Source organism: Macaca nemestrina, chromosome 1 (assembly GCF_043159975.1).
Source record: "Macaca nemestrina isolate mMacNem1 chromosome 1, mMacNem.hap1, whole genome shotgun sequence".
NCBI lineage: Eukaryota > Metazoa > Chordata > Mammalia > Primates > Cercopithecidae > Macaca > Macaca nemestrina.
The window spans coordinates 155,532,468-156,503,448 of record NC_092125.1 but is presented as its reverse complement, the minus strand read 5'-3'; the positions used below and the strand labels follow the sequence as shown (position 1 = coordinate 156,503,448).

The window sequence follows — 970,981 nt, the reverse complement described above, 5'->3', positions numbered from 1 at the left end:
AAAAACCATCATGGTAGCTCCATCTTGTTTGTAACTTCTCCCTCTCAAATACTCAAAAGAATGAAAAGAGACCAAATTCGGAAAATCCTGGCTTCACTGGGAATGTTTTAAATCTACATGTAGCTAGGATATGTGATTTCATATTGTTAAAAAATGTGGTGTATACAAGTGTAAAAATTACCACTTGCAAAGTGGTTTTATTATAGCATTAAAGAAAATGACTAGAATTCTGATAGATTGTGCTGATGAACCTGGTTGTGGGCAATTGAATTCTTGTCTTGCCACGACCATTTCATGACTGTCAGTCTTAACACTATTCAACACCATTAAATATAAACTCTGATATAAAAGATGACTACAGAACCATGTTTATAGACCTCAGTGATTTCAGTGTCTGATTGTGTTTGAAGCCTAAGTCATACTCGTTATGTTACATACCTTTTTCCTCTCTCCCAGCTGTGTCATCAGCTCCCTCCTAGCTTTTAAGACCACAGTAATACAATGCCACAGCTGGCCGATCCATGGCTTCTGTTATTTCAACACAAGAACATTTGGCAGAGGCCATTACAATAGATAGCCATTATGGGCAAAGATACAGGAATTTGCAAACAAAATCAATCACTTCAAATGGCCCATAAAAAGAGGAATCTCAGATTTAATATTCTACAGTAAATATTCACCCAAGAAAGCATACATTAAAAGAACATTAGGAGGTAAATATTCAGCATGCTGCGTGGGGACTTAGCTGTGTGATTTCCATTACCATTAATGGGCGTTTTCAACTAAGTCCCTGTGCTTCGCTAACCCTGGTGTGTACTCCTAAGGGCTACACATAAAACCTGAACAATTCAGGGACTTCTGAGGTCGTCAGATTTCAGAGTAAGATCTTTTCTTTTTAAAAAAAAATAGATGAAAGCAAAACACAATGTACTGTACCTAAAAGAGAAATTCGTGTAGTCTCTCACAATCCTTAGGTTACTACCAGATTTGTGTATCATTTGTTTTCTGAGGTTCTCTCCATTACTGATCTGTTTGAATGACATGAGCATGGAGGGAAATAATCTCATTTTGAAATAAAAACTCTCCTCAAAAATTAAAATTACCAACTTAGAAGATAATGAATGCTGAGTAAAAGTAGAAGGAGAAAGTTGAACTTCTGTTAGGATTAAGACAGTGTTATTTAAAGGCATATGCACCCATTTGGTACCTGACTAAATATTTGTCCTTGTGTAAGAGCAAACTCATTTCAGAAATATATCCTGAATTCCACCAGGGTGATGCTTCAAATTGTTAAATAAACCTACTCTGAGAGAAGGGTCCATGTTCCTATTCTCTCTCTGCAGTGTTAGGAGGTGATGTTAACACTCTGTATGTTTTGTGTCTGACCCAATCATTTCTTCCATTCTCATTGCTTCTCTCTTAAACCTCATTGTATCTCTTTATTGTCATTTTCTCCCGATTGTCTTCTTTTGTCTACAGTGTGCTTTTTAAAACCAGCAGACTTTGGGACTGTTAAGGTCTTCCTTGTAAGTTTTTAAACTAAAAATCTATCTGGGGAACAGATTTGGGGTAGGTCCTACCAGAGTAATAACCATGGTAGGTGGGAGGACTATATCTGGCTACCATACCTGGTACTTCAGAAGTACCATTATGGTTTGCCCAGAGCCAAGTGGGGAGTGAAGAAGAGGGGTCCCCAAGACACAGACTTCAATGCTAAAACTAGGGAAGCCCTGGGCTCCATGACAGTGGCTCACACTATCAGAAGACCATCTCAAAGAAAACTATAATAATAAGCCCTGGAGGGCAGGATGTGTGAACGAATTGCCTAGGTGTTAGCACATGCCAGAGGTACTTTGGAATGGAAAGAGGTGAGAGTGTCTCAAGGTTTAAAAATGAGCAAGTGTAGCCCCTCTTTGGTAGCTCACTCATCCCACCTTCTCAGGGTATTGAAATGCAAATGCAAAAAGGCTGAAACCCTGTTTGTTTCTACTCAGTGCCCTAATATTATATACTACCTTGAATTGTCCTTTGTCTTTTTATGTATGTGTACTGTTAGTCTATTTAGATTGTAAGCTCCTTGAGGGCAGAGACTCTTTCTCCTTTGTCTCTGTAGCCTATACCTAGTATAGTGCCTTGCACACAATAGGCGCTCAATAAATGTCTGTTGTTCATGATGACCTCTTAATGTTGACCCATTGGATTGGTAATTGTGTATAAACACATCCTTCTATTTTAAAAGTATAAGAAATGCAAAATGTTGTGACATAGTAAAATTTTAAGTGGGTTTTTATAGGGTTAGTTCTTAAACCTGTAATGTTTTTAATCAACAGAGCTGACCTAGATTTCAGTAGGATAATGTTGCTGAATTCATTATGTTTGCTAATGCTGGCTGTACTGAGCACACAGGTGAAGTAAAGTTCAGCAAGCTTTGTGTTTTCGCTGTTAGTGAACTGCTCTTAGCACAAATTAAATTTAATATTGACAAATGCTATACCATCTGCAGAAAGGCAGAAGAACAGCTTGGGCTCTGACTTCTGTGGTTCAACAACAAAAGGAAGGCTAAAATGAGACAGGTTATAACCTGCTTTAAACTTGACAGCTTTCTAAAGCTGCTAGGAATCCAACTGGTGGTTATTGAAGGTCTATAAAAATTAAGTATACATTTATCTTAAAAACTAAATGAAACAAACAAACCAAAAAACATTTTGTTTCCATGAAGCAGATCCAAAATGGTTTCATCTCACCAGAATATGAAGGGAAAGGAGAACCCTTGGGAAAACCTGTCCTCAGGCGGAGCATCGCAGGCTCCTGAATCACCACCTGGCCAGAACTTGATGTTTGGTTACCTCCCAGCTACAGGAGAGGGCAACAGGCAGGCAGTAAAGGTGAGTCAGCTGCCACCTTTACTTCTACAAAGGACCATATTATTCCCTTCTTGAGCATGCGGACACTCTAGTATTCCTCTTTCATCATCTACTCTTCCACATACTTATTTAAATGTGCGATCTCAATTTCATTTTTTAAAGCATAGGAAAAGGGCTAGAAGATACTAAACCTAGAAAAGTACTTATTTCTAAATGGAGAGGATCACAGATTTTCTAGCTTTTTCAAAATTTAAATTATATTCACAAAATGTTATTTCATAAAATTTTAAGAATGTCTTTGCTCACAGCGTAGGTTATCTCAAGGGTTAGTGTCTTTAGTTCTTTACCCTGTGACTAGCTCTTTAATTTCAAAACCAAATATAGGAAATCCATAAGGTTGAGTCAAAATTTTTATAATTATACTCTACCTACTGAATATCTTCTGTGTTTTGCACAACGTCTTTTGTGACATATATGTTATTTCACCATAATCCTATTATCCCATTTTGCAGACAAGCAAATTGAAACTACCAGAAGTTGTGTATCTGGCCCCCTGGGTGATGAAGATGAGAACAGGCATAGCATGTCTTGTACCGAACATTCTTCTATGTGCTTCACATATATAAATGCATGTAGTTCTCACAATAACCCCATGACATAGGTTCTTTTATCATTCCCCTTTACAGGTGCAAAAATTGAGGAACAAGGCACTTCAGTAACTTACCCAAGGTCATGCCTCCATTAAGTGGGAAAGGCAGGTTAGAAGCCAAAGGGTCTGTCTCTGGGGTGTCTGTTCTTTGTCACCATGTACTTCATGGCAGAAATTTAATTCTATGGGCAACAATTGCTATTAGAATATTCATTATATAATATTTGATACACACCAAATAATGTGATGAATATGTATATTTTGAAGGAAACATAAAAAGAACATTATCACTACTTTTGAAGCTACCTGAGTATTTTCCAATTGCCTTGAATTTTTTTATTTACCATTTTCTTGCTTTCTAAATGGTTTTATTACATACAGATTTACATAAAATTACTATATCATTTAGTTTTGTATATTTATAAATGTTATAAGCCTGTTAAAATGTTGTATATAGTCTTCTGAAACTTGCTTTTTCCCAAGATTTATCCATACCCTTTGCATATATACAAATCCAGTTTATTTGCACTACTGTATAACACCATCATGTGAATATACCATAATTTATCCATTCTTTCAGTAAGTATTTGGGTTTTTTGCTTGTTACTAATGTGTACAATGCTTGTATGAATATTCTTAGAAAATTCTAGTACATGTGTGCAAGAATTTGTAGAGTGCATACCTAGGGATCAAATTGCTGAGCTATAGAGCAAAACAGTTCACATGTGCATGATGTTGCCAAATTGTTTTCCAAAGTGGTTGGACATTTTATACTCCTAACAGTAGTTGTCCACATCCTTGTCAACACTTGGTATTTCCAGACTAAATTTTTGGCCAACTGGTGGATGTAAATTATATCTCATTATGATCTTTACGTGTATTTCCCTTATTTTTTATGTAGTTCAGCATTTTTTCCTATTGTTAATTCTGCATGAGTGTTACTTCATCTGTGAAATGGCTATTCATCTTTGTTTACTCTGGGTTACTTTACTTTTTGATTTAAAGAATTCTTAGTATATTCTTGATACTATTTTTGTTGATTCTATGTGTTATAAATATCTCCTTCCAATCTGTGGCTTGTCTTTTCTTTTGCTCTGTGGTGCCTTTCAAGGAACAAAAGTTTTACATTGTACTGCTTATGTCAATTTCATGTTTTCTATCTTACATCGTTAGAGCTTCTTATTCCTTATTTAATAACTCTTCTGCTGTTCTTAATCATTAACTATTTTCCTATATCTTATTTTAGAAATTTCAAAGATTTTGTCTTTCACGTGGCAGTTAGGGATTTATTTTCTTGAATGATGTGAGGTAGAACTCACTTTTGTTTTTATATAGATACCAACTGTCCCAGCCAGCACAATTTACTTAAGAATTTGCTTTTTCCCTAGTGATTTGCAATCAAATTTTCATATATGTGGGAATTTCTTTCTGCTCTCTGTAATCTGTTCAATTCTAATCAAATTGACTATCTCTTTACTAATAAATTAATAATTAAGTACTATAACTTTATAATAAATCTTGATATCTTGTAGTAAAATTTCTTCCTCACCTTATTCTGCCTCCGGGGAATGTCTTGCTTATTCATTTTTTTAGTTATAAATTTTTACCAAGGTAAAATTTTCATTCAGTAAGTACACAAATCTTATGTTTATAGATTAATGAAATTCTATATGTCTATGCCCCTGAGTAACCACTACCAAGGTCAAAATGTGGTATGCTTCCGTTATCCTGGAGGCTCACTCATGTCTCTTCCAGTCAACCTTTCCATCCAGAGTAATCATCATTCTGACTTCTATCCATGTAGATTTGCTCTGCCTGTTTTAAAATTTCATACAAATGGAGTCATGTGCCATATACATATATATATATATATATATTTTTTTTTTTTTTTTTTTTGAGATGGAGTTTTGCTCTTGTTGCCCAAACTGGAGTGCAATGGCGCACTCTCACCTCACTGCAACGTCCGCCGCCCAGGTTCAAGTGATTCTCCTGCCTCAGCCTTCCGAGTAGCTGGGATTACAGGTGTGCGCCACCACACCTGGCTAATTTTTTTGTATTTTTAGTAGAAATGGGGTTTCACCATGTTGGACAGGCTGCTCTCGAACTCCTGACCTCAGGTGATCCACCCACCTTGGCCTCCCAAACTGCTGGGATTACAGGCATGAGCCACCATGCCCAGCCCATGTGGTCTATTTTTATATCCAGCTTCTTTCAGTCAAAATTGTGTTTGTAAGGTTTTTTTCCTGTCAATAGTTATTCTTTCATTGCTGTGTAGTGTCACATTGCAGTAGAATTACTAATTCTAATATTCATGGTCTTTTGGGTTGCTTTCATTTTAGGGCTACTATGAATATAGTTGTTATGAACATCCCTAAACATGTGTTTTGGTGGACTGTCTTGGTCCATTTGGATTGCTAACAAAGTGCCATAGACTGAGTGGCTTCCAAACAGCAGAAATTTATTTCTCACAGTTCTGAAGGTGAGGAAGTCTGAGATTGGGTGTCAGCATGTTCAGATTCTGCTAAGAGCTCTTTTCCACATTGCAGAGCCATCTTCACATTTTATACTCACCTGGCAAAACCATGGCAAGAGAGCTATTTGAGGTCTGCTCAGGGATTCTTCAAGCCCAGTTCCCACTTTAATTTACTCCAACACACTGATTTTCAAATGTTAATACAAACTTGCATTAATAGGAAAAAACCCCACTTAGTCATGATGTAGTATCCTTTCAACTTTTTATATTTGAGCGCTGCTTTGTAAAGGATTTTTTACACAAGTTTTCACAAGATAGCATGGTCTGTAATTTTTCTTGCTTGCATTAACTTTTTCAGGTTTTGATATCAAGGTTATGCTAGTGTCATTAATGGATTAGAAAGTGTTTCCTCTTTTTCTATTTTCTACAAGAGTTTGTGTAATGTTGGTATTATTTCTTCCTTGAGTGTTTGAAAGAATTGAAGCCATTTGAAACTGTAATTTTCTGTGTGAAGAGATTTTTAATTATAGATTCAATATATTTAATAAATACAGAAGTAGATTTTCTATTTCTACTTCTGTCAATTTCGGTGAATTGTGTTTTTAAATAAATTTGTCCATTTCATCTAAATGAAATAAAATTTTTTGTGATATTCTTAGTCTCCTTTTAATTTCTGCGGGATAGCTTGTATATCTTTTTCTCTTTCCTGGTAGTGGTTCTCCCTCTCTCTCTCCGTTTAACTTGACAGGGGTTTCTTGTAGTAATTGTTTGTTTGTTTAACATATCCTTGAAATTTTTATATTTATTAGTGTTTTTCTCCTCCTGTCATTGGGTTTAATTTGTTGTACTTGTTCTAGCTTCTTGAGGTAGTTTAGATCTGTGATTTTTTTCATTCTTCTTGTCTAATATATGAATCTAGAGCTATAAATTTTTCTCTAAATTCTGATTTAGCTACATCTCACAAGTTTTGATATGTCGAATCTTCATTAACATTAACTTCAAAATATTTTAAAATTTCCCTTGTGATTTCTTCTTCAATGCATGAGTTATTCAGATATATGTTGCTTAACTTCCAAATATTTTGGCATTTTCTAGAAATGTTTTAGTAAATTTTTAACTTTGTTCTATTGTGGCCAAACATCACAATAATACTCTGGCAAATAATACTCTGTATTATTGCCATTCTTTTTTTGAAATTTATTTAGACTTTTCTTAATGGTCCATAATGTTGTCTATTTTGGTGAATATTCCATGTGTACTTAAAAAGTGTGTACTTTATTATGGTTGTGGATAGTAATCTTTATGTGTCAGTTAAGTTGATTACTAATGTTGTTTAAATCTTTTTTATACTTAACTGATTTTGTTGTCTGTTCATTCTATCATTTACTAAGGGGAATATATGGAATCCTACAACTATTTCTCCGTGAATTTCTGTATTTCTTCTTTTAGTCTGACTTTTACCTTCAAAACGTGTCATTAGGTGCATACATATTTAGGATTGTTATACCTTCCTTTAGAAGTGATCTTTTTGCCTTTATAAAAAGCATCTCATTATCTTTAGTAATGCTGCACTCCTTAAATCCTATTTTGCCTGGCACTGGTATAGCTACACTTGCTTTTATTAATGTTTTTATGTTTATATCCTTTTCTACCCTCTAATGTCCTTTTAATTTCAATTGTCTTGTGTTCTTTCATTTAAATTGTTTCTCTTATAAACAGCAGTAATTTACTTTTCTTTTTTATCTTGTCTGATGCAAGATATGTTTACTGAACATTGCCATTGTCTTCTTGTTTCCATAGTTTCCATTTTCATTGTATAAGCATTTATATACACACATATACATATATACATATGTCTGTATTTATACATATAAGTACATATGCATTTTATATATTTATATGTACAAAGAGAGAGGGACGTTCTATCAGTTTTGTTTCTCTCTGAAAAATCTTGACTAATACAGGTACTGTCTTAGGTTTCTTCACTCGAAAGTTACTCTTTTCCCCTTTGTAATTGTTAAGAATCTTGCAGGTTGACACTTCGAAAATATGCAAATATCCTGTTTTTCATGATACTTTCACTCACTAATGTTAGCATCCATTGAAGTTCCTTGCTGCAACAATTATTACTCTGGTGTGTACCAAATAGTGATTTTCTTTTTATTTTCGTAATGTATTCTATATTTTGTCTGGAATTTGGAATTGTACTGTAAGGAAGAATCACCTCTTTTCCTAAGTTATTCAGATATTTTAAATTTCCAAATATATAGGACTTCATTATTCTTTTTATGTTGATAGCTAAGTTAATTGCTTGTGGTTAGAGAATATGGTCAGCATTGTGTTAATTATTTTACATATTTGAGACTTGTTTTATACAGTACATTGTCAACTTGGGCAAGTGTTTCACGTGCATTTCTCTTTAAGACTGGGGCCCAGTTTTCCATAATATACCCATTACATCAAGCTTGCTAATTGTGTTGTTCAAATATTTTATATTTTTACTAATTTTAGTTAGGTTAAACAATAATAAAGAAGCAGTTTTTACTTACCTGATATAATATTGAATTTGTCATTTTTCCTCTATACATCTACAAATTTTTTTGCTTTACTTATTCTGAGGTATATACAAGTTTTTCATTGTTTTAAAGTTAGTTTTTATCATTTGGTATTAACCACTTGTATTCCTAATAACACTTTTACCTTACAGTTTGTATTTTTCTGTCATTAATACAGCTGAATGCTCTTTTTTGTTACTATTTTTTATGAATATCTTTAAATAACACTTTTTTGCTTTCAATCTTTTGTGCCCTTATAGTTTAGGTATTTATTGTCAACAACATAAACAACATAATGTTTCTGCTTTCTGAAATCTGACAATCTCTGTCTTTTATTAGAAAGCTGACTTAATTTCCAATTTGGGGGAATTAATAATTTATTTAGACTTGTTACTATAATCTTATTTTGCAATTTCCATTCATTCATTCTTCTTCTAAGCCTTTATCTCCTTTATTGCCCATTTCTTCTAATTGGTTATGTTTATTGCTACTCCACTTTTCTCTTTCTGTTAGTTTGGAAGTTAGATACTTTTTCTGCTAATGGTTACTCTTGAAGTGAAATTTTATCATATATACTTAACAACTTAAGAAATTATATGATTAATCAATATCTTCAAATTCCTCCTCCCTACTTGAATAATCAAGGACCTTAGAAACCTTTAATTCTCAATGATATCCTTTCTATGTACAGTCAATTAATTCTATACACTTCTTTTTCAATTCTGCACATTAGAAATTAGTTTAATTTTATATACATTTTACTTTACTTTTCTTTTTTTTTGTTCTCCATCCCTTTTTTCATATCAGAAATTTTCACTGTTTTTTCCTATTGTTCTTAAATTTTTTAGAAGCTTCATTGACAAAGATTTATTGTGGGGAAACTACCACATTTGTATGCATGAAAATGTCTTCCATCCTTACCTTGCTTTTCTGTATACACAATTCTAGGTTGATAGTGATTTTTTTCTCACCTGTTTAAAGATATTGTTCAACTATCTCCTGATTTATGTCACGTTGAAAAGTCTTCTGTCATTGCTTTATTACTCCTGTGTACAGTCTCTGGCTGCTTGTATGATCTTGTCTATCTTCAGAGTTCTAAAGTTTCACTACAATATGTCTAGATATGGATTTTCTTTATTCTGCTAGTTATGTGGATTAATTCCTACATCTACAGAGGGACATCTTTTATCATCTCTGGAAAACCTTTAACCATGATCTCTTCACCTATTGCCTCTATTCTCCCTTTTAGGACTCGAGTTAGATGCATATTAGATCTTCTGTTTTATCCTCCATGTTCTCAATCATTTTTCCATGTTTTTCATCTCCCTGTCTTTTGTGTCACATTCTAGGTCATTTCTTCAATTCTATTTCCTCGTTTGTTATTTTTCTTTTACCTGGTCTAAGCTATTATCTAATTCAGTCCGACCGTCTGACCAATTCAAAGCAATATCCTTTGGCCCAAACCTGTATTTCTGTTAATACATTTTTTTAGGATGCAGCATTCCTTTGTAGGCTTCTCGTTAGACATGTATCTGTATAATCTATGTAAAATCACAAAATACCAAAGGAAATATACCAGCATACAGGAGATTCAACAGAAATAACAAACAACAATTTAGAAAGTTGAATTATTTATCAGATATAGAATATAAAATAATTACATATGGAATATTTAAAAATACTTAAAATGGATTTTTAAAAGAGCAAGTTATCACAAGATCAACTACAATTCCCAATAGCGTCTTAGTCAGTTTGGGCTGCTATAACAATTTACCATAGACTGGGTGGCTGAAACAACAAGCGTTTATTTCTCACAGTTCTGGAGAGTGGGAAGTCCAAGATCACTGGTGCTGGCAGATCCAGCGCCTTGTGAGGGCCTGCTTCCTGGCTTAGGGATGTCATCTTCTTAGTTGAATCCCACATTTCCTCCTCTTTTGAAAAGGGTATGGATCCCATTCATTTGGGCTCCACCCTCATGAGTTAATTATCTCTCAAAGGCCCCACCTCCAAATATCATCACATGGGAGAATAGGCTTCAACATGGAAATGTTGGGAGTGGGAGTGCACAAACATTCAGCCCATAGCAGCATCTTCTTATAATCCTGTATACTAAGCCATAGAAACCTCAACAGAAGAAACAATCATCCTAAATAAAGAACTTAACATTTATCTATGTTAACTGTAATTGTACTGGTGTCAGCTTGTCAAAATAATTTTAATTCTGTCATCTCTTGGACATCTAATCCCTTATTGTTTGTGCCACGTGTAAAGTTGATAAACATATTATTAGGAGATGGTAGGCCAGCCACGGATTCCCTGCAGGATAATAGAAAGCTGCTTATTTGGATGTGACTGATCCACCTGGTATCTGTTACTTGATCCAAAGCATATTTCACTTTATTTTACAAGGATGCAGTGGAAGGCTTTAGCAGATGTGTTGCTGAAATACAAACATTTTCTGACTGTATCATCCCCCTGGCCTGTCACCAGTCTAAAAAGAAAATCAAGTTGGTAGCTGGTGAGAGCTGCATTCCTTCTTGTAAGTTCTTGCTTCAAATGTAGAATTTTCAAAGCCCTTTTTTGGTGAGTCTTCATTTTACAGCATGATCCTTTCCTGCAGTATTCTACTATGATTTCAGCTTCCTCTTTTCTTCAACTGTGTTACAAACCATATTCTTTTGCCTCTGGTGCCCATATGTTAGCCTCCTTCCTTTTCTGATTTCAGACATATGAGTCTCATTTGAACTGGCCTGGTATTTTTAATAAGGGATTAAAACCAGACAACATGTTGGGAGGGTTACCTTGATTTTTCTCATGCCCTGCTGTATTATTCCACTCTCACGTTGCTAATAAAGACATACCCGGCCGGGCGCGGTGGCTCACGCCTGTAATCCCAAAACTTTGGGAGGCTGAGGCGGGCAGATCACGAGGTCAGGAGATCGAGACCATCCTGGCTAACACGGTGAAACCCCGTCTCTACTAAAAATACAGAAAATTAGCCGGGCGTGGTGGCGGGTGCCTGTAGTCCCAGCTACTCGGGAGGCTGAGGCAGGAGAATGGCGTAAACCCGGGAGGCGGAGTTTGCAGTGACTCGAGATGGCGCCCCTGCACTCCAGCCTGGGCAACAGAGTGAGACTCCGTCTCAAAAAAAAATAATAATAATAATAAATATAAAATAAATAAAAATCTGTGTAAACTCCAAATTTATATATTGATTTTTACCAGATGATTCACCCCCAGCGTGGACAGAGGTTGAGTCTATTGCCTGGATTCAGGCAACTTAGAGTCCTCTTAGAGTTTCTCTAAGAAATTGCTACATATTTCTGAAGACATCATGAGTTCAAAGTTGCTCTGGCATTCTCCATGTTCAAACATCCATCTGCCAGATAAGCACTTTCCAAAGACCCTCCTTTCTGCTGCCTTCTTTGACTACCTGTCTTTTAAGACTTGTTATTAAGTATTGCCTCTGATGAAGTGTTTCCAGTTCTTACCGCACACAGCGGACCTCTCCTCCCACTGCACTCTGTGCCCATGTCTCTCCCAGCACTTGTTAAATGCCTTACTTCCCACACTAAACCAGAGCCTCCCTAGGTTCAGGTCTAGCTGGGATTCATATACATATCCCGGCTCCAGCCATGGTGCTTGGATCCAAGTAGAGGTGCTTGTGAAAGAGGAAAAGAAATTATTTTACTCAACCTGAAGAGGTTTCTGTCACCCCAAATCCTCATCATAATCTAGTGGGTAATAAAAAATGCACATATGTAATACTGGATGGTTGGAATGAAGGTTCTGTAAGATAGGGATGAGAAGAATTCTAACCATAGGGCTCTAGGGAGAGAGACCTCTGGATCCTGTTTGGTGACTTAGAAATGTCTTTGTTTCATTTCATTTGTTGCAAAGTAATTGAACCATGTGATGAAATAGACTTCTGTGATGAGTTACATAACTATTCGTTTATTTTTTTCGAACAGGTGATTTCTTCCTTTTTGAAAAGTAAAGCTCTCAGGAATTATTTAATCTTTGTTTGAAGCCAATTAAATATTAAAGGATCTCTCCCGCCTTTGCATAAGTCAACAGAATGGAAAATTTCATGGGGTGATGGGATAGAGGGGCACAGAGCTTTGGAATCAGTTCCTCTCCTTTCTCTACACTCACTGCTACCCTGTTTGGCACTCCATTAACTCTTGCCTGGAATACTGTAATCTTCCAGGATTGTCTTTTTCCAATGCATTTCTGTCCCATTTCATTAATGCAAAGTTAATCTCCTACGGTGCTAATTTTACTTAAAATCTTTCTCTGAATTCTGACTAGCTGTTAAATTTAGTCTTCAGTCTGTAGCCTGGAAATCAGAACCCACAGGCTGCTTTATCAGCTCTTCACTTTATCTTCTCATCTTTCACTGCTCCTCAGTGTGTGTCCTGAAGCTCCAGCTACACCAGATGACATAAGGTGGCCCCAGGCCTCACTCATGCTGCTCCTTCCACCTACAGTGCTGCCCTTGTCCCAGGCTTGCCTCCCACTGACAAGGCTTCCCCACCACAACTTTTTTTCCTATCTCCATGTTGCATTTGAGGCTCAGGGGAGTAAGCACCTGCCCTTGGCAGCCCCACTTCCATTTTCCCATCTTCCAAGTCACAGTTCTCTTTATTTTCTTTGAAAAATCAGTCCTCCCGCTCTTAATCATGTGGGAGCTCCAGGAGTAGGCCCTGACTGGCTTACACCTGTTGGCATATCCTGTCTCCCAAGACACAAAAATTGGTTCAGGAATGAGAACATGACCCTAGGCAGACACATAAACTTTTCCTCCAATTCATGGTGCTCTAGGGTTTGGAACTATTATAGTTATATTTGCAAACACAAGGGAGCCACCTTGAGAATGGGGACGTTTCAAGGAAGCAGAGCTGAGAGATACATCTTAGAATATCTTTGAGTCCTGGATCAAGCTGAGCCTGAAGACAAATATCTGCTAAACATTCAGTTATGTAAATAAATTCTACTTTTTTTTTTTTTTTTTTTTTTTAGACGGAGTCTCGCTCTGTAGCCCGGGCTGGAGTGCAGTGGCCGGATCTCAGCTCACTGCAAGCTCCGCCTCCCAGGTTTACGCCATTCTCCTGCTTCAGCCTCCCAAGTAGCTGGGACTACAGGCGCCCGCCACCTCGCCCGGCTAGTTTTTCGTATTTTTTAGTAGAGACGGGGTTTCACGGTGTTCGCCAGGATGGTCTCGATCTCCTGACCTCGTGATCCGCCCGTCTCGGCCTCCCAAAGTGCTGGGATTACAGGCTTGAGCCACCGCGCCCGGCCTCTACTTTTTATTTAAGCATGCTAAAACAGGATTTTCTGTAGCTTCCAAAAAAATTATGTCCAACAGATACTCTCCATTTAATGACATGCAGAAACCCTTCTAGAGCCTCTTCACCAGTATCCTGGCTCCCCATCCCCTATCGTAAGCACCTTACAGATAAAAAATATTAATATTTCACAAATATTGGGGGAACAAAGACACAATGTATAGACCAGATCGACAATAGGAAGTAGTAAAGTGCGTTTTCAGTACAAAGATGTTGTAGTGATTCTACCACCCTTTTGGGCACTTTCCTTGCCTGTGGTTCTCTATGCTGTCATTGAGTTGGCTTGATAGGAATCCTGGAGTTGCTAATGTAGGTAGATATAGCTGGGAAGCTGTAAACAGAACTATAATACAATACAGTAAAAGATGAAAAGATATGCTATTAAAAGAAAGAATATTGCATTGTGAAACTTTTAATTATATAGATACATACACATATGTATATTGGGACACAATGTTAAATGTATTTCTTAGTGTGGATGGAAGTATTTTTTTTTTCTTTTTTTGAGACAAAGTCTCAGTCTGTCGCCAGGCTGGAGTGTAGTGGCGAGATCTCGGCTCACTGCAACCTCTACCTGCCGTGTTCGAGTGATTCTCCTGCCTCAGCCTCCTGAGTAGCTGGGACTACAGGCGTGTGCCACCACGCCCAGCTAATTTTTGTATTTTTAGTAGAGACGGGATTTCACCATGTTGGCCAGGATGGTCTCAATCTCTTGACCTCGTGATCTGCCCGCCTCAGCCTCCCAAAGTGTTGGCTACCGCGCCCAGCCAGCAAAATGTTTTTAAAAACCATTGCTCTAGCTCCCACATGAGACAATTCTGTAATACACAATACAAAAGAAAGCAACAGAGGGCATGATATTAGAGAGGGTATTTATTTTACAAATTTTATTTTTCAGTTATATAGATACATACGTATATATATGTATTGAGTCACTAAATGAAATGTACTTCTTATTGTGGGTAGTAGGGGAAAAGTTTGAAAACCACTGACTTGCTCTCTACCTGTGGCCTGAAATATTACAAAACAGTATGATTGTCTAAACTGCAGTCAGCAACGTGAGAAGAAGAAGGAGAGTCCATAATAACCTCAGCAACTGGAGCTATGGAGGCAGGCAATATATCTGTAGAGTGATTCCTGGGCTTCCTGGCAAGCAGTGAAGAGCATGTCTGCAGGACTGCTTGCAGAGCCAAGGCAGACAACAGAGCTGGCCAAACCAGGGCATGTATCTTTCCAGCCTGTTTCCATGGCCAGCTCCTCAAGTTATCTAATTAAAGGCCATGCAGACACGGGAGACAAGAGCCTTTGGAGAAAGAGGAGCCAGAAGAGGTTAAACATTTTGAACTGCTTGCTACCTTTGGCTTTGGCCTAAAGGAACCCTGAGGGATGCTTTGCAAAGAACCTGGCCTCCCGAATCAAAAGTACAGAGACAATCTACTGGAATGTGTGGCTGCTTTAGTATTTGGAGAATAATAATAACAAAAGCCAGATGTCTTTAAAAAGAAGGTAATTTGCTTTTCGAAAAAATATTTGCTCTTCTCATGTTTTAAATTGTTCAGCTCTTGTCTTCTACATTTAAGTTGTTTTGTTCTCTAAATGTTTAGCACTTAGAGAATGATATATTCCTTTGACTAGATTTTTGCTTAGTTTTTATCTTTCTTTAAAAGGTTTCAGCTACCTGGCTTACTCTTTCTATTCCATTTAATTTTTTCCTTCATTGTTTTCACTTGAAAACATTGTTGTTACCTTTTCTCCTTAAGCTTTATTCGCAACTATATCCTCGAAATTCTACGTTTCTGATTTTAACATCTAAAATTTTGATTATTTTATTCTCATTTTTCCCTAGTTATACTTTTAATTTCTGAGCCCCGGTTTTCTTTTTTTTAACCAGTTCAATGTGTTATCTGTATTCCTTTTATTTGATTTCTCTTATTTCAATCTCAATTTTTTTCCTCCACATTTGGTTTTCTTGGTTTATATATGTATTTTCTTATTTGTAATTTTAATCATTATGTTCCTTGTATAGTGTACATTTATTAGGCTGACAAGCGACAGAAATGCAAAGCTTAGGCTTTTAACCTCTATACCATTCAGGCTTAATCTGCAAACAACTTTGTAGCTAACTAATCTAGAACATTTCCTACACCGATTGGCCGCTAACATGTTTTTTTTCTCTTTTGATCTATCTCCCTTCTTAGCAGGGTTACAGGAAGCTCCTCCTGCTCCTGAATCTTTCCATTTCCTCTACTTGTCAGAAGAAGCAAGGACAGGCTGCCTAAGCCAGAAGAATTCAGGGTTATTAAAATAGTCACTTAGACTCTTGCGGGATGGCTTTCACATATATGATACGTCTCTGAGTCACATAGAACAGATCCAACTCCCAGAACAGTGTCAGAAAGTGGTGCCTTTTCATGTCTTTTTTTTAAACTTTTATTTTAGGTTTGCAACTACATGTGCAGGTTTGTTACCTAGGTGAACTTGTGTCACGGGGATTTGTTGTACATTATTTCATCACTCAGGTATTAAGCCCAGCACCCAGTAGTTACCTTTACTGAGCCTCTCCCTCCTCCCACCCTCCACCCCCAAGTAGTTCCCAGTGTCTTTGTTGTTCCCTTCTGTGTATTCATGTGTTCTCATTCTTTAGCTCACACTTATAAGTGAGAACATGTGGTGTTTAGTTTTCTGTTCCTGCATTAGCTTGCTAAGAATAATACTTCCAGCTTCATCTATGTTCCTGCAAAAGACATAATCTCATTTTTTTATGGCTGCATAGCATTCCGTGGTGTATATATACCATATCTTCTTTATCCAGTCTATCATTGATGGGCATTTAGGTTGATTCCATGTCTTTGCTATTGTGAATAGTGTTGCAATGAACATTTGCATCCCAGGGAAGCCCTCAGAATTAGGGAAGGTGGTCAAGAATGTGCTCTGACCCTTTTTTCATCTCTTTTGGAGAGAATAAGACTTTTCCTTAAACCCAGAGGAATAATCTGAACAATTTAAATGACCATGGCCAAGAATTTCATCATGTAATACTGAGAGATGGGACTACCTGGATTTCCTAGGTCAACTAAGAATCCCTAAGTCTAGCTGGGAAGGTGACTGCTTCCAGCTTTAAACATGGGGCTTGCAACTTAGCCCACACCCGACCAGAGAGCTCACTAAAATGCTAATTAGGCAAAACAGGAGGTAAAGAAATAGCCAATCATCTATTGCCCGAGAGCACAGCGGGAGGGACAAGGATTGGGATATAAACCCAGGCATTTGAGCCGGTTACAGCAACCCCCTTTGGGTCCCCTCCTCTTATATGGGAGCTCTGTTTTCACTCTATTTCACTCTATTAAATCTTGCAACTGTACTCTTATGGTCCATGTTTTGTTACCGCTCGAACTGAGCATGCGTTTGCCGTCCACCACTGCTGTTTGCCGCCATCGCAGACCTGCCCTTGACCTGCATCCCTCCAGATCCGGCAGGGTATCCGCTGTGCTCCTGATCCAGCAAGGCACGCATTGCCACTCTCGAATGGGCTAAAGGCTTGCCATTTTTCCTGCATGGCTAAGTGCCTGGGTTTGTCCTAATTGAGCTGATGGTTCTCTTCCATGACCCACAGCTTCGAATAGAGCAACAACACTCACCACATGGCCCAAAATTCCATCCTTTGGAATCTGTGAGGCCAAGAACCCCGGGTCAGAGAACACGAGGCTTGCCACCATCTTGGAAGTGGCCCACCACCATTTTGGAAGCAGCCCGCCACCATCTTGGGAGCTCTGGGAGCAAGGACCCCCCGGTAACATTTTGGCGACCACGAAGGGACCTCCAAAAGCAGTAATATTGGGCCACTTTCGCTTGCTATTCTGTCCTATCCTTCCTTAGAATTGGAGGAAAATACCAGGCACCTGTCGGCCAGTTAAAAACGATTAGCGTGGCCGCTGGACTTAAGACTCAGGTGTGAGGCTATCTGGGGAAGGACTTTCTAACAGCCCCCAGCCCTTCTGGAGTGGGGACATTGGTCTGCCTGGAGCCAGCTTCCACTTTCAATTTTCTTGGGAAGCCGAGGGCCGACTAGAGGCAGAAAGCTGTCGTCCCAAACTCCTGGCAGTAGCCGGTTGAGATCATGGCGCAGCCAGAAGTCTCTACTCCACAGTTGCCCATGCGTACACCCCTACCTTTCCTTCTGACCCATACCTCCTGGGTCCTGACCACCACAATCTTGAAAGTGTAGCCCCAAAATTATCCTTACCTCTGAATCTACTTCCTCTGATCCCTGCCTCCTAGATACTAATGGTTCAGACTTTCATTTCCTCTAGCAAGTTGTATCTCCAAAGGGATCTAAGGAAGCTGTAGGCTGCATCCTTAGGCATTTAGGCTATAAACCCAGAGAGTCTTATTCCTGGTGTCCCTCCCGATTTAGGTCTACAGCTCTCAACATGGGCAGTTATGTTGGACCTGTTCCCCACCACCCTTGCCAGGGCCCCAAGTTTGTAATGGCTGAGAGAGAGAGACTCGGAGAGAGAGAGAGAGAGAGAGAGAGAGAGAGAGAGAGAGAGACAAAGAGGGAGTCCAAGAGAAAAAGAAAAAGAAAAAGTAAAAAAGTGTGCCCTATTTCTTTAAAAGCCAGGGTAAATTTAAAACCTGTAATTAATCATTGAAGGTCTTCTCTGTGACCCTGTAACACTCCAATACCACTCGGTTGTCAGTGTAAATAAGGGCATAGCCCGAAAGCACTGATGCCACTGACAACCCAGAGCTGTCCTGTAAAAAATCCTTAACCCAGCAGATTTCCTAACAGGGGATTAAATCTTAATTACCATGCAAGGTCCAACCAGACCTAGAAGGAACTCCCTTCAGGATAGGACGATAGATGGTTCCTCCCAGGTGACTGAGAAAAAAACCCAATGGGTATTCAGTAATTGATATGAAGACTCTTGTGGAAGCAGAGTTAGAAAATTTGCCTAATAATTGGTCTCCTCAAACGTGCGAGCTGTTTGCACTTAGCCAAGCCTTAAAGTACTTACAGAATCAAAAGACTATCTCAATCCTGACTCAAAAGGTTAGCTACACCCTTTCTCAAATGAATTTGCATAAGAACTGTTGTTTATAGGAATGTATCTTGACGGGGCAGCTGGGTTGTTATGAAATACCCAGTCCAGCTCTAGGACTCACCCCTGAGCGCAAAGGCAATGTTGGGCACACTGGTAAAGGACCACTAGAATCCAGCAGCCCAGACCCCTTTCTTTGTAGTCAAGAGAGGCGGGAAAACAGGTGCAGGACTGCTACATTGGTGAGCGTAACTAATCCGATAAGCAGAGGACCATGAGTGGTTACGCACCCTGGAAAGGAACTCACCACCGAGCGCAAAGGCAATGTTGGGCACGCTGGTAAAGGACCACTAGAATCCAGCAGCCTGGATCCCTTTCTTTGTGGTCAAAAGAGGTAGGAAAACAGGTGCAGGACTGCTACGTCAGTGAGCGTAACTAATCCAATAAGCAGAGGTCCACAGGTGGTTACGCACCCTGGAAAGGAATAAGCATTAGGACCATAGAGGGCGCTCTATGACTAATGCTCATTGGAAAATGACTAGGGGTGCTGGCATCCCTATGTTCTTTTTTCAGATGGGAAACGTTCCCCCCGAGGCAAAAACAACCCTAAGATGTATTCTGGAGAATTAGGACCAATTTGACCCTCAGACGCTAAGAAAGAAATGACTTATATTCTTCTGCAGTACCACCTGGCAATGATATCCTCTTCAAGGGGGAGAAACCTGGCGTCCTGAGGGAAGTATAAATTTTAACACTGTCTTAAAACTAGACCTCTTTTGTAGAAAAGAAGGCAAATGGAGTGAAGTGCCGTATGTACAAACTTTCTTTTCATTAAGAGACAACTCGCAATTATGTAAAAAGTGTGATTTATGCCCTACAGGAAGCCCTCAGAGTCTACCTCCCTACCCCAGCGTCCCCCAACTCCTTCCCCAACTAATAAGGACCCCCCCCTTCAACCCATTCGGTCCAAAAGGAGATAGATAAAGGGGTAAACCATGAACCAAAGAGGGTGAATATTCCCTGATTATGCCCCCTCCAAGCAGTGGGAGGAGGAGAATTCGACCCAGCCAGAGTGCATGTACCGTTTTCTCTCTAAGACTTAAAGCAAATTAAAATAGACCTAGGTAAACTCTCAGATAACCCTGATGGCTATATGGATGTTTTACAAGGGTTAGGACACTCCTTTGATCTGACATGGAGAGATATAATGTTACTGCTAAATCAAACACTAACCCCAAATGAGAGAAATGCTGCCATAACTGCAGCCTGAAAGTTTGGCGAATCTCTGGTATCTCAGTCAGGTCAATGATAGGATGACAACAGAGGAAAGAACGATTCCCCACAGGCCAGCAGGCAGTTCCCAGTGTAGACCCTCATTGGGACACAGAATCAGAACATGAAGATTGGTGCCACAGACATTTGCTAACTTGCGTGCTAAAAGGACTAAGGAAAACTAGGAAGAAGCCTATGAATTATTCAGTGATGTCCACCGTAACACAGGTGAAGGAAGAAAATCCTACTGCCTTTCGGGAGAGACTAAAGGAGACATTGAGGAAGCATACCTCCCTGTCACCTGACTCTGTTGAAGGCTAACTAATCTTAAAGGATAAGTTTATCACTCAGTCAGCTGCAGACATTAGGAAAAAACTTCAAAAATCTGCCTTAGGCCCAGAGCAAAACTTAGAAACCCTACTGAACTTGGCAACATTTTTTTATAATAAAGATCAGGAGGAGCAGGCGGAATGCGACAAATGGGATAAAAAAAGGCCACTGGTTTAGTCATGTCATGGCCCTCAGGCAAGCAGACTTTGGAGGCTCTGGAAAAGGCGTAAGCTGGACAAATCAAATGCCTAATAGGGCTTGCTTCCAGTGCGTCTACAAGGACACTTTAAAAAAGATTGTCCAAGTAGAGGTAAGCTGCCCCCTCGTCCACACCCCTTATGTCAAGGGAATCACTGGAAGGCGCACTACACCAGGGGATGAAGGTCCTCTGAGTCAGAAGCCAGCAGTAGGACTGAGGGTGCCCCGGGCAAGCGCCAGCCCATGCCATCACCCTCACAGAGCCCCGGGTATGCTTGACCATTGAGGGCCATGAGGTTAACTGTCTCCTGGACACTGGCGCAGCCTTTTCAGCCTTACTCTTCTGTCCTGGACAACTGTCCTCCAGATCTGTAACTATCCGAGGGGTCCTAGGACAGCCAGTCACTAGATACTTCTCCCAGCCACTATGTTGTGACTGAGGAACTTTACTGCTTTCACATGCTTTTCTAATTATGCCTGAAAGCCCCACTCCCTTGTTAGGGAGAGACATTCTAGCAAAAGCAGGGGCCATTATACACCTGAACATAGGAGAAGGAACACCCGTTTGTTGTCCCCTGCTTGAGGAAGGAATTAATCCTGAAGTCTGGGCAACAGAAGGACAATATGGATGAGTAAAAAATGCCCATCCTGTTCAAGTTAAACTAAAGGATTCCACCTCCTTTCCCTACCAAAGGCAGTACCCCCTCAGACCCGAGGCCCAACAAGGCCTCCAAAGGATTGTTAAGGACCTAAAAGCCCAAGGCCTAGTAAAACCATGCAATAGCCCCTGCAATACTCCAATTTTAGGAGTACAGAAACCCAGTGGACAGTGGAGGTTAGTGCAAGATCTTAGGATTATCAATGAGGTTGTTTCCCAGCTGTACCTAGCCCTTATACTCTGCTTTTGCAAATACCAGAGGAAGCAGAGTGGTTTACAGTCCTGGACCTTAAGGATGCCTTTTCCTGCATCCCTGTACATCCTGACTCTCCCTTTGAAGATCCTTCAAACCCAGCGTCTCAACTCACCTGGACTGTTTTATCCCAAGGGTTCGGGGATAGCCCCCATCTATTTGGCCAGGCTTTAGCCCAAGACTTGAGCCAATTCTCATACCTGGACACTCTTGTCCTTCAGTACATGGATGATTTACTTTTAGCCACCCGTTCAGAAACCTTGTGCCATCAAGCCACCCAAGCGCTCTTAAATTTCCTTGCTACCTGTGGCTACAAGGTTTCCAAACCAACGGCTCCGGTCTGCTCAGAGCAGGTTAAATACTTAGGGCTAAAATTATACAAAGGCACCAGGGCCCCCAGTGAGGAACGTGTCCAGCTTATACTGCCTTATCCTCATCCCAAAACCCTAAAGCAACTAAGAGGGTTCCTTGGCATAACAGGTTTCTGAACAATGGAACAACTTCAGCACAGAAATAAACACCACTTCCGTTTTAGTAGGACCTCTTGTTTCCAATCTGGAAATAACCCATACTTCAAACCTCACCTGTGTAAAATTTATCAATACTATAGACACAACCAACTACCAATGCATCAGGTGGGTAACTCCTCCCACTCGAACAGTCTACCTACCCTCAGGAATATTTTTTGTCTGTGGCACCTCAGCCTATCATTGTTTGAATGGCTCTTTAGAATCTCTGTGCTTCCTCTCATTCTTAGTGCCCCCTATGACCATCTACACTGAACAAGATTTACACAATTATGTCATACCTAAGCCCCACAAAAAAGAGTACCCATTCTTCCTTTTGTTATCAGAGCAGGAGTGCTAGGTGGACTAGGTACTGGCGTTGGTGGTATCACAACCTCTACTCAGTTCGACTACAAACTATCTCAAGAACTAAATGGTGACATGAAATGGGCCACCAACTCCCTGGTCACCTTGCAAGATCAACTTAACTCCCTAGCAGCAGTAGTCCTTCAAAATCGAAGAGCTTTAGACTTGCTAACTGCCAAAAGAGGGGGAACCTGTTTATTTTTCGGGGAAAATGCTGTTATTATGTTAATCAATCAGGAATCATCGCTGAGAAAGCTAAAGAAATTTGAGATCGAATATAACGTAGAGCAGAGGAGCTTCAAAACACTGGACCCTGCAGCCTCCTCAGCCAATGGATGCCCTGGATTCTCCCCTTCTTAGGACCTCTGGCAAGTATAATATTGCTACTCTTTGCACCCTGTATCTTTAACCTCCTTGTTAAGTTTGTCTCTTCCAGAATCAAAGCTACAAAACTACAAACAGTTCTTCAAATGGAGTCCCAGATGCAGTCCATGACTAAGATCTACTGTGACCCCTGGACCAGCCTGCTAGCCCATGCTCCGATGTTAATGACATTGAAGGCACCCTTCCCAAGGAAATCTCAACTACACCACCCCTACTACGCCCCAATTCAGTAGGAAGCAGTTAGAGCGGTTGTTGGCCAACCTCTCCAACAGCACTTGGATTTTCCTGTTGAGAGGGGGGACTGAGAGACAGGACTAGCTGGATTTCCTAGGCCGATTAAGAATCCTTAAGCCTAGCTGGGAAGGTGACCACACCTACCTTTAAACACGGGGCTTGCAACTTAGCCCACACCTGACCAATCAGAGAGCTCACTAAAATGCTAATTAGGCAAAACAGGAAGTAAAGAAATAGCCAATCATCTATTGCCTGAGAGCACAGTGGGAAGGACAAGGATCAGGATATAAACCCAGGCATGCAGGCCAACTACAGCAACCCCCTTTGGGTCCCCTCCCCTTATGGGGGAGCTCTGTTTTCACTCTATTTCACTCTATTAAATCCTGCAACTGTACTCTTCTGGTCCATGTTTTGTTATGGCTTGAGCTGAGCATTTGTTCACTGTCCACCACTGTTTGCCACCATCACAGACCCGCTGCTGACTTCCATCCCTCCGGATCTGGCAGAGTGTCCGCTGTGCTCCTGATCCAGCTAGGCGCCCATTGCCACTCCATATGGGGCTAAAGACTTGCCATTGTTCCTGCACAGCTAAGTGCCTGGGTTTGTCCTAATCAAGCTGAACACTAGTCACTGGGTTCCATGGTTCTCTTCCGTAACCCACGGCTTCTAATAGAGCTGTAACACTCACCGCATGGCCCAAGATTCCATTCCTTGGAATCTGTGAGGCCAAGAACCCCGGGTCAGAGAACACAAGGCTTGCCACCATCTTGGAAGTGGCCCACGACCATTTTGGAAGCAGACTGCCACCATCTTGGGAGCTCTGGGAGCAAGGACCCCCCCAGTAACAATACCATCTAGTTTCTTTAAGGACTTGTATCAGTGAAAGTCCAATCAGGACACAGAAATTACATGGCAATTTGAAAAAAGAAATAAGAGTAAAGGTATCATGCGCGTCCATGTGAAGAGAACACCATACATGCTTTATGTGAGCAATAAAGCTTTTTAATTACCTGGGTGCAGGCGGGCTGAGTCCGAAAAGAGTGTCAGCGAAGGGAGATAGGAGTGGGCCATTTTATAGGATTTGGGTAGGTAAAGGAAAATTACAGTCAAAGGGGGTTTTTCTCTGGTGGGCAGGGGCGGGGGTCACAAGGTGCTCAGTCGGGGAGCTTTTGAGCCAGGAAAAGGAATTTCACAAGGTAATGTCATCAGTTAAGGCAGGAACAGGCCATTTTCACTTCTTTTGTGGTGGAACGTCATCAGTTAAGGCATGAACCGGGCCATCTGGATGTATACGTGCAGGTGACAGGGGATATGATGGCTTAGCTTTGGCTCAGAGGCCTGACAAAAGGGGTAGTTGCTAGTGAGCGATAACAAGTACTCTAAAGAATACGGGAGTGGCAGGCACATTCTCTTGAGCTTTGCTACTTTGGAGGTCTTCGTCCCCAAAAGGGGGAATTCTTTCATCAGGAGACACAACAGTAATTTCACTGAATTTGAAGAGACGATTGCCAACTGGTCATTTGAGGCTGTTTATGTCACTAAATCAATGGGCCAAAAATAAGGAGCTGCTTCACTGGCGGAGTGATTGATCCCAATTACCAAGGAGAAATTTAATGGGCAGCCTCCTCCCCTGGGACTGAGCCAGAAGTCCAAGGAAGAAGCCAACACCTCCCAGGGCTGAGATCAGACATCATTGGAGAGGGCATGGCAAGGCACACTGGCAGAGAAGTTCACTGAGGTGTCATGTCAGTGGAGCTTGCTGGAAAACTGCCCCTTGGAGTGCTAAGGTAATATCCTCAGGGAGGAGCCATGTCTCAGAACTCACTGGAAAGCCACCTGAAGGAATGTGGGGAAAGTTGTTCAGAGGAAGCTGCCCTGTTAGCAGCTCTCTGCAAGGAGGTATGCTGGGGGGAAAATGTTCATAAGGATGTGCCCACCATCTGCACTTTGCTTAAAATGGCTGGAACCAGTTGCCTGAGGCAGCCATTCAAGTGAAGGTGTTTTGCGGGTAGCCCTCCCACTATAAAGTTGTTTACAGGAAGTGCTCTGTGCTGCCGGCCGCTGGGCACGGCAGAAAACACAGAACGTGTGCACAAGCACATGTACTCTCTCTCTATATATATTTATCTCTCTCTCTCTCTCTCTCTCTCTCTCTTTCTCTGCAGGAGATGATCACCAGAAACAAGAAGAAAAGCTCCTTCCTTCTGTGATCCTCCAGCACTGTCTATTGACAAAGCTTAGCAACATGTTCACTGTAAAGAAGAAATTCTTAAGGGGTTCAGCTCCATTATCCTAAAATGGTAATAAATGGATTGGGGGTTGAGACAATGAGTTGATAACTGCGAACAGTACATTCCTTTAGCTACTCATTTTCCATATTTACCCTTCACTCATGTGAGTTCTGTACAATGAAGCAACTCTGTGTTTCCACCTAACAAGATATTGCTATTCTCACAAATGAAGAAATTCTCACCCTTCACAAAATAAAGAGATGCACAGTCCTAACCATCACTGTATCCATTGCCAGCTATAGTCATTACTCCTCAAATTCTATGATAGTTTCACTGATTATTTTCTTGCCTAAAGACTATTATGTATGGTTAAGCACCACTAGTTTGTGTAAAAATAAAAATGGAAAAAAGAGAAAGAAATAGCCTACATAAACATATAATAGCCAAAGAGACTACAAAGACTACAAATAACACAAAGCCACTACAGCCCTCATTTCAGTAGTGGGGCACAAGGCCATAGTTGATACCTCTGGCTTATATTTCTTTTGACCTTGGCCAGAAGCTCGGCGGGTCAATTCTTTATCCAGTAGAGTGACCTAAAACTTCCTTCAGAAGAGTGAAGTCCTTAATCGTCTGCCTTTTTTTTTTTTTTTGGTATAAGAACTGCTAATGGGCACCCCAGATAATCCCCTGGATTCCACATAATCCTCCTTCTCCTCAGTGTGTAGCAGCAACTCAATTTCCCCTTGAAAATTGAGATCAATCACTCCAACCAGTGAAGCAACTTCTTATTTTTGGTCTGTTGTTTTAGTGACACAAACAGCCTCAAATGACCAGGTGGCAATCTTCTCTTCAAATTCAGTGAAACTGTTGTGTCTCCTGATGAAAGCATTCTCCCTCTTGGCTGCAAAGACCTCCAAATTAGCAAAGCTCAAAGTTTCCATTGGATTTGGCAGTTCCATCACTGATAACAGTAAAGAGAATCATTTCAGGGGAGTAGTGGGAACAGAAACCAGATTACAAGAGGGTTTACGATGAAGAGAAGGCAAGGCAGGGAAGCCAGTAAGTGAATGCAGCCCACTCTTTCAAAAGAAAAGCTATGAAATTAAGCAGAGGAGAGCTCTGTAAAGCACTTAGAAGAGGACACAGTATTTTGAGAGGAATTTAAGATGAGGAAAACTTACACATCGTATAAAATTCAAGTGGAAATTCTTCTATGTAAAAAGAAATTGAAGGAAGAGATGAGTAAACAAGATCCCAAAAGGTATGGGATCAATATACTCAAAGCATTGGGATCTCTGCCTCAGTCTCTGAGCCCAAAGAAGTGGGTAGGGCTGTGATGGGAGAAAATAAAGGCAAATCTGTAGGAGGTGGAACAGGAAGTTGAGCTGGTTACCTTCCCCCAGTTTAATTTTCAGATTACAAAGCAAAGCCTTTTGATGAAAGAACTGAGTTGGTAGAGCAGGAAGATTGAAGAAAATGCACAATTTTGAAAAGAACAATAGTGGAAAATAGAGAGGGACAAGGGATAGAGAAATCTAATCTTGTTGTCTATAAATCATGACTCAAATTTTACTTCCTCCTTGATGTGTGCTCTGCCTCTTCAACTGATAGTAAATAAAAGATTAGTAATATCTCTATATAGCAATTAAAAACAGAGGTTTCTCTTTAAGTTCCTATCCTATAACTCTTACAGAGCACTCGTCATTTTCTGCTATGTAGTTTTTTTCCTTTCTAGAATCCACTGTAACTCTTTAATGTATTAGATTTTTGTATCCCTCATAAGCATCTACTAGAGTGTGTAGCTCATTAACACAGTGTTTCAATAACTAATTGTTGTATAACAAACCACGCTCTACTAATGGAGTAAAATAACAACCTTTTGTAATTATTCTCTCTCATGGTTCTGGGGATAACTAAGTGGTTCTCACTTGGGGGTCTCTCCTGAGGTTGCAGTCAGGAAACATCTGGAGGCTCCTGACTGCACGTCTCTGGAGTGTGATGTTGGCTCCTAGTGGGACCTCAGCCAGGGGGCTGCCCTCCGCAATACACATATGTGACTTCTCCATGCGGCTTGGGCTTCCTCAGGGGACAGTGGCTGGGTTCCGAGAGCAAGTGTCCTAGAAAAGAGCTGGGCAGGTGCTATAATCCTTTTTATGATCTCTGAAGTCATGCAGTAGTATTCTGTAACATTATATTTATTAGAATTAAGTCACTAGGGCCAGCCCATATTCAAGAGGTGGGGAGTTTAGACTCCATGTCTTGATGAGAGGAGTGTCAAGGGATTTGAAGATACTACACACATAAATGCTAATTAGTTGCTTGTTTTAAGCATTTATTGTATTTTGAAAAAGCCCCAGAAACAAAGAGAATGAGAGTGGTGCACAGTCTTACAAGGTCTGAATAGAAGTCAGGAATAATGCTAAAGAGTCAATTAACCCATAAAAGTGCTAACCATGGCTGCTTATTTCACTAGTGTTTGTAATCTTTTACAATCTCTTTTTAGGAGATAAAATTGAGCTGTTTGGTCTAGAAAGGTGTAGTAGGTCAGTGCTTCTGCTACTTTACGGGCACACAAACTCCTGGGGATCTTGTTAAAATGCAAGATTTTAACAATATGATGCCAGGGGCATCACATTCTGCATTTCTAGGAAGCTACAAGGGGGATACTGCAGCTACATGGGCCACCCATTGAACAGCAAGTTAGCAGAAAGTAATACGGGTAACTGCCTGGCTCCTGTGATCCCACCCTTCTCTGGGAGGAGCGCTAATGGGGTATGCCACCAGAGGTCCTTACGGGCTTACAAGACCTTAGCCCTCTGGCCTGTGAACCCGTGATGCCAATAAGGTTAATCTGTTCTTCCATAAGACTTGTAGAACTGGAATTAAAGGAAGAGAGTAATTTACTTCTCTCTTGTGGTAGAAGCACGGAATATGAGGCTCTATCCATCATGTCAGAAAGCCAGTTTCCAGGAGGAATAAAGGGAACACATAGAGAGAAGAGAATCCAGGTGACACTCCAGTGCCTGATGAGGCTCAGAACTGACCCCACTCTGAAAGATTATACAAAATATCCTAATATCGTTCTGGCAAATTACCCTCTTGGCCTAAATTTGTTCTACTTGGGTTTTTATCATTTGAAACTAAAAAAGCTCTAACAAAGGGTAGGGAAAGTAGGGGATATGTTCTCTTGGAAATGTAATGCTCACTGTTTTGCAGTACTAGATGATTATCCAGACGTCTGCAATCTGAGGGTGAGGAAAGACTGTCCCTTAAGTCATGTTAAAGGTGTGTTCCCAACAGAGTGGACTGAATATGAAAGACGACGACAATGGAACACTAAGGCCGAGGGAAGATGAGAAAAGTCTCAACCTACCTAAAATAGGAAAAACATCTAGAAAAGGGAGGCAAAGAGAGTCTATGGATTAAAATCATTGGATAGTATCGAAAGAAACTGTTACCCAAAAGTGATGCCTGCTGAAAACAGATGGGAAAAGGACAGTCTAGGAATAGCAAAGCTAATATTCTCTAAAGAGTGACCAGACCCTGGGCCTGAGTGGAAGTTAAAAGCCCAGCAAAGAACAAAACATTGACTTTTCATATATGTTGGACATTGTGTGATTTGCTTTACATTTATGACCTTATTAAATGACCCCCTAAGAAAGTTTCGCTCAGGCCCTCCCTGAAACTCTAGCACAGTCACAGCTGGCACTCCCACAGTCGAAAGAGAGGAAACCAAACGTGGATCATATCATGTGGTTCCCACCTGGCAGACCCTATGACTGGGTATGCCTCAGCAGGCAAATCTCATAGTCCTCCGAAGTCTCAGAGACTGCAAGCTGTGCAGGTGACACAAGAATGACATGGCCACCTTTCCATGTTTGGAGTAAATTTTTAATAACCAGTTTCTTGGTTACAACTTCATCTATATAAATCCCCTTATTCTAGGATCTACACAGTTAAACCTAATATTTCACAGCACATTTCTAAAACAGTACATTTTTTACACTAAAAAAATAAAATAAAATAAAAGCCTGGTTACCACCAAGGTGTATTGTCCATGAATTGAAAGGCTTTCTATTTAAGTGGCAGGTACATGTGTAAATAGGGCAGGCAGCAATAGAACAGCAATATTGGAGAACACTTTCTTTGTAGTAAATGCCCTTGAGTATGAGATGTGACAATGAAGCAATAAGGCCAATTCTATAAAGCAAAAATGGATACTGATCTCCTTATTTTGTAGCCATACCTTATGGTATGTTTATAACGTATTTCTTTCACATGTTAAAACAGTATCTACTAAAGATGGGCTTAATTTTGGTAAAGTGAACTGAAAAAAGTTATATGTTAATGCAACATTTGTTGTAAAGATTCCAGAAACGCAGGAGTCAAAAATTCAAATTATGATTCCCACAGTAACTGTAACTCTGGTATACAACATACATAATGGAAGAAATGTTATCAACATATACCATAGTAGAAAATACTCAGTAAGCAGAAACAAGCTGAGTTATGCTTGCTGTGGGAATCATTATTTTCAACTAGCTGGGAATATATACAAATCGAAACCATAAATGCATGCATTATTTTTTGCAGTTAATTCTAATTTTTCTTGATCCAATTTAATCAGCTTTGTATCCAAACTACATTTTCCCTTCACAAACTGCAAATGAATGTCTTTCGTAATTTTAAAATCCACATCATTTGATTTCTTTTTCTCACACAGGCTGCCTTTTGCAGGATGGCATCATTACACCCTGTCCCTCCCTGAAATGTCAGGACACATCTGCTGGGATTCATTTATCTACATTCCTTTTCTCTCTGAAGGACACCATGGGGAAGGAGAAAAAGAACAGCAAAGAGAACAAGAATCACATTGAGTAGCTTAGAAAGGTACATAAGTGCAACAGAAACAGGGACACTGTCACCATTAACTTCCCCTATGGTATCCTCCTGAGCTGACACAAGAACAATGCCACCATATATTTACAATTTCCAAAGTGTTTAGTCAAAATATTATCTCATCTGATTCTCACCACAACACTGTGAGAAAGGCAAAACCAAAACACCTTTCTGTTGTTCAGCTTTCGTGACTCAAGTAGAATATATTTAAAGATTCGTTTTTATGTTATCGTCTAAAGTGTAGGCCATTTAATTGCAATGACAATATTTCCTAAATATACTCATCTACCACATGCAGAGGATTTAGTTATTATGAAGGCAGAGTATGGTCTATGTAAAAAGATTATGGTTATAAGTGAAACATTTAACATATTTTAAGCTTTTGGCTTTAACTATATTCTGAAGATTCAACAATGAAACAGAGGAATAACTGCCCTTTGAAATTCTGCCGAGGCAAAATTTATCCTGAATATTTTATCCAGTATTACTTTTCCCAGTTTGGTTTTAACTAAGAAGGGCACCTTCTGTAACCTCTGAAGACGAATCCTTTTACTTTCTAGCAGTCTTTATCCATCAGAGTATGTTTCATTATATTCAAACTAAATTACTTTGGCTCAAGAACAATCATAGTTCCTTTACCACCCTAAATAGCTCCGCCTCCCCATGGTGTCCATGACCTTGGATGAGTGTCTGGAGGGTAACATGGTCAATCTGTGTGTGTCTCAGTGCTACTGTGATCAGTCTATTCAATTGCAAGTTTATTTTCCCTTCTTTTCACCTACAGAAAGATCCTTCACATAATCAGACAAAATTTTCCTTCCTCATTTATATAAGATACCAATAAAAAGATCAATTAAAATAAAGATTCAGAACTGGCAAAAAGCCTCAATATCATTTGTTCTAACTAGGGAGATAACACAGTCAATCCTTTGCCTGTGAAAAGTATGACAATCTTGCATGCAATTAAAAGGTAATATTTTAAGTGCAAAAGAAAAACAAATCTTCAGGAATATTTTAGGAGGTTTTCTTGTGGAGGAAGAGTTGTCTTCTTAATGTTACCTACAATCATAAACAAAATTATAAAACAGATCTTTGCACTGAATAAAGATGGACACATAAGTTCTTGCATAAAACAGGTAAGACACTTGAAGGTATCCCCCCAGACATAAATGCTGAACTTTTAGGCTTTTCCTCTACTCATATGCAAAAGTTTGAAAAGAAAAAACAGTATCAGGGCTTGGTCATAGCACAGCCTCAATATTATTTCCAAGCTAAAATGTCAGTGATGGGGATATGAGCTCTTGCATCTTATCAGAGACCAGAAAAAGGCCTTACTGCCTTATAGGATACATCAGCCAGACATGAAGGCTAGGCCATAAGCATACATTTTCTTCGCAGGTCCATCCACTTTATGGGATTTTTCTCAGGGAAAGTATAGATACAGACAGTGGGCAAGGTTTACCTTAAACAGAATGAAATAAAGTCCTTGTTGGCTCTCTCTTTCAAGGTGGAAAATGAAGAGGAGGTGACCAATTCTAGAAGATCACAGAACGCTTACAAATGAAAAATAATGGGGTATGTTTCTCTTGAGCAGTCAATAAGTGAAATTATCAAAGATCTAAAATTTCCCAAATAAACTGACAACATATAAGGTCCTGGAGACTGTCAGTGCCATAGATCAAAAAACCAATTTTTCATCTTTGCTTTTAATTAAAGTTGCAGGATTCCATGAGTGAACAGCAGTAAAATATTAATACATTAAAGAATAAACCAAAGGAAAATGTTTGGTGCAATGTAAGTGGTCAAACAATAGAAGACTGTGAAATGAATTAAATATTCATACAGTGGATACTATGCAGTTATTCACAATGTATTTTTGAGAGGGAAAAGGTTGATAATATATTGTAAGATGAAAAAGGATATTACAAAATAGTATATTCCATATGATATCCATATTGGGAAAAAAATATGTGCGTAAGTCGAAAGATTGGGAGGATATACAGAAAATAATTAACCGAAGTTACCTCTGTTAGTGAGAATTTAACGTCTTCACAATTTTTTCTTTTCCAAATGAAAAGGGGATAAGGGGAAATTACTATTTTCAAAAACAATCAATGTACTCTGATCTCTTTGTTCCATTTGCTTTTATAAATACAAAATACAAAACCGGAATATATTTTGTGCCATCACACAATTGCGTTAACAATTATTTTTCTTTAAGTTATAAAATTAATAGTTGATTCAAATTTAGTTTCCTTATATTTATTTCCAATTCACACAAGAGAAACACATTTTTAAAAATATATAATGACATAAATTATTATCCAAGGTTGCAGTCTTCCATGCTTTCTTCACTCATCATCAAATCTAAAAAATGAACTTCATATGCTTAATTCCATAAGTTTTGAAGAAAACCATGATAATAAGTGCCCATAATCCCAGAATAAAGCCCCCAGGAGGATGCCAGTCTTTCAGCTTTGGTTTCTGCAAAACAAGAATAACATGATAAATTTTATAACAGGTAAATAATTCAGCAATCAATAAAGCAAATATTGATGAAAAAGAGAAATTTCACTGGCTGTGTTTGAAGGGGGACTAGTTTAGTCAAATTAAGTATATTGGGATATCAACAATGGTAAAGACTTCAGACAGGGTAAATATCCCACAGGGTAAACTGGCTCCTAAGAAAGATCAGTTTCAGCTTATATTTTGTTTCATCAAAGAGTCCTTCCCTGATTACCTAATCACACCATCTATCCTCACTCAAGTTATTCAGTAGCCTAACAGTCTTTCTCACTTTGGATTTATGTATTCATTAATTTGTTGGTTTTATCCATCTCTGCTAGACTGTAGTTCCATGAGGGTCATCTTATTATATTCCCAGCACCAACCTGCCAAGGTGCTTGCCATTCAAGAGGCATTCACATATCATACTGAGTAAATCAGTGGAAGAACAAACACTACCCAACTCCATCAGATATTCAACACACACTTGTTTGAGGGCCAGTGCCTTGGGTCATGTTTTTCCCTTGAGGTAGAATGCTCCTTAACCTATTCATTGTGCCTATTCAAAACTCACTAAGTCAAATGCCTCCTCCAGACTCTACCATTATTCCCACCTGATATGTTATTTTCTTTGAGTTCCTATAGTACCTGAACTTTAACTCCTTCTACTGTTACTCCTATTCACTATTATATTTACCTTTATCATTTATCTCCCTGTATACTCCCTAATATCAAAGTCCATCGAAGTCAATTTTTTATCCCCCTTCTCTATTCCCCACCCCCCAAGTGTCACATATGCTTTTCTGTCCAGCAAGAAAAGTCTTCCTCATTTAGTTGTCATTTCAACAGCTACATTACAGCCTTGTAATTGGAAGTTTGTGACAATGACTCTTTTCTACTTACTGAATTACCGGCCAAGACTGTAACAACAGTTATGATATTAGAAGCATATTTTAGACCATCGGGGAGAGAAATGGTAAGCTAAAATTGGCTTTAGTCATCATATAATGTCCATCAACTCAAAATTAACTTTTCAAACTAAAAGGAGAGAAAGCTACCTCAATATTTTAACTTGGATCATAATGCTAGAGTTTTCAGAGCTTTTAATCAGATGCTTAATATAAACTGACCTACCAGTGTTTAAAGTGGTTACCTTCCATCTTCATTCCTATGCTTACCCTCAACCTCTACCAGTCCATCCAGAAAACTCCCCCAAAATTTATCCCAAAATATTAAATCCAATTTTCCTCATGTTATTTTCCACTTAAGAGTCTGCAGTGGCTTCCACTCAACATGTGTGATGATAAACGCAAAAGGTCCTTGCCCTCTAGTATCTTACAAGATGGTAAGTTCGGGGGTTCTCAAACCATTTCTAATGGCAAAGCTCTTTGAAGTTATGGTGCTTTCTGTGCAATACCGTGACAAATCTTAATTCCAGTAGAAAATCTAGAATATTTAATAAAAAGCAAAGCTATATTAAACATAAGCTATATAAATATCACAAGCATGTGTCAATGAAAAAATAAGTGAGTGAACTAAACAAGATCACTGCTCAGTTTTTGTCCTGTTTATTTTCTACTAGTCAAACAATTTGTAATTCACACAAAAGGGTTGAAAACATTTAAGATCTAAAACTACTTTTCCACAAACCGGGAAAAGATTATTCATTATTAGTGGAAGCACACTTTTATACAATCTATAGATATTCCCTGAAAGCCCAGTTTAAAAGCACTGACCTAGTTTGAGAGATAAGATACTGATTTTCCCTAACAACTAGGAGTCCCTGATTTATATGGCATTTAAAAACACTCACACTTAGGTTACTACTGTAGAAAAGTTAAATACATATTGTCAAAATCTGGCACCAATGTAAACTCTTAACTAAGGAGAACAGGCTATAGACAATTGTTCCATAAATCCAATTAATGAACTTCAGTGCTAAAAGAGTTAAGAAGGAATTTAAACCGACTCATGTTTTTCAAAAAATGGTGAACATCATTTAAGCTCTACATTCATTAGAGATTATAGAAATAATAATCAAGTAGTTAATAGCAAATCTTTTTTTTTTTTAATTATACTTTAAGTTCTAGGGTGCACAACGTGCAGGTTTGTTATATATGTATACTTGTGCCATGTTGGTGTGCTGCACCCATCAACTCGTCAGCACCCATCAACTCGTCATTTACATCAGGTATAACTCCCAATGCAATCCCTCCCACCTCCCCCCTCCCCATAATAGGCCCTGGTGTGTCATGTTCCCCTTCCCGAGTCCAAGTGATCTCATTGTTCAGTTCCCACCTATGACTGAGAACATGCAGTGTTTGGTTTTCTGTTCTTGTGATAGTTTGCTGAGAATGATGGTTTCCAGCTGCATCCATGTCCCTACAAAGGACACAAACTCATCCCTTTTTATGGCTGCATAGTATTCCATGGTGTATATGTGCCACATTTTCTTAATCCAGTCTGTCACTGATGGACATTTGGGTTGATTCCAAGTCTTTGCTATTGTGAGTAGTGCCGCAATGAACATACGTGTGCATGTGTCTTTATAGTAGCATGATTTATAATCCTTTGGGTATATACCCAGTAATGGGATGGCTGGGTCATATGGTACTTCTAGATCCTTGAGGAATCGCCATACTGTTTTCCATAATGGTTGAAATAGTTTACAGTCCCACCAACAGTGTAAAAGTGTTCCTATTTCTCCACATCCTCTCCAGCACCTGTTGTTTCCTGACTTTTTAATGATTGCCATTCTAACTGGTGTGAGATGGTATCTCATTGTGGTTCTGATTTGCATTTCTCTGATGGCCAGAGATGACAAGCATTTTTTCATGTGTCTGTTGGCTGTATGCATGTCTTCTTTTGAGAAATGTCTGTTCATATCCCTTGCCCACTTTTTGATGGGGTTGTTTGTTTTTTTCTTGTAAATTTGTTTGAGTTCTTTGTAGGTTCTGGATATTAGCCCTTTGTCAGATGAGTAGACTGCAAAAATTTTCTCCCATTCTGTAGGTTGCCTGTTCACTCTGATGGTAGTTTCTTTTGCTGTGCAGAAGCTCTTTAGTTTAATTAGATCCCATTTGTCAATTTTGGTTTTAATTCTGCAGCTGTAATAACTCCAGTGACTTTCCAGTGAGATGGATTTCTTGAGGTTGTAATTTTACTATTAGATCTGAAACTTAGCAGCCAGAAACAGTTGCCAGAGATAAGACAACTACGGGAAAAATAGCATCTTTGAAAGTATCATTTTTCCAAAGATTCAACAACTAGCCCTGGCAGCTGTTTTGACCCATTATTCCACAGGCTGGCTTGGAGAATTCTGGAGGCACTTCATTCTGGTCTTTCAACCTCCTTGACAGGTATGTGTTTCACATCTAGACCACTGATGGCCAGGGTAGGAACAAAGAGAAAATCAAAGTGCTATTTCTCCAACAGCAAACTTTAAAAGTAATAATGGAGGACTAAGAATTATATGTAATTTCTCCAAAATTATAATGGAACGGTAAACTTATTCACATAACACTGCACCAGCTACCAAAAGCAGCAAATCTTGGCCTTTCAAAACTGCTCCTTACAGTTGCTATGTTTTTTTAATGTTTATTCAATACCTTTTTTTGATTAATAAAAATGGAAAATGCATTATGAACTAAATGCACTTTAGACTCAGCTTAAGATGGTATCTGAATAGAATCCCCTAGTGCAGTCTCTCCCACCTTCTCACAACAATCCATACAAAGGCACAGAAAAAGACAACAGCACATCCTACCAAAATTCAGTTAACCTCTGATGAGAAATCTCTAACAGTTTCACTATCTGAAAGTCCCAGAAACCGGCACTAGAAACAAATTAATGGTAGTCTCAGTTTTCTGTTTGGTAGATACCATGCAAAGGCTTGCTTTGCTCTGTGAAACACAATACTTCTGCCAGCTGAGTAAAGGACTTTAGCTCACTCCCTTTTTCCTCCTGCTGTTTAACAGACACAGTGTTTATGCAGTAGAAAGGTGGCTTTATGAGGCAGCCAGAGTTGTGTAACTCATTCCCAGTTCCCAGTGGCACACCTCTTTATATGTCCATTTAAATATAATTCCCAGCAAACAATATGACAAAAGGATAGAGGGGCAGTAACAATGGTTCACTGCTTCTTGGAAGGCTTAGTATCACAGGAAAAGCTCTGCAGAGACCAGAAAATGCAGGGAAAACCCTGTTAGTAGTACACGTTTTAAAAATATGTTTTTTTCCATATACTTTAACGTTTTTTAAGTGCCCCCAAAAACAAGCTTAAGCAGATGATCCTAGTTTAATTCAGCAAAGCCACATTTAGACTGGTCTAAGTAACGGTCACTTGGAACCATATAACAACCTATTCCTCAGATACAGATTTGAGAAGGCATCTAAACCTAAGTGGATAGTGAAAACCATCCACACACTCTGTTGGCAAATACCAACAGTGTCCAAATAAAAAGGAAAAACCGAGGTAGGCTCTATGAGGAAAAATACTCCCAAACATGAGAAATAAATTATAACCTGAAGATGCATGCAGAGAAGATCTCTCTGAGGAAAATTTAATAATGAACCACAAATTAATTTTAGACAATTTTTGTCTGGCATAGATTTGAATAAAGATTCACAACCAACCAAAAATGAAAGAACAATATAAAGAGAAAAAGAATACACGACAGAAAGACAACAAGCTGAAATAAAGGGAGCTGGATGACATAATTTTGTAACAGCAAAATTAAAATCCACATTTACAAGGAACATGGTATTCTAAGCACATCTTCAAGTCCTTCATTCATCCAATTGTATGTTAGATTGATGGCAAACATGGCCCTAATTATTCATACTTGGATGTGTTCATACCCTCTGCAATGTGACTTTATAGAAGCTGTCATCGAGAGGTAGAATCTATATCCCTACCCTTTGAATCAGCAGGTCTTACGACTTCTTTTGGCCAACAAAATGCAAAACAAGTAACAGTGTCCCAACTCCGAGTTAGCCTCAAGAGTCTTGGCTTGCTTCTGCTCTCTCTCAGACCTCTTCCACCACCAGGAAAAAAGCCTAAGCTTCTAGAGGATGAAACATCAGCTACAGAAGAGCTGAGCTTCCCTCCAGCTAATAACCGGCCAACTATAAGGGCAAAACCATCTAACTAATCCAGAGTTGACCACACCACAGACTCACCATGGAGCCTGAGAACAGAACTGCCCAACTAAACTCATACTAAATTGCCAGCCTGCAGCATTGTGAGCTAAATAAATGACTGATGTTTTAAATTACTAAGTTTGGAGTGGTTCATAATACATAAAAAGTTATGAAATACATACACAGTGGTGACAATTAATGTGAAGAAAAGAAAAACCCTGATCCTTTATCACCATAACAAAATAGAAAAAGTTCCCATCTCCATACTTGTAGCTTTAGGTTTTTCTAACAATGGCAGAAGAACAGCATGACAGGCAGCAAATCAAGCCCTCAGTTTAGTGGAGATGCAGTGCTACTCTCCTCTAGCTCTCCTTTATAGTTTTCCTGGAAAGAAAGAAACTCCAACTGCCACCATGCCAGGAATTGCTTTCAAGGAAAGACGGTGACACAGGGGAATCTAGAAACTAACTCATCTAGCTTCCTTTTAGCCTTCTTCCAACTGAAGTCTAGATCTGAAGTTTGGTTCCTCTTCTTTTTAAAGTTACCAATTAGAGGTAATCACATATTACCCCCGTGCTGGGAAATGCACACTACCCAAGATCTTTATGTACCTTTTTCCATGATAAATGTGCAAGGCAGTTAATGTAATCTAGAAAATTAAGGATGATTTGTTTTCAACTATGATTTGGGTTTTAACTGAAAGATGACCACAGTTTTTCCTTAATCGTGATTTTAACTTTCCTGTGATAAGAACACCCACTGTTAACATTATTAGTTAACATTACTCTGGAATTTCTAGCCAATCCAGGCATAACATGCAGGAAGGGAAAGTAAATGTTCATTACTCATAGATATTATCATTAGATATCAAAAAGCTCCATAAAATCAATTCTTACAATTATTGAGAATAAAGGGCTCAGATTTCATATAAATATTTTTAAAAAATATCTTTCAAGTATGTCAGCAAATATGAGTCAGAACATAGAAAAAAATTTCACTCACAATAACAATAAAAAACAAAATAACCATGAATACCCATAACATGAGATGTAAGGTAAACACTCTACACTACTCTACAGAGAGGGGTAAACAGTCAGAAACATTAAAAAAAACAAAAAAAAAAACAAAAACAAAAAAACGCTAAACAATAATGTGATTCTGATGCAAAAGTAGAAAGATGAATAAAGCAGAATAGAAACTAGCAATCAGTCCAGTATCCCAGGATTTAGTATATTATAAAAGGGCTATCACAAATCAGTGGGAAAGGGAATAGTAGTCCTACTGGCGCTGTAACAATGGATTAGCATTTGGAAACAAAATCAGTTTTGTTCCTAACCCAACACTGTAAACAAAAACACACTTTACATGGTTCAGAATTAAATATACAAATAGAGAAAAAAAAAAAAGATAAAATGTAGCAGCATCTGTATGATAAAGGTATTAGTAAGCCTAAAAGCAATGAGTGAAAATAGAGAGAAGGTGGAGGAATTTTTTTTTTTTTTTTTTTTTGAGACAGGGTTTTTGTCACACAGGCTGGTGTGCAGTGGCATGATCTCAGCTCACTGCAGACTCCTCAACCTCCCAGGTTCAAGTGATCCGCCAGCCTCAGCGCCCCCAAGTAGCTGGGACTACAGGTGTGTGCCACCATGCCTGGCTAATTTTTGTATTTTTGGCAGAGACAGGGTTTCGCCATGTTGACCTGGCTGGTCTCAAACTCCTGAGCTCAAGCAATCCTCCATCCACCTTGGCCTCCAAAAGTATTAGGATTACCGGGGAGAACTACCACGCCTGGTTGTAAAGGGATTTTTAGAAGAGTTTTTTGAAAGATCTGTATTTCAAAATATATAGAAACCAAATTAATAGGCACATAAATGGAAACTATGACAGAAAAGGGGATAAATCCAATACATGAGGGTCTCCCCCAAATCAGTAAGACACAAGGGTATATCAATAAATGGAACAGGGAAATATTTTCACAAAATTACAAATGGCTAACACTTGAAAAAAATCATTTTTCTTCATCATAAACACAATATATAAAGTATTTCCTCCTCTTCTTACAATTAAACTAGTAAATGTTAATAAGGACAGTCAACTTTTCTGGAAAATAACATGTTTAGAGGTCTTTAAAATTCATTTATTCCAATTCCTAGGATTTGTAACACTTCTAGGATCTATATTAAGGAATTCAGAAATGCTCACAAAGGTTTTGCACAAAGGCTTTCTTCTCAGTGGCTACATAATAAAAAACAGGAAGGAATCTATAGTCATATAATACAGGAAACATTGTACATCCACATATTAATCAATAAAAATATTTTCAAATAATTTTAATGATTTGGAGATGCTTATACTAAATTAATAAAATGGAAATGATGCAAATTGAATCTGAAATACGATGTTTTTCTATAACAATATGCAAAGAAGGGAAATATACTAAAGTCTTAGTGTTTTTCTGGGGGAAGCAGGGGTACAGTTGGTTTTAAATCTCTTCTCTATACTTACCTAAGCTTTTGAAAATGTTTTCTATAATGAGTATGTCTTACTTTAGTTATTTTGGGGAGAAATCGGATTATGCAGCAAAAATTTGTATTGAAGGAATCCACCTAGAAGAATCTTCATATACTCTTTTCCAAATTAGGAGAAGCACTGCAGCAACACTGTTTATTACTGATATCCAACTTTATGAAAAAGTAACCTGAATAGCGTAACAGCAACATAATGTAATAAAGTGCCTTTTCAGTATGTGTTTAATGATACTGTTGCCATATGACAACACTGCTATTTTTAAAACAACTATATGTAACCTTTTAGACATTTTATAATAATTTTACTTAAAATCAAGTGACAAAATTGGTATAATTATTGCATTTGGCAGTATAGTTGCATGTGAGGTAAGTTCATATTAAAGTATATCGTGTAATTTCATTTGTGTCCATTAGAGCTTCTTAAAAAAATGACTGATTTTATGTAGTTACTCTAGTGACTGCCATTAAATGCACTCCTCTTTTTTTAAACTTTCACAATAAGTTACAATACAAAGGTAAAAAGCGTACATAAAACACGGCAATATGTTATAAGCAAACACTTAAAAGCTTAAGGGCTACCCTCTTATTGAAACGCCTAATATTTCAAATTTAAAAGAGAGGTAGCTAAGCAACACTGTACTTCCAATTGCAAATAGTATTTTGTTTCCCCCTCCATGTTGCTAGGAGAACATTACCACATAACTTTCAAAATAGTTAAGAGAGCACAGATCTAAGTATTAAAATTATGTAAAAAGAAAAAAAACTTAGGATTTTGAAAACTGTACACACTTATTGGGAAGCAAATGGAAAATTTCCAAGGTTTCAATGAGATTCTTAAAGTATAATAAGCATATCAGTTCAGTTAAATTGTATTTTAAGGAAAGAAAGTATAAAACAATCTACTAAGGTTATAGTTATAATTATTTCAGAAAATAGCTGTGTTCAACTATTAGTGGTAGTTTATTAATATTTCCAGTCTATATCCTTTATATAAAATATAATTTGTATTTTTCAAATTATATTAATAGTATAAGTCAAACTGGTAGGCAGAATGTAAGACAGCTTCTAAGATACCCTCAACCTGGGATACATGCCCTATATAATACCCGTCCTTTGAGTCTGGACAACACCTGTGAATATGATGGACTATCACTCCTATGATTAGGCTGAATTATATGGCATATGAGGAATTCTGAGGATATAATTAAGGTCCCTAATCAGTTGATTCTCAGTTAATAAAAAAGGAGATTATCCAGAGCATAAGGAGAGAGGTGGGAAATAAGGCACTGAAATAATCAGATGAGCCCTTTAAAAGGAGGTCTAGGTATCAGAGACTGAAGTTGGAAAGACAGATATATTCAAAGTAGCCAAGATGCTCTCCTGTTGGCCTCCCTGAATCAAGCGGCCAGGTTGTACAGTGCCGTACAGACACGGAATGGCAGACAGCCTTTACAACTGACTGACACCCTCAGTCCTACAAACACAAAGAACTGAATTATTTTAATTAGTAGGCTTGGAAGAGAACCCTCAGCCTCAAATAAGATGACAGTCCTGGTTGACACCTTGATTAAAACTTTGTGAGACCCTGAGCAGAGGAACTAGCTAAGCTATGCCTGGACTCCACTCATGGAAAGTGCGAGATAATAATGGTTTTAAATCACTAAGTTTGTTATACACCAATAAAACTAATTCACAAACAAATCTGCCAAACCTGGATGAATAAACAATACATGAACAAGACATGAAACTATTTATTACATCTGATACTAAAAAAGTATTCAAGGAATCTACTTGCATTGTTGGCAGAGTTCCTTGGGTGGAATAACACAGTTATGACATTATGTTTTAAAAAAATAGAAGTAAAGAAAAATAGCTGAATTCTTCCTAGTCTTCCATACCTATTTATTATTCTCTAAGACCTACCTCAAATTTCACCTCCAGATTAAGTCTATTCTCATACCCCAGTAAGAATTAATTTCTTCTTTTCACGGCACTGGTGATATTTGGTTTATTATCTCACACGACGGATTAATGACGGATTAAATTAAATGTTAATATATGGATGTCAGTCTACTACATTTTGATCTGTTAGTGATACCTATTTTTGAACCTGATCAGGCCCTCACAAGCTCTGGATACAACAGGCCAATCTGTCTTAGTTATGTATTATTTTCCTCTTGAAGAGAAGAAATATAAAATATTCAAATATAAACATCATCTATTTAATGCCAATTCATTAATGTTCTTGGTTTTAGGATTTAAGGAAAAATTAAGAATTGTAGTGATCACTTGTATAATCTACTTTAGGATTCCATAGTGAGAAGTCGTAAGTTAAAAAATATTCTTTTGGCCAGGTGCGGTGGCTCACACCTGCAATCCCAGCACTTTGGGACGCCAAGGCGGGTGAATCACGAGGTCAAGAGATCGAGACCATCCCGGTCAACATGGTAAACCCCATCTCTACTAAAAATACAAAAATTAGCTGGGCATGGTGGCGCACACCTGTAGTCCCAGCTACTCGGGAGGGTGAGTCAGGAGAATCACTTGAACCCAGGAGGCGGAGGCTGCAGTGAGCTGAGATGGTGCCACTGCACTCCAGCCTGGCGACAGAGTGAGAATCCATCTCAAGCACACACAAAAAAATTCTTTTAAAATCATGTAAAAAATAGAATTCCAATGGAGGAGGTTAAAAGACTTTTCAATTGGGCAAAGTAACTACAGTTGGTGAAAACATTCAAAGTTGGCAGCAAGACCTGTTGTGGTATTCCATTCAGTGGATCTCATTTCAATGTATTACTTCATTGTGCAATTAATGAAATCCAAGGATCTCCACAGGAGAGGCATCCACTGAAGAGGCATCCAGGCTTAGTTTCCTAGTAACCACTCCTAATTTTTTGGATTCTATTATATTTCTAGAGGCAACATCCTCCAATATTGTGAGTGGCATGCTTTAAAACTGAAGATTATGGATGAAATTAAATTTGCAAGTCCACTGACCTTAAAATAGTGATATTATACTGGATTATTTAGGTGAGCCCAATAGTATCACAAATGTTCTTCAGTGTGGTAGAGGGAGGCAGAATAGGGAGAACAAGAGCAATGACAATATAGCTTTTACATTCAAATGTCCAAGAGCTCTTTCTTATACAAAGAAACTTTTTTGTTTGTTTGTTTTATACAATCCTAGTCTTCTTTAGTATATAAAATAAGGGTCAGATGGCAATGACATTCTACCTTTAATTTACTTTGGAGAAAGTAACTCTCATCCTAGGATTCAACATTGAGGGTGAAAGAGGGAAGGAAGCAAGAAACCAAAGTAAAGTCCAGGTGTTTGTGTAAATGCCCTTCAATTTGGATCTTTCTGATGTTTTCTCATAATTAGATTCAGGTTATGCATTTTGTTTGTTTATCAGAAATACTTTGTAAGTAATACTGAGTCCTAATTGTATCACATTATGATCAGTTTGTTCCATTATTGGTGATGTTGGCTATGGTGGCATCCTTCAAGTTATAATACAATAAAATTACTATTTTTACTCTTTATAATTGGTAAGTAATTTATGGGACAATAAAGATTTTCTTTTCTACTCAAAAAATGTAAAATAATTTGAAGTTCAAAGTAAATGAATATATATTTTAGTTCTTAACCAAGAAAAATAACCCACAGTCCCCTCAAATAAATAATAAAGCTTCATTTATCAACAGTGTCTATCAGTGTCTGTTTAGGGGTAATCAGAGTTATGCTTCCACCTATGACGGATTAAATGCTAAGGAATTATCTGCCCATCTTGAACAATTAGAACGTCAGACAAAAGGTAATAAACAATGGTTTTCAGACATTGGACAATTTGTACCAGTTTTCTGATCCCTGAGAAAAAGGAAACAAATGAGTCCTTTAATTGCCCCATGCTCATTGCCTGTAGGCAGTTTCCAAACTACAGCACAAGGAAAGAGACCCAAACACAGCCTGGCAGTCTTGCTGAGTGGAAGAGACACAAATTAGAATTCAGGGAGGTTTAGGTGGTTAGAATTTGCAGGATAGAAGAGGAGGGAGCTGCACAGAAAGAAATACATGCAGGAGCTCCAGAGATCTGCAGAGGAATATACTTGCATTTTTGGCAGAGTTCTAATCTATGCATGCATGACAAGAAACTACCTATAGCTGGTAGAAGGGAAAAAATATCAAAAGGCCAAACAATTCCCAAAGCTCCTTCAGAGTTGGGAATTGTTCATGTACACACTTAAAGAAATGGACAAACCTTGTAAGATACAAAAGCATCAGGTCACAGCTTATAGTGAGGCTAAATCAGGATAGTGGGGCTATCTAAAAAAAAAAAAAAAAAAAAAAAAAGACTGCTCTGGATCTGTTGGTAACAACTTAAAAGCAATTCTTAAAGTGATCAAACTTACCCTCAAACAAAATTCATCATTCACTATATAAATAAAGCAAAAATCTAAAGTCCAGCAGCTAATAGCAACAAAAAAACTAAAAATATCTAGCATCCAACTTAAAAATCCAGGCATGCAAAGAAGAGATATATGACATACAGCCAGGAGGAAAAACAATTACTAGAAAAAGACTCATAAATAAAAAATGAAAAAGATGATGATTTCAATGGACAGGGATCTGAAAGCAGATATTTTAAATCAAATGTAAAAAAAAAAACATGAACATATGAGGAATATTTAAATAAGACCCATATAAGATCTTGAGATAAAAAAAATATGAAATTTCATTTCATATGAAATGAAAAATACATTGGATGGAATTAACAGCAGATAATACACTGGAAAAGAAACATCAGAGAACAAATAAAATAGCAATAGAAATTATTCAAAATGAAGCACAGAAGAGAAAGGGCAGGGAAAAAAATAAACAGAGCCTAAATAAGCTATGGCAAATATCAAGCCGGGTAACATTTGCCTAATTGGAGTCCCAAGTAGGAAGGGAGAAAAATATCTAAAACAAATAATGACACAGGATTTTCTCGCCCCTTCACCAGACTCGCAACAGAGGCACCCTGTTTACTCGGCCACCATGCTCAACCCCTTGTGGGAGGGAGCATGTGAGCGAGCAAGTGTGGGATCTGACTGGCCATTCCGGGCACTGGCAGGAGAAAGCTCCATGCAAGGCCCACAGTAGCACCCAGGTGAGGGTGCCCATGACCCTGAAGCCCCAGAGTGGGTGTTATAGTGTTCTCTTAGTTCTCCCTCTGTAGACAGTGGTGTGTTAGCAGCTCAGCTGGCCCCTTGCCTCAGTGCATGGAGCAACGGGGCGACTGCCCTCTACCAGCAAGGGTAAAAGGCTGGTGTCAGAGCCTTTCTAGGTACCCACGCTTGGTGGGTCCTGAGCTCTTGTCTGGTGTCCAAGAAGAATGAGGTCGTGTAGACAACTGAAGGATCGTGAGGTGGAGAATTTTACTGAGCAATGAAAACGGCTCTCAGCGGAGAAGGGAGCTGGAGAGGGGACAGAAAGCGCACGTCACCTTCCCTAAAGTCAGGTTATCTCTTCCTGAAGTTCAGTCGTATCCCTCGAAGTCCAGCCATCTCCCTCCTTATCAACTGAGTCTGGGATCTTTATAAGCAGAGGATGGGGGTGGGGCAGGCCGTAGGTAGTTTTGGAAAAGGCAACATTTGATTGGTAAAAGGGCATTATTCAGAAAGAACCAACTGGGAGAGAGTAGGCAAACCTTGGGCCATGGGTTTCAGGCTGTTTGCTTTTTTTGGCCTGAAGGTGGGGTTTCACTGGGCACCCATCCCTGTCTGCCTAGAATTTCTCTATCTCCCGCCTCTATCAATAATAGCTGAAATTTTTCCAAATTTCATGAAAACTAGAAACTATCAGATCCCTAAAGCTCAACACCAAGCAGAAGAAACACAGAGAAAACCACACAAAGGGATAGCATAATCAAAATACTGGCAATGACAGAGAATATCTTTAAAACAGTCAGAGAAAAAGGGATTTGTTCTTACAGAGCAGGGTTCAGTAAACTACAATACACACGCTGGACATCTGTTTTCATTACTAAAGTTTCAATGGAACACAGTCATACCCTTTCATTTACACATTATCTATTGGGACTTTCACACTATACCAAAAATTGAGTAGCTGTAACAAACACCATTGTGACCGACAAGCCTAAAATATTTACTATTTGACACTTTAAGAAAAAGTTTGTAGTTCCTTGCTACGGAGAAACAAAAATAAGAATGACTGAAGGTCGGCTGTCAGAAACCATGGAGGGCAGAAAACAATAGAAAGACACCTTTAAAGTGCTGAAAGAAAAAACTAAAAATCTGAATCTTGAAGTACAGGGAAAATGTACCACGTTAAAAATCCAAAAAGTACATTAAAACTATATTTTACGTGATATCAAAAGAAAACCACCAACACACCAAAAATGAATAATGCTTGTTTCCAGTTATACAGATATTCCTAAATGGGCAAACAGTTAATGGGAAAAGTTTTAAAATTATTGTAACAGGATTTTGTTACTTTGCTACTTAAAAGGTAAATTCCAACTCCTTGTTTTTAGGCAGAATTTCTTTAACTTCTTTAATATGGATCTCTCAAGAGAATCATCACATTCTTTCAAGTGTAAAAGGAGGACTGGCATCCTCCTTCTGAGATACATAGGCTGAAGAACAAATCATTAAGCCTCCCACTGTGCTTAAATGAAATCACTCTTGGGATAAAATAGTTAATTTCAGTCAAATTAATTTTTTGGAACACTATTTGCTTGTATTAAAAAAGATCATAACATTCCTTATAAAATAAATTATCTAAAGTTTGAAAAAGTATTTTTAACAAAAGTAATCACTTTTAGTCATGGCAGTCATACAAATGTTTAACATATTTGTACAACAAAAGTGAATCTCATAATTACTTTTCCCGTACTCTACTTATAATGATCTTTCCCATGGATAAAGGCCCTCTATGTGGTTTAATCAATGACAATACCCTGAAACAGTCCTTTTCTGCTTCTATATACTAGTTGAAGACAGCATGCTAATGTTTATAGTTTACTATAATAATTACTTGATAATTTTAGTTATTCTAGATACAGCTATTTAGCATGAGGAAAATGTTTAACTAGCATCTACATATCAATATATAATTTATACATCTCTCTCAGGCAATGTAACAGATTGAATAACACTACTTTTTAAAAGTAGACATTATTTCACAAGACTAAGATATCTATTGGCATATTTTAAACTAGAAACACCTTAATTAATCAAAACTAGGTAACATGGATACTATTCTGTCTTCACTAAGTATTAATAGCCTTGGATATAGAACTGGTAAATAAAAAAGATACACAAAATCAAATAATTAAATACACTGATTAGGCACTGATAAATATATATGAATGTAGATTAAAGTAAAACAGTCTTTTAAAGGAAAATATGTGTTTAAGAATGATCAGAAATTATAATCTGAGATAACTGACATAATAATACACAAGTTACCCACCAAACATGACTGGTATGACAAAACGAAAGTTAACCCTGAATGTTAAAAATCTACAACTAAAGATATTGATTCCTCTAATATAAAATGTGACTTTTCTGACATGCATATACCAGTTTTAAAGTGAATGATAATCTTAACTCTTATCAGGAAGCACATTAAGGTGATTTCAGGTCAACTTAGATGGCAGATTAGGTAACTCCTAGTTACATTATTTCGATCAGTTGCAAGTCAGTATCTAAACTACTGCCAAGAATATAGCATGAGGCTGAAGGGAACTGTGTTTTAATTTGTCTCTATTCAGTCAGTTTCTGTATCTATATGAGAAGAGATCCCCCAGGGCTTTAATTTCTTTTTTTCCAGTGAGACTTCTGGTAATGTTTTTGGTGGATCCCTGGATTTCAGTGATGTTAAGATAGGCATATAATAACAAATTGATAAAAGTAACAATGTATTTTCCTGTTTTCTTTTATCAATTTGTTATTATATGTCTATCTTTTTCTTTCCTTTAACTAAGATGTTAACTTACCTTATTACATTGTAAGTCAAAACCATCCCACTAGAAAAACAGAATGCGTTGGGCATGAGTAATTTCATTTATTTTCTTCACTGTATAATGCACCATTTTTTCCTTGTATAGTTTCTCTACCTTAAAAGCAGGTACAAATATATAGCTAGCGAACCCACTTTTCCATTTCCTGGAGCTGAAAATGGCCCATTTTCTCACTTACAGTACTGCTTACCTCAACTTCTAGAAAGTCAGTATTTATTAAAAACCAACAATCCTCCAGCAAACCATTCATATGCCCCTAATACTATGGTTTACACTTCATCCTTAAAACAAATACAGTTAGAAAACCTAATAATATATCAGATGCTATGTGATACATTTTGGCATAACGGACAACAGGAAAAGAAGACATTCTTCATATTTGGCACATTTATAAAATTACAATGAATTTTAAAGGATCAAAACTCAATTTAGAATAGTCATTATGCTTCTATCATGTCTTATTAAAGTCAAAATCTATTATAAAGCATATTTAATGTCTTTAATATTTATAAACAAATTTTTAAAGAAAAAGAAAAATTTATTATATATTATTTGTGAAGAAGCACCAAAAACTTTTTTGAAAGCCTCTTTGTTAGTAACTAAGTTGATGAAGATGTAATAGAAAGGGAGTAAAGTTAATTACTACCAAGTATCTTAATATTCAAAGCAATACAAAGGGTCAAATGTCTAATATTCATTAGGGACGTTTGCGTTCTAAATGTGATGAACTCTGAATTACTTTGACTTGTGAAGATGTGTATCTGTCTAGTTGTTTTTAATTACTAATTGTTTTAGCTGTATGTAGCTAATTCTCAAGCATTCAAGGTCCACTCATAAGTTAATGCTTATCAAGGCTCTTTGACACTCACTTTTCTCACCACTTTGGACATTCCACTATGAGCTGCCCACAGTAGTGGGGAAGAGATTAAAAAAACAGTACAGGCAATCTTCAACCAGTGAATGAGTTATATTCTAAACATTCTCCTTATCATCAGTTTTTTGGAAATTAAAAATGATTTTATTGAAAATCATGTTATGAATGGTGGCTAGATTATCCAGATAGTTCACAAATGCCTATTAAATTCTGAAGGCCACTGTACCATTTAAACTACATGGAACCTCAGAATAGGTGACCACATAGCAGAAACTTTCTCTTTTCAAGTGAGCCATCCATAGGTAAAATTTTAAATAAGCAAAGCTAATCTTTAGCACTCTCCCCTATCATTTTTTGAACCCACATCTCTTCATATCTCTACATGTCTTAAACCCTCTTTGGGAAGTCAAGTGCAGCTGGGGTGAAGAAAGCAACTGCAAACAGAATTGAGAAGGTAACTCTCTTTAGGCCAGTATCTAAATAAATGATACTCATTTGCTGAAGAATTCTGAACTAAATCTGTTGATACTTATTCTTCCAAAATACATTTTCAATTAATCAGAACATGAATTACACCTGTTGATATCTCCTTCATCAAAATTTTCTGGAGACAAAGCCTTCGTGAAAAAATGCTCATAAGGAGGAAGTATACCACAGTAGTTAAGAAGATAAATTTTGGAGTCAAACAGACCTAGAATCAAATTCTGGCTATCCCACTTATGAGATGGAAGACCTTAGGCAAATTATTTAAACTATTCTGAACCTCAGTTAATTCATGTATAAAATGGGAACAATTTCATCAACGGTACTAGTTATTTTCGGATGATCATTATCATTATCAATTGTAAAATATGTTTTGCACCTATTTACAGTTGTACAACAAAAACGAAAAGAAACAGATGCTTCCTCAACTATTCTCAGTTTAAAAATCTTTATAAATTTGGTGAAAACAGGTATCTGTTTCTGCTTGGGAATACTTACCACTAGTGACACAATTTCCATTTCCATCATAGAAATTTCACATATCAGAAAAGGGATGTAATGACAAATTTGTAGGTGGACCAAACATTTTCAAACTTAAAGTTGATGATAATTATTAAAATGTTGATTGTCATTCTCAAACGGCTTTACCCTTGCATTTATCCCTTGAGAAGTGACATTTTTGGAAGTGGCTGTAGTAAGTTATAATATGAAAGTTGATGTTAATTTATATTAATTTAAAAACATATCTGATATTAAGAGATTAGTCCATGACCTTCAAAAAGTTTAGTTTTCATTACTTGCCTCATCACTTGAATAAAAATAAATGAAAAATGTATTATTTTTCACTAGACATCAATTTTAAAGTTGCTATGGTTAGGGAAAGCTCTACATGATTTTAAAGCAATATAAGTCAGTCCTGAGGCAGACAGAGTGCTAGGGATTCAGCATCCTTTTGATGAGTTTCCAGATATTGATAATTCAATAGGCACATTTTTTAAAAGAAGGTGGCAGAGATTTCTACTTGATAGACATTTCAGTCAACCTTTAGTAAAGTTTAGCTGTAATGGGGTAGGTATTACTGTAACGGAAAAACACTAAAATGCCAAAATTGCAACAGTGGAACAACATGAAGAGTAATGACAAACAAAAACAGAAGAATTGAAAAATTACTGCAATCCATGTCACATAATGTAAGGAGCTAGAATTACACAGCCTGGGACAACATTTCAAAATGCAGAAAAGTGAAAAGAGATTCTCAACTATACATATTTTGAAATATCTCAATTACAAGAGTAAGAGGCTAATTATACAAATAAAATGTTTGTCTGTGGGCAGAGACTGCAAATAATTCAAATTACCTGTATTGGTCCTCAACCTGAGGTGGTACTATGTTCCAAAGGTGGGGAAGAGTTCAGAAAAGGTGTGGTCTTTTTTTTTTTTTTTTTTTTTTTTTAGCATCACAATGACTAAGCAGTGCTACTGGCAACCAGTAGTTAGAAGGACAAGGGATGCCAAACATCCCGCGATGCACAGATCAGTCCTGCACAGTGAAAGAACTGTCCCATCCAAATACCTAGAATACTCCCACAGAGCAACAATGGACACACCAGGATACTGTACGAACTGGTTACATTGGAAAAAATGATCTCTAGGACTAAAAAGGAGTAACAAAGAACAGATGAAACAAGACTCTGCAAGATAATCTATGTTTTAAGCAAGAGCCTGGCAGGAGACCCCAGTACTTCTCTCTAAGAAACTAAATCTGTAATGGATACATAGCTCTAATCTTTTGTGCAGCTTATCTTAAAAAAAGAGAATAGTAAGGTGATACTGTACCACCATCATGTGCAGTGTGCAGAGGGCCATTAAAAATAGAAATCTTGCAATCTACTAATCTTGACAAAATATTAAAGGATTTGTAGGAGGCCTTATAACTGAAATAGGGGGAACCAGAGAAAGCCTAGAAGATAGTTAAGAACACAGTGGGGAAAACAACAGATATTTCTCCACAAAGATAAGGTATTCACTGATATATAACATTTGATTAAGTTAAAGTTTTTTAAAGCGTACACGGGTTTATGGCTTTGTTTACATGGAGCCTCTGCCTTAGTGGAGGGACCTAAATTTATGAAGATAAAATTGACTCATAATGGTGACCCCCAGAATTGAATCTCTCACACATCTTAAACCCCAGGCAAGCATCTACCAAAAGGTTTCTAATCAAGCTGTTTAAATGTGTGTGTGTGCGTGCGTGCGCGCTTGCTTAATATAAGAAGCTGAGATAGTAAAGATAAATTTAGTGTCACAAATAGAAATAATAATCATCAGGACCAAGAACAGAGAGACTCCTGGGAGGTTTAAATTCAGTACTTAGTTTACTGAGTTCACACCATGCCTCTGATGCTTTCATGTAAATATGATTACAGTCGAGTAATCATATTTACAGTCGAGTCATCATACTTACCATCACACATTTTCATTAAATAATTGTTTCATAGTTATAACTATGTAACTTTTGAGACATAAAATATTGATAATATATCTTTTCTTGTATTAACATAACTTTTACCACTGAAACTAATAGTTGCTTCATTACCCTGTTCACTTAATTTTCTATGTCACTCTAACTAAATCTACTCAACTTTAAAACTTCTTTTAACATGGTCAGACACATTAGATAATTTGTCACCATTCCACCGACTGCAGACACCCATCTTGGAGTCCTTCATTGTCTTGCTCCAATTTGTACTCTTTACTCTTCAAACTTCTACACAATTGTCACCTCAGAACGCACTTCACCATAAACGGGAATTTCACTAGCATCTCACCATGATGGCACAATCTCTTGTGCCTTGGATGATTTTCCCTCAGGATTTTTGGTTTGCTCTTTCATTTAATGGATCATATCTCAAGTAGCTTCTTCACAAAGGATGAATAAGAAAAATTATCTATTGAGACTTGGAATGTCTTTCCTATTTTATGATACTTACACCATAATTTGGAAATGAACAGAACCTTAAGTTGGAAATTATTTTCTCACATAATTTTGAAGACACCACTCCACTGCTTTCTGGTTTGACTGGTATCTTCCGGGAGGAATTCCTCAATCTTCTGCTAATAAAATATAAGCCTAAATTCCAGTGTTCTGAAAGCTAAACAGGAAGAAGACACTTGGGAGGAAGACAAGAGGGTGTTTCTTTTTGGACCCAACCTCTGAGGTGCCTGGTACCTATCTTCCCAGGGTTCTGCAGTATAAACCGCCTAGTTCTTACAGGACTCCAGCGTGATGGAAGTTACGGCTGAGCTTTTCCACTCTGCTAAATGTCAGAGGGTAAAGCATAGAAATGTCTTCAACCTGTCATGCTTACCTAGTTTATAAACATACTCGCAAATGTTGGTACCAATTACCACAGTGTCCTCAATTTATGCCTATTTATACACCCCTCCAGTAGTATTACTGCCTCAGGCATCACTGAGTATTACTACTTTTCATATATTTGCTTGAAGTTAAAAAAAAATATGAAACTTTCTGATAAAAATAAACAATTCTAACATCATTAATGAACATCAACATGTTTTATCAGTTTATTATCCTCTACTATTTCAACTTTTGAGGCATATCTGTGTGAGTTCTTTACGTAAGTTCATTAGACTGTTCAGTTTTTTTCTTGCCATTCTGTAAGAGTTCTTTATAATACAAAGATGTTAATTCCACGAGGAAAATATTTTTCCACTTTGATATCTGCCTTTTCTTTCTTTTTGAGATAGGATCTCACTCTGTTGCCCAGGCTGGAGTACAGTGGCGTGATCACAGCTCACTGTAACCTTGAACTCCTGGGCTCAGGGTAACCTCCTGCCTCATCCTCCTGAGTAGCTACGATTACAGGTGCCCATCACCATGCCTGGTTAGTTTATGTTTTTTTGTAGAGATGGGGTCTCACTCTGTTGCCCAGGCTGGTCTGCCTTTTCATTTCAATGTATAGACATTTTACATTTTTACATCACTTGAACCCAGGAGTTCAAGACCAGCCTCAGCAACATGGCAAAACTCCATCTCTACCAAAAATAAAAAAAAAATTAGATGGGTGTGGTAGGATGCACCTGTAGTCCTAGCTACTTAGGAGGCTGAGGTGGGAGGATCACTTGAGCCCGGGAGGATCACTTGATCCCGGGAGGTCGAGGCTTCAGTGAGCCATGATTATGCCACCACACTCCAGCCTGGGCGACAGAGACCCTGCCTCAAAAAAATTTTTAAAACGTAGATATTTTTTTCTACTGAAAAATCATACACACTATATCAACTACGCTGAGGGGCATTCACATTGTTTCCAGTTTGTTGTGGCCACATTAACGCTACTATAAATATTACTGTACTCAGATTCTTATACAGCAGTACTTTTCCTTATATATTAGAAGTACAAGCTAGATTCTCATGAGTGGAACGACTGTGTTGAAGAGTATGTATACAGATACTCCTGTAAGTCCTGATAAACCCATCATAAATTAAAAATATCATAAAGTTGAGAATGCATTTAATACACCTAATCTACCAAACATCATAGCTTAACCTAGCCTACCTTAAACATGTTCAGAACACACACATTAGCCTACAGTTGGGCAAAATAATCTAACACAAACCCTATTTTATAATAATGTCTCATGCAATTTACTGAATACTATATATGACATTAAACTTGTGACAGTTTTGCACCATAGTAAAGTTGAAAAATCCTAACTCAAACCATTCTAAGTCAGGGACCGTCTGTGTATTATATGTGAAGAGATGTTGTCAGTTGGTCATCTCAAGAGGTAGGAATAATCCATATTTCTAACAACAATGTACACAAGTACCTTTTTCCTAGCATCTCTGACAGAAATGGGTGATTTTGATTTTTAAAATATCTTTATTGAGATCCAATCAGATACCATAAAATTTACCCTCTTAAAATGTATAATTCAGTGGTCTTAGAATATTCGCAGAGTCATGCAATGATCACCACCAAGTTAGGACATTTTCATCACTCCAAAAAAGAAACCCCGTATCATTAGTCAGTCCCCATCACCTCACCATGTCTCAGACCTAGGCACACATTTATCTGTTTTCTAGATTTGGCTATTCTTGACATTTTATATAAATGGAACCATATAATATGTTTTCTTGTGTGTGACTGGCTTCTTTCATTTAACATATGTTTTCAAGTTTCACTCACGTTTTAGCATGCATCTGTACTTTCTTTCCTTTTATTGCTGAATAATACTCTACTGTATAGATATGCTATATATGATTTATCTATTTATCAGTTGAACATTTGTGTTATTTCTACTTTTTGGCTATTAAAAATAATGCTGCAATGAATATCTATGTAAGTTTTTGTGTAGCTGCATGATTTTATTTCTCTTGGGTATATAACTAGGTTGGAATATTGGGTCATATGGTAACTCTGTGTTTAACCTTTTGAGGAAATGTCAAACTGTTTATCAAAGTATTGTTTTAATTTTGCCAGTTTGATGAGCACTAAATAATTTCACTGAATTTGTAATGTGTACTTCCTCACTGAGTTTGAAGTTCCCTATTCTCATTCATTGGCCATGTCATTTATTTCTAAATAGATTTTCATCAATTTTTTAAATCTTTTTTCTACTGAGTTTTGCTTGCCTTTTATAAACATCCAAGAGTCCTTTGAATATTACAGATATTAAGGAATTTTCTGTTGTCTTCTTTGTAAACATATTTGTCTTGATTGTAACATTTGTCTTTTAACTTTGTGGAACCTGTGTCATATAAAATATTCCATTTTTGTGGAGCTAAATATATCTTCAGAGTTTCAGGGTTCATTAAGAAGTTCTTCTCTACTTCCAGATTATACAAGCAGTTGCCTATATGTTCTTATAAGATTTTTAATTTTTATTTTACATTGTCTTTATGAAAAAAATTTACATTGCATATAGTATGAAATAGAGGCTTACCTGCTTTTCTACTGAAATAAAAATATATTTATCATATATTAAATTATCAAATATAATAAAAAAATTTTCTGGATTCTCTAGGATTCTGGTGTGTTTCAAGCCTCAGGTCAGGACTACCTGTTGCTTACAACATCAGTTTAGTAGGATTTAGCATTTAAAAAAATATAAAATAGAATACGAAAATAGAGTATATCATACGTAATAAGGATACGTGTGTGATAAAACCTTTTATTTCTTTTAACATACACAAACATACACATCAAAAGTCATTATGTATATGAAATATTTCTTATCATGAATTAGAATCCATAAAGTTTGAAATTCACTCCTCCATGTGTTCCACTGATCCTCTTGTCTATTCCTTTGTCCATATAATATTTATCTGATTACAGATGCTTTAGGCTAATATTCTGATATCCAGTAAAACAAGTGCCTCTCTTACATACTGTCTTTGGTTATTCTTGGACATTTGTTCTTCCACATAAATCATGTGGTCATTTTTTCCTAACATTAAAAAAGAAACACTTGTTTCTATTCTAATTAGAATTGCTAAATTGGCAGAATTTACACTTACACTTTCATCATATTGTTTATTTGGTATGTCTTTCTGTTTCTGAAACAGTACATTTCTATGATTCTTATTATACAGGTCTATGGTTTACTTGTTAAATCTAATTGTAATTATTTTATAGTTCTCTTCACTGTTGTGACAGAAAAATTTTCCCATTTTCATTTCTGTATGTTTACTGCAAATACAGAGAAGCTATCAATTTTATTTAAGAAGCCAATTTTATTTGGCTATCTCATCACATTCTCTTATTAATTTTATTGTTCATAACTTGAGTCTCCTGGGTTTCCTAGGTATACAATCATATTTTCGAGGATGGCTAGAAAAATGGTAAATAATTTGACAGTGTAAAATGGTAGTAGTGAGAATCCTATCTCCTGATTGTAAAAAGCAGTTTAAATATCACACACAAGAAATGAATTACTCAAATGACTGATACTCATTCCTCTCTCTTCTATTTCTTGTTTCTCCTTGTTTCAGCCTCTGTCCCTGCTTTGAAAGCTTCCATTTCTCCTGCAGCTTCTAAGTTGTGCTACTAGTGAGAGTCCTTGGCTTCTGGTGCCTGGGTAGTAGGGAAAAGAGGTGGTCCTGGCTTTCAGGGTACCATTAAAAATATGTTATCTATCCATTTAGAGATATGTATATGTAGTACAAGGCAAGATGCTAAAAGAAATATCAAGAAACTGAGACTGTCCAGAAAGATGATAAAATAGGATATATAAGACATAAAAATAAGTAATTCTATTTTAAATAGAAATGACATGTGCTCCAAAACAGGTATAGGTAAAGTATATGATTATTTCTCATGAAAATAGTTATGGGGGAGATTATGCACTACAATAATGCTTTAACTCAGATATAGATCAAAAAGCTTTTGTGAAACTAGCTGAACCTAATTATCACATGTATTACTATTCTCTTAGGAAAAAAGTTGCAAGCATTCATTCATTTATCGAGACGGTCCCACTCTGTCACCCAGACTGGAGTGCAGTGCCACAATCTCAGCCCACTGCAGCCTCAATCTGGATCCCAGGCCCAGGAGATTTTCCCACCTAAGCCTCCCAAGTAGGTGAGACTACAGGCACGCACCACCAAGCCCGGCTAATTTTCTGTATTTCTTGTAGACATAGGGTTTTGTTATGTCACCCAGGCTGGTCTTGAACTCCTGGGCTCAAGTGATCCACCCACCCTGGCCTTCCAAGGGGCTGGGATTATAGGCATGAGCTACCATGTGCCCAGCGAAAATCTGCTTTTAAATATTGGACTTATCAGTTAATTTCTGACAACATAACTCATACGTTTCTAAAAGACCAGTTGGACCGGCTAATGGTAACAGTACTTAAGTTGTAGTACTGTCAAAAAAGGGAAATAACAAAAAGAATAAATGAAGAGTCTGCTATTAACAATGACCTGTCCTGACTACTCTTTTATTGAGAACAGGATTCATTTTATTCAATAAAAATAAAATACATAAATTCCTATCATGTAAAATTTCTTAAAGATAGGTATTAAGTAGAATCAAGTGCTACTGAACTTTAATATAATGTTTGTAATTCAGTGTTAAAATTAACACAGTCTCTTGTACTGCCAAAAAAATCACAATCTAAAATTTTCACCAGGGTCAAAAATTCTTTATCTTGGAATTCACACAGTGTATAATAGCAAAATGCAGCTGTTACATAAACCAGGTAGTTTATTGGTTCATTCATGCTATAAAAATATTACTGACATTTCATCTGGTCAACCATCTTAAAGGTTAATTCTTGTTTCCTCTTTCAGATTTTATTCTAGGTGAACTGTTCTGGGCAGATTCTATTTACCTATTCTGAGCAAACCACAAACTGTTTCATTGCTCACTCTTACTGTTAAGAACATATTGACTTGCTGCCTGCTCTGCTGTTTAATTCATTTATGCTGAGAGTCAGGCATGAAGACAGAATTTTAAATGTGACATTTGCAGACTGTTAGGTCATTTAAGCTCTGACAACACTGGGGAATTCCTGACATATAAACTGGATCTGATTACCAAGCACAGACGAGCTTCCCAAAGGAGCAAATTTCTGATCATTTTTTGTAATTTCTCACAGAATTGCAATACTAAATTTTAATGTCAATGAAAAATATATATAGCCAACATTTTAAAGTAAAAGCCTCTGTTTGTTTCAATAAAGTCCAAACTGGTACTTCTAATCAATACATATCAGCTAAATAAAAATTATTTTGACAGAAAAAGGCATATGGAAAAACTCACAATAACAATCAACATTCATAACAATTCTGAGAAAGTCTGCCATTTAAGGGCTTTTAATATTTACTGATATATGTAAAGTTCTGAAAATTCTGCTAGGTCTAAAGGCTATAACTCTAGTCAACAGACCATTTAAAATTATTAGATTCTGGCCCAGCAGGGCAGAGGTTATATACTGTCAAATTATAGTACAAAGTCTAAGCTTACATACTTAAAACACTGCCTTCTCAACAATTATAGTTATGTAGAAAGGATGATGAAATCATTATAATTGGAAATGAACAAATTGCCCACATGATATGCAGAATTACACTTCACAAGGGTTGACAATGGGGCGGGGTAAAGGATGTAGGGCAAGACTGTTTTCTCTTTTTAGTGACTCCAAAAAATTACACTCAATGATATTTTTGCAGCTCTTTTTCCTTGTCACTAAGTACTAGACACAATGGGTCAAAATGAAAGTTTTCTGAAATTAAATTTCGTAGTCAAATAATGCACAAAAGATAATCCTTATTTTATCCTATATTTTATGTAAGTAAGAATTCTGGTGTTAAACAGCAAGTAGCCTTTTAATATTGTGCTTCGAATGGGACTTTCAACTGTAATAGGGGTAGTCTAAATAGGGATAGACAGCCCAGAATGCCTTTCAGCTACAACACATTGATTCTGAAAACCCTAACAAAAGCAATTACTTTTCAGAGATTAAAAATCTTGTTTCTTTCAAAAGAATAAAATGAAACGCAAACCTGGTGTATTATCTGAGCTACAGGAAGTTGTTCAGCATATTTCAGAGGTTCCATTAGTTCCTCATCCATCTGGTCTTCCTTATAGCTGGAAAAAGAGAATTTAAAAACACAAAGCTAAGGCAAATACTATTTTGAAATATGGCAAATATTTAAATATGTCAAATATGAAATATAGTAAAATGCATATATTTAAGTTTTTGAAATAATCGGTATTTATCAACAATCTTTGAAACGCTACCACTGAAAAATTTTAAATGACTATAAAGGTATTCAGACTACGTTAAGTAACTATGCAATAAAATTAGCTAACATCACTTAATGTTCTCAGATCCTGTCATTTTCTGAGACAAAAATATTTCAGTACACTCTGTTCAAAAGAGGGTGTTTCTTTCATAGCCCTTAAAGGTATTCAAAACCTGGCTCCAACCAAACTCAAGCCTCATCTCCAGCAACCCTTTCTCTACTTAACAGTCTACTGTTTTAGTTATATTTTACTGGCCAAATCCCACTGGGCCTTGCACCTCCAGGAGAGAGACCTTAGGAGAAATCAATCCTGCTGACATCATCTAGCCTCCAGACTGTGAGGAAATACATTTATGTTGTTTAAGCCATCCAGTCTCTGGTACTTTGGTATGGCAACCCTAGCAAACTAACACCTATTAGCATTAGGTATTTTTACCTCAATTAAAAAATAAACTAAAGTATATACTCATTGACCAAAACACACACACACACACACACACACACACACAACCAACTTGCTTTAAAGCATTTCACAGTGTATCTTTTAAAAGTTTATTCACTTTATGTATAAAAACACATACAGGCTGGGTGCGGTGGCTAACAGCTGTAATCCCAACACTTTGGGAGGCCGAGGGGGGTGGATCACTTGAGGTCAAGAGTTTAAGACCAGCCTGGCCAACATGGTGAAACCTCGTCTCTACTAAAAATACAAAAATTAGCCAGGCGTGGTGGTACACGCCTGTAGTCCCAGCTGCTTGGGAGGCTGAGGCAGAAGAACTGCTTGAACCCGGGAGATGGAGGTTGCAGTGAGCCGAGATCACGCCACTGCACTCCAGCCTGGGAGACAGAGCAAGAGTCTGTCTCAAAAAACAAACCAACAAAAAAACCCCACAAAACACACAAACACACACATACACGCACATAGCAACAAAAGAAAAAACAGACAAACTCTATAGACATCATCAAATTTTAAGACTTTTTTGTTTCAAAGGACACAATTAAGAATGTAAAAACAGTCTACAGAATGGGAGAAACTCTTTGCAAATCATATAACCAAAAAGGGACTTATTAGAATGCATAAACACAACTCAAGAATAAAAAAGCGAACAACTCAGTATTTTTCCTTCCTTATCGAGGACATTCTTAAGTGCAAATGATGTATTTTTGTTTGTTTCTTTTCTACTGTGGTCAGCAGTGGGAAAAATACCGTGACCACTTATGCACTTTGGTTCCATGCCTTGATTCCTGTTAAGGCACCAGCAGTTTTAATAAATATCTTCTGAAAAAATAAAAATTAAATCACCGACATTAATTTTAAGAGTATAAAAGAAATATGACAAAGTCACTCTTCATTGGTTATTCCAAAAATCTAAAATAACAATGTATAAGATGAAATACATTTTTTTTTCTCACAAAATGTCTCTTAGTCAATATAAAAGATATTCTTTGGGTATACAAAAATATTTGAAATCTGGCAATTTGTTTTGAATAACTTTTTATAATGCCATGTAGCTGTTATGAAAAATTCCAAACACATTTCTATACTTTTTATATTATTTTTGCAGGATCATTTAAAAGTGAGCTGCAGATACCATGACAGTTCACATCTAAATCTTTCAGCAAAATATTTATCAACCAAGGATATGTCTGAAATGTTTCTTAATAACTGCAGCACTTTTTCCAAATGCAATTCACAAGTAATCTTGAGTATCACTATGGATATATGAGTATTTTACTTATCCAATGTTTCACAATCAATTAAAATGATTACTCATTTCTATAATTTCTTGAAAACCTATTTCCACTGCTTTCTTGCTTTATTTTGATATCAAGAAGTGTGATGCTAAGTTGGTTCGATGTTAATTATTTTCATTTTTAATTATTTTTAATTTTTAAATTACTAATTTTTTGGCTTAGAAGCTCAGACGGCCTCTATTTTCCCTTTTGTTTTAAGGTCTAATACTATAATATATCTTAAAAGTTGATTGTTATAGATCAAGTTTCCCAGGTACACGGGAAACAGGAGTCCTTTCAATATGGAAATTCAGATCTCATTTTATTTCAAAAAATGTTTTATTATAACTTTAAATACCATATCCGTTAATTTTCCACTTATTTCCTAGTTCAAGGTGTTGAACTAAATATATGGAAAATTCTCTCTTTCTGATCATTTTCATTTCTCTTATTTCAGTTTCATTTTCTTGGCTCTTTCTATTCTTTATGTCTTTTATTGAACTTCTGGAATATCTATCTTCCCTTGTCTACCTTGTAATTTACTTTTCATTTCTGAGATGATTTTTTTCTTTTTTCACCATTTACTTTCCTGAGTTCAGTCAACTGCTGTTTCACATATCTTTCTGTTTGTCCATTTCAATTGTGAATTTTTGAATGCCTGATTCATGGTATCCTTTCATAATGCAATTGCTTGTTTAATACAGGTTATTCATGTTCAGATGTTTCATTTCAGTTTTCCTGTTTTGTAATTTTTCTTTGATTTCTTTCCTTCCTTTTTATTTGTGCTTTCATTCTGTGTGTGTGTGTCATTTACTAAGAAGGTCTGATTTTAATTTTGTTTTATACTTATTGTAACTTTGTAAAGGTGCTGGCTTCTTTTTCTGTTGAGGATTATTTGTATTGGCTTTTTCAGAATCAGCAGTAACAAGTTATCCTGCCATGGAGGGTGAAGGGAGGTAAGCTGACTTACTAGGTTTCTCAGTTCAAGAGCACCCTCTTCTGTGGCTTCACTGAAGTGTAGTTGCTTTAATAAGTGGTGCTTTTTGTGGTGGGAGGGGCAGGATTTGTCTTAAAAAAAATTGTCTTGTTCCCGTAGTGCCCTTATCTTCAGCTGCTTTCTTTCCTTTCACCACCATGACTCCAAGGGACACCGCTGTCCCACTCTGTCCTTTGCAAGTAGTCTTCCATTATCCCAGAATTCATGCTTTCCCAAGATTGTCACCTAAGGTCATTCATACATTCTAAGCCCCATCTTGTAAATCATTATTAGTCAGGTCTCTGATAAACCATATATAATTCAGATAGAGAAAACTACAAATATTAATTTCAATTTACATGTGGCAGCCATCCTAAAGGAACCTGGAACTTTTCTCCTGTGAAATGGTAAAGTTCTCTTTTCTTAAAGTCATCCAAGTGTTCCTTTTACTTAACATTTTAAGTCATTTCAGAAGCCCCCCTAAAAGAATGTTTTTTCCATGATCTCTTTCCAAGATCCTTTACTAAGAAAATCTATTTAAATAACTTAATAAGGGAGTAATTTCTACATGGAAAAAGCTGTATATTCCTTATTTTGCTTTACTATTTTTTAAAATAGAGTTTTTGTAGAAGATAACACAAGGTATTTACTTACTTTATAAAAGGATTTTGACTTCAATAGAGTCATACTACCATCTCAAATGAAAAGGCAATTAAAATACTGTCCAAATCCTCTGCATAAATAAAATTCTCCTGGCAAATTATGAAGCCTATGAAGTTAGTCTTTACAATCCCCTGTGCTTTCTAGTGTTTTCTATATCCTTTTTCTCTTTCATATCCAGTGCCCAAAAAATTTTTCTCTTCTGTGCTATTCAAGCACCCTAAAATAACACTGTAAAATTATTTACTGTGTCCATACAGAAGGTTATCTCTAACTCAGAAAGAGTAAAGTTTATATTCTAGAGTGTCACACTGAGATCAGACAATTAAGGTATAAAATAACATACAGCCAGGTATGATGGCATGTTCCTATAGTCCCAGGTACGTGGGAGATTGAGGAGGAAGGATCACTTGAGCCTAGGAATTAGAGACCAGCCCGGGTTATATAGTGAGACCCTATCACAAATAAATAAATAAACATAAAATTACATAGTTTATTTCAGGTTGAAGGCGAAAGCATCTTTCCAAACACTGGAAATAAAGCCAACAAACTGAACAAGAAAGCAGAGACACTGTGCTATGCTAGATACAAACTAAAAATTAAGAGTATCAATAATAATTAAAGACACATCATCTAGAGTAATCCAAAATCATTAGGAAGAAATTCTCTACACATACCAAAAAAAGGAAGGTAGACAAATAGTTAGTATAACCTGTTTTGAAAATATGGCTCAAAGAAGCACTTGAAATTAAAAGGAAATAATAGAGAAATCAAATTAATTTCTTCCTAGAATCTTTGGAAAAAAGGATTGAAAAATTCACACTCCTAAACTGCATTTTTAAATGTTCAAATAGTCATATAATAGATAACGCATATTGTACAAGATATAATTGACAAACCTGAAAATTTAAAGACACTCCAAGCGAAGAAAACTGAAGTTTATTGGTCAATGCAGACAAACACAAAATGCTACTACAAATTCAGACAGGTCCCAAGAGTCACTAAAGCTTATTTTTGTGAAAACAGGCTATACAGCAATGATAAAACAATCTGATACATTACTTCCCTCGAAATGAGATCCCCTCCAAACTCCCTGCATCACTATTTTTCTAATTATCAAACTAAAAACTTGTGAGAGAAGATATGAAAATAGAACTTCAGTTAAAAGCTACTTTAAAGAAGCACAAGAAAGACGGTAAGCCAGGGAAAAAAGACTTAATATGAGGCAGAGAACAGCAAGTTAAGTCCAAAGAGAACTAAGGTTACACTAATTTATGGCCCAACTGTTGAAATGCATCTTATTTACTGTCAGTTTCCAATGTAGTATAAAAATGCACACACTAGTTAAATAAGAAGACCTGTCAAGCAACTCAGTAAAGCTAATATAATAAAATCCCAGAAAAGCAAACTCTTGTTCTCATTTGAGAGACTTTAAAAGTAACTTCCTGTTTGGTAAAAATTATAGGCAGGCTTTCCAGAAGTTCACACAACCAGCTAACTTGAATGCACAAGGAACTATCTGTGTAGAGTCAAAGGCAATTCTAAAATACTAGTGTAGAGTTCTGGGGGATATCAGAGAAAAAACTTGTCAAAATTATTGAGTACTTACTCTGAACTCTACTAAATCTATCAGGAGTTAATGTACATTGTTCTAGTCATTTTATTTTGCTTTTACCATACATATTTAAGTACGCATGAAAAATACATAGAATATCTACAAATCATTTCATTAATAAATTGTACAGTAAAATTCAGCAACTAGCTTTTTTCATTCAAATGTGAGGTCAAATGTGACCTGTCACCTGTTTCTGTATGTCCTGTGAGCTAAGAATGGCTTTTATGTTTTTGAATGGTTAGGAAAAATAAGTCTAAAGAAGAATAACATTTCGTGACTAGTGAAAATTACACAAAATTTGAATTTCAGTGTTGTACTATAACAGCAGAGTTGCATATTTACAACTGAGACCATATGACCTATAACCTACAAATGCTTTAAATATTTACTATCTGGCCCTTTACAGAAAAAGTTGCGCAACCCATACATTAGAATAATTATTAAGAAGTGGACTTGCTGGGTCATAAGTTATGTACATTTTAAATTTTGCTAGAAACAAGTAAATCGCTATCCAAAATGGCCGCATCAACGTATACTGCCACCAGAAATGCGTAAGTTCCCATTTCCTTTCAACATCACCACCTAAATTTCTGTAAGACATAGTATCTCATTGTTTTAATGTCCACTTCCCTTCTAAAATCACCTTTAGGTGATCACTAACATGAGTCTTTTTCTCTTCTTAAACTGTATTTCTTTTTTCTTCTATTTGGTTTGTCTTTTAAAAAATTAATATTTAGAGTTATTTTGATAATCTAGACAGAAATTCTTTGAAATAGATGTTACAAATAATGTCACCACACTTTTTCTTCTCTTTTAACTTTGTTTGCATTGTCTCTTTTTTTTTTTTGCTATATATTTCTATTCCATTAGTCTTTGACAATCTTTTTTTATTAGCCGTAATTTGAGTAGTGTGACACCTTTCCCTACTCCTAAGCAAAAAAAAAAAAAAAAAAAAAAAAAAGTTATTCTGCAATAATTCTGATGTTTCCTTTTTGCATTTTTATCTTTAATCCATTTGTATTTTGTACAGTGTAAAGGGGAAATCTAATTTTGTTTGTTTCTCCATGGCAAACCAATTGCTTCAACATAGAATTTTCTGACTTACCTATCCTCTCCTCCAAGTAAAACCATATCTATCATACATATATTGTTATGCATGGGTCTCTTTGGGGGCTTTATAATATGTTGTATATTTATTTACCTAATCTGAACCAATATCACATTATCTGAATCACCACAACTTTAAAACAGAAAATCCTGGTGTCAGATAGACTAAATGCCTCTCCCACCACTACTGTTCATACTCCGTAGTCATCCAAATGACTTTGGCTTTTTGTTCCTTTACTAGTCCACATGAATTTGATAGCCAGCTTATTAAGTTCCATGAAGAATCCTACAAAGGCAGAATGTAGTAATAGTTAAGAGAGCATACCTGGAGTCAGACAGCTAGCACTTCCACTTATGAGTTGTGTAACCAGATACAAACCTCTCCACATCTGTAGTCATATATAAAATGACTACATACTACACAGCTGTTTTGAGGATTAAACAAGTTAATAAATTCAAAGTGCTTAGAATAGTGCTGGTATTTATTAAATACTGGAAGTTTAAGAGAAATTGAATTGCATTTATTTACAGATAATTTAGATAAAATTATATGATAATTTATTCTCATCCCTAAACATGTTTCACCTCTCCATTTATAGGTGTTCCTTTATGATCTATAATTAATTTTATTTTGTCTCCATAAAGAAGATGTACATCTTTTAAGATGTATAATTGGGTGGCTTATAGCTTTTGTTGCTTATTTTGTATTAATATATCTATAGATACATGCATATATCTATTATATATAAATAATATAGGCATATATACTATTGATTTCCATGTAATGATCTTTTATCTGGCAATCTTACTAAACTCTCTCATTAAATTTAATATTGGTAGATTCACTTAGATTTTTCTATTATACAGCATCTGTGAAAAAAAGGAAGGAAGAGTTCCTGATCCTCACACCTCCTATTTCTTTTCCTTACTCCATTAGTTGAGACTTTTTGTGCAGTAACAAACAGATGGGATTATAGCATGTATTCTTATCTCATCCCTGATTTTCATCAAAATGCTTCTATAATTTCACACTATATAAAGTCTGCTGCTAGTTTAGACACATTCCCTTTATTATCTCCCGTTCATCTGGAGTGTCTAAGTTACATTGCCTTTTTAAAAAACATTATCATTTATGATTAATGATTTTATTCAAATGATTTTTCTGTATCTACTGAAATAATTACAAACTATTTCTCATTTAATGTATTGATACGATGAAATACACTAATATATTTTCTAATTCTGAATCATTCCTCTCATTTTAAGATAATTTCTATTTGGTCATGAAATGTTTTTATTTATACACTACTGAATTTGAATTTTATTTAAGATTTGTACATCTGTGATCACAAGTGAGGCTGGCTCTCTATTTTTTTCATTCTCTCTTTGTCTAGTTTTGGTTTCAGAATAATATTCGTTCCACTGAACGAGGTAGGAAGCTTTTTTATTCTGTTCATATTATGTCAGCACCTCAAGTGGTTAATAAATGTCAAATGTAAAAACCATCTAAGCCTGCTGTCTTGTTTGCAGTTTGTTGGGAAAGGGAACATGTTTTTTACAGTTAAAAAAGGAGCAGTATCTTTCAGTTGAAGGCTTAATTTATTTCTTTTACTTACTTTTTTTCTAAATCTAAATATTACGTTAGCCACATCCAAAGTGATTTTTATATCCTTATATTGAAAATGTCTCATGTAAATAGTACATTTTTAGGTTATGTTTTTAATTCAGTATGACTACTTTTTTCTTTGAAATAGGGTACTTGGTCCAATTATAATTAATGTAATAATTGATATAGCTGGCTTTACAACTACTATTTTCTATTTCCCATCTGTTTGAATTTCCTTTTTCTTCTTTTGAAACAGCCAAATATTTTATTACATCTTTTTTTCTGCTATGAACTTGATAGGCGTATTTCTACCATTATCGTAGCAATTACATTAGGACATCCAACTTGGACTTGGTAGTCTAATCAAACTGTTCAACATTATCATTTCTTCAATAATAGTAGTACCTTACAACACTTTGATTCCATTTATCTTCCTGCCTTTGGTCTTATTATTGTCATATATTTTAATTCTATGAATACTTTAAACTCAACAAGATTGTGGGGGTTTTTGTCTAATTAAGTCAATTATTTTAATTGATATATTCACTGATTCTGGCTCTCTTCATTCTTTACTGATTTTGCTGTTTCTCTTTGTAATCATTTCTGGCTGAAGAATTTCATTTAGTTTTATTTTATTTCAAGTGCACTGGCAACAAATTCTCTATCTGAAAAACATCTTGATTTCATCTTCATTTATGTAAGATATTTTTGCTGAGTAGAGAATGTTGGGTTAAAAGTTTTCTTCCTTTCACCACTTTAAACGTGTCTTTCTATTGTTTTATGGCTCTCATTATAATAATATGTCAGTATTAAAGATAATGTCAGCCTTTCCTTCTCTGTCAGGCTTTTAAATTTGTTCTCTATGTTTTTTCAGCATTTTGACTACGATGTGCCAAACTGTGGTTTTCTTTGCATTCATTTTGCTTACAATGAATTAACTGAATATGTGGTCCGATGTATTCATTAGTTTAGGAAAATGTTTATTATCACTTTAAATATTGTCTCTTCTTCCTTATTTTCAATCTGTCATCTAGTTTGGGACATTATTTACATATATGTTGGACCATTTTTCTGTATCTAACATGTCTCGTACTCTTTTCTGTTTGTTTCTTTCTGTACTTCAGTTTCAATATTTTCTATTGTACTGTCTTCAAGTTCACTAATTCTATCATCTTCTGTATCCAATTTGCAGTTAAGTCATCGATTGAGTTCTTAATTCCAGATGCTATATTTTTCAATACTAGAATGTTCATTATTTTAGTTATACTCATATTCTCTGGTGAAACTCCCCACCTCTTCATCTATTTGCCAAGAATATTTTTCCTATTTTCTTGAACATCTTAAACATAGTTATTTCAAAGTTTTTGTCTACTACCTCAAAGTTCTGGATCACTTCTGAGTTTGCTTCTATATTCTGTTTTTTTGTTTTTCTCTTGGTATATGATTACGGTGTACTAGAAATTTTTAATTGATGGGTGTAGGAAACTGCATACTTAAGAAAGGTTATATACAGTGTTATTTTCCACTTGAGAAGGTCCGTGTGTTCTTCTGCTGGGCAGTTAAGAGTGATACTCTGATCACTTTTACTCATTCAGGGACGGAGCTGAATTTAGACCACCTGGAAATTTTGATAAGACTAATTCATTACACCTTAATGTGGCCCTATTCTAATGGTGAGGCCCTTCAAGGTTTTCAGTTGAGAGCCTGGCAGGTTTTGTTTCAACACAGAGAGAGTAAGACTATAGAGATTTCTACTATACTGTTCAAAGGTTTCTGACTTAGATTTTTGGACTATTGTCCTGCACAGCTTAAGGATTTGGTATGCCAGCCTCACTGAACTGCCAAAAACTATACTCATCACTCTGTCCCCATTAGTAACCCTTTAACAGAGGCCAAGCCCAAATTCTCACCTGTAGCGCAGAGGTATGTGACTTTTCTATGCAACTAATCACCTCAATCATAGTATGAAAGCAACCATGATGATATGTAAATCAATGAATAAGGCTGTTTTCCAATAAAACTTTATTTTAAAAAATAGTCAATGACAAGATTTGGCCCATGGGCCATAGTCTGCTGACTTCTGCTTTTGCTACACTGGGAAAAAGCAAGTGTACCCAAGAGAAAAAAGTGGCTAGAAACTGTCAGCATTAGTTCACCACAATCTCCACAGCTGTCAACTCTTACCTGGTATGTTCTTAAGGGGCTCTCATCCTGAAGATGTTTATCTCTTCAGTAATACAAGACTAGTAAATTCATAGCTCTAGTTATCAGATGTTTTTTGCTTAGTAATTTAGCTTCCCTTTAGTTTTAGAATTTGGCAAGTATTTTGAAAGGAAAATTGGTAACATAATTGAGACAAATATCTTGAAAAGGAAAGTTATTTTTTGAGTGAATGACAATTTTGTCACTCTAGCTTAACACAGTCACCAAAAATGTTGCTGGTGAAATTTCTCTATACTCTAGCAGTGGCCCACTGCCAAGCCCAGATTCTCAACCTTTGGTCTACTCCCAGAATTGGCAAATGATCACAGAGAAAAATTGGCTACAGATTCTCAGCTCATCTCTGAGAATTTTCCCCAAATCTGGATTTTTAGATTCTCAGTCCTCATTGCTTCTGCAACTGATATTTTTTAAAATGCAATTTAATCTGTCTTTCCTAATTGTTCTTGGTGAGTCCATAAGCCTACTGCAAAGTATTTCATCCTATTCAGAAGTAGAAATTGTACACTACTACTTTTGATATTTTCATTATCACTTAGTACCAAGTATTTTTTTAAATTTTCATAGGTTTTTAAATATTATTCTAAGAATTATTCAGAGTGTTTTTAAATTCCCAAATATACGTGTTTTAAACAATTCTTTTTTACTACTGACTGTAACTATTATACTGTGATCAAAAAAAAAAAAATGCTCCTTAAGATTCCAACACTTTACGTTATTAAGACTTACTCTTTTGGCCTAGTATTGGTTAATATTTGTAAATGTTACAGTTGGTCTTAAAGAGAATATTTATTCCCTAATTGTTCAATTTCTTGGCTCAAGTTTATTGATTATGTTGCTTACATTTTCAATTTTAAAACTTTTGGATGGATCTTTTATTGGTTTTGGTATTGTACTACTAAAATATTCCATTACAATGATAAATTTATCAACCTGTTTTTTAAATATGTAAATTTTTGCTTTAAACATTTTGTGGTTATATTACTAAGTAATTAAGAGTTTAACATGCTTTTCTCTTCCTGATGAGATAAACTTTTACTTAGTTACCTTGCTTATGATTAATAATGTTATATGCTGTATACTCTATGTACTATGTGCATACACATATATGTATATGTACTATGTATATATTACACACTATAAGTATTTAAGCTTTCTTTTGGTGAGCTGTTGCCTAGTAATCCTTTCAGTTTCAACTATTTAATATCATTATATTTTCCGTCTGTAGTTATGCCTCTTTTTATCCTAATACAGTATTCTGTTATAAACTATTACTATTCACTTACTTAAATGTATTGTGATTAAAAAATTATCACTATTTCTCTTCACTCCTTTACTGCCTTCTCATTGATTTTTTAATTTCATTTTTTTCTCCTGCAATGTTTCTGATCTTATCTCCTCTATTTCTATTCATTTATTAGTCACTCTAAAAATGTAAACTGCCTACTTTCCTCACTGTCTAAAGCTATTAAAATTTACAACCCTTTTCCCAAAAATTAAACCTTTTTCCCAAAGGAAAAAAAAAATCTGAAACTCCAGAATACTTCAACCAATCACTTCCTCTTCTCCTACATAATGTTGTTATTAAATACATTAATACTTTGTTTTATCTTACTCCCCCAAATAATTATCATTGTCATTATCATCATAATTATACAATATATTCAGTTTTTGCTTATATTTACTCACACTTCACCAATTTATTACAGCATGCCTATTTACACTCAGACCTCTCTTCTGTTTCATTTTCCTTTTTCAAAAAGCGCATCCCTTTAGGTATTAAGGTGTATTGATGTCAAATACTCTCAGCTTTTGCATGTTCGAAAATGTCCTTATTTTTCGTTCAGTCTTTAATGGTAGTTAAGCTAGCTTAAATTCTAAGCCAACAGTAATTTTCTCTCAGTAGTTTATTGGTCTTACTCTCTAGTACCTTTCGGTTTCCACTGTTGCTATTAAGATGTTTGCTGTCAACTTAGTTGTTACCCATTGTAGATACCATTTTTCTCTTTGACTGATTTTTAAATCTCTTACATACTTAGGGGATTCTAAAATGTTCACATAAAGTATGAACTCTGTGTATTGTTCTTTGGATTTGTTGAACTACCTTCAAAATGCAAAAGTATAAGCCATTATCTCTTATACTGCCTTTTGCTCATTCTGTATTTTCTTCTCCCTGGAACTCTAATTAGACATAGCCAACAGTTTCCAATATTATCTTCATGTCTCATAGCCTGTCTTAACACTTTTCATATCTGTCTATATTTCATACTGAGTTATTTCTTTAGATCTCTTATTTTACTATTTCTCCTTTCAAGTATGAGTTATCTTACAAAAATCATTAAAATCTTTTACTCCTTCCTGTATCTATTCATACCTTTTTGAGATACGACTTTGTAGCTCCTTCCAAGAAAAGATATAGTCTGTTTTACCAGCCCTTGAATTTTACTTGGATTTGTGATTCCTTCTGCACAATAGGATGCAGTAAGAATAACAGGGCTCCAGTTTAAAATCTTGGCCACAAAAGGTCTTGCACACTTTTGGGACCCATGGATAACCTCCTGGAGGATAAGGGACCACATGGGAGCTGAATCAACATCAAAAGCCCCAGATATGTGAGACAGTATAGCCAAAAATTAGAAGTCACTCACTCAACCCAAAGATGACAAATTCTGAGAAAGCACAATATAAACTAGAAGAACCATGCAGGTTGAGCCCATCCTAAATTGTCAACCCTCAGAATCAAAAGCTAAATATGTGGTTGTTATTTAAAGACATTAAGTTTTGGAATGATTTTTGATGCGTCAATACCTCAATAATATGTCTACTATTTAATCTGTTTACTACATTTTTAATTTGAATAACTGTGGTTTACAAACAGGAAAGTCTATCTGGCCTTTTTCAAATATGCCTCATCATTCTTTATCATGTTGTAACCCTTGTGTAATCCTTCATTTCCTTCTTTTATTTTTATTTTCCTTTTTATTTGTATTTTATTTTATTTTTTTTGAGACGGAGTCTCACTCTTGTCACCCAGGCTGGAGTGCAATGGCACGATCTTGGCTCACTGCCACCTCTGCCTCCTGGATTCCAGCAATCCTCCTGCCTCAGCCTCCCGAGTAGCTGGGATTACAGGCGCACACCACCACACCCGGCTACTTTTTGTATTTTTGGTAGAGACGGGGTTTCACCATGTTGGCCAGGCTGGTTGGGAACTACTGACCTCAAGTGATTTGTCCACCTTGGCCTCCCAAAGCACTGGGATTACAGGAGTGAGCCACCACGCCCAACCTCTTTTATTTAAAAAAAAAATTTAAATGGTTATTTTGTATTTTGTAATTGATAATTCATATATCTAATGTTCTTGCAGGTCTAATTCTCCTGATTATTCTGTATTGTGTTAAGCAAAATTCTAAGATGACCCTCAAGATTCTGATCCCTTGGTGCTCATATGCCCTGTATTGTCCACTTTCCTGGAGCACAAGCAGGACTATGAATATGATAAACTTCACTCCTATGATAAGGTTATGTTATATGACAAAAGTGAGGGAATTTTGCAAATATAATTAAGGTCTGAAATCAGTTCACATTTAGTTAATCAGAAGAAGTCTGTCCTGAGTGGGCTTGACCTAACCAGGCAAACCATTAACAGAGACCATGCCCTTCCTAAAGTTAGACAGATTCAAAATAGGAGAGACTACTGCAGGCTTTGAAGACACAAACGGCCATACTGTGAACTGCCTTTGGAGGGGCCATGAGGCAAGGACCTAAGACAACTTATAGGAGCTACAGATACTGTTTGGTTAATACTCATAAGAAAATTAGGATTTCAGCCCTGCATATGCAAGGAACTGAATTTTGTCAACAATGAGTGAGCTTGGAAGAGGACGCCAAGCCTAAGATGAGACCATGATATCAGGTGGTCTTTTTCAGCCTGTGAGACTTCAGGCAAAGGACCCAGCTAACCTGTACCCACACTTGCAGCCTACAGATACTGTGAGATAATACATGGGTGTTGTCTTGCACTGCTGAGTTTGTGGTAGCTTCTTATACAGCAATAGAAAACTAATACTCTTATGGGATTAGTTTGCTTTCTCAAATTGTCTGCCATTTAAGTACATGAACACCTTAATCTGTGAGGATCCTGAGGAACCTCAATTGAGAATGATTCCCAAATCGAATTTGAGTTTGCTTCTGTCTTGCTTTGGGTTGCTATCAATCTGGTATCACTTCAACTGAATTGCTCCACTTTAAATTTCTTGGGCCAAGAAGGTTAACCATGTTAAATCACATTAGAGTACGACTGATTACATATTCCCAGGTAAACCTCTTTTACCCCCACATCTCTAGCCAAGGCAAGAGAAATGTCCTCATTTTCTTCCTCTCAGGCTGTTAGATTTTATTCCAGCCCACTCTCTGAGGGTAATGAGAAGTTAACGGTTTTATGCAGAGGTCTTAAGCTCAACTGTCAACAAATGGATCCACAGTGTTTTGTCCTAACCATCACACAAAGCTATTCTAATCAAAACTCTAGGTTTCTATATTAGTACACATCACTTAGGCAGTCCTGCCTTCCACATTCATTCAGCACTTGGGTTTTAGTGTCTATGTGTTTTTTCCCAAGAGATTTCCCTACTGTTGAGCAAAGTGGACCTTCGTCTGTTGCAAGCCACTGTTCAGCAATAGGCTCCTGCAAATACTTTCTGCTCCTAGATAAAAAGGCCAACAGAATAAGGCACACGGTCCCCTGTAAAGGCGTCTTTAGATGAAGGTGCAGCTGGAAACACATGGGTTGGACCAAGAAGGAAATTACAACCCTAAATCACATGAGAGCCCTAAAGCAAGAAAGAGCTCCCATTGATACTCCCTCTTTTTAAAGTAAATCTATACCGTCCTTGCAAAAGGAGACAGAGTCTGAGCTTGCTGCCAACTGTTCAGGGAAGCTGCATGTTTAGAATACCAGCTGTTACTATCTAGAAACACTGTAGGAAGTGGAACCCATGTAGTCCTTACCACTGAATGAGGAGGTGCCACCAGCTCTGCTTCAGTCTGGAAGAAGCCAGCAATACTATTCATCAAATGTTGTTTGTCTCTACACACTTACTTTCTTGGCAGCTCAGCTAAGTATTTAAAAAGATATTTTTTAAAATATAATTTATAGAGCATCTAGGTATTTTGTAACAGAATTTTCAGAAAAATCCAGTCAGCAACATTACAAAAGTGAATTCAATTGATTATTCTTTATTATTAACTTCAAATCATCTCTCTAAACTCATTTACATTAATTTCTTGTTCTGAGAAAGTGAAATGCTGTATCTCATTCTAATATTACAGGGTGTTCTTTTATTGAGAAATGTTTCCTTCAAATGAAATGTGAAACTATGAATGCCAAGGCTATGGAAGTCAAGCTGTATTTTTATATCTGATATAGTTTAGAAATTTGTCCTTGCTCAAATATCAGGTTGAGCTGTAATCCCCAATGCTGGAGGTAGGGCCTGATGGAAGGTGTTTGGGTCATGGGGGCAGATCCCTCATGGCGTGGTGCTGTCTTCACCACAGTGAGTGAGTTCTCGCAAGATCTGGTCATTTCAAAGTGTGTGGCACCTCCCCTAGTGTGTGCTCACACTCACTCTCTCGCTTTCTCTCTTGCACTCTCTCCCAAACCCTCCCCTTCCTTCCTCCCTCTATCTCTCTTAACTCTCACTCTCCTCCAACCCCCCTGCCCCTGCTCACTTAAATTTGCTCCTGTCCTCGCTCCTGTTCTCACCATATGATGTGCCTGTTCCCCATTTGCCTTCTACCATAATTGGAAGCTTCCTGATGCCTCCCCAAAAGCAGATACCCCTATGCTTCCTGTACAGACTGTAGAACAATAAGCCAATTACCCAGTCTCAGGTATTTCTTTATAGCAGTGCAAGAACGACCTAATACAATACCTAAGGTAAAAGTGGGTTTTTTCAGAGTCAGTGTTAACTCATGGGAACATCATGTATTCTTTTATTAGCAGAAGTTACCTAATTTTTGGACATTCAAGGTTTTACTATATCTAATTTTCAAAGAAACAACAAAAAAACAAAAAACAAACAAACAAAAAACCTATATTTGACACTAAAACCATACAAGATATATTTTAATCATATTCTATGATTTAGAAGATACATATCACAGTATTTTTACATGCAAAAGAGAAACCACTGTGAACATCACTTTTTTTTAAAGCGTAAGTTAGATATGTTTTAAATATCTTGCTTATGCACAGCAATTACAGTAGTTACAACTTTATGTCGCACCATATAGTTCATTATCACCTGTTTCAGTACCTTAAAGGAAAAGTACCAAAGATTGCTATAAAACATGCAATCTTAAAATCACCTAAAAGAAATATAAAACACTATTTTCTTGCTCCATCTCTCAATGTACATGCTCTAAATATACATATCTTTGATATAAATAAACATTATAAAAATTAGATATATGAATTTTAATAAAACCCAGTTTAAACTGCTTACCAAGTATCTCTGAATCTCTGGCTGGCAATATAGTTCAGGCCAAACAAAGTCCATTACTACCTGCGGTGTAGTACAATATAATTCTCAGCCAGTATAGTCAGGTATTTTGAGATCATATCCTAAGAACTCTTGTATTTCATTATTTTGTCTGCTCTTTACTTCTTGGGAAATCATACTAGAATATATTAACATTAGAAGCTGATGCCATCAGATAAGGAACAGAGAATGGCTTTTAATATTGAAGTTAAAATGAAGGAACTGAAAAGGGCATTCCATACAATATAAGCTGCATGCTTCCCTTAGTGAAAGTACTTTCAGAATAATAAGTCACAATTTCATCAAATTAAAGAAAGCAACAAGTCTGGAATATCTCTGAGTATAACAAGAACTATGTATATAATGAATGCATTTAAAGCAGAGAAAGATGGAGCATAATACAGCTTGTCAATGTTGGTAAGTCCCCTGATTTTCCTTTATTTTTTGAGAAAAATAATTTCAAAATGAAAATGTTCAATTACTTGAGAGTAATTTATCTATAACATCTGTAGAAAAACATGCTTTAAACAATATTTACTATATCAATTTAATAAAAACTCACATAAATAACCTTACTTTGACTTTTTAGGTCCACTTTGGCATTATTCAAAAAAAATTTTTTTTTTTTTAAATTTTTTTTTTTTTTTTTTTTGTGAGACAGAGTCTGGCTCTGTCGCCCAGGCTGGAGTGCAGTGGCCGGATCTCAGCTTACTGCAAGCTCCGCCTCCCGGGTTTGCGCCATTCTCCTGCCTCAGCCTCCCGCGTAGCTGGGACTACAGGCGCCCGCCACCTCGCCCGGCTATTTTTTTGTATTTTTTAGTAGAGACGGGGTTTCACTGTGTTAGCCAGGATGGTCTCGATCTCCTGACCTCGTGATCCGCCCGTCTCGGCCTCCCAAAGTGCTGGGATTACAGGCTTGAGCCACCGCGCCTGGCCTATTCAAAAAATTTTTATCATGAAATTTTGATTTTTCGATTAAGCCCTGAGAAATCAGTTTTCTAATAAAGTTAACAGCTGTGCCCCAAAATGGTATCCAACATAAAGGATATCATGAGCAAAGACCTGAGGTCCGTATCATTTACCAGGTCCATTTTTCCCCCACAATAAAACCCATAAATAGTTCAACACTAATATTGCAATGTCAGAATGAGTATTAAAAAAGACTAATAGGCTATAATACTGAATTAACACTAGTAAGATAAAAACATAAAGAAATAAGCATAAATCCTGAAATTCAGTTGTTTTCTGTTTTGTTTTTTTAAGTCAGCTACACAGGTAAGTATGGGAAAGCCAGGCTAATAATAATTCCTGTCAGAATGGGGTATAGATGGCATGGCTGATAAAAGCACAAATCAAGCTATAGAAACAGAACTATAATACACCAAATAAAGATGGTATTGTATTGCTCATTGTATCTCTTGCACTGGAGGAAGACATAAATATGACTGTGATGAGTTTTAGATGGCACACTTTTAAAAAGGCATTGACAAAGTATGTTCATTTTATATACACTACCCTCAATCTTCAAAATAACTCATAAGGTAGAGAGTAGATCACCCTATGACAGATAACATATCTGAGTGTTAGAGAGATTAAGGTATTGTATTAGTCCATTTTCACACTGCTGTAAAGAAATACCCAAGCTGGGTAATTTATAAAGAAAAGAGTTTTAATTGACTCACACTTCCACATGGCTGGGGAGGCCTTAGGAAACTTACGATCATGGCAGAAGGCAAAGGGGAAGCTAGGACCTTCTTCATATGGTGGCAGGAGAGAGAAGTGCAAGCAGAGGAAAGGCCAGACACTTATAAAACCATCAGATCTTATAAGAACCCACTCACTATCACAAGAATAGCATGGGGGAAATCACACTCATGACCCAATCACCTCCCTCCTTCTCTCAACACATGGGGATTACAATTCCAGATGAGATTTGAGTGGGGACACAGAGTTCAAACCATATCTGGTACCCAGAAAAAGCAAAATTTGAATGCAAGTGCATTCAGCTCCGTGCTCTTTCTACTAGATCATGTTGCCTTAAAAGTTTCTTCTAGCACGAGGAGGGGGCAATTTGGCCATACTTCACTTGTAGAATATTTGAAACCCAGGTAGCAAGGCACACCATTATTTCAATAAAAATTGACATTTCTGAAATGAGATTACAGATTTATATATTAATATAAATGTCTTTTCCCTCTTGTTTTACCTAACAGCTACATTCCTAAAGTGTTATTATATAAATCAGTTTTTAAAATGGAATCCACTTTCCCCAATGATAAGCTAGAAATAAAGATTGCCTTATTACTAATTAGTAATAAATAATCCTCACACACAAACACCCCTTAACTCTTTTTGACCCTTCAATTTCTTGGTCAAGTATTTAATAACATGGAAATTAATATCTAAAAATATGTCATAAGTATCTGATAGATTTACCTATTTCATAGATAAAATTCCATATTGTTAGGTTTTTTAAAAGCAAAACAACTTACATATAGAGAGAAATTTTTACCATCCTTTACAAACTGACAATTCAATATCAAAATTATTTTTCTCTACCAGTTGCCTGAAGAAATAACTATCATAATTTATTTGAAGGCACAAGCTACCTTGATCTCCAGCATTTAAAAAAATTAAGACAGTTCCCTATGTACAAATACATGATACTACTGCCATCTTCTGGTACAACACAATTTCCCAATTCTGTATAGTATTTCTATAAATGAGAATCCTCCAAATATGAAATAACTAGTTTATATCACTGAAACCAGAATTGATAATCAGCTAAATGGCTAAAACGCAGTTTAAATAGAATTCTAGCAATCATTAATTTTTATCAGTGTGTGAGGTAAGTGCTCTCAATAATACTTAACACTTAGTGCTTCACTATATTTGAGGCATAGAATTAAGTGCTTTCTAAGCAAAATAAAAATTACTTTATTAACTATATGAGGTAGAGTTATTATTCTCATTTTACAGATGCAGAAACTGAGAACAGAAGAAGTCCTATAGTTTGCCCAAGGTTGCACAGCTAATAAATGGCAGAGGATCTGAATTTAGGAGCTTATTGATTCCAATGACTTTGCTTTTATTATTATATTGTAATATCCCCTATAATGTCAGATAGCAGACAATAAGTAAGTCTGTTAACTCATTTAGAATGGTAAGATTTAATTTATGGAGTGGAACAATAATATTACAATTAGTGCAAAGATCGGAAAAGTCACATAAATCAAAAAGACATAAATCAAAGAACTAAAAGAAACCTTAAAGGTCACGTAATTTATTTTTCTATACAATACAGAACTTTATCCTCTAAAAATCCAAATGGATTTGCCTCTAATTGTTTTGTAAATATCATACGATTTGTAGATTTTAGACAATTAAAAATTTTAGGTGCTATCATGCATTTAGTGTTTAAATTAAAATTAACTTTGCTTTGACATACTTAAAAATATTAATAAACATTAGTTGGAAACTACTACTCCTAGTAAACATATTTGCCAATTTATATTTAGAGATGTTGTATTAACACAAAGGGATACAGTACTATGTTGTGCTATACTATTTATATATACCGATTTGTTAAAAGTCATAAAGCAACTCAATTGATGTTTTTGTTAATTACAGACAGGACAGTGAAATAAACTGCTAAAAAACAAAAACAAAAAACTACCCATGATATGACCAATCTATTTTGAAACTATAACAATAAGAACTTCATATGTATGCAAAATGACAAAATGAGTAATTTAATTATGTTTTGGTCCCTTTATAAATCAAACGAATCACATCTAATTTCTGAAATTTCATTTTAATGAGCTTTTGAATAACTGAAGTGACAAACAGCTGTAAATAACAATATAAAATAAATGACAAAATAAAATGCTAAGATAATGCAGAATTATACTGATAAGCAAATTACTCACTTTGAAAAATATAGTAACATAGAAAGGGAGAAATCCTGCCAACTGTTACTTGAGCCATTTTGGTGAATTTTTGGTTCATAAAGTTTTATAATCGTAACAATTTACTATGAGAAATTTTAAGCAAATCATGTGATCACAGTTTCATATTCTTCACAATCAATTTTACTCGAATCTCAAAGAGATGTTACTATTGAATATGGAAATTTAACTTTTGATTTAATTTCCTAGTAAATATTATAAATAGACTAGAATCCATATGTTCAATAATATAATATATACTATAGTAGGTCCTTTACATTTCCATATAAATTTTGGAATCAGCTTGTCAATCTCTACAGAAAAATAAAAAAATAAAAAGTCTGCTGGGGTTTTGATTGGAATTGGGTTGACCCCAAATCAATAAGATCTCAGAAAAACAGTCAATATAAAATCAGCTGTAATATTTCTGCATTTGAGCAACAAACAAATGTAATTTTTTAAAAATAGCATACAAAATATTTAGGAATAAATTTAATAAAATGTGTAGGAAATATCTACAATAAAACAATATGGAGAAATTACATGAGATCTAAATAACTGTAGAGATATGCTCATGGGTGGTGGGGACTCAATATTGTTAAGCTGTGATACAGCCCAATATAAAGTTAATTCAATCCCAATCAAAATCCCAGTAGGCTTTTATTCTTTTTATTTTTTTACTTTAAGAAACCTACAAGCTGATTCATAAACTTATATGAAAATGCAAAGAACCTAGAACACTGAAAACAACCTTGAAAATGAAAAAATAAATCTGGAGGACTTACATAATTTCAGGAGTTTCTATAAAACTACAATCATCAAGAATGTAATACTGGTATAAAGATAGAAATATTTCAATGCAACAAAATAAAGTCCAGAAATAGACCCCAAAAACATGATTTTTTTGACAAAGGGATCAACACAATTCAATGAGGAATAAATACAGATGCTGCTCAACTTATGGAGGAGTTATGTCCCAATAAACTCATTGTAAATATAAAATACTGTAAATTGAAAATGAATTTAATACCATGATAAATCCATTATGAAGTAAAAAATGATAAGTCAAACCATTGTAAGTAAGTTGGGGACCATCTGCAATTTTTTCAACAAATGTTACTGGAATATTTGGAAGTCCATATGGAAAAAACCTGAACCTTAACCCCTACCTCACACAATACTCAAAAATTAATTCAAAATGGATCACAGACCTACACATAAAAGCTAAAACTATAAAACTTCTAGAAGAAAACAAGAAAATCCTAATGACCCTGGTTAAGCAAAGACTACTTGCATAATAGGTACTAAGCGTAAAGAAAAAATAAGTGAATTTCACCAACATTAAAATTTCTACCCTTCAAAAGACATCACTAAGAAAATGAGGCTTGGCACCATAGCTCATGCCTGTAATTCCAGTGCTTTGGGAGACCCAAGCAGGAGGACTGCCTGAGGCCAGGAGTTTTAGATCAGCCTGGGTAACAAAGCAAGACCCTGTCTCTACAAAAAAATGTAAAAGAGGCCTGGCGAGGTGGCTCACACCTGTAATCCCAGCACTTTGGGAGGTAGAGGCAGGTGGATTGCCTGAGCTCAGGAGTTTGAGGCCAGTCTGGGCAACAAGGTGAAACTCCGACTCTACTAAAATACAAAAAATTAGCCAGGCATGGTAGCATGCACCTGTAGTCCCAGCTACTCAGGAAGCTAAGGCAGGAGAATTGCTAGAACCCGGGAGGCAGAGGTTGCAGTGAGCCAAGATTGTGCCACTGCACTCCAGCCTGGGCGACACAGCAAGACTCTGTCTTAAAAAAAAAAAAAAAAAAGGAAAAGAAATATTAGCCAGGCATGGCAGCATGAGCTTTTAGTCCCAGCTACTTGTGAGGCTGAGGTAGGATGATCACCTAAGCCTGAAAGTTCAAGGGTACAGTGAGCTATGACTCTGCATAGGCAAGAGAGAAAGATCCTGTAAGAGAAGGTGAGGGAAAGAAGGGAAAGACAGGGAGGAAGGGAGGGGAGGTGTATTAGTCTGTTTTCACACTGCAAATAAAGACATACTCGAGACTGGGAAGAAAAATAGGTTTAATGGACTCACAGTTCCACATAGCTGGGGAGGCCTCACAATCATGGCAGAAGGCAAAAGGTACTTCTTACATGGTGGCAGTAAGACAGAATGAGAGGGGAGTGAAAGCAGAGGCCCCTTATAAAACCATCAGATCTCGTGAGACTTATTCACTACCATGGGAACAGTATGGGGGAAACCACCCTCATGATTCAATTATCTCCCACCGGGTGCCTCCCACAACACATGGGAATTATGGAAGTAAAATTCGAGATTTGGGTGGGGACACAGAACCAAACCATATCAGGAGGGGAAGGGAGGGAAGGGAAGGGGAGGGGAGGGGAGAAAAATTCAGACTAACTAAGTTTCTTCTAACCCATTAAGATAAAAGGTGAGTGTTTAGAGTTCATAATGTCCTAGGTTCTGTTTTTCCTTAGGTAATTCTATAGAATTAAGACTTTTACAAATTTGGTAACACTAAAATGTGCAATATTTTTACAGTCACAACCTGGAGGATATCTTCCTAATACAGAAAAGATACAAAACTGGTAACCTGAGTAAAAGGTTTGCTAACACAGAATTACCACCAGATTCTAAAAAACCCAACTCTTTGAATAGGAATACCATTTATCTGTCTGCATAATTATCCAAAGTCAGCCTATGTATACTACAATGAAGCTGTTTAAAATCAAGTTACCTAAGCAAAGCTTATTACAATCAGTCCTTATTTTACCTCATCTGCTCTTGCAAATAAATTACAACACAATTAGTAAGACATAGGCAGAAACAAGGTGTTGTTACTATATAACTTTATCTTAACATGTCTAAGTTTCAGAAGACATATAAAAACAATTCTTATTGCATATAGGTACTCCCAATCAGTTTTATGTACTAAAGTTCTCCATCATATCTGATTTTAGTCTAGTGTACTATGCAAAATATAAAATATGAATAACTGAACCAATAGACTCCATTGTTTCCCTAATATGTGTAGAAAGTATTTCTGATTGTCAATTTTATTTTATTTTATTTTATTTTATTTTTTTTTTTTTTTGAGACGGAGTTTCACTCTGTTGCCCAAGCTGGAGTGCAGTGGCGTGATCTCGGCTCACTGCAAGCTCTGCCTTCCGGGTTGACGCCATTCTCCTGCCTCAGCCTCCCGAGTAGCTAGGACTACAGGTGCCCGCCACCACGCCCAGCTAATTTTTTGTATTTTTAGTAGATACGGGGTTTCACCGTGTTAGCCAGGATGGTCTCGATCTCCTGACCTCGTGATTCGCCCGTCTCGGCCTCCCACAGTGCTGGGATTACAGGTGTGAGCCACCGCGCCCAGCTCTAATTGTCAATTTTAATAACACGTATTGATAATTTAACCTAAGATTTTTAAAAATACATCTATACTCCAGACTATAATTTCCTTAATAAAACAGTTTTTTATGATATCTGATCTCTCATTATATACTTAACTCTAAATAAACTTCGGATTGCCATTCATATTTGTATGCAAATAGCACCTACATACAATGAGATAATATCTGTAGCATCTATGTAAAAATTCCTGAACCACTGGGAGCCTGATTCTCATAAATTAACTGAATAAAGTACACCAGTAATTATGAAGCCATCTGGTAAATACCAACATTGTAAATAAAATTTATTTATAAACACTAGAGGGTGCTCTAATTCAACAGTGCTTGGTATCTGGCTGTGATATTTAAAGTAATTTTCTCCTTGATTAAAAACAACAATCTTCAGCAATGACAATTTTTGCTACTGAGCTAATACATACAAATAATTTAAGAGCCAAAATTCCATTCTTCCAGAACATATAACAAAACAATTTGTCAAGATAGGCAGTATAAAAAAATGCACATTGTGACATGAAAAATTCAAAATGTGGGGGGAAAGGGAGTTAATATCTACAGGTTTCAGTTTGTTTGTTCCTTATCTCTGTTTTGGTGATTGAAGTCATGTTAGTATCAGTTTTTGGTTTTTTGGTTTTTTTTTTTTTGAGATGGAGTCTCACTCTGTCACCAGCCTGGAGTGCAGTGGCGCAATCTTGGCTTACTGCAGCCCCTGCCTCCCGGGTTCAAGCAATTATCCTGCCTCACCCTCTTGAGTAGCTGGGACTCCAGGGGCGCACTGCCATGCCCGGCTAGTTTTTTGTATTTTTAGTAAGGACGGGTTTTACCATGTTGGCCATAATGGTCTTGATCTCCTGACCTAGTGATCCGCCCACCTTGGCCTCCCAAAGTGCTGGGATTACAGGCATGTGCCACCACGCCCGGCCATATCAGTTTTAAATAACTTATTAGAACTACAGGATTTTTAATGAACCTAATGGTAACCACAAAGCAAAAACCTATAATAGACACACTAAAAGCAAAAAGCAATGAATTAAAACATACTATCAGGGAAAATCATTTAACCACAAAGGAAAATGGAAAAAAAGGAAGAGAGGAGTTACAAAATAACTAGAAAACAAATAACAAAATGGCTACAGTAAGCCCTTACCTATCAATAATAATATCGAATACAAATTGACTAAATTCTATTAAAAGACATCATAATTAAAAGACATGACTAACTGGATTAAAAAACAAAGACCCACCTATATATTGCCTATAAGAAACTCACTTTGCCTATACAGATACAGACAAAAAAATGAACAAATGGAAAAAGATATTTATGTAAATGAAAACCAAAAACGAGCATGAGTAGCAATGCTTATATCAGATAAAACAGACTTTAAGTCAAAAACCATAAAAAGAAACAAAGAAGGTTATCATATAATGACAAAGGAGTCAATTTAGCAAGAGAACATAGTAATAGTAAATATGTATATACCCACTGCAGTATTACCCAAATATAAAGCAAATATGATTAGATCTAAAGGAAGAGGCAAACTGTAATACAATAATAGTATAGCACTTCAACACCCCACTTTCAACAACAGACAGATCATCCAAGCAGAAAATCTACAAAGAGGTATTGGAGTCTATACTCTAAACCAAATGGACCTAATAGACATTTACAGAACATTTCAGTCAACTGCTGCATATTATACATTTTCCTCATCAGCACATAAAACATTATCCTGGATAGACCATATGTTAGGTCACAAAACAAGTCTCAACAAATTCAAAAAAGCTGAAATAATTTCAAGTATCTTTTTCTGACTATAAAAAAAACCCTAAAAGTCAGTAACAAGAGGACCTTTGGAAAAGTATACAAATACATGGAAATAACATTCTCCTGAATAACAAATGGGTCAATGGAGAAATTAAGAAGAAACTTAAAAAATTTCTGGAAACAAATGAAAATACAAACACAACATATCAGAATATGGGATACAGCAAAAGTAGTATTAAAAGGAAAGTTTATAGTAATAAACGCCTACAGAAGAGAGAAAGATTTCAAATAAACAACCTACCTATGCAACTTAAAGAACTCAAAAATCAAGAGCAAAACAAATCCAAAATTAGTAGAAGAAAGAAATAAGGATCAGACTGGGTGCAGTGGCTTACACTTGTAACCCCAGCACTTTGGGAGGCCAAGGTGGGAGGACCGTTTGAGCCCAGGAGTTCGAGACCAGCCTAGGCAACATACGGAGACCCCCATCTCTACAAAAACTAAAAACAAATTAGCCTGGTGTGGTGGTGCATGTCTTCAGTCCCAGTTATGTGGGAGGCTGAGGCAAAATGATCGCTTGAGCCCAGGAGTTCCAGACTAGGCTGAGCAACAGAGCAAGATCCAATCTCAAAAAAAAAAAAAAAAAAGAAAGAAAAGAAAAGAAAAGAGAAAAGAAAAGAAAGAAAAAGAAATTGAGACTAAAAAATATATAAAAGATCAACAATGCAAACTGTTGGTTTTTTGAAAAGATAAAATTGACAAACCAGTAGTTAGACTAAGAAAAAAGATTAAGAGCCCAAATAAATAAAATCAGAGATAAAAAAGAAAACATTTCAACTGATACCACAGAAATACAAAATCTCATTTGACAATATTGTGAACAAGCACATGACAAAAAAATTGGAAAATCTAGAAGAAACATATGAAATCCTGGACACATACAACCTACCATCATTGAACCAGAAAGAAATAGAAAATCTAATCAGACCAATAATGAGTAACAAGATCAAAGCAGTAGTAAAGAATCTCCCATCAAAGAAAAGCTCAGGACCTGATGGATTTACTACTGAATTCTGCCAAACATTTAAAGAACTAATACCAAGTCTACTCAAACTATTTCAAAAAATTGAAGGAGGGAATACTTCCAAACTCATCTATGAGGCTAGCATTACCCTGATAACAAAACCAGACAAGAACACAACACACACACATAAAAAATCTAAAGGCCAGTATCTCTGATGAACATACATGCAGAAATCCTCCACAAAATACTAGCAAACTGAATTCCACAGCACATTAAAAAAAAAAGACCATTCCATCATGATCAAGTGGGATTCATCCCAGATATGCAATAAGGGTTCAATACATGCAAATCAATAAACAAGATACATGATCAACAGAATCAAGGACAAAATCCATATGATAATTTCAATAGATGCTGAAAAAGCATTCAACAAAATTCAGCATCCCTTCATGATAAAAACTCTCAACAAACTGGATTAGAAGGAACATAAATCAACATGATAAAGGCCATACATAACAAACCCACAGTTAATATCATACTTAATGGGGAACAACTGAAAGACTTTCCACTAAGATCTAGAACAAGGTAAGAATGTGCACTCTCATCACTTCTATCCAACATAGTACTGGAAGTCCGAGCCAGAGCAATTAGGCAAGAGAGACAAATGAAGGGTGTCCAAATTGGAAAGGAAGAAGTCAAATTATCTTTGTGTGTAGACAACATGATCTTACACTTTAAAAAACCTAGAGTCCGCCGGGCGCGGTGGCTCAAGCCTGTAATCCCAGCACTTTGGGAGGCCGAGGCGGGTGGATCACGAGGTCAGGAGATCGAGACTATCCTGGCTAACATGGTGAAACCCCGTCTCTACTAAAAATACAAAAAACTAGCCGGGCGTGGTGGCGGGCGCCTGTAGTCTCAGCTACTTGGGAGGCTGAGGCGGGAAAATGGCGTGAACCCGGGAGGCGGAGCTTGCAGTGAGCCGAGATCACGCCACTGCACTCCAGCCTGGGAGACACAGCGAGACTCCGTCTCAAAAAAAAAAAAAAAACAAAAAAAAAAACCTAAAGAGTCCACCAAAAAATTCTTAGAACTGATAAACAAATTCAGTAAAGTTTCAGGATATAAAACCAACATACAGAAATCAGTCACATTTTTATCTAACAGTTATCAATCTGAAAAAGCCATCAAGAAAGCAATCTCACTTACAATACCTACCAAAGAAAAAAATAATCTAGGAATAAATTTTACCAAAGTGAAACATCTCTACAGGAAAAACTACACAAAGCTGATGAAATAAATTGAAGAAGACACAAAAAATGGAAAGACATCCCATGCTCATGGACTGTATAAAATAACGTTGTTGAAATGGCCATACTACCCAAAGAAGTATATTTGTTTATCTATACATATGCAATCTCTATCAAAATTCCAATGGCACTTTTCATATAAATAGAAAAATCAACCCTAAAATTTCTATGGAACCACAAGAGACCCAGAATAGCAAAAGCAACCCTGAGCAAGAAGAACAAAGCTGGAAGCATCACACTATTTGATTTCAAATTATACTACATAGCTACAGTAATCAAAACAGCAAGGTACAGGGATTAAAAACAGACACACAGACCAATGGGACAAATAGAAAACTCAGAAATAAATCCAAGCACTTACAGCCAACTCATTTCCAACAAAGGTGCCAAGAATATACACTGGGAAAGGACACTCTTTAATAATCGTGCTGGGAAGAAGAATGAAACTAGATACCCATCTTTCACCATATCCCAAAATCAAATCAAAATGGATTAAAGACTTAAATCTAAGACCTGAAACTGTGAAACTACTAAAAGGAAACACTGGGGAAACATTCCAGGACATTATTCTGGGCAGAAATGTTTTAGGTAAAACCTCAAAAGTCATAGGCAACAAAAGCAAAAATAGATAAATGAAATTACATCATGCTAAAAAGCTTCTGCATAGCAAAGGAAACAATCTTCAAAGTGAAGAGACAACGTACAGAATGAGAGAAAATATTTGCAATTCATCTGACAAGCAATTAATAACCAGAATACATAAGGAATTTGAAGCAACTCAATAGCAAAAAATAATAATAATCATCTAATTATAAAATTGGCAAATGATCTGAATAGACATTTCACAAAAGAAGACAACAGGTATATGAAAAAATGCTCAAAATCACTAATCATCAAAGAAATGCAAATCAAAACTACGAGATATCATCTCACCTCACTTAGCTTATAAACAAGACCAAAAAATAACAAATGCTGGCAAGGATGTGGAGAAAGGGAACACTCATACACTGTTGGTGGGAATGCAAAATAGTACAGTCATTATAGAAAACAGTAGAGGTTGCTCAAAAAATTAAAAATAAAACTACCGTATGATCCAGCAATCCCACATCTAGCTACATATTCAGAAGAAAGGATCAGTATACTGAAGAGTTATCTGCACTCCCATGTCTATTGCAGCAGTATTCACAATAGTCAAGATATGGAATCAAGATGTGTCCATCAACAGATGAATGGAAAAGGAAAATGTATAAAATAACACAATAAAATGTTATTCAGCTATAAAAAAGAGTGAAATCTTGTTACTTGTAACAACATGGATGGAGCTGAAAGTTATTGTTAAGTGAAATATGCCAGGCACAGAAAGACAAACATCACATATTCTCATTCACATGTGGGAGCAAAACGAGTGGATGTCAAGGAGGTAGAGGGTAGACCAGAGGCTGGGTAGGGAAAGTGTTTGGGAGGAGAATGAAGAGAAGGTGGTTAAGGAGCATAAAAACACAGTTAGATAGAAGATACAAGTTATAGTATTTGATAGTATAGTAGGGAAATTATTGTTAACTATTTATTGCATATTTCAAAATATCTAGAAAAAAATACTAATGTACCCAACACAAAGAAAAGACAAATGTCTGAGGTGATGGATATCCCAGTTACCCTGATTTAATCATTAAACACTGTACACATGTATCAAAATATCACATGTACCCCCAAAATATGTACAAATATTATATATCAATAAAAAAGAAACTATTGTAACTAGAATCAAAGAAAAGCATCTTGTCCCAGTGTTTGAATTTATTCCTACAACATTCATAAGCTCAATTACAAATCTTCAAAATTTTCAAAATTGTTATAATTGTATATATTGCCCTTTTTCAATCCAAAAAGTTCCCTGTAGTGTGACTTTCTAATAGATAGCAACAGATAATCACAAATAACAAAGTTTCATGGTTAACAACACATGCCATTATATATTTCAAGAAACTAGCTATTGGCTGACTCATTATTTATTTCTAATAAAGTATTTTACCTTTAAAAATGATTAAAGAGAAAATAAAACAAATTATAAGTATTTCTAAAATTCACATATCCAAAGTGAACCAACGTCTCTCAACTTCCTCTCTCTTACAAATGTCCATACTCACTCACATACAATTCACTCCCCAAGGCAGTACCTGGTTTACACTTCTCATTCCTTTCCCTAATGTTACCAGGAGGCCTAACAGAAAATTATGGCTCTCGGATAGCCAGTTATGGGAAAAGTTTTAGGCCTTTGTGGCAAGTCTCAAATTGAACTACTAGCAAGATTGTATTTTGGAGTTCCAACATAATCCTAATGATGATCTTAGTTTCCACTAATATTGACAGTTTTTGCCTATAAATCTGAAAAGCATACAGCCTACATAAAGTGAAGACTGGGTGAGCATAAATATGTAATTTTACTTACAAACACCAACTTTTGCCTCTTAATACAACGTTTCAAAAAAATGTACAAATTGTGAGACTAGTCTTCTATTCAAATAATGGTTTAAGATGAATGAATACCTGCTTTCCATGATTTCCGAACCCTGTTGCAAATTAATAGTCTCTGTTGTAATTTCCACTTTCCGTACACTTCCAAAGAAATCAGTTATCAGTACATTTTTAGGATCCCTCTGAAAAAGATCAGTGCGATGTCCGGGAGTAGACACACACAGACTTTTGGGACACACCTGAAACTGAAAAAATATATAATAATAAATTCATGCATCACACATATACAATGTTTATTAAATCCAATGACATAATACACTAAACTATAGTGTATTTTTAAAACTCTCCCAACCTAAAGAAGCTATGCATTCCAAAGAGCTTAAAGATTAAAGTTTCATTCCTATCATAATGCTTGGAATTTTAAGAAAACTATGCAGACATTAGGACAGTAATAAAAAAGTAGCTGGCCACTGTGGGAAAAGGCATACTCACTTTCTTGAATTATATGCTTCAAAGTGTATTGTGAACCCTTAACTCTAAGATCTCACACTCAACATGATGAAAACAGAATTGCTCTTTTTCTTTTTCTGTATCCGTCACAGTGGGATGCTCTACTGGAGTGGTTTTCAAACGTTTTGTAATCACGCCCTTTGATTCAAACTTTAAATTCAAATAAAGTAGTACATGGAGGCCCAATATGTAAAAAACATTTAAGTTTTTTAAACATTTTTCTGGATTTCAGAAAACTGAAGCACAGCCTCTCTACTGCATACCCTCTTGCTCTCTATTGTACTCCTATGTAGCATTTTATATATCAAAGCACTTTCTTAGTTTATCTATGAAAATAAGCCCAAGCCACCTCCACAAATACTCCAGTGCTCAGTCTGAAAAACCACAACTTCACTGCAAAACAGACATCACAGTAATTTTTCTGTTAATCTTATCACTGATACTCCATGTCAGTGAATTACCAAGGACAGACATATATTCATTCACTCAGCAAAGCATAAAAAGTGTGTATTACATAGAATTCAGACTTACTTTCCACAGAGGATATGAAGATTGCTAAGACATGATCCTGTCCTCAAGGATTTCAGACTAATTAGAGATGAATAAACATAACAAGGTAGAAAAAAATGGAAAGTCTCACTTCAGAAAAGGATAAACTTCTTACAGTTTGAGGATGGGAAAAAAACAGACAGTGAAATTCAAGTCTTTTTTTTTTTTTTTTGAAGGAAAACGAGGACTTGCTGGTGGGAAATAAGAGCATTCCTAATAAAAGAGCAGTTGCAGAGATGTGCAAAGCAAATGATTTAGTTTGGCTGAAACACAAGATATATGAGGAAAAATATTATAGGCCTGACAGGAAAGGTCCAGGCACACAGCACCTATCCACCTGTGAAGATAAGACTGTCTGCACTGGCAATCACCAATATAAAGGCAGCAAGGTAGAGAAGGGTAAAGCAGCTACAATTTATAAAACACAGTGTTCCAAGCACTGTGCTAAGCAGTTTGCGGATATTCTCATTTAAGCCTACCAATAACTCTGAGGTATACAAAAGTTGTATCTCCACTTCAAACTAAGGCTCAAAGAGATTAAATAATTTACCTAATACCACACTGCCAGCAATCCTTGTCATCCCTATTCAGGAAAGCAGTACAAGGAAACACAAAGAAGAACTCAGGATACAAATTAAAAAGGAAAAAAAAGTAAAATGCCAAACAGGAATAACAGATAGAAGACTGGAGGAAAAAAATGACAGATAAAATAAGCAGAGATAAAACTGAAGTCCCAAGAATTCTGAAGATCTCTTGGGTATTCCTGTATGAGCAACTTGATGGGCTTTCTTAGGTACCAGCAAAAGAAAACATTTAAGAGTATAGTCAAATGGGCAGGGAAACACTGAATAATATTATCTTATTCTTTGCTGCCAAAATAAACATACTTCCCCTTATTATGAAGTCACTTCTTTCTTTAAGAATTTTTATCACATCAATCTGATTTCCTTAGCTCAAGTAACACAATGACCCACAGGTCTCATATTACTCAGTTTAATTTTCAATAATCTTCTTCAATTACGGAATGTCCACTCTAGCCAGGCCATTATCAAAGGTAAGAATCATCTATTATTCCAACTTCTGTGTATCTGCACATATTCTATTTCCTTAGAGTACGCTATACTTTTCTTCCTTCAAACCATACTTCCTTCAAGCCATTATCAAAGACAAGGATCATCTATTATTCCAACTTCCTCGTGTCTGCGGGTATTTTATTTCCCTAGAGTAGGCTATACTTCCCTTCCTTCAAACCTATACTTACCTTTTCCAAGAAAAAGTTATTACTAATCTCACTATATTTAAAGGAACCATACAAATGTGCATTGTTGTCATGTCCTTTCATTCATTTAGTAGATATTCAAATGAGCATCTACAAATAAACCAGGTACTGTAATTAAGTTCTGTGGAGTGTAAGATGAATATAATATGGTCCTTACACCTCGTTATTCAAGAAGCTCAAAGCCTTGAGGAAACATCACAAATATAAACAATTATAGTGCAATACTAAAAGTATAATAAAGGTACACGGCAAGACTTGTATGTTCACAAAGGAAAAAAAATTACCTGGAGGATCCAGACATTTCACATAACAAGTAATACTCTATAAATGTGCTCTTCAACTGTTACCAATGACACTATAAATTTTAAAGGGGCTAACACCAGGTCTTCAAATTTTGCTACTGCTAAAGCAACTAACATGGTACTTTGAATACAACTGATACTCAACAAACATTACTATATACATATACTCTAATAGAAAATAGGTATTATTACACAGTTGAGCTAGAGATAGGTTAAGTCACTGCCCTAGTAAACTGCCAGAAAATGAATCATTCTTATTGAATAAGATTACAATAGTCATCATCAAATTTTCAAAATAAAGGTGGTAGGGTAAGATGAGATATTAGTGAGGAATGTTTATTAAAAACTAAATAGCAATTACGAGCAATAAAAAAATTAGTTTCCTTAATCTTTCCTGCATAATCAACAGAAGTATTTTTTAAACAATCATTAGATATTCAATGTGCAAGGCACATATAAACTTTTGAGACAGCATGTCATGCCTTACACAAAATATACAATGTACAATCCAAAAATGAGAACAAACTTTTAAATTGAATTGGAACTTAAGTGACTGTAATTTTTTTACAGTTAAAGTAGCATTATCACAAGTTTTAATATTCAAATTCATATCAATATTTAATAAGCATCAAAATATATAATCTTCAAAATGAAGTTAGAAAGTAGTTGATATGGTTTGGCTGTGTCCCCACCCAAATCTCATCTTGAATTGCAGCTCCCATAATTCCTACATGTTATGGGACGGACTTGGTGGGAGGTAAGTGAATCATGGGGACAAATCTTTCCCATGCTGTTCTCGTGACTGAGTAAGTCTCACGAGATCTGATGGTTTTATAATGGACAGTTCCCCTGCACAAGCTCTCTTGTCTGCCACCATGTAAGACATGCCCTTACACGTCTTTTGCCTTCCACAAGGATTGTGAAGCCTGCCCAGCCATGTGGAACTATAAGTCCATTAAACCTCTTTTTTTGTTGTTGTTGTTTTGTTTGTTCATATTGAGACAGAGTCTCACTCTGTCACCCAAGCTGGAATGCAGTGGCGCAATTTCAGCTCACTGCAACCTCTGCCTCCCAGGTTGAAGTGATGCTTCTGCCTCAGCCTCCTGAGCAGCTGGGATTACAGGCATGTGCCACTATGCCCAGCTAAGTTTTGTATTTTTAGTAGAGACAGGCTTTCACCATGTTGGCCAGGCTGGTCTTGAACTCCTGACCTCAAGTAATCCGCCCACCTCGGCCTCCCAAAGTGCTGGGATTATAGGCGTGAGCCACTGAGCCCAGCCTAAATCTCTCTCTCTTTTTTTTTTATAATAATTACCCAGTCTCAGGTATTTCTTCATAGCAGTATGAAAATGGACAAATACAGTAAATTGGTACCAGCAGAGTGGGTTACTGCTATGAAGATACCTGAAAATGTGGAAGCAACTTTGGTACTGGGTAACAGGCAGATGTTGGAACAGTATGGAGGGCTCAGAAGAAAACAGGAAGATGTGAAAAAGTTTGGAGCTTCTTAAGAGACTTGTTGAATGGTTTTAACCAAAAAGCCCAGGCTGAGGTGGTCTCAGATGGAGATGAGGAACTACTGGGAATTGGAGCAAAGGTGATTCTTGCTATGCTTTAGCAAAGAGACTGGCAGCATTTTGCCCCTGCCCTAGAGATCTGTGGAACTTTGAAATTGAGGGAGATGATTTAGGGTATCTGGTGGAAGAAATTTCTAAGCAGCAAAGTGTTCAAGAGGAGACTTGGGTGCTATTAAAATCATTCAGGTTTATGTATTCACGAAGATATGGTTTGGAATTGGATCTTATATTTAAAAGGGAAGCAGACCATAAAAGTTCAGAAAATGTGTATCTTGACAATGCAACAAAAAATAAAAACCCATTTTCTGAGGAGAAATTCAAGCCCCCTGCAGAAATTTGCGTCAGTAACGAGGAGCCAAATGTTAATTGCCAAGACAATGGGGAAAATGTCTCCAGGGCATGTCAGAGACCTTCACAGCAGCCCCTCCCATCACAAGCCCTGAGGCCTAGAAGGATAAAATGATTGTGTGGACTGGGCCCAGGACCCCCTGCACTGTGCAGTATGGGGACTTGATGTCCCATGTCCCAGCCACTCCAGCTGTGGCTAAAATGGGCCAAAGTACATCTTGGCCCATAGCTTCAGAGGTTGTAAGCTCCAAGCCTTGGCAGCTTACACATGGTGTTAAGCCTGAAGGTGCACAGAAGTCAAGAACTGAGGTTTAAGAACCTCCACCTAGATTTCAAAGGATGTATGGAAATGCCTGGATGTCCAGGCAGAAGTTTGCTGCAGGGTCAGGGCCCCCATGGGGGGCAGTGCAGAAGGAAAACGTGGGGTTAGAGTCCCCACACAGAGTCCCCAGTGGGGTGCTGCCTAGTGGAGTTGTGAGAAGAGGGCCACCGTCCTCCAGATCCCAGAATGGTAGATCCATCGACAGCTTCCATTGTGTACCTGGAAAAGCCACAGACTCTCAACACCAGCCCGTAAAAGCAAACAGGAGGAACGCCATACCCTGCAAAGCCACAAGGGCAAAGCTGCCCAAGGCCATGGGAGCCCACCTCTTGCATATGTGACCTGGATATGAGACATGGAGTCAAAGGAGATCATTTTGGAACTTTAAGGTTTAATGACTGCCCTATTGGATTTCTGACTTGCACGGGGCCTATAGTGCCTTCATTTTGGCCAATTTCTCCCAAGTAGAACAGGTGTATTTAACCAATGCCTGTACCCCCATTGTATATAGGAAGTAGCTAACTTGCTTTTGATTTTGCAGGCTCATAGGCAGAAGGGACTTGTCTTGTCTCAGATGAGACTTTGGACTGTGTACTTGGAGATAATGATGAAATGAGTTAAGACTTTAGGGGACTATCGGGAAGGCATGATTGGTTTTGAAACATGAGAATATGAGCTTTGGGAGGGGCCAGAGGCAGAATAAGATAATTTGGCTCTGTCCTCACTCAAATCTCATCTTGAATTGTAGCTCCCATAATTCCCATGTGGTATGGGAGGGACCCGGTGGGAGGTAATTTAATCATGCAGGGCAGTTACCGTCATGCTATTCTCATGATAGTGAGTGAGTTCTCATGAGATCTGATGGTTTTATAAAGTGCATTTCCCCTGCACATGCTTTCTTGCCTGCCATCATGTAAGATGTGCCTTTGCTCCTCCTTCACCTTCTGCCATGATTATGAAGCCTCCCAGCCATGTGGAACTGTGAGTCCATTAACCCTCTTTTTCTTTAGAAATTACCCAGGCCCGGGTATTTCTTCATAGCAGTATGAAAATGGACTAATATAGTAGTTCTATCAAATTTCACAGCCTATAGCAGTGGGCTTCAGAATCTTTCAGTAAAACCCCCTTAATAAATGAGAACTTACTTAAAAGATTTGTATGTGATTAAAGAGATCAATGCAAAGTTGCTTGGCTGAAGTGCTAGAGGACAGAGCCCTGTCTACTCAGTTTCCCCTTCATTCTAAGTCCCATGAAAGCAGGAACTAAGGAAAGAGGCATCTGCCTCTTTCATTAGCAACAGCCTGTGCTTGGCACTTAGCAAACAAGAAATGTTTGTGAAAGAATAAACAAACTATAAATTAATGGAGAAAAGAATGAAAGTCATTGACACATAGTAAATTATCCAGTCTAGAATTGTTGTTTCAAGCTTTTCGTATGCCTACTTTCAACAGCAACTTCAAAGTAGATTTAATTAAAAGAATCAGCACAAAAAAACTCAAGAAAAAAAACCTAAATTAAGTTCAACAAGCCTTGTCAAATGACTATACTATAAATTGTAGGGCCCACAAAAATATGTAAGAAAAGGTCTCTCTTTTCCAGGAGCTTCCCATTCAGTGAGAAAGACTTACATTCAATTAGTAAGGTCAATAAAAGACTGTGGTAAATGTTACTAAGGAGAATTAAAGGTCTATGGAGGCTCTGAAGAAAAAACAAGAAATTCCCACAGGGAAGAATTCGGGGAGATTTCCTGAAGGAGATACAATCTGAGGTGGCCCCTGAAGAATACGTAGAATTTCAAAAGGTGAATCTAAAAAAAGTACGTTTCTGGTAAGGAAAAGAAAATGAGTAAAGGAAAACATCAGGCTTCTTGTAGTAGACAGACAGAGAAATGCTAATATACAGGTAAAAGGTAGCTATCAAACAGTTTTAAAAGCTATAATTCAACACAAAAAACAGTATCCTCTAGGAGTACAGGGAATAATACACTTCTTTTCACATTAAGGTTAGCATACCTATATGCTATAATCAAATCAAGTGAATACTTACAAGGTCATTCATATTAGTTTGGCTAGCTGGGTTAATTTCTTCCAAAAATTCCAAGACATAAAATGTGTATCTATCCATAAGATGGACTCCAATTGCAGGATCAGGTTGATGCTATGAAAAGGTGAAAAAAAGTATTTTTAACAGTGTCATTATAACAAAATGTTTTAAATGTAACCAAAATTTCCTTCTAATGTATTAGTCTAAGAAAGAACAGATACATTCATAAAGCATTTAAAGCATTTAATTGGTTTCAGAAATAGGTGCACATTCCAAAGACACAGTTTACAAATGAGGAAAATGCACATACCGAGAGTGAATCTTCTCCCACTTGGCTACTAGCTAGAGCCATTATGTTAGGAGAATAAAATCGCTCATACATGGATGCTCCTTGGCAAGTATCAATAATAAACAGTAGCTCATTGTAGCTGAAAGAAAAGTGATAACATCTTTGACAAGGATCATGCTGTAAATCATAGACTAATATTTCTACAATACTTTCATAAGACGTTTAAATCATATGTTAGTTATTTCATTAGCTAAAAGTGTTCAGCAAAAATCCCAACAGAAATTTGACCTTAGAAAACTTAAAGGTATAAATTTGTCCAAGGAAACCACAGCGAGTATTGCTTGTGCCCAAGGTGGCTCTCCCAGCTCTTTTCCCTCTCCCTTGTCTATGCCATATAATTCAGAATCTAAATGAATATTCCATTCAACAAGCACTTATTTGGCATCCATGCTGTCCTAGAAATTGAGCTAGGTTCAGAAAAAGAAGTATGAATTAGTAACTATACTAAAAGAGCATAAACTCTAAGTGAAAGACAAACACATAACTAAATTGGAATGTGATGAGTACTACAAATATATATTGAGTGCCTACAATGTGCCTGATATTATGCTGGAGATACAACAGTCCCTGCCCTCTTACAGCCTACAGTCTAACAAAATCAAACTGTTGAATGAACACTGAGGAAGGACTAAGGAGAACTGCAAAGAAAAGCAGATCAGAGAAAGGTGATGCCCAATATGGGCAATAAAGGGTGTTATTTTGTATTTCAGAGAAAAGAAGATAACATTCCAGCAGAGGGAAAAGCACATCATGTAAAAAAGTATAAGTGCTTGCGAATAGATCTATGTACCTAGGATTTAAAGTAAATTTGGGAGAATGGAGCGAAATTGGTTTCAAAAAGCTAGAGTAGGAACAATTTGTAAAGGATACCATATGAAGTCTGAATCTTATCCTGAAGAGTGGAGAAACCATGAAAGGTTTTTGTTTTTGTTGTTGTTTTAATGAAAGAATAATATAATAAGGTATCTATTGCACAATAAGTTGCCTAGCTGGCAAAAGTTAAAGTAGAGAGGAGACATGTTTTCTGGGAAGTTTTTTCTCAGACACTGGGTCTAGATAAACAGCTAACAAGGAACCTAGAAAACAAAGCATTGAATCTTGAACTACAATATCATCCAAGAAAGTGATAGGAGGCACAATTAACATGACACATTTGTTCTGTGGCAAAATATGTGGAGGCTCCTATGCATTAGAAACATCCAAAGTTAGGAGAGGTTGTGGAGTAAATAAGAGAGCAAGCTCTAGGACTGAACCATTTGGGCATGAATCCTAGCTGTGTCAAGTTTGGCAAGTTACTATTAGCTGTGTAAAGTTCGGCAAGTTATTGAATCTTTCTGTGCCTAAGTTCACTCACTTGTAAAAAGGGAATGGTAATAGTATCTAGCCCATAGAGTTGTAAAATTAAATGAGACAATAGATGTAAAATACAGTATGCAGCACCCAGTATGCATTCTCTAACTGTAAGCTACGAATAGGACATAATCAGTGCCCAGTAAAAGCTTCCTCTTCAACACTTCCACACATTGCTTATGCTTTTATTTTAACACTACAGTATTTATTTTGTAGCATCATTGTGTACATATTTCTCTTTTCCATTAGATTGTAAACACTTTGAAGGCATCATATTCCACTTTCTGCCACAGGAATAGAAGATAGCCTGTAAGTATTTATTGAAAGTAATCAAGTTAAAAGTTCTTTCACTTACAGTCATATGTATGACAGCTTCCAACCAAAGAGATGCTTAGCAAGGGTTACTAACAATCATCCTTAATGTGAGTTAAGTTACAAATTTTATGCTAACCATAATTTCAGTAATTTTTTTCCATAGAAGAAATATGGCTATCACATTAGGGGCCAAAGAATGAGCTAGAAAGAACAGGTACAAGTTGAAACATACACAATGTTCATAATCTCCATAATAATAGGTAACTTGGTTGGAGGGGCACTTACTTCCTCTAAAAAAGATGCTAAATAAGAAGAGATGGAATCTTAAAAGGTTAACTATTTCATGTTACAGAATAACTCTGTTTTTCTTTTAAAAACAACCCAGTTCAATGGAAATAACAAATGTAAATTTAAAAGAGTCAAAGAAATTATCAAATTAAGTTAAAAATCTTATAAAATAAAAACAACAAACCTACTAACCATGTGAAAATTAGGTATGAATATAGCTTATGAACTTGTTAATTACCGTCTTTTCTGCCACATTTGTTCAAAAGCATCTGCAAGTTCTATGTTGGTAATTTCTTCAGAATCTTGAAATTTTAAGAAACCATTTCCACCATGTCCTTGTATAAAGAGTAAAAAAGATCAATAGATACATTTTTTAATGCAAACTGCATATATCTAGACATATACACTTACTTCATTACTTTTTGACATCACTTATTTTATACTCTAAAATATATACTATGAAAACAAAAAAATTGAATTTTCTACTACGCCAATTAAAAAGAGAATGATAGACTATATAAAATAGCAGATATAATATCTTTAAGAGGGTTTCTAATATTCAATTCCAGAAACCTGTATTTATGCTCTTCCATTGGCTCCATTATTATATCGAAATGAGTTTCCATTCATAAAAATGTTTCAAATACCAGGCAAACATTTTTGGTGAGAAAGAAGCTGGAGACACTAGCTAGTCCCACATTTTTACTACAAGAGGTGGACCAGAACATAGTGCTATTTGTATGCAATCTAGAGGCAGGCTGTCTGGATTCAAATGGTAGCTATGCCATGTTAGTTTAGGAAAATAATTTAATCTTTCTATGCCTCAGCTTCCTCAGCCATAAAGTGAGAAATGTATCTGCAACACTATCATTAGCTTACTTATACAGTTCCTTTGTACAGGTTTTTAAAAGGTACCTTCCACTGGGCATGACAGTAGGAAAAAAAAAAAAACCGTCTGCCCACCTTCCTCCTGGATATATGCAGCCCTGCAAGCTTACAAGTGGTTAGTTGACTATGCCTTTGTGGGAGAAACAAGTATTCCTCCTTCCCATTAGAATACAACCCTGTGGTAGAGCAGATTGCTTAGTGTAAGCACATACTAGATTTCAGTTCCCACTTAACCTCCTGGCCAGATTCTTGGGTGCACTATACAACCCACACAACCACATACAGCAACCTTGAATATCGGCACCTAAGTCGATGCACTGCTGTGAGAATGAAATGAGTTAATAGACACAATGATTTAGAATACCGCCTGATGTATACTATGCCTCCATAAATATTATCATATTATCATAATTATCAACCCTTTTTTTCTCTTACAGACCCTGGTAACCTTCTACAAAAGAGCAGGTAGTAAATATTTTTGGTTTGTGAGTCATATTGTCTCCAGCACAACTACTGAACTCTGCTGTCGTAGTATGGAAGCAGTCATAGAAACTGTGAAAATCAAATGGATGCAACCATGTTTCTATAAAACTTCCAAAACAGGCAGCCAGTTCACAGGCCATAGTTTATCAAATCCTATCTTAAACTACTAGAATTTGTTCTAAGCCTGCAGTTATTCTGAAATTCCTGAAAGAGTACCAACAGAATCAGGAAACAAACAAAAAATTGTAATAATAAATCCTTTAGTTTAATACATCAAATAAAACTAACCTACAAAAAAACTGCACTTCATCTTGTTTGCCACAAAAGCTTGAAAATTCCTTGTAATTTTCAGAAAAAGTAAAATAAAATTTTTCCTGGCTTCATTAACTCTATTGAGTTAATTTATAAAGTTTATAAATTAAGTCTTGAATGTTATAAATAAATGCAACATGATAGAGAAAAGCCACTAAGTAGGGGTCATTAACTATCTTGTCATATGATATCTAAGAATTATTCTATACCTGTTTTATCATCAGTTGAATGGAATGCCCTCCAAAAAATTTATAGAACACCTTTTGATTAACATTCATATTTACCGAATACTACTATAAGACAGGCAACTGGTGATTTAAAAGAAAAAAAAAAAAAAAAGCAAATATATAATCAATGACATCTTGGAATTCAAAATACAGTGAACGCAACAGATACCCAAACTATAAAGTAATAATAAGTTAAATGCTATGAAAGAAACTAAAAATTAACATGGAAGTGCATAGAGGAAAGTCCAGACCAGCCAGGGAGAAGAGAAATATCTTTGGATAGGAAAAATATAAGCTGTGTTATTTCATACCTCTTCTGAAGGAAAAACCAGAAACTATTAATAATAACACTGGGACAACAGGTATAAACTACAACTGTCCCAGGTAATTGGAAACATCAGTCACCCTAGACTTAGAAAGGAATTCATGGAAGGAAGTGACTCCTAAGCTAAAACTAAAACGATATGGAATAATCAAGCAAGCAAAGTGGACTGAAAAGGCGTCATAAGCAAATGCAAGAGCTTAAACAAATATCTGAAGGACAGAACAGTCAAGCTTGGAAGAGAATTAGAAAAAAGTATTAAGAACTAAGACAAGTTAAAAAATATAGCTAAATCATTATATATATTATTATGTGTAATACACCCGATAACTATATTATATTATGGTACACTTTATCTCCAATATTCCTCAAAGTATAATCAAAAGACTACTGTATCTCATATCTGAGGAGTATATCCACAATACAGTTTCATGAATCCCAGCTCAGATGAAAACTAAATAAGAATTCTAAAATAAGGCCTAAGTATCTAAAGTTGGTAATCTTAATGTACAGCAAAATTTGAGATGGAAAATCATTATAAAGTTTTAAGTAGAAGAGGGATAGATTTGCAATTTCTGTTAGACACTTTCACAGGATGATTAACAGGAGAACAAAACTGAAGGATGCTATAGCAGGATACCAAGCAAAAGGTGCTAAAGTTTACCAAGTCAATAGTAAAAAAAAAATAGAGATAATAAGCAACGGCACAAAACGTTATACTGTTTTCAGATATCATCTCAAATACTTCTGCATCATGGAAAATATAACTACATGAGAAACCATTTTAACCAAAAATCATTTAATGTGTTTAAATTTCTTTCCACGTGCCTTTCTTTTCAAAGAGTTTCAATATATTCTACTATAAAAACTCTAAATTATGAAATTACCTGTCATATAAATTAGAATATTGCTTCTATCATCAGAAAGAAGACGTTTTGACCGAGGAGTACTAGGTGGGATCCTCCCAGTTAATACCCGTAAAAAATTCTCAACAGTTACCTAAGAGGGGAAAAACAAGAAAAATCAGATGAAATAAAACCTGGGAAATCCTGACAAATTATTTTTTACTTTCAAAAATGTTCCTTCTTCTTTCTCCATATATTACTCAGCATCAACTGAAAATAAAACACCCAAAAATTACATAACTTAATTAAAATACATTCATTTAAACATATACCTCCAAGTAACTTTGTTACTATTTTTAAAAGTACTAAAAACTAACAAAGAAGGCAGGCCATGGTGGCTCATGTCTATAAACTCAGCACTTTGTGAGGCCATGGCAAGAGGACTGCTTGTGGGCAGGAGTTCAAGATCAGCCTAAGCAACATAGTGAGACCCCATTTCTATGCACACACAAAAAATGTTTAGAATAGCCAGGTATGGTAACATGTTGCTGTTGTTCTAGCTACTCAGAAGGCTGAGGCAGAAGGCTCATTTGAGCCCAGGAGTTCACCACTGCACTCCAGCCTGGGCAAGAGAGAAAGATTATGTCTCTTAGGAAAAAACAAAAACAAAAACAAGCAAAGTAAGACTACCTTGGAGAAAAATAAGTTCTGAATTTAAAACTTTAAATGCTATGTGAAGTGCTGCCTTTAAATACTACCAAAAAGCTGCGCAATTATTAATATGGCTAGGCTGATGGCTCACACCTGTAATTCCAACTACTCAGGAGGCTGAAGTAGGAGGATCACTTGAGGCCAAGTCCTCAAAAACAGCCTGGACAACATAGTAAGACCCCATCTCTGGAAAAATAAAATAAATTAGCCAGGCATGGTGGTGCACACCTGTAGTCCCTGCTACTCAGGAGGCTGAAGTAGGAGGATCACTTGAGCCCAGGAGTTCAAGGCTGCAGTGAGCTATGATACGGCCACTATACTCCTGTCTGGGTGACAGAGCAAGACTCCAGCTCTAAAAAAATAAAAAATAAAAATTATTAATCCCTCTGCATAGGCAATTCTGTGGGAAGATATGAAATATAAAAATTTTTAAATAAATTCAACTACACTATGGCAGCTAATTAGTACAACTACTTAGTCAATTATAGATTAACTATCAAATAAAACAGTTCCATGTTCACTACCTGGGTGACAGGCTCAATCATATCCCAAACCTCAGCATCACACAATATACCTTTGTAACAAATCTGCACATGTATCCCCTGAATTTAAAATAAAGTTTGAAAAAGAAAAAAAAGTTCCATATATATTTCCCCAAAATTACATATCTGTAATTTTTGAATGCACTTTGTTTCTTAGATTTTGTTAGTGGTATCTTTAACATGTAAAAAATTCATAACACTTTAAACTAGATTTCCCAATCTAGAATTTCTATCCCTCTGGGATTCTTTGAAGGCATATTTAAAGTTGTAAAGAGTAAAACACTGATTTAAAGCCAACAGCTGAGTCATATATTATGCATATCTACATTTAAAAAGTAGAAAACCTATCCAGTTTTCTTGTTCATCTATTCCCTAGAACATGAGTGTATAAATTGTATGTATACACATTTGTGTGTGTGTAAACTGTTTGATTTACATTTTTCCTTCAAGACAGCAAAATGCTAATTGTTTTAACAGGAATTCTTGTTGGCCAACAAGGAAGGAGGATGTTTGGCCTATATTTTAAGATGACTACATAAACAAGTAAAAAGTCAAACATACATACTTAATTCAATGAGCCAACATTTTTGAGTGCCTAACACCAGGCTACAGGTACTTGCCAACTATATGATATATAAGATATAGGCCCTCTTAGCTTACAGTCTAGGAGGAGATAGATACGCTTTTAAAATTGCTTCGAAAGTGGTCTGGGAACACACAGGAAATTGTGTCTTACTTTTGGTAGGCTTGGTAAAAGGGGAAGTATTATCTTTTTTTTTTTTTTGAGACGGAGTCTCGCTCTGTCGCCCAGGCTGGAGTGCAGTGGCGTGATCTTGGGTCACTGCAAGCTCCGCCTCCCGGGTTCGCATCATTCTCCTGCCTTAGCCTCCCAAGTAGCTGGGACTACAGGCGCCCGCCGCCACGCCCGGCTAATTTTTTGCATTTTTAGTAGAGACAGAGTTTCACCGTGTTAGCCAGGATGGTCTCGATCTCCTGACCTCGTGATCCGCCCGCCCGATTCGCCCGCCTCGGCCTCCCAAAGTGCTGGGATTACAGGCGTGAGCCACTGCGCCCAGCCAAGGGGAAGTATTATCTAAGAGGACTTCATAAAAGAAGACTTCAAATATTAAGCATATTCACCATCTTTTATATTTAAAATGAAGTTTCAAAGGGAGAAAACACAATGTAATACAATTTTTTTACATTTACATTTTTATTTCTAATCACATAGTCATAAAAAACACTAGAAGCATATTGAAAGTGGTTATTTCTAAGTAGTGGAAATACAGGTGAGTTGTTAGTCACTATAGTTTTTCCACAATTAATACAATTACTGAAACTACTAAGCTTGATAATTTAGGTCAAATAAGAAAAATATATGTTTACTATAAAATATATTTACTGTAAAAGACAGGTGACACATTAAACCTCTCTATAATACTCTAACATTGAAGCCAATATAAAGTTTTTCTGTCCTAGATAAAAACATAAAATGTTCATGCTTTAATATTTTACTTATATGTCATTGCCTTAATATGACCTCCAGAGACAGTTACATCAAGGCTTCAGTGACAATTAAGTTTAAAGAAAAATAATAAGACAATTTTATTCTGCCATTGTTTTAGAGCTTAAAAGTAACAATGCCATTTCAAAAGTGTGGCTAGATTAAAGAATTTACCTCATAACTTCTATAATCCACTTCCACATCATCTCCATACACATTTAGTTCCATATTCTTGTGACTAAACACTGTAGCTGGTTTGGGATTTCTAGGATTACAGGCCATATCATCTGCAAGCATTAGGACAATGTGACTAGGGAAAAAAACAAAAACAAAAACAAAAATCTCCAGTAAATATATACTTCAGATAAAAGGAAAAAGCTAAACACAAATTTATTTATGTCATGTAGCTATTGTGTTCATTTTTCTCCTCCTTCAAAAAAACTATTTTCAACTACATATGTGAAGGCACCTTAATTATTTTTCATATCTTTATGTACTATATATTTTAAAGTAGAGAAATTAGAACAATCTGGCATAAACTTATGAACAGAATTTCAAGTTACTAATGTTTTTCCAAACGATGCATACTTTATGCCATACAGCAAAGGGAAGCTAAAGAAACTGTTTTTCCTCAAGCATCGAAAATATTTTTTAGTAAAATTTTACATTCTCAAAACTTACAGAGTCCACATTAAACTATGATGCCCAAAGAATTAACTTTCGGAATCCCAAATGCTTGAGTATAAAAACATGCAACTGATCAGCAAGTACAATCAGTTTAGCACAAGAGCACACCTCCAAGCCAATCACTTCTGACAAGATCCACAAATCTACTCCATTTCCCTAACACCAGCAACCACCACCTTCTGGCTAGATGTTGGAATAGCTCCCTATCTGGCATCCTGCTTCTTCTCTCACCCTCTTTCAGTTCATTCTTCTAACAGCCCCCAGAGTGATCTTCCTTAAATAAGTCAAATCATTAAATGTTCCCACTTAAAAGTTTCCAAGGACTCCCCATTTTTGTTCCCCTGCAGTTCCATGCATCCCTATTACATTTAGAGAGAAACTGCAACTCCTTGCATCATCTAAAAGGCTTATTTAATCTGGTCTCTGTCTCTCCAACTTCAGCCTCTAACACCCACATTCTCTATGCTACCTCCACAGTGGCCTTTCTGTTCTTAGAATATGCCAAGCCTTTCCCACTTAAGTGGCTATTGACCAAATTTAGACTTCACTCCTCCCAGATCTTCATATAATTTCAGCCTCAGCTATGGTACTCTATCTTATTATGTTTTATTTTCTTCAGGACATCTATGAATCTGAAATCCCCATCATCTCCTATCACCACCCCCCACCACCACCATTAGAATATAAGCTGAGGGCAAGGGCTATATCTGTCCTGTTCACCACTGTATCACACTACATACTAGGGCTTAGCATATAGCATGTACTCGGTAAATAATTTTAAGTGAATGAAATATTTTAATTTTTGCTTATAATTTCTTTACAAGGATATAACATCTCTCTTTGATACTTCTCATCTTCACTCTACCATTAAAACTGGTGAATAACAATCAGGAAATTCTCCATTCTACCATATCTTGAGTTTCCCAAGCATAAGGGAAAAATTAATGTGGCATACATAACTAGTTTGGCAGGAGACAGCAAGAAGAAAATGTTCTGCTACATATGTTCCAAATACATTAAAGTTCAAAACTGAAACATTATGATTTTTCTTGAAAATTGGCTAGATTTCTACTCTGAAAGTGTTCCAACCCTGCCACGTTCAAAGATCAGATCTTCAGCTGTTACTGATTCATTTTCACAGCATAGTGAAAGTCATTCCTCTGAAAACAGAAAATGTATCTTCTCTTTTTTAAAACTTAAGGAGATCATTAATATATATTAAATAAATACCAATCATATATTCCTTTGTTAAACAAGACTGAATTGACCTCCAAATGTCAATATAAAAATGAGTATTTCTTTAGGCTATGTTTTCTGTTTAGGGTTAATTTCACTCTAGGAAATGAAATAATTATTCAATAGCTATACAGTGTCAATATCAATCAGAAAGAAGTACTAACTTCAACTTAAAATCATAAATTTAATCAACATTTCTCTTAGAGATAATTTTGAGCCTCAATATAAGTACTATGACCTGTTAACATAATGAATATATTATAAAACACTGTACTTGAAATAATATAGAAAAAGAGAAGTTGGGAAACAGAATGGATTTCAAAAGTTTTGAAGTCCAACCACATATTCTAATTCGCTGTTTCTAAAACTCAAGAAGTGTACAGAACTCTTTTCTAGAAAAAAAAAAAATAATTTTCACTTGGTCGAAGTGTTATTTATACAACAGTATTTAAGTATACACATGCAAACAAACTACTTAGGCTTATAGTTCTTACAAAACTGTAAAATCAAGAGAAAAGTATAAAATTCTAACAAAACGAGCAAACTAATAATACTATAAAAACATTAATCCCATTGAAAGATGACATTATTTTCCAAAAACTAAACACCTGCTGCTTTAACAGAAGAGCTTCAAGTCTGGTTCTACATTTAACTTTTTTTGTGTGCGTGTGTGTGTTTTGACATCCATAATTGTTAAAGCGAACTAAAATGGCCTGAGAAGGACTCCATACTTCTATATTTGAGTCCTTGTGGACAAGCTGCAACCTAACTTAAGAGGTAGACAAGATGGAAAACCCAATTTAGGAGTATGCACCTGTAACAATGACTGAGTCTTGGCCAATGCCAGCAGCCATACTTCAGCCACTCATACATTGCCAAGTGCTCAAACTGTGTTCAAATAAGTAAAATGCCAACCTGTAACCAATCCAGTTGTTTGCGTACCTCACTTTCCAATTTCTGTACCTCACTTCCCTTTGTCTCTAATCTTCTTCTGCCATGTGCTGCACTGGAGTTTCTCTGAATCTGCTGTGATTCTGGGGGCTGGCCAATTAGTGAATCGACAGAAACTGGACCGGGTCCAGGATCAGATCTGTTCCAGTAATTAACTGGCTTGAATCCAGTTAGAGGCTTCTTACATCTGAGTGGGTGAGAAAGAAACTGGTAGTAAGTGGTAATATTGCAGGGGCTATAAAATTTGGCTTTTAAAAATTCGCAGGGGATGGGCATGGCGGCTCACACCTGTAACCCCAGCACTTTGGGAGGCCGAGACGGGCAGATCATGAGGTCAGGAGATCGAGACCATCCTGGCTAACATGGTGAAACCCCATCTCTACTAAAAATACAAAAAATTTGCCGGGCGTGTTGACAGGCGCCTGTAGTCCCAGCTACTCAGGAGGCTGAGGCAGGAGAATGGCATGAACCCATGTGGTGGAGCTTGCAGTAAGCCAAGATCGCACCAAAGCACTCCAGCCTGGGGGACAGAGCGAGGCTCCATCTCAAAAATATGTGTATATATTCGCAGAGATTTTTGTGTTCTACCTCTGTTTCATTTTTCTTGTGCGCTTAGGTAGGAAAAAAAAAATTACTGGCTAAGTTAAGGGAACCCGAGAGCAAAGTCAGTATTTTGGGTAAAAATGGTATCCTTAATTTCTGAAGAACTGAGTTCCTTCCGGCTTATACATGCATCAATGTTAGGCCCCAGAAGCAGTGAAGTCTCACAGAAATGGTGAGATCTCACTAAGGATAACTTACAATAGAACACTCCAAATGAACAACGCACTGAAGTGCATTTAAAACAATGAGGCTCCCAAATTAATCTCATCTACAGATGCCTACTGATCTGCAGAAGCTTCTAAAAAGATTTCAGTATTTTTATTTAAAGCACACATATTTTACTCTGGCCAGAATGGAAAATATTAGAATTTGGGTCCCCCATACAACTGGTTGGGCAGCAACTTGCAAAATTGAGATAATTTTGCCTGTGGTTCCATTATTTTCCTTTGTGATGCAGTCTGGCCCCCAGAACTATGGTGTGGTAAGCAGGGTCACTGGGGCTACTCAGGGAAGGAGAACCCAGAAATCTGACTAGCCAGCAAAAGGGCAAGAATTTCTTACCAGGCTTCTGGCCTCAATCTGTGCAAACTGGTTAAATGAATGGTAAAAATCACGATTATCTCCTCTGTAAAGTTTTAATTAATGCAAAAAATGATTCTGAGTCTATTCTTAAGCTGTACCAAATCTGGTGTCCTTGTCTTTCTGTATGGTTCTGTCATAAAGAGTACCTTTGGATAGCACACAGGCTTAGGACCCCATAAGCTCACTATTCAAGACAGCGCAGCAAGCTGGTCAATAACAAACTTTGCTGTGGTTCCCTGAAACAAACAAAAAAACTGCCTGAGGTCTTGATCTTGTTTTGCCTTGGAAGCTTAACCCTGTAACCATGTGGTGGTACTTTCTCTTCATCTCCGCCTTCCAGGGAAAAAGATTTTTGGGATTCATGTCATAGCTAGCTCCAAAAATGGGATTCATGTCATAGCTAGCTCCAAAAATTATCTTCAGCAGTTAAATGCCTTTGCAAACTCAAAACTGACTGTTCTAGACTTCTGGGAAGAGCAATGGAAGTTATACAATGTAGCTCAGTAGCTAAGGTGCCTTTTTACAATGGTGGCCCGAGTTCAATTCCTGGCTTAGGGAATGAGTCCCTTCTGGTTTGATATCTATATGATATTTACTATTTGTTGATTCTCTTCCTCATTTTCTTTCTCTGAGCCAGAAATATTGGCTGTTTGGCCTGGCTAAAGTCATGTAACAAGAAATTTAAAAGGACTTTTATAAAGAGGGCTGTGGCTAAAAGTCAGTTTAATTAAAAGTGGATATTCAGCTCTAACAGCCTGGAACTCCTTGGGAAAAGCAGAGGAGGCACCACAGACCGTGTTTTGGGAAAAACCTGTTTTCCTCAAGAAACCTTAGAAATTAAAAATTAAATCCCTCTCAAAATCTAAGGCTCTGTTCTGTTTTGTATTGCCTTATCTGATTTTTTTGCCTTTGGGGAGTATCAGAAATTACTTTGCATTATGAGAGAGCTTTGGTGTGTAATAACTAGGTAGGAAATACACTTTTAGGGATAGCTAATGGCAGTTACAGGGAGATACTCAGCCCTGCACACTTGGATCAGAGAAGCATGCTCTTGGCCACCTAGAAGTTATGGAAATGTTCCCACCCACCACTAAGAGATAAGACACCCATGGGAGCTAGGTTGATTCATTCTTTATGGGATCCAGGATCTGATATAAAAATGAGAATAGGATCCTTAATTTCTAGAGATCTGTTTTGCCTTCCAGCTATGCCTGCTTATTATATTAGGCTGTAGAAAATGCATGTTCCTGGCCTTGTTCCTCCAAAGACTCCACCCTAAAGCCAGTAATCCGATTAAAAACCTTAAAAACTGACAAATAAAAAATCTTGCAACTACTGGATCTTCTTCTATCTGTATACTTATATATGTGTTCCGTGTGTGATTTTTTTTAAAAGGGCTCTAATTAATTGGCTTACAGAAAAATAGGCGCTTAAATCAAATATTTGAAAGAGGAAACTGTAATGCTTTTTAGTTCACGTAACTTCAGTAATCTTTGGGAAATAAAAAGTTTTAAAGATTATTGGTAAAATAAAGACATTTATTCTAAATCAGGCAGGTCAGAGACTAGGTTTGCTAAATGCTTTAAGGTCATAAACTGCTTTGACTTTTGAAAATTGTTCAATTTACCTACCTTGGAAACAACAGATTCTAGATAAGGCCTGGGGACATGTGGAATTAGCTACGCCCTCTAGCTACACAAAGAAGGTTATAAAGAAAAGAGATTTTATACAAGAAAGGATCCTGTATGGTAAATTCTTGTCCTAAAGTAAAAGAACTGTTTGGTTAAAAACAGGGATGCTTAGAACAAGTCAGAAAGTCCAAGCATGACGTAGGTGGTCTGTGTAAGTCATGAAAGCATTCGTGAAAGGAAATTTATGCACCAAAGGTAAATGCTGCTAAGAGTTACTGTTACAAGATATAATTGAGACTACTGAAATAACAGTTTACATGCAAGGTGTGTATGGAAAGTAAAATTTGTTTTTGGTAAAAAAAAAAAATTATAAGAAAGCATGAGAATGTAAATTTTTGCCTAGTGTAGAGGGCTAACGGATTGTTTTAAATTAGGTAAGACAAAGCTAAAGGTTGAGCTAGTTGTAGAAGGTTTGTAAAAATTACTTGTAAAAGAGATTCTGTGTGTAAATATATTAGCTACAGTTAAAGGGGTATTATTCAGTTTTTACGTAAAATGAACATTAAAAAAAAAGCACAACAGGTTTTTCTTAGAGCACTTATCTGCTCTTTAACAAAAATTCTACAGGGTTATAAAAGGTTTATAAGAATCTCACCTTATGGACAAACTGATTAAGATCAATAAATTTGTCTATACGGTTTTATTAAAAATTGGGGTTGACATTAATAGTAGACTTATGAAAGGGTGAAATTTGGCTCTCCCATGAACAAGATTTTCATGTAATATTAAAGGATAATAAAAGATTTTTGTTTGCCTTTTGAATAAACTAGGAAAAAAAGAAGGGAAAGACAAAAGACAGACTGTTTGGAAAGCTAAGTCTTCCCTCTATCAATGAGTGAAAAGTTTTTGCCTTTTTAAAACTTCTTTATCATTTTGGCTAAATGAATGACTATGGTGACCTGTAATTCTATTTCATAATATCAAGTGTTTAAACCTCTAATGTATTTGATAGGCTTCCCAAAATCAAATTTCAGCTTCCAAATTATCTTTTCTGACCTCTAACTTTGAGATGCTACAGAGGGCCCCTGAAGAATCCAAAAGACAGGTAAACAGGATTATTTGACATGTTATTTGGAAAGCACTGTAAAAATAAAAAATAATGCTTAACTTTCTTTAAGTTATATTTTAGTGTATGTCATCAATATGTTCCAATATCACATAGGATTTCTAAAATTCTAATATGTCTAAGTAATGCTATCAATCATAATTATGGTTATTATGTTAAGCTATTATAGACCACAGAAATTATCCTTGTCAGCTGTGTTTTTAACTATGACTAATGTCATTTCTAGTTAATTGCTTAATGCTGGTGCGGTTTCTGAAAACTTCGCAAGCACACAAAATCCTAGAATATGGTGTCTTTTAGGAGGTTCATGAAAGGATGGAAAGAACCCTGAAAAGTACTCTAGAATACAGGTTTCTGATAACATATGTCAAATTACCTATGATAACCCATCAGTTAGCTATCAGTGCTATGCACCTAAATTGGAAAAAACAACTGGTATTCAAGATGACAAAAGTCCAGTGTTAAGCATTGACTCTTGGAGAACCAGAATAGCCACCCTGTCCTTCCTGAGTCCTTAAAGCTTTTGTTATTAAAAGTTATGCATTCCAAAACATCACAGAAAAGAGAAAATAATTCAAATTAAATATTGGTGCAGTAACTTATAAATTGCCAAAATAGTTTATAACCAATGTTTGGTTTGTCAAACCCATATTCATGGGAAAACAATCAAAGCTTCAGCTACATTTGGTTACTAGATGGTAACCAGATGCCTGGGCCACACACACATTTTACAAAGGGATTTCATTCAACTGTCATTTTCAATGCATGTTTTCTGGTTGTATAAAAGCTCTCCCATGCAAGTGGGCTGATATTATAATGTAGATTATTATGCTACAGTGTATTTTCACCAGGTAAAGAAAGCTTTTTACGGTTCACTGAGGACAGTCAACCCCTTCTGTTGGGAATAGGCCCCCAAATCTGGCCATAAACTGGCCCCAAAACTGGCCATAAACAAAATCTCTGCAGCACTCACTGTGACATGTCTGAGATGGCCATGACGCCCACGTTGGAAGGTTGTGGGTTTACCGGAATGAAGGCATGGAACATCAGGCCTATCCAGGGCGGAAAACCAATTAAAGTGTTCCTAAACCACGAACAACAGCATAAGCGATCTGTGCCTTAAGGACATGCTCCTGCTGCAGATAACTAGCCAGAGCCCATCCCTTCACTTCGGCCCATCCCTTTGTTTCCTGTAAGGAATACTTTTAGTTCATCTATAATCTATAGAAACAATGCTTATCACTGGCTTGCTGTCAATAAATATGTGGGTAAATCTCTGTTTGAGGCTCTCAGCTCTGATGGCTGTAAGACCCCTGATTTCCCACTCCACACCTCTATATTTCTGTGTGTGTGTCTTTAATTCCTCTAGCACCACTAGGTTAGGGTCTCCCTGACTGAGCTGGTCATGGCACCCTTCAGCCTAAAACCCAAAGACTGGATCTTCTGAAAACATCAGAGAAAGACTGACCACATCATCCACACTGCAACAAAACTTTGGGTTCATAATCTCACAACTGGGAAAGATTCCTCCACACTCTTGGAACTGTACACCCACTTGCATCCTTAAGGTAAAGCTAACCAGGAAAGTTTCTTCCCAGAAGAAGATGGCATCTTTTCCCAAGATGACAGCTTTTCCCAAGTTCACGAATCAAGACTTCTCTACTATAATAACACTCTTATCTTTGAATGTTTTTTCTTTGTTTATGCCTCTATGAACAATAGAAATAAAAAAGGTGTCTCCTGTGTGCACTCTTGGGTATACTTTTATTTATGAAGGATTTTGCAGCCAGTCTTATATATAGATAACTTTGTGCCTTGACAGATAAAAAAATGAAGGCCCAATGTACATGAGAAACTTTGATGGTATATATGTTGCCTCATAATCAGCCAGAAACAGAACATTGGTTCACTCCTCTTAACCCACATCACAGGTTAAAGAGAACATTGCCAGGAGGCCTTCACACTTCTAGAAGGGCATCATTTGTTAGGTCCTTTTTCCATGGTTTGGGGTAAAAACGGCAATGATTAGAAGTGTATCCTTAATGATAGGCTCTATAGCAGATTATACTGTAATGTATATAGTTACACAACAGACTTTAAATTCTCCTATGAAAGTTATGCTAAATAACACAATTGGCTACACAGAAAAACATCTCTGTAGCTGCTGGCATTTGTGGCCTATGGAGAAATACATCAAATGTAGATTACAGAGATTCAGTTTTAGGGGATTAACAAAGAGACTGCTTCGTTAAGTGAGTAGACTCTTTATCTAACTCATTCTTTAATCTATTTGATTTTAGGTGATTTGGTTTATGGGGACCCTGGGTAAAGAGCATACTCCAAACTCCTCATATTATCCTCCTGACAGTTACAATAATAGTCTCCCTGGTGCGCTATATTCTCTCAAAGGTTTTAAATGTTTACAAGTCAGCCATCTCTAAAATGTCAAATGGTCTCTCTTCAACTGGAATGATAAGAGCTGAAAGAAATGTGTGACCATGAGGACACCGTAACCTATGAATGACATGCTGAGACCAGAAACCCAAAATGATGGTAACTGAGAGTGGAACTAACACCCTAAGTTTTGGGTCACACTCTCACCTAAGTAAGAATCTGACTAAAAAGGGGAAATTTTTTAAAACAAAGTTATAGGTGGTTTGTTTTGGACTAAGCTCATGTGCTAGGCCCCAACAGACTACAAAAAATGGAGTTGCTTGTGCTAAATGGGACAATAAAACTAAGACTTTAAGGAAACACACAAATCCTAGAACAGACCAGGTTTTGTTTTTCTCCTATCAACAAGATGTTCCAACATCAGAGGTACCCTCTACTCAGTCCTTGTTCCTGCCTTTGCAAAACTCACTGTTCTACTGTTTCCCAGTAGGTTTCAAGACCAAATAAGTACATTTACAATAGTGACGGTGACATTAATGACTGAAGTTTTTGTCAATCTCTCAAAATTGAGAAAATAACCAAAAGCGGGGAATTGGTAAAGTGAACTAAATGTGGTCTGAGAAGGACTCTGCTATATTTGAGTCCTTGTGGACAAACTGCAACCTAACTTAATAGGTAGACAACATTGAAAACCTAATTTAGGAGTATGCACTTGAACAACAGCTGAGTCTTGACCAATCCCAGTGGCCATACTTCACTCCTACACTGCTGAGTGCTCAAACTGTGTTCAAATAAGGCAAATGCTGAGCTGTAACCAATCCAGTTGTTCCTGTTCCCATTTCCAATTTCTGTACTTCCCTTCCCTTTTTTTGTCTATAAATATTCTTCTACCACGTGGCTGCACTGGAGTCTCTCTGAATCTACTGTGATTCTGGGGGCTGCCTGATTCATGAATAGTTCATTGCTCAATTAAATCCTTTAAATTTAATTTGGCTTAAGTTTTTCTTTTACTACACTACAAATATAATTTGATGATATAGATAATGTCTGTTCATAAAAGTATGCTGTACACTATGTAATTCATAATTTCCAGGTTCTGTTTACTGTTCAGGACAATCAGATCTTATATTTACGTAAGCGTTTGCCAATAAACATTCTTTGAATGCCATTTATCATAAGGTCTCATTTGATAACTCAAAGTGTCTTTTTCACTTACCAGGTCAGCATCACAGTAGTTACTTAAATCTGCACTGAATAAGTATCAAGTCAATCACTGCAGAAATCAAGACTCAAAAAAAAAGCTACATTGAAGACATACTACTACATTCCTATAAATAACAATAACAAGTTGTTTTGTATGTTATTAAAATGAAGACAAAATTCCCAAAATATCCCCAATAGATACAAGAATATGTTGTTTTTACAGTTTGGCAAGCCTATTCTACCACGTGTGATGATTCAACTCACACTTTATTCTTTTCAAGCCCCTGCAAAACCTACTTCACAAAACACAGCATATGTAATATTACGTTCTCTCAACACAAAACCAAAGGAAAAAGTGGGCACTGGAATTTTATAGCAAGTGTAGTTACACAGTAGTTATTTACGTAAATAGGTTCCACATTTTCAAAATCAGGCATTCCTAGTAATTAGTTAAAAAACATGGGAGGGCATATACATATATATTTACTTATTTATAAGTCATACATATTTACTACTTTAAGTATATATAATAAATATTAGTGAAATGTGAACCCCAAAATACGAGACAGGTCTCAGTCAGTTTAGGAAGTTTATTTTGCCAAAGTTAAGGATGCGCACCCAGGACATAGCCTCATGCGCTGCCAACACGTGCCCAACGTGGTCAGAGCACAACTTGATTTTTATGTATTTTAGGGAAACATAAGACATCAATCAACATATGTAAGATGAACACTGGTTCGGTCTGGAAAGGCAGGACAACTGCGGGGGGAGGATTCCAGGTCATAGGTAGGTAAGAGACAAATGGTTGCATTCTTTTGAATTTCTGATTAGCCTTTCCAAAGAAGGCAATCAGATATACATTTATCTCAGTGAGGGGGGGAGGGGGCGACTTTGAATTGAATGGGAGGCAGGTTTGCCCTAAGCAGTACCCAGCTTGACTTTTCTCCTTTAGCTTAAGTGATTTTGGGGCCCCGAAGATTTATTTTCCTTTCACAGAAGCATAATTTCTTTCTTATTTCCTAGATAAAAACAAAGAAAACTGCTAATATTTTCTTCCCTTACCACTTTTTGGTTATTTCATCTAAAGAGAATATCTGGATCATGCCTATATAGATTTTTTTAAGATCATCAATATAAAAGTGAAATTTTAAAACTTCTTAAAAAAGTAGTCATGAAGACCAATTTGATAAACATATATGAAGGAAAAAATGGGCTAAAATAATAATTTCCCATTACTATGTTTCCCAAAAACTGAAAAACCAGGTAAGCCCTGCATCAGGGATGCTAGGCCATTCTTTACCTGCCTCCCTGAAATTCTTCTGCAGCCCAATCAGGAACTAGTGACCAGTAGATTAAAAATATATATATTTCAAATAGATGAACAATCTTTCACACTCCTGGACCATTAGAGTGTGAAATTTCAAAAAACACAACTTTTCATTTGTAATAGACTGGTATTACCTTAATAAAAACATTTCCACTGAATGAAATTTAAATAAATCGTATTGGTCAAAATGTTTTTAAACTGTTCTCTTAAAAATGTCATATATAATAATATAATAATATATCATGTATTCCACAGCCATGCCTAATCACATACTACCTTAGAGCATTATTTAGATACTAGAGCTAAAACCTCCAGGCTTATCTTCCAGAGAAGCATCATCCCAAGCTAGAATAGTAACTGAAATTAACACAGCAGGAGATATGAGGATCACAGGAATCTTTGATGCCCTCTTACATTTCTGGGTTTCTGCCCTGTAGGTGTTGCTTTTCCCCCGACATAAATTATTAAGGATACTCTGTAGATTATTGGTTCTACAGCAATGTAATTAGGCCAAGCAAATTCAACAAATCAAGCTTATCAGTAGCTTAATGCCACAGTAATTTACCTTTTGGTTTTTCTTCCTCCTCCCCTCCCACTTCTTAAGGAATCTTCAAGTTAATAACTCTAGCCACCAATGCACTGTGAAATTCATCGTAATAAATCTACTAACCACAGATGCTTGACCATCAAGATTTTCTGAATTACTTTCAATTTGCCAAATGTTGACCAATTAGCATTCTTTGATATATGATTCTAGGTATTTTATACTCGTATTATCAGAAATAAAAACTGAGAAAATTGCACTGCAGACAGTAAGACTCATCAGTAAGCAGACATGTTATCATAGAGACAAATTACATGAGGGTAGAGCTAGCTAGCTATAGGCTCACATATTTAAAGTTACATGTGGTTGAGTGTAACAAAGATAATAGCTAACATTTATTGAGCACTCCTGTGATGGTTACAACTGAGTGTCAACTTGACTGGATTGTGGGAGGGCAGGAAGCATCCAGCAGGTGAGACAGATGTAGTATTGGAGGCTAGGACAGTCTAGTCTTTTCACATTTTTCTGCCTTCTTTATATTCTAGCCATACTGGCAGCTGCTTAGATGGTGCCCACCCAGATTAAGGGTAGGTCTGCCTTTCGCAATCTCAAATGTTAACTCAAATGTTAAACGAAAGGGTTAATCTCCTTTGGAAACAACCTCACAGACACACCCAGGATCTATCTATCTATCCATCTATCTATCTATCTATCTATCTATCTATCTATCTATCTATCTATCTACCTATACACACACACATACACATATATATGTGAGTTTATTAAGTGTTATATATATTTGCAGACAATTAGTTCTATCCCTCTAGAGAACCTTGACTAGTACAGATTTTAGTACCAGGAGTGATCCTAGAGGAACAGAATATTAAGGATGGAGTTCTTTCATTGGTTTTGGGGTTTCTGGAGTTGGCTGCTTAATATGATTAGTAACCAAAATGCTAAGGACTCTACTTCTAATAGTATGGAGAACACTGATAGTCCTTGACATAAACTGTTGTGATGGTTATGCAAAATAAATGCATTTGACACACCTGATTCCCTGCTCATGCGAGGCAAGGAGTTTAGTAACTATCTATACATAATACCTTTCACCTTATATGGAGAACCAAGGAACATAACGAAGCTGGATGGTTGCTCCTAAGCTTGGTGGATAAGTGATGAAAAAAGGTGAACTCAGGGATTCTGTCTCCCAGCTTCAGAAGCAGATACTGAGCCTCCAATCTGCTAAGATTGCCCTGACTGAGAGTCTTACCTCCTGTAGAGAAAGAGCTGAAATTGTGGAAAAACAGACACAGCTCTTATCAGCAAGTGGCTGACCTGTAATGAAAAATGCATGCACAGCCTCGCCAGGTGTCTATTGTTAAAGTGAGGGCATTGATTGGAAAAGAATGAGACCCAGCAACTTGGAATGGGGATGTTTGGAGGACCCTGATGAAGCTGGGGGCATGGAGTCTGTAAACTCTGATGAACCTTTTTAGCCAGAAGAAACAGCTTCCCCATCCTCAGGAGTGGCAACATCCCCTCCCTGACCCATGCTGCCATCAGCCTTTCCACCTTTGTCTGAGGAGATAAATCCTGCACTGCCTGAGGCAACAGTAATGGCCTCCCCCGAGGCAGTTGTCAGACAAAATAATGTTGATTCTCCTCAAGAGCCACCCCCTACACCCCTGTTTGCTTTTAGACCTATAACAAAAGTCCTGGCAGGCCCCTACAGGTGAGGTTGAGAGTGTGACCCATGAGGAGGTGTGCTACACTAGAAGTGCTTGAGTTTTCTCATTTTTATAAACAGAAATCTGGAGAACAGGCATGGGAACGGACATTAAGGGTATGGGATAATAGCTGAAGCAACAAAGAGTTAGATCCAGCTGAATTTATTGATTTGGGCCCACTAAGCAGGGTCTCTGCATTTAATGTTGCAGCTCAGGGAGAGTTCTAATTATTTATTTGCTTGATTAGCTGAAATATGGATTAAAAGACGGCCCACTGTGAGAGTTGGAAATGCCTGATCTCCCTTGGTTTAATGTAGAGGAAGGGACCCAAAGGTTTAGGGAGATTGGGATAGTGGAGTGGATTAGTCACTTTAGACCTATTCATCCCAGTGGGCAGGATCCAGAAAACATCCTTGACCAATGCCTTGTGAAACAGATTTGTGAGGGCAGCAACTGCATTGTTGAAGAGCCCTGTAATTGTTCTTCTCTGTATGTCAGATCTAACAGTGGGAACCGCAGTCACTCAACCACAAGATTTAAATACAGTGGAAATAATTGGATCCCAAGGTGGCAGGGGCCAAGTAGCATCACTCAACTGTCAAAGGCAAGGTAGGCATAGCTACTCTAATGACAGCAAAGGTAAAGTGGCAATCAGAATATTCTAACTTGTGTAGAGCTCTGGCACTGGCTAATTAATCACAGTGTTCCTAGAAGTGAAACTGACAGGAAGCCTACTGCATTCTTACTTAATTCAGACAAGCAGAAAACTTCAAGGTCAAATGGACAGAAAACTAATTTGAACTATAAAAACAGAGAATCACTGCCCCTCAATCAATTTGCAGACTTGAGCCAGTTTACAGATCCAGAATCCCTGGGATTAAGGGGAGGCTGGGTCCCCTTGAGGAAGGATGCCACTACATAACCAACAGTTTACGCGGTGAATCTTTCTCCCATCCTTCCCCCAAGGAAACCTCCAGTCCTTTACCAGGGTAACTGTGCATTGCAGAAAGGGAAATGATCAGACATTTCAGGAACTACCGGACACTGGCTCTGAGCTGACATTGATTCCAAAGGACCCAAAATGTCACTGTGGTCCTCCAGTTAAAGTAGGGGCTCATGGAGGACAGGTAATTAATAAGGTTTCAGCTCAGGTCCAACTTACAATGTGTCCAGTGGATCCCCAGACTCATCTTGTCATTTCCCCAGTGCCAGAATGCATAATTGGCATAGACATACTTAGGAGCTGGCAGAACTCCCACATTGGCTCCTTGACTGGGAGGGTGAGGGCTATTATGGTGGGAAAGACCAAATGGAAGCCATTAGAGCTGACTCTACCTATAAAAATAGTAAATCAAAAACAGTATCACATCCCTGGAGGGATTGTGGAGATTAGTGCCACCATCAAGGACTTGAAAGATGCAGGGGTGGTGAGTCCTACCACATCTCTGTTCAACCCTCCCACCTGGCCTGGGCAGAAGACAGACAGATCTTGGAGAATGACAGTGGATTATCATAAACTTAACCAAGTGGTGACTCCAACTGCAGCTGCTGTACCAGATGTGGCTTCACTGCCTGAGCAAATGAACACATCTCCTGGTACCGGGTATGTAGCCATTGATTTAGCAAATTCCTTTTACTCCATTCCTGTCCATAAGGCCCACCAGAAGCAATTCACTTTGACTTCGGGGTATATCAACTCTCTAGCTTTGTGTCATAATCTTATTCAGAGAGACCTTGATCACATTTCATTTCTACAAGATATCACACTGGTCCATTACATTGATGACATCATGCTGATTGGATCCAGTGAGCAAGAATTAGCAAACACACTAGACTTATCGGTGAGAAATTTGCATGCCAGAGGTTGGGAAATAAATTCAACTAAAATTCAAGGACCTTCTACCTCAGTAAAATTTCTAGGGATCCATTGGTGTGGGGACTGTTGAAATATTCCATCTAAGGTGAAGGGTAAGTTGCTGCATTTGGCCCCTCCTACAACCAAGAAAGAGGCACAATACCTAGTGGGCCTACTCGGATTTTGGAGGCAACACATTCCTCACTGGGGTGTGTTACTCTGGCCCATTTATCGAGTGACCCGAAAGGCTGCCAGTTTTGCGTGGGGTCTAGAATAGGAGAAGGCTCCGCAACAGGTCCAGGCTGCTGTGCAAGCTGCTCTGCCACTTGGGCCATCTGATCTAGCAGATCCAATGGTGCCTGAGGTCTCAATGGCAAACAGGGATGCTGTCTGGAGACTTTGGCAGGCCCTCATAGGTGAACCACAGCGGAGGCCTCTAGGATTTTGGAGCAAGGCCGTGCCATCTTCTGCAGATAACTACTCTCCTTTTGAGAGACAGCTCTTGGCCTGTTACCGGGCTTTGGTGAAAACAGAACATTTGACTATGCGTTATCAAGTCACCATGCGACCTGAACTGCCTATCATGAACTGGGTGCTTTCTGACCCCTCCAGCCATAAAATGGGTCGTGCACAGCAGCATTCTATTATCAAATGGAAATGGTATATACGTGATCGGGCTCGAGCAGGTACTGAAGGCACAAGTTAGTTATGTGAGGAAGTGGCTCAAATGCCCACGGTCTCCACTCTTGCCACCCTGCCTTCTCTCCCCCAGCCTCCATGGATGGCCTCACAGGGAGGTCCCTATGATCAGCTGATGGGAGGAAGAGAAGACGAGGGGCTAATTCACAGATGGTTCTGCACAATACGTGGGCACCACCTGAAAGTGGACAGCTGCAGCACTAACGCCTGTCTAGGACATCCTTGAAGGACAGCAGTAAAGGGAATATAAAACTCTGTGAAATATCTTTCCTCCAAAGAAAGCAAATTCTTTTCACAGATGTTAATTTCACTTATCCTTTTAATTTCTTTTAAAGAGTTAGATATAACATGACAGAGTAAGAACAGTTTCCATCAGACTGTTAGCTGACAGTGTGGTATGAGTGTGTGTGTGTGTGTGTGTGTGTGTGTGTGTGTGTTTCTCCTAAGCTTTGTTCTTTCCAGTGACAACTCAGGTAGGAGGAAATGAGAATTACAATGGCTGAGCAGAACATCCACCTTTGCATAGAAGCCTCACGCCACACTGGACTTTGTGCCTTATGTAGCAACTCCATAAATATAGCTTTCAGGGTGTCTAAAAGGAACAGGCTCAATTATAAGAATCACTGCACTCAGGAAAGCCCAAAGATACATCTTTCTCCTCAGGCATTCATCATTTATTCATCCCAGTCCAGTTGTAGTCATCTAATGAATAAAGGAACATTTTTACTATAAGCAACATTGCCTGCCTTTATCGTATTTACAAGGGAACAAAGTTAGAAAGTGAACACAAGTCAAATTCTTACACAGAAGGAACGGACTTTGTTAACCCTTTACTATATTTTAATATTTATTCTAGTTATTATTTTAAATTGCAAGGAATCACTAAAGCTGTATCAATAAAGAAGGAAATACTATTCTGGACACAGGCCCTGGCAAACATTTCATGATGCAGATACCAAAAGCAAGTGCAACAAAAACAAAAATTGATAAATGGGACCTAATTAAAATAAAGAGCTTCTGCACAGGAAAAGAAACCATCAGCACAGTAAACAATCTACAGACTGGGGGAAAATGTCTGCAAACTATGCATCTGACAAAGGTCTAACATACAGAATCTACAAGGAGCTTAAAAAAGTTAACGAGTAAAAAATAAACAACCTTATTAAAAACTGGGCAAAGGACATGAACAGACACTTCTCAAAAGAAGACAAATAACCAACAAACATAGGAAAAAATGCTCAACATCACTAATCATTAGAGAAATGCAAATCAAAACCACAGTCAGATACCATCTCATGCCAGTCAGAATGACTGTTACGAAAGTCAAAAAATAATATATGCTGGCAAGGTTGTGGAGAAAAGGGAATGTTTACACACTGCTGGTGGGAATGTAAATTAATTCAGCCACTGTGGAAAGCAGTTTGGGGATTTTTCAAAGAACTTAAACTACCATTCAACCTAGCAATCCCACTGGGTACATATCCAAAGGAATATAAGTCATTCTACTTTGCTGTTATATAAGGGATATATAATAGCAACCTAGGTGGCCATAAACAGTGGACTGGATAAAGAAAATATACACCATGAAATACTACACAGCCATTAAAAAAAAGCACACAACTACGCCCTTTGCAGCAACATGGATGAAGCTAGAGGCCATTATCCTAAGTGAATTAATGCAGGAACAGAAAATCAAATGCCACATGTTCTCACTTATAAGTAGGAGCTAAACATTGGGTAAACATGGACACAAAGAAGCAAACAACAGACACCAGAACCTATTTGTGGGTGGAGGGTGAGGGGAGAGTGGTGATCAAATAACTACCTATTGGGTACTATATTTATCATCTGGGTGACAAAACAATTTGTACACCAAACCCTGTGACACCCAACTTACCCATATAACAAATCTGCATATGTACCTCCAGAACCTGAAATAAAAGTTGAAAAGAAAAAAAAAAAAAGACTCGGTGACTTTCAGGTCATCAAGAAAGGGAAAAAGAAAGGGAAAAAGGCACTGAGAAAGGGAAAAAGAACAAAACCAACCCTATATTTCTGGCTGGGAACCAGGTGCTGAAGTGGATGGAGAGAAGTCATGGAACTGAAAAAGCACTGGCTACTGTGCTTAAGTGTGGAGTGGAGGATCACGTGGAAGCAGTAAAAAAGCTCCAGAACTCCACCAAGCTCCTGCAGAAGAATAACCTGAATCTGCTCAGAGACCTGGCTGTGCACATTGCCCACAGCCTCAGGAACAATCCAGACTGGCGAGGTGTGGTCATATTACACAGGAAGGAGGGTGATTCAGAGTTCATGAATATGATTACCAATGAGATTGGGTCAGAGGAGATGCTCCTGTTCTTAACCGTGGGTGATGAGAAAGATTCTGGACTTGCCTTACTGGCAGGGCAACCTGCAGCTGTGGAGACCCTGGGGCCCAGGGTGGCTGAGGTCCTGAAAGGCAAAGGAGCAAGGAAGAAAGGCTGTTTTCAGGGCAAGGCCACCAAGATGAGCCAGAGGGCAGAGGCACAGGCACTTCTCCAGGACTACATCAGCAAGCAGAATGCTAAGGAGTGAGAGCTTAGGGCGCTTACTTCCTGTTTTCACAGGAACCTTTTTGTCAATAAAATAGTTTGACTCAAAAAAAAAAAAAAAGAATGACTATTAAAATGGCACACAGTTTTATGGAAATTCAAGAATAAGGACTTACAGAGATTAGAGCTCAAAAGTAGTTATAGATATATCAACATTAACAATTGGTGGAAATACATGGGCTCCAGTATTTTGCCACTAATGTGCTAATATGACTAGTTATTCTGCAAACATCTGCTTCTTTCTCCTTTCCCTGCTAATAGGCTTATTATTCCTGTGACGTTTGTACACAAGTCATCACTAAAAATGTCTCAACTTACAAACATCTACGTTTTTATGACCTTTCATAGATATATATATACACGGAATAGAAAGAATCTAGATATTTACATATCTATATATTTAAATTATATATATATATATGTATTTGACTTTTATTTTGCATTCGGGGGTACATATGCAGGTTTGCTACATGGGTATGTTGTATAATGCTGAGGTTTGGGGTACTAATGATCCTGCTACCCAGGTACTAAGCACAGTATTCAATAGGTAGTTTTTCATTTTTTCAGCCTCTGCCATTCCCCACAACTCCAGAGGTCCCCAGTGTTTATTATTCCCATCTTTATGTGCATGTATACTCAATGTTTAGCTCTCACACTTATAAGTAAGAATATGTAGCATTTGGTTTTCTGTTCCTGCATTAATTCACTTAGTAAAATGGCCTCCAGCTGTGTGCATGTTACTGCAAAGGACACGATCTTTGTTCTTTTTATGGCTGCGTAGTATTCTACGGTGCATATGCACCACATTTTCTTTATCCAATCCACCATTGATGGGCATGTAGGTTTATTCCATGTCTTTGCTATTGTAAATAGTGCTGCAATGAAAATATGAGTGCATGTGTCTTTATGGCAGAACAATTTATATTCCTTTGGGTAGGTACCCAATAATGGGATTGCTGGGTCAAACAGTAGTTTATTTGAAGCTATTTGACAAATCTCCAGACTGCTTTCCACAGTAACTGAACTAATTTATATTCCTACCAACAGTGTAAAGGTGTTGCCTTTTCTTTGCAGCCTTGCAACATCTGTTATTTTTTGACTTTTTAAGTCATTCTGACTGGTGTGAGATGGTATCTCACTGTGGTTTTGATTTGCATTTCTCTAATGATTAGTGATGTTCAGCATTTTTTCATGTTTTTTGGCTGTTTGTATGTCTTCTTTTGAGAAGTGTCTGTTTATATCCTTTGCCCAGTTTTTAATGGGGTTATTTGGTTTTTGCCTGTTGTTTATGTTCCTTATAGATTCCAGATATTAGACCTTTATCAGATGCACAGTTTGCAAATATTGTCTCTCACTCTGCAGGTTGTCTGTTTATTCTGTTGATAGTTTCTTTTCCTGTGCAAAAGCTCTTTATTTTAATTAGGTACCACCTGTCAACTTCTATTTTTTGTTGCAAATGCTTTTGAGGACTTAGCCATGAATTATTTGCTAAGGCCAGCATCCAGAATGGTATTTCCTAAGTTTTCTTCTAGAATTTTTAGTTGGAGATCTTACATTAAAATCTGTAATCCATCTTGAGTTAAGTTTTGTATATGCCTTTTTATGATCTTTCTTAACGATAATTAACACTCTCATAGTAATGATAAAACTAGTATTTGGCATCATTAAATTAATGCCAAGTCAGTTAATGCTAAACCAATGCAATCAATGTAATTAGAAAACATGATAGGCTGATTCGGGAGATTATAAAACAAAGCAAAGGAGAACAAAGCTGGGAATTACAGCTGGGCCAGCCAACCAAAAATATTCACCCCTTTTAAGTATTGTTTCCCCTCTAAGCATTGTTACAGATGAAAAAACTCAGGCCAAGATAGATTAATTTTTCCAAGATCAAAAAATGAATAGTGACATTCTTAGGCTATTTCCAGGTTTATTGAAGGCCTGGTGATACAGGAAGAAGCAAGACATGTAAACATGAACCTCAGGCACAGTGAAGAATTGTCTTATGTAACAATAGGTAGAATTTTAAGTGACAAAGCAGTTGTTCTACAGACTATTCTGAATTCCTCTGGCCTGTCTGATTTCTTACTCTCTGCAGGCTGTGCCAACTGCTAAACTTCACAATCACCACAGTGAGAAACAAGGGAAGTAGAAAGGCACTGCAGCCACTCATATTCTCATCATGTATATGCTCTGTATTACTTCTGTATTCCTTTGAAAGGAAGAAAACTCATTGAAGATTTTATAGCTATCAAAAATAAAAATTTCTAGTCAATTATTAGAATTAATAGGAGTTTAGCAAGTTGCTAGAACAATATATAAAAATCAACTGCATACACAGCAACAGAAGTTAGAAAATGTATTTTTGGAAAGGTACCATTTACAATAATAACAAAAAATAAGGTAACTTTTAAAATGCTACCAAAGATGTTTATGCAGAAAAATAAAAAAAATATAACTTGAATGCTATTAAACCCATAATTAAATAGATAAACTTTATTCATAAATTGAAAGACCTAATATCAAAAAGAAGCCCCTTCTCTCTAAATTAATCTATAAACTCACTGCAGTGCCAATGAGAATCGTAACAGGGATTAAGAACTTGACAAAACAATTCCAAAATTAATATGGAAGAACAAGACCTAAGAACAGGCAAGACCATTCTAAAAAAGAATGAAGTCAAGGAAATCAACTTAACAGATACAAAGACAGTGACAGTAGTAAAGACATTGTGCTATTGTTGAAGGAATAAGCATCTTTCTCTTCAGTATCAAAATCTTCCTCTCTATTTACAAATCGATAAAGAAATTTCCCCTGTGCTTCATAAACCCCATTCATGGTCTTGTTAGACTTGCAAATTGGTCCTACGTATGATCTAAACATAAGAGTATCAAGGTAGTGGCCAAACTTCTCCTTTTACCTTGTCACTGTTCTCAGAACACATTTCAGCTTCCTAACTATTCTAAATGTTTCTCTATTCAAGATATTATACACTTCTCCACAAGGAACACCATGTAGAGCAGCAGATCAGCTGCCAATATGCGAATAAAATGACAGATTGTTCAGAATACATAAGCATCCTTATTCAAACACTATTATTTATATTTTCAAGAAGTATTTTAGAAAAAACTGTTGAGGCTGGGCGCGGTGGCTCAAGCCTGTAATCCCAGCACTTTGGGAGGCCGAGACGGGCAGATCACGAAGTCGGGAGATCGAGACCATCCTGGCTAACCTGGTGAAACCCCGTCTCTACTAAAAAACAAAAACAAAAAAAACTAGCCGGGCGTGGTGGCGGGCGCCTGTAGTCCCAGCTACTCGGGAGGCTGAGGCAAGAAAATGGCATAAACCCGGGAGGCGGAGCTTGCAGTGAGCTGAGATCCGGCCACTGCACTCCAGCCATGGCACAGAGCGAGACTCTGTTTCAAAAAAAGAAAAAGAAAAAGAAAAAACTGTTGAGAAGTGACAGGAGACAAGAGGAGAACATTCAAAGGCATGAGTTAAAATTATCTTCACAATAACTATGAATGTACATTGCAAATTATTTATAAAACTTATTATAGGACTGAAAAATCCTTTTGTTCATAAAAAACAAGACAAAATCATCACATATGTTTATCAATATATTAAAATAACATAAAATAGTAATATAATAAATGTAAAATATATATATTTAGAAATTTTAATAAATTGTAATGGCTTAAAAATAAAATCAGTGACCTCCCTAGACAGAGAAATCTATGAAGTTCTACACACAAGGAAACAAAGGAACAAAAGATATTTAGATAAAAAAGACCACAAGGTATTCTAGATGTTCTAGGTTCTACAGCATTTACTTATATCACAGCTATCTTCTCCCCAAGAATTACAACAGTTAATATTCATGTAACATTTACAATTAGAAAATTATTTTAATATACATTATCTCATTTTATTCTTATGGCACTATACAGATTGGTATAATTATGTGCACTCATTCATCACTGAAATACCTTATTAAATGCTAAGTGTGCTAAATCACCAAAACTACATATGAAAGTAACCATGTAGTAGTTGTCACAATGAATCAGCAAACGAAAATACTGAGCTGGAATTAATAAAGTAGTAGTTAAGGCCTGAAGGTTGGATGAAAATTTTGGATTTGTTAGAAAGGCAACACAGTTACCACAGGTTCTTAATTGTGGGAGTGAAAAGATGAAAGCAGTGTCTGAGAAATAATTCTAACAGTTATGTGTAGGATGAGTTGGAGGGGGAAAGGGACCAGAAGCAGGGAATAAACAGCTAAAAAGGGGTGAAAGTATAGAAGCATGTACCATAGCTACAATGTATATTGAAGTACATGAATACTGAAGAAGCATGAAGTACAAGAAGCATGAAATAATAAAGTCTTAGACAAAAGTAAAAATAAAAATATGAAAAAAGTAAGAAAATGATAAAATCAGAGAGGCATTTCTTATATTTATTTAATATTAACTATTTTCACACACCCCCTAGTCCCACATTCAACATATATACATTTTAGAATTTAATAAGGTATTTAATAAGTATGCATAATAATACTAATATCTATAGATTGTCATAAGAATAAAATGAAACAATGTATATTGTATACATTTTGAAATTTAATAAGGTATTTAATGAGTGTGCATAATTGTACTAATATCTATAGATTGTCATAAAAATAAAATCAGACAATGTATATTAAAAGAATTCATTAGTTATAAATGTTACATAAATATTAATTGTTGTAATTTCTTGGGGAGAAGACAGCTGTGCTAAAATAGTAATGCTCTGGCCATTAAGTCAGAAGACCTGAATTCAAATTGTGGTCCTATTTTTATTAATATTTAATTGACCTTAGACAAGTCATTTAACCACTGTGAGCAACCACTTTTAGTATGTAAAATGGGAAAAAGCAATCTCTCATAAAGGTCTCTAGGAATAAAATAATTCATTATAAAATTCCTAACACAGTCTCTGAATTATGATGGATAGTGAATGTGTGTTACAGGAGAGGAAGAAGAATCCATATTGGCTGCTGTTACTGAATAGAAAGCCACAAGCATTTTTAAAGAAACATTTTAAGGAATTACCATACAGTAAGATTGCTAAACAGCTTATTAACGCTCCACTTCAGACAATGCCTCTTACTTATAAGGCCAAATCCACAGCAGCATAAAGAGCAATAGTCAAAAGCTATACGATCAACATGATTTAAAAAACAACAATAACAACAATTAGTGACTTTTTCTACTTACAGAAACATTACCAGAATTTACATAACTGACCAAATAGCTCCTACTTCTAATTCTAATACCTATTAACTGGGAAAGAAGTTAAAAGGGACAAAAGACAAAAAGGAAACAAATGCATCCTGAAGGAACTTAAATGGTAATATGTAAGGTTGAGGGTGACTTGTTTTGGGCAAGTAGTGCCCTGGTAAGATTGCCCCAGCCATAGATCCCTCAAGAATAAGTTAGAAGATAGTTCATAAAAATCAACTATAGCCAGGCACAATGGCTCACGCCTGTAATCCCAATAGTTTGAGAGGCCAAGGTGGGTGGATCACTCGAGGCCAGGAGTGTGAGACCAGCCTGGCCAACATGGCGAAACCCCGTCTCTATTAAAAATACAAAAACACACCTGTAATCCCAGCTACTCAGGAGGCTGAGGCACAAGAATCCTTTGAACCTGGGAGGCGGAAGCTTCAATGAGCCAAGATTGCTCCATTACACTCCAGCCTGGGCTACAGAGCAAGGCTCTGTCTCAAAGATAAAACACAAGAAAAAAAAATCCACTATAGCTGGGCACAGTGGCTCATGCTTGTAATCCCAGCACTTTGGGAGGCCAAGGTGGGAGGATCACTTGAGTTCAGGAGTTCAAGAACAGCCTGGGCAACATTGTGAGATACCAACTCTACAAAAAAAATTAAAAATTAACTAGGCATGGTGGTGCGCACCTGTAGTTCCAGCTACTTGGGAGGCTGAGACGGGAAGATCACTTGAGCCCTGGAGGTTGAGGCTGCAGTGAGCAGTGTTTACATCACTGTACCCCACCTGGGCAATGGAGTGAGACACACACACACACACAAAAATACCTGACTAAAAAAACCTGACTATACAGCACTGTTAGCTCTGTGGGGGTTGAGATACAAGATTAAGAGAATATAAGTAAATGGTATTCATAAAAGTTTCCTTTCTCATCTAGACTAATGAAGTTCTACTTAGCTACAGGTCTTTATCACACTATTCATTCACTCATTTACTGCAACAATATACCAAAGAACGCACTGTGAGAAATACATAGTATAACACCCAGCCTTGAAGACATAAGATCAACACATGTAACAAAGTGCCAAAAGAGAGGTACGAATACAGCATTTATGCAAGAAAGACCAAGAAAGCTTCAGGGAATTCATGGATTGAATCTGGACGTCAGAAAACTAGAGGGGAAGGAGAAAGGAAAGAACTGTAGGTGAGCGACCAGTGCAAGGTAATGAAGGACAATACAGTGACTAGGAAGAAAATGGCTGGAGCATAAGAGATAGAAACTAAAAAGATCAGAATGTCAGATTTGGAATCAGACTGCAAAAAGTCTTGAGTACCAGAATAAGGGAATTGAACTTTTTTCTAAATACTCTAAAAAGCTTTGAGTAAGGGGAAATAAAGAATAAAAGCTTTAAATTAGGAAGATTAATCTCACATATGATTGAAATACAGAATAAGAAAAAAATAGTGTTAGATGGACTCAGAAAAGCTATTGGATTTTATAGAAACAATGCATCAGACAGAGATCACTACATGAACTCACATCCATCCAACCTGTAGTAGAGCTAAATGGTATTTAAAAAAAAAATTATATAGACATTTTACTCTGTGACCTAAATCTCATGCACTGAGCCAAAAGAGAGTGACAGAGACAGATCATGTCTATCAACCTAATACTAAATGCATTTATTCCCTAGAATAAACATAAGATGGGAGCTATGATTCTACATTCCCTAAGTTGGCCTCAATTCCCATGCGCTTTGCACAGCATGCGGAACACAATTCCAGGTTAAAGATATGTGTATTTTTTCATAAACATGGCCCTAATCATAAGTAAACCACTTTAGCCAGTGTGCAAACGAAGAAAATAGTAATAGCACTGGAGGAAAAACTAGCTGTGGTAGACCTGATGAAAGAAAATACTAAACTGTAATTTATGTGCTATTTGAGAATCTTTCAGGAGTAATTGTGGCTCAATGTTTGCTTCACATACTAACCTTAGAACCTAAACCCTACTTAATGCCTTTTCTTCATCTTAATCATACTAAACATACTGAAGTTAGCTAAACAGGGATTTAGTACAAAACAATTATTTGAGGGCAGAAATTTATCTAAAAATAATGAAACATTTTAAGAAGTTAAAACCAGGCAAATAAAAACAGAATCTCCATAAGGTTGGAGAAAAAGTGTGGGCACAAAGTACAAAAACCTCACCTGCATGGAACTTAGATAAGAAACTGGTCATACTCGAGCTAGAGAGCACTTACAAGGGTCTTATGAGTGTATCTTTGTATTTTCTCCCAGAACCATTAATAACCCTTTTCCCTGAGTCAATATTTTGAAATATTATAAAATTCTGGCAACGTATTTATTAAAATGTCTTTAATATCACACTAACATTTTCTAACACTAGACTAACACAATTTAGGGGATATAAGTATTTTTACTTTTAAAATACAAACTGTGCTTGCTTTGTACAACTGATAAAATATTTCCAAATCATATATTTATTTACCCAACAGAAGCTGAGCAGAATCTTTTCTATTGATTTCTATTTATTAAATAACAAATGGCTTAAATCACCAACTGTTTAAATCCTTAATTACCCCACAACAAAGACTTCATAAACACAACTATAGATAAGCAATCATTTGAAAGAGAAATAAGCTTTTAAATAACATTCTTCAGAAACCTAAGGACAAACCCATTAAACATAATGTACAAAATACATCCTGTTGCTATTGTCTATTCCTAAAAACTCCCTCCAAATCTAACTTAAATCATTTAAAAGTATCTTAATGATTGACTCATAGAATAAAGATTAATTTACCAAAAAAAAAAACCTATTGCCAAGCCATGCGTAGTGATTCTCTAGAAGAGTATATCCAGCATAGACGCAAGAGCAGTTAAAGACCAAAAGGTAACTACATAGGCCTATTTGAGAAAAACCAATTGACAAATGACAAGAATTATATCTATACACTTGATATAACAAATCAATCTCCTTCTCAGACTTAATGTAATTTTAAAATAGTAATATTATCTAGTTGCCATGATTTCCAGATGAAATATGGAAATTATAGTTTTGTCAGTTACTCAGACTGAAATGATCTATTGACAAAGACTGTAATATAACTTTGTTTCCTGAGTCATTCACTGCTTCCTTTCTGTTTCTGCAGCACTTTATGCATATCTCTATTTGTTTTTACTGCAAGTGCTGAATCCTGAAAGAAGGAACTATTATTACCATGTAACAAACGAGAAACAAGCTTAGTATGGTAAAGTGACTTTAAGAAAATTCATCACTAAAGCCAGATTTCAAAGTCATATCTAACTATATAGCTCTTTCCACACTGACTCACTGGTACTAAATAAATCAAACCTAAATAACTGAATTGACTGCAGTTTCTTGCTATAGCTGCTCTGGTAGTAGGAAAAATAAACCTATCATGGACAAAACAATGTAGAAGACGTGCTCTGAGTGAAGGTGTGGGTATATTGCCTATTACCTGAACTCCATGCCCTACAAGTAGGAAAATTCCCACTTTATGAGTCTTCATATAAGGCAAAGCCCACCTTCCTATATAGAGGCTAACAATGCCATATACTAGCTCTTCCAGTCACCCTGCAGCACCGACATGGGTGCTGAACCTGGACTTTACCAATACAACATTTCCACCAAGACCACTATAAGACAGACAGTAAGAAGTTGGAACAGCAAAATTCGAATTTTGGCAGCAGGAGGCAATAGCAACATTAAGTGTAGCAGCTATGCAGTGGCTGAGTCTAGGCTTCAGCAATTTGCAGCTCCATTATTGTCACCAGACTGTTTTAAGTTATGATTTTTAGCTATGCCTCTTCTGATATCTAGGCTTCCTTGTTCCTGGCTATTAAAGGATACAACCTTCTCACTAATTTGGCAAGGTAAACAATATGCTTTCAATGAATCCCTTTTCTGCTTAAATCAATCAGAATTGCCCTCCGTTATCTGCAATTAGAAACCCTGACTGAGTCATTTACTAATTAAATACATTACACTAAATAATTATATTTTATCCAATCTTTTTACCTTAGCATTTGTTCTTTTATACAATTTGTCATTATGGTCGTAAGTAACATCTAATTTATACTTGGTAGTATGTTCTAACGACAACAACAAAAAAACTTCAAATCAGATTTTTTTTTACCTTTTTCAAAAGTAACACAAAATACAAATATAATAACAATTACCTAAGGGTTATTTTCACTGAAGTTCAAAGTTAAGCTTTATTGAGGATTCTTACCTGTCAGGAATACCTAGCCTCTTGACACTTCTATAAACGGAAAGAGTATTTGCAACATGTCGATAATTAAACCAGAATCGGGACGTACACACCTAAAGTATTAAAACAAAAATACAATTTTTATGCATCAAAGCTAACCATGGAGCTGCAGAGTATTTTTCTTTAAGTAGGATACAGAGATCTCTAAAGAAAGAGGATGCCATAATTCAGGCTTTAAAACAGCAAACATAAAGAATTGTCGGTAAAGGCCAGGCACAGTGGCTCACACCTGTAATACCAACACTTTGGGAAGCCAAGGTGGGCGGATCACTTGGGCCCACAGGAGTTTGAAACCAGCCTGGCCAACATGGCAAAACTCCACCTCCACTAAAAATACAAAAATTACCCAGGTGTGGTGGCGTGCACCTTTGTTCTAGCTACTTGCGAGGCTGAGGCATGAGAATCGCTTGAACCTGGGAGGTGGAGGTTGCAGTGAGCAGAGATGGCACCACTACACTCCAGCCTTGGTGACAGAGCAAGACTCTGTCTCAAAAAAAGAAAAAAAAAAAGAAAAAAAAGAATTTTCAGTAAAACTAATCTCTCCAGAGAGAAGTCTTTCATAACTGGTATTAGATTTTGAAAGACCACTCAGCTTAAGAGAAAGCATATCTTTGGGAAATTTAATCAAATACTGAACCAACTTAGTTATCACAATTTCTGTGACTCAATAGCATTTCTATTTCTAAAAAGTTAAATTATTTAGAATCAAAGACAATACCCATAATTTCTTTACAGAATAGAAAATTAGCTACATAGGGTTATACAATATTTGTTTCATTCCAGATTGCTTCCTTCGTTGTGAGAAATGTAGGACACAGGATAAAACATAACATATAAAACAGTTATAAATGCATATAAGAGAGTGCATTATAAAGAAGCTATTGAACTAAAGAGAAAATTAGAAACAATCCAACCAAGTTTTATAGTTTAAAAAAATTCCTAAGAATTATATTAAAGGTGCTGGGAAAATGTAATTCCATGCCTCAAAAGTTAGTGTTGCTGAGAACCCATTCTAAGGTAGGTAAATATAGATCAGGGTCACTTGGTAATACATCTACCAAGCACAATCCTGGTTTCTATCACATGCCTGTGCCTTTAGTAGGTATAATGACAATTTTGAGAATAGCGTAAGTGTTCTTGCCCCTGCCAAATAGAAAGGAATTACATGGTTTTTTAAATTAAATTTTCAATTTAGAATCCAATCAGGAAAAGACTAAATTTTTGACTACATGAAAAAGAAAATTCCATATGTCAAAAATATAAAATTCTGGCTGGACACAGTAGCTTACACCTATAATCCTAGCAGTCTGGGAGGCCAGGGTGGAAGGATCACTTGAGGTTAGAAGTTAAAGAACGGCCTGGGCAACACAACGAGTCCCCCATCTCTACAAAAAAATGTAAAATTTAGCAAGGAGTGGTGGTTTGTGGTTGTAGTTCTAACTACTTGGGAGGCTGACGTGGGAGGATCACTCGAGCCCAGGAGTTCAGGGCTACAGTGAGCTATGATCACACCACCGCACTCCAGCCTGGGAGGCAGCGCAAGACCTCATCTCCAAAAACTCCCTTTTTAATTTTAAAAAATAAAGAATAATTTATTCAAGTTTCACTATACTAATATGTAAAATACTGGACAAAAAAAGAAAACTGCAGTTGTAATACAAAGGTCAGTAATGTTTTTTTTTCATCTTTTATTTTTTACTTGAATCCCAGGTTACTGAAATTGAAGAGAGGTTTGGTTAGAGGATTCCCAGAGCAAGGAAGGCTTTCATGTGTGTGTCAGTATAAGCTAACAGTCTTTTAGTTCCAAAAGATAAGCCCTTTGGCAATTGCTGGTCTGCACATAGGCAGTTATCCCCTTTTGAACACTGAGGGGATCCTAGTCTCCTGTAGAGAAAGTTTATCCTGTCAAATTGGTAGATGATGGTCTGGCTCCTGATGGTTCTCCTTACTTTTAAGTAGGCATTGAAATCCTCTCTCCTTATCTTTAGCAGGCTTTCCTCAGTAACTTCAGAAAAATTTCTTGTGAAAGGTAGCATATATAAGAGATTTTTTCTTGAAGAACAAGAAAATGAGCCATGAACCCATGTTACACTGTCCTATTTAATCACAATGCTATTATATTTAAAACAAACAAGTATAGAATCTGTAATCACTCTATTTACTTCTAGGAACCTATGGATAATTCATTTATGTTTTTATCAAATGATTCTCAATAAATTTACAAAGCCTCAAACATTCATTTGGCGTCAATAGTTAATTATAGTCTTGCATGTTTATTCTGCACTTTAAGTTGAATTCCTCTACCCATCTCCTTTATATTCCCACTATATTCTTACCATTTATAATCCCCAGTTTTCTTCCTTTTCCAACATGCATTACTAGCTTTGAGATGCTGTACATTCTCTGCTCCCTTTTTCACAAAATCAGCTTCCTTTCCTGCCTCTTCGAACCTAATCTTCCAGTCCAACCCTTGTACATGTTTTTTCATTAAGTCAAACATTATATTTCCTAATCCTATAAATGCCATTAAATGAAACTCCAGTAGTGAAACTATTATCCAAATATTTTCCAACCATAGGAAAAACAAATTTGATTATGTGAATTCTATTTGGGGAATTAAAACTACAAATTTATGAATCCAGAAAAATTAAAGATGGTAATTCACACTAAGGTTGGGCAAAAGGCAGAAGAAAAAAAAAAAGGCCAATAAGCAGGCCTTACTAAAAATCGAAACAATGCAAATTAAAACAAAATTTAATTTGTTGACCAGCAGTCAAAAAGTTAAGATAAAAATTAAGAATATATAGCTAACTTGGATTTAGAAAAGGAGCCACAGCCTTTCTGGAGGCAATCATGCTCCATGACTTCACATTCTTATACTTAGGAATTTATTCTAAAGAGAAAATCAGTCAAGTCACAGAGTTATGTGTATAAGACCGTTCAACACAGTCCTATTTACAATAATGAAAAATTTAGACTCTAAATGCCCATAAACTGGAGGTTACAGTACATTCATAAAATGGAAGAAAATACAGCTTTTGGAAAAGATTATCTCCATACCTACTGGCAGGAAAAGATCCCTAAGATATGCTAAAGGGTTGCAAAATAGCAGGTATAATATGATCCTAATTATATAAAATCATATATCTATACATCTTTATGCTTATATATGAAGAGGGAAAGGGCTTGAACAATGCTCACCAAAATATTAACTCTGGGATGTGGGACTTGAAGCCATTTTCCCTGTCTTCTTTAATTGAGGTGAAATTCACACAACAAAATTAGTCTGCCTTCTTTAAACTTTTCTGTGTAATTTGAACTTCTACAGTGGTCATTTACTATTTTTAGAAGCAGAAAAAACAACTGAAAAAATTTTAAAAAACATAAGTAGAGAGTATCTATAAACTAATACTATAGATAAGAGATGCAATTAGTAGTTTCCAGCATTAAAATATTTCTACCTTTTATAAAATGCTTCCTTTAACAATAGCATTCCTAATTTATTCTTAAATTTATTTTCAGATCACCACTTGACAGAGGACAAAGAATATTACTAGAATATTATAGTTGATGTGGTCAATTTAAAATACAGCCAAATCAAAATAAAGAATTTCTGATATAAAATGTACAAAAATAAATTGTATTTTCAAAAATACGATTCGCACAAATTTCTCAGATACATATCTAATGTGAACAGAGAGGTATACTTTTACAGTATACTTACCAGAACAGCCCAGTTGTTTGTATGGCCACTTCTAAAGAATTGTTCTGCTTGATCCTAAATAAAGCAAAACAAATAGAAGAAAAAGCCACAATTTCTCAGAATAAAGACTGATAATGGACAGTTAAGACTCCTGTAGTTTTTATTGTTGTAATAACAATCATCTTACGTAAGTTTATGAAGATTCCAGTATTTGACATTATGGACTACATAAAGAATCAAAAGAGCTTACAGCTTAAGATACTGTAAGGGCAAATGTCCTGAACTGGAAATCTGGAGAAATGGGTTTCAGTCTTGGCTTAGACACCAATTAAACAGAGTAACCTTGATTAAGATACTTAACCTTCCTGAAGACTCAGTTTCCTCATGTGCAAAATGAAAGCAATGCCAATCCTACATCACAGCACTCTTTTAGAGAACTGTAAGATTTATGTGCAAGAGTTTCTGCTTTAAAATATTATTTAGCATTACTCAAATGAAAGTATACTATATAACTCATATCTTTCTATTTCCCATACCCTGAGAATTATTAAGAAAGTGAAATATATGCTCAATTAAGCATATACAATTTGCTTGTTCAACATTTAACAAGGCTATTATTTAAAACTGCAACTTCACCCCACCATTTTTCTTACTATGATTTATTTTTTCCACTGTGTTTATCATCTTCTTACATTATATATATAATTAACTTATTTATTATGTATATTATTAATCATCTGTCTTTCCCCAAAACAATGTAAGCCTCAGTAGGGCAGGGGTTTTCATCAGTTATATTCAATGATGTATTCCAAGTAAGCTTGGCATATAGTAGGTTTTTAATAAATATTTTGTGAATGAATGAATCCATGGTCCAAATGCCTTTACTGTCGTTGAACAAATCCAGAGTCTCCTATGGAAAACTGAAATCACATGGTTCATAGGTTCAGAATATGGTAAGAAGGTATTACATAAAGGTTGTACTATAAAGTTATAACTTTCAAAATCTTCTTTTAGGCTGTACTCTGATAATTCCTCTATTAAAGTGATCACTCTCTACAGTGAGAAGGCAAGGTAAAAATGCATATGCCAGGAATTTAACCAAAAATTAATATTTCACTTTTAGTAATGCCATACAATTTTTATCCTCATGAATTGCTTGTGCAATATAATCTCCTTACATCCTCAACAAAAACAAAATTTTCACTCTTTGAACTTCTCACAGACATCTTTTTAATCCTTTAATCATTTAATAGTCATCTCAGTTGATTCTCTAAAATCTCTGCAATTATGTCAACTAATTCTTTAATATTGGTCACAATATTAAAAATTAAAGATCAGACAAATGTGCTACAACACCCATAAAGATTGCTGAGGTTTCTTTTTTCTTTTTTTTTTTTTCTGGGAGATATAATTGAAAGAGGGGCCTGATTGCTTTTAAACATTTTATCTCAAACACAGACAAGTCTTCTTCATATGCTTCTAATTTCCCATTCAGTCTTATAATTGTGAATGACTTATTTCATGTCTTCATTCTACACATAAGTTAATATGCTTCCTGTTAAAATTTCATTCAGTATCCATTCTTACTATGTTCTAGGGACTTTATCTGAACTCATCAATACAGCTGATTGAGTACATCCTCTAGCATTCTGCCAGGGACCATTTCACCAATCTATTAAAGTAAGAATTATATCTGCCATCTCAAGACCCTAAAATTTTCTAACACCACATCCTGACACCTAATGAATATATTTTGATTATATATTAAAATAATAGTGGATATAAGCCATACTGACCTCAGATCAGCTCCCAAACATTAATTACTAGACCTGTCAGAATGCCTAGGTTCAAATCTGGGCTCTATTACTTACTAGGTATATAAACAGGAAAGTTCCTTAACTTTTCTGTGCCTCCAAATCTCCATCTATTAAACAGTAATAATATTATCTGATGCAGAGAATGTAGGAATAGTGACTGGAACATACCAATAGCCTGAAAAACATTAACAGCTTTAATTTTGAGCTAACAAGAAAATTTCAGGGAGAATAAATTTAAACTTCCACTTGTACACACATCTGTACCTGTGTGCACAAGTGCACACACCAAGTGTAAAGACCCAAGTATTATATATGCTGCCTACAAGAAACTCACTTCACCTATAAACATGCATAGACAAAGTGAATGAATGAAAAAGGACATTCCACACAAATGGAAAACAAAAGGGAGCAGGAGTAGCTGTACTTAGATCAGATAAAACAGACTTTAGGTCAAAAACTATAAAAAAGAGACAAAGGTCAATACAATGATAAAGGAATCGATTCAGCAAGAGAGCATACAATTATAAATATGTATGCACCCAACACTGTAGCACCCAGATGTATAAAGCAAATATTATTAGATCTAAAGTGAGAGAAGAGATCACAATACAATACTAGGTGGGGACTTCAGCACTCCATTCTCCATTGGACAGATCATCTGGACAGAAAATCAACAAAGAAACACTGAATTTATTTTATTTTTGAGATGGAGTCTCACTCTGTCACCCAGGCTGGAGTGCAGTAGCGCAATCTTGCCTCACAGCAACTTCCACCTCCTAAATTCAAATGATTCTCCTGCCTCAGCCTCCCAAGGAGCTGGGACTACAGGTGTGCATCACCACACCCGGCTAATTTTTGTATTTTTGGTAGAGACAGGGTTTCACCATGTTGGCCAGGCTGGTCTCAAACTCCTGACCTCAAGTGATCTGCCCACCTCAGCCTCCCAAAGTGCTGGGATTACAGGCAAACAGAACTAACAGACATTTATAGAACATTTCTTCCAACAATGGCAGATTACACATTCTTCTCATTAGCACGTGGAACATTCTCCAGGATAGACTGACCACATGGTAGGCCGCAAAACAAGCCTCAGTGAATTTTAGAAATCAAAATTATATCAAAAATATCTTCTGACTACAATAGAAAAGCACTAGAAATCAAAATACACAACAAATTTTAGAAGATGTTCAAATATATGGAAATTAAACAACATGCTCCTGAACAACCAATGGGTCAAGGAAGAAATTTAATAAGGAAATTAAAAATTTCCTTTAATATATGAAAATAGAAACACAACACACCAAAACCTAAGAGATATGGCAAAACAGTACTAAAAGGTAGGTTTATTGCAATAATCACCCACATCAAAAAGTACAAAGATTTAACCTAATAACACATCTCAAGTTACTAGAGAAGAACAGACCAAACACAAAATAAGAAAAGAAATAATACAGATCAGAGCAGAAATAAACAAAAGAGATCTGAAAAATACAAAAGAAGTCAATGAAGCAAAAAGCTGGCTTTTTAAAAAAACAATATCAACAAACCTTTAGCCAAACTAAGAAAAAAAGAGAGAAGACCCAAATAAATATATTCAGAAACAAAAAAGGAGATATTACAAATGGGTAGTACAAAGAATCACTAGAGACTGAAGTACAAAGAATCACTAGAGACTATTATAAACAACTATACACAATACATTGGAAAACCCAGAAGAAATGGATAAATTCCTGAACACATACAAGCTACCAAGACTGAACCAGGAAGAAAGAGAAACCTGAACGGACTGAGACTAAGTAACGAGCTTGAAGCAGTAATAGAAGTCCCTCAACGAAGAAAAGCCCAGAACGGGATGGTTTCACTGCCGAATTCTACCAAACTTTTAAAGAACTAACACCAATTCTTCTCAAACTATCCCAAAAAAATTAAAGAAGTAATTCTTCCCAATTCGTTTTATGAGGCCAGCATTACCCTGATAACAAAACCAGAAAACAAGCATACAATAAAAAAAGGAAACTACAGGCCAATACCTGTGATGAACATAGATGCGAAAATCTTCAACAAAATACAGTCAAACTGAATCCAACAGCACAACAAAAACATAATATACCACGATCGAGTAGTATTAATTGCAGATCAATAAACATGATGTATCACATCAACAAAACGAAGGACAAAAAACATATGACTGTCTCAGTAGACACAGAAAGAGCATTTGATGAAATTCAACATCCCCTCACAATAAAAACTCTCAACAAAGTGGATATAGAAGGAACACACCTAAACACAAAAAGGCCATCTATCAGCCAATACCACACTGAACAGGGAAAAGTTGAAATCTTTCCCTGTAAGAACTAGAACAAGACAAGGATACCCACTCTCATCACTCTTATTCAACATATCGCTGGAAGTTCTAGCCAGAGCAACTAAACAAGAGACAGAAATAAAAGGCATCCCAATTGAAAAGGAGGAAGTCAAACTGTCCTTGTTTGCAAACAACATGATCTTATATATAGAAAAACCTAAACACTCCACAAAAGAATCTCTTAGAACTGATAGACTAATTCAGTAAATTTGCAGGATACAAAATCAACAGACAAAAATCAGTGGTGTTTCTATATACCAATAATGAACTAGTTGAAGAAAAATCAGGAAGGCAATCCCATTTACAATAACTACAGAAAAATTAAACACCTAGGAATAAATTTAACCAAGAAGTGAAAAATCTCTACAATGAAATCTACAACATATTGATGAGAGAAAATGAAGAGAACACAAAAAGATGAAAATGCTTCCATGCTCATGAATTGGAAGAATAAATATTGTATTGTTAAAATGATCATATCACCTAAAGTGATCTACAGTTCAATGCAATCTCTATCAAAATACCAATGATATTCTTCACAGAAATAGAAAAGCAATCCTGAAATATTTGCAAACTATTCATCCAATAAGGGATTAACATCCAAAATATGCAAGGAACTCAAACCTATGTTAACAGCAAAAAATAATAACAATAATAATAATCCAATTAAAAATAAGCAAAGGATCTGAATAGGTATTTCTCAAAAGACATACAAATGGCCCACAAGTATATGAAAAAATGCTCAATATCACTAATCACCAAGGAAATGCAAACCAAAACCACGATGAGATATCATCTTAGGGGCTATCATCAAAAAGACACAAAATAACAAATGCTAGTTATGATGTAGACAAAAAGGAATTCTTATACACTGCTGGTGGGAATGTAAATTAGTACAGCCACTATGGTGAACAGTATGGAGGCTCCTCAAAACAATAAAAATAGAACTACCATATGATCCAGCAATTCCACTACTGGGCATATATTCAAAGGAAAGGAAACCAGTAGGCCAGAGATATCTACACTCCATATTTATTGCAACACTATTCACAATAGCCAAGATATAGCATCAACCTGAGTATCTATCAATAGACGAATGGATAAAGCAAATGTATGTGTGTGTGTGCGCGCACACGCGTGCACTCATGTATATATAAAATGGAATATTATCCATCCATAAAAAGAATAAAATCCTATCATAAATAGGTACATGGATGAGCCTGGAGGAAATTACATTAAGTGAAATAAGTCAGGCACAGAAATTTAAATTTTTAAATTTCCGTATCACCCAGATATGGAAATTTTTAAAAACCTGATCTCATGGAAATAGAGAATAGTGGTTAAATCATGTCAGTTAAATTACTGACATGATAAATATAGAATAATAACCTGAACAAAAAGAGTGTGTACGGCATGTCTGTGTGTGTGTGTGTGTGTGTGTGTGTGTGTGTGTATTTTTCCACCTCTAAACTCAACAGCTGCCTGGATGTTAAAGAAAGCAATGCGCTACAGTGGTTAAGCATTGATTTGGGAATTCAAAGACCTAAGCTAAAATGCAGGTCCTGTCTCGCAACTGGCTGTGAAATTGGGGTAAGTCATTTAGCTCTTTAGACTTGACTATCCTCATGTCTCTAATGTGCCTTCCACCCCCAAAGTTCTTACTTCTTTCAGACCTTAGTGAAAAAATTTAGATGGCAAAACTTTTTTGTGGTTGTCTAGACAATACAGTCATTATAAAGTTATTCATTCTACATACAGTAAATGGAGCACCTATTATGTGTCACATAAGTCAGGCACAGAAATTTAAATTTTTAAATTTCCATATCACCCAGCTATCAAGAGTACCATTAATATATAGTGATACAAAAATCACTAAAAAACATGCTGCTTTCTCTCAAGAATCCAGAGTTCAATAAAGAGGAGCATGCAAACACTTACACTACAATGTAACATTCATTAATTCATCACACTCATTGGGTAACATGCCAGTCACTGCCCTGAGTGCTCCAAATACAATGCTGGGCAAAAATAGCCATAGTACTGCCTTCAAATAGGTTACTATCTATCTGGATATTGGATATTGGATAGATATACATTTAACAGATAAGGAAAGACATACAATATAAGAAGAGTACAACGGAGGGACCTGACCTGGTCAGCAAAGTTTTCCTAAAGAAGTGACTGTTGGGTTAAAATCCAAAAGATGAAGAAAAGAGGAAACACAATTCCAGACAGAGGGGAGACAGCTCTAATGTGAGAAGAAGCTTAAAGGTTTTGAGAAACTAAAAGAAAACCTAACTAGAAGTTTGAAAGAGAAAGAGAAAAAATTGGAAGTGTAGTCAGGGCCCAAAAAATATGCAGGGTTTTGTTTGTGGGTCATGGTGAAGAATTTAGAGCAACATTAAGGTGATCTTTTGAGCAACATTAAGGTGCCTGGGTGACATGATCGGAATTGCATTTTTAAAAGTTACTCTGCTTCAATTTAGAGAACAGATTGAAAGGAAAAAACAATGACTCAAACAAAAACATTTAGGGAACTGTTGCTCCTATATCTAAGTGAGAGATGATGGAATAATAGTACAAAGTATACAAGGGTTATAGTAAATGAGTGCTGTATCAAGTGTACGAATTACAAAAGTAAAGGCAAAGGTAAGAGATACGGAAAGTTTCTACAGAGGTTATGACTTCACTGTATCCTAGCAAATGAACAGAGGAAACAGGATGTATAAAATATCATAATGTGAAAAAGCACAGCAATTATGTAACTACAAAAAACAGTAATAGTATCCAAGATGAAGCAGTCAAAATCAGAATAAAGGAAGGAAATAGAACTTCTATTTACTCATATTTATGTTCTCTAAAAAATATGCTATATAAATATCGAATATATAAATTAACAGTAATTCATAAATATATACAAAGTTCATGCTCAATATCTTTTTTTTAACTGATAGGGTGTGTATTCAAAAAGTTTGGAGTCCACTGGTCTAAACTCAAGGTGCCCAGGTGGTGGGGAGAAGAGGTTCCAAAACGGAACACTGGAAAACTAGGCAAGAACCAGGTCATAACGTTTAGACTTTATTCTGTATGCAATGGAGAAATATTTAAAAGACTTCATCAGAAGAATAACCTTATCAGACTTACATTTCGTGGAGACGAATCTAGCACTAAAGTGAGGGAGTATGGAGGCCTATGGAAAACAAGATAAAGTAATCGCAAGAGTTTAGACAAGAAGTGATCACAGCCTGAATTGAGTCAGTGGAACTGGAGAGGTGAGGGCAATTTTAAGAATTCAGATCATAGAATTTAGTGATAATTAAAATATGGGATAAAGAGATTAAGACTCTCAGGTTTCTAGCTTAGGAGCAGCATATCTGGGTGGAGAAACGAAGGAGAAAAGAGGTGCTTAGTTTTTCAGTGTCTTCTTAAGAGTAGGTAGGCTAAGCAGAAGACAAAACTTTGGACACAGATTTTCAAATGTCTCCTGACTATCCCGGCTTCTTAGTCAGCTGGATATGCAGGCCTGAAAAAGATACCAGACATCTAGATTGTAGACCTGGACTGAGGAATCATAAGACTACGGTGGATAGTAAAAGCATTATAGAGCACCAGAATGTCTTGTGTCCACGTTTAAAAATGGGACGCTGGGAGAGCCCATGATAAAACTGAGCACCCGTTTTCTCCTCCATTTCTTAACCCAGACATGTTGCTCCTAAGCCAGAAACTTGAGAGTCTTAATAAACACTTCTCTTTATCCCATGTTCTAATTATCACTAAATTCTACGATCTGAATTCTTAAAATTGCTCTCACCTCTCCAGTTCCGTCTGATTCCTATCAAAACAGAGGGCTGCAGTTGCGTAGCAGGAAAGTAGTTGCTGCACACTGACATTTCACCAGCCTATTGCTCATATTTCACCTGCTAAGAACTGCACACATGTAGGAGCAAAGGATCAGGTCCTCCTCTGTCTCCAAGCGTTTGATTCTTTTAATTCATCCTTTTAAAACGCTGAAACAGACCAACACTGTCCTAACCCGTGCCCAGTGACACCCTCCTCAAACCCAGCCAGGGTCAGGGGCTGATTGACTCCAGGAGGCTTCCCTCAGCTGCTGTGTATCGGACATCTGCTGGAGAGCGCACAGTCACGACACAGCCGGCCTCCCGGGGCTCTGTGGTCAAATAAGCCTGACTCCTACCTCGATATGCCTAGCGGCCACGCTGCCGAAAGACAAGAGCAACACCGCTACCAAGGCAGCCGCAGGCCGGCTGAGAGAGTAGGTGACGGCCATGTTTGCCGGCTTCAGACTTCCCGCACCTGAAGGGGCGGAGGCAGTGCCGTAAAGAAGCCCAGCGGGTTTTTGCGACGCCATCCGCGCCTCTTCGAGGCGGCCTCTGGACCGGCTTTAGGACTCCGCGCTTTTGCGGAGCTCGAGAGTACGGAGCGGCTGGGACAAGGTAGACTCAGGATATCGACCTTAACTGCGTTTTCAGTTTGGAGGTTGTAAAATAGGTATAACATTTAAGAAAAAAATTTGAAAGGTGAGCGGAGGAAAAACCCATGACTCCTTAAGCTTTAAAAGTTATATCTCTATTCCCTTATTTCTTTTTTTTTTTTTTTTTTTTTTTTGGCAGAGTGCTGCCAATTCTTTGAAAATATGAAGCTGGATGTGGTAGGAAGAACAAGGATTCTGGCACAAAAAGATGATAAATGGGATAAACTATAAATGGAAAATGTGGGTGGGCGCTGCAATTCAGAGGCTTGGGGTCTCTTACATGGTGAAAGGATGAACATGGGAAACTAGTTAAGTTTTTGTTTCTTGAGTATCTTCCGTAATTATAGAACTAAAGCCTATCTGGAAGAGACAGCTTGTGTATATGTATGGTCCACCATTCTCTTTGTTATGTGCATTCAGTTTTAAGTTCTGCATTTCATCGAGTATGACAAACGTTTCCATGCTGCTTCATAATCCTCACAATTTTAACATTTAATGGTGAGATAAAATTCCATCCATTATTGATGCCTCAGCCAAAGTAATTGTCCCTCTACTGCACAATGCGAAGTTTTTAAGTTTTACTATGAAAATAATATTGTAAAGAGTATCTTTTGTGCTTTGGCTTTTTAAATCTGCTGAATTACTTTGTTCGTATAATTTTCCTGAAATAGGAATCTGGGGTCAAAATATTCAAAAACATTTTAATAACTATAAATGATGTTGCTTTCCAAAATGAACAAACTTACAGCGCTATCAGAATATGCAACCTAACACCAAATCATACCATTTTTTTCCTTTAAATTCTTTGGTATGAAATGTTACCCCTAGGTTACTATATTGGTAATTCTTTGGTTACTATCAAGATCTGATGTTTTTCTTGTGTTTCTAAACTATCTCTGTGTCCTCTGATGTAAATTCTTTGTTTACACATTTATGTTTTGCATATGAATTTGAATAATATATTTATAAATAAGTAACATTAGCCGTTGCCATATTTGATGCTATTGCTTTTCCCATTCTCTTGTCTCTCTTTTCCTTTTGTTTCTTTTGCTATTGCACTTTATGAGAGGTTTCATGCTATGTAGTCAAATTTAGGTTTTCCATTATGTGAATCCTAGAAAGTGAATATACTGCCAGAATATCTTCCATTTATTCATTAATTCAACAGATATCTGTTGGATGCTGATGATTATTAAACAAAGTAGCAAATATGAGAAGCCATTTGCTCATTCTGCTCTTTTGCCAGCAATGTTTCACAAAGCCCCTGACTCATTGACCGTTAGCAGACTTGTGGAAGAATGCCTTGAAGACCATGAGCAGGATAGGGAACAGGTTCTCACATCTCTTGCCTGAATCACTGAATTTTTACAAAAGGTAAGTTCAGTGATCCTAGCCTTTGCCTGTTCCTGTACATAAGATAATGTCTGACAGGATTAATGATTATGCCTCAAATTCATGACCAGATGTAACTTCATACCCATACTTTGATGAGACTTTACTTGTATTAACCCATTTTCACACTGCTATGAAGAAATACCCAAGACTGCGTAATTTATAAAGAAAAAGGCTTAATGGACTCACAGTTCCACATGTCTCACAATCATGGCAGAAGACACAATCTACCTCACAATCATGGTAGAAGATGAAGGAGGAGCAAAGGCACATCTTACATGGCAGCAGGCAAGAGAGCATGTGCAGAGGAACTACCCTATATAAAACCATCGGAGGCCAGGCACAGTGGCTCACACCTGTAATCCTAGCACTTTGGGAGGCCAAGGCAGGCGGATCATCTGAGGTCAGGCATTCAAGACCAGCCTGGCAAACATGGTGAAACCCCATATTTTAAAATTAGCTGGGTGTGGGGGCACATGCCTTGTAATACCAGCTACTAGGGAGGCTGAGGCAGGAGAATCACTTGAACCTGGGAGGTGGAGGTTGCAGTGAGCCAAGAGCATGCTACTGCACTCCAGCCTGGGCAACAGAGCCAGACTTTGTCTCCAAAAAAAAAAAAAAAAAAAAAAAAACAAATGAAATAAAAAATAAATAAATAAATAAATAAATCCATCAGAGCTCGTGAGGACTCACTACCATGACAACAGCTGAGGGTAAACAGCCCCTTAATTAAATTACTTACCACCAGGTCCCTCCCTTGATACTCGGGGATTGTGGGAGCTACAATTCAAGATGAGATTTGGGGAGGGATGTAGCCAAACCATATCATTCCACCCCGGCCCCTCTAAAATCTCATGTCCTCACATTTCAAAACCAATCATGCCTTACCAACAGTCCCCCAAAGTCTTAACTCATGTCAGCATTAACTCTAAAGTCTACAGTCCAAAGTCTCCTCTGAGACAAGGCAAGTCCCTTCTGCCTATGAGCTTGTAAAATCATAAGCAAGTTAGTTACTTCCTAATTACCATGGGGGTACAAGCATTGGGTAAATACACCCATTCCAATTGGGAGAAATAGGCCAAAACGCAGGGACTATAGGGCCCATGCAAGTCCAAAATCCAGCAGGGCAGTCAAATCTTAAAGCTCCAAAATGAACTCTTTTAACTCCATGTCTCACATCCAGTTCACATTGATACAAGAGGTAGGTTGCCATGGTCTTGGGCAGCTCTGCCCCTGTGGCTTTGCAAGATACAGCCTCCTTCCCAGCTGCTTTAATAGGCTGACATTGAGTGTCTCTGGCTTTCCCAGGCACACGCTGCAAGCTGTTGGTGGATCTACCATCCTGAGGTCTGGAGGATGGTGGCCCTCTTCTCACAGCTCCACTAGGCACTGCCCCCGTGGGGACTCTGTGTGGGAGATCCCACCCGACATTTCCCTTCTGCATTATCTTAGCAGAGGTCCTGCATGAGGGCCCTGCCTCTGCAGCTCACTTCTGCCTGAACATCCCGGTGTTTCCATACATCCTCTGAAGTCTAGGCAGGGTTCCCAAACCTCAATTCTTGACTTCTGTGCACCCACAGGCCCAATACCACATGTGAGCAGCCTGAGACTGCACAAAGCAGCAAGGCCCTGGGCCCAGCCCACAAAACCCATTTTTCCTCCTTGGCCTCCTGGCTTGTGATGGGAGGGACTTCCAGGAAGACCTCTTACATGCCCTGGAGACATTTTTCCCATTGTCGTGGTGATTAACATTTGGCTTCTTGTGACTTTCGCAAATTTCTGCAGCAGGCTTGAATTTCTCCCCACCAAATGGGTTTTTCTTTTCTAACATGTCATCAGGCTGCAAGTTTTCCTTTTATGCTCTGCTTCCTCTTGAACACTTTGCCACTTAGAAATTTCTTCCTTCAGGTACCCTAAACCATCTCTCTAAAATTCAAAGTTCCACAGATATCTAGGGCAGGGGCAAAATGCCACCAGTCTCTTTGCTAAAGCATAACAAGAATGACCTTTACTCCATTTCCCAACAAGTTCCTCATCTCCATCTGAGACCACCTCAGCCTGGACTTCTTTGTCCATATCACTATTAGCATTTTGGTCAAAGCCACTCAACAAGTCTCCATGAAGTTCCAAACTTTCCTGCATCTTTCTGTCTTCTGAGCCCTCCAAGTCTCTAGGAAGTTCCAGAGTTTCCCACATTTTCCTGTTTTCTTCTGAGCCCTCCAAACTGTTCCAACCTCTGCCTGTTACCCAGTTCCAAAGTTACTTCAACATTTTCTGTTAACCTTATAGCAGGACCCCACTACCTCAGTACCAATTTACTGTATTAGTCCATTTTCGTACCGCTATGAAGAAATACCCAAGACTGGGTAATTTATAAAGAAAAAGAGGTTTAATGGACTCACAGTTCCACTTGGCTGGGGAGTCCTCACAATCGTGGCAGAAGCAAAGGAGGAGCAAAGGCACATCTTACATGGCAGGAGGCAAGAGAGCATGTGTGGAAGAACTGCACTTCATGAAACCATCAGATTTCATGAGATTTATTCACTATCTTGAGACTAACGGGAAAAACCTGCCCCCATGATTAAATTACCTCCCACCAGGTCCTACCATTGACACACTGGGATTATGGGAGCTACAATTCAAGATGAGATTTGAGTGGGGACACAGCCAAACCATATCATTAATATAATTTCTGAGCACATTTAATGTAATTTCTTAACACATGCAGAGCAGCCACCACCTATGTTTAAGCTATGGGGTGAAATAATGCTTTGGAGCAATATAACAAACTCTCTGAAAGATTCTCCCAGGTTGCAATACTCAGTCAGACTTCTGAATAAAATTAACTTTAATTATTTAAAAGCCTGTTTTTTTCTTTAGTTGACATAACATACCAGGATATTGTAGCTGGAAATATGTAGGAGGTTCTTGCTCTCACAAACCTTACATTCCAGTAAGGAAAGCAGACAATAAGAAAAAAGAAAAATGAACACAATAAATTCTCATGATGATACAAATAAGGTAAGATGACAGAAACTGCAGGGAGAGGGAGACACTACTTCAGTGGGGTGGTCAGTGAACACCTCTCTGCAAAGGTGGTGTGAAATCTGAGACCTGAATGATGAGAAAGAACTAGCAATGCAAACATCTGAGGGCTGCACATTTCAAATATTTATTTTTTACTAGTTTTATTTTGTATTAATTTTATGTTTAACTCTAATTATCTGGAATGTATTTTGGTACAGGAGTCCCCCTTATCCGAGGGGGTATGTACCAAGCCCCCCCAGTGGATACCTGAAATCACAGATAGCACTGAACCCTATATGTACTATGTTTTTTCCTACATATATGTATCTATGATAAAGTTTAATTTATAAATTAGGCATAGTAATAGATTTACAAAAAAATAATAAAATTGAACAGTTATAACAATATACTGTATAAATCTTACGTGAATGTGATCTCTCTCTCTCTCAAAATACGCTGTACTTACCTATTGCCAGACCACAGTTGACCATGGCTAACTGAAATCATGGAAAGCAAAACCACAAATAGGGAGGACTACTGCATATTCTATAAGATAATGTGTGAATTGTCTATTGCTCCATAACAAACCACTCAAAACTTCGTGATGTGTCCAAGCCCAAGGATGCAAGGGTTCCAAGGTTCCAGGTCCCAAGGATACCAGGAAACAGGATTCCCGGGAGGCCATTGCTATAATGATCTACCACTATTTTTACCAAAACTGGTATTTGTATTAGGCTGTTCTCCCATTGCTGTAAAGAAATACCTGAGAATGGCTAACTTATAAAGAAAAGAGGTTTAATTGGCTCATGGTTCCATAGACTGTACAGGAAGCATGATGCTAGCATCTTCTCAGCTTCTGGGGAAGCCTCAGAAAAGTTACAATCATGGTGGAGGGCAAAGTGGGAGCCAGCACGTCACATGGCCAGAGCAGTGAGAGACAGGGGAGGTGATGCACACTTTTTAAATGGCCAGATGTCAGGAGAACTCAGTGTCCTGAGGACAGTACCAAGGGAGATTGTGCTAAACCATTCATGAGTAATCCACACATCCACCCCCATGATCCGATCACCTCCCACAAGGCCCCACCTCCAACACTGGGGATCACAACCCCACACGAGATTTGGGTGGGGACACAGATTCCGTATGAGTATTGTTATTCAAAAAATTTTGTACATAGTCCTTACCTTTCCCATTTCCTTGTGATACTCCCTTATTAAATTGTTAGAAGAAATAGAATATTTCAGCTGGGTGCAGCCTGTAATCCCAGCACTTGGGAAGGCTGAAGCAGATGGATCCCATGAGACCAGGAGTTCTGAGACCAGCCTGGCCAACATGGCGAAACCCCATCTCTACTAAAACTACAAAAATTAGCTGGGTGTGGTAGTGCATGCCTGAAATCCCAGCTACTTGGGAGGCTGAGGCATGAGAAGTGTTTGAACCTGGGAGGCAGAGGTTGCAGGGAGCCAAGATCACACCACTGCACTCCAGCCTGCACAACAGAGCTAAACTGTCTCAAAAGAAAAAAAGCAGTATTAGTATTTCTAGGTATTCTGTTCCTTCTACACATCTATTTTGAGGCCAGTGCCATGTTATTTTAATTATTGTTGCTTTTAATCTGTCCTAATATTTAGCCATTAGGGCTAACCATTTCACTGTATTTCATTGTTCACAAAATTATTTGATTTCACCTGAAAATTTTCTAACCAAATTTTACACAAATTTGTTCAAGTTAAAAGAAATGCTACTTGGATTTTTAGTGGGATTACACAAAATCTATTAATAAGTTTAATAGAAACTGACATCTTTATATTTACTCTTCTCATCTGAGAACATGGAGACCTATTTATTTGAGATATTTTAAAAAATTATTTTTGGCCAGGTGCAGTGGCTCATGCCTGTAATCCCAGCACTTTGGGAGGTCGAGGTGGGCAGATTGCCTGAGGTCAGGAGTTCGAGACCAGGCTGGCCAACGTGGTGAAACCCCATCTCTACTAAAAATACAAAAACTTAGCTGGGCATGGTGGTGTGCACCCATAGTCCCAGCTACTCAGGAGGCTGAGGCAGGAGAATTGCTTGAATCCGGGAGACAGAGGTTGCAGTGAGCCAAGATCGCGCCACTGCACTCCAGTCTGGCAAGAGAATGAGACTCCATCTCAAAAATATATATATATTTTCAATAAAACTTTAAGCCACAGAAATCTATGATTAAACTATTACCTAAGTATTTTTAATATTTGTTAAAACACTTTATGTATTTTTTATTTGGTAGGAAATATATAAAAATTATATATGTGCATAATATCTATAATATTCATTATATATTCAAATTAGTTATTGCCAATACACAGATATTTTATGTCCAACTGTTCTTTGTTTTAATAAGAATTATTTTAATAATGAAAATTATTTAAAAACTTTTGTTTGACAGACTGGACTTTTCTAGTTCTGCAATATCTGTCAATTCTCTTTTTGTCTCTTTATAGTATTATTTCTTTTTCACAGCTTGTTATGGCTCAATATTTATAAAGTTGATAGCAAGTAGCTTTTCTTATTTTGTTTTTGTTTTAAAATTAAAGTTTTAGCACCTTTTCATTAAGTTTATCATTAGTTATTGGATTAGAATATTCATTATCATGTTAAAGAAGTAGATTTGTATTCCTCTTTGTTCGTTTGTTTTTTTCATTTAACTGCTGATTTTCAAGTATAAGATAGAGGCAGCTTCCTACCTAAATGAAGGACATGAGCAGTTGTAAACACCATTCAATATTGGAAATAATTCCTTTTATCTGTGAATATATGAGATAGTATTGTTTATAATTTGTATGGTTAGAATTGTTAACCATAGTCTGTGTTTGAACTAGAATTCAATTTAGTTATTCATTAATTTGTTATTGAGATGTTCATTAAGTGAGTTAAGACAATTTGGCAACTAATACCAAATATGAGTATTCGGTTGATCAAAATTACATACACACACACACACACACACACACACACACACACACACATACAGGCACACATATATATATTTCTGGCTTCTCTAATAAAAGTTTTATAACTGACCCTCACAGTAAGTCATGCCACAAAGCCTATCCATGCTTTTTTTACTGTTGTTCTTCAATTGAATGACAACTTAAGATTGACCCTACTGAATCTAAGATCACAATTATATCACTCTTTATTCTTGCCCCCTCCTCTTACCTATATCCCTTCCATATCTTCTTTTTACTTCTCTTTTTCCCTCTGCTTCCTTGTGCACCAAGAACACAATTGTGTTACTCATTCACTCAATGAATATTTATTAAGCACTATGTACCAGGTATTGTGCTAGGCACCAGCAATACAAGAGAGAGCAAAAATTGAACAAATTCCTGACCTTACAGAGCTCACACACAGTCCAGGGGAGCCAGACATGAATAATAGAAGCATGTATACAAATGTAAAAGTCTAATAGAAGAGTTCCTAGTGGGGGATCCAACCATTTAAGAAAAATCAGAGTAAGTTTCTCTGAGGAAATGGACTGAGCTGAAATTAATGAGTTAATGAGGCAGATATGGATAAGAGGTAAGAGCTTTCAAGGCAGAGGAAACAGCCCTTCCAAAGATGTGTGGCAGAACAGAGCTTGGCGTATTAGAGGAACTTCTAGAATTGCACTGGTCTTGCAGTTCAGAGAACAAAGGGGAGAGTGCTAAATTGCTAAGGGGAGAGGTTGAATTGCTAAGCAGGTGCCACCTCTCTCCATGGACTTGTGGGTCAGGTTAGATTTTGTTCTGTATCCTAAGGGCAAAAGAAAGCATCACAGTGGGAAAGATTATGCTGCTTCCAATGAGGAAAACTGGGAAATGCTGTAGGTACAGCATTTGAAAGACCATTGCCACAGTCCAGGCAATGGTAGCTTAGACCAGAGTGTTAAGAGTGGAGATGAAAAGTGAAGGGAACTAATAGGGATTTTAGAATTACAACTCAAAGAACATGATGATAGATTGTATTTGGGAAGTAAGAGAGAGGACAATTTCAAGGACGACTTTTAAATATCTGGCTTGTACAACTGAATGCATGGCAGTGCCATTTTTTAAAACATAGGAACCACAGGAAGTGGAGGAGGTTTAGGATTTACATACAAGTGAAGTGTGCTTTAAATATTTATCCAGAGCAATTTGAAAGGAAAACTTACATAAACCTATTATAAATACTTGTGTGACTACTAAATAAATGTTGTTACAAAATAAAATGAGTGGAAAAGATACATTTAATCAGGATAAGAATATAGACCCTGAGAGGGATTTTATAATGTATTTTATACTATATAGTTCAATTGCTACAGGCAAGTCTGTTTGCTACAAAAGTCTGTGCCAAAACTATTTTATGGAAGCGTTTCATATCTAACAGTCAAAATGTTTTTTGCGGCTGGGCATGGTGGCACACACCTATATAATCCCAGCAGGGTGAAAGGTCAAAGTGGGTGGATCACTTGAGGTCAGGAGTTCGAGACCAGCCTAGCCAACATGATGAAACCCCATCTCTACTAAAAACACAAAAATTAGCCAGGCGTGGTAGCCGGTGCCTGTAATCCCAGCTACTCAGTAGGCTGAGGCATGAGAATTACTTGAACCTGGGAGGCAGAAGCTGCAGTGAGCCGAAATCGTGCCACTGCAATCCAGCCTGGGTAACAGAGTAAAATGCCATCTCAAAAAAAAAAAAAAAAAGGTTTTCAGAGCAAGGTAAAGTTCAATAAAAGGAAATTAAATATGTAATAAAATACAAATAGAAAAAGTAATTAAAGCCAAAGGGCTTTCATTCTAGTGTATTTATACCATTTCCTTGTATCTATATGTATTTCCTATTATGATCTTGATATTGCACCACCTTAAATTCCTTCTCAGTTTTGCCTGAAATACTTTTCTTCCCTCCTTCCAGTGAGCCATTTAACAATAGTTTGTTATTCTGCTATAATCCATTTCCATCTCATGACCTTCTCATTAACTTCAGCCTAAGCCATAATAACATTGCTTCAATACAAGAATAGAGCAACTGCCCTTCAGTGTCTCATTTTTTGAAATCTTGTGCTATTATAAAATGCCATAATGACCCGGATATAAAGTCATGTCAAATACTTTAGCAATGTAAAACTTGCTGTCTCATTAAGAGTATAGTTCTCCATTGTTAAACAAGAAACCACTGGCTCTATTGGCATAAAGCCAATCAATAGAGAGTTTAGTTCTACATGAGGCTGAGAATTTTCTACAAGTGCAATTAATTTTATTCAGTTGATTTTTATTCAATTATACATTGATTTTGTTCATTAAGCATCTTGTGACACTCTGAAATCCCAGGAACATTTAGTAGATATTTTAATCATACCACATATTGTAAAGTATGGGACATCCTGAAAGATCTCTCTTAGGAAGATATTAGAATAATGGAAAGGGTAGGGAGGAATGTGTGTGTTTTATAGAAAATTGTAGAAATGTACCATGGTAGGCAAAACAATGGCTTCCTAAAGATGTCTATGTCCTAATCCCTAGAACTTGTGAATATGTTACCTTATATAACAAAAGGGACTTTGCAAATGTATTAAAGTAAGGATACTGGGATAAGGAGATAATAATGAATTATCTGGATAGGCCCAGTGTAATCACAGGGGTTCTGATAAGAGGAGGGCAAGGGGGTCAGAGAAGAGAAAGAGTTGTGAAGACCAAACCAGTGGTCACAGTGATGAAGGACCAGCAGTGAAGGCATGTCTGTTGCTTCTAGAGGCTGGAGAAGACAAAAAACTAATTTTCCCCTAGAGCCTGCAGAAGGAACATGGCTCCACCAACCCATTTTGGACTTCAGACCTACAGAGGTGCCAGATAATACATTTGCTTTATTTTAAGCCGCTAAATATGTGGTTACTTATTATGGCAGCACTAGGAAACTAATACAGGCACCTCAGCTGTTAGCCATGGTTACCCCACTGGAGGTTTGGAAATGAAGATAAGAGTTGAAGAGGACTTTTATTCTCCATTCTTCATGTTATTTGAACTTTTATCATGGATTTATGTTGGTTTTATTATGGATCTATATTGCTTCTTAAATAAAAATAAGAGTAAAACTAGCTAATATTTAGTGAAAAGATAGTGTAGAAAATTATATAGAAAATTTTCCAACCATGAAAAAATAGAAAAATATAAGAAGGAAACTTACTAAAATGTTATTCACTTGTTTTTCCTGAGTATTAAGAGTGTGCATGTTCTATTTTCATTTATCCTCTGAGTCACTCAAGTTATTCATTAAGTATCTACTCTGTGTTAAAGAATGTGCTAGGAACTGAGAATGCAGTGGGGAATAAGAGAGACACAATCTCTGCCCTCATGGAACAAGGCAGATTAAACAGATGATCAGACAAATTATTAATTAATTATATTGTAATAAGTTCAACCTAGGCAAAATACCAGCTGAAATCATCATGCACTAGGGCAATATAACATAGTCAGGGAATGCTTTCCTAAGGAATTTCAGCTTGGAATTTAATGAGAACTGTCCAGTCAGAGACAGGAAATAAAATTCTTTACAAAGAGGACGTACCCCCTTTTTATCAGGAGAAAAATGAACATTTTAAATGTTTTTTTAAAAGAAATAACTAACATTTCTCCATCCTTTTATATCTGGTAACAGCAGCTGCTCAGTGCTGGAAATGGTCTGCTCTTTCTGCTTGATTTAGCCAAATTCAGTTTAATTATCAGATTTTTTTTTCCTCTTGTTCAAACACTTCAGGCAAATGAAATATTTAAGTGAATAAATTGAGGCCACTAGACAAAAAAGTAAAATAATAATGGTTAAATATCTTCCTTATCCAGAGCTCACATTATTAAACTATTAGATCTAATACCTTTTGATCATCAATCTATCAAAAAAAAAGCTTGTGATAGGCCCTTAATATTGACTGACTTTGACAGAAATAAGACCCAGTGTATTTGCCAGTTGAAGTTCTGTTTTTGTCCAGCCAAAGCTAAGAAACACAAATGAAGAAGCAAAGTACAAGAATTATTTTGAAATCAACACAAAATGTATCACTAATTGAATTTTTCTCAAAAGAATTTCATAGATGAAATCTGTATCACTGGGTACTAAAAAGCAAGAATTTCAAATTTCTCAATTTTAGGATCTTCTCTTATAATTTCCAGATGAGTAGTAATTTTCCATACCATGGTTTGGGATTACTTTCAGCACAAGAGCAGGGAGAATAATATCCCTGTAATGAATAGGCACTAATGATTTCATAGTTAATGATTAACATCTCTAGAGAAAAAAAATAAAAATAAAAATAGAGAGGCTATTAATAAATGTCTTGCCACCAAAAATCACTATGTGAATAATATGTTAACAATGTTATTTAATTGAGCCTTTTTGTTTGTTGTTTGCTTGCTTTCCAAAGAGAGCAGCCTCTTCAATAAATAATTGTTTAACAAGGTTTTAGAGCCATAATAAAGCTATATATGAAGTCCTACTGGAATTTGGATAAATTGTTCATTCTAGTTAACATAGCTAACTTTTTTCTTTATTTCTATAATGGAAACTAACATTAGCCCTATCACATAGGATTGTTAAAAAGATTAAATGAAATAATAAATGTGAAAGTGTTCAGTACAGTGTCTGGCCTATGGTAAATTCTCAAGGAAAGCTATGCCACTTTTTTTTTAGTATTGCTGTAATTATTATTAGGAGTCAGGAAGACTTCGCTGGGGAGGCAACATTAGAACTGGATCTTCAGGAAAGGAAAGAATAAGAAGGAGTAAGGGGCCTGTTTGGAAGAGGCAAGGGGCATTTCAGACAGATGTACAGAATCAGAGAAAGGCATGTTGTGAGCTTTTGAGGAAGGATGAGCAACCCAAGTAACTGAAACAGAGAGCATGGGCTTGAATAATAGCAAATGGTACTAGTCTGTGAAGAAACATGTACTCTCTGCCAGAGTGCTAAACTTCTTCTTGTGAATAGTGCACAGCTATTAATTAAAGCAGCCTGAAATGGTGGCATGAGCCTGTAATTCCAGATACTCAACAGACTGAACAGGGAGAATCTCTTGAGCCCAGAGTTTGAGACCAGCCTGGGCAACATAGCGAGACCCTGTCTCAAAAAGAAAAAAAATTAGGCAGCAAAGTAACATGATCAAATGTATATTTTAGGAAGACAGCAATAAAGAAACTAGAAACAGTTAGACCATGATAATAGTTCATGTGAGAAAAGTAATAACTAACACATAATGTTTGTTATGTGCCTATGTTAATTGTTTATCATGTATTTATGTGCATTAATTCTTGTAACAGCTTTATAAAGCAGATGTTATTATTTTTGTCATTTTACATATGTACAACTGGGGTATACAGTTTTTATGTAATTTGCCTCAGGTTCCATGCCCAGTAGATATTGAAGCTAGGATTCAAACTCAAGTAGTCTTACTCTTGAATTTGCACACTTAATGAATATCCTTCACTGCTTCTCAAGTAATAAGAGTCAGGCTAGAGGGCTGGCAGGGTGGCCTGCACCTGCATACCAGCTGGTCAGGAGGATTAGTCAGGAGGATTGCTTGAGCCTAAGGGTTTGAGGCTGCAGGGAGCTATGATGGAGCCACTGCATCCAGCCTGAGCAACAGAGCAAGACCCTGTCGCTAAAGCAAAATTTTTTAAGCTACTTAAAAAAATAGGCTAAAGAAAAAAAAGTAAGAACAGAAAGGGAAGTTGTGTTCAACAGAATTGACTAGCTTGTTTTTTAATGCCATGAAGACTTATTGGGTTCCTATCACCTGGCAAGCACCTGCAGCCACAACAATGAAAAAACAATTTTTAAAAAGCAGCTACAACAATACAACAATGAAAAAACAATTAAAAAGCAATGAAAAGGCCTGTTCTTATAAAGTCTGTTTGCCAACGAAGGAGCAGACAATATGTGGGGCGGAGGCACATTGAAGGGAGGAAAGGTAAAATTTTACCTCTCTCCTCTTAGGACTTTTTGGCTAGGGCTGAGAATTAAATTGACATAAAAGAAATGAGTATAAAAAGACATAAAAGAGAAAAGCATATAAATTTATTTAATACAAGTTTTTTGTGGCACAGTAGACTTCATAAGAAAATAAAGACCTAAAGACCCAGTTAGAATCGAACACTTATGTACGGAATTGGACAAAGAGTAGTAAATTATGAGACTGATGAGGCAAAGGGGCTTGGACTAGGGTAGTTAACTGGGTAGAGAAGTGACTAGGAAGATAAGGGTTAGTTTAACCAGGTTTGTTTGTACAGAATTCTCCCCCTCTCAACTTCCTATTACTGAAAATAAGAATAGAACTTTCTTTCCGGTGCAGGAGGATTTTTCCATATGGGGGTTTTATCTTCAACTTTCAGAAAGAAAAAGGGGAGGATTAGAGCACCTTTCTTGCAGCCACTGTTGTTCTTTTTCTAAAGTGCCTTTATATCAAAAATAATCCTTATGCCAAAGTGGTGTATTTGCATATGGCATATTCTGCCATCCTTCATTTCCCTCCTTTGAACCTTCCCCAAGAAGTTTCATAATTCAGAAGCTGAGCTGATAGATTGCAACCTTATCTTACCGAAAATCTCTTACTCCTGGAGAACAAGTTAGTTCCATTAAACAAACAGTTGTGTTTCACTTTAGGAGACAATGTTGCAGATGGGTTCCTACCAAAGTTAGGCCTCTATATGGTCCGAGCAATCAGGCATTTCTCTAGAAACAAACAAACAAACAAAAGATCTGTTTATGAGTCCAGCGGGTAGCCAGTCAAGAAGATTTCTAGATACTGGGCTCGAAGCATCTTGTTTTGCTGTCTGAATGTCTCTGGTGATGTCATCAGGTGTTATGGGTGAACTTTATGAGTAGCCCACACAGAAACAGGCATGAAGCTTGTTTATAGATGAGCTTTTGTGGTGATTTCTATGAAGTTTATATCAAGTCATCCAGCTTCAGCTTGCAAGGTTTTGGGAAAGGGGCAGATTTATTTTTTGTGATTTCAAGTCAGAAAGGTGGGAGAAAATTGGAAATGTTAGTTTGGAGAGTCATAGCCAGATATTGGAGGAAACTAGAAGAATTCAGGATACAGTCCAGTTTGCAGAAAGATAACAAAACCTCAAAGACAATGAACAAGTCTAGAATTGAATTGCTATAGTTTTCTATAGTGCACATAATTTTTCTCTCTATAGTCACCTTCATGTTTACCAAACCTAATCACATTAAGACTAATTTGTTTGTAAAATAAGTCTAGTCTCATTAAATTTGGCCTGATTATTTAAATAAGCAAAGCAAGAATAGTGACTGGTCATATAGACACTTTTTAAATCTGCTTTGCTGGAACTTTTAATAAGGAATCTCTGATTAGACTTTTAAAAGCCTCTCCATTCCGGACTCAGTGGTGCACGCCTGTAGTCCCAGTTCCTCAGGAGGCTGATGCAGGAGGATTGTTTGAGCCCAAGAGTTCAAGACTAGCCTGGGAAACATAGCAAGACCTCATCTCTAAAAAAATTACAATAAATATATATACATAAATAGTTAAACATAGAATTAAAAAATAAAATAAAGGCTGGGCACAGTGGCGCATACCTGTAATCCCAGCACTTTGGGAGGCCGAGCCGGGTGGATCACCTGAGGTCGGGAGTTCAAGACCAGCCTGACCAACATGGAGACACCCCGTCTCTACTAAAAATACAAAATTAGCTGGGCGTGGTGCACATACCTATAATCCCAGCTACTCAGGAGGCTGGGGCAGGAGAATCGCTTGAACCTGGGAGGCAGAGGTTGCAGTGAGCTGAGATTGTGCCATTGCACTCCAGCCTGGGCAACGAGAGTGAAATTCCATCTAAAAATAAATAAATAAAATAAAATAAAATAAAAATAAAAGCCTCTTCAAGCTAGAAAGCTAAGCTAGGGACTTTGCATTAGACTTCACCTAACTATAGACTTAGGTGAATTCCTCATTTCTCAAGCCTCTCAAAATACTGTGAGCCTCCTGGGCCTTCCAGGAAGTGACATTCCTTACTCACCTGTAAGGCTGGGATCCTTTGAAGCCAAATACTAGTCTTTTTTTTCCCTAAGTGGCTTTATTGGGTTCATAAAATCAACCTTAGTTCATTAAAACTGTCTGGTTATATCTGATCCTATGCACATAATTCTCCAATATGACATTCTAGTCAAAGCCTTGGTAATATAACCAATGTTTCTAATTATATCACGTTACAAAGAAAACATATTCTTATTGAACTTATATAAATAACTATATTGTCATGAAAATAATACTCAATAAGAGTTTCTGAATTTTGGAGGGATCAGGTAGGGAATAGATAAATGCTTCAAATCTGTTTCCAAAGTATACTTTACTAGATTGCTGCAAGCTGTAACTAGCTTAAACAAAAAACAGAAAAAGTGTTCTTTAAATCTAGAAAACAAAATATTAAAGCATTAATATAATGGTTTAATAAAGTCATAAAATAATAATTATCCTCATCAGTTTATTTACTCCCATTAATTACTTTTTGTTCTGCTTAATCCTGGGTTAGAAGTTTTATGAATCAATCAGTTTATCCATTAGATTTTTAGAAATTCTTACCAAGCTCAGTGGTATGATCTTAACGTTATCAGAAGCTTGCACTTGTCAGAGTCTTTTCCATGAACCTCTTTAAAGATAAAGCAATTTTGTCTGTAGTTGATTTCAGGAAAACATCAGAGTAAAGCAACTATCTGTGAATGACAAATGCTTTTAAATGGCCATGGTCAAAAATCTCATGAGAGATCATTACAATACAGTTGATAAGAAAATTTGGTTATTTCTGTGGCATGCTACATTTTCAGATAATAACTACAATTATGACTGATGACATTATACCAGGACATATCAGATTTCTAGAAATTTTATACAATTTCTTTAATACTTATATTAATAATATATATTCATACAAATAACACATAACCCTAATTATTTTAGTATTCTCTTTCAGAAAGATAAAAAACAAATCTTTTGAGATTTTCCAGGGGCCCACTGGAAAATCCCAAAGTTACTTTGAGGTCAAAAGCACTTTATTTAGAATTTGATCCTGGGAGTTCAAATGTTGTCAAAAACGTCAAAAGGTTTAAAACTCTTGATAAAACAGGATCACAGATCACTTTGAAACAATATTCAGTTATCTATTGTATTAGTCTGTCTGTGTTGCTACAGAGGAATACCTGAGACTGGGTAATTTATAAAGAAAAGAGGTTTATTTTAGCTCATGGTTCTTCAGCCTGTACAGGAAGCAGAGTGTTGGCATCTCCTTCTGGTGAGCGCCTCAGGAAGCTTGCAGAAAGTGAAAGGGGAGCCAACATATTACATCATAAGAGAGGGAGCAAGAGAGTTGGTGAGGAGGGGGCCGGGCTTTTTAAAGAACCAGCTCTTGCATGAACTCATTACCACTCATTACCACAGGGAGGGGACCAAGCCATTTATGAGGGATCTGCCCTGGTGACCGGACACCTCCCGCTAGACCCCACCTCCAACATCAGGGGTCACCTTTCTTTCTTTCTTTCTTTCTTTCTTTCTTTCTTTCTTTCTTTCTTTCTCTTTCTTTCTTTCTTTCTTTCTTTCTTCCTCTCTTTCTCTCCTTCTCTCCTCTCTTTCTTCTCTTCCTTTCTTCTTTCTTTCTTTCTTTCCTTCTTTCTTTCTTTCTTTCTTGCTTTTCTCTGAGACAGGTTCTCACTCTGTTGCCTAAGCTGAAGTGCAGTGACACCATCTCGACTCACTGCAACCTTTGTCTCCCAGGTTCAAGCAATTCTCCCACCTCAGTCTCCCAAGTAGCTGGAACCACAGGCACATGCCACCATGTCCAGCTATTTTTTTTATGTTCTGGTAGAGATGGGGTTTCACCATGTTGGCCAGGCTCGAGGGGGTCACATTTCAACATGAGATTTGGATGGGACAGATTTCCAAACCATATCATCTATTTCACCATAGTGACAAGATTTCAAAGACAAATACACAAAGTTGCATACTTGTAAAAATAAAAACTTTGCTTTTGTAATGTCTTTTTTGTTGTTGTTGAGACAAGGTCTCACTGTTGCCCAGGCTGGAGTGAAATGGTGCAATCATAGCTCACTGTAACTTTGAACTCCTGGGCTCAAGCAATCTTCCCACCTTAGCCTCCTGAGTAGCTGAGATTACAGGTGTGCACTATCATGCCCAGCTAATTTTTCATTTTTTGGTAGAGACCAGGTCTTTCTATGTTGTCCAAGCTAGCCTCAAACGCCTGACATCAGGCATTCCTCCCACCTCAGCCTCCTAAATTAGCACCGAGATTATAGGTATGATTCACCATGCATGGCCTTCTTTCAAAATCTGTTAATATTTTGTTTTCTTAAGTAATCAAGGACCTGTTAAAGACAACAAGGAGCATGAAAAATTATTTTGATAATTTGATGATTTGACAGGTAATGAAAACTCTTGTACAAACATCAAGAAAACTTTGTTATTTTAACAGAGAAAAGACCTAATTCTAGTTTGCTCACTTGCTTGCTTGCTTTTGGCTCTCTCTCTGCCTCTCTCTTTTCCCAACTTTCTATATTCACTTAATTTTTGTCTTTTATTCTTCTCTTTTTAAAATTACAAAACAATCTTAAATAACCTCTAAACTAGGACAAAATTTTTCTCCTTTTCTCTCAACAAAATTCATCTTTTTATGCCTCATAACTTTTCTTGCCAAAAACACATCCTACTTTCATTACATTCTTTGCATACAGTTTTGTTTCTTATTATTTCTAGTAGTTTTATGACATATTTTTGTTTGAATTTTAACCTTAATAACCCTAATTCCCAGTAACAACTAGAAATAAGCCATTGTGAACTTTGTCTTGTGTACTAACATTCTGTCATGGATTAGGCAAGTTGTGAACAAACCATTTTATAATTTCTGGAGGCATAGGCCTCCTTCATAGCATACTTTTTTTAATGTAACAAGAAGAACACATTACTAACAGGTCCAAATATCTTTTGTCTTTGTATCAATTAAGAAGCTCAAGTAGATGAACTTATATTCAGTAATTAATGTTTTGGTATTTCATCTTATTTGTAAATGATCTATATATTCAATTAATATTTATCATTTAACTTAACTGAGTATAACTTTAAGATTTCAAATTTCCGGAAAGATTTTGGAAACTGTATTTAAGCAGATACATTTTTATAAAACATAATCATTCTTGTAAAGTTTATTTGTAAACTTTCATCCTATTTACATGTATTTAATTGACTTATTCTTTAAAATTATGTTTCGATTACTCATGAAAATTCCATGAGACATTAGACAAAGCTAGTCCTTATTTTAAGCTGTTTTTCTTATTGGCAGTTTTTATAACCTGTTAGGCAACCATCAAACATCATTGAAGCAAAGCACCAGAAAATTTAAACATATAGCTTTTTTCCCCTTTACCATCATGCTAGACATACATTAAGAAATTTACTTTTACTATATGTTTTATTTTTAAGTTGAATTTATAATCTTAAAAACTTAAATGTCAAACAGAGATAATGTGGCTTGTTTGACTAGTAACCCCAGGTAGAAAAAAAATGTATATTTGAATTATATTTAACATTGATAACCTGAAGACATGCCTGTTTTTATTAAACCAACAAACTTGAGCTAGCTTTATTTACCAAAAATGATCCCAGCTCGTATGAGCTTGGAAAACATGTGAGTTAGTGTCTGTATTTCTCTCTATATAAGCATTTATGTTTTTTTCTTTAAGACAAATAAATAGAGCTCTTTTACAAGTTACTTTTGGCAATACCATCCAGAGGTAGATAAAATATTATATATATCAGCAATCACAGTCATACATAAAAACATGACCCAGATGCAAACAGAGATATTATAGCTTTCATTCTAAAATTTTAGCCGTGAATCAGGTATAATAACACAGAACTCACTAGTTTATCACAGTTTATAGAAGAAAAGTTGGTTCCAAACTGTGTTTCAGGCAGATGGAAAAAGTTAAGTTTACCTGCTCAGATAGAGATGACTTTTTAAAAATATTTATGGAGAAGACTTTTAAGATTTTTTATTTGCTCTTCATAGGTGATCTCATGGAGGCTATGAACTAGATTGGGGGAAAGGAAGTGTTCCTCATGGTTTGGAGTTGTTTGGTTTTTTAAGCCACTTTTTTTTTTTTTTTTTTTAGTTCCAGCTGGGCTAGGCATAGAAATTGTTTTAGTTAACTCGTCAGATGTTTACATTGTGAAGACATAGTAAGGTTTACATCTCCAAGGGACTGAGAAAAGATGTGGGTTTTCTCCAAGAAAGAGTTTTGGAATATATTTGCCTATTATTAGGCATATAGGGTAATTTTTTCTTTTTGTTAAATATTTATATTACTTTGAGTGTAATGAGGTGCTTCTTAGTGTTTCAAGACAGAGAGTGAATTGGTGTTGAGAAAAGGGGAATTGTTGAGGAGCAGTTGAGTATTATTTCAGAATGAGTGACCAAGAAGATGATGCTGTTTTTATCACAGATGGTGAATACAAATTGGGTTGTGGGGGCTAATAGTGAATTCAGCCTCGAACATTTAGAGTTTGAATTACTTACTTAACCTCCAAGCTAAAACCATTGGTCTAGACTGAGCTTACTAGTAAAAGAGTCAAGGGCAAGTATCAATATTTGTAAGTCATAAGCATAAGTGATGATTCCATAAAGGGAGCGCCTGCAGATCAGGGCTTAGGCAGAGAAACATCAAAAGCCAATGTGAGGCCAGGCAAGGTGGCTCACGCCTGTAATCCCAGCACTTTGGGAGGCCGAGATGGGCAGATTGCCTGAGGTCAGGAGTTTGAAACCAGACTGGTCAACATGGTGAAACCCATTTCTACTAAAAATACAAAAATTAGCCAGGTGTGGTGGTGGGCGCCTATAATCCCAGCTACTCGGGAGGCTGAGCCAGGAGAATTGCTTGAACTCGGGAGGTGGAGGTTGTGTTAGCTGAAATCGTGCCACTGCACTCATACTCCAGCCTGGGTGATAGAATGAAACTCAGTCTCAAAAAAAAAAAAAAAAAAAGCCAACCTGAAAGGAAGCAATCAGTGAGGCAGAAGAACCAAAAGGGAGGTAGGTGCTGAAGAAAACCGAGTAAGAAAAAAATTGCAAGGAGAGAAAGGGTAAAGAGAGTACATGCAACAAATATCAGGAAAGCAGAGGCCAAGGGAATCAGGGCTAGATTTGAGGATTCCAATGTCATTATTATCTTTGCAATTAAAAATCATTCCTCATTTTCCACAGAAACTGATGCAGAGCCTCATCAGTTTAATTTCTGCAACAACCAGTACAATTACTTACATGCAACTGGTATAGATAGATAGCTTTATATTTTATGTTTCTCTTTTATGATTATAATGAATCCTTTTTTTACTTCCTGTTATTATTTTGTGTTTCCAATAGAGAGGTTCAATTAAGAGGTTGAAAAGCTTCAGGAAGAAATTTAAGCTGAATTGAAATGAGGGAGTAACATCAGCAAGATGATGAAAATGGAAGATCCCCTACTATCACTCCCTGCAAAAAAATACAACTAGAAACTACTTAAAGATGAGAACGCAACCCTGAGTTCACCACAATTCAAGGGAGAATTGAAGAAACCTCCGGGGCCCTCAGAAATGAGAGAAGCTGTGACAGGTAAGAAAAATGGCCATTTCAGACATCACAGCCCCCTCCATCAAGCTGGCATAATGCCACTCATAGAGAATTTTCCTAGACTGGTGGTTTCTGAGGTAAGAAGAGGGAGTTGGAAGTGGACATAGAAGTGGACATACGATCTCCCCACCAGTCTCGGAATCTACTCAGGAAGCCCACTTTTGCCCCATCCTATGGGAACAATGGGAGTGCCAGAGGGCTGAATTACATGGGATGAACTGAGACAAAGAGTGGGACACTGATCATAGCAACTGGCATGTGGATCTTGGCAGTTACTCTTCACTCCAGTATGGACACCACATTGAAGAGACTGGCTGGCACTATAGTGCTTTTGTGGACACAGTCTGTGAGAAGGCCTGAATCCCTGGCCAGATTTCAACAAAGACTAGGTGTTCCCATGGAGCCTCCACTGGATCAGAAACAACTAGAAACATTGGGACTGAGTTCCAGTGACTGCTTAAGTCTTCCACAAACTGGGAGACAGTGGCAGGGCAGCAATATAGCTCCAGGGCATTGTTAACTTAGTGCTCACTATAAGTCTTCCCCAGACTGGGAAACAGTGGCAGGATGAAAGTTAGTTCCAGTGCAGTGATTTAGTTCTGGTACTCACTATAAATTCTCCCTACCCCAGAAAATAATAATAATAATAATAATAATAATAATAATAATATCAGCAGTTAAGTTCTGATACTAAGTAATAAAGGTCTAACACCAAAGAACACACCTGCAAAAACTGGAAGAGGTAGCTATCTCCTGAAATGTGCAGGTATTAAGGCAAAGCCACAAGAACTGTAAAAACTCAGAGAAATATGACCTTACCAAAAGAAATCAACAAAGCTCCCACAATGGAGCCAGAAGAAGTGAAGATCTAGGAAATGTTAAATAGACAATTCAAAATAACCTTCTTAAATTTAGAGAATCACAAGAAAATATGGATAGAAAAAAAAATAAAATTTGGAAAGTGACCCAGTAACAAAATGAGATATTTGACAAAGAAATAAAATAAATAAGAAATGAAACAAACAAATCCTTTATTTCTAGGATGTCTCTGTTTCTAGAAACCCTAGAAATAAAGGACACAATAACTAAACTGAAAAACCCATTCGAAAGTTTTAACAGCAGACTTGATTAGGGAAAAGAATTAGTAAGTTTGAAGACAGCACATATGAAATTACCTAATCAGAGGAGAAAAAAAGACAAAAGAATTTGAAAGTGTAAAGAGGAACTTTTTAAGAATTATGGCACATGATCAAGCAAACTAACCTCTGCATAGTAGGAATTCCCAAAGGAGGCAAGAGAGAAAAAGTCCTGGAAGACATATTTAAGAAAACAATGGTGAAAATTTCCCAAAGATGGAGAAAGAGAACACCATTCAGATACAGAAATCTCAGAGGTCATCAATCAAATTAAACCCAAAGAGGTAATCCCTAAGGCATATCATAATCAAATTAGCAAAAAATCAGAGACAAAAAAATACTCACTGCAGCAAAAGAAAAGAAAAATATTACATTAAACAAAGCACCAATACAGCTTTCACTGGATTTCACAGCAGAACTCCTACAGGCCAGGTAAGAATGGGATGCTTGAAAGTGCTGAAAGAAAAAAAAAAAAACTGCCAACCAAGAATAATGTGTCCAGCAAAGCTATTAAAACAAGAAGACAGATAAAGACTTTCCCAGACAAACAAAAACTGAGGGAATTTGTCAACACCAGACCTGTGTTACAAGACATGCTAAAGAGAGTTCTTCAATCTGAAAGAAATGTATGCTAACATGTAACAAGAAACAATCTGCAGGTATGAAACTCGTTGGTAAAAGAAAGAAAACAGACCAATTCAGAATACACCAATAGTGAAATTAGGATAAGTAAATGACCTATATCTTAAATATGAAGATTAAAAGACAAAACCACTAAAAAGAATAATGACAACAATTTATTAAGAGATGCGCAATGCAAAAAAAGTAAACTGAAACACAAAAAAAAGCCAAAACGTGGTGAGAGGATGGTATTGAAGTGTAGAGTTTGTTGTTTCTTATATTTTCTTTGCAATAAAATATAAGTCACTATCAGTTTAAAATAACCTATTATAAATATAAGAGGGTTTTTGTAAGCCTCATGTTAACCATAAAGCAAAAACCTACAATATATATACTCAAAATAAATAGCATGAAATAAAAATGTACTACTAGTGGAAATCACTTAACCACAAAGGAAGAGAGTGAGAGACGAAAAAGGGAAGAATTCACAAAACAGCAAGAAGTCAAGTAACAAAATGGCAGTAGTAAACCCTTACTATGAATAATGACTTTGAATGTAAATGGATCAAATTGTCCAACCAAAAGACATAGAGTGGCAAGATTCAACTGTATGCTATCTACAAGTACTTCGCTTAATCTATAAAGACATTCACAGACTAAAAGTGAAGGAATGAAAAAAGATATTTCATGCAAATAGAAACCAAAAAGGAGCAGGTATAGGTTTACTAATATCAGATAAACTAGACTTGAAGCCAAGAGTCATTTTTAAAATGACAAAAAAGAAGGCCATTATTTAATGATAAAGGGGACAGTACAGCAACAATACATAACAATTGTAAATGTATATGTACCCAATACTGGAGCACACAAATATGTAAAAAAGTTAATAGACCTAAAGGGAGAGATTGACTACAATAAACAGTAGTAGGAGATTTCAACGCCCCCATTTTCAGTGATGACTAGATCACTCAGACAGAAAAGTAACAAAGAAACATTGGAGTTAAACTGAACTCTAGACCAAGGGAACATAACAGATATTTTATGTTATGCTATATTTTATTTTATTTTATTTTATGTTACAGATATTACAGAACATTCCATCCAACAGCTGCAGAATACACATTTTTCTCAACAGCACATAGAAGATTATCCAGGACAGATCATATGTTAGGTCCCAAAACAAGTCTTGACACATTTTTTAAAAATCCAAATCATATCAAGTGCATTTCTTACCACAATTATTCCAATTATTCCACCATTCTGGAATAAAACTAGAAACCAGTTTTTTAAAAAGGAACACTGGAAATTGTACAAACTCATGGAAATTAAACAACATACTCCTGAACACTGAATGGGTCAATGAAGAAATTAAAAGGAAATTTAAAATTACCTTCAGACAAATGAAAATGGAAACATGACATACCAAAACCTATGTAATATATCAAAGCAGTTCTAATAGCAGTTCTGCAGCAATAAATGCCTACATCGAAAAAGCAGAAAGACTTCAAATAAACAACCTAAAGATCACCTCAAGGAACTAGACAAGCAAAAACAAACCATACTCATAATTAGTAGAAGGAAAGAAATAATAAAGATGACAGCAGAGTGAAACTGAGACTAAAACAATACAAAAGATTGATGAAGCAAAAATTGCATTCTTGAAATAATAAATGAAATTAACAAAACTTTAGCTAGACCAAAGAAAAGGGAGAGGACTCAAATAAATAAAATCAGAAACAAAAAAGGAGATATTACAATGGATACCACAGAAATAGAGAATCATGGCAGATTATTAGGAATAATTGTATGCCAATAAATTGGGAAAACTAGAAAAAAAAAGATTAATTCCTGGGCCCTTACAACCTACCAAGATGAAACCAGGAAGAAATAGAAAACCTGAACAGACCAATAACAAGTAATGAGATTGAAACAGTAACAAAAAGTCTCCCATCAAAGAAAAGCCCAAGATCTGATGGGTTCACTGTTGAATTCTACCAAACATTTAAAGAAGAATTAATACCAATTCTACACAAACTATTCAAAAATCTTGAAGAGGAAGGAATACTTCCAAACTCATTCTATAAGGCCAGCATTACCGAGACCCCAAAACTAGACAAATACACAATTAAAAAAGAAAACCACAAACCAATTTTACTGATAAACATAGATGCAAAAATTCTTAACAAATTATCAGCAAACTGAATTCAACAACATATTAAAAAAAATCATTCCATCATAGTCAAGTGAGATTTATCCAAGAGATGCAATAATGGTTCAACGTATGCAAATCAGTAAACTTGATACACCACACTGACAGAATCAAAAATAAAAATTGTATGATCATTTCAATAAATGCTGAAAAAGTATTTGATAGATTTCAACATTTTTTCCGTGATTAAAACTCTCAACTAATTGGGTATAGAGGGAACATACTTCAAAAAAATGAAGGTGATATGTGAAAAACCCACAGCTAACATACTGAATAAAGAAAAATTGACAACCTTTCCTCTAAGATCTGGAACACAACAAGGATCCCCATTTTCACCACTTTTTCAATAGATTACTGGAAGTTCTAGCCAGAAAAATTAGGCAAGAGAAAGAAAATAAAGGACATCTAAATTGGAAAGGAAGAAATCAAGTTATCTTTGTTCACAGACGACATGATTCTATGTTTTGAAAACTTTATGATTCCATGAAGAATCATAAACAAATCTGGTAAAGTTGCAGGATACAAAATCAACATATAAGAATTAGTAGCACTTCTACATGCCAGTGGAAACAATCTGAAAACAATCAATAAAGTAATCCCATTTATAATAGCTACAAAAAAATTGAAATAGCTAAAAATAAATTTAACTGAAGAAATGAAAGATCTCTACAAGGAAAACTATAAAACACTGATGAAAGAAGTTAAAGACGACTCACAAAAAAATGGAGTGATATCCCATGTTCATGGATTGGAATAATTAATGTTGCTAATATGTCCATACTACCCAAAACAATCTACAGAGTCAATGCAATTGCTATCAAAATACCAATGATATTATTCACAGAAGAATAAAAAAACAATTTTAAAATTTGTGTGGAACCACTAAAGACCCCAAATAACCAAAGCAAACCTGAGAAAAAAAACAAAGCTGGAGGTATTACACGACCTGATTTCAGAATATACTGCAAGGCTATGGTAATAAAAACAGCAGTACTGTCATAAAAACAGACACTTAGGCCCAAAGGAACAGAATAGAGAACCCAGAAATCAATCCACATCGTATTTTTATAACCAACTCATTTTTGACAAAGGTACCAAGAACATACTTTGGGGAAAGAACAAACTCTTCAATACATGGGAAAACTAGACATCCATATCTAGTTATCCAGAAAAATAGAACTAGATTCCTATCCTTCACGTATTCCAATACCACATATAAAGGGATGAAAGATTTAAAAATAAGACCTGAAACTATGAAATTACTAAAAGAAAACAGCGAGGAATCACTTCAGGACATTGGTCTGGGCAAAGATGTTTGGGGTAAGACCTCAAAAGCACACACAGTAAAACCCAAAAATAGACAAGTGGGATTACATCAAGCTAAAAATGTTTTACATAGCAAAGAAAACAATCTACAAAGTTAAGAGACAACTTACAGAATGGAAGAAAATATTTGCAAACTATCCATCTGAAAAGTGATTACTAAACAGAATATACAAGGAACTCATTTCAATAAGATAAAAACAAATAATTCAATTTTTAAAATGGGCTAAAGATCTAAACAGACATTTCACCAAAGCAGACATACAAATGGCAAAGAGGAATATGAGAAAAGTGTTCACTACCACTAATACAAATCAAAACTACAGTGTGATATCATCTCACCCCAGTTAGAATGGCTACTATCAAAAAGACAAAAAATAACAAATGCTGGCAAAGATGTGGAGAAAGGGGAAGTAAATTAGTGCTGCCTCTATGGAAAACAGTATGGAAATCTTCAAAAATTTAAAATAAATCCACCATACGATCTGCTGGGTATATATCCAAAAAAGAAAGAAAATCAGTACACCAAAGAGATATTGGAGGAAGAAGCAAAGCAAGATGGCCAAATGGAACCCTCCAGTGATTGTCCCCACTGCAGGAACACCAAATTGAACAAATATCTTTGCAAGAAAACACCTTCATAAGAAACAATAATCTGTTGAGCCTTCACAGTGCCTTGCTTTAACATGATATCAAGGAAAAAGGAACTGAAGAGGATAGGAAAGACAGTCTTGCACTGGCTACAGTACCCATCCCCCCATCCCAGGAAATGCATGGAAAGAAAATCTATGTGCTTGGGGGAGGGAGAGTGAAGTGATTGTGGGATTTTGCATTGGAACTCCATGCTGCCCTATCGCAGAGGAACCCAACACAGGGAAGAATTCTGCCATTGCCCATGGAGGGATCATATAGAATAGCCTCAGCCAGAGTAGGATCCTCCACTCCAAAGAAGTTCTGGCTAGCTCCACCATTGACTCACTAAAGTGACCTGGAGTCCTGAATATATTTGAAAGGCAGTCAGGCCACAAGGACTGCAGTCTCTAATCAAGTCCTGGTACTGCATTGGGCTCGAAGTCAGTGAACTTGGAGTGCAGCAACCCAGTGAAACATCAGTTGCTACAGCTAAGGGAATGCTTACATCACCCCTCCAACAACTCCAAGCAGTACAGCTCAAGTAGACTCTTCCACTTGCAGAAAAGAGAGGGAAGATTACAGAGGACTTTGCCTTGCAACTTGGGGACCAGCTCAGTCACAATGAACTAAAGCATCAGGCAGATTCCTGAAGCCCCTGATTCCAGGCCCTAGTTTCTGGACAGTACTTCTAGACCAACCCTGTGCCAGAAGGCAACCCAATGCCCAGAAGGAAAAGACCCAGTCCTGGCAGAATTCACCACCTGATGACTAAAGAGCTGTTGTCTTTGAATAAACATCAGTGATAGCCAGGCAATAGTCACCATGGGCCTTGAGCAAGATACAGCACTATGCTGACTTCAGATGTGATCCAGCACAGTCCCAGCTATGGTGGCCAGGGAAGTGCTTGCATCACAACTCCCCCAATTCCAGGCAGCCTAGCATGGAAAGAGAGGCTCCTGTTTGGGGTAAATGAGGGAAGAAAATGAGAGATCCTGCTTGGTAATTCAGGGGATTCTTTTAGATCTTACCCAAGCCCTCTTCGAGCCTGCAAGTGTCACAGTGTTACTGGGCTTGGAGTGCTCTCTAGTCCAGATACAGCTGCAATGACCAGAGACTTAAATGACAACGTTCAATTCTCTTTGAATATCTCAAAAGCCTTCTCAAGAAAGATTGGTACAAATAAGCCCAGACTGTGAAGATAAGAATAAATACCTAACTCTTCAATGCCCAGGCATCAACAAACATCCGTAGGCATCAGGACTATCCAGGAAAACATGACCTCACCAAATAAACTAAATAAGGCACCAGTGACCAAACCTGCAGTGATAGAGATGTGTGAACTTTCACACAGGGAATTCAAAATAGTTACTTTAAGGAAGCTCAACAAACTTCAAGATAACAAAAAAGGAATCCAGAATTCTATCAAAAATTTTTAACGAAGAGATTGAAATTTTTTTAAAAAATTAAGAAGAAATTCCGGAGTGGAAAAATTCAACTGACAAACTGAAAAATGCATCAGAGACTCTAAACAGCAGAATTGATTAAGCAGAAGAAAAAATTAGTGAGCTTCAAGACAGAGTATATGAAAATATATAGTCAGAGGAGAAAAAATAGAAATGAATAAAAAAGAATGAAGCATGCCTACAAGATATAGAAAACAGCATCAAAAGGGCAAACCCTAAGAGTTATTGGCTTTAAAGAAGAGGTAGAGAGATTGAGCTAGAAAGCTTATTCAAATAAATAACAGACCTTTCCAAACCTAGAAGAAGATACCAACATTCAAGTATAAGAAGGTCATAGAACACCAGGAAGATTTAACCCAAATAAGAATATCTCAAGATATTTAATAAACCCTCAAAGGTCAAGGATAAAGAAAGGATTCTAAAGGCAACAAAAGAAAAGAAGCAGATAACATATAAAGAGCTCCAATGTGTCTGGCAGACTTCCCAGTGGAAACCTTATAGTCCCGGAGATAGTGGCATGACATATTTAAAGTGCTGAAAGAAATAAAACGTTTATTCTAGAATAGTACATCCAGTGAAAATTCCTTAAAACATGAAGAAGAAATAAAGACTTCCCAGACAAATAAAAGCTGAGTGATTTTGTCAACACCAGACCTATTCTACAAGAAATGCTAAAGGGACTCCTTCAATCTGAAAGAAAGGGTTGTTAATGAGCAATAAAAAATTATCCAAAGTTACAAAACACTGGTAAGAGTAAGTACACAGATAAATACAGAATACTCTAACACTGTAATTGTGATGTGTAAACCACTAATTTACTGAGTAGGAATACTAAAAGACAAACCTCTCAAATACAATAACTACAACAAAGTTTTAAGAGGCAGAGTGTATAAAAAGATAAGAAACAACAAAAAGTTTTAAAAGTCGGGGGAATGGAGTTAAAGTGTAGAACTTTTATTAGTTTTCTCTTTGCTTTTTTGTTTTTGTTGTTTTTCTGTAATCAGAGTTAAGCTGTCATGAGTTTAAAATAATTAGTTATAAGATATCATTTACAAGTCTCATGGTAATCTCAAATTTTAAAAACCTACAACATATACACAAAAAAATAAACAGCAAGAAATTAAAGCATACTACCAGAGAAAAATCAGTTTTAAACAAAGAAACCAGGAAGGAAGGAAAACCAAAATCAACCAGAAAATAAATAAAATGGCAGTAGTACCATATGATCCAGCAATCTCAATACTGGGTTTAAAAAGATAGGAAATTGGTACATCCAAGAGATATCTGCACCCCCACGTGTATTGCAGCACTATTCACAATAGCCAAAATTTGGAATTAACCTAAGTATCCATCAACAGGTGAATGGATAGAGAAAATGTGGTACATATACACCAAGTTTGTCCAACTCATGGCCCATGAGCCATATGTGGCCCAGGATGGTTTTGAATGTAGTTCAACACAAATTCATAAACTTTCTTAAAACATTATGAGGTTTTTTTTTGCGATTTTTTTTTAACTCATCAGCTATCGTTAGTGTTAGTGTATTTTAAGTGTGGCCCAAGACAATTCTTCTCCCAGCGTGGCCCATGGAAGCTAAACTGTTGGACACCCCCAAATGGAATATTATTCAGCCTGTCATTTGCAACAACATGAACAGAACTGGAAGACATTGCATCAGGCACAGAAAGACAAATTTTGCATTTTCTCACTCATATTTGGGAGCTAAAAATTAAAACAATGGAACTTATGGAACTAGAAAGTAGAATGATGCTTACCAGAGGCTGGGAAATGTAGCAGGGAGTAGAAGAAAGAGTGAGGATAGTTAATGGGTATAAAAATATAGTTAGAATGAATAAGATCTAGTATTTAATAGCACAACTGGGTGACTTTTTTTTTTTAAGTTCAGGGGTACATGTGCAGGATGTGCAGGTTTATTACATAGGTAAATGTGTGTCAAGGGGGTTTGTAGTACAGATTATTTCATCAGCCAGGTATTAAGCCTAATATCCATTAGTTGGTTTTCCTGATCCTCTCCCTCCTCCCACCCTCTGAGAGACCCCAGTGTGCATTGCTCCCCTCTATGTGTCCATCTGTTCTAATCGCTTAGCTCCTACTTCTAAGTGAGGACACGTGGTATTTGGTTTTCTGTTCCCACATTAGTTTGCTAAGGATGATGGCCTACAGCTCCATCCATGTTCCTGCAAAGGACATGATCTCATTCCCTTTTATGGCTGCATAATATTCCATGGTGTATATGTACCACATCTTTTTTATCCAGTCTATTGTTGATGGGCATTTAGGTTGATTCCATGTCTTTGCTATTGTGAATAGTGCTGCAGTGAACACACACGTGCATGCGTCTTTATAATAGAATGATTTCTGTTCCATTGGGTATATACCCAGTAATGGGAGTGCTGGATCAAATGGTATTTCTGTCTCTATGTCTTTGAGGGATCGTCACACTATCTTCCACAATGGTTGAACTAATTTACACTCCCACCAACAGTGAAAAGCATTCCTTTTTCTCCACAACCTTGCCAGTATCTATTATTTTTTGACTTTTTAATAATAGCCATTCTGACTGATGTGAGATGATATCTCATTGTGGTTTTGATTTGCCTTTCTCTAATGATGAATGATACACAACTGGGTGACTTTAGTCAACAATAGTTTATTGTATATTTAAAAATAACTAAAATAGTGGAATTGGAATGGCACTAATATAAAGAAATGATGGATGTTTGAGGTGATGGATACTCCAATTACCCTGATGTGACTATTATGCATTGTATGCCTATATCAAAACATCACATGGACTCCCTAAATATATGTACCAATTATATACCCATAATAATTAAAAATCCATTTAAAAAAAAGTCCCGGTGCAGTGACTCATTCCTATAATCCTAGCACTTTGGGAGGCCAGGGTGAGAAGATCACTTGAGACCAGGAGTTCAAGACCAGCCTGAGCAACATAGCAAGACTTTGCCTCTAAAAATAAAAATAAAACAGGAACAGTGGCAAGCACCCATAGCACTAGCTACTTGGGAGGCTGAGGGAGGAGGATCACATGAGTCCAGAAGTTAGAGGCTGCAGTGATCTATGACTGCACCACTGCAATCCAGCCTCAGCAACAGAGTGAGACCCTGTCTCTATGAAAATTTTTTTTAAAAATTTACAGAGGTATCTGCACTTCCATATTTATTGCAGCATTATTCACAATAGCCAAGATATAGCAGCAACCTAAGTGTCCCTCAATGGATAAATGGATACAGAAAAAGTGGTATATATACACAATGAAATATTATTCAGCCATAAAAAATAATGAAATCTTGTTATGTGCAGCAACATGAATGGAAATGGAGGACATTTTGCTAAGTGAAATAAGCCAGATGCAATAAAATAAATATTGCATGTTCTCATTCATATGTGGAAGCTAAAATGTTGATATCATGAAGAAATAAGCCAGATTCAATAAGACAGATATTGCATGTGGAAGCTAAAATGTTGATATCATGAAGATAGACAGTAGAATGATGGTTACCAGAGTCTGAGAAGGGTAGGGGCAAAGAGGATATGAAGAGAGGTTGGTTAATGGGTACAAACATACAGTTATATAGAAGGAATAAGTTCCAGTATTTGATAGCACAGTAGAGTGGCAAAAGTTAATAATTTATTGCATATTTCTAACTAGCTAGAACAGAAGATTTGAAATGTTCCTAACACAAAGAAATGATAAATGTTGGGGGTGATGATTATCCTAATTATCCTGATTTAATCATCATACATTGTATGCTTGTATCAAAATATCATATATACTCCATAGCTATGTACAATTATTATGTATCAATAAATAAATAATAAAATCAAATTGGAAGCAAGTGTATGTTTTGCAAGGGGAAATGGGGAAGGGAGTATGGTGGAGGGACTTCAGATATCTGAAAAGACAGATGGCCAAAAGCAAAAAGTAGTGGAGAGATGGTAATTAGACCAATTTAGTGGACTGGCTGAAGGTTCTTTTATGAATGTTGTTGGCAGTAAAGCTAGAAAGCTCATTAGTGACAGAACACAGAGGAGCTCACATGTAAGACTCAACATGTTTGTTTATTCTCCTGCAATATGCAAACATGTTGCATATTGTATATATACATGTTGTATATACAAACATGAGGGATCCCCACAGACTAGGAAGTAAGGAAGACAAAGTACCAGACTACCATTAGTGTGAGGATGGTGTGCAGTAGATTGTGGGCAGCAAGGCAAGTTCGTCTGAAGCCTTTTCCCAGTTAGACAGAGGTCAGGAGAGAACTAGTCTCTATTAAGTGGAAGTTTCATCAATCAAGTCACATCTAGAGTTGGGACAAGAGACTGAAAAATAAATACTCTGTGAAACACTTAGACCCAGAGCCAGGCTAGAACATCCAAAATCTATTTACTTATCTAAAAAGCAAGTTGAAATGTGTGAGCCAAGGTATAGAGCCAAAACAGGGTAAAAGTAACTGAGAGATCCAGCCAAGATGGACAGGGCAGAAGGAGGCAACAGTAGGAAATTCGTAAGTTAGAGTGCAACTACTGGGTTAATAGGCTGCCACAGGCCCTTGGGGAGAGTCAGAATGCAGATGGGGTTGCAAATATAAGAGATATTTCAAAATAATAATGCGTGAGATTTGATGACTGTTAGAAACCAAAAGCAAGAATAATTGTCAACACAGTGATCAGAAAAATGGTAATGCCATTAACAGAAAGGGGGAGAAAAGTGAGGGTTAGTTCTGAAAGGTGGGGAGAAGATGAAGAATATGCTTTTGGACATGTTACTTTGAGGTGATGCTAGATCCTAGTAGAAATCTCTTCATGGTCATTGAAACGTGAGATTGGAGGTCAGGATGGTAACCAGGCATTAGTTAGTGTAGATATACCACAGGGTGGTATAGAAACACCTGAAGTTTCAAAGAGGCAGAGGGTAAAAAGGGAGAACAATCGAGAGCCAAAACCAGAATCTCACTATTTGGGACAAAAGTAGCAACAGAAAAGAAAAGAAGTGACTGAAGAGGTAAGAAAAAACTTAAAGTAGACTGATGAAAAAGGTAGGAAAAAAATTAAAACAGATGAATGTCACAGAACCTGGAGAGGAATATACAAATGGCAGTGTTCACTAGGTCAGAGTAGAGGCCGTGGGATAATAGCTTCAGGTACTCACCAATGTGTCTTCCAGTCCCCTCTACATCCTCATCCTCTGCCCATTCCCCAGCACTTCCTCACATAAGTAGCTCCCCCTACTTGGTCAAGACATCATTGCCTCCAGGGGTAAGGAGAAAGAAATGATCAACACTCATATTTTGAATTTTTAAGTAGGCTCTTGAAGTTAATAGGTTTTTGAGTATTAAGAGACTGAGCTGTAGAACTGAGGTCTGGGATTTCTTCTTATAAAGAGCCAAGTAATACACACTTGCCATCCTCTCAGAAGTTTCAAGAGCAGAAGGAGAAAGCTTAGTCCTTGACAGGTCTGTATGGAAGGTCCTTTTCCTGCCCACTCCAATAACTGGTCTTTGGGAAGGGTGGTGGATACCAGGCCCACCATAAAACTTTGGGGGATTTCCATAAAGGAATTTGTGTGTGCTTCATATCTTCAACTCTGAAAATGAAGCACAGATGACCTCAAAGAAGTGCTTTGGACACAATGAGATGAAGTAGTGGGGCAGATAGCCTGATGGCAGCTCTGGGTTGTTCATAGCCCCAAAGAGGGATGAGGCTGACCAAACCTTCCCTTCACTCCAGAGAATAAATTATACAAAGGAAACAGCCAGAGGCCCAGATATCTTATAGTCCACGAAGACCACACCAATGTGGACTGTGCAAATAGGAGACCAGATGCAGATCCAGTGTACGTGAGCATGCACAATTACCAGCCACCTCAGTAAATTCCAGAGCAGAATTCTCCGCTTATCCAATGCCACAACGCTATATGTGATGCCCCCAGTCTATGCCCCCTCGCCAAAGGAGATGCCATCCTGGGAGAAGGGAAGAAAGGAAAGTGCTCTGAACTGGACTTCATTTAAACCTAAATAATTGGGAAATTACTGTATTTTCCTGAGTTTACCTCGAGTAACAAGATAAAGCTTTCTGCCATCAGGAGGAAACAGGAGCTAGAAGTAGAAATTAAATTTAGTTATGGGAAAATAAAGTGTTTTCCCATTTTTGCACACATGAATTTGTGTCTGTGAAACTTGTCTCTGCTACACATACAAGCCTAACAACTATTTTGATCCATGAAAAATCACAATATTCTATTTTTGATACAGACAAAAAAGGCACAAAAATGCTAAAAAAAAAAATTAAGGACAAAATTGTGCTTAAGCAATAAGTAACAGTGCTGCAGCATTATATATAAGGTTATGGGTGTTGGTGAAAAATAAATTTTGCATTCTGTTGTATATAATTGGTACATTCTCTCAGTTTTTATTACTGCTCTTCCAGCGATGGCTATAAAGGGTAGCAAATATCATCTGTACAGCTTAAGTATATCAAATGCCATTCAATTTCTATTCTATGAATATATAAACGGAATCTCCCAGAAACAAGTCAATAGAATGTTTTTGAAATTACTTGAACAAAAGATCAATTTTTACCTCAAAATATCATATCGTGGAAGAAGGTGCTTTTAAAAATTTATTCATTATTTTGTCTGAGGGATGTAAGTAAAATGTAGTGTCATTTAGTCTAATGAAAAAAGCTTTATAAAGAAAATCTAACTCCATTTACTACTCTGAATTAATGTCATAGAATACTTATTAAGATCAAAAGAGCAGTGTGCTATCTCAGTGCCAAGCATTGTTGGATTTAATCAATTTCAGATGTCTACAACCCTGGCTTTCCCAGGCACCCCAACCAGATAGCAGAGAGGCAAGGGGGTGAGTATAGCAAAACTAAGTAATGAATGTAGTCTTTGATGCTGAACTTTTACCCAGAAGAATTACAAAATTCATCAGTTTTGCACTGCAAAATTTCTCAGGAATCTCAACTCTCTTCTATTTTAGTGTTAATTCCTTTATCAGACAGGGGACTTACTGGGAGGTTCAGGAAGTCTTTGTTCCGTATGGTTTGCTCAAGAGTTCTAGTCTTAGCATGCCATTATCAGTCTAGATAGATCCCGTCTCAATTTCTGATTAGTCTTTTCAGGTATCCATCACAGAAAACCCATAATGGGTATGTGGATTAGTTCTACTTCTAGGTGCTTCCTATAGTAGACAAAATGTATTAACCCTAAAATACAAAAGGCATTTCCACTGCAGAAACCCAAAATCCATTCTCTGGCGCATACCATGATTCATGATTTATCAAAGCCTAGAAAGCTCATGCCTGCCAGGGGCCTCTCAGAATAAGACCACCATGCTCTCAGCTTCTACTTATCCAATGGCAAGAGTAAGGAGTGGAGGCAGGGAGACTTATGTCCTCTTGAACTCACAGTCCATCATCAGCAAACTCTTATTTTCTCAATCTCTTCTGTCAACATTTCTCTCACCTTCTTGCTTTATTGTAAACTTGGCTCTCCCCAGAGCCCTCTCATGTGGCAGCTGTTTTTCTTTCATATTTCTGAAAATATTGGGCCTGCAGATAACACAGAAGTAGGCACCCTCCTTTTTTCATTCCAAATAATTCTCTTTTCATCCTCTCTAAAACTCTCTAGCTTTGAATTTCATATCACCTGACTAGATGATACCATTGCCTCTTCTTGTTGCAGTCATCCACCAGATTTCAATTACAGCTCACGGTCACCCTCTTCAACATTATCGCTGTCTTAATTCTTCGTTATTTCAAAATCCACATAGATGATCTTTCCAATACTCTAGCCTGTAACTTCCTTTACCTCCCCTTCTCCAGGATCCTGTTTATCACCACCATTGCTCATTCTTATGGTATATCTTAGACCTTCAAATTACCAAAAATTGCAACTCTTCCTTAACCTAAATTTGCACCATCCATCTTCCCACCACCGTCTATTTCCCTTCCCTCCCCTCTGCTCCCCTCCCCTCCCTTCCCCTCCTCCTCCTCTCCCCTCCCCTCCCCTCCCCTTTCCTGACAATCTCACTCTGCATCCAGGCTGGAGTGCAGTGGCACAATCTCGGCTCACTGAAACCTCCACCTTTTAGGCACAAGTGACCCTCCCATCCAGCCTCCCAAGTAGCTCGGACTACAGATGTATGCCACCACACAAGTCAGATCATGTCATTCCTCTGCTCAAAACACTCCAATCACTTCCATCTCATCCAGAGTAAAAGCTGAAATCTTCAGAAAGACCTACAAGGGCATATCAAACAAATATTTGCAGTAAATAAATATTTGTTGAATGAATGAACATGTATGCATAAAGGACCATTCAAAAATTCATCCATAACATCTGGGGATGCCTTCTCTGTGCTATCCTCCCTTCAAGGCTAAGAACTGCAGACTCAAAATGCATCTGACAGGCTCGAAATTGACATCTGATATACCCTCCAGACCATTAGTGGAATATTTTTTTTAATTCGATTTGAACTCTGTGAGGTCAAGATTCAAGTGTTTATTTTTATAGCCCTATCACTTAACATGGTGCCTGGCTCAGAGTAGACATGCATATATTTGCTGTGTACACTGCAAAATGAATTTCATCTCTGTCACATAGTCTATATTTTAAAGCAAACTATCTTAAATGAATTCCTCTCAAATGTGATGGAATATCACCCAGGTATTTTTGTATGATATAGTAACAGAGACAAACAGATAGAAACTTCGTTTTATTTACATAAAATAAAAACATATATGCTTTTATATTTATAGATACTTTCTGTAAAGAAAAATAAGACACTACTAATAGTAGGTACCTTTTGGCAATGGGATAAAATGTTGGCATAGAAGGTGAAAAAGTAGAACTTTCTTTTTCACTTCTATATCTTCTGAAATTTTAAATCCTTGAGTTTATGTTCTTGAGTTGTTAATTTTTTATTCAACAAATATTTATCAAGCATATAATGTGGGCAAGGTGCCTATTGGGTAGACCAAAAGATAACTATCATTCAGCAGAAAATATAATTTCAACAATAAAAATCACTTCGTGTGCATGGATACTGGAATATATGAGAGGAGAGGAAGAAATCCCAGGAGACAAAGAAAAAGATTCTAAATTCAGTTTAGCAGACATTCCAGAAACCAATAGATGTTAGTGAATCTTTATCTGGTGCCACTGATGTGGGATACTAGCTTGAATTTCTTCATTCACCCTTCACAGTGACATGGGATGTCAGGCTAGCATCTAGCCTGTGCTAGACCACATGCTGGATTCTTCTTTTGACCTAATAGAGTAAGGGGCCACCTGCTGCTCCAAGACGGCAGGGGGACTCATGGTTCTCCTGCAACCAAACCTCGCTATTGCATCCCCTTCAGCTCTACTGGGAGTTTTCACCTTCTGCAGATTCTCAGCACACAGGGCATACTATATCAGCTGGATATACACTTTTCTTTGCCCCTAGAATAACACACAGGGAGGAAGGTCAAACTCTCATTCAATGGTGACTTTTCCCATTAAATCCTCACAGCAGGTGTGCAGAGGAGCTCAATATCATCCCTCCCAGCCGCACTTAGTGGTCACTTCTGCTTCTCAGCATGCATGTCCCTGCAATCTGAGCTCCTCTTCTTCTGCTAAAGCCCCTGCCTAGAGTTCTCCTCAATTTGGGAAGAAAGTTGTATTATTTGTATATTTTGAAAATAGCTTAAATTAAGAAAAATTCCTAATTAATCTTTATAGAAATTCTGCAGATGTACTTTCTTTTTGTGTTGGCATGTCCACTGGTCTCACTGAAGCCACTTCACAATAATAATAACAGCTAACATTTAATGAACACTGATTCGAGCTTTGCATGTATTAACTCATTAAATACTCACAACAACTCTCTACAGTAGTACTAATTTTATCTCCATTGTTCAGATGAGGAAATTAAGGCATTGAGAGCTTCAGTCACTTCCCAAAGAGCATAAGTGACTTGCTATAAGGGGCAGAGCCGGGATTTAGATCCCGTCCATCAGACTCTAGACCCTGCCTTCTTAACTACTGTACACTGCTTCTTCTTATCCAAAAATTGAAAAGGGATTTCTCTAAGAATTAAAAAAAAAATGAAGTGGACTTCAGTTCATTGTAGGTTTTCAAAGTAAAATTTTGGCCAGCTAGTTTCTATTGCACATTGGTTAAAACACAATGACGTATATATTACAAAGAAATTTGTGATTAAAAAACAAGTTCCTAAAATCCTGCACAGGGGTGCAGGACCGTTGTCTCGGTGAACTTGCTTTGCAAAATTGACACAGAAAGCAGGGTCTGGTCTGACAGAATCATGGCTCTAGGGCAAAGAAAGAAGGGCAATAGCCCCCGTACCCAGCCCAGAGCAGAGACACCAATCTGGGGCAACAGGGGCTGTACATGAAGCTGAATGATCTATGGAGAAGAAAGGGTGATGAGTGGGATGTAGTTCACCCCCCCCCCCCATGGGGCTTGCTACATCGATTGAGGCAGAGACAAAAAATGTGGAGACAGGGGAGCAAGTCTCATGACCCTCTAGTTGTTGGGTACCTATGCGATTACCCATTCCTGGAGCCCAAGAGCTCAGGAAGTGGGTACTCAGATGGTTCTTGAGGCACCTGAGTGAGAATCAGTGCTTACAATGCAGGTCTTCACAAAAGGGGGACTCACAATCTAAAGAACAGATATGGAGAAAAGCTACGGACATCTCAGGCAGCATGGTTGGTGTGTTGGTCCGATAAAGGAACACTGCAGATCTGATGTCTCAAGCTGAATAGTGCAATTAGAGATGAGGCCAAGGCCTCTAGGTCCAGTGTCCCCATACCCTTGTCAGATAAAACGAGAAAAGAGAAGAATTCAGACCTTTGAGGGGTTCTTGGGTACTGGAACCTACATGACAATATTTCCAGGTCACCTTAGTGGAAGAAATAAACTGATGACATCACAGTGACCCATGGTGCTTATCTGCTTGTGTATGGAGCTCTTTGGACCATTCTGGGTCCGTCACTGTGATTTCTACCTCTGAATGCATTATAGGTATTGACATTTTGGCTGCTTCTGACACAGAATACCATAGCGGGGATATGCCTCTCACAGCTAAGAATTTGATCCATAGCAGCAGGGTATATCCATTCCTGTTGGCAACCTAAGCTACCTAAGCCCCAATGGGTAATTCCACTAAAGCAGTATTGCATAATAAATGGAAAAAAAGGACATTACTTTGTTAATTCAGAACTTGCTACAGACAGAATGTTGCAACCCATTTTGTCATAATCTAACAGTCCAATTTGGCTGGTCAAAAACACCTATGGGGCATGGAAACTGACAAATGGACTCTTGAAGGATGAATACCCAAGACATTTGGGCAAGAAGCCAAAGAAATATCTCAGATACAGTCAAGCAAAACTTATCAGCTCTGGTGGCACCCACTGATAAAAAAGAGGCCCAACAGGTTGTAGACCTTTTGGGTACTAAAGACAGCATGTACCCCACCTAGGTGTTCTTCTGGCCCCTTAGACAAAGTAACCTGCAAAACCACCAACTTTGAATGGGGCCTTTGCAGCACCAAGCCTTGGAAGCTGTCAACAAGATGTGACATAAGCATTACCCTTGGAACACTTAGAGCCTGCTAACCTGATGAAATTAACAGGTATCCTCAACCTTCACACATATTGACTGGAGTCTGTGGCAACAGAAAACTGCCACCAGCTTATGCCAACTTCCTGGAGTTTGGATTCATACATTGCCTGAGGCAGATATATCCCCTTCTGAATGGTAACTCCTTGCTTGCTATTGGCACTGATGGTGACTGAATATCTTATAGGTGGCATGCCACATGGGAAGTTGTGACCTGAACTGGCCATCTCTCTTGGGCCTCACAAACCCAACCAATAAAGTTGGACAGGTTTAGCAGAGGTCAATGATGAAATAAGAATGAGACATTTAAGGTCAGGCCCAGATAGGATGCAAAGGGACTGCTCGGCTCTGTGAACAAATGGCTAGCTTGTTATAAGAGACCAAGTGACCCATAGGGAATGCTTTGGCTCCTTCTACAGATATCTGGAACCCTAGATTCAAGACGTGTATACCTATACAATATGACATAGTTTATTGGTGGCTGTGAGAAAAACAAGCAGATGGGGTCCACTGGGCTGCAGTCACCACCTGGCCAGCGTATGGCCATCTTTTTTTTTTTTTTTTTTTTTTGGAGACGGAGTCTCACTCTGTCACCTAGGCTGGAGTGCAGTGGCATGATCTTGGCTCACTGCAATCTCCGCCTCCCGGGTTCAAGCAATTCTCCTGCCTCAGCCTCCCAAGTAGCTGTGACTACAGGCACACAGTGCCACATCTAGCTAATTTTTTGTATTTTAGTAGAGACAGGGTTTCACCATGTTTCCAGGCTGGTCTCGAACTCCTGAGCTCAGGCAATCTGCCTGCCTAGGCCTCGCAAAGTGCTACGATTACAAATGTGAGCCATCGCACCCAGTCAATTGCCATCTTTTGGCTGAGACTGGATATGAATGTTCCACCCAATGTGCCAAACTTTATGCAGAGGTGATTCCCATCCCTACAGGGTATAAAACCCAAAGCAGGCTGATTTTCAGGATCTCAGCTGCCATGCGAGTGAGGCACACAGAGATAAGACTGCATCTGCCCTGGGCAGTTTACCTGAATCTTGAAGACCGGTTCACTATGAATCCTAGGCTTCTGTTGTCCCTTGCTGCCTATGTGTAAGGAATAAACATCCTTCACATAACTCTTTGTGGGCAAGTGTTCTGTTTCACTGGACTCTGGCAAGTGATAGAAATGGGCACAGCTCAAGGCACAGTGGATGAGATTTTTAGGATTCTCTCCTGGGATTGATACCAGTGCACAGTGAACCTGCTTCACAAGGGGTATCATAGCTGTAGCATTCTACCAAAAAACTAGGAAGCAGTAGCTAGGGTGTGACCTAGAAGTAAACTGAGTCATAGGGATGCAAGGAGAAGAACTAATAGCATCAGTATCTTTGCTGTTTTTTATCAGGAACATTTAATTCCAGGAATTCTCTACAAAGCACTGGCAAAACCCTGAAGACCCACAGTGGAAGGATGCCATTTCTGCACTGGAAGGGTTTGCAGTTTAATAGAGGAGACAGAGATAAACAGGTAACTTTGATAAAATGTGGTAAGTATCCCAGGTTTACACAGGGCTTTCTTTATGAGAAGGAGTTCTTGGAAGGCCTCCTGATACAGAAAATGAAAATGCCTGAGCTGAATCTTGGATGGATGATTCCAAGATTCCGTGTACATAAGCAAAAGCAATAAGCCATGAAACAGCAGTGGTGTGTGTGTGTGTGTGTGTGTGTGTGTGTGTGTGAAAGAGAGAGAGAGGTTTAGCTAAGAGTAGTGGTATAAGGACTGAGGGGATAGTGTCTACATGTGGCTAATTCAAGCAGAATAAAGAATGGAGTGGAAGGAAGAGAGATAGGGAAGAGATGAGCAAGGATAATATCTATTTGCTTAAGAGTTTGAACTTCATGCCCTAAGTAATGGAAGCCATGACAGTACAGTCATATTACACTGAAATTGTACTTGTTATATTCATGGTGCTTTTACATGTAGGAAAACTGATTTTCTCATTAATTTTCTAGAATAGTTTTATCAATAGTTGTTTCATATTGAGATGCAACTGTTTTCTTATAAACTGCTTTCCTTTTTATTTGTGCTGTATGTTATACCTTAAGAATTATTTTTACTTTTGGGAGATGTATACACAGGTAACAGCATCAATGGGTCTAATAGCATTGAGGACTGCTGGCAAGGACAATAGATCTCAGTCTTTTGGATTTCAAAAGCCCTCTTAAGTAGATATCCTTAGTGTTCTTCCAAGATTAGGATTGGGTAAGATTTTTGTAACCCAATGTCGTTTGAGGCTTTCTTTCAATGTCCTTTGGGATTTATGGAAATGGCTTGATGCCTTAATTTCAAGGTTGATGGGATTACAGGGTCCTCTCTATATCCTTCCTATGTCTCCACTCAGGTATCTTCTATTGGGCACAATGTTCAAGCCAGTAGTTTCCATGAAAAACAAAACAAAGCAAAATATGATTTGGAGACATCACAGGGGAATCATCTCAAAACACACAGTGCAATCCAGGAAGCCAGGGTGGTGGAGTGGCAGGTGGGGCCACAGCAGGGAGGCAAGGGTGGGAACAAGACGACAAAAGAATGCAGTGAGAAAAATGAGATATTAAGGTAAGAAATACTTGATCTTTTTCCTAATGTGACCTAAGATACCTTATGTGATAACAAACAAAATAATTTATAGTTAATAATTTAAATGGCTCAAATATTGTTTTTTATATCCTGGAAATGCTAACATCATTTCCTAAATGAAACAAAATATGTTACCATTAATTACATCAGAAAGCATTCAGTTAGTGGCAAAATGTGGAGGAAAAATATGTATTTTAAGGAAATTTCTAAATCAAACTATAAAAATATTGATGGCATTATTAATTTAAAAATAATCTATTGTGCTTATTATATTATGCTAGAAATCCAACCAAGATTTGAAATTAAATAACTTGCCATTAATTTTTGTCAAGACTTTAAATATTTTCCAGCAATGAAGCTCTATCAAATTAAACCAAATTTCATTTTTTCTTCAGGATTATAATCTGCCTCGTAAGTTACCCTTCCAGACAATGAAGTTAGAGCATCTAACCTTTAATGTGTAACATTAATAAACAAAGAAGTAAAATAAATATTATGGAAAAACAAACTACTTCTTGGCAAAAAGGATACAACCTACATTTTGTGTCTGTTTTCATTTCATTTCTAATCTTTTCGGCAGTTGTGAAAACAACTTGACACATGTATCATACACTGATAATAGTAACTCACATTTGTATCACAGTATAAAACAATGCTGTGGGCAAGGTGTGTGTAATCAACTTTATTTTGCAGATGAGGAAACCAAATATTTTCCTGTGGTGTCAGGACGCCTACAGGGTTTAGAGTTGACACTCAGACCCAACCAAGTTTCATACTGTTCCCATCAGGCCTACAGGACAATATTTCTCAAACTGAAAATCAGAGTGCAAGGTCTGGTAGATGAAGATTCCTGTCCTTTGACCTGAGAAGTCTGATCTAGTCCTTTAATATTGCAAATGGGCCATGAACACCTTGGGATGTCCTGTGCCAAAAGACATAAATCTTAAATCTTAATTTTATATACTAAAAAGGGAGAAACGATTACTCTTCACTTTTCCCATTTGAGACTTTGAGTTGTAACCAACACCAAGGTTTTGGGAGTATCCTATTTCACTAACATCTGCTAATTTAATAAACCAGAAAGGAAAAAAAAAAAAAGTAAGACAATTGTACAAGTGGCATATTTAAAGTTATCGAGCCTTGAGGTGAAATTTTCTGGTTAAGATCTCAAACCCTGGATCTAGACTGCCTAGGCTGGAAATTCCTCTCCACTGTACCCTACATCACTGTATCACCTTGAGCCAGATACTTATTCACTTTGTGATTCAGTTTCCTTGTCTATGTAATGAAGATGATGGTATCACCTGTCTCCTAGGGTTGTTGAGAGATTTCAATTAACACATGTAAAGTTCAGGGTATGTCCACTATTGTTCATTTCACAAATATTTATTGAGTGCTTACTAGGTACAAGGCACTGGAGATACAGGAAAAAAGACACAACATTCATGAAACTGTCTCTTTTTATTTTCCTTTTTTATTTTATTTATTTATTTATTTTTGAGACAGGGTCTCACTCTGTTGCCCAGGCTGGAGTGCAGTGGCATGATCGTGGCTCACTGCAGCCTCAAACTCCTGGGCTCAAGTGATCCTCCTGCTTCAGCCTCCCATGTAGCTGGGACTACAGGTGCATGCCCCGATGTCTGGCTAAATTTTTAAATTTTTCTTTTGTAGAAACAGGATCTTGCTATGTTAATCAGGCTGGTTTCTAACTCCTAGCCTCAAACAATTCTCCTGTCTTAGCCTCCTGGAATGCTGGGATTACAGGCATGAGCCACCATGCCTGGCCTGGAACTTACTTTCTTAATGGGAGAAGGCCATCCAATAGAAACTATAAACAACAAACTGTCAAACTATAGTTTGTTAGGTAGTGATCAGTAGTACATAGAAAAATAAGACAGGAGAGAGGAATAGGAAGTTCTGGGGCAGTCAGGGAAAGGAGGTTTACAGTTTAAAATAAGGTTGTCAAGTAAGGGAAGGAACCACTGAGAAGAGGACATTAGAGCAAAGGCATGAGGAGGTTAGGGAATAGACTACATGGTAATTTGAGGGAAGAGCAGTACAGGCAGAAGAAACAGTGAAAGGCCCTGAGAAAATAACATACTTGGAGGGAGCTGGGAATCACAGGGAAGCAGAATGAAGAAGAAAGAGAAAGATGGGAATAGTAGGAGATAGGTCATGAGGTCAGAATAAAGGAGTGGAGAAGTATTGTGTGTGTCTGTGTGTGTGTGTGTGTGTAAGGGTAGGTTACATAGGGCACTTTTGGCCACTGTAAAATAATTTTGGGTTTTTCTCTGATGTGTGATGGGTTTTGAGCAAAGAATGACATGATTGGACTTAATTTTTGACAGCACCACTCTAGTTGCTGAGTTGAGAATAGAGGCGGGCAGCAGAAAGTGAAAGCAGGGAGACCAGCAAGAGGCTACTGCAAAAATGCAGGTGAGAAATGATGGCATTTGGACCAAGGCGGTGGTAGCGATGATGGTGAAGGGAAGTTAGATTCTGGATATGTTTTGAAGCTACAGTCAACAGGGTGTGAGTGATGAAAGAAAGATTCAAGAATAATCCCAAAGCCTCTGGCCTGGCCAACTGGCAGAATTCACTTGCCATTAACAGAGGTAGAAAAAGCTTTACAGGAACAAGGAGAAGAGGGGATGATCAGGAAGTTGATTTTGGAATATTAAATTGGAGGTGCCAATTAGACTTTAGAGTGGAATTATCAAGTAGGCATTGTATACAAAAGTTTCTGTAGTTTGAGTAAAGGGCTAGACTGAGGACATAACCTTGGAAAGACTAAGGGCATATAGATGGCATATAAAGCCATGAGGCTGGATGAGATCACAAAGGGAGTGGGTCCATACAGAGAAAAACAAGGTGTCCAAGGGCTAAGTGCTGGTGCCCTTCACAATTAGCAGTCAGGGAGGTGAAGAGGAACCAGTGAAATAACAAAAATGGAACCGTCAGTGAGGTAGACAAAATGTGGAATGTATCATTCTGCTGACTCTGAGTTTATTGCTAATTTAAATATTAGACTTCTATATGATTCATACATTGATAATGTAAGTCAACAACTGATTCTGAACTCCATCTGATTTTTTTTCATCTGCTTTTAAAGAAGCAAATATGACACGACGACAAGGTGAGGCAGAGCCTATAGCTAGAAAGCACTTAGTGCTCATAGATGAGTGGGGATGAAGGACTGACAACAGAATATCTGAATTTGCAGGTGTCTCAGAACATCCAGGAGTATGACTGCTATAGTCGTAACATGGAAGAGAGAGAGTCATTGTAATCACAAGCAGCAGAAACATCGGGGCAGTGTTGAAATTGTGAGTACACATGATTAGGAGATGAGATCTGAACTAAGAAAATTCAGAAAGAAACATTTTTATTTAAATAATAAAAGATATCTAGGTATAGGAAATATCTGGATGCTTTACAGCTTCTCTATTTTTATATCAATGGTGTGAGTTATGTTTGCATACATTATGTCATCCTGAATTAGGAAGCTTGAATGATGTTTTTGCTGTTTTTTATTTAATGGATGTTAGTAAACATCTTTTTTAGTGTGGAGAAATGCGATGGATAAATAGGAAAAATAAATTACCAGAAACAAAATCTCAGCATCCTTTGTTATTTATATGATTATAGAATTGGTAAATTATACTATTTTAGGAGTACATTCTTGTTACTTGTTATTCTTTTCACAAATAGTCTGTTTTCTCCATACTTTTTCCATCTGGACATGTACCTATTTAGCTCTCTAAAAGGAATTAAAGTAATTTTTTGATGTTTCAGTACAAAATACTCCTACTAGTTTGGAGAAAGAGAACTGGGTGCTAAAAATAACCTAATTGGCAACCTTTTGAGTATTAAATAAAAAATTCTCATCTCTCCATTTCCACTGTTTAAAAAACAAGTCTCAAGGATTTCATTAATGTCTAAAGTTTATTTTCACATTTTATTTCTATTTATTTTCCTATGATTCATTAAAGAATTATATTTTAGCTTAAAGATTCTACAAAGTAATACCAATAACAAACAGACTTTAACAAACAGATACCAATAACAAACAGACTTTAACCTTTAACACTTTAACCAGTGTGGTTCTTGGCAAGTGCAGGCTGTCTACAATATATAGTGGGAAAATTAGCTAAGGCTAAGAGAGTCATCAAACCTTACTCATACAAAGCAAAGAGTAAGCAGGGACCAGGGATTCTGACTTCCCTGTTATAGAAACAGTAAGACTTGTGGGAAAGGTGGGGGAAAAAAGAAAAAGAAAAAGTAACACAGCCACAGCATATAGTAATCGTACTAATAGTAATTGCCAATGTTCACCATTGTTTGTGTGTCAGGAACTGTATTTGAACTCTATGCATTTTATTTCTAATCCTTATACAATCCAACAGGGTAGCTATTATTTTATCTTTTGTAAAGATAAAGAAATTGAGGCAGATAGATTAAGCAATGTGCCCAAGACCACACACCTAATAGGTGGCAGAACTGAGAAATGAAGCTGCTCTACTTCATGTCAAAACAGGCTCTATCATAGATCGTTTTTCTGCATCACACTACTTCTACAATACATTGCTTCTTGAAAGAATGTAATTATTTAGCCTTTTTGTGATCCAATTTATTGTTTATTCATTAATAGTGAGTAGGGAGTCAGAAATCCAGACTTGACAACCCAGGTATACAAAGTCAATATACATACTTTATTTTGTTTATGACTGCTCTAGACTTCCCCTGAACCCCTCATTTGTTGTCTTAAAGCTTAGTGTCATATAATCATTTAAATACCCATTTGGGTAGTTCTCAGTTTTAGATAAACATATATCAGCTCTTAGGCGGTCTTCCCTTGCCTCCCTTTCTGAAATCGTCGTGATGTGATGAGGGCAGGATGTGGCCTGGTGAGGACATGACAGAAAAGACTTCTCAGGCACCAGATCCTCTCCTTCCACTGGTCTGCTGAATGATGTCCTTTGTTTAGCTGTTGCTTGACCTAGAGCTACTAGAACCCAAGATCTGAAGCTTATACAATTCATGATCTGGAATCTGCTGGCTTAGTCAGGGGTCAGTCTCCCCAGCTAACTCTGGCTCATCTCAGGGGAAGGGAAAGGGACGAATGTATTCTTCCTAGACTACCCAGGGTTACTTGATTGATGCAGTCATTCCTGGATGTAACCACTGTTCTCTTTTATGAATACTTCCACCGGGGTAGTGGCAGAGTTGTCCCATTTCTGTGATTTTCACCATTGATCCAGTTTCTGACCTACTGCCTCAGTATGGGATGAATGGGGACCCAACAGACTCAGATCCCTAAAACTGTCCATAGTCACTGGAGGTACTTTGTGAGACTGGGCCTGCTCAGTTGAAGAATACCTATTTAGCATAAGGCTACATCCTTTTTATGTAGGGCCCCTTCCTCTTGTGCTGCAGCAATCCCCAGCAAGCCTGTGCTCCCTCCCATCTTATGGACACTCTGCTGTATCTCTCAGGAGTAGTGAGCTTGTAGGGAAATTTCTTCTCCCAGATCACCCGGCTTACTACAGTGATATCATCTCTTGCCAGTGATCTCTCCCTCACTCCAACAGCCCCAGGGCAGAACAGCAAGCCCTGGGTCAGCAGACAACCACCAGGATTTGAGATGTCAGACTTTTCTTCTGCCAGCCTCTCCACAAACTTTAGGAGGGCACCTCTTGGGCTCCCTTCCTTCAGCTTCAAGAAAGGGAAGCATTTGAGTGTTTCCTTCCTTCCTCCATGAAAGAGGAGGAGATAATCCCTAAAACACTCTACTCTCCCAGTCCCCCGGGGCTTCTTATCTTTCTCACTAGTAAAGATCATCAGTTCAGTTTGGCCTCTTTCGCCTGGGAATAAACCAGAAGTCTCGTACCAAGAACAGGGTCTTTGTAAAACTCTGCACCAGAAAGTTTAGTAATTTTATTCTCAATATGGTGTTATTTCTTATAACCCCACACTATGTGTCACCTGGAGCTGGAAAGTTCTCCTGTAATACTTCACACTGTCCTGTTAGTCATCCAAAATGATGCCAAGTCATTTAAGATTCAAGACATTTTATTCATTTTTCTTCAGTTCTTAATATAACTGTGCTTTTTTGTTTGTTGTTTAACAGATTTCCTTCATTTCCCTTCATGTGGTGGTTTCCATTATGGTCACTGAAAGTTTGAAAATTTATAAAATCACTGCCTTCTGATCATTGTTACTGGTATTTTTTTAAGGAATAATTTCAATCAGATGCCCTTTGTACAAAACACTGTTTTTCACATAGCAAGCACAGAATCATAAAACTCAGATGTAAAAGAGCTGTTATGCATCAGCTGAAACAAATTTCTTCTTTTACAAATGAGAAAACTAAGACTCAGAGGGTTAAGTAATTTGGCCAGTGCCATATTGCTAGCTAATTAGCAGAGTTTGGTCAGGACTCCCTAGTCCTTCAGAACATATATAAATCTTGTAGCTGGAATTATTTGTGTAATTATGAATGTATAGTCTGACTTACTCCGCCCCCAAACACACATACACATACAGACACACACTTAAGCTCTTTCCAGAGGAGAATTATCTGTTTTGTTCTCTGCTGAATCCCCAGTGCCTATCACAGACTCCTGAATATAAAAGGTGCTTAATAAATACCTATAAAATAAAGGAATGAATGAATGAGTGGATATATTCAACAGTTATGTGTGCAGATACTACTATTATTTAGACAGCAGAGCTTGGTTTGGGAGATGTAAAGATGAATAAGACAGGGTCCAGAAGAGAGGCAGACACAGAAACCAAGGGCACAGGAGCCCAGGGGAATGATTCATTCTGGGAAATTGTGTTTATTCTGGTCCTGCATTGGGAAGGCAGCTCTAGGAAATATGTACAGAGCGGGGCAGCCCTGAAGACCTTCATCACCTCCTGCAAGATCCAGTACATAGATCTCCACTCAAGACCTTGTACACTATTTCCTCTTAGACAATTGCATATTGCATTTCTGTTCTGTTTTATTCTAGAAGAGTGGCTCATAGTAAGTTAAAAATACACCAATGTGTCCACAATTTCAGTGGAACAGATGACTCACAGTTCAAATCACATGAAGGGAAATGATTATAAGTCAGCTGTGAACTTATTGGTTCCAGAATAATTTAAGGCACCAGCCTGCCTAGTTCAGTGAAGACACTGGTGGAATTTTTTCCATATATCGTCCACAATCACGTGTAGAATTGATTTCCCAGTCTCCTCAGGAGCCTCTTGATGTTGCTATGTGGTGCTATAATATTAGAGAAGTTATGTAATAGTCAGGTTCAATTATTTTTTCCATCAATGAGGGCACCAAAGGAGAGAGATGAGGTTCCTTCTTTTCTGTGTTCATGTTCAAACTTCCAGTCATGGGACTGTGAAAAAGGAAGTGCTCTCAGCTCACATTAGCCACTCAACAAATTATTACTCGATCCTATTTTCCTAACAACTAATGAGAAAGTGGTATGTGCCACTAAAAAAGAATGGTGAACACTTCTCCAGGGGCATAAGTTCTGCCCATCTATTAGATTTACCTTCTCTTTCCAGGACGATGCCCAGGTTGGGCACTCCACCCTATGACTGAGGTACAGGTGAAGGTGCAGCTGGTAGATGTGGAAACGGTTAAAATAGGAAACAAGTTTATATCACCAGTTCCCTCGTGCTAACATGGGTCAAGTATTTCAATGTGAAATGTCTCATATAGAAATTTAGCAGTGGGCAATGGCCATCAGCAGACTGTTTTCCAAGGGTCATTTGGGTAATATAAGCCTTCTGTATAGAGTAAAATAACTAAGAAGGCTGGTTAAATGAAGGTAACAGATAAAGAAAAAAATACATATCAAATCTGAGAAAATGTGGGAAATATGCAGCAGAGATATTCAATAAAAAATCTTTTGTTAATCACAGAAATAGAATTCTAGAGAACCTGGAAAGTAAAGAATAAGTTATTTGGCAGTTAACAACAACAAAAAGGGGATATTTATGCTATATAGTGTGTTTTGGCTGGTAGAGAGAGATAAAATGACCAAGATCTTGAAACTGAATGTCTAGAGGTGCTAAATCAACAGTGTTTTAAAACTCCTGCTAAATGACCAATGCAGAAACAATACAAGAAAGCAAACAAAGAGCTCATTTGCTTCACTGCATAGAGTATGAAAGTATATCTGTGAACTAGGATTAATAAGGTAGAGTTCTTCAAAGAGTTCATTGGAATCATTTGTACATATTCATATGTGCACTCATATTATACATAATTCAGAGTGGAGATGATAGTTTCTCCTGTAAAAGGAGGTACAATTAGCAGTATCAGTGGACATGTAAAGCTATCTGGAACTGTCTCTGGTCTGGTTCCAGTACCTCTGCTCCTTGCCTAGTTGCTGATGACTGCCATGAAAGTGGTGATAGTCCACCATAAAATCATATTTACTCTTCAGAGAGCCTACGCATTTAATAGAGGTCAATGACATTTACTAATATTTACACAAACACAGAAAGTGAAATTACTTTGGTAATGAATAATTTAAATCTTATGTATTCTCAAAATCCTTGAAATCAAACTTTATAACAACAATGAGTACCAAATTGCTTCTATAAATATATTTCTTATTTATGGAGATTCAACATATTTATTGATTGAGTGATCTAATGGCATAAGAAGCAAATTAGATTACAGCAAAATCCACTCTTTATTCAATAATTAAAACATTTCTAAACTCTAGACGCTAACATCTTTTCAAGCATTCAAGACTTTAGAGAGATGGTTCAAAGAAAAATAAGCCAACAAACCCACGTTTACTAAGAACCAGGGTAACAAATAAGCTTAAAAACATCCACTTTGAAGTTGCTCATAAAGACTTATATCAGCTGGTTTTTATATCTGATTCATTACCACCATTTCTAATTTGCTTTAGAATCAGCTTCCTGAAGAGAATGAGAAGGTAAATGTGGGGAAGTAGAAGTAGCAAGGGCAGACTGAGGGCTGGCTATGGAGAAAACTGATCATCCCTTTTCCACACACCCTTAGGTTCTTTTCATTTCAAAGTCAAGATGGCACCACCACATCTTTCTCAAGCTTAAATGACAAACTATTGCTCCAGTTATAATGTTTTTGATGCATTGATATTAATTACCATTCTTATTCTAGTACTCCATGTACCTTGCCTCATAAAAGCATATTTAAAAAAACACTACAGGATTTTATGGGAAGCAGTTATTTCATGATGCAGAGGCCAAAAAAGCTTTATGAAGAAGATGATATTTCAACAAGATCCTTGAAGCAGGAAGAATTTAGCCACGCAGAACTGGGGAGGTATTCCAGGCAGACAGAGTACTCGGATCATCAGACAGATGCACCCAATCAATTCAATGTGCATTTACAATGTGAGAGAGAGAGTAATGGTTAATGAGGATCAGGGTCTTCAATGATAGATTAAGAAATTCGGTAGGCAATGAATTGGAATTTGGAGGCTGAGAATTAGGTTTGGTTTCAACTCTGCACTTACCGGCTCAATTAACCCTTGCAATAGTTCAGTGAGCTAGGGATTAATATGCTTATTTTCATAAAAGAGAGGCTTGGACTGGTTAATAAATTGTGGACATCAAATAGCTGAGTAAGAATGAGACCAGGCTAGAAATTATGACTCCACAGCCTATACTCTTTCTACTCTGTTTTTATAGTCTCTTTGGTTTAGTAGCCTTTTCCTTTGGGGAGACCATGAGCATTTTGCCACACTGGCTATGACTTTGTTTCCTAAAAATCTAGCACAGTGCTTGGCATATAGTACGTGATCAATAAATATTAGCTAAATGAAAGTGTGGATATCTAGCAACCCATTGTCATGGCAGAACTGGAGCACAGAAAAGCCAAGGCTGAAGATAAACAGGTAAAAAAAGTTGCCTGCTGAGAGGCCATTGGTGTAACCATAAGATAGATGAGTTGAAAGGTGTTTATAGTAAATTTAAAAAGTATTTAATGAATACTTCAGGCTGAGCATAAGAATACTTTTTCCTTTCACTTTTATCAAATTGTAGATATGAAACGCCAGGGTGACCGTCCCCATGAAGCCACCAGGGCCATGTTAGGAAACTTCTTTTGAAAGTGGGTGCTCAGGATAACAGAGATATACAAAAACTTCTTCTCTTCTGCTTTCATAAAAGTGACAGAGATGGGAAACAGCCAAGGATCCCTGGCGAAATCCCCCTTCAAACCTAAAACAGCCTGAAGGCTGACAGACCAGACTGCTGGTGCCAGATGAAACTGGGACCCAGAGGGAGAACTGCCCCTGTTTGCCCACATTTTCTCAACTAATTCTTTCTGAATAATGTCCACATGAGCACTGGGGGGATGGGGTGGAGCCACAGGAATCCATTCTTCGTGCAGTGGGGAGGAGCCTGGCCTCTTCAGCTCTTGGGTGGTGGCCTGATGTAGTGTTCAATCTGTGAGGTGGGAACCTGTTAGCAAGACCTCTCCTTTTTTTGCTGAGAGCTTTCTTTTAATAAATTTTGCTCTCCTCATCTTTCAATGTGTCTGCATGCCTAATCTTTCCTGGTCGTGTGATAAGAACCTGGTTTTAGCTGAACTAAGGAGCAAAAACGTCTGCATCAAAAGTAGTTCCAACACTGAGACTTCCAACATTTCATTAGCATGAAATAATCTTCGTAAATAGCACCTTCCAATTTCTGAAAATTACAAACAAGAATATTGTGAAAGACAAGAGGAACACAATACAACATTTCCTTAAAAGGAATATGCCATGGGTTTGTGTTATATTTTCTGGAGGTGAGATGATTAATGACCTCTGAGAATCTATTTGGAGCTTGTAATTTGAAAAAAGATTAACTGATGAGAAGCTTTGTTTTGATCCAAATAATGGAAGTGTAACAACAGGCTAGTTTTTAGAAACGGCACGAACAAGGTCATAACAATCTTTTTCTGTCCTAATGATTGCGATTCTGTAAAACTGGTGACCAGGGACAGCTGGATGGGAAGGACACCTAGCAGCAATTATCAGGGATTAGTAGACACTCTATTTGTTTGATTTAAATTGCATCCTGTTTGTTAGCTACAGGCATGAGAGAGAATTGTGAAGGCAATTCAAATGCTCGAGCACAACTCATAGTCATGAATAGAGAAACTTGGGTCTGTAACTTGTTGCAATTAGTCTTCTTTTCCCCCACATCTCAAGATTAGTTAATGCTGATAGAATCTGAAAATGATAACCCTAGAAAATAATGGAGCAAATACATTTACAAATTCAAAGCACATCTAGCAATGGGGCTGCATATGCTCACAAAACAGAAGTAATACTTAAATGTATTATAAATTACTCAAATCATAATTTTAGAGTATTTATTATGTACATGACACTATGATAAACTGCATAAGGGTACAACCATGAAGACACATTTTGGGGTCAAAGCAGATGAGAAAAACAAAGGTACATAAATAAGGAAGAAGGCAGGATAGAGGTACAAGTAACATTCTAAAGAGGATAAAGCAAGAAATCACTTAAATCCATTATGGCTAAATAAAGATGGCTTTTATAGAGAAGGTTGTCTTTAAATAGAGCCTTGAAGGGATGGAAATATTTGACTAAGTATAAAACAGGAAACTAATTGTATTTATCAGGTTGGTGCAAAAGTAACTGCTTCTTGCCATTAAAAGCAATCACAAATGGCAAAAACTGCAATTACTTTTGCACTAATCTAATATTTAAGGGTAAATAGCCATGTGAGGCTAGTGAGTACCATAATGGACAGTGAAGACAGTGATAATCACTCACATTTTTCCACAAGAGAGGGACGTTCCTAAAGAAATGTTTTAGTATTAGTTTTCCTCTGCACAATCTAAAATGTTGATTTATTTGGGGAAGGGAGCTCTTTAACTTAACCACTACTCATATATCTCCAGTAGATCTTTAATTTTATGATTTCATCTTATTAGAAAAACAGTGCAAATGTTAATTGTATAGCAGAAGGACAATTAATAGAAGAAACGTGGTTAAACAGACTAGATAAAAACAGGAACAGATGGTAAATTCTGGTAAGTTTTAAAATTTTCTAGCACACCAACATGAATGCCTTGTGACTACTGAGAAAAAACACATTTTATTCCTTGGATGGAAAGATTTTTTGTTACTCATCCTAGACTAATTAGTGTATGCATCACTAATACATTGTTCATGAGACATATAGTAAAGACAAAAATAGGCAATGTAAACAACTCAGAAGGTCATACTGGTCCTGATACATAGGTATAACTTAGAAATTTTAGGCCTCTAGGCTCACAGAATTGCTGCTTGTCAATAATGATAAAAAGGGTAGTATAATAAAAACTCAAATGTGTTATTTGCATTCTGTGAAAACAATTTTTTAAAAATAAACTGATCTGTTTTTCTCTAGGACTTCCAAAAGCTTTTACTTCTAAGCATATGTTAGTATATTTCTTTAAATCAAAACAATAATACTTCTCTCCGTATTTTACCTGCAACTTTCAAACTTAGAGGGTCTTTGGAGTTCAAGTTGCTCCCTTATTTATATCTATCATAGCCAAGTTAGGTTGACTGGTTGGTGGATGAAGACTAGATTTGATGGAATTAGAGATTTCGCACGGGTAGGTAAAATATTTGTGCAGAATGGACACTGAAGTTCCAAAACATTTAAGTTGCAAGCATATCCTGAAGCAAATGTAAATTCCTCTCTTCTACTCGCACAGGAGGTTACACAACGTGTGAGTCAACCTAACATGTAGGTTACCTTTGGAGCTCAAATGGCTGCTATAAGCCAAGGGTTGCAGATGAAAATGAAGAAATATGGTCAGTAAGCAGTAGGGAGAACCTACCATCTGCCAGACGCCCTTCAGAGCCAGTTGTCCTGTTGCTTCTCTGGGTTGCATAGAGTTCCTTACCATCTATCTATTAAATAATTTTGTAAGTTAGTAAGCTTCTTGAGGCCAATTAATTGTCTCCATGCTATCCACAGGCCAAAAACCATGAAGTCATAATTGAGGTTTTCTTTTTCTCTCATATACTACATCCAAGCTGTCAAGAAACCCTATTTGTTCTATCTTCAAAATATATCTAGAATCTAACCAGTTCTCATTGTCTCTGCTGCCAACATTTGAGCCCATGCTTTCGTCACCTCATACCTGAGTAACAATAGCCTTCCAAGTGTTCTCCCCACTCCTACCTTTTCTCTCTTACCCATACCTAAACCAGAAGACAGACAAGCCTTTTAAAATGTAAGTCAGATCATCTTAGTCTTGGCTTGAAACGTTTCTCTAACTTTCCATTAGAGAAGAACTGACAATGGTTTACAAGGCCCCAAGTGCTTTGGCCGCATTCCTCTCTGTTCTTCTCCTCCCTCACCCTGTTCCTGCTACACTAGCCTCCTTGCTGTTGCCAGAAAGTGCCAGGAATCTGCCCTTGCTAGGACATTTGAAGTGGTTGCTCTCTCGCTTTCTCAAACCTTTGCTGGAATTTCACCTTCTCAATGAGGCCTTCCCTGACCACTCTATATAAAACTGAAGCCAGCCTTCTAGTTCTCCTTACCCTCCTCTACTTTTTCTTTTCCCATGGTATTTATCACCATCTAACAACAATTTCATATACTTGTTTATTACATATGTTGCAAATTATCTCCTGCTCCTAGATAAATGCTCCATGCACGTGTTTTATTCACCTACACGCCTGACAGCACAGCAGTGCCAGCAATGCCTGGCACACAGGAGATGCACAAGAAATATCTGTTGACTGAATGAATTACCATAAAACACTATTTTCATTGTGACTTGTAAATGATGTATTTATACACCATCATATTTCTAGACATTACGAAGACATTGCTCGAGCTAGATTTTCTCAGCACCTAAACATACTCCTGCATAGTAAATCAGGAATCCCTATATATGGCATTTACTCTTTCAAGTCATCATGGTGTAATTTTTAAAGACTTCAACATATTTGTTTTTTAAAATAGAAAGTTTACTTTTTCCTGCTAGGGTACCTTTCTAAATTTCTTTGGCTGAGTCCTAAGCATTCTATAGATACAGCTATAGATATTTTATTCCTCCATTCATCTGTACCTATAATGACTCAGGGAAACATTCCCACCAAGAGCCTGAAGCATGCTCAGCCCTTTGGAAGTCCTAGTCATCATTCCAATGGTTATTCCTTTGTTGTTGTTGTTGTTGTTTTGAGACAGAGTCTTGCTCTGTCACCCAGGCTGGAGTGCAGTGGTGCGATCTCAGCTCACTGCACATTCTGCCTCCTGGGTTCACGCCATTCTTCTGCCTCAGCCTCCCGAGTGCCCAACACCACACCCGGCTAATTTTTTGTATTTTTAGTAGAGACGAGTTTTCACCGTGTTAGCCAGGATGGTCTCGATCTCCTGACCTCGTGATCCTCCCTCCTTGGCCTCCCACAGTGCTGGGATTACAGGCATGAGCCACCGTGCCTGGTCCCTAATGATTATTCTTACTCCCATTTCCTCAGCTGCTTCCACAGAACAGACCTGGAGCCTCTGCCCCCTTGCTTCAAATCAACAACTGTGATTTTCATCATCAGTTATCACTAACTGATATGTTCTTGTTTATGTCCTTTTTTGTATTTTTATCACTATGTGATGTTGTCTATGCATTTTTATTTGCTTATTGTTCATCTGCACTTCTTACACAAACTCTTCACAGAATTTAAGTTCCTTGACAGCAAGGATCTTGTCTGTTATCCACTGCTATATCTCAGAACCTAGCACCCTCTCTCAAGGCGTGATGAGAAGAGAGTCTATCCGAAGACATCCGACAAGCAGTAATCATTTTGATTCATTAGAGCTTGCAGGAAAGCATTCCCAAATAAACAAAGGGCCAAGGGCCATGAGCCTTCTATATACCCACACATAGAATTTCATCACAGGGAATGAGAGGCCAGCTTTCCCACAGCAAGGATATATTTAGTGGTCCTTGTCCTTTCTCTTTCCTCTCTTTTGAACCATTAGCTTGACTTTTAAGCATTATACCTCTCTCATGTAGCCCCTCCCTACAAAGCCACAACTTCCTTTGCAAAAGTAATTATGAACATCTTCCTCTTTCACACATCTCTCTCCACCCTGGCACACACCAAAATACACTGATTGTCCCTGCATAAGGCTACTTGAAAACTTGCTGTATCACCATTTACTACATTTTTCAGGCTGTCTACAATTTTTAGTGCAGTGTAGTCTTTCTTATCCATTCTCTTTTTACAAGCAAGTTGCCATCACTTGTCCAGTAACACTAAAGTACACTTAGAATTATGCATTTCTTCAAGGGAAGACAGGTGAGCCGTACTCTGCCAGATTCTCGTCTGTAAAGGATGACCTTGAAAAGTCCTGGAGAAAGTGGCTTCTTCATTCCTACGTGTTTCACCTCCACTGTGCATGCTCACAAAGTAAGCCTTAATGCCACGGACCATCGTACTTTTCAAGCATCATTGCATAGGGAAGAGACACTGCTTTCGCTACTGCCCTAGCCAATCTTAAATAAGGTAAAGAAATACTACAAGTTGGGACTGTAAGTGAAGAGGTATATTCTAAGGGCAAAAACCAATTTCCATGGAACTGAGATACCTGCCTCATTTAAGGCAACCATATGACACACGGGTTCACAAGTGTTCTCAAAACTTCATTTACTCCCGCAGGTAAAACAAAGCTGTAGCTATAGTTAAGGCTTGAGCTGCAGTTGCTTCTGGAACAAGAAATAGAACCAATATCTGCAAAGACGCACTTGAAATGGACATTCAGACTCTATAGTTTTTTAAAGCAGAGGCAGCGTTGCTTCTTTCTCCAGCCAGACCCCAGATACCAGTGCCTACCAAAGGGTCCTATACTGTTAGGCTTTGTGGGAAGTTAGAGATCATATTATCCGGGGGCACGGACTACGGACCATCTCCCAAACAGACAAAGAGAAGACATCTTAGTAGGGAATTGAGTCATCTTGGGAGCTGGGAGGAAGATGGGTTACACCTTGACAATGGTCTGCAGCAGGAAGATCCATCACCCATTATGCCCTAGCGCACTCACCCATACTCACTCATATTCCCCCAGGGGTGCTCTGATGCGACACTGTCCACGGGCTGCACACTCCTCAGGTCTAATTAATGATGCCCACCCTCCCCACCTACTAAACACATTTGCAATTTAAGCATCTCTAGCTCTCCACTACCACCCACCTTTCTCCTCCACTGTCCCTTCCTCTCCATGGAGATAATTAACTAGTTAACTACTTATTAGTCCTTCAGTTGATTAGGATTTCAGGCTCACACTAAGGCCTTATCCTAAAGTCGATAAGGATTTGTGACACCGACAGGGAAAAAATTCGAAACCAGCTAGCAAAACTTTCCTGAAGGATAGAGATACTCAAAATCTAAAAATTATCTTAAGGGTTGGATTCCATACCATGAATCCCCTTTTCCTCCTTCCCCACAGCTCCCTATAGTGAAAGATAGGTAACCTTAAGAATAAATGATAAATCCTGTGACTATTAGGTTTTTCATGAGAGTTTCTCGGGGACCCGGAGGTAACCGTGTATATGCGTGCGTGTGTGTCTGTGTGTGTACAAGGTCCGGAGAAGCGAAACGGTGGCAGGTTCCTACAGACCCCGACCCTGTTCCCTTGGCCACCTGGTCCCGGGTAGCTGCATCCCTGGGCGGCGCACGCAGGGAAGCGTCGCGCTCTGGCGCCGGTGCGGCACCGAGGGGTATGACTGCGACCCCCTGCGCGCGCCCGCCCCCACCCCCGCACCTCGCGCCCGCCCGCGCAGCGTGACCGGCAGCCGCCGCAGACCCGGTTCGGAGAGGCGCGGAGCGCGGCGCGCTGAACCGGAGAGGCAGGCGGGCGGGCTGCTGCCTTGCGTCCGCCACGCTGTCCTCCCTCCTCCGCTCCCTGCGCCCCACCCCTGGCGGCCGCGCTGCCTGGCAGCCCGGGAAGCCGCGGCACAGCTGCTCGGCGCCTGCAGCTCCGGCTCAGGGACTGCAACTGAAGCGGGGGCGGCGGGAACGCGGAGACCACAGCCCCCGGGGAGAGGCGGAGGGGGTCCCTGGCCTGGGCGGAGAGGCTGAGCTGAGTGCGCGTGAGAAAGAGGGCTGCACCGCTGCTCGGCGCGGACTCTGCCAGCCCCAGCGCCAGCCCCGGCTCAGGTCGCCGCAGCCCGGGATCCTCCCCGCTTGCGCCCCAAGGCACGCGCGGCACAGCCATGAACACCAACGATGCCAAGGAGTATCTGGCCCGGAGGGAAATCCCTCAGCTTTTTGAGGTAGGGGCTACGGCTGGCCGACGGGCGGGAGCATCCGGGGACTGCATCTCGGGGGTTCGGGGTGAGGCAGCCGCGCCCCGTCCCACCTTCCCCACGCGGGGCATGTAATTGAAGGGGCTTGCAGAAGCGCACTCGCCCGCTCGCCCGAGGGTAGTCGCCTTTCCCGCGGGTTGCCAGGGTCCTTGTCAGATGGCTGGGCTTAGAAGCCTGCATCATAGAGATCAAGTTTCAGTCTTCCAGCAGGGTTCTGAAAACAGCCTGCCCCCATCGCGCCCCTCGGATGTGGACACCCAGGGTGGGCTCCAGACCGCGGCCGGGCTGCGCTCTCTGGAGGCGAGGGCCAGGCCAGGTGGCTGCACTATCTCCCAGCAGCGAGTAAAGATTCGAAACTGAGGGATCCAGAGCCCTAGTCACTCTACTTGTCCAGGGTTGGAACCCCTGGGGGAAGAGGAAATGTGGACGAAGGCAGCCCTCCCCGGAGACAGCTTGGAAGAGAGAGATGAAGATGCAAAAAGCAAAACCCAACCTATCGAGTGCCACCTCCCCGGTGACAGGCCCCCAGCGTTGCTCTGCGCTTTCGCTGAATGAACTCCTGAGCACGTTTTTCCGTTGCCTAGGAAGGGTTGGGCCGCAGGTTTCGCCAGTGCTCGACAACCCACCTGGAGATAGCAACTCCTGTTGCTCAGTCTTCAAACCGAAGCACAGCATCATCTGCACCGGGACCCAGAGTGGGGGGAACACTTGGGGACTGAGAGAGAGGAGGCTTGAGGAATGAACCTTAGTCGGTTCTAAGCCACAGCCCCTGTCTCAGGTCGTTTTGGCTTCCTTTCCTTCTCTTCGTATTTGAATTTAAAAACATTCCTGAATCTCAAGTGCTTTTGCTTGAAGTGGGGGGAGGAGGAGAAAAGAATAGAAGCAAGCCAAGCTTCCTAAGCGAGCTCTGAAAGGGGAAATCCATTCTCTGCAAACCTCGTTCCCATTTCTGAAAACTGATAGACTGATATCGTAAACTAATGGTCATGAGGGTTTTTTCCCCCCGATTTGAGGGATTTGTTCTGTTAAAAGGAATTTTAAAGCACCACTGGAGAAAATAATTTTGCCTCAGTTTCCCTAAACTGTCTTTAAAATGGGTTGCCATAATTACAGATCTTCTTTTCTCTCACCTCTATAAGCCACCGTTTTCAGGTCATCTGAAGTCAAGATTTCCAGGTGAAGCATTCACTGAGCTCAAGCGTGGTATGTGAAGCCCAAATCTAGCAAATGTGTTACTCCTGCGTGAAAATAATTAGGTGGTGTTGCATAAGGACAGGTCTTGAGAATGTGTGGGAATCTTAAGAGTTGTTCTTTTTTTGTTTTAATTTTCAAAAAGTAAATATGGAAATTAAGAGGCGAAGTTTTTCTCACAAAGATTACTACTGAGATATATTTCATTTCTACGCTTCTGAAAGAATCATTGAAAACATCTGTAGGAGGACCACGTGATTGCAAAAATTCCTACATAATACATCTTTTTGGTTTATAAATGTGGGTACTGTTTTTCCTCCTTGGTGGAAGGTAACCACAGAGAATTTTGATAGTTTATTAAAATCTACACCGTGTATGCAAATAAGTTATGGCAGGCCTTTTTGTTAAGGTTTTAGGTTTTTTATTTACTTTTCTGCATATGAATGGGATAAATAATGCACACCCAGAAAAGGAAGTCAACTTGCTTGGGTGAAATACAGTAATGGACTTAGATTCACTTCTGGACAGTAAGATGTAAGTAGACTGCTGGTGACCTCCAAAGGCTACATCCTTCAGTAAGACGAATCTGTGCTATGCGCAGCTCAAGAGGGAAGGAAAATCTGGCAGTTCTCCATGTGATGAGTGTAGACTGTAAAACTAAATACTTTAGGTTTTTAAAATGGATTTTGCCCACCACAATATTCTAAGTGTACAAAGTTTAACAATTAGCTATCTACTAAACACCAAGACATTGGCCCCAGCTGTGGATATTAGAGGCCATTATAGACAAATTGATTATTGTATTGACGTATTTTCAGACAAGTAAATATATCTAACTGACCTTTTCAGATTTTTTCCTAATTTGAGACATCATGTAAGCCAAATGGAATATGGGATATCTCTGGTAGGTTCATTTTTGAAATGTGTTTCCGGTTTTAGACTTTTTTAAAACCACTTTCTTATTATTTTGTCATGAGTTCTTAATTCTGGCTAACTTTATGGTGTGTATATTGATCTTGTACCTTACAGCAGAGATTTGGCAATCAATTTGAATACTGTGGAAAGTCAAATTAGATTATTCAAGGTCTCAAAGGGTTCACTCAGAGACTGAGCAATAATATGTGCTGGTTGTCTTCAATCCCTGAGAGTGGCTGGCTGTTAGAAAAAACGATCTGAATTATCCATGAAGGAATGGAACTCATTGCCCTATTTTAAAATCAGTGCCCTTTGGAGAACCAGTTTTGTTTAAGGACGCTGGAAATGTATATTTTCAGAAAAGAGTCATTGAGTGTGTTCACCCATTTCAGGCAATAGTAGGGATTAAAAGAGGGCATTTTGCAGATGGCACAGAGAATCTCATGTTTTCTTTTATCTTACACCACATTTCTGCAACAGGTACAGAGAAGAACATATGGGTTTTGGAATCAGAAACATTGAATTGAAATCCTGGGCCTAGGTGTTTCTAGTTGAGTAAACTGGAGTAGTCACTAACATCTCTGAGTTGTGATTTCCTAATCTATAAAATGGGGGTAATAAAGTCACACAGGGCTGAGAATGCACTGGGTATGCAAATAAATATATGACATAGAGGCTTTTATTTATTAATAAGATTAATACTGGCTTGGCATATGGGAGAAATGTGAGAAGCTCAACTGCAATGTGTGTGTATATAGGACAGATTTTGACAAACAAACTGGATTGGATGCCCTGGTAGTTTTTTCTGCTCCCTCTGCAATTGAACTTGGCTGATAGAGGTGCACACTCTAGCTTACTCTATTTAGGATTTCAGAAAACAAACGTACCTGGTGAGAATTGCCTACCATTCTGAGCAAATTACACAGGAAATAATTGAAAATAAAATACTGTATTTAAACAGATGTCAGCCCTTCAAAGGGTGTTTTGTATGCTAACAATGTATATTGGTAAGAATAATCCTTTATGCTTTTTCCATGAAATACTCCAAAGGAAAATATTTTGTACATCAGTCCAGCTTCCAGGAATCAGCATTTCCAAACTGGTGGCGTTTTTAGAAACTAGTACCAGTGACACATCAGACACCATGAACCATGAAAGCAATAGCAGGATCATGCCTTTTTTCCTTCCCCATCTGGAATCTTAGTGGATATTGTAGTGACCTACTCTATGTCAAAGAGTAATTTTTTTTTTTAGTCTCACTTAGATTTGAGCTTTGAGGGATTTTTTTTCCAATTGGAAAACAGTTAAATATGTACCTACCAAATGTCAGGGAAAGCATCAGTATCTGGGGATTGAAAAATGAATGAGACTCACTCTGTGTTGTCGAAGAGCTTATAATTTAGAAGAGAGACCAATGCATAACCCAATGGTTTCAGTATAAATGACAAACAAGTATGATGTTTTATGCTGGATACCTGAGAACACGGAAGAAGGGGTTCACAGACCAACCTAGGGATTCAGAGAAGACTTCCTGATAGTAATAATAACTAAAACCACCAACAAAGTTTGTTTGGCATTTACTATGTGCCACGCACTTAATGTGCACTGTATAAATATGAAATTATTTAATTCTTTAAAAACTCTATGAGGTATTTATTATTACCCCCATTTTATAAAAGAAGAAACTGAGGTTTAGAGACATAAAGGGTGGGTAGGAGTGAGACAAATAATGACTGGGGCATTTTCACATGCTGCATTTTATCTCACTGTGATAAAGTGAACGGCTCTTCCATTTTAAACTATCTAGTTGCCTGAATTGCTTAAGAGGCAGAGAATGCTGAACTGAAAACTAATTAGGCAAGAATTTAAGGGATTATCTTAATGACTCCATCAGATTGTAATTTCAACTCTAACTGTTTATTAAAAGACAAATGCGAAGAACAAAAACAACCAGAATCCAAAGATGAGCCATAACACTATTTTAACAAAGGTGGGTGGGGCCACGTGCGGTGGCTCATGCCTGTAGTCCCAACACTTTGGGAGGCCAAGGTGGGTGGAGGCCGAGGTGGGTGGATTGCTTGAGGTCAGAAGTTCGAAACCAACCTGGCCAATATGGTGAAACCCTGTCTCTACTAAAAATACAAAAAGTAGCTGGGCATAATGGTGTGCACCTGTAATCCCAGCTACTCGGAAGGCTGAGGCAGGAGAATCACTTGAACCAAGGAAGTGGAGGTTGCAGTGAGCCAAGATTGTGCCACTGTACTCCAGCCTGGGCAGCAGAGTGAGACTCTATCTCAGAAAAATAAATTAAATTAAATTTTTAAAAAAACAAAGGTGGGTTGAAAAGTATTTGTACATATTTTGTTATATTTCAGAGCCTTTTGAATGGACTGATGTGTTCTAAGCCTGAAGACCCAGTAGAATACTTGGAAAGTTGTTTACAGAAAGTCAAGGAACTGGGTGGCTGTGACAAGGTGAAATGGGATACATTTGTAAGCCAGGAAAAGAAGACCTTACCTCCGCTAAATGGAGGACAGTCACGGAGATCCTTTCTAAGAAATGGTAATGTATATGGAGAATAATAGACAGTTTTATAGTTATAGCAATTCTCTTTAAAACATGCCATATAGACTATACACAGTGATTTCATTTTTTGAGTTTATAAATGCCTGAAGTCCTTGGATCATGATTAATTTCTCTCTGCTACTAATTCTAATCACTTCCATAAAAAGACAAACAAAATTACACACCGTTGTCCAACAATTCACTAGAGGCTTAATGAAATTTTATATTACTGACTTCATTATTTTGCAAAATAAATTACATTAGCAAACCATACATACATTTTTCTTAAAATTGCAAATAAGATTTCTCACAATAAATGAATAGAATAGAGGTATAATTGGTAGTTATTGCATAGCAGTTCAGCATTTTTTTATTAACTAGAAAGAGATTTGGCTTACTAATGTTTCCAAGTTCAGAGTTCATAATAATGCATCTGCATAAATGCATGTGAAGTTTATACTAGTGATAAAAGAAAAACTTCAGCCAAATTAAATCTAAAGGAGTTTAATTGAGCAACAAACAATTCATGAACTGGGCAACCCCCAGAAACACAGCAGATGCACAGAGAAACCAGTGCAGCCACGTGGTGGAAGATTTATAGACCAAAAAAGGGAAATGACATACAGAAATCAGAAGTGAGGTACAGAATGGCTGGATTGGTTACAACTTAGCATTTGCCATATTGAACACAGTTTGAATGCTCAATCGTGTATAAATGGTTGAAGTACAGCCGCTGGGATCGGCCAAGACTCAGCTATTGTTACAGGTGCATACTCCTAAGTTAGGTTTTCAATCTTGTCTGCCTATTAAGCTAGGTTGCAGTTTGTCCGCAAGGACTCAAATATAGAAGTATGGAGTCCTTCTCAGGTCACATTTAGTTCACTTTAACACTAGTTAATTCAATAAAAAAAATTTTAAGCATCTACTGAATGCAATGTATTAATTAATACATTAATCTAGGAATTTGGGTGCTATAAAAGAAGTTGGAAAAGTAAACTCGGTTAAATTTTAGGAGTTGTTTAGAACTAAAAACTGTAGTTCATTAGAGAAGATTCATGGTGTTTTGATCTCTTTCTGAAACATGTGCTTATCAAAATTAGGGGTTCAACATGAGCCAACCAGCCTTTCAACTTCTAGATGAAGTTGAGACGTATAATAGTATGTGCAAATTGGAATCAGCTCAAATCAGGGGAAACTAAATTCTGTTCTAGTGGCCAAGATCATTACATTTTCAAAACTGAAACCATTCTCAAAAATTATACAACAAAAGATTTGTGCTATACAGACAGCATCTGAAATGGAGACAATTCTATCTGCAATGAATATAGGCAGGAAGCAAATCTTAGTTTGCTTAACCTTATTAGTCATGACTCACATAGATTTTATTTGAATGCAGTGTGGGAAAAAGTCATAGTGTGCTAATTTTCAAGGAACACAAGCAAAAGAAGGCAAACAGAAATAGATTTTCCTAAGAAACATCTCTAAAGAAAAGAGTCCTTCACCATTCATGCAGAAGTCAGTGATATGACCCTGACCAAATTTCCCAGTGCTGCTGAGAAGTAATGAGATGTCTGAAGTTGCTATTTAAAACTAATTTTACAAACTTTCAAATGTTATAATGGACCAAAAAACAGAAAAATAGCTAGAAAATTTTTGGTGTGACTATAAGGTAATGAGATTAGCACTCTGAGTCTTAGCAATTAATCTCATTACCGTGCAAGGTCTCTCACCGCTGTCCGTCTTACATAGACAGGAGGTAAAATAACACTCAGTACAAAATAAGCCATGTGGTTACATTCTATGGGAAGTCCTAAGGTAAGGTTGTGTCTTTATATACTTACTAAATCAAATTTGCACCAAATATTTTGATTTGACCTTTAGGACCTTACAATACCAAAGAGATTTTTCTCTTGCCATACAGTCTATTCATAGACCCACGTTCTGGTTTGATAACCAAGCAGAGTCCCAGGTATAAAGTTCACTCTTTGTAAATCAGCAGGATTTCTGGTTCACTGAGAACAGCCTGATACACAGAGTAGCAAATGAACAGAATTGGAGTTTAGAACTCCAAACTGTGCAGACACAGCTTAGATATGCCCTCTCTGTGGGCAGCAGGTACTCATGGTTGTATCTTTAGCCAGTTGCTGCTGCAGCATACCACTTAGTACATTACTACTTTGGTGAATAAATGATATTTTTGTGGGCTTGAACAGTTCATACACATCCCCAACATACGGGAAGCTTACTTCCCAGGGTGTCATCATACTTAATGTCTGGCTCCCTGTTAAATACATACCCCGTACTCTTGTTAGATCAAGCGAGGTAAATATGGGAATCTGCTTTCTAAACCTTAAAGTACTAATAAACTTCAGGTATACATTTTAAAAATTAAATCTGAGAAGCTATGACATCTACTTAGTCGGATGCTGCTCTGAGTGGTTGTAAAAGTGACTGCAACAAAATGAAATCTTGATACTTCTATTTGATACTTTTTTATATTGTTACTTGGCCTGATTGTACATAGAAGCTAGGCAGGTCATGTGTCAATAGAGAATGGTAAGGACTGTGGCCAAACTAGAGAGCAGAGCTAGAGAGAACAATCATTGTTTAAAGACAGTTAAGTACTAATTTTGCAAAAATGTCCAGCTGAACAAAACACATCTGTGGGGCTATGTTGGGTACACAAATTGTGAGTTTGGAATTCCCAATCTAGCAGGATAAGCTAAAACAAGAAAGGAAAATGTAGGCTTAATTTTCATTAAAATAAGATTGCATGTTAATTTTAGGTTCTCCATACCCACTGATACTTTACCAAAATTCCCACACGGGGATCTTTTAGTTAATCATCAAATACAAAATTTTCATATACCTATGGTGGTAAGAATGTGACATCACATGGTCTTGTATCTGAAAGTATGCTAAAAAGTGGAAAATAATTTCTAAACTGGTCCTGTATTCTATTTTATGAAATACTTTATTCATTTGTGCTTTGAAGGTTTTAGTTGTAATGTGTGGAATCGTTTATTACATTCAACAAAATTCCTAACTGCCCAGTATCTTAAAGCATAGTGATTATTTCTAGAAATGAGTGATTCATGCATTTTTTGTAAAAATATTGCCTTAGCTATGTTAATGTGTTATTACTATGAAAAATTATTCTGTGAAATGAAACATTTTCATCATCTAATCAAGTTACTTTCCTAAGTTAAAATATGATAAAGCAAGGATTAAATTATTGGCTGACTGTCTTTAAAGCATTAAATATGAGGTAAGCATCCCTTTCTTTCTGCCACATGCATACAATTGAATAATTATCTGTAAATAAGAGTTCTAATCCCATAACCCCAAACATTCATAGAGCCTGTCTTCCAGAATATCTCATTATCTTATATTCAACATGTCCAAAACCAAACACACTATATTTATTTCAAAACCAGCACTTACTTCTTTTCCTGTTTCCATGAAGTCAGCCGGTAAGTCAGTTGGGCAATAAATTAACCATTTATTGAGTACTACTATGTGTCAGACATTCTTTTAGGACTGAAAATCCAACCACCGGGAAAGAACAGACATGGCACCTTCCTTTGGGGACCTTACAGCCTAGCAGTGAAGTCAAGCAGCAGGAATATAAGCAGGAGCACAATGGCACCATAGGAAAATCATATGCTAAGGAATTAACCATGTTAACAAAGGACTGAATCTAACCTAGCTGGGGTTCAGGATCGGCTTCCTGGAAGAGGTGATGTGCTTATATTTGGAGCCGAAAGCTAAGTGTGTGTTAGCTAGAGAAGGATGAAAGAGATTGTACCAGGGAACAGCGAAGAGAAGTTCCTGAGGCAGACAAAGAGGCTGTAATTTGGTTAGGAATGAGAGAAGTCCAATATTGCTGGAGCAGAAAAGAGAGGGCAGAAAGATACTATATGAAATGCAGTATGGTCCTTATCCTTTTAGACTTGAAACCTGGAAATTGTTTTTGAACTGTCACCGCCTTTCATTTCTCGTATTCCAACCCTAATCGCATCCTTCAGATCTGGCCATCCATTTCTGTTTCCCCTGCTACCACTCTAGCCTAAGCCTTCATTTCTCATCTGTTGATTACTTTAACAGCCACCTAGCTGCTACTGTTTCTGTTCTTAGTCTTTCCCTGCTCCAATTCATTTTAACTAGCAGATTAACCTTCCTAAAACATGTATTTCATTTCATTGTTTCCTTTCTCTTACCAACCCTCCCCTGCAAATCCTCCACTGGCTTTCTACTAAAGCTAAACCCTTTACCATGGTAAAGGGTTCAGGGACCTCCACATTGAACCACGCTCTGCCCACCCATTTTATCTTCTGAGTTTTCTCTATGGGAAACTATTTCAGTAAGATATTCTTTTTATTATTAATTCAACAAATATTTATTGGACACTGACCATATGCCAAGCACACAGTTCTAGATCCCAGGGATACAGAGCTCCAGACCATAGGTAAGGCCCCTGCTCTCATGAAACTTATAATCCAATTGGAGAAGACAAACAATGAATGAATGGATAAATGAAGAAACTCTCAGATGGTGAAGTAGGTGCTGTGCAGAGCATTAGAGTGATGTCCCTGAGACTCACTAGGAGGCTGCACTAGATTAGAAAGTCAGTAAAGTCCTCTTGCAGGAGGTGACCTTTAAGGTAAAGTGTCAATGACAAGAAGCAGTCAGCCATGGGAGAAACAGGGGAAGAACATTTCAGGCAGTTGATTGTGGTGGCAAGCATGGAAGCAGGTAGATCAGTAAATAGTCTATTATGATATTCCAGGTAAAATATGATGATGGCTTTGGAAGAGTTGTGATAGTAGAGATGGAGAGAAGCATATGCATTTGGTATATGTTTTGCAAATAAAGTATTGGGAGTAGATGTGCAGAGAGAGGGAAGAAAGTAACCAAGGATAATGTTTCGAATTTTGTCTAATGTTGGATGAACTGATTAAATTTCAAGGCAGAGCAGGATACTGTTGTTGGTGCTTTTCCTGATGTAGCCCTTCCCAGATCTTTCTAAAAGAGATCTTCTGTCATCTGCAGACTACCCAGTGCTTTTCATGAAGCTAAAATGAATCTAGTGGGTCCGTGGTCAATGGCCTAATTTATTGTATCAACAGAGAATGGAAAGTTCTAACAGATCAACATCCCTGGGAGGAGATGTGAGCCTTATGCCATGCTAAGATACGGTAGTCAGCAGAATTCCTCATGGAAGGCCAGGTGGCCTCCTGTTTGCTTTGTGCGAGTGCCTTTTGGGTAGTTAGTGCTTCTCTGTGCCTCCTGGAATACTGACACCTGAGGTAAAGAAGAGGGAGCCATAAACTGTATATCAACAACTGGTTGAGACCATCTCCCTAGTTTGGACTTGCCAGCCCTGTCCTCTGGTCCTTTTGAGTATGTCATTTGAATTTCTGACTCGGAGTCTTCGTACTGTTCCCACCAACTAGATTATATTTCCTGCATTTCATCACCTGTGCTTGTCTTTCAAAGTTCAGGTCCTGCCTCCTTTGCAAGTCCTTTCTTACCACTGCAGCCCAAATGTAATTCATTAAATTACTGTGGTGTTTATCAGAGAGATACTCATTTTACCACTTATCATGACTGGTGTTCATACAGCTATAAGATATAAACATATAAGCTCTAGTTTATAAGCACTGAAGGGACAGGACTACATCTTATTCTTATACTAAATTACTCTTAACACACTAACATATCTGGCGTGTTATAAACAGCAATAAATAGCAAGTATTTGTTGCCATTATAGATACAAACTTAAACTTTTACATCTTTAACTCAAGTAGATTAAAAATAATAAGTAAATTGATAAAGTAAAACTACATGATGTTATAAGATATTCCAGTTGTAGGAATTATTGCACCCTCCTACTGACCGTGACAGTACCTTAATTTTTTATTCATTATGCCACCAAGCTATTCCATTAGATCACAATAGCATTTCTGGGTCATAGTAAGCAGCTTATCTATATTTGTTGAATGAATGAAATACACAATATATAAGCATTAGCTTTATGGACAGGCAGCTGCATATGCTTGTGAAGGTTATGTACTACATAACTCCAGAGAGCACCATTTGCAGAGGCCACGATGTATGCAACCTACCAAACAAAACTAGGTAGTATCTGAGAAGGTTCCTTTTAGGGCAGAGGGTGGTAAAGTTTCATGAGCCAAGTTCATCTCACTGCCTGTTTTTACAAATGAAGTTTTATTGGAACACTGGCACACTCATTTGTTTATTATATTGTTTATGACTGCTTTCATACTACCATGGCTAAGTTGAACAGAAACTGCACGGCTCACAAAGCCCAAAATATTAACTATCTGCCCCTTTGTGATAAAGCCTGCTGACCCCTAAGGGAGACTTCTTCCAGTTGAGAACAAAACAAACCCATTTCATTTTAAAATTGCTTTTACTAATTGTTTAAGTGTGAAGAGTGTTTTATTATGGTGTTTTTTCCTTTTCAAAGTTATCTTACTCTTTTGCAGTAATGCCTGAAAATTCAAACTTTCCATATCGGCGGTATGACCGGCTCCCTCCAATCCATCAATTCTCCATAGAAAGTGACACGGATCTCTCTGAGACTGCAGAGTTGATTGAGGAGTATGAGGTTTTTGATCCTACCAGACCTCGACCAAAAATCATTCTTGTTATAGGTATGAGGACAGAAAGCAAAAATTCTCATACTGTTGCTACCTTTGTTTATATATTTACATTTCAAAAAAGTAAATTGTGTATTATATGTGCAAACACTTAGTTGGATAATGACAATCAATAGAAACAAAAGCTCAAGGGACAATAAATGGAGATATTCTTAGTATAAGTTGCAATAAAATGAAAATTGTTATAATTATATAATCTAATGCCTATTGCATTTTCATAGATTCCCATTAAAATGTCATAGAAAATCTCTATAATGAATTGAAAGTAATACCTTCAAGATTTATTGTCCTGTGGTTTTATGTATTTAATCTTGATCACAGATAACTGAGCCAGTTGAAGTTTTCTAAGAGCTGGATGTGGTGGTAGTCCCAGCTAGTAGGGAGGCTGAGCCAGGAAGATCCCTTCAGCCCAGGAGTCCACTTCAGCCCAGGAGTCCAGTCTGGGCAACATAGTGAGACTCTGTTTCTAGAAGAAAAAAAGAAAGTCTTCTAAACATGATGTGATTTTTACCCCTTTGAACCAACAAATTAAATTTTTACTCACTATTAACTTTAGAGGGAAAAATAAATAATAATATATTGGTAAAGGTTCATATAAATGAATCTTCTTTATGGCAGATTGGCACCTGTAATAAATCCAAAGTTTCATTGTTAAAAGACAAACAAATCTAATAGAATAGTGTTTTACATAGCACATAACATCTGAGTATTAGCCAAAATAACAATGATAATAGTTCATTTTAAAAGTTGCCACTATGAATCTTATGTTGAATATGGAAATATCAGCTCCATGACATTTCACAGGAATAGAAAATGAAAATGTTTTAAATATTTTTGAAAAATTCCTTTTTGGTCAAGGAGGGAGGATCACTTGAGCCCAGGAGTTTCAGACCAGCCTGGTCAACATAGCAAGACCCTGTCTCTACAAAAAATTTTAAAACTTAGCTGGGTGTGGTGGCACACACCTGTAGTCCCAACTATTTGGGAGGCTGAAGTGGGAAGATAGCTTGAGCCCAGGAGTTCGAGGTTGCCGTGAACTCCACTGCACTCCAGTCTGGGTGACAGAGAGACCTCATCTCGAAAAAAGAAAAAAAAAAATTTGACTATTTTTGCAAATTCTTTCTCAAAATCTATAAAAATCATGAAGAGACCTGTGAACATGCAACATGTAGTCATTGTTTCATATTCCAGTTAGAATCACCTTTCACAGAGATGACCAAAAGCAAAACTCTGGCATGAAATGTTCAAAGCTGTTCTAGCTGGTTGCATTAACAGAGTGCCAGATTTATAGAGACCCCATGCAAGGAAGTAGTAGTGCTCCAGAGGACATAGCAATGTTGACAACTAGGAAAAAAGCATGCAAATAAACACACCAAGCTATAACAAGAATTTAAGCTCACTAGACTAGAAGGAATGACATTTGTATATTTTAAAGTGAAATGAAAATGAAATTGCAAATATATCTAGCCCTGAATTGTTAAAGACAAAATTACAGGAAGAGAGTTTAAAGTCAGTTTTTGAAGAGTTAAAATATATTTTTGGAGAGTTAAAATATTTTTATGGCTTTATGGTAGCCACTGTTATGCCATAAATCTCTATTCTTGCAAGTGGAATGCATTCTTTTTGTGCTTAAAATTTTCAAGTCCTTACCTAGAAGACAGGGAAACACTTTAATAAATGATAGAACTACAGGTGAAAAATAATCGGGAATTATGTCATCATTTTATGATTTGTATGTGGACAGAACACATTCTTTCTATTTTGCTGTTCTTGCTGCTAGTAATAAAGTATTGGTCATTATTAACAGGATGAACAAATGGAAGTTTGATTGTTCATGAAAATGGTTTGATAGCAAATTGATCTTGTATAAAAGAGCACAAATATTTTTTGTGTGTACTATGAATTTTATATGAAAATGATTAAAATATTTCAATAAACTAAGATCTTTGGAGAATATGTAAATGCTCAAATCTCTCCCACTTCACATTTCTTTCTATTCAGTGAAATCAACTTGTTTCCCGAGGTTGTGATTCTCATTATAGGCTTACATGCCGTATTGTAACATTTTATATATTATAAGAATGATGAACCAATAAGTGTAAATAATTTTAAGAGGATTGAAACAAAGGAAGAAAGGAGAGGGTGGATCTTAGGTTGTCTGAGAGAATTGGGGCAATTTTGTGACTTTTTTTGGAATTATAAAATAATTGTACCTGAACCTTACAAATTTGTATTAGTTCGAACCTAAAAATGTGAGAGTGGGATATAGATGCCCACATGGTTTCTCTTCTAGCACTGCAGAATTTTTTTTAGGCTGACTCTCTTGGAACAGATACGAATCTCTCTTGTGTTAACATAATCATAAAATATCAGTGAGATGGACCCTAATATTTATAAGTATTAGAGATGTGAACAGACCAAAATTAAGCCCATTCTGGCTCTAGAAAATTAAATTGATTGGAACTTTCAGTTTTCAAAGTAAGATTAATTTGATAGAAACTTTCAGTAATTAAGCTCATCCAACAAATTAATGACAGAGAATATCTCTGTCAATTGTGCCAACTGCATTTTTTGTTGTCTACTGTTGCCTCCATTAGTTGACAAAATTTTTTTTCTTGAAAGTACCATAACATTCTCAGTGTGTCTGAATTTTTAAAATTAATGGAGTGTATGATCTCTTAGTTTGGTGGTTGTGATTAAGTGTGGAAATATAGCTTCTGAAAGATACCTGATTCTTCAAGGAATAAATCAGTTTGAATTTGTCAATGGAATTGGTCAGATAATTTTTTTATTTCAAGTCAATTCATGATTTGCCCATATATTAGTAGGTTAAAAGCAGCTATTTAAAACCAAAACTTACTTTTGATTTGAAAAATAATCTAGTAGAAGTCTTTAATCCATTTTGATTTTATTTTGCATATGACAAGAGATAGGGATCTGGTTTCTTTCCTCTGTATATGGATGTCTAGTTTTTCCAGCATCATTTATTGAAGAGACTGCTTTTTACACGGTGTGTGTTCTTGGCATCTTTGTGGAAAATGAGTTCACTGTAGGTGTGTGGATTTGTTTCTGGGTTCTCTATTCTGTTCCATTGGTCTATATGTCTGTTTTTACATTGCATAAAACTCTTGCATTCAAACAATATAAGGCAAGGACATGCACGAGCAAGCATTTCAAAAAAGATTTAAATAAGCTGTGTAAATACTGGTGGGCCTTTGTCTAAAAATAATGGTTACATTTCACCGAATTACACATTAACTCTCTGTTGGTGTGGAATCCATTATTGTTATTTTGATCATTGTTTTTTATATCCCACAGATTTTTCTTTGATTACAGGAGGAAAAATGTTAGATTTTACATAGAAAAATGTCAAGATTTCTTTCAACTACATTGTTCAAAAAAATTTTTAATTAGCTATTTGCTCAAATAGGTAGAGGAAAAACCTGTATCTCTCATTTAATACAGTTGGTCAAGACAATTCTTTCCTTGATGAAGTCTCTACTTGCTTTACATTCAAAGGCAGCACTGAGAAAGCCGCAAATGGCTTTCCTATTTAACCACCTGCCTTGGTGACACAGAATCTGCATCCCAGATGAAGTAGTAGTTGTATAAAAGGGAGGTCCTTATTGTATCAGAAGATCACAGTTTTGCCTGTTTTAAATACTAGGTGGTCCAGGAAGCGGAAAGGGTACTCAGAGTTTGAAAATTGCAGAACGATATGGATTCCAATACATTTCTGTGGGAGAATTATTAAGAAAGAAGATCCACAGTACCAGCAGCAATAGGAAATGGAGTCTTATTGCCAAGATAATTACAACTGGAGAACTGGCCCCGCAGGTACTGCTGTATAATTTTCTTTTATTCTGCAAAATGTCTTCCTACCACTTGAGTATACTAAGTTTAACTGTGGGGTTTTTTTTTTTCCATTCTTTCTGTTTATAAAAGGAAACAACAATTACAGAGATAAAACAAAAATTGATGCAAATACCTGATGAAGAGGGCATTGTTATTGATGGATTTCCAAGAGATGTTGCCCAGGCTCTATCTTTTGAGGACCAAGTAAGAATGTCTCCTTCTATTTTAAATGGACTATTTTTTTGCTTAAAATTTTGGGAATAAAAACAAAAAGACTTCTTGGAAGACTTGTGGTGCTTTTGAATGAATTCTGGTCTGAAAACAGGCAAATACATCAGTGTGGGTTGGCAGAAGGTCATTTCTTTGGCAAACACTTAAAAATTGAAGACAGTCTCTGCCAAAAGGAAAGATAGCTAATAATAGAATTCTTTTTATTGAAAAATGCAAATCTCTCTAAAATTTATTTCAAAATACTTTTCATACAATTGTTTTTTATCTTGAATTACTAAGAATAAGCCTTATTCAGTACTGTCCAGGGATGCAAAACATTACCCTGTACTTATATTCATGCCAACTAAGGAAACTTTCTTCGGGTTGTGAAATACTGAACCACCTACGTAGATTAAGATAGGGTTCGGTTGCCAGAATTTGAGTAGGCTATGCCTGCTCAACCCCCACCACATCTGTTTTAAAGGAAAATAAATCAATTAAAGTATTTTATATATATATTTAAGCTTTAAAATCTCATGTTAATTGGTTTTTCATTTTAAAAAATTAAGGCTGGACTCAGTGGCTCACGCCTGTAATCCCAACAATTTGGAAGGCTGAGGTGGGTAGATGGCTTGAGCCCAGGAGTTTCAGACCAGCCTGGGCAATATGACAAAACCCCATCTCAAAAAAAAAAAAAAAAAAAAAAAAAAAAAAAAAAAAAAAACCTGAAAATTAACCAGGTATAGTGGCGCACACCTGTAGCCCCAGCTACTCAGGAGGCTAAGAGAGACTGAGAGGCAGGAGAATCACCTGAGCTCAGGACATCAAGACTACAGTGAGCCAAGATGTTACCACTGCACTCCAGCATGGGTGACACAGCAAGACCCTGCTTCAAAAAAAATTTCTTTTAATTACAGAAGTAATATATGCTCATACAAATTTTAAGTCTATCTGTAAAACGTGAAAGTCCATCAACACCCTCCCATCCCACTGCTCCTCCTTTCCTGAGAAATAGGAGTACTGTTAGGTTTGTTATATATTCTTCCAGACCTTTTTCTATACTTACATGCATACATACATGTATGGATGCACATGCTCATATTCAAATGCATTCTAAATTTTCATAACGACTTTTCCAAGTTATATCAATGTTGACTGAGAGTATCTTTTTCTAGAGACCCTTTCCAACCAGATATGATTCATGTGTAAAATTTTTGCCAACCTGATAAGTAAATGGCATTTTGTGTTTTAAACTCGCATTTCTTGGGTTACTATTAAGGTTAAGTATATTTTCATACACTCATTGGACATTTGTATTTCTTCCTTATGTGAATTGCCTGTTCTCCTTTGCCCATTTTTCTACAGACTTTTAAATATTTTTCTTATTTATTTCAAGGAGCGTTTAACATATTACAGATACCGTATTATACAGTATTAGGTAAAATACGATGTCAGTTTGTGTATCACATGAAAGAAGCCTGGAGTTGGGCAGTTCACGGCCAGGGTAGCTTTACAAAACATTTTTTTGAATGTTCCCATTAACTGTTTTGGATCACCTATTGTGCTAGAATGTTTGCCTCCCCTTCTTAGGTTTCCTCTCCCACCGTCAGTCCAGAGCCTCTGGTGCTCAGTCAGCTTAAGGGCTTGGTTCTAATTGTTCTGGCTTTGAAGAGAGAAAAACTGGAAAATATCTGATGAAGTTTTGTTATTGCTGTTGCTACCACATTATATTCTATTGAAAGCGGGTGCTATGGCAGTCATTCCATGTGATTCTTTGTTATTGGTAGAAGTGTGATAGGCAGGGAGGCAGGCATTGCCACCCAAACCTGGTTCTCCCACCCACATATTGAATGTGCTAAACTTGGTAGGGACAAGCAGATGAAGCTACTTGATTTTTTTTTTCTGTCTATTGCTTTTTAAACATGCTATGTTGAGTATCTTTCTTTTTTGTTGAACAATAACTCAGGACGAGTCCCTGACTTTTCTGGTCACTTAAAAAACATTAACAAAAGATCTCATTTTCAGCTCTTGAAAAGTACAGTCCAATCTAAATCAAAACTTTAATTTCTTATTCACTTTAACATATCTCTGCTGTCCCCAGCTTGGACGAGATTCAGACTCAGAAACCTAAGGTGGTATAACAGAACTTGAAATTCCTACTCATGTGACTTGCAGTAGATGGGAGAGGGAGTAGATGGAAGAAAGGATTCCCTCCTACATAGGGAAGAGGTAGGAAAAGCATAACCCTCTGGTAACTCTCTCTGGATACCTGATCAATCTACATCTTCTTTTATATAGCCTAGTCATAGGTAACAGTACTGATTTGGGGTCTGTTAGCAAATTCTATAGGATGGTCTGTTATCTCTATGTAGAATGTGCAGCAACTTACATTTATTGTTTTCAACCACATTTCTGAGACTGAAAAGGTCCAATTTAACATCTTCTTAGGATGGCATTCTAGCAGCCTGGAGGTTCTTTGCCACTGTGGGCAGTACAGAGGTGTCTGAGGTCGATGTCACCTTTGCTTATCCTGCAGGAGTTAAGCGGGTATGGAGGCAAAGCTGAAATGTTATTGTAAAGCAGTGTCAGGGTCAGCCCTGATGATTCTACACCCTATGTAGGCTTAAGCTTCTGGGGTGTCTTTTTTTCTGCTACCATTTCTGACACCAAATGTGTGGTCTTCCACACCAGTTCTCCAGTTCTCCAACACAAACTGGGTGCCTAAGAATTCAGTTCAACTTGGACCCTATCCAGAGTTAGTTCAGACCCCACAGGTTAAGAGCTCAGTTCCACAAGTCTGCTCCTGCTTCAGACATCAGTTGCAAGTCCCAGCAACCACCTGTACTTCTGATTGACGGTGTGGGTTTCCATAACACTCTCCACAGGTTGTATAATTCACTGCAGTGCCTCAGAACTCAGAAAAACACATTTAGTGGTTTATTATAAAGGATACAACTAAATATATATTTTTATTACACTGCATCTTCTCAAGGTTTTGCTTTAACTTCGTTTTTGTTTGTTTTTGTTTGTGTAAATATAGGCACATACACACATACCAACGTTTTCCCCAAGATTTCCCCACAGATCTGGGGTGTGAGAAGAGGTGAATTTCTGATGTCAGCCATATATGGGTGATGGTCAGACCACTGTAACAAAAGGGCCTGACACTTAAATGGCTTTTAGGATGAAGAAGTGCATTTTTCGTCTTTTGGAATAGTCTCCATGTGAACAGTCCAGCTTGACTGGGCAGCTTTTTTCCTTGAGATGACTGAGGGACCATGGTTCCTCCCAGGTTTTTCTGCCATCTCCTAGGACACTGTCACTGGCAGGATGGTTGAAACAGGGTTGTCATCACATATGGGTTCCAGCTAGCATGGAAGGGGAAGAGAATGCGAAGGTCTGAAGTCTCAAATCTGGAAGTGACATCCATTGCTTCTGCTCACATGGCATTGCTGAGAATTTAGTCCTGTTGGAATTGGGAGGAAGACCCATGTGACTATTGTCTGTATTATTTAGAGTAAATCCGAGGTGCTACAATAAAAAGATACAATGAACAGTAGCATAATACAGAAACTTGTTTCTCTTTTATGTAATGGATGGCCTCACTGTGAATGAGGGGAGGGCAGTTTCAGTCCTCACATTCATGCAGAGATGCAGGGTTTTTTTCCAGCTCATTGTCCTTCCAACTGTAGAGCAACAGCTCCAAAATTTTTGGTCACAGGACCTCTTTACACTTTTTAAAAATTATTAAGGACCTCAAAAATCTTTCATTTATATGTGCTATATCTGTTGATATTCACCATATGAGAAATTAAAACAAATTTTAAAATAAGTATTTGTTAAGTCCTTCAAAATAATAAATCCATAGAAGTTAACCTGAATGACATATTTTTAGAAAAGTAATCATATTTTCCAAAACTTAAAAAGTGATGCGAGAGACATTGCTTTATATATTTGCAAATCTCTTTAACTTCTAGCTAATAGAAGAGAGTTATATTCTCATATCTGCTTTTGTATTCAAACTGCTGTGACATCACACTTCCTGTAGCCACTGCAAAACTCCACTGTAGCTTTGTGAGAAAGTGAGAGTAAAAAAGGCACATAATGTCACAGTATTAGCAGGAAAATAGTTTGGACCTATGTCCTTCTGAAGGGGTCTTATGATCCCCAGAGGTCTAAGAGCACAATTTCAGAACCACTGCCCTGGGGCATTGTAGATGTCTGCATGGTGAAAGCTAGGTCACTGCCATGGCCAGGTTCCCGCTGATTGGAAGGGGAGGAGAGTGCAAAGGATATATGCTCAAATTCTTTCTTAAACTTTTTTATTTTAACTTTTGTGAGTACATAGTAGGTATATATGTTTAAGGGGCACATGAGATATTTGGATACAGGCATGCAACGTGAAATAAGCACATCATGAAGAATGGGATATCCATCCCCTGAAGCGTTTATCCATTGAGTTGCAAACAATCCAATTACTCTATTTAAGTTGTTTTAAAATGTACAATTATTATTGACCATAGTCTCCCTGTTGTGCCATCAAATAGTAGGTCTTATTCATTCTTTCTAACATTTTTTGTACCCATTAGCCATCTCTGTCTCCACCCACCGACACACCTGCAACCCCTTATTACCTACCCTTCCCAGCCTCTGATAACCATCCTTCTACTCTCTATCTCCATGACTTCAATTGTTTTGATTTTTAGATCCCACAAATAAGTGAGAACATGTGATGTTTGTCTTTCTATGCCTGTCTTATTTTATTTAACATAATCATGTCCATCCATATCATTGCATATGTCAGCATCTCATTCATTTTTATGGCCAAATGGTAATCCGTTGTATATATGTACCACATTTTCTTTTTTCTTTTTTCTTTTTCTTTTCCTTTTCTTTTTTGTTTTGAGATGGAGTTTTGTTCTTGTTGCCCAGGCTGGAGTGCAATGGCACAATCTCGGCTCACTGCAGCCTCGGCCTCCTGGATTCAAGCGATTCTCCTGCCTCAGCCTCCTGAGTAGCTGAGTTTACAGGCATGTGCCACCATGCCCAGCTAATTTTGTATTTTTAGTAGAGATGGGGTTTCTCCATGTTGGTCAGGCTGGTCTCGAACTCCAGTCCTCTGGTGATCCGCCAGCCTCGGCCTCCCAAAGTGCTGGGGTTACAGGCATAAGCTACCATGCCTGGCCTTAGGTACCACATTTTCTTTATCCATTCATCTGTGGATAAACACTTAGTTTGCTTGCAAATCTTAGCTATTGTAAACAGTGCTGCAACAAACATAGGAGTGCAGATATCTCTTCGATACACTGATTTCCTTTCTTTTGGCTATATACCCAGCAGTGGGATTGCAGGATCATATTGGAGCTCCATTTTTAGTTTTTTGAGGAACCTCGAAACAGTTCTTCATAGTGGTTAGACTAATTTACATTCCCATTAACAATGTACAAGGATTCCCTTTTCTGCACATCCTCGTCAGTATTTGTTGTTGCCTGTCTTTTGTATATAAGACATTTAAGTGGGGTGAGGTGATATCTTATTGTAGTTTTGATTTGCATTTCTTTGATAATCAGTGATGTTGAACACTTTTTCACATGCCCGTTTGCTATTTGTATATTATCTTTTGAGAATGTCTATTCAAATCTTTGCCTATCTTTTGATTAGATTTTTTTTCTGTAGAGTTGTTTCATCTCCTTGTATATTCTGGTTATTAATCCTTTGTCAGAAGGGTAGTTTGCAGATTTTTTTTTGCAGCCCACCATTCTGTGGATTGTCTTTTTACTTTGTTGATTTTATCATTTGCTGTGCAAAAGTTTTTAAATTTGGTGTGATCCCGTTTGTCCATCTTTTCTTTGGTTGTCTGTGCTTATGGGGTATTGCTCAAGACATTTTTGCCCAGACCAATGTCCTGGAGATTTCCCCCAGTGTTTTCTTGTAGTAGTTTCATAGTTTGAGGTCTTGATTTTAAGTATTTGATCCATTTTGATTTTATTTTTGTATATGGTGAAAGATAAGGGTCTAGTTTTATTTTTCTGCATATGGACATCCAGTTTTCTCAGAACCATTTATAAGGCAGAAAGAGACTGTCTTTTCCCTGTTTTCATGCAGTACCACGCTGTTTTGGTTACTACAGCTCTGTAGTATAATTTGAAGTCAGGTAATGTGATTCTTGCAGTGTTGTTCTTTTTGCTCAGGATAGCTTTGGCTATTCAGGGTCTTTTGTGGTTCTATATACATTTTAGAATTGTTTTTTTCTATTTCTGTGAAGAATGTCATTGGTATTTTGACGGGATTAGATTGAATCTGTAGATTGCTTTGGGTAGTATGGATATTTTAACAATATTATTTCTTCCAGTCCATGAAAATGGATTTTTTTTCATTTTTTGGTGTTTTCAGTTTCATCAGTGTTTTATAATTTTCATTACAGAGATTATTTGGTTAATTCCTAGGTATTTAATTTTATGTGTAGCTGTTGTAAATGGGATTACTTTTTTATTTCTTTATCACATTGTTCACCATTGGCATATAGAAATGCTACTGATTTTTCTATGTTGGTTTTGTATCCTGCAACTTAATTGAATTTGTTTATCAGTTCTAATAGTTTTCTTCTGGAGTCTTTAGGTTTTTTCAAATATAAGATTGTATCATCTGCAAACAAGGATAATTTGGCTTCTTCCTGTTCAATTTGGATGCCATTTATATATTTTTCATGTTTGATTGCTCTAGCTAGAACTTCTAGTACTATGCTGAATAATGGTGGTGACAGTAGGCATCCTTGTCATGTTCCCAATCTTAGAGGAAAGGCTTCAGCTTTTCCCCATTCAGTATGATACTAGCTGTGGGTCTGTCATATATGGCTTTTGTTATGTTGAGGAATCTTCCTTCTGTCTCCAGTTTTTTTAGCATTTTTATCATGAAGGGATGTTGAATTTTATCAAATACTTTTTCAGCATCAATTGAAATGATCGTGTGATTTTTACCCATCATTCTATTGATATAATGTACATATTGATTGATTTATGTATGTTGAACCATCTTTGCATCCCAGAAATAAATCTTACTTGGTTATGATGAATGATCTTTCTACTGTATCGTTGAATTCAATTTGCTAGTTTTTTTTTTTTTTTTGAGGATTTTTGCATCAATATTCATCAGAGACATTGGCTCTTGGTTTTTTCTTTTTTGATATGTCTTTCTCTGGTTTTGGTATCAGGGTAATACTAGCTTCATAAAATGACTTTGGAATTATTTCCTCCTCCTCTATTTTTTGGGATGGTTTGAATATGATTGGTAGTAGTTCTTCTTTAAATGTTTGGTAGAATTCAACAGTGAAGCCATCTGGTCCCAGGCTTTTTCTTAACTGGGAGATTTTTTATCTTTGATCTTTTTACTTGTTATTGGTCTGTTCAGGTTTTGGATTTCTTCTTGATAAGTGGCATGCATCTTGGAATTTGTTCATTTCTTCTAGATTTCCCAATTTATTGGCATACAGCTGCTCATATTAGGCACTAATGATCTTTGAATTTCTGCAGTATTAGTTGTAATGTCTTCATTTTCATTTCCAATTTTATTTATTTGGATCTTCTCTATTTTTTTTCCTAGTCTGGCTAAAAGCTGCAAATATTTTCTTTGTCAATTTCATTTTACTTTTCAAAAAAACAAATTTTTGTTTCCTTAACCTTTTATTGTTTTTTCATTTCAGTTTCTGCTCTGATCTTTATTTCTTTTCTTCTACTAATTTTTTTTGTTTGATTTGCTTTTGCCTTTTTAAATTCAGGATGCATGTTTAGATTATTTACTTGAAATCTTTCCTGTTTTATAATGTAGGCACTTATAGCTATAAATTTCCTTCTTAATACTGCTTTTGCTGTATTCCATAGATTTTGGTATTTTTGTTTCCATTATCATGTGTTTCAAAATTTTTTTCAGTTTCCTTCTTAATTTCTTGATTGACCAATTGGTCAATCCAATTGGTCAATTGGATTATTCCAATTGGTCAATCAAGAAATTATATTTGTATAATTATATAATATGTCACATGTATTTGTATTTTTTCCAGAATTCCTCTTATTATTAATTTCTGTTTTTATTCCATTTTGGTCAGAGAAGATACTTGATATTATTTTAATTTTTTTAATGCTTTAAGACTTATTTTGTGACCTAAAATATTCTCTGTCCTTGAGAATGATCCATGTGCTGAGGAAAAGAATGTGTTCTGCGCCTGTTGGATGAAATGCTCTGTAAATATCTATTAGATACATTTGGTCCATAGGTGCAGATTAAGTATGAAGTTTCTTTGTTGATTTTCTGTCTGGAAGATCTGTCCAATGCTGAAAGTGAGGTGTTGAAGTCTCCAAATATTATTGTATTGTGGCCTATCTCTCTCTTTAGTTCTAATATTTCCTTTATCTATCTGGGTGCTCCCATGTTGGGTGCGTATGTATTTAAAATTGTATGTTCTCTTGCTGAATTGACCCCTTTATCATTATATAGTGACTTTTTTTGTCTCTTATTATAGCTTTTGTCTTAAAATCTATTTTGTTTGATACAAGTGTAGCAACTTCTCTTTTTTGGTTTCCATTCACATGGAATATCTTTTTCCATCTTTTTATTTTCAGTATATGTGTGTCATTATAAGTGAAGTGGGTTTCCTGTGGGCGACATATCAATGGGTCTTGTTTTTTCCATCTGTTCAGCCAGTCTATGTCTTTCAATTGGAGAGTTTAGTCCATTTACATTCAACATTATTATTGATAAGTAAGGACTTACTCCTGCCATTTTGTTATTTGTTTTCTGGTTTTCTTGTGGTCTTCTCTTCCTTCTTTCTTGCATTCCTGTCTTCCTTTAGTGAAGATTATTTTCTCTGGTGATATCATTTAGGTTCCTCCTTTTTTTGTGTGTGTGTATCCATTGTATGTTTTTTGATTTGGGGTTACCACGAGACTTGCAAATACTATCTTATAATCATTATTTTAACCTAATACTATTTGCATAATCAAACAAGCAAAAAGAAAGCAAATACAAACTCACCTTAACTTCATTTTAAACTTTTAAACTTTTTGTTGTTTCTGCTTATATCTTATTGTACTATGTCATGAAAAGGTGTTGTCATTATTTTTGATGATTTGTGATTTAGTCTTTCTAGTTAGGATAAGAGTAGTTTACATACCACACGTGCAGTGTTATAATATTCTGTGTTTTTCTGTGTACTTACTATTACCAGTTAGTTTTGCACCTTCAGGTGATTATTTATTGCTCAATAATGTCCTTTTCTTTCTGACTGAAGTATTCCTGTTAGCATTTCTTATAGGACAAGCTTGGTATTGATGAAATTCCTCAGCTTTTGTTTGTCTGGGAAAGTGTTTATTTATCCTTTATGTTTGAAGGATATTTTCATGAGATATACTATTCTAGGGTAAAAGTTCTTCTCCTTCAACATTTTAAATATATCATACCACTCTCTCCTGGCTGGTAAAGTTTCCACTGAAATGTCTGCTGCCAGACATGTTGGAGCTCCATGGTGTTATTTGTTTCTTTTTTCTTGCTGCTTTTAGGATCCTTTCTTTATCCTTGACCTTTGGGAGTTTGATTATTAAATGCCTTGAGGTAGTCTTCTTTGGGTTAAATCTGCTTGGTGTTCTAGAACTTCTTGTATTTGGATATTGATATCTTAGGAGTTCTCTGTTATTATCCCTTTGAATAAACTTTCTACCCCATCTCTTTCTTTACCTCCTCTCTAAGGCCAATAACTTACATTTGCCCTTTTGAGGCTATTTTCTAGATCCTGTAGGTATGTTTCATTGTTTTTATTCTTTCTTTCTTTTGTCTCCTCTGACTGTGTATTTTCAAATAGCCTCTCTGCATGCTCACTAATTTTTTCTTTTGCTTGCTTAACCAATTCTGTTATTAAAGGACTGTGATGCATTTTTCAGCCCCAAAGTTTCTGCTTGATTCTTCAATCTCTTTGTTAAATTTATCTGGTAGAATTCTGAATTCCTTCTCTGTGTTATCTTGAATTTCTTGAAGTTTCCTCAACACAGCTGTTTTGAATTCTCTATCTGAAAGGGCACATATCTCTGTTTCTCCAGGATTAGTCCCTGGTGCCTTATTTAGTTCATTTGGTGAGGTCACGTTTTCCTGGATGGTGTCTATGCCAGTAGATGTTCTTTGGTGTCTGGGCATTGAAGAGTCAGTTATTGTAGTCTTCACTGCCTGGGTTTATTTGTGACTGTCTTTCTTGGGGAGGCTTTCCAGATATTTGAAAGGTCTTGAATGTTATGATCTAAGCTATTTCTGCTTTAGGGGGCACCCCAAGCCCAGTAATGCTGTGGTTCTTGCAGACTCATGGAGGCCCTGCCTTGATGGTCTTGGATAAGATCTGGCAGAATTCTCTTGATCATCAGACAGAGATTCTTGTTCTCTTCCCTTACTTTCTCTGACACATAGAGAGCCACCTAACACTGGGGGTGGAGTGCCACAAGCACCCCTCTGGCCACCACCACTATAACTACTTTGAGTCAGACCTGAAGCCAACAGAGTGCTGAGTCTCACCAACTGTAACCACTCCCTGGCTATTGCCTGTGTTCACTCAAAGTCCTTAGGCTTTACAATCAGCAAGTGGCAAAGCCAGCCTGGTCTGTGTCCTTCTTTTCAGGGTGGTGAGTGGGTCCAAAAGTGCCATCCACGAGTCTGGGACCACACTCAAAAACCTTAGAAGTCTACCTGGTATTCTGTTGTATTTCAGCTGAGCTGGCAGTCAAACGCAAGACACAGTCCTTCTCACTCTCCCCTCCTCTTCCCAAAGGCAGAGAAGACTCACCGCATACCCATCATTACCCCTGGCCATGAGGAGTACTGCCAGACTATCACCAGTGGGTTTCCTTAAGGCCCAATATCTCTTAAGTCAGCTTGTGTGAATGCTGCCTGGCCTGGGACTCACCCTTCAGAGCAGTGGGCTTTCCTTTGGCCCAGAGCAGGTCCAAAAATGCCATCCAAGAGTAAAGTCCTGTAATTGGGGACCCCAAGAGCCCACCTGGTTCTCTATCCCCTGTAGCAGTGTTGGTGCCTGAAGCCAGCAAGTCTCAGAGGCTCACCAAGGCCCTTGATCTAGAACCTAGGTATTCTGCTGGTTATTCAGGGCCTAGGGACTCTTCAGCTAGCAGGTGATGAATGCTGTCAGGAATGGGTTCTTTCTGTCAAGGCAGTGGATTTCTTTCTGGCCTGCGGTGTGTCTAGAAAGGTCATCTGGGAGGTAGGGCATGGAATGGGGGCCTCATGACTCTGACCAGCACCCTATCCTGCTGTGGCTGAGCTGGTATCCAAGATGCAAGACAAAGTCCTCCTCACTCTTCCCTCTCCTCTCCTTAAGCAGAAGGAAGAGGTCAACTTTTGGAGCTGTGAGGTGTGCAGTCTGGGTTCAGAGGAAGAGTGATGCCAGCACTCCCTTGGCTGCCCCAGCTGATGTCTCACTATGTCACATCCCCCCTCCCCCGCCCCACCCGACCACTGTCTCTGGGCCTAGTTCAACCCTATGACTTCCCTATAAGTTGCAGTCCTTATGGCCTAGATTGCCTTTCAAGTTCACTTAGAGATTAAGAGCACTTTGGCCCTCAGTGGGTAGTGAGGTTTGTGGGAATTCAAGTTCCGACTGCTGGGATTGGTGATTCCCTCTGATTAGGGCTGGTTTAAATGCCCCTCTGTGGGCAGACATTAGCTGAGTTTGGTCTGGTTTTCCTCTCTGCTCTAAGAGAAGATCTATGACTTCAGTGCCTCACAATTGCTGTGTTCTCCCTCCCCCAGTGCCCAGAGAGGCTCTCAGAACTACACCACCACTTCTAGGGAAGAGGGAGGGGTGGCATCTACAATTCAGGACTGTTTTTTCTATCTTGTCAGTACTTCTTTCAGCAATATGAAGTTAAAACCAGGTACTGTTAGTGCTCATCTGGTTTTTGGTTCTCATGAAGGTGTTTTTTCTGTGTACGTAGTCATCAACTTGGTGTCTTTACAAGAGGGACGATGGTGGAGCTGTCTGTTCTGACATCTTGCTCCACCTCAGGTGCATGCTCAATTTCTTAAGTCCCAGACACATCATTTCTCACACTCCATTGATGAGAACTTAAGTGACATGGCTTTATCTCGACTATAAAGGAGGTGGGAAATGTGATCAAGTGGTCAGTCATGGGTCTGTACAGAGCTGTTATCATGGAAGAAAGGAAAACAGGTTTCCATAGACAACTAGGAGTCTACCACAAGCTACTTGCTGTGCATAGCGCCGTTTTTCCTTACTTCTCAGCCCAAAAGCTGGACTCTCCCAGTCCCCAGGCCTGTCATTTTAAAAGAAAAAGAGGACATAAGACTGTACTTATCTACCATAGTAGCCACCTGGCTGTACTTCTTGGCTTTGTATAGTAGCTTCTTCGTGAACCTGGGAGGCGGAACTTGCAGTGAGCCAAGACAGCGCCACTGCACTGCAGCCTGGGCGAGAGCGAGACTCCATCTCAAAAATAAATAAATAAATAAATAAATAAATAAATAAATAAAATCTTCTCACCTTTTGGCTTGATTGTTTAAAGGTTAGTGAGGGGAAAGGAATCAAGATAGGCAAACATGGGAAAGTCTAAGATCTTTTCACTGCCAACTAAACATACTGCTAGCCAAGATTTCACTAGATAGCCCAGAGTCCACAGTGAAAACCTAAGCAATGTGTTTTTAAAAGGTTATAGAATTTCATATTCATAGAATGGGAGTGGGGAGAAAAGATGGGTTTCCATGGGGAGGATTTATTAACCAAATAGTAAAACTGAAACCAATAAGAGCTCCATGACGTTATTATTGAAAATGGAGTTCAAGACCAGCCTGGGCAACATGGCAAAACTCCATCTCTACAAAAAATACAAAAAGTAGCTGGGTGTGATGACATGTGCCATAGTCCCAGCTACTTGGAAGGCTGAGGTGGGAAAATGACTTGAGCCTGGGAGACTGAGGCTGTAGTGAGCCGAGATGGTGCCACTGCACTCCAGCCTTGGTGACAGAGTGAGACACTGTCTTAAAAAAAAAAAAAAAAAAAAAGTAAGACAGCCAAACGCCACATGTTCTCACTTATAAATGGGAGCAGAACAATGAGAACACATAGACACAGAAAGAAGACCAACACACACTGGGGCCTGCAGGGTGGTGGGGTCAGGCGTGGGAGAGCATTAGGAAAATTAGCTAATGCATGCAGGGTTTAATACCTAAGTGATGGGTTGATATGTGTGCAAACTACTATGTAACAAACCTGCACATCCTGCACATGTGTCCTGGAACTTAAAATAAAAATAAAAATTGAAAAAAAGAAAGAAAATGAAGGAGGGAAGTCTATACCAAATCTATAAACACACACAAATGCTCAAATTGATCGTGATTAATAATATATTCAACCCTCTGGTCCCAACTAATTTTCCAGTTTTATGTACCTATCTACACATTAGATATGCTGTACCACTTCCTATTTTTCACAGTGATCTGCTCCTGCTCTTTCCTCAGTGCTATTTATATAATTCTATAACTTGCCTTTTTCCCTGTGCATTCTGTTTTTGAGCTTATCTGTGTTAATACATATAGACCTAGCTCATCCTTATAACAATTTCATGTTACATTCTATAAATACATTGTATTTTATTAGTGAACATTCATGTTGCTTTAAAATTTGTTTTATCACCAGTACTTACTTACCTTTTTATTTTAGGTTACTGATGGATTAGAAATGTTTCTGTGTTGCTATTTTAATTTGCATTCATCAAATCACTAGTGAACTGAAACATTTACAAATGTGTTTTTTGGCCACCTGTATTTCATTTCATGAGAATTGCTCAAACATAACCCTGCCCCCACTCTTTTCTTGTTAGATTGAGTTTTTAAAATCGATTTGGATGTTCTAGATACTAATTCTTTGCTACATATCTTATAATATTTTCTTCCATTTGTTTTCTCAGTCATATTCAAGATATGTTTTGTCATACAGAAATTTTAAATTGGAATTGGTGTATTTTTCATTATTTTCCCTTTGGCTTTTGCATTTGGATCTTAAGAAAGTGTTCCCCATAGTCTCATAAAAATCTTCTGTAGTTTTCTAGTTATTTTTAGTTTTGTTTTAAAGGTCCAGGTATTTATTCTGTGTACACTAATTCTTTTGTACAGTGTGAGGTAGCAATATAACTTTATTGTATGTTTTGAATTGAAATGAAAAATGTATTCAGTGGTCCAAAGAACATTTGTTGACTTGTGCATCTTTTCCTTCATTGAAATGACTTATTCCTGTATAGATACTGGTCTGTTTATGGTTTCTCTATTCAGTTCTTTTGTCTGTTTATATATTTCTGCACCAATATCATGGTTTTAGTTGAAGAAATCTAAATTATATCCTGATATCCAAAGAACAATCCCACCCCTTCTGTTCTTTTTTAAGCTAGGTATGCCTATACATTTATTCTTCTTTATAAATTTTAGTATTAGTTTGTCAGATCCATAAAAAACTGCTGAGATTTTGATTTGAATTTCAATATAGATTATATTATGTATATAGATTAATTTTAAGAGGACTCACATATTCCCATCCAGGAACATTGTCATGTCACTCTGGTTATTCAAGTCTAGTTTTATGTTCTTCATTAAATAAGGTTTTATAGTTTTTCATATAAATATCTTATACGGTTTTGTTAGTTTTGTTCCTAAGTATAATTGTTTATAGGTTTGCTACTATTATGAATGAGCTATTCTTTTCTAACCAATTCTTAACGCTCCATCTTTATAAAATTATTGTTTGTGTTTGTGGGTATTTCTGTTTGTCTCCCCAGACAGACTTCTCTTCTGTTCTCTTTACAGCAGAACTGACTCATTCATGTTGTAAACTTCCTTCTTTTCTTCTTCTCTTCTTACCACTGCCACCTCCAGGACCCTCACACCTGCCTACTAACTCAGCACATTCCTTTACTACACTGAGTTCTATTAAATGTATTTGAAGTGGCAAATAAATATTTGTGTCATGGGTATTCAGACAAAGGAAAGATTCAAGTGGCTGCATAAAAAGTGATCTTGAGTTCAATTTCTGAGATTCTTATTTCTCAGATCCTCATATAAATCAATAGATTTGATTACAGCATCAGCGAAGTATAGTAAGTTTGACTCTCATTCAGTGCATACTACTGGCCAATATATGGACCCTCTTGAAGCCTCGGTGTTTTCCTTTGAAGAATGAGAATAATAATGTCTCACAGGATTATTGTGAAGATTAAATGATATAAAATATCTATAGTTCTAGCACAGTTTGGGGCTTATAGTAAACACTCAACAAAAGGAAGTCGTTATTGTCATTAGACCATATTAAAGATAAACACTCCATAGATTTATAAGGAGAAGAGCCAACTCTTCCCTTTGTGTCAGAGCTTTTCCCCCCTGATATTGAATCCATTACTCATTGTCAGAGGCTTTGAAGGCAGAAGGACCAGGTTCCTTCTAGGGACTGTTTTTCAAATTGGTTGATGAAACCCTTAGAGGCCACCTTGAGGTGTTAAAGACTGCCCAGAACAGTTCTGATTTTGTTCTGTTCTGAGGTTCCATGTAAGACTTTGAAGAAGGTTTTCTACCACTAAGAATGGCTGGAAACCACTCTAGTGATCTGTCAGCTGGAGTCCTGGAACATTCACACCACTGGGCAAGAAGCATTTAGAAGCCCACTAATGAGCACATCCCATCTCCCTCATCCCTTCCTCCCCTACTGCTCCTGAAGCAGAAAAGAAATAATAATTCATTATTTGCAGCCAGAAGGATGATAATCCAGAGTTCCCAAATAAGTCCATGGTAGGAGAAGTAATATTTAGGAAATATGTGCCAAGTGCCAGGCACATAGCTGTGGTTTAAATACGTGCTGTGGTTTAAATGCGTGATTATAATTCACGTTAATCCTATGAGGAAGTTGTTGACAATCCCCTCTCTAACCCAGCATTGGGTGGTCTCACCCCTTCTAGGTACATGGATATGGGTTGAGTTGTATAGTCTCTGTGCCCTTCACCGTAGTCTTCTATCAACTCTGCCTTCTAAGAATTGGTTCCTAAAGCAATCTAGGGCTGGGCATGATGGTGCCTGCCTGTTACCCCAACACTTTGGTAGGCCAAGGCAAGCGATGACTTGAGGTCAGGAGTTCAAGACCAGCCTGGCCAATATGGCAAAACCCTGTCTCTACTAAAAATACAAAAATTAGCCAGGCATGGTGGCACATGCCTGTAATCCCAGCTACTTGAGAGGCTGAGGCGGGAGAATCACTCGAACCCGGGAGGCAGAGGTTGCAGTGAGGCAAGATTGCATCACCGCACTCTAGCCCGGGTGACAGAGTAAGACTCTATCAAAAAAAAAAAATCCCTTGAGCAATCTGATTCATTCACATCACCACGGATGCAATCAGCACAGACAACCACGGAGCTGAGGTGTTCTCAGATACACATCTTGGTTTTACATATTTAATATAGCCCAAAGTCCCTCGACTACACGTACTGTCTTTTCTTTCCATCCAGTTTCTCTTCCAACTTCTCCCTCTGAGGGATTGATCCCACAGTGCTGCCTTCTTCCCTGTCCTAATTAGGCTTGTATATTCACTTCTATGTGATTTACTTTTCAGGAGTGGTTTGGTGTCCCCAGCTGCCTTTTAAGAACCTATGCAGACCTTCCTTCATAATGATGCTGGCTAGTTCTCTTCCAAGTGTGTACCAAAAAAATTATTTCTGTGACCCCAAATGTTGCAAAGATCCAGACTTCTTTCTATTGTATTTATAGACACTGATTGATGTTAAACTGACCTGGTTTTTCCACCATTTCTATATTTTTTATTCTGTTTTTGGTAAAGGCAAAGTATATTGTTTCTACAACAGTATTTATATTTGAATGTATACATTTTATTCCTGATTTTTACCATGTTATCACTTTCCTCCCCATCATTAGCTGTCATTATTCCACTTTGCAGGTAAGGAAACCAAGGCTCAGGTGATAACTTGCTTAAAGCCACCAGCAGGCAAGAACAGAGCTAGGTTTCCAATCTTGCAGGGCATACAGACTCTAGACCACTAGCTTTCTCTAACCTGGAGGTCACAAACAGGTCGCCCTGAGGCTGAATGTGGGCTGCAGACAATTGTTTAGGTGTGCACCAAATTTTAAAATTGGGAGCTTACCAATTCAAAAGCAGACTTTTGCTTTTCTTGAAAATTTTGGAGATTTGGCAGCTTTGAGTCTACATTCCTACCTGTGAGTAGTGTCTGTTGTTAGGCGAGGTAGGTGCTCCCCAGTTCACAGCAGCTCCTCTTCCTCCCCAGCCCGGCCCTCTCTCTCTTTTCCATCACCAACCCAGTCCCCCAGCCCGGCCCTCTCTCTCCTTTCCATCACCAACCTGGTCCTTATAAGGCAATGGAGTCCATAATCTACAGCACACCCTGTCCTCCCCTGTCTCAGCTATGGCCCTCTGCTGGCAGAACTGAGTCTGTGGGTTTGCTCTCCGTACCCTGTGGGCAGCTGCTGCCCTGATTCTTAGGATCCTGTTACTTATTTTACTTCTTTTTCAGTACAGCCTGTGCCCTCAGACAAAGATGCCTATGCAGTCAGATCCTCTCCCTTACGCTGCTCCCTACAGGGCATGTCCAGTCCATCAAGATTCTCCCTAAAGACACAGCCTGTAAGAAAGCAGAAGTGTTTGCCTTTGCCTGCCACATATCTTCCGTGAGGCAATGAAGTACAGAGCTAACTATCTGTTTGATGGACAAAGGGGAAGGGGGGAGAAATAACAAAATAATTATGGTCATAGTAATGACAATATTGAACATACATTGAGAATTTACTATGTGCCATTGTTCTGAACCCATATATGTTAATAATTGATGTTGATCCTCAAAACAATCTTATGATATAAATAGAAGAGTTGCTCAAATTTTACATGTAAGGAGATGGAGGCTACATTTTCAAGGAGGCTGGGGAATCTGCTCCAAGTCGCACGTATCAAGAGGCAGAGGTGGTATTTGAACCAGGCTGTCTAAGCAGGTCCTGAGGCTTCAGTCTTAACTACCACCTACTTTTTTAGAAACATAGATTAATATGCCGGAATATTCTCTAGCTATAATTGTTGGGCTTTTATAACCTAAAATCAACTCATACTAAATGAATCAAACAAATGACAACCAAAAAAATAAAAATAAAGAAAAGACTAGGAGAATGGACCAAGAAATACAGATGATATAAACACAATACATTTAAAGATATTGTTTTTTGTACTTTTTAATGTAACAATTTAATTTTTGAAATTGATACACAATAATCATATATATTTATGGAGTACAGAATGATGTTTCAATAGATATAGTGTATAGTGATCAGATCAGGGTGATTGACATATCCATCATCTCAAACATTGATCATTTCTGTATGTTGGGAATATTCAATATCCTCCATCCTCCTAGCTATTTGAAACTATATATTTATTGTTAAGTGTTGTCATCCTACAGTGGTATAGAACACTAGAACTTATTTCTTCAATCTAGCTATAAATTTGTAAAGGTACTATTTAATTCCAGCAGGAGAATAAAGTGAATGGGAGAGAGGAGAACACCTATAAGGTCCATAGTATTCCAGATTATGAAATGACACCGGTATCTCAGGAGAAGATGAGAGTTTTTCACATAATCCTTCCAAGTAGTTTCATTTAACAACAGATATTTATTGAGATGCTATCATGTTCTGGGCTATTGTACTTTGTTCTGGAAACACAAAGATGAATGAATAATGTATCCTTATGGTAAAATACATGTACATATAATCATACATAATAGAGTATAAATACATACAATGTTTAACATATGGTCTCTCATTTTTTTTAAACTTTAATTTCAAATAGACAACACGTTTAGGTAGCTGAATATTTATTTAAGGATATAAAATTACATACACTGGAAACTCTCTTATTCTTGTCCTCAGGTACCTTCCCAGAAAGCAGACACCTTATCCTTCCAGAGATATTTTATACAAGGAAGCATGTGTATAGATTCTTGCTCTCATATTTTTGTTTTTTTTACTTAATACATTGGATATTATTCTCCATACTTTTTTGATCATGCATACTACCAGTAAGTTATTTGAGCCCTTAGTATACATTAGAATGTGAATTATAAAATATACACAAAGAATATTTAAGAAGGAGAGATGAAGGTGAAATAACCAATAACTTCAGCAATTTATATTTTATTTTAGTATAAAAACTATTTTATCTCACTAACATTTTAAGCACAATGTGATTTAAAATGAAACTACTTTGAAGAAACTTGATTAAAACTTTATGAGACAGGACTCAAAGATTTGATTAAAAACTTTATGAGACAGGATTCAAAGGTTTGATTAAAACTAAACTGACTGGATAGTGATTTTGTGTTGTCACAAAAAAATGTTTTGTCACAAAAAAATTCCTCACAAAGTATATAGATCCTATGTCACCGACAGGTGACTCTTTGGTACAGTGGGTGCCACAATGTCAGTCTATATGCCAAAGATTGGTGAAGCTTAATTTATTCTGCTAGTTAAATTTAAAAAGTCAATTTGAACAGAAGATCTAATATTTCTTTTTGCACCGCAATTTATCATCTCGAGCCATCCTCCTGGATGTGTGCACCCTACTTAAGGAATCCCGGGCTAGGGAATTGAATATGTCTGATACCAAACTCTCAGAGATGTGGGGAATGACTGAAGGAATAATTTCTTTAATACAAATTCAAACTCCTGTTGAAAGCGGCAGTTCATGGTGGTGCTTTTGTTTTCTGAGATGTGAAGTATGCTGTTTATAAAAGTACTAATGGTTGGTGCTAGCAGACACGAAGCATTTTTACTTGGAGCATAGCGGAGTGGTCATGATGGGAAGGGACTTTAAAGCCCCCACGACCTCCTAAATGCCACTCTTACTCAGTTGCATTCCTTCTGGCTTCTTGAGTAAGACAGAAAGGACTCCAGGAATTGTGCTTAGGAAGGTTGTGGCCTTGGAGCAAACACAGTCCTTGTGAACTCATTTGTCATGCACTGTGGGATGAAAGAGAGTGAGGCCTGCTGAAGCATGTAGAATGACGATCTGTTCATTTTTTTTTCTTTTTCTATTTGTGATTTCCTCTAGGATCTGTAATTTAGCCTCAGCATTGCCATTTAAGGAGTCTAAAATAGAGTAAGTTCTGAGTTTGAGTGAGTGAGAGTGGATATATGAAAAATTCTCAACTAAATATGGTTTTTTAAAAAACGTTAGAGATAAAAGAAAATTAACCCTCAGAGGGCTATGATCCTACTTGCATAGTGAATTCATTTGACAAACTCATAATTTGATTTGTGGTTCCTAAGGGAGATAAGAGTGATTTAATTTTAATTATGCAATATTTTTTCTAAGCGTTAGCACTTTCATGAAAATATTAAAGAAAATGTTGATGCTTTCCCTTGGAACTAATGACTTAGAAGCTTGTTTATAATTATTTAATAATTAGGTTTTGAAATTGATAATATATTAGTAGAAGATGATTATTCATTTATTTTTATTGCAATGTGCTGTGATGCTACAAAAGACCATTAAAGTTAAAAGGCTGATGAGATTTTTATAATTGTCCTATGCCAAGTGGAGAATCAATATCCAAACTTTGTATAAAGATAAAATTAGAGTCATCTTCGACTTTGCCATGTATATCAAGGCATGGTTGCCGCGTAACAAATCAAGCCAAAAACTTACTGGCTTAAAACAACAATATTTGAAATTTCACATGCTTTCTATGGGTCAGGAAGTCAAGAACTGCTCAGCTGATTGGTTTCAACTCAACATCGCTTCTGAGGTTGCATTTAAATGGTAGTTGGGGTTGCAGTAATCTCAAAGTCTTCTCAATCTGTATACCTCATGCTTGGTTTGGGAAGACTGAAACTGTTGGGGGTGGAACAGCTGAGGCTCCTCAGGCATCTCTTCTCATCTCTCCACATGGAAGTCTCAGGGCAGCTGGACTCCATAGCAGCTCAGGGTTCTAAAGGCATTAACTTGAGAGAGCCAGAAGGAAGCCCTATCACCTTTTGTAACCTAGCTTTAGAAGTCATAAACTGTCACTTTTATCACTTTCTATTTGTTAAGAATGAGCCACTAAGACTGGCCTATATTCAAGGGGAGGGGAATTAGAATCCACTTTTTAAAAAATAGTGTAAAACACACACACACACACACACTTGTTGACATGTTTTAAACCCCCATACCATAAAGGTCAATTAATAATAAATACCTGCCCATTTTTCACTTTGCTCATATGTGTCCCTTCCCTTAATTTCATTTCTTGCTCATCTTTTCATGCCAGGTGTTCAGTCCCATCTATCTGAACTTTTAGAATCTTCTCTCGACTACCTTCCCTGTCCTCATTCTTTCCACATCCAGTCTATCTTGTGTCCTATGGCCAGACTAATCTTTCTAAAAGACCACTGCCATTAGTTCACCCCTTTGATTGAAAACCTTTCATGACAATTACTGTCCACAAACATGTTTCTCCCTCTATGGTTTGATTCAGAATCAAGTACATGTCTTGTTAAAAAATGCATATTGTCCAATCTCCGTGAGAGAATTGCTGAATTAGAAATTCTGGTGAAAAGAAGTTTAAGTGGCTCACGGCTCCACAGGCTGTAGATGTGTAGCATCTCCTTGGCGTCAATCATGGTGGAATCTTAAAGGGGAAGATGGCACTTCACATGGCTGGAGCAGGAGAAAGAAAGAGAGGCGGGGAGATGCTACACACCTGTAAACAACTAGATCTCGTGAGAACTCACTCATTATGCAGGAGCACGGGGGGATGCTGCTAAACCACTCATGAGAACTTTGCCCCCATGATCTAGTCATCTCTCACCAGGCCCCTTCTCCAACACCGGAAATTAAAATTTGACATGAGATTTGGGTGGGGACATGATTCAAATCATATCATCAGTAATGTCACCTTCACTGGTCTTCACACTTTCTGACTGGAAGAGAAATTCCTTAGACTGTGAGGAATTTCAAGTAAGATGTGTTCCCAGTATTAATGTCATTCAGTCCATGAGTCTCCATGGACTCACTATCCTAAACAGTCTGATCTGAACAATCTGATCTGAGCAGGACCTGGCTTGTTTTACCGCTGTGCCTTCAATACACTTTGTTCTTGCTCCCTCACTGCTTGTCTCTCTTCAGTGGGTCTTCTTTTTTCTGCTTGTCCAGTCTCCCCTTCTCTTGGACACCTTCCTTTAGGACCCTAAGCATTGGAGATTTCTGTCTACTCTCCACTTGTTCAGCAAATTATGTTACAATTTACAATATTTATATGGCCCTTATCGCATAATGCTTTATATTGCTAATTATTAGTTCATCATATTCCTGCGTCAGGTTCCAGCAGGAAAGCAATGGCATACTCAAATAGACTAAACAGAAGAGTGTTTAATAAAGGTGTGCATAGGACATGAGGAAACAATGGAAAGATATGCATGGGACAAACAACAAAAGATAGTTCAATGCTACAGGGCTGCTGGAAGTGGGTTCTGTTTCCATCCCTAGGCCTGCAAGTTCAAGGAGAACCCAGAAAAAGACAAATGTATGAAGAAAGGTTCCTTATAGGGGCCTTGACCTTCAGTAGAGAGAGGTAGCCAGCTCATGATGATTTCACAGGATGAGAGCCAAGGGAATAAATATCAAGACTTTCCTTTCCTCCCTTCCTCTGATCTCCTACTGATGCTTACCGTTGGTCAAAAACAGCTGCAAGCCAGAGATCAAGAGAACTGATTTATACATTTCAGAAGAGTCACCAGGGCACAGAATTGGGGAGAGAATGGTGTAGAGTAGAGCTAGAGGGGCAAAGGGAAAATGGATAGCACAATCAGATTCATTAAGGGCTGAAACTCTTTCATCTATGTTTTGTATTTCTCACGGCTCTGCAAGGCACTGCCCACAGCAGTTGTTCAGTGACTGTGTCTTCATTCTTTTATGCCAGCACACACTGGTTTCATTCCCCTAGAATGCCTCATAAGGATGAGTGACAAAAGGCTTCCCAGTGGTAACATTTTGTATTTTCTGCACCGAGATTCACTCAAACATAAACTATTTTATTTCGTTAATTTCCAGGCGCAATTTCCATAATTTCTTTAATAGAAAAGACCAGTTTCTTGAGAAAATGCAGAGACAGTTATAATTTGGATATCTTAAGTAATTGCCAAAAATATAAATTCAAATTAAACTGGCTGTCATATATGTTGGAAGTCCAAGATACTATTCTCAGATCCTCCTGATTTAGTCTCACTGACTGTAAGCACATTGCATTCTTTGAAGAATGATTATGTGTACAAGTGTGCCCCACATTATGAGAAAAATGTTAGAGATGCTGAATTTCTAAAATGAATAAACAGGGTAATTATTTATTCTACAGAAGGTGTATTAGTCCATTCTCATGCTGCTATGCAGAAATACCCAAAACTGGTAGTTTACAAAGAAAAGAGGTTTAATTGACTCACAGTTTTGCATGGCTGGGGAAGCCTCAGGAAACTTACAATCATGGCAGAAGACAAAGGGAAAAAAAGGCACCTTCTTCACAGGGCGGCAGGAAGAAGTGCTGAGCAAAGTGGGGAAAGCCCCTTAGAAAACCATCAGGTCTCATGAGAACTCAGTATCATGAGAACAGCATGGGGGTAAATGCCCCCATGATTCAATTACCACCCATCTGGTCCCTACCATGACACGTGGAGATTATGGGAACTACAATTCAAGATGAGATTTGGATGCAGACTCAGCCACACAGTATCGGAAGGATTTCTACCATAACAGAAAGATTAAAATAAGATTTTCATTATATGGGTAGAAATAAGCATACTTCGTTTTTACAAGAGATACTTTTGAAAAAATTAAAATGCAGGTTGAAAGTAAAGGATTAAAAAGGTATACCAGCCAGGTGCAGTGGCTCATGCCTGTAATCTCAGCACTTTGGGAGGCCAAAGCAGGCAGATCACCTGAGGTCAGGAGTTTGGGACCAGCCTGGTCAATATAATGAAACCCCATCTCTACTAAAAATACAAAAATTAGCCAGGTATGGTGGTGCATCCCTGTAATACCAGCTACTCAGGAGAATGAGGCAGGAGAATTGCTTGAATCTGGGAAGCAGAGGTTGCAGTGAGCCGAGATGACGCCATTGCACTCCAGCCTGGGCGTCGACAAGCAAGACTCTGTCTAAAAAAAAAAAAGGTATGCCGTGAAAACACCACACATAAGAAAGCTGGAGTGATGTTACTGACATTAAAGTAGACTTCAGACAGTCTCACCAGAGACAGGAATATTTCATAGTGGTGAATGCATCAGTTCATCAGAAAGACATACAATTTATAAATGTTTATATACCTAATAAAAAGTTTCAATATACATGACTCAAAAATTGATAGAAATAAAGGAAGTAATATACAAGTGCACATTCATAATTGGAAATTTTAACAATTTTTTCTCAGTATTTAATATAACAACTAGGCAAAATACCAGTACAGACATAGAAAATCTAAAGAACAATAGACATGTCTAAAACACTGTATCAAACAACTGAATAATGCACAGTGTTTTTGACTGCATACGGTACACTGACCAAGATAAGCCATTTACTAAGCCATTAAACAAGTCTCGGCCGGGTGCGGTTGCTCATGCCTGTAATCCCAGCACTTTGGGAGGCCAGGGCGGGCGGATCACCTGAGGTCAGGAGTTTGAGAGCAGCCTGACCAACATGGCGAAACCCCATCTACTAAAAATACAAAACAATTAGCTGGGCACAGTGGCACGTGCCTGAGTCCCAGCTACTCCGGAAGCTGAGGCAGGAGAATCGATTGAACCTGAGAGGCAGAGGTTGCAGTGAGCTGAGGTCTTGCCACTGTACTCCAGCATGGGCGATAGAGCGAGATTCCCTTTCCAAAAAAAAAAAAAAGTCTCAATACATTTTAAAAGCTTGATGTTCTTTTTGATCATAGTAGCAGAAAAAGCATTTGACAACATTGAACATAAGTTCATAAAAAACCCAGCAAATTAGGATTGGAAGGGAATTCTTTTCTGATGGGGAGCATCTACAAAAACCTATAGCTAACGTCATACTTAACGGTCAAATGTTGGGTGCTGCCCCCTAATATTGGGAATTGTGAGGGTGTCAGCTTTTACAACAGCTTTAACAACATTAAATAGAAATAGTAAAAGTTCTAAATAGTGGTCTGAGAAGTTCTAAATACTGCTCTGAGACAAGAAAAAGAAACAAAAGGCATAAATATAGGAAAGGAAGAACTAATATTGTCTATACTGTTGAAATACATGATTGTTTACAAAGAAAATCCTAAGGAATCTACAAAACGTTTACTAAAACTGTTAGTTAAATTTAGCAAGGTCATGGAATACAAGGCCAATGTACTAATCAATTGTATTTCTATATATTAGCAGCACATTTTTATGTACTATAAAAACAGGGTGAGCCATGTCTAGCTTATTGTTTAACTTTCCATGATGATTATTTCCTAAAATATTGACTGAGAAGAATAACATCTTTATTTTTAAAATAGCGTTGTTTGAATACATAGTCATGGGTATTTGTCCAAATATGTGGATGGGTTAGAGGGTGATATGCTTATATTTGCTTTAGAAGAATGAGTAGTGACTAATTTACTAATGTGGTGAGTAGCCCTTGATTATTGCATTTAATCTGTTTGTAGTCCTTGATTCTTTTTTTTTCTTTTTCCTTTTCTTTTTTTTCTGTGAGTCATAGCCTAAAGAAATTCTTTCCTTTCATGTTTAACTAATGGTTTCCATGAGTACATTGATTCATAGAAGAGTAACTCAAGCACAGATTTTATAGGCTACTTTATCCCGCATCAGGTGACGGGTGGTCCCTCCCTCTGGGGGCTGCTGAGTCATTGCAGAGGGAAACAAAGCTAGGCAAACAGGAGCCTTTTCTCGATCAACTGATACCAAAAGGATAGCTTTACCATGTGGAGATTCTTGGGATTTAAAAAACAAAAACAAAAACTTTAAAAACGGTCTTTGAACTAAAAAAGATTGGTAGCTACTGATCTCAATTTGTAAATGAGAAAACTGAGTCCCAGAGAGATTAAATGGCTGGCTGTAATTCACAAATCTAGTTAATGTGAGAGCTAGATTACGCACCTTACTGTCTTTTCCCCAGTGCTCTCTCTACCTAACTATACTATCTCCCTGAGCAGTAAAAAAGGTCAGTCTAGTCCCAAAGGACTGGGGTTTAGCATTCAAAAGATGCTCTCTGGAGTTAGATCCCAAAATGCTCTGAGCAGTGGACAATATATTAAAGTGAATTTTTAATTTTCCAAATGCCCTATTTTGTAAGAGAGAGTGCATTTAGTTTTACAAGTTCTGCTCTGTTTATTTCAAAAAAAATTTTTTTTTCGAGATAGAGTTTCGCCCAGGCTGGATTGCAGTGGCGTGATCTCGGCTCATTGCCACCTCCGCCTCCCAGGTTCAAGCAATTCTCCTGCTTCAGCCTCCCCAAGTAGCTGCGACTACAGGCGTGCGCCACCACGCCTGGCTAATTTTTTTTGTATTTTTAGTAGAGACAGTTTCGCCATGTTGGCCAGGCTGGTCTCGAATGCCTGACCTCAGGGGATCTGCCCACCTTGGACTCCCGAAGTTACAGGCGTGAACCACTGTGCCCGGCCTGTTTTTCTTTATAGTCATCTCTTTATAACTGTTTCCCATGCATGTATAACAGTTTTTAAATAGCATATTGTCTGTTTCTTTTCTGCTGAGTAAATAAATTTGCATTTAAGAAAACAATTTTGAATTTATATAGGAGAAAAATCTCCTTAAAAGTACCATAAACATTAGAGCAAATTATTAGAGCCGATCATTGATTCTTCTTGTCTGAAAACTTTTAGGAATTCTTTAATATTATCTTTGTACACATAAACACTCAATATTTACTGAATGAATGATCGAAATGAGTGAGCAAATGAATAATTAGAATGAATAATGGTTTAAAATCTCCAGCAGGCCTTTCTATATCTGAGCTTCTTTGCTTTCTATTATAATTTAATAATAAGCCTTTTGGAAGTTAACTCAAATATATTCCACTTGAACTACCAAATATTCTAATAAATATCATTGTTTAGTCAGTGTGTGTTTATGTATGTATATGTGTGTGCATACATACACATGTGTGTGTAGATAGATATAATGCACAGAGAGAGAAATAAGAGGAGAGAAATATTTGGAAAGGGTTTCCAGCTCAGATTAGTTTCTGTCGAAATCACTCCTACATTTCCAAAAATAAGGAAACAATAAAGCACCAAATCAATAATCTAAAAATATCCTGTGAGAATGATTGTGTTTCAGTGCTCTGGCTCCCTGCTAGAGCAGAAGACCAGGGTGAAAGCAGCTGCTGCTGCTGCCGCCAACAGAGACTCAAAAGTCTGGGTTCAACTCAAGGCACCAGCACAATTTGAAAAGACCCGTTCTTATAATAGCTATTGCCTTGTAGAGCATTGGCAATCTACCCATTTACTAATGAGAAAGTAGGGTGAAGATTAGCCTCCTGAAAATGCCGAAAATTAAAAAATGGCATGAACAATGTTAGGAAATAACTTCTCTGATTTTAGTTAAAAATGCCTCTTGTGTCCACCACTGCTTTAAAAATTCAATTAATTAAATGTGGGACATATTAAAAAAATGTTCACCACCATTTGCGTGTGTGTGTGTGTCTTACTCATGGCTATAGAATAAGACTAAAACTAATTTTCATGTATGCCTATAGAGCCACCTCTTTTATGTGTATAAACCAATGGTGGCAAAAAGATTTCATCTTGTGTACCACATTCAAATTGCAATGACTCCTTAACCCAGTATGCTGAGAAGGATTCTGAAGCCGTATCTAAAGTGCAGTGATAATTAGTAATGATGATTCTCTGCTCATCCCAGATATAAACCCACCTGAATGGGGCCATACCTCCCAGGATGTAGACTGCAGAGTTGAAAAGTTTGAATTCTCGTCTCAGATGTTCTAGAAACCCTGAATCTGCCAAGCCATTTATTAGATCTTTATAGGAAAAAAACAAAACCTCTACCCTCCTCCTGGAAGTTGGGTTGTAGTTAAAGGGGCATTGGGGTGAGATGGGGGAAGTTGTTGAACAGAGACTGTTCCTGATTGTCTGAAGGAGACTTGCTTCCGTGTATTCTGCACATCATTTCATTGGGTAGTCTCTTGGCTTAGCTTCCTCTTCTGGATGTGATGGTGGCTACCAGGCCATCATCCTCTAACAAGAAACTTGAATTTATAATTCTCTATTACATCAGAGCAATTCAGAGCTGGATGCCAGATTATGTGCTACCTTTTTTTTCCTTTTTTCTTTTTTTTTTTTTTTTTGAGACGGAGGCTTGTTCTGTCATCCAGGCTGGTGTACAGTGGTGCAATCTCAGCTCACTACACTGCAACCTCCGCTTCCCGGGTTCAAGCAATTCTCCTGCCTCAACCTCCTGAGTAGCTAGGATTACAGGCACACACCACCATGCCCGGCTAATATTTGTAGGTTTTTTGTTGTTGTTGTTGTTGTTTTGTATTTTGTATTTTTTGACAGGGTTTCACCATGTTGGTCAGGCGAACTCCTGACCTCGTGATCCGCCCGCCTTGGCCTCCCAAAGTGTTGGGATGACAGGCGTAAGCCACCACGCCCGGCCGCTACTTTTAAAATACAAAATTCAACTATTATATATCTGGTAGTACTAAAATAAAATCTCCCTAGTGAGTGATAGAAAGGTAATTTGATTATATCATAAGGGTTTTTCACAGAACCATTTTTGCCTGCCAGGACATAGACTTGGATGTAACTCCTTCTTTTCTTTCTCTCCCTACACACTTTTATGGGAAAAGCAGAGTCCTAAAAAGTTGCTGGGGAAAGACGACATGCCATATGGTCATGTGCTGCTCACATGGACCACAAGTTTCCAGACCTCAAGGCCCTCTTCTCTACCTCTGTTACACCCTGTGCTGGCCTCCATTTTGGAACTATATTCCAATATAGTGAAACTTCCATAGAATTTCGCTGTATTGAAATAACATTTTATGTGTCTGCTTCTACAATGGATTGGGAGAACCTTGTTGAGAGGGACTATGTCTTGCCCATTTTGCATCTCTTTCGTCTAGTGTCATAGTTGACTCATAGTAAATGCTTAGTAAATGTTTGTTGAACTGAAGTGGACACCTATCAATGCATTTCCAGGTGGTTTTAGAACCATACTTGTCAGAAAATGTTTAAAAAGAAAAAGAAATGAATGAAGAATAGTGAGCTAGTTTAACCAGTTAAAGGTACATATTAAACAATAAATGTTTATGGATTGAAGGAGTGGAAAAATGAATGATTCTTCCTTAATGTTTCTTATATGTAGGATGTGCAAGAAAAATTTGAGAACAAGATGCACTAAAGATGTATTATCAAATTATGGCTTGACTTTAGGTGTTACTTAATGCCTCAAATATTGGCTGATGATATGTTTAAAGTGTTTTTTTATTACCAATATGAAAGAGAAGAGTTATTCTGAGACAACTCTCTGAGATAAGCAGAGAGGTCTGGTAAGACCTAATGAATAGAGTGCAATACCATCACTCCTCCATCCATTAATAACTTAATAGCCTTATGAATTTCTTTGGAGACAGTCATTGTGTTTGAGTGCTAAGAAATAAATGTGGATAAGTGTGAAATAGAACTATATTAAGCGTGAATCTTCTTTTGAAGTGTTAGCTTCTTTCAGCTACATGAATCAAAGTGACTTATTCCTAAAAAAAGATACCAGTTTGCCTTTGGAATAACACCAAAGTTTTTTTTTTAAGTACTTTGATATAAGTTTCAAATGGAAATCTTTAATAATGACATTTTGTGGCAAATTTTTAGTCTGTTTTCCATTCAGTAAGTTTGTGCATGAAGTATTAATGGTGCTATCTGATAATTTCTCACTCTTTTGTATTCTCCCAATATCAGTTCACATTTAATATACTCTGGAGTTTTATTTTCCTACAAGAAATGCTTTTAAAAGATTTGAAAATGTGCTTCTTCCTTTAAGAATGTCTAAACCACTTTTCTAATACTGCCTTTGAATGGATGCAATATGTCTCAAAGTATAAAATCCAGTTGTCCAAAGTAGGTAGATCATGGAGAAATAACACTTACTTCTTTTTTAAATGAATGCAATGAAATTAAAGATATATGTTTTTAGTTAGCTCCAAATTTTTTTGAAAATTAATTGCTATGCAGATTAAATAGGAATTTGGACCACATGACCTTTAAGGATCCTTCTCAATCTTTGCTTCCATGAATTCATGAACATAGTAGTCAGTATAAGTCAGGATTGTGTCCACATACCAGTAACAGAATCTCATGGGCAATCATTCCTATAGTCAGTATTATGAATTTAAATGTTAAATGTTTGTAAGGAGGCAGGTAGAGAGAGCTGGCTTAGAAGTTTGCTAAATGGGGCAGGGTGCAGTGCCTCATGTCTGTAATCCCAGCACTTTGAGAGGCCAAGGTGGCAGGATCGCTTGAGGCCAGGAGTTCAAGACCAGCCTAGGCAAAACAGCAAGACCCTATCTCTACAAATAAATAAGTAAATAAATAAGCTGGGCATGGTGGCGTGCACCGGTAGTCCCAGCTACTCAAGAGGCTGAAATGGGAGAACCGCTTGAGCCAAAGAGTTTGACTGTAGTGAACTATGACTGAGCCACTGCACTCCAGCCTGGGCAACAGAGCAAGATCCTATCTCAAAAAAAAAAAAAAAAAAGAAGTTTGCTAAATGATGACATTAACAACATGCTGAAGAAAATCCCTATAGTGATTTTTCTTGGCTGAGTCTGGCAACATCAGCCAACATTATCATCCAATCATTTGACTACTTCTTAATAGATGCTGTTTGCAGTTTATTCAATCATGCATTACATGCACTAGTAATGAGGAGTCCATATACTGATCACCATGAACCAGGCAGGCATAGCTCACCCTACAGGTGTAGAAACAACTGATGTATTTTTTAACTTTACTCATTTGCCTTCATTTCTCCCTCCCCTCCAATTTCAGAAAGTTATTTTGTCTTATTGCAGTGCTGTTTGCCTAGTGTTAGCACTTATGGTCATAAAGATCATGTTTTACATTATATGTTATTTGCCCTCTATTCATAAAGGGCACATAATTGTAGACAGTTCAGGCTCATTAGCTCTTGCAGATGATCTGTTTGCCTCTAGTCTCTCCCCATCTAGTCTGCTGCCTGCACTGCCATTGGCACTGTAAAGCACAAAATAAAATATATTACTCCCATGTGTATATAACAAAACCCCAGCTGCTTAGCATAGAAGACAATGCCAGCCCATCTAGTCTCAGTCTACCTTTCCAGAACTTCACTTCTAGCTCATAATAGGATCCTAGTAAATACTACCTGAATAAATTTGTAAATGAATGAAATAGATGCCTGAATAATCAAATTAACAGTGAGGAAAAGACATCTTAGAGAAAAAAAATAGCTTTATAACTTTACATTCATTTCCTTATTGTCAACCTGGTATATACTATTCATTAAAACTTCAGGCCAGGTGCAGTGGCTCACGCCTGTAATTGCAGCACTTTGGGAGGCTGAGGCGGGCAGATCATGAGGTCAGGAGTTCAAGACCAGCCTGACCAACATAGTGAAACCCTATCTCTACTAAAAATACAAAAAATTAGCTGGGTGTGGTGGCGGGTGCCTATAATCCCAGCTACTCCGGCTGAGGTGGGAGAATCGCGTGAACCCAGGATGTGGAGGTTGCAGTGAGCCGAGATTGCACCATTGCGCACCAGCCTAGGTGACAGCGTGAGACTCCATCTCAAAACAAACAAACAAACAAACAAAAAACCTTCAATGTTTCCTCTTTATTAAATTCGTATATCTTGAGAGCCTAATATACCCCAATCACTTTTATTGAAATGAAGATTTGAGCCACAAAAATCAAGCCACAGAAATATGTTTCATAAACTAATTTTAACGATATATTTTTGAAACCATTAATGATATTCTCTGTTCAGCAGATATGATTAATTAGGCTTCTGAAAGGACAGAGTAACTTAGTAACTAATTTATTTACTAAAGTAGTAGAAACCATATGCATTTGGGGCTTAAGAGATTACCACAGGATCATGGAAATGGATAGTGTCTTAGTTTCTTTTATGCTGTTATAGCAATACCACAGACTGGGTAATTTATAAGAACAGAAGTGTATTTGGCTTATGGTTCTGGAGGCTGGGAAGCCTAAGAGGCTGTCACCAGCATCTGGCAAGGGTCATCCAATGGCAGAAGGGTGGATGAGAGAACACAGACAGCAAAGGGGGCTGAACTCCCACTGTAATGGTATTAACCCAATTGCCTCCCAAAGGCCCCACTTCTTAACACCAATACAATGGCAACTAAATTGCCAACACGTGAACTTTTGGTGGACATACTCAAACAATAACAGATGGAATGCAGCTTTTCAACAGGAAATGGCTAAACTACCAAAATAAAGTTTCATATACTAGTTCTCTCCCTCAGTGAAAAAAAAAAAAAAAAGCTTTATTTTTTCCATTTTCATGGTTAATCATATTGATACACTTTGGATTTTTATTGTTGTTATTATTTTACTTTTAAATACCCTACAACTTCACTAAGGTCCTGTCTTGACCAGTCATTTCTGTGTAGAAAGTTTCATATAAAGAAGAGATTAAAACACACTTTCATGGGTCCCGTTTCCAGAGATTCTGGTTCAGTAGAGCAGAATGGAGCTCATAAATTTGCATTTTTTTTAATGGGGTATTGCTATGTTGCCCAGGATGGTCCCAAACTCCTGAGCTGAACTGATCATTCCACCTCATCCTCCTGAGTAGCTGGAATTACGGGTGTGCCTCTGTGCCGGGCCATATGAATTTGTGTTTCTAGCAGGCTTCTGGAGGATGCCTGAACAAGGGCAACTAGTGCAAGGACTACCTTTTCAGAAACAAAACCATTCCTTTGCTGTGAAACTTTGTTATCAAACCCAAGGGGAGTCCCAAAATGCTATCTGAACCACATGGAGAATTCCTTTTATCTGGGCTGGGGATAGCCTGGAGCCTGGGACCAAAGCTGACCAAAGCCTCCTCCAATCCTAATTTCACCTCCAGTCTCAGGGTTGTCCTGCTATTGTTATAAAAATGTTGATTCAGACAATGCTAGTGCAGAAGAAGCCAGGAACTGGAGCCAGAGAATCATAAGCTCTGTCAGTGCTTAGCTGCCCAACAGAGGTCTTCTGAGAATTAAGTCAGGCAGATCTCAATAGCTGCACAGAAAAAGGAAGTTCAAAAAAGAAGGATGAGCAGCAGACAGAAAGAAAGAAAGATGGATATTCTTCAGCCTCTTGGTGATAAAAGAGAGGCAAACCATACCTCTGCTCAGTATTATAGCACAGTGAAAGGTCGTTCTGACCGACTGCAGACACCTATTTTCTCCTCAAAAGTGAAGAGAGGGAATGAGGTTGGTTATACATGTGGCAAACATCTTCTCCTGTGTAGCTGACATTTTCTTACTCTTAATGGAGTAGTTAATAATAAGAGTGTTTTTTCTATTTTAAAGCAATCAATTTTATCAAACTTTGCTTTTATGGTTAGAGTTTTCTAGGTTCTGTTTGACAAATCCCTACCAACCCTAAGATACAGAAACTATTTTCTTATATATTATCTTCCAGACTATCATTTTGTCTTTCAAATTTAGATCTGAAAATCCATCTAGAATGAATTGTTTGCATATCATATAATGTAGGGATTCCATTTTTTTCCATATGGACATCCACTTTACCCAGTACGATTTGTTGAAAAAACTGTCCTTTCCCCACTGCATTGCAGAGCCACCCTTGCCATAAATCAAATGCCCATATATTTGGGCAGTGAATCTGTCTCTAGGTTCTGTCTTCTGTTCCAGTGTTCTACTCATTTTCCTTACAGCAATACCACACTATCTTTAATAAGTTTTATTGCTTTATTCTTTTTCCTCAAGATTGACTTGAAGATCACCTTGGTTATTCTTGATCTTTCTGCATTTCCAAATAAATTTGAATCAGCTTTTCAATTTCTGTATCCCTCCCCAGAAAACCTGTTGGAATTTAGGGATTACATTGAATCTATAGATCGATTTGGGGGAAAATGACATATTTTATGATATTACGTGTTCCATCCATGAATATGGCACATGCCTCATTTTAAGTCTTCTTTAACGTCTACCAAGATTAGTATAGTGTTTTTGTACCATCCTTCATTAGATTTTCCCCCTAGGTAATTAAATGACTTTTTAAAATTTAATATTTTTATTTCAATTTTAAGTTATTTGTTGCTAGTACATAGAAATAAAGTTGATTTTTGTATATTAGCCTTATATGCAGACCATGCTAAATTTGCATATTCTAATAGTTTTAAATTTTTTAATTTTTATATGTACAATCATATTGTATGCAAATAATGACAATCGTATTTCTTTCTTTCCAACCGTGTGTTTTATTTCTTTTTTGTGTCTTATTGAACTGTCTAAAATCTCCTTTACAATGTTAACTAGAAGTGCTGATAATGAGCATCTTTGTTTCAGTCCCAATCTCGAAGGGAAGGTTTCAACATTTCCCTATTAAGTATGATGCTTGCTATTCATTTTGTGAATTTATTCTTTATCACATGAAAGAAGACCACTTGAATTCCTAGTTAGATAATAGTATCATGAATGAATGTTAAATATTACCAAAGCTTTTTCCATACTTATTAATTTATTAAGATTATCAAATGATTTTCCCCTTTATTCACTTCATAAACTATAATGCTTGGTTTTTGAAAGGTAAATCAATTTTTCACCCATGGGTTAAATCTAAATTGGTCATGATATGTATAATCCTTTTTACATATTGATGGATTCATTTGCTATATTATTAGAATTTTTATGTCTATGTTCATGAGTGAAATCAGCCTAAATTTTTTTTTTCCTCTAATGTTGTTCTCAGGCTTTGGATTATGGTGGCTGCATAAAATGAATTGGAAAGTATTCCCTTTTTAGGTATTTTACAGAAGGCTTTTGTTAGATTGGTTTCTAGTACATTTCACCAGTGAAGCCACTTAGGTCTGGGGTTTTGTTTTTGTGAGAGTTTTGAATTATGGATTTAATATCTTTTATAAATATAGGACTATTTAGGCTTTCTGTTTATTCTTTTGTCAGTATGGAGAAGTTGAGTTTTTCTAGAAATCTGTTCTTTGTTTTTGAGACAGGGTCTCATTCTGTCACCCAGGCTGGAGTGCAGTGGCACCATCATGGCTCACTGCAGCCTTGACTTCCCCAGGCTCAGGTGATCCTCCCACCTTAGCCTCCTGAGTAGGTAGGACTCAGACATGCACTACCATGTCCCACTGAAATCTGTTCATTTTATATAAAATTTCCAGATTGTTTTCATCAAGTTATTCTTAATATCCTCTTTTAGCATGTTGAACTTTATAGAATATTCAGAGATTCATTTATTTTTATTTTCAATATTATTTGTGCCTTTTCTGTTTTTCTTCATTAAGTTTTACCAGGGATTATCAATTTTATTAGTCTTTTCAAAGAACCAACACCTTATCTATAATATGTTTATTTTATATTTTATTAATTTTTATTCTTTATCTTTTCTTCTTTCTACTTTTTAGTAGACCATATAAGGTCTAAATTTTTCTCTTTTTTTTTTTACCATTTTTACATGGATAGATCACTGATTTCAACCTTGCAAATGTTTTAGAATGTCATAATTTTGTTATAATTTAATATAAAATATTATTTTCTGCCATTGTGATTTTTTGACCCAGGAAATATATTAATATTAGTGTTATCATTTAATTTCAATACATGGGGATTTTCTAGCTATATTTTTATTATTTATTTATTTTATTTATTTATATATTTTTATAATTTATGCAGAGCTTATTTCTACTATAGCCATTGATGATTATATGATTTCAATCATTTCAAACTTGTTGAGGCTTCCTTTATGGCTCAGAATATGCTCAACTTTTATAACAACTTCTCTGTGTGTTTTTAAAGACTTTATCCTCAAGTGGGTTGTTGCAGTGTTATAGGTAATATTGGTTTGTCAATTGTGTTGAAATCTTCTATATGCTTACTGATTTTTTTGCTACTTATTCTATCAGTTGCTCAGAAAGATATATTAAAATTTGCTACTATGATTGTGGATTTGTGACTTTCTCCTTTTAATCCTGTTCAAGTTCAGCTTTAAATACTTTGAGCTAGTTTACTAGGTCATGCAAATTAGAAGTTATTATTTCTTCCTGGATAATTAAACCTTTTATCATAATGACATGGCACTCTTTAGCTCTAGGTAATACTTTTCTCCCTACAGTATACTGCTATGTTTGATATTTGTATAGTTTTACCAGCTTTCTGTTGTTTAGTGTCTTCGTGGTATGTTTTTTCATCCTTTTACCTTTAGCTTTTTTGCGTCTTAAAAGTGTACTGCTATATTGAACACCTCTGAGGCCCCACCTCATAACCTCTGAGTCCACCTTTTACTTGGCCATTTTTGCTGTGACTAGCTTTGTGTCAGTGTAGTGTGCAGTAACTCGTGGTGTATGTTTGGCTTTCTGCCCTGAGGCACTCCTGCACAGGAGAACCCAGCCTAACACACTCTTATGAACAGCAGGTAGTTCAGTTTTGTTTTTGTTTTTATCCAGTCCATATTTTTTAATTAAAATATTTATTCTGTTCAAATTTAGTGTAATTACTTATATACTTGGGTTTAATTCTAGTATTTTACAATTTACCTCCTATTTGTTCCACTTGTTTTGTGTTTCTTCTCTCCTTTCTTACGTTTTTGAGTTAAACAATTTTTATTTTTTAATTTCCGCCCCCCGTGCTAGTTAATTATATCTTATGTGACTGACAGCTTTTTTAGTGGTTATTCTAGAGCAGGGGTCAGCAAACTATGGCCCATGTACCAAGTCCTACTGGTTGCCTGTCCTTGTAAATAAGTTTTATTGGAATACAGCCATGCCCATTACTTTGCCTATTGTCTGTGCTACTTGCACGCTACAAGACCATATGGTCTGCAAAGCCTGAAATATTTGCCATCTGGTCCTTTACAGAAAGAGTTTACCCACTCCTGTTCTAGAAATTATGGCATATCATCATTAACTTATTAATGTCTCATAGAAATCAGTACTTTTACAGTGGCAAAAGTACCGTTCCTGAACAAGTAAAAGACTTTAGAACAGTTGAACTTCATTTACCTGCCTCATGACTTATGTGCTGCCTTTATTTGTAAATATCACAAGATACTTTTACTATTCTTTTATAAGGTTAATATTTATTTAAGTTTACCTACATATTTACCATTTTCATTGCCCTTCATTCATTCTTCTGGGCCAAGTTTCTATCCTGGATCATTTTTCTTCTAGCTAAAGAATACTCTTTGATGTTTTAATTACTCTAGAATTTCTGATGACAAATTCTCTCAGTTTTTATTTGTTTGGAAATGCTGTATTTAGTCTTCAGTTTTGAAAGATTTTTTTTTTTTGCCGGATATAGAGATGTAGGTTGGCAGTTATTAAATATCAATACTTTAAAGAAATCATGTCATTGTTTTCTGACTTTCATTGTTTCTTTTGAAAATTTAGCTGTCAGTCTGATTGTTGCTTCTCTGAAAATAATCTCTCATTTCTTTTTTGGCTGCTTTAAAGATTTTTTTTTGGTCTCTCTAGGTTTTCAGTTTTACTATAGTGTGCTTAGGTTTGAGTTTTCTGTTTATTATTGTTGGTTTTTATATTGCTTCTTGGATCTGGGATTTGATGACTTTGGCAGTTTGGAAAATTCTTAGGTATTATATTTTCAAATATTGCTTCTTCATTTTCTCTTTTCCTAGAGCCTTCTAACCATGTCTCAGGTGTCTCTTTTGCTCCTTTCCATATTTTTTCTACCTTTTTCTTCTTTTGCTTCATTCTGGATTATTTTCTTCTGACTTGTCCTTTTTGTTCTCTTTTCATTTGTCTCTGTTAAACACATTCAATCCCCTTAATACAATAAAAGTTTGAGGGTATCCTAAATGAAATTTAGTTATCTGAGGGTGGTTCACACATACTCTTGATAGTATACCATTTTGGAGTTCCAGCAAAAGCCTGGGGGTGGGGTTTGATGTGGTTACTTTCTAGAGCCTCTTCCCCTGGGTGGGCCCCATATACCACTTTTTGTCCCCTATCCCTGTGATCTGTTGAAAGCTCTGCCCAGAAATTGTCTCCATGTTAAACCATAGTGAAGACCAGTTGTCTGTCTTTTTTCCTTTTTTAGAAAGTTTTTGTTTCAACTGTGATTTTCTCTTTTCTTTAGTACTTTACTTTCCGGTTTCTGACAGTTTAGCTGATCTGAATTATGGAGTCTAGACCCTCTAACACTTCTTCATAAAGAATAGGACAGTCAAAAGTACTGACAGTTAAGAACAAGGAGCATTAAAATGAGCTCACTTTGCGGTCTGACACAATGAATATGTCTTTGCTTATACAAAGGCAGTCACAGGTTCTTTTTAACAGAATAGTCATTCAAGTAAAGTCTTTAAAAATGAACGGAGGAAGATTGAGTTGCCTGGGTAATGAAAGAAGAAAGAAAGACTGACTTTGTTGATTCCACAGGAGAAACAATATCAACAATTTGAAAGTTTACTTCCGTGTGGACAAAAGTGATGCCTCACTTTTTGGTGGTGGTGTTGTTTTGTAATTTATTTATTCACTCATTCAATCAGCACATGTTTTTTGAGAACATACACTAAGGAAAAGGATGCCAAAGATCCTGTGACCACTATTTTGTTTGCTGATACTTCTCAACATTTCACAGTGAATTTCTTAAAAGCTTTCAGGGTCTTCACATCTTTTAAAATAGAATGATGTCTACTAAAGTTTGGGGAAAACATAAACAGTTTAAGTATAATTTCCCTTTAAAATGGAGCACTATTGGAGAACATGAGGCCGTAATACATGGTTCTATGCGGGGGTTACAAGGAATCCCATGAGCGTGCTTATGGCTGAGGTGGAGCAGTCAGCTGATTATGCCTACCTGCTGTGGTGATCTTGGCTATTTTGTATTTTAACTTTTTTAATTCCCAGTCCTATAGTATTTATCTATTTATCCAGGCTTAAAAACGGTAGAAATTTACTTCTCATAGTTCTGGAGGCTAGGAAGTGCAAGATCAAGGCACTGGCATGTTTGGTGTCTAGTGAGGGCCTGCTTCCTGGTTCATAGCAGTCTTATCTCTGTGCACTCACGTGGTGAAAGGGACAGGGAGTCTCTGGTTTCTGTCTTACAAGGGCACCAATCCCATTCATGCTTTTTATTTATTTATTCATTGTATGTTTTTTGGTTTGAGGTTACCATGAGGCTTGCAAATACTATCTTTTAACCCTTTATTTATTTATTGAGACGGAGTCTCACTCTGTTGCCAAGCTGATGTGTAGCAGCGTGGTCTCATCTCCCTGCAGCCTCCGCCTCTCAGGTTCAAGTGATTCTCCTGTCTCAGCCTCCCGAGTAGCTGGGACTACAGGCGCGTGCCACCACGCCCAGCTAATTTTTGTATTTTTAGTAGAGACAAGGTTTCGCCATGTTGGTCAGGATGGTCTCGATTTCTTAACTTCATGATCTGCCCGCCTCAGCCTCCCAAAGTGATAGGAATGCAGGCATGAGCCACCGCACCCGGCCCTAACCGTATTTTAATCTGATAACAACACTGTTTGCATAAACAAACAAGCAAGCAAAAAGACAACTAATAAAAACTCTATGCCTTAACTTCATCCCCCCATTTTTAAACTTTTTTTGTTGTTTTTATTTATATCTTATGTCTTGTAAAGTTGTTGTTGTTATTATTTTTGACTGGTGCATCATTTAGTCTTTCTACTTAGGATAAGAGTAGCTTACACACCACAGCTACAGTATTATAATATTCTGTGTTTTTTTGTGTGTGTACTTACTATTGCCAGTGAGTTTTGTACCTTCATATGATTTCTTATTACTCGTTAACTAACTTTTCTTTCTGGTTAAAGTACTCCCTTTAGCATTTCTTGTAGGACAGGTCTGGTGTTGATGATATCCCTTAGCTTTTGTTTGCCTGGGAAAATTTTTATTTCTCCGTCATGTTTGAAGGATATTTTTGCTGGATATGCTATTCCAGGGTAATGGTATTTTTTTCCTTTAGCACTTTAAATATGTCATGCTACTCTCTCCTGGCTTGTAAGGTTTCCACTGAACTAGTCATAAGGCATTAATTTATACCAAGGAAAGACGGCAAATTAATCACAGTTATAACATTCAATAGCTTAGTAGATTCATTTCAAGGTCATCTTTTTCAGACCTGAAGTTGCATTTATTGATCAAAAATCTTATATATCCCACTTAATTTTTCTGTAAACCTAAAACTGCTTGGAAAAAGTCTAACTAAAAACATACATAAACAAAATGCAATTTTATTCAAAGTATTAAAAAACCACATAACTTTCAAGCTGTCGCTAGTTTTTCAAAAGCCAATACCTGTAGTAAAAGACAGACTATAGTGATGATTGTAATCGTTGTAGTAATCACACCTGTGTAGAAGGCTATCCATGGCCTTACTGTGTCAAGGAAAGAGAAGCACTTACATTAACAGACTAAAACAAACACAAAATGTATTAAAGTAAAACATTTCAGTGCAAAATGCAAAAATGTAAAAATGCAAGAAGTTTTTATCTGCATTCAAAGCTGAGTTAGTTTTTTCTTATGTTTTAATACATGTTATCACCAAACCAAGCACAATATATCATTTTATTTGTCAACAAAATTCTTATGTAATTTATTTAAAGTAAAATTTAAATTATATCTTTTATTATAGTGGCTGAAGCTGGATGTTACTGATAGTTATGTTTATGAATTTTATAAGATAATATTTGATTAAAATAAAAGCTTTAACTTCACGTAATCTCTTTATGATATATCTCACAAATATTACAAGTGATTTTCTAGTTTTTTAAGGTTTCTCAAAAATGATTTGCATGTTTTTTAAAAATTGGGAAATACTAACTTCTGAGTTAGGAGTTTATTCCTTACTTTACAGTTGGGAAAACTGAGGTTCAAAGGGGTTGAACAGTTTACACAAGGACAAACAACTAATAGAAGGCAGATTCTAGATTCAAACCCAGGATTGTCTGATTCCACAATCCACTCTCCTAATCACCTTTCCTAGCATATTCCTGCGCTTACACAGTGGCAGTGAGAATTGGAAGACGAGATGTCTGAACAATGTTTTTTGTTTTTTGTTTTTGTTTTTTTTTGAGACAGAGTGTTGCTCTTGCCGCCCAGGCTTGGGTGCAATGGCATAATCTCAGTTCACTGCAACCTCCGCTTCCCGGGTTCAAGTGAATCTCCTGCTTCAGTCTCCTGAGTAGCTGGGACTACAGGCACACGCCACCACACCCAGCTAATTTTTGTATTTTTAGTAGAGATGGGGTTCCACCATTTTGGCCAGGCTGGTCTCGAACTCCTGACCTCACGATCTGCCTGCCTTGGCCTCCCAAAGTGCTGGGATTACAGGCATGAACCAACGCACCTGGTCATTTGAACAATTTTTTAAAGACAAAATCAATAGGCAGCAGTGATAACTTGGATAGACAGAAGTTTTGATGAGTAAGGGTTAGAATTGATACTAAGTCTTCCAGCTAAGAGATTTAGGACAGGAGTGTTGCTACAGTAAAAATAAATAAGATGAGATTTTATTTAGGTGGGAAGTTGCTGAAATTAATTTTTGCCGAGTCACAGGTAACATTCAGACATAAATAGAGCTGTCACATAGACATTTGAAAATATAGAACTGGGGTGCTATTGAAAGTCAGTGCTGACAGTGGAGATTTGAACTTTTATCAGCTAAAGGTAGTGGCTGAAACCAAAACAGTAGAAGGACACGGAAAGAGTGAGAACGTGGAGAGGGAAAAGAGTATGATCTAAGCCTTGGAAAACACCCCCCACTTCAGGGATCTGAGGAGGAACCAATGTGAGCAGAAGACAAAACAACAAAATAAAAAATAAGGAGTTAAAGGAGAACCAGAGCCACATAGAATCATGAAAACTAAGAGATAGCAACTGTGGCTAAAATGTATTGAGCACCTGCCATGAAACATACATGCCGTGTATTTTATATTATTTAATCTTCATAATAACTCAAGGAGGCCAGTTCGTGTATCTCTATTGACAGATAAGGACATAGAGGTTTAGCAAGATTAAATTATGTGCCTATCGTTCAGCTGGTAAGTCCTGGGGCAAAAAAAACTGGAATCCTTGTCTCCCAGCCTCCCAAGTCCGTTTTTTAACTAGTGGTCTCCAGAGTGCACAAAGCAAACCACTGTGATATGGGAAAAAAAATCGTTAAAATTACAATAGTAGAATCCCATCCTTTAAAAATTGTATTTTTATATATATTTTACAATGTGCATTCTGTACTAGTATAGTAATACATGCATATCATATGTACATGCATAATTAGTAAATTAATAAGTAATTGGGGTATATGCTTAAAACATTTACTAATGTGAAGATGCAGTAAAACACTTTGGAGATTATTGCTTCAAACCACTATGCAAACTGTCTTTTTGCCTTCTCCTATTCTCAGTTATAAGCTGCACTCACCTCATATAGTCATGTTATGTTTTAAATGCAATGCTAGTTCTAATTTAGTTAAATAGAAACTTTTTACTTCATAGGTTCTTTTCGTGCCACTCCTCAGTATTTTCTGAAATTTATGAAGACCTTTGGGCCTTTCAGTACTTTGTGATAGTGAAAGGAACAGAGGCCTTAGACCAGACAGACTGGAGTTCAAATATTAACTTTTACTTTACTGACCATGTGATCTCAGACAAGTACTTTAATTTCTCAGAGCCTCACTTTGCTCATCTATGAAATGGAGATAACATTTACCTTGCAGATTGTTGTAAAATTTAGCAATTTTTTTTTTTTTTTTGAGACGGAGTCTTGCTCTGTCGCCCAGGCTAGAGTGCAATGACACGATCTCAGCTCACTGCAACCTCCGCCTCCCAGGTTCAGGTGATTCTCCTGCCTCAGCCTCCTGAGTAGCTGGGATTACAGGTGCGTGCCACCACGCCCGGCTAATTTTTTTGTATTTTTAGTAGAGACGATTTCACCATGTTGGTCAGCGTGGTATCAAACACCTGACCTCGTGATCCACCCACCTCAGCCTCCCAAAGTGCTGGGATTACAGGCATGAGCCACCACGCCCGGCCAGCAATATCTTAAGGAAATAGCATTGGGCCTGGCATACAGTAGATAATTTTTAAATGGTAACAAATAGTAATCATAGCAATAGTACTTGTTTACTGTAGAGAACACCTGTGGCCCGGTAGTTCCTCCCCTCTAAAATCAAGTCGCATATACAATATTTTTAGCAAAGGTTGGCTGAGACTGTTCTTAATTCAACTTGGAAACTTATTTGAGCATGTATAAAAAGTGTTGGCTACTGCATATGGCCACATGAGTTAGGGAATGCTATTTACATGGACTACACTGGGAAAGGCTGCTCCTGGCCTTGGGTAGAGCGGCAGCCCTGGAGATATACTGGCAAAAACATACAGGGCCAAATATATGGCAGCCTCCACAGAACAACAGGAAATGGATGCAGCTGCCCACATGCATTGGTTGGTATGTTGAATGCCTCTCTGTTTGTTGATGCTCTCCACAGATCTGTACCCCCGACTTGGTGGTATTCCTGGCTTGTGCTAATCAGAGACTCAAAGAAAGATTACTGAAGCGTGCAGAACAGCAGGGCCGACCAGACGACAACGTAAAAGCTACCCAAAGGAGACTAATGAACTTCAAGCAGAACGCTGCTCCATTGGTTAAATACTTCCAGGAAAAGGGGCTCATCGTGACAGTAAGTTAGCTCAAGTTTTACAAGTCCAATACAACAACGCTCTTTCAGATCTCTCATTAGCCTATGTTCTCATGGCGAAATCCTCTTTACCTTAAAAAGTGGCTTTTTGGGGGTACAGAACCAATGGAAAAAAAATGTATCGTTTTGACCTGATTCGCCTTTTTAAGCCATAATGTTTTTTAAAAACATTCATTTTAATTTAATTGATTTTATGAAAGAAGATAAATTTTAACCTTGGCCAAAATTCTTTAGTCCTCAAGTAAAAAAATGTTTTAAAATAACTGTCTGGGTGATTGTAAGCGATATTTGTCCAGTCTCTCCACTCTTCTGTCTGTCTTTGGAAGCCTAACAAAATCGATAGACTTATAACCACACAGTTGATGTGGGGTGATGATAGATTTAAGCGTTGTTTGTCGTAATGTACTACATAAAGAAATGAGATTCTGACTTCACGGAAAAAGTTTCCTAAGGGTTTGACTTGTCATAAAGAAGTGATAATGTGTCAAAATGGGAGGTAGTCACCCTTCTGCTCCTTTGATGCAATGCAAATATTAATGTTTTCCTAAAATTTTAGTTTGTTTTGTGGCTGATGATATTCAATGTGCCAATGAAAGATGACACTGAATCATTAGTTTGTATAGTTTTTAGAATCTAGAACATTAGAGGTGAAGGTTCAGCTAAATTTATGATCATCACATCATCAGATTCCAGTATGAAAGTGTAGAGGAGACAAAGAGGATAATGGGTCATCTGAAGAGAGCACTTTATGCAAGAAGACACTAAAACCACAGCAGCTCCTTGACAGCTGGATGGTGGCAGACCTTGGCAGGACCTTGGAATCCTCCTCTCAGCCCTTGGACCTGGGCCAGTGGACCAACTTTTGTCTAGTTGGGTTACAGGCCTCTGTAGAGAATCTAGTCAAAGCGATCCATGCCCATTGCAATAAAAAGCACATAAAGACTTTTATTTCACAAATGTTAGGTAAACCAGCTGAAGCCCATCCAGAGAGCTCCTGTGATCTTAACAATTTCTGGGTTAAAACTCTCTTCATTAGACTAGGATGCCCTCGGGCCTGAAAGAGACAGACATGACATTTGAAAAATAATTTCTTTGCAATCTTTTTAGCACCATAAAGAAATATTCAACATGATTTGCTCTTTGAGTCAAAGTTGTCATGTCGCAGAATTGTAAATCTGATCTGGAAATTGTTCACAATGCCAGGGTTCATATTTTGGTTTAAAGCAGGCATTGAGTAATTGAAAAGATTTGGGAAAATCAGGGTGGATGCTTCTGTGGCTGTGTTTTGTTGGGGTAGTTGTTTGGTTTTTGTTCTTTTTTTTTTTTTTTTGGTCGTTTTTTTGAGATGGAGTCTTGCTCTGTCGCCCGGGCTGAAGTGCAATGGCACGATCTCGGCTTACTGCAACCTCCATCTCCCGGGATCAAGCGATTCTCCTGACTCAGCCTCCCAAGTAGGTGGGATTACAGATGCCCGGCTAATTTTTTGTATTTTTAGTAGAGACGGGCTTTCACCATGTTGGCCAGGCTGGTCTCGAACTCCTGACCTCATGATCTGCCCACCTCGGCCTCCCAAAGTGCTAGGATTATTGGCTGTTGTTCGTTTTTCTCACCAGTTACCAACACTAACTTCCACACTGTATCATAAAAAAAGAAATTTGCCCTACAAACCAAACCCCAACTGTAAGGTGCAAGGCCAGATTTAATTGATATTTGCAAGGCTCAAAGGTGTTACCAGAGTGTCTCTGATTACTCCCTGCTTGTCACATTCGTCATCACAAGCAGAGCAGATTTCTCAAATGAATGCGGAGTGGAGATTGTTAATTTACTAATATTTTGCATGGAGGTGAAATGCCATTGCCTCTAATTGAGGGAGTCAATAACAATGTGGATGACAGCCTGTAACCTCACTGCTAAAACCAAATGAGCTTTAAGATAAATGCTTCTAATTACTGAGATAAAACTTGCCTAGTAAAGTCACCTTTTGGAAAGCAATGAACGCAAACACAGGCTAAGCTCTGGGGAATATAATTTGAAAAAATTATCTGACAAAGAAGCAAAACACGTGTCCTCTTTTAGAACCTGGATCATAGTTTACTGCTGGAATTAAAATATATTTGGTGACACTTCTGCTTTTAAAGATGAGTTAAATAATAAAAATGATCATTTATATTAATAATAAGCATGTTAAGATTTTAATAAAAATCTGGGGATTAATAGATAAAACCCAAATATTTCCTTTTCTCTGTAGTTTTTTTTCCCTTTTCTCCTACCTGCCCCTCCTAATTCATTCATTTACTCATTCAGTACATATTTACTGAAAACCAGGATACTCTGCTAGGGCATAGGGGTGCAGAGCTAAGTAAACAAAGGGTAAGGATCTTTATTTTGACACTGACATATTGCAGGCACCTAGAACAGTACCTGCTCACTGTATACTAAGCTCCAGGAAATGAACAGAGCTTGCAGCATGTGAAGAAAGAGATTAAACAATCAGTTATTAAGTGTGATGACTGTTGAGTTATTATGTGTGATAATTGTGATGAATTATTAAGTGCAAAAATGTGCAGGGTGTCCTCACATATGTCATGCACTGTTTTAGGGATTGGAATTCCCTGTGGTGAATAGAACAGACTGTCTCCACACTCCAATAGCATTAATCACTTATCTCTGCACAGAGTTCTTAAGGGCCACAGAGACCATGTCCCTGTTTAGTATAGTTGAGAAACTTCATGTTGGTACTCCTCTTCTCTGGGGGTTTGGTGTCTGCATCCTGTCACTTGGAATCTCAGTTCCATTGCCATTTAATAATTTCATGATCCCCTACAAGGTACTAGCTTCTAGGACTTGATCTCTCTATCTGTAAATTGGAGACAGTGCTACCTACCTCATAGTATTGTTGTGTGGGTAAAATGAGAGAATATACATAACATGGTAGATGATGGTAATGCAGAGGGCATGTTTTAAGATGCTCCATGCAGCCGCTTTGCCTGATTCAGATTCCAGCTGCACCACCTACCACCTGTGTGACTTCCTGCAGGTTACTTATCTGCTCTGCAACTCATATGCCTTACCTGTAAAATAGGTATAATCATCAATCCTACCTCAGCGTGATTGTGAGGATTAAATAGATGTCAAGAGCTTAAAATGGTGTCTAGAATGTTGTAAGGGTAAATGACATGATTGATAGTCTTGTACAGTTTTTATATTTCTTCGTCTCTCTTCCTTCCCCAACAAATGCTCATCTTTTAGAACCTACAGTAACCACTAGCAATTCTGTTCTCTTTGAGGGAACTCTGTTGCCTTTTCTCCAATACATAGGTTATTGAAGAAATCCAAAATGAATAGGTTGTAAAAACTTTAGACATAATTCACCTTTTTCTTTAAAGGTGTCTATTAATCAGTTATAAGTTTGACTCAGTGTCTTCTTTAGCTTCTATATTGTCTGTGTAATCAAGCTATATAATGGGCAGTGTCTGTATAGTAACAGACGTCATTCCACTCTTTTTTCTTGTTTACTTCATTGACTACATCTGTTGGCAGATTTGACTAGAGAACAAACCCAGTGTAAAGAGAAAACCTAATCAGATTAGCCAAGAAAAACATGCTGTTGCTTGAATACTGTATCTTACTGACATAGTTCCCATTACATGAACTTCTTCATTTTTATTCTTGTATTATACATGTCCATGTGCAGTCATGTGTGCAAGTATGAATGAAAATAATATGAAATCATAAGGCTGGTATGTTAAAGACTACTTCATAGAATTTTCTCAGACATATTTATATGTTGTCTTTAACTTACCGTGAGGTCGGATATAATTCCTCAATACATCTTTTACTGCTTTATGCTTGTAATTAAAGATTAGGAGGCTGTGAGTTCCCAATGTTTGTCAGAAGATTTTTCTGGTAGTTTAGGTATTGCTGGATCAAGGAAAGCTACTTTTAGTATTGCTGAGTAAGCTGTGTCTCTTGACATTTTAGAGCACTTGAACTTGAAACTGTGTAACTCTTGCATAATAATTTCCCTTTTATAGATTTTTTAAGTTCCAATAAAATGTGTGTTTCATGATCATTTTTAATCTTTCTTGTAAAAGTTTTTTTTCAACTAGTCTTCATTTCAATCAGTCTCACCAAGTTGGAACACTTTTTTCTTTTTTTTAATTTATATTTTTTGTACATGAATAAGTTATTTAGTGGTTATTTCTGAGATTTTAGTATGCCCATCACGTGAGCAGTATTTACTGTACCCAATGTGTAGTCTTTGATCCCTCATCCCTCTCAGGAACCCTTTTTTAAGAAGCAGAATTAATTAAGACAGGTCAAGTTTTTGTAAGTTTGATGAACTTTTTAAAAAATATATGCAATTTTGTTTATTTTTAAAGAAAAAGATCTTCTTAAATTGTGCAAAAAGAAAAGTTCAGATGCAATGTATATGTTATTTTTCCAAAATGCATTCAAAACTTTTTGCCATTAAATGTTCTATTCAGCCAGAAAAACACGGAATTCACCAGGGAAATTGATATACACTTACGTGCATTGAACAACTACTACTGAATATTGGTAATAATCATTAAAATTCATATTTAGCTTTAGACTGTGAAGTAAACAAATGGTCATTTTCCTTTTGGACTTTTTGTAGGAGTATAACTTGAAATCAGAGGTAAGCTGTGGTCACAGGAGGTATGAAGAGGCCTACTAATTCATACCCAGGTTTACCAACTAAATCTCTTCAGCCAGGAAAGGCAGAGGCTGAAAAAGGTTAAAATCAGGATTATTTATTGTTCACCTCCTGGGAAGTGGTCGAGGAATGTGAGGAGGGCTACAATGGCATTTAACAAGGCTGTATAGACCAATGATTCCCTAATTTTAGTACTTACTAGGCCAGAAAAAAAAATATTTTTTAAGTAGGGGCAAGATGGCTTTTCAATTTTACAAAGTGAAAGCATTAGAAAAAAACTCCCAATACTTGCCTTATTTTTCTAATTTTGCTGCAGATTGGGAAACACTCATCACAAACCAGCATCAGTATTGGGAAACGAGTGACACATCGAGCACAGTCCTGTCAAACTACACCATTGTTTATTACCAGACATTGCCCCCGAGTCCCAGATAACCCCTTTCACACTACAGTTGCTTCATTTGCCCCATATCACTTCCTTCAAATTTGAGAATCCTTGCATTATGCATTTCAGATTTACCACTGAAACTATGCACAGTTGACCCTTGAATAACACAAGGTTTGGGGTGCCAGCCCCCGTGCAATTGAAAATCCACTTGAAACTTTGACTCCCCCCAAACAGAACTACTATTAATAACTTACTGTCAACCAGAGCCTTATCAATAACATAAACAGCCAATTAACACATATTTTGTATGTTATACATATTATGTACTGATTCTTACCATAAGGTAAGATGGAGAAAAGAAAATATTATTACTTAAGTCATGAGGAAGAGAAAATATATTTATTATTCATTAAGTGGACATGGATCATCATACAGTTCTTCATTCTTGTTATCCTCACACTGAGTACACTAAGGAGGAGGAGGAAGAAGAGGGGTTGGTGCTTCTGTCTCAGAGTGACAGAGGTGGACCAAAGTGGACCACGTTCTTCAAACCCAGGTCGTGAAGGATCCACTGTAATTCCCATCCCATCAGACACTCCTAGCCAAAGGAAAAATAAGTAGGAAGAGTAAAAGTTAGTTTAGAGAGAACTGCTGAATAATTATTTGTTAACTGACTTCACATTTCATAGGAACAAACACTAACATTTAAAGTATAATAGTACATTTATCCCTAAACTCTCGATGTACAGCCACTGGTTAATTACCACCAACTCCACTTAGCATCACTGCACAGGTGGTGGAAATGGGAAGAAAAATAACCCAACGAGAAAAGAATTTTTTTTTGATACAGGGTATGGCTCTGTTGCCCAGGCTGAAATGCAGTGGCGTGACCTCAGCTCACTGCAACCTCTGCCTCCCAGGTTCAAGCCATCCTCCCAAGTAGCTGGAATCACAGGTGTATGCCACCATGCCCGCTTAATTTTTTGTATGTTTTGTAGAGACAGGGTCTCGCTTTTTTGCTCAGGCTGGTCTCGAACTCCTGAGCTAAAGCAATCCACCCACCTTGGCCTCCCAAAGTGCTGGGATTACAGGCATGAGCCACCGCACCCAGCCAGGAGAAAAGAAAACTAAACAGCATAAACACTTAACAGCAACCCACCTAAACATAAGAAAAGCAAACAAACGTGTTTGATAACAACTTGCCCAAACAAACCCATTCTCCTAAAATTACTAGGAAGAAAATTCTATTACAGTTTCTCAATAGGTAAGGGGTTAATGAGTTTGTAATGTGTGACATAATGAAGCTGTATTTCCTTTAAGTACCATCACTTATATCCTGTTTGAGCATCCATTGTCATGTAACCAAAAGCTCCCACTAATTCCTATTTGGTGGATTTAGTAACTAAGAAAATAGTTGAGGAAGGGTTTTTAAAGGTTAATAAATAGGAAAGGCTGTGGAAGTATTCTGGAAGATATTTATTTAGGTGACGATGATATCTATAGTCACCTGGATATATGGTCCTCTAAATTGCTCTTCAGTTGCCAGAGTGTATTTAGATTAAGTAAACAGTGCCTTCTGGCACAAAACCTGATGCTGATAGAACCTCAGTGAGAGCCCTGAAGCAACATGAGAGATACTGTATCCATTTTTGACTGGAATAAAGAGCAGCTTAAAAGGAATCACATTCTCTGGGCAATAAGCACTTATTAAATCTTACTGTGTGTAGAGCTGCCAAGATGGTGCCGCCCTCAGAAAAGTCCTGTTGCTTCCCTAAGGAGCTTGCCATCTCTGGGGATTACTCAGTGTTGCCCACTTAATTTACCTATTTACATACCTATTTGTAATTTTGGTTTTAAAATATCCAGAACTAAATTGAAAAGTGAATCTGATTACTTTCATATACTGTCATTATTGTGGGCTCTAAAACTAAAATACCATGATCACAATTTCTCTTTCTGATCTTTTGGATGGAAAGGAAAATAAAAGCACAAAGATAAAGCCATTTGCTCACAAAATGGCAACCCGCATATAGCAAAGTATATCATCCACAGTCCTGGGCAGCAAATTCTGCTGGTTCCTGAACAGCATCAGAACAACAGGAAGAACAAGCAGATAGCACATTTATAGCTCATTCTGGCATTCTGTCTCTGTCATAAGCAACGCCCTGACTCACAACTTTTCCATACCCAAAGCTCCCTCACTTCCAGTCGTCTTCACACCCCGTAGGCAGAAAGCAAACCAAATGACTCAGCAAATGCATCTCTCTCTCGAAGTTGGAAACTGCTGCTGATTATATGACAGTCCTACTGTCAGCATCGGATGAGAAGAGCTCTTGCACCAAAAATGCAATATTTTATTGTGATGTTTTGCACAGGTATTAACAGGAAAAATAAGGAAGAACTTTAAAAATGAATAACTTCCTCCCCCAACAGAATGTAAAATATTTTTCTGTTGATTTTATTATTACAGACACTCATAAAACAGAGTCCAAAGAGCCCCATGAACAATTTTTTAACCAGCTGAAGTATAAAGCAAGGCCCTCACATGATAACTATAAAACAAATAATGTGGACAAAATCGAGATAATTCAAGTGAAGACATTTGGAGATTCACATTAAGAAAATTCCAGTTCTAAGAACTATTATTGACAGGTCTGTCTATAAATACTTTAGTTAAGATCTGTGCTATTTCTACAGGACTGTCTTCAACAATACCTTGTCTTTTTAAATGTTTTAAAGCAAAAGAAAACAAATTACTAAATAGTTGGTAGCTGAATGTCATGTCATACTAACAACTTCCTAAAACTCCTGTTTCAACCCTACAGGTTCTATATGTGTACACACGCACACACATATTTTTAGCTGGTTGATTCTCCAGGAGACACTCTGTGATCAGAACAATAATGTTGACAATAATGTCAACAAATATTCCAGACTTCAGAGTTAGGTCTTCATTTACTTTGAAATGTTATACTAAGACTTACTGGGAACATGAGTAAGAAAATAATGTTTTGGGGCCAGGCAGGGTGGCTCATGGCTGTAATCCCAGCACTTTGGGAGGCAGAGGCGGGTGGATCATGAGGTCAGGAGATCGAGGCCATCCTGGCTAACATGGTGAAATCCTGTCTCTACTAAAAATACAAAAAATTTGCCAGGCATGGTGGCGGGCGCCTTTAGTCCCAGCTACTCGGGAGGCTGAGGCAGGAGAATGGTGTGAACCTGGGAGGCAGAGCTTGCAGTGAGCCGAGATCTCACCACTGCACTCCAGCCTGGGCGACAGAGCGAAACTCTATCTAAAAAAAAAAAAAAGAAAATAATATTTTTGGTAATGTCCTTACACTGAATTTTTTTCATCCTTAAGGCCAAACTAATTGGAATTAATCAATATCTTTTAAAGAGAGATGGCACTATAGTTAAAGTAAATGTCTCCCCCCCTGCAAAAAAAGAAAAGGAATAAGCATTTAAGACTTGCCAGTCAGGTAAATACAACAAAATATTATTAATAGATGGTGCCTTAGAAAACAATGGCTAACAATTCCTGAGTGCTTAATATGTGCCTAGTACTATTCAGAATGTTTCTGATCTCACTTATAAGTGGGATCTAAACATTGATTACAATTACCTATATAACAAATTTGCACATGTACCTCTGAACCTAAAATAAACATTAGGAAAAAAACCTAAAAAACAAGCCAAAAATGTTTTGCATGTGATAACTCATTATTTCTCACCTAATCTTGTTGGGGCAGATACTATTGTTATCTCCATTTTGTAAATGAGAAAGATGAAAGCACGTGAAAGTGTAGCCTACCAGGATCCCACAGGAGCGGTGGAGTCTCAACCCAGATCACACTGCTGGCCCCAAAGGCTGTTTTGTGATCATTCTGTTGTTCGTTCGTTAAAACACTTTATCCAGGCCCTTGTCATTTGACAAGCATCTCTATCCAGCTGTAATCTGTTCATTTCTGTTTTTTAGAAAAGAATAAATGGGAAAATTAATTATATTTGGTACATTACATTGAGAAGTTTTTAAAGTAATTTTTACTAGGTAATAGATGTAAAACGATTAAGATAATTCATAAAATTGATTAATCTAAGCACAGAAATATAGAAGCAAAGAAATTATACTACAAATGGCCAATTGTTGGACCTTGTATTTTTGTTTATCTATACTACTATCTCCTTCTTGCTCAGTCCTACAAATCAAACGTAAAACCAAGCCTTCAGTTCTGGGACAGGCAAAGCACTGTCCTTGTCTCCCTTAAGCCTTACAGTTCCATTTCCCCATTATGATAGTCCTTTTATAGTAATTCATTCAAACCATTTTATTGAGGGCCTATGTATTCGTGGCACTCTTTTCATCAGACAACAGTGATCCTCCTTTTATTCAACAGCTATCTGTTGACATGCCTGATCATGACATTTTCCCATATCCAAGGTACCACAGCAGGCACTGCAAGGAATACAAAGATGATGTGGAGCCTGATCCTGTCTGCAGGGAGTTTGTGGTACAGGCACATAGACGATAGAAACATAAATAACTTGAACTCAGCTGGGGAAGGGGTACGTGCCACCACACCAAAGTAATAGAACAGGCCAGGAAGAATAAAGGGCAGGGAGTGAGTTCTTCCTGGAAAGATTAGGGAAGGCTCTCCTGGAAACATGGACCCTTGAGAGACGGGGAAGAGTTGGAACCCAGAAATAGGAAAGAAAGGCACGATAAGCAGACACAGGACATGAGTGTAGAACAGAGTACTGAGAATTTAGAAACCGGGGGACAGAGGTGCTGTCATCAAACTGAGCAAGGCACTGAAGTGCTAGGCTAAGGAGGAAGGGTTTTTCTGTTGGCAAGTGCCAGATTGAAAGGCTTGGAGCATGGGAGTGACACAGCTAGAAATATTAAGCTGATAGCTGTGTGTGAAACAGTGAATGGAGGAAGCATCTGGAAGGGACGTGACAAGGGCCTGGACTGGGATAGTGATTGAGTGACACAGGTTTTACTTCTCCGTAGGGCAGACCTACAACCATCTGGCACAGATGGCAAACATGGGAGTAATTGAAAAAGTGCTCTCAGGAGAAATAGCACTCAAAAATCACCTGCATCTGAGGTGTAACATAAATTTTCCCAGTTTAACCATTTTGGTTTACCCTTTGGATAGTGTTCATGGCAAGGTTGAAAGGAAAGGAGATAGGGAAGGAAAAGGAATGTAATCAGGACTCTGACAAGCTAAAGCATTATCAAGTGACATTAAAATCCAAGCAAAGAGAAAGTAGATTCAGTTGAATCACCAGTTTTTCTTTCTACTAATAACTGTTTCAAAATAATTCATTGAGTGAATAAATTAATGAATTAATTCAATCATTATAGGTGTATGTGGAACCATTTATTTTCATGGCAGACAGCCCTGCACATCTTGTAGCAGTGAGGACATAATTCCATTAAAGCACTGTGCAATAATTGGTCTTCACCAAATATAAAACGTTTGTTTCATTACAATAAAAGAATAACTGAGCCAGGCGCAGTGGCTCATGTCTGTAATCCCAACACTTTGGGAGGCTGAAACGGGTGGATTGCTTGAGGCCAGGAATTGAAGACCAGCCTGGGCAGCATGACGAAACCCCATCTGTAGCAAAAATACAAAAAATTAGTTGGTCATGGTGGTGCACACCTGTAGTCCCAGCTACTTGGAAAACTGAGATGGGAGGATCACTTGAGTCCAGGAGGTGGAGGTTGCAATGAGCCATGATTGCAGCACTGCACTCCAGCCTAGGCAACAGAGCAAGACCCTGTCTCTAAATAAATAAATAAATAGCTATGGCTTAAATAAACAGGTTTATTTGACATGTGTAAAAATATGTTCAGAAATGGATGATCTAGGGGTGGTACAATGACTAGATGGTGTCATCAAGGACCCAGGCCCCTTCTGTCTTTCTGTTCCAACATCTTTAATGCTTTCTCATAGTGACAAAATGACTACCACTGCTCTGGTCATCCAATTTACCTTCCACACAGAAAAATGGTGAGATAGTAAAGGGCTGGGAAGCCACAGCTATTGTCTGTCTTTAGGAAAGCAAAAGCTTTCCCATAAACCCCTTCTGCCTCCCTCATTGACTGGCTCCTGTGTCTCATTGGTCAGAAGTGGAGCATGTGTTTCCCCTACCTTCAGGGGAAGCTGCAAAATGGAGTTTTTAGCTTTACAGCCTCTGATATAGAGGAAGATAAAGGAGAAAGGAGCTAGAATAAATGAACGAGGCAACCTATTAACCACCAAAAGGTTAAAAATAATCCTTTTTTCTGTTTGAAAAGATATGATAAAGTACATTTGCAAGTAACTCCTTTTTTTTTTTTTTTTTTTTCTTGAGATGGAGTTTTGCTCTTGTTGCCCAGGCTATAGTGCAGTGGCGCAATCTCAGCTCACTGCAACCTCTGCCTTCTGGTTTCAAGTGATTCTCCTGCCTCAGCCTCCCAAGTAGCAAGAATTACAGGCGCCCGCCACCTCACCCGGCTAATTTTTGTATTTTTAGTAGAGACTATGGTTCACCATGTTGGCCAGGTTGGTCTCGAACTCCTGACCTTGTGATCTGCCCACCTCGGCCTCCCAAAGTGCTGGGATTACAGGCGTGCACCACTGCGCCCGGCCCATTTGCAAGTAATTCTATCAAAAACGGTTAAAATAGAAAATGTGCTTAATAATATTAGCTACTTTTCAGTAAGCACTTCCACTATACCAGACTCTTTATTCACATTATATCTAATTCTTCCAGTCTTTTAAAATTAATGAAAGAAACAGAGGCTCAGAGAGGGTCAGGAACATGCCATAAAGCCTGAAGCCAGTAAACAAGGGAGCTGAGGTTTGAAATAGGTTCTATTTTGTAGGATCCCTCAGTTAATGATAAGGAATTGAACCAGAACTTATGTCCAAGTAGAGTTAAACCCCCCTCTCAAAACAGCCAGAAAATATATTGATAATGCCTGTTAATGTGAACCTGGAGGTTTTTGCTGATTGAGAAGCAACAATACCTGCTAAAAGGTAAACTGAGGCACAATAAAATTTGAAAGCGTTTATTTGCACAAACAGCGATTGATGAATTGAGCAACTCCAAGCTGGAAATGGTTCAGGAGATCAAGCAAGGGATCACAAGGGGAAGGTTTTTCTGGAGCAAACACGGAAGGAAGTAAAGAAAAGAAAATATTTGATTGGTTACCATTATACAGTTGCCTTATTTGAGCTATCCTTCTGGAGAGTCCTTAGTTATATAAGTTATTTGGCAGCTTCTGATGGGTTAGCCTTAAGTTTCATTTTTTCTTTAATATAGGCATTTACAAGAAATAGCACAAGTTTCATTTACATTTGTGAATCGAGCAAAGTTAAGGTCACTTATGAGACCTAATTGGCTTTATCTGCTCAGAGATTCTTCAAGTCTGGTCTCCATTTTAATTTACCTTTACATACTTAACTATACTTTTTAAAAAATAAGAAATTTGTTTCTAGGAGATGTGAAGAACTAACATACTGTATCAAGCACAGCGCCCACTGGTTTACACATTTTAAACTATTTTAATCACTCACCTCTGTCATGTAGGTATTAAAATTATTTAGTGCCAACTGGGCATGGTGGCTCAAGCCTGTAATCTCAGCACTTTGGGAGGCCAAGGCGGGCAGATTGCCTGAGGTCAGGAGTTCAAGACCAGCCTGGCCAACATGGTGAAACCCTGTCTCTACTAAAAATACAAAAATTAGGCAGGCATGGTGGTCCATGCCTGTAATCCCAGCTACTTGGTAAGCTGAGGCAGGAGAATAGCTTGAACCCGGGAGGTGGATGTTGCAGTGAGCCAAAATCGTGCCACTGCACTCCAGCCTGGGCAGCAGAGCAAGACTCCGTCTCAAAAAAAGAAAAAAAATATTTAGTGCCTTGTGTGTGTCAGGTGTTTCTATTTAGATTATCTCATTTCAGGTAAAGATAGGGACTTGCTGCCTTTTCTTAAATAAACTCTAAACTCTGCAGTCTGACTCTTGCCTCACCCACTCCGCATCTCACTCTGACATTACTCATTGGTCCCAGTCTGCCCTGCTTCACCCTTCAGACTCAACTGCTCTTGTCTTCCTCACTATAATGGGCTTCCCTCATCTGTCTTTTTGCCTCCCACTCAGCTGGCCTCTGGAGGGTCCTTCCCCAGGCACAACTGCAGGATGCTTCCATCTAGTTTAACCCAACCTGGCAGGTGGGACACAGGCAGGTATGCAGACACGCTGCTGCTCTGAAGGAGCCCATGGAGAAAAGGGAGGAAAGGAGATCAGTGAGTGGTCTCAGTGCATCTGACCGTTGTAATGATAGGAGGAAGGATGTACAAAAGGCTGCAAGAGGGAGTAAATTGCACCCGCCTTTCCATGATAACTCTGGTAGGACTGGATGAATTTGACACTCTGTGGAACAGAGATTATTCCACGCATTCAAAGAAGAAATGAGGCATCTGAAATTTCTACGTGGAGTTACAGCCACTACCAAGTTCAGGATTGGAAATGGGAGTAAGTGATGGGAAAGACAGAATCAAGAGCTGAGCGGCCAGGGAAGGAGTAGGGAATAAAATAAATTTTATCTAAACCATTCTAATTTCTGGTTGCTCTCTCCCTGCTCCAACAACCGCATTGAGGAATTTAATTTAGCTCAGTATAAAATAATCTACGAATATACTCATTCATCAGTTTCTTTTTAGGCAATTATTCTGAGATTTCTAGCTAATGTGGGGTACTGAAAGATGTATGAAAATGTTGATTTTTGGCTTTAAGAGCTCCTATATGAAGTAAGAAAGCCAACTCTGAATTTAAAGGGATGTCTGTGCAAAGGAAGCTTGAATGTGTGTAAGTTGTAATGTGATGCAGGCTATTCTTTTCAGTAGTCCACTTAGTAGGGACTGTGCAGCCAGTGCAATGCCAGACTGTAGTGGGTGCTTTAAAGTATTTGTTACATTAATACATACATTAATGAGTTGGACTACATCTGTTCATCCTAATAAGTTGAGAGTGAACAAGAACTTGTTTAGACTTCATGCACTAGGATTGAATAAGCAGCTTTTCAGTAATGCTTCAAATTTGAGCTTTCAAAAATTCATGCTTTCCACTGTGGTCTAGTCTCTAACCATTGCCAATTCACAGGTTATTTGAAGGTGTCAGCAACCATGAGAGATTTCTCAGAAAATACCGGAGTGTTGCTTCAAACAATTTCCACAATTGTTGTCAAGTTCATGATCAAGGAGGAAAAATAAAAGTAATAGATGTTTTTGTAAAAAAAAAAAAATTGTATCTTACCTGAAAGTTTAATTTCAACAGATAAGTAGTGTTGTGTATTGTAAGACAGGATTTTTCCTCTATTCTGAAACTTATGCTTAAAAATCTGAATACAGACATCACGATCACTTGATATATACTTGATAATGTTTATTTTTAATTTTTTGCCAAAGCTTTATTTAGAGTTCGTGTGTTCATGACAAATTAAATCTGGCAGAAGTCCAAAAAGATGACAAGATCTCTTACAACTGAAAGATTAATGCAGCAGTAATTTCCAACTAAATTCTGTCTGTCTCAGAAGATTTTGTAAAGCCTTAGGTGAAATCCTTTTGGCTCAGTGAGCAGTTGCTGGATGACTGCAGTACTTGTGATTGCTGGCTCATTTCATTAGTTCAATCTGAATTCTTAAAACAATGAAATTTGATATTAAAAATATCAAGTAGTGCATTTTCTAAAATCCCATGGATAGGTAATTCCACAGTTGTACTGCTCCACTTCATATTCTGTGAATGATAGCCCCACTTCAAAAATGTAAGACAAGAGAAGACACATAGGAGACTTCAGTTATCTCAAATTTTCCTCTGTTACTTGTCGTTGTTCAAAATGGCATTCTCTGCAGCTAAGGACTTTTCCCTCTCCCTGCAGTCCTGATCAACCTCATCACCCTGCCTCCACCTGGATTTTTCTGGGAAGCCACCCTGGGGACAGATGCCCCACTCTGAGGTCCCATAACACCCCATTTTGAGTCCATTCATGGCAATTACATTATTTTATAATTCTACCTCTTTATGATTCTGCTGTCTTTCTACTATAACTCTGTCTTTATAATTCCACTGTCTGCTCTCCTTTTTATAATTCTGCTGTCATCATCAATATTTTATTTCCAGCACCTGGCTTGGAGCCCATACGTTCACCTTCAATATATATTTACTAAGTGAATAGACTATTACTGGGTTGTGAATTTTTTGATGACCCTCATTAAATACACACACACACACACACACACACTTAATATATATATAGTTAATACATGTGGGGGAAGAAAGAGCAAAAACAAAGCCGGAAAAAAATGTTTCCACTTGAAAACCATTTTTCAAATCTTCTCTGCAGTTGATCATAGGTAACAACTTTCAAGATCTCTAATCTTTAAATTGCTGTAAACATGCTTTGTTTTCATTTTAAGACTTAGATCTCTTGGTTAAACTGCACATCAAATTTTGACATTTTTTGCTTCTACACTCCCATAAAGTTAATTGAAATTCTTCAAATAATGCAAATTTCAGAAATAATGTGTGATGTCACTGAAACAAAAGCTCTATAAGAGAAAGTCTTTCAACTGAGTTCTTTACTGTCGCATCTCAGTCTCCTAGAACACTGCCTGGTACATAGTAAGTGCTAAGTAAATATTTGTTGAGTGAAACATAGATGTAAACCAACACCCTAATCGCAACCTGGATTTGGAAACATAAAGAGAAGAATCTAGAAAAGATGAACAGGACCAGACAAGTGAAAGTAACTCTTGTCTATCAAAGGACAAAAACAGGGCTGGTGATTAAAAACTCAGAAGGCAGGGGCAAACAGATCACAGTTCTAGGCCATTCACGAGTTCTTGACCTCTTGCCCAAGTTTTCAAAACTCTTAGGGCCTCAGTTCTACCATCTGAAAACTGAATCTCATAATGCCTGCCTCCTAAGTGGGCTGTGAGGATTGAGTGAGAAAAGGTGATTTAAGAACTAAACACAGTGCCCAGCACAGAGAAAGCACTAACAAGACACAGACACTCTTATTATTTTGATGAGATTGGCCTTGGTACTATCCAGAAGAATTATTAGTGCTATGGCAGCCATATGTGCTATGTACTTTCACGTACTAATTCTTTCAATGTATTGGATTTCTGACAAGAGAGAAATTCCCATATTCCAGTGGTAGTTTTTAAATCTCAGGAAAGTGGCTCCCACAGCTCCTATGAAACGATGAGCTGAGAAAAGTGAACACAGCTTAACAGTCAAAAGAAGTGTTGCCAAGCCTGTCACCAGCTATAAAAGCCCTTCAGAAGCTATTTGATAAGCTCTTATGTTGATTTTTCTCTCTTTTTCTGTCTTCTTCTGATTTGGCTTCCACTCTCTATTGATTTTTTTTCCCTTCTCTTTCTTTGAGCATGGTCTCAGTAGACACCAAGGACATTGGGAAGGATTGCCAATTTCATATTTTGTTCATGCCTATGTTATTCACAAACCTTCTCAATTTTTATTATATTCAAATAAACCTTATGCTGGTGAAATGTTACAAGGGACTCAATGGTAAATATTACATTGAGCAAAATGTAGTGTAGTATGGTGGTCCAAGGGCCGACTTTGAAGTCACAAAGACCAGGGTTTGAATCCTGGCAAGTCTCTTAACCTCTCTAAGATGAAATGTCCTCATCTGTAAAACGGGAATGAAGATAACTGACTTGCAAGATTAATTAAGGATTATAGATAATATATATAAAGCTCTCCTATGACATGGGTAGTGAAATAAATTATATATGTAGTTATTCATGTAATCTGTAATAGCATATACTCCAAAACAGAAATGATCTAATCAAAATATGTGCTATATAATGACAAATAATAGCTTACATTCATTGAACACTTCACTGTGCTGGGCAACATCATGCAAATATGTTTTAGGAAGACGATAGGTACCCGGTGATCAATTCTCTTCTATTGCATGCTCAGTTATGTCTAAGGTATATCTATTCAAAGTCATGGATTCCATGAGAAAGCTGAAATCCAGTTCTGAGAGCTACTCATTACTTCTCAAAATGACTAAATCAGGAGACAACACCAACAGCTACTTATTTTAATGGAGACATTTTTCAGAAGAAATGTCAACCACAAATCTGTCTTGGCAGTTGCACGCCATGTTATTTTCTATCATTTTACTTTTCAACATTGGCAAGCGGGAGCTGCTGAAGGATGAGCAGCTTTCAAGTTTCTATCAATAGGAGGAAAATGGAGTCTGTTTACTTCTGTTTTTAATTTTTTCCATCTAAAAATCTCACACTTTCTTTTTAAAATGTAATATTTATGGAGAGGGGGGTGTGTGAGAGAGAGAGAGAGAGATTAAGCATGTGCTCATCTACGGGTGGTGCTGAGGGTCAAGAATGCAGAAGAATATAAGAAGAAAGTAAAAATCATCCATTATTCTGAAGCCCAGAAATAACCATTGTTAACATTGTCTTTTTCTGTGCAGTGTTTTTCTATGATATTTTGATAGCATGATGGTTGAAATCATATTGTACTCTGCTTTAAAATTTTCTTAACTTGAAATTATTCATGAGCGTGTTTACAAGGCATCAGTTGGGCAACTTATTTACCCCCAAAAGCCTCGGTAGTAATGACCCAGTGTTTCTACTTCACAGAGTTGGCATGAGGTTCAAATTAGAAAACACGTGAGAACCCTTTGTAAGTCACTTACAGAAGGCACAAATGAAAGTATTTGTTCTCATGTCCATGTCTTGAGGAATCAAAAGGTCCCCATTAATTAAGCAGCTGCAAAATCCTCTGCAGATCACTCTGAGGATCTAGAAAAGACCAAGACAACTCTTGGTCTGAGAGTTTACAGAATGATCCAGAGATAAAGCTAAAACATGAAAACATTAAGGAAAAAAGTAGAGGGTTAAGCTCTCCTTTTGACTACAAGTAGAACTTTGTCTTAATTGTTTAAAAGGATTATCCAATACTGAACTCCTTCTATCCTTGGCTCTTTCCATTTGAAAATGAGTCATGCTTCAAAAAATTATTTTTTCTTACCTCAGACAAAAATTATAATTTTATCCACAATAATGTGATTTGTCAGTTGAATAGTAAGTTTCCTATCCCCTGAAAAAAAAGAGGAAAGAAAAAGCCTATTTTTGTAAATTCAGATTATTTATAAGGATTGGTTTAAATTAAAACCAGTGTTTTTACTGAGGAAAAACAAATCTTGAACTAAAACAAAAAAGAAAAGGAAAAGAATAAAAGAATTATAAAAGAGAGCCCATTAAGATTATATTAATTTATGTTATAGAAAAAATTAAAGCTATTTGTTTTTGCCACAAGCATATAAGGGATATTTTTTCATAATTAACACGTTACTATGGAAAATCCGTATGTAGCATATTAATGCCTGTAAGTTAAAATGGTTTTTATCTTTTATCTTATCCTTTTCTACAAATTTTTTACATGTATTCTGTAAACATTTTTGTAAAACATTTTCTGCAAATTTTTAACATGTATACAGTTGATAATCTGAAACAAATGCATAAAAATGGTTAAAACAGCATATACTTGAAAGTAAAACATAAGTAAAAACATAAGTAAGCCAGCCAGCTCAAATAAATGAGAAATGGGAGAATTCAGCTCAAATAGACAAAACATAGCAATATGATATCTACAGGAAACCAATGAAATATTTTCTATAAGGGAAAGTGCATACATAACTTATTCAAATTTTTTATAAATCCTCTCCCTATGTAATTCACTAGCTTTACTTCACATTATTTATTTGGTTTCATAGTATGTCAAACAGCTGTCAAATACAATGGCAGTGTTTTTTCTTCCCTTCATGAAGTCTACCAGGAATTAAAAATATCAGAAGTTGTCCAAAGTTAAACAACTTTGTCAGAAGCAGGAATTGAATTAATAGGCCAAGGGACGAACCTTGAGTTAGCTAGAGCTGAGAGATAGATTGGTAAGGGACCAAATAGAGTTTACCAGTATTCAGAAGAAGAATAACACAGGAAAAAGGTCAAATGAAGCAGTCGGCACAAAGAGAGGGAAATGGATTTTCTTAGGGGCCAGCCCATAGAAAGCACTAGGTTGTTTTCCCATTCATTAATTGGGTAAGTATGCATTATCACCAGTGAATAGATTAAGGTTGAATAACATTGACTAGAGAGCAACAAAACATCTGAGCCAAAGCAACACCTTAGGGTTGATAGAGGAAGAAGAGTTGGGGAGGGGAAGAGAAGGTGGTCAAAGATGTGAGAGAAAAGGAGAATTGGGTATCATAGATGCAAAATTTAAAATGTTCCAGGGAGAGAAATGTCAGCTGTCCAAAGTTGCTTCTCTGAGAAGTCAAGCAAGATGAGCCTGTTTGTTTCAACAGCTGGCAGGAAGTTTGTGAGTTTTATCATCTATTGCTTGTTTGATGGATTGACAGAGACAGAAACCAGGATAGAGTAGGCAGACAAGTTGGGGGGGTGGGGTGTCAGAAAATGGAGCTGGATGAGCAGATGCAGAAGACTAAAGACATCTGACTGCAAAGGAAAAAAAAAGTAAGGCAGCAGTTAGAAGGGGAAAGGAGGAATGGAGAAAAGAGTTTTTGGTGTGTTTGTGTGCTTGTTTGTTTTGGTTTTGTATTACATTGGCTTTGGTTTGGGGAAAGAGAGACTTGAGCATGCTTCAGTGCTGGAAGAAGGTACACATTTGAGAGGGAGAGACTGATTTTAGTCTGTGAATGTAAGCAGCCTTGTCGAAAAGTCTAGAATAGATCAAAAACAGCAATTCAGCTAACTTCAGTGAATATGTGTTGTCCTTATGGGCCAGGGATCAAACATGAACGAGATAAATTCCCTGCCTTTCAGAAGCTACAGTTTGGGGGAAACTTGCTCATAGGAAGGATGTTCAGGCAGCAGGCAGGAAGCCACATAATTGTGACAAAATACAGTCCAGAAGAAAATTACCAGCAAAATAAAGACCAAGGCAAGCCCACAAGCCACCACAAACTCTCCCTTCTCGCTTGGCCTCCTAATGCTCCCTGTCCAGTTTTCCTGTCCAAGCTTTGCTGCTCACTTGAGATGCTCTGGCTCTTCTGTTCTACCTTTCAGATCCTGTATTTTGCTGTCATTCGTTATTTCACCTATTTTCCCTGACTACTCAAGTCTCTACCAGTCTCTTCTGTTTCTAAATTCCTTTACTACTCAATGTTTGTACCAGACATTTTGGTTCTTAAGTATTTCTTGAGAGGCAATTTGGTATTAAGGGAAGGAGCTCTAGTCTTTGGTCTCACAGTGACCTGGTTCAAATTCAGCTTCTATCACTTACTACCTATAGGACCTGACAAGTACTGTATTTAGTTTCTCCATCTCTAGAATGAACGGAGTTTACCTCTGACAGTTTCTATTAAGACTAAGTGAAATAATATGTATAAAGCAACTTATACAAAGTTTGGGCTCTTAACCCAGATTATGTGTGTCATGAGCCCAGTGTATTAGTCTGTTTTCATGCTTCTGTTACAGACATACCAAGACTGGGCAATTTACAAAGAAAGAGGTAAATTAGACTCACAGTTCCACATGGCTGGGGAGGCCTCACAATAATGACAGAAGGCAAGGAGGAGCAAGTTACACCATATGTGGATGACGGCAAGCGAAGAGAGCTTGTGCAGGGAAATTTCCATTTTTAAACCCATCTGATCTTGTGAGACTCATTCACTATCACAAGAACAGCACAGGAAAGACCCCCCTGCCCCCACCATAATTCAGTCACCTGCTACAGGGTTCTTCCCAGGACATGTGGGAATTGCAGGAGTTACAATTCTAGGTGAGATTTGTTTGGGGACACAGTCAAACCATATCACCCTGCTCTGCTGTGGCATCTTGGATAGGTGACTTAACGTGCCTGTGCCTCAGATTCCTCCTTACAAAAAAGGATTCCTGATTAGTATCTATCTCATAGAGTTTTTGAGAAGAATGGGGCAATGAGAAGAATGAGGGAATACACATATGGTGCTTAGAACACGACCAGGCTCCTAGGAAATAAATGTTTGCTGTGATTATTATTTTTTTTACTGCCATTATGTTATCACAGTAAAGGATATTTTGTTTAAAATGTTCGCAACTCACCCTCAAGCAATATTGACATTCTAGTTTTCAGATCATTTCACTCCGTGAGCACAATGTTTTAATTTTTAAAAACATTTTTGCATTCTTTTGATTTTTCTCTTTATTATGTGGTTTAAAAAGTGGGCTGTATTATATATGCTTCCTCAATTGTAGTTCAATACTTTAATACTTTAAACCTGCCATTATCTGTCCAGAACATATTAATTAAATGACCTGGAAAGTCACAACTCATGAGCCACTGGAAAGATCACTATGGTATCAACTAACCTTTCTTCATAGCCTATACTTCCTTATCATATACCAAAAATCCAAAAGATTATAAATAATTAAGACCCATAAAGTTATACATTATGCAAATCACAATCCCTTTTAAAAGCACCCCAACAGAAAACTTTCTCTAAGCAGGACATGAAGCATCAATGCACAGAAGAAATAGAAATAATCATCAAACAAATTATAAAAACTTGTTTTACAAGTCATCAGAAAAATCAAATCAGTAGTAAGACTCCATGTTTATATGTGTCAAATTAAAAGAGATTGCTTTAAAGCATGATGTTCAGTGTTGGCTGGAAATATAAATTGTTGCCACTTTGAAAAGTAATTTGATAATATGAATCAAAATCCTTAGCCATGTGCATACACTTTGTTCCAATAACTTCACTCTTCGAAATCTGTCTTGATGTAATGACCATAGATAAGTGTTTATGAAGAAGAATATTCATCAAACACATAATCACTTCCTTGGTAATCTCATTTACCCTCATGTCTATAAACTCCCTATACAATGCTGACTCTCAAAATTATATTTCTAAGCTTGACATCTTCCTTGAACTCTGTACTCCTATATGCAACTGCCCGTTGACATCTCCACTCGGATGTCTAATAGGCGTCTCAGGTGTAACACATACAAACTGACCCCCTGCCTTCTGAGCCCCCAACATGTACAACCCTATGCTATTCCCAGTCTTCTCCATTTCTGTTGGTGGCACCTCTATCCTTCTATAGAAGTCTGAGCCAAAAGCTTTGTGATCTTTGTCAATAAATCCGATTGGTTCTTCCTTCAAAACATATCCAGAATTCCACTGCTTTCCACAGCCTCCACCAACCACCACTCTTGTCCAAGCCACACCATCTCTCTCATGGATTCTTGCCATGGCCTCCTAACTGGTCTTCCTGCTTTCGACCTTGCCCTCTTACAGTCTAGTCACATAGCAGCCCACAGAAACATTTTTTAAAGCTAATCAGATGACATCACTTTCCTATTTGAACCCTTCAATGACGTCCACTCTCACTCAGAATTAAATCTAAAGTCATTCCCATGGCCCACGAAGCCCTCTGTATGATGTAGTATCCTGTTCTTTCACTGACCTTATCAGCTCCTGCTTTCCTCTTTGTTTATCCCACTTCTCTCCCTGTCCCCACACTGTTCTTAGATGCCCCATGCACAATTCTACCTCAGGGCCTTTTGCTGTTCCCTCTGCTTCCATGCTGTGCCCTGATAGCCAACATGGCTTGCTTCTTACTCCCTTCAAGTCTTTGTTCAAATGTTACCTTCTCATTGAGATCTTCCTTGACCCACTATTAAAATGCAACTCCCCTTAACCACACCCCTGATCCTCCCTACCTGCTTTATTTTTCTCCAGGACATTTATTACTTTCTAGTGTAACATTTAATTTATGTTATGCATTGTCTACCTCTTCTGATTAGACTGTAAGCTCCATGAAGGCAGGATTTTTTTTGTCTGTTTTATTCATTGCTGTGCAATGCCTAGAAAGGTGCATGGTACATGGAAGGTGTTCAATAAATATTCGTTGAATGCGTTAATAAATTTGCAAGAGCAAAAAAAGGAAATACAGTCCAGCAATAGAATTGTCAATTATATCATGGTACATTCAAACAATGATACATTAATGGACATTAAGAATTATGTTTTCAGAGACTTTTAATACCATAGAAATGTATGGAATTAAAAATTATCTTAACACATTATACTTTTTAAGTTTTTTTAATTGACATATAATAATTATACTTATTTATGGGACACATAGTGATATTTCAATACATATAAGGTGCAATGATCAGATCAGTGTAATTGAGTTATCTGTCATTTCAAACATTTATCATTTCTTTGTGTTGGGAACATTAACTATCTTCCTTCTAGCTATTTGAAATTGTATGACATGCTATTATTAACTATAGTCATCCTATAGTAGTATGTAACTCTAGGACTTACTCTATCTAGCTGTAATTTTGTAGCCCTTAACAAATCTCTGTATCATCCCCTTCCCCCTACTCTTCCTGGCCTCTAGCATCCTTTGTTCTTTTTACTTTTGTGAGATCAACTTTTTTCAGCTTCCACCTATGAGTGAGAACATGTAGTATTTAATTTTCTGTTCCTGGCTTATTTTACTTAACATAATGTCCTTCAGTTCCATCCGTGTTGCTGCAAATGACAGGATTTCATTATTTTTTGTGACTGAGTAGTATTCTATTGGGTGTGTATGGCGCATTTAGTTTATCCATTCATCTGTTGATGCACACAGGTGGATTCCGTATCTTGGCTTTTGTAAATAGAGCTGCATTATACATGCGGGTACAGCTGTCTCTTCAGTATACTGATTTCTTTTCCTTTGGATAAATGCCCAGTAGTGGGACTGCTAGACCATACAGTAGTTCTACTTTTAGTGTTTTTGAGGAGCCTCCATACTGTTCTCCATAGTGGCTGTACTAGTTTACATTCCCAACAACAGTGTGTGGCCTACCCCTTTCTTTGCACGTTCATCAGCATTTTTTTTTTTATCTTTTTGATAACATTCATGCTAGCTGGATGAGATGATACCTCATTGTGTTTTTGATTTGCATTTCCTTGATGATTAGTGATATTGAACATTTTTTCATATATTTGTTGGCCATTTGTCTTCTTTTAAGAAATGCCTGTTCAGGTCAATAGCTCATTTTTTAATTGGATTGTTTGTGTTTCCACATGTTTGAGTTCCTTGTGTATTCTGGATCTTAATCTCCTGATGGATGAATAGTTCACAAATATCTTCTCCCATTCTGTGGGTTGTCTTTTTACTCTGTTAAAAAAAATGTTTTTCCTGTCACCTGGGCTGAAGTGCAGTGGCATGATCCTAGCTCACTGCAGCCTCAAACTCCTGGGTTTGGGCAATGTTATACTTTGTTTCATCTTGAAGAAAATATAGCAAATTCTTAACTCTGGTGTTCTCGAGGTCAGCAGTCCCCAGCCTTTTTGGCACGAGGGATCAGTTTTGTGGAAGACAGTTTTTCCATGGGGTTGGGGGATTGTTTCAGGATGAAACTGTTCCACCTCAGATGGTCAGGCATTAGATTCTCATAAGAAGCACACAACCTGGATCCCTTGCATGTGCAGTTCACGATAGGGTTCATGCTTCTTTGAGAATCTAATGGCACTGCTGATCTGACAGGAGATGGAGCTCAGGCAGTAATGTTCCCTTGCCCACTGCTCACTTCCTGCTGTGTGGCCCAGTTCCTAACAGGCCATGGGCAGGACCAGTCTGTGGCCTGGGACTTGGGGACCCCTGCTCTAGGTGATGTTTCCAAGAGGTTTCTTTTATCTCTTTTGTAATTCCCTTTTATTTCTAAATATGCACATTGCTTTTATAATCCGTTTTTTTTTTTTCAAAAGCTATATAATTCATGTTTCTTTTCAAACAAAATCATATAATGCCACTGCTTGGGTGATGGGTGCACCAGAATCTCAGAATCACCACTAAAGAACTTATCCATGTAACCAAACACCACCTGTTCCCCAAAAACCTATTGAAATAAAAATAAGAAGAATGGAAAACAATGTAATGGAAATTAAATCATCATAATAATTATAGCTGCTGTTGATTAAGGGTGTCAGAGACTTTATGCACAAGGGCTAGGTCTTCTATGGACATTATGGAAGAGACAGAGAAAACAAGTTTTGTAGTCAGATCCTACATCGTTTCTTTAAGCCTCTATTTGCTCATCTGTGAACTAGCCTAACAATACCCCCAGAGAATTTCTGTGCAGATTAAATGAGATTAGGCATATAAAATATTTGGTCCAGCACCTAGCACATTGTAAGCCCTTGATAATTTGTAGGTGCTACTGCTATTTTTGTTTTGGTTGCCATCATAATCTCCCATGTGTTTAACAACCTTTAATTGTAATATGGATAAGACTATCACATTTATAGAGATAAAATATTTGTCCAAGTTCACACAGCAAGTGAATGATAGATCCATAATTTGTTTCATCCCTGCCGAGATGCAAAACCCATGCCTGGTCTGTCTACCACACCATTTCTACCTCAACCCCAGGAATAAGGGTTGCAAAGTTATTTCATGGTGAGCACCAAAGTGTATGGTATCAAGTTATCTCTATTCAGCTGCCTTATTTTTGACATTCTCCTCTGGATGAATGTGTGAACATGAACCATATGTCTTAGAGTTAAACTTTCAGGAAAGAACGTGTGATTTTCAACTCATGGACAATTTTTAGTTTATAGTATCTCTACTCTTCAGTAAGGTCAAATCATAATGGCAAGAGGTTGTCACTGGGCTAAAATGCTGGTAAATTACTCAGTGACTTAAAATTGGCTTTTAACTTATATATACCTTAAGCAAAAGACTTAGTATTTTTTCCATCTTTAAAATAAAGGTTTTTGACTCATATTAGCCTTCACCCATCATTGTTAAATGTCAGCGGTCTATCTGTGAATAGTATCATCTTCACTTCAGAAATGCCAAGGCTCTGAAGCTATTTTATGTTGGTCTTTGGTTCCAAAATTAATCATCCTCAGGCAAACTTGTGAGGTGTGTTAAAGGAGGCTCTTTATTTTATTTTTTTTATTTTTTGAGACGAGTCTGGCTCTGTCGCCCAGGCTGGAGTGCAGTGACCGGATCTCAGCTCACTGCAAGCTCCGCCTCCCAGGTTTACGCCATTCTCCTGCCTCAGCCTCCTGAGTAGCTGGGACTACAGGCGCCCGCCACCTCACCCGGCTAGTTTTTTGTATTTTTTTTTTGTAGAGACGGGGTTTCACCGTGTTAGCCAGGATGGTCTCGATCTCCTGACCTCGTGATCCGTCCGTCTCGGCCTCCCAAAGTGCTGGGATTACAGGCTTGCTTGAGCCACCGCGCCCGGTTAAGGAGACTCTTTATTTCTTCCAATTGAATCATGAGTTTGTCGTTTAATAGTTATACATGCATCCTTAAGGACTAATATAGTATATGGGTTGAGTATCCTTTAGACAGAATGCTTGGGACCAGAAGTGTTTCAGATTTGGGGTTTTTTTTTCGGGGGGGCGGTGGGATTTTGGATAATTTGCATATACACAAGTCTAAACATGAAATTTATTTATGCTTTTTGGATTTTTGGTTTTTGTTTTTTGAGACAGGATCTCACTCTGTCACCCAGGCTGCAGGGCAGGGGAGCAACCACGGCCCACTGAGACCTCCCAGGCTCAAGCCATCCTCCTACCTCAGTTTCTCAAGTAGCTAGGAGCACAGGCATGCACCACCACACCTGGCTGGTTTTTTTGTTTTTATTTTTGTTTTGTTTTTTTGTAGAGGCAGGGTTTCCCTGTGTTGCCCAGGCTCATTTATGAGAGAGAGATATATATATACACATATATACTCACACACACACACCTTATACACAGTCTAAAGGTAATTGTATGCAATATTTTAAATAATTTTGTACATGAAACAAAGTTTGTGTACATTGAGCCATGAGAAAGCAAAGATGTCACTGTCTTAGCCATCCATGTGGACAATCTGTGGTTGTTGGCATCACCATCATTCATGACTCTGAATTCATATGCTAATGATAAGCAATCATTTTCTTATACTTACTCACACATAAGGACTTAATGATAAAAAATATAGCATATCACTAATACAGTGAAAAAATAATGTGATCAGTGTAGCTAAGCAGTACAGTAGCATCACCAGAATCCCTGTTGTGATTTTGATTTGCATTTCTCTGATGGCTAGTGATGATGAGCATTTTTTCATGTGTCTGTTGACTGCATAAATGTCTTCTTTTGAGAAGTGTCTGTTCATATCCTTTGCCCACTTTTAGATGCAGTTGTTTGTTTTTTTCTTGTAAACTTGTTTGAGTTCTTTATAGGTTCTGGATATTAGCCCTTTGTCAGACGGGTAGATTGCAAAAATTTTCTCCCATTCTGTAGGTTGCCTGTTCACTCTGATGGTAGTTTCTTTTGCTGTGCAGAAGCTCTTTAGTTTAATTAGATCCCATTTGTCAATTTTGGCTTTTGTTGCCATTGCTTTTGGTGTTTAGACATGAAGTCCTTGCCCATGCCTATGTCCTGAATGGTATTGCCTAGGTTTTCTTCAAGGGTTTTTATGGTTTTAGGTCTAACATGTAAGTCTCTAACCCATCTTGAATTAATTTTTGTATAAGGTGTAAGGAATGGATCCAGTTTCAGCTTTTTGCTTATGGCTAGCCAGTTTTTCCAGCACCATTTATGAAATAGGGAATCCTTTCCCCATTTCTTGTTTTTGTCAGGTTCGTCAAAGATCAGATGGTGTAGATGTGTGGTATTATTTCTGAGGTCTCTGTTCTGTTCTGTTGGTCTGTATTTCTGTTTTGGTACCAGTACCATTCTGTTTTGGTTACTGTAGCGTTGTAGCATTGTTTGAAGTCAGGTAGCATGATGCCTCCAGCTTTGTTCTTTTGGCTTAGGACTGTCTTGGCAATGTGGGCTCTTTTTTGGTTCCATATGAATTTTAAAGTAGTTTTTTCCAATTCTGTGAAGAAAGTCATTGGTAGCTTAATGGGGATGGCATTGAATCTATAAATTACCTTGGACAGTATGGCCATTTTCACAATGTTGATTCTTCCAATCCATAAGCATGGAATGTTCTTCCATTTGTGTCCTCTTTTATTTCATTGAACAGTAGTTTGTAGTTCTTCTTGAAGAGGTCCTTCTCATCCCTTGTAAGTTGGATTCCTGGGTATTTTATTCTCTTTGAAGCAATTGTGAATGGGAGTTCACTCATGATTTGGCTCTCTGTTTGTCTGTTATTGATGTATAAGAATGCTAGTGATTTCTGTACATTTATTTTGTATCCTGAGACTTTGCTGAAGTTGCTTATCAGCTTAAGGAGATTTTGGGCTGAGACGATGGAGTTTTCTAAATATACAATCATGCCATCTGCAAACAGGGACAATTTGACTTCCTCTTTTCCTAATTGAATACCCTTTATTTCTTTCTCTTGCCTGATTGCCCTGGCCAGAACTTCCAACACTAAGTTGTATAGGAGTGGTGAGAGAATAGGAGTGGTGATAGAGGGCGTTTCCCTGTCTTGTGCCAGTTTTCAAGGGGAATGCTTCCAGTTTTTGCCCATTCAGTATGATATTGACTGTGGGTTTGTCATAAATAGCTCTTATTATTTTGAGATATGTTCCATCAATGCTAAATTTATTGAGAGTTTTTAGCATGAAGGCTGTTGAATTTTGTCAAAGGCCTTTTCTGCATCTGTTGAGATAATGATGTGGTTTTTGTCTTTGGTTCTGTTTATATGCTGGATTACGTTTATTGATTTGCATATGTTGAACCAGCCTTGCATCCCAGGGATGAAGCCCACTTGATCATGGTGGATAAGCTTTTTGATGTGCTGCTGGATCCGGTTTGCCAGTATTTTATTGAGGATTTTTGTATCAACATTCATCAGGGATATTGGTCTAAAATTCTCTTTTTTTGTTGTGTCTCTGCCAGGCTTTAGTATCAGGATGATGTTGGCCTCATAAAACGAGTTAGGATTCCTTCTTTTTCTATTGATTGGAATAATTTCAGAAGGAATGGTACCAGCTCCTCCTTGTACCTCTGGTAGAATTCGGCTGTGAATCCCTCTGGTCCTGGACTTTTTTTGGTTGGTAGGCTATTAATTATTGCCTCAATTTCAGAGCCTGTTATTCATCTATTCAGGGATTCAACTTCTTCCTGGTTTAGTCTTGGGAGAGTGTATGTGTCCAGGAATTTATCCATTTCATCTAGGTTTTCTAGTTTATTTGCGTAAAGGTGTTTATAGTATTCTCTGATGGTAGTTTGTATTTCTGTGGGGTTGGTGGTGATATCCGCTTTATCATTTTTTATTGCGTCTCTTTGATTCTTCTCTCTTTTCTTCTTTATTAGTCTTGCTAGCGGTCTATCGATTCTGTTGATCTTTTCAAAAAACCAGCTCCTGAATTCATTGATTTTTTGAAGGGTTTTTGTGTCTCTGTCTCCTTCAGTTCTGCTCTGATCTTAGTTATTTCTTGCCTTCTGCTAGCTTTTGAATGTGTTTGCTCTTGCTCCTCTAGTTCTTTTAATTGTGATGTTAGGGTGTCAGTTTTAGATCTTTCCTCCTTTCTCTTGTGGGCATTTAGTGCTATAAATTTCCCTCTACAGACTGCTTTAAATGTGTCCCAGAGATTCTGGTATGTTTTATCTTTGTTCTCATTGGTTTCAAAGAACATCTTTATTTCTGTCTTCATTTCGTTATGTACCCAGTAGTCATTCAGGAGCAGGTTGTTCAGTTTCCATGTAGTTCAGTGATTTTGATTGAGTTTCTTAATCCTAAGTTCTAGATTGATTGCACTGTGATCCGAGAGACAGTTTGTTATAATTTCTGTTCTTTTACATTTGCTGAGGAGTGCTTTACTTCCAATTATGTGGTCAATTTTGGAATAAGTGCGATGTGGTGCTGAGAAGAATGTATATTCTGTTGATTTGGGGTGGAGAGTTCTGTGGATGTCTATTGGGTCTGCTTGGTGCAGAGTTGAGTTCAATTCCTGGATATCCTTGTTAACTTTCTGTCTCATTGATATGTCTAATGTTGACAGTGGGGTGTTCAAGTCTCCCATTATTATTGTGTGGGAGTCTAAGTCTCACAAGTCTCTAAGGACTTGCTTTATGAATCTGGGTGCTCCTGTATTGGGTGCATATATATTTAGGATAGTTATTCTTATTGAATTGATCCCTTTACCATTACGTAATGGCCTTCTTTGTCTCTTTTTATCTTTGTTGGTTTAAAGTCTGTTTCATCAGAGACTAGGATTGCAACCCCTGCCTTTTTTTGTTTTCCATTTGCTTTGTAGATCTTCCTCCATCCCTTTATTTTGAGCCTATGTGTGTCTCTGCACATGAAATGGGTCTCCTGAATACAGCAAACTGATGGGTCTTGACTCTTTATCCAATTTGCCAGTCTGTGTCTTTTAATTGGAGCATTTAGCCCATTTACATTTAAGGTTAATATTGTTATGTGTAAACTTGATCCTGTCATTATGATGTTAACTGGTTATTTTTCTCGTTAGTTGATGCAGTTTCTTCCTAGCATTAATGGTCTTTACATTTTGGCAAGTTTTTGCAGTGGCTGCTACCAGTTGTTCCTTTCCATGTTTAGTGCTTCCTTCAGGATTTCTTGTAGGGCAGACCTGGTGGTGACAAAATCTCTTAGTATTTGCTTGTCTGTAAAGGATTTTATTTCTCCTTCACTTATGAAACTTAGTTTGGCTGGATATGAAATTCTGGGTTGAAAATTCTTTTCTTTAAGAATGTTGAATATCAGCCCCCACTCTCTTCTGGCTTGTAGAGTTTCTGCTGAGAGATCCGCTGTTAGTCTGATGGGCTTCCGTTTGTGTGTAACCCGACCTTTCTCTCTGGCTGCCCTTAACATTTTTTCCTTCATTTCAACTTTGGTGAATCTGACAATTATGTGTCTTGGAGTTGCTCTTCTCGAGGAGTATCTTTGTGGCATTCTCTGTATTTCCTGAATTTGAATGTTGGTCTGCCTTCCTAGATTGGGGAAGTTCTCCTGGATAATATCCTGCAGAGTGTTTTCCAACTTGGTTCCATTCTCCCTGTTACTTTCAGGTACACCAATCAGATGTAGATTTGGTCTTTTCATATAGTCCCATATTTCTTGGAGGCTTTGTTCATTTCTTTTTACTCTTGTTTCTCTAAACTTCTCTTCTCACTTCATTTCATTCATTTGATCTTCAATCACTGATACCCTTTCTTCCAGTTGATCGAGTCAGTTACTGAAGCTTGTGCACTTGTCACATAGTTCTAGTGTCATGGTTTTCAGCTCTATCAGGTCATTTAAGGACTTCTCTATATTGGTTATTCTAGTTAGCCATTAGTCAAATCTTTTTTCAAGGTTTTTAGCTTCTTTGCGATGGGTTTGAACTTCCTCCTTTAGCTTAGAGAAGTTTGATCGTCTGAAGCCTTCTTCTCTCAACTCGTCAAAGTCATTCTCCATCTAGCTTTGTTCCGTTGCTGGCGAGGAGCTGTGTTTCTTTGGAGGGGGAGAGGTGCTCTGATTTTTAGAATTTTCAGCTTTTTTGCACTGCTTTTTCCCCATCTTCATGGTTTTATCTACCTTTGGTCTCTGATGATGGTGACATACAGATGGGGTTTTGGTGTGCATGTCCTCTCTGTTTGTTAGTTTTCCTTCTAACAGTCAGGACCCTCAGCTGCAGGTCTGTTGGAGTTTGCTCGAGGTCCACTCCAGACTCTGTTTGCCTGGGTATCAGCAGCAGAGGCTGCAGAAGAGTGAATGTTGCTGAACAGCAAATGTTGCTGCCCGATTTTTCCTCTAGAAGCTTCATCTCAGAGGGGTATCCGGCCGTGTGAGGTGTGATGCATCAGTCTGCCCCTAGTGGGAGGTGTCTCCCAGTTAGGCTAGTCAGAGGTCACGGACCCACTTGAGCAGGCAGTCTGTCTGTTCTCAGCTCTCAAACTCCGTGCTGGGAGAACCAGTACCGTCTTCAGAGCTGTCAGACAGGGACTTTTAAATCTGCAGAGGTTTCTGCTGCCTTTTGTTTGGCTATGCCATGTCCCCAGAGGTGGAGTCTACAGAGGCAGGCAGGCCTTCTTGAGCTGTGGTGGGCTCCACCCAGTTCGAGCTTCCCATTGGCTTTGTTTACCCACTCAAGCCTCAGCAATGGCGGGCGCCCCTCCCCCAGCCTGCTTGCCGCCTTGCAGTTAGATCTCAGACTGCTGTGCTAGCAATGAGGGAGGCTCCGTGGGCGTGGGACCCTCCAAGCCAGGCACAGGATATAATCTCCTGGTGTGCCGTTTGCTAAGACCCTTTGAAAAGCCCAGTATTAGGGTGGGAGTGACCCAATATTCCAGGAGTTGTGTGTCACGGTTTCCTTTGCCTAGGAAAGGGAATTCCCTTCCCCCTTGCGCTTCCCGGGTGAGGCGATGCCTCGCCCTGCTTTGGCTCTCACTCCTTGGGCTGCACCCACTGTCCTGCACCCACTGTCCAACATGCCCCAGTGAGATGAACCCAGTACCTCAGTTGGAAATGCAGAAATCACCTGTCTTCTGTGTCACTCATGCTGGGAGCTGGAGGCTGGAGCTGTTCCTATTCAGCCATCTTGGAACCACCCCGCTTTTTTCTTATGAAAGCAGATGCTCCTTTTATTTTTCCCTAATTTTCTTCTTCAAATAAATAATATATACTTCTCTCTTCGAGTGTTGTAGGCTTTCCCAAATTATTCATAGTAATACAATCCTCTGTTGTCATGTTGATCAGCTATCACATGTATTAATCTTTTTGTCCCCTGTATCATCTCATCATGAGAGTTATATTAATTTTGGCCTCTTTATATAATCGGAAGACAAAAATGGGACCACACTTCCTTTTGCATTATATACAGTATAGAAACATGGTAAATGAGAATTATTTAAAATAAGAATGTGTAATATTAGAATTGCTTGTATTATAAAGAAATAGTATATTACTTTAGAGGTAACCATTGCTTTCTAAAGGTAGGAAACATTTAAGAAGTTTCAAAAAGTGTCTTGACAAAAGCATTAAGGATAAATTTGTCATAAATTATTAAAGGAAAACAAACAAGTTTTAGAATTAAGAGTGTAGTCACGCCCTTCCACAAAACACACTTTAATGCTGTTGCCAATAAATGGCATTTGCAATATGACATTTGCTATTAATGTGAGATAGCAGTTCTGTCTGCTTTGAGAAAGTCATATAATTTCTCCATGTTGCTTTTCTTCCCAAAGCAGCATCCAGTTTTGTAGGGAGGAACTTTTCCCCGCAGTGCCTGTTCTGTCCTTGCAGAACAAGGCTAACGTGGCAGGAGCTGCCTGCTGTGAGCCTGGGAGTAGAGACTAGTCAGATGTCTTCTAGAGGGTTCTGGTCCCACCCTGCTGGTCCTCACCTGCTCACACCTGTCCCGAGCAATGGTACACAGCTTTTGTTTTCACACTTCACCTCCAGCCCCATGGAGAATTCCAGCAGTGAGCTTGGCTGCCTAACACTTTTCCCCATAAATCACTGAAAAGCTGAAATCTCAAAGCTGAAAGGAAGCAACTAACAGACAAACTCTGTCTCACAAACTCACATGCAACCTCAAAGCCCTACAGGCTGTCTCAAAGTAAACTTTCACACCATGCAGAAAAAACTACAAACAGACTTGGGGGGACTTGGATCACAATTTATTTTCCGACTTTTTGCATGATTACTAGATAATCCACCACATTTTAATGAAAGGGGTTTAAAAACTTTAAAGATGAAATTCTCAAAGTCTTTGATCAAAATCTTGATCAAAGGATCAAGATTCTCAAAGGACACAATGGATAGAATGGAATGAAAATACTGAATGGCATTCTTCCTCTTGGCTGTTCTCCCATTTAGTACAGTCTCTTGTACTGGAAAGTCGCAGAGCGTGGAAGGAAAGAAGTCTTTTACCTCACCGTGGGCAGAAAGTGAATGCCAGACTCCAACCCCAGACCAATCCAGCTTGGCAAACTTGCCAAGCAGTGCCACGCCAGCAGCTTGGGAACCGGATTCTGGGATCCTCCATCCCAGCTGCACATAGGCTCGAGACAGGCCAGTGCCACCCGAATCATTCAAGCACTCCTGATGTTGTTCTGGCTGTCCATTCCTATCCTAAGTTGACTATGAGTGTCGTACTTTGTTCTACAGCTTCTCTGAAGTCTTCCTTTACCAGTTATGCTTTCTTCTTTCTAAATCATTTATGTGTGGCTGGATGTCACATTTCGTTACCTACTGACTCCATCCCATGCTGACCCAGAGAGGATGTGGGTATGGAAGGAACTATAAATATTTACACTCCCTTTCCATTTGCATGCCTTCACACAGTTAAGGCACATCTCCCTTGCAGTCAGAATTCTGTTTAGGCTCTGATTCATAGTAATGTGCTTTTATTCCTAACCGCAATTCTCACATGACCAGGACCCCTTCTTAGCACCATTTAGAGTCTTCCAAGGATATATTTATATGGGCTATTTAAAGGAACAGTACCACGCTGTCCAGGAGCTGGTTATCCAGTCTATCTATTCTGTATGCAAGAGGAGGAAGGGGCTCAATATTATAATTTTCCCTGAAGCCAGGAGATCTCCAGGTGGAAAGAGTACTTTACAGCTCTGGAGGTGCTATTTGGAAATGGGGTTTCAACCCGATGGCACTATCAGGCCTGCTGGTAAGTCCTTCCCTATCTTGAGTACCTTAATCTGGTTAATTTTTTTTTTCTCATGGTAACTCACCTCACAGTCATTTAATCATTCACTTGGGAGTATGGTGCAAAGAATGTGGGCTTCCAAGTAGGGAAGATGTAAGTGCTGACCTCTGACTCAACTGATACTGGAGCAATTTACTGCCTGTCTGGGTCAGTTTGCTTCTTTACAGACAGAAATGAATAAATCCTCCTCTACAGGTTATTAGAAGGACTTAAAAAGATAAGGAGCTTGGCATTTAATAAATGGAAATCTCTATGATTTCACTATTCCATAGATAGTATGCAGACTAAATAATAATGGAGGGAAAGGAAATTAATAGTTATTAAGTTCTGATACTTACTAACACTCCTTGGAAAGATCCATCATGGGAGAAGGAAGAGGGAAGGAAGTAACAGAATTAGGTGATTTTATTGGTCCTACCAAACTGCTTGACCCTCTCAGAAGTGATCGGTAGAAAGACTTGCACTTCCCCATGAAGGTGTGAGTTCATCGGAACCTTTGAGTTTCTTTTACCTGCTTCTAATTTTGTTTATCAGTCTTTTTCCCAATCCTTACTAATGCAACACGTGCTGTTAGCATGTCCTTATCTTTGATAAACCACTTCAAATAATACCACATACTTTTCATACATTTTTAATCACTGTCACTTACCAGACCTTGAATAATAATAGATTTAAAACAACAAAAAAATTCCTTTGAAATGTTACAGTGAATTTTAGAAAAGTGCTTAATGAAAATTTAACAACAGAAATTGCACAACAAAGAGAAATGGATGCCATTTTCTCTTTCACAGTAAGTTACGAAAATGCAACCATTAACCCAATCATGATAATAATTTTTATGAGCCCTTAAACACCAAAATTTAGACATCCAACGGCTTCCCACACACCACTGTCACCTTTTTCATGGAAAAACAGTTATTACATTTCAACACTCCGGGGAATTAAAAGAAGAGGCGTCTTCAACAAACTAGGCTTGTGGTTAAAATCTCCATGTTTAATATTCTGAAAAAGAAGTATGACTCTTAGTCATTCTTAATACATTTAACTTACAGTGTCAAAATATCAATGTTTCCTAATGAGCTTCTAAACCTTATTTTTTCTTTGATCAAGAAAAAGTATCTACCAAATCACTTTGCATATATAAGGACTCAAAATTACTCATGCAAAAAGTAGTATTGGGTAAACAAGACTTTGAGAAGTCTTGTAGCCACCTGAATGTCACAATTTTCAAACATTGTGGTGTTCTTTCGAAATAAAATGTGTGTGTGTGTGTGTGTGTGTGTACATATGAAATGAAAGCATCTTGTATATATGAGTGAGTGCTCAATATTTGTTCTTAGAATTTTAACATGAGCATTGACCAGTGACAAATCCCACATAAACACCACTTCAGTGGCTGCCTTGTATTCTATTATGGGGATCTATGTCATTTGTTTGACCATTCTTTTATTCTTTGACGTTTAGGTTTCCAAGTTTTTAACCATTATAAAAATGTGACAAGCGTCTTTGCCTTCTTCATGTCCAGACTTTTAATTATTTTTTCGGAATTGTGTCTAAGAAGGAAATTTCTGGTTCTTTCTTATCCTCTAGATACGTATTGCAAAATTACTTTCCAGAATAAGCTTGTAACCGTTTATACTCCCACCAGTTGTGTAGGAAGTTCCCACTTCACAATACCCTTGCCAGCATGGGCACTCTCATTTTAAAAAAATATTTTACATTTGAGGCACAGACTTCAAAGATGAGAGTCTTAGATGCCATTTAGTGTAACCTTTTTTTCAATAATTTGTCCTCCCAGTGCTCTAGCTATAAATTCTTTGAGGAGGATTCTGTGTTATCTATTACTATAATCCCAATTGCTTACATATATTAATAGTAATACAGTAATGTTTGTGTGTTATCTATTACTATAATCCCAATTGCTTACATATATTAATAGTAATACAGTAATGTTTGCTGAGGTAGTGAGTGAATATATAAATTAACATATGATTGAGGCCAGGTACGGTGGCTCACGCCTGTAATCCCAGCACTTTGGGAGGCCGAGGCAGGTGGATCACTTGAGGTCAGGAGTCTAGACCAGCCTGGCCAACATGGTGAAACCCTGCCTCTACTAAAAATACAAAAAGTAGCTGGGCATGGTGGTAGGCACTTGTAATCCCAGCTACTCGGGAGCCTGAGGCAGGACAATCGCTTGAACCCGGGAGATGGAAGTTTCAGTGAGCCGAGATCGTGCCACTGCACTCCAGCTGGGGCGGCAGAGCAAGACTCCATCTCGAAAAAAAAACACATATGATTGAATAGATGTCCTTAACAGATAGTCATCTAATTGTGAGATCATATTCAAAATTTAACTGTGTATTCCCTGAAGTAAATTGTAAATTTACTTTTGCTTTTGAAGTTACCATATTCTTCATTTTTTTAATTACTGCTAAATCTTAAGCATTTACACTAATAAGTATATCAGAAAAGCCTACTTAAAATATTATTCTAACATCAAAAATTGCCCAAGAAACTGTATGTATGCCTTTCAGCCCATAAAATACATATATGGAGTAAATGTGTCATTTCTGAGATTTTCATTTAGAACACTGTTATTTCCCAATGGAATTAATTCTAGCTCAGAGTCTGTAAGAACTCGCCTGAAATTAGATTGGTATCTCAGTGTCTTTACTGAGGCATGTACCAAAAATATAGAAATTAGTTTTAGCCTCTTATTTGCACCATTCTCTGTACTATCTCATAATAATTCAAAATGGAGTTTTTTGTTCTCTTGGCCAAGCAAAATACCCTTGGGCTTGCTTTTACTCTTTCTCTTTTACCTTGCTTGATAGTAAAGTGTCCAATTAATTCTCCAAGTAGTTATCATGAAATCCTCCCAAATAGAATTTCCTTCAGATTGAACTTCTCATTGCATTTCAGTTCAGTCCCTTTATGCCAATTGAGGTAATACTTTTTTTTTTTTTTAATAGAACCAAGAGAAGGAAGCCCAAAGGTCAGGTTTAGTAATATACCTTCCAAATATGTTTTATATTCCTGAGTCTCTTTTTCTATAAGTACGATTTTATTTTTATTTTTTATTTTTTGATATATAAGTACGATTTTATTTTAAAGAAAGAGTATATAGTAGAAAAACTTAAAAGTTGTCGTTGAGGCCGAGGTGGAAAGATCACATCAAGCCAGTAGTGCGAGACCAACCCGAGCAGCACGATGAGACCCTATCTCTACACAAAATGTCAAAGTGTAGCCGGGTGTGGTGACACCTATTTGTAGCTCTAGCTACTCAGGAGACCAAGGCAGAATATTGCTTGAGCCCAGGAATTCAAGGGTACAGTGAGCTCTATGATCTCACCACTACACTCCAGCCTGGGCAACACAGCAAGACCCTGTCTCAAAAAAAAAAAAGTTATTGAAAAATCAGTTAAATATTCACTACATTTATCTGATTTGTCCATTTTAACTATATTAGTAAATGCATTCTTACCAAACTCTTAAAATTAATTATTTTCCTTTTGACATGGGCCTATGTACCCTCAGTAACAAGGTCACCATTTATTCTGTGCTTATTACATGCCAGGCAATGAGCTAAGTGACTCATATTTATTATCTCATTTAGTCCTCTCAATAACGCTGTACTATAGGGTATTGTTAGTCTCACTTTATAAATGAGGAAACAGGCTAGAGAGACTTGAAGATACTTGGCAAAGTCACTGAGCTGAAGAGCAAGGGTGCTTTAATTGAGTCAAGTCAGTTCAGATCTTATGCTCATGGTACTAGGAGGTAACATAGAGTAGTGCAGATCATCAACCTAAAGCAGGAATTTCAAAATAATTTTATCTGGCATGCCAAACTTGATCAGTAGCCCATATACATGCTGTGTTGAGGCAGGTGAACAATTTGAGTTCTATCAGAAAGAGTGTCACATTCTGCAGTAAATGCAGAAAAGGACATCAGGGCATGCATGCTGGGGATCTGCCATCCCAGGCCTGAAAGAAACCATATGCAAACAAGTGGAAATGAGAACAGCCTCAGAGCTGTACTTCCCTAGGTGCTGATGCTCCGTGCCCCATCTCCTACCTTCTCCTTGGGCTTTGTTAAATGGGCCAAGAGATTTTCTTTTTACAATCTCTATAGGTTGCAAATATTTTGATGGACTGGATCTTCAGCTGTTCTGCAAGCCTTCTTCCTAGGTCGCTGTCTGGGAGTATTCGCAATATGTCATCTGTAGAGCTGGGAAACTGAATCATCTTGGTGCTGCACTCGGCACTTTCCTCCTACAGCCACACAATAGAATGCAGCTCTTCAGAGACGCTGTGATAATCAAATAGATTCAAAGCATTGGTTCCATATGGGAGATGGTGCAGTGCAAAGGATCATGGTTTGGAATGTGGAAGCCTGCGACTGACTCTTCACCCTGCCACTTGCTATGTGTGTAACCTGATGACTTAACATCTGAACCCCTGTTTTCTCATCTGTGGGAATGAACACATCATGTTAATATTTATTTCCCTAGGCCGCTGTGATGCTTAACTGAGAGAATGAAGGTACAAATGTATTGTAAACTATCAAGACCTCGTTATTAGAGATTGGTGTAGTAGCTAATGCTATTACTTTTTAAATGTTTAACAGTTTCTTATGAAAAACACAGCAGTAAAATTTATACTGCAGTGTTGAACACATTCAGCACAGCCTCAGACTCCTGGCTGTGTGTGAAAACTCCAAGAGGACACCACTGGTTTATGTCACTTGAGACTCCAGACATTGAACATTAATTAGGGAACATGACAGTAATTTGATTTAAAGTCTGCAGCCACAGAGTTCAGGCTCCCTCTCTCTCTCCTCATTCTCCCTCAGTGCAAATCCAGAGGGAGGACAAGTAGGTCGAAGCAGACTCTGATGGTGCTTGCTTGCCAGAGATTAGAAAAAGTGAGCCCACCAGTTCTACAGTTGTGCAAAACCAAGCCAAAAAGTGAGCACTTCAGTGCACTCAATGCCAGAAAAAAAAAAAAAAAGAAAAAGAAAAACCTGTCTTACTTTTTTTGTTATTACTGACTTCATGAGTAGTGCATGTAACTATTTCTGTGGGTCTTCTCTTTGATTTTTTTCTCTTCGATTTTCAAAAAGAACCATTAACATTATGATGTTATATTTACTGAGAGGTTGCACGATGTCAGCCAAAGTAAAAGGGACATGAATGAAATAAGAAATACAGAAGTCTGGCCAGGCACAGTGGCTCACGCCTGTCATCCCAACACTTGGGGAAGACGAGGTGAGAGGATGCCTTGAGCTCAGTAGTTTGAGACCAGCTGGGCAGCGTAGTGAGACCTCCTCTCTACAAAAAGATAAAAAGTTAGCTGATCATCGTGGAGCATTCTTCTAGTCTAGCCTTGGGAGGCTGAGGTGAAAGGATCGCTTGAGTCTGAAGGTTGAGGCTGCAGTGAGCCAAGATGGTGCCACTGCACTCCAGCCTGGGCAACAGAGTGAAACTCTGTCTCAAAGAAAAGAAAGGAAATATAGAAGTCCCACTTTAATCATTAAATGACACCATTAAATAACACTGGTTTGTACTAAAGCTGAAATAAGCAATTATGTGACTCTACTTGAATATTTAAAGAAATAGGACAATAATTTGCCCCAAAAGTATGAAGCAGCTCCTCTCCCATCTTTTGTGGGCTGTTTCTCCCCTCAGACTCTGTGTTGTCTTTCTTGGTTTCTCTCTTGACTCTTGTCATACTCTTTGTGGGAGCTCCAAACACATGTATCAGACTCCCTGTCAGTGGTGTCCTCTCTACCTGGGTGTCCCACAACCAATTTAACACAGTTTATCCAAGACTGAATTTATAGTTTCTTCCCATCCCCAAACCTGCTTCCTTCCTATGTCCCTTGCCTCAGTAAATGTCAGCACCATCTCCTAAGGAGCCTATGTCAAAAGCCTCAGTCATGCTAGACCACCCTCTCTCACTTAGGCCCATGTCCAATCAGTGGCCAAGTTCTCATCATCCCAGCCTCTCGATGTCTCTTCAGGTCAGACCCTCCTCACTAGTCCTGCTGCCACTGTTTTGATTTAGTCTCTTCCTCCCATGCCATCTTTTCTTACTGACATTGCTACGATAACTCACTGCTTTCCCTTTTTCTAGCCTAGTCCCTTCCAACCAATATCCACATGCTTCATGGGCAATGTGTATGATCATGTCACTCAGCTGCTTAAAATCCTTCAGTGCTTTCGTATTATCTCTTGAATAAAATGAGGATCTCTTGGCATGACACTTAGGGCTACTCTATCATGTTATCTTCTGACTGTACAGAAATACTAGTGGTTCCCTAAGTGGGTGATATAGTTCCACACTTCTGTGCTTTAAGAGATATTCCTTTGCATGCCTTGTTTCTTTTTTTATTTAATTTTTCTTCTTATCCTCTTAGCATCCCAGTATACCTTTGCATGCCTTTTACCCTAGGAAAATGCCCACTGACTCTTTAAGCCTTAACTTGAATATCACAATCTTTATGAAACTTTTCTCTTTTGTGTTACTATAGCAACCTGTAAATACTTCCTTGATAGCACTTATCATGTTGTTTTATTATGAATGTTTTTTTTAAACATCCTGAGACAATTTTATTCAAATTTCTTATATGCATCTCTAGCATCAGGGTATATGTCATCATAAAAGTCACTCTTTAAGTTCTCTCAGTTTTCCAGAATGCATCAACTTCACTTCCGTGTAAGCTGTTTGAGACACAGCACTTTAAAAATCCATGTAGGGTGTTACAAAAATTTTATCCCAAGTCTTGAATACCCATTTGAATAGCATTTAATTTTTTTCACTCTTCATATATGTGCATATTGATAATCTCTGCAATGTGATGACTTACATTATAAGGTCCTCACACCTTACTATTAAGTGAAGCAGTATAATAGTATTTTTTTTTTAATGGAGTTTTACTTTTGTTGTCCAGACTGGAGTGCAATGGCATGATATCTGCTCATTGCAACCTCCACCTCCCTGGTACAAGCGATTCTCCTGCTTCAGCCTCCCAAGTAGCTGGGATTACAGATGTGTGCCAACACACCTGCCTAATTTTGTATTTCTAGTAGAGACGGGATTTCACCATGTTGGTCAGGCCGGTCTCGAATTCCTGACCTCAAGTGATCCACCCGCCTTGGCCTCCCAAAGTGCTGGGATTACAGGCATGAGCCATTGCCCCTGGCCAGTATAATAGTATTTGAAGGCAGACTCTGATTAATTAAAACTTCATATTAAAGCAAGTTTGGATTAATAAAAAACCTGGAGAGAGAATATGTGAAAAAAATTTGCAGATGGAACTGAGGGAGCTCTCCAGGGAAGATAAAAGAGCTATTAAGGTAACAAGAACTGAGGTTGATGCAATTAAAGTGTCAGGAATGCTCACAATCTCTAGGCTGAGGGGAGTTTTAGATAGGCAGGACAGCAAACTGCCATCAGTCTGAATAGGAAAGAGGTAAAATAAACAGCATTGGAGGCAGGTTATTATTCCAGCTGTTGTGTTTGAGACGGGCCTGCTTTCATAGTCTTGAGAGGTCTGGGCAAAAACACACCACAGCAGGCACAAGAGAGAACATGCTGGGTTGCTGCTCTGTAAAAATCGTGTTTCTTAATCCTGCTCCCCCGGCCCACAGTTTTGTGGCCAGAATCTGTCATGTGCTCTTTGATTTTTGTGGGTCTGGGGTGATCCAGCATGAGAGGAACCAGTGGTTGACCGGGAAGGAGCGCTGTGTGGCAGGGGTCCCTTGCTCTGGGCGAGCCCTGGCAGAAAGCTTCTGATGGCTGTCTTCCCCATAGATAAATACCCTCCTTGCGAGGGACACAGTTGGCATCTTCAGCACCCCTTCTGGAGACTTGCCCGCTGTGGTTCACAGAGCACATTAATCATCATCATCATCACAGATCCCAGACAGGAAGAGGCTTTAGGTTTCTTGCTTCCTTTCTCTGCTGGCAGCAGGTGACAGCAGAATTATTTATCCTTTGGACTTAGAGGAGTGCCATAGATTAGCATCAGAGTTGGTCTGGGACTCTGCACAGATTTAAAGGGCCGCTGGTTGTTGTATTTAGTGTCCTTTGTTCCTAGTAACCCAGGTAACCTTCATGGTGGCAGTATGATCCCCTGATACTGCAGGAAATGTGAGAGTGAAGGAGCATGTTCTGTTTTGTAAATTTATGACTTCATTAGTTATTTTCTTAACATCTTAGGTAGGAATTTGGGCTTGAGCAGGGCACATCTATCTTTAAAGAATACACAAGGTTTCCAAGTTCAAAATTTGAAAGTAAAATAAATGTAAGGAACAGAAACAAGAGAGGTGATATACTTCCTTAATTCTGTTTGATCTCCATGCTTTTATTGCATGGGGATTTTTCTCAGATTTTAATTTGTATATTACATGAATCTAACAAACATAAATAACGTATCTGGGTCAGTATTTAACATATACATTTCATAAAGGTCTTGAAAGCCAATGGGGTCTAAAACATGTTTGATTATTTCTGGTAAGAAGGCTGCATTTTAAATCTGCTTCTGTAGCATCTCAACAGCTTGCAGGATTCCAAGGAACTCATAATTATTAATGATAAATCCTGAAGTTTCCCACTGAGCCCACAGAGTAAAGAATACTATTAAGAAGGCAGACACTGAATGAGCCAGCTGAAATGTGAAGACCACAAGAGTGCAGTTCCTGTTTGGCATCCTCCTCGGCAAGGTGGGATGCCAGAAACAACTGCTGAGTACAGCTCTGGAGGTTGGAAGGATAGTGGGGTGACAGGTACAACCCAGGCCTAGAGCCCCCAGAGCAATAATAATAACTCATGTTTATCAAGCACTTGCTGAGTGCCAGATTCTGTGCTAAGTACTTTATAGCCAATCCTCTCAAAACTGCCCCATTTTTGCAGACTAGAAACTGAGGTTAAGAGAGGGTAGGTAACTGCCTTAGATCACACAACTAGTTAAGTGATAGAGCCAGGACTCTAGATCCTGCATTTCCAACCAGTTGCACTCTACCGTTCCCCACATTTCATCTGGAGGAGGCTCACTCAGTTCCTCAAATATTTATTGACCATTTACAATGTACAACACATGTGCTAAGCCCCAGTGGAAAACTGTGAACATATTTACTGATTTAATCAACAAGCATTTATTGAGCATCTTCTCTGTACCAAGCACTGTGCTAAATAAGCACTGGGGAGTGCAAATATGGCTAAGACATGCTCTGTGACCTCAAGGAACGTATAGATTAATGTTGGGCACAGAGAAGTTATTCAACAGTCCTGGGTACCTTGTGCTGTTGAGATGTGTGCCACAGAGACAGGGCCATCTAACAAGGTCAGAGAAAGTCTCCAAAGAAGAGGTGGCCCTGAGTTGAGCCATGAAGGGAAGATAGGAATTAGCTGGGTAAAGTGTGGGGACCAAACCATTCTAGCCAGAGAGAGCATGGACGTGAAAGTGTGGCATGGTAAGGAAACTCCATTATGGCTGGAGTTTAGAATGAGGTGGGACTTGCAAGAAGTGACTCTGAAAATCCTAACTCCACTTTTCATTTTAATACTGTTAACGCTTTAAGGTTGAGAGTCTCTCAGAACATTAATTCTCTCTTTCTTAAGCAAAAGATTCATTTTAACACATGCTATAGATTGAATGTTTGTGCTCCCCCCATATTTGTACACTGGAACCTAACATGTAATGGAATTAGGAAGTTGCTTCCACATCAACAACCTTTGGAAGGGGTCAGAGAGACCTTTGGGAGGTGATTAGGTGATACCCAGATAGCTCACTTTTCCCTTCTACCCTGTGAGGTTATAGCAACAAGAATGTTTATGAACTGCAAAGAGGGCCCTCACCAGACACTGAATCTGTCAGTGCCTTGATTTTGGACTTCTTCTCCGCCAGAACTGGAAAAAATAAATTTCTGTTGTTTGTAACTGACCTAATCTATGATATTTTGTTATACCCAATGGGCTAAGACAGCTCAGATTCCAGTCATCTGTTTATTTCTTCAACAGATACTTAACACAGGCCAGTTGTGTACATGACACATGTACAAGACACCATGCTGGGAACCAAAAGAACAAAACATGGTCCTGCTTTCAAAGACATCGTGTACAGAAGGGCAAGACAGACATGCAAGCAAGCAGTAGCAAAATATTACTTTACTGAGTCCTTAATAGTGGGGTATCCTTGATTTCACAGGGGTTTGCTTAACAGAGGTCTGAACAAAGGACATCTGAACAATTTGCTTCAACTCATAAATATTTGGGGTTCCCAGGTAACTCTATCTTATCATTACCACCATTCTCCTATTATTACCAACTAGAGCACTCAGAGTTCTCTATTGTGTATATTCAGCTAAATTATAGAGACACTGTTATTTAAAAGTAACTAACATCTTACTAGGTGAAATAAATTCCACACTGACATGGAGGCAACCCTAATAAGTACACTAGATAGCATTAAAATAAGCAAAGTAGTAGATTAATGAGAAAAAACTTAAATGCATTATTGCTTGCCAGACCTCCTTCGCCATGCACATGCCACCCCCCTCCACCCACCCTCCGCACAGGGAGAGGCTGCACAGGTTGAAGGTGGTTGCTGCATTGCCTGGGGATCTCAGGCAACCATTTTCACCAGCAGTTCCTCTATGAACTTTTATAAAACAGATTTTCAGACATTCTTTTCATTAAGAAATCTTTTTCTACATTAAAAATGATATTAAGTCCTTTCAATCTTTTTCCCATAAATGAACCCAGATCCTTTTAAATTTCCTCATAAGACCCATTTTATAATCCTTTCATCTTTTTTGTTGTTGTTGTTTATTTCTGTTTAGAAATTATGCTCAAAATGCAAAACTGGGGCAAATAATAGTACCAGATTTAAATATCGCCATTTCTACTAAAGATGTAAAACACTTTCTTAAATGTTTCATTTGTTTTAGAGACAGGGTCTCACTTTGTTACCTAGGCTGGAATGCAATGGTGTAATCACAGCTCACTGCAACCTAAAACTTCTAGGCTCAAATAATCCTCCCACCTCAGCTTCCTGAATAGGAATACAAGCATGCACCATCATGCCTGCCTAATTTTTAATTTTTTGTAGAGAGAGGATCTCACTCTGTTGCCCAAGCTGGTCTCAAACTCCTGGCCTCAAGTGATCCACCCGTCTCACCTTCCCAAAGTGCTGATATTACAGGCATGAGCCACTGCACCCAGCCTAGAACACGTTTTTGTATGTTTTTATTCTATTTTATCCCACCAACCATCTGTGGATTCTTGGGCAAGTCATTAACATCTTGGGTCCCTGGTTTCCTCAACTGCTAATAAAGAGTTAACATGGATACTAGATACTGTCTAACAGATCTTCTAGCCTTCAAACCCTATAGTGATGTGATGTTATTGTTAATAATACTCTTTCATCCAGAATCACAGTATTCTTGAGGCACCTGTCATCTTGAGCCTAAATACTGCCAAGTTTATTGCTAAAAGTAAAGCTTGTTCAGACAACCCACTTACGGTCCTAAATAAAAGAAATACAAAGTGAACAAATGAATATGTTCACCGATTCTTTTGTTATACCTAAATAAAGTGTATCCCTACAACACAGTTTAGTACCATATTAGAAAAACCATTATTATGATAAATATCAGCAGAATGATTCAAAAACATAATAATGAGTATTTGAATAGATTGCTTTAAAAGACACTTGATAAAGTCAGACATTCCTCTGGAGTTTTTGAAAAGTAAAGGTTAAGCATAAAATTACTCTTTTAAAGTAGCATTTACTGAAAATTAATAGTCACTATACTTAACAAAAATATATTACACACGTTTCCAAACAAAACAAGAGTACCCTTTAGTGCACTCAAGTTATCTATATTATTAAGGATTCCTGCCACTGTGAGAAGTCATAAAAAATGAGGGATTAACACAGGAATAAAGAAAGACAAAGATTACCATTTGCAAACCATTTATGGTTAGGAAATCCAGGGTAATAAACTAAAAGGAATATGTGATGATCTAGAAAATCTAGTAAAGTGATCATAAAATGAACAATAATGAAAGAAAAGAGATGCCATTCCCTGTGTCAATAAAAATGATGAATATCTGCTACTTATGCTAATATGGCATTCTCTAGCACTGAATAAAAAAAATTATGAAACCTTCATGGGAAAAGCAAAGGACTATTTGAGTAAAAGCCAATATATTTCTTGTTCCTGACCCTAATGTTGAAGAACAAAGTTACTACAATTCCAACTAAAATATCAAAAAGTAATATCAACATGTGAAGAACTTTATAAAATATGAAATACAGAGATATGTTAAATCAAGTATTTTTAAGTGGTAATAATACTCTAGGAAATGAGTAGCTATCAATATAAAGAAAAATAAGCCACAATGAACTCTAGTTGAATGAAACAGTTAAATATATGGGGTTTTTCCATTTAAAATGTAATATAATTGCTCCAATTATTAAGGAAAATGTATTTCCCTTCACTGTTGAGCAAATAGAAGAAGGGTGAATGAATTTCATTATTAAAAGATTAAAAATATGTTATACTAGAGATATAATAAAACCACCATGAATATGACAGTTTCTTCATATCTAAATTTCACATTTTTAAAAAAGCCTTAAGCATAATAGCAGGCCCTTATTCTACAGATGGGCACAAACAAACATTATTTAGAAAAAATGTTCATACTTGGCTGCGAATCAAGGAAATATCAAGTAACCCAAACGTGCAGTACCACCTCACAACTACTTAAATCATCAAAAATAACGAAACTCTACAATGACAGAGCTGTAGAGTATATTCATACACTGCAGGCAGCAATGTTTTACACTATGGTTATAAAAGATAGTTGGAAGTATGTAACAAAATCTTTCAAAATCCTTTTTATGTGCAATATTTCTAGAACTATGTAGTGATGGTGATAATTATATCTACTACACTTATTGGAAAACTAAATTAAGCCCTGCACTGGATGCTTTATAGATATTATTTCATATCCTTACTGAAATGCTACAGGTGGACATTAGTGACTGTGTTTTAAAGATAAGGAAATTGAGACTCAGAAAGCCTGCATAAGTCGATCAGATCAGAGATTCAAGTCTTGGTTTACCCATGCTCTTTCTACCACCCCACGCTGCCTCTGAAACCATGCAAAAAAAAAAAAAAAAAAAAAAAAAAAACAGAAGAGAAAACAAGGAAAAAGAAAGAGGAAGGAAAATAAAAGAAATAGAACACCTTTCTGAACTAGTCCACATGCCCCATAACAGAAACTAGAAATAATTCAATGCCCAACAGTCACTATGGAAGTGAATTCAAAGTATATAAATAGCATCTATCAAAATGGACACACCCTTGTATGCAACAGTACATCTAGGATTTGGTAATGATGACACTACTTCCACAAATGATAACCAATTAGTGAATAGCAGGACTGAGGGTTGTTTGGTAGTTGCGGAGTGAGAGGCAGAATGGTATAGTGGAAGTACATTGCCTGGGTGCAAGTCCTGGCTCTGCCCTTTACTGGATGTAGAACAGTAAGTTTAACTCTTAATCTCTATTCATCAACAGCCAAAATTTGTTGATTAATAGATTGCTATGAAGTGGGTGAGATGCTCAGTATAGGGCAGTTTTCTTCATGTATCAGTGACATTTTGGGTAGTCTGACTTCATGAAGGTAAATTGAGACTTTACAAGGCTTTTAAGTGTGTGTTTCTGTTTGTGTCTTCTCCCCCTTCTCTGCCCCGCCCCCAAAATAATAAATATTTTGGCTACATTCTACTATTAGGCATCAAATTCCCACTGTTCATAAATATGTGTGGTCAACAAAAAGGCCTTTTGAGGAAAACTTTCAATGTGAAAGCAGGTGCAATATACACAACAAAAAGCAATGAACCTGGAAGAAATGGAAACAACGCAGGAAATGCGAGAAAGCATTAACAGCAGTCTAGTTACATCTTCAGAGAAATATGAGGAAGTAGTGTCACTACAGAACAGGAACAGGATGCCATGAGAGAATTAATCAAGTAATAGAAAACAGTGGCATAATAGTATTTGGAGATCATAACCATAGGAGGTGAAAAGTGGTATAAGAGATAAATCCTAAAACTGAGAAATCAAGAAACAGCAGTCAAATATATTGTTTATAATGGCAATAACTTCCAGCGGAAACAGCTGAAGTAAAAATGAGTTTGCCTGCAAGAGAGCAGACTGCTATTTTTCATGAAGCCTTTTGATACCATATTGTCTTTCTTTTTAAACTCTCTGTATATATTACTTTGATTTAATTATTTTTAAATTTTTTAAGAGGCTTGGAATAGTCATAACCTTGGTTAGTATAACAGTTGTGTTCCTGGCAATCATAGAGTAATTTTTAATAAATTAATCAATATTAATTCTCTTTGAGCCCTTAGTAAGTCAAATAAATTATTTTAGGCTGTGTGTGAAATTTAGAGACTTGCAAGAAGTCCACTCCTTCCAAGAGTCTATCGTTTATTCAGGATGGCAATATTATAAGGCAGCATGTTCCAAATACTAAATAAGAGTAACAGCCTGACACTGTCTGTCTCTGGACTTAAGAGAGGAGATGATGTAGGCTTCAATTCATGGAGAAGGGGGCTAGAGCTGAGTGTTTAGAAGAAGCTTGTGATTACGCAGAGGGGTGTGGAGGACTCTGGGGTGAAAGGGAGAGCACAGGAGCAGAGGCAGACAGCTCATATGAGACTGTGAGATGAGTAGTAAACCAGGTTGGAAGAAGCATAAGATTTGTATTGAAAGAGTGGGGGAAAATCAGTATGAAAGGGCAGCCTGGAGACACCATGTCGGGGTGGATTTTATCTCGTAGGAAATAATAAGTCCCTGAATGTCTTGTGTCTGCAAATTTCTGGAGTACGTGAGAAAAGCTATTACATACGTATAATGTCTACGTAGTGACCAAGTCAGGGGTATTCAGGGTGTCCATCACCTGAGTACAATACATTTTTGTTAAGTATAGTCATCCGACTCTGTTATCAACATCATTTAATTTATTCCCTTTATTTTAACCTATTTCTCTTCATCTTCCCCTCTCCCCACCTGCACTCAGCCTTCCCAGTCTCTATTATCTATTTTTTTCACTTCCTACCTCTATGTGTTCAAATTTTTTCTCTCTCACATACAAGTGAGAATATGCAATATTTGTCTTTTTGTGTCTGACTTATTTCACGTAAGATAATGACCTCCAGTTCTACCCATGTTGCTGCAGATGACAGGATTTCATTCTTTTTATGGCTGAATAGAATTCTATTGTATAAATATGCTACATTTTCTTTATCCATTCATCTGTTAATGGATGCACAGGTTTATTTCATTTCTTAACTGTTGTGAATAGTGCTGCACCTGAATGTTTTTGAGCAAGATGTAGGCAAGATCAACCTGCTGGTAGTATGTGGCTTGCTGTGACCAGAAGACTAAGCCAGAAGTCAAGAAGGAGTTAAGCAATTATTGCAACCTTTCAGCTAGGACATGAGAGTGACTTTAACTTGAACAATGGCATTGGCAATGGAAAGGAGGAATATTAAAATGTTAAAGATACAAAAACTTAGGGATATACAATTTTTTTCATCTCTGAGGAACATTAAATATTATTTTACCTTAATTGTCACTGTAAATTTCTAGAATGTCATTATAATCAATCAGAACTTTGACCAGCATGAGTTAACCACTGTTACTACTAAGTTGACAAGGCCAAGCAAAGAAACTCAAGGTTTTAGCTTATATTTAGATCATCTTCGTGGACACAAATACAATTCCCATTAGGCATTCTGAAATGCAAAATTTTTTTAAAGTAACTTATGGATGCTTATCACTGCTTTCCTAAACCCCAATCAGACTCCCAGGCTGGAAACCACTGACTGGACCCAGAATGTCTTCATTTATAGGTGAAGAAGCTTAATCACATGTGTCCGAAAACATACTCTAAGTGATTATCAGCATGGAGTCAAAACAAGCCTCTTGCATCTTGCTTAAAGTTAGCTACATTCTGCTGGGAATTAACAGGACTTGGTATCTGATTAGTAACATTTTTAGGGAACAACTGAATCATTTGAAAAGCAAATAATGATCCTCTCATTTATCTTTTGTTTAAGACTGGCTTTCCATTAGTAAAGGTTTGCTCAAAGCAATGTAAACCATTATTTCTGTGTTAAAATTGGCTGCTAAAACCACCACCTGGATACTTGTGTCTAACATTGATTTCTCAGTTGCTTATTTTCTTATTATCCCACCATTTTAAATGACAAGCATTACTGTTTCTTGATCCATTATGACATAATGCCATATTAACAATAATATTGTTTGAAAGTTCCATTGTCATGCGCATATATAAATGAGGCTTTAAGAGACTCAAGATTTGAATTCCTCTTATTCTATTCTGTAACATTTTTTCTTCCATAATTCTGCAAATACAATATCACAAGTGTTGGGCATTAATTGCTTATTCAGATCAACCTCACTGGTCTCCGTAGTGACATGCATATTTTATGATACAAGTCAAGCTGCTGGATTAACAGATGTTTGTCTTTAAAGGGAAGGAAAAGTGAAATAGCAGTCACAGCATCTCTGTCCCTGTATGCATTCAATATTAAATGCTACATTTAGAGAACAAATTAATATGTGTATTATCTCTAAATTATCATCACCCCAAGCACTGCCCTCTGTCAGTAAATTATTTTCAGCCTTCAGGTAGTCTTTGCCACTAAATCTTTAACATCTGAGAAACCCAAAGCTGTGTAAAAGAACCTGTTGTTCTTTTGGTTGTTTTGTTGTTGTTGTTCCATTAAGCATTCCTCATGTATGGGAAACTATGATAATTCAGAATGAAATGTGGGAGAAATACCTTTAAAATGTTATCAACTACATAAAACCTGACATTTAAGAAAACTCTTATGCACTACTGAAAACAATGGGGCAAGTATAAGCTCTATGGATTAAAAAAAAAAAAAAAGATTGATTACAGCCTCGAACTTTCTCCACTTGGCCAAAAGGAGAAAAAGAGAATATGAAGTGTGAAGGCTCTTGTGATGGGGTGACTGGAAGGGCTGCTGTTGCGATGGACAGTCTGAGTCACAGACCACAAATTAAGGAAGCAAATTCAGAATATCAGGGAAGTGGAGGAAAGTAGAAGAGAAGAAGCAGGAGACTGGATGGAAGCAGAGCTAGCTCCGAAATGAGGACTACCCTGTCTGGAAAATAGAAGGCTTACTGATAGCCGAGTAGCATAATTAAGGATCAGTGAAGCTGACGACGTTGAGAACAGTAACTGACGTCTTTGACTAGAGAGCAGCCTGAATTGCCGGGGAGTGTATTGTGGGACCCTGTGAAGTATGAAAGTGGACATCCCAAGCCTGTCTTTCTGATGTCTCCAGAGAGATACTGTAGAATTACTTTGATGTGATACACTATTAGTAAAAGCCAAGACCACATCTGCCTGAGAAAAGAAAATGGTGGAAATGAGGGAATAGAAACATTCCATTTTCAAATGTGTAGTTAAGATGTTTGCAAATTCTTGTCCCAAACACCAGGAAAGAAAGTGGATTAATCAATGGCTACTGCAAGAATAGTTTCTGGGCCTTGCTAATAGGAAAGAAGGAAGTATCGTTATCTGGGCCACTGAGGCTGCTGGAAACAGCAGAAATGCTGCATTACATAAGTTAAGTACAGAAAAGTGACAGAAGGATGTAGTGAGAAGGAGAAGATGACTGCAGAAAAAAGGAAGATGGAGGAAATGAATACAATTTTAGCTTTTCATAGAAACTGATAGTATGATTAATAGGAAATTTGTGAAAATTTGGGAGGTTAAATAATTGCAAGTTATTTTATGCATAATATGACACCACAGTGTCTCTAAAATTTGTTTTTTAAGGCTGGGCACAGTGGCTCAAGCTTATAATCTCAGTACTTTGGGAGGCTGAGACAGACAGATTGCTTGAGCCCAGGAGTTCAAGACCAGCCTGGGCAACATGGTGAAACCCCATCTCTACAAAAAAATACAAGAATCAGCTGGGTGTGGTGGTGAATGCCTGTAGTCCCAGATACTTGGGAGGCTGAGGTGGGAGGTTCACTCGAACCCAGGAGGTGGAGGCTGCAGTGAGCCGTGATCACACCACTGCACTCCAAGTTGGGCAACAGAATGAGACTCTGTCTCAAAAAGAAAAAAAAGATCTTTTTTTAAAAAGAGTATAATTTCGTGGCAAGCAGACTTCAAGCCTTTGGTCTGTCCAAATTCAGGAGTGAGAAGAGGGTCTCAGCTGGACATTCAAAGTCTATTTTAACCCTATAATTCTGTAATTTGGTGAAGGATTACCAGTTATGAAGGATAATTAGCCATTCAATAAGAGACCTGCAGAATATTAAGAAATTAATTCTGTTCATGTTCGACATTCCTACCCAGGTAAAATCAGTTATGCTTAATTTCTTTAAAAAGTCATGTAAGCACAATTTCTACTGGTGTGAAATCCCTTACCAGGCACTCAGCTATAATTATTTATAATTGCATTATTTGTCATGACTTACAAAACACAGAGGCAAAAGTTTTTACTAGAGCACATATTTAACCATGTGAAAATTATTTCCCTAGATTACTACATATATGTTGGATGGCCTCATTACTCAGTATCAGTAAACAGTTAACTGATAAAACTGTTACTCTGGACACTCAGGTGAGAGGGGAGAAGCCAATTTTAGCTCAGAGTTGATGATGCTAACAACTTACTCTTACTCAGAAGGGCAAACCCAGACCACTTGTAATGAGTAAATGAAAAAAAGGCAATAGGAATAAACACGGAACCAGGGAGATCATCAAAATCACCAATCTGTTTTGAAAAAGTAGAAAGGCTTTTATTTCAACTTTGGAAGAACATAGGAAATGAAAGCAAACCCAAAATGTTTAAAAGTCCTTAAACAATATTTTTGTTCGACTTAATTTACATCTATTAGATATATATAATACTGTATATAGAAGAGCATGATTTTTTATGTTCAAAGATGAGGAAGCTCTAAAAAAGCTAAAGTAACAAAGAAAGGCAGAGGCACCTTAATAAGAATACTTAAAATGTATGTGTACAATCACTTTGGAAGAACAATAGATTATTTGTATCTATGTATTTTAAGGAAGCTCTAGAAATAGTTGGTTGACCATTATTTAATTACTTGAAACCTGCATTGCTATCAAAATTTGTTATCAAAATAATCCATGAACAAACTTTGTCTTGGGTTGGATCTCCTAGCGGCAGACCCTCTGACAAGGTCTGTTGAGGGAGTGCTGTCAGAAGACACCTGTCATTGAGCGAGGGGAAAAGCAGAAGGGAGGAAAAGGAGTCAGACACAAATGAATGGGTTCAGGAGAAGTCTAGCCTCAGCCTGGTTGTACAGGCAGGTAGGATGATTATGGAAACAGCCCCAGGGGTTGAGGCCTGCTCCCAGACAGCACCCATTAGTTAAGAGCAGTCCTCCAGAGAAGGGTGCAGAAGTGAGCTCTTAGCTCTTAGCTGCCAACACTCACAACAGCTGAGGCATAGGCACATCAACCTGGTTTATATTTATTTGTCTCTCTCAGTACCTTCTTTATGCAAAAAAAAATATATATATATATATATATCTCCTCAGGCTGTTGTTGCAGTATCTGTCCATCCCAAGTGTTCAATTAATAGCTAATGGATGAATGAACAGATGGATAGGTGCTACAAAAAAAGACACTGAAGAACCAGATTCTAAGAAATAAATCATCATAATAACCAGCATCTGTAAAACATTTCCCATGTGCAGACTCACTGCATGGATTATTTTCATCAGGTAGGAATTGTCATTATCTTGATTTTATGCCTGCAGGAACTGAGATGGATGTTTTTCAGAGCCACATGGCTGGTGTGACATCAGAGCTGACACATTTAACTTCTTCATTACACCAAATGCTCAGAAATTAGGAAAGTGAAATAAACGGGGTGAAACAAATATTGATAACCACTTATCCTGAGTCATTTATGGCTTCATAGAGTGGCTTTGTTTTCCTTTTAGAAGATAGAATTAACAGCTGCATTTTCCTCGTTCTATAGCAAAAGAACAGGTGTGTAGACTCCAACATACTCGTTGAATAAAAATGAGAAATTCTAGAATCCTTGGACCATGCAGAGTAGTTGAAACATCCAGAAGATTCTTAGTATTTTTGTCTCTGCTATATTACAGATTAACCATTGACTGTGAGCATATATAATTATACAATCTAAATTGATTGTGTATGTTTAGGCCTGACTGTAGTTTAAAATATGCTACGAGTATTATTACAAGGCATGAGATTACAATGGGTGTTAATTTTTCAGTATTCCTCCTAAGCACAAGTTTCCAAGCTCAAAATCTCATGAATCGAATGTGAAACAGCCTCTGATACATTTGAGACCTTTCTAACGAGTTGCTTAGCTCTTCCTCAGGGTAATTACTGATTTATTCTATGCTGTATATGAGATAACTGACTTAAAGTTTAAGGCAAAATCCCTCTGTAATTCCCTTGACATATTAGAGAAAGAAATAAAATGACACATTTTAAATAAACACTAATGTTTTCTTAAAGTGAGATAAGTGTCTGGCTACTTACAAATCTTTAAAAATTATGTATCTGGATTTTAGAGAGAACCTATATTGGTTTCTCTTCAGTATGTGCCCAGGGGGTTGTGTTCAACTCTCTCGGCTGTCATTCAGCTGTGTTAATTGTGACTGGCAAACACAGAATCCAAATCTGCTCATTCATAATAATAGTTCTGAGTCTTCTGACAAGACAGCTAAGTAGGGCATGATTTTATGCCAAAAGGAAATGGCCTTTTGGTGGCCAAGGGAATGATTGGTGGGGTTTTTTTTAAATATAATTCATGGAAACCTATTCTGTGATCTAGTATTAATGTCATTGTTGTAGTTTCTCATTCCAAATTCATCACTTTGCCCACCATGTCCCATTTTGCCCTTCCAACCAGGACATAGTGGTGGGATTTCCTTTAAAATATTTTTTTATTTATTTTTATTTATATTTTTGAGACAGGGTCTTGCTCTGTCCCCTAGGCTAGAGTGCAGTGATGTGATCACAGCTCACTGCAGCCTCAACCTCCTGGGCTCAAGCAATCTTCCGACCTCAGTCTTCCAAGTAGCTGGGACTGCAGGTGTGCCCCACCACATGCAGCTATTTATTTTTATTTTTTATTTTTATTTTTTGTAGAGACAGGGTCTCACTATGTTGTCCAGGCTAGTAAAATCTTTTAAATCTCAGGAAAGCATTTTGTGATACTATAACTATAGTTATTACCGCTTTCAGAGTAAACACATCAGTCTAGCTAGTTGTCAGGGCATAATTTTTGTAACACCTTATACTTCTTTTGGAGGCAAAGCCATTGAGACAGCCATTCATTTATTTATTCATTTATTCATTTGCAAGTCATCTCCTTTAAGTTAATGTCTGCTTGGTTCAAAAGAGATTATGGAAAAGTGAAAACTAGGCACAGATTGGGACAATTTGTTGCTATTGTGGCTTTTATATCTCTTATCATTGTTATAATGGCATTTATGAAATAACTAAAACAGGGGATTTTTAAAAAGAAGTGATCATGAAAGCTAAGAAGTTGTCAGAAAGAGATGTAAGTCATTTTAGACTTAAAAGAATTTATCCCTCAAATACTTCCAGAAAATGTGATTCTACATAGACAACCACTTGCCACTTCCCAGTATGATAATTGGCAACACTTAGATTTACTACATGCAAAGTTCTGTATATGGATTTTCTACCTTTCAGCATTCCGTACCCACATGACACTATTTTCTAGATGAGGAAAGAAGATTAGAGAATCAGTAACTCCTCCAGAGTCACACAGCTAGTAAGGTGGACCTGGGATTTGATCCAAGTGGTCTACCTCTCCACCTCATCACTTCCCTTTAGTGTCACCTGTGGTCAAAGACAAACAATGCACTATTGATGACATTATTAAGAAACTGATTTCTGAAGTCAGATTTTAAAATAATGTAAATCTGGGCAGGGCAGTGGCTCATGCCTGTAATCCCAGCACTTTGGGAGGCTGAGGTGGGCGTATCACTTGAAGTCAGGAGTTCGAGAACAGCCTGGCCAACATGGTGAAACCCTGTCTCTACTAAAAATACAAAAATTAGCTGGGTGTGGTGACATGCACCTGTAGTTCCAGCTACTCGGGAGGCTGAGGCAGGAGGATTGCTGGAATCTGGGAGGCAGAGGTTGCAGTGAGCCAAGATCGTGCCATTGCACTCCAGCCTGGATGACAAAGTGAGACTCTGTCTCAAAAAAAAAAAAAAAAGTAAATCTGAATGTGTGCTTTGTGATTCATAAATTATTGTCAGATAAAGAGTATGTGGTGGGGCAGCCACAAACTCAAACAAGGATCTTCATGGGCCTGGAATATTGTGGGCTCAAATTCTCTCTCCTATGACACTTTCTTTAATCCTCACTCCCACTTACTCCACAAACCCTTCTTAATCCTCCTTCCCTCTCTGAGACCAGTTAATCCTTCTTTCTCCTTTGATCTACTACTATAGTTCTCTATACGGCTCTGTGACAGCCCTTATTTTGCATTACTGTTAGGGTTAAGTAAAAGTCTCCCTCACGGGATTGTGGGCTCTTTAAGGGCAAGAGTCCTATTTTACTGAACAATGAACCCTAGTGCATGGCATACAGTAGGTGCATAGCAAGTTTTTATAATGAATTAATTAATATAAATGGCCGCACACTTAGTGGTGTCACTTTCTCACTCATCTCTAATGAAAGTTCCTACTTGGACAGGGAGAAGACATTCATAACAGGTCAAAATATAACCTGTATTATATGATACTAGAGAAAAAAACATCTTTTCATACTATCCACAACAAATGTAGGTACTCAGTAAATATTGGTTGAGTCATAGTCAACTATTAGAAACTTCCAATGAGCTTGCGAATTCAAGAATTTACCGGGAAGTTTACCGAAAACTTAATTGTAACTCACATAGTTTTTAAGAATACTCTTATCTTATCTTAAAATGATCTAAGAATACTCAGGACAAGAGAACTTTAAATTTGCAGTCCCCTCAATAATTTTAAAAGTAAATATGAGGGCCCTCCTCTCCCTCAGTTGTTCCTACAGTGAAAGAAGGAAACCACTTTGGGAGAGTTCAAATATGTTGCTGATCTCCTACACTGCTGGGGGACATAGTGGATTCTTTTTTTTTTCTGGATAAGAATGGAGCTTTGTTTGGAAGAAAAGGGGTCCTGCAAAATGTGATAAACTTTCTAAATATCCTACAAAGTCACTTTGTCATTTTGTAAAAGTGGACATACTGCCTTTGTTTTTGTGTGATCAAGTTTGACTCATTCTGCAGAGCCTGAGGGTTGCATTTAAAATTGGCATTAATTTTGTTTTTCTCAGGCTTAGCTTTTTTCCCTGAGGCTTCTAACAAATTCTAGTTGGCTTCTGTCTCTACTATTGACCATGTGTACCAAGTGGAATATTGTCTATAAAAATTCGAAGGCATCTGTTGCTTTGCAAAGACTATGTATGTACCTTTTATGCCTTTGTAAGCTTATCAATTCCAGTCCCCTTTAGGAAGAGGCTGACCATGCCCATGGTTGCAGAGGCGAAAATATAAAGAGAAGCAGACCTGACTTGAGGCAGCAGAAGGCTAAGAGGCTCTTCAGAGCCTGTGCTCACTTTGTCTTTGAGTGAAGCTGCATCTTTGCAGAACAGAATCTCTCATTGCTAATGTCTTTGGAAGGCTCAAGCATATTTGGAAAAAAAAAAAGAGGTATAACTAAACAAAGCATAATCTCAAACGAAAGTGATAGAGAAGGTCAAGCAGGACACATATAAACAGGTTTTGATGGGATGAGAAGTTATTCGAAGGCCTCCAAATAACTGTAGGAAGCAAGAAAGAGCATCATCTATTTCTTCTCAGAAGGATAATCCCAAGATTCTTCGTCTGTATCCCCTGACTCACTCTTCTTCATCCCCGCTATCAGCCCAACTCAACTACTGCCTGCAAGATCTATCAATATGATTCTTATTCAACAGGATCAACACTAGGCTATACATGAATCTGAACTTGCTGAGTTCATAGTTCGTTGATATGTAGCTAATAAAATTATTTTTCTCTATGAGCCACAATTCGGAAAATAAAATGTAGGTATGGATGGCAAGTAATCTCTTTTTCTACATGTTGCTTCCTGTCAAAGGTCTAGTCATTTTAGCAGAAGAATAAGAAGAGTAACTATCCATAGAGTTGAGTCAGCTAAATTCACATAAAGTCTTAGCATCAAAAGCATTTATAAGGATTTTTAAATCTATTTGCATATTTTCTTCCTCCGCCCATGGAGGTAAATGTCAATTCCATTATTATAAATCTGATTTCCAGTCTCATAATTTTCTTTGTCTCTCCTGCTTCACTTATATTTTTCCTAAAACTTGGGGAAAACTTGTTCAATTATCCAAAGAGCCCAGTGGCTATTAAGTTGTTAAACAATCCCCTATTCTGTTTTCACTCTGTAATTATTTTTTAAATCAAGCCTGTCATAGCCATCTTGCTAATAAGGTAATTATCCTGAAACAAAGATCAATTTGGTGTTTTGGGAACTTAGGTGCAAACAATATTAACACAAAGTTATAGACCTGGGAATAGTGAGTAAGAAAAAAATGAGGCTGGTTGTTTAAACGACTCTGAATTTGGAAATGACCCTCAAGCTAAAAATAGGAAGGAAAAACAAATGAATGTGGGATAACTAGGAACATAGGATTTGTTCTTCCCAGAGCTAAAATAACTTAATGCTTAAGGGCACAGGCATTGTAGTAAGACAGACTTGAGTTCTTATCCAAGCTGTGTTCTTCCCTAATTGTATGACCCTAAGTAAGTACTTACCCCTTTAAATTCTTTCCTTTGGAAAGTGTTACGTTGGGATTGTTCTGGGATTTAACTGAGATGTTTGCAAGATGCTTTGCATATTACCTAGCATATATAGTAAATGCTTAATAAATGGTAACTCGTGCCATGCACATGAACCCACCTGTCGCATTCCCGTGTGCACAACACAGCACCCACTCACTATAGATACATGCCCAGGGATTTCTGGTAGAGAATAGGCAGCTGACAGGTGTCAAAATCCCAAGAAAGCCTTCAAAAGCTGTAAGAAGCAAGAAACGACATCTCCCCTTCTCAGAAGAATCCCAAGATTTTAAGGCAGAGGCTCTTCAAAGAAGTTACATCTCTCTTACCTTCATTTCTTCTCACTGCTGTTCCTCTCCCTGGTACGCCCTTCCTTTCCTTTCTTCACCTCCTTAGTCTCACTTGTTCAGAACCTCCCCGAGCCCCACATTACCACAGGTACCCACCTCCTGGCCCCCAGGACCTCCAAGCACACCTCCATCACAGCCCTTCCCACAATGAAGTAATGATTTTCTTATCAGTCTCAGCGCTTCCTCCATCATGAGGGCAGAGATGTTGCTGTGTTTGACTGAATTAAATTATTTTCCCCAAGTCATCCTTACTTTGTGTCCACTTCTCCAACAGGGGGAAACATTAGCACGATTTTTCTAGCAGCTACTTTACTATCCAGAATGACTGTTCACTAGTCCAGTTAAATATTTTTTTTTGTAAATGTTAAGCCTCTCACTACTGGCAACATTAAATGTGTGTATTAACTAAAAAGAAATGTGGGCCAGGAGCACTGGCTCACATCTATAATTCTAGCACTTTGGGAAGCCAAGGCAGGAGAATCACTTGAACCCAAGAGTTCAAAACCAGCCTGGGCAACATAGTGAGACCTTGTCTCTACAAAAAATTTAAACATAAAAAATTAACCAGACATGGTGCCACGTACCTGTAGCCCCAGCTACTCAGGAGGCTGAGGCAGGAGCATCACTTGGCCCCAGAAGTTAGAGACTATAATCATCCCACTGCACTCCAGCCTAGGCAACAGAACAAGACCATCTCTAAGTAAATAAATAAATAAAATAAAAATCAATTTGATTTAAAATCCAAATGGAATCTCTCATCATAATGTCCTGTCTTCCTACTGCAAGTTGCATTCCCCTTAGTTTTCCATCTTCTAAGCTGTTCTTTTTTATTCCATTTGATCTCCATTGAATCTTACAATAATTATGAACTGACCATATTTGGCCATGGTAGTTAACGTCAACATTGCAGGAGATAAATTTGTTTAAAGGATGAATCATGTGGACTTAAATAAGTAATAATAAAAGGAAAAAGAAGGAAAAATAATAAAAGAAAATAGAATGAGCCTGATCTTCCCAGGGCCTAAATTAGCCTCTAGTCACACATCTGTTGCTCAGGCAGCACAGCGGGTTTTTTTTTTGTTTTTTTTTTTGTTTTTTTTTTTGTTTTTTTTTAGGCTTCTAGGGTACCACTTAGAGCTCTGTAGCAGGGAGACACTCAAGCATTAAAGAGAATGGAGCCTGTAATTAGGAGAGGTACCAATGTCACATGAGGCTGAAATTTGACTTCTGAGGCTCTAACGAATTTCTTTAGTTTGGAAGCTTTCTTGGCAAAGCTTTAAATCTCAATGCCACTACTTTGTAGTTTTGTAAAGCCTCAAATTGCTGGAATGCTGGGAGGAGAGAAGAGAAAATAGAAAGGGGAAAAGGGTATATTAATTAATTTAATTTTCTGGTTAATTCAGCTTGACGAGTATTTGTCTAACTGCTGGGCTCAGAATGCTGTAGGTGCAGTAGAGAAAAAATGAGAACTGCACAGTGTAATTCTTGTCTAAAATGATCATATCGTTTTTCTCCATTTTCTCCCTTTAACACTTTCTTTACCAAGTCATTTCAAAGTATTTTAGTCCTCACTAGCGGTTTAATAAGTACAGAAAAGTCAATATGATTTAATCGATTTAATCTTTCTTCCATGCATCTCCAATGACCAGTCTAATACCTCGAACAAAGTAGGTGTTCAATATATCTTTATTGAATTGAATTGTATCTTGTAGGTGGTATACAAGATTGGATCCAATCTATATGGATATCAAGAGATATTCTAAAAGTTTATTTATTTAATAGAATCTATTAATCACCCTATTTTCTGGGCTACAGATCCCTTTCGTAGTCAACTTTTGATTGAGAAGCAATGCATTATCTAGTCAGTATCATCTTAATGAAATCTTAAATCCTCTTGGTATTTACTACGTAAGGGTTTATTTCAGTCACCCCCATTAGAAGTAAGTGCTTTCTGCAGCAACTTAATTTGAGAAGTGCTCTGTCATAGTACCCAAAGGTTAGCGAGCAGAATATTGGGCACTGGATATCCACTCATGATCTGGACATTGGTCAAGCTAAGGATGTTTGCTCTGGGGCTGTACCTAAATCTATAAAATTTAGACAATCGGCCACTGCAGCCACCCTCCCTTCAGCTAAAGAATTGTTCCAAACTCCAATTGCCACCACTGACTTGGATTCTTTTCTCTCGGGCCCTTTTCTCTCAACCACAACCTCCTGCATGGCCTAAAACCTAACCTCTCCCTTCTTATTGTTAGTGGTCTGGCTTTGAATCCAGTATCTCCTAATTAGACAACCAGATCAAGGGGCTCTGGGAAAGGAGTCTGGAATGCTTTCTCTTAGTCAAACGGGTTATGGGGTCAAAGCCCTGGTTGGGCTATGGGAGAGGGGCAGCTAAGCCGGGCCTATGTGTGTGGGTGCTGGTGGCTGGAACTCTGGGACAGAACCAGAGCAGCTTCTTTAGGAAAGTGTCAGACCAGACATGGCCTATGTCAGATATCCATTCTCACATCTCACAGAGGCTCTTGGAAGGGAGCTAGGCCCACTCTTCCTTTGATTTCTGAGGGAGACCGAATAGTAATGAGGGGAGAAAAACAGAATCCATGCTAGATGACCTCAATCCTCTCAACAAACTAAAAGGCAGGGTTATTTGCAAAGAGGTTTTAGAAGGCTGTTGTAGGGTGCAACTAGAGTCAACAGTAGACAAAGAGGATTGCTGGGCAGTAGCCAGTTTCCCTGTAGCTTTAAGCTACCAAACCACAGAGACCCGTAGGAGTTGGGAAGTCGTCTGCCACTTGCAGTCAACCTTGCCTGCCCTTGCTCCTTCTGATTTCCTGGCCAGTCTGCAGGAAAGTTATTCTGCCAACAACCACAGCCACCCAGCAAGGTACATACATCATGCAGAGAAACAGAATCACCTACTAAGATCCCCAAATGGGGAATATGATAAAGAATATTTCAGTATATTGCATCTGGACCTGGCTTGGCATGGTTTCTGGGGATTCTCGGGAATCCATCCTAAGACTACTTCCAAAAGCCCTGCTTTGTTCTGCAAGTGCCCAGCTAAGATCTGATCCTGCCAGCCTTGGCACCTGCATCTGTCCGATGCAGACAGATGTGGATTTGGATCCCGGCTCTGCAATGTAGTTACACAGCCTGGACGAGTTATTTAATCTCTTTGAAGCTCAGTTTTTGAAAATTTAAAATGGAGATAATGTTTTATAATGTTATTGTAGGAATCAAATAAATCCATATAAAATCCAAATGATAAATTACAATTGATAAAAAAAATGTATAAAGAAAACCTCTAACACAGTGCGTGGCACATAGTAGTTGTTCAATAAATGGCGTTACCTGGTGCTCCTGTTGTTGTTGAGTGCTGATGAAGATTCAAAAAAATATTCTCTGAGCTAATGTAGTAAGAATAATCAAAGTTATCTTAAGTTAGCCTTCTCTTCTAGGTTTCTGTAGCAGAATAAATCAAAGTCACTGTTACATTGTTAAGCTTCAAGTTCAAGGAGAATTTTTTCATAAAACAGTTCCTAAATATCATAACAATTTTCTCTGGTATGTCTTTATTGTGTTGACTTTTTCCCAATAAAGTTCTCTGGGTGCTGCCTATATCCAGTGAAATAAAGATTCTATACAGAAAGCTGAGAAATAAGTCTTTTACTCAGATATACACAGCCTTCAAGTGTTCTGTACTCATTCCTTTGCATACCAATCATGTCTGTTTTTAGATGTCTTCTTTCATGATTTGTTCTTCTTTCATCCTGTTAAAAAAAAAAAAAAAATTGTGTGTTCCGCAGGGCTTGGTTCAGCAGGGCTGTACCACAGGAATTCTCATCAAAACATGGAACTGACTCGACTTTCTCAGAGAATTGTTCCCACCTATCTCACTCACCACATCCACTTAGGCGTTTCTCTTTCAAATTTTGTAGTTAATTATGAAACTTTAGAAATATGGTTCTGCAAAGTAGTTTCAATGGTCGTTACTCCATTGCTGATAACTTCATTCCAGGCACCATGAGTTTTTAAAGTTTATTACTCTTTTAGTGCAATCTTCAATTTTTAGTTGAAGAAAAACAAAGTCATTACAAAGAGAACACCTATCAGTCAGTCTTTTGGGGGGACATCTCCAAACATATAAAAGAAATTTTGAAGGGCCAGTTATTTGCATGTTGAAGGAGCTCCAGTAACAAACAAGAAACGCCATTGGTGGAGAACCTGCTTAATTGAAATCTCTTGCATGAAACAAGGCAGAAGTAAAAATTTCAAGAAGCTCATTTGGTTCTTAGAGAATGACACTTATGGGATATATAACACTGAAACAAAACAGCCAATTTATTTCCCCATCAAGAAGGAGAGGAAAAAAAAAATGGGAGACAGACCTAAGTTTAATCAAAAGCAGAATCTCAGAGGAAAGATTGAACTGGCACCATCCTTTTTTAGTCCATTTAGGGTGTTTCATAGACTTCACATTGCTCATTACGTGGCAAGCCCTATCTCTATGGAGAAGATTAGGGCAGCCAACTCCAGTCTGAAAATCAGAGCCAAAAGAAAATAAAAACAAAAACTCATTTCTGCCATTAAAAATGCAAATCATGATTGTAGTTTTTTCCTCAGATGGTACATAATTCTCCTCCCTCTGCTATAATTCCCTTTCCTAATCTAGATATATTTTGTAGACTTTTGAAAGTTGTTGCTGCATTTGTTATTCAAATTAAAACATGTGTTGTGAATGAACTAGGGAATTTGGTGAGTATTTCTTTTTGAAATTTCCAATTGACTTCTCTAGCCCTCTTACATTAAATGACATAAAACAGATTATGCAGACCACATCCTCTGCAAATTCTGTCCTTAGGAATAAGAAAAGGATTTTCTTAAGATTTCTAGACATTAAATAACAATTACCTAAAACATAGCATCCATCTAATCACAGAATATCAGAGCTGTGAACAACTTTAGACATCATCTGGTCTGTTGTCCTGCAATTATGTCTCCCTGGATCCTTTTCTGACCCATGAGATGTAAATACATTTTTATTCCTAGAAACTCATCACTCTACCTATGCTACCGCTGCAACACTGTCACTCCTGCTACCCTTTGTATTTTGAAGTTAGCATCCAAGGTTCTTGTAGCTCAAAACTTTTTCTTTAAAAAAATAAATAAATAAAGCATCGCTATTTGAATTTCAAAACACTGTTTAAAAATCCTAAAGCCAAGAATACCTAATAGACATATTAGGGCATCACAATTTTTTCACTACTGACTTTTTATGAGATGGGATAAATCTTTGTTGTGAGGACGGCTGTCCTGGGTACTGTAGGATAGTTAGCAGCATCCCTGGCAAGTAGCCCCCGACCCCCTGCAAGTGTGACAACCAAAAATGTCTCCAGCCATTGCCACGTTTCCTTGGGGGAGTGTGGATCGCTCCTGGTTGTTAACTATCAACATATGTTGTTTTTGAAAAACAAGTGAGAAAAACAAGTTTGATGATCTAAAAGCCAGTTCTTCCTTCCCCATACACACTACCGCTCCAAAACTGAATGTCATCATTTTGTAAAAATCTTTGCCAATTAAGTGGCAATTACGATAATATTCAATCAGAATGCTCCTCAGGGTTCAGTGCCATATTGGCTAAAAGAATAAAAAGGAAAGTCCCAGGCCACTCTGGAGTTGTAGAAGTGAGGTGCTGTAGAAAATGAAACCTGAGTTAATTCTGTGGTCCGGTCCTGACATGAGAGTAAATTGATGTCAGCAGCATCTGCGCCATCCCATAGTTGAGTTGACTATATAAATGTTACCTTCATTCCTCATGGCTCTGTGTTTGTATGTCCAAAGCTTAAGTGGTCAGTTGAAGAATCTACATGTGAATAGCTAGTACATAGTAGTTATTCAACAAATATGTGTTAAATTATTTCATGAATTGTGCTTTACCTTTGCCTCTTGAATTGGACATTTAACTATATTAATCTACCCTGGAAATAAAAATATTCTTGTTCAAATTAGTCGGAGGATATAAGATCACCTACAAAGTCTCAAAGTTTCTTATATTCCTCACTCTGCATCCCCAGTTTTAAAAAAATGTGTACGTGTTTGAGAGAGGGAGAGATCATATCCGTGTACATTACAGAAGCAATCAAAAATATATGGCACATGGTCTCTCAGCCCTAGGGTCTCAAAGAGAGAAATGAAAGTGACAATTTGTGTCAGGCTTTATGCTGGGATGTTAAATAGACCATCTCTGTAGTCCTCACAACAATCCCTTGAGGTGGAGATTATCACCACTAGTGTATAGATGCTAAGAAATGAGTTGCTCAAAGTCAGACAGCTGCTACACGGGAGAGCAGAAACCCCAGTCAAGCACCAGCTGTGTTTTCAGCTGTCTGAGCCCGGTTTACAAACCTCCCATGGCTCACTTGGCCTCATGTGCCCCCTTGGCCTCAGTTGCTTCTTGAATGGAGACGCCTGTCTGCCACTGCCCTGGCTGTCACCGCATATCCTAACCTTGGTGATGGCCCCAGCAAGCGTCTTCAAGGTTGAGGGCTGGGCCTCATCATTCTCCCTGTTGTGGGATCTCCTGCAGAGCCAGTACCTAGCCCCAACAGACCAGACTTACAACGGCGCTGGCTCCTTTCAGCACTTCTAGATTCAGGGGCTGTGCTGCTCCCTGAGCCCTGGCTTCCCAGTGGCTGCTCAGAGAGACTGGGCAGCGCAACCAAGAAGTGGGGGGACCCAACTCCCCATAGGAAAACTTGGAGTGGTGAAAGACAGGAGATGGGCAGGAACCAGCAGCTGAAGTTCCCTCACTCCCTCCCCCTACCAGGCTGGCCTGAGAAAGCTCCATGTAGCCTTTCTAAAGACCGTGTTGCTGGCTGTGTTTTCTTATGAAGCTGGGGTGCAGCTCATCACATTGCCCTCCTTCTTTGCCTCACTCCCCTTTTCCACTTCACGCTTAATGCCCACATGCCATTAAAATGTTAACTTGGAGGTTTTGCCTTACTTTCCATTTTCTAGGGAACCCTGGCTAAAACATAAATCTTTAATTTATAAAATAACAGTGCTGCTGCCCATCCCTCAGAAGTTCAAGGAAAGATAGAAATGAAACCGCTCTTAGTAGATTTTTTTTTTTTTTTTTTTTTTTTTGAGATGGCATCTCGCTCTGTCGAGTGCAGTGGGGCAATCTCGGCTCACTGCAAACTCCGCCTCCCAGGTTCACGCCATTCTCCTGCCTCAGCCTCCCAAGTAGCTGGGACTATAGGCGCCTGCCACCACGCCCGGCTAATTTTTTGTGTTTTTAGTAGAGACGAGGTTTCACCATGTTAGCCAGGATGGTCTCGATTTCCTGACCTTGTGATCTGCCCATCTCGGCCTCCCAAAGGGCTGGGATTACAGGCATGAGCCACCATGCCTGGCCGCCTCTTAGTAGATATTGCCCCAGACTGATGGTAACTAACAGGTATCTGAAAAGACAAACAGCCAGCACATGTGGATGTGAAAAGCAGTGCATTGAGACGGCACTCACTGTACCTTTGTGGCCACCTTGTATCTTCCCTAACAGTCCCTGCTTTTCTCCCCCTTGCTTTCAGACAGGAGGGCAGTGTTAACACATACTGGAGCAGACTGGCTGTATTTGTCTGACTGTAATGATCGTATGCCATGTGGTAGGAGGAAGGTGTCAGTCATCCCAAGTTCAAGTCCTAACTCTTCTGCTTATTAGCTGTATGACTTGAGAAGGTCATAAAATCTCTGTGTAAATATTTCCTTACCTATAAAGTAGAAATAAGGAGGGTCAGAGAGTGGCAGGGGAAAGAGGAGCAATAAAGAAACCTTTGAAGGAGCAGCCATTGACTTAGAAGGAAATCCAGGAAAGGATTTCTGTCCAGGAAGTGTGAAAAGAAAGTTTTTCAAGGTGGAGAGAGCTCCTGATATTTCAGAAGCCCCTGATAATTCAAGACTTTCCTGGGGTAAAACCATCTGGTGCTGATAATTTTTTTATTTCTAAAAATCAAACAGGCCGGGCATGGTGGCTTACACCTGTAACCCCACACTTTGGGAGGCCAAGGCAAGTGGATCACTTAAGGCCGGAGTTCAAGACCAGCCTGACCAGCATGGTGAAACCCCATCTCCACGAAAATTACAAAAATTAGCCAGGTGTGGTGGCACGTGCCTGTAATCCCAGCCACTCGGGAGGCTGATGCAGGAGAATTGCTTGAACCTGGGAGGCAGAGGTTGCAGTCAGCTGAGATGGCACCACTGCACTCCAGCCTGGGCAGCAGAATGAATGAGATTCCATCTCAAAAAATAAATAAAAATAAAACAGAGCCTGTAAGAGAGAAGACCCAAAGCAAGACAATCACGGGCCTAAATCAGCAAGGGCTGGAAGATGGTGATAACTTCACATAATTAAAAAGTTGGGCTTCATTTTATTCCACAGACCTTGTTATATAGAAACAACCGGCTATGCCTTGGGATCAAAATCCAGAGCAATCAAATAGAAATTACAGTGAATATGAACGAAAGGGAAAGCAGAAATAGAGAGAAGGAGGAGGAGAAGCAGGTGAAAAGAGAGGAGAAAAAGGAGAGGACATGGAATAGGAGCTGGAAGTTGAACAGGAAAAAGAAAGGAAAAGGGAAAATGAGGAACAATAGCTCAAGAAAAGACTAGTCAGCAAATCCCTCATGGACACTCTCCAGGCAAAGTTTAAATTAAACAAGTACCCCACAATACAAGAGAGCCTAGCACTCTCATTTGAATTTGGCATTACATATAAACAGATAAGTCAAAGGTTTTGTAAAAAGAGGAAGAAATACAATAAAGAAATGTCCAAGGAAAAGCATAAGGAAAGACGTAAGAGATGGGGTCTCGCTCTGTTGCCCAGACTGGTCTCGAACTCCTGCCCTCAAGCGATCTTTCTACCTTGGCCTCCCAGAGTGCTGGGATTGCAGGCGTGAGCCACTGTGCCTGGCTGAGATGTTTTATATAACACCATTCTCACTGATCATATGGAGTTCTGAAAGGATAAACAGGAAAATATTAACCACTGTTAATTCCGTGGAGTAGAACTAAATGAGGGAAGTGCAAAGAGTTCCCAAACATTCTATTTTTACCCTACTGTGGATTTAAAGCTTTTATAATGGACATTAATTGATTTTATTTAAGAAAAAAAATAAAGAAATTAGCAACCTCTGGAAAAAAAAAAATACAGTAGAAATAACACTGTCTGCCTCACCTTTCCCAGGGGTTGATGTGACATAGTGAAAGCACTTTGAAGCATTATACAGACGTGCTTTAACAGTACAAAGGGAGGTAGGGAAATAACTTTCTAACTTAGCTTTTCCCTCACTAGCTTTTCCCAAATAATGAAATAGTTCAGTAGGAAAATATAAAGGAATAAATTACTTAAATATTCTGAAATATCTTCAAGATAATAATAAATAAGAATAAAAGCTAAAGGGTTGAGGCTTCCACCTCTCACCAAGTTGGAATAAAAAAGACTAGATTTTTCTTTTCCACATGAAACAGTCAAAAAAATAAACAGAGGAAAACCTATTTAAGAAAACAGTTTTCAAGACACTGGACATCAAGCAATGAAGTGGTCCCTGGTAGAAGGGAAACAAATGCAGTGAGCCCTGTGATTGCTTCAGAGCCTGGAGATGTTTCCAGGCCACAGTGCAGGAAAAAGGAAACCCTTTGGAGGCTGGTGGACTCCAGGAGTTGAGGAGATGGAGCTGAGAGTCCAAGAAATCAAGGTGGCTAGAGTTGCAAGAAAAAAGTATCAGAGATGAGAGAGATGCACAGATAACTCTGGAAATATGCAGAGGGCCTAATCAGATATTCGGTGGCCACTTTGTGTCTGTCCTAATGATTGCCTGGTTTTCTCCCCTTGCTTTTAGACAGAAGGGCTGTGTTAACACTTACTGGAGGAGAACGGCTGCCTTTGTCTTACTATATTGATCCCATGCCACCTGGTAGGATACAAAAGTGTCAGTCATCCCAAATTCAAATCCAAGCTCTTTTGCATGCACATGAGGAAATATCATGATGCTGAGGAAAAAAAAAAAACATCCAAAAGGATTAGAGGAAACAGTACCTGGTGCTCACACCAGGCTTGGAGTAGTGCCAGTGTCCTTCAGACAGACTGGAAAACTTTATAATTCACAAAACACTGGGGAGAGGCTTTGCTCAACAGTGGGGAATAATTAGCCCTAAACTAAACACTGCTCTGATCCAACCTAACAAATCTTAAAAGCAAGACCTGAAAGATGAAACTGTTTCCAAGTAACTAAACTACATTCCAGAACAAAGCTCAAGAATATTTATAGAAATACAAAAATATCCAGCATCCAACAAGGTCAAATTGTAAATGTCTGGCATCCAGAAAAAATTAGCAGGCATGCAAAGAAACAGGAAAATATACCCCATAATGAGGTTAAAAAAAAAAAAAAAAAAAAAAAAAAAAAAAAAAAAACCGAAACTGACTCAGAACTGACACAAATGTTAGAATTAACAGAGAAAGACATTAAAAGTAACTGTAAGTATATTTCAGATGTTCAAAAGCTTAAATGGAGACATGGAAAATTTTTTTTAAAGGCTCAAATCAAATATTTGGAGTTGAAAACTACAATGTCTGAGATGAAGGATATCCAGGTTGGGCTTAACAATATATCCACACAATGGAATACTAATGAATAATGAAAAGGAATTAACTAAGGATATAACAACATTGATGAATCTCAGAATAATAGTGCTGAGTGAAAGAACGCAGACAAAAAAAAATTACATACTGTATTATTCATTTTATGTAAAATCTAGAATTTGCAAAATAATCTGTAGTTACAGAAAGCACATAAATGGTTACCTGGGGAGAAGAGAAGGAAAAGGGATTCCAAAGGGACAAGAGGAGTCTTTGGGGGGTGATAGTATGTTAACAATTTTTATTTTTATGATGGTTTCACGGGTGTATACACATGTCAAAACTTATAATTTGTCTTTTAAAATATAATTTCAACTTTTATTTTGATTTAGGGGTACCTGTGCAGATTTGTTACCTGGGTATGTTGCATGCTGCTGAAGTTTAGAGTATGATTGATGCCATCACCCAGGTAGTGAACACAGTACCCAATAGGTAGTTTGTCAAAGCTTGTCCCCCTCCTTCCCTCCCCTCTCTTGCAGCCCCCAGTGTCTGTTGTTCTCATCTTTATCTCCCTGTGTAAACAGTGTTTAGCTTCCACTTATAAGTGAGAACATGTGGTATTTGGTTTTCTGCTTCTGTGCTAATTCACTTAGCATAATGGCTTCTAGATGTTTCCATGTTGCTGCAAAGGACATGATTTCATTCTTTTTTTATGGCTGCGTCTTATTCTCTGATGTATATGTACCACACTTTCTTTATCCAGTACACCATTGTTGGGGACCCAGGCTGATTCCACGTCTTTGCTATTGTGAATAGTGCTGTAATGAACATATGAGTGCATTTGTCTTTTTAGTAGAATGATTTATTTTCTTTGGATATATACCCAGTAATGGAATTCCTGGGTCAAATGGTCAAAGAACCTGTTTTAAGTTCTTTGAGAAATCCCCAAACTGCATTCCACAGTGGCTGAACTAATTTGTATTCCTACTGATAGTAAAAACATTTCCTTTTCTCTGCAGCCTCTGCAGCATCTTTTTTTTGTATCTTTTAATAATAGCCTTCTGACTGGTGTGAGACGGTATCTCATTGTGGTTTTGATTTGCATTTATCTGATGATTAATGATGTGGAGCATTTTTTCAAGTCTTTTTTTGAGAAGTGTTTATGTCTTTTGCCCACTTTTTAATAGGGTTATTTGTTTTTTGCTTGTTGAATTGTTTAAGTTTCTTATAAATTCTGGATATTAGACCTTTGGGCCGGGCGCGGTGGCTCACGCCTGCAATTCCAGCACTTTGGGAGGCCGAGGCGGGCTTTGTTGGATGTGTAGTTTGTGAATATTTTCTCTCATTCTGTAGGTTGTCTGTTTACTCTGTTGGTAGTTTCTTTTGCTCTGCGAAAGCTCTTCAGTTTAATTAGGTCCCACTTGTCAATTTTTAAAACTTATAATCTGCATACTTTAAATATGTGCAGTTCATTGTATATCACTCAGAACTCAGTAAAGCTATTTTATTTTTGTTTGTCATGTTATTTATTTTTTTCTTTTTTCTTTTTATTTTTGGTTTGGGGACACATGTAAAGGTTTGTTACATAGGTAAACAGATGTCATGGAGGTTTGTTATATATATTATTTCATCACCCGGGTATTAAGCCCAGTATCTAATAGTTATCTTTTCTGTTTCTCTGCCTCCTCCCACTCTCCCCACTCAAGTAAACCCCAGTGTCTATTGATTCCTTCTTTGTGTTCATAAGTTCTTATCATTTAGCTCCCATTTACAAGTGAGAACATGTGGTATTTGGTTTTCTGTTCCTGCATTAGTTTTCTAAGGACAGTGACCTCCAGTTCCATCCGTGTTCCCATAAAAGACATGACTTCATTCTTTTTTATGGCTGCATAGTATTCCATGGTGTATATGTACTGCATTTCCTTTTTCCAGTCTGTCATTGATGGGCATTTAGGTTGATTCTATGCCTTTGCTATTGTGAATAGCGCTGCAATGAAGATTCGCATGCATGTGTCTTTGTGGGAGAATGATTTATACTCCTCCAGGTATACACCAAGTAATGGGATTGCTGGGTCAAATAGTAGTTTTGCTTTTATTCTTCAAGGAATTGCTGTACTGCTTTCCACAATGGTTGAACTAATTTACACTCCCACCAACACAACCTCACTACTATCTGTTATTTTTTCACTTTTTAGTAATAGTCATTCTGACTGGTATGAGATGGTATCTCATTGTGGCTTTGATTTGCATTTCTCTAATGATCAGTGATATTGAGCTTTTTTTTCATATGCTTGCTGACTGCATGTATGTCTTCTTTTGAGATGTGTCTGTTCATGTCCTTTGCCCAATTTTTAATAGGGGTATTTGTTTTACTCTTGTAAATTTGTTTAGGTTCTTTTTAAGATGCTGGATAGTAGACCTTTGTCAGATGCATAGTTTGCAAATATTTTCTCCCGTTCTGTAGGTTGTCTGTTTACTCTGTTGGTAGTTTCTTTAGCAGTGCAGAAGCTCTCAAGTTTAATTAGATCCCACTTGTCAATTTTTGCTGTTGTTCCTATTGCTTTTTGTATCTTTGTCATGAAATCTTTGCCCATTCCTATGTCCAGGATAGTATTGCCTAGGTTGTCTTCCAGGAATTTTATGGTTTTGGGTTTTACATCTAAGTCTTTAATCTATCTCGAGTTCATTTTTGTATATGGTGTAAGGAAGGAGTTCAGCTTCAATCTTCTGCATATGGCTAGTCAGTTATTCCAGCACTGTTTATTGAATAGGGAGTCTTTTCTGCATTGCTTGTTTTTGTCATAGTAAAGCTATTTTTAAAAACTAAAGAGACAAAAATGTGTTAACAAACCACTGAAAAACTCAGAAAATAGCGAATTCATAAATATAACTATGTCATTTTAAAATATTTAAAATTTTGTAAATTTTAGAGAATGGTAAAATAAATATTTAAATCTATAATTTTTGTTACATCTAAATCCGTAGAATCCATAGACTACATCTATAATACTGTATCTAGTGCAGTATCTGAAATTTGGTTTGGAGGTTTTGTTGTTGTTGTTGTTGTTGTTGTTGTTGTTGTTGTTGTTGTTATTGTTTTTGGAGACAAGAGTCTCAGTCCGTCCCCCAGGCTGGAGTATAGCAGTGCCATCTTGGCTCACTACAACCTCTGCCTCCCGGGTTTAAGTGATTCTCGTGCCTCAGCCTCCCTAGTAGCTAGGACTACAGGCATGTGCTGCCATTCCTGGCTAATTTTTTTGTATTTTTAGTAGAGATAGGGTTTTGCCATGTTGGCCAGGCTGGTCTCGAAATCCTGGCCTCAAGCAATCTGCCCATCTCAGCCTCCCAAAGTGCTAGGATTACAGGGGTGAGCCACTGCGCCCAGCCTCTTTGTTGTTTTTTCTTTGTTGTTTCATTTTGTTTTATTTTTAAACAATAAGGTTAGAACATCTTTCCTCTTACTATTTAGAACTATATATTTTCATGTTTTTCAAATTAGAAAAATGAAGTCAGAAAGCCACAAGGTAAATTTCAGTTATTTTTTCCAAATGTACCCCATAAATTAAGAAAACATTACACATTTTTTTAACCATAAGTGACTGTACATTTACTCCCTAATACTCTTCTCTGTTCGATAGGAGGTCTGGGCTTAAAACCCTCTAAATGTCTGATTAAAGACTCAAATGCTTTAATTCCTGTTGTTCTGCTTCATTAGAGATACAGTTGTGTGATGGATGCTCATTATATTTTTGAATTAACTAATTTGTGCATTCTCACATTCCAAACTTGTCTGTCCTGATTTCCCCCAGTTTGATGCCGACCGTGATGAGGATGAGGTGTTCTATGACATCAGCATGGCAGTTGACAACAAGTTGTTTCCAAACAAGGAGGCTGCAGCAGGTAAGTCACTGTGTCCTTTAGATAATAGTATGCCGTGATCACCTGCCAAATGTCTGCAGCTTTGTATTAATGGATGAAGCTCAACAAACTGCTGCAAGGTTTGAAGGATGACAAAGTCTCATACTTTCTGGTGTAAAAATAAAAGGACAAAACAAAGTGGAGAGGAAGGTCTATAAATCTGTTCCTTATAGTTGCTGCTTTTCTTCCAGTCATTGCACACGTAAATTACCAGGTAGTCACAATGTAACATAGGGCTTATGTTACTATAATAGAAAAATATCTAACCTAACCCATACTTTGTACAACAATTAAAATTTACAGTATCTCCAGGACCCCCTAACTCATATGATAGGTTTCTCCCTCATTGCCTGAATAAAGCATCCCCTCCGATCTGGTAGCCACTCCCATTCCAACCCACAGCTCCTGTGTGACCCTACCTCTTCTCTTCCTACGTGCTCATGCCTGGAACTTTGACCTTGTATACTGATGTAGAGTAATCATACTTCCTAATGTAGGCAATACTCATGGTTCTGTCCTGACCCTCCTCTCATTCTTTCCATACTCTGAGGCTGAGTCAACTCATTGTCACATGTGGCTTCAACATCAATTCCATGTGGATGACTCTCCAATCTTAGTCTCAGTCCTGACCTTCTTTCTTCTGAGTAACGACCTCAAAGGGTAAAGACCAAAAGCTTGGGGCCGTAAAGAGAAAAGGCTAAACACTTAACATTTTAAATCACCTAACGGTAGCTTCAAAGAGAGACAGAATTACAAGAGTAAGGTGGTAATCTTTCTGGGCAGACCCACAGAACACAGGTAACTGATGTAAACTCATCTGCCTAACTTTCTGATGAGATTTATAAAAAGTTGGCCTATTGCAGGAAAGATGAAATATTGAGAATCATGTAAGATTATGAAAACATGACTACAGCTGTTCTGAAAAATACTATGACTCCTGTGCTTTTCAAGTTAATATTTTATTTAGAAGATGCTTTAGAAACCTGTAATCCCAGCACTTTGGGAGGCTGAGGCAGGCGGATCACAAGGTCAGGAGATAGAGACCACGGTGAAATGCCATCTCTACTAACAACACACACACAAAAAAAATTAGCCGCGCACGGTGGCAGACGCCTGTAGTCCCAGCTACTCGGGAGGCTGAGGCAGGAGAATGGCGTGAACCTGGGAGGCAGAGCTTGCAGTGAGCCTAGGTCGCGCCACTGCACTCCAGTCTGGGCAACAGTGCGAGACTCCGTCTGAAAAAAAAAAAGAAAGAAATGACTACTTCTAATGCCAAATATCTAACTGCTAGATATCCTCAGTTTGCTAATGCAGTGGAATGGAGGGGCTGATTTAAGCCGCCCCTTCTTTGGGACGCCCAGCACTGTGTGATGTTTCTCCACTAGAGAGCCTTGTGCCCTGCGGTGATGCAACTGTGCTGGTTTTTGTACCAATAGGAAACTGCCTGAGGACAGGTGCTGCGTCCTCGTTCTCTTTAGGTCCCCTTGGTCAAGTGCATAGTGCCTGAGCCTTAGCGGCAGTTTCCAGGTGTCTACTTTTTCCTCTGTGTACCTCAGAGCTCATAAACAGAAGACTCTGTGCTTACAGCCTCAACTCCCGCTAACTCTTCCGCCCCTGAGACCTCCTGAAAGCTGGTTTCTGCTTCAGCCTTAGAATAAAACTGTTTCCTCTAAAACAGCCCTTGGTGAATAAAGTGCGGTAAACTAGAAGTAAAGGGTGCCTCCCCTACAGGAGGCAGATACTGTGTAGCTCCAGGGTACTGTCACTGTTAAGGAACAATGGTGAAATCTCCTGTTGATGACTCACTCAATAAATAAGCCATATCCATGGCCTCTGCTCTGTGAATTGTCAGCCTCCAGGTTTGGTCCCTCCACTGTTTTTTTCTCTCTCAAGTCTCTTTCTGCAGAATCTCAGCTGCTCCACAGCTCCCATATCGCCTCCTATGAATGGCATCCAATTCTCTTTCTCTCACCTCGACCTTTCTCCGGGGAGCCAAGCAGAAGCGTTCTTGCCCTCACAGTCCACACTGATCATCATTCCGCGGGGGCACCTTGGGAATCCAAACCTTTGTCTCTATTCCCACCGCAGTCACCAAACGCTTTGTCATTCCTCATCCCTGGCCTCTCCTGTCTGTCATGAATCTCCTGCTGCCATGGGGATCTTCACAGAATGCAGCTCTAATCATTCTGCCTTTCTGAAACAAACAAAAAAAAAAAACAAAAAACCTTCAATGACACCTGCAGGCTGGCCACCGGTACCCTTAGCACGGAAGAAAGCCCCAAAATCCTTTTCTTTCCTGCAGTGGTCCTGTTACTGCAACAACATCACCTCCCCCATGTCACCGGCACCAGCTTCCCCCAGTTCCCTGAATACCTCAAGTTCCTTCCTGCCTTAGGCAATTTCCACCTGCTCTTCTCTCTGCTTAGAAAACGCCTCTCCTCATTTGCATCCCTTCACTCTCCCAACCCCATAGAGCCCCATCCTGCACCTGGCCAGATTCTATTTTGTGCCTCAGGGTAAACGTGGTGTTTTTCTCAAGGAGACTTCCTCAGACCCCACCCCAGACTAGATTAGGCCCTTGAATAGCACCCTGTGACCCACAGGTGTACCAGGACTTTTCTTAGAGACTACCATTGCTCTGATGGTCGGCTTCTTCAAGGCCTGTCTGCAGTGTCTCCCCCTCGATGGAGCCCTCCACTAACACTTACTAGCAAAGCCATCTGGCTGCATCACTCAACTGCTCTGGGCCTCCATCTCCTTATCTATAAAGAGGGGATAATAATAGCAGCTACCCCAGAGGATTGTCCTGAAGAATAAATGGTTTCTGTGTGCAAAGTATGTGGCTTTCACATTGAAAAGGCTATTTGTGAGTTCCTGTCTTTGCAGTGGATTTGAGGGCTCATGGGAAGAAACCACATCTTACACAATACAACTTTTCCCCCTTTTCCTGGGTCTACTTCTGCTGTCTTCTCCCTCTCTGCCTTCCTCCCTGCCCCAACCCTGTCCTGGAGTAACTGAAAAACTCCCTGCTTCCCCTTCTTACCCAGGACAGCCCACCAACACCCAGATCCCTCAAAGAGTTCTCGTCCCAAATACCATCAGGATATTTTTCCAAGTAAATACAGTGCTCTTCCCACACATTGTAATGAACCCTTTCCATGCCTGTGGAATTCGAGCTGGACTGTCAGTGCTTAATGCAGGTCAGGCACTTATAGGAGACATTTAATGTTTGTAGCGTGGATCAATGAGAGCAAGAACTGTAAAGGTAAAGTGGACGTGTCCTTTCATTTTTACTCATTTGGTACATATGCATTGAACGCATGTACCTTCTAAGTTTTGTTCTTAGATTCAGAGATGAAACACAACCCTTACAGTTTAATTTTCGTTAAAATTAAACTATAACGAAACTGTTAACGAAAATTAAACTGTAAGCTACCCTGAGAGAGACAGGACAAGGGAGAAACTGCTTTCCGCAGAGGGTGCAGTTTAAGGGTTGGAGGAGTTTTATTCACAGACACCCTTCACTGCTTAAGAAGCTCTGCAATTGTAAGAGTGTCTTTATGGGGTACTCAAAGTGGGAGGAGGATTTTCCTACAACTTGCAGTTAAAGATCCACTAGGAGGCTGGCCGGGCGCGGTGGCTCAAGCCTGTAATCCCAGCACTTTGGGAGGCCGAGACGGGCAGATCACAAGGTCAGGAGATTGAGACCATCCTGCCTAACCCGGTGAAACCCCATCTCTACTAAAAAAATACAAAAAACTAGCCGGGCGAGGTGGCGGCGCCTGTAGTCCCAGGTACTCTGGAGGCTGAGGCAGGAGAATGGCGTAAACCTTGGAGGCGGAGCTTGCAGTGAGCTGAGATCCGGCCACTGCACTCCAGCCTGGGCGACAGAGCGAGACTTCGTCTCAAAAAAAAAAAAAAAAAAAAAAAAAAAAATCCACTAGGAGGAAAAACATATGAAATGTTGTCCCAGAAAGTCATATGGTTAGCCTCTGATACCTCTAAAGCCAATTTGTATCATCTTCCCACTGAAATTTAAGGAGCCAACTTGAAAATAATATTTCCAAAGGCCATTCTAAAACTGGTAGCCCTGGGTGCTTCCTCTGGGGTTCTGTATTTCAGCTCATACCTTTCTCTGTCATCTATAGAAAGAATATTTTTAAATATGAAAAGAAATGGAAAAATTCAAACTAGGGGGAAATGAAAGCTACATGATCACTTTTTCATAACATCCTAATTTTGCTGTCTTTTTTGAGTAACGAGATCATTGCAGTTGTTTTATGTGTTAAATTATTCAATGAAAGAAGGCAGTAATGTGTACATTTGTCTGTATTTTCCCTCTATTTTGTGTGTCAAACCTTAGACTGTTACTAAAGGTCCTATTTCCAGCAAACCCAGAAACCAAGGCTAAAAGAAAATGAAAGCCATTCAATCATTATCCAAGCTGATAATGATATCCTTTGTCTGTTGCCTCCTATGATATATTAATACTGTTGCTAGGAGTAACAATGTTTCAAGAAATTTCATCCCTGATGATACAATATAATTCCTGTGAAAAGCATTTTATTGCGACAGAGCGAGACTCCGTCGAAAAAAGAAAAAAAAAAATTTATTAGGAAATCCAATCTCTTCTTACTTATAAGCATGAAGCTTTCTTTTAAACAAAGGTCTTGTCATTCTACCATTGCTGAAGGCAGTTTTCTAATTATCTTGCTGTGTTTTCAAGTATTCACGTGTAATATCTGTTAACTGAGTTGTTTAAGAGCCCTTCACGTTGTCCTTTTTGAAAACAATGGAAAGAATGGTTTCTAATTAAATAAAATAAGTAGGACGCAGGTACTAAAAGCAGCTCTATGTTTAATAAGATTTCACGTTCAAATCACAGTACTCACTCCGCATGAATCACTGTAAATACAGGTGAAGCGAAGGTATCATTTGAATCCAATAGCTATCACCACTTCCACTAGTCAGTGGCAGATAATAATCATAGTGTGCAAGTAATGAAAGCCAGCTAAAATTTGTGTTATCTTTAATGATGCTGTCAATAGCATTGATTGCTACCAGCTTGAATGAGACTCCTTAATTCCACTTCTGATTCTTCCATTTCCACAGCCACCCTGTGACCTGCATCATCATCAACTATTCACTGTTCCTCATCTTCTCAGCACATAGACTTGGCAGTATGCTCCTCCAGGTCCTTTCCTGTAGAGCACTGTAGCAAAAGGGGGATCTGTATAAACCCATAAACCCATTTTGATTGCCCCTGCTTAGAATTTGGAGTCAGCATGGTGTGTTAGAAAGACAGTAGGAGCTACTGGCTCTGCCTTTGGTCTCAGGCTCTTTCTACATGACGTAGGCCAAGTTTTCTAACTTCTCTGCATCTCATTTTCCTCTTTTCTAAACTGAGAAGTGGGATCCTGTGAAATATACATTGAAAATAATGGCAAAAACCATAATTTCTTTTGCACCGATCTGATAGTTCTGAAATGTCTATTATCTTATAATATATATATAAAATATATATAAATATAATGTATAAAAATATATATATATATATTTTTTTTTTCTGATACTTACTGCCTCACAACATAAGTGCAAACTGACCTTCAAACTGGGCTTTAAGACAGCCAAGTATTTTGGCCCCAAGATACATCTTGCAAAATTCTTTATTTGAAAAAAATACCAAAAGTTCAAGGTAGAAAAATTATATATAATCCCACTAATTTCAAAATATGTATGTAAATTAAAGCTTCCCACCTCTCCCTTCTGATCTCTGTTAACAGCATGGTGGATATTCTTGCCAACTCCATTCTAGCAACCACCTTATGAACAGTGGTCTGGCAAGGGCTGTGCTGACAGTGTGACTAGCATCACCCAGCGTTGTTCTGAACACACTTATGCAACTCTTAGTGGCAACTCTATGATTACTTTTCCAAAGTGGTTTGATGGTTTAATATGTCCATTTTGAAAAACTTTGTCATCCTTTAAAAAAATGTAAAGACGTAAACACAGTAAACACTGGCATTGTAATGGCTATTACTTTGTCAAGTTGGTAGACAGCAGGGACAATGATAAGAGAAGAGAAGGGAGAAAAAAGAGAAGAGATGAGAAAAGACTGTGTAAGGACATACCCCGACTCATTTTGAAAGAAAATATGAAAGCAACATCGGGGACAGGTCTATATCTGAGAAGTGTATGAGATGCTTAACATTTTTTAAAAATTTATATTCATTATGCATTACTCATTGCATATTCTGACTAAGAATTATTTGCCAAGGCCTAGTTTACAGTGAAACAATGTTTTTTCACAGGATATATAATATTTTATGGGCAGCACTGAATTCAGTCTTTCTGCGTAGTTAGATGATATATATTTCCCAGCAGGAAAGAGTTATTAAATAAGAATGATGAATCAGTTGTGCTTCAGAAGTCCCACTGTAAAAATTACCAGTTTAAGTCTGAGCCTTGGGGATTAATGGGTGAGTGATTTAATGAAACCTGCAGTACCTAAGGGAAATAATCTCTCTATTCATACATTAAGTTAACCTGATTTTTCTTACCTTCAGCAACTAAGATGACCTGAAGGCTTGAGGAAAAACTCAAGTTTTCATGGAGTAAGCAAACTTAGCCCTTCCTATTTCTGGAAGCCCCTTAGTCTCCTCCCACTCTGTACTTTGCTCATGGTGTTCCTTCTACTTCCATTGTTATTGCAAATCCTGAAACTGCTCCCCCTCCTGGACAACCTGCATTTACCGTCAAAATTCAGGATCATAGATTAGTACCTGAAGAATAATATTAATTAACTCCACCATCATCTCTACTACTATTCAGAATCAGTAGCTCACTCTCTTGGGTTGCTGAACCTTTAGTAATAACCTCTTGTTGATAAATTATTCTTCCTCACAGTATTTTCTTCTTCTTAAGGATGTAGAGAGTGTCCAGAGTCTCTGCATTTTCAATCTCCAGCAAAACATTGTACCTGGCAGATGAGAAGAGTCCAGAAATATTTGTGAATTTAATGTAACATAGGAAAATATGGAAACCTAGTGAGAGACGGTTTGCTTTAGAAACATACATGACAACCTCTATCCACTTTTCTTTCCTAATCTTAGGTTCAAGTGACCTCGATCCTTCGATGATATTGGACACAGGAGAGATCATTGATACAGGATCTGATTATGAAGATCAGGTAATTAAAATCTAAAAATAGTTCTTTATTTAAATGTTTTTAAGTTGAACCTTTGTTTTATGAAAATTTGAATTATAAAAACGCATTTTGTGAAATATATACAGATAACTGATAACATATTACGTGATAAATTACAGTAGTCTACAGCTTTCATTCACTAAGTTTGGCTTCTTGACGCTCCCTTATCCAAAGATCCAAAACACAGTGAATTAAAGAAAGGTTTATCATCGAAAGTTAACATGGGATAGAAATGAGGTTCTCTTGCCCAAGAATTTGCCTGTGTCTCTATCCCTTCCCACTAATAAACTAATAATATTTACTGAGCATCAGCTACAGGTTCAGGGCTCTGCTATTTTATTGCTAACTGTATTAGTCCATTTTCAAGCTGCTGATAAAGACATACCAGAGACTGGGCAGTTTATAAAAGAAAGAGGTTTAATGGAGAACTCACAGTTCCACATGACTGGGGACACCTCACAATCATGGCAGAAGGCAAGGAGGAGCAAGTCACGTCTTACATGGATGGCAGCAGGCAAATGGAGAACTTGTGCAGGGAAACTCCTGATTTTGAAACCATGGGATCTTGTGAGACCCATTCAGTATCAGAACAGTATGGAAAAGACCCGCCCCCATGATTCAGTCATCTCCCACTGGCTCCCTCCCACAACTTGTGGGAATTATGAGAGCTACAAGATGAGATTTGGGTGGGGACACAGAGCCAAACCATATCACTAACCTGTGGAAGGGAATGATGACCAAGGAAAGCACAGCCAATAAGTTAAATACATTTTCTCTTTAAATAAAACTGAAGACATTTTTCTGGGTCATTTTCCTCTCAGCAGAACTCCTCTCTCTGCTGCTATATTTTAATGAACCAAAATAGTTGGCAAATGAGCCAACCCCCTAATTAGGCTTTATTTTTAAAAAAGAAAAATGTACAAAACTTTCTTCTGCCTCTCATCAGTGCTCCTCAGCAATGGCTAAAAGCCAAGTGAACATGTTCTTGGGGGAAGTTTTGTTCCCATCTTTAACTAATATTCATCACAAGTAAAGCAAACAGATCTGGCCAATGTCCCCATGTAATGGCTGGCTGTATATTTCATATACATATTCAGAAGCTATTTTCTTGAGTATAAAGTTCTTTCCTTATAGCACAAAGAAAGAAGATGATGTTGGCACGTGCTATAATAGCTACACATGTTTATAGTAATTTTTAACATCTATTAAGCACTTACTACATGCAAAATGTTGTGCCGAGTTTCTTATATTAACTCACCAATTCTTCACAACATCTCTAGAAAGTAGGAATTATTATCTCTATATCACAGACAAAAAAAGAGGGACTAGAAGAGTAATTTACCCAAGGTTATATAAATAGTTTCACAGTAGGGATGTGAATTTAGGGCACATTCTCTAGCATACTCAAGACTGGGCAATTTACAAAAGAAAGAGGTTGTACTGCATCTGCCACAAGGTACTGCTTTCCATCCTAGCCTCCAAAGACAGGCCATTCAATGATATGTATTTGGAGCCTTTTCAGTTGCGGACCCATAAGACCCCAGCAGAGGCTAATGTAAAACAACTACTTACAATCTAAAATTACAGACTGCACAAAGAAATGATCCACAACAAGGAAGTCAGCTAGTTAAAGAAATGGAAGACTCCACATCCCCAAGAACTAGAAAGAACAGAAAAATCTAAAAGAAATCATAGTATAAGGATATCCAAAATATTGAAAGGGAAGATTAGCAGCCATGAAACAAATACATGAACAAATGGAAAAAAAGAAAGAAAAGGGGAAGAAACAGGCATTATAGGCACATACAAAAATATTGTCATTGAAATAGAAATTCAATTAACAGTTGAATAGTAGACTAGATGCAGCTAAAAAGGGACTTAATGATAGAGTAGAGGAAATTGCCATAGAATAAAACACAGAGCTAAATAGTTGTCAAATATGAGAAAGAACTTAGGAGACATCAAGGATAAAATGATTGGTTCAACATATTCTAAAAGGAATTCCAGAACGAGAGAATGGAGGGGATGGAGCCAAGGTTATATTTTAACAGATAATAGTTGAGAATTTTACAGAGATGAATAAGACAAGTCCCAGTCCCAAGATAGAAGGAACATATCCAGTCCTGAGCAGGATTTTTTTAAATCCTCATCTATTCTTTTTTCATTTAGTCATTCAACAAGTATTAATTGGACACCGACTGTGTAACAGTTTCTGTTTAGGCACTTAGAATATAATTACATAAAACAAGCAAGGGCTGTTGTGGCAAGGAGTTAACATCAGAGTGGGGAAGACAGAGAGTAAACAATAAACATAGTAAATCAGTCAGTTTTCTACACTGTCAGAGGTGATAAACTCTATGAGAAAAGAAAGTAGAACAGGGTAACGGGGTTAGGAATGCTGGGGGAGGAACAGATTACCGCATTAATCAGGATGGTCTGTATTAAATGGTATGCCCTCATTAAAGAGGTGAGATTTGAGCAGTGACTTAAAATATAAATCATCAGAAGATGGAAGAGAAACCTAAAATATTAAAAGTGAAAATATAGTGTTACAGCTCTTTTAGAATTTGTCTAGCAGGTTTTCTAGTTTTTGCTGGAAAGCCCAGAAAAAAAAAAAATTCTTTTAAAAAACTAAAAAGTGAAAATGTAATTCCTATAAAGGAATGACAATTTTGTTTGCAGCAGATTAAATGAAACAAAAGCTTGCATTTATTTAGCACCTATTCTAAACCAGGAATGTGTTTTATGGTTTACATGCATTATTGCTGATCCTTACAATAACTCAGGAAGTAAGCTCTGTTAATCCCTAATTTACTGCCAAGGAAATTGAAGCTCACAAAAGTTAGCTGACTTCCCAAGACCATAAAGCTAGCAAGCTGTAGAGTCAGGAATCAAACTTTGATTTGGCTGGCACCAAAATCTATTCTCCACTTTCCCCACTCCAATAAAGCCATTAACAAGATCGCTAGTAATCTTTTGCCAATTCCAGTTAACCCTTTTTAGTTATCTTTCTTGACCTTTGCTGCATTTGACACTGTATACTAGGGATCACCACACTTCTTCTGCAAAGGACCAGATAATGTAAATATTTTAGGCTTTGTGGGCCCATATGGTATTTGTTGCATCTACTCAAACTCTGCCATCGTTGAGCAAAAGCAGCCATAACAATATGTAAATGAATGTGGCTTTGTTGCAGTAAAACTTTATTTGTGGATACTGAAATTCAAATTCCATATAATTTTCATGTCATTTATTTTGACCATTTAAAAATGTAAAATTCATTCTTGCTGAAAGGTCGTATAAAAATAGGCAGCAGGGTGCATTTGACTTCTGTCGTGAACCATTCCCCCATTCCTGACATTCTTTCCATTAACTTTCAATATTTCTAGAGCTTTTAATACTGGTCTGTGTACTTCATATTTATTACCTCATTTTATCCTCAGACAACTATATTATTATTATCCCAATTTTACTGATGAGGAATCTGAGGCACAGAGAAATTAAGAATTTTACCCAAGGTCACACGGTTGACAAGAGGTAAAGCCAGGATTCAAAAGGTAGAGCTAGGATTCAAATCCAGCTGTGTGACTCCAGATCCAAGAGCAGGAAAGATAGGCTAGTTTGTGCTGGTATAATTAATAAAACTCAAAATCTGAGAACTTTCCTTCCAGAGTTCCTTTTACATGTGACCTCCAAAGGGATAATGGATGGGAAGGAGAACTTGAGGAAGATTCACCTGCATTTAATTGCACATTACCTCATCTCACATTCAGTAGCAACCCTAGTCACTGGCTCTACCTAGTTGCAAAGAGGCTGAGAAATGGAGCTTATTTATGTGCCCAGGAAGGGAGAGATGGACTTGGTGAGCACCAAGCCAGTCTCAGCCACAAAGCTTCTGCTCCTAACCACAGGCTGCGGCACCTGCCTCCATGTGATCCCTCCCTCTTAGTTCTCGCTTCATTCATTCTTGGTTTCCTTGCTGAACTCCTCTCCATCAATCCATTATTTAACTGTGGACACTCGCCAGCATACTGACCATGGCCCCTTCTCTCCTAACTGCACATGTTCTCCTATGAGAGGCTCAGTCACATGGTTTTGACTTCACTTAGAGCTTCCTGGTGAGCTCCTGTTGCATATGTCTGACTACTAAGTAACACCAGTTGGATTTCCCATGTGCGTCTTGAATTCAACATGTCCAAAACCATGCTCACCATCTTCCCCCACAAAATCTGTTCTCCCTTCTGTTCTTCCTATTTCTGTGAATGATACCACCATTCTCCAGCTGCCCAAGCCAGACACAAGGGCGTCTTCCTAGCCTCCTTCCTTTCTCTCTCTTCCTACATCAGTTTGATCAGAAGCTACTCAGTTCTCCTCTGCAGGAGTTGCTGCTCCCACTCCACTGCACGTGCTTTGGTTCACACTCTCAGCCTTCCTCCCTGGGACCATGGGGCCAGCCTCCTAACCAGTCTCCTTCCCTCAGTCTGCTCACCCATCAAATTATCTTCCTGAAAGCACATACAATCATGGCATTCCATGGCTTAAAACTTTTCTGGGCTCTTCATCGATTTCAGAATTAAACTGGAATCTCTTAGAAGATTCATAGAAACTTTCAAATCTGAATATGACCACTACATTTTTCTCCAAACTCATCCATTGCCAGTTATCAAAACACACTGACTGCTCCAGCCACACAAAGCCATTCTCAGTTCCCTCCAATGGATCATGTTTGCACAGTCCCTTTTCTTTATATGGAAGCTTCCCCAACCCTATTGCTTCTGTCTCATGTGACCTCTACTCATGCAACATCAGGATCAAGCTTCCCCTCTGGGAAACACTTCTCTTGTCACAGGATTGGTTCACCTTCTCAGGGGGCCCATGATACTCTGTGGTGTAATGTTACCTTGCATTTCAGGTACTCTGTTCTGCTCTCTGTATCCTCAGTGCCTGCCATGGAGCCTGGCGTATGGCATACGCTCAATAAATGCCCATTTGTTTAAAGCCAAGAACATGAATTCCAGTTCTTCTACTTAATATGTGATGTTTTTATCTTACGGAGCCCCTTTTGAGCCTCAATTTTCCCTTCGAGAAAATGGTGGTGACAATCCCTCTTAGAAGTACTGTTGACTGGGCACAGTGGCTCACGCCTGTAATCCCAGCACTTTGGGAGGCCGAGGCGGGTGGATCATGAGGCCAGGAGATCGAGACCATCCTGACTAACATGGTGAAACCCTGTCTCCACTAAAAATACAAAGCAAAAACAAAAAATTAGCCGGGCATGGTGGAGGGCATCTGTAGTCCCAGCTACTCAGGAGGCTGAGGCAGGAGAATGGCGTGAACCCGGGAGGCAGAGCTTGCAGTGAGCCGAGATCACGCCACTGCACTCCAGCCTGGGAGACAGTGAGACTCCATCTCAAAAAAAAAAAAGAAGTACTGTTGTCAGAGGTAGGGAGTGCAGGGTACCTTGTACAGAACAAATGCTGCATAAATGTGAGTTCCCTACCCTCCCTCCTTCAAATATGACTGAACTTTTCAAGATAGCCTTCTATAGCTGACAGAGGCCACCACTTCTTCAACTAAGTGAATGCCAGTTGTCTGAGCACTTCTGATTCCTGGACCAGCATGTGAGGCACTTAGAAGTTGCTGCTCTATCCTAACAACCAGTAAAAAGCTGAACAACTGAAAAATAAACAATCACTCTTAGATCTGTCAGAGAAGTGAGGTTACAGGACAAACCATTGCACCAAAGATTGGAGAGACAATCAGAGAATCACAGCTTACCCAAACAGAAACCCACAAGCAAAAACGTCTGTGGAAGCCTGTACCAGGGCTGGAAACACTGAACAGTGACAACAGCTGGAGGTTCAGTGTGGACAATATGAGAGTTAAAAATCCCAGAGAGATCCAGTCATGGGACCCCACACTTCTGTAAGTTTTACCTCCAGGAGCTTTGCCAGGTCCTCGCAATGAATATCTGGAAAAATCCCCCTCAGTCTTCTGGCAGTGGGAGGAAAAAAAAAAAAACATTTTGAAATATGCTAAAGCATTCTGTTCTTCTTAACAGGGCCTACCCTCAGAAGAAACTATTTTACCAGGGCCTAACGTTCCTAGAGCAAGAGAAAATCCAACTCTAGCCCCCTCTAGCCATCCTGTCCCACCCAAAGGGAGAAGAAGTATCGAGAAGCACTGGCGAAGTTCACAGTCCAGGGCCACAGACTCACCAAAAAACTGAGACCTAATTATAGGACTGTAGAACAATTCCCCGGCCCCATACTTTATCACAGCATTACTAAAGGTTATTTACTGTAGTTCCTTTTATTCAGTATATCATGTCCATCTGTCAAGGAAAAATTACAAGGTATGTCAAAAGGAAAAAACATTATTTGAATAGACTGACTAAGCATCAGAACCAGTCATATATGGCAGGAATGTGGGATTATCAGACCAGGAATATTTTATTTTATTTTTTAGAGACAGAGTTTTGCTCTGTTGCCCGGGTTGAAGTGCAGTGGCATGATCATAGCTCACTGCAGCCTTGAGCTCCTCAGCTCAAGCAATCCTCTTATCTCAGCCTCTTGGGTAGCTAGGACTACAGATGTATACCACTATGCCTGGCTAATTTTATTTTTTGTGTAGATGAGTCTTGCTGTGTTGCCCAGGATGGGAATTTTTTTAAACTATGATTAATATGCCAAAGACTTTAATGATAAAAAGTAGACAACATGTAAGAACAAATGGATAATGTAAGCAGAGAAGGAAATTCTAACACAGAAGCAAAAAGAAACTCTACAGATCAAAAACACTGTAATAGAGATGAAGAATGCCTTTGATGGGTACATTTAATAGACTGCCCATGGCTGGGGAGACAATCTCTGAGCTTCAGGATATGACAATAGAAACTTTCAAGACTGAAAAACAAAGGGAAAGACTGAAAAAACAGAACTGAATATCTGAGAAATGTAGGACAGCTACAAAAGATGTGACATATGCATAACGGGAATACCAGAAGGAAAAGAAAGAGAGTAATGAACAGAAGCAATATTTGAAGCAACATTAACTGAGAATTTCCCCTAGATTAATGAACAACACCAAACCACAGATCCAGGAATCTCAGAAAATACCAAGCAGGATAAATGCCCCCAAACAAAAGGCTTTTATAGTCAAACTTCAGAAAATCAAAAATAGAGAAATAAATCTTGAAAGAAGCCAGATTTTTAAAATGCCTTACCTGTAGTAGAGTGAAAATCAAAATCATTTTTACTTTCTTTTCAGAAACTTTGCATGCAAGAAGAAAATGGAATAAAATATTTAAAGTGTTGAAAGGGGGGAATAAAGCACCAACCTAGAGTTCTGTACTCGACAAAGTTATCCTTCAAAAATAAAGGAGAAAGAGAGACTTTCTGAGATCAACAAAAATTGGGAGAAATTGTTGCCAGCAGACATGCCTGGCAAGAAATGTTAAACCAACTTCTTTAAAGAAACGAAAAATGACATAGGGCCATGCGTGGTGGCTCACACCTGTAATCCCAGCATTTTGGGAGGCCAAGGCAGGCAGATTGCTTGAGGTCAGGAGTTTGAGACCAGCTTGGCCAACATGGTGAAACCCCATCTCTACTACAAATACAAAAAATGTTAGCCAGGTATGGTGGTGCACACCTGTAGTCCCAGCTACTCAGGAGGCTGAGGCAGGAGAATTGCTTGAACCCAGGAGGCAGAGGTTGCAGTCAGCCAAGATCATGCCACTGCACTCCAGCCCAGGCAATAGAGCAAGACTCCGTCTCAAACAAAAAAAAGAAAAGAAAAGAAAAGAAAAATGACATACTTCAGAAACTCAAATCTATATAAAGAAAGGAAGAGCATGAGAGAATACATGAAGGTAAAATAAAGACATTTTTCTTATTCTTAATTGATCTAACAGATGAGTATGTTCAAAATAATAGCAACAATATATTTAATTATATATGCTTATGATTCTGTATGCATGTTTATGTATAAGTGAAATAAATGAGAGCAACGATACAGAGAACAGAAGGGAGGAATTAGGAATGTTTTGATATTACAAGGTACTTTCACTACCCATGAAGCAGTAGAGTGTTATTTGAAAGTGGACTTGAAATAGTTGCAAATGTTTATTGCAAATTCCAGGACAATCAATTTAAAAAGTGAGAAAAGAAGTATAAGTGGTGTGCTCATAAAGGAGAGAAAAAGACTCATAATGCTCAATTAAAACTACGAAAGGCAAAAAAAGTATGCAAGACAAAAATAGGAACAAAGAACAAAAGCAACAAATAGGAAACAGTAACAAATATGGTATATATTAATCCAAGTATATCAATAATCACTTTAAATTTCAGTGGTCTAAACACACCTATCAAATGACAGAGATTGTCAGAATGGATCAAAAAACAAGACCCCACTATATGTTGTCTACAAGAAACCCACTTTCAGTATAAACACACATATAGACTAAAAGTAAATAGAGAAAGATATACCATGAGTTGCTATGTTAATTTCAGAGAGAGCAGAATTTAGAGGAAATAAAGTTATCAGAGATTTTTTAAAGCATTACATAATGATAAAGAGGTTAATTCTCTAAGAGGACATAATAATTCTTAATATGTATGTGCGTAACAACTAAGCATCAAAACACATAAGGTAAAAACTAGTAGAATAGCAAGGAGAAATAAGTGAATTCACTATTATAGCTGGAGACTTCAACACTCCTCTATCAGAAATGGGTAGATCCAACCAGAAGAAAATCAGTAAGGATGTGGTTGAACTCAATAATACCACTAAACACCACCAGTCAACTGGATATAACTGACATCTATAGACTGCTTTATCTAACAACAACAGAATACACATTCTTCTCAAGCTCACATGGAATATTCACCAAGACTACATTCTAGGTCATAAAACATACCTTAACAAGTTTAAAAGAATATAAATCATACAGTGTCTGCTCTCAGACCACAGTCAAATTAAACTAGTATTCAATAACAGAAAGACAGAAAATCCTCTGTGATTAAACAGAACATTTCTAAATAACACTTGGGTCAAATAAAAAACCTACAGAGAAATGTTAAAATATTTTGAACTAAATGAAAATGAAAATTTAACAAAATTTGTGAGGTGCACCAAAAGCAGTGATAATGGGGAAATTTATACAATTGAATGCATATATTTGTATATACATTGAATTCGTGTATAAGAACAAAAGAAAAATTAAAATTAATAAAAGTCTCCACCATAGAAAACTAGAAAAAGAAGTCCAAAGTAAGCCAAAGAAAAAAACTAATAAGAATTAAAGCAGAAATCAATGAAATTATAAATACAAAATCAAAACAGAAAACCAACAAAACCAAAAGCTGGATCTTTGAAAAGAGCCATAAAATCAATGAGCCTCTAGCCAGGCTAACCGAGGGAAAAATAGAGAAACACAAATTATTATCAGAAATAGAAGATGAGAAATCACTACAGATCTCATGGACATGAAAGGGGTAATAAAGAAATATTATTAACAATGCTATGCCCACAAATTTGATATGGAATGGGCCTTCTTTGAAAGACACAGCCAAAACTCACACAAGAAGAAACAAACTATCTGCATAGGTATATATTATTAAATAAATTGAATCAATAACTAATAATCTCCCAAAACAGAAAGCTCTAGGTTCACTGGTGAATTTTACCAAATATTTAAGGAAGAAATCATACCAATTCTGTATCAGAAGATAGAAGCAGAGGGAATATTTTCTAACTCATTCTATGAACCATCCTCTATATACCAACACTAGACAAAGACATTACAAAAAAAGAAAACTACGGACCAATATCTTTATAAGTGCAGATGTGAAAATCCTCAACAACATATGTAAAATGCCTACAGCTATCATCATACTTAATGATGAGAAACTTGAAGTTTTCCTGCTTTTCTGCTAAGAAAAGAAACGAGGCAAGGATGTCTCCTTTCGCCATTGCTTTTCAGCATTATTCCTGGAAGTCCAAGCTAATGCAATAAGACAAGAAAATAAAAAGCATATGGATTAAGAAGGAATAAATAAAAGTGTCCTTGTTCATAGATGAACACATAAAGTGGGAATTCACTTATTACCACAAGGACAGAACCAAGCCATTCATGAAGGATCTGCCTCCATGACCCGAACACCTCTCATAGGCCACATCTCCAACAGGGGAGGTCACATTTCAACATGAGATGGGATGGGACAGAACATCCAAACCATATCAATGACAATGGCTTTTTAGATATAGCACCAAAGGTGTAATCCAGGAAAGAAAAAGTTCATAATCTGGACTCCATTAAAATGTAAAACTTCTGCTAATTGTCTGAGCAGAGTGTGTAGAGTTGCTGAACCCACACACTAAATCTGAAAATGACACCAGATTTATAAAGGTCACACCAAGGAAAATGTGTGCTGTTCCTCTTCTCTATATACTTTTTTGTTCATTGAAAATACCTGCTCAACACAGAGAAAACTATCACTTAGGTTCTCAAAGCCTGAAGCCGCACTTCTGCAGCTTCAGCTATCCAGGAGAACAATTACCCCAGCAATAATAGTAGGGATTTTTTTCCCATAGGACAAAAAGCCAAAACCAAAAACACCAATGAAGGTGATAGTCCAGGCCTTCCACTCCATCATTAGGCTTATTTGTACCTTTGTCCATTCAACCAGCTTCAAAGAAGGAGATGTGCAGCTTGTCTTCAGGCTTATGTTTTATCCAAGTTCTTAATCCCAGCCCTCCTATCTTACCTAGAACCTTGCTCCATTCAACATTATTGCTTTTTTTCCACAATGCTCTCATCTGAAAAGTATCCTTCTCTGTCTACTAACCCACCACCCCTACTTTTAGGAAAGAAGGGAGCCATCAACAGTGCCAAATATCATAGAAAGGCCAAGTAGGATATTATCTTTCCTCTCCCCTTCCTTTTATCATCTAATTTGGTAAAGAGAAGTCAGCTCTTTGATCCCATGTCCTCACCTCCCATTCTGCCCTACAAACCATCTTTATTTCCAGTTCTTACAATGTCTGGTCACTGATGACACTGATGACACTTCTGCTTTCTCACAACTCTTGCCTCCCTTGGCTTATGCCAGCACTATGGCCATTATTTCCTTGTATCTTCTCCCTAACATTGTTTCTCTTCCTCTGCCCTCTCTCTAAAGGTCGTGTTCACTAAGTTCCATCCTAGGACCTCTTATCTAATTACACAATGCTTCATCCAAGCTCATGCTTTCAACTTCACTAGTTTACTTATTTATTCAACTAAAATTGAGAAAATTCAATATGCCATACTCTATACGAGGTGCTGGGGATACAGTGTGGGCAAAAGATGGCACAGTTCCTGCTATCATAGAGCTTATAGTAGAAATAGACAAGAATAGAATAGTCAGAGGAATAAAGTTAAAACTGTCAAGTACTTGGGAGAATATGTGCATGGTGCTGTGTGTAGATGTGGTTGGTGAGGTGAGGAAAGGCTTCTCTAAGACAAGAGATTTTTTTTTTTTTTTGAGACAGAGTCTCACTCTGTTGCCCAGGCTGGAATGCAGTGGCAAGACCTTGGCTCACTACAAGCTGCAAGCTCTGCCTTCCAGGTTCACATCATTCTCCTGCCTCAGGCTCCCTAGTAACTGGGACTACAGGCACCCGTCACCACGCCCAGCTAATTTTTTGTATTTTTAGTAGAGACAGGGTGATTTCACCATGTTAGCCAGGGTGGTCTAGATCTCCTGACCTCGTGATCCGCCCACCTCAGCCTCCCAAAGTGCTGGGATTACAGGAGTAAGCCACTGCACCCGGCCGGCAAGAGATTCTTGAATTGAGATCTGAAAGATTGGTTGTAGGTAACCAAGTGTGTGGGAGAACAGGAAATGGGGAGAAGAGAAAGGGATGTTCAAAAAGAGGAAATAGCAGGATGAGGCAGGAAGAAGCATGGCATCCAAAAGAAGACCAGTATAGCTGGAGTGCAGATGAGCCTGGAAAGTAGGGCTTTGTAGAGCAGGTAAAGGGTTTTAACTTCATCCTAAGAGCAATAGGGAACCTTGAAGAGTTGGGGTTTTTGAGGAGGGAGGAGAGTGTGTTGACATAATTATATTTGTGTTTATTTTTTAAAACATTGTTCTGGCTGCAATGTGGAGAACACATTGGAGAAAAGCAATCTATGGGGTTCAAAAAAAAAAAAGGCATCTATGGAGTCCAGAGTGGGAGGCTACAGTGGTCCAAACAAGAGTTGATGGTGACACTGGAGTAAAAAAGAGGACAGAGAGAAAGAGGTGTATTTGAGAAGAACTTGTGACGAAAATCAACAGGACTTCATGTTGGAATGGATATGGGAGCCAACAGGGAGTGAGCTGCTGAAAATGACTTCTGGGCTTTCAACTTGTACAGCTGGGTAGACAGTGGTGGCATTCACTGAGAAAAGACGAGTTCTGTAAAGATAGGGCATGAGTGTAATTTTAGACATGCTGAGTTCAAAGTGCCTTTACACATCCAAGTAGAAAATTTCAGTGAGCAATTAAATATAAAGGTCTGGTGTTCAGAGGAAAGATCTGGGCTGGAAATACAAATTTATGAGCCTTTTTAATAATAGATAGGACCTGAATTTGTGAGTGGAGATGAGATAGAAAAAGAAAACAAAATTGAGAGGAGAAGAGGATCTATAGCTGAACACCAAGGAAATTTAAGGTCTTAGTAGAGAAAGGTGAAACAGCAGAAAGACGTAGAAGAAGCCATTAGAGAGATACGAGGAAAAATCAGTAGAATGTAGTGTTCCAAAAGTCAGAGAAAACAGTATTTCAGGACACAGGGAGTGCCAAATGTGGCTGAAAAGATAAGGAAGAGAGAGACTGGAAAATAACCATTGAATATACAAACACGGAGGAAATTGAGGACTTTACAAAGAGCTATAAAATGAAGACACTTAAGCATGTTTTAACTCACAGGAAAGGTCTACTTGTTTGTGAAAAGGAGAATATACAAGTACAAGAGAGGAAAGTCTATCTGAATGTGGTAGGACTGGGTTTTCCAGCCCTGGTGGAGAGACTGGCATGAGACCAAAAGAGTCTCATGTGGGTTAAGACAGAAGGAACATTGATAGGATAGGAGGATGGGTTTGTATATTTAATGGTGGGAAGTCAGTGAGTTCCTGTAAGATGACTTCCAGAGGCAAAGCCATCTGTTAAGATTTCAGGGTTTCAAGAGAGTAGAAGCCTGAACTGTTGTGAAATCTAGCAGGCAGTGTGCTAAGGAAACAAACAGGATTACCAAGCACTTCATTTGATATTAGTGAATTGAGAGCCCATTTGACATTAGTGACTAGAAATTTATTTTGACCAATCAATCATTTTCATTCCTTTAGCAAATGTTTATTGGGTGGCCTGAGGTGCCAGACACTCTTGTAGGTGCTATACTGAGTGTTGTGGAACTTCTAGCAGAACACAGAGAAGGTCAGTAATTTGGTTCACACAATGATGAAATTTTACCAAATATGTGCTTCAGAAAGACAGAGAGCAAAACATTAGCAGAGTATAAGTGGTAATGACCTGAGGACTCTAAGCAGTTTAGGAAGGAAGTGGGTAGAGAACAGCTAGGGGCCAATGCCCAAAAGCACTAGAAGCATATTTGACTTCTTTAAAAGTATAACTCTATGTCACTCTTTTAAATCGAGTGCTATCTCTTGATGTAAAAGAATATTTGATCCTAGCAATTTTGTCATTCTAACTAACAGAGAGGGAAATTCTCTAACAGAAAATGATATTTATTCAGAAATGGACATTGCAATAGGAATATGGGTGCCATTGTAAACTATGTGTGTATTCAGGGAGGTAAAGGAAGACAAAGGTTTTGTAAGAAAAAATGAGGAGGATTACATAATAGTTTTGAGATAATTGTCCTTGGCTACAAGGATAAGTAACAAAGGTGGTGTCAGTCCAAGTTTGGACAGGCAATTGCTGGGCAGATGTCCTCAGAGAAGTGTTTTTTGTGTAAGGTTGTGATGGCCTTTGCATGAAGTTGTGGTTTTTGCAGAATCTTTTGTGGTAGTTTTGTTATCAAGAACTTGTGTGTGAAAATCTTCCCTTTACGGCCTTCCCAAGCACCATTTTTCAGCTGTTTTTGGTTTTGTTTTTTTCTTGTTAACACACGTGACTCTATTTTGATTCTGATAACTTTCGCATTTCCCCCCTTTTGATCAAGATCTTTTTCTGAAAGTATCACCATTCAATCATCCTGTAGTTAGACTTTAATTGTCCCTTGGTGCCAGGATGTGTCCCAGGTTGTCGGTCTGGTCCCACATCAGAAGAAGTGATTGGTGAGTAGGAATCTGTGTCCAAAGCATTTTAGCCACATTTGAGCAACAACGGAGGCTTGAAGGAAATGGCTCTCAGGCTAAGTCTACCTGGAATTTATTGCTACATTCAGTTTTGTCTATTCCATAGTATTTTGGCCATGATCTCAAAGCACTGGGCCAGCATTATTCTATTAGGAGTTGTACTTCTGCAGAAATTTAACAAGAAACAGGTACAAGTTTTAAAAACAAAAATATAAAATAAAATTAATAGTAATATGATAAATCCAAGTTTGTGTAATGGTTTTGAGCCATGAATTCAGTCTTAAAGACAAACAATTGAATAAAGCAAATGATTATTGAGAATTAGATGACATCTGTTGTTACCGTGTGATCCATTTTAAAAATTCTGTGGATATGGGCCTCAACTTCCCCAGAGGAATTTACCCAAGTATAACATGTAGTATTAGCAGAAGTATAGACTTTTTTATTATTTAAACAATAGATACCTAAGAGGTCAGGTTCTTTTAAGTTATGAGCAGAAGCTACTGATTGTGAAATCTGAATTACATCATTATCTTGCCAAAGAAAAAGGTAAGCATAAGAAAGGAAAAAGTAAGAGGAGCAAGAGTCTCATTTTGATGGAGTGTCTTGGGAAACGCTGCCTACAGCATGAAGCCATCAGCTTCTCTTGGCCTGCAGTTTGAATTCTCTGCTATGGCATCGGGTGGATTGGTAAACTTTCTGTGTGGCACAAGACTTTTCCTTCTTTTTTCAGGTATGAGACTTGTCTCTTGAAATTTATATCAAGTTGTCTAGCTTCAGCTTCTAAGGCAGCAAGCACAGAGCAGTTTTTGCTCTTAGTTGGAGAGTTGCAGCCAAATATTGAAGAAAATTAGGAGAATTCAGGTTCTAATCAGGTCTACAGGTAGATGACAAGAACTTGAAAACAATCCACAGGGCCACAGCCTAATAATAGGTGTATTATAGTTTTTTTCTCTAGAAACATAACCTTTTCTCTCTATAGTCATCCTTATTTTTACCAAAGATAATCACAGTAAGACTAATTTGTTTGTAAAATAAGTTTAGTTTCATCAAATTTTGCCAGCAAGAATAGTGATTTTACCATGTAGTAATCTCAAACTTAACAACTTCCTGAGGGTAGGAAGCCAAACTAAAACTGACTTCAGACTTTATCTGTAGTACCTATAAACAATTTAAATATGACACTTTAGTCAAAACTTTGATGATAAAACCAATGTTTCCCCTTGTATCCCATAATAAAGAGAACAGATTCTTACCAAACTTAAGTAAACAATTGTATTGTCATGAATAGTTTTCACATTTTGGAGGGATCAGGTAGGAAGAAAAAGTAAATGCTTTCATTTTTGTTCACAAATGTTTACTTTACCAAGTGGCTATAAACTATAGATGGCTTAAGACGAAAAGTTTTCTTCAATCTGGAAAACAAAACATTGAGGAAAAGAACCAGCAATGTTTCAAATAAATAGGCTATAAAATTATTTTTATTGGTTCATTTAATTTCATGTAATTAATTTTTGTCCTGCTTGAGCCTGATTAGCAGTTCCATAAATTTATCAGTTTCTTCATTAGAGTTCTGAAAATTTTTATTTAGTACATAAATAATTTGTATTTACTATCTAATAACTTTGATCTTAAAGTTATTAGAAACTTATATTTAAGACTACTTCTTAGAGTCTTTTCCATGAATCTGATTATGTCTTTAGAAAAGAACTCAAACCAGTAACCATGGATGACAAAAAGATAGAAAACAACCATGGCTTAAAATTTGATGAAATCAGAAAAATAGAGTGCAAAGAAAAATAAATAAATAAATAAATAAATAAGTAAATAAATAAATAAATGAAGTTTGATGAAAGTTCATGATAACGAGAAATTGACAAGGAAATTTGGTTACTTTGCGGCATACAACATAATAAGAATTCTTACTGATATATTAGATTTCTAGGAGTTTTATATAATCTTGGAACATTCATATCAATAACATACTCATAAATGTAACTGAAAAAAGATCTAGCATCACTTATCATTTGACAATGCTTCCCACACACTTTACTAAATAAACCTAATCATTTAATATCTCTGTAAGATGAGAGATACAGTTTTTGAGGCTCTCCAGGGCCCAACTGGAAAACTCACAAAATTAGTTTTAGGTCAGAAAGATTAAATTTAGAACTTGATCCTAGGGAAGCCTTTCAAAAAATGTCAAGAGGCTGAAAACACTTGATCAAAATTGGATTACAGAAAGACTTCAAAAACAATACAGAAAGTTACATGAATATAAAACAAACAAACAAAAATCCTTAACCTTTCCAAAGCTCAGTTTTCCTAAGTAATCAAAATACATAATAAAGACAACAGGAAGCACAGGAACGTACAAAAATCTTCATCTTAGGCCATTTACCAAAAGGGGGAAAAAAAAGCTTCCTGCAATAGAATTGCTTCTTATGGGAAGCCTGTTTAAATAACCTGGAAGTCTAACCTGATGAAAACCTACTTGAATTTAATCAGACACAAGAAGAGTGTGTTCATTGTTATGAGTTTACATCATATCATAGAAGAAGTAAACAAAACTAGCACCTTGAGCTGAGGAATACATGGCTCTTAAAAAAAGTGAAAACATGGGGAATTGCCTGGTTACATGGAACAATTCAAACATATCAAGAAAAGCCAAGATTACAGAATCAAGATAAACTGGAGGGAAACATTGCTCTTCTAGGGCTTCAAGTCAAACATTTGAGCATCAAGTCACAAAAGCAGAGCTTGAAGTAGAGAAAAAAGTTTCAGCAGCTGACAAAAAGGTTGAAGGAGAGAGTTATCAACTTAGCCAAGCAGAAGATGAATCCTCCCAAGGAGGGACAGGAAGAGCAGAAGGCAGTATTGTATGACCTGCAAATCCTGTGCTGCAAGATACAGCAAAAATTGTACTTCTGAGATGTGAATCTGAAAAGCTTCAAGAGGAAAACTGCCTCAAGAAATGAAATTACCATCCTAAATGAAGAACGTAGCACATTTAATTTGAAACTAGGGAAAGTAAATAGAGACTGTAAAACAGAGGCTGGGTAATGGTGGCTCACACCTGTAATCCCAGCACTTTGGGAGGCTGAAGCCAGGGGATCATGAGGTCAAGAGATTGAGACCATCCTGGCCTACATGGTGAAACCCTGTCTCTATTAAAAATATAAAAATTAGCTGGGCATGGTGGCATATGCCTGTAGTCCCAGCTATTCAGGAGGCTGAGGCAGGAGAATCGTTTGCACCCAGAAGGCAGAGGTTGCAGTGAGCCAAGATCACGCCGGCACTCCAGCCTGGTAACAGAGCAAGACTCTGTCTCAAAAAAAAAAAAAAAAGAAAACAAAGACAAAAAACAAAGAAGCTGCAGTTTAGAAGATGACTGAAATTTTACAGAATTAAAAATCAAAGACTTTTATAAATTTTACTAAGAGCAGATTAATACTTCAAGAAAACTCTGTTTTTCTAATATAAGGAACCAAAATCTTAGTTTTATATCATAGTTGTAAATGAAGTTTTAACTTACAAACTAAATATGTATGTAATCAAAACTTAATTCTTAGAAAGACATACATAATTCCCTTTTATTTATAGCAAACTTGATTACACAGAAAACTTCTTTTATAAAATTCATCCCTCACAAACCTTTCACGATCTGCACAGACCTTTGATGACATGCTTAAGTCATTAATTTTGTCCTGTACTTTCACTTTTTAAAATAACAAGTCACCTTAGGATAAAATTTTGCTTTCCTTGTTCCCTTATTATTTTGAAAACTTATTCTCTTCTAACATTCCATGCCAAAAATACATCTTCACACTTACAACTTTCTTCACATCTCTGTTTCCTACTTACTGGTTCCTTTCTGTCTTGTGTCTATTTCCTTTCTAAATTCATATTTTGAAACAATCTTTAAATAACCTCTAAATTAGACAAATTTTTCTTTTTCTCAACAAAGAACATATTTTTATCCCTTTCTTATCACTTTTCCTGCCAAAAACATATTTTACTTTTATTGGTATGCTTTGTATGCAGAATTATATATATTAATTAAAATTCAAACTCTTAGTAACATTAATTTCTAATGAAAGTGTAAGAAGCAAGAAATTTTGAACTGTTCCATATCAGTATTTTATAGATAAGAATGATTTTATTATTTTGCAAACATGTTTCCTCATAATTTTAATGTGTATTAATGAACCCAAATATATTTGTTTTTCTATAAAATTTAAGAAGCCAAGAACAGACTTATATTTATGTTCAGCAATTCGTTTCAATATTTTATCTTATTTTGAAATGACCCAGGTACTTAATAAGTATCTGTTACTTAATTTAACATAACTTTAAGATTTTAAGTTATCAAAAAGATTTTTTGAAACTAAGAAGAATTCATTTATAAATGATTATGCCATTTAAGTTCACGTAATTTATTTTTAACAACTATAACTATGTAACTTATGAAAACTAAGATATTAGACAAGGCTAGTAATTATTTCAGGCTATTTCCTTGTTAGCCATTTTTATAGGCTGTGACTATTAAGCATTCCTCACCCAACTAAGAACCGTAAAGTTAAATACTTCAGTTTCTTGCCAATAATTCAGAAAATATAGCTGCTTTCATTAAATCAACAATATTAAATAAGTATTACTTATTAAGGAGTTACATAAACAAAGATCATTCTCTTTTTAGGGTGGATTCATAGTTCTATGACATTCATGTCAAACACTGACTCCTTAAAATATCTAGCCAAGATAAATGTAAAACTGCCTGAGCAGTAAACTCAGGCACAAATGTATGCTGACAATTCTTAAGACCTTTCTGTCTTTATTTTATCAACAATTTTAAAATCAGTTTACTTATCAAACATTTACCCAAGTCATGTGAACTTAAAAACTTTCAAGTGACTATTATGTTTTTGATAAAGTACTTGATTGAAGTGCTTAATTTTTCCCTTTAAATCAATTAATTAATTAATTAGCTCTTTGATATAGTTTGGTAGAAAAATACATACATACAACATAAAAACATACAGACAACATGAATACATCGAAGCAGATTCTTAGGTTTCATTTTGAAATGTTAATCATGAGACAGCAAAACATAGTAATTTAAACTTACCAGTTTATAAAAGGACAGTTGAATCCAAATTATATTTCTGACAAAATGGGAGCTGTTCACACGGCTAAATTGTATTTGCCCTGATAGGTGATCTTATGAAGGCTGTGGACCAAAGCTTTGGGTAAGGCAGTTTCCACAGCAGTTTGGTTTTTAGAAACCTCTTTTAATCCTTCAAGTTTTCAATTAGTATAGGGGTTAAATATTTAAACATTTTCACTTTAGATAGGACCAACTAAATTGTGTAGAAAAACAAAATATCCCAGTGGCCTTGAATTCCAGCAATAAATTTATCTTTTTATTTGTTTGCCTGATTTACTTGATTAGTCAATGCAGGTATGAAAGCATTTTAGAAAAAGGTATTTAAAGGCTTTTTTTCCCCCTTAGCTTTTCCTGGCTCACACACAGCAGACAAAGCAAAATTTTTATGTCAAAGATACCTTCTATTATTCTTCTGAGCTCAAGATTTCGACCTGTTTGATCTGAGAGCCTAACTTTTGTAAACCTTAATCTAATTCTTTCCTTCTTAGACTATCTAGCTTTTAATTAACTAAAGCAATTGTTAAATCACCCTAAGCAATTGCTAGTCAAGCAAAACTAAATTAACATTTCCAAAAGAAATGACTCTTAGGTGTACAGGATAGCTTGTTGGTTGTCATGGAACTACTGTAATTTGAAAGCCCTCTCTTTTTTTCTTATCTTGACTGAAATGCCCTTTAAAAAACTTATAAGTAGCTTTAGAAATAAGCAAAATTAGATTATTTTAATACAAGTGAAAAAGTTAGCAGATTCAGAGAAGCAGAGAGGGAAAAAAAAAAGGAAAAAAACAAGAGGTTGAGAGCGTTTACGTACCAGCATTTTGTTTTAACCCTGTATTTGGTACCAACAAGAAAAAAAAAAAACTTGGGAAGTTCAAATAATGCCTAAGATGGCCATTGGTTTAAAAACGTGCATGAGGAAAAACCATGTAGCTGGCTGGAGTCCCAGAAAAACTGGCATGCCTTAATGTTTGACAATCCCATTTTGTTTCTTATTTATCTCTTGAGAGAAAAGAAATCTATGCATTCTATCAGGGAATGTCAGGAATTTGGTATTTTAGATAGTGGCAACCACCCTATGGTGGTGGCTTTTAGATAGTGGCTTTTAATTGGCCATCTCACACCTACCACTTTGAATGTTTATTTTTGCTCTGGAAAGATGTTCAAAAGCAAGCAAGAAGAGAAAAAAAAGTACAAGATTCAAATTATTTATAGATGGGCATAACCAAACCAAAATGAAACCAAAATTAGAGTGCTCACAAAAATGTTAAGCCAGGCATGCTAATCAACCAGAATATCAAACTGGGTATGCAGACCAAAAGTGAATTCACCAGAAAAGACATGCATCACAAAGTACACATTCTATAAAAACCAGAGTATTCGAACCAGAAGAACATTGTCCTTAAACTAGAAAGGTTTGCCAGAAAAGACAAAAGTTTTTTATTATACCAGGGGGAATGCAAGGTCCATTTTTAAGGTGACCTTACAATCAAATCAGATCCCAAATAATGTCCAAAAAACTCACCAAAGGGAGAGAGTCAGAAAATCTGAGAAGAAATTCTCCAGGACCAAAAAGGTGACTCATAGAAACGAAGATCATCAAGGGCTCAGGTGATACTGCACTCCATTTCAGGGGCTGATAATCTATCTAAAGTGAGCTGACTTAGATCTCACTTCTGACACCATTTATATAATCCTAAATAAAAGAGAGAGAGACTCTCTGAAAGAAAATAATATTTATATGGGAATGGACATTGCCATGGGAATACATTTGCCATAGTAATTTGTGTGCATATTTAGGGAGGTAAAGGAAGAGAGCATTTTCTAAAGGAAAAATGAGGAAGATTACATAGTTTTTGTTGATACATAATAGTTGTACACATGGGGAACATGTGATGTTTTGATATATGCATACAATGTGTAATGATCACGTAATTAGGATATCTATCACCTCAAACATTTATCATTTCTTTGTGTTGGGAACATTACAAATCTAGCCATTTTGAAATATACAGTGAATTATTAACTATAGTCACCATACTTTGCTATCAAACACTAGAAATTATTCCTTTTATCTAACTGTATTTTTATACCCATTAAACAACTTCCCTTCATCTCCTCTCCCTCATCACTCTTCCTAGCCTCTGGTAACCAACATTTAACTCTCTGCCTCCATGAAATTTACTTTTTTAGTCATTACATGTGAGTCAGAACTGTGATATTAATCTTTTTGTGCCTGCCTTCTTTCACTTAACATGATGTCCTCCAGTTCCATCCATATTGCTGCAAATGACAGTATTTGCTTCTTTTTTTATGGCCAAATTTTTATATATATATGTGTAAGTATATCTCATTTTCTTTATTCATTCATCCATTGATGGACACTTAGGTTGATTCCATATCTTTGTTATTGTAAATAGTGCTGCAGTAAATTTGGAAGTGCTATATCTCTTCAGTATACTGTTTTCTGGGGTTTTTGCATATCCTTTGTTCTTTTCTTGCCTTCTTATTTATTGTGATTGTGGTTTGGTGTGTTTTTTGTAGTGATAAGCTTTGATTCTTTTCTTTCTCTTTGGTGTATCTATTCCACCAGTGAGTTTTATACTTTCATGTTTTTTCATAATAATGATGGTGATCTTTTTGCTTCCAGGTACAGAGCTCCCTTGAGCATTTCTTGTGAGGCCAGTCTAGTGTTATTAAATTTCCTCAGTTTTTGGTTGTCTGGGAAAGACTTTATTTCTCCCTCATTTCTGAACGGTAGCTTTGTTGGATATTGTATTCTTGTCTGACAAGTTTTTCCCATACTTTGAATATGTCATCTCATTCTCTTCTGGTCTCTAAGGTTTCTCCTGAGAAATCTGCTGTACCTCTAATAGGGATTCCCTTATAAGTAGCTTTATGCTTTTCTCTTACTGTTTTTTAAAATCTCTCTTTGTCTTTGATTTTTGATAATTTGACTATAGTGTACTTTGGAGAGGACTTTTTTGATTGAATCTATTTGGGACTTTTGAGTTTCCTGGATTTGAATGTCCATATCTCCCCTCAGACTTGGGAAGTTTCTAGCTATTATGTCATTAAATAGGTTTTTTTACACCCTTTACAACATCTTCTCTTTCTGAAACTTCCAGAATAAAAATATTTGTTCACTTAATGGTGTCCCATAAGTCTTGTAGGCTGTCTTCAGTCTTTTTCATTCTTTTTTTTTTCTCTGTCTAATTTATAACGGCCTATATTCAAGTTAAGTTCAGAGGTTCTTTCTTTTTTTCTTTTTTCTTTTTCTTTTCTTTTTTTTCTTTTGAGACAATGTCTCACTCTGTCACCCAGGCTGGAGGGCAATGGCGTGCGATCTTGGCTTACTGCAACCTCCACCTCCCGGGTTCAAGCTATTCTCCTGCCTAAGCCTCCCGAGAAGCTGGGATTACAGGAGCCCATCATGCCCAGCTAATTTTTTGTATTTTTAGTAGAGATGGGGTTTCGCCATGTTGGCCAGGCTGGTCTTGAACTCCTGACCTCAGGTAATTTGCCTGCCTCGGTCTCCCAAAGTGCTGAGATTACAGGCATGAGCCACTGTGCTCAGCCAGAAGTTCTTTGTTCCGTTTTATCAAGTCTGCTGTTTAAGCTCTCTATTGCATTTTTTATTTCATTCATTGAATTCTTCAGCTGCAGGATTTCTGTTTAGTTTTTTAAATATCTCTGTTGTACTTCTCATTCATATCGTGAATTGTTTTCCTGATTTTATTGAATTGTCCATCTGTATTTTCTAGTAAATCATTGAGTTCCCTTAAGATAATTATTTTCAATTCCTTTTCCATCAATTCATTGATTTACTTTTTATTGGGGTCTGTTACTAGAGAGTTATGTTCCTTTGGTGATGTTAAACTTCCATGCTCTTTTATATTTCATGTGTCCCTGCATTCACGTCTGTGCATTTGATGAAACAATCACCTCTTCCAAACTTTCTAGAGTAACTTTCATAGAAAAAGACTTATCTACAGTTGGGTCCTGGTATGCTGGTTGGGAAAGATGTGGTGACTGTTTCCAAGTAGGTGCCATTTTATAGTCTCTCTGCAGCTTCTTTGACTGTGTTGACCATCAGTAATAACTGTAGGCGCCTCAGTGGTTTAGGCTGTAGGACTTTGTGGTAGCTGTAGTGGCAGTGTTTATTGTTAATATCCTCAGTGGCAAGGGCTTCTGGGGTCTTCCTATTCTTACTTTCCCCACAATGGGGACACTTAGCTGAGAGGATCCTTCTTGATGTCAGGTCTGACACAGCCTAGAAGCAATTGCAGTGGCACTGGTCACAGAGGCAGATGCTCAGAATGACTGTGGGACCAGGGTTCTATGCTCAAGATCTCTCAAACCTATTGTGACACTTGGGTATTGGGGTGCAGATTTGCTCTCTGTGGCAGCGTTGGAGGAAGGTTTTTCATAGAGCCAGTATCTGTGACTCTCCGGTGCCCCTAGCAGCTTGGGTCCAGGAGGTTGGGTTGTAGCCGTGATTCTGCCCCTGGGAGGCAGGGCACAGCCCTGGCCTGACTCCAAGGAATAAAGGATACTCTGGAGGTTTTTGCCCAGGGCACAGGATATGGTTTTAATTTGGAAACCTGAACCAGTAGGGCTTGGTAGCAACTCGGGTCCCTAGAGATGAGGCACTGTGTAGTGGTAACAGATGGGGAAAGGTATAGCAGTGGCTCAAAACTCAGCTTAGGGATGTCAAGCCATGGGGCAGGGATGATTCAAAAGCAGTTTAGACTCAGGAATGAAGTGCTGCCATGGCTACTCACACCCAGAGCAAGATACACTGCAGCAGTAATTCCATTTCCAAGATGGTGTGTAGGGCAGTAGCCATGTGGGCACAGAGGGTGGGGCTCCTTATCTAGAGGGAAGAGAGCTGTATGGACTCCAGGTAGCTCCTTCAACTAGCCTTAAGTGCCTGTGAGGGCTGCAGAAGATCCCAGTGGTAAGGACTGTAGGTATCCAAGGTGCTGACAGGGGCTGCTGGAATTCTCTTGCTTACTTTTTCCCTATAGAGAGAAGTTCCTCCCGGTTCCCAGCTTATCCTAGCTGGGGGATAGGGTGATGGAAGTCAAGTGTTTCCTTTTGTTCTCTGTGTGACCATCCTGAGTTTCTGTGCTCACCAGAGTTTCTGTTATTGTTTGGATGTACTCCAGTGCCCTCCTTCAGTTATTTTTATTAAAATGTAATTATTTCTTCATTGTTTTACCTGTCTTTGTTGAGGGGACAAGTGCTAAGGACTTCTAGACAGCTATCTTGCTGATGTCACCATCTGCATAATTGTTTTGAGATAATTATCCTTGGCTGCAAGGATCAATAACAAGGTTAATGTCAGTCCAAGGTTGGACGGGCAATTGCTTGGCAGATGACCCCCCGAGAAGCATTTTTTGTGTCAAGTAGCAATGGCCTTTGTGTAAAATTGTGGGGTTTGCAGAATTTTTTTATTATTTTTATCAGGCATTTGTGCATGAGAATCCTTCCTTCATGACCTTCTCTGTCTCCATTTTTCAAGGTTGTTTTTAACACAAGTGACTCCATTTTGATTCTGACAACTTTCACACCTACCAGGATTTAAAATTAAATTCTGTGTCTTCTGACTTGAGATCTTCTGTAATAATTAAACATTAATTTCCTGCCACTGAACTCCTAAAGCATTAGAGGCTCATACCTTAAGTCTTAGCAATTGATTATACACGTTGAGTATCCCTTACTCAAAATTATTGAGACTAGAAGTGTTTGGGATTTCAGATTTTTTCTTGTTTGGGATGCTCAACTGGTATTTACTTTTATACTTCATTGTGTACTGACTCGTATTACTCCCTAACTGTCTCCTATATGCTACATGCATCATTACAAATAAGAGCATGGAGTCTTAACCCAGATAGACCTGGATCAAATTACAAGTTGCAAGATACTTAACCTCTTCAAGCCTGCATTTATTTGTCTGTAAAACTAACATAACTTGCAGACTATTTTGATTAAAAGAGATAATCTATGTAAAAGCACCTAGCACAGTAGACCCATCCAGTAAATATTTCTTCTTCTTTCTTTCCTTCTTAAGAGGGAGGGCCCTACCAGTACTTCTTTTGTGTCCACTGCACTGTGACAGGGACACTGTAGAGATCCAAATAGATTTAATGAATAAAATAATAATGCCGTATTCCATGGCCAGAACAGAGTTTGCTGTGTGTGTGTGTGTGTGTGTGTGTGTGTGTGTGTGTGTGTGTTCAACTGAATTTCCATAGTGATATTAAACTTCTAAATCAAGAAAAATATTTTTTCTAATTTATTTTTTAAATATTTTAAGTAAACTTTGTGTATGTCTAAGATATACAACATGATGTTAAGAGATACGTCTATATAGTAAAATAATTATTACAGTGGAACAAATTGACATATCTATCATCTCACATATTTACCTTTTGTCCCCCCCCCACCCAAGACATGAGCAGCTTTAAGATACTTATTTAGAAGAAATCCTGACTGCAGTACACTATTATTAACTATAGTCCTCATGTTGTACATTACATCTTTTCACTTACGCATCCTACATATTTGCTACGTTGTATCCTTTGACCCATAGCTAACCATTTCCTGTTCTCTCCCTGCCACTGCCCAACCCTGATCCTGGTAACTACTATTTTATTCTCTCTCTCTCTCTCTATACACACACACACACACACACACACACACATATATAGTATATCACACCAAAAGCTGAGGCTACAAAAGCAAAAATAAATACATGGAACTACATCAAACTAAAAAGCTGCACAGTGAATGAAACAATAAATATGAAAGGCTGATATATATATATATCTCTCTCAAATATATATATATTTGACCTTTTTATAGAGATAAGGGATCTCACTTTCTTGACCCCAGGGGTCTTGAACTCCTGGGCTCAAGCAGTCCTCCCGCCTTGGCCTCCCAAATCGCTGGGATTATAGGTATAAAACACCATGGCTGGCCAATATTTGATCTTTATTTAAAGATTCCACAAATAAGTGAGAGATCATGCAATATTTTTCTGTGTCTGGCTTATTTCACTTAGAATGTCCTCCAGATCCATCCATGTTGTGACAAATGGCAGGGTCTCTTTCTCTTTTGCAGATGAATGATATTCTATTGGGATACCTAGATTGTTTCTCTATCTTGGCTATTGTGAATAATGCTACAATGAGCATGGCAGTACAGACATCTTTATGAAGTGGTGATTGGATATGAAAGGGAAGGATTGCTGCATCATATGGCAGTTCTACTTTAAATTTATTTAGGAACCTCCATATTGTTTTTCATAATGACTACACTATTCTACACTCCCACAAACAGTGTACAAAAGCATTCCCTTTTCTTCACACCCTCACCAACAGTTATTATGTTGTCTGTTCGATAGTAGCAGTCCTCAAATGTGAAGTGGTATCTCATGGTGGTTATTATTTGCATTTTCCTCATTATTACGGATGTTGAGTACCTTTTCATGTACCTGTTGGCCATTTTTAATATCATCTTTGGAGAAATGTCTATTCTAGTCCGTTGCCCATTTTGTAATCAGCTTATATATTTTCCTGCTACCAGAGTGTATGAGTTCTTTACAAATCTTGAATATTAACCACTTATCTGACATATGGTTTGCAAATACTTTATGTATAGGTTAATGTTTCATATTTTATTTTTTGAGACAGAGTCTCACTTTGTCACCCAGACTGGAGTGCAGTGGCATGATCTCAGCTCACTGCAGCCTCTGCCTCCGAGGTTCAAGCGATTCTCCTGCCTCCTGTGTAGCCGGGATTACAGGCACCGCAACAATGCCCGGCTAATTTTTGTATTTTTAGTAGAGATGGGGTTTCACCATGTTGGCCAGGCTGGTCTTGAACTCCTGACCTCAAGATATCCACCTTCCTCAGCCTCCCAAAGTTCTGGGATTGCAGGTGTAAGCCACCATGCCCAGCCAGCCTTTCATATTTATTGTTTCGTTCACTGTGCAGCTTTTTAGTTTGATGTAGTTCCATGTATTTATTTTTGCTTTTGTAGCCTGAGCTTTTGGTGGGATATACAATAAATCATTGCCAAGGCCAATATCAATACCTTTTCTCCTATGTTTTCTTTTAGGAGTTTTATTATTTCAGTCTCACTTTTGGGTCTCTTATGCATTTTGAGTTGAGTTTTGTGTCTGGTGTAAAATAAGAGTCCAATTTCATTCTTTTGCAAGTGGAAATCTAGCTTTCCTAGCACCATTTATTGCAGAGATTATCCTTTCCCCATTGTGTCTTTTTGGTGCCCTTGCTGAAAATTGGTTGACCATATATGTTTGAAATTATTTCTGGACTCTTCATTCTGTTCCACTGCTCTGTGTTTCTGTTTTTATGCCAGTATCCTACTGTTTTGATTACTGTACCTTTGTAATATGATTTTAAATCTGGAAGTGTGATGCCTTCAACTTTGTTTTTCCTCTCAGAATTGCTTTGTGTATTCAGGATCTTTGGTGGATAAATACAAATTTTAGAATTGCTTTTTCTATTTCTGAGAAAAAATATCTTTGGGATTTTGATAGGGATTGTGTTGAATATATATATTGCTTTAGGTTGTATGGCCATTTTAACAATATTAATTACTCTGATCCATAAGCACTTATTTGTATCCTTTTAATTTCCTTCATCAATATTGTATAGCTTTCAGTATACAGGTCTTTCACTTCCTTCATTAAATTTATTCCTATTTTACTTGTTTGATGCTATCATAAATGGGATTGTTTTCTTGTTTGTTGTTGTTGTTGTTGTTATTGTTCAGGTCATTGGTCAATAAATATTACATTTAGACAAAGTATGTGTTAGCTTATATTTGTAAGGCTGATTTAAAATTAAAATAGTGCCATTCCCAAGGCAGTATATTTCAGTAACACAGTGCTGATTATAATTTGAGGACTTAGCAAGTTGTATCTGACACACTGAGTCCTGTTGCAATAGGTAAGTCAAGGGTTTTGGGCAAGTCCTGTGAGGATCAGCTGAAGCCAGGAAGCTAGATGGCCAGATTTGCCTCCTAGCTCTGCAGGAAACACTTGTGCTTGATGGTGAAAGTCATTGGTGCGCTACTGCAAAAATGAGAGCAGGGATATTAAAGAGGAACAGCGGTCAGAAGGATGTGAGTCTAGCTTTCCCCAAAGACTGAAATAAAAATACTTGCCACGGTTAGTTCAGGCAGCCAGCACTTTCTGGCTATCTCCATTGGCTGCTGAGACCAACTCGGTTCTCGGTTGGGGAGACCCTAACCCAGCGGCGCTAGAGGAATTAAAGACACACACACAGAAATATAGAGGTGTGAAGTGGGAAATCAGGGGTCTCACAGCCTTCAGAGCTGAAAGCCCCAAACAGAGATTTACCCATATATTTATTAACAGTAAGCCAGTCATTAGCATTGTTTCTATAGATATTAAATTAACCAAAAGTATCCCTTATGGGAAATGAAGGGATGGGCTGAAATAAAGGAATAGGTTGGGCTAGTTAACTGCAGCAGAAGCATGTCCTTAAGGCACAGATCACTCATGCTATTGCTTGTGGCTTAAGAATGCCTTTAAGTGGTTTTCCGCCCTGGATTCCTTGCCCTCATTCCCGTAAACCCACAACCTTCCAACGTGGGCATTAGGGCCGTTATGAACATGTTACAGTGCTGCAGAGATTCTGTTTATGGCCAGTTTTGGGGCCAGTGTATGGCCAGATTTTGAGGGGGCCTTGCTCCCAACACATCCCCCTTCTCTGATTTGCAAATTGATAAAAGCAAAGGCAGCTTTGTCATGGTGAGCTACTTCTTGCAGGAGTCAGGATCCACATCTGCAGACTATACAAAGACAACACAGATTAAAAGCACAATCGTCATTGAAATCACAGAACTTCCAAGTGTTTTTATCCATTTTAATGGGTTACTAGCTGCTAATTTGTCTGCAGCTCCTTTAAGCACTCCAGCTCCTGGCAATCAGGTCAGGTGTGCCTGGGATGCTTTAAATATTTGCTCTTTAATTTTAAATTCTCATGTTAAGCTCCTAGAGTGGGCCATATCATTTGAGGTTGAGGTGCCACTATACCTCCATGTTTCCAGATAATAGGAACTTTTGCCGTACTTCTTATCATTTCTACCATCCGACCATTTTGTTCAGATCATCTGAATATAATGTGGCCATGGCACACAGACTGAGAGGTGCAATTCAAGCTAAACATCCCCTTAGGGGACCAATTAATAATAATTCCATAGGAATCATTGTGCAGCACCTCTGCCTGTTCTGCAAAGCAATCTTCCTAAACAAGCACGTTCATTTTTTCTAACTGGGTCTAATCCTGTTTACAAATAGGTTTTTGAGGGCAGTATGCCCCAATTATAGGAGTAGATTTATTATGATAAATACTGAGATCAGAAAGCATGTGTAACTATGTCATAGAGTGATTGCATCCAGGCATTATTTCCAGCCAAGATTGATAAATATACCCAATAATTGTTCTCTGTGTCAGCCCTTATTGAAGGAATACTCATGGCATTGGTAGTAACCAATATCATAGCTACCATTAAATTATCCATTGTGATTGGTTGTCCCACTTTCCTCAGGTTTTCTTCTGCCATCTGTGATAGCTTCTTGATCTGTCCCCAGGTGGGTGGCTGTGTTCGACGGGTGTTGCTCGTGACAGTTGGGGTCCTCCACAGTGTCAGCCTTGATATGGCTGCAACTGGGGGGTCCTCGGGATCCTCCGGGAGTCTCTTCCTCAGCATCTGGCTCATGATAAGGTTTTAGGTGTCTTGATGGTATCCAAATCAGCTGTTGATTTTGGCCTGGAGAAACACAAGCATAACCTCTACCCCAAGTTATTATTTTACCTATTTCCCAACTTTTTGTAATTGGATCTCTCCACCAAATCAGTTGTTCTGCTTCTGTCTTTGCAGCTGGTTTCTGTAGATGCTGTTCAGTTGCTGATAGCATCTGGCTTTTGGGCAGGCTCAAAAAATTTAAAGTTAATAATGCTAGATTCAGTTGTGTCTGTGGAGTTCCATATTCTCTACTCTCTGTCTCCCCCTTTCTGCTCTTGCAACTGCTTTTTTAGGGAGATATTCATTCTTTCCACTATGGCTTGTCCTTGAGAATTGTATGGGATACCGGCAGTGTGTTTAATATTCCACATAGAGAAAAATGTAGCTAGAGCTTGGCTAGTATAGCCTGGGGCATTATCTGTTTTAAAAGAACCTGGAATGCCCATTGCCACAAACCACTGCAAAAGATGACGTTTAACACAGGCGGAAGACTCTCCTATTTGGTATGTAGCCCAAAGTGAGAAAAGGTGTTCACACATACATGTACATAAGCTAGTCTCCCAAACGAGGGAACAATGTGTGACATCCATTTGGCGAAGAGAGTTAGGTTCCAGTCCTCGAGGATTAACTCTTCCTCTAAAAGATGAGGAATGTACCATTTGGCAAATTGGGCATCGCTGGATAATATTTTTAGCTTCTTTCCAGGTAATGTTGTATCTGTGTTTGAGACCAGAGGCGTTAACATGGGTTAAATTGTGAAAGTGTCTAGCATTAGATATTGCATTAGCAGCTAGGCGATCAGCCATTTGATTCCCTTCAGTCGAAGGTCCTGGAAGAGGTGTATGAGCCTTAATGTGAGTGATGTAAAAAGGGTGCATTCTACTTTGAACTGCTGTTTGCAATTGGGTAAATAAAGTCATCAGTTGTTCATCTGTATGAAATTGTAACTGAGCATTTTCAATTAGCTGTGTGGAATGAACCGCATATGAAGAATCAGAAATCACATTAGTAAGCATATCAAAAGCAGTCAATACCTCAATTACAGCTACAAGTTCCACTTTTCGAGCTGAAGTATAGGGTGTCTGGAAAACTTTACTTTTTGATCCAGAATAAGAAGCTTTACCATTACTAGACCCATCTGTAAAACAATGAAAATGCTTAGCAGGCTGCAGGTTGTTTACTGCAGGAATTGTAGATGCAAACCGTTTACAGTTTTGCTCAGCTAAAGGGATAGTAAAGAAACAGTCTTTTAAATCTATGACTATTAAAGGCCAAATTTTTGGAATGATAGCAGGAGAAGGCAATCCTGGCTGTAATGCTCCCATAGGTTGTATCACTGAATTGATGGCTCTTAAGCCAGTTAACATTCTCCATTTACCTGATTTTTTCTTAATTATGAAAACTGGAGAGTTCCAAGGGGAAAATGTTGGAGCTATGTGCCCATTTTCTAATTGTTCAGTAACTAATTTCTCTAAAGCCACCAGTTTCTCTTTACTTAGTGGCCATTGTTCTATCCAAATTGGCTTATCTGTTAACCATTTTAAAGGTATAGGTTCTGGAGGCTTAACAATGGCTGCCATCAAAAATGATATCCTAATCTTTGGCAGGAACTTTTTAAACCTTGCAAATATTTTTCTAGTCCTGTACCAGGGACATACCCCATTTCATACATTGTGTGTTGACTTTGAGGGCTATATAATTGTTCCGGAATTAGAACTTGTGCTCCCATTGTTGTAATAAATCTCTTCCCCATATATTTATAGGTACAAAAGTTATAATTGGTTGAATAGTCCCAGGTTGTCTGTCAGGCCCTTCACAATGCAAAATGCTTTTATATACTTCAGCAACTTTACCAACTCCAACTATGTTAAATTGAGCGGGTTGAATTGGCCACATGGACAGCCAGTGCTATAGAGAAATGATTGAAATGTCTGCTCCTGTATCTACCAAACCTTTAAATTTCTTTCCCTGAATAGTTATTTCACAGGTAGGACATTTATCAGTAATTTGATTTACCCAATAAGCTGCTTTACCTTGTTAATTTGTGCTTCCAAATCCTCCTGTTTGTTTAATTTCACTTTTCCCCATTCCCACATACGGCACAATCAGGAGCTGTGCTATCGCTCTCCCGGCTCTGCTTTCCAGGGAACAGAAGTAGATGTAACAATTTGAAGTTCCCCATTGTAATCTGAATCAATGACTCCCGTATGTATTTGTACCCCTTTTAAACTTAAACTAGACTTTCCTAAAAGTAATCCTATGGTCCCTGCTGGCAAGTGTCCACAGACTCCTGTTGGGACCTTTTGCAGGGGTTCCCCAGGCAGAAGGCTCACAGCTTTTGTGCAGCATAAATCTACTGCGGCACTACCGGCTGTGGCGGGGGACAGGCATTGTACAGGGGTGAGGGAATGGCCTGAGCTGGAAATACCCCGGTTTAGAATGGGGCCCAGGACGGGCCCCTCATGGCATTTCCCGAAATTGGGTTCCCTTCTTTATCAAACTTAGAGTGACACTGACTAGCCCAATGTTTTCCTTTTTCACATTTTGGACATATTTCAGGCTCAATAGTTTTCTTTCTTCCCCTATCTGGTGGCCTGACTCGCTGATTTTTTCTGTATTCTTTTTTAGTATGACCATGTTTCCCATAGTTAAAACAAGCTCCAGGAAATGGAGTAATCCTTTATCCACTCTCAGTCCTGCCATTGCCTGTGCCAACAAAGTAGCTTCATGCAGATTACCTCCAATACCATCACAGGCCTTGATATAATCAATTAAATATGCTTGCCCTCTGATAGGTCGCAGAGCAGCCTGGCAATTGGGATTAGCATTGTGGAAAGCTAATAACTGCAGCACTATATCCTGAGCAGCCGAATCTGCAATCATCTTTTTAAGAGACTCCTGAAACCAAGCTATAAAAATCAATGTATGGTTCTCTTGGTCCCTGTTTTATAGCACTAAAGGAAGTGTATTGTTCCCCACCTGAAGTGATTTTTTCCCCAAGCTCTAATGCACACTCCTCTAAGCTGTTCTATGGCATCATCCTGCATGACCAGTTGTGCATCTAAACCAGCCCAGCCACCAACCCCCAAAAGTTGGTCTGCAGTTATATTAATTTGAGGTTGGGCCTGGGCATTGTGAGCAGCCTGAATGGAAGCTTCATCTGCCCACCAAGTTTTAAATTGTAAGAACTGAGCAGGAGTTAGACAAGCTCGAGTAAGAGCATCCCAGTCAGTAGGAATCATCTGACTGGGAACAGCAACACTCTTTAACAGTCCCATTACAAAAGGAGAACTTGGTCCATACTGATTTATAGCTTGTTTAAATTCGTTGAGTAATTTAAAAGGAAAAGGCTCAAATGTAGCTATAATATTTCCCTCTTGATCTCGGGGGTGTATTTTAAGTGGGAACTGCCAAGCCTCTAAATCACCCTCTCGTCTAGCTTGCTGAATTCCTGCCTGAATAGAACTAAGAGGGGTCACTCAAGGTGCTGCTCGAACAGTCACTGGGGCAACTACTTTTCACCCAGCGTCCTCTGGAAAAGAAAGATCCGGGGGGTGTTTTTCTTCAAAATAATAATGAGGGAGTACAGAACGGTAGGGATGAACCTCTCCCTCCTTTGCCACTTTAGCTTTAGCTGACAAATAAACATGCTCTGTAACCTCTTCTGTTACTTCGCTATACTCTCCTTCCTCCTCATCATCAGTGTGAAAAAGTTCCAAGGTGGAACGAACCAGACCCCACACCTGTCCCATTGTTACCCTGATGCTTCCGAGCTCCCCTTCTTACTCACCACGGGGATTGCTTTAAGAGTACTCGGGTGTCCTCCAGCTAGTTTTCCATTCCAACCGTCGCTCCGGTAACCCTTCAACCTGTATTTGAGCCCCCATGATGGATGCCACTTGCTGAGAGCAGCTCAGTTGGGGAGACCCTAACCCAGCAGCGCTAGAGGAATTAAAGACATACACACAGAAATATAGAGGTGTGAAGTGAGAAATCATGGGTCTCATAGCCTTCAGAGCTGGGAGCCCCAAACAGAGATTTACCCACATATTTATTAACGGCAAGCCAGTCATTAGCATTGTTTCTATAGATATTAAATTAACTAAAAGTATCCCTTATGGGAAACGAAGGAATGGGCTGAAATAAAGGAATAGGTTGGGCTAGTTAACTGCAGCAGGAGCATGTCCTTAAGGCACAGATCACTCATGCTATTGTTTGTGGCTTAAGAATGCCTTTAAGTGGTTTTCCACCCTGGGTAGGCCAGGTGTTCCTTGCCCTCATTCCCGTAAACCCACAACCTTCCAACGTGGGCATTAGGGCCGTTATGAACATGTTACAGTGCTGCACAGATTCTGTTTATGGCCAGTTTTGGGGCCAGTTTATGGCCAGATTTTGTGAGATTTGCTCCCAACAATTGGCCTTGGGAAGTTAGGGCTAATTGGTTCTGTAAGAAGAAAGACAGGTTCCACTTTTAAATCTCATAAATTAATATGGATAAATTTTCACCATTTTTGACTAAAAAGTCAGGAATGTCCTTCATAGTTTCAGTATAAAACAGCGACATTATATCACTTAGGTTGCCAATTCTGAGCCAGGAATTCAATAGATTTCCACTCTGAAGACATAAAAGTGAATGCCTCATCACTATGCATATCTGGCATGCTCTGTCACAGGAATATAGAAGATACCTTTGCAGAAGGAAATGAAAACTCATAGAATTCTTTATTTCAAAGCAACAGGAGTTAGAAAACATATGAAGAACTGATCAGTAGAGACTGTTTTCTTTTCAAAAACCCTGTTATTCTTGTCAGACAGGTATTATAATTAATTTCGTGGCTTCTCTAACATCTTATTAACCAGATAACCTTGAATGCCAAGTAATTCTGAAGGCAAGATGAAAACATTTGTGATAACACAATAGTTTCACTGCCTAATAAAGAAAAGGAATTAGAACTCACGTATGACCCATCATCTGGTATGTCTTGGAGCCTTAAAAGACAGGAAACTGTTATTAACGAGAAACCAAATAACCTCCTGGGATTATTGTGTATTTACAAAAGGGTTGGGTAGTATGCAAAAACCTGGAAACCCAGTCTAAAAGCAAACATAGGCTTATAGGCTTATGCAAACTTAAATGTGGCTGGTAGGAGAAAGATGTGATGAGGTTGCCCTTTGTTCCTCATAGGTAGTTGCCAAGGAGCAGAAGTTACCATTGTCCAACCATTGTCCATCCAGGCTTAGGGCACCGATGAGCGTGGAAGGGAGGCTGACAGGGGGCTGAGGGCAGCTTGGCTAAGGCCTGCAGGTCCCCCTCAGCATAAACAGCCTGGGTACTGTGGACAGCAGGTTGATGGCAGTAGGAAGCAGACAGGCCCTTGGGTGGAAAGGGGTGGGTCCTGGTGATGCCCCACCTTCACACCAGGGATGGCCTGAAGCATGGGGGCCAGGCTGCCCGTTCCACAGACTGGAGTGAGAACTTGTGGTGCTCTGTTCAGGCCCATCCATGGCCTCCCATGGGCCAATCAGCATGCACTTCTTCCTCTCTGACGCCCATAAAAACCCCAGACTCTGCCAAACTTGGGCAGACGATGGGACAACCTGCCTGCAGATAGGAAATACCCACTCTGGGTCTCCTCTCCGCTGAGGGCTGCAGAGACATTGGGATGACCTGCCTGTGGATAGCAGCTACCCACTCTGGTCTCCTCTCCACTGAGGGATACAGAAACATCGGGACAACCTGCCTGTGGATAGGAACTACCCACTTCAGGTCTCCTGAGAGCTGTACTGTTACTTAATAAAGCACCTCTTTGCCTTGCTTACCCTCCAGTTTTCCGCATACCTCATTCTTCCTGGTTGCAAGATAAGAACTTGGGACCTGCCAAATGGCAGGACTGAAAGAGCTGTAACACAAACAGGACTGAAACATGCCCTTCACTCACCACATTGCAGACAAAAAGAAGGAGGGAAGAAAGAAGGAGAGAAGAGCTGTGGCCCTCTGGAGAACCCAGACTTAGGAACTCCCTGAGCCAGGGCTGTAACACCCTCTTTGAGGCTCTGTGGTTCCAGTGTCTCCGAGCTTCCAGGTGCCACCGTGTTCCCTGGTGCCTACAGTGGAAGCCACTTGCAGTATGCCTGGTCCAGCCACTGCAGGGAGCTGCCACCAAGAATTGAGATTTGGGAACCTCCACCTATATTTCAGAGGATGTATGGAAATGCCTGGATGTCCAGGCAGAAGTTTGCTGCAGGGGTGGGCTCTCATAGAGAACCTCTGCTAGGGAAGTATGAAAGGGAAATGTGGGGTCAGAGTCCCCACACAGAGTCCCTACTGGGGCACCACCTAATGGAGATATGAGAAGAGGTCCACTGTCCTCCAGACCCCAGAATTGTAGATCCACAGACAGTTTGCACCATGCACCTGGAAAAGCCACAGACATTCAATACCAGCCCATGAAAGCAGCCAGAAGGTGGGGTATACCCTGCAAAGCCACAGGGGCAGAGCTGCCCAAGATGATGGGAATCTACTTCTTTCATCAGTGTGACCTGGATGTGAGATATGGAGTCAAAGGAGATCATTCTGGAGCTTTAATATTTGACTGCCCTGCTGGATTTGAGAGTTGCATGGAGCCTGTAGCCCCTTCATTTTGGCCAATTTCTCCCATTTTCTCCCTGTACCTCCATTGTATCTAGGAAGTAACTAACTTGCTTTTGATTTTACAGGCTTATAGGCAAAAGACATTTGCCTTGTCTCAGATGAGACTTTGGACTGTGGACTTTTGAGTTAATGCTGAAATTAGTTGAGACTTTAGGGGACTGTTGAGAAGGCATAATTGGTTTTGAAATGTGAGGATATGATATTTGGGAGGGGCCAAGGGTGTAATGATATGGTTTGGCTGTGTCCATACCCAAATCTCATCTTGCATTGTAAGTCCCACAATTCCTGTGTTTTGTGGGAGGGACCTGGTGGGAGGTAATTGAATCATGGGAGGGACTGACATGCCCTGGAGACATTTTCCCCATTGTCTTGGGGATTAACATTCGGCTCCTCATTACTTATGCAAATTTCTGCAACTGGCTTGAATTTCTCCTTGGAAAATGAGATTTTCTTTTGTATTGCATTGTCATGCTACAAATTTTCCAAACTTTTATGCTGTTTCCCTTTTAAAACAAAATGTCTTTAACAACACCTGAGTCACATCTTGAATGCTTTGCTGCTTAGAAATTTCTTCCACCAGATACCCTAAGTCATCTCTTTCAAGTTCAAAGTTCCACAAATTCTAGGGCAGGGGCAAAATGCTGCCAGTCTCTTTGCCAAAACATAGCAAGAGTCACCTTTGCTCCAGTTCCCAACAAGTTCCTCATCTCCATCTGAGACCCCCTCAGCCTGGACCTTATTGTTCGTATCACTATCAGCATTTTTGTCAAAGCCATTCAACAAGTCTCTAAGACATTCCAAACTTTCCCACATTTTCCTGTCTTCTTCTGAGCCCTCCAAACTATTCCAACCTCTGCCTGTTACCCAGTCCCAAGGTCGCTTCCATATTTTCAGGTATCTTTTCAGCAATGCCCCACTCTACTGGTACCAATTTATTATATTAGTCTGTTTTCACACTGCTAATAAAGACATACCCCTTCTAACCAGCTGAGAACACCACTTAAAATGTCCAGGTTTTCATTGAATGTTCATAACCTTTAAGAAAAATCAGAGTCAACAGTTTTTATTAAGTGCCTATCCTGTGCCAAGAGTTCTTATGATCTGGTTTAATCTTCACCACAACGGTAAAAAATATATATATCATTACCCCCAGGGTCACACAACTAATAATGTCCTCACTCTAAGTTCCTCTCTTTCCAATAAGGCATGCTGCTGCCCCAGATCTATAATAACTATCCTCAACAACCTTCTAACCCCCTCAAAAAACTAGCTTGATTTTAACCTCATATTTGCTATCATGTAAGTTAATTTCTTCACAGGTTTGTAAAATGAGCAAGCTATGTAAACAGATGCCTAAGATTGTAAGAAATGTCAAGTTTGTGATTGCTTGTCTTTCAAGCATAATACTCTGATTTCCTTATTTTCTTAAATTTAATAACTTTTTTCTTATTTATAAAAGCAAAACTAAGCTAGTGCAGTGGTTCACGCCTGTAATCCCAGCACTTTTGGAGGTCAAAACAGGAGTATCATTTGAGCCCAGGAGTTCAAGACCAGCCTGGGCAATGTAGTGAGCCCCCATCTCTAAAAATTCTTTTTTAATTAGCCAGGCATGATGGTATGTGCCTGTAGCCCTAGCTACTTAGGAAGCTGAGCTGGGAGGATCACTTGAGCCTGGGAGGTTGGGGCTGCAGTGAGCCATGATTCCACCACTGCACTACAGTCTAGGCAACAGAGACCCCATCTTGAAAAATGTAAATACATAAAGATATAAAAGCAAAACTACATGCTATGGAAAATTTGAAAAAAATGCAAAAAGTATAAAGAAGAAAATTAACATTGACATTATGAAGTATTTCCTTGATTGATAGACATTTAATAATGTTATAATCAGATTCTACATTTAATAATATAGAATGTCCATGTTATCAAATAATTTTTGTAAATACATTTTAATGGCACTATAAAATATAATTCTATAGGAACACCATATTTATTTTCATCATTCCTTTATTGCAGAGCATTATTTTTCTTTTCATCTTTTCACTGTTATAAATAATGCTGCCCTGGCACATCATGGCACATAAACTTTTCCTAAATCTCTGAATATTACTCTAGGAGTAAATAAGGACCAAAGGGTGTAAAGGATAGTATTTTCAAACCCTCTGAATCTCAGTTTGCACGTGTAAGTACTTGGATACATAGGAGCTGCTTAATAAATAATCTTGAATGAATAAACATGACAGTAACGTCAGTCTCTCAGGGTTGTACTTGCAGTTTTCCAGATCATTCTCTTCCTCTCAACTGTGCTTTTGTATATTCTATATTCTGTCGGGGATTGCCTTTGCACCATTTCACCTGGTTAACTGGTGCCTTCCAGAGAAATCTCTCCTGACAAGACCCTCCTACCCCAGTGAAATCTGTCTGAGGTACCCACTTGAAGCAGTCTGTGCTTACTGAATTAATCATGTGGAACAATCACATGTTTCTACCAATGTCTGCCTGCCAGACTGTGAGTTCCTTGAGGACAAGGACTATGTTTTATTCATTTATTTATGTACTTTCCTCAGGTGCAGAAGGTCAAGTTAAACATATCTTTTGGTTCAGGGAAAATTGCCACTATTCCTGTGAAAGTCCATTTCTTATTTTCCCCCTTTGATATATTACTTTTTAATTTATTCATTTTTATATCCCCATAATCATCTTCCATTTTTCTCTCCTACACAGGCATCCATTATAATGCAATATGTGTATCTTTTTGTTTGTATATATTTTCAAAATGAGCTATGTTGTTCTATATATGTATGTCTTAATTTTAATGAATTGATGTACTTCTGTATCAAACACTTGTTTCTTGACTGGAATATCTTTAATTTTCAATAAATGCCCATGGAATTATGAAGAAAAAAAGGATAGCATTGCAATATTCTCCTTCTTTCTAATCAGATATACTTCAATAATAAATCAAGAATTATTGATGGGGCAAAGGACTCCGAAGAGGAAGATTTTTAGATAAGGCTGTTTATTTAAATGTTTGGGATAAGAGCTGTCAAACTGGATCCAATTTAGTCCCACATGACTCATGATGCAGAGTATATTACATGCTAAAATATCTGCAGTCTGTAGATCCACAAGGTAGTTCTCCAAAATGCCTCACCTGTGCAGCCAGGCTAGATTAAATGGTGCCACAAGAACACGCAGTAGAACCTCTCATGCTTTTCCATGGAACAAGTTCACTCCACATTCAGTCCTTCATTCAGCCAAGCATAGACTGAACAAACAAGTTTCACTGGGCCTGGCTGTCTGCTAGTGCTTCCATGAGCTTCTAGAAATAACAATATCATTTAAAACATCCAAGAGTTCTTGTAATTTCCAAGCACACGTGCTTTCTTAAATACCCTCAGCCAGAGCCCAGAACATATCCATTTATCTTCCTATATTTCATTTGATCTCATTTTATCTGTGGAGGCGAATGTGTTTTTATTAAAGAGAAAAGAAATTTGCGGACACGAAACTAGGAAACAAAATTAAATAGATTGTATAAAATATTTCATACAGACTAAAAGCTATAGAGAATGATATAACAAACATCACATATCCCCTGCCCAGCTTAAGAAATAAAACATTGCAAATAACTGAAAACCTCCGTGCACCCCCTCTTTAGTCACATTCCTCTGATCTGTACCCAGAGATGTCCCTGTTCTGAATTCAGTGTTTGTCAATCCCGTATTTGTCTTTCTATTTCTGCTACCTGTGTAGGTATGTCTCTAGAATGTTAGTTCCCAGAAAGCAAGTACTTTTCTTTGTTCACTGATACATCACCAACACCTAGAGCAACATTTGGCACATGACAGGTTTTCAAAAAGTATTTATTAACTGTTGAATAAATAATGTATTCATAATAATGTCAGGATTTTTTCATATTTTAACCCCTTATAAAGTGTTTCATATTGTATATATCCTTCTGCAACTTAATTTGTTTGTTGAATCTATGCTGATAATGTAACTCTGCTCCATTCATTTCATTGCAATATAGTGTTCCAATGTAAGATTAGAAGACAATTTCTTTATCTGTTCCAATGATGGGCATTTAGGTTGTTTTCAATTTCTAATATTGTAAATTTGTTGCAGTGAACGTCCTGGTACTGTCTTTTTGGTCCATTATGTAAGCATTTTTCTATAATAAACAGCGGGGGAGAAAGTGGGAAGGGGCTGGCTCTTGCCTCTGCTATATTTCTTCCTCTTCTAAATCTCTAGATGAATGAGAAGTTGGGAAATCAGCTTAGCCCTCTGGGCATCAGCTTCCTCACAAGTAAGATGAGGCCAGTTGGTCAGCCAATCTTTCAATGGGTTTATGTATCTTCAACTTTATTATTAGCAACAATGGTATAAGTAGTTCGGAAAGGACTAACTTCCTCCATGTAAACTTTCTGTATTTTTCTGAATCAGTTTTGTTCCATGGCCCTATCTTATTGGTAAAGGAACTTTCATTCTCAGTCATGGTACAGGGAGCCCCTTCCTCCTCTTCTCCAGGGTCATAATAGGGTCTGGAAAGACTCACCTGGTCCAAAAAGTTTGAGGAAGAAGCTTCTAGTCTTCAGCTCTGTAGAGTCAACATGAGATGCTTATTCTTCAAGCCTGTGTGATCCACTCAAAAGTGGGCTGCTCTACTACAGCATCTGTGCTGCTGTGACCGAATGGACCACAGGGACAGTTGAGACCCCAGCTATCTACCTGCCAAACCCAGCAAACCCAGGACTGTCAGCAAAGGAATAGGGTTCAGGTCTTCTCCATCTGTAAACTACCAACCCCTCTTTACTCTGGAATATTCTCACTCTCCTGGCTGGGATAGACAGTGTTGGTTCATTCTACTGCCCTCAAATCCTACTCCTGATTTATGCCATCTTGGTCAGTATTACCGCATCCACCCCAGGATCCCAGAGCCTAGCCATTCTCTCTCTCTCTTTCTCTCTCTCTCTCACACACACACACACACACACACAAACACACACACACAAACACACATATGAACCAACAGCAGGAAAAGAAAAAGATATGGTTACTTTCTCATCACATATCTAGCTAGCTTTATTTCTAGAGATTTTAATTATTTTTATTTTCATCAGCTTTATTTACTCTGAGAATTATTGCATTCTAACAAAACATATTTAAATTCTGTAGACCAGACCATAGCTATATTGTTTAATTTATACTTTCCAAAGAGAGTTAATAGATTTACCAAAATAGGAAATTACTGTTTATCACCAAAACAAATCTTTATCAGGCAGTCAGGTTGAATATATAACACTTATATCCGCAGCTCTTCAAAATGGAAAGGTTTTAACTGATTTCATCTGGCACACAAGTAATTGGATGACATTAGTCTTACACATTTTCTCGAGTGGGTCTAAGTTGCCATTTAAATGGATATGTTCTCTCTCAAGTTGTTCTTTCTTTTGTGGAGTTTAGTTCATACATTACAATCCTTATCAAGAGTTAAAACTTCAAGTGTCATCTTCTCTCTGGACAAAGATGTTGAGCAAGATAGTTAATCATGTTGCCTTTCCTTTTTTGCGCTATGATAGGAGGCTTTTTCCACTATCCAAGCAATGATGATTACCAGCTCACTTTTGCTGAGCACTCAGTTGGGGTCCGGTATTAAACTGAGTGTTTCACAAACTTCTTTATCCATACCAGAGCCCTATCTAGTGGGCATTAGTAAGCCCATTTCATAGATGAGAAAACTGAGACTCCGAGTGTGAAATTACTTGGCCAAAAACATCTAATATACCACTAACGCAGGAATTGAACTAGATCTCCCTGACTTCAAAACTGCTATAATCTGAATGATTGTTTTCCCCTAGAATTCACCTGTTGAAACCTAATCACCAATATGCCTGTGCTGGGAGGTGGGGCCTTTGGGAGGTGATTAGGTCCTGAGGGCAGAGCCAGCAAGAAGCCACGAGTGTCTTATAAAAGAGGCCCCAGCTCGCCCCAGCAAGCTGCCTTGCCCATCCCACCGTGAGAAGGAATTCCGCCATGGCAGGCAATGTTTGTTGGAGAAAATGAACAGGGGAAGCCCCTAAAACAGTAGTTAATTCCTCAATAGTAAGTTTTGAGATGTAATAGTGAGGGCACAGCCAGAAGGCATCATCTACGATCGAAAAAGAGGCCCTCACCAGACACTGAATCTGCCAGAGCCTTGAACTTCCACTTCCCAGCATCCAGAACGGTGAGGTATAAATTTCCATTGCTTGTAACTCACGTAGTCTATGATGTTTTATTATAGCAGCCCGAACAGATGAAGGCAAAAGCTACTGCTCTACACCCAGTAGTCATCGCCCTCGCTGCACATTAGAATCACCGGGTGAGCTGGTAAAACCTCCCCACATTCACGCCCCACCTCCAGAGATTCTGAGAGTGAAGGCTGAGCAAAGTTAGGCTTTAAAATCTCCCCCGGTGATTGTAATGTGTGTCTGGCATGAGACCCACCTGTAACTAGCTAGGAAGGCTGACAGCTGAAAGGGATCAAGTCTACAAGAACAGAGCAGAGCAAAAGCACCAGGAGTGGTGGTCTCCAAAATGTAAGAAAGAATGATTTTTAAAATTCATTTAAATGTGAAGGAAATGTGTTAATTCATGAAAGTGACCCGTAAAATCAGAGAAGAGTACCTGAAGTGCCTAGGATTTTGCAGTTTCCATGCAGTTATTCAGCTCGGACTTCGTCCACTCTAAGGCAGTGTCTGTTTGGAGAAAATGAATGGTGGAAGCCCCTAAAACAGCAAGTAATTCCTCAATACTAAGAGTGGGACTTCATAGAATTTAGAGAACTGTAATGATAAGACTCTACTACTGCAGTTGTGTCCTCAGCTGATTGAGCTCTGTGGCAGATTTTATCTTTGTTTTCCCCCAGGTTAAGGGCACTAGTTTCTGATCTCGAGGAAACTTGGGATAAACCCCACCCTGACTGCAGCTCTCACCTCTGAGCATGGAGAGGTTTCACTTGGCATCTGCCTGAATACAGATGTCTCAGAAGGTTACCAGGCTGTTCTGGTGTTACACCTTGCTAGAGAAGACAGCCATCTTGACCTGGTTACATTTCTCCATCTCCAAGCTTGGGCTGGGGCCCAGTGGGAGAGTAAGAATTGACTGGGCAGAGAGCATGTGCCAGGAAGCAAGAACAACACCTTCAAAGGCACAGACTTAAAAGAACGAGGATGGGCCTCAGTTCCAAGTCTGGAGACCAGCCGTCCCAGCTTACCTGGTAAAACCCCCCATCTGGGGAAACCCCTTTATCCTGAGCAAATGGGATGGTTGGTCACCCTAGTTCCAAAGAACCATGCAGAATGGGAAAGAAGTGGCATGCAGGTTATCACCGAAGCCTCAAACCTGCTCTTCTCACCTGCTTCATGCAGCCTTTTCTGCAAACAGATGAACTCCTCTGTGTGGGCCTGTTTGAGTCTCATTCTAGTATCTGGGGTCTGTTGTCTTCCTCTCTGTGCGTCACCTCACTTTTCTGGAGCACATCCTGTAGTAGTTTCCTTAAAAAAAAGTCAGTGGGAGGTACATTTTCTGAAAGTCTTCCATTGCAAATGGCTTTATTCTTTCCTCATAATTTTCGACAGTTTGCCTGGGTTTTTAATCCTTGTTTTCGCAAATCAGTTTTCCTCAAAATGTTGGAGGCATTGGGCCACTGTCTTCTGCCTTGCCATATTGTGGTCAGGCGTTGTTCTGATTTTCAGTCCTCTATCCTTGTGACCTGTGCCCTCCTCTCTCCTCACATTCCTGGAAGTTTTAAAGAGCTGTCGGTGTGGCTAGTGTTCTGAAGTATCCCGCTGATGTACCTTGGTGCGGATCTTCTTTCATTCACTGGGCTGCACACTTGCTGTGATATCTCAATGTGGAGACTCAGGTCCCTCAAGCTTGGGACATTTTACAGTTGGTTTTTTTTCTTTACTCGTTTTCTACCCTCTGCTCTTTCTGTTCTTGCTTTTTAGAATTGGGTATAAGGCTTTTAGAATTGATTCTCTCCTTCTCTAACTAAATTTTCTCTCATTTTCTACCTAAATTTTCTACTACCTTCTGCTTTCCGCAGACTTCCTTAACTTCACCTTCCGTCTGTTCTACTGAATTTATTTCAGCTGTCATAGTTACAATTTTCAAGAGCTCGTTCTTTCTTTAACTGTTCCTTTTTCAAACCATATGTTTTTAATTTTGTGGATTTCTTGTATCTTTCTGAGAAGAAGAATGTTTAAATTGCTTTCTAAATTTTGTCTGTTGTATTTTTGTTTCTGTTGGATTTTGTTTGTTTATTGGGACCGCTTTCCTTTATATTTAAAAGTTTTCTCCTAAGTTTTGAGATTCATGGCTGTCCATTTATATTCGTGTGTGCCTGGGGGCCACTGGAGTAGGAGGCTCAGCCAGTGGTGGGCTGTAGTCCAGCATATTTAGGCTGCCTATTAGCTTCCTATTTGCTATAACAAATTACCACAAACATAGTGACTTAACACAAATTTATCATCTTACAGTTTGGGAGACTGGAAGTCCTAAAGTCAAGATGTCGACAGAAACTAGGCATGGTGCCCAGCCCCTGTAGTCCCAGCTACTCAAGAGGCTGAGGCAAGAGGATCACTGGAGCCTAGGAGTTAGAGGCTGCAGTGAGCTGTGATTGTGCCAGTCCACTCCAACTTGAGAGGCAAGATGAGACCCCATTTCTTAAAAAGAAAAAAAAAAGGCAAAACAAAACAAATATGAGGGGTGGTTTCTTCTGGAAGCTCTAGGGGAAAATCCATTTCCTTGCCCTTTTCAGCTTCTAGAGGCTACACACTCCCTACCTTCTGCCATCTTTAAGGCCAGCCTTTTCAAATCTCTCGCTCCTCTATTGTCCCTTCTTCCTCGCTCTCTCACACTGCTTCTTTCATTATGTCTCCTCTCTGACAACGACCATCTGTGCACCAACCCTAAGTAGTCAGTATCATCTCCCCACCTTAAGATCCTTAACTCAATCACCTTTGCAAATTTCCTTTTGTAATGTAAAGTGTATTAGTCCATTTTCATGCTGCTGATAAAGACATACCTGAGACTGGTCAATTTACAAAGGAAAGAGGTTAAATGAAGAACTCACAGTTCCACATGACTAGGGAAGCCTCACAATCATGGCAGAAGGCAAGGAGGAGCAAGTCACATCTTATGTGGATGGCAGCAGCCAAAGAGAGAGCTTGTGCAGAGAAACTCCTGTTTTTAAAACCATCAGATCTCGTAAGATTCATTCACTATCAGGAGAACAGCATGGGAAGACCTGCCCCCAGAATTCAATCATCTCCCACCAGGTCCCACTACATGGGAATTATGGGAGCTACAAGATGAGATTTGAGTGGGGACACAGAGCCAAAGCACATCATAAAGTAACATATTCACAGCTTCTGGGGATTAATACATGAACCTCTCTAGGGAGAGGAGTGGCATTATTTAGCTTAACACAGGCAGGGACCAGTCATTCCTAGTAGACCTTCAAAGCCACAAGAGAGAGACTTTGCTGTCTTTTTCTAAACAGGGAACTTCTGGTGTCTTGCCCAGGGAGCAGGATCCTGGCTGTTAGTTCCTCACTGCAAAGGGAGTTGGTGGTCCAGTTGCCACATAAGCACATTTTAATCTCATTTTCAGCCTCTGGCTTCCCTCATAGGTCCTGGGACCTGGGGCCTTTGTCTTCCACATGTATCCTACGTGGAAAAGGTCCACATCACACTTCCACACTTTTCTCCGAAGGACTCAGTCATCTTATTTTTAAAAAGATCTAATTTTATCACTGTCTTCCTTAAAACCCTTTTAATGGCTTCTCACTGCCCTTAAGAATTTGAAACTCCTTACATGGATTATACTTTTCTAAATGGTTAGGCCCTTGCTCACCTCTCCAGCCTGTAACAGTTTTCCAAGCATTCTTTATGTCCCCTGCTGCAGCCAGCTTGGGGGTTTTTCTTTGCCTATTTATTTCTCCATGTGCCCCACCACCACCATTACCCCAGAAGACTGGAAGATCCACAAAAGCAGAAACCACTGTCTTCACTCATCTGTTTAACCCAGTGGTTCTCAAGCTTTAAGGAGCATGAGAATCATCTAGAGCACTGATTAGAACACAGTCCATTGGGCCCAATCCCTACAGTTTCTGATTCAATAGGTCTGACGTAGTCTAAGAATTTGCCTTTGTAATGAGTCCTCAGGTAATGCTGATGGTCCAGGGACCACACTTTGAGAACCACAGATTTAACAAATACTTATTAAGCATTATCTTGTTCACCTCTATACCCCAGCAGCTACCATAGTATCTGGCCCATAGTAGAACCTCAGTACATGGCAGCTATCACTATTATCATGACTAAAAAGGGAGTTAGACAAGGAAGCAGGAAGAAGAAATACTGTGTATGTTTTTCTAGAGTTTCTTGAACTAGAAAACAGTTGCTTAACTGTGACTTCTGAATCATTAAAATACATTTTATAATATTTTAAAGAAATGGAATTTATAAACTTTAGTATAATGCAAGCACCAAGAAGAAACACTGCCATTCAGTGAAACCTGTCAAGGCTCTAGATCTTATGGTCTTAATGAGCAGAACAATCACTTCAGGCTCAAAGTACATCTGGTATCTCAGAGATACGACACACTTCCAGAACTTGCACAAGAATACAAATTTCATTAATAAAGGAGTCACTGAGGCATCGAGACAAAAATAAAGAGCATTTTAAAACACAGAACCGTGTCCAATCGATGCTGATAAAGTGATTCAGACCTCACAGAATGGGTCACCATAGTCACAAATTAAGCAAAGGTGTAGATAAGAGATTATATTATTGCTAACTTCATTGCAAAAGATGAATCAAATGAAGAGCATTTAGAATACTAGCAAATGTCACAGGAAATATACAAAGCAAGACAAAGAAAGAATGGATATTTGTACATAAACACACTCCTTCCTCCTTCAAACAGATCTAGTATTGAATCCAAATTAAAATTAGAACATACATTTGTTTGTTCATAGACATTGGCTCCAGTAAAAATGAAAGAAATATAATCTCTACTGTCTTTTAGAAGTTAATTTCCATTCCTGAGAATGCTCTATGTTTCAACATCATTTAAAATGATTCAGAAGGACAATCAAAATGCTGTATGCATACACAATGAAATACTATTCAGCCATAAAAAAGAACTAAATCCTGCTATTTGCAGCAATATGGATGAACCTGGAGGACATTATCTCTTTTTTTTTTTTTTTTTAATACTTTAAGTTCTAGGGTACATGTGCATAACGTGCAGGTTTGTTACATATGTATACTTGTGCCATGTTGCTGTGCTGCACCCATCAACTCGTCAGCACCCATCAACTCGTCATTTACATCAGGTATAACTCCCAATGCAATCCCTCCCCCTCCCCCTCCCAATGATAGGCCCCGGTGTGTGATGTTCCCCTTCCCGAGTCCAAGTGATCTCATTGTTCAGTTCCCACCTATGAGTGAGAACATGCGGTGTTTGGTTTTCTGTTCTTGAGATAGTTTGCTGAGAATGATGGTTTCCAGCTGCATCCATGTCCCTACAAAGGACACAAACTCATCCTTTTTTATGTCTGCATAGTATTCCATGGTGTATATGTGCCATATTTTCTTAAACCAGTCTGTCACTGATGGACATTTGGATTGATTCCAAGTCTTTGCTATTGTGAATAGTGCCGCAATAAACATACGTGTGCATGTGTCTTTATAGCAGCATGATTTATAATCCTTTGGGTATATACCCAGTAATGGGATGGCTGGGTCATACGGTAATTCTAGTTCTAGATCCTTGAGGAATCGCCATACTGTTTTCCATAATGGTTGAACTAGTTTACAATCCCATCAACAGTGTAAAAGTGTTCCTATTTCTCCACATCCTCTCCAGCACCTGTTGTTTCCTGACTTTTTAATGATTGCCATTCTAACTGGTGTGAGATGGTATCTCATTGTGGTTTTGATTTGCATTTCTCTGATGGCCAGTGATGATGAGCATTTTTTCATGTGTCTGTTGGCTGTATGAATGTCTTCTTTTGAGAAATGTCTGTTCATATCCTTTGCCCACGTTTTGATGGTGTTGTTTGTTTTTTTCTTGTAAATTTGTTTGAGTTCTTTGTAGGTTCTGGATATTAGCCCTTTGTCAGATGAGTAGATTGCAAAAATTTTCTCCCATTCTGTAGGTTGCCTGTTCACTCTGATGGTAGTTTCTTTTGCTGTGCAGAAGCTCTTTAGTTTAATTAGATCCCATTTGTCAATTTTGGCTTTTGCTGCCGTTGCTTTTGGTGTTTTAGACATGAAGTCCTTGCCCATGCCTATGTCCTGAATGGTATTACCTAGGTTTCCTTCTAGGGTTTTTATGGTATTAGGTCTTACATTTAAGTCTTTAATCCATCTTGAATTAATTTTCATATAAGGAGTAAGGAAAGGATCCAGTTTCAGCTTTCTACTTATGGCTAGCCAATTTTCCCAGCACCATTTATGAAATAGGGAATCCTTTCCCCATTTCTTGTTTTTCTCAGGTTTGTCAAAGATCAGATGACTATAGATGTGTGGTGTTATTTCTGAGGACTGTGTTCTGTTCCATTGGTCTATATCTCTGTTTTGGTACCAGTACCATGCTGTTTTGGTTACTGTAGCCTTGTAGCATAGTTTGAAGTCAGGTAGCGTGATGCCTCCAGCTTTGTTCTTTTGACTTAGGATTGTCTTGGAGATGCAGGCTCTTTTTTGGTTCCATATGAACTTTAAAGCAGTTTTTTCCAATTCTGTGAAGAAACTCATTGGTAGCTTGATGAGGATGGCATTGAATCTATAAATAACCTTGGGCAGTATGGCCATTTTCACAATATTGATTCTTCCTATCCATGAGCATGGTATGTTCTTCCATTTGTTTGTGTCCTCTTTTATTTCACTGAGCAGTGGTTTGTAGTTCTCCTTGAAGAGGTCCTTCACATCCCTTGTAAGTTGGATTCCTGGGTATTTTATTCTCTTTGAAGCAATTGTGAATGGAAGTTCATTCATGATTTGGCTCTCTGTTTCTCTGTTACTGGTGTATAAGAATGCTTGTGATTTTTGCACATTGATTTTGTATCCTGAGACTTGGCTGAAGTTGCTTATCAGATTAAGGAGATTTTGGGCTGAGACAATGGGGTTTTCTAAACATACAATCATGTCATCTGCAAAGAGGGACAATTTGACTTCTTCTTTTCCTAACTGAATACCCTTGATTTCTTTGTCTTGCCTGGTTGCCCTAGCCAGAACTTCCAACCCTATGTTGAATAAGAGTGGTGAGAGAGGGCATCCCTGTCTTGTGCCAGTTTTCAAAGGGAATTTTTCCAGTTTTTGCCCATTCAGTATGATATTGGCTGTGGGTTTGTCATAAATAGCTCTTATTATTTTGAGATACGTTCCATCAATACCGAATTTATTGAGCCTTTTTAGCATGAAGGGCTGTTGAATTTTGTCAAAGGCCTTTTCTGCATCTGTTGAGATAATGATGTGGTTTTTGTCTTTGGTTCTGTTTATATGCTGGATTATGTTTATTGATTTGCGTATGTTGAACCAGCCTTGCATCCCAGGGATGAAGCCCACTTGATCATGGTGGATAAGCTTTTTGATGTGCTGCTGGATCCGGTTCGCCAGTATTTTATTGAGGATTTTCGCATTGATGTTCATCAGGGATATTGGTCTAAAATTCTCTTTCCTTGTTGTGTCTCTCCCAGGCTTTGATATCAGGATGATGTTGGCCTCATAAAATGAGTTAGGGAGGATTCCCTCTTTTTCTATTGATTGGAATAGTTTCAGAAGGAATGGTACCAGCTCCTCCTTGTGACTCTGGTAGAATTCAGCTGTGAATCCATCTGGTCCTGGACTTTTTTTGGTTGGTAGGCTATTAATTATTGCCTCAATTTCAGAGCCTGCTATTGGTCTATTCAGGAATTCAGCTTCTTCCTGGTTTAGTCTTAGAAGAGTGTAAGTGTCCAGGAAATTATCCATTTCTTCTAGATTTTCTAGTTTATTTGTGTAGAGGTGTTTATAGTATTCTCTGATGGTAGTTTGTATTTCTGTGGGGTTGGTGGTGATATCCCCTTTATCATTTTTTATTGCATCTATTTGATTCTTCTCTCTTTTCTTCTTTATTAGTCTTGCTAGTGGTCTATCAATTTTGTTGATCTTTTCAAAAAACCAACTCCTGGATTCATTGATTTTTTGGAGGGTTTTTTGTGTCTCTATCTCCTTCAGTTCTGCTCTGATCTTAGTTATTTCTTGCCTTCTGCTAGCTTTTGAATGTGTTTGCTCTTGCTTCTCTAGTTCTTTTAATTGTGATGTTAGACTGTCAATTTTAGATCTTTCCAGCTTTCTCTTGTGGGCATTTAGTGCTATAAATTTCCCTCTACACACTGCTTTAAATGTGTCCCAGAGATTCTGGAATGTTGTATCTTTGTTCTCATTGGTTTCAAAGAACATCTTTATTTCTGCCTTTATTTCGTTATGTACCCAGTAGTCATTCAGGAGCAGGTTATTCAGTTTCCATGTAGTTGAGCGGTTTTGATTGAGTTTCTTAATTCTGAGTTCTAGTTTGATTGCACTGTGGTCTGAGAGACAGTTTGTTATAATTTCTGTTCTTGTACATTTGCTGAGGAGTGCTTTACTTCCAATTATGTGGTCAATTTTGGAATAAGTGTGATGTGGTGCTGAGTAGAATGTATATTCTGTTGATTTGGGGTGGAGAGTTCTGTAGATGTCTATTAGGTCTGCTTGCTGCAGAGCTGAGTTCAATTCCTGGATATCCTTGTTAACTTTCTGTCTCGTTGATCTGTCTAATGTTGACAGTGGGGTGTTGAAGTCTCCCATTATTATTGTATGGGAGTCTAAGTCTCTTTGTAAGTCTCTAAGGACTTGCTTTATGAATCTGGGTGCTCCTCTATTGGGTGCATATATATTTAGGATAGTTAGCTCTTCCTGTTGAATTGATCCCTTTACCATTATGTAATGGCCTTCTTTTTCTCTTTTGATCTTTGATGGTTTAAAGTCTGTTTTATCAGAGACTAGTATTGCAACCCCTGCTTTCTTTTATTCTCCATTTGCTTGGTAGATCTTCCTCCATCCCTTTATTTTGAGCCTATGTATGTCTCTGCATGTGAGATGGGTCTCCTGAATACAGCAGACTGATGGGTCTTGACTCTTTATCCAGTTTGCCAGTCTGTGTCTTTTAATTGGAGCATTTAGTCCATTTACATTTAAGGTTAATATTGTTATGTGTGAACTTGATCCTGCCATTATGATATTAACTGGTTATTTTGCTCGTTAGTTGATGAAGTTTCTTCCTAGCCTCGGTGGTCTTTACATTTTGGCATGTTTTTGCAATGGCTGGTACCGGTTGTTCCTTTCCATGTTTAGTGCTTCCTTCAGGGTCTCTTGTAAGGCAGGCCTGGTGGTGACAAAATCTCTAAGCATTTGCTTATCTGTAAAGGATTTTATTTCTCCTTCACTTATGAAACTTAGTTTGGCTGGATATGAAATTCTGGGTTTAAAATTCTTTTCTTTAAGAATGTTGAATATTGGCCCCCGCTGTCTTCTGGCTTGTAGAGTTTCTGCCGAGAGATCTGCTGTTAGTCTGATGGGCTTCCCTTTGTGGGTGACCCGACCTTTCTCTCTGGCTGCCCTTAAGATTTTTTCCTTCATTTCAACTTTGGTGAATCTGACAATTATGTGTCTTGGAGTTGCTCTTCTTGAGGAGTATCTTTGTGGCGTTCTCTGTATTTCCTGAATTTGAATGTTGGCCTGCCCTACTAGGTTGGGGAAGTTCTCCTGGATGATATCCTGAAGAGTGTTTTCCAACTTGGTTCCATTTTCCCTGTCACTTTCAGGCACCCTAATCAGACGTAGATTTGGTCTTTTTACATAATCCCATACTTTCTTGCCGGCTTTGTTCATTTCTTTTTCTTCTTTTTTCTTTAGATTTCTCTTCTCACTTCATTTCATTCATTTGGTCCTCAATTGCTGATACTCTTTCTTCCAGTTGATCGAGTTGGTTCCTGAAGCTAGTGCATTTGTCACATATTTCTCGTGTCATGGTTTTCATCTCTGTCAGTTCGTTTATGGCCTTCTCTGCATTATTCTAGTTATCAATTCTTCCACTCTTTTTTCAAGATTTTTAGTTTCTTTGTGCTGGGTATGTAATTCCTCCTTTAGCTCTGAGAAGTTTGATGGACTGGAGGCTTCTTCTCTCATCTCGTCAAAGTAATTCTCCGTCCAGCTTTGATCCATTGCTGGCGATGAGCTGCATTCCTTTGCAAGGGGAGATGCGCTCTTATTTTTTGAATTTCCAGCTTTTCTGCCCTGCTTTTTCCCCATCTTTGTGGTTTTATCTGCCTCTGGTCTTTGGTAATGGTGACGTACTGATGGGGTTTTGGTGTGGGTGTCCTTCCTGTTTGTTAGTTTTCCTTCTAACAGTCAGGACCCTCAGCTGTAGGTCTGTTGGAGATTGCTTGAGGTCCACTCCAGACCCTGTTTGCGTGGGTATCAGCAGCAGAGGCTGCAGAAGATAGAATATTGCTGAACAGCGAGTGTACCTGTCTGATTCTTGCTTTGGAAGCTTCCTCTCAGGGGTGTACTCCACCGTGTGAGGTGTGGGGTGTAGGTCTGCCCCTAGTGGGGGATGTCTCCCAGTTAGGCTACTCAGGGATCAGGGACCCACTTGAGCAGGCAGTCTGTCCCTTCTCAGATCTCAACCTCCGTGTTGGGAGATCCACTGCTCTCTTCAAAGCTGTCAGACAGAGTCGTTTGCGTCTGCAGAGGTTTCAGCTGCTTTTTTGTTGTTGTTGTTTAGCTGTGCCCTGTCCCCAGAGGTGGGGTCTACAGAGACAGGCAGGACTCCTCGAGCTGCTGTGAGCTCCACCCAGTTTGAGCTTCCCAGCGGCTTTGTTTACCTACTTAAGCCTCAGCAATGGCGGGCACCCCTCCCCCAGCCTCGCTGCTGCCTTGCCAGTATATCACAGACTGCTGTGCTAGCAATGAGGGAGGCTTCGTGGGCGTGGGACCCTCCCGGCCAGGTGTGGGATATAATCTCCTGGCGTGCCTGTTTGCTAAGATCCTTGGTAAAGCGCAGTATTGGGGTGGGAGTTACCCGATTTTCCAGGTGTCGTGTGTCTCAGTTCCCCTGGCTAGGAAAAGGGATTCCCTTCGCCCTTGCGCTTCCCAGGTGAGGCGATGCCTTGCCCTGCTTCAGCTCTTGCTGGTCAGGCTGCAGCAGCTGACCAGCACCGATTGTCTGGCAATCCCTAGTGAGATGAACCCAGTACCTCAGTTGAAAATGCAGAAATCACCTGTCTTCTGTGTCGCTCGCGCTAGGAGTTGGAGACTGGAGCTGTTCCTATTCGGCCATCTTGCTCCACCCTGGAGGACATTATCTTAAATGAAATATTCAGGCACGGAAAGATAAACAACGCATTATTTCATTTTATGTGGAATTTTTTTGTTGTTGTTGAGACAGAGCCTCACCCTGTCACCCAGGCTGGAGTGCAGTGATGCAATCTTGACTCACTGCAACCTCCGCCTCCTGGGTTCAAGCTATTCTCATGCCTCAGCCTCCCAAGTAGCTAGGATTACAGGTACATACTACCATGCCTGGCTAATTTTTGTGTTTTTAGTAGAGACGGTGTTTCACTATATTGGCCAAGCTAGTCTTGCACTTCTGACCTCAAGTGATCCACCTGCCTCAACCTCCCAAAATGCTGGGATTACATGTGTGAGCCACCACACCCAGCCTGTATGTGGAATTTTTAAAAGTTGATCTCATAGAAATAGAAAATAAAATGTGGTTACCAGAGGCTGGGATGGTTAGTGGGGAGGGGGAAATGGGGAGATGTCAGTCAAAGCCTATATAATTACAGATAGATAGGAAGAATACATTCAAGAAATCTATTGTGGCTGGGCACAGTGGCTTATGCCTGTAATCCCAGCACTTTGGGAGGCCAAGGTGGGCAGATCATGAGGTCAAGAGATCAAGACCACCCTGGCCAACATGGTGAAACCCCGTCTCTACTAAAAATAGAAAAATTAGTGGGGTGTGATGGTGCGTGCCTGTAATCCCAGCTACTCAGGAGGCTGAGGCAGGAGAATCGCTTGAACCCAAGAGGCAGAGGTTGCAGTGAGCAGAGGTCGCGCCATTCCACTCCAGCCTGGGCAACAGGGCAAGACTCTGTCTCAAAAAAAAAAAAAGAAATCTATTGTACACATAGTGACTATAGTTAGCAAAGATATATTGTATTCTTGAAAAATGCAAAGAAAGTGGATGTTAAGTGTTCTCACCACAAAAATGATAACTGTGTGATGTATTTGTTAATTAGCTAGATTTAACCATTTCACAATGTACATATACTCCAAAATGTGTGTGATAAATACATACAATTTTATCTGTCAATTTAAAAAAAGTGTTCTGGGAACATTATTTGAAGAATGAAAAATTTTCTTTATAGAAAGATAAATAGTAATCTTTAGAAAAACATTTCTGACTTTATGCCTCCTAAAAATATTTCCTATTTTTCCACAAGCTCTTATCCTACTCAAAATTCATAGACAGGAGAGTCAATGGTGTGTATTATACACACCATAAACTTCTGGCATTACAGCTTCCACACAAGAAAGTGATCAGGCCAAGGAACCCTTTCACTGCCTTGATCTAGTGAGACTGGGCCTGGCATGTTGTAGATGCTTAACAAATATTTGTTGGATGGATGGATGGATGGATGGATGGATGGATGGATGGACGGATGGATGGACTGAGGGATAGATGAATGGGCATATGAATGGATGATTTATATGTGAGTCCTGAATTTTCCATTTAAAATTTTTTTTACTTGAGCAATAAATATTCATTTTATAAATATAGAATATAGATATTTAAAAGGAAAAGCATCTATAACCATGCACTCATATTTAAGCTATTTAATATGCTAACATCTTAATTTTTATTATAAATTATTGTGTATTATATACATTTTTATAAAAATGGGATCACAGTATATCCACTATTTAGTTACCTGTCTATTCACATAATACGTTATGAATCTCTTTCAGTATTAGTACATATGCTTTCTCACTATCATTTTTAATAGCTGCATAAAAGTAGGAAAAATATAAAAATTGGGGTATTTTCTGGGCTTCCTAAGCCTCAATTTCAGAATTATAATCAATAAATATGGTGGTACTGTTCCTTATACTTTAAAACAATAAAACTGAGTTTGTTGAAAATACCATTGAGATAGCTAAGAAGATAATTATTACTGATAACTTGAACCCTGCTTTACTGGAGAAAATAATTTGTCTCAATTCTGCATAATGTAGAAGCTCTGCGATCCTTAAAGTTATCTTAAAATTTATTCTAGTTTATTATGACTAGCTTGATTATGCTCCTGCTGCCTTATTTGCAATTTAGTACCAAATCTTTCTTTTTATGATGTGCAAAGAATCTAGATTCTAATGGGATTCTCATAAACGTGGATTACTTGGGCATGGATTAATGAACCATTACAAATGAATTACAGAACTTATAGACATGGGAGGCGGGGGACCTTCTTCTCTCCTAATGTTTGAGGAGGGCCCAATAACAAGCACCCCAGCTCCTCCTTGCCTGACTTCTGAACAATTGAGAAGTCCCCAGTCTCTCCTCTCCGGGGAGGAGTAAGTGAGGGTCAGAGCTCAGCACAGTTCATCTGATCATGATCAGCTTGGCTCACATTGATTGAGAGCTTTATGGTTTTTGTACCTCTCACTTAACTCAAGAAAATGTTAACGTGTCAATTCAACAAACACATATCGAACATCTACTAAATGTCAGGCACTATGCCGGATTCTGGGGTTGCAAAACTTAATCAAGATTCACCTAGTCCTTGCTTTCAAGGATCTGTCTCTTGGGAAAGATAGGCAATTTAAAAACATTCCCTCACTATGTGAATGTCTTGATTAAGATTCTTTAGATTGTAAGACAAAAACCTGTTTAGCTTCAAAAAAAAAAAAGGTAAATTTATTGTAAACCTTTGGAGACCTCTCAAAAATCCAAGGAAGAATGCATCTGAACCCTAGGAACAGTGTGGAACTGAGTGTGGAAAGGTCTTTAAGAATTTCCCTCCGTTGTGTGTCTGTTTCCCTCTATTTTTCCCTTATTATGGGCCTATTTCTTCCCCTAGTTACATAGTAAAAGCATCTACCAACTGGTACAACCAGCAGGGAGGTCAGTCTCTTTCAGTCTAAATTCCTGGGGAAGGATGCTCATTGTCCAAGCTTGGTTCAGGTACACTCCTCATTCAATCACCTGCAGTCAGGCTCACATTATAGGGGCAGGAGGGATGCTAAGCCGAGTTCAATAGGTGTCCAGTATATTGAGAATTATAAAAGTGCTATGGGTTAATGAGGAAGGAGCCACTTACTCTGCCTTCTACGTTCAAGGTACTATGAAAGATGAAAAGTTGAATAAAATACACAACTAACTCTGACATAGGACAGAGTATTGTTGTAGGACTTCTGCTTAGTTCAGCTAAAGACGAGATCCTTTGTCCCACAACCATAAAAATTCAGGCTTGCAGACAATTTGAATGGTAAGATAGTTTTAATGGGTGAAAAGGAAGAAAAGGGGGAAACAGGGACTCTCTCAAGGCCAGAGTCCCCTGCTAGAGTGCTTCCCACGTGGCAGATTGAATCCCAGGTTCCACACAGGAAGAAGAGAGGCCAGGCTCCTTCCTGCTGCAACAGGTGCCAACTTCCCGAGGCTCCACCCCAGTGCACAGGCTGGTTGGAATTTTTACGGGGACCTCCTCCCACCTGGCTGTCTCAGTACGATGTGATGTGCATGGTTACAGAGATGTAACATGCTCAGTGAACACATTGGAGGGGAGATTGGTTCCAATGAGGGAAGAAGAGTGACTTGAGTTCAGTCTTAAAATGAGCCTTTTAATCAGATGAGTTGGGTAGGTAGCTAGGCAGGTCATTCTAGGTGAAGATGACAGGCTGAACAGATGACAGGGCATATTGAGGGGCAGCCAGGAGGATGTATGGGCTCATCAGTGGCAAAGATAAGCCTACGGGATAGGCTGGCCCAGATCAGAAAGAACTTTGCATACTATAGTAGTGTAAAGTCCCTGGCAGCCTTGGAGCAGAGCGATAACATGGAAACATAACATTGCCACCCATGTGGAGAATGGACTGAAGTGGAGAGACTGGTTTCAGGGATGCTAGTCAGGAGGGCATTTAAATTATTAGGGCAAAAGAGATGATGGAGGTGCAGCCAGGGGAGAAGCAGGGGGAATAATGAGAGGAGAGAGAGATTTAGGAGAACAAGGGAGAGCGAATATCCAGTACCTTTTATCTAATTCCGGAATTAAATTCTGATGGCAGACTCTGGGAACTCTTTGCCAAGAACCTGGGTGCTAACTTAGTGGTTGCTCTTGGAAAGGGGGAGCAGCCTCTTCCCTTTGCTTCTCTGCTTCTCACTGTGCTTGCCCTCCTGCTCTGCACACTGCTTAAATATTGTTAGCTGGCGGAAGGTTTGAATCCTGATGAAATGTCCAAACCCTCTCTTCCTGGGATATAGTTTTCTCATTCATGAAATGGAGGCGCTGCCACTTCAGGGTCCCATAAAGAGATAATGCTGATGCCAGGCCAGGGAAAAAAGCAATACTCAAGATTACCTTTTTGGCCGCGCAGTGGCTCAAGCCTGTAATCCCAGCACTTTGGGAGGCCGAGACAGGCGGATCACGAGGTCAGGAGATCGAGACCATCCTGGCTAACACAATGAAACCCCGTCTCCACTAAAAATACAAAAAAATTAGCCGGGCATGGTGGCGGCGCCTGTAGTCCCAGCTACTCGGGAGGCTGAGGCAGGAGAATGGCGGGAACCCGGGAGGCGGAGCTTGCAGTGAGCCGAGATCGCGCCACTGCACTCCAGCCTAGGCGACAGAGCGAGACTCCGCCTCAAAAAAAAAAAAAAAAAAAAAAATTACCTTTTTTAAAAGTTCACTGCAACGTTCAGCAGATGAAAAATGTGTAGCTGTAATTCATTGAAGGTAATGAGTAGTCTGTTCTTAAGTTACCATGGCAACTGCTCAATTAAGTGGAAAAAAAAAGAAAGAAATATACTACAGTTTCTCTTGAGCTCAACATTCTTTAAAAAGAGAACAAAAAGTAATATGCTTGATGAGATATTTTCCCCAAAGCTTTGCTAGGACTTTGCATTTCCTTGCTTTGCATCTTAACCGGGACGTCTTATTCACCTGCTGCATACTGGGCTGAAGGCTAGAGCTGTCGTTCGTGGGTGGGAACACACGCACCTTAAATGTTCCCCTCAGAATGCTCTTTGATAATGTTTGCTTACACCGATGCTTAGACAGAATTCTAAGGTGGTGGAGTGGAGCCTGTATCAGAAGAATAAGTGAGAGTAGTGGGTGGGTTCTAGCACTGGATGTGACCCCAAACTTTCTTTATAACTTTAAACAAGCAATATGACTTTTCTGAAAATATGAATAATAGTTCCTGCCTTGACTGTACTAAGAAACAAATGATATAATAATAACATCTTGCATTTCTACAAGAATTTACAAAATGCTCACGATCCTCTCATTTCCCCTGAGTAGCCACCCTCTGGAGTGAACATCGTTCTTCCCACTTGAGATGGAAGGAAAACCTCCAGGCCATGCTTTACACAGAATTTAGAGTGATCTTTATTAAAAAGCACAAAACTGATCACGCCACTTCCCAGCTCCCAGCCCTCTGATGTCTTACTTCTTGTTGCTCCTGGGATAAAACCTGACTCCCTCACCATGGCCTGTGAGGCTCTGCTGGATTCCTCTGTGCACCGTCCTCCCAGCTCTCTGAACCCCAGCCTGACTGGCTTGCTTTCAGCTTCTCTAAGACGTGTGCTGCTCTTCCTGCAGCTCTTTGCATCGGCTGGTGCTCTTCCTGGGACGTGTTTCTCACTCCCCATCCATCCCCCTTCCTTTTCCTTCCCTTCCCTACTTGCCCAACTTAGAGTCTACTCCTCAGCGCAATCCAGATCAGAGCTCCTGTTTCAATTATCCTAGAACTCTATACTTCATATGCACCCATGTTTAACGTACATTTACTTATATCGTTACCTAATATCAGTTTGCTAGACACCAGACTTCATGAGGAGAGGGACCATGTTTGTTAACCTGCCATTACACCCCCATCCTGGGCACAGTACCTGACAGATCCACACAGATCATGCCCTCAAAACTGAATAAAGACCTCACTGATGTTAACTAGAGTGCACAGCAGAATTTGGCCCAAACCTAGTGACTTAGCCCATTTTGTGCTGCTGCAACAAAATGTCACAGACTAGGTGATTTATAAAAAACAAAAATTTAATCCTCACAGTTCTAGAGTCTGGAAACCAAGATCAAGGTGCCAGCATCGGGTGAGGGCCTTTTTGCTACATCCTCACATGTTGGAACACAGAAGGGCAGCAGAAAGCCCACATCCACAAGCCCTTTTTAAGAGGACTCTGCCCTCATGATCTGAACACCTCCCAGTGGTCCCCACCTTCTAACACTGTTGCACTGGGGATTCAGTTTTCAACACATTAGTTTTGGAGGGGACCAAAACATTCAAACCATAGCACCCAGGGTAGGGATCTAGTGCTTTTGCCAACATACCACACTGCATTGCAGGTAGTAGAAATGAAAATATTTTCCATGTGTAAAGCAACATATAAATGCAAGACACTGAAATGTAAAGAAAATACAGTAGCTTCTATGGGACCACATTAACTTAGATGTGAACATGCGTCAAGTCGTAACTCTCCCTGAATTGTAACATACTCCTGCATAGAAAATCATATCAAATTGCCTCATTTATTCATTCATGGATAGGGAAAAATGCATGGAGTCTTTGGAGTTCAATCCCCTGGGTCAGGGTATCAGCTCTTTTACATACCAGGGGTGAGACACTGGACCTTGTGTCTCTCCTACCCCAAGCCTCCCTTTCTTTCCTTGTAAGGTAGAGGCTCCTGATTTCTCCTTCACAGGATTTCTGTGAACAGACTCACAACAATGAACACATTCACAACAATGAGAAGTTCTCTTTCCACCCCACAGACTTCTGTTCTGTGCAGAGCCTGCTGCTCAGTAATAAGTAAAAAAAAGAACAGGAAAACACTTTGGAAACCCAAGGCTGATGATTTAGAAATGTACTTTTGTGAAGCTGATGTTCAAAGGTAAAAACTGTTTTGAGCATAAAACAGTTATTTTATAGTCTACTTAGTTCTCATATGGTAATTTCGTACCTGATATTTTTCTAAATTATATACTAATGTGTCAAACCCATGGCATAATCTCCTCCGTATTTACTCCTCTTTAAGGCTTTTAATTCTTTGATTTTAGTACGCAGAAAGAAAAGCCATGAAGAGGCATTGATGATAAGTGTTAATTCCAGCCTATGAAATATTCCCACTGTCCTTTAAAGTTTTGGGTCTTTACAGCCTCAGGGGAAGAAGGGGAGGAGGCTGCTCTGAATTCATACAGTATGTCTGGGAGAACCAGCCCTGTCCTCTCTCAAGGTGGACTGGTTTCAGAAGCAGTCAGTCTGCCCTGCACTTACATCATCCCTTCCTCATCATCCCTCACCCGGTGCTCGCAACAGTATCATCATGTAAGCACAGGAAAGGAATGGTTCCTCTATTATGAGTCAGCGAAGGCCAAGACCAGCAGCAGCAGCTCCAGAATGTTTACAGGGGAGGGGCTTAAGTGCTGGGGTAGGAGCAAAGGGGGTCTTAGAGGACTGGCCTGAGGCCACTTTAGTACATCAAGCCCCTTGGCTTATAAATGGAGGCATGTTTATTTGAACTCTTGACGGGGGTTGGGAGATGTGGTTGCAGTGTCTGACTGACACCATTGAAGTGGCATTTGCAAAAGCAGTGAAACTCTGCTTTGCTTCTTTTCCCTGTACTCTCTTTCCTTAATATTTAATATGGAAAAAAATTGATAAGCCTTCACCTCAAGTCAGGCCACTGCTAGCCCATATGGTCCTTTTGTGCAAATTAGAAAAAGATCCCCCTCTTGGCAGACGCATCAGTGAGACACACAGGTTGGTGACTGGATTCAGTCCCTACTCAGCTCCTTAGCCAGGAATATTTGTGCAGTGCACAACTGTAGAGCTGTACCTGGCAGCCGTGCCTCCGAGGCAGGCTTGTGGCTTCAGGTCCCAGGAAAGGGCTGCCTTCACTCAGTGGCAAGGGTCCAGCCCTGGATTTTGAATTTCCCAGCTTTTAAGAGTTAACTCTCATGCTTGCTTTTCTGACCTGAGCCTCTTTCATTTCTGCTTTTGGCAGTTTTCTTTTTTTTGCGGAACCACATTATATATGAAGGACTTTCAGAAGTGGAAAAGAGCAGGCCGGTTTCCTTGGCTCCTCCATCTGTTTGTGTTTGGTACTTGGTTGAATGTGTGCTTTTCCAGATGATGTCACCATGTCTTTAAATAGTCCTCAGATACTCTTTGCTAAAGGCTTTTCAAAAGACAGTAAAATGTTTCTCTTTACCTGCTTTGGAGCTTAGTACTGAGATTTTTAAGACAAACAGGAGCTATAAAGGCTGGCTTTTGAGTTCAACACGTTTCCAGGAGGCACAGCGCTCAGCTAGGTCACTCAAGAAACCAACCTGGTAGCTGTCTTCTACATTGTTTTGGGGAAATTATAGCAGAGAGCCAAAATAGAAAGGGTAAAAGTCCTTGGGCTAAAGGATTTTCAAATATTGTTTCAAAGTAAGAAGTGCTGCATATTCAGTTAGCTGTTGCTGTGTCAATGCCTAGATCTTAGTGACTTAAAACAACATCCGTTTATTATTCCTCTTGGTTGCTTTTGGAGGGAAGGAGGGTTGGCTGAGCAGTTCCACTGATCTAGACTGGGCTCAGTTGATCTCAGCTCACTCACACGTCTGCGGTGGGATGGACAGTTTTGTGTGTCAACTTTGCTAAGCTATTGTACCCAGTTATTTAATCAAATACTAATCTAAGTGTTGCTGTGAAGGTGTTTTGTAGGTTTGATTAACATCTACAATCAGTTGACTTTAAGTAAAGGAGAATTCCTCAGTAACCTGGGTAAGCCTCATCCAATTCATTGAAAAGTCTTTAGAACAAGATTGAGGTTTCCCAGAGGAAGAAGGAATTCTGCCTATGGCCCGCAGTGAGAGCTCTTGCCCAAGAGTTTCCAGCCTGCCCTATGGATTTCAGACTTGCCTAACCAGCCCCTACAATTGTGTAAGCCAATTTCTTGCAATAAATCTCATAGCTATAGACAGCGACATAAATAAACAACAGGTTCTATATCTTTATAGAGCCCTAACTAATCCATGTGGTCAGCCAGAGCCTTGCTGATCTGGGATGGCCTCAGCTGGGATGACCCAAACTCTGCTCCATATGGTCCCTCATTCTCATGTCCTTGTGGCAGTGGCAGGAGCCTAAGGGAGGAAATGGAAGCATGCAAGATACTTGAAGCATCGCCTTGGACTGTAACCTCTTCCTCATTCTATTGACTAAACAGCAAGTAACAAGACAGGCACAGGTTAAAGGGTGGGGGGAAAATAATCACTTCTGGATGTGAGGATCTACAAAGTGACATTGCAGGGAAAAGTGAACATCTGAGGCTACAGTTGTCATTGATCTGCCATAGGCAGTTTGGTACAATGGTGCAGGAAAGGACAAACATTGGAATGTTTTGTAACTTCCAATATGCCTTTTTCCTCTCCTTAAGGGAGTTAAAACTATGAAGTAAAATACTCATAGTCTTAATTTTCTCACTTACAGATAAAGGATAATGAAGCTTACCTTGTAGTGTTAGCATGAGAATAATGAGAGCTACAAAAGCATCTGTTGCACTACTTGTCAGGAGTTCAATAAATAATGCATCCCTGGCCAGGCGCAGTGGCTCACACCTGTAGTCCCAGCACTTAGTGAAGCCAAGGCAGGAGGATCACTTGAGCTCAGGAGTTTGAGACCAGCCTGGACAACCCGGCAAAATCCTGTCTCCACAAAAAATACAAAAATCAGCCAGGCATGGTGGTATGTGCCTGTAATCCCAGCTACTCAGATGGCTGAGGTGGGAAGATCGCTTGAGCCTGGGAGGCAGAGGTTACAGTGAGCTCAGATGATGCCACTGCACTCCAGCCTGGACGACAGAGTGAGACCCTCACTCAAATAATAATAATAATAATAATAATATTAGTAAGAACACATCTCTTTACCAGCAACCCTTGAGCATGTACTACATGTAAGAATAAACAAGACAAAATAAATTGGAGGCACAGGACTGGAAATTTTATTTAAGTGTCTTTGTAGATCGATATTCACAGGTAAAAACTGTGTTCAATAGAAAATATTTGTTTGACAAATAGTTTAGTCTTATGTGGTAATTCCAACACAGTTTTGAATTTATAGGTAAAAATCACCTTATGACCGCAAACGCAACCCAGTCCCCATAATTTGTCTTCATGATTTTGAATTTTCTTATTTTAATGGCACATTTAGAAGATATATATATCTAGATTATATACAGATATATATATTTTTTTGAGACAGAGTCTCACTCTGTGGCCCAGGCTGGAGTGCAGTGACATGATCTTGGCTCACTGCAACCTCTGCCTCCCAGGTTCAAGCGATTCTCCTGCCTCAGCCTCCCGAGTACCTGGGACTACAGGCGCCCGCCACCACGCCTGGCTAATTTTTTTGTATTTATAGTAGAGACACGGTTTTACCATGTTAGCCAGGATGGTCTCAATCTCCTGACCTCGTGATCCGCCCGCCTCAGCCTCCCAAAGTGCTGGGATTACAGGTGTGAGCCACAGCACTTGGCCTAGAAGACATATTTTTTAAAGTTGGTGCCCAGATTTTGGAATCAAGCAGACCTGAATTCAAACTCTATCTCACACACTTTGTAGCTCTATGATTGAGGCACATCCCCTAAGCCCTAAGACACAGCTTTAGATCTGTAAAATGGGGATGATAATACCTCCTTCAGTTGGCTGCTGTGGTAAGCAAATTAAATAATACAAAGTAAATATAGTTATTGTTATTATAACCAGTATAGTATGATGATAGAAACATTCATTCAGGGTTTAGAGTGCACTGACATGCTTTCTGAATTGTTTCCACTGCCCACTTACTTCACCTCTTCATACTTTTCCCCACTGCAGTAGTACTGACCTTTATTAAACTAGCATATTGGGGCTGGTTAGAGACCTATCTTCTGCAACTGCAGTAGTATGGAGTTTCATCTAGAAACCATAGAACTTGTGGATCTTAAAGCCTATCCCTAAAGATTGCCAGTGCAAAGGAAGTATCTGTCATTGGAGTGCCAAAGGACATATGGAATGCCACATAAGGTGGCATTAACCGCCCACAGCAAATTAAATTGGTAGTGATGAAGATAAAGGCATCATAATTAATAATGAAAAAGCAAGAATAGCAGCAAAATGCATCCTTCCTGAAAACTGTTAAGATTGCCAGTTTTAGTATGTGTACATATTCTGTAGGAGCATTGAACATTGTTGGCCTTGTACAGCGGCCAGATTCTTAAGAAAATGCTGAATTGGAGTTCTCCAAAGCTATACAAACATGCTGAGCTTAGGTTATGGATTCCAAATATTCTTAACCCTTAATAACTTATTTATTAGATTAATGATAAGTACCTTTTAACTGTAGGCCAAAATGAAATTCTATATACTCATACCAGTATTCACCCAAGAAAGGATTTTGCAATTGTGCATAAGTTAAGCAGGATTCAGCGAACTTTCTGCCTGCCACCTGCAAGTAACCTAGCTAAAATTGTCATAAACCATTAAAAATGTTATTTTCTTCCTTACCCACATTTTAAAGGTAGATGATCCCAGAGTTGGTCCAGCAGGGACACAAGGTCACATGGGGCCCAGGCAGTTTCCCTATTTCCATCTGCCCTCCTTAACGCCTAGGGGATGCCTCCTTTTGTGGTTGCAGGGTGGCAGTGATGGATCCAAACATGGCATCTCACACAACCACTTGTAAAACCAGAATGGGAGAGTGAGGCTGATTCTCCCATGTGTGTCTCTCTTTTTTAATAGAGAAAACATCTTTCTCCCAAAGTCCCCCAAAATATTGCTTTTCACATCCTCTTGGCCCTGATTTGGTCACAGACCCATGCCCATAATGCAAGGGAGGATGGAAATGCAAGGATGTGGCATTTTCTGCATCCAAAAAGAGAAGTGGACTCTACCTACAAGAAAAGAAGAGAGAGGAAGGGCCAGGCACAGTGGCTCACTCCTGTAATCCCAGGACTTTGGGAGGCCAAGGCAGGTGGATCTCTTGAGCTCAGGAGTTCGAGAACAGCCTGGACAACATGATAAAACACCATCTCTACTAAAAATTAAAAAGTGTTTTAAGAGGCTGGGTATGGTGGCACGCACCTGTGGTTCCAGCTACTGAGGAGGCTGAGGTGAGAGAATCACTTGACTCCAGGTAGCAGAGGTTGCAGCAAGCTGAGATGATGCCACTGCACTCCAGCCTGGGTGACAGAGTGAGACTCTGTCTCAAAAAAAAAAAAAAAAAAGGAGGAAGACTGAGGAAGACTAGGCATCTAATAGTGTCTGCCAAAGAGGTCACTGAGGGAGGAGGAAGAAAGGACTCGAGCTACCCATTCCACCTTCCCCAATAGTAGCCCCATTCGTATCAGTCTTAGATGTTACACTTCCCTGTGAGATTTTGCTTGACCGAAAGCTTCCATGGATAAAATCATTTGCAAATCTTGATTTTGGCACACACTCAAATACCTAATATACTCAGCGACTCAAAACTAACTGCTCCCCATTCCATTCCCAGCACCTGGAACAGTTCCTAGCACGTAGTAGAAGTTTGTATGGATTTCCTATCATCGCCATAGCAGATTGCCATAAACTTGGTGGATAGAAGAGCACACATTTAGGATCTTACAGTTCTGGAAGTCAGGAGTCCAAAATAATTTTCACTGGGCTAAAATCAAGGTGTCAGCAAGATTGCAATTCTTCTGGAGGCTCTAGGGGGAAATCCATTTCCCTGCGTTTTTCAGATTCTAGTTGCCCACATCCCTTGGCTTGTGACTTCTTCCATCCGTGGCATCATTCTGACCTCTGCTTCTATCACCACCTCTCCTCTGACTCTGACCCTCTTGACTCTTTCTTAGAAGGACCCTTGTGATTGCATTGAGCCCACCCAGATCATCCAGGATGATCTCCCCATCTCAGGATCCTTAACTTATCCACATCTGCAAAATCCCTTTGGCCATGTAAGGTAACATACTCACAAGTTCCAAGTATTAGGACATAGACATCTTTGGTGGGGGTGGGAGGATTATTCTGTCTACCACAGAACTCAATAAATATTGGTTGAATTGTTGCATGAGTAGTAGAATCTCAGCATTGGGTTTTTTTGTTGTTGTTGTCGGGGCGGGGAGTGTTTCGTTTGTTTTGTTTTGTTTGAGACAGGGTCTCACTCTGTTGCCCAGGCTGGAGTGCAGTGGTGTGATCACAGCTCATTGCAGCCTCAAATTCCTGGCCTCAAGCTATCCTCCTACCTCAGCCTCTCAAAGTACTGGGATTACAGGCATGAGCCACCATACCCAGCCTCAGAAGCTTCTTTAGACAGCACCTAATCTAACCTCCTACACAGTCTAAGAATCTCTTGACTGCCAGATAGTTACTCTGCCTCCACTTGAACACCTCTGATGCTGGGATCTTCAAATCCACCCTTCCAGGATTGGACGGCTACAGACCTTAAACATTTAGACCTTTCTAAATGCCTATGCACTGATACTACTTCCGCCCTTCTTCCTTCTGGAGAAATCTACTGATTGTATCTTCTCTATCACTATTTTTACTGTATTTTGAAAAAAGAAACTGTGTCTTCTTCTTATATTCATCATTTACAAATCTTTACTTAGCACATCTCTGTTAGTCATTTGGGTACAAAAAGATAAAAGACAGCCCCATCTTTGAGAAGGATTTTGGAAAGGCAAATTCTACACATACGCAGTTAAGTAGCAATACAATTAAATGAGATCATCTATGTAAAGTGCTTAGTGCTGTCCCTGGCATATAGCAAATGCTCTTGTTGCTGTTCTTACCACTCACACATGCTCTGAGCCAAATGGATTATTCATGGGGAGTTTGGTGAGGGTAAAGTGACTGCCAAAGGCTCAGGGAGGAGGGGAGGTGGAAGAAGGGGCAGAATGTAAACAAGCTCAGGGCCTATATATATGTGTGTGTGTGTGTGTGTGTATATTTATGTATCTGTATAGCTCTATATGGAGCCTTTATATATATATGGTACCTAACAAAAGTAAGAGACAAGCCAGTGTGCTCTGTAATTCCCAGTGACTGAAGCTCAGCTTTGCCATTTTATTTCTGTTTTACAAGGAATTAGAAAACAAAGAGGTAAAGGTCAAATAACTCTCCTTGGCAAGACTAGTCAGACGTGACTTTATGGCCAACTTTAACTTTATATGAAATTAAAATGGGAACTTTGCCCCTTCCTTTAAACCACCAGCCTAACAAATCTTTTCTTAACAATGGTGCCACATTTGGCATCTGAAGACAAGATCGAAGTGTTTCATAATCTTCTGGCAGAGAGTTGAGTTAAACACATATTTGAGATGATGAAAACAGGAACTTAGAGAAAAACAGTGAGAAAATTTTTTCTTTAAAATTTCTTATTAGAGACCGTAATATTGCAATTTATACATAAGAGAGAAAAATACCATTTCTCCTAGAGAACTAGGTCCATTAAAGCAGTTTATATAGAGAAGCTGCAATTTAATACAACTGGAAAAAGGTTAGCCTAGCATCCACCACATTTTTTTCAACCCTGTTTACTCAGTTATACAAGTACTTTACAGCAAGCAGACCTCCAATTGTGTAGTTCAGTGGATGAGAAATGGGACTTGCTGCGGAATAAATTCTGGGGTGTAACTAAATTACATACCATTTCCCATATTTTTTTTCTTTCAAATTGCCCATTACTTTAAATGAAAACATGCTTTAGAAAAGAATTGCAACCACTCAAAATTTCTCAAGGACCAGTCTCCCTTCTCCCTAGTGATAAAATGTAGTTATGTTTTTATTTTTCAATATTCTCCTGCTGAAGTAACAAGGGATTTCAAAACTTCATTCACAGTTTACCAGTAAAACCTGTAAAATTCATTTTCAGATCATTGGTTAAGCACGATCCAGCTTCAGCTCCACTTTTAGCAAATGAATCCATCTTCGTTTCTATTCATATGACATCAGGAGCATTTCTAACGATGCCCCTCCCTGCTCACCATACTCTGTCATCCTGCACTTGATACACGGATGTGTCATCTCACTCCACCCAGGTCAGCCGGAGGAAGGCAGAACTTGGACTTGGGGAATCGGGAAGCCCGACCCACCAGGGCAACCTGCACAAGTTGCATAAACTTTCTGAGCTTCAGTTTCCTCCTCTGAAAAACGGGAAACATCAAACTTCCCTACTTCCTAGTTTTTTCTGAGATCAGATGAGATTGCACATGCTGAAAACACTCTAAGTGCTACTGAAATAATAGTTCCAGTAATCATTTTTTAAAATTGTTTAATGTGTAAGATGTTTTGCTGTTTGGAAAAAAAAGGTATAAGGAAAGTGCAAAAAAAATTCATTTTCAGGTAAAAAGATGGGGAAATAGCCTGATCTATTTTTGATTGTTCGTGTGTGTGTGTGTGTGTGTGTGTGTGTGTGTGTGTGTGTGTGTGTTCTGAGACAGGGTCTCACTCTGTCATCGAGGCTAGAGTGTACTGGTACAGTCATGGCTCACTGCAGCCTCAACCTCCTAGGCCCAAGTCATCCTCCAGCCTTAGCCTCCTGAGTAACTAGGACTACAGGCGCACACCACCATGACCAGCTAATTTTTTTAATTTTTTGTAGAGCAGGGTCTCATTATGTTGCCCAGGCTAGTCTCAAACTCCTGGGCTCAAATGATCCTCCCTCCTTGGCCTTCCAAAGTGCTGGGATTACAGACGTGAGCCACGACATCTGGCCTGGTTGTTCTTTTATAAATTATTATTCCATCCTATTAAGCTTCTGCCCCTCAGTGAAGTGAACCCTTCCAAGAACTACAAGAAATTTTTTTGCTCCACCTCTATCCCCACCACCCTGATATTACTTCCTATAACCAGAGAGGTCACTAGACCAATTTAAATAGAAATCTAGGAAAATCCTCATATGCTAGCATTTCATGGTTCATGATTCTTCCAGAATTTGGGTTATTCTGTTTAGTATTCATTGAGGTAAGAAAAAATTAGAAAAGACTGCCCTTACATTATCTTAGAGACCAAGGAATCGCTGTTAAATCCTTTTTTTTTTTTTCAATTTGAAGTTATCTGTATTCAGTGTCAGAAAAACACAGTCTCCTTTTTTTGCAGCATTCACTTGTGAATGTTAGAGCAAGAAATTAATCTTAGCTGTAACACTTTAATGTCAAGTAAGCCCCTTTCTCGTAATCCCATTTGAAGTTATACACATTTTGCTACCATGAAACACACACGCTGGTTAATACAAACAAGTTACTCTGAACTGGGAAGACACCCCCAAAATGACATATTACTTCCTTCTCCTCCTCAGGAGAACTTTAATTTTATGGCCTCCAAAAGCATTTTTAAAAACCAAAACTGTTTAAGGAAGGACAGTAGGCATATCTGAATACATGATTGTCGTCTCCAGGAGCAGTAAGAGGATGCTGCTGAGGAAGCAGAGGTTAGTGTCAGAGAGCTGACTTCAAAGTTCAGCCCACCTCTTGTGCCGTGGGAAGCTCAGGCACATCCCCATCCTGTGGTCCCTCAGAATCTCAACTACAGGTTCCTCATCCATGAGGTTGCAGGGGGGGTCCAGTGAGATGGTATCTGCAAACAGGCTTTCAAGCCAAAAAGCATTATTTCAATGTCAGCTTCTTATGATGAGGTGATCTGTGATATGGTCTGACTCTGTGTCCCCACCCAAATCTCATCTTGTCCCATAATTCCCACGTGTTATGGGAGGGACCAGGTGGGAGATGACTGAATCATGGAGGTGGGTCTTTCCTGTGCTGTTCTCATGATAGTGAACAGATCTCAGGAGATCTGATGGTTTTTAAAAATGGGAGTTTCTTTGCACAAGCTCTCCTTCCCTGCTGCCATCCATTTAAGATGTGACTTGCTTCTCCTTCCCTTCCGCCATAATTGTGAGGGTTCCCCAGCCATGTGGGACCATGAGTTCTCCATTAAACCTCTTTCCTTTGTAAGTTGCCCAATCTCAGGTATGTCTTTATCAGCTGTGTGAAAACAGATTAATACAATCTACTGTGACAATGCCACAGAAATTGGTTCTGTCTCCAGGGACAGTCACTATTCTGTAATCAAAGCCAGTTGAAGAAGATAGTTTCTTAAAATTGGTGAACCCATCTGTGAAACTAAGTTGTTCTATTTTGATCTACCTCATTTAAAATTCAATAATTCAAGGAAATGGGAATGACTAGACATGCACGCATATCTTAAGGTGGTGATGATACGTACCCTGATCCTAAAGGAAAGCACAGACATACCCCAATTAGCCACTCTTCATACAAACGATAGTACCAGAACCCAGCCTTGCAAAAGTAGTTTTTTTGCATACACTAAAAAAGTTTGTAAAAAACTTAAAAGGGAAATAAGTTTGAATGTGGGATCCTTTTGCCCTCCTAATGGGTCTTGATTGACTGGAAGATGAGGGATAGAGACCAAAGCAAGTCTGTAATCCAAATCTGCAGTTTCCCATAGCCACTAATCCCACTTTGAGGTTGTAAATGTGTCCTTCAATAGAATTCTAGATTTCTCCTCATCAATTAGCAACATATTACCCAATCTATAGCATCAAAATGATGTAGCAACCTGAAATTGTCTTTTTTTTTTTTTTTTTTTTTTTTTTTTTGAGGCAGAGTTTTGCTCTTATTGCCCAGGCCGGAGTGCAGTGGCACAATCTCAGCTCACCGCAACCTCCGCCTCTCAGGTTCAAGGGATTCTCCTGCCTCAGCTTCCCGAGTACCTGGGATCACATGCCCGGCTAATTTTTGTATTTTTAGTAGAGATGGGGTTTCTCCATGTTGATCAGGCTGGTCTTGAACTCCCAACCTCAGGTGATACACCCGCCTCGGCCTCCCAAAGTGCTGGGATTACAGGCATGAGCCACCGCGCCTGGACTAAAACTGTCTTTTGGTGTTAATGGGCTTGCTGCAGCTTCTCCCACCTTAACCGTATTCATCACAGCATTGCAGGCTGTGCCTTGGCCCCATACTTGTGAGTCATAAAAGGCATTCACATCAAATCTGTGACTATATTTATACTCTCTCTTTCTGTCAGTTCAGAAGATTTAGTATCCCACTTCATGAACCTCAAAACCTAGTTTAATACTATGGAAAGTCAACTATGTCCCATTGTGCACACAAAGCCTAACTCCATAATTGAGACTTAAGGTGACAAAGGGCGGACTAGATGGAGCCTCAACACAGAAAAAGGCCGGAACACAAAGAGTCACCCACAGACACTCAGAGTGGTGGCTAATGGGTTGAGTCTTCTCAAGTGATGCCTCATTGAAGAGGAAGCTCCAAGGTGACTGGGCATAAACACCTTATCAGTCGTCTCCTGAATAAGGCTACAGCCTTTGCCTCCTTGTCCAAGTGGCATTCTGAAATTAATGCCTTTCATGCAGAACACACCCAACATTTGAAAAGTCACAAGATTTAGTGCTCACAGAGGCTGTTTGGTATCTTTTTCAGCAAAGTGTTTTCAGAAGTGTTTTCCATTCACCCCGAGTGTGTGTGTGTGTGTGTGTGTGTGTGTGTGTGTGTGTGTGTGTGTATAAGATGCCAGATTAATTTTGTTTACAAAATATTCACATTGGAACCATGAGGTTTATTGAGAGTCCCTGGAAAATTACACCCTCCAATCAAACATCTCATTCACCTGGGCTTTCATGTCAGTGCACCGCATTCCTGGTGAGAGTTGATGACAGGCGCATCTATGTCCCAGCAACCTGTTCACTATTGATGAATTAATGAAAATACGGCTGGGACTCATGTGAAGCATTTGAGCAAGTGTAATAGAAGGCTGTGAATCAGAGCTATGGATACAAATAGGTCAGACTCAAGAAGCCCGGCAGAGGTCAGATGGCCCCTTTTATTAGTAGGATGCACTGTTTTGGGAATTCAGATTAACCATGATCAGACTCCCCAGACATGATAGCCATATACAAGAAAGATCTAATACAGCCTAGGCTATAAGGTGGGTGTAAGTCTGATCATCTAACAATAATACTAAAAATTGACGGAGAGGACTCCATGGTTTCCTCTCCACATTACCTAGATATATTGAATAGCTGTTTGACAAACAATAAGCGGATTTAGATTAAGCAGCCCTTTTCCAGGAAATCCTCTTGAGCCTCTTCTATGCAGCTGCACTTTAGGCAAACTTATTCATTGCTTCAAATAGGTCCCTTTCTTAAATCCAAAATTCCCTGAGAATTTGGGAACTCCTCAAGGTCCCTGTCTTGAGGAGTAATTGATATTTTTTCCCCTAGAAGCAGAGCCTGAGACGAGAATTCTCATGCAAGTGCATTATTAGGGGACCCTCTGAGGAGAAGCCGGATAGGGTAGGGGTAAGAGCTAAGCAAGGATGTGGTCCTGGCTCCATCCTAACTTCATTCAGCCTAAGACCGCAGTGAGCTCTGGGGTCCAGCTTGCACCACGGATTCATCCCATCTTGAGGCAGGGAGCCAGCCTGCAGTGGGCCCTTAGCAGCAGTTTGGTGTATGGGTGCCTGGCCAGGTAAGCAGAGGGGACGGGATGCCCCTACACTGATGAGACCAAATCCACAGGAGCCATGCAAAGTGGTAAAAGAAGTGGTTCTCATCCCATCCTGACCTCACTAAGGACATGATGGCATGGTCATGGGCCCCTCGCATGACCTCTCTGAACATCAGTTTCCTCATCCATAAAATGGAAGAGTGGATGGCAGGGTTGGATTAGGGGATCCCTAAACTCCAAGCTCTGAATTGCGATAATTTCAACAAGGGAAGTGGTGGAGAGGCTTGTTGAGGAATAACTGATGTTTCTTCTATTCGCAGAAGAGAATTCATTACTGTAAATATGTCCCTGAATGACCACTCCGTTAAAAGCTCTTCTCTTACCTGGAATGGCACTGAATGCACAGGCAACTCTGAGAGATGGGCAGTAAAATTTCCCTGCAGGCATATATTCTAAACAGGATGGCAAGAATCTGTCTTTAAATCAAGTGTTTTGAGGGCAATTTACCTCAAGAGAGGGTTAATACAACCAGACAACCTCATTTAACTGACTCAGGCATCAAAGTGAATTAGAGGCAAGAGGCTGGTGTAAAGCACAAGCCAGAGGCTGTCCCTTCAAAATGGTACAACCTCTATGGGGAGCAGTTTGGCAAAATTCTATCAAAATTATAAATATATTTACTCTTTGACCATGTGGTCCCCTCTCTCAAAATTTAGCCTACAGTATGAAATGATATTTATGCAAATTTACTCACTGTGCCACTGTTTCCAAAAAAAAAGTCCGAGACTGGAAACTGATCCATCAATAAAGAACTAATTAACAGCAATTATGGTACCATACATACAATAGAATACTGTGCAACTGATGTTATTTGGTACTGAGACCATTCTGTACTTACATGGAAATTTCTCCAGGATACACTGATCACAGAAAAAGCAAATGGAGGAGCAATGTATTATAGAATAGTATTATAAACACATATGTATGTATAAAAAAAAGCATAATGCTTTTGTATAAGAAACGGAGATCATAGTATCTATTTATGTTCACATGTATCCCTGGATATCTAGAAGTCATTTTTGTGTACCGCAAGAACAATCTGTATAAGTGGTTACCTATAAGGGGTGACAGAGTGGAGAAATGATACAGATGAAGACATAGGTGAGAGTGAGAGTTCTCACCTAGTGCCTTTTTATAAAATTTTCTTCTGAATTTTTTTCCAAACACCATGGGCTACTCCATAAGGAAGAGAGCATCTGTTTGATTAAAAAATAAAATGAAAAATTTAAAGGTAGGCATCAATAAAAACTGATCACCCCAACTTCTTTATTTCATGCTTTGGTTCGGGGATTGGCAAGTTATGACTGAATAGTTGCCCTGTAGGGCACGGGCACGGTGGCTCACGTCTGTAATCCCAGCACTTTGAAAGGCCGAGGTAGGCAGATCACTTGAGGTCAGGAGTTTGAGACCAGCCTGGCCAACATGGTGAAACCCTGTCTCTACTAAAAATACAAAAATTAGTCCAGCACGGTGGCACATGCCTGTACTCCCAGCTACTGGGGAGGCTGAGGCCCAAATTGTTTGAACCCAGGAAGTGGAGGTTGCAGTGAGCTGAGATTGCACCACTGTGCTCCAGCCTGGGCAACAGGGCAAGACTATGTCTCACAAAAAAAAAAAAAAAGGTAGTTCCTACAGGAGAACAGGAGACACGATGGCTCACGATGATGAAAATAGTTACTATCTGGCCCTTTACAGAAAATGATTGCCAACCCCAGCTTTAAAATTTGGAGTTACTCATAAAACAGCTGTGATCACACCTACTAGTAAGCTTCTGATATCAAAGGATTTTGTCTTCTTGAAGTCAGCCTTCCTGTCCACAGATAGCTTTTGCACTTTAAAAAAAAAAAAAAAAAAGGCGAGATACTGTACTGGTTAAGAAGAGAGCATGCACTCAGGACAGATGACCAGGTTTAATTTTGAGCTCTGTCCCTCACTACCCTGTCACCTTCGGCAAGTTAACTTTTAGAATTCTCAGTGTCTTCATCTGTAAAATGTTGTCCCTCATAAAATTGTTTGGAAGTGCCTCCCTCTTACAGTTGTTTGGAAGTTCAAGTATGCCAGTGTTGCCAAGGAGTTCAGCACAATACCTGCTGTTATTATTGCCTAATATTGTGATTTTTTTTAACAGGGTGATGACCAGTTAAATGTATTTGGAGAGGACACCATGGGAGGTGAGTTTTCCTTACTGATCAGATCAAAGTTGTCATTACAGTAACTTTGACCATGCCTTTTCAATTAAACATCAACTTAAGAGAGAAAATATTAACAGCATCACTTTTCCCTTAGCCAGGGAGCGTGATTAAGAGTAGAACTCTTTGGGTCTCTCCCTTCTCCATCCATGTAAAGAACCAAAGGGGGGTGCATTACTAAGAGATGCATTTCCTAACTGCCCAGAGAACAGGACTCCGGAGAGGCTCAGCGAAAAGAGGATGCTCTACTGAAATATCTTTGAAACATGCTTAACACCAGGTCCCCACTGGAAGATTCAAGTATATAGTAGCATCCAAAGCTCTCCCACAAGTCTTGCAGTAAAAACAGTTGTCAAACTTTAATTCAACATTCTTTAAACATAATTGAAACACAAAAGTCTTTTTCCTGCATGGTAGTTACTATTCTGCATGTACCTTTGGGACCCAACCTATCCTACACCAGGATTATACTGCTTTGTAATTTTTGTCATATTAAAAGTTTTGCAAATGGCTGGGTGCAGTGGCTCACGCCTGTAATCCCAGCACTTTGGAAGGCCAAGGCAGGTGGATCACTTGAGGTCAGGAATTCAAGACCAGCCTGGCCAATATGGTGAAACGCTGTGTCTACTAAAAATACAAAACAATTTAGAAAGGCATGGTGGTGCACACCTGTAATCCCAGCTATTCAGGAGGCTGAGGCAGGAGAATTGCTTGAACCCAAGACGATGAGGTTTCAGTGAGCCAAGGTTGCATCACTGTGCTCCAGCCTGGGTGACAGAGTGAGACTACATCTCAAAAAACAAAACAAAAAAAAGTCTTGGAAAAAGTAAAAATTCCATCCATAACTAGCTATGCATGTAACTGAAAATAGATACGATTATGTGAATTTAGGACTATCCAAAAAAGAAAAGGTTTGTAATTGTCCTAAGTAAAAATACCTTCTAACATTTCTACACTGTAATAAAAGTTATACTATAAGTCATGGAAATATGTTTATAGTATTGACTCTAAACACATATAAGTAAGTGAGTTGGCTTTTTAAATAACCCCCGCTCTAATCCTGCATAGATCCATTAGCACAAGGTGGTAGGTAAAGTGTCATTTGATGATAATGGCAGGAGCAGTATGTGAAAATCACAGTCACCAAATGACATCATGGTGATTCATGAGGAGAGGTACAAATATATGAGCCATAACTTAGCTGTCACTTAGCTAAGTGCAAATAATCAACTTGGTCTCAACTGGGTAGGGGATGACTGATGGCCTAATAAATTTTCCCTTTTATTCTAGTTATAAAATTAACACATACTGTAGAAATTTTTTCAGGTATAAAATAAGAGCCATTTAAAATCTTATGACTTATAAATGATCATGGTTAACGTTTTGGTACATTTCATTCCAAAGCATTGCCTATATATCTATTTTTATATAGTTGAGAATGCATATGTATATACAAGTATCTCCAAATGTTTTGTATATATCACAACATAAACATGTTCCCATGTCATTAAAAAACTATATACTTAATTTGTAATGACTACATTAGATGAATGTCATGTACCATCATTAATTTTAAAATAACTATTTTTGAAAACTGAAATAGGATACAATCATACCCAAAAAAATCACAGTAATAACCAGGGTCATTTTCCCAGATTGCAAATAGACTCAGAGTTCCTCAGCTTCGTAAACATAAACTCACAGGCTGGAGAACCTGAGCTGACCATCTGGTCCCACATGTTAGGAACACCAATGTATCTGCCTTTAATAGAAAACTCCAAACAATTTAAAGTGTTTCCTGTCACCATGGGTTATTCTGTAAGGAGACTGGATTTGATTTAAAAATTCTTTTTGTTTGTTTGTTTTTTGTTGTGAAAACCATATGGTTTCAACGATCCCAAACTTACTTCTGTCCTCTGTTTCCAGCTCTTTCTCAGCTCTTTGTTCCCAACCCAATTCATCTTGCCCCATGCTCTCTCTTTCTCGGGTGGAGCTGGGGCTTCACTCAGCTAATTGTGAATTCCTACAAAATGTGGTATTGTGCATATAAATGAACTACCCCAATTTCACTAAAAAATGTTTCCTGTCAGAATAGTGATCTAATTTTCAAAAGTAGTTATCTACAGAAAATATGAACTGTTGTTACTCAGATAGATTTGTTTTAAAAGGAAATTTTATATCACTACCTTAAATGGAAAATAACATTATTTGCTCTAAGCAGAAACTATGTTTAAAAATATTATTTTCCAGATACTCTACTTGTGTTTTAACCATCTGTATTAAAAGGAAGCTTAGCAAATGTTTTAAACATGAAATAACACCAAACTGAGATACTTAGGATGATTTAAAAGTAATTTTTAAAAATAGCTTTCTTTGTGATTCATGCTATTTAATGACATACATTTTTGCCACCAAAAGTTGATCATGCATGTTAAAATAAAAATACCTTACCAGGATAGGGAAATAAGACTGAAATGGACAGGGCGCGGTGGCTCACGCCTGTAATCCCAGCACTTTGGGAGGCCAAGGCAGGGGGATCACTTGAGGCCAGGAGTTCAAGACCAGCCTGGCCAACATGGTGAAACCCCCTCTCTACTAAAAATACAAAAAGTAGCCAGGTGCGGTGGCATGCCTGTAATCCCAGCTATTCGGGAGCCTGAGACAGGAGAATGGCTTGAACCTGGGAGGTGGAGGTTGCAGTGAGTCAAGATAGAGACACTGCACTCCAGCCTGGGCAACAGAGTGAGACCATCTCACAAACAAACAAAGAGACTGAAATGGTCATTGGTGCTTACTAATTGTAGCCTGTTCACACATTTATTCAACTTCAAGCTTTTGTTATCAAATAAAACTACAAGGTTTGGGTTTTTACATAACATGAGTAAAACCAGGGCTTCAGTACAGTTTTTCTTGCCAATAACTTAAGTTATTTTTATTTTGAAGGTTTCATGGAAGATTTGAGAAAGTGTAAAATTATTTTCATGATTGGTGAGTAGCAACCCTTGCATTTTCTAACAATACAATTGCTAATCATAAGAATTTGGTAGTGAAAAAGACTATGTTTCACCCTATTTTGAAGTCTTTTTGGTCAAAATAGTACCCCACGTTTTCCAAGTTCTTTCTTTCATGTACGCAGTTTTATATTGCTTTGGGATTTGTATCTTTTCAGCATGGGAAAAGTAGGACTTGAAACAATGTCAAACTTCTGAGTTTAGCTCTACAGTAACGAAGTGCATTAAAAGGGTAAGAGGTTGTCATGTATTAAAATCTAACACACGTGTTTTCTGTTTGAACACTGACCCTCTCCTTCCTAAACTGAATGCATCAGTTGCCACATGTTCAAATATACCTCAATAGCCAGACCCTGTATTCTACACAGCAAACAGAAAAAACTATCTAATTTGCTCTTTGCTCTAGTACAGTGAAACTTATTGATGGATGAGTTGTGGGAGAAAATGTGTTTGAGGTTTACCAACATTTTCTGAGCACCCACTATGCCCCAGGTTATCTCAATTAATCCTTATACAATCCCATTACCTAGTCTATTCCTATTACCTATGTATTACATAGACAAGAAAACTGAGAGACTCAGGAAGGTTAAGGAACTTGTCCAAGGTTATGAAGCTAATGGTGTGTGAGAGCCAGATTTCCAGTTTTCCTCATGGAAATAAAGGGAACTGGTTGTGCAGTAGTTAAAAATGCACAAAAAAGGACAAATATTATCCTTTCAAAACTTAGTACTTTTTCCTCTAATCATTCAAGTGCCTCAAAAAATTAGCACACCTACCTGTACATTTTCCAGAAAATGTCTATTTATATTCAGAAATAATGAAAAGGTCCACACCTCCTCAATGAGTGGGAAAAGAATGGTTGTCAACACTACAGAAATATAATCAGATAAACTTAGACTCTTGCAAGTTAAAATCAGAATGCCTCCTTGGAAATCTCTCAGTAAAGTTCCCTCATTATTAGATGAGGAAACTGAGGCCCAGGGAAGTTAAGGGGTCTGATCATAGTCATTCAATTAACTGGTAGCAGGGAGGGGACTAGGATCTCTGACTCCAGGCTTCTCCCTCCTCCGCACACAACTCAGTTGTGTTGGTTGTTAACCTGAATGCAAACTGTCTCACCAGCCATCTGACACATGCTTATTAAATATTGAACCCCGCCGGGTAGTGAGGATTCACCGAGCTGCCATCTTAGATGAAGAGAATAATGGATATATCATTAACTTTGAAAAGTATGAGGAAGGAACCAAAGAGCTGAAATAGGGAACAGCCTGGGTCAAGTGTTCGGAGTAAAATTAGGTGATTACTTTAGAGAGGGTGACTGGGGAAGGCTTCCCTAAGAACGTAACATTTAAGCAGAGAGATAAAAGGAGAGATGGGCCCAGTGAAGGGATGAATGGGAGGTGAGAGGAGGCAAAGAGAACAGTGTGTGTCAAGCAGTGGGAATTCTTGAGACCTACCTTAGGTCCATTTGTCATCTGCTTACCTCTAGTTGACCTTAACCTTGGGAACTGGATGGACTCTTCCCACACTTAGTTTACGTGTTTTTCAGAAAGTAAAACTTTGTTGCTTGTATCTCTTATTGAAGAGTAGCCCAATGTCATAATTTCAAAGGAAAATCAGACTAAAATTCCCTTTTCCACATAAATTTTAATAATCAATTTTCTTGGCATCCAGACCATACACAGAGTCTTATATTTTCTATTCAATTTTTATATTAGGAGCCACATTAGGAAAAGGGGAGACCCTTTAAACTTGACAGCTAGGAATTCAGAGTAGGAGCCTGTATTAGTCAGAGTTCTCTAGAGGGACGGAACTAATAGAATACATCTATACATATAGAAATTTATTAAGTATTAACTTACGTGATCACAAGGTCCCACAATAGGCTGTCTGCAAGCTGAGGAGCAAGGAGAGCCAGTCCAAGTCGCAAAACTGAAGAACTTGGAGTTGGAGGGCAGGAAGCATCCAGCACGGGGGAAGCATATAGGCTGAGAGGGTAGGCCGGTCTCTCCTTTTCACTTTTTTCTGCCTGCTTTGTATTTGCTGGCAGCTGATTGGATTGTGCTCACCAGATTAAGAGTGGATCTGCCTTCCCCAGCCCACTGACTCAAATGTTAATCTCTTTTGGCAACACCCATACAGACACACCCAGGATCAATACTTTGTATCCCTCAATCCAATCAAGTTCACACTCGGTATTAACCATCACAGAGCCCTTTATTATCACATAGAAATCTGTGTTTTTAAAAATGTGGTCCAAAGAAGCTTCCAAAAATAATACAGTATGTTTTGTGGTTGTTGTTACTGTCTTGGCAGTAATATTACCTCAGACTTATCCATTGTTTAACACTCACAGTTGAACTGTGAAATGTATTGTCAAATGCCACTTCCTCTCTCTAGGCATAACTAAAGACCTCACCTGTTACTAAGTCCTGTGCCCTTCAGAAGGTCAAACAGCACAGTAGAAGATCTTTGGAATTAGACAAAGCTCGAGACCTCCAAGGGTCCATAGATCACCCTCTAAGAATTGCTGCACTAAGCAAAAGATTTTTCTTCTCTCTAACCAAACTCTCCTGTATTTCAATTTATGGATCAGTAAAAGAGATTTCAGCTTACTGTTTGGGCCATAGAAGGTACAAAGCCACTGTGATACAAGGGAAAATGACTGCTCTTTTTCTAGTGTACATACTGGACTCTGAGAATTAAGGCCTTAGTTCTAAATACTTCCTTGCCAGGTGGCAGAATGGTATTTTGGGACTGCTTTATTATAAGTCAATTTAAACCTTATAAAAATATTCCAGATGTCATAGACACACCCATAGCTGTTTTGGTGAGTTTTAATAATCAAAAGTCGGTTTCTTTCAGTGAAACAGTGTGGTTTTGTCTATTTGAGAAGATGGCTGAATTGTCACTTTTCAAATTATTGTCTTGGCATATACCCAAAAAACACTGGGGCTGCGGTATTACCCGGAGTCTAGGTTGACATCCTCACTATTTGTCTTAAGACAAAATTAATACACCTAAAGCATTCTTCCCCCGTTTTAACATACCCATTAGCTCCTTTTTGTCCACAGAAAGGTCCAGACTTCTTAGACTGGCCTTCTGGTCTTTCCCATTTCCCATCACACTCCCATGTCAATCTTTGGCTCCAGCCACGCCTGCATCCTTATTATCGCTTGAGCTTGTCGCACTTTGCCAGCGCTTTCACTTGAAATGTCTTCTCCCCTATTAATCATGCCCCAAGGTCAGAGTTAAGTTCTAGCTCCCTGAGAACTCAGCTGTAATCACCAGCCTTCCTCCTCTGCGCTCCTCCTCCCCTGTGTCTACATCATTCATTCGGTACTACTTAATGACTAGAACAACAAATATTTGTTGGAATAATGAATTCTTTAAGAAGCAGTGTGGTCTGTTTCCATAACAACCAAAATTGCAATTGGGATTCCTGGCCTAGAACTGGCAAGCAGCTTGTTGCTGCTGTGGCTTTTTCTTGCAGGATGGTTTTCATGTGAATTAGGAGCCTAATCAGATGCTCCTTTCTCCACGAAGCTGCTACCCTGTCACTGAGAACAAGTAAAAGCAACTTTTCCCCTGAGCTGGTGCTGTTTCTTGCTCATTTGCAGGGCAGTAGTCACAGGTGGGAGCAGGTGATAGCACTAATGGTCATCTGAGTAGAAAAAATGTTCAGGGCAAGTGTACCATCTGCACCAAAGGGGAAGGTGGCAAGGACGGACCCAGTCGACCCTTTGAATACTATGTGAATAGTACATTCTTGTTCCCAAAGAAAGCAGCTCAGTAGCTGTTTATAAAGAAATACCTTTCAAAGAACAAAGAAGGGATCCCACAGGGTAGGTCCAGATGATCGAAAGGACTGAAAAAGATGCTATGGACTTCGGTTGTTCACATACAAGATATAAGAACCTGCGCTGATATACAAGACAGGGACTCAGTCATTTCTGATAACTGAAAATTATTTGGAAAATGTAAAAATATCCTTTAAGGAGCCTCATTATGTCCCACTAACAGGTTCCTACAGTTTTTCACAACCTTTTCTGGTACATTTATTTCCTTTTTTCTTTTTTTCTTTTCAATCTCTTGATCATTATTTTGCTATAAGCCCATTTATTTTGCCTTCTTTTCCCTTCTCCATTTTTCATTGCCTGCCTATGCCCAAAATGTGACATAATCTAAATTCCTCCTAATTTATATCCAAAGCTTGGGTAGAAGTGCTCCAATGTGGAAAACACATCTGACTTTTCAGGTGAGGTATGATGTTAATGACATAATGATCAAGACATCATTCAGAGGCCATAGCTTTCGATGTGTCAGGGACACAGGTGGCCTGGTGTACATCGGCATTGGTGCTGTGATAAGCTGTTTTTAAGTAGTGAGCTTTGGGAGGTATTGTGGCAATATTTTATGTTAATTTCTGCATTTTTAACCACTGCACAAATAGTCCTATCTATTTTCCTAAGGAAAACTGGAGAAATAAGAGTTTTTGCTTAAAACTCAATATTGCAATGCCTGCCACTATTTCATTATAGCCATGTTGCCGTTTCATTGTTGCCTTATTATTAAAAAAACATGAATTGAATTTTTTTTTTTTTTTTTTTTTTTTTTTTTTTTGAGATGGAGTTTCACGCTTTCTCCCAGGCTGGAGTGCAGTGGTGCTATCTTGGCTCACTGCCACCTCTGCCTTCTGCTTTCAAGTGATTCTCCTGCCTCAACATCCCGAGTAGCTGGAATTATAGGCACCCGCCACCATGCCTGACTAATTTTTATGTTTTTAGTAGAGACAGGGTTTCACCATGTTGGCCAGGCTGGTCTCGATCTCCTGACCTCGTGATCCGCCTGCCTCGGCCTCCCAAAGTGCTGGGATTACAGGTGTGAGCCCCTATGCCTGGCCATGAATTGATTTTTTAAAGTCTCTACTTGGTGCTTAATATGAACACTTTTGATGGAATTGACTCACATATTTGGTTAAATTAGATATGAAAGAAATCGGATTATTTTAACTCAGTGTGGCTGTAACAGCAGCCAACATTTATCGAGCAGTTCACACATACCAGACACTACATAAAGCACTTTACACTGTTGTCTTACTGAATGCTCATACCCATCCTCTGGAGTCAGCACAATTACTATCCTGATTTTTCGAGTAAGACATTAGGGAGTTCAGTTATTTGCTAGTAAGTGGTGGATCTGGAGGTTGAAAGCATGGATTTTGGCAAAAAACACTGCCTGTTGTTTTTGTTTTTTCTTGAAGTGACAGGCTTTATTTATTTTCAAGAAAATTTCTGCCAGATACTGAAGTCTGAAAAACACCACAGTTTGTTTGTTAGATGCTCTTTCAGAAAGTAGACATAGTGTTCACTTTTAAAAGCAACTGATTCAGCTACTTAAATAATCACACAAGTGCTTTTCCCAAAACAAAAGCAAAAACCATAGGTGTGCTGAAGAGCCTTATATGTATTTCCCATTTTGTCACACAGAATATTAAAATGATGTGTGCTTAAGGGTAAAAATTAAATAAAATGTGTCTTTTTTACTGCTTCATCAAGGGCATTCTTATGTAACATTGGCATTTTCTTTCTTGTTTTTAACTGTGAGTACATGGTAGTGAAGCACACGACCAGTACCACAGGACCAATAACACTGCTGCCATGCACCACAGGTTTACAACCATTGCTTCTGCACCACCTCCAAAAAGCTAATAACCTCTTAGTGTCATAATGAATATAGGGGACCTCTAATGTCTGTGGACCACACTTTGAGAACCACCACCGTGGGGTTACTTGGGGGTTGGGGTGGGTGTGTTGAGCACGTACGTAGGACAGAGAGAAACCCCAGATATAGTACTTAGGGATCTCAAAAGGAAAAAGTTCCTCGTGCCTTTCCAAGCAAATAACCTCACAAATGTGAGGAAGAGGTCAGGGGCAAAATAGTGTATCTGCTGAAAGCCCTGTTTCTCTGGGCTCCTGTTGGCCTGGAAAAAGTTCTGAGTGTTTCTCCGTGGCCAGTGGTGCAAGGGGTGCCTAAAAGGAAAGTCTGTGCACTTGTCAGAAGAAGGCAAAGAGGACTATAGCAGGAGGTCCCAAAGCAGGGGGCTGGATGGAAGGTGGAGGGGATACAGCCCAGAGGAGCAACAGCACCAGGAAGAACCAGAACTGAAGGGAGGGCAAAGAAAACCTGCAAGGTGGGAGAATGGCCCTGACATGGAGACTGAACTTTGAACTGGACTATCAAGGTTATCAGAAATCACTGGATTGGACTAAGAAAACCCAGACTGGATTTGACTGAGTTTCCACTCTGAAGTGAAATCGGGCAGCTCATGAGCTAGGGGCGGGTGTGATGGTTAATTTTAGGTGTCAACTTGACGGGGTTAAGGGACACACAGCTAGCTGGTAGAGCATTATTTCTGGCTGTGTCTGTGAAGGTATTTCCAGAAGAGACTGGCATTTGAATCAGTGGACTGAGTAAGGAAGATCCACCCTCACCAATGTGGGTGGGCACCATCCAATCTGTTCTGGCTCAGCTAGAACCAAACAGCTGAGGAAAGATGAATTTGCGCTCTCTCCTCTGGAGCTGGGTCATCCATTTTCTCCTGCCCTTGGACACCAGCAGCAGCCCCCACCACCCTGCCAGCTTCTCAGGTCTTTGGACTCAGACTGAACTACACCCCCCCACCTTCTCTGTTCCTCTGCTTGTAGAAGGCCTATTATGGAACTCCTTGGCCTCCATAATGGAGTGAACCAATTCTCATAATAAGCCCATGTGTATATATGGGCTTGTAATGGGAATAAGAAGCAACAGGATATATATACCCTGTCGCTTCTGTTTCTCCGTAGAACGCTGACATGCAGCTGGGGTCACCTAGAAAATAAGTTGCCATCTGACTCTCTAGCCTTTGGCCTGGCCCAACTGGAGCACTGTTCCAGCTCCAAACACAGGCACCAGATCTCCACAGTTCTTTCTCCCCTGAAGGGATGCAGACACCAAGGGCCTCTTTCACACTCTCCCAGGCCTGACACCTGTGTTTTCAAAGTCCAGGCCATTCAGAATGGGAAAGTAAAGAAAAAGAGACATTGGGCTGCTTTCCAAGAGAGCCTCAAATGCATTTACCAACTAAAGAGATATACTTCTAATGTTGGAGAAATGTGGGCATTTTGTGGTGACAATGATCCTACTTAATTATATAAACCTTTTCACTGCAAAAAGGCTGTAAGTAATGTTTAACTAGAATGCAGTGCATTCTTCATTTAATCAAAGCAAATTAATAAGCCTTTATCAAGGGCTTACTATGCTCAAAGAACCGTGAAATCCGGAAGGACATAAAACGGTCCTTGCAACACTGCATGACATGGCAGGAATTTAGCACTCATCTAGAAGGGCAAATTACTGCTAAACAGAAAAGAGCCCAAGTACATGAGGTTACCCGGTAAGGGGAATGGAGGCCTCATACTCATTGTGTCCCTACCCATTGGTTGAAATCCTTTTGGAAGCACTATTAATTCACCAACTGAGGCACCTGATGAAGTTTTAGGCATTTGGCCTGTTCACTAAAGGCTAAGTGTATTCAAGGAACTGGCCAATGTTCCTTGTCTGTGTAGTCCTGCTTATTGATTAGCAATTGAGTAAGGGGACATCTCCAGGCTGACTCACTGAGAGGCTCTTTTGCTTGTTTAGAGAGCCACTCTGAATGATCAGGGGACACTGGCAGATGCTGCAGGATCCAGCAGGCCCCAGCACTGGAGAGGAGAGAATACCCAAAGTCTTGTGTTTGTTTCCAAGTTCTGTGTGCCCTTGGGCCAACCCCTTATCTCCTCTGGATTTCTTTTAAAATAACAAAATCTCTGTCAGCTCCAAATTTGAGTGACTAACAAGTTAACACGTTGATAACTGTTCTTTTAATTGGAAACTTGTATAACAGAGACATAGCCCAAGTAAAAGTGAAGCATGAAGGCAATTAAATAAGTCAAATACCCCATCCTCTAGTCTTAAAATGTTCATTTTAATTATCTAATAACAAAATTAAAACTAACATATACTGGTGACCTACTGTGTTCCAGATACTGTGCTGTCTTCATATGTAGTATCTTTTTTTTTTTTTTTTGAGATGGAGTCTTGCTCTGTTGCCCAGGCTGGAGTGCAGTGGCTCAATCTTAACTCACTACAAGCTCTGCCTCCCAGGTTCATGCCATTCTTCTGTCTCAGCCTCCTGAGTAGCTGGGACTACAGGAACCCGCCACCATGCCCGGCTAATTTTTTTGTATTTTTAGTAGAAACGGGGTTTCACCATGTTAGCCAGGATGGTCTCGATCTCCTGACCTCATGCTCTGCCTGCCTCAGCCTCCCAAAGTGCTGGGATTACAGGCCTGAGCCACCGCACCCGGCCCCCATATGCAGTATCTTATTTAATCCTCACACCAGTGATCAGCACTCATATTCTTCCCCATTTTACAGGGAAGAAATTGAAGAAATCAAGGCTCAAAAAGGTTAAATAACTTTCCCTGGGTTACACAGTTAATAAGTGACAGAATTGAGACTCAGACCCAAGTTTCTCAGACATCAAAGCCCATGCTCTAAAAGTGTCTATAGATACAAAGCAAGGAAACCAAAATGTAGATGAAGTTGTGGGAATATAGTGGGTGAGGGAAGTTTGCCATAATTATTTGAATAAGTGCTGCAATTTTCTGTTTTACTTTGCTCCTGTATATCTAGCCATTGATGTCTGAAAACAAAGGTCAAATATGATACAAAGTGAATATTAATGACAAAGACCTCTGTTTACCCCAGCCATGTTTCTCTCCATTATGTAAAATTCCATTTTAACTTCAAAACAGGAAATAATTTGAACCCATAAAAGTATCCTAAACCATCACTGAAAGTACAGTGATTTCAGAATTTGTGCTATGTCTTTTGCCATAAAGAAATAGCATAGGCACCTGTTTTGTGAGCATTGCCAAAACTACTTCTGAGGGCCATTGGCAAAATTCAGCAAGTGTTTGCGCGTGTGATGCTGGGTGGGTCTGAGGGAACCTGGTCATGGTGAGATTTTCTCTGTGGGTGGGATGGAGTAGCTCCCCTGTATACTGATCTCAAATAGTGGCCTAGTGTGGAGGTAGAGGGGAAAAATCCTACACAAGCGGATATATAGACTTAAAGGAGGGTGCTTAAACTCCCCACATGATAAAGATATTCTCTCCCTGCTATAGTACATTCATCCATTAGGTATATATGGCTTTGGGTGAGTTTTGTTAGTTCATTTGACACATTTATTGAGTTTCTACTATGTATCAGCAAAATGGCAGCCTAAGGATACACACATGAAAGGCAAGGCTCCCTAGTCTCAGGGAGCTCATGTTGTAGGGAAGAAGCCAACAAATAGCACAGCTTGGCACACGCAATGGCAGAGGCGCAGGCCATGGGGAGCAAGACTGAAGTAGGGATCAGGGTTGAGAGAGGACCTGAGAGCTGAGTCCAAAAGAAGAAAAGGAATTGGCCAAGTGCTAAGTGGGAAGAAAGTGAGAGTGAGCCCAGGGCAAGGACTGAGGGAATGGTGTGTGCAGGAGGGAGCCTCAGAGATGAGATGGATGGGAAGTGGTAAGAGCAGAGCTGGAGACAAGGCAAAATCTGGGTCATGAGAGGCTGTGATCCAAGGAGAGGTAGTATGAACTTCATCCTGCGGCAGTGAGGCACCATGAAAGCTTTTACTTCCAACTTTGGATGGAGCACTCTGGCAACCAGGACAGGAAGCCTAGGCTTCAGCACAAGGTCGGCCGAGGTCATCAGAATGGTCATTCAGGTAAGGAAAAAGGAGACAGTTGAGGTGAAAAACGAAAAGCAGATCCAAGAGATTTAGAAGGGAGAATCAACGGACCATAAAGATCCATTGTGGGAACAGGCGAATGAGAGGACCTGAGCGTGCCTCAGAAGCAGCTGGTTTAAACAGCCACATGGATGGAAGTGCCATGCAAAGAGAAGGAATTTGCAGAAGAAATCAATTTTGAGAGACAGATGAGTTTTTGGCCTGTTCACTAAAGGCTAAGTGTATTCAAGGAACTTTTTTGGACTTTTTTTTTAAACTAAAAAAGTTTTAAACTTTTTTGTTTGTTGTTGTTGTCAGCCTTTGTCACCCAGGCTGAGGTGCAGTGATGCAATCATGGCTCACTGCAGCCTCAACTTCCCAAGTTCAGGTGATCCTGCCACCTCAGTCCCCGGAGTAGCTGAGACTACAGGCACACACCACCACATCTGGCTTAGTTTTTGTATTTTTTGATAGAGAGAGGGTGTCACCATGTTTCCCAGGCTGGTTTTCAACTCTTGGGCTCAAGCCATCTACCCACCTTGGCCTCTCAAAGCACTGGGATTACGGTCACGAGCCACTGTGCCTGGCCAGTTTTAAACATCTTAAGATTGAGGTGCTTATGGGACATCCAAGCAGAGATGTCCATTAAAAACGAGATTTTTCACAGCTGATAAAAAAAGACAAGTTCTGGCTATAGATACAGATGTGAAGCCATGTATGTGCAAGAAGTCACCCAGTGAACTTAGGGAGGGTGAGGCTGGAAGAGAGCTAAGACCTGGAGCCTTCCCAAGACCCCTGCCAGAGCCAGAGGAGAAGAGCACAGGGAGGAAAGTGGGACATCTAGAGCAAATGGCATCACAGAAGGCAAGGGAGGAGAGCTTCCATCTGGGAACGGTTCACTCAAATGTCATGAAAATTGTCTGTGGAGTTTGGCAACAGGTGAGTCATTGGTGACTGGTGACAGCAGTTCCAGAGGAACAGGAAGGGGTAAAGCCAGAGGGTTAGGGGTGACTAGGAGGTAAGTAAATGGGGATCTATCTGTACAGACTACACTTTCAAGAAAGTTGACTCTGAGAGAAGAGAGAGTTAAGACTATTTAAAGGAAAGTGAATATTCAGGGCGGAATATTTTTAAAATGAGAGACTCAAGCTCATTTGTATAAAGACGGAGGCATTACAGGCTTTAGTCAAGAGCAACGCTCCATGAGTTCAAACGCCGGTTCCTATGTGTACAGCTGTGTGACCTTGGGCATCATCCTTACACTCACTGTTCCTCAGTTTCCTCACCTGTCCTGTGGAAGTAATGATTGTACCTAGGTCATGGGGTTGATGGGAGAGTGAAATGAGTTAGAACATGCAACAGGGCTCCTAGTGAATGCAAACAGTAGCTGTCACTGTAGCTACTCTATGCAGAGGGAGGGGAGACATCCAATGAGAGGGAGAGAGTCTTGAGAAAAGGAGGATGAGGATGGATTCAGAAGTGAATTGGAACAAGGAAAGGAACAAGATGAGGAAACCGTCACAGAAGTTTAGAGGTTAAATTCCTGTTTATTTCCTCAGTGTTTCTTCCTCAACATTTCCTGTTAACATTAAACACTCCCTAAGGGACTGAGCTGTTAAGTGGTATTTCACCTACACCCAGCTGTAGTTGGCTGAGATCAGTCAGTTGAAATGAGAATGTGTCTCTGAAGCCCTGGGCTTCAGCCTGCCTATATGCTGCTATTTTCTCTAGCTGACACATTCTTGCAATTGTTTACAACAACCCAGCCCTGCAGGAGACCATTTTACCATAGGAGACCGTTTTTTGCCTTGAAGAATGAAGCAGAGTAACAAGCCAGTGATTTAGGGGGTCAGTGACTATTTTGGCCCTCCAAATGTAACACTCACAAAGTGTTTCCTTTCCAATTTGCTCCAGGCTCCTCTGAACCAGGAGTCTGAGTGTTTTCTTAGCTGCAAATGAAAACATATTTAAACCAACCATCAGGTGGTTAAGGCAATAAAGCACTCTTTCCTCTTGTAACAAAGTGTAGCTGTTTAGCTTTACTGTGACTTATGTTCCTGTGATCCAAGTGATAGTTTTTCTCATATTTGTCTGGGGCCCTGGCTCTGAAGATGTTCCTCCTGGTTCTGCCAGGCTGCAGGGAATGCCTTCAACTAGCAAGTGGGTCACGCGTTACTGCCACGCATCCACCCATCACCACCGGCCCAGCGGCTTTGGTGTAAAGTGCATTGAACCGATTTGGGCCAGTTATGTATGACTTTGGACTAACTCTTTGTTTGGACTAACTCTTGTAGTCAATGCAGGGAAAGCTGGTGGGGAAGAGCCACAAGCAGAACACACTGGTTTTTTTGGAAGTCCTCGGCATGGTCTGGGTGGAGCCGTTGAGGCAAGCACTGAGACTACCTCTCATTCCAACATCTGCTGTTGAGAAAGGAAGAGAATGTTCAGCAGTGGGAAACCTGGCCGAGGCCAGCCAGCAGACTCCTAGAGAGACCCCTTGGGAACCCCTTCAGAGGACAATTTGCTAGAAGGCAGTGATGACCAGTTGATTGGAGGGTGACCTTTACTAAATCTCCTAGATGACAGAGAGCATGCCCTTTTTCCTTTTTCTTTCTTTCCTTTTTTTTTTTTTTTTTTTTTTTTTTTTGTTGTTGTTGTTGTTGTTGTTGTTGTTGTTTGCTTCTGCAGCACCTATCAGGATGCCTGGCATTTAGTAGGCATTCAGTATATGTCTTTAGAATGAATGAATGGAATGGAATGGAGTGGAAAATGATGAAAGCTCAGATTAAGTTACTCCCCCGCCAAGTTCCTCAAACTCAGGTGTGACTAATACAGACCCATTATCGAAGCAAATGTACTAATCTGTCTTCCAGTAATAACCATCTCAGAGCCATAATGATAAGAGCAGAGGTTTGAGGTAAAACAATGAGGCATGGCTATTTTTAAGAATCAACCATAACTAAGAAACTCTTCCTCTGGTCCTGAAGGATCAATGTGGGGTCTTTATAAAGTCTTTATGGCCCCTTCCCACAAAATACATAAAACCAAAAAAAGAGATACAGCTTTTGGTAAATTTGCCTTAGTAAGGTAGCACACAGTTTCCACATTAGAATCAGGTTCTAGTCCACCATTAGGTAGGTGGCACCATCAGGAAGCCAAGTCAAAATACAAAACAAATAACAATTACATTGATGATACAGATCCCAAATGCCACCATCCTTCAAAGAATGGAGTGTGTACTGGAGTTGATGTGTTGATAAAGTGTCCATTAAAGACAAAAGAAGGCCAGGCACAGTGGCTCACTCCTGTAATCCCAGCACTTGAGGAGGCCAAGGCGGGCAGATTGCCTGAGGTCAGGAGTTCGAGATCAGCCTGAGCAACATGGTGAAACCCCGTCTCTACTAAAAATATAAAAAAGTTAGCCAGGTGTGGTGGGTGCCTATAATCCCAGCTATTCTGGAGGCTGAGGCAGGAGAATCTCTTGAACCTATGAGGCAGAGGTTGCAGTGAGCCAAGATCACACCATTGCACTCCAGCCTGGGCAGCAAAGTGAGACTCCGTCTCACCAAAAAAAAAAAAAAAAAAAAAAAAAAAGCAAGCAAAGGCTGAATTATCCATCATTGTTGTGATAAGTACGGTCGTGTTCTTTTTTTTGTTTTGTTTTGTTCTTGTTTTTGTTTTTTTTTTATGTTCCCACCCATCACAGAACTTACAATCTGTTCAGTGAAGCCAGAATTCATGCTTATGAAAACTTCAGAGCCCATACAGGGCAGTGCAGAATTAACTGAAAAGGAACCATTCAGTGAAGGTTAACAGAGATGAGGGGACAAAGAAAGCACAATGGTTGGAGCCTCTTCCTAGAAAAGCTGAGAACCGAGGGGAGTCTCAAAGAATGGATGGGATTTCCTAAGTTCGAGAGAGGGCTGAGGAGAGAGGGATGGCAAGCAGGCAGATTCCAAGTTAGGAGCAAATCACAGCAGTAGGGATATGCCCCTCATGGCCCAGGAACGGGAAGGAGATGGGCCAAACCTTGAAAGGCCTGGATGCATGAATGTGATGTTGACTGAAGACCAGTCCTGAGCTGGTGAGCACGGCAGGCAAGGAAACACCAGGAGGACAAACTGCCCTCCACAAATTCTCCCATATACAGTCATGCATCACTTAACAACGGGGGTGCGTTCTGAGGAATACCTCGTCAGGCAATTTCCTTGTTATGAAAACTAGTGTGTACTCACACAAACCTAGATGGTGTAGCCTGCTATGCACCTAGGGTATGTGGTATAGCCTATTGCTCCCAGGCTACAAACCCATGTTACTATACCAAATAGCATAAATACATAGTAACACCACGGTAAGTATTTGTGTATTTAAACATAGAAAAGACACAGTAAAAATACAGTGTATTATAGTATCAGGGGACCATCCTCTATGCAGTTCATCACTGAGTGAAATGTTGTTATGCAGCCCATGACTGGACATTATACCTTCTCCTTTTACTTTTTTCTTTTAATACTGTCCATGAATGTAAGGGTGGGAGGATGCAAATATAGAAAAAGGTTTACATTTAAAGTAGTAGCTCAGGTCAAACCAAATTAGAGCCCTTGTCTTCTAGTCTTCTCCAAAGAAGAAAGAATCCTGAACTAAAATATTAGCTCCAGTGCTGTATAACATCACTGGATAGTGTAAAATCAGAGACTGTGCCTATTCTACTCCTTTCTGGCAGGAGGAGCACAGAACTCAAAGTGGGGTTACTCTAGCTTAATCCCTCATCAAGTCAGGAAGTGAATCTTGAACATCACTGACAGATAACTATCTAGTCTTGACTTCAGTACTTTGAGTGTCAGGGTATTCACTATCCTATTAATAATAGATGACTAATAACAATTGCCCCTCTTTGAACTCTGAATCAGTTAGGATTTTGTTTGGTTGAAAGTTTTTTTAAAAAATAACTAGTTAAAGTAAAAATGTATTTTATGTAAATTTTAGGTACGAGCAGTCATAGCAGTGGTATGACATGCTGTGGTCTCAGAGACTCAGGTTCCCTATATTTTTCTGCTCCTTTGTGTGGCCTCTCCAGAGTTATCTCATGTCCCAAAATGGTTGCTGAAGCTCCAGCCCTTATGTCCTAAGCCCATTAAAAAGAAAAGAGGAAATGGGGCAGAAGAACTTGCTTCTTCCCTTTAAGGTCACTGCCTTGAAGTTGCATTCACCATTCCACTGACATCTCATTGGTCAGGAAGACACTTCTACCTGCAAGGAAGTCTGGTAAATGTAGTCCATGTTTCAGATAGCCATGTGCCCACAATAAAAATCATGAGGTTTAATTTTTTACAAAGAAGGAGAAAGTAGGTATCATGTTTCTATGACAGAGTCTAATGTAGGCCTCCGCCTAGAAAATCCAGGAAAAATAGATTTGGCTTTCAAAAAAAAAAAAAAAGTTTTGGTTTTTAATCTTCCTTGGTAGGACCGTGCTCACCAAAACAATAGGAAGAAGATGCTTGTCTGTGGAGTGGCTGCTACCAACAGTGTCCATGGCGGCAGCAGAATTTAGCTGCACCTTGCAGAGGCCTACAGTTTACTGTCAAAGTCAGAACAAAGCAAGTTGGCAGAAGCTGCACCCCCGCTTTCGAAGGCCTTCTTTTGGAGCTGTCCAACAGTCCCTCTTGGACTACTCACCAAAGCCCCAGGAATGCCACCGCCTCTCACACCCTGCTGTGGTATAGGTGAACTCAGGTGGCACTGTCCTAGCCTGGAGCCCTAGTGGAAGACACTGGCTGCATCCACTTGGTCTCCCCAGCAGAGGAGATGGTGCGTTTCCATTGGGCATCTGTTGTCCATAGGAAAGTCTTCCTAAGACTGAGTCAAAACCTGCTCTGTCAAAACTTCCAATATTTAGGCACTTCTGTCTGGTGTCCTAGGCTCTACATCTAGTACATAATTAAAATCACCTACCAGGTTTTTCACCAAAAATAAAAATTGCTAAGAGTTAACATGGTAACATGAAATTAATACTACTAAAAACCATCAGTTTCACATGTCAGGCCTGTGAGGAAGTGAATTGTGCTTTTAGTAAAAGAGTATAAGAAGGCATGGGAATGTACATTTTTGCCTAGTTTGGAGGATTAAAGGATTGTTTAAAATTAGACATGATAAACCTAAAAGTTTGAGCAAGTTTTGGAAGGCTTGTGAAAAATTAATTGTAAAAGATTTTGTGTATGAACATATTGGCTAAATTTAAAGGGGTTTTATTCAGTTTTTTCCACGCTTTTGGAATAAAGCAAAACATGGTTTTCTAAGAGCACAGATCTGTTCTTTAACAAGAATTTGTAAAGAGTTATAAAAGGTTTATGAGAAGCTCACCTTATGGTCAAACTGATTTAGACTGGATAGATTTGTCTATATGGTTTTATTAAAAATTGGGATTGATGGCCGGGCGCGGTGGCTCAAGCCTATAATCCCAGCACTTTGGGAGGCCAAGACAGGCGGATCATGAGGTCAGGAGATAGAGACAATCCTGGCTAACACGGTGAAACACCGTCTCTACTAAAAAATACAAAAAAACTAGACGGGCGAGGTGGTAGGCGCCTGTAGTCCCAGCTACTCGGGAGGCTGAGGCAGGAGAATGGCATGAACCCTGGAGGCGGAGCTGCAGTGAGCCGAGATCGCGCCACTGCACTCCAGCCTGGGCGACAGAGCGAGACTCCATCTCAAAAAAACAAAAAAAATTGGGATTGAGGCCGGGTACAGTGGCTCACGCCTATAATCCCAGCACTTTGGGAGGCCGAGGTGGGCAGATCACCTGAGGTCAGGGGTTCAAGACCAGCATAGCCAACATGGTGAAACCCTGTCTCTACTAAATATACCAAAAAAAAATGAGCCAGGTGTGGTGGCGGGTGCCTGTAATCCCAGCTACTTGGAAGGCTGAGGCAGGAGAATTGCTTGAACCTAGGAGGTGGAGATTGCAGGGAGCCAAGATCGCGCCACTGCACTCCAGCCTGGATGACAAAAGACTGTCTCAAAAAAAAAAAAAAAAAATTGTGGTTGAAAAAAATTTTTCACTATTTAGTCTAGTCCTGCCATACAGAGGAAATTAGCTTTCTCTCCACCCTGCCCATTCAAATATTTGAAGACATATACGCTTTTCTTGTGATTTATGTCTTCATCCAATTAAAAACATGCAGTTTCTTCTGTTGTAAGTTATAAGTTCCTCAAGAGCAGGGTGCTATCTTCTTGTCTCTGTGTCCCCAGTCCTTCCACTGCCTAGCTCATCTGGATTCCTTACATTTTCTGGTGGAATGAATAATAAATTCTACTTTTATTATTTCCCCTAAGTCATGTCTCTTTAGACACATGCAGCCCAAATCTTTCCTAAAACAGATTGGCCAGAACATTTTCAAATTTAAGGATTTCTTTTCTTTTTACAGAAAATAACACATCTTCATTCTAGAAAACGTGTATCCATAATAACAAAATCACAAACAGCCCAATGCCTGGGAATGAATACTATTAGTATTTTGATTTATATTCCTCTCAGGTTTTTTTTCTGTGTATGTATATATATTTTAATGTACATTTTTCATTGGAACGAGATCATAAAATTTTAAAACCCACTTTTTATGCTTAACAAAACCTCAAGGGCATCTTTCCAAGACAGTATACCTGAATATGCCATGTCATTTTTTAAAGTTCTTTTGTAATTCAACCGAAATAGAAAAACAGAAAAGTGCACAAGTCCTAGGTATTCTGTTTGATGAAATTTCGCTCATTGGATGCATGTGTCTTACCAAGATGCAGATTAGGAAATTGAACGTGACCAGAACCTCAGAAGTGTCCCTTGTGTCTCCTCCTCATCACTACTCCCTGCAAGGACTACCATAGACATTTTTTAACTTCCATAAATGGAATCACACTGTGTAACTGTATATATTATTTAGTATCTGTCTTCTTTCAGCACATCAGTTTAATGACTACATCCTATTCCTTTATGTTGCTGTAATATAATTTATTCAGTTTATACCTATTGCTGTATTATCATAATACATTATTTTTTCATTATTTTTGCTTTTATTAAAAATTCTGTAATGAATATCTATATACTAAAACAGTGATTTTTTTCTCTTTAGGTAAAATTCACAGATATGAATTAAACTTTTAAGATTCTTTTACTTATATTGCCAAGTTGCCCTTCAAAACAATTGTGCCCATTTTATGTTCCCATCACAATGTGTAAGACTCCCAGTTTCCGCAATGTGGTCTAGAATTGAACATAAAACCTCAGACGTAATCCAACTAACATTCGCCCTGAATGTCTCACTTCCCTTTACTGTACACAAATAGACTGCAAGCACAGATAATCTCCAAGTTCTCTGACAAAGAAAAAGTTAGGGTGATAGTGCTGGAAATGACCTTGGAACAACAAGACGCTTATTTTCCATCAACAAGCTTATTTTCAGATGAGAATCCAGAAGTCCAAAGAGGTAAGCTTTCAGAGCAGACAGATTCCCAAGGAAAACCAAACTAGAAAACTACATGTAGGAAAAAAGCAGCAGAGAAACAAAATGTGTCTTTAGCAGTTACCTATGGGGAGTGAAACTATTTTTCTTCTTCATTTTACTTTTCTGAATTATCTAAATCTTCAGTAAAGAGCATATATTTCTTTCACAGTGGAGAAAAAAAGTATTTCTTTAAAAGAAGAGGGCAGACATGGTGGTGCACACCTGTAATCCCAGCACTTTGGGAGACCGAGGCAAGTGGATAGCTTGAGGCCAGAAGTTCGAGACTAGCCTGGCCAACATGGTGAAACCCTGTCTCTACTAAAAATGAAAAATTAAAATAAAAAAATTAGCTGAGCATGGTGGTGCACGCTGCACGCCTGTAATCTCAGCTACTCAGGAGACTGAGGCATGAAAATCACTTCAACCTGGGAGGTGGAGGTGGAGATGGCAGTGAACCAAAATCAGCAGCCTGGGCAACAGAGCAAGACTCCGTCTCAAAAAATAAAATAAATAAATAGAAGGAAAAATAGAAAGGAGGAGGTAAATTTGTAAGTTTCCTATTCTATACACTTAATATATGCCTAAGACTTGGTACAAAGTAGGCTACAAAATAGGAAAAGTGGTATGTTTAAAAATCTGGAAGAGGCAGGGCACTCTAGAACAATGAATTCCAAGAATTCAGAAACCCAAGCAAGCAGAACCTGAGTGAAGTGAAAAGCAGCTCTGGTCTGTCCATTTGAAAAAATAAATGTGCTTGATGAGCTGGGTCTGGAACAGGCCCTGGAGACCTCTGGGTGAAGAAACAAAGGATCGGTGTTTGGTTGGTTGGTTAGTTGGTTTTTTCATTTTTGTGTGGTTTTTTAATTTTTTAATTTTTCTGTAGATTCGTATTCAGCTAAAAGGACAAGTGATTTCATGGTGTTTTCTTATGAGCAGTTTGGAAATCTTGTCTCTGTCTCTGTGGGGTTAGGGTACTGTGAGCTGTAGGAGCTCACCAGCTTCATGGGGTAAAAACATTTCAGAACCACCACCAACAGGCACCAGGAAAGGTGTCTGCCCTTTCCTGTCACCTGACACCTGAACCTTCCTCATTTTCTGTCCATGTAGGAGCTGGAGTCTTGGCATTTGGTTTCAGAGTCTTGATTAATGAGGGATTTCACATCTCGCTGTGGCTGTGGTGGGTGTTGGCTGAATGAATCGTAAAATCAAAGAGTGTTAATTAGAACATAAATGAAATCACATCCCTAAAGTCTACTATTTATAGTTAATAAGTGGGCCAGGCACAGTGGCTCACGCCTGTAATCCTAGCACTCTAGGAGGCCAATGCGGGCAGATCACTTGAGGCCAGGAGTTCGAGACCAGCCTGGCCAAGACAGTGAAACCCTATCCCTACTAAAAATACAAAAATTAGGTGGGCATGGTGGCACAAGCCTGTAATCCCAGCTATTCTGGAGGCTAAGTCAGGAGAATGGCTTGAACCCAGAAGGCAGAGGCTGCAGCGAGCCAAGATCATGCCACTGCACTCCAGCCTAGATAAGAGAGTGAGACTCAGTCTCAAAAAAAAAAAAAAAAAAAAAAAAAAAAAGTGAATAAGTGATGGGGCCTGATAGGGTTGCCTGATTTAACAAAGAAAAATACAAGAGCCATAGTTAGATTTGAATTGTAGGTGAACAATGACATGGCGTTTAGTATAAGTCTCATGCAGGATTTGACTGTGTCCTGTATTTCATCTGGCCAGCTGAGGGGGCCATGATGAAAGCCCAGCTCCCAGTGACCATTCCAGTCAACTGCAGGCTGTGCAGTGCATTTCCCAAAGGAAGTCTGTCTGATTTCCAGAAAGACAGGTCAGAAGGGCCCCACATATGAGAGGGTGTAGAGTTTAGTGGTACCAGGGCACAGCTGGCCCTTGGCATGGTTTCTTCATCTGTGATAGTATTACAAACAGCACCTTCTTCAAATAGCTGTTGTAAGAATTAAATAATTACAAATAGAACATATAAAACAGATATTTATTAGATAAAATATCAAGCCAAAAGTATTGTGACTTTTATCTGAATAGTCTGCAATGACTTCTCAAACATATTTGGTCTCTCACCTATACCATTGGTGCAAAATAGGCCACAGTTCCCCTACTATTCTCTCCAGCTTTATGCTAAGAAAACCAAAAATTCCCTTCATCTGCAAGAGAGAGGCATGGCCCTGATTTTGATAAGGCAATAAGGATTTTTATTAACCATCATAATAATTATTCATTCATGATAGAACCATTATCTTAGCATTATTACATTGTAAATATAGAAAGAAAAATCAACAAAGACTTCCTGCAGTGACATTGGGGACTTCACAGCAAATTGCCTTCCTTAGGTTATCTAATCTAGAAGTTCCAAATCAGGCTAATCATCAGAATCACTGGGGAATTATCCTTTTTTTATTATGCAAATATTTCAAACATACAGCAAAGCTGGAAGACTATTACAGCGAACACTTGTATACCCACCACCTAGAGTCTTCAGTTAACATCTTACTACAAGTTGAGTATCCCTAATCCAAAAATCCAAACTCCAAAATGTTCCAAAATCCTAATCTTTTTGCATGCCAACGTGATGCTCAAAGAAAATGCTCATTGGAGCATTTGGGATTTTGAATTTTAGGATTTGGGATGCTCAACTAGTAAGTATAATGCAAATATCCCAAAATCAAAAAAAATTAAAATATAAAACACTTCTGATCCCAAGCATTTCAGATAAGGAGTGCTCCAACCTGTATATCTTGTCTTGTTCTATATCTGTCCCTCTATTCATCCATCAATACATCTCTTTTTCTTGTACACCTCAAAGTAAATTGAAGATGTCTGTACACTTTCCCTGGGGAATTTTCTAAAACTCTTAAGTTCCCAAGCCTCAGCCCAGAGATGTACAGATCTGCAAATTCAGGAGTTTTTCCAAACAACTCCCCAGCTTCACTCTGGTAACCATGCCGATGGAGCCCTTATTAGCTGAAACATTACCAGCCTCATGGCAAAGGGAAAAGACCTGGCACACCATGTGCTGGGTGTGAAAACCTCTGCTCAAAACCGGTACACATCCGCCTCTGCCCACATTTCATTGACCAAAGCAAGTCCCCTGGAACTCTTAACTTCAAGAAGTTTGGGGCAGGCTGGGCATGGTGGCTCTCACCTGTAATCTCAGCACTTTGAAGGCTGAGGTGGGCGGATCACCTGAGTCAGGAGTTCGAGACCAGCCTGGCCAACATGGCAAAACCCCGTCTCTACTGAAAATACAGAAAATAGCCAAGCGTGGTGGTGGGTGCCTGTAATCCCAGCTACTCGGGAGGCTGAGGCAGGAGAATCGCTTGAACCCTGGTGGCAGAGGTTGCAGTGAGCCAAGATCGCGCCATTGCACTCCAGCTTGGGCGACAGAGCAAGACTCCATCTCAAAAAGAAAAAGAAGAAAGAAAGAAAAGAAAGAAGGTGGGGAAGAGTCCCCCTTCCACAGGCACAGGGAGAAGCACTATGGAAGGAAAGCTGGAATATTGAAGAAAGTAATACAATCTAACACAGGAAGCCACTCATTTAATTCAGCCTCTTCTCTTTACAAACAGAGAAGCCAGCACCCAAAGAGGCAAAGTGACTCTCCCAGAATCACTCGGCTAGTTCAAAGGAGGAGTGGTCAAGAACAAAGGTCCCCTAATTGACTTTCTTGTTATGTCCAGGGTTGCCTTTGTGAAGCTCACAGATGGTCCATCATTCATTCATTAATATACTATACACAGGCACTGATAAATAAGGCACGGTTTCTACTATCAAGACATTCCCAGTCCCATTTAAAGTTTTCCCATATAACCTTCAGCAGACCCTGGCATATTTCCACATATTCACCAAATAACCTGAAGCAGTCAGTGCATTTCAGAACTAATAAAGATGTTGTCTTTGAGGATAAAGATCTATTTATCTCAATTGTTTTCGGTCCAAGAGTGTCAGTTCCCAGCAGCAGCCTGCTGAAGCTCGGCACAGTGATGCAGCTCTTCCCAGATGGAGAAGTTTCAAGTGACTCATAGGCCCAGACTGGTTGAGGATCATTCCTAGGGCACAGTCAGTTCATGATCTGATGGCATAATAGTTTTTCTCAGAAAAGAGTCATTCGTTCACAAAACCCTCAACCCAACATAGGGACCTATTTTCATTTAGGGAGAAAGAAATATTTCAACCGGCAGAAATATGATAGGTTTCTAAAATATGGAGATTAGAAATAAGATAGTTTGATTTGCAAAAGATATTCGATCCTCTCACAAGCCATAACTGGGAAGATGATGCGCCTTTAAAGGTGTTAAAACAGTACCAGGATATAAAACTGCTGTGTCCAACCTTTGTAAGCTCAGGGAATTTTAGTGGGAGTAAGTTAGAAAGAGTTAGAAAGACTTTTAAACGTCACCAACAGTAGCTGCCACATTTTGCAGATAATAATTATGATGCTTATTGTGCGTTTCACTTTGCCAGCTACCGATCCAAGAGATTCACATACATTATTTTGCCCTCACAACCAACAGGCATTGTGACCACCCCCATTTTCTAACTGAAGAGGTTGAAGCTCAAAGCAGATATGTGACTTGATCAAAGTCATCTAACCGGATGGAGAATGGCCTGAGGTGTGAACCTGGAACTCAAGCCCGTGGGTCCCATGATCGTCTTATGTGAAAGGAGCAGAGGTGTCACTTTCGTAGGGCCACAGGCTCCTGGACACTGGCTGTCATTAACAATTGTCTGTGACACTGGGCCAGGTTCTGTGGGGATGCCAGCCTAAGTGAAGTGGTTTCTGCCCTCCGCGAGCTTCAGCCTGGCAAAGAAAGGAAGAGAATGTGAGCAAACTGTATGTGCTAGAAGCCAGAGAAGGAGAGAATTTTTAGATGTTGGTTGTTGGTGTTACAGAGTCAAAGGTATCAAAGACTAGAAGCAAGCCAACAAGTAATATGACAAATACGCAATCGCTGTTGAACTGTAAAAGAGCAATTTCAGAGTGTGATGAGATAGGAGATAGTTTCCAAGAGGATAGGGAGTCAATAAATGAAGAGGAAATGGAAACAGGCAGTTTTCCGCTGCTAAAAAAAAAAAAAAACAGAAAAGAATATAAAGATAACTCAGAGGACACGCGCAATGGTAGAAATATTTTCATTTGGACTGGGGAAGAACCAAGCATGATGTTATACAGAAGAAAAGATGCCAACCAAGAGAAATATATTTCATATGGACAAAAAAGAGAGCGTCAGGTTTTTGGAGCAGGCAGAAGAGGATCCATTTATCATTAAATTTTTTAGTCTTTCAGCTGCTATTATGAAGTGGCTATTATATTTCAGGCACTGTGTTTGGGCACCATGGCGAGCAAAGTAGACCCAGATTCCACACTCATACCATGGAACCTAATAAGGAAGACAAAATTTTAAGTAAATAATATATATCATCCATATAAACTAGATACATGTATCTGTACATACATATCCTTTATTAATATATTTTATATGTATATAATTTCTCTGCTTTGGCTCCTATAAAATATAATATATATATTTATATTTATATATATTTGTATTTTGTATATATTCAAATTTATATTTTACAGGAGCCAAAGCAGGGAAATCATATGTATAGTACCACAATAGTTGTTAAAATAGTACCACAATATAAAAAAACCTGTGTCCAACCTTTGTAAGATTATAGAATTTTACTAGGAAGAAGCTAAAAAGATTTCTAACCATCGCCAAGAGTAACTGCCTCATTTTACAGATAATAATTCTGATCCTTATTGTGTGGACTGGGGAAAACTGAGCATGATGTTATACAGAAAAGAAGCTGCCAACCAAGAGAAATATAAATTTCATATGGACAAAAAAAGAGGGTATGAAGTCATCTGTAATATATGTATATATTTTACAGGAGCCAAGGCAGATAAATTAGCCTTAAGCTAAATGGCATAAAATTTTCCAAACAGGAGAAAGAAGGATAGAGGGCAAAGGATGAAGACATCAATGTTCTGAAAACACTGAGGAAATGAGACAGTCTTCATCTTAGTGAGTAAGAGGGTTAAACATGTGAAGAGTGAGAGAAATGAGGATGTGTTTGAAGGACAGTGGGAAGTATTAGCGTCCATTCATGGACATCCAATTAATGTCCAACTTGATACCAGGAAAAAAGAAGGATATTTGCCAAGAAGCACTAAAAACTATTATGAAGTTAGATAACATGACTCGGTTCAGTTTTCGGACTTTCTCAAGGGAACTCTTAGCAGCCCAGAGTAGATGCAAATAAAGCCTATGGTGGGCTGGGCAGGGAGAGTAGGCTGATGGTGACACGGCAGGTTCCATAGAACTGAAGTGGGGCAAAGGATTCAAAGTTGCTAGAAAGGGCCTGGCATCCAGCTAGCTAGGGAGGTAAGTGGAGCCCAAAGGGAATGGGCCAACCCAGTAAGGTCATAACGATGGCAAGGAACAAGTTGAGAAGAAGTGAGGTCAAGGGAAAAGCGAAAGGGAGAGAAAGATGCTATCAGAGTGGGAGAATACATCCAAATAACGAACGCTCAGGTTCAGCCAGAGCCGCGGGAGGCTGAAATTGGGTTAGTGATGAAGGTCATTGGTGCTGAGGAGGCTTAAAGATCTCTCAGACTGCGGTGGAATGGGAATTAAAGCCTGGAAAGTTTTGCTGATAGCAATTAAACCCAGAGAATACTGTTCTCTCTGCTTTGAAACTTGGAGAAAATAAACATTGAGTTTTCTAAACTAGATACATGTATCTTCACATACACTGTCACATATATACATGTGTGTGTGTGACACACACAGAGAGAGAGAGAGAGAGATCGTGCACACACGGATATATCTTAAGTACCTGCAAGTGGTCTGGAAGTCTGGAAGTAATGGCTAGTCCCCAGATTCATTACTGACTTTGGATTATGTTTAATTTAAACCTTGATGTGCCAGACAGTGTAACTCGGGAAGAGCTATGGAGGTGTATAACACCCCTTCATTGTAAATAGCTTTTACCAAGCACCAACATTTTAACAGAGAGATGGAAACAGGAAAGTTTTCATTGACATTTGGGAGAACAGGGGACAAATTGCAGAGACTTTTCAAATGTAGACTTGACAAAGCTTGGCAACTGGTCGGGCATGGGAGATGAGGAGGTAGCGCCTCAAGTGGAATGAGGCAGAAAGTTGGTGATGATTTCCCCCCATTTTACAGATGAAGAAACTAAGATTTAGAGAAATTAAAAGATTGCTCTGTAACCACGTGACTAGTAAGTGGCAGAACCAGTGTTGATTGTCAGATCACCCATCCTGTGCCCTTCATAATACTTCATACTCCTCCACTTCCACTCCTGTGCAGATGCAGAGCCCTTTCATGCTCCAGGTTCCATTACTGAAGACACCAGGCTCAGCCTTATGCCATCTTTCCCACACTTCCCTTGTGCTGGCAAAGGTGATTAATTACCCTTCCCCTTCCTACGGAGTCCCAGCCAGTGCTTCTGCGATGGTGTTTACAGGCCCCACTCATAGAACCTATCACACAGCTGTGATGATGGTTCACCTGCCCGTCCTCCCCACTAGACTGTGACCTTTCTGATGGAAAAGACCCAGTTCTGGGTCTTTTTATTTCTAGTGCTTAGCAGTGTGAAACCCACACTAGCTGTCCAACAGATGTTTCTTTAAAAAGAGCTGTATTAATTAAGCTTCATGCTTAATTCCAGGTAACATCCTGGAGTTAGTAAGATGCAATAAAATGTCAACAAAGGTCATTTTAGGCTGGGCCCGGTGGCTCATGCCTGTAATCCCAGCACTTTGGGAGGCCAAGGTGGGCAGATCACTTGAGGTCAGGGGTTCAAGACCAGCCTGGTCAACATGGTGAAACCCTGCCTCTACTAAAAATACAAAAATTAGCCAGGAGTGCTGGCACTCGCCTGTAGTCCCAGCTACTTGGGAGGCTGAGGCAGGAGAATCGCTTGAACCTGGGAGGCGGAGGCTGGTCCTTATCTTAAGGAGCCTAGCTAATGAATCCAGGAGCTGTCTCACAAGAGAGGATTGCTCCTGTCAATACAAAGCACACTGGAAAATGTGACCCACGTGGGCATGCTGAGGTGATGCAGGTGGTTTCAGTTCTACCTCTCAAAGAACATCAGGTACCGAAGAGAAGGCAGACTTAGACTCCCTGGGCTGGCAATTCCCATACAGTCTCTCCCCTCCCTTCCTTCTATGGCGATGCTGTCGCGACCTGTAGGGACATGACTTACTGAGATGGGAAGTGGACGCTCACAGTACCTGCACTTTTCACAATATAGCACCTTTGGCCTCACAGGGAACGCTTTTTACATTTTCCACCTTTCTGTGAGGTGTTTACAGACATCTTCAAAATAGAATCTCATATTCCACACTCTCTTTGTGAATCACATCATGTGGTATGGTGTATGGGCTTGTTCAGGGGTCCGAGCCTTGGGTAATGATACACTAAAAATTAGTGAGATGACAGTAAATGTGACAGCTCCTATCTGTCATCAGTCATCTTGCCACCAGAGGACACAGCCCACTCATTCTGAGATGTGGTTCCTCAAAATATCTTTTGCTGTGTAACAAATTATCCTGGAGGGATATCAAGGCCCCATTGCTTTTATTTAAAAGTCATCAGTTAAGACCTCAAAGATATGTCAGTGGCAGTATATGAAAATTTATGTTTCTACCAGCAGTTTTCGTGCTTTCACTGCAGTGATAAAATCACTTTGTTCTTCAGTTTGGAGCCAAGGGAAGAATCAAGCTATTGTGTAGATTACTTAAAATTCCACAGTGCCTGCGCCATTTGGCCAAAGAATGCTAAAAATCTGCAGCTGTTGCTCCCACGAAAGTTTCTAACTGGGGCAGCGGCTGCTGTTCAACACACAGCTGTTGTTAATTTGAGCTGAAGATTTTTAATTGCCTTTGTGTCGACATTTATTAAATAACATTTTAGAGGAACAAAAACTGTAATAGTCATATTAGCAGGATGCTGAAGGAAGAAAATAATTGGAACATGGCATTTTTGCCTTGTAAACCAAGTCTGAAAATATCTTTTCCACATGGAGGGCTCCCAGCCATCCCAGGAAAAGCATCTCCAGGTAAATCCCGCTGCAGAAACCATGATGGCCTTTGCAGGAGCTCAGCCACTTCACCCCTTAGTCATTTACCTGGAAGCACTTCTTCTCCGGAGTGGCCTCCTTGTTCCCACACTCTCCATTCCCATTATACCGAGAGACAGGAGGCATAGTGCTTACAGTAAACATAGCATTAGCTGGCAATTGGCTGCTTCTTTAAGTGGTCTGCATTATTTTGGGGAGCCTCTATAATTGCTGTTTTCCTATTACATCCGGCCCATCCCTGACAATACTATGAGGGGTCTGACTGACTCCCTCCCCATTTGGCTTAGAGCAGCTGTATAGATGAGCAGAAGATAGAAAACTCAGATCTTTCCTGGATTTTCTGGCAAGGCAAAGAAGGGGAAATGAGGGGCCGTTCTATTAAAAAGGGTCAACAACCAATGTCCCTTAAGAGGGAAGTTGCAAACTGCACAAACAAAGGAGCTTTAAGTATGACAAAAGGCAAACCAGGAAAATTGCAGAATGAGTTGTAAATCCTCATTACCATACTAAAATTTCAATCATGTTTTGCATGCTGATGGTAAATATTTCCTTTTAACTTTGTCAGGCATTTATGGCGAACTTACGATGTGCAAGGTGCTGTGTAATGTGCTCAGGGCACCCAGAGAAGCCTGCAGGGCCGGCAACCAGTGAGGGAGCTGCAGCCCAAGAGTAAGGCAGGCAGGGATTACACGGCGCTGTTTACAGCATTGGCTCCAACAGAGTCGAGGGTGAGAGGTCTGGCTCCTGCCAGAAGAGGGAAGCATGTGATCTGGGCCTAAGGGCTGAGGAAGACCTTGATCATTAGGAAAAAGGATGAATGTGGCTGGGCACAGTGGCTCAGGCCTGTAATCCCAGAAGTTTGACAGGCTGAGGTGAGAGGATCACTTGAGGCCTGGAGTTCAAGACCAGCCTGGGCAACATAGCAAGAGACCCTGTTTCTACAAAAAATTTAAAAATTAGCTGGGTGTGGTGGTGTGTACTTATAGTCCCAGCTACCCAAGAGGCCAAGGCAAGAGGATTGCTTCAGCCCAGGAGTTTTGAGTTCAAGGATGCAGTGAGCTGAGATTGTGCCACTGTACTCCAGCCTGGGGACAGAGCAAGACCCTATCTCAAAGAAAAAAAAAAAGAAAGAAAGAAAAGATGAATGGGTAAAGAAAATGTGCTGGAATATAGAATATTATTCAGCCATAAAAGACAGAAATGCTGCCATTTGTGATAACATATTGGAAGACATTATGCTAAGTGAAATAAGCCAGGCACAGAAAGACAAATACTACATGATCTCACATGTACGTGGAATCTGAAAAAGTCAAATTCATAGAAGCAGGTAGTAAGAATGGTGGTTGCCAGGGGCTGGGGAAGTGAGGAGAAGTGGTTCTGGAGACCTCATGTACAGTGTGATGGCTACAATTAACAGCACTGTATTATATACTTGAAATTAGCTAGGAGAATAGATGTGAAATGTCTTCAGCACAAAAAAAAAAGTTAACTATATGAGATGAAGGTTTATTAACTTGATTGTGGTAATCATTTCACAATATATATGTATATCAAATCGTCACATTGTACACCTTAAATTTATAGTTTTATCAATGATACCTCAATAAAGCTGGGGGAGAAAACAAAGAGAAGAGAAGGAAGGAAGGGCCTTTCAAGCTGAGGACCAAGAAGAACAAAAGCATGGTAGCCTGGAAAAGTCTGTGTGGGCATAGGAGGCCATTGAATGCTATGGAGGTGGGAGTGCCCTACTTTCCAGGCACATGGAAAGCATTGAAAGAACTGTGTCAGTCCAAGAACTGTGTCAGTTGGACATGACAGTGCTGGAGGAGGGTAAGAAATGGGGGAGAGGGATCCGGCACAGTGGCTCATGCCTGTAATCCCAGGACTTCAGGAGGCTGAGGCGGGTGGATCACTTGAGGCCAGAAGTTCGAGACCAGCCTGGCCAATGTAGTGAAACCCTGTCTGTATCAAAAAATACAAAAATTTGCCAGGCATGGTGGCGTGCACCTGTAATCCCAGCTAATTGGGAGGCTGAGGCAGGAGAATTACTTGAACCTGAGGGGTGGAGGTTGCAGTGAGGTGACATTGCACCACTGCACTCCAGCCTGGGCGATAGAGCAAGACTCCATCTCAAAAAAAAAAAAAAGGAGAAGAAAAAGAAATAGGGGGAAAGATGCTGGAGAGGTAAAGTAGGACTAGATTCTGGAGAGTTGGGATGCTGCTGTAGGGAATTTGAATTTTACTCTGGGGGCATAGGAGGCCATTGAGTGCTATGGAGGTGGGAGCGCCCTGCTTTCCAGGCACATCATCCTGCTAGCAAGTCTGTGGGGCTCCAAAGCTCCTCCCATTCTGACATGCGGAGATGGAGTTATCGCCATACGCCAGGCAGAGAGGATGAGGACCTGAAGTGTGGCCAGGTCAATGTGGCCACAGTGGGGAGGAGAGAAGGGAACGCCTCTGAGAGTCAGAGCTCAGGCTTCACGTCCTAGGCTTGCTACTCACTAGCAGTGCAGCTTACCCAATGGAGTTAACTTCTCTGTGCCTCGGCTTCCTTATCTGTAAAATGGGAATAATGACCGTGCATGCCTCTTAAGGTTATTTTATATAACCTCATACATAATACCTAAAATGTTTAGAATAGTGACTGGTACAATAAGCACTTGACAAAGGTTAGCTATTATTATTATTTTCAGATGTAAAATCCTGTGACTTAACTGATTGAACTTGGAGGGCAAGGGAAAGAGTCAAAGACATACTATTCATGAAAGGGATACGGTAGATACTCAGAATTGATAATAGCTAGGGAAAAAATAAGAAATAAAACATATTGAGGGACATTCTATAAAATAACTATTCATAATCTTAAAATGTGTCAAGGACACCCACAAAAACTGTTCCATACTGAAGGAGAGCAGAAGGACATGGCGACGAAAGGCAATGTGTGATCCTGAATTTGACCCATTGACTTCAGAGGACATTTTGGAGTCAATTGGGACAATTCAATTGAAATTTGGAGGGGTCCAAGGATATCATTATGAAGGAGGAAGTGCTTGTTTCCTTGTTTGTGGGAAATGACACTAAAAGGTTCTGGAGTAAAGAGGCATCCACTTAGCAACTTATTCCCAAGTGTTTCTGAAAGTTCTTTGTCCTCACAACTCTATTGTAAGTTTGAGATTGCTGAAAATAAAAACACTTATTTTCTTAAATTAAAAGCTAGCATTTGTTGAGCATTCACTATCAGGAACTATGGCCAGTGCTCTGCACATGAGCAGGTTCAGTTCTCCAAGGAAACTTCTCTGACTTTGCATCTCTACCAAAACGGAGCCAAGTACCCCTCCTCTGTGCCCCCATAGTAGGTTGCACTCCTCTTCACTAACTGCCCATGACCATGAGTTACAAGTGGTCTATGAAAAGTAACTGTTTGTTTTTCTGTAACACCTGCCCCCTCCTGCTTCATGGATAGTCTAAGCTGTTTAAAGGTAAGGGCTATATCCCATTCTCCACTTGCATCCACCACTCTCAGCACAGCTCCTGGTATAGCAAATCCCAAGCTCCCAATACATGCTTGGCGACTGGAACACTGAGGCTTGCTCACCATGGTGACTACCATTAAAAATGAGGCACCAGACTTGGAATGCATGTCTGACACATGACTTCTTTTCAAGGTGGTCCTGGCTCTGGCAAAGGCACACAGTGTGAAAAGCTGGTGGAAAAATATGGATTTACACATCTCTCGACTGGCGAGCTCCTGCGTAAGGAACTGGCATCAGAATCTGAAAGAAGCAAATTGATCAGAGACATTATGGAACGTGGAGACCTGGTGCCCTCAGTAAGTAACACGGCCTGCCCGACACTACTGCCCTTCCTGTCTGGGGAGATCTTTGGGGTTTTTGTAAGGAATCTGAGCTGCTGGAACTAAGAAACCCAAAGAAACAATAGCTGTATTTTATTGCCCTCCTTTGCAGCAATCCAGACGCAGGCAGGTCTACAGCAGACAGCCCTTCTGCCCAGCCAGGTCGAGCTGGCCCAGGCTCCTTCCATCTTGTTTGGCTACCAGACCCTCGAATGTTGGCCTAATTTCACATTTTCCCTCCAAATTCATCCCACTTTAGAATGGGAGAAGTTTCAAAATAGAAGTGAGTGTGGTGCAGCAGAGCCCAGAATTAGAAACCCCCAGAAAATATAAAACAATGCTTTGGTCTAGTCCTGGGAGGTATGATGGCATTATCTTGAAATTTGCTATCTTCTTGTGTAATTTAAGAATATCCCCTTTTCTATCTTTTTTCTTCTTCTTAAGTCACCATCCATCTCTGAGAAGCTGGATGGTAGGGATATCAAGAAATATTCATCCCTGCCACACGGGGTGCCATGCTAGGCTCTGTAATGAGGGCTGTATGATACAGTCTCTGTTAGCAATAGAGCTGTCTGGTTCCTCTCTAACCAGTTTCCCACCTGGAAGCCAGAATGGTCCTCATGAAAGGAAAACAGACCATTACAGTTACCACTTAGCTGGCTTCCTGGAGCCCACCCTTTTCCCTACAGTCTCCTCTTTCCACAGCAGCTGTTATCAGAAAGAGGTCCCGATCCAGACCCCAAGAGACTGTTCTTGGATCTTGTGCAGGAAAGAATTCAGGGCGAGTTGTAAAGTGAAAGGAAGTTTGTTAAGAAAGTAGAGCCGGGTGTGGTGGCTCACGCCTGTAATCCCAGCACTTTGGGAGGCCGAGGCCGGCAGATCACGAGGTCAGGAGATCGAGACCATCCTGGCTAACACAGTGAAACCCTGTCTCTACTAAAAATACAAAAAATTAGCCGGGTGTGGTGGTGGGCATCTGTAGTCCCAGCTACTCAGGAGGCTGAGGCAGGAGAATGGCCTGAACCCAGGAGGCAGAGCTTGCAGTGAGCCAAGATCGCGTCACTGCACTCCAGCCTGGGTGACAGAGCGAGACTCTGTCTCAGAAAAAAAAAAAAAGAAAGTAGAGGAATAAAAGAATGGCTACTGCATGGACAGAGCAGCCCCGAAGGCTGCTGGTTACCCATTTTATGGATTATTTCTTGATGATATGCTAAACAAGGGGTGGGTTATTCATGCTTCCCTTTTTTGACCATATAGGGTAACTTCCTGACGTTGCTGTGGCATTTGTAAACTGTCATGGCGCTGGTGGGAGTGTAGCAGTGAGGATGACCAGAGGTCACTCTTGTTGCCGTCTTGTTTTTGATGGGTTTTACCCAGTTTCTCTACTGCAGCCTGTTTTATCAGCAAGGTCTTTATGATCTGTATCTTGTACTGACCTCCTATCTCATCCTGTGACTTAGAATGCTTAACCTGGCTGGGCGCAGTGGCTCATGCCTATAATCCCAGCACTTTGGGAGGCTGAGGCAGGTGAATCACGAGGTCAGGAGTTCAAGACCAGCGTGGCCAACATGGTGAAACCCCATCTCTACTAAAAATACAAAAAATTGGCTGGGCGTGGTGACAGGCACCTATAATCCCAGCTACTTGGAAGACTGAGGCAGGAGACTCGCTTGAACCTGGGAGGCAGAGGTTATAGTGAACCAAGATCATGCCTCTGCACTCCAGCCCTGGCGACAATGTGAGACTCGGTCTCAAAAAAAAAAAAAGAACACCTTAACCTTCTGAGAATGCACCCCAGTAGGTCTCAGCCACAGCCAGAATGATTTCTTTAAAGCATTTACCAAAGTGCGTTATTCCCTTCCTCAAAACCTTCCAATGGCTGCCCACTGCACTTAGGATGAAATCCACAGTCCTTCCTGCAGCTCTGGCCTCCAGCTCCCTCTCCAGTGTTATTTCCCACCACTCTCACCTTGCTCACTCCCACCCACCACTAGCCTCCTTGTTCCTCCCACACGTCAGACTGTTCCTGCCGCAGGGCCTTTGCATTTGCTCTGTCTGCAGCCTGACGCTCTCTCTTCATACAGTCACACAGTTTGCTTCTTCATCCAGATCTCCACTTCAGTGTTACACTTTATCAGATGCCTTCCCTAACCACCCTATAGAAAGCAACACCTCTAGCATTCTGTACCTCTTTGTCCTGCTTTAATTTTGTACCTATCAGTTATCTGTAGCTGACTCTTCATTATATATTTATTTGTTCATCAATATTGTCTGTCTTCTTCATTAGAATATAAACTTCATGAGGACTTCATTCATGATTATCTAGGGATAGATTCTGACCACACTTGCAATGGCCGCATTCCCCAAGCCCCTGCCAGAACGCACAGATCCCACAAGCAGGGAGTTCCTCCACTGGCAGCTGATTGCATTTTTCCTCTACCAATTTCCAGACTCTGGTGTATTTCTCCTACTTCATTTACCATAAGCACTTGTTAAATACAAATTTTCAACAAAGAAAGTGATCTTGCTTGAAAATGCTACTTTACATCTACCAAAAGTCTTTTAAGTAGATGTCAAATTTTATAAAATATTTACTGGAAAAAGGTTAACAGCAAAATACCTTTTTTTTTTTTTTTTTTGAGACACAGACTCGCTCATCACCCAGGCTGGAGTGCAGTGGCGCGATCTTGGCTCACTGCAGTTTCCACCTCCCAAGTTCAAGTGATTCTCCTGCCTCAACCTCCCGAGTTGCTGAGATTACAGGCACCCACAACGATGATGCCCGTTTTTGTATTTTTAGTAGAGATGGGGTTTTGCCATGGTGGTCAGGCTGGTCTTGAACTCCTGACCTCAGGTGATCCGCCCACCTCGGCCTTTCAAAGTGCTAGGATTACAGGCATGAGCCACCGCACCCAGCCAGTAAAATACTTTTTATACCATGTTTTGTCTAGTTTTAAATTGCCATTATGCCTAATTCATGGAGTGATACCATATAAAATACAGCTACCTTATCTCATATAAGATGCCAATATTTTAAGATAGATAACTGGTAAGAATATACCAGTAAGAAAAAAACACTAACAATTAAACTATGATGCAGAACTGATTATAAATATCTGCCAATTTCATAGATATTAAAATATGGCGTGGAGGTGGAAGAGTGAAATGAAATATGGTCAATGGCTGTCTGCTGTTAACCTTATCTGAACCTTCCTCCCCCCTCAGTGGGTGACTGAAGGAGACTTGGGGTACTTCTAGTGTTCTGTGAAGGAGCTCAGGTCCTGACCACTCCCGCTTTGCTCCAGGGCATCGTTCTGGAGCTCCTGAAGGAGGCCATGGTGGCCAGCCTCGGGGACACCAGGGGCTTCCTGATTGACGGCTATCCTCGGGAGGTGAAGCAAGGGGAAGAGTTCGGACGCAGGGTGAGTGGTTGTTATGGGGATCCTTCCAGAAGAAAAATAAGGTACATCATTGAGGTTGGGGGATAATTCAAAGTCTATGTCTTTCCCAATTACATTAATGAAAACTTTCCATTACAAGGGGCAGAAACTTAACTCAAACTAGAAATTTTTAAAAAGCAGTAGATTTATTGACTTAAGCAACTAAAACACCCAGCAGTGGTTTGGATTTGGTTGACTCCAGATATCCGAATGTGTTCATCAATTGTCTGACTCTCTCTCTCTCTCTAATTCTCTTTCCTTTGTGTTGGCCTCATTTTCTTCCTGATCAAGGCTTACCTTCTACCATCTAAGTGGCCTCATAGAAAAGGGTTTCTGTTTCCCAGTGGGTCCAGCAAAAGACCCAGAGTTATCTTTCCTTATCCTGGATTTGGTCACAGTCCCATCATCACTGAGCCAATCACTGTGGCCAAGAGGGAAGGGGAGGGAATATGCTGGCTGGCCCAGCCTGGAGGACCAGGGAAGGATGGGAAGGGAGGAGGCGGCAAGGGCACCACACCTGAACCACACAGGGAAGGAAAATCACCCCCAGGAAAAGTAAGGGCTGCCTTTACAAGAAGACAGGGGAATGGGTGCTGGACAGGCAGCATCAGAACTACACACCACCCTCCCACTATCCTCCCGCTGTCCTACCTGCCAGCCCACCCTCTCCTAGTGAGGAGGGTGGGTCAGGGCCACTCACAGGGGAGCAGCAGTAAGTAGAAACCATCGTGGCTGCCACGTATTGAACCCACTCTGGGCCAGATCCTGTGCCCACACTTTATAGAGGGTACCTGTAATTTTACAAGTCCAGGCAAGAAGGGTACGACTGGCCTCATTTGTTAAACAAAAACTGACCAGCCTGGAGAAATTCGTATTTATAGAGATCTCTTTAGACTAGTTTCGAAACATTTTTCATATGCAGTTTTCTCATTTTTTTTAAATAACGTTTTTAGATAGATAGGGGAAGTACTGTCCTCACGTTAAGGGTAATGAGTGAAGCCCAGAGAGGGTTAATGACTTCCCCATGGCCACACAGCTGGTGACAACTTACTGGTAAGTGCCACCTGCTGGCAGGACTAAGATTTTGCGGGACCCATTGCCATCCACCTCCAGTGACATTGATTGAGGTGAATTATACTTGCGTGCCTCTGGGGGTTTACTTTGACCTCCTTCTGAGCTGTTTCATTTAACTTCCTTAGACAGTGTTGAAATACTTCAAGGTCAATTGCTCATCTTCCCCTACACTCCCTACAGGAAACCAGAGTCAAAGAAAACATGTCTAGGTCTAGTTGGCACGTGCGGACCCTGGACCCACTCTGGCTATCCCTCAACTCCAGAGCTTCCATCAGCAAGATGGGGGTGGGCAGGGAGAAGTAGATTTGCAGAGCAGAGCCCCATGACTGTGGAAGGTTCAGGCAGTTCTTGATGGGGGACACTCACAATGCCCAAGTTCTAATGAGCTTTTTCCCATGAAACAAACCACTTCAAGAGCACAAACCTCAACGTAAATCAACTAGTGTTTTACAAAATTGAATTGGGAGCATTGTTCTACTTTTTAAATAATTGTGGTAAAATAGACATAACGAAATGTGTTATCTTAACCGTTTTTAAGTGTACAGTTCAATGATGTTAAGTACATTCATATTGTTGTGAAACCATCACCACCATCCATCTTGAAAACTCTTTTTATCTTGCTAAACTGAAAGTCTACCCTTTATTTATTTACTTATTATTTTATTTATTTTTATTTTTGGAGTCAAGGTTTTGCCCTGCTGCCCCAGCTGGAGTGCAGTGGTGCAGTCATAGCTCACTGCAGCCTCAACTTCACAGGCCCAACCAATCCTCCTACCTTGACCTCCTGAGCAGCTGGGACTACAAGTGTGCACCACCACACCCAGCTAAACTTATTGATTTTTCGTAGAGATGAAGATCTCACTCTGTTACCAGGGCTGAACTTGAACTCCTGGGGTCAGGTGATCCTCTCGCCTCAGCCTCCCAAAGTGCTGGGATTACAGGTGTGAGCCACCGCACCTGCCTGAAACTCTACCCTCTCCCTCCTTTCCCCAGCTCCTGACAACCATTTTTCTTTCCATCTCCATGAATTTCACTATTCTAGGTACCTCTTATTTCACTTAAAAAAAATGTCCTCAAGGTTCATTCATGCTGCAGCATGTGTCAGAATTTCCTTCCTTTTCCAGGTCAAATAACATTCCATTGTATGTATATGCCACATTATTTTTATTCATTCACCTATTGATAGAGACTGAGGTTTCTTTCACTTTCTGGCTATTGTGAATAATGTTACCATGACTACGTGTACACAGTATCTGTTCAAGTTCCTGCTTTAGTTCTTTTGGGCATATACCCACAGGAGGAATTGCTAGATCATATGGTAATTCTATTTTTAATTTTTTAAGGAGCCACCATACTACACATATACGTACATACTGCCAGCCATAGTGGCCACACCATTTTACATTCCTACCGACGATGCATGAGAATTTCAATTTCTCTCACCAACACTTGTTATTTTATGGGTTGTTTTGATAGTGGCCATCCTAATGGGTATGAGGTGGTATCTTATTGTGGTTTTGATTTGCAGTTCTCTAATGATTAGTGACATTGAGCATCTTTTCATGTGCTTTTTGGCCAGTTGTATATCTTCTCTGCAGAAATGTCTATTTGAGTCCTTTACCCATTTTTAAATGAAGTTGTTTTCTTTTTGTTGTTGTCTAGTTGTAGGAGTTCTTTATATATTTTAGATAGTAACTCCTTATCAGATATATGACCTACAGATATTTTCTTTCATTTGATAGGCTGTCTTTTCACTCTTTTGATTGTGTCCTTTGATGCACAAAAGCTTTTCATTTGGTGTAGTCCAATTGATCTATTTTTACTTTTGTTGCCTGTGCTTTTTGTCCTGTACAAGAAATTATTGCCTAATCCCCATGAAGCCTTCCCTCTGTGTTTTCTTTTAAAAGCTTTGTAGTTTTAGTGCTTATATATTTAGGTATTTTGATCCAGTTTGTTTGTTTGTTGTTTGTTTGTGATGGAGTCTCAGTCTGTCGCCCAGGCTGGAGTGCAGTGGTGCAATCTTGGCTCACTTCAACCTCTGCCTACCAGGTTCAAGCAATTCTTGTGCCTCAGCCTCCCCAGTAGCTGGGACTACAGGCACATGCCACCACGCCTGGCTAATTTTTTTGTACTTTTAGTGGAGACGGAGTTTCACCATGTTGCCCAGGCTTGTCTTGGACGCCTGACCTCATGTGATCCGCCTGCCTTGGCCTCCCAAAGTGCTGGGATTACAGGCGTGAGCTACCACCCCCAGCCTTGATCCGTTTTGAGTGAATTTTTTGTATATGGTGTCAGATTATTTTGCATACGGATATCCAGTTTTCCCAATGCCATTTGTCAAAAGAATATTTTCTCCCACAGAATGATCTTGACATTTATGTTAGTCCGTTTGCATTGCTATGAGGAATACCTAAGGCTGGGTAATTTATAAAGAAAAGAGGTTATTTTGGCTCATGGTTCTGCAGCCTGTACAGGAAGCATGGCATTGGCATCTGCTCCTGGTGAGGCCTCAGGAAGCTTCCACTCACAGCAGAAGGTGAGGAAGAAGCCAGTGCATCACATGTTGAGAGAGAGATGTCAGAGGCCCCTGACTCTTTTCTATAATCACATCTTCCGTGAACTCATGGAATGAGAACTCAGTCATTACCACGAGGATAGCACCAAGCCATTCATGAGCAGTCTGCCCTCATGACCCAAACACCTCCACCTGGCCCCACCTCCAACACTGGAGGTCACATTTCAACATGAGATTTGGAGGGGACAAATTCCAAACCATATTAGCATCCTCATGAAAAATCATTTGACCATATGTAGGTGAGAGTTTATTTTTGGACTGTCTATTCTGTCTATATATCTGTCTTTATGCCTATACCACATTCTTTTGATTACTGTAGCTTAGTAATAAGTTTTGAAATCAGGAAGTGTGAGACTTCCAGTTTTGTGGTTCTTTTTGGTGATTGTTTTGGCAATTCAGGGCCTCTTGAAATTCTATATGGTTTTAGAATGATGTTTCTATTCCTGGGGAAAAAAAAAAAACCCTTGGGATTTTGATAGGGATTACATTAAATTTGTAGATCATTTTGGGTAATATCAACATCTGAGCAATATTAAGCCTTCCATGGATTGTTTTAGATTTTGTTTATTCTGATCTTCTAGCCAACGTCTAGGCTGTGGATAAGTCCCTAGGGATACATTCTAAGTAACTGAAGAACAGGAAAATTTTTTTATACCACCTTAGAATCAAGGCCTGTGCAGGGCTGGGGGTTGGAGGGGATACAAAGAGAGGAAGGTGTGGTCCAACCCTTGAGAAGCTTCCTGTCTATGAGGACTGGCAGTTGTGTAAACATGACACTAAAATACAATTGCAGATGTGTAACAACTGCTGCAGGATCAACAGTGTTTACTCAGGTTCAGGCTTTTCCCAGTTACCTTGCCCTTGAACTTAAGGTTAGAAGAGCTCTGAGAGAGCCTCCAGGAAAGTCAGGACAGGTCCGGTACGTTTTTGGAAGTGATGGAAATAAAAGTCTTTTCTTTTTTTTTTTAAATTTTTTTGATACGGAGTCTCGCTCTGTCACCCAGATAGAGTCCGTGGTGCGATCTCGGCTCACTGCAAGCTCCGCCTCCCGGGTTCACGCCGTTCTCCTGCCTCAGCCTCCCGAGTAGCTGGGACTACAGGCGCCCGCCACCGCGCCCTGCTAATCTTTTGTATTTTTAGTAGAGACGGGGTTTCACCGTGTTAGCCAGGATGGTCTCGATCTCTTGACCTCGTCATCCACCCTCCTTGGCCTCCCAAAGTGCTGGGATTACAGGCATGAACCACCGTGCCCGGCCAAGTCTTTTTTTTTTTTTTTTTAATTGCTCTGAGAGGTGGTAGAATATTCTTGTGAAACCCTCAAATGGTCAAGGAAAAGATGTATAGTAAATAAATAAGGGCTCTCTCTCTCTCTCTCTCTCTCTCTCTCTCTCTCTCTCTCTCTCTCTCTCTCTCTCTCAGTCAACAACAAAAAAATTAAATTATAATCCTTATTCTTCTTTGGGGAATTTTAAAACTGAGTCTGAAGGCAAACCCCAGAACTTAGGCCTATGGGGTTCCACACCATTCTGAGCAATGACAGCCCTTGGAGCTTCCCAAGGTGGAATCATTAAAGCATGTCACTCATGTGCTCTGGAGTCAGAAAACCTAGGTTTTCACCTCTGTCATATATTACGGAGATAATAATACCTGTTAACACCCATTTAAAAGGTTTTGTAAACATCAGATCATACAACATACATAAATGTCTTCTAAGCTATAAAAGTTTATAAAATAGTATCTAGTTTAGCATCACTCATTTGTTAATCACACCTCATACAAACCTCTAAAATTCCTGCTCCATCACCACTTCCTCCTTTGCTTAAAACCCAGTTGGGCTGAGCTCAGAGCTCTATGCAGCCCATTGGTCTGTCCTCTGGCCTTTGGGTAAGTATGAATTCAAATGATCCATGTGATCTTCCCTAAAGTAAAGCAAAATCCTTCCTCTCCCACTGTGGTCCCTGGTCAGACAGGTTTTAGAATGTGGCAGAGAAGAAGCCTAACTAGAACTAAGGAACAAGAAAGTCATCAACATGGTGACTGGACACTTACACCCAATGCTAAAATTCATGATGCCATTTCAAACAACACACAGGTGACCTATTTCATTACTGAGCATACAACGCTTAAGTGAGATTTTAGACATCTACAAAGAGAGTTTCTTACATACTGCTGGGAGGAACTTACAGAGACCAAGAGTGACACTGATTTGTCCCTGGACAGTAACTTTAGAAGATTCTAGTATCAATTTAGCAGGTGTGCAAGACAACACATGCAGCCCTCCAGAATGAGCACCTGCTTTAAACCTGACCAGATGGCCAGGCACGGTGGCTCACGCCTGTAATCCCAGCACTTTGGGAGGCCAAGGCAGGCAGATCACCTGAGGTCAGGAGTTCGAGACCAGCCAGACCAACATGGCGAAACCCCATCTCTACTAAAAATACAAAATTAGCCGGGCATGGTGGCACATGCCTGTAATCCCAGCTACTCGGGAGACTGAGGCAGGAGTATCGCTTGAACCCAGGAGGCAGAGGTTGCAGTGAGCCAAGATTGTACCACTGCACCTCAGCCTGCGTGACAGAGTGAAACTCCATCTCAAAAAATAATAATAATAATAAAACCTGACCAGATAAACAAAGATGCTATAAACGCTACTGTTGACTCATTACTGCCCTGCAGGGCCCTTCATTTGTAGCTCCCCTCCAAATTATAGGCAAAAAATTCATTTGAAATTTGACAAAGACAAATGCAGACATCTGATTTTCCCCAGAGATTCAAAGTAATCAGCTTGGTTGAAAGCATATATTTCCCATTTGTGCATCAGGCCTGCAACTACGTTTGAGGTCCATTCAAGCCTGGAGAGGTTTTAACCAGCCCACAAAAATCTCACCAGCCTTTCTGGGTCACCGAGATTGATGTGTCCAATGCATTGGACCATCAGTTCCTTTAAAAATTCAGTTAGTTAGGCTGACACTTTTGCATACCTGTAGCTGAGTTATCCGAGATGCAAGGTCCTTTGACGATTTCCTTGGCCACTGCATATGACATCGCTAAAAATCAAATGCAAACTAATGTCCACAGCTTAAGGGTAAGTCTGTGTGTGGTTTCTCTGTTACCTTCCTATCTTCTATTCCCCAAGCTGGTTCTGTCCCTGTTGAATTATAACCTATGCCTTCAGTTTGCAGCATGATTTACTGGAGGAGGGGCTGTGTGTATGTACATGTATGTGTGCATATATGCATGTAGATGTGTGTAACGGGGCAGAAGGAATATAAGAGAGGAGTCAGGGTTTCTGATCACCATCCTCATTCCCCACTCCAGCTGAGAACCCCTGCTTATAGTGACTCTGGTGTGAACAGGCCTGTATTTGGAAGCTGGCTTTGTAACTCATTGGCTGGTAAGCAAGTCAGCTAACTTTGTAGACCTCTATCTCCTCTTCTACAACGTGTTGGTTGGAAATATGTACCTCAGTGATTTTTGGGAAGATTGGATGGGATCCTTGACAAGTGCCTTTACACATTTATAAGCCTACATATGGTGTTCAATAAATCTTTACAGTTTTTTCAATAATGTGTATTTTTTCTGACTATAGAAATAAAAATATAATATGAAACAATACACAAAAATACAAAACAAAGAATAACCATCCAGTGATAATACCTTTAACATTTGATGTATATTCTCGCCATCTTTGTTCTGCCCGTTTTTGCATAGTTAAAATCATACAGAACATAGGAATAATAATTATTTTTTCAGTACTTACAGTGTGCCAGGAACTGAACTCGATGCTTTACACATGCCATTTGATTAATTTTTACAGTCCTACTTAATAGGTGTTAGTACCCCCATTTTATAGATTTTTTTTTTTTCTTCATTTTTTTGAGATGGAGCCTTGCTCTCTCACCCAGGCTGGAGTGCAGCAGCGTGATCTCAGCTCACTGCAACCTCCGCCTCCCGGCCTCAAGCGATTCTCCTGCCTCAGCAGCTGGGATTACAGGCGCCCCCCACCACGCTCAGCTGATTTTTGTATTTTTAGTAGAGATGGGGTTTCACCATGTTGGTCAGGCTGGTCTTGAACTCCTGACCTCGTGATCCGCCCACCTCGGCCTCCCAAAGTGCTGGGACTACCGGCGTGAGCCATTTTATAGATTCTTACCATCTTGAGAAGGGCTCTGTGCTTAGCCTGACTCCCTGGTGTGAAATCGAAATGCTTTCCAGTGTTAAGCCAATCTCATACTCAACACCAGCCAAATTAACCACATATTAACAGAACTCATATTAACAGAAGTCATATTAATAGAAGTAGAATGCATGGGTTTGCTCTTGGCTTTTCCCTCCCAAAAGACTCTTAGGTGAAATTCTGCCTTTAGCCAGAATATGTACATAACTCTCGCGGAGATGGGAATGATGGCTTCACAGTGATCCCTCTGCCTCACTACTCTCAACCATCTCAAGACACTTCATTGACAGAACCAGTGTTTCTGTTTATAAGTGTATTCTAATCTTCAGAATGAGCTCTTAACACATACACACATATGCACACACGCACAAAGTTTGAGTCTGGCCAAGGGAATGTCCAGTTGGTGTGTTCGAGTTGTTTAGAATTGTGGGCAGCCCTGGAGGCCACATAGGATTTTCCACTTGAGATGTTCTGCTCTCTTCTTCTGGTTCCTGGTTCGCTGCAGAACTTAGAGCTGCGTAATGGCGGTGTGGGGGGAGAAGGTATATATCAATTGAGTAGTATTACTATCGTTAGGGTTGTGTGTTCAGGAATGCTGGAATGACCCAGATATTCCTCCTCTAGTGAGGTTCCCCCAAGGGGACATACCTCAAGGTGAGAGCAAATGAGAAGTAGGCACGCCACTTTCTTTTCAGCCACGGCCCTTTCCTGCCAGCGTAGGGAGACTCTGGTAGACATGCTGGAGCGTGTGACTTAGGCTAAAAGCCTGAGTGAAGCCACTGACTCTTTCTAGACCTAAATCTGACCAGTGGGATACTTTACAGTTCAAAAGATGACTATGTTGCCAAGCCCGCCTTAAATAACATTAGCTCCATTTATGTAGTGTTTGAAGTGGATCAGGGGTTTAACATGTACAAACTCATTTAACCCTCACAATAGTCCTGTGAGTCAAACACTATTATTATCCTCATTTTTAAATGAGGAAACTGAGACACACACCAAGAATAAGATAGTTGTTATTCTCAACAAAGAGAGTTCCTGGATGGCATGGAGAGCTCCTGCCCACTGGTAAACATGGGCTAACACCCATTCTTACTTAATCAGAAGAAAACTAAGGTGGGGGTGGAGTCAGAGGGCAGGAGGGCAAACTTCTCCTCCCGCTCCACTTGCTGGAATGACCAAAGCAAAACCATGATCACAGCCCACGATGCTGATGTCCTCGTGCTGGTGGGCTGCCGTCATCCCCTCAGGGATGCAAGGATGAGCGTGGTCCCATTAGATCCCAAGAGGCAGCAGAGGCGGCTTCTGAAAACTAAAATAAGTGAGTAGGCACCCCTCTCCACTCACTCCCTTTCCCATGGCCCTGCTCTTCTCTCCTGGTTCCATCTGGCCCACTCAGCTTCTTGCCCAAGCCTCATTCTGAAGGCGCTGGCTCTCTCCATCAGGGTGAGGTCACCAGGCGTTGGGGTTACATGCATCTGCTTCAGGCCTGTCACTCACTAGTCCCTAGTGACCTTGGCAAGGTTAACCTCTGAGGGTCTCCATTTCCTCATCCTTAAAGTGGGAATAATCGTACTTCCCAGCAAGGGTGCCAGAGGGCTTAAGGGATGGCTGTTTGTAAAGCCCTCAGCACAGTGAAGCTTAGCCAGCTGCTGAAATGTTGCTGATGGCACCTCAGCAGCCCTTCCAAGGGCACTTGTGTTCTAACTAAGGTCCCCTGAAAACCAAAGGCCGTGGAGAATCCAGTGATGCTGGTGGCAGAGCCCCAGGATGCCAACGGGGTGATGCTGGGGGCAGGCCAATGTTCCGAAGTCTCTGATTCATTCAGCCACCTCTGCTCGCCTGCCTACTTGCTGTTGAAGACTAACCACAGTCCGGTGATAACAGAGCAGAGCTGGGAGCCAGACAGCTACTCCAGGGGACTTTCTAATGATATATAGCAAAGCATTTTGAAAAAAAAAAATTAAATGGTATCTCATTCAAACATTTCAAAAAATTGAGGTATTAAAAACAAATGGTTCAGGTCACTTCCAAATAGAATAACTGATCGATAGCTTTTTTATATAGGAGGAGAGTGCTGATTCCAGGAGAGAGAGTTTAGGCCAAACCCCCTAGTTTTGGCACAGGAAAATGGCTTGGCAGAGTAGCTTATCAAACTAGGATGTTGTGAAGACTCAGCGAGGGATCTTGTTAAGATGCAGACTCTAGGCTGGGCGCGGTGGCTTATACCTGTAATCGCAGTACTTTGGGAGGCTGAGGTGGGCGGATCACTTGAGGTCAGGAGTTCTTGACCAGCCTGGCCATCATGGTGAAACCCTGTCTCTACTAAAAATACAAAAATTCACCCGGTGTGGCGGCGCACACCTGTAATCCCAGCTACTTGGGAGGCTAAGACAGGAGGATTGCTTGAACTTGGGAGGCAGAGGTTGCAGTGATCACATCACTGCACTCCAGCCTGCGCTACAGAGACAACTCTGTCGCAAAAAAAAAAAAAAAAAAAAAACAGATTCTGCTTCAGCAGGTCACATGTTATGCCTGAGAGTCTGCATTTCTAACAAGCTTCCAAGACATGGTGCTGGTCCAGGGGCCACACTTTCCACATCAGTGTGGAAGAAAAAGCTACCTCTCTGCCCCTTTGGTGCTTATTTTGGTCTAAAAGGTCATTTGTTGCCGGCTCCTGCTCAGTGACACATAATCTCTCTTTGTACCTGTGTCCCTGAATTATCTTTCCTGTCCCCACGAGTGGCCTGAAAATGACCCCACAATTGGAAAAATCGCCTGGCTGCCTCATGCAACCCTAACCTGAAGTTCTTTCAGGGAGAACATTAAGCCGCCTCCCAAGCTCGCCCTCTGCTGGTGAACAATGGTCATTTTTTTCCCTAAACCCTCACCCAGCCTTTCTTGCTGCACAAATGCTCTTCTTTTTTTTCCTTCCAATTAATACAGACAGAAGAGTCGCATGACCTATTCCAGAAGTTTATTGCACTGTTGTAGATTTTGGAGAGTGTTTCCACTCTGTTCCTTAAAGTACACCCCTCAGAGGAGGTAGATATATGTTTGACCAACACTGGCAACTCACGATGTTGTGAGTTCTCCGTGTTGCCTAAACATCCTCTTCTTGACTGAACTTTGCTCTCATCCCACCCCACACACTTTCTACAGGGGTGGCAAGCCTTCATTTACTCACAGCTCGAATGTGGCAAGGTCACAGGGAGTAATGGTTTCCTTTGATCCAGGGTAGGAGGAGGATGCAAAGTAAGCATGTTCCAGAGACAAAAGAACATTTAAGAGAAGGATATGGAGATGGAAGACTCATACCACAGATCATATCACCATCACTCATTCATTAAAACATTTCTTCATCACCTACTGTGTGCAAGACTTGGGACTAGGAGTGGAGAATTCTTAATCCCTGCACACGGGGAACCTAAGCCTCATAGAGGAAATAAACGTAATAGTGAATCGTTAGTGCCTGCCGTATGCCAAGGAGCATACGTACATTACCTTATTTAATTTTATTTCATCCTCACAGCAATCCTATGATCGTCCTCATTGTATGAATGAGAAAACTCAGATGCAGAGAAGTTGAGTGAGACTTCTAGTTAATGAGGAAGTCAGTTAACAATATGTAAGCCTGGCCCAGTGGCATGTGTGTGTAGCCCCAGCTACTCCGGAGGCTGAGGCAAGAGGATCACTTGAGTCCAGGAGTTCAAGACTGTATAGTGCACTATAATTATGCCTGTGAATAGCCATTGCCCTCCAGCCTGGGCATCAGAGCAAAAACCCCATCTCTTACAAAATAAAATAAAATACAAACTTTAAACAACAATTTGTTATTATCTCTCATGGTTCTGGAGGTTATGGGGCTCAGCGGGCTGGTTCTCACTTGGGGTTCCTTATGTAATTGCACTCAGAAAGTGGCCGGGGCTGAGATCCATGTCTGCAGCCAGGGCTGGGATGTCTAAAACAGTTGGGGGCTGGTGGGCATCTGCATCCACATGGCCTCTCCACATGGCTGGCTTGGCCTTCCTCTCAGACTGGCAGTCTCAGGATAGTTGGACGTCTTAGGTGGCAGCGGACTCCCCACTGCAGCGAGTGTTCCACAAAACCAGACAGAAACTGCAGAATTTCTTGTGACCTGGACTCTAAAAGCAGGGACATTGTTTCCGCTATAGTCTGTTGATCAAAACGGTTACAGGTCAGATTCAAGGTGTTTCTGTGTCTCAGTGGGAGAGTAGCTTACGAATAAAGCGAGATAACGAATTGATGGAGCCCATCCTGGAGACAAGCCATGACACCAGGGTTTGACCCTAAGCAGCCTGACTCCAGCCTCTGTGTGCTCAAGCATTATGCCCCACTCCCCTGACACAGTACGGATACAGCCACAGAATGCCACCTGTGGCTGTTATAAGATATCGTGGTGGCTTCTAGGAGAAGTGATTAGCTCTGCCTCTGGTGGTCAGCAAAGGCTTCACATTAGAGGAAACACTCCCTCACACATACATACTCCTTTCTTCTCAGTGCAGAAGACAGACAGTGGCTGCAGTGGGTGGCACATGTGCCCCTGCATCATGTGAGGTGGCCTAAAAGCTGAGGGCGAGAGGCAGCTCTGAGGCAGCGTGTGGAAGGGAACTGACAGAAGAGGGAGCTATGGAGTCCAGTCCCAATTGCACCACAGTGTAATGCTGGGACCTTGAGGGGAACCAGAAGGCCAAGAAAGGAAAAAGCAGAGGCCCTGGGCCTTTGCAGAACATCAGCAGGGTGAGGTTTCTGACTGTATTGTGCTCCACTCCCTTCTCCAGATTGGAGACCCACACTTGGTGATCTGTATGGACTGCTCGGCGGACACCATGACCAACCGCCTTCTCCAAAGGAGCCAGAGCAGCCCGCCTGCGGACGACACCACCAAGACCATCGCCAAGCGCCTGGAAGCCTACTACCGAGCGTCCATCCCCGTGATCGCCTACTACGAGACGAAAACACAGCTACACAAGGCGAGTCGCTTCACTTTCCCCTCTGAAATAAGTCACTTACCTTTTCTTTTTTTTTTTTTTTTAATGAAAAGAGAAAAAGCTGAGAACATTTTAGTTAAGCAATCTGGGAATTAGAACTCTGCGCAGCTGCAGCACTGGGGCCTAAAGGCCTAGCACAGTGGCTCTTGCCTGTAATCCCAACACTGTGGGAGGTCAAGGCGGGTGTATTGCTTGAGCCCAGGAGTTCAAGACCAGCCTAAGCAACATAGTGAGACCCCCGCCTCTACAAAAAATCAGCTGGGTGTGGTGGCACATGCCTGTCATCCCAGCTACTCAAGAGGCTGAGGTGGGAGGATTGCTTGAGCCCCAGAGGTGGAGGCTGTAGTGAGCTGAGACTGTGCCACTACACTCCAGCCTGGGCAACAGAGCAAGACCCTGTCTCAAAGAAAACAACAACAACAAGAATTTGGACCAAAATATGAATCCCTTACTCTTCACTTTTGTTTCAATCAAAATTAAATATCTGTCATCATATAGACCATAAAAAGGTGGTCATATAATTTTCACAGATGACCTTATAGTTGCTGAAAACAACTCCTTTTTCCCAAAAAAAGAGAGAGAGGGAGAGAGGAAGGAGAGAAGGGAGGGAGGGAGGGAGGGAGGTATGAATGAGATGGAAGCTCTGCCACTGACTCTGGACTGTGAGATGATTCACTAGAGCTAAGATTCAATGACTTTGAATTTCTATAATTTTACATCATTCACAATTGGCTGTTGGCTCCTTTGCCTCAATTTCTTGTGATAACCAACATTTTTAGAAGAGGCTGCATATGGGGCCAGGAGAGCAGGTAATTAAGTAAAACAATGAAAATAGTGTGAGGAAACGAGTGCATCAACCTACTGATCATGAGCTCTGTGCTGATTCACCATCAATTTCATGAATTTGGGAAAACTGCCCAGTTCTCATCCTTCCACTCATCCCATAACTATGTATCAGGCACCCATAGTCCATCAATTGCACTAGTGGTTTGGATGCAAATAAATAAGATTCTTGAATCCTTGCATAGCTTAGGGTTTCACTAGGAGAGAGAGACAAACGTGTGATCACACAATGAGATCAAAGCAAGCACAGAGTGTGTGGCAAGGGCCCTTTCCTCCAGTGTAAGGATCCAGGAAGGTGGCCTGAGGAGGACTCGGCTGAGTCTCTGAAATGGGGGTGCACACCACACCAGAGAAGCCCCAAGTGGAGAAGATGAGGAAAACCAAGTAACTCCATGAGGCTGTGACATAAAGTGCCAAGGAAAAGAGGGATGAGAGATGGAGATGGAGAGGCAAGCAAGGACTAGATGAAGGTGGATCATATGTGGGAGCAAATAATTGTCCTGTGAGTGATCGGAACTACCGAAGGGGCAGGAATAATCAGGATTTCCATCTAGAAAGCTCAATCCATCATCCTTATGGAGAATGGATGCAAGAAGGTAAGGCTAGGAGACCACTGAGAGGCTAGAACAGTATCCAGGAACAAATCCATAAGGACGACAGAGTGAGCTTTTGTCCAGGAACCAAATCCTGAGGACTCGAACCACAGAAGGGAGTGTGGGATCTCTTGCTGTTCACAGGATAGGAGACGTCGTCAATAAATAACAAACTTGTCTCTGAGGAAGATACATTACTGATTCCTTCGGGGGAAACCATTGATAATTCTTATCTTCTAACTCTGTTAATGGTCCGCTTTCCAGAATCCTGAGAAACACTGGGTACAGAAGTCTGAAAGATGCCTCTCCATTTAACTCAGAGTGTAAAATATGTGGCATGAGAGCCATCATCCCCCACTTCCGCATCCATGGCAGCCATTGCTAGTTTATCCCAGCACTGTTTCTCAGTAAACAGATGTGGCCTGAGAATGTTTGTCAACACAGCACTCCAGGCAGCTACTGCCTATTAATAGGACTTGATGTGCACGTGAGACTTATTTGTTGTGCTTTGTATTACCTCTGACTGCCACATTTTTAAAATAAAGACTTCGATCTTTAAAAACAGGGCCAAGTGCAGTGGCTCACACCTGTTATTCCAGTGCTTTGGGAGGCCAAGACAGGAGGATTACTGGAGTCCAGCCTAGGCAACATTTCAAGACCGTCTCTCCAAAAAATGCAAAAATTAGCTGGACGTGGTGGTATATCTCTGTGGTCTCAGCTACTTGGGAGACTGAAATGGGAGGATCACTTGAGCCTGGGAGGTCAAGGCTGCAGTTTGCCATGATCGCACTACTGTACTCCAGCCTGGGCAACAGAGCAAGACTCTCTCTCAGACAAACAAAAAACATAAACAAAAAGTGCATTATATAAGAGCAATGTCTTAAGAATTCAGGGCTGCAAAGGCCTTTCCAAAATTAGATTGTCTAGTGATTTCTGCCTTTTGAGCAGCCTGGAACATGCACAGAAGTTACCCAGGTAGAAAGATTTCTTCCATCTGGGCACGGTGGCTCACGCCTGTAATCCCAGCAGTTTGGGAGGCCAAGGCAGGCTGATCACTTGAGGCCAGGAGTCAAGACTAGCTTGGCCAGTATGGTGAAACCCCGTCTCTACTAAAAATACAAAAATTAGCCAGGCACGGTGGTGCATGCCTGTAATCTCAGCTACTTGGGAGGCTGAGGCAGGAGAATCACTTGAATCCAGGAGGCGGAGGTTGCAGTGAGCTGAGATGGCGCCACTGCACTCCAGCCTGGGTGACAGAGTGAGACTCCATCTAAAAAGAAAAAAAAAAAATTCCTGGTGTGGTGGCGCTTGCCTATAATCCCAGCTACTCAGGATGCTAAGGCAGAAGAATCACTTGAACCCAGGAGAAAGAGGCTGCAGTGAGCCGAAATCGCACCACTGCACTCCATCCTGGGTGACAGAGAGCATCCCTGTCTCAAAAAATAAAAAAAAAAAGAAAGAAAGCTATTTCTTCCACTATAAAGATTTGTAAAGGTGGGAAAATTCCTAATTCAGGATTTAACCACTTTTAGAGTTGGAAAATCCCTCTTAGCTCTCTGTTGTATTATTCCAACCCGAATTCTACAAACTCACAAATGACTGCTCATAAGTGCAGGGTTGAGTTCTCAGACAAATCTGATTTCTGGAATCTTCCTTAGAGCTTTCTAAGTTAATGGTGTCCAAAAGACCAGATTGCAACACATTTAAAGATCTTTATTGGCTTTTATTCATGATTCTAGAATTGGGCAGACCTCAGGACCAGAAAAATGTTTGAAGAATAAGCCACATGGTCAAGCAATATTTATGTTTAGAAAACAGAAGCGAGGAACAGAGGTTAATTAGTTACAGCCTTACGTGAATCAGCTGGCCACCTACCACTGACTTAAGCTCAGCTGCTGTAACTACCAAAACTCAGCCATCTGTTACAGTGTGTACACCAAAGTTGTTTGTTTCATTTAGCACGGATGACTCCATGTTGGTTGGTTTGGTCTGTTGGGCCCAGAACAGGAGCCTAGTCCAAACCAGTGGCCTCCTACAAATTGTATTTAATGGTGGAAAAGAGGTTTGCAGTCCCCTTTGGCTCATCTCTTCAACTTCCCCTGCATTTTGGAGATGCTGGCAGCTGGGTACGTGGTGAGGTAACATTATGATCCACTGCACAAATATGTAAAACCTCTCCAGCCTGGACTGCAGAGCAACATGAGCTCCTGCCTTCAGGACTCCAAGAGCCTCAGGGAGGCTGCTTCGTCCCACTGCCTCTGCCCAGGGCCATCCCCTACCCACACAGCTGCAAAGATGAACAGTCCCCCCTACACACCCAGCATAGAGACAGTGTGTGCTGGGCCCGGGAAGCAGAGATTTGTCTGCAGGTGCCCGTAGGGTTTGCCAGCAGCTAGGACGACAGAGGGGGACTGCAGGAGAAGCAGGGGAGGGGATGGGATTGTTGGCCTCTGGAGAGGGAGAAAGCCGCTGGCCCGTTCTTTGTCTGGCCTCTGGGTTTTTGCCCAGTCCTCTTGCATCAGCTTAATATCCCTTGGTTTCTAAGTAACAGCTTGTGGCCTGCTCCTGTGATGCTGTTTGGACTGTTTGCCCCTCCTCCCTGTTGTTTCACTGGATCCAAGACAGGGCTGCTCACCCAGGAGGACCTCTGGGTCACTTAAGGAGCTTTCTTAAAACTAGGTGGGGCTGGTGAATGCACTTCAAGAAAGCAAGTGAGACGAATCAGCAGTTCTGTGAGATTTATTTAGGAATGAAAGCCACGGGGTGGGCCAACTCATGCAGCCCACACATAGGCCAGAAGCACCCCCCTCAGGCCTCTACCCAGCAATGCTGACACTGAACCCATCAGCTGACACCCGCGTCCCCCGCCCCATGACAGTCAGCCCTGTGGCCACCAGCTCGCTAAAGAAAGTGCAAGAAAGTTTCGAACAAAGAGAATTTTTAAAGCAAAGCGAAATGTATACAGCTACTCCCTTATTCTTTATGTCATCATAATGCCATCCTTGTAAAATAAAGTTAGAATTTCTTATAACATGCCCACCGGAGATGGAAGTATACGTGATACAGGTGTACCCCTTTCTGCCTGCTTTCCTCCCTCTCAGAAAGCAGAGCTTCACCCTGCATCCAAGAAAGAATTCGCTCCATTCCATCCCCCACCTCCCTGCACTGGGGCCAGGCAGCGTTCACCGGTCATGGCACTTCCTACCAAGTCTGAACGCTGCCTCACAAACTAACTCAACACAGCAGGATGGACCGTCACCCCCGACTGACTAGAGTTAGCCTATAAGAAGAAGTTTTCTTTCACCTTAGCAAGATAATTTATTATGGCATAAATGACTGAAATGTAGCATTTGGGGATGAAAAGCACAGTTACTAGCCAAAGACCCCCTGCGGGGTGGGGGGCGGAATATGGGCCTGTGCATCAGAAAGCCCCAGGCACACTTTCGTCAACTTTGGTGAGTCGTTTCACTGCTTCACCTCTCAGTTCTTCTTCCTAAAGTGGATAGAACACGATCTACTAGAATTTACCAAGTCTATTATTATAAAAGTAACACATACTTGCTTTATAAAATATAGAAAACTGGTCAGGTGTGGTGGCACATGTCTATAATCACAGCAGTCTGAAAAACCAAGGCAAGTGTGGGTCGCTGGAGCCTAGGAGTCCATTTTTTTTTCTTTTGTTTTTTGTTTTTATGAGACAGAGTCTCGCTCTGTCGCCCAGGCTGGGGTGCAGTGGCGCAATCTTGGCTCACTACAACCTCCGCCTCTCGGGTTCAAGCCATTCCCCTGACTCAGCCTCATGAGTAGCTGGGATTACAGGTACCCACCACCATGCCTGGCTAATTTTTTGTATTTTTAGTAGAGACGGGGTTTCACTATGTTGGCCAGGCTGGTCTCGAACTCTTGACCTTGTGATCCGCCCGCCTTGGCCTCCCAAAGTGCTGGGATTACAGGCATGAGCCACCACGCCCAGCCAGGAGCCTAGGAGTACTTGACTATCCTGGGCAACGTGGCAAAACCCATTTCTACAAAAATACAAAAGTTAGCCGGGCATGGTGGAACACATCTGTGGTCACAACCACTCAGGGGACTAAGGTGGGAGGATCATTTGAGCCCAGGAGGTCGAGGCTGCAGGGAACCAAGATGGTGCCACGCACTCGCCTGGCAAGATCTATTTCCAAAAAAAGAAAAAAGAAACAAAGAAAATATAGAAAACGGGGTAGTCCCACCACTCAGAGGCAAACATTTTGGAGCGTTTCTAGCACACCTTTTTGCTGTGAATTTTAAAAACATGATTGTGATTGTAGGTAATACTGAGCCAGACGACTCCATGGTTGTAGGTAACAGGTGCCAACTCCTGCTGGCCTAACCTGAAACGCAGAACTTTTATAAGGTTAGAAGACTCAAGACTGAGGCACAGAAGGCTCCAGAGGGTGTGTGGGATCAGGTCTAAAAAGCTCCCAGTGCTCCCCACTGCTTCACAAACGCCTTTCTAAGCCAGTTTTTTTTTTTTTTTCTTTCTCTGGCCTACAAGCCAGAATATGCCCACCTGACAGCTTTCTCATTTGTACGTTACCACGGCACTGTGATTCGCAGTTCCAGATTCCTGAGAGAAATGATGTGGTTGGCCTTGCTTTGCTCAGGGTCTTCTTGGCCCTCTTAGCTATAGACAGGCAGCTGGGGTCACGGGGGAGCTTTTTCCCGTGTTCCTGTGTTTTTCCTGTTTCCTGTGTACTTTACTGAGTGCATATGGTATGTTTGGGACCCGGCACTTGGTGCTGGGGACACAGTAGTCAACGTGACAAAGCCCCTCACTGAAAAGAGAAAAACAGGCCAGGCATGGTGGCTCACCCCTGTAATCCCAGCCCTTTGGGAGGTCAAGGCAGGTGGATCACTTGAGGCCAGGAGTTCGAGACTAGCCTGGCAACATGGCAAAACCCCCGTCTCTACTAAAAATACAAAAATTAGCTGGACGTGGTGGTGCACATCTGTAATCCCAGCTACTGGGGAGGCTGAGGCATGAGAATTGCTTGAACCCGGGAGGCGGAGTTTGCAGTAAGCCAAAATCACGCCATTGTACTCTGGCCTGGGTGACAAAGCGAGACTCGGTCTCAAAAAAAAAAAAAAATAAATAACGAAAAAGAGACAAATAGTATACAAGAAAATAAAGCAACCACTAACAAGTTCTGTGGATAAAACAAAACAGAATGCGTTGCTGGGAGTGAGCACTGCGGGCAGCGGTTTGGAAAGTCTGAGGAGGTAGCATTTGAATTAGGACCTGACGGATATAAACATGGTTACCTGGGACTCTTCCCTGTGAAGCAGATGGAGGACAAGGAATACCCAGAGAGAAGGGCTTGTTGTGAGCTGAGAGAAACCACAGAAACAGCTCTCTCAAGTGGCACAGGCAGAATTGTATTAAATGATATTTAAAGCCTCTTTTTTAACTAAGTACACGAGTAACAACTACACATTGTTTAAAAAAGAAACAAACTAGAAAATGTAAGAATATAAAGGTAAACATTAAAATTATTCAGAATTCTTCCACCCGAAGATAATCACCAATGAACATTATATTTCCTTACATTTTGTTTTTTCCATTTTTTATGTACATTTTGTTCATGGCATAATTAGCGCAGAAACACCCCAGGCCATAGATGAAGAAGGTCTGATAACAGACTGTATCTGTCCCTGCGTTGTTTGCTACTGTTAACTGATTAAAAAAATAAAAAGAGAGCCCAGTGACTCGTTAAACATGAGTTTTACAGACACAGAAAATCAAGTTCCTTGGCAACTCTGCTTTTGTAGAGGAGATAATAAGCTTTTTTCCTCAGTGATTCTGCTGCTGCGATGTCTCAACTTTGTAAATAGTTTGACCGTTTCCATTAAGTCCTGAAATGCAATGGTCCTCCTTGTTCTGGTCACCATGCTGTCAGGAGAAGCCCTATGAATTGAGGCACGAAGAGTGAGAAGTTCCTGCAGTTTCTGGTATTACTGAGGAAAGTGGAAGCAGAAGGTACCATAAGGTCACATTTCACCGCCTGGTTGCAAAATCTACTGGATTCCCAAGTTTGGAGTCTAACACAAGTAAAGGAAAACCCAAAATTACTTTTATGCCTTGAGTTCTCTATACCAAATTCTTAATTTTGATTCTTCTTTCAGTTGGCTAAAGTAACTAATTTTTAGTTCAATTTCTTAGTGAATATCTGAGAATGCCATTATAGTGGCTTCACGCACAAATGACAGTTTCACTGGACATAATTTAAGTCATAATAAGTATTTTTCTACCAAAAATCAATAAACATAGCTCTATTGGTTTTTTGGTCGGTTGTTTTGAGACAGGGTCTCTCTGTGTTGCCCAGTCGGGTTTGCAGTGGTGCAATTACGGCTCACTGCAGCCTCAACTTCCCTGGGCCCAAGTAATCCTCCCACTTCAGCCTCCCAAGTAGCTGGGACCACAGACATGAACCCCTGGTAATAGCGAGCAGTCCAAGTTTTCAGAATTCTTGTGACTATTCTCATTTTGGGGGGTCTTCACAAGTATTTTGGTGGGAAGCTGGGAAGCTGTATCAGGATGCTGGCCAGATTCCATACAAGGTAGGAGCAGGGATGATGGAGGGAATATTTTTGATCTCTGGTTAGTTGAATCTGCAGGTGCAGTACTTTGGATACAGAGAGTAGACTGTATATATTTATGTGTGTATGTACGAGTACACACACACGCACACACACACAGTCATGCATCACTTAACAGTAGGGATATAATCTGAGAAATGCATCATTAGGCAATTTTGTCGTTGCGCAAACATCGGAGAGTGTACTTACAGAAACCTAGATGGTATAGCTCACTACACACTACAGCCCGTCACTGTAGTGAAGACCATGGCAGTTGTAACACAATGGTAACCATTTGTGTATCTAAACATATCGAAATATGCAAAGATACAGTAAAAATAGAGAATAAAAAATGTCAGTGGTAAACTTGCTGTATAGAGTGTTTACCATGAATCGAGCTTTCAGGACTGGCAGGTGCTCCGGATGAGTCATTGAATGGACGTGAAGGCCTAGGACATTGCTGTATACTACTGTAGGCGTTATAAACACTGTATACTTAGGCTATGCTACATTTATAAAATATTTTTCTTCAATAATAAATTAACTTTGGCTTACTATAACCTTCTTACTTTATAAGCTTTTAACATTTTTTCACTTTTTGACTGTTTCATAGAACTTAGCTTAAAACACAAACACATTGTACAGATGTACAAAAGTATTTTTTGCTTTATATCCTTATTCTATAAGGTTTTTCCTATTTAAAAAAATCTTTTTTTACTTTTTAAGCTTTTTTTTTCTTAAAAACTCAGATGGAGACACACATATTCACCTAGGCCTGCCTACACGGGGTTAGAATCATCATGCCACTGTCTTTACCTCCGTATCTTGCCCACTGGAAGGTCTTCAGGGCAGTAACATGCCTGGAGCTGTCACCTGCTTTGATAACAAGGCCTTTTTCTGGAACATTCCTGAAGGACCTGCCTGAGGCTGTTTGACAGTTAGCTCTTTTTTAACAAGTAGAAAAAATGCACACTGAAATAATAATTGAAAGTATAATATAGGAAATACATAAACCAGTAACATAGTCGTTTATCATCATTATCAAGCACTGTGTACTTTACATAATTGTACGTGCTATACTTTTACAACACCAGCAGCACAGTGGATTTCTTTACACCAGCATCACCACAAACACATGAGTAATCCGTTGCGCTCTGACATTGATGGCTACCACATCACAAGGTGCTGGAAATGTTTCAGCTTCATTATAATCTTATGAGACTGCCATTGTATAAGCAGTCTGTCATTGACCAAAACATTGTTATCGGTGCATGACTATACACACACACACACACACACACACACACAAAATTCACAATGCTCCTCACAACCTTGCTTCCCTCAAATAACCAATGTGAACAGCTTATTGTGTATGTTTCCACCTCTCCTCCCTTCCTCCTTTTCCTCCTCCTCCTGTTCTCTTTCTCTCTTTCTTCTCTTCTTTCCCCCAGCCCCTCATTCTTTCTCTCTGAAATCAAACTGTTTACTACAGACACACACACACACAACCATGATGGGGAGTGTGATTTCATGCAAATACTACCAAGCTGTACACATTTCTGCAAAACACCTCCAGGTCAACACATCACAATATTGTTTTCTTTTTCATAGCTATATAATATGCCACAATATAGATGTTCTATAGTTTATTGAACTAGGTTGTTTCTAGTTTAGTTTGGTTGTTTTTGTCTACTACTAACAACTATGTGGTGAAAAGACATGCTTACTTAGATTTTTTTCTAGTAGGAGAGACTGCTGAGCTATTTTAAGCAGAGGCTGATTTCTTTAAACCCATTCATTTCTGCTCCCCTGGCTCTCCATGTTGCCCTGGAAAGAGTTCTTTGAAGTGTAACTACGCTTTGGAATTTCCCAGCTCCTTGCTGCTTGCCCTCCTTTATCAGTGCCCCACCTTCGCTGGGGGTGCTTATCAGTTTCAAGTCTGAAGCGTCCCTACATTTCATCTGGGCCTGCCTTGGTTGACAACTAGAAACCTAGATTTAGATACAGCCCTCCCTCCTGCTGGTGCAGTGAAGAGAAAGGTGTGCCCGAAGGAGAGAGTGACGTAGAGGAACCCTAAGGTTCTGTCCTCTCACTTGACAAATGAAGCATAAATCTTCCATCTGGTTCTGAAAGACTTAAGAGACTTTTTCTTTATGACTCTGCTTAAAATAGTCTTCTCTCCACCCCCTTTCCTTCCTGATCGTCAGACCTTCAGCAGACTCCTGCAAAGACCTTTTGATTCAGTGCAATACCGTTTGCACCCCTGCGGTCCTGCTGAAATGAATTGTGCTTGCTGCATGCGTGTCTCCTCCCCAAACAGCAAGCAGAAGAGAATTCCAGGCCCTTTTGACTCATCTGTACACATTCTTGATTTCTTCCTCTGTGGTTGTGATAATCACATAACAGATTTTGCCTTTGCCCATCTTACGGCACCCCCTTCACTAAGGTCCACTTTAACTCAGAACCCCTCCTAGAGTCACTGACATGAATTCTACCAGCAAAGAATTGGCGCTATTCTATGTAAAATCTTTGACATGCTCAGCAGACATTTACTGGGCATCTCTAAGGTCCAAGGCATGCCACTTAATGCTGGGAATTCATAGGAAAAGACATGTGCTTGTAATCCCAGCACTTAGGGAGGCTGAGGAGGGCAGATCACTTGAGGTCAGGAGTTCGAGACCAGTCTGGCCAACATGGTGAAACTCTCTCTCTACTAAAAATACAAAAATTAGATGGGTGTGGTGGTGTGCATCTGTAATCCCAGCTACTCGGGAGGAGGCTGAGGCACAAGAATTGTTTGAACCCATGAGGCAGAGGTTGCAGTAAACTGAGATCGCACCCCGGCGCTCCAGCCTGAACGACAACGTGAGACTCCGTCTCTACACAAAACAAAACAAAACAGACTTGTGAAACTCTGTGACACATGAAACCCCAGCGAAGTGGTAGGTGCCGTAATAGGATCTACAGAATGCTCCAGGCCTTTAGGAGCACAGAGCTCAGGCCTGGGGAGGTAAGTAAAGGCTTCAGAGAAAAGAGGACATTTGAGCTGGGTCCTAAAGGATGAAGAGAAACTCAAGCCAGATGGAGGAGAGGGAACAAAGCCACTGACTCATGAAAGAGCCAGGAATGCTGGCCCAGATGAAGTGCCAAACAGATGAATTAAAGTCGTGACAGATGAGACTAAAGAGCAAGATTGAAGCAAGCAGTAAAGGACTTTGAATCCATTCATTCATTCATTCATTCCTCCTGCATTCAATACATTTGCTAGCTCAGCACTGTCAAAAGAAATATAATGTGGGCCACATGTATAATTTAAACTTTTCTAGTAGACACATAAACAAAGAAAGGTAAAAAGAAACAGGTGAAATTAATTTAACAATATATTTTATGTAACCTAATATAGCCTAAGTATCATTTCAACATGTAATCAATATAAAATTCTCTCTCTTTTTTTTTTGAGACAGAGTCTCACTCTGTCACCAGGCTGGAGTGCAGTGGCACGATCTTGGCTCACTGCAACCTCCACCTCCTGGGTTCAAGCGATTCTCCTGCCTCAGCCTCCCGGGTAGCTGAAAGTACAGGTGCACGCCACCACACCTGGCTGATTTTTGCATTTTTAGTAGAGATGGGGTTTCGCCATGTTGGCCATGATGGTCTCAATCTCTTGACCTCTTGATCTGCCCGCCTTGGCCTCCCAAAGTGCTGAGATTACAGGTGTGAGCCACCGTGCCCAGCCATAAAATTCTTAATGAAATATTTTTACATTTTTTTTTATGAACTATGTATTCAAAATCTGGTACTTAGGGCTTTACCTCAAATTTAGCTGCTAAGTTTCCATAAAAAATACTGGAACTATATTTATATTTCATAAAATTTACAGTTGAAAAGTAGATTTCACATACCCAAGTCATTCCAAAGATAGTTTTTAATTTTCCAAAAATTGGGTCAAATACCAGGTTTAAATTTTAGATTAATTTTAATTAAACAGTATTAAAAATTCAGTTCCTTTCTTGTGCTAGTCAGATTTCAAGTGCTCCGAAACCATGCGTGGCTAGGGGCTACACCATATTGCATAGTTCTAGCCTACCCAAGGATGTTTGGACTGAATCCTGAAAGTACTCAAGTTCTAGGAGGGAAGCACTGAGAAACTTTTAAACAGGAAAATGATTGAGCAGGTGTTTTAGAGAGATCATTTTAGAAAGGATGATTTTTTTTCATATCTGCTAAAAGATGTTATTCAAAACTTTAGGCAGAAAGGAGAGAAAGAGAAAAGGAAAAACAGTTACTTAAAACGTGTAAGTGGACAAGCTGCGCGAACTATGGGAAGTCCTATTTAGAGAAACCATTAATGTGCTGATTATAAATCATCCTTATATTTTTGCTGAAGTTTGTCCTTAAATCTCTCTAAAGTCAATGTATATATAGTCCTCCTTCTTTCTGTGGCCTTGATAATGAGAACTATGTGGACTGACTGGATATGTGAACTGGATGACCCCCTATGAGCAGCCTTTTACATAACCCCAACTTTTGAAAACTGCATTTGATGATTTTCCCCAGACCATGCCCAGGTTCTGCACACTCAGGTCTGCCTTGCTGAGCCGCTGCTGTTATCCTCTGGCAGTTAGGGATCCCTGTGGTGTGAGGCTGTGTCTTGTTTAACAGGGGACAAGATTAGAAAAGGAAGGTGCTGGCACACAGAGCGTGATACTAAACCACGCTGTAACAGCTTGGCTTTGTCCCAGAGGTTCCATGGTGCCAATACATGAAAAATAAAATGAGACTCTAGCAATGGTTTCAACTGTGTGGGAAAATTCAGGAAAAACACCACTAGACATAGGCAATGTTTAGACCAGCCAACCGTTTTATGATTTACAAATCCATGGAACTAAAGAGAAAGAGTAAACAAAATGTGTAATTCCCAAAGCAGTGTAATTGCTTTCTTCATTTAGTAATATGTTCTGTTGACTGCTGGGTAGAAATATCATCACCGCTCTACTTTTCCTTCAAGAAGTCAGGTAAAAACTCAAAAATTTACTGTTTCCTCTTCACTTGCTTTAGCTTTTTTTTTTTTTTTTTTTTTTGAGACAGAATTTCACTCTGTTGCTCAGCTCACTGCAACCTCTGCCTCCCGGGCTCAAGTGATTCTCCTGCCTCAGCCTCCCGAGTAGCAGGAATTACAGGTGCCCACCACCACACCCTGCTACTTTTTGTATTTTTAGTGGAGACCGGGTTTCACTATGTTGGCCAGGCTGGTCTTGAACTCCTGACCTCAGGTGATTCACCCGCCTCGGCATCCCAAAGTGGTGGGATTACAGGCATGAGCCACTGCACCTGGCCTGCTTTTAGCTTTTTAATGAAATAATATTTTGCTATACTTGTCAGAACATCACTTACTGCAGGATTTTATATCACGTCTCAGACCAAAAATGGTAAATTCTTTTTTATGCTTCTTTCTTTCTTAAAATTGTTATTTTTTGTGGGTACATATTAGTGTATATATTTATGGGGTACGTAAGATACTTTCTATAGGCATGCAGTGTGCAGTGATCACATCAGGGGAAATGAGGTATCTATCACCTCAAGCATTTGTCCTTTCTTTGTGTTACAGATAATCCAATTATAGTCTTTTAGTTATTTTTAAGTGTACAATAAGTTATTGTTGCCTAGAGTCACCATTTTGTGCTATCAAATACTAGATCGCATTCATTCTATCTACCTTAATTTTTGTATCCATTAGCCATTCCCACTTCCCCCTCTCCTTTCCCAGACCCTGGTAACTATCAATCTACTGTCTATCTCCATGAGTTCAATTGCTCTAACATTTAGCTCTCAGAAATAAGTGAGAACATTCGAAGTCTGTCTTTCTGAGCCTGGCTTATTTCACTTAATGTGACCTCCAGTTCCATACATGTTGTTGCAAATGACAGGATCTCATTCTTTCTTATAGCTGAATAGTACTCCATTGTGTATATGTACCACATTTTCTTTTCTTTTCTTTTTTTTTTTTTTTGAGACAGGATCTCACTGTCACCCAGGCTGGAGTACAGTGGCATGATCATGGCTTACTGCAGCCTCAACCTCCTAGGCTCAAGTGATCCTCCCACCTCAGCCTCTTTTATTTATTTATTTTATTTTTTTTAAGGGACAGGGTCTTACCCTGTTGCCCAGGCTGGAGTGAGTGCAGTAGCTCCATCACAGCTCATTTTAGCCTTAAGCTCCTGGCCTCAAGCCATCCTTCACCTCAGCCTCTCCAGCAGCTAGGACTACAGGCATGTGTCCAGCTAATGTTTTTATTTTTGTAGAGACACTATATTTCCCAAGCTGGTCTCGAGCTCCTGTGCTGAAGCAATCCTCCTACCTCAGCCTCCCAAAGCATGGGCAGTTTACAGGCGTGAGCCACTCCATCCGGCTGGTAAATTCTTGAAGTCAGAAGCAAATCTACTTACCTAGTTTCTAACTAAATTAAATACATTAAGACCTCATACATACTGACTTTGCTGACTCAGAATTGCAGATCTTTTGGAGAAAGGTCACGATGAAACTTACTTTTGACTATTCATGATAAAAGAGGGTTACTATGAATTAATATTATAATAATTGATTATGGAGTAAACATACTCTATGTTGGAGGACATATTACTTTCAAGTTTGCACAATTACTGAGGAAGTCTCATTCACAGAAAACAGTCAGTAAGCTGATTGTGCAGGACTGTTCTCTGTTTGCTAAGGACATTAAGCACCAGTACCTTATAAGCTAATTGGTTTAAATTTGCTAAAGCTCTAAGCACCAAGAAAAGTTCCTGTAACTTTGAAAGCATTTAGTAAATTGGTTCTTTTCCATTTCCTTTGAGTTGCAGTTATATACAAAATGATAAATGCCACTTATTCCCTTAAAATACTCTATACATGGGAATTAGATGAGCAAAGAGAATCTACTTTGAGACTTAGGAAGAGTCGAGGTAACCTGTAGAACCAAAGGAGAATTTTGGATAGTAGACAAAAGGCTTTGTTCCCACCCAGTTCAACTGGGCTCTCTTTTGCTCCTGAAAAATACACTTCAGGCCATGGGCAGTGGCTCCCACCTGTAATTCTAGCACTTGGGAGGCCGAGGCAGGCGGATCACCTGAGGTCAGAAGTCAGAGAGCAGCCTGGCCAACATGGTGAAACCCTGTCTCTACTAAAAATACAAAAATTAGCTGGGCGTGGTGGCACGTGCCGGTAATCCCAGCTACTCGGGAGGCTGAGGCAGGAGAATTCCTTGAATCTGGGAGGTGAGGGTTGCAGTGAGCTGAGATCATACCGTTGCACTCCAGCCTGGGTGACAAGAGCGAAACTCCGTCTCAAAACAAAACAAAACAAAATGCACTTCAGGAATCCAGCCTTTTCCCACCACACACACACACGCATACATGCCTTCTATAAGACAATAGAAATTGCCTCACTGCCTTTATTCTCAAAACTTGGCATCTTGGTCCTAAGGGGGATCCCAACTAACTTCACGGAGTTTTCTACTCACCGAAGTAAAAGACTGCTTTTCCCATCTAGAAAGCCTTATCATTTGATTTTGTCTTTAAACCTACCCACATCTTCGGGCTCCACAGGGGCAAGCACTACAGCACATGACTGACTGGTTGGCAATAAGCAGTTTTTTAATTTCATTAAGAAGTCCCCATATTTAAGCCACAAAACAAAATGAGGAGAGGGATTGGGGAGGGAAATAGAGGTGGGCAATGGACCACTGAGAGCTCTGGGACCCCGCCCCAGCCCTCCCCAAAACATCAGCTCTGGCCTGATTGACAGAAAATAAGTAGCACTGTCCTTGAGGTGCTGTGTGCTGAGTCCTCTGTGCTGAAACCAAGTCGCCTTGTTTTTAGAAGGCAGAATGTGTTCTCCTTCCATAAAGCCCAGACTGCAGAAAATGGACTTTAAGAACATGCTTCTTCCCCCACAACAGTTCATTTCTGTGAGGAAAGGAAGAGCAAATGTGGGAATAGAGGATACATTCTTTTGTTTACCTTTTTGGGTTTTTGTCTTTCTACCTAGAGCCAGGCACGGGGGATACTATGCTGAGTAATGGCCTCGTGCTCACAGAGCTTACTGTCTAGCTGGATGTTGACAAAGGTTCTCTGCTGACCAAACTTTAGTCAGAGACTCTTGAACCTTCTCCTAGGCCCATCTGTGCACTTCCTTGTAAAACCTGCTAAATCACTTTAGCAAGATCCCTACCCTCAATATCTGATTGGGGTGCTCATCCTCCATCATCCCCAGGTGCTGTCTGATCATGTTGGTCTGTCTTCAGCAAGGGTCCTGTCAGGTCGGTAGCCAGAATTTTCCTTACTCCTGATGTTATTACCTCTTAATAATTTTCCATCCACTGACTCCCATCCTGCTCCTTGACTATAAATTCCCACTTGCCCACGCTGTATTCAGAGTTGAGTCCCATCCCTCTCCCCCGCTGCAAAATCCTGTTGCCGTAGTCCCTATCTATACCCATCGTAATGGTCCCCAATAAAGCCTCCCTTACCATGCTTAACAAGAATCATTGAACATTTTTTTTCTTTAACAATATACAAATATTTGGGTTAAGGCTGGGTTTTATCTGACCAAGAAGCGAAAAGTTAAATGTTGCACTGAATTGCAACGAGTGCATGTCCACTGTGATAGTCAGTGGGGAAGGTAATACAGAAAGAGCCTTTAGTTCACTGTGATAGTAAAAGGCAGAAGGTAATAGAGTACATTCAAAGGTTATTGTAATGAACAAATGTATTTTTATCAGAGTCTAAAAGAAATCCTGGACAAGGATCAACCCAATTTATGTGAGTGTAACACTGGCATTATGTTGAATGACCAAGTTATCAATTATGAAACATGGAGGAAATAGAACATAATAAATGTATTCTTGGCCAGGCACAGTGGCTCACACCTATACTTTCAGCACTTTGGGAGGCTGAGGTGGGAGGATCGCTTGAGGTCAGGACTTCAAGCCCAGCCTGGGCAACATAGCAGGACCCCATCTCTACAAAAACATACAAAAAAGTAGCTGGGCATGGTGGCACATGCCTATAGTCTCAGCTACTTGGGAGGCTGAGGCAGGAGGGTTACTTGAGCCCAGGAGTTAGAGGTTACAGTGAGCTATGATCTCACTACTGCATTCCAGCCTGGGTGAGAGAGTGAAACCTTACCTCTTAAAAAAAAAAAAAAAAAAAAAAAAGTGTTCTTTAAAAAAAATTGTATATTAATAGTGTTAAAAGACACATTATGAGTATGAGAAACATAGGTATGGTTTTCTTTTGGAAAGAAGATAAATTTAGAAAATCATATATAAAGTTGAGAATGTTAGTAATGGTTGCAGAAGACAGATTGGAGGAGAGAAATGTTCCAGGGCCCAGGAGCAGAAATAGAACATGCTAAGTCAGTTAAATGCAAGGAACTGGTGGAATTCAGCAAGAGGCTGGAGAACAGATAAATAATGAGGAAGACGCTGCAAAATATCCACCACTTTGTGAGGACAAGAAAGGGCCCTGGAACGCAGTTGGAGTTTGTACAGATGAAGCAGAGGGCATCACTGAGGCTGAAAGTCCCACTACACGTGTGCCTCAATTAGGCAGTGATATTGTAGTGAGAAAATTCACATGCATTTGAAGTAGACGGTCACTTGGAGTCATTCCCTAGGCTACTTATCTTCCTCTTCTGGGGAGGATCTGGGGCTGATTTGGGGAAGTGTTTGTGCCAAAGACGAAAAATTGGATCACTAGGGTGAAGAACTTACATTATGCACAAAATAGTTGTATTTGAGTCTTTGTCCTCATGGAACTTCTTGGGGACCAGTGACAGACCTGGTGCATTTTCCACTGATATACAATCATGGACAGTGTAAATAAGATCAAGTGTTTGTGGATTTATACCTTCTTACCCGTCCCTGCTACAGGGGAGGAAACCTGAGAAGGGGCAGGAATGTGAGCTAGCAACCCCTTCCTTTCCTCCCTCCTCCCGGCGTTTGATAAGGTGAGGTCAGGTGACTGTACAGTGGGCTGTGGGCGGAAACAGATTTGCTGAAAAGAGATGAGGAAGGAAGACATCCCAAGGCATGTTTGGAACATTCAGGTTAAATGCAGCATAGCATTATTCAGCAATAAAAAGGAACCAAGTATTGAACCTTGAAAATATTATGCCAAGAAACCAGTCACAAAAGACCATATATTGTGTGATTCCATTGATATAAAATGTCCCAAATAGGCAAATCTGTGGAGACACCTCATTCCAACCTATTTTTCCAGCTTCCTCTTTTTCTCTGCCTGCCCTCAGCATCCCATGCAGCATTTGCTCTGTCCTCAACAAATGACCCACTGTTTGCTGAAAAATCGATGTGCTTTCAGATCTCTACACCTTTGCCACCTTTATTATCTTCCAGTACATGTCCATTCTTCTAGGCCCAGCTTAACTAGCAACACCAAACTAAACTGAACAATCCTGGCGCCTGCTGAGAGGAGCTCATCCCCACTAAAAAGTGAGCTCAGATCTGGAATAGCATAGAACATCCAGGCTGGAACCAGACCTGGAGGTTATCTAGTCCTAGTTCAGTCCCTTCATATGATAGAGGAGGAAACTGAGGCCCCAAGAGGATGAATGGCCTGTCAAGTCCTGAAGCACACTGAGGGCAATCCCAGGCACGCCTCATACAGGGCTCTTTGCCTTGCACTTCAACCTTTCTGCAGTTTTTTTGTTTCGTTTTGTTTTCGGTTTTTTTTTTTTTTTTTTTTTTTTTTTTTTTTTTTTTGAGACAGAGTCTCACTCTGTTGCCCAGGCTGGAGTGCAGTGGCGTGATCTCAGCTTACTGCAAGTTCTGCCTCCTGGGTTCACGCCATTCTCCTGCCTCAGCCTTTCGAGTAGCTGGGACTACAGGCGCCCGCCACCACACCCAGCCATTTTTTTTTTTTTTTTTTTTTTTTTTTGTATATTCAGTAGAGACAGAGTTTCACCGTGTTAGCCAGGATGGCTCAATATCCTGACCCATGATTCGCCTGCCTCGGCCTTCCAAAGTGCTGGGATTACAGGCGTGAGCCACCGCGCCTGGACTCTGCAGTTATTTTTGATGGAACAAATATTTATCAAGTATTTGCTGTGTACCCATATTTTATGATGTCAGCCCATTCCTTAAAAACTCTTACATGGGCTGGGCACAGTGGCTCCCACCTTAATCCTTAATTTGGGAGGCTGAGGCAGGTAGATTACTTGAGGTCAGGAGTTCAAGATCAGCCTGGCCACATGGTGAAACCCCATCTCTACTAAAAAGACAAATGGCCAGACATGGTGGCACACACCTATAATCCCAGCTACTCAGGTGTCTGAGGCAGAAGAATTGCTTGAACTTGGGAGGCAGAGGCTGCAGTAAGCCAAGATCGCACCACTGCACTCCAGACTGGGCAACAGAGCAAGACCCTGTTTTAAAAAACACAAAACAAAACAAAAAAACAGTTCTCACGTGGTTCCTCATTATTGTCATGCAATAGGGAACATAAGCCTTTTCATAGCCCAGCCTGTCATTACAATTCCAGCTTCACTCCTTGCTACTCCCCCTCATATCTGGCCATCCACCATTTTGAACTGGTCAGCATAGTGTATAGTGTAGTAAAGTCAAGACATGCAAAGACTTCAAAATCAAAGGCCTGGGTGTGAACCAGTTCTTTCCACTTACTTAACCACATTATCTTCAAAAATTTAATTCATCTTTCAGAGCCCCTGTTTCATCATCTGTAAAACTGGGATAACAAGACTTCTCTTCTAAGATCATTGACAGGATTACTTTGGTTATTTAAAAAGCATTTCTCTGCCATTACTAGTAATGTTTATCATTTTAAATGATGACAACTATTACTTTCCTCAGAAAGCTTCTCTGCCCTCCCAACATTGTGGAAGGTGCCCCTTTAGCTCATGTGTTTACCTCCTAACAGTGTAAATTCCTGTTGAATGTTCATCTCTACCACTGAGCGTGAGCTCTTGGAAAACAGGACCATTGTTTCTCATTCAACTTGGTAACTCCGAAACATTGATGATAACCAGGAAATGCTTGTTGGTTGAAAGGAAAAGGAGGAAGAAGTAAAGCAATAAGCAAGGTGCTGTGGGGGCCATGAACATGGCAAAGGCTAAGCCCCTACCGTCCAGATGTAGAACCTCTAGCTGGACAGACAAATTGCAGATTGCTGTATTTGAGTCTCCTGTAAGGATAAAGTATGACATATTTATGAGAGGGGAAAAGAACTTTTAAAAAACTGATTTTTCCCTTATTGTGGGCTATATCATACATACAGGAATGCATAAAAGTAGTATATAGAGTTTGAGGAATAAAATGAACACTCATATAACCACCATGCAGGACGAGAAATAGAAAAGAATTGCAGAAGCTCCACCCTCCCCATATGTCTCCCCTGTCACAGCTTCCTTCCTCTCCCCAAGAAGTAACTACTATCCTGGCTTTCATGATAATCATTTCCTTGCTTCTATCTTTATGACTTTATTGCCTACGTATGGATCCCTAACCAAAATAGCTTTTTTTTTAAACCTTATATAAACTGAACCCTACTGTATTCATATTCTTGAGACTGGCTTGTGTCCCTCAAGCTTGTGAAATTAATCCATGTTGTTGAAATAGCTGTGGTTCTTTTTCTTTTAATTACTATAGTATTCCATTATATGACTATGTCACAATTTATCCATCTATTGTTAATGGACATACAGGATTTTTCCAGTTTGGGAATGACAGTCATTATATTAATATTGTTGTATCCATTAATATTGTGGTATCCATTTTCTCCAGTATTTAAACATGCAACATTCTTTTTGTTGATGGTGTTGAGAATTCATTCTACCTCTGGAAGCAGTGAAATCCCTAGGGGTAGAAAAATGCAAACTAGTTTGCACAAAGATTTGGATAGGTAGACAAGAGTCTCAAAGTGTGCTTGAAAATGTATGTTTGAAAACTTTGTGTTTCTCAAAGTGTGCTCCAAGATGGCCCACAACAAAATCATGTGGAGAATTTGGTAAATATACAGATTAAAGACCCAGTCCAAACCCACCAAACAAGACCCTCTGCAGATATGGCCTGGAAAGCTGTGTTTTAGCAAGTTTACCACCCACCCCATGACTCACGTAGATCACCAACCCTTTCCTTTTTTTTTTTTTTTTTCATTTGTTAGCATTTAGTTAAGCTCCCTCCTTGTGGCTTCAAGTCACCATGACACAGCCTCCCTACTTCCCCCTATATATACATCCTTAGTCTTCTCCCAGCTCTCCTGCTGAAGAACTTGGCCTTCATGACAGCAGGCTACTTTGGAAGTTTCCCTTCCTCAGAATTCTGCAGTAGCCCATAGCACTCCATCAATGATGGGAGCAGCTCCAACCTGTTTTATTTATTATTATTATTATTGTTATTTTTGTCAGTGTGTGATGACTCATGTCTCTTGACTGACCAAGGTCTACATTTGTCAAGGTCGAGAGTTGGGCAGAAGCCCTGGTTTCTCTTTAAGTGGTAATGCCTCATAACCAACTTTACCAAAGTAACCTGGGTGACACTTGTGGAAGTTGATGCACGCCACCAGCATTCCCCTGGCCTCCCACGTGCTTCCTGTGCTTGGCCAGGCCTTTACTTTCCGTAGACAATACAGGTGTAATGGAACAAATCTCAGCGGTCGGTGCAATGTTAGGACAGGGGAAGGGGCAGTACTTTCGTGCCCAGAAAATCAGCTTCCCTTGATATGTCCTCCTTGGGCTGGCATGTCAACAGTCTCCAAGCAGACTTTGCCTTTAGCACACCTACACACTGTGGTCCTAGCCTTTTGCTTTCTTCTCCACACCTCTCTCCCTCATGCCCCAATCTCCTTACTATTCCCAAATGCACCAGAACACTCAGAAGTCTCATTTTAAGTAACTCCAAAGTCTTTCCATGACCATAGCAATGCTTTACCTAGGGACTTGTTTTAAATAGGCCTTCCTTTTTAGAGAAGTCTTAGGTTCACCGCAAAATTGAGCAGCGTTCCCATAGACTAGTTACACTGCTCTAAAAATCCTGTACTCTACCTTCTCTTCTCCACCTGCCCTCTGCCCATCAACCACTGATCTTTTTAAACCTGTCTCCAGTTTTTATTTTTCCAGAATGTCATATAATTGGAACCAAACAATATGTACCCTCTTCAGAGAAGCCTGAATCACTGAGTAATATAAAGTTTAGCACTGAATAATACTCCCCTGTGCGTCTGGATATATCAGTTTATCCATCCATTAAAATGCTGAAGATCATCCTGGGTGCTTCCAAGTTTTGTCAATTATGCATGAAGTTGCTGTCAACATCCATATGCAGGTTTTTGGGCAGATGCTCAGGTTTCAGCCCATTTGGGTAAAACACCAAGAAGTGCAACTGCTAAAAAGTATGGTAACAGTATGTTCAGTTTAAGAAACTGCAGTGTCTTCTGAAGTGGGTGTACCGTTTTGTGCTCCCACAAGCAATGAGTGAGAGTTCCTATTGCTCCATGTCCTCACCAGCATTTGGTGGTGTCAGTGCTTTGGATTTTGGCTATTCTAATAGATGTGTAGTGGTACTTCATTGTTGTTTTAATTGAGACATGTAGTTTTAAAACCACTACTCTTCACTTTTTTCTCTGTGTTTTGGGGGCTCTTGTGTTTTAAAATTTTGCAGAGCAAATTATGAGCAATTGATAGTGATCTTTCATTATTAAACATGATTTTATTTACAAATATTTCAGACTAACTCTCTTTTTTCCCTTTTAAATATAGATAAATGCAGAGGGAACACCAGAGGACGTTTTTCTTCAACTCTGCACAGCTATTGACTCTATTTTCTGAAGGCGAAAATGCATGTTTGTTAGAGTGGAAACAGAAAAACATTAAAAAGTTCATTCCTTAACACAATGTTTCAAGTTAAACCTTTTGTGCTCCCTGCCCCCACTCCCCCACCCCCTAAATCCTGACAGCACTGTTTGCTTCCCAGCTAGACCTGTGTGAGAGGTATCTGGAAATCATGCATGGTGTATTTGGGACTATCAACCTCTTCTCCACACTCCAGACAACTGTCTGCACTCACAGCACACACACTTTGTATCATGCAGGCCACACTCAGAGCTAGTCAGTACATAAACAGTGGTGCAGTACCAGTCTGTGCCTGTTGTGATTACAGGCCTTGCTAGACCCTGATCATCTGGTTCTCCTCTCATTAAGCATCCCTAACTCCCAGTCACATCTTCCTCTCCCCAAGATTTACATACTGTTCCCCAGTGGAGGCCCCTGGCACAGGGGACAGCCCTGGCCATCTTCCTTTGGTGTCTGGCTGTTTCGTCAACTCTCATCTTCTGGTGGCTCAGAGCCATAAGGTGAGTTGATTACACAATGCCTTGTACATGATATAGAGGCATCAAGCAAAATTTGACAGAAATTTTAAAATATGAAATTGTATAGCTTTTCCAAGATGGTAAAACCCACGTTAGTCATCAGTAACATTCTCTATTATTTTTAAGAACTTTGGAATACTGTCATTATGGCTAAGGGAACAAATCTGATAAATTGTGTAACCTAGTCTCTTCTCTACATGGTGATGCATTTCAGCAATTACAAATTAATATCAATGACCAAAAGTAATTTAAAAGCATGAGATATTTGCAATTTCATTCATTGGGCACATATCAAAGTATAATTTTGATTTTAAATGGTCACCCATTTATTTGTTTCCAAGCAAGTAAAAAATACCGTAACAAACCTGATGTGGGTAGGAGGGGCATGTCAGTAAGTGGTGTGTTCAATCTTGTGTTTGTTTCATATGGGCCCTTTCCAGAAGTCTGCAAACCTTGTCATACCCATATGCAAAATTGTGTTTCCTTGCATTAAACCAGTGAAGTTTGGGTTTTCTTTTGTGCTATCAGTTGTAAAATCAGAGCTTCTTATATATTCTACTGGAATAACTGCATCTTCCACTCAGTCACTACAAAAAAACATAGTTTCAGTTTGCATGATTTTTTTTTCTTCAATGGTTGTGCAGATAAGGATCCATTTCTGGTATAGAATTGTATTTTTTAAGTCTCTTTTTTTCTTGAAATGGATATGTACAAATAAAATAAATGGAAGACAGGATAACTCTTTTTCTATTTATTTGTAACTCACATCATTCTGGAAAGCATTTGAAGCCTTATTCCAAACAGAATTAGAGGTGAACACAGACATAGTCAAGATTTACGATACGCTTGTATGTTTTTAATTTTAGCTATAGATCAGTTTTGAGTTATTACAGAGAGAACTCAATGTATCCACGATACATGGTAACTTTCATATTTCCTTTTTCTTTAGCACTCATTCTGAAACAGAAATCTCAGTGTTTGCTAAAGAAGAAATTAAATTTCTTTGGTTACAATTATGCCTCTATTAACAAAAGGGGGCATGTTCCCACAACTCCAACAGTTGTCATATACTTTACTTTATTACTACCCCAAGTTGTCACACACTCTATCGGGGAGCATAAGTACTTGAGCAAACTGGAAACAAAAAAAGGTTACAGGAAGAAAATCATCAGTTGTGCCAGAAAACATAAAATGACTCTTTGTAGGGATTAACATTCTTGAAACACATACCATATACTGGCAAACACAGTCCATGCCCAGCACAGCTCTGACTGCATAGGTAAGGAAAATGAGACAGCAGAGGGGCAGAAAGGTCCAACCATCTTTTACAGGCTCTTACGGCTACAGCTGACAGCCACCTTGAAAAATTTAGCAAAGGTAAACGGCTTTGCCCCTGAAGAGTATCTAGAAGTGCAAATCAACTCTTCTCTAGAACACATTGCTGATTTGAATGGCTTGAAATGATATCACTACTTTAAAGTCATAAGATTTTAATACTGGAAAAGACCTTAGAGGTCTCTGTCTAGCAAAAGACGTGTGTGTATGTAGAAGACATCAGAACATAATCTAAACTCCTTTACAATGATGTGTATTCAAGGCCACATCTGAGCTGGCCTGTGCCCTCTTTGATGCCATCAAGTACTACTCTCCTCTTGCTCATTTGGCTTAAGCTACTCTGGCCATCTTATGTTGCCAGAACAAGCCAGTCTACTGGCTCAGGGCCTGTGTGCTATTGCTATCCTTCTGCCTCTTCCTACAGATTATTCATGCAGCAAATTCCCTTGTTCCATTCTGGTTTCTATTTGAATTTACTCTGGCCAATAGAGGATTTCTCTGCTTATTCCATCTAAAATGGCAGACGATTGGCCATTCTCCCATTATTATTTTTCTCTGAGCATATTTATCTTCTTAGCATTTATCCCTGCCTGCAATGAATAGTTTTTATTTTACTTACTTATTGCTGGTCTTCTGCATTAGATTATAACCTCCATAAGGACACGGCTTGGTATCTCCAGTCCCAAACACAGTAATTACTATTGAGAGCTAACATATTTAACATACTCTTTGCACCTCCAGTTTTCTCATGTATACAATGGAGAACATAATAGTAATGAACCTCATAGAGGAACTGTGAGGATTAAACAAAAGTTAGTAAGACACACGAATCATTTACTAGCTCCTAACGTGCAATGAAAGGTAGTTCTTTGTAAACACTTACTGAATGATTCACTTCCACGACTGGGACTAAGACCCAGAATTTTCACTCCAGTGTCCTTTCCATTACCTTTTTTTTTTTTTTTTTTTTTTTGAGACAGCGTTCTCCCCCAGGCTATTATGCCATGGCACCATCTTGGCTCACTGCAGCCTCAACTTCCCAAGTTCAGGTAATCCCCCAACCTCAGCCTCCCGAGTAGCTAAGACTACAGCCATGCGCCACCATGCCCGGCTAAATTTTTTGTATTTTTAGTAAAGACAGGGTTTTGCCATGTTGCCCAGGCTGGTCTTGATCAACTCCTGGGCTTAAGCAATTCACCTGCCTTGGCCTCCCCAAGTGTTGGGATTACAGACGTGAGCCACTGTGCCCAGCCTCATTACATTACTCTTAAAAACATGGAAGAGAATCAAGATACTAGGGCCCCACAGAGAACCAAAACCACGTCTGCCACCCAGTGTTGAACCACAGCCTTCGGGTAAGATAGAATCCAATTCCCCCGTCCTCTCACAGCACTGTCAAGATGACCTTCTGATGCAAGGCCTCTAAGGATCTCACAGACACACTCAGTAATAGGTGGTGTCTCTTAAGTTCCTGGAGAAAAAAAAATGTAAACTCACCAAAATGTTGGTCATACAACCAACACATATTTATTGAGAATCGATTAAATGCCAGGCCCTAGAGATACAGACAGACATGGATGGTCTCTGTTCTCATGGAGCTAAATGTATTATAACTCTGAAAAGTCTAGTTAACTAGCTACATGAACTGTAGAAAAAAAGGGATCACATAAATAGAAGAACACTTTTCATCAAGAAATAAAAACAGTTTACAGCCTGAACAGGACAATGTCTTCATAAGCTTGTGGAAGAACCTACTGAAATCTGAAGACTTCCAATCCCATCCAGTGCATCCATAGATGAACAACAGGCTTCAAACTTCATTATCCACAATAAGAAATAGTTTTATATAGCACACAACACTTATATATATGATTGAAAAAGACATTTCACAAAACTATCTTTATTACATGTGATGTACCATTTTCTCTATTTCATTTTTTTAAATGTTCCTCATACCTAGCAAATTTTTGTGTTCTGTGAATTAATTTAAACAAAAAGGGGAAGGGGGGAAAACAGACAAGGCATACTATTAGGTTAAGTGAGAAGCACCCAACATGCATAGAAGAAAATCCTACCCGAGGCAGGAAACACAAGCTGTAGTCCCAGCTTCGCCTGAGACTTTGCAAGCCTGGACATATGCTCAGGTCTGTACTCTTAGAAAGCACACGACATCAGGAAAACAGAATGTAAGGCAACACCTGCACACCTCCACTCCTAACACCTAGTGTTGCCTGACACAAGGGGAAATTCCTGCTCAGGAAACACGGTAGTAAGGCAGACGCTGACTCTGAAGTAATCTGTCTAGGTTAAAATTCAAGCATCACCGCTTTACTAACTATATGACCTTGGGCAGGTTAGTTAACTTCTCTCTGGCTAGATTTCCTCATATGACAACAGGATAATAAATGAACCTGCCTCATACAGTTAAGAATTAGTTATTATATGCTTGCTTGGCACATAGTAAACACTGTATCAGTGTTTTCTATTATTATTATGCATCACACAAAAGGAAACCTCCTCTGCCTAAACCTTACAGCAATGGTTTTAGATATTAAAAGTTTCTTAAGATGTGCAAATAACTTGAGCACAATATATCAGGAAATAGATCTTATCTACTGAATACCACTGAATAAGCAATGCTTTAGCAAGTAGGTCTTTTACAGTCTGTTTTAGCTTTCAGTCCAATAATTCTCTGTAGGCAGATGGTGGCCGACTGGCAAATGACAGCTCTGCCCATTATTCCTGCAACTCTCAAATTAAAACAACAACAAAACACTACCTACTACTATCCGAACTTCAGGGCCTTTTAAAACCTTGGGGGCTATTTGCTTGGAGCTGAAAAATGCAAAACAAACACACCTTCTGCTCAAGCAGAAAAATCCTCTTTATTACTCAAAAATCTCAAAAAATGTTTGCCCTTGAAAAATGCATTCAAGTGGTTTGTCTATTCCATTTATATAACAATTGTATCACTCATAGCCCTCTTCCAAAGCATACATCATACTTTATGGAATTTTTGAATGGATCTGAATGGCTTTCCAAAACTAACTGGTATTATTTCTACACAAACATAGAAGTTACCATCAAGTGTTACTATCCTGTCTAATTACAAGTTGAAAGCAGATCTTCTGGCATATTCACAAACCATTTAATATAAAAATGCCCAGAATGCTAATGATTTCCCTCTTCACCCCACTAATAATTCCAGGGTGAGAAGTTAAGCTCAAGTCCATTACTTTTCCTTCTGTTATGATATATTATATCTATATCATCAGTGATCTTTAATCAATATATTACTTTAAAATTCTCATATTTCTATATTTAAAATTTTATTACTTTTCTCAATTAAAAAACAATTCAGGGTATGATTTTAGTACCCTGCTATGTACTGAAGAGAACTAGTAAATAATGTTCCCTTGATTTAAAATAGGAAAAAACAGGTGATTCTAAAAGTTGGGTCAAATATAACAATCAATCTTAGAATATTTATACTATCTTTTCCTATAGTTAATAATAATTTCCAGGAAACAAGGTGATTTTTCAAAAGCCATCTGTTTAAATACATGGGGGCTTATTTTCATGAGACACAACTAGAAAAAAAAATTTCAACTTTAGTATTCACACCTCAGCATTAATAACTGCCTTTTTCTTTAACCATGGTCTGTGTTTCCTTTTTGTAAGCTAGTTTAATTTAGTGTTTTGGCACACACTGAGTAAAAAACATTACCGTCTTTTACAGGGTTGCTTAAGATCACCCTCTTTTCCATAATATATTCCTTATTCTTCATAAATGACGGAAAGAAAACTCTTAAATATGTGAAGCAAACCATTTTTAAAAATACCAATTTCTGGTTTTAACACTGGTTAAAAAAAAAAAAAATCCAAAATCTAACCAAAAGGAAGTCACAACAAACATTCTATAATATAAACAGACAGTATCCACATAGTTTATTTCTCACAGTTCTCCTGACAAATGATCATTCAAGAACATACTGTATACACAGATAAGAAGAAACATACAAAATGTTTTAAATGATGCACAACAAAATCCAGCAGTATAAAAGAATGCATGTGAACTCTTGCTCACTGCGCAGACTAAATTTAATCACTTGTTTAAATAGTAATAAAAATACAATCTTTTATGGATCTTGTGCAGACTACAAAAGAGGGAAATTATTACCATATATATGATTTTTATATTAGGCAGTTTTCTTTGATGAGTTGTACTGACAACTCCAAATACAGAGGCAGAAGGCTGTGTATTTTAAAGGAATTAATGTTGTGAATTAGAGACTTTACACAGTTACTACCACTGGCACTTTTCACCATAGTTTGTACACATCACATGATCATCTTATATAACATTACATTTAAAAATATATCTGAGTGACAATTTTTTAACATTCACACACCATGAGCTGGTTAAGGAAGCAGTGCCACAGTTGCCTCCTGTAGTGCTTCACTGTTGGTAATTAAGGACAATTCATTGTGGTTAAAAGAAATTAGGTATCAATATGATTAAGCAGCTCCAATTTACTAAAGGCCATCAATGACCAACACTGGGACAGTGAGTTCCTTTAAAGTGTATATCCTAGAAGCAAACACCATCATTGGTTAAAACTTTGTCTAAAGAAGTGAGTTTCTGTGCTGAAAACTATTTTCACAAAACTGAAGGCTACTAAACTGTTTTAATATAAATACTTTGTCTTCTCATTATCATATTTATCACCAAGTTCTTTGAAACCTTTGGAATTTACTCTCTCTTTAATGTGTGCTCTCGTTCCATTTCACCCATTTAAGATCACCACCTAAAATGCGGTGGTGAAAAATTCACCAGGGAAACCCTTTGCTCACCAGGAATGTTCAGCTGCTGAACAGTGATCTAGAGCCACAACGGTGCAGAGCTGTACTTGACGAGAACACTCAGGAAGCTCTCATGCTGTGAGTGTCATTTCTGGGAAAGCAGAGAATCTTTCCAAACTGTGCACATAATTAACAATGATACCATTGCTATGTGTTGAAGAGGACTAGTAAATGATGTTCTCTTCCATGTCATCTGTTTGCTGGAAAGTAGTTTGGGTCAAGGTAATTATAACTGGTGCCCTGAGACACACAGTAGTCTCTGTCTAAGAATGTCTCTGACCTATAAATAGGTTCTAATTGGTGATCTTCCTTGTGAATATCTGTTTCATGTAGGCTGCAAAGAAAAAAAGACACATATCATTACAAGGTATTGGATGCATTTTAGTCTGTGTATTACAAAGCTTCCTCACAGCTCTCCCTGTTTAAATCCATTAATCTATCAAAATCTCTAATGCAAAGTTACCTGATATGTGGTATGATTACAGGAAAAAATTAATTGCCTAGAACAACAAAGTTTAATTCACTAAGTGTGACTATTAATATTTTCTATGTTTGGAAATCAAATTCACTAATGGCTGAGAAGCTCTTTTCTTGTCTAAGTTGAAGACTGACAATGAAGAAAATACTTACCAGTCTGAACAAGAATCACAGAAATCCAAAGACATTTCTGGAGGACAATCCTGGCAATGCCATCGAACACCCTGGATGGGTTCTATGCCACAGTTATCACACTATAACAGATTCAGAGAGAAAATGTATTAAATTATACTGTTCCACGACTTTTTATTCTCCACAAGGAAACATACGATGTGCACATAGACATCTTCTCCTATCTCTCCATGCACAGGACAGTAATATACCACACAAATGGTTATATGTCAGAGATAATTTCTAGCAAACTAGGTAAAATTCCATCCACTCAACATCAAGGTATGCGTGAGAGGAACATTAGAAGGGATAATCTTCAATCAGCTTAAATTTATTTAAAAATTTTTAAAAGTAAATCATCTTCAACTTGGGTGGTTTTGTTATTTGTAACCATCTACTTGAAAGGTACCTCAGACCACTGTATGATGACTATGGTTGAGAAACAGAGAGTTAATACCATAGTTAAAACTATCCAAATATGATACAGAATTGTTTTAACAGGTTCTCTTGGCTGACAGGAACGCAGGCAACAGTAAAATTCTGTCTAAATTTTATCTTATTGAATCACTCTCCAAAGCCTAAAGACTCCTAATAACCAATGCCCATCAGGTGAAAAAGGCAGATCTGGCTCTTTTTCAGCGTGGTGGCATCATGATAGTCCTCAGAGTATTCTGTGCACTTTTGGAAATCAAAGGATATATCATTTCTAGTTTCTTTGATCATCTGGTCAACTATAGTGGCTGCCAGACTGGCAAACAAGCCATGGCTGGGTTTTGCAGCAAAATTAGGAGAAGGGAAGCAAGTTTCTTTTTGAAAGGCCAGAGCTGCCAGTTAGGAAAATCTCTAATGGAGAAGTAGGGTCACTGAAAGATCAAGAGGGAAAATCATTTAATATAGTATGATTACTGCCTACTCTAGAGGATCAAAGGTACAACTTTGTTTTCAATTTGGTTTACCAGTCACAGCACACATCAATACTTTCCTGTCTACCCACCACCACCACCAAGTTTATGGTCTCATTATTACTTCCTCCAGTCCAACCAAGTCAACTCTAATGCCTAAAGGCTTCTCAAGCTTGCCAATCTTTATTTCCATGGCCACCAGTCAAGTTCAGGACACCCTCATCTTTTGTCTAAATTATCAAAAGAATCTCTAACCGGTTTCCTTGACTCTAGTCTTGCCTTCCTCTAATTAAGTTTCCATACTATGGCCAAAATGATGAGGGGAAAAGCTGGTCAGTTTCAAACCCACTGCTTTCCTAAAGATCATCACCCCCAATAGTTTAAGTAACTAGAATGATCTTTTCAAAACGTAAATTTCATGTTACTTTCTGCTTAAAATCATTCAATGGTTCCCCCACAACCTCAGGATAGTGTGAGTTCCTTGGCAAAATTTCCAAGGCGGTGCAAGCAGCCTCTAACTACTCTCTAGTATGTACTCTAGCCACACTCAACTATTTTGTTTAACTTCTCTAAATACCTTATGAGAATGAAAACAACATAAGGGCAAGAACTGAGTCTGTCTTGTTTACTGCTGAATCTCTAGCACTTAGCAAAGTGCCTGGAACATAATGTGTGTTACAAAATTCTGCGGAATAAGTATATGTATTTCTATTAGCCTCTCAATCAGAAAGGGGAAAAAAACCCCATTTCTGATCCATGGACAACAGCAACAAAAAGAGAAACAGCTAAATAAAAGCGCCTCACATTTTACCTCAATTGATAGCTACCTGTATGTTTGTCTTCACTAATACACTCTTCACATCAGGAACGATGGCACCACTACTTTGTATAAATGAATGGGATAAAAGATAAACTTTTTTCCTACATGCTTAGCAATTCTGGAGTTTAACACTACAGAAACCACTTTAACTCTTATCACCCTTTTAAATTAAATGAATACTCCAGCCTGGCCAACATGGTGAAACCCCATCTCTACTAAAAATACAAAAATTAGCTGGGCGTAGTGGCGCACACCTGTAATCCCAGCTACTTGGATGGCTGAGGCATAAGAATCACTTGAACCCAGGAGGCAGAGGTTGCGGTGAGCTGAGATCATGCCACTGCACTCTAGCCTGGGCAACAGAGCAAGACTCTGTCTCTAAATAAATTAAAAAATAAAATTAAATGAATACTAAAATTAAGTAGAACTTACCTTAAAGCCCACATGTTGCACAAATCCACTTTCAGCTTGCATTTGCTGAAGTTTCTGCTTCTTTAACTTTTTAAACTGTAATAGTTCTTTATATTCAGGTAAATTCCTATACATAATAGGAATACTTTCGTCATCCTATCAAAAAAAACAAAATAAAAATGTTGGTTTGGTAATGAAAATGAATTAAGGGTAAGAAATACTGATACAGAATATTTTTCTACTGATATTTTTCATTTTTAAAATACCTTTTAGTACTCATAGAAAATTAGTGCTGCTATTAGCAGTATTTTCCACTAATGCTTTTGGAGGACTTTTCTTTAAACACAATAGTAATTCTGAATTGTAGCAGACTACTTCAATGCAGGTAAAAGGGAAGCACGGCCATGATTCTCACCTCTGTTACACACTATTGCAAACCCAATCCCATCTTTACATTTTCACGGTTACCTGAGTGACCTGTAATCTACTTCTCCCTCATTTAAGGAAGTTTCTCTTCTCCAATCTAACAGGTTCTTACATTTGCTCCTGTAAACATGACACTTTCTCAATAATAAACAAACCAATCTCTGCTCTTGTGTTTTGCTCTGTACTCCCAATGATCAAAGTAGAACACTTCTCTTTTACTCAACAGGATGAACTGAGTTACAAAGATGACTATTTACAATAGACTGTAAAAGAAATAAACAGTAAAAACTATATAAATGAATTAAGCAGGCTAGGTGCGGTGGCTCACGCCTATAATCCCAGCACTTTGGGAGGCCGAGGTGGGCAGACCACTTTAGGTCAGGAGTTCAAGACCAGCCTGGCCAACATGGCAAAAGCCCGTCTATACTAAAAATACAAAAATTAGCTGGGCACAGTGGCACGCGCCTATAATCCCAGCTACTCGGGAAGCTGAGGCAGGAGAATTGCTTGTACCTGGGAAGCGGAGGTTGCAGTGAGCCAAGACTATGCCACTGCACTCCAGCCTGGGAGACAGAGCGAGACTCCGTCTCAAAATTTAAAAATAATATATTAAATTGAAGTATCCCTTAATAAACTGGTCTTCAAGGTATAAAGTCTCTTTATGATTCCGAACTTTTAGATACATATGTTCAGGACCATCCCCCACCTCCCAATTGACAGCAGTTTTCTACTCAAAAATGTTAACATGCAAAATTCGTCTATTTAAAATTGCTGACAACACTGTGGTTCATCATCCTAGACAACTTCAAGATTATCACAGATGCCCAACTCGCTATTTCTGGCCTCTAATCTTAGACTGATTCTACTGAAATGATCTTCATCTTCATTCCTTCTCAGAGTCTCCCATTCCAACAGCCATACCTTGGACCTTGCCTTCAACTCTAAGTATTTTACATCCAAAATATTAAGCTTAGATTTCCTACCTCCACTGTTATTCCTACTTCTCTCATATTCTCACCCCAAATAATCAGCTTTTTTTTTAACCTCATTGAAATTTCTAATCACTATTCTGCTTCCTATTCTCCCAATTCATTTGTGCTCTGCCACCCAGGATCCATTTCTTTCCTTTGCTACTCATGACTGATCCCATGCTCACTAATTTCCTAAAAGCATCCGCAATTCTCTGATCCATGTTCTGTAAATTCCCAATCCTGGACCAGACAAGCCCTACCCCACCCATTCCTCCTGCTACATTAGGTATTAAGTGCTATGTTATTTTACATCAAGAAAACAAAAGCTTACACAAAGCAGCCCAAGTCAGAAATCTAAGTGTTATCCTCAGTTTTTCACTCCATTTTATATCGAATGTAACAAATCCTGTCATTTCTTAATATCTTCTACAATCTCTCTCAAATCGGTCCTCTAGTATCCACCCCCTCCTTTGCCCCTACTATTACTTAAAAGTTCCCAATGGTTTCCTATTTACAGCATCAAGTCCAAAGTCTTCAGCTGAGTAAAAGATTCTTTACAATTTCACACTTCATCGATCTATCTCCCACTTTTTCCTGTTTTTTTGCTTTGTTTTGTTTTTGTTTTGAGAGAGGGTTTCTGTCACCCAGACTGGAGTGCAATGGTGGGATTCCCTGCAACCTTAACCTCCAAAGCTCAAGCGATTCTCCCACCTCAGCCTCCTGAGTAGCTGGGATGACAGGTGCACACCACCAAGCCTGGCTAATTTGTGTGTGTGTGTGTGTGTGTGTGTGTGTGTGTGTAGAAATGGGTTTCGTCATGTTGCTCAAGCTGGTATCGAACTTCTGGGCTCAAGCGATTTGTTCCTCTAGGCCTCACTTATTGCTGGGATTACAGCACAAGCCACTGCGCCTGTCCCCACTATCCATTTCAAATTCTTGTCAACTAAAGATGTTAGATGATTATTACCATCCTGTGTCACCACTGAGAAAGACAACAAAAGTAATGCTATACACTAATAAATAAGTGACCCAAATAATTAGATAATATAGTAAGAAATGTCACAATGAAATTTACTTAATTCAGGTATTTTGCAAATGCAAAGAGTGTAAACACTTTTAATTTTTAAATTTGCATTTAAATGCTAAGGATATGATTACATGTGATCAGCAAGGCTAAGGTTAAGAAAAGTTAAATCACCTCACACCTAGTAGGTGGCTACTACTAAAAAAAGAAAACAAAAAATAACCGATGTTGGCAAGGATGTAAATAAACTGGAATCCTTGTGCACTGCTGGTGAGAATGTAAATGGTACAGCTCCTATGGAAAACAGTATATGGTGGTTCCTCAAAAAGTTTAACATAAAATTACTATACAATCTAGCAATTATACTTCCCAAAAGAACTGAAAGCAGGATATTTGTATACCCATGTCCACAGTAGCATTATTCACAATAGCCAAAAGGCGGAAGCAACCCAAGTATCCATCAACAAATGAATGGATAAAAATGTGGCATACAATGGAATATAATGCAGCCTTAAAAAGGAAATTGTGATACATGCTACAAAATGGATGAACCCTGAAGAGCATATGCTGGGTGAAACAAGCCAGTCACAAAAGGACAAATACTATATGCTTCCACTTATTTGAGGAATGCAGAGTAGTCAAATTTATAGATACAGAAAGCAGAATAATGATTGCCAGAGGCTAGAAAGAGGGGTGTTGGGGAGATGTTTAATAGGTACAGAGTTTGAGTCAGGTAAGCTGAGAGCTCTGGAGACTGGCTGCACAATAATGTGACTGTATGTAGCACTGCTGAACTCTATACTATAAAAATGGTGAGGATGGTAAATTTCATGTTATGTGTATTTTACCATAATTAAAACAAAAAATTTTTTAAACCTCATAGATTTCCTAATCATAATCACTTTAAACTTACTTAAAGGGGACTAATATCAAATGGAGCTAAAACTGTATACAGATTTTGAACCCACAGAGTAAATAACATATAAATAATTGCTCTGGCTATTGCTTTTTGAAAAGAGAAACTAAAATCTATAAATTTTTCCAAAAGATGCTTCATAAATATACATTTTGAGTAGCTATTTTAAAGTGATCAGAATAATTTCAACTGGCACTCATTTTTAAATAAATAAATAAACTCAATAACAACAAAAATTACATCAAATACAATCCACTCTACTGTATTTTGCCAATTTGTCAAACTGTACCTTTGGGTTTTGTTTTTTTGTGGGTTTTTCTGAGGGTTTTGGGTTTTTTTGTTTTGTTTTGTTTTTTGAGACAGAATCTCACTCTGTCTCCCAGGCTGGAGTGCAGTGGCACGATCTCGGCTCACTGCAAACCTCTGCCTCCTGGGTTCAAGCGATCCTCCTGCCTCAGCCTCCCAAGTAGCTGGGACTACAAGCATGCGCCACCATGCCCGGCTAATTTTTGTATTTTTAGTAGAGACGGAGTTTCACCATGTTGGCCAGGTTGGTCTCCAACACTTGACCTCATGATCTGCCCGCCTCAGCCTCCCAAAGTGCTGGGATGACAGGTATGAGACACCGTGCCTGGCCTTTTTGTTTTTGTTTTTTTAAGACAGAGTCTCCCTCTGTCGCCCAGGCTGGAATGCAGTGGCATCATCCAGGTTCACTGCAGGCCCAATCTTCCAGGCTCAAGTAATCCTCCCATCTCAGCCTCTTGAGTAGATGGGACTTCAGGAATGCACCACCATGCCAGGCTAATAATTTTTTCTTTTTTCTTTTTTGTAGAGATGGGGTCTCGATATGCTGCCCAGGCTGGTCCTGAACTCTAAGGCTCAAGTGATCCTCCTGCCTCAGCTTCCAACGGTACTAGGACTACGGTTGTGAGCCACCACGCCGAGCCAAACTGTACTTCTTTTAAGTACTCCACCACCACTCCTCATCTGGCCAATTTTTATCCATACTTCAAGTACCATCTTCACTGTCACCCTCTCAGGTCTTCCCCTGAAACTCTCAATCTAAATTAAGTACCTCTTAAATAATTATGTTAGCATCTATTTTTCCTTTGAAGCACTTTTTAATTTATTTTTTTGGAGATGGAGCTTTTGCTCCTGTTGCCCAGACTGGAGTGCAGAGCCGCAATCCCAGCTCCTGGCAACCTCCACCTCCCAGGTTCAGGCAATTCTCCCGCCTCAGCCTCCTGAGTAGCTGAGATTACAGGCACGCGCCACCATGCCCGGCTAATTTTTTTTTTTTTTTTTTTTTTTTTTTTTTTTTTTTTTTTAGTAGAGACGAAGTTTTACCATGTTGGCCAGGCTGGTCTTGAACTCCCGACCTCAGGAGATCGGCCCGTCTCAGCCTCCCAAAGTGCTGGGATTACAGGCATGAGCCACAGTGCCCGGTCTGAGGCACTTTTTTAAATGTGTAATTTACTGATGTGATTACACATTTATCTTCTCCCACAAGACTACAATTTATGAGCACAAAGATCAGACATATTTTGTTCATAACTATGTATCTAACCCCTAGCAAAGCCTAATAGTAAATTTAAATAAACATTTCTCAGATGTACAAATCTAATCATCACAAAGTATGAAATTATACATAAATGCTAATGTTTAAGACACAGCAGATAGTCATTTTTCAAAAGACAGGTTTAAAAGGAAATTAAAAAATTTTTATGAATACAGTTATTAAGGTGGTTTGATATCAAAGTATACAATCAGTATTTGATTAATCTAGCTATAGAACAAAGGAGCAGGCCGGGCGCGGTGGCTCAAGCCTGTAATCCCAGCACTTTGGGAGGCCGAGACGGGCGGATCACGAGGTCAGGAGATCGAGACCATCCTGGGTAACACAGTGAAACCCCGTCTCTACTAAAAATACAAAAACTTAGCCGGGCGAGGTGGCAGGCGCCTGTAGTCCCAGCTACTCGGGAGGCTGAGGCAGGAGAATGGCGTGAACCCGGGAGGCGGAGCTTGCAGTGAGCTGAGATCCGGCCACTGCACTCCAGCCTGGGTGACAGAGCGAGACTCCGTCTCAAAAAAAAAAAAAAAAAAAAAAAAGAACAAAGGAGCTTACTTTTTATTTGATAACTTTTCATTAAAATATCCTTTTCCAATTCTATATAATCAGAGTATTAAGGAAGATATAGGGTAATCTTTATGTCCTTTAGTCAAGGAATCAGAATCCGGTTAAATATTGAGAAAGTAATTTCAGGAATAGTAAAATAATAAAAAATATTAACAGCAACAAAAAGAAATCCCTATATATGTAAAGTAAATAAAGTGAATTAATATCCAACTATGGCAACAACTGAGAGGAATTATTTATTCCAAGATAATTTAAAAACCAATTTGACTTTACTTCTGTAGAGGGATATATATATATAAAAGACAAAATAAAGAACTGAAAAACAAACTGTTTTCAGGAACCGTATTAATAGTAGTGTTGGTTATTAATATATTCTGAGATTGTTCTGAGCAGTGTGAGACAAAGGAAGTGAGAACTGTGACTTTTAACCTGGAGAAAGGAGATACATATTTAAGATCAATTAGGGTAGATAAAAGTCCTAGAGTTCTTAAATTGAATTTGAAATTAAAATATGAACTTAATGATGTCTTTCATCCTTAAATAAAATAAAAATGTATCATATTTCCCAGCTCTGTCCATTAACAGGCCTAGAAACAATGGTGAACCCAACAGCAAGTAACATTACTACAGTCAGGATATAGTCTCTAAATACCATTTCCCAGTAAAAAGAAGGACTGACTCTGGGACTGAGGCAGGAAATATACAAGATAAGCCTGGATTTTCCTTGTTAAAACGGGTATTAAAGAAGCTATTAAACACTATTAGAGTCTTATCAAAAGAACTTAGAAGCCAATTTAAAGAGGCTACAACTATCCAAAAATGGGCCAGTTTGAACACTAACAAAGGCAGTAACATCAATGAATTGAACTACATTAAATACATTTACGGCCAATAGTTTATAAGAATACAAAAAAATTTTTAAACCTCATTGGTCATCTTTGAAGGATATGACAAAATGAACTCATTATTTTAAAAACCAGAAAATAGGTCAGGCATGGTGGCTCATGCCTATAATCTCAGCACTTTGGGAGGCCGAGGCAGGCGGATCACGAGGTCAGGAGATCGAGACCATCCTGGCCAACATGGTGAACCCCAGCCTCTACTGAAAATACAAAAATTAGCTGGGCATGGTGGCACACGCCTGTAGTCTCAGCTACTCAGGAGGCTGAGGCAAGAGAATCATTTGAACCTGGAAGGCAGAGGCTGCAGTGAGCTGAGATCGCACCACTGCACTCCAGCCTGGGCAACAGAGCGAGACTTTGTCTAAAAAAAAGAAAAAGAAAAAGAAAATAAAGGGAGAATCGAGCAATTATCTATATGTACCTCAGAGTAACCAAATAGTTGACTGGGGGGCAGGGGGATTACTTTATAAAATAGTCCATCAAGTAAATGAAAAAATGATAGCATAATCACTATTCTGTAACATCTAATGAATTAATCGATCTAGGCAATGATCAGTGGCTGTTATGCCAAAAAAAGAGACAACCAGGCTGACACAAGTAAACCTGAAGTAGTCCTGCCCACCCTAACAAACAAATACATCTGAATCTCATCAATGCTCTTGACCTACTATGAATTTACAGGAAGTTCAGAAAACAGAGGAACAGATTAAATGACAAGAAGAAGATATAATCAATAAAATCCATACTAGAAAATTCTACAGGACAAATGAACCAGTTCTTCAACAAAAACATTGTGAGAGGGGAAAAAAGGAAAGTGAAAGAGGGAGAATGAACCTATTGTGGCTTATGGGCTTTATTTGGATCCAAACCTGAATGAACAAATTAGAAAAAAAATAATGAACGGTGACTATACATTTCACTATATAATAAATTACCTTTTATAAATATGAAAATTATGTTGTGTAGTATCTGGGACTTGCTCCCAAATAATCCAGAGCAGAGTTGAGGTGGGTAGGGAGGGAGTAGAGATTAAAATAAGGTAGCCTCAGGTTGATAATTGTTAAGGTTCATTATACTATTGTATTTTTGTATATGTTTGAAATTTTCCTCACAAAAGCACATTACTTAAAAACTATACATGTGACTTGTTCATTAAAAGAAACCAACATTCTCTGAAGAGTGGAATAATTAGAAAATCCTACTCTCTTCTATACCTTGATGTGTATAATAACTACATAGGTAACTTACTGATGCATCTTCAACAGCAGTGCTCATGTGGCTATGAAAACAAGATCGGTCATCATCTTCATCCATATACACTGGTGGTTCATGGGAAGTCATGAAAGTGGAAGGCTTAAAGAGATGCTTATTAAGAGGGTGCTGTCGTCTGCTTGTTGAAGACTAAATAAGAAAACAAATTTTTAATTGGGACAGTGAAAAATCATTACAAGAATCAGAAATATAAAAAATACAAATGTTACTTCCAACAAGTCTATCAGAAGAATTTCACTCTATCCTTTAGCATACTCTTATGTTGTTGCTTTCTCTATGCTTTCTGTGTTTAATTTTAAGCATAACTAGCCTTAAAAAAATTTCTTTTAAATGTAGGGGAAATACTCCAACAATGGTAAAATGAACCACATGCTCAGTATCTAGCTTATATTTGTATCCCCAGCATTTATCATACTCTTGGCAGTCAAATGCTGGCTGCACTGAACTCTTATGATCATCTTATAGAAGATCAGAGAGGATGAAGTGGCCTATGCCAGGAATAAAACTACCCAATAAAAGGAAAATATCTATAACATTATGAATATCTGAAAATACTTATCTAACATTGATTGACTGCTTATTCTATGCCAGGGGTGTCCAATCTTTGGCTTCCCTGGGCTACATTAGAAAAGGAATTGTCTTGGGCCACACATAAAATACACTAACACTAAAAAAAAAGAAGAAACTATTGTAATGTTTTAAGAAAGTTTATCAATCTGTCCTGGGCCACATTCAAAGCTGTTCTGGGCTACAGGTGGTATGTGGGCCATGGGTTGGACAAGTTTACTCTATGCTAATGTCATTTAATCCTTACAACATTCCTATAAAGTAGTTATCATCATCTCTAATTTAAAGATGAGAAAACTGAGGACAGGGAAGTTAGGTTTCTTGTTCAGTGTGTTGCAGCTAGATAGTGGTAGAACAAGGATTATAAACTAGGCCTGTGTGGTGCCCAAATTCTCACTTTCTACCACTATGCTGCCTGCCTGTCTTGATCAATAGCACAGTCACAAAGAACACCCTCAGCTACACGGAGAACCATCATTTCACCTGCTTCCAGATTTAAACTTTAACCATGGCAAGCAATCATTGTAAATATAGCTGTACTAGATCTTCACAGCCAAAATACAGTACACCTAAGGGAAAAAAACACATGTAGGTTCTCCAGTATTCCTTTTGTTATCATTATCCAGTGTTAACTATGAAAACATATGGTTACAACACATCTATAACGTTAGCTTAGAAATTAACCATGAAAATTAGAACTCTTACATTAAACACTGATTAACATAAGGTTCCGATATTCCACAGTTATAGGATGAACTCTACATATCTAGCACAGGTTATGCTATATTTGGTGGGAAATCCAAAACATTTAAAACAATTGGCAAATTAAAACAAGCTTCCAAAGCTTGGTTAAAAAAAATTTTTTTTTAAATGTGTAAAACATGAAACTGTATAGACAATATTCTTAATGTAAAAGTACATTAAATAGCTTCAGTATGGAAGGGTAACAGCACTAGATATACTCTTAGCTTCTCTTTATGAGAAAGATGGCAGTGGTGGGGAGGGGAAAGTACCAGGATAACTTACTAAGGAAACTTAAAACAGCCAATTAGGTGTCTTTATTTTTTGCTATTACAAGAAACTGGCCTTTTTTTTTTTTTTTTTTTTGAAACAGAATCTCCCTCTGTCACCAATGCTGAAGTGCAGTGACGCAATCTCGGCTCACTACAACCTCCACCTCCCACGTTCAAACGATTCTTTTGCCTCAGCCTCCCGGGTAGCTGGGACTGCAGGTGTGTGCCACCATGCCCGGCTAATTTTTGTATTCTTAATAGAGATGGGGTTTCACCATATTGGTCAGACTGGTCCTGACCTCGTGATCTACTGAACTCGGCCTCCCATAGTGCTGGGATTACAGGCCACCGTGCCAGGCCGAAACTGGCTACATTTTAATGTAGTGTCCTGTTTGGGAAAGAAACAGTAGCTTCTCCACCGTAGAAGGCAACAGAGAATAGTAGAAAAAGCGTGGCACCAGAATGAGAGAGAATCAGTGGTTCCCAGACTTAGCAGCTAAGTGACCAGATAATTCACTCAACATACCCGAGGGCCCAGTTTCCTTATCTAATAAAAGGTTTTAGAACAGTAGAGTCTGGCTCAGAGACCCTCAATATAACAGCTATTAATATTATGTCAGTAAAGTGAAGATGGTAAGACTATTTATACTTCAAGAATTGTAGTAAGGATTAAATAAAATATTTTATTTTTTTAAAGACATGGGACCTCTCTATGTTGCCTAAGTTGGACTCGAACTCCTGGCCTCAAGTGTTCCTCGTGCCTCAGCCTCCCAAGTAGCTGGGGCAACAGGTGCACACCACTGTGCCTGGCTTTAGAATATAATAAACCTTTCTATTCTTGGATTTATACAGCATTATCTACAAAACAGAAATTGATTGTATTTATTAAATAATCAAATATCCTAAAAACTTTACCCTCACAAAGCCCTTTCTAACATATTTTGAATCTAAAATCTTTCAAGTAGCACTCATTCATATTACTCCTAAGAAAATAATGAAGAATCATTAAAGCTCACAGAATTTCACTGAGTAGCAATAATGGAGTCCTTACCCTGCATTTATGCACAATATAAGGAAATGCTTAGAATGAACAGAAGTTTTAAAATACAGCAACACTATTCTGTCAAATGTGTACATTTTTACATAGTCATTCTTTAATAAATTTAATCTACAGTTTACTTTCATGTATTTTCTTTTACCTTTTTGGAGTATATATATAAGTTTGGTGTTCTGCCTGGTACTGGAATGCCAGCTTTCGTTAGCTTTATGAAATACTTCTGTACTCGGCTGGCAACCTAAAGAAACATGACAAGTCTCTTAACACAATGAGATGACGTACAATACCTGAGTTGTTTTTAAAAACTAAAACGTACATGAGTATCTAATGAATGCTAAGAATTCAATACTCATCAAGAATCTAAAAATAACAATAAACTGTCACCAAATACACATATATTTTAAAATCTAGGCCAAACAAAAATTATTCAAGTAAATTTAAATTTGATTCTAAAGCTAAACACATATTTCAACTTATGAACACTTGCGTCTGTAGTATAAAAACACATCTATTAATATAGATGGGAATATGAAGGAGTAAACTGCAAGATACATTTTTAGAAAGACAACCAGGGAATACTAAGGCAATGAAACAAACCTGTTTGCACAGTATAACCAAAAAGTTTACAATTAGTATACTTAGTAAGCATTCAAGAGAAACTAAGTCCATTCTATGTTCATTTTTTAATATTTCGTAATGCTCCAAAGCAGAAGTATCTCAAGTTACTTGTTTCTGAAATCAACAAAAATATATACAATTTAAAAAAAAAAAAAAAACAACAACACATACTACAGCACTCTGTAGCTGAAAGTGTTATGGCAGATCGCCCAATGTCAGCATTATTCTCCTTTATTAAAAAACTACCAAAAGCATGCCAGCAATCTGCAGTCATCTCCTCAATTACCTGTTTTGCTGTCCTGTTGCCCAATTCATCTGCTATCTTCTGCCACCGTCGAGATTCTACTTCTTCAGGAGGGTATTTGATGAGTAGCTGTTCCAGTTTTTTCTAAGCCATACCCAAGACCAAATTTAAGAAAATATGTATTTAATTTTAAATACTGTATTTCTAAATAAATACATTCACATTTCATTTCTAAGTGTAATACTCTCTCCCACCTTTGGGGGTTACATTATTAGAAACCCTCATGGTAGGAAAAATTTCTAGTTAGAAACTTAAGACTTCACAGGGAACAATGAAATTAGAGAATAAACTTATGAAAGAGTTTACAAAAGTTTTCTATTCACGTAAGTAAAAAGATCTCATAAGAAAACAGAAAATAAGTAAACAAATTGGTAGATTACACATTTTAGTGATTTCCACTGACCATCTTTTCTTACTAGACTATGTCTTTCCCCTTACTGTTTTAACAAAAACGTGTAAATTCACTTAAATTTCAACTATTAAAAGAAGCTTTTCCTTCTTTTGTGTGGTCCTTTATTCAAATATTTGATTTTAATATTCCTTCTTGTCTCCTATATCTTCTCATAGTTGCAGAAGATGCAGAAAAATCTGGATGCTTGAAATAAATAAAGATTTCCCAAAGCTTTTTATAAACTGCTAAATGTATAGCTGTGGGGTTAATAACCATATGAGACAAAGATGTGCCTCAAACTTCACCCACTAACAACCCTAGCCATTAGCCAAAAAAAATGTTAGCTGTATGCCAACGCTGACTGGCTTCTTCATCTCCCTTTGACAACAAAAATAAGAATGCACTTTGAAGCTCAGTTTTACTGGCCTCAGATTTTTCTCTCTCCCAAAGCTACATTACAAAAACATCTATTTTATTCCATCCACTTCTACTGCCATCTCAAAACCCAGGTTCTTTCTTTTAAAATTATCCCCAAACAAGAGTTTACACATTCTGAAAATCCAAAATTCTTGAAGTATGCAAAAAGGTATACAAAAATAAGTCTAAATATTTAAAACTCATGGTTAACAGGTATCACAAACAACAATATATACCTGACTCAAAATATGGACTCTTTTCTTTTTGAGATGGAGTCTCACTCTGTTGCCCAGCCTGGAGTGCAGTGGCACGATCCTGGCTCAACGCAACCTCTGCCTCCTGTGTTCAAGCAATTCTCCTGCCTCAGCCTCCCGAGTAGCTGGGATTATATATGCACACGCCATCACGCCCAACTAATTTTTGTATTTTTAGTAGAGACAGGGTTTCACCATGTTGGCCAGGTTGGTCTTGAACTCCTGACTTCAAGTGATCCACCCACATCAGCCTCCCAAAGTGCTGGGATTACAGGCGTAAGCCTCATAATATTGACTGTAATATTAACTGTTTACTTTTATTTTTTAAGCCTACACAATTTTGAAATATCTATTACCTGTTCTTCAACAGTCCACAATTGGTTAAATGTTTCAGGTTTGGTATCATCACACAGGCGTCCTCTTATCATCTGCACGTAAGACAAGGCTTTTGTCAGAGAGAAAATAACAACATCTAACCTGTGATATAGCCAAATAACACACAAATTGTGGAATTTTTAAATTAATTTCGAAATATTTGAGTAAATTTTTTTTAATATATATGCTTTTTGTTTTTACTGTTTACAAAATGCCTTCACATTATTTTATTTCGTTTGGTTTTATACTCCCAGCAATCCTGTGAAATACATAATAGTACTGTAACTTCATGTTTTAAAAAAGGAAAAGGAAATGTGGGCTCAGAATTGAAAAGTAACATGTCCACTGAGGGTCATCTACTAAGAGTGGCAAGGCCAGGACTCAAATCCTGGTCACATTTCACTACACACAAAGGAGCTACTATTTTTAGACTAAATACTATGTGTCAGATATTGTACTAGGCACATTGCATACACTACCTATTTAATCCTCAGCAACAACCCTACAACATAGGTAATATTAACTACATTTTATACAAAAGAAAACCGCAGCTTAGAGACTTCAACATAAATGATGTCTGAAGGTTCACGGCTAGTAAGTTAGGACTCCAACCTAAATTTCTCTTAATTTCAAAGTTCCTATCTCCTTTACCTTCCAGTGAAAGATCGCTTTAATTTTAAAAACACAAACCACAAAATGTTAAAATGTTTTGTCTAAAATTCAAATTTTCCTACTCCAATATTTCACACTGCTTACCTGAGGACGACTGCTTGAGCCTTCTGGACCATCACTCAAAGGCAACATAGAATATGAAAGGGACTCTCCATCCTTCTTAGGATCTAAAGGACTTTTTGGTCTAGCAGGTAAACCTACTGAAAAATAAGACCACATACAGAACCATTAAAGCAAAACATTGCCAGATATTTTTCTACTTACATTCTTATCATATGATTTCTTACCTTTATCAAAAACTAGCTTAACTCTTCTAGTATGTCTTTTACGATTTTTAAATTCTCTTTCAAAGTTCCCAAGGCTATGGGTATATTGGTCCCATACGATCTCAGGCAACTGAACAACTCTCTGTGGATACGGAAGCCCTATATCAGCCTGGGGGCAGGGGAGAAAAAACAAGATAAAGTAAAAGTCTAAATTTAATTAAAGAAATAATCAACCACAGTCAAATTTTCAGATGACTCCAAATCCAAATAATCAACGGGGCATTTCTATTCATGTTTAAATCCAAATGACAATAAAGTTAATTAATATAGTCTAAATATTAAATGCTAAAGATGGTAAGTGAATAAATGAATTTAGCAAAACCTAAGTACTACTTCTAGATGGAGGGCAGTGTCTTTTAAAATAATGATAGTAATATTAAATAAAACTAACAACCCATAAATGTTCTCTGCATTCCATATACCAATATATATCACCAGTTTCATTAATATGAACTAAGAGGAATTTTTTATATGTCCACTAAAACAAACATGTTACAAGTCAACAACATAACTAATATGATAAACCTAAATAAAATAGGCAAATTGAGTTTGTATGAACAAACCCAGAAAAATAGAAGAATCAACCTTTTAAATTAAACCTAGTAGGAAAATTTTTTTTCAAAGAACATAGGACTTTTTTAATTAAAAAAAAAAAAATTCTCAGACACTAATAACTTCATGGTTATTAAAGTTTCTTAATTTAATATATTTCTGTGTCTTTTTATAAAAAATTATTAAGATGGTCAACATCACATCTTTATTTCTGAAATAAAGTGAAAAGAAATTCCATTCTAGGCTGAGCACAGTGACTCAAGCCTGTAATCTCAGCACTTTGGGAGGCCGAGGCTGGTGGAACACTTCAGGTCAGGAGTTTTAGACCAATCTGGCCAACATGGTGAAACCCAGTCTCTACTAAAAATAAAAAAATTAGCCAGGCGTGGTGCAGTGCACTTGCAGTCCCAGATACTCAGGAGGCTGAGGCAGGAGAATCGCTTGAACCCGGGAGGCAGAGGTTGCAGTGAACCGAGATCAGGCCCCACTGCACTACAGCCTGGGTGACCTAGTGAGACTCCAAACTCAAAAAAAAAAAAAAAAGAAATGAAAGTCTGTTCAAACTAAACCTGAAAGTGAAGAAACAGGAAATAATCAACAGCATACAAATCTAGTAAATATGCCTAATTGCATCTTTTTGCCTACCCGGGAAAGTAAATGAAATGAAATTAAGGTTAATGAATTTTTCATTAGTATTTACTTTACTAACACCATCTGTTTTAGTTGAATTCACTGTAAATAACCATTATAAGTCTTATATCTTTTTGTACCAGCAAATTATTTAACAACAGCAATGCAGAATCAATAAACACTTAAAGGGGCCTCACTTTAACACAGAAGATACACCAAAATTCTAAAAACCTTAGAGTTTTAACAAATCAACATATAGACTCTACATCTTTTATGATATTCAATGTTTTCTACAAGTATGAAGAGAAAGAAATGTTTACCAACTAAATAATATACCTAGAAACATTCAAATAATAAATTAACACATCTAGTGAAATAAGGTCGCCAGAGCCGCTCTCCTAATACCTGGTAGACCACTTTTGTAACTAATTCAAAACAGGTAACTCATAAAGATACTAAAGTTGTCACACAAGATAAGATTTCATTTCTTTTTTAAGAGGAGGATTCTTTTTCATCGTTTTTCAGTTCTAATCTTTTCATACAATGCTGATTAATATTATACCTCTGAAATTTAATGAACAATTAGTGGGGCCCTATTACAGCACAAATGCACATCAAGATCATCTCCATATTTACACACCAAGAAACTCATTATAAAAACCTGTATCGCTTTTAAGTGGTTAAGTGTTAAGCATGAAAGTTCTGTTTTAAGGAAAACAAAATTATGGAGAATTTTCACATTTAAAAAAGGCATTTCAGAATTAAGTAAAATTTATACTTCTTCCTCATGGACTTGGCTATCGTAACTCTAAAGATATTTAAAAATAGATTTTGTTTTGATCACCATTGTTTTCTCTCTCAATATGCACAAAGGTACTAGTGTGCAAAAGTAACCCAGAAACAAATGTAGTTAATCAATTCTGAAGTATTTTTTTCTTTTAGCTTTACTAATCCCTAAGTCCTGATACAGAGGAGGAAAAATACTCAAAGAAGGGGAAGATAACAGGAAAAGCTAGGAAAAAAAATGGCTAAGGAATAGGACAAGTTCACATACAAATATCCAATAAAAGCTTCTAGCTATTTTCATTTGGATATATTTTATTGTCTGCCTGGTGGAGGTGGAAGAAGTTGGTATCTTGCCTTAAGTAGTACGGCTAATTACAGACGAAAAAAATTAAACATTTTAAAAAGTATATACCCATAAAAAAGAATTAGCCAAATTCTCTTAAGCTATTCCCAAACAGATCTTAGTAAATCTTAAGAAGGGTTCAATGTATACCTTCTTCTGGAGTTTTTCCACAAATCCAATGGGATTTTTTAGTGCTTCTCTCTGGTGTCTGCCTAAACTTTCAAGGTCTTGGACTGCTTGAGAACGCTGAGCCTCGAGTACAGCAATCGTCTGCAGTAGTCTCTGATAACTACAGAGACAAAGAAAAATATTTCACAAAAATTTTCTAGTAACAACAATAAATAAAAACTGAGTTCAAGCCATGATCTACTATTAAGTCACACAGTCTTTTAAGAGTTACCTGAAAGAGTTTAGTAAAACATATTACTGGGAATAAATGAGGTCTTCCTGAGTTACGAAGTACCTACAGAAAATAAGAGTTAGAGAAAGCAAAGCCTTCTTCCCCCATCTTAAGTTTTTAATTCTTGAACCTGAACAAGTACCAAAAGAGCATTTTGACTTTCCAACAATCCAAGTCGTTAAGAAACTGCTAGATTAAAAATAAAATTAAAATGATAAAATCTTAACACTAGGAGGGATCACTCAATTCAGGCACTTTGTTGTACTCTGTTGAAATAAGGAATCTGAGGCATGTTTTCTCGCCAAGAGACACGTGACATTGTCACATAATTCCAACGTGATCTTAGTCTCCCGGTTTCCATTTGCTCTATTATACCCTCCCTTCTATTTGAAAGATTTACTTTTCCATCAACAAATCTGTCATTTTTTTCCTCCACATGAAAGATAAATACAAATGTTCAATTCTTAAGTATTAATCATTTGAAGAGAAGAAAGGCCATAAAGATATTTATTCTTTTCTGCTTGCAAAGGTCCATTTGGCAAAACAAGCATACAGTTTTATCCACACAAATGTATTACAAGTCATTATCCTGAAATCTCACTATAATACATGTATTCTAATATTCTCCCTCTGTTTAAATTGTCTTGCCTCTCTAATATTTAATTTCACATTACCAGCACACATAGAGAAACATGTTAAACCCAAAGCTCTGAATGCGCAAATACATTTTGCAAAACAACTCAAGGAAAAGTCAATCCAAGTTCACTTTAAAATAATTGGTTAAATCCTTAAAGTATAAGCAAAGCACAATTTTTCTATATGGCTTCAAGTAACTTTCATTTTGTTTCCTACTAGACTGTAAACTCCATATGGCAAGTTCATCTGTTTCGTTCATTGTTTTGTTTAGCTAGTATGCAACATACTTCCCAGCACGTAGATGCTCAATAGATATTTTCTAAATGAATAGATTTTCTGAATCTTTTAAGTTCAGAAGTAAGCAAACTAGCAGAAGTATCAAAGGTGAAATACTGCAGTTTTGAGGTTCACAGGCCATGGTGTCATGGCAACATGATGTTCTCTATCAGAATACTTCTCTCAGCCTGCTGTCTAAAACAAATCTTATTCTTGTTTTCAAGACCTTGTTAACTAATCTTTGATGAAATTTTTAATAATTAAGGTAAAACTGCTAATGCTGAAGGGTAAGATTCCTCTCCAGCTAGAGATAGTTCATTTAAAACTAGAGCTAGGAGTGGGAAAGGCAGAGCTATACTAAGTCACTACAGGATAAATTACAGAGGGTAAATCTAAACTCACTTTCACTAAGCCTTCTTTTGCTTTGAGGTGTATGCAGTGTACAAATCCTGTCTCAGCTGGCTGTTTCTACTAAGCAGGCTCACATAGGCTCAATCTTAGGGTGATGGTAGTGATGTGAGTGCTAGAAGCTATCCTCTCTAGGCAATACTCTTAATTGTCATACTGCACCTTCAGAATTCCTATCCCACTAGATGAATACAACCAGACTTACACTGTCTCTATTCCTGTTTTAAGCAGGAGTTACACACTTCAGTACCACTTTAAAAACAACTGTGAATATATTAAAACTTCAGTAAAAGGTGTAGGCAGAGTAACAATAAGGCACAAGTAAAAATAGGGTTATGAAAAAACAAGTTTGAAAAAGGTACTACAGTCAATTACAATGGCAGCTGTCTTTTTGTTAGGTTTGGAGCAAACGGACACTGGGAAGAAGGGCCTCTAATTTGAAGCCAACAAATTACCACAATTTTACAATATGTAAATTATTCCATAATAAATCTGACTTAAAAAATATTTCCAATAAAGATGGCAAATAAGGCACAGGTCTTCAATTCTGCTTCCATTTAGCTAAGACAACATGATTATCAGATTGGAAGGCCTATGATAAACATGGGTAAAGTCTTTAAGCTCAAAATAATGAAGACTCTTAAGAAAATAGTAAATTGAAGTCTTCTATCCCAGATAATTGGATTTCTCAGCGTACTCAGACACTGCACCAGTAAGATTACCATATATATATATATATTTACCATATATATATATTACCATATATATATATATATGGAAGAAATTATTTAAACAAAACCGAAGTGACATCTAAAAAACAGTAAATATAGATAAATCTGTTTTCAATCCCACTCACCCACCTACACAAGCAAACTACAGAAGCTGATCCAGGCATGAATCCAAAGGCAAGATTCATTTTTCATTAATTCAACAATTATTTACTAAGAAAACAAGGCATTATCCTAAAAGCTTTAGTAATTATCAAGATAAACCAGGCATGCAGTCTAAGTATAATAGAGGAGTTAAAATTATACCACGGAGGAACTGGATGAAGTACAAATAGGGCTGCATTGGTTGTGCTGCTGGGGATGGAGGATGGGTATATGAGGGTCTATCATACTAGTCTGTCTACTTTTTTTTAATGTTTTAAATTCCCCACAATGAATGTTTAAAAATCAACTCCAATTTTGACCTCCCCCCCTTTTTTTTTTTTTTGAGACGGAGTCTCGTTCTGTCGCCCAGGCTGGAGTGCAGTGGCGCGATCTCGGCTCACTGCAAACCGCCTCCCGGGTTCACGCCATTCTCCTGCCTCAGCCTCCTTAGTAGCTGGGACTACAGGCGCCCGCCACCTCGCCCGGCTAATTTTTTGTATTTTTAGTAGAGATGGAGTTTCACCGTGTTAGCCAGGATAGCCTCAATCTCCTGACCTCGTGATCCGCCTGCCTTGGCCTGCCAAAGTACTGGCCTCCCAAAGTGCTGGGATTACAGGCCTGAGCCACCATCCCCGGCTCTTTGACCCGTATTAATGGGGGAGGTGAGGACCGTACTACTCCTTCTGGGCTGATCAGCTCACAGTTGCCACTGCATTCAGCTATGCTTTGAGAAAGACAAACAGGTTCATGAATAGACAAGATGGATGAGAAACAATGTAAGATGAAATAACAATACAGTTGGCCCTTGAACAACACAACACAGTTTGAACTCCATGGATCCACTTACATGCAAATTTTCTTCTACCTCTGATATCCCTGAGACAGCAAGACCAACCACTCCTCTTCCTCCTCTACCTCAGCCTACTCCATGTGAGGACAATGAGGGTGAAGACTTTTAGGCTGGTCCACTTTCACTTAATGAATAGTAAATACATTTTCTCTTTATTATGATTGTCTTAATAACATTTTCTGTTTCTAGCTTACTTTGTTGCAAGAATACAGTATAAAATGCATGTAACAGACAACATCTGTGTTAATCAAATGTTTGTGTTATATAGTAAAGCTTCTGGGTCAACAGTAGGCTATTAGTAGTTAAGTTTTAGGGGAGTCAAAAGTTATATGTGGATTTTCAACTACACAGGAGGTCTATGCCCAATCCCTGTGTTGCTGAAGGGTCAACTGTGGTGTCTGACATTTACTGAATGTGTACTACATGCCACACAAATGTTGTATTTTAAACGTAATAACTCAATCCTCACAGTAACTTTATGACCCTGGTACCAACATTCTTAATTTTAAACACAAGGAAACCAAGCACAGATTAAATAACTCCCCAAGATCATACCAGCTATTTTATTTATGGTGGAGCTGCTACGTGAGGAATGGTTAAAGTCTCTGAGAATATTTAGTCAAGAAATGAAAACCTCCACTAGAATACCATTTCCATTTTTATTTAACAAACAGCTATGCAGGAAAAAAAAACAGACTTGTTTTATAGAGTATAAAGGGTCAAACCAGGAGCAAATTGTGATAAAGACACAATATGAAGAAAAACTTTGTCTCAGTCAAAACTAATAAAGGTGGTAGGATAGCACCCAATCACCAAGATGTTCAGACAGGTATCTAAAAGAAATTCAAACACTAAAAACCTGAAACGCTTTAATGCCAGTAAAATATCCTGCTTTTACTTTTGCTACTCACTGAACCAAGCAAGAGAATACAATAACTTAAAAAATTACACATATTTTTGCATGGATAAAATCATAGTTATACCTTTTCCATAAGGATAGCTATGTTAAATCTATTAAAATTATTTGTTATTTATGTCTAAATCTAAATCTTACACAATGCTAACAACAGCAAACTTACTTGTGTCAAAGAATTAGGGTTTTCTTATTTTCGTCTTTTGAGACAGGGAGTTGCTGTGTTACCCTGGCAGGCGGGCAGTGTCAGATTATGGCTCACTGCAGCCTCTACCTCTCAAGCTCAAGAAATTCTCTCACTTCAGCCTCCCAAGCAGCTGGGACAAGTGTGCACCACCATGCCCAGCTAATTTTTTAATTTTTTGTAGAGACAGGGTCTCACTGTGTTGCCCAGGCTGATCTCAAACTCCTGGCCTCAAGCTTTCCTCCCACCTTGGCCTCCCAAAGGGCTGGGATTACAGGCGTTAAGTCACCACACCCAACCAGAACTGTTTTTAATTTTACATCTCCAACATAAGACATTTTAGTTTTATATATTTGGCCAAAGTATAAATGCCCTTTCAAGTCCTTATCTAAGTTATTTTTACTACTTTTCAATATCTAAGTCCTCTTGAATTCTTTATTTACATTTATGAATATAAAAACATTTATATGAAAGAGTATATGGGTAAAAATTCTGACATCTAAAGAGAACGTCAAGGAATTAGTAATCTGGAGGTTGATTTACTTACTTACTTATCTATTTATTTATTTGACAGAGTCTCACTCTGTCACCCAGGTTGAAGGGCAGTGGTGCAATCATAGCTCACTGCGGCCTCAAACTCCTGGGCTGAAGTGATCCTCTCGCCTCAGCCTCCCGAGTACCTAGGGCCACAGGTATGCCACCTTTCCCAGTGAATTTTGTTCTTTGGGGTTTTGTTTTGTTTTGATTTTTGTAGGGACGGGGTCTCGCTTTGTTGCCCAGGCTGGTCTCAAACTCCTGGCTGCAAACATTCCTCCCGCCAGAGCCTCCAAAAGTGCTAGGAATATAGGCATGAATCACTGTGCTTGGCCTATAAGTTAATTTTACAGTCCAATTTCTAGGCAGTAATATTACATACACAATAATCAAGGAGGGATGGAAGGAAGGAGTACAGGAGGGAGGCATAGACAGGCAGACAGAAACAGAAGGAAAGATTTTATATTCAACTGCATCAGAATCTTTTTCAAAAAACTAGATTTCCATTTCTACTATGGTAACAACCCTTAAGATTCCATGGGCATTTGTAATCTTAAAAAAAACTAATGGCGAAACATTTTTAAAAATCCTTATCAAGGACACTCTGCCAAAATATCAGCCTGATTCTTCAAAATAGTCATTAAATAGTGTCATTAAAAACAAAAAAGAGGGCCGGGCGCGGTGGCTCAAACCCGTAATCCCAGCACTTTGGGAGGCCGAGACGGGCGGATCACGAGGTCAGGAGATCAAGACCATCCTGGCTAACACGGAGAAACCCCGTCTCTACTAAAAAATACAGAAAACTAGCCAGGCGAAGTGGTGGGCGCCTGTAGTCCCAGCTACTCGGGAGGCTGAGGCAGGAGAATGGCGTTCTTGCAGTGAGGAGCTTGCAGTGAGCTGAGATCCGGCCACTGCACTCCAGCCTGGGCGACAGAGCCAGACTCCATCTCAAAAAAAAAAACAAAAAAAAAAAACCAAAAAAAAAAACCAGAGGGCCCGGTGCAGTGGCTCACGCCTGTAATCCCAGCACTTTGGGAGGCCAAGGCAGGCAGATCACCAGAGGTCAAGGGTTCGAGACTAGCCTGGCCAACATGGTGAAGCCCCATCTCTACTAAATACAAAAATTAGCTGAACATGGTGGTGCATGCCTGTAATCTCAGCTACCTGGGAGGCTGAGGCAGGAGAATTGCTTGAACCCAGGAGGTGGAGGTTGTTATAAGCTGAGATCATGCCATTGCACTCCAGCCTGGGTGACAGAGCAAGATTCCGTCTCAAAAAACAAAAAAAGAGGGAGAGCTATACAGGAGTCTAACTAAAGTTTTATCGGAACATAGCCACACTCATTTGTTTACATAATTTCTATGGGTGCTTTCTCGCTATAATAACAAAGAGGAAGAGCTGCAATAGAATCACATTATCCACAAAGCCTAAACTATATACTATCTGGGCCTTTAAGAAAGTTTGCCAAGCCATGCTCTAGATTAAAGGACACAGGGACATGACAAGCAAATGTAATGCAGAATCTTGGGCTAGATCCCCTCAGGGGTTAAACAGCTATAAAGGACATTTTTGTGGATAAATGGAAAAATCTAAATATACATTGTGGAGTATATAATTTTATTGTACCAATGTTAAATTGCTGGAGTATAATAATGGTATTTAAAGTTATACAGGGAAATGCCCTTCTTTTTAGGAGATATTTGCTGAAGTATAAGAGGATACAACCCACTTTTAAATGACTCAGCAATTTTAAAAGTACATTGTACCAGATGGGAAGGAAAATAAGGGTAAAAGGAGAGAAAATACATTAGAAAATGTTAAGTTGTTAACAACTGGTGAATTTAGGTGAAGGTTATGCAGATTCTTATCATATTACTGTTTTAGTTTTTCTACGTTTTATACTTTTCCTAAATAAAAAACAAGGAATAAAAAGTCTTCATTATACTTTGCTACTCAAAAAGAGCAGCTTGATTTTCTTATGAACACTGAGCCTCATTAAACATACTGAAAACAACCAGAGGACATCAGGTGACTTAACAATAAACGTATGTATGCGGCACACAAAATTTTAAAATTCAGTGAAATAAGAGCTACATAATAAGATGCTTTCTCTTCCTTAATGAAGGGCTCAAAGAGTTTACAAGAAGTGCCAATTCAGTAACTCACAAATAATCTCTCACTTTCTTTCTCTTTCTTTTCTTTTCTTCCCTCCCTCTCTCCTTCTCCCTCTTCGTTCTTTTCTTTCATTAGAGATGGTGTCTCACTCTGTTGCCCAGGCTGGAGTACACAATCATAGCTCACTGCAGCCTCAAACTCCAGGGCTCAAGTGATCCTCCCACCCCAGCCTCCCAAGTAGCTGGGACTACAGGCGCATAGCACCATGCCTGGTTAATTTTAAAAACATTTTTTATAGACAGGTTCTTGCTATGTGGCTCAAATTGGTCTTGAACTCCTGGCCTCAAGGGATCCTTCCAGGTCATCCTACCAAAGTGCTGGGATTACAAGGCATAAGCCAGGCCCACTCACTTTCAATGAAACTCCAGAAGTCAATGGTGATCAAAAGCTTTTTATGATATTCTGTATTAAGACACAAACTAATACCTCAGCTCCCAATAATATGCCTTCCAGGTATAAAGATCAATTCTGTATTGAAAATAAGTAAAATCCTGAATTTAAAATGAGCAAAGCAAAAACCAGGTACTTGTTTATTTTAAAAGTATGGACAAATCAGCAAGACACTAAGGCTTTATTAACAGGCCAAAATCTAAGTGAAAGAATAAACAGACAGGGGCAAAAGGAGAACTAAAATTGCTTTTGGCTTGAGGGCAGGTACCGAACCATGCAACCTTGAGCTCAGTTTTCTAGACTTCACTTGGCCGAGGAACATAAGACAAAGCCACCAAGGTAGACAGTGTAATAGGAAACTCTCTCCACATTAAGCTGGGACCCTATCCCTCACTCCAACCCCCAAGGAGAGTTGCCTTTGGACTGAGGAAAGAAGACATATTTTACTGCCCCAAATTATATTACCTGGGTGGTCCCCTAAACCTCAATCCATGACTACAGTTTAAGTCAATGGCCCTGGACAAGGACACAACCCCCTCCCACCTCCAACGCTGAATCAAGATACCCACAGAAGCAAATGCAATCCTGTCTAGAGAAATACATTTTCATCCTGGGCCTCAAAGATAATCCATAAGTAATTTTCCAAAGAAAATGAATAGCTCACATTAAAAAAAAAAAAAAATTGTTCCTTTTTTTTTTTGAGACAGAGTTTCGCTCTGTCCCCCAGGATGGAGTGCAGTGGTGCGATCTCAGCTCACTGCAACCTCCGTCTCCCGGGTTCAAGTGATTCTCCTGCCTCAGCCTCTGAGTAGCTGGGATTACAGGTACACACCACCACGCCTGGCTATTTTTTGTATTTTTAGTAGAGACGGGGTTTCACCACGTTGGTCAGGCTGGTTTCAAAATCCTGACCTCAAGTGACCTGCCCACCCTGGCCTCCCAAAGTGTTGGGATTACAGGCATGAGCAACGGTGCCCAGCCTGCTCACATTAAAAAATTATCAAGCATGCAAGAAAGCAAGACACAAATAATAAGAATAAAAGATGAGCTCAAAAATATTTATAAGGTATAGGAAACTACAAAAATTGAGCATGTAGCTCTGAAAAGGAAGCAAATAAAATATTTAAAAATACAGTAACTAAAACTAAAATCTCAGTGGGTTCAAATTTTCACTTCTGGAAAACACAGACAAGGCAAATTCAGAACAAATTCTTCCCTGAAGACAACCAATATAAAGCTGGAGAAAATATTTTAAAGTTTTTAAAAGCATCAAACAGCTAACAAAACTGTGAGTTATTACAAGGCAAAGATCCACAAGATGGAAACCAGAAAGATAAAACATGTTTTGGGGGCACTTTTGCCTGGAGCAATTTATTGATCCAGAAGAGAGGACTGAGAGGCTGAGCAGTCCTTTTGACAGCTTAAAACAGCAGAAGATCAGAGTTGGAGTCTAGGGCCTATCAAGGGAGAACTTTGAAACCAGTCCAGCCTTTGGGCTGAGATCCTGAAGGTCTATACCTTAGAACTAAGTATGAACACGAAGCAAACAGCTTTCTCAGAACAGACTAGAATATCTCAGTTTGGAATTAATTAGTAAAGTTAAAGATGTACATACCCTAAGATCCAGACATCCCAGACCTAGGTACAACCTCAAGAGACTCTTGAATATACATAGTGTAAGACATATGTTCATAGCAGCATTATTAATAACCCCAAAGTCCATCTAATATGAATGCTTAATATAGCAATGAAAATTGACATCTATTTACATCAACACATATAAATATCACAAACATAATGTATTACAAATGGACAGATACAGTGTGGTTCAAAAGCATGAAAAACTAAACTTTATTGTTAAAGGATACACATATAGGTGGTTAAAAGCTTTTAAAACAGCAAAGAATTATTTTCTCAAAAGATCGTATTTACCTCTGGGAAGAGGAAAGGGGCAAGGTATAACTGAAGAACTATTCCTAGGAGACTTGTGAAGTACGATCAATATTTTATTTCTTAACCTGGATAGTGGTTAAACAATGATAGGTTATTTGATTTCATAATTACTCTATAACTGTGCATAAATATTTCATTAGTCTTATATGCGTAAGAAATTGCACAATTTTTTTTAAAGGGAAAATAACTTTTCTAGGAAGAAAATGTTACAAAGAGATCACCTGCACTCTTTTAGAACTTTAAGATTCACCTAAGAGTCCTAGTTCAAGTTCCAGCTCTACCAACAACTAACCATGGTATTCAAGTCATTAAACCTTGGGTCTTGCTTCTTTGTCTTTAAAATGAAAACGGGTAAGACAGATAATTGCAAAAGCTTTTCTTCCAAGCAATATATTCAAGGATCCTAAGATACTTGTACTACTCAGGTCACTCATTACTACATATCCTTTCTGACTTGTAAATGGATTCCATTTATGTTGTATACACAAATACAGCATTAAGTCTCTGCTCTCCGCTTTCTTCATAAAGAATCAATCTGACAATTGGGCTTATCAGCTCTGCCCACAGCTAGAAGTATGCAAAGTTACTGCCCTCAAAGAGGAGAATATTTAAAAAGACCTATGTGATAAGTTTCTCCTACTTCATAGTGTCTACTCATAAGGCATTAATAACATTTCTCTCACAAAAGACACTTCTAAAAGGAAATTATCAGGAATATTATGGTGGGTTTATGAAGAGACTGGCTGTTCCCTAGGTCACTGAATAGTACACTTCCTGAAGGAGAAAATTTTTAGGTACACCTATCCCTTTAGATCTTAAAATGAATGTCTTATTTTAATATATTGTGTGATTTTTAAGAGGAGAGCCATTTTTCTACATCTTTAATGCTGTCCCATAGCATAGTAAAGTTCAAGAAACAGATAGTGCTCATAAAAATGAAAATAGAAACTACAAAAGAAAATAAGAGCTGAGTAGTTATACAGATGGATGACTTTTCAGTTTCGACAGTTCAGATATAGTTCTAGATTATATTTAGAGCATTGTTTTAATATTCTGTTTATGACATCTTGGGAGTTAAGCATACTAAAGGAACATACAAGCCTCAATTCTTTGCAACACTTAACACTTAGATGAACACATAAAAGACAAACTTGCCAAATTTATGAATATGAAGCTGAGAAAGATAGCAAATACTATAGATTTTAAAAATCAGGATTAAGAAATAACAGGCAAGCTAGAAAACTAGATCAACAACAAGATAACATTTAACCACATAAACAAAAAATATGGCATTGAATTACAAAACAACCAGATAAGTATAGGATGGCATGAACTTGCCTTGACAGGCCCCCAGCCCCCAAAAAAATTGTGGTCCTCTCAGCTGGATCATTGGCTTACTATGAGGTAAAGTATAAAGTGCTGCTCAAAAAACATGTAATATTATCTTGAACTTGCATCAACCCATTCAAACACTTACCACACACATTCACTGTACGTTCTGTTACATCAACCATTCTAAAGGATGCACATATAACCAACATGCAGCACTACCTTCAAGACCATTACAATTTAGGGAAGGAGATGTGACTGTGTGAACAGTAGCTATTTAAATATTGAAAAATAAGAAAGCTTATAAAATTCTTAGTCAATTCCTAGAATTTGCTAGACTTTTAATGATTAATATACTCTAAGAGAAATACACATATGCAAAATTTAACTAGCCATGATGAATGCATAAGCATGTTATGAACAAAATGATCATTTCAGGGAGATACAAACAATGCATCATATAAGAAGTAAAAAGCAAGTTGAATCCTGAAAAATAGATGGAATTTCAAAAGGAAAGGTAAAAAGAGGTTAAGACATTCTAGACAGAATATCAAATATTACACCTTATCAGGCTCTTAGTTTCCTCTTCTACAAAATAGGACAGTCTCCAAAATCTGTCCAATTCCAGAATCCCCAGGAAGTAGAGCATCTATACATTTTTTTAAACTTCACAGATTATTGTGAAGCATGCCCTTCACAAATTGTTGTAAAGCATACCATTCTAATGCAATAGGGAGTAAATGCAAGTTTTAAACAAACAATGATTATACAAGCAAACATTTGCATTTGGAAGGCTAATATGATCACAATGTATAAGATAAACTTCAGAGAGATGAAAATGGCAAAGGAAACTTCATAAAAAGCTATGTAGCTGACATATAAAATTACACTCTCAGCATCCTATTTAGAACTGAAGTTGTTAATCAACTATGGCTCTGAAAAGCAGAAAACTTAAAGAAGAGGGTATACTGAAAAGCAGAATAAGGCATACTGAAACTGCATTCAATATACGAATACTTGCTACGTAGAAAAGAGAACAGACCTATTTCAAGTCATCCCACAGTCAAATCCGTATCACTGAGTAGAATTTCTGGGGAGGAATCTGAGGCTTAACACCAAGTAAAGAATTTGTTGTAACAAACAATGGTATGTACTATTTCATAAAGTAATGAATTCCCTAGAACTAGATAAACTAAAACAGAAATTGAATGACTGACCATCAAAAGGATGCTGCAGAGAGGTGGTATATGAGATGGAAGTTTGGATTAGACTTTAATCAGTTATTCTAAATCAATGTTTCTAAAGATACTCGAAAAGAACATTTAAAAAAATTTCTTCAGTCTAAAAGGCTATATATACTTTATGATTCTCATCATATGACAATTCATAAAAGGCAAAACTACAGAGACAATAAAAACATCAGTAGTTCCTAGAAGTTTAACGCGGTTGGAGAAGGGTTGCATACATGAAGCAAAGGGAACTTTTTTTTCAGACGGAACTTTTTTTCCAGACTGGTGAAATTTTTCCATATAACACTGCAATGTTGGGTATATAATACCATGCATTTATCAAAACCCATAAACCTTTAACGCACTAAGAATGAATCTGAATGTATGCAAATTTTTTTTTTTTTTTTTTTTTTTGAGACGGAGTCTCCTTCTGTACAGGCTGGAGTGCAGTGGCGCGACCTCACTGCAAGCTCCGCCTCCCAGGTTCACGCCATTCTCCTGCCTCAGACTGCCGAGTAGCTGGGACTACACGGGCCGGCCACCGCGCCCGGCTAATACTTTGTATTTTTAGTAGAGACGGGGTTTCACTGTGTTAGCCAGCATGGTCTCGATTTCCTGACCTCGTGATCCGCCCGCCTTGGTCTCCCAAAGTGCTGGGATTACAGGCGTGAGCCACGGCGCCCCGCCTTGCAAATTTTTTTAAAGTCATTTACAAGTTCAGGAATAAAAGAATCTGACTGTATCAAGAATGTCTCAAACAACCTCACTGAGGGGCAGGAAGAAAAGGTGCTGACCTAAATAACTGGAAATGAGTGGCATCTGTAAGACTAAAGGCAAGAGGAACTGTACATAGCACTGTATTCTAGTTGATAGAGTTTTTCACAATTCACAATTCTAATACTGATGTCCACATATAATGAAATTAAATAATTAAATGGTTGACAGGTGGCCAGGATTGCCACTTCTGGAGTAGGAGTGGAAATGCACAGATAAATAAGGGAAGGAGGTTAGAATGATCCATGTGGTAATGGATTAGAGTTGGGAGTCATTACATGAACTCAAGTTTAGCTCAGTTTATAGATACATGCATATACATGGGTTCATATACACACATTTTCTTGCTGTATCAGCTGAGACAGCTAAATAAAAGTAACAATGCCCAGCAGCAATAACCGCATTTGGTATCCAAATTTTGGTTTCTAATACCATTCTCCAATAGGAACTAGGGTTCCCTGGACAGATGGTTGATTCTAGAACTAAGGCAGGAAATATACAAAATCAGCGTCAAGTATTTTATAGTGCCAAGAAGTAGGAAGCACTCAAAAAATAACAAGAAAAGATATCACCTTGATGGGGTTATATCACAGGGACACAAGAGCCAATAGAAAGGTTCCCAACAGCCAAAAACTGAAACAATTTGAGCAACAATAAATAAAGCAGTACCACCTTATAATCCAAAGTATAAAATAACTGTCAGTCCACACTGATATAAATGAGTAAATAAATACATGAGGAAAAAGAGAAAAAGTCTCCCTTGAAGAATTCCAAATAACTTACACGGACACTCTGCCCTCAAGAATAGGGAACACAGCTCCCTGTTACTTCAGTGTGGCCTGTGCATAGTGACTTCCTTCCAAAGAATACAGTATGTAAAGGGGAGAAAAAAGAATAACTACAGTGGAGAAACCTGACCAACACGACCTCAGCTGGGTGATTAAAGTCACATCGATAGCAATAAATCTTATTGACAGTGTGCACCCTGGTAGCATGTGATAGAAACGGCATTTTACTTCTATTGTTTTCCTCTCAAAAACCCATAACCCCAGTCTAATCATGAGAAAAATATCAGACAAATTCAAACAGAGAGGCATCTGTAATACCTGACTAATACCCCTCGGAACTGTTCAGATCAACAACAACAAGGCAAGTCTGAAAAACTGCTCCAGCCAAGCGAAGACTCATGAGACATGAAAACTAAATGTAATGTGGTATCCTACATGGGATTCTGAAACAGAAAAAGGACATTAGGTGAAAACTAAGGAACTCAATAATGTATAAAGTTAAGTTAATAATAACAATGTTGATTCATTAATTGTAACAAATGTACCATACCATACTACTGTAAGATAGTAATAATAGAGGAAATTGGGTACAGAGTATACAGTAACCCTGTAATATGTTCTAGACATTTCTGTAAATCTAAAACTATGCTTTTTAAAAAGTCTGTTTTAAAAAATAAATACAGTTGACCCTTGAGCAACAACAGGGGTTAAGAGCACAGATGCTCCCAGTGCAGTCTAAAATACTTTTAACTCCCCAAAACTTAACTACTAAGACTACTGTTGACCCAGAAGCCTTACCATATAACATAAACAGTTGATTAACAGATATTTTGTATGTTACCTATAATACATACTATATTCTTACAATAAAGTAAGCTAGAGAACAAAAAATGTTATTCAGAAGATCATAAGGAAGAGAAAATATATTTACTACTCATTAAGTAGAAGTGGACCATCCTAAAGGTCTTCATCCTCATTCTCCTCATGTTGCATAGGCTGAGAAGGAAGAGGAGGGGTTGGTCTTGCTGTTTCAGCGGTGTCAGAAGAAGGAGAAATTTGCACTTAAGTGGACCTGCGCAGTTTGAACCCATGTATTGTAAATATAAATTTATCAACCTTCCTTGTAGCCACCATTGCTTTATCTTGGGCTAGCAAATGAGAAAGTATTTAGTTAAGGTACATATTTAAGATTGCACCAGTTGAAATATCACAATTTAAGAGATCCCATCTGATTAATTAATTTAAAATTAACCTTTTTATGTTAGCAAATTTATTGCCATTTATTTCTGGTTAAACTTTAAGACATAGTGCAATCATGCCACCAGTTCTGGAATTCATCAATTTGTAAATCTCAGCTGCTATCTAGACTCAATGGAGGGATTTATTTGAAATACCTTTTTAGATATTATCTGTATTCTACTAAAGAGTGACAGCTGCTAAAGCATTTCCCATGTTGTAAAACCTTTCTCAAACAAATCTCATCTTTAGACCTACTACAGTTATATAACTTAAGCTATTAAGTAAGTACACTTCTACTCTTTCAATTTTAGTGCTTTAGCACAGTAGTTAAACAGACACCATTATATCTGGCACAGCTGCTATATATTCTTAATACATTCTGATGCGGAGGCTGGAGACAGGACAAATTCAAGGGCAACAGTCCCTTCAATTTAGTAATGGCAGTCCTTTTATACAATCATATTAGACCAACTTAAGTATTTACAGGACAGTGGTTTTTAAAGAGTATTTAAATAAATAAATAAATAAATGGTAAAGTAGTATTCAGGTGTATGAGTATCCAGTAAGGGCTCAGTTTATATAAATTTTAAACTCAACGAAATTAAAACTTTTAAAGAAATTATTTTTTAGCTATTTGCTACCTCATAATATTATTCATTATAATTTTACAATTCTATTAATTTTATTCTTTATACCGGTATTACCTAACTTATACTCTCATTCCACAAGTATTTACTGAATATACATTAGTTATGATTACATATGTAATCATACTTATACTTGATGAAAAACCCTTTGAATTAGGTATTATTACCACTTTACAGATGACATAAACGAAATTCAGAAACATTAAGTATAGAAGATTCTTGCCATAAAATTCTTTCCATAATATAATCATTTACATATACTAATTTATCTGTAATACTGAGCTCAGATTTTATACATTGGGACAGTTAACCTATATGTAAAACTCAGTAATGACCCAAAAACCTAAATGGGGACTTCATTTCTTGCCTTACTTTCAAACACAGCAGAAAGAGTAAAAAAACTAGTCTGTTTAACAACTCTTCCTGATCTTATTCATCTGCTAGTACAAATACTAATTCAGTAACAGAATACAAAGGCAGAGAAAGAAGAGTACTAGATTTTTTTTTAAATTAAATGTATATATATATCAGAGTAGACAATCTTCTAACAAAACATGTCATTCGTAATTTAAAAGTTTTGATAACCTCAAACAATTGTACAAAAACACTTGCCTCTTTCCAAAAAGTCTTCATTATATATGTTATCTGTGTTAGCCCACAGAAAGAAGTATATTTTCTAATGTGTTTCAGATGTTATTTTCTCTTGCATAAAAGGTTTCATCAGCAATCCTGAAAATATAGCCATTCTTTCAATGGCCTCTATTATAAAGTTTACCTGGTTTCTCTTCCCAGAATCTACCTTAATTTGGAAGGTAGACTACATCCACATTAGAGTGCACAATATGTGTATGTCCCTACAAGACTTTAAAAAAAAAAAAAAAAAAAAAAAAAAAAAGATCATGTTTGACAGCTAAGGTGTATTTTCCTTGTTTTCTTTATTTGGCTTAAAACTGTAAGAAAAGATTAGCCACTTGGAGTGGTTTACATAGAAGGCTTAAATAAGCCAAACATATACTTAGGCTAAAGTAAAGATGTTTAATATACTTTTTCTTAGTTCCAAATACCTGAAGAACCAGCAAGATTTCACCCATTTATTCATTAATTCATTTACCTATTAAGCTAAGGTACTGTACTAAGCACTGGAGATAAAACAGTGAACAAAGAGACAAAGAACTTTTCCTAACAGAGGATATCAGTCAAGGGAGAAAGCTGAGAAATTTATATTTATTTACACAGTTAAGTAAATAAAATACGAGGTGTTAAGTGCTATAAGGAGAGAAGCACATAATATAGGAGGGCATCAAACAAAAATCTCTAAGGGTTAGGGGTGGCTTCCCAAAAGAAGTTCAACAGAGACCACGCAGAAGAGAGAGAATTAGCTAAGAAAAAAGGGAGTAAAAAGGAAAGGGTTCCGGGGTTTGTTCCAAACAGAAGAGATATCATGCAGAAACGTTTCTAGGCAAAGCACGGGACTTTAAGACCACAAACAGCTTTGGTGTGACTTGGAGTGAAGAAAGAGTTGAGGCTTAAGAGGAAGAAAGGAATCAATTACATAGTGCTCTATAAAACCAAGACTGGACTCAAACTAGACTAACTAGGATGGAGTTTTAACCTGGAGAATCAAAACAGTTTTGCATTTTACAAAGATCATTCACATCAGAACAAGAAGAATGGATTCGAATGGAACAAGACTCTACAGGAAGACCAATTAAGGAGCTATTGTGATAATTCAAGAGAAAATGGACTGTATTAAGGTAGTGGGGATGGAGATAGAAAAGGTAAGTAGGGTGAATTTGAGAGCTTTGTAAGATAGGCCCTATAGAACTTGGTGACTGTCTAGACAAAAATAATACCACAGAAACTGAAAAAAATGTTTCGAGAAGGAGGGTATGAACTACAAAATCAACTACTAATGAAGAATCTAAGGTAAACAATGAGATGTCTCCACTGGACTTCACACAAGGAAATCACTAGTAAGTCACTTCAGTGGAATGATGGGGATCAAACCTAGATTTCAGTGGTTTAAGAGTAAGTGAAAGACGAACAAAATAGAAATAGAAAATAGAATCAAGTTATTCAAGAAATTGTGAAGGGAAGAAAATTAGTAGAACAGTATTGCAAAAGTATATAGGATATAAAAAAGAGGATTTTTTAAATAAGAAAAAATTTTATCATGTTTAAGTGCTGATAGGAACAGGGCCAATAGGAAAGTTGATTTTGAAAAATCAGTGAAGAGTGAGAATAAATAGAGCAATGTCCCAAAAGGGATGGGATGCAATTCACTGGCAGTAGGCTTAGCTTACAGTAAAAGAGAGAAAGAGATCCCTTCATTTCCCTGTTTAAAAGACTGTTTACAATATCATCATCATTTTGCATTGAAAAATTAGTACTTATAAGATAATATGCTAAGGCCTTTACAACCTCTAGGAGTACTGTTAAGTATTACTGCCCTCACTTTATAGATTAGGAAACCAAACTTCAAGAAGGTTAACTAACCTTGCCTAAGGTTTCAAGGGTGGATTTGAACCCACCTAAGCCTGACTGCCAAGAGCATAATCAATAGGCTATATACTCTCAGGAAGGATGGGGACAGATACAGACAAATTCGGTTTGGTGGCAAGATGTTGGCTGAGGAAGTTCTGCTCTGCTAATCTGCTGAATGAGGAGATGGCAGCTTAATGAAAGTGAAAAAGATTTTAAACATGAAGAAAAAGCTGGTTAGAGAAACTTGGAAGGTACAGGGCACCTGAGAGGCGTCCAACTATAAATGGAAACCATGCATTTAGAGTTGTAGCAATATGCAGAAGTATGTGATTTTTCTTCAACAAGAGCAAAGTAAAGGCAGTGGGCAAAAGGAAGAAAAACTGTTGGCAAGAAAGCTATGCACTTAAAGAACAGGCAATCTAAGCCACAGAAGTAAAGGAAGCAAGTATAGGTAACGGGAAATACAGAAAAGGTGCAGCTGTAACGAAATAAAGAACTTCATGTATTCTTCTATGTATTTATTTCTCTATTATCACTTGTCCACCTATTCAGAGTAAACCAACAGCAGCACAGTGTGCATATTTGTTGATTGATAAAATTAAAGAATCTATAATCTAAAGCACTGGCTTTGACCAAAGGTAATTACTCTAGCACTGAAATACTGTACTTGGAACCCTAAATCATAATGCCAGTGACCAACCAGAATTTCATTTATCATTAAGAACACTAAATAAGAGAAAACAGATGCAGGTCCAGACAAAACCATTATTTTTACCGATTTTTTTTTTTTTTCCTCAAGACGGAGTCTTGCTCAGCTGCCCAGGCAGGAGTGCAATGGCGTGATCAGGGCTCACTGCAACATCTGCTTCCTGAGTTCAGGTGATTCTCCTGCCTCAGCCTCCCCAGGAGCTGGGATTACAGACATGCAGCACCACATCTGGCTAATTTTTATATTTTTAGTAGAGACGGGGTTTCACCATGTTGGCCAGGCTGGTATTGAACTCCTGAACTAGTGATCTGCCCACCTTGGCCTCCCAAAGTGCTGGGATTACAGGCAGGAGTCACCACACTCAGCTACATGAGTTATGAGTATGATGAACACGGTACTGCAATTTTTTTTCACTCTATCTTCAAGGCAGTTTTTAATTAATTAGTCAGACCTAGGACTCTGAACTTAAATAAAAATTGCCATATCTAGCAGTGGGAAAAAAAAATAACTTCTGAAAACCAGAACATACCTATTTCTTCAAGCACCTGTCAACCTTTTTTTTAAAAAACTATTTTTTTTAACAACTATTTTTTTTAAAACAAAAAGAAAAAAAAAAGAGTCTTACTCTGTTGCGCAGGCTGGAGTGCAGTAGGATACAATCATGGCTCACTGCAGTCTCGATCTCTTGGTCTGAATCAATCCTCCCACCTCAACCTCCCAAGTAGCTGGGACTATAGGCGCAAGCCACCATGCCCAGCTAATTTTTGTATATTTTGTAGAGTCAGGGTTTTGCCATGTTGCCCAGACTGGTCTTAAAGTCCTGGGCTCAAGTGATCCTCCCAACCTTGGACTCCCAAAGTGCTAGGATTACAGGAATGAGACACCATGCCTGGCCCCAACTATTAATACAACAGAAATCATACCACAAAAAACAATATCTATGTTTTCTTTGCCTCAGTAATTTTCTTCCAAGCAAAGTGAAGATTGTATTTCTCTTCCACCTGCAAAAGTAGGGTCATGGAAATCTCTTAAGAATAAAAGAAAAAGCTTCTAAGGGTCAGGTTTCTCAAAGTGGTGTAAGGCTAGATTATCTGCATGAATATCCCTAAGACGCAAAGTTAAACATCCAGGTACCTATTTCCTGTCCCAAATCTACTAAAACACTCTCTAAATGCAGACCTAGGAATCTATACTTTTAACAGGACAAGGCAAAATTTTTTTATACTCAAGGTCGAATACATAAGTTTTATATAAAGATTATGAGCCACTGATTCAAAGAGCTTCTCCTTAAAAAAAAAAAAAAAAAGAGGAATATTTCAGATCTCAGATCTTATTTCTGACATAATACTTTTAACAACAAAATTCTTATTTCTGACAACAAAATCAAAATATCAAGCAGGCTGGGTGAAGCAGCTCATGCCTATAATCCTAGCACTCTGGAAGGCTGATGCAGGAGGATAATTTGATGCCTGGATTTTGAGACTAGCCCAGGCAACATAGTGAGAACCCATCCCTACAAAAAAAATTGTTTTAATTACTGGGTATGGTGGTCCACACCTGTAGTCCTAGCTACTCAGGAGGCTGAAGTGGGAGGAACGCTTGAGCCCTAGATTCAAAGCTGCAGGCTGCTATGTCTCCAATTATGAGTAGCTGCTGCACTCTAGCCTAGTCTAGAGATAATGTAGTGAGATGCCGTTTTTAAAAAATTAGTAATAGAGATGACTGAGGCTTCACAGAGTTAATTAAATCAGATTCTCTAAGGCAAGACTAGGCATTCGTATATTTTTATAACATCCCAAGTGATTCTAATGTGCAGCTAGATTTGAAAACCACTATGCTGTATCATTCTTAAAAAGAAATAGATTCATTAGGAATTACTAGTAATAGAAAACAAACTGCTATTCACGAGTAAAATGAAGGAATGAAATAACTCTAACCATTAAGGTACAAAGATAATGTATAACTGCAATAAAATTTTTTTAAAGTATTTACAGGCTAGATTTCTAAAATCTTCATAAATCAAGAAGGCAAGAATTACCAGTATCATCTACTAGAAGTAATATTTCTAGTAAACTATGTGAGAACAGGCAACTCAAGCATCCCCTGTGTTCTAAACCCATTCCCTAGATCGATAACCTTGTTGAATGTTTGTATACTTTCGAATGTAAATATGTTTAAATTAAGGCTTACCACACCTCAAAATATTTCAATAAGCATTTGATAGTATCAGTTTACACTTAACCATATTCTTTTTCCTTTTTTTCTCTGCCACTGTAGTGCAAAACACAACCACATTCCAAAGTTTCCTATGTTGTATCTGATAAAATTTTCTAAAAGAATGTTTGTCATTGTTTATAGACCAGCTCCATTATCCACTTATACATCTATCCCCGCCAACACACAAATTTTTTTAACTGCAAAGTGTAGGAGAAAATTTTTCACTTAGAAGATTTTGACTGAAAAAAATCCTAAAGAGGGGCAGAGCAAGATAGCCGAGTATAAGACTCCACCGATGGTCCCCCCAAAAGGAACACAAAATCTAACAATCTACCCCAAAAAAAAGCACCTTCCTGAGACCCAAAAATCAGGTGAACACTCACAGTACTTGGTTTTAACTTCATGTTGCTGAAAGAGGCAATGAAGAGGGTAGGAAAGACAGTCTTGAATTGTAGATGCCACCCCTTCCCCATCCCCTAGCAGTGACCACAAGGCACAGAGAGAAATTCTATGATTTACGAGAGGGAGAGGGCACTCATTATGAGACTACATTAAATTCAGCGCAGCCCTGTCAGAGCAGAAAGCAAAACCAGGCAGCTAACGCCCGCTCACACCAGCCCTAGCTAGAGGGCAATCGTTCAGTTCCAGCAACCCTGGCCACCTGGGCTAAAGTGCTCTAGAGCATTAAATAAACTTGAAAGGCAGCCTAGGCCACAACTGCAGTTCCTAGGCAAGTCCTAGTTGTCAGCTGGGCTCGAAGCCAGGAGACATGGGGGGCGTGTGACTTACTGAGATACCAGCCAGAGCTGTTAAGGGAGTGCTTGCACCATCCTTCCCCTAACCACAGGCAACACAGCTCGTGACCCCTTTCTTTCACTTGAGGAAAGGAGAGAGAAAAGTAATAAGGACTTTGTCTTGCATCTTGGTTATAAGCTCAGCTGCAGTAGGATAGGGAACCAGACAAGGTCATGAGGCCCCCAATCCAGGCCACAGCTCCCAAATAACATTTCTAGACATACCCTGGGCCAGAAAAGAACCCACTGCCTTGAAGGGAAGGAACCAGTCCCGGCAGCATCCGGGACTAAAGAGCCTGTGGGCCTTGAATAACCAGCAGTGACACTCAGGTAGTACACCATGGGCCTTGGGTGAGACTCTGAAATGTGCTGGTTTCAGGTGAGACCTAGCACATTCCCAGCTATGATGGCTATGGTGAGAAACTCCTTCCGCTTAAGAAAAGCGGATGGAAAAGCAAAGGGGATTTTGTCTTGTACCTTAAGTATCAGCTCAGCCACAGTGGGACAGAGCACCAAACAGGCTCTTGGGGTCCCCAATTCCAGGCCTTAGCTCTTAGATGGCATTTCTGGACTTGCCCTGAGCCAGAAGGGGGCCCACTACCCTGAAGTGTTACTCCCCGACCTGGCAGCATTGACCACGAGTTGACTGAAGAGGCCTTGGGCCTTCAGTGAAAATTAGTGGTAGCCTGACAGTACTCCCCATGGGCCTGTGGTGATGGTGGCCATGGGGTGAGGCTCCTCTGCCTATGGCATGCAGGGAAAAGTGGGAAGCACCATGTCTTGTGGTTTGAGTGCTAGCTCGGCTGCAGGAGAATAGAACACCAGGTAGATATCTAAAGTCTTTTACTTCAGTCCCTGGCTCCTGGATGGCATCTCTAGACCTGCCCAGTGCCTCAGGGAACTCACCGCCCTGAAGGGAACGACACAAGCCTGGCTGGGGTTGCTACATGAATATAAAGCCCTAGAGCCTTTAGTGAACATAGGCTGTAGCCAGGTAGTGGATATAGCGGGCCTTGGGTGAGACCCAGTGCTGTGCTGACTTCAAGTCTGACCAAGCCCCGTCCCAGTGGTGGTGGCCACAGGGGTGCTTGTCACCCCATGCCCAGCCCCAAGCAGCTCAGCACAGAGAAACTCTATTTGAGAGAAAGTAAGGGAAGAGAAAAAGAATCTCTGCCTGGTAATCCAGAGAATTCTTTCAGATCTTATCCAAGACCACCAAGGTAGTATGTCTGTAAGAACTACAATGTTACTGGGCTTGGGGTGCCCTCTAATACAGATATAGCTTAGATCACAACACTCAAGTCCTTTCCAATACCTGGAAAGCCTTCCCAAGGACAGGTACAAACAAGCCCAGACCGAGAAGACTAAAATAAACACCTAACTCCTCAATGTCCAGACACAAATGAACATCTACCACAAGCATCAAGACCACACAGGAAAACAGAACCTCACCAAATGAACTAAATAAGGTACCAGAGACCAATCTTAGAGAAACAGAGATATGTGACCTTTCAGACAGAGAAATCAAAATAGCTGTGTGTCTGTTCTCATGCTACTAATAAAGATACACTCGAGACTGGGTAATTTAGAAAGGAAAGAGGTTTAATTGACTCACAATTCCACATGGCTGGAGAGGCCTCACAATCACGGCTGAAGGCAAATGAGGAGCAAAGTCACGTGTTACACAGGGGCAAGCAAAAGGACTTGTGCAGTGGAATGTCCAGTTATAAAACCATCAGCTCTTGGGAGACTTACTCACTACTACAAGAATAGTATGCAGGAAACCATCCCCATGTTCAATTATCTCCACCTGGCCCTGCCCTTGACACATGGGGATTATTACAATTCAAGGTGAGACTTGGGTGGACACAGCCAACCGTATCAAATTGTTTTGAGGAAACTCAAAGAAATTCAAGATATCATTGAGAAAGAATTCAAAACTCTATCAGATAAATCTAACAAAGAGATTGAAAGAAAAAGAATCAAACAGAAATTCTGCAGCTGAAAAATGCAACTGATATACTAAAGAATGAATCAGAGTCTGTTAACAGAAAAACTGATCACACAGAAGAAAGAATTAGTGAGCTCTAAGATAGACTATTTGAAAATACACAGAGGAGGCCAGGCACGGTGGCTCAGACCTGTAATTCCAGCACTTTGGGAGGCCGAGGCAGGCGGATCACGAGGTCAGGAGTTCAAGACCAGCCTGGCAAACATGGTGAAACCTCATCTCTCGTAAAAATACAAAAATTAGCTGGGTGTGGTGGCATGTGCCTGTAGTCCCAGCTATAGGAGGCTGAGGCAGGAGAATTGCTTGAACCTGGGAGGCAGAGGTTGCAGTAAGTTGAAATCGTGCCGCTGCACTCCAGCCTGGGCGATAGAACAAGACTCTGTCTCCAAAAAAAAAAAAAAAAGAAAAAGAAAAAAAGAAAAGAAAGAAAGAAAGAAAAAGAAAATACACAGAGAAAACAACAAAAAAAACACAAGAATACAAAACAATGAAGCATGACTATAGGATCCAGAAAATAGCCTCACAAGGGCAAATCTAAGAGCTATTAGCCTTAAAGAGGAGGCAAAGAAAGAGATAGGGTAGAAAGTTTATTCAAAGGGATAAGAACAGAGAACTTCCCAAACCTAGAGAAAGATATCCAAGTACAAGAAGGTTCTAGAAAACCAGGGAGATTTAGCTCAAAGAAAACTACCTTAAGTCATTTAATAATCAAACTCCCAAAGGTCAAGGATAAAGAGAGGATTCTAAAAGCAGCAAATGAAAAGAAACAAATTACAACATAGCTCCAATATATCTGGCAGCAGACTTTTCAGTGGAAAGCTCACAGGCTCAAAGAGAGTGGCATGACAAACTTAAAGTGTTGAAGAAAAAAAATTTTACCCTAGAATAGTATATGCAATGAAAATATGCTTTAAACATGAAGGAGAAATAATGACTTTCCCAAACAAAATCTGAGGGATTTCATCAACATCAGAGCTGTCCTACAAGAAATGCTAAAGGAAGTAATTCAATCAGGAAGAAAAGGGCATTAATGAGCAATAAGAAATCATTTGAAGGTACAAAACTCACTGGCAACAGTAAGTACCCAGGAAAACACAGAATAATATAACACTGTAACTGGTGTGTAAGCTTACTCTTAAGTAGAAAGATTAAAAGATGAACCAATCAAAAATAACTAGAACTTTTCAAGACATAGACAGTACAAAAAGATATGAAACAATAAAAAGTTAAAAAGCAGAGGGACAAGGTTAAAATGTAGAGTTTTTTTAAGTCTTCTTTTTGCTTATTTGTTTATGCAGGCAGTGTGAAGTTGTTAAAACAATGGGTTAAAGATAGTCTCTGCAAGCCTCATGGTAAACTCACCTCAAATGAAAAAACATCCAACACATACACAAAAAATAAAATGGTAGAAATTAAATCACAACACCAGAGAAAATCACCTTCACTAAAAAAATACAGGAAGAGAGGATCACAAAAAAAAAACCAGAAAATAAATAACAAAATGGCAGGAGTGTTTACTTATCAGTAATAACATTAAATGTAAATGGACTAAATTCTCCAATCAAAAGACACAGACTGCCGGGCGCGGTGGCTCACGCCTGTAATCCCAGCACTTTGGGAGGCCGAGGCGGGCGGATCACAAGGTCAGGAGATCGAGACCATGGTGAAACCCCGTCTCTACTAAAAATAGAAAAAATTAGCCGGGCACAGTGGCGGGCGCCTGTAGTCCCAGCTAATCGGGAGGCTGAGGCCGGAGAATGGCGTGAACCCGGGAGTCGGAGCTTGCAGTGAGCCGAGATTGTGCCACTGCACTCTAGCCTGGGCGACAGAGCGAGACTCCGTCTCAAAAAAAAAAAAAAAAAAAGACACAGACTGGTTGAATGGATGGAAAAAAAACAAGACCCATGGATCTGCTGCCTACAAGAAACACATGTCACCTATAAAGACAGATAAACACCAAAAATAAAGGGATGAAAAAAGATATTTCATGCCAATGGAAACCAAAAAAGAGCAGGAATAGCTATACTTTTATCAAACAAAATAGATTTTAAGACAAAAATCTATAAAAAGAGACAAAGAAGGTCACTATATAATGATAAAGGGGTCAATTCAGCAAGAGGATATATCAATTAGAAATATATATGCACTCAACACTGAAGCACTCAGATATATAAAGCAAATATTGTTAGAGCTAAAGAGAGAGACAGACCCCAATACAATAACAGCTGGAGATTTCAACACCCCACTTTCAGCATTGGACTGAGCTTCCAGACAGAAAAATAAACAAAGAAACAGCAGACTTAATCTGCACTGTAGACCAAATGGACCTAACAGATACAGAACATTTCATCCAATGTCTGCAGAATACACATCCTTTACCTCAGCAAATGGGTCATTTTTGAGGACATGTTAGGTCACAAAACAAGTCTTAAAACATTCAAAAAAACTAAAAATAATATCAAGCATCTTCTCTGATCACAATGGAATAAAACTAGAAATCAGTAACAAGAGGATGATGGAAACAATACCAACATATGCAAATTAAACAATATGCTCCTGAATGACCTGTGAGTCAATGAAGAAATTTAAAAGGAAAGTGAAAAATTTCTTGAAACAAATGGTAATTAAAATACAACATATCATAACCTATAGGACACAGCAAAAGCCATGCTAAAAGGAAAGTTTATAGGTATCAGTGCCAACATAAAAAAACAAAAAACTTCAAATAGATAACCTAAAATGCATCTTAAAGCAAGAGCAAACCAAACCCAAAATTAGAAGAAATCATATAGATCAGAAGTAAATGAAATCGAAACAAAGAAAATAATACAAATGATCAATTGGAAAAGACAAACAAAATTGAAAAACCTCTGGCCAGACTTAAAAAAAAAGAGCTCCAAATAAAATCAGAGATTAAAAAAAAAAAAAAAAAGCAGACATTATAATCAACACCACAGAAATTCAAAGGATCATTAGAGCAACTAATTGCCCTAACTGGAAAATCTGGAATAGATAAATTCCTAGATACAACCTGCCAAGACTAAGCCGTGAATAAATCCAAAACCTGAATAGACCAATAACAAGTAACAAGATCAAAGCCATAATAAAAAGTCTCTCAGTAAAGAAAACTCTGGGACCCAATGGCTTCATTGCTGAATTCTACCAAACATTTAAAGACGAACTAATACCAATCCTACTCAAACTATACCAAAAAATAGAAGAGGAGGGAATACTTCTAAACTCATTATATGAAGTACTACCCTGATACTCAAACCAGACAAAGACACGTTAAAAAAAGAAAACTACAGGCCAATATCTCTGATGACTGTTGATACAAAAACCCTCAACAAAATACAAGGAAACCAAATTCAACAATACATTAAAAAAAAATTCATCATGGCCATTAGGATTTATCCCTGGGATGAAAAGATGGTTCAACATATGCAAATCAATGTGATATATCATATCAATAGAATGAAGGACAAAAACTGTATGATCATTTCAATTGGTGTAGAAAAAGGATTGGCAAAGTTTGACATCCCTTCATGATTAAAAAAAAAAAAAAACTCTCAACAAATTAAATATAGAAGGAATGTACCTCAACACCCTCAACACAATAAAGGCCATACACAACAATCCCATAGCTAACATCACACTCAATGGTGAAAAGTTAAACACTTTTCCTCTAGGATCTGAAAAAAGACAAGGATCCCCAAGCTAACCACTTCCATTCAACCCAGTAAAAGAAGTCCTAGACAGAGCAATTAGTCAAGAGAAAGAAAGAAATAGCATCTAAATTGGCAAGGAAAAAATTCAATTGTCACCATTTGCAGATGACATGATCTTATACATAGAAAACCCTAAAGACTCTACAAAAACACTTTTAGAATAAATAAACTTAGTAAAGTTGCAGGATACAAAATCAATACAATAATCAGTAGCATTTCTATACACTAACAATGAATTATACAAAAAAGAAACCAGGAAAACAATCCCATTTAAAAATAGCTACCAAAAAACAAACAAACAAACAAACAAAAACCAACACACACCAAAAAAAACACACAAAAAGAAACCCTTAGGAATAAACTAACCAAGAAGGTAAAAAATACTCTACACTGAAAACTGTAAAATACTGATGAAAGAAATTGAAGAAGATAGAAATACATGGGAAGAATTAATATTGTTAATTCTTAATATTGTTAAAATGTCCATACTACTCGAAGCAACCTACAGATTTAATGCAAGCCCTATCAAAATTCCAATGTCATTTTTCATAGACATAGAAAAAACAATCATAAAATTTGTATGGAACCACAAAAGACTCTAAATAGCCAAAGCAATCTTGAGCAAAAAACAAAAACAAAACCCAAAGCCGGAAGCATCACACTCAATGATTTCAAAATATACTACACAAAGGTATTACAATCAAAATAGGATGGTACTGACATAAAAAACAGAAAATGAAATAAAACAGTGCAGAAATAAACCATGTATTTACAGTCAGTTGATCTTTGACAAAGGTGGCGAAAACACACAGTAAGAGACAGTCAGTTCAATAAACGATGCTGGGGAAACTGTATACCCACAAGCGTAAGAACAAAATTAGACCTTTATCCAATACCATATACAAAAATCAAATGAAAATGGGTAAAAGACCTAAATGTAAGACCCAAAACCATAAACCAGAAGAGAACACAGGAGGAAAGCTCCTCAACACTGGTGCTGGCAAAGATTTTTTGGGTAATACACAAAAAGCTTAGGCTACAAAGGTAAAAATAAATGAGACTACCTCAAACTAAAAAGCTTCCACGCAGCAAAGGAAACAATCAACAAAATAAAAAGGCAACCTACACAACAGGAAAATATTTGCAAACCACATATCTGATAAGGGATTAGTATCTAAACTTTAAAGACAAATAATCCAATTTAAAAATGAGCAAAGGAGTTGAACAGACATTTCTCCAAAGACATAAAAATGGTCAATGGGTATATGAAAAGGTACTCAACATCACTAATCATCAGGGAAATGCAAATTAAGTCCACTAGATGATATAACCTCACACCCATAAGGATGGCTGTTAGCAAAAAGACAGATGATAATAAATGCTGGTTGAGGGTGTAGAGAAAAGGAAACCCTAGCACACTGCTGGTGGAAATGTAGATTGATACAACCATTACAGTAAACACTATGGAAGTTGCTGAAGAAATGTTTAAAAGAACTACCATATGACATAGCAATCCCTCCTCTGGGCATTTACCCAAAGGAGATGCCCAGTGGCATAAAGATATCTGCACTCCCATGTTCACTGAAGCATTATTCACAATAGCTAAGATATGGAAACAACCTAAATGTCCACTAACAGACAATGGACAAAGAAATGTGGTACACATATATACAATGAAATACTATTCAATTTTTTCAAAGATACTGCCATTTGCCACAACACCAAAAGACCTAGAGGCCATTATGCTACATGAAATAAGCCAGACACAGAAAAACAAATATTGCATGATCTCATTTATATGTGGAATATTAGAAAAGAAAAAGAGCTCTAATACGCAGAGATAATGAAACAGTGGATACCACTGGCAGGGGGTGGGAAAAGAGAATATGAGGAGACATAGGTCAAAGGATACAAAATTGTAGATACCTAGAATGATCAAGTTTAGAGAGCTAATATACAGCATGAAGACTAAAGTTAATAAATTATATTAGAGATTTTTATTAAGTAAGCAGATTTTAGTGGCTCTTGTCACCAAAAAGGTAACTATATGAGATGATAGATACATTGATGTGCTTCACTATAGTAACCACTTACTACCTATATGTATCTTGTAACATATTACAAACTCCAAATCTACACAATAAAATTTATTATTTTCTAAATAAAGTATCTGACAGTCTTTACTTCTACCAATTCTTTAGGTTGCAGTTGACACATTTTGCCTTCAGTAAATCATTTAAGACATTGCATTTAGTTGAGTTATACTTTCAAATCCCAACCACACAATGAACCTGTGAAGACTAGGTCTTAAAATCAAGATATTTACCACATTATTTATTAGAACCAAGATAAATAAAACTCATTATTCTTCACTGCTATTCCATGCCTTTAAAAAAAAAAAAAAAGCGTCTATTTTTAAATCCTGCTTCTCAGGTATCCATAATTAAAGAGTTTCTTGGTATATGTTTACATGGTAGGTAGAGACTGAGGAACCAAAATGTCTCATCTCTAGTGTTGCAGTAGGTAAAGAGACATTTTTAAAAGAGGCAATAAATTAAATTATCCATTTATTAGAATAAAATAAAGACATCTAGCCAAGGACCTTTCTCTTTTCTCCTGACTGTCTCCATTCCTTGCCACACACATACCGGGAGTGCTATTCCTACCTGATAAACTAAACAAGTTATATCCTACATATTGAGTTTTCCCCTATGTTGAAGATATATTAAAACTTAAGAATCTAACTAGGATCTCTTTAAGTATAGTCTAGAATACATTTTTAATATATCAAAAATTTCAAAGGGCCCTTAGACTGAATGACACAATAACTCAATAACAAATACAAACCAGTTAAAGCTCTGCAGTGCTACCTCTGATGCAGACTGCATGACATCTTTTTAAAACTATAGCAAGCCCCACAAAACACAGCTATAAACAATAAATAATTATTTTAAATGCATATCTCAACTAAGGTCTTCCAGTAACACATACAGATTAATGACATGATACTAATATAAAATATTTTTAAAGTATGTTTTTAAACATAGGCAGATTGCTATCAAGACTTAAACACAACCCTTCAAATACTTTAGCCACTGAATGTTTCTGACAGTAGCTTATCAAGACACATCCAATGCTGCAAAATCCGATGCCTCTCCTAAGCTGACTCTAGTTATGCAAAATTAATGCAACAGCAACTACAGATGCCACATAATCATAGAGTACCAAGGCTAGAAGTTACCACCTCAAGGATAAACACAGCCTCTTCATCTCACAATTGAAAAAATGAAGTTCAAAGAGATTGACTCCTTCATGATGACCCAGCTAAGGGCTAAGATCCCCATTAATGTCTCCTGATTCTGTAGCTTAGTTCTGTTTCCTCATCAGCACAAGAAAAGTAAAGTTGGTTTCTGGTTAAAAATTACTTTTAAATCCCCTATAATATCTTTATGAGACTAAATTTTGTTTTTCATTATTTAAATATTTTATAATACAAGATAAACTCGGTGCAAAAATGTAAAACATGAAAAGAAATAAAGTTCCAATAATCTTTATACCATAAAGTTATCACTTTTTTAAGCTTTAAGAAAAAATTAAATTTTAATAAGTTTAATATACTGTAAATCAACATACAGGGGAATATGTTACTAGATAAATTTCTTGTTCTAAAGGTTCTAAATCCCACAAAGTGTTTATCTACTTTCAAATCAAAATAGGACTTCAGGTTCTAACCATGGTCATGAAACTAGATGTTAAAATCTATTTCTAATATTAATGAAGAAAATATAAATAGAACATTCATGTTTATGGCCATACCAGCCTGAACATGCCCAATCTTACCTGATCTCGGAAGCTAAGCAGGGTAAGGCATGGTAGGCTTTAAAAAAAAAAAAAAGAAAAATTCATTCTTCAGAGAAGCATTAACTGAATGGGGTAGCAGGAGTGCAGATGACACAGTGGTGGCAGCAAGAGTGGAGGAATCCAGAGCAATCACTGCTTCCAACACTGGTACAACTGCTCACTCTTTGCTCTATGCTTTTACAATTGATGATCAATAGATCAAACAATTTAAGGAAGCTTTCTTCCTACCTAACAACAAAATGGTGACATCACAGTAAATGAATTTAGGATAGCCAAGGGTCATTCAAATTTCAACAGATGCAGAATTACAAAATATAATCAAAGAAAGTTATCTATAATAGTATGAATTCCCAGAATGCTTTTTACCAATATGTTTAGAAAAAGACACAGAGAGGGGGAAAAAATCCACAAAATATTCTGAATCTTTAAACAAGTATGGCAACGGTTAAAATCAATGTGGAGAAACTACATCATATACAACAAACTTGGGATCTAGCTTCAAAAACCTCAATCTAGAAAAAAAGATGGTTAAATTAATGGTCCACCAAGTGTTACATGCTATATGGTGTACATGCAAAATGCCTATGGAGTTGTTCTACTGGAATTCTTTCAAGCCAAATTTATGAGTCACATTTATTTAGTTCAGGTTAGTGAGGAATGAAAGGACATAAGTTTCACTATTTATAATTTCATTTTTGACAAAAAGAAAATTTCTCCATGTTACATATTTCTACATAATTAAAAATTCTAGTAAAAATTAAATATCATTTAAAAAGAACTGCCACCACTAAGGATATTCTGCAAACTGTTCCAAAAGTTGTCCAAATATATTTTGAACAACAAGGATTGAGTCCAGTAAAGTGAGACACTGATTCTTATAAAGAGGAAAACATTCTATTTGGTTTTATTTTTTAGATAAAGCTTGGTAATTCAGTAGTGCTACCTTACAGGCATATGCAACCTAATGTAACCACTACATAATTCCTGTGTGTCAAACAGCACCCATACACACACAAAAAAAATTAGTATTTCTTTTTAATCACAATCTAAAAAGGAAATAACCACAATGACATGGAACACACTGTGTATAATGTTTATACACATTATACATTCTGAGTTATTTTTATTTAATAATTTGTCTCTTAAAGAATTCTCATTATTTGGTCAAACATGCTTCTTACCCCTGCCCTTGAGGAAATCATGACTCTTTCCCCCTCAATCACTGATTTTTCTTTAAATGCCAAATGCTCATATTTATTATCATTAGTATTATTGGCTTCACAGTTTCCAAGTATAAAGAACATTAACAAGTTTCTAATGCCCAAGAACACTCCAGTGGTCTTCTTAGGAACACCTGCCACATTTAAAATGTCAGTGCAGTTTTAATAGATGACACCATTTGTTTAAAAGCAACCCAAGTTATTTTCAAGACTGTTAAGTAAATGTCCACTGAGCCCTGTAGTTTCTCTAAATGTGTTACTAGGATTCTATAACCTATATACTTCAAGAGAATCTGGTACTATGTTTAAAAACTTCCCCTAAATGCTAAAGTAAAAAATCATTGAGCAACGCGCGGCTTTTCCTTATTAAAAACAACAATTTTCACACTTTTTGCTTTATGCATCTCTACTGGTAAAAAATAAAAATTGTCAGTCGAGCACGGAGGCTCACACCTGTAATCCCAGCACTTTGGGAGGCCGAGGCGGACGGATCACGAGGTTAGGAGTTCAAGACCAGCCTGGCCAATATGGTGAAACCCCATCTCTACTAAAAAAATACAAAAATTAGCCAGGCATAGTGGCACCCACCTGTAGTCCCAGCCCAGGAGGGAGACTGAGGCAGGAGAATCACTGGAACCCAGGAGGCAGAGGTTGCAGTGAGCCAAGATCACACCACTGCACTCCAGCCTGGGAGACAGAGTGAGACTCTGTCTCTAAAACAAATAAATAAATAAAATAAAAATAAAAATAAAAATTGTCAGGCTTGTTCCCAATATATGTATACTAAGTAAACTATATGTTCTACTATACTTAAAGGAATTACAAATACATGTTATAATGTATTTCAAAAAACCCAGACATTCTTAAAATGAGCAAAAAACCTCTAAATAGTATTTTCTTCCTATCTCCCAGCGGATGATCTTGTACATACCCTGGTATGCACATAATCCCCCCATGCTTTAGTTTCATCTGTCTTACTGTGGTAAAAATCACACAAAATTTACCTTTTTAACCATTTTTAAAGTATATAATCCAGTGGCACTTAGTACATTCACAATGTTGTGCAACCATCACCATTAGCCAGTTCCAAAACATTTTCATCACCCCAAAAGGAAATCCTATACATATTACGCAGTCAGTCCTCATTCTACCCTTCCCCAACCCCCTGGCTAACCATTCATCTGCTTTCAGTCTCTATAAATTTGCCTCTTCTGGATTATTTCATATAAACAGAAAAATATATGACCTATTGTGTCTGGTTTCTTTCATTAGTACAATGGTTTCAAGATTCATTCATATTGTAGCTTCATTACTTTTTACAGTTGAGTACTATTCCATTGTATTGATATACCTTGTTGTGATGTATCCATTCATCAACAGATGAACACTTGAACTGTTTCCACCTTTTGGCTATTGTGAATTGTGCTGCTGTGAACACCTGTGTACAAATTTGTGTTTAAACACCTATTTTTAATTATTTGGAGTATACATCTAAAAGTGGAATTGCTGAGGGGGGCGTGGTGACTCACGCCTGTAATCCCAGCACTTTGGGAGGCCTAGGTGGGCGAATCACTTGAGGTCAGGCATTGGAGACTAGCCAAGCCAACATGGTGAAACCCTGTCTCTACTTAAAAAAAAAAAAAAATTAGCCAGGCATGGTGGCAAGCACCTGTAGTCCCAGCTACTCGGGAGGCCAAGGCAGAAGAATCACTTGAACCCAGAAGGCGGAGGTTGCAGTGAAACAAGATTGCACCACTGCACTCCAGCCTGGATGACAGAGGAAAACTCCAGCTCAATAAATAAATAAATAAATAAATAAATAAATAAATAAATAAATGTGGAATTGCTGAATCATATGGTAATTCTACGTTTAACTTACTGAGGAACCACCAAACTGTTATCCACAGTGGGTGCACCATTTTACCCTGCCACCAGCAATGTATAAGTGTTTCCATATCTCATTTTATAAACAATGAATTGACCAAGAATACAATTTTACCCAAAAAACAAAATGGTCTATAATGGGCATGTTTTGGCAGCCTACCAACCTGTCCGCATACCTTTTTGCTGGAGGATATACCTTTGCTCTAGAAGAGTAGACCAATGCAGCCTTTTTTTTTTGCCCAATAATCACACCCCTGACAATTTTTTTTTTTTTTTTTTTTTTTTTTGAGACGGAGTCTCGCTGTGTCTCCCAGGCTGGAGTGCAGTGGCGTGATCTCGGCTCACTGCAAGCTCCGCCCCCCGCGTTCATGCCATTCTCCCGCCTCAGCCTCCCAAGTAGTTGAGACCACAGGCGCCGGCCACCACGCCCGGCTAGTTTTTTGTATTTTTAGTAGAGACGGCGTTTCACCATGTTAGCCAGGATAGTCTCGATCTCCTGACCTCGTGATCCACCCGCCTCGGCCTCCCAAAGTGCTGGGATTACAGGCTTGAGCCACCGCACCCAGCCTCCCCTGACAATTGTTAATTCACCCAGGGATGGACTGACCAAGGAAGCCCATCTATTGGATAGTCAAAAACCAGGTTCTCTTTAGAGACTGTGACAAGGCTCTGGGAATAAAATGTCATATAAAGTTGGGATCATGATAAGCACAGTAGGAAGCCAATGTCATTTGCAAAATGAAATTTCAGGGGAAAGGAAGAAAGTGTGCAAAAAACATTAATAAAATAAGAAAAACTAGCCTGTACTGTACAAAGACAAGCAGTGGTGAGAGAGTATATATCATCTTGAATACTGACGGGTTATAATTTCATGAGGCCTGCCTCGATTTGTTTTCTGATCATGAGTATTCATAAGATTGTTTGCTATCATTTATTTAAAATAAACCCCTTTGTTGTTTGAGATACTGAGTGAATTTCTGATTCCTGCAACTAACAAGCTCCAAACAAGTTCTGATTACCGTAACTTTATTGTCCTTGTTAGTTTTAAATAGCTTAAAGAAGTTATTTACTAGTTACTGAATTTAAGTAACTTGTATAGGAAATTTTAAAAGACTGTCAGTGTTTTTTAATCACATTATTATAGCCTTCAAAAAACAGTATTTTTCCCCTGAAGACTCAAAGATCCTTACGGGAATAGACCTTAAAAGATGACCTTTTCAATTTATCCCTAGGTTCTGCTTTTCTAAATATATGCCACAGAATTATTGAGTTTTCTCTCTTAAAATAGAAAGCTGAATGCAACTACATTATAGCTAATAGAATAAAAATTTCACAATCATCTAGAAAAAAACCCCTGACCAGTCACATCAAGATTCCCTTGATATTTCCCTACTCCAGAATTTTAGATTACCCATTCTATGAAACAATCCACTGTAAAATCTAAAATGTTGACCTCTTATTCTAGTATTACAAATACATAAAAGTTTCATATAATAGAGACAAGTTAAATAACTTCTAGTTAAAAACTAATACGGTAACGAACAACACACCTCAAATATACCCCAAACTACATGTATGTTAAACTATATGTATGCTATCATTTCATAGTAACTCCAAAGACACAGGACATGTCATTTTAAATTAATTCTAGCATCTACTCAAAATTATGAGTTTTTACAGAGAAAGTTGAGTACTATCCTCTACTGAAAATCTTTAATAGAACAGACACACATAAAAAGGCAAGGACACACATTTTCTTTGAAGTCCTTCAATTCAATAAAGACAACCACAATCAAATTCTTAACCACTCTGTAGGCTTCTAATGCCTACTGGCAAAACTCTAGACTGTAAAATTATACTTACAATCATACAAAACATTCTGATAATACTAAATATAAATTTATTTTATAATACAATGACTTCTTCTCTTTGGAAGTCTGGTATTATTAAAAACTGAACTTACGTTTCTTTTATGACCATGTAAAAACATGATTTTACCACTAGGTAACAAACTCGGACACCTCATCTGTAAACATAAGACTCCTCTTATATGTCTCCCCATAGCTGAGTTAAACGAACCATATGAATGATGGTATCGCATATTTATCTTTTCTTTTGAAAATTTAAATGTTAAAAAAATCACTAATGCTATGTAAAATTCAGGATCTTGAAAGTCAAATAATGATATCAAAATTTTTCTACTATGAAAAGCACGCTAAATTTTTCTCTGACATTTTCAAAGCAGGGTAATGCTTGAAATTTCACCACTGATACATCAACCAACCAGAAAGACATGTATGGTCTCTTGTACACATTTACAGGCAATTATAACTACAACACAGCACACAAGCAGCAACTAATAATCAGTCTTGAAGATGAGAAAGATTTCTCAGAGAATATGATGTCTAAATTGCGAAAGGCTTCTCCCTTTGTAGAAGTAGCGCAATAACTAAGAAAACGGGGAAAGTAGAGCAGGCAGTTAGGCATATGAGGAGGCCTAGAGTTAGAGAACATAATTCAGGAACTAAGGAAATCAAGATTCAATTGGAATAGAATGTAGAGGGGGAGGCAGACAGTAAAAGACATGTTTAAAAATCATGCAGTGATTCATTTTAAAGAGTCGATTTTATTCTAAGACATTTACTCCAGCTACAGTATAAGAGTTCATTGGCAAAGTAAACCAGCACCACAGAAAGCAAATAAATATGTTAAGTAATCCAGAAAACAGATGACAGTGGCCTACGAAAGAAAGACAGAAAGACAGACAGACAGACAGTTTCAGACATGTTCCATTGGGTATACTATGGGACATGGAAATGCAGCTATCTACTAAACGGCCTGATACTCAAGAATAATCTGAGTTGGTGACAGGCATTTCAAAATTCATCAATATATAGATAGTAATTTAAGCCACAGCAGTGAGTGGGAACACCCAGAGAGAGTATGCAAAGGAAGAACAAAGCCAATAACTGAAGCCTAAGCAGTGCCAAAAGTTAAGGGCAAGAACACATAAAGAAGTGAGTCCAAAACCATGTATATAATACACTAATTATAATTACAGAAATCAAAATAAAGTTTTTTGGTAGAAACAAAAGCTTAGCATCATACTGCCAGCTAAAAATAATTGGAAGGCAGTTGTAGTGTTCCTCAAATCTAGCCCAATCACCTTGATTTGGTAAATAATTTAAAAATAAACTTTAAGAATATAGTGAGATTCTAGATCTAAATAATATAAGCATCTTAAAATAAAAACATTATCTAGTTATAATCAGTGTCTCAAAAAAAAAAACACTACTGGCCCGGCACAGTGGCTCATACCTGTAATCCCAAGACTTTGGGAGGATCACTTGACACCCAAAGTTCATGACCAGCCTGGGCAATACAGAAAGACCTTGTCTCTACAAAAAATTAAATAAAATTAGAAGGTTGAGGCAGGAGGATCACTTGAGCCCAGGAGTTCAAGGCTGCAGTGAGCCATGATTGTGTCACTGCACTTCAGCCTGGGTGACAGAGTGAGACCCTCCCTTTAAAAAAAAAAACATCCAGTGAAGAAAGAGTTTGGGAAAAAAATTAAGAAATAAAAATTTAAATTTAAATTAAAAAAAAAAAAAGTCCAGGCATGGTGCCTCACACCTGTAATCCCAGCACTTTGGGAGGCCAAGGTGGCCGGATAGCTTGAGCCCAGGAGTTTGAGACCAGCCTGGGCAACATAGCAAAACCCCATCTCTACAAAAAAATATAAAAATTAGCCACATGTGGTGGTGTGCACCTGTAGTCCCAGCTACTTGGGAGGCCAAGGCAGGAGGATCTCCTGTGCCCAGGAAATCGAGGCTGCAGTAAGGCATGATTACACCACTGTACTCCAGCCTGGGCAACAGAGCGAGACCCTGTCTCGAAAAAATATAAATATAATAATGATAAAATAAAAGAAGATACTTCCAGTTTTTATTGTAATCTTTTTCAGTCTCACATCTTACACTCATTGCCAATAAGAAAGTAACATGATCCTTCCCTCTAAGTTTAAGCATAATCTTAATTATGTTTTGAGAACCTTTAGTTAAAATATATGAATGCGTTAATAATTGAAGGGTCGGGTGTGCTGGCTGACGCCTGTAATCCCAATACTTTGGGAGGCCGAGGAAGGAGGCCAGGAGTTCAAAACTAGCCTGGGCAACATAGTGAGGCCTTGTCTCTATTTAAAAAAAAAAAAAAAAATTACCCAGGTGTGGTGGCACACACCTGCTACTCAGGCAGCTGAGGTGGGAGGACTGCTTGAGCCAGAGGGGCTGAGGCTGCAGTGAGCCTAGATTGTGCCACTGCACTACAACCTGGGTGACAGAGTAAGTGAGAACCTATCTCAAAAGAAACAAAACAAAACAAACAAAATAAACTAAAAGGAATGATAATGTAAAACAAGTGAAAAATAGCAAAAAAAAAAACCTGAATCAAATTTTTCCAACATAAATGGTAAAAATTAAAGTATACGGAAAAACAGATTTCTCCAAAATACTCTATATTTAAATTTATTTAAAAAGAAAACCATGTACTAGAAACTGGATTAAACTGATAAGCCATATAAAAAGAGCATATTCACCGTGGCTTTATTAAAATACTATACAGCAAATCTGGTACAACAAAAATCCTTGAAATATCTATGAAAAATAGCTAACAAATACATAATTCCTTAGACTCTTAGAATTACCATTTCAAACCTAGTAAAAAAGTTTCATATCTTCTTGTGTGTCACATTCTCTCTTTTACCTATCCTCATGAGCTTTATCTCACCAGTAACCTAATCTTTATTTCTGTTCCAATCTCAGCAACACCTAATCATAACTAAAACAAGTAGGTAAAAGTTACCGTCATTCTTCAATTAAAATTCCTACTGTTCCAATTTCTGACTTCAACTTCTTTAAAAAAAGAAGTTGCTGAAACTGTTTTTTAAGGTATAAGTAAAAGTTCGCCCACGGTAATCCCCAGATAATCAAATTGCAGGCTTGGGGTTCAGTATTATAGGAATAAAACATACCCAGTGCATATTTAAATTACATCAGAGACATCCACTTACAGTCATAACAGTAACTGATACGGAATGGCCATCCTGCCATCCACAACTACAAAACTGGAGAAAATATACAAATAATAACTATTTCCAAACATTAGACAACAGACAGCCTGTAACTGTGATCTGTGAAAGAGGGCAAACAAACGAAATAAGCCCTATTATCACCCTCTCTTTCTACTTGGAAGTACTGTCAGTACTATAGAACAGGGAGGTGCGTTGCTGAGCAGAGAGACAGAAAACAGTTTGGGGAAGCTGAAGCAGCTAGAATTTGTGGGACGGAGTATCAAAAAGGAAGAAGCAACACAGAAAGACAAACAATGCTATCTGCATAGAGGTCCTCTCGAGTCTGGCTGAATATAATGCTGCGCACACATAAGATGAGACTCCACAAACCAAGCAAAGAACAACTACCAAGGAGCTATATAAAGAACAACTAACAGTGTCCTCACAAGGCTAGAAACATTCAGGATTCTATCAACTATAGTAAATTACCTCTTTAAACAAGATATCACTAAGGCCATACTACAGAAGGCTAACCAAGATCTAGAGAACAGGCTACTCTGTACTTCCCCTAACAAAGGTAAGCATAAGCCTTAACAGGACCAAGTTTATCCCCAAATTAACTGCCTGTCAGAACAAATGTCAACATTTTTTAAGGAAAGAAAACAAAACCCTGACCCTCAGCAACATATGTACAATGTCTATAATCCAGTTCCCAAGACTAGCAGACATGTGTGAAAATACTATCATAGCATACCACAGAAAATCTTGCCTGAGAGGGTCCTGCACGAATTATTAGTCTCCTCTGGCCACATTCAGATTTTCCCTGTTAAAATCAGAGAATAAAGAGACAAACAAAAGCAGCTTTCCACAATAAAAGAAAGAAAAGTTAAACAAAAAGACTCCACTGAAAAGTGAGACCAAAAAAAAAAAGAGAGAAGTAGGTCACAAGACAGATCTCTTCCCATTTATTACTATACATTATAATATCTGATAACATGAAACACCACAAAAAATGGCATATATGGTATACTCTTCTTACTAATATGTAAAAATACAACATTCCTAAACCTACTTGTGAAATAATAAAAAATAAATATATTGGTCTCTACTCCCAGTTCTGGGCATAGAGCTCCTAAAACTCTTGTAAATAGGGATACTAGAAAAATCTTTGTCCCTAATAGTTGGTCTTTGATCTCAGTTCCTGACACATAGCTCCTAAGACCTCTACAATTTTCTGAGTGACAGCAGTGCCTGAATCCCTTAGAATTTCCTGGATGACAGGAGACCCTTTTGTTCTAATAAAGTCACTCTGGGTGGAGTCCTGGGTGCAAGATGGTCATTATAAAGAGCAAGCCATCATTACAACTTACAAGCCCTAACCCTTGTATCCTCTGGGGAGGTTAGAGGAGCTGGAGATTGAGTTAATAATCATGCATGCCTGAGAAATTAAGCTCTATTTTGAAAAACCCTTAAAAGACAAAGTTTAGAAGCTACTAGATTGGTGAACACATCTACGAGCTATGAGGGTGGCTGACCCAAACTCCACAGGAAAAAAAGCTTCTGTGCCTGGGACCCTTCCAGACCTTGCCGTACATCTCTCTTCATCTGACTCTTCATTTGGATCCTTTGAAATATCCTTTGTAATTAATCGGCCATAATAAATAAATTGTTTTCCTGAGGTCTGTGAGCCACTCTAGCAAATTACTGAATCTGAGGAGGGGCTGGTGGGAACCTCCACTTTGTAGTCAAGTCAGACAGAAACTGTGGGTAACCTGATGACCTACCATTTGTGATTGGCTTCTGAAGTGGGAGGCAGTCTTGTAGGATGAAGACTTTAACCTGTGGGGTCTGCACTAACTACAGTCAGTGTCAGAATATTGAATGGAATTGTAGGACATCCAACTGAGTCAGAGAATTGGTCAGTGGGAAAAATCACCACAAATCTGGTCACAGAAGTGTTGAGCATGAGTACAGAGAAGAACAGTTGAGGTTTCCTACAGATCTGATGTCAGAATTGAAGTACTGAGAAAGAGTGAATACAAAAGGAAAAAAGTTGGGTTTTTTTCTGTACACTTCTATAAAAAATTACCAAAATTAAGTTTCTGCAACTAAAAGCTAAGCTTCAATTAGTGTCAAAATTGTAGATAAGTAATTGTTTCAGATGGGGTTTATTGCTAAATGAGTCTTTCTTACCATATATAAGGAAACAATTATTGTTTCCCTATTCAGAATTTAGATCTGGTAACTTACATAAACACAGCCCCCAAACCGGAAAGCATACAAACAAGAAAACACAATCAAACATCCCACACACTAACACGTGTTTATTCAAAGATAAACTCCTCAATATATTAATCACTAAAGAACCATGAGACATAATCCTGACAGTGTTATTCTGATATCCAAGTTCAAAGAAAACTAAAAGCAGTCAATTAGAAGGAAAGTCTTAGTTACTAAAGGAAGGTACTATAATAGCAGTGACTTGTGAAAGCCAACAAAAACGAAGAAAATAATAAAAAGTCACAGAACTTAGAAAAGAACATAGAAAAGAAACAGATTATAAGAACACAAAAAACCAAGCAGCCCAAAATCATTTACCACAGGAAAAAAACAGACCTACTCTGGCAATGATGCCAGAAAAGTATTACTTCATAACCTCTGTCAAAAGATGAACCTAAATCAAAAAGAAAAGGTTAAGTGTGGCCAGCTGTGGTGGCTCACACCTGTAATCCCAGCACTTTGGGATGTTGAGGTGGGCAGATCACTTGAGGTCAGGAGTTCGAGACCAGCCTGGCCAACATGGTGAAACCCCATCTCTACTAAAAAAAAAAAAAAAAAATACAAAAACTAGCTGGGTATGGTGGCACATGCCTGTAATCCCAGCTACTCAGGAGGCTGAGGCAGGAGAATCGCTTGAACCTGGGAGGCAGAGGTTGCAGTGAGCTGAGATGGCACCACTGCACTCCAGCCTGGGTGACAGAGTGAGACTCTGTCTCAAAAAGAAAAGAAAAGGTTAAATTATACTTGGGTACAAATATACTTGGATTACGGCAGAGAGTTACTTTTAGATACCATCTAAAGTAGTTGAAACAACACAAGTTGATATTCAAAGGAAAAAGCAAAAACTTCACTTAATGTTTTGATTAGTCAATGGGTTTACTCTACTTACAAGCGAAACTTACATATTTTAGAGCAGCAGTCCCCAACCTTTTTGACACTGGGAACCAGTTTCCTGAAGTACAATTTTTTCCACAGACCGGGTGGTGGGGGTTCAGGAGGGGTGGTTTCAGGATGATTCAAGCACATTACATTTATTGTGCACTTTATTTCTATTATTGTTATTATTCCATTGTAATATCTAATGAAATAATTATACAACTCACCATAATGTAGAATCAGTGGGAGCCCTGAGCTTGTTTTCCTGCAACTAGACGATCTCATCTAGGGGTGATAGGAGACAGTGACAGATCATCAGGCATTAGATTCTCATAAGGAGCGTGCAACCCAGATCCCTCACATGCACAGTTCACAATAGAGTTCATGCTCCTATGAGAATCTAATTTCACTGCTGATCTGACAGGAGGTGCAGCTCAGGGAGGAACAGCTATAAATACAGATGAAGCTTTGCTTGCTTGCCCGCTGCTCACCTCCTGGTGTGCGGCCTGTTCCTAACAGGCCACGGACTGGTTGGGGACCCCTGTTTTAGAAAGCTACCTCTCTCCTCCCATTAATCTTTGTGCCAGACTAGAGGGGTAAATCTGGCTATTATCCTACAGCCTTTTCTGGTGAGTTGAGAAGGTACACCAAGCATGAGCTTTCCTTAGTAATCTTTGACTTTAATATACCTACTGCATTCTAAAATACCCCAGAATATTCTTTTCAAATTATCCAAATCCTCTATTTGAAATCAAGCTATAGTCATAGTTTTATTTCACCAGTTTATTCTTCACAAATAAGATGTTCTTTAAAATAGTGAACATGAAAGTATTTCATTCAATAAATAAAGCAAATTACTTACCTATAATGCTGGTTCTATAACAAATAAAAATCAGATAATCAGATAATCAATAACAGAGCTTAACCTCAGGGTAAACAATTCCTGACAACTGAGTCCCCAAGATCTGCTCCATGAGGTTTCTCAACATAGAAACAAACCCAAAAGTCCATGAAATAAGTCCTCACTGGATGAGGTAACCAAGTATAGTTCAAACTAGTAATTAAAAGATAGAAGTTTGATCCTATTTAGTAATTCATTATGTTACTTAAAATTAATAATCTAAAAATCTTAATTACGAGTTAGGAAATGGGGACTGTATAACGGTACCTATCCTGTCTACTTTCAAACTGTCATGATAGTCAAATGAGAAACTAATGAAACTGATTTGTAAATTACAAAGCACAATACAAATGTAATCTTATTCAGGGCAGGATGACTCCTCTAGTGATTTTTAAGCAAGATTCTGGAGTTTTTCTGGTCCCTTGAAAGAAATTACTTTGACCAACAGTAAAAGTAGACTCTCAATAAGTAAATCTCCAAGAACTGATTAAGATTTTCTCTATGCAGCTTCCAAAATTGATGAAAATATCAAATGTTTGTTTAATCAACTATGAAATAAGCATGGTGCAATAGAAGGACATATTATAATTATTTACTATCATTAACATTTTCCAAAAACCAAGTTTAACACTACAATTCTTAGAAACTCTTTAATGTGGCTTGAAAATAATACTCTCACCTGCAGAGTACCTGAGCAACACTCTTAGATGAGCGATAACTATCTTACAGGTTCATTACGCAGAAACTTAAGAACTGGTATAAATGTTAGCAATCCGTTATCAATAAGTTAATCTTTGTAAGATCTCAAGAATCTAGAATCCCTAAATTTGACTTTTCACCCCCTTATCTGTCCATGAAATGTTATAATACCAACAATCCTTAAATGAAGATACCCAAGGTCTTTCAAACATAAATTTATTTAAGTAATGTTGCACAATGATAATTCAGAGGCAGCTGACCAAATCACATTTTCATTTAGAAGTTTATTTTCCAGTGATTACGTTTTGAATTGGAAGAAATGCTCTGAACATTAAAGCCTAAGAGCTAAAATCTTCCACACTTGTGCTTCCTGGAGCCAGACCTTCAAAATTTAGAGATCTGTTTCAGTGCTCCTGTTTCAAAAATTAGCAAGAGGTCAATTCCCAAACAGAAAGGGCAATCACAGTTACGTAAATAATCTCATTCAGGGAGGCTATTTAAGCCAAAAAAGAAGTTATTAGGTACTGTATTATCTAACACTTTAACAGATTCTATCAACCCTGAAGATCAAAGAGCTTTCAGATAGAATATTTCTTTTGATCCTCCACCCCTAATCTTTCAGAAGTCATGTCTAATAAAATAATCCACAGATGGAATCTTGCCAGAGAAAAATATATTCTCTGGTCCCTTTCTCACAGTGGGGTACTCCATTTGGAAAAATATATAAAAGAACATTGTGGATTTATGCGCTAGAGAAGAGGGATGGCATCTAGACAGGCATCAAGCTAGTACCCAGAACATCCACAGATTTGTTCCCCTGGTCTGTTGCCTAACTTATCACAAATTACATCTAAGACTAAGACTCTACACAATACTTTTGCAAACATTACAAGTGATCAGATGACCTTATATGGGATATCTTTGCACACAAGACAGATAAACTATAAGCTGAACACTAGGATAGAAGGCCGTTGATCACTGTTAGCTTAGAGGAAAAATTTCAACTAGAGTAACACAGAGTTATGTCCCCCTGGCTCTTGACAAACAACTATGCCATGCTCAGAATTTTCTGTTAACAACCTACTTTTAAAACTGGCTATCAGGAAATATTCATTCCCTACTGGTAGAGATATTCATATTTAGGCTGGGCAATGCTCAACCTCGGTTTCAAAAAGCAATTACCTGGAGAACTTTTCTAGCATAGGGAGAATAAGGAAGTGAAGTAACATTTGACAAGGTATGTACACGTGCGTACAGGACAGTAAAAAACCCAAGTGCTTTTTAACATCATTTTCAAACTGCCAGACATTTACTTGAGACTTGAAAGCACCAGACAGATGTCATGATGCTATTTTTAGCAATGGCAACTTGGATTAAAAAGAGCCAATATTATATCCAACCATCTCTTGGCTCTAGACAAAAAGCATAGGAATGAAGGTATAGGGGAGGAAAGAGAGACTTTACTGAAAGAGATTAGATCTGACATGATCAAACACCCTCCCCCAATTTTCCTTAAATTAGCTCTGAGATGCTAATCATGATACTCCATCTCACTTCTGATTTGCTTCCTTTGAAAAAAACAAAAAAGATAAAGTTTCAAAAGTGCTATCCTGGCCTGGTGCAGTGGCTCGTGCCTGTAATGCCAGCACTTTGGGAGGCCAAGGCGGGCAGATCACTTGAGCCCAGGAGTTCAAGATCAGCCTGGACAACATGGCGAACCCCTGTCTCAACTAAAATTACAAAAAATTAGACAGGTGTGATGGCGTGCACCTGTAAGCCCCAGCAACTCGGGAGGCTGAGGTGGAAGGACAACCTAAGCCTGAGAGGTCAAAGCTGTGGTGAGCCATGACTGTGCCACTGCGCTCCAGCCCGGTTGATTTAAAAAAAAAAAAAAAAAAAAAAAAAAGTGCTATCCTTCAAATGATCTGGAGCAAGGCAAAAAAGCAAGAATCAGTAATTTGTTTTCCCCAATGTCACCCAATGAAGCATTAATTCGAAAACACTGTCCTAACAAAGCAACTAGCATCCAAATTCCAAAGGACTCTCTATATCTTAAGGAACGCATGAAAAATAAACATATAAAAGCACACTATATTAAATGTATAAAAGCACCCATTAAGCTGTATTGTTCTCATCCTCAAAGGGTTATGAATGTGGAATATCAATGTTACAACTGTATCTTTAGATAACTGTTTTATGTGAACATCATCCTTCAGAATTATTATCAGGCAATCTCTTACAAAAAGTAATACTGTAGTGAATTACTAGAAAAAAAATTTCCACAATCAATAACCAGTCAAGATTAAAACAATAAAAAGCAAAGAATAGAACATATATCATTTTATAAAAATTCACATTTCTTTAGTTTTTGGTATTTTCCTAAGACATATGCTCTCCTTCCCTGCACTGCAGATAAACAGGTCTACCTTTAAAAACTGATACTAGGCCAGGTGCAGTGGCTCATGCCTACACCCAATACTTTGGGAGGCTGAGGTGCGAGGATCAATCGAGCCCAGGAGATTAAGACCCGCCTGGGCACCATGGCGAAACCCTGCCTCTACAAAATACAAAAAAATATTAGCCAGGCGTGGTGGCATGCGCCTGTAGTCCCAGCTACTTGGGAGGCTGAGAAGGGAGGATTGCTTGAGCCCAGGGAAGCCAAGGTTGCAGTGAACCATGATTGCACCTCTGTACTCCAGCCTGGGCGATGGAGCAAGATGCTGTCTCAAAAAAAAAAAAAAAACTGTTAGTATATATGAACAGCAGAACTCAACTTATTTCTAATACAAAAAAAACACTTCATTTATGAGTTGTTCTGCTATCTAAAATTAGACTTCAAATATTCCAAATACTCGAGACTCTAACATTTTCACAAAATTGTAAAATGCTCAGATGACATGAACTATCAAATACAATATTAAAATAGTATTTCAAAAGAGCAGAAGAAAACTTTTCAGAAGAGAGGCCTACGCTGAAAGATCACTGTATTACCATATACAAATCTAAACTATCTACAATGCATGGCAAAAATAATATTATGTCCCCACAACCAGGATTTGATACTTTGATCTGACACATAGCAGGGTCTGGCAATTGTCACAACAAAACTATTAGAAATGTTCCTCAAATCAAAGTATTTATGTACAGTCTATATAATCTGATTGTGGTATTAATTCAAAAGCCTACCCTGTAGGAGTAAAGGTAATTAACTTATTACATAAGTCTGTCTTTTACTGTTGCTAATCATGATATTTAAGAGCACTGTGTGCTATAGTTCCTTTCAGGATTATCTAGACATAGTAAGCTCCAAATCTTTTGTGTTACGGCCCCGAATATAGAAAATCTAAGCAAGTAATATTGTGAAAATTTTGGATACAGAATTCTTTATTTAAAACAGTGACTTAGCAAGGTCGAGAGCTGGTAATATTTTAAGATACAGTCTTCCTTTATATTATCAGGAAAAGCTACGTCAAATGTTTTATGTAAACTATCCAGTAGACTAACTCTTGCTAATATGTTAATTACAATATACTGTCATAGTGTTAACAGTAATATCCACTTCTCTAAGTCACAAAAGTCAAAGATGATGCATAAAGCACATTTTTTAATAAAAAATTTTAATTGGGAATTAAATGTAAGTAAGATATAAGTAGATATCAAGCCTGCTAGACTTCACATATCTGGATGATATCTAAGCACTCATTAATTGTTCTATGCTACCTAGAATTATAAATCAAAGCATACTGTGGTAACTCGATGTGTTTCCATTTTATAAATTAACTAAAAATGATATAAAACATATTAAAACAACAAAAACACTACCAACCATGTCTTTTCTAATTGAGACAAGAAATATCAGAACTGGAAAGACCATGCTGTCATAGAACACATGTGTAGAGTTGAGTTTAAAAGTCTTTTTTTGGAGTTTTTCTAGGAGTTGAGAAAATCATGTTAAACCTAAAATTTTAGTGAAAACATTAATTTTAGCTGTAATAAAAACACTATGAATAGACATTTATGAATAGATACTGAAAAACTTGGGGAATAATAAACAAAGCAGAATTCATGGTTACCATATTTACACATACTCTTTGTTGTGTTTCAGTGCCACATGATCTGATTCAAAGTAATAAACATCAGGATCATCATCTTCCTCTTCTGTAATGTGCTGACTGGCACTCTCTTTGGCAGATGGCAAATGTCCAATATTGAGTCTTGCCTCTGAGGGCAGTTTACTTAGTCCTTCACTTCCACAATTTTGAGAGTCACAACATATCCCTTTTTCATTTTGAGAAATTTCACCAGGATTTGTGGGAGACTGACTTACATTATCACTAACAGTTGCATTTGTTTCATTAGGACTAAGATTATTCTCCTCAAATTGTCCATTTTCTCTGTAAGGAGAACTGTTTTTAGTAGGACTACCTCTGGTAGGGGCTGCCCTTCGTGGTGAGGTTCTCAGAGTATAACGATGTTCTTGAGGTTCTGATAAAGACATCATTTGAGCTGAAACACAGTCTAGAACAGAAGATGGTTCAGGTTCTCCGGAGGCTGGCATACTCTCAAGACTTGTGTCCAGGTTGTTACTGGTGTTTTCTTTACACTGCTCTTTTGAGGCACTGCTATCTCCCACCACATCTACTTCCTCCTCAGAATCCCTTAAAGATGACTGAGTTTCAGAAAAGGGCCCTGCAGCTGGCTCAGTAGTCAGCTGATTAACATGTTCCACAGGCAGGCAGGCAGTTACTATTTTGTGGTCCTCCAACTTGACCTGCACTTGTGAATTTGTGCAAGGCACGTTATGGTCTATGTAACTGTCCTCCTTCCTACTATCAAGGAACATTGAAGTTTGGGTATCCGAATCCCCATTTTCAGCTACTGATTTTTCCTGTAACACATAGGAACCAAGGCTATTTTGTTTAGTGTTCCCATCAGGCTGACAGTCATCACAGTTTATAACAGCTGAATCACTGTCATCGACACCATTGACAGCCAAATAGCCTGTGATTTCTTCAACTACTGCAGAATTAAGTGGCCCTTCCTCACTGACATTCACCTTTTTAATTTCCCTTTTCTCACAATCATCCAGTATAAGACATCGACAAGCTCGTTTAGTCCCTTGAAAATCTGCATCATTGTCCACTACTGTACTCCTCTGTTCTACTGACTCCTTGTCTGATTTTATAGGTGAATCTTCTTCTGAACTGTTTGGTGCTTCAGATCTAAGACAACGCTTAATTCTTTTTAAAACTGGTGAAACAGGTTCTGTTTGCCTTCTCTCACAATTTTCTATAGCCTGCCTTTCTATGTTATCCTTTTCTGAAGAAGAAAGTCCTCTTTTCCTAGGGCTTACCCATGATTCTCGGGTACTCTGCTGTTTTAAATCAGTGGTTCTCCCATTATTATTTCCTTTCTGAATTGGCACAGGCTCTGGTCTCTTCTTTGGTGATCTTGATCGTACTTGAGAATTAGAAGAGATTTCTTCAGGATGCGCAATGCTACGATTCCTTAAAGTTCTACCACAAAAAGATTCATCCAAGCCGTTTAACCCCACTGTTGATCTTGTAACACGAGTAGATCGGGAAGCAGCCATACTATGGCAAGTCCCTACAATACGGTCATCATGATCCACTCATTGGGAAACCTTCAAAAATGTAAACAAAATAATGAGAAAAAGGTAACAGTTAATATACCTAGAACGAAAGTATAAAGCTATAACTTTTTTAATCCAAGTATACTCGGACGTTATGGTCTATATAACGGTCTATATAACTGCCAATATTAAATTATGTGACAAAAATTCTTTAACATTTCCAATAATGATATAAATTATAGCTAACAAGTATACAGCACTTAATATGTTCCATGAGTCTTTCTATATAACTTACATATATTAACTCACTTAAGTCTCATAACAACTCAGATAGGTACTACTATCATCCCTACTTCACGAGTAAGATTAAGGCACACTGAGTAATCTATCCAAGATCACAATTCTAGTAAGTGGAAGGGCAGGACTCTAGAGACCATACCTGCCTCACTGTGTATTTGCCTCTCAGGCATAAAATACCCAGAAAATATCTATCCTAAAGATGTGATTTCATTTTGGTCATTAAAATAATAATCTTCGGCTGGGCATGGTGGCTCACGCCTGTATTCCCAGCAGTTTGGGAGGTTGAGGCAGGAGGATCACAAGGTCAGGAGTTCAAGACCAGCCTGACCAACATGGTGAAACCCTGTGTCTACTAAAAATACAAAAATTAGCCAGGTGTGGTGGCACACACCTGTAATCCCAGCTACTCAGGAGGCTTAGGCAGGAAAATTACTTGAACCCAGGAGGCAGAGGTTGCAGTGAGCTGAGATCATGCCACTGCACTCCAGCCTCGGCAACAGAGCGAGACTCCGTCTCAAAAACAAATAAAATAAATAAATAAATAAATAAAATAATAATATTGAACCTATATAGCAGCTATCTTTCAAAAACTATTCCAATCATTTCTCGTGTTCTTTCAAAATGTCCCTGGTATATAGAAAGGCAGGCTCTCCTCTTTTTAATTTACTTTTGCCAAAATGAGTTTCAGATCAAATCCCTTAATAACTAATAATCTGGCATCCAAAAAATTTTGCTTGCAGTATTTTTCATAACTAAATAGATAAAAATCAAAATGCTAGCTTGCACTGGCTAAGAACAAAACAAACCAAACCCAAGCCTTCCTAGTCTCTAGAAATAAAGCCATAAATTAGTAGGTGAAAGGTACTGTTCCAAAGATCGGAAAAATGGGAAAGAAGCCTCTGAAGCAAATACTTACATTTAAGAAATCAAGACTACTCATATAATCCCACCCTTTCCTTCTTCGCACTCCTGTGTATAGCATATGCCAGTGCCAGTTTTAATGTGTGGTTTGGGAGATGAAAAGGTATTCTGGTGTGGATGCTTGAGGTTTACATGACAGAAATGTAAGGGATATAGAAAATGCCTGGATTGATCCATTTGGGTAAACTAGTGAGTTGGTGATATTTTCCAGAGGCTCTCCCATCAAGCAAAATAAAGGAGCTGTTAACATTTGAAGTCTCTATTCCCCTGCTCCTCTTCTGTTTAGTTTTCACAAAGTACCCTGTCATTTTACCGCCTAACTTTGAGTGAGATGCAGGATGATTAGTTAGAGAAAGAGGCCAGTGGTAGCAATAGTGCAAAGTTTCACAGTCCCTTCCTCCTGCCTTTGGTCATCAACAGTCTCCCTTCCCATGTAAACCTCAAAATGCCATTCTGACTCCTTTCCCTAAAAATCAAACACAATCTCTCCTTTGCTTCAACAAGAAGTATCTAATAGTGGAAAGGCTGGAAGAATTACAGAAGACACAGCAACATGCTACCACATATAAAAAAAGAAACACTAAAGGAAATAATCTCCCTGTTCCTGCCTGCTGACAAGTGAGAAAGTACCCTGTAAATATTTAAGTTGGCTGAGTTTAGTGTTGTCTCAGAGTATGGCATACTTTTAAATTTTTAATTAACAATTTTTTTAAATCTTGTAAGAATCACAAAACTAGCCCTGGAATTAAAGCATGGTTATTTGTTCTAGAGAATTTCATAGCAATCAAGTGAACAATAAGTACGAGACACCAATCAGAACTTAGAAACACATTTCTTACAGTAGTAAACTTTTATTGTTTTGGGGAATCCTTAAAAGAACTGCTGACATTTAATTCTCATTTGCTAATATATTATCATTAAGATTACAATCTTTCTGTTTTTTTCATGGGTAACAAACACTGAGTGTCCCATAATTTTCCACTTTTAGTTATAAAACATTTAAGTTAAACTTCAAATGATGTTTTAGAAGAACACAAACTGGCCAGGGACAGTGGCTCATGCCCGTAATCCCAGCACTTTGGGAGGTTGAGGCAGATGGATCACTTGAGGTCAGGAGTTCGAGACCAGCCTGGCCAACATGGTGAAACCCCATCTCTACTAAAAATACAAAAAACTAGTGGGGCATGGTGGCACATGCCTGTAATCCCAGCTACTCGGGAGGCTGAGGCAGGAGAATCACTTGAACCCAGGAGGCAAAGGTTGCAGTGAGCCGAGATCATACCACTGCACTCCAGGCTGGGCAACAGAGCGAGACTCTGTCTCAAAAAAAATAAAAAGAAAAGAACATAAATTGAAATATATGAAAAGCAACTTATTTGTTTCATGTATCCAAATCTGGCACTCTAAAATGTTAAGATTACTTATTTTTAAATATTAAATATGTATGTAAACATACAAAAAAGCATAAGACTAAGTTAATTTAATAAATAAAATGCCTATGAAATCTAATCCATATTATCTTTAATGCAAATTTAATTATACTCATAATTTATGGTTCAAAAATAATACTGGCAATAGAAATACTTTATAAACACACAAAAGAATCTGTTAATCTTTACTTTTCAAAATGCAATCCCAATTAAGGGCCTATAAACCTCTTAAATTATTCCAATAATCAATAATAAGACTTCCTTAACCTCTTCTTTCCACACCAATCTGAATGGGAGCAAAATCTGCCTTGCAGTACAAACTTCTCAAAGAGAGACTATTTTGGATGAAATGAACCTATTATTAGTAGTACTAAGAACCTGTTTTTTATACATATATTTTTTGCTAAAAAATATCACCTATAAGCTGGTCATGGTGGCTCAAGCCTGTAATCCCAGCACTTTGGGAAACCAAGGTAAGTGGATCACTTGAGCCCAGGAATTCGAGACCAAACTGGGCAACATGGTGAAACCCTATCTCTACTAAAAATACAAAAAATTTATCCAGGTGTAATGGTGCATGCCTGTAGTCCCAGGTACTAGGGAGGCTGAGTGGGAGGATCACCTGAGCCTGGGAAGTCAAGGGTGCAGTGATGTGACTGCCCTTCAGCCTGGGTGATGAGAGCAAGGCCCTGTCTCGAATGAAAAAAAAAAAAAAAAATCACATATAGTGAGGCCTATCTTACTTCTTCACCATTCCACTGATTAAAATATGAAAACACTGATTAATATGAAAGTTAAATAAAATATGAAAACACTGATTAATATAAAAGATTAAGTCTCTTTTCATTTCTTCTACACCCTAAAAATGCTTTCATTTCACTCAATAACTAGAACAAAGCCCTAGTTTTAGGATTCTCAAATTCTGTGCTATTGGGCTGTATTGAAAGAGAACTTGTTTTATAACAAGGATCCTTGTGGTACCTCAGACTCTTGCAACTCAATCATGGGCATCTCCTGGAAGCTTGTTAGAAATGCAGAATATGAGGCCCTGCCCCAGACCTACCAGTGAATTAGGTTCCTAGGTGACTCATATATGTATTAGGGTTTGAGAAACACTGCCTTAGGCTACTGAAGTCAGACAGAATTCTACTAAGATAAGAGTCATCAAGTTTCAAACTAAATTAGACCTATTTATAATATATCCTTTAATTTCTTACTGGATCCTAATAATAAAAAAAAATACATAAGGCCAAGGAAGCACCAAATGGAAGACTATAAAAATATCTTGCCTGAAATTAACATGTGATGTGCACTTGAGGTAATAAACTGGTTAAAATTATTAAGATCAGAGTTAAACAAAATTTTGCTAATCTTCCCTCTGATGAATTTTTTCTGTTCTAATCTTTTTCTTCTTATCTTTTCTATTTTGGATAGGCATATATAAAAGGCACATACTTTCTATGATCATCTAATAAACTGAATGCAAAATTCAGTTAATAAAAGGGGACCAAAAATGTCTACATTAGCCAGGTACAGGGGCAGGGAAGTGGGGGCACCTACAGTCAATAGATACTCAGGAGGCTGAGTCAAGAGGATCACCTGAGCCCAGGAGTTTGAGAACTGCCTGGACAATGGTAAGAGCCTATCTCTTAGAAAATAAAAACTAAAATGTCTGCATTATCTCAACCAAGTCTCAACATTGTTTTGTCATGCTTAGCAAAATATTATAGACTAAAGCAGTTGTTTTCCTCATTTTAGCTGCATCACAAAAAGTTTCTTAAGAATACAATGAAGCTTAGAGTAGAAAATTATATTTCTGCCAAATATTAAGGAATAAAAATGAACTTATTTACAAATTATCTCAGAAAATACCCCTGTAGGCTAACAAAATAAGAGGTATATGGTGAAAACCTTAGACAGCATCCATCTGAAGTTAGAAACGCAATTACTCTAGTTTTAGAAATAAGGGAAGCCATTAATTAACATATTCATACGGGCAAAACCCAATCTAACAACTACACTGGAGTTTTTCCTATACGTTATCTACCAAATAATGAATAGTGGCACTTTCTAGAATACAGAGGAAAGAGAGTGTGGTCAGTAACTAGAATTAACCAGACTCCCTTCCTCTCTTCCCCACCTTCATGAATTATCATCCTATTGGAGGTCATATCTTAGAAGGACCAGTCAACCAAATTTCAACTTCTCCATTCATATTAAGCCCTGAATCCTACCTATGATTTCACATATCCTACCCACATATTTGCTGCTGAATTGCCCTCCCATAAATTTGAATCTACTGCTACCCAAATATAACTATAGGATTCTGAAAAACACTCTTTGAAGCATTATCAGCTATGTTTCAGGTCATAAATTTCCAGTTCCTGTGATCATATCTGTAGAACTGTATCAATAAGAACTAAAAGGAATAATAATTATTAAACAAAAAAGGCCTACCTAATGACACACTTCTCTAGCTATTTACTTAAGAGAAAGAAATTTCAAAAAGATATTTCAAAGACCTTGCCTATAAGCTTTTTTTCCTACTATAATCACCAAAATGGTAAAGTTTATTTTGGGAATTGAGGAGCTGGCAATCTTCCATCACACCAATGTTCTAGCTAATATTTATTATCATAATATTTAGTTTTATTAAGTGAACAATTTTTAGTAAACTGGTCATGATACCAGTATATATTCATGTAGACAAACCAAAGTAAAAGGAAAAAAGAGCAAATGCAACTGGAAAGTGTTACCAATATGATTCTTTCTCTAGTTGTCTAGAATATAAACAAAGTATTTAATAATATTGAGGCCATGTTTGTCATGTAATTATTTTAAGACAATACCTCAGCAGTGCAATTACCACCATATCTATAATGTTAAAAGTAGAAGCATAACTGGTAACCCACCCATGCAATTCAACTTAAGGTTCTTAAATAGTCACCTCTTTGAAGTCTGGGAACTCTATTATGTATTGTCTTATACAAAAAGACTTCTTAATTCTTTCTCATTAATAGAAACTGATATATGACAGATGGTCGGTAGATTGGTAGGTAGGTAGGTAGGTAGGTAGGTAGGTAGGTAAGCAGACAGACAAGCAGACAGTCAGACAGACAAAAGTAAATGAAAACACACTTCAAAAGACAATCGGGAAAAGGAAGTCAAGGAATTTCATAATGCCTCCTGAGTCAAAAATTCCAACATAATCAGTCACTTCATTTATACCCCTGTTGAAAAAAAAAGGGGGGGGAGGAATATTTCATTCCTAATCCATTCCCTGTAGCTCCATACTCCTATAAACAGCCAGCCAAACTACAATTTGTCACACAGAGAATGTATGGAAAAATAACAAATCTCCCCATCTCAAAAAAAGAAAAAAAGGAAGTCAAACTATAGTTGTCTTCACTACTGCAAAACTAAATAACTTACCTGTACAACCAAAGATCTATCATTGTGGAAATATAATCTCTTTTCCTTATATCCTGAAGGAGTTGGAGCTATGATCTAGAATGGAGCTTAAGCATCAGGGTTTCAGACTCTCTCAGCTTCAGCCATGGAGAATACTAGAACCTCCTAAATTTCTTTCTTTAAAATAAAATAATGAAAAAAAAAGGATTAAAGAAGATGAATGTATGCTAATAGATTTACTCCTTCTATAAGAAGAAGAAATAAAGGTACAGAATCTGTTCACAGTGACATCTTTCACACTTCTTGGTAACTCCGTAGCCTCGAGGATACTAAGAAACTGAAACAGGATTTTTAGAAATCATCAAAAGCAAACCAAAAAGATCCTGAAATATACCAAATCCTTACAACTCAATATTAGTTTGAACTGAGTCAAAATGTGACTTGCTCTTTTCTAGACACTGCTCTAAGGCAGTATTTTTTGGCAGTGATCTAAAGATTGCCCTTGAAAACATTTCTCATAACAGAATTTATATATCATCTCTTACTCTGGTCCTAGAGGACTTTCCAAATTCTCAACATCAAGTATACATAACCATTTAGGTTATGCATGAAAGAATCACACAAATAACCAAATCTTCTATACCCATAGGATAACCTGGATGCTTATTAAAATGCTATAAAATTCAATTACAAAAGGACATTTCTATTATTTTTGGCATATGTATTTTTTACAAGAACAAGAACAACAAGGATTTTCCGGTTTTAGTACCCAATTCGCCAGATAATTTAATTAATCTAATTACATTTCATTTCTTAGAACAGTCTGGTCAATTTTTACTTTATAATAATTTATTATGATATCCTTTTCAAAGAATGTACAGGCCGGGCGCAGTGGCTCACACCTGTAATCCCTGCACTTTGGGAGGTCAAGGCAGGTGGATCACAAGGTCAGGAGTTCGAGGCCAGCCTGGCCAACATGGTGAAACCCCATCTCTACTAAAAATACAAAAAATTTAGCCAGGCATGGTGGCATACACCTGTAATCCTAGCTACTCAGGAGGCTGAGGCAGGAGAATCGCTTGAACCTGGGAGGCAGAGGTTGCAGTGAGCCAAGACCACCCCATTGTACTCCAGCCTGGACAACAAGAGCAAAACTCAGTCTCAAAAAAAAAAAAAAGGTACAATCTGGCTAAATGGGTTACTATGAGTGTCCATCTGAAAACAAGGAAGACGACTAAAAAAAGACCAGTAGATGTTTATGATAGAAACTGTCACTTTATTATAAGCATAAAACTAGGTATTATAATGATACATTTTGGGGGAAGTATTACAACTTAAAGACTGATATAATTACAAAATCTTGTAATGACTAGGCAGACTTACTGCCTAGTAAAAATAGGTTACTGCTCTAGTCAGCTAGAAAGGGAATAGGGCTAACAATATCTAATATCTATAGATGCCATCTCTCCCAAACATGCCCTGGAAATGCTTTAAAAACCACTAGGTAGGAAAATTGTCTAATAACCATTTAATACTACAGTACACTAAGAAATGTTCTAAGTTAACATGGGGAGAAGCTCAGTGAAAACATGATCCTACAAAAAGTAACCCTTGACTTGAAAATCTACTCTTCTTATAACAGACTCCAAGTGACAACTCCTTTGTACCAAATACTGAAGCCTTTCACAAACATGGCAAAACATTATGTTCTACAGTGTGTGATGGTAGTAGCAATCATCAAAAGCAAAGATCATCTACAACTTAAAGTATATCTCTGAGCATACTGGAATGTGCCCTAGTAGCAGTCTATCAAGTTCTAATCAACCACATAACTACTCTATTTGAATAGAGTTCACTATAGGAACATTATCCACTACGATATTTAGCAGACAAGAACATCTGCAACTGTTATTTTCACAGAGCTGATACTTACAGCTGAGCTCTATTGGCATTAAGATAAACAGGATCCTGCAGTGTTTTGTAAAAGCCTGATACACTGAAAAAGAAACTTCAATCAATTACTTCTAACTAAACCCCACTTGGCCTTAATTAAGATTACATTATTTTCTTACCTTTTAAAAAGCGTTTCGCCTAGTATTTGATCCCCACGCGTCTGTATTTATCTGTCATCACTGTTAATTGTCCATGTTACACTGAGACTTCAGGTATTATTTATTTATATGGTCGTACTAGAACAACTTGATATCTGTGAAGGGAAACCATAATATAATCACTATAGATGTGTTACTGTTTACACATTTGTGAATAAAAGTGGTAATATTTCCAAACACTTATATAGCACACTTCATTTTCTACTAAACTTCACAAATAATTCCTCACATTTAGCTGTGAAATATGTGTCTTCAACAAACTAAGATGATTGGCTAACACTTCCAAGTTCTTCTCAGAGAGCACCCACATACAAGTTTTCTAAATTTAATTCTAAACTTAAATCCTTACAAATTGAAGAGCTCCTCAGGTTCCTTTTCTTACTACCAAGATAGATATATGTCATTTTCCTTAAGTCTACAATTGCTCTCCATTAATACAAAAGTACTTTTTTGTGTATTTTATATTTTAGGGAATAAATCTACAATGCTTAAAAATGAAGTAAAAAAAGATAATGACTGTCCTTTAAATGTCACTTTAAACATCTGATGCCTTTCTCAAGTAATCTTGGAAGTAAACAGAAAATAAGTGTTATTTAAAATAAACTGAGATGTAGCTGCACCAACATTCCTTAAAGGTAAGCTTCTTAAAACAGACTTGGTGATGATTACAACTCTGAGAAATAGATACACACACTTATAATGATGACCAAAAGCACTGTACAGAATTTTAAATAATTTTAACCAGTTTATTGGTGAAAAAAATGAGCTACAAAAGAATGTTCATTCATACATATCAAAGAAAGCAGTGTATGAATGGCATTCTAAAACGTTTCATCATGCTGTACCACTCCACTACACAGTAAAAAGTACAAATCTACATGGAAAATAGAGATAACCTGGCGAGGCATGGTGGCTCATGCCTGTAATCCCAGCACTTTGGGAGGCCAAGGCAGGAGGATCCCTTGAGCTCAGGCTTTCGAGACCAGCATGGGCAACATAGTGAGCCCTCTTCTCTACAAAAAAAAATGAACAAAATTAGCCAGGCATGGTTGTGTGTGTCTGTAGTCCCAGCTACTTGGGAGGCTGAGGTGGGAGGATCATCTGAGCCCAGGAGATTGAGGCTGCAGTGAGCCATGATCGTGCCACCGCACTACAACCTAGGCAACAGAGTAAACCGTATCTGGAAAAGAAAAATTTTTTTAATGAAAATGCAGATAATCTTACACATGCTTTCTGGATCAAGTTATTAGGGTTGTCAACCATTCAGATATTCTCAGTGAGAACTTTAACAATAGAGCGATTAAAAAACTATTATCTATCCTCAAACACAATTCCTTATTCGTTTTCAAACATTAAAAATATATAAGTAAAACCATAAAAAAATTAACACTTTGGGATGCCAAGGCAGAAGGATCACTTGAGCCTGGGAGTTTGAAACCATCCTGGGCAACAAAGTGAGGCCTCATCTGTACAAAAAATAGAAAAAGGTAGCCACGTGTGGTGGTATGCACCTGTAATCCCAGCTGCTAGGGAGGATCCTTAGAGCTGCAGTGAGACCTGATTGCATCACTGCATTCCAGCCTGGGTGACAAAGAAAAAAAAAAAAAAAAAACACAGATCTAACTAATTTTTAAGTTTAAAAATTGTCATGACCTCTCTTGTACCAAAAGCAAGGAAATTAAACTAGTCAAAACTCTTGTAGCCCCTATACTGTGTTCTTCACTTCATTCAATATACATTTCAAACTTAAGCATTCTGCAAAACTGTTATATGCTTTCTGCAGCAGAAACACTTCTTTGAATTATGACAATACACAGTAATTTTTTCATTTGAATTATTTAACTACAGTAACCTACTTCTAGAAGTTTAAAAAACAGCATTTTGTCATTTAAAAAGCATACAAAATGGAAAGCAAACTATCTAAGTCCTATTCCTAAAGCCATCTTATTTATTCCCTTGGAACAGAGCTTTGCTTGTTTTCATGTACTAATAAAATTCATTGACTATTCAAGCGTTCCAAAAGCAAACCCAAAACCAATCTTCACTGAAAGAATTACTTTTCCTACTTCTTGCAGTCTTAACACTGGTACTACTGTATTAAATAGATTACATGATCTCAGATTCACAGCACACATGTAATCACTTCAAAAGACTACGTAAATCTCACTAGAAGATACAGCTCTAGTGATATAACCAGGATATAAGCCACACAACTTACTATTAAAATAAAACAATGATGTTCAAAGCTAACCACAATCCCTAAATTTTCAGGCAAAATTTTTTTTAGTTTTATAAGAGCTTGGAAAAAATTTAAAAGGAAGGTCATACAACAGAGTCATATTTATTACCTGATGCTTGTTGTAAGTGAAAATACCACATATGGGCACTATACTATGATTTTAAATGATTTTATAAGAAAGAGACATTCAATTCAATGTCAGTTGTAAAAAGCATTAAAATACGGTCAAAGACACAAATACCTTTCTTTTTTTCTTTTTTTTGAGACGGAATTTCCCTCTTGTTGCCCAAGCTGGAGTGCGATGGTGCAATCTTGGCTCACTGCAACCTCTGCCTCCTGAATTCAAGTGATTCTCCTGCCTCAGCCTCCCAAGTAGCTGGGATTACAGGCACCTGCCACCACGTCCATTTAATTTTTGTACTTTTAGTAGAGATAGGGTTTTGCCACGTTGGCCAGGCTGGTCTCAAATCCTGACCTCAGGTGGTCCACCCACCTTGGCCTCCCAAAGTGCTGGGATTACAGGCATGAGCCACCACGCCCAGCCCAGAAACACCTTTCCTAGATAATTAAGATTTCACAGTTACTTGCTATAAAGAGCTGAACCAAATTTTCATTTGGTACAATAATCAAAGAAGAGTACCTTTTTCTGGCTCCCTAAATTGCTCAGAACCAAATGTTCAGTGTCTTGGATACCTTCTATAGATTTTCAAAGATAAGCCTATTTCACAGTCAGCAGAAAGATAGTAGGAAGAGTATAGGATTTGGTGGAGGAGACAGAAATGTGATTCTCTGTCATCAATAATTATTTCACCACGAGCAAGTCACTTTGCCTATCTGTGCTTTATCTATAAAACGAAAGACATAATACCTGCCTACTACCTCTCAGAGTTATTGTGAAGTTCGAAAGAGATCACATCTGTGAAGTACTTCAGGTTACTGACTCCCAAATTTTAGTGTGTCTAAGAAATACCTGGACCCAATCACCTCTTAAATTAAGATTCAGAAGGCCTGAACAGAAATGCATAAATTTTCATTGTCAATTAAGCACTTCAGGTCATTCCAACGTATGGGCTCCCAGTGATGATCAGACTTTGAAAAAACTACATCAGTTTCTTCTAAAACACTATAGTGTTTGGGCTGGGTACGACGGCTCATGCTGGTAATCTCAGCTCTCTAAGAGACCGAGGCAGAAGGATCACTTTGAGGCTAGGAGTTTGGGACCAGCTTGGGTAACATGGCAAGACCCTGTCTCTATAGAAAAAAAAATGCACACAATACATTAGTGGAGCATGGTGGTGTGCACCTGTTGTAGTCCTAGCTACTCAGGAAGCAAGAGGCCTGGAGTTTGAGGCTGCAGGCTACAGTAAGCTATGATCACACCAATGCACTCCAGCCTGGTGAACCAAGTGAGGCCCTGTCTCTAAAAAATTAATTAATTAAAAGAAACAAAACTTTAGTGTTCATAAGCATTAAATCTAGGTACATGTTTAAAATACAAATTTCTAGCTAGGCGCAGTCACACATGCCTATAGTCCCAGCTACTTGGGAGGCTAAGGGAGGAGGATTGCTTGAGTCCAGGAGTTCTAAGTTGTAGTGCACTATGTCATTCAGGTGTCTGCATTAAGTTTAGCATCAATATCGTGATCTCAGGGGAGCAGGGGACGACCAGGTCACCTAAGGAGGTAAGAACGGGCCCAGGTCAGAAACACAGCAGGTCTAAACTTCCATGCTGATCAGTAGTGAGACTGCACCTATGAACAGCCACTGCACTCCAATTTGGGGAAAAGAGACCCTGTCTCTTAAAAAAAAAAATAAAAAATAAGAAGAAAATGAAATAAAATACAAATTTCTAAACCTCATCCTTAAAAATCCAGATTCAGGCCAGGCGCAGTGGCTCACGCCTGTAATCCAATACTTTGGGAGGCTGAGGTGGGTAAATTACCTGAGGTCAGGAGTTCGAGACCAGCCTGGCCAACATGATGAAACCCTGTCTCTACTAAAAATACAAAATTAGCCAAGTGTGGTGGCGCGTGCCTGTAATCCCAGTTACTTGGGAGGCTGAGTGAGAAGAACTGCTTGAACCTGGGAGGTGGTGGTTGCAGTGAGCCGAGATCACACCACTGCACTCCAGCCTAGGTGACAAAACAAAACAAAAAAAATTCAGATTCCATAAACTTGGAATGGAGCATACAATCTTCATTTATCATCATTTAGGAGATTCAGATGTAAATGAGTTATGATATACCCTTTTAGAAATCCTAAACTAGATTCTTCCTCCTAAATATTTCTCAAATTGTTCCTACCTCTGTACTATCATCATCCATGACCAACCTTAAGCTGTCATTTGAACTAACCCAAATGCCTTCTAATTAGTCTCTCTACTTTAAGTCTTTTTTATTTTTTCCTCTCTGAGACAGGGTCTCACACTCTGTTGCCCAGGCTGGAATGTAGTGGCTCAATCACTGTTCACTGCAGCCTTCAAAATTCCAGGCTCAAATGATCCTCCTGCCTCAGCCTCCTAAGTAGCTGAGACTACTGGTGCATGCTACTACACCCAGCTAATTTTTGTATTTTTTGTAGAGACAGGGTTTCACACCATGTTGCCCAGGCTAGTCCTGCACTCCTGGGCTCAAGTGATCCTCCCACCTCAGCCTCTAAAAAGTGCTGGGATTACAGACGTGAGTTACCACGCCCAGCTCTGCTTTCATTAAGTCTTATCCTTTAAAAATGCATGATCTACAGAATGATATGTCATTCGCCTATCTAAAACTCTTTCAAGAGACTTATGCTTCTTGCCAAGATAGAATAACAGGCATGAAACTTATGCTCCCACCTGAAACAACTAAAAATCTAGACCAAAAAAAAATGTATGAAAATTATTTCTGACAAAAGAAACCAGACAACACAGGACGGTGATCAATGAAAGAGAAAAAATAAATGGGGCAAAGCCTACAATTTACTTACTGGAGAATTTCTCCAGTTTACTTACTGGAAAATTTCTAAGCTACAGAGAAAGGCAGGTGTCCCAAGCAAGTTCAGTGGTTTTCTGGAGTTAAGATAATGAAGTGAGGAGTTTAGGGGAGGCCAAGGTAGCTACAGTCTCCCAGAACATAGTGCCACAGAGGAGAGAGCAGAAAGGAGAGGCAAGATCTCAGATAATCTGCAGGGGACCTCCTTAAATCTTGAGCTGAGTACTGATCAGTAAAACAGGGAAAGACATCCACAGGCAAGAGTATGCCAGAAAACATGTAATAACTGAATGGTAGGTGGTATGTAGCTCCTAGTTTATAGGGTTACTAATGTTTGTGGTATATAACTTCCACCACAGCCAATTTCAAGCTACCAACATATCAGTGAATGAGAATCTGAAAAAAATACATGGCAACACATTATACATTACATAGTGTTTCTACCATAAGAACATAATAAGGCTGGCTGCAGCAGCTCACATCTATAATCCCAGCACTTTGGAAGGCCAAGGCAGGTGGATCACTTGAGGCCAGGAGTTTAAGACCAGCCTAGCCAACATGGCGAAAACCCATCTATACTAAAAATACAAAAATTAGCAGGGTATGTTGGTGCACACCTGTGGTGCCAGCTACTCAGGAGGCTGAGGCATGAGACTAGCTTAAACCCGGGAGGTGGGAGGTTGCAGTGAGCTGAGATTGCGCCACTGAACTCCAGCCTGGCCAACAGAGTGAGACTGTCTAAGGAAGGGGGGGAAAAAAAAAAAACAGGACCCACTAGATATAAATTACCATGAGTGCATAAAAATAGCAATATAAAATAATATAGTTACATGAAGTAATGAGTTTTGAGCATTTACTATCTTTGTTCATAAGTGATTTAATTATAAGTTTATATAATTTAATTCCCTTAAGAATTAAGCTAGCTCACAAATTTCCTGATATTTTAACAATTGGCTCTCATGAGCCAGCTCGAGCATACCACCACACGTGGCTCACATAGTCGGGAGTAACTGGTTAACCTACTAGCCACAGTAGAAAACCTCATAATTCGTGGGACATGAAGTACAATGCTCAGTACCACACTCCATCAGTAGTGGTGCAAACTGAGCTCTAAACTAAAGACTATTCTGGTCTCACCTAACAAAGAGAAAAGCAAGCCTCAAAAGAATAAAGCCATTTCCAATGAACTCCACTGTGTCCCAGAACAGAGCCCAAGAATATTTATGGGAAATTAAAAAAAACATCCAGCACCAAACAAGGTAAAATTGAGAATGCCTGGAATCCAATCAGAAATTACCAAACAGGCCAAGTGTGGTGGTTCACGCTTGTAATTTCAACACTTTGGGAGGCAAAAGTGGGCGACTGCTTGAGCCCAGGAGTTTGAGACCAGCCTGAACATGACAAGACCCCATTTCTACAAAAATTAGCCAGATGTGGTGGTGCATGCCTGTAGTTCCAGGTTCTTGAGAGGCCAAGGTGGGAGTTTTGCTTGAACCCAGGAGGCTGAGGCTGCAATGAGCCACGATCATGCCCCTGCACTCCAGCCTAGGTGACAGTGAAATCTTGTCTCAAAAAACAAAATCATTTGAAGAAGCAGGAAAATACCACTTAAAATCAGAAAAAGCAATTGACAGAAAATGAACTGTACATGACAGTCACTAGACAAGAATATTAAATCAGTTATAACTGTAGTTCTTATGTTCGAAGTGGTAGATGGACATATTAAGCATGCTAAGGAGAGATACAGGAGTCTTTTTAACGCAAATTGATTCTTCTACTTAGAAAAATACAAAGTTTGGAATGAAAAATTATGCTGGGATTAGATACTGGAAAGAAAAGGTCAATCAATCTGATGCCATAGCAATAGAAATCTAACAGATAGAAACAAGAGTGGAAACAAAACCATGAATGAGATGTAGAATATCATCAAAACGCCTATAACATGGGTAACTGAAGTCCCCAAAAGACTAAAAGAGAAACAGAAAAAACATTGGAAGAAATGATCCCAAACTTTCTAAATAGGATGGAAATGACGAATTCACAGATCAAAGAAGCTCAATAAGCTGGGCATGGTGGCTCAGTGCTGTAATCCCAGCACTTTGTGAGGCCAAGGAAGGTGGATCACTTGAGGTCAGGAGTTTGAGACCAGCCTGACCAACATAGTGAAACACATATCTACTAAAAATACAAAAATCAGCGGGGAGTGATGCTGTGTGCCTGTGGTCCCAGCTACTCGGGAGGTTGAGGCACAAGAATCACTTGAACATGGGAAGCAGAAGCTGTAATAAGGTGAGACTGCATCACTTCACTCCAGACTGGGTGACAGAGCGAGACTCCATCTCAAAAAAACAAAATACAAAGAAGCTCAATAAACCCAAGCACAAGAAACATGAATAAAACTACAGTAAGCCAGCTCATAACCAAACTGCTTAAAAGTCAGTAATACAAAGAATGTCTTAAAAGCAGAGAAAAACAACACACTACAGGCACAGAGAGGAAAGTAAGAATGACAGCAGACTTCTCAGTGGAAACATATGCCAGAAGACAGTAAGGTATATCTTTGAGGTACTGAAAAAAATTGTCAACCAAAAATTCTACTCTCAAAAAAATGTGCTTCAAAAAATAAGGCGACATAAAAATTATTTCAAACTTAAAACAGTAAAAGAACCCATCATAGACAGACATGCATTATAGGAAATGTTAAAAGAAGTTCTTTAGGCAGAAGGAAAAGATGCTAGATGGAAGTCTAGATGTATCCAAAGGAATATAAAGCACCAGAAATGGTAAATATGAAGATAACTATAAAAAACTTTTCCTGGCCGAGTGCAGTGGCTCATGCCTGCAATCCCAACACTTTGGGAGGCCAAGGTGGACGGATCACCTGAGGTCAGGAGTTCAAGACCAGCCTGATCAACATGGAGAAATCCCATCTCTACTGAAAATACAAAATTAGCCGGGCGTGGTGGCATATGTCTGTAATCCTAGCTACTCGGGAGGCTGAGGCAGGAGAATCACTTGAACCCGGGAGGCAGAGGTTGCAGTGAGCCAAGATCACACCATTGCACTCCAGCCTGGGCAACAAGAACAAAACTCCATCTCAAAAAAAAACAAAAAAACAAAAAAAAACCTTTTCCCCTTAGTTTTTAAACATAAATAACTGATAAAAAGATACCAATATACTGTACAGTTTATAACATAAATGGGGGTAAATGTAATAGCACAAATGTGGGAAAGGGGACATACAATGTAAGATTCTTACACTACATGTAAAGTTATATAACAGCACTTCAAGGTACGCTATGATAAATTAAGATGTATACTATAAATTTTTAAATCACCACTAAAAAGCAGATGAACAGAGAAAAAGTAATAGTTAAACAGCTAACAAAAGAAACAAAATAACATGTTTTAAAGACTCAATCCAAAGGACAGCAGAATAAGAGAATGGAACAAAGAGCATAAAGAAAAAATAAAAAGCCAATAGCAAGGCGATAGATTTAAACTTTATCAAAAATCGCTTTCATACAGCCATTTCAACTGTAAATAGTCCAAAAATAGTTTCAAGCAGTTTAGTTATTTGGAAGCAGTTACTTGGAAGGAATAACAAAAAATGAACATAAAAAGATTCAAGTCATTTAAACTGTGACCACAATGAAATTAAATCAGAAATCAGTGATTAAAAAAATACATCTCAAAAATCCTCAAATATCTGGAAATAAATAACATGCTTCTAAATGACCCATTAAGTCAAAGAAGAAATCAAAGGGAATTAATGCAGCATATAAAAATATATGGGAAGCAGCAAAAGCAGCATTTACAGAGAAATCTAAAGCAGTAAACATATGTTAGAAAAAAAGGAAGGTCTCAAATGATGTCAGCTTCTACCTTAAGAAACTAGAAAACAAAGGATACTATAATCCACAGAAAAAGAAGAAAAAATAATAATGAGCAGAAATCAATGAAATAGAAAACAAAAAAGCAATAGAGAAAAATTAATGAACCAATAGCTGATTCCTTAAGGAAAATCAATAAAATTGACAAATCTCTAGACAGACTCATCAGGAACAAAATACAAATTATCAATATTAAGAAAGAAAGAAGAGATGTTGCTATAGATTCTATAGATGTTTTAAAAGATGGTTCTATAGGTATTTTCCCAACAAGGGTACCAAAACAATTCAATGAGGACGTACTAATCTTTCCAACAAATGCTGCTAGGACAACTGGATATCCACCTACAAAAGAATGACACTGAACCCCTACCTCACACCATATACAAAAATTAACTAAGGATGAACTAAATGTAGCGCCACATTTAGCACTAAATGTAGCACTAAAATGATAATGTTCTTGCCAAGCATGGTGGCTCACACCTGTAAACCCAGCAGTTTAGGAGGCTGAGAGAAGAGCATAGCTTGAGCCCAGGAGTTCGAAACCAGCCTGGGCAACACAGAGACCCCATCTCTACAAAAAATAAACAACATTAGTTGGGCAAAGTGGTGTGTGCCTGTGATCCCAGCTACTTGGGAGGCAGAGGTGGGAGGATCACTTGAGCCCAGGAGGTTGCACTGAACCAAGAACATGCCACCGCACCCCAGTCTGGGTGACAGAGAGAGATAATCTGTCTTTAAAAATAAAAAAAAGCTGACAAATCTTTGTGCAAATAGGTGCAAATCTTTGTGACCTTGGATTAAACAATAATTTCTTACATATGATGCTAAAAGCGTAACTAACAAGGACAAATGTGTGATTCCACTTACTATATGAGTTTACCCAAAATTGTCAAATTAGTAAAAACAAAAAGCAGAATGGTGGTTGCCAGGGACTGAGGGAGGGGGAAATGTCAAGTCACTGCTTAATGAGTAGAGTTACAGTTATGCAAAATGAAAAACATTCTGGAGATGGACCATGGTGATGGTTACACATTATATGAGACTGTATTTAATGCCACTAACCTGTAAACTTTAAAAATGGTTAAAATGGGGCCAGGCACAGTGGCTCACACCTATAATCCCAGCACTTTGGGAGGCCGAGGTGGGCAGATCACAAGGTCAGAAGATCAAGAACATCTTGGCCAACATGGTGAAACCCGTCTCTATTAAAAATACAAAAATTAGCCGGGAATGGTGGCACACACCTCTAGTCCCAGCTACTATGGAGGCTGAGGCAGGAGAATCGCTTGAACCTGGCAGGCAGAGACTACAGTGAGCCCAGATCGCACCACTGCACTCCAGCCTGGGCGACGAAAGCAAAACTCCATCTCCAAAAAAAAAAAAAGGTTAAAATGGTAATTTTTATGTTACATATGTTCTGCCACAATTAAAAAATAAAAATTGAAAAAGCACAAGCAACCAAAGAAAAATACACATAAATAGGGATCATCTAAATTAAAACCTTTTGTGCTTCAAAGAACTCAAGAGAATAAAAAGATAACCCACAGAATGGGAGAAAATATTTGTGATCATCTCTCTATCTATAAAAACCCTTACAACTTAATAAAAAGATAAACCTAATCTAAAAATGGGCAAAAGACTTAAACAGATATTTCTGCAAATAAGATACACAAATAGCCAATAAGCACATGAAAAAATGCTCAATATCATTAGTCCTCAGGGATATGCAAATCAAAACCACAGTGAGATACTTCACACCCACTAGTATGTATATAATAAAAAAGACAAAAATATATGTTGGCAAAGATGTAGAGTTATGTGCACCCTTATACATTGCTGGTAGGAATGCAAAATGGTGCAGCTGCTTTGGAAAATTGTTTGGCAGTTCCTCAACAAGTTAAACATAGAATTACCATATGACCCTGGAATCCCATTCTTAGGTATACACCCAAAAATAAAGGAAAACATATGTCCACACAAAAACTTGCTCAAAATTGTTCATAGCAGCATTATTCATAATAGTTATAAAGTGGAAACAACTTAAATGTCCATCAACTGCTGAGTAATAAACAAAACAAGGTATATCATATCAATACAATGAAATACTGTTAAGTCATATAAAGGAGTGAGGTATTGATAAACACTAGAACATGGATGAACCTTAAAAACATCATGCTAACTGAAGGAGGTCACTCACAAATGTTACATATTGTATGACTCCCATTTATATAAAATATCCTGAACAGGCCAGGTGCAGTGGTTCACACCTGTAATCCCAGCACACTGAGGGGCCTAGACAGGAGGATCACTTGAACTGCAGAAGTTCGAGACCAGTCTGGGCAACGTGGTAAGACCTCGTTTCTACAAAAAAATTTAAAAATTAGCCAGGCATAGTTGCACATGCCCCAGCTACTCAGAAGGATGAGGCAAGAGAGGACTGCTTGAACCTGAGAGTTTGAGGCTGCAGTGAGCCATGATCGTGCCACTGCATTCCAGCCTGGGCAAAAGGGCAAGATTCTGAAAGAAGAAAAAAAGGAGGGGAGGGGAGGGGAAGGAGGGAGGAAGGAATGGAGAAAGGGAGGAAGGGAGGAAAGGAAGGAAGGAAGGAAGGGAGGGAGGGAAGGAGGGAGGGAGGAGGGAAGGAGGAAAGGAGGAAGGAAGGAAGGAAGGAAGGAAGGAAGGAAGGAAGGAAGGAAGGAAGGAAGGAAGGAAGGAAGCAAGCAAGAAGTCCACAATAGACAAATCCATAGAGACAAAAAGGAGATAAGTGATTGCAGAGACTGTGGGAGGGGGGAAATGGTAGAAAGTGAGTGCTATAGGTATGGGGTTTCTTTTTAGGGTGATGCAAGTATTCTGCAATTAGGTACTGTTGATGGTTGCCCTATTTTGTAAATGTACTAAAAATCACCAAATTGTACACCTAAAAGGGTGATTTTTATGGTTAAGCGTATACCTCATTTTTTTTTAAAGATAAGAGAATAGGCCAGAGGCGATGGCTCACGCCTGTAATCCCAACATTTTGGGAGGCCAAGGTGGGCGGATCACCTGAGGTTGCGAGTTCGAGACCAGCCTGACCAACATGGAGAAACCCCATCTCTACTAAAAATACAAACTTAGCCAGGCACGGTGGCGCATGCCTGTAATCCCAGCTACCCGGAGGCTGAGGCAGGAGAATCGCTTGAACCTGGGAGGCGGAGGTTGCAGTAAGCCGAGATCATGCCACTGCACTCCAGCATGGGCGACAAGAGCAAAACTCTGTCTCCAAAAAAAAAAAAAGATAAGAGGACATTACAAATAACTTCATGTCAATAAACCCAACTATTTAGATGAAATGGACAAATTCCATGAAAAACCGCAAACTCCCCAAAACTCACTCAAGAAATTATTTCTTAAATATCCTAAAAGAAAATGAAGTTATAGGTAAAAACTTAGCAACAAATAAATTCCAAGCCAAGATGAGTTCACTAGTAAATTCTGACTATGCCACTTGATATACATTTAAGGAAAAAATAATCCTAATTCTACCCAAACTCTTCTAGAAAACTGAAGAGGAAGATTTCCCAACTCATTCCATGAGGCCAGCATTAGTCTAATTTCAAAATCAGACAAAAACATTACAAGAAAATTGAACTACAAACCTATATTCCTCATAAACATAGATGCAAAACTCCAAATAACTTTTTAACAAACCAAATCTAATAATATTTTTAAAATAATACACCATGACTAAATGGTGTTTATCCCCAAAATGTTAAGACTGGCTTACATGTACATAAGGATGGTTCAATGCAATTCACTCTATATTAACAGACTAAAAAAACAAAACCGAAAAGAAAAAAAAAAAAAAACATAAGATCATCTATACAAATATAGAAAAGAGGTTTTGACACCAATCTAGCATCCCTCTACGGTGACAGAATGCAGATCAGTAATTACCAGGGGATGTGGGAGAGGTGAGAGCAGCAGTAGGGAGAAATTAGAAAATAGTATGAGAAAACTTTGGGGACATGAATTTGGTAATAATCTTGATTGCAGTGATGGTTGCACAGTATATACATTTATCAAAACTTATAACAAATTATATACTTTAAACATTTACAGCCAGGTATTCCTCAATAAAGTTATTTCAAAATAAATCCAAGAAACAAAACACTTTCAAAGATACAAGTTAAAATCTAAGCATCTTAATGGAGATACAAATTGTACCTGGCCTTTCCATCTCTAATTCTACTCTAAATCTTCCCCAGCAGCTAACCAGATCTAAATTTCAATCTCATATCACAGAGGTTTTCAATCACAGCAAAGTATCAGAATCACCCATGACATTTAAGAAAAAAGAAAATAGGAGTTTCTCGTTCCACAGGTCTGGAATTCAGTCCAGCTGTGATTTATTTTATTTTTTGTCTTTTTTTGAATTGAAACGAAGTCTCGCTCTGTCACCCAGGCTGGAGTGCAGTTGCACAATCTCGGCTGACTGCAACCTCCACCTCCTGGCTTCAAGCAATTCTCCTGCCTCAGCCTCCCAAGTAGCTGGGACTACAGGTGCCCACCACCACACCCAGCTGAGTTTTGTATTTTTAGTAGAGATGGGGTTTTACCATGTTGACCAGGCTGGTCTCAAACTCCTGACCTCAGGTGATCTATCTGCCTTGGCCTCCCCAACGGCTGGGATTACAGGCATGAGCCATTGTGCCTGGCCATTTTTTGTCTTTTTAAAATTTTTTATTACTTTTAACTTTTCTGCTGAAAGACAGTATACGTAAAGAGAAGTGCAAAATAATAAACCTATAGCTTGATGAACTATCACAAAATGTAGAGGTATGTATTATTTAAAAGTTCCAATGATGAACAGCCAAAAACGATTACCTCTGCCCCAAACATCTTGCCCTTCCTTGCTCACCTACCATTTACCTTGTTCTTTAAGTCACAAATCAGATGCACCCACCTACTCCAAGAACCTGTGTCCCCAGGGAACCCTGTTCATAGCTCTTACCATACCACTTGCCTTTAAAAAGTGTTTTTTAAACTTTTTAAAGGTAAGAATCCTTAAATAAATTATGTCCTGGAAAAAGAGAAAGTAAAGCTACTCTAGTTAAAAGCAAGGCTAAAGTGACTATAAGACAGTAAGCTTGCTTACCCTCCCTCAAACTATTCCCCCACTAGGAATTTCAAGATTACTATTTACGACACTAATCTATTCACTTGTCTGTTTCATCCATTAAAACTGTTTTGTAGCAAAGCCTATCTTATTTTTCATTTTCTTTGTGCCTAGAAAACATTCATTAAACATTATTATTTGGACATTATTCAAACTAAGTATGGAGAATAAATCAGTAAGGTTATTTTAAAAAGTCTGAAGGGGAATAGTAGCTGTACAGGCCTTGAAACAGAAATGGGCAAAACTGGAACAAGGCCAATGAGGCTGAAACCTAACAGGCAAAGGGAAAAAGTATCATAAAATGAGCTTTCAAGTAGACAGATGCCAGACCATAAAGGGCTCTCTAAGCTATAGCAGAAATTTGATGGGTTGGTTTGTTTTGAGATGGAGTCTCCCTTTGTCGCCCAGGCTGGAGTGCAATGGCGCGATCTTGGCTCACTGCAACCTCCGCCTCCCAGGTTCAAGCGATTCTTCTGCCTCAGCCTCCTGAGCAGCTAGGATTACAGGCATGCGCCACCATGCCTGGATAATTTTGCATTTTTAGTAGAGATGGGGTTTCACCATGCTGGCCAGGCTGGTCTCAAACTCCAGACCTCAGAGGACGATCTGCCTGCCTCGGCTCCCCAAAGTGTTAGGATTACAGGCGTGAGCCACTGAGCTCGGCCTTGATCAGTATTTGTTTCATGTTTCTTTTTAAGTTTTATTTGGATTATTTATTCTATTGAAGTAAATGAAGAAAATGACACATAATCTAACATACGTTTTTAAAAGATTATTCTGGCTGCTGTGTGAATGTGAACTCAGTGTATAATGGGAGAGGAACAAGAGTACAATAATAAATGTGATCAAAGCCGGGTACAAAGGCTCATGCCTTAATCCCAACATTTCAGGAGGCAGAGGCAGGTGGATCACTTGAGCCCAGGAGTTTGAGAACAGCCTAGGCAACATGGCAAAACCCCACCTCTACAAAAGATGCAAAAATTAGCTGGGTGTGGTGGTGCACACCTATAGTCCCAGCTACTGGGCAGGCTGAAGTGGGAGGATCACTTGAGGCCAGGAGGTCAAGGTTGCAATGTACTATACATAATTGTATACTATACATAATTGTATGTGCCATACTGTAGTGCAGTTTACTTTGCACCAAAATCACCACAAACACATGAGTACAACATTACAGTACAACTTTATAACAGCTACCACATCACTAGGCAATGGGAATTTTTCAGCTTTGTTATAATCTCATGGGCCCCACCATGGTATATGCGATCTGTCATTGACCAAAACCTAATTATGTAGTATTTGTCTGTTCCACTCCCAACTAACCACTTACTTGCTGTGACCTAACAACCATTTCTTACTTGTTAAATTGGCGGGGGGCGGGGAAGCATTCCTACCAAACAGAATTGTCCTAAGAATTAACTGAAATAAATCATGTAGAGTAGCCCTGGCACATAGTACAAAAATCAACAAATGAAATAATGATTGCCAGCATTTATTATGTGCAATATACCACATACTATATTATATATATATATATATATAAAATCTTATTTAAAACTCTCAAAAACCTATGGAAGCAGGTACTAATATTATCCCTATTTAACAGATGACAAAACAGAGGCTTAAGAATATTAAATACAGGAGGCCAAGGCGGGCAGATCACTTCGGCCCAGAAGTTCGAGACCGCCTAGGCAACATGGCGAAATCCCATCTCCACAAAAAAATTTCAAAAATTAGCCAGGTGTGATGTGATGACAGCTGCCTGTGGGCCCAGCCACTCAGGGGGCGAGGTGCGAGGATTCATCTTGAGCCCAGCAGGTTGAGGCTGCAGTGAACTGAGATCATAGCACTGCACTCCAGGACGGGTGACAGACTGAGACCCTATCTCAAAAAAAAAATTTCCAGTATTGCAAAGCTAGTTAAGTGGCAGAATACAAAGTCTTATCCACTCTACTGACACTGTGCTTTACAATAACAAAGAACTTGTTCATTATATTTCCACAATCTCAAAAGTAGACAGGTGAGACATCATATTCATTTCCTAAACAGAATATGGCAACAGACTCAAGAAATGCCTATGATCACACAACTAATAAAGCCAGAATATGAAGCTAAGTCTTTTTTTTATTATTATTTTTGAGATGGAATTTCATTCTTGTTGTCCAGGCTGGAGTGCAGTGGCACAATCTTGGCTCACTGCAACCTCCGCCTTCCAGTTTCAAGCAATTCTCCTGTCTCAGCCTCCCAAGTAATTGGGATTACAGACATGCACCACCACACCCAGTTAATTTTTTGTATTTTTAGTAGAGACAGGGTTTCACCATGTTGGCCAGGCTGGTCTTGAACTCCTGACCTCATGATCCACCTACCTCGGCCACCCAAAGTGCTGGGATTATAGGCGATGCCTAAATTGAGTTCAATCTGTAAGACTCTATGGCTCTCTGCATTGTAATAATTCTATAAACGCTTAGAATGAGGATCTTCTACCCATCTCATACCAGTTAGAATGGCAATCATTTAAAAATCAGGAAACAACAGGTGCTGGAGAGGTGTGGAGAAATAGGAACACTTTTACACTATTGGTGGGACTGTAAACTAGTTCAACCATTGTGGAAAACAGTGTGGCGATTCCTCAAGGATCTAGAACTAGAAATACCATTTGACCCAGCCATCCCATTACTAGGGATATACTCAAAGGATTATAAGTCATGCTGCTATAAAGACACATGCACACGTATGTTCATTGAGGCACTATTCACAATAGCAAAGACTTGGAATCAACCCAAATGTCCATCAGTAACAGACTGGATTAAGAAAATGTGGCACATATACCCCATAGAATACTATGCAGCCATAAAAAAAGATGTTTTTGTGTCCTTTGTAGGGACATGGATGCAGCTGGAAACCATTCTTCTCAGCAACCTATGGCAAGAACAGAAAACCAAATACTGCATGTTCTCACTCATAGGTGGGAATTGAACAATGACATCACTTGGACACAGGAAGGGGATCATCACACACCGGGTCCTGTTGTGGGGAGCAGCGGGGAGGGATAGCATTAGGAGATATACCTAATGTAAATGACGAGTTAATGGGTGCAGCACACCAACATGGCACATGTATACATATGTAACAAACCTGCACATTGTGCACATGTACCCTAGAACTTAAAGTATAATAATAGAAAAAAAAAAAAAAAGAATGAGGCTCTTCTTCCAAAAGGGGGTATGTCTGAAAAATAGATACATGATCTATGATAAGACAATTCCTCCCAATGGCCGTCAACATTCAAGTTTTAAAGAAGCTAAAATAGAGATTAATTTGAAAATATCAATGACAACTGTACCCTAATTGTATGAAATTTGTGAGAAACCCAGTGCTAATCAGAAGAAGAGATTTTGACAGGTCTATTACTATTTCCTGTGGTATGTTTCTTGTTTAATAAATGATATCACTTAACAGAGAATTAGAGGTGAGAATTTAATACTTCTTTGTAAGTCATTCAGTCTCTCCTATAAAATCATTCTCTTTGTTCGTAGAGATGGAAAAGATATCCATCTATCTATGGAGAGGCATGGGCACCAAACAAAAGGCACTATATAAGGCCTGATGCCAGAAGGGACAGTTATGTTTATTTCCTATTTATCTCCAACACTAGAAAACTTAAAAGAAGCAAGCTTAGTCCCTTTTCTATGCTTGTAACAGAATACCACAAATTAGGTAATTTATGGAAAATAAATTCCTTCCTTTCTTTCTTTTTAAAGAGAGACAAGTTCTATGTTGCCCAAGCTGGTCTTGAACTCCTGGACTCGAGCAATCCTCCCACCTCTGCCCCCCAAAGTGCTGGGATTACAGGTATGAGCCACCACACTCAGCCAAGAAATTTATTTCTTACAGTTACGGAAGCTGAAGTCCAAGGTCAAGGAGTTGCCTCTGGTGAGAGCCTTCTTGCTCAGGAGGATTCTCTGAAGAGATCTGAGGTAGCACAGAGTATCACAAGGTGAGAAGGCTGAGCGTGTTAATGTGCTAGCTTAGGTCTCTCTTCCTCTTCTTATAAAGCCACCAGTTCCCCTCCCATGATAACCCATTAATCCATTAACCAATTAATCCATTAATCCATTCATGAGGACAGAGACTTCATGATCCAATCACCTCTTAAAGGCTCTATCTCTCAATAGTGCCATATTGAGGATTAAGTTTCAACATGAGTTTTGGATGGGACATTCAAACCATAGCATATCATAAGCCAATAAGAGAGTTAATATTTATATAATGTGATCAAGTAAAGGGTTTTTAAGATCAAAATTAATTTTCTTCTAGCATTACCTTTACTTTGATTGGGTTTAGTCAAGTTTAAGCCCCCTCAGCCATGTGAGGACACAGTGAGAAGATGGCCACTTATAAACCAGGAACTGGGCCCTTGCCAACACTTAGTCTGCCCTTGGACTTCTTAGCCTCCAGAACCATGAGAAGTAAATGACGGTTGTTTATTTGTACCCAGTCTATGGTTTTCTGTTACAGCTGCCCAAACAGACTAAGACAATAGCTAATGAGACAGAGAAGGCAGGTAGATAAAACTCTTCTTGCAGGTAGCAAAAAATAAAGCTGAATTTGTCAGCAGTCAAGCAACAGAAGCAGAGCACTAGTATGACATTGTTTAAACATTCTGACTTAACTCAGCCTGAACCCAGATAAATACCCTGGACTTTTCAGTTCCATAAAATCCCTTTGTTGATCTATGACTTAGAAGAAGAAATGAGATAAGAAGGCACCATATATCATTCTTAGGTCGAAATGAGATAAGAAGGCACCATATATCATTCTTAGTTCCAAACCAGGTTGTTAAATCCTGGAACAGACTAACTTGAAAATGGTTATTGGACTAGCAAGACTGATTCATTTCAAGATACATTAGTTTAGCACATACTGTGTATTATGTACTTATCATTAAGACATAATCTCAGCTCTGGACAGCCATTCATCTTCAATGAACATTCATAAATGAAGCATAAATAATTCAGCAAGGCCTAGGTGAAATGTCTGATGTAAAAATCCATCTATATATTTAATTTTTACAAATGTTTCCCTTTCATCAACTTACAGTTTTCCTCACAGAGCTATATCTTATAGCTGTCTAAACTGTATACTGCATTTTGAAAATGCTTACAAAAAAAATTTTACTTCTTTGCTTGCTTTAAATATTTTTTAAATTTGTCAATTAGTTAAATTTAAGAAAAAAGTCAAAATTTCCATTAATTTAGTAATATTTATCCTTAAGGATGTTATTTAATGTCAGTTTTTTTTTAAGCCAGTCACAGGTATTAATAAATGACTACTTAATCCTCTCTAAAAGCCATGCTCCATCTGTCTTAAAAATTTTCAATAGTTTCTGTCAACACAACAATCAAGAACAAGTAAGACTAGGAAAAGTCTTAAAAGCAAATAAAATAATCTAAATGAGACAAATGAAGGTAAAGATTCATAATGAGTTAGGATATTTTACCATTTCTCATGGGACAGAGTCCTCCCTGAAATATCTTTTGATATCAATGTCAAGGTCTGAATATCAAAATACTGAGACCTTGAATCTTATCAGATATGCACCACCGCTCTAAATTCTTGCATTTGTACTGTCTTCAGAGGGCACAAAAACTTTTCCCAGCATATTAACCAACCTCTAAGCTTGATTCTCTGCCACCTCTAAAAATCTATAGGACACCAGGTAAAGGAGTTCCCAAGCTAGTTTCAATATTTCAAAAACCCTAAGTGCCATAACAGATCATATATAGTTGATTCTCATAAAGTTGCCATGAACACTGAATTATCAAATACTCAATACTAAGAGAAATTCAGAGTGAAGTTCCTGCTAGCCTCTGATTAAAACATTTTCAACAGCCTAATGACACATATCCTTGTTTTATCTGTGCTTTTATTTAAAAACACTTTTATTTCTTTACTTACTTACTTACTTATTTATTACTTTTCGAGACAGAGTCTCACTTTGCTGCCCAGGCTGGAGTGCAGCAGTGGCGTGATCTCGGCTCACTGAAACCTCCGCCTCCCAGGTTCAAGAGATTCTCATGCCTCAGCCTCCTGAGTAGCTGGGATTACTGGTGTGTGCCACCAAGCCCAGCTAAATTTTTTCTATTTTTAGTAGAGATGGGGTTTCACTATGTTGGCCAGACTGGTCTCTAACTCCTGGCCTCAAGTGATCGGCCCACCTCGGCCTCCCAAAGTGCTAGGATTACAGGTGTGAGCCACCACGCCCAGCCTAAAAACACTTTTATATTGTTGATTCATAAACACTGAACTCACAAGTCAACAGCACTGTAACTTTTCATCACAGCCTTCTTGCACTTAGGAACACTATAGACAGCACTTTAGCACTATACTTAGGGGCAATTTTAAACAGTGAAACCACCTCTTAAAAAAAAAGTGGGAAAGATGTAACACTAATAGACAAGACAGCTAGAACAAGAAGGCAGAGTGTCATTTTGTTTAACCTCATTTGGAAATGCGTACATCAAACAACTCAAATGAATGGATAATTATACAAAATACAATAATTTAGACACATCAATAATAAAAAGTACAAATATAGCTTACCCCATTTCAACAACCACTTAACATACTAGTGTAGGGCCAGGTGCGGTGGCTCACTCCTGTAATCCCAGCACTTTAGGAGGCCAAGGTGGGTGGATCACCTGAGATCAGGAGTTCGAGACTAGCCTGGCCAACATGGCAAAACCCTGTCTCTACTAAAAACACAAAAATTAGCTGGACTCAGTGGTGCACACCTGAAATCCCAGCTACTTGGGAGGCTGAGGCAGGAGAATCTCTTGAACCTGGGAGGTGGAGGTTGCGGTGAGCTGAGATTGCGCCACTGCACTCCAGCCTGGGCGACAGAGCAAGACTTCGTCTCAAAAAAATAAATGAAAAAAAAAAAACAAAACAAAAAAAAAAAAACAAATACTAGTGTATTCTCTTCCATTCTTATTTCAACAAGCATTTTTAAAATCAGAATTTACACAACACACACTTTCGGCATCCTGCATTTATTCCCCACTTAAGCCACATAATTAAGGGCTAAATTGTTTGGTTTTTTTTTTTTTTTTTTTTTGAGATGGAGTCTGGCTCTGTCGCCCAGGCTGGAGTGCAGTGGCCGGATCTCAGCTCACTGCAAGCTCCGCCTCCCGGGTTTACACCATTCTCCTGCCTCAGCCTCGGAGTAGCTGGGACTACAGGCGCCCGCCACCTCGCCCGGCTAGTTTTTTTGTATTTTTTTTTTTTTAGTAGAGACAGGGTTTCACCGTGTTCGCCAGGATGGTCTCAATCTCCTGACCTCGTGATCCGCCCGTCTCGGCCTCCCAAAGTGCTGGGATTACAGGCTTGAGCCACCGCGCCCGGCCAGTTTGGGATTTTTTTTATTTTTTAGAGACAGGGTCTCACTCTATCACCCAGGCTGGAATGCAGTGGCGAGATTACTGTTCACTGGAGCCTTGATCTCCCAGGCTCAAACTAACCTCCCAGCTTAGCCTCCTAAGTAGCTGGGACTACAGGTGTGCGCACCACCATGTCCTGGCTAATTTTTTTCTTCTTCTTCTTTTTAGTAGACACAAGGTCTCCCTGGGTAACCCCAGGCTGATCTCCAACTCCTGGGCTCAAGCGATCCTCCTGTCTTGGCTTCCCAAAATGTTGGGATTACAGGCGTGAGCCATACCGCCCAGCCTAAAATTGTTAATGGCCATATAAAACCGTATAAATAGTTTCTAATTTAATCATTTCCATTCTGTTAGGACATTGCTTCTGATATTTTACGATTTATTATTAAAAATGCTGTGATTAACATTCTTGCACACTCTGTGTCTGCATTTGATTATTACCTTAAAACAGACTTATTGGGTCATAGAACATAAATGTTTCCATCCTTGAAGGACACTGTCAGGTGGCTTTTAAGATAAAGCTTCATTTGTTAAAAATTCTAAATGCATTTTTAAATGACTATGCAAGAAAGTTTATTAAAATATACTTCTGAAGCATACTTTACATAGAAGACTTATAATAGGCTTTACTAATTTGCTATCACTCAATGTAGCTTTAAGTGTTTTAGTATTACTAATGAAAGAAAAATGTCTAATTTAGTTTAACTAATTTGATTATCTCATTGAATTTTTTTTAAATACTTAATCAATTTTTAAATTTTAAAAACCAGTTGAGCCGGGTGTGGTAGCTCACTCCTGTAATCCCAGCACTTTGGGAGACCAAGGTGGGCGAATCACCTGAGGTCAGGAGCTCAAGATCATCCTGGCCAACATGGTGAAACCTGCCTGGCCAATATGGTGAAACCCCATCTCTATTAAAAATACAAAACTTAGCTAGGTGGAGTGGCGGGTACCTGTAATCCCCGCTACTTGGGAGGCTGAGGCAGGAGAATCACTTTAGCTCAAGAGCCGGAGGCTGCAGTGAGCCAAGATCACGCCATTACACTCCAGCCCGGGCAACAAGAGCAAAACTCCATCGAAAACAAAAACAAAAACAATGGTACAGAAAAACCAAGTAAATTTCCAACGCAATGACTAAAAGGGCTCTCAGAAGTTATTTAGCCTAGAAGACATACCCTAGTGGCTTTTCTGACACTTAGCTGGCCTGTCACAGAGGAATGATTAAGGGCATTGCAGTTAGATACCTGGTAACAAATTACAACCTCTCTGAGGAGAGATTAACTACTTTTCTCTTCCATGAAAGAAAAAGGCACATCAATCTTGAATAATTATCATTCCATATCAGATTATGGAACGTCTGGCATAAAGTGGGCACTCAAAATTGCTTTCTTTTTCCAAATTAGAGGAGTCTCTTAAATCACAAGACACCCCCTTTTCATTTCTTGATTATAGTTTCAAATTGCTAACAAGGAATATTTTTTGTTTTCCAGACTAGGTCTTGCTCTGTTGCCCAGGCTAGAGTGCAGTAACACGATCACAGCTCACTGCAACCTTGAACTCTTGGGCTCAAGCAATTCTCCCACCTAAATCTCCTGAGTAGCTAGGACTACAGGCACAAGCCATCAAGCCTGGTTTTTTGTTTTTTCTTTTTTTTTGAGACAGAGTCTCACTCTGTCGCCCAGGCTGGTACAGGGGCACGATCCAGGCTCACTGCAACATCTGCCTCCCAGGTTCAAGCAATTCTTCTGCCTCAGCCTCCCAAGTAGCTTGGACTACAGGCCCGGCTAATTTTTGTATTGTTAGTAGAGATGGGGTTTTACCATATTGGCTAAGCTGGTCTCAAACTTCTGACCTCATGATTTACCCGCCTCAGCCTCTCAAAGTGCTGGGATTACAGGCATGAGCCACTGCACCCGGCCTGGCCTTTTTTTTTTTTTTTTTTTTTTTTTGGCAAGACAAGGTCTCGCTATGTTGCCCAGACTGGTCTCAAACTCCTGGGTTCAAGGCATCCTCCTCCCTTGGCCTCCCAAAGTGCTGGGATTACAGGTATAAACCGATGTGCCCCACCCAACAAGGTATTTTTAAACATGAAGCAAAAAAACTTAAGATATCACAAATACGGAAGGGTAGGAAATGTGAACATACACTTCAGTGGCTGGAATTGAAAGTATCAGTGTACTCACCCTGAATCTAACCACAAGAAAACACTGGAAATTCAAACTGAGGGACACTAAATACCTCGCCTAATCTCTTAAAAAATGTCAAGAAATTTGAGGCTAGGACGGACATGGTGGCTCAGGCCTATAATCCCAGCTACTTGGGAGGCTAAAGCAGGAGGATCACTTGAGTCTGGGAGGTCAAAGCTACAGTGAGCCAAATTCATGTAGTACTCCAGCCTGGGTGACAAAGTGAGACCCTGTCTCAAAATATAAATACATAAAGAAATGTGACGCCAGGTGCTGTGGCTCACACCTGTAATCTTAACACTTCGGGAGGCCAAGGCAGGAGGATCCCTTGATCTCAGGAGTTGGAGACCAGCCTGGATAATACAGTGACGCTCTGTCTCTACAAAAAAACATACCATTAGCCAGGCATGGTAGCACGCACCTGTGGTCCCAGCTATTAGGGAGGCTGATGTGAAAAGATTGCCTGGGTCTGGGAGGTGGAAGCTGCAGTGAACCATGATCACACCACTGCACTCCAGGCTGGGTAACACAGTGAGACCCAGTCTCCAAAAAAAAAAAAATTAATTAAAAAAACAATTTGACTAACTGTTCCAGATTAAAAGAGACTGGAGAGACGTAAAATGCAATGTATGATCTTTGATTTTAAAAAGCTCTGAAAGTAATTATTAAGATAATTGACAAAATTTGATGGTGGACTGTAAATTAGATAACATATTAATGTTAAATTCCTAATTTTGATCATTGTAACTGCAGTTAAGAGAATACCCTAGTTCTCAGACAAAAAAGTCTGGTGATATCCCAGATCTAATTCTGCTCTGTGGAACAACTCATTACAGCCCTGCATTACCTGAAAACAACTGTCCCCTTCCCTCCTTCACTCATTCCTATAAAGTCTTCCTTCTCCACAGAAAGCACTCTCAATTCCTTCAAAGGTTTTCATGGGTTATCCTCCTGACATATCTATCTTTTCATTTACTTTTCTTAAAGTGTAGCTTTCAGAAATAACGCCAACATTGTAAATGTGTCCTAACCAACATGGAATAAATATTATATCCCTTATTATGGACAAAATCCTATTAATGAAGCCTGGTAGTTCTTTATTTTTTTCTTTTTTAAGCAACTCACCAGTTGGATGTCTGAGACCATATAAACTCAAACTCCTAATAATATACAATCAATAAACCCTATTTATTCTATCTCCAAAATGTCTCAAAAAAAAAAAAAAAACCTATCTACTCTTTCTGCTTTATTGTTATTGCTCCAGCTCAGGCCATCATCATTCTATTTAAACAACTGTAGTAGCCTAATTAATCTCTCATTCTAATCTACTCTTTATTTGCCCACAAATACATCTGTCTTCATAAACACTGACCTAAATCTGATTTTTCAGTACCTTAATGAAGAATTGGGAGGGAAAGAAAGGAGATGACTTTCTCTCCTCTTCAATTCCTAGAAAACTCTTATTCCTCAAAGGCTAATTCAATGATCCATCAGAATTAACTGCTCTCTCCTTTGCTCCCATAATGCTTAATAATTCTATCATAAAATCACAATGTATAGTTTGATATATCTATATTCCCTATTCAATTATAGGCTCCTTGAAGGAATAAAGCAATACATTTTTTATTCTCTTAGTACATACAATGCCTTACCATTGATTAATTGAACAAAATTTTAGTCATATAACTTTTTCTATCTGAATTCCATATTTTTTTAATTCCACACTTTTAAGCAGCTCACACTATAGGTTTCTGCCTGTAGTTTCAGACAGAACTTACAAGTTGTTTTAGTTATCCCTGCCAGCTAAATTGTTCTGACATTTTATAAGCACAACTGTACATGTATTCAAAACATTAATGAAAATATTAAAATGGACAAAATACTTCTTTAGATACTTTAGATACTTCTCTCAAAGTCTGACATTAATTCCTGCTAACAGTATTTAAGAAAGTTTATTTTACACTATTAATGAAATGTTTTTTTTTTTTTTTTTTTGAGACGGAGTCTCGCTCTGTCGCCCAGGCTGGAGTGCAGTGGCGCAATCTCGGCTCACTGCAAGCTCCGCCTCCCGGGTTCACGCCATTCTCCTGCCTCAGCCTCCCGAGTAGCTGGGACTACAGGCGCCCACAACCGCGCCCGGCTAATTTTTTTGTATTTTTAGTAGAGACGGGATTTCACCGTGGTCTCGATCTCCTGACCTTGTGATCCGCCCGCCTCGGCCTCCCAAAGTGCTGGGATTACAGGCGTGAGCCACCGCGCCCGGCATGAAATGTTCTTAATGCTGATAAGCTAAGCCTGTATTTCTCTGCCTCTTTTCCAAGGCATACCTAGGAAAACAATCTCCAAAACTACTGCTTTCCTTTTTAAAAATAAGACTTTATGCTGTTCCTAGTCTTCTGGCATACTTTGTGTAACAACAAATTAACAAAAGCTATCAATATCTCTTAGTTCCTTAATGTCTTTAAAATGATCTAAAACCTGTGCCATCAGCCAGACAGAAAATGGATTCCTGGAATCCAATCAAGTGGTGAAGTAATCTGGGTGAGGTTTACAAAACTTGATCTGGCAATAGAGTTAAAAAGCAATTACAAAAAAATTACAAAAGGTCTTAAACTTCAATTCAGAAGAAACCAACATCAACTTAGAGTTCCACTGTTACCATACCGACAATTTTTACTAACGGTTCATTATGTCCATCTGTGACATAAGAAAAACCACCTAGACAAAGGCAGATTCCAAGGCCAATGTCAGGCTGATAAACAGCCTGTCAAGAGATGGTAACTGAACTGTGGACATAAAGTATGTCACAGGAATCTCAACTTGCTTAAGACAGCAAAACTATTCCCGTACGTAAGTGACTGCCCAACCTCCATGGTTAATTAGAATATTGAAATTAAGTATATCAAACTCATGATACTAATACTGTGTGGTTTAAAACTATCCTAAATATTTTTTAAGTTCTTATAATGTTGAAGACAATTTTAACATTATAGATGATGATAGTTTCTAAATTTAAAATAGAAACGGACATCACACTTATGATTTTAAGTTTAAAAGTGTAAGAATATTTAGCATGGTTAGTAAGAATATTGGAATGTTTAAGAAAATTTGTGATTCACTATAAGTCTCATTTATTAAATTTAAAATTTTAATATTTACCAATTATAACTCAATAAAGCTAGAGAAAATATAAGATTTTAAAGTTTTAAAGTATTTGAGAAGCCGGGTGTGGTGGCTCATACCTGTAATCCCAGCACTTTGGGAGGCCGAGGCGGGCAGATCACCTAACGTCAGAGTTCGAGACCAGCCTGGCCAACATGGCAAAACCCAGTCTCTACCAAGATACAAAAATCAGCTGGGTGTGGTGGCTCATGCCTATAATCTCAGCTACTCGAGAGGCTGAGGCAGGAGAATCACTTGAACCCAGGAGGCAGAGGTTGCAGTAAGCCGAGATTGTACCACTACACTCCAGCCTGGGAGACACAGTAAGACTCCATCTCAAAAACAAAGTATTTGGGAAAATCCTACTTGTTGAAATTTACTCCACAAGGAATAGTGCTTAAAAATAAAACAGTATATCAAATGTATAAATACAGGGAATGTACTTAAGCAGCAGTAGTACTGGTAATAGCTAACATTCACACTGCAATGTTCCTAGGGCTCACAACCTTGTTCCAACTTTACTGTATAAATTCATGCATTCTGGCATGTTGGCTCATGCCTGTAATCCCAGCACTTTGGGAGGCCAAAGCGGACAGATCACTTGAGGTCAGGAGTTTAAGACTAGCCTGTTTACCAACATGGTGAAACCCTGCCTCTACTAATAATATAAAAATTAGCCAGGTGTGGCAGTGCATGCTTGTAATCCCAGCTACTTGGGAAGCTGAGGTGGGAAGATCGCTTAAACCCAGGAGGCAGAGGTTGCAGTGAGCCAAGATCATGCCACTGCACTCCAGCCTGGGCGACACAGAGCCAGACTCCACCTCAAAAAATAATAACAATATAAATACTTATATGGACTAAACGTGTGTGCGTCCCCATTCATGTGTTGAAATCAGTCTCAAAAAAAACAATAAACAAATAAATTCATTCATTCAGCAAGTATTCACTGACCATCTACCATGAACTAGGCATCATTCCAAGCTCTAATAACTGCAGCAGAAAAAACATAATCCCATCCTTCATGGATCTTATATTCTTAGAAGAGACAAACAAATATCAGGTATGATCATTACTATTAAGAAAAACTAGGGAAAGTGAAGGAAGAAGATACTATTTTAGGTAGTATAATGAAGTTCACACCAATGAGCACCATTCACATTGAAGTCTGTGTAAATGATGTCCCTTAAAAACTCCCTCAGGGAAAACCTTTCTAGCTGAGGTAACATTTGAATCAAAGGAGGAAGGGAACAGGCCATGAAAATATTTGAGAAGAGTATTCCAGGAAAAGAAAACAAGTATAGATGCCATTTTACCCAAGGATATTTTAAGGGAGACTTAATCTGTTCAATTATAATTACTAGGCTATTAATCAAAGTCCTCCCTCACTCAGAAAAAGTATTCTTCGTTTATAGTTAATGTGCTAGTTAATGGAATAAGAAAATATATAAGTTGAACTTGAAGACAAGTTTTTACATTGATGATTTTAATTACTCAATATTTTAGAAAAGCAAACATTGTAAACAGCTCTACAACCAAAAGCAGCCACTGACATCAATAAACTCAGACTGACACTTCATGGTTCTAAGTATTTTACTGGAATTGGAGCTCTAAATTTATTTAACGAAAGTAGATGCTCTTTATCATGTAACATACCAAGGAATAAAACTTCGTCTTTAAACAGCTTTTTCTTAACCGTCTCCCTTCCAGTATGAAAACCATTCTCCTACACATAAAACAGAAGTTGGGCATTTCTCATTATTTATCTCCCTAATCAAAAGGCTTCTTTCTTCCTTATTGATGTCGCTTTGAATTTGGCGGAAACTAGCCCTTTTTATTGCCCTTAAACATTTTTACAACCCCTCACCTCATTCCAGCTCTATCTAGCTTATATTCTTATATTCTATCTATTCTTTTATTACAGCTCTATCTAGCCTACCTACATTCCTAATTATCTTCCTTTTTTCCTACCCATTTCCTCTTCATACATTACACAGATTGTGAATGGTCTATTAAGTGAACGAAAGAATGTTTCCTAGCCCTAAACACTACTGTGCACATCACTTTAAATTCTATCAATAAGTCAAATGATTTTTTAAATTAACCTTATATACAATTAGTTAAATGGGTATCTTTTTTTTTTTTTTTTGAGAGTCTCACTCTGTTGCCCAGACTGGAGTGCAATGGCGTGACTCAGCTCACTGCAACCTCCACCTACTGGGTTCAAGTGATTCTCCTGCCTCAGCCTCCAAGTAGCTGGGATTACATGCACCTGCCACCATGCCCGGCTAATTTTTGTATTTTTTTGTAGAGAAACAGGGTTTTGCCATGTTGGCCAGGCTGGTCTTGAACTCCTGACCTCAGGGGATCCGCCCACCTCAGCCTCCGAAAGTGCTGGGATTACAGGCGTGAGCCGCTACACCCAGCTAATGGGTATCCTTGATATGTTTTTCTTTTGAAAAAATTTACTTATGAAGAAGTCATATTAATTTCTTTAGATTACTCATGTTTTTCTTCCCCAATGGAATTTTTTTTGAAATTTTAATAACAGGTTTCATTTTTAAGAGCCTTCTATCAATATTGATTGCTTAAACTATCTGTGCTCATCATCAGTTTCTTTTCTGAACTTTCTGAAACCTGCTTTTCTGGGAATTGCTATCTAAGATAAACTCCAAGACAGCATAGAATGATCACTACCCTTTGATTCCCATCATTTCCATTTCTAGCTGGGAGGCATGGAAAAGCATGGGCTTTGGAGTCAGATATTTGTCACTTACTAGCTGTGTGACAAACTTCTCTGAGCCTCTGTTTCCACGTCAATAAACTAAAAAATAGCATTTACTGAGCATCTATTTTATATCAAGTACATTATATACTCTCTATATATGTAGAAAGTACCATATCTATTTATAATAAGGAAAACAAAGCTTAGAAATAAGTAACTTGCTTAAAATTACAGAGCTCATATGATCGCACCACTGCATTCCAGCCTGGGCGACAGAACAAGACCCTGTCTCAAAAAAAACAAAACAAAAAAAGTTACAGCGCTCATAAGTGCTAGAGCCAGGATTTAAATCAGTCTGATTCCAAGTCCATGTTCTTTTTACTACCCCACAAAAAAGTGACTATAAAAACAGTCCATTTGCTCAAAACAGATGTTCAATAACAGTTAATTCTATATCTAAGTGTTCTTCCTTGTTGGTAAGAATCAACTTCATACCAGCAATTCTCTTCAACTTTTAGGAGATTAAACTGCCAAAAAAACAAGAATTTATCAGAAGCTCTGATCATCTTTATTATTAGTCAATTATTTATTTAATCAAAACCAAAAACTGTATCAAACTATGCCAAATATATTCTTCAGATATTTCTGTGCTACCAAAAAAAAAGCTTTATGCACAACCATATCCGAAGTCAGCACACTGTGTGATTATTCATCCCCAGAGTTCTTAAAATACATACCTTGTAGACATAAAGCTCTTAAAAGAAAGTGTCATTCTTGAGAGGCATTCAGATCAAGACAACGGAAACACACAGTAGTTTGCCAGAATCCAAATAACCACCACAGACAAGAACTCTGAGGTTGTCAATATCATCATGGAACTATAGATATTAAGTTTCTCTTAATTATCTTCTCTTTCTCTTCTCTCCACTTCCTCTTCATACATTACATAGATTGTGAATGGTCCAGTAAGTGAATGAAAGAACATTTCCTAGCCCTAAACACTACTGTTCACATCACTTTAAATCCTATCAATAAGTTAAACTGATGTAAGCAAACAGAAATTAAGAGCTAGAATAGCATTAAACTTTCTCAGTTTTCTTTTTTCTTCTTTTTCTTTTTTTTTTTTTTTAAGATGGAGTCTCGCTCCGTTGCCCAGGCTGGAGTGAAGTGGTGCAATCTCAGCTCACTGCAACCTCTGCCCCTCCGGGTGCAAGCGATTCTCCTGCCTCAGCCTCCAGAATAGCTGGGATTACAGGCGCCCACCACCACGCCTGGCTAATGTTTGTATTTTTAGTAGAGAGGTTTGTCCATGTTGGCCAGGCTGGTCTTGAACTCCTGACCTCAGGTGATCCACCCACCTCAGCCTCCCAAAAACCTACTATTACAGGCGTGAGCCACTGCGCCCCGGCCTCTCAGTTTCTTAAAAGTTTAGAAAGGTTTACAGATTACAGTTTATAGGTAGGTTTTATTACTAAGAACTTCTAAAATGCACCAGCTGATTTAAAAAAAAAAAAAGAAAAAAAACTGTAATAGGCTGAAGGTGGGAATGACTTAAAACAGGTAAAAGAGATCATTTTGGTGTGACAGAAATGTTCTAAAACTGGATTGAGGTAATAGTTGCATGGTACTGTAATTTTACTAAAAAGCACTGAACTGTGCACTTAAAAAGAATATGATTAAGAAATTCCCCCAAAAAACCTATTAATACAATAAATATTGTGACCCCACCCCAAATTACTCCCTTGAAATTAACACCAGTATTTAGGTCTATTATCAGGCAAATCTCCATGTTTTACTTCAATCAAACTCCAAAGTATAATTTTAGTACATGGGGGCCTCCAGATACTGAATTGCATTGTTGTCCTTCTCTAATAAACCAATACAATTCTAGAACATAACAGCATGCAAAAAAATTTTTTTTCTTTTTTTTTTGGGACAGAGTCTCGCTCTGTCACCCAGGCTAAGTGCAATGGCATCATCTCAGTTCACTGCAAGCTCCGCCTCCTGGGTTCAAGTGATTCTCCTGCCTCAGCCTCCCCGAGTAGCTGGGACTCCAGCACGTGTGGCTAATTTTTTGTTTTAGTAGAGACAGGGTTTCGCCATGTTGGCCAAGTTTGTCTTGAACTCCTGACCTCAGGTGATCCGCCCACCTCAGCCTCCCAAGTGCTGGGATTACAGGCATTATGAGCCACTGCACCTGGCCGAGCATGCAAATTTTCACCACAAACATTAACCAGTTTAAGAGTTGCCTTACTGAAATTACACACAAAAACAAAATCTATTAAGGCAACAGAGTCTGGATGGATAACAACACCCTGATGAACAGACTTCTATGAAAGTTATCAGAATCAAACTGGAGTAGTAGTAGTGTTTTTTTTTTTAATAAAACAAAACAAAATGAAACAAAACAAAAAAACACCCTGACAAACAGCCAGGGAAGGCCATGAAGGAAGAGCTCTCACGAGGGTAACGCATGATAAAAACTGTCACAAAAGACTCTGCAAAAACTACAACCTTACACAAAACGTGACAAAAAAAACAAGCCAGGTGCATGGTACATACACACCTGTAGTCCCAGCTACCCAAGAAGCAGGAAGATTGCTTGAACCCAGGAGTTCACATCTAGCCTGGGAAGCACAGCAACACTCTGTTTTTTTTTTTTATAACTTCTATGAGGACATCTGCCCACCAACTGCCGGTCCAACCTCAGAATGGAGGCACTTTACTTATTGACCCTTACAGCCAAGAATAATTATCTCAAAATAATTAGGAAATCCTCCTCATTTTTCCTTTAAAAACTTTTGTCTTCTTTTACTTCCCTGTATATGCACATGGTTTACTATAGCAACAGTATTCCCACTGCAATGCCCTATTCCCGAATAAACACCATTTTCTTATAGAAAGCCTCTGTTATTTAGGTTGACAAGACCAAAGTATTCAAACCACAGCTGTTTCCACTTCTGATTGTTCTGGTGAATATAAGACTTGAAAGAAAATTCAAATGTCACTGTAAAATGTGATACCAAAAAAATTCATTAGAATATAATCTATGGCACTGGAACAAGGACGGACATATATGCACACAAATGGTACTGAAGATACATATGAAGATAGCACCTCAAACTCCGAAACTCCACAGTTTGAGTGCTTAGGTTCAAATCCCAAACCCTGCATTTAGCCCCTGTGCGACACCAAGCAAGATACTAAACCCCTTTGCTTTATTTATAGAATGAGGGTTACAGTAACCCTCTGTATAAGGTTGTAGGGAGTAGTAATGATAATGAATAGATTATCTAGCATGTATCTGGCCCACAGCAAATGTCCAATAAATTTTAGTTATTAGTATTACTTTTGTAATAGTTTTTAAAATCACCTAAAGCAGCTCTTTTCAATCTTCAATATACATACAAACCACCTGGAATCTAGTTACAGTAGTTCCCTCCCCCCATCCACAAGCGATACATTCCCAAGATCCCACCCCCGCCCCCACCCCTCTCCTGCCCCTGTGGATACCTGAAATTGAGGATAGTACCAAACTGGATATATACTATGTTTTTTCAGTCTGATAAGTGAGATGGCTACTAAGTGATTAACCAGTGGGAAGCATACAAAGTATGGACAAGCTGGACAAAGGGATGATTCACATCCCAGGCAGGACCAGAGGGACAATAAGAGATTTCATCAGGATGCTCAAAAGGGCACACAATTTAAAACATTAATTGTTTATTTCTTGAATTTCCCATTTAATATGTTCAGTCCAAGGAAAGTGAAACTGAAGATAAGAGTGCAGGAGAGACTACTGTAAAATGAGATTCTGATATTCAGAATCTGTTATATGAGAGGTCTGGAGTGCAGTGTGAAATTTGAATTTCTAGTAAATTCCCTGATAGGTGCCAGGGAACTATAAAGTTACAAGGATGGTTGTCAAACTTTAGCACACACCAGAATCCTCTAGTGGTCTAGTTTAAAACACAGATTTCTGGGTTCCATCTCCAGAGTTTGAGAAAATCTGCATTTGTAAAATTCCCAAGTGATGCTCTGCTGCTATGCCCAGAACCATACACTGTATTGAGAACTATTGATCAAAGGTTCTCATCTAGGATATGTATCAGAATCACTTGTGGGGTTTTTGTCTGTTCATTTTGTTTTTTAATGCAGATACCCTGACTATACCCAAGTAGTGCTACAAAGTGTGGTCTCCTCACCTACTAAATCTGAAATTCTAAGGGCAGAGCCCAGCAATCTATTATTTAAAACAAATAACTTTCAGGCGATTATGATGAATGATAAATACTGAGAACCACTGCCATATACCTACAAATAAATCAAAATATCCTTGGTGACATTCTCCTAAATATACAAAGAGAAGTAGCTACCTGTGTGCTTAGCTTAGGTCAAACTGGAAAATGCTCTGACTAGTTCACTAGGTAGGAACAGCATTTATTCAAATTTAGAAGTAACTCTATAACCATTACAAAAGTCAGTTAATCTCTCCCCCATTCTTCAGGAGATAATGTTTCCCTATGGCATGATGATGTTTCCCCAAAGTCAGACATTTAAACTCTCCAAATTAAAAAACAAATGATTCTTTTTTTAGAAATTAGGCTAAAACTTTACAATCATTTAATTTCCACAAAAGCTCAGCAAATAAAAGATGATTGAAGTACAGGACTGCTAAGCATACACATTACTCTTAATCATGACCAAAATATCTAATTTCAACAACTATTTGCCATTTATAATACTCTGGCCCTAACACTTACTGACTGAAATAACCAAAATTCGCTTATAAAGGAAATTAAGCCTTTATATTAATTATATTAATTATATGCGCATATCATCCAGGCATATCATAACCATATGACTTATATGAAAGAAAAATTATGTGCAGGAATACAGTCATAAATCTATGACTTTCCTTAAAATTAAGAAAGTGAAATCAGAGGAAAATACAAAAGGAGAACTCCTGAGAAGCTGCACTTTACGGCCAGGCAGGGTGGCTCACGCCTGTAATCCCTACACTCTGGGAGGCCGAGGCAGGCAGATCACCTGAGGTCAGGAGTTCGAAACCCTGCCTCTACTAAAAATACAAAAATTAGCCGGGCATGGTGGTGGGCGCCTGTAATCCCAGCTACTTGGGAGGCTGAGGCACGAGAATCGCTTGAACTCAGGAGCTGAAGTTTGCAGTGAGCCAAGATTGTGCCACTGCTCTCCATCCTGGGTGACAGAGTGAGACTCTGCCACAAAAAAAAAAAAAAAAAAAGTTGCACTTTACACTTGAAGCTAGCCTGAAAGTGGTTAATAAGCTGGTAAGGCTCTTAGTTGATTCCCAGTATTTTACCAGCCTTTTTGATTTTATAATCTACACACCACAATGTTGTACTGTTCATGAACATAAAAAGTTGTACTGTTCATAAATGTAAGTATTTTGAAAGTACAGTGGCTTAAACTTAAATTGGAATCTTTTTCTTGGTGGGGAGGCTCACAACATGCTTTGAAATAACTGAAGATATTACATGGTATCATAAAAATTAGAATGGGAATCACTGCTTGAGGAATTCAAAGAATGAAAAGAAAGCTACCAACTCATAAGATAAAAGTCCAAATGGCCATTAGCTGGCCAGGAATCCTGTACTATAGTTTTTAAAACAAAATTTTTAAGTAGGAAAAAACAAAACAAAAGCAACTGAGGTACTGCATAAGCCATCAGTGACAAAAATTTTAAAATATACTGTTTACCCAAATAGCATTAAAACACAAAAGAAGGCTACCACAGAGTCTAAAACAAAGAAGGCTTTTATTTGATGTCCCCTCCTAGGAGTTCTTGAAAACTATGAATGCCATGAGAAAAATGTCTAAGTGTTGAGATCTCCAGGTACAAATCAGGTTGAGTTATAGGATTTCTCAGGTTACCCATATCAGAACAGGATGAAGACACAATAAAACAGTTGAATCTCACAAACATAACATTGAGCAAAAAAGGCCAAACACAAAAACAATACATACTGTATAAATCCTAGGCTCAAAAGCAAATAATTCTATGATACTAGACATCAAAAGTGGTTTCTCTTGGTGGGGGGTGGCACCTAGGGACCATTAATGACCGGAATAAACACACAAGTTTTTGGAGTTCTGACAGTGTTCCTCTTAGTGACGGTTACACCAGTGTGTTCACACTGAAAATTCACTGAGGTGTACATTTATGAGAACTTTCTATGTGTACTAGACTTTAATTGCATTTACCTTTATTTAAAAAGAAGGAAAAAGAGATTTCTCCTTAGGAAAAGACACATTGGCCAGGTACAGTGGCTCACGCCTGTAATCTCAGCACTTTGGGAGGCCGAGGTGGGCGGATCACTTGAGGTCAGGAGTTCAAGACCAGTCTCACCAACATGGCGAAACCCCGTCTCTACGAAAAATACAAAAATGAGCCGGGCATAGTGGTGCGTGTATGTAGTCCCAGCTACTCAGGAGGCTAAATCAGGAGAATTGCTTGAAATCAGGAGGCAGAGGTTGCAGTGAGCCAAGATCATGCCACTGCACTCCAGCCTGGGCAACAGAGTAAGACTCGGTCTCAAAAAAAAAAAAAAAAAAAAAAAAAATTACTGCAAAACCACCATAAAAATCTACATACGGTGAAGACAGCTCAGGTAAGAATTATAGGTCTGGGGTGGGGAGTGGAGAGTTAATATGGAGAAGTATTACATCTCCAATAATCTATGGAAATAAAAAAATGTAAATTAAAAAAAAGAGAGAAAGTATTACAAAGTTCTTCAAGGGCTATCAGTGGATAAATCTCACACACACCCCTTTGCCAGGAGAAATAATCTTGGTAGTTCCCTCTATAATACAGCCAAGCCACCTAAAAGCATTATTTCGTTTTATTTATGAAACACATCAATCTGCTTTCCAATGGGAAAGTGTGTAACAATGGCAGGATCTATTTTCCTTGAACTTCTGACCAATTAAAAAAAAAACTTTAAGAACTAGTAAGGAGGGTAAATAGTGCCAGAATATAATTAGCAACTCTATTTCCTGGACCATTTCAGTGACATTTTGAAAAAGCAACTCATCTCTCATGGGGCAGCAGAATTTCAATAGCAAAAAAAGGGGTAAGTTATGTTCCAATCCCTTTAAATCTCACCATAACCCAAGATAGAAGGAAATTGCATCACATCGAATTGTTCATCTTCAATTCTCTGTAGGTGTTCTTCAAGCACAGGACACACTTTTTTTTTTTCAAATATTTATTATTTTTTCACACTCAGAGTTACTTAAATCTGGCTTTTCTTACTAGCATTATTGTAACCAGAAAAATCTGTGAACAAAAAACATTAAAGCCATTTAATAAAATTAACAGCTTTGCAGCCATCACAATTTCAAAATGTAAACAAACATAAATACCTTTTTTCAATTATTTTGAGATCACAAATTATTTCATAACAGAAAAAAAGGCATCATAGTAAACAGTAAGCATTTTCAGTATTAAAAACGCTCTCTGGCATAGGTACCTTCCTAAAGCTTACTTGAATGTCTTGTGTTATTAAATTTCAGTATATGTATCATATTGCTATCTCAACATTTGAAGAAGAAAGTTACTGTGATTCTGTAACCCAAGTGCTACAGCTTTAAATGAAAAATTTAAATATATTAGAGGTATATGATATCAAGTTGAATACTGCTGTTTAACACTCTAAGCATACATCCTAAACTGTTAATTTTAGAAGTTAATTTCTCTAATTCCCCAAAATCTGCCAAAGTAGTTTTTCTCCTTACAGTTTGTTGTTGGGGGTTTTTTTACACAGGGTCTCACTGTGTCACCCAGGCTGGAGTGCAGGGGCGCAATCTGGGCTCACTGTAGCCTCAACCTTCTGGGGTCAAGTGATCCTTCCACCTCATCCTCCCCAGTAGCTGAAACTACAGGCACATGCCACCACACCAGGCTAATTTTGTGTATTTTTTTGTAGAGACGAGGTCACACTACATTGCACAGGCTGGTGTCGAACTCCTGGGCTGAAGCAATCCTCCCACTTCAGTTTCCCAAAGTGTTGGGATTACAGGCATAAGCCACTGTGGCCAGCATAGTACTTTTAAGTAGTTTCACATTTTATCTCTGTTCAAGAAGGGGGAAATTTTCATTCAATACAACTAAATTATGTGGCATGGAAAAATCTTATTTCAAATTTTGGCTGACAAGAAAAGGAATTATAAAACATTGTTTTGTTAAAAAATAAGCTTTATTATTCTCAACTTACAGTAATCTTAAAAATAAATAAGGAAACAAACACCACAATAAGAAAGCCAAGGCAAAATATATTAAACATATCATAGAATCATCTAAAAATGTGAATGTTTTTAAGGATTGAGATAAAAATAAACAATTTAAAATAAAAATGATTAAAATGTAAAAATGAAGCATAATAAAAAAATGAGAAAAATTTAAAAATTAAATAAAGCATTATTTAAACGAGTTGAGAAAATTACCAATGTGGAGGAAAATATTTAAATTCTCATTTCACACCAATGCCAGATGAGGTAAAAACTTAAAATTTATTTAAATCTAACTTAGAAAAACTAAACAAACAGAATTAAAGCAATATTGTTTATTACAGTTTTAAAAAGGGAGGAATTTCATAAAATCAGTAGAACAAAATTATATCAAGATGTTTGGGCTGGGCACAGTGGCTCACCCCTGTAATCCCAGCACTTTGGGAGGCCGAGGCAAGTAGATCACCTCAGGTCAGGAGTTCCAGACCAGCCTGACCGACATGGCAAAACCCCATCTCTATAAAAATACAAAAATTAGCTGGGCATGGTGGTATGCATCTGTAGTCCCAGCTACTCAGGAGGCTGAGGCAGGAGAATCACTTGAACCTGGGGGATAGAGGCTGCAGTGAGCCGAGATGGTGCCACTGCACTCCAGCCTGTACAACAGAGCAAGCGTCCATCTCAAAACAAACAAAAAGATGTTTGACTGCAATAATGTTAAATTCTATTTATCTTCAAAGATCACAAGACAAATACATCTATAAACATGCTTCACCTCAGTAATTAAAGAAATAAAGCACAGTATGTCATATATCCCCATTAAACCTTTATAAAAAATGTTAAGTGTTGATGAGTATAGGATAACAACCACTCGAAAGAGAATACAAATTTATCCCTTTTCATTAATATTGTGCAGTATGTTTTAAGAGCCTTTAACATGTACCTAAAAAATCAATTCTGGCAATACACAACAGAGAGATAATACTATATACAAGAAACGTGTATAAATATGTTCTTCGCATGGGGGATAACATGATACGTTCACTGCACAGAACATTTTACAATCATTTATAATGATAGTTATTAAGATGCATTGTGAGAATGGGAAAGTGTTACCTAACAGTAGGTTAAAAAGCAGGACATCAAACTAAATGTTTTTTACCCACAAATATGTAAAAAATATACATTAAAATAATGGAAGCAATATATCAAAATTCTAATAATAATTCTATTAATTCCCAAAATCTAATTCCTCAAGCCAGCTTTCAAAATCATTAAAATACATATACACACCTTATACCCAAGTCAAAGACTATCTACTTTACCACTAATGGAAGCAAAAGGTTTAAATTAACATACTAGACAGAGAAGGCCAGCAATGCAACGAAGAAAACTCACTACAAAAACCTGGCACCTTAGGACACTTGGGCTAATAGACTCAATATCAGGATTCAAAACTATACAACTGAATCATATGCATAGGTCATTTACTAATTCTAATTATCTGCTTTACTATTTTCTTCATTAGCAAATGTGCTAATCTTTAGGCAACTGGTTGTTCATTACTGATATCAAATATTAAATATAATAGAGTCTTGTTTGGGAGTTTCCTTGAAATATTAAGTAGAAAGATAAATAGGTTAAAATAATAAAATAAAACAAAGGAAGTTATACACACAATAGTACCATTTTTATTTGGTATCATCTGATAAGGAGAGATCTACAAGTAAATTTTCCAGAAAACTGAAACGTAACATTTAATTAACAGAGTTTTGAAAATGTTTACTTTTATAGCAATCTCAAAAGACACCAATTTCTTACTTCCTTAAACATAATACACAGAATAAAGGTTTATTATTAAAGTCATCATTGTGACGCATCAACTTACTAGGCTGCTCTATGATACTGTCATTCCTTCAGAAGTTAATGATTTTAGGAGTGTATGTCTTTATAACAGCCTTAAAACAGTATTCTACCATAGTTCCACCTACTTTTTAATAGTTCTTCCTTTTCCCCTGAAGATGTCACTTCAGCTGCCAATGTCCCTAACTCCAATGGCCAACACTGAAGATTTTTATCTGTGGACTACTTCCAATTAGTTGTTTCCTAATAAAGGCTAATGGCTTATTATACTTGGTTACAGTCATTCTGAAGGCTTCTAGATTTTTTTATGTCCAGGATTTCTGCTATGTTTCAAATGGCTGAGGTCATTAGCAATAAATATCAGCTGAATCACTGACTCTAACTTACAAATATACTGGAGTTCCAAAAACAACAGTAATAATAATACCTGAATAGTTTGATTAATCACAAAGTGATAGTCTCCTCCGGGCAAGTTACTCACTCAGTCCTCTCTAATAAGACAAAAATTACCTACATAAATGAGAAAGATCAGCTGAAAAGAAAAACAGAAAAAGCGAAAAGCAAAGGGTCAAACAAAATAATCAAGTCAAGACTTTGGACTTTGGGAAATATTTACTGAGAGTGGTTTTCAGAGTACAATTATAGTAGTTATCAGAGCATTAACGACAGAAATTTGCACCAGAGTATACACCAAATCTCTAGTAAATACTACTATAAAAATGAAACTCTTCTAGCAACTATTCCTTGTAGGCAACTCCAAACTGAATTTTCATATGAAATTTAGGTGTTTTTATTTTATTTTTGACCCATGGTCTCACTCTGTTGCCCAGGCTGGAGTGCAATGGTGCAATCACAGTTCACTGCAGTCTCAACCTTCTGGGCTCAAGTGATCCTCCCATCTCAGCCTCCCAAGTAGCTGGTACTACAGGCATGCACTACCACGCCCAGTTTTTTTTTTTGTTGTGGTTTTTTTTTTTTTTTTTTTGGTAGAAACGTGGTCTGACTATGTTGTTGCTGGTCTCAAGCAATCCTCCCACCTCAGCCTCCCAAAGTGCTGGTATTACAGGCGTGAGCCACCAGGCCAGCTTAAGGCAACTTAAAGTTACAGGTTTGTGGAAACAGGCATGGTGTCAGACCTTAAGGAAAAAATTCAAGTGAGAACGAATCAGTATTATATTATCACTGTTACTAATTTCCTCTGATCACTGAAGTTCATTAGCTCTCATCATTTATATGACTGTAATAATTGAGAAAAATGAAAATTAAATTTCTTGGTTATTTAAATTTTACTCAAGCAAAAACAAACCATGTAAAAACACATTTTTCCTCTTCCTTGGATTTTTCTCAGTATATTTCTACCAAGTACAAATAATTTCGTGTCTGTAAAAGACTGGTAATTCCCAAGACCCACTACTGAAAAGTTTATAAAACAAAAGTCCTAAGAACAAGGAACATATATTATTTCATAGATCAGATGTACGTGGACTATTAAAGGCCGAGTTACCAAGCTAAATTTATGCAGATACCTTTGCAAAGGCCATTGTAGAACTGTGACCTTCAAACTCATTGTCACTTTCACAATTTTCTACTTCTAAAAATAATAATAAAATGTACTTAACAAATGTTATTTAACAGAATAGCTTTATCTAAAGTAAAGAATTCACAAGGTTTCAATTAAGTATCACCTTAAGCTGCTGACTTTTATGACAGGAAATACCTAGCAATTCTGTGAACAGACCCAGAACTGACTAAAAAAAAGAGGAGGAGAAAATTGCCTGAAATACGGACTCGGCTGTCCTCCAACTATTATGAGCCTAACTATTCTCGGACCACGGCTCTTGACTCACTGTCAACCTTCTACATTCCTCTTTTCTCCCCAACTTGTCCAATTCCATTTCAACATCAACCTCTACACTCCCAACGTCCCCTTTTCCTCTTTCCAACATCGTATCTCTCAACGCTCACTTCTATTCCTCAACATTTCTACTTGCACTGTTACAACAAAAAACCACATTGCCCAAAGAGTGGACACTTTTCTTATGTGACTGGTCTGATAAATATTATTACTGGTAGGTTTAAGGGGGAAATTACAAAAACAACACTTACAAAATGAAAGCCGCTTAGCAACTTCAAGTATATATACCTTTGTTTGTACGAACTACTGATATGTCTACCACTCTCCAATTGAGATCACTAAATTGCAGGGTCAGAACTACCATTTTAATCACACTGATAAGCTTTTAAAACGTCTGAAAAACTCCTATATAGTTAGGTTACAGTTTAGAATATATAAAGTTAAATATGTAACAAACATTAAACATAAAAATATAAAACTCAAGTGATAAAACATTAATTTATTTAAATATTGTTTTACATGTACTTTCTGTGCAAAGCTACTAAGCACAATAAATCAACTTTACTGCAAAAATAAGTCACTTGTGATATTTTCACAAGATTATACTACCAAAAAAATCAGTACAAACAAAAAAATCTGCTTTTTATCTAAGTATGCATACATGAGTCTTGACAAACAGGCACATATCACTAAATAAAAATTTAATTTAGCTAAAAAATGTTTACTGATTGCCAATGTTGTGTTGACACCCCATTAGAACAACACTTTCTCCCTTTCATTTAAGAAACAAAAACTAAACTAAAACATGGAAATATCTGGAATGATACAGAGCAACCACAAAGGCTGGTTACAGAGATTTAAGACTGAGGAATGGAACTTTGTGGTACCTTGAAACAAGTACTGTGTTACTCTATATTATATACCTCTGTATGACGTGCAGAAAAAAAAAAAATTGTAGTTTTAAAAAACAAACTATGAATGAATTAACTAGTTACCTGATCCGTTTTGTAATTAACTCCCCACTCCCTATTTAGTACTGCAACTACTTAAAATAAAAATCCAAACACTACTTAAGAAAACGAAAAAACAAAGGCATATTGTAAATTGATTTCTGAGACATTAGGGAATTGGAGAGAAATATTAAATTGATTTCAAACTCATTTAAGAAAAATAAAGCTCAAACTCTGACACCAAAGTTTGAGTTTGCTCTTTACTAAAAAGTCGATCTGAGGCCAGGCGCGGCGGCTCACGCCTGTACAGTGCTGTAATCCCAGCACTTTGAGAGGCCGAGGCAGGTGGATCACTTGGGGTCAGGAGTTTGAGACTAGCCTGGCCAACACGGTGAAACCCCGTCTCTACTAAAAATACAAAAATTAGCCGGGCGTGGTGAAGCGCGACTGTAAACCCAGCTACTCGCTACTCGCTACTCGCGAGGCTGAGGCAGGAGAATCGCTTGAACCCGGGAGGCGGAGGTTGCAATAAGCCGAGATCGCCCCACTGCACTTCAGCCTAGGCGACAAGAGCGAGACTCCGTCTCAAAAATAAAAATAAAAATTCACATGAAACAAACAGTCTGTTACCCTAAATATATAACGTAAAACCACCATCCCTAAACATCAAAGATGGCAACGTCAGTAACACAGTGGTAATTAAAACCCTACCGATAACTGAGTTAATAGGCACGTACAAAATGATTAAAAGCAGGATTTTCTTCTGACCTCAGGTGCTATCAGAGACATAATGGGCCCTTCAAATACTGCCAAAAGTTACTGAAAATACGAAGTCAGGGTGATGAGCAAATGACACCCAGAGAAAAGAAATGGGAGGAGTTGTGTTTCAGGAGACTGGAGACAGGTACTGCAGCAGAAAACGCGACAAAATAGTTAACAGGTCTGGAATACTTTAGAAAACGGCAACACGGGAAAAACTGACAAGAACGTTTTAAAGTAAGAGGAACGGTATCCAATGGAATCATCAGGTCTGCACCAGCACGGCTCCGGACTTCCAGTGAGTGGGACAGGGTGGAACTATCACTGCGTGGGGAGAAGGACCCGGCTGAGGGGTGCATATGCTTTTGCAGGTGGCGGAGCGCCCGCAGGGGGATGGGGAGGGCAGTGTTGCCTCAATGGGGTTACTGTATTCCCTTCAAGACTATAGGAAGCTGATATAGCACGTATCCCGGCACCAAGAGGCACTCGCCCCGGGCCCCTCCCTAACGACTTGCCTTGTAGAAAGAGTTGCGGGTCCCAGGCCCCCGGAACCCAAGGCTCCGCCATCCAGGACAACTGCTCTGCCAACGAGGTCCCGCGAGAATCGAGAGATCTCGCGATACAAACACACTCGCATCTCGCGAGCTTCCTCTAACATGGCGGTACAGAAAAAAGTCAGTATTTCGGAACTTAAAAAGCACTTCACTAACAGAGTAGTGAACATTTAAAACACTGAATAGGAAGTCTTTTCCGCTTTATATGTCTCCTCCTTTCCCCTTGTACAGAAGAAAAGCGGCAATCTTAAAAACCTCCGATTACCACGGTTATACTACACAAACACAGCCCAACGCGCTGCCTCAGCCGGCCTCCCTGTCACGTGGAAACAGATTATCGGCGTGCCCATCACGTGGGCCGCCACTGAGCGAGCGCGCGCCCGACACCCTCCCAGGAGCCCTCCCCGCCCCCCTTTCGCCCGCGCACACGTGCGCGCGCACCCCCGCCCACGTGGGGGCTTCGCCGTCACAGCCGTCGCAGTCGTCGCCTCCAGCCCACCCCCTCCCAGTACTTGGCTCCAAATCCGGGTCCCAAGCCGATCGTTTGCCACCCCCATTCCCTCCCCCTTCATTCTCCCTCCCCCGTGTCTGGCCCTCACCACGTGCCCCGAGCTCCTGCTCACCTTTCACGCGGGGTCGCACTCCACGGGCCACTTGGGGAGGCGCCGCCGCCTTGGCCGCTCTCCGCCCCCGCCACGGCACTTGCTCGGGTGGCCACCGCTGCAGGAAGCTCGATAGCGGCGCCGCGGCGCTTCCAGGTGGGTCCCCGCCTCCAGCTCCTGCCACTTCCCGCAGCACCAGCGGCTCCTTCCGGTCCCCTCCTTTCTCCTCCTCGTTGGGACGGGCGGGCGGCGGCGGCGGCGACTGCTGCTGCGGTAGCTGCTGCTGCTGCTGCTGCTGCTGCTGCTGCTGCAGGCGCGCTCACTACACCGCCTGCTGGTAACCGCGGCCCGTGCAGCGCCCGCGGGTCGGGGGCTGCCGAGGCCCTTCCCGGCCCATCCCTGCCCCTGGGCGAAGGTTGGTCTTCCGAGAGCGGGTTGCAGTCCATCCCTTGCAATTGTCCAACCTGGCCCTAACAGAGGAAAAGCGTCCTCGTAGCTTCGCCGTTGGAAATTGGCTTCATTCTACTCTTTGTGGCCTCCTGAGAGATTTGTAAACCCCACCTTCCTTAGCACTGTGGTCTCAAGCCAGGAGAACATCCATATGTGTATGATGATGCTTCTGCCTCTCCTCGTTCACCTCTGGCTTTCTAGCTGGTACCACACCACGCAAACTCGAACCACTTCGGGCCTTTGCGCTTGCTGATTTCTCTGGCAGAACATTTCCTCCAGATTTTTTTTAACTCGTCGATGTTCGATGCATATTTCAGGTCCCTTCTCAGAGGGCTGCCCAGACCACTGTATCCAAAAAAGTACACCTGCACCATTGCTGTAACTCTTTACCTGCTTTTATTTCTTCATAACAGTTACAGCTTCCAGACCTTATTTATTTGTCAGTATCCTCACCACCAAGAATGTAAGATTTTTAAAAGCAGGGACTTAGTAAACTATTTTGCTCATTACTGTATCCCCAGAATTGTGTCTGACACAAAGCAGTGCTCAGTAGTATCAAAACAGATCTACTAACTATATTGAGCATGTAGGAAAATGAAGCCCAACACACATTAATGAAGATAAACAACATTTATGAGCTGTGAAAAAACAGCTAAACCTCCTTCCCTGGCTATAAAGATTATGTTCCAAAAATATAAAATCCAGTGGTAGAAGCCATTAACTGGCGCTTTTCTTTGACAATTGTCCAGTACTGCTTCATTACTTTTGTTTTCCTTTGGAACATTATTTTTTTTTAAGGCAAGTGGATACATGTTGTGCCTTCTTTTATGTTACTAATAAAAGTTATTAAATGGTTTAAATGGTGTTTTGCATTTTAGCTTTAAGTTCAACTCAAAGTAACATCTACTTCAAGAAAAAGGGTTACATATTTTTATGTTAATTAACACATCAAGTATTTATTGAATATACCAGTGTTTCTGGGTGGCAGTATGTCAAAAAAAAAAAGGGGGGGTGGGCACGGTGGCTCACGCCTGTAATCCCACCACTTTGGGAGGCCGAGACGGGCAGATCACCTGAGGTGTCAGGAGTTAAAGACTAGTCTGGCCAACATGGTGAAACTTCGTCTCTATTAAAAATAGAAAAATTAGCCAGGTGTGGTGGCACACACCTGTTATCCCATGTAATCTCAGCTACTTGGGAAGCTGAGGCAGGAGAATCGCTCGAACCCGGGAGGTGAAGGTTGCAGTGAGCCGAGATCACGCCACTGCACTCCAGCCTGGGCAACGGAGCAAGACTCTGTCTCAAAAATAAAAAAGGAAAGATAAAACATACTAGTGCCCTATACTAAGACTAAGCACGTTTCCCTAACTTGCTCTTTCTACTTATAGAGCCAAATTCTATTATAATAACCATACTTAGCATGCTTTTGATTCCTATGTGCCAAGCCAAATGCTGTGTACTTTTCTATGTTACCCTATTTTAGGCTTCTGACAATCCTATGAGATATATACTATTTGTGGTAGGCCTTGAGATGCACTTTACAGACCCCACTTCAGGAATAAAGCACTGAGCTGCTGCCACCAAGAGTCATACCCATAGCAAGCCATCGGTTGTCAGCCCCTTTCAGGCATGCCAGTGTCACAGTGTCATAATGTTCTCAGAGAGGCCACATCCAGTGACTGATCAATGCAGGGATAAAAGGCCCAGCCCTCTCACCTCCATTTGGTACAATTCTGATGGATTTTCTCATCTCCTGCAGAACAACTTGCAGGATCAGCTAAGGCATTCCATTGAGACTTCATTGAAGCCTAGCTGCTTCTGCCCAATTCAGCTTTTCTTCCCTCCCACAAGTGATGATTCCAAAATATATGATTCCAAAAGCAGGATCTTGCTCTGTTGCCCAAGCTGGTGTGCACTGGCACAGTCTAGGCTCACTGCAGCCACCCGTGTCCCTTGTAGTCGAGATACGCACCTCCGTGCCCAATTAATTTTTGTATTTTTTATAGAGATGGGGTTTGGCCATGTTGTCCAGGCTGGTCTCAAAACTCCTGGCCTCAAGCTATCCACCCACCTCGGCCTGCCAAAGTACTGGGATTACAGGCCTGAGCCACTACGCCTGGCCCCCTTTGTTATTTTCATCTAGGATCACAGAATATTGAAGATGGAAGATACATTAACAACAACTAATTCAGCAGTTTGTACAATATTTTCTGAAGCACTGGAAATTTCTTGTATACTCATATTCTTATGCCAGGATCCAATATTTGAGCCAAATAAAAGAGGACCTGGGAGTAGGCAACCAGCTGACATTTTCCTCCATCCCTTACCACAGCAGGTAAGATGCCACCTCAGAACACACTTTGAAAATCATTGATGTAGTTCTTTCAACAAATATGCCAGGTGCCATACAAGATGCTAGAGATACAGTGGTGAACAAAGCAAGCAGAGTGTCTTTTTTTTTTTTTTTTTTTTTGAGATGGAGTCTCGATCTGCCGCCCAGGCTGGAGTGCAGTGGCCGGATCTCAGCTCACTGCAAGCTCCGCCTCCCGGGTTCGCGCCATTCTCCTGCCTCAGCCTCCCGAGTAGCTGGGACTACAGGCGCCCGTCACCTCGCCCGGCTAGTTTTTTGTATTTTTTAGTAGAGATGGGGTTTCACCGTGTTAGCCAGGATGGTCTCGATCTCCTGACCTCGTGATCCACCCGTCTCGGCCTCCCAAAGTGCTGGGATTACAGGCTTGAGCCCCCACGCCCGGCCGACTAGCAAGCAGAGTTTCTACTTGGACAGAGCCCACAGTCTAGGGAGGGAGGCTGACATTTAAAATATAATCACATAAATTGAAACTGGTTAGTACCATTCATGAAAGGTGTAGGTCATAGGTCTGGGAAGTGAGGAGCGCCTCTGCCCAGCTGCGGTCCCGTCTGGAAAATGATGGGGACCTCTGCCTGGCCGTCCAACTGTCTGGGAAGTAAGGAACGCCACTGCCCAGCCACTGCACCATCTAGGATGGCAGGAGCCCCTCTGCCCGGCCCGCACTGTCTGGGAAGTGAGGAGCGCCTCTGCCTGGCCCCCACCGCTTCTGAGAAGTGAAGAGCACCTCTGCCCATTCTCCCCCACCCCCCGTCCGGAAGTGAGGAGCACGTCTGCCCCGCTGTCCCACCGTCTGGGAAGTGAGGAGCACCTCTGCCCGGCCCCCACCCCGTCGGTGAAGTGAGGAGTGCCTCTGCCCAGTCCCCTCATCGTCTGGGAAGTGAGGAGCACCTCTGCTTGGCCCCCGCCCCGTCTGGGAAGTGAGGAGCACCTCTGCCCCACCGCCCCACCGTCTGGGAAGTGAGGAACACCTCTGCCCGGCCCCCGCCCCGTCTGGGAAGTGAGCATCTCTGCCCTGCTGCTCCACCGTCTAGGAAGTGAGGAGCGCCTCTGCCCAGTCCCCTCATTGTCTGGGAAGTGAGGAGCTCCTCTGCCCAGCCCCCCACCGTCTGGGAAGTGGGGAGCGCCTCTGCCCTGCCCCTGCCACCATCTGGGAAGTGAGGAGCACCTCTGCCCAAAGGCCCACTGTCTGAGAAGTGAGGAGCTCCTCTGCCCGGCCCCCACCCCATCTAGGAAGTGAGGAGCGCCTCTGCCTGGCCGCCGCCCCGTCTGGGAAGTGAGCAGCGCCTCTGCCCAGTCCCCTCATTGTCTGGGAAGTGAGGAGCACCTCTGCCCAGCTCCCCCACCGTCTGGGAAGTGAGGAGCACCTCTGCCCTGCACCCTCCCCCAACTGTCTGCGAAGTGAGGAGCATCTCTGCCCGCCCCACTCCCACCGTCTGGGAAGTGAGAAGCACCTCTGCCCTTCCCCCCTCAAATCTAGGAAGTGGGGAGAACCTCTGCCGGCCCTCCCATTGTCTGAGAAGTGAGGAGCGCCTCTGCCCTGCGCCCTCCCCGCCACCACACCCTCTGGGAAGTGAGGAGCGCCTCTGCCTGGGCCCCCCACTGTCTGAAAAGTGAGGAGAGCCTCTGCCCGCGCCCCCCCGCCCCCGACCCGGCCCCGTCTGGGAAGTGAGGAGCGCCTCTGCCCGGCCCACCGCATCGTCTGGGAAGTGAGGAGCCCTCTGCCTGGCCCCCACCCCATCTAGAAAGTGAGGAGCACCTCTGCCCGGCCGTCCCCCGCCCCCCATACACACACCCCATCTGGGAAGTGAGGAGCGCCTCTGCCAGCCGCTGTGCAACCCTCCAAGGGTGAAGTGACAGCCTTGTGTGTGATCTTTCTGCCCTCCCCAAGTTTGCATTTTCTTTTTTTTTTTTTTTTTTTTTTGAGACGGAGTCTCGCTCTATCGCCCAGGCTGGAGTGCAGTGGCCGGATCTCGGCTCACTGCAAGCTCCGCCTCCCGGGTTTATGCCATTCTCTTGCCTCAGCCTCCCGAGTAGCTGGGACTACAGGCGCCCGCCACTTCGCCTGGCTAGTTTTTTTTTTTTTGTATTTTTTAGTAGAGACGGGGTTTCACCGTGTTAGCCAGGATGGTCTCGATCTCCTGACCTCGTGATCCGCCCGTCTCGGCCTCCCAAGTGCTGTGAGCCACCGCGCCCGGCCTGCATTTTCGACATTAAAGTTTACTTTTTAACTTTTAAATTGGAGAATATAAAAAAAAGTGCAGGTCACTATAAGAATATGTCCATATGCCCAAAAGTACATACATGTTCTAAAATACTTCTGAGGAAGCAACATCCAATCTGAGATGAAGTATGTATTCACTACTTCTAAAGTGTGAATGCATTTAGGAGTTGGGCAAAGGTGGGAAAAACACTCCAGAGAAAGAAAACAGTTGATGCAAGGCCCCCTACATGGGATGGAAGTTATTATTTATTTACTACTACTACTTACTATTGCCTGAAAGAAACCACTGGTTTTTTCCCCTTGTATATAAATCTGATATGAAGTCATATATCCTAATTCTTTCACTGGATCATGAGCTTTTTTCTATGTCATTAAATATTCTTCAAAAATCCCAAGAAATGGGCCAAGCATAGTGGCTCACACCTGTAATCCCAGCACTTTGGGAGGGCAATGTGGGAGAATCACTTGAAGTCAGGAGTTCAGGCCTAGCCTGGGCAACATAGCAACATCCCATCTCTACAAAAAATATTTTAAAATTAGCCAGGCATGGTGGTACACACCTGTACTCCCAGCTACTCTGGAGGCTAAGGCAGAAGGATCACCTGAGAGCCAAGGAGTTCGAGGCTGCAGTGAGCTATGATCATGCCATTGTAGCCCAGCCTGGGCAACACAGTGGGACCCCATCTCTAAAAAATAAAAATAAACCCTGATAAATGATTGCATAATTTATTTAACCACTCTTCTATTTGAGGACACTATCATGGCATTATGATTGGTTTAATGAGTGCTCTCATGTCCAAACACAGTATATGTCCAGATCTTTTGGGGGCTGAATCTCTAAGATTTGGGTAGTTGAATTAGTGGGAAGTAAAAGGAGAGTCTAGGATTCCTGGCTTGGGTGACCAGGGAGATGGAGGTGTTATTGATGACCACAGAAAATACTAAAGTAGGAGCAAGTTTAGATGGGGGAATGATGTGTTTCATTAGGGTATACTGAGTTTCAGGCAACCCCAGTACATCTAAATGAAGCACCCAAGAGTCAGTTAGAAACATGTCGAAGATGCTGGTTTCAGGTCTGAGCTGGAAGTACAGGTTTGTGAGTCTTTAGCTTAGAAATAGTAACTGGAACCTGAGTTTAGATTTGGTTACCCAGGGAGAGCACAGAGTGAGAAAAACAAAACCAATAACAAAACCCTGAGAAGCACTGACATTGTTGAGGGCAAGGAAGAAAGTAAAAACCACAGAGGAGAAATGAGGGACCAGAACTGTAAAGGAAAATTGAACAGTAGTAACCAAAAACCAGTGAGGAAGAAATTTGAAAATGGAGTCCTAAATGTGAACTTACTAGACAGATTTACCAGGAACCTATTTTGTCTCATACATTATGTTAAACACAAGGGGGGAACAAGACAAAACCTTTTGGTGCCTACCGTCTGGTGGGGAAGACATTGTTATACATCACCAAAAAGGCCAATATATTTGGCATATTTTTAACAATTATACCTTGTTTCTAAAAAGACATGTAGCTCACCCAAACAAATCAGTATAATGGGTAAAACAGAATTCAAAATAATTAAAATGAGAAATTTAGGGCAAAAAGAAAATAGAAACAAAAATGATGCACAAAAATACATGCTTGGTTGGATGCAGGGGCTCACACGTCTGCAGTCCTAGGACTTTGGGAGGCCAAGCTAGACGGACTGCTTGAGCACAGGGTTCAAGGCCAACCTGGGCAACATAGTGAGACCTCATCTCTACAAAAAATAAAAATAAATTAGCCAGGTGTGGTGGCGCATGCCTGTGGTCCAGCCTGTGGTCCCAGCTGAGCCTGAGGTGGAAGGATTGCTTGAGCATAGGAGGTTAAGGCTGCAGTGAGCCATGCCCATGCAACTCCAGCCTAGGCAACACTGCACGACTGTCTTAAAGTAAATAATTTTTTTAAAAAATACATGCTCTAAGGTCCTGAAAACTTACTTTAAGCTTTGTAGCAGATGTAGCAGATGTTGTAACAAGGAAAAAACAAAATCAGTTATAACAGGTTTAGTATGCCTAGGGTAACAAATATTTTGCCCAAAGGAGGCATTACTACTCCAGGACTAAGACTAAAGATGAATTTCTCTGAGTTTCTCACAATGACAACATCATGTGAAGAGTATCCTTAACAGCATCTTTCTAGTAAATCCAACAGTTAATTTTATGGGACTCCTTATTACAACATCTCTCAATCTAGGCTGAAAGCAATTCTGTGGGCTTGGAAGAGGTAAACAGCATATCCTAGGTAGGAAACTCTTGTAGTCTGTGTGTGTTTCAAATTAGCATGACTTCCACCCTAAAAACAAGCATTTCTGCATAAATTTCCTAACAAGGTTGTTCTCCTATATTACTGGTTATCATACTCAAGAAACTTAACATTGATATACTATTACCGAATATCTAATACATAGTCTATATTCAAATTTCCCAAACTGTTCCAGTATTGTTCCTTAGATATTATCTCTTCCAATCCAGGGCCCAAGCTAGGATCACACATTGCATTTAGTAGTCATGTTCTCTTAATCTTCATCTAGCCTTTTTCTGTCTATCATAACACTAATTTTTTAGAATTCAGGCAAGCTGTGTTTATGAAGTATGCCTTTAAAAAAATTATCCTGGCTGGGCGCAGTGGTTCATGCCTGTAATCCCAGCACTTTGGGAGGCCAAGGTGGACAGATTGCCTGAGGTCAGGAGTTTGAGACCAGCCTCGCCAACATGGGGAAACCCCATCTCTACTAACAATAGAAAGAAAAAAATTAGCTGGGCGTGGTGGCAGGCGACTGTAATCCCAGCTACTCGGGAGGCTGAGGCAGGAGAATCGCTTGAACCTGGGAGGTGGAGGTTGCAGTGAACTGAGATCGTGCCATTGCACTCCAACCTGGGCGACAAGAGCAAAACTTCATCTCAAAAAAAAAAAAAAAAATTATCCCAAGGGCTGGGCATGGTGGCTCACACCTGTAAGCCCAGCACTTTGGGAGACAGAGGCAGGTGGATCACTTGGAAGTCAGGAGTTTGAGATAAGCCTGACCAACAAGGTCAAACCCAGTCCCTACAAAAATACAAAAATTAGCTAGGTGGGGTGGCGTGCACCTATAGTCCCAGCTACTCAGGAGGCAGAGGCAGGAGAATCATTTGAACTGAGCCAAGATCACATCACTGCACTCCAGCCTGGACAACAGAGTGAGACTCTGCCTCCAAAAAAAAAAAAAGAAAAAAAAATTACCTTGAGTAAACAGACAACCCATAGAGTGGGAGAAAATATTCACAAACTACGTATCTGACAAAGGACTAATATCCAGGATCTACAAGGAACTCAAACAAATCAGCATGAAAAAAAAAAATCCCATCAATAAGTGGGCAAAGGACATAAAATTCTCCAAAGAAGATATACAAACAGCTAACGAACACGAAAAAATGCTCAACATCACTAATTAGCAGGGAAATGCAAATTAAAACTGTAATGACATACCACCTTACTCCTGCAAGAATGGCCATAATTAAAAAGTCAAAAAACAATAGATGTTGGCATGGATGTGGCGAAAAGGGAACACTTTTACACTGCTGGTGGAAATGTAAACTAGTACAACTACTATGGAAAACAGTATGGAGAGTCCTTAAAGAACTAAAAGTAGAACTACCATTCGATCCAGCAATCCCACTACTGGGTATCTACCCAAAGGAAAAGAGGTCATATGAAAAAGACACATGCACATGCATGTTTATAGCAGCACAATTCACAGATGCAAAGATATGGAACCAACCTAAGTACCTGTCAACCAACAAATGGATAAGGAAAACATGGTATATGGGCGCAGTGGCTCACACCTATAATCCCAGCACTTTGGGAGGCCGAGGCGGGTGGATCACCTGAGGTCAGGAGTTCAAGACCAGCCTGGCCAATATGGTGAAGCCCTGATTCTACTAAAAATACAGAAATTAGCTGGGTGTGGTGGCGGGCACCTGTAATCCCAGTTACTCAGGAGGCTGAAGTAGGAGAATTGTTCGAACCCAGGAGGTGGAGGTTGCAGTGAGCCAAGATTGCACCATTGCACCCCAGCCTGGGCAACAAGAGTGAAACTCTGTCTCAAGGAAAAAAAAAAAAAAAAGGGAAAATGTGGTATATATACACCATGGAATACTACTCAGCCATAAAAAGGAATGAAATAATGTCTTTTGCGGCAACTTGGATGGAACTGGTATTCTAAGTAACTCAGGAATGGAAAACCAAATGTCATATGTTCTCACAAGTGGAAGTTAAGCTATGAGGATGCGATGGCATAAGAGTGATATAATGGACTTTGGGAACTGGGATGTAAATTTGGGAGAGGCTGAGGCATAAAAGACTACATATTAGGTAAAATGTACACTGCTCAGGTGATTAGTGCACCAAATCTCAGAAATCACCACTAAAGAATTTATCCATGGTAACCAAAAACCACCTGTACCCTTAAAACTATTGAAATTTAAATATAAAAAGTTATCTTGCTTCTCTTCTTAGATCCAGATTAAATATTTTTGACAGGACTCTTACATAACTAATGTTGCATCCTTAGAAATCACACATTTTGGGCCTAGCGTGTGGTGGCTCACACCTGTAATCCCAGCACTTTGGGAGGCTGAGGCGGGCGGATCACTTGAGGTCAGGAGTTTGATACCAGCCTAACCAATAGGTGAAACCCTGTCTCTACTAAAAATACAAAAATTTAGCCAGGCATGCTGGCGTGTGCCTGTAGTCCCAGCTACTGAGGAGGCTGAGGCAGGAGAATCGCCTGAACCTGAGAGGCAGAGGTTGCAGTGAGCCGAGATCACACCACTGCACTCCAGCCTGTGCGACAGAGACTCCATCTCAAAAAAAAAAAAAAAAAATTACACATTTTGAAAAGAATGATGAATTATACCACCGAGTGTCAATTATGTTGTATATATTATATATAACAATACACATAATTATCATAATCCTATGATTGAGTATGGCAGACATGAAGATTGCTGTTCAGACCCCTCTTCTAGAAAGCACTTGCTGTGCAGCTGAGAGGAAGAGGGGTGGGTGACAATCTCTGTTAGCTCCATAACGGTCAAGCTGAGTTTATTCTCTTTTCCAGGTAGCCACTAGTCAGTGACAGAACAAGGCCTAGTGACAGTACAAGGGCCTAGTCATTTCTGTCCAATGCAGGGCTCCTCCAATGGGTAATCTTAGCTCCATATTGCCTTATGGGCCTGGCAGAGAATTTGTCAGGTCTGCATCATTCTGGTTACTCCTCCTGCTCAATCCTGTTTCTCTCATTTTCTTTCATCTGTGTTATTCGCCAGCAAATTATATGCATGCATTAACACTATCTCAGTGTCTGCCTCCTGGAAAGCCCAAACTACAACATTCTCATTTAGCAAATGAAGAAAACTGGAAATCAGAGAACTTTAAATATTGTTCCAAATCATAGTTAATATAGCTACTAGGATTTGAATTTAAGTAATCACCTTCATATTATAAATCAAGACTCTTTTTTCTTTTTTTTTTTAGACAGAGTTTTGCTCTTGTTGCCCAGGCTGGAGTTCAGTGGCATGATCTCAGCTCACTGCAACCTCTACCTCACGGGTTCAAGCAATTCTCCTGCCTCAGCCTCCTGAGTAGCTGGGATTACAGGCACATGCCACCACACGCAGCTAATTTTGTATTTTTAGTAGAGATGGGGTTTCACCATGTTGGTCAGGCTGGTCTCGAACTCCTGACCTCAAGTGATCCACCCACGTTGGCCTCCCAAAGTGCTGGGATTACAGGGCATGAGCCACCATGCACAGCCTATAAATCAATAGACTCTTAACACATATAGGCTCTCACTAGCCTTTGATTGCAATTTGCCTAATTCTCAGCTTAAGTACTTCTAGGAAAATCATCCTTATAGAAACTATTTATTTCATCCCACATCTGTCAACACATTGATCAATCTTTAGCTCCGAGTCTATGGTATTGCTAGCCCTTTACTTAACATATTATGTATTTTGACAATTATAATGTAAAAAAAATTGGCTGGTCATGGTGGCTATATATATATATAAGCACTTTAGTAAAATGACTGAAACAATCTAAGTTTCAATAAATAACAATCATTAAAAACAAATCTTTTTTGATTAACCACTAAATACTAGGCATTACACTAAATTCTGGTGATTCACAAAAAATCAATAACATTCAGACCGTGACAAAGATCATAGAATCATATTTCACTATATATTTTTACAAACTTCAAGTAGATCTTAAATGGCTGCTTATTAAAATTCATTTCATTAAACATCAAAATTTTACTACACTGATGACCAGCCCGAGCAATAAAGTCTGACTTTGTCTCTACAAAAAATAAAACAAATTATCCAGGTGTGGTGGTGTACACCTGTGGTCTCAGGTACTCAGGAGGCTGAGGTGGCAGGATCGCTTGATCTCAAGAGATGGAGACTGCAGCGAGCTGTATTCAATGCTGGGCACTCCAGCCTGGGTGACAGAGCTCGAGAAACCTTGTCTAAAAAAATTAAAATAATAAATAAAAACCGACTTTACTACACTGAATGACTTGTTTGCATACTTCTGATTAAGAAATAAGAGGCTGGGTGCAGTGATTCACACCTATAACCCCAGTTCTTTGGGAGGCCGAGGTGGCTGGATCACATGAGCCCAGGAGTTTGAAACCAGCCTGGGCAAAATGGTGAAACCTCATCTCTACCAAAAAAAAAAGATAAAAATTAGCCAGTCTCATAACCCGGTCTCAAAATAAATAAAAATTTTAAAATAAACTGGCTGGGCACAGTGGTTCACATCTGTAATCCCAACACTTTGGGAAACCAAGGCAGGTGGATCACCTGAGGTCAGGAGTTCGAAACTAGTCAGGCCAACATGGCGAAACCCCATCTCTACTAAAAATACAAAAATTAGCTGGGCGTGGTGGCTCATGCCTATAACCCCAGCTACTTGGAAGGCTGAGGCAGGAGAATCACTTGAACCCAGGAGGTGGAGGTTGCAGTGAGCCAAGACTGTGCCACTGCATTCCAGCCTGGGCAAGGGTGAGACTCTGTCTCAAAAGAATACATAAATCAAATAAAATAGAAACAGCAAGAAGGTATTAATATTAGCAAACTTTATACCTTTTACCTTTAACGTCTATCAAATAAATTCAACATTCAAGTTTTACATTTTAAAATCATTTTTATTGAGCTAATTTTAACAACATTGCTTTAGCTGGTGACAGCTGCCCCAAACCAAAACAAAGCCATCATGAATGCTATTCAACATCCTCAATGTAATCCAGTATGTTTTCGTACTTGGAATATAGTTAAACTTTTGACATTACATAATCAAGCAAACAGCAGTGCATACTATATTATTCAAAAAGACTTTATCTATTTCATTTTAAAAATCAAGCTACAAGTGGCCTCAGTTTTATCACCAATCGCAGTGACACATTCCACACTTCATGCTCTCAAAATAAAAAGTGCCCTAAAACTAACTCTAAGTTTTTTAGTTATTGACATTAATACTAACCAGAGTTACAGGAATTGAAGTTTAACATTGTACAATATAAGCGGCAATAAGTTACTGATATTTGCTGACAAATTCCACTCAAACTAAATACATCCTTGATACATTCAAAAAGACATTTTGTAAATTTTAATAAGCTAGTGTATATGTTGCAGTGCAAAAAAAGTGACACTCTAGTTTCCTGAGCTTTAGGAAATTAACAATTTTCTGACTACTACTTTCAACTTAAAATAGGCTCTTTATTATATGAAGCCATGACAAAACTACACAATTAAATTAGGCTTTTGGAGAACTGAAAGACTGGTCAGAGTTACGGTGATTTAGGGTAATGAAAAAGTTTTCAAAGTAAAAGTATTTACAACACTACAAAGGATACTGTGGATCTGCATGTAGTACAAAGATTAAAGATAATCTACTGATTTCACAATTGTCCCTCCTCTTTCAAAAATATTACACTGGGCCAGGCGCTGTAGCTTACACCTGTAATCCCAGCACTTTGGGAGGCCAAGGTGGATGGATCACCTGAGGTCAGGAGTTTGAGACCAGCCTGGCCAACATGGTGCAACCACATCTCTACTGAAATACAAAAATTAGCCGGGCGTGGTGGCAGGTGCCTATAATGCCAGCTACTCAAGAAGCTGAGGCCGGAGAATTGCTTGAACCCAAGAGGCGGAGGTTGCAGTGAGCAGAGGTCGCACCACCGCACTCCAGCCTGGGTGACAGAGGAAGACTCTGTCTCAAAGAAAAATTACACTGAAAGACTTTATGGTAAGTATTTAAAATTAAATATACCAACCTGTGGTATATTACACATTTTAATATATTCTTCCATAATGCCCACTAAGAAGAAATAAATGGGATAAATGATGAAAAAAAAAAAAAGAAAAGAAACACGCTTTTAGGAATGTTTTCGCATGTGTACATGTCAGGGGACGTGAAAATGATTCCTCATGAGAACTCTCTACATCCTAAAAATTACAAAGACCGAGTTTCTACTTCAATTTTTTCTTCTGCTTGAAGTATATCTGGATCAACATGAACAACTGGAGGTCGCAGGATAACTTCAGGACCTCCACCATAAATAGACTGCAGAAAATTCCATGTTTCTTCAGAAATCTGGCCAGAATCTGCTCCTTAAAATTATGTAGAAGAAATAATGTTTACAAACCTACATTCATATTGCAAAAGCTTTCATAATGTACCCCCCAGCATGAATCTTCTAGGGATAATTGAGAACTTTTGGAACATGAATCCGCAGACTACCAGCCCATATTGTTATAAGCTGCAACATACGGTTTGTCTTAAAATGTCAGAGATGCTTTTTCTTAGCTCTTACCAACAGCCTTAAGACTTTTCTTCAGATAAAAAAAATAGTGTCTGCTTTCCATTATTTGCCCCTAGTTAATGTATGGATTACATTCTTCAGCTGGCTAAAAGAGTACTATAGATGACTAATGATAACATATTTCTAACAGTGACAAATCACTCACAAGTTAAAGCTTAAATACGAGTCAAACTTACCTTGCCTAAGTATCACATTACCACATTTAGTGACTGCAATCTTAGTATTGTCAATAGGACCTGGAGGATCTAAAGGAAAAAATATCAAAATGTATTTTTCAAAGAAATGTAACAAAAATTGTGTAATTTTGTGCTTGACAAAATTGTGACCTGTAACTATATTATCAGATTGGTTATTTCTTAGCCAAATTATTAATTTTTTTTTTCTTTTTTGAGATGGAGTCTTGCCCTGTCTTCCAGGTTGGAGTACAGTGGCACGACCTTAGCTCACTGCAAGCTCCACCTCAGGTTCAAGTGATTCTCCTGCCTCAGCCTCCTGAGTAGCTGGGATTACAGGCACACGCCATCACGCCCAGCTAATTTTTGCTTTGTTTTTTTTAGTAGAAATGGGGTTCACCATGTTGGTCAGGCTGGTCTCGAACTCCTGACCTCATGATCCGCCTGCCTCAGCCTCCCAAAGTGCTGGGATTACAGGCATGAGCCACCGCGCCTGGCCTATGGTTAATTCTTAATGTCTTCTCCTGAGCTTCTTCGTTTTTAGTTCTTAGTTCCCCCAAAACAGAACCAGGAAAGAAGATAAGAGAGGCTTGTTCACAACCATCACAGTCTAACAGAAATTATTTTTTAACTCTCCGTTTGGGGATTACAAGTCAAAATGTACCACTAATGCTAAAAAATAGCAATTCCTTTGTAACTTTAAAGAAATTATACAATTAATGTGCTTCAGATTATCAAAGTAACATTAAAAACAATAAAAGCATTATAAAGGAAAGTGTTTAAATACATTCTTTTTAAAATTTAAGGCAAAAGTGAACCACATGGTCATCATCAAAAGCTGTAAAAGAAACTTAAACAAATTTACAATAAAAAAAAAAAACCATTAAAAAGTGGGCAAAGACCATGAACACTTCTCAAAAGACGACGCTGAGGCAGGACAATCGCCTGAACCCAGGAGGAGGTTGCAGTGAGCTGAGATCTCACCAACTCCACTACAGCCTGAGCGACAAAGTGAGCCTCTACCTCAAAAAAAAAAAAAGAGTCAAGAAACAAGAGATGCTGGCAAGGCTGTGGAGAAATAGGAACACTTTTACACTGTTAGTGGGAATGTAAATTAGTTCAACCATTGTGGAAGACAGTGTGGCGATTCCTCAAAGACCTAGAACCAGAAATACCATTTGACCCAGCAATCCCATTACTGGGTATATATCCAAAATAATGTAATTCATTCTGTTATAAAGATACATGCACACATATGTTCATGGCAGCACTATTCACAACAGCAAAGACAGGGAATCAACCCAAATGATCATCTATGATAGACTGGATAAAGAAAATGTGGTAAATATATACCATGGAATACCATGCAGCCATAAAAAGGAAAGAAATTATGTCCTATGCAGGCACATGGATGGAACTGGAAGCCCTTATCCTCAGCAAACTAATGCAGAAACAGAAAACCAAACACTGCATGTTCTCACTAGTAAGTAGGAGCTGAACAATGAGAACACAAGGACACAGGGAGGAGAACACACACTGGGGCCTGTTGGTGGGGGGCTGGGGTATGAGGGGTGGGAGAGCAACAGGAAAAACAGCTAATGCATGCTGGGCTTGATACCTAGGTAATGGGTTGATAGGTGCAGCGAATCGCCATGGCACATGTTTACCTATGTAACAAACCTGCACATCCTGCACATGTATGCTGGAACTTACAAAATAAAAATACAATTTTTTTAAAAGTGTAGAAAAGTCAGATAAGGTGGTGTGCACCTATAGTCCCAGCTACTCAGGAGGCTGAAGCAAGGGGATCGCTGGAGCCCAGGAGTTTGAGGCCAGCCTGGGCAATATAGAGAGAACTCAGTAATTCAGCACTTTGGGAGGCCAAGGTGGGTGCATTCCTTGAGCACAGGAGTTCCTGGGCAACACTGTGAGACCATATCTCTACAATTAATTTTTTAAAATAATTTTTAAATTAGCCAAGTGTGGTAGTACATGCCTGTGGTCCCAACTACTCAGGAGATGGAGGTAGGAGGATCGCATGGGCTGAGAGGTCAGGGCTGCAGTGAGCCGTGATCATGCTGCTGTACTTCAACCTGGGCAACAGAGGTAAGACCTTGTCTCTATTAATTAAAAATTTTAAAAAGTAAATACATAAATACAAAAAAGCTTTAACCGGGCATATTGTTGCAGCCTTTTTCACATATCAGAATGTCTTTTTTTTGTTTGTTTGTTTAAAGACAAAGTCTTGCTCTGTTGGCCAGGCTGGAATACAGTGGCATGATCTCAGTTCACTGCAGCCTCCGCCTTGCGAATTCAAGCAATTCTCCTGCCTCAGCCTCCTGAGTAGCTGGGATTACAGGTGCCTGCCACCACACCTGGCTAATTTTTGTATTTTTAGTAGAGACAGGGCTTCACTATGTTGGTCAGGCTGGTCTTGAACTCCTGACCTCAGGTGATCCACCCACCTCGGCCTCCCAAAAAGTGCTGGGATTACAGGCGTGAGCCACCACGCCCGGCACATATCAGAGCATCTTATTTTCAAATTATTAAATATTGTTATACAATTTTACTTTAAAAGTCCACTGTATTGAATAAACTGTAACTTAAGCAACCTCTTATTCCTTATAAACATTTCCAAAATTTTTTCAATATTAAGATCACAGATTTACTTTGTTCAGTTCTCTTATTCCTGCTATAATTCATAAAATGAGTTTAACAAAATTTAAAACCAACAGAATATAAACTAGAACGTGAAGATCCCTGAGGACAGGATTTTTTTCTCTTCTGTTCAATAGTGTAATCCCAAGTGCACATAGATATTCAAGAAATATTTGTCAAACAAAACAACAAATAATTTGCCAAAAAAATTTTTTTCAGTCAACCACTTACCTCCATCTTTACCCTTCACAAAACTTTCCCATTCTCTAAACCACTGCATACTGATGCAATAAAAAGTAGCTGGAGAGTCCTCTTCTTGGAACGCTCTATTAAGCTAGATGGGGGAAAAAAAAACAATCACCTAGTATCTAAAACTTGCTTTATGGCAAAACAATACAATCATTCCACTTCAGTGTTTGATAACTCAGCACTTTGGGAGGCTAAGGCAGGAGGAGTCTTTGAACCCAGGAGTTCAAAACCAGCCTGGGCAACATCGTGAGAACATCCCTACAAAAAAAAAAAATTATCTTTTATTTTTATTTATTTATTTTTGAGATAGAGTTTTGCTGTTGTTGCCCAGGCTGGAGTGCAATGGCACGATCTGGGTTCACTGCAACCTCCGCCTCCCAAATTCAAGCGATTCTCCAGCCTCAGCCTCCCGGGTAGCTGGGATTACAGGTGCCTGCCACCACACCTGGCTAATTTTTGTATTTTTAGTAGAGATGAGGTTTTCACCACGTTGGCCAGGCTGGTCTTGAACTCCTGGCCTCAAGTGATCCACCTGCCTCGGGCTCCCAAAGTGCTGGGACTATAGACGTGAACCACTGCACTCAGCCTATACAAAAAAAAATTTTTTTAATTAGCTGTGTGAGGTGATTCGTGCCTGTAGTCCCAGCTATTCGGGAAGCTGAGGTAGGAGGATCACTTGAGCTCAGAAGGTTGAGACTACAGTGAGCCATGATTGTGCCACTATACTCCAGGCTGGGTGACAGAATAAGACCCTGTCTCAAAAAAAAAAAAAAAAAAAAAGTGGTACAGTAAGATGTACCCTAACTTAGTACTAGGATATGTGGTAGCATATATGAATAAACAATTCTAGGTTCTGTCTCAAAATTTAACAAGTAAACATAAAAGGGGCATAAAGATTGGGTAAATGAAGATGGTCAAGACAAAGTCTTCAAAACAATAAATACTGCACATATTTATTAAAAATCTAATGCATAGGCCGGGCGTGGTGGCTCAAGCCTGTAATCCCAGCACTTTGGGAGGCCGAGACGGGCGGATCACGAGGTCAGGAGATCAAGACCATCTTGGCTAACCCGGTGAAACCCCGTCTCTACTAAAAAATACAAAAAACTAGCTGGACGAGGTGGCGGGCGCCTGTAGTCCCAGTTGCTTGTAAGGCTGAGGCAGGAGAATGGCGTGAACCCAGGAGGCGGAGCTTGCAGTGAGCCAAGATCTAGCCACTGCACTCCAGCCTGGGCGACAGAGCGAGACTCCGCCTCAAAAAAAAAAAAAAAAAAATCTAATGCATAAACTTTATTTATGTACACATATTATATCCACAGTCTATACTTTGTTTACTTAAGATACTGGTAGACAACTTGCTATTACCTGCCATGCTGCAATGAATGATCTTCTACATGTCATTTCACAAGCAATATACATAAATGTATAGGTAAATTCTAAAAAGCGGTGGGACAGTCCCTAAAAACCAATTCCCTCTTCCGGCCCTCGACCTAAGGAATGGGTATGTGACTCAAACTATACACAACTCTACCAGAAATAAAAATCTTCAGAGAAGTGACCTAATGGTTAGAATGGAATCACTCCGATGTCAATTCAGGTAGATACTCAGGGCTACCTTAGTTCTCAAACTTTTGGAGGTATGGTTTTTCAATTTTTATTCTTAGTAAATTTCTTTTTTGCCAGGTTAGCCAGTTAAAAAAAACCCAAGCGACAGAAAAACTGATACAGAAAGAGAAGCACAAGCAAAAGAGGCTTGGGAAAATTAAGGGTATTTGGAATTAATCTAATTGTAGCAGTGTATAAGACTCCTAAAAATATCTCATGATGGGCAATTAAATCCATGGAACACACTACCTGTGGACAAAGACAACCAAGTTCAGATTATATAATTCCTCTAATCAAATTAATCAACCCCCTGTGATTGTCCACAGATTTCCTTATAAAAATAGCCCAGAAGTACCTCCATGATCTCACCCCATAATCTGACCTCATCTACTTTCTTCCTCATTTTTCACTGGTGGTCATACTGGCCACTTTGTTATTCCCAGAATCAAACAAATACACCCCTGCCTCACAAGGCTTTTGCAGTAACCCTTCTTTTTGCAGGTATCTGAATGACTATCTCCCTTACCTCCTTTAAGTCTTTGCTTAAATGTCATCTTCTCAATGAGTCCTATTTTGACCATCCTGTTTAAAACTCCAACCTGGGCTGGGCGCGGTGGCTCACGCCTGTAATCCCAGTGTCACAGATCACTTACGGATCACTTGAGGTGGGGAGTTCGAGACCAGTCTGGCCAACATGGTGAAACCTCATCTCTACTAATAATACAAAAATTAGCCAGGCGTGGTGGTGGGTGCCTGTAATCCCAGCTACTCGGGAGGCTGAGGCAGGAGAATTGCTTGAACCCAAGAGGAGGAGGGTGCAGTGGGCCGAGATCACGCCACTGTACTGCAGCCTGGACAAAAAAGCAATACTCCATCTCAAAAATAAAATAAAATCAAAATAAAATATAAAACTCCAACCTGACTCCTCCCCCTCACCACTATAATCTTGGTGCCTCTGATTCTATTCATTGTTTCCCCTTTTCATTGTACCCATCACCTTTTAATATAATATATAACATATTTATCAAATATAAGCTCTGGCATGGCACAGTGGCTCACCTGAGACCAGAAAATTCAAGACCAGCCTGGGCAACATGGTAAACCCCACCTCTACTAAAAATACAAAAAAAAATTAGCTGGGGGTGGTGGCACATGCCTATAGTCCCAGCTATTCATCAGCAGGCTGATGTGGAGGATCTCTTGAGCGTGGGAGATCAAGGTTGCAGAAAGCTGTGATCATGCCACCACACTCCAGCCCGGGCAAAAGAGCAACACCTTGTCTCAAAAAAAAAAAAAAAAAAAAAGTGTGTGTGTGTGTGTGTATGTGTGTGTATATATATGTACGTGTGTGTATGTATGTATATGTAAGCTCTCTGAGGGCAAAGATCTTTCTGGGACACAAAGTAGCTAGCTGCTTCAGTGGAACAATGAAATGTAAAATGCTGTGGCAGTCTCTGATGGTTAACAAAGAAATCAAGGCATATTTGTCTCAAGGCATGGAATTAAAGTTGGGGCTTTCTGTGGTGAGAAACTTATCCCTAGAGAACTGAGATTTCTAAAATGTAATGTCAGACTGAATCTGCCAGATGCTGAATTATAACAACCATTACATTCATACCACTACCATGTTTAAACACTTTCAGGACTTACTTTATCTTTGGTATTAAGTTACTTCCTATGTGTTTAGGTAGAAGCTTTTTAAAATTTAGTTAAGCACAGTTACCTCATTAATTTAAGGATGTGTTTCTCTCTAGTTTTGAGAAATGTATCTAAATGGTTACTCTAAATGTAGTTCTCACCCTGTTCTCTTTTAAAAAATACATAATAGAAAAATATTGGATCCTATAGCTATTCAACATGTCAAAACTTTTCTTCTTTCTGTCTGCTTATCTTTTTGTGCTTTACCTTGGGAGAAATCTTTCCGCTACATCTTCCAGCATACTAATTTGCTCTCCAATAGTATTTATTTTGCCATTCAATCAACCCATGTACTGAGGTTTTGTTTTGTTATTTAGGATACAATTTCCTGATGTACCTCCCTGAATATCAATCATACTTCACACGTCTACATTCACTGCTCTACCTAGGCAGATACCTTTATGCTTGCTGCCTGGTACAGTGCAACAGGTAGAATGCTAGGGTCATCACGGTATCTGCCACTTCCAAGATTAAAGCCTATATAGTCATTTCCTATGGCACTTGCTTGCTTCTTTGATCTGATCCTATCTGCTTTTTCAGTTTTTCAGAAACTTCACCTAGCTTCCAATCCACCAAGGGCACTTATTTTTATATTCCAGTGTTATTTTTGTCCACACATGTGCTTTGTTTAAAAAAAAAAGGGGGGGGCCTGAATAAAACAAACAAAAAATAAACCCTAATATTACAGAATAATAATCATAGGTTTGCACTTTTTCTTTTTCTTTTTCTTTTTTTTTTTTTTGAGACATAATCTCATTCTGTCATCCAGGCTGGAATACAGTGGTGTGATCTCAACTCACTGCAATCTCCACCTTCCCGGTTCAAGCAATTCTCCTGCCTCAGTCTCCCTAGTAGGTAGGATTACAGGCGCCCGCCACCACACCTGGCTAATTTTTGTATTTTTAGTAGAGATGGGGTTTCACCATGTTGGCCAGGCTGGTCTTGAACTCCTGACCTCAAGTCATCCGCCTGCCTCAGCCTCCCAAGGTGCTGGGATTACAGGCGTGAGCCACTGAGCCCGGTCAATTTTATTTATTTTTAAAGACAGGGTCTTGCTCTGTTGCCCAGGCTGGAGTACAGGGTCATGGTCAGAGCTCCCTGTAATCTCCAACTCCTAGGCTCAAGCAATCCTCCCTCCTTAGCCTCCCAAAGTGCAAGAAAGGCATAAGCCACCTTGCCCAGTCCCAGATTTGCTTTAAAAAAAAAAAAAAAAAAAAAATTTTGTTAAGGTATAATCCTCCCACTCTTCGTGTGGACTTCAAAGGTTTTCTGTAAATTTACAATTGTGCAACTGTCACCACAATCCAGCTTAGAGCCCTCCAACACCCACAAAAGCTGTCCTGCACCAGTTTGCAATCAGTTCCCCTTCTCTTGGTCCTTGAAATTGCTAATCATTTGTCTCTACACTTTTTCCCTTTTTAGAAATTTCATATAAATGAATTAGACATTATATAGTCTGTTGTATGTCTGTCTTACACTTGGCATAATGTTTCTAATATTTGTCCATGTTGCTGCATGGATCAGTATGCCATGACCTTTTTACTGCTGAGTAGCATTTTATTATACAACTATAACACATTTTGTTTATCCATTTGTCAGATGATAGACATTTCAATTGTTTCTAGTTTTGGGCAATTATGAACAATACTGCCATAAACATTTGTTTACATGTTTTATGTTAATATAAATTTTCATTTCTCTGGAATGAATACCTAAGAGTGGGATTGCTGGGTCATGTACTAGGAGTTGAACCTACAAGAAATTACCAAACTGTTTATCATTTGGCACACAGCATTTTGCATCCTCATCGATATTCATAGGAATTCCCTAATGACTGAGACTGTGTACTTTTTATGTGCTTATCAGCGCTATCTTCTTAAGGGTAATTTCTATTCAAATCTTTTGCCTATTTTCCAATTGGAATATTTGTTTACTTATTGAGTTGTATGTTCTTTATATAGTCTGGATACAAGTCCTTTGATGACACATGATTTTTAAACACCTATAACTTACACTGGATTTAGGTCTACCTTCCTAACTCAGTGTTTTACCAAGTACCACTATTCTTGGACTTAGTGAATGACTCATTCATAACCATAATATCCTACACTGGCTCTGACCTTGGAATTCATTTTACACAAAAGAAATGAAGAAATAGGCTTACTTTCACAAAATTCACTGATGTTACCATGTGCTATCATTTGCAAAAGATGTTGGCCTACTGGACTTAGTTTTTTTGTGCGGGTGGCAACACTTTGTGACTTTGGTACTACCTTACACGATGACGTATATGCTCCAAATTAGATACCAATATATGGTGGTTTTTCCCATAACCAGAATACATAAACCTAGGAATCAGGTAAAGGAAATAAGAGAGTTCATCTACTACTACCTACTGACATATTCACAAAAGTTTTGCTTCCCACACTCACAACTTCGGCCTCTACTAAATGTGGAAGATTTGTATCCCGAGGGAACACAACAACAATTTGACTGGACTGAAAGTTGAGACAGCCCCCTGGCCATTTTGAGTTTCTCATGTCACTGAATCAGCAAGCAAAGAGGAGGTTACAGTACTGGCTGCAATGACTGATCCCAGTTATAAAGGGTAAATTAAATGAATACTACATTACTACATAATAGGAACAGAGGATTATGTTGGGAAACCAGATTATACCCACTGTATTAGTTTCAGAGGAATGCTATAACAAAGTGCCACAAATTTGGAAAATGAAAAGGTATTCATTCTCTCTGTTTTGGAGACCAGAAATCCAAAATCCCAGTGTCAGCAGAACCATTCTCCCTGTAGAGGCTCTAGGGGAAGACTCATTCCTTGCCTATCATGCTTCTAAAGCTTCTACCTTGCAGCTGTATCATTCCAACCTCTGCCTCCATCTTCATGATTTTCACCTCTTCTCTGTGTATCTCTCTGCTGTGTATCTCTGTGAAAGGTCACTTACTGGATTTAGGGCCCATTCAGACAACTGAGGATGATCTCATCTCAAAAAACCTTACATATGCAAATACCCCTTTTTCAAGTAAGGTCACATTCACCAATAAGGTTAATTTACAGAGATTAGAGTATGGAAATATCTTTTTGGGAACCACCATTCAACCCACTATAGGCACCATTTAGTATTTCCATACTCAGAGAAATCTAATACAGACAAGACTACTAAGGGTTCAAACCCTTCAGAAATGAAGGTCTTGGGTTATTTTATGAGGTAAACACATTTACAACCAGCCAAGGTATTGGCTGAAAACAGAGGAAATAAGGAAATAGTAGTGATTAGCTATAGATACATATTTCTTCCTTGCTCCATGTACATATTTATAAATATTTACCAGATGTTGAAATAACTACCAATTTATTTTTTTCCTTTCATTTGACTACTATCATAAGGTATATTGGTGGTTAACATTATAGTTCATTCTTTTTTTTTTTTTTTTTCTGAGACAGAGTCTCGCTCTGTCGCCCGGGCTGGAGTGCAGTGGCCAGATCTCAGCTCACTGCAAGCTCCGCCTCCCGGGTTCATGCCACTCTCCTGCCTCAGCCTCCCGAGTAGCTGGGACTACAGGTGCCGCCACCTCGCCTGGCTAGTTTTTTTTTTTTGTATTTTTAGTACAGACAGGGTTTCACCGTGTTAGCCAGGATGGTCTCGATCTCCTGACCTCGTGATCCGCCCGTCTCGGCCTCCCAAAGTGCTGGGATTACAGGCTTGAGCCACCGCGCCCGGCCTATAGTTCATTCTTTAGATCAGAGTATAACAGGGAAAAGCGTGACTATACTGTCTGAACTAAAAGATTTATGAATATCATTTAGAAATAGGTATAGTGACTGATGGGACTTTGGGTCTCCTAAACACAGGGAAAGGGCAAATGAAACACATACTGGTGCAGGAGCCTAGTTGTATTACGTCAGGCAGAAGCATGATATTGTTGCCACTGTTGTTTGGTTGTATAAGTGCATATGGGTGCTGGGTTGACAAAGGGGTAGGCTGTGCTGTATTATCTGTTAATGAACATCATTTTCATTTATTCATATACTCCCTTCTGTGAAGACAAGCCTACATTTTACAGGATCCATTGCCAGTAGTATGCCAGACTATATATAACCATGATATATGAAATATATGAAAGGTATAAGAGAAAGAAAAACGATTTCCCCCTCTGGTGGCAGCTTTGGGCAGTCTTGAGGCATCCACAGATAGCATAAGTAGGGTTTTGCCACCACTTCTAAGCATCTTCCAAAGAATCCAATCTCACTTAGTATTGTACACAGCTAACATCTTTAACAGCAGCATCCTGTGTCTTCTGGGCATCCTCTTGAATAATTCACTTGGGTCCTGATAGTAGCAGTAGCTTCTCACGTTTCTGAGCATTGTCATAGGCAGACAGCTGAAATCGTTTCCAAGGGCTTTATGCAGTTTTGAATTTTTTTTAACTCTGAAGCAATCTGAAACTTACAGGAAAACTCCAAGTATACAAAGAAATTTTCTTTACCTAGTTTGATTTCAGAATAAGTTGAACAGATGTTCCTTTCTTCCAAATAGTTTGTTGTTTTATAAAATGTCCCTCAGTTTGAGTTTGTGACTCTCCTCATTTGAGATTCAGGTTATCCACCTGTGTATCAAAGAAGTGGTGCCATGTTCTTCTAATTGTACACTATTCTGGCACATAATTTTGATTTGTTTCATTTCTTTTTTTCTTTCTTTTAAGATACAAAGTCTCGCTACATTGTCCAGGCTAGTCTTAAACTCCTGGGCTCAAGTGATCCTCTTGCCTACGCCTCTTGAATAACTGGAACTTACAGGGATACACCAGCATACCCAACTAATTGATTTGTTTCATTTTTAATGATGCTCATTTTATCTTCATCAAGATAGTGTCAGGATTCTCTGCTGAAACTTAGTCTTTTCCCTTTGTAATTAATAAGTGTTTAATGAGGGAGTTAAGTTGAAATGATGTAAACATTCCATTCCTCATCCTTTCCATTTATTCATTTATTTATTTATACCAATATGGATGCAATATCTCCTATTTTATTTAATGAGGTTGTATATTACTATAATTTATTTTGAGGCTAGGCACAGTAGTTTATGCTTGTAATCCCAGAGCTTTCGGAGGCAGAGGCAGGAAAATTGCTTGAGGCCAGAATTAGAGACCAGCCTGGGCAAGACAGAAAGACACTGTCTCTACAAAAAAAATTTTTAATTAGCCACACATGGTGGTGTGCATCTGTAGTCCTAGCTACTCGGGATGCTGAGGCAGGAGGATCCCTTGAGCCTAGGAGTTCAATGTTACAGTGAACTATGACCAGCCACTGCACTCCAGTCTGGTGACAGAATAAGACCCTGTCTTTTAAAATAAAATTCAGAAATATATAGATACATAGATATGTATAGATATCTATCTATATGTATAGATATATATCTACATCTATATACATATCTATATATCTATAGATATGTATCTATATTTTATATACGTTTGAATTGAACATATTCTCTCTCTATATATATAGAACATATTCTCTCTATATATAAAGTTACATATAGATCTATCCAGATATAGACCTATCTAGATAGACCTGTATCTGTTTATTAAGGTCAGTGACTTTATCAGTTTATTGCTTAACCTGCTCTATCTATATTTCATATACAGATCTAGATACAGATCTATCTAGATAGACCTAGAGAGCTAGGTATGATCAATCCTACTGGAGTAATCAATAGATTGGAGTAATCAATCTATATATATAGATATCTATATAAATATATAGAGATATATATATATATCTGAGAGCCAGGTATGATCAATCCTACTGGAGTAATCATTGATCCAAGGCACTTTCAGTGAGAGTTAAGAAATATTAAGTTTCTATACATGCATATTCACACACATACACACACACACACACACACACGTACACGTCCATATTTACTCAGTTATTATCATGAGTTCACAAAGATACCCATAACTCCAATCCAGTAACAATACAAGGTACAGTTTAGTTTTCTCCTTTTCCATATTTGAAACTTCCTCATCTGACAATGAGAAACTTGGCACTCATTACACTTATGACTTGATCATTTTCCCATATGGAACCAATCGCTCACTGCCACTACCACCACTATGCTATATCCTTGTAGCCACCAATATCAGGCCAATATGGGCATTCCTTCTCATTCTGCCTGGGCTCTAACACTCTTGATTGGGCTCATGCCACTCACTATACAGAAGTTATCTTTACCCTGTGTGGTTATAAAACACCATCCTTGGCCACTGCTTTCCTCCCACCCACAATGTGGTAACCCTATCCCACTTCTAGATTTCCTGAAAGTCAGCAGTGGTCTTCTTGGCCTCAACTGCCCAGTCCTTTCGATAGTAATGTAACGCTCTCATTCCCTATATTCTGATTCTATTCAAAATACTTAGAATAGCTTCTATTAATCAAACCCTGACAGACACAGTCATTCGCCATTATTTAAGCATTGATAGAAAAAACTATTTTTAATATTCAACTAAAGTTTGCTTCCTTAGATTCAAGAAGTAAATGAAGCCCATGTAAAATAAATAAATCTATACCTATATCTTTTTTTTACGTAAAATTTACTTTACTTTAGGCAAGGACCCAAAAATGCCCTGAATCAATGAGGAAAAGCAGGTGTGCGTGTATGTCTACACATGTGCAGGAAAGGAATAATATGAAACATACTGGACATCTTATTTTGATCTGCTTAATATCTTCTCCCCTGCTTTTACTAAAAGAATTTTTTTTCTTGCAGTATTACTCCTCCCCATAATAGTGTCTCAGTAGATTTATCAATGAACATGTCTCTCAAGTGATCCAGTTTTTCAAGTGTCTTAAATAGTTGGAGCTATGTTACTGACAGCAGCACTGCAGAGACTTCTTGCTACCTCGATAATTGCAAGGGTACTAGCCCTTGCCCATAAAACCTGGTTGTTCGGGCCGGGCGCGGTGGCTCACGCCTGTAATCCCAGCACTTTGGAAGGCCGAGGCTGGCGGATCACAAGGTCAGCAGATCGAGACCATGGTGAAACCCCGTCTCTACTAAAAATAGAAAAAATTAGCCGGGCGCAGTGGCGGGCGCCTGTAGTCCCAGCTACTCGGGAGGCTGAGGCCGGAGAATGGCGTGAACCCGGGAGGCAGAGCTTGCAGTGAGCCGAGATTGCACCACTGCACTCCAGCCTGGGCGACAGAGCGAGACTCCGTCTCAAAAAAAAAAAAAAAAAAAAAACCTGGTTGTTCGTGCTTTTGATTTTATGACCACACTTTCTGTTGCTTACAATTAAGGGACACCTCATAATATGCTCAGTTTGTGAAAAATGGGTATATTTATAAGCTCAGGAGTCTCTCAAAAAAACAAAACAATAATATATCTCACAAAAGAATGAAAGTAGTACATGCAGTCTGGATAGACTACAGACAATACTAACTTAAGAAAACCTGTAATTTTCCATTTCAATAAGATTTCTGCCAGTGCCAATACATTAAAAAAAAAAAAAAGTATTGTCAATCCATAAAAACAAAAACCCACAAAGGGGTCAAGCGCAGTGACTCATGCCTATAATCCCAGCACTTCGTGGGGCCAATACAGTGGATCACATGAGGTCAGGAGTTCGAGACCAGCATGGCCAACACGGCAAAACCCTGTCTCTACTAAAAATACAAAAATTAGCCAGGCGTGGTGGGGCACGCCAGTTGGGTTGGGAAGCTGAGGCAGAAGAATCGCTTGAACCTAGGAGACAGAGGTTGCTGTGAGCCGAGATTGCACCACTGCACTCCAGCCTGGGCGACAGAGCAAGATTTTGTCCCATACACACACACACAAAAAAAACACAAAGGGAGAACATAACTCAACAGAACTGTAGTGAACTGCCTGAGGTCATTCACCATTATGCACCTAGAACACTTGAAATCTATTACAACTCTTTCATCCAATCATTTTATTAATATCATATAGCTCTGATAATTGTCAGGTCTTCATCTTTATCCTAGATCAATTTAAAAAGCATCACTTTTTTACCCGGATAAAAATTTCCAGCTCAGTTTTTCTTCTTTTTTCAATTTTCTCCGCCTCAATTTGGCAAGTGTGACAAATGTACAGATGGTTAACAGCTGGTCCTCCACCATACCTAAAGCATGAAAAATTTAAGAATTAAAATTATGGCAATCTTAAGAAAGCTTATGTTCTAGGAAGTTTGTTTCTAACGTTTAAGTCAGTGGCCAAATACCCAGTAAAAATAAATTCTCTTAATAAAATTTTCAAAGTAATATAAAAACCAAAAACTATATGAGGACTTGTTATTATGTTTATTAAGTTCAGTGACTTCATCAGTTTATTGCTTAACTTGCTTTATCTATATTTCAACTTTCCCTTACTTCTGCTCCAAAATGTTAGAGTCAATAACAAAGTAAAAGAAGTGATTTCAAAAATTATCATACAACACATAAATGTTAAATTACACATCACAGTTATAGTCAAGTTTTCATCAAATGAAGGCCTCCCCTGGCCTCTCAATTAAGAAGCACTGAATGTATGAATTATTTTCAATATTTAATTAAAGAAAACATAATTAGTAGGAAATTAGTGGCGCAAAATGTTTTAAAATAAAGGTCGGAAGTTGCAAGATCAACCTGGCCAACATGGTGAAACCCCGTATCTACTAAAAATATAAAAATTAGCCAGGCGTGGAGACGTGCGCCTGTAATCCCAGGTACTCAGGAGGCTGAGGCACAAGAATCACTTGAAACTGGGAGGCAGAGGTTGCAGTGAGCCGAGATCACACCACTGCACTCCAGACTGGGTGACAGAGTGAGACTCCATCTTAAAATTTTTAAATTTACATTGTTAAGGCCAGGCCCAGTGGTGCATGCCCGTAATCCCAGTATTTTGGGAGGCCAAGGCGGCCATATGGCTTGAGCCCAGGAGTTCAAGACCAGCCCGGGCACATGGCGAAACTCCATCTCTACAAAAAAAAAAAACCCCAAAATTAGCCAGACATGGTGATGCATGCCTGTGATCCCAGTTACTCGGCAGGCTGAAGCGAGAGGACCACTTGAGCCTAGGAGGTAGAGGCTGCAGTGAGCCGAGATCATGCCACTCCACTCCAGCCTGGGTAACAGAGCAAGACCTTGTCTCAAAAAAAAGAAAAAAAAAATTTACAATTTAAGAGTAAGATACTCAATTGTGGGAGTATATACATATGTAAAATTTTAGTGTGGGGATATGCAAAATATTTTAAAGAAAGTACTTAAATTACCACAGCATACCTTTGCAGACAGATAATTAGAACAAAAAAATTAAAATTAATTATCTAGACTATGCCACAGTAGCTACAAAGTCTTCCTACTCACACTTTATAATGAATAAGTGAAGGAAAAAGAATAAACATACAGCACAAGGAGCATCTGTGAAATAATCCAATCCCCTTTTAACCAGTTTAACTGACTTTCACAACACTGTATGGTCTGATTTAAAAAACAAACCTGCTATATAGGTTATCCCAAATGTTCTGAGGCAGCATCAAAACCAGGTCTTCAATATAACCAGCTTTTCTTGGAGGAACACCTAAAAAAAAAAATTTAAACATATTTGTCTCATGCTTTTAATTATATTCCTTTCAAAGATTAAACTCATTTTTTTAACAATAACTAAATGACTGATCAATCCTCATTGTTTTTTTAAGTGGCAGGGTCTTGTTCTGTCACCCAGTCTAGAGAGTACAGTGGCATGATCATGGCTCACAGCAGCCTCAAAATTTCTGGGCTCAAGGGATCCTCCCACACCCGCCTCCTGAGTAGCTGGGACTAGAGGCATGCTTCAACACACCCAGCTAACTTTTTTATTTTTTTGTAGAAACAGGCTCTCATTATGTTGCCTAGGCTGGTCTCGAAATCACGAACTCAAATGATCCTCCTGCTTTGGCCTCCCAAAGTGCTGGGATTAGAGGCATAAGCCATTGTGTCTGGCCATTTTTGAGTCAAGGTCTCACTCTGTCACCCAGGCTGGAGTGCAGCAGCATGACCATGGCTCACTGCAACCTCAAACTCTAGGGCTCAAGGAGTCCTCCTGCCTCAGCCTCCCGAGACACTGGGATTACAGGTGTGAGCCACTGCACCCAGCTCAATCATTGTTCTTACATTCTCTCTCCCAAGAAAGGTAATTATAAAGCATTTTTGGTGATTGTGTTTTCTCAAGATGAACATACACCGTAAAATTTCTATGTCCAATACAGGTATCCCTATCCCTTTTGGTTTCACTACAAACATAATTACCATGAATATCCCATCTTCAACCCTGAAGTTTAATCAGCATCATACAAAGGTCCTATTTATTGTAGTAACAAACATTAACACAGTCAATCTCACAAGGGCCAAAGTTACATTTAATTATGAGGCTTTTTTTTCTTAAATCCCAGATACATTTCCATACTTGGGAAAAAAAAACCAGCTATTCATTTAGACAATGGGGTTAAGAACCACCAATATAGCTAGCAGATAAAATCACCAGCACAGGAATGCCTCAAGTAGGAAAAATGATGTATAATGGAGGAGCTCACTGTAATGTAAACAGCTGTTTTATGTATCTGACTCTACTATGAAATTAGAGCTTTCACAGAAGAAAAAGGATCTTTAGTGTCCTTAGGCACTAGCAAAAAGTTTAGAAAGCATGTACTCAGTAAATATATGTTCAATATAGAAGCTAGAGATTATCTATAATTAAAAAGGACAGGTGAATTTCTCAAACCATTAAGTTTGAAAGCAGGTGGGGAAATAGGAAATAAGTGGAAAATTCTTGGCTCTCCTAATTTGCAAATTATTTTACAGCAAACTTCTACCACTGCTTTGCATTACAGGATTTCTTACCTCCATGAATACAAAGAAAGTCATTATTTGAAATAGGGCCAGGTTCGGCAAAGGTCTTAAATTTATTTAGCCACTGTCGAGAAATATAAAACTGAAGGAGGCTTGGTTCCATTATGTTCAACAAATTTGATATCCTTCTCCTCTCTTTTTGTGCCTCTTCACTGCTCTTCCTATTAACAACAATGATTAAATTCAATATGCATTTTACTACATTACTAGTAGATGGATTTTTCTTCCTATTAGATTCAGCACACATATTAACACTATTAGGTCTTGGGAATTTCAAGAGAAATATACTTTGTATTATCCACCAAATACATTATATACCCATAGGGATGACACTGTATCCTATCTACGGGTATCCACATAACTACTGGAACACAGTAAGCATTCAAATGTTTGTTAATAAGATCAAGCTAAATAATTAATCTGCTTCTGTTTCAGGAGCTAGCACCTTCTTTTATAAGATGCTAAAAAATACCAAATATTTTTATAGTAATACTTCCATTATTAGCTACTTTAGGAGAAAATTTGGTACTTAATTCAGACCATCAATGCCTAATTTTTAAATTACAACTTTTTTTTTTTTTTTTTTTTTTTGAGACGGAGTCTCACTGTGTCGCCCAGGCTGGAGTGCAGTGACCAGATCTCAGCTCACTGCAAGCTCCGCCTCCCGGGTTTACGCCATTCTCCTGCCTCAGCCTCCCGAGTAGCTGGGACTACAGGCGCGTGCCACCTCGCCCGGCTAGTTTTTTGCATTCTTTAGTAGACACGGGGTTTCACCGTGTTAGCCAGGATGGTCTCGATCTCCTGACCTTGTGATCCACCCGTCTCGGCCTCCCAAAGTGCTGGGATTACAGGCTTGAGCCACCGCGCCTGGCTTTTTTTTTTAAGATGGAATCTCACTCTGTTGCCCAGGCTGGAGTGCAGTGGCACAATCTCAGCTCACTGCAACCTCCACCCGTGGGGTTAAACCGATTCTCCTGCCTCAGCCTCCTGAGTAGCTGGGATTACAGGCGACTGCCACCATGCCTGGCTAAGTTTTGTATTTTCAGTAGAGACAGGGTTTCACCATCTTGGCCAGGCTGGTCTTGAACTCCTGACCTTGTGATCCACCCACCTCGGCCTCCCAAAGTGCTGTGATTACAGGCGTGAGCCACCACGCCCAGCCCTAAAATTAATCTTTCTAAAACAAAATAAATCCCTTTGCTCTTCAAGTAAATGATTTAGCATTTTCTGAACAAAGAATCATTCTACATATACAGCCTTTTACTGTATTTTACTGTAATGAAATAGGAGGAAAACAATTTCTAATCACTGATAAGCCCAAACTGTGAGATGTTCTTTCACATCTATAGCTATTTCCATTACCTATAGAAAAGAACATAAGCTTCTGCATTTTGTACAGTAGATTCTGAAACTTCAGTGACACTCTGATCATCAAATTCATACCAGAGATTATTTAGATTGTTTCGGCAGTAGGCTATATAGTGTCCACCTGAATTTGAGGGAAAAGAAATCATTACAGTAATACAAAAACAACACAAGAAAGGAAGATAAACATTTTATATTTCCAGTGCCTAGCACAGTAGCTGGAATATAGGAAGAACTATGCTTGTATTTTTTTTTTCAATTTGCATGCTTGCCACCATTCCTTCATCACTTGATGACAGAACATGTAATTTTTTTTTTTATTTTTTTATTTTTTTTTATTTTTTAAGAGACAGTCTTGCTCTGTTCCCCAAGCTGGAGTGCAGTGAAGGGATCACAGGTCACTGCAGCCTCAAATTTCTGGGCTCAAGCCATCCTCTTGCCTCAGCCTCCTGAGTAATTGGAACCACAGGTGCACATCCCCACAACCAGCGAATTTATTTTTATTTTTTTAGAGATGGGGTGTTGCCATGTTGTCCAGGCTGTTCTCAAACTCCTAGTCTCAAGTGATCCTTCTGCCTCAGCCTACAAAGGTGCTGGGATTATAGACATGAGTCACTAACACCTGCCAGGGTCTGTCCCGCAGACCCTGACCCAGTGACAGATGAATAAAGTACACTGACACAGATATTCTGCTTTGCCAGTCCAGCTGAGCATCCGGGCCACTTACAGACTTCAAGAAGAGTGCTGTAGCCGGGCGCGGTGGCTCAAGCCTGTAATCCCAGCACTTTGGGAGGCCGAGACGGGCGGATCACGAGGTCAGGAGATCGAGACCATACTGGCTAACACGGTGAAACCCTGTCTCTACTAAAAAATACAAAAAACTAGCCGGGCGAGGTGGCGGGCGCCTGTAGTCCCAGCTACTCGGGAGGCTGAGGCAGGAGAATGGCGTAAACCCGGGAGGCGGAGCTTGCAGTGAGCTGAGATCCGGCCACTGCACTCCAGCCTGGGCGACAGAGCGAGACTCCGTCTCAAAAAAAAAAAAAAAAAAAAAAAAAAAGAAGAGTGCTGTAAGCAGTTGCAACCAAAGCCTCAACCAGCCAGTGAGACTCGCATTTGTTCAGTACAGATTAACTGACAAAGCCTTGAGTCAGCACTACTAGAGGGTAAATGACACTGCAAACATTCCAAGTGGAAAGCAATTAAGCACCCAGTAAAGCAAAGGTTAGTCTTAGGACCACATGGGTAAACAAGCTAGTTAGATAAACTCCCCATATTCCTTTGTTTCTACTCTAATTTATTTAACTAAGGGGACAAGGCTGCCTTCAGCCAAGTACTATACGTAAAAACTCCCAGCCCTCCAGAAGGGTTTGTGTATATTTTCTATAACTACAATTTTTCCCACCAGCCTGACTGAACCCCCACAAACACCTAGTTATTAGAAAACATTATCTTTTTTTTTTTTTTGAGACAGAGCTTCGCTCTTGTTGCCCAGGCTGGAGTGCAATGGTGCAATCTCGGCTCATTGCAACCTCTACCTTCGGGGTTCAAGCTATTCTCCTATCTCAGCCTCCCGACTAGCTGAGATTACAGGCACCCACCACCATGCCCGGCTAATTTTTTGTATTTTTAGTAGAGACAGAGTTTCATCATGTTGACCAGGCTGGTCAAGAACTCCTGACCTCAGATGATCCACCTGCCTCGGCCTCTCAAAATGCGGGATTATAGGTGTGAGCCACCACACCCAGTTAGAACACATAATCTTAAAAAAACCCAGTAAAAAATCAGGTTAGGGCCAGGCGTGGTGGCTCACGCCTGTAATCCCAGCACTTTGGGAGGCCGAGGCAGGTGGATCATGAGGTCAAGAAATCGAGACCATCCTGGCTAACACGGTGAAACCCTGTCTCCACTAAAAATACAAAAAATTAGCCGCATGTGGTAGCAGGCGCCTGTAGTCCCAGCTACTTGGGAGTCTGAAGCAGGAGAATGGTGTGAACACAGGAGGTGGAGGTTGCAGTGAGCCAAGTATGTGCCACTGCACTCCAGCCTGGCAACAGAGCAAGACTCCGTCTCAAAAAAAAAACAAACAAAACAAATCATGTTAATGCCTTATTATTTAACTGTATACAATTTTCAATATTGGAAACATCATAGTAAAAATATTTAATTTCATAAAATTGACATTTTTAACAATTAGCAGTAACATCTGTTTTTAATGTTTTTTTCTTTTAGATATTCAGATATTATTTAAAAGATCAATTAGGATGTTTAACTTTTTTTTTTTTTTTTTGTAGAGATGGGGTTTCACTATGTCGCCCAGGCTGGTCTGAAACTCCTGGCTTTAAGTGATTCTCTCACCTCAGTCTCCCAAAAGGCTGGTATTACAGGTATGAGCCACCATCCCTAGGCTTATTTTAATTTTTTTTTTTAATCTAGGAACATCTGTTAAACCTATATACTTACTACTTGCAGTTCCATGATGGCAAATGACTGACAGAAGATCATAAGTCACAATTTGAGCTGGACTATCCTTAGCAAGAAATGGCTGAAGATCCAAGCCTTCCAGTGGAAATGAAACATGGGTACTGATTTTGGTGGAAAACATTAGTTCATGTCTGAATCTTTTAAGGTGGATGCATAAAATCTAAAAGAATAAAATTCAAAACTAATTTGTCAATACAGAAAACAAAAAGCATTATAATAGGTAAAACTTAGTAATATTTTTATTCAACAAGCAAGAAACTGAGGTGTTCAATCAAAATACAATTATAAAGTTATTTACATTTTTATTTAGTTTTAAATGCTAAAGGAGTCTATTCAATACATACTGAAGTGTCAAGGTTAAATATTAATCTGCAATTATAACCTGCTTCCAGAGATGTTAAAAATATGGAAATGGTGAAACAAGGTACTTTCTAAGTTCACTGCTATTTGTTTTTCTAATTTTACACTTTAGACCTGGCAAGATCCTGCGAGTATGATTACACTTTGTTCAACATAGCACACTGTTAAAGGACACTTACGGTATTTAACTTAATATTTTAAAAATGAATAATCTTAAAAAGGCACGCACAGCAACCATTCAATTCTTTAACCAAGCAAAGAGAATTTATTACTACATTTTGTTACATTAATACTCTATGTTCCTACCACATAATACAAGTTGAGCTAAAATAATGTCCATACCTCAGGAAACTTTTGTACTTTACAAAACTTTACTCCATTTCTCAACCTAAGGGGAGAAAAGAGAAAATCAATTAGTCTACAAAAAAACTTAGTATATTTAAATTTGCAGCAAAAATCTTTTAGAAAATGCAGAGATCCAGCCAGGCCAACATGGTGAAATCCCGTCTCTACTAAAAATACAAAATTAGCCAGGCATGGTGGCACATGCCTGCAGTCCCAGATACTCGGGAGGCGGAGGTAGGAGAATCACTTGAACCCAGGAGGCGAAGTTTGCAGAGAGCTGAGATCGCACCATTGTACTCCAGCCTGGGCTGGAGTGAGACCCTGTCTGAAAAAAAAAAAAAACAGAACAAGAAAAGAAAGAAAGGGAAGGGGAAGGGGAAGGGAAAAGGGAAGGAGAAGGAGAAGGGGAAGGGGAAGGCAAGGCAAGGCAAGGCAAGGCAAGGCAAGGCAAGGCAAGGCAAGGCAAGGCAAGGCAAGGCAGAGACAAAAGATATCAGACTAGAAATACTTGCCACTGAATTATGTTACATGTATACATTAAATATCTTAATCAAAACACTGGAGTCCTTATTGTAAAAAATAATTTAAACTGGCCGGGTGCGGCGGCTCACGCCTGTAATCTCAGCACTTTGGGAGGCCAAGGCGGGCAGATCATAAGGTCAGGAGATTGAGACCATCCTGGTCAACATGGTGAAACCCCATGTCTACTAAAATACAAAACATTAGCCGGGCATGGTGACACGTGCCTGTAGTCCCAGCTACTGAGGAGGTTGAGGCGGAGGCTGCAGTGAGCCAATATCGTGCCACTGCACTCCAGCCTGGTGACAGAGCAAGACTCCATCTCAAAAAATAATAATAGTAATTTAAACCAAGGTATCAGTAATCAAAAATTTAGAAAGTTATAAAACTCTTTGGCGAAAATTGTTTTAACAAATGTGCTACTGTCTATGGTGTGGCTATGCCTTTAAAATATCTAGATATTAAGTAAAACCAGATAAAGCAAAATCTCAGTTTTATAAAATGTGTAGTTCAAGTTAATATATCAAAATCTTAGCCAGGCACCATGCCTCATGCCTATAATCCCAGCATTTTGGGAGGCCGAGGTGGGCAGATCACCTGAGGTCAGGAGTTCAAGACCAGCCTGACCAATATGGCAAAACCCCATCTCTACTAAAAATACAAAAATTAGCTGGGTGTGATGGCGAGCACCTGTAATCCCAGCTACTCAAGAGGTTCAGGCAGGGAAAATTGCTTGAACCCAGAAGGCAGAGGTTGCAGTGAGCTGAGATTACACCACTGCACTCCAGCCTGGGTGACAGAGCAAGGCTCCTTCTCAAAAAAAAAAAAAAAAAAGTCTCGGCCGGGCACAGTGGCTCATGCTTGTAATTTCAGCATTTTGGGAAGCCAATGTTGGCAAGTCGTTGTGAGCCAAGGACTTTGCGACCAGCCTGTGCAACATAAACCCCATCTCTACAAAAAATACAAATTAGCCAGGCATGGTGCATGCATCTGTAGTCCCAGCTACTTCAGAGGCTGAGGCAGGAGGATCGCTTGTGACCAGGAAGCTGAGGCTGCAAAGAGCTGTTATCATGCTAGTGAACCTTCAGCCTTGGTGACAGAATGAGACTATGTCTCAAACGGAAAAAAAAAAAAACTTTATTCTTACATGTGGTAAAAAGATAAAGGACGGTTATTATTAATAATCGAAATTAATACACATTCGACAGATCTCTACTTTGAATTTGGAGGTAGATGCAAGGTTCTTTTCCATCTTCCCTGTTATCTTTTTCCTAGTATGCTTTGCTTTACAAGAAACAATCCCTTTCCAAGCCAACTTCCTTTACAGCAGGCAGCTAGGGCTTCAAGAACAAAGTGATAAAATGTCTCCAAAAGTAGAAGTCAGCTTTCTCATCTTTATCAACCAAATAGTATACCATTCCTTTCTGTCATGTCATGATCAGTTTCAGATCAATGTTTCCTTGAGGTTACTGCCAAGAAGTAGAAGTCTGTATTATCCCAGATCTTATTAGCAGGCCGTTGCATGTCTATTATAGAGATTGAGAAGAAATTTCCAGTTCACTCTGCCTCACAAATAGTTGCTTTTCGCCAAGTCTTCCAACACTTTTTTCTGACTTACCACTAAGAAGCATTGAAAGTCTAAATTGATTACAAGATAGAAAAAGGCAGCTGGTAGTAGATGTAAACAAAATCAGACTTTAGTTCTCTTTTTTGTCTGCCACTGTAACAGCAGATAACATTGAAGTTGGTATAACCTTTAGGAATTTTATGTAGATCTGAAACTTTGTACCTTTTACTTCCTGAATCTAGCCTGTTAAAATCGTAATTCAGAAGAAAATATTGCCTTACTTAGGAAAACGTTTTATGCAAAATCACGTACAGATTTCATCCCTCAAAATATACTCTCTCACATCTTAGATAAGCCTATTAAATCTGTCAAATTTTTACCTTACATTTGTTTCACAAAACAGCTAATCTCTATTATTACTAGCATAAAGCTTTCTGGCCTATATTTTTCTAAATAGAGTGCAAATTTAACTCCACATACCCAATTCTAAAAACCAAGAAAAATACACAACATGAAATTAAAAGCACTGTCAATGTCACTTACTTTTTGCATTTTTCACAACTGTACATATTGTCACCTGCAAATAAAACAGATGTGGCATTGGTTTCAAATTAACAGCAAATTGCTTATTATGGTCCTGTAATTCTTTGATTTTGCCCCATGCTGACCTCCCACCACAGTAAAACAAGGTTCCCTTTTTTCAGTCTATGCTCATGAATCAGGTTACTGTTTACCTTCCCCTCCCTTAACTCCTGCCAACACTGAAGACCTACCTCAAATAGTATCTTTTTCATTTATTCATTGAACAAAACTTACTGAGTGCCTGTCATATGTCAAAGCAAGGTACTAGATACACAAAAATAGTGAATGACCTTAAATGATACGGAGTAGTTCACAATTACAGACACATAAATAAGTCCATTATTTTGATTGAGTTTGCCCTTCTATGGATCTCAGAACAGCTTTAAAACATTTCACTGCCGGGCGCAGTGGCTCACGCCTGTAATCCCAGCACTTTGGGAGGTCGAGATGGGCGGATCACAAGGTCAGGAGATTGAGACCATCCTGGTGAACATTGTGAAACCCCGTCTCTACTAAAAATACAAAAAAATTAGCCGGGCGTGGTGGCGGGCACCTGTAGTTCCAGCTACTCGGGAGGCTGAGGCAGGAAAATGGCATGAACCTAGGGGGGTGGAGCTTGCAGTAAGCAGAGATTGTGCAACTTCACTCACTCCAGCCTGGGCAACAGAGCGAGATTCCGTCTCAAAAAAAAAAAAAATTTCACCTATCATTTGTCTTATACTACAGGAATTCACATGAATTACTTAAGGATGTGATTTTTCTTGTTATATTTATATCATCAAGGTGGACACTAACCTAATGCCAATATGTGAAATTACTATTAAGCTGTCTTAAAACTTAGCTTTTATGAATACATTTTATTATTTAGTCCCACTTGTATTTTAGATTCACCTACAACAATTTAGCCATAGATATTACTGTATTTCTTACCTTTTAGTTCATCTCTGGCAAAGAAGGCAGCAAGACAATCTTGCAAGGTTACTACTGGACCCCAAAACCAGCTAGGGACACATGAGACAACAAACCTGAAACATCATTGATAGAAAAAAAAGGAAGTGTTCTGCCAGTACAGCAGAAACAGCACTTTTAACAATCATGTAATACAAAGAAAATAAATGCATACCTCTTCACATATTCCATGAAAAAAGCTATCCACCCTTGTGGAGCATATGCTTCGCCACATGATCCTGCTTTGACTATAGAAGTTGGATGACTTGATGAATGCAGCTTAGCAAGGTCTTCCTTGCCAGGAATTGGCAAGGACAGATCTTGAAAGGTCTCGAGGGTTACAGACACCTAAAATTGTTTCGTGTTTTAAAAATGGGATGAACATAATGCAGCAAAACATTTACAAGGTTAGATTTTAGACTCTAAAGATCAAAGCATGTTTAAACACGAAAAACAAAAAAAACACACACACAAATTGAACAGCTTTAATAGTCAAAATAGCCAAAAAAAAAAAAAAAACTTGCTCTGTATCAGGTATCTTCACATAAGCCCTGTGCAGTAGCTATTAGCATCCCCATTACAATCACAGATGTTGCAGCATTAAACACCCCAAATCCAGCCACTGCATCTTGAGGTCCAAACTCTTAAGCACTATTGTATTTATTTTTGAAAACTGACCTTGATGGTAGTTTTAAAATGTTTCTTTAAAAAGCCTGAGGCAAAACTTGGCATCTAATTTTAAATAGCTAAAACTATGTCTGATAATTTCACTTAAATATTTAGTACCAAAATAACCTACATTAAAACGATCCTATTGAAAGTTCTTAGATCTGACTTGAGATTCCAACACAATAATTGAAATCTTTTTTGTTTTTGAGATGTTATTTCACATTCATCATTGCACTAAAGTAAAACTGTACTTAAGAAAAGCTCAAAGAAACTTTGAAGGATTGAAGTGTTATTTAAAAATTCATGATTTTAATTTATGCCTTGGTTATTGTCTATGAATTTGATACTACCTTTAGTATCTGAGTACCAACCTAAACATGGAAAAATATTTACAAACCATATTATAACCAAATATAAAAGATACATTCACAGCTTTGTACCTGTGAATATCAACAAATTCCCAGTACACAAATTTCATCAGCCTGGGAGAATATGCAGGTGTTACTAATTCTTGTTGCTGAGCAACTTCTCGCCTTTATATGTAACCAAAATAGATGGCGAAGGATAATATGTGCCTGTCCAATGATGGGTCACTATCCTTTAAACAGGATGCTGCTACTTCCAAAAAAGTAAATTCTACACCTAGAATCAATTTGTATTGATGTAAACACAATAAATGCATGTATGATCATCAATAGCAAAGAGAAGGAATTAAACTTTTCACATCATCTTGTCACATTTTTAAAGAGCATTTGACAGGAATTTTCTGTGTATTCTAATACCCTCATACTCACCCTGTCACAAGTCAGACACTGCACTGAACTAATGATTGTTCCATCAAATATGTCTGAAATAACACTTCTATATTTCTTGTGCTGTTTTTTTCTCTTTGGAGATGCAGACTGAGCTAGGATTGAAAAACATTAAAAAAAAAAATCAAAGCAGCTCTTCACATTTTTCTCTGGAATCTTTTTTTGTCTTGTCAATCTTACTTGTATATGATCTCTAGAATCCTTAAACTGTAAAACTTACTGTGTTGATAAGGAAATTTTCAAAATACTCTTCAAAAGAGCATAAGCATTAAAAAAAGAAAAGAAACTAAGCAGACAAGGCTTAAGATGTTTGTTGTTGTTATTGTTTTGTTTTGAGACGGAGTCTCGCATTGTCACCCATGCTGGAGTACAGTGGCACAATCTCGGCTCACTGCAAGCTCCGCCTCCCGGGTTCACGCCATTCTCCTGCCTCAGCCTCCCAAGTAGCTGGGACTACAGGTGCCTGCCACCACGCCCAGCTAAGTTTTTGTATTTTCAGTAGAGACAGGGTTTCACCATGTTAGCCAGGATGGTCTTGATCTCCTGACCTCATGATCTGCCCGCCTTGGCCTCCCAAAGTGCTGGGATTACAGGTGTGAGCCACCGCGCCTGGCCTGTTGTTTTTTTAAAAGTATGATCGTTGGCCACCATAAATGTAAGAAAGGGAACAAATTCATATAAGAAAAGGAACAAATTCTAAATTAGCACAATATTCATCACTGGGATGTTATTTAAATGTTCTACAAGTCAAAAGAAGAGGCAAAGAGGTTAGAAAGTGAAGGAAAGATGATGAAAGTCATCATCAGGCTGAAGATGAAATAGAAGGGGTTCAGTCTCCCTATCCTGATTTCAGAGCAATTCTGTTTTCACTTATTTGCTTTGGTTTCCAAGCAAGGCTTTATTTGAAGAAAAGATTCCATTATTTAAAGTTTTTAAGAGTTCTTTATATATTTCTGGATACATGTCCTTTGCTAGCTGTATGATTTATAAATATATCCAACCTTATCTTCCCATTCTCTGAATGTCCTTTGTCAACAAAAATTTTTAATTTTTTTCTTTAATGGATCATGCTTCTAACGTCTTTAAGAACCCTTTGTCTAACTCAAGGCCACGAAGACTTTCTCCTATGTTTTCTTCTAAGAAAACATAATACTGGAACTCTCATATATACCTGGAAGGAATACTAAATGGTAGACACTCTGGTAAAAAGTCTGGCAGTTTAATACAACTATAAGCATTAAACAAACATAAAACCCAGTAACCCCACTTCTAGGTATTTGTCCTAGACAAATGAAAACATGTTCTTACAAAAACCTGTACATAAATTTTAGACCAACATTATTCATAATTGCCAAAAATTGGAAACAATTCAAAAGTCCACCAATGAGTAAGTAAATAAATAGTGGTATACCCATAAAAACTGAAATATTAGGCCAGGCACGGTGGCTCACGCCTGTAATCCCAGCACTTTGGGAGGCAGAGCCGGGCAGATCACGAGGTCAGGGGTTCGAGACCAGCATGGTCCATCTCTACTAAAAACACAAAAAATTAGCCAGGTATGGTGGCGCACACCTGTAGTCTCAGCTACTTGGGAGGCTGAGGCAGGAGAATTGCTTGAACCTGGCAGGCGGAGACTGCAGTGAGCAAAGGTTGCACCACTCCACTCTAGCCTGGGCGACAGTGAGACTCCGTCTCAAAACAAAACAAAACAAAACAAAAAGAAATATTACTTGGTAATAAAAGGAACAAACTATTCAGACATGCAGTAACATGACTGAATCTCAAATGCATTATCCTGAGAGGCAAACCTGTTTCAAAAGACTACATATAAAAAGATTTTAGAAAATCAAAAGACTACATACTATATGATTCCATTTATATGACATTCTAGGAAAAGGCAAAACAATAAGAAAAGAGAATCAAGGATGCCAGAACATAGGAGTAGAGAGATGATCTGATTACGAAGTAGTACTATGCAGGAATTCTTTGTGGTGTTAGAACTGTTCTGTATTTCGTTTGTGGTGGAGTAACAAGAATCTATGCTGCAGGTGTTAAAATTCATAAAGCTCTACACAAGAAAAAGTGAATTCAACTGTATGTAAAATTTTAAAAACAGAGTACCAACACACAAAATTTGTAATCATGTCTATGTAAAATTACGCTATCAATTTTAAAAGATCAAATCGTATTTCATAATTAACACTTTAAATTATCAAGAATCAAAACCATCATTTTAAACTAAGACCCAAAGCAAAAGAGACTGAATAAGAGAAACTTTTTACCTTTTTTGTGTGGTGGTGCCAATCCTGGCCATAAATTGCCTGATTTAGGAGGGCTTGCTGATAAACGTGGATTAACACCTTCATTTGACGGAAGGATTTGTGGTGTAGACAGGTCATTCGAATGAACATCAGTGATATATTCTGTAAGATTTAAAATTTGTATTATTACCCTAAATAGGAAAATTATTCTAACTGTCCAGTAATGTTAATTTAAAGGTTTCTTAATTTGATACTTTGAACACAATTCATACTAACAAATGTCAAGTTAAATACTTAACAAAGTGCTCACTAAGAAAAATAACAGTAACCTTCTACCCAGAAATCCAACTAATTTTTGTTTGTTTGTTTATTTTGAGACACAGTCTCCCTCTGTCCCCCAGGCTGGAGTGCAGAGGTGCGATCTCAGCTCACTGTAACCTCCACCTCCCAGATGTAAGCAATTCTCCTGCCTCAGCCTCCCAAGTAGCTGAGATTACAGGCATGTGCCACCAGGCCCGGCTCATTTTTGTATTTTTAGTAGAGATGGGGTTTCACCACGTTGGCTAGGTTGGTCTCAAACTCCTGGCCTCAAGTGATCCACCCACTTTGGCCTCCCAAAGTGTTTGGATTATAGATGTGAACCACCATGCCCGACCCCAACTAATCTTCATAACATACTACTATTACAGGCAGTTTAGGAAGTGAGCAGTGGAAATACAAAGCCAAAGAGGATCTTGTTTGTCCAAATATAGCATTAAAAAAAAAAAGAGGCTAGGCTGGGTGGCTAACGCCTATAATCCCAACACTGGGAGGCCAAGATGGGAAGACTGCTTGAGCTCAGGAGTTCAAGACCAAACTGGGCAACATCATGAGACCCCCCCATCTCTACAAAAAAAATCTAAACATTAGCTGGGCATGGTGGTGTACGTCTGTAGTCCCGGCTACTCAAGAGGCTGAGGTGCAAGGATCACTTGAGCCCAGGAGGTTGAGGCTGTGGTGAGATGTGATCATGCCACTGCACTCCAGCCTGGGTGACAGAATGAGACCCTGTTTCAGATGGAAAAAAAAAAAAAGATATTCAGGACAGTTTTTTAGAAGTTCAAAACCATGTGAAAGAAAAACAGATTATTCTCCCAAACTAACATAATAATCAAAATAAAGAAATGTAGGTATAAAGTAATCATAAATTATTTTGTTCTTACTGTAATAAAAGAAAAAACACACCACTTCATCAGGAAATACTTTTTTTAGAATTATAAGATGAATCAAGAAAATATAAGAGCTATCTTAATTGTTTGCTTTGGATTCCTAGTGCCTAACATATTCCAGGGCAAGGGAATGTGCTCAGTAACTATTTGAGTGAAGAAAAGAGAATTGTTCATAAGAGATCTTGAAAGGGGATGTACTCAGAAATTTTTCCAGATAATGCAAAATCGTTTTTCACACAGGCATTTCTCAATTTTTCAGCCATGACTAAACGAGACTGCATAATATTGGGAGTGAAAAAACAACTCACTCTAGGACTTTCTGAAGGGAATAAAGTTAATGAGATTTAGATTGGGAGTTGGCAATTTTTTCCTCTAACGGACCAGAGAGTAAGTATTTTAGGTTTGTGTGCCTTACAGACTTCACCAGATTTTTTTCATTAAGCCCTTAAAACACCTAAAAGCTCAGACTCCTGACTTAGGTTATCCCCTAATTACTATATATAAGAACAAACCTGTTACAGAGCAATAAAAGATGAGTATGTCCCTAATCAGGCTTAACTGGGCTTTTGACAAGAAAATCCTGGACAGCAGTCAAAGCTAAGTCTTTCAATACTGAAAACTGACATATTTATTCACTCCCAATTTCTACACAAGATCAGTATAATTAAGGAGCCTAACACTCTTAAGTCTTCCTGACTAGAAAGCATCTGTGCACTTTATACAAGTGAACCACAAATCTTCCCATAGTTAAGAATATTTCTCAAGAAGAAATTTTGGATTCATTCAAATACCTAAATAAATTGTTTAGTTACTCTCACTTTTCAGTAATCACAGAAAAAAAACTTTTTTACATTACATGCCTGCCACTTATTTTAAGATCACATAATTTGAACCTCTAACAGCCCAATTTTGTGTGCTTTGGAAAACTAAATACCACATTTAAAGCCAAGAGAAGTTAACTCTTGAAGAGATAAATTACAAGGCAATTTAGCTTTCATTTGGCCACATGCTCTTTCTCAAAGTAACACTGACTAGTAACACGGCATAATCTATCACAGCAGGGCTCACTATAGTTAATTAAACTTCTACACTAAAACACATCTGATGTGACTCCAATGACAACAATCTTAATCTACTAATGTATATAATTAGAAAATTGCTGGCCGGGCGCCGTGGCTCACGCTTGTAATCCCAGCACTTTGGGAGGCCGAGGCAGGTGGATCACCTGAGGTCGGGAGTTCAAGACCAGCCTGACCAACATGGAGAAACCCCGTCTCTACTAAAAATACAAAATTAGCCAGGGTGGTGGCACATGTCTGTAATCCCAGCTACTCGGGAGGCTGAGGCAGGAGAATCGCTTGAACCCGGGAGGCGGAGGTTGCGGTGAGCCGAGATCGTGCCATTGCACTCCAGCCTGGGCAAAAAGAGTGAAACTCTGTCTCAAAAAAAAAAAAAAAGGAAATTGCAATTTGGGTTATTTGCTTTTTTCCAGGATCACAACATAATTTGCTTAAAATAAAAGAGAAAATTCTGGGGAGCCCAATTTTTCAGATTACTGCATGACCATACAAAAGACATCTGATGAAATGTTTACTTCAAAAGGAGAATTAATTTCTTATATAATTAAATGACCCCAAAATTTCCTTTTCTCCTCAGGTTCTATCATTTTATGACCAATACTCACATGCAAATACTGCTAAACTATAATTCTAATTAGAAATACCCAAAGTAACAATTAAACACCCATGTCTACAAATGAAATAATATCATTTTCATGAACAAACTACTAAATTGTCACCTGAAGCTCTGCTGTGTATTTGCACTTTGACAGTTTCCTGGTTGTTTAAGTCAACTGTTTCAGATATAGAGTCTCTATCTTTATCTAATTCGCCTTCAGAATTTACTTTATTAATCTTATTGCATATCTTCTCTTTTTGCCAATCTTTTGACATTTCTGAATTGTTTTCATCATCCTGAATTAACATTGTTGTTTCATTATTATCTTCAGAAAAGCCTCTAGAGCCATTTTCATTTTCTGCTTTATCACTGTTGCTACAAGATTCACAAGACTGAAAATCTACATCTGACTGGCTCTTGTCTTCTTCCATTGTCTCCTCAGTGGTTACGGTTTGCGGATCTTCTTCTACTTCCATGACTTGCTCTTTCAATTCTTCATGAAGCAGATCCATTAAACATCGAAGGAATTCTTGAGCATCCTAATATATCAGCAACATAATGTTACCACTTCATTACATGTGTATATAGAAACATAAGGGAAAATATACAAAATATCATTATCAACTTATATATAAACATATAGCACTATATTGAGAAAATACCAGTTTGTAGAGCATAAAGCACTAGAGAAATGAAGATGCACTCACTTCCAAAAAGTTAGGTAAGTAAAGTTTTCTTTTTTTGAGATGGGGTGGCAATTCTCCCACCTCAGCCTTCTTAGTAGCTGAGACCACATGCATGAGCCATCACACCCGCTTGATACATATTTTTAAATTATTTTTAGAAATGAGGTCTCCCTATGTTACCCAGGCTGGTCTCAAGCCCCTGGGCTCAAGCAGTCCGCCTACCTTGGCCTCCTAAAGTGCTGGGATTACAGGCATGAGTCATCACACCCAGTCAGATAAAAATTTTAATAAACTAAAGATGATCCAAAGGTCAACTTCAGCTGGATGTAGGGGCTCATGCTTGTAATCCTAACATTTAGGGACACCAAGGAGGGAGGATCGTTTGAGTCAGGAGTTCAAGACCAGCGGGGGCAACATAATGAGACATTATCACTCTTTTAAAAAAAAAAAAAAAAAAAAAAAAAAAAGGCTGGATACAGTGCCTCATGACTGTAATCCAACACTTTGGGAGGCCAAGAAGGGTGGATCACCTGAGGTCAAGAGTTCAAGTCCGGCTTGACCAACATGGCGAAACCCTATCTCTACTAAAAATACAAAAATTAGCCAGGCATGGTGGCACACACTTGTAATCCCAGTTACTCCGGAGGCTGAGGCAGGAGAATCGCTTGAACCCAGGAGCTGGAGGCTGCAGTGAGCCAAGATTGCACCACTGCACTCCAGCCTGGACGACAGAGCGAGACTCTGCCTCAAAAAAAGATAAAGATAAAGGAAAGTTGAAAAAATATAAACAATAAACAAGAAAAAGGGTTACTATTCTTGGCAAAAGAAAGACACAAGGAGTGATGACCCCAAAAGATAAGTGGACCAAAAAAAAACATAATGGCATTTTCAAAATTTATTTAGATTAAAATTACAAAAGAAAAGCAATAAACTAACCTGCTGAGAATACCCCCGAAATGTTGGATTTACAGTTTTAATTCCTTGAAACAGATTAGTAGGCACAACAGATCCTGGCCTGAGCAAGAAAACATTTTTAAAGAGTAATTTTTGTTATTTTTAATTTTTATTTTAAAAATTAACAACCAATAATTCAAAGTGTTAAATAAATTGAAAATTACATTTCAAAAAAATCATTCAAAACTGCCTAATATGTTCCACAGGCACATCAGAACACCTTATCCTTGATATTTTAAGTGATATTTTACTGCTATACTCCCTCAATTAAATGATTATGCTTCACCCCATGACTTTTCAAAAATGCAAATTTCCCAAATAGTTCTAAAACAAAATTATTAACATATTACAGTAAACTGTGATCCTAATGCTAAACTTTAGAATAAATAAACATAAGCAGGAAAATATTCATATAGTATTTAGGGTCTGATTTTATCATTGTGAGAATGCCTACTTCTGAATATAAAACTCTAAAGTTCCAGTAACAGCAGCTGTACAGCAGCTTTAACATTCCAACACTATATCACCAGTCCAAATACTTCCAGACTTTCATGACACCTTCATCTGCTTCTAAAACTTCTCTGACACCTTACATTCAGCTTCAAATGTAACATGCCTGAAACAAAGCTGTCTCAAATCTGTCTGTCTTCTCCTTTTTTCTGGCTCCATAAATGGACCTGCATCCTTTAAATATTTATAATATTCATTTAAAAGTTTAATAAAGAAGAAAAGTATATTAAGTTACATACCTGCTTTTATGCCACAGCTCTGTCATTAGTTTGAGATAACTTTTACAAATGGCAGGTTTCTTATCTGTTCGTGCTAATCCTCCACAATCAAGAAAAAACTGTGTCAAAGGTGGGCTAATTTTAAAAAGAGAAAAATGTTAGAGTGGAGTCAAAGCTAATACTGATTATTTCTGGTCATTCAATTAACTGACAACACGTACATCCCTATAGCTGTCATTTCTTTCTTTGATCCCTTTTACAGCTTCACTTTCATTCCTTCATAAAGAGCTCAGTCCTTTCAAATCAGATTTGGCCCCACCATATCAAGAGTCCTCCATGCTGCCAGATACACTTTTCAGTCCCCACTCAGTAACATTTGCCACAGACGACCATGCCCTCATTCTTTTTTTTTTTTTTTTTTTTTGAGACGGAGTCTCGCTCTGTCGCCCAGGCTGGAGTGCAGTGGCCGGATCTCAGCTCACTGCAAGCTCCGCCTCCCGGGTTTACGCCATTCTCCTGTCTCAGCCTCCCGAGTAGCTGGGACTACAGGCGCCCGCCACCTCGCCCGGCTAGTTTTTTGTATTTTTAGTAGAGACGGGGTTTCACCATGTTAGCCAGGATGGTCTCGATCTCCTGACCTTGTGATCCACCCGTCTCAGCCTCCCAAAGTGCTGGGATTACAGGCTTGAGCCACCGCGCCTGGCCATGCCCTCATTCTTGAACAAATCTTCTCTGGACTATTGTATGCATTTTCCAACTTTTCCTCTTTACCTCTTAAAATTCCTTTCTCCTCTTTATTGCTCTTTTTGGCCCCAGACATGTAAATGTAAGGATTCCTCAGGACTTGATCCTATGACTTTTCCCTACATACTTTTCTTCCCTGGGCGATCTAAAATTTTCAACCATATTCTAATCATCGTCAAATTTATATAAAGTCAACCATGTCATCTAAATTTCAGATTTATATCAAATGCCCAAACTGAACAGGATAAAAATTTAACTTTCAACTGAACCTGCACTTCCTCCAGCCTTCTACATTCCATTATTTGGTACTAATATTTGTTGGTGGCTCAAGTTAGCAATTTATAAGGAAGTATAGTCTGTCATGAGTTTGATTAGCTTGAGGGAATCTCCATTAATCTATTTATAGGAAACTGACTGGGCAAAGGACCAAATTCTGACCTACATAAACCAAACCCCCTATGAAGGCAGTTAAATAACTACTAAGCCATCTCTTTGCCAAATGTAATCCTTTTTTTTTTTTTTTTCGGTAGAGACAGGGTCTCGTTAGGTTGCCCAAGCTGGTTCCAGAACTCCTGGGCTCAAGCAATCCTCCCACCTTAGCCTCCCAAAGTGCTACAGGCATGAGCCACCACACCCAGCCACCAATAGTGTAATCATATCAGCCACATCTTTTTCAATGAAATCAGAGGAATTACAAAGTAAATCCATGGAAGCAGTATTGTGCAATAATCAACAAAAGATCTACAAAAACAAACATACACATAAAAATCTCAGATTCAGAATTTTGTCCCTGCCAGGCATGGTGGGTCATGCCTGTAATTCCAATACTTTGGGAGGCCAAGGCAGGACATGACTCAAGGACAGGAGTTCAAGACCAGCCTGGGCAACACAGCAAAAATCCATCTCTACAAAACTTTTAAAACATTATCTGGGAGCAGTGGCATGCACTTGTGGTCCTAGCTACTTGGCAGGCTGAGGCAGGAAGAGCCCTTGAACCCAGGAGTTCAAGGCTGCAGTGAGCCATGATCATTCCACTGCATTCCAGCCTGGGTGACAGAGTAAGATCCTGTCTCTAACTTTAAAAAAAAAAAAAAAAAAAAAGGCCGGGCGCTGTGGCTCATGCCTGTAATCCTAGCACTTTGGGAGGCCGAAGCGGGCAAATCATGAGGTCAGGAGATCGAGACCAACCCGGCTAACATGGTGAAACCCCATCTCTACTAAAAATACAAAACTTAGCTGGGTGTGGTGGCCGGCGCCTGTAGTCCCAGCTACTCAGGAAGCTGAGCTAAGATCACATCACTGCACTCCAGCCTGGCGACAGAGCGACACTCCGTCTCCAAAAAAAAAAAAACCCAGAATTCCGCCAGTACTTACTAGCTGGTTACATTGGCAAAGTTATTTAAACTTCTGTGTCTGGTTTTCTTATCTGTATAAAAATAACAATAGCAACAACCTACAGGTCTCTTAGGATTGTGTTGTTAAACTTTGAACCTCCTCTCCCTTTCTCTACCCACATCCTATCAATCAATCATCCTCCTAAAAATGTTTATCTCCAATTCCTTCACTCTTTTCCTACCACCCTAGATGATGTAAACTACCACTACTTCTTGCCTAAATCATTATCATAGTCTCCTAGCTGGTCTTTCAAATTCCACTCTCTTCCCCCTCCAATTCACTGTCCATGTGGCAACCACAGTAATATTTTTAAAATATAGATTATTAGCTACCCTACTATACAAACACTTCAATGGTATTGTACTACTATGAGAATAAAGACCTACATCTTTAATGTGGCCTACATAACCTAGACCCTTGTCGTTCAGCCCTATGATTACTGTACCCTGTCACACAGATTTTCTTCCAGTTCCTCAAATGTGTCAAGCTCTTTCCCATCCCAAGGCTGCTTACAAGGAGCATTTTGCTAGGAATGCTCTCCCCATCCTTTCAAACAACCAGCTCATACTTATTCCTCAAGTTTCAGAGTAAATGTCTCTTCTTTTTTTTTTTTTGAGACGGAGTCTCACACTGTCACCTGGGCTGGAGTGCAATGGTGTGACTTTGGCTCACTGCAACCTCCACCTCCAGGGTTTACATGATTCTCCTGCCTCAACCTCCCAAGTAGCTGGGATTACAGGTGCACACCACCACACCTGGCTACATTTTTGTATTTTTAGTAGTGACAGGGTTTCACTATGTTGGCCAGATTGGTCTCAAACTCCTGACCTCGTGATCCACCCGCCTCAGTCTCCCAAAGTGCTGGGATTACAGGTGTGAACCACCATGCCTGGCCTAAATGTCTCTTCTTTAACGTCCGAGCGCAGTGGCCCATGCCTATAATCCCAGCACTCTGGGAGGCCGAGGCAAGCAAATCACTTGAGCCCAGGAGTTGGAAACCGGTCTGGGCAACAAGGCAAAACCCCATCTCTACAAAAAATTTAAAACTTAGCCACGTTTGGTGGCACGTGCCTGTAGTCTCAGCTACTCGGGAGGCTGAAGTAGGAGGATCACACAAACCCAGGAGGCAGAGTTGCAGTGAGCCAAAATCGCACCACTGTGCTCTAGCCTGGGCAACAGAGTGAGACCCAGCCTAAAAAAAAAAAAAAAAAAAGTCTCTTCTTCAAAGATGTGTTCTCTGATTACTTAATAAAAATTGGGTTATCTTTATTTCACAAGGTTATGAAACATAAGAAAACTGAAGGCAAAATATTTATGGAGGCAAAATATTATGTCTAAACAAAAATTAGATTATTTTGGGAAGAAGTACAAGTTTAATATCCCTAATACAAAATACAAAATCCAAAATGTTCCAAAATCCAAAACTTTTTGAATGCCAACATGATATTCAAAGGAAATGCTCATTGGAGCATTTCAAATACTGGATTTTTGGTAAGGGATGCTCAACCAGTAAGTATAATGCAAATAAATACTCCAAAATCCAGAAAAATCTGAAACACTTCTGATTCCCAGCATTTCATAAGAGGGATACTCAACCTGTAGACATATGTTCAATCTCCAATCACTACACTATAATTTAATCCAGGAGAAAGGGTAATGTCAAAGTCAGTGATTTCTGAATTTTGGTTCGGACTCAATGCACCTAAATTTAAAGGGTAATATCACCTGACTCAATGCATCCAAACTTAAGAGTAAAACCACCTGACATACCTATTTTGTAAGGCTATGATTACAAAAAAAAATCTGACTCCTTTATTAAAGGCTTTCCATCTACAGAAAAATATAAAATATTTTCATAAGATCTCTGAATTAAAAGTGATCTGAATAATTAGTTCACACTCTTCGTTTTCTAGCTGTAAGAAACAATAACTTGCTCAAAGACACACAACTACCCAGGGTTTACACAAGGACCAGCAGCCTCAAGAAACTACAGGCATACATAGAGTAACATCATTGGGACAAGAATGGGTTATGTCCCAAACCAGATTCTTGCCTGTTCTACCTTGAGAGTTAGTCAACTACTATAGTTGCATGGTTTTGTGCTCAAAAAATAACTTTAAAAATCATACAAACAAAACAAAATTAATTTCTCTATTTACCAATTAGAAAGAGCCTGCAAAGCTGCATTCATGTAACAAGTATTTCCAATATTTTTCAAACCTGTAAGACCTATTAAGAAAAAATATACATGAAGTCATCATTCAATAAAGCAAAATGACTCAATTTTAGGGGTCATTAATATGGTTCCCAAATTATATTAAGGACCACAGAAATACAATACAGCAACTTGAATAATTCAGAGAGGTCATACTTTTGGAAGCCTTACAATCACCAAAACTTTTGTTTTGTTTTGTTTTGACAGAGTCTCGCTCTGTTGCCCAGGCTGGAGTGCAGTGGCGCAATCTCGGCTCACTGCAAGCTCCGCCTCCCAGGTTCACGCCATTCTCCTGCCTCAGCCTCCTGAGTAGCTGGGACTACAGGCGTCCGCCACCACACCCAGCTAATTTTTTGTATTTTTAGTAGAGACGGGGTTTCACTGCATTAGCCAGGATGGTCTCAATCTCCCGACCTTGTGCTCTGCCTGCCTCAGCCTCCCAAAGTGCTGGGATTACAGGCGTGAGTCACGGCACCCGGCCACAATCACCAAAATTTTGAGTTTTACATAAGTTCAAGGCTTAAACAGTTCAACCTTTGAAATTTGCACAGGAAGAATAGCCTTTCCTATTAACATTTAAGACTAGATGTTTTTAAAAATCATTAATTGAGGCTTTTACATTTATTATAACTAAAGTTTAACTATTTTGAGAAATAGTTTAATGACAATGCAAAAAAACTCATGTCATGATAAATGATAAACATCCTTTTCCTTTCCGTTTCAATGTATTGCATTGAAAGTAGTATTTATGCCAGGCGCGGTGGCTCACACCTGTAATCCCAGCACTTTGGGAGGCCAAGGCAGCCAGATCACGAGGTCAGGAGATCGAGACCATCCTGACTAACAGGGTGAAACCCCATCTCTACTAAAAATACAAAAAATTTGCCGGGCGTGGTGGCGGGCACCTGTAGTCCCAGCTACTCAGGAGGCTGAGGCAGGAGAATGGCATGAACCCAGAAGGCGGAGCTTGCAGTGAGCCAAGATCGCACCATTGCACTCCACCCTGGGCAACAGAGCGAGACTCCATCTCAAAAAAAAACAAAAACAAAAAAGAAAGTAGTATTTATTAGGTTGAACCATAGGATACTGCTGACAATCTACAAAAACAGCAATTTCATATGGTTCAAGCTAATACGAAACGAAGCCATTGAATGACTTATCACTTCCATATATAGTCAAGTTCACTTTCATCAGTTTACTTTCATTATTAAAAGATGAAATAAATACTAAAAAAAAGTTATAAATGCTATTTGGATTTGGAGCAAAATGAAGAAAATTTAAAATTCTAAAAACCTCTAAAACGAGACTGAACTATCACTTATTGATAAGTATCCAGTAAAATTAATAGTGTGGGCTAAATTAATGGGTTAAAACTGGGAAATACATAAAATATTTATAAAGTAGTCACGTCAAGCTTAAATGAAAGTGTTAATTTCCAGATAATTATCTAAATATACATTCAATATACCACTAGCATCAATTATAAAACAGAAAATTTTAAGTTTATACTAAGAACAGTGGGCCTAAAAGAACATGGAAAATCCAAATAGACTGGTTCTCAATTTAGGGGAAGAAGGGAGAAGTGTATCACCTGATTCTTTTTCCAAATGTTTTCCCCTGAAAATTCTGCTAAGGGAATACTTTAATACCTAATACCTCCCCATCACTGACAATAGAAAAAGGAGTTGAGAAACACTGTTAAAACAGATCTCAAAAGGCAAGTTAAGCAAAAAGATCGTAAGGTTCAACTGCAAAAGAGTAAGTAGGATCCTAGCTTTGGTAAACTGATACCAGAGAAACCAAAAGTTTGTTTTGCAAATAAAATTTTACTAAGCCAAATTTCAAAGTCTTTTTGTTGTAATTATCAAGCCCGTTTTACCTCCACATTTTGAAACGTTTATATTATACGGTTTTCTAAAGAAACGGGCAGTGCCATACAAGGGTTACACAGGATTATTTTACCTCTTGCCCTAAGTTCATCTTCTTCGTCCACTTCTATATCCAGATCATCAAATACAGCAACCAGAGGAGTTTTTAATGTTGTATTACTGGGTATTTTAAAATCCTTGATAACAAAAAAAGAGAGCACACTTGAACAAATCCTTAAATTTTAAAAAAAGCTTTAATTGTAACATATAACATCTATACCATAAAAATTATTGAGATGTTATTTTAATAGTGGAACCATAAGAATTTGTGGTATTAGCAATTAAACTTACATTTCTGTTTTAAAGGAAATAAGGATCTACCCTAGATAATAGCAATGTCAGCCCCACTTTATTAACATACGTATTTGAGTTTAAAAGGCACTTTTTATAACTGAATTTTCTGAATTAAAACTCCACAATAACTGCAAGTATGTGACATTAAAAAGTCACATAGCTAAAAAGACCTCTGAAGGACACTATCCTACACTCTTTTCAGATCTAATTTTCTACAGGGAAAAAGGCAAAAGTTTTTCATCATAACACATTATCTGTAGACTTCTACAATCTCTCCTGATACTACTATATTTACTTTGCACACTTTTTTTTTTTTTTTCTGAAATAGAGTCTCACTCTGTTGCCAGGCTGGAGTGCAGTGGCATGATCTCGGCTCACTGCAACCTCCACCTCCCAGGTTCAAATGCTTCTCCTGCCTCAGCCTCCTGAGTAGCTGGGACTATAGGTGCATGCCACCACACCCAGCTAATTTTTGTATTTTTAGGAGACAGAGGGTTTCACCATGTTGGCTAGAATGATCTTGATCTGTTAACCTCATGATCCGTCCACCTTGGCCTCCCAAAGTGCTGGGATTACAGGTATGAGACACCACATCCGGCCTGCATGATTTTATGCATATTAAATAGTTCAAGCACTTACTTTAAAAATATTCTAATATTAATTTCCAACAATTGGCTTGATTCAGAGGTTGCAACTGATAACCTGTTACCCAAATGCTAGCAAACACTTAAAAAAAACTTTGAGCTACAGTTTAAAAAATTCAGAGATGACAAATAAAAATCAAAATTTGAAAGTTCTCTTGTAGTATCAGAAGCTTGAACTACAATGAACCAACATTCAGCAACACCCAAACAGAGAAGGAAACTGAATAGCAGCATAAATTTAGCATGTACTCTGGTTCTCCAAGTTATTATAACCTTACTTTACATCTAAAATGCAGGCATATGCACTAATTCCCAACCATTTTACTTTCCTGACATCTGTAGAGACTGGACATTTGAGTAGACTTCATACTCCCATTTTGTTTTTATAAAGTAATTGTTTTTAAAAAGATACATGCTCACTACAAAATATCTAAATGCATGCAAGTACAGAGGCTTAAAAGAAATCACTTGAAATTTTACTATCTAGAAAAAGTGTCTATTTGAAAAATCTTATTAATATTTGTATGGCTTCCAATATTTCACTATTTTGCAAATATCCTGTGGTAAACTGGATTCAAACAGCATATAAGTTTTAGTCTACTAAATAAATCTATCTGAACAACTTTTTTCTTCTGAATAATTTCTTCAACAATGGGATCATAAGGAAGTTGCATGAAATTAAGTTTATGCCTTTTACGTGTTAACATATTTACAAGTCATCAGAAAATTATTAACAAGCCATCAGGAAAGTATCAGTATACTTTTTCTATCAGATTCAACATTAATTAAAGTTTGTAATCTTGATCTTTTCTGGTAGAAATGGCAACAGACAGCTTATTTAACTTACTTCTCTAGTAAGTGATGCTGGTAATTTTGCCTTTATAGATTATTAGTTTCTTGTATGATTAAACTTTGGTCATAACATTATACTTTTTTCTTTTTTTTAATTTTTTCTACTTATTACCATTCAGATAACTTCAGTGGGACAAACTTTTGTTAATAATGTAAGAGGATTCAATAAAACTGCCATTTTCATACTACCTGGACTTCTGAAAAAGACTAAACATGTTTGTGAATGATAAATAGGTATAAGCGGGAGAAATAGTAATGGTTATAATTAACTAAAGCCATTCAACTGAGAAATTGAAAATGCAATAAATTACTCTTTGACTAAAATCTAGCCACCTTAAGTTATATCATGTGTAAGGCAAGCAAATTTATTATCACAAATGTCTACCATAAGAATGTGATACAAACATACAACAGAAAAACCTGAGAGTTGGTATCAGTGAACAAATACAGAAATATGTGATTTCTATAATCCACATGAGGAAAAAAACTCGCTCTTCATCAAATCTGATCAAATTCTGATCAAACGATGATCAGAGTAAGAGGCCAACTATTTTAAGTTAATTTCCTTTTCCCTATTTTTCTATGAGTTAAAAATTCTGAAAATTAAGTGATAAATTCTGTGAGGAAACCTGTACATTTTCTAAGTCTCTTGATCCAAAAGGAGAAAAACCTTTTTTTTTTTTTTCAGATGGAGTCTCGCTCTGTCACCTAGGCTGGAGTACAGTGGCGCAGTCTCGGCTCACTGCCAGCTCCGCCTCCCAGGTTCATGCCATTCTCTTGCCTCAGCCTCCCAAGTAGCTAGGACTACAGGCGCCCGCCTCCACGCCCGGCTAATGTTTTGTATTTTTAGTAGAAACAGGGTTTCACCATGTTAGCCAGGATGGTCTCGATCTCCTGACCTCGTGATCTGGCTGCCTAAGGCTCCCAAAGTGCTGGGATCACAGGCGTGAGCCACTGCGCCCAGCCCAAAGGGAGAAAAATCTTTAACCAAAGACTGATGCTAAGCTTCATTATATTCTACTTTGTTTTCAATAATAAGTAAAATGTTCACAGTAATAAAAAGGGGATGGAAGGGAGGACAGAATGAGGAAGAGAGCTGAATTAGTAACTGTCATTCCCTATCAAAGAAGGCCTACCACCTTTCTTGGAATCAGATTTACCAGAAAAAGATAAAGACTACTTCAGTCATTAAAAAAAAAAAAACTTTAAAAATTCATTAGGGGCTTTTCCATCTTCAGACAGGTAGGCTTCAATCTCACCCTAATCTATCACTCTAAGTAACACAAGAAAGGGGAGCATGAGAACTTTATTTGAGAGAAAAAAGGCACATTACAGAAATTTTCAAAGTACAGGTTAGGCAGTATTCCTTTTTAAAATTTTAGCTACATAACAAATTCTGAAAGTATTACCTGAATGTTTTACAGCTTAACTAAGTGGATCTAGATTATTACCTGGACACTGTTTTCTTGTATTTGGTGAGGTTGTCTTACATGAGGCAATGAAGGCTGAGTTCCTAATTTCCTATCCAAAAATACTTCTTTGCTGCAAGCATAACACCATACTCGAAGAGTGGTAAGGTTCACAGTTAGATAATGCTTTGTCTCCTATATCATTTCACAGTAGAGGGAAAAGAGGAACCAAAATTACATATACTTGAAAACAGTTCTTCAAAAGATAACAGAAGATAAACCGCTGGTCTTTGATGAGTAACAATATACTCAAAAGCCAGTTTAGAATACCAAAAAAAAAATTCTTTAGATAAACTTCTAAGGTATAATGAACAGTAACAATATGTAAGCCTACTCTAGAAATTACTCTGCCATTTTCCCCTCACTATTCATTATACAAAAAGATAAATGGAAGAGTATAAGACCTTGCTTTGCAGTCTGCAAATAAATATAACACAAGAAAATAATTAACAATAGCTAGTAACTACTCTAAGAAATCAGAATGGCAAAAGAACACAAATGACATGAGTCAAAGCATAAAACAGCTCTAGCAATATAGAATATATAATCCTGGAAAGATAAAAGTCTAGCCTTTCTCAACCAGAGTTCCGCTAGAGAATGAAGCCCTACAAAAAATGATCTAAGTGACTAATTTTTCAATTCTCCCAAGGGTGGTACACAGCAAGTACCATTTTAGATGCACGGAAAGAAGTAAATGATATACAATGATGCCTTTGAGTTTGGGTATTCAGGCTTAATTAATTCTCTAGAGGAAGCCTGGTTGAGAACAGTTGATGCTGTAGAGGTATCAATGTGCACCTTAAAACACACTCATTCGAGAAACTTGTTTTCTCGAATTTAGAGAAATTTAGAATGGGAGGTCTACATAACACTATAGAAGAGGCATGCCAGAGTTACATGAGAAGTACCAAACAAGCAGAGCAAAGCAGAAAGGTGAGTCCAGTTAGGATGATGTGCAGGAAAAGGCAATATGACATGAGCTGAGACTTAAAGAAGTTAGCCAGGCTATCTCATAAATCTAAGTACCCATTCTCTCTCGGGCTTCAACCTCCTAATATGCCAGCTATCACCTCCAAATATCTGGAGATGTCTGGATGTACACTTTTTTTTTTTTTTTTAAGATGGAGTTTCGTTCTTGTTGCCCAGGCTGGAGTACAATGGTACAATCTTGGCTCACTGTAACCTCCGCCTCCCAGGTTCAAACAATTCTCCTGCCTCAGCCTCCCGAGTAGCTGGGATTACAGGTGTCTGCCACCATACTCAGCTATTTTTTTTGAATTTTTAATAGAGACGGAGTTTCGCCATATTGGCCAGGCTGGTCTCGAACTCCTGACCTCAGGTGATCTGCCTGCCTCAGCCTTCCAAAGTGCTGGGATTACAGGTGTGAGCCACTGCGCCCGGCCGGATGTATGCTTTTGAAATCAGTGCTTTCTTAATCACAACCTCATTTTAACGTTCATCCTCCTAGCAATTCCCTTCCCTACCTTTCACAGAGAATGTAAGTGAAGTTTTAACTTAGAGCGCAAACTTGAATTAATAATGTTATACTGGCCTTCCCTTTCCTTCAGGTACTTTTTTAACAAGTCTTCCATTAAATTTTTTATATACATACCTGAGAATGTATGGTGCTGTGATCTACTTGTGATTCACCACAGCCAACATATGAACATCTATTCTATAAATAATTATATAGGAAGAAAAATAAGATACTTTATAATATACATGTAAATTTATAACAGCATTACAATTATATTTACAATTAAGTTTGGATTAGCTGTTTTAAACTCAATGAGTAAATGACTTTCCAGTCATAAAATTTAACCAAATGTTTCCAGGCACAAAACAAAACCAGAAGATATATTTCTAAGCTAAAAGCTATGTCATTTCTAATAAAAGGCAAGCATAAAATACCTGAGTGATTTACTAAAAACTGCAAAAGCACTATAAATTAAGATCTTTCCAAAGTTTATTTTTTGTAATCAATAATGACCTTTTAAAAGCAAGTTTAATTTACAAAAATCACTTTAAGTGTCAAAAATTTTCTGGTTATGATTATTCAGATCCAAATTTATTATTATCATAGCAATCTTTTCAGGAAAAAACAGTACACACCTCCAGGCATGCCCAAAGATTCGGTCCTCGGACTTTACAATCCTGACAAGTACCCTATAAAAAGAAATAAAAAAGACAACATTGGTTATATTGACACAAACACATACAATTCACTAATGCACTGACATCATACATATTTTTAAAACATGGCTCATAGAGTATTATAACAATTTATGAAAACTACATATTCAAGAGAAAAGTGAAGTTTTTCAAGGAAGAAAAAAACCTGTTTCTTACATGAGATTTTTGTATCAAATCTTCTTTTGTTATTTCACCAACTGAATCCAAATGTGGACAATGATTTCGAAAAGCTGACATTTTGTTAGGAATTTTTTCCTGTTTCCCAAGACTTTCAAAATGAGGTAACACCTATAGGAAACGTAACACACACACAAAAATTAATAAGTGAATGCTTATAATGCCTGCAAAGATTCCAAAAAAATAAAAAAATAAAAATGCTAACACATTAAAAACGATTAAAAGATAACATAAGAATGATATGTTCATAAGTTTGCCCTGTAAAAGTGTATTCTCAAACATAGATGAGTTTTCAGAATTGAAGTTAATTTGAACACTGGAAATTTCTCTACTACATAAACATTTTATTAAAATTGACATCTATAAATAAATGTAAGTTTGTTTTTCCATGACTTTTACTGCTTTTCCACTCTCATTTCACTTTTTATAGATAAAAGGGGGGAATATTCACGTTATTCAATTGTGAAGCATTTTTATCCTTTTTCTAAAAAAAAAAAAAAAAACTAATCCTTAGGCTGGACTACCAGTTGAAAAAAAAAAAAAAACTTCAAGTAGAAAGCTTCATTTTTCTACTAATAGGACCCCCTACTGATGGCATAAATTAAATCATCTGGTATCCTGGCCTTATACCAGGATAGGCATTAAATTACATCAGGGTTTCTCAATCCCGGCACTACTGACACTTACGGTCAGATAATTCTTTGCTGTGAGGTATTGTCCTGTGCATTGCAGGTTATTTGGCAACATTCTCGCTTCTATCCACAAGAGACAGACCAGCCCTGCCACCACTCTGAGCTCTGATCACCAGCGTCTCTAGACAGTAACAAATTATAGCCTCTGGGGAACAAAATCTCTCCAGGTTTGAGAACCCCATTTTCATGATCTTTATAACCCCTGAAGTAGGTGCCATTATTAGCTTCATTTGCATATAAGGCTAAGAGATGCAAACTTTACTGATTCCACAGCGTTTGATTCAAGTAAAGTGAGTGATTTCCAAACAAAGGTCTCAAGTCTAATTCGGTATTTCTAGATCTTTTGGTTGTATCTTTTCACTAACAGCGTTTTTCAAGCTCTTAATTCAACTTTGAGGTTTGAGAACACTTTCCCAAAAAAAGTTAAGAATTTGCTAGGACAGAACAAAACAGTTTAAAAGTCTGAACTTCAGAAACATTGTAAATTTAATTTCTTTTGTGGTTTATAAGTTATTCAATAAACCATGCAGGTCTATGTAATACTTTACAACTACATACAACCCCTTTGTTACCCTATAGCTTATATAAGAGTGTCTGTCTGCCTTTTATTTATTTATTTATTTATTTATTTATCTATCTATCTTTGAGACAGAGTTTCACTCTTGTTACCCAGGCTGGAGTGCAATGGCGTGATCTCAGCTCACCGCAAACTTCACCTCCCAGGTTCAAGTGATTCTCCTGCCTCAGCCTCCCAAGTAGCTAGAATTACAGGCATGCGCCACCACACCCGACTAATTTTTTTGTACTTTTAGTAGAGATGGGCTTTCTCCATGTTGGTCAGGCTGATCTCGAACTCCTGAGCTCAGGTGATCTGCCTGCCTCAGCCTCCCAAAGTCCTGGGATTACAAGTGTGAGCCACTGCGCCTGGCCTCTGTCTGCCTTTTAAACCCATTGCAATAAATTTGCAGAAATATTAACACATTAGTAAATATGTTTTTTAATTACACTTTAAGTTCTAGGGTACATGTGCACAACATGCAGGTTTGTGTAAATACCTTTTTTTAAGTTAAAAAAAAGTTGAACAAAATCAAATCAAATAATTCACTATTACACTGCAATGCACAAAATTCACCAGGAACTACTCTTAGGGTTAATAGTGCAAACATTTCTTTTTTCTTTTGAGACAGGGCCTCATTCTGTCACTCACACTGTAGTACAACAGGGCAAACACAACTCACTGCAGCCTCCTCATCCTGGTCTCAAACCATCCTCTTGTCTCAGCCTCCCGTGTAGCTACAACTACAGGTGCATGCCATGTGATTAGATTACCCCAACCCAGAGAAAAAACCACAGAAAAGGATAGGGTAAAACAATTCTTAAAGCCTTTAAGGGTTGTTTGTATTCTCATCAGCCACAGTTGAAAGACACCATAATAGAGGAAATAAAGTACTCAGAAAGGCACTGCCTCAATAATGGGAAGAAATTATCCTTAATCTAAAGGCTATTTTGGTTCTGCCTTTAAAAACTTCAAAAAGGGCCAGGCGCAGTGGCTCACCCTGTAATCCCAACACTTTGGGAGGCCAGGTGGGCAGATCACGAGGTCAGGAGATCGAGAACATCCTGGCCAAGGAAACCCCATCTCTACTAAAAATATAAACATCAGCTAGGCGTGGTGGTGTGCACCTGTAGTCCCAGCTACTCAGGAGGCTGAGACAGGAGAATTGCTTGAACCCAGGAGGCGGAGGTTGCAGTGAGCCGAGATCACGCCACTGCAATCCAGACTGGGGACAGAGCAAGACTATCTCAAAAAAAAAAAAAAAAAAAGAAAAGAAAAAAAGAAAAAAAAGTTCAAAAAGAAGTCTTAAAAGGATCAAACTGTTCTGAAGGAACTGTGTTCAGAACAAAGCTTAAGGACATTTAAAGGAATGAAAAAATTCAGTACCCAACAAGGTGAAAATCACAATGACTGGCATCCAATAAAAAATGACAGGCTATCTAAGAAGGAAAATCTGACCCACAGTGAAGAGAAAAAGAAGAAACCAAGAAATAGGACCGATGACAGAACAAAGATAGAATAAATCTTAATCTTAAAAATTAAATCAGAACATCAGTGATATGGGGGAAAATGTTCAAATTTGATGAAAACTAGAGCCCTATTTAAACTCAGCACAAAACACACAAACTACACCATGCACATCAAAAACGAATTGCTTAAAACTAGTAATAAGGCCGGGCGCGGTGGCTCAAGCCTGTAATCCCAGCACTTTGGGAGGCCGAGACAGGCGGATCACGAGGTCAGGAGTTCGAGACCATCCTGGCTAACATGGTGAAACCCCGTCTCTACTAAAAAATACAAAAAAAACTAGCCGGGCGAGGTGGCGGGCGCCTGTAGTCCCGGCTACTTGGGAGGCTGAGGCAGGAGAATGGCGTAAAAACCCGGGAGGCAGAGCTTGCAGTGAGCTGAGATCCGGCCACTGCACTCCAGCCTGGGCGACACAGCGAGACTCCGTCTCAAAAAAAAAAAAAAAACTAGTAATAAAAAGAAAATCTTGGCCAGGCGTGGTGGCTCAAGACTGTAATCCCAGCACTTTGGGAGGCCGAGACGGGCGGATCACGAGGTCAGGAGATCGAGACCATCCTGGCTAACCCGGTGAAACCTCGTCTCCACTAAAAAAATACAAAAAACTAGCCGGGCGAGATGGCGGGCGCCTGTAGTCCCAGCTACTGGGGAGGCTGAGGCAGGAGAATGGCGTAAACCCGGGAGGCGGAGCTTGCAGTGAGCTGAGATCCGGCCACTGCACTCCAGCCTGGGCCACAGAGCCAGACTCTGTCTCAAAAAAAAAAAAAGAAAATCTTAAAAAGTAGCCAACAGGCTAGGTACAGTAGCTAATGCCTATAATCCCACCACTTAGGGAGGCCAAGGTAGGAGGATTCCTTGAGCTCAAGAGTTAGAGACCAGCCTGGGCAACATAGTGAGACCTCGTCTCTACTAAAAATTTAAAAAAATCATCCAGGCATGGCGGCACGTGCCTATAGTCCCAGCTACCCATGAGGCTGAGGTGGGAGGATCACCTGAGCCCAGGAGATGGTGGCTACAGTGAGCTGTGATCACACCACTGCATTTCAGGCCGAGTGACACAGCAAGACCCTGTGTCAAAAACAAAAACAAATTTGGAATAAGTGCGACGTGGTGCTGTGAAGAATGTATATTCTGTTGATTTGGGGTGGAAAGTTCTGTAGATGTCTATTAGGTCCACTTGGTGCAGAGCTGAGTTCAAGTCCTGGATATCCTTGTAAACTTTCCGCTCGTTGATCTGTCTAATGTTGACAGTGGGGTGTTAAAGTCTCCAATTATTAGTGTGTGGGAGTCTAACTCTCTTTGGAGGTCTCTAAGGACTTGCTTTATGAATGTGGATGCTCCTGTATTGGCTGCATATATATATAGGATAGTTAGCTCTTCTTGTTGAATTGATCCCTTCAACATTATGTAATGACCATCTTTGTCCCTTTTGATCTTTGTTGGTTTAAAGTCTGTTTTATCAGAGACTAGGATTGCAACCCCTGCTTTTTCTATTGTTTTCCATTTGCTTGGTAGATATTCCTCCATCCCTTTATTTTGAGCCTATGTGTGTGTCTGCACATGAGATGGGACTCCTGAATACAGCACACTGATGGGTCTTAACTTCTTATCCAATTCGCCAGTCTTTTAACTGGGGCATTTAGCCCATTTACACTTAAGGTTAATATTATTATGTGTGAATCTGATCCTGTCATTATGCTATTAGCTGGTTATTTTGTTCATTAGTTGATGCAGTTTCTTCCTAGCATCGATGGTTTTCACATTTTGGCATGTTACTGCAGTGGCTGGTACCAGTTGTTCCTTTCCATGTTTAGTGCTTCCTTCAGGAGCTCTTGTAAGCAAAATTGACCACATAGTTGGAAGTAAAGCACTCCTCAGCAAATGTAAAGGACAGAAATTATAACAAACTGTCTCTTAGACCACAGTGCAATCAAATTAGAACTCAGGATGAAGAAACTCACTCAAAACCACACAATTACATGGAAATTGAACGACTTGCTCCTGAATGACTATTGGGTAAATAACGAAATGAAGGCACAAATAAAGATGTTCTTTGAAACCAATGAGAACAAAGACATAACATACCAGAATCTCCGGGACACATTTAAGCAGTGTGCAGAGGGAAATTTATAGCACTAAATGCCCACAAGAGAAAGCAGAAAAGATCTAAAATTGACACCCTAACACCACAATTTAAAGAACAAGAGAAGAAACAGCAAACACAGTCAAAAGCTAGCAGAAGGCAAGAAATAACTAAGATCAGAGCAGAACTGAAGGAAATAGACACACAAAAAACCCTTCAAAAAATCAATGAATCCAGGAGCTGTTTTTTTGAAAAGATCAACAAAATTGATAGACTGCTAGCAAGACTAATAAACAAGAAAAGAGAGAAGAATCAAACAGACGCAATAAAAAATGATAAAGGGGATATTGCCACCGATCCACAGAAATACAAACTACCAGCAGAGAATACTATAAACACCTCTATGCAAATAAACTAGAAAATCTAGAAGAAATGGATAAACTCCTGGACACACACACTCTCCCAAGACTAAACCAGGAAGAAGTTGAATCCCTGATTAGACCAATAACAGGCTCTGAAATTGAGGCAATAATTAATAGCCTACCAACCAAAAATTGTCCAGGACCAGACAGATTCACAGCCGAATTCTACCAGAGGTACAAAGAGGAGCTGGTACCATTCCTTCTGAAATTATTCCAATTAATAGAAAAAGAGGGAACCCTCCCTAACTCACTTTACGAGGCCAACATCATTCTGATACCAAAGCCTGGTAGAAACACAACAAAAAAAGAGAATTTTAGACCCATATCCCTGATGAACATCAATGCAAAAAACCTCAATAAAATACTGGCAAACCGAATCCAGCAGCACATCAAAAAGCTTATCCACCATGATCAAGTGGGCTTCATCCCTGGGATGCAAGGCTGGTTCAACACATGCAAATCAATAAACATAATCTGTCACATAAACAGAACTAAAGACAAAAACCACGATTATCGCAATAGATGCAGAAAAGACCTTCGACAAAATTCCGCAGGCCTTCATGCTAAAAACGCTCAATAAATTCGGTATTGATAGGACATATCTCAAAATAAGAAGAGCCATTTATGACAAACCCACAGTCAATATTATACTGAATGGGCAAAAACTGGAAGCATTCCTTTTGAAAACTGGCACAAGACAGGGATGCCCTCTCTCACCACTCCTATTCAACTCAGTATTGGAAGTTCTGGCCAGTGCAATCAGGCAGGAGAAAGAAATAAAGGGTATTCAATTATGAATTGAGGAAGCCAAATCGTCCCTGTTTACAGATGACATGACTGTATATTTAGAAAACCCCATCGTCTCAGCCCAAAATCTCCTTAAGCTGATAAGCAACTTCAGCAAAGTCTCAGGATACAAAATCAATGTGCAAAAATCACAAGCATTCCTATACACCAATAACAGACAGAGAGCCAAATCATGAGTGAACTCCCATTCACAATTGCTTCAAAGAGAATAAAATGCCTAGGAATCCAACTTACAAGGGATGTGAAGGACCTCTTCATCAAGGAGAACTACAAACCACTGCTCAATGAAGTAAAAGAGGACACAAACAAATGGAAGAACATTCCATGCTCATGGATAGGAAGAATCAATATTGTGAAAACGGCCATACTACCCAAGGTAATTTATAGATTCAATGCCATCCCCATCAAGCTACCAATGACTTTCTTCACAGAATTGGAAAAAACTAAAGTTCATATGGAACCAAAAAAGAGCCTGCATTGCCAAGACAATCCTAAGAAAAAAGAGCAAAGCTAGAGGCATCATGCTGACTTCAAATTACACTACAAGGCTACAGTAACCAAAACAGAGATATAGACCAATGGAACAGAACAGAGTCCTCAGAAATAATACCACACATCTACAACCATCTGATCTTTGACAAACCTGACAAAAACAAGAAATGGGGAAATGATTCCCTATTTAAAAAATGGTACTAGGAAAACTGGCTAGCCATATGTAGAAAGCTAAAACTGGATCCCTTCCTTACACCTTACACAAAAATTAATTCGGCCGGGCGCAGTGGCTCACGCCTGTAATCCCAGCACTTTGGGAGGCTGAGGCAGGGGAATGACGAGGTCAGGAGAACGAGATCATCCTGGCTAACACGGTGAAACCCCGTCTCTACTAAAAATACAAAAACTTAGCCAGGCGCGGTGGCGGGTGCCTGTAGTCCCAGTTACTCAGGAGGCTGAGGCAGGAGAATGGCATGAACCCGGGAGGCGGAGTTTGCAGTGAGCCAAGATCACACCACTGCACTTCAGCCTGGGCGACTGGGCAACAGAGCAAGACTCCATCTCAAAAAAAAACAAAAACAAAAAAAAAAACAAAACAAAAACAACAAAAAATTAATTCAAGATGGATTAAAGACTTAAATGTTAGATATAAAACCATAAAAACCATGGAAGAAAACCTAGGCAATACCATTCAGAATATAGGCATGGGCAAGGACTTCATGACTAAAACACCAAAAGTAACGGCAACAAAAGCCAAAATAGACAAATGGGATCTAATTAAAGAGCTTCTGCACAGCAAAAGAAACTACCATCAGAGTGAACAGGCAACCTACAGAATGGGAGAAAATTTTTGCAATCTACCTATCTGACAAAGGACTAATATTCAGAATCTACAAAGAACTTAAACAAATTTATAAGAAAAAAATCAAACAACCCCATCAAAAAGTGGACAAAGGATATGAACAGACACTTCTCAAAAGAAGACATTTATGGGCCAGGCGTGGTGGCTCACGCCTGTAATCCCAGCACTCTGGGAGGTCGAGGCGGGCGGATCACAAGGTCAGGAGATCGAGACCACCCTGGCTAACACGGTGAAATCCTGTCTCTACTAAAAATACAAAAAATTAGCCGGGCGTGGTGGCAGGCGCCTGTAGTCCCAGCTACTTGGGAGGCTGAGGCAGGAGAACGGTGTGAACCCGGGAGGCGGAGCTTGCAGTGAGCCGAGATCGCGCCACTGCACTCCAGTCTGAGAGACACAGCGAGACTCTGTCTCAAAAAAAAAAAAGAAGAAGACATTTTTGTTTTTGTTTTTGTTTTTTTTTTTGAGACGGAGTCTCGCGCTGTGTCACCCAGGCTGGAGTACAGTGGCGCAATCTCGGCTCACTGCAAGCTCCGCCTCCCAGGTTCACACCATTCTCCTGCCTCAGCCTCCGAGTAGCTGGCACTACAGGCGCCCGCCACCACGCCCGGCTAGTTTTTTGTATTTTTAGTAGAGACGGGGTTTCACCATGTTAGCCAGGGTGGTCTTGATCTCCTGACCTCGTGATCCACCCGCCTCGGCCTCCCAAAGTGCTGGGATTACAGGCTTGAGCCACTGCGCCCGGCCAAGAAGAAGACATTTATACAGCTAACAGACACATGAAAAAATGCTCATCATCATTAGTCGTCAGAGAAATGCAAATCATAACCACAATACCATCTCATACCAGTTAGAATAGCGATCATTAAAAAGTCAGGAAACAACAGGTGCTAGAGAGGATGTGGAGAAATAGGAATGTTTTTACACTGTTGGTGGGACTGTAAACTAGTTCAACCATTGTGGAAGACAGTGTGGTGATTCCTCACGAATATAGAACTAGAAATACCATTTGACCCAGCAATCCCATTACTGGATATATACCCAAAGGATTATACATCATGCTAAAGACACATGCACATATATGTTTATTGAAGCACTATTCACAATAGCAAAGACTTGGAATCAACCCAAATGTCCATCAATGATAGACTGTATTAAGAAAATGTAGCACATATACACCATGGAATACTATGCAGCCATAAAAAGGGATGAGTTCATGTCCTTCGTAGGGACATGAATAAAGCTGGAAACCATCATTCTGAGCAAACTATCACAAGGACAGAAAAGAGAACACCGCATGTTCTCACTCACAGGTGGGAACTGAACAATGAGAACACTCGGGCACAGGGCAGGGAACATCACACACTGAGACCTGTCGTGGGGTTGGGGGGCAGGGGGAGGGATGGCATTAAGAGAAATACCTACTGTAAATGACAAGTTAATGGGTGCAGCACACCAACATGGCACATGTATACATATGTAACAAACCTGCACGTTGTACACATGTACCCTACAACTTAAAGTATAATTAAAAAATAATAATATAAAAAAAAACACAGCCAACAAAGACCCACAATATTCAGAGGAACAAAGAAGCACAGAGGGCTTCTCACTGGAGATAACACAAGCCAGAAAACACTAGGGCAACATCTTTAAAGTACCAAAAAAACCCTGTTAACGTAGAATACCATACGTGACAAACATCTTACAAAAAAGAAAAGAAAGACCTCTTTAGATATACAAAAGCGGAAAAAATTTATCACTAGCATACCTGCACTATAAAATCTGTACCTTTCAATATTTTTCTATGCTCACATAATCATACAAAAGCACAGACACAAGAAAAAAAAAAAAGCACAGCCTTCTTCAGTCATCATTTCTTCAACAAGCATGTAATCATTTACTTTTCTGAATCCTTATCTTACTCAGGGTGAGGGAGGATTTAATGAACAGCCCTCTATGTCATTTTCATGGATACACAATACTTCATGACGCATGCACTGTGTAGATTATTCAATCAATTCTCCCCTTGATGGACATTCACTTTGTTTCCACATTCTGCCAATAAAAACATCCTTATAAGTCAGGCGTGGTGGCTCACACCAGTAATCCCAGCACTTTGGGAGGCCAAAGTGAGTGGATCACTTGAAGTCAGGAGTTCAAGACCAGCCTGGCCAACACGGTGAAACCTCGTCCCTAGTAAAAACACAAAAATTAGCCAGGCATGATGACACACCTCTGTAATTCCAGATACTTGGGAGGCTGAGGCAGAAGAATCACTTGAATCTGGGAGGCGGAGGTTGCAGTGAGTCGAAATGGCAACAGAGCAAGACACTTTCTCAAAACAAACAAACATCCTTATAGGGCAGGTACAGTGGCTCACACCTGTAATTCCAACACTTTGGGAGGCTGAGACGGGGATTATTTAAGCCCAACAGTTCGAGAACAACCGTGGTTAACAAAGAAGAACTCATCTCCACAAAAAAACTAAAAAATTAGCTAGGCATTGTGTGCATGCCTGTAGTGCTGGCTACACGGGAGGCTGAGGCAGGATAATCCCTTTAGCCCAGGAGGTCAACGCTGCAGTTCATGCTACTGCATTTCAGCCTGGGTGACAGAGCAAGACCCTGTCTTCAAAAAAAAAAAAAAAAAAAAAAAAAATCCTTATAAATATTATGAATATTACCTTACATGGGCTGGTTTTGAAAAATAGGTTTTGTAAGATTACTTTCCAAAGGGGCTATACCCGGTCAGGCACAGTGGCTCACACCTGTAATCCCAGCTTTAGGAGGCTGGAGGTCAGGAGTTCGAGACCAGCCTGGCCAACACAGTGAAACCCCGTTTTTACTACAAACACAGTGAAACCCCGTCTCTACTAAAAATACAAAAATTAGCCGGGCATAGTGGTACGCACCTGTAATCCCAGCTACTAGGCAAGCTGAGGCACGAGAATCGCTTAAACCTGGGAAGCACAAGTTGCAATGAGCCAAGATTGTGCCACTGCACTCCAGCCTGGGCAAAAGAGTAAGACTGTCTAAAAACAACAACAACAACAACAACAACAAAACAAAGGGCCTATACCAACTTGTTTTTCATTAACAATGTAAGAGAATACCATTTTCTGCACAGCAACACTATTCTTTATAAGTAAAAGGTATTGTTTTTTAATTCTGTCATTTGAAGGGCATGTTATAATATTTCACTAGTACTTTACGTTACCCTGACAACCATTAAGTTTGAATGTCTTTTCATAAATGTTACAGCCTTCTGGATTTGTTCTTTTATTAATTTTCTTTAAATCTTTTGCCCTTTTTACTATTGGGTCCATAACCTCTTCTTTTAAAATTAATTCTCTATCCTCTATATTGCAAAATATTTTTTCAAACTTACCTACCTACCTTTTTAATTGTGGTAAACACCATGCTGAAAAGATTGCCCTGTCCCCACTGAATGGTCTTGGCATCACTGTCAAAAATCATTTGATTATATACAGTACATAAGGATTTATTTCTGGGCTTGCCTTTTTTTTTTTTTTTTTTTTTTTAAGAGATAGTGTCTTGCTCTGTTACTCAGGCTGGAGTCCAGTGGCATGATCATAGCTCACTGCAACCTCCAACTCCCAGACTCAAACAATTCCGCTGCCGCAGCCTTCCAAGCAGCTAGAACTACAGGTGTGAGCCACGTCACCTGGCTAATTTTTTACTTTTTTTGTGGAGACAAAGTCTTGCTATGTTGACCAGGCTGGTCTCAAACTCCTAGCCTCAAGCAATCTTCCTAACCTTGGACTTCCAAAGCGCTGGGATTAGAGGCATGAGCCACTGCACCAAGCCTATTTCTAATCTATTCCATTGGCCAATATGTCTGTCTTAATGTCAATACTGTTATTAAATTTCTTATGGTATCCTTTACCATTAAAACGTTTTAATTTTTACAAAATTAAATATGCCTCTTATAATAGCTTCTGAGCTTTTTATCTTCACGTTTCCTTTATCCTAGTTTGTATAACTAAATCTGTAGAATATCCAAGATGTTTATCCTTGTATTTCTACAAGGCTTTGATCCATCTGGAATTTATCTTAAGACAGGAACTCAATTTTATTTTCTTCCAGATGGGCAGACAGTTGTACCAGCACCACTTATTAAATAATCTCCCCATTTCCCACTGAACTGTAATACTACCTTTATCTTTTATTAAATCTGCACACATACTGGATTATTCACTTTTACTGTTTCAATGCATTTACCAGAACCTCTTAGGACAATACTGAATACAAATGTGATCATGGGCATCCCCACGTCCCCATCAAATTTCTAATTTTAATGCTCTTGACATTTAGGATATTTGCTGTAATTTCCCTCTATTTTTAATTTACTTATTTTATTAGAAATGGTCTTGATGGGCTGGGCATGGTGGCTCACATCTGTAAACCCAGCAATTTGGGAGGCTGAGGTGGGCGGATCACAAGATCAGGAGTTCGAGACCAGCCTGACCAATATGGTGGAACCCCCATCTGTACTAAAAATACAAAAATTGGCCAGGCATGGTGGTAGGTGCCTGTAGTCTCAGCTACTCAGGAGGCTGAGGCAGGAGAATCACTTGAACCCAGGAGGAAGAGGCTGCAGTGAGCCAAGACTGCGCCACTGCACTCCAGCCCGGGTGACAGAGTGAGACTCCATCTCAAAAAAAAAAAAAAAGAAAAAAAGAAAAAGAAATGGTCTTGATGAACTCTGGCTAATATTGTATTTAGAAATTTTGCATTTCTAGACGTAAGTGAGACTGTTCTTTTTGGCAGCATTCCTTTTTTTTTCCCCTCTGGTACTTGAATCAGGATTGGCAGCATTTTTATCAGAGATAAAATATGTGTGCTTCACAGAATGCATTGACTAGTTTTGCATTCTTGATCGTGGAAAAGAGAGTTCCTTTTTATTATGATGATTTGTTGTTCTTCATAAATGAAACTCAGCTGTGAAACCATATGCTATGCTGTCTCTGTCAAGGACCAGTCTTCCATCATTTTTCCAAACCTTTCATGGGGATTGGGCAATTAACATTTTTACTTCTTGGGTCAATTTTACTCATTTACATTTTGCTATAACAACATCCATTTTCTCTTGAAATACCTTTACATTATAGCATTACATGTATATTCTCAAGAAAATTTGCAAAAGATTCCATTAATGTCTCCTGTATTTGAGGTCTATGGTGTTTACTCATTCCTAATCTTGTGTATTTTTATTCCATATTTTTTTCTTCTACAAGATGTTTATCTAGATCACTTGTATTTGCAAAGAACCAGTTTTGGGATTTATTTATCTTCTCCACTATTTTTGTTCTGATCTGTTTTCAATTCCATTAATATCCATATCCTACTTGTCTTTGGTTTTATTTACTTATTTATTGGACACGGAGTCTCGCTCTGCTGCCCAGGCTGGAGTGCAGTGGTGCAATCTTGGCTCACTGCGACCTCCACCTCCCAGGTTCATACGATTCTCGTCTCAGCCTCCCAAATAGCTGGGACTACAGGCATGTACCACCACGCCTGGCTAATTTTTGTATTTTTAGTAGAGACAAGGTTTCACCATGTTGGACAGGCTAGTCTCAAACTCGTGACCTCAGGTGATCCACTCTCCTCAGCCTCCCAAAGTGCTGGAATTACAGGCATGAGCCACCACACCCAGCCTGGTTTTATTTTCTTAATCCCTAAAGATGAGTATTGAGTGCTTTGTTTACAAAGTATTTAAGTTATGTATTTTCCTCTAAAGTAAAAATTCTGCTGTTTGCCAATGAAATTGAGATGTTCTTTTTACTGCTTTTTAGGCAATACTATGTTGCCTCAGAGGAAAGAAATAGGATCAGAGGATTGAAAAGAAACTTCCAAGAAAAATATTTTTTTCTAAAATCTCAAGCAAAAAACAAGATTAAAATAAATTCTCTCTGCTGATAGCTCAGATGAAAAACAGAATAAAACATAAATTATCTCCATTCTGTTATTAATTTTGTACTATCTAAATAATTTAATAAGAATTGGCTGGGCAGGGCTGGGTGTGATGGCTCACGCCTGTAATTCCAGAATTTTGGGAGGCTGAAGTAGGTGGATCACCTGAGGTCAGGAGTCTGAGACCAGCCTGGCCAACATGGTGAAACCCCTTCTTCACTAAAAATACAAAAATTAGCTGTGCATAGTGGTAGGTGCCTGTAATCCCAGCTACTCTGGAGGCTGAAGCAGGAGAATCACTTGAATCCGGGAGGCAGAGGTTGCAGTGAGCTGTGATCACGCCATTGCACTCCAGCCTGGGCAACAGGGCAAGGCTCCATCTCAATTTAAAAAAAAAAAAAAAAAGAATTGGCTGGGCAGCCGGGCATGGTGGCTCAGGTCTGTAATGCCAGCACTTTGGGAGGCCAAGGTGGGAAGATCATTTGAGCTGATGAGTTCAAAACCAGCCTGGGCAACATGGTGAAACCCCATCTCTCTACAGAAAATACAAAAATCAGTCCAGCATGGTGGTGCACACCTGTAGTTCCGCTAAGGCAGGAGAATCCCTTGCGCCCAGGAGGCAAAGGTTGCAGTGAGCCACGATCACGCCACTGCAGCCTGTGCAACACAGCAAGACTCTGATTTTAAAAAAGAAAGAAAGAAGCCGGGCGCGGTGGCTCAAGCCTGTAATCCCAGCACTTTGGGAGGCCGAGACGGGCGGATCACAAGGTCAGGAGATCGAGACCATCCTGGCGAACACGGTGAAACCCCGTCTCTACTAAAAAATACAAAAAACTAGCCGGGCGAGGTGACGGGCGCCTGTAGTCCCAGCTACTTGGGAGGCTGAGGCAGGTGGATGGCGTAAACCCGGGAGGCGGAGCTTGCAGTGAGCTGAGATCCGGCCACTGTACTCCAGCCCCGGCGACAGAGCAAGACTCCGTCTCAAAAAAAAAAAAAAAAAAAAAGAAAGAAAGAAAGAAAGAAAGAAAGAAAGAAAGAAAGAAAGAAAGAAAGAAAGAAAGAAAGAAAGAAAGAAAGAAAGAAAGAAAGAGGAAAAGAATTAGTGCATGTAAACAAAGGCTAACAATTTATCCCAAGGATATTTAGTATCCCATACAATTAAGTATAATGTTATCAAAATAGAAAACCCTTAGTATTCTTGTTACCTAGTTTTTACTCAGTTTATTTACTAGGGTAATAAAATTATTCTTTTATTCCTTTATTTGACAAAGATTTATTGAGCATAGGGTATTCAGATACAGCAGGGTAAGACAATGGGAGTTCTTAGCTACTTCAATTTCTTCTCAAATTGTACACCAAAAGAAAGAAGGCATGTATGCTTCCATTCTTGTCTGATAATTTAGTCACAGGAGATGAGTATTAGACATTAGAAAAACCAGAAAATGGTTGCATATAGAAATGCTATTGTCCCATCCACAGAAGTAGATTTTGTAAAACAGACTCCTGTAGAAGCTTGTGACATACAAGTTGGAACTCACAAAAAGTGCACAAGATTTTATCAGTTTGTCCTTATCTTTGTAATCTTGTGTCTGGCAGCTTTTTCCTCTATCTGCCACACTAACTGGACTACTGTTAGTTTTCTCACCAATAATGATGGCAGTAACACCACTGAAAATTTTTCCAGATCAAAACAACTGCACTCATGCTCTATGATGTACAGCTGCAGTGGCTCAATTGCTCGTCTGCATTAAAGTAAATTCAGAACTGCTTCCGGGCTGGGCATGGTGGCTCACAACTGCAATCCCAGCACTTTAGGAGACTGAGGCGGGAGGACTGCTTGAGTCCACGAGTTCAAGACCAGCCTGGGCAACATGGCAAAACCCTGTCTCTACCCCCCAAAAAATACAAAAATTAGCCCGGCCTGGTGGCATGCGCCTGTAGTCCCAGCTACTCAGGAGGCTGAGGTGGGTGGGAGGCTGAGGTGGGTGGGAGGATTACCTGAGCCCAGGAGGCAGAAGTTGCATGCAGTGAGCTGTGATCACACCATTGCGCTCCAGCCTGAGTGACAGAGCTAGGCCCTGTCTCAAAAACAAAACAGAACTGCTTCTGAATATATTACTTTTTTTTTTTTTTGGAGACAGAGTCTTGCTCTGTCACCCAGGCTTGAGTGCAGCGGTGTGATCTCGACTCACTGCAAGCTCCGCCTGCCGGGTTCACGCCATTCTCCTGCCTCAGCCTCCCGAGTAGCTGGGACTATAGGCGCCTGCCACCACGCCCGGCTAATTTTTTGTGTTTTTAGTAGAGACGGGGTTTCACCATGTTAGCCAGGATGGTCTCAATCTCCTGACCTCAAGATCCGCCCGTCTCGGCCTCCCAAAGTGCTGGGATTACAGGCTTGAGCCACCGCGCTGGGCCCAAAGATATTACTTTTAAGGGGGGAATATTTTAGTAGTACAATCTCCAAATTTCAGCTTGAAATTCTGACCCCTTATCCTAAGAGAAGATAATCAGCTATTCAAATTTTAATATTAGGAAAAGCACAGGGAACCACGTTATTAATATAATTTTTTTTTTTTAGACTGTCGCCCAGGCTGGAGTGCAGTGGCACAATCTCAGCTCACTTGCAACTTCTCCCTCCCAGGTTCAAGCAATTGTCATGCCTCAGCCACCTGAGTAGGTGGGATTACAGGCATGTGTCACCACATCCAGTTAAATTTTTGTATTTTCAGCAGAGATGGAGTTTCACCATGTTACCCATACTGGTCTCAAACTTCCGGCCTCAAGTGATCCACCCACCTTGGCCTCCCAAAGTGCTGGGATTACAGGAGTGAGCTACTGCGCCTGGCCTTAATATAATAATTACACATTAGGACATAGTTGGTAACCTGAGGAGGAGCTTTTAATATTGAGAAACTGCCTGAATTCCATTGCCTAGTCGATTCCAAAAAGTAAAGCTCTTCATAAAAAGTCAGATTCGCATTACAGAGAAAAAAATTTATGTCAGAAGGATTGGTAGCTATTTAATAGTTACATATAAGATTAATATGAATGCAGGAGGTCTTCACTAGCAGGTGTCAGAACGGCTCAATTTTTTTTTTTTTTTTTTTTTTTGAGACGGAGTCTCGCTCTGTCGCCCAGGCTGGAGTGCAGTGGCTGGATCTCAGCTCACTGCAAGCTCCGCCTCCCGGGTTTACGCCATTCTCCTGCCTCAGCCTCCCCAGTAGCTGGGACTACAGGCGCCCGCCACCTCGCCCGGCTATTTTTTTTTTGTATTTTTTAGTAGAGACGGGGTTTCACCGGCTTAGCCAGGAGGGTCTTGATCTCCTGACCTTGCGATCCGCCCGTCTCGGCCTCCCAAAGTGCTGGGATTACAGGCTTGAGCCACCGCGCCCGGCCCGGTTCAATATTTTTAACAATAACCTGGATAAAGCTACAGAAGGCAGGCTAGTAAAATATAAACTTAAAATTATAAAAATAAGCTTTTAAAGAAAAATTAATCTATTTTTTAAAAATAAGCTAAAATTGGCCGGGTGCGGTGGCTCACACCTGTAATCCCAGCACTTTGCGAGGCCGGTGGATCACCTGAGGTGAAGAGTTCGAGATCAGCCTGGCCAACATGATGAAACCTCGTCTCTACTAAAAACACAAAAAATTAGCAGGGCGTGGTGGTACGCGTCTGTAGTCCCAGCTACCCGGGAAGCTGAGGCAGGGAAATCGCTTGAACCTGGGAGGAGGAGGTCACAGTGAGCCAAGATCATGCCACTGCACTCCAGTCTGGGTGACAAGAGCAAAATTCCATCTCAAAAAATAAAAAAATAAGCTAAAATTAACAGGACGAAATTTAATAATGATGGATGTGATATTCGACATTAGGGTTCAAAGAATCTACCATATAAACTGAGAACAAAAAAAGGGGCAGGTATTTGGATTATAGACCCTTGAAGAAGTAGCAATTCCTACTCAATTAATCAACAGAACAATAGGTTTCATGGTTTCAGAATAAAAAGAGTAACCAGTCTTGCTGAGTACAGTGGCTCACACCTGTAATCCCAGGACTTTGGGAGGCAGGGGCATGAGGATCGCTTGAGGCCAAGAGTTCAAGACCAGCCTAGGCAACGGAGTGATACCCACTCCCCATCTTTACAAAAAATTATAATTTTTTAATTGAATAGTGAAAAGGGAAAAGAAAAATAATTTTCTAAAAAAGAAGAGTAGCCACTCTTAATGTACTCATAAACTAAGCAGATTATATCTGGAATACAGTATTTTATTTAAGAAGAATACTAAAAGCTACAGAATAAAAGTGCCTCTCATAGAAAATCTTAAAAGAAATAATTTGAAAATTGTATCTTGTAAGATAGCACTGTGCTGAGAGTAAAGTTTCTGGAGCAAGACTCTCCTAGATTTGGGACCGGTGGTAAGTTTCTTCTCTTTGCCTTAGTTCCCTCATCTAAAAAACTGATCTAATTACAAATATCTACTTCATAGAGTTTTGGGGAAGATTAATATATAATACTTTAACCAATTATATAATTACACATGTTAATATATAATTACATATTATATATTAGTATAAATAAAGTACTTAGAAGAGGGTGATATAGTTAAGTACTCAGTAAATGTCAATCATTATGAACTGAAAGCATGGATGTCTAAACAGCAGAAGGCAAAAGATTCCAGGACTTGACACACATGTTCCAATTGAACATGATGACCAAAGGGATCCTTTCCTTTCTATGCAACTTGAGAAAGTCAGAACAGCATATCCAATCGATGGTGAAGACTTTGGTTCAAATACAGATGAACTTTCATGGAAGGAGCATGTTCCCCATAACTGTTACGCAGAGGTCGGATAACTGTCAGAGGTGTTTCAAAGGACAGCAAGCACTTTGCACTAAAAACTCAGAATTAAGATTCTATGATTATTAAAAAAATTGATTTGTCTTTCAACAGTTTCAATCTAGACTATGGTTCCACCAGTACTAGTCCAGCAGTACCATATTAAATATTATACTTTAAAATTATTTAATAGCAAAAATACAATGAAGTAATACGCTTATGGCTTATTTTTCCATATTTATCATTGCTACCAACAAAAGCAAGCCAAAAAAGTTGATGAATGGAAGGAAGTTATCACTGAAGAGTGCAGCAACAAGCAGAAAAGTTTATTTTATTCTCAATCCATAGTAAGTGTTCAGGGAGACTTTTCACGAATGAAATCCAGCTGACAAGCATTTTAAATAACTGTTTCTTGCCCTTTAAACAAATACTCTGAGAATAAAATCATTCAAACCTCTGTGAGGATTTGAAGATCTCACAAAGTCCTATAATACTTACCTAATTATTCTTCATTTTCTTTTTTTTTTTTTTTTTTTTTTTTTTTTGAGACGGAGTCTTGCTCTGCCGCCCAGGCTGGAGTGCAGTGGCTGGATCTCAGCTCACTGCAAGCTCCGCCTCCCGGGTTCACGCCATTCTCCTGCCTCAGCCTCCCCAGTAGCTGGGACTACAGGCGCCCGCCACCTCGCCCGGCTAGTTTTTTGTATATTTTAGTAGAGACGGGGTTTCACCATGTTAGCCAGGATGGTCTCAATCTCCTGACCTCGCGATCCGCCCGTCTCGGCCTCCCAAAGTGCTGGGATTACAGGCTTGAGCCACCGCGCCCAGCCTATTCTTCATTTTCATTCAAAACCACAACACAGAAAAAGAAATGTAGTGCTAATCTTTTTATTTCTCTTTTACTAGAAAATCTGTCTCATTGATCCTTAAGAGTCTAATTAATGAGAGCCTTAAGTCTATTAAGAGAAATATGCAGTCTCCTGATTTCTCTAGCTACAACCTATGTGTTCTAGAATCTATTAACATTACCACAATTAATAATACTAAAGTATAGCTTCAATCTGGCAATCTTCATTCCAAATAACATCCTCTAAATGAGATTTGTAAATATTAATTAGCATTTCCTACAAAGATTTTTTAAAATCTGTACAATAATGAATGGCAAAATATGGTCAATTCTAGCCTTATCTCACTGAAATAATTTTGAGAAATACTGGAACGAGAGAGGAAATAGAAATGAATTAATGAATATGACAGAGTTCTAATAGAGTCTCAAGCTGATGATAATTTTCACTCTAAGTCTCACTTTTGAGCAAGATGAAGAGTTAAATAACAATATACTGGCATTATGGAATAGTCATTAAAAATATTCATGTAGCCGGGCGCGGTGGCTCACGCCTGTAATCACAGCACTTTGGGAGGCCAAGGCAGGCGGATCACGAGGTCAGGAGATCGAGACCATCGTGGCTAACATGGTGAAAACCCGTCTCCACTAAAAATACAAAAAATTACCGGGCGTGGTGACAGGCACCTGTAGTCCCAGGTACTTGGGATGCTGAGGCAGGAGAATTGCTTAAACCTCGGAGGTGGAGATTGCAGTGAGCAATCTCCTCTGAGTTTATACAAAACTCTGAGGCAGTTACACAAAAATCTCCAAAGGCTTAAGCAGCCTCCAGTTGGCCTTCCATTATTGACCTTTTTTCCTCCTTCTCTGATTCTACCTGCTTCCTCACTTGTGCTTTAGAGCATCTCACCTGCACCCATGTCATCTCAGGTCCGAGTTCAAGACGCACTTCAGAGAAACCATAAGGGCTACAAAAATAATGGTCACAATCTAGCTTAACATAAAGCCACCTCAGCAGTCTTCCAGTTTCAATCTTCTAACAATTACAGCTCATTCTCCTTTCATGTGGATCACACACCTCTTCTGATCAAACACCTTCAGTGAAGTCTTTCATAATTTGCCTTCTTTATCTCTTATTATTAACTTAGATAAACTATGAATATCAGCCAAATTGTTCTACCGATGTTTTCTCAAATATAAGTTGTACCCTTCAAGGAGCTCATTAATCTGTTCACATTATAAATATCCTCCAATATTTATCTTTCAAAGCTCACTCATCTCAACTACTATCTTCACCAAGCTCCAATCACAAGTTATGTCTACCTCATCTAAATTTCTAAAGAACTTTTAAAAAAACTCATAAGGCATTTGCTATTGTTGTGTAAAAAACTGCCTCACTTGACAACAAGCTCTTTGAAGGCAGAAACCACGTTCCTTTCTTTTTGTTTTCCAAAGGGCCTTGCCCTGGTAGACTCAAAATATTGACCGTTTAACTTAGCCTTCTGAACATTTGAGAGCACCATTTATTTTGATACACCTATTGCTTCTTAAAGACTAGTTCTCAGTATACAATACAGCACAAAATTCATGTGCATTTTTATAGATAGTTAAAAGCAACTGTACTCATCTCACAGTCTTTAGAGTTTTCCCACTTACCAAAATGCTCCCGCAGACACATGTACACTTTTAAAGTTTAAAAACTACACTAAATAGAGCTGTTACTTATTCCCTTCCTTTTTAGAAATGGTTACATTTCACATTTCTCACCAAAAGTCTTTCAGCATTTTATGTACTTCATTTTCTTGTGAAGAGTCCTCAGTCTGTCATATGTTATAGTTCACAGTGCTCCCATCTTAATCTATCTGAATTCCCAATCTGTATCAAAAGCTGCTTTGGCAACATTATTTCAGGCTTTACGAAATTCTGATCCTTACACAATCTTGAAATGTTTCTGTCATGGGGAAAGACTTTATTTCTTGGCATTCCGGACTCAGAGGACTGGCATGAGGATCAAGTAAGACTGTGTAAGTGAAAGGTCACTGAAAATTCTTTTTTTTTTTTTTTTTTTGAGACGGAGTCTCGCTCTGTCACCCAGGCTGGAGTGCAGTGGCCGGATCTCAGCTCACTGCAAGCTCCGCCTGCCGGGTTCACGCCATTCTCCTGCCTCAGCCTCCCCAGTAGCTGGGACTACAGGCGCCCGCCACCTCGCCCGGCTAGTTTTTTTGTATTTTTTTAGTAAAGACGGGGTTTCACCGGGTTAGCCAGGATGGTCTCAATCTCCTGACCTCGTGATCCGCCCGTCTCGGCCTCCCAAAGTGCTGGGATTACAGGCGTGAGCCACCGCGCCCGGCCTGAAAATTCTAATAGTACTACATAAATGTAAGAATCATCATCTCCTTAATTCTGAATTTCAAATATTTAAAATCACCTATTTACTACAATCTAACGTCATTAAACTGCAGTTGTATAAAAAGATTTGCTTATTGTTAAGTTACAACAAGTTCAGAAAAGACAGAAAAAAAGTGAAAGCTGGCCATAAACCAGATCATAAATATGAAGCAATCTTAAGTAGACTATCCCTCTTGCACATATTAGGTCAAATATTTTATTCCAATCATATTTTTCGTACTGTACTTTCTTTTTTTTCTTTCTTTTTTTTTTTCTTGAGACGGAGTCTCGCTCTGTCGCCCAGGCTGGAGTGTAATGGCACGATCTCCGCTCACTGCAAGCTCCGCCTCCCAGGTTCACACCATTCTCCTGTCTCAGCCTCCCGGGTAGCTGGGACTACAGGCGCCCACCGCCACGCCCGACTAATTTTTTGTATTTTTAGTAGAGACAGGGTTTCACCATGTTAGCCAGGATGGTCTCGATCTCCTGACCTAGTGATCCGCCCGCCTCGGCCTCCCAAAGTGCTGTGATTGCAGGCGTGAGCCACCGCGCCCGGCAATTTTTTGTATTTTTTAGTACAGAAGGGTTTCACCATGTTAGCCAGGATGGTATCGATCTCCTGACCTCGTGACCAGCCCGCCTCGGCCTTCCAGAGTGCTGGGATTACAGGCGTGAGTCCAGCCCTGACCTTTCTTTCAATCCTGCCAAAATAATGAAATAATACAAAGCTCCTAGCATTGTGTAACTATTTCTATTATTTTTTCTTAAAACTAGCATTCTTTCATTAAGATTCCTATTTTCTCCCTTATTTATAATAGCATGAATTCACCAACAATATTTGTATTATGTTCAAATCAAATAGCCTATGAAGATAACGTGACTTCGTCAGACCTTTCCAGATGAGACAGTAAGAGAAAGGGAACTAGGACGGCCTCGTACTTTTTGTAACGTTTTTCTTAAAGGAAAATAATCTGATTAAACTTAAAGATTCTCGAAATCCACATATTTGGTAAGCAAAAGGCCTAGAGATCGTTACAGTAAAATTCGCCCTCAATTTAAGTCTATGCTCCTGCCAATATTTCACCCTCTGGCTCAATTTTCCAGGCCTAATATTGATTCTATGAGAATGTAAACTCCAACTGTACTTGAGTGCAAAACACCCAAGAAAATCTCATCGTCCAACAGCTCCACGTAAAACCCTGTAAATACTCAAATGAAGAGCGTTTTGCATACGAGAAATATAAGTAAAGATCTGGGAAACCACACACTATGGATCTTTCAACCAAACAAAGGCTGCAGATGGACAGAAGGTAAGGGGTAACCTCTCAATCAGGATCAAACATTGGTCGAAGAAAAATTCCAGGGACGATGACACCTCGGTTTTTCCGTTCACAACAACAAAAAACGGGGCCAGCCCCCTCAACAGCGCCGCAAAGCGAAACCAGAACCCAGGAGCCGGCGTGCTGCAGGGCTCTCAGTCGCCCACCGAGAGGGACTGGCAAGCCTGAGTGGGGAGACCGAGGAAGGGAGCAGAGCCCCCCTCTCTCGGGCTCACCTGCCCCTCCCGCTTCCAGGAAAGAATCCCTGAGGACCCTTCCTCAAATCAACGACCGGTTCCCAGCCTCCACCGACCCCTGACAGGGCGACCACTAGATTATCTCCGCAACGCAGAGCACCGAGGAGCCGAGGCCTTCTTCCCGCCCGCGCACCCACTACCACCCAGGCCCAAGAAAAAGAGGCTGCTGCAGCGGCCGCAGCCCTGGCGCGCGGAAGCGAGAACGGAGACCGGCCCCCGCATGCGAGCGAAACGCCCTTCGGCCCCGCGCCCCTCCCAGCAGCGCCGCGCTCACCTCCACGGCCTGGCCTGTGGGACCCGCCAGCACGACCAGCAGCGGCCTGCAGCCGCACCTCCGCAAGCTCCTCTTTTCCTTCTCAGCCCTCGTAGAGGGGCAGCGTCGCCTCAGGAGGGCCGGAAAACGGCCCCGCAGCGCTGCCCTCGGGGTGTCCGCCTCCCGAACCGGCGACTTCCCGCAGCAGCCACGGCTCCTTCCGGTGTCTCCGGGGTCGCCGCAGGCGTCTCGGGCGTCAGGGGAGGTGGGGGCGGAGCCTCGAAAGGAGCCCGTCCCAGGGGCGGGGCCACGGGGGCCAGGCCCAGGTGCGGGGACCCAGGGCGGCTCCCTGTTCTGACTGCAAACTCACTGTACAGGGTACTCACAGTATGTGCAGCAGTTTGAGGCTGTGAGCTTTTTTTTTTTCGTTTTTTACATGTTTTCTCCTCCTCTTTCACAGTCACACACTACGACCATTATAAGGTCTTGTCTCGATGCATTACAAAAACTGCATTAAGACTGGCCACTGAAGGGCCTCAGGTTTCCAACCTTGTGCAAAGAAATACTAGACTTAACTTATCCCAATTCAACATTGTATTTCCTCCTCTCATCTGTCTTCCCCCAACTTCTTAGGACCTAGATTCTCTGAAAGCAATTATGTTTCCCTTTTCCATCTATGCAAAGAAGAAATTTATCTCACTATTTTCCCCTTAGGTCAAAATCAAGAGGATCAAAGCAAATATTTATTGAAACCTTAGTATCTGCTTAGTGCCTGGAGCATTGAAGGAGTCTTGCCTTCTAATTATGTAACTGTTAAAATGTACTCGATTGAAGTTTAAATCTATGAATAAAAAAGGTTAAATTAATTTTTAAAATTGTTAAAATTGCCAGTTTCAATCTGTCTCATGACATCTGACTTTTTGGTCTCCAAAATGGGAGCATGTACCCAAGTATCATGCAAGATGCTCAATCTCCATTGGAATAGGTAGAAAATATAAAAGCTTCTACTTATTTTTATGGTAAAAATGAAATAAATTAGCCATGATACAAAATTCTATGTAGGCATTGACACTCAGGCCTCAGTTTGCACCACAAATGATCGCCTATGCTGGGTTCACTGAGGAGAATAGAAATTTCACAGAATAGAAGTTTCACGGGCAGGCGCCATGGTTCATGCCTATAATCCCAGCACTTTGGGAGGCCCAGCCAAGCAGATCACCTGAGATCGGGAATTCGAGACTAGTGCCTAGATAATAGTAGGCAGGTACTTCTCAGGTGGACACCAAGTGAAGTCCTTGCAGTGGACAAGTTCTCACGAAACAAATGCACTCTGATAGAATACAGTGTAATACCTCTCCCACTTTTAACTTCGGTGAATTCCTGCCTCTCGCCCTTGGGTATTTATATTTATCCTTTTATCCCACAGTCCAGATTGCTTATCTTTTACTTTTCTTCAAACAGTATTTCCTGATGGCTTATAACGGCTTATAAGGAAGAACACTATCATTAGGAAATAAATCAATCAACATCCCCTTGAGAGAATAGATTATACATTCCAAAGTGTGGACACCCTGCTGAGTCACTGATTCTGGAGTAGAATTCTAAAGGGTATGTGGACACCCAGCTGAGTCACACTGATTCTGGAACAGAATTCTAGAGGTGCCATTCATGGAGAATATAATGTAAATAGTACAACTTAGAGTTGTGCATCAGACCGGGTACTGAAGTCTCTTCTAATGAAAGGGAGAAAAAAGAAGAAATGAAGAGAAAGAAGAAAAAGAAGAAAAGAAAAGGAGAGATAGAAACAGGGAGGGAGGAAGACAATTGAATGGTCATATCAAAAACAAATACTTTCTCATTTTTGTAACTGAGTAATGGCAAATAAAAAATAGCATTGTAGAAAATATACATTTTGGGCCGGGCGCGGTGGCTCAAGCCTGTAATCCCAGCACTTTGGGAGGCCGAGACGGGCGGATCACGAGGTCAGGAGATCGAGACCATCCTGGCTAACACGGTGAAACCCCGTCTCTACTAAAAAATACAAAAAACTAGCCGGGCGAGGTGGCAGGCGCCTGTAGTCCCAGCTACTCGGGAGGCTGAGGCAGGAGAATGGCGTGAACCCGGGAGGCAGAACTTGCAGTGAGCTGAGATCCAGCCACTGAACTCCAGCCTGGGCGACAGAGCGAGACTCCGTCTCAAAAAAAAAAAAAAGAAAAAAAAAAAAAAGAAAATATACATTTTGGTGCTTATGTACCTGATACTAAATAAAACTTTGTGAATGCTGTTTCCGTAGAGACAATTTTACAGATGCTCCCAACCTCTATCCTTCATTCACCTGGCTAACTCCTACCTAGATATTCTCTGTTTAACACAGCACTCTTCACCCCATTATTTCCCATTTCAGCATCCTGCTTGTTTCCTTTAGAGAATGTATTATAATTTGTAATTATCTTAAATTTTTTGGTGTACTTAATTTTTTGCCTGTCGCTCCTGAACTCCTCAATGGGAGCAGTGACTATTTATCTTATTCATAATATTCCCAGAGCCTAACATTGAAGGACTCAAAAACTTGTTGGCACTCAACTGGGGGTGGTTTTGTGCCCTGAGTGGATAGTTGGCAATATTTCTGAGGAAGATTGGTGGGAGAAAGAATTAGTCACATTCCTTTGCATTGATGTTACAAGAGAGTCCCAGGCATCATTTGTGCCACTATTGAGAAACCCTAATTTAAGCTGGGGCTTTCAAATATGTTTTTGGGCCAGGCACAGTGGCTTATGACTGTAATCCTAGCACTTTGGAAGGCCAAGGTGGGCGGATCACCTGAGGTCAGGAGTTCGAGACCAGCCTGGCCAACATGGTGAAACTCCATCTCTACCAAAAATACAAAAATTAGCTGAGTGTGGTGGCGGGCACCTATAATCCCAGCTACTCGGCAGGCTGAGGCAGGAAAATCACTTGAACCTGGGAGGCTGAGGTTGCAGTGAGCTGAGATGGCACCACTGCACTCCAGCCTGGGCAACAAGAGCAAAACTCCATCTCAAAATAAAATAAAATAAAATATGTTTTTGGGCTGGGCGCAGTAGCTCATGCCTGTAATCCCAACACTTTGGGAGGCTACGGCTGCTTGAGCCCAGAGTTCAAGACCAGCCTGGGCAACATGGCAAAACCCTGTCGCTACAAAAAAATGCAACAATTAGCTGGGCATGGTGGATCATGCCTATAGTCCCAGCTACTATGGAGGGTGAGGTGGGAGAATCTCTTGAGCCCAGGAAATTAGGACTACCATGAGCCATGATTGTGCCACCTCACCCCAGTCTGAAGAGTAGAGAAAAACCCTGTCTCTCAAAAAACAAAAACAAAAACAAAAAAGAAAGAAAAGAAAAAGAGAAAATTATATTTTAAAAGAAATCTTAGGCAATGCATTTTTGCTTTTCCACTCACTGTCACGTAATTAAAAAGTCCACCAGGCCAGGTGTGTTGGCTCATCTAAAAAAAAAAAAAGAATAATGATGCTAGGTCAGGCACAGTGTCTCATGCCTGTAATCCCAGCACTTTGGGAAGCCTAGGCTGGAGGATCACTTGAGTCCAGGAGTTCAAGACCAGCCTGGCCAACATGGTGAAACCCACACTCTACTAAAAATACAAAAATTAGCTGGCATGATGGGGGGTGCCTCTAATCCCAGCTACTCGTGAGGTTGAGATGGGAGAATCACTTGGGCCTGGGAAACAGAGATTGCAGTGAGCCGAGATCGTGCCACCGCACTCCAGCCTGGGTGACAGAGTAAGACTATATCTCAAAAAATAATAATAATAATAATAATAATAATGCTGCTATGCATATTCATGTACAAGTTTTGGTATGAATGTATGTTTCATTTCTCTTGGGCATTACCTAGGAGTAGAATTGCTGGACCATATGATAACTCTACATTTAACATTTTTGAGGAACTGAATCTGTAGTATTTGGATATGTACAGACCACTATACTCTGAATAGATGTTCTAAATTAGCATCTAAAACCATACTTTGAGTTCTAGATACCTTGGTTAGCTCAGTCATAGAAGGGTCCTGTAAAATAACTTGCAGTGGGTAATGAGACTAAAGCTATACTGGCCAATATGTGACCTATAGCATTGTATACATTTGAAAGGAGGACCTGAGGTATTTCTGGGGACTGCCAAATTTTTGCAGTTAATAGAAAAATTAATTGGAGCTACAAATTGCCTAAAAGTGTTCATCTACTTAGGTGATATAATTGCTTTTACATCCTCAATGTGCTAGACGTCTTTCTTCAGGCTTAATGTCGTCGCTTGATAAATGTAGTTTCCACTAATCAATCATTCATGAAGTACATTGGTCACATATTGTTTCAGCTGGAATGAGCAGTGACCCTGACTATTCTAAATAAAATATCAGATATACCCAAACAGTGCAATTAAATCTGACTTTGGTGCTGGGCATAGTGGCTCACACCTGTAATCCCAACACTTTGGGAGACCGAGGTGGGCGGATCACTTGAGGTCAGGAGTTTGAGATCAGCCTGGCGAACACAGTGAAACCCTGTCTCTACTGAAAATACAAAAATTAGGACCAGGCGCGGTGGCTCATGCCTGTAATCCCAGCACTTTGGGAGGCTAAGGCAGGCAGATCATGAGGTCAGGAGATCGAGACCATCCTGGCTAACATGGTGAAAACCTGTCTCTACTAAAAATACAAAAAATTAGCCAGGTATGGTGGCAGACGCCTGTAGTCCTAGCTACCTGGGAGGCCGAGGCAGGAGAATGGTGTGAACCCGGGAGGAGGAGTTTGCAGTGAGCCCGAGATCGTGCCACTGCACCCCAGCCTGGGCGACAGAGCGAGACTCCATCTCAAAAAAAAAAAAAAGTAAAAAAAGAAAAATTAGCTGGACGTGGTGGCACAAGCCTGTAATCCCAGCTACTTGGGAGGCTGAGGCAGGAGAATCACTCAGACCCAGGGGGTAGAGGTTGCAGTGAGCCAAGATTGTGCCATTACACGCCAGCCTGGGTGACAGAGCGAGACTCTATCTAAAAAAATTGATAAAAATGGCCGGGCGCGGTGGCTCAAGCCTGTAATCCCAGCACTTTGGGAGGCCGAGATGGGCAGATCACGAGGTCAGGAGATCGAGACCATGCTGGCTAACACGGTGAAACCCCGTCTCTACTAAAAAATACAAAAAATTAGCCGGGCGAGGTGGCGGGCGCCTGTGGTCCCAGCTACTCGGGAGGCTGAGGCGGGAGAATGGCCTGAACCCAGGAGGCGGAGCTTGCAGTGAGCTGAGATCCGGCCACTGCACTCCAGCCTGGGCGACAGAGCGAGACTCCGTCTCAAAAAAAAAAAAAAAAAAAGATAAAAATAAGTCTGACTTTGGTACCTTCTGCATGTGGCTCACTCCTAAATGCTGGCTCTTTTCTTGTCCCTTTCGTGTGTTCCTCAATGACTGCATCCTTTGCTGGGGACCTCTTATTGTTTCATTCTCCAACCCTGGACAAAAAAAAAACCTGTGGCTGACCATTTAGATGGTCAATTTAGATGGTTTGAAGATACAACCTTCTAAGATAATTCAAGCCTGGCTACATTCTGTGACACTCATATGGTCCACAGGAAAATTTTTCTTGCAAAGTTGCAAGTACAGGCCCCTTCTGTTGTAGGCCCCACTCTCTGTTCTGCCATCAAAGCCTTCTCTAGATAGTCTATTGCTTTTAGACTTTTCCAGGCGACATAAATTCCAGGGCACAGAGTCAACTCATCTGAATTTCTTAAAGTTCCTTTACTTGGCTTGCAGTGGAGAAAGTGTGGGATAAGCAGTCTCTTCTTCCCACTCTTGGGGGATCTGGAACAAAAATGCACAGCACTCCAGCACTCCAGAAAACTGTCTCCTAGGCTTTTTTTTTTTTGAGACAGGGTCTGGCTCTGTCACCCAGGCTGGAGTACAGTAGTACGATCTTGTATCACTGCAACCTCCATCTCCTGGGCTCAAGCCATCAGCCTCCCATGTCATCCTACCACCACAACCTCCCGAGTAGCTGACACTACAGGTGTGCCCCACCGCACCCAGCTAGTTTTTGCATTTTTATAGAGACTGGTTTTCATCATGTTGCCCAAGCTGGTCTTGAACTCCTGGGCTCAAAGTGATCCACCCGCCTCAGCCTCCCAAAGTGATGGGATTACAGGCATGAGCCACCAAGCCTGGTCCTTCTAGGCATGTTTATTCTCCAATCTTCTTTCTTTTTTTTTTTTTTTTCTTTTTTCTTTTTTTTTTCCCAATCTTCTTTCATCAATCCTGACATATCATTCCTGGGAGGTGTGTGAGAACTGAGGATTGCTAAATGGGCTTCACATTCTTCCAGCATGTCCTGTGGGGATGGTCTGGCATCCTCCTTTTTAGAATGTTCAGGGTACTTCACATTTATTTTTCTCAGCTTTGGAGCCTCTGTTAAAAGACCCACTGAGGAGTCTCATTTAATATGCCATATATCTTAGAAATATGTGCCATGATTGTTCTATGTTCTTTTTTTTTTTTAAGGTGTGCACTTTTTTTTTTTTTTTTTTGAGACGGAGTCTCGCTCTGTCGCCCAGCCCAGGCTGGAGTGCAGTGGCGCGATCTCTGCTCACTGCAAGCTCCGCCTCCCGGGTTCACGCCATTCTCCTGCCTCAGCCTCCCGAGTAGCTGGGACTACAGGCGCCCACAACCGCGCCCGGCTAATTTTTTGTATTTTTAGTAGAGACGGGGTTTCACCGTGGTCTCGATCTCCTGACCTTGTGATCCGCCCGCCTCGGCCTCCCAAAGTGCACTTTTATTCAACTGGTCTCAGGTCAGTATACAGGTAAGCCCTGGCTGCCTCCACCCACTCCCAGGGAGACTAAAAGCCTTGAAACATCTCAAGTTGGGGGACAAAAAAGGGGGGCCAAGAAGACTGATCATTCAAAACAAAACAAAATAGAAAAGTATTAAGGCAAAGATTAAAAAAAATTTGCGGCGGGGCATGGTGGCTCACGCCTGTAATCCAAGCAGTTTGGGAGGCAGACGCGGGCAGATCACGAGGTCAGGAGATAAGAGATCATCCTGGCTAACATGGCATGGTGAAACGCCGTCTCTACGAAAAACACAAAAACAAAATTAGCCAGGCGTGGTGGCGGGCGTCTGCAGTCCCAGCCACTTGGGAGGCTGAGGCAGGAGAATGGCGTGAACCCAGGAGGTGGAGCTTGAACCCGGGAGGCGGAGCTTGAGTCCGGCACGCGGAGCTTGTAGTGAGCCGAGATCGCGCCACTGCGCTCCAGTCTGTGCGACAGAGCGAGGCTCCGTCTCAAAAAAAAAAAAAGAAAAGAAAAGAAAAAAACTTTTGCATTACGTAATTTACACAATAACAATGCTATTACCTCCCCTGTGTGGACTCAGGAGAGGACTGGGACATTCTCCTTAGAAAGAAGTGGGGTGGCTTTTAGGAGGGCAAGGGACTTCCTTGCATCTCACGATATTTGGAATGACTATTAACAATGCATCTCATGATATTTGGAATGACTATTTAAAAAAAAGAACAATGTACAATCAAAGTCCTCAGCCACATTGTAGAACTTTGGGGGATGCTCGCTCCAACCAACTGCTCTCACCTTCACTGTTACAGTTTTGAAATCCTGAATCAAGCCCCCCCGCCCCCCCCCCAAAACAAAGCCATGCCAATCTCTTCTCGTTTTCTGTGCAAGTTAGGTTTTGTCAAGAAAGGGTGTAACGCAACTAAGTAAAATTCCGCCTAGAAGCATTTGTGGTGGACAATGGAGGGGCCGGAGGGACTGGACAAATTGTATTCCTGCTTGCTGATCCACATCTGCTGGAAGGTGGACAGCGAGGCCAAGATGGAGCCACTCATCCACATGGAGTAATTTGCACTCGGGAGGAGCAATGATCTTGATCTCCATCGTGCTGGGCAACAGGGTGGTGATCTCCTTCTGCATCCTGTCAGCCATGCCAGGGTGCATGGTGGTGCCACCAGACAGCACTGTGTTGGCGTAGAGGTCTTTGAGGATGTCCATGTCACACTTCATGATGGAGTTGAAGGTAGTTTTGTGGATGCCACAGGATTCCATGCCCAGGAAGGAAGACTGGAAGAGCACCTTAGGGCAGTGGAACCGCTCCTTGCCAATGGTGATGACTTGGCTGTTGGGCAGCTTGTAGCTCTTCTCCAGGGAGGAGCTGGAGGCCGCTGTGGCCATCTCCTGATCCAAGTCCAGGGTGACATAGCCCAGCTTCTCTTTGATGCCATGCACAATTTCCCGCTCGGTGGTGGTGGTGAACCTGCAGTGGTGCTCCATGAGGATTTTCATGAGGTAATCAGTCAGGTCCCGTTTGGCCAGGTCCAGAAACAGGGTGGCCTGGAGGAGGGCCTACCCCTCATAGATGGGCACAGTGTGGGTGACTACCTCGTTGGAGTCCATCACGATGTGCCAGAGGGGTACAAAGACAGCATGGCCTGGATGGCCATGTACATGGCTGGGATGTTGAAGGTCTCAAACATGATCTGGGTCATCTTCTCGTGATTGGCCTTGGAGTTCAGGGGGACCTTGGTCAGCACTAAAGGTGCTCCTTGGAGCCACACACAGCTCGTTGTAGAAGTTGTGGTGCCAGATCTTCTCCATGTCATCTCAGTTGGTGACCATGCTGTGCTCGATGCGATACTTCAGGGTCAGGATAACGCTCTTGCTCTGGGCCTCGTCACCCTCATAGGAGTCCTTTTGACCCATGCCCACCATCACACAGATGTGGACGGGCAGTGGAGCTCTGTGCTCGTGGGGTGGATGTGGTCTTAGCGGTTTGTTCGACTTTCTTAACCTTTTTTTAAAAATTTTTTTATGGACCTCTTGGCTTTCTGGTAGAGTCTGGGACCGCCTTTTCTTTTTTTTTTTTTTTTTGAGACGGAGTCTCGCTCTGTCGCCCAGGCTGGAGTGCAGTGGCGCGATCTCGGCTCACTGCCTCCCGGGTTCATGCCATTCTCCTGCCTCAGCCTCCCGAGTAGCTGGGACTACAGGTGCCCACAACCGCGCCCGGCTAATTTTTTGTATTTTTAGTAGAGACGGGGTTTCACCGTGGTCTCGATCTCCTGACCTTGTGATCCGCCCGCCTCAGCCTCCCAAAGTGCTGGGATTACAGGCGTGAGCCACCGCGCCCGGCCAATGTGCATAAAACAAATACATGGGATTACAAAGCAAACCAACTATATTGAAATAGAGTTGCCTCTTTGGGTCCTGTGGAAGTCCAAGTACTGAAGTTAAAAATTTCCTTAAGAGCTGGGTGTGGTGGCTCACACCTGTAATCCTAGCACTTTGGGAGGCCAAGGCAGGCAAATTGCCTGAGTTCAGGAGTTCAAGAACAGCCTGGGCAACACAGTGAAACCCCGTCTCTACTAAAATACAAAAAATTGGCTGGGCATGGCGATGTGCGCCTGTAGTCCCAGCTACTCGGGAGGCTGAGGCAGGAGAATTGCTTGAACTGAACCTGGGAGGCGGAGGTTGCAGTGAGCCAAGATTGCACCACTGCACTCCACCCTGGGTGACAGAACGAGGCTCCGTCTCCAAAAAAAAAAAAAAAATTTCCATAAGATTCTTAGTTCTTTATAAGCATTACTATATTTGTCTTTCTTTTTCTTTTTATTTTTTGAGACAGAGTCTTGCTCTGTCGCCTAGGCTGGAGTGCAGTGGTGTGATCTCGGTTCACTGCAACTTCTGCCTCCTGGATTCAAGCGATTCTCCTACCTTAGCCTCCCAACCAGCTGGGATTACAGGCACACACCACAGCATTTGGCTAATTTTGTATTTTTAGTAGAGATGGGGTTTCACCATGTTGACCAGACTGGTCTCGAGCTCCTAACCTCAAATGATCTGCCCATCTTGGCCTCCAGGTGTGAGCCACAGTGCCAGGCCTATATTTGTCTTTCTAACACATCAGGAGGAAATTGAGACATGAAAAGGGTAAGTACCTTGCCTAAGACCACTGTGACATAAAAAATATATATTTGGGCCAGGCATGGTGTCTCACACTTATAATCCCACCATTTTGGGAGGCTGAGGTGGGAGGATCCCTTGAGCCCAGAAGTTTGAGAACAGGCCCCGGCAACATAGGGAGACATTGTTTCTACTAAAATTTAAAAAATTAACTGGGCATGGTGGCAAGTGCCTGTAGTCCTGGCTACTCAGAAGACTGACTGAAGTGGGAAGATCACTTGAGCCCAGGAGTTCTAGGCTGCAGTGAGATATGATTGCACCACTGCAGTGCAGCCTGGGCAATAGGGTGAGATCCTGTATCAAAACAAAACAAAACAAAACAAAAAACAAGCAAAAGAAAGAAAGGAAGAAAGAAAGAAAGAAAAGAAAAGAAAAGAGAAGAGAAGAGAAAAGAAAGAGAAAGAAAGAAAGAGTATGTATTTGGTCTCTGTCGCCAGTTCCTGATACAGAGCTCCTAAATCTCTTGGAATTTCCTAGTTGATAGGAGTGTCTTTTTTTCTGATATTCTTGTTGGGCTCCTGGATAGCTTCAGGATAGAGGCTGGTCACCAGCAAATTCAAGCTATGATTAGAAGCTTAAAAATTTTGGCCCAATACCCAGCCCATCCTCTTTGGAGGAGAGAGGAGTTGAAGATTGAGTTAATAATCAACTATGGTTACATTGTCAGAGGGTTTGAACCAGAGCGACTCCATTTTGAGTGAGGGCTAGGAAAATGAGATTGGGACTTGCTGGGCTACATTTCCAGAAAGTTAGGCATTTCCAGCTTCTAAACGTTTACAGTTAATGGAACAGATTGATAATGTTTACTAAACAGATCCAGACTTGGGAGTGTCCTGATGTCCCTGATACCTTGAGAGCAAAAGCATTCCTAATTTTGCTTTAAAGATAATAATATTAATTCTTGCAAAATATAATAATTAAGAAAATTAATCCTTTATCACAAACCCTTGGAGCAGAGCACATCTCCCCATGATCTGTTTTTAATCCTCGACAAATGAATATTGTACCTAGAGTGGATGCGTTCCTCTTCTTCCTTTCGGGAACGCCCTACTCAGTCTATACAGTAGGTGTACATTCACCGCTTTACTGTCTTAAATTTACTTTTGCTTTGGACTGTGGACTTGCTCTGAATTATTTCTTGCACGAAATCCAAGCACCCTCTCTTGGGGTCTGGATTGGGACCTCTTTCTGGTAACAACATTATGAAGCCTCCATAGAAATCCCTGAAGTACGGGGTTCTAAGAGCTTCTGAGTTGGTGAACACATTCATATCCCAAAACGGGATTCCGTGTGAACAGAAGTTCCTGCACTCAGGATCCTTCCAGATCTTGTTTTATGTACCTCTTCATCTGGTTGTTCATATGTATCCTTTGTAATATCTTCCGTTATAAATCAATAAACTGGTTTGGGATGGGAGGAGAAGGTTGTGGGAATCCCTGATTCATAGCTGGTTGGTCAGATGCACAGGTGACAACCTGGGATTTGCAATTGGCATCTGAAGTGGGGGCAGTCTTGTAGGACTGAGCCCTTAAGGGTTTGGTGCATAGTATTGAATTGAATTTAACTGTACAACACCCAGTTGGTAGATACTAAATTAAAGAGTGGAGTTTATAATAAGACATAATTGGAGACTTGTTTGGTGGGGAAAAGCCTCCACACATTTGGTGTCAGAAGTGTCGAAAGTACAGAAAAATAGCTTTGTGTTTCTTTTCCTTTAACAATGGCTCTAGTAAGTGGTCAAGAAAGGATTCAAACTCAGGCAGTTTAACTTGACAGTTTTGTTTTGATATTATGCAGATAGGATCCCCTAAATTCATTAATGGTTGCTGTAGCATGTATTGCAGTGCTCGTACAGAAGAAACAACTGGTCGTATTCCATGAACTCCATTCTCTGGTTCACTGAGCATTACACGATGGCTTGGTTATCTGGGGGAGGTACGGGCCTTCAGAATTAATCCAGGCTCCAATTTTTTTTCCTTGTCCCCAATATCAGAAGACATTGAGTCCCCTGTCCTTCTGGTTTAAGCCACTACTTGTTTGGTTTTCTTTTACTTGTAGCTAATATGTTAACTAATATATCCAATAATAGCTAAGATTGAGTGCAGTACTCTGCCAAACCAGAAGAAGGGAGGCTTAGAGCAAATTGCATTTGGTTTATATACATAAATTAAATGTGATATTTCTTTCTGTTTTATTTATTTTATTTTTTATTATTTTGTAGAAATGGGGGTCTTGCTATTGCCCAGGCTAATCTCGAACTTCTTACCTCAAGGGATCCTCCCTCATCGGCCCCCGAAAGTGTTGGGATTACAGATGCGAGCCACCTCACTTGGCCTAAATGTGACATATCTTATTCTCATGCTAAAGAATAAAATCTGTACCCACCACGTAATAATATTTCTCTCATAATGTTTATCGTGGAATTAAGGAGATAATGTGGCCTCAGGAAAATTGTGTTGAGTGGTAGTCATCATCAGTACTGCTCTTCCCATTAGGCTGAATGTTTGGAAGTTGTGGGAAATGGGAAAGAGGAGGAAATTGGGAAAATAAATGAAAATAGCCTTACAAATTTCAGGTTTTTCAAATCTGAAGAGCTCCATTTACCTTATAAGTGCCAAATATTTTCACATAAAACCCAGCCTGTGGATAGTTATTATTAATCTAATAATATGATAAATTGGTACTACTATTCTATTTTCCATTTGATTAAATGGGAATTTTGAAAACAATTATTTTGGCTTTTTACCACAAACAAGCTCAGTAACTAGAATTCTTAAATCTGCAGGGTTTTTTTGTTTTGTTTTTTTGCTTTGTTTTGAGACAGAGTCTCACTCTAGTCACCCAGGCTGGAGTGCAGTAGCACTCTCTGGGCTCACGCAACCTCCGCCTCCCGGGTTCCAGCGATTTTCCTGCCTCAGCCTCCTGAGTAGCTGGGATTACAGGCGGGCGCCTGGCTAATTTTTGTAGTTTTAGTAGAGATGGGGTTTCCCCATGTTGGCCAGGCTGGTCTTGAACTCCTGACCTCAAGTGATCCGCCTGCCTTGGCCTGCCAAAGTGCTGGGATTACAGGCGTGAGCCACCGTGCCCCGCCAAAATCTGCAGTTCTTTTTTTTTTTTTTTTTTTTTTTGAGACACAGTCTCACTCTGTCTCCCAGACTGGAGTGCAGTGGTATGATCTCGGCACACTGCAAGCTCCGCCTCCCGGGTTCACGCCATTCTCCCGCCTCAGCCTCCCGAGTAGCTGGGACTACAGGCGCCTGCCACCACGCCTGGCTAATTTTGTTTTTATATTTTTAGTAGAGACGGGGTTTCACCATGTTAGCCAGGATGGTCTCGATCTCCTGACCTCGTGATCCACCCACCTCGGCCTCCCAAAGTGCTGGGTTTACAGGCTTGAGTCACCGTGCCCCGCCTAAATCTGCAGTTCTGATGGAATGTTTTGACTGAAGACTGAACATAGAAACCGTACCTTGGGTTTTGTTGTTACTTTTTCCTAACCTGGCCCCCTATTAGTTTACTATGTATTAGACAGAACCTGAGAGCGGTGACTACTCTGCCAATAAATTGCTACATTCAATATTCTTCGGTTGCCTAATTCAGTGGGAAACAGAAAAAAGGTAAAGAGGACATGAAATCAAAAATAAATGCATCTTCTATACAGGATTAGAATGCCTCTTAACACTCATTCGAGGGCTGAGGGCCTGTGGTAGAAGTTCTTAATCTTAGATCCATGGATTGTTTTCAGGGTTTTGAAAATGTGTAATTTTTTTTTTCCTTTAAAGTAATGAGCATGTGTATAGGAATTTTTTTTTCCAGGGGAAAAGCTCCATAGTTTTCACCAGATTGACAACTGTTTTAAATCCCCCGACAGGTTTCAAACTACAATACTAGTTTTTGACCGGTTTGTAAAAGGATGCAATTCTTCGAATCTAGTTTTTACATCCTTCTGACGAGGCAGGAGCCTCTACCCTAAACAAAAATGGCGGAAGCTGCTTCACACGTAGCCCCTCACGCAGAAAGCCCAGAAGGCCCCCTCCACTTTCTCTCCACCTTCCTACTCCTGACCCCGGAAGGACTCCGCCTTTCCTCCGTCTGGCTGCTGCTCAGCCCCAGGCTGCAGCTGGGAAGCAGGCGTGGGCAGGCCGGCTGTACCTGGCCTGGAGCTCCAGGTACAGGGCCAGGGGCGGGGTGGGGTGGATAGGCGGGTGGGAGGAAGCGGAGAGTTGGGCGGCCACGCAATTGGGGCAGAGGCCTCGGGGCACGGGTGGCACGGACTCCATCGCCGGCGTTAGCTCTCCGAGTGCCAGGTGGAGCGGCGGAAAGCCAGAGGGTCTACGGCCGTGCCACCCTGAACACCCCCGACCTCGTCTCATTTCAGAAGCTAAGCAGGGTCGGGCCTGGCTAGTATTTGCGTAAGAAAGTAGGAGGGTCCCCACGCCAGAGGGAGGCCTGCAAAGGAAGCGCGGAATTGGGATGGGCTCGCCATCGGTGTGAGCCCGAGGAAGGGTCTGGACGGCCGAGCTGAAGGTATCCCCTTTTCTGGTCCTCTTGGTAAAGAAAAAGGAAGACAGCAGAGGAGAGCTCCGCGAGGGGCTGCTGTGGGGTCAGGAGAGAGCGCGCTGGAGATGGGGCAGCTGGTGAGGTCTCAGGTTCGGCTTGGATGCGGGTGGTTTTGAGCAGGGAGTGGCTTTTGGTTGTGAAAGATTACCCCGCTTTACAGGTGCTTTCAGAGAAAAATTTAGATGGGAGTATTGTGGTGTCTGTTCCTTCTGTAAAGTTGTTAAATATCTGTTTTCCGGAGGAAAGACTCAGCTTGTTTTTGCACAGGACTTTGAGACTTTTATTATTGTTGTTGTTATTGCAGCTAAACATTTTTCTCTGTTCAGAGTGTCTTCTCAGAGTTAGGTTATATAGATTTGTGCTTCACATCAATTTTCTTTTTGGTATTTCAGACTTTCCTTCCTGTTGTATTATAAAGTCAAAGTTGTAGGATAGAATTTTAAGATGTGTAAGAAACAAATTGTTTATGACATTTATTTTTAATTACCCAGTAGTTGGAATGTAGAGGAACAAGTAATATCACAGAGGACAGTATTTTTGGTTATGTTTTATAGATTCCTTCTATAAATTTGAATAATCATGAAACTACCTTCATATTTATTTTTATTATACTTCTGGAAGCAACTGAAATGACTGGTTTTTTTGTTTTGTTTTTAGTTTTTCAATGAATAATGATTAGGTTTGGAATCAAATTCCTCAGTAATTTTAAATGAAAAAGAATGAGGTAGTTAGAATGCAAAAATAGAGGTTTGTTGTAATCTTTTTTTTTTTTTTTTTTTTGATATGCTGTCTTGCTCTGTCACCCAGGCTGGAGTGCAATGGTGCAATCTCTGCTCATTGCAACCTCCGCCCTCACGGTTCTAGCAATTCTCCTACCTCAGCCTACCAAGTAGCTGGGATTACAGGCGCGGCACCATGCCTGGCTAATTTTTTTGTATTTGTGGTTGAGACGGGGTTTCGATATATTGGCCAGGCTGGTCTCGAACTCCTGGACCTCAACTGATGCGCCTCGGCCTCCCGAAATGCTGGGATTACAGGCGTGAGCCACCACGCCCGGCCTAGGTTTGTCATAATCTTTTAAGAATATCTCTGCAACCAATTAAAGTGTTTGCTTTATTTTCTTTCTATTCTGCTTAAAAATTTGGAATGCTCTATTATAGGGAAAATTACTTTGGGTGAATTACTCAATATATTTTTTTAATGCAGTAGCATAGATTGCTTAATGATCCAGACTCTAATTAGTAAAAATGTTTCTCAAAATAAAATGTATTAATATTTAGGGAGGCAGAAGAATAAATGAGCTTCCCCCCACTTTTTACTGTAGTAATATTTAAAAAGTAATACGTGTAGGCAGATTTTAAAAAATCAAGTATTACAGACAGACTTATAAGGAAAAGCAGCCATTCTTTGCCCGGCTTCTCTATACCCTTGTTTTATTCTCCAGAGGACCATTTTTCACTTTCTTAGCTGTTCGTGGTTTCCTCTGTACTTTTTAATCATATGTCTCTATCACAAGTTGTTGACTGAAATAAATGTATGTCAATTAAACTATACTGAGTCTAAAAGTTGTACTTAGAACACTGGTAGGGGGAATTAAATTTATACTGCTGTATCTCTAGTAAGGATTAAGGGACACATCAGTAGTAGTAACCCACCCAAGAGGTATCGCTGTGTTTGATTTTAAAGGAAGCCACTACTTAATCAGTGGTTTTGACACTTGTCTGAAAACAGGTGGGTATTAACAGAAGGGGATAGTCTATTGGAGTACAGAAAAAGAGAACATAGAGATATATGCAGAAATGAAGGGCCTAAAAAAAGTATAGCAAATAATTTTTTTTTTTTGGTGTAAACAGGGTTTCACCATGTTTCCCAGGCTGGTCTTGAACTCCTGGGTTCATGAGCTCAAGCGATCCACCCACCTTGGCCTCCCAAATCACTCCTAAAGTAGCTCAGGCGTGAGCCACTCACTGTGCTCCGCCGCAAATTAACTTTTATAGAGGGATTGTTGGTAATTTTTATATTCTGTTATGTAATATACAACACTACCCAAATAAAATAAATAATGAATTTGGTAGACATCAACATTGTGGTTATTAGAGAAGCGCATTCTCTTGTGCATTGGAGATAGTGCTTAGGTGTTTTCTTGGCCTGAATGGAATATTCCTCAGGACTCTTGATTTTTGCACTCATCAGGCAACATTTTTGACTTACTAGTTCAGCTTCCTATAGTCTTTTATTTCAGGGATGGTATGTTTTGATAGAATATGTAAGTATTCAGGTCACTAGATAGTGTATTTCTTTATTATAAATAGATAAACTTGTAAACTGGTTTATACATCAATACTGTGTAAATTTGTTTAGTGTGTGTTCAACTGGGTACAGTGATAATAAAATTATTTCTGGCTCTGAAACCCAGATCCTGAACCACTTAATGTAATGTTAAAGTTAATGACTTCTCTTTGTGCGAGAACTACTTCTCTGTACTCATCTGACTTTTCTTTTTTTGTTCAAGAGGAATAATATGCACTAAAACTATACCAAAATCATATAGCATGCATGTGGCATTTCTTTGAAGATCTTTAAAATGAGACAACAGGAGAATAAGTGCGTGAGTTCTGATGTTCAGTCAGTGAACTCGGAGGTTCACAGAACCCCAGGATTCTGTTCCGGATTCCATTCAGCAACCTGCCTGCCACCCGCTCTCACCCCCGCAGTTATACGAAGGAAACCAAATGAATGGGAAGCAGTATATTTTCAGTTACTCTCTAAAAGATGTTAAATTTTTATGTAACCAGAAAAGAGAGAATCTAGAACTTGCAGTTTCCGAAGGAAAATTTGCTACCTGGACTCAAAGTTTAAATCTAGGTTTTTGTTTTTTAACTTATTATTATTTTTTATGCTATCTCCTACAGGAAGGATAGCTTATTTTTTCTTTTTTTTTTTTTTTTTTTTTTTTGAGACGGAGTCTGGCTCTGTCGCCCGGGCTAGAGTGCAGTGGCCGGATCTCAGCTCACTGCAAGCTCCGCCCCCCGGGTTTACGCCATTCTCCTGCCTCAGCCTCCCGAGTAGCTAGGACTACAGGCGCCCGCCGCCTCGCCCGGCTAGTTTTTTGTATTTTTTAGTAGAGACGGGGTTTCACCGTGTTCGCCAGGATGGTCTCGATCTCCTGACCTAGTGATCCGCCCGTCTCGGCCTCCCAAAGTGCTGGGATTACAGGCTTGAGCCACCGCGCCCGGCCAGTTTATTTTTTCTTTTACGCGTTTGGTGATTAATAAATATAATTTTACCTCAAGTGTAATGTCATCAATAATTGACTGCAAAAATAAGCTGATAGAATTAGAATTTCAGTTTGTACCTTTCATTGGTAAAGTAACCAGAAATCTTTGTGGCTAATATGTTTTTATGTTTCATTTAATGAAGATTAGAAGAGGAGCCATGTCAGAAGAAACAGTAAGTGAATCACAGTTTTCATTGAGGACAGCCGCCCTAAGAGTGTTTGATCTTCCTCTGACTTGGTACTATTCTCTCTCCCAGGTAAATAAAAGAAGCAAACATGAAGTTGAATATTAAGCTTATTGCTCAGAGCGTATTTTGTTTATATTATTTCAGTTTTATTTGAGGTTTCTATATAGTACAGTCAAAATATTTATTACAGTAATTATTTTACAGTGTGAATTTACAGTATAAATTTATTAAAACCTATTTGGTTATTTCATGGTTTTTTTTTATTTTTGGTTATCGTAACTCTTAAAAAGGGCTTAAAAATTTTTTTCTGTCTTAAGCAAACTTACATAGTCCATTATTATTACTTTCAGTGAATTATGTTATTCCAGTAGGCCTGTTCTCACTATTAACAATCCTTTTAATTTTATTGTGGTAAGGTACAAATAACATAAAATTGACCATTTTGATCATTTTTAAGTGTATAGTTCATTAGCCTTAAGTACATTCACATTGTTGTATAAGCAATATCCAGAATTCTTTTCATCTTGCAAACTCAGACTCTACAACTGTTTATCAACATCTTACTATATCTCCTTCCCGTCGTTCCCCACCACCATTCTATTTTCTGTCTGTATGAATTTGACTAGGTAACTCACAAGTAGAATCCTACAGAATCTTCTTGTGACTAGCTTATTTTACTTAGCATAACGTCCTCAAGGTTCATCCATGTTGCAGCGTGTCAGCATTGCCTTTCTTTTTAAGGTAGAATAATATTTCATTGTGTGGATATACCACATTTTACTTATGTGTGTGTGTGTTGATGGACATTGGATTACTTCCATGTTTTTGCTATTGTGAATAATGCTGCTATAAAGATGGATATACAAATATCTCTTTGAGATCCTGCTTTTTTTTTTTTTTTTTTTTTGAGACAGAGTCTCGCTCTGTCGCCCAGGCTGGAGTGCAGTGGCACGATCTCGGCTCACTGCAAGCTCCGCCTCCCGGGTTCACGCCATTCTCCTGCCTCAGCCTCCCGAGTAGCTGGGACTACAGGCGCCCGCCACCTCGCCCGGCTAATTTTTTTTTGTATTTTTTTTTAGTAGAGACGTGGTTTCACTGTGTTAGCCAGGATGGTCTCCATCTCCTGACCTCGTGATCCGCCCGTCTCAGCCTCCCAAAGTGCTGGGATCACAGGCTTGAGCCACCACGCCCAGCCTGAGATTCTGCTTTTAATTCTTTTGAGTGAAGTGAAATTGCTGGATCATACAGTAATTCTACTTTTAATTACATTTTTTTTTCTTTTTTTTTTTTTGAGGCAGGGTCTTGCTTTAGAGTACAGTGGCAAGATCATAGTTCACTGCAGTCTCAAACTCCTGGGGTCAAGCAATCCTCCCACCTCAGCCTCTCAAGTAGCTGCGACTTCAGGCATGTGCCACCATCTCTCCACCAATTTTTTAATTTTTTGAAGAGACAGAGCCTCAGCATGTTGACCAGGCTGGTCTTGAACTCCTGGCCTCAAATCATCCTCCCACTTTGACCTCCTAAAGTGCTGGGATTATAGGTGTGAGCTGGTTCGCCCAGCCCTATTTTTAATTTTTTGAGGAACTGCCATACTGTTTTTCACAGTGGCTATACCACTTTACGTTTCTACCAGTAGTGCACAGTTTTTCTACATCCTCATCAATGCTTGTTATTTTCTGTTTCATTGATAGTAGCCATCCTAATGGGTATGAGGTTATATTAGTCCATTTTCATGCTGCTGATAAAGACATACCTGAGACAATTTACAAAAGAAAGAGGTTTATTGGACTCACAGTTCCACATGGCTGGAGAGGTCTCACAATCATGGTGGAAGGTGAAAGTTACATCTCACATGGCAGCAGACAAGAGCTTGTGCAGAAAAACTCTTATTTTTTTTTTTTAAATTATTAAAAACTCCCATTTTTAAAACTGTCAGATATTGTGACCCTTACTCATTATCATGAGAACAGCAAGGGAAGGACTTGTCCCCATGATTCAATTACCTCCCGCTGGGTCCCTCCCACAACATGTGGGAATTCAAGATGAGATTTGGGTGGGGACACAACCAAACCATATCATTCTGCTCCTGGCCCCTCCCAAATCTCACGTCCTCACATTTCATCATCCCTTCCCAACAGTCCCTCAAAGTCTTGACTCATTTCAGCATTAACTCAAAAGTCCACAGTCCAAAGTCTCATCTGAGACAAGGCAAGTCCCTTCCATTTTACAAGCCTGTAAAATCAAAAGCAGATTAGTTACTTCCTAATTTCGGGGTATGGGCATTGGCTAAATATGGCCATTCCGAATAGGAGAAATTGGCCAAAACAAAGGAGCTACAGGCCCCATGCAAGTTTGAAATCCAGCAGGGCAGTCAAATATATATATATGTATTTGAGATGGAGTTTGGCTCTTGTTGCCCAGGCTGGAGTGCAATGGCATGATCTTGGCTCACCGCAACCTCCACCTCACAGGTTCAAGCGATTCTCCTCCCTCAGCCTCCTGAGTAGCTGGGATTACAGGCATGCGCCACAACGCCTGGCTGGTTTTGTATTTTTAGTAGAGATGGGGTTTCTCCATGTTGGTCAGTCTGGTCTCAAACTTCTGACCTCAGGTGATCCACCCGCCTCGGCCTCCCAAAGTGCTGGGATTACAGGCATGAGCTACCACGCCTGGCCAGGGCAGTCAAATATTAAAGCTCCAAAATGATCTCTTTTGACTCCATGTCTCACATTCAGGTCATGCTGATGCAAGAGGTGGGTTCCCATGGTCGTGGGCAGCTCTGCCCTTGTGACTTTGCAGGGTACAGCCTCCCTCCCGGCTGCTTTCATAGGCTGGCATTGAATGTCTGTGGCTTTTCCAGGTGCACGGTGCAAGCTGTTGGTGGATCTATCATTCTGGGGTCTGGAGGACGGTGGCCCTCTTCTCACAGCTCCACTAGGCAGTACCCCAGTAGGGACTCTGTGTGGGGGCTCCAACCCCATGTTTCCCTTCTGTACTGCCCTAGCAGAGGTTCTCCATGAGGGCCCACCCCTGCAGCAAACTTCTGCCTGGGCATCCAGGCATTTCCATACATCTTCTGAAATGTAGGCGGAGGTTCCCAAACTCCAGTTCTTGATTTCTGTGCACTGGCAGCCTCAAAACCATGTGGAAGCAGTTAAGGCTTGCGGCTTGCACCCTCTGAAGCCACAGCCCAAGCTCTATGTTGGCCCCTTTCAACCATGGCTAAAGTGGCTGGGATGCAGGGCACCAAGCCCCTAGGCTACACACAGCACAGGGACACTGGGCCTGGACCCTGAAATTACTTTTTCCTCCTAGGCCTCCTGGCTGGTGATGGGAGGGGCTGCTGTGAAGACCTCTGGCATGCCCTGGAGACATTTTCCCTATTATCTTGGGGATTAACATTTGACTTCTTGTTACTTATGCAAATTTCTGTAACCTGCTTGAGTTTCTCAGAAAATGGAATTTTCTTTTCTATTGCATTGTCAGGCTGCAAATTTTCCAAACTTTTGTGCTCTGCGTCCCTTATAAAACTGAATGCCTGGCCGGGCGCGGTGGCTCACGCCTGTAATCCCAGCTCTCAGGGAGGCAGAGGCGGGAGGATAGCTTGAGCCCAGGAGTTCGAGACCTGCCTGGGTAATATAGCGAGACCCCGTTCTCCACAAAAAGGAAAAAAAAAAAAAAAAGACAAAAAAAAAAACAAAACTGAATGCCTTTAACAGCACCCAAGTCACCTCTTGAATGCTTTGCTGCTTAGAAATTTCTTCTGCTAGATACCCTAAATCATCTCTCTCAAGTTCAAAGTTTCACAAATCTCTAGGGCATGGGCAAAATGCCGCCAGTCTCTGTGCTAAAATATAGTAAGAGTTGCCTTTGTTCCAGTTCCCAGTGAGTTCCTCATCTTTATCTGAGACCACCTCAGCCTCACCTAATTATTCATATCACTATAATCATTTTGGGCAAAGCCATTCAACAAGACTCTAGGAAGTTCCAAACTTTCCCACATTTTCCTGTCTTCTTCTGAGCCCTCCAAACTGTTTGAACCTCTGCCTGTTAATCCAGTTCCAAAGTCACTTCCACATTTTTGGGTATCTTTTCAGCAGCACCCCACTCTACTGGTACCAGTCTACTGTATTAGTCCATTTACATGCTGCCAATAAAGACATACCTGAGACTGGGCAATTTACAAAAGAAAGAGATTTATTGGACTTACAGTTTCATGTGGCTGAGGAGGCCTCACAGTCATGGTGGAAGGTGAGAGGCACGTCTCACATGGCAGCCTCGAGAGAGAGAGAGCCAAATGAAATGGGTTTCCCCTTATCAAACCATCAGATCTCGTGAGACTTATGCACTGTCTTGAGAACAGCAAGGGAAAGACTTGTCTCCATGATTCAGTTACCTCCCACTGGGTCCCTCTTACAACACATGGGATTCAAGATGAGATTTGGATGGGGACACAGCCAAACCATATCAAAGGTAGTATATCCTTCTGGTTTTGATTTGTATTTCCCTGATGATGTTGAGCATCTTTTCATATGCTTATTGGCCATTTGTATATATCCTTTGGAGAAATGTGTATTTTAGTCCTTTGCTCATTTTTTTTTTTTTTTTTTTTTGAGACAGAATCTCACTCTGTTGCACAGGCTGGAATGCAGTGGTGCAATCTCACTGCTCACTGCAGCCTCCGCCTCCTGGGTTCAAGCAATTCTCCCTGCCTCAGCCTCCAGAGTAGCTGAGATTACAGGCGCCCACCACTATGCCCGGCTAACTTTTGTATTTTTAATAGAGTCAGGGTTTGGCCATGCTGGCCAGGCTGGTCTGGAACTCCTGACCTCAGGTGATCTACCCGCGTCCGCCTCCCAAAGTGCTGGGATTACAGGTGTGAGCCACTTGTGCCTGGCCCCTTTGCCCATTTTTGAAATTTTTGTTCTTGTTGAGTTTTAGTTCTCTGTATAGTCTGGATATTAATTCCTTATTAGTTATATGATTTCCAAATATTTCTCGAATTCTGTGAATTACTTTTTTTTTTCTTTGAGATGGAGTCTCACTCTGTCACCCAAACTGCAGTGTAATGGTGCAGTTTTGGCTCACTGCAACCTCTGCTTCCTGGATTCAAGCAATTCTCCTGCCTCAGCCTCCCAAGTAGCTGGTATTACAGGTGCCTGCCACCATGCCTGGCTAATTTTTGTGTGTATATATATATTTTTTAGAAAGAGTCTCGCTTCTTCACCCAGGCTAGAGTGCAATGGCGTGATCTCGGCTCACTGCAACCTCTGCCTGCTGGGTTCAAGCAGTTCTCCTGCCTCAGCTTCCCAAGTAGCTGGGATTACAGGCATATGCCAGCACACCCGGCTAATTTTTGTATTTTTAGTAGAGACAGGGTTTCACCATGTTGGCCAGGCTGGTCTTCAACTCCTGACCTCAAGTGAGCCTCTTGCCTTGGCCTCCCAAAGTGCTGGGATTACAAGCGTGAGCCACCACACCTGGCCTAATTTTTGTATTTTTAGTAGAGACGGGGTTTCACTATGTTGGCTAGGCTGGTTTTGAACTCCTGACCTTAAGTGATCTGCCTGCCTCGGCCTCCCAAAGTGCTGGGATTACAGGTGTGAGCCACCATGCCTGGCCCTGTGAATTACTTTTTTATTCTGTTGATAGTGTCTTTTGATGTGCAAAATTTAAAAATTTTCATCAAGTCTAGTTTGTCTATCTTTTTCTGTTGCCTGTGTCTTTGTTGTCATATTTAAGAGGTCATTGCCAAATCCAATGTTGTGAAGCTTCTTAGGATTTTAGGACTTATATTTAGGTCTTCAGTCCATTTTGAGTTAATTTTTGTATGTATTATTAGGTAAGGGTGCAGTTTTCCCCATACCATTTGTTGAAAAAACTGTCCATTTCCTACTGAATGATCTTGCACCCTTGTCGAAAATCATTTGACGATATATGTGAGAGTTTATTTCATATATCTTTCATATATTTCAAATATATTTCATATATTTTATACCATTTCATATGGTACTGATGCCAGTACCATACTGTTTTGATTACTGTAGCTTTATAGTAAGTTTTGAAATTAGGAAGTGTGAGTCTTCCAGCTTTGTTCTTCTTTTTCAAGTTTATTTTGGCTATTCTAAGTCCCTTGAGATTCCATATGACATTTAGGATGGGTTTTTCTATTTCTGCCAAAAAATCATTGGGATTTTGATAGAGATTGCATTAAATCTGTAGATTGCTTTTAGTGGTATTGACCTCTTAACAATGTTAAGTCTTCTAATCCATGAACATGGGATGTGTTTCTGTTTATTCATGTTTTCTTTAATTTCTTTCAGCAATATATATATGTATTTTTAAATCATAGAAGTCTTTCACATATTTGGTTAATTCCTATGTATTGTATTCTTTTTGATAATAATCTAAATGGAATTGGGGGGAGGGGTTGCTTTTGTTTGTTTGTTTTTGAGACAAGATCTTGCTTTGTTGCCTGGGCTGGAATGCAGTGGTACAGTCATGACTCACTGCAGCTGAAACCTCCCAGGCTCAGGTGATCCTTCCACCTTAGCCTCCCGAGTAGCTCGTACTACAGGCGTGTGCCACCATGCCCAGCTAAATTTTTAAATTTTTTGTAGAGACAGGGTTTTACCATGTTGCCCAGGCTGGTCTCAAACTCCTGGATTCAAGTGATCCTCCCGCGTTGGCCTCCCAAAGTGCTAGGATAACTGGTGTGAGCCACTGTGCTTGACTTTCTCTCTCTCTCTCTCTTTTTTAACCAGATTTTATTTTATTTTATTTTATTTTTTTTGAGACGGAGTCTCGCGCTGTGTCACCCAGGCTGGAGTGCAGTGGCGCGATCTCGGCTCACTGCAAGCTCCGCCTCCCAGGTTCACGCCATTCTCCTGCCTCAGCCTCCGAGTAGCTGGGACTACAGGCGCCCGCCACCACGCCCGGCTAGTTTTTTGTATTTTTAGTAGAGACGGGGTTTCACCATGTTAGCCAGGATGGTCTCGATCTCCTGACCTCATGATCCACCCGCCTCGGCCTCCCAAAGTGCTGGGATTACAGGCTTGAGCCACCGCGCCCAGCCTTTAACCAGATTTTAAAATAACAAGATGGTTCTGTAGTATCCTTCACAGCCCATCAATGAAAGTTTTTAAAAAATCATTTTGATCTCATGGATTTAATTGTATTTGATGTTTTAAACCATTGCATTTATTTATTCTTATTTATGCCCAAATGATCTCATATTTGGCCAGTGAGAGTCTATTCAAGTTGGTTCCTGAGTGTTCTTGATAAAGCCCTGGTAATCCTTGCTATCTAGTATAAAATGGCACAGGCTCATCTTGTACTTCTCCTGCTCTATACCTGGAATCAACCACTTCTTCAAGGATCCCTTTAGTGTAAAATGATAAAGACACCAAACTAGGTACCATGAGTCAATTCAGATTACATTGAGTAGTTGTGAGAAGGAAAACAATCCAATCATAAAACTCTCCCAAAAGTTCTTTGGTTTGAATTATTCTGGATTAGAAACTAGGTTGGTACAGCCTATTTTTTAAAACTTTATTTTGAAATAATTACAGATTCACAGGAAGTTGCAAAAATTATACAGTGAGGCCCAGTGTACCTTTTATCTCATTTCCTCCAGTGGTTACATTTTATATGACTATAGGTACAATATCACAATCAAGAAATTGACAGTGATAATGTATGTATATAATTCTATGCCATTTTACCATATGCATAGATTTATGTAGCCACAGCCTCTGTCAAGATCCAGAACTCTTCTATACCATAAATATTTACCTCTTGCATCCTTTTTAAAATCATACTCACACCTTTTTTTTTTTTTTTTTTTTTTTTAAGACCGAATCTTGCTCTGTCACCCAGGCTGGAGTGCAGTGGCACGATCTCAGCTCACTTCAAACTCTGCCTCCCGGGTTCACACCTTTCTCCTGCCTCAGCCTCCCGAGTAGCGGGACTACAGGCGCCTGCCACCACGCCGGCTAATTTTTTGTGTTTTTAGTAGAGATGGGGTTTCACCGTGTTAGCCAGGATGGTCTTGATCTCCTGACCTGGTGATCCACCCGCCTTGGCCTCCCAAAGTGCTGGGATTACAGGCGTGAGCCACCGCGCCCAGCCCACACCTTTTTTTCTGGCACCATTCCTTTTTTTTTTTTTTTTTTTTTTTTTTGAGACGGAGTCTCGCTCTGTCGCCCAGGCTGGAGCGCAGTGGCCGGATCTCAGCTCACTGCAAGCTCCGCCTCCCGGGTTTACGCCATTCTCCTGTCTCAGCCTCCTGTGTAGCTGGGACTACAGGCGCCCGCCACCTCGCCCGGCTAGTTTTTTGTATTTTTTTAGTAGAGACGGGGTTTCACCGTGTTAGCCAGGATGGTCTCGATCTCCTGACCTCGTGATCCGCCCGTCTCGGCCTCCCAAAGTGCTGGGATTACAGGCTTGAGCCACCGCGCCCGGCCATTCCTTTTTTTTTGAGACGGAGTTTTGCTCCTGTTGCCCAGGCAGGAGTGCAATGGTGCGATCTTGGCTCACTTGCAACCTCCACCTCCCAGAGCGATTCTCCTGCCTCAGCCTCCTGAGTAGCTGAGTTACAGGTGCCCGCCACCACGCCTGGCTAATCTTTTGTATTTTTGGTAGAGATAGGGTTTCACCATGTTGGCCAGGCTGGTCCCAAACTCCTGACCTCAAGTCATCCATCTGCCTCAACCTCCCAAAGTGCTGGGATTACAGGTGTGAGCCACTGTGCCCGGCCCTGGCACCATTCCTAATCCCTGGTGAACCCTAATCTGTTTTCCATCTATAGTTTTTTTTGTTTGTTTTTTTGGTTTTTTTACTTTTTTTTTCCATCTATAGTTTTGTCATTTCAAGACTGCTATATCAGGCTGGGAACAATGGCTTATCCCTGTAATCCCAGCACTTTGGGGGATTGCTTGAGACCAGGAGTTTGAGACCAGCCTGTAGTGACAGACCCTCTCACTACAGAAATAGCTGGTGGGTAGGTGCCTATAGTCCTAGCTGAGGAGGCTGAGAAGAGAGGATCACTTGAGCCCAGAATTTCAAGGATGTATTGAGCTCTGATTGCATTATTGTACTCCAGCCTGGGCAACAGAGCAAGACCCTCTTAAAAAAAAAAAAGCTATATAAATGGAATCATACAGGCTGTTACCTTTTGAAATTGGCCTTTTTCTTTTCTTTTTTTTTCTTTTTTCCTTTTTGTGGAGAACGGGGTCTTGCTATATTACCCAGGCAGGTCTCGAACTCCTGGGCTCAAGCTATCCTTCCGCCTCTGCCTCCCTGAGAGCTGGGATTACAGGCGTGAGCCACCGCGCCCGGCTGAAATTGGCCTTTTTCAACCCAGCATAATGCCCTTGAGATCCAGCAAAGCTGTTGAATGTATTAACAGTTTTTTCCTTTTTATTTTGTACTCCATGGTATGTATGGATGTACTATAATTTGTTAACCATTCACTTATCGAGGGTCATTTAATATTACAAAATAAACCTGCTTTGAACATTTGTTTGTAGGTGTTTGTGTGGACGTGTTTTCATTTTTCTAGGATAAATGCTCAGAAGTAGATATTTAAGTTTTTTTTTTTTTGAGACAGAGTCTTGCTCTATCACCCAGACTGGAGTGTAGTGGTGCGATCTCGGCTCACTGCAACCTCAGTCTCCTGGGTTCAAGCGATTCTTGTGCCTCAGCCTCCTGATTTGCTGGGATTACAGGTGCACACCACCATGCCTGGCCAATTTTTGTATTTTTAGTAAAGACAGGGTTTCACCATGTTGGCCAGACTGGTCTTGAACTCCTGACCTCAAGTGATCCACCCTCCTCAGCCTCCCAAAGTTTTGGGATTACAGGCATGAGCCACTGCGCCTGGCCTAATACTTAGTTTTTAAAGAAATTATCCCTGTAATCCCAGCACTTTGGGAGATCACTTGAGACCAGGAGTTTGAGACCAGCCTGGGCAATATAGTGAGACCCTGTCACTACAGAAATAAAAATAAATATAAGCTGGGCATGGTGGTAGGTGCCTATAGTCCTAGCTGAGGAGGCTGAGAAGAGAGGATCACTGAGAAGAGGGATCTTTTTTTTTTTTTTTTTTTTTTGAGACGGAGTCTCGCTCTGTCGCCCAGGCTGGAGTGCAGTGGCCGGATCTCAGCTCACTGCAAGCTCCGCCTCCCGGGTTCACGCCATTCTCCTGCCTCAGCCTCCCGAGTAGCTGGGACTACAGGCGCCCGCCACCTCGCCCGGCTAGTTTTTTGTATTTTTTAGTAGAGACGGGGTTTCACCGTGTTAGCCAGGATGGTCTTGATCTCCTGACCTCGTGATCTGCCCGTCTCGGCCTCCCAAAGTGCTGGGATTACAGGCTTGAGCCACCGCGCCCGGCCCGAAGAGGGATCTTTTTTGAGAAAAGATCCCCTCTGTCACCCAGGCTGGAATGCAGTGGCAAAATTAATTATTGGCTGTATCATTTTACATTACTACCATCAAAGTATGAGAAATCCAGTTTTCCCATATTCTCAGCAGCATTTGGTATTGTCACTTCAAATTAATTCTTTTAAATGGTCTAATATAACTGAACAAAAGTCTGGCTGCTCACTGCTTGAGGACCAAAACATGAGAAGGAAAGAGTGGTGAAAGGAAAGCAACTTTATGGAAATGCTAGCAGTTGGGAAAGGCTAGGCTTATGTCTCCAAAAGACCATTTCAAGTGTTAGGCTGAGGGAAGGGGTTTAAAAAGACGAGACTTGGTAGGGGAAATGTGGGAGTAACATAGGATGCAGGTTCCCATGTGTTGTTCCAAGGACTATCTCGAATTATTGTCTGCCTGGAGTGCAGGCTGGTGCCATTTTATTTGCTGCTGAGTTATAGATTATCAGTTTTGAGGTAATCTCCCTGTGGAGGAGAATTCATTCCACAGCTGGGCCTTTTTGCCTGGGTTGTTGTAGCCCCTGGAATTTCTTAACAAGCATGCAGTTAGATAAGTGTGCATGGTGCAAGGGAGTGTCTGGTGGGAAAGAGAAGGGAGCAGAGTTTCAGAGAACATTTCAAGGCCATATTTTAAGACTAAGGACACAAAGTTTCTATAGTTTGTTTCAAGGTTACATCTTGGCCGGGCGCGGTGGCTCAAGCCTCTAATCCCAGCACTTTGGGAGGCTGAGGCGGGTGGATCACGAGGTCAGGAGATCGAGACTATCCTGGCTAACATGGTGAAACCCCGTCTCTACTAAAAATACAAAAAACTAGCCGGGCGTGGTGGCGGGCGCCTGTAGTCTCAGCTACTTGGGAGGCTGAGGCGGAAGAATGGCGTGAACCCGGGAGGCGGAGCTTGCAGTGAGCCGAGATCACGCCACTGCACTCCAGCCTGGGAGACACAGCGAGACTCCGTCTCAAAAAAAAAAAAAGGTTACATCTTAAGACTAGAGAAAGAGGAGGAAAAAAGTTTTAAAATGCATTTCTAAGCTGAAATACTCAGTTACACTAATAGTTTTGTACTGGCATCTCACTGTGGTCTTAATTTGCATTTCCCAATAGGCTAATGATGTTGAACATCTTGTGTTTGTGTGTTTGCCGTCTCTGTATCATCTTCAATGAAATGAAATGTCTCTTCATATCCTTTGCCTGTTTTCTAAATTGGATTGTTTGCAGGTTTTTTTTTTTTTTTTTTTTTTTTTTTTTTTTGAGACGGAGTCTCGCTCTGTCGCCCAGGCTGGAGTGCAGTGGCGCGATCTCGGTTCACTGCAAGCTCCGCCTCCCGGGTTCACGCCGTTCTCCTGCCTCAGCCTCCCGAGTAGCTGGGACTACAGGCGCCCACAACCGCGCCCGGCTAATTTTTTGTATTTTTAGTAGAGACGGGGTTTCACCGTGGTCTCGATCTCCTGACCTTGTGATCCGCCCGCCTCGGCCTCCCAAAGTGCTGGGATTACAGGCGTGAGCCACCGCGCCCGGCCTTTTTTTTTTTTTTTTTTGCGATGGAGTCTCACCCTTGTAGCCCAGGCTGGAGTGCAGTGATGTGATCTTGGCTCATTGCAGCCTCTGCCTCCTGGGTTCAAGTGATTCTCCTGCCTCAGCCTCCCGAATAGCTGGCACATGCCTGTCATGTGCCACCACGCCTGGCTAATTTTTGTATTTTTAGTAGAGATGGGGTTTTACCGTGTTGGCCAGGCTGGTCTTGAACTCCTGACCTTAGGTGATCTGCCTGCCTCGGCCTCCCAAAGTGTTGGGATTACAGGCATGAGCCACAGCACCCGGCCGGTTTTTTTTTTTAAGACAGGGTCTCTCTCTGTTGCCCAGGCTGGAGTGCAGTGGTATTATATTGGCTCATTGTAGCCTCAATCTTCTGGGCTCAAGTAATTCTCTCACTTTAGTTTCCTCGTTAGCTGTGACCACAGGCATGCACCACCAGGCCTGGCTAATTTTTATATTTTTTGTAGAGATGGGGTCTCACCATGTTACCCAGGTTGGTCTGAAACTCCTGAGCTCAAGCAATCTGTCTGCCTTGGCCTCCCAAAGTGCTCGGATTATAGGCATAAGCCATGGTGGCCAGCCTGTTTGCTTTTTTTACTGTTGAATCCTGAGAGGTTTTTTTGTTTGTTTGGTTTTTTGCTTGTTTTTTTTTTGTTTGTTTGTTTGTTTTGAGAAAAGATCCCCTCTGTCACCCAGGCTGGAATGCAGTGGCACAATCTTGGCTCACTGCAACCTCTGCCTCCTGGGCTCAAGTGATTCTCATGCCTCAGCCTCCTGAGTAGCTGGGACTACAGGCATGCACCACCATGTCCGGCTAATTTTTTTTTTTTTGTATTTTTTAATAGAGATGGGGTTTCACCACGTTGCCCAGGTTGATCTACCTGACCTCAAGTGATCTGCCTAACTCAGCCTCCCAAAGTGCTAGGATTACAGGCGTGAGCCACTGTGCCTGGCCGCTTTGTTAAAATTTTATCTTGATTTTTTTTTTTTTTGAGACGGAGTCTCGCTCTGTCGCCCAGGCTGGAGTGCAGTGGCACGATCTCAGCTTACTGCAACCTCTACCTCCTGGGTTCAAGCGATTCTTGTGCCTCAGCCTCCCAGGTGGTTGAGATTACAGGTGTGCGCCACCTCACCCAGCTAATTTTTTTATTATTTTTTGTAGAGATGGGGTTTCACCATGTTGGCCAGGCTGGTCTGGAACTCCTGACCTCAAGTGATCCACCTGCCGCAGCCTCCCAAAGTGTTGGGATTACAGGCATGAGCCACTGCGCCTGGCTTTAAACTTTTATTTTGAAAGAATTTTATTTACCAAAGAGTTGCAAAGATTGTACATAGAGTTCTCGTATATGCTTTGTATTAACATCTTTATATTAATGTCTGTTATAACTCTAATACAATCATCAAAACTAAGATTAACATTGTAATCTTAATTTTGTAAGTAATCTTAACTATACTATAGACTTTATTTAGGTTTTATTATTTTTTTCCACCTTACGTCCTTCAGGATCTTATCTAGGTTCCCACATTGCATTTAGTTGTCAAGTTTCCTTAGTCTTCTCCAATCTATGACAGTTCTTTCAGTTTTCCTTGGTTTATATGACCTGCTGCTTTTGAAATATATAGGTTAGGTATTTTGCAGAATGTCCCTCAGTTGAGTTTGTCTAATGTTTTCTCAGGGTTAGATTCAGGTTATGCATTTTTGGCAAGATGTCACAATATCGGGATACATGATGATGTCTGTGTGCCTTGTTACTGGTGATAGTAGCTTTGATCACTGGTCAGGCATGGTGTCTCATTCCTATAATCCCAGCACTTTGGGATGACAAGGTGGAAGGATTACTTGAACACGGTGATGCATGTCTGCAGTCCCACCTACTCTGGATGCTAACGTGGGAAGATCGCTTGAGCCCTGGAGTTTAAGGCTCTAGTGAGCTGTGATCATACACTGCATGCTAGCCTGGGCAACCAAGCGAGACCCTGTCTTTTGAAAAAAGGCACACACACACACCCCTTGATCATTTAGTTAAGGATGTGTCTGCCACACTTTTCCACTTTTTCTCTGTGGTAAATAAGAAGTTTGGAGGTAGATACTTTGACACTATAGGACATTTTGATTCTCCTTAAATTTTTGCCCACTAACTTTAGTACTTATTTTGATGCTGCCTTCAGGTTTTGTTTTTTTTTTTTTTTTTTTTTTTTGATGGACTCTTCTTGCTCTGTCCCCCAGGCTGTAGTGCAGTGGCGTGATCTCAGCTCACTGCAACCTCCGCCTCCCAGGTTCAAGCAATTCTCCTGTCTCAGCCTCCCGAGTAGCTGGGACTACAGGCGTATGCCACGACACCCAGCTGATTTTTGTATTTTTAGTAAAGATGGGGTTTCACCATACTTGTCAGGCTGGTCTTGAATGGCTGACCTCAGGTGGTCCACCTGCCTTGGCCTCCCAAAGTGCTGGGATTTACAAGTGTGAGCCACTGCGCCCAGCCAGCAGTTGTTACTGAAGTGTTTATTGGTGATTTCCTATTTCCTTCATTACTTCTACATTTATTACTTAGAATATTTCTTTTCTTTTCTTTTTTTCTTACTTATTTTTTTTTTTTGAGCTAGTTTCTTGCTCTGTTGCCCAGGCAGGAGTGCAGTGGCACAGTCATGTTCTACTGCAGTCTCAAACCCCTTGGCTCAAGTGGTCCCCCTACCTTAGCCTCCCAAGTAGCTAGGACTATAGGTGCCCACTGCCATACCCTGCCAATTTTTGTATTTTTGTTAGAAATGGAGCTTCACCATGTTGCCCAGGCTGGTCTCAAACTCCGGCTCAAGTTTGAGTGATCTCTCCACCTTGGCCTCCCAGAGGTGTGAGCCACCATGCCGGGCCTGGTATATTACTTTCTTTCTTTTTTTTTTTTTTTTGAGACAGAATCTCACTCTGTCGCCCAGGCTGGAGTGCAGTGGCACGATCTCCGCTTACTGCAACCTCTGCCTCCTGGGTTCAAGCGATTCTCCTGCCTCAGCCTCCTGAGTAGCTGGGATCACAGGTGTGCACCATCATGCCTGGCTAATTTTTTTTTGTATTTTTAGTAGAGACGGGGTTTCACCATGTTGGCCAGGCTGGTCTGGAACTCCTGACCTCAAGCTATCCACCCACCTCGGCCTCCCAAAGTGCTGGTCATATTGATACTTCTGACTTCAGTCCAACAACAGAGGTTTCATTTTAGCATTCCTAGTTGGATCAATTATGACTTGAATTGGCACCCCAATACTACTCTTTTTTTTTTTTTTTTTTGAGATCGAGTCTCACTCTGTCGCCCAGGCTGGAGTGTAGTGGCGCGATCTCGGCTCACTGCAAGCTCCGTCTTCTGGATTCACGCCATTCTCCTGCCTCAGCCTCCTGAGTAGCTGGGACTACAGGTGGCTGCCACCATGCCCGGCTAATTTTTTTGTATTTTTAGTAAACATGGGGTTTCACCGTGTTAGCCAGGATGGTCTCGATCTCCTGACCTGGTGATCCACCCGCCTCGGCCTCCCAAAGTGCTGGGATTACAGGCGTGAGCCACCGCGCCTGGCCTTAATTTTTTTTTTTTTTTTTTTGAGACAGAGTCTCGCTCTGTCGCCTGGGCTTGAGTGCTGTGGCCGGATCTCAGCTCACTGCAAGCTCCGCCTCCCGGGTTTACGCCATTCTCCTGCCTCAGCCTCCCGAGTAGCTGGGACTACAGACGCCCGCCACCTCGCCCGGCTAGTTTTTTGTATTTTTTAGTAGAAACGAGGTTTCACCGTGTTAGCCAGGATGGTCTCGATCTCCTGACCTCGTGATCCGCCCGTCTCGGCCTCCCAAAGTGCTGGGATTACAGGCGTGAGCCACCGCGCCTGGCCTTTTTTTTTTTTTTTTTTTAAAGAGATGGAGTCTCACTTTGTCACCCAGGCTGGAGTGCAGTGGTGAGACAGTAGCTCACTGCAACTTCCAACCCCTGGGCTCAAGTTATTCTCTTGCCTCAGCCTCCCAAATAGCTGAGACTACAGGTGAGTACCACTGCACTTGGCCCCAGTACTCTTTTGAGAAACAAATTTACCAATAGGTTACAATGTTTATGTCTAACTCTTTTTTTTTTTTTTTTTTTTTTTTTGAGATGGAGTCTTGCTCATCGCCCAGGCTGAAGTGCAGTGGCACGATCTCGGCTCACTGCAAGCTCCGCCTCCCGGGTTCATGCCATTCTCCTGTCTCAGCCTCCCAAGTAGCTGGGACTACAGGCGCCCGCCACCACGCCCAGCTAATTTTTGTATTTTTAGCAGAGACGGGGTTTCACCGTGTTAACCAGGATGGTCTCGATCTCCTGACCTCGTGATCCGCCTGCCTCGGCCTCCCAAAGTGCTGGGATTATAGGCATGAGCCACTGCGCCCGGCCAAACGACCCCATGTTTAACTCTTTTTGTCAGTAGCCTTACAATATCCAGGCAAAACACTGTCACTTAGGTCAGCACCTTTCTTCCTCACGCCCTTCAATGTGCTTCATTTGGAACAAAGTTTGTTTTACTTTTCACAGCCTGCGGTTTATCTTGGGATCCATCTGTGATCCCATATCCTGGTTGATTTTTTTTTCAATTGACATGGAGCACAATTTATTCTTTGTTGTGTCCAGTTCTGTGTGTTTTTACAGCTGTGCAGTCATGTGTCCATCACCACAGCACCAAATAGAACAGTTCTTCATCCCCAGTTCCCCTGTGCTGCCCCTTTGTAGTTACCTCTGACCCCTAGCTGCCTTTGATGTTTTCTGTCCCTATAGTTTTATCTTTACCCACAGATGTCATATAAATGGAATTATACAACATATAATCTTTTGAAATTGGCTTTTTCCTTTTAGCGTAATGCATTTGAAATTCATCCACATTGTTGTTTGTCTGAATAGTTTGTTCTTTTTTGTTGATGAGTTACATTCCAATGTATGAGTGTACCACAGTTTATCTGTTCACCTATTGAAAGGCATCCAGGTTGTTTCTGATTTTAGGTGATTATGAGGTCAGACATATTTTCTCCTGTGTTTTCTTCTAGAAATTTCTTCTTTGAATGTTCTTTCTACCTTTGACAAAAATGGATTGACTGTATGTTTGTGTGTGTTTCTTGCAGGCTGTCTATTCTATTGTATTAATCTATTCATCCACACTGTATTGCCTGTTGCTTTATAGTTAAGTCTTGAATTCAGCTAGTGTGAGTACTACAACTTTGTTCTTTTTAAACTTGTTTTGGTTCTTTTAGTTCCTTTGCCTTTTCTTAATTTTTTAAAAATAGGCTTATCAGTATCTACAAAAAATTTTTCTGTGTTTTTTGTTTGGATTATGTTGTTTATATAGATCAAATTGGAGAGAAAAATTCCTATAATCCATGAATATGATGTCTCTCTCCTTTTATCTTCTTTGATATCTTTTGTGTTTCATTGTTATCTGGCACAGATTTTATTAGATTTAGCTCTAATATTTTCCTTTTCTTTTTCTTGATGCTATTATAAACAGCATTACTTTTTAAAATTCAAATTCCAGTTGCTTATTGCTGTTATGTAGGAATACAGTTGATAGTGTATATTGACTTTATATTCTGTTATCTTGTGAAACTTACCTACTAGTTATAGGAGCTTTTTTGTAGATTCTTTGGAACTTTCCTTTTTTTTTTTTTTTTGAGACAGAGTCTCGCTCTGTCGCCCGGGCTGGAGTGCAGTGGCCGGATCTCAGCTCACTGCAAGCTCCGCCTCCCAGGTTCACGCCATTCTCCTGCCTCAGCCTCCCGAGTAGCTGGGACTACAGGCGCCCACAACCGCGCCCGGCTAATTTTTTGTATTTTTTAGTAGAGACGGGGTTTCACCGTGTTAACCAGGATGGTCTCGATCTCCTGACCTCATGATCCACCCGCCTCGGCCTCCCAAAGTGCTGGGATTACAGGCTTGAGCCACCGCGCCCGGCCTGGAACTTTCTATATAGATAGCTGTATCATCTGTGAATAGTTTTACTTCTTCCTTTCTAATATGTATTCCATTTATTCCTGTTTCTTAACTTTTTGTACTGGCTGGTACTTCTTTTTTTTTTTTTTTTTTTTTTGAGACGGAGTCTCGCTCTGTCACCCAGGCTGCAGTGCAGTGGCCGGATCTCAGCTCACTGCAAGCTCCGCCTCCCGGGTTCACGCCATTCTCCTGCCTCAGCCTCCCGAGTAGCTGGGACTACAGGCGCCCGCCACCTCGCCCGGCTAGTTTTTTGTATTTTTTAGTAGAGACGGGGTTTCACCGTGTTAGCCAGGATGGTCTCGGTCTCCTGACGTCGTGATCCGCCCGTCTCGGCCTCCCAAAGTGCTGGGATTACAGGCTTGAGCCACCGCGCCCGGCCTGGCTGGTACTTCTAATATGACATTGGTAAAATGACATCCTTGCCTTGTTCATGATCTTATGAAGAAAGCATTTAGTCTTTCACCATTAAGCATGATCTTAGCTAAAAGTTTTAAAAATAGGCCGGGCACGGTGGCTCAAGCCTGTAATCCCAGCACTTTTGGGAGGCCGAGACGGGCGGATCACGAGGTCAGGAGATCGACACCATCCTGGCTAACACGGTGAAACCCCGTCTCTACTAAGAAATACAAAAAACTAGCCGGGCGAGGTGGCGGGCGCCTGTAGTCCCAGCTACTCGGGAGGCTTGAGGCCGGAGAATGGCGTGAACCCGGGAGGCGGAGCTTGCAGTGAGCTGAGATCCGGCCACTGCACTCCAGCCTGGGCTACAGAGCGAGACTCCGTCTCAAAAAAAAAAAAAAAAAAAAAAAAAGTTTTAAAAATAAATACCCTTTATCAGATGGAGGAATTTCCCTTTTGTGTTAGTACCCTAGAGTTACCATAACAAATTACTACAAACTTGGTGACTTAAAACAATAGAAATTTAATTTTTTAGTTATGGAGGATGAAATCACAGTGTAGCAGAGCCACACTTCCTCTGAAGGTTCTAGGGGAGAATCCTTCCTTGCCTTTTCCAGCTTCTGGTGACTCCAGACATTGTTGACTGTAGCAGCATGGATTAGTCTGTTCTCACTCTGCTGATAAAGACATACCTGAGACTGGGTAATTCATAAAGAAAAAGAGGTTTAATGGACTCACAGTTCCACGTGGCTGGTTGAGGCCTCACAATTATGGTGGAAGGCAAAAGTCGAGTCTTACATGGTGGCAGACGAGAGAAGTGAGAGCCAAGTGAAAGGGTTTCCCTTATAAAAGGATCAGATCTTGTGAGACTTATTCTCTACCATGAGAACAGTATGGGGGAAACTGCCCCCATGATTCAGTTATCTCCCACTGGGGCCAACCCACAACATGTGGGAATTATGGGAGCTACAATTGAAGATGAGATTTGGGTGGGGACACAGCCAAACCATATCACAGCATAACTTCAGTCTCTTTACATGGCCTTTCCCTTTGTGTATTTATGGTTTACAAAGATACTGTCATTGGATTGAGGGCAATATGGTCTCATCTGAATTGTTACCTTAATTATATCAGCAAAGACCCTATTTTCAAATATGATCACATTCTGACATTCCAGGTGGACATGAATCATTCTGGGACACTATTCAACCTACTACACCTTCTATTCCTAATTTGCTGGGAGTTTTTAAGTAATCATAAATGGATGTTGAATATTTTAAAGTGTTCTTTTCATGTCTGTTGAGATAATATTATGACTTTTCTTTAGTTGATATTATGGTAAGTTACATTGATTTTTAAATGTTGAACCAGATTTGCATTCCTAGGATGAATACCACTTGGTTATTTATATACTTTTTAATATATTGATGAATTTTATTTGTTAATATTTTGTGGAAGTTTTTTGCATCTATCAGTGAGGGATTTTAACCTATAGTTTTATTTTTTGTGATGTCTTTGTCTGGCTTTGATATTAACTGTCCCCAACTTAACAATTTTTTGACTTTATGATGATGCACAACCATTGCAAATTTGACGTAATGTATGGTATTCAATAAATTACATGAGATATTTAAGACTTTATTATAAAAGAGGCTTTGTGTTACGTGATTTTGCCCAACTGTAGCTGATGTGTTAATAAGTGTTCTGAGTATGTTTAAGATAGGCTAAGCCATGATGTTTGGTAGGTTGGGTTTATTAAATCCATTTTTGACTTATGTTTTCAACTTAGGATGGATTTATTGGGCTATAACTCCATCAAAAGTCAAACAGCATCTGGACTAGATTGATAATATGATTGGGAAGTATCCTCATTGTGTGAAATTGATACTGTTTCTTCTTTAACTACTTGATATAATTTGGCCTTCAGTTTTCTTTGTTGGAAGATTTTTCACTACCTATTCAATTTCTTTAATAGATATTTAACTGCTCATGTTACCTTTTTTTTTTTTTTCCAAGTGAGTTTTCATTTTGTCTTTCAAAGAATTTGAATTTATGGACATAGAATTGTTTATAGAATCCTTTTTACAGACCTTTGTGAGGTCTGAAGTGATGACTCCTCCAATTTTTTTTCTGATTTTGGTAATTTGTGTCATTCTTGCTTTTTTTTCTTAATGAGACTGGCTAGAGGTTTTATTAGTTTTCCTTCCAAAAAAACCAGCTGTTGGTCTTATTGGTTTCTGCTTTAATCTTTATAATGCTTCCTATCTCCTGCTTGTTTTAGGTTGAATTTGTACTTCTTTTTTTCTTAAGTCGAAAGCTTAGATTACTGATTTTATATCTTTCCCTTTTTAATATAAGCATTTAATGGCATAAATTTCTCTCTAAAGTTAAAGATGCATCCACAGTTTAAGGCTTTTGTTCTTTAATGGGGATAGAGGAGAAAGGTTCTGGTGCTGGTTCATGCTCTCCACAGAAGCTACTGTTTCCCTCCCTCTGTACCATTAGGGAGACTTTTGTAGGACTCTTTCAGTATTTTCTATGAGTGCCTGGTGATTTTTGTTGATAAGATATGCAGAAAAGGTGTGGATTTCACCTACATTTGCAGCACCTCTCTCCCACCTCTCAACAGTATGTTCTTTCTCTACCAGTTTTGAAACCATGCTTGCTGACCTCTTCTTGCTAATGTTCTGCTGTGTTTTGTCCATGTAAGCCAATGCTAATGTCTTATCTCTCTGCAAATGCCTGTCTCATTAGTTTAGGGGCAATTGGTTGCCCTCTGATCTCCGTATTCTGATGGAGTCAGAATACTTTATTTTGGTGTTAGAAGGTTGGAAGTGACATTCTTTCCAGCTCTCTACATTCCAAGCCTTAGCTTTATTTTAGAATTCCTTTGCTTTCAGTTATTTAATAGTATTTGTCTCCCAAGATAAAGTTAATCACTTCTTGCTCTGATGTTGTACTTATATAACTTAGTACTTGTATAACTGTATTTATCACATTGTGCTGTAATTATTTGCCAACGTATCTGTCTCCACTATTAGCACACTGCTTGAGGGAAATAGACAAGCATATGCAGAATGCAAAATCTGTGACCTCCATATATCTAGTGCTTCCTGATTGGTTGTAGGCACTTATTATGTGCTCATAGAATAGAATTACAGTAAGATTTTAATTCATAACACAGTCCTGGTACTTTGAGATTCTGAAGAAATATTTGTTAAATAATTCGTGAATAAAATGGCTTATTTAGAAAGTATTTAGAAATTGATTTAGCTTCTATTTCCTCAGATTTCCAGATAGTTTTTTTAAAAGCTCAGTTTAATTTAATCATCCATGTAATTAAAAATCTTGCTGTGATTCAGACAGAAGATTCAGTTGTGTGAATTAATCCTTAATTGCTCAAAAAATATTAATGGGGTTGAATTATTTTCTGCTCCCATTGACTTTGGAGTAATATTGTTTACCTGAAATCTTCAGAGTAGTGAGTAATAAATTACAACATTTTAAAATATTTTTAAAAAGTAAAATTGGGCTAGCTTGTCATTGAAAGAGTAAAATGATATTCTCTTGTTAGTAGTTAGAAATAGGTTGGATTAAGAGTGAGTTTAGTTATTAGGTCCTTCTTTTAACTGAACAAATTAAAGAGATGTTTTTCAATTTTAACTGCATCTTTTCCAGATCAAATTTTCTCCAGTGGCTAAAAAGTTGTTTGTGGTAACTGCAGTGAGTGCTATATCTGTAATTTTTCTGGCCCATCACTTTAAAAGAAAACGTGGAAAGAAGAAAGGAAAAATATTACCATGGGAACCAGAGCACCTCATACTTGAGTACACTAAAAGAGCAGCATCAGACAAAGGTATGTGGAAATAGTTGAATTAAGTGTACAAAAGGAATTTTATGTGTAAATCATAACTGCAATACAGTGATTTCGGTCTTTAAGTCTCCAGAATTTTCTTCCTATTATTTAACTCAAAAGTAATACAGATTTATTTTAGAAAGATTAGAAAATGTAGATAAGCAAAAAGAAAAAAATTAAAATTACTTAACATTCTGGTACCCAGAAAAAACTACTGATAATACTTTCACGTATATCAGTCCACTTATATTTGCATTTAAATGTCATAATGAGACATAAAATGTTATATACAAGTAAATTGTTTATGTATTTTAAGTAAAATTGTGATCAGACATTTTATAACCTGCTTTTAAGATATTTGACAGTGTGTAAGAATGTCTTTCCAGATCAATAAATATCCCTCTGTGCTATCATTTTTAATATATAACTAGTGTTAATTTGTACGAATGTACCCCAATTTAATCATTTCCCCATTGTTCCCTTTAGGATGTTTGTGTTTTTCTTATTTTGCATATCGTTGTCTATTTCCTTAGCGTGTAGAATTCAAGAAGTAAATTGCTGTCTTTTAAAGGATCTTTAAGTTTTGTTAAAGATATCGTATGAGGCCGGGCGCGGTGGCTCACGCCTGTAATCCCAGGACTCTGGGAGGCTGAGGCGGGTGGATCACGAGGTCAGGAGATCGAGACCATCCTGGCTAACACAGTGAAACCCCGTCTCTGCTAAAAAATACAAAAAATTAGCCAGGCATAGTGGCAGGCGCCTGTGGTCCCAGCTACTGGGGAGGCTGGGGCAGAAGAATGGCGTGAACCAGGGAGGCGGAGCTTGCAGTGAGCTGAGATCATGCCACTGCACTCCAGCACTCCAGCCTGGGCCACAGAGCAACACTCTGTCTCAAAAAAAAAAAAAAAGATATCGTATGAATAAAAATAATTTCTTAAGCATGCTGAGTTTCTTAGTTTTTTATTATTTAGTGAGTGTGTGGTATGCTTTTGTGATTCAACTGTCCAGCATACAGTTAATGAGTGACATTTTGTACCAAGTACAGTGAACATTGCAACAGTAATGATTGCTGTCACTTGCTAAGATTTTATTAGGTCTCAGACAAGTGCCATATATTCAGTGCTTTATTTAACTTTACAGCAATCCTATGAATTAGGACTGTAGTCTTGTTATTGTTTCTATTTTCTACATAAAGAAAACTGAGATATGCAAAAGCTAAGTGACTTGCCCAAGATCATATAATTTATAAGTGCCCGGGTTTAAATCCAGGAACGTCTTAACTGCTGCATTAAGAAAAACTAAGGGCCGGGCGCGGTAGCTCAAGCCTGTAATCCCAGCACTTTGGGAGGCCGAGACGGGCGGATCACGAGGTCAGGAGATCAAGACCATCCTGGCTAACACGGTGAAACCCCGTCTCTACTAAAAAATACAAAAAAACTAGCCGGGCGAGGTGGCGGGCGTCTGTAGTACCAGCTACTCGGGAGGCTGAGGCAGGAGAATGGCGTAAACCCGGGAGGTGGAGCTTGCAGTGAGCTGCGATCCGGCCACTGCAGTCCAGCCTGGGAGACAGAGCGAGACTCCGTCTCAAAAAAAAAAAAAAAAAGAAAAGAAAAAAAGAAAAACTAAGGCCGGGCACGGTGGTTCATTACTGTAATACCGGCACTTTGGGAGGCCAAAGCAGGAGGATGGCTTGAGCCCAGGAGTTTAAACCAGCCTGGGCAACATAGTGGGATTACATCTCTACAAAAGTAACAGTAAAAAAATTAGCTAGGTGTGGTGGCACATGTCTGTTGTAGTCCTAGCTACTCAGGAGGCTGAAGTGGGAGGATCACCTGACCCCGGAGGTCAGTGCTGCAGTGAGACGTGATTGCACCACTGCACTCCAGCCGGGGTGACAGAGTGAGATATTTTCTCAAAAAAAGAAAAAACAAAAGACTAAGATATAATGTCTGCCTTAGAAGAATTGATAGATGAGTAGAAAAGACAGAAGTATAACTAATCACAATGCAATGAGATACGGGTAAGGTTTTGATGTAATTCAGAAAAGGAAATGCCTGTATTTTGTTAAATTTACAGTTTAATAAAATTGTAAGTTTAACATAGTCACCAGTATTTTTATACTGATTACAATAGACCATTCAAATACCATCCTAATTTATTAGGTAAACATTCTATTCTTCATTTCAGAAGCGATTTTAGCAGTGTTAAAAAAAGATTATATAAAGATTTAGATTTTAATAATGGTGTACATTTAATAATTTACACAATTGAGTGATGTGTGTTTTAAAATTAGGAGCTTTCTGGATGAATATATTATAAACTCTGAAATTTTTACCTGAAATTTATCATTGGCATTATTGATACTTTTAATATCAGTATGTTTATGTGATAGGTTCAAGTTGTTCCAGTAGCCGACAGAATTTGACATTATCTTTAAGTTCTACCAAAGACAAAGGATCTCAAGCTTGTAACTATGCTAATGGAGGACTTTTCAGTAAATATTCGGGTTCTGCACAGAGTTTGGCCTCCGTAAGTACAGAAAAAATATTAATTTAAAAAATTTTTGTTTATATATCTTAGGATCTATTAGTTTAAGTGTCATATACTTATAGTTCTTAGTATGGAAATAATCTTAAGAAATCATCTGATTAAATCTGCTTTGTTTAGGCAAATAAAGTACCTTTTTGCTGACTATTCAGTCAATTTGGTTCTAGGTTTATTTGAATAAGTGATGTGGTCTCATGGGGTCCTGTGAAAATGGTGTTGATGTGGAAGTATTGCTTCAAAATTAGATGTTCTTGTTTTCACTTATTTGTGGGAGCTAAAAATTAAAACAATTGAACTCATGGAGATAGAGAGTAGAGTGATGGTTACCAGAGGCTGGGAAAGGTAATGGGGGGTGGAGGGGAAGTGGAATGGTTAATGGGTACAAAAATATAGGCAGATAGAATAAATAAGATCTAGTATTTGATAACACAACAGGGTGACTGCAGTCGACATAATTTATTATACATTAAAAAATAACAAAAAGAGTATAATTAGATTGTTTATAACACGAATAAGGGATAAATGCTTAAAGGTGATGGATACCCCATTTACCCTGATGTGATCACTACACGTTGTATATATCAAAATGTGTTATGTACCCCGTAAATATATACACCTACCATAGATCCACAAATATCAAAAATTAAAATTAAAAAGAGTCATTAAAAAAAATTAGCTGTTCTGCAAGAAGCTGGACAATGCAGCCAGACTTTGTGCTGGACCACAGTAATCACTTGATGAGCCTACTTAGATGAAAGTATTTGGTTTGCTGAAGCCAAGTGTGAGGTTCTTCACCTCCTTTTTTGGATCATTAATACGGTATTGAATGACAAGCAGGAGGCTGCCCATCTTTATTTGGAGCATTAATATTAATGCTGATTGACAAGTGAGGAATGAAGTTAGTATTTGTTTAAATTGAATGTGATTTAAACATTAATTTAAAAAATGGGTAGAATATGTACCTGCTATTAAATATAGAACAGGCAAAAGAATATACAGTGAGAGCTGGGTGCTATGGTGGTACCTATAGTCTCAGCTATTCAGAAGATTGAGGCAACATCAGTTCAGTCCAGGAGTTCGAAGACAGCCTGGGCAATGTAGCGAAACCTTGTCTGAAATGAAATGAAATGAAATGAAATGAAATGAAATGAAATAAATGAAATGAAATGAAATGAAATGGAAATGATGAAATGAAATTGAAATAAAAAAAAATAGTGTTCCTGATCCATTCACTTCCCCTCCATGGAGATAAACAACATTAACAATTTCTTTTTGTTTCTTTTGAGATGAAGTCTCGCTCTGTCGCCCAGGCTGGAGCTCAGTGGCATGATCTCAGCTCATTGCAACCTCCACCTCCTGGGTTCAAGCGATTCTCCTGCCTCAGCCTCCCAAGTAGCTGGGATTACAGGCATGTGCCACCACGCCCCGGTAATTTTTGTATTTTTAATAGAGATGGGGTTTTACCATGTTGGCTAGGCTGGTCTTGGAACTCCTGACCTGGTGATCCACCCACCTCAGCCTCCCAAATTGCTAGGATTACAGGCATGAACCACCGTGCCTGGCCTGTATTCATTTTTTCTTCATAGTTTATAGAACACCATATTCTATTCTGTACCTTGCTTCCATATTTCATTGGAATCTATAGCTGTACTATTCTGTAATGCCTAAAAATGTACTAAAGTTTTAAAGGTTCTTCTAGGATAGGAACAGCTAGATCAAAGGCCTGCAGACTTTCAGTTCTTCTGTGAAACCAAGCAGCATAATGGAGAATATGCCTATTGTTTTTTCTTTTTTTTTCTTTTTGGCAGTGTATTGATGGAATATACCTATTCTTTTTTCTTTTTTTCTTTTCTTTTCTTTTTTTTTGTTTCTTTTTTTTTGAGATGGAGTCTCACCCTATTGCCCAGGCTGGAGGGCAGTGGTGTGATCTTGGCTCACTGCAACCTCCACCTCCCAGGTTCAAGTGCTTCTCCTGCCTCAGCCTCCCGAGTAGCTGGGATTATAGGCATGCGCCACCACATCTGGCTAGTTTTTGTATTTACATGGTTTCACCATGTTGGCCTAGGCTGGTCTCGAACTCCTGACCTCAAATGATCTGTCTGTTTCAGCCTCCAAAGTGCTGGGATTACAGGCGTGAGCCACTGCGCCTGGCCAGAATATGCCTGTTCTGTAATGTGGATTTCCTCAGTGTCTGCGAAGTGCCTCATCTGAATTTCCTCAATTGAAAGTTGAAGCCCTTGTTGACTAGAAGTAGATAAGGCGAATTTCAGGATAATAGTATAACAAGTCTTTAGAATCACTGTACTGTACTTGCCTAACTGAACACGTCATTCCTCTTTTGTTAAATCTTACAATTTAACAAAAACATAAATTTAGCATAGTTGCCAGTATTTTTATACTGGTTACAGTAGACCATTCAAATACCACTCTAATTAATTAGATGAATATTTTACTCTTCATTTCAGAAGCAGCATAATCTGTAGGCTGTATGTTGTAACTTGTTGCTCCTAGGCTGCAAATCTGTATCACATGCTACTGTACTGAATAATGTAGGCAGTTGGAACACAATGGTATTTGTGTATCTAAACATCTCTGAACATAGGAAAAGTACAGTAAAAATACAATTTTGTAATTTTACAATAGGGTTGACTGTTGTATATGCAGTCCATCATTGACCCAGATGTTGTTATGTCAAAAGTGTCAGATGCCAGCAGAAAAGCCAAATGGAGTCACCTAAAAGGCAAATGATAATGTGGGCTTAGATTTCTCAAAACTGAACTGGAATTAGGACAGAACTGGGATTAGGGATTTGAGAATCACCTGCATAGAGGTGATTGAAATGATTTGTTCAGTGGACCTTGCTAGTAAAGGGCATTTACAAAGATGATAGTGGCTTTTTTATTTTAGGTCTCATTTAGCAGAGAGTCAGCATTGTAAAACATTCTAAAAGAAAAATAAGCTAGCTAGCTTAAATCAAAGTATGTATAGATAAAATTTATAAGCGAATGCTTAAAACAATACATGATATAAACATAACTGCCTGATTTCTGATGGAAATAAGTGATTTACATTCAAAATATTATTCTACTTGTGTATTTTTGAGCAAACAGGCTTATAATAGAGTCGTGATTTCTAAGAGTCGTGATTTCTAAGTCTGATTGAATATCATCAGAATTATTTCTTCATGTGGAAATTACCTGGATTGTCTTACCACTAATAGGATTTATAAAAGTAATTTGTAAATATGAAAGATCACAACATATTATCATGAGAGAGATTTGAAGTAACTTCTGTCCATCTTAATTTCAGGTCCAGAGTGTCAATTCTTGTCATAGCTGCGCCTGTGGCAATTCTAATTCCTGGGACAAAGCAGATGAAGATGATATTAAACTTGTTAATATTCCTGTGACTACTCCAGAGAACTTATACTTAATGGGTAGGAATGAGATGATAACATTTTAAGATATTGTGCTCACATTTAATTTGTTTTGTTTTTGTTTTTTATTTATCGAGACAGACAGGGTCTTGCTCTGTCTCCCAGGCTGGAGTACAGTGGCCCAATTACTGCTCATTGCAGCCTCAACCTCCTGGCCTCAAGTGATCCTCCCACCTCAGCCTCCTGAGTAGCTGGGACCACAGGTGCATGCCACCATGCCCAGCTAAATTTTTAAAACATTTTTGTAGAGATGAGGTTTTGTCATGTTGCTGGGTTGGTCTTGAACTCCTGAGCTCAAGCAATCTGCCTGCCTCAGCCTCCCAAAGTACTGGGATTACAGGCATGAGCCACCGTCGTCAATGGTAAGTTGAAATTAAAGAACAGTGAATTGTTCTAAGAGAAGCAACTATAATTTTAAATGTTCTTATATCCGTTGTATCTGGTCTTCATAACATTATACATTGTATTAAACTAATACAACAAAATTAAAACAACAGAAATTTATTCACTCAGAGTTTTGGACGCTAGAAGTTCATTATCACTGGGCTGAAATCAAGAAGTCAGTAGAGCCATGCTCTCTCTGGAGGCAGGGGAGAATCTTTTCCTGGCCTCTTCCAGCTTTTGGTGGCTTCCAACTTTGTTTGGCTCGTGGCCACATCATTCCAGTGTCTACCTTTGTCTCCGTGTCACATTCTCTTCTGTGTGTATCAAATCTCCCTATCTCTCTCTGTCTCTCCCTTTTTTTTTTTTTTTTTAAGACAGAGTCTCACTCTGTTGCCCAGGCTGGAGTGCAGTGGTGCAACATTGGCTCGCTGCAACCTCCATCTCCCAGGTTCAAGTGATTCTCATGCCTCAGCCTCCCAAGTAGTTGGGCTTATAGGTGTGCACCACTACCCCTGGCTAATTTTTTGTATTTTTAGTAGAGACGGGGTTTCACCATGTTAGCCAGGCTGGTCTTGAACTCCTGAGCTCAGGTGATTTACCCGCCTCAGCCTCCTAAAGTGCTGGGATTTCAGGCATGAGCCACCTCACCCAGCCACCCTTCTCTTGTAAGGACACTTTTGATTAGATTTAGGGTCCACCAGATAAACTAGGATAATCTCCCTGTGTTGGGATTCTTAATTACATCTACAAAGATGTAAGATGTTACCTTTATTTATAAGGTAACATTTACTTATTCTAGGAATTAGGACCTGATCTTTGGGTGACCATTATTCAGCCTACTACACTATCTTCACCTAATCTGTTGACTGTTATGTAATGAATCTATCAGAATTCACTTTACTAAATATGTTTTACCTAGCTATCATTTGTATTGTTATATCCAGAAAACAATTTTAAATAGAAAGAGGCCTTCTGTGTTTCACATCTCAGTATTTCTTGACTTGACCATGAACATGTCTATGGAGCCTCACTGGAGCCTTGGAGAAGAACCAAATGAACTTGTTGTTGAATCAGAAGATTCAAATGCTTTTCCCTATTCTCTATTCTTTTTCAGGCTATCTTCCTTTTAATGGAAATGCATACTAAACAGAAAACAAAACCAGTAAACTTGATGTGGCCCTGGCCATTGAGCAGTACAGGGTTGATGGCTCTGTGTAGAAGGACTGAGTGCCTCAGAATGCATTCCTGCTCTCTAGAATAGTTAGACTATATCATCTCCAGTGCCATCACTGCGGGTACTCCTGTGGGGAAAGAAGGTCTCCAGAGAGTTAAATTCACTATGTTTCTAGATTACCCTATGTCTAGAAAACTTACACTCACAGCTTCTGTTAATATTACAAATTTATGGCTGGATATGGTGGCATGTACCTGTAGTCTTACCTACTTGGGAGGCTGAGGCAGGAGGACCACTTGAGCCTAGGAGTTCAAGGTTACAGTGAGCTAATTGTGCCACTGCACTACAGCCTGGGTGACAGAGAGAGCCCTTTTTCTTAAAACAACAACAATAACCCAGAATATTAAAAATTCAAATTGAAGAAATACAGAGTAAAACTAGAGACGCCACAGGGGGTCTTTGTGTTATAGGATTAAGATTGCTAGGACCCCTGTGGATCACCTGGTATCATCACCCATCTGTTTCAATTCTCTTTATAAAATTGATGACATTAAAAAAGATTGGTGACCTATATTTGACTTGCTGTTACAAAACTGATGATATTTGGTAGTCTGAGCTATGTTCTATAGTGAGGTATACATAGTACTTCTTGAGGAGACAAGTTTTATCTTTGTATTATACAACTCTGCTGTAAAATAATTCTTCCTGAAGCCAAGTGTGGTGGCACATGCTTGTAGTCCTAGCTACTTGAGAGGCTGAAGTAGGAGGATCACTTGAGCTCACAATTACAAGACTAACCTGGGGGAATATTGTAAGACCCCATCTCTAAAAGAAGAGACCAAAAAAACTAAAAAAAAAAAAAAAAAAAAATTCTTCCTGTGTTCGTATGTTCAACCCAAATAATAAATGTATAGAAGGGATAGTGTGAGAAAAGGATGAAGGAATTAGAGTTGCGTAACTTGGAGAAAGGAGACTAGATGGTGATATAATTGGTTTTTATGTGCTTAAATGTTTTAGGAGGAAGATTCAAAAGCTATTTTTTGCTACAGAAAATCAAACAAGAAGGAAAGGCCTACATTTCATTTTAAGAAATTTTAGGCCAGGTGCGGTAGCTCACACCTGTAATCCCAGAACTTAGGGAGGCTGTGGTGGGAGGATTGCTTGAGCCCAGGAGTTTGAGATCAGCCTGGGTAACATAGTGAAACCTCATCTCTACAAATAAATAAATAAATACTTTAAAAAAATAAAAGAATCTGGGCGTGGTGGCTCACGCCTGTAATCCCAGCACTTTGGAAGGCTGAGGTGGGTGGATCACCTGAGGTCAGGAGTTTGAGACCAGTGTGGCCAACATGGTGAAACCCCATCTCTACTAAAAATACAAAAATTAGCTGGGCATGGTGGTACATGCCTATAATCCCAGCTACTCGGGAGGCTGAGGCAGGAGGTTGCAGTGAGCCGATATGGCACCACGGCACTCCAGCCTGGGCAACAGAGTGAGACTCTGTCTCAAAATAATAAATAAATAAATACGAAATTTTATTCATTTAGGATTGTAGGTTCTATAGGTAATTGAAGAAATTACTTGAGAGGAGAGGTATTTTTTAGCTACCGTATCTTAAAAACATCAAGAGAATGACTTGCCCAGACTCTTAAACAGCTTTTAAAGATCTTTTTCTTTAATATTTAACATTTTAAAAATACTTTAAAAGTTGAAGTCTTAAACTATTTTTGTTTTGTTTGAAGTACATAATTATTTTTGTAAGCCTTGTTTTTTAATTTTGAGAAAATCACATGTTCCTCTTTTTTCCCACAAAGCTTTCTGTCAGCAAAGAAATGAAATTCCTGCTTGGACTATAACTAACTTTTGATGGGTTCATCCAGTATCTTGCAATTTTTAACTCTGGCCCACCAATTTATCCAAATCAGCCTGTTGGGATCATAGTGGTTCAAGACACCCTTTAGGGGACAAAAGGTGGAAAAGACTTATTTTAGATTTCTGTATTATTATCTTTTCTTCAGCTTTACTTTCTTTTTTTTTTTTGAGATGGAGTGTTGCTCTGTAGCCTAGGCTGGAGTGCAGTGGCGCAATCTCGGCTCACTGCAACTTCTGCCTCCCAGGTTCAAGCTGATTCTCCTGCCTCAGCCTCCTGAGTAGCCATGATTACAGACACGTTTCACCACACCTGGCTGCTTTTTGTATTTTTAGTAGAGATGGGGTTTTACCATGTTGGCCAGACTGGTCTTGCACTCCTGACCTCGGGTGATCCACCCACCTTGGGCTTCCAAAGTGCTGGGATTACAGTCATAAGCCACCGTGCCCAGACATCTTCAGCTTTACTTTCTTCTGAGAACTTATAAACCAGGTAGCTTTTTGTAAACTGGTTTCTTCCCATTAGTTTTCCTTTTAATTTGCAGGAATATTTTGAAACATAGTTATGTGACTATAAAAAATAGCTATTACTGTGTAACTTTTGATGAACTCATGATATTCCTTTAGAAAAATTCTGAGCACCATATACATTTGTATTATAAAGAAATGAAAACATATTGGCCATTTTGTCTCTCTGATTTTTGGTTAACCAGAACCATAGGCTGAGAATATATTGGGAAATTAAGATTCTACCATGAAATGATGTATGATTCTTTAGTGTCAAAATTTGACTGTGCCATTGGTGATAATGTACGAAAACACTTCAGGCCCCAAATAATTTTATTTTGGCATTGGTTTTGCTCACTTAAAATTGTTCTGTTCTTAATTTTTAGGTATGGAATTGTTTGAAGAGGCATTGCGTCGATGGGAACAAGCTCTAACCTTTCGCAATAGACAGGCTGAAGATGAAGCCTGTGGTTCCATTAAACTGGGTGCAGGAGATGCCATTGCTGAAGAAAATGTAGATGTAAGGGTGATTTATTTGAGTGGTCTTCATAATATTAGAAAAATCAAACAAATCTTTTTTTTTTTTTTTTTTTTTTGGTAGAGGTAGGGTCTAACTATTGTTGCCCAGGCTGAGTCTTGAACTCCTGGGCTCAAGCGATCCTCCCACCTTGTCCTCTGAGTAGTTAGGACTATAGGGATGCACCACCATGCCTAGCTAATTTTACATTTTTTGTAAAGATGGTGTCTCACTATGTTGCTCAGGCTGGTCTTGAACTCCTGGCCTCAAGTGACCCTTTCACTTTGACCTCCCAGAGTGCTGGGATTATAGGCATGAGCCAAGGTGCTGGCCCAAAATATTTTTTAATGTTGATTCAGTGTATTTGCTTTATATTGTTGTATTTAATAGAACTATTTTTTTCTTCTTCCTTGGGACTATGTGGGGTATTTCTTACTGGTCTTTTTCTATTCAGGTAGTTGTTACATGCCAGATTTACCGTTCATCAAGTTTATTGACTTTCCCAGGATATGCAAAATAAGCAGATTGATTTCTAAAGGATTTTTTTTTTTTTTTTTAAGAAATGGGGTCTTGCTTTGCTGCCCAGGTTGGAGTACAGTGGTTGTTCATAGGAACAATCATAGTACACTATACCCCAGAACTCCTGGGCTCAATCAGTTTTTCTGCCTCAGTCTTCCAAGCAGTTGGGACTGCAGGCACGTTCTACCTTGTCTGGCTTGGAATTTTTTAAAGTTTGATTTGTACTTTGGGATTAATTAAGTGCCATTATGTTCATAAAAATCACATAAAGGTGTAGAGCTAGACTAGTCCTTATTGATTATTTAGTTAAGCTAGTGGTTCTCAAACTTGCTAATGCATAAGACTCACCTAGAGGACTTGTTAAAACCCAGATTTGGAGGCCCCACCCCATGAATTTCTCATTGACTAGGACTGGGGTGGATCCTAAGAATTTGTATTTCTACCAAGTTCTTGGGTGATAATGAAGCTGCTGGCTCAGAGACCTTACTTTGAGAACTCCCAATCTAGTCTAACTCCTTAATTTTATAGGTAAAGAAACTAAATCACTAAGAACTAAGGTAATTTTGCCACAGACACAGCTATAACCCAGGCCTCTTGACTTCTGCTGCTTACTCTTTCCACTGTCAGTAGTTTTTTATATTACTCACTTTCTTTGCCTTTTATTTAAAAGTGGGAAAAATATTTAGAATTTTAACATTAGAATTTAATTTGTTATGTGTACTTTTTCTCTCCTTGTAGGATATTATTAGTACTGAATTTATCCATAAACTCGAAGCTCTACTGCAAAGAGCCTATCGTCTCCAAGAGGAGTTCGAAGCTACCCTTGGGGCATCTGATCCTAATTCCCTTGCTGATGACATTGGTAAGATGGATATTTTATATGGCATTTATGAAATGTTTGCTTTTCTTTTATATCCTTGGAATCATTTGCGTGTCTGTCTTATGTATTAATAAGTTACTTAAAAAAAATAGCCAAGAGAAAAAAATTTTATCATATTTCTTTTTTCTTTCAGTTTTAATTTTCAAATGAACTAATGCCCTTAAGATATAAATTCAAGAATTTATCATAGGCAGGACTGTGACATTATTTTAAAATGTATTGTGGGGGAAAAAAATCTAGTTAAGAGTGTTGGAGGGAGAAAAGAATAAACAAAAATATACAGAGACTCACCACTTCGGAAATATGCATGTAATATTACCTAAAATACTTGAAAGAATTATATATGTTGAGGCCCACTTAATCGCAGGATAGCTGTTGATGTAAGTAGTCAATACTTCATTATGGGTCATTACCTTTGTTACTTTAAAGAGAACAGAGTTTTAAAGATACTTTTTTAAAAGTTTTTTATTTTTTATTTTTTTGAGACAGGATCTCTGTTGCCCAGGTGGGAGTGCAATGACACAGTCACAGCTCACTGCGGCCTTAACCTGTTGGGCTCAACTGATCCACCTGCCTCAGCCTCCCAAGTAGCTGGGACTAGAGGCACATGCCACCATGTCTTGCTAATTGAAACTTTTTTGTGTGTGTGGAGACAAGGTTCTTTTTTTTTCTTCTTTTTTTCTTTTTGAGACGGAGTGTCACTCACTCTGTCACCCAGGCTGTGGTGCAGTGGCATGATCTCGGCTTACTGCAACCTCTGCCTTCCAAGTTCATGCAATTCTCTTGCCTAAGCCTCCTGAGTAGCTGGGATTACAGGCCTGTGCCACCATACCCAGCTAATATTTGTATTTTTAGTAGAGACGGGGTTTCACCATGTTGGCCAGGCTGGTCTCCACCTCCTGACCTCAAGTGATCCACCCACCTCAGCCTCCCAAAGGTGAGGTTCTTGAATGAAGTCTTGGAAGAAAGGAATGATTAAAGTTGCTTCTTCAATTTCTATAAATGCCCCCAAAGAAAGAAAGAAGACAAAATTATATGGTTTTTTTGGTCAAAAATTTCAGTCTTTTTAGTATGAAGAGGATTATTATTTTCCAATTAAACGCTAAGAAGTTTTAACGTTTTCCACATTAGTACTGAAAGCAGCTGAACTTTGAGATATTTACATCTATGCATTTTGAGTTCAGGTGAAAGATTTTGTTTCCATTAGAATTATGAATTACTGTGTGTATGGTCATAAGGTTATATGAAATCTCTTTGGTCTCTGCTTTGTTGTACTATTATTGTCACCAAACATTATTTATTAGACTTGAGTGTTTTTTAATAGCTTCTCTGCTATTAGCATAGGCATACTGTTTTGACATAACTAGGAGATTACAGTCTAGAAAAAAAGTAGGCAGTATTCATATCAACAAATACAATTTGTCAAAGCCTTATATTAATTTTTTCTACAGTTTCTTTTGTAACTTTAATTAGAATGTTATTTATGACAGTAAGTAGGAGAAAGAACAGAGAAAAGGAATTTTTTAAAACCTCAAATGTAGAATGAGAATGGAACAACCAGAAAAGTTAGAAAAGTGGTGAAATGGCAAGGAATGCCACAGAGAGAAGTAAGTAGGAAAAAATTATAAGGAGGAAAGAGGAAGAGGATCCTGGGACTTTTAATGTCTTACTCTAGGAATGGAAGCTTTGTCTATACTGTCTAATCTTTGGCAGTTTCTTTTAGTCTCATTATAAGGATCTTGTGGATGTGTAGTTCTTGTTCTTTTAGTCTTGTAATATGTATCGCAGATTTGGTTCTGTTTGGCATGCCTGGGCACATTTTTTCTATATCCTTCTGTAGCGGTTGGCTGAGTCTCTTATTTCTTATTTCTTCAGGTTGAAAAGATTCCTTGGGTGCAGTCTCAGAGGTCTGCTTTAGATTCTTGTTGCTTTTAGAGAAGAAGACCTCTGGGCATGTGGCTTAGTTTCTGGGGTCTTCAAGTTGTATCTGAGGCAACTATTTTAATCCAGAACCCTAAATGGATAGGGTGGGACCCACAGTCAGTCTGTACATTTAGTTAGCTTAGGTTTGGAATAAGTTTCTGACCCCGTGCATGTTTTAACCTGAGCTGTCACTGCCTACTAGACTGATGTGCTTTTCCCTGTAGCCTTACAGTTCATTGGCCTCCTGCTGCCCTGGAGATTCCAGTTAACGTGAAGCTGTTATATTTTGTTCGTTTTGGGGAATTGTTTGGATATTGCAAGTTTGCATTTTTTTTTTTTTTTTTTTTTTTTTTTTGAGACGGAGTCTCGCTCTGTCGCCCAGGCTAGAGTGTGGTGGCCGGATCTCAGCTCACTGCAAGCTCCGCCTTCCGGGTTCCCGCCATTCTCCTGCCTCAGCCTCCCGAGTAGCTGGGACTACAGGCGGCCGCCACCTCGCCCGGCTAGTTTTTTGTCTTTTTTTGGTAGAGACGGGGTTTCACCGTGTTAGCCAGGATGGTCTTGATCTCCTGACCTCGTGATCCGCCCGTCTTGGCCTCCCAAAGTGCTGGGATTACAAGCTTGAGCCACGCGCCCGGCCGCAAGTTTGCATTTTTGAGCTTCTGGATCAAAAGAACTGAATTTATGGCCAAGACTCAGGGAGCAGCTTTGTTATAACTGTTACTTGACGTTGATCAAAATTGCCTAGAAGTCAGTTAACTCTCCTCATTCTTTAAATCCAAAGTCATTGAATACATTTAACTTGAATTATTGAGAGGCAACTTAAAGTTAATAGTTATAAATTAAGATAGTCTAACAAATGCCTTCAGAGGCTTGGGGCGAATTTAAAGCAAGTATTGATCTGATGTCAGTGAATACTTCATTGTTTTGGAATCTGCTTTGTCTAATTTGATGAACTTCATTTTTTTTTTTTTTTTCTTGAGAATCTGGTAGGATTTCAAGGTTGGAAGAATTTTTTTTTTTTTTTTTTTTTTTTTTTTTTTAGCAGTCTTGCTCTGTCACCCAGGCCGGAGTGCAGTGGTGTGATCTCAGCTCACTACAGCCTCTGCCTCCTGGACTCAAGCCATCCTGTCACCTCACTCTCCTGAGTAGCTAGGACTACAGGTGCATGCCACCACGCACTGCTAATTTTTTTTTTTTTTTTCTGAGATGGAGTTTTGCTCTTGTTGCCCAGGCTGGAGTGCAATGGCATGATCTCGGCTCACTGCAGCCTCTGCCTCCTGGGTTCGAGCGATTCTCCTGCCTCAGCCTCCTGAGTAGCTGAGATTACAGGCATGCACCACCACGCCTGGCTAATTTTGTATTTTTAGTAGAAATGGGGTTTCTCCATGTTGGTCAGGCTGATCTCGAACTCCCGACCTTAGGTGATCCACCCACCTCAGCCTCCCAAAGTGCTGGGATTACAGGCATGAGCCACCATGCCCAACCGACACCCTGCTAATTTTTAAAAAAGTTTTCTCTAGAGATGAGGTCTTGCTATACAAGGCTGGTCTCGAACTATCCAGGCTGGTCTTGAACTCTTGGGCTCAAGCAATCCTCCCACGTCAGTCTCCCAAGATGCTGGGTTTGCAGTCGTGAGCCACCATGTCGAGCCAGGAAAGACTTCTTAGCCATCATCTAATTTCATCTTTCTCCCTGTGTGTAATAGCTAAGGGGAGCTAGTTAATAGTAGCTATTAGTTATTAGTACATCCGTGTGTCTTCTCTGGGTCAGGTACTGTTATATTCTGAATGAAAATTATCTCAGCGGGACATGGTGGCTTACACCTGTAATCCCAGCACTTTGGGAGGCTGAGGCAGGTGGATCGCCTGAGGTCAGGAGTTCGAGACCAGCCTGACCAACATGGTGAAACCCTGTCTCTTCAAAAAATACAAAAATTAGCTGGGCGTGGTGGTGGGTGCCTGTAATCCCAGCTACTCGGGAGGATGAGGAAAGAGAGTCGCTTGAACCCAGGAGGCAGAGGTTGCAGCGAGCCGAGATGGTGCCACTGCACTCCAGCCTGGGCAATGAGCAAAACTCTGTCTGAAAAAAAAAAAAAGAAAAAGAAAATTATCTCAATCCGTACAACAATTTTTAGGATATAAATATACCTATCATCCCTATTTTTCAGAAGGGGAAAGTGAGGTACAGAGGCATTAATAACTTCCCCAGGGTTACACAGCTGTTAAGTGGAGGAACCTGAATTTGGACCCAGTCAGGCTAGCTTTAGAGTCCTTCCTTTCCTTTTCTCTTCCCTTTTCCCTTTCCTTTTCATTTTTTCGTTTTCACTCTTGTCACCCAGGCTGGAGTGCAATGAAGTGATCTTGGCTCCCTGCAGCCTCCACCTCCTAGGTTCAAGCAGTTCTCCTGCCTCAGCCTCCTGAGTAGCTGGTATTACAGGCATGTGCCACCATGCCCAGCTAGTTTTTGTATTTTTAGTAGAGATGGGGTTTCACCATGTTGGCCAGGCTGGTCATGAACGCCTGACCTCAGGTGATCCACCCGCCTTGGCCCCCCAAAGTGCTGGGATTACAGGCAGGAACCACTGTGCCTGGCCCATTCTTTATTTTTTTGAGAGAGAGGGTCTGACTGTGTTGCCCAGGCTGGAGTGCAGTGGCTCGATCTTGACTCTCACTACAACCTCCACCTCCCAGGCTCAAGCGATCCTTTCACCTTAGCCTCCCAAGTAGCTGGGACCACAGGCACTTGCCACCATACCTGGATAATTTTTATTTTGGGTTGAGATGAAGTTTTGCCATATTGCCCAGGCTGGTCTCAAGCTCCTGGGCTCAAGTGATCTACCCAACTTGGCCTTCCATACTGCTAGGATTACAGGTAATGAGCCACTGTGCCCAGTCGCAGAGTCCATTCTCTTAACCACCATGCTGTATTGTCTTACCACTTATAGGACAAACATCTTCTTTGAATGGGAGGATTAACTGTGAACTTTTTGTGGACAGAGTATGCCTATACCCAAAATTCCCTGTAGGAAAGGTCAGCTTAGAGCAGGCAGCCTGGAAATTCCACAGTTGACAGAGTAAGGAGACTTTTATTTCTGGTGGTAATATGCTTTTGTATAGGTCTTTTATTATTATTATTATTTTTCTTCCTCTATACTCATGTGGTGATCTGTAGTTAACTCATATGTCTTTCTTCCTTTCTCAGGCTTTCTAGGCAGATTTCATGCATTTTGTAGAAAGAAATTGTCAAGGTTTAATCCAAGAACAAAAGAGGCAAGCTATGTGAGATATAGGGCCTAACTGTGACCCTGAACTTAGTGTAGTGCTAATAAGTTACTCTGATGGTTTATCCTACATCTATATAATAACTGAAAGTACGGACTGTGGATGCAGACTAACTGGGTTCAACTCCTGGCATTTCCATTTATCTGTGTGATTATAAAACCTAAGCCTTGACTTCCTCTTCTGAAAAATTAACATGTAGAGTACCAATTTTATAAACTGATTTTGAGGATTAAGTGAAAGTTCTAGGAACAGGGTAACAATGTTTATTGGCTCGGAATTTGGAACTTCTCTAGGACACTCTCAGGAAGACCATCATTTTACCTCTAGAATCTTAGGCTGTCGTTTTTGTTATTGTTGTTGTTCTTGTTCTACCTTTCTGATCCAATATTTGCCAGTTTCAAGACGTTCTTTAAAATTTCTGGTCCACTGATGTCCTATTAATGTTTTCCAGTGATGCTATACTTTACTCCATTGAACAAAATTTCTTCTGTCCTTTTTAATGGGCCTTTGGGAAGAAGGAGAAGTACCTTCTTGAACTAGAAGGTAATTTGCCTACCATGTTCAACTATAAATTCTGGACATTAGGTCAGGCATGGTGGCTCATGCCTGTAATCCCAGCACTCTGGGAGGCCGAGGCGGGTAGATCATGTGAGGTCAGGATGGAGACCAGCCTGGCCAACCTGGTGAAACCTCGTCTCTACTAAAAATACAAAAATTAGCTGGGTGCGGTGGCGGGCGCCTGTAATCTCGGCTACTTGGGAGGCTGAGGCAGGAGAATCACTTGAAGCTGGGAGGTGGAGGTTGCAGTGAGCCAAGATTGCACCATTGCACTCTAGCCTGGGCGACAGATTGAGACTCCGTCTAAAAAAAATAATAATAAAATAAAATAAATAAATTCTGGACATTATAATAATAGAGTCTAAGGTTTACATTAGCTTTTGTTGAACTTATGGTTAACAAAAGAACTTATGGTTAACTTTTGTTAACTTATGGTTAACTTATGAAATTTCTAAGTTCTTTGTTATTATTAGTTTCTTACCATTAAGCCACACCTTCCCTCATTTATTCCTGCACAGTTGTTCTTTTGGACCAAGGATATAGGTACTGTATTTCTTATTCTTACTAAATTGTTAATTCTGAGTCATCATTCTGAATTGTTAAATAGTTTTAGATTTTTTTTTTTTTTTTTTTTTTGAGACGGAATTTTGCTCTTGTTGCCCAGGGTGGAGAACAATGGTACGATCTTGGCTCACCGCAGCCTCTGCCTTCTGGGTTCAAGCGATTCTCCTGCCTCAGCCTCCTGAGTAGTCGGGTTTATAGGCATGCACCACCATGCCTGGCTAATTTTATATTTTTAGTAGAAATGGGGTTTCTCCTTGTTGGTCAGGTTGGTCTTGAGCTCCCACCTCAGGTCATCCGCCCACCTCGACCTCCCAAAGTGCTGGGATTACAGTTGTGAGCCACCGTGCCCAGCCAAATAGTTTTAGATTTTGATTTGACATCCAATGTGTTAATTATTCTTCTCAACTTTGTATCATTCTCTAGTTTGGTTAGTTTTGTATAGTTGGTAATCAGTGCTGTCATTGAAATCATTAGTAAAATTTGTTAAAATGGGTAGTGTCAGAGTCAGAGACCTGAGGCATGACACTGTCAAATTTCCTTAGGTCACAAATAATTATTAAGATACTTTGTAAGCTTCAGTTATTCAAGGTGAATAAATTCTGGAGATCTAATGTATAGCATGGTGACAGTAGTTAATAATACTGTGTTGCATATTTGAAGTTTGCTGAAAGGCTAGATCTTAAATCTTACCTTACACACCACACACACACACAAACACACAGTCACTATGTAGAGGTGGTAGATATGTTAATTAGCTTGATTATGGTGTCATTTCACATTGTATACATATAACAAAACAATCACACACCTTATACATACACAGTTTTGTATGTCAGTGATATCTCATAAAGCTGTTAAAAACAAAACAAAACAAAACACTTCATTCAACCAGCTATGAATTCAGCTTATTCTGTTTTACACAGTTTTCATCTTGATTATAAAGAGACCATGGGGCCGGGCACAGTAGCTCACACCTGTAGTCCTAGTTCCTCAGAAGGCTGAGACAGGAGGTTCACTTGAGCTCAGAAGTTGGAGGCTAGAGTGAGCTATGATGGTGCCTCTGCACTCCAGCCTGGGTGACAGAGTGAGATCCTGTCTCTAGAGAAAAAAACCGTGAGAGAGATCATGGGATACTTTTTTGTATATCATAACAAAATGTTAACTGGGAATTTAGGAAAATATAGAATTTTTTTGAAAAAGAGCCTAATATTAACATTATTTGGAAATATTGCTGAGGCTGAGTTTTTTGCAGCTAGGGATTTGCCATCAAATGTTCACAGCTGGTTTTATACTCACTTGCAAATCATTTTAGTATTGGAAAGCCGATGTGTCAGATTTTATTTACTTTAGAAGAACCTTAGCAAAATTTATTTTACTAATTTGGAATTCAAAATTTAAATAAGGACTCTACTTATTATACATTTGTACTATTTATAGAAGAGTAGTTTGCCAACTTAACATTATGGATGAGATTATAGGGGGACTGTTTAAATCCTTTCAGCATGTTTTTTTTTTTTTTTTTTCTGAGACAGAGTCTTGATCTGTCACCCAGGCTGGAGTGCAGTGGCATAGTATCAGCTCACTGCAGCCTCCACCTCTTGGGTTCAAGCACTTCTCCTGCCTCAACCTCCCGAGTAGCTGGTATTACAGGCGCGTGCCACCATGCCAGGCTAATTTTTGTGTTTTTAGTAGTGATGGGGTTTCACCATGTTGACCAGGCTGGTCTCGAACTTCTGAACTCGTGATCCTCTCGCCTCGGCCTCCCAAGCGTGAGCCACCATGCCCAGCCCAGCATGATTCTTCCAGCATTTTTCTTTGTAGATAACAATGTATTTATTGAAAATAAATGTCTATTCTCCTTTTTTTTTTTTTTTTTTAATAGCAGATCCAAAAAACTTCTGAGTTATCAGTATTGTGAATTATTTGGGGTTACTTTTGGTAGATGAAGTTAATAACATATATTTTGAAAAACATATACTATGGTTCTAACACTGGAATATGGTGACTGTTACACAGCTCTATACATTTAAAACTAAAACACACTGCACACTTAAAGGGGGATAATTTTGTGATATGTAAATATACTTCAATAAAGATGTTAAAAATACACTATGGATGGTGTTAAGCTAAGCTTAAGTACATTTTTGTGAATTTGAAATAGTGCAAAATAGCATTTCATACTAAATTGAATGCAAATCCCAAATTTTCGTTTTGGGTTTTTTGGTTTTTAGAGACAGGGTCTTGCCTTGTCTCCTAGGCTTCAATGTATTGCCACGGTCATAGCTCACTGCAGCCTCAAACTCCTGGGCTCAAGCAATCCCTCTGCTTCAGCCTCCTGAGTAGCTAGAACTGCAAGTGCATGCCACTGTGCCTGGCTAATGTTTTAATTCTTTTGTAGAGACAGTGTCTCACTTTGTTGTCTAGACTGGGCACAATTTTTAAAAAGTTCTTTAAAAAATCACTTAGTTTCAAAGCTGGTGGGCCTGTTTAATTATAGACTCTGTTTCTCTGTTGCCACGTTGGTCGTGACACCTCAGCTGGTAACCAGAAATATTAACTGTCCTTGTGAATAGCCTGTGAACCATACTGTTGTTTATATGCATGGGAACTTCTGCAAGTGATTTGGATGTGGTGGTGTTTTTACTTTGGTTAAATTTTAAATCTATTTTCTATTCTGTAACATTGCCATCCAAGAAGCCATTAAATATGATAAATACTGAAAAGAAGATCTGCTGACATTTCTGTTAATTTGGCGGCAAGCATGCTGGAAATATTAGAACTAATGCTAAGAAAATAAAAGAACAGTATTAAAGTAGGAGTACTTTTATTTTTAAAATGAAAAACTTCTCACAACCTGGCTCTAAAATTGCAAACTTTCAAATGCATTCCTAAGTTGTGCTGTCATCTGTGTTAAAACAGAAAACAGGCTGGGCGTGGTAGCTCATGCCTGCCTGTAATCCCAGCACTTGGGAGGCTGAGGTAGGAGGGTTGCTTGAGGCCAGGAGTTCAAGACCAGTCTGGACAACATAGCGAGATCCCCATCTCTATAAAAAAATTTAAGAATTAGCCAAGAGTAGTGGTGTGTGCATGTAGTTCTAGCTAGTCAGGAGGCTGAAGCAGGAGAATCCCTTGAACTTAGGCATTCAAGGCTGCAGTGAGTTACGATTGGGCCATTGTACTTCAGCCTGAGAAACAGTGAGACACTCTCTAAAAAAAAATTAAAATAGGAAATATTTTTGATATTTGGGAAGGAAGTGATACTGATACAAAATGGTTTACTAGTAATATTTTGTGTTTTAAAAGCATACTTAAACACAGATTTTATTATAATGTTGTTTAAAAGTATGCCTGCAAAAAGAAATATAGCACAGTAGATGTATTTCAAGCCATCTTTACAGTTTTTCCTATGATAAGAAAATAGCTTTGCATTAGGCAGGGTTTGAATTATGTTTTAAGGAATGAATTCCTCATGTAAAATATAACCCACTCCATATCTGTAATTTATTGTTTGCCATGTTCCATGCTGCATTTCCTTAACCATCCTGGATTAATGAATAATTATTGCATGTATTTCTGAGCACTAGTGCACCAAGAGTTTAATACAGGCTTAAACAATAGTTATTTGTTCTATTCCTTTTTTTTTTGACACAGGGTGTTGCTCTGATGCCCAGGCTGGAGTGCAGTGGCACAATTGATCTTGGCTCACTGCAACCTGTGCCACCAGGGTTCAAGTGATTCTCTTGCCTCAGCCTCCCAAGTAGCTGAGACTACAGGTGCGCTGGGGACTAGAGTCATGCACCACCACACCCAGCTAATTTCTGTATTTTTAGTTGAGGCGGGGTTTCACCATGTTGGCCAGGCTGGTCTCGAACTTCGGGCCTCAAGTGATCTGCCCGCCTCAGCCTCCCAAAGTGCTGGGATTACAGGCATGAGCCACCATGCCCGGCACTGTTCTGTTTCTCTTATAGGAATATAGAAGTTGTGCAATCACAAACAAATGAAATGAAAATTTGAGTTAGTTCTCTAAAACTGAAAAAAATGTTTTCCTTATTCACTTATAAGAACGTTTAGTGTTGAATGTGAGATGTTGAAATCAGTAGAGGGCAGCACGTTTTGTCTACATGTTGGATGCCTGGGACTCAGATGCCATTCTGTGTTGCTACTTGTAGCACTGGGAGTTAAATATAAGTCAGCACTTGCTGGCAGGCTTTGTATACACCTGCTACTGTAACTCAGAATGAGAAAGAACATGGAAGTTATGCAGAGAAGACATGAAATAACATTAGTGTAAATTTCCATTAGTGTGCAAGTTCTAGCTAAAAGCATCTGGAAGTGTTATGTTTATGTTTATTTGTAGCTTCTATTTTCAGAGATCGTTAAATTATAATTTTTAAACTGTATTTTTTTGTAACTTTTGAAGGCTTAACCAAAACCTCCAATATGATTTCAATTATACATAGTATAACTTAGTAATTAAGAACATGGGCTTTGGAGTCAAGCAAGCATGGGTTCAAATCCTGGCTCTACCAAGACATTAAGCAAGACTTGACTGCTTAGACTTAGCTTCTTCATCTGTAATTTGTAGCACTATATTAGGATCAACTTTGAACTGTGAGGATTAAGTGAGATAACATAAATATTTAGCATAGGCACATGGTAAACACTTACCTATTCATTATTATAATTATAGTCTAGCAGTTTAAAGAGGCCTGTTCTAAGCTGGTTTAAAAATTTCATAGTTAGGAGGATGTCATATGTTCATAAGTTGTTTTACAATGATATTGTTAGTCAATTCTGCAGACAACATTCATTTTTTTCTGGGAATTAATTTGATTTTTCTCATAGTAATGTAAATTTGTATTTAATGAAACAAGGTAAGCCATGTTTAAAGTTATTTTTTGGGAAAGTATAAAAAGATGCTCTTTATAAATCTACCTTTTTTCTGGGTTAGAAATCATTTGAAGGGTTTGCAAAAAATAATTATTCTAGATGTAGCTGAGATTACTGACTTTCCCTCATCTCTGACCTTGTCAAAAAATGATGATGGATATACTGCCTCTTGCTGGTATATCCTATTATTATTAATTATTATTATTATTTGAGACAGGGTCTTGCTCTGTTGCTTGGGCTAGAATTCAGTGGTGCGATCACGGCTCACCACAGCTTCAACTTCCTGGGTCCAAGTGATCCTCCCGTTTCGGCTTCCTGAGTACCTGGGACTATAGGCGTGCACTACCATGCCTAGCTAATTTTTAAATTTTTTATAGAGACAGGATCTCACTGTGTTGCAAGGCTGGTCTCGAACTCGTGGGCTCAGGCAATCCTTCTTCCTCGGCATCCCAAAGTGCTGGGATTATAGGCATGCGCCACCATGCCAGGTCAGGATTCTGGATAAATTGAGAACACAAAAAAGAGCCTTTTTTTTTGGAGGTGGAGTCTTGTTCTGTTGCCCAGTCTGGAGTGCAGTGGCGCCTTCTTGGCTCACTGCAACCTTTGCCTCCTGGGTTCAAGCAGTTCTCCTTCCTCAGCCTCCCGAGTAGCTGGGATTACAGGCACCTGCCACCACGCCCGGCTAATTTTTGTATTTTTAGTAGAGACAGGGTTTCACCATGTTGCTCAGGCTGGTCTTGAACTTCTGACCTCATGATCCTCCACCTCAGCTTCCCAAAGTGCTGGGATTACAGGTGTGTGCCACCGCACTCGGCCTTTTTTTTTTTTTTCGAGATGGAGTTTTGCTCTTGTCACCCAGGCTGGAGTGCAGTGGCATGATCTCAGCGCACTGCAACCTCTGCCTCCTGGTTCAAGTGATTCTCTTGCCTCAGCCTCCCGAGTAACTGTGATTACAGGTGTGTGCCACCACACCCGACCTAAACTTTTTTTCTTAGTAGCCGGATTGGACACTGTGTTAAGGCTTCTTACAACTTCTTCCTTTCCCCTCAAAAAAGTTCTCTGGAAGCTGAGTGTGTTGGCTCACGCCTGTAGTCCCAGCTACTTGGGAGGCTGAGGGGGGAGGGTTGCTTGAGTCTTGGAGATCAAGGCTGCAGTGAGCTATGATCACACCACCACACTCCAGCTTGGGTGACAGAGTGAGACCCTGTCTCAAAAAAATAAAAATAAATAAATAAATAAAATAAAATAAAATAAAAAAAAAATAAAATAAAATGTCTGGAGAAGAGAATACAGAGCAAATTAACAACATACTTACCTAGCCAGCTGCTTAGAGATTCCCTGCCTGCCTTACAGTTTCTGCCAACACTTTGTCCAGCTCAGAAGGAGTGAGTTCTACAGCAAAAGTGATGGTGGGTTTGCAGACCCTGACCTTTCTCTAGAAAGTCTGAGGAGAGTGAACTAGTGTACACCAAGAACTAGTGAACATTAATTTTATCTTATTTTCCTCTCCCTGGTTAATTATATGCAGGTTCTCAGCATTAGCCAAGTTACTCTTCCCATGGGGAGGAGCAAATGAAGAGGTGAAGGGAGCAACTTAAAATGTAAAACCAGAATAGCTGTTTCATGGAGATTGGAGTGGAAGTCCTATATGAAATATGAAGATGGGATACAAAAATTAGCTGGGCGTGGTGGTGTGCACCTGTGGTCCGAGCTACTTGGGAGGCTGAGATAGGAGTATAGCTTGAACCCAGGAGGAGGAAGCTGCAGTGAACCAAGATTGGGCCATTGCACTCCAGCCTGGGCAACTGAGCGAGACTCTGTCTCATAAATTAATTAATTAATTAATTAAAGGTGGGTGGGGAGGTTTAATGGTTTCCTTTGTGACATTGATTACTTTTCACAGTATATTATGATTATTTATGTACATATCCATTCTGTTTTGCTAAACCTTAAATTCCTTATGGACAGAAGACATAATTCTATTCAGTGTCTGAAACTGGTTTGAATGTAGTATAGGTAGTAATAGGTCTGTGGGTCTTCTGTGATGTTTATCAGAGGTTTCATAGGTTTTGCTCTAGACCTACTGAAGTTGAAACTTTGGGGTTGGGACATGAAGCTGTGGGTTTGTATTTCCTAGTTCAGCAGGTGATTCTCATGTGCATTTTCTGCTTACGAGGCTCTGCAGGTAGTAGTTGAATGATAGATATTTGGATGGATAGGCAAGATGGATAACGTTAAGGTTTTCTGCAATAAATTTAAGTAAATTAATGTAATAATTTCAGCTTATTAAATATAGAACTTTATTTTTAGTGAAGTAGAAATTTAAAACTAATTTTTAAAGTACATGAGGAAAATGTAATGTATGGTTCATGTGTATTTTATTTTAAGCCTCAAATATATAAAGTACTACTGCCAGTAAGTCTGCTTCTCTTTTTGTGTTTTCTTTTTAAAAATTTGAGACAGGGTCTCACTCTTGTCACCCAAGCTGGAGTGCAGTGGTGTGACCATAGCTCACTGTAGCCTTGAACTACTGGGCTCAAGGGATCCTCCCACCTCAGCCTCCCAAGTAGTTGGGACTACAGACATGTGCCACTCCACCCAGCTAATTTTTTTGTATTTTTTGTAGACATGGGAGTCTCCCTGTATTTCACAGGCTGGACTCAAGTGATCTTCTTGTCTCACCCTCCCAAAGTGCTAGGATTATGGGCATGAGCCATTGCACCTTGTCCAAGATATTTAATTTTAATGTCACCACATTTTTCAGTCTTTCCTATATGGTTTGTGCTTTCTATGTATTGTTTAGAGGGGTAAAGATAGTTCTTTTATATTTTCCTTGGAAAGTGTTAAAGCTTTGTTTTCAAAGTTTTGTTTTTCATATTTAGGTCTTTATTCTTCTAGAAGTTGGTTAGGTGTAGTGGCTCATGCATGTAATCCCAGCACTTTGGGAGGCCAAGGTGGAAGGATTGCTTGAGGCCAAGAGTTTGAGACCAGCCTCGGCAACATAGACACTGTCTCTACAAAAAAATAAGTAGAAGAATTAATTTTATAAAAGTAATTAGCTGGGCGTGGTAGCATGCCTGTGGTCTCAGCTACTTGGGAGGCTGAGGTAGGAGGATCTTTTGAGCCTGGGAGTTCGAAGCTGTAGTGAGCTAGGATGGCACCACTACACTTCAGCCTGGGTGACAGAGTGAGACCCTGTCCCTTAAAAAATGTTCTAGAAGTTTTGTTTGTTTTGACAGAGTCTCGTTCTGTCACCTAGGCTGGAGTGCTGTGGCACGATCTCAGTTAACTGCAACCTTCACCTCCTAGGTTCAAGTGATTCTTGTGCCTCAGCCTTCCTAGAAGCTGGGAGTACAGGCACCTGCCACCACGCCCAGCTAATTTTTTTGTATTTTTAGTAGAGACAGGGTTTCACCATGTTGGCCAGGCTGGTCTTGAACTCCTGATCTCAAGTGATCCTCCTGTCTCAACCTCCCAAAGTGCTGAGATTATAGGCATGACCCACTGTGCCCCGCCATGGAAGTTTTTTTAAATTTATTTTGTTGTTTTGTTTTTAACGTTTGGATAGGTAGTTGCCTCAGCACCTCTCTTGGAATAATACATTCTTTTGTGACTGATTTGCAAAGCACCCCCTCCCACCCCCGTCATATGTTAGGTCTTTCTGTGTGTCTTTTCTGGGCTCTCTATTTTATTCTGTTAGTCTGTTTGTTTCCTGCATTGGTTTCACAGTGTCTTAATTACTGTAGCTTTACATAGCTTTATAATAAATCTTGACACTTGGCAGGGTGAGTCCATTCACTATGGGGCTTTTTGAGACTTGTCATGACTATTCTTAGCCCTTTGCTTTTCCATGTGAAGTTTAGAACAGCTTGTCAAGTTTCATGAAAAACTCTCTTGGGATTTTGATTATTATATTGTATTTATCGGTCAGCTGTAGGCGAATTTACATTTTCATAATAATAACTTTTATATCTGTGAACATGGTATGGTTGTTTACTTAGGTCTTCATTTATATCTTTCATAATGTTTTATAATCTTCTTCATAAATGTCTTATATGTCTTTTTTCCTAAGTCCCTTATAGTTTCGTTGTCATTATAAGTGGTTATCTTTTTTAAATTTACATTTTCTAATTTGTCATTGCTGGGATCTTAAATGTTGGTTTCTGCATTTGAATATTAACAATTCTTGTGAACTCTTATTAGTTGTAATACCAGTAATTTGACATAGGTTCTTTTGGAGTTTTTATTTAAACCACCTATTATCTGGGAATGATAACATGTTTATTTTTATTTTATCTTTTCACCACTTATTCTTTCATCCCGATTCCCCACCCCCCTCCCCCCACCCCTGCCCTATCTCACCACTTTGGGTAGAGTGTTATAATCTTTTTATGTCTGAAGAGAGCTGTGTCAGAAAAAGGACCATAAGTCAGCTGGCCCACCATACAGAATCAAAGACTATATTTCCCTGTGGCTGTAGCCTCTCATTAAGGTAAAGGAGCATTAATGGCAGAGATACACGTGGAGACTTTAAGGCAGATATAGCTTAAAAATCAGTTTTTAAGTATTTATTTATTTTCTTTGTACCTTACACAGCAAACAAATACTTAAACACAACTCTGAAGCATGTGATGAAATTCAGATGAAATAAGGGTTAATGTGCCTATTTTCAGGTTGCTTGTAGTCTGATGGGGTAACTAACACACTTAATGGAGCAGTTAAAAAGCAATATAAGTTAGTATATTCTTCAATACTGAGCAGTTAGACTCAGAGCCTGACCTCCATCCACAAAGCAGAAGATCCTTCTGTAAGTTTTCCTCTCCACTTCCATTTCTTCCCATACCTCACAATTGAAGTGCCCTCAGCCTGTTTAAGAGCCTAAGATAAGAACGTAAAAGTAAACAGATCTTGTTTGGGACATGTGGGTTAATTCTTTAGTTATCTGCAGCTGTTTTTTGCTGCAATATCTGAGTATCTATGAAATTCATTTGGGAACCCGAGTTTCACGTAAGAAGATATGTGCAGTGTATTTCTGTGTGATGGTGTTATCTTTCCTTAATAAACAAGTAATTTTGTAAGCTTTGAAAAGTGGCTATAAATGGGTGGCAAATGCAAACATGTTTGTTTTAGTATTTTGAGTCCAGAAGCATGTCTATGCTATGTAGATAATTTTTATATATTTCAAATATCACACAATAAAGTGTATATTTATGTATTTTATAAGAAACAGAAATTTGTATTATCTGAATTATTATGGTAAAAATTAGGCTTTTGTTGGCCACAACAACTCGGGATATTCTACCAATCTCTCATGAGGAAATTCTCATCTTCCACCAAAATGTGGGATTCTACCAATCTCTAACACCAGGAATAACTTATACTTTAGGAGACCTTCTGTTACTGTCATATCATGAAGAATGTGTGTCATTACATACTTTGGAAGTTTATTTTTGTAACAGTACATTCAGGAATTAACATTATTCTTCACCCACTTTAGTTAGGCTCTTTGGCCAGGAATAAATTGCTGGATTTGATGCCAGTTTAAAAGTAAACTGGGTGTGAGGTGGGAGGATTGCTTAAGCCCAGGAAGTTGAGGCTGCAAGACCTTGTCTCAAAACAAAACACCACAAAAAAGTGAACCCGATTAACAACAGATGTATCTTGCCCACAGTTTCTTGGGGACATTATATAGTTGGTATGGTTTAAATGAATAAAGTTCCAACTTACTAATCTCTAATTTCATTTCCTTCTAAAATTAATTGGGCTTAATATTTTGGGTAGTTACACTTCATGTGAAGAGTAGTATATATTTGCAGTAGTAGTATTAGCAGGCAACTCTGAAGCCTGTATGATAAATGTTATTTTTATGGCAGAAACAGAGGACTTTGAGATTCTTTTTTTTTTGAGACAGAGTCTCGCTCTGCCGCCCAGAGTGCAGTGGCGTGATCTTGGCTCACTGCAAGCTCCGCCTCCCGGGTTCACGCCATTCTCCTGCCTCAGCCTCCCGAGTAGCTGGGACTACAGGCGCCCGCCACCTCGCCCGGCTAGTTTTTTTGTATTTTTTAGTAGAGACGGGGTTTCACTGTGTCAGCCAGGATGGTCTGGATCTCCTGACCTCGTGATCCGCCCGTCTCGGCCTCCCAAAGTGCTGGGATTACAGGCTTGAGCCACCGCGCCCGGCCGAGATTCTTTTATATTGATGTGTAGGAACAGATTTAGTTCTTAAAAACAAACCAGGAATTTTTGTGGCTTTATTGAAAGCATTGGCCGGGCGCGGTGGCTCAAGCCTGTAATCCCAGCACTTTGGGAGGCCGAGGCGGGCGGATCACAAGGTCAGGAGATCGAGACCACAGTGAAACCCCGTCTCTACTAAAAATACAAAAAATTAGCCGGGCGCGGTGGCGGGCGCCTGTAGTCCCAGCTACTCAGGAGGCTGAGGCAGGAGAATGGCGTGAACCCGGGAGGCGGAGCTTGCAGTGAGCCGAGATCGCGCCACTGCACTCCAGCCTGGGCAACAGCGTGAGACTCCGTCTCAAAAAAAAAAAAAAAAAAAAGAAAGAAAGCATTGCTTCACATATTTCAGATATGTGTTTAGGCATCTTCCTAATCTGTGTTTTTGCAGAATGAGCTCACAGAATCTTGGGTCTGGAATATTTATTTAGCAAACATTTAATTTCCTAGTATATGTCAAACATGGTGTAAGACACTGGAAAAATAAAGATGAAGATTTCATCTCTGCTTTTAGGCAATGCTCAGTCTAGTTTTGGAAACAGGCATTAAAAAATACACAGACAGTGGAGTAAGTACATAATAACATGTTATAAAGTGCTATGGGAACACCAAAGAAAAGCTTGTGATTATTCATGGAGCGGGGCTCATGGAAATGTTTCACAGAAGGAGTGACACTTAAAGAAAAGTGGTCCGCTAGGGAGACAGTTGAGAAAAGAGCATTCCAAGTAGAGGGAAGAACATGGATCAAGGTGCAGAGTGGAGCCTGTTAGGGACCTACAAGTTATTTGATATGTTTTGGGAACACAATATATGTGGGGAGTGGTGGGAGATGAACCTAGAAAGCTGGGCAGGACATAAATTATGAAGGTCCTTGCTTTGTACCTTTAGGCAAAAGGGAGCCATTGAGGATTATAAGAAGTCATAATCAAATTTATGAGTTTGAAGAAGTCTGGAAGTGTGGCTGGCACAGTTTAAATATTTCATCCATTTTTGTTGCTGCTGCTTTATAAGATTTTATTGAGTTAGTGAGACATCCTTTAAGGGAAAATTAGAGATTTTGCCAGCTTAGTACTGACTGCACAAATTCTCTGGCACAGCATAGGAAAAGCTGTCAAGTAGAACCTCTTGACCACTAGAGAGATGTTATTCTTCTTTTTTGGTAAGCAGCCAGATAGAACATTTAGAAATACTGAATGAACTTGGCAACAAGAGGAAATACCTCGGCCTGACATCTTACATCAAATGTCAGCCCCAAGTTGAAGCTCTAAGACCTTGTCGTCTCCCTTTCCTGCAGAATCATTGTGGTTGGAGGATAAACTCCCTGAGGGTTTATTTTTAGGGAATGATATGAATTGTCAGCTTAAGTTGTATACTCAGACATCTAAATATACAGAGTACACATTGTGCAACATATGAGAAATTTGGCTTAGTAATTTCCTCCCATGTGTTAAGGCTCATAATCTTATTTTTAAAGGGTTTAGTGATAACACAATATGAAACTTAGCTGGTATTATACAAGTTAAAGTAGGTTCAGAGAAGAAAACAATATAATGAAAATTGTTGGGGTCCCAGAAACATGAGAAATTTCTGCTGCTTTCCTTTGCCTGTTTTGTATTGAAGTTATGTCTTTAACAGCTTGGATTTCTATGTCCAGGACCATCACTGCCCATATAAGGCCTGTATGTGATTTAGACAAAGGGCCATCCATGTAAGCCCCTTGGGATGGGACCTTTGTGCCAAGAAGGTCTACTTTACTTCAGGAAGATGCAGGTCTAGTATTTGGGCTGGATTTCTGCCCCGACTTATTCCCTTGGCAGGGGTCCTTTGTGTAACATACAGAATGACCAGTTGTACCTCGTGGCCCTGCTCAAATCTCTGTAACTGCAGACCTAATCTTAATGACTTTTTGCTCCACTTTGGGTTAATCTAGTCACTTCTTTCTTCTTTAAATAAAAGGGGGGAGGGTGTAGAAAGTGCTGTTACTCTTCTAAAGTGTTTGAATGATTCCCATTCCCTTTCCTTCTAATACTCAGTTTGCATTGGCAGCTGTACTTCCCAGTTAGGAATCACAGTTGTTGTGTTGGTCAGTCATAGCATATAAAAATGTTGATAAATAGGGAATGCCAGAGACAACTATTGTGGAAATCTTTTCAGTAGTATCAGGCTGTTTTGTACATACATAATTTCCCATAGGTGAAACTTTGTAAGTCATCACAAATCAAGAACTTTGACAAGTTCTCCTTCTTTCTTTTTCTTTTTTTATTATTCCCACCACCACCATATGTAACTTTTTTTTTTTTTCTTTTTTAGAGGAACAGGGTCTCACTCTGTTGCCCAGGCTGGAGTGTAGTGGCATGATCCTAACTCACTGCAGCCTCAAACTCTTAGGCTCAAGTGACCCTCCTACCTCAGTCTCCTGAATAGCTGGGACTACATTGTGTGCACAACCACGCCTGGCTAATGTTTTTATTTTATGTAGAGATGGGAATCTCAGTATGTTGCCTGGGCTGGTCTTGAACTCTTGGGGTCAAGTGGTCCTCCCGCCTCAGCCTCCCAAAGCACCAGAATTGCAGGCATGAGCCACTGCACCTGCCCCAAGTTCTCTTTTCTTTTGTTTCAGTGGATTTTATTGTATCTCTTTTCAATATTGAGGCACACTGAGGTTAAAAATCAAGAAAATATCATAACTCTGTTAGTTTTTCACTTTCTGAAATTATGTTTTTTCTGATTTTTATATTCAGCTTTGTTCTTTCTGTCAAATTATACTGTAGCATTTTTTAAAAAATCAGAAAATATTATCTATAGTATGTATGGGCAGATAGTCATACAGAATAAACAAAGAGCAGCAGTGGTTTCCTAGACTTGATTATTTAAACAAATTATAACAGACTGTGTTTGGAAAATAGCTTGTCTTGTCAACAGCAGAAGCTTTTCCATTTTTAATAAAAGCATAGAAAGGACAAGGTTCCAAGTCATGTTTAAATTGCTGAATATCACCTGCAGAAAAGTTGTTGACATAGAAGTCAAATGACATTGAGACAATTGGCAGGCTTCGTTGTCTTGCTCGCGTTATAAAATCTACAGTGGACAGCCTGGATTTTAAAAGAAGAGTGGCATCTTTGGAATCTCTACTAGAATCTGCTGAGGTTAAAATAGACCCAGTGTTTTCTGAGTGATAGAAAATAGAATGTGCCTAGTGATGGCAAAAGTGAAATGTAGAAAACCCACTTGGATGGGTCTAAGGAAATAGATCCAGACCTGAAATTCAAAGTTCCAGGACTTCTAGTTTTCTTTAAAACTTGTAAAGCAAATCCTGCTATGGAAAAAACTCAAGTAATACGTGAATTATGGGATTGTGAAAGAAGGGGTAAGGCTTGAATCCAGTCAGATTTTTGGCCTAGAATATGTGACAGTTGAGTTAAGAGTAAACATTATGGTTTTAATGTACTTCCAAAGAATATCATTGTTTATATCTGTGTACAGTGAATGTTTGAAAAGTTCTGGGTGATTGAGACAATTTAAAATTTTTTTAAATTTTGGATTTACTTATTTTAAAATGTTACCAAAAATAAAAAAGAGCTACTTCACTGAGAGCCGGTGTGATAATTTACAGAGTATTTTAAATTTAATGTACAATCAACCAGTTTGTGGAAACTTTTTTTTTTTTTTTTTTTTTTGAGACGGAGTCTCGCTGTGTCGCCCAGGCTGGTGTGCAGTGGCGTGATCTCGGCTCACTGCAAGCTCCACCTCCCGGGTTCACGCCATTCTCCCGCCTCAGCCTCCGAGTAGCTGGGACTACAGGCGCCCGCCACCATGCCCGGCTAGTTTTTTGTATTTTTAGTAGAGACGGGGTTTCACCATGTTAGCCAGGATGGTCTCGATCTCCTGACCTCATGATCCACCCGCCTTGGCCTCCCAAAGTGCTGGGATTACAGGCTTGAGCCACCGCGCCCGGCCCGTGGAAACTTTTTAAAATGCACTTCTGATGTTCATTATCATTCATTAAGGAGTGTAAGCTGCATACTTCAGGTTTACAAGATAGTATGGTAAGTTTAGTTAAGTTAGGGCTGGCTATTAGAAACATAAGAAGTAAGCCAGGTGCGGTGGCTCACACCTGTAACCCCAGCACTTTGGGAGTTCAAGCTGGGTGGATCACTTGAGGTCAGGAGATGGAGACTAGCCTGGTCAATATGGTGAAACCCCATCTCTACTAAAAATATAGAAATTATCCAGGCGTGGTGACACACCTCTTAATTCCAGCTACTTGGGAGGCTTAGGCACAGGAATTGCTTCAACCTGGGAGGTGGAGGTTGCAGTGAACCAAGATCGCTCCACTGCACTCCAGCCTAGGCAAGAGAGCGAGAGTCTGTTTCAAAAAAAGAAAAAAAGAGAGCGAGAAAGAAAGGTAAAAAAATTAACAGGATTCTGAAAACAAGTTAAAGTCATAGGCAAAATGACCCAGAGTAAGTATATGATAGGCTCTCTAGAGATTTTCGTGTCCTGGGGACAGTCCATTTATTATAATAAATTTTAGTTTACATGAACAAATATTTTAGTGTTTATTGTGTGTTCAATAATCTCCTGAGGACTGTAGGAACCACCAGGAAAAACAAAAGGGAAAGGAAAGAAAGTAAAGTCCATCCACTCAAGTTATGTTACAGATGGGAATATTGAGGAACAGAGAAGATAAGAAACTTGCTCAAGGTTACACAGCTAATAAGTAACAGAGTCAGTATCGGAATTCAAGCTCTAGAACCCATGGTGTTTAACACTTTTGCTATACTGCCTTACATAGGAGCAAAAAATTTGATAAATTTTGGAGGATGTTTACAGGGGATAATACTTGAGCTGAGTATTAAAAAAAATGTGCTTGTGGGTAGCACAGGGCAAGGGAGCAGGAGAGTAGGTTATATGTAGAGAAGAAACAGGAGGAATCACAGGCTTGAATAAAGAATGTATTTGGCAATGATAGTAATAGCAAAAATTATTTTACACTCATGATGGACCAAGTACTGTGCCTCCACAAATCTCATATAACTTTTGCAACAACTCTAGGAAATTAGTATTGCTATCCTCAGTTTACCTAGGTGGGTAAGTAGCAAATCAGGATCAGGATCCAGATGCTGACTGGCTGAATCCAGAAACCACGCTTTTACCCACTGCACTACTGTATGGCAAGTGGGGATATGGTGAACATACCCTCAGATAAAGCAGAGAGTTGTGTTTTTTTAAGTAATTGATGGAAAAGAACATTGGATAGGTAGGGTAATCAGAGATAATGGAAAGCTTTGAAAACCAATAGAGGAGCCATCTGATTAGAAAATGGCTTTTTTTTCCCCAAGTTACAATGAAAAACTCAATATACATAATTAGGCTATTCTTCTCTAATAATTACATATGTCAAGTAAAATAGTCTGTGAAAGCACTTAGTAGAATACTTGGACACGTAATAGTCACTCAAAAAATATAAGCTGAATCTGAGTCTTCTAAAGAACTTGGAAGCTCTTTGCACTGTAGTTAAAATATGAACAACGAATGCTCTAACAGCACTGTCCAATAGAAATATAATGTGAGCCACAAATGTAATTTTAAAATTTCTAGTACCCACATTAAAGGCCCAAAAGAAACAGATAAAATTAATTTTAATATATTTTCTTAAGCCCAGTATGTATTAATGTTTTCTGGTTTTTGGTACTAAGTCTTCAGAATCTATTATGTATTTTACACTTGCAGCACATCTCATTTCATGTGTTTAATAGACACATTTAACTAGGAGCTACTGTATTGGACACCAGGGCTCCATAGTTTTATAGCATAGCATCTGGTATCAGATCACCTGAGTTTGAATCCTACTGTTCTCTTTCTTAGATATGTATATATGTAGCAGCTACTTAGCCTCTCTGTGCCTTAGATTCCTGGTACATAAAATGAGAAAACTAATAGTATCTACCTCATCAAAGGGTTATTGTGGGGATTAAAAATAAGATAATACATATAAAGCATATAACTTGGTATCTGGCAAGTATTGAGTGAAAAATAAATATGTATTTTGATTAATCGCATCACGCTTCTATTGTTATGATTAAATAGCAGACATTCCTTAGTTTCCATGTCTTCTCCTTCTTGAAAGTATTTGGTTATCCCCACTTAAACATTCCCACTTAAAATCCTAAACCAATCACTAAATAGCAAAGAAAGGTTGCAGAGCTAGAGAAAAACGGTTATGAGTGGTATATGCTTGGCATTATACATTACTACTGTTGTTGGTATTCACTACAGGGTACAAATAAATTATTTTCGATTTGTTGTTATATTTAACACTCATCAGGTCTTTTGACTTTTGAATCTAGCATCATTATAGATGCTTTCTCAATCAGGATATAAAATTCATGTCTGGTAATAATTTACAGCATCATTGGCAACACTGAAATATAGAAAGCATTCATTTTCTTACCCTGCTTCCTCCTGCCTTTGAAGCTCTGATTGAGCCTTTTCTGCTCTCAGCTATTTGGGACCAAGATATATAGTTGATACTGCTTTCTTTTCTTTCCTTCTATTTAAATCCTTAGAGGAAAGTGCACAAAACAAAAAAGTACAATGATTTATCACACATTCTTTTTTTTTTTTTTTTTTTTTTGAGACGGAGTCTCGCTCTGTCACCCAGGCTGGAGTGCGGTGGCCGGATCTCAGCTCACTGCAAGCTCCGCCTCCCGGGTTCACGCCATTCTCCTGCCTCAGCCTCCCGAGTAGCTGGGACTACAGGCGTCCGCCACCTCGCCCGGCTAGTTTTTTGTATTTTTTAGTAGAGACGGGGTTTCACCGTGTTAGCCAGGATGGTCTCGATCTCCTGACCTCGTGATCCGCCCGTCTCGGCCTCCCAAAGTGCTGGGATTACAGGCGTGAGCCACCGCGCCCGGCCTATCACACATTCTTATGTAATTATCATGTACAGCAAAACGTAAAACATTGACAGCTTTCCAGATGGATCTTCTTGTAATCCCTTCCAGTCACCTGCAGAATGAACCAGTGTCCTGATGCTCAGGCTAATTACCTTCTAGCTTGCTTGCTTGCTTATTTATTTATTTATTTATTTATTTATTTATTTTGAGACAGAGTCTCATTCTGTCACCCATGCTGGAGTGCAGCTGTCCTGATGCTCAGGCTAATTACCTTCCAGCTTATTTATTTATTTAGAGACAGAGTCTCACTCTGTCACCCAGACTGGAGTGCAGTGGTACGATCTTGGCTCACTGCAGCCTCCACCTCCTGGGTTCAGGCAATTCTCGTGCTTCAGAATTCTGAGTAGCTGGGATTACAGGTGCCTGCCAACATACCAGGCTAATTTTTGTATTTTTTGTAGAGGCATGGTTTCGCCATGTTGGCTAGGCTGGTCTCAAACTCCTGACCTCAGGTGATGCACCCACCTCAGCCTCCCAAAGTGCTGGGATTACAGGCATGAGCCACTGTGCCCAGTCACCTTCTAGCTTTTAAAAATAATTTTATCACTAAACGTGTTTAGTTTTGTCTGTTTTTGAATTTTGCTTGAGTGAATTTAATAATAATTTTTCTTTTCTTTTTTTTTTTTTTTTTGAGACGGAGTCTCGCGCTGTCACCCAGGCTGGAGTGCAGTGGCCGGATCTCAACTCACTGCAAGCTCCGCCTCCCGGGTTCACGCCATTCTCCTGCCTCAGCCTCCCGAGTAGCTGGGACTACAGGCGTCCGCCACCTCGCCCGGCTAGTTTTTTGTATTTTTTTTTTTTAGTAGAGACGGGGTTTCACCATGTTAACCAGGATGGTCTCGATCTCCTGACCTCGTGATCCGCCCGTCTCGGCCTCCCAAAGTGCTGGGATTACAGGCTTGAGCCACTGCGCCCGGCCAATAATTTTTCATTGTGAATGAATTCTGCATATAATCCTTCACTCAACATATTGTTAGATTTATCCATATTACTGCATGTAACAGCAATTCATTTATTTTCATTGTTGTGTAGTATTTCATTGTATGAATATACTATGGTTTGTTTGTTCTGTATTTGGACATTTGTTTTTTTTCCAGTTTGGGGCTATTATAAACAGTATTATTATGAACACTCATGCATATAAGCATGCATTTCTGTAAAACACACCCAAGGGTAGAATTGTTAGATCATAGAGAAAGCAATCTTGAACTTTCATAGGTAATGCCAAACTTTTCAAAGTGGTTCTACCAGTTGTTTCTACCAGTGGTGTGGGAGAGTTTCCACTGACCATACATACTCGACCAAAAAAAAAAAAAGCCATTTTTCCCCAATTTTAGTGATTCTGGTAGGTGTGTAATGATATTTCACTGTGGTTTTAGGATTTTTTTTTTTTTTTTTTGGCTGAGAAAAATTCAGTAAGAAGTTTCTGAAAATATTGACTAAGATCAATGAAGCCTTAGGTTTTTTTCTTTTTTTAGAGACAGAGTGTTATTCTGTCACCCAGGCTGGAGTATAGTGGCACGATCATGGCTCACTGCAGCCTTCAACTTGTGGGCTCAAGCGATTCTCCTGCATCAGCCTCCCAAGAAGCTGGAACTTTAGGTGCGTGCCACCACACTCTGCTAACTTTTTAAATTTTTTGTAGAGCTGGAGTCTCTCTTCTGTTGCCCAGGCTGATCTCGAACTCCTCGGGCTCAAGTGATTCTCCCGCCTCAGCCTCCCAAAGTGTTGAGATTACAGACGTGAGCCATTGCACCCGGCTGCCTTTGGTTTTCAATTTTCCATGCTGTCACTGTCTTTCAATACCGCAGTCGAGTTGATAATACTTTTCATTTGTTTTGATTTGTTTTGAGACAGACCGTTGCTCTGTCATCCAGGCTGGAATACAGTGGTGCAGTCTTGGTTCACTGCAGCCTCTGCCTCCCAGGCTCAAGTGATCCTCCTGCTTAGCCTCCCAGGTAGCTGAGACTACAGGTGTGTGCCACTGCACCAGCTAATTTTTTGTAAAGACAGGGTTTTGCCATATTGCCCAGGCTGGTTTTGAACTCCTGGGCTTAAGAGATTCTCCTGCTTCAGCCTCCCAAAGTGCTGGAATTAAAGGCGTGAACCACTGTGCCTGGCCAAGAGTTGATGATACTTTTTTTTTTTTTTTTTTTTTTTTTTTTTTTTTTTGAGATGGAGTCTTGCTCTGTCACCCAGGTTGGAGTGCAGTGGCGCGATCTTGGCTCACTGCAACCTCCATCTCCTGGGTTCATGCAATTCTCCTGCCTCAGCCTGCTGAGTAGCTCGGATTACAGGCATGCACCACCATGCCTGGGTAATTTTTGTATTTTTAGTAGAGACAGGGTTTCACCATATTGGTCAGGCTGGTCTTGAACTCCTGACCTCAAGTGATCCACCCACCTCAGCCTCCCAGAGTGCTGGGATTACAGGCGTGAACCACCACACCCAGCCAATGATGATACTTTTAAGAAAGAGTATTTTAAGCTTTAATTGGATGCATGAAAGCAGTTGGTTTGGGATATTGGCCAAGATTCTTTCTTTATACTTTTGACTATCATATCTAAAAAACAGATGTATTTTTTCTCTTTGTAATAATTTAGCTGCCATTCCAGGAATCATAGCAATTACTGAAATAAGAGGTATAGTCTATGGTTTATGGACTTGGATTTAATGAGTAAATCCTTCTAGTTCCTCTGGAATTGAGCCATTTTTCTTTGTTAGATGTTTTAAAAAATAAAGTACAAGTATGGTAACTGATCTGGATGACATTGAATAGCTAGTTACTGTTGACTAAAGTAAAACAGACTTTTGACATCTCATGGGTAATGTCTGAAAGGTAAAGTAACACTAGATAAATGTCTGTATTCTACTCTGAAAATAGCAAAAGCCATATGGAACCAAGAGTTAATTGACTTGTAAATTTAATCCCACTCTCAGCCGGGTGCAGTGGCTCTCACGCCTGTAATCCCAGTACTTTGAGAGGCTGAGGCGGGTGAGTCACCTGAGTTTGGGAGTTCGAGACCAGCCTGGCCAACGTGGTGAAACCCTGTCTCTACTAAAAATACAAAAAAATTAGCTGGGAGTGGTGGCACGTGCCTGTAGTCCCAGTTACTCGGGAGGCTGAGGCAGGATAATCACTGGAACCCGGGAGGCGGAGGTTGCAGTGAGCCAAGGTCACACCATTGCACTCCAGTCTAGGCAACAAGAGTAAAACTCTGTCTCAAAATAAATAAATAAAATAAAATAAAATTTAATCCCACTCTGATAATGCCGTGACATAATGAAAATTGTAAAACTGTGATTTCTTTTTGTGCAAGTAATACTGAGAATGGAAAATAATTAAGATAATGCTGTGAAGGTTGTACAGGAGGATTAAGTTTTGTATAAAAGCTCAGTGTGTGTGTATTTGTGTTTAAAAGGCCTTCATATGCACTGAAAAGAGAATTATGGGAGTTTTTCTGGATAATTGTGTCTCCAAAAATACCAGTTTGATAGCTATTTATAAGTGTGAAACAATTATATTGTTTTATTCTCCAGTTTAATAGAAAAATGTAAATTTCTAAAATGTTTTTATAATGGAATAATTTAACCTCAGATTTTGTCCCATTAATAGTCATTTAGTAGTAGAAAGATTTTTAAGATGAAAAGTTTTAGGTACTTTAAAAGGATTGATGTAAATGTCATCTGAAAACAATTATACTTTAAACTTGGAAGGTAAATACTTAAAACGTAAAGTCTGATTTCACCAAACATAAAGTAGGAAAAAAAATGTTACATGTATGATTATTTTTGGTACTTAATAGGAATGAACCTTGCACCACTTGTGGCTTATTCTCTCTTCTGCTTGTTGTAGAGCTTGGAATATAATTGGTTGTGTAACTTTTGATTTAAACATTTAATTGAAGCTAAATTGATGCTTTGAATTAAAAAAAAAAACATACTTCCTGGGTAGAGTCACAAGTTGTGTTTTCTGATACTTAGGATTTTAAACAGAATTTGACAGATTTCTGGTAGAGGTAATAAATTTTAATTTTGGAAAAATTATGAAAATTTGGAGAATGAAAGCCAAGGAGACTTCTGGTTTCTCTCTCCCTCTCTCTCTCCTTTCTCTTTCTCTTTCTTTTCACAAGGTCTCACTCTGACATCCAGGCTGGAGTGCAGTGGTGCAGTCATAGCTCACTGCAGCCTCAAATTCCTGGAGTCAAGCAGTTTTCCTGCCTCAGCCTCCTGAGCATGTTCCACAACACCTGGCTTTTTTTTTTTTTTTTTTCGAGGTCTCACTGTGTTTTCCAGGCTGGTCTCAAAACTCGTGGACTCAAGTGATCCTCCTGCGTCAGCCTCCCAAAGCACTGGGATGATTACAGGCATGAGCCACCTCAGCCAGCTGGTTTCATTTTAAAGAAGATAGTGTCTGACAAATTTAGCAGATTGAGAATCAAAATAAGAATATATATATTTTTTTCTTTGCTCTTTCATACTTGTGATACATTTTGAAGTTTATTACTTGTTTTCTCCATGTTAGTCACATACGTAAGCAGGAAAGTATTTGTTTGAAAATTTAATGTTAACAATTAAATTCCTGATAATAGTACATGAGGATATTCATACCCACATTCCGAATGACAAGTATTGCTAACAGCCTGTCTTGATAGGGTGAGATTAACCCTTTCCAAAGAATTTGAACTTTTTCAACCTTTTAAAATTTGGGAGGTATTTATATTTGACCCTCAGGTAAGCAGAGTAAACATCAAGGACCTAGGTCTGATTGTTTTTAACTGTTCAGTTTTTAAAGTAGGTCTCATTAAAGCCTGAAAAAGTCACAAATACCTTCTTGTTTTTTTTGTTGTTGTTGTTGTTGTTGTTGTTTTTTTGGTGGCGGTGTTTTTTTGAGATAGAGTCTTGATCTGTCCCCCTGGCTGGAGTGCAGTGGTGTGATCTTGGCTCACTGCAACCTCCACCTCCCAGGTTCAACCAATTCTCGTGCCTCAGCCTCCCAACTAGCTGGGACTACAGGCTAATATTTGTATTTTTTTAGTAGAGATGGGGTTTCGCCGTGTTGGCCAGGCTGGTCTCGAACTCCTGACCTCAGGTGATCCACCTGCCTCAGCCTCCCAGAGTGCTGGGATTACAGGTGTGAGCCACTGCACCCGGCTGTGAATTGTTTTAATTGATCAGCTTATCACAAGTGACAGGCCAGATATTTTATGTTAATAATATAGTTGATTTAAATGAACCTACAAGTTCTTGTAATTTGGGCAAGACCACTTGCAAATAAATTGCTCTGTTGCAAACTAGCTGTGATATATGCTGACTTTACCATGTATAGTAGATAATCCAACTCTGGTTATTATGCACTAAAAAGCCCTTTTAATAAAAAATTAAGCTTAATTCCTTCTTAAATTAAAAATGAATATTTGCTTTGTAACACTCTCTCCCCTACTTTGCAGAGTTTCAGATTCAGTTAAACATTGGATACTTACTGTTTTCCTTTTGACACTGGTAGTCTAAATAAAGATAGGGGAAAAAAATCAAAATCAAACTATGGAATGCAAAGTACCACAATGATGTGGAATATCACTTTCTGAACTTTTCACCTTTTACTTTTAAGATAAAGATACAGATATCACCATGAAGGGTAATGTGGATGACTTTGGCCTGCGAGACACCTTGAGCGTCGCATCCACGGATTCCTTTGCTTCAGCAGCAGAGGTAGGACATGTGTGTTCCTAATGAGGATTTCTGTTTCTTTTTTAGTGGAAACAACAGTCTTGTCATTATACTGTAATTCAGTTTGGTCACTGTTTATTTAGCATCTACCATGTGGTAGGTACCAGGATACAAAAATGAATAAATCTAACATGAAAATAAGCTCCTACAGGAGCTTACACTCTCTTTAAGGAGATGGACCTGTAAACACGTGATTTGGATGGGCACTTTCATATACTGTAGATTATGGGGGAGGAATAGAAACTAGTAAGTTAATGGAAAGCAATTTTTCAGCTTATATCAAGAGTCTTAAAGATGTTCAGTTTCTTTAGTTCAGAAATCATACTTTTAGATTTTCGTTCTAAGAAGGTGATCAGATTCAAAGATTATATGTTAAAAACAATTCACTGTTGGCCAGGTGCAGTGGCTTACACCTGTAGTCCCAGTACTTCAGGAGGCTGAGGTGGAAGGATTGCTTGAGCTCTGGAGTTTGAGACCAGCCTGGGCAACATAGTGAGACCTTGTCCCTACAAAAAATTTTAAAAATTAACCAGATGTGGTAGTGAGTAGCCTATAGTTCTGGTTACTCAGGAGGCTGAGGTGGGAGGATCCCTTAAGCCCAAGAGGTCAAGACTGCAGTGGGCCATGATTGTGGCACTACATTCCAGCCTGGGTGACAGAGCAAGACCCTGTTTCAAAAAAATAAAATAAAAAATATATATATAGATAGATAAGATAGATAGATATGTATATACACACACACACACACACACACACACATTCACTGTGGCATTTTAATAACAATGAAAAATGGAAAACAATCTAATGCCAGATTATGGCACATCTGTAATTAAAAATGTTATAGAGCTATAAACATGTTTCCAATAATTTTAATGTCATGGGAACATATGTTAAGTGAAAAGATTAGTATGTAAAGTTTTATATAGATTGTATGATTATAATTTTGTAAAAAGGAAACAAAAACATGCATGATATATAAGTATATAGGCAGAGGAAAAAAGACTAGCTATAAATAAACAGTAGTGATTACTGAATTATAAATCTGTGGGTAATTTATTTTTCACTGAGATTTAAATTTTTTACCAAAAGAGACTGCTTGCAAAGAGGTCATCTTTTCGTTTTTATTTTTGTACTTAAATCAGCTTTAAAAATTATATGTGACCAATTTTATATCAGAATATTTGCATTTTTACAGTAGATTTTGGATATTATAATTTTAGGTGATCTTTTTTCATAGAAATAGTATTATGCATCTGGCCAGGCACAGTGGCTTATTCCTGTTATCCCAGAACTTTGGGAGGCCAACGTGTGCAGATCACCTGAGGTCAGGAGGTTGAGACCAGCCTGGTCAACATGGTGAAACCCCATCCCTACTAAAAATTTAAAAATTAGCCAGGCATGATGGTGCATGTCTGTAATCATAGCTACTCAGGAGGCTGAGGCACAAGAATCGCTTGTACCTGGTAGGTAGAAGTTGCCGTGTGCCAAGATCGTACCACTGCATTCCAACCTGGGCAACAGAGTGAGACTGTCTCACACACACATGCACAAAAATAGTATTACACATCTATAACTGATATGTGAATTTTATCTCTAGTTTGGAAGCTTTAGATATTCCAATACCTGTACCTTTAACTTTGGATCTGCCTTTTTAAAAGCAGTACTGATTCATAATTTCTTTTGTCCTCTCAAGGTTTTTCTGTATGTGTATATTTCATCCATCACTTACAGTATCATCTCCTAATTGTTTACATTAAAAAAAATTTTCCGCCGGGCGCGATGGCTCAAGCCTGTAATCCCAGCACTTTGGGAGGCCAAGATGGGCAGATCACAAGGTCAGGAGATCGAGACCATCCTGGCTAACACGGTGAAACCCCATCTCTACTAAAAAAATACAAAAAAAAAACTAGGCAGGCGCTTGTAGTCCCAGCTACTTGGGAGGCTGAGGCAGCGTAAACCCGGGAGGCAGAGCTTGCAGTGAGCTGAGATCCGGCCACTGCACTCCAGCCCGGGTGACAGAGCGAGTCTCTGTCTCAAAAAAAAAAAAAAAAAATTTTCCACTTATAAGTTTGCAATAGACAGAATATATTTACTTGTTCTATGGGAAAGCTGTTTCCTCTTCCTTTTACTGTTCATTACATACATGTTTATCTTTCTATTCTGTAGATGCTATGTCCTAGATGGTTTGTAAGGAGAAAAATTGCTATTCACTTTGCACTTTTTTTCCATTGTGAGGAACAATATACCTAATTGCTCTAAAGTTTTTTTTTCTAATATGCAACTTTAAAAAATATTTTGCTAAGTGTTCATTGTACTCACTTTAAATTTATTGTTTAATAAGATTTAATAAAAATTATTAAATACTTGTGGAAAACGAAATGCATGCATATATACAAAAAGGACTTACTATTCAAGAAATATCCTAAGACTGCTTCCATGGTGTAAATGTATGGTCTCAGAATGTGAATGTTCCAAGATAAATTCTTTTATAAGAAATGTTTGTTAAATTATTTTTAACTATATGCCAAGCACTTAAGGTTAAATTAGGGAAAATTGTTTTAATGAAGAAAGTTAATAAGTTAATAGATTCAGAACCTTTTGGGAAGTTAAACAGTTTTTCATCATTCGAAAATGTTTTCAGGATTACCAGAAAGATTTCTTGCCTAGTTAGATTAAAACAATTTCTGGTATAGGTTTTTCTATAAACTAGATCAATCATTTGTGAAAGTGATTAAGAAGATTTTCCTCTATAAGCGCTGCCAAACATTGGTTTGGAACCATGGATGAAGAGTTTTTTGTTTTTTTTTTTTTTTAAATGTAGCTTTCTTGATAGTAATTCATATGCCATAAAATTCAGCCTTTTAAACTATAGAGTTCAGTAGTTTTTAGTATGTTTATGTAGTTGTGCAGCCAGCAGTACTTTCTAATTTCAGAACATTTTTATTACCCTAAAACCCCTACCCAATAGCAGTCACTCTCCATCTCCCTTTACCCCCCAGCCCTTGGCACCCAATACCTTCTGACTCTATGAATTTGCCTTATTCTGAACATTTCTTGTAAGTGGAATCATACCATGTGATATGTTGTATTTGACTTTCTTTCACTTAGCATAATGTTTTCTTTCAAGTTCTGAAAAGTCTTTTTGATATTAGGATACCTTCACATTTTACTCCTAATCCTTCCATCTGTTAAAGAGATTCTTATTTAATAGGTAGAAACTAATATTGCAGAGAGCAGTTTTTAGTTGTAGATTCCTTTTTTTTTTTTTTTTTTTTTTTCTGAGACGGAGTCTCGTTCTGTCACCCAGGCTGGATGGAGTGCAGTGGCGCGATCTCGGCTCACTGCATGCTCCGCCGCCTCCCGGGTTCACGCCATTCTCCTGCCTCAGCCTCCCGAGTACCTGGGACTACAGGCGCCCGCCACCACGCCTGGCTAATTTTTTTGTATTTTTAGTGGAGACGGGGTTTCACCGTGTTCGCCAGGATGGTCTCGATCTCCTGACCTCGTGATCCGCCCGCCTCAGCCTCCCAAAGTGCTGGGATTACAGGCGTGAGCCACCTCGCCCGGCTGATTCCATTTTTTAAAGAATTACCACTCTGCAATTGTGTATATGTGTTTAATAGAGAAATCATAGGCTTCTCTTAATTTTTTTAAATAGAGATGGGGTTTTGCCATATTGTCCAGGCTGCTCTCAAACTCCTGAGCTCAAGCAGTCCTCCCACGTCGGCCTCCCAAAGTGCTGGGATTATAGGCTTGAGCCACTGTGTCCGGCTGAAAATTTTATTTTTTATAATTCAGATACCTCTGCCAGGCACGGTGGCTCACACCTGTAATCCCAGCTCTTTGGGAGGCTGAGGCAGGCAGATCACGAGGTCAGGAGATTGAGACCATCCTGGCTAATACGGTGAAACCCTGTCTCTGCTAAAAATACAAAAAATAAGCCTGGCGTGGCGGCGGTCACCTGTGGTCCCAGCTACTCAGGAGGCTGAGACAGGAGAATGGCGTGAACCCGGGAGGCGGAGCTTGCAGTGAGCCGAGATCGCGCCACTGCACTCCAGCCTGGGCAACAGAGCGAGACTCTGTCTCAAAAAATAAAATTAAAGGCCGGGCGCAGTGGCTCGCGCCTGTAATCCCAGCACTTTGGGAGGCTGAGGCGGGCGGATCACGAGCTCAGGAGATCGAGACCATCCTGGCGAACACGGTGAAACCCCGTCTCTACTAAAAAACTACAAAAAGTTAGCCGGGCGCGGTGGCGGGTGCCTGTAGTCCCAGCTACTCGGGAGGCTGAGGCAGGAGAATGGCGTGAACCCGGAGGCGGAGCTTGCAGTGAGCCGAGATCGTGCCACTGCAATCCAGCCTGGGCGACAGAGCCAGACTCCGTCTCAAAAAATAAATAAATAAATAAAATAAAATAAAGTAAAATAAAATAAAATAAAATAAATTTTTTAGATACCTCTACTTGTACTCTAAATGGAACCTTGGAAAGCTTTTGCTATACACACCTCTCTGATTTGACAACACTTATTTATAGCAATCCAAAAACTACACCAATAATAGGGCCACTTTCAGCCATCACGGGAGCAAGATGGCGATTCTGGGCAGGCAGTATGGGCTTATTTTGCCAAAGAAAACACAGCAGTTGCATCCTATTTTGCAAAAATCATCAGTGTTTGGGAATGATTCTGATGATGATGATGAGACCTCCATGAGTGGAAGCCTTCAGAGGGAAGCTGCTGAGAATAGCAGGCTGTGAAACAGACCAAACTGGAATCCAGAAGGCCCTTGAAGAAGATGCTACTGTGTATGAATATGACAGTATTTATGATGAAATGCAGAAAAAACAGGAGGAAAACAATCCCAAATTGCTTTTGGGGAAAGACTGAAAGCCCAAGTATATTCACAACTTGCTAAAAGCAGTTGAGATCAGAAAAAAGGAACAGGAAAAAAGAATGGAAGAGAAAATACAGAGAGAACGAGAAATGGAAAAGGGAGAATTTGATGATAAAGAGGTATTTGTGACATCTGCATATAAGAAAAAACTGCGAGAGAGAGCTGAAGAAGAAGAAAGAGAAAAGGGGGCAGTTGCCCTGGAAGCATGTTTGGATGTAATCAAGCAGAAAGATCTCAGTGGATTTTATAGGCACTTATTAAATCAAGCAGTTGGTGAAGAGGAAGTACCTAAATGCAGCTTTTGTGAAGCCAGATCTGGTATAAAGGAAGAGAAATCAAGGGGCTACTCCGATGAAGTAAGTTCAAAAACCAGAGTACCACAAGAGAAATGCATTCTTCAAACTGATGTGAAAGTAGAGGAAAACTCAGATGCAGATGGTGACTTTGATGCTAAGAGCAGTGAGGATGATGAAATAGAAGAAACTAGAGTGAACTGCAGAAGGGAAAAGGTCGTAGAGACCCCTGAGACCCCCAAGCACCACAGGAATCAAAACCACTCTCAGTCAGCTAGTGAAGAAAGAGGGCACAGTGCCAGACACCACATGAAAGGATCACGAACGTCGAGAGGACACGTGAAAAGGGAAGATCAGCACCAACAGAAGCAATCCAGAGACCAGGAGAACCATTACAGACTGTGATTACCAGAAAGGAAGGGATTCTCATAGGCACAGGAGGCCAGTCATAGAGATTCCCATTGGAAGAGGCATGAACAGGAAGATAAACCAAGGATGAGAGACCAAAGAGAAAGAAGTGACAGAGTGTGGAAAAGGGAGAAAGACAGGGAGAAATATTCCCAAAGAGAACAAGAAAGAGACAACAAAATGGTCAGAACCGACACAGTGAGAAAGGAGAGAAGGAAGAGAAAAGCAAAGCAAAGGAAGAGCATATGAAAGTAAGGAAGGAAAGATATGAAAATAATGGTAAATACAGAGATAGAGAAAAATGAGAAGTAAGTGTTCAGTCTTCGGAAAGAAATTGAGACAGAAAGGAAAGCAGCCCAAGTTCTAGGGCAAAGGATAAATTTCTTGACCAAGAAAGATCCAACAAAATGAGAAACATGGCAAAGGACAAAGAAGTAAACCAGGAGAAACCTGCTAATTCTTAATAATCACTGGGAGCAAAACAGAGACTCACAGAGGAAAGGCAAGAAGAGAAGGGTAAAGAACAAGAGAGACCACCTGAGGCAGTGAGCAAGTTTGCAAAGAGGAACAACGAAGAAACTGTAATGTCAGCTAGAGATAGGTACTTGGCCAGGCAGATGGCGCAGGTTAATGCAAAGAGCTATATTGAGAAAGAAGATGATTGATGGCTACCCCAAGAGAAAGATTTAAGGAAGCCCAGAAAACTGTAATTCCTGGAACCTGCTGTGTAAAACCATAAAGGAGTGTGTTGCCAGTAGTTTGGAGGGCATTTTAAAATTTATTTTCAAAATTTTAGGTTAAAACCAAAAGTCTTACATCTTGGATGCTTGGATGTGAATGTTTGGCTGAATTTATATATAGTGTGTACTTATCAATACCATATTCTTTGTTGTATTCAAGAACTGCAAGAGTGTACTAATTCCCTGTGGGTACATAATGAGGAAAATTGGCTTCACTACAACCATTAAAAAATAATTTTGGCCAGATGTGGTAGCTCATGCCTGTAATACAAACATTTTGGGAGGCGAGGCAGAAGGATCACTTGAGGCCAGACATACAAGACCAGCCTAGGCAGGATAATGAGACCTTGTCTCTATTTAAAAAACAAAAGGCCTGGCATGGTGGTTCATGCTTGTAGTCCCAGCTGCTTGAGAGGCTGAGGCAGGAAGATCATTTGAGCCTAGGAATTTGATGTTACAGTGAGCTATGATCATACCACTGCACTCCAACCTGGGCAACAGAGCAGGACTCTGTCTCTAAAAAAAATTGTTTTTAATAAATAATTGAACTCTTCTAATAATGTTGGTTTTGTTGCAGGAAATACTGTATTTCAGATAAAATATTATTTTATAAATATTGTATTTCAGATAAAATGGATTTGAACAGTAGAAAATATACTTTATGTTCTGAAATTTGTATTAAAGTATAAAATGTGGATCATCTTGTCTAAATAGTTTACAGCATAGTTGGCTTAAATGAAAATAAAAAATAGTGATATGCTTTAAAAATACACCAATAATAATATACAAAGCAACAAAGATGAATATTTAGGATACTTATAACCTGAAAAGGCGGGGAGGGCTATATCTATCATTTAAAATTTTTCTTCTATGAAAGTATGAAGGCATGGCCGCCCATGGTGGCTCACGCCTGTAATCCCAGCACTTTGGGAGACTGAGATGGGCAGATCACCTGAGGTCAGGAGTTCTAGACCAGCCTGGCCAACATGGTGAAACCTAGTCTCTGCTAAAAATACAAAAATTAGCCGGTGTGGTGGCACGCGCCTGTAATCCCAACTACTTAGGAGGCTGAGGCAGGAGAATCGCTTGAACATGGGAGGTGGAGGTTGCAGTAAGCCGAGATTGTGCCACTGTACTCCAGCCTGGGCAACAGAGTGAGACTCTGTCTCTCTCAAAAAAAAAAAAAAAAAAAAAAAAAATATATATATATATATATATATATGAAGGCTTGACTGGGGCTGAAAGATCTGTTCCCAACATAGGAAAGTTGGTGCTATCCATTAACAGAAGACCTAAGTTTCTCACCACATTGACTTTTCTGTAGGACTATTTGAATATCTTTACAGCATGGCAGCTGGCTTCCCGCAGAGGGAGTAACCCAAGAGAGGGCAAGGTGGAAGTGATGACTGTTTTGACCTATCCTCAGAAATCTCATTCTGTCATATCCACAATGTGCTGTTGGTTACACAGGTTAGCCCTATTCAATGTGGGATGCGGTGTGAGTAACCAGGGTGAGAGAATCATTGAAGACCAGTTTGGAGGGCAGGTATTTTAAGTTCCTATTTTCTATTAAGGGATACAGATTGCTAACAACCTGCTTTCTTTAATTGTAAGTCTTATTTATAATTTTAAGTGATTGATTTCAAAGGAAAATGTAAACATGTATAAAATGGTCCACATTAAAATAGAACTTAGCCTATTTAATGTCCCTACTTGTAATAATCTTGAGACTTTAGACATTTTCATTCACGGTCATTCAGAGGACCTGGTCTGGATTAAGGCTTTTAAAAAATATTACTTCAAATTTAACATAGTAATTACATGCCAAGGAGGATAAGGCTCAGTCCATCTTGTACCTCATGGGGCCCAAGAAAAGTAATTTAGGATGTTTGAAATCTGTAGCTAATCCCCAAGCACAGTTTTCACTGGTTGAGATGTAGGAGTTACCTATTTATCTGTTTTTATTGTTGGCTGTTGTTGTTGACTTGTTTGATTTCTTTTTTTCTTTCTTTCTTTCTTTTTTTTTTTTTTTTTGAGACGGAGTTTTGCTCTTGTCGCCCAGGCTGGAGTGCAATGGCACGGTCTTGGCTCACTGCAACCTCTACCTCCTGGGTTCAAGTGATTCTCCTGCCTCAGCCTCCCAAGTAGCTGGAATTATAGGCACCTGCCACCACACCCAGCTAATTTTTGTTATTTTTAGTAGAGACGGGGTTTTGCCATATTGGCCAGGCTGCTCTCGAACTCCTGACCCTCAGATGATCCACCCACCTCGGCCTCCCAAAGTGCTAGGATTACAGGCATGAGCCACTGTGCCCGGCCTTGTTTGATTTCTTTTATGGTCATATTTATGGTATATGACCATAATATTTGGGAAATATTGGGAAATATGGGAGATAACTAAAAAGGTAGGATGATGATTTAGTGTGAACAAATATAGTATTTTCTTTTTGAAAATATTAAAATTAGTTTTTAAAATGTAGCCTTTTGGGAGAAGAATAATTTCAAAATATATGGGAAATTTCATTTCAGCTAGTAAAAAAAAGGACCCCCTTTTAATAGTAAATTGCATGTTCCATAGCTGCAATTAACTGCATTATTGACTGCTGCTTCTGAAATAACTTCTCAGCTCTATTTAAATGTTAATTTTTTTCTAAAACCTGTTAAAACATTTTTGGGAATTTTGTTGAAAAATTCTTCCTATATGATGTATTCTGAAATGAGAATTTCAACCAATGTTTTAATGAGTTTCTTTTTGCTTAAAAAAGTTTAATGATTTAAATAAATGTTTCTGAGCTGAAATTGTCTCTTAAGAGTTAATAATGGTATCTAGTATCAAATTTTCAACATGATATATTCTCACAGCTGCAGTCCTATTTTAGGAGGCTTCTTTAGACGATTATTTCAACCAAACCAACAAATAAGCAAGGTAGATCAATAATTCAAGACTCAACTCTGGAATCTCCCATTGTTGGATTGTCTTTTTATTATTATTAGAAATTATTTCATGTAGAGGGTTTAATTGGAGCCCGGTTTAGTTTTTTTTTTTTTTTTTTTTGAGACAGAGTCTTACTCTGTCACCCAGGTTGGAGTGTAGTGGTGTGATCTCAGCTCACTGCAACCTTGCAACCTCTACCTCCCAGGTTCAAGTGATTCTTCTGCCTCAGCTTCCCAAGTAGCTGGGATTACAGGCATGCGCCACCATACCCGGCTAATTTTTGTATTTTTAGTAGAGATAGGGTTTCGCCATGATAGCCAGACTGGTCTCGAACCTCAAGTGATCTGCCCACATCAGCCTCCGAAAGTGCTGGGATTACAGGTGTGAGCCACCTCACCTGGCCCCCAGTTTACTTCTTAGGAATTTTTTTTGATTAGAGAATAGAGAATACTAATAGTAGGTATATGTGGGTCCTATTTGTTTTGACAGTGGTACAGACATTTAAAACGGTTTAATATCTAAAGAATTTTCATTCTAAGTTATTTTTAAAAAGCTGTTTAGTTTTTCTTAGCCTCAAGAAGACTTTGCCTTTTAGCATAACATATATTCCTTAAAATATGAGGGAAAATGTTACTTAGAGAATATATACCGTGAGATACTGTCATCTCTTCATACCTTTTTTTTTTGCATCTGGCCTAATGGACATATTTATACATTATAAATATTGCTGATGCTGAAACTTCTTATCTCTTGGCTCTTTGGATAAGGCTGAAAGGGTATAATTTGGTGCTTAATAATATGCCTGGGTTTAAATTTTATCATTTAGTTGTGGGATTTGGGGTAAGTTCCTGCTAATTTAATCTCCGTTTCTTCGTCTGTAAAATGTGGATTATTTATTTATTTCTTTGTTTGAGAGAGAGAATCTCACTGTCTCCTAAGCTGGAGTGCAGTGGTACGATCTTGACTCACTGCAATCTCCACCTCCTGGGTTAAAGTGATTCTTCTGCCTCAGCCTCCCAAGTAGCTGGGATTACAGGCATGCGTCACCACACCTGGCTGATTTTTATATTTTTAGTAGAGGTAGGGCTTCGCCACGCTGGCCAGGCTGGTCTCCAACTCCTGACCTCAAGTGATCCGCCTGCCTTGGCCTCCCAAAGTGCTGGGATGACAGGTGTGAGCCATTGCACCTGGCACAATTTGAATAATAGTACTTACTTTATGAGCTTTTGTAAGGATTAAATAAATCAAATGAAAGCATTAGCACAGCACTGGCTGCATGTGAAATACCAAAACCAAAGCCTTGAGAGTTACTTCTAGAATTATAGAGTAGACATTCAAAAGTCTCCTCCACAAAGCAAAAAATGTCAAAAACAAAATTTTCAGAATAGTGAAAATGGATGAAAGACTTGCAAAAATTCAGAGAACACTGAATCAAGTAAAATGGCTGAATCTCCATAAGAGTAGTGAGTTCTGTGGATTTTTAATTTGCTCTCTTTCTTTTTAATAAAAAAAAATTTTGGGGTGTGAGAGCAGAGTACAAGCTGTAGTGTCAGGAGTCATGGCAGGACAAGCATTTGGAAGTTTCTTCCACCCTGACCAAGTATTGGTTGAAAGGTGTGCTGTAGAAACTACAACCAAAGGAGGCATTATGGTCAGGCACTGTGAAATTTAAAAATGGGCGGGAGGATCACTTGAGCCTGGGAAGTCAAGGCTGCAATGAACCATGATTGTGCCACTGCACTACTGCCTGGGTGACCTGACAAAAACAGAAAAACCCACACACACACACACAACGGAGGCATTATGCTTCCAGAAAAATCTCAAGGAAAAGTATTGCAAGCAGCAGTAATAGCTGTTGCTGTTGGATCAGGCTCTAAAGGAAAGACTGGAGAGATTCAACCAGTTAGTGTGAAAGTTGGGGATGAAGTTTTTTTCCTAGAATATGGAGGTGTCAGGATTATTTCTTATTTTGTTTTATTTTTCCATAAGTTATTGGGATACAGGTAGTATGTGGTTACATAAGTTCTTTAGTGGTGATTTGTGAGACTTTGGTGCACCTACCACCTGAGCAGTATATACTGCACCATTACTGCACCATATTTGTCGTCTTTTATCCCTCACCCCCCTCCCACCATTCCCCAAAGTCCATTGTATCATTCTTTTGCCTTTGCGTCCTCATAGCTTAGCTCCCACGTATCAGTGAGAACATATGATGTTTGGTTTTCCATTCCTGAGTTACTTCACTTAGAATAATAGTCTCCAGTCTCATCCCGGTCACTGCAGATGCTGTTAATTCATTCCTTTTTATGGCTGCACAGTATTCCTTCATCTATACATACCACAGTTTCTTTATCCACTTGTCAATCGATGGGCATTTGGGTTGGTTCTACAATTTTGATTCACAATTTTGCAATTGTGAACTGTGTTGCTATAAACATGCATGTGCAAGTACCTTTTTTGAATAATGACTTCTTCTCCTCTAGGTAGATACCCAGTAATGGGATTGCTGGATCAAATGGTAGTTCTACTTTTAGTTCTTTAAGGAATCTCCACACTGTTTTCCATAGTGGCTGTACTAGTTTACATTCCCACCAGCAGTGTAGAAGTGTTCCCTGATCACCGCATCCACACCAACATCTACTGTTTTTTTATTTTTTGATTATGGCCATTCTTGCAGGAGTAAAGTAGGTATTGCATTGTGGTTTTGATTTGCATTTCCCTGATCATTAGTGATGTTGAGCATTTTTTTCATATGTTCATTGGCCATTTGTATATCTTCTTTTGAGAATTGTCTATTCATGTCCTTAGCCCACTTTTTGATGGAATTGTTTTTTTCTGATTTGAGTTCATTGTAGATTCTAGATATTAGTCCTTTGTCAGATGTAGAGATTGTGAAAATTTTCTCCCACTCTGTGGGTTGTCTGTTTACTTTGTCAACTGTTCCTTTTGCCATGCAAAAGCTCTTTTGTTTAATTAGGTCCTAGCTATTTCTTTGTTTTTATTGCATTTGCTTTTGGGTTCTTGGTCATGAAATCCTTGCCTAAGCCAATGTCTGGAAGGGTTTTTCCAATGTTATCTTCTAGAATTTTTGTAGTTTCAGGTCTTAGGTTTAAGTCCTTAATCCATCTTGAGTTGATTTTTGTATAAGGTGAGAGATGAGGATCCAGTTTCATTCTCCTATATGTGGCTAGCCAATTATCCCAGCACTGTTTGTTGAAAAGGGTGTCCTTTCCCCATTTTGTGTTTTTGTTTGTTTTGTCAAAGATCAGTTGGCTGAACTGTTTGGGTTTATTTATGTGTTCTCTCTTTTTCTGTTCCATTGGTCTATGTGCCTATTTTTATACCAGTACCACACTGTTTTGGTGACTGTGGCCTTATAGTATAGTTTGAAATCAGGTTGTGTGATGCCTCCAGTATTCTTTTTGCTTAGTCTTGCTTTGGCTGTGCAGGCTCTTTTTTGGTTTCATATGAATTTTAGAAGTGTTTTTTCTAATTCTGTGAAGAATGATGGTGGTATTCTGATGGGGATTGCATTGAATTTGTAGATTGCTTTTGGCAGTATGGTCATTTTCACAATATAGATTCTACCCATCCTTGAGCATGGGATGTGTTTCCATTTGTTTGGGTTGTCTGTGATTTCTTTCAGCAGTGTTTTGTAGTTTTCCTTGTAGAGGTCTTTCGACTCCTTGGTTAAGTATATTCGTAATTATTTTATTTTTGTTTTGTAGCTGTTGTAAAAGGGGTTGAGTTCTTGATTTGATTCTCTGCTTGGTCACTTGTTGGTATATAGAAGAGCTACTGATTTGTGTACATTAATCTTGTATCTGGAAACTGCTGAATTCTTTTATCAGTTCTAGGAGCTTTCTAGAGTTGTCTTAGGGTTTTCAAGGTAAACAATCATATTGTCAGCAAACAGTGACAGTTTAACTTCGTCTTTACTGATTTGGATGCCCTTTATTTCTTTCTCTTGTCCGATTGCTCTGGCTAGAACTTCCAGTTCTGTGTTGAAGAGGAGTGGTGAGAGTGGGCATCCTTGTCTTGTTCCCATTCTCAGAGGGAATGCTTTCAACTTTTCCTCATTCTGTATTATGTTGGCTGTGGGTTTGTCATAGATGGCTTTCATTACATTAAGGTATGTCCCTTGTATGCCAATTTTGCTGAGAGTTCTAATCATAAAGGGATGCTGGATTTTGTCAAATGCTTTTTCTGCATCTATTGAGGTGATCATGTGATTTTTGTTTTTAATTCTGTTTATGTGGTGTGTCACATTTATTGACTTCTGTATGTTAAGCCATCCCTGCATCCCTGGTATGAAACCCACTTGATCATAGTGGATTATCTTTTTGATATGTTGTTGGATTCAATTAGCTAGTATTTTGTTAAGGATTTTAGCATCTATGTTCATCAAGGATATCGGTCTGTAGTTTTGTTTTTTGGTTATGTCCTTTTCTGGTTTTGGTATTAGGGTGATGCTGAATTAGGGAGGGTTCCTTCTTTCTCTATCCTGGGGAGTAGTGTCAAAATGATTGGTACCGATTCTTCTTTGAATGTCTGGTAGAATTCTCCTGTGAATCCGTCTGGTCCTGCACTTTTTTTTATCAGTAATTTTTAAATTACCATTTCAGTCTTGCTGCTTGTTATTGGTCTGATCAAGGTATCTAATTCTTAAGATTTAAGATAGGAAGATTATATTTTTCCAGGAATTTATCATCTCTTCTGGGTTTTTTAGTTTATGTGCATAAAGGTGTTCATAGTAACCTTGAATGATCTTTTGTATTTCAGTGGTGTCAGTTGTAATATCTCCTGTTTCTTTTCTTAGTGAGGTTATTGGGGTTTTCTCTCTTCTTTTCTTGGTTAATCTTGCTAAAGGTCTATCAATTTTATTTGTGTTTTCAAAGGACCAGCTTTTTGTTTCATTTATCTTTTGTATTGGTTTTTTGGTTTCAATTTTATTTATAAAATTGAAAATTGGTTTATTTTAATAACTGATCTTGGTTATTTCCTTTCTGCTTCTGGGTTTGGGTTTGGTTTGTTCTTGTTTCTCCAGTCGCTTGAGGTATGACCTTAGATTGTCTGTTTGTGCTTTCAGACTTTTTGATGTAGGCGTTTAGGCCTATGAACTTTCCTCCTAGCACCGCCTTAGCTGTATTCCGGAGGTTTTGATACTTTGTATCATTTTTGTCATTCAGTTGGAAGAATTTTTAAATTTCCATCATGATTTTGTTTTTGACCCAGTGCTCATTCAGAAGCAGGTTATTTGATTTCTATGTATTTGCATAGTTTTGAAGGTCCCGTTTGGAGTTGATTTCCAGTTTTATTCCACTGTGGTCTGAGAGAGTGCTTGATATAATTTCAGTTTTTAGTATTGAAATGTCAGGTATTATTACATTCATTGTGCTCTTTGTTGCCTGTGTACTTTGGTTTTTTTGTTTTTGCTTTGTAACTTGTGTTTATTTATTTATTTATTTATTTATTTAGTCTTGGAGTTTCACGCTTGTTGCCCAGGCTGGTCTTGAACTCCTGACCTCAGGTGATCCGCCTGCTCCAGCCTCCCAAAGTGCTGGAAAGTGCTGGGATTACGGGCATGAGTCACCGCACCTGGCCCCCTCTAATTTTTTTAATTAGAGGATGTGGTGGTGTGTACCTGTAGCCCAGCTACTTGGGAGGCAGAGGCAAGAGGATCACTTGAGCCCAGGAGTTTGAGGCTGCAGAGTTATGATAGTGCCACTGCACTACAGCTTGGGTGACAGAGCGAGATCCTGTCTCTTCCAAACAAAACGCTCTAGAAGTTTTCTGGGTTTTTTTTTTTTTTGCTTAGCTGGCTACCCTATAGTGTTTCCAATTGTTTTTTAATGAGCTTTCAGAAGATTGGAATTTCATTTGTAGAGTTCTGCTAGCCAAAAGCACGACTGTCTTTCAGTTATGCAAAAGTTAATCAAAGCTACATAAAAGGAAATATTTCTTAGAATAGCAACATTGAGCTTATTTTGTTGTTTTTGTACTAAGTTTTGCTTCATTATAATCATAGGTTATAATACTTGTAAGTACTCTGTGGATGATGAAATTCTCCTCTTTTTAAAAAATGCTTCCTCGGTTGTTCTTATTGGTGAACTATAAGATATAGTATTGCTGATCAGACACGGTGGCTCACGCCTGAATCCCAGCACTTTGGGAGGCTGAGGCAGGCGGATCGCTTGAGGCCAGTTCAAGACCAGCCTGGCCAACATGGCAAAACCCCATCTCTACTAAAATATAAAAATTAGATGGATGTGGTGGCGTGCACCTGTAATCCCAACTACTCTGGAGGCTGAGGCAGGATTGAACCTGGGAGGTGGAGGCTGCAGTGAGCCAAGATCCTGCCACTGTACTCCAGCCTGGGTGACAGAGTGAGACCCTGTCTCAAAAAAAAAAGAGATATAATTTTGCTTTTCTGTATGTTCTGTGGATTTAAGTAATTGGATTCAGAATGAACTAGCTTGTTAAAAGTTTTACTCTTTTTAACAACTGAATTTTGAAATAAAATGAATTCAGATTTTATTAGCTATAAAATCCTATTAAATGGTTTTTATGGTTTAATCAAATTTATTGTATTGATGTTAGCAAAATCCTATTTTCTTTCTTTTATAGTTTATCTTATATCAGTGTATTCTGCTTTTTGGTTTTCTGGGTTTTTGTTTTGTTTTGTTGTTTTTGAGACAGGGTCTGGCTTTGCCAACGAGCCTGGAATACAGTGATACAATCACAGCTCACTGCAACTTCAACCTCCTGTACTCAAGTGATCCCCCCACCTCAACCTCCTGGATAGCTAGGACCACAGGTGCTTGTCTCCACACCTGACTACTTTTTAAAAATTTTTGTAGAGACGGGGTCTTACCATGTTACCCAGGCTGGTTTCAAACTCCTGGGTTCAAGTGATCCTCCCAAAAAGTATTGCAATTACAGGCATGAGCCACTACACCTAGCACCTGTATTCTGTTCTAACCCACTGTGCTCTTAGCTTGCAGAACACAGAGAAGTACGGCATACCTACAGCCTGGAGTCCCTTTGTCACTGCCCATTTTACGAGGAAGCCATGCATTTAGTTGAAGAAGGAAAAATTTACTCCAGAGTACTGAGGTACCATTTCAGTTTTGTTTATGTTTATGAAGGATATTAAGGTGTTTGTGTGGTACTTATTAAAAATGCTTATGAGAATAGGAGAAAATATGTTTTTAGGTCCAAGTAAAGAAAAAATTGTTTTTACATGTTCTGTCAGTATTGAAAAAACATGTTTTATATTAAGGTCCTGAGGTTAAGCCTTGTTTGAATCCAAATTTATAGTAGGCTTGATCTTGAATGTAGTTTAACAATTGTCTCCCCTGTTTATTACATAGAACTGAAATGTTGGAGTGCCTAGGAGACAGTGATTTTCTTGCCAAACTTCACTGTATTCGACAGGCTTTTCAGGTATTTTTTTAACATTAAGTGACTTCACCCAGCCACTCATCCCTACCCTCATGCTGTAGAGTCCAGTGCAAATAGACAGGACAGCTCTTTGCTCTTGATTATCCCTGTTCCTAATGACAAACATAAAGTCCACTAAACTTATTTTTCCTCCCCACTACTTGCCTTCATTTGTTTCCATATTTCATTATCCTCTCCCACGACTTCCCAGGCCCACCACACTTTGTCAAAACAGGATATTTTGATACTTCAGGAGTGTAAAAATAGCTGCTTAAAATAAAAACCCTCTTTCTTATTATTAATTAGTATGTATTTGAGATTTGAGTCCATTATAAAATTGATTTTCTAAAAAGAAAGTAAAAATATATTTGTTTTCTTATGTTTTGGGGCTATAGGAAATTTATTTGAGACTTTGTAATATTATGTTGAACAGAATTTAAATTCAAATTTAACTCCCTTTAATCTTTTGGCTATAGATAGTTTCAATAGTTTTTTATTTTAGGAAATGAGGACTTTCTCTGTGAGCTGCCTGTTGAAATAGCACCACATGCGGTGCACTGTTTTAGGATGATTTGTGCTATTAAGTTGAATGTCCATTCACATTCATTATAGGTCTCTTTTTTCTTTGGGGATGAATATTTTTTCAGGTAATTCTTTCAGAGTCAGCCAACAGGATATTCCTCGCTGAGAGTGGAAGGAAAATTTTATCAGCTTTAATTGTGAAAGCACGAAAGGTAAACTTGTTCTTTTGGCAAGTTTTTACCATTTACAAAAGTTGTTTTTACCCTTTGAACTGAATGTTAAGACGTTACATTTTTGATAGAAGAAAAAGTTTTTGTGGATAGTTGCAAAGTTTCCCATTTTAGAAATAAATAACCCAAAGGGCATTAAGTTATGCTCGGGTTGAACTATCTATAAAGTCCACACTATTTCAACCAAGTTGTTTCTCATAAATTATTTCCAATTTGCCATAAAGTCTGTAAATGTCATGGTGAGAATTATCATTAGAGCTGCTGCGATAGCCATCACTATTGTTATTACTAATGCCTCCTCTTTTATTCCCTCAATCCTGTTCAGGAAGAGGGTTACAGGAAATAGTGTAGGTCTCAGTACAATATAAATTGAACTGCCTCATCTTCATGTAGTAGAATGAGGCAGAAGCAATGACAAGAACTTCATTCAGACTGTAAGGAACCACCTTACTTTATGCAAGGTTTGTCCAGATGATGAGAAAACAAAACAGGCCTTCCTTGAGCCATTTGCACACCTAGCTTTCAGACTCAATCCCTTTGAACTTTAATTCTTTCATTTATATAATAGAATTACATTTATATTACTTCATTTCAGAGGGTTTTTAGGATGATTAAATAAATTATAAATGGGAAAGCAACTTAAAGAATAAAGTGTTAAGAAGCATAAAATGCTAAGTATATGTAAGATGATACTATTAATACGTGCGATTCCCAATGTAAGTCTTGTGTTGCTTTCTTGGCCTTCTCATGACAGATAAACTCAGTGATTTGAACTAGGGTTCCTCCAAAAGAAGCAGAACTGCAACAAAAGCCTCACATAATGTCTGCTATAACCAGATTTTCATTTTAAGGACAGACCAAAATAGGCATACATATTTGAGTAATAAATAGTTTGCTTGTGACATTTTACTGACATTCTTTATCTTGGCTTCTGCAAAATGTTGCAACAGCAAAGTAGTAAACCAGATAAATGTGGCATACCTTTAAAATGTATTTTAGTTCAGTTACCTAGTAGAATTAAGATCCATCAGACTTTCTTGAAGAGTAACTTTCTTTGTAGCTTGTTATAAAGTTGAGTTTAGGGTTAAAATGTGTTTTCTTCTTCAGAATCCAAAGAAGTTTGAAGATGTTTTTGATGAAATGATCTATTTTTTAGAGCAGACCGATCACTGGGGTAGTACTGAAATGGAACTTGCTGCTAGAGGGGTAAGTTCAAGTTTTTTGTGATATTTATTTTTCTTAGTTATTTGCATGTAATTTTACATGAGTTGAGACTACTGTTTCATTGTCCTTGTTAAATACAGTAAACCCACTTGTATGGTTGTGGGACATCTTTTTTTCTGACAAAGTCATAAACCACACTCCTTATACATTGGGGCAGTAGTTGTAAATTGTTTTCTAACAAGCCTTTTTTGCTGTTGTTGGCTCCTTGCTTCCTTCCCTCCTGTCCTCCTTCCCTTGTTCCCTCTCTCCCTTCTCTCCAAAAGTCACTGGCAGACCCCTAGCAGGGCAGGAATGGTGGCCTACGCAAGGACAGCTTTGGGTGGTACAACAGCAGCAGCTCAGTAGGGCTGGGGAATTGACTGTATACACAGGACTGAACAAATAAGTATACTGAGAAAAATCAGAGCCAGCTTTTCCCTGTGAGAGAAGGGAGGTATAAAAAGCTGGGATTGGAATTGGAGCTGTCAGTGTGAGTTCACAGTTTAGAATATATATGTAGATACAGATATAGAAATAAATATAGGTCCGGATGTGGTGGCTCATCCCTGTAATCCCAGCACTTTGGGAGGCTGAGGCGGGCGGATCACCTGAGGTCAGGAGTTCGAGACCAACCTAGCCAACATGGCAAAACCTCGTCTCTACTGAAAATACAAAAATTAGCTGGGCGTAGTGGCTCACGCCTGTAATCCCAACTACTCGGGAGGCTAAGGAATGAGAATTGCTTGAACCTGGGAGGTGGAGGTGGCAGTGAGCCGAGATCATGCCTCTGTACTCCAGCCTGGGTGACAGAAGGAGACTCTGTCTCAAAAAATATATATAGATATAGATATCGGCCAGGCATGGTGGCTCACTCCTGTAATCCCAGCACTTTGGGAAGCTGAGGCGGGCGGATTGTGAAGTCAGGAGTTTAAGACTAGCCTGACCAACATGGTGAAACCTGTCTCTACTAAAAATACAAAAATTAGCCAGGCATTGGGTGCATGCCTGTAATCCCAGCACTTTGGGAAGCCGAGGCAGGTAGATCACTTGAGGCCAGGAGTTTGAGATCAGCCAGGCCGACGTGGTGAAACCATGTCTCCACTAAAAATACAAAAATTAGCCAGGCATGGTGGTGCATACCTGTAATCCCAGCTACTCAGGAGGCTGAGGCAAGAGAATCACTTGAACCCAGGAGGTGGGAGCTGCAGTAAGCCAAGATCGTGCCAGTGCACTCCAGCCTGGGCGACGGAGCAAGACTCTGTCTCAGAAGCTAAAGAAAAAAAAAAATGAGTTTACAAGGAGCTGAAAGGCCTTCTAGGCAGAGAAAACAGTGAGTACAGCAAATACATGAAGACTTAATCTTTCCTTTTCTAGTGTTCCTTTATTCAGGAAATGGAATCAGCATCCATTTACTTCTGCAGGCCAGCATCCTGAGACTCATCCTTCACCTCTCCCTGATCCTCACCCACTTTATCATATTCATCTCTAAGTTTGTCAGTTTTAACTCATAAATGTCTTTCAGTTTCTTCAACTTTCCTCTCTTCCTGTCACCCCTCTTGGCCTAAGTACCTGTTGTCTTTTCTCTAGGCTACGTCAGTAGTCTTTATATTTCCTGATTCCCTGCTCACTCTTTTCCTCCCTGCATTTATTCTTTCCCCTCTCTGTTTCATTCCCCACATTTCTGCCAGAATGATACAGCACAATATACTTTTTCCTTTATTGTGCTTCACACAGTTCATAATTGGATATTTGCAGGATTATTTTGTTGCTGTTTTCCCCATTATACTCTAGGCATCTAATTTGCTTACTCTAGAAGTCTGAGCACCTGGTACAGTATGCAGTATGCAGAGTGTGTATGAATGAATGAAAGAGCAAGATGTTCATGATCTGGTGGGGAAGACAGGCACATATACCAGTAACTAAATAACAAGGTAGAATGAGCATCCTGGATGTTATAATAGAAGCATGAACAAAGGACTCCTAGAATAGAGGGGAGGAGAGATTATTTTCACTTGAGATCTAGGAAGGAGCAGCGATAATGTGAATCGTAATTTTTAGTGGTGAGCTTTCATATTTGTCTCTCCTTATATTTTTTATTTTTGAATAAGCTGATTAAAAAAAAACCATGCTGTTATAAAACCATAAAGCCCTGGCTCAGATTTTATTTCAGCTCTATGTAATAATAATTTTTGTTTCAACTCATAATTTAATGCAGGTGAAAAATCTAAATTTTTATGATGTTGTTCTGGATTTTATATTAATGGATTCCTTTGAAGATTTGGAAAACCCACCCACATCCATACAGAATGTAGTAAATAATCGATGGCTAAACTCATCCTTCAAAGAAACAGTAAGTGGTGGTTTACTTTTCTCAGCCTTTTAAGTTTGATTAAAAAGTGTGGCACATATACACCTTGGAATACTATGCAGCCATAAAAAAGGATGTGTTCATGTCCTTTGTAGGGTCATGGATGCAGCTGGAAACCATCATTCTCAGCAAATTATCTCAAGAACAGAAAACCAAACACCGCATGTTCTCACTCATAAATGGACATTGAACAATGAGATCACTTGGACACAGGAAGGGGAACATCACACACCAGGGCCTGTTGAGCGGTGGGGGAAGTGGGGAGGGATAGCATTAGGAGATATACCTAATGTAAATGATGAGTTAATGGGTGCAGCACACCAACATGGCACATATATACATATGTAACAAAGTTGCACGTTGTACACATGTGCCCTAGAACATAAAGTATAAAAAAAAAAAAGGAAAAAAAAGTGGTCAGCCAGGCGTGGTGGCTCACGCCTATAATCTCAGCACTTTGGGAGGCTGAGGCAGGTGGATCATTTGAGCTCAGGAGTTTGAGACCAGCCTGGGCAACATGGTGACACCTCGTCTCTACAAAAAAAAATATAAAAATTTGCCAGGTGCAGTGGTGCATGCCTCTAGTTTCAGTTACTCAGGAGGCTGAGGTGGGAGGTTCACTTGAGCCTTGGAGGCGGAGGTTGCAGTGAACCAAGATCACTCCTTTGCACTTCAGCCTAGGCGACGGGAGTGAAACCCTGTCTCAAAAAAAAAAAAGAAGAATACTTTATTATTACACACAGAATATTTATTTGTGCATGTGAATTCTATATACACATATTTTCACTTTTTTCCTTTAAGGAACAGAACTTTAAAACTCTGAAAATGGAATCTTCTTTGTTCCAGAGTACAGTCTTTTTCCTTTAGTGGCTTTGTGTTTAATTTTTTTAATATTATTTTACTTTTTTTTTTGCCCTTACAACATACAACTTTGCTAATGTTTTAAAATTTAAATAATGAAATACCTTTGCATTAATATTTTCAAACAATGTGAGGACCCTGACTAGTTTTTTGTGTGTGTTTGTTTGTTTGTTTTGAGACAAAAGTCTCGCTCTGTCGCCAGGCTAGAGTGCAGTGGCGTGATCTCTGCTTACTTCAACCTCCGTCTCCCGGGTTCAAGCAATTCTCCTGCCTCAGCCTCCCGAATGTCTGGGTCTACAGGCGTGCGCTACCATGCCCAGCTAATTTTGTTTTGCATTTTTAGTAGAGATGGGGTTTCACCATCTTGGCCAGGATGGTCTCCATCTCTTGACCTCGTGATCCACCCGCCTCAGCCTCCCAAAGTGCTGGGAATACAGGTGTGAGCCACTGCGCCCGGCCGACTAGCTCTTATTAGTAATGAATGTATTGAACGTTTTAGACCCATAAACTTGGAACTTTTTTTTTTTTTTTGAGACGTAGTCTTGCTCTGTCGCCCAGGCTGGTGTGCAGTGGCGTGATCTTGGCTCACTGCAAGCCCCCCTTCCCGGGTTCATGCCATTCTTCTGCCTCAGCTTCCCGAGTAGCTGGGACTACAGGCACCCTCCACCATGCCCGGCTAATTTTTTGTATTTTTAGTAGAGACGGGGTTTCACCATGCTAGCCAGGATGGTCTCCATCTCCTGACCTCGTGATCCACCTGCCTCAGCCTCCCAAAGTGCTGGGATTACAAGCGTGAGCCACCACACCAGGCTGAACTTCTAATAAAAATGGAAATGTTTATATTGCTGTATATGAATCTTTCTTTTCTCTGCATGTATTTAGGCTGTGGCTTCAAGTTGTTGGTCGGTGCTGAAACAGAAAAGACAACAGATGAAGGTAAAATTCATTAAGACCTGAATTCCTTTGTTAAATCATTTAAGGATTCTGTCAAAGAAGCTTCTGAGTCACTTCTCTGGTGGGAATTGGCAGCTGTAGGAGGGGTAGGAGGGACTGTCCCTCAGGCTAGATGAGTGACTTACTGGTGGTGGGTTGGCTTCTTTTTTGAAGGCCTTCTTTCTCATCCTTAATATTTGATGTAGTTTCATATAGCAGTTATTGAGGCGTGCGTGGTATTTCAGCTAACTGGGAGAGGGGTTTAAAGTTGGAAACAGCTCTGATAAGTTTTAGGTTTTTGTTTTTTCTCTTAATGATATTATTATTATTATTATTATTTTTTTTTTTTTTTAAGACAGTCTGTTTCTGTCACCCTGGCTGGAGTGCAGTGGTGTGATCCTGGCTCACTGCAACCTTCGCCTTTCAAGTGATTCTCCTGCCTCAGCCTCCCGAGTAGCTGGGACTATAGGCGCCCGCCACCCCACCCAGCTAATTTTTGTATTTTTAGTAGAGACCGGGTTTCACCATGTTGGCTAGGCTGGTCTCAAACTTCTGACCTCAAGTGATCTGCCTGCCTCAGCCTCCCAAAGTGCTGGGATTACAGGCGTGAGCCACTGCACCTGGCCAGTATTTTTTACAGTTCTTTAATATAGTGGATTCCACTTAATTTAATCCAATTAAGAAATAAAGATTTGATTCTAATAGCTGCTTTATTCAATTTGGAGCCCCTACAAATAAAAAGTCTTAGAGTTTATATCCTGCCTCCATGCCTCACACCCTGTAACCTGTCTTACCTGCTAAGCATTGTTTTTCTCATACACTCCTAGTAGTAAAGGGCAAGGACTCTCAAGTGAGACTGTTGGGTTCAAATGCCACATACTAGCTATGTGACCTTAGGCAAGTTGCTTACCCTTTCTATGCCTCAGTTTCCTCATCTCTAAGAATAGTAATAGTATCTACCTCATAGTGTTTTGTTTTGTTTTGTTTTAGAGATAGGGTCTTGCTCTGTCATTCAGGCTGGAGTGCAGTGGCATGATCATAGCTCACTGCAGCCTCTAACTCCTGGGCTTAAGCAATCTTCCTGCCTCATCCTCCCTGAGTTGCTACGACTACAGGTGCACAGCACCATGCCTGGCTGATTTTTTATTTTTTTTTTTTACAGATGGGGTCTTGCTATGTTGCCCAGGCTGGCCTCTAACTCCTGGCCTCAAGTGATCTTCCAGTCTCGGCCTCCCAAAGTGTTGGGATTACAGGCGTGAGCCACTGTGCCTAGCCCTCATAGGGTTTTTGAAGATTCAATATGAAGTGCTTAGAACAGTGCTTGGCATAGTGCAGTAAACAAGTATTGACAATTACAACATTATTATTTGCCCAAGGATATACAGTATTTTATCACATCCATATTTTCCAATCTTATAACTTTGAGACAGTATTGCCAGTTGCAGTGATTTTAAAGTATGGTCCTCACAGCATCTTCAGAATGTGCTGTTAGAAATGATTCTGGAGCCCCTATATTTGGATAATTCTTATTTAAAATGATTCCAGAGACCCATATTTTAAGCAAGTTTCCTTAATGATGATGATGAACTCTAACGTTAGGACTAGGAACAGACTTGTAGATGTGGGTTTGATTCTCACACTAACTAGCATGATTACAGTAAGTTACTGACCATCAGCTGACCCTCAGTTTTCCCATGTGCAAAACGGTGTTAATGCCTACTTAATAGGACTGTGGTAAGGATGAAAGCAATATCAACCAGCTTAATTTAAACATTAAACATTTAAAGAGTTTAGTAAGTGGTAGTTATAATAATGATGATATTATTAACATGTCTAACTTTATTTTTCTACTTCTTAGAATAAATATTGTACTTTTTTTTCTTTTTGAGACAGAGTCACTCTGTCGCCCAGGCTGGAGTGCAATGGCACGATCTCAGCTCGCTACAACCTCCACCTTCCAGGTTCAAGCGATTCTTCTGCCTCAGCCTCTCAAGTAGCTGGGATTACAGGCGCCCGCCACCATGCCTGGTTAATTTGTATATTTTTGATAGAGACGGGGTTTCATCATGTTGGCCAGGCAAGTCTCAAACTCCCGACCTCAAGTCATCCACCTGCCTTGGCCTCCCAAAGTGCTGGGATTTCAGGCCTGAGCCAGTGTGCCCGACCTAAGTCTACTTTCTATATCCATAGATACCTATATGTCTCACCTCTTGGGAACTATCTTCTATACCTGAAATGCCAAATTCCCTCTGTACTAAAATAAATCTTACCCATCATTGAGCTCAGCTCACATAATTCCTTGCTAAAGTTTATCTAGTCTGCTTCAGCCCACACTAAGTTCCCACTTCTCTGACCTCATAATACACTTCAAGTCTGTATGGTATTTAGAACTTTACTATATGTAGAACATAACTTTTTGGCCCTCACTAACTAGCTGTGTGTGAATTAGGGCAGTTTATTTAACCCCTCTCCAATATCACTTTTCACATGTTTAAAATGATGTTAACATGACATACTTTTGAAGGAATGTTTTAGTAAATTAAATAGAAACTAGCACATTTTCTAGAATATAATGGGTACTCATTAAATGGTAACTGCTGCTATCTTATATTTTAAAAATGAGGTTTAGGCCCAGCACAGTGGCTCTTGCATGTAATCCTAGCACTTTGGGAGGCCAGAGTGGGTGGATCACCTGAAGTCAGAGTTCGAGACCAGCCTGGCCAACATGGCGAAACCCCGTCTCTACTAAAAATACAAAAATTAGCTGGGCATGGTGGTGCACGCTTGTAATCCCAGCTACTCAGGAGGCTGAGGCAGGAGAATTGCTTGAACCTAGGAGGCAGAGGTTGCAGTGAGCCAAGATGGTGCCACTGCACTCCAGCCTGGGTGACAGAGTGAGACTCCATCTCAGAAAAAAAAAAGAAAAGAAAATGAGGTTTAGAAGATTGTCTTGGAGACTGTAAAATAGAAAATAACCCCCCCAGGAGACAGAATCTTAAGGCGTAGTTTTCTCTCGTCAGTGCTGTATAACAAATCCCACAGTGTGTTACTTAACAAGGGAAATTCAAAAAGTTATAAATATAAACTTAGAGTTTCCTAAAACACAGCTATATGAAGTGATACTTCACAGGAAGAGGCAATTACACAATTAAATACTTAAATGATATAGGGTTCCTTAATTAAAAGTTAGGATTCTAGTAAGAGTAGCTTAATCATTTTACTAGTTGTTGTTGTTGTTGTTGTTTGTCAGTTAATATAATTAAGTGATTGAGTTGGGCTTTTAATAGCTAAAACTATGATAGTCTTATCATAAAACTTATACAACTAAGGAACACTGTAGCATTCTTGTTGTTGCCTGGTTGCAAAGCTGATATGATTGCCTTTTTTTTTTTGAGACAGAGTCTTATTTTGTCACCCAGGCTGGAGTACAGTGGTATTATCTTGGCTCACTGCACCCTCCAACTCCTGGGCTCAAATGATCCTCCCACCTCAGCCTCCTAAGTAGCTGGGACTATAGGTACACACCACCACGCACGCCTGGCTAACTTTTGTATTTTTTGCAAAGACAAGATTTCACCATGTTGTCCAGGCTGGTCTCGAACTCCTAGGGTCAAGTGATCCACTTGCCTTGGCCTCCCAAAAGTGTTGGGATTATAGGCATAAGCCACCATGCCTGGCTGGATGGCTTTTTTATGAAGCATTTTTATGAGGTAAAAACAACTTTTAAGGGCGGGATATGGCAGCTCATGCCTGTAATCCCAGCACTTTGGGAGGCCACGTAGGGAGGATTGCTTGAGCCCAGGAGTTCAAGACCAGCCTGAGCAACATAGTGAGACCTGTTTCTACTAAAAACAGAAAAAATTAGCCAGGAGGGGTGGCATGCATGTGTGGTTCCAGCTACCTGGGATTTTGAGGTGGGAGGATCGCTCAAGCTTGGGAAGGTGAGGCTGCAGTGAGCCATGACTGCACCAGTGCTCTTCACCCTGGGCTACAGAGTGAGACCCTGTCTCAAAAAAACAAACAACAAATAAAGAAATGTGTCTCAGCACATATTAAACTATTGACTAGGATATGAAAACTATAAACTAGTTTATATAAAACACTCTATGACTCTAAAGGTTTCTTGTAACCTTATTAACTTTCTTAATAGCATGGCTGATGATTGACTCTTGGTTTGCCCTCAAAAACAGTAGTCATGAGCCTTGCACTGTAGTGTGCACCTGTAGTCCCCACTGCTCAGGAAGCTAAAGCAGGGGGATTGCGTGAGGCCAGGAGTTTGAGGTGTTGCTAGACTCTAGTCTAAAAAGCAAATTTTCTTAAACTCCCACTGGTCATATAATGAATAGCAACTTCAGTTTCTGTACTAGAGAAAGCAAATAACAAGAAGGTAGAAATAACTTGATTCTCCTTTACTTCCCAACAGATCCCAGATGGATTTTTTGCCCATTTTTATGCCATTTGTGAACACATCAGTCCTGTCCTAGCCTGGGGCTTTTTGGGTCCTAGAAATTCTCTCTATGATTTATGTTGCTTTTTTAAGGTATGTTCAGTCATTGAGTAATTTCTCTTTTTTTTCTAAATCAAAGAGGAGATACGGTTTTATTCTGTTTTGTTTTGCTTTTGTAGAAGAACAGCTGTTATTTAAGAGTAAATTTATAAAAGTCACCTAAATTCAGCATTTAAATGCCAGTATTAACTATTTTTGGCATTTTATAATACCACTATTATTATAATGGACCAGTATTTTATAGATTTGTGCTTTATTGTGGAGTAGGCTCAGCATATCCATTCACCTTATCAATTCCCTAATGCAAGGGATACCCAAGCTTGAGCAACACAGTGAGACCTGTTTCTACTAAAAATAGAAAAAATTAGCCAGGAGGGGTGGCATGCGTGTGTGGTTCCAGCTACCTGGGATTTTGAGGTGGGAGGATTGCTCAAGCTTGGGAAGGTGAGGCTGCAGTGAGCCATGACTGTATGAATTTGAAAGTCTGGATGTTTTATTGTACCATTCTTTTTTTTAAATTATGTTTATGTGCTATCAAGGTAATATTTTTATAAATGGTTTAGAAAATGTTTATTTTACTCTCATTCAGAACACATTGGTTTTTGTAGTTTACTTGACCACCCAAATGTAAGGTATGTGTTTTAGGGATTGGGAATTAAGTCTGTCATCAGTGAGCATTCTGACTTGGGGCAAATCATTCTTTGATGTTCCTTTTCTTTATCTATAAAATGAGGGGACCTAACAGGTTGATTGCTAATGACCCTTTCAGATATAAAATCTAGTGAATCAGCCGGGCGCGGTGGCTCACGCCTGTAATCCCAGCACTTTGGGAGGCCGAGGCGGGGGGATCCCAAGGTCAGGAGATGGAGACCATCCTGGCTAACACAGTGAAACCCCGTCTCTACTAAAAATACAAAAAATTAGCGGGGCGTGGTGGCGGGCGCCTGTAGTCCCAGCTACTCGGGAAGCTGAGGCAGGAGAATGGCGTGAACCTGGGAGGCGGAGCTTGCAGTGAGCCGAGATCGCTCCGCCGCACTCCAGCCTGGGCGACAGAGCGAGACTCCGTCTCAAACAAACAAACAAACAAAAATCTAGTGAATCAGTGAAGTGTGTCTTCTTAGTACTTCTTAATAACGTTTGGAAGATACGTTATTAAGAAAGAAGACAAATTAAATATTCCTGGTTTTCACTCTTTGAAATTACTTTTTTTTCTATTATGGTGACATAACAGCTGAGACTTAATACTTAGTAGCAGGCAGTTTGCTTACAGTGAGTTTCAGTGTATATAATAACTTACTGAAATGAAATATCCTTCAGGATCTACCACTGATTTGAGACCTGAAATGTTCTTTGTTTTTCATGTGCCTTAAGGGTTTTTCTTGTACAAAAAAAGCACATTTAAAATTATAATGTATTATTTTATTATTATTTATTTAAAACTATTACTAGAATAGTTTATTTTTCTGTCTTAGAGTAGAGGCAATGCTCAAAGGTCACATTGAAGGAAAAGGACTATAACCACTTACATTTAAACAGTGCTTTAGAGTTTACAGGCACTTCTTATAGATTATCTTTTTAAAATGTTTCCCCACCTCTTCATGGTATCACATAGGTTATCTTTTTTGATCATCATGTCATCCCTGAGTAGTAAGTAGGATGGATGGTATTAGCCCTATTTCACAGAAAAAGACAATGAGCCCCAAAAAAGGAAAGGTTAAATCACTTGTGCAAGGCCCCTTTTCTAATGAGATACGAAACTAGCACTGGAAGTCAGGTCTTTTGATTCCTGATTCAATGCTCATTATAATATTAGAAGCTTTTTCAATGTAGCATACCTTTGTTCTAATAAATGCCAATTTGTTTTGTGTTCATTTTCCAGAATCAAGTTCTTTTATTTCTCAAAGACATTTTTGACTTTGAGAAGGTGCGCTATTCAAGCACAGAGACGCTAGCTGCAGACCTCATGCAGTTACTCATTCGCCGCACTGAGCTTCTAATGGCCTATCTTGAAGCAGATGCCCTGAGGCATACGAGTAGTTGTCTAAGTAGTCATGGTCATGTTATGTCCACTGGGCTACTGGAAGCCAAAGTACAATAAGTACCGTAAGAATCCTGCAATTTGAGTGTGCTATGAAATATTTTAAGGTAACTATTGATTTTGTAACATATATTACAGAACCAACAGAATTGGTGCATGTGGATTCAGGAGGAAAAAAAATCTAGTAAAAAATGAGCAACTGTACTGTATTTATACAGAAGTTCTGTCATTGAATTCCTGTGTAGTGTAGTCATAGTGGCTTTTTGCACTTATTAGGTAATAATCAAAGTTGTGAAATGTATCTTTTACAAAAATATTGCTTGAATTGAAGCCAATATTTGGGAGTTAATTGGTTTGTCTTCTTGAAGCTGTCATTCTCAAAAGCTCTGTTTTTATGTTTTGCACCTTTAAAATGTACACTTTAGCCAAGATCTTTGTGGCCCACACATGAAAGAATATATTACTCCTAGTGTCAGTATATTTAACTTTGCCTAGAAACATATTTTTAATTATAAAGTTATTTGTTTAATCAAGTTTAGGCAGTAACGATGTTTAACATGTACTGCATACATTATTACTTGTGCATTTGCTTATGTATTTGAATCAAAGAAATTGTAATCACTGAATATTGTTATAGACTATTTAAATGGGCCACTTGTAGTGGCTCATGCCTGTAATACTTCGGGAGGCTGAGGCAGGAGGGTAGTTTGAAGCTAGGAGGTTGAGACTAGCCTGGACAACATGAGGAGACGCCTGTCTCTACAAAAAAATAAAAATAAATTAGCTGGTATCAAGCAGAGTTCCATGGAAATATTAAAATTTAAAAGTAAAAATAAAAATAGGCCGGGCTTGGTTGTTCATGCCTGTAATCCTAGCACTTTGGGAGGCCAAGGTGGGCGGATCACCTGAGGTCAGATGTTCGAGACCAGCCTCACCAATATGGTGAAACCCCGTCTCTACTAAAAATACAAAAATTAGCCAGGTGTGGTAGCAGGCGCCTGTAGTCCCAGCTACTAGGGAGGCTGAGACAGGAGTATTGCTTGAACCCAGGAAGTGGAGGTTGCAGTGAGCCGAGATCACACTACTGCACTCCAGCCTGGGCAACAAAGTAAGACTCCATCTCAAAAAATAAATAATTTAATTAAATTAGTTGGGTGTAGTGGCATGTGTCTGTGGTCCCAGCTACTTGGGAGGCTGAGGTGGGAGGATCACTTGAGTCCAGAAGGTCAAGGCTGTCATGAGCCATGATTGCACCACTGCACTCCATCCTGGGTGACAGCAGTACCCTATCTCAAAAGTGAATAAATAAAACAAATAAAACATTTAAATGAATTGACACTGAGAAATTTACAATTTATAAATTTATATTAACTGTAGTTTCCAAAATATGTTACTGTTGGTCCTGTAAGTTACAAAGAGACTGAAGAACTTTCTTTTTATACATTAGAGCATTTTTCCCTGGAATGAATATTAATTAAAAAGATAGCATTTATTAATTAATAAAGGCAATTTAAAATTTAGTGTTATTTGAAGACTGTCAACATCTGAAGGTATGAAACTTGGTACAGTAAAATAATTTCTCCTTTCTCCTACAAAACTTCCTTTTAGTTATTCCCACAGAAAACTCAGCCCAGTGGGAATTTGTCATATTATGCCCATGTTTTTAAAATATTCATATTTTGAATCTTACTGACGTTTTAAAGAAGGGTTTTTTCCTCCCTTGAATGTAAAGCAAAACTATTTTTAATCATGTGGAAGTATATATTTCATGTTCATTATGATAAATCTACAAACGAATTGTTTTTATGGGTGGGGTTCTTCTATAAGAGTATATTAAATGCTTTCAGAGTTGTATTAATTTTGTTTCTAAATAATATACCACTTATTTGGAGTGGCTAACTCAGTATGTAAGTAGATTAGATTTATTGATTTTGCCCCTAAAACGGGCTTTATTCATTTTAGGAGTGAGTTGCACAAAAGGACCTAAAATGCTCTGGTTTTTTTCTTCTTTTAAGAGACGGGGTCTTGCCCTATTGCCCAGGCTGGAGTGCAGTGTGCTATCATACATAGCTCACTGCAGTCTCCAACTCCTCATACTAGATGCATGTGCCACCATGTCTTACTCCTAAAATGCATTTTTAAAAAGCGAATTTTTAGATGAAAGTGCCTAGTTTCTGATTAATAAATAGAAGATGAAAAGTCGGGGGGAAAAGCATAATCTTTTAAGATTTGTAAATTTGTGTATGTGCCACATTTATGTAAATTAACTACAAAATATGGAATTCAGGATCATGCTGTTTTGCATGTACTTTCTAGGTTATATAGCATGAAACATACAAATTACCACTGTTCTTTAGTATATAGCTCCTTGACTTTTCTTACATAGATGCTTAATTTAACAATTACCTATTTATAATTCTTATTATTGATGGGAATATGATTAGAAGTACCAAAACGAAAAATTCCATTATATACTGTTTACTTTTTATTTAATACTACATGTTTTTACCTTGTTGTGGTATCTTTGGTCTTGAATGATACACACACACATATGTGTGCATGCACATGCATTTCATTACCATGTAGACAAGACAGTTATTGCTTATATTAACTTACCCATTTGAGGGATAAGTGTTTTAAGTTGTGGTTTTATAAGCAAAGCCATAAGTAAATGTAATTTATTTTAGAAAGATATTATTTGACAGCAGTTTTGAAGAATTGCACTATTTGATAATGCTGCTACTACATGAGATAACTCTGGGGAATTAATTTTATGAGATAAGACGAATGGCTTTCTAGAAGGTATTGCTTTTTATTTTGTTTTTTTTTCTTTTTTACATTTCATCTAAGAAAAAGTTGCTTATATTCAGCAGGATGGTTTGTCAAATTCAGTGTTTGAGTTTGTTTCTGGTCAGTTCAGTAGCTGCTACTTTAGCAAGATGTGGCCTTTCACAAAAGAGGTAAGAGTGACCAAATAGAATTTTAGGACAATAAGTATAGGAAAAACCTCTCTATTGTAAGAGAAGAAACTTGAACTTTTTTTTTTTTTTTTTTTTTTTTTTTTTGAGACAGAGTTTCGCTCTGTCGCCCAGGCTGGAGTGCAGTGGCGCGATCTCAGCTCACTGCAAGCTCTGCCTCCCGAGTTCACGCCATTCTCCTGCCTCAGCCTCCTGAGAAGCTGGGACTACAGGCACCCACCACCACACCCGGCTAATTTTTTTGTATTTTTAGTAGAAACGGGGTTTCACCATGTTTGCCAGGGTGGTCTCGATCTCCTGACCTTGTGATCCGCCCACCTTGGCCTCCCAAAGTGCTGGGATTACAGTCGTGAGCCACCGCGCCCAGCGAAACTTGAACTTTTTAAAGGAAATGTCCTCTTGAACATTCTGACTGCATGGAGAAGGGTACTTAAGACATATATAACAGGCTGGACGCAGTGGCTCATGCCTGTAATCCCAGCACTTTGGGAGGCCCAGGTGGGCAGATCACCTGAGGTCGGGAGTTTGAGACCAGCCTGAACAACATGGTGAAACCCTGTCTCTACTAAAAATACAAAATTAACTGGGCATAGTGGCGCATGCCTGTAATCCCAGCTACTCGAGAGGCTGAGGCAGGAGAATCGCTTGAACCTGGGAGGCAGAGCTTGCAGAGAGCCGAGATCGTGCCATTGCACTCCAGCCTGGGCAACAAGAGTGAAACTCTGTCCCAAAAAAAAACAAAAGACATATATAACAGTTTCCATTTGCCTTAAAATTGGGTTAAATAGCAAAAGCAATGTTTTTAAAAATGATTAGTTCAGAGCCTTTTAGGGTAAACCCTGTTTAAACACTCATGGAATTGCCCTTGCCACCATGAGTTCTACCATCCACTTCTATATGTAAATTGTAAGAGGGACTTCAGTTAAGTCAGTCCTGAGAAAATAGCCTTTTTTCTGGAAGAAAGAAGATAAATTTTCAGGCAATTTACATTTGGTATTTCTTTTAATTTCCTTTTTTCTATTTTGATTTCTCTACATTTTTGTTCAACTAAAAGAGTACTTATTTCTTCTTGAAGGTTAACATTATGTTTATTAAGTATCAAAATGGACTTATCTTTTAAAAAAGAAGACAAGTTTTCCATACTGTCACAGCTCCAAAGAACTTTCTATCTTTCTCATACAGTAATATTCTTTATTTGCATCCATTTACTATGATTCCATTAATTTGTTAAATTAACTGCCTTTATAAAAATATTTACAAATGTTTTGTTGCCTTAAAATGTAACATTTTCTACTTTAATTTCCAAGAGAGTGATTATTTGCATTACAAAGGAATTCTTAATAATTCCTGTTAGCCTAGGAAATAGGAATGCCAAAGTAACATTTAATGTACTTCTCTGTAACTTTTCATAATCAGAAATTTTTAATTATGTTTATATAACCCATTTTCATTTTAATGTGAATATATATTCAGAAATTATTTGATGTAAATTTCAAAATGATTATAGAAATTAAGCTGAATTCTAATTTTTGCTTAGATTAAGAAATATGTATGTGAAATTTAAGAATTTATGTAATCTGTGATTAATGGAAATAACATCCCTACTTTGTTCCTAATGAATATATTATGTTATTGTTTTGTTTAGTTTGAGAACAACCATGTATTAGCTTTACTTGGCTGATATCAGTAAATGTTTCTATTTCCTAAATGTAAGGCCTGTACTCATTAATTTGTGTAAAAGTATAAAACACTACAGTAGCAGAAAAAATTGCACTGGCTCTTTAGCCAAAATAAGCACTGTAATGTGGATGTATTACTATTACTGCCAAATAAAAAAGTGATGGTACGTCTTGTTGATGTATTGAATATTTTAAACAATGTTAATATATAATTATGAAGTCACACTTGTCTCATCAGATCCTATATGAGAACATTCAGTCTCCATAAGACCCATATATATGGCATAGAGAACAGGACAACTGCAGAAGCATTATAACCAAATACAAAACTTTATCATTAAAATAAAAAATAAAAGGCCAGGCGCGGTGGCTCACGTCTGTAATCCTAGCACTTTAGAAGGCCAAGGCGGGTGGATCACCTGAGGTCAGAAGTTCGAGACCAGCCTGGCCAACATGGTGAAACCCTGTCTCTACTAAAAATACAAAAATTATCTGGGCATGGTGGCAGGCACCTGTAATCCCAGCTACTCAGGAGGCTGAGGTAGGAGAATTGCTTGAACCTGGGAGGCAGAGGTTGCAGTGAGTCGAGGTCGTACCATTGCACTCCAGCCTGGGCAACAAGAGCAAAACTCCATCTCAAAAAAATAAACAAAATAAAAAATAAAGATTAAAAAATTTATTGTTTCTCCATCTACCGATGTGGGGAAAAAGACAGTTTTGTGATGAATAAAGTGAAAGTACTTGTGTTTTAATTAAAGTGTTTGGATGATAATGCCATCAAGCATAATATAAACTTATCATATTGATATATATGCATCATTACTATTCATATATGATCTGAACCTCCTGTCTCATCAGTTCTTCAAAAAGCTTCAGATATATGGCCAGGTGCAGTGGCTCATGCCTGTAATCCCCGCACTTTGGGAGGCTGAGCAAAGCAGATCACCTGAGGTCAGGAGTTTGAGACCAGCCTGGCCAACATGGCAAAACCCTGTCCCTACTAAAAATACAAAACTTAGGCCAGGTGTGGTGGCGCACACCTGTAATTCCAGGTTCTTGGAAGGCTGAGGCAAGAGAATTGCTTGAACCCAGGAAGTGGAGGGTGTAGTGAGCTGAGATCACGCCACTGCACTCTAGCTTGGGCAACAGAGTGAGACTCAGCCTCCAAACCAAAAAACAAAAGGGTTCAGATATATTTAGTCAAGGAGAGGGATGCCGCCTGGATACCACCATAGTAACCAGATGGAAGTCACCTGAATATGAAAACAGATTCTTAGTTTGGGACTTTTAACAAATAGGCTAATTTTAGGATAATTATATATGCTGTAGATATGTATGCTGTAGATAAATGTACATAGTTATATTTTTAGAATTATTAAACATATAAAGTGAAATATATTGATAAGAAAACCATATAAACATGAGTAGAATCTTTCCTTAGCTAGGATACAGGGTTGGAGTGCAGTGGGAAACTAGAGCAGCATCTCATTCTCATTTTCTGTTTTGTCATTATCTGCCATACTTTGTTGTCTAATGCATCTTCTTTGATCCCACTATCTGAACTTAATGTAATCTCTCTCTGAATTCTTGTGTATGTTTAAAATGCTTCTCTGCAAACATCTTAGTGCCCTATTGTTAGACTTTATAGGGCTTTGCTGGAAATCTTTATAAATAGCTTTGTTAATCTTTCCAAACTAACTGTTCTTATGCTGCTTCTGACTGCTGTTTTTTTTCTGCAGTGTTTCTTCTTATGCCCTGTATTCTCTGATACTTTATCCTGCCACTTCTTCCCCCGATCTCTTTCTCTTCTTACGCTACTGACATCTTTGATGAGGCTACACAAGCTCTTCTGCCTGCTAAGCTTCTTTCTTTGGCTTTTTCTCTCTGAACAGTGAAAACCCTACGGTAACCTCAATCATCTGGGCAGGGAAGGACTGTATTCTACTACAGAGAAGAAAAGCAGCCTTCCTTCTATGACACTTTTTATTCTTTACTTAAAAGCCACAGCAAAGCAACTGGTACATCAAACATGTCTTTTATGTGTGTCGCAGATGCCTTTCACAAGGTACATTTATATTTAGGAAATTACAGAACTTTTATAATTTGCTACGATTGAAACGATACCATAGTACTTGAATATAGAGAAGCGCTTTGAATTAGAAAACACTTGAAATATATGACTTCCAGAACTTTGCTAATTCTTATTTAATAATAACTCTGTGTGATAATGGTCCCAGGGGCTGGGCACGGTGGCTCACACCTGTAATCCCAGCACTTTGTGAGGCCAAGGCAGGTGGACTGCCTGAGCTCAGGAGCTTGCGACCAGCCTGGGCAACATGGTGAAACCCCATCTCCACTAAAATAAAAAAAAATGAGCTGGGTGTGGCAGCGTGCATCTGTAGTCCCAGTTACTCAGGAGGCTGAGGCAGGAGAACTGCTTGAACCTGGGAGGCGGAGGTTGCAGTGAGCTGAGATCACATCATTGCACTCCAGCCTGGGCAACAGAGCGAGAATCCATCTCAAAAAAAAAAAAAGAAAGAAAGAAAGAACGAAAAAAGAGAATGGTCCCAGGAATTTTACAAAGGACCAGTAAAATAATGTGGTAGAAGATGAAGATGGATAATAAATATTAAAACAATTATATTCACAATCTGTTACAATACAACAAATCCCAAAATTTTAGCAGCTCAAAACAACAAACATGATCTTACACAGTTTCTGAAGGCTGGGAATTCAGGAATGGCTTAGTCTGGTGGTTCTCTCCTGAAGTTGCAGTCATCTGAAGGCCTGATTGGGGCTGGAAGACTCACTTCTAAGGTTTTCTCATTCACATGTCTGTTGTCAGGAGTCCTCAGTCCCTTGCTAGCCATTGGCAAGAGACCTTAGTTCCTACCAACTAGACCTCTCAGCTGCCTGAGTCTTTTAAGACATGGCAGCTGGCCAGGCATGGTGGCTCATGCCTGTAATCCTGGCGCTTTGGGAGGCTGAGGCAGGAGGAATGTTTGAGCCCAGAGTGTGAGACCAGCCTGGGCAACATAATGAGACCCTATCTCTACAAAAAAAAAAAAAAAAAGACATGGCAGCTGGCTTCCTCCCAGATGAATAATCCAAGAAATCGCAGCAAGGTAAAAGACACAATGTCTTTTATAACCTAGATGTTGAAGTGTTACCACTTCTGCCATTGGTAACACAGACCAATGCTGACACAATGTGGGAGGGGATTACCCAGGATGTGAGTACCAAGAGGTGGAACATGTGGGGTTGTGTTGGTGGCTGGATACTATGGCAGGGAATCATAATAAATTATACATAATGATATAGACAATTTTTTTTTTTTTTTTTTTTAAGAGCGAGACAAGGTTTTTCTCTCTCTAACCCAGGCTGGAGTGCAGTGGTTCTCACTGCAACTTCTAACTCCTCGGCTCAAGTGATTCTCCTGCCTCAGCCTCCTGAGTAGCTGGGGCTACAGCCACATGCCACCACACCTGGCTTATTTTTACTGGTTAGTAGAGATGAGGTCTTGGTATGTTTCCCAGGCTGGACTTGAATTCCTGTCCTCAAGTGATCCTCCCACCTCAGCCTCCCAAAGTTCTGGGATTGAGCCACCGTGTCTCGTTGACATTTTAATTTTAATGAGTGAATGAATGTACATTCTTTGGTCAATCTTTTGATATACCAAGGCCTTTAGTTGGGAGTATGGATTCACTCTATATTTCAAGATATCTTTGTTACATAAACTAAACCGCTAAATCAGTGGTCCCCAAACTTTTTGGCACCAGGGGCCAGTTTTGGGGAAGACAATTTTTCCATGGACAGTGCGGGGGTGGGTGTGGTGGATAGTTTTGGGATGAAATTGGTCCACCACAGATCATCAGGGATTATATTCTCATAAAGAATGCACAACCTAGATTCCTTACATGCAAGTTCATAACAGGGTTTGCGCTCCTATGAGAATCTAATGCCATCGCTGATCTGACAGGCAGCAGAACTCAGGTGGTAATGCTCACTCGCCGGCCCTCACCTCCTGCTGTGCAGCCTGGGGTTTGGGGACCCCTGCCCTAAATCATCATCTGGAATTTCGAGTTTTCCTTACTTTTTTTTTTTTTTTTGAGACGGAGTCTGGCTCTGTTGCCCAAGCTGGAGTGCAGTGGCCGGCTCTGCCTCCTGGGTTTATGCCATTCTCCTGCCTCAGCCTCCCGAGTAGCTGGGACTACAGGCGCCCGCCACCTTGCCCGGCTAGTTTTTTTGTATTTTTTAGTAGAGACGGGGTTTCACCATGTTACCCAGGATGGTCTCGATCTCCTGACCTCGTGATCCGCCCGCCTCGGCCTCCCAAAGTGCTGGGATTACAGGCTTGAGCCACCGTGCCCAGCCGAGTTTTCCTTTTAAAGGAGAGAAAAGGTACATGAAAAGCATTGACTGCAGAATCTCCCTAGATTTGTACAATTTTGTACCCAATCTTTTACATTTATCTTCTCCACACCTAGCTTGGTGGTAATTTTTGTAAGCTATTTGCCTTTATCAAGTTTTTTCAAAGCATTCAGCTCAGCTTTTATAAAAAACTATAACTTTATTTTTGCTTTTATAATTTCTTTTCTTTTTTTTTTTTTTTTGGCACTATATCGGCTCACTGCAGCCTCTGCCTCCTGGGTTCAAGTGATTCTCCTGCCTCAGCCTCCCAGGTAGCTGGGATTACAGGCATGCACCAGCACGCCCAGCTAATTTTTGTGTTTTTAGTAGAGACAGGGTTTTGCCATCATGGCCAGGCTGGTCTCGAACTCCTGACCTCAGGTGATCCGCCCACCTTGGCCTCCCACAGTGCTGGGCTTACAGGTGTGAGCCACCGTGCCTGGCCTATAATTTCATTTTTTAAATGTTTACTTTGTATAATTTCAAAGCCATGCAACTGACAGAACAAACTCAATCATTTGTGGTAAGTATACAAGTAATGCTTATACAAATTGGCAAATCTTGGATTTTTAGTAATCTCAAACTTAGCATGTCAAAACTGAGCTCCTTACCACCCCTGCCTAAACCTACTCTTCCCACAGTCTTCCCTGAGTAAATTACAATTCCATTCTTCCAGATCAAAGGCCAAAAACCTCCTTTCCTCACACCTCACATTCAGTAACCAAAATCCTACCAGTTCTACCTAAAAAGGCAACAAGGAAAAAATATATATACCAGGTATTTCTCACTACCTTCACAACTATCACTTTGGCCCAATCCCCATGCCTCATTCTGATTATTGTGGAAGCCTCCTAATTAATTGATGTCCCTGCTTCTTCTCTTGCCTTATTTAGTGTATGTGCAGCACATAAGCTAGAGAGAGTAAACATGTCAGATCATGTCACTATGTTGTTCAAAACCTACCAAAGGCCACCCATGTTAGAGTAAAAACCAAAATCTTTACAATGCTGTACAAAAAGAGGCTGGGCACAGTGGCTCATGCCTATAATCCCTACTCTTTGGGAGGCCGAAGTGGGAGGATGCTTGAGCCCAGGAGTTTGAGACAATCCAGGCAACATAATAAGACCCTATTTCTACAAAAACTAAAAAATCAGCCAGGTGTGTTGTTGCATGCCTGTAGTCCCAGCTACTCAGAGAAGCAGAGGCAGGAGGATTGCTTGAGCCCAGAAGTTAGAGGCTATGGTGAGCTGTGATTCCACCACTGCACTCCAGCCTGGGTCTCTTAAAAAAAAAAAAAAAAGGCCAGGGGCGGTGGCTCACGCCTGTGATCCCAGCACTTTAGGAGGCTGAGGTGGGTGGGTCACCTGAGGTCAGGAGTTTGAGACCAGCCTGGTCAATATGGTGAAACCCCATCTCTACTAAAAATACAAAAATTAGCCGGGTATGGTGGCAGGCACCTGTAATCCCAGCTACTCAGGAGTGTGAGGAAAGAGAATCGCTTGAACCCAGGAGGCGGAGGTTGCAGTGAGCAGAGATCATGCTACTGCACTCCAGCCTGGACGACAGAGTGAGACTTCTCAAACAAACAAACAAATCCTACATAGTCTGTCTTCTGCTGCTCCCCCACTGCACCTCCTATTACTTCACCCTTCACCTACTTAGCTTCACTCACACAAGCCTCCTGGTTCTTCCTAGAACATGTCAGATAGAATCCTTCTCTGGGCCTTTGTATCTATCCCTGAACCACTCTTCCTCCAAATATTTGCATCTCCAGATATTTACATAGCCTACTGCCTCATTCTCCTCAAGGCTTTTACTCATATGAGGCTTTCCTTAGCCACTCTATCTAAAATTACAACATCTACTCAGCCTGCTTCCAGCATTCTCTACTTCCCTGCTCTGGTTTTATCCATATTACCATATTATATGTCACTAAATACTACATAGTTCATTTATTTGCTTATTGTCTGCCTTCTTTCACTAGAATGTATGTTCCATAATGTCAGGGATTTTTCTTTTATCACTGTTGTATTCTTAGCATCTAGAACTGAATATGTGTTGAATGAATGAATGATGAATTGGTGGGAAAATAAGCAGGCCTTGCATGCTGAGTAGCTATCAGCGTTCGACAGAGAGAACGGAGAGCTTTGTTTAATCTGGCGAATCTGTTGGGTGGAATAAAAAAATAAAAAATTGGAAAGTTTCTACTTATTTATTTATTTATTATGTTTCGAGATAGAGTCACTCTGTCGCCCAGGCTGGAGTCCAGTGGCGTGATCTCTGCTCACTGCAACCTCTTCCTCCTGGGTTCAAGCAATTCTCCTGCCTCGGCTTCCCGAGTAGCTGGGACTACAGACGCACGCTACCACACTCAGCTAATTTTTATATTTTTAGTAGAGACGGGGTTTCACCATGTTGGCCAGGCTGGTCTCAAACTCCTGACCTCAGTTGATCCACCTACTTCAGCCTCCCAAAGTGCTGGGATTACAGGTGTGAGCCGCCATGCCCAGCCAACTCACTTCTTTAAATCACAGAAATAAAAATGTAATTATAAATTGATATGTATGGGGCAGGGCTAGGTATGTATAGGGAAGAGAAAGGTGAGATGAAAGGTGAGGTGCAAGGTGGGGAGAAAGGTGGGGTGCAAGGAAACCTTCTTCAAGGAAGCAGCATTTAAGAAGAGACCTGGAGGTTATGTTGAAGTTAGGTGAAGGGGAAAGTGGGAGAAAGGATTTCATGCAGGGAACAACTTATGCAAAGGCCCTGCAGCCAGAATGCCCACAGAAAGTTGCATGAACTGAAGGCCAATGTGATGGCATCAGAGAGAGCAAGGGCACAAGCAAGACTACCGAGACCACCTATCACCATCTGTAGTTTGGTACATTTAAATAATTGTAATTACCAATTTTGAACTTTTCTATCATTGAGGAATGAATGGCTGGCTTACCCTCCTTAAAAGAGTTTCCATCCTGAGTAAATAGTGTGGGGATGGGACTGGGGAACAGAGTTATGTTTAAGAGTAGAAGACCTCTTGTGTGTGTGTGTGAGAGAGAGAGAGAGACACATACACAGAGAGAGAGAGAGAGAAAGAGAGAGAGAGAGGGAGTTTCACTCCTGTTGCTCAGGCTGGAGTGCAATGGCCGGATCTTGGCTCACTGCAACCTCAGCCTCCCAGGTTCAAGTGAAGTGGGTTCTTCTACTTCAGCCTCCCAGGTAGCTGGGATCACAGGCGCATGCCACACGCCCGGCTAATTTTTTGTATTTTTAGTAGAGACAGAGTTTCACCATGTTGGCCAGGTTGGTCACAAACTCCTGACCTCAGGTGATCCACCCACCTCGGCCTCCCAAAGTGCTGGGATTACAGGCATGAGCCACGGTGCCCGGCCTTTTTTTTTTTTTTTTTTTTTGGAGACGGAGTCTCACTTTGTCACCCAGACTGGAGTGCAGTGGCACGATCTCGGCTCACTGCAACCTTTGCCTCCTGGCTTCAAGTGATTCTCCTGCCTCAGCCTCCTGAGTAACTGAGATTACAGGCGTGTGCCACCACACTCGGCTAATTTTTTGTATTTTTAGTAAAGATGGTCTTTTGCCATGTTGGGCAGGCTGGTGTTGGATTCCCGACCTCAAGTGATCCACCCGCCTCCGTCTCCCAAAGTGCTGCCATTACAGGCATGAGCCACCGCGCCCAGCCCAGAAGGCCTTTTCAACATCCCTGAAATATAACCTGAGCACCGCTGTCTTGGGGCCTGAAGTTGGAAGTGGTTACTTTTATTCTTTGTTTATCTGGATGTCATTTCGATTTTGTTTTCAAGTGCAGTAAAGAATTAAAGATCTTGTCCACCAAAAATGCTCCCTCTGAGTGTGCACTTCGGGTTTTAATATGGGATTGTCTAATGGATTTGACAGGCTGGCGGTCCAAGTTGAAAAAGGTCTGTGGGTGCCTAATAGTCAAAGATGCCTTTATGAAGCTTTAGGAAGACCAGACATGGTTTGCCTTCAATTAACAAAAAGGTGGAATATAAATATATTTGTACTTATATAAATATATTCCTTTTTTTCTTCTCCTCCTCCTCTGCCTTCAATTGACCTCCTCCTTCTCTTCTTTCTTCTTCCTTTTAACTCTCCTTTCAGAGTTAAAGACTGGAGCTAAGAAAAGGGGAGCAATAGACAGATGAAGTGTTCCCGGATCGCTGCCCCACGCTCTTTGTAATAAAGGAAAACGTGGCCAAAGGTCAATGCTTAGGGTAGTAGAAGATAATGTAGTGGCTTGGCTTCTTGACTGGAAACTAGGACGGGTAGAGTAGCTGAGAGAAGTGGGCCCCACAGCAAACGGGTTGCGGGTAGGGGGAGCCAGCTCCAGACCGGTAATGAAGCCCATTTCAGCCTCATTCCTTTCCCGTGGCGGAGGCAGCCTACCTTCCCCAGGCCTGGCTGGAGGTGGAGGCAAGCCCAAGGTTAGGGGGTCAGCCCGCGCACCTAGGGCCGGGAGACAGACAAATTCTGGCGGAAAGTTGCAGCCACGCTCCCCGTCCCCTGCTTTTCTCCTCGACTCTCCACCCCCCTCCGGGTGATCCGGCGGAGGTGGGGGTTGGGGGAACTGGCCTTGTGTTTTGGAACAGCTGCAGCCGGCGCTGGGCCCGCCTGGAATGCGGGAACAGGCTGCGCACCAGGACTTTTATGGAAACTTGCTGCTGGAGACGGCGGCGGCGGCGGCGGCAGCGGCAGCCAGAGGACTCCCAGCGGCTGGAGCAGAAGTGTAACGGCCAGAGCTCCCAGACCCTTACCCACAGCTAGGCAGGAAGCGCACAGTCCCTCCGCGCGAAAAGAAGGACCTTCGCGGGTCACTGGCTCCTGGAGGGTGAGAAGAGTTGGGGAACGTGGGCTAGGGGGAGTGGAGACTGAAGTGTAGGGTCCCCTGGCGGGGGCGGGGGCGGGGGCGGGAGCGGCGGCTGCAGCGGCTGCAGAGAGGCGCTCGGGGTCCGCGGCTTCTGGCGATGCTCCGCTGCAGCACTGGAGTGCGCCGGGCGCCATACAGCTGTGGCTCCGCACTGGCCCCGGCCCGGGCGAACCCGGCCTCCGAGCCGCGTCCTGCGGGCTAGGCGGGGTGCCGAACAGGGGCTGCCCCAGTGTCTGAAAGCCTCAGCCGACCTCGGGCTTCTAGTTGCGATGTCTTTGCCCTGCTCCCCTGCGCCTTGTCGGCTGAGTTTCAGGTGCGTTCCGTACTGTAGGGAGGGAGCCCTCTGTGAGCCGAGTGGGTGCCGGTCCCTCGGCTGAACTCTTGGGGTCCTTAGGGAAGTTCGGTGCCGTCCACCACGTGCCCCCGCCGCGGTCTCCGTCTCTGCCAGCAGTGCCGGTTAAGAAATTCTTTCTGATCGGTCCCTGTGGAAGATGGGAAGAAATACGATTTAACAGCCTATTACTCCCCCAACACCCCCGCATATCCCCCCACTCCTGTCTCCAACGCGTTTTTTTTTTTTTTTTCGTGATTCTCCCCGCGGTGGGATGCTGGGGGTTGGGCAACTAGGGCTGGAAGTTTACGAAGTTTACGTAGTTTACGTGAGTGAAGAGTGTAGTCACCTCTTGAGAATTCCCCTTGCTTATATGCTTTTGAAAAAGCCAAACCATTCCAGCTGTTTGTAAACTGTGAAACGTTCTACAAATGCATTAGCATTGGCATTTATAAAGAAAATGACGAAGTTGAGAGGTTATAGTTGGTTACTGCAATGACTTAGAGATACTCATTTTATAGTTATTAAAGCACAACGTGAACAAAGTTGGCAGAGAGATAACAAGGTAAAAATAGCATAAGGATAAGTCCTAACAAAATGTCCTTGGTAAAGACACAGGTAGAGAAAAGAAGCCATAATAAAGAAATCAGTTCCCTGACCAAAGCAACAGGAACATCATTCATCGTTAAATTTTATTAATGAATTCATGTAGCAGCGGTCCATTGGCCTGCGAGTCACAACATAACTATGTCTTAGGTAATGTGATTAAATAAACTTAAGTATTTATACCATCTTAGTCACATGTTATTGAGTGGACCACATAATTTCCCCTTCTAATATTATCCTTTTACAGGTTAAATTGATGCAGTAAGAAAACTGTCTCTAATTCTTTTGAGTTTGGGGTATTGTTAAGAAAAACTGCATAATTAATCAAATGAGAGAAAGGTTTTTTTGGGGGGAGGTATAATTTGTATAAGTAAACTTTGACTAACCAATGTAGCTGTTTAAGTTTCTTCTTCCTTCCAGCAATTAACACCGTATTTTTGCAGATATTTTATATTTTGACTAATACTTCTGAGGGACAATTTAAAGAAAAATGCATGCAATTATGTAGTTTATCTGCAACAATTCCCTCAAAGAATTCTAAGCTAAAACCACAACAAAATTATTTTAAATCCAGTTTTCCTCATTATAGTTATAATGTAATCCAGTTTTAATAGAAGATTTATACTTTAAAATCCATTTTCGATTGAAATGTAATGAATAGCAATTTTTCCTGCTCATCTTAAAATGGAATTTGTGCTATTTTTGAAAATTTGACATGTAAGGCTGATCATTGTCAAAATGTATGTCATCTTGAGATGACTATATTTAGCATCAACAAAGGAATGCATTATCTAGGTTTTTGAACAGTATTTTTCCCCTGAAATTTCACTTGGAGTATTTAGGTTAGGGTTTCATTTTTGAGAAGAATGAAAACTAAATATGCATATTTGGAAGAGATTAATTGGGGATTCAGACTGCTTAGAATACGAGCGGCCTATAATGACATATTTCACTTATTAAAAAAAAATACCTATTATCTTTGAAATGCCCTAAAAGACCAAAAAAAAAAGGGGGGGATTATTTAAATATGAGAGTTGTACACACCTAAAAGAAAGAAAATAATGCAGTGAATGTGGAAAAGTATGTAACAGGTAAAAGTCTAAATGTTTTTATAGAAGAGAGGACTTTTAGTATATTTTATAGTTTTATAGGCCACACACACACAGAACATCTTGGTAGTTTATAATATGGAGAGAAAATGATTTATAACATTCCTAACAATTTCACATATTTCTGTTCTTAATCAATCTGTGGTCCATATCACCTGTGTAGTTTCTTTCATGTTCTCTTTCTGGGTTTATAATTGCATAGTTACATATTATATACATTTGAAATGGCTACATTTTCCTTTTCTGTTTAAATATTCAGTGTATAGTTTAGCTTAATTTATAGTAGTTTACTTTCTATATTCTAGGGTGGGTGGATTTGTACCCATAAATCCACCTTAAATTTTAGTTTAATTTGTATTATAATGTTAATACACCATATTATATTTATGGTTAAAAATTATGGAGAATGGAAAAAGGGGCTTTTGTAATCTGACACCCTTACTGTTAGGATTTTGATATATTTCCTTTTAGTCTTTTCCCCATGCATAGAATTCTTTCTTTTTGCATTGGCATATCTCAATAAAACAACATGTGAAAGCATCCCATGCAGTGTCTGCCATCCAGTAACTGCTCAACAGGTGATTCTTTTTCTTCCTCCTTTATTTCCTTCTTGACATCTCCTCCTTTTTACTCTTAGATTAGAAGACAAGCAGATTGGGGCTCCCTATGCGAGGTTTCGAGGTTGGTGAAATTCACTTCTCACCATCCATCCTGGGCCTCTTCCCTGTCTTTTCTTCCCCTTTGACTCTGCTTCACTCTTTCTGGCCAAAATAGGCCTCCCCTTTGACCCTTTCCATTTCTCAGTGTTGTCTGTTCATTTAGACTAAGGCTATGGCAGTCAAAAAGTCGACAGTCAAAAAGACACCTTTTACTTCCTGATTACCAAGTGTAGGAAAAAAGGTAAAAAAAAAGAAATCAAAAACCAAAAAGACACTTTTGGGGCTGGGCATGGTGGCTCATGCCTGAATTCCCAGCACTTTGGGAGGCTGAGGCGAGAAGATCCCTTGAGCCCAGGAGTTCGGGGCCAGTCCTGGCAACATAGTGAGACCCACCCCCATCTCTACAAAAAATTTAAAAATTAGCCAGATGTGGTGGTGCATGCCTGTAGTCCCAGCTACCTGGGAGGCTGGGGCGGGAGGATCGCTTGAGCTCAGGAGGCTGAGGCTGCAGTGCACCATGCTTGTACCACTGCACTCCAGCCTAAGTGACAGAGTGAGGCTCTGTGTCAAAAAAAAAAAAAAAAAAAAAAGACACTTTTAGCCACAGGCATACTTAAAAATTGGTACAGTTTACATTAAAATATCGATTTACATCCTCTCTTGAAAAATTGGAAAATCTGGGCAAAATCTGGGTTCACTTTTTTAAAGAAATTATTTTTATTTCAATAGCTTTAGGGGTACCAAGTAGTTTTTGGTTACATGGATGAATTGTAAAATGGTGAAGTCTGTCTGGGTTTTTAGTGTACCTGTCAACCAAATAGTGTGTATTGTACCTAAAGGTTCACATTTTTGCATTGGAACAATACACTGGAACTTAATAGTGGCTGCCCCACAGACAGGCAGGTCACATGCTCTCCATTTGACATAGTCTCTGAGATTCCCTGTTGTTTTAAACAAGTCATACACTCATTTCCATTACCTGCCAATTATATTACATAACATTACCTTACATTACATTTACATTACCTGACCCTAAATGCTTGAGTATGCAGTCCCCGATCTAAGTATTAGGGCAAGTATATCTAATGCATCATATGATGGAAAATCTGCTGCACTTAGCAATAGTAACTGGGACTTTAAACATTGTAGATATATTTTGGTTAGCAAGCCTCTTAAATAATGTGATCATAGGGGTGGGAGAAGCGGTTAGCATTCATTGACACTAATTATTAGTGTCAATTAGAGCTGGAAGGGACCATATATTGCTAATCAAAACAAATAAAATACTTTTCCTGGCGGGATTTTAGAAAGCATAGGGGATATATTTCTGCTAAAGAAATATTTCCTAGGATCTCATAAATAATTTTTTTTTTTTTTTGAGACAGCGACTTGCTCTGTTACCCAGGTTGGAGTGCAGTGGCATGATCGTGGCTCACTGCAACCTCTATCTCCTGGGCTCAAGTGATCCTCCTACCTCCGCCTCCTGGGTAGCTAGGACTACAGACATGCATCACCCTGCCTGGCTAATTTTTTTATTTTTTGTAGAGACAGAGCCTCACTATGTTGCCTAGGCTTGTCTCAAACTCATGGTCTCAAGCAATCCTCTTACCTTGGCCTCCCAAAGTGCTTGAATTACAGGTGTGAGCCACCATGCCAGACCTTCTTAAAAATTCTACTCCCAGTCCATTTGAGAAGTGTTTAGGAGAGTTTTTGTGACTCCTACAACTTGGCTATAAAGAGGAGTTTACTATTTTTCTTTTGCCTCCCCATCCCACTGACATGTTTGGAGCCAGAAATCCAGGTCTTCCTGTTCCCAACTGTGTCCTTCAATGAAAGACCATCTTCCGCTTGCAGAGATAGTGAGGAGGCCCAGACTCCAGTGATTACCACATCAATTTGCTTGGGAACAGAATTCCTGAAGCCTCAGGTTTCTGGTTGTTCATGGTATTTAGTTTAGCATAAACCCACCCCATTTTATTTTTTATTACTTTAGTTAGTGCATCTAGATCATCAGTCTTCCTTTTGTACATAAGAATCATGTATCTTATTTGGGATGATTTTGGATCAGACAGTTTTCCTGTTATCTCTTTGTCATTCATTCGCTACCTCAAATATGAATAGAGCTTGTACTATGTCCTAGGTGATGTGTGAGACACTAAAACTATAGAGAGGAATAGAGCAGTTCTTACCTTTCAGGGGCTCATAGTTTGGTGGATGTACTTCGAAAAGTATCACAACTATCATATAAGGGCAGAGTGTTATTTATACTTATTGCGGAAGGATATCAAGGCAGGTTGAAAGATTCAAAAGATTCTTAATTTTCTTTCTTTTTTTTTTTTTTTAGACGGAATTTTGCTCTTGCCCAGGCTAGAGTGAGGTGGCACCATCTTGTCTCAGTGCCATCTCCGCCCCGGGGTTCAAGTGATTCTCTTGCCTCTCCCTCCTGAGTAGCTTGGATTATAGGCACTTGCCACCACGCCCGGCTAATTTTTATATTTTTAGTAGAGACGGGGTTTCACTATGCTGGCCAGACTGGTCTTGAACTCCTGACCTCGTGATCTGCCCACCTTGGCCTCCCAAAGTGCTAGGATTACAAGCATGTGCCACCACACCCAGCGTTTTTGTGCTTTTAGTACAGATGAGGTTTCACTATGTTGGCCAGGCTGGTCTCGAACTCCTGAACTCAGCTGATCCACCTGCCTTGGCCTCCCAAAGTGCTAGGATTACAGGTGTGAGCCACCGCACCTGGCATAAGATGCTTGGTTTTCAGTGAGGAATTGTGTATTGGTAAGAGGGAAATAGATCACTACTTCATCTAGGTGAAATAGGATCTAATTTCTTTTTTTTTCCATAGGATCTAATTTCATATTTTTGAATTTCGATGAGGTTTATGACAGGTTTTATAGTATCATTTTTATTTCATTATTATTATTTTTTGGACGTTTTGTAGTATCATTTTTATTTCATTATTATTATTTTTTGGACGTTTTATAGTATCATTTTTATTTCATTATTATTATTTTTTGGACGTTTTATAGTATCATTTTTATTTCATTATTATTATTTTTTGGAGACAGGGTCTCCATCTTTCACCCAGGCTGGAGTGGCATGATCAGGGTTCACTGCAGTCTCTACATCCCAGCTTCAAGCAGTCCTCCCACCTTAGCCTCCCGAGTAGCTGGGACTACATGTGTGCACCACCACACCGGCTAAGTTTTCTATTTTTTGTAGAGATGGGGTTTCGCCATGTTGCCCAGGCCTCAGCCTCCTAAAGTGCTGGGATTACAGGCATGAGCCACTGCACCCAGCCTATAGTATAATTTTTTTTCTTTTTTTTAAGAGATGGAGTCTTGCTCCGTAACCCAGGCTGGAGTGCAGTGGCATGATCTCAGCTAACTGCAGCCTCCGCCTCCTGGGTTCTAGGAATTCTCCTGCCTCAGCCTCCCGAGTAGCTGGGACTACAGGCCCACACCACCACACCTGGCTAATTTTTTGTATTTTAGTAGAGATGGGGTTTCACCATGTTGCCCAGGCTGGTCTCGAACTCCTTAGCTCAGGCAGTCCACCCGCCTCGGCCTCCCAAAGTGCTAGAATTACAGGCGTGAGCCACCGCCTGTGGCCAGCCTAGTGTGTGTGTGTGTGTGTCTGTGTGTGTGTGTGTATATATATATATATATTTTGAGACGGAGTCTTGCTCTGTCGCCCAGGCTGGAGTGTGCAGTGGTGCGATCTCGGCTCACTGCAAGCTCCGCCTCCTGGGTTCATGCCATTCTCCTGTCTCAGCCTCCTGAGTAGCTGGGACTACAGGTGCCCACCACCACCCCTGGCTAATTGTTTTTGTATTTTTAGTAGAGATGGGGTTGCACCGTGTTAGCTAGGATGATCTTGATCTCCTGATCTCTTGATCCGCCTGCCCTGGCCTCACAAAGTGCTGGGATTACAGGCGTGAGCCACCGTGCCCAGCTGTCTATAGTATAATTTTTAAAGTATAAGGTTGCAACCTTCATTAATTAAATGTAACAAAGTTACATTATACCTAAGTTTATGTTTCCTGTACAAGTGAAAAATGATAAAAATTTAGGCTCATATTTTATGAAGCTCAAAACAATTTTGTTGCTTATTCCAAAGACTGTAAGAATTAGGTTTTAATGTTTACTTATAGCATATAGATAAGTATTACATTTAAAATCTTCTTAAAAGTCGGCTGGGCACCATGGCTCATGCCTGTAATCCCAGCACTTTGGGGGTCCAAGGCAGGCAGATCTCTTGAGGCCAGGATTTCGAGATCAGCCTGGTCAACATGGCAAAACCCCATCTCTACTAAAAAATACAAAAATTAGCCGGGTGTGGTGGTGCACACCTGTAATCCCAGCTACTTAGGAGGCTGAGGCATGAGAATAACTTGAACCTGGGAAGTGGAGGTTGCAGTGAGCTGAGATAGTGCCATTGCACTCCAGCCTGGGTGACAGAGCAAGACTCCATCTCAAAAAAGAAATCTTAAAAGTTGACAGCCTGGTCGGGCACAGTGGCTCACATCTGTAATCCTAGCACTTTGGAAGGCTGAGGTAGGCAGATCACTTGAGGTCAGGAGCTCGAGACCAGCTTGGCCAACATGGTGAAACCCTGTCTGTACTAAAAAAAATTAGCCGGGTGTGGTGGCATGTGCCTGTAATCCCAGCTATTTGGGAGGCTGAGGCAGGAGAATTGCTTGAAACCAGGAGGCAGAGGTTGCAGTGAGCAGAAATCACGCCACTGCTCTCCAGCCTGGGTGACACAGTGAGACTTTGTCTCAATAAATAAATAAATAAATAAATAAATAAATAAATAAATAAGTTGTCGGCCAAGCACAGTGACTCAGAAACTGAGTTCATTTTCTGACTTAAACATGCCTTTTAGGCCGGGCGCGGTGGCTCAAGCCTGTAATCCCAGCACTTTGGGAGGCCGAGACGGGTGGATCACGAGTTCAGGAGATCGAGACCATCCTGGCTAACACGGTGAAACCCCGTCTCTACTAAAATACAAAAAAAATTAGCCGGGCGAGGTGGCGGGCGCCTGTACTCCCAGCTACTCGGGAGGCTGAGGCAGGAGAATGGCGTGAACCCGGGAGGCGGGGCTTGCAGTGAGCTGAGATCCGGCCACTGCACTCCAGCTTGGGCAACAGAGCTAGACTCCGTCTCAAAAACAAAACAAAACAAAACAAAAAAACAAAAAAAAAACCATGCCTTTTAATTTAATCTCCAGTTAATGGTAACCCTGTTGACCCATTTGAAACCTTGGGTTCATCCTTTTTTATTTATTTGTTTATTTCTCATCCTCTGACTCTTGCTTGGGTTCATTCTTGACAATATTCCTCTCCTCACCTCTACCCTTCCAAATCAAATTGGCCAAAGCTCTTGCAATAGTGCCCCACTACAGTGTAAGTTTCGTCAAGAAGGCCGGGCACGGTGGCTCACGCCTATAATCCCAGCACTTTGGGAGACAGAGGCAGGTGGAGCTCAAGAGTTCAAGACCAGCCTGGCAAAGATGGTGAAACCCCGTCCCTACTAAAAATACAAAAATTAGCTGGGCGTGGTGGCAGACACCTGTAATCCCAGCTACTCAGAAGGCTGAGGCACAGAATTGCTTGAACCTGGGAGGCAGAGGTTGCAGTGAGCTGAGATCACATCGCTGCACTCCAGCCTAGGTGACAGAGCGAGACTCTAATTAAAAAAAAAAAAAGTTTAATCAAGACAGGGACTTTGACTTTTTGTTTACTTTCATCTTCCCAAGCTTAGGATAGCACCTGGCACAAAGTAGGAGCGTAATAATTATTTGTTAAATAAATAATGAGTCACCATGTCCTGTCAATTCCACTTCCAAAATGTCTCTTCCAGCTTTTCATTCCTAATGCCAATATCCTAATTCAGGCCTTTATCTTCTCTTACCAAGATCATTGTACTTGTCCTTTCCCCATTAAACTCCATTCTCTACATTGCTGTAAGAGTTTCTTTTTCTTTTCTTTCTAGAATATATCTTTAAGTCATGATCCTTTGCTGGCTCTCTGTTGCCTATAATATTATTAGACAGTATCTAAACTTTTTATTAATATGGTGCACAGTATTCATTCTAGTCTGTGCCCAGCCTGTCTTTCTAGTTTTGCCATAGATTGACTGGACAATTTTATAGCTCCCCAAATTTGCAATGGGTCATCAGGCATTGGTATTTTTATTCATTCTGGTTCTTTCTCCTGGATGCCTTTACTATCTTTTCCACTTGGTGAAATTCTACTTCTCTGTCAAGGTCTAACTCAAATGTCATCGTCTCCGTGAAACCTTCTTTAACCCAGCCTCTTCCTTAACCATACCGTAGTCTTTTCCATGTTTCTATAGCCTGGTTATAGTACTGCTATTATAGCATTTACTACATCATATAATAGTTAGGATATCTATTTCTTTCACCAAAGCTATTTGATTTACAAGGGCTAGCTCTTATTTGTTTTGTATCCCATTGCCAGGCATACCTTTTGGCATACAGATTCTCCTTCTCACAAAAATGTAAATACGGAACTAATCTGTCAAATTTGAAAAAAAAATGCAGCTTTTTGGATAAATTGCGTATAGGTTGTAGTAATATTGCAATATTCCCTCTGAAACCTGTGATGGATACATAGTCGTCTTCATTTAACATGAATGCCTAATGTGTTAGAATGCCATTACTAAATCTCTTTATCATCTCAGCCTTCTCGATTATGACCAAACTCTTAGAACCACCTGTTCAATCTTATCTTTTGATCACTGTTTTCTTTCTAATAGTATTTTTGATAACGATTCAATTGACTTGCCTGGGATTTTAGATACATAGAAGGTGTAATGGGGCTGAATTGTTATGTTGCTGCTGCCCCTTTAAGGTGGCCAAGGACATTGCATCTGCCTACTCAAACAAGAAAAATCATTTAACACTAGAAGAAGAAAAGCCTGTTCAGATTCCAGATATAAAGTCTTTTGGCATTCAGGTCACTGAGTATAGGAATTAAGTTGTTAAGCCAATCTCCATTTAGCATTCTAAAATACAGTGGCATTCTAAAATACAGTAGCATTCTAAAATACATTTCTAGAATGAGAACTTGACATGACTCAATTAGGATGTTTTCCGTGTAACTCAGCAAATCTCAAAATGTGGTCTTAGAACCCCTGGGAGCCCTTAGTACCATTTAGGGGTCCATAAAGTCCTCCTTTTTCCAACTAGGTATTAATATAAGGACATGTTTTCTTAGAGACTTCAATCAAAACAACATCACCATAGTTTGAATGCAGAAGCAAATATGAGAATGTATTTTCCCTGTATTATGCCAGATACCAGATATTAGCAAAAATGTAAAATGATTGTCCTCTTCTTACTAATTATTTTTATGTTTTTAAATAATGGTTTGTTATTGTTACTTTAAACGACTTTATAAGTATATATTAGAATATTTTAATTTCTAATATATTAAAGACCTATTGTTGTAATCCATATAAACAAAACCTCTATTATAACCAAACTCTTAGAACCACATGTTCAGCCTTATCTTTTGGTCACTGTTTTCTCTCTAATCTTACTCTTCATAGAATTCAATGGACCTGCCTGGGATCTTAGATACTTAGAAGGTGCAATGGAGCTGAATTGTTGTGCTGTGGCTGCCCCTTTTAGGTGGCCAAGAACCATCTTAGGATCCTTAATAATGGGCCCAGACTTTTAGGTCCTGAGCCCCAAAAGTTTGAGACCCACTTTTGTAATACATAGCCTTTGTTTTAGTGGGGGGATTTCCTTTAACATCACAGAGCTTATTTTTATTTTATTTAGAGATGGTGTCTCACTAATTTGCCCAAACTAGATTCAAACTCCTGGGATCAAACAATCTTTCTACCTCAGTCTTCCCTACCTAAGCTGGGACTACAAGAGTGTGCCCAGTTAAAGCTAATTTTTATGTGTGTTTACACATTTTCAGATGTTACCTAAACAAAGCCTTTTCTAATCTGAAAATGTAAGCCTTATTATATTTTTGATAGTTGTATTTGATCTCATCTAGGCCATAAACTCCATAACAGATATTTTATCCTGTTTGCTATTATTTATGTAGTAGCCTATACTGTACCTAGCACATTATAGAAAAATGTTCAATAAATGTTTCTTGAACAAATATCAGTTTTCACTAATTTATCTTTTTCTGTTTATTCTTAGTTCTATCATACTCATCACTCTAAATTTATAAAGTATATGAAAAACCACTTAGTTTATGGTACACAATAGGTATTCAGTTGTTAGTTTTCTCCTCCTTTGTTTAGAGGTTTCAGAACTTTCCTTTAATGTATTGTAGTTTTTAAAAAATCATTAAATTTTATTTGTACATGTAACTTTTCATTACTTTATTAATGACTTCATCAAATGAGAGTTTGCCAATTTTCTTTGAGTGGTTACTTTAAAGTCTTCTCAAAAGAGAATAAGGCAAGAATTGTAGGTTTTGATTCTGTTCATAATTCTGAGAGGATAGGAGGACGTACTACATAGAGCCTAGGATATGGTGAGTACAGGTAGAATAGTATTTAAAACATCTATAAAAATGTGTTATGCTGAAATAGGTGTTGCACAAAATAAATGAAACAGACTTTGTATTGCCTAATACAGTGGAAAAAGCTGATAATTGTTGAAGCTTGGTATGGGTATATGGGGATTCATTATATTAGTCTCTTCCATTTTCTGTGCCTGAAATTTTCCATAATAAAAAAGTAAACAAAAAAGATAGATTAGACTGATATGTCTGAGACGTTTACCAATATAAAAATGTTTAAACTTTATGCCAGATACACCTAGAAATCTAAGCATATTTAGAGGTCTTAGAGACTGAAGGAGGAAAAACAACATGTTTAAGGTGAAGTGGAGAAAAATCACCATTTCCATTATAATTAGTTTGGGAAAATACCTCCTTGGTAGAGAAGTGACTTAAGAAAGGTCTTGGAGGTAGAAAAAGGCTATTAAATAGATTTGTCTAGGTGGAAGGTTGAAAAAATGGGGAGAAGACAAAGGAAAGTGAAGAGTCTGAGGGTCTGCAGAAGGCCTGTCAAGCCCAGGTGAGAACTATAGTTCTGATTCATGATGCACTGCACAGTCAGCATCCTCAGAGTTCGAAGATACACTAGAGCACAGAGAGGAGCACAGAGAGGTAGAGATTGCAGTAGTTGAGTAGAGAACCTAGTGGGCCTGGTTGAGGGTAGAAAGAATGGTGGGCTGTTATCCTATCACAAGAAATGAAAAAAAAAAAAAAGAGAAATCAAAACAATCATGGCTAGAAGTTATTCTGGAACTTTTAAAACCTATTTTTTTTTATTTTACCAATAATGTATACTTAAATTATTATTCTATTCTAATATAATATGTATCAGTTAAGAGTTTTGAAGAAACTACATTAAAGTAGCTGCCCTATAGCAATTGAAGTTAACTATGTCATTACACTTGGATTCCAGCACCTATTGAAAAGATTGAATAATTTGAAAATGTTTATCAGGATTCTGAAAAAAGAAAACCAGTAAAGTGAATACTTTGAATTTTACAGCTTCTCATTTTGTAAGTTTATCAGTGAAAATTATAGTGATACATATGGATACTAAATAGAAATAATTTCTGGCAAGCATAATTATTTGAAATTGAAGGAGCAGCTGGGGCCTTTTGCTAAATAAAGCAGCAAAATTAAGTTTAGAGACTGGTAACTGAAATGTTGGCTGTTAATATATATAAACACGAAACTGGGAAGACTGACAAGCCATGTGCAATATGATGAATCCCCGTCTCTACAAAAAATACAGAAATTAGCTGTGTGTGATGGTGTGTGCCTGTAGTGTCAGCTACTCAGGAGGCTGAAGTGGGAAGATTGCTTGAGCCCAGGAGGTCAAAGCTGCTGTGAGCTCTGATTGCACCACTGCTCTCCAGCCTGGGCGACAGAGTGAGATCCTATCAAGAAAGAAAAGAAGTGGGAGGAGATGATAAAATAAGTCAAAGATTAAATTGATATTTGAAATTTTTATTTTTTATTTTTTTTGTGACAGAGTCTTGCTCTGTCACCCAAGCTGGAGTGCAGTGGTGCAATCCTGGCTCACTGCAACCTCTGCCTCCCAGGTTCAAGCGATTCTCCTGCCTCAGCCTTCCCAGTAGCTGACATAACAGGTATCTGGCATCACACCCAGCTAATTTTTGTATTTTTAGTAGGGATGGGGTTTCACCATGTTGGCCAGGCTGGTCTCCAACTCCTGACCTCAAGTGATCCACCTGCCTCAGCCTCCCAAAATGCTGGGATTACAGGCATGAGCTACCGTCCCTGGTGATATTTGGAATTTTTTTAAAAACCACCTTATTAAGGTATGATTGACATACCAAAAGCTGTATATATTTAATGTATGATATTTGGCATTTGAGAATATGTTTCTAAAAGGCTAATAATCTGCTATAAATGTTCAACAGAAGACTTCTTTAAAATATAGTATAGACAGTTTGTTAAGAGAATAAAAAGTTGAATCAGAGGAACAGATAATCTTTCAGACTTGCTAGTTTTTGCGTGAATATTGTAAAGCTTTATGTGATAGCTTTGGGGGGTTATTTTAAATTACAATTTAATTGAACAAGGCACTGGAAAGCAACTGATTCCCTGCAATCTGGGAAGGGAGCATAGAGTCTACCATGTGTACAGAGGAAAATCAGTGAGTAAGAGAAGTGCAAAATGTGGACTGAGAATGGAAGTCATGGATCTTAGTCATCTAACTGGAAGTTGGGGTATAGTGTATACTGCCTTTCAATTCTGTAGTAGGTATGGTTGATGTTAGAACCTTACCTGTGTTTGCAGATAGCAAATCAGACTGGACCACTTAAAAATTCGGTTCCAAGGCTTTTGTTGAGAGTTGTTGCAAAGAGACTGTTAATAGCATGAGAATAGAGACTGTGTCTGTATGTTCAGCATTATATTTCTCAGTGCCTAGTAGAGTGCCTGGCATAGTAGATGCTTAATAAATACTTATGGGGCAGGTGTGGTGGCTCACGCCTTTAATCCTAGCACTTTAGGAGGCTGAGGCGGGTAGATCACGAGGTCGAGAGATAGAGACCATCCTTGCCAACATGGTGAAACTCCGTCTCTACTAAAAATACAAAAATTAGCTGGGTGTGGTGGCACCTGCCTGTAGTCCCAGCTACTCAGGAGGCTGAGGCAGGAGAATCGCTTGAACCCGGGAGGCAGAGGTTGCAGTGAGCAGAGATCATACCATTGCCCAGCCTGGGCAATGGAGTGAGACTCAGTCTCAAAAAAAAAAAAAAAATTTTATGTAATAACTGACATGTAGTATTTATGCCATATCCTTGCATAATGATAATCACAATGATAGTCATACCTTATATCCAGATAAGCTTTATCTGTTCATAAAGTGATTCATGTTGAAGCTAGCAAGATTTACTTATTCAGGTTGGGCATGGTGGCTCATGCTTATAATCCCAGCACTTTGGGAGGCCAAAGTGGGAGGATCACTTGAGCCCAGAAGTTAAAGACCAGCCTGGGCAACATAGTGAGACCCTGTCTCAACAAGAAAATTCAAAACTTAGCTGGGTATGGTGGTGCAAGCCTGTAGTACCACTCAGGAGGCTGAGGCAGGAGGTGCTATGGATATAGTGGTGTACAAAACACAGTCACTACTCTCAAAGACCTCACCTTCTGGTAGAGGAGGTTTTCAGGAAGGTGGGTCATTACTGTACATTGTGCTAAGTGCTACAATTAGGGTAATCATGGGATGCTGTGTAAGCACACAGGAGAAGCACTTAACCTAGTCTTGTGGAATCAAGGAAGGCTTCCTGGAGAAAGTGACAATCCAAGAATTAAAGGATGAGTAGGAGTTAGCTGAGTGATAAGGGAATGAGAATAGCATAAAGCTGAGAGAGGCTGCTCTGCAAATGCTTGAGTTGTGCCAGTATTACAGTATGGGTGATAGAGTGGGAGGGAGGGGTAAAAAGAGATGAGGCTACAGAAGTAATTTAATCTACTGAAGTGTACTAAATCACAGAAGAAAAATTGGAGAGTGAGAAGAAAAGGGCAAAGATTGAAACCTGGGGGCAAACAACATCTAAGAGGTAGAGAGAGAGGTAGAAGCCGGCCGGGCGCGGTGGCTCAAGCCTGTAATCCCAGCACTTTGGGAGGCCGAGGCGGGCGGATCACAAGGTCAGGAGATCGAGACCACAGTGAAACCCCGTCTCTACTAAAAATACAAAAAATTAGCCGGGCGTGGTGGCGGGCGCCTGTAGTCCCAGCTACTTGGGAGGCTGAGGCAGGAGAATGGCGTGAACCCGGGAGGCGGAGCTTGCAGTGAGCCGAGATTGCGCCACTGCACTCCAGCCTGGGCAACAGCGTGAGACTCCGTCTCAAAAAAAAATAAAATAAAATAAAATAAAATAAAGAGAGAGGTAGAAGCCCTCAAAGGACATAGAGAAAGAATGCTTAGAGACATGGAAAAACAGAGGGAGAATAGTGCTATGAAACCAAGCAAGGAGGATTTCAGGAAGAAAGGAGTGACTGAGAATATCAAATGTAGCAGTGAAGTTCAGAAAAAGGGAATTGTTCATTTTATTTGGCAATGTAATGAGAAAAGCATTATTAGGCCCATTCTACATATAAAACTGAAATTCACAGAAGTTAACTGGCTCATCCAAAATCATGTATCTACTAATTAACCTAAACAGAAACTCTAATCCAAGTTTTCTGGCTCTAACTCCAGTGCTTCTTCCACCATCAGTGTCTTCTTAATATGCATGAAAAAATCAACAGTTAACTAGATAATTATCATGAGGATATAACTGAATATTTTCTACAAAGGTTATTAAGCACCAAAAGTTCTAGTAGAATATTTTGGGAGATTTCAAATTATTTTTGTATTAGTATCAAAATTTAAAATATATATAGGTTTGGAATTTTTATGAGGGGGTTTATGAAAAGTTGTAATAATGTTGAACCTGTAAATGTCATTTGTTCTAAAATTGTTTTTTGTTTGTTTGGTTTCTGTTTTGAGATAGGGTCTTACTATGTTGCAAAAGGTGTAGTGCAGTGGTTCAATCATAGCTCACTGCCACCTTGAACTCATGGGCTCAAGTGATCCTCTTGCCTCAGCCTCCCAAGTAGCTGGGACTACAGGGACATGCCACCACACCCAGATTATTATTATTATTTTTAATTGTAGAGATGGGGTCTTGCTCTGTTGCCCAGGCTGATCTCCAACTCCTGGCCTCGAGTGATTCTTCTGCCTCAACTCAGCCTGGATTACAAGTTTGAGCCATAACACCTGGCCTGGAAATGATTTTGAGAGAAGATTTGATAATAGTATTTACCTTGAAGCCCTGTTGTAGGAAATAAATGACAATGCTTGTTAACTACTTGGCACATTACCAGGCAAACAGTAAAGACTCAGCAAATGTTAACTTGGATTATCTTCATCATTAATTTTATTCATGTTTTGTGACTAAAGGATGTATTAGTGAAATAATGGGTTTAGATAGGAAAATACAATTAATGACTAGGGAACAGAGTTTTCCTGTGAAGTTAATAGGCCAGAGTCCAATTCATACCTTTGTCCTTGTGTTAACACAGATAGGCAAATGAGTTAGCAACTGAAATGCATAGTTGTTTCTACCAAGGCAGTGTCATACTTCCTTTTTAATTAACAATAAAGGAATCTTATATGTATTTACAGTGTCTATGTAATTATGAAGTTTTTTTCTCTAGTATAAAAACATTTAAGAAATGTGAGTCCTATTGGTTTGTAATCTGTACCTTAAGTGCAATTCCATAACACAAAAAGGTCATGAACTTATTTTGCTACAACTTTTTATCCTCAAAAGGCAGAACAGAGCAAACTTTGAGTACAGGATCACTTGCTTATATTTTAACCAAAAAAGTTAAGGATAGTGCTGTTCCAATTTTCACTGAGTTTAAAAATGAGAGCTCAGAATACTGAGCTGACATTTTAAAAAACTATTTTAAGTGGTTTTATTCATAGTAAATTTTTAAAATCAATTTTATTTTATTCTAAATCTGTAAGTCAAGATATAATTTGAGGATTTTAAAAAAATCAAATGAAAAGGGCTAGCTGATTCGTTTATTTTCTAGGACTATTCTTGACTAATTCTTCACTGTTAGCAAGCCACCCAATTTTCTTTCATTTCACCAAAATAAATAAATAAATAAGGCTTTTGAAGTCCTCTCTGGCCAATTAATTGACCTAAAATTATCAGTTCTTATGATCCCATGATTCCAAGTTTTCCTCATACCCTTTAGTATTACTCTAAAAAACTGCACAAGAGGCTCGGGTATGGTTGCTCATGCCTGTAATCCCAGAACTTTGGGAAGCTGAGGTGGGAGGATCACTTGAGGTCAGGAGTTCGAGACCAGCCTGGGCAACAGAGTGAGACCCCCCCCGTCTCTATTTTTTTTTAAGATGGTCTCATGCTTTGTGGCCCAGGCTGAAGTGCAGTAGCATGATCATAGCTCACTGCAACTTTGAACTCCTGGGCTCAAGCGATCTTCCTGCTTCAGTGTCCCAAATAGCTGGGACTATAAGCATGTGCCACGACACTTGCAAATTTTTAAATTTTCAGTAGAGATGGGTCTTGCTATGTTGCCCAAGCTGGTCTGTAACTCTGGGCTCAAGCGATTCTCCCACCTCAGCCTCCCAAAGTGTGGGGATTACAGGTGTGAGCCACTGCACCCACCTCCACCCCTCCCCTGCCTCAATTTTCTTTTTTTTTGAGACAGAGTTTCACTCTTGTTGCCCAGGCTGGAGTGCAATGGTGCGATCTCAGCTTACAGCAACCTCTGCCTCCTGGGTTCAAGCAATTCTCCTGCCTCAGCCTCCTGAGTAGCTGGGATTACAGGCATGTGCCACCACTCCTGGCTAATTTTGTATTTTTAGTAGAGATGGGGTTTCTCCATGTTGGTCAGGCTGGTCTTGAACACCCAAACTCTGGTGATCTGCCCGCCTCGGCCTCCCAAAGTGCTGGGATTACAGGCATGAGCCACCACACCTGGCATCTATTTTTAAAAATAAAAAATTGTGTAAGTAATACATTATATATACTCACTGGCAGGGAAAGATAGGATTTTTCCTAAATAGAGTAAATTCTAGTAGGGGAGATGAATAGTAATAAAATTAATCAAAGTTATTGCTATCTACTAATGTTAGTTATTATTCCAGGGTTCTTCATATAATGCTATCTTATCTAATCCTGACTAAGCAGTTAACAGATCTGAAATTTGGATTTAGGTCTGATTACCAAATTTTGGTAATCCAAATGTGAGGTGATGAAGGTCTGTATTAGTATGGAGGCCATGGAAATATGAAGTAATATGTAAGAGAAGTTTGAAAGCAACATTCATAGATCTTGACAATCTATTAAAATCTAGAAGATATAGAAGAATGAATCAAAAATAACCACAAGGTTTGAGAAGCCATGAGAATGAAGGGTAGGTTTTGTTGGTTATATAAGAAGAAATATCAGGCCAGGCATGGTGGCTCATGCCTGTAATCCCAAAACTTTGGGAGGCAAAGGCGGGTGGATCACTTGAAGTTAGGAGTTCAAGACCAGCCTGGCCAACATGGTGAAACCCTGTCCCTACTAAAAATACAAAATTCGCCGGGCATGGTAGTGCATGCCTGTAATCCCAGCTACTTGGGAGGCTGAGGCAGAAGAATCGCTTGAACCCAGGAGACAGAAGTTGCAATGAGCCAAGATCACACCATTGCACTCCAGCCTGGGCAACAAGGTCAAAACTACATCTCAATAAATAAAATATTTAATAGGTAACTCTAGATATGATACAATGGCTCAAGTAAGACAACAGGACTAGTGCTATTTATTATTTTTATCTGAGGCACATAAAATTAGGTTACTCATAAACCTTAGTTCATGACCCACTCATGTATGTACAGATTCCTTTGATTTACTCCTTTATTTTTAATAATGTCATAAGCACTGACAGACCCACTAAAGAAGAAAAGTTAGGATCTTATTAATAATTATAGGGAATCATGTCCCATCCTCTCCCCCATTATATTGTCTCCTTCCCACCAAGAAAACTTCAGTCCCACATGGCTTCACTGGGGAGTTCTTGCAAATATTTAGGGAAAAGATAATACTAAATCCTACATGAACTAAAGTTTTCCAGAAAACTAAAGAAATAATTCCCAACTCATTCTATGAAGGCAATATTACTCTGTTAGCAAAAGCAGACATCACAAGAAAAGATAACTTATACAACCAATAATTTCTCATAAACACAGATGCAAAACGTAACAAAATTTTATCAAATTGATTCCAGCAATATATTAAGAGGATAATGCATTATAACCGATTGAGAATTATCCTAGGAATGTAAGGTTGATTTAACACTTGAAAATCAGTTAATGTAACTCACCATATTAATAAATTAAAAATAAAAACCATATGATTAACTCAATAGACAGAAAAAACATTAGATAAAATTCAACATCTGTTACTGATAATTACTCCAGCAAACTTAGTCTGATAAAGGGCATGTAAGAAAGCCTACAGCTAACATCTCACTTAACAGTGAAAGACTGGACATATTTCTCCTAAGATCAGGAACAAGACAAAGATATCTGATCTTACCACTTCTATTTAACATTGTACTGGAGGTTCTAGCTAGGACAGTCAAGCCAGAAAAAGAAATAAAAGGCATCCAGACTGGAAAGGAAAAAGTAGAACTGTGCTCACAGATGATGTGATCGTCTACGTATGTAGAAAATCTGATGGAATCTATGAAAAAGCCAATAGAACTAGTAAGTTATTAGGCTGGGCTCAGTGGCTCACGTCTGTAATCCCAGCACTTTGGGAGGCCAAGGCAGGCACATCACAAGGTCAGGAGTCCGAGACCAGCCTGGCCAACGTAGTGAAACCCCGTCTCTACTAAAAATGTAAAAATTAGCTGGGTGTTGTGAGTCACGCCTGTAGTCCCAGCTACTTGGGAGGCTGAGGCAGGTGAATTACTTGAACCTGAGAGGTGGAGGTTGCAGTGAGCTGAAACTGTGCCATTGCACTCCAGCCTGGGTGACAGAGTGAGACTGTTTCAAAAAAAAAAAAAAAAAAAAAGAAAAAAAAACAACTAATAAGTTATTTTAGCAGGGTTGCAGGATATAAAACCAGAATGCAAAAATTGTATTTTTTAATTTTAATTTTTTTCTTTTAGAAATAAGGACTTGCTCTGTCACCCAGCCTGGAGTACGGTGGTATGATCACAGCTTACTGTAACTTTGAGTTCCTGGGCTCAAGAGATCCTCCTGCCTGTTTCCCAAGTGGCCAAAACTATAGACACACACCACCAGGCCTGGCTAGTTTTTAAATTTTTTGTAGAGATGGGGTCTATTATGTTGCCCAGGTTGTTCTTGAATTCCTGGCCTCAAGCAACCCCCCTGCCTCAGCCTCCCAAATTGTTGGTTGGGATTAAAGGCACAAGCTACAGCACCTGGCCCCCAAATTATACTTCTATATACAGGTTGAACATCTGTAATCTGAGAATCTGAAATCCAAATGCTCCAAAATCTGAAACCTTTGGAGTACTGACATGACGCCACAAGTGGAAAATTCCACACTTGACCTCATGTGACAGATCACAGTCAAAACTTTGCTTTGGATGGGCAAAATGGCTCACGCCTGTAATCCCAACACTTTCAGAGGCCAAGGCAGGTGGATCACCTGAGGTCAGGAGTTCAATACCAGCCTGGCCAACTCATATTGGTAGTGAAACCCTGTCTCTACTAAAAATACAAAAGTTAGCCAAGCATGGTGAAGGACAACTGTAATCCCAGCTACTTGGGAGGCTGAGATAGGAGAATTGCTTGAACCCGGGAGGCGGAGGTTGCAGTGAGCTGAGATCATGCCATTGCACTCCAGCCTGGGCGACAAAAGCAAGACTCCATCTCAAAAACAAAACAAAACAAAACAACAACAACAACAACAAAAACTTATGCAAAAGTTATTTAAAATATTCTATAAAACTACCTTCAGGCTATATGTATAAGGTGTATATGGAACATAAGTGAATTTCATTGTTAGACGTGGGTCCTATCCCCAAGATAACCTGATATATATATATATTCCAAAATCCAAAAAAAAATCTGATATCTGAGGCCAGGCACAGTGGCTCACGCCTGTAATCCCAGCACTTTGGGAGGCCAAGGCGGGCAGATCAGGAGGTCAGGAGTTCGAGACCAGCCTGACCAACATGGTGAAACCCCGTGTCTACTAAAAATACAAAAATTAGCTGGACGTGGTGGCACACACCTGTAGTCCCAGCTACTCAGGAGGCTGAGGCAGGAGAATTCCTTGAACCCGGGAGGCAGAGGTTCCCGTGAGCAGAGATCACACCATTGCACTCCAGCCTGGGCGACAGAGTGAGACTCTGTCTCAAAAAAGAAAAAAAAAAAAAAAAAGGGAAATCTGAAACATTTGTAGTCCCAAGCATTTCAGATAAGGGATACTCAACATGTACTACCAACAATCATTAATTTAAATATTAAAAAACACCATTTACAAACATATAAACAGATATGAAATTATTTAGGGATAACTGACAAAAGATGTGGAAGATCTGCACATTGAAAACTACAAAACATTTCTGAGAAATTATAGAATATGTATATAATGGGAGGGACATACTGTGTTCATGGATCAGAAGACTTAACATTATTAAGATATTAATTCTCCCTAGATCCATCTACAGATTCAATGCAATCCCAATCAAAATCCCAGCACATTATTTTGTGGATATTGACAAACGGATTCTAAAGTTTTGTTTTTTTTTTTTTTTGAGACGGAGTCTCGCTCTGCCGCCCAGGCTGGAGTGCAGTGGCCGGATCTCAGCTCACTGCAAGCTCCGCCTCCTGGGTTCACGCCATTCTCCTGCCTCAGCCTCCCGAGTAGCTGGGACTACAGGCGCCCGCCACCTCACCTGGCTAGTTTTTTTGTATTTTTTAGTAGAGACGGGGTTTCACCGTGTTAGCCAGGATGGTCTCGATCTCCTGACCTCATGATCCGCCCGCCTCGGCCTCCCAAAGTGCTGGGATTACAGGCTTGAGCCACCGCGCCCGGCCCTAAAGTTTATATGAAAGGGAAAAGACTTGGAATAGCCAACACAGTGTTGAAGGAGAAGAACAAAGCTGGAGGAGTAACACTACTCAACTTTAAGACATCCTATAAACCTACAGTAATTGATATAGTGCAGTGTTGGTGAAATAATAAAGAAAAAGATCAATGGAACCGAATAGAGAGCCCAGAAATAAACCCATTTAAGTATAATCAACTGATCTTTGACAAAGGAGCAAAGGCAATAAAGTAAACATTATTTTCAACAAATGGTTCTGGAACAACTGGACATCTACTTGCAAAAAACCGAATCTAGAAACAGACCTTACATTCTTCACAAAAATTAACTCAAAGTGAATCACAGACTTACAGCATAGAACTATCAAAGTCCTAGAAGAAAACATAGGCAGAAATCTAGATGACCTCACATTTGGAATTGATTTTTTAGCTATGATACCAAAGTCACAATTCGTGAAAGAAAGAATTGATAAGATGGACTTCATTAAAATTAAAAATTCTGTTCTGCAAAAGACACTATGAAAAGAATTAAAAGATAAGCCATAGACTTGGAGAAAATATTTGCAAGAGACATAATCAGATAAAGGACTGTTATCCAAAATATACAAAGAACTCTTACAACTCTGTAATAATAATACAAACCACCCAATTAAAAAACGGACCAAAGGGCTGGGCACAGTGGCTCACGCCTGTAATCCCAGCACTTTGGGAGGCCGAGGTGGGCGGATCACGTGAGGTCAGGAGTTTGAGACCAGCCTGACCAATACAGTGAAACCCCATCTCTACTAAAAATACAAAAATTAGCTGGGCATGGTGGCAGGCGCCTGTAGTCCCAGCTATTAGGGAGGCTGAGACAGGAGAATTGCTTGAACCCGGGAGATGGAGGTTGCAGTGAGCCAAGATCATATCACTGCACTCTAGCCTGGGCAACAGCACAAGATTCCATCTCAAAAAAAATAATAATGAAAAAAAATGGACCAAAGATCTTAGGAGTCATCTCACTGAAGAAGATATACAGATGGCAAATAAGCATATGAAAAGGTGCTTTAATATATTATTTAATATAATTCTAATTTAATATTTATTCATTTAATATATATTCAAGGAAATGTAAATAAAAATGACAGGCCGGGCGCGGTGGTTCAAGCCTGTAATCCCAGCACTTTGGGAGGCCGAGACGGGCGGATCACGAGGTCAGGAGATCAAGACCATCCTGGCTAACCCGGTGAAACCCCGTCTCTACTAAAAAATACAAAAAAAAAAACTAGCCGGGCAAGGTGGCAGGCGCCTGTAGTCCCAGCTACTCGGGAGGCTGAGGCAGGAGAATGGCGTGAACCCGGGAGGCGGAGCTTGCAGTGAGCTGAGATCCGGCCACTGCACTCCAGCCTGGGCGACAGAGTGAGACTCTGTCTCAAAAAAAATAAATAAATAAATAAATAAAATAAAAATAAAAATGACAATGAAATACCACTCCACATCTATTAGAATGGCCAAACAAATTCAGAACACTGACAACATCAAATGCTGGTGAGGATGTGGAACAATATGAACTCTCATTCATTGCTGGTGGGAATGCAAAATGGTAAGCTACATGATGGTTTCTTGTAATACTAAACATGCTCTTACCATATACTCCAGTAATCATGGTCCACAAGAACCTGCATACAGATATTTATGTCAACTTTATTCATAAACACCAAAACCTGGAAACAACCAAGATGTCATTTGGTAGGTGAATGGATAAACTGTGGTGCATGCAGGTAATAGAGTATTATTCAGTGCTAACAAGAAATGAGCTATCAAGCCCTGAAAAACAGAGGAAACTGAAATGCGCATAACTATGTGAAAAAAGTCAATATGAAAAGGTTACATACTGTGTGGTTCCAACTGTATGACATTCTGGAAAAGGCAAAACTATGGAGACAGTAAAAAGATCATGGTTACCAGGAATGATGGGGGAGAAAAGCATAAGCAAGTGGAGTAAAGAGGACTTTTAGGTCAGGGAAACTGCTCTGTACAATACTATAATGATGGACACATGTCATTGTACAGTTGCTCAAAACCCACAGAATGTACATTAAAAGTAAACTCTAATGTAAACTATGGACTCTGGGTGATAATGATGTGTCAGTATAGGTTCATCATTTATAACAAATGTACCACTCCAATGGGTGGTAATAATGGGGTTATCCAGTGTTGATAATGGGGGTGACTAAGCATGTGCAGGGACAGAAAATATACAGGAAATCTCTATCTTCTACTCAATTTTGCTGTGAACCTAAAATGAACTCTATTTAAAAAAAAAAGTTGGCTAGAAAATTCCAAAAGAAAAAAACAAAACAAGATAAAACAAACCTAAAATAAACATTTAAATGATAGGCCTAAACTCATTTATGTTAATAATTACATTAAATGTTAATGAACTAAATGCTGCAATTAAAAAAGCAGATTATAGGCCAGGCACAGTGGCTCACGCTTGTAATCCCAGCACTTTGGGAGGCCTAGGTGGGTGGATCACAAGGTCAGGAGTTTGAGACCAGCCTAGCCAACATGGTGAAACCCCATCTCTACTAAAAACACAAAAATTAGCTGGGTGTGGTGGCGGGAGCCTGTAATCCCAGCTACTCAGGAGGCTGAGGTAGGAGAATTGCTTGAAACTGGAAAGCAGAGGTTGCAGTGAGCCGAGATCGTGCAACTGCACTCCAGCCTGGGCAATAAGAGCTAAACTACGTCTCAAAAAAAAAAAAAAAAAAAAAAAAAAGAAAGTGAAAAAGAAAACCCAGATTTTATCAGAATTGATTTTTGTAAAAAGCAAGGTCCAATCATATGCTGTGTCCAAGACATATACTTTACATATAAAAACATAGATAGAATCAAAGTAAATAGCTAGAAAATTATATACCATGCAAACTGTAAACCTAAGAAAATTGGGGGCCAGGTGCAGTGGCTCACGGATGCAATCCTAGCAATTTTGGAGGCCAAGGTGGGAGAGTCGCTTGAGCCCAGGGTTTCAAAACCAGTCTAAGCAACACAGTGAGACCCCATCTCTATAGGAGAAAAAAAAAAGAGCTGGGCATGGTGGTACATGCCTGTAGTTCCAGCTACTTAGGAGGCTGAGGAAGGAGGATCACTTGAGCCCAGGAGTTCAAGGGTGCAGTGAACTGTCATTGTGCCACGGTACTTCAGCCTGGGTGACACAGTGAGATGCTGTCTCTAAAAAATAAATGAATAAATAAGAAGAAAGTTGGTGGCCAGGCATGGTGGCTCACGCTTGTAATCCCAGAACTTTGGGAGGCTGAGGCGGGTGGATCATGAGGTCAGGAGATCAAGACCATCCTGGCTAACACGGTGAAACTCCATCTCTACTAAAAATACAAAAAATTAGCCGGGCATGGTGGCGTGCGCCTGTAGTCCTAACTACTCGGGAGGCTGAGGTGGGAGAATGGCGTGAACCCAAGTGGCAGAGCTTGCAGTGAGCCGAGATGGCACCACTGCACTCCAGCCTGGGCAACAGAGCAAGACTTCATCCCCCACCACCAAAAAAAAAAAAGTAAAGAAAAGAAAATACTATGGCCGGGCGCGGTGGCTCAAGCCTGTAATCCCAGCACTTTGGGAGGCCGAGACGGGCGGATCACGAGGTCAGGAGATCGAGACCATCCTGGCTAACACAATGAAACCCCGTCTCCACTAAAAATACAAAAAAATTAGCCGGGCGTGGTGGCGGCGCCTGTAGTCCCAGCTACTCGGGAGGCTGAGGCAGGAGAATGGCGGGAACCCGGGAGGCGGAGCTTGCAGTGAGCCGAGATCGCGCCACTGCACTCCAGCCTGGGCGACAGAGCGAGACTCCGCCTCAAAAAAAAAAAAAAAAAAAAAAAAAAAAAAAAAAAAAAAAAAAAGAAAATAAAGTTAGTGTGACTATTTTAATATAAGTTTAAGACAATGAGGTAAGAAGAAAGAAATTTCTTACTAGTTGGCTGGGCACAGTGGTTCACACCTGTAATCCCAGCATTTTGGGAGGCCAAGGCAGGCGAATCACTTGAGGTCAGGAGTTCAAGACCAGCCTGGCCAACATGGGGAAACCCTGTCTCTACTAAAAACACACAAAAAATTAGCTGGGCGTGAGGATGTGCTGCTTGTAATCCCAACTATTTAGGAGGCTGAGGCAGGAGAATCGCTTAAACCTGGGAGGCGGAGATTGCAGTGAGCTGAGATTGTGCCACTGCACTTCACCCTGGGGCGATAGAGTGAGACTGTCTCCATAACAAAAAATATACTGTTGAAAGGGTCAATTAAAAAAGAAAATATAATCATGTGTGTGTGATTAAACCTGAAATTACATGAAACAAAAACAACAGAATTAAAGCGAGAAAAAAAAAATTCTGTCTGGGCGTGGTGGCCCACGCCTGTAATCCTAGCACTTTGCCGGGCGCGGTGGCTCAAGCCTGTAATCCCAGCACTTTGGGAGGCCGAGACGGGCGGATCACAAGGTTAGGAGATCGAGACCATCCTGGCTAACATGGTGAAACCCCGTCTCTACTAAAAATACAAAAAAACTAGCCGGGCGAGGTGGCGGGCGCCTGTAGTCCCAGCTACTCGGGAGGCTGAGGCAGGAGAATGGCGTAAACCCGGGAGGCGGAGCTTGCAGTGAGCTGAGATCCGGCCACTGCACTCCAGCCTGGGCGACAGAGCGAGACTCCGTCTCAAAAAAAAAAAAAAAAAAAAAAAATCCTAGCACTTTGGGAGGCCGAGTTGGGTGTATCATTTGAGGTCAGGAGTTCAAGACAAGCCTGGCCAACATGGTGAAACCCTGTCTCTACTAAAAATACAAAATTTAGCCAGGCATGGTGACGTGGGCCTGTAATCCCAGCTACTTGGGAGGCTGAGGCAGGAGAATTGCTTGAACCTGGCATGCAGATGTTGCAGTGAGCTGAGAGTGCATCACTGCACTCCAGCCTGGGCAACAGAGTGAGACTCCATCTCAAAAAAAAAAAAAAAATCTACATAGTTGAAGACTGATAGAACTAGCCAAAAATTAGTAAAAATACAGATCTAAAACATGATCTGCTACCTTCAGCTAGTTAATATTTATAGAGTAATACACTCAATAATTGCTGAATACACATTCTTTTCAAGTGAACTTAATATGTTCATCAAGCTATTCTGGATCAAAAACTTTCAGGGATCTTTTACCATCATGCACCTTATATTTTCTATACCATGAATCTTGGGAAAAAGAGCTAAAGGTTATCACAATTTATTACTTGCTTGGACTATGTCAGTATTTTTTGAGGGGCAATTAATTGCTATTTCTATTTATAAAAATACATAATATATTACAAATAAATTAAAATTTATTATACAACATAATTTTTTTTCAGGTGCAAATATTTACAGAGCTTCATAATCAGCCCAAGACCACATAGAGCAAACATGAATGATATTTCCCAAAAGGCTGAGGTAAGTCTCAAAAGTAAAAAAATAAAAATAAAAGAGGGAAATGTAGAGTTGACTGTAGAATTGCTAAAAGGACAATCATTTGGTGGAAAGGTCATATTTAGGAGTTCATAATTAATAACATAATGGCAAGATGTAAAACAAGAAGAGATACAATTCACCAGCTGATCTTAGGCTAGTATTTTCATTTGGGTTCTAGGAAATTCTACAAAGCATGAGTACTAAATTTGTGAATGATAGTGAAGTGGATGTGATAGCTAGCGTTCTGAGTAGAATTTTAAATGTTTTGTTCTTGATAACTCTTAGAAAGTATTATTTTAGTATTAAAACAAAGTTTGACCTATACTCACAGGAGAAAGCATAATTCCCTCTTAGGTAAGGAATCTTTTTAGTGCCTTATGTATATTTTTAAATTTTTAGCTTTTTTCTGGTTCTTGACTGTAGATACTGAGAGCTGTCGTAAGAAGAGTTCAGTTGCTGACACCTCAGAATTATAAAATTAACCCTTAAATGACCAATGACACATAATAGATTACAAAATACAGGCTGGATGTGCCACAGATTAATTAAGCAATTGTCATTATCACTAGGAAAAAGGGTTTGGTGTTCTGAGGCACACATTTTATTTACTGAAATTTCATTTAGAAATCAGCTTAATTTTCAAAGTGGTGAAAATAATTTGCTTTCCTGGTTATAGAGTGGAGGAAATAATTTCTTCAGTCTTCTACCAGATTCCCGTTCTTTGTGAAGCTCTCTTGCCATATGGAATTGCTCTTACAGCCCACCCTATATAGAATGATATAGCCTTCTTACACATTTTTAATGTGGTTTAAGGAAGTTATAGATGGGAAGTAATAGTAACAATATAAATCACAGCTTGTGCCCACAGACCATGGTGTACCTCAGCCACAAATAAGGACTAAAGGACTGGCCTTCAGTTTTGCTTATATTAGATATAGAAACCAGGAAGGGTGTAAAATGTGCATTAGCCTCTAAACTTTAAAGCCTAAACTTTTGCTTTGTTTTCAACTTCACCAAATTTACTGAAATTAGTTTGGGTACCTTTTTAGCAAGTGACATCAAATCTGAATCTTTAATAATGGAGTTAGACAATAAAAGACAGTTTTTAATTAGAATTCAGAATTTGATTTTTATATTTTACTGGCTTTCAGCTTCGGTGGAATGCTACCCACAAAATGGGATTTCATTACTATATAACAGTGAAATTTCTACTCTCATATTTTCTGTAATGTCATTTTTCATAGGTTTTAGAGTGTATCTATTCAGGTTGTGATAGTCAAATAAAGCGTTCAAACACATTTCTATTTTATGTTTCAATATACATTTTTTATATTGCTTATTCTTATCTATCTTTACCTAATTTCTTCCTATCTTTTTCGTTAACTTTCTTTTCTTTATTTTCTTCTAATGAAGATTCTGCTTTCTTCATCTAAACCTGTCCCAAAAACCTATGTACCAAAACTTGGCAAGGGTGATGTAAAGGATAAGTTTGAAGCCATGCAGAGAGCCAGGGAAGAAAGAAATCAAAGGAGATCTAGAGACGAAAAGCAAAGAAGAAAAGAACAATATATTAGAGAGAGAGAATGGAACAGGAGAAAGCAGGAGGTTACTTTATTTTACTTTATTCTCGTGAAAATACTTGTTTTCATTTTTTTAATTTAAATTGTATTTATTCACATTAACCACATTTCATATTAACTATAACTAAAATACTTTTCTGTATTTGTAACCTAATTTAAACTCTGCATATAATATGATTTAGTCTAATTTTTGGACATGTGCTCACATTAATTTATTTAACCATCTAGATTAAAGAAATGCTTGCTTCTGATGATGAGGAAGACGTATCTTCTAAAGTAGAAAAGGCTTATGTTCCAAAATTAACAGGTAAGAAGCTTGAGGGGTAAATAGCAAATTAAATTGCAAAATAGAAACACAGCCAATTATTAAACATTTTTTTCATATATTCTTAGGAACTGTTAAGGGTAGATTTGCTGAAATGGAGAAACAAAGACAAGAGGAACAAAGGAAGAGAACGGAGGAGGAACGAAAACGCAGAATTGAGCAGGATATGTTAGAAAAGAGGAAAATACAGCGTGAATTAGCAAAAAGGGCTGAGCAGGTATCACTAAAGATTAAGTTCGTCTTTGTTTCTGAAACTAACTGTGCAAAGTAAAACTAATCAGTATGTTGCCTAATTAAAATATTTTAATATAACATAAACCTATTAAAAAGCATCTAACCGTCTGGGCATGGTGGCTCACATCTGTAATCTCAGCACTTTGGGAGGCCAAGGTGGGTGGATCGCTTCGGCAACATGGCAAAATCCCGTCTCTACAAAAAAATACAAAAATTAGCTGGGCATGGTGGCAAGTGCCTGTAGTCCCAGCTATTCAGAAGGCTGAGGTAGGAGGTTCGCTTGAGCCTGAAAGGTGGAAGTTGCAGTGAGCCAAGATCATGCCACTGGACTCCAGCCTGGGTGACAGAGTATGATCCGTCTCAAAGAAAAAAAAAAAGGCAGCTAACCTGAAAAGACCTGAAGGAAAAACATTTAACATCAGATGCCTAGAAGGATATGGGCAGAATATGCCTGTTTTAAGGTAGAATAGTGAGATGATATCTGTCATATACAATCTTACCATTCTATCCACATTCCTCACCCCGTCTACATTCCTTATTTTTCTTTACAGGTTAGAAGATTTTACAAAGATGTAAGGCAATGTTCCATATAAACTATCCATGAGTACCTAACAAAATGCTAATCTTCTAATAACAATACTTTTAAATGCTGGTCTGTTTTCATGCTGCTGATAAAGACATACCCGAGACTGGAAAATAAGAGAGGTTTTATTGGACTTACAGTTCCACATGACTGGGGAGGCCTCAGAATCATGGAGGGAGGTGAAAGGTACTTCTTACATGGCAGTGGCAAGAGAAAATGAAGAAGATGCAAAAGTGGAAACCTCTGATAAAACCATCAGATCTCATGAGACTTATTCACTACCACGAGAACAGTATGGGGGAAACCACCCCCATCCCCATGATTCAAATTATCTCCCATCCGGTCCTGCCCACAACACGTGGGAATTATGGGAGTACAATTCAAGATGAGATTTGGATGGGGACACAGAGCCAAACCATATCAGCTGGTCTTTTAAAGCCATACATTAAGTGCTTTCAGTCTTTTTGCTATGCTCCCTTCAGTTTCCATTACCTTTCTGAAAAAGAAAAGTGACGATGAAAGCAAAGCATATGCCATACTTACTAAAGAAATGTATTTACCCTGGATTTGCAAAGGGGGTACAGGTATTGGGTAAATACAGCAGTTCCAAATGGGAGAAATTGTCCAAAACAAAGGGGTTACAGGGCCCATGCAAGTCTGAAATCCAGCAGGGTAGCCTTTTTTTTTTTTTTTTTTTTTTTTTTTGAGACAGTTTCGCTCTTGTCGCCCAGGCTGGAGTGCAGTGGTGTAATCTTGGCTCACTACAACCTCCACCTCCCAGCTTGAAGCAATTCTCCTGTCTCAGCCTCCTGAGTAGCAGGGGTTACAGGTGCCCACCACCACACCTGGCTAATTTTTGTATTTTTAGTGGAGACGGGGTTTCGCCATGTTGGCCAGGTTGGTCTTGAATTCCTGACCTCTGGTGATCTACCTGCCTCGGACTCCCAAAGTGCTGGGATTACAGGCGTGAGTCACTGCACTGGCCTTTTTTTTTTTTTTTTTTTTTTAAATTGAGGCAGAGTCTTGCTCTGTCACCCAGGCTGGAGTTCAGTGGCAAAATCTCGACTCACTGCAACCTCTGCCCCCTGGGTTCAAGTGATTATCCTGCCTCAGCCTCCCGAGTAGCTGGGACTACAGGCACATGCCACCACTCCCAGCTAATTTTTTTGTATTTTTAGTAGAGACAGGGTTTCACCATGTTGGCCAGGCTGGTCTTGAACTCCTGATCTCAGATGATCTGCCCACCTTAGCCTCCCAAAGTAATTATAGGCATGAGCCACTGTGCCCAGCCTAGTAATTTTATCTTGTAAATATGTAAAGTTTAATTTTCAAATCTAATTAAGTACATTTTCCACTCCACTCTAATATAATTTAATGTATCTTTGAATATAAGGAGTAGGCCGGGCGCGGTGGCTCAAGCCTGTAATCCCAGCACTTTGGGAGGCCGAGACAGGCGGATCACGAGGTAAGGAGATCGAGACCATCCTGGCGAACACGGTGAAACCCCGTCTCTACTAAAAAATACAAAAAACTAGCCGGGCGAGGTGGCGGGCGCCTGTAGTCCCAGCTACTCGGGAGGCTGAGCCAGGAGAATGGCGTGAACCCGGGGGTGGAGCTTGCAGTGAGCTGAGATCTGGCCACTGCACTCCAGCCTGGGCAACAGAGCGAGACTCCGTCTCAAAAAAAAAAAAAAAAAAAAAAGAATATAAGGAGTAAAGTATGGCATAGGTAGTCAAGAAGAGTTTGAATGTTTGTTTGTAAAATTTATTTGTATAAATCCATATGCAAGAATGCCATAAAAAGGATTCCTGAGTCAGGGGGTAGCTGAATGCCTTGGTGACCTACAAGATTTGGAGATTCTAGGATCTTACAATGAATTAAAAATGAGAGCTAGACATGGTGACTCATGCCTGTAATCCCAGCACCTTGGGAGGCTGAGGCAGGAGGACTGCTTGAGCCCAGGAGTTTGAGGATGCAGTGAGCTATGATCATTCCACTGCACTTCCACCCAGCAACAGAGAGACCTTGTCTCTTAAAAAAAAAAAAAAAAAGATGGTAGCGGGGTGGGTAGGGATTAATAGTAGATATAGTGGATGTTAGAATCAATTTGGGGAAGAAACTTGATTTGATATTATCTGTTCATCTTTGAGGATACCCTGATGAGCAAAGTTAAAGTCCATCAGCTTAGAAAAAAGAGAAGTTACTTTTGAGGGAAAAGAAGGAGATGTTGAAAAGAAAAAGAGAAGGAAGTTGATATGGGAAGAAGCAAAAGGAGTTTCATTTTTTATAAAGCAAAAGAAATAGGAAGCGGCTCTTCAATGTTGTCTTCTGAAAGTCAACACTGTGACTGAACTTCTGAATATCTTGTCTCTGTGAATATACTGACACCATGGCTACTTAGACAGATTTATCTTTTTCCTTGTTTGTTGGAAAAAAAAAAAAAAGTATGCTCCAATGTTTTCTTGTTTTGGTAATGGTTTAAAGTGAGCAAAGAAGAAAGCAAAAAAGATCTTCAAACATACTTTAACATACTTTATTATTTTACCATAAGCTAATAGAGATTGGGGAAGCAGGCTGGGTAACAATATAGTGAGACCTCAGCTCTTAAAAACAGACAGACAAACAACTTAGCCAGGAGGTGGTGGTGGGTGCCTATAGTCCCAGCTACTTGGGAGGCTAAAGTGGGAGGATTGCTTGAACCCAGGAGGTTCATGATCAGGCCACTGCACCAAAAGCAAACAACAACAACAACAACACAAAAAAACCTGGGTTTGGGAAGGTTGTAGCAGCAGCAGCAGCAGCAATAAAAGAAAGTTGAGTTAATAAATTTAGTATTTCTCTTTTCTATATTCTCAATGTCTGGCTTTTCACCGTATCTCCTGGATCTTTTCATTTTTATTATTTTTTTAAGACAGAGTCTTGCTCTGTTGCCCAGGCTGGAGTGCAGTGGTGCAATCACAGCTCATTGCATCCTCAACCTTCTGGGCTCAAGCAATTCTCCTACCTCAGCCTCCTAAGTAGCTGGGACTACAGATGCATGCCACCATGCTTGGCTAATTTTTAAAAAACTTCTTGGCCAGGTGTGGTGGCTCACACCTGTAATACCAGCACTTTGGGAGGCCGAAGCAGGTGGATTGCTTGAGCCCAGGAGCTCAAGGTCAGCCTGAGCAATATAGTAAAACCCTGTCACTACAAAAATTGAAAAAAAATAGTGAGCATGGTGGCGCATGTCTGCAGTCCCACCTACTTGGGAGGCTGCGGTGGGAGGATGATCGCTTCAGCTCGGGAGGCGAAGGTTGTAGTGAGCCAAGGTTGCACCACTGTACTCAAGCCTGGGCAACACAGCAAGACCCTGCTGTCTCTACAAGAAAAAATCTACCAAAAAATTTTTTTTGTAGAGATGGGGTCTCACTTTGTTGCCCAGGCTCATCTCAAACTCCTGGGCTCAAGAGATCCTCCCACCTTGGCCTCTCAAAGTTAGGGGAATACAGGCATGAACCACCATGTCCAGCCTCCTGGAGCTTTTTTTTTTTTTTGAGACGGAGTCTCGCTCTGTCGCCCGGGCTGGAGCGCAGTGGCCGGATCTCAACTCACTGCAAGCTCCGCCTCCCGGGTTTACGCCATTCTCCTGCCTCAGCCTCCTGTGTAGCTGGGACTACAGGCGCCCGCCACCTCGCCCGGCTAGTTTTTTGTATTTTTTTAGTAGAGACGGGGTTTCACCGTGTTCGCCAGGATGGTCTCGATCTCCTGACCTCGTGATCCGCCCGTCTCGGCCTCCCAAAGTGCTGGGATTACAGGCTTGAGCCACCGCGCCCGGCCGCCTCCTGGAGCTTTTTATTGAGAGATTAACATGATTTATACAAGAGTTGTCAGTATTCTTTTAGGAAGAGAAGTCTTTCTTTTTTTTTTTTTGAGCCATTGTGCCTGGCCGAGCTCTCACTTTTTAAATGAGGAGCTTTCCTACTTTGACCTAGTCAAAATATAGAGAAAAGATGACTATCAGAATTATTTTCCCTTCTAAACTATTCTATCCCAGCTGGGCACGCTGGCTCATGCCTGTAATCCCAGCACTTTGGGAGGCTGAGGTGGGCGGATCACTTGAGGTCAGGAGTTCGAGACCAGCCTGGCCAACATGGTGAAACCCTGTCTCTACTAAACATACAGAAATTAGCCAGGCGTCATGGTGTGCACCTGTAGTCCCAGCTACTCAGGAGGCTGAGGCCGGAGAATTGCTTGAACCCAGCATGCAGAAGTTGCAGTGACCTGAGACTATGCCACTACACTCCAGCCCGGGTGACAGCATGAGACTCTGTCTCAAAAAAATAAACTAGCCTACATCTTTCACTGCACTGTTATTGTATCAGTTTTATTTTTGCCCTATACTTATGTTGTAAAATATAATCATGACAAGTATTAGATTGCTAATGGATAGGTTTTCCTTTTGATGGGGCAGTGACAAAGAATGGAGAAGTGTTTCTATGTGTCTTGGTTTAAATTGCTAATTAAATTAATAATTGCTGCTTGTAAGCTCAACAGATTGGTCATAAGAGTTTGGTCTGTGATTCAGTTTCTGGGTTACAAAGGTAGGCTTTGTCTCAATTTTTTCTGTTTTTCTTTCTTTTTTTTCTTGAAACAGGGTCTCACTCTGTCACCCACACTGGAGTGCAGTGGCTTGAACATGGCTCACTGCAGCCTTAACCTCCTGGGCTCAGGTGATCCTCCTGCCTCAGCCTCCAGAGTAGCTGGGACCACAGGTGCATGCCACCATGCCCAGCTAATTTTTGTGCTTTTTGTAGAGAAGGGATCTCGCCATGTTGCCCAAGCTGGTCTTGAACTCTTGGGCTCAAGTGATCTGCCCACCTCGGCTTCCCAAAGTGCTGGGATTACAGGCATGAGCCACCTCGCCCAGCCTGATTGTTTTCTTAATATGTCGTTTTCTGGATATTGATATTGATATCAATATGCAACAACAAATATAAAGGACATATTTGGCTAATTTGAAACAACATAAACATATTTCAAAAATTATAAATTTGAAAATTTACTATAAGTCACAACTAAATTACTTTCCAGTTGTATGTTTAAAAGCAAAAAGTAGAAATCTGATGTAATGTAATGATATGAAATTCTCATTCAATAGATTGAGGACATAAACAATACGGGAACTGAATCAGCATCAGAGGTAAACAGACATTTCCTTTAATGAAACATTCACCTAAAATTATCTGATTCACAAATTATCTTTTAGTATAAAAAAAAATTAAAAGGGCTTTTATTATTTTTATTATAAATATAGAAATAACAAAAAAGTATGTTTTGCAAAGCAAGAGCATACTTTTGCACTTTCAAACACTATAGCTTAGTGTTTCAAAGAAAAGTATGTTTTGTTTTGCTTTCATAGTTAGGTTAGAAAGACAAACTTATTAGTCTCAGTTTGAGATACTCTGCCAAGACAATGTATTTTTTGAACTGTTACTAACAGCTGAGATTACTGAACGCTAACATTTATAAAAAGGCAATTTTATTTTCATCATTTGTCTTCTTTCCTTAGAGTTCCTGAGAGTTTATGTTTTGGTTTTTATATAATAGTGTAGAGTGCAGTATCTGTTACCATGAAGAAATGTTCAACAACCACAAAAATTTTAGTCATCCCTTTCATCTAACAGAATAAGTTAAAAATCTTTCAATTTGATGGTGTGCCTAAAACTACAGCCCATAAATTGGGAGCAATTTTATCTCAGGACCATGTGTTTCATTTCATAACTCTTCTTAGTTTTTAAAAAAGTCAGAGGCAACAATAGATTATATGATTAAAATGAATTAAATAATAGTTTAATACAATCAAATACCAGAGAGTTTTATCTATAATATATATGTTTAATAAATCACTTGGAAAAACTGTGTTTTTTTCTCACTAAATACTAGTTTCATTCAGTATTTAAAAGCTTAGAGATAAAAATCATATGAAGAAATTTTTTTTGTTTAAACTGAATCTGTCCACCATCAAATTGATTTACAGTACATTCACATGCACATTTTGTGGATTAGTGCACAAATAGCTTAATTCAGGCAATGCCACTGCAGTTTCGTTATCTTAACAGCTGTATTAACTCCATCTTCTAGGAAATAGAATGCTTCTTGAACCTCATCAGCAATGGATTTCACTAAGATTAACTCACAATGCACAAATAATTTAGAGTAGGAGATGTTTAATAATAATCTGTAAAAAGTAATTGTTTGTTCTTCATAATAACATTGATGACAATGTAATGGAATTCACTTATTATGGAGGTAAAGTCCCATGAAACCCAATTTTGATTAAGAAGAAATATGCTAATTATTCATTTTATAAAATAGGAAGGAGATGATTCACTACTTATAACTGTGGTACCTGTTAAATCATACAAAACATCTGGAAAAATGAAAAAGAATTTTGAGGATCTAGAAAAAGAACGTGAAGAGAAAGAAAGGATCAAGTATGAGGAAGATAAAAGAGTAAGATATGATGAACAACGACGATCTCTCAAGGAAGCAAAGTGTCTTTCATTAGTTATGGTAAGTTTTTTTTGTTTGTTTTTTAAGAAACAAATCAAGGCAGTTTAAGTTAGCATTTTCCTTTATGAATAAAAGGTGGGTTTTCATAATGTTTTCTTAGGATGATGAACTAGAAAGTGAAGCAAAAAAAGAATCACTTTCTCCTGGAAAATTGAAACTAACTTTTGAAGAACTGGAGCGACAAAGACAAGAAAACCGAAAGAAGCAAGCTGAAGAGGAAGCAAGGAAACGTTTAGAAGAAGAGAAGCGTGCTTTTGAAGAAGCAAGGCGGCAAATGGTAAATCTACATATTTAAACCTTACAATTAATATTAATGAAGTTAGCTGGCTTTAGATAAGGTTCATTACTATAAATTCAAAGAGATTTTACATATAGAAGGGCTGATTTTCCAGTTGTATAGATATTCCATATATAAAATGTGTCTAGGCCAGGCATGGTGGCTCACGCCTGTAATTCCCAGCACTTTGGGAGGCCAAGGTGGGTAGATCACCTGAGGTCGGGAGTTTGAAACCAGCCTGGGCAACACTGTGAAATCCCATCTCTACTAAAAATACAAAAATTAGCTGACTGTGGTGGCGCACACCTGTAATCCCAGCTACTTGGGAGGCTAAGGCACAAGAATCACTTGAACCCAGGCAATGGAGGTTGCAGTGAGCCAAGATTGCACCATTGTACTCCAGCCTGGATAACAAAGTGAGACTGTCTCAAAAAAAAAATCCATACTGTTTTCCAGTTTCCACTCTGGGGCATTTTACCCAATATGCTTTAAATTTTTATCTTTATAAATTGTTATTAATATATAAGTATGCAAAATAATTACTCAATGAACCTGGTTTCCTTCATCTGTTAGTTCAATCTGCAATGTACTTAGTGACATGGGTGCAGGACTGATTATAAGTGTAAACTTGTCCTCAGCAGTCCAGTTTTTCAAGTGTTTGAACATATCAGAATAATAGTTTACAGTGGAATATGCAGTTTGCCCTATTAAGTGTATGTGTGTGTGTATTTGTGTGCATGCCTCTGCGTGTGTGTGTGTGTGTGTGTGTGTAGTGTGGTGGTTAAGAGCATGGATTGTGGAGCCGGATTGTCTAGATTCAGATATCAGTCATTTACTAACTGTGTAACCATGGACAACTGTTTTAATCTCTCGCTGTGTTAATTAATTAAATCTCTCTCTTAGTTTCTTGATTTTTTTTATTTTTTATTTTTTTATTTTTATTATTATTATTATTTTTGAGACGGAGTCTCACTCTGTCGCCCAGGGTGGAGTGTAATGGCCGGATCTCAGCTCACTGCAAGCTCCGCCTCCCGGGTTTAGGCCATTCTCCTGCCTCAGCCTCCCGAGTAGCTGGGACTACAGGCGCCCACCACCTCGCCCGGCTAGTTTTTTGTATTTTTTTAGTAGAGACGGGGTTTCACCGTGTTAGCCAGGATGGTCTTGATTTCCTGACCTCGTGATCCGCCCGTCTCGGCCTCCCAAAGTGCTGGGATTACAGGCTTGAGCCACCGCGCCCGGCCAGTTTCTTGATTTTTAAAACGGTAAAAATGAAAGCGCTTTCTTCTTTTTTTTTAACTTCCACAATGACTTGGATTTTTTAAAATGCCTATTTCTTAAATGGTTAAATGAGTTAATATCTAGGAAGCACTTAAAATGGTGTTTGTTACATATACAGTAGTTCTTCGAAAATGTTAAGTATTATTATGGTATTAATAGATTTATCAATAAAAAGTAAAATTGAAATAAGAATACACTGATTCATTTTAAGATTTAAAAATGGGCCAGGCATGTTGGCTCATGCCTGTAATCTCAGCACTTTGGGAGGCTGAGGCAGGCAGATCCCTTGAGCCCAGGAGTTTGAGACCAGCCTGAGCAACATGTGGAAACCATGTTTCTACAAAAACAAATACAAAAATTAGTCAGGTGTGGTGGCACAGACCTGTAGTCCAAGCTCCCCAGGTGCTGAGGTGAGAAGATTGCTTGAGCCTGGGAAATCAAGGCTATGGTGAACTATGAATGAGCCACTGGATTCCAGCCTGGGTGACAGAGTGAGACCTTGTCTCAAAAAAAAAAAAAAGGATCTAAAAATGGAATATTTGTAATTTTAAAGTTACAGAAATTTCTTGATCAGCTTGCTTGAATGATGTTCTAGTAATTATATATATAAAAATTTAATTTTCTAGACATTTATTTGAAAATGTTATTACTCTTGGGTATAGCTGCATAGTATCTACACATTTTAGATATTTCTGGTGGTCAACTTAATAAAGAAATAGTATTATTAAATAATGCATTTCAATGGATATTATAGTAAATTTAATAATAAATTAAAACTTTAATGATAAAATCATAAAGCTGGAATTTTATATAAAATAGTTCTAGATAATAATCTTTTATCTGGTTAGTATGAGGCACCATAGTTCACAGTAAAAAAAAAACTACAAAGATTACAAAATGAGAACCTTATTTTACTACCAAAGAGATGCTGTGTAGATATACTTGAACCCCAATGATAGCACACACATACACATTTTATATTTGTTCTGGGAAAGTTAATACTCAACAGTAACCCCTCACTGAAGCCTCAACCTACTGGGCCCAAGGGATCCTCCCACCTCAGCTTCTCGAGTAGCTGGGACTACGGGCACACACCACCACAATGGCTATAATGTGTTTTTTGGTTTTTAGTAGAGACGAGGTCTTGCTCTGTTGCCCAGGCTGGTCTTGAACTCCTGGGCTCAAGCGATCCTCCTGCCTCCTAAAGTTCTGGAATTACAGGCGTGAGCCGCCACAACACCTGGCTAAAAATGTTTTAATATTCAAATTTATCTATAGAAATTTGACTTTCTTGAGAAGTTTTATTTAACCTGAGTACATCTTTATATGGAATTTCTCCAAACTTGAATATTTTATCATATAAGACATTAAAAAGGAAGAGGATTTTGGTCAAGTATATTAAGGGCATTCAAACAGTCCTATGTGAAGTGGCTAATTCTGTGCCTTTTGTTTGATAATTCATTCCTTTTTCTGATGAATCTCAATTCTTAGTAATGAACTGTTTATTTTGTTAGGTAAATGAAGAAGAGGAAAACCAAGACACAGCAAAAATTTTTAAAGGGTACCGCCCTGGTAAACTCAAACTCAGTTTTGAAGAAATAGAAAGGCAAAGAAGAGAAGATGAAAAAAGGAAAGCAGAAGAAGAAGCCAGAAGGAGAATAGAGGAAGAAAAGAAGGCATTTGCTGAAGCAAGGAGAAACATGGTAAGACAGAAGCTAACTGGAGAATGCTATTAGAATTCACCTTTGAGAATATATTAATAGAATCATTAGACTTTAGAGAATACCCTATTATTTCTGGAATCTGTGCCAAGAGTAGAAATGGCAAATGTATTTTGAAGTCTCCCAACTGGTGGAATAACACCAGTTGATTGAAGGTATTTGCTTCAGTTTAGTGTTCAGAAGATTCTGATTTAAAATGCCACACTTGGCACAAAGGATGGAATATTATGTCCCTTCTCCAAGGAAGAAGAAGAAGTAGGGAGTTTCCTCCCCTAACTTTTCCTTTCTTCCTCTCCATTCTTTCCCCACCTCCTTCCCACACTCCCTTTTCCCCTCCTTCATTCCTTCATTTCCTTCCTTTCCTTCTTTATTTTCAGTTTTCATCCCACCCACTATATATTAAATGACCTGAGTCATTTAATCAGAATTATTTCTCTCTCCAAAATGCTCACTCATCACTCCTGGAAATTGATACCTAACTTAACTGTCACAAGGTTATGACTGTACTTCCTATACCAGTTTTATGTTTGTGCAATGTACAGTTATCTGACAAACAATTTTCAAGCAATTTGAGACTTGAGCCCTGCATCTCCTTCTTGATACATTATAATTGGCTTTGGTGATATCATAAGCTGGTTTTCTTCCTCAATATGGGTGAGCATCAGACACATATGTCCAAGTGTTTATTTGGCTTTATCGCCCACACAGATACTCAAATCAGAAACTTGGAAGCCTGAAACACTTCTATCTTCTTATTCATGCCTGACGTCCAACCAGTCACTAAGTCTCATTTATTCTGCCTCCTAAATCACTCTAAAATCTGTCAGTTTCCCCCCCATTTTCCACTGCCACTACTATAATCCAAGTTACTGTTACAATTTGCCTGGGACCAACTCCTAATTAACTTGTTATCTTACCTGTAACCTATTCTTTCCTGCAAAGCCAGGAGTGAGCTTTAAAAAGAAATTTTGATTGTGTTTTGTTACAGTTTTGCTTAATATTTTCACACTTTTCTTAAGTAAAAATCCAAAAACTTCTAAAACAAATTTCTTTATAGTCTTGCTCTTGTATATTGCTCCCGTTTCATTTCTTGATCCTTCCTTAATCTGCTCTTTGTTCCAAATATGCTAAATTTGTTTGTATTTCTTCAAAGTGAGACTCTCTCAGCCTTCACACTGTCTGAAAGATGTCCCTCACTCCTTTCCCTGTGCTCTGCTAATTCCAATTCATAACTTTCCATTTCCTCTGGAAAACCTTTCCTGATAATAAACACCTTCTTCCATGAATTCTTACAGCATTTAGTACTCTTCTATCGTAGCGCTAATCCTGTATTGTTATCACTTATGGCTGTCTTTTCCACTCCATGAGGCCAAGACTGTTCATCAAACATGTGGCACAATGCCTAGCATAACAGACCTCCAGTAAATGTTGATGGAACAAGTGATATTGAAATCTTGCATGCAGTAGGTAATCCCTGATTCATAAATGGTTTCTACATAGAAATCCTACAGACGTTGTGAATGCACTTAATTGTTGGAGAATAAGCAGGTTTAGAAGCGGTAGAAGAGAAGTAACTGTGAAGATTACAAGACCTAGTCCTCGGGGCAGATTTGTAGGCCAAAACTGCCTTTTTACCATGATTCACTAGTGGAAAAAAATGCAGGGGAGAAAACTGCGTTAAAACAAAACCAAGTTTCCTAAACACATTTCTAAAGAGAAAGAAAAACTTCCTTTTACATTTATATTGTTTTCTTATCCACAAATAAGTATTGTAATTTATCCAGGAGTAAGTATTGTGATTTCATACTATAGCTTAGTTCATGCATATATAAAATTTAAAAATTTCAGGCAGTCTTTGAATTGTAAACCACTTAAACATTGTTTCTGAGTTGAAATAGTTCTGTGGTAAAGCCTGGATTGCCTTGATAAAACTTGGAGCAAATGAATAATACCCCTTGTCTCATTCTCCTATGTCTATTTCAACCACAGGGTCACAGTTCAGGCCAGAGGGTTATGTTATACCATGCCTGGTCTATAAACTTTTTTTTTTTTTTTTTTTTTTTTTTTTTTGAGATGGAGTCTCGCTCTGTCACCCAGGCTGGAGTGCAATGGTGTGATCTCAGCTCACTGCACCTTCCACCTCCCAGGTTCAAGTGATTCTCCTGCCTTAGCCTCCCCCGTAGCTGGGATTACAGGCACCCACCACCACACCCGGCTAATTTTTGTATTTTTAGTAGAGACAGGGTTTCACCATGTTGGTCAGGCTGGTCTCGAACTCCTGACTTCATGATCCACCTGCCTTGGCCTTGCAAAGTGCTGGGATTACAGGCGTGAGCCACTGTGCCTGGCCTATAATCTTATTAGAAAGATTTTGAAGTTTGAATCCCAGCTTTGCCACATAGCATTTGTGTTGACTTTAGACAATTACTTTTCAGTGCCTCAGTTTCCTTGTCTGTAAAATGAGGATATTGGTAACTACTTCATAGGGTTATAGGATTAAATAAATTAATACATGTAAAGTGCTTATAACTGTACTTGGCAGCTCTCAGTATTATCTATTATTATTTCTTTAAAATTAGCCCAACAGCAAATAAACAATAAACTCATAGCACTAAGAATGATTTTTGCCTGATTATGAAGAGATCATGACTGGTTATCTAATTCATTCAGACAAAATCATGATTAACTTAAATGCTTTAATTACCAAAATAGAGAGCCATTTTAATCCAATTAAAAATGTTCTCAAATTAGGAAATCTTAATGTCTAATTCAAAGTACTCATGATATGAATAAAGTATTTTTTGTCTTCATTGTGATAGAGAATAGATGGTTACCATTTCCTGGTAACCTGATAGTTACAAAATACCTCAGTCTTACATTTTCCAATAATTCTTCCCATTTATTTATTTATTTATTTATTTATTTATTTATTTTTGAACACTGTGTTGAGAATTCCTTGTTTGCTGTTAAGTCCCCTTGTTTTTTGTTCAGTGTGAAACCTGTTTAAGAAATCTGGCTGGGCATGGTGGCTCACGCCTGTAATCCCAGCACTTTTGGAGGCCAAGGCGGGCAGATCACCTCAGGTCAGGAGTTCAAGACCAGCCTGACCAACATGGAGAAACCCTGTCTCTACTAAAAATACAAAATTAGCCAGGCGTGGTGGCGCATGCCTGTAATCCCAGCTACTTGGGAGGCTGAAGCAGGGGAACTGCTTGAATCTGGGAGGCGGAGGTTGCGGTGAGCTAAGATTGCACCATTGCACTCCAGCCTGGGCAATAAGATTGAAACTCTGTCTCAAAAAACAAAAACCAAAATTAAAATCAAACAGTAAAGAAATCCCAGTTTCTTCAAGAAATAGTCCCTTTTTAGTGTGTATAATTCTGGCCAGAGTGATAAAAGAATTATTTTAAATAGGTAGTAGATGATGACTCCCCAGAGATGTATAAGACAGTCTCTCAAGAATCTCTTACACCGGGAAAACTGGAAATTAATTTTGAAGAATTATTAAAACAAAAAATGGAAGAAGAAAAACGACGAACAGAGGAAGAACGGAAGCATAAGTTAGAAATGGAGAAACAAGAATTTGAACAACTGAGACAGGAAATGGGAGAGGTAAGATTTTAAGAAATATCTATTTATATTACCCATATTTATTAGCTAAATATTTTACTTATATCACCTTATAATAACTTTGTATTATTATTCACCTTTACGATAGTCGGCATACTACTATGAGGTGCTTACATGGTACAGGTGTCTGCACAATTATGTGTACTTTCTAGTCTGCTTTAACTACTCCTTCCTTGCTAGTTTAATAAAAAAGTATCGAGGTTTGCAAGGGACTGAGCTATTACTATTTATTTATATTTATAGTTCATAAATATGCATATTTATATTCAATACATATATGTAGACTATACAGTGCCAGCTTCATGGGTATGCACCTTGTGCACTCACAAGACTCCATGTTCAGAAGGCCCTGCATTTGGGGTTTAATGTTGAGGTTGCTGTCTTGAAATTCTTTTTTGTGGTGTGAACATGGCTCACTGCAGCATTGACCTCCCGTGCTCAAGTGATCCTCATGTCTCAGCCTTCTGTGTAGCTGGGACTTTAGGTGCACGCAGCACCATGTCTGGCTAATTTTTAATTGTTTTTTCTTTTTTTGAGATGGAGTCTTGCTCTGTCGACCAGGTTGGAGTGCAATGGCACGATCTCAGTTCATTGCAACCTCCACCTCCCAGGTTCAAGCAATTCTCCTGCCTCAGCCTCCCGAGTGGCTGGGATTACAGGCATGTGCCACGATGCCTGGCTAACTTTTGCATTTTTAGTAGAGACGGGTTTCACCATGTTGGCCAGGCTGATCTCGAACTTCTGACTTCAGGTGATCCGCCCACCTTGGCCTCCCAAAGTGCTGGGATTACAGGTGTGAGCCACTGTGCCCAGCACTTTTTTGTTTTTTGTTTTTTTTTTTGAGACGGAGGCTCGCTCTGTCGCCCAGGCTGGAGTGTAGTGGCACGATCTTGGCTCACTGCAAGCTCCGTCTCCCGGGTTCACGCCATTCTCCTGCCTCAGCCTCTGGAGTAGCTGGGACTACAGGCGCCTGCCACCAGGCCCGGCTAATTTTTTGTAATTTTTGGTAGAGATGGTGTTTCACCGTGTTAGCCAGGATGGTCTCCATCTCCTGACCTCGTGATCCACCCGCCTCAGCTTCCCAAAGTGCTGGGATTACAGGCGTGAGCCACCGCGCCGGGCCTTTTTTTTTTTTTCTCTAAAGATGGGGTGATCGCACTTTGTTGCTCAGGCTGGTCTCCAGCTCCTGGCAAGCGATCCTCCCACCTGAGCCTCCCACAGTTCTGGGATTACAGCCATTAGCCATCATGCCCAGCCACTGTCTTGAAATTCTTAATTTTACCTTTGAATTTGTGTGTTGTATATAAGTGAAAGCTGATTGGACGATGAAGCATGCCCTTTATAGCTTTTGCTTACTAGGGCTTCACGCCGCCTTCCTGCCTCCCTGGAATGGGTTTTCATCAGCCCCCTTCCCAAGGCCCTGCCTAACCTTCTTCCCTCTTGGGACTCTGCTGCTATCCCTCTGGGTGGCCCGGGTTGCGTGGGCAGCAGAAGAGAAAGGTAGAATTGGGGCCTGTATTCAGCATCAGCCTTGGTCCCTGCCAGGGACCAGGACACACACATGAACAGGGTCGGGGTCTAACATGTAGCCTCATGACTTGGACTGGCAATGGTATGGCATGTTTGGCAGGCACCTTGGTGGGGTCCTCTCACCAACTTATGACCTAGGAACCGAGTGAGTTCCTACACAGAGGTTGCAATCTCTTGGAAGGTGCCCGTTTTTTATGGGTTGGGGCAGTGGGCACGTGGGAAGGGAAGTTTTACTTCTCTGCACCAGGTGTGGCTGGCAAATTATCTAGCGGACCCTGAGAATATAAATATAAATGTATAAATAAATACCAGGAATGTGCTGTAGGAAAATATTCCAAGGTCTAGGTTTCTTATGAGTCGTGTATTTTCACCCCACATAGTCTAAAAAGTGGAAATAGTATAAAGGAACGTTTTCTCTTACCCCTTGGTTAAGAAATTAAGCTTCATGTCATAACATCCCAGACTGTGACACCCTCTGCCTCTACCTTTTAAAACTCTGCCTAGAACTTTAGGTCTTCTACAGGAAAAGTATACCAGGAATACCTGTAGTATTTTACCATTCCATATGGTGGTATTAGGGTTTGATAAATATTACAAAGGACTAGTAATAATAAATTGTGAAAAGTCAGGGGAAAGAAATCTGAACAAAAGAACAAGATGGGCCGGGCATGGTGGCTCACGCCTGTAATCCCAGCACGTTGGGAGGCTGAGGTGGGTAGATCACGAGGTCAGGAGATCGAGACCATCCTGGCTAACATGGTAAAACCCCGTCTCAATTAAAAAAATACAAAAAATTAGCTGGGCCTGGTGGCAGACGCCTGTGGTCTCAGCTATTCGGGAGGCTGAGGCAGGAGAATGGTGTGAACCTGGGAGGCGGAACTTGCAGTAAGCCGAGATTGTGCCACTGCACTCCAGCCTCGGTCTCCCAAAGTGCTGGGATTACAGGCATGAGCCACTGCACCCGGCTTACTGTTCTTTCAATTATTTTTTTGGCTTCCCCTAACAAAGACCTTCCTGCAACTCCTAGGAAAAGCTAATTTTGTCATGAATATTTTAGTTTTAGCAGGTTATCAAGGGATGTCAGAGGATTTTAACCATATTCCCTGATGCGAATAGTATTTTAAGTAGAATGTTTTCAATAATGCCTTAAATTTGTAGCACCATTTTGAGTTAGTAAATTTGGACACTGCATTTAGAGAAGAGGTTAAGCTGTATTTTTGGTTTCAAATAAGAAATAGTACACATTTTTTTGGATGGTTTATTGTACAAACTAGTATGCTGATATTCAAATTTTTTTTTTTTCCTGGAGTCACGCATGGTGGCATGTGCCTGTAGTCCCAGCTCCTTGGGAAGCTGAGGCAGGAGGATTGCTTAAACACAGGAATTCAAGGCCAGCCTGGGCAACATGAGACTAAAACAGCAGCAAAAAACTTATTATTTTTTTTTTTGAAGGAAGAGGAAGAAAATGAAACATTTGGATTGAGCAGAGAATATGAAGAACTGATCAAATTAAAAAGGAGTGGCTCTATTCAAGCTAAAAACCTAAAAAGCAAGTTTGAAAAAATTGGACAGTTGTCTGAAAAAGAAATACAGAAAAAAATAGAAGAAGAGCGAGCAAGAAGGAGAGCAATTGACCTTGAAATTAAAGAGCGAGAAGCAGAAAATTTTCATGAGGTATATTATCCTTATATTTAACATAGTTATGATACAGTAATAATAAATTTAACAGAAGTAACACTGGCTTTGAAATAAGTTTTAGTACTTAAAATTAATCATTGGTGTATACAGTAATCTGGGAAGTAAATAGCAAAAACACATGTAGATCTTAGACTTTGAAAGACTAGCATTGTTTCAAAATCACCTTTATCAGTGTTAAAACCTGTAGTGAATGTCAAATGGTTCACGCTAGCAAAAATGTTCAGAAGTATTTTTTGGCTGGGCGTGGTGGCTCATGCCTATAATCCCAGCACTCTGGGAGGCCAAGAAGGGAGGATCACATGATCCAGGAGTTCTAGGCTAGCCTGGGCAACATAGTGAAACCCCATCTCTACAAAAAAATTATACAACTAAAATAATGTTTTTTGGCATATGTTTTAGTTGAGTCAGTAGAACTAGTGTATATTCAAGTTAAACTCCATATTATTAATACTTTATTTTTTAGATGAAACCCATAAAGTCTAATACTTGCTCAAAGTTACAGCAGTAATTCAGTGTGGAAGAGCCTAAATGAGAATTCTGATGACATGAATTTGAATTACCTTCAAACATAAAATAAGAGGCAATCACTGACCTGTAATAGCCCTTCTAGCTTAAGGACTATTTCTGTGATTATGAATACTGGTTTAAATGAGATCTAGAAATTTTTTTTCTGCCAGCATTCCTATCCTATAATGTTTAACAGAATTTAACCTATATTCTAGAAATATATTTTGATCAAGCATTTAGCTAGCAAAACAGATATGGGAATTTGGGAGCGCCTTCAGAGGAGACTGGATAAAAGGATAGAACGAAGAAACTGTGTGCCAATTATTGGGACTATAAGCAATTAATTATTATTGAGGCATGCACGAGTGCAAAGGACAGCAAAAGATAATGAAGATGCAAGCATAATTGAGATGATCATGGAGTCTTAGATGCCATGTGAAGGGATTCTTAAAACATGGATATTGGCAGGGCACATTGGCTCACACTTGTAGTCCCAGCACTTTGGGAGGCCGAGGTGGGTGTGTCACTTGAGTCATTTGAAGGCCAGCCTGGGCAACATGGCAAAACCCTGTCTCTACAGAAATATAAAAATTAGCTGGGCATAATGATGGGTGCCTATCTGTACAAAAAAAACAAAAAAATTATCCGAGCTTGGTGATGTATGCCTGTAGTTCCAGCTACTTGGGAGGCTGAGGTGGGAGGATTGATTGAGCCTGGGTGGTTGAGGCTGTAGTGAACTGTGATTACACCACTGCACTCCAGCCTGGGTGTCAGAGCAAGACCCTGTCTCTAAAACAACAAAGCATGGATATTGTCAGATATTGTCTATATAGCTAGATCATGCTGAAGCTATGTGGTCTTAGATACATACATTAAAAAATCATTCGAGGCCAGGCGCGGTAGCTCACGCCTGTAATTCCAAGCACTTTGGGAGGCCGAGGAGGGTGGATCACCTGAGGTCAAGAGTTCAAGACCAGCCTGGCCAACATGGTGAAACCCTGTCTCTACAGAAATACAAAAATTAGCTTGGTATAATGATGGGTGCCTATAATCCCAGCTACTAGGGAGGCTGAGGCAGGAGTATGGCTTGAACCCGGGAGGTGGAGACTGCAGTGAGCCGAGATTGCACCACTGCACACTCCAGCCTTGGCGACAGAGTGAGACTGTCTGAAATAAATAATTTGAATGACTACTATGTTCCAGGGACTGCTTTGGACATAAGACATCAGTAACTAAACTTATAGTCCCTGTTCATATAGTGTTTAGAATCTAATACATGGGTTGGGGCTCGGGAGGGGTGGAAAACAATTATCAGGTGGTTAACAAATGAAAGCTATGAAGATTAATAAAGCAGAGTAAGAGAAATAAGAGTATGTGTTACTGTTTTGTAAAGGGTGGTCAGAGAAGGCCTGGGGATTTGAACTAGGGCTGGGATGGAAAGGACAAGTAAGTATGCAGGAGTCAAAACTGGCAGGACTTGGGGATGGTGATGGAGAGGAAGAAAGAGGAAGGAATAGTGAGAGTATATAGTAACAATATGGGAAACCAGACTAGTTTGGAAGAGGCTTCATAAGCTTTTTGAGACAAATGGAGATGCTGTGAAACATCAACCAATTTGAAATGCACCTAAGTTTGTGTGACATACAAGCCTAAGGCCTAGGTTAGTTGTAGATAAACCTTTTCATCATTGCCAAAAGCAAACACCATTTCTATTTTTTAACATCTAAAAAATTTTGAACATTTTTAACATGTTGGATCTGTTGTTTTGGGGATATATACGTGGATATAACATACCTTGAAGAAGTTCAGTCTACGGCCGGGCGTGGTGGCTCACACCTGTAATCCCAGCACTTTGGGAGGCCGAGGCGGGTGGATCACCAGGTCAGGAGATTGAGACCATCCTGGCCAACATGGTGAAACCCCATCTCTATTAAAAATACAAAAATTAGCTGGGCGTGGTGGCACGGGTCTGTAGTCTCAGCTACTCAGAAGGCTGAGACTGCACTCCAGCCTGGCGATACAGCGAGACTCCGTCTCAAAAAAAAAAAAAAAAGTTCAGTCTAATGACGTATGACTGAAAAAAATTCTCATTATTGTAAGTACTATAATAGAAGTTATTACAGAATCAAACTGGGTGGAGTCAATATACCTAGGATATGTTTAACAGGGCCAAGGTGACATTTAAGGTGAGTGTGAAGGCTGAATACAAGTTACAAGTAAAGAGGAGAGGCATTCCAGATAGAGGAGAAGCCTTTCAATTAACTCAGAGGTTGTAAAAATGTATTTGGGGAATGGAAAACAGGTTCAAAGGACTACAAGGCAAGGTTCACAGAATAAGTGATAGGATACAAGGTTGTAAAAATAAGTTGTGGCTGGTTAATGAAGGTCTTTTTAAATCTTGCAGAAACTATGATCTGGGAAACAATGTTAATAATCAACTCTTTAGGTCAGAGTAATGAAATATTTAGGTTTATGCAAGAATTCTGGGACCATGGAGGATGAACTGGAAGACAGGCATGAAGTTGGGGCCAAGGGAGAAAAACAGACCTAATTAACAAAACTAGGTTAGACTCTGGTACGGATAGAAGTTAAACAGACAAAAAAGGGTTATAGGTTGCTTTTTGGGCAGTTGGTTGCGGAGGGGGCTACCATTACTTCAGGATAACTAGATGATGCTATAGAGAAATCAGGTCTGGGGAGTTGGGGTGAATAGTTTTGGCATGTAAAGTTTGAGCAATATTTGGATAAGGTAAAGGCAGTCTAACAAAGGTCCTGAACTAAGGTGAGAGGGAAGCAGATTCTAACTTTTATGGATAGCAATGGAAAGTACGAGTAGATAAAGCTGCTTAGAAAGTTAATCGTTGAAAGTGAATTAAACCCTGGAGAACATCAACATTTAGTGGATGAATGGCCAAAGATCAGTATTTATAGGTGTAACATGGAAGGTAAAGAAAAGTTCAATCAGCATGCACTTACTTCCTTTTGTTACTGGTAGTGAAACCTTAGCAGTCATACCTATACCTACAAAATATGTAGGTAAGAAAAACAAAAATAAGATAGGTGACTTCTTATTTTATTGCTGTTACTCTAGCATACATGGATATGATATTAGGACATGGCTGAACTTTTATACCCCATCAGAATATCCTGAATGGAGTTTCCTCTGGAGGACAATGAAGTCCCTCCTATCATACCTTTCTGGGTTAAAAGTGATTGAACTCGCATTTAAAAACTGGTTAACAGCTGAGTGTGGTGGCTTATGCCTGTAATTCCCAGCACTTTGGGAGGCTGAGGTGGGCGGATCACCTGAGGTCAGGAGTTCGAGACCAGCCTGGCCAACATGGAGAAACACTGTCTCTACTAAAAATACAAAAATTAGCTGGACATGGTGGCAGACGCCTATGATCCCAGCTACACAGGAGGCTGAGACAGGAGAACAGCTTGAACCTGGGAGGCGGGGGTTGCAGTGAGCCAAGATCATGCCACTGCACTCCAGCCTGGGTGACAGAGCGAGAAATATCAATGTTCAGTGTGTCTTCAAAATGTTTATATTCTGTCAAGGCTCAACTCATTTATATAACCTTACCTAATCAGAGAATTCCATCTCAGCTCCTGTAGCACTTAAACATGCACCCCTCATTTGGTACTTAAATGCCTTATATAACGTTTGAATTTCTAGAGTTTCTAATAAAGTCTACTCCAAAATTATCTTATGCCCCATTGTATCTCAAGGAAAATACACTGCCTAACTGCTGACTTTAACATTCATGGGCTGAGAGCGCCAATGCCCTATAAAGAATGTACCTACAGAGTTCCATTTATATTACTCTCTTAGATTTCTTTCCCAGAAGTATGTTTTAACCTGGCTTTTTAGGAGCTCAAGAAAAGTTGACAATTGTACTTGATTGAAGGACTGCTCATAAATTTTCAGCTCAAGAGAAATTATTTTACTTACTCAAATTTATTTTCTAAATGCAGGTTTGAGGCAGCTAAATGAATAGTTATGAATTTGCACAAACAGGCTAAAATCTAAAAGGCAAGTTATTAACGGGGAGGGACTCAGAATAGCAATTTTTGTACCTGCTGAAATATTCCATCTTAAAGGTTCATTTGGTAAACAACAAAAAAAGTGTACTGTGAACAAAGAGGTCCTTTTTTTTTTTTTTTTTTTGGAGACGGAGTCTCGCTCTGTCTCAGCTCACTGCAAGCTCCGCCTCCCGGGTTCGGGCCATTCTCCTGTCTCAGCCTCCTGAGTAGCTGGGACTACAGGCGCCCGCCACCTCGCCCGGCTAGTTTTTTGTATTTTTTAGTAGAGACGGGGTTTCACTGTGTTAGCCAGGATGGTCTCGATCTCCTGACCTAGTGATCCGCCCGTCTCGGCCTCCCAAAGTGCTGGGATTACAGGCTTGAGCCACCGCGCCCGGCCAAGAGGTCCTTTTTAAATTTAAGTCTCAGAAGTCTGTTCAGATAAAACTACAGTAAGCAAATCATGGTTTAACATGTATTTTTCTTAGTCTTTCACGTATAATTTTTTTTTAAAAGAAGCTATTCATTCATTCATTCATTAGCAACAACCAGTCAGGCATTATATTTATCAACTGAAGGTAAATAATGGCACAAAAAAGAATCGATGCATCAGGTAGCAGGCTGTCTGATGTCCCATGATTTCCCAACATCAAATAAAAAATATAATGCAGAGCCAGAAAAACCATCCAACTTTTTTAACCTCCTACTCCTTTCATCGGAAATGAGAGGTACGAGGTATGAGGTGTGAGGTGCAACACCTCAAACTGAAGTGAAACACCCGAACCAAGATTTTTCTAATATAGACAATTAAACTAGCACTTGTTTCAAATTTCCCTTTAGTTGGATGTGGCAACCTGGAGCAATTTCCTCATAGTACTATGAAATATAAATGGTGAGATTTCCAACTAGATCCACAAATGCCTAGTTAGAAACCAAGTCAACTACAACTGAAATACTTTAGAAACCATTAATTAACTACCCACATTAACCCCACTCCACCAAAACTGCTCTAAAAGACCTTATCATTACCAAATTATTATTTTCCTAGACACAGTATTTGACAGTTGAGACTATGCTCTTAAATCACTCCCTTGATTATTACCATGGCTTCCAACTCACCCCTCAGATGACATAAACGTATTTTACTTAGTGATTTCCCCATGTTTCAGTCATTGCCTCTTTCAACAGTTGTCTCTGTTAGTTGTAAACACCCTTTCCCTGCCATTTCACCATTAATACATTATTTGGATGGAATTCACAGGGACGTAGTTCTAAGAAAGGTAAAAAAGGAAAATCATTAAGTGAGAAAGAACAGATTTTCTCCTATTACGTAGTAGGGAATTATGGACTTACGGGAATCAAGGGAGTATTTTTAACCATTATTTAGAATGTATAGTATTCTGACCTTTTTCAATTAAGTGCTATCAAAACCAAGCAGAGTTGGTAGGACAGACGGGCTGGGATCCCAGTGATATTGTTGTCCCAATGTCCCAGTGACATTTGGAGAAAAAGACTATAACTAAGAGAATGCTTCATTAAATATACCTATCACTTTTCCTGAACTGGGGAGTCAGAAAAAATCTGAGTGCCTGCAGTGTAGCCAAAATATGCATTACAAACATGTTAATCATTTTGTGCTTCTAAGCAACAACTTTAGAAACTTTGTTTTTAGAAGGCAAGCAATTGTTAATCTTGGCCCACTTTCTTGCAGGAAGATGATGTTGATGTTAGGCCTGCAAGAAAAAGCGAGGCTCCATTTACTCACAAAGTGAATATGAAAGCTAGATTTGAACAAATGGCTAAGGCAAGAGAAGAAGAAGAACAAAGAAGAATTGAAGAACAAAAGTTACTACGCATGCAGTTTGAACAAAGGGAAATTGATGCAGCACTACAAAAGGTACCAGGCTTACATATCCTTTATTTTCCAAAGATGCCCTCTTAAAACCCATAGTTTTATTTATAATTAGGTGGGTTAAAAAAATGTTTTAATAGCTTTCTTTCAAGTCACTGGAATGTACTGTTAAGTACACTTTGTAGTAGGCATACTTTTATGTTCTTTACTTAAAAAACAAATTTCACTTCAAAATTGTTACTAAATCGCTGCCCTGAAAATACTGTATTATAAATGCCAACCTGAATCCATTTATTTTAATATAGAAAAGTGAAGAGGAGGAGGAGGAGGAAGGTAGCATCATGAATGGCTCCACTACTGAAGACGAAGAGCAAACCAGATCAGGAGCTCCATGGTTCAAGAAGCCTCTTAAAAACACATCAGTTGTAGACAGTGAGCCAGTCAGATTTACTGTTAAAGTAACAGGAGAACCCAAACCAGAAATTACATGGTGGTTTGAAGGAGAAATATTGCAGGATGGAGAAGACTATCAATATATTGAAAGGGGAGAAACTTACTGCCTTTACTTACCAGAAACTTTCCCAGAAGATGGAGGAGAGTATATGTGTAAAGCAGTCAACAATAAAGGATCTGCAGCTAGTACCTGTATTCTTACCATTGAAAGTAAGAATTAATCACTTTTTATCTTTTATTCTATTAATTTTTTTTTTTTCCTTAAAATCACTTTTCTTCTTCTCTTTTTTAGCTGATGACTACTAGCTCCCCTTCCCTCTCCTTGGAACTTACTTTCACTCCAGCTTTCTTACTACATCCATCTTTTCTGTGGTGGGGCCAAAAAAGGAAACCAGGAGTGCCACTATGTTGACTTCTTATTCCTTTTCGTAACAGTCTTCAAAACACAGCTCATCTAAAGAATGCCTTCTTCTTTTCCAAATAAGCATCAGATTTATCGCCTATTATGCAGTAACAGTCAATAAAATGTACTTACTGGGGGGGGATTAATTATTCTGTCAGAACCTATTATAAAGGCTGTGTATTTCCCATAGACGTTTACAGCAACTATGTTAAAAAAACACACACACACCCCTAAGTAGAATACATTATTTTGCATGAAGGAATGGCATTTCTGAGCTTTTTACACCTAAAATTAGGCTGAAATAGCTGAGATAATTAATTTGGAACCTATCAATTTGAGTGGACTTTTTCTTTAGTAGTATACCATTTTGGTGGTTGTTTCAAAGTCTTTCTGAAGCAGATATATTGAAGCGGGGTGGGGAAAAGTGTCACTCCTTTTAGAGGAAAAGGGGAGGAGCATGGAGAAAAAAATTAAAGGACTTTTAAGAAAGACTGCCTATACAGTGTTGAGTGTTGAGGATATTAAACATGTTATTTTTCGAACGTAATATATAATTAAATTTATAAAGCAAATTTATGTGATCTTGCCTGAGCAAATTATATTTTAATAAAAAAACTTTGTATTAATAGTTCACAGAAGAGAAAACACTTTCAACATAGCTGAAGGTTTCAAGATCTAAGTGTATCAGACTTAGGGAAAAAGTGGAACAACCTTCAATTTGAAATTCTAGTCTTTAAAATGAGTTTGTAAATAATTAGCTATTATGTTCTATTAAGTTGTTTTATATTTTAATTTTCTGGAAGACAATTTTATTTTACAATGTGAACCCAAATAAAGTAACTTCTGTATTTAAAAGTCTTTCTGTATTTTAAGACTTGTGCAACCAGATGGTACCCCTTTATCATTAGAACTTTTAAAAAATCATCTTTTCTTACAGTAAGCATTAAAAAAAAACCCAGTCAAGTAGAAAATTTTACCAAGTAATATGTGTATAAAAAAACACAAAGCACTCCCTTATAATATTCATCAATGTACATTTATTTATTGAGGAAACCATAATGAATACAAAATTACAGCTATCATGTGACCTTTTACATACAATGTCATTAAAGCAAACTCTAAACCACAGTTTGTAAAGTATTCAATTTACCTCAAGTCCAAGCTGCATCTCCCTAAGACACTGTTCCCATCACAGTAGCCATTTTAAGCCAATCTTCTTTTTACACACGGGTAGTTTCTGTAGAGAACATTTTTCTCAGGACGAAAATGCATCGAGCATGCATAAGAAAAAATATATATATATGTGCAAATACATTTAAGAGTTTCTATAGGGGTATCACTGAAGAAAATAAAACCCTGGGATTTGCTTATTAAAAGCACCAATTTAAAAAAATCCCTCAAAAGCTTATATTGTGACAAGAAAAATGAAGTCACTAACTCAACAAAAAATAAGGTTATTTTCAGAACCAAAATTATCTTTAATTAGGTATTGTTAAAATGCATTTTAAAGTGAGGCAGAGTTTGCAGAAAATAAAAACAAGACATCCTCACTGATTAGTAAACTCTACATCATTATTCTACACAACAGATAACTTTCTAAGTAGAGCTGATTTTACTGGCAGAGTATTCAAACAAATAAAATGCTATCACTTCTGAATTACTCCCTTTTCCCTCTGAAGGTACTCTGCTATTCCTACCCAAAACCACCCTTATGAATTAACTACTAAGATAATTTGTTTAAAAGATATATTTTACAATGTTTATAAACAACTAGTATTAAATTACTAGTTTTAGTATTAAAACCATTTTTGATATTAAAAAATAAAACTATACTTATTTCTAAAAGAAACATCAAACCATAGAATTCTAAGTATCACCACACTAAGCTGTCTTAAAAAAAAACTAAAAACATTGTCAAATTTTTGTTTAAGTGCTAAATAAAGTCAGTTCAATTTCAATCTAAACTATACATTGTTTCTAACACTAATATCCAATGCATTCAAATCAACTGGCTCACCTTTTCTGCTTTCCATTTATTTCAGATTTAAGACCAGTGTCATTTAAAATAATGCTTATATTATCAGTGAAGGCTTATGGTAATGAATAAAAGAATTCTCATGAGACAGAAACAGTGCCCCAATATCTATTATCATTCATCTATCTATATTTTTTTAATAAAAATGCAATCTACAACTAACCAAAACTCGACAGGCTCTCAAGTTTCAATGAGTCCCTTTATATTTACATACCTATCATTGACTATTAAAACATAACATACACATAAATGTGGTGTAATAACTATGTAACTTAAGAAATTTAACAGTTCATGGAACATTTAAGATCAAGTGAATAGCACTTTAAAATGAAAAGTGATCAAAAGCAGGTACATTACACCCTATACCATATTATGTATGGGAATACATTTCATATTTCTCAATTATGATTTGCCAATTTTACCTTCTACATTGAGCCCTTCTATGGTCCATGCTCATCGGCTCACCAATGGCATACACTCAAAGGATTCCTCTTTATGGGTAACTATCTCAGGACCTGATTTTATGAGCTATGATTTGGTGCTTGCAGCATCTTCAGCACTGTGTGTGAAAATGAAGGCAGTATTTTTGAATATTTTTCTTTGTTGCAGAGATAAGCAGGAGTTTTAAAAGGATCAGCACATTTTAGAAATTGAATAAACAAAACTGATAAGATGCTGCTTTCATACATTCATCTTAACTCAAAATATGTACCAGTTAAAATCATCTATAAAAACACACAAACATTTTAAACTGGCAAAAAAATTATATAAATGCAGCGTCAGTTATTAAAATATTATTAAATCAGAAAAATACTGATTGCTACAGATTATGAAAGGTTATTTGCTGTACAGTTAACATTTCACTGATGCACATGCCTTTTATCAAAACATACTGCCTTATAACTTTTTCCTTTTTCAGCATATAACTTTTGTCTCAGAAAAAAACATAATAAAATTGTAACCCATAATATCCTTACTGAATTATTATAGTTTAAGAAAAAAATAAAGAAATTATAGTTTTGGAGGGCAAAGAAATTTTCTGTCCATCATATAAAACAGATTGTGAAGGCTGTTGAAGTTTCTGAACAAGTGATTTCCTAAATCTTGAAAACTGTGTAATTGTCCTTTCTTAATCTTAACACTTCTATATTTGGGGAAAAAATACAAAAAGATTTGGATGTAGATCAATTACTGCAGCAATCTACTCATCATTTTCTTGTCTTAATAAAAAAAAAAAAGTAAAATAAAAAACATTACCCAGAAATGTAAACAGTTGCTTTAACAACTTACAGACTTTCCACTAAGATGGTAGCATAAAATAACAAAATACATTTTGGGGAAGCAGTAGCAGATTGCCTTTGAATACACAACCACAAAAACCTCACAGGGACAACATTAATGTACTGAAATATTTATTTATATATGTCCTTAGGTTGTGCTTACCTGGTGCTTTTTGCAGCAGAACCTAAGGTGGAAGGTCTGGGAAGGCACTGTGAAGTATAAATAATTGCACTGTTTGCAATTAATAAAGATTTTAAACCTTAAATGAATCAAAATCAACAGCCTCCAATTTGTGAGTTATGATACTGAATTCAACTGAACTACTTCTTCAGTTCAATTAATAAATGCACCACTTTCCTAAAAGGTCATCTATAAAACAGTATCATGCAAAATACTGCAATTGCTCACGTCAATACCCTACTCTTAAAGATAACAAATAGCTAACTCCTTAACTATTAAACTTCAAACTAGAACTATATATCCAGATCTAAATAAGGGTAAGGGAAGTCACTCTAGGTTATATAAAACAATCAAAAACATTTCAAAATATCTATAATGAACTGTACTGCTATTTCCATCCTGTAGGTAATCTCAACATTTATGTCCTTGTACCTCTTCCTTTAAAGTATATTCAAAACAACAAATGGTGCTCCCCACCAATGACAAAATATATATTTATGAAATGTGTTAAAATTGCTACATTGCTCATTATTTGCAAACTGAAATCCCCTTCTGTCTGATACATTTCAAGACTTTCATATTAAATATAGAATATATGCATATTTTACACTGAAAAACAATATTTCAGGAGCACCAGTGAATAATACTATTCAACTTTGTTAAGTATCAGTTTTCTTTAGCTATAGCTAAAGCATATAAAAAATACTTACCCATTAAGCTCACTTTAAAAAAAATACAGAACTATGTATTATTCTATGTTAAATTAAGAAGCAGTTATGGTTTTCCAAGATATCAGCACTGTATTCCAACATAATATTCACACAAAGTATGGCATTTGCATTATGTGGAACATTGACAAAAAGATACTGTTGCAGTTCATCAATTTGTCATTCTGATGTACTTACAGTGCAATGCTCCTTGAAGGAACACAATCAAGGATGATACACAGCACAGTCCTCCTCACCCCTACAGAGCTAGTTCTATACTGGCTGGATCAAACCTGCACTTCAACAGACAATGGCAAGACAGACTGTATTTGCATGTAGTCTAATATATTAATATGCAAAGAGCCAACAAATATGCAAAGAGTAAAACAATGGATTTCAACAAAATATCAGAACTTCAGCATGAGTGTTAAAGAGTAATAAAATGACTTCAAGTACATAAAAAAATTAAGTTGATTCAATGATTGGACTTGTGCATTTACAAAACAAAGCTTATCTATACTGCTTAAAGAAAAAAAAAAAAGCTTGAACGTTTCCATACCCCATTTATGTTTCAATGGCAGATGCAATGTAGCTATACTTTTTGCACACTATTCACTTTTCTATCCTAAATTTAGAAAGAAACACACTATTATATACATTGAAAGAGTTGCTTTACATGGAAAAAAAACTGTTCTTATTAGACTACTCATATTCACTATCTGAAAACTGTTTAAAATTAGTTATGCCGAAACAGTCTTGGAAATCAAGTATTATCAAATTAAGAACAGAAAGGTTAACTGTTATAGCAGCAGTACAGGTCTGAAACAGTGGTCATGTATAAAAAGGAAATTTCACTGTTAATGCAATGGAAGTATGCCAGAAGATCATTGTACACACATGCAGTTTTTAATCAAACAGAAGGAAAAAAAATGAAGATACCAGGATTACTTGTGCTGAAAGAGCCAAATACAATAAATGGAAAAGATCCTCCAATCTACCACTATACTGCAAGGGGGGAAAAACATGCCAGTGTTTAAAAACTCAATATTTCATGGGGAAAGCTTATATATTTGTGTATATGTATCTTAATTTATCATTGCTAAGAAATTATGAATCCTTTAAATACCCACATATCCAACTTACCGACACAGGAGGTTTCATATCATTTATTGTAAAGCACAAAACAGGCATTTTAAAAGTGAAAGTATACATTGAAAAAGTACATTTATATCACAAAGCATCAACCACATAATTGCAAATACATTTGCTGGAATGTGTACATCTACACTAAATACTAAAAACAAACCAATTTTCATTTCTACACAGAAATATTAACCTCCTATCAGTAGTGATAGATATTTTGTACATTTGCAAAAAAAAAAAAAAACAAAAAAAAAAAACAAAAAAAAAAACACTATTTTAAACCAAAAACAAAATTAAGATCTTCATCAAGTCGTCTGCATCCATATATTTAACAAAGGTTTTTTTCCCCCACACAATGAAGCAAATACTGTATTGTCCACTTCTTATTATTGGCCCTGTGCAGAAGAGATACATAAGAAATACACAAAAAGTTAAAGAAAATCCTTGAAATGGAGCTAATTCAGGAGTGAATCCTTTAAGAAAGAAAAACTGGTTAATATAAATGGTGGTAGCTTCTTGCATGATTTGCAAATCCCTGGGGGAAGAAAATTTATTTTTAAAATCAAAGGCATTGCAGAAATATTCAGCACTCAGATGCCGGAAAACATTATAAAAAACAAACAAAAAAACCCAAACAATACACCGTAGTACTTCATTTAAATAGTTATACTTTGCCAGATAAAAATTTAAAAGGCAAACACTCCCAAACAGACAAACAGTAAACATGCAGAAAACAGACTGGAGTAGAAATCAACAAATTAGCAATTACATTATACCTGAGGTGCTGGAGGATGCTGTGGCATTCCCTGGGGACTTGTCTGGGCATAATAGGCTGCTTGTTGTCTATAATACTCAGCCCAGGCTGCACTATAATCTGGCTGACCACCTGGAGGAGCCCCAGTCGGAGCAGGAACTGCTTGACCTTTGAAAAAAAAAAAAAAAAAAAAGAATTTTGTTGCTGTAACCACAATTAAAAGTCCAACATCTCATTTCCAGTAAAAACAATACCTTACTTCTTGTAATATTCCTCCCAAGCCTTTGAATAATCTTGTGTCTGCCCTTGTTGACCTAAAAAAAACCCCCTAAATTTTAATATTAAATTACAATCATAAGACAAAAGCACAGAGGGTCAGAATTACTCCTGTTTTATTTAAAATATTCATTAGTAGTGTCAGGAAACTACTCTAAAATAAAAAAAAAAAAACGCTCTTTATTTTCTTTTTGCCTTATAATTAATCATAATGTTTAGTTCTAGAGCGTCATTATTAGTAAAAAAACAAAATCAACCCCAAATCCACACTGCTTTAGCTAAGGAAGGTAAAGATTTAGGCATAATCTTGATTGGATTCCAGAATTAAAAACAAAAAAAACCCACTTAATTGCAATGATTTAAAGATTTTATTATTTTAAGACCTAGCCAAGACTTTTTCCTGATTAGTAACCTATAAAGTGTATGTACATGTACATGTACACACACACAGAGATTAGTAGTAAGATGTTAAAAGTATCAATAATTTATTCCAATTACAACACAATGGTATTAAAAGTAACGTGACAAGGAATAAAGAACAAGATCAATGAAACACATAACTCAGCTTTCACGATCAGGTCTTTTTCCAAATGAGATGACTTTGCTGAATTAAGAGACTAAAGAAATATAACAATGAAATGCAATGCACGAATCTTTGAATGCACTCTGAATTTAACAAAACACACAGACGACGAAAGACATATTCCTGACAACTATGGAAATTTAAATATAGTCTGTATTTTTGTGATACTATTGAGGGTATTTATTTTCAGACAGGGTCTCACTATGCCACCCAGGCTGGAGTGCAGCGGTGCATTCACGGCTCGCTGCAGCCTCGACCTCCCACGGCTCAGATGATCCTCCCACTTCTGCCTCTAGAGTAGCTGGGACTACAAGCCCACCATGCCTAGCTGACATTTTTTTTCTCTTTTTTTGCAGAGATGGGGTTTTGCCGCGTTGTCCAGGCTGGTCTTTAACTCCTGGGCTAAAGTGATCCACCTGCCTTGGTCTCCCAAAAGTCCTGGGATTACAGGCGTGAATCACTGTGTCCAGACATTGAGTTTCTTTAGAGCCAACTGTCTTGTCTGCAACTTACATTGAAATGGTTCATACAGAAAAACGTACATATAAAGCACATACAGCAAACTTTAAAAAAATGATGAATGAAGCTGAGTGGTACCTAATTTCCCCAATTTCGGAAGGTATATAATTTTCTAAATAAAAAATTGAGAAGAGAGATGTGTTTTCCTATTCAGTTGCTTTACTTAAGCACTATTTTATTTCGTTTGTAACTCACTTGGCTTTGTGAAATAATTACCACAGACAAAAGTACTGGAGCATGGACGTATAGGAAGCTGTTTTTATGTTTGTATGATGTTGCCAACAAGGCCAATTTCCTAGTTTCAGAAACCTGTCCATCACCATTGTAAAATAGGTGACAGAATCAAAGCAACTGAGTGAAAGAATTTAAGATTTATGATTCTTTAAAAATGCATGAAACAAACCCTCTTTTCTTGGGTAACAGAGAACTCTCATAGACTATTAAAAATTCTCATATTTTCCTGTCTTCTATAAAGAACTGTTAATCAACGAGGAACATTTGCCTCTTACAAGACACAATTCAAGCAAATCTGAAACAGGTTTCAATATTTAAAAAACTGCCAAATACTCTGGTGTAACAACAGCCAATAAAACCACACGTTTTCTCTTACAAGCTGCACACTTGAAACCAAACCTGATCAAGGTAGCAATCAATATTCTTCAGGTTTTAAACCCACTGTGAGAGTTACTCATTTTAGATGTAAGATGGTAGAAACAGGCATATTCATCAAGAAAATTCCATCAATGTTCCCTTAAAAAACTACAACCTCTGCAAACTCCTATATCCCTGTGGAAAGCTAATAGTAAACACTTTAGACTTTAAAGAACTCTTTCCTTGCCCTTTCAGACATGTACTGCCTTACCTTGCTCCCCTTATTATTCTCTTTAGTTACTGGATTTTGTTTTGAGACAGGGTCTTGCTCTGTCACCTAGGCTGGAACACAGTGGTAGTGGTGTGATCATGGCTTAGTTACTGTTTGATTCAAGACAGTTGAGTTTACACTTCAGTAGAACATTATCTAATATTTATTATAGTTTTATAATTATAATCTATAAAGTTTAGCCTTAAATTTCTTTCATCCAAAAGATAAAAGACTTGCTCTACAGTTAGCCTGTAAGATTTTATTATAGCCTAAGAGTCAGCCTTGCTTGAATAGATTTTCACACTCAGTTGTCTTCCTATATACTTGTACCTTTCCTACAAGTCTCACTCTACCCTCCTTTAGGCTTAAGGTACCAGATTCTTAAGGGTTCAGAGTCTACTACATCAGTCCTTATTGTAAGGGCCTTCCTTAAGTCAAACTTTTCTCAAATGTCTTCACTTCTCCAAAAAAGAATTACTCCTTTCTACTTTGAAACCCTGCTTGTTCTCTTAAGGGTCTCTTATAAAAAATCCTTCTATTCTAGCTTTAAAAATACCCATCTTTAGATTGCTGCCATTCCTTATAACTCTCTGAAATCTCATCAAGATTTTCTCTACTTGGGAGGCTGAGGCAGAAGAATTGCTTGAACCTGAGAGGTGGATGCTGCAGTGAGCCGAGATTGTGCCACTGCACTCCAGCCTGGGCGACAGGCAGAGGTTCCATGTCAAAAAAAAAAAAAAAAAAAAAAAAATCTTAGTTTGGTGTTATCCTGGGGAATTTAGAATTGTTTTAAAATATAAACCTAATTTTGGAAAACTTAACCTACATCTGTTTTCAACTAATCTATTTTGCTCATAAAATTAACAGGTGAGGCTGGGTGTGGTGGCTCACGCCTGTAATCCCAACACTTTGGCAGGCTGAGGCAGGTGGATCACCTGAAGTCAGGAGTTTGAGACCAGCCTGGCCAACATGATGAAACCCTGTATCTACTAAAAATACAAAAAAATTAGCCAGACGTGGTAGCGGGCGCCTGTAAGCCCAGCTACTCGGGAGGCTGAGGCAGGAGAATTGCTTCAACCTGGGAGGCGGAATGCAGTGAGCTGAGATCATGCCACTGCACTCCAGCCTAGGCGAGAGTGAGACTCCCTCTCAAATAAATAAATAAAATTAACAGGTGATTATTGTGGTACTACAGAAAAATGATAGAAAAGGTGGGGTAAGGAGGTTCTTTAGTCATGCAGTATTATTATTTAATTATTTCTATGCCATGTTTTCCTACAGAGGATTTAAGACAGTATAGCATAGTATGTCTAACTGGCAGGGAAATGGTGAAAAAAAAAATTAAAGACAATAAAGACAATTTCTTCCCTTAACAATGAAAATTAGAATTTCTTCCCTTAACAATAAAAATCAGAATTCAACCCACCCACTCATTTTGAGTAAAACATAAAAAAGTAAAACATAAAAGACTAAACAGTAAATGTATTAACGGCCATATTACAAATAATCAATAAGGTAAAATAAAGCACAGAAGTCAAACTCATTCCTCAGTAATTAGCTAAATCCATTAACAAGCCTTTATTTTTACCTACTTAATAACTTAATAACTAGGGACCATATCTAGGGAACATTACCCATTGAGAAAATAGAAGTTGAAGATTTTTAACCCAAACATGTGATCAGGTCTCACTGTGATGCCAAGGCTGGCCTCAATCCCCTGTGTTCAAGGGATCCTTCTACCTTAGCCTCTCTAGCAGCTGGGACTACAGTGTGTGCTACTGCATGTGGCTCATGCTCAAGTCTTTTAAAATGGTGACGCTATTTCACTGAAGTTAAGTTGATTACAGGTCCTGACCACAATGTTGTCAGGACATGATTATTTTTTTTTGAGACGGAGTCTCGCTGTGTCCCCCAGGCTGGAGTGCAATGGCGCGATCTCGGCTCACTGCAAGCTCCGCCTCCCGGGATCCCGCCATTCTCCTGCCTCAGCCTCCTGAGTAGCTGGGACTACAGGCGCCCGCCATCGCGCCCGGTTAATTTTTTTGTATTTTTAGTAGAGACGGGGTTTCACCGTGTTAGCCAGGATGGTCTCCATCTCCTGACCTTGTGATCCGCCCGCCTCGGCCTTCCAAAGTGCTGGGATTACAGGCGTGAGCCACCGCGCCCGGCAGGACATGATTATTAATAGCATCCCTATTCATTCTAAAAAAGATCCCTGTTCAGAAAATATATTATGTAACCAACCTTAATCAGAGTATGCTGTTTTTAAGTTAAAAGTTTCTTTTTGCGGAATTTCAGCTACTGTAGATCTGCCTAAGCTACGTCACAAAAACATATATTAATCTGTTATAGTCTCAGAAATAGATGGAATATGACTCTCCTAGGGAGCCACTCTATGAGGAAAAACAATTTTTTTCTTTCTTTAAAAAGAAACCAGTTGTGCAGAACATCTTTATCATCAAGTATATATAATTTTACACCTAGAAGATTAAAATCATCACCCTTCTGGAAATTTTTCTTTCTGCGGAGAATGAGAAACATTCTTTGGCAAAGAAAACATTGGAACTTACACTGAGAATCCCAAGTAGACCGATCTCTTATGACAAAACTACCACCTATAGATTCTTTTTCTGCTAGTGAAGGATAACCAAGCTTACCAATTTAGTTTTCGTTTGTGACATCTAGCTGTGGTATGTAATAATTTTTAAAGAGCAAAAGCAGTTGAAACATAGTGATTTGTCCAGAAGTATAGTACCAGGTTCCAAATGGTCCCTAAAGAGACAAATTTGGGAGACAAGCTTGGGACTCAGACCCTCTTGGAAGCCAGATTCTGGTTCCATCACTTAGTTACTTTCCCTCACTACAGATTACTTCTTACCTGCTTATCTTGCAGCAAAAATAATGGTATCACACACAATCCATTTTCACCTGACACATTAAAATTTAACCGTATGTCACTCAGACTAATATATATAACTGTCATTGTCAAAAGTATAGTAATGCTAATACTGTATGTGCCAGTGAGGAAATTTCTAGTTTCAATTAATAACTGGTTGACAAATGCAATTAGAAAGAAAAATATTTCCTTGCTATATAACCACAAATTTAAAAACTATAATTTGCAACTGTCTTGGTATGTTTACAAGTCCAGTGATTTTATTCAATTATTCTCTTTCTGAAGAGAATACCTTGTGTTTCAATTTAATTAAGTATGTATTTTCAAGAAATGTATAAAACATACCCATTTTCTTGTAGTACTCTTCCCAAGCCTTGGTATAATCAACCTGTCCAGCTGGGGCTGGATTCTGCTGATCTCCTTGATCAAGCAAAACAAAACAAAACAAAACAGAAAAACAGAATTAAAGTTTTTAAAAGGCAATTTTAGCTGTTTCCTTGGGTGCAGGAGCTGGCAGGGGCCTGCAATGTGACAGTGAGGGGTAGGAGGAAGGTACTATGTGGTGGTGGCATCCCTACTGGTGCCAAAGATAGAAGGTACTGGGGGTACAGAGGTGGTGGACAGAAAAGAAAACCAACCTGTTTGGAAGACTGGTTATGTCGAACATATAAGTAAATGTATGTAAAATAAGGAGATACACTGAGGATACCAGGTTTCTCACCATTTGTAAACAAGTACAGAAAAGGAAAAGGCTTGAAAACCCCAAAATGCTGAAATGAATGTCGTAATATGAACATAATTTTAAAAAATATATACACATATCAATGTTTATGTGTTTTTTGGCATGTGTATGTAGGTATGCATGTATGTAAATACATTTCCTAGTTCTCTCTGCTGAAAGAAGTTAGAAGCAATTACACCTCAGTAGCAACAAGCATAGTCAAGCCTCGTTTCTAACTACCATACTCTACTAAAAGGAATCAGAGCTCCTTGAAGAAATAGCTGACTTAAGGGTTGGAGCCCGTAAAACACAAAATAACAATCTCACTGTGCCAGACAGTATGGAAGTGCTTAAAATAACGACAGATATTTCAAAAGGATATAGGCACCACCCTGAATATACTCCCTGACTGGCCAAATCTAGGATAATCTGATTATCAAAATTATAAAAATATTCAAAAAATATAACCCACTGCAAAAATCAGAAATCCATAATGATATAAAGAGCTTAATATATTAATGTTGACTTACTGATTTGGAGGGCTGTATGATGGTTATATATTTTTGAAGAAGTACCCAACAGGACATTGTGTCTATAGTTTAGTCTTAAATGATTTCTTTCAGAACTAATTATACTGGATATAATTAGTTTCCTTCAGAACTAATTATAATGGATATTTAAAATAAATACACACCCATACACTTGTATGATATAGACGGTATTAGAGTAAACAAGGGATAAAACATTAACAGCTGGTTATATGGGTGGCTCCTGGTATTCTTATAACTTTTATGAAAGTTTGAAACTATTTCCAGGTAACAATTTAAAAAAGGAAAAGTCTGCTTAAATTATAATTAAATAATGTTAGAAATTTTAGGTATTATACAGTGATGTACTTCATATATAATTCCAAGCACAAATTTTGACTTTCACATATAAGTTCTTTAGTTACCTTGTCCATTAGTTTGAGTTGTAGTTGGTGCACCTGCAGGGGCTGCTGGTGGTGGCTGTGCTTGCTGTTGATAATAGTGAGCATAATAAGCAGCCCAAGCTGCTGAATTTGGATCCGTTCCTGCCTTAGCTAGAATAAATGAAAGTTCAAGGTTTGCATGTTGAAGTCTGTAATTCTCACACGAGCGCGCGCGCGCACACACACACACACACCCAGCTCTCTGGCAAATATACAGCTCCCAAAATTAACTAGAACATTAAAAAAAAGTACATGAAAACTTTTATATTTTCTATTATTTTTGTTGTTACCATCAGCTTTTATTAAAGAAAACCAAGGCTCAGAGACCAAGTGACTTTCCCAGGTTAAAAACTACTGAGTTGCATAACTGGGATATGAATAAAGGTCTTTTGGCTCCAAATCCAATGCTCTGTCTCAAACCATCCTGTGCCCTTGTTTTTTTCTAAATTGGTTTCGCCTCAAGCACAAACAGCTCTATCTGGAAGATGACTTAAGAAAAACATTTCTAGGGGCTAACCTGCATAAGAAAGAAACAATTATTTTAGAACAATGAACTTTGTCCTTATTTTCAATGAAGAGAAAATATAAAAATCTTAAAAAAAGATTAGCCACATTTCATCCTATTTCACATTGAATGTTATAAACTTGATGTCATCCTACTTGAAATTCTTCATTCTCTAGAATCTTCAGGATGGTCAAAGCTTAAGTACAGCCTATCATTCAACATCTTTAACAGTCTGAATCCCCTGGCTTATCCTTTCCATTTCAGCCTCACCTCTCCCTTCATTTGTATCTCTTAAACACCCAAGCTCCAGCCACAACACAGTGCTTGTACTTTTCAGAAATCACTATGCCCATGTCTCAGCTTTTAGCTATGTTATGTTTCCTCTACACTTGACTGACCCTCACTCATCTCCCACATCAACTGAAGTGCAAACAGTTTGAGACCTCTCAATCTTCTAGAAACCACAAAAAAACTTGATTCTGTCCTTTATACTAGGAATATCATACAATTAAAACTTTTAAATTTCCTATTATGCTTTCATTCTGAACAGTAGCAATTCTCAGCTGCTTAACAAAGGTTAGTCAAGTTTGAGAAAAAGGAGTGAGAATTTCTAGAAAAAGAAAACTACAAGGTAATATAATTGTAAGGTGTTATTAGGACACCCTCCAAGCTTTTCTCAATTGCCCAATGTACTGCTTTTGTATCCTGGATGTTTACATATCTCAATAGTGTCATTATCTGTATTTATTATTTTTTTTTGAGATGAAGTGTCTCACTCTGTTGCCCAGGCTGGAATGCAGTGGAGCGATTCTCAAGCAATTCTCCTGTCTTAGCCTCCCAAGTAGCTGGCATTACGGGCACCCGCCACCACACCCAGCTAATTTTTGTATTTTTAGTAGAGACAGGTTTTCGCCATGTTGGCTAGGCTGGTCTCCAACTCCTGACCTCAAGTGAACCGCCCGCCTCAGTCTCCCAAAGTACTAGGATTACAGGTGTTAGCCATGGCGCCCGGCTATTATCTGTATATTAATCAAGAAATCTAGGTATTTCACTTTACACTATGCCTGGACAGAGAATTTGAGATAAAACAGACTTTAGGAAGTGTTATTTCTACACCCAAACGTGTAAACCATACTGAAGTACCAGTCTCACAAATAACTAGTATGTACTAAGAATTTACTAAATATTCACTCAACCCAAGATTCATTCATTGATCAATTTATAGATAAGAAAACAGGCTTAGAGGAGTTCAAAAACTTGCCTGACATCTCACCATTAGTAAACTGTAGGACTAGGACTGATCTAGGTCTATTTGACTCTGAAGTCTAAATTCTTGACCACTACATAAATCCGTAACAGACCACTCTTTTTTTAAAGAAATATTTTAGTTCATACATTAAAACGTTACGTCATTCTAAGTCTAATATAAGCAATATCCACCCCAGAGACCCAGTAACCCTTTGATAAATCTGAGTGGGGCCAACCAGCTGGTTTTAAATGGGTTACTTCTTGCCCAAAGGCCATGCTGCAACCACATTCACTGACCAGCTTTTATAGTAGTGACTTCACTACTACTCCAAGTGGGAAACTCAACATGTGATACAAAGACCACTTCCACTTCTTATTCCCATCATTTTTTCTCAATCATGCTAACCACCCAGTAGTGCTCAAAAATACAATCCTGGCAGATCCAAGTTACCCAGTATGAATCTGTCTCTTAACCTACTCAAACTCTTCAATCTCATTACTTAATTATACCATCCCAATTAGCCAATAAGAGGAAAAGCAAAGCCCTTTCATTCTCCAAAAATTCGTGTTTACAGTATTATATTCTGTACCTTGTGAGCCCTTCTATCAGTGTTGGTATGCTGGGAGTGCATTCTTTTGCTATAGAACACAACCCCAACTTTGCATACCTACATCCTAGCACAACTCAAGTCATTCCTTGAATTAATGGAAGTTGTGATTATTCGGTAACTATCATGCTGTGTCATCATATTCCAAACAGCACACTTCCTATGAAATTAACCAAGTAATTTCATTTACATAAATTACTTCAAGTTTTTTTGGGATAAATATATTATGTGTAGAAAGTAATCCATAATTGAGTATATTTTCCTTGAAACTACTCTGGTGAAAGAGGCCTAAAAGGTAGGTAGCAGGTGAAAAAAAAGGATCATAAATAAATGTTAACTGGTTTTAAAGAATGACTCTTTGACCAAGATGGAAAGCAAACTACAGGGTATGGAAAGACGCCAGAATAGTACAGGATATAATAGATACATATCGAAAATCCAGATCTGAATATAGAAAATAATTAAATGTATTTGGGTTTTAGCATGCAGTTATTAAATACAGGCCTGATTTTTACTCACATGAAGTTGTCATTATGAGGAGTACTAGAACCGGTATCTTATTTGACAATTTGGGAGTTTAATGCCCAAATACTTAACACTCTGTAAGACTGTTTTATATATACATATATATATATATTTTTTAAGAGATGGGGTCCCATTCTGTTGCCCAGGGGAGTGCAGTGGTGCGCCCACAGCTCAATACAATCTAGAACTTCTAGCCTCAAGCAATCCCCCCCGCCCCCCCTCAGCCTTCTGAGCAGCTAGAAATACAGACACATACCACCCTGGCTGGCTAATTTAAAACAAATTTTTTTAGAGATGGGTCTTGCCATGTTGCCTAGGCTGGTCTCAAGCCTCAGCCTCGACTTCTGAACAGGTGGGATTACAGACGTGAGCCTCAGTGCCCGGCCCCATCCCATAATTTTCTAAATAAGTAAAAACTATTTTTTCATAGATAATGTCACAATTAACACACTACATATTTGATAGCACTGGTATCCAAAATCTATGACACTGTGCTCTTTCCTGCAGCTTTTAGTTTTTATCATTCTGCTATACCGACTCATAAGAAAGCCAAATGCAAGCTGAAAGGAATTCCATAAAAGCAGAGATCATATTCATGTCAGTTCTATATACACTGGGGTAGAGGCAGTGCCTAACGCTGTTGAAAGAGTAGAGTGAGTGAAGGTGAGGCATACAAATGTAGAATCAACACTAGAAAATTTAATAATGTAACACGAGTGAAAAACAATACAGCTAACACACAAATGATAAGCATCTTTTTACCTGGATCAGGAGGAGCCTGCTGCTGCCAGTGTGGATACGCATTTCCCCATCCCTGGGGAGCGTATGGGGCTGGAGGACCACTGAGAAGAAAATTCAGTATAAAAATGTAGTCCAAAAACTAGAATCTTTGGGGGAAAGCCCAGAACTAAACCCAATACTTACTGAGGAGCTGGGCCTGGTGGTCCAGGATTATAAGGTGCAGGGTTGTATGGTCCCATTGGAGTTCCAGGCCCTGGAGGCCCAGGAGGTCCATGGGGGCCTGGGACGCCATGGGGCCCATGGGGTACAGGTGGCCCTAAAGGATTTACTGGGCCCTACAAAAAAAAAAGGAAGACATAGAAAAATCAGAAAAAACACAGTAATGGTTAACCAACTCTATGGACAAATAATCTTCCATTTCTACCCTCTTATAGTCACAAACAACAAATTTTAGGTTTTCCTTCCTTTCCTCATTCATTTTGCAAAAACTATTTTATCTGCCATAATAACGAGACGTGAAATTTACTAAAATCAATAGCGGTAGCAATTAAATGCAATTTAAATTAAATTAAAATTAGCAATTAAATTTTCTTTAGCTTGTCTGCGACAGCAGTAGATCCCTTTCCTTTTATAATTCTTTCTTTTACTATCTTTTTTCATCTTAATCACAGAAATCAGGTCTTTATCTTCAGCTCTTCTCTCTACATCTACTTGCCTAACATAAGACAACCATCTTGACAATATATTCCCAAACTGCTTGGGTCCTATATCATCAATTGTCTTCTGAACACTTCATTGATAATGTTAACAGCTAGTTGGTTCACTATTAAACCAAACTCCACCTCACAACCTATTTCTGTCACTGAAACCCCATTCAGATCAATAATTTATATCCTTTTTGGCCTTTCATGTATCATAATTCTAAACAGCACAAACATTCCCTTTTTAAGTCCTTCAATAAATCAGGATATTTTATATCCTTATCATGCATGCATGCCACATCATAATTAATAATGCTTAACTGATTTCTGTTTTGTTAAGCCAACAAAGACATTACACTTAACTGTCCTAAAATGCTCCTTCTGAGTAGTTAACACAACCAGGCGACATGCTGGACAAAATGGTAACACTATATTTTGTCCTAAATTTCTCACTGCAAAATAGGGAAACTAAACTTCATGACCTTTAAAGTTATTTTTATTAACTTGTCTCTTTAAGTCTTCAATTGCTGTCATCTCTCACTTATTATCCATTATCTATTCTTTCCAAATAGTAAAAATAATACTGAAAAAGTAGCAACATTTTTTAGGGCTATGTGCCAGGCATTCTTTTAAGTGACACACAGGTGAACGTTCATTTAATCCCTACAACTCTATGAAATAGATACAATTATCCTCATTTTATAGGAGGAAACCAAGGCACAGAAAAGCCTGAGCAACTTCTCCAAGGTCACAGACCCAGTAAATGATTCAGAGAAAAGAGTCCGTGCTCTTAATCACCACACCAAATTGCTTCTCTAAAACAATCTATCTTGTTTTACCATGAATCCAACAGAAATCCTGATCCATGCATGTAAGGCTAATACTGTAAAATCAAAAACCAAGATGTGCTATTCATTTTTTTTTGCTATGGCATCAACCTCCTATCATTACTCCACAAACATCTTCATTTTTTGAACAATTAAACTATCCATACAACAGAACTTACAATGTTTGTGTACATTTTATAAGATGTTCCTTAAGCATCTTTAGTACATCTATTTTTGTCTTCCCAAGTACACAGAAACAGCGTCAACCTTGTTTTGCATGCACTCCATTCACAGCATGGCAAACACCAAAACTAATTTTTCCTAGGAAATTCTGATTAATAATTTAAGATGCTCCCTGCACACTTTGTGTTAAAAACTCCAGTAAGACCCATCTGCCTCATTTACAAAAAAGCAGTCAAAGCTTTTTATACTTTTTGTTCTAACAGAAAACTTTTCTGGAGAAAAAAACCCAAACATCTGTGTAAAATCAGATGCTGGGCCCTATCCCAGACATTTTGAGTCAGGTCTGTCTCTGTATATTATGTGTAGGAGTTGGAAGCACCCAAATAGTCTACATTTTAAAACCCCCAGATGATTTGTGAGCCAGTCCAAAAGCTAGGATTTACGAATTTCTACTGCAGAGCGGAAGATGCATCTGATTTATCTTGTTTGCCTTGCTGGGGTTCAGTATAGTAAAATCTTAATAAATAATGAATTCCCATTAACTATGTCCTTCAAGTATGTTCCACAATCCTACAATAACACTAATATGATGCCTGCACCCTCCTATCTATCCACACTCAAACGTAAGGTTGTTCTCAAAACCTGTAACTGCACATTTAATTAGGTTATTTTCATTGCTGGAAAATCTTCACATTGTATCTATTATAGGTATCATGAAATCTATAAATACAGACTAGTAATTATATGTTTTCCTTTGATGTATTCGAATAAACGTCTTAATTTAACTACAATCTAAGGGTCTACACTATAAATTAAAAGTTTAAAGTATACTCACACCAATCTTTTCTTCTATGAGTTGCCGAGCATAATCTATCTGTTGTGGAGTGCCACGAATTGTAAATAACTTCATATTAGGATCTGCATTTGGTGGAGGATTTCTCTGAAGCTCTATTCTTGCACCAGACTGTTGGCTTATGCTTTTTATGGTTTCACCTCCTAAAATAAAAGACAGTAATTTCTCTAAAGGTTTCAAGGGTATACTAGAAGCTATTTAGAAGAAAATGGTCACAATTAAATGGGCCATTAAAAACATGGTTTGGTCAGTCAGTATTCTACTTGACAGTATTGTATTAAGATTTTTCATTTAATATTCTACACTTTAAATCAAATTTTAGGAAGCATTTCATGCTTCTCTTAAAATACATTTACATTTACTTAGTATGTTTAAACTTAACCTTAATGTGATTATAATAAAATATTTGAATAAACTGCTTTTAAAAGCAGTATAAATATAAACTAATACACTTATAAACATTCAAATTTTTAAAATATGAGTCGGGAAAAACCAAAATGCACAAACAAAAACACTCAACTTTTTGGGTCAAAAGACCTTTCTTATGCTAATAATTATCTTAGTTCACTTTCTCTAGAAGCTAGTAAGATTAAAATCCTGCTCTTTTTATAAATATACATTAGATCCTTCATTTATGTTTTACTTGTTACGTATTAACATAAGAATGCTTTTCTACTAAAACACAGCCAGAGAAAAAGCATTGCCACTTGTTTACAACAGCAACAGAAATAGTGTCCAGAAAAATGAATAATGTGTTAAACATTAAGAGTTTAAAATACATTGCCTTTTCCTATTATTAATCCAGTTTTCCCAGTTGGCACAATAAAATTAAATTCCTGTAGTCCACCAGGTGGTCCCATGTTCCAGTTGCCTTGACCTCTACCTCTTCCTCGACCACCAGGTCCAGGTCCACCAGGATTACCAGCCTATAGAGAGGAATAGACAAGAAGGAAAAAAATCAGCACAGAAATACTTTTTTTCATGATAAAATTATTATGTCTATTTTTCCCAGCTCTCAAATACCTGAACCATAAATGTAGAGATGAACTGGCCCAAATAATCATAAGTAATAACATTTTTTTAAATTAAAGAGTAAATAAGGTAGCACTTAAGGTAGTAGTTCTTCCTGCTCCAAGATCTTTACCTTAAAACAATTTAAACTTTCTCCATTAATAAAGCATCATCAAGCAGACTCTGATATAGAGGAAACTTCAGATTTCATGAAGGAAAATATTTTTCCATAAAAACAAAAAATGAAAATGTTAACTTTCTATCAAACCTGAACACTTCGAAGAAGGTCTGTAATAATTTCTGCAGCATGTTGACATCGGTCTGGAGGTCCTGTTATTTGTGCTATCCTCTCAGGTGTTGTCCCATCATCTTCAAAACAAAGAAACAAAATTAATTAAACAATAAATGGGTGTGGCACCCAAGATGACCGAATAGGAACAGCTCCAGCCTCCAGCTCCCAGCATGAGCGACACAGAAGGGTGATTTCTGCATTTTCAACTGAGGTACCAAGTTCATCTCACTGGGGTGTGTCGGACAGTTGATGCTGGTCCGCGGGTGCAGCCTGACCAGTGAGAGCTGAAGCAGGGCGAGGCATCGCCTCATCTGGGAAGCGAAAGGGGGAAGGGAATTCCTTTTCCTAGCCAAGGGAAATTGAGACACACAACACCTGGAAAATCGGGTAACTCCCACCCTAATACTGCGCTTTACCAAGGGTCTTAGCAAACGGTACACCAGGAGATTATATCCCAGAGATCAAACTTCCCAGAGCTAAAGGAGGAACTACGTAACCAGCGCAAAGAAACTAAAAACTTTGAAAAAAGAATGGATGAATGGATAACTAGAATAATCAATGCAGAGAAGACCTTAAAAGAACTGATAAGAGAGGCCGGGCGCGGTGGCTCACGCCTGTAATCCCAGCACTTTGGGAGGCTGAGGCGGGCGGATCACAAGGTCAGGAGATCGAGACCACGGTGAAACCCCGTTTCTACTAAAAATACAAAAAATTAGCCGGGCGCGGTGGCGGGCGCCTGTAGTCCCAGCTACTCAGGAGGCTGAGGCAGGAGAATGGCGTGAACCCGGGAGGCGGAGCTTGCAGTGAGCTGAGATTGCGCCACTGCACTCCAGCCTGGGCGACAGAGCGAGACTCTGTCACAAAAAAAAAAAAAAAAAAAAACCCAAAAAAACACCTGATAAGAGATGAAAACCATGACACGAGAACTACGTGACAAATGCATAAGCTTCACTAACCGACTCGATTAACTGGAAGAAAGATTATCAGGGATTGAAGATCAAATGAATGAAATGAAGTGAGAAGAGAAATGTAGAGAAAAAAGAGTGAAAAGAAATGAAGAAAGCCTCCAAGAAATATGGTATTATGTGAAAAGACCAAATCTACATCTGACTGGTGTGCCTGAAAGTGAGGGGGAAAATGGAACCAAGTTGGAAAACACTCTTCAGGATATCCATCCAGGAGAACTTCCCCAACCTAGTAAGGCAGGCCAACATTCAAATTCAGGAAATACAGAGAACGCCACAAAGATACTCCTCAAGAAGAGCAACTCCAAGACACATAATTGTCAGATTCACCAAAGTTGAAATGAAGGAAAAAATGTTTAGGGCAGCCAGAGAGAAAGGTCGGGTAACCCACAAAGGGAAGCCCATCAGACTAACAGCGGATCTCTCCGCAGAAACTCTACAAGCCAGAAGAGAGTGGGGGCCAATATTCAACATTCTTTTTTTTTTTTTTTTTTTTTTTTGAGACGGAGTCTCGCTGTCGCCCAGGCTGGAGTGCAGTGGCTGGATCTCAGCTCACTGCAAGCTCTGCCTCCCGGGTTTACACCATTCTCCTGCCTCAGCCTCCCGAGTAGCTGGGACTACAGGCGCCCACCACCTCGCCTGGCTAGTTTTTTGTATTTTTAGTAGAGACGAGGTTTCACCATGTTAGCCAGGATGGTCTCGATCTCCTGACCTTGTGATCCGCCCGTCTCGGCCTCCCAAAGTGCTGGGATTACAGGCTTGAGCCACCGCGCCCGGCCCCAACATTCTTAAAGAAAAGAATTTTCAACCCAGAATTTCATATCCAGTCAAACTAAGTTTCATAAGTGATGGAGAAATAAAATCCTTTACAGACAAGCAAATGCTTAGAGATTTTGTCACCACCAGACCTCCCCTACAAAAGATCCTGAAGGAAGCACTAAACATGGAAAGGAACAACCGGTACCAGCCATTGCAAAAATATGCCAAAATGTAAAGACCATTGAGGCTAGGAAGAAACTGCATCAACTAACGAGCAAAATAACCAGCTAATATCATAATGACAGGATCAAGTTCACACATAACAATAGTAACCTTAAATGTAAATGGACTAAATGCTCCAATTAAAAGACACAGACTGGCAAATTGGATAAAGAGTCAAGACCCATCAGTTTGCTGTATTCAGGAGATCCATCTCACAAGCAGAGATACACATAGGCTCAAAATAAAGGGATGGAGGAAGATCTACCAAGCAAATGGAAAACGGAAAAAAGCAGGGGTTGCAATCCTAGTCTCTGATAAAACAGACTTTAAACCATCAAAGATCAAAAGAGACAAAGATGGTCATTACATAATCGTAAAGGGATCAATTCATCAGGAAGAGCTAACTATCCTAAATATATATGCACCCAATACTGGAGCACCCAGATTCATAAAGCAAGTCCTTAGAGACTAACAAAGAGACTTAGACTCCAATACAATAATAACAGGAGACTTTAACACCCCGCTGTCAACATTAGACAGATCAACGAGACAGAAAGTTAACAAGGATATCCAGGAATTGAACTCAACTCTGCACCAAGGGGACCTAATAGACATCTACAGAACTCTCCACCCCAAATCAACAGAATATACATTCTTCTCAGCACCACATTGCACTTATTCCAAAACTGACCACGTAGTTAGAAGTAAAGCACTCCTCAGCAAATGTAAAAGAACAGAAATTATAACAAACTGTCTCTCAGAGCACAGTGCAACCAAACTAGAACTCAGGACTAAGAAACTCAATCAAAACCGCTCAACTAAATGGAAACTGAACAACCTGCTCCTGAATGACTACTGGGTACATAACAAAATGAAGGCAGAAATAAAGATGTTCTTTGAAACCAATGAGAACAAAGACACAACATACCAGAATCTCTGGGACACATTTAAAGCCGTGTGTAGAGGGAAATTTATAGCACTAAATGCCCACAAGAGAAAGCAGGAAAGATCTAAAATCGACACCCTAACATCACAATTAAAAGAACTACAGAAGCAAGAGCAAACACATTCAAAAGATGGCAGAATGTAACAAATAACTAAGATCAGAGCAGAACTGAAGGAGATAGAGACACAAAAAACCCTCCAAAATATCAACGAATCCAGGAGTTGGTTTTTTGGAAAAGAGCAACGAAATTGACATATCGCTAGCAAGACTAATAAAGAAGAGAGAAGAATCAAATAGACGCAATAAAAAATGATAAAGGGGATATCACCACCGACCCCACAGAAATACAAACTACCATCAGAGAATACTATAAATACCTCTACGCAAATAAACTAGAAAACTTAGAAGAAATGGATAATTTCCTGGACACTTACACTCTCCCAAGACTAAACCAGGAAAAAGTTGAATCCCTGAATAGATCAATAGCAGGCTCTGAAATTGAGGCAATATTTAATAGCCTACCAACCAAAAAAAGTCCAAGACCAGACGGATTCACAGCCGAATTCTACCAGAGGTACAAGGAGAAGCTGGTACCATTCCTTCTGAAACTATTCCAACCAATAGAAAAAGAGAGAATCCTCCCTAACTCATTTTATGAGGACATCATCATCCTGATACCAAAGCCTGGCAGAGACACAACAAAAAAAGAGAATTTTAGACCAATATCCCTGATGAACATCGATGCAAAAATCCTCAATAAAATACTGGCAAACCGAATCCAGCAGCACATCAAAAAGCTTATCCACCATGATCAAGTGGGCTTCATCCCTGGGATGCAAGGCTGGTTCAACATATGCAAATCAATGAACGTAATCCAGCATATAAACAGAACCAAAGACAAAAACCACATGATTATCTCAACAGATGAAGAAAAGGCGTTTGATAAAATTCAGCAGCCCTTCATGCTAAAAACTCAATAAATTCGGCATTGATGGTATGTATCTCAAAATAGTAAGAGCTATTTATGACAAACCCAAGCCAATATCATACTGAATGGGCAAAAACTGGAAGCATTCCCTTTGAAAACTGGCACAAGACAGGGATGCCCTCTCTCATCACTCCTATTCAACATAGGGTTGGAAGTTCTGGCTAGGGCAATCAGGCAAGAGAAAGAAATCAAGGGTATTCAGTTAGGAAAAGAAGAAGTCAAATTGTCCCTGTTTGCAGATGACACGACTGTATATTGAGAAAACCCCATCGTCTCAGCCCAAAATCTCCTTAAGCTGATAAGCAACTTCAGCAAAGTCTCAGGACCCAAAATCAATGTGCAAAAATCACAAGCATTCTTATACACCAGTAACAGACAAACAGCCAGCCAAATCATGAATGAACTCCCATTCACAATAGCTTCAAAGAGAATCAAATACCTAGGAATCCAACTTACAAGGGATGTAAAGGACCTCTTCAAGGAGAACTACAAACCACTGCTCAGTGAAATAAGAGGACAGAAACAAATGGAACAACACACCGTGCTCATGGATAGGAAGAATCAATATTGTGAAAATGGCCATACTGCTAATTTATAGATTCAATGCCATCCCCATTAAGCTACCAATGACTTTCTTCACAGAATTGGAAAAAACTGCTTTAAAGTTCACATGGAACCAAAAAAGACCCTGCATTACCAAGACAATCCTAAGCCAAAAGAACAAAGCTGGAGGCATCACGCTACCTGACTTCAAACTATACTACAAGGCCACAGTAACCAAAACAGCATGGTACTGGTATCGAAACAGAGATACAGACCAATGGAACAGAACAGAGCCCTCAGAAATAATACTACACATCTACAGCCATCTGATCTTTGACAAACCTGACAAAACAAGAAATGGGGAAAGGATTCCCTATTTAATAAATGGTGCTGGGAAAATTGGCTAGCCATAAGTAGAAAACTGAAACTGGATCCTTTCCTTACTCCTTATACGAAAATTAATTCAAGATTGATTAGAGACTTAAATGTTAAGACCTAAAACCATAAAAACCCTAGAAGAAAACCTAGGTAATACCATTCAGGATATAGGCATGGGCAAGGACTTCATGTCTAAAACACCAAAAGCAACGGCAACAAAAGCCAAAATTGACAAATGGCATCTAACTAAACTAAAGAGTTTCTGCACAGCAAAAGAAACTACCATCAGAGTGAACAGGCAACCTACAGAATGGGAGAAAATTTTTGCAATCTACTCATCTGACAAAGGGCTAATATCCGGAACCTACAAAGAACTCAAACAAATTTATGAAAAAAAAGCAAACAATCCCATCAAAAAGTGGGCAAAGGATATGAACAGACACTTCTCAAAAGAAGACATTCATACAGTCAACAGACACACGAAAAAATGCTCATCATCACTCGCCATCAGAGAAATGCAAATCAAAATCACAATGAGATACCATCTCTCACCAGCTAGAATGGCCATCATTAAAAAATCAGGAAACAACAGGTGCTGGAGAGGATGTGGAGAAATAGGAACACTTTTACACTGTTGGTGGGACTGTAAACTAGTTCAACCATTGTGGAAAACAGTGCCGCGATTCCTCAAGGATCTAGAACTAGACATACCATTTGACCCAGCCATCCCATTACTGGGTATATACCCAAAGGATTATAAATCATGCTGCTATAAAGACACATGCACACGTATGTTTATTACAGCACTATTCATAATAGCAAAGACTTGGAATCAACCCAAATGTCCATCAGTGACAGACTCGATTAAGAAAATGTGGCACATATACACCATGGAATACTATGCAGCCATAAAAAAGGATGAGTTCGTGTCCTTTGTAGGGACATGGATGCAGCTGGAAACCATGATTCTCAGCAAACTATCGCAAGAACAGAAAACCAAACACCACATGTTCTCACTCATAGGTGGACACTGAACAATGAGATCACTTGGACACAGGAAGGAGAACATCACACACTGGGGCCTATCGTGAGGAGGGGACAGTGGAGAGGAATAGCATTAGGATATATATTTAATGTAAATGACGAGTTAATGGGTGCAGCACACCAACATGGCACATGTATACATATGTAACAAACCTGCACGTTGTGCACATGTACCCTAGAACTTAAATTTAAAAAAAAAAAAAATAATAAATGTATGTCAAAACTCATTGCTGCCAACATTTACAAGATTATTATATGCACTCACCTGGCTTAAACTGAATTCGAACACCAGCATCATTTTGTATTTTTTTGATCATCTCTCCGTTTCTTCCTATTACAATGCCAACAGCAAATCTTGGAATGGGGACCTTATGTAAAAAAGACTGAGTATTAAGAAAACTAGCTTCTCAGGGTTTAAAGTAAAAAAAAGTATTTTAAAAAAAGCACCATTTCCTGAAAATCTGCCTCAAATCATAATAGTACATATAATTTTATATTTATAGCAAATAGGGTGACAAGATATAAAATACTTAATTCTGTATTCTAAAGTATAAAGGTGAAATAAAAGGATAACAATGTTAGAGCTATTTAACACAAAACAGAAAACACTACTATATTTACGAATTAGCATACAACCATTTCTGAATGGGTATTTTTACTTACATCTATCCCTTCATTTCCTCCTATTCTTGACCCATACTCATTCCGAACTTCTCTGAAACCACCTTGATCACGAATTAACTCTAACACCATTTCCTTGGCTTGCTAAAGTAGAAAAAGTTAGCTAATTTAGAAAGCACGTCTCAAAACATTTTAATTATTCATGCATATTTTGCCCAACCCCATTCAACCCAAACTCTTTCTTTATAAAGTATAAAGTTAAGTTTACTTGAACTTTATATGGGTCTCCTGTAATCCTAAGAGGTTTGTCAGCACCAGTGTTTTGCGGCCCGTCTTGAATCATAACCATTTTAACTCCCGCCCGTTCCTGTTATAATCATAGAAATAATACATATTAACAAAAGGGAGCGGACAAAAATGGGCATCAAAACAGACCAAAAGTAGCCATTTCACAAACATAACAATACCTGAAGCTGTTTAATAGTTTCTCCCCCCTTTCCAATGACTAATCCTGCCTTGCTAGCAGGAATCATGATTTCTTGAACTGCATTTCCCGGTCCATCGCCATGATGGAAGCCAGGAGCTGGTCTTCCTTTTTCAACAATCTGGTCCAGTAACCGTTTTGCTGACCTGTTAACAAATTAATATTTAAATAGTAAGTTGTAGCATACCCAAGTTTATTCAAATAGAGAAATACAAAACAATGTAATCAAGTACTCCTCCTACCCCAATTCAGGATTAGGTGCCTTAATGCTAACTTTAACAATGTTTTTACTTTTAACTGAAAGAAAATGCCATCAAGGGTCAAAGATTGAGAGATTAGGCAATAAATTTTCTAGATATACAATTTTTATTTTTAAGAATAGTCCAAAATTTCCAAGAACTCTAATGCTAAAGTTATCTCAGAATTAAACTGATTCTTCCAAGAACTAAAAGATTTATTTATTTACATTTTTAAACTACCATTTTACTTACTCATATGCTACAATTATTCATTCAACAAATACTTAAATATCAACCATGTGCAAGTGCCATTTTAGGTAATGGGGTGGTAACACTCAAAGAGACAGGGTTCCTGCTGGAGTGGCTTCGTTTCATTAAAATAAGTAAAAATAACATGTCAAATGAATAACGTATTATTTGGAAAGTGCTACAAAGAAAATCAGGCTGGGGGCAGTGGCTCACGCCTATAATCCCAGGACTTGGGGAGGCCGAGGCGGGTGGATAACGAGGTCAAGACATTGACACCATCCTGGCCAACATGGTGAAACCCTGTCTCTACTAAAAAAATACAAAAATTAGCTGGGTGTGGTGGCATGCACCTGCAGTCCCAGCTACTTGGGAGGCTGAGGCAGGAGAATCCTTTGAACTCGGGAGGCGGAGGTTGCAGTGAGCCAAGATTGTGCCCCGGCACTCCAGCCTGGCAACAGAGTGAGACTTCATCTCAAAAAATAGAAAAGAAAAAATCTAGTAAAGGGGGGGAACTAATAACGCAGAAGAAAGTACAACTGCAGGCTGAACCTTCAATAGGAAGAAAGGGCTGGCTTTAGGCACATGAACACAAAGGAAAGCAATTACCTGAGTACTATGTGAACAGAGAAAAAAAATGAAGGCTGGTAGGTTTAGCGATAGGGGAAAAGAAAAGCTTCTTATCATTCGTTTCCATTTTCTCCGTAAATAAGCTTAAGAAGGAGAGAGGTGGGGTTAGATGCTGAAGATTTGGAGATGGGGAAATATAGTATTAAAGAGCCTTGGAGAGGAATGGAAAAGTGAATGGAACTAGGGAAATGCAGACAACACAACAGTCCACTTGAGCTTAATGTCTGTGAGTTTTAGGTGTCACCAGTCAACATTACTGCGCATTCTCCTCCAGGCTACACTTCGCTTTGCAAGTAGAGACTGGAGTAGATATGAAGTTGTTTTAACCATTTTCTGTGTTTAATGATAAACCCTAATTGAGAAAGGCATGAGGCATAAACTTCAAAGGAGTCAGAGGACTTGGGAGGGAAGGAGGCAACGAAAGAGTAGTGTAAAATAAAGCAGTAACAAAGAGCAGAGAGAAAATTCAAAGAGTTCTCCTGTTGTTACTTTAAGTCCATTTTAAAGATTTTCAAACTTACTGGACAGATTCAGGTGTTCCAGTTAACATACAGGACCTTTCTGGAAGGCCACCACTGTCTACAATTTAAAACAAAAATAGAAATTCAGGTCAAAAGATTAAAGGCAGCATTATTAGTACTAGAAACCTAAAAGAAAAAAAAAAAGCTACTTTTCTAGTCACTCTGAAAATACCAAGAGAATGTAACATTACCAGGAGCTATCTGTATTTTGCATCCAGATTCCTGTTGTATGCGTGAGATCTGTTCACCTCCTCTGCCAATTACTAGTTAGAAAAAAAAAAGTTTTTTTGATTGAAAGATTCTAAAGTATGTTTTGATCATGTTTTCAAAACTTTAAAAATCAAGTTACTTACTAAATCCAACCATTCCATCTGGAACTTTGTATTCTTCTGTCATTACAGATCTGCTAAAAAGTAACAGAAAGTACCATTTTTCCCTCAGTGAAAGATACTTTGTTTACAAATAAAAGATAATCTATTAATAAAAATGGAAGTCTAATGTCTCCCAATGGCTTAAACTAAGGTTCTATGCTCAGACTCATGTCAAAAAATATGGTCTTATTACTTGAGTAGCTAAATTAAGAATTTTAAGATGATACATCAAGTGAAGAAGGGATGATCAATGGAACAGTCTGAAGGCATGAACTGTAAAGGAGTTGGAGTGGAGTTTAGAGAATGTCATCTTAACAGTTACTCTAATTCACCCCTGTTCTTCTAAACTGTGGCTAATTCCCTCTCTCTCTCCAAATCACAAATTTTTCTCACTCAAAAGAAAAATCATCACTTTATGGTACCTTCCCAAGGGGAGTGATATGAACTAGGTACACCAAAAAATACAGACACATATTCAATATATACCAATGTGGTTGTGTTTTTACATGCAGCTCAACCAAAACTTGCAGAGTACTTTTTGAAAAGTTTGTGACTATACCTTTGCTGCTGATGCATCGGTGGTAACTGTGTTCCAAAAGCTATCAAAAAATTAAATAAAAATAAAACGAAAATTCAAAATTTAAAGTTACTTATGTATTTAACAACAAAATCACATCAAACATTCAAAAATCTTTCCCTAATGCACAGACAACACCTTGAAGAGAGTCAAATTTTATACAGAATATTTATATTGGCACTGACAGGGGTAAGAGAGCCAATGAAAGGGAAGACATTATATTAGCAATGGCACAGAACAATATAATTTCCTTTTTCAAGTTGTACAAGCATAGATCAAGAATTGGAGTTGTTAAATATGTAAAATAATTCGGCAACCAATCCTTACATATACCTGGCCACAATTAATGGGACAGATTGTAAAATAGGAGAAAAAGGTACATATTTACAAAGAAGTTCAGGCTAGCTGATCCAAAATACTCATAAACCAACTAACTTCAAAGATACCCGATAATATGAACAAAATCTTAATATAGCTTTTGACCCAGTTTAAAAGGAATACTTACAGTCATTTTGAGGAGCAACTTTCTTAGCATCTGGTTGATCTGCAAAATTAAGTGTCTTTTAATTTTTTTCCAATTAAGTACAAAGCTTCTCCCCTCCCAAACAAGAATAAATATAAACATTTATTGAAATATCTGAAGGTATGGTTTATCATTTGAACCAAAACTGCCAAAATTCAACACAAACTCAGTAATCTAAAAAAGAAACTATACTTCATTCTCTTCACATTCAAAAGATGCACAGACATTAAAATAGTTATCTGATTCTTAACAAATCACTGACCTTAATGTATGTTATGCACATTAGAATGATACAAGACAAAGTACTTTAGGTCCATTACTAGCAAAATATCACATGCTAAAGGCTAATGATGCTTCCACCTCAGGAACTGAAGACTGGGGGGAAAAAAGCGTATCAAACTACAAAAATCTGACATATTAAAAGTTGAGTATATCGGACAGTGACCACAAAGCTATGCCCCAAAAAATTTAAAAAAAAAAAAAAAACCCACAACATTACAAGGCAATCTCAACTTAAACTGTTCTATTATTTATAAACAAACATTTCACTGTATAAAACTTTAGCAAAAAAAACACAAAAAACAAAAAAACTCAAGGCAACTACATGACTACCTTCATCTAAATCCATTACACAGATGAATACAATGCATACCTTGGAACAGACAACCTATAGCTCAAAGTACTACATTCTCCTCCCCCCTTCAAACTTAAATGATTAACCATCAGAATGTTGTGCAGCAAAAATTCAGACACATAATCCAAGAAATATTTGTGTCCATTTAAGAATCCACTGGTTTATTTCACGTTTACATACTGAACACAGGTAATAAATAAAAATTCCTGCCTTTAAAAGGAGAGGGCATTCCCTCCCAGTGTGTTGTACTGCTCGGACTTGTCCAAGAGCCATCTACACATAAAATAAAAAGAATACATTACATACAACATCTGAAGCATCATTAGCTCATTTTTTTTTTATATTAAAAACCTCACTATAAATATGAAAGACACTTAAATAAAGGAAACAAAGTTCTCCTGGTCAAAAGCTACAAATACATTCTATAGCCTCAGTGAGAATCCTTCCTTTAAAAAAAAGGGTAAAAAGAAAATGTATCAAAACTCATACATCAAACCTAAAACAAAAAATACATGCAGACTTCTAAGTTCAGAAGCTTCAATGATTATGATTTTTAAAACTACAAAGCACTGTGAACCCACTGTTTTAATCTATAGGTTTACAGCTAAACGTGAAACACAAAAGTACTAAAAGCAAAGAACATTAAAAAAAACGGTATAACCTGCAACACACTAGAGTAGCAAACAATACGAATTTCGACCTTTAAAGTGTAATTGCAAATAGAAAAATGACGAAAACACAGCATATTAAAATCCATTCATGTATGAGTAAAACCAGTGAAGTGTCTTCTAAGCAATTTATATTTTTGTTTTTTTAATATTATTAACAAGACGTCTGTGCAAACTTTCAATCTGGCACAATCCTAAAAGAGGGAAAATAAACTGTTTTCTAGTAAGACAAAACTTTCTGGTTGACTGAAATTTTACTTACCTTCTCTAGGTCTCTTCCCCCCCCTTTAGGCCAATATACACCTTACAGTTTTAACAATCTTATAATAAAAGTAATGTCTCAATAGAATAACAAAAAAATACTGAGAACCACTTCAACTAAACACTCTGAAAAACAATTTAAAATACGTATGAGTATAACTTACCTCCATCTTCTAAAGGTCTTTTTTGTCCCCCGTAACCATAGTCATTTGAATTCAGTGATGTCCCAGCATCACCTCCAATTTTTGCTGCAATCTAAAAAAAAAAAACAGAAAAATATAATCACAAACTACTATATACTATTCATTACTAAACTCCCATTTACTTTCTTTTTTTTTTTTTTTTTTTTGAGACGGAGTCCCGCTCTGTCGCCCAGGCTGGAGTGCAGTGGCCAGATCTCAGCTCACTGCAAGCTCCGCCTCCCGGGTTCCTGCCATTCTCCTGCCTCAGCCTCCCGAGTAGCTGGGACTACAGGCGCCCACCACCTCGCCCGGCTAGTTTTTTTTTGTATTTTTTAGTAGAGACGGGGTTTCACCGTGTTAGCCAGGATGGTCTCGATCTCCTGACCTCGTGATCCGCCCGTCTCGGCCTCCCAAAGTGCTGGGATTACAGGCTTGAGACACCGCGCCCGGCCAACTCCCATTTACTTCTAATACATGTATATATGAAATACTTAGTATCACATAAGAAAATTTACTTGAAAAATTAAAATTATAGTTCAATTTGTTGCTAAAATTAATACTTCAGGCAGTTAACATAATAATCATGAGTTTATTAAGCTTCTGATACATCCCTATAAGAAGCAACAAAGAAATAATCAACTAGGAATCCGTAAGACAGACCAAACAGATATAAAGAAAATCTGGATCCTATCTGGCTCTCTCTCATGACACTTCAAAAGATGTGTGTAAACAGAGAATGTGAACACTTTGTGGGACCCAAAGGCTATGCTATCTAGCAAGGTAGCCACTAGCCCATATGTGGTTACTGAGTACTCAAAATGTGACTAGCCTGAAATGACACTTGCTCTAAGTGTAAAATTACTCACTGAATATTGAAAACCTGGAATAGAAATCATCTTAATTTTTTATATTAAGCACATGCAAAAGGGGTAATATTTTGGATATGCTGGGTTAAACAAAACGTGGCTTACATTGTACTTCTACTGGACAATGTTGTTCTAAGGATATATGCAGGAGCCCCAGGAGCTCAAGTCTTAAAAACCCCCAGCTGCGAAACCATAATTCTCTTAGAATATTTTTAACTTTCAGAGTAGGGCAAATAATTTCTTGCACCTGACTGAACAAATTTAAGAAATACCCAGCTTTGCTGGCATGGTGGCTCATGCCTGTAATCTTAGTACTTTGGGAGGTGGAGGTGGGTAGACTGCTTGAGCTCAGGAGTTCGAGAGCAGCCTGGGCAACATGATGAAGCTCTATCTCTACTATATACAAAAATTAGCCAGGTATTGTGGTGCACGCCCATAGTCCCAGCTACTCGGGAGGCTGAGGCAAGAGAATCACTTGAACCCAGGAGCTGGAGGTTGCAGTGCACTGATATCATGCCATTGCACTGTAGCTTGGGTGACAGAGCAAGACTGTAAAAAAAAAAAAAAAAAAAAAAAAAAAGAAAAACAACAACAACCACCTGGCTTCAAGTCACAAGTAGGGCACAATCAGTAGATATTTATTGAATTTTTCTGTAAAAAGAGAACTGAAGTAGCTCCCATTTCCATGGGGAACCATGGAGTGGTTCTGCCACATTGATGAGTGGTCAGCAATAGGCCAAGCTCCACACTGCAATGCTGTACATTCATTATTGAAGATGTGTGATGGGCTCATGAGAATTTATTACATAATTCTTTCAATTTTGAGTATATTTGAAAACTTCCATGAAAAAATATTAAAGAAAACCTAACTTTTGGTGACTGGGATTCCCCAAAGAGATCCCAATATGGATAACTGCTTCAAGTTTTGATTATCATCAGACAACTGGAGAGGGTAAATGTATAGTTAAGTGCTTAAGTCATAAATTCAACATGGATTGCTTAAGTCTAATTACGTATCAGTTCCCATATACCAACTGTATTTCCTAGGACTCCTAGATTTCCCTTTTCCTCATCTAAAAATGCAAACACCCACCACAAAGAATATTAGGATCAAGAACTAGATTGCTCAATTAAAAAAAGGTACACTCTCAGGTGGACACAGTGGCTCACGCCTGTAATCCCAGCATTTTGGGAGGCCAAGGCAGGCAGATCACCTGAGGTCAAGAGTTCAAGACCAGCCTGACCAACATGGAGAAACTCAGTCTCTACTAAAAACACACAAAAAATGGCTGAGCATGGTGACACATGCCTCGCAGCTACTCAGGAGGCTCAGGTGGGAGAACTGTTTGAACCCAGGAAGTGGAGGTTGCAGCTAGCCGAGATCACGCCACTGCACTCCAGCCTCAGCAACGGCATGAGACACTGTCTCAAAAAAAAAAGAAAAAAGAAAACTCTAGCTTTGGTCAATCTAACCTTCTTTAACCATCTTTCACTTTACCAATTACAAACCTGTTTTTGTTTCTGGGTGTCTAATTTAAATCTTATTTTCCTAATAATGCCTGAAAACACTGCTTTTCCACCCTTAGGTCTTAAAGCACTTAGCATTTGAATTGTTCCTCAGGAAAGTAAATACACTGCTGGGCACTGACAGACACTAATAGTAGAGGGAAAGTATTTCAGGCCAGAGAAAATGGTGCTACCAAGAATAGGAAACGGTTTAGCCTATGAACACCTTCTGCAGTTAGCTTTTATAAATACTCTATGAGTTTGCAAAGTAGCACTCCTTGAACTCCAAGAAACTTCTATACAGAGAAAAGACATTTATACAACCTTACCCACTGAATAGTTCAAAAACTAACCAAATGAAAATGAAAGTTGAGGCTGGGCGCTGTTGCTCATGCCTGTAATCCCAGCACTTTGGGAGGCTGAGGTGGGTGGATCACCTGACGTCTGGAGTTCGAGACCAGCCTGACCAACATGGTGAAACCCCCATCTCTACTAAAAATACAAAAAAAAAAAAAAAAAAAAAAAAAAACCGTAGCTGGGCATGGTGTCACGTGCCCGTTAATTCCAGCTACTCTGGAGGCTGAGGCAGGAGAATCACTTGAACCTGGGAGGCGGAGGTCGCAGTGAGCCGAGATCCCACCACTACACTCCAGCCTGGGTGACAGAGCGAGATTCCGTCTCAAAAAAGAAAGAAAAAAAAAAAAAAAAAAAAAGAAAATGAAAGTGGACAGTTTACTCTAAAGAATGAGTAACACCATTTCAAAAATTGAGAACTGTTACAAAGACATTAGAGAAAAGCTTTTAATAAAAATACCAATAAAGGAGCCTGGCTCAGTGGCACCTGCAATCCCAGTTACTTCAGAAGCTGAGGTGGGAGACCTGGTTGAGGCCAGGAGTTCAACATTAATACAGTAAGACCCCATCTCTTTAAAAAAAAATTGAAAAAACAAAATGAACTATAGATTTGATCAATTTTCTAAGATCAACAGAAAATATACAATTCCTAGGTGACTACAAGGATAATTAAAGAAAAATAATTCCTAAAAACCAACCTCCAACTATATTCAACTCCTTTTTCAGAGTCCTAGAACATATTCAATTTTTATTAGACATTTATCAAGTATGGGAAACTTTTTACTTTACTTACTATTATATTTTTTGAGTCTCACAATGTTGCCCAGGCTGGAGTGCAGTGGCGTGATCTGGGCTCACTGCAATGTCCACACCCCAAGTTCAAGCGATTCTCCCACCTCAGCCTCCCAAGTAGCCGGGACTACAGGTGCCCGCCACCATGCCTGACTAATTTTTGTATTTTTAGTAGAGACAGGGTTTCACCTTGTTGGCCAGGCTGGTCTTGAATTCCTGACCTCAAGTGATCCACCCGCCTCAGCCTCCCAAAGTGCTGAGATTACAGGCGTGAGCCACAGTGCCTGGCTACTTTAGTTTAGTTTTACAAAAATAATTCAAATTTTCCATCTGGACCATAATCGACTTCTTGAATGAGTAAGTTATTTTTCCTGTTTTCACTGTTTTAGCATTTCTCACCTCTACTGAGGAAGCCAAGACGTGAGAAATCCAAGAATTTGGGAGTTGAAAAGAAACTTAAGACACAGTATCTTCAGTTTTTGCTCTCCACGGTTGCAGTTACCTATGGTATAGTACAATCAGATATTCTGGGGTAGGGGAGGATCCCCTTATTCATATAACTTATTACAGCATATTGGTTTTTTAAAAATTTGCCCTTCTTGTCAGTAATACAGTGTATTGTTGTAATTGTTCTATTTCATTTTTTAAATTAAATTAAAATTTTGAGACAGGGTCAGGCTGTTGCCCAAGGCTGTAGTGCAGTGGCATGATCATGGCTCACTTACGTAACTACGTAAAGGACCCAACATTGTAAACTTGACCTCCCAAGTTCAAGCACTCCTCCCACCTCAGCCTCCTGGGTAGCTGGTACTACAGGCATGCACCACCATGTCTGGCTAATTTTTTGGTATTTTTTTATAGAAACAAGGTTTCACCATGTTGCCTAGGGTGGTCTCGGATTCCTGGGTTCAAACAAACTTCCTGACTGAGCTTCTCAAAACACTAGGATTACAGACATGAGCCACCTTGGCTGGCTGATTTCTTTTTCAAGACAACGTCATAGTTAAAAGTTAAGTGTTAAGATTATAGGCGTGAACCACTATGCCCAGTCTTTTTCTAATTTATTATTATTGTTAATACTATGTCTAATTTAGAATTTAAACTTTATAGATACACATGTATAGGAAAAAATATTACCGTGTATATATCGGATTCAATACTATATGTGGTTTCAGATATTCACTGAGGTTCTTGGAATGTATCCTCCGAGGTTAAGAACAGACTACTGTAGTTTACTTAATTAACTTCTGAGGATCAGAAAATCTCTAAAATCAGGTGGTATGACCAACTATAGTCCCTCAGTGTCCCTGAGGGATTGGTTCCAGGAACCATGCAAATACCAAAATCCACAGATGCTCAAGTTCCTTACACAAAATGGTACAGTATCTGCATACAACCTATGCAAATCCTTTGGTATACTTAAAGCATCTCTAAATTACTTATAATACCTGATACAATGTACATAGTTGTATTGTTTTCATTCGTATTACTTGTATTGTTGGACCGTCATTCCATTTTTCTAATATTTTTGATCCACAGTTGGCTGAATTTGCAGATGCAGAGCCCACAGACACAGAGGTCTGACTTGTACTTTAATTCATCAAAAATGTTTATTGATTTAATTCAGTAAATGCTGAGTACCTACTATAGGCAAAGTCCTGATGGAGTTAGAGTTCCCATATACCAGACATGTGAAGAAACGTGCACACTAGAAATATTACCATACCATAATTTGCTTATCAGTCAAGCCCTGCTAAACTGTCACAAAATGATTTTTAAAAAGAATCATGCTTAAATGTTAGTTTTCACTGAACAGACTGATGGTAATAAAAAAAAACAAAACCAAAAACAGCTCTAGTCTGTATTTTCATTTCATTCAAACAACATTATGCAGCCTGAATCACTTTTATAATTGTCAGAGAAGAGACTGCAAGAAGGATCGAATACATACTGACTAATTTCATAGTTGTCTAGAGGGGAAGGGATGAGGGTTAACAGTTTTGCTTAGCTAATCATCTAGTCTGATTCATTTCTACCTTCATATAACCTCAAGGGAAAAAACGGTAGATAAATACATTTTAATTTTCCAATGTTCTAGAGACAGAAGTTGCTATTAGTATCACTGCTAAGGACCCAATCAAACAATCCCAATCTCTGGAGTTACAGCTTGAAATACATAAAAATAAATTTCTTAAGTGCACAGGCTGGAAACCATGAACAAAAGCAGCAACCTGGTGTCCCTGTGTTGAATTGAACTCAGAATACTATAAAAATCTAAGACTTTCACATAAAAATAAGCTAGGAAAAAAAAAAAAAGGATTGGCAACTAAATGACCAGATGTCAACAACCAGCTAGAGTTAACATTACTGACATTACCAAGTACGGACCAGGAATCAAAATTACTTGTCCCGCTTTTCTGAATAACAACTATCCAGCTAAATATACCAATGGCATCCCCACTGGTACAGCCTTTGAAGCTCCTTGAGAGCAGCAAACTGTTCTTATATCTCTTCCTTCCAAAAACAAAAACAGCATAGTATTCTAGACAAAGAAAATAAACTTAGAGTTAGTTGAGGATTCTAGAAACATAACTCAATATTCTCTTAAATACACAATGAGGAAGTAGTTCAGATGTTAACCTAACTTCTGTCTAAATACCCTTCTGTATATTCCACACATATTATCAGACTAATAGCTACAACTGACATTTAAAGACATCATCAAATGTAATGGGTAATTCTAGTTAAAAGCCAAAGTTAGGAATCTCAGATTTAAGATCATTTTCATAAAGAAATCATTACAGTAAAGACAGAACAACTGACCTACTAGCATATAAGACAATAAATTTCAGTTTGATGGCAATTTCTGTATTTTAAAAAGTAGAAAGAAATTATGGCTTAGCCTAATAATAAAACCTTTTTTTTTTTTTTTTTTGAGACAGGGTCTCGCTCTATGCCCAGGCTGGAGTGCAGCAGTGTGATCTCCACTCACTGCTACCTCCACTTTCCAGGTTCAGGCAATTCTTGTGCCTCAGCCTCCCAAGTAACTACAGGCACAGGCCACCAAGCCCGGCTACCTTTTGTATTTTTTGTAGAGATGGGGTTTCACCATGTTGGCCAGGCTGGTCTTAAACTCCGACTTCAAGTGATCTGTCTGCCTCAGCCTCCCAAAGTGCTGGGATTACAGGCATGAGCCACCGAACCCGGCCCGAAATCCAATTTTTCATTAAAGCATTGCAACACAAAGTCTTCCAGTATCTGGATCCGCTTGTACCTTTCCTTGCCTTGTTTCACGTCCTCCCACCACCATCTTCTAGTGACTTCAATTCTGGGTTCTTGTCATTCCCCCACGTCCCATACCTCTGCGCATGCTGCTTCTTTTCCCTACTGGCCAAACTCTCATTTATTCTATAATGCCTTGCTCAAATATCACTCCTTTACTTAGGAAGCTGGGTATCCCCTCCCAACTTGTGTCCCGTACAAGGTGCCTGCCTCATAGTAGAAACTCTATAAACACTTATAAAATGAGCGGATGAATTAAATACCCGTATTTTGTCTGCTCTCGTTAATCAATTTATCAGATAATCCTGTTCATCTGCATTTGGTCAAGGAACTATATCATAGCTTCTTAGTAGGAAACAATTCATGCATTTAAACAAAAAAAAAAAAAAAAAAAAAAAAAGGCCGGGCTCACTGCTGTAATCGCAGCACTTTGGGAGGCCAAGGCGGGCGGATCACGAGGTCAGGAGTTCGAGACCAGCCTGGCCAGCATGGTGAAACCCTGTCTCTACTTAAAAAACAAAAACAAAAAATTAGCCGGGCACGGTGGCGGGCGCCTGTAATCCCAGCCACTCGGGAGGCTGAGGCAGGAGAATTGCTTGAAGCCGGAGGCGGAGGTTGCAGTGGGACGAGATCGCACCACGCTACTCCAATCCAGCCTGGGCGACAGAGGGAGACTCCGTCTCAAACAAAACAAAACAAAACTCCAGTATCTACCTACAGTGTTTGATACTAAGTAATCCAATGTGCTGGTTCTGGTAAAATAAAATAGTTGGTTCCAATAAATACAATAGTTAAGTTTTACAAATCAATCTAATAAAACGCGCTAACAGTGTTTGTCATAGTTATACAAATGCTTGCTGCTAAACATGTTCAGAATTTCTTAAATTATGTGAAGAAACCGCAGAACTAATATTAATGATAACCTTTTGTTGACTACCTCTAATATCTCTGGTTATAAACAAGTACAGGTACATGTTGATAATGTGTTCACATTAGGTATGTTACAACGGATTTTATGAATTCTGATTTTGACTCAATGTTCCTTTAACTGTACCGGTAAAAGTTAAGTGAACTCCTAATGCAATGAAAACACAGCACAACACTGGTTTCTAACTACCATTAGCTTAACACTAGTAAAAAATGTCCAGCACCTAGTACAATATGCATAGTGTCATAGAGAATAGAATTCTTTTGCTTACATGCAAATCCATACCAACACCATACATTTTGAAATTTTAAATATATTAGGGGACTATCTAAAAATGTAAAGTTCAAATTAAGAAATCTTCTATTTTCCTGGAATACTCGCACTATTTTAACAGCTTTCGTCTGGGAAAGTGGTGTCTTCAGGGCAAATGTACGCACTACGTAATACAAAGAGGTCTGGTCAGTTTACGACTCTTAACAGAGAGGCAGATTCAAATTGAAACCTCTGGTATAATGGGCCTGAGGCCATTTTGAGAAATAAGGGGGACTGACTGTTAGAACAGACTGACGCGTAAATCCCGCCCAGAAAAAGACGGCTTTCAAGTCCCTTCCTTGTAGAGGTGTGAAGGTGAAAGGTACCGAAAGCGGTTTTAATTGCGAGAGGGAACGGAAATGAGCTGTAAAGGCTACTTTAACTACAAATCCCTTCCATTGCTATGGCTCCAGGAGACCGACCCTAGTTCTTTCCCAAACTGATTACCAGAACCTTCCATTAAATTGTGTGAAACTACCTGCGCTTTATCCCCTGGAAGAGGATCTTCATCTCGAGGAAAAGGGGAGGCTAAGCTAGCTCGCTGGCGACACACGAGTGCCGCAGAAGCGGGAGAAAGACTTCAGGCCTTTGCGTAGCATGCGTCGGGGTTCTAAGTGGATTACACACCAAGAACACAAAACTGAGTTCTGGTCTCTAATCTTTATTACCAACAAGGGGAAACGTGTCTCCTCACATTTCAGCCCGGAAGGACACCTCTTTCCTCTTCCTCATGCGCTAAAGGGTAGCGGCCTACTCAGTCAGCGGCCAATTACCGTGAGCTTTCGGGATTCCGCCGCGCGGTCCACACTTACCTGCCGGGCTCTCTGCAGTGCATCTTTGAAAGCGTCGTTAACTCCTCCACCACCACCGCCGCCACCGCCGCCACCAGCTGAGCCAGAAGACGGTGGAGGCACTGTTGAATAGTCTGCCATGGTTACACTACGCTAGCCGCTGCCGCCCGTTCAGAGACTTCCTCTCAGCTAACAGCTAAGAAAGAAAGAAAATGGCGGCCGTCGAAGCTGTATCACATTCTTGCGCGACCATCGTGCCGTAAAGGGGTGGAGACTGAAGGAACGAAATCTCGCGATGTTTCCGAGGCAACGCGCTAGTGTGGGGCTAAGGCTGAGAAAGAACGACAGAAACAGAGACGTCGCGAGAATTAGGTTTAAGATTTCGCGAGAATAGGGTTTCTTTTGGCGCCTCCTCTCCGCGCGTTCTTGCGGTGAGGCTGGGTAATTGTTCCTGCAGGGTGGTGGGTGACAGTAGCCAGTTGACAGCGAGTGGGATTGGGTGGTGGGAATCCTGAAGAAAAGGTTGTTTCTTACCGGTCGCTGCCTCAGGGAGGTAGTGCGGTAGAATTTTCCGCCATGGGTCATTCTCGGTGTCCGCGGGGAAGGGCGTGACAGCGACGGGCGTGACGGCGACGCAACAGTGTCTCGAGAGCGCTGCCGCCCGGAGGGCGCCTGGAGAGAAGCGCTTGCGAGACGCCGCGCGGTGATGCTCCCGAAAACGTCTACCCGGCCTAGCGGGAACCCAGCATGATTTTCAGGGTAGTAAAGTGTCCCTGTATTTTACTTCCAGGCTGTCAGATTTTTGAGTTTTATCACGAGGGGGGTGTTGAATTCAGGCTGGAAGCCTGTTAGTTCTCGACCATATTTTAAGTTTTTGTTTAAAATAATGTAGATGAGGCTCTAAAAATATGGCTGCCCTTTTCTTTATCCAAAAACGTGATTGTTCTTAAAGTTCAGTGTTAGCCAAATTTAGTAACCTAGTATTTGTACGTGTCCATGGCCATTTTTGTTAAGGTTGTTTGTTTGTTTGTTTGTTTTGAGACAGAGTCTCGCTCTGTTGCCTCGGCTGGAGTGCAGTGGCGCGGACTCCGCTCACTGCAGCCTCCGCCTCCTGGGTTCAAGCGATTTTCCTACTTAAGCCTCCCGAGTACCTGGGACTACAGGCGCCCGCCACCACGTCCGGCTAATTTTTTGTATTTTTAGTAGAGACGGGGTTTCACCGTGTTAGTCAGGATGGTCTCGATCTCCTGACCTCGTGATCCACCCGCCTCAGCCTCCCAAAGTGCTGGGATTACAGGCGTGAGCCACTGCGCCCGGACTATTAAGGTCTTTTAAGTTAAGAACAGCATTGTTTCTTGGCCAAAATAGATTTTGTAGCTTCTTAGGCGTAGTTTCTCCCACCCCAGCTTGTGGGTATTCAAATGTAAGGTAAACTTCTGAATTGTCATCACAGGACTAGGTATATGTGTGTGTGTGTGTGTAAATTGGTATTTTATCTTATGTACTTAAGTTACCAAGTAATTTCAGACATTTCTTCAGACTTTCTCCAACATATCGTGGCAGTTTACTGTGTTAATAGTAGTAAGTTCCAGGAATCGTTACGATACTTACTATTGAGTATATCACAGTGACTATTTTTCAAAATTATTTCTATTTAAATAACAAAGAATGAGGTAAAATGAACTTTCTCAACTTTGTGGCGTTTGTGGCATTATTTGGTTAGGTCTAAAAAAAATTCTTTTTCAGCAGCTCTTAAGAGTAATTGTGAGAAATATATGCTGCATTCTTTCTGAAAACCTAAAAGTAATGTGTTCATTTGCTCAAGCACCAAAATAGCAGTTAATATGCTTGTAGATACAGGTGAGCCATCATTTCCCTTTAATCAGCTTTTAATGCAGTCGTATTCATTTATATCTGATGATCTCTTTCAGTGTTCATGGCCATTCCTATAAATTTTGGTGGGATTTCCTTCTGAAAAATCAGTGCACGTATGGGACTACAGATCTAATCATAATATATAGAAAAACAGTAAAAGCAGTGTTGGGTGTATAGCTAAGTAGAAATTTTCCAGTTGTATTTTGAGAATGTCTTGATTTTTTCATATTTTATTAATTAGGCAATACAATCAGACCTTTGGATCAATGTAATTTACCACAGTGCTGTAATTTACCCTCAAAACAAATTTATGTATATCGCAATTTATTTTAGTTATCATTGAATATTGAAAAATATGTAAGGACCTCAATTTTTTTTTTTTTTTAAATATTTTTATTATTTATTTATTTTTTTTTGAGACAGAGTCTCGCTTAGTCGCCCAGGCTGGAGTGCAATGGCGCGATCTCGGCTCACTGCAAGCTCCGCCTCCCGGGTTCACGCCATTCTCCTGCCTCAGCCTCCCCAGTAGCTGGGACTACAGGCGCCCGCCGCCTCGCCCGGCTAAATTTTTGCATTTTTAGTAGAGACGGGGTTTCACCGTGTTAGCCAGGATGGTCTCGATCTCCTGACCTCGTGATCCGCCCGCCTCGGCCTCCCAAAGTGCTGGGATTACAGGCGTGAGCCACCGCGCCCGGCCTCAATTTTTTTTTTTTTTTTAATGCTCCCTCCGTGGCCCAGGCTGGAGTGCAGTGGCGCGATCTTGGCTCACTGAAACCTCGGCCCCCCCAGGTTCAAGAGATTCTCGCACCTCAGCCTCTGGAGTAGCTGGGATTACAGGTGTGCACCACCATGCCCGACTAATTTTTTTTTGAGACAGAGTCTCGCCCTGTTGCCCAGACTGGAGTGCAGTGGCATGATCTCGGCTCACTGTAATCTCCACCTCCTGGCTTCAAGCAGTTCTTCTGTGTCAGCCTCCCGAGTAGCTGGGATGACAGGCACCCACCACTACGCCCAGCTAATTTTTGTATTTTTAGTAGAGACAGTGTTTCACCGTGTTGGCCAGGCTGGTCTCGAACTCCTGACCTTGTGATCCATCTTCGGCCTCCCAAAGTGCTGGGATTACAGGTATGAGCCACTGCACCCGGCCAGAATGAAATTCTTGATAGGTTAATCTTTTGGAAAAATTAATGCTTGAGATAAAGGTTCTTTGTGAAAACATAAATAAATTCTGCTTTTTAGGACCTCTTCAGTGAAGCTGGGAGGAATATTTGGGGGGTTGCTAAGGTGTCATTCCAAACTTTTTCAGTGTTCTTCAAATCTAATAAAAGAACAAACATCTTTACTGTATTATACAAAAGGCCTTTTTGAATATTAATGGAGTATTTGTTTGGTTACTCCACACATTCATTGCCAGGATCTGTCCTTTGACTATGATCATGGCAGACATAACAGGGCATCATAGGATATATAGGAAATAGATTATTAATTTTTAGAGAGAAATTTAGAGCTCTTCACCTCTTCTTTTAAGACATGACACTCCCAGCTTCCTATTACTTTAATAATGTTAGATTGAAAGTTTGGGACTCCTGAAAGCATCTAAATTAAATAACTGGCCTTATCATCCAGTTCTTAATTGAGTTTAGCTTATTCCATAGCATACATTATAATAATTTATAATAAAGCTGCCATATACAAATATGCACTAATATACTTGTAATTTCCTGTAAATTGATCCTATACTTATTTCCCAGATGTTTCCAAATCTGTGTCTGCACAACTACCTACAAAACTTTGGTTTTGCATGTTGCCTCAAAAACAAAATGTCTAAAATTCACGTAGGTACTCTTCTTATTCTCCCTTTTTTTGTGGTCAAAACATTTATTGTTTCTTTTCCTATTGGATCATATATTTAGATAATCAGTTCTTCTATTACATTTATCTTTTTCATTAACCTTTAGCTAAATAAAAAAATCCCGATTAAAAATAGTCTTTTTTTTATGAAACTTAACCTGACTAACCAATTGCAGTGACCTTTTATTTATTCAGTGGTTACCCACATCGGCTACAGGGAGCTTTTAAAAAATATGAAAGGTGGGCCGGGCGTGGTGCCTCACGCCTGTAATCCTAGCACTTTGGGAAGCCGAGGCGGGTGGATCACCTGAGGTCAGGAGTTCAAGACCAGCCTGGCCAACATGGTAAAACCCCGGCTCTACTAAAAATACATTAGTCGGGCATGGTGGCTGGTGCCTGCAATCCCAGCTACTCGGGAGGCTGAGGCAGGAGAATTGCCTGAACCCGGGAGGCCGAGCTTGTAGTGAGCGGAGATCGCACCACTGCACTCCATCCTAGGTGACAGACCAAGATTCTGTCTCAAAAAAAAGAAAGAAAGAAAGGTTAGCCCTAACTCCTGCTCCCAGAAACTGATTTAATTGGTCTATATTTGAATCCGTAAAAGCTTCCTGGGTTAATTAATCCTAAAGTGCAGACACATTTGAGAACCGCTGAAATGCACAAGTGTACAAGCTCTGGCTGACTTTTGCTTATTTTTAATGGGTTGCGGTTTGTTTCTAGTTAGGGGTATAGAGTCTTGAGATGAATTCGGAGTCTAGAAACATCTTTTTTTAAGCTTTTAAAATAATTAAATGGGAAGTGATTAGACTGAGGTACCTCCAGTGCCCTGTCTTCCTACATAAGCAAACCAAAACCTAACTCAATGTAAACTGTCTTAACCAATCAGAAACTGCCCATTAATCTTTAACTAGAGACTTTTCACTGGATCAGTCCAAATCAGACTATTGCTCCACTTTAATCAAATGTTTTGCCTTGTTTCTGCATTCATCCTATGAAAGTCCTTCCTATCCCTTCAGCCCTAAGCCGTTGAACTACTTTTAATTGGGACATGTCCTATTCACGAATCAATTGAAAGTTTTTCTTTTAACTGGACTAACTCAAACTTTTTGTTAGCTAGACTAAGGCAGAGTTTCTTAACAAAAAGGTCACCAGCATCATCAAGAGTGCTTTTTAGAAATGCAGATACCTTAGCCCTACCTGGACCTACTGAATCATGTTTTGGAGAATCTATATTTCTTTCTTTTTTTTTTTTTTAGAAAGTAAGCATCATAGTCGATTCTACTCATCAAGATTTGAAAACTACCCTTTTACACAAAACATATTTAATATTTGAGGAATTAAAGTGAATTAAATTTTGTTTCCCTGGCTAGATTGTAGTAAATGTTATGAATACAGAAATTTTGTCCTCTCCCTTTTCCCCTCTGTGTAAAAGAGGGCTGGTCAAGGACCGGGTCTTGTTCTTTGGTTTGCCCAGTATGCTTTTATGTTGGTAAAAGTTAAATAAATATCAAGTTGAATTACTTATTCCACTTAACATTTTCCTATAAAGCTACATATGATTATGAATGTGGAGGGCCTTTAAGGCCAGATGGCACTGAAGGGTAGCTTCACACAAACTTTTCTTAGAATATCAGTCTTAGAAAGACCTTGAAGGTAATCTCGCCCATTTGTTTCATTTCATGTTAGAGGAAACTAACACAGATTGCTGAGTGCCTTCTACAAAGTGCCAAGATTAATTGCAGAGCCAAGACTAGATTCCTAATCCAGTGCTCTTTTATTTTGTGAAATATCTTCTATATGAAGCATCGGTGTTTGGGTTGGAGGTTTTCTGCTTCTTAGGTACAAGAGGAAGAAGAATCTGTACAGAACCAAAAACGTCTTAATTTTTATAATCAGGATGTCTACCTTTACTGACAGCGTTTCCTTCTGAAAATAGGTTATTGAAAGATAAGGATCTTTGCCAGTGAAATCCTTAACTGGAAGTGGGTGGGTTCGAGATACAAGACTCATTTGGTATAACAATTTTGTTGTTTTTTAGTGGAACTTTGCTTCTCTGTTCTGACATTTCCATGTCTCTATTTATAGCAGTGATCTCTTTGGAATTTGCCTTCTGATTCCATTTGTTCTTTTATGTTGCTTCATATTAACTGATATTTTCACTTCATTTAAAAAAAATTCGAAGGGACGTGTACTTAAGAAAAAGGAATTAATTTTTTTTAGAAGAAACATCTGGAGGTACTGTTTTTCTGTGATTTATCATAATCATTGTATGCCAGGTTATCTAATTGTAGCAATAATACAAATACTAATTTTTCAAGCAAGAATGGTAATTTTAAAAAATTTAAGTGCTTGTTAAGCTTTAAACTCCTTTTATCCAGGACAGATATTACCTTTAGATTCTTAGCAGCCTTGCTCCTTAACTATGCACTTTGATATAAATGAAGATTGAGAGGTTTTACTTAGAGCCTTTAAGTGGTAGTAAACTATCAAGGGCAGGAGCTATCTTATTTACCTTTGAGATGAAAATAATGCCTGGCATTTAGTAAGTCCTAATTAATCTATTCATTTATTCAATTCAACAAGAATTCTGGGCATTGTTCTAAGTGCTAGAGCTACAGTAGTAAACAAAATAGACATATATCTCACCGTCTTGTCTTGAGCATGCTAGTGAGTGAAGGTGGAATGAAACCATGGATCACTTTGCAGAGACTCCCTATTGTTTTCAGACAATTGTTTGTATCAGTCTCACCAATAATAGCCTGTAGCTTATTAAGCAATGGTTTGAAGAGTCAGAATGGGAGAAGCTGATCAGATAGATTATTCATTCATCAAATATTTAATTTCCTAGTGTGTGTTAAATTATTTGAAACAAGCTCATGAATGTGAGCCATTGTCATCCTTATTGTCAGCCTGATTCTTTTGCTCTGTTTATATCTTGGGGTAAAGACTTCAAGCCTTTGGCCAGGTTACAGCTCGGGAACTTCATCTCAGATCACATACCACTGAATCCCAAGTGCATAAAATAATGTGTGCCATGTAGTAAATATTACTGCATTAATCCTTAACTACTCAGAATGCAATTTCCTCACTACTTATGGCCACAGCCTGCATCTAGTCTTCATCCAGACAACTCAAACAATAAAAATCTTCAAGTCTGATATTCTGCTCAAGATGACCTCGTCAGTTTGTTTCCTAATGTACTTCTTCCATTCCTCTAGTCTTTTGACACTTCTCTTTTCTTTCCATCTCTTACTTGCTAGCTTTCCTTCTTTGCCAGTCACTTCAGTAATTCTCAACTCCCACTCCCCTTTGCCTTTTAGTAGTGTCCATTCTTTAAATCAACAACTCTTAATCAGTTCAAATAGACTTTGGAGTCAGATGAACTTCAAATCACCATTTGCTACTTCCGTGATCTTGCTAAATTCTTTAACCTTTTTTGAGTTTGTTTACTCTTTGGCACCCTAAGCATTGTTTTGAAAATTAAATGAGATTATTGTATCCAGATACTTTTGACCACAAGTAATGAAAACCCTTTTTAAGTGGCTTAAATAATAACAAAAAATCCAGGGGTAGAGTGGCTCTAAGGCTGGTTGATTAGCAGCTTAACAATTGATGAGGTACCCATGTTTTTTTCATCTTTGCCCTCTACCATCCTCAGCTTCTTGACTTAACTTCCCTAATGATTGCATAATGGTTGCCACAGTTCCAGGTATCATGCAGTCATGATTGTTAAATGGAAGGGGAAAGTTTCTGCTACCAACCCTACCCTCCACCCCTGCCCACAACTGCCAATCTTATAGCCTTGTCTTGACCAGAGCTGAGTCACAGGCTTAGTCTATATAAAGTGTCATACTGGCTTAGAATAATTAGGATCATCTCAGGGGTGAGGGAGAGGCCCCACTTTCCTAGTAATAGTTATTACTACTGCATTTGTGAATGCTAGGACTCCATCCTTGTGCCCTTTTACCCTATCATTGATTCTAGTAATTTCCTCTAGACTCATGGTTTTAAATATCACCTACACTCTTCCCAAATTTTTGTCTTTTGTCTGGACTGCTGTGAATGCCAGACTCACATATCCAACTGCCTACTGGAATTTCCATGCATTTTATTTGTTTATTATTTTCTTAAGAGACAGGATCTCTGTCCCTCAAACTGAAGTGCAGTGGTGCAATTATAGCTCACCGCAGCCTTGAGCTTCTGGGCTCAAGTGATCCCCCTGCCTCAGCCTCCTGAGTAGTAGGACTACAGGCATGCATCAGCATACCTGGCTAATTTTTAAATTTTTTGTAGAGATGGGGTCTCACTATGTTGCCTAGACTGGTCTCAAACTCCTGGCCTCAAGCAATCCTCCTGCCTTGGCCTCCCAAAGTGCTGAGATTACCAGTTTGAGCCACTGCGCCTGGCCCCATGCATCTTTATTTTATATGTCCAATATTGAACTCCCCAGTTTCTCCCTTCTCCCCTCTCTATTTTAGTAAGTAGCAAGTCTGTTCTCTGTTTGCTGAAGTTGAAAAACCTTGGTGTCATTATTGGTTTTTCCTCACATCCCCTGTCTGATTCACCAGGAAATCTGTTGGCTCTACCTTTAAAATATATCCAGAAGTTCACCACTTCTCATCACCTCCACTGCTACATCGTGGGCCAAACCACCTGAATGTGTGTGTGTGTGTGTGTGTGTGTGTGTATATATACAAATAATTTTTTTTCCAGAGACAGTGTCTCACTTTGTCACTCAGGCTTGAGTGCAGTGGTATAATCAGAGCTCACTGTAACCTCAAACTCCTGTGCTCAAGCAATCCTGCCTTGGCCTTCTGAGTAGCTAGAGTTACAGGCACGTGCCCACCATATCTGGCTGACATTTTTTATCTTTTGTAGAGGTGGAGTATCGTTATATTGCCCGGGCTAGTCTGAAACTCCTGGCCTCAAGCTATCTTCCTGCCTCAGCATCCCAAAGTGCTGAGATTACAGGTCTGAGCCACTGTGCCCATCAGTTCTTATTGGTCTTCCACCCTTGCCCACCATCTTTCCCACGCTCTTAAGAATCAAAGTGACCTATCAGTCTGCATAAAACTCTCCAATGGCATTGTATCTTCCCTCAGAATGTAAGTCAAAGTCCTTAGTGGCCTACAAGGCTCTGTATTGCAACTGTTATTTCTCTGATCATCTTTCAACCCCTTCACCATCTCTATCATTCTGACTCAGCCACCTTGCAGTTCCTCAAAGATGCCTTGCATTCCTTCACTTCTAGGCTTTGGTGTTTGATATTTCCCTCTATCCGATAAGTTCTAGCATAACGGATGCATAGCTTTCCTCCTTTCCTTTCAGATAGTGGTGCGAATATCATTTAATCTGAAATCATTTCTGGCCCCCCATCTAAATTTTTAATACCCTTATTTACGTTTTCTGCTTTATTTTTCTTATCTTCTACCACTATCTAACACAACTCACAGTATTTAAAAATTTTTATCTCTCCCCCCACTAGAATGTACAGAGAATGAGGCAGGGATTTTTGTTCATACTGTATCCCTAGCACCTAGAAAGGTGCCTTGGCATATGAAAGGTCCGTAATAAAAATTTGTAAATAAATGAATGTTCATTCATGATGGTTTCTGGTTTCAGCTGGGTCCTTAGTGGGATTTAGTAATTGTTTGTTTCTGATCAGCTGCTTCCCTATTTTTCATAACTGACATACTGAAATACCACCATTCTTATCAAACACCCTACTTTACTCTGAATCCTTAGCAGTGGATGTCCCCTGATCCCAACAGAGTATTGATACTGTATATGAATTTCTTTGTCTTCCTAGTCCTTTTACTTTCAAATTTATAAATTGTCGTCTATTTCCTTTTGATCTCAGAGCCCACCTCTAATTTTATTCAAGTCTCATCTACTGGTACTCTTGGTATCAAATCACATCAAATCTTATCTTTGAGATGTCATTTAAGCAATTCTTTTATTAGATGTCTTATATGTTTTTAAATATCCTCCTCTATATTGTTTTCTTCTCTGGACTATCTTAAAACCTCCCTTATCCTTTCTTTGTTACACCACTATGTCCGTTACTTCAGACAGCTTTTTAGAAATATTTAAATTTACTATTTCATTTTCTTTTCCCTCTTAATGGTCAATTTACTGCATTCTGGCTTCTACTTTTATTGGTCACAATTCTGTCTACCTCATAGAATTCTGAGAGACAATGAGGATACATGTGTTTTTAGAATAATGCTTGCACATTGTTAATTTTTTTTTGAGTGCTTACCAGGATTAACTATTACTACTGAAACCAAAATTGTTCTCACTCTTACAGATACTTTTCTATCATCTTTCTTTACTTTTCTGTATCCTTCATGAAATAGTTTCTATCTTTTGGTTTTTGGACACTAGTGGTGTTAGGATGCCTTCAGCTTTAAGTAAGAGAATCGCTTAAGTCCAATGATAGGTAGTTCCAAGATTGATTTAGAGATGCAACACTATCATTGTGCTGGTTTTTGGAGAGTCAAAAATTAAATAAAATTTACCTTATATTGTCTTACATTTTAATGAGGTAGTTAGCCAGAGAAATAAGTAACTAGGAATGCAGTCTTAGGCAGCAAAACTTATCAACTATTGAAGTAGCGTAGATGAAGGGGTTATTAATAAGGTTACAGGAATGTTCACAGTAGAGCTTGTCTTTCCACTTCAAAAGTACTCTTCTTATATTCTAGACTTTCATTAGTAGCACAACTGTGCACACCTTTGTCAATCCAGAAATGGGCAGTCTGAAATCCTTCCTCTTCCCTATATCCAGCTGATGGGCAAATTATACAGATGCTATTTCTTACTACTTAATCCTACCTGTTGGTCTGTTTATATCATAGTCATCCTACTTTAGGTTTTTGTTATTACTCATCTCTTTGTGATTCATTCATTCAGTAAAAGTTTATTGAACAGCAATGTATTGTAAACACCTTGTTCTAGAAATAAAATAAAACAAGACCCCACTGGTTACAATCCAGTGGAAGGGCATTAAACACACAGATGGTTATGTAAGGTGATGTGTAATACAGTGGAGATATGGGGGGAACTGTAGGAGCTCAAGTTCCGGGGAATCTAACCCAAATTTGGGCTTCACAGAAGCCCAACTACAGGGTGAGTCTCAAAGCAGGAGTAAGCTAGGTGAAGGGCTCCTGGAGTAGGGAAGAGGGAAATACACCTACACACATAACCTACTTGCTTTATATATAACAAATAATCACTTCAAAGGTATTAAATTTGGTGCCTGTGTACTTGTTAATGTTACTGTTCAAAAACAATTTTTTTTAACTGATTATGGTTAATGCAGAAAATTCTCAGTAATGATATTATTATACAGTTGTTTCTCATTATTTGTCAATTCTGTGTTTATGAATTTGCCTACTCACCTAAATGTATTTGTAACCCCAAAATGAATACTCAAAATGCTTTCAAGGTCATTTTTAGACATATGCATGTTCAGGGTGGCAAAAAATTTAAGAACTAGCTGAGCTTTGCACAGAGGCTCACATCTGTAATCCCACCACCTTGGGAGGCTGAGGCAGAAGGATTGCTTGAGGCCAGGAGTTCAAGACCAGCCTGGGCAACATAGTGCGACCCCTCCCACCATCCCTGCACAGAAAAAATGAACTAGCTGAGGTTGAACAAGTCAGTGCTCTGCCCTCATGTTTCAGCTCTCATACTTCTAAACCTCCTTTTCATGGTCCATTTAGTGCCACATTTTTGTATTTTTGTGCTATTTTTTTTTTATTGGTGACTTTACTATTTAAAATGGCCTCTAAGCATAGTGCTAAAGTGCTGTCTAGTGTTGCTGAGCACAAGAAGGCTGTGATGTGCCTTACAGAGAAAATTCGTGTTAGGTAAGCTTTATCAGGCATGAGTCATAGTTCTGTTGGCTATGAGTTCAATGTCAGTGAATCAACAATATATATTATTAAGGTGTCTTTAACAGAAATACACATAGAAGAGGTTATGTATTGATCAGTGATGAAATGTGACCAGAGCCTGGCAGGAACCTAACCTGTATTTCCCTTAGGGGCGATGATTCAGTATTCTCTAATTTAGCATTTGGGATGACTTTATAGAACATAACCATGGCAAATGTTTTATAGAACATAACTATGGATTTTATAGAACATAACCATGGCAAATGTTTTATAGAACATAACTATGGGTTTTATAGAACATAACAAATAAGAATCAACTACTTCAGGGTAAATTTTGTTTTTGGGAAATAACCAAAATCATTTATGACTAGAACCGATGAATTAGATGGGAATGGTCAAGGGGAACAATACAGAGGTATGATTATTAAAACAGTCTTTCTCTGCCTTTTAAAACATATGCCACCCTTTTTGATAAGCATTTCACCTCACACTTTAAATATTCTAATATATTCCCTTTAGCATTTATGTCCAGGTTGAGAATCAGCATGTAAGTTTCATTTTACCGTCGGACAAGCAAAAGCATGTTGACCTTTATTATTTTTTTTTGAGACAGAGTCTCTGTTGCCCAGGCTGGAGTACAATGGTGCAATCTCAGCTCACTACAACCTCTGTCTCCCAGGTGCAGGCGATTATCCTGCCTCAGCCTCCTGAGTAGCTGGAATTACAGGCATGTGCTACCACACCTGGCTAATTTTTGTATTTTTAGTAGAGACAGGGTTTCACCACGTTGGCCAGGCTGGTCTCAAACTCCTGACCTCAGGTCATCTGTCCGCCTCAGCCTCCTGAAGTGCTAGGATTGCAGGCTTGAGCCACTGCGCCTGGCGTATTTCTGAGTGTTTATTGTAAAAACTATAGTTTTTAAAGTTTGCTAGATGCAATAAAATTTTATCATGTTTAGTGCTTTATTTAGACTTTCCTCTCCCTCCAGTGAAGAATAATTTGTATAAAGCAGAAGTTGGCAAACATTTCCTGGTAAGGGCCAGACGGTAACTATTTTAGGCCTTGTGGGCCATACAGTCTCTACTGCAACTACTCAGCTCTACCACTGTCTGGCAAAAGCAACAATAGACAGTACGTATTACTTTATGTAGTTACAGTATAAACTCCTTTTTCTTTTTTTTCTCTTTTTTGAGACGGAGTCTCACTCTGTTACCCAGGCTGGAGTGCAGGGGAACGATCTTGGCTCACTGCAATTTCCACCTCCTGGGTTTAAGCAATTCTCCTGCCTCAGCCTCCCAAGTAGCTGGGACTACAAGTGTGTGCCACCACATCTGGCTAATTTTTTTGTATTTTTAGTAGAGATGGGGTTTCACCATGCTGGCCAGGCTGGTCTTGAACTCCTGACTTCAATTGATCCGCCCTCCTTGGGCTTCTAAGGTGCTGGGATACAGGCTTGAGCCACCGTGCCTGGCCTAGTTATAGTATAAACTCCTTAACGGTAGGGACTATGTATTATACTGTTGTATCCTTCATGTTACATGTAATAGTATAGCACAGTGGGGTCTCAGTAATGGTTGGCTTGGTATGCTGATTTGACCTAGATAATAAAAAGGTTATATTTTTGAAATGTTAATAACTTGAACATTAAAACCCATCCATTTACAGTTAAATTATTTTAGAGATCCTATTTTTTTTTCTCTTACTATAAATATCCTTCTTTAGACAGTTACAATAGTTCAAGCTCATGCATTTGGGATTAGGTAATCAATGGCCGAATTTTATGGTAGTTGGTAAATGCTATAGGACATGTTGGCTTATTTATATAAATGTTCTAATACTTGTATTTGTTAGCCATTATTAAAGTCTTTGAATCATAGTTAAGTCTCCATGGTAGCAGTGGTTTGATGATTATGTCTTAGTGGATGCAATATACTATAAAGATAATTCATAGTTAAAGTCTGGTACTGATTTAAATTAAATCATTTGAGAAGCCAGGCACAATGGCTCATACCTGTAATCCTAGCACTTTGGGAGGCTGAGGTGGGAAGATAGCTTCAGCCCAGGAGTTAAAGACTAGCCTGAGCAAAATAGGGAGACCCTGTATCTACAAAAGAAAAGAAAAAAAAAAAGCTAGCCATGGTGGCACATGCCTGTAGTCCCAGCTATTTGGAAGGCTGAGTTGGGAGGATTGCTTGAGCCCCAGAGGCTGAAACTCCAGTGAACCATAATCAAACCACTGCACTCTAGCCTGGGTGACAGAGCAAGACTGTCTCCAAAAAAAAAATAAAGAAAAGAAAAAAATTATTTGAGAATTGTAAACAATTAGCTGAACAAACTTGCTAAATAATCTGTTGCAGTCTTGACTAAGAGCCTAATAGTTCAGTGAAACAGCTGCATATCCTCCTGCCTTATCTCTTGGGCTACAGACATTTTTTTTCTCTGTACTCCTTAAACTCTCTCTCTCTCTTTTTTTTAAACTACTCTCCTTTTTCTCATGAGCCAGTTAAGGTAACATCTCAGGCCACATGTAAGAAAAGAGTATGAGAAGAGACATTTTAGAAAACATAAAAGTGAAAATCACATAGATTCCTCATTTCCGGCCGGGCGCAGTGGCTCAAGCCTGTAATCCCAGCACTTTGGGAGGCCGAGACGGGCGGATCACGAGGTCAGGAGTTCGAGACCATCCTGGCTAACACGGTGAAACCCCGTCTCTACTAAAAAATACAAAAAACTAGCCGGGCGAGGTGGCGGGCGCCTGTAGTCCCGGCTACTCGGGAGGCTGAGGCAGGAGAATGGCGTAAAAACCCGGGAGGCAGAGCTTGCAGTGAGCTGAGATCCGGCCACTGCACTCCAGCCTGGGCGACACAGCGAGACTCCGTCTCAAAAAAAAAAAAAAAGAAGATTCCTCATTTCCTAGTGTCGCTTTTACAGTTAAACATTGTGAAAGTATATGTCAACTAAGTATGTGTAAATCCATTCCTACTACTTTAAGTGTAAAGTATTATTTTGGAAAAAATGCTCACATCTTTTATATAGATGAACGATGTAATACTATTTTATAAGTAAAAATGAACATCTTTTTAGAGTTCACCTGTTAAGACTTTATTTACCCTAAGTGTGCATGTGAGAGGTATGTATATGTGGTATACTTGGGCTGAGGTTCACAGGCTGAGGTTTCTGAAAAACTGGATTATAACACTACTGACTAGAAGGAACCGCTAGATCTGCACTGTCCAACACAGTAGCCACTAGCCACATGAGGCTGTAAAGCTACTGAAATGTACCTATCTGAATTGAGGTCAAAGTGTAAAATATGTACTGTATTTCAAATATTTAGTACAAAAAATAAAGAATGTAAAGTATTTCATTGATAATTTGTATTTTGATTAAATGCTGCAATTATTATATTTTGGATTTACTAGGTTAAATAAAATACATTATTAAAATTAATTTCACGTTTCTTTTTACTTTTAAAATATAGTTTCTAGAAATGTGGCTTGCGTTTGTAGCTTGCTTTATATTTCTGTTGGACAGCACTGGTCTAAATAGTGTGATCTTTCAACACAGGAAAAGTGTTATAATGAAATATTAGTTTATAAAGACCCATTTGAAATGATCTAGAAACTCTGTAGCTCTTTTTTAACTTTTTGGCTAATACAGTGTTTTTGGTTTTGTTTTTTCGTTTTGAGACAGTCTTGCTCTGTTGCCCAGACTTGAAGTGCAGTGACGTCGTGATCATGGCTCATTGCAGCCTCAACTCCCTGGGCTCAAGTGATCCTCCTGCCTCAGCTGCCCAAGTAGCTAGGACTATAGGTGCATGCCACCACACCTGGCTAATTTGTTTTATTTTTTGTAGATACGAGGTCTCACTATGTCGCTCAGCTGGTCTTGAACTACTAGACTCAAGTGATCCTTTTGCCTTGGCCTCCTAAAGTACTGGGATTATAGGTGTGAGCTATCATCCTGGGCCTAACTCAGTGTTTAAAATCAGTGTAAAGAACACTTCATTTTAAATTAGCCAGGTGTTGTGGTGCATGCCTGTAGTCCCCGCTACTTGGGAGGCTGAAATAGGAGAATCACTTGAACTCGGGAGGTGGAGGTTACAGTGAGCCCAGACTGTGCCATTGCACTCCAGCCTGGGCAACAGAGAGAGTCTGTCTCAAAAAACAAAATAAAACAAAAAAAAAACTCTTTATTTTAAATTATTTCAGAATGCCAGAAAAGTATATTAGCTCACTGTACATTCACTAGTCATTAGCAAGCTTTTAAGGACTTCTTGTAAAAGAGGGTAAGAAAGAAGGGCTAGTTGGTGCTTGAATATTTTATTCATCCCAGTTAGAATAAGTTAGTTCTATATGCCCCCAAAAAGGAAAGTATATGTGTGTATATATATATATATATTTTTTTGGATACAGGGTCTTACTCTGTCACTCAGGTTTGAATACAGTGGCATGATCATGGCCCATATGCAGCCTTGACCTCCTGGACTCAAGCCATCCTCCTGCCTCAGCAGCCTCCTGAGTACCTGGGACTACAGGCACACGCCACCATGCCTGGCTAATTTGTAAATTTTTTTTGTAGGTATGGAGTTCTCACTTTGTTGCCCAGGCTAGTCTCAAATTCCTGGGCCCAAGTGATCCTCTCACCTCGTGCTTCTAAAGTACTGGGATTACAGGTGTGAGCTACTGCACCTGGCTGATTTATTTTTTTAAGTATAAAATATGTCTGATCCCTAGGTGTCTCCAAATCTAGTAATTTTTATACATTTAAAGCAAGTTTATTTTCTTATTTTTTGAAAGGCGTATACTTTTTAATTATTTAAACTTAGTAATATTGTTTTAAAGACCACTAGACAAAAAATTTAAATGTGTATATTATAGTGCTTCGTTCAGGGAAAGTATTATAAAACCAAGCCATGACACAGTGTCAAAATTTGAAAACCTGGGGAATTAGTAACATTACTATAGTGATAAAATGGAAATTTTGATGATACAGACAATAGTCCACAGAGAATTATGACTAAATTTTTTTTTTCCTACTAACCATTTCAAGTTAGTTTGCCATCTTATGTTGGTGCTCTTGGAGGCTTACAAATTATTATTATTTGAGCCAGAATCTCTGTCTGTCACCCGGGTGGACTGCGATCGCGGCTCACTGCAATCTTAATCTCCTGGCTCAAGTGATCCTCCTGCCTCAGCCTCTAGAGTAGCTAGAACCACAGGTGTGAGCCACAGCACCTGGCCAGGAAGCTTACAAATTATTAATGAAACTTTGTTAAGAACCCTTTACCTTACTGACAACCAGAGAAGTAATTTCATTGGTTTGAAATAAATGGACACTTAAGAAATGAAGCAACCTCTTCAAGTAATTTTTTTTCAAAGACCAAACTATTGAATTAGTGCTTTTTGAAGAGCATGAAAGAGCAGTCATCAAGTGTGACATTAAAAACTTTCAGCTGGGTGCAGTTGCTCATGCCTGTAATCCCAACACTGGGAGGTTGAGACAGGAGGATTGCTTAAGCCCAGGAGTTCGAGACCAGCCTGGGAAACATAGTGAGAACCTGTCTTTACAAAATATGTATGTATATATATTAGCCAGATGTAGTGGTGACGTTAGCCTGTAATCCCAGTTACTTGGAAGGCTGAGCCCAGGAGATCATGCCTGCAGTGATCTGTGACAATGCCACTGCTCTCCAGCCTGGGTGACAGTAAAACCCTGTCCCAATAAAAAATAAAAACTTCGAACAATCTGACCATAACTTATTTTCTGCCAGCTTCCTAGGGCAAGCCTTCCTAACTTGCATGCATTAATCTCAACCAGTATTTTTGCTGTATCAAATACATTTTATGCTCTTTTGCTTCTTGACTTTGTGTTCCTGATCCAAATTGCAAATTCTCCCTTTCTCTTTCAAAATCTATCAGTCTTTAATGACTTTGCTCACATTTTTCTGTTCTGAAGTGTTTCTTATCCCCACCACTCCAGCCCAAGTTGAGGATAATAATTAACTTTTTTTTTTCTTCTTTTTGAGACAGAGTCTCCCTCTGTCATCCAGTTTGGAGTATAGTGGCGTGATCTTGGCCCACTGCAACCTCCACCTCCCAGGCCCAAATGATCCTTTCACCTCAGCCTCCTGAGTAGCTGGGGATCACAGGTGCGCACCACCATGCCCAGCTAATTTTTGTATTTTCTGTAGAGATGGGGTTTTGCCATGGTGGCCAGGCTGGTCTTGAACTCCTGGCCTCAAGTGATTTGCGGTCCTTAGCTTCCCAAAGTACTGGGATTACAGGTGTGAGCCACCGCACCGGCCTCTGTTTTACTATCTTGAAAGCTCTTAAAACGATCTCATTTCATTATTAACTTTTTATTGTTTGTCTTCCCCCTCTAGAGTGTGAGTTGAATGAGAGCAAGGATAATGTCTATCTAGTTAACAGCACCTAAAATAGTGTGTGACACAAAATAAGCACTCCATAAGTATTTGCTGAGTGATTGAAATACTTTATTCATAGGAAATGTGCACTATGATAACCAACTTTTAAAACAGTTTTGTGTATCCATCAAAACTATAAAATGGACAGTCAGATACTATTGACAAATTCCAAATATGAATCCAAACTACTGCCATTTTCTAAGAAAGGACATTTATAGGTAAGGGGCATGGGGGAGTAGGATTTCTAGAACAATTTAAGCTTAAATGGATAGGATTTAATGTCTTAAAGACACTTGCCTTAAGTTTACATCTTTCAGCTTGTAAAATAGATAAGGTAATAAGTGAATCTCTTTAAAATTTCTCAGCTGAGCGCGGTGGCTCACGCCTGTAATCTCAGCACTTTGGGAGGCCAAGGTGGGTGGATCGCTTGAGGCCAGGAGTTCTAGACCAGCCTGGTCAACATGGTGAAACCCCATCTGTACTAAAAATAGAAAAATTAGCCAGGCACAGTGGCGCATGCCTGTGGTCCCAGCTACTCTGGGGGCTGAGGTGGGCAAATCACTTGAGCTCAGGAGGTCGAGGCTGCAGTGAGCTGAGATCGTGCCACTGCACCTCAGCCTGGGCGACAGAGTGAGACCCTGTCTCTAAATAAATAAATAAGTAGATTTTATGGGTCTGTATCTTGGCAACACACACGCAATAAATAAATAAAAATTTCCCTATTTTTCCCCTAAAGACAAAGTTGCATTTGCAGCCATCACAAAATTGATAGGTATTTTAACTATTATGCTCTGGAACCTTTTCACAGGAATGAGAATTGGGGGTCTGAGTTCCAGACTTACATCAAGCATTTGCTCTACAGCAATCTATGGTAATGATGCCTCTTAGTGCTTACCGGCTTTTTAGGAAACTATAATATGTAGAGGTAAGATATAGTCCATTATTAAATGGCCAATAATTTGATTTTATATAACTATTTAGATATCTTAAAAACAGGTGAAACATTAGGATAGACAGCCTAGTACCCTCTAGTTTTATGTTAATATTGGAACAGTGTATGTTTAACTATTGTCAAGAATATCTTAGCTCATTATTAGACTGTAGTTATAGAAAAGCTCTTTGAAATCTTATCACTTGAGTATCAGATGTATGTGCAGATTACATGTGAGAAAGCATATGCAAGTATATTATAAACTGTAAAGTCTTATATAAATGTTATTATGGGGAAGGCATAGAACAGGTTTTTTTTTTTTTTTTTTTTAAACACTGTGTGAGAAGATAGTAAAATTCAGAGATAATGGTCTGATAAGGGAACTTGGCAAGAGGCATGATCTTGGGTGATGCCAGACTCCTTTGGGGGTGAATCTGGTAGTTATTGTAATGCTTTATGCCAAGTAAAACTTCCTGAGTCAAAGGAGACTATTTGTCAATAAACATCCAAGTGGTAGCAAAATAGTTTGTATAGCTTAAAATACTGAAAATAATTTATATGTAGATGTCATATAAATTGTAGTGCTGTCACATGTATTATCTGACTCTTACAATAATCTTTGTGAGTTAGGTATTCAGATAATTTAAATGATTTATCTAAGTTACTCACCTGTTAAGTGGGATAACTGAGATTGGAAACCAAGTATTCAGATACTTAAGTCTTTATTCTTTTATGCTAGCCCTTTAAGAGGAATTGATAAATAATGGTTTCCCCTAGGTAATTTTCAAGTAATTTAGTACAAGTGAGATATGTGAGGCATCGACAGATATTAAGACTGGACAGATCTTCTGACTCCAAAATCAAAGATATATACTTTAAGAATATAAACACTGGAATTGAAATATAATGAATGCTACCTATGGGAAGTTTTAATGATTTTAAATTTTAACAAAATCAACATGAATGAGTAGCAAATATTAACTGGAATATTTAGAAATACCAGTTGGACAACTGTGTATGTGTGAGTGTGTGTGCATGTATGCTTGTAAATAAGAACATTTTGTTATACATATGGTGTAGTAATTTTTCTGGAAAAAAAATTCAAGTTCATATGAGATTATCATCATCATAAGAGCAGCTAACACTTTGGTAGTCCTCACTATGTGCCAATCACATTTAAGTATATCACACATTGATCCCATTTAATCCTCACAACAGTCCTAAATTGGTATTAATGTTACCAGCTTAACAGTTAACAGAGTTAACTCTATTTGACAGATGAGGAAGGTGAGGTCAGAGAGATTTAAGTTCAAGGTCTTACAGCTGTAAGTAGTGTTACCAGGATTCTAACCCAGGCACTCCGGCTCCAAAATCTGTGCTTTAACCACTATATTAATATTCCCTGGGTTTCACCTTGGCAAATATTATAATCACTTTTATATACTCTGAGGTTATATATTCAAATATCTAAAAGCACTATTAACAGAGTATAAGAGAGCCTCAGTTTATTTGCTTATTCTTGGACAGGAAGTATTGGGAAATGGAGGTCATAATTTTCTAATATGAATCACTGTATAAGAAATGTCATGGCCGGGCGTGGTGGCTCATGCCTGTAATCCCAGCACTTTGGGAGGCTGAGGTGGGTGGATCGAGGTCAGGAGTTCAAGACCAGCCTGGCCAAGACGGCAAAACCTCGTCTCTACTAAATATACAAAAAAATTAGCTGGGCGTAGTGGCACGCACCTGTAATCCCAGCTATTTGGGAGGCCGAGGCAGAGATTTCTTAAAACCCAGGAGGCAGAGGTTGCAGTAAACCAAGATTGTGCCACTGCACTCCAGTCTGGTCCAGCCTGGGCAACAGAGCGAGACCCTGTCTCAAAAAAAAAAAAAAAAGAAAAGAAAAGAAAAGTAAAGAACGAAATTTCATGGGCCAAGCACCCTGGTTTATGCCTGTAATCCCAGGATCGAAATTTCAAGGACCAAGCACCCTGGTTTATATGCCTGTAATCCCAGGATCTTGGGAGGTCAAGGGAGGAAGATTGTTTGAGCTCAGGAGTTGGAGACTAGCCTGGGCAACATAGTGAGACCTGGTCTCTATAAAAAATTAAAATAAGCCAGATGTCACATTGGCCTGTAGTCCCAGCTATTTGAGAGGCTGAGGCAGCAGGATCACTTGAGCCCAGGAGTTCAAGGGTTCAGTGAGCTGTGATTGTGCCACTGCACTGCAGCCTGGGTGACAGAGCAAGCCCCATCTCAAGAAAAAAAGAAAAGAAAAGAAATTAAAAGAATTTTTAGGACTAAATGTGATCCATTTAAGAATTAAATATTGCCAAGAAAAGTTTTTCACAGGTGCGTTGGTAAAATATGAGAAGTCATTTGTCCTCAAGCGTTTAAGTGATGATCTGAATTTTGATGTAATTTCTTCTGAGACTCATGGCATTTTATCTTTTTCTGTACTATTTTATTATAAACTGAGAAATGATTTGTGAGTTGGAAAAAGAAAACTTGTTTTCTATTATATATGAATAAAGTCAAAGTAGAAGATGAGGATGACATCAATTGAATGACAAATTATACTTTTAGTTTTTTGTGGTTAAATACTATATTAATTTCCATTTTTTAAAAAAATTAGTTTTTAGTAGAGATAAGGTCTCAATATGTTGCCCAGGCTGGTCTTGAACTCCTGAGCTCAAGTGATCCTTCTGCCTTGGCCTCCCAAAGTGCTGTGATTACAGGCATGAGCCACCTCACCTGACTGTAGTTTTCTTTTAATAAAGGGAAGAGAATTATGTCTTCATGGAATAATCTTACCAATGTTTGAGTAGTAAAGTAAAAATTTAAAAAGGCAAGTGCTAATTTTTATATCCCTGTTAAAAACACAGCATTCTTTAGTTTTAAGGGAAAAAATGTATGTCAATTACTAACTCAAGCTGGTTTTTGTTCTCTTCAAACTTAACGTCACACGTTCATATAACCTATAACATCAAATAAGCAGGCATTTATGTGATTTCTAAATATTTCAGATAGACTATTTCTATGTATTTTTTTGGTTTTATTTTACCTTTAAAACAAATAATTTTTAAAAAAATTTTTATTAAATAAGCTTTGATCACAGCTCTTCTCTGTTCCATTTCCCCTACAGGCTACCACTACTCTCCCTCTTACATACTCTTCCTGTTTTTGTCATAATGATTTGCAGGAATGACAGTCCCACCCCACGCCCCCCCAAAAAAATTGCTGCACTCATATCATACAAACTTGGATGACCAAGATTTAATGTAAAGTGATCGTATTGTATAATGGATTTCAACTCCTAAGTAGTAGAGAAGACATCTCAGTCTGAAAAAGTGAATATAAGAGTAAAAGATCTCCAAAGTACTATATACTTTTAATGATGATCATCTTGATGCTTTACCCTATTTCATCTATTTGCAATCGGTATATTTGTAAATATAATTATTGTCTTTAAATTATTTTCTAAGGATAAATTTCCAGGTGTGGTATTTATAGAGCTATTAAAATAATATTTAGTGGCTTTTACAATTGCCAGATGTTTGAATTATTTACAAAGCTACAAGTGTGCAAGTATCTGCTCATTTTACCAAAAGCTAGCCAGATTGTTGTATTAATAGCCGTAAATCACAGTTGTATTTGCTTTCTTACTAACTTGAAATGTCAATGTTGAGGTGAATTCTTGCTTTTCAACTTTACTACTACTATGATTCTTGTGTGTGTGTGTGATATTTGAAGATGTGAAAATCCCTTTTCACCCTTTTCGGTATCTAGGGAGCCAGATTTCTTTCTGTCTGTTAAGATATAATATAATTTCTCACAAATGTGAAAGACCCAGTCTTCAGGTTCTCTAAAATAATTTACTGTGTCAAGTTTTGATAATATTCCTAGCTCTCTGAAAATGATTGAATCAAATAAGTATTTTTTTTTTCTACAAACACTACCCACCAGAACAATTTCCGGTTGTTAAATAGTAAAGTCACCATTCCTTTGGTAATGAATATTTAAAGGAACTCCCTTGGAAATGAATTTTGTAATAGGTGATTTTTTATTATGTTTTTACTCTGTGCGATACTGATCCTTGCACTGGATTTCAGTTTGGCAATATGCTTTTTAAAACTGGGAGTCTTAAGGTGACTTTGGGTATTAGCATTTTTCACTAAGTGTTTTGGATTTGAAAGTACCTTTTGACATTGAGTATTTCTTGGTGATGCTAAAAAAATTGATAAATAGCTGACAAACCTCTGTAACCTACAGGTAGGCTAGATCAATGTTATACATTTCTAATGTCAAGATGTCTTTAAAGTAGAGAATTTTAAAGAGTAGAAAATCATAGCTGTCAAAATGCACAAAGATGAACATTCAGAAAGAATTGCTGAATCATCATTGCTTGGCATATAGAGTAGGCGTTCTCATTTCTTTAAAGGTTAACACATTATTACCCTTTATTATATTCTAAACATATATGTACGTTTTCTTTTCCTCATAAAGGTTTTTTTAATGTTTACAGACTCAAGGTATTTGGACTGTGTGCAATTCTTTTGACATTTTCTTATTAATCTATCTCTCTAATAGAAATGAGAACATTTTTGAAAAGATGAGAAAACCATACAGGAGATAAAAGATGAGTTATATACATTGAAAATGTCTCATAAATACCCAAAATATGTTATATTTTCAAAAGCAGGCATCAAAAGGGTATATAAATGCTATGTTCTAACTTTGTTAACAAAAAATTATAGAACTACAGCAAATAATCATGAATATTCATAGAAAACAGGATTAGAAGTAAATGCAGCAATATTTAACAGGGATTACTTAAAATGGTATTGTAGGGAGAGTTTTAAAAACTTTTTTTCTGTGTTTTGCAAAATCTCCGACAATGCATATATATTTATAATTAGGGAAATGTGTTTTTGAAAGAAAAAAATATTTCTCATACTACTGCCCCTTACGTGGCATATCCAAATTTTACATTGATCCAGTTGCAGTTAAGCCTTGTAAGGAACATGAGTATGTACTGTCTGTAACCTGATACTTTGTTCTAGCTTTCCTGCAGCACCAAAATTCTTTAAATAGGGACCCTGTGGGGTGGCTGCAGGGGACAGGGGTTGAGGGGTAGCAGGGACCTCATTCAGTTTTAGTTTAGTTGAAGTAACTAAATCCAGATACTAAAATTTCAAAAATAAATATTTATTTGCCAGAACTATGAACTCATGTATACTAGAAATAGTTAGCTAAAATCATATTTAAGTCCTTTACTTATTTTAAAATAATGCATTTGAATTTTATTATAGATAATATTTTAACAATGTGAAACTAGTACACAAAGTTTCTGGCGTTTCTGATTGATACACGTCAGGAATTTTGAAGATGATGTAAATTATTTAAAAATCCTAATTTAAATAACCCGTATTTTAATATTATATACTTAAAAAATAGCTTAAAATTAAATAATGCCTAAAGCAGGTTTGTCTTTCCTTTTATCTGTATATTAACTTTAACTTCTTTTAACATATGGTGTTTAATGACTGTAATGATTTTTCACCTAGTATGGAATACATAAATATATAGTTGTGACATTCTGTGTTGAAATATTGGCATGTTGACCCATTTGGCCTGTTTAATTAGGAAATAAAGATGGTAGAGCCAGTCGGAAAATGAATAGTTAATCGTGGAGGAGGAGAAAACATAGCTCAGTACTTTGACTAGAGGCAGCTGGGAAAGTGACGTCCTGTAGCATTTGCTGTTCTAGAAAGTACAGAGACACGTAGTGAAAATGGGAGGATCTAGAAGGAGGCTGTCTCCCGTGTAGTGTATATTTATCTGTAAGTGAGCCGTTGGGGAAGGATTGAATACAGAGACGCTGTCTGCTTGCTGCCTTAAGACAGCTAGCTGAATTGCTGATTAACTTTTAAAATACCCAGCTTGGTTTATTTTTCTTAGAATCTGTCTATTGCTAAGACTGGGGACACTGTTTTCTTTTACAAAGGGAAATCTAAGTTAATTTCAAGGCATTCGAAATGGGGAAAGACTATTATTGCATTTTGGGAATTGAGAAAGGAGCTTCAGATGAAGATATTAAAAAGGCTTACCGAAAACAAGCCCTCAAATTTCATCCGGACAAGAACAAATCTCCTCAGGCAGAGGAAAAATTTAAAGAGGTCGCAGAAGCTTATGAAGTATTGAGTGATCCTAAAAAGAGAGAAATATATGATCAGTTTGGGGAGGAAGGTAAGTATTCTCTGCATATCTTTCTGTCTCTTCGACTCTGTCTCTTTTTTTCCTCTCTCTCCCAGCCTTTTTTCCCCTCTCTCTCAGCTTGTGGTTATCCTTAAATTGGATTCTCAGTCATATCAAAAGTAGAAGGACAAATAATGGATAATAACAAGATTTCATCTCTGATCATATGAATGAGTATTGCAGAGCTATGAATGAAATGTCCTTGTTTGCCTTTTTTATTTTAGCATTTTGTATTATACATATTTTTCATTAGACTTACAATGTTAACATTGTATATTTTAAAAGAAACCTTGAATTCCCATACCTATTAGTAAATTGTGTCAAAAGTCTTATGCAACCTGTTTCGTTTTCTAATGAATTTTCTGCCAGAACCAATAGAGTCTTTAGTCATTTAAAACCTTAAGATTGGCGTTTCAGGTTCTGAGTAGTTTATACTGTATTCACAAAAACAAAAAGTAGTTTTTTGCCTTTCTTATAGCAAGGCTAGTTTAGACTGAACAAGACAGAGTTGTGACTCTCAGAAGCAGAAGGCGCAGGCATTTAGCTTCTAGTTGTTTTTGGCATTCTGCCTGGAGAGGAAAGAATTTTCCTGATGTCATAAAATACCAGAACAAGTTTTTAGCTTAATTGTAAACAATAATTGTGTGCCAAGAAAATGAGATCTCAGAAATACAATTTTTGACCTAAAATGGCCACCTAGTTAGAATAATTATTGATTTACTTTTAGGTGACATTATTTCTTTTGAAATTTTACTATCTAGGTATAGAGAAAAACAAGACAACTTCCCTTTCCTCTCCCTGCCATACCTTTGTTTTTTGCATTGTGAGATCAAAAACTAGTGAGCACAGTAAAAGAGGATAATTTCAGATTATCCTTTTTTCATTCTTCATTTTAAATCAGGTTTGTCCATCACTTCCATATAAATGGGGCTATGAAGTAAGACTATTTCAAATTGCTAATTGATAACACAAAAAACTTTGACTTGTACTGGTTTGGGGATTTTCAACTTTTAACATCAGGACTAAGTTTTTATTAGTTTTTCCCCCAAAATACTGGCTTTCAAATCATTGTAGCTATGAAAACTTTTTTGTTATCCCTTTGATTCCTTTATTACATTTAACATCCAATTTTCCTAGAAATATATTCTTAAAATTATAGTGAAGCAGTGACTGCTTATTTTGAATGAAACAAATCAAATGTAGATAAGCAGGGTGATTGTATATAGAGGGTTTTTTTCCTTCTTGTTTTGTTTAACTTTTCTGATCTATGAGTTGCCCAAAACTGAAGTTTATGTTGCTGGTTTTGGTGTGGTGAGGACCTACAGTGTCAGGTTCTTACAAAGTAAATATTGAAAAAGGCAAATACTGGGCAGTTCAATCCTGCATGATACCCATGGCCATACATATTACCCAATGTATCATGACTTGGTTTATCTCAAAAGCTAAGCAGGATTCTGAGATACTACCAATAATGTACTACAATTTTGAAGGAGTTATTTTGTAATTTTGTAAAGAAATTCACAAACATGGAATAACACTGTGAATTCCTGTGAAAAAGCAGATATCCACTGCTTTATATTTAAAATATTTTGCAACAATTCACTGATAGCTCAAGTTTGTGGCTAAGCCATTAGATTCAGGGTTTAGTAAGGATATTTGTCTTCAGAATTTTCAAGTCACCAAATGATACATTTTTCTTGATTTAACATTACCTCTTAATAGTGCTTTCCTAGAGTGATTTTTCTTATTTAATTTTTATTGGGCATTACACAGTGAGTGAATTTTTTTAAAAATTAAATCACCCTGAATCTGTATACCCTGGATTTTTTTTTTTAACTTACATAATTGATATTAGTGATAGGAGGAGTGAGGAGAGAATACATTTTTTAAAACATAGAAATATATTATGCAGAAATACCATTCTCTAGTTATAGGTTACTTGAAAATACAATTGAATGGGCCAGGCGCGGTGGCTCACGCCTGTAATTCCAGCACTTTGGGAGGCTGAGACAGGTGATCACCTGAGGTTAGGAGTTCAAGACCAGCCTGGCCAACATGGTGAAACCCTGTCTCCACTAAAAATACAAAAATTAGCTGGGTGTGGTGGCGGGCGCCTGTAATCCCAGCTCCTTGGGAGGGTGAGGCAGGAGAATCGCCTGAACCCAAGAGGCGGAGGTTGCAGTGAGCCGAGATCGAGCCACTGAACTTAAGCCTAGGCGACAGAGTGAGACCCCGTCTCAAAAAAAAAAAAAGAAAAAAAAGGAAATACAATTGAATGAAAGTTATTTGAATTATTTTTTAGAATTATTCTTTCTTCACAGGAAAGTATTATATTTATTTGCCGTTTATTCAGAATATCTCATTTATTCTATTAAAAATTCCATTTAGATACACTGTGAAAGTAGGGGAAAACATTTTTTCTCTTTGCTTTTTATTTATATCCAGACGTGGTTCCGTAGGTTTCTCCAGTAGTAACAAAACACTGAACTTTAGGACTATGGAAACACTATTAATTTACCTGGTATCCTTCTTCCCGCTCCCCCTCAGTTATTACAGTCTTGGGACTTAGAGCTGGGATGGTGGGAATGAGGAACCATGAACTGAAAAGTATATAAGTTGCTATGCTAAATTTATATATTTAGGCATGAAAGAACCAGTAATCCAGTTTGTGTTCTGAATATTCACAATTCAAAACGTTTTGTTTTAAAAACGGTTGGCTACTGGGTGAGGTGGCATATGCCTGTAGTCTCAGCTAATAGGGAGGCTGAGGCTGAAGGACTGCTTGAGCCCAAGAGTTTGAGTCCAGCCTTTGCAACATAGCAAGCAAGACCCTATCTCTAAGAAAAACAAAGGAAAGAAAAAAAAAAATACAGATACCTCAAATTTACTTTTAGGAATCTATAAAAGGGAAACAAAAACATGTCCACACAAAGACATGTATCTGAATGCCTATAGCAGCATTATTTATAATAGCCCCAAACTGGAAACAATCTGAAAGCACCATAAATTGGTGAATTAAACAAAATATGCTATATTCATTCTATGAGGAACTATTTAGCAATAAAAGGACCAATTTCTGAAACATGCTACACCATGGGTGAACCTCAGAAACTATGCTAAATGAAAGAAGCCAGATGTAAAAGACTACATATTGTATGATTTTATTTATGTGAAATGTCTGGAAAAGGCCAGTACATAGAAAAAGAAAGTAGATCTTTCTTGCCTAGGACTTGAGGTGGGAGCAGGGATTAGCTACAAATAACAACTAGAGAATTCTTTGGAATGATGGAAATGTTCTATAACTGGATTCTGATGATGGTTATACAACTCTATCAATTTACTATAATCAATTGAATTGTATTTGTACAAGAGGTTAATTTTATGTATGTAATAAATCTCTTCTTAAAAATAAATTTTCTCTATAGTTGAATCATTTGGAAATAAAAACCACAGAACTACAGAAATTTAAAATTGGATTCTGAACCACTCTCTCCCAAAGTTTTAGGTTTAGTCTTGAAGAGTTTAGTGGATGTCAGCAGAAATTTGTATTAAGAGATTTAAAAGAAAAGAGTTTCAATAACACATCCTCATTTATTCCAGTTCTCTAACTTTTCTTTTTTTATACTTTCTGTATTTTGTTATTGCTTATGATTTATTCAGTAACTTCAAATATTAAAAGGTAGTGTTTAAATGATAAAACTTATATTTATTAATCTTTATACTAGTTCTCTTCTGTTCTTTAACTTATATATTTAGCTAGCTGGATTTTTAAAAATTTACTATTTGTTCTGAAAACATGTAAGTAAATTTGATGTGAATTAAAACTGTTTAAAAGATCTCAGAATCTCATTTTTTAACTGAAGTCTTGCTATAAATCTGGATTTTTACATATTAGATCTCCTTGGAGTAAGAGTTATTAAAGTACTATGTTTTTTTCTTTGCAATCTGAATTTTTCTCCAGTGTTTCTTCTTTTGGAAACTTTTAGTCAACCTTAACTAATTAGTGGGAATCATTGTTATAGATAGTATTGCAAACACGTATTTGGTTTGGGACTGCAAACTGGTTGACTGGTTAGTTGTAAAATAATAGCAGTCCTGCTAAATCATAGGCAAATGTTGATTCTCTAGTGCATTTTTTGATCACACAAAGTGATGATAGTGTCTAGAAAACATTTGAATAGCAGAGGGAATCCAATTGAATATTAAACATTTCCATTAGTGTTCAAAATGCACATGATTAAGTATATAAGTTGACCATAAAGTTAATGTGACGTTACTTAAAATTTTATATGCTACACAATGCAAGTGATACTTGCATAATAATGTATGTTATAGTGGCATGAATTTTGGTAGGATTTTTTTCTTTTTTTGTTGTTGTTTTTGAGACAGAATCTTGCTCTGTCACCCAGGCTGGAGTGCAGTGGTGCGATCTTGGCTCACTGCAACTTCCGCCTCCCCAGTCCAAGTGATTCTCCTGCCTCAGCCTCCTGTGTAGCTGGGATTATAGGTGCGCCACCACGCCTGGCTAATTTTTGTTTTTGTTTTTGTTTTGTTTTGTTTTTGAGACAGAGTCTTGCTCTGTCACCCAGGCTGGAGTGCGGTGGCCGGATCTCAGCTCACTGCAAGCTCCGCCTCCCGGGTTTACGCCATTCTCCTGCCTCAGCCTCCCGAGTAGCTGGGACTACAGGCGCGCACCACCTCGCCCGGCTAGTTTTTTGTATTTTTACTAGCGACGGGGTTTCACCGTGTTGGTCAGGCAGATCTCGAACTCCTGACCTCATGCTTCACTCGCCTTGGCCTCCCAAAGTGCTGGGATTACAGGTGTGAGCCACTGCACCGGTCTAGGATTTTTTTCATTCATTCGAGTAGCTTCATTCTTTGTCTGAGCTGCGTAGTTGACTGTTTAATAGTGTCTAGGAAAACCTCAAAGCTGCATTGGAGTCTTTTTATCAGCTTTGATAAGTTACTTCAGACTTTGTATGAATCTTCTCAGGGACTTTGTAATTCTGACCGAATTACCATTTTTGGCAGAGGAGGAAGAGGTTTTCGAGAAAGCCAAACCCATGACGTAATAAATTAAAACGTTATTATTTCTTTTCATGAATTCATTATGGGTGCAAGTATTAAATTTTGTCTCATAAGAGGCTAGATTGGGCAGGCTGATTTACCCAGTTTGCTTAACTCAGTTAAGTAATTATATTCCCTTAAGTCTATGGGATGAAGGATAAAATGATTCGAATAATTTAAGCATTGGTTGAGTCACTTTGGTCATGACCTTGAGCTACATATTATTCTATCATTAAAAAAAATCTGCCATTAGCTTTTTAACATTTGGAGTTATAATTATACTACTAAAATTTGTAAAAGGGAAATTTGGATGAGCTGCTTATGAAAAGATCTTGTCCTGCTTATACTTGTCATTCAGTTTCTACAAGGAATTTCCCTAACTGCTATTTGGATATATTGTTCAATACATATTTTGACAATTTTCAGATTATTAGGTCTCTCTTGGTCTCTCCAGATTCTATTCAGGGATGAAGGTAAAAATTTAGATATCACTTGAGACTCTGTTAGATGAAATAGAGTGTATATATATACCTTTTAATGGAAGAAGCCAAATGTAGAATAAGACATAAGCAAAACTAAGTTTCTTTAAAGTATGCTGGTGTTAGTGGCATTTTAAATTGTTAAATCTCTTATATATGTATATGTGTGATTATATTTTACATTGTTTTTGCTTCTGCCTTTTTCTCTGTACTGATATTCAAGATACTTTCTTTAGTTTTGATTTAGAAGGACTTTAGGAATTAGTTCATTCCCTTCATTCACTAAGCGTGGATGCCTACCATTTTCAGCCCTGTATGCTTGAGCAATGCAAAATGAATATATTTCCTGCCTTCAAATCACTCACTGTTTGGAGATATTAGAATCTCCTAGCTTAACCTGTTGAATTTTTCATAGTTTTATGATCTTTAGATTCTTTTCCTGCTTGTTTCTTGGTCAGTATTGACCTCTAAAAGATCACCATACTGTTGTTTTTTGGGTTTTAGTAGAACATTTCTTTCACACATAGTGGAAAATGTTGTTTCAAATATAATCTTTTCTGGGTTAAATATTACTTAGTGGAACCTTTAAGCAAAGGGTCAAAAAGTCACTATATTGTTGCCTGAGGTGGATTGTTCACAAGAGACAGAAATAACCCATATAGAGGCCTTACATGTCAAAGTTTACAGCTCTTGATTTCAGTCTTCTTCTCATAAGCATTGAAATTAATGCTAAGATGTGGTATGCCTAGATAAACAAATTTGGCATCTAGAGAAGGAATGACAATTTTCGTGTCTAAAAAACTATTTTTCATTATTAGAATTTTTTTACTCTCTGCCACAGAGTTCTATTTTAATTCTTTTTTTTTTTTTTTTTTTTTTTTTTTGAGATGGAGTTTTGCTCCTTTTGCCCAGACTGGAGTGCAATGGCGCAGTCTTGGCTCACTGTAACCTCCGCCTCCCAGGTTCAAGCGATTCTCCTGCCTTAGCCTCCCAAGTAGCTGGGATTATAGGCATGTGCCACCATGCCCAGCTAATTTTGTATTTGTACTAGAGATGGGGTCTCACCATGTAGACCAGGCTGGTCTCGAACTCCTGACCTCAAGTGATGCACCCGACTCGGTCTCCCAAAGTGCTGAGATTACAGGTTTGAGCCACTGCACCTGGCCCTATTTTAATTCTTAAACAGTAAAAGATGATCTGAAATAAAACTAGTTTGAATGAATATGGTATTTTTTATTACATTATATTTTTACGTATTTCTATTTTATTTATATATAAACAGTATGAATGTGGTATCTTGTATTTTACAATATATTTTATTAATATATTTATATTTTTAAATGTTATATATATTGTTTGATTATAAATAAATTAAATATTTAAGTTCTATACTTTGTATCAATTACTGAAGACCTTCCAACTGACATCTTTTAAAAACTTACATATTTATAAGTAGATACTTATATAATTTATATATTTCAGCATGCCAGATCAGTAGTTTATAAGATAAGAAGTTCCTAATTTTCTTTGCTTTTTCTTTTTTTTTCTTTTCTTTTTTTTTTTTTTTTTGAGACGGAGTCTCACACTGTTGCCTGGGCTGGTGTGCAGTGGCGCGACCTTGGCTTACTGCAACCTCCGCCTCCTGGGTTCAAGTGATTCTCCTGCCTCAGCCTCCCAAGTAGCTAGTATTACGGGCGCCCACCACCACACCTGGCTAATTTTTTGTAATTTTAGTAGGGACGGGGTTTCACTATGTTGGCCAGGCTGGTCTCAAACTCCTGACCTCATGATCCGCCTGCCTCGGCCTCCCAGAGTGTTGGGATTACAGGTGTGAGCCTCTGCGCCTGACCTTATTTTATTTTTCTTACTTACCTGAGGAACAAAGAATCAGGAATAAATTATTAAAGATGCTGATTTGGCCAGGAGCAGTGGCTCATGCCTGTAATCCCAGCACTTTGGGAGGCCGAGGCAGGCAGATCATCTGAGGTCGGGAGTTCAAGACCAGCCTGACCAACATGGAGAAACCTTGCCTCTACTAAAAATACAAAGTTAGCCGGGCGTGGTGGCGCATGCCTGTAATCCCAGCTACTCGGGAGGCTGAGGCAGGAGAATCGTTTGAACCCGGGAGGCGGAGGTTGCGGTGAGCCGAGATTGCACCATTGCACTCCAGCCTGGGCAAACAAGAACGAAACTCTGTCTCAAAAACAAAACAAAACAACAACAACAACAACAAAGAGTGCTAATTTGGAGGAAGAATTTGAAAACTAACAATTTAACTTAGGCTGTAATCATTAAGAGTTTTATAGCTGTTCTGTATTTAAAGTGGCATTTCTGGCCAATATTAATACATTTTAATGTAAGTTAGCCAAAGTTTATTAGCAATACAGTTTTTGAAAGTTTAACTTGAGTTGCAAGCTTTTTTCTAATAATGCTTATCTCTTCAATTAGGGTTGAAAGGAGGAGCAGGAGGCACTGATGGACAAGGAGGTACCTTCCGGTACACCTTTCATGGCGATCCTCATGCTACATTTGCTGCATTTTTCGGAGGGTCCAACCCCTTTGAAATTTTCTTTGGAAGACGAATGGGTGGTGGTAGAGATTCTGAAGAAATGGAAATAGATGGTGATCCTTTTAGTGCCTTTGGTTTCAGCATGAATGGATATCCAAGAGACAGGAATTCTGTGGGGCCATCCCGCCTCAAACAAGATCCTCCAGTTATTCATGAACTTAGAGTATCACTTGAAGAGATATATAGTGGTTGTACCAAACGGATGAAGATTTCTCGAAAAAGGCTAAATGCTGATGGAAGGAGTTACAGATCCGAGGACAAAATTCTTACCATTGAAATTAAAAAAGGGTGGAAAGAAGGCACCAAAATTACTTTTCCAAGAGAAGGAGATGAAACACCAAATAGTATTCCAGCAGACATTGTTTTTATCATTAAAGACAAAGATCATCCAAAATTTAAAAGAGATGGATCAAATATAATTTATACTGCTAAAATTAGTTTACGAGAGGTAAGTTGGTAGGACCTAAAATCCTGAGACCAAATAATTATGTGGTTGATCATAGGGAGTATATCTAGATAATAGCTAACATTTGTTTAATGCCTATTACACGTTAAAAATAATTATTATAACAATCCTCTAAGATAGTGCTGGTATTATACCTCTTATATGGATGTGATTATATTTTCTAACTTTAGTTACTTAGAATTAAAGTGTCAATTTTAAGTGCTAACTGGATTATGTACTATGAGGCTGCTTTTACAAATGTGCTTTATAAGATCTGCATTGGTAATCTCAACACATTAGGCCCTATATATAGGGTTTGTTCTAAAATTGTTAATATGGAGTAATAATTGCATAACAAAAAGGTATTAGAAGAAAATAATTTATAATTCACTATAAATAATAAATTTGTATACCTTTATGTTAATAAAAATACACATTTATAAGTTCATATAAATATATACATTTATAAATTATAATGGTACTGCATTAATACAGTTATTACTTGAGTTCTTATTTGCACTTTTTTTTTTTTTTTTTGAGACAGAGTCTTGCTCTGTCACCCAGATTGGCGTGATCTCGGCTCACTGTAACCTCCGCCTCTGGGTTCAAGTGATTCTCCTGCCTCCGCCTCCTGAGTAGCTGGGATTACAGGCGCCTGCCACCACACCCAGCTAATTTTTGTAGTTTTAGTAGAGACAGGGTTTTACCATGTTGGCCAGGCTGGTCTTGAATTCCTGACCTCAGGTGATCCACCCACCTCGGCCTCCCAAAGTCCTGGGATTACAGGTGTGAGCCACCACGCGCAGCCTATTTGCACTATTTCTCAAATTGGATTGTAACTCTGCAAATATGGTCATAGCAGTTCCCTGCTTCAAATTCTTAAATTGCTGTACATAACCTGTACCATAAAGTCCAAACTCTTTAGCTTAAAATAAGTAATTTTAAATCTGATGTCTACCCCTAAAATGTATATGCACTTCTCCAAGTTTGCTCTATTATTGTTATTTATTATTATTATTTTTTTGTGATGGAGTCTTGCTCTGTCACCCATGCTGGAGTGCAGTGGCACAAATTCTTGGCTTACTGCAGCCTCCACCTCCCAGGTTCAAGTGATTCTGCTGCCTCGGGCTCCCGAGTAGCTGGGATTACAGGTGCCCGCCACCATGCCCAGCTGATTTTTGTATTTTTAGTAGAGATGGGTTTTTACCATGTTGGCCAGGCTCATCTTGAACACTTTTTATTTTTTTATTTTTTTTTATTTTTGAGACGGAGTCTCGCTCTGTCGCTCAGGCTGGAGTGCAGTGGCCGGATCTCAGCTCACTGAAAGCTCCGCCTCCCGGGTTCCTGCCATTCTCCTGCCTCAGCCTCCTGAGTAGCTGGGACTACAGGCGCCTGCCACCTCGCCCGGCTAGTTTTTTTTTTTGTATTTTTTTTTAGTAGAGATGGGGTTTCACCGTGTTAGCCAGGATAGTCTCGATCTCCTGACCTCGTGATCCTCCCGTCTGGCCTCCCAAAGTGCTGGGATTACAGGCTTGAGCCACCGCGCCCGGCCTCATCTTGAACTCTTGACCTCAAGTGAACCGCCCACCTCGGCCTCCCAAAGTACTGGGATTATAGGTGTGAGCCACCCCACCCAGCCCAGTTTGCTCTATTATTATCTTGTATACTTGAGCTCTACTCTGTGGAACACTATTGTTTCTCACCCTGCTCTAATACCTACCTGCTGCTGGTCCAATGCTCAGTTCAAGCATCCTCTGCTCCCAGAATCTAAGGGGTTAAGTTGGGTGCTCTTTCTCTCACAAAAGACTTCCATGCTTACCTTTGTTCCTACACTATACAGTACTATAATGGCTAGTTTGCTTCTATGTTTCTTTGAGTTCCTTGTGCATTCCTTGAGCTGAGGTCTGTGTTCATGGTCCCTATAAGGCTCACCATCTAGCCGGAATGTGTGGCATATAGTAAATGTTCAGTAAACATTTGTTAGATGAAACAAATATATTTCTTGTCCTAATAGTTTCCAGAAAAAGAGTTGCTCCTATCCTGTTCTTTCTAGTCCTGAATTTCTCCCTCTTCTTCCATTCCAATCCCTGCATCTTGAATGTATTAATAGCAACTTCAAAATAACCATGTCATTCCAGGGCAGTGTGGAATATATCCTTTACTTTTCTTTTAACTTTTTTTTTTTTTTTTTTTTGGTGACATATCTAATAATGCATGTCCTGAAGGAATTTTCCTTTTTTTTTTTTTTTTTTTTTTTGAGACGGAGTCTTGCTCTGTAGCCCAGGCTGGGGTGCAGTGGCCGGATCTCAACTCACTGCAAGCTCCACCTCCCGGGTTTACGCCATTCTCCTGCCTCAGCCTCCTGAGTAGCTGGGACTACAGGCGCCCGCCACCTCGCCCGGCTAGTTTTTTGTATTTTTTAGTAGAGATGGGGTTTCACCGTGTTAGCCAGGATGGTCTCGATCTCCTGACCTCGTGATCCACCCGTCTCGGCCTCCCAAAGTGCTGGGATTACAGGCTTGAGCCACCGTGCCCGGCCTTTTTTTTTTTTTTTTGAGACAGAGTTTTGATCTTGTTGCCCAGGCTGGAGTGCAATGGCGCAATCTCGGCTCACTGCAATCTCCGCCTCTCGGGTTCAAGTGATTCTCCTGCCTCAGCCTCCCAAGTAGCTGGGATTACAGGCATGCGCCACTGTGTTTGCCTAATTTTGTATTTTTAGTAGAGACAAGGTTTCTCCATGTTGGTCAGGGTGGTCTCGAACTCCTGACCTCAGGTGATCTGCCTGCCTCAGCCTCCCAAAGTGTTGGGATTATAGGCATGAGCCACCGCGCCTGACTTCTGAAGGAATTTTCTAATGAGGAAAAAAAATCTATAACTATTGTTATTCTTTTGGAGGTTAAAGTTTTACCTTAGTGGTATTATCCTTTACCATCTGGTAATATTTGTGCTTAGATTTTTGAGTTTTGAAGTGTGTTCATTTTATTTTATTTGGTCCATTTTAGGCATTGTGTGGCTGCTCAATTAATGTACCAACACTGGATGGAAGAAACATACCTATGTCAGTAAATGATATTGTGAAACCTGGAATGAGAAGAAGAATTATTGGATATGGGCTGCCATTTCCAAAAAATCCTGACCAACGTGGTGACCTTCTAATAGAATTTGAGGTGTCCTTCCCAGATACTATATCATCTTCATCCAAAGAAGTACTTAGGAAACATCTTCCTGCCTCATAGAATGAAGAACTTTGTTACCCATATTTTGATAAGGCACTGAAAATATAAAAGGACTGGCAGTTTACTGATGTAGATGTGAATTCTGTATAAAGATGTGTAAATTCTTTTGAGGGTTCGTTAAATTGCATGAATAGAGACGGGTCAAATAAATAGGCAAAAGGGATTTTTACAGTTAGAGATAAAGAGAAAACCATTAACTATATTTTATTTCATTTCTCCCGATTCAGATATTTTTAGTAATTTGCTTATATGTAAAAGTTGTTTTTGTGGAGTCAGTAGGTATATTTCTAATAAAGTGCTAGACTATCCAATTACTTAATTTCTTATACCTTTAGATAATCAGTATGAAAAGTTCCCATTTATAATGGAAATGAAAATTCTTAACTAAACTATACATGTGATATGTATTTTTAGAAAAGAATAAAAACCCAAGTCAGTTATTAGATTTAAATCACCTTCTGAAATGCTGCTATAGGGCTGGTATCAGTAAAAGAATATCCTGATACATATGTTTCACCATTTTGATTTTTAAAGTATGCTGTAGCATTTCTTAATAACATCGTTGTGATGTTCTTAAGGCAGACCTTTCTTCATAACAAGGAAATTAATGGCAATTTCTCTCCTGTGGAAATCCCAATTGCCTGAATTACTGATATTTTAGAAATAGACTTTTTAAAATGCCATATGTAATTTTATGCAAGTTGACTATATATCTTGTTCTTAATAAATTATAGGCTCATTTTGTTCTCTGCTAGTTTAAAGTAATTTGTTTAATAATAGATGTGTTTTTAGAGGAAATGCTGTTACTTGGAATTTTCCAGTTATACAGTCTTCTATAACTTACTAATGATATGCTATATATACTTTATGTAATTTCCCTAAAAAGAATGAACTACCACTACACTATGGTGTTAAACCAAAATATGGGGAAAATAAACACTAACTGCTGCTTATGGATAATGTTGCAACTACTTGTTATGCATATAAATATTTTACTTTTTCATATGTATAGATTGCATTTCTTAGGTGTTTTAATTTTTTAAATATATTTACGTTTAAAAAATTTAGTTTTGTTTTCTGTTTTATAACTATAGTGAGAATGATGTTTTGAAACAAAGTTTTTGGTTATAAAATAGTTTTCAGGAATATATATATATATATATATATATAGGGTCCTGTCACCTTTTAGTAGAATATGAAATATTCTTTTAGAAATCCAATATAAATAGGTTATAATAGCCATATTCTTTATTACTTATTGAGATATAATTTACATGCCATAAAGTTTACCCTTAAAATACACAATTCATTGGTTTTAGTAATATTCACAAAGTGGTACAATCATCATCACTTTCTAATTCCAGAATATTTTCATCACCCCAAAAAGAAGTCCTAAATCCATTAGCAGTTACTTCCCATTCTTCCCTTCCTCCAGCCCCTGAAAACACTACCATCTACTTTTTGTCTGTATGGATTTGTCCGTTCTGGACATTTCATATAAATAGACTCAAACAATATATGGCTTTTTTTTTTTTTGGTCTGGCCTCTTTCATTTAGCTTAATGTTTTCAAGGTTCACCTATGTTGTATCATGTATCAGTACTTTATTTTTTTGTGGCACATTATATGGATATACCACATTTTGTTTATCTTTTCATTAATTATGGGGATTTGGCTTATTTCTACTTTTTCCACTATTATAAATAATGCTGCTATGAACATTTGTGTGCAAGTTTTTGTGTTTCAATTCTCATGGGTATATACCTAAAAGTGGAATTTCTGGGAGTAACCATATATTTGAGATGCAAATGAAAAATGCTTGAAAAAAATGCCAGAAAATTCAGCTAATTGTATTTATTACTCTAATTCAAAAATGATTCTTCTGTAACTGTCTCTCTGAATGACAGTTAAAACTCCCTATGGAAGTGTGAACATCACAGAAATTTTCTCACCAGTCTAAAGATCTAGATCTGAAAAGCATCAACGTGGTGACTGATAGTGGTTTCTGTTTTAAACCCATCATTATTTATCGCAATTTTCTTGATTAAGCATTTTCTCCCAGGTAAAATAAATATTTACAGATAGATATATAATAATATTTGGATTAAAAGGTTTTTTTAAGCAGAGAATTATTATTCTAGTAGTAAATAAATTTACATAACTACACAAAACCAGTACACCAGTATCTCTCTTATCTTAAAGGATATTGACAATGCTTTAGCATGTAGTAAGTGCCCAGTTTTTATGTGTTGAATGTTGAATTAAAAGTAGTAATAAGAGTAGAATTTTAAAGTTTTTTAATTTATTTTTTCAAATTATGAAAGTACTTTTTATTTAAAAATGTTTTCTTTAAATTCAACCAGGTTCTTGGATAGCCGGAATAGTTTTGAAGTACTATATATCGCATAAAGAAAGATGTTTATCTTTCCTAAAAGAAAAACCACAAATTGCTTATGTTAAAAAAGAAAAAAAAGAAGGCGGCCAGGCACTGTCGCTTACGCCTGTAATCCCAGTACTTAGGGAGGCTGAGGCAGGGGAAAATCACTTGAGTCCAGGAGTTTGAAACCAGCCTGGACAACATAGTAAGACTCCATCTCTACAAGTAAACATTTAAAAATTAGCTGAGCCTGGTAGCATGTGCTGTAATTCCAACTACTTGGGAGACTGAGGTGGGAGGATTGCTTGAGCCCAGGAGGTAGAGGCTGTAGTGAGTCCGGTTGCACGACTGCACTCAGCCTGGGTGACAGAGTGAGACCCTGTCTCAAAAACAAAAACAAGTATAAACCAAGGTGATTAATGGTCTGCTAATAGATGTGTTTTGTTTGGCCAGCTCAGTGGTTTAAAAACTATTTTTTAATTAGAATGCTTTTAGGCAAGACATGGCATCTTCTGTTGCCACTGACCTACCATTATCTATTGCATTACATAAAGCTGCTTCACATGTTTAGTTACATTGCCTGGGCCTCTGAAAGCATCTGAGTTAGTTACATCTACTGTAGCTCATCACTCTTGCCTATTGTTAGCCTTCCTTGGAGACAAGGAGACTTGTCTTGCTTGTTTATTTTTGGGAAACTGTCATTCAAATAGTTATGATGGGTAAAGGAAACTAATATATGTGATTAGACTCAGTAAATGGCTCAGAAGGGACTATCTTCATATGCCAAGGATTATTTACATAACCTCAAAGAGTTAAGACTAAACATCATTCTTTATCCAAAAATAATTTTTATCTACTAATGTGTAGTGTAGTATACTGCCTATCTATATACCTGACTTCATGTATACATGGTTTATTTTTTACCCCTTATGGAGAAGTATAGAAAAAAATGTGGCTTGTTACTTTTAGATAATAGCTTAATCAAAATGTGAGTCAGAAGTTTTATAGAGTAAATATTTCAACTTTTTAAACTTTTTTTCTGTGATACTTTTAGTTCATAAAATTCATAAAACATTTGGAGCTGGAAATAATTTTTAAAATCCCATTTTCTAGATAAAGAAGTAAACCCAGAAAGGCTAAGTGACTTGTCTGTGGTTAAAGAGCAGGTTTGATGTATTCAAGACTCTTCTGGTCATTAAAAAATAGAATAAAAGAAAGAAAGAAAAAAAAAGAGAGCAGGCCAGGTGCGGTGGTTCATGCCTGTAATCCCAGCACTTTGGGAGGCCGAGGCAGGTGGATCACTCGAGGCCAGGAGTTCGAGACCAGCCTGGTCTACACGGTGAAACCCCATCTCTACTAAAAATACAAAAATTAGCTGGGCATGGTGGCATGCGCCTGTAATCCCCTATTCGGGAGGCTAAGGCAAGAGAATCACTTGAACCCAGCAGGCGGAGGTTGTGGTGAGCCAAGGTCATGCCATTGCATTCCAGCCTGGGCAACAAGAGTGAAACTCCGTCTCAAAATAAATAAATAAATAAATAAAACTAAAAATAAAAATCCTGCCTGCTTTTGATTTTAGTTTATGAAACACTAACTTTATGAGAGCATAGAGTGCTAACACATAGTTCATAATAAACATTTTCAAATATGTGGCCCAATATTTTTTTATAGTAATTGATAATTTTGTGAGATAGTTATTACTACTTCATGTGGCAGATGAGGAAACAGAGATTCAGGCATTGTTAAGTACTTTATCCCAGATCACGCAGCTAGAGATGCAACTGAGATTCAAGCCCAGATTGTGATTTTCGACCTGCTATTTCTACTGTTCATGGCTACATGGTTGTGAAGATGATAGTTGTCTTTATTTGTTCTACCTGAAAAACCTGAAGCAATCCCTCATATCCACTGAATTATTTAAGATAATAATTTTAGGAGATTGACAGAAGCCACCAATTTCTCTTAATGAATAGTGACAAATTCATTATGATGCCTTGCTGTTGTCAGTGTCAGAAATTTTTTTGTACAGGGCACTAGGCTATGCTGGGGTCACAGATAAGAATGATCTTTATAAA

General features: G+C 39.0%; 8 protein-coding genes, 4 long non-coding RNA genes, 1 other non-coding gene and 4 pseudogenes across 61 annotated transcripts; 9 read left to right on the top strand and 8 right to left on the bottom strand.

Moving 5' to 3' along the window:
- The first annotated feature begins 13,750 nt into the window (after positions 1-13,750).
- Positions 13,751-42,857, top strand: LOC112426864 (uncharacterized). Of its 4 annotated transcripts, none has more exons than XR_011619704.1 (5): positions 13,751-17,717; positions 19,505-24,117; positions 25,298-25,432; positions 30,090-30,256; positions 31,773-31,908. It is a non-coding gene; the product is annotated as an uncharacterized lncRNA (long non-coding RNA). The 4 variants fall into 4 exon arrangements; XR_011619710.1 differs by lacking the exon at positions 13,751-17,717 and adding an exon at positions 24,582-24,919 and having other exon boundaries at positions 18,422-24,117; XR_011619701.1 differs by lacking the exon at positions 13,751-17,717 and having other exon boundaries at positions 18,422-24,117.
- Positions 31,914-146,016, bottom strand: LOC105482677 (phosphatidylinositol glycan anchor biosynthesis class K). The gene is made up of 11 exons (XM_011742895.2): positions 145,883-146,016; positions 137,527-137,580; positions 133,764-133,855; positions 105,235-105,370; positions 102,346-102,457; positions 99,465-99,561; positions 97,235-97,352; positions 96,928-97,038; positions 90,067-90,239; positions 59,354-59,438; positions 31,914-32,749 (listed from the first exon to the last, which is right to left on the bottom strand). Exons 1-11 carry the CDS (start codon positions 145,973-145,975, stop codon positions 32,633-32,635), a joined length of 1,188 nt encoding a protein of 395 aa, XP_011741197.1. The 5' UTR covers positions 145,976-146,016; the 3' UTR covers positions 31,914-32,632.
- Positions 145,991-172,976, top strand: LOC105482683 (uncharacterized). The gene is made up of 3 exons (XR_987762.2): positions 145,991-146,225; positions 147,426-147,553; positions 167,032-172,976. It is a non-coding gene; the product is annotated as an uncharacterized lncRNA (long non-coding RNA).
- On the bottom strand, positions 160,057-207,151 carry LOC139361876 (uncharacterized). Its single transcript, XR_011619713.1, has 3 exons — positions 206,934-207,151; positions 162,189-162,255; positions 160,057-160,315 (listed from the first exon to the last, which is right to left on the bottom strand). It is a non-coding gene; the product is annotated as an uncharacterized lncRNA (long non-coding RNA).
- LOC105482681 (uncharacterized) lies at positions 191,851-195,170 on the top strand. The gene is made up of 3 exons (XR_987760.2): positions 191,851-192,105; positions 192,193-192,295; positions 195,100-195,170. It is a non-coding gene; the product is annotated as an uncharacterized lncRNA (long non-coding RNA).
- Positions 205,849-498,196, top strand: LOC105482680 (adenylate kinase 5). Of its 2 annotated transcripts, none has more exons than XM_011742912.3 (14): positions 205,849-206,274; positions 210,789-210,975; positions 217,563-217,658; positions 221,332-221,501; positions 221,610-221,723; positions 265,526-265,717; positions 340,256-340,346; positions 347,477-347,553; positions 423,590-423,632; positions 426,594-426,638; positions 457,775-457,938; positions 461,268-461,384; positions 474,031-474,222; positions 497,079-498,196. In XM_011742912.3, the coding sequence occupies exons 1-14, from the start codon at positions 206,215-206,217 to the stop codon at positions 497,145-497,147; spliced, it is 1,617 nt and encodes a 538-aa protein (XP_011741214.1). In that variant the 5' UTR covers positions 205,849-206,214; the 3' UTR covers positions 497,148-498,196. The 2 variants fall into 2 exon arrangements, with proteins under 2 accessions (XP_011741214.1, XP_011741212.1); XM_011742910.3 differs by having other exon boundaries at positions 205,851-206,274; positions 217,491-217,658.
- Positions 350,116-350,177, top strand: LOC112426893 (U7 small nuclear RNA). Its single transcript, XR_003018285.1, has one exon. It is a non-coding gene; the product is annotated as a U7 small nuclear RNA (small nuclear RNA).
- Positions 498,197-501,890: 3,694 nt separating the features above from the next.
- On the bottom strand, positions 501,891-626,502 carry LOC105482679 (zinc finger ZZ-type containing 3). 8 transcript variants are annotated; one of them, XM_011742907.3, is made up of 15 exons: positions 624,698-625,076; positions 580,678-580,811; positions 580,539-580,601; positions 578,627-578,782; positions 571,039-572,594; positions 522,772-522,910; positions 520,272-520,419; positions 520,069-520,184; positions 519,294-519,365; positions 517,858-517,959; positions 517,096-517,191; positions 514,293-514,445; positions 506,690-506,824; positions 504,518-504,618; positions 501,891-504,221 (listed from the first exon to the last, which is right to left on the bottom strand). In XM_011742907.3, exons 5-15 carry the CDS (start codon positions 572,541-572,543, stop codon positions 504,077-504,079), a joined length of 2,712 nt encoding a protein of 903 aa, XP_011741209.1. In that variant the 5' UTR covers positions 572,544-572,594; positions 578,627-578,782; positions 580,539-580,601; positions 580,678-580,811; positions 624,698-625,076; the 3' UTR covers positions 501,891-504,076. The 8 variants fall into 8 exon arrangements, with proteins under 8 accessions (XP_011741209.1, XP_070947011.1, XP_011741204.1 ...); XM_071090910.1 differs by lacking the exon at positions 580,539-580,601 and having other exon boundaries at positions 520,069-520,181; positions 624,698-625,077; XM_011742902.3 differs by lacking the exon at positions 580,539-580,601.
- A 1,782-nt stretch (positions 626,503-628,284) lies between these two features.
- Positions 628,285-629,943, bottom strand: LOC139356158 (uncharacterized; annotated as a pseudogene).
- A 7,642-nt stretch (positions 629,944-637,585) lies between these two features.
- On the bottom strand, positions 637,586-709,142 carry LOC105482678 (ubiquitin specific peptidase 33). 3 transcript variants are annotated; one of them, XM_011742896.3, is made up of 24 exons: positions 708,932-709,142; positions 685,622-685,753; positions 685,385-685,438; positions 684,885-684,947; positions 683,255-683,407; positions 680,048-680,150; positions 678,030-678,099; positions 673,753-673,866; positions 672,986-673,064; positions 671,485-671,902; positions 668,500-668,640; positions 666,200-666,312; positions 664,912-665,084; positions 664,719-664,813; positions 663,750-663,783; positions 661,118-661,163; positions 660,395-660,575; positions 657,932-658,058; positions 656,561-656,730; positions 655,181-655,262; positions 653,718-653,826; positions 642,346-642,448; positions 639,460-639,528; positions 637,586-639,071 (listed from the first exon to the last, which is right to left on the bottom strand). In XM_011742896.3, exons 2-24 carry the CDS (start codon positions 685,700-685,702, stop codon positions 638,914-638,916), a joined length of 2,736 nt encoding a protein of 911 aa, XP_011741198.2. In that variant the 5' UTR covers positions 685,703-685,753; positions 708,932-709,142; the 3' UTR covers positions 637,586-638,913. The 3 variants fall into 3 exon arrangements, with proteins under 3 accessions (XP_011741198.2, XP_011741199.2, XP_011741200.2); XM_011742897.2 differs by having other exon boundaries at positions 664,719-664,789; positions 708,932-709,141; XM_011742898.2 differs by lacking the exon at positions 708,932-709,142 and having other exon boundaries at positions 684,885-684,942; positions 685,622-685,755.
- Positions 709,143-716,679: 7,537 nt separating this feature from the next.
- Positions 716,680-717,676, bottom strand: LOC105482684 (actin, cytoplasmic 2-like; annotated as a pseudogene).
- Positions 717,677-722,976: 5,300 nt separating this feature from the next.
- On the top strand, positions 722,977-825,316 carry LOC105482686 (mitoguardin 1). Of its 11 annotated transcripts, none has more exons than XM_011742914.3 (17): positions 722,983-723,093; positions 725,997-726,092; positions 726,905-727,018; positions 748,974-749,151; positions 751,544-751,680; positions 755,008-755,134; positions 759,456-759,589; positions 760,844-760,967; positions 791,003-791,103; positions 807,385-807,503; positions 807,761-807,833; positions 808,478-808,564; positions 809,690-809,788; positions 812,001-812,135; positions 813,897-813,950; positions 818,371-818,487; positions 820,334-825,316. In XM_011742914.3, exons 2-17 carry the CDS (start codon positions 726,069-726,071, stop codon positions 820,550-820,552), a joined length of 1,842 nt encoding a protein of 613 aa, XP_011741216.1. In that variant the 5' UTR covers positions 722,983-723,093; positions 725,997-726,068; the 3' UTR covers positions 820,553-825,316. The 11 variants fall into 11 exon arrangements, with proteins under 11 accessions (XP_011741220.1, XP_011741216.1, XP_070946972.1 ...); XM_011742916.3 differs by lacking the exon at positions 722,983-723,093 and adding an exon at positions 723,154-723,451; XM_011742918.2 differs by lacking the exon at positions 725,997-726,092 and having other exon boundaries at positions 722,977-723,093.
- On the top strand, positions 794,410-798,645 carry LOC105482685 (nuclear speckle splicing regulatory protein 1 pseudogene; annotated as a pseudogene).
- An 8,918-nt stretch (positions 825,317-834,234) lies between the features above and the next one.
- Positions 834,235-848,898, bottom strand: LOC139356153 (putative uncharacterized protein NEXN-AS1; annotated as a pseudogene).
- LOC105482689 (nexilin F-actin binding protein) lies at positions 834,287-890,033 on the top strand. 5 transcript variants are annotated; one of them, XM_011742936.3, is made up of 14 exons: positions 834,287-834,417; positions 861,692-861,770; positions 863,202-863,393; positions 863,597-863,675; positions 863,762-863,910; positions 869,651-869,692; positions 870,868-871,065; positions 871,166-871,342; positions 874,135-874,323; positions 877,756-877,953; positions 880,954-881,175; positions 887,444-887,629; positions 887,890-888,247; positions 888,330-890,033. In XM_011742936.3, exons 2-14 carry the CDS (start codon positions 861,744-861,746, stop codon positions 888,341-888,343), a joined length of 2,031 nt encoding a protein of 676 aa, XP_011741238.1. In that variant the 5' UTR covers positions 834,287-834,417; positions 861,692-861,743; the 3' UTR covers positions 888,344-890,033. The 5 variants fall into 5 exon arrangements, with proteins under 5 accessions (XP_011741238.1, XP_011741241.1, XP_011741240.1 ...); XM_011742939.3 differs by lacking the exon at positions 863,202-863,393; XM_011742938.3 differs by lacking the exon at positions 869,651-869,692.
- LOC105482688 (far upstream element binding protein 1) lies at positions 889,455-929,784 on the bottom strand. 16 transcript variants are annotated; one of them, XR_011619586.1, is made up of 23 exons: positions 929,516-929,784; positions 920,646-920,736; positions 919,763-919,825; positions 918,901-918,939; positions 918,378-918,417; positions 917,801-917,853; positions 917,639-917,710; positions 917,448-917,505; positions 915,795-915,957; positions 915,596-915,694; positions 915,370-915,471; positions 914,972-915,074; positions 908,838-908,938; positions 908,343-908,484; positions 907,541-907,701; positions 905,178-905,329; positions 905,016-905,095; positions 901,350-901,478; positions 900,022-900,096; positions 894,563-894,708; positions 892,842-892,941; positions 891,919-891,965; positions 889,455-891,034 (listed from the first exon to the last, which is right to left on the bottom strand). XR_011619586.1 is itself a non-coding variant. In XM_024793086.2 (22 exons), the coding sequence occupies exons 1-22, from the start codon at positions 929,633-929,635 to the stop codon at positions 891,004-891,006; spliced, it is 2,067 nt and encodes a 688-aa protein (XP_024648854.1). In that variant the 5' UTR covers positions 929,636-929,784; the 3' UTR covers positions 889,455-891,003. The 16 variants fall into 16 exon arrangements, 8 of the variants coding, with proteins under 8 accessions (XP_024648854.1, XP_024648855.1, XP_024648857.1 ...); XR_003018246.2 differs by lacking the exon at positions 892,842-892,941 and having other exon boundaries at positions 889,455-889,677; positions 890,898-891,034; XR_003018251.2 differs by lacking the exon at positions 919,763-919,825 and having other exon boundaries at positions 889,455-889,677; positions 890,898-891,034.
- On the top strand, positions 929,785-967,490 carry LOC105482687 (DnaJ heat shock protein family (Hsp40) member B4). 7 transcript variants are annotated; one of them, XM_011742929.3, is made up of 4 exons: positions 929,785-929,925; positions 954,484-954,725; positions 962,729-963,297; positions 966,297-967,490. In XM_011742929.3, the coding sequence occupies exons 2-4, from the start codon at positions 954,515-954,517 to the stop codon at positions 966,528-966,530; spliced, it is 1,014 nt and encodes a 337-aa protein (XP_011741231.1). In that variant the 5' UTR covers positions 929,785-929,925; positions 954,484-954,514; the 3' UTR covers positions 966,531-967,490. The 7 variants fall into 7 exon arrangements, with proteins under 7 accessions (XP_011741231.1, XP_024648863.1, XP_024648861.1 ...); XM_011742928.3 differs by lacking the exon at positions 929,785-929,925 and adding an exon at positions 929,944-930,253; XM_011742925.3 differs by lacking the exon at positions 929,785-929,925 and adding an exon at positions 948,357-948,473.
- Positions 967,491-970,981: the final 3,491 nt, after the last annotated feature.

Excerpts from the sequence above, each read along its gene's own strand:
- LOC105482677 (XM_011742895.2), bottom strand. The coding sequence starts at position 145,975 with ATGGCCGTCACCTACTCTCTCAGCCGGCCTGCGGCTGCCTTGGTAGCG. Across the intron at positions 133,856-137,526 it reads CAAACAACTGGGCTGTTCTG|GTGTGTACGTCCCGATTCTG; the intron begins GTAAGTATACTG and ends TTAATACTTTAG. Across the intron at positions 102,458-105,234 it reads TGGATTATAGAAGTTATGAG|GTAACTGTTGAGAATTTTTT; the intron begins GTAAATTCTTTA and ends TTCCCCTCTTAG.
- LOC105482680 (XM_011742910.3), top strand. The coding sequence starts at position 206,215 with ATGAACACCAACGATGCCAAGGAGTATCTGGCCCGGAGGGAAATCCCT. Across the intron at positions 221,502-221,609 it reads CTGGAGAACTGGCCCCGCAG|GAAACAACAATTACAGAGAT; the intron begins GTACTGCTGTAT and ends TGTTTATAAAAG. Across the intron at positions 221,724-265,525 it reads CTCTATCTTTTGAGGACCAA|ATCTGTACCCCCGACTTGGT; the intron begins GTAAGAATGTCT and ends TGCTCTCCACAG.
- LOC105482679 (XM_071090907.1), bottom strand. The coding sequence starts at position 572,543 with ATGGCTGCTTCCCGATCTACTCGTGTTACAAGATCAACAGTGGGGTTA. Across the intron at positions 520,185-520,271 it reads TAAGCTAGTTTTTGATAAAG|TAGGTTTACCTGCTAGACCA; the intron begins GTAAGAAATCAT and ends CTTATTTTTCAG. Across the intron at positions 504,619-506,689 it reads TGCAACATGTGGGCTTTAAG|TGTGATAACTGTGGCATAGA; the intron begins GTAAGTTCTACT and ends AATCTGTTATAG.
- LOC105482678 (XM_011742896.3), bottom strand. The coding sequence starts at position 685,702 with ATGTCAGCTTTTCGAAATCATTGTCCACATTTGGATTCAGTTGGTGAA. Across the intron at positions 666,313-668,499 it reads GGCACCACCACACAAAAAAG|CTCAGTCTGCATCTCCAAAG; the intron begins GTAAAAAGTTTC and ends TTTCAATCCTAG. Across the intron at positions 639,529-642,345 it reads TGTGAAGGGTAAAGATGGAG|ATCCTCCAGGTCCTATTGAC; the intron begins GTAAGTGGTTGA and ends TTTTTCCTTTAG.
- LOC105482686 (XM_011742914.3), top strand. The coding sequence starts at position 726,069 with ATGAGACAACAGGAGAATAAGTGC. Across the intron at positions 759,590-760,843 it reads TTGCTGAAGAAAATGTAGAT|GATATTATTAGTACTGAATT; the intron begins GTAAGGGTGATT and ends CTCTCCTTGTAG. Across the intron at positions 807,504-807,760 it reads ATTTACTCCAGAGTACTGAG|AACTGAAATGTTGGAGTGCC; the intron begins GTACCATTTCAG and ends TTTATTACATAG.
- LOC105482689 (XM_011742936.3), top strand. The coding sequence starts at position 861,744 with ATGAATGATATTTCCCAAAAGGCTGAG. Across the intron at positions 863,676-863,761 it reads TTATGTTCCAAAATTAACAG|GAACTGTTAAGGGTAGATTT; the intron begins GTAAGAAGCTTG and ends ATATATTCTTAG. Across the intron at positions 863,911-869,650 it reads TAGCAAAAAGGGCTGAGCAG|ATTGAGGACATAAACAATAC; the intron begins GTATCACTAAAG and ends CTCATTCAATAG.
- LOC105482688 (XM_024793086.2), bottom strand. The coding sequence starts at position 929,635 with ATGGCAGACTATTCAACAGTGCCTCCACCGTCTTCTGGCTCAGCTGGT. Across the intron at positions 917,854-918,377 it reads CCGATGCATCAGCAGCAAAG|CAGATCTGTAATGACAGAAG; the intron begins GTATAGTCACAA and ends GTTACTTTTTAG. Across the intron at positions 915,472-915,595 it reads GAGACCCATATAAAGTTCAA|CAAGCCAAGGAAATGGTGTT; the intron begins GTAAACTTAACT and ends TTTCTACTTTAG.
- LOC105482687 (XM_011742929.3), top strand. The coding sequence starts at position 954,515 with ATGGGGAAAGACTATTATTGCATTTTGGGAATTGAGAAAGGAGCTTCA. Across the intron at positions 954,726-962,728 it reads TGATCAGTTTGGGGAGGAAG|GGTTGAAAGGAGGAGCAGGA; the intron begins GTAAGTATTCTC and ends CTCTTCAATTAG. Across the intron at positions 963,298-966,296 it reads CTAAAATTAGTTTACGAGAG|GCATTGTGTGGCTGCTCAAT; the intron begins GTAAGTTGGTAG and ends GGTCCATTTTAG.